This window comes from Mesoplodon bidens (genome assembly GCF_964165515.1).
Source record: "Mesoplodon bidens genome assembly, chromosome: 17".
Lineage (NCBI taxonomy): Eukaryota > Metazoa > Chordata > Mammalia > Artiodactyla > Ziphiidae > Mesoplodon > Mesoplodon bidens.
The window spans coordinates 11083781-12153540 of NC_138174.1; the positions used below are offsets into that span (position 1 = coordinate 11083781).

At 38.4% G+C, this 1069760-nt stretch overlaps 3 protein-coding genes and 1 pseudogene across 9 annotated transcripts; 1 reads left to right on the top strand and 3 right to left on the bottom strand.

The window, feature by feature from the left end:
- Positions 1 to 26759: 26759 nt before the first annotated feature.
- On the top strand, positions 26760 to 640381 carry NBEA (neurobeachin). Of its 4 annotated transcripts, none has more exons than XM_081214387.1 (58): positions 26760 to 27708; positions 94750 to 94981; positions 98473 to 98573; positions 98854 to 98949; positions 106408 to 106529; positions 108533 to 108659; positions 116245 to 116364; positions 117864 to 118010; positions 128143 to 128340; positions 128963 to 129096; positions 146525 to 146633; positions 155789 to 155941; positions 157865 to 158033; positions 164555 to 164634; positions 165329 to 165391; positions 165488 to 165585; positions 169479 to 169571; positions 189852 to 189960; positions 197134 to 197215; positions 197452 to 197575; positions 198424 to 198616; positions 201065 to 202081; positions 204002 to 204219; positions 206595 to 206748; positions 214735 to 214915; positions 218667 to 218797; positions 222003 to 222110; positions 226289 to 226457; positions 227910 to 228005; positions 239836 to 240274; positions 250629 to 250783; positions 253034 to 253160; positions 266963 to 267090; positions 295936 to 295997; positions 315150 to 315214; positions 331026 to 331134; positions 334766 to 334932; positions 397020 to 397144; positions 415273 to 415416; positions 436047 to 436183; positions 516886 to 517003; positions 517326 to 517428; positions 524181 to 524296; positions 536150 to 536262; positions 559753 to 559893; positions 568655 to 568774; positions 583116 to 583268; positions 599193 to 599360; positions 616933 to 616995; positions 617305 to 617394; positions 619792 to 619984; positions 621566 to 621637; positions 623522 to 623677; positions 624201 to 624371; positions 633125 to 633226; positions 635495 to 635691; positions 636478 to 636629; positions 638510 to 640381. In XM_081214387.1, exons 1-58 carry the CDS (start codon positions 27403 to 27405, stop codon positions 638598 to 638600), a joined length of 8907 nt encoding a protein of 2968 aa, XP_081070513.1. In that variant the 5' UTR covers positions 26760 to 27402; the 3' UTR covers positions 638601 to 640381. The 4 variants fall into 4 exon arrangements, with proteins under 4 accessions (XP_081070513.1, XP_081070514.1, XP_081070515.1 ...); XM_081214388.1 differs by having other exon boundaries at positions 619807 to 619984; XM_081214389.1 differs by lacking the exon at positions 616933 to 616995.
- MAB21L1 (mab-21 like 1) lies at positions 438199 to 441108 on the bottom strand. Its single transcript, XM_081214391.1, has one exon. It carries the CDS (start codon positions 439882 to 439884, stop codon positions 438805 to 438807), a length of 1080 nt encoding a protein of 359 aa, XP_081070517.1. The 5' UTR covers positions 439885 to 441108; the 3' UTR covers positions 438199 to 438804.
- A 15732-nt stretch (positions 640382 to 656113) lies between the features above and the next one.
- LOC308604870 (TOM1-like protein 1) lies at positions 656114 to 658311 on the bottom strand (annotated as a pseudogene). Its single transcript has 3 exons — positions 658253 to 658311; positions 657784 to 657956; positions 656114 to 657555 (listed from the first exon to the last, which is right to left on the bottom strand). The product of its transcript is annotated as a TOM1-like protein 1 (transcript).
- Positions 658312 to 727041: 68730 nt separating this feature from the next.
- On the bottom strand, positions 727042 to 1052667 carry DCLK1 (doublecortin like kinase 1). 3 transcript variants are annotated; one of them, XM_081214510.1, is made up of 17 exons: positions 1052356 to 1052667; positions 1047247 to 1047641; positions 1031114 to 1031460; positions 882086 to 882185; positions 821218 to 821334; positions 801798 to 801892; positions 786395 to 786479; positions 783365 to 783473; positions 776401 to 776458; positions 775772 to 775891; positions 772005 to 772151; positions 760368 to 760501; positions 758063 to 758140; positions 757606 to 757702; positions 755267 to 755347; positions 745117 to 745230; positions 727042 to 727300 (listed from the first exon to the last, which is right to left on the bottom strand). In XM_081214510.1, exons 2-17 carry the CDS (start codon positions 1047620 to 1047622, stop codon positions 727136 to 727138), a joined length of 2223 nt encoding a protein of 740 aa, XP_081070636.1. In that variant the 5' UTR covers positions 1047623 to 1047641; positions 1052356 to 1052667; the 3' UTR covers positions 727042 to 727135. The 3 variants fall into 3 exon arrangements, with proteins under 3 accessions (XP_081070636.1, XP_081070635.1, XP_081070634.1); XM_081214509.1 differs by having other exon boundaries at positions 786392 to 786479; positions 1052356 to 1052461; XM_081214508.1 differs by lacking the exons at positions 727042 to 727300; positions 745117 to 745230; positions 755267 to 755347; ... (6 more) ...; positions 783365 to 783473; positions 786395 to 786479 and adding an exon at positions 792566 to 797456 and having other exon boundaries at positions 1052356 to 1052650.
- Positions 1052668 to 1069760: the final 17093 nt, after the last annotated feature.

The following is a 1069760-nucleotide window of genomic DNA, read 5'->3' on the forward strand; positions in this document are numbered from 1 at the left end:
ACTCTAGATGGAAAAAGCAGTAGCCGTCCATTTTTGTCCTAAATGATCATTCCTTCTTTCAGTTATTCTTATGCTCTTTCTTTGATGCAATTTTGATAATATCAGGCCTCTTCTTATTTGAAGCAAATTATACTTTGCCCTATACTGTATGTTACCATCCACTCAACGCTGTGTTTCATCTGCGGTCATGGCTGTAACAACATGCATCCTTAGTTTTACAGTAAAATAAAATGTATCCATTGTTGAAAAGTTGGTGTACCTGGGAAGGTTTTCAACACACCACTGAGAAGCTCTGAAGTAGGAGGTAATTGCAAGTGTGGCAGCAAATACAATGAATAAGACATTAGTCCTTACTTTCAAGGAGTTTCCGATTCATATAGAGAAAATAAGACCTACATATAAAAGCTATAAAATAAAGCAAAATCCGTCAAGGTGACTAAGGAAAAAAAGCAAAGAACCATGGGATTTTGGAAAGGGCTTTGGGAGAAAGTGGCCCCTGAGCTGAATCTTGGGGGATAGGTTTGGACAGACAGTGAGAAGGAGAGAGAGGAAGGTGTGGGTGGAAGGTTGCTATAGGAGGGAACGTGGGTGCAGAAGAACGTGGACAGGTTCAAGAAATAGTGAGTAGTCAATATAAGAAAGTCTCAAAATTCTAAATGACCTGCGTGGATTTTTCATTCCTACTTTTATATAATTTCTCCATAGGGTTAACCATCACTGCTTTACTGATGAGCCAAAAATCTAGATGCATTGCTTTCTTCTCATCTACCTCCTTCAGATACATGAGGTGGAGGAGAAAACCACAAGTTCATAAGGGATAGAGACTCTTCGCAAAATACCTGGCAATCCTCTAGGGGGCAAATGGGTGCTAAAGCAAACAGGGTTCACCAGAGAATCTGGGTCAGGGTGAAGAAGAAAGTCCAGAGAAATTTAAGACACTTCACTTCTCTTTTGTGTTAGAAATCAGTTCCTCTTACCTTACTCTGTTTGGACCTATGAATCTTCTCTACCTCTCTCTACTGACTTCTGATCCTCTCCAAATTGGTTAATTTGACTCTGCTTTCCTCTGTGCCTGGCCTTTTCTATTTGATAATCTGTTTGATTTCAGATCCTGATATCCATTACTCATCTAAAATGCTGTTTCCAAATGTAACCTAGAAATCTAGAGTAGATTCATGATTGCTTCTCTCCTTTAGAAGTTTTCAGTCCTGGTTGGTACTAACCCTATAGAAGGCAATGGAAATGGGAAGGAAGAGTGGTGTTGGTTGTCACAGTAATTACAGGATGCCACCAGCATTTAGTGGGGAATAGGGGGGCAGGGAAGCTAAAGGTTTTATAATTCTTGGGATAGTCTGACAGAAGAATTTTCTCATCTAAAATGCTAATAGTCCTCCTCACTGAAAAATATTGCTTTTTTTTATGTCTTTTTTTTTGTAAGCTTATTAAACAGGCCCAGGCACTTCAGCAGAATGGACCAAAATTATTTCCCCTGACAGTCTAGCATCATGCCTAGTATATGTAAACGTGCGTGTGCGTGTGTGTGTGTGTGTGTGTGTGTGTATGATGAGGGGCTGAAGGGAGCTTGTGAATGTACTAATGGATTTATTGTCATGGTCCAGGAAGGCAGAAATGCAGGCCTAGATCCCCAGACTAATCACTGCCTGCTCAGCACGTTGCTTTCCCTCATAAAGTCCTCATGGGCATTTTGCAAACTGTCTTTATCCATCATCAACCTGCTTCCTCCCTGCCCCCCACCCCCATCAGGACACAGAAAGAGCCACAGTATAATGGGGACCAAAATACCGCTTCATTAATGGCAGAAATGCCTAACACATCAGGGAGTCTTTATAAAAAGTTTAGATTAGAGGCTAAGGTTTATGTGAGGTGGCCCATGCTGAACTTTCTACTCCTATTCAGACTACACTTCCACCCCCAAACACACAGATACAACTTTGCAAGTGGCTGAATTGGGGAAGAAAGTTAGAGAAGGAAAGATACTGGCTATGGAGCTAGGATAAGCCTTAGTTTAATTCATCAACTCAGTCTCACTTATCAGCCAGAGAAAAGGGTAGAAGGAATCAGAAATGGAAAAAGAAAGAAAGCTGACTATTCCTTCTCAAAGATGTGATCCTATTGAGTCTACATCCTAGAGAGATGCAAGAGACAGAAGGTACAAGAGGATGAACAAGGCTGGGCTTCCTAACTCTAAGTATAGAGGTTCCTAATGCTAGCGTATTCCTACTTGGTAGAAAACCATCATCTGAAGAATCCCTTTGTCCCTGACACTTCATTTCCTTACTTCCTTTGGGGATATGGAGAACCAAAAAGAGGCCTCGGAAGATGAGTGGAAGAACTCTTCTGCCCTACATCTTAAGCCTTTTTGTGCATTTTGATTCACGGTAACCATAAACAGTGTATTAGGATGTCTTGAACTGAAATTTGGCTTGGAGGTATGAGAGGCATTCTAGAAAGAAAAATAAATTCATATGAAAAATTATAAGGGATGGGCATAGTAAAGAAAAGAAAGGTTGACTAGCTATCTCGGGATAGAATTGTCAGTATTTGGTTAAGAATCAGACGTGGAAATTGGGGAGAGGAAGCAATCAAGTTGATTACCAGTCTTCAGAGTGGGATTGTTCATAAAATGCAGAATATTGGATGATGAACATGTTTGGGGAAAGAACATTTCTTTCTGGTACCACGTTAAATCTAGATGAAGTGAGATATGCACGTGAAGATGTCCAGGAGGCCACTGCCACGTGGGTCAGGCACTCAGGGAAGAAGTCTAGACCATTTATTTCCCTGTTTGACAGTAAACTCCTACTTACTCTCCAGGGCCCAACTCAAATGTTTTGCTTTCACTGACCCATTTGGGCAGAATTCCAAGTAACTGTTGTTGCCAGCACACTATATTCTACTTCTGACAAAGAGTTCATCACAGTTTGTTGCTCCTAATTATTTTCAGATCACATGAAGTCCTGGAACATGACGGATTCATCTTTACAGCCCCAGTACCTGGCACAACCTAAATAATGCTTTACTGAAACAGAATTAATCGATATTTTGTTAAACGGTTGGTAGACTGTTCTGGGAAATTTGGTAACAAGGCTGATACTTAAGGCAATTAGTAGGTTAGTAACTAGTCAATACTCTCCAGTCATTGGTCTTCTTCTTTGTTCCTTGAACAAGCCACACTGACGCCCAGTTTTGATCTCGGCACTATCTGTTCCCTCTGCCTGGAGTGTCATTATAACAGTTCTTCCTGTTGTCACTCCTTATTTTCATTTGGTCTCCTCAGAGAGACACTCCAAGCTAAAGGGATGCCATCTCATCCAGAACCCTCTATCTTCTCACCCTGTTTTGTTTTCTTCATCACACGTATCACTACCTGACATATTTATTTGCTTGTTATCTGTAGCCCTAAGACACATCAGTTAGGTCCATGAGAGCAGAGAACTCCTAGGGCTTATGCACTAGGCTAGACCCCTAATGCCTAGAACAAGTAGGCCTTCGATATTTATTGACTGAATAAATGAAGCAGGTCATTGCCAAGGCACAGGGAAGATGTTGCAATGAACATTTGCAAAAACTTTTGGATTTACTCGGATTTGAATTTGCACACTGAGAAATACAGGCTAATGTGGTGACTTACCATGTCTTCATTATTTTTTTTCCTTTCTACCTGCAGTTTTCTCACTTAAGCAAATCCTGAGGCAAAAACTCAAGAACGCTGCTGTCCTTTATTTCCACAGCTGAGTTGCTGTGATTACAACTTCAGTGATGATAGACTGGATTTTATCTAGGATCTCTTTGCTAAAGATTTTATCTTATTTAATGCTGCCCGTGAATATTAACAAAATATAGGCACGCCAATACTGCAGGTTCAAGAATCACCTATACAGTAACAGGAAAACAGAACATATGAAAGAACCATATGCACGACAATTGTTGCTGCCTCCAGAAAGATGTGACCAAGACTCTGTAACACCCTAACTGCACAGTTTGTAAACTGCCTACTTAAGTCTGGACTCAAACTGTGTTACCCACTTTTAAACTGTGTTAAATTTCTTAATACTTTAGAGTTGCTAGGGTGAGCCCATTTACTGTGACAAAAGGATTACCTTTAATTTGGTCTTTTACTTTAAGTAAGTAATATTTCTCCTTTAATGATTCTAACAAAAGAGGGCTATAGTTTACTACCTATGAATGAGAAAAAGCTGATCTGAGGCATATTGGATTCTCAGAGGAGACCATGAGCACATGTATACTGTAGCCCATAGCAAGTATTGGGAGGCTGTATGAACAAATCATTAGGATGATGGGGCCTTAGACACCAATCTCAGATTATGAATACATATTCATAAGTAGATCCAAGCATTTAAGAAAATTAAATTTGATAATTTGAAAATATTTGCTCCTAATTTACATATTAAATGTTTACCTCTTTAAAAAAATAATAATAATTTCAAAATCAGTATTCATCAAAGGCTTGGTAATCAGGGAGTAGTTATTAAAGGCTGATTTTTAAAAATACCAAAAGGATATATATTTTTTCAAATTGCATTCATTTATTTGTTTACCTTTTTTTTTCTTTTTCGGTACGCGGGCCTCTCACTGTTGTGGCCTCTCCCATTGCGGAGCACAGGCTCTGGACGCACAGGCTCAGCGGCCATGGCTCACGGGCCCAGCCACTCCACGGCATGTGGGATCTCCCCGGACTGGGGCACGAACCTGTGTCCCCTACATCGGCAGGCAGACTTTCAACTACTGTGCCACCAGGGAAGCCCTGTTTACCTATTTTGTTTGTTTGTTTGTTTGTTTTGCGGTACGTGGGCCTCTCACTGTTGTGGCCTCTCCCATTGCGGAGCACAGGCTCCGGATGCGCAGGTCCAGAGGCCATGGCTCACGGGCCCAGCTGCTCCGCGGCATGTGGGATCCTCCCAGACCGGGGCATGAACCTGCATCCCCTGCATCGGCAGGCGGACTCTCAACCACTGCGCCACCAGGGAAGCCCCTGTTTACCTATTTTTAAAGGTTCTTCTTCAACCTTTTTTCTTTTTCTTTTTGGCAGTAGAGTGCTAATGTTCTCTTCTGTCTTTTTTGTTTCTTTGTATGATATTCCATTCCCATCTTCTTCAGGAAGTTCAGGTCGATGCCAGCAGCCATTCTCTAAATTTGTCTCCATCTTTCACATTTCATTCTTCAAAGATCTCTTGAGATTTCTGGCATTGATGCTCCACTTAATTTTGCTTTAGAATCTTTAATTGGTGGTCCAGTCCCAAAAGACCCATCAAACTTCACATATCTTTACTGACAAACAGACACTGGATTTCTCATTGATTTCATTGATCTCTTGGGAGGTGTGCTCCCTGAAGGCAGCACTTTACTTTCACTGAAAAAGACACAGTTAGGTGATACTGGAAAGGCATTTCTGAATTATAAGGCAAGTCCTAAAATTGACATTGGATCAGTACTCTTTGTAGAAAAGATCCTCCTTTATTTACAAAGTGAAATTATGTTATTCCTTACAACGACATCAGAGACAGGTTTGCTGTTATTTACATTCAGTCTCCTGCCCTGAGTCAAATAATGCATTCCTTCAGGAAGGCATCTTGGAAACGAACTTATTCTGTACCCTGTGGACAGAGACTAGGATTTCTTTGGAGGTCCTACAAGTACTTCTTTGGAGGCCCTACAATTACTTCTCTGGAGGCCCTTTAGCTATATTTCCCTAAAAACTACCAGGGAATATAATAGGCAACTATAAATTAATCTTGCTTTTTTGGAAACCGCTCCATTCTCCTTTCTCCATACTTCTCTGTGCCTTACTTCTGAATCAAACTTCCTTCTCTCCCAAACTTTTCCACTGTGACTTCTGGAAACATCATAGGATATTCACTTCATTTCTTTGCTTTAATTAAAATTCAATTTTCTCTATGGAGACATTGCTTCCCTTGAAATGTATTCAAGTGGAACCTGGCCATTTTCCTAAAAACTAAGTTATCACAGGATTTAAAAGTGGGTTTGCTTTTAGCTCTACATTGCCTATTCTGAATCACTGCTCCTTACCCTAACATAAAAACTCCTTTTAAGGATCTTTCCATACAGCTATATCACCTTCTAACAACAACCACCACATTAATTTCCAGAATTTCCTCTCCACCCAAGTCCCATCAGTGTCTTATTTGGCTTCCCTTCCATACCCACACATTAACCCATCCAACATCTTAATTTCATAGGTCCTTGATTTCCTCAGCGTTGACAGCCTGTACTCCTTCATCAACTCAACCTCCCACCACCTATATACTAGACATTTTTATGGACGCAACTGTCCCATATCAAAAACTATAAGCTTCAGGATCTTTATTCCCTGATTCTTATTTTGATCCTCAAAAATATCTTATTCCTTACTTCTATTTCACTTGCCTGTGACCTCAGAATGATCTAGACCTTTTATCTATTTTCCAAATTTATCAACTGTTCCTGTCTTAATTTTCTTATTTGACTAAATCATGTGATACATGATAAAACACATGACACATCCACACTCAAGCTTGTATCTTTAACTTCCTTTATCATCTGACATGAATGCCCCAAAAAGCCTAATCCTGCATCAATACTATTGTGGACCTTCTTGTTCCTGTACCCAAGCTGCTGAATACTGCTGGAGAAAAGCCAGCAGCCAAGAAGCTGGTGCTACCACAAATGTGCAAACTTTCATCTCAGCAGTATCCTCAAGATGACAATAATCTTTTTATGTGATGCTATTCTGCTCCCTCTCCCACCCTCTATTCACACTTTTAACACTACTCGGGGTTCCCCCTCCATCAGACGTTCCTCTATTTTCAGCAGACCATCTATCTATCTCATCTTCTTCCACCTTAAAAGTCCTTACATAAATATGCACTCAAACATATGAAACAAAATTTTAGCATCTTTCTACCCACCCCTTCAAAACACTTATCTTCCTGGGCTGTTTTTTACTTCTCACCTATCTCAGTGGAATTTTATCCCACCTCCTGCCTGGGGCTGGTTCTTTTCCTGTGCTTTGGATACCATTTCTGCATGCCACATTTTTTGTTTGTTTCTCCTTTTCTGATACTTAAACTTACTCTTTTTTTCTGTATCCTATTTCTTTTTTATATAAACAGGTCCAAGTCTCTCCCATCTTTTTTTTTTTTTTTTTTTTTTTTTGCGGTACACGGGCCTCTCACTGTTGTGGCCTCTCCCGTTGCAGAGCACAGGCTCCGGACGCGCAGGCTCAGCGGCCATGGCTCACGGGCCCAGCCGCTCCGCGGCACGTGGGATCTTCCCGGACCGGGGCACGAACCCGTGTTCCCTGCATCGGCAGGCGGACTCTCAACCACTGCGCCACCAGGGAAGCCTCTCCCATCTTAAGAACAAATTATTCAAGGGCTTCCCTGGTGGCTCAGTGGTTGAGAGTCCGCCTGCCGATGCAGGGAACACGGGTTCGTGCCCCGGTCCGGGAAGATCCCACGTGCCGCGGAGCCTGTGCATCCAGAGCCTGTGCTCCACAACGGGAGAGGCCACAGCAGTGGGAGGCCCGTGTACCGCAAAAAAAAAAAAAAAAAAAGAACAAATTATTCAACCACATGTCCATCTAACTTTTACCCACCCCTCCATTCTTTCTTTCAAAGTCAAGCTATCTTTAAGATGCTTGCTCTTTCCACTGATGATAACCCATTCGCTCCTGAATCCACTTCTGGTTTTCACACCTTTCATTCTGTGGAAGAGATTCCTGCTCCTCTGCTCAGTTCCACAGGAACAATCCAATGCCTTTTTCTAGGTGACTTTTCTCCAGCCATTACAATGTTGACCACTTCCTCTTAAAACTGTTTTCTTTCTTGACTGGCAACACCAGTCTCTGCTGCATTGTCCTTCCTCTGAGTCTCCTTCCAGGCTGTCCTTACTCTCTCCATCCAGTGAATGTTGCTTTTCCCCAGGATTCCACCCTTAACCAGTTTCTCTCAGTACACAACCCCAAGGGATCTCAACTATTTTCTTGGCTTCAGCCACTTGATGGTATTGATACACTCTGACAACTTCCAGTCTAGTTAATTCTTTGAGCTCCAGATTTGATGTAGATAACTGCCTACCGGCAGCTCCACATGGATATTCCGCAGTCACTTCCAACTTAGCAATATGTGGAAATTATCTAACCTATAAATAAGAATCACATAACCTTTCCAGATTCTATTTCTGGATACGTTATGGCTATGAAAGACACCATTAGTCCAATCAAGTACCCTGTGAGTGACCTTAAATCCTTCCCCCCCCTTATTTCCTCACCACCTCACCCATCCTCATTTAATAAGTCATCAAGTCTTGTTAATTCTATCTCAGTCTATGTAAATTTGCATTTAAGTCTCCATATCACAAGCTCACACAGTCTTTCTACCTTTCCTAATCTCTCATTAGACCTGTTCATAGTCTCCTAACTGATCTGCCTACTTCCAGGCTTGCACCTCCCAATCCAGCTACCTGCTGTTGTCAAACTGATTTTTCTAAAATGCATATCTGAGAATGCTAATTCCCTGGGGGAAAAAGTCAGTGGTTCTCAATCAAAATCAGGAATAAATTCATACTCTTCAACAAGATATAGAGGCTCTTCATAGCCTCAGTTCTTCATCCTTCTCCAGCTTCATCTCTTAAGTACCTCCTCAGGCACCCTGTTCTCAAGTTGTTCTAGCAACTCGTAGGCCATCAAACATGCCTTATTCTCTCAAGACAATGCCTTCACCCAAGTCCTTTCATCACATGGAAAATACCTACTCTTTCTTTAAGACTCAGTTCAGTTATCTTTTTCTTTAAGAAGACTTCCTACCCTTCTCCACCTTGCTCTGACTAGGTCTATTCATTTATGTTCCCTTCAGACTATGCTTGTTTTCATCATATTACTTCTTATCATACATTGTTTTGTAATTATTTATATTCTGTCTCCCCCATTAGACTGTGAGCTCCTAGATGCAAGTTATTCACCTTTGAATCTCTAACCCCTAGCACAGCGTCCTGTATATTTTCGGTGCTCAATAAATATAAAAGAATCAATTTGGAACAATACTCTTCACCACTGCTTACAACCCAGTATTACTATGTAAGAAGTTTAGATAGAATCATGATAAGAAATTAAGAAATGCCAGAAATTGTTTGAAACATTACAATCTTTATCAATTTTACCTCAGAGAGGATAGCCCCTCATATTATAAATCTTGGGGTCATTCCCAGAAAAATACAAAAATAGATGACACAAAAAGGCCATTCATACATTTTGAGTTCCTCATTCCTTAATTTACATGACATTAAGACTGGGATGTTGTCTTTATTTTATCGAGCTCAGTAATATAAAAAATAGATATCCTTTTGAAAGATGTAATTTTTTATCAAGTGAGCTTATAAACTGGGAAGTAAATGATTTTGTGTCCTCAATTTCCTAGTCTTACCTTAAGTCCAGAATAAGACTTCCTCCAAAAAAATAATGGGAAACTTAGTATGAGTGTTCTCTGCTTTGTGATAGGCTTTCCAGTGACTTTTGTTACTTTTAATAGAATGTTTAATTAAACCAGTCATATTAGTTAAGAGATAGCTTTGACTGATGTGTTAAATGTCTAAATTAACAGCAAGTTCATAAAATGGAAGCTTGTTTCTTTTTCACTTAACAGTCCAAGCTGGTATTGTGGTTCTGTTTCATGGAGTCATCAGAGGATGAGGCTTCTTGTTGTTTCTCTCTGTCTAGGGTGTCGCCCTCATCTGCATGTCTTAACATGGCTTGTGACCAGACCCACTAACCACTGGAAAAGGGAGAGGGGGCGTGCTATTAAGGCATGTCTTAGAAGTTGAACGCCTCACTTCTGTTCACTTTTAATTAGCTAATAGTCTCTTGGAATAGTAATTGCAAGGAAGCTAAGAAGTGCAATCTTTATTACAGGAACCCAGGGACCCACCTAAAAATTGGGGTTCTATTAGTAAAAAGAGAGACTGGCCTAATACTAGAATACAAACTCTTTGAGAACTGAGATTATGCATTTTTGTGTTAGTAGATGCTTTGCAATTCTTCTGTTAACTTAATGACCTTTTATATACGTAAAGAGTTAACTTGGGTGCATACTCTCTCATCTTTCATTTTCATCAGGGCATGTATCTGAGAAGGGATAATGGGACTCTGTCAGTAGAAGGGAGCTCAGATTATCAAGTTCAATACTTCACAGCCTGTCTTGGTCCTGAACCCAAATGTTCTAGAACTAAAGATGAGAAATTCTCACTATTTTTAACCTTCTAGGACTGGAGAGCAGGGACCACAAGGAAAAAAAAAAAAAAAAAAGAAAGAAGAGGGTTCTTTAATTTCTTACAAGGTTTTTAACTTCTTACAAGGTTTATAATAGGAATGTAATGGATATTTTCAAAAAACAGAATAGAAGAATCTTACTGAAGAAACCATGACAGGCAGCTTCATAAGAATTTTGCTCCTAAATCCGTGCTTTTACTATATATACTTACAGATCAGGCTATTCTGAGGAACTGCTGTTCATTTCTCAAATAATTCAAATAGTTATGTTTTTCCATAGGTAATTTACATAAAATTATTTTTAGAAATCACGATGAACTTCAATCTGTCACCTGATTATCTATGGTTTAATTCCTCTGGAAGCAATTAAGTCTGTCTGGACTCTAGCGATGATGATCTCTAATTCTGTAGAGCTCTCACTTGTTCACACATTTAGAATTACTTTCTATGTCTTTTCATCTATGACATTTTCTAAGGTTAGATGGTTTGGATTCAAAAGCCCCCAGATACATAGTAATTGAATGTCTATTAAACAGGTGGGGTAAAGGAAGAGTATAAGTTGATGCAAGAAGCATAAACAGTGTTCTCAAACACTCCACCTAAGTTGCCTTGTTTCACTTCTACTTTCATATCTCATGATTCAAAATCCTGGGAACCTGTCCCCGGAACACCACTTCTCCTAATCGTAAATACCTAGACCCAATACATCAGACAATACCAGATGTTTGAAAAAATAAAACAACAAATAGCCTCATAAAAGCAGCAGCTTCAACATATTTGAAGATATATATATACATATATTTTTTTTATTCCAAGAGTATAAGACTATTAACTGCTTTTTTAAAATTACATAATCTTTTAATGTTACACTGGTCTGTGATCAGTATGTGTTTTTTTACATAAAGTTTGAGACATACTCAAAGAGATCACGTAGCTATAACTTTTTAGTCAGAAGGACAAAGTTCTAGATACTATGTGAGGAAAGGAAAAAGTATAGTTGGCATTTCTCTTCTTTGCCAGTTGTTATTTCTTAGTTATACTAATTTGCAGGCCACAAAATGAACAAAAGGATTCATGTAAACATGTCACTAGGCATTAAACGTTCAGTCGTTCATTCACTCATTTCACACATTTCACTAGTGCCTAGCAGAGCCACAGATGAAAGGGGAAGTAGCTTGCAGGCAAGTGAGGAGACAGACAATTACCACCCAGGTTCTGAGGGCTGCAGTGGAAGAGGGTGATAAGTAAACTAATGAACTCTTGTTATGTTCTAGTCATTGTGGGAGCGCATCTCATAAAATTCATAAAATTAACTCAGTTAATCCTTATAGAAACTCCCTGAAAAAAATATTATTAATCCCCAAAGAAACTAACATTCAGAGAGCTGAAGTGACTTTCCTAAAGTCACAAAACCAATATGCAACACAGCCATGAATGCAAACCGGGCCTGTCTCACATCACAGTTGTACTCTGTCCACTAAACGCAGTGGTCTCCTTGAGCTCTGCAAGGCGCCACGGGTGCCAGGACTTTAACCCTGCCTCGGGAGACAGAGGGACGGTCATGAAAAAAGGACAGCTGGAGTCAAGTCTTGTGGAATAAGCATGAGTCCTACAGGCAGACACAGTTGGGAAAGGCTTTCCAGACAATGGCAAGAACATGTGAAAGACACAGAGGCTTGTAAGAAATGTCAAGTTTAGGGAACTACAAGTACTTTAGCAGAAGAAAGCCATTGTAGACTCTAGAGGCAGGCTGCCTAGATTCAAATTCCAGCTGCTACACCTCTTAGATGTATTGATGTATACTGGGTGAGTCTTAAACTTCTCTTTCCTTACCTATAAAGTATGGATAATAATAGGACCTACCTTATAAAGCTCTTGGGGATTAAATGACATAATGTATGTAAAGTACTTTACATAATGGCTGGAACCCAGGGAGGGCTCCATGAATATTACACATTATTATTCTGAAATAGCTGGAATATAATGTACAAGGGAAACAGTGATAGGAGTCAAGTTTGGGTTGAAAGGTCAAGGCTCGATCATAAAATGTCTCCTATTTTATATCATTGGGAACATCACTGAAGGATTTAAAGTGTGTGTTTATGTGTGTATGCATTTTTTTTTTTTTTTTTTTTTTTCCCGTACGCGGGCCTCTCACTGTTGTGGCCTCTTCCGTTGCAGAGCATAGGCTCCGGATGCGCAGGCTCAGCGGCCATGGCCCACGGGCCCAGCCGCTTCGCGGCATGTGGTATCTTCCTGGACCGGGGCACGAACCCGTGTCCCCTGCATCGGCAGGCGGACTCTCAACCACTGCGCCACCAGGGAAGCCCTGTATGCATTTTTTATAAAATTAGTTTTAGTTCATTTAAAAATATCTTTGTGATGTCAGTGTGAAGAACAGATTAGAAGAGAGACTTGAATTAAGGAGACTGACTCTGATTGTTGCAATAATCCAGGGAAGGTACCATAAAGATCTGAACTTAAATTTGAGTCAGTGGTGATGGAGAGGAAGGACAGGCCTAAAAAAAATTACTTAGGAATTAGTATCGTAGGAGCTGCTTAACAGAGAGCAGAGGTAGGTTAGAGGGGTTTGTGGTGCCACTCACAGAGATAAGGAATATAGGAGAAACATGCTTTGAAAAAGCTGCTTATAAAGTAAAGTCATGTCTTCTTAAAACAGTAAAGAGAAATTAACCCATTCAGTCAGAAATTACCGGTACTATTCTGTTTGAAAGAGCAACCCAGAGAATCTTGTTGAAGTTTAAAGTTAAAAATAAAGAAATTTGTTGTCATTAAGAAAGTTAGTCATGGGAAGATAAAAAACACTTAACATTTTAGTGCATAAAACTCATAACTGGTTTATTCACACTCAACTTTTATATATTATTCCCCAACATACACAAACACAATACTTTTGGGTTAGGTATAAATTCACAGAAAGAGAGCACACACAAAGAGGTTAGATTATATTTATGATTTTATTAGTAAAGAAGGCAAAATTGGGGGGCCACATTAAGCAGAGGCAGATGCTGCACATCCCACAACAGAGTCCCTTGGCTCCCAAAGTCCCCAAGTGGGAACATAAATGCAGATGACACTGTCAGAACAAGACAGGGTCTCACTAGATCTATAAGGTTGTTTTCCTGCCGTGCCAACGTATTTACTCTGTGCTTACCTACCTAAGGAGAACTTACACCAACACTTTGCATACTTCTATTTACAGGAACATATAAAAGAATTTTTGTCCCCTGGTTTGTGACCCCTACTCAGGATCAACAAAGCAATTCTCTTGGAGAAAGCCCACTTTACCATAATTCTAAGTCATTTTCAGCATTGAATAAGCACTAACTACCTATAATCAAGTGGGCTGTAATACAGTTAGGGAATTTGATTGCAAGTATTTATTTCCAAAACAAATCCTTTAATTTTGACACATTAAGTCAAATGCTAGTTAACATGAACAGAGTCAGATTTTTGGTGGGTAGTAATATGTTTTGATATCTGGAACATTAACTGACTTCTCAATGTCCTGTGTGCTAACTTCTTCTTGAACTGCTAATTATCCTCTAGAAAAGAAATTTCCAATAATAAAATATAGTAAGAATAAGCAGGATATGAAATATTGATCTGATAATTATTAATCAAGATGTTAATGTATCTGAAATTTAATACTTCCTTCTCGATATGAACATTTATCTAGGTCATAATTTCAATGAAAAGGTATGTCTAAAGAAAACTGTTTCATTCTTCAAAGAACTACACAAAGCAGTTTCAGCACCAGGGATAGTAATCTTCCCTGATAATAGTGAATGCCATAAGACAGATGAGTAAACGCTAGATGTCTAACTTCAAATTAATTCAATAGTATCAAAATACAGAAAGAAAAACAATAAAGTCATGAATTAAAGTTCTTTAATCAAATTAAACTTCACTGCAAAAGTTAAAAAGAAAAAAAGCACAAAATTTTAAAGAAAAATTATCTTTGCAAACATAACCATAAGATTCTTATGTATTATAATTTTCCATAGAAATTTTAACCAGTATATTTTTCCTGCATGCTTTGAAGAATAAAATAATTAGTGGACTGTTGATGACCAACTGTAATATATTATTTGATATTAGGTGTATTTCCAAATCAGGGTGAAAAAAGGACACTAAAATCTCTAGGAAGTTAAACTATATTCAGTAATTTACAGAAATAACCAAAAATTGTTAATGTCCACTCCAAAAATGACTGCAAATCTATGTATTAGAATTTCCTTACATTTCAATTTTTAAAATATAATTGTTCTGAAAATGTTGGCCAATTTGGAAGAAAGACATTCATATGTGAATAGACATATTTGAACTAATATATAATCTTCATTAGAAACCAGGTAATCTGGGTTCTGCACAATTTTGGATATGGACGTTTATTTGTTTATATACAAGCAACAAATATAAAAATTTTGATGTCACCAATACCCAACCTCTTTTTAACGGGTGGGACCATCTCTATGTTACATATATGATTATTAGACCAATTTACATTTTAACAGGCATCTAAGTGGGATGCTGGACTTGGGATACTAGAACTCAAAAAACCCGATGACCAGGAATGCATGGTGGAATGGCCAGAATTCAGGAAACATCCAGGTGTATAAACAAATAGTTCGTTAACCCAACAGACTTAATAGCTCCCATTAACTGAGGACACAAAGTTTGGGGAAGAATAAATGCATAACACCTGCAGAAAAAACAACCTGAGGCTAAGACCTGACCCCTTCCATGTCATGCCTCCATCCTGGAGAGAACCAATGCTCAGTGAGCCTGGCCTGAGGTTCACTGATGATCACTACAGCAGTTAAAAAGTTAAAACAGGTTAAGAAGTCTGTTCTTACTTCTTTAATGGTTGAGCCAACTAAATGTTGAATTTGTATCACATTGTTGAAATTACTGAATTGTTAAAATCTCCACTTTTAATTACTTTCCTCCTTCTTTCCTTTATCCAAACATTTATTGACTGTTACCATGCATCAGTCAACAATCACGTTATATTGTTGAAGGTTTTATTTGTAAGAAAGTCATAGTCCCTGCCTTCAAGTAGCTGCCAATCTAGTGAGGGAAAAAACATATAAGGAATGACTACACCACCATAATTTTTTGTGTAAAAGTAATTACCATCTAAAAGTATCACCTTCTTATTTATTCTTTTTTTTTTTTTTTTTTTGGCGGTATGTGGGCCTCTCACTGCTGTGGCCTCTCCCGTTGCGGAGCACAGGCTCCGGACGCGCAGGCTCAGCGGCCATGGCTCACGGGCCTAGCCACTCCGCGGTATGTGGGATCCTCCCGGACCAGGGCATGAACCCGTGTCCCCTGCATCGGCAGGCGGACTCTCAACCACTGCGCCACCAGGGAAGCCCCAGTATCACCTTCTGAAATCATATTATTTACCTAAATTTTACTAATTTATTGTCTGTGTCCTTTATTAGGATGTGAGCTACATGAAGATGGGAACTTTGTCTTATTCATTGCTCTATTTCCTGTGCCTTGGAACCATCCACACCTTGCAGAACATACTCAATAGTTACATGTAGTAAGGAAGATGTTCATTTTCTTCTAGGCTTTAAAAAAATTATATTGTGTGTCTGTGAATGAAGACTACTTATTATATACATGAATTCAATGTATTTCTCTCAAAGTTTTGGCTAAGTTGAAGTTTTAAAAAAAGTTTTCTACCCTTATCAAATAGGACATATGTGTCAAATAGGACATCTATGTTATATTATTCAACAGACATACCATCTATTAAATATAGAATTCCTTTCATTTATTTAATAACAAATATGTACTGTTAGAAATAGATAATGTCTCTTTAAAGTTGTCCTGTTTCATAGTTTCATTATTTGAGACTCTTCAGTATGCTTTCTGATGAATCTCTAATGAATATTACAGTTGCTACTTGTTTATATAATAATTTTGGAGGAATACGCTGATTAATTTATTAGTCTATATGAAATTTCACTTCTGGTTAATGCTTACTGAATAGTAGATGGTCATAAAGCTTAAAGGATTGATGCTTCAATTATATTGACTATTTCATGTTTATAGTTCCTATGTTCTAAGTTCGACTACATCACTTCTCTCACTCTAATCTGTGTTATACATGATTATATTTCCTTTGGCATTTTCCTTATTTAAACGTCAAATAGATTACATTTTACAGTTCTAGAGTGCTGAGACCATGTCTCTCTAGTTCACTTTCAAAACAATTAACAGTATTGTTTACATGTGAAAAGTTAATATATGTTTTACAGTGATTCAGTATAAGACATTTTCAGTACAGGCATTAGTAGAGGTATTGAGACAATGAAAGACATTATGAATTCTATAAATATTCCAGGTTAGGACAATTCCAAATAACTAGTAGATAGGAAAAGAAAGTAGAGATACAAAAATATCAGTTGTCAACTCACATTTTAAAAACTGGAAGCTATGTGGGTAACCTTAGCAATTGCTAAGAAGTTTATGGCATATGAATGATGCCATTAGTGTTGTGGGTTACTGCCAGTCAATGTCAAAATTAAACACACATAACTAAGAAATAATTTGAAAAAGTTAATCACATGAAATCCCACTGTCTCTTCAAAAAAGATAATCAGGGAAAAAAATCTCTGTCTTGGTATCAACTTAAAATACTAAACTTTATTTACAAAGAAAGCAATAACAAAAAGTTTAGTGAAAATGAAAAGTAGAGAAACAGATATTGAAACAACAGGAAAAAATTTGGGTTTAAATCCTCAGATACATTTTGGTAGACTATTTACTTGTGTGGGTTAGTAAATTATAAAGGATTATCTTATTATTTGCTTATTCTTTTGGCTTTTTTATCTTTATAAAGACTCAGAGAAAAATTCCTAGTTCATAATATGCCTTCTCTCCCTATGCCTAGTGAAAAACAAAGAAAAGATATATTGATAATTAGGTTTTATGTACTTAACAGGGATAAAACATTTAAGTTTGAGAAAGGGAAATTGTTAAAACTCTTGTTAAAACTCTTATAAATACAGAGTATGTATAGCTATTTAACAAAACTAAAGAAGAAAACACTGTTCTGTTTGCTCTCTGAAGAAGGGACAGTCAGGTCAATGTATGAAGATAAAATAAGCAGGTATTAGTGTACTCCATTATATAATTTAAAAACTCACAAAATTCTACTGTCTTTTTGTGTCCATGCACAGTCACAATTTCTACCATCTATTGAGCACCTATTACAGGCACTGTTCTAAATGCTTTATGTGTTTAATCTCATTAAATACTCCAAGTAATTCATGTGAGGTAGCTATATTTTACAGGTATACAATGAGGTTCAAGGTCTGTTTGTCCACATTTGAACCCAATCCATCTGATTTCAAAACCCTTCTTTTAGCCACCATACCCTACTTCAAAGGATTATTTGGGATTAGGATGGGAATGTTAAGACAAAAAAAAATGAAATGTTTGATAGAAATGTCTTATTTTGGTAGAAATGTCTTATTTTATAATGTAACCACGTGAGCTTTCTGTTGTGTGTACTAAGGAAAACACCGTGGTATGAATTATGAGGGCAAATCATGTGGCCATCATCTTTCTATGCTTCACTGAATGCAAACAGCCCTGAAACATGCTCTGTTACGTCTTCTTGCCACTGCAAAAGAAATCAGGCTGAGCTTGTTTTAATAGAAACAAAGAAACCAGTGATAAAACTGTAGCCAACATAGGACATTCTATCTACTTCTCACAAACTTAGATTAGCCAAACAGAAATAAAGTTTTATATACACATTCATGTCTATGTAACAGATATCCAAACACACTGAATGTGATGAAGTATCTTGACCCTTAAGACATCCTTTAACCTTATGATTATCTGTGCTATTTAAGATTCATTTTCACATTAACAACAAAGAGGCTGTATATAACGAGTTTCCCAAAATGTATAAGATTAAACTCTCAGATAGAAGCTACAGTCCAGGTAGTCTGTTCCACTTTTCCTTTCCTTTTCTTTTCTGATCCTGACTCTTGTGTATAAGTGAAGACAGATATACTATAGCCACAGAAAACCAAAACATAAACCTCAGATTGCCTCCATGTACTACCTGTTAACTGAGCAATGAGGTGGTTCCATGTATATAACTAAATAAATCAAGACATTCCTCCACTGGTTCATCTATGGGCTATGGCTGCTGGCACCATTAGAGAAAGGCTCTAATCCAAAGCTTTCTGCACCAGGACTATGCTCAGACTGAATCTATGCACTGCTTCTTAGTTGGGCTAAAGTTGGTAAAGATGCTGTTGGTTTCTTTGCAGAGATTCTATTAAAGAGATAACTATTCTAAAGAACTCTCGGACACTTCCTCACAGCATTCTTTTCCTCCTTCTACTCAGAGTATGTGCTTTTTTATTATAACTATATAGACATACAATGACAATACTTTCAACAGGGACTAGGAGATTAATGGTTAATTAGACACATAACGAAATCTTTGCCAGAAAAGCATAATAAGGAATGATATATTAACGGGACTATGCAATTAAATTTTGGTTAATCTTAATGAACATAATTAAAAACTATTTATTTATTCCAAGTAATTTTTGTCTAGAATTAAAATGAATCCCAGGAAACAAAAAGGCTAATGGAGGTTTTTGAACCTTTATAGGCACAGAGATATAAAACCAGGTTGAGGGCTTCCCTGGTGGTGCAGTGGTTGAGAGTTCGCCTGCCGATGCAGGGGACACGGGTTCGTGCCCTGGTCCGGGAGGATCCCACATGCCACGGAGCGGCTGGTCCCGTGAGCCATGGCCGCTGAGCCTGGGTGTCTGGAGCCTGTGCTCCGCAACGGGAGAGGCCACAACAGTGAGAGGCCCGCGTACCACAAAAAAAAAAACAAAACAAAAAAAAACAGGTTGAGTCTAGAGATCATCTCTTGGTGGGCTTTCACCAAAACATGCAAAAACATGATGACTTTGTTCTTTTTTCCATGAACTTGCCCAGTCTCATTATCTCTCACCTGACAAATTTGGTAAAAATAAAATAATGGCCTTAGTCTAGGTCCCAATGTGGCCATGTAGGATAGTGAACAAACCTGAGGACTTGACCAGCCATAACTGGGATCGAATCCTAATTTTGTCACTTCCTAAAATATGAGTTGCACAACTGACAACCTCTCTTCATACTAGTTTCCTCATTTGAAAAATGGGGACAGTAATATCTTACTTCAAGAACTGAAGTCAGGGTTAGAAATAATACATGTATAAATGCATGGCAGATAGGAGATGAACAGGCTATGACAGCTTTTTTTTTTTTTTTTTTTCGCGGTACGCGGGCCTCTCACTGTTGCGGCTTCTCCCGTTGCGGAGCACAGGCTCCGGACGCGCAGGCTCAGCGGCCATGGCTCACGGGCCCAGCCGCTCCGCGGCATGTGGCATCTTCCCAGACCGGGGCACGAACCCGTGTCCCCTGCATCGGCAGGCGGGCTCTCAACCACTGCGCCACCAGGGAAGCCCCATATGACAGCTTTAATGGTTAAAAATAATCAACTGTAAACCTCATTCTTTAACATACTTGTCTTTCTCTAACATGTGTATACCAAACACAACAATGACAGTGTATTGGCTGTCATTGTGTAAAAGAAAGAGAAATTTACTGGTCATTGTTTGTTAGTATGAAAATAATTATACCTGTACATTTAAAAATTTTTCAGTGAAGGGGGTTTAGGTGACTACATATATTGTCATGTGAATTTCTTAACTCTTGGCAAATGAGGCAAAGAGGATGAAACTATTAATTTATTTAAGTGAAATTATGCCAACTTATATGCTACCTGGGGGAAAACAGAATCATTTTTTTTTAATGCTGGAAATGGGTAGAAAGTTTCAGATCACCTTTCTCTAGGTGGTATCATGAATTTATTCATGAAGGTGGCATTTCAGCTGGTAGGAATTTCAGTAGGGGAGATGAGGAGGACAGTGCTATGGATAGAAGGAAAAACATGAGTAAGCCAACAAAGTATAAAAGCACAATGTATTAACTGGGGACAAAGTAATTCCGGTTGGCTAAAGCATTGTTTCCCAACCTGGGGACCTCAGAATTATTGCAAGTGATCCATGAATACTTATATACTAGGAATTGTTTGTGGACAGAATAAATATCAAACACATTTATGTTGCATGCATGTATGTTAGTTTCCTAGGGTTGCTGTGACAAAGTATCATAAACTAAGTGGCTTAAAACAACAGAAGTACATTCCCTCACAGTTCCAGTGTTTAGAAGTATCAAGGTATCAGAAGAGCCATGCTTTTTCTGAAGGCTTTAAGGATGAATCATTCCTTCTTATAATGAGGTTATAATTCCAGTATAACCTCATCTGAACTTGAATACATTTACAGTGGCCTTATTTCCAAACAATGTCACATTCCCAGGTACTGGGGGTAGGACTGGAACATATCTTTTTGGGGGACACAATTCGACCTACAACTGTGTGTGTGTGTGTGTTTCAAATACATGTAGATGTTGTGGTTTTAAAAAGGTAAAAATATTCAAATAGCATTATTAAATTGTTAATACTTTTTCATTACTGTACTTTTCTCAATCAATGGATATTAAAAGAATAAATCTCTCAGGTAAGAGTCTAGGAGTCTGCAAATTTTTTAGTGATGAAAAGAGCTGTACACACACAAAGAGGTTGCAAACCACTGTTACAGGGTTCCTGTCAGGAATAGAATGAGGTAAAACAAGAAAGCAAGGTAAAGTAAAGTATGAAGGGCCTCTGGTACCAAGTTAAGGACTCTGGGTTTAATTTGTTAGGCAAAGAGAATTACTAGTGACCTTCTGAGTAGGTGGCATGTATGCATGTAGAAGCTAATGTGATAAGTAAATTTACAATTCTGAACCACATCAATCTGTCCATCAAGGTGGAGCTTTAGGAAAATTACTTGTGTACGTGATGGACTAAAGAAGAGTGGAGACAAGGAGACCAGCTATGAAGTGAGCAGGCTCTCACCTGAATGAAGGATGAAATACATGCTAGACAAATTGCCAAGGAAGAATGGACAGAGGTATGGCTAATCTGATGGTGAGTATGCATGTGCGTGGTGCATTTGTATGTAGATTTATGTGGATGTTTGAGGGTATATGTGTACATTGGGATGTTTGTATGATGTCTAGTTCTTTTGAAATTCAAGAGTACTTATTATTTATGTACTATTCATTTGTTTTTTTTTTTTTTTTTGTGGTACGCGGGCCTCTCACTGTTGTGGCCTCTCCCGTTGCAGAGCACAGGCTCCGGATGCACAGGCTCAGCGGCCATGGCTCACGGGCCCAGCCGCTCCGTGGCATGTGGGATCTTCCCGGACCGGGGCAAGAATCCGCGTCCCCTGCATCGGCAGGCGGACTCTCAACCACTGCGCCACCAGGGAAGCCCCATTTGATATTTTTAATGTATTGATTTGCTGATTAACTTTGCATGTGTAAACACAATATTTCTCTAAATGGAAAATTTGAAAACATACATTTCAACTAGTTTACTTTCTTGCACACAGTAGGCACTTAGATATTTGTTGGTTGGTAAGCATCAACCAAATTTGTTAACAAATATTTAATTTCTATTGTGTGTCTGTGTTTCCTGTTTAGGAGAAAAAGTAGTGGAGTGAAAAGGTAGTACTAATAGTACTTGGAAGAAACTGAAGTTTAAGTTTGCTGAAGAAATTGTAAATCGGCACTTAGCTAGTCTAAATGGTTTCAAGTCTGAGGCAGGACAAATTATTTCCATTGATCCTGAAAGAATCTGAAGACTAGATCACTGAGCAACTCTCAATGGTCTTTGAGAACTCATAAAGAAGTAGATGTGCCAGAGGATTAAGGTGCCAAAGGGAGAAAGAGGAGATAAATTCTTGAAAACCCATAGCAAGTAGCTTAATACTACCTCCAGGTGAGATTATAGAATGGCTCATTCATTAGAAAGGGAGCAGTAACTCCTGTTATCAAATCAAACACATTTTCTTATTTGTGAAATAGTTGTCCGAAAAATTGATAACAATTCACATCTATGTACTTTTACTTTAATTTTGCTCAGATACAGAGACAGAGTGTATCCAGACTTTAACTAGCCACCAAACAGGTGCTTAAATCAGTGGTTTTCAAACTTTTGGACAATGACTTGCAGTGAGAAATAGATTTTTCATATTATCTGGCAAGCGTACATGTACATATGTATGTGTGCCTGTGTATGTGCATGTGCGTGCACATAACTAAAAAAATGGATGTGCTGTGATGTTTTCCATTCTATATTTTTCTATTATATTTCATTAAAAAAACAAACTGCTGGTTGTAACCTACTAAATCTATTTCATGACTCACTAATGAGTTGGGACCCACAGTCTGAAAAATGTGAATTGATTTCAATCAGAATGTTTCTAGGAACTACAGAGCTGTTTTTATCCTATTCAGCAAAATATTTGGGGCTTCCCTGGTGGTGCAGTGGTTGAGAGTCCGCCTGCCGATGCAGGGGACACGGGTTCGTGCCCCGGTCTGGGAAAATCCCACATGCCACGGAGCAGCTGGGCCCGTGAGCCATGGCCGCTGAGCCTGCACGTCTGGAGTCTGTGTTCTGCAACGGGAGAGGCCATAGCAGTGAGAGGCCTGCATACCGCAAAAAAAAAAAAAAAAAATTTGGATGAAGATATAGAAGGATTGTTCTCAAATTTGCAGATAATAAGGTAATAATAAGAAGACAAAGTTTTTGCATGATATAATCAGGATTAAGAAACTCCTAGCAGATTAAATTTAAAGAGAAAATTAAATAGAAAATTTAAATAAAATAAAAATTAAATTAAATCTACAATAGATATGTACAATTCTGCACTTTATATCTCCAAATCTACTTGTAAAGCTACAGATTGGATATGTGCTGTTGCCTAGGAGCAGCGTGTCTAGAAACAAAACAAAACAACAACAAAACAGAACCTTGGTGTTTCAGTTCACAATAATTTTTTTTTTTTTTTTCTGGTACACGGGCCTCTCACTGCTGTGGCCTCTCCCGTTGTGGAGCACAGGCTCCAGACGCGCAGGCTCATGGGCCCAGCTGCTCTGTGGCATGTGGGATCCTCCCGGACCGGGCCACGAACCCGTGTCCCCTGCATCGGCAGGCGGACTCCCAACCACTGCGCCACCAGGGAAGCCCCACAATAGTTTAAAGGTGAGAGGGTAATGGAACCAAAATTGTTTGAGAACCTACTACATGCGAAACATGAATCACTGGTGTCATGTTGCTGGAAAACCCAGAACCAAACCAAAGCAAACTAATTTGACTTGGGGATACATTAACAGGAAATCTGTTTCTAAAGATGGAGGTTCAGGTAAGAGTTTCCCTCTATTTTATATTGTCTAAACCTACCTAGGATTTGGAGTACCCTGCTCAGATAAAGGTTAGAGGAAAGCAAGAAACTTGCTCTTTAAGGGACAGGTGAAGGGAATGGGAACATTTAGCCTGGACAACTGCTGTCTTCATTCCTTTTTTTTTTTTTGGTCGCAGGGCTTGCAGGATATTAGTTCCCTGACCAGGGATTGAACCCGGGCCCACGGCAGTGAATGCACCGAGTCCTAACCACTGGGCCAGGGAATTCCCATTCATTCATTCATTTTTAAAACACCTTTATTAAATGTAAGTTATAAGCCAGACATGTTAGGTGCTGAAACCACAAAAATACTTACAGCTTTGTCTTTTCCCACAGCCAATGAAGGAAAACATTAATTATCTACACTTGCTACTATGTTAAGTACCTTAAATGTATTAGGTCCTTTCATCCTTTAATCCTATGAATCTCTACTTTGGGATGGCTAAAATAAGGCTTTGAAGAGAATTCATTTGCCCCAGATCACACAGATAAGTGGGTGGTGGAACTGGAATCCAAACCCAGCTTCCACTGAGTCTGGAGCCTGTGTTCTCAACCATCACCCAATGTTGCCTCTTGAAACTCAGATTCAGGGGCTTCTTATCTTTGAAGGACTATCCTTTGGAAGTATGGGTATGCATCTATTAAAGCAAGAATCTATACAAAACTGACATACGCCACATAAGATATATTTTTTAATCTGGAGATTTAAAAATGAACGTTATAGGTAGCCTCTCATTATATAGCTATCTTTCATTTCAAAATATTGTTAATGCAAATGCTAAGTTACTGGTACATTTGTAAGAAAAGAAGGTTTGTAGACTAAAATGAAACAGACCTGCTTGAATTTTTAAAAGTTTATGCTTTGGGGGGGCAGTATTGAAAACATGTAACTGTGCAATTATAAAGCCTCGTAGGTGGTTATAATTGTTCCTACATGTGTTTACAGGTCATTCAACACAAACTGTTCCTGTATCCTAAGGGTACAAGGACATATTTACTACATACTGGCTGCTGAGTTGAAATTATTTCATTGAATTCTCACTTCCTTATGGGACAGATATTCTAATCCCTGTTAGTGAATCAGAAGACTGAGTTCAATAACTTGAGGAGATTGCACAGGTAGTAAGTTGTGAGTGTGATTCAAAAGACTGTGTACTTTGCACAGTACCAGCAACTTAGAGGAGCTGACAGGGAACTGGAGAACACTTTTTAAAGCCTAAAAGTAGCAAAAGGTAGAACCTGCTGCCATATATATGAACAGTGGGGTGAAAAGAAGCTAGTGTGATGACCTTTCAACCTGGATTTACATATGTAAGACAGATGTATCATTTTAAACTTGCAAATGAAAATAGTGCTCGCAAAAGTAGATGCTATTCACTTGGGACAGATAAAATGCTATAGGTGGATATATGTCACAGGATTTTTCAGTGACAGCATATCTAAGTCACACTATTAAGGCTTAGAGGTGTCATAAATTTCCCATACATTTTTAATCTTTCTAACATTTTATAATTCACTTGGTATTTAATTTAAATGGATACACCAATCACCACTGCTTTCAGAATTTTTTTTTTTTTTTTTTTTTTCGATACGTGAGCCTCTCACTGCTGTGGCCTCTCCCGTTGCGGAGCACAGGCTCCGGACGCACAGGCTCAGCGGCCATGGCTCACGGGCCCAGCCGCTCCGCGGCATGTGGGATCTTCCCGGACCGGGGCACGAACCCGTGTCCCCTGCATCGGCAGGCGGACTCTCAACCACTGCGCCACCAGGGAAGCCCCAGAAAATTTTCCTTAACTATTTTAATAATTCAATTACTTCAGCACAAGGTTAAACAAACACACACAACCAGGAACTAATCCTAAGCACTGGTCTTGAGGAATTTTGTTATACATGACCTGTGGTACTTTAGAATTTTAATGTGTTCCAGTATCCTGGGAGTTAACTTGACTAGCCAATCCAATTAAATATGAGTAATAACAAACCAGATTATGACAGATTTGTATATTGACTGTTTTCATTTGAGATGACAAAATGACTTGAATATACCTCAAGATACCTAACAGTTCTGGTGTCTTCCAACATATCTTTATTGAAAAGGGTATACCTCATGAAATATTAAAGAAAATTACATTCTTCATTTCGAGGAAAACAGCAGTCATGCCTATATAGTTTTAATTCAACACGAGCAGCAAGACTGCTGTATACATTTTAATTTTTTTAACTAAAAGCAATATTTTCATTCTATATATGTGAAGACACAGAAATCTACTTTTACCACAGATCTAGGCTGGCAGAGAATTACCCATATTTTAAGATAATTCCCAAATCCTCTGAACTGTACATGCCTAAGAAAAAGGGGGGCATTATTAACTGGCATCATACCTGAGAATGGTTACTGATTTTTAAAATGTGGCATTCGTGTATCCCACCAAACTACTACCCCACAGTGTGCCACAGCGCAGCCTTTTTAGTCTGGGAGGTGAGTTCGAGAACTGTTTGTTGTTCAGAGCTCCATCCAGAGTGGATCACTGTTTGACAAGTTCTATTTTAAGTCGTGCCTGTGTGTGCAGGTGTCAGCCTCTTTCACGGCTGCAGAAAAAGAGCCCTTATACTCCATCTGTATCCTTCCCCCGACAATGCAGGATCATTCCGCACAGTGCGTTCGCTTCTGCTTTGCCAGCCACTTTTTCACTGGGAAATTCCAGGGGGGCCCGGCGGGCTGGAGTGAGGGAAGGGCGAAGAGGGGCAGAAAGAGGCCGTTTGCCAATCCCCTACCTTACAAGGCACCTGGCACTGGCAGTAGCAGCTGCTGGATGCGACGACGAAGATGATGAACCTCCTCCTAGCAAGAGGATATTGAGGGAATTAAGGAGGTGGCAACGAAGGCGAGACACACACTCTGTGTCCTTCCCCGCAGGGAGAATCCACCTTCCAGGGAAAAACTGTGAGGAAGCCACCACCCGCCCCGCCTCTGCCAGCTCGTCCCAGTGTTTGGCAGCGGTCCCCATGCACCTGCTCACCTGTCTATCCGTTCAGGGTGGTTGGGGGAGGGACGAGGGGTGTCGGGCTGGGTGGGTGGAAGGAGAAGGAGGGCAGGGCAAAAGAGGGGGTGCACGAGGGTTCCGCCCCCCGGAGGCTCTGCGCAGGCGCAGTGGCCGGTACCGCAGGCAGGGGGCGGCAACATGGCGGAGTGAGCGGCGGCGTCGGGGCTTCACAACAACAGTGGCGCCCGTAGCGGTGGCGGCAGCGGCGTTAGGAGCATCGGCCACAGCCTGAGCTTCAGCACCGGCCAGCGCCGCGGCCAGCTGCTCGCGCCTCAGGGCTTTTCGGAGCGGCGGCAGCATCTCCGCGGGGGGCGGGCCGGGCCGGACGGACCGGGAGGGGGAGCGAGAGGAGGCAGCGGCGGCCCCAGCGGCACAGCTGTTGGGCGGGCACTGCCGCTCGCCGGGCAGCGGTTAGCGGCGCCGCCACCGCCGGGAATAAGCCTGAGAATAACCCTCCGCCTCCGCCGGGGAGGGCGCCGGAAAGGGCCGGGCTGAGGCGCACGCGGGGAGCGGGCCCGGCGCCGCGGCGCTGGTGGATGCTGGGGCTCCGAGGCGACGGCCGGGGGGCGGGGGCCGAGGCAGGTATAACGGTACCGGCGGAGGCAGTGCCGCGGCTCTTTCCTTCTCCTCAGGAGGGGGGCAAATGGCGAGCGAGAAGCCGGGCCCGGGCCCGGGGCTCGAGCCTCAACCCGTGGGGCTCATCGCCGTCGGGGCCGGAGGCGGAGGCGGAGGCGGCGGCGGCGGGGGCAGCGGTGGTGGCGGCGGCAGCGGGATGGGGGAGCTGAGAGGGGCGTCCGGCTCCGGCTCCGGCTCGGTGGTGCTTCCCGCGGGGATGATTAACCCTTCGGTGCCGATCCGCAACATCCGGATGAAATTCGCAGTGTTGATTGGACTCATACAGGTCGGAGAGGTCAGCAACAGGGACATCGTGGAGACGGTGCTCAACCTGGTAAGGGAAAAAGGCGTGCTCGCCATCTGCCTCCCAGCCCCCATGGCCTCCCTCTCCAGACGCTGGCTCCCACCCCTCCACCACCCCCCTGGTCACACACGCAGCGCGTCCCTGCGAGCCCAGATCGTCCGGCGGGTATTGCTTAGCGGGTGACCTGCCTGCGCGCTGCCCAAACCACGCCACCTCCCTGCTCTCCTCCGGTCCTCTCCTGCCACCTGAGCGCAGAGCCCAACTTAACACCGCTTATTATCACTTCTCATGACTATGAGTCGTCAATTGTTCCTTGCCGTGCAGGTTTTGGGTTGACTTGAGAGTTTAGTTAGGGGGAGCGGAAGGCCTCCTTTTCTCTGGGGTTCTTTCTCCGACACTCTTAATTGTCCGTGGTGTGGCTCTCTGAGGATGGAAGCCTTGCCCCTGGAGCCTAAATTCCCCGGCGCTGCTGAAATGCGAGAAGCTCATTAAGTCCAACTTGAGCAGCTGGGAGGTGATGTTTTCCATTGAGGAGGAAAAATGATGCAGTTTTGCATCTGCCTTTAAATATATTACGAGGCTATGTTGGAGAATGTTGTGGCTGTATCTCCCCCCCCCCATCTCTTTTTAGGTAGCCTTCCTTTCTTTGTAATATTGCCCTGAATATGCTGACCTCTTAAGTCATTTTTTGTGCACATGAGATGTTAAAATGTGAGGACACCAAATCATACAGGTTGATTTCTATGGTTGCCTTCAGAGAGCATGGCATGTGGATAAAGATTAGAGGAAGGGTGTTAAATTCAACCCTAGGTTTTGGTTTCCTTCGGGATAAGAAAGAGTTACTGCAGAACTGTGTATGACTTAATGTTTTGCGATATCTGTCTACGGAGAGGCTAAGAAGCGTTTGAGATGTCAGGGGAAGACATGGGGAAGAAATAAAGAGGGGAGAATCATAGATTTCGGATAATAGCACTAGTTCATTTAAGATTAATTCATGTTTTAATGCCTTGTAAGTGCAGTTTTTGCTGCAGCAAAGCTTTTTAAACAGTTTTCTCTGCAATACCTAGTCTTTGACAAACTGTAAGGTTGGGTTTTGGAAGGCAAGCTTAAATCAGGAGCAATCAGTTGGCTATTGTATTTGGTGTGGAGTCACAGGAATATAAAAATTTGCTTGCAGGGAGATTTTATCACACCTATGCAGTCAGAATTTTCAGCTAAGCAATTATTTTTATTTGATCTATTGGAAAACTGAAAGAAAGCTGCAGCTACAGCAGTGGTGCCCTGAGACAGGGACAGGGATTAGATAATGTCTTTGGTACCTCTTAAATTCACAGAGGAGTTAAAGCTGTTTTTTGTTTGTTTGTTTGTTTTGCTGGGGTGTCACGTCAAAGATAAGAGAATATTTGACTTTTCTTTGTTATATTTATTCCTGTTTAAATACCAAACACCTCTTTGTACTTCTGTGTACCTATCAAACAAATCACAAAAAGTCAGTGTAAGTTTGGGGGACTGTCACTGCGTTGGTATAACCAAATTCTTTTCGAGACACTAATAGAAATATTGTGTTCTTGGGTGTTTTAATTATAACCAGCTGCAAATAGGAGGTCAGTACTTGCCCTTTTTTTTTTTTTTTAACGAGATGAAATCTCAAAATATGTTAGTAGGTTATCAGGTACTGTATTTATGTAAATTTAAAAGGAAACATTTAAAGTTTTTTTTTTTTTTTACAGTTTTCCAGATTTCCAATACCATTTTTACCTTAGGTGGTGTGATATTAGGTTATTTTTAATAAGTATTTGTATGCTTACTTAATACATTTTAACGTGATAAGAGGCAATAGAGGCTCCTACAAGCTGGAAACTGATTTGAATGTGTAACCAGTTTGGACTCTGCAGCAGTAGCAATGTATGCTGGATCAGTTCTTAACAGATGGGGTTCTATAGATATACAGTAGGTTAAGAAAGGAAGTGAAATATTTCTTTTGAGGTAAAAAAGAAATTTAGTTCTCTTCAGTGCAGTGAAAATCTGGCATGAAGTCTCAATATGCAAACATTATTTTAAAGATTAACTTTACTGTTAAGCTTAATTAGAGTAATCAGAAATAAGGTAATACTGACATGGTATATCCCTACATCCATTTAAGACATTGTAGCTGCGTTACAAAGACATTTTTATTTTTGGCATAAAGAAAGTTAGGTTTAAAATTTCTTTGTAGTATTTAAAGAGTACAATTGATCTTTAAATGGAAACTTTTGGGGAAAAGAATGACAAAAGGAGCTATTTACTATTAAGTTGTTAATTATATTGATTGTGGAATACACATTAGTCATTTGCAATGTAGTTTTTCTTGAATGGTAGGTTTAGTGCTTTATCTTTCCAATATACTCATGATGAAAATGTCATGTGAAAATTTAAGTTGATTGGGAAAATATTTGGAGATCATAGGCATTTAAAAAATAATTATCAAAACTTAATTCTATTTATTTAATGAGTAAATCAGTAAAATCCATTTAAGGCACTCAGTGACTTGCTAAAGGTTGGAAGCCTCTAATATTAATCTCTAAAATGAGTTTTTTCAGTTTTCAGTCTTAATTTAAAACATTAAATTAAAAAGTAGGTGGAATAGTGAAATATTTATCACAGTGATTTCTATGACAGAAAAGAAAGGAAGGAGAACTAATGAAACTTCAAAACAAAACGGTTTCTACCTTAAACAAAACCCTGTCTCAGTCACCTTTGTCAGAATATTTTTTTTCCTTTTTTTCCTGTATGTTATTTTTCTTTATATGATGAGAATACTGATACTTGGTTGTTAGGTTTCTCACATGCCTTGCCCAAAGAATTAAAAGTTTTGCAGAGTAAAGTTGAAGTATGCATTAAAATATAGGACTCCTTTAACACAGCCATGGTTGTAATTTTGGGGCTTTTTTCTTTTGCCAAAGGTAGAGGTCCATTTCCACTATTAGGTGGATTGTGGGAGTTTGTTGAAGAATCACCATGGAATGAGAAATAAAATGAGTAATTTCCATTGTAGATGAACGTATTTGTACAATGATATTATAGTTGACTTGAAACATTCAAATACAAGGTGGACAAGATCAGGAAGATGAGTAAGTTAGTTTGTAAATAGGTTACAGTGAGGGTGTATTGTCAAGGATTTTGCATTGTAGCTTTACCGATGGAAAAAAACTGATCATCAACAAATTTTGGCTTTGGGAGGTATTATTTAATGTGGCAGTATAAGAGCATTTAACTGTAGAAAAGGAACTTTGTTTGTTGTTTCAGTTATAAAACAGGCATAGTACTTAATCCATTGCTTTGTTTGTAAACACACTTCACATATGTTTATATAAAGTTTTTCCTTCCTTGAAGTAAATTCTATGTATACATAATATGTTCTTTGTTTATAACATGAACATGTCTTCTTATCACAGATTTTAATATAAACTTATTTTTAGAAAAGCTAAAATAAAGGATTAATATTTACTTAAAGAATTGACAGTAGGACTTTTTTGAATAGCTCTCTTAGGTAGTATAAATCTATAGCATTTAATTTATAGTTATTTTTTCACAAATTGTGCAATATATTAGTGTATCTTTCGCTGTAGAAAATATTTCCTCTGATAATTTTATTTTTTTATGTTCTAAGTGGCATACTGTATATTGTATTAAAAGCATAACAAGATACTTTGAGGGGACTTTGTGGGCTAAGTGCCTCTCTTCTCTTGACGTATGGATCATGGTATTATTGTTCAAAGGAAATTTGAAAGTTATTCTTCTATACTTGAATGTGACAGTAACTTTTCTTCCTTAGAGTTTTTTTCACTTGCAGCTTGATATAAATATCTTTAAAATTATATTTTCAAGATATTTTTAATTTCACAAACAAAAGATGTGTTTTTGAACTAAATTTACTCTAAAAATATGTGGTTGCATTTTTGAATCATGAAGTCCTTAATATTAATAAAACCACATTTATTTATATTAAAAGAGAATTTTCTACATTTTAATTTAGGTCGACATGTAAGTCTTTTCATATTAATTTGAATTATATTTTATTCTTGTTATCAGGTATTGAAAATTAAATTGAGTGCATATGTAAATATTGGAAGTTTCAATATCTTAAGGAGTTCTGAGGTTTTCCTCAAAAGTATTAATTTAGTCATATAATGACATTAAGCAGCATATATTCTATAACAAGTCTGTTATCAAGTTATATTAATTTTAAATAAGTATTTTTTATATTGCTAGTCAGTTTTTGGCAAATACTATGTGGTTAATTAAATGTATCTCAAGGTTCCCTCATCTTTTGTTATACATTTTTCAGACACAGTGTCAAGAAATTCATTGGTTCCAGCGAAATCAGCTCCCATTCTGGATCACCGATGTAGCAGTATTATACAATTCAATCATCCACATTTTTGACTATTTACTTTAATATTATTTTACATCAGTTAGTTTCATAGATTTTTCATTTATTGCCTATACTTCTGATATTTTGTGCAATGTCAGCATATCTCCTTATACAAAGATATACCTATCATTCTCTAGTATTGTGTATAGTATTTAGTTATTTATACATGTTTCCACTCCTATGCTGTGAACTCTGTGAGAGCAAAAGCCTACATTATGTATATTTATTTTTTGTATTTCTGGCTCCTGGATAAGTTAAGTGCATTTTGAGTGTGCAGGACACCATTATTAGGCAGTAGAGGACAAGTTTCTGAAATTCTGTTCAACAGTAGGGTCCAGACCCAAGATCTTGAAATAAATTAGACTCATGTAAAGTTAATGTATTGCCTATTCTTATAATTAGAAATATTTGTTGAATATGTATGATGTTCTCTATGTAAGCATTACTATATATGTAAATATTTTGAACTGACATCTTGGAATAAGAATCTGGTAATTATTTTTCAATATATGTATGTCAAGTATATATACATGTAACTAAGATCACATTATTTTAAACAAAGAATAATATATATGGCATTGAATAGAAATTAAAAAAAATTGTAGCCAGTTGTCATGTTACTAGGAATAATGGGCATTTCTTGTTTCTGTCTGTCTTGCATACATTTCCCCTTTTTGGTAATAGTATCTCAATTTTCCTTTAATGAACCACTCATCCTCCAATCTTAGTTCAGCTGGTTCAGGTGGGTTCAGGTGGGCTGGTGTATAACCCAGACATGTCCAGAATCACCATGATTGGTTCAGGGATGAGCAGTTAACCTGAGGGGAGCCACAGGGTGAGTCACAGGACTTGGGAACTCTTCTTGTTGGGGATGTTGAGCTGGTAGACTCATCCTATAGCTGTAGGTACCTGTATTAGAATTTGACCGAGTGTGAAACCAAGAGAGATAAATATATTCTTGATTCTGCTTGAGCACTTGGAGTTCTCTGTGTCTGTGGTGATTATCTTCTAACCATTAAATTCTCTCTTTCAGAGTTTATTATTGTTATTAGCTTTAAGTCAGTTTAAATTGGGTTTTTGTCACTTGTAAATAGAAGGAATTCTTACTAGCATAGACATTAGTAACTGGAAGTGGGGTATTGTAGGAGCAGACCTTGAATGTTGAAATGGAGTGCAAGGCAGTGAGGACTGCTTTCCCCTAGCAGTTCCTTAAAAGGAATTATGGAACAGCTGTTTCGATTGTCACCTGGGTTGTCTTTGCCCGTGGAGCTACTAAAGCTGGAACTTTAGGGATCCTCTAGTGTGCTGTCCACTTCTTGCCTTATAAGAAAGGAGTTTGCTTTGGTCCAGCTGGAATGCTTGAGAGCACAGAGGGGAGAAAATATTGTCCTTCCAAGTAAGAGAGGCCTTTTCTGCCTGTAGCTGCCATACAAGAGAATCAGAAAATTAAGAACCTTGAGGATTGGAAAGCCCAATTTTTTGTGTGTGTGTTTTTTGTTTTTTTTTGTTTTGTTTTATTTTTTGTTTTTTACCCTATGCTAAAATTGGTAAAAGGAAAGACAGGAGTTTAAAGCCAGGTAAAGTTCTGTTTTACAAGCTTCTCTCAAGCACCTCATGCTTATACTCCCAACCTCCTGACCAAAGTAACAATCCAGTTACTAAAGAGTTTTAAAAGAGGATGCAACCAGGGAACAAGTGATAGAATAGCTGTGCCTCCTCATCCAGCTTATTATTTCACATTGCTTCAAGGGAAATCATTAAGCAGAGGGTTTTAAGGGATGAGTAATGTGAAGGCCTATTGCTATGAGACTGAATATTGTTATGAAATTTAAAAGGTAGATTGGTATCTTGACAAGATCTCTGACTTTGGTTACTAGTTCAACCAGTTGACTGAAATAAATTGACCAAAAGCTTACTGAGCTTTTAGGGAAACAATTTCCAGGGCAACCTCAAGCCTGGTAAACAAAGACCTGTGTTCTTTTTACTTCTAAGGCAATTCTAAGCCTCAGTAAGAGGAAGTGGGTTGCTAAAGCAGTACAGCTGCTAGAAGGAAAATCTGAGGCCATAGAGGATAACGGACAAGTGAGGTCTTCTGAGATAGTGGTAATAAGTGCATCCAGATTGGTTGACCAAGAGACTCCATTCCCGTAACAGGCAATTCTTGCTACTCTGACCAGTAGTATATGGACAGTGGTTTGAATTAGTGACCATGGTTTGTTTACTGTTGATTTGCAAACTGGTCCCCACGCACAGAAGGCAAGGAGAGACTGAAGAAAAGAGGCAGACCACTCCAGATTGGTAGCTGGCAGGTTTATTAAGCAGGGGAGCTTATGAGGCTTGTCTTGGGCAGCCGCAAGATGAGTGGTCTCTACACCTGCCTGCCAGAATCTTAAAAGTTAAACTACAGAGGCCTTAACTAAGTTCAGTCACATATACCATCCAGATGGTTTCAACAACACCTTGCTCTCAAGGCTATTCCTTGGAAGTGTTCCCACTGTGGGAACAGTAGGCAGAGTCTGTATTCTAAGGACAGGGGAGGGGGTGAGGAGCCTCTGATTGCCCAGATCCAGCTCATGGGTCAGCTGACAGTCATGTCCTCTTGATTATTTCCTCCATATTTATCTTCTCCACTCTTCTAAGTGGGCATTATTATTATTTATTTTTTCTTTTGCCATTGTATATTGATTAACGGGGGATAGTTAAATTTATTACATAGATATATATTGTCAGATTATGAGGTACCACGAAAAAATGCATGTTTAGAACTGACCAAGAATAATACTAATAGCACAAAGATTTCAGACTTGTAGCTGGATCCAGTAACTTGGCATTGTCTTTGTTTTCCTCCCTGCCTCCCAGACCCATGGTGAAGTGATGAGTGCATTTTCTGTTGTGGTTAAGATAGTAACATTGTTAAACATGGATATTTAAGAAGTTATATATATGGAAAGAAGTGAATGTATAAGGTGGCTGGGTATCCCAGGGCTAGAATGTTGTAGATTTCTTTTGGTTTTGGCTGCATAGCATCCATTCCTTCTGCTGTTAACAGTTCTGAATTTTTTGATTGAGGAGTCATCTCTTCTTGATTCTTGGTTTATATGGTTTGGGGTTTCCCTGGACTCCTTTCTGCTTTCCTGGACCAGGAATAGAAACTGTACTTGGCCCATCAGTAACAGATATTGGTTAAATATCTACCTGTACATCTGCAAAAGCTTGATAACTCCTTTCATTCTGCTGGAGAAAGAAAAAGATACTCATCACTGGAGTTGCTAAGATGTTAGCATGTTAAGTCTAGATTTGACTGTCACTCTGCTACCATGAAGGCAGAGTATGCTTGAGGATAGAGCTATCACAGAGGCACCAAGAACCAAGAGATTACTGATGACATCTTTGGAGCCTTTCAAGTCACTTATACTGCCAGGCTTTTCAGTGCATTAAGCTAATACATTTCTTGTTTTGCTTAAGCCAGTTTGAATCAGGTTTCTATTCGTTGCACTCCAGTGATTCCTAACTAATATTTAGAATTAAAATTATAAAAAAAGCTTTAGGTATTAAGTGCCATAGGACAAATCATAAGAAAAATAATTTGGCAAAGGACTTGATGCATTTCAAGAAAGAAGAAAGAGACATTGCTAATTATTATGAAAATTCATCTTCACTAAATAAGAACATAAGGTAATAGTGAGATACCCTGAAAAAGAAATGATTAAAAGGAAAATTACCAGTGTTTTATCAGCACGCTAAAATAATCTTAAATGACGTTGTTGGGCATGTAAAATGGTACAGCTGTTCTGAATGACATTTTCCCAATATGAGTCAAGAAGTTTAAAGAGGTTCTTGTCATTAATCCTTAGTTCTTTAGGCTAAGGAAAAATTACCTGTGGACAAGTATGAGGGTTAAATGTAGTTTAATGATATAAAAAATTAGCAATAACCTATATGTTCACATTAGGAAAAGTTTATGTAATTTTATATCTATGTTATGAAATATTATACAGCCATTCACACTTTATGTGCCTCAGTTTCCTTATGTGTAAAGGAGTTACCTCATAAGGTTGTACAGATTAAATGAATTAATATATGTAAAGTGCTTGGTACAAAGCTAACTTTATATAGTATTTACTATTGTTATTTTTATTCTTATCTTGAGCCTGATGACCATATGATCATAGAAAGAAAATAATGATCTAACTAAAACTGAGTTCTGTTTTAGTTTGGACTACCTGAGCTGGTGAACCTGTCAGAGAAGGAATCTCAGGTGTCCACCTTCTAATGAAACATAGGGGGTCTGTTTTGAATCCCGCATAGTCTTTAACAGTGCCTGGGGTAGTTTTTCCTAATGGGAAATTGGGGAATGAATAGGCATGAGGTGACACAGCTTCCTTTGCCTAGAATTCCTTCTGTCTCTTCCTTCCCTGACGTGGCTGAATTTCACATGTGGATGTATACTAGGCCATGAAGGGTGATCCTGGGTAAATAATACCTCCCTCTTGGAGTATTAGCTTAAATATTTAGAAAACTACTTGAGTTACAAACGTAAGAGGCAAGTTGGACTGAAAACTATTTTGTGATCAGTTGTTTTAGAAAATTATATTAGTGTATATTTTAATAGCTCTTAACTGTTTCCAGTGTACTTGCAAAATTGTGCTGTGTTAACTAATCCTCAGAATAACTCCCTTTTCAGATGCCATTCCTTCTCTACAGATGTGGAAACTAAGACTGCAGGAAATGTGAAGTATTAGACAAAGTTATCCAGGTATTAAGTACCAGAGCTAGGACTCAGGCCTTCAGGTTCAAAGGCTATAATCTTCTCCATTATTGAACAAAATGTAGCTGCTTAGAAATTATCCCAAAGGCTTGCATTATATGAAGAGACGATGCTGGAAAGGGAGGGTCCAGCCAGCATCAGTGAGCTGATTCTGTGGTAGAGAATGCTGCCCATAGAGGACTCAGAACTTGCTGATCACAGGAAATAAAAATGAATGCAGGACAGTTTGATGGATTTGTACACAAAATGATCTAACGGCCTATGTTGTGAAGTATTAATTTTTGAGTTTTGGGGAATGGTGATACAGTATTATAAATGGTAACTAGCTTTCATTTGTATACCTTTTCACTAGGCAAAGTGTGGATATTTTAGATATTACTCTGAACAAGAAAAAAATAGTATGCATTGATATATTTATTTTATATAGAAAAAGTAGATTTGTTATGTTTTAGTGTTAATCAGATGCACCACCACATATACCATGTTTGCTTGGATAGAACAAATGAGTTAACTAGAGTCTAGGTGATATAATTGCCAATAACTGTGATTCTCCTTTCAGTTCACTGAAGTAGAGCAAACATTGTTTAACAGAAAATGTTATGGAAGTGTTAACTGTCTAGATATATTTCTCTTTAGCAACTACTTCCATTTTCAGAAAGAAGTAACTTGCAGCTGATTTAAAGATGGTATATGAGTATTTCCAATGTTTTTAAAAAACTTTTCACACGTGGGGAAGGAATTGGCATTTATAGAATTGGGGTTGATAGCATACCTTATGTTTTTAAGATCCTCTACCAGCCCCTTTGAAATAAATGTGGGTCTACTTTAATATAATAAGTAAACCACGGCTGAAATTAAGGGGCTTGTCCAAGGTTGCAAAGCAGAAAGTAGACTAAAAGCTAGATGTTCTGTTCCTGGGTTTGTTGCTCTTTAATCTTTACATGCCAAGCACTGTGTTAAGCATACACTATGCATTATCTTATCTTATCATCTTGACCTGCAATATAAAATCTTCAATGAAATAAAAATAGTCATTGTCTTTCTAGGTTAAACTAAGTCTGGTATTTTAAAAGAGAAGTATTTTCAGCTCTAATTATATCAGCAATATTTTATTATAAAATGTCATAAAATTATTGTACTTGATTTGTATTTATTTTCTATAACTTGATTACCCTTTAAGAGTCCTCGAATTTAAATTAAGTATTTAAATTAGTTTTAAAGCTTATGAGATATGAGTCATCAGTGGAAGAATTTTCTTTTATTATGCTGTCTTTACTGTTACTTGCTGAATAATCATTGCATTTTTCAAGTTATCATGTCTTCCTTTTTCTGTCTAAAGAACTGTTCATGTTTCAAGAATCAGCTGTTGTCCCCCACTTAAGTGATGCCTTCTCTGATCTCCCCCTAATAGCTCTTCCTCCCATTTCTGTGCTCTCCCATAACACTTTGTACATAGTTCAGATTGCCTTGTCCTATTTTAATTATTTGTTTACTTGTCAGACTACCCGAGAGACTCTGAATCCCTTGAGATCAGAATGTTGTCTTATTCATCTTGGTATCCTGAGTACTTAACATAGAATCTAGAATTTTGTGCTGCTTAGTGAACTTGTTTTGAAAGAGGATTTTTTTTTCACATTTTGTATATTTTGCTTGTTTTTGTCACTTCTGGCTTAGTTACCAATCTTTTCTTCCCAGGTTATTCTGGTTCTTTTAATTTCTGTGTTTGCCTCTTGCTTTAACATTTCAGTTTTTATTTTTTAGAGGAAGGGGGTGGATAGAGATATTTTGATGTGTTTGTATATATGTATATAAGGAGTCATAGGGTCTTCAGATCTGGTGAATAGCCTGACTCTTATCACTTGCAAAGGTGAGGGAAGAACCAGTTGGGTTAAGATCCTTCAGGTTTTCACAGAATTCGAATTATCACCTAGATTCCCTCTTAGTCCAGTGTTTTGTTTTTTTTTTTTTCACTTTATCTTGGTGCCTGGAGTTCCACTTTGCCTCATATGACCCCATTTGGGGTCATAACTCTCATGGAGAAGCATACCTTTTTTTTTTTTCTTTCTTTCTTTTAACTCAGGCACACTCAGAACACTTAAAGTGATGATTAAATAAATTACTGAGTAATCCTAACCTAGTGTTCTATTGCCAGAGTCAAGATACTCATTGGGACTATAAAAAGGAATTACATGGTCCCTACCTTCAGTAACTTGAGGTTCAGTACAGGAAAAAGAAGAAAAATCAGACAAATTCCATTGTCAAAAAGTGATATTACAAAGATTTAAACAAAATGCTATGGAGACATTAATGGTTCCACTACCTTTGCTTGGAGGAGTCTGGGAAGGTATCATTGGTTAAGTGACTTTGGATTGGATCTTGAAGAACAAGTAACTATTTCCCAGCATATAAAGGGCAGGAGTGGAAAACTTTTCCACACAGAGGGACACGGGTCATGAGGGAGTCTTTCCATGGCTGTGTCCACTAACGTTAACTACAAACCACAATCAGGTTAGCTTTATTTCTTCTTGTAGAAATCCCACCCCCATCTTTTTTTTTTTTTTAATTCCATGAGTGTCCATTGGCTTCCTTTTTTTTAAGGTCCTTCAAGCACAGGGGAGGTGATAAAATGTATTCATTGAGTTATTTGAGGATTTCTGTTTGTGTAGGTATTTGTGGTTCATGAATAAGAGTAAAGGTGGAGGAAGAGATGAAAGGAAATGAACTAAGGGTGTTGAAAGTTATTTTTAATTTTTTCAGCCTTATAAAATCAGAATTCTTAACAGTGTAACATTTTATCAAAGTAGACTTAATGGTTTTCTAAAGTCTAGAAGGAAATTCAGGTGGGCCTGATGCAGTTCAGTATCAAGATCACCATTAAGAAGACTTTTTTCTCTTAACTGGTCTAGTATTAGTACTGTTTTGTTCAGCTTCTTCCTCTGTAAGGAAATCCTGTTCCCTCCCACCCGCTAAAGGACAGTGGTTTTTCCTTTCTGCAAATCAAATTATAGTTTTTCAATTAGCAGCATTACAAAATTTCAAAGAATGTTCCAGAAAAAAATGTTAGACGCTAGGTCAAATAATATTATATGTGATAGTGCAGCAACTATTTATAAAATAGTATATTTACTTTCATGATTTTTAAAAGTTGAGATTTAATGATTCATCTTTAAAGTGTGACTTTTCACGCTGTAGTTTCTTTGGAGTATCTGTTCCTATGAATAAAATATGCTAAGGCGTCAATTTTGTGTTTTTTCTTTCTTCTGGGTGTTAATCTGTTCACATGCTTGTTTCATTGCTATTATTGTTGAAGTCATCCCCCTGGCAGACAGCAGGCCCTAACTGGGTGGGATTGTAATTGCAGTCTTTTAGCCATTGACTATACTAAGTTTAGATTCAAATGGAAATGTAACCCATTTTTTTGGTCTCATTAGTACCACACAAGGACTGACTACACTAATTGGTCACAGTTCAGCCAGCTTGCCTGAGTGGTCTTGGAGTTGTTTTGAACCATTAACATTTTTTCATCCTGGGCTTTAGGATAAAAAGCATTAGTTTTTAGGATGACTGACTGACTTATTTTAGGGGTGGGTGGAGTAGCTGTGAAGAAGCATTTTTCTTTGTGAAAATACTCATTTAGGTACTTTTATCGAAAGTATGTTGAACAAATAGATTTTAGTCAGATTTGCTGATTTTTTTCATTAATTATGTTGGGCTATTTTTATTCTAGAAATAACGTTTAACCTGATTAGTGATCTACACTCTGAAAGGTAAACTAATGTATTTTAGTTACTGCATGACAAATTGTCATTCAGAATGATAGCTGCACCCAATTACATTGAAAAATTATGCTGCCAAACTATGAAATAAATTAAAGATGACCTGCTTAGAAAATATGGCATATAGACATTTACAACAGAGATTTCACTTCTAGTGAAAGAGTGCTTGGGGTTTTGGATCAATATGATAATGCATTCTGTATCTTAGAGCCCAAACTTGTTATCTTTGTATGTAAAAGGAATAAAGGTATATATTAATGGAGAGGTAGTTTATGAGAATAACATTTAATAATTAGATGTATCATATTTGTGGCACATGTTATTAGTTGTTAAAGAGGGACTCTATTAAAGTAATTTATTCTTGAAGAAAAACTAGAAAGTTTTGCTTTATATAATGATAGTCAGCTATGAATGTTTAATATGCACTGTTACTGAATTATGTAATTTTACAGTTGACTTAATTGTCACTTTCTAATTGTCTAATTGTCACTATATTTAATTTGCAGGTTTTCTAGTTCTTTTGTTCATGGTTACTTCTTCTTCCTCCTTCCCCTTGCCCCCTCCACTATTTAAATACTGATCTGTTGGGTCTGAATATATATACTTATTTTCATCCTAATGCCACATCTGACCACATAACCATTTTATTCCACAGATATTTTTAGAATCCTCACACCATGTGTGATGCTAAACACTGAGGATACAGTGATCAAGACACAATCCCTGCCCTGGAATTTATAGCACTGCAGGGAGTCAAAAATACAGGCAATGAAATGTGTGAATTCTAAGATAGAAATAAATTAAGGAACAGTGGGCAACATTGAGGGGAGAAATGTACCAAGGGAGTCAAGGGAGGGCTCCATAAAAGTGGTGATATTTGAATTGAGTTTTGGAAGATGGCTAGATCTGTCTAGAGCTGTGCAGTCACAGAATAGCTACTAGCCACATGTGGCTAGTGAGCACTTGAAATGTTCCATAAGCATAAAGTGTGCACTTGATTTTGAAGAGCTGGTATAGAAAACTATCATGTTAGTAATTTAAAAATATTTATTACATGCTGAAATAATATTTTAGATATGTTGGGTTAAATGAAATATAAATTAATTTTACCTATTTTCCTTTATATTTTTCTTTTAATGTGGCTGATAGAAAATTTTAAATTACATAACATGGCTTGCATTATATTTTTATTGGCCAGCACTGATTTTTTTTTTAATAACAAATTTAATCAGTAATACATATACATATGTTTCCATATCCCCTCCCTTTTGCGTCTCCCTCCCACCCTCCCTATCCCACCCCTCCAGGCGGTCACAAAGCACCGAGCTGATCTCCCTGTGCTATGCGGCTGCTTCCCACTAGCTATCTACCTTACGTTTGGTAGTGTATATATGTCCATGCCGCTCTTTCACTTTGTCACAGCTTACCCTTCCCCCTCCCCATATCCTCAAGTCCATTCTCTAGTAGGTCTGTGTCTTTATTCCTGTCTTACCCTTATGTTCTTCATGACATTTTTTTTCTTAAATTCCATATATATGTGTTAGCATACGGTATTTGTCTTTCTCTTTCTGACTTACTTCACTCTGTATGACAGACTCTAGGTCTATCCACCTCATTACAAATAGCTCAATTTCATTTCTTTTTATGGCTGAGTAATATTCCATTGTATATATGTGCCACATCTTCTTTATCCATTCATCCGATGATGGACACTTAGGTTGTTTCCATCTCCGGGCTATTGTAAATAGGGCTGCTATGAACATTTTGGTACATGTCTCTTTTTGAATTATGGTTTTCTCAGGGTATATGCCCAGTAGTGGGATTGCTGGGTCATATGGTAGTTCTATTTGTAGTTTTTTAAGGAACCTCCATACCGTTCTCCATAGCGGCTGTACCAATTCACATTCCCACCAGCAGTGCAAGAGTGTTCCCTTTTTTCCACACCCTCTCCAGCATTTATTGTTTCTAGATTTTTTGATGATGGCCATTCTGACTGGTGTGAGATGATATCTCATTGTAGTTTTGATTTGCATTTCTCTAATGAGTAAAGATGTTGAGCATCCTTTCATGTGTTTGTTGGCAGTCTGTATATCTTCTGTGGAGAAATGTCTATTTAGGTCTTCTGCCCATTTTTGGATTGGGTTGTTTGTTTTTTTGTTATTGAGCTGCATGAGCTGCTTATAAATTTTGGAGATTAATCCTTTGTCAGTTGCTTCATTTGCAAATATTTTCTCCCATTCTGAGGGTTGTCTTTTGGTCTTGTTTATGGTTTCCTTTGCTGTGCAAAAGCTTTTAAGTTTCATTAGGTCCCATGTGTTTATTTTTGTCTTTATTTCCATTTCTCTAGGAGGTGGGTCAAAAAGGATCTTGCTGTGATTTATGTCATAGAGTGTTCTGCCTATGTTTTCCTCTAAGAGTTTGATGGTTTCTGGCCTTACATTTAGGTCTTTAATCCATTTTGAGCTTATTTTTGTGTATGGTGTTAGGGAGTGACCTAATCTCATACTTTTACATGTCCCTATCCAGTTTTCCCAGCACCACTTATTGAAGAGACTGTCCTTTCTCCACTGTACATTCCTGCCTCCTTTATCAAAGATAAGGTGACCATATGTCCGTGGGTTTAACTCTGGGCTTTCTATCCTGTTCCATTGATCTATCTTTCTGTTTTTGTGCCAGTACCACACTGTCTTGATTACTGTAGCTTTGTAGTATAGTCTGAAGTCAGGGAGCCTGATTCCTCCAGCTCCGTTTTTCGTTCTCAAGATTGCTTTGGCTATTCGGGGTCTTTTGTGTTTCCATACAAATTGTGAAATTTTTTGTTCTAGTTCTGTGAAAAATGCCAGTGGTAGTTTGATAGGGATTGCATTGAATCTGTAGATTGCTTTGGGTAGTAGAGTCATTTTCATAATGTTGATTCTTCCAATCCAAGAACATGGTACATCTCTCCATCTATTTGTATCATCTTTAATTTCTTTCATCAGTGTCTTATAATTTTCTGCATACAGGTCTTTTGTCTCCTTAGGTAGGCTTATTCCTAGATATTTTATTCTTTTTGTTGCAGTGGTAAATGGGAGTGTTTCCTTGATTTCACTTTCAGATTTTTCATCATTAGTATATAGGAATGCCAGAGATTTCTGTGCATTAATTTTGTATCCTGCAACTTTACCAAATTCATTGATTAACTCTAGTAGTTTTCTGGTAGCATCTTTAGGATTCTCTATGTATAGTATCATGTCATCTGCAAACAGTGACAGCTTTACTTCTTCTTTTCCAATTTGGATTCCTTTTATTTCCTTTTCTTCTCTGATTGCTGTGGCTAAAACTTCCAAAGCTAGGTTGAATAAGAGTGGTGAGAGTGGGCAACCTTGTCTTGTTCCTGATCTTAGTGGAAATGGTTTCAGTTTTTCACCATTGAGGACGATGCTGGCTGTGGGTTTGTCATATATGGCCTTTATTATGTTGAGGAAAGTTCCCTCTATGCCTACTTTCTGCAGGGTTTTTACCATAAATGGGTGCTGAATTTTGTCGAAAGCTTTCTCTGCATCTATTGAGATGATCATATGGTTTTTCTCCTTCAGTTTGTTAATATGGTGTATCACGTTGATTGATTTGCGTATATTGAAGAATCCTTGCATTCCTGGAATAAACCCCACTTGATCATGGTGTATGATCCTTTTAATGTGCTGTTGGATTCTGTTTGCTAGTATTTTGTTGAGGATTTTTGCATCTATGTTCATCAGTGATATTGGCCTGTAGTTTACTTTCTTTGTGACATCCTTGTCTGGTTTTGGTATCAAGGTGATGGTGGCCTCGTAGAATGAGTTTGGGAGTGTTCCTCCCTCTGCTATATTTTGGAAGAGTTTGAGAAGGATAGGTGTTAGCTTTTCTCTAAATGCTTGATAGAATTCGCCTGTGAAGCCGTCTGGTCCTGGGCTTTTGTTTGTTGGAAGATTTTTTATCACAGTTTCAATTTCAGTGCTTGTGATTGGTCTGTTCATATTTTCTATTTCTTCCTGATTCAGTCTTGGCAGGTTGTGCATTTCTAAGAATTTGTCCATTTCTTCCAGGTTGTCCATTTTATTGGCATAGAGTTGCTTATAGTAATCTCTCATGATCTTTTGTATTTCTGCAGTGTCAGTTGTTACTTCTCCTTTTTCATTTCTAATTCTATTGATTTGAGTCTTCTCCCTTTTTTTCTTGATGAGTCTGGCTAATGGTTTATCAATTTTGTTTATCTTCTCAAAGAACCAGCTTTTAGTTTTATTGATCTTTGCTATCATTTCCTTCATTTCTTTTTCATTTATTTCTGATCTGATTTTTATGATTTCTTTCCTTCTGCTAACTTTGGGATGTTTTTGTTCTTCTTTCTCTAATTGCTTTAGGTGCAAGGTTAGGTTGTTTATTCGTGATGTTTCCTGTTTCTTAAGGTGGGATTGTATTGCTATAAACTTCCCTCTTAGAACTGCTTTTGCTGCATCCCATAGGTTTTGGGTCGTCGTGTCTCCATTGTCATTTGTTTCTAGGTATTTTTTAATTTCCTCTTTGATTTCTTCAGTGATCACTTCGTTATTAAGTAGTGTATTGTTTAGCCTCCATGTGTTTGTATTTTTTACAGCTCTTTTCCTGTAATTGATATCTAGTCTCATAGCATTGTGGTCGGAAAAGATACTTGATACAATTTCAATTTTCTTAAATTTACCAAGGCTTGATTTGTGACCCAAGATATGATCCTGGAGAATGTTCCATGAGCACTTGAGAAAAATGTGTATTCTGTTGTTTTTGGATGGAATGTCCTATAAATATCAATTAAGTCCATCTTGTTTAATGTATCATTTAAAGATTGTGTTTCCTTATTTATTTTCATTTTGGATGATCTGTCCATTGGTGAAAGTGGGGTGTTAAAGTCCCCTACTATGAGTGTGTTACTGTCGATTTCTCCTTTTATGGCTGTTAGTATTTGCCTTATGTATTGAGGTGCTCCTATGTTTGGTGCATAAATATTTACAATTGTTATATCTTCTTCTTGGATCGATCCCTTGATCATTAGGTAGTGTCCCTCTTTGTCTCTTCTAGTAGTCTTTATTTTAAAGTCTATTTTGTCTGATATGAGAATTGCTACTCCAGCTTTCTTTTGGTTTCCATTTGCATGGAATATCTTTTTCCATCCCCTTACTTTCAGTCTGTATGTGTCTCTAGGTCTGAAGTGGGTCTCTTGTAGACAGCATATATATGGGTCTTGTTTTTGTATCCATTCAGCCAATCTGTATCTTTTGGTGGGAGCATTTAGTCCATTTACATTTAAGGTAATTATTGATATGTATGTTCGTGTTCCCATTTCCTTAATTGTTTTGGGTTTGTTATTGTAGGTCTTTTCCTTCTGTTGTGTTTCTTGCCTAGAGAAGTTCCTTTAGCATTTGTTGTAAAGCTGGTTTGGTGGTGCTGAACTCTCTCAGCTTTTGCCTGTCTGTAAAGGTTTTAATTTCTCCATCAAATCTGAATGAGATCCTTGCTGGGTAGAGTAATCTTGGTTGCAGGTTTTTCTCCTTCATCACTTTAATTATGTCCTGCCACTCCCTTCTGGCTTGTAGAGTTTCTGCTGAGAGATCAGCTGTTATCCTGATGGGGATTCCCTTGTGTGTTATTTGTTGTTTTTGCCTTGCTGCTTTTAATATGATTCTTTGTGTTTAATTTTTGACAGTTTGATTAATATGTGTCTTGGCGTATTTCTCCTTGGATTTATTCTGTATGGGACTCTCTGTGCCTCCTGGACTTGATTAACTATTTCCTTTCCCATATTGGGGAAGTTTTCAACTATAATCTCTTCAAATATTTTCTCAGTCCCTTTCTTTTTCTCTTCTTCTTCTGGAACCCCTATAATTCGAATGTTGGTGCGTTTAATGTTGTCCCAGAGGTCTCTGAGACTCTCCTCTGTTCTTTTCAGTCTTTTTTCTTTATTTTGCTCTGCAGCAGTTATTTCCACTATTTTATCTTCCATGTCACTTATCCGTTCTTCTGCCTCAGTTATTCTGCTATTGATCCCATCTAGAGTATTTTTCATTTCATTTATTGTGTTTTTAATCGATGCTTGATTCATCTTTAGTTCTTCTAGGTCCTTGTTAACTGTTTCTTGCATTTTGTCTATTCTATTTCCAAGATTTTGGATCTGGGAAATAGAATCTTGGATCATCTTTACCATCATTATTCTGAATTCTTTTTCAGGTAGACTGCCTATTACCTCTTCATTTGTTAGATCTGGTAGGTTTTTATCTTGCTCCTTCATCTGCTGTGTGTTTTTCTGTCTTCTCATTTTGCTTATGTTACTGTGTTTGGGGTCTCCTTTTTGCAGGCTGCCAGTTCGTAGTTCCCGTTGTTTTTGGTGTCTGTCCCCAGTGGCTAAGGTTGGTTTAGTGGGTTGTGTAGGCTTCCGGGTGGAGGGGACTAGTGCCTGTGTTCTGGTGGATGAGGCTGGATCTTGTCTTTCTGGTGGGCAGGTCCACGTCTGGTGGTGTGTTTTGGGGTATCTGCGGACTTTTTATGATTTTAGGCCACCTCTCTGCTAATGGGTGGCGTTGTGTTCCTGTCTTGCTAGTTGTTTGGCTTAGGGTGTCCAGCACTGTAGCTTGCTGGTCGTTGAGTGAAGCTGGGTGCTGGTGTTGAGATGGAGATCTCTGGAAGATTTTTGCCGTTTGATATTATGTGGAGCTGGGAGGTCTCTTGTGGACCAGTGTCCTGAAGTTGGCTCTCCCACCTCAGAGGCACAGCACTGACTCCGGGATCCTCAATTTGGGATGATGTGTTGTCTATTCATGTATTCCACAGATGCAGGGTACATCAAGTTGATTGTGGAGCTTTAATCTGCTGCTTCTGAGGCTGCTGGGAGAGGTTTCCCTTTCTCTTCTTTGTTCTCACAGCTCCTGGGTCTCAGCTTTGGATTTGGCTCCGCCTCTGCGTGTAGGTCGCCGGAGGGCTTCTGTTCTTCGCTCAGACAGGGCAGGGTTAAAGGAGCAGCCTCTTTGGGGACTCTGGCTCACTCAGGCCGGGCGTGAGGGAGGGGCACGGAGTGCGGGGCGAGCCTGCAGCGGCAGAAGTCGGCGTGACGTTGCACCAGCCCGAGGCGCGCCGTGCGTTCTCCCAGGGAAGCCGCCCCTGGATCCCGGGACCCCGGCAGTGGCGGGCTGCACAGGCTCCCGGAAGGGCGTTGTGGGCAGTGACCTGCACTCGCACACAGGCTTCTTGGCGGCGGCAGCAGCAGCCCCAGCGTCCCACGCCCGTCACTGGGCTCCGCGCTTTTGGTCGCGACTCGCGCCCGTCTGTGGAGCCCCTTGAAGCAGTGCTCTTAATCCCCTCTCCTCGTGCACCAGGAAACCAAGAGGGAAGAAAAAGTCTCTTGCCTCTTCGGCAGCTCCAGAGTTCTCCCGGACTCCCTCCCGGCTAGCTGTGGCACATTAGCCCCCTTCAGGCTGAGTTCTCGCCGCCAGCCCCAGTCCTTTCCCTGCGCTCTGACCGAAGCCCGAGCCTCAGCTTCCAGCGCTGCGCGCCCCGGCGGGCGAGCAGACAAGCCTCTCGGGCCGGTGAGCGCCGCCCGGCACCGATCCTCTGTGTGGGGATCTCTCCACTTTGCCCTACCCAGGTATGTGGGGAGTTTCTTGCCTTTTGGGAGGTCTGGGGTCTTCTGCCAGCGTTCAGTAGGTGTTCTGTAGGAGTTGTTCCACGTGTAGCTGTATTTCTGGTGTATCCGTGGGGAGGAAGGTGATCTCCGCGTCTTACTCTTCCGCCATCTTACCCGGAAGTCGGCCAGCACTGATTTATAGGGGACGTCTCAAAAGTAGATGAACCATTGTAAGTATAGAAAGAAACTAATAGATATTCTAGCATGCTCTCTTTTCTTTTAATATATCTGCTTATACATGTGTATATATGCGTATATATACTGCATATTCATATACTGTATATACTTACACTTACAGACACATATATACATAACCTTTATATTGTTTGAGCCACTCATATTGTGGGTTTTCCTGTTAAGTGTAAGTAAACCTCATCCTAACTAGTGCATTGACTTAATGGCAACAATTTAAAAACCACATATCATTGGGGAAAAACGTGTTCTCCCTGCCCTGGTAAAAGTTGCTTAAATAATTCATGGAAATCAATATTGCAACAAATTAAAATGCATTTTATTGTCAGCAGATACTTTGGAAGGAAAATTGTAAGCATTGCTACAGAGTTAAAGAAATAGAATAAAATGTAGTTGTTTTGTAGGAGTTGGATGAAGTGCTGTTATTTCTAACATGTTTTGCTTATAAAATTTGCTAGATGGTTTCTTAATGGAATAAACAACTGCTTTTTGTGAGTTAACTGTTAAAATTTTTATATGAAAATACACTTTCTGGAAATGCATGTATGCCCTATTTGCCAAAACCAGAAATTGAGGGCCTGAGTGAGCCAGAGTCCCCGAAGCGGCTGCTCCTTTAACCCTGTCCTGTTGGAGCGAAGAACAGAGGCCCTCCAGCGACCTACACGCAGAGGCGGAGCCAAATCCAAAGCTGAGACCCAGGAGCTGTGAGAACAAAGAAGAGAAAGGGAAATCTCTCCCAGCAGCCTCAGAAGCAGCAGATTAAAGCTCCACAATCAACTTGATGTACCCTGCATCTGTGGAATACATGAATAGACAACACATCATCCCAAATTGAGGAGCCAGGAGTCAGTGCTGTGCCTCTGAGGTGGGAGAGCCAACTTCAAGACACTGGTCCACAAGAGACCTCCCAGCTCCACATAATATCAAACGGCGAAAATCTTCCAGAGATCTCCATCTCAACACCAGCACCCAGCTTCACTCAACGACCAGCAAGCTACAGTACTGGACACCCTATGCCAAACAACTAGCAAGACAGGAACACAACACCACCCATTAGCAGAGAGGCTGCCTAAAATCATAAAAAGTCCGCAGACACCCCAAAACACACCACCAGACGTGGACCTGCCCACCAGAAAGACAAGATCGAGCCTCATCCACCAGAACACAGGCACTAGTCCCCTCCACCCGGAAGCCTACACAACCCACTAAACCAACCTTAGCCACTGGGGACAGACACCAAAAACAACGGGAACTACGAACTGGCAGCCTGCAAAAAGGAGACCCCAAACACAGTAACATAAGCAAAATGAGAAGACAGAAAAACACAGCAGATGAAGGAGCAAGATAAAAACCTACCAGATCTAACAAATGAAGAGGTAATAGGCAGTCTACCTGAAAAAGAATTCAGAATAATGATGGTAAAGATGATCCAAGATTCTATTTCCCAGATCCAAAATCTTGGAAATAGAATAGACAAAATGCAAGAAACAGTTAACAAGGACCTAGAAGAACTAAAGATGAATCAAGCATCGATTAAAAACACAATAAATGAAATGAAAAATACTCTAGATGGGATCAATAGCAGAATAACTGAGGCAGAAGAACGGATAAGTGACATGGAAGATAAAATAGTGGAAATAACTGCTGCAGAGCAAAATAAAGAAAAAAGACTGAAAAGAACAGAGGAGAGTCTCAGAGACCTCTGGGACAACATTAAACGCACCAACATTCGAATTATAGGGGTTCCAGAAGAAGAAGAGAAAAAGAAAGGGACTGAGAAAATATTTGAAGAGATTATAGTTGAAAACTTCCCTAATATGGGAAAGGAAATAGTTAATCAAGTCCAGGAGGCACAGAGAGTCCCATACAGAATAAATCCAAGGAGAAATACGCCAAGACACATATTAATCAAACTGTCAAAAATTAAACACAAAGAAATCATATTAAAAGCAGCAAGGCAAAAACAACAAATAACGCACAAGGGAATCCCCATCAGGATAACAGCTGATCTCTCAGCAGAAACTCTACAAGCCAGAAGGGAGTGGCAGGACATAATTAAAGTGATGAAGGAGAAAAACCTGCAACCAAGATTACTCTACCCAGCAAGGATCTCATTCCGATTTGATGGAGAAATTAAAACCTTTACAGACAGGCAAAAGCTGAGAGAGTTCAGCACCACCAAACCAGCTTTACAACAAATGCTAAAGGAACTTCTCTAGGCAAGAAACACAACAGAAGGAAAAGACCTACAATAACGAACCCAAAACAATTAAGGAAATGGGAATAGGAACATACATATCGATAATTACCTTAAATGTAAATGGACTAAATGCTCCCACCAAAAGACACAGACTGGCTGAATGGATACAAAAACAAGACCCATATATATGCTGTCTACAAGAGACCCACTTCAGACCTAGAGACACATACAGACCGAAAGTAAGGGGATGGAAAAAGATATTCCATGCAAATGGAAATCAAAAGAAAGCTGGAGTAGCAATTCTCATATCAGACAAAATAGACTTTAAAATAAAGACTACTAGAAGAGACAAGGACACTACATAATGATCAAGGGATTGATCCAAGAAGAAGATATAACAATTGTAAATATTTATGCACCCAACATAGGAGCACCTCAATACATAAGGCAAATACTAACAGCCATAAAAGGAGAAATCGACAGTAACACACTCATAGTAGGGGACTTTAACACCCCACTTTCACCAATGGACAGATCATCCAAAATGAAAATAAATAAGGAAATACAAGCTTTAAATGATACATTAAACAAGATGGACTTAATTGATATTTATAGGACATTCCATCCAAAAACAACAGAATACACATTTTTCTCAAGTGCTCATGGAACATTCTCCAGGATCATATCTTGGGTCACAAATCAAGCCTTGGTAAATTTAAGAAAATTGAAGTTGTATCAAGTATCTTTTCTGACCACAATGCTATGAGACTAGATATCAATTACAGGAAAAGATCTGTAAAAAATACAAACACATGGAGGCTAAACAATACACTACCTAACGAAGTGATCACTGAAGAAATCAAAGAGGAAATCAAAAAATACCTAGAAACAAATGACAATGGAGACACGACGACCCAAAACCTATGGGATGCAGCAAAAGCAGTTCTAAGAGGGAAGTTTATAGCAATACAATCCCACCTTAAGAAACAGGAAACATCTCGAATAAACAACCTAACCTTGCACCTAAAGCAATTAGAGAAAGAAGAACAAAAACACCCCATAGTTAGCAGAGGGAAAGAAATCATAAAAATCAGATCAGAAATAAATGAAAAAGAAATGAAGGAAACGATAGCAAAGATCAATAAAACTAAAAGCTGGTTCTTTGAGAAGATAAACAAAATTGATAAACCATTAGCCAGACTCATCAAGAAAAAAAGGGAGAAGACTCAAATCAATAGAATTAGAAATGAAAAAGGAGAAGTAACAACTGACACTGCAGAAATACAAAAGATCATGAGAGATTACTACAAGCAACTCTATGCCAATAAAATGGACAACCTGGAAGAAATGGGAAAATTCTTAGAAATGCACAACCTGCCAAGACTGAATCAGGAAGAAATAGAAAATATGAACAGACCAATCACAAGCACTGAAATTGAAACTGTGATAAAAAATCTTCCAACAAACAAAAGCCCAGGACCAGACGGCTTCACAGGCGAATTCTATCAAGCATTTAGAGAAAAGCTAACACCTATCCTTCTCAAACTCTTCCAAAATATAGCAGAGGGAGGAACACTCCCAAACTCATTCTACGAGGCCACCATCACCTTGATACCAAAACCAGACAAGGATGTCACAAAGAAAGTAAACTACAGGCCAATATCACTGATGAACATAGATGCAAAAATCCTCAACAAAATACTAGCAAACAGAATCCAACAGCACATTAAAAGGATCATACACCATGATCAAGTGGGGTTTATTCCAGGAATGCAAGGATTCTTCAATATACGCAAATCAATCAACGTGATACACCATATTAACAAACTGAAGGAGAAAAACCATATGATCATCTCAATAGATGCAGAGAAAGCTTTCGACAAAATTCAGCACCCATTTATGGTAAAAACCCTGCAGAAAGTAGGCATAGAGGGAACTTTCCTCAACATAATAAAGGCCATATATGACAAACCCACAGCCAGCATCGTCCTCAATGGTGAAAAACTGAAACCATTTCCACTAAGATCAGGAACAAGACAAGGTTGCCCACTCTCACCACTCTTATTCAACCTAGCTTTGGAATTTTTAGCCACAGCAATCAGAGAAGAAAAGGAAATAAAAGGAATCCAAATTGGAAAAGAAGAAGTAAAGCTGTCACTGTTTGCAGATGACATGATACTATACATAGAGAATCCTAAAGATGCTACCAGAAAAGTACTAGAGCTAATCAATGAATTTGGTAAAGTAGCAGGATACAAAGTTAATGCACAGAAATCTCTGGCATTCCTATATACTAATGATGAAAAATCTGAAAGTGAAATCAAGGAAACACTCCCATTTACCACTGCAACAAAAAGAATAAAATATCTAGGAATAAACCTACCTAAGGAGACAAAAGACCTGTATGCAGAAAATTATAAGACACTGATGAAAGAAATTAAAGATGATACAAATAGATGGAGAGATATACCATGTTCTTGGATTGGAAGAATCAACATTGTGAAAATGACTCTACTACCCAAAGCAATCTACAGATTCAATGCAATCCCTATCAAACTACCACTGGCATTTTTCACAGAACTAGAACAAAAAATTTCACAATTTGTATGGAAACACAAAACACCCCGAATAGCAAAAGCAATCTTGAGAACAAAAAATGGAGCTGGAGGAATGAGGCTCCCTGACTTCAGACTATACTACAAAGCTACAGTAATCAAGACAGTATGGTACTGGCACAAAACAGAAATATAGATCAATGGAACAGGATAGAAAGCCCAGAGATAAACCCACGCACATATGGTCACCTTATCTTTGATAAAGGAGGCAGGAATGTACAGTGGAGAAAGGACAGTCTCTTCAATAAGTGGTGCTGGGAAAACTGGACAGGGACATGTAAAAGTATGAGATTAGATCACTCCCTAATACCGTACAGAAAAATAAGCTCAAAATGGTTTAAAGGCCTAAATGTAAGGCCAGAAACTATCAAACTCTTAGAGGAAAACATAGGCAGAACACTCTATGACATAAATCACAAGATCCTTTTTGACCCACCTCCTAGAGAAATGGAAATAAAGACAAAAACACATGGGACCTAATGAAACTTAAAAGCTTTTGCACAGCAAAGGAAACCATAAACAAGACCAAAAGACAACCCTCAGAATGGGAGAAAATATTTGCAAATGAAGCAACTGACAAAGGATTAATCTCCAAAATTTAAAAGCAGCTCATGCAGCTCAATAACAAAGAAACAAACAACGCAATCCAAAAATGGGCAGAAGACCTAAATAAACATTTCTCCACGGAAGATATACAGACTGCCAACAAACACATGAAAGATGCTCAACATCTTTACTCATTAGAGAAATGCAAATCAAAACTACAATGAGATATCATCTCACACCAGTCAGAATGGCCATCATCAAAAAATCTAGAAACAATAAATGCTGGAGAGGGTGTGGAAAAAAGGGAACAGTCTTGCACTGGTAGTGGGAATGTGAATTGGTACAGCCACTATGGAGAACGGTATGGAGGTTCCTTAAAAAACTACAAATAGAACTACCATATGACCCAGCAATCCCACTACTGGGCATATACCCTGAGAAAACCATAATTCAAAAAGAGTCCTGTACCTCAATGTTCATAGCAGCCCTATTTACAATAGCCCGGAGATGGAAACAACCTTAGTGTCCATCATTGGATGAATGGATAAAGAAGATGTGGCACATATATACAATGGAATATTACTCAGCCATAAAAAGAAACGAAATTGAGCTATTTGTAATGAGGTGGATGGACCTAGAGTCTGTCATACAGAGTGAAGTAAGTCAGAAAGAGAAAGAGAAATACTGTATGCTGACACATATATATGGAATTTAAGGAAAAAAATGTCATGAAGAACCTAGGGGTAAGACAGGAATAAAGACACAGACCTACTAGAGAATGGACTTGAGGATATGGGGAGGGGGAAGGGTAAGCTGTGACAAAGTGAAAGAGCGGCATGGACATATATACACTACCAAACGTAAGGTAGGTAGATAGTGGGAAGAAGCCGTATAGCACAGGGAGATCAGCTCGGTGCTTTGTGACCGCCTGGAGGGGTGGGATAGGGAGGGTGGGAGGGAGACGCAAAAGGGAGGGGATATGGGAACATATGTATATGTATAACTGATTAAATAAAAGAGGAAAAAAAAAGAAATTGAGAACCTTACCTTTATATAGAGAGCAGAATATATATACTTTGTGAAGATTTACTTGTTTTATCGGAATAAGAGTCCCCTGTTGTATTTAGATTGCTAATTTCAGTATTAATTATCAGGAGTGCCATATTTTAAATAAGAGTCTGAATTGAATACTAGAATACTAGAATTCTGCAATGCTAATGCTTATCTTGGTAAGATTTCAAAGATTATCTTGTTTTCAGATATGGAAGCCTAGGCAGCAGAGAAGTTACTGACTTAATACTTTCCATTATGCAAACTCCTTACTTTCTTACTTTGAAATATTTTATCTTTTTCCTTTCTTCTACTTCTTCCTTCTTGTCTCCCTTGTATTTGTATTCTCATATGCCTTCGTATATGTATTCAAAGGTATTACATGTTTACTGGTGTCACTTTAAGTCCAAGCAGTTTTTACTTTTTTCCTCAGCTAATTACAGTTTTATATCTGCTGCAGTGTTTGTAGAAAATTGAGACCTTCATTCTCCTTTAATAATAGCAATAATAATCATACTTGATGGAGATGAGAGGTAGGTTAATTTAAACATACTTTTATTTCTAGGTAATTGTTAGGAGCTGAAGTGCCCATACCTAGGGATAGTATGATCAAACCTGGGGAGAGACTGAGATTGGAAGGATGATTCTTTTCTTTAAGGATTTCAAATTCTAGAAACAGAGACCACTGTGTAAATTAGAAAAAAAAATACTAAATTATGTGATCAGGCTTCTGTGGAATGACTAATCTGAATTCAGATTCTGGCTCTGCCTTTTTCTTCCTCTTGTGACCATGAGTAAAAGTATGTATTAGAGTACAGTATCACAGAGGAGGAAGTAATGAACTATTTGCAGGAGTCAGGAAAGACTTCGAGGTGGAGGATTCTCTTGAAATTGGCTTCCAAGGGGAGCAGGGATTTGCTGAGTAGACAGGGTGGAGTAAGGGCATTCCAGCTCTGGAACTTTAAGTCAGCACATTATAAAGTAGTAACGTCTTTCTAGGAGTGCACTTTCCTTCTGGCAAATTCCTGCCTGTCCCTTTGGACTTAGCTTAAGCTTCTGTCTCTACTATTGATCCTTTTCTAACACAAAGAGAGTTTTGAGGCAGTTAAGCATTTCCATGTTTGTGCTCTATTAGCACCTTGTAAATACATGAGTTTCCCAACACCCTCAGGAGTCACATTCTTGAAATGTAACGTGGTTGGCAAAACTGCAGTTGGCAAAGTCAAGGTCTCTAGACAACAAAGTGTAGGTAGAGGAGAAATAAAAATAATGCATTAAACAAGTATATATTTGTATATAAGTGTATAAAGAAAAGTTCTATAATGCAGCCGTTTCCAAAACAAACCAGGATTGTCTGGTGCTTGTTTGCACCAAATATAATAAAAAAAATAATAGTGGGCTTCCCTGGTGGCGCAGTGGTTGAGAGTCCGCCTGCCGATGCAGGGGACACGGGTTCGTGCCCCGGTCCGGGAAGATCCCACATGCCGTGGAGCGGCTGGGCCCGTGAGCCATGGCCGCTGAGCCTGTGTGTCCGGAGCCTGTGCTCCGCAATGGGAGAGGCCTCAACAGTGAGAGGCCCGCGTACGGCAAAAAAAAAAAAAAATATATATATATATATAGTAATTGTAAGTTTTTGTTAGCTGTGCTGCTAGGTTGTTGACTGTTTCTGATATAATAACAGCTCTTGGTGGGGGAAGAAGAAACACAACTACATTAAATGTACACATCAGTTACGAGTTATATGTTGATTTCAGAAATGTTAAAATGAAAAATATTCCTTAGAATAAAGGAAATATAGTATTCTCAATTAATACAATAACTCCATGACAGAGGCATTTCTATCCCCATTTAACAGTTGAGAAAAGTGAGAGTTTGTGAATTTGTAGCTAAGGACTTTGGGCAACGTGGAGCAAGACATTTTGGCAAGAAAGAGACATGAGCAAAGCAAAATGTTCATTCCATGTAAGTTGATCTGATTAGATAGACTAGTGTTCTCATATTCTTTCAGTAGTTTTGGTCGTTCTATCCTGAAACAATAGGATTGGTCACAGAGGGCAGCCTGTTCAGTGGTGAAGTGTATTATTAGTGGGTGCTAATTCTTGCTCCATCTTGTACCTGATTCTTTTAGGACTTTTATAACAATGAACTAATGTCTTCAACTCTGTTTTTAGATTTATAAATTAATGTGTAAATGCTATTTCAGTCAAGTCAGTTTTTGTATCCTGGTTTTCTGTAAAGAGCTTGGCTGTTGTGGTACAACTAATTTGAATTCATATCCTGGCTCTGCCTTTTCTTTGGTTTGTGACCTTGAGTATCAAGTATCAATATTTCATCTCTCCAAGCCTCTGCTTCTCTCTCTCTTTCTTTGTATCTATGTGTCTATTTATCTATATCTTTTGTCTATATATCCCTCTATATATACTTCATATGTGTCTATTCATATGTATCTGAGAAAAAGATGTTATTTTCCCTTTATTCCTCTTAAGTGGGAACTGTATATATGAATTACATATATGACAGTTCATTACAGTAGTAAGTTTCTGCTGCTATACAGAATGTTCATTTAGCACATTGCTATTCAAAATGAGGCTGACAGATCAGGTTTGCATGTTTGTGAAGTGTTTGTTGGTCTAAGAGGAGATAAGGAGCTTGTGCCAGAATATAAATAATTTTGTCAATAAACACACTGTTTATTTCAAATAACTTTTTTTCCCCCATAGCAAGACTTTCTTGATGAAGGAAGCAGTGTGTTAATTCATGTTCTGATTCAGTTGCCTTCTCATTGGCTGGTACTCTGAGTAGCTTGAATGGAGGGTACTTTTGGGGTACCCTCAAAGCTTAGTTTTATTTGTGTTATTTTTCATTTGTGGTGTTAGAAAGGTTTGCTATTGTTAGTGAAAAGACTATTGATTTTGGGCTTGGAGTCTAAACATGTCTTTGTTACTAATTAGTTGAGCAAGTCGTTTACGTGTTACAGACCTTACTTTGCCTGACTGAAAATAAGGATTGGGTTAGATGACACGTGTGGTCCTTTCAGGCTTTAACATGCTATTACTTTATGATTTTAAATAGTATTTTTTCCTTTTTTTCCTAAGAACTAGAACATAGACCTGATACTAAAGTTGACGATAAGATACACTGGGATAGAAACATGCTTTAAGAAGCTTGTTTTTGGAATAGATGTTTTTATTAAACTTCAGTCAACCATATGCCAAGAAGTTGGTTCTAAAGATAGAATGATTAATGAAACTTTTTTGTTTATAAGTAGTTATCTTCTAGGGGAGATAGACAAATAAATACAATTGACCCTTGAACAATATGGGGGTTAGGGTTGCCCAGACCCCAAGCACTCAAAAATTGCATGTAACTTTACAGTCAGCCCTCCATATCCACAGTTCCACATCTGAGGATTCAACCAACTGCAGATCATGTAATACTATATAGTATTTATTGAAAAATTCCCATGTATTAGTGGACCTGCACAGTTGTTCAAGGGTCAACTTGAACAACTATATATAAGTAAATATATAAATGGAATAGGTGATGTGTTAGTGATATGGACCAAAAATGTTGAGTGAGGAGACTTTGAGAAACTAATTATCTAGAACAGGAGTAGGCAAACTTTTTCTATAAAGATCCAAGTATTTTAGGCTTTGTGGGCCATATGGTGTCTATCACAACTACTCAATTCTGCAGTTGTAGTAGGAAGGCAGCCATAACCAGTACTTAAAAGAAAATACATAATTTTCCAACACTAATTCTCTGGCACCAGTTAGGTGTCCTAGAATTCAGTGCAGTTCTGACACTAACTATAGAGTTAGCCCAAACCCTAGAAGTTAAGGGTTCAGTCCCACAAGACTGCCTCCATTTCAGATGCCAGCTGCAAGTGGGGCTACGTGAATTTCTGCCTGGGTGACAGCAACCCCTCAGGTTCAATAATTTGCTAGAACGACTCACAGAACTCAGGAAAGCACCATACTGACATTAGTTGTATTGTAAAGGATACAACTGAGGAACAGCCAGATGGAAGAGATTTAGGTCAAGGTATTGGAGTGGGCACACATAGCTTCCATGCCCTTTCTGTGCTCAGAAACACATCAATGCATTCACTAACCCAGAAGCTTCCTGAACCTCATTGTTCAAGAGGTGTTTTTTTTGTTGTTGTTTTTAATTTTTTTTTTTTTTTGCGGTACGCGGGCCTCTCACTGCTGCAACCTCTCCTGTTGCGGAGCACAGGCTCCGGACGCGCAGGCTCAGCGGCCATGGCTCACGGGCCCAGCCGCTCTGCGGCATGTGGGATCCTCCCGGACCAGGGCATGAACCCGTGTCCCCTGCATCGTCAGGTGGACTCCCAACCACTGCGCCACCAGGGAAGCCCTGTTTCTGTTTTATGCTTTGGTTTTTTGGCTGCCAGGCATGTGGGATCTTAGCTCCCAGATCAGGCAGGGATCAAACCCACACCCCCTGCATTGGAAGGCAAAGTCTTAACCACTGGACTGCCAGGGAAGTCCCGTTGATATTATACTTTTTTTTTTTTTTTCCGGTACACGGGCCTCTCACTGTTGTGGCCTCTCCCGTTGCGGAGCACAGGCTCCGGACGAGCAGGCTCAGCGGCCATGGCTCACGGGCCCAGCCGCTCCGCGGCATGTGGGATCTTCCCAGACCGGGGCACGAACCCGCGTCCCCTGCATCGGCAGGCGGACTCTCAACCACTGCGCCACCAGGGAACCCGATATTATACTGTTTTATAGAACTTTAAAATGATATGTTACAACCTTAATGATGTAATTTTAGGGAAAATTTTTATAGATCAATGGCACTACCGCTAGAGAGAATTTTTTTTAAGATGCTTGGTGAGTGAGCAGGGAAATTTTTCGACCCATGTGCCCTGATGACTAATATGTTTTAATATCAATTGAGAAAGTCTTCAGTTCTTCTCAGACATTAATTCCTTTTAGCTCCTGTGAGTAAGAAGGCTTGAATATTACCCACTGGGTAACAACCCATAGGTGTTATTCTCCTGAGTGATCATGATTTTTATTATATTCCTTGATTAGTGATATTTTGTGTAATCTCTTGCTGTTAGAATGCTGTTTTCCTTCTGTCGTTTTTATTTTGAGTTCCACTCTTTTGTTTTTTGGTGAAAGGAACTAGAGCCTTGGGTTTGAGTTTTATCCCTTTGGCTAAGGGAGCCTGTGTAACTTCCACAGTATGAGAGCTGTCCAATGGGACAGTAGAAATCTGGCACTTATTACTGTGTAATGCAGTTCAAGGCATGAACATTTGAAGACTTTTGGTTTCTGCCCTTTTTTCCTTTTTGCCAGAGTATAAACTGTTTCTTCTTCTTGCCTGAAGGTTTCACAGTGGAATGAATAATCATGCTGGTAACAATTTATCAACTTATCTTGTTAATTTTACATCTCAGTATATGTGAAGTTTCAAATTTTCATGAAGATGAACATTTGGATGGCCTCGAAATAAGGAAAATTGCGAGCAGGCCAGAACTGACTATTTTAATAGGGATGGAAAGGTTTGGGTTGGCTTTTATTCATGTGCTTAGGTGATGTGACTATAAGCTTAGGGTAGAGAGTGAAAAGAATTGCCCTAATGAATCCATGCAGTAATGATGATGAAAATGAAGGTAATGGAAAATTATCTAATACTTCAGGGCTAAAATAAAAGCAAAATTCAGAAGAATCAAAGGGAAGCTCATTTGTTTGTTGTCAGTAACCACAGATGAGTTAGTAGTATCATCTTTAAACATAAAAGGGCAGGGACTTCCCTGGTGGCGCAGTGGTTAAGAATCTGCCTGTCAATGCCTGGGACACGGGTTTGAGCCCTGGTCCGGGAAGATCCCACATGCCACGGAGCACCTAAGCCCGTGTGCCACAACTACTGAGCCTGTGCTCTAGAGCCTGTGAGGCACAACTGCTGAGCCCATGTGCTGCAACTACTGAAGCTTGTGCACCTAGAGCCCCTCCTCTACAACAAGAGAAGCCACCGCAATGAGAAGCCCACGCATCATAACGAAGAGTAGCCCCTGCTCACTGCAACTAGAGAAAGCCTGCGTGCAGCAACAAAGACCCAACGCAGCCAAAAATAAATAAATACATAAATAAATACATTTTAAAAACATAAAAGGACAATTACTTAAATGTATATGTGTGGGTCACAGCAATATTCTGTTAATCAGTAACACATGAATAGTTTATTTAGTTGCTCTTTCAACTGCATTATTTTTTAAATTGAATACTTATTAAATGTTGTTGGTACTGAGTTAGGCTTATATGGAGATAATAATAATAATGGTAATTTTTATCCAGTGGTCCATGCAGGAGGCTAAGCATCATAATCTTCACAATAACACTGTGAGACAAAGTCCTGTTATCCACAGTCCACATGTGAGGAAATAAGATTCCGAAGGTAAAGTTGGCTGCCTGATGCTCAAGCCTTTTAACAGTCTGTTTCTTCCTAATGGACACAAATTTCCTAAGTTTTATAAGTGAAATTTAAAAAAATTATATACTTTCTGAGAAGGGATATATAACATCTTGTTTGGGGAGTGGAGCCTCAGGGAAAGTGGTGTAAAGAAGAGACATGCAAGATGATGTGAAAATCTAAGGTGAGGCCTGAGCATGGAAGCGTTGACTATCAGGTCACAACTTGAAGAGTTATCTGAGTCATAAAGCTAATCTTTTTATTCATTGTGGCCTGTTGCAAACTATTCCACACTGCTTTCTTCTCTGGAACATAAAATTCAGGTTTTTGAGGCTTTGTGGTTGTGGTGTTTTCTTCTAGAGGACTTAGCTAGCACTCCGCTGCTTCTCTGCTCCACCTCTACGTGTTTGCACGCCTATGCTTATGGATTTAAGTGTAAACATAAGTGAGTATAGATTGTACAGAATTATCTTAAACAGAGTAGATGCTACGATTAATCTGCTGTAAAGACATCTAATCTACCTTGAAAATTGGAGTCATTTTCCTTTCCAGATGACAGTTCACAAGGTTCAGGATTTCTTGTTTCATATTTCCTGTGCCTGTTGTTTAATCACTGTGGAAGCAGAGAGGGAAGTATAGAGGGATACACAGTTAATTTAAAGTTGGGTGTCCTAGCATTTTGTATAAATGGAATCTGACAATATGAATGAACTCTTTTGAGAAAAGCCTCTTTCACTTAACATAGTGCTTTTGCGATTTGTTCATGTTGTGTCTTTCATCAGTTTATTGCCGAGTAGCAGACCGTCATATGCATATACCGTAGTTTATCCATTCTTCTGTTGATGGAACTCTGAGCTGTTTCCAGTTTTTGGCCATTATGAATAAAGCTTCCTTGAACATTCTTATACAAGTCATTTGGGATATATTTTTCATTTCTTTTAGGTAAATACCTAAGAATGTAATTGCTGGGTCAGAGAGATGGTGTGTGCTTGGTTTAACAAGGACCTGCTAGACATTTTTCCAAATGGTTGAAACACTTTGTATTTCCAACAATGTATGAGAAATCCCACCCTCACCAGCATTTTATGTGGTCAGTCCTTTTAGCCATTCTGTTGGATGTATAATATTTCATTATGGATTTAATTTTAACTTCTCTGATGGCTCATGATATCTAACACGTTTTCATGTCCTTATTGGCTATGTGTAAATCTTTTGCAAAGTACCTGTTCAAATCTTTTGCCAATTGTTAAATTTTTAAAAATTACTTAGGAGTTCTGTATATATCCTAGATAGTGTTCCTTTGTCAGATATATGTTTTTTGAAAACTTTTTCAGTCTTTTAATTTTCTATTTACCCAAAGTTGTCTTTTCATGAACAAATCCTTTTTAATTTGGATTAATTCACCAATTTTCTCTTTTCTGGTATTGTTTTCTGTGTCCTTAAGAAAACATTGTATTCACTGCAGATCATGAACATATTATTTTGTGTTTTCCTCTAGAAGCTTTATAGTTTTAGTTCTTATGTTTAATCTATGATCTATATAAAATTAATTCTTGTGTGTGTTATGAGACAGGGGTTCAAGTTTTGCTTTTCCCCCACATTGATATTCATTTGTTTCATCATCATTTTTGGAAAAGACTTTCTTTTCTCTGTTGGATTAGTGTGGCACCTTTGTAGAAAATTGAATGATGTGCAAGTGTGAGTCTGTCTTGTTCCATTCATCTATTTGTCTGTCTTTATGTCAGTACTATGATATCTTGATTACAGAAACTTGATAAATTTTGAAATTGGGTAGTTTGTAAGAATTTCTGTGTCTGTGTTTTTAAGAGATTTTGGTCTGTAATTTTATTTTCTTGTAATGTCTTTGTCAAGTTTTGCTATCAGGGTTATAAAATGGGGTGGAAGTATTCCTTCCTCCTCTGTTTTATAAATGAGTTTTGTAGAATTCACCAATAAAAACACCTGGGCCGGCATTTTTCTTTGTTGGAGGGTTTTTTGATAATAGATTTAACTTTTTAATAAATATAAGCTATTTGAATTTTTATTTATCTTCTGTCAGTTTGGAAAGTTTTGCAAGGGATTTATTTTATCTAAGTAATAAAATTTGTTGGTGTAATGTTCATAAACATTTCTGTTTTAATGTCTGTAGGATTTGTAGTGATAATCCATTCCAGATATTGATAATTTATATTCTTCCTTTTTTTCTCTCTCATTCAGTTGAGCTAGTGGTTTATCAATTTTATCAATCATTTCAGAGAAACAAATTTGGCTTTGTTAATTTTTTCTGTTGTTTGCTTTTTATTACAGTGATTTCTGTCCTTTGTTTCCTTTCTTCTACTTGCTTTGTTCTTCTGTTGTTAGCTTCATAAAATGAAACCTTAAGGTCAGTGAGAGCTTTTTCATTTCTAGCACTGTATAATTCTCTCCAAGCACTGCTTCAAGCTCATCTCACATAATTTGGTAGGGTTTTAATCATATTAGTTAGATGAGTTGTTTTGGGAGGCATTTCTAAAGATTGTATTGTTACTGATTTTTATTTTAATTCCATTGTAAGAAAACTGAGTCTGTGTGATTTCCATACTTTTTAATTCACTGAGACTAGCTGTATGCCCCCTCATATGGTCTGTTTTGGTGAAAGTACCATGGACTCTTGAAAAGAAGGGTATTCTGCGGTTGTTGGTCATACTGTTTTAAGCTATCAGTTAGGTCAAGTTAGTGATAATATTGTTCAAATACTTTATGGTTTTACTAATTTTTTTGTCTAGTTTTATCAGTTATTGAGAGGGGTGTTAAAATCTCAACTATAATTATGGTATTTTCTGCTTCTCCCTTTAATTCTTTCAGTTTTGCTTTATGTATTTTGAAATTTTTATCAGTTATATATACATGTAACATTGTTATGTGTTCCTGATGAATTGGCCCTTTTATTGTTATGAAATATTCTTTGTTTATGGTAATACTCCTTGTCTTGAAGTCTACTTTATCTAATACTTATATTGTTGCACAATCTTTGTTATTATTTGTGTGTGCATGGTAAATATTCTTCTATTTTACTGAAACAGCATATAGCTGAGTCCTTTTAAAAATTTAAAATTCATTTGATATTCTGCCTTTTAATCGGAACATTTAGTTCCAATACTATCTAATGTAATTATTGATATTGTTGGACTTAAGTTTTCCATTTACAACTGTTTTTTGGCTGTTTGTCCCCTCTGGTTTTTGTTTCTGTGTACCTCCTTTTCTGTCTTCTTTTGGATTAATTGAATATAATTTTGAATTTCATTATTTTGACATTTCTTTTAGGCATACCTCTTTGTATTATTTAAATGGTTGTTCTGAGGTTTGTAATGCGTATCTTTAGCTTTGGCAGTCTACTTAATGTAGTGCTCTGTTGTTTAAAAAATTGTAGTCTTGCAATCATAGAGATCCATTTATCCTCTTCCCCCATTTTTCTACTGTAGCTATCATATGTATTATATCTACATAATGTATCCCCACCATACAGTGCTATAATTTTGACTTGGAGCATTCATCTATATTTTAAATATATGGAAAATAAATGTATTCTTTGATATTTACCCACATGTATACCATTTCTGGTGTTCTTCATTCCTTCTAGAAATTCTCGTTTCCACCTTATATCATTTCTGTACAGCTTGAAGAACCTTTTAAAAGCATTGCTTTTAAATACTATCAACAAATCCTCTTTTTTTTTAATATGAAAATGTTTTTATTTGGTCTTCCTTCTTGAAGAGTATTTTTGCTGGGTATGGAAATCAGGGTTAACAGTTTTTCTTTCATCATTTTAAAGATGTTGTCCCGGTGTCTTATGGCCTGTGTTTTTCTCCAATGAGAACAACGTAGTCATTCAATCATTGTTTTTCTGTATGTTATGTGACTTTTATTCTCTTGCTGCTTTTAAGGTTCTCTTTATTTTGATTTTCATATGTTTGCTGAAACTTGTTTTTTTGTTGACCTTTTTGAATTTGTTAATTTATGTTTTTCACCAAAGTTTGGAAATTTTTAGTCATTGTTTCTATAAATATTTTTACTTTTCTGTTTATTTCCTCTTCTTTTATTGGGGCTGCACTAACAGTTATGTTAGATCTTTGAACTTTGTCTTATAGCTCCCTGTTCGTTTTTTCCCAATCTTTTTTTCCCTCTTTTTTCTTCAGATTAAGTATTTAAATTGATCTGTCTTTAATTTCACTGACTCTTCTTTTCCAATCTGCCGTTTAGTCCATCCTGTGAAAATTTCACTTTAAATACCAGAGCTTTCAGTTCTATATTTTGTATTTGGTTCTTTTTTATAGTTTGTAGTTCTCTGCTGAGATTTCCAATCTTTTCACTCGTTATGACATTTTAAAATAGCTTCCTTGAACATAGTTATAATAGTTGATTTAAAATCTTTTTCTGCTAATTTCAGCATCAAGGTCATCTCATTGTTGGTTTCTATTGATTGTGGTTTTTGTTTCTTTTTTAAGACTTTATTGATGTGGACCATTTTTTAAAGTCTTTTATTGAATTTGTTACAATATTGCTTCTGTTTTATGTTTTGGTTTTTTGGCCACGACGTATGTGAGATCTTAGCTCCCCGACCAGGCAGGGATCGACCTGGGCCCCCTGCATTGGAAGGCAAAGTCTTAACCACTGAACCGCTGGGGGGAAGTCCCGATTGTGTTTTATCTTGAGTATGGACCTCCTTTTCTTTGTTAATTGTATGTTAAGTAATTTTGGATTGTATCCTTCACACTGTGAATAATGCCATGTGGAGATTCTGTATTTTGTTATGCTTTTCTGAATTTTACTGAAAAAAAATTAAGATGTCAGTTTACTTGGCTGAACTCAAACTGCAGAACTCTATCTCTCATACAGTTGGCAGCAGTTGAAATCTCATAAACTTGAGTGGTTCATGATTCAGCCAGACATTTGCGCAGAGTGTATTTGGGGCTTCCTCTCTCTAGTGCTCTTCGCTTCTAGAATTGCTTGTCTCATGTTCAAACTGATGTGATTATTCCTAACATCTGGTTCATGAGGTAGATTGGGGCCTGTTCCTAAACTAAAAGTCATCAGAAACAGAGAATTTTACATAATGCCATTACTTTTTTACACCTGTCAACGCTCTTCCTTTATATGTCTGGCTTTGGTTGTTCTTCAGTGCCTTCAAATAGCTGGGTTTTTTTTTTAATATTTTGTCTAGCATTTATAGTTCTGATATTTGCTGTGTTAAGAATCATTCCACCATTATCAGACCCTACCTCTATCCTAAATTATAAAACAAACAAAACAGTTTACTATGCCATTTGTTCACTCAACAAATATCACAGAGTCCCTTATGTGTGCTTGACAAGTGTTGGAAATACAAATATTAAAAACATAGATCCCTCCTCTCAGGGACCTCACTTGTTTATAGAAGAAACAGAAATATAAACAAGCGTGATGAATATAGATTCTAGTTGGAAAGAAAGTAGCAAAGAAAGTGTGATTGATTCTCACTGGGCTAGGGAATATGGGCATGCTGGTGGGGGGATGTGGGAATTTAAGGAAGGAATGCATTCTGAAGGAATATTACATCTTGCTTGGAGTTTGAAGGATTAATAGGTGTTTTCAGGCAAATGGGGTGGGAGGATAGATGGACTGTGCTTTCAAGTATCATTTTTAATATAAAGACAAAAGAGATGATGTGAAGCATAGAGCCAATTCTGGTTGGAAATTTAAAAATCATCCTTAACTTCTCTTGCCCTCCTTCTTCTATTATGTCTGACTTTGTGATTTCCCCAACTTAAATAATTGGGTGACTGCCCCACTCATTTGCTGATTTATAAAATTCCAGTATGAATTGGCCGGTTTCCTCTGTGTTCTACAAATACTTCAGGTTAGCACTTTAATGGCCCAGAAACTGGGAGGAGTGAGAGCTAGAACATAAGAAGTGCTGGTGCTGGAATTTGTCAGGTTTTCAAACAGCTGAGACAGCAGATGTACAATAGATTGAAACCCATAGATCATAGTGGTAAGCTTCTGGTAAGAATTAACTTTTGTTTGTGAATTGATCAGTCAACAGTGTTAAGGTCTGTGATCAACTAGTTTATTTATTTTTATTTATTTATTTTTTTGCGGTACACGGGCCTCTCACTGTTGTGGCCTCTCCCGTTGCGGGGCACAGGCTCCGGACGCGCAGGCTCAGTGGCCATGGCTCACGGGCCCAGCCGCTCTACGGCATGTGGGATCTTCCCAGACCAGGGCATGAACCCGTGTCCCCTGCATAGCAGGCGGACTCTCAACCACTGCGCCACCAGGGAAGCCCAGCTAGTTTATTTTAATTCAGCTGTTTGTACCAGAGATCCCTCCTTGTTCTATTTGTACATAAATTTCAACAGATACTCATTAGAGGCTTGTTAGTACCTTGTAACTTTTGCTAACAGTTACTGGTTCATCTTAATGGCGAGATTAACTGTCTACATTAGTAGTTGCTGGGCTCCTCAGAAAATTGTCCCTGAGAGCCAAGGAAATCTTAACCTTCCATTTGGGAAAGGTTAGACTCAGTTTTGAAATCCAGGGTCCCTTAATGGGGAGGAAAGGAGCTAGAATGAAATAAATCATCACATGTTAACTTTTTGACTTGGTTAAGAGGTATTTGAGAGAGGAATAGCATCCTTCAGTGGTTACCCATTGTGCTTAAGGTAAAGCTAGAAATTCTTAGTATGACTTTAAGCCCCCCACACGATCCGATACCTGCATAACCACTCAGTCTCATCTCCTGCTACTCTTCCATTTATTATTCCTTCCTCTTTGCCCTTGCTCTGTGAATGCCAGCCACACTGGTTATCTTTTATCATCTTTTATTAGAGGTTCTTCCTATCCTAGGACTTTGATAAGTCCTATTACCTCTGCCTGAAATTCTTTTTCTCGTTTCTTTCATCTTCCCTTCGTTACTTTCTCCTCTCCCAATGATCTCAGCTAAATTTTTAAGTTTTTCAGTTATTTCATAGCCTCTCCAAATAAAGTTTTAGGCACTAATAATCTGCTTCAGTGCTAGAATTTAAGCTCTATGGCACCAAGAGTTTTATGTTCACTGCTGTATTTTGAGCACCTAATATAGGCCCTTGCATATAGCACATGCTCAGTAAACATATGAATGAATAGCAATGAATAAATCCAGATATGAATTGATTATTCGGAATTCCGTTTAGCTAATTTTCAGTGAGAAGTAAATTTTTGAAAATTAGTGTGAAGAATTTATTCCTGCCTGTTCTTAATCAGAGTGAGGAGGTAAATCTCTAGAACTAAATAACCAAGATATATTGCAAGTGCTTTTAGAGATTTATTGTCATATTACTTGAGTATGGTCCCTAGTTACAACATAGTGAGTAGTGCCTAACAAGCCTTGTGCTTATTATGTAGATGGTGCCTGGTACATACCCTGAACTGAAGTACAGTGAATAACATTATGTCTAACTTTCACTCAGTTTATTAAAAAGATGTTCGTAAATAAGAAGTATGGTAATTTTTTCTATACTCTTCATTAGTTAGATTTTTAATTTTTTAGCTGTTTTTATTTATTTATTTAATTAATTTATTTATTTAACTTATTTATTTTTGGCTGCATTGGGTCTTCGTTGCTGCGTGTGGGCTTTCTCTAGTAGTGGCGAGCAGGGGCTACTCTTCATTGCAGTACGTGTGCTTCTCATTGCGGTGGCTTCTCTTGTTGCCGAGCACAGGCTCTAGGCGAGCGGGCTGAGTAATTGTGGCGTGCGGGCTCTGTAGTTGTGGCTTACAGGCTCTAGAGTGCAGGCTCAGTAGTTGTGGTGCATGAACTTAATTGCTCCGTGGCATGTGGGATCTTCTTGGACCAGGGCTCAAACCCATGTCCCCTGCATTGGCAGGCAGATTCTTAACCACTGCACCACCAGGGAAGCCCTGTTAATTGTTTTTAGATGTTTGAACCCAAGTTTGATTATGGTTCTTTTAAAAAGATATGTAGAAACTAATATAAGGTCACATAGTTAAAGTTATGAAAAATAGGTTGAATGAAATTGGATGGCTTATGTGAAATAATTCAAAGGGTACCTAAATTAAATTTCAGTGATGTGAAAGGGGTTTATACCAATTATTTATTATCTACTTTAATGAAGGGATAAGAAAAGAAAAATACAGCTTTCAACAGGAGAAATTTATTTCAGATGAAAAGAAACACATTTTGAGGGTTAAGGGTGAAACAAGCATAGGACTATTCTAGGAAGTGAGGATGTTGACAGTCCATCTTTGAAGACCTTTTAAGTAGAAAATAGGAAAATATTAGTTTAAAATATTTATTTCATTTAATAAAGACAACTGGCTTGGGTAAGACCTCTCAGCTATTTCCAGTTGTGATTATGTAATTGCCTAGTTTTACTTAATGTACTTGCTAGTTTCAATGGGTCATATAGAATTAGTCACTTAATCTTTAAAAAAATTTTATATTTTATATGTAAATAATAACATATTAAAAGTGTCTTATGTATTTATTTATTTGTTTATTTTAAGGTCCCAGAGAGCAAATGTGTGCGTGTGTCTGTGTGCAGTGCATAAGTGTTACACTTTGTCTTTCCCTCTCTTTTTTTAATAGTGCCTTATATAATGGGCTTACTTTTTTAAAATGAGATATACTTTTTAAAAGTGAGAGTTGATCTTACTTGGAATTTGAGATAAAACATTTCATTTTACCGGAACTATTTAAATTCTTCCCCATGATTTATATTCTCTCTAGAAAGTCATAGCAGCAGAGAGGAACCAGTGCCTTTAAGATTTCTGTCCCAAAGGAGAGGCTTTTGCCAGAAGATATTAGTAATTAGGAATGGTTTGGGGTCAGAGACCAATGAAGTCTCAATATTTTTTAATTAAACATTTTTATAATTAAAAAAAATATGTTCCCTTAGTGAAAAATTCAGGGTATTAGGAAGTAATAGTCATCCATAATGCTGTCCTTGAGAGTCAATATTTATAATTTGCAGTAGTTCCTTCTAGGTTTTTTGTTCATTTGTCTATTTTTTGTTTCTGTCTTGGATAGGCATTAGACAGAATAAAAGGCAGCCTCTCCCATGTTGGTACACATTTGGGATGTTGCGACCATGGTGTAGTGTTCCGGGTTGAATTTTACCCACCTCCCCAACCCCACAAAAAAAAGAAAGTATGTGGGGAATCTTAACCTCCAGTAACGTAGCATATGACCTTATTTAGATATAGGGTCTTTACAGAGGTAATCGAGTTAAAATGCAGTCATTAGGGTGGACCCTAATCCTATATATATAACTGATGTCCCTATAAAAAGGGGAAATTTGGAAACAGACAGACACGCATAGAGGGAAGTTGATGTGAAGAGACACAGGGAAGGTAATGTGAAGATGGTCATCTCTATGCTAAGGAAAGAGGCCTGAAACATATCCTTCCTTCACAGACCGCAGAAGGATACAACTCTGCTGACTCCTTGATCTCATACTTCTAGCCTGCAAAACTATGAGACAATAAATTTGTTGTTTAAGCCACCTAGTTTGTGGTACTTGTACAATATGGTATCAGCTTGTGTTATAGCAATTTTATAATTACTTTATGTCTTGATTTTTAAAGTTTTCTTACATTTGTTTTATGCTTATGTTAGATATACTAAATTGTAAATTATAAATTTTCTGAGATCTAGTTTATATTTCCCTATCTTTTCCTTCTCTATAGTATATCAAATAGGATGTAAAAGATGTTTGTATGATACAAGTAGGCATGCTTTTAATGAAAATAATTCATGTTATGTAGAAACAATACTATGTACAGTATAGAATTGGAGAGAAAGTAATCAATTTTAGGTGTTTTTCTTTTAGCTGAATGGTTATTTTATATTCTTGGAGTCTAGTAGTTATACATACATGAAATATGTCATTAGAATTTTTATTTTAAAATTAGTATAGCAGTTTACAAGGAAATTGGGATAAAAAGAAAACAAGAAGACATTGTTCCATCCCTGAAGTACTACAACTGCTAATGTTGTTGTTTTTCTTTTAGATTTTCACCTAATACAGAGAGCATGCTTGTTTGTATAATTATAATTGTGTGTGTTTGTGTATATAAATTTAGATCTTTTTTTAGCTAACATATTACAAATATTTATTTCTTATTATACAGCCCTTGTCAAATTTAGAATGGATATGTAATATCCTATTTAACCGTGTATATAATGTAACTTTTCTATTTTGGGGTGTTTAGGTTGTTTCCAGTTGTTGACTATGACAGACATGCTGCAGAGAACATTTTAGTGCATAAATATGTTTCCATCATTAGGATTATTTTTTTATTTTTTATTTTTTTTTTCGGTACGAGGGCCTCTCACTGTTGTGGCCTCTCCCGTTGCGGAGCACAGGCTCCGGATGCTCAGGGTCAGCGGCCATGGCTCACGGGCCCAGCCGCTCCACGGCATGTGGGGTCCTCCCAGACGGGGGCACGAACCCGTGCCCCCTGCATCGGCAGGCAGACTCTCAACCAGTGCGCCACCAGGGAAGCCCCAGGATTATTTTTTTGAAGCTCGACTTTTAAAAGTGAGACTTCTTAGTTAAAATAACTGAATATTTTTTAAGACTTTAGATACATATTGAAATTTGCTTTACAAAAGGACTATACTGTTTTCAAAGGAATTATTATTTCTTACATATTCTAATTTGGAGCCAAATTTGCAGTATTTATTGATATTTATAGTAAGTTGTAATGGTTATTTATTTTTTTTTTTTTACGGTACGCGGGCCTCTCACTGTTGTGGCCTCTCCCGTTGTGGAGCACAGGCTCCGGACGCGCAGTCTCAGCGGCCATGGCTCACGGGCCCAGCCGCTCCGCGGCATGTGGGATCTTCCCAGACCGGGGCATGAACCCATGTCCCCTGCATCAGCAGGCGGACTCTCAACCACTGGGCCACCAGGGAAGCCCCTGTAATGGTTATTTTTTAGCTACAGTTTCCCATATTTTTGTTCTTAATTCTTTTATCTCTTGATTTTGGAGAAAATCCTTCATTTACTGTTATAGATGAGAAAAAGAGGTTCATTATAATTACTCCTGTAAGTCTTCACCACCGGTTACCACAGAGTTGAGTTGGCATATTGAGGGACCTTGTGCAATGGGGAATTCAGCTGAAGTGTGTGAGGTGATAATTTTGATTCTTGGCACATGCCTAGAAGTTCAGATCACCATATCTGAGATTTTGGTGCATTTAAGTTGGTTTCAGATTGGCGCTGCTACCCAGAGTGTCTGACATGGTGGGTAGTATGGGCAAATGATAATGCTTGTATTTGAGTAGTTGATAGTTTAAGGGTTACAAAAGAGAATTATTATACACTGAAACAGAAGTTCAGTCACTGAATGCACAGATGTGGAGATAGGGACTTTGGAGAGCTTGCTAGGTGTTTGGGACGTCAGCTGTAGGTTTTCTTTGCCCCTGACCTTCTGGCAAGGGGACTGTAGTTAACTCAGGAAACCAATGCTGAATCCCATTTCCTGAACTAGTTATAAACCCAGTGAGGATTAGGAGATAAATGTTTACCTCCCTCCGCCGCTCCAGAATATCTGAATTAGAGCACAAAGCACACTCCAGAATATCTGAATTAGAGCACAAAGCAGAAAGACATTCTTAATCTTACCTGCTAGTGGGACCTGAGTCCTTACTACTCTGCTAGGTTTGACCAGATTTAGCTCCGAGCCTGAGCTTTTGTTACCTGTACTGCTGAAGTTTGGAAAAGCAGGGATTCAACCATAGATAAGTTAAGTGTCTTGCCCAAGATCACATTATTAATTTGAGATGATGTTAGAACTGGCATCTGGATCTTATGTTCACTTCTAATATAGTGCTTTTGGCTGTATAACACTGTCTTGAATGTTAAAATGAAGTGCAGCCTCATAGTTACTTCACGAAGTGTGATTATTGCTGGAAGACCTAAAAAATAACTTGCTACTTAGGGAAACATTCTCGAGTAGTTAGATGAATCTTGACATTATATAAATATAAAATTACATAAGAATTAAAAATAGGTATGGTTTTCATTATTTATTTTACTATGGTTTTCATCCCAGGTAATTAACTTGCCACACTGTATTGAACTTTTAGCAATATTAGAGTTCAATAAATGTTTGTGGAATGAATGCTGATACCTGAAATGATAGTCAGAAGAGTTGGGCCTTTAAAAAAAATTATGTATTTATATAATCTTGATCATGATGGGATCTATACTAAAGTGAAAATTAACTTGGTTTTAGAAGAGATCTGTAGTAGACTTCTTCTGCTGTTGCTTTTTTGAGTTGTCATAGCAATAATTATTGAAACATAAAAGTGAGAACCAACTGTTGTCTTTATTTTATAAATAAGGAAATATACTCAAGAGGTTATGTGAATGGAATATAGGGGCATGTTGGAAAATCATGCTTTTGGACATGATTTGTGTATTTAACAGATTTGATTTTAGGAAAAGTCACTGTTAAGTGTGTGTGTGTGTGTGTGTTTGTGTATTTTCTGATGATAATGGTAAATATTCTCATTGCAGATCATTTTGAAAATATATGTGAAGAAGAAATTAAAAATTACCAGTAATCTCATTGCTCCATAGTAATCACTGTCAACACTTTGGTATTTATTAATGCCATTATTTATGTTCTGTATTCAAAGAGGCCTGGAAGCACGACCACTGGACTGCAAATCAGGAAACCTGGATGTTCTACCTGTCTATTCCTATAGCTGTTGATTCCCATTGTAGGAGTTTCATGATATCAACTTTTTTTTTAATCATGAAGGATTCCTTTTCTTACCTTCCCTCTGTCCCATTTCTAATAAATTATTTTTATTAAATAAATATTACTTCGCTTTCCAGTGAGGTAAATAGTGTAACAGCACTGCATTTATCTATACCCAGTGAAGAACAGAGAAAGATGATGTTTAGGTTAGGTCATACAGTTTTAATTCTGGGGAATATGGTATGTTAGATTTTTTGAAGTATCAAAAGTAGGTTGAGCATTGCCCATTTGACTCTATAAAGGCCTGTGGTCTCCATGAAGGGAGCAGCTGGAGTAGATAGTCTGTAATCGAATACTTTTCAGGTTTAAAATGCTGATACTGATTCCATTGCACATTGGTGTATGAACTCATTCTTATTATTATTCCCCAAATGGTAATTATTTTGCTTTCTAGACCAATAAGCTAATATACCAAAAACTCTTGTCTGTGCGTATAGTTATTTTAATATATTTGTGCTGTATAATGTAAATAATTTATGAGTTACAGACATGATATCCCTCAAACTTATCATTATTTTGCCTAATAATCTGTTTTATGAAAAACTAAAGTTATTCTTTGTAATATTTTTACCAACCTTCTCCCAACCAAATATTAATAAAACTGTTATCAAAAAATCTTTTTACCTTTTAAGGTTCTCACTTTTGAGGCTGAGTACTATAAAGCCGTTATTCAAAGTTGCATTCATTGCTCTAATTTCTGGCAGCATATCCACCTATTGTACTGTCAGATGCTTGTATGTTGTACTGACAGTGGCAGGTACTGACAGAAGGGTTTTCTAGGATCCTGCGAGTTTATATTTTCCTCCTTAGTGCCAATTCCAACTGACCTTATTATAATGAAACCAATGAGATACATCATGGTACCTTTTTTGTTTTTTTTGTTTTTTTGCGGTACGTGGGCCTCTCACCGCTGCGGCCTCTCCCGCCGCGGAGCACAGGCCCCGGACGCGCAGGCTCAGTGGCCATGGCCCACGGGCCCAGCCGCTCCGTGGCATGTGGGACCCTCCCGGACCGGGGCACGAACCCGCGTCCCCTGCATCGGCAGGCGGACTCCCAACCACTGCGCCACCAGGGAAGCCCCATGGTACCTTTTTCAGAGCGCCATTTGCCTTACTTTTACTCCTTTTTTTGTAGACACACTCCAGCTTCATGCTTATCAGATATTTTTCAATGTAGATTTGATGAAGTCATGTAACTTAAAAAAGCACATCTCTTACCTTACTGTAGAATTAGAGCCATATTGTAAATACTTACTCTAACAAAAAACAAAACTCTAATAAAATTTAGTCCTGTATTTATTCTTCAATAATTTCTTTATAAGACTAACATGTTAAAATGTTGTTTGATCATTGAGAGTTATTTCATCCATTTTTGAGTGTTTCCTCCATGGCTCAGAGATGACAAAGCTATATGTAAAGTGGGTATACAAACTAAGTTTGCTATTTTAGTAATTTTAATTAATATTTTGATAATAAAGTAATATTCTAATTAATAGGTTTATTACTTTCATTTTTGTTAAGTGTAACACTTTAAAATGTGAGTATAGATTTGTGAGTACATTCAATAATTGAAATGATTTGTATTCACTTTGACTGAAATGCTATTTTGCTGGTAGCACTACATACCTTGAGATTAATTCTAAGGCATGTTCTCACCTCTTCCAGTTCTGTGTGTCATTCTCCTATGGGCACTGCCCAAGATACAAACCTCTGTGAACAAGTTTCCTCTCCTGTAAACTTGGCGGAGTGCAGTGGTTCAGCATTTGGTCACCATTTATTGAGTGCTTACTTGCCAGGCACTATTATGAGTCAAAGCAATTAAACACATGGTTTTTACTCAGGTCACATTAATCTAGTTGTAGACAGATTATAAAACAATAATAATTACTGATTGATAAATGCTTTCATAAAGATAAGCACAAGGTATATGTGCTTAGGAAATGACACTAAATGGGGGATGTGGGTTAGAAAATGCTCTCCTTTAAGAAACAACTCCTGAGCTGAATCCTGTCAGCCTGATCAAGTGGATTAAAAAGGACCGTTTTTAAGCATGTGCAGAGACTTAGAGATGTGAGAAAACATGGCCTTTTCTTCCTTCGCCCTGTTTCTCCATCACTGGCTCCTTTTCCATAAAAAAGTTTCTTTGTATTCCCACCCTTTTCCTCCAGTATTCTTTTACTTCACCTGAAATCTAAGTGCTTTTTCATTCTTTCAAGTCCAGTGTACCTCCAGATGAGCAAAGAACTTGGCATTCTCTAGATATTTTGCTTCCAGATCACCTTCTTTTTCATCACCTTCTTTCAACAATTCCTTCTCACCTGGAAATCGGTGCTATACCTGCTTTATCACAGTTGCTCCTGTACTTATTGCCATTATCTGTTAACCTATAGGATATCCCTCAAGGACTTTTGTCTCCTGGCTCACCATTTTCCTTTGTAACCTATCTTTTTCCTAAGCATCATGGATAAATTCACCTCACAGGTAAATGTCTCCCGCGGAGCAGGCCTCCATTCCTGTTCCAACAACTTGTATTTTTGTGCTACTTTAACAGCCAGCATATATGGCCAGAAATCGGACTTTGGAATCACCAGAATGGTTGTTTTAAAAATCTTAATGTTATAATTACTTATTCTGATATCAACATACCTTTTCATGTTCCATTCCCAATAACCTGGATTTTGCCTTCATTGAGACATTTGGTGTCTTAAATTTCTTTTCTTCATTCTTCTTTCTACCACATTCAGAGCTGATTGAATACTGTTCCAGTTAGGCACATATGTGAGAATCTTTGGCTTATTTGAACTTGCCACTCTTATTTTTTTGATAATCCCATAAAACATATATATGTATGGTCTCTATACTAGCTATGAGTGTGCCTGGTAGTGCTGGGCAGGGGGAGGGGTGGGGTGGAATCACATATCTTGATTGGGTTATTAGAAATGCATGTTCTTCAATCTTATCTGCCATCTTAATGTCTCTCAATAATTTTTAAATGTTTTTTAATTTTGGTTGTGTGTGCCCTCAGACTTTTTCTAATGTATAAAAAGACTTGTGATCAGATGTGCTGCTATAAAATAAATTTGGATATTATGCATTTGGTAATTATATTCTGTTCCTCATCCAGTCCCCATTCTCAATAATAAAATAATACCCATGAACCCACCCTCCAACTTGTGATCTAGAATAATACCAGTATCATTGAAGTTCCCTGTGTGTTACTTCCCAATCCTATTTTTATCATCTTCCTTGGAGTGATTTTGTGAATATTATATTTATCATTCTGTGCCTCTTTACATGGTTTTAAAAAAATGTGTACCTCAGCCATTTGTTATTTAGTTATGATTTTTTAAAAATATACTTTATAAAAATGGAAGCCAAATATAGTGAATTTTTCTTATTTTTAAAAAATTCTCTATCATCGGCTTGAATTCATTCATTTGACCATTTTCCTTAAACCTCACAATGAAACTATGAGATAGATACTATTATTATCCACACTTTACAGATGTGGAAACTGAGCACGGATGTATGTTTAAGTAATTTGCCTAAGATTATACATCCAGTAAGTGTCAGTGTCTAGATTTTAACCCAGGCAATCTATCTCGATTTCCAAACTCTTAAACATTATACAGTGCTCACATTCACTAGTAATCAGGGCAATGCAAATTGAACTGTGATGCCCGCCATCCATGGATATGTCTGTACCTGTTTTCGTTTTGCCTCTCTCTCTATTTACATATATCTAAAATACCAACAGATTATCTACAGAGGACTGAGAATCAGATGGACAGGACAGCACATTTCTTGTCAGCAACATTGGGATTCCAGAAGACAGTACTCCAGAACTCACTGATAAAAGGGGTAGGGGAAATAACTTTGAATCTAGAAATGTTTTATCCAGACAAATTAACATTTTATAATAGGATAGAAATAAAGACAATTTCCAGCATACAGGGACTTAGAAACTACCCTGTCTGTTGATCATTGCTGAAAGACTTAATGATGTACTCTAGCATGAGACGCAGTGAACCAAGATAAAATAGTGGGATGTAATGATGCACGAAGAAAGCAATAAAACATGTTGTTAAGCCTAAATGTAATTGAAAAAATATTACATGGGGGTTGGAAGAAGAAGTGTAGAGGAGAACAAAATAGTAATCTATGGTTCTGGTCCTGTTTGAGGAAAGGTTAGATATACTTGCTAACACTAGATTTGGCTAGGAAAAAATTACTACTACTACTACTACTGCTACTACCACCTACAATTCACTAACCATTTAGTATGTATTAGATACTTTAATCATTTTACAGGTATTATAAGAGGATATATATGTATACACGCATACACACACATATATATATCTTGAATGTGAGCACGTACTTGTGAAGGTGTGTAAGCAAGCCCTTCATGCCTTTATTTCCTCTGTTTTATACAACCAGTGTGTTTTTTTTTTTACATCTTTATTGGAGTATAATTGCTTTACAATGGTGTGTTAAAGTTTCTGCTTTATAACAAAGTGAATCAGTTATACATATACATATGTTCCCATATCTCTTCCTTCTTGTGTCTCCCTCCCTCCCACCCTCCCTATCCCACCCCTCTAGGTGGTCACAAAACACCGAGCTGATCTCCCTGTGCTATGCGACTGCTTCCCACTAGCTATCTATTTTACGTTTGGCAGTGTATATATATGTCCATGCCACTCTCTCGCTTTGTCACAGCTTACCCTTCCCCCTCCCTGTATCCTCAAGTGCATTCTCTAGTAGGTCTGTGTCTTTATTCCTGTCTTACCCCTAGGTTCTTCATGGTATTTTTTTTCTTAGATTCCATATATATGTGTTAGCATACGGTATTTGTCTTTCTCTTTCTGACTTACTTCACTCTGTATGACAGACTCTAGGTCCATCCACCTCATTACAAATAGCTCAATTTCGTTTCTTTTTATGGCTGAGTAACATTCCATTGTATATATGTGCCACATCTTCTTTATCCATTCATCCGATGATGGACACTTAGGTTGTTTCCATCTCCGGGCTATTGTAAATAGGGCTGCAATGAACATTGTGGTATATGACTCTTTTTGAATTATGGTTTTCTCAGGGTATATGCCCAGTAGTGGGATTGCTGGGTCATATGGTAGTTCTATTTGTAGTTTTTTAAGGAACCTCCATACTGTTCTCCATAGTGGTTGTACCAATTCATATTCCCACCAGCAGTGCAAGAGTGTTCCCTTTTCTCCACACCCTCTCCAGCATTAACTGTTTGTAGATTTTTTGATGATGGCCATTCTGACCGGTGTGAGATGATATCTCATTGTAGTTTTGATTTGCATTTCTCTAATGATTAATGATGTTGAGCATTCTTTCATGTGTGTGTTGGCAGTCTGTATATCTTCTTTGGGGAAATGTCTATTTAGGTCTTCTGCCCATTTTTGGATTGGGTTGTTTGTTTTTTTGTTATTGAGCTGCATGAGCTGCTTGTAAATTTTGGAGATTAATCTTTTGTCAGTTGCTTCATTTGCAAATAAAGGAGGCAGGAATGTACAGTGGAGAAAGGACAGCCTCTTCAATAAGTGGTGCTGGGAAAAATGGACAGGTACATGTAAAAAGTATGAGATTAGACCACTCCCTAACACCATACACAAAAATAATCTCAAAATGGATTAAAGACCTAAATGTAAGGCCAGAAACTATCAAACTCTTAGAGGAAAACATAGGCAGAACACTCTATGACATAAATCACAGCAAGATCCTTTTTGACCCACCTCCTAGAGAAATGGAAATAAAAACAAAAATAAACAAATGGGACCTAATGAAACTTCAAAGCTTTTGCACAGCAAAGGAAACCATAAACAAGACCAAAAGACAACCCTCAGAATGGGAGAAAATACAACCAGTGTTATAACTGCGCATTCAATTCTCCATCAAACTGTCACTCTGAGGAGGATATCGCTCTGCTCATTGTTGGACACTAGGGCTGTAGAGTTTATTCTTTTTTTTTCTTTCTTTTTTTTAGCGGTACGCGGGCCTCCCACCGCTGCGGCCTCTCCCGTTGCGGAGCACAGGCTCCGGACGCGCAGGCTCAGCGGCCATGGCTCACGGGCCCAGCCGCTCCGCGGCATGTGGGATCCTCCCAGACCGGGGCACGAACCCACGTCCCCTGCATCGGCAGGCGGACTCCCAACCACTGCACCACCAGGGAAGCCCTGTAGAGTTTATTCTTTAGTCTGAAGAAATGACTGTAAGCTGTACAAATTGGTGCAGCTCTGATTCTTTTTTAGCACTCTATTTGCATTTAACACAGGTTAAGCAAAGCCCAATCCGGAGTCAGTGTCTATTCCTGTCAAGACCCATTGGCAGCTCCCAGGGCTATTAGCATCAGTCTGATTTGCCAGCTATGATCAACACCTTCCCACTAGGGAATGTGCTACATAACCACCTGCAGTCTCTGTCCCTCTTGTTGGCCAGTAGAACAGATCTTCCTGGCATTTTGTGCCTCAGAGGGGGCAAGAGGAACATGTCTAGATTCATTCCATCTCTGCATTGCTGCAGTGCCCCCATGTCTACTCATTTCATGGGCCCAGCTGAAAAATTTGAGTGAGTACACAGGGATATCTGTCGATTCCAATCACCTTATGAATCTGGAAGAGAGTTCTTCTGATGGGCATCAGCATGTGCTACTGTAATGCACCCCTCAGATTCCCATAATGATTTCTGTAGGGCCATGCCCCGTATGGGCATCCGTCGAATAGGCCAGGTTTCCATTGCCCTCCTCCCTAACCATAGGGCCAGGCCATTGGCTTCTACTGCCCATGAGTCAGTAAAAACACAAACATAGGGGCTTTTTACTACTGTTCATTTTTTCCACCACTGCTAGGAAAACAGTATGCAATTCAGCACACCAGGCTGATCTCTTCTTTGGTCACAGTGGTGGCTTTATGATCAGAGTGGTGGCTGTCCAAACAGTATGTTGTCTGTTCACCTTGGAACTGCCAAGCAGCTCTTCGTTTGTCAGTTAAGAGCTGTTTATAGGGCACTGCCTAACTGACAGTGGAATCCAGCAGCTCCTCATACAGTTCAGGGGTCAATCCTAAGGGAAAAGAAGCCCCCTGCTCCTGAGAATCTCCTCCTTGCATTCCCCAGGCAGCATGGTTTTGTATATACCATATCCATTTTATTATGTTACTCTCCCAGGCATGGCCTTCCCCATTAGAGTGTTTCTGTGACATCATCCTAGACATTACCGTTATTTCAGGTTTCCAGATCATTTTATGTTCTTCAGTCATAGGGGTAGCTTCAATTACTTATGTCCAATAGCAAGGTAGTAAATGCCCTTCAGTTGGAAATTCTCCAGTCTGAAGTCCCAGTAGTCATTGCTGGGAGGTACATTGCTTAGGTACAGTCATTGCTGCCCTAAGCCCCAGTTTGTTGCACATACTGATGTCACACACAGAACTTGCCCCTTCCAGCACTCTGGCTTCTATTCCACACTGCATGGGCTCAGGCAGTCTTATTAGTTCCCATTTAGCATGTCCAATTAATACTGCTTGAAGGCCGGATTTACATGCGTATTTTACAATTCTAGGTAGGGGAAGTGTTTCCCAGTCAGATACAATGTCCATCCCCATAATACAATCAGGTAAAAAGGAGGAGCCATTTCACATAAAGCTTGTTCAAACATAACCAATTCTCCTACAAACCTTTACCTTAATTCCATCAACTCATATTCATAACTGTAGCTTCTGATAGGACTTCATTCTTTGGTTTTGGTTTTACAACACTAGGTAGGGGAAAGTGTTCCCACCCAGACATAACTTGTATTTCCATAAACATTCAGGTGAAGTTGATACAACTTCTTTACATAATACCTGCTTAAACATTCCAACGTTCATATCCCGTCATGCCATGCATTACATTTTTACATACTCTGAATCTAATTGTAGCCCAAGTAAGGACTTCATCCATGCGTTTTGGTAACCACAATTCATGAGACTTGTATAAAAAGCTTATGGAAACTTTTCTATCACTTATCAGTTTACCCACTCTTGTGCAAAAGTCTTTGGTTTTCATTCAGGGATTGAGCCAAGGGACCCTGTCCTTTTGTCAGTCTTTATTTTGTTTAATCTGCATAACCACTGTCCCAAGGTATTGCACATCAGGGTTCTCATTGTAATCTCTGCCTTCCGACTTTAATTTTTTTTTCCAAACTGGAGTAAATGGGGTGGATTTGTTTAGGGCCCTTTAATGTTGGGGGACCAGCAGGGGTCTCTATCTCACCCAGCCTTTGGTAATGCTGTATTAAAACCTCATTTTTAACCTCATCAGTGTTTGTTTTATTTATCCTCTTTCTTTACAACCTCCAAAAGATTTCCATCCTACTGAGATGTCCTGTGATTCTTCCTTTTTTATTTCTTCTTTGTTTCACCCCTATCAATATTTGCTTTATTCACCTTATTTCTTAATAACCACTTAAAAATTTCCATTTATTGGGAAGAGTCCTTAGACTGTCCCCCGGGGCCTCTTCTCATTCTCTTATTAACCTAATGTTTTTATTAGCATCTGATCACTATTTTGATCACTAATACATCAATTTTTTTCTATCATCTTTGTGTTTTCTATTGTTGAAATAAATTTGTAGGCCCAAGATGGAGCAGCTTCTGCCCAGTGTGCCACATCAGCAAACCAAACTTCAGCATTCCTGTAAATGCTCCCCTTGACCACAAACGCAGTATATCCAGTCGGTTGAACTCCAAATACCAAGCCAACTCTGGGAATGAGGGGGCTTCAATAAACAAGGGTAGAGAAATAGGCTAATGGCTGAAGAGTGAAGTAGAGTCAATGTTGTTTTTTTTTTTTTTGAAGAAAAAACGCTTTTAGTGCATTTGCATGCTGATGGGAATAACCCAGTAGAAGGTATGCTATGGTGATGCAGGGACATAGATGGTTGGGAACAATTCACAGAAAAGTGAAATTCAAAGAGCTTATATACCCTTTTCAACAAAGGAAAGAGGGCTTGGACTCTGAGGGACGATACTTTGTGGGGAAGTGACTAGGAAATATGTGGGAGAACAAATGGAAGATAAGGGTTATTTTAGTAAAGTTTGGTGTGTGCAGACTCATCTTGGGGCCAGCTCTCCATCTTCAGTGACAAGGGTTGCTCTTCTCACCCTAGCACCGGAGTGGTGGGATATTTATACCACTTTGACAGTGGTAAATTTATACCCTGCTTTCAGGTAGATAATGGGAAAGCAGAGGACTCTTCCTATATCTGTTGATTCTTAATTGCCTTCAGTTTTAAATAACCCTTATGCCCATGTGGCATATTTTGGGGTGGCATATACTGATCCCCTTCAGTAGGAATAAATGATTGACTACCATACACTGAAACTACATGAATTATTGCTCTTTTTGCTGTGATTTAATTTTCAGACAGTAAAAACAACTGTTTGAATTCTGTGTAAACAAATATATTACATTAGTTGATGTAAATATGACAAAAAAATGCAAACTTTATTTCAAGTAAAAATTGTTTTGATATTGACTTCTGTATATAGTTTAAGCTGTAGCTCAAGGAAAACTGAAGTAATTACCTACCCATAGTTGGGAACTCCTACATGAACTAGATACTGCTCTTAATATTCCTTAGGATTTCTAAGAAATATTTATGGAAGCTGAGTTTAGGTATATATCTTCATTTTAAGGATTATACATTTTAGGCTACATGATGTTTTACTTAGGCTTAATCCTTCACAATTATGGTATTGTATTTATAAGGGAAATTACTAATTTTTATGCCTGTGTATGAAATGTGTATTTGTGTTTTCTTTGTGATAATTTACTGTCTCTAAAAGTTTTTGGTGATTTTGTTTTTTAAATAATATTGCAATTATATTTTTAAATAATATTAATCACTTGTCATTTAGATCTGTTGATCAGCACATGGTACCAATGAAGTTAAAGTCATGAGTGTTGTTCCCATGTAAACCAGTAAGTTTTCCTCATTTTTTTCTTGGTGCCAGTCTCATCCTGGAAAAATAATGAAATTAACATTAATTGGGTGCCTATTCTAAGCTGGTCACTGTTGGGTACTTAAGTGGAATAGCTTCTTTAATCATCTAATGTCCCTGTGAGATAGGTGGTGTTATACTGAGAAGTTACTTGCGAAACCATGAATTTAGTAAGTGGCAGAGTCAGGATTTGTTCCCAAGTTGGCCCAACTCCAAGGGTTTGTATCATGATCAATTGTGGGTCAGTAAAAACCACTTTTTACCTAGCACTTAAAAATAAAACAGCGATTATTTAGCCTTGTGTTAGTGAATTGTTCCTTTTCTTCTTGGTTAAGTGTCATCCTTAATCAGTATCTCCTTGGACTCTATCACTTCCTTTAATTAGCTTTTATTTTATGTTCTGATTAGGAATTTGATAAATTTCCGTGTTATGGGAAGAAGAGAAATTGTATAAGGAAGGGACTGCTTAGGATATTATGGAGTGGAACTAGAGGTACAAAGTTGAATGTCATTAGGTTTGCTCCTGATTCTGTACCTAAGGGATAGGTTATTTTCATGGAAGAATTGGCAGGAATTCTTTGATCAAACAGGCCAAAGGACTATAAAGTTGAAAACTCTAAAAATGTAAATATTATTTTAAACCTCATTTTAAATATGCAATCTCACAAAACTATATTAAATACTTGTTTAATAGATATATAATAGTTTCAAATATTACAGTGTGTCCTGTATAGGTGCTGCTCATGGATTGGTCATTAAGACAAATGTGGGTCCTATCTTCAGTGAGCTTATAGTCTAGTGTTTATATATAACTCCTGATACCAAAAGTTATTATAGTTCCCCCCCCCACTTATTTTTTCCTCTGATTATAAAAATAAATGATTCTCGTTTTAGAAAATTTATAGAATCAAAAAATATGTAAAGATAAAAAGAAAAGATTTTATAAGCCCCACAACTCATAGATACACTTTCAGAAACATTTTAATTTAGTTCCTTTTTTCTTTATGTAAATTTATTAGCACAGATGGAACATATGTCTCATGAGAAAAAAAGTTTACTTATTTGCTGTATCTCATTTTTAATTTTCAGAGTCTTTTCTCTTTTTGTCTGAGGATTGTGTATATTATTCTTTTTTCTTCTGTGAATCACATTATGGCTTTATTTACCAAATCTATAATTTTTCTGTTTTCTAACCCATGAAATTCTGCTTTAACATAATTTTTTTCCTCATAATTTACTCAGACTTGCTTTTTAAAAAATTTTCCCAACCTCTTGAGTTAAATGTTTGATTCATTTATTTTTTGTTTTTGTTGCTTCCTAATGAAAGCCTTTTAAAGGAGAAATTTCTTCTCATTAGGATATAAACAGTCCTTTGGGAAGTCACATTCCTGTCCTGGTGTGTACTGCCATAAACCTTTTTATCTCATGCAGCTTCTCTGAATTGTAGGAATCAAAGGTTAATGTTTTATTGTTCTAGTCACATATGTTTTTATTTCTCTCAAACAGAAGTTCTGAATCAGTGAATCATCTCTTTACCTCATCAGGCAGTCTTTGCAATTTATTCAGTGCCTTACCTGCAGTCTTTTGAAAATGATTTTACCCCCTTTGAATCTTTAGATTCTAAATTCTGTCCTTGCTGTATGATAGACACCACAGCTGTTGCATACATCAGTTATCTTCTCAATAGAGGTTGTAATACACTGTATCCTAGAACCAGAAGATTTTAGAGATTGTATAATTTTGGCCTAGGTGAAAACTGAGGCTCAGAGGAGAAATACCCTGAGGTACCTAGAATACTAAATGAATGTACTTCTGCCCATAGGTTTTAGCAGAGCTTTGATTTAAGAGCAGGGATCTAGGACTTCCCTGGTGGCGCAGTGGTTAAGAATCCGCCTGCCAATGCAGGGGACATGGGTTTGATCTCTGGTCCAGGAATATCCCACATGCCTCTGAGCAACTAAACCCGTGTGTCACAACTACTGAGCCAGCGCTCTAGAGCCTGAGAGCCACAGCTGCTGAAGCCCACGTGCCTAGAGCCCATGCTCCGTAACAAGAGAAACCACCGCAACGAGAAGCCCACGCACCGCAACGAAGAGTGGCCCCCGCTTGCCACAACTAGAGAAAGCCCACGCTCAGCAATGAAGACCCAGTGCAGCCAAAAAAAAAAAAAAAGTAGGGATCTAGCTCTTTTCCATTTTACCAGTTTGGGCCTGATCATTATTTCTGTGAGAAGGATTTCAAATACTAAATTCAGATAACTCAGGTAATTTAGATATTCAAATATTAAATAAATAAAAATTCATTCAGTAAAAAGGTGTAGAGAAACTGTTTATTATGATCTAAGTGCTGTTGTAGAAAGATGAATTTGGCGGTGGTATTTAGTGGTAACTTGAGGTAGGAAGATGCTGTGAGGAGGCAACAAAGCAATGTTGAAACTGCTTGGTGTGGGAGCTAGGAAAAATGAAGGAGGTCTGAGTCTGAGATATGAGTAAGGAAGAAATACTAGGGCTTGACATGAAAGCAGAAGAGTCACCGGTAATGTGAAGGCATCAAGTGTTTATGACTGAGCCAAGAGAGGAATTAATTTATTTTAGGGAGATAGTTTTTAGTTTTTAAATTCATGATGTGTTGCAGAATGGATGATAGTCTTTTTCCAAGAAGTTGAAGTTTTGAGGGGTGTGTTTCATGTTATATATATATGCAATCTGTTGTAGCTGAAAGTCAACTCTTAGGTTTAGTTAAAACTTTGTTTTTCTTGCATTGTTTTAATTTTCCGTACATTATATAGATTCTGTGCCGTTTCCATGGGAAGGAAATTGTAAATGTGCTTTCCAGTTTTGGTAGTTATGAATAGAGCTGCTATGAACATCTGTGCGCAGATTTTTGTGGACAAAATGTGTGTGGACATACGTTTTTTCTCCTTTGAGTATTATATACTAAGGAGCACAGTTGCTGGATTGTATGGCAAAAGTATGTTTAATTTTGTAAGAAACCACCAAACTGTCTTCCAAAGTGGCTGTACCATTTTCATTCCCACCAGCAAACAATGAGAGTTTCTGTTGCTCCATATCCTCAGCAGCACTTGATGTTATCAGTGTTCTAGATTTTGGCCATTCTAATAGATGTGTAGTGGTATCTCATTCTTGCTTTAATTTGCATTTCTCTAGTGACGTAGGATGTGGAGCATCTTCTTATATCCTTCTTTGCCATGTGTATATCTTCTTCAGTAAGGTGTCTGTTAAGATCTTTAGTATTTGTTTCCTTTTCATGTTCAGTGTTTACTCTAGAGTATACAATATGCATTAACTTACTCTCTACCTTCAAATAATATACTACTTCAAGTATAGGTTAAGAATCTTTTAGAAGTATACTTATATTTCTCCTTTCTTGTCCTCTGTGATCTTGCTGTCATTGATTTTACTTTCATAGTGTTATAAATCCCTTAATGCATTGTTCTTTTTGCTTTAGATAGTTATCTTTTAAAGAATTTTCAAAATGAGATAAAACAGTCTTTTGCATTTAACAACAGTCTTGATTTTGGCACTCTTCAATTTTTTTGTGTCATTTCAAATTTCCAGCTGGTATCATTTTCCTTCTGCTGGAAGAACTTACTTTAACATTCCTTATGGTAAAAGTCTGCGGGCAGCAAATTCTCTCAGCTTTCATTTGTCTACAGAAGTCTCTACTTTGTTTTTATTTATGAAATAGATTAGAGTTTTCATTGTTAGTCTAGGAGTTAGAATTTAAAAGCATATAGTGGTTTGGCAATTAACACATTTAGTTTTCCTTCAAATGTCAATTGGCTCCTAGTAGCCAGGTGGATTTGTCATATATGTTTGGTATAGTCATATAAAGCAATTATAAAGATGGTTATACTTGCTTTTGATAAAGTGCAAGTTGTTTAAAATATATTTTAAAGAAGGCACTTATTGTATGATAGTTATTCCCTTTGTTTCCTCCTCCCTTCCCTAGAGTTTTTATGGATGGTATTTACAGCAGCATTTGTTATACTCTTGGGTATAGTTATTCCTATACCACAGAAAGATTGTCAATGTAAGTTACTTGTAGAGAGGACTTGTGTGAAAGAAATAGGAAAAAACCCAGTAATTTTCTATTTTTCTTGCCTTGGTTTGTTGGCTGGGTTTAGGATCATTAACTTTTATTATGTTCATGTCCAAATTATAAAGTTTTCCTGTTATTTACTGAACACTTATCTAAAAGTCATTTATTACATATGCTAATGTTTAACATCAGATTTTGAAGGTTAGATGACTGGTGGCAGTACATATTTATGTCTTGTGGGTGATCTCTCTGGTAATGATATACTTCTTAATTCTTTATGATATTGACAAGACAAATTCTGATGCTGACACTAGCTTAGGGACCTTGGGCAGGTTACTTAACTTATGCTAACCTCAATTTCCTTGTTTGAGATACTCATCTCCCAGAGTTATGAGAATTAAATGAGGCTATATGCATAAATTATGCAACATATAATTAATGTTCACAAAATGGTGGTTCTTAATTATCATGTTTTCACTTTTTTGTTTCTTTGTAAAATTACACACAGTTACAGCTTTATATTGAAGATCTGTTCTTTAGAAATTAATAATTCAAGAGCTTTATAATTAGATTGTATCTGCTTCTATAAGTAATTTGATCGGCCAACAGTAGAAGACATCTGTGAACTAATAGAAAGCAAAACATAAGCTGGAAGACAGAATAGAGGAAGGAGATAAGATAAAAGCAGTTATCAAATTTTGAACACAAAATTAATTTTTTCTTTTGATGGGCCATTCTTTCTTGTTTCTTTGTGTGTCTCATAATTTTTTGTTGAAATTTGGACATTCTGAATATTGTAATGTGGAAACTCTGGAAATTCTGTTCTTTTCCCTACTCTTGAGTTTGTAGTTGCTATTGTGTGTTGTTATCGCTGTTTGCTTAGTAGCTTTTCTAAATTATATTCTGTATTCTGTAAAAGATCTGTATTCTCTGCCACTTTTGGCCATTGAAGGCTTTGTTCTGTTAGTTTGATGGGCAACAGATGTTTTGACAGAGTTACCTTAAATGCCTGGAGCCAAGGAAGGGAAAAAAAGGCAAAGAAAATGCTCTTCCCCATCTTTTGCTCTGTGCTGGAGACTTCTTCAGTGTTTGGTCAGGCTGTTTACATCTCTGCTTTAGCTTTTACTTCCTACTTGTGTAGAGCCTAAAGGTCAGCTACAAATGAAAGCTTAGGGACTTTGTAGACCTTTTCTGAGTGTGTGACCTGCCCTGGGCATACATGTGGCTTTCTGGATTACCCAGTATACATGAAAGCTTTTGAAAGACCTTATACCCACGTTTATCTCCTTTCCCCACGTCTTCCTTCCCAGGCTTCCAGGTCTGTCTGTTGCTTGCCCCAAGTGTTGGCTTGCCCCAGGTGCTGCAGCTAATACATGTGCCTTTAAATGCTTTCAGCAACAGTGTTCTAGCTCTAGGGACCTTCTGAGTTGAGTGAAGCAAAGAAAATTCTTTGTGTCTATCCTTGAAGGAGCTGCCAGTCAGGTTCAGACCTACAACTACAATTCTTTGAGAATAAGGTCCCTATTGCTTCCTTTGGAACTAGCAACCCTCACCACCAGTGCAGGCTGGCGTCCTCATGACTGTTGCTAATCTGAGGGATTGAAGGTGGGACGAGATCCACAAAACAGTAGCTTCTTCCTCACCAAGTCTTCCCTTGGTTGTTGTACATTTTTGACTTGATTCCAGAAATCTTCAGAAGTTTATTCTGCCAGTTTTTGCTAGATCTAATGAGGGAGGACATAGCTGCCCACTCTGGTGTTTTTTGGTGACATCACTCCCATTCTTTTTCAGAGGAAGATATTGTAATTGATTTCACTTGAAAATAGTTAGAAACTGGAAGTGGAAATACATTTAAGCCTGATTTTAACAACTAAAAATTGTGTGTAGTGTACTTAGTCCCTTACTTAGACAATAACATGTCTCCCGAATTTTACCTGTGAAACCTTACATATTTTTTAAGTGGTAATAGAAGAAAAAAAATAATGCAACCAAGGGGTATAAACAAGAATGAGGAAACATTTTCTTTGGCTTTGTGGTCATCTCTGGAACTTTAAAAAAGTTATATGGCATTCAGAGCAATTCATTGCTAAAAGAGAAAAGTAGAGTATGGTAGAAAGTCTTTGGCTTACAACCTGATGATGGACCATGAATTTGTGAAGCCCTCCTGCCAGCCTACTTACCTCCCTTCTGTCCTCTCATCCTGCCGTCTTCCCATTCCGTGTTAAATATTGAATAATTTGCACGGGTTTGCCAGTGTGCTAGTGATGTAGATATGGTTGATAGTTAGAAATGGTCCTTACCCTTACCTTACTGTAAAGTGGGGGCTGGAAAGAAATCTGTAAACATCTAGGGTATCCTGAAATGATTGCTGTGATGTGGATGGGCTGTAATGTGAGTTCAGAGAAAGGCAGTGTTAATAGTTACTAGGAAGACTTTCTGGATTAAGTGGTAATCTAAACTGATATTTGGATGTTTAATGGAAGTTAAAGTTAGGGGTTGGGAGAGAACCCTATTTCGTGCATAAGGAGTAACATTATAAAGAGTTTTAGATGAAGTGAGAGATGGCATTGTGGAAATGTTTTTTATGACAGTAGCTAGGGAATGGAAGGGAGAGGAAGCTGAATGTGGGGTGTTAAACTGGGGCTTTATAAGCAATGTTATCTCGTTTAGAGTTTATCCACAGATTTGCAAAGATTTGCAAAGAAATCCAACTGATTAATAATTATCCAGTTTGATTTAGTCTAATGTACACTGAATTATTTCATATGATCCTAACTAATAATCTAAGATTTCAAAATAAAGATATTTAAAACTCTGTACTTAAAAAATAAAAGATACTTAAATTGCTAGTAATTACAAACCTTAGTACTTTCAGAAGATAATACATTTCCAGGCCAGCATTTTATATTCTAAATTTTTATACAGTAATTTTTATGCTTCTATGTAAATAAAACTTAGTTCATTAAAAAGGCTCACCTATATTTATTTTATTCACTTATGACAGATTCTTGAGTAGGAAGGGCCATTGTGGACCGCTTTTCTTGAATGCCAATACCTTTTAGAATTTTAAGGAGAAGGCCTGGAGGAAAAGAAAACCCTTAACTGTGCAAATAGAGTGTCATATTGACACATTCAGATTTACAGGAAGTCTCAATTGATTTATAAATCTCATTTGTACTATGGTAACAGTGATTTTAGGTTTGTTTGGGTTTTTTTTGGTTTAGCTTTCTAGCCTGTCATGTCACTTTCTTTGCTTTTTGCTTTTTAAAATATTTTCCTGTGAGTTTCCTTTTTTAGTGTTTATTGCTAATTTTCCTGTAATTGAGCCTTCAAAGTCTTAGACATTCTTACTGAAATAATTTATTTAAACAACTTTAAATAAATTGGTTGTTTTTCTTTATTGTGATTTACTACCTCTTGATGTTTCATTTCTTACCCACGGAAATCATTTTGTCTTTCCTCATTATACCCATACACTGTTCTCAAAGCACTAATTTCTTCATAGAGCTACTATGACACGTCCCATCTCTATTTTTTAAGTTTACACTCTTGACTTCATAGCAAGTTGTTTCGGTACATTTTCTAGTCTAGAGTAGAATCCTGGCTCTGCCACTTACTCATGTGTGACTTTGGTTATGTTGCCTAACCTCATTTATCTTCAGTTTCCCTCTCTGAAGACAACTGTGCCTTTTCCTCATAGGGTTGTTAGGGAATTGTTTAAATAATAAAGACTGACTGTTTCTAGTTTTTCTTGTATGCTTTAGTTGATAAATATTGAACTGTTCATTACAAGTGAGGAATAAATATTTCCCTAATCTTGGAATAATAGTTCTGCAAGCAGTTAGCCTCCTTAATACTAATGTATTAAAAATTATAATAGGGGTTAGAAAGACCATCCAAAAACATAGGTCCACTCTGTTATAACATTTATAATAAATTTTTTTACAACTTCTGGCAGTGAAATCAGGGAGCCATAACTGTGCTCTTTTGTAATTAAATGATGTATAGAAAGGGGCATTGTTTTTTTAACTGTGAAAGATAGAGCCTTAGGCTTCACATAATAGCTTGATTGTTAGAATTACACATTATAATTGTTAATTCCTTTAAAAGCAGACTATTTTTTGTTACCACTGAGCCCATTTCTGTTATTTACACATTTGATAATGGTTCTTGGGTAGACCAGATTCTACTTAAGCATTTACAACTCATTAAGGAGATTAGTCTAAAAAATTCTTCAGTGTTCTCCCATTTTAGTGTATACTATTTCTTACAGAGATTTATGCTGAGTCTTATAGACTTAAACTTTGGTATCTACTTCTTTTAGTTCAGTCAGTAAGTTGTCATTGTTTTTCAAACCTGTTTATTTCTCTGTGGTTCACTTCTGGAGAACCTCTTCTAAGTTACTAATCATGGGTTTACAGGTTTCGTAGTAGTGACCCAAGTCAGTTGGATATATGAATATGAAAAAGTAATCAATTCTTGGTGAGACCATGGCACGGTGAAAATGATGCTTGAGTTGGTTTTGCTAGATCTACAAGTAATATCTAAGAGAGTACACGATCTACAATAATTTAGCTTTTCCTGGAAACATAAGGTTTACACTGGCTGTTTCATGGTACTTTATATGTATGTGATCAGATGACTACAATTTTTAGCTCAAAGTTGGGGTAAGAGAACTGGTAATAGCTAACGTTAACTCCTTAACTGAATGCTAACTATATGCCTGACTTTGTTACTAAGTGCTTATAACCCAATTACTTTATTTATTTAATCTTTACAACAACCCTATTAGGTAGGAACTTTTATTCCCATATTGTAGATGAAGTGACAGGCTTAGAGAAGTAGCGTCATTAAAGTGAGTGGTGCAGCTAAAATCAGAATCCAGGAAGTCTGAATTCAGAGCCAATCTCTTAACCATTCTCATAGCTATTTTTGTTAATAAACCAGAAATAGTAGGAGGAGTTGAAGTCGTTTCACACATAGAAGTAAAACCAACCTTTAACCAGAGAGAATATCTAGGTCAGTAAAAGGTTGGAAGTTAGCATAAGGGCTAGTTTCTTATAAAGTTGAATTTTGGAGCTGTTACAGAGAAAATATATATACAGAGTATAATATTGTACAATTTGAGAATATTTTGTTTTTAAATTCTTGAATTCTAGAAGACTTTTAAAATATTCGCTTCTTTGTCATTAGTTGCTGTGAGAATTAAGTTGCTTACTGTATGTAAAGCACTTAGAATAATACTAAATGGCATGTGAGGTTAGGTGGTGGTATTATTATTACCATTATTTTCAAGTTTATATTATACAGTGTGCTCATCCATCCATATTAATGAACACCTTTCATTGATGGAAAATTAATTTGACTTCTTGAATCTAATCTGTAGCCCCTGTCTGAACCTAATTTTATTTTCCTTCACTTCCTCTTTCTCAACTACTCACTATTTATGTCTTCTTTTATACTTTATGTAATTTATAAGCCAAATGTAACCTTTTTTGGAATAAAGTAGAACATATGTAAATACATATATAGATCTTTATTTCTAGAATTTAGCACTGTTAGTGCATGGACTTTTTCTTGTCCACAGATATATTTCTAGTTCTTAGAACAGCAAGTTCTAGTCTTTAATAAATAAAATATTTGTTGAATGAATGACTTCACATTTGTCACGCATTTTGTATATGGCTATTATTTTCTGCCTAAATTTTCCATTCTCTAGATCAAAAAGACATCCAGTTTGTTAATGTTCTTCCTTAAGAATGGTACTTATTACTGAATAAACTAATTCATGTGAGATTTGATCAATAGAGAATAGGAGTATCATTGTATCTTTTATTCCATGTGTATTTGTCTATTGCTGTAGTAAAGTAGCATTGGGGAGGAGGAGTACTACTTTTGACTCACTTGGCATAATGCCACAAGTCAAATTTGCTGCCATTAAATCAGCTTTCTTTCCCAGTTCACGTTTTTTTAAAAAAAATACTACTAGATATTAAGTATTTCTCTTGTAAACATTTTTAACATTAATTCTATTATTTCAACATTTACTGTAAGTTTGCTAATATATTTTCATGTTTCTTCATATTCTATACATGGAGATTAGACCCACCTATTCTTTTTCAGTTACATCTATTTTATTTGTCAGTCTAGTAATATAAAAGAAAATGAATTTTCATGTCTTAAAATTTATCCTTAGTGATCTCTGCATCTTCTAGTAATTTTCACTTTTCAAAGCCAAAACCTTTTTAAGGGAATTTGTCCAGAATCCCACCTCTTAGTCATTTGCTCTATTTTACTCTATTTTTCTAGATTTGAAATCACATTTTCAAATTGAAAAAAAAATTAGACTTCTCTTTGCTAGTTTTAATTCTTACAGCACCTTTCACTTATCTGTAGTGAAATTTTTATCAAAATTAGTTTCAGGCTAGAAGACTTGAAATTTTTTAGAGTAGCTAATACTTTCTTGCTAGCTAAATATTTGTTTTGCTATTATGTGTAACCTCTCACATTATCACTGGTGATTTTTTTTCTGTTTATTTTTAGCTGGTTGGTGGAGAGTTTGACTTGGAGATGAACTTTATTATCCAGGATGCTGAGAGTATAACATGCATGACAGAGCTTTTGGAACACTGTGATGTCACATGTCAAGCAGAAATATGGAGCATGTTTACAGCCATCCTACGAAAAAGTGTTCGGAATTTACAGACTAGTACAGAAGTTGGGCTAATTGAGCAAGTATTGCTGAAAATGAGTGCTGTAGATGACATGATAGCAGGTATGGGATTATCTGACAGGAAAGTATAATTTAAATGTTTATAAAGATTCATATACTTCTCTTTATATTCTATAGGTTATATAGTTTTGTTGAAGCTACCTTGTTTTAAAATAGATAAGTAGAAATGTATGGGAAATTTGCCTTTTATGTTAAGGGGAAACCTGAAGAATGAAAGATGACTTCTGTATTAGACAAAAATAATTACTATTTTGGTTTTCCAGGTTTTAGAAAATCTCAGTAATGTGGAATAAGTGCTATGAAATCTATCAGAAAAATAAACAGTACCTTTCTATGTAGAACTTAATTAAACCTTTAAATAATTAAAATATTACAATACATATTACATTTCTATAAAATTAGCACTTTATTAGAAGTTCTCTGAACTCCATGTTCTCCAATCTGACATATATGGTACTATGACAGGAGGTGCTAAAAGCCTTTGGACAAGCAGGCTGTAGTTTTTGGAAGTGTCGATTTTACTTTGATATTTTTTTGGAGGAACTTTTGTGTTAAAATAAATGCAGATATATTGTTAATTAGAACATACTATTTGCATGAAATTTCAAGATAAAAATAATAATTTGGTGTTTGTTATGTGTTATTTCAAATAATAATTTTCCTATCTGTAATTCTTCACTGTCAATCCTTTACCCACCTGCAAGTCCATTCTCCTCTGTGGTTAGATGCACTTCAGTAGAAATGTTTTGAAAGATGGTCCCAGAGCAACAGTTATTCCCAGAAAATGAGGAGTTTGAAATGTTGATTCTCTTAAGCCATGAATCTTCCGTATAACTTTCTTCTGACATGAAAAGGTTTCATAATTCTAAAAGTGCTAGTATAATTCCTCACAATATCTGATCATATCTGATCCTTAAAAATAGTTCAACACCAGAAAATCCTCTATAATATTTTGATCTATGCATAATTAATTTTAATATCAGTAGAACAAAACATTAAACAAGAAAAAATGGAATGAAGAATAAAGATCAGTGCTTTTTAAATTTAAGCAATATTTTGAAATTTTTGTTTTTCTTAGAGTATATTAAAATCATTTCTAATTGCTTTCAAGGTGGCATCTATCTCTGTTTAGAATGATTTAGTATTCTCTATATTGGTTACTAATGGTTAACTTCATGAAAAATGAGAATCAAAATTAAAACATCTTTTTGATGAAAATATGGTACCATCTGCAAATTTTAGCATTAACAGGAATTTATATGTATAAACTTATATGTACACATGTTGTATAGAACATCATGTGATCTTTGAATCCTCATATCTGGATTTAAGCCCTAAAAATTCTTTTTCTTTTCTTTCTTTCTTTTTTTTTTTGTAAATAAAGTGCACTTTATAGAATGCACTTTAGAAAATGAGCCACAATTACGAACATACTAGCTTACTGTACATAATTCATGAGCCCTGAGAAGTAAGCTGATAGTAAGCATGATAGTACCACAAAACTTTTCACATTTTCTGTTATACAAAGCTTCTTAATTTCTTTATCCTTTATTCTCATTAATGATGATGTGGATAACACAAATTTTTCACTTTTTGTTATTTAAGTGATGAATAAGTGTTAGAAAAATACCTCTACCTTACTTTTCCGTAGAGAAATTAAAATTTAGATGACATACTAATGAAGGACCAGTAACCACCAAAACACTACTAAGTTTTCACTCTGAGTGTTTTGTAGCATGCTAAGTTCAAAGAAGTTCTTTTCATTTAATAATATGGAGATATAGTATTAGAAGGTGGTTAAACATCTATAGTAAATTGATAAGAGAATTTCATAGTCTTAGTATTTTTTCTCCTTTAAAAATCTGGTACAGAAAAGACCTTTTTTATAGACCTTTTAAACTTTTATTATAAAATTAAAAACTGAGGTGCTTGGCTATCTTATCTGTATAATAAATAAGAAATCTTAATAATTATGTAATTAAATACAAATTTAATAGATCACTTTTTGTGACATACATAGGAGATGCGATAAAGGTTTGGAAATAGAATTCTTTTAAAATAGTATTTGTAGGCATACCTTTAAGAAATCTTCTATGAAGGTTTTGTCATTGCAGCTAATTGCTTAAAAATGCTTTATATTAACTTAGGATTTTAAAGTGCTTGGTTTTTATCTAGAATTTTTTCTTAGAAACAGATATTCTGACTAATGTAGTAACTATGAACATTTTTATTACTTGAATGATGAATGGTCTTTAATTAAAAGATATCTCTTTAAAATGGCATATCCACAGTCACAGGTTTATCGTAGAGATTGCTTACTTATAATGGTGTAAAGTAAGTCAATTCTTTATTGATGAAAATAACCATATTAAATTTCTTATTTGAAATACATACATAATAAATATTTTTAAAGTCTCAAAGTTCAGCTAACTAATCTATGATATTGGATAATGTATAGTACATGTCAATAATTATTTCAACTTATCCTAACCTAACCTATTTTATTAATTGATGATAAATTGTTTATAATGTATATGTGTATTATAATAACTTGCATAGTATCTTTAATTCTTAGGACATGCTTTAGAAATTGAGAAAATGAAGTATAAGTATTTAGATGTTTAATTTCTTGCAAAAAATGATTGATAGAGGTACTATTACAATGTCTAGAGATGAGAAAGTAATCAGAGACAAGAGATTAAATGTATAATTTTTTCTTATTATCTGATGAGCTGGTGTGTCTCTTATATGAACATAAACACATTATCATAATGGATATCACTAGTCAGATGTTCAAATGGTACTTCTATTTAGAGACTAGTAAGTAAGAGTGAGGGCTCTGGAGCCATACTGCCTAGGTTTGAATTTTGACTACCGCTTACTAGAGTGCATTCTTGGGCAGTGTGATTAAGTTATCTATGCTTCACTTTCCTAATTTTTAGAAGGGGATAATAATAATACTTACCTCATAGGCTTGTTATAAGGATTTGTGAAGTTAATGCATGTAAACCACTTGGAATAATGCCAGGCAAGGAGTGAGTGCCCCAAATTGTTGTTAATGGGCCAAGGACTATTTCAAGAATGTACTTTATTAAGAGTAGATAATTCTAAAAGAAAATGTGGTTAACCATCACTTTTTCATTTGAAAATAACAAATTTACAATGCTAAATCATTGTACCATTGCATTGTTTTGCCTACTTTTCCCAGCAGATTTGTGTGTGTGTGTGTGCATGTATGTGTGTGTATTCTGGGAATTTATAAAATTCATTTTATATAATTTTTCAAAGAGAACTTAATTGAAATGGTAATTCTGATGGGAAGAAAATCCTAAAATTCAAATATAATTTTTTGCTTATCTGATGAATTAAAAATTGTTAATTAAAACAGCTATTCGTGAGGACATTTAGCTATAATACATATCCATATATATGTAGAAATGACAAGGTAACTCTTGCTCTTTCAAAAAGTATATTTACCTTGACAGATGGCAGCTCATGACTAGAGTTCAGAATAACTTTATTTTCCTTTGAAGATCTTCTAGTTGATATGTTGGGGGTTCTTGCCAGCTACAGCATCACTGTCAAGGAGTTGAAGCTTTTATTCAGCATGCTTCGAGGAGAAAGTGGAATCTGGGTAAGCCGTGGTCAGAGGGAAAAGTATTCAATATCCTGGGTAAGCCGTGGTCAGAGGGAAAAGTATTCAATATCAGTGCATTAATACTTAATGTTCAACAGTTCGTCTCTAGAGAACTATAAACTTGAATTTGTAATGGAAATTGTTCCTCTTAAAGAGTTTATTAAACGATTTAAAATTAATTTTCTTTCAAGTTAGAAAACATTCTGGTGCTTAAGGTGATATATTAGGTATTTTTGTTAAATTTGTACAGTGACATTTCTTTTTCTTGTTTCCTTAGCCAAGACATGCAGTAAAATTATTATCAGTTCTTAATCAGATGCCACAAAGACATGGTCCTGATACTTTTTTCAATTTCCCCGGTTGTAGTGCTGCGGTAAGTTTTAAATACATATGTTTGGTTTTATTTCTTTTAAGTCAACTCTGTGAAGGTATAATTTACATACAGTAAAATTCCCCAATTTAAAAAGTACAGTTTGTTGAGTTTTGAATAGTCCTGTAACCACCATGACAGTCATGATTTAGAACAATTCTGTCACCCACCAAAATTCCCTTGTGTCTCTTTGAAGCCTGTTCCCTCTCCCTAGGCTGTCCCTTGCAACCTTTGATTTATTTTGTGTTTGTATAATTCTATCTTTTCTAGAGTTTCATATAAATAAAATCATATAGTGTGTAGTCTTTTCTGCCAGGCTTCTTTTACTTACCGTAATGCTTTTGAGATTATCCATGTTGTAGTTTATCAGTAATTCCATTCCTTTTTATTCTGAGTAGTATTACATTTTATGGATATACCACAGTTTATCCATTCACTAGTTGATGGACTTTTGGGTTTTCAGTTTTTGGTTATTGTAAATAAATCTGCTAGGTCTTGAATAAAGGTCTTCTGCAGGTATGTATTTTTATCTCTTGAGTAAATATGAAAGAGTGAGATTGCTAGTTTTTATGTTAAGTATGTATTTCATTTCATGATAAATATGCAAATTGCTTTTTCTGTAGTGAAAAATTTTGCATCCCCATCAGCAGTGTATGAAAATCCCAGTTGATCTGCATCCTGGACATTGTGTCTTTTTAATTTGCAGCATGTAAATGGCACCTCATTGTAGTTTTAATTTTGTATTGCCCTTATGACTGATGTTGAACATTTTTCATGTGTTTATTAGCCATTCTTAAATCTTTTGTGATGTTTGTGTTCAAATCTTCTGTTCACTTAAAAAAATGTGATTATTTGTCTTGTTATCTTAAGAGTTCATTATATATTCAGGGTGTAAGTTAATTTGGAAATGTGTTTGTCAAACATTTTCTCCCAGTCTGATGCTTGTCTTTTTATTTTCTTAACAATATTTCTTGAAGTACAAAAGATTTTAATTTTGATGGAGTTCAATTAAAATTTCCTTTCTTTTATGACACATGCTTTTGTAATCTAAGAAATCGGTATAAACCAAGGTCACAGGATTTTTTTCTCTTAGGCATTCTACTGAAAGTTGTGTTGTTTTACCTCTTATGTTTAGGTCTGTGATCCCTTTTGTTTAAATTTTTAAAACATGATGTGAGGGAAGGTTGGAGGTTAAGTTTTGTTTGTTTAACATATGACTATCAAATTGTTTCAAAGCCATTTGTTGAAGAGACAGTTCTTTTCACATTGGATTGTGTTGGCACCTTTCTTGAAAACTATCTGGCCGTGTTTGTGTGGATCTAGCTCTGAGTACTCCAATTTATGGGACACAATATATCTCTCCCTTTATTTCATTTTCTTTGATGTTTCAGTGTTTTACAGTTTTCAGCATGTCTGTCTTAAGCATCTTTTGTTAAATTCATTCACAAATATTCCATATTGCTTTATGCTAGTATATAAAAATGCAAATTTTTTGGTATACTGACCTTATATCCTGAGACTTTGCTAAACTCACTTACTTGTCCTAGCAGTTTTTTTTAGTAGATGCCTCTTTATTTCGTTTTGTACCTTATTGCACTGGCTAGGACCTTCAATTAGTAATCGTAACAGTCTTGACTTATTCTCAGTCTTGGGGAAAGCATTAAGTATTTCAACATTAAGTATACTATTAGCGTTAGGTTTTAAGATATATCCTTTATCAGACTGAGGAAATTCCTTTCTATTCCTATTTACTGGTTTTTTTTTTCATCATCAGTAAGTTAATATCAGTGTTGAATTTTATCAAATGCTTTTTCTGATTTTATTGAAATGATCATATAGTTTTTCTTCTTAATCTTTATTAATGTGATGAATTACAGTGACTGATATTTCAGTGTTAAGTCACCTTTGCATTCCTAGGATAAAAACTGCTTGATCGCAGTGTAATAACCTTTTCATACAACACTGGATTTGATTTGCTAACATATTGCTAAGAAACTTTGCAATTACTTCTATGAGTGATTTGATGATCTGTTTTTCTTTTCCTGTGATATCTTTCTCCAGTTTTGATGTTAGGGTAATTCCTCATAAAATGAGTTGGGAAGTATTTGTTTCTCACTATTGAAGAGTTTGTGTAGAACTGATAATACTTATTCTTGAATGTATGCTGGAATTCACTATTGAAGCCATGTGGGTCTGGAGTTCTGTTTGTGGGAAGGTTTTAAACTACGAACTTAAGTTCTGTAGTAGATATAGGGAAATTTTCTATTTGTTTTGAGTAAGCATTGGTAGTGTGTGTCTTTCAAGTAATTGTCCAGTTAATCTAAGTTGTTGAATATATTGACATAGTTGTTAATCATATTCCCTATTATCCTTTTAATGTCTATAGGATATGTATTGATGCCTCCTCTTTCATTCTTGTTCCAATCAGTCTGGCTGGAAGTTTATCCATTTTGTTGTTCTTTTCAACTAGCTTTCTCAGTAAGCTTGATTTCATCATTTTAATATACATGGTAGCATTGTAGAGCATATGTGTAATTTTTGGCTAGAAGAACCGGTTTTGATTTCTGAATCCTCTAGTTCATTACTGTAGAGGACTAGTCCTTAGTGTTTCCTAGCTTACTTTCATGTAAAATATTAGCATTTTATAATGGAATAGGGTTATTGTGAGCCTGTACTGAAATAATATACTATTTAAGCACTATATAAGTTGTAAAACATAATGTAAATATTTATTGCTCTTTGGTTATTACAGGTACTTAAATGTCCTTTCAATCTCCTATTTCATCAACCATTATCCTAATTTTATATTTTTTCCTGACTATTTTGTTACTAATCTTTTAAGTTACAGTTTCCACCAATTGTGAAACAAAAATAGGAAAGTTAAAATAAAAACAAAACACTTTCAAGATGGAAGCAAATCATTTTACATATCAGTTTGTTAGTGTAGAGCATATATAATATGTATGTATATTGTGGTACTTAGCAGAGAAAACACTGTTGCTGTCCCTAAGGGGATGAGGGTTCTTTTATATGTAATAGTTCTACTTATACACATATGTATTTCTAATACATTTTACAGAGCTGTTGTTGACCTGACATCTGATAGATTTCAGTCTAAGGTATGGGGAAGAAGAGCAAAGTGTTTTGACTGAAACATAAGCAAGTTGCTGTTTTATATATAGAATTAACAAAGTTTAATTAAAATGGAATTAATAACTCTGTTTTAATAAATTGCCTGAATTGCCTCAGTAAGATGGCAGTTAATGCTGTTTTTAGCCATTTCGTCACCAATTACCTATTGGTATGCAATGCATTTTACACACACATACACACACACACAGATAATTTTATTTATATGTTAGTAGTAGTGTATGGTTGAATTGTTTTTGCTCAGGGGATATTGGTGGACTTATACTATCTCTTCCGCCTTTCCTGGTTTTTCCTGCATCACTCATTTCCATAAAGGGTAGTTTGGATCAAGAGTATATTCTTTGTAGAGGAGGAAGCAGGGAAGGAACTAGAACTTTTATAACTATTATTTCATTTGAGTCATACAAACTATATAAGATAAATGATATTATTGTTGTTACATCAGTTGAGAAAACTAAGTAAGCCTCTACAGTATAGCATTGTTCAGAGTCTTAAAGTAGAGTCACAACCTGAACCAAAATTTGTCTGGCCTTAAATCCAGCGTTTCATTTAACAACGGATTGGCTAATTTTCAGACATGTTACTTCTGCTATTGAACTGCTGAGAAATTCAGATAGGAGCTGATTTTAAAACCCTTACCATTACAGTGTGTTTGATAATCTGCTTCTGGATGAGCATGAACCAGTGCCATCTTAGTAACAAGAGGGTACATACTGTTTGGACCACTGCTCATAGCAGTGCCTTTGGATGATTAAAATCATGATACAACTTACTTTCCCTCTAAAATAACCATATATGCTAGGCCTTCTGAATTGTATTCTATATTGTGGAGATGCCTTACTATGAGCCTGCTGCCGCCATATGAGCAGTTTGGTAATACTTACAGGGAGTTAGTTGAATTCTACAGTGATCAGTGTAAAGGTGAATGACAAATGTAAGATGGCATTTTACGTGCTCTGTGACCTTTATGGATATACTATATAGATTTGCTTTTCATGATTATGATCTATTTCTTGAATTTGCTTAATTTAAGAAATAGTACACTTTTCTATTCACTGAAATAGTTAACTGAAAACATCCTATCTGAAATCATTTTTTTTGCAAATTGCAACAGATAAGAATATAAATTTTGGAGTCAGCTAGTCTAGGAGACAGTGAGGGATATAGATTTCAGAGTCCGATGGACTCACTGGGCACAATGAGGGATACCCAATTGTGGATACCAAAGTATTGTAGAAGGAAATACAGAGGAAATGTGAAGGCAGCTTAAATCCAAAATCACGGAGATAGTCCAAAGGTCATGCCGTTATCGCCATGGGATTAGAAGGAAATATAAAGAGTCTAGAAAATGGGTGATCAGGCACAAACGGTTGGGGAGTAAATGGGCCTGGATTCCACGTAAGGCAGTACTCTACAAAGTTAGCTTTTGTGCCTTAAGGGAGAGTGTATGCATCAGTTAAAGAGTTGAAAAAGGCTAGGGATACAATGTGTACTGTAAGAAGGAGCTGGTTGGTAGGTAAGTAGGAGCAGGAAGTTGAGGCATACCCTCTAGAAATGGGAGAGTTCAGATCCCTAAAACATTTTTTCTAGCTGTTACATATTGAAGACTATACTTCAGTAAAAATATAATAAATTTAAAATACATATGTAATAAAAAATAGTTTTAAGACAATGTCCTTGAGTAGAGGTAACTGTCTTGTTGAAGAGATTGGCCATAATAAAGATCCTTATTTATCTATGGAATTTTTAGAAGTCCACAATGAAACTGAGAAAAATGCAGTCCTAGAGCCTCTTAGGTGTTTCATACCAGTTGTAGCAAGGCCAAAGACTATTATTATTTCATTATCACTAAAGCTTATTAGCTTTTCCTTTTGTGAGATTTTTTTCTTTTTTCTGTTGTATTTTGGTTCACTAGTGTTTGCAACTGAATGTGATTTAGAACTCTTTCAGTCCTACTGTGGTGGAAGTGTAGTTCTGGAAAACTTGAAGAACAGCTTGTCTCAAATTCTTTGCTGTATCTCTTAGTTTAATGCAGCGTATAAGTTCCAATGTGGGGCTCAGTAGACCAGATGATGAGACTGATGATATAGAAAGTGCTAGGGCCACTGGTTGGAAGTAAGAGATCTCTTGGGCATGTGGAGTAATGGGGGAAAAGAGAAGGAATGGGCTGCACTCTGCATGCTTATTAACGCCGCTATGATAGTGCTGTCATGGACTGCTGTGGCTGGTATGGAAGGGCACTTGGGTATGCTGGTTGTGGCCAGAGGTTGGAAACCATGAATCTGCCCGTTCCAATCGTGTTCCACAGGCATTATGAGCAAATTAATATATTTGTTAAGCTATTATTATAATTCTATAGAATCACTTTACTTTTCAATGTCCTCAATAAATATTTCTCCTGTTTACCTTGGTACTCTGAAGCAGCTATAGTAAGTGAAGTCTGGATTAGTGAAGCTTATGGAGGTATTAACCAGCAGTAAACTTGGCAAGAATTGCATTTTGCTAGCAAACAAAAAAAACAAAGTAAAATATTTCCCTTTTTAAAAAGTCGAAAAAAGGCTGTATTGACAATTAAAGTGCCTGGACTAATTGCTTAAATATTAAAATCTGAAAGGACATTGTATAGGAAAATTTTTATTCATTGTTAGGGTTTGAGTCTTCATTTGAAATGGTATGTGTGTTTATGTGTTTTTGTGTATGTGTTTTCGTTTTGTTTTTATGCAGCAGGCGCTTTGCCACTTTGAGATTTTTCATTGATCACATATTGATTATTTTCTATGTCTTAAGTCTCAATGCTGGGAGTATAAACTATATTTCTTACTCTTTGGGAACTCATTGGTAGACACAAAAGCAGCTTGTTAGAATAAGCTATTGTAGATTTAGGTACTAAGTGCTATGGGAAAACAATGAAAAGAGAAACTAGGCTGGGGTGAAGTCCAGGAAAGCTTCACAGGAGAAGGAGATATTAGCCTGGTATTGAGGGTAATTGGGCTCTTGTTGGAGGAAGTGTTTTGCACAGAAGTAGCATCATGTACAAAAAGGGGAGCTCTAACAGAACAGGGGAACAGCTGCTATGTTTAGATATACTTTGGAAAGTGGGGTAAGGTACAAGAAGAGAATAAGATTGAAAGGGTTTGTTGGAGCCACAATATGTGTGAACAGCCTTGTATAACCTGAAGAAATTTAAACTTCATTTTATATGCAGAGGATTTTTATATGGAAGCTATATGTTATATTTGAGTAAGGTCATTATCAGCAATATGAAGGATCTGTTTGGAGGAACAGATCAGTTATAAAATCATAAACGGGGGCTTCCCTTGTGGTGCGGTGGTTAAGAATCTGCCCGCCAATGCAGGGGACACGGGTTCAAGCCCTGGTCCGGGAAGATCCCACATGCCGCGGAACAACTAAGTCCGTTCGCCACAACTACTGAGCCTGCGCCCTAGAGCCCATGCTCGGCAACAAGAGAAGCCACCGCAATGAGAAAGAAGCCCGTGCACCACAACGAAGAGTAGCCCCCACTCGCCGCAACTAGAGAAAGCCTGCGCTCAGCAATGAAGACCCAACATCGCCAAAAATAAAATAAATAAATTTTTAAAAAATCATAAAGGGTACTTATCTTTTATGTGAAGGAATTTAGATACCTCATAGAAAGATAAGTAAATCCACTCGTGTTTTTTTGTCTTCAAGTCAAGTTATATATCACTTTCTCATTTTTTCCTTAGAATGTCTAGATTTTTTTTATTACTATTACCAACTGAATATTATTCCTTCCCTACTTGTGAGTGGATTTGAATTGTTTTTGGTCATAAATTTCAATGGTTCAGTTTCTGAATGATAAATCTTTTGCTTTTGTATTAATATTTCTTAATTCTTACATTTCTTCAGTATTTATTCCATTAACTTCTCTATTGCTTTTGGATTTGAAAATTCAGCTTTCTTTAATCAAGTGAAATATTACTGAAAACCTAACATAAACTATAGAAAACTGAAAATTCTGGAGCATATGTATAAGGGACTGTATATTGGTGAACTTGGAGGTGGACTTCTTGGAATACAGTCTGAACCCTACTACGTAACTTAGATATGAAACTTGATTCATTGAATATTTGAAAATAATGCTTCTAGAGTCAAAAAACAATATTAATAGATTATCTTAATATGATAATAGTTTCTATTTTTGTATTTGTCCATGATTCTTTGATATTTATACCTTCATTGTTTTTTAATCTGTGGAAGCCATACTTGACCTTAGTTACTATTACATTTTCTTTAACTGATACTTTTGTATCTTTTTCCATTACCTTGTAGGCAATTGCTTTGCCTCCTATTGCAAAGTGGCCTTATCAGAATGGCTTCACCCTAAACACTTGGTTTCGTATGGATCCATTAAATAACATTAATGTTGATAAGGATAAACCTTATCTTTATTGGTAAGTAATATATTTAATTTTAGTACTTTTGTCTTAAGCATTTCAATCTTGTAAATATGTAATAGTGTCAAGTGTCAAGGCAACATATTAAATAGAATAAGTAAATAAATATATATATGTTAAAACTACAAAGATACAGTTATGTCCGTTTATTTTATTCATTTTTTGCTGTTGATTCTAGGCAACCTGCCTCACTATTTTTTTCCTCAATTACATTTTAAGAGTCAGGGGTTACAGACCTCCTATCTCCAGTCTGCATAGATCAATTGTGTGTTCTTAGTGAAAAAAAAAACCCAAAACAACAACAACAAACTCCTACCAGATTTCATTCACTTTGCTTTTTGACTTAACATGGTTCTGTGAGCGTAATTAAGGTATGCTTTAAAAATATTGGTTTTGATAACCATGTGAGAAGTTATAATTAGATAAGATTAATTATTTGGTAGATAACTAACAGAATGGATTCATCAACCCAACAATGGGTTGACCTGTAAGGACTCGGAACTTGATAATTTTAGTTTACCAATAATGCCAAGTAATAAGAACATCAAAGTTCCGTTTGTTACCTTACTATATGTACTAGGCATTATAAGTGCTTACATGTATTGCCTCATTTCATACTTGCCATGCTCTGAAATAAGATTGCCTGAGTTTAAGTTCTGCCTCTACCATTTACTGTTTATCCTGTGCTTTGGTGTCTTCAACTGTAAAATGAGGATAATAATGGTACCTATCACATAGGATTTAATGGTAGCATAATATTTAAAGTGCTTTTTGTACAATGACTGTTCAGAAATGTGAGTGTAGAAAAATGTGAGCTATTAATAACTTGTAAACTCTATTACAAAAGGTTATATATGGATAGTAATGAGAGAGAGTTTTAACAAGCATCTGAACTTCCAAACATAAATGGGGATGAACTTCAGAAAGGTCATTTTGGGGGCTTCTCTGGTGGTGCAGTGGTTAAGAATCCACCTGCCAATGCAGGGGACATGGGTTTGATCTCTGGTCCAGGAAGATCCCATATGCCGCAGAGCAACTAAGCCTGTGTGCCACAACTACTGAGCCTGTGCTCTAGAGCCCACGAGCCATGACTACTGAAGCCCAGGTGCCTAGAGCCCGTGCTCCGCAACAAGAGAAGCCACTGCAATGAGAAGCCCGCGCACCACAACGAAGAGTAGCCCCTGCTCGCTGCAACTAGAGAAAGCCCACAGGCAGCAACGAAGACCCAGCACAGCCAAAAAAAAAAGTCATCTCTAAATGCTCACTGTGCCATACAAGATGTGATACCATTTACATAAGATCATATGTTGTGTACATTTCAAAAAAAAGAAGAAAGCTCATTTTGGGAGATCATATTTTTATTTCAATAATACTGTCATTTGTCAAAGCATTTACAGGTTTTGTTCTTTTTTTTTTTTTTAGTATATATTGTGATTGAATTCACAGCTGGAGGACTGCTCCTCTAGAAGAAAATAACTATATTTCATAGTCACATCTTTTTTCTTTTTTTGAGTGAAAATGTATTCCTTTGCTTGATTACCTACGTTATTTATCAAAATTGGCTGTGACTTTTTTTTTGGTAAAGTTGTAAGCTATTTTCAAAGATATAGTAGAATTAAAGAGCAAGTTGATTTTGAAAACATTAACTGTGTACATGATTTCTGTATTTGTTAATTCCAGGTGGTCATTGAAGGTATATGAAATCTACTTGGTAGGCTTTTGTTGGCTATTAATTTGTTTTTATGTATTTGTGATGTTTTAAATTGAAATATTAATAGGTTCTATAGTCTTCTGTTTTCCCAATTTAAATGCCTTCTTTTAGCTGTTCTAAACTTTTCATGTTTTAGTCTTTATTTGGTACATGTAATACCCCTTCTACTCTATAGGGATGTAAGTTTTATTTTTATAATTATGTTTTATATTATTTGTATAATACTAATCTTTAGATATATTGTTCTTTGTCACAGAGGATATTATACTATTCTCAGTTTTCTTTGCAGTTTTCGTACTAGCAAAGGAGTTGGTTACTCTGCTCATTTCGTTGGCAATTGCCTGATAGTCACATCACTGAAGTCCAAAGGAAAAGGTTTTCAGCACTGTGTGAAGTATGATTTTCAACCACGCAAGGTAGGTATAAGTAAATTATCTATTGAGAATGACACAATTCACCATTCCCACTCTTAAAACTCACCTATTATGACTTCTGTAATATTCTCTTTTATTGGTTTTCTCGTGACTCCTACTGCTTTCCTCTTATCCTTATCTGCATTTTCTTTCTACTTTTCTATCTAACTTTTTTTTTTTTTTTTTTTTTTTTTTTTTTTTTTGCGGTAGGCGGGCCTCTCACTGTTGTGGCCTCTCCCCTTGCAGAGCACAGGCTCCGGATGCGCAGGCTCAGCAGCCATGGCTCACGGGCCTAGCCGCTCTGCGGCATGTGGGATCCTCCCAGACCGGGTCACGAACCCGCGTCCCCTGCATCGGCAGGCGGACTCCCAACCACTGCGCCACCAGGGAAGCCCTTCTATCTAACTTTTGACATAAAAAGATCAGGCACCTGACCTCTCTCATTCTCTTGCTGTGATCTGTTGTATGGCATTCTTTCAGTGAACATTCAGTATGTATTTACTGAGTGCCAGACACTGTTGTAGGCACAGGAGATACGACAGTGAACAAAACAGACAGCATCCTTGCTTTTGTGGAGCTTATGTTTTTTCGGGAATTTTTATTCAGTTTTATGATAGCTTTCCTCTCTTATTCTTATTTCCAGAGCTTTATTCTTATATTCCCATCTCCCTATGAGATATGGCCAAGTGAATGTCTTTCTGGCCCTGCAGCCTTAGAATGTGTAACATTGAATTTGCCATCCCAGTCCCATATCATTCATGTTCTTAAGTCCTCTGATTTTTTTTTTTCTTTTCTTTTTCTTTTTTTGCGGTATGCGGGCCTCTCACTGTTGTGGCCTCTCCCGTGGCGGAGCACAGGCTCCAGATGCGCAGGCTCAGCGGCCATGGCTCACGGGTCCAGCCGCTCCACGGCACGTGGGATCTTCCCGGACCGGGGCACGAACCCGTGTCCCCTGCATCGTCAGGCGGACTCTCAACCACTGCGCCACCAGGGAAGCCCAAGTCCTCTGTTTTGATTAAGAGGCTACTGTCTTCATAGTAGTGGGGACTTGAGTCAGCTTCAGCCCCTCTTTGATCTTTATATCAGTCAGTTAAATTTCCAAGTCCTATACTTAGTATCGCTGAAATACAGCTTTCACCTTTATAAAATTCTTTACATGTTGCTTAAATTCCTCATATTGCTCTCTTTTTATCTTGGACCCTCTGTCTCCTCCTCTTCCTCCTCCTGATTTATATTCCTGATCATATTATTTCACTGTTCAAACCAATCATTTACTTCTTACTTACTACAGAATAAATTAAAAATTTTAGCCTAGTCTTTCATGATTTGGATTTTATTTTCAGCTCTTTACTTAAACCTTTTATTTTGGCAAAACTGAGCTGATATACATGCTTCACTTTTTTATCTTTTCCTTTTCAAATGTTCGGTCTCTGGCCTGAAATACATTTACTTGTCCCCTTACTCTCAGCTCTAGGTCTTAAATCCCACCCCATTGTTATGTTCCATTTCACATAAGATTTCCATGGAATCCGTCCCTGATTTGCCTTGCTTTGCTCCCCAGATACAGTCTCTCTTTCTGCATATTATTTCAGTATTTCTTATGGCTGTTATTTCTTTTAAACCTTTATTATTCATTTATATGTGCATTATTTAGTAATTATTGAGACTAAGCTAATGTGTTAGATTCAATTTTGTATTTCCTCATATGCCTAACACAGAATATTGAACTTGGTAGACTATCAATGATATATGTTAGATAAATAAGTAAAATATGACTTTAACAACCAAAAACCCTTTTGTTTCCTAAAGGAGTAAGTTACATTTATTTGGACAGCTAATTTATATTGAGCAGTTTATTTCCCCGTATTATGAAATAAATGAGGTATTACTATTGATACAGTGACAAAAAGGGCATGCCTTGTGATCAGTGCTTCTTTGTAGGTAAGTATCCCAAGAACCTTTTCCATGTGGCAGTAAGAAGAAAAGTAGTCATGGCAATAAAGACCAAGTAATTTAGGTTGTTGCTATGTTATACACATTTAAAATCTAAAGCTTACTAGCCTTTTTTGTTGTTGTTCCAGCATAATAATGCATATTGCAAAGCTAAGTTAATTTTTGGAATTGTAGAGAATAGAGCAATATCCATGACCATTAAGAGAGATTTTATGCTTTTTGAAAAAGTGTTTTGCACAGGTTTAATGGAAAACACAGTTAACTTCAAATGCCAACAACTGCCACATTCTTAGATCTTCATTCTGATCCTAAAATTTTGGTATATATTATATATAATTTATTTATAATATATTATTATATATAATTTGTGTATAATATGTAAATGTACTATATAATATACAGAAATTATGCAGTATCTTTTAAATTTTCTTTACATCTATGAAAACAATATTAAAGTATTTCAACAATCATTATTAATTCAAAGATTATTCCAAGGCAAACTTTTATATGAACTTTGTGACTTTAATTGTAGATCTGAGGAATTATGTTACTCTAATTATAATTCTACCTTCTTCTCTCCCTTTCCTCATTTACCTCCTCCTCCGTCTCTCCTCCCTCCTTTACCTCCTTCTCTTTTGCTCATCCTTTTCATCTCCCTTTTCTTTCCCCTTCTTCTCCTCTTCCTCCTCTCTCTTTTCTTATTCTTCTTCCTCCTTCTTCCTCTAACCTTATTTGGTTTAGGTAACAGAACCAGTGTTAGACTAGAGATTCAAACTTCAGAGTAACTGGTTAGTGTATGTGTGTGTATGCTGTCCTCCACTATGGATTTATAGATGATGAACTCCCTTTCTAAGTCTAATGTTAAACTTCCAGGTTTGGTAATACAGAGAGACTTTTCTTAAGGGAGATTCAGCTGATCCTAGCAGCCCTGAATCTTGTTTCCTGAGATTGAAGGTTTCACTAAATTCAGCTTCGTCAGTAATGCTGGCTTCAAGGAGAGGGATGTTGCTCTCCTGTTAATGTTTTGACCCATGAAATATACCTTTGCTTAATATCCGCTAGAATATGGATATTCAGAGACCAAGTTGAAACATACTTTTAAAAGTCTGTTTAAAGGTAAAGAATAACAAGAGGAAATGCAGAGAAATATGCAACTGTATCATTAGATATATAGATATAATTCACTCATTATCAGCTGGGATTTACTAGAAAGATCTTTCTTTTGTTTACCGGACTCCATCTTCTGCCACAGTAACCAAACATTTGAAAGTCCAGAGTCTAAAAAAACAAGGGACAGAAGTATAGTTCTCCATATATACACTAATATGTATAAGATGGATAACTAATAAGAACCTGCTGTATAAAAAAAATAAGAAGTATAGTTCTCCTTCCCACATGTTTAAGGCCTGGTCCCCCTTCCAGGTTCAAGGGTCTTTCTTGGATATAGAGCAGTGGTTTTGTTCACCTTCTTCAGGGCATACTCTACCCCTTATCCACAGGAACAACCATAACAGATTTGATGAGCCCATATAAGGTGGTGAGAAAGAAAAAGAATGATTCTTTTTCTTTCTTTTTTGTTTGTTTTCTTGTTTGCTTATGATCCCATGTGTATTGTGCCACATACTGAAGAAAATATTATTTTGGAGGGGGTTTTCAAATATATAGTTTTATTTTTACATGAGTCTAATAAAAATCTTTCTCTTATGTAAGGGATAGTTTAATAATTATTTCTATTAAAGAACATCAATTTAACAATAATTCATTAATATATACTTAGAAAATAGCTTAAAAGCAATGATTCTAAATAAATTTATACATTAGAATGGGAGTTATTTTTTTCTTGATACAAATCCCACTTTTTTTCATATAAATTTCGTTGCCTCTCCTCTAGAAATTCTGATTTATTAGATTTGGGATGCTACCCAGACAGAGTTTGCCAGATGTGCCAAATTATTTAGAATTTTAGTGGAAGCGTGTTAGAAATACAGATTCGTGGAATTATCATTTTCATGTCAGGAATATGAGTTTTTAACAAATGCTCTAGGTGATTTTTCTCATCGGACAAGTTTAAGAAACAGTGGTTTAAAGAGTATAAATAAGAAAACTTAGCATCAAGTTAAGGATCAAATAAAGTTGCCATTAACTAAAAAAAGCAATTCAACCCCTTTGTTCTCTCCCTCTCTCTCTCTCTCTCTCTCTCTCTCTCTCTCTCTCTCTCTCTCTCTCCCCCGCTCTGTCTTTACATTTTTCCCCTTTGAGAAATGCATTCCCAGTTGTAATAGGTCTCTCTCTATATATCTTGTTAGGAGCAGGATCAGGGAGTTATGTGGGTTTTGAAAGGCCTTCTGTAAAGATTTTTATAAACCTTGAAAATCATTAGTATTTGATTTTACTGTTTCATTATTCGAGATAACTCCATTTTTTATTTTTTTCCCTTTCTTTAGTTTTTCCAGGGTATACCCTAGCTAAGTTGTTATCCTTCCTAATAAGGGGTTTAGCTAGACTATCAAAAAGTGCTTTCCTAGTGGTACCACTTAACCAGATGTTTGACCTTGTGAAAGTGAATGTATACAATTAGCACATTACCTACTATGTAGTAAATTTACTCAATGCGTGTTAGCTACAATTGATATTTGTATAAATATCATATTACATTTTTCTGATGAATTCTTAATATGCATCCTTTTATCTTGTTCCTGTTGTTGTATTTCTTTTATAAACCTATTTTTGAGTTTCAAACTAAATGTAGACCTCAACATACATGTATAATATCAGTATGCATATATAGTCTCCAAGTTTACTCCTGTTTCCTTCAGTCAAAAAAATATCAAGTCAAAACTTGGGCTCTTTTGATTTAAAAAGTCACTTGTCTGTTATCTGTAGAGTATCTTGATTTACTAAGGAAAGAGAATAGAAAGGTTAATTTTCCTATAAATAAGTACTCTTCGTTCTGAGATCAATTCATTCATTAAATTGTGTATTCATTTATTCACCCATTTAACCTTTTATGTTAGTGTTATGACCAAAAGCAAACTCTGTTTATAACTCCAAACTTAATTATCTGGCTAATAACTGGATAACTATATTAGTTATCTTAAGTTGATGGTACCACTACGCATTTAAGTGAAAAATTGGAAACCATCTTAGACTCCCCTTTTCTATATTAGCAGTTCCAGTCAGTTCTGTTAGTTAGTTCCTGTCCCCGCTTTTTAAAATTACCAATGCCTTTGTCTTAGTGTAGGCTCCTATGGTTTTCTTACCTGGACTTCTGCTGTGGTTTTCATTTATCTTCATCCACACTTGCCTAACTGCCCCACTTCCTTACTTTTGCCAGTTATGTTCCTAAACTATGGAGATGATCATTTCACTTTCCTGCTCAAAATTCTTTAGTTATACCACATTATGCAAAAAGTAAAGGCTGATGACAAAAGGGGAACTATGGGTCTCTTTATGATCTGGTCTTTGTCTATTTTGCCTGCCACACCTGAACACTGAGAAAAGTTTTGTCAAACCACTGTGCTCCATGTACTATATTAAGTTTCTTCTGCCTGGAATGTCTCCCCCTTGTTTACTCAGCTGATCTATTCATCCTTCAGGTTTAGTCTTAAGCTTTATTTTACTCTTTTAGTGAACTCTTCTCGGTTAGCCTTCCTTCTCTGTCTTTCCTTTCTACCTACCCTCAGTCATTACATCTTTTGCTCACATATGTGTAATTTAGGTATTATCCATTGTTTTATAGTTGTTTTCATGTTTGTTTCTCTAATGAAACCTCCTTTAGGCTGTATATGTTACATTTCTTTATGTGCCTACAATCTGGGGGACACTTGCCATGAAGTAGGCCCACAGTAAGTTCTTTGAATGAACGACTTTGAGGAGTAAATATCAATTTTATCAGAAAAAATCTCATAATGAAGAAATAGTAGATAAAAAATAAATAGAAATATAGTCCGTGGTGTCTTATTTATGGGTATCAGGTATGTATTAGGAACAGTTTTTCATAATTTTCATATATTATCTTAAAATTGTCTTTGGGCAACAGAAAATACCTTTCTATTAATAGACATTTATTTATATCTATTGTATTTAGACACTTAAAATTTCTAAAAATTTTATCCCAAAATATAAAGATTGTATCTCCTGTTTTACCCAGATAGCATTCTGGTTGAAATTTTTTTAACTCAGTGAGTGTTAGAGAGGTAAATTTTAATTCTTACACATGTAAACTTCAATAAGATTTTTCTTAAATTTATTTTAAGCTCAGTTTCTTGATAATTTTATAATATTTAGAAACATGAGTCACTAAATGACCAACTTTGAAGATTTTCTTCTAATTTTAATCAGGTCCAACATATATGTTACTTTCAGGTCAGGTGAAAGCCTCAGTTTGCAATAAATTAAGGATGATCTAGAATAAAACAGCTTTAAAACAGACGTGTTTTAGGGGTTAAATGGTTTGACCTGACTTTTTTTTTTTTATGTAATTGAGGAAAAGTGTTATTTGTATTACTGTCTTCTGTGAGTTGTTCAGTGCACTATTTTTATTTTCTAAATCAAAATGAATAAAATTAAATTTTGTTCAAAGTATTTCAGATACCTTGAAATGATTAATATTTTAGTGGTTAAGAATTACTCTTATGACTTTATATTATGTAAAATATGTATGAAATAAATTGAATAGTGCTTTTAACTAATCTGAAGAACAAACTTTGTACTTTATATTTTTATGTTTTGGGGGAAAACTAGTCTAAATCTCTCTTAACTGATGAAAGCATAATTGTTTAAATATCTGTAAATCATTTGTATTTTTCTATAGTTTAGAAATAATATTTCTATATTATCTGCATTAGGCTATTAACTCCAAAGAGGCCAAGGATTAGATCCACAAATTGTTATAGAACTTAAATCATCTCATATGAAAATAGACTTTAAAATGCTTTTTGTTGACACTGGTAACTATAAAATGAGAGCTGAGTATAAACTCATTCCTTGATTCTTAATTAATAGTCACACATTATTAAGTTAAATATAATTATTCCTGGATTTAATAATTCTAAATTGTGGAATTGAAATTATCTAAATCTTATTATAAATGTTAAATTTTTTTCCTTGACAGATTTCTCCTGACCGTGCAATCCAAAGTAGAATCCTAGGTTATTCTTAGTTTACACTGTTCTTATTTCCCCATAGTAATCATCATGATTTTTAATTCTGTATTTGTTTACTTGTCTAATGTATGGCTCTTCCACTGCTCCATAAATTCCAGAAGAGCTTGAACCTATGGTCTGTCTGTAAAAACTGGGTATTTGCAGTGCCTGGCACAATGCAAATGTTATTAAATGAATGAGCATAAATATAATTGTATTTCCAAAATTTTTGGATCTTGGTATAGTGGAAGGAGTGTCAGTCCAGAGCTGAAAGGGTTCTCACTCCGTCTCCATCACACATTTATTCTTTATGAGTCATTTTTTTCACTGTAAAATGAGAAATGGGAAAGGGAACTTGAGAAAATGCTAGTGGATGATCATTAATATTCCTTCAAGCAATTTTTTGTAGTGTGGGATAAATGTTATGGTTGCTTTTAAACAGTAATAACTAAACATTACATATTGATATTCTAATTTTTTTTTCATTTAAGTGGTACATGATCAGCATTGTCCACATTTACAATCGATGGAGGAACAGTGAAATTCGGTGTTATGTTAATGGACAGCTGGTGTCCTATGGTGATATGGCTTGGCATGTTAACACAAATGATGTAAGTTTTTATATATCTGTATTTTAATGTATTTGAGTGTTTGATCTATCACTGTTTATAACATGAATTGAATAATAAAATAGTTTGGTAGAAACAATAGTTTTACTTTGAAATTTTTTTCTATTAAGTGAACTCTTGGTTTAATTTAGTATAATTAAATTGCTAAAAGATATGATTAATGATACAAAAAAAAAAGGAAAATTGCTTGGCCAAATTATTATTAGGTCAAAAATATAAATGCAGTATTCTATTCTTTTCAGAATCTCAAGCATTAAAAGTTGTGTCTTATACCTTATTTTGATGGGAAAGCAAGACCTTAAACAGAATGAATAAGTATAACATGTGACTATTAGTTGGGTCACAGTCAATAAATATTTATGAGAATGATTTTTTTCAGAATTAGAATATTCACATGAAATTCTGCTTCATATTTGCCCTCCAAAGGGGACAGTCTTTTCTATTGCAGAGTGATTTTGTTGACTGTCATAACTCTGTAGTCATATTTAAAAAAAGAAAGGGAGAAAAGACTGATTTTTCACTTATTTGCAATAATATTCCAAGAAATGGAGGCCTGGACAATAACACATATACACACATACATTATGCAGTCAGTTCTTAATTTCCTATACTTTTAATTAAAGGTTGGGTATTTTATGAGGAGTCTCTTTCTTTCTACCTCATTCACAATTTTTTGGTTATTTTATTGAGGCACCAAAGGGATTCCATACATATATAATGTCTTGCTTATCATTATTCCAGTGTAGAATAACCTGTGAGGTTGGGAGAACTGAACTGAACAGTGACTGCTTTCACTGGTCTGGATAGGTGGGGCCACATATTAGGTGAGATTTAAGAAGTAGAGGTGGGAAGGGTCTTGTTAAGTGCGGTTTCTTAGGTGCTGAACTCCCCAGATGGAGAGCACTGTACCATGTGCTTTAGTCAGGAGATTTTGGTGATTATTGTTTATCTGATGCTGCATAGTTCCTACTCATGTAAGAGAAGGAAGTGATTTTTCTTTGTGTCCTTAACTTAGTGTAGAGAAATGTATCCATAGTGGAGAAATAAGGTAGAATTTTAAAAATTCAGTCCAATGTGTTTATGGTTAAATTTGGAATAGTCATTATGTTGATTCAAATGACTATCTATGGACAATTACAAATAATTACAGTTTTAAAATTAATTTTACTTTTGTAAATAAATAGTTATAAGCCCTTTTGCTTTTAACTATAGAATTTGGAAAGTTGGTCAGGCGATTATAGAGTAGGTGGTTATTGTTTGTTTGCTTGCCCATAAATATGAAACATTTGACTGATTAACTTTCCCTAAAAAATCTTTAGTTGGTTTTTATTATTTAAATACTCCATAGAGTCTTAATTGTTGCTTTCTTCTGCTATTATTGTTATGCTTTATGGTATTCCTGACAATTGAGGCAGGTATCCTTAAATATTTTGTCATTACAAAATAAAACATTTGATTTTTTTATGACTTTTTAAAAATAGAGCTATGACAAGTGCTTTCTCGGATCTTCAGAAACTGCTGATGCAAATAGGGTATTCTGTGGTCAACTTGGTGCCGTGTATGTGTTCAGTGAAGCCCTCAACCCTGCGCAGATATTTGCAATTCATCAGTTAGGACCTGGATATAAGGTAGTAAAACCATCTTATTATAAATTCTATGGAAAGTTTTAGGTGTGAAATGTGATACAATATAATATATAGTGATAGACTTTCTTCAATGTGGTTTAAAAGTCATCTCTGTATTTTGGAACTGAGTTATTATTATATGTTTCATTTTGTTTCAAAGGTGCTTTTTCAGTTTTTAAGTATTTTCCCTTCATGAACTTCTTTTATTCTTTAGAATGTTTTCTAATGTTGAAGCTGTGGCTTTTCTTGACATAATTCTGAAATAATAAATTTTATAAAACCATATTGCTTAATGTGGTATTTGAAATCTCAAATTTTGAAATATATAAATTATATTATGAACATAACTTAAATAAATAAATAAAATTAAATAAATAAATAAATTCAAAACAACAACAACAACAAAAAACAGTTCAGGGAGGCCCCAGAAGCTTTAGGTTCATAAAAATTAAGTGATTTTTGTTTCTCTTGGTAGGGGAAAAATCTGCTTCCCTCTGTTACCTTTCATGAATTCATCCAACTGAAAAACACTCTTTTTTTTTTTTTTTTTTAAATCAATTGGTACCCTTTAACTGGTTTCTTTTACTTCTGAGGATGACAATTAGAATTCACAAATAATCTTTTAAAACCTACTATCCAGTTTACAAAATTTCTTGCTTAATTAATTCATTTTTAAAACATTCAGCCTGACTTCTGATTTTGTCCATAATGGAATAACTGGTACTAGATGTGCCCTACCACTGTAAATCACTATGAAAATGGGCAAAATACACAAAGCATCCGTTTTTAGACATTTGTCAGTACACATAGCACAGGCCCAAGATCCTTGAGAGGAGGAAAACATTTTGAGATGAGCTTGTTAATCACCTCAGCTCTCTGGCTGGGGCTAATATTTTTATTGAGGCATAAAGGAGGTAGAAGCCAGGCATAGCCGGTTTGGCCTGCTGCTCTGAGGTACTGAAACAGCTGGAACTTGTGGGGCAGGGTATCGAAAAGGAGCAATCTCTTGGGGTAGGGATAGAAGTCTTTGTCAGGGTTCCCGTGTTGAGATGCTGTGAGCCGTGGGAGGAAGAAGATGTTACCAAGAGCAGAAGAGAGATCCCAGAGGTCACACAGTTGTTTGAGACTTTGGAGTATCGACCCAGTTAGAGAAGGTTTATGCCCACGTCCTCGGGTGCTCAGTAATTATTAAACAAATGAATGAGGGACTTCCTTGGTGGTCCAGTGGTTAAGACTCTGCCCTTCCACTGCAGGGGGCATGGGTTTGATCCCTGGTCAGGGAACTAGGATCCCTCATGCCACATGGTGTGACCAAAACCAAAACCAAAACAAACGAATGACACTAGTAGTGTAGACAATTCAGGGGTTTCCTCTACTAGATTGTAATTATTCACACATTTTCCCCATCAAATCATTTCTAAAAAGTGTATCTTTTATCATTCTATGATATTGATTGCTTTTGCAATTTAATTTTTAAAACTTTCAACCTACCAACATATCCATTCTTCTGTGCAACTACATGCATGTTAAAAAAATATTTGGGGAGTTCCCTAGTGGCCTAGTGGTTAGGATTCCAGGCTTTCACTGCCGTGGCCCGGGTTCAGTCCCTGGTCAGGGAACTGAGATCCAGCAAGCTTCGTGGCGCAGCCAAAAAAAAAAACAAAAACAAAAAAATAACTTTTCTTATATTAGAAGAATGAGTTACATAAAATTACTTGATATTTGTAAATGATTGCTTAATTTGGTATAAGTAGTTTATTAACATTATGTTTAATATTTCTCTTAGATATTGGTTTGTATTAGTGATGTGTTTCTCTTGTTCAGTATTTGAAATATTGCAGTAATTATAGTGCTGGTACTTGGCACTTCTGCTAATGTGGTATATGTCATTGTTATAACTTTTTAAGATTTGATTGGTTGAGTCATTTTCAACTATGTTGAAGTCCTGACTTCACTTCTTGCATTGAAATACTCTATGTTAATCTATTTGCCCTTTGTTGGCATGCTTGTGACTGTAATCTTTTTTTTTTTCCTCTACATTCTTTGTTATCAGGATCTGGTAATAATGATTGTAGGGCATGTGATTGAATAAAATTCAATAATGTATTGAATAATTGTTATATTCAAGGAGCTATCCTAAAGCTTTGGGGATTAAAAATGATTAAGCTTATACTTGATGAGAATAATTGTATCTGTAAATGTTGATAATGAAAAGTTGACATGTATACCACAAAAGAAACATAATGCAGATACTATTAACGTTTTGGGGAAGGATGATTAATTCCAGCTGCAGAAGATTTAGGAGCTCTTCATAGAGAAGGAAATTTTTCAGGGTTCTTGAAAAAAATAAATAATTGAGAGGGTGAGCAGGACGTGATGATAGAATGTGAGACAGTGGGCATGATTGAAGGGATAGAAGCAAGGGAGTGCTGGATGTGTGCATGGATTGAGCCATAATCCAGCATGGCTTCATGGGAGAATACAGAGTAGATGGTGTAATGTATGGTAGAATGCGAGGGTGATCATCACAGGTTGAAACCAAGTTATTGAAGGTTTTGAATATCAAAACAATGAATTTGGATTTTCCAGTCATGTGGAATTATCAAAAAATTTGTAGCAAGAGAATGGTTTGATCCTATATATGTATTTTCCTTGAGTAGTTTGGAGATATTAAGAGTTTGAATGATTATTTTTTAATGAATTCAGGTGGATTATTTATTCGTTTTGAGGAGAAAATCATTGTACAATGTACAAGTGGCAACATTCTCTTAATTATACATCAGGAAATACGATTCCTTGAATATTGGAATGTCATTACTATGTTAATATCAGCATCATTTGTCACATAATGATTCTGGGGAAAGCAATAGCTTTTGTCAAATATATATTATTCTAACATAAATTCAGTGAAAAAATGGCTATATTCTTGACATTGGTGAAGTTTTCAGAGATTAGTATTAGAAAAATAACATGCCTCTGCTCATATAACAATTAGATAAACTTAGTTTTTTTGAGTTTAGCAGTGTTGTGGCACATTTTCTCATATTTGTGTTAAGTAATTCTAGTTTGGGTAATTAAAGTTCTGCTCAATGAGACTTTGCCTCATTAGCAACTATGTCAGTAATCTGAATTACACTGTCGTCAGTGCAATATGCCATTACCATAACATTTATGGTAAATGTTTTATGAGTAACATTTAAAAAAAAAGTTAACAAAGAAAATGTATAATATTAAGTAGAAAAGGAAGTAGTGATAATAGCAGCTACCATTTTGCTTTAAAAGTACCAGGTATTGTTCATAGTGCTTTATTTATATTATTTTATGTATTGGGTGTGTAGCAGATGAGAGGCAGATAACTTGTGGGTGGTTATCTGTAGGTGACAGAGTTGGGTTACAAACTCAAGTCTAATTCGTTTTGAAGTTACAGCTTTTAACTATATTGTACTGTACAGACAATACGGTATTTCTGTTTGTTTAAAATTTTTAAAGCTTTTTGTCCAGTTTTATTGAAATACAATTGATACATAACATTTCTTAGTTCAAGGTGTATAACATAATGATTTGATATATGTATATATTGCAAAATGATTTACCACAATAAGGCTAATTAACAAATTCATCACCTCACAAAGTTACAATTTTTGGTGTGTGTTAAGAACTTTTAAAATATGCTTTCCTAGGAACTTTCAAATATAGTATTGTTAACTATAATCAACATGCTGTGTACTATATACCCATCATTTATTCATCTTATAACTAGAAGTGTGTACTTTTTGACCACATTCACCCATTTTTCCCACCCCCTCCCCCCTTGTCTCTGGCAATCACCAGTCTGTTCTCTGTTATCTAGAGCTCGATTTTTAGATTCCACAGATAAGCGATGTTTGTCCTTCTCTGACTTATTTCACTTGGCATAATGCCCTCAAGGTCCATCCATGTTGTTTCAAATTTCAAGATGTCCTTTTTTTATAGCTGAATACTTAATACCATCTTTTCTTTATTCACTCATCCATCAGTGGATACTTAGTTTGCTTCCATGTCTTGGCTATTGTAAATAACTTTGCAGTGAACATGGAGGTGCATATATCTTTTTGAGTTAGTGTTCTCGTTTTCTTCAGATAAATATCCAGAAGTGGAATTGCTGTATCATATAGAAGTTTTGTTTTTAATTTTTTGAGGAACCTCCATACTTGTTTCCATAGTGGATGCAATAACTCACTCATCAACTCTTAATTGAGCTTTCAAAGAAAACAAAGATGGCTATGCAAGTCTTTACCCATGATGGGCTGTTTAACGGGTAGAATAAGTAAACTGTCAGAGGTTTAGCAATATATAACAATAGGTTAGAGCCAATTTGAAATTTGTAAGCTGCTCTTGAAGCTCCACTGGAAATTCTAGGTGGTATAGCGTGGTGAACTGTGAAAATTGTCTAATTGTAGGCATCAATTAAATATGGTTGCCTCCAGCATGAATTCTGGTTACAAGCAGAGACTTTGGTGTATCTAAATCTTTGAAAAGAATTTCAGATTTAAATTCTTCAAAATTTTAGATATAACAGTGTGTGTGGTCTAAAAACAATTTTCATCTACTTTTTTGTAAAGTCTGTTTTACTATGTATGTTATTTACCTGCATTCTTCTCCAAAGGGTTGGATGCTTATATCTCTCTGTTAAAAACAGTAAATACGACAGCTCTTCAGAATTAGGAAGTCGTGTTATTTGATGCCCTCTCACTTTGACATGTTAACAGACAATTTGAGGATTATATAACATATTTAATGTTTTTACATGCTTCCTTTTTAGAGAAATTCTGAAATACATTTATTTATACTTTTAATTTCTATTTCCTAGACATTTTGATACTAATACTAATAATTAGTTTTTGTTCTATAAGCCAGGGGTCCCCAACCCCTGGGCCACAGACCGGTAGCCGTCCGTGGCCTGTTAGGAACGCGGCCGCACAGCAGGAGGTGAGCGGCGGGCTAGTGAGTGAAGCTTTATCTGTATTTACAGCCGCTGCTCATCGCTCACATTACCGCCTGAGCTCCGCCTCCTGTCAGATCAGTGGGGGCATTAGATTCTCATAGGAGCAAGAACCCTACTGTGAACTGCGCGTGCAAGGGATCTAGGTTGCGTGCTCCTTATGGGAATCTAATGCCTGATGATCTGAGGTGGAGCTGAGGCAGTGATGCTAGTGCTGGGGAGCGGCTGCAAATACAGATCATCATTAGCAGAGAGGTTTGACTGCACAGAGACCATAATAAATCAATTGCTTGCAGACTCATATCAAAACCCTATCAGTGAGTGGCAAGTGAAAACAAGCTCAGGGCTCCCACTGATTCTGCATTATGGTGAGTTGTATAATTATTTCATTATATATTACAATGTAGTAATAATAGAAATAAAGTGCACAATAAATGTAATGCAGTTGAATCATCCTGAAACCATTCCCCGACCCCTGTTCCATGGAAAAATTGTCTTCCATGAAACTGGTCCCTAGTGCCAAAAAGGTTGGGGACCGCTGCCATAAGCATAGAATTTTATTTAGGAAAATAAATTCTTAAAATATAGATTTATTTTGAAAGCTCATAAAAAGAGAGTTAACATTACATTTTATGTTTTAAATTAATATGGAAGACTGTAATCTTAGCATATTTTAAGCAAGCAAGAAATCTAATTTGCCATGTTTTTGCTGGTGTCGCTTATATTTTAGGATACATTTTTAAATTTAAAATGCTTCATTATTAGTGAACACTGTAGCATGTTGTTTAGATTCACTATTTCATGCATTTCACTGTTGGGGCAAAAATTTGTGAGTAAACATTATTAATATGAATTCATGTTCAAAGAATGAATATCTGTTGCAGCTGAAAAGAATCAACCTATTAGCAATACCATTTTTAAAGGATTCTTATTACACCAGCATAAAATCATCTAATGGGGGGCCTCCCTGGTGGCGCAGTGGTTGAGAGTCCGCCTGCCGATGCAGGGGATACGGGTTCGTGCCCCGGTCTGGGAGGATCCCATATGCCGCGGAGCGGCTGGGCCCGTGAGCCATGGCCGCTGGGCCTGCGCATCCGGAGCCTGTGCTCCGCAACGGGAGAGGCCACAAGAGTGAGAGGCCCGCATACCGCAAAAAGAAAAAAAAAAAAAAAAAAATCATCTAATGGGGCTATTTATATTTGATTTACTAATTGAAAAATAATTTTTGTATAAATTTGTCAGAAATGCCCATATTTTATTTTTAAAAATTACCAATAAGCAAAGTCTGTAATTAGGAAGCAAAATCTCCTCTAGGAAGCGGTGCTAAAATAAACAAAACAAAACAAAAAAACCTAAAACTGTAGCATCAGAATAATCTGATCGTTGGATACATGCTTCATGAGTAAAATGTTTTATAAGATACTTGGGGATAGTGTTAGGATAGACCTACCTTATATTGACTTATGCTTCATAATGAACAATATTTCTGGTGAAGCCATTAGCTGTTTCCCACTGACCCTAGCTACAACAAAACAATTGGAAAAGCAACAGTTATGGATGATAATCAAGATATCTGAAGTATGCACACCCAGTTCAAACCTTTTTGTGTAATCTTAATTCTTCAACTCATGATCTCATCTTTAGTTTGCTATATAAATTTCTCTACAGAACTTCCTTTTTTCTTTTTACTTTTTTGACTTTTAAAAATTAAGATATAATTGATATGTAACATTATATTAGTCTCAGATGTACAACATGATGACTGGATATTTGAATATATTGCAACATGATCACCACAATAAGTCTAGTTAACATTCATCACCATACATAGTTACAAAATTTTTTTCTTGTAATGAGATCTTTTAAAATCTATTCTTTTAGCAACTTTCAAATATATCATACAGTATTGTTAACTATAATCACCATGCTCTGTATTACATTCTCATGATTTACTCATTTTATAACTGGAAGTTTGTACCTTTTGACCCCCTTCATCCATTTTGCCACCCCCCTCCTCCTTGTCTCTGGCAATCACCTATCTGTTCTCTGTATCTATGAGTTCATTGTTTTATTCTTATTATTTTTAGGTTCCACACACAAGTGGGATCATATGATATTTGTCTTTTTCTGTCTGACTTATTTCACTTTGCATAATGCCCTTAAGGTCCATGCATGTTGTTGTAAATGGCAAGATATCATTCTTTTTTTTAATGGCTGAATAACATTTCAATGTACATATATACCACTTTTTCTTTGTTCATTCATTTATCTGTGGACATCCTTGCCATTCTCTGCATTTCTGTACATCCTCACCAACATTTGTCATCTCTTGTTTTTCTGATGATACCCATTCTAACAGGAGTGGGGTGATACTTCACTGTGGTTTTGATTCGCATTTCTCTGATGGTTAGTGATGTTGAGCACCTTTTCATGTACTTTTGGGCCATCTGTGTCTTATGTCTTTTTCAGAAAAATGTTCACATCTTCTGCACATTTCTTAAATGAATTGTTTCTTTGTTGTTGAGTTGTAGGAGTTCTTTTTATATTTTATATATTAACCCCTTATTAGATACATGATTTGCAAATATTCTCTCCTAGTTGGTAGGTTTCCTTTTCATTTTGTTGATGGTTTCCTTTGTTGCTGTGCAGAGCTTTGTAGTTTGATATAGTCCCACTTGTTAATTTTTGCTTTTGTTGCCTTTGCTTTTGATGTCAAATTAAAAAAAAATCCTTAGTTTAAGGTAGCTCTGCTAAGCTAGAACATACGTTGCTCTTTTTCCAGTTGCTATTCCCATCATTTACACATTGCTTTTCTTAGTAAAATATCATCAACATAAGGAGGCATCACTTCTCTACTTGATTGTACTACAATTTGCTTTTGGGTTATCCACCTCCTGTAGTCTTTCATTATTTGGTCACCTTCCCCTGTGTCTCGATGTTCTGTATACTCTTCCCCCAAATTCCCTCAGCTAAATAATTTTATTTCTATAAATTAACTCATTTGTTTTACTCCTCTAAAATAATTAATTGTGCTTTTGATCATTGGCTCACAAAATAAGTCAAAATTCTAACGTATTTGTGAAATTTTACTTTTAAAAGATTCAGTTAGAAACAAATGTTGGGATTGACATATACACACTACCATATATAAAATAGAGAACTAATAAGGACCTACAGTAGTATAGCTCAGGGAACTCTTCTCATTACTCTGTAGTAAGTCCCATACATACGAATGAGTTCCATTCTGAGAGCTCTTTTGTAAGTCTGATTTGTTCATAAGTCCAACAAAGTTAGCCTAGTTACCCAGCTTACACAGTCGGTTATATAATACTGTACTGGAATAGGTTTATAATACTTTTCACACAAATAATCCATAAAAAAACAAACACAAAAAATAAAGAAAACATTTTTAATCTTACAGTACAATACCTTGAAAAGTATAGTAGTACAGTACAACAGCAGACATACAGGGGCTGGCATCGAGTGAACAGGCAAGAAGAGTTACTGACTGGAGGAGAGAGGTGGTAGAGCTGAAGGATCGTCAACAATAGGAGATGTTTGCTTCCAGACATCCTGGGCTTGAAATAAAGATACTGTACTACTGTACTCTATATGGTACTGTACAGTAAAGTACACAAAAGCACAACCACTTGTAGAGGATGCACCCACGTGACAATGTATGCCAGACATGTGAATTAACTTACGTGATTGGACATGTGAACACAGTTCACATCTTTGAAAGCTCACAACTTGAAGGTTCATATGTAGGGGACTTACTGCAATGACCTGTATGGGTAAAGAATCTACAAAAGAGCGGATGTAGGTATATGTATAACTGATTCACTTTTCTGTACAGCATAAACTAACACAACATTTAAAATCAAGTATACTCCAGTAAAAATTTTAAAAAATTAGCATCCAAAAAAACCCAAATTTTAAACATTTTGAGCATTTATAATTTTACTGAAATACATATTGAAATATTTATTTTACAGTACTAAAGCAACCAGTGATGAAGGCAGTCAGATGGATTTTATATTGCAGTATTATTACCTAATATAGTTAACTCATAATTTCATTAAAATATATATATATATATATATATATATATTTTTTTTTTTTGCGGTACGCTGGCCTCTCACTGTTGTGGCCTCTCCCGTTGCGGAGCACAGGCTCCGGACGCGCAGACTCAGCAGCCATGGCTCACGGGCCCAGCCACTCTGCGGCATGTGGGATCTTCCCAGACTGGGGCACGAACCCGTGTCCCCTGCATCGGCAGGCCGACTCTCAACCACTGTGCCACCAGGGAAGCCCTAAAATATTTTTAAAAAGAATTTTTTGTTTCAATTTTCTATTGTAATTGTCATCTATTCTTTAGGGGTTTAACATGGCCATCGTGATTTTTTTGTGGAGTAGAATTGATATTCACTATCTTGATAAATTTTTTATAGTAAAGACATATTTTTGTGAATAAACATTTTTTTTAGTCTCAAATGATAACCATTATAGCCATTTCTATATTAGTAATTCATGTGCCAGCCATTACTTACTTTTATAAATACATTTGAAACTGTTAACAAGCAAAATTAAATTTATGTTATGAATTATTAAAGTAAAATCCTATTTACATTTAATATCATCTGGCTTTAAAATATTCTAATAAAATTATTTTATAAATAATCAAAAACTTAATAAAGATCAGCTTGTGCTTTGTGACCACCTAGAGGGGTGGAATAGGGAGGAAGGGTGGGAGGGAGACGCAAGAGGGAGAAGATATGGGGATATATGTATACGTATAGCTGATTCACTTTGTTATATAGCAGAAACGAACACCACTGTAAAGCAATTATACTCCAATAAAGATGTTATAAAAAAATAAAATAAGATAAAAACATTCCACACACACACAAAAATACTTAATAAAATGAGAATATGAAGATCTGAGCATGTTTATTAGCATTAACTCATAGAACTGAAGTGAGAATAACAAAATAATATAATGCCACTGACTAGTGCATGACACATGGAAGGGTCACAACAAATTGTTTATTATGTTTCTCTTCTTTAAATGTTTAAAATGTTTCTCTTCTTTAAAACTTGAGAGTTTTATTATGTTGCATTTAAAGAGTGTTTAATTTAGTTTTGTTTTTTCAGAGCACCTTCAAGTTTAAATCTGAGAGTGATATTCATTTGGCAGAACATCATAAACAGGTTCTGTATGATGGGAAACTTGCAAGTAGTATCGCATTTACATATAACGCTAAGGCCACGGATGCTCAGCTGTGCCTGGAATCATCACCAAAGGAAAATGCATCAATTTTTGTGCATTCCCCACATGCTCTAATGCTCCAGGTGGGTGAATAGTAGCTTAGTCTTCATGTTCTCATCAGCACTGTGTCTTTATTTTACATATTAAACATTGCTCATCTAGAAATCTCCAGTTGCTCTTTGTTTTTCTTTTTTGGCTTTCTAGTTCTTTGAATGATGTTTTTGCCTTCTACTTTTTTTTGGTGATATATTTTACCTTGGACTTGTCTCCTTAGTAGAAAATCTTTTTTTTCTGTTATATGTTCTATATCCTTTGAAGTAAAATCAGTGAATTAACTAAATAGATAATTGCAGATATTAAAAAATACTTTGCTTTAAGAATGTATAACTCCCTAACATAAAAATTGCCTGAGTGTCTTTACATCCATGAGTCTCTTATTCTAAAATATATTTTGATTTAGAACTTCATATTTTCTTTGTAAAAATATCTCAACTTAAGATTTCAAATTTAAGTGATTAGCAAAGATATTGCAAACTTTTATTTTACATGTGTATCAAAATTATATAATTTTGATTTTTAAATTTTAAAAATAGATTTTAAAATATCTATTTTATTTAATTTTCTTACAAAGTTGTTTGGAACGAGCAAATAGTGATAACATTATGCTTCAGAAAATGTGATAAACATTTTTGTTTTTGAACATAGGATGTAAAAGCTATAGTTACACATTCAATTCATAGTGCAATTCATTCTATTGGAGGGATTCAAGTGCTTTTCCCACTTTTTGCACAACTGGACAACCGGCAGCTCAATGACAGTCAAGTGGAAACAACTGTCTGGTAAGTTTTCTTTGAATATATAAGTTATGCCATTTTTTCCTCACTTAGATTATGCATGGTGCACTTGGTGCTGTGTAAATGTATTATAATACTGGTTTTTATCCTTGAGGTGCTAATAAAAGTTTCTTTAGGATTAAGGCAGATATATATTTACACAATGTAAAAAAGCCTGACACTTAGATTTTTATAACCACAAAGGAGTGACTTCCTTGATAATAAATGAAGAATTCTTACTAGGTGTAGCATAGTGATTATAATATGAAGTTGAGGAAAAGTGTTAGTCCTGACCTTACCCTTTGCAAATACCCATTGTTTGGATTGTCCGTGAAATCCTGTCAGATTAAATAAAATTACTAGGGTAAAGTTTATTCTCAAGAATAGTATTTAATAACACATAATTTATATCTTAAATATTGGTATTATTCTATAATGCTAGTGTTATAAGACTAGCACAATATTAAGTGATATTAGCTATTTTTATATATAGATCATGTTTGAGAACCTAAATCTAACCAGTGGCATATCCATGTTTTATGTATTCAGAATCTTCTAATTAGATTGATTTCATGTGCAAATTTTTTAGCTTCTCTTTTTTTTAAATTAAAAAATACCTCATGTATCAAACTCTGATTTAATCTTGTATCTTAGAATCATGTATGTCATAAGTTAAATCTGAATTTTAATGGCTATCTGTGTACATTGCTATGTTTGGAGAATTTAAAGGGAAAGTTATATAGGTAAACATTAATTTGGTTTACTAAATAGTAATATAGGAATGCTTCATTAGTATGTACACATATACATGAGATTCTTTATCGATCATCCAATTTTGAATTCGTAGAAAAACTAGTGAATGAAACTAAGATGGGAAAAATTTAAAGTCCATTGAAGTGTAACCTATGATTTTCTCCTATTAATTATTTAAATTAACTATTTACAAAATTCTGTCTTAGTGTTGCTAATAATATTATCCCTGTGTTGGGTCCATCTTTATGTAAAGTATAAATCTAAATATAAATGTGACCTGTACCTTTACAATAGTCAGCTGCCATCCATGGGTCATGCTTCTTTTATATCAAGATAATGTAGAGGTTGGAGTTTTGAAGTGAAAAGGAATCTTGAGGCCACGTCCTGCTGAGATATTACTTTGCTATAAGGTCTTAAATACTTTTATTGGGAGGCAGATCAGCTTAGTGGAAAAGTGAAACATTTAAATTCCAGTCCTAATTTAAATTCAAAATGTTTTGCTCTTTGTCATCTAAGTGAACTAGTATACATTATGATCAGTAATTTTAAACCTAGTAGGTGCTGTGAAAAGAAGTTAGAGATGAAGTAGCAATTAGAGAACTCCATGTGTAATTTAAATATTTCATAGGAATTAAGTCCATAATTATTTTAACCTGAAGTATAATGTTTTGCTTTGTGTAGAAAAATTAGAAAGATTATGCAGTTTGAGATGCTTTAACTAAAATGATTATAATAATTTATATCATCATGAGTAGTTATTATAAAATCTTAGTGATAAAACCATGTTTAACTCGTTATCTGGTCCATTCATCCAAGGCACATGGTTATTTTTCATTGCCTGTCTTTAAAACTCATTTTAGTGTTTATATTATATTTTGATATTTAAATTGTATTTATTTCATCATGGAGATAAAAGGCAGTGGAAGGGATCAGCTTTCTGATTTTGATTTTGATTTGTTTGTTTTTAGTTCTTTTATATCATTCATGTTATTTTTTCCATGTAATAACTAACTTTTTCAGTGATATATGTGTTCTTAGTTTATGGCCAATAGAAAACATATAATAAGAAATGTACCACTTTCCTTTTCAGTAATAATACATACCCAATTTCAGCCCTACCCTGTGATTCACTTATGTGCTTCTTTGAATTCTTATCTAATACTTTTTCATTAATTGTTTCAAAGCCCTTGATGTCTGAGGTTGGCTCTTTAGTGGACAATTGTGTGTATCAGTCATTCAGTCTCTTGTTATATTTAGTTTTGAGGGCCACCATTTTGGTGGTGATACTGTCTCAGTTTTTAAAATGTTAAAGGCAGATTTTTAAACGGGACGTCCCCCTCTACTTGAAGAACACAAATTCTTAGCTTTAGGGCAATGGTTGATAGAATTTCTTATTTTCTGGCTTTATCTTAAATTCATATATATGAATGAGAACTTAAAATAGGATATGTTATCTTATTTTTAGTTAGTTTTAAACTCTTCTAGATGGATGAGAATATTTGAACTTTAAAAATCTTGGACAAAATTTTATGTACCTTTTCTGGAAAATCGTTTGTATAATAAATACATGCCCCAAATTGCAATATTATCTAATTCTTGATTACTTTTTGCAGAAATTTTAGAGCTAAAATCTAAAATAAGTTAATTCTTTGCCTTTGTGTTTCAAGCTAAAGCATCTTAGTTTCCATGCACTTTCCTCCACTCCGTAGTCCCTGTTTATGAAACTTTTTATTGTTTATATAAGCCTCACCTCTGTTGGCATACTTTATTGTTGTTCTAATCATTGATGAGTTTTACTGTATATAGGGGGCGTAATATTAAAATAATTTATTGAAGGAACAGTCTTATTTTCTGGAGCCTTTAAAAATAAGCTTTATTTGTGCAGGAGAAATTTTGTGGCTTTGTTTTATCATGAAAGCTACATGTTATAGTTGTTATATGTGTGGACTTTCAAGTCAGACTTGGCTTCAAATCCTTTGTTTACTATTTATTATTTACACAACTTTGAGTGTTATTAACTATTTTGTGTTTCAGTTTCTACCATTATAATAGAATAATATAGAATATTATATATATAGAATAATAATAGCTCACTGGATTTTTTAAATTAAATGCAATAAAATATGTAGATTGACATACATGCTGGTTTTGTTATTATGATGACAATGGGTTAGGTAATCTAGATTATCTCTAATACTACAGTTTTATATTTTAAAATATATATCATCAATCATAGAGACTGATTGTTATAATAGGGGCCGTGTTACTTTATATTTGAAATGTTCTACCAATAATGTTATTTATAATGGAGAATTACTTATTTAAGTTATGAAGTAGGACTTATATTTTGAATTTCAGTTGTAGTGATGAAAACTGATTGTGAACCATCTATCTATTTTCTAGATATAGTGGTTTAAAACTGAGGAATGTGTTAACTCAACTTTTGAAGTCAGTACCAAGTTAAAAAAAAAAGCTTTCAAGGGTTTAAGATGATTTTTCTTTAGCTGGATTTTGTAGCTACCCCATTAGTATTTAAATCTCCAGGAATAACACTTTTTATTACTTTTTCTTTTAACATGTAGTTTAGCCTTTGTGAAACAAACGAACAAAAAATGAACCACAAAAGGAATAAATGTTATTGAACTGAGTTAAATAGCTTGTGGCAACACATACAGTATTTTTAATGTAATTTTGTTTTGAATAAGTAAATAATGCCAATATGTAGTTGTTATAGTGATTTCAGACTATTCATAATGATTCTCAAGCACCATGATCATCTTGACTAATTCTGCCAAGTGATGAAAGCTGTTTGGAAGTTTTGTCATTCCTCAGGGATTAAAACTATTTTATATTGGACTGGTCGATCGATCCCATTCTGTCCAGCGATCATTGAGAGCAATAATTAAAAAAATTACCTTTCACTAGACATTTAGTAAATATTTATTTAATGTATAAATATGAACAAATGCTTAATAAATGATTTCAAGAAGTATAACTCCAATCTTGAAATAGTCATAGCTTTTGCATTTTGTGTTTAGGAATGACTCATTGAATTAGAAATTTCATTTTCCTTTGATTTGGATGATAATATACATTGACTGTAAATGTCCTGTCTTTCTCTGACTTGGCCCCAAAACCCCTTTTGTTTGAGTGTGTGTTTCTAAATTCTATAGATCATAGAAAACAAAACAAATCTTCCTCATTTGTTTGACTTAGGAAGAATGTGCTTTGAAAAAAATATGTTTTCTGGCACAAGGTATAAATAAGTTTTTATATATCAAAGGATTAAAAATACACTGAGAGTAGTTCTCAAGCCTTCTTTTGGTGTCAGACTGAGGCTCAACCTAGTGTCCTATTATGTACTCTCTGTTCTTAGGTGATGGGGCTATCTGAGTGTATGTAGTAGTAGCACAAGGCATTTACTGAGTACTTACTGTGTGCCAGTAGCTGTTTGTAATCCTATTACCTCATTTTATCCTGTTCTGCTGATGAGAGAGATAAAAACTGAGTACCTTGTTGAAGGTCACAGAGATTTAAGTGGTAGATTAGGACCAGAATTCTAATTCTGAGAGCCTGATTCCAGAGCTCTCACTCTGAACTACCATGATTAACTCTGAGAATCACCTTTGCAAGCTATGGAATGATTTTAATACTGTAATGCCAACTTTATCTGATAGTAGTATGAATTAAAATAAGATAGAATATATAAACTGTGCATCACAGCGAGTGTCTGGTACATAGTAGGCACTTAATGAGTTTTCTTTATTTCCTCAGTAAATATTAGATTGTCCATTGATATGATGCAATTTTGTATTATTAAAATGTGTTTTTAATGCTGTTTTAACTCTGATAAATTTGATAAATTAAAAGTCAACCACAAGTGATCATTTAAATTAATTCTTGTAATTGCATAAATATGTTCCTCAGGAAAGTATTCTTTTTGTTTCTAGTTATAATACAGGCTGTTTGATAGACTGCTTGATGGAATGTAAGCTATAAAAAATTTAGAAAATCCCATAAAGCATTTATGTCAATGATCCTATAATTAAGAATCCTCTTGTAATGTTAATATTATGACTCATTAATTAGTTTTGTGGGCTTAAATCCAGATTTCTTCCTAAAAGCTATCTTGCTAGCCCAAGTTATTCCAGTAACTATCTTGAATTTTATAGCCCTTTTAATAATTAAATTTTCATTATAAAGTCCTGATTAGCACCACTGTCATTTGTAAACCAATACAATTCCCTGGAAATTCCAGCATTTCAGTGTCTAACAGCCCAAATTTCCCCTTACACTTCAGAGTGACATAAAAATCCTTTGTCTGTGTTTTCTGATTTTTAGTTCAGGGAAAAGTGACTATTATACAGCTAGTGTCAAAAATTTCTACATATTTTCACTGAACTGACATAAAAAATGAAATGTGACTGCTTTTTGTAGGCTAAAGAAGTGAAATTAGTACTTGTTTGTAATGATTGTCTCCCTTGTGGAGGTTGTTGTTTGTATATGTAGAATATAATTATTATTAGTTTGGTTCCCAGAAGTATTTAAACATTTAAAAATACATATCTGTAGAATCATGCTCTCCTTATTTTCTTTATGTTTTTCGGGAAAATGTACATCTGTCACTTCTTTACATGCATATTTGCTATTTTGCCCTTTTTTTTAAGTTTACAAAATTAGTAATGAAAGTATTCTTTGACATGAAACAGACACAGAAAGTATATTTGACATATGTATACCACTACTTCTATTAAAGGAGGAAAACCAAATAATAATTTTTTAGTGAGATTTAACTAGAGTAAAATGCAATGTATATTGAATTCACTGTGCAAATAAATCCATAAATAAAAATTAAAATACAGTATTCTGCCTGAAACATAGGGAAATTATAGTATAGTGTTCAAATAGCTTTCTCTTCTTTGTCAGCCAAGTTCTTTTTACTCCATGGATCCTTTACAGAAGATATCTGATAATAAAGTTTATGGTACATCTGACAATTTAATGAGTTTGTTAGCTGTCAACAAAAAAGGACATTTTGTTTCTTGTAGACTTATGACTTCTGATTCATTGACTTTCCAAATAAGCTATTTTTTATAGTCCATTTTAAAGTGTTTTTCATAATAAGTGATTGCTTTTCTACAAAAATTCCTCCATAAAAAGTTTCCTTTAAATTTAGTGAAATCTGTTTTTAATGCTATATTAGTTTGTGCTGTTTCAATTTTCAACACATAATTTTGCTCTGTGCATTTTCCCTGCCATAAAGGAAGGCTTCTGCTTTATCTTTGACCAAAAACAAACAAACAAACAAGGCATTGTTTTGGCAAAAGGGTAACTACAAATTATTAGTTGCAGGAATTTGGGCAACCATGGACACATCTTTACTGAATTTGTTGCCTTAATTTTCCTCTAGTTGGCATATCAACATTCTCTGTCCTTAAATATTTTAATGATACTTTGTAACTGAAGGTGTTGTTATTTTATGCATAGAATAGCATTTATTTCTTTAACTCTTCTATGTCTTTACGTTGCTTTTGAAAATAATAAGGTAAATTGCTTCATTTATTTTGTTTTTATGATATTCATACAGTCTAAATCTGAAATAAGTATTATTTGCATTTATGAGGAACATTGCCATATGCCCGAATATTCACAGTTCATCCTCAGAAGCTCAGAATATTTCTGATGGGAATTGGGTATAAATCCCCCAAGTGTTTATGCTCTCTTCCCTTTCTCTTCCCTGAATGCAGTGAGTGGAATCTTCAATAAAAGAATTAATAAGGCATCGTCAGGAAATTCTAGTTAATTTAGTATGGTAATTTTTTGAAAGTTTTTTTTTTTTTGATGTGGACCATTTAAAAAGTCTTTATTGAATTTGGTACAATATTGCTTCTGTTTTATGTTTTGGTTTTTTGGCCACGAGGCATGTGGGATCTTAGCTCCCCAACCAGGGATCGAACCCACACCCCTGCATTGGAAGGGGAAGTCTTAACTACTGGACTGGCAGGGAAGTCCCTAGTATTATAATTTTATTGGCCTTTATTTATTTTATTTTGTTTCTGGGTTTATGGTCTTACTACCTAGATGGACAACACCCAGAGCATTTTCTGTCGCAGCCTTCTATTTAGGCTCATATACCCAAACTCAAACTCAACCTTCTCCAAATAAAAACTCATAACTTTCTCTTCTGCACATTTTCTATCACTTTTGACATTCTTTTTATTTTTAGATTTTTAAATTAATTTTTATTTTTGTTGAAGACTTTATTTTTTAGAGCAGTTTTAGGTTTGCAATAAAATGGAAAGGAATAAATAGATTTTTCATATACTCCCCCTCTTCACACATACATATCCTCCCCTATTATCAACATCACTCACCAGAATCATATATTTTTTAAACAAGGATGAACATAAATCAGTAGATCATAATCACTTAAAGTCCATAGTTAAGAGTTCACTTTTGGTATCATACTTTTTATAAGTTTGGACAAAAGTATAATGCCATATATCCATCATTATAATATCATAAAAAATATGTTCACATCCCTAAATATATTTTGTGTTCTACCCTTTCACACTGCCCCCAGGCAACCACTGATCTTTTTATTGTCTCCATAATTTTGCCTTTTCAAGAATGTCATAGCTGAAATCATACAGAATGCAGCTGTTTCAGATTGTCTCCTTTCACTCAGTAATACGCAATTAAAGTGCCTCCATGTCTTTTCATGGCTTGATAGCTCATTTCTTTTTAGCGCTGAATAATATATATTCTAATATCTAAATGTACCAGTTTATTTTTCCATTCACCTACTGAAGGACATCTTGGTTGCTTCCAAGTTTTGGCAATTAAGAATAAAGCTTCTGGGCCTCCCTGGTGGCGCAGTGGTTGAGAGTCCGCCTGCCGATGCAGGGGATACGGGTTCGTGCCCCGGTCCGGGAGGATCCCATATGCCGCGGAGCGGCTGGGCCCGTGAGCCGTGGCCGCTGGGCCTGCGCGTCCGGAGCCTGTGCTCCGCGACGGGAGAGGCCACAGCAGTGAGAGGCCCGCATACCGCAAAAAAAAAAAAAAAAAAAAAAAAAAAAAAAAAAAAAAGAATAAAGCTTCTATAAATATCTGTGTGCATGTTTTTGTGTGGATATAAGTTTTCAACTCCTTTGGGTAGATACAGAGTAGCATGATTGCTGGCTGGATTATATGGTAAAAGTATGTTGAGTTCTGTAAGAAACCCCCAAACTGTCTTCCAAAGTGGCTGTACCATTTTCATTCCCAGCAGCAGTGTTTGAACTAATAGATTATTAGTTTCTTGTCAGTTATTTCAGATTTTCTACATAGACAGTCATGCTGTTTGTAACCAAAGACAGTTTTATGTCTTCTTTCCCAATCTGTATGTATTTTATCACACTACCAAGGACTTTCAGTGTCATGTTGAAAAGGAGTGGTGAGAGGGGACATCCTTGCTTTGTATCTGATCTTAGTGAGAAAACTTTGAGTTTTTCATCATTAAGTATGACGTTAGCTGTAGGTTTTTTATAGATAGTCTTTATCAAGTTGAGAAAGTTCCCGTTTGTTCCTAGTTTCCCGAGAGTTTTTTATCATGAGTGGCTGTCGGATTGTGTCAAATGCTTTTTCTTCATCTGTAGATGTGAAAGTGATTTTTCTTTTTTAGCCTATTGCTATCTTGAGCCAGCCTTGCATACTTCGGATAAATCCCATTTGGTTGTGGAGTATAATTCTTTTTGTCTTGTTTGGATTCAATTTGCCCATGTTTTGTTGAGGATTTTCGCATGTCTGTTCATGGGAGTTATTGGTCTGTAGTCTTCTTTACTTATTATGTCTTTGTCTAGTTTTGGTATGAGTGATGCTGTCTTCATAGAATGAATTAGGAAAGTAGTTCCTCTGCTTCTGTCCTCTGAAAGAGATGTAGGGAATTGGTATAATTTCTTCCGTAAGTGTTTGGTAGAATTCACCAGTGAACCCATCTGGGCCTGGTGATTTCTGCTTATTAATTATTGATTCAATTTCTTTAATAGATGTAGGTATATTCAAAATGTCTATTTCTTCTTGTGTGACTTTTGGCAGGCGATGTCTTTCAAGGACTGTTTCTTTTCACCTAGATTTCCAAATCTGTGGGCATAGAATTGCTCACAGTGTCCTTTATTATTCTTTTAATTTCCATGGGATATGTAGTTATGTCTCTTCTTTCAATTCTAATATTAGTATTTCCATCTTCTCCTTTTTTTTCTTTGTTAGTCTGGCCTAGAGGCTTATCAATTTTATTAATCTTTTTAAAGAGCCAGCTTTTGTTTTCATTGACTTTTTCTATTGATTTCCTGTTTTCCGTTTCTTTGATTTATACTCTGGTTCTTATTATTTCTTTTTGCTGCTTACTTTAGATGGCATTTACTCTTCTTTTTCTAGTTTCCTAAGGTGAAAATTTAGATGAATGACTATTAGATTTTATTTTTATATATATATATATATATTTTTTTTTTTTCATTATAGAGGTCTGAGCATCCAATTCCAATATGTGGAGGCATGGCTTTCCCCCCATACCACCAAAGATTCTCTGTGACACCAGCTGGGTATCCTATCATTTAACTCAATTCTGACACTCAAATCTGACGTAGCATCAGATCCCACAGGTTAAGGGCTCAATCTCACAAGACTGGCCCTCTTCACTTTAGATGCCAGTTGTAAGTCCAGGTTATCACCTGTGCTTCTGAACAACTGACTGTAGATGGTAGGTTCCAGTAACCTCCTCCTTGGACTGCAGGTGATAGTTGCAAGTCCAGGTCGTTACTGGTACTTCCTTTTTTTTTTTTTTTTGCCGTACATGGGCCTCTCACTGTTGTGGCCTTTCCCGTTGTGGAGCCCAGGCTCCGGACACGCAGGCTCCGTGGCCATGGCTCACGGGCCCAGCCGCTCCACGGCATGTGGGATCCTCCCGGACCGGGGCACGAACCCGCGTCCCCTGCATCGGCAGGCGGACTCTCAACCACTGCGCCACCAGGGAAGCCCTGTTACTGGTACTTCTGACTGACTGGATATAAACCAGAGGTTCCCGCCACCCCCTTGGGTTCGATTACTTTGCTAGAGTAGCTCACAGAGCTTAGGGAAACATTTTACTTACTGCATTACTAGTTTATTATAAAAGGATGATGAAGGATACAGATGAACATCCAAATAGAAGAGATTCATAGGGCAAGGTATGGGGAGAGGGCTTGGAGCTTCCATTCCCTCTGCAGGTATGCCACCCTTCTAATACCTCCATATATTCACAGACTGGGAAGCTCTCCCAGCCCTGTGTTTTTTTTTTAATGGTGGCGTCATTACATTCACATGACTGATTAAATCAATGACCGTTGGTGATTGAACTCAATCTCCAGCCCTTCTCCCCTCTCTCCCTGGTGGTAGGTGGGCTGGACTGAAAGTTCCAACCCCCTAATTATATGGTTGGCTGTGTTGGCAACTAGCTGTCATCCTTAAGTGAGTTCCAAAAGTCACTTCATTAACATGACAGAAGACACTTTTTATTACTGCCATCCCTTAGGAAATTTCAAGGGAGCTAGCTCTGCAAGACCTCTGTGCCAAAAATGAGGACCAAGAACAAATGCTTATTTCTTATTGTAAATCACAATATCACAACATTCAGTGCTCTAAATTTCCCAGTAATCATTGATTTCATTTTATTCCACAGATTTTGATAAGTTGTATTTTCATTTTCATTTCATTCAAAATATTTTTAATATCTCTTGAGATTTCTTCTTTGATCCATGTGTTATTTAGAAGTGCACCGTTTAATGTTCACATTGTGGGATTTTCCGGTTGTCTTTCTGTTACTGATTTCTAGCTAATTCCATTGTGACCTCAGAGTAGATATTGTGTGATTTCCACTATTTTAAATTTGTTAGATGTGGTTTATGGCCCAGAATGTTGTCTAGCTTAGTGAATGGTCTATGCAAGCTTGAGAAGAACATTTATTCTAATGTGGTTGAGTGAAGTAGTGTATAGATGCCAATTATCTCCAGCTGTTTGTTGGTGTTGTTGAGTTCAACTATGTCCTAACAGATTTTCTAACCCCTGTAGCTGTCCATTTCTGAGAGAGGGATGTTGAAATCTCCAGCTATGATAGTGATTTCATCTATATCTCCTTATTGTTGTAGCAGTTTTTGCTTCACATAATTTTATGTTCTGTTGTTAAGTATATGTGCTTTAGGTATTGGTATCTTCTTGGAAAATTGACTCCTTTATCATTGTGTAATGCTGTTCTTAATCTCTGATACTTTCCTTGCTTTGAAGTCTTCTCTGTCCAAAATTAAAGTAGGTACTCCTACTTTTGTTTGTTTGATTTTTGTCAAAGGTGCAAAAGCTGTGTAAGGGAGGAAGGATAGTTGTATGCTAAAATGAACCTCAACCTCTACCTCATTAAAAATTAACTCAAATATCAGCTGTAGAGGTAAGATATAAAACTACAGAACTTTCAGAAGAAAACATAGGAGAAAATCTCTGCAACCTAGGCTATGCAAAGGCATTTTATACATGACCTTAAAAGTGTGATGCATACAAGGAAAAAATTGATAAATTTGACATTGGCTTCATCAACGTTAAATTTAACCTTTTACTCTGAAAAAGAAACAATGAAAAGACATTTTACAGATTGGAGGAAGATGATAGAAAATCACTTATTTGACAAAGGACTTATATCAAGACTACATTTAAAACTCTCAAACACTAGTAGTAAGAAAGCATGAATTTTTAAAATGTGCAAAAGACTTGAGCAGATACTTCACCAAAGAAGGCATAAGGATGTCAAAATTGCACATGAAAAGATGTTCAACATCATTAACCAATTTATTTAAAACACTATGAGATGTAACTACACAGTTAGTAGAAAGGCCAAAATTAAAAAAAAAAATACTCATGATGCCAAGTGCTGGTAAGGATGAGGAGCAACTGGAGCCTATTACTGGTGGGACTGGCAAATGGCACAGCCATTCTGTCAGTTTGGCAGTTTGTTATGAAGTTAAACATATACTTACCATATTAATTCAGCCTTTCTACTCCTGGATTTGTATTTGTGAGAAATGAATGAAAACTGTTCACACAGAAACCTTTATGGGAATGTTTACAGTAGTCCTATTTATAATTGCTATAAACTAGATACAGCTCACATATACCCATTAGGTAGTCTATTTATTCAAGGGAATACTATTCATCAATTAAAAGAACAGTATTGATTCTTGATGTATGCAACTACTTAGATGAATCTCAAGAGACAGTATGTTGCAGTCAAGAAGAACATATTAAGAAGATTACATACTATATGACTATCTATATGACATTCTTGAAAAGTCAAAACTATATCCATATAAGAGATAAGTAGTTACCCAAGGTTGTTTTGGCTGTTGAGAGAGTGTGACTGCGAGGGTATAAAGGGATAGGATAAATGAGTTTTTTGTGTGTGATGGAACTCATCTTATCTTGATTGTGGTGGGGTTATACAAATCTATATGTCTAACATTCTTAGAATTACATACACATACAAACACACACAAAGAAAAGAAGTAAAAAAGTTGGTTTTACTACATGATCATTTTTAAAATGAAATTAATTATGAAAAGGATAGAAAATTCCTGGATGTATATGAAGCCTAAGTATCAAATAATTATTTCATCTTTTTGTGTAGCTAGCTGTTTTAATATTTATTTCATTTATTTTTTTTTGGTAATTTCAGCACTTCTAAGGTGTATTTTTAATCCTGCTTTTATAGAATAGTCTGAGGCTTGGCTGAAAGTAGACCCAACACCAGGAGAAGGGACTATTTGGCCTCCCTGCTGTGCATGTTTTGATCTTGAAGGGCATTAGAGTATGCATATATAGTTAAGATCACCTATTTGTCATTATAACCTATCTCTGTTTTTCCTTTGAAGCTTTGAACTTCTTAGGTATTAGGGAGTTACATCCTTAAATTTCTAAATCATTCATGTATCCATGGATTATACACGATAGTGGTGCTGCCACTAGAAACATGTCCAGAAAGCTCTCATAAGGGCTTAGAGCATTGTGATTTAGAGCATTTAGAGCATTGTGATTGTTTGTTGGCTGGAATTAAATTAAAAATGGGTAGGCTTTAAGAGTTATCTCTTTTACAGTGGAGCGTTATAATAAATATCTATTGGTTATTGATAGAGAATTATGAATAGAGATGATCAAAAGGCTATTTGGTTGTCAAACTATGTAAATACTGGTAAATGCTATATGCTAACACATAATGATGTCATTAGAGGTTTGGAATTCCTCTACATGTACACATTTTAAAATTTCGTTTCCTTCATAAGACAACTTTTGACACATTACAGTTACAATTTTACAAATGTCTATTTTTTTTGCTATAATATATTTTGTCAGAAATAAAATAGGCTGATGAAACATAAAATTAAACTCTGTTGGCAGACAAAGGAAGGTAAAAAACTGCGATAGCCTAACTTTTAATAGAGCCTTTAAACAATGCTCTTAGATAGCTATGACAGTCATGAGGCTGTCTGCCTCCTTTTGAGGCTGAAAGAAAAGGGAGAAGTTGCTGAGGAGAGATTTCATGGCTAAGGGAGGCTTAGTGATTTCACGTGCTACCCAGTGTATTTCATCTATCCTCACATTTTACTGTACTGCATTTCACTGTTTTCCTTATTTGACTCTGCAGATAAATGTATTTTACTTATTTCGGCATGTATCTCCACTTGATGTTTGAATTGATGAATGTGACAGTTTGTGTGTCAGGGTTTATTGCCTAGGTAGGCAGTTAGGCAGTGGTCTTTTGAGATAGCATCTTCAGGAATACATGGTCTAAAAGTGACTGCTAAATGTACATGGAGTTAGAAGCTCTTGGTTTAGGACTTTCTAATTTTGAACTGCGAAGAAATTTAACTCTTCTAACTTATTGTGGGATTTTTTTGTGTCACTGGAAATTAATCGTGTTGAGTGTGAAATTTTCTTGGGTATGGACTTGAGTTGGTTTCTTTTACAGTTTTATTCCTGCTATGATCACTCTCATCTTGGAAGAGTTTTGTAGTGAAAGAAACAGCATAGAAACTATATTAGATATTTTATATATTTATTCATCTTTTGTAAGATTTCAGTGTTTCTCAATACTAAATTAGGCTACATAAGAGATGAAACCTTATGAAAAAGTCAAAAGAATTTCCCCTGTTACTGGTACCTTAAATCTTATTGGAACTTAATCTACTTCTGAATTTATTCTGACAATTATTTTGCCTGTAGTGTTTCTTAAGAGGTTAAAAACACCCTTATGTAAGTGGATGAGTTGCTGAATTTCAGGGGAAATCTTTCATTTTTACATTATTAATTCTATTCTTCTTAATATATTTAAACAGCCCATGTAGCTGAGGTGCTTTGTTTCTGTACAAAGCAAATTGAAAAGCCAGTTTCCTCTACCCTAAGAACCGCCTTTGAACTGAACTTGCGTTATATATTAAATCTTAATAATTTCAGTTATAAATTAAGTCTATCTTTATGATATATTGCATCTTTAATAAAATTCCTCAAAGATAATACAAGTTTTGGGATCATATTACATGAGTTATCTACATCAGTTATTTTCAAAAAATAAATAAAGAACAAGTTGAAGTGGATAAAGTTATATTAAAATCAAGTCAAAATCTATATTTACATAAATTTTAATGGCTCCTAAAGGTAGTACATATTTTTTCATTAGGAACAAAAATGAGTCATGTTTATATATAGTTGTTAAATATTATCTGGTATTTGTGGGCCAAGACTATTGTGGTAATTCTTTAATAATGTGGACCATAAAGCTCTGGAGAGATTATTAATATGCTAAGTTGTTAGAGGTATTGTATTATTTCCTTCATTTTTCTTAAGGTATAGCCCTTTACTAGTGTGATATTTGAAATAAATTTCTCCTAATTTAATTAAAGCTCATTAAAGAATCGGAAGATGGTAATTATTTTGAAGAAATAACCCTATAGTTTATTAGTGTCATTTTCCTTAAAAGGAGACAGAATTAAAAACCCTTAACCATTCCTGAAGTGGAATTGCTACTTACAGAACATACATTATAGTACTGTCTATTGAAAAGTTTAGCAATTTGACTTTATGAGGTAAAAACCAGTTTACTTTTTGTCTATCAAGTAAAATATTCCTGTGAAAATCTGTTTCTGGGTATTGCTATACTTTTCAAAAGAATGTTCTGTGTTGTGTATACTAGTTTTGGCTGACACAGATTCTTGCTTTTTGGTTTATCCTGTATATTTAGATCCTCTACAGATGAACTGATGTGTCTAGACAGAAAGTGGTATGTAGGAGATATAGGAATGGGCTGAAGTATCCTTTATATTTGCCTTTGTATCTAGGGGAGTTGGAAATAGGCAAGAATGGAGAGAAATTTTGTATGGCAGTACACAGAATTTTGCAAGTTAATTGTGAGCCCTGAAGCAATCCGATGCATTTTAGTTACTGGTAAGTTTGTTAAATTATGTTTGAAAATGTACCTCTTCGAAGATGGCCATCTATTTACTATTAAGTCCACCATGTCAAATATACCTATTTTAAAGATTTTTTGAAAAGATGTAGTATTGCTATTGCATTGGGTTTTAGGTATAAATTAAAAATACTTTTGTTAGTGAATGCATTTGACTTTTCAATTGTTGTCATAGTTAAAATTGAAGTGAAATTAACATATGGGTAGTCTTGTGTTAATATTTTGGAATAATAAAATTAATATTTCTGATTTTGTAATGGAATTCCACTGTGTTTAGAAGTCTGAGTTAATTCATTAGGTGTTTGAGAAAGAGTAGTCCTTTTGACATAAAAGAATAAGAAAATCCATGGCATCTTTGTAATTTTGTATGGTTCTATATAGGAGGGTGATTTATTGTAAGAAATACTTTTTTGCATTTTTTTCATGGACCATAGGAACCATAGTGAGGCATTTCTAGTCTTTCTTTTTGGCAGTGCTGATGTTTAGGAGTCTTAGTCATCTTTCCCCCTAAATCACTAACTCAGGTGTAGGTAAGAATTCCATGAACAGATTAGGAAATTGTTTAATCTCTATGCAGTAGTTTTCTTTATTCTTTTCAAACACTTAGGCAGATGTATTATGTATATCAGTGCTTAAGCAATTATTTGTGAAGTGGCTTTGACTATTGATACAATTCATGTAAATTGGATTAGATTGCTTTAATAGCTGCTCTTTACAGAAACATTAAAAAATATCTCAAGGGATTCTTTGGTAGTTGTGTTTTTCTTGTAAATATCCATCTTTGACTTTAGGACAAAGTAAAAGAATATCATTGATTTGCAACACTAGTTTACTGTTTTCTTTTTTGTGGCTTAAAGATACAGGGCCAGTTAATGTAATTGAATTTTAATTTCTTGTAAGAAAGTAGTTTATTTACATATATACTATATTTTTGTAGCTGATATCATGTAATCCATTAAACTATCAATTTTATAGCGATAATAATGATGTTAGTTTTGCTGTTGGTTCTTTTTATGAGAATATTTCTGATTTGAACAAGAATAGCCGCATTATCAGATAAATGTGTTGTCAATCCTATGGAAACCTGAAGAGCTAGAGTAACTTTAGAAAACAGAATAACTTTAGATTCCTTTTGAGCCTTAACAATTTTCAAGTTTTCCTCATTACCAAATTTTCTTAATTTCATGTAGAAATGAGTATTTGTGCATTTAAGATATATTTAGAAATTTATGTGAATGTAAATAGACAATTTGGGGTACATTATAAAGCAGTGTAAATGGATATTAATGCTTATAAAGTCTGGCTTAGAGTCATTTATTGTTATAAACTACAGTAAGCATATATAATGATGGGTATATATTTTCTTAGGAATGCTATCATGTATCGATGCTGCTGATTGAAAATTGTTCATGTAATTTTGTGAAATAATACATTATCAAAGCTTAATGTAATGCAATCATTTATTTTTCTTTTGTTTCTTCCTTCATTCCACAGACATATCAAGTGCTTTATGTTTGTCTGGCATATATCTTCGTGCTTTTATGTATTTGTGTATACATTGTATAATTGATTGCCACTTTTTATTTCAATATGACATAAATCATCTTATTTTTTTTGCTCTCATAAACTTTCCTGAGGGCATATATGGACATAAGTAACATGTTGCATATTTCTCTGGATATTTAAATACATATATATAAGTTGTTTTTAAAAACAGGTCTAAATGAAAAGTTTATTTTAGAAAATAGGTGTATTCTTCCAAAACAATATTGTGAACGTATTTTAAATTCTCTAAGATAGCATGTTCTTCAAAAGAATATTGTGATAAAGTCTTTATTATGGAGAAGCGCAATATTTGTGGGTGTGTTTCTTATGTTAGATTTACTTCAAGCAGGGAATATATATGTGTAACGATAAACTTTGATATTTTACCTCGGAATACAAAAAACTCCACAGTTATGTGTCTATATAATGTTTAATTTTAAGGAGATAAAACCAGTTTTTTCATTCTTGTGAGAAATATTCTTGCATAATAGTCAGCAAAGTAGAGATGAAATTTGAATATGATTGTTACCTTTCGGAATAATAAAGTACTGAAATGGAACACTGTGTTTATGATCAATATTTGATGATTACGTAATGGAATTATCTGTACTTTACATGCAGTGCTACTCTTTTGGCATTCCTGGTTGAACTACTTAAAAGTTCAGTAGCCATGCAAGAACAGATGCTGGGTGGAAAAGGCTTTTTAGTCATTGGCTACTTACTTGAAAAGGTAAGTGAAATGTATTGATGGTTTTATTGTGTAGCCTTCACAGATGGACCACTGACGATCACTAACTATATTTTTTTTCTATAGTTTCCCTTTCCATTGACTGCAGAGGCCATGTTTTTGGTTAATTCACAAACATTTTTATATTATGTACTTAGATGTATGTGTAGACATTAAACTAAATTGGGTGTTAGAAATCTATATAATTAAGAAATTTTGAATAAAAGTAGAAACTAAAGAAAAATTATTTTATCTACTTTTATTCAAATTAGAAGTATTTTCTCTTAATTATTTTTTCTAATTGTTTCTTTGCTATATTTATATTCAAACTAAGTTTCTTACAGATTTTATCAATTTTAGTTTCAATGGATTTACTTTTTTGCTTTTGCTTTATTTTTCAGTTATAAGGTAAAAAAAATTCTATATTTGATAGCAACAGAAACATTAGTTTTTGCTTTGTCCCTGCTTTTAATATATTTGAATGTTTAAAGTAGTATTTTTTTCTGATCAATACACAGTGTAAACAGTACAAATTGGATGGCTTTGATTTTCCTATCTGTGTCATTTATGCCCTGTTTTTTTAATGACCTTCTTTGCTTTAGTCACAACTGTGCTATTATGGTATTGGGTACTGAGTTTCTGGTTATGGTCTCACAAGAGTTCGGTTATATCATGTGATTTCCTTCAAAAAGTAAAGTGGTACTTCATAAATAAAGTATTATTTTTCTCCTTAAGAAATAGCTATCACCATCACTAGTGCTCCCAAATCTCTCCTTATCAGTTAAACATTAACATTCATATGACATTCAACTGCTCTGTAAATTGAACTATTGGAGAAATAATAGAGGTGAGACCTCTACTAAGAGGAATAAACTTATTTTTCTCTTGGGAAATAAAATTTAGAGGACTTCTGGAAATAATTTTTTAACCTCAGATTGATCTGCATTTTGAAATCCTTCTGTCTTTTATTTGAAAAAGTACTTTTCTTTCTTGAAGTATTGTTGATCGTGGAATGATAGATTAAGTAGATAGATCATAGGCAGCATTTTTTTTCAGTTACACTATAATTTTTTCAGTTACATTATTAAGATTTTCATTAAGGCTATTTGGTTTATATTTTTAATCATGGAAAACTATTTTCCTATATCTAGAGTATTACAAATTTTTTAGAAGATTTATGTTATAGTATATTTTACGTGAATTACATATTATGAAATAATTTGTGACACTGCTGTTAGCAATCTTTGTGACAAGATTGCTGTCAGGAACTACCTCTTGAATATACTTTTCATCGATTTACTGAGGGTTTATTAGCATAATTTTAAAGTGAGAATTCTTTTACACTTAAAACAGTTTAAGATTAGAAATATTGTGAAAAGTCTTCAAATCAAATAAAAAGAACATTAAAATAATAATAAGGTTTCCATCATTTTACATTCCCATCAGCAGTGTATGAAATTTCCAATCTTTTCACAGCCTTGGAAACCACTGTTATTATCTGTTTTTTTTTAAATTCTAGCCATCCCTAGTGGCTGTGAAATGTTTTATCATTTTTGTATTTGCATTTCTGTGATGTCTAATGATGTTGAGCATCTTTTCATATACTTATTGGCTACTTGTATACTTTTTTGAGAAATGTTTATTACAAAGACCATTTTAAAAAACTATGGTATTTCTTTTTATTACTGAGTTGTAGGAGATTTTTAGTCTATATGCTAAACCTTTATTAGATATAAGATTTGCAAAGATAGTCTTCCATTCTGTGGATCACTTTATGTCTTAATTTGCATTTCACTGTTGACAAATTAAGTTGAGCATTTTCATACATTTATCTTCCTTTTGGTTGTGCTCTTTTGCTAAATACCTGTTCAGAGTATTTACCCTTTTTCATTTGGGTTGTCTGTCATTTTCTTATTGATTCATGGGAATTCTGTATATATCCTTGATAGGAGTCCATATTGGATATGTATCACAAATATCTCTTCCTCTGTGACTTGCCTTTTCACACTCTTAATCATCAAATGCTTTTTCTGCATTATTTGAGATAATTATTATGTTTCTACATCTTTTTCTTAGTTTAGTGAGTTACAGTAGCTGATTTTCAAAATAAAATATTCTTTATTTTTGGAATCCTGTGTAGTCTTAGATCCATTCCCATTCTAGTCCTTATGCTTCTCTTAAAATGTCTTATATCGGGCTTCCCTGGTGGCGCAGTGGTTGAGAGTCTGCCTGCCGATGCAGGGGACACGGGTTCGTGCCCCGGTCCGGGAGGATCCCACATGCCGCGGAGCGGCTGGGCCCATGAGCCATGGCCACTGAGCCTGCGTGTCCGGAGCCTGTGCTCCGCAGCGGGAGAGGCCACAACAGTGAGAGGCCCGCGTACCGCAAAAAAAAAAAGACAACAAAAGGCTTATATCAATGTCACTAATAGCCTTCATATTCTTAAATCTTATGATTCTCAAGTCTTCATCTTATTTGACTTAGCAACATTTTAATTTAACATTCTTTCCTTCTTGAAATGCTTTCTTCAATTGTATTTTGTGACAGCATTCTTTCTTTGCTTTCTTCCTACCTCCTTGGCCTCCTTTAATTCTCTCCTAGTAGTTCCTCTTCTTCTTTCTAAAATTCTAAAGACTGTGGTGTCCTGGTGCTTAATCCTGGAAACCTTTTCACTTTTCTGTTTACACTTTAATTGAGCTTACTATTCCCTTAGTTTTCCTTATTCTGCAAATACTCATTATTCTCAAATGTGTATATCCAACTACAACCTCTCCTTTGAATTCAGTTCCACTTGGATGTTTAATAAGCTTCACAGATCTAAATTATCCAAACCGTTACTTTTTACTTTCCTTTCAAATGCTTCGTCCTTTACTCTTCTCTTAGTTACTAGCATTACCATTCAACAAGTAGTTCAGACCAAAAATGTTAATTCTTTTTGACTCTTCTTTTTCATGCACTAAATTCATACTGGCAGCAAATTATGTTGTCTTAGTATCAAAACATATCCAGAATCAATGTCTAGTTCCTACTTAGTACTCTATTCCTTTCTATGCCCATTGATACCATCTTTATTGAAACCATCATCATCTTTCACCACTAGTTACTCACAGTCCATTTTTTGCTTGCAGTCAGACTAGTCCTTTGAAAATGTACCAGATCTTACTAGTCCATCCTTCTCAAAGTACATTTATGTCTCTTAAATCTGACATCATCCCTTACCATTCTCATTCTTTCTTTCTCTGTTGCAGCCACATTGACCATTCTAAGGCCTCTTTGCAGACCTTTCCCTTAAAAACTAAAATAGTAAGCATGTGCTCTTCTCAGTTCTTGTGCATTTTCTTTTCACATTGCTTTGGTAATTCTTTTTGTAGATATCCATATGGGTTGATTCTACACTTCATTCAGGATTTTGCTTATGACACCTTATCAGAGAAGTCTTCCTTGATCACTCTAAGCAGAATAGTACTCCTTTGATAACCATCAGTGACTGTTTCCCTACTCTGCTCATTTTTTATAGCATCAGTCTGACATTTTTTTTTTTACTTATTTTCTGCCTCCTTCCACTAGAATGTAGGCCTCAGCTTCATGAAAGCAGAGACATTTTTTTCTTACCTTATTGCTGTATCTTCTACCTAAAAGTGTGCCTGCTTCAATAAATATTTGTTGAATTGAATTAAATAAATAAAAAGGGCTTACATAGTTATCTGACTACATAAAAGAATTCCTTTTTCATTTTTCTTAGATTAATGTTCACCCGTTTTATTTTTAAATAATCATCTGTCAGGTGAGTAGTATAGATAATAAGGTTCCATTTTTATTTTATCATCAACTAATAACAAGTTAATGGTTACTGTCACTTAGCTTTATCTCCTTGTCTTGGAAGATGTAAATTAGTTATCAAAGAAGGTAGTCTAATGAGAGGCCATCTTATTCATCATGTTTAGACTGTTTCACAAAAAAACTTTTCAGGTATTTTTGTTTTGTTTTATTTTGCCAAAATATAAACTTGAAGAAAACTTAGAGGTAATTTGATGCATTCAATAGTTTTTGTTGTGGTTAATAAAAAATTGATTCAAATAGCTTAAACATTAAGGAAATAGGCTTGCTAATGTAACTGGAAATCTAGTGATAGGTGGCTTATCAGTCATAGTCCTGGTAGGAAACAGATGCCATGCTCAAACTTGGTTACTGAGAGGAGTTTAATGAAAGGCTCTTCACAAGTTGTGAGCATTGTTAAGGGAAGTCAGCAAAGTTTGAAGAGATGAGAGGAATGAGTGTTTAGCATAACTCAAATAGAAAGTTACTGTAACTATAGGAGAAGTATACCTGATTAGAGTGTGGTCTTTGATAAAGGAATATAGAAAGGAATATAGTATACTCACCTGAAGGGGAGAAGCCAAGGAGATGAATGCCCCAAACTTCATTTTCTTTCTATCCTTTAATTTCCTGCTGGAGTCTCTAACTAGTCAAACCCAACTGGGGGCCAATAGACAAGAGAGCATCCCAAGCACAGAAATAGGATAGGGAAGCTTGGAAAGTGGATCACTACAGCCAGCCAAACATATCCAGTAAGTTGGACTTCAGGGTTTGGTTGTCTCAGTCTCAATTATGTCATCAGAGACCCGGGTTTTTTGTATATGCCTGTTCTGCTACCTATAGTCATGCTTTTATGCTATAGCTGTTATTCTTTTTTATTATTATTTTTTTTGCGGTACGCGGGCCTCTTGCTGCCGCGGCCTCTCCCGCTGCGGAGCACAGGCTCCGGACGCGCAGGCTCAGCAGCCACGGCTCACGGGCCCAGCCGCTCCGCGCCACGTGGGATCCTCCTGGACCGGGGCACGAATCCGCGTCCCCTGCATCGGCAGGCAGACTCCCAACCACTGCGCCACCAGGGAAGCCCCTATAGCTGTTATTCTTTGTGGTCATACAAAGTTGCCAGGCAGACTTGGTGCTATAAGCCTTAACATCCGGGTGGAGAGAGAGAGAGCTCCTTTCTCCCAGTTACTGAACAAGCTCCTTCCCTCCAATTTGACTGGTCAGCTTAGGTTTTGGTCTACTTTGAACCTAATATTATCATGAAAATTTTTATGCTCCATATCTGAACTAATCATTGTCTGCCCCTGCCAAACAACAACAACACACACACATAAGTGATTCACATTGGATTAGGCTATTTGGAGCTCAATCTTGGTGTCCTGGGAGGAGCAAAATGGATACTACTTTATGATATACCTCTAATTAATTGCCATAATTTCCCACAATTTGCTTAATATATAATGCATGTTTTATATATATATATATATATACATATATATATATATATACATATACATATATATGTATATATATATATAATGTTTTCTGTAATAAAAATGAACATTTATGGCAATCCATTCTGTTGTAGTCTGCTCTAAGTGTGGGAAAGACCTCTTTTTACTGAGTAGCAATTTCTCTCTGTAACATCCATTGCTCCTATTTGGTTTAATTACTTCAGGAGTAGATGTTATAATATAATTGTTTTTTCTAGCTTCTCAGATTATGCTTCCGAATATGTTTAGTCACCCCTCATATAGTACTTCTTGCAAATTATGTATTCAGTTACCATACAAAAGTAATGTCATATAGTTTAAATTCCAGAGCTTGCATTTTACAGATTTATAACTACAAATTTCCCAAGTATATCTCTTTTTAAAATAGCTTTGCTTGAGAAAATGAAAGCAAATCTCAAATTAAAAAAAATATTTTTGGGGCTTCCCTGGTGGCACAGTGGTTGAGAGTCCGCCTGCCGATGCTGGGGACACGGGTTCGTGCCCCGGTCTGGGAAGATCCCACATGCCACTGAGCGGCTGAGCCCGTGAGCCATGGCCGCTGAGCCTGCGCGTCCGGAGCCTGTGCTCCGCAACGGGAGAGGCCACAACAGTGAGAGGCCCGCGTACGGAAAAAAAAAAAAAAAAATTTCAAGCAATCAATCAAAATAAACACTTAAGACAAAATTGAATGTCCTTCTTCCATCCTCTTCTAATCTGTGTTATATCTTATTTGTTCTGTTCTTAATTTATTCTTGAATTTGACATGAATTCAGTTAAACATTTACTGAGGAATTATGGCAGATACCAGATGGATAAAAGATGAATAAGATAGTATCCTTTTTTATATAAGGAAAGAAAGATGTGTGAATAACAGTTACACAAAGCAGAAGGAATAAGTACTGCGTACTTATAGGTAAAGGTAACATGTTATTGAAGAGAACATTCATTTTATGCCTGGTAGAATTTTGAGTGGGCTAATAAAAAAATACAATTTTAGAAAAATGTTTCCTGAAGATCAATTTTATAATGAAAAACTGCTACACAACAGCATTAATTGCTATGAAAACTAAATTGATATTTTATTTTAGTAATATGGAAGGCCTCATGTGATGCTTCTAGCATATCTTTTAATAACATGGAGAAAGTTAAAACTGGTTTCCAGATTATGAATTAGTTCCTCAAATGATTATGTTCATAGTGGTCTATCTGATTTTATATCACTTTAGTGTTTTTATAAACACATGACAGTTTTTATAGGCCAATATCTGATCACTAAGACTATTTAGGAACAGGTTCTAACTGTTCTATTTCAGGGTTTTAGGCATAAAAGTAGACTGTATCAGATAATATTCTTGAACTCATTATTACTGAATAAAAATAAAATGTATAAGATAAGCTATGTGAAATTATAATCAGTGGAGATGGCTGAAGCTTTAACTAACATTGCTCTTAATTTTATTCCCCTAAACATGAATAAAATAAAATATTTTAGAATTTAAAAGCAGTGTTATTTTTTATTAAAGTTCTTTTAAAATGAGTGACCAATCTGCTTTTTTTTAACTCAAATATTTATTTGTCTTTGTCCTCCTCCCCCCTTGTAATAACAGTTATTTGTTAGGATCATCTCCTCCATCTTATGAAATTTTCATGTAAAGTTATGCTGTAAGGTTTGGTTTGAATTTTGTTGGACTATTGCTGATCTACTCACCGCCGGTGTTTTGTCGAACACATAGCCTACTAATACAAAATTATTGCGAGCCTTATTCAAACTAGTTTAAATGCCACCTTTTCAGTAAAACCTCTTTTAACCTCCCTTCTACAAATTTTCTATGCACTTCATGTTCTTTTCATACACTTGTTATATTTAACATGTTACATATTTTACCTTTTTATTTTATTTATTGTATGTCCTTGTCTTCTCTTAGAATGTAAGTCTATGTGGGCAGGGTTTTTGTTTTTTTTTCAGTTTTCAGTTTTCTTAACTACTCTTTCCACAGTGCCAAGGAGAGTACCTGGCAAACAATAAGTGCTCAACATACATATTTTCTGAATGGCTAACAAAAGCATTGAGCTGTACCTTTAAGGGAAATGCAATGGATGCAAGGGTTTTACAAGTTAAAGGAGCATGATAGAGAAAGCAGGTGAAGCAGTATGGCGTGCGTGAGAAATTGGCCCAAAGAAATACTTTGTTTGACTCAGCGAAAAGTTTTTTAATTTTTAATTTTATTTCGTTTAGGTACCTTAAGCAGTCCATACTACTCTTTATGTCTCCTATCCTAATTCATACATTATTGTTAAATTCCTGCATATTGTAGTCATTTGAGTTTGTTACTCCTTGTGTAGAAGTATGAAAAAATGCATGGCATGTTTAGGTCAAATTTATTGAGTTGCCTTTTTTAAGAGCATGATGAATGTAAGCAAATCATATGGGAAGTAAAATTGGTAAGAGAATTTAGTCCCTTTTAGACCTTAATTATCCTATACTGATATTTGGATTCAATCAGTGGATCACAGAGATAAAGATGTGATGTGACCTGTGCTTTAGGGTTGAGTGTAGGGGATTCTTTACTTTAGGGAGGATGGTGATACTATAAAAAGTATCATAGCCAACAAAAAGAAACGATTTGCATAGGAAGATATATTTTTTGATATTTGAGTTTGAATTACTAGTTTTTATGAAGAGCATTTTCTCTGTAATATTTTCACCTGAGATTATACTCTAGTGTAACATGTCCAATTAAAATATAATGCAAGCCTCATATTGCTATTTAAAATTTTCTGGTAAGAAGCAACAGGTGAAATTAATTTTAATAATATATTTTATTTAAACTAGTATATCCAAAATATTATCACTGCAACATAGATTCAACAACAACAACAAAAATAATAGTTATTTTGCATTGTTTTTTCATTCTAAATCTTCAAAATCCAGTGCATACATACTTAACAGCACCTATCACTTAGGTTTAGCCACATGTCAAAGGCTCAGTAGACACCTATGGCTAGTGGCTACTGTATTGGACAGTGCAGCTTGAAGGTTTGGTTTGAATTTTGGAAGGTTTGTTGTCTATCTAAATACCATGGGTGATAGGTTACATACTGTGATGACACTTAAAACTTCTAGATGAGAGTACTCAGCATAGAGATAGTGTTATATTAAGCAGTGGAAGCATAAAATATCATCTAGGGAGAGTGTATTTATGAAGAGAAGACCAAAGAAATAATCTTCAGCAGTTTCCATCTTTTAAGCAAAAGACACTGAAGAGTAATCTGAGGGTCATGAAAGCCAAAGGAGGACAGTATTTTCAGGGAAGTGAGATCCTCTTTTTCAAGTACTATGGATTTGAAAGGTTGGGAATGTTTTATGTTAAGCAGGATGCATTGCATTTGTCAATGTGCAACTCATTTTTATCTTTTGGAAGAAATGATTCATTGGAATGGTGGGGTCAATTTATTTTCACTTTCGTTTGGAGCTAGTGAAAGCACTTCTCTTTCCCAGTGTCTTTGTATGTGTGTGTGTGTGTGTGTGTATTATCATGATAGTAATTCTACTCCATTTTAATTTTCTAAGATCTTTTCTTGTTAGTCAATTTCTAAACAAATGGAATGAAACCATTCTTATCCATAACTTATTTTATTTCTTTAGCTTGAGTTGAGAGTGGCATTGTTCAACCTGAGCTGTTATTTATCTATAGTTGTCCTAGAGTGGGCCATGAATAACAAACTATCATTTAGATAATTATCTTAAAATCTTAGGTTTCTAAATATAATTAAATTTTGAATAGCAAAGAAAGTATAAAAAGTTATATCTGTATATTTTCAGCTTGAATTTCTGCTTTCTTTTTTTAGTCATCAAGAGTTCATATCACTAGAGCTGTCCTGGAGCAATTTTTATCCTTTGCAAAATACCTTGATGGTTTATCTCATGGAGCACCTTTGCTGAAGCAGCTTTGTGATCACATTTTATTCAACCCAGCCATCTGGATACATACACCTGCAAAGGTATACATTTTAATCTCATTCATTTTATTTTAGTGTAATGTTATAAATTATAAATATAAATTACAGTTATTGGATCTAAACTATCCAGTAGAAAGCGTTTGGATTTTTCAGTTTATTTTACAGTCAGTTTGAAGCAGTTAAATTAGGTAGTATTAGAAATCAAAACAGTAAATATGTAAATAGTAAAATAAATGAAACTGTAGTTAAAAATTTTTTTCTTATGGGGTGATGAGAAATTTCTGAATCTAAATAATAGTAATGGTTACTTAAAAAATGTTGAAGCTGTACTTCTTACCCTATACAAAGGTGAAACCCACTTAGATTTAAGACCTAAATTTGAGAGGTAAACTATAAAGCTAATAGGAGAAATCGCTGAAAGATATCTTTGCAGTTTGGGGATAGCCCAAAAGTTCTTAAGTAAGACCTTCAAAACCTCTCTTTTTAGGGGGAAAATTAGTGCATTTGATGATATCAAAATTAAAGATTTTGTTAAATGATCTTCAGAGACAATGTCAATAAATAGATGATAGATTAGGAGGTCTTTTTACAATGTCAAAAATTATCGAGACAAGAGGAAAACATTGAATATGAACCGAAAATTAGACATTAGTATTGCATAAATGTTAAATTTACTGAGTGGAGGAGTTGTATTACGCTCTATGTAGGAGAATGTCCTTATTCTTAGGAGATTTACTTTGAAGTATTTAGTGATGTAGTGTCTGAGTCAGCAACTTCCTTTCAAACGTTAGTCAAAATATATTTATACATCTATATCTATAATATAATAGAAATAAAACATGTGGAAAAATATGAACAGTTGGTAAATCTATTATGATAGTTACATAACTTTTTTGTTTGAAAATTTTCAAAATAAAAATTTGGAGAAAATAGCAATTAGTAACATTCAGAATGTGCAAGGAACTCTTGAAAATCAACACTAAAAAGATTAAAAAATTAGGCTTGATGTAATGGCTGCATTCTGAAGTCATTAGATGTGATTCCTACCTTTCCAAGAAAGAGAATCTGGTACACTGATTATTAAGACTAGGAAAAGAAAAAATAGCAGGTAACTAACTATATTATGATAATTGTCATCATTGTGACTGGAAAATTCCTTGTATTGTGAGCATAGAGTTTTTATCATGATATGTAAAAATATTTTTTAAAGAAATTTATACATAAAATTTTTTTAGATATAAACATAAAATTTTTATTATTTTGCATACCTAAATTTAGCCTCCTTATATTCTAGTAAAAGTCAATAATGAGAGACATTTTTCTGAATTTGAGCTGCATTTTATAATTTTCAAGTCTCCCACATAACTTTAAAGTTCTAATTTTTATTATGGCTTGTCATTTTAATTATTGTGCTAAAACGCAAACATGAAGTTTGTTCACTCTTTAAACATGGTGTTTAAACTTGTCGTCTGTATATTTACATGCTAGATTCTGATAATGTGGCAATAGGTAAGAAAATTTGAAATTACATGAACTTTTAGGATCTATGACAACAATATATATTTTTTTCCAAATATGATATAGCTGGCTGAGGTTAGGTTCTGTTCCTTTGAACTGCTGCAGTGTACTTTGATTAAAGGCTTTAGTCTAGTTGGCCTTTTAAATAATTTAATCTTCCTATTGGATAATTTCAATGGAATTATTGAATCATTTAAAATTATTTTATTATTAATAATTATTAGATTACCTTTAGTAAAATTTTATTAGAGTGTGTTGATTCCAGATTATTTTCTTTTTATAATATAAATAACACTTAATAAATAGTTATATTTCACCTCATAATAAATGGTTCTTTCTTGGCCTTTAATGATTTCCGTTTAAATTAGAATAGAAATGTATATTTATAATATAAACACTTGAGGCATTTTAAATTTATTTTAATGCTTTGTTAATATTCTGTACTAGGTTCAGCTTTCCCTATACACTTATTTGTCTGCTGAATTTATTGGAACTGCTACCATTTACACCACCATACGCAGAGTAGGAACAGTATTACAGCTAATGCATACACTAAAATATTACTACTGGGTCATTAATCCTGCCGACAGTAGTGGCATTGCACCCAAAGGTTTAGGTAAGTACAGTTCTTCTACGTTGTCTGTACTATGATTGTTCTGTATCCTAAGTACTATTATAGTGAACAGATGTGCATGGTTATGAAATTAACACTGAGCTATTGTCTTTCTTGTGTAGTAGACTGGTATATTGAGAATTTTTTGTGATAAAGAAGAAGCTTATAGCTTTCGTATTAAGTTTTTGGAATAAAGACAGGTGAAAATAAATAATATTGTACCTTTTAACCTATATGGTTGTTGTGATACAATCATAATATTAAAAACAGATGAATGATATTGCTCATGGCCAATGTGTTCTAATACAGTCGTTTAAACATTTTGAGATTGTTACCTTCCTTTGTATTTTTTCCCCAAACTTCATTCTTTGTTCTAAGTAAAGTAGAAACTAATTTAATTATTCAGTGCATTGTGTTGTTTTAAAAATATTGCTGATTTTCCTAATTATATAAAAAATACATGCTCATTATAGAAAATAAAATAATATAGAAGAAAAAAATTGTTCATAACCCAAACCCAGGAGTAATCACTGTTACAAGTTGGGTGTGTGATCTTCCACTATTTCTCATTGCATAAATATGTGAAATATATTAACTCTTTCAGATTTTCTTTTTTCGTGGATCTACATAGTAATTTAAGAGGATACACCACTTACGTGTTTCCAAAGTTTTGATCCTATAAATAATGCAGTGATCTATTTCTTTATATATACTTATTCCCCTCCATCTTTGATTTGTTTACAGTTACTGAGAAAGGGTATCCTGATAAATATTGTGAATTTTTTCAGAAGTATTGTACTAGCTTACAATATCACGAGTGGTATGTTAGTGTGCTTTTTTCTCGGCATACTCATAATAGCAACTACCATTTTATAAAAATCTTTTTGATAGGGTAAAATAACATTTTACTATTCTAATATTCATTTATTAGCTTACATTGTCTTTCATTTTACTGATGGGCTTTTAAAATTGTGTTATTCACACTCGGGTTTATATTCTGTCATTTATGTTTTTTTCCCATTGCTTTTAGACTTAAGAATGCCTAAAATTAACTGAATACTTAACATGAGTTAGAATCTGTGCTAAGCACCCTACATGTTAATTTTGTTTAATCATTTACGTGTAATGTATTTATATATATATATATATATATATATATGTATATATATATAGACATATTTACCCATACACATAGGGCTATATCTATATATAACTACATTGTTAATATCACTCCCATTTTGCATTTTAGAAAGCTGAAAGTTGGTACAAAGTAACAGAACTAAAATTTGAATCATGTCTGCCTGACTCAGAGCCCTAGTTTTTACGATTACACTCCAATAGAGTTTCCTCTACTCTAGACAAATCATACGTTCACACATATTTATTTCTGCTTCAAAAAATTAATTTCTAATTTACAGAAAAGTTGCAAGAATTGTACAAAGAATTCTTATATACCCCCACCATATTTCCCAATATTTTATATCTTACCATTTTTACTTTACCATTTTATTTCTGTGTAAATATAAACATGTATATAAACATATGCATTTTTTTCTGAATAAATTGAGAATAAATTATAGGTATGATGCCCTATTTCTCCTAAATACCTTAATATTTATTTCCTAAAAGGTAAGGGCACTCTCTTGAGTTAATGAAGAGCAACCATTAAAATCAGGTAATTAATATTAATACAATACTATCATCTCATACAAAGCTCCCATTCAAATTTAACCCATTATCCCAATAATATCCATTCTGGAAAAAAAGTCTTTCTTCTTTCCCTGAATCACAGTCGAGGATCATGCATGACATTTAGTTGCCTTGTCACTGTAATATTCTTCGATTAGAATAGTTATTTTAGTATTTCCTTGTCTTCCATGGCCTTGACATTTTTGAAGAATACAGACAATTTTTTAGAATGTCCTTTAATCTGCATTTATTTGATATTTGCTCATGATGATTTAGGTTTTTCATATTTATTTATTTATTTATTTTGCGGTACGTGGGCCTCTCACTGTTTTGGCCTCTCCCATTGCGGAGCACAGGCTCCGGACGTGCAGGCTCAGCGGCCATGGCTCACGGGCCCAGCCGCTCCGCGGCATGTGGGATCTTCCCGGACTGGGGCACGAACCCATGTCCCCTGCATTGGCAGGCGGACTCTCAACCACTGCGCCACCAGGGAAGCCCCTAGGTTTTTCATCTTTAGAAGGAATCACACAGAAGTCATAACAATTCTGTCTCAATGTTATCATTACAAGAGGCACATGATGTTGAGTTGTCTTATTATTTTACTAGTGATGTTAACTTTTGGTGTCTGCCAGGGTTCTTTACTGTAAAATTCCACTTTCTCCTCTGTGATCTTAAGTATTTGGTGGAGAAATACATTGAGACTATGTAAACATCCTGTTCTTCAACAAACTTTTGCCCACTGGTTTTAGTTCATTGACGACCCTTGTCAGAATTGATCTTTACTGTGATGGCTACCAAATGGTGACATTTTCTGAGATATTTATTAGTTTGAATTCTACGGAAACAAAGAAGTTGTTTTTCTCCTCCATTTACTAATTTATTTATTCATTTCTTAGTGTCAGTGTAAATTTCATGGATTCCTGTTTAATTTGGTGTTATATCAACAGTTGGCACACTTTCTCTGCGAAGGGCCAGGCAGTAAATATTTTAGGCTTAGGGAGCCATAGATCTCTACTACAGGTGGTCAGCTCTGCACTGTATTGCAAAAACAGCCACAGACAGTACGTAAGTGAATGGCTGTGGTTTGTTCCAGTGAAACTTAAAGAAAAAACAGTGGATGCATGCATTTAGTGTAGAGGCTATCCCCTGAGTTGTATCCTTATTTATTTTGATGTTCAAGTTGTACCGGATTTGGCCAGCAGGAGCCCCTTCACATGAGTCTTGGGTCTTTATGACAAACGTCCATAAGTTTTTTGTACTTCCTTGCTTTCTGGTGTAGGATATTTTTGGTTCATCTTTTATTTTCCTTATCTCAGAAGCCCTGGTTTGTTTTGTAGATATGGTTTTAAGAAACCAAGATCTGGGTGATAGGTGTGCTTATTGTGTTTATTGCTCTTTGGGTATCATTGCTTCTAGGCATTCTTGTTGGACAGATCTAAGAAATATAAGCTTAAATGCAAATACATATATATGTATATGCATACATCTAAACTGATCTATCTCTATTAATAACCATGAGTTCACACAAGTATCTTCAATCCCAATCCAAAACCACATGGGTCACTCTAGCCTCAAATTGATTATTTTTACAACTTTCTTCCTTCAGTATTGAGAAATCTGCCTCCCATTATCTTTAATATTTTTTAATATATTTACTTATTCTACTTTATGAAACCCACATTCTTACCCACGCACCATCATCTTCTCAGCTTTGACATTGCCAGTTGGCTCTGACCATCTTCGGTTCTGACTTAAAATGGTCCTTTTCACCTCCTTGGCCCCTATTGTTTCTTTACCACTGACCATACTACTGGCCTCTGTTGTCTCCTCACCCTGACCCTGAAGATCCTGCCAGACTTAGTTTCCTCCTTGGCCCTTTCCAGCCCCTTGTGTCTCCTTGGCCTCTGCTGCTTCTGCAGGTCCCTGTGCCCTTGGGTCCCACTGGCTCTGGCTATCTCAAGGAGAGGGGAGGGAAGAAAACAAATAAATATAATTTTTAAAAAAGTGACAAGAAAGTGGAAGAGTATTTCTTTTTCTTTTTCTTTTCATTGAATTGTACACTTTTTTAAAAAGTTAAAAAAATTTTTTATTGAGGTATACTTGATAATTAACATTAGTTTCGGGTGTATAATGTAATGATTTGATATTTGTATACATTGAGAAATGATCACCACAATAATTCAGTCTGTCACTATACAAAGTTAATTTTTTTTCTTGTGATAAGAACTTTTAAAATTTAGTCTCTTAGCAACTTTCAAATATGCAATACAGAATTATTATCTGTAGTAACCATTGTTGTACATTACATCTCCCTGACGTATCATTTCTTTTTCTTTATGGTTTAATTTATTCTTTTTAATCTATCTTTTTATTAATTTGTTCTCCTTAATCTTTTTACTTTAACTTTTCAATCTATCTGAAATGAATTTTGTTATTTAGTGGAATGTGAGGTTTTGAAACACATAGTTTTCTATATTACAATTTTTTCAATATTAATTTGAGCTAAATAATGCTTTCTTCTAAGAACATTCTAAAGATAATATGTACTACACTAGCTTTTCATAGAAGTATTATGCATGTGTGCACTTACCTTGAGAAGTGGAATCTTTTTCCTTTGACTGTGATTTCACACTTTTGTCTCTGAAATTTTTATATGATTCACTGTAAAAACATTTATTTATATTAAAAATCTCATAGTAGTACATGATCTTGGTAGCCTGTGAAATAATGTAAAGATTTGTGATTAAAAAGTTAATGCTTTCCCAAGGAGCCAGTATTACCAGTCTTATATATTTTTTCACCTCTTTTTGTCTGCTCAGACAAACACAAACTTACACATGCATATACATAGGTGATTCATATTATAGGTGTTTCAAAGACTTACTCTGAATATATCACAAACACAAAGTGGTATTATATATGTAAATATAATGAACCTCGTATGAGTATCACCAAGCTTAAGGAATAGAATATTACCATAAGCCTGTATATATCTATTCTTGGTCAGACATTTATCCCATTTCCACGCGTAGAGATAACCCCATCTTCAATTTTATGTTTATTATACCTTTTCTTGAGTCTTTATTATTTTTTTACTGTGCTTTACTCCTTTGTTATTTACATTGTATAATATCAATATATGACAGTAGTAAGTATACTGAGTGCTTACAATTAAAATGGACCAGTTACTATTCTAATTCCTTTACATATGTTGATCCATTTAATCCTCACAAAATATCCTACGACAAAGAGCTTTTGTCCTCATCCTAACAATAAGAAACACTTACGCACAAAGATAGTATAACACTTGTCCAATTTCATTAAGTGGTGGCCAAATTATAAATAAAAGTAAGGAAATTATTACTAAAATAATGGTGCTGTCTCTACGGAGATGGTGTGGGGGATGTGATCAGGAAGGGGAGTGTGGCTCAGAGCTGAGAGCTGGGTAGGGTGAGGCTTTATTGTATGCTGGAGCAGGCTGGTGCCACCACCAATTATTAGATATTTGATGAGCTGGTTGTCAAACCATTGGTGGCGTGAACTTGAAATCAGTCATGGAGGGAGTATTTATTTATACAACAGAAATCAGAAATCTGCATATAATATAAATCAGGACCTCACCCTCCACTCTGCACAGCTCCTTTACCTACACACCAAGGGTTGATAGGTTTCTCTGCCAAGCTGCTGTCAGTGTTCAGTTTCTTGACCTAAGAACTGGTTATACAGGTGTTCATTTTATAATAATTCATTAAGTTGTAAATGTATATCTTCTGTATGTGTACTGTATTTCACAATGAAAATATTAAAAAAACAAAAATAATAGCAAGTTTTGGTAAGGAGGGAAAGAGTACTTTGTACACTATTGGCAGGAGTAGGGCAACAAATGTAGAAATGGGAAAGAGATTTCTTTCCCAAGAGTAGATGAAATGGATTGTTTAAGGGCTAATTTGTTTTGATGTGTAATAATCTACACATAAATATTTGTAGAGTGAATAAACAGATGTTATAAATTATACATAAAAGGATTATAGATTAAAACTTATACAGAAGCTATATAAATCTGGGTTGCTTCAAGTAAGGCTTGATGTTTAAGGACTTCCATGGTTCTAGCTATGTTTCTTAAAGGTATAATTTCATTACTGCATATTCTATATTATATATATATCATGGCATATTCTCATTTTTATTGGTAATTAAATATTTGCACTTAGTTACTTTGAAATTTAGGTGTTCTATTGGAAATGATATGTACACTGTAACTGTTCATGCTTACTTTCATTTATTGACTCATAAGCATTTATTGAGTGTCATCATAATATGTATTTTGTGTATATAAGTGACATGGAAGAAAAAAGCTTCAAAACAAATAATTACATAGAGTGTCACTTTTCTATGGTTTGTTCTATAATGTGCGGATGAAAATGGAGAATGATTTTAAACATAGGTAAGAAGAAGGTGGAAGAAATATTGGGGAAACTTGGATTTGAGGGGGAAAAGGGAACCTATTAAGTTAATAAAAGTAGGGAAATGTATCCATGTAAAGACTTGATATTATTTATTTATCAATGAATAGTAATATAATTTTTAAAAAGTAATTCTTTCCCCCAAATCTGACATTTAGTAAAAAATTGGAAATTGCCAAAAATCTGAAAATATTATTTATATTCTCTATTATTGAAATTGTACAGAATTAATACTAAGAAATATAATTATAATGAATATAACTTAAAGTATTCCATAATATCACAACATAATTGCATTAAGCTTATTATTAAGTAATAATAATGAGGGGTTTTATTGTTTGTTTTTTATTTTTATTTTCTATTTTATTCTAGATGGTCCCCGGCCATCACAAAAAGAAATTGTATCACTACGGGCATTTATGTTACTTTTCCTGAAACAGCTTATATTAAAGGTAAAACAGTTTTATGTAATTCAAAATTGCAGTATATTCGATGAAAAGAATGTTTGGCAGAGTTTAAATCATTATTGTAAAATTAGTTTTACAACCTTTAATTCAGAATTGCTTTCAATATTCTGTAAATTTTAGTATTAACTTTTGTTGAACTTCACTTTGTGTTAATACTCTTTGAGGTCCTCTATCCTAAGGGGTGTAGCAGAAATGGACAAGGAACATATACATAAAAATTGAGCATGAAGATTTCATTTTAGAAAATGATCTGTGTTCCTGTTTGAGAAGACATATATTTTATCACATTAGGATTTTTAAAAGATTAAGATAAATAGAAAAGGTAAAATACACAGCAATTAATATTGTAAAGTTTTATGGTAATTTGCATTATTTTAAGAAAAGAATACATAATTAGAAAATAGTAATAATATATTTAGATGATCAAAATATAATAATTTTTTATAGTGAAGTCAGTCAAATGTTAGCAACTTTAGAAGAATAGGTACAATTTTCTAAATATTTACTTATTTAACTTGAAATAATATAGCCTATGAATTATGAAGTATCTAGATATTTTAATTAAAGCATCACTGCTTTTAAGTTGTCCATATTTTATTTTACAATGATCATGTTGATGGCTGTCTTTAATTAAAGTTTTAATTTTAGATTTAAATTAATTAATTTTTTAAAAAATTAGGATCGAGGGGTCAAGGAAGATGAACTTCAGAGTATATTAAATTACCTGCTTACAATGCATGAGGTAGGACATGGTCTGGGTCTTCTATTTTAATAATTTTATTCAATGCATTAGAAAACATTTATAACTAAATAAATATTGATGATCCTTATTATGCAGGATGAAAATATTCATGATGTGTTACAGTTACTAGTGGCTTTAATGTCAGAACACCCAGCCTCAATGATACCAGCGTTTGATCAAAGAAATGGAATAAGGTATGATTATACTATTAGTATTATTAGTAGGCTTTAATTGAGTACAGTTGTGCTTCCCAGAATAATCCCTATTCAGTTAACTTTTGAGTGTATATAGCAAAATCTTCCATATAAGAAGGGAATAGATGGAGAAAGCTGTTATTAATCTTCTAATACTCAAGGAAACTGATGAAGTGTATAGAAAATGGGTCTCGGGTCTCAAGAAGAGTAATTATATTGTTGTTGCTGTGGTAAAGACATTTTAAGTAGTGGGAAGAGCAAATATTTTGGCAAGAAGATGAGAGAGCATGGTATATTTCGACAAAAGAGAGTTCAAGAAAAGTCTATGAGTTTAGGCTCAAGAGCTAGATAGTGGCCAGGTTTGAAAGATCCATATAATGGTAAGAAGTTCAGATTTTATTTTATTGGTGATGAAAACTAAAGAATTTTGAATACAAAACTGATTTGCTCAGATTTCCATTTTGCTAGATTTACGATTAGCAATGTGGACAATGAGTTGGAGATAGATAAAACTGATGTAGCAAGATCAGTAGAGAGATTATTTTATTCATCAGTGTTAGAGATGACGAGCTAGGACAGTGGCAGTGTGATGGGAATGATGGAGATGAAATATTTTGGAACAAGAAGCCAAAACCAAAAGAATTTGAAAACTAACTTTACTTATGGTGATTGTAAAGGAATTATGTAGATAAGTAAAACATAGTTTCTTGGTTAGTATTCTTATTAACTTAAACCTAAAACCTAGCCCCTTAAGGAGTCTCCCATGTTATTTTTCTGGAGTCTGAGTTATTTGAATAAATAAGAAATCTAGGTTATGCCATGTGTACCTCAGTGAACTTCCACAGGTTATAAAAAGAGTTTGGAAATAATATATTAGTAAATGTCAAGGGACTTTATTAGTGCTTCTTTTACTTGGCCATTTATATCAGCAAATAACAACTTTCTAGTCTTGAAGGACTTTCTTTTCAAATCAGAGAAGCACTCACTTTATTTCTATGTGGATATCTAACTTGTGATACCACTCTTACCTTTGAGTGTACAACCCATTGGGTTGCTAATCTATTTAAATAAGAAGATTGTACATTTAATTATTAACAACTACAAATGTATTTTATTGTGAGGTTAAACTGTATGAAATTGCTGAAACTTAAGTGACTTTACCAAATAAAGGCAATTTTATATGGTTCAACCTAATAATATAATACAAACAATTACACTCATTCTCCTTAAATTATATTTAGATTGAACACTTAGTATCCTTGAACTTAGATCCTAGTACCGGCTTTTTTTTATTATATTAACTGATTAATTAAGAAATCAATTAAAAATATACTCATTACCCTTATGAATGATACCAACCTTCGATTGGTTAATATGGTGAAATGCAAAAATAGAATCCTCCTTTCCTTTGACACACTGGAAATAATGATCTTACAAGGGAGAGTGCTGTTTGGTAAGCTCTTTAGAGGATTGAAATAGTATCTTAACTGTATCACATGAAAAGATTGATTGAGCACAGTAAGTACAAAGGCCTTGTTGCTCATGGTTGACATCAGCCGAACATGTCACGTTGTTACCAGTGTGTTCAAAACAATCACAAACATGGAAAATGTGCTACTTTAATTTTTCCACTTAAAAAGAATGTAGAGGATGTAGGCTCTGGTTTAGAATATGGAAAAAATAGGCTTATTAGATATAAAATTTTAAATTCTGTATCCTAGAAAATAGGTATTAAAGGGTGACAGTTATGTATGGGGAAATTTTTGATTAATTATAATTCAAGCATGCTAAGAAATGAACACAAAGAATGAACTTAATTTAATTCTGGTAATACTTTAAGTGGACTTAAGGAAGACCTTGTGGTGATACTGAACTGAACATTAAAAAATGTAATATTTTTATATCTGAAAATCTTTAGAGAAAAGAATAGACAGTTTCTTTTTTCACATAGTTTAGATCATTTTCTGGCTGAATATAGTAAGCTGGAGCAAATGAATTAGGATTCACCTGTCTTATATTGTAAGTAAACAGTCATTAACTGATTCGTCAGTAAGTTTCCTATTCATACTTTATCTTGGTTTTTGTAAGAAACACTTGTCTGGTTGTGAAAAAAGTCCTGTGTAGCACAGATGTCTGATGGCCTTAGATGATTTCATATTTCAAATATTAAATCATAATTTCTGTTGATCTAAGGTGGACCTTATACCTTTTTACCCCTTTAACTCAGTTATTCCTAGAGAATAGGAATTCTGTGGGAGTTTCTGATTACATATCTGAGTATAGTCATATTTTTATGCTGTGAGGTTTTACTTTGGTTTTCAAGATTATTTTTGCTGTTGAATGTTCTTTGTTATGATTTCCTGAATATTTCTTTTTTTGACATGTATGATTTTTCTATTGTCATATTTGTCTTTTTTTCATTACTGCTGTTGGTCCTTAAAAGTTCTGAAAATGTATTTCAATGTAAATTGATATTCATTTAAGAACTTGAGGGTTTTGCAAAAAACTATCTTCTGAAGGAAATAATCACTGTAGAGTTTACTTCTTCTCATAATGTATTCTTCAGTAGTATAATTTTAAAAAAGTATTACCAACAATGTATTATTTTATTTTTTAAAGTCTAAGTTATTGTTAAACATAAAATAGATGTCATTAACTTTCAGTTATTTGTTCCTCTCTATTAATGTCACTGAAATGACAGGAAAATCATACTGCATCTTCTCTTACCTGTTTTTGTGTTCAGCCTATTATTACTTCACTTCAAAATATAAAATGGCATTTTAAGTTTTACAAAGTTTTTTGTTTTTTTTTTTTTTTTTTGCGGTATGCGGGCCTCTCACTGTTGTGGCCTCTCCCGTTGCGGAGCACAGGCTCCGGACACGCAGGCCCAGCAGCCATGGCCCACGGGCCCAGCCGCTCCGCGGCATGTGGAATCCTCCCAGACCGGGGCACGAACCCGTGTCCCCTGCATTGGCAGGTGGACTTCTCAACCACTGCGCCACCAGGGAAGCCCTTTACAAAGATATTTAATAGAATAAAGCACACCCTAATTTTATAGAGTCACCACTGCCACCCTCAGAGAACCTTCTTAAATTGTAGAATTAGTAGCAAAAGAATGTAGTTATTATTGCCCCCTTCTACCTTGTAGAAAAAATATTTGTTTTTATTTTTTGAAAAAAATGAGATAAAAATTTTGAAGTACATATAAGTATTATAATGAATATATCCCTGCTGTTATATAGGATTTGAAGTGACTGTGTAAGTTAGGTCATGTGTTAGTTTATTGTAGAAACACATTAGGGTAGGAACCAAGAATTGGAAATCTATGAAGAAACAGGTTTGCTTCTTCTGCGACTTCCTCTATAGCTGCTTTATTCCTTCTGTATATAGACTCACCTTTGTGAACGAAACAAGGCTGTCCTATAGTTTCTCTTTTAAATCATTTCCTAATTCAAGAGCCCAACAAAGACTAGATATTGTTTCTCAGAACTCATTCCAAATTCTCAGAAAAGAAAAATAATTCAGCAGGTAGGTATCCATGGTCAGTTTAGCCATAACCAAGAAAAAAGGTCATTAAGTACGAATGACAGGGGAAATTCAAATAGAAGAAGAAATGTGGCTTAACTAAACACGGATCTTAAAATTGAAAGTGTTGTTTAGTGTGCTGGGAGGAAATACTTATGAACAACCAATCATAATGTCCTTTTGAGGATGTATTTGAAGTCCAAATTTAAAGAAAATTAATGTGCTTATTTCCAACTTTTTCAAAGAATTTAAAAACCTGAGAGGTCTTTTATGTTTTATATATTTATAGTTTATTTGTAAAGTATACAGTGCTTATATTTTTAATATTCATAAGTACTCTAAATATCATTTATTTCTATATATTTTAGGGTAATCTACAAATTATTGGCCTCTAAAAGTGAAAGTATTTGGGTTCAAGCTCTGAAGGTTCTGGGATACTTTCTGAAGCATTTAGGTCACAAGTAAGTTGATGTTTTTCACAATGAATTGTAGAAATGTCTACTGAAACTGTATTTCTACTAGGTTTGTAACACATGAATTTGACTGGAATGATCTTACAATGGAAAATAATAACTTCTTGTGGTAAAAGTTGTAAAAATATTTTATGAAAGAATGATTTTTTAATAGTAGTTTATAGAACAAAATCACATTTAAGTAATATGGTTAATTCCTATTGGCCTACTGGAAAGAAAATACTGTTCTTTTAAGGATACAATAAAATATTTCATCAAATAAAATAAAACACATAGGGATATGATTTCAAAGAAAACTTTCTTGACACTGGGAAATTGAGGTCTCCCTGAGAGCTGCTCTTTTGCTCACATGCTAAGTCAGTATTTGTCTGTCTGTATTCTTTTCTAACGTTGAGGCTTATTGTGATTTGAAAATCCTGTAATATCTCTTTTTTCACCCGAAGTCCAGAATTGAGATGCTTTTAAAAATCACCTGCTGATATAATGAGTGTTTTCCATACTGTGTTGTCCTGTGCATGAATAGTCTTGTATAAATCCATTTCCTATACAAATGAGCCCAAGAAAGTAGTACTGCCGTTTAGTAATGATAGGTGGGGTTCCTCTCAGAACTTTAGAATTGCTAAATTTTTTTGGTATTTTGATTTACCAAGAGTTTATCGATAACACTGATGAAAACTGCACAACATTCAGATAAAACATCTCTAACATGCTAAATAGTCTAGAAGAGTAGATATTATTTTCATTTTGGTACCAAATCAGTGGTTAAGTAAGAGATAACAGAGATATCTATATCTATATCTATATCTATCTATCTGTCTATCTATATATATATATATGGAGTATCTATCTATCTATCTATCTATCTATCTATCTATCTATATATTTATATATATGGAGTAGTTCAACAAAACCAGCATTGTAGAAAAGAGTAATGTGCATCTGAGGAACTATAAGTGTACTAGGTGATAGAATACTGGGAGTGAGAGCGTATGCACCATTAACAAGAGATAATGATCACTCATTTAACTTTGGTTATGTAAAGGAAATTGACTGGGAATAATTAATAAAGGATTCTAACCCTATATGCAACTTCTTAAAAGTTGTCAAGAAAACACATTTTAAAATATAGAAATGTGGAAAAGATAAACAAAATTAACCAGTACATGAAGAACAGTCACTGGAAAATACTGCTATGGAGTACACAATAAGTTTGATTAAAAACTTTACCATAAGTTAAAAAAGTAAGAAATAAATGAATTGCTTCTGAGAAAGGGCAGCTACTAAACAGAATTTCAAGAAGTTGAAAGAACTGGTAGAATATCACTGAAATGTTGAATCGTGAGCTAAGAAAATTTTGAAAAAAATTGGTGGAAAAATCTATCACACAAAAATGGAATTGGAAGACACTCAAGGAAGAGAAACTCTGTGGATAGCATAGTAAGATACACAGAAGATAATAATGAAAACAAAGCAAATAATGTGTGTGGATGAATATATGAGAGTTCAGAAGGATTAAAGAGAAAATGATTGATACAGAAGGCGCAGAAATTCCAAAAATGGCATAAATGGAGTTTCCAAATAAGAAAAGCAGACAATGTAATGAAACAAATATTTAAAGCTATAATTCAGTGAGGTCCTAATATAGATTTTGCCATCAGTATTAAAAGGGCACACTGTGTACCAGGAAAAATTTTCCTGAAATGGTTAGTATGAAAGTATACTATTGGATTTAAATATAAGTAAAAAAAAGTTCTTTTTTCAGCAGTGCACAAATTAAAGGAAAAAAATTGTCTGGCCTTAGACTTCTGTATGACAACTTTCAATATAGAAAATGTAGATACTCAAGTGAAGAAAATGGAAGCCAAAATATCCTTTAAATGAAAATGGTGCTGCCAAACAATTTTTAACCGTATAAGGAACTGTTTTTCTGAATAATTCTTGAGAAAATTGCTGGGGGATTAAGTTCAGCCAATTAGGATTGACTGGACAGACTACAGCCAAGTACTACTGGTGAACACTGAATTAATTTAACAGTAAAACTAAGACTAAGACAAGTGTTTGAATTAGAGTAACAGACTGGAATTCCCTTTTTGTATGCCCTAATAAGGTAGAAATGCTACCGTTATAATGAATTGAGAAAGGACTAGGGAAAGGAGGCAAGTAGACAAAGTTCAGAGAGTCAAAGGATATCCATGTAAGCTGACAAATTAGAAATGCAGGCCTATTGAATAAAATTGGATGGCTTAAGAGAGAGGAAAATTTGAGTAAATATGCTGATTTTATCCTTGCTCAGAGTAGGGAAATACACTTCCTAAACACATAGAGGACTTCTTATTCCTTTAGAGTTACAAAGATAAGCAGTTAAAACTGTAATGCTGACAAAATATTGATGAAACTGTATGATTAAAACTGAGAACAATAGATGTAATGGAAGTTTTTAAAAAATCCATAAAATTCAGGAAGCATAACAAAATGTGACATATCTAACACCAAACATATCTGCTATAAAATAAATGTAAAAGTACTGAAAATAAAAGGATGAGTAAAACTATACTACATAAATACAAATAAAAAAAAGCAGTAATCATGATCTTAATATTGGACAAATTAGAATTCAAGCCAAAAAAGCAGTAAACAATATAAACAAAGATACTTTATAACATTAAAAGTTGAAACTTTCATGAAACAGAAATTACAGGAGAAATAATCACTAATAATTTAAAACATTAAAACAAATTTTAATTCACCCCAGTGCATAAAAGGCAAAAGACAGAGTAATCTAAATAATAAGGTAAATCTGATTAATATAGCTTGAAGTTGGTACCATATTGATAAAGAATATAACTTCAAGTGCTCATGGAACATGCATGAAAATTTGACAGGGTGTAGTAGGCATCAAAGAAAAATTCCAAAACATAGGGACAAAACAGGCAAGATTCTCTTGTTAACATGCAATAAAATTAGAAAGTAGGAACAAAATCAGAAACCAAAGTTTCTTCTACCTAGACATTTAAAATGTATTAAACAATTTTTGTGTCATAGAGAAATACACACTAAAATTGCAGAATTTTTAGAAAACAACTTCAGAAAACCTGTGGGAGACAGCTAAAGAAGTGCTTAGAGGATTATCATAGCTGTAGACCAATAGAAAAGAAATAAATAAAGAAAGAATTAAAATGTAAAAGTTAGATAAAGAATAACAGAATAAATGGAAATAATAAATAGGAAAGTAGGAATTAATGATTTAGAAGACAATCATTTAAAAATCTGATTTTTAAAAATCATGATAGAAATGGATACATCACCATTAAGCAACTCAAGAAAGGGCAAAAATATGAATGTACAAAATAAATGATAATTTTCATAATTAATATAGAAACAGGAAATTAAAAGGATTTTACATGATAACTTTCATAGCTTTCCCTAGAAATTGATAAGACAACCCAGTAGAAAAATAGGCAAGGATATAAATGAACAGCTTGTAGAGGGAAATTACACGTGGCACATAAACATATGAAAAGAGCTGATTTCTACTTGTAATAAGGGAAATATAATCTAAAACTAAAGTAAGACATCATTTTTCACACATTAGATGGATAGAAATATCAAAATTCAACATCCATCTCTGTTAGCAAGGTTGTGGAAACAGCAAGCATCTCACACATTGCTAACTGGAACATAAATTAGTGTAACCCCGTGTGTAGTGCAATTTATTAATTTTGATCAATGTCCATCAAAATTACGAATATATATACTTTTTAACCCAGTAGTTCATTGCTTGCACATATGTGAAATGATGGCTATTCAGAGTTATTCATTGTTGCTTTGTTTACAATAGTAAATGTTACAAGAAACCTTAAATTTCTATTAATAGAGGATTTGTTAATAAATAAGTTATAGTTCATTTATTAAATAGAGTACTATGCAGCTATAAACAAAATCAATGAGATAACTCTATATATACAGATATCACAACTATATTGTTAAAAGATTATAAAAATAGTATAGATGGGTATGTATTAGATGCTATTTTTGTATAAAGAAGAGAATATGAGAATATAATACTTATGTTTGCAGTGAGAAAGTCTAGTAGAATTCATAAGAAATAAGAAACCAAGAACAGTGGCTTCTAATGGGGCATTGGTAGAAACGAAGGTGGATATAGATCATGTAAATATTTTAATCATGTGAATGTTACATATCGAAACAGTTTTTCAACAAAAAATTATTTGAAAAACTACAAATATTAAATATAAAAAGCACCTTTAAAATCTTGGAAGAATTTTCAGTATTTATATTATTAATGGAGTTGGATTAAGTAAAATCAATGACCGATTAGTTAAAATGAGGAGTTATTTATTGGAGCAATGATGGAGCAAAAGGGCTAAGGCTAACACTGAAATTAAGTGTTAGTTTAACTACTTACCTACACAGTTCAAATGATTCCTATCAATGTGACTATGAAGTTAAATTTAGTAGTCAAAAAATAACACTTAAAAGAAAGCATGGGGCTCCCCTGGTGGCACAGTGGTTGGGAGTCTGCCTGCTGATGCAGGGGACACGGGTTCGTGCCCCGGTCTGGGAAGATCCCACATGTCGCGGAGTGGCTAGGCCCATGAGCCATGGCCGCTGAGCCTGCGCGTCCGGAGCCTGTGCTCCGCGATGGGAGAGGCCGCAACAGTGAGAGGCCCACATACTGCAAAAAAAAAAAAAAAAAAAAAAAAAAGAAAGCATGTACAGCTTGATGGTTAATACAGATAACTGGTTAATAAAATACAAGTAGTTCATCGGCTTAAGTTGGGCTGCCTAGGTTTGGATCCTAGCTTAGCCACATGTTTTCTGAGTGGTTTAGAAACATCTTTGAGTCTCAGTTTTTAACCCTATAAATGAGTGAAATCATACTGCTTCCCTCATTGAGTTTTAAGGATAAATGATGTAATAGATGTAAAGAGGCCACAGTATATTGCTATACGTTAATTTAAATAGTTAACAAAAATGTAAGAGGTACAATTTAATGTGCAGTTTTGATAAAGGTAGAATATTTCTTCATTATGATAAGGTATCATAAATAGCTGACACCAAATATAAAAATGAAACACTAGCAGTATTCAAATAGCAATCAGATGTTTCTACTATAACCTAATCATTACTAGTAATTATTATTCAAGATTTGAAACAAATAAAACACACAATCAGTAGCAGGAAATAGGTGTCTGTTTATAGGTAGTTTGATTATATACCTAAAAACCTAAGAGAAGGCCACCGCCATGACGTCGTGCCAGGATGGCTGCGAGGAGCCCACTGCTCGTGGCTCACTGGCCCCGGGAGGGGGTTTGGGGGGACATTCCCAGCAGCTGCTCAAACTGTTCGTTTTGGGGATCCTCCCTGTTTCTCCCTGCTTGGCACTGGCTGCCAACATACGCTTTTCCTTGGTGGAACGGAAACATTCATCTGGACGAGCTGACGAGCTCCAAGACTGACTAAAGGCAACATCTGGATGCAGTCGCCAGGAGTTGTGGTTGCTTTGACCACATCTAGCAGAGATGCAGAAAGCCTTACCAAAAGCCCAGTGCATTCACTGTGAAGCTGCCCAACACTTTTAGCACACCTGGGGTCAGTTAGGAGGGCAAAATGCCCATGAGAGCAGGATGAGCTCACCCCGTGCCTTTCAATGATCTCAAACATTTGCCATCTATCCCAGGACATGCAAAGTACCACCTACATGTGTATTGGATTTCTTGGATGTGGCGGGAGAAGGGGAGGAGAAGAACATGTTTCTACCATCTTTATATAGTAAATAAGTAATAAGGAAAGACTACAGTCCATCTACTAGGGTGAAGTACAACTCCACTTACTCTGTGACTAAGCAAGTTATATAATATCGGCCTCACTCTCCTCGTTGGTAAAACAAAAATAATAATAGTACCTGCCTCATGAAGCTTTTGAAGACTGATAAGATGACAAATGTAAAATGGCCACACCAAGTAACTTCTCAAAGAATGTAGGCTAAAAGAATTAAGTTATTTTATCATATTCTCTCTGTGTCTTCTCCAACTTCTATGCAGAAAAGTCTCCTCCATTAAAAAACTTCAAACTTGATCTATGGTTCACCCTCAAAACTAACCACATCTCCACTTCTTTATTTTATTTTATTTTTTTTGATGTGAACTATTTTTAAAGTTTTTATTGAATTTGTTACAACATTGCTTCTGTTTTATGTTTTGGGTTTTTTGGCTGCAAGGCATGTGGGATCTTATCTCCTTGACCAGGGGTTGAACCCGCACCCTGCTGCATTGGAAGGCAAAGTCTTAACCACTGGACCACTGGGGAAGTCCCACCATCTCCACTTCTTTAAATGTCTAGTTCCTTGAAAGAGGAGTCTGCATGTGTGGTCCTGCCCTAGCTCCCATTCATGCTCACCACCTGCTCCCTCCCACACAATAAGTGATGAAGATCATTCATCAGCAGCCCTTGCCACCTGACTTGGAGTGTTTCCCAGGCTCCCCCACTGACATGCTGGACACAGGACTGGAGTGGGTCACTAGAATGTGGACAAACACTATATTTGCCACTTGTGAGCAGAAACTTTGAATGTGCTCACTTCCTTTACTTTCATTCTTCTTCCATGCGAACAGCATGGAAAAGAAAGGCTGCTGTTTTAGCCTGAGTCCTGGAATGAGAGGATGCCTTGAGCCCAGGAAAGCCCTCCAGAATTGCAGCCAAATCACAGGCTTCATTTCATTTCAGAAGACAATAAATGTTTTATTCTGTTGGAAAACAAAAACAAAACCAAAAACCTAAGAGAATCATCTTTAAAACTGTTGAAACATGAGATATCACCCAAAGTCAGCATCTCATTTGTGTTTGGAGGAGTCATTTGATAGTGAATCTGAATTGGGTTCATGGATGAAGCTAATCTGAAGTCTGGGTGGGGTAGTCTCTTCTAACACTGAGTTTATAATTTTTGTAAGTACCTAGGATACAGGTTGGGAGATAATCCATAGACTTTAATTGTCAGCTGAACTGGAGATAGGCTTGACATCTATCACAAATATTGAGAAGTCTGTTCTAAATAATATATGCAGCTATTCCCACCTCCTGAAGATGGAACTTAAATCCCCTCTCCTTGAGTGAGGGATGGACGTACTGGCTAACTTCCAAAGAATAGCAAAACATGACTCTTTTTCACTATTGAATAAGGTTAACATCACCAGTCATATGTCATGTTGATATCATGTATTCCCTGATGTAATATGATGAGAAGGGCACTTCATCTCTGTGATACTCTTCTAAAACATAAATAACCTCAGTCTAATAGTGAGAAAGCATCATACACCCTGAAATTGAAAGACGGTCTACAAAATACTTAACCAATACTCTTCAAAACTGTTAAAAGGCATGAAAAACAAGGGATGGGAAACTGCTACAAACCAGAGAAGTCTAAATGTAAAGTGGTATTCTGGATTGGATCCTGAACAGAAAAAAAGGTCATGGTGAAATCTAAATAAAGTTTGTAGCTTAATTAATAATAATGTACTTATGTTGATTCTTAGTTTTGACATATGTACTATGATAAGGTAAGATGTTAACATATGGGGAAGCTGGGTGAATTATATATGGGAACTCTCTGTACTATCTTTTCAACTTTTCTGTAAATCTTAAAATTTTCCAAAATAAAAAGACATATAAACTTGAGAAACCCTACCTTTGATATATGCTTGAATAGAAAGCCAAACTGTTCCTTAATGGAGGTGGCTTAATTACAGTTATTCGCAGGACAGAATTCTAACAAATGGTTCAAACAGATGATCAAAATGCCCAATGCTATACCATACTAAAGCTATAATAATTTTAGCTTCTAAAAATTTTAAAGCACATACTATTTAATGTTTACTGTGGAAATAAAAATTTCTCAACCAAGTATGTTTGTTTAATGTCTTAACTTCAAACAATGTAACTTCTGGATGAATTCTCCAAGATAATCACACTCTAAAAGGCACTGTTGGGCTTCCCTTGTGGCGCAGTGCTTAAGAATCTGCCTGCCAGTGCAGTGGACACAGGTTTGAGCCCTGGTCTGGGAAGATCCCACATGCAGTGGAGCAACTAAGCCTGTGTGCCACAACTACTGAGCCTGCACTCTAGAATCCATGAGCCACAACTACTGAGCCCACGTGCCACAACTACTGAAGCCCGCACACCTAGAGCCCGTGCTCCTCAACAAGAGAAGCGACCACAGTGAGAAGCCTGCGCACAGCAATGAAGAGTAGCCCCCGCTCGCCACAACTAGAGAAAGGCTGCATGCACCAACGAATACGCAATGCAGCCAAAAATAAATAAATAAATAAATAACTAAATAAATAAATAAATTTAAAAGGCACTGTTGGTAGTTAAATGAATCAACATGCTATTAGTTGTTTGTTACAGGCCTGTTACATGTTGACAGTTGTTTAACCTAATAGCGTCTTTCTTTTTTGGACTAGCTGAAATTAGTCCAGTTTATCTGGCAGAGCCAGTTGTCTGTTAGTAAAAAGTAGTGGTGTGGATTCTGGGGATACAGCAGTTCAAAAAGAAAGCTTCCTCCTCATCTACTCTCTCAACTCCAAGCTATTTGGCTCTCTTCTGCCAAAATGGTGGCTCTTGTGTGTACAAATGAGTCTTGATGTTCTGTTGGGGTAACAGTAGAGAAAAATGGCAACTCGTGAGGGATTTTTTCTCTCCCATGGGAATGACAAACAGCTGAAGAACTATGTTAGCAGCCTAAGGTAAAGACTAAAAAGCAGCAAATTTTAAGAGATGTTTTGATCTCAGATATCTCTGCCTCCCATTCTCTCTCCTCTCCTCTGTCTTCCAAGGAATATTAACATTGGCTTCTATTTAAGTTACCACCAGAATGCCAAGAGGTACCTGAATTGATGGGATGAACTTTCCCTGTCCTTGAACTTGTGGGAGTGTAAGAATATTGGAGTGCTAGAATGCTGGCTTCAGGACTTACAGCATGCTAAGTTTTGTACTACAGATCAGTGCACTTAGAGGGATCTTTGCCTTACAACACCTGCAGGGATCTCATCATTTAAAATTCATAGTAGGGAGATCTAAGTGCAACAGTGTGAAAATGGAAGATAACAACTCAGTTGAAGGGGCATAGCAACCAGAGACAGGAGATAAGAGAGAATCATCAAATTATGTACTCAATGAAATAGAACTAGTGTGGAAGCTATCATGGAACCTTTGAATTTTACCTTTAAAAAGTGCATCTGAGATTCAAGTAGAGCACCAAAGGTGACATTCTGCCTCTTTATATCATTATTTTTCCCTATTCACCCAAATTAGTGAACTGGAAGATCTCAAAGCATGGACCAAAAACATAAAATGAGAAACTATATAAAGGCATAGGAGACTTAACATGTGACTAATAAGAATAATTGGAGAAGAAAAACAATGGGTAAAACAAGATATCCTGAAACACTTTGTACTACTAAGAACTTAGAAATGTTGGGTAAAATATAGCAAAATTCCTTTCAGATGTATAGCTGGGTACACAAAAGTAAGGGAAATTCTCATATGTCAAAAATGAAGATCAGACATAATAGAAGTTATAATTCTTAAGAAACAAGATCATATTGAGCTTTTAAACAAATAATCAGAAGTAACTTCTGGAAATGAAAAGGCACTAACTAAAATTAACAGCTCCATGGGCATGTTAAACAGTTTATACAGAAATTAAGAAAGAATTGGTGAACTAGAAGAAATGAAGAAACTACGTAAAAGCATCATCAAGAGACAAAGATGATAAATAGGAAAGAAGATTAAGGATATAGAGAAAGAATGAAAAATTTCATAGAATAAAATATCAATACCTAGGAATAAATTTAACCAAGGAGGTTGAAAGATCTTTATACTGAAAACTGTAAGACATTGGTGAAAAAAAATGAAGAAGACACAAACAAATGGAAAGATATACCATGCTCATGGATAGGAAGAATCAATATTGTTATGTCCATTCTATCCAAAGTGATCTACATATTTAATGCAATTGCTATCAAAATGCCAATGGTATTTTTCACAGAAATAGAACAAATAATTCTAAAATGTGTATGGAACCACAAAAGACCCTGAATAGCCAAAGCAATCTTGAGAAGGAACAAAGATGGAGACATCACACTTCCTGATTTTAGATTATAATCCAAATTTACAGTATTCAAAACAGTGTGATCTTAGCATAAAAACAGACTCATAAATCGATGGAATAAAATAGCCCAGAAGTACACCCACACATATATGGCCAACACTTTATGACAAAGGAGCCAAGATATACAGTGAGGAAGAATAATCTCTTCAATAAATGATGTTGGGAAAACTGGACAGCCACATGCAAAAGAAGGAAACTGGAACTCTAGCTTACATATTAGATAAAAATTAACTCAAAATGGATTAAAGACTTGAACATAGCACCTGGAAACAGGGGGTAAGCTCCTTGACATCATTCTTGGCAATGAGATTTTGGATTTGACAACAAAAGCAAAAATAAACAAGTGATTATATCAATCTAAAAAGTTTCTGCACAGCAAAGGAAAGTCAACATATGAAAAAGCAACCTACTGAATGGGAGAAAATATTTGCAAATCATTTCTCTGATAAGCTATTAATATATAAAATATATAAAGACTTCATACAATTTAGTAACAAACAAGCAATCCAATTAAAAAATGGGCAGAGGATCTGAATAGACATTTTCCAAGGAAGACATACAACAGGTACATGAAAACATGCTCAGCATAACTAATGCAAGTCTAAGCCACAATGAGATATCACCTCATACCTGTTAGATTGGCTGTTATCAAAAAGAAAAGAGATAACAGTGAGGATATAAAGAAAAGGGAATCCATGTGCACTGTTGGTATGAATATAAATTGGTGCACCCACTATGGAAAACACTATGGAGATCCCTCAAAAAATTAAAAATAGAACTACTATATAATCCAACATTGTCACTTCTGGGACTGTATCCAAAGGAATTGAAATCACTATCTCAAAGAGATTTCTGTACCCCCATGTTCATTACAGCATTATTTACAAATAGCCAGGACATGGAAACAACCTAATTGTTCATTGACAGACGAATGGATAAAGAAAATGTAGATACTTAGATTGTAGTTTTCTCTGTTTCTATATATAAAATGGAATAATATCCAGCCATAACAAAGAAGGCAGTCCTGTCATATGCCACAACTTAGATGGACCTTGAGGGCTCTATACTAAATAAAATAAATCAGACAAAGACAAATATGATATCATCTCACTTATGTGCGGAATCTGTAGAAACCAAACTCATAGAAACAGAGAACAGATGGGGGTTTCCCATAATCTGCAGGGTAGAGACTGGGAGAAATGAGTAGATGTGGTCAAATGGTACAAGCTTCCAGCTGTAAGATAAATGAGGTCTGGAGCTGAAGTGTACAGCATGGTGACTATAGTTAACAATACTGTATTGTGTAGTATTTAAGAGTTGCTAAGAGAATAGATCTTAAACATTTTCATCACAAGAAAGAAAATTTTGCAACTATGTAAGGTGATGGTGTTAACTAAACTTGTGGTAATTATTTTGCAGTATATACATGTATCAAAGCATTATATTGTACACCTTAAACTAATGCTGTGTTGTTATATGTCAATTACATCTCAATAAAACTGGGGAGGAGTGGAGCTGATAGGCAGTTGTAACAAATGTTCCTCTCTGTTGGAGGGTGTTGATAGTGTGGAGAGGCCATACATACATGGCATACATGGGGCCACCCAGGGGAATATGGGTAATCTTTGTACTTTCTGCTCAATTTTGCTGTGCACCTAAAACTACTCTAAAAAATAAAATCTGTTTAAAAGCATGTGTTGGGGGAGAAGCTGATAGGGAAATAAGAAACTAAAACAAAGTTTACTTGTTATTGGGGCAGGGGGCAGTGTGAATGAGGAGGAAAGGGTATGAGTTGGGTTTCAAACCTCTCTGTATCTGTTTATGTCATCATTATTTTTTACCCAGGTAAAAGTATTACGTATTTTAAAAACTGAATAATAAAACCTGGCAGGGCTTCCCTGGTGGCGCAGTGGTTGAGAGTCCACCTGCCAATGCAGGGGACACGGGTTCGTGCCCCAGTCTGGGAGGATCCCGCATGCCGCAGAGCGGCTGGGCCCATGAGCCATGGCCGCTGAGCCTGCGCGTCTGGAGCCTGTGCTCCACAACGGGAGAGGCCACAACAGTGAGAGGCCCGTGTACCGCAAAAAAAAAAAAAAAAAAGCTGGCAGACCAATATTTAAATAGACCAAACTAAACTTTAAGGGAAAAAATTTAATGAAGCTAAAGAGGGGCATCATGTAATGAAAAAAGTATAATTCAACCAGGAAGGTAAAACAATGTCATATTTATATATGCTCAACAGCATAGATGAGGTATCAAAAGCAAAACTGACTAGATTTGAAAGATAAATCAAAATAGTTTAGAGATTTTAACGTATTCTTTTTAAAAGAGCCATCACAAAGTATAATTTTTTTTTTTTTTTTTTTTTTTTTTTTTGTGGTATGTGTGCCTCTCACTGCTGTGGCCTCTCCCGTTGCGGAGCACAGGCTCCGGACGCGCAGGCTCAGCGGCCATGGCTCACGGGCCCAGCTGCTCCGTGGCAAGCGGGATCCTCCCGGACTGGGGCACGAACCCGTGTCCCCTGCATCGGCAGGCGGACTCTCAACCACTGCGCCACCAGGGAAGCCCCAAAGTATAAATTTGAACCAAAAAAATCCATTGGCTTGATTAGGATATACGTTCTCCTCAAGAACAGACAAAACTATTCAAATGAGGCCATAAAAATTGACTCCATAAATTTAAATAAATTATTATCATACAGATGACTTCTCACCCACAGTGTGATTAAACAAGAAACCAGTGATAAAAATCAAACTAAGAAAATGGGGATATACATATTTTAAATAACCATAATATGACATCATTGTGCAGATAATAAAATACTTAGAATCAAAAGATATTAATATGTTTGCATATTTATACTTTTGAGAGTTGGCCTAAGTGGTATTGGAGGCAACTTACAGCTCTAAGTATTACAATAAATGAAGAAACATGTTTTGTCTTTTTTCCCCTAGATTCTAAATGTTATGCTGAATGTAAGAGTACTTTAACATTAGGATATCTTTTAATATGGTCTACTTATTAACAAATTACAGAATAGCTATATAATCATAATGGGTACAAAAAACTTTTTGTAAAATTAATTATGCATTCATCATAAAAATTCTTAGGAAACCACGAATATAAAATGATTTATTTTACCTGATAACATGTATCTACCCAAAACTTAACACAGACCTATTTAGTGGTGAAATGTTAGAAATAATCCTTTGCATAACTAACAATTAATCAAAGCCTGTTTTCACCACTCCTGTTCAACATCATGTTGAATAATATAATGACATTTATAGGACACTGTACCTAAAGACAGCAGAATTGTTTTCAGGCTTCATTTGCAACATTCTCCAGAATATAATATAGGTTGGGCTGTAGTACATAAAACAAGTTTCAGTAAATCTAAAAGAATTGTGGTCAAACAAACTATGTTCTGACTACAACAAAATTAAATTAGAAATCAACAAAAAAGAGATTTGAGAAATTGCTAGATAGAGTAAATAGCACACTTCTAAATAACTCCTCGATTTAAAAGAAATCACAAAGAAAGATAGAAAATAATTTGATTTGAATAAAAGCAAAACCACAGCACATAACAATTTATTGAATCCTAATGCATTGCTGATGAGAATGTAAGATTCTCCAGCTGCGTTCCAAGAGGGTTTTCTAATTTCTTAAAAAATGTAGCACTTATTATACAACCAGATATTTCTATATTTAGGTGTCTGCCCAGGGAAGATGACATCATATGTTCACAGCTAGACTTGTTCATGAATGTTCTTGGTACCGTTATTCATAATAGGCAAAAACTTGAGACTATCCAAAATTCCACCAATTGGTGAATAAATAAATGAAATATCATAGGCCCATATGATGGAATACTATTGCACAATTGAAAGGAAATGAATTACTGATGCATACTATGACATGAATGAGTTCCTAAAAACATTATGCTAAATGAAAGAAGCCAGATGCAAAAGACTATGTATTGTATGATTCCATTTATATGAAATATCCAGAATGCAGGTTGGTGGTCACATGGGGCTAGTGATGGAAGTGGGGATTGCCTACAGATGGGCACAAGGGAACTTTTTAGGGTGATGAAAATGTTCTAAAACTGGATAGTAGTGATGATTGCATGACTCTATAAAGTCTTTAAGAAAGCACTGGCTTGTACACTTATAAAATTTGTGAATTTTATGGTGTGTATATTATACCTCAATAAAGCTAATAAAAACTTGAAAAGCAAAATTTAAAACTCTTAGCAAATGTAGGATAATAGTGTTATTGCCTTGGATTAAGGAAGGGTTTGTAAACTACTAAGTAAACATACATAAATCATCTAGGAAAAATTTGATAAATGTGATCATTAAAATATAACATGTTTTAAAACCATAAGAAGTGAAAAGACGAGCCACAAAGTGAAAGATGATATTTGCAGTTTATTTGTAATGCAGTGGGTTTGTATCCTGACCCTATGAAAAATCATGCAAACTAATGAGAAAAAGAAAAACCATTAGGAGAATGAAGAATATAAACAGTTCACTGAAGAGCAAACTTGATTTGGCTAATAAGCATATGGAAAGATACTCGACTTCGGTAGCAATCAAAAGTACAAAATTTTAAAGTTACCTTTAATACCCACTAGGGTGATAAGCTTTAAAATTTTTGACAGTATCAGGTGTTGGCAAGGATATGCTAAGAGACTTTCAGATCACTGGTGGAGTTGTATAATTGTTACAATCACATTGGGGAACAATTTGACAGTTTTCAAAAAGATGAAGCTACTCTATGACTAATTATTAATTGTCTCCATGACATGGAGACATTCATGTATGTGCACAAATGCTCAATGTAACATCATTGGTAATAATGAAAAGTTGGAAACAACGTAAAAGAATATCAGTAGGATAACAGAAATGAATTTAGGTATGTTCATACAATTGGATATATTCAACTTTGAAAATGAATTAACAAAAGTTAACTTTCATAAACCTAATATGAAGCAATAAAGCAAGTTGTAGAAGGATGTATAGTAGTGATATCATTTATCTAAACTTCAAAAATATGAAAATATAAAATAAATAGTTTAGGAATAGGTACATATCTAATAAAAGTATAAAGACATGCATGGCTATATAAAAGCAAATTCATGATATCATTTACCCCAAAACATAGTGAAAAGGATGGGCTCATGGACAGGTACCCAGAAGTGCTTATTTTAATACTTTATTTCTTAAGTTGTAGTAATGGTGGCTACATGAGTATTTATTATATGATTTCCTTTCTTTTTAAAAAATCAGATCTTAAAAAAATAAATGGGTAAGGAAAGGGATAGCAGAAAAAGAATTCGGAACTTCGTTGGCATTATAGAAATCAGATGTGATCTGAAAGCACAAAATAGAATCAGTTGAACTTGAAGTTAAAAGTTCAAAACAAAAAATTAGAAGACATTATACATTGATGAAAGGCACAGTTTAAGTAGATGATGTTATGGTCATAAGCCTCAAAGCATCAAATATTGCATTCAAATATGTAAGGAAAACCATTAGAGATGCTATAAGTAATTGATAAGATACAATAGTCGAGACAGTATTTCTCCTTCAGAATGAGGCCAATTGAATAACATATAACGATATAGAGAAATTGAGTATATATTCATAAAACTTGACTCAGTAGATATATGTTCAATCTTACATGCTTTGAAAATATACTTTATGGCTATAGGATATTTACTAAAATAAAAAATAATGTCCTTGACCATAAAGTAAACAATGTGGACACAGTAGAGATTTTACTGGCACCATTTTCTGACTGTAAGGTAATAAAATTAGAAATTAAAAAAAAATTGAGCAAAAAAAATTTCAACTATTTAGAAATTAAGAAACGTTCCCAAAAACCTGCTAGTGAAGAGAAGATAATAAAAGGAAAATAAGTTCTTTAAAATTATCTATGCATCATAGCAAAAACGTACTCAGAAGTAAATACTTCCAATATTGAAGAAAAAGATAATGATAGGAATGTATACTCATATTGCAGCATTGATTAAAGGACAGCAGAGTAAGCTAGGAAGTACAAATTAATAAAGGTGAAGACTGGCATCAAGAAAGAAAATAAAACAAAAACTGTTGAAGGGATCACTGGCTACAAGAGTAATTTTATTGAAGGAATCAATAAAATGGATAAAACTTTTTCATATGTCGTTAATATAAAATGGAAAAATTTGGGAATGAAGAAGGGCCTTCAGAATTATAGGCCAGATTATAGTAATTATAAGAAAATATGTTATGACAGCATACAAGATGTTCACTTCTAGTCCTTGGTAATAGCATCATTTTGCTACAACTATTTTTAAATACTTTTTTGGGGGGTTCTCTATACATATACATACTACTTCTTCCATCAGATAAAAGGTGGGAAGAGTAAGATCACTAATAAACAAGGTAAAAGTACAGGTGCACAGAACATAATTCTGTTTTGCTTCACTAGTAATCACTATCTGATATTTCAACAGAACCATGCTATGGTCCTTTAGTTCATAGTTGTGTTTTGATACAATTTCTCATAAACACCGACAGATGCATGTATTATTGAGTTCCTGTAGCTTATCCATTCTTAACCTCAAAGTAAAAGGCTGAAGAAATTTAGGTTAAAACCTCAAAAAATTTTACAATTCTCCTGGTAGATTAAAGGAGTTTGAAAAGTATAATACTGTCCATTATTTGAATAACTAATGATTCTTAACTATAGAATAATATATAGAATAGTAGCCTAAAATGATCTTACTTTCAGTTTATTAGAAAGGAAATTGAAAATGTAAATAATATTTTAATGTAGTTCCTGAAAATCATGAAAAAATTTAGTAGCTGCAGTAAGGAAGAGCTATACCACGTAGCTTAATTGAAAGACTCAATTAGATATAGATAGATTTGTATTGAACTGAACTTATAAACCTAATGCAGTTTTGATAAAAATTCCAAGTTTTCTTTAAAAAATTTCAAAAATTGTTGTAAAGCTAACTCAGGTGAACAAACAAGTAAAAAAAAGTCAGTGAAAGATTAAAAAATAAGTATAATGAGTGTGTATTGTGATAAGTCTAGTAGACCTTATACGAAGGAATGAACTAAAAAAAAGAGGTGAATAGAAACCCCAGGTACACATGCTAATGTATGTATGTTTAGATATGAGGAACATTATTAAAATGTGAATTATTAAATCATTAGCAGCAAAAAACTGTTTAATTTATGAATTGGAGTCTTACCCCAAACCATGTTTCCTCTCTCATCTTTTCTCTCCAAGCCCTAATTTTTGCATTTGACTGTTTTATTATTATTATAATACATAGGATTGGTGAAACTGCTGGTAATTTGTACCTTGATGTTGGAGTATGAATGTACATATTTTTGGAGGTCATAAGCTTCAAAGTCTCATAAAATAAAATTAAACTTAAAAGTTTTAACCTTATAATTTTCATTACAAGAATTTATCCTAAGGAAATGACTATGGATATGCCGAAGGATTTATGTAAAAGGACAAAGTTTTGTTTATGGTAGAAAAAAAATTGAAAATAACATAAATGGCCAACAGTAGTGAATGGATAAATTATGCTACATTCTAGTTATAAACTATATTTAATAACTGACATTTTAAGACATAATATTGTTGTTTTACAGGTGACAAGCTACAAATTATCTTATGTAGAATTATTTCCATTGTATTGATATCATCTATATCTATCTATCATATACTTACGCAACGTAATTAGTCTGAAAAAACATCAACTGATATTTATAATGATTATCTGGGTTATAGAATTATGGGTTTTCTTTTTTTTCTTTGTCCTGTTCCAACATATTCTCTGAATTTGTTACAAGAAGTATTTTTTGGTCATCCCCCCCAAAATACTTGTTTTGTGAAGAAGGAAATTGGGGTGTGTTTTTAATGGAATAGTTAGTAAGCTAATAAATGTGTTATTTGTATGAGATTAAAAGGTTACTCTTTTAAAAAAATAGATTGCACTCAATCCAAGTGGGCAGAAGTCCTATAAAATTTAAAAGGTAAGGCAGCTAGGCACTAAAGTCTGAAGTCTGTTTAGGTCTTAAAGTTAAACAGGTTCAAGTTGTTAGTTTCTCGAATATATACCCTAGTGAAGCCTTTCTGAACTGAATACATAGAGCTGGGTCTTTCATTAGAGGTCCTCTGGGAAACAAAATCATGTGATGTACAGGGCCAGCATGCCCATTTTATGCCTGAAATGATGGATGCTACTTTTGGCTATCTCTTGATTGCTGTGAGACGGCATTTATTGGTGAGCATTGTTTCAAAGAAAACTGCAAGAGAAAGCTGACTCATCTTTTTCCTGGTATATGCAGTATTCTTCAAGTCCCCCTAAGAGGTAGAATTAAGCTGCTCTGTAAACATTTACTTTGGAGGAGATAGTCAAGAGAGCATGAATTTCTTTAGTAGTTGAAATTATGGTGTCCCAGTTAAGAAATTACTCTAAATTCCAGATAGCCTAATTTAAATGACTTTTACCAGCTCCGTGTATCAAAGAGATATATCAAGAGATATACATTGGCATTTGTTTTTCTTGATTGGGAGCAAATGAAAGTGTCAGGCTTCCTTTCCTTAGGTGTGGCTTGAGATGGAAGAGACTAAAGGCTTCCCCTTCATAATCCCGGAATATCCGTCTCGTTATTTATTTATTTTTTTAATGACCATTTGACTTTTCCCAGTCTTAAGTGTTTTACAAACACAGCCATTAGACACTTGCCCTAGCTTCCTTTTGGATTTAGGTAATTGCTGTTTCCTTCTCTGGGCTGAGGAGGATTGGGTGAGGGGAAATAGCTGTGCTGCCTCTTTTGTTGTGCAGTGTGAAGCTTGAAGGCTGATGTTAGAAGAGAGGATTTCCAGGTGAGTGGTGCCCAGATAAATGGTTCATTATTTGATTTGTGCATTAATTAAGGTAGCAATAGCTCCTGTAACAAACAGTGAAGTTTTAGGAACTTACCAAACTAGTAGTTTCTTTCTTATTCACTTAAAATCCAAATGGGTATCCTCAGCAGTTGATTTTCTTCAAGCTGTGCTTTAGAGACCCACACTGCTTCTTTCATCTAGTACCTCTGTGTCTTCATCATAAGGCTCCTGTGTTGCTGCCTTGAGGAAGAGCATGGAAGAGTACATGAATATTTTTTCTGTAGCCCAGGCCTAAAAATGATCCACAACTTTTCTTCTTGGGCTCCATTGACTAGAACTCAGTGGCCACACATAGCTGTAAGAGAGGCTGGAATTATAGTATAGCTGTGGGCTCAGGAAGAAAGGAACAAAAGTTTGGTGATTACCTAGTCAGTTTGTGTTATAGTTGCCAAATCCACACAGGAGACAATAGAAAATCAAGGTAAGAAATGAAATACTGAGCGTTGGGGGCCAAGAAGTTCCAGATCTTGACTTCTAAGAAAGTGACATGAATGAAAGGTATGTAGTAATTCCCTGGGCTGGAGCTAAGTGTTCCAGGAGGACTTTAATAGAGCTTTCTATTCTAAGTATGGATTTGGTAGGGGAGCAGTTAAATGGGCCAACAGTTAAGTGAGCCACAGATACAAGCAGTAATGAGTTCCCTTTACTTCTGTCAAATTATTTTGCTTTCTATTCAGTTTTAACCATACTTATACATTTTTGTTACTAAAGTTTTACATAGATTATTTCATAGACTTTGGACAGAAAGGATTGAAAATTCTGTTGTCTCTGTGTTAAGGGAAACTAATAATTTAACCTAAGAAAATAACTCCTAAATAGCTATTAGAAATTTGAAAATTATAGCTGTTAACATTTATACAATGTTTTATAATTTGTATACTTAACATTTTAGTTTGTGCAGACATTTTGAGAGGTGTTTAAATAGTAGTCTTGGTATTTTAGAAGACAGCTATGCTATAAACTGTCATTTAGTAGATGGAAGTTAGTAAACATTACTTATGTAATTCTGTATCTGCTTATAGATTTTACTGCTTATCCTAACATCTTGTGCTTAGAAAATCCAGTGTGTTTCCTAGTATGATTTTTTTTTTTTGCCCCTGTTTCTCCAGGAGAAAAGTTGAAATTATGCATACCCACAGTCTTTTTACTCTTCTTGGAGAGAGGCTGATGTTGCATACAAACACTGTGACTGTCACCACGTACAACACACTTTATGAGGTAAAAACTTAAAATAAGTGATACTAATTTTAAATGTATGCAGTGGAAACCCTCTGTGATTGGAATAGCAGTTGGTCAGTTAATCTAAAAAGGCAGTAATCCTTAAAAAAAAAAGATGAACACATACTTACGTTTTAAAATTTTTGTTTAAAACATATCCGTGTACATTTATTTGCCAATCTTCTTATGTTGGGCCTAGGCATTTTCTTTGAGTATGGGTTGGCTGATTGCCTTTGCAGAGTTTTTCTCACATAAATCACCTCCGTTATGCATTATTTATTTGTTCTTTCCCTCCCCTTACCCTCCCCACTTTTCCCTCTCTCTGTCTCTGATATGTAGCAACTACTAACATTAACCTAGAGTTGAGACTGGGATAAAATGTAGGTAAGAATTATTTGTAAAAATGGTATCTGGAGAAACTTTAGATCCCATCATCTCAGTTCAGAAATCCTTTTCTTAATTATTTCTAACAGATGGCCATACAAATTGGGTTCATTATTTTCTGTGAAATGTGTGTACTACCTCATTTTAAATACCAGTAAAATATTAGGAATGTTCTCTTATATTAACCTTCATTTTACTTTCCTGCAGCTAATTTTCAGAGGTCCTACTTCTTTTCTCTAGTGCAAAGATTAGCGAACTCTAAGCACCTGTCTTTGTAGGGCCTTGAGCTAAGGATTGTTTTTATGTTTTTAAATGGTTGAAAGTAATCGAAAGAAAAATAATGTATGACATGTAAGCCTTATATGAAATTTAGATTTCAGTGTACATAAATAGTTCTGTAGGAACATAGCCATGCTCATTCCCTTACATATTGCCAATGGCTGCTTTTGCATTATAGTAGCTGAGTTGAGTACTTGCAACAGAGAACGTTTGTCATCTTCACATTGCTGCTCGGTACAATGCGGTAACTGGACACTGTTTCACGTACCACCTGTATTGCCCAACCTCATATATATTTTTAATAACAGTGTATATCCATCATGTCAAAACAAGAGAAAAGTGGATTTCACATCTCACACTTTAACATATAGTGGAGCGTGGGTTATTTTGTTATAGATGTAGATAGCAAAACATTGTGACTGTTATACAAGGAGACTCTAGTTGTGCTAAAAGCCATAGCAAATGTAGGTTTCAACATATGAATTTTGGGGGGCACAACAAACATTCAGTTTATAGTAGCAGGTTATATATGCTCTCTGTTGCAACTACTCAGCTCTGCAGTTGTGGCTCAGAAGTAGCCATAGAAAATATGAATCAGATGAGTGTGGCTGTCTAATAAAACTGTACTTACAAAACAGATGCTAGGCTGGATTTGGCCTACAGGGCATAATTTTTTTACCTCTGGTTTTATATTCTCATCAGTAAATTTAAGAGTTGCTGCCCTTTAAATAAATGAAGAAAGCTCTTTTGGCTACTTTGTCTTTTTCATCTAAGCTTAATATTCCTACTTTGTGTCAGTCATTCCTCAAATTACATGATTTGTAAACTTTACCCTACAGAGTGCTGCTTTTTTAAAATTATAGTAATATTTTAGTATTGCTCCAATATTTTGCCTACAGAACTGAATAAGCACTAATAGAAAGGCCTATCCTATGCAAAGCATCTTTATTCTGATATTATTATATTTCCCTAATAATAGTAACTGCCTTTTTTGAGTACTTACTATGATAACCCCCTTGGTAAGTACGTTACATACATTATCTCAAATCCTTACAATATTGCTATGAAGCTGGTATTTTTATTGTCTTTTTAAACAGACAAACTGAGGCTCACAGGTTAAATAATTTGCTCTATGTCATACCACTAATAAATGGTCATAAAATAGGCATTTCTCATAGTATATGTGCATAAGGCAAAAAATATCAGACTCTACCTTCAGTTGACAGTATTAAAGTCCTCCTCTGAATCAAAACTTTGCTGCAATATCAGATTAGGGTTCTGAATGCTAGTGTCAAATACTGATTAACTTGTATCTTTTTTTTTAACGTTTTTATTGGAGTATAATTGCTTTACAACAGTGTGTTAGTTTATGCTTTATAACAAAGTGAATCAGTTATACATATCAGTTATACATATACATATATCCCCATATCTCTTCCTTCTTGGTTTAACTTGTATCTTTACCTTGGTTTTCTTGCTCTGGTCAATGATGCCTGTATATGTTTTTTAATCATTCTCTTTCCTCCACAAATTTCTGACTCTTGCTTGTTTTGACCTATTAGTGTTAATAGGGTAGAAAGTCTTTGTAGTCAATGAAACCTTACATTAAAATAAAAGTTCCACATAACATTATATGTTGAATTTGAAAGATCATCATGTGCTTGTAACCTTAAAATAAAATGTCCCATGTATATATACATGCATATGTAATTCTACTTGTCTTCCTGAAAAGTGGCTCAACAGCAAGTGCAGCAGCATCTGTACTACCATCTATATTCATAGGCACTCTCTTAGTGTTCGGATTTTATCTCTGATTCCATAACTTAGGTGGAGAAAGTCAGGGAAAGTTTGGATCTTCTGATACTGGATGTTGGATATTGGATGCTGCAGAGATTTGGAAATAATGAAGAAACTAACTTTCAGGGCCTCCATCTGACCAATTTGGCAATAATACAGGCTTTCAAAGTAGAAAAATAATCATGGTTCATTGGAATGAAGGGCCCTGAGTTAAGTATGACACTCTAAAAAGAAAGGTTAAGTGTACAAAAGGTCAGAAAAGAAAGATGGTTACGGTATGATTGTTTAGCACTGTTGATTCCACAAAAAAGTAGAAAAGGACTTCAAAAGACGGTTTACTACTACTAACAAATCAAATTGTAATATCAGTGACAGGATGGTGGATGACTAATTCTAGATCAACAAAGTTTAAAGATTGCATCATTTTGGAGAGTGGCATCTGGTTGTAAAAAAATTAATACTCATTCCCAATGACCCCCCCCCAAAAAAAAGAGAACCCAAGTGATAGGTTCGACCTTAAATTCTCATCAAATAGTAAGTGAAATTTAACTAAAGAAAGAAAATTCAACTAACTTGAGTTTGATTTACTATGTGAACATTAACCAAGGCCTGTACCCCTAGCAAGAATTAGTTGGTTGATAATCTGCAGTTTGAAAGCTCATTTTATCTTCATTTTCTTTTTTGGTTTGAGGAAATTACCTTAACTCCAAACATTGTATCAGAACACATATTACTACAACTGTAGAAAGGTATAAAATCAAGTACAGAAATAATAAAGAACTCTGTCAAACCTACCGTATTGATAATGATATTTTAGAATGTGTAGTTTTCACAAAGTGTTTGGGAGTTCAGTTATTGTAAAGATTATGTCACTGTGATCTTTAAAATTCTAAATCTGATAAGATGCCTATGATAAAATAAACAGTAAATATTAAAGGACAAAGTAATTTAGAGTTTTTAGCAGGATATGTCAGACAACATTGCATAAGCTTTGAAGATCTAAAAATCTATTTAAATTATTCTAAAAACAAAAGAAAATTTAATTGAAAAAACATCCCTATCTCCTAGTTTCCTGAGGTGAATTTATTCTTATAGATCATATAATGAAATGAGTTGGCTTTAATGAATCCTCTTTGAAATTACTCAAGGCTATTCTTTATACAAATATTTTCTTGAGGATTATAATATTTGTAAAATTTGTATCTTACATTTTATTTGCTTTATTTTTACTTTGTTACTCCATCTCTGAATTATGGATTATTATGTTTTCTTAATGATTTGTAGCACTTCCTAATACACTTAAAATTTTTTGTTAGATTGTAGAATATGTCTCCTGAAGACAAAACTAGATTTTTCTATTTAATATACTTGTAGATCTGTCTGAACAACAATATATGTTTATTGAAACAATGCTTTTTTAAAATATTGTGATATTAATTTTACTTTGTAGGTTTGGATTTACTATTTCTCTTTACATACTATTCCTATAATTCAGTTCAACACTTACCGTAGACAGAGGCCGTCAGGTATGGGATCTTGTCATCTGAAGAGCTGTTTCCCATGGAAATAATGAACTGATTTTTTTAATGTGTATTTCACTTTATCTTTTTCAGTAAGGGTATAACATTACTGGACACAGTTTTTTTTACAAAGGGGTAGTAACTTTAAAACCTTTAAGTATCTCATAATAAAACTTTTTTTTCAAAATTATAGAATCTTATGTGTAGGTAGTATGTTAAATATCATCTTATTCAAACATTCTTTTCACAGATAAAGAAACCAAGAGTCAAAAAAGTAATAGAGCTTGTCCAAACTGTATAAATACAGAGGTTTTCTGACCCCCTGAATACCTACAGCAGCAGTTGGATGTAACAGTGGGGTTAATAGTTTGCCATTTTAAGAAATAAACCAGTACTATTCCTGTCTCGTAAGTCGAGCCTACTAATCCAAAATGATTTATGCTTGATAAGTCCGGGAAGTCAGTAGGTCAGAGAGGAAGCTCCAGTTGCTCCTGCTTAAGCCTGAAGTCTTTCTGTGACCCATGAATTACGAGATAATACCATTTATAAAATAATGCTTAAATGTAGAATGCTGGACTCAGATCTGTGTCCATAAATAGCATATTTATCAAGTTACCTCCATGATTTAATTCATTGTTTCCCAGCCTTGTCCAATATGATAGCCACATTTGGCTGTTGAGCTTGTGTGAATTGAGATGTGTTATAAGGGGTAAATACACATTGGATTTCATGTCCGTATCTGGCTCTGAACCCTCCATCCTATTTTGTTATGGTGCGGGGGCAGGGTTAATTTCCTATGCATGTCTCTAACCAAGTCCAATCAAACTTCATGGCCCATCTTGAATCCTATCCTTTCATTAAGTGTTTATATATACATTCATCTCTCCTTGCCTTCTTATTTATTTCCCTCCCCCTCTTTTAAAACTCACATAGGTTCTTTTTTTTTTTAACATCTTTATTGGAGTATAATTGCTTTACAATGGTGTGTTAGTTTCTGCTTTATAATGAAGTGAATCAGTTATACATATACATATGTTCCCATATCTCTTCCCTCTTGCGTCTCCCTCCCTCCCATCCTCCCTATCCCACCCCTCTAGGTGGTCACAAACCACCTAGCTGATCTCCCTGTGCTGTGCGGCTGCTTCCCACTAGCAATCTATTTTATGTTTGGTAGTGTATATATGTCCATGCCACTCTCTCATTTTGTCACAGCTTACCCTTCCCCCTCCCCATATCCTCAAGTCCATGCTCTAGTAGGTCTGTGTCTTTATTCAGATTTGGGCCTGTCTCCTCAATATTGATTAAATGTTTTTTTCTAGAAATATAGTTCTACCTAGCAACTATGTTTCCCATTTCAAATATGTAGCAGAATGTTGGCACCTAACTGGTTCTTATAAATACATGCTGAATTGAATTTCTAAATATATTTTTGTAATTAAACTCATATTTAAATAAACTATGACATATAGTTTTCAAAACACTTTTACATATTTAGCCCTATTTGATCCTCCTACCAGCTTTATTAGATAGGCAAGGCAGTTATTACCCTCATTCTTAGATGATCAAATAGGGGTTTAAAAGGACAACAATATAAAACTGAATGAAGGTTCTTTGAGATAAATTTTGTTTTCTGTACAGTGAGCTTTCTTCTTTTTGGGGTGAAAAAGTTTTGACAGTTCTGTATCATGGAAGAGTATGGCATAATCTTTTCCAAGCTTGTCTGTAGTTAGTTTGAATCTCTGTATTTGTAACCAGAATTCTTGGGATCTTGTTGACTGGGCTGTAGGTCTACACCAGGACTTTTTGGGCAGGTTGGTGTGAAAACTCCTTGTAGGCATATACCAACCACCAATTGTTCTTTGGTGTATGGTTTTCAAAGAAATTTTTATCCCTTTTTTGTCAGGTCCAACTGATGAATAGTGCATGTCTCTAGTGCTCTGTTCAGAAAATTCTGAGGCACTGTTTAAACAACCAAGTGTTTCAATAAAAGTATGGCAGCGAAGAAAGGGGTATTTGTGCCCTATATTTATCATTTTAATAATAGTAGGTTAGTTTTTATTTCAAGTCAATACCTTTTTGATATACATTCTTAATACACCTAAGTAAATGTCCTATCTTCTTTTATTTTTTTTTAAGTCTGAGCAGAAAGGTAAGAAAAATGCCACTGCTGGATGTCATGATCTTTTTCTAATCTGAAAGGATCATACCTGTCTCTTGATTAATTTACTCTCCATCCCCAACTTTCACAAGTAGCTATGTACAACTAAGCTCTCAACTAAGTTTTATAGTTTCCTCAAAGTTTTTATATCTTACTTCGGGTTAAACTATTTAAAAAGTTTCATTCAGAACTTAGCATTTTAACCTACACAGGAAATTAAATCATAATATAAAATGATATCTTTATTAAGTATAATCTCATTGGATTTTTTAATATATGGAAGAATAGAGGTAAACACAGGCTATATAGCCTGAAATACAGTGAAGAGTCATATATCCATATTTTACATATAATTAAGTTATTCATTCTTAAATGTAACAAATGTTTATTGACTGCTGGCAGTGTGTTAGGCACTTTGCTAATTGCTAGGAATGTAGCAGTGAAAAAGATGTATAAGAATCCTGTACTCATAGAGCCTGGGTGTTAGTGGAAAAATTAGTAAATGGTTTAGAGTCTGTCTTTCCTTTATTTGGTCAACTTTTGTCATTTTTTGTTATTTGAAAGAAGTTTAAAAAAAAACTCATTGGTAAGTGACAATGAGCCACATTTTTTATAAAGATTTTTCCCATATCACACTTCACTTGAAGTTAGGACCCAGGCTCAGACATTATTTTCTTACTGATTTTCTAAGTTTTTTTTTATTAATGATGAAATAACAGTCAAATGTTTACAGTTCACGACTTAAAAGTATTAAAGATGTACACTGAAAAGTGATTTCAAACGGAGTTAATTCTTGGAGTTCCTAATTAATCTTTCCTTCTATAGATACTGGTCCTGGTTTTGTCTTTATCTGTAAAAATTTGAAGACTATAGAATTAAAGAGTTTAGAAGTATGTGGAATTCACTAGAAGACCCTTAAAAGAGATGCTTCTTTTGATTTGAACAATTGACATTTTTTTGCAGAGTCTTTGTATATCTATAATTTGTAATTATAAATTTATTTTCTAAATGAAATTCAAATTCTTCATCTTTCAGATTTTGACAGAGCAAGTATGTACTCAAGTTGTACACAAACCACATCCAGAGCCAGATTCTACAGTGAAAATTCAGAATCCAAGTGAGCAAACCAGCAATTCTTTATTGTAATGCAGTAGTAACATGGTAACATGTGAAAATAAATCAAAATTTTTGCTAACCACCTCAGTCAGTATGGCGTTCACATAGTTTCATTTATGACACTTAAAACTCACCTACCATAGTGCTAAGCACTTAGTTGAAAATCAGTAAATATTTTTTGAGCAGAAGATATGATGTAGTTATAAATCTTTACTATAATTTTTTGTTCATTTGCAGTGATTCTTAAGGTGGTGGCAACTTTGTTAAAAAACTCTACACCGAGTGCAGAACTGATGGAAGTTCGTCGTTTGTTTTTATCTGATATGATAAAACTTTTCAGTAACAGCCGGGAGAATAGAAGGTGAGCAGCTTGAATACTATAACAAAACTTTATTTCCTAACTAATCTTATTTTCTCTCCTTTATTTTCAATCTTTCAAAGAAAAAATTTTCAAATCTTTCCTATTTTGCTAAATACTTTCAATCATTAGAAAAGGCATTTGTTTCTTTTATATAATCTGCATACTTTTATTTATTTTTATATGACTTTATTTAACTTTATGGTTATTATATTTTAACTTTATATATAAACATAAATATCCAAAAATCCTTATTTAAAATATACCATCCCTTTTCCTGATAACTGTCTACCACCAACAGTAGTTTAAATGTAATGATGTTGGATTTGCTGAGATCATCTGTGCTTTTCTCAGCTTTGTCTGATAACTGATTATTGTCATGCATTCTAAAGCTGGTTAGCTAGGACATGGGGTACAGTATGAAGCCATGGTTGCTGCATGAGTCTTAAATTTAACAACTACTGATTGAATGTCTGCCATGTATAAAGCACTGTGCTGCACAGGTTGTCTTGGTGTACAGTCTTAGTGCAATTCAGTGGGAAAGATAACAGTGAAGCAATGATTAATTTCTAATATGTTAAGTGCCTTGTGAGTGCTACATGTGATGAGGGAGTAGCGAAACAATAGCTAAATCTCACTGGGAGAGTTGGGAGAGCAATTTTAAATGATAATACAGATTTTTCCAAGTAGAAGAATGGGAAAAGTCATTCCAGGTTAAATATTAAATATGCAGAATGACTGTATACCTTGCTTTATCTAAGTCAGATCATATTTTCACTATTTATCTCAACTTCAAAATAGTGAATTCTAATATAATTTAGCAATTTTTAATGATTTTTTTCCCCCACTAGATGCTTATTGCAGTGTTCAGTGTGGCAGGATTGGATGTTTTCTCTTGGCTATATCAATCCTAAAAATTCTGAGGAACAGAAGATTACGGAGATGGTCTACAATATCTTCCGGATTCTTTTGTATCATGCAATCAAATATGAATGGGGAGGCTGGAGAGTTTGGGTGGATACACTCTCAATAGCCCATTCCAAGGTAACAAGGGATTTAACATTTTACATCATCAGGATTTCAGCTATGGATTAAATGCCTGTAGACACTCATCTGGTGCCATCTTGTGGGCATCTTGCATTATGGCTGATTCCTTTATGCCAATTTTCTTTCTTTTCCGTTCTTGTTTCTGTTTTTGTTTTTTCTCTCTCGGTTCATACACTTTTTTTTTTTTTTGCGGTACGCGGGCCTCTCACCCCTGCGGCCTCCCCCATTGCGGAGCACAGGCCCCGGACACGCAGGCTCAGCGGCCACGGCTCACAGGCCCAGCCGCTCCGCAGCATGTGGGATCCTCCCAGACCGGGGCACGAACCCTCGTCCCCCGCATCGGCAGGCGGACTCTCAACCACTGCGCCACCAGGGAAGCCCGGTTCATACACTTTTAAAGCTTGAAGTATTTTAGGGACCCTATAATTGAAACTTCAGGTTTATAAATTAGGAAGTTTACACTCTCGAGGCACCCCCCACATACTTTTTCTAGCAGATCTGAGAGCTGGCATCTGAGCCTTCTAACCCAGACATCCCTACTGGTTCTTACTCATGAAACGGAGTCTTATATATACTTTTTTTTTTTTTTTTGCGGTATGTGGGCCTCTCACTGTTGTGGCCTCTCCCGTTGCGGAGCACAGGCTCCGGACACGCAGGCTCAACGGCCATGGCTCGTGGGCCAAGCCGCTCCGCGGCATGTGGGATCCTCCCAGACCGGGGCACGAACCCGTGTCCCCTGCATCGGCAGGTGGACTCTCAACCACTGCGCCACCAGGGAAGCCCTATATATACTTTTTAATCCTTTTTAAAGTAATCAGAACTTGTTTTAATTTCCAAATGAATAATAAATACATTTAAAGTATTTAAGTTTAGTATTGTTTTTAATTGCATTATCTTTATTTTTAATGATAAGAATCTATATGTTTATATTTTAAATATGGTCTGGTTTTTGGTAAAAGGAAGTAGTCAATTAAAGTTTAGAGTATGTACACCTTAGATTCTGGAAATTCAGAGTTAATATATCTTATCTTGTGGTGTCATAGGAAAAGGATGGGTGTCAGAAGTTGTTGGCTTTTGATTCAGTCTATGCCACAATTCAGTTTCGTGGCATTAGGAAACTCATTTAATCCTTTTGTGTAGAAAAATGTTTTTAAAGATGCAGATAGTAAATATTTTAGACTTTGTGGGCTGTACAGCCTCTGATGCAACTACTCAACTCTGTCATGCAGTATGAAAATAGCCATAGACAATATGTAAAGAATGAACATGGCTGTGTTCTAATAAAATTTTATTTACCAAAACAGGTGATAAGCAGATTTGACTCATGGACCATAGTTTACCAACCCTGCTTTTGGGACTTGATTTCCTTTTCTGTAAAATAAGGGGGTTTTATATTAAGATAATCTTCCAAGAAAGGTCCCTCAACCTAAAATTCTGTCATAGTATCATTTAAATATCAATTAATATCATATGTGTCTATAGGAAGGATTTTGAACTTTTTTAAATTTTAAAGACCTTTTATTTCTGTTACAAATTTATATTTTATAATATATTGGCACCTTTTTTTGTGTGTGTGTGTGGTATGCGGGCCTCTCGCTGTTGTGGCCTCTCCCGTTGAGGGGCACAGGCTCCGGACGCGCAGGCTCCCCGGCCATGGTTCATGGACCTAGCCGCTCCGCGGCATGTGGGATCTTCCCGGTCTGGGGCACGAACCCGTGTCCCCTGCCTCAGCAGGCGGACTCTCAACCACTGCGCCACCAGGGAAGCCCTGGCAACTCACTTTTATCATTGCACTAATAAGTTTGAAAATAGTATTTTATAGGGAAGCTCATTGCAAATCTTTGTGCAATAAATATATATTGATTATTCCTAACTATATACTGATTATTCCTAAACAAGCCTATGTAAATTAACAAACTAAAGTAGCCTATATAAAGATAAAATTTTAAAGTTTTAACATTTTATAACTATATGTTTATAGGTATGTGTTGTCTTTTTTTTACCTCACTTGTTGCAATAGTCACACATATGAGTCATAGAAAACTGATGTAGTAATAGTACTTTGGGTATTGTATATTATTAGCCAGTTCTCTGTTTTAGCTCAAATAACCCGAATATGTAGGAGTTCAGCTGGCATATTAACTAGGGTAACATTGAAATACTTCACCTAAAAGAAAATATCATTTTATTTAAAAAACTTTAATAATGCTAGTTTACCTAACTGTGTGTTTTTGGACAAGTCATATAATAAGTCATATATGACTATTTTGATGATATTCCAATTACTTGATGAAACTAAGCATTTGTCTTAGGATTAATATGCACTATGTTTGAAATCTTAAAATTATTTACACCATTTTTGCTATTATTATCATAATTTTATTTGTCATTTTTTCTTCTTAATATATACAAAATGCCTTAATGTTTTCTTTATCCATTCCTAAGGTCACTTATGAAGCACATAAGGAATACCTAGCTAAAATGTATGAAGAATATCAGAGACAAGAGGAGGAAAATATTAAAAAGGGAAAGAAAGGGAATGTGAGCACCATCTCTGGCCTCTCATCGCAGACAACAGGAGCAAAAGGTGGAATGGAAATTCGAGAGATAGAAGACCTTTCACAAAGCCAGAGCCCAGAAAGTGAGACAGATTACCCTGTCAGCACAGACAATAGAGACTTGCTCATGTCAACAAAAGTGTCAGATGATATTCTTGGAAATTCAGATAGACCGGGAAGTGCTGTACATGTGGAAGTGCATGATCTTTTAGTTGATATAAAAGCAGAGAAAGTGGAAGCAACAGAAGTGAAGCTTGATGATATGGATTTATCACCAGAAACTTTAGTAGGTGGAGAGAATGGTGCTCTTGTGGAGGTTGAATCTTTGTTGGATAATGTATACAGTGCTGCTGTTGAGAAACTCCAGAACAATGTACATGGAAGTGTTGGTATCATTAAAAAAAATGAGGAAAAGGATAACGGTCCATTGATAACATTAGCAGATGAGAAGGATGAACTTCCCAACAGTAGCACATCATTTCTCTTTGATAAAATACCCAAACAGGAGGAGAAACTCCTTCCTGAACTTTCTAGCAATCACATTATTCCAAATATTCAGGACACGCAAGTACATCTTGGTGTTGGTGATGATCTTGGATTGCTTGCTCACATGACTGGTAGTGTAGACTTAACTTGTACATCAAGCATAATAGAAGAAAAAGAGTTCAAAATCCATACAACTTCAGATGGAATGAGCAGTATTTCTGAAAGAGACTTAGCATCATCATCTAAAGGGTTAGAGTATGCTGAAATGACTGCTACGACTCTGGAAACTGAATCTTCTGGTAGCAGAATTGTACCAAATATTGATGCAGGAAGTGTAATTTCAGACACTGAGAGATCCGATGATGGCAAAGAATCAGGAAAGGAAATCCGTAAAATCCAGACCACTGCTACGACGCAAGTAAGTCATCCTACATGTGTTCTAAAGATGCGTTGAATAGATACAGAGTTGTTAGCACCAAAGCAGAGTAATTTCTTACCAGTCACACCATGTTTATATTTAATTATGATAGCATAATAATTTATGGCATTGAGTTGTGTGGTTCTATATATAAAAGACATTTAAAATACCTGAATCATATATCCAGCTCTGCCACACTCTATCTGTGTAACTTTGCTCAACCTCTCTGGGCCTGAATTTTCTCACGCAGTGCAAGAGATTGTACCAGATTGAAATATGACCTTTAAGGTCTCTACCAGTTTGAACATTTTATGGCTCTGTGACTACATTTACACATTTGTATTCGAGATCTTCATTCTGAATACTTGATTAACTTTAACCTTTTGAGCTTTAGGCCCAACCCTGTTCTGTGGATTATAGAAAAGAGGACTTGGAGCCCAGATTGAACTGATAAATGAAATGAAGGGGAAGGGAAAAGGGAACTGTTTTTATCAAGTGCCTACTATGTTCCAGGCACTGTGCTATATGTTATCAGATTTAATCCTCACAACAACCCTGTGAGGTAGGTAATATGGCTGAGAAAATTTGGAATTATTAACAGTGAGAATTTTCTTTATAGCCACATGGATAGGGATTCATATGGGAAAATTAGAGATTCTCAGGCTTGGTGGTGAGGAAATGTTAGTGCTGCAGTTTGGGCCTCACCATACTAAAGCTAAAAACAGATGATGTTTTCTGATATGAATTTTAATTGTTGAGCACTGAGTTTATACTTACTTATTTTCTAGACTAGATAATACCTTATGGTTAAGAATTGAAGAAAACTTTTACCCTTTAAAACTTGTTTTTTGTTGTTATTGCCTAGGTTTTCCATTCACCTTTTTTTTTTTTTTTTTTTTTTGCGGTACGCGGGCCTCTCACTGTTGTGGCCTCTCCTGTTGTGGAGCACAGGCTCCGGACATGCAGGCCCAGTGGCCATGGCTCATGGGCCCAGCCGCTCCATGGCATGTGGGATCTTCCCAGACCGGGTCACGAACCCGTGTCCCTTGCATCGGCAGGCGGACTCTCAACCACTGCCACCAGGGAAGCCCTCCATTCACCTTTTAATGTCATCAAAGAATCATTTAACATGTGTCCATTAGAGTTAGGTTACAGAGAGTAAACCATACCTCACTAGTGTCTTTGTACTCAGAATCTTCGAAAATACATTCTGTGTGTGGAAAAGATTTTTTTTTTTCTCTACTAAATACTGCCATTTCCATTTTTGTGGCAGTTGTGCTACAGTGATAATTGGCGGGGGATGGAAATACTGAATTAAGTCCAGGTTTAAAATAAAGGAAAGCATGGTGCATTGTTTACTGAGCATAATAATCTCTAGGCTTGCCTGGTTTTCACTCAAAGTTCACAGGCATTTATCTGGTTTTCTAACATAGAAAAGGCATTTATTTTTCTAAATCGAAGTATTTTGAGTGAAATAGACTTTGAAGTTGACTTGAATCTGTACAAGTAATATTTCTTTTAATCTTGTGTTTCTAATTACAATTAGTTGATGACATATACCCAGTATTCTTCATTTTGAGTATAGGCTTACTTTTATAAGGAAGAAATGTGGTCTAATGTAAAGACTCATAAAGAGGGTTAGAGAGGATCTGGTTTTCAATGTGAACTTTGGTGTTAAACTTAAGTTTTAGGTTACCTTGCCTAGTTTCTGAAGCAGCAAAATAAAAAAAATAATAATAGCTTTTTCTTCTCAAAAAGGTTCCTGTGCAGGGAATCACCAGGTGAATAATAAATGTAAAATATACTAACCTACTAAAGTCATATGCAAAAGCTTTACTCACTTAACTGTACTGACTATTTTCATTTTGAAATCAGGTGTTTCTTTTTCACTCTACAAATGTTCCCCTTTTCTGTCTCCAGGCTGTTCAGGGTCGGTCTATCACGCAACAAGACAGAGATCTCAGAGTTGATTTAGGATTTCGAGGAATGCCAATGACTGAGGAACAGCGGCGCCAGTTCAGCCCAGGTCCACGCACTACAATGTTTCGTATTCCTGAGTTTAAATGGTCTCCAATGCACCAGCGACTTCTCACCGATTTGCTATTTGCATTAGAAACAGATGTACATGTTTGGAGGAGGTAGAAATACTTCTTTTCTATAAATAAGACTACTTTCAGTTGAAAAGTGAATATTTTAAATTGGTGGCATCGACTGATTAATAAGCAAATTATATCATTAAAAATCTCACAAATTAAATTTATTAAAAATAATCAAATATTGAACATTTTTATATAAACATAAATATTTTCATAATGATTATAAGTCCTGGGGTGGGTCAAATTAAAGGCTAACCAAGAATTTAGGCTTAAGACAGTTAATTAGCCAATTTTTGAAATCTGGCATTGCCAGGTTATTATAAAAAAGTTTTAACCAAGAAAAGGTTCAGTACTGGTTCAAATAAATTTCTACATTTTTATCTTTCCCTGTTAAAATTAATACCACGTACTACATTTATTCTTGGTGATACGATTTAACACATAGTGCTAAAATAAAATTTAAAATCAGCTTATGACATCTATTTTTAGAGCTTATACCATTTACATGGTAAGTGGATATCATTTCAAATATAATCATTTAAGGAAAACAGTGAAGAAAACAGTTCAGTTGTTTTATTTTTTCAGTTCAAATAAATTGAATAAGTTTAAAGAAAGAAACCAAAGTCTGCATAAATTTTAAAATTACCTGGCCTCAACTTCAATTTAATTTTCTAATGGCAAATATGCAACACATTAATCAGTTATGAGAGTGTCATGTGTTCATGCAGATAAATTAGGTAGTTGATGTCTGTCAGTAACAGTACCCCAGCGTCAGTGACTTGAACAATCAGTGGCACAATGGACTATGAGTGAGTTTCTTAACAGTGGACTTAAATGAGTTTCTCTGCTTCTCCTAGTTATCCTTCTAAGATTCAAGGTGGCTGCTTCAGCTCCCAGAATCAATTCAACACAGGAAACTTACCCCAACTAGAGGGCAGGACTCTTCTTCCTCTTTCACCCCCTTCTTCCTTCCTCCTCTTCCCTGTCTCTCTCTCTCCCTCCTCCTCTCTCTCCTCTTTCTTCTTCTCCTCTTCCTCTTATTCTCTTCTTCTTCTTCTCTTTTTTCTAAAAGAAGCCCCTCAAGAAATTTCCTTCTTCTGTCTCATGTGTCAGTAGGATCATATGCTATTCTCTGAGTCACCAGCAAAAGGGAATGGGATTGTAATGATTGGCCTCCGTGGAGCAATACTGATTACCAACCTAGTAGCTGTGGTGAAGCCAGTCTTTCCTGTACCAGATGTAGCTCAACAATAGAACAAAATCTAGATTGTGTTAGCAGGGAATAAGGAATAACTATCATGCAAGCAATCAGTGTCTGCCATAGAAAGTTTTTAGTTCTGATTTTATTTGGTCAGTTTGTCCTTAGTCTACTTATGTGATAGAAACAATGGTTTTTCCATTGCTAATGTTATATGCTAAGTTACCTAGGGATGGTAAATAAGGAGACTGGAATACCATGAAATAGGTTACTACTAACATGAGTATCAGTGTATGGAGAGATACAGTGTAATTTACTAATTGCAATGTTAGTATCCCCCAAATGAATGATACTCAACTTTCCATCCCTTAATACTGTGTGTGTCTTTCTGTGTTTTCTTTCATGGACTCTCATAAAATTTCCCAGGCAGAATTTTACATAATTTTAAAAAATATAAAAGATAGATAGTACTTTAATTTTTAGGACAAGAGAAAACATCCTGAGATCTAAGATATATTAGATGATATTTTGCAGTTCTTAAAAGGTGAGAATCATTGACTTAAATTTGATCATGGAGTAATCTCTTTTTTTTCTGTTAGAGAATAGTTCATATTCTTGACCGATCCCAAATTAAAGCAGTGTATTTCTCTGAGAATCTATTGTGAATGTTTTGTATGGCAGAGCTGCACTGCTCACCTTTGAGGTCTTTTTTCCTTTTTTTATTCAGTAAGTACTTGAATTTTACTGACTCACTTATACTCCCCTATCGTATCACTTCTGTGGCTAGCAGTATACATTTTCAGTACAGCTGGTCAAAGCTGGAGCTGCAGTCTGGTGATACAACAAATTGTCAGCTAACTATTCATTTGTTCTGCCTTTCAATACCAAACAACCAGCTTTGGCAAAAATAAATTTTTTTAGCCAAATTCATTAACCTAGTCATATGTCTTTGAATCAAGTTAATACACTGTATTTTAAAAGCAGAAACAAAATAATAAATTATTATACTTGGACACACACAAAAAATCCATGCCGAAATGAATGCTAAGTTTTTGGTAATATGACATCTCAATTGTAAATTATTTTCTTTTCTAATAACTCCATTTTAAATTTGTCTAGCTCTTATTTTTCACTTTAAAAATGACATTATAAATAAAATCTAAATTTATTCTTAAGCCAAAGAAATGTTCATTTCTGCTTTGTTTTTCTGCTATTTTAGCCATTCCACAAAGTCTGTAATGGATTTTGTCAATAGCAATGAAAATATTATTTTTGTACATAACACAATTCACCTCATTTCCCAAATGGTAGACAACATCATCATTGCTTGTGGAGGAATTTTACCTTTGCTCTCTGCTGCAACATCACCAACTGTAAGTACTTTGCCTCCATCTAGTGGTTATGTTTTATAATTACATTACTAGAGTGTGTCAGTGGTGTTCTATACTATAAACAAGGAAACTTGTTAACCATATAATTTAAAATTATATATATTTATATTCTCACCTCTTTTAATTGTCAGTCTTGGGTTCCAGCTGTGTGCATTTATGAACATATTTCTCTGGTAATTCTGATGAACATGCCTTAGGAAGAGCAATAACTATGAATGATTTAGCTTTATTTCCTATATTGTTTCTCTCTTCAAATCTACATTATAATAAACTGTTAAAATCTTTGTTCTGTAAATCTTGAAGTTCTAAATACAAGTACATGTTTATTGTATGATAATTAGAGTCGAATCTAAATTTAGAAAAAGTCATCTTTAGACATTCAGTCTCATATGACTTGCTTGAAATATTATCTTTAAACTTAATATTATTTTAAATGATATATAGGAGTATTATACTTCTGATCTCTGAGATTTAATCTTGAAGCCAGTAATTTGCTTCAAAAAGAGAATCAAATGATTGAATTCTTAGAGTGTTTCTTATTTAAAACATAGGTACCTCAGATAGAAAAAGTATAAATGACATTCTTTTCTGTACCTGAAAAATTTCATAAGCCTTAAAAACCTCAAAAAACCTTATGTTAGCCATATGGCATCTTTTAGAATTTTCATGTGATATGATTTACTGGTTCAACATTTATTTTTTAAAAATATAGACTTTCTCTAATAAAACATTGAAATGTATTAATATAAGTTTGAAATAATGTTACTTATGTCATTTAAAATATAGTAGATAAATAAAATAACTATATTTTAACTCTTTTAAAAAAATCTGATTCATATTTTTAGAAAAACAGACTCCATAGCTAATTGCTCAGAAGGGAAAGAATATAGAATTCTGCTTCTCATATTAACTGTGTTCTTGCTACCACATTGGAAACTCATCCATAAGCCCAAAATCTATCGTTTTCCAGAGGGAAACTTGCTGTTTTATTAAGATGTTTTTACTTGATGAGGCAGAGTTTCCAAATTGATTTCTGGCTTTATTTCATCATTAACAAGTTTTCTCTACATGACTCTTTCTCACTGTCCCTTTGCCACCACCCCTGGAGCAGCACTGAAACTTAAATATTGGCAGCAAAAAGAATGTATCCTCAGCACACCTCCCCCTCACAGGCACATATACTTCTATTTCATCCATGAATTTATTCGGGTCTCCAAAGGCAAGAAGGCTAGTTCGGCAGGGAGTGCAGCAGAACAGGTCCTAATTAGGGCCTTCATGATATTAGCAGCTGACCAAGGAAATTGAATCAGGAAGAAAAATAGTTGATGGTGTGTGAAGAGTGCAGGTATCCTGTGAGATTAACATACCATCCTTTCTCTTTAATCTCTGATTTCCTCTCATGATTTATACCAAATTCTGATAAATTGAGAGTTATATGAGATGTTAAAAATACATTCTAATATTGAGGCAGGAAGAGGCTTTGTTTTGTTTTTTCCCTCTTCTATGCATTAAAGACTGACTTAATTTTTCATCCTGGCATTTTTCTTCATCCTATAAATTTTTTTATGTCTTATAAATTAACATTTCTTGTCAGGAAATTTTAAAATGTTATACTGAAATTTACTTTAAATATAATATTGTTTTAAAAATTTCTGTAGAACAAAAATGACCTTTATAAAAAATTAGCAGTAGACATGAAAATTTGTATAGATTTGAAATATTTACATTACTAGTCTTCCAAATTTTAAAACTAGATCTCTATCAAAATAGAGAAAGTAATTAATGAAGTTTCAATAAATAGTATGATTTAAATAATATGTCACTACCCCAATTTGCTTATTTTTTATTTTATAATGAATATACAATAAAGATACTGACATTTTGAGGTTCTACTTACAAAATTATTACCTGTGCAGTTTTGATCTTTGCAGTTTGGAATTTGAAACTATGGTACTTATTTCTTAGACTGTTCTCAACAGACTTTGGAATTCATTCAATTGTAGAAACTTTTCTTCATTGCCTCTGTCTCTGTATTTCTGTTATTTTGGTCCATTAGCTAATTGTACCTATACCTGGTTGTACAACATAGCTAATTTTACGTTCTTTGAATAAATTGCTTCCTAATAGCGAGAACCTTTTCTCCCACTTCCTACTGGGAGAAAACGTGGTTGGTGTCAACTGTTGAGTAATGTCTTCTATTACTTGATTGTATAATATTCTTGCTAAAAATTGTAATGGAGTAGAGGGGAAGAGTTAGGAAGGAGGAGGTTGAATAAAGAAAGAAATGAGAACTGAAGATATGGAGCTTTTTAACTTAGATTTTAAAAAATATTTTTTATTGGAATATAGTTGATTAACAATGTTGTGTTACTTTCTTTAACTTAGATTTAAATTATAAAAAGCCAAAAGAGAATTTTGGATGGAATAAGTGAAAAAGGAAACACTGGCAATATACAGATTACCAAAGGGAAACATCGTCATGTAGATGCCTTTAGAATTTCAATCCTATATGAAGAGAGATAGAAACATTTGAAACTAATGTTTGAGTGATATGTAATTTTGTTTAGGTTTGTGGAGTTCTTCAGAATATTCATACATTATATACAGATACGTATTTAAGGAATAAATATGAGTAATGATGGTATGCAGTGGTTGACAAATTTATTCTGTGTATGGATCATATAGTAAATATTTTCAGTTTTGTGGACTATATGGTATCTAACTATTGAAATTTGCTGTTGTTTGCAAAAAGCAGCCATATATCGTAACACAGAGGAGTAGGTGTGGGTGTGTTTCAATAAATCTTTATTTATATTTGACTTGTAGGTCCTAGTTTGCTGACCACTGACTTACAGCACCATTTTCACATAAAATACAAATGTCATAGCGTAAAACTTCATTACTTACTCCTGATCATTAAAAATTCAATAGTTAGAGCTTAAGATAAATTCATTTTTCCTATTAAATAAGAGCTTGCATTTGACTTAATGAACATTTATTAAAGTTTAATTTTTAACACAGTTTCACTGGTGGTTGTGATCATTATGTTTTATTAGAAGATATGTAACTTTTCCCATGCAGCCATACTAAATATTTTTAGCATTTGACAAGTCTAATGTTGAAATTGTATTTAATTTTGAGTAGGTAAGTAGAATGCTAAGTATTCTTTATAATTTCTATTAAAAACTCAACCCAGGAAAACGTCTTTTCCATTTCTCAGTATAAGTGTGGATCTCAGATAATTTGCTCATTTTCATCGAAAGCAAACTTTTGTTTCCCAATGATCAGTGAGACTCAAACATGATTTTTCTTGAAGTTATGATTTAACTGAAGGCATATGGGTTTTAGCATAGGATAAGTGTGTATTTTAACCTGGGTTCTACCACTTACTAGAAATGATGTCAACCTTAATTTCTTCATTTTAGTGGTGTTAATTTTACTTATCCCACAGGGAGTTTGTGAAAATTAAGTTAGGTAATGTCACTAGATGGAGATGACTCTTACTGAATGTTTCCCTCCTTTACTTCCCTTTGGAACTTTTTATTCAGAATTGTATCATGATGGAATGATCTTCCCATTTATAGAGTAAGCCTGTCACACTCAGAATTCTGAAATTTAAAATAGGATATTTGAATCAAGTTAGTTACTATGGATGATCCATTTTGATGGCAAAAAACTAAAATGGTATAGTCTTGTCTGTTCTCTCCATGGCATTGGCATAGTGGTGGTTTATTTTCTGCCCTGGGACCTTATATGAATACAGTAATCCATACTAAGGATGACATTTGTGTATTGCTGTTGCAGTACCATCACATGAGAAAATTTGAGCTATTTTATCTTACTTGTACGGAAATATTTCAGTGGAAACTTTAAGGAAAAAGAGTATAGATATACAAATATTTGTGTTATAATGCCACCTCAAACTTAATATTCATTGAAGAAGCAGGACTTTATTGGAGTTTCAGTTTTACCTAGATTATTTAAAATCTTATGTATCATAGAAAATAAATTACATAGTTTCAAGTCTCTAAATTAGACCGATAGTTTTAACTTAAGTAGTCAGGGGAAAGAAATAGAACTCTTCGTATGTAGGTTGACCAGTCTTTGATTTGGGGAAGGAGCATTATTTTTGTTACTGTTGTTGAGGTTTTGAAGTTAATGTTTCTATGACTAGTCAGTTGCATCCTCTCATTTATTTTCTATACATTGTTCAAGTTGGTCATGAATGGAAGCAAGGAATTGTAGGAAAAAATGAAGATAAACAAAGAACATGGATCAACTACAAATTGCATAACCACTTAATGATTTTAAGTTGACCATTTTGGTCAACCATCCAGAACACTGAATGTTTAGAATTTCATTCAGTGTCACGTATGGTTTCATTTTCTCTGTTGATAGAAAAATAATAGAGACTGATATTTCTGGCTTTCCTAATAGTTTCATAATCCTGAGAAAGAAGAGGAACTTTTTATGTCAAAAAATGATGACAAGGACTTAATTTTAATTTATATTTTCTTACCATTATTAGAAAATGTAGCTAATAGATTTAGAAAAACTACTAATTTTCTTTGTGTTTTGTTTATATCATAACACTGATTATATTTTAGTATTCTCAGGGTGCTTTTATATGTTCTCCTATACTACTTGAAAATAGTTTATTTTGAAATTTATGCTCACGTATAATGTCAGAAATCAAAGAATAAGAATAGTTGTTGACTTTTATTATAAAGCTTAATTCTATCCAAAAAATTTTAATATACTGAATATAATTCTTAATAATACTCTGAAACTTAGTACAAAATCTATGCATTAGTTCATATGCGACCTCATTTAGTGTATCAGTAAGTTCTTTTCTAGCAAGGGAAAGTGGTTTTTAAGTTAGAATCACTCAAATATTTTATTATGTTATTAATTATTGGGGATTTTGTTCTATAGGAAGGGCTCCAAATATTTTAGGAAACAAAATAGCATGATTCCTTAATGAAAATTCTAGGAGGTTGGTACAATTTATTTTCCTAAGTCATTTCTGCTTAAACTGGTAGTGAGCTAGGGCTTTTACAGAGACTTTATGTTAGTTTAGTTATTAAAATGTTTCCTTGGTCATCTTCTAGGAAAAGATAACTTATTTTGAAAAATAGAGTATGCATCATTTCTAATATATGAACTATATTTACATATATATTATTTGGGCAGTTACTCTAATGAAAAAATTAGAAGTCTATTTGATATTTAATCTTAATTATATGTAATTTATAAAATGAATATCTCTTCTGAGAAGTTTTGCTTTTAATAAAATAATCAAATATAATTTTTAATATATTATTTTGTGTCTCAATTTTACATTGTATTTTCATTTAATTTTAATAATTTGCTTTTCTTGTACTTTTTTGATCTGTTGTCTGTTTTGTCTAATGCATGTCCAGGGTTCTAAGGTTAGTATTACTTCAGTAATTTTCAGGTTTTCAGTTTTAAATTTTATTTTTGCTTATTTATGAAATTTTTGACTTGGTTATATTTTGAGTTTCCATACCATCTAACATTAGGCATATCTTTGGTATATTTAAAAGATTCATTAGAAGGATTATTTTCTCAGTGCACTGATGAATTACTATTTTATTATTCACACTAATCTTTAGACTAAACTATCAGAATATAATGAAGACAATAATATTTCAGTCATATGTACAGTCAGATTTTAACTGGTTCCAAAGAAAGGAAATTGGTTGGAATATATGTTAAGATTTAATAATAATCATATGTGGGTGATCTTTATTTTTAAACCTATGCTATGATGTTTATATAACATTTCATCATATTTATAAATTACTATTATATAGAATTAGTAAGAACTCCCTTTTAGGTTATTGGTTAAGAATGCTTTTTTTTTTCTTTTGCGGTATGTGGGCCTTTCACTGTTGTGGCCTCTCCCGTTATGGAGCACAGGCTCCGGACGCGCAGGCTCAGCGGCCATGGCTCACGGGCCCGCTCTGCGGCATGTGGGATCTTCCCGGACCGGGTCACGAACCCGTGTCCCCTGCATCGGCAGGCGGACTCTCAACCACTGCGCCACCAGGGAAGCCCAAGAATGCTTTTTAGTTTAAAATTTTGTTTTGTTTAGTCAAAAATAACAGTTTGACAAATTTCATGGATGATTAATAATTCTGTTTATAATTTCTGTTTATAATTTACTCATTTAAAAATGAAAACACTTTGAAGCTTAAGCCTTGTACACCGCAAAATACTTCAAAATAAGATCATTAACTAATAAAATGAGTTAGAGTTCCCGTAATTTTAGTAATTCAAAATGATGAATTTCTTTGAGAATACATCTATAGATATCCTAAAATTCTAATACTTTGAAAAGTTTTCAGAATGCTTAATGGACCTAAGCAATGGCCAAATCTTCCATTCCATTATAAAACACTTATATTGATAACTGATATTTTAAAAGGAGGTTTTATATAAAATTAATTTTTAAACTTTTATTATAAACAATTGTGTTGTGGTCACCGATTTTTAATTCATGCTATGAAATGATGCTGTATATCAGTGAAGTGCTAGCAAATGAGGAATCTTTATTTAAAAATTCCAAGTAATGAATTAATCATTTCTTTAGGTCATGGATACTGAATTGGCATAATGTTGTAAATCAACAATTGAAAAAAAAATTTTTGTCTATTTCCAAGCTCCTCTTAGAGACAATGATTTTAACTCTATTTTGATGTTAAATAGAAGGGAGAAAGGTTGTTACATTTTATACTCCATTTATAATCGTTTAGTTATATAAAAGTGCTTGCAGTAGCCAACTCTCTTTTCTTACCCATGTTGTACACAAGAAGTGTTTAAGAGGTCGTTTTTTAATCAGTGTTTCCTGCTGACATTTCCATGTTAATGTGAGTAGGGATATGTCTAGGTAGAATGATGGGTATAAATAATGTCAAATGGAGCATTAAATAGGAGCAGGTACCTATGATATATGCATAACTTGTAGTTGAATTTTTCATTTGGTGCAGAAGTAAGGTTAATCCATATGGCTAGTGTGCCCATTTTCAGAAAATTTAAACAGTAGTACTTTTTGTTTATAAAGCATTCCTTACTTTCCCTGATTTTGAGGCACTGAGAAAATGAGGTCTAGTCATAATGAAGCAAAATACTTAAAATGTTATGTAATGCACAATAAAAATAAAATAAGAGATGTTGCTATTGCTTACAAAATAGAGTTATACATCTTACGAAACACAATGCTTTGTACCATTCCCTTTCAAAGCAGGAAATTATATTTTATCATAGACAATAGTGTAGTGAAAGTACAGCTTCACCAGTATAGAATGCTACTGATTCTTCTTATTGCTAGTGTCACAATTAATATCAGTAGAGGAATTAATGATCTTGAGTATTTTTACCCTAGATTTTTATTGTTCATACAAGATACCTAGTGGTTTCACTTTATTCCAAAATGGATAAGAAAGTGTCATAATTTGACAGTTGTCTCCCTTTGATGTCAAATGAAAGCGCCACATATCTTTCCTATTGCTCATCATACATTTATAGGAAAGAAAAATTAGCACATATATTTTTATAAATGAGAATGAGGATTTTAGGAAAGAAATATGAGTTTTATGTCTTTGTTAACTAACAAAATAGAACAAAACTAGTATAAATATATACATGTGATTACTTCTAAATATCTTTATGAAATGATCTTTAGTTTGGAATGTAGTGTTTATAAGTAATGATATTGAAATCTAACATTGATTTTAAAAATAGATTTTTCCTTTATTTAAAGATAATTCATAGGTAAGCTAATTAAATTTGATAACTAGCTCTTGTGATATATGGAATTAGTTTATGCTTTATAACTTGTTTTGTTTACAGAATAACTAAACTGCTGTTAACCTGCAGTATTGTATGTACATGTATTATATTTCCAAATTTTAAGCAAGATTTAAATCTTCTACTTTTTTAAAGACGGAATTGGAAAATATTGAAGTGACACAAGGCATGTCAGCTGAGACAGCAGTAACTTTCCTCAGTCGATTGATGGCTATGGTTGATGTACTTGTATTTGCCAGCTCTCTAAATTTTAGTGAGATTGAAGCTGAAAAAAACATGTCTTCTGGTGGTTTAATGCGACAGTGCCTAAGGCTAGGTAAGTCTGTTAAGAATAATGGTGCATGTTAAATAATTACAGATAACTTTTTGATAGTCTGTGATACGTAAAGTATTAATGATACAATTTGATGATTATGTAATGTAGAGATTATTTTGTAATTCTTCAGAATTACTAAATTAAAAAATTATAGTATCTTCACATTGGAGATTTCATGGAATTGATCTTTAATGGATTCTAATTTGAAATAAAGTCAAATATATTTTGAGTTGTTTCAGAATCAGTTGGACAATAACCTTTTTCACTGAAGTGATTTTAATGTAAATCTATTTATGAATCCTTATTTTTGGTAAACTAATACAGAGGGTAGTTGTCCTGGGCCCACAAATGTATCAGAAAACCAACGACTAGTTTTATATACATAATGCTAAAGGATAAAGTTGACCATGCCAATCTCACTGTTTCTCAGAATGCACAGTTAACATTAATAAACATTAGTGTACCTAATAACACTAATAAACATTAACACTAATAAACATTACTATACCTATGATTTTTTTTGCCGCAATCTTGTGTTACAAATAAAATTTAGAGATAATCTCATCCACCAGAGGGCAGACAGCAAGAGTGAGAATAAGTGCTACAATCCTGCAGCCTGTGCAACGAAAACCACATTCACAAAAAGATAGACAAAATGAAAAGGCAGAGGACTATGTACCAGATGAAGGAACAAGATAAAACCCCAGAAAAACAACTAAATGAAGTGGAGATAAGCAACCTTCCAGAAAAAGAATTCAGAATAATGATAATGAAGATGATCCAGGACCTCAGAAAAAGAATGGAGGCAAACATCGAGAAGATGCAAGAAATGTTTAACAAAGACCTAGAAGAATTAAAGAACAAACACCTAGAAGAATTAAGGAACAAGCAAACGGAGACAAACAATACAATAACTGAAATGAAAAATACACTAGAAGGAATCAATAGCAGAATAACTGAGGCAGAAGAACGGATAAATGACCTGGAAGACCGAATGGTGGAATTCATTGCCATGGAACAGAATAAAGAAAAAAGAATGAAAAGAAATGAAGACAGCCTAAGAGACCTCTGGGACAACATTAAACACACCAACATTCACATTATAGGGGCCCCAGAAGGAGAAGACAGCGAAAAAGGACCTGAGAAAATATTTGAAGAGATTATAGTTGAAAACTTCCCTAACATGGGAAAGGAAATAGCCACCCAAGTCCAGGAAGCGCAGAGAGTCCCAGGCAGGATAAACCCAAGGAGAAACATGCCAAGACAAATAGTAATCAAACTGACAAAAATTAAAGACAAAGAAAAATTATTAAAAGCAACAAGGGAAAAATGACAACATACAAGGGAACTCCCATAAGGTTAACTGCTGATTTCTCAGCAGAAACTCTACAAGCCAGAAGGGAGTGGCATGATATATTTAAAGTGATGAAAGGGAAGAAGCAACAACCAAGATTACTCTACATGGCAAGGATCTCATTCAGATTTGATGGAGAAATCAAAAGCTTTACAGACAAGCAAAAGCTAAGAGAATTCAGCACCACCAAACCAGCTCTACAACAAATGCTAAAGGAACTTCTCTAGGTGGGAAACACAAGAGAAGAAAAGGACCTACAAAAACAAACCCAAAACAAGAAAATGGTAATAGGAACATACATATCGATAATTACCTTAAATGTGAATGGATTAAATGCTCCAACCAAAAGACACAGGCTTGCTGAATGGATACAAAAACAAGACCCATATATATGCTGTCTATAAGACACCCACTTCAGACCTAGGGACACATTCAGACTGAAAGTGAGGGGAATGAAAAAGGTATTCCATGCAAATGGAAATCACAAGCTGGAGTAGCAAAACTCATATTAGATAAAATAGACTTTAAAATAAAGAATGTTACATTAGACAAGGAAGTCAGAAAGAGAAAAACGAATATATTAACGCATATATGTGGAATCTAGAAAAATTGTACAGATGAACCGGTTTACAAGGCAGAAACAGAGACACAGATGTAGAGAACAAAAGTATGGACACAAAGTGGGGAAAGCTGGGTGGGAGTGGTGATGGTGGGATGAATTGGGAGAATGGGGTTGACATATATACACTAATGTGTATCAAATAGATAACTAGTAAGAACCTGCTGTATAAAAAAAAATAAAATAAAATAAAATAAATAAAATAAAATAAAATAAAATAAAATTTAGTCCTGAAAACTCTTAGTAAATTTAGACCAGCTCCTTAGGCAGGAATCATTCTTACATCTCTCACCTTTTTTAAAGGGAAAAATTATTTATATTATTTAGTTTTTACAGGGGACCAGACAACTACTGTTTTCAGACCAAAATGGCTACTATTTTCACACTTGCCTTAAAGTGTGAACAGGGAGGACATGAGAAAGTACGGTATTTGATAGGGAGGACGTTCTTGATATGTATTCTTTTTATCCATAATTTTAAAAGTTATGTAAAAATCCATATATATATATAGTTGCAGGGGAGAAGTTGTTTCTAATCCAAGGACGGAATAAGAACTTGATTTAAGAATGGTGGAATAAATGTACTTTTTAATGTTGTTTTGTATTTTTGTATTTTCCTGAGAGGAGTCATTTCATCTCCATTATAAGGGAAAGAGTGACCACATGGAAATCTCTCTGTCAGCCAAGAGGTGTGGAATAATTACTGTGGGCCATCATGGACATTTCCATTGATGTTTAACAATAGCTTACAGATTGAACTTTGTTAGAAAGAGAAATTTTTTTTAAATGCCTGGATATCTTGAAAACTGCATTTATTTGGTTATTCTGAACTTTTATTTCTGAATATATTCCAAAGCTTTACTGCTGATTTCATTTTTATCCTGATAATTCTTAGCAGATTTGTTTTTTAATCATCCACAGGAAAGTTTTATAAGTGAATAATAATGAAGCAAACAATTATATGTATGTGCTGTTTACTGTTCTAAGCACTTTTCATATATTGATTCAGTTAATCCTCATAACAGTCCTCTAAGGAAGTTACTGTGTTTATACTCATTTTACCATGAGGAGACTGAGGCACAGATAGTTTAAGCAGCTGGCCCAAGATCACACAGCCCATAAGTGTCAGAGCCAGGATTCAAACTTAGGTGGCCTGATTCCAAAATCTGTACTGTTTATTACTATGCTTTACTGCTTCTTAAAATAAGTAAGTGAATAGACAGAATGTACTTATTGAATGCTTGTTGACAAAGGTGATGTTTGCACCATGAAAATAGGTAGATATTGGGACTTGTGAGGCTTGACTATATGGATATACCCTGTTATTGCCTGAAATGGGGAGCTGTGCTCTGTATAGTCACCAAGATAGTCAACTTAAGGGCAGAAGAATTATTATTTAAAAAATCATAAAATATGAATACATTTTTAAAAATTTTCTATTGATCCATAAATTTAAGAATTTTGAAGGTTGGAAGGGGATAGAATAAGGAAGGGTATATTGGGAGCTTCAAAGACCCTGTAGTATTCTGTTTCTTCAGCTGTTTGGAAGTTTATGGGTAATTTGTTTTTTATTTTTTAACTACATGAATGTTTTATGTATACTTTTTATTACTGTGTTTCCTAATTTAAAACAATATTTATTGATCTGGTTGATTTTAAGAATAATAATGGGATGGAGAAACTGGAAAGAAAGAAAGAAAAAATAGAACCAAGCAGTTTTTTAAAACACGTCCAAGTCAGCAATTTACATCAATAATATGCTTTCATTTTTTAAAATAGTTTGCTGTGTTGCTGTGAGAAACTGTTTAGAATGTCGGCAGAGACAGAGAGACAGGGGGAACAAACCTCCACATGCAAGCAGTAAACCTCAAGAAGCTCCCCAAGGTGTGACTGCCACAGCAGCTTCCAAGGTAATTAAACATTTTCTATGTTAAATACAATGTACCTTAAAATTTTTTTTTTTAAGTTCATGAGAACAAAGTGACATGGTATTGCTTGATAATCAGGCAGATGGAGGCTCTGGTCCTGGCTTCTCTTCTTCAGAATTGTATTATCAAGATGACTTAACCTCTCTGAGACTGGTAATTTTTGGTTACTCAATGAAGATACTAATAATTTCTACCTCCTAGGGTTCTTATAAGGATTATATCAGTTCATAGCACTGAAAAGCTCTTAATTATTACTATTTTTAATAGTTACATATATTTTCACAGAGTTCAGCATATGAATAATGTGCTTTTTAAATGGATATGCTTTTGGTAATAGAATTCCCATGATAGTCAACAAAAATATATTGAATGCCCATGAAGTGACTGAATGGTGTACAGTATTTTTTTTGGAATGCAGCAGTGATTCTCATTCTAAATTAGCTCTGTTTATTGTATGTTCAACTGACCATTTGCATCACTTCAGACTTTGAGTAACGTGACTTTTAGGTCCTGCATGCTTGACTGTTGCTTACTTCAGCTACAACTTGGAATCCCTTACCCTTGCTTTTACTATTTTATCTTTTTTATTTATTACTATTTTATTTTAGTCACACTGTAGACTTCATGCAGTTCATCAGAATTTGTTTTAATGTTTAGACTTCCACATAGCTTCCCCTTTCTTGAAATGTCCATCCTCATTTTTCACCCCAGTGACTCTGTTCCACTCTTGGCTTTAGCTTAAGTTCAACTCTCTGAGGAAAATGTTTTCTAATACCTTCACTGCCAACCCAGTCTAGGGGAAGTTCTTCTGTTTGATATTTTCATAAAACCTGGCATGTCTCTTGTCACTCACGGTACTTGTAATTAGATGTTTGATACTGAAACAATGAAGGCTCAATAAATGAAGGCATGAAGTAAAAGTTTAATTCATTTAAAAAGTTCTGTGGCTTCAAACTTCTGCAGTTTTCAGGCAGAACAGCCACACATTTAGTCTATCTGTAGTGTAGCATCTTTCTTTTTCACTACTGTTAGAGACACATTCCTAAAATAATTAGACCATATATTATTTTATTGCTGACAAGTCTCCACAAAGCTCTTCATTGCTTAGAAAATTAAATAGAAACACATCAGCAGTCATGCTTCATGTTATTTGTGTAGGCACAGGAGACTGTATGTTACTTGAGGGCATGTTTGTATCTTATACATCTTTGTAATTACCTTATGTATATCGCACAGCACAAACTCTAGAATCAAACAGTTCTGAGTTTGTATCCTGGGTCTACCACTTACTGGTTTTATGAACCAAGACACATTCCTTAGTCTCTTGTGCCTCAGTTTTTCATTTTAAAGACTGGAAGACAGTTTTCCAGTCTTTAAAATGAATATGTATATATGTATATATCTATCTATCTATCTATCTATCTATCTTAATGTATAAGGTGTTTGTATGAATTAAATAAAATGCAATAATGCGTTAAAGTACTTAGTAATTCCAGAAATGCAGTAAACATTCAATTAATACTAATTTCCTTACTCTCTCTAGGAGTTAGCCATTCAATATATATATCATGAAATGAATAAATAAGTTAGTATTTTTGAGAGCTTAGATCTTAAAAGTGTCTGTACTTAATTCAGAAGATAATAGGGAACATTTCAAGCCTGTCAAGCCAAGTAGTACACTGATGGTAGAATATGGACAAAAAAGCTCAATGAGAGGGAAATCCATAGTAATTTAGTTGAGCTAGTCAGTGTCTCTCTAGCAAGAACCTTGGCAATGAAAGATGGATTATAAATGTTGGATATAGAAATATTAGGGAAAAGTTGACTTGGTAAGAAAACACGTTTCAGAATAGAGAATCAATGGAGAGAGTTGGGTTTTTTTCCCCTATTTTTATTCATTTTTAATGTGGCACTTGAGTAAGTAAACCTTAGTTAATTTTGGTGTGTTACTAACCTGAGTGAACTTGTATTAGCCACATGGTTTCTTTGCACTTCATTTTTTATTCTTTCTAAAAAGGAGCAGTAATACAAGCTTTTCCTATAAAACTGTCTCGAATTAGATTATGGACATAGAAGTACTTTGTAAACTGTAAAATAGTATATAAATTAAAATATATACGAAGTTTTCATCTATGCTATGAATAGTATATTATTTCTTTCATCATTCTCTGATAAAGATTATTAGCCTATTTTTACATATTAAAGCTGAGGTTCTGAGAGGTTAAGTATCTCACCTAAGGTTATATGGCTGGTTAGTCTTGGAATTCTAATGGAAGCTGAATAATTATCAACCTTCAAATACCATACATTTTCACTATTCTGTGCTGCAAAGGAGTCAGTCGTCTTAAGAGTGAAATAGAATAATTGAGGTTTACAGAGAAACAGAAGGAGACTTATTTGTTATTAATTAGTTAGAGTAACAGGTTACTTTATATGCAGGAATTGTATTTGGTACTTTACATATATTATCTAATTTAATCCACACAATTCTTAACATATTTTGTAAGTGAAGAAGTACTAGATTGAGTTTCAGGGATCTTTGCTGTCTTGCAAGTTTGCTATGTGACATGTTACCTAAAATGTGTGGCTTTTTGTGTCTTCAGCTATAAAAAGGATTTTGGTGGTAATGACCTTTAATGTCTTTCAGCTTTAATATTAACGCCCGACTAAAGTGTTTTTTTTGCTCACCTTTCTAACATTTTGTAGATCATGAAATGCTTTCACATATGAAATCTCATGTAATAATGTAACGTAATAATTTCATACATTATAAAAGCATGACGGATAAATGAACATGATGACTTAAAGAGACTTACTAACTAGAGGTAGGGAATGTGAGGCTCAGAAAAATTTACTAACAAGCTTGAGGTCACACAGCAGAGATTTGATCCCAGAGTATAAGATTAATATTTTTATGCCATAATCTTCTAGCCTTTCTTTGTCTATAGCGGTAGCTATGCTGATAAAGAATAAGAACACTAGTAAGCGAAACCATGACAAGAGTAGAAGAGAACAGAAAAAGTGCCTTGTAATAGCATATTGTTGTCAATAAATGTTGTTCAATGAAGAGAGGAGGCAAAGAATGTGGCCAGTTTAATGACTAAATTAAAGACATTAGAAATTATACTGCTATATAAGTTTCTGTATTATACTATTTTTTCACAATTCTCTCTCTTTTTTTTTTAAGACTCCACTAGAGAATGTTCCAGGTAACCTCTCTCCGATTAAGGATCCCGATAGACTTCTTCAGGATGTTGATATCAATCGCCTTCGTGCAGTTGTCTTTCGGGATGTGGTAAGTTATGCCTACTTGATTTCCCAGGAAAAAACTTTCCACTGTCATTCATGTAAAATAATTTAAATTTTATAAGAAAGCTGCATATTAAAACTAAATGTTCTAGTGTCAGGGATTGTAGGTATATAACATGCTTCTGTTTGTAAAATGGACGAGCTTAGCTTTATCTGAAAGCTTATTGATATGTTATTTTTTTAACGATGTTAAATTTTTATTTAATTTTTGTGTGGATACTAAGAATAGGGATAACTTTGAAAATTATAGTTGACTTTATCTTGAATCACCTACTCCTGTCTTTTAGTATTCCTTGCTCCATCTCTAGGTACTGAATATTTTGCTAATATCAATGTTCCTTGTATTATGGATAAAAGGGATTAATTCATTAAGGTGTTATTGGCAGTTACATTTGGGGGGCAATTACTTTTGAGATAAGAATCTGCATTTTAAAATATAGATATCAATGGGAATATGAGTTAGAAAGTTTGCTTAATAAAGCTTATTGAAAAGATAGCTTAAGGAAACGGTTTCATGGAACCCTCCAATTATATGATCACTTATTCAAAGTAAGGATAGATAAGATTGGCCTTTCCACAAATTGTGTAGAAACATACACAGCATTTCACAGCAGACACAATATTGGCAGTACTCCTTAGTTGCTATTTATCAGCCATTTTGGATTCTATTTTTCTTATTTTAATTGATGATTTATGAAACATAGAAGGAAGTTTATGTTTTAAATTTACATTTAATAATAAATTGGATAAAGTACTTTGTACTTGAGAAAGTGGTTAAAATATATTTAAGTGGGGCTTCCCTGGTGGCGCAGTGGTTGAGAGTCCACCTGCTGATGCAGGGGACATAGGTTCGTGCCCCGGTCCGGGAGGATCCCACATGCCGCGGAGCAACTAGGCCCGTGAGCCACAACTACTGAACCTGCGCGTCTGGAGCTTGTGCTCCGCAACAAGAGAGGCCGTGATAATGAGAGGCCCGCGCACCGCGATGACGACTGGCCCCCACTTGCCGCAACTGGAGAAAGCCCTCGCACAGAAACGAAGAGCCAACACAGCCATAAATAAATAAATAAATAAATAAAATTATATATATATATATATATATATAGATATATATTTAAGTCATACAGCATAATACTGCATGGTAGGAATATATGATAGAAAAATTCTCACTCTTTAATATATATCAGTGCTTATAAATCACTAAGAAAATTACAACCATACCAACAGAAAAATAGGCAATGGATATAAAATATGAAAATAAGGTAACAAACGTATGATTTAAAAGTCAGTATAACCAGTAGTCAAAGAAATGCAAATTTAAAACAAGAGTGAGATAAATATTTTACCATTAAATAAACTAAAAAATTTAAATAATAGTACTTGTCATTACAAGGATGCATTGAAACATGCTCTATGACTTATCACTGGTAGGAATAGAAGTTGAATAAACTTTTTGGAAAGCTCTTTACCAACATGTGTTAAAACTCTTATAAATATTGATGCTATTACCCAGTGGTTCTCCTCAAGCTATTTAAGCCCATGTGCTCATCAGAGTTGCCTTCAGGAAAATTGACATTATAAATATCCAATACAGAGCTTAATAAATCATAGTATATTCATTTAACAAGAAACTGTGCAGCTATTAACATCATATTTTTGAGGGAAACTTAGTGACATGTAAAATGCTCATGATATATTTTAAGGGAAAGCAGCAGTATGCAAAATACTTATACTATGCAAATATTACATTTGTATGCCAAGTGTACATACATGCACATGTTCACCTTTTTTTAAAAAGTCTGGAAAAAAGTACCCAAGTGCTACCAGTGATTATCTCTAGGTAAACAGTTTTTATTTTGTACTTTTTTGTATTTTCATATTTTCTGTAGTAAATCTGTATTGCTTTTGTAGTTAATAAAAAATAAAGGAATTTTTAAAAATAGGAGATAAAACATATAATAGTATAAAAATCATGCTGTGAGAAACTCTATAACCTGGACTTGAATTTGGACTTGGGAAAAAAATTACTCACTGACAGTTTAACCATTTAGAAATGCGAATTATTCATCCTGAAAAAAAACATGTTGTGGAAAGAATTTTTTTTTTAATGACAGATGATTTAAACATGGAATATGTCTTCATCTCCAAGAGACCCATTCGAACCTAACATAGAAGGGGTTTATGTTAAGTGTGACATTGCATTTAGATTGTTAGTAAATTCTGAATCAGGTTATTGTGGTGGATTATCATAATTTTTCTAGTATCTATAGATGTTTTGTAACTATACTGGATAACACAACAGTGGTGCTTATTAGCTTTCTTCCTGAAGGAAGGGAATTAGTGTTCCCAGGTGTACCTTCCAAACATCATGGAGGTAACATAATTTGTGTTCATTGAGTTTATACTGTGTATCAGACACTTAGTATACATTACCTCAGCTTTCAGTAAAAGGTTAAGAGAAAGCTAAGACTCAAAAACATTAAGATTACACAGCTAGTGTGAGGTAGCGTCAGAATCCCAAGGTAGATCTTTGCAAAGCACTCTCTTTTTTACCACCATATTTTGTAAATTCTAAGGTACACTTTTATTTTCATTTTAAATAATCTGCAAAATTTGGAAGTGTTTTACAATTGCTATATTTTACAGTCAATTGTAGAAATTATAGTAATATTTCTACTTAACTTTTGAAATTTTTACGAATCAATAGTCATTTTTAGTTGCCTTAATTTCAAAACCACATGAGATAAAAAATTAGGTCTTTAAGGAAAAATTATATATATAAAAGCTGTCTGTTACCCACAGAGTATGAAATACTATATTTATAATATTTCAGAACAAATTTAATCTAGTTTGGTCATTTTCTGCATTACCTGCACTAATTCTGTTTCATAGTATTAAATCATCAATAAATATTTCTCATTGTCTTTTTTTCCTAACAAATGCACATAAATTTTGAATCTTGCTCACATTGTGCCTAAATGAAGTAGTAATGTAAAGTGCCTGTTTATGGAGTTACTAGACTTTAAAGCATGTTTGTTTTCGTTATTTCTCTGTTATCTATGGGCCAAGGTAATTACTTGCAATTTTGGCTTGAGTATCACTTTTAACCTAGCTTAGAAAAAAGGCTTAATAACCATCTATATATGATTACTTAGATATAGTCTAATCTGGAAATAGTATTAGAGGTCATTTAGATTTGCCCATTAACAATTTTTCCGTATACGATGATTATCTCGGCTTTTTGGATAGAGTTCTCAAGGTTATGTGGCTCTTTATATTTTTGCAAAGCATACTTATTTTAAAGTTATCTTCTCTACTAGACAGCAATCTGCTTTTTTAAAACTATTATCTCTTTATCCTAACTTGGTCAGTCCTTTTCAGACCTTTTACCACGTTGCTACTCTCCTCTGGAAAAATTTCATTTTGTCATTGAGCTTTTGAAATTGGGAGCCTCAAATATTGGCTCCCAATTCTACACTGGAAAAATGACCTCATTTTTCCAGAGGAGAATAGTGGTGCTGTTACTTCTTTTTATCTGTTTATGTGTCAAACATTGTGTTAACTTTTTCTTAAGCTGCCATATCACACTTTTAGCTCATATTGAACTTGTAAAAAATTCATGCTTTATGCTCCCCCACTTTTATACCTCCCCTATTTTACTCATATTGTTTCCTGCTCAGGTAGTGGTATGTTAAAATTGCATATGTATTCTAATTGTAATTTTATTCTGTTAATTTTTTTTCAGTTACTTGAAAGTATATTTGAAACTCTTGTCTTTTTTTATTCAGATGTTAAATTATTCTTTTCAAGCTTGTGCTATCTGCATATCTTATAAATATGCATTCTCCGTTGTTATGGAAGTAGTAGATACTAGTAGTGGAGAGGACAAAGAATAAAATTTTGTGGCATATTCAGCAAAATCTTAACATTCTCATTTTTTGAAATTACGTTCCAACCTGTAAATCAGATGATATATTTATGGAATTTTTAATCTGTACTTAGATGATACTTATTAAATAACAGTATATACTTAGCAAGTTTTAGTAAAAGTTAAATGTCATATTTTGCCTCCATAAAGAAGATGAAACAACAATAGTTTCTTGTACTCTAAGAACTTATACTTTAAAAGTTTGAGTGTCAACACTGCCTTTTCATTTTATGCAGGATGATAGCAAGCAGGCACAGTTCTTAGCTCTAGCTGTTGTTTACTTCATTTCGGTTCTGATGGTTTCCAAGTATCGTGACATTTTAGAACCCCAGCGAGAGACTGCAAGAACTGGAAGCCAACCAGGTAGAAACATCAGACAAGAAATAAATTCACCAACAAGCACAGGTACTTAATATTTGTCTACTTATTTGAATTTTCATCATCATTTATCTCCTCTTTATTTCATTTTACATCTAGATTTAAACTGGTTCTATTCATAATCACCTCAAGTATTTATAAGTAGGTGGTATATAAATGCCAATTTAATATTCTTTAATTACACAAAAATGTAGAATATTTCCTATATTCTCATTTTATCAGGGAGTTTTGGTTTTAATTTTTCTATTTATTAATACAAATCATTTGTACTCCTGTTTAATATGCAAATAACTCATATATTTTAAATGTATAATTTTAAACTTTATAAACATATGAAAGTAGGAGGTCCTTATATAGTAGTTCAATATCAACAATAAGCCAAAATGTAAATCTTTATACCCAAGTTCAAAGATAGCATCCCTTTCTTTCTTTCTTTCTTTTTCTTTCTTTCTTTCTTTCTTTCATTGTGTATAGTTATTTCAGTATCTAAATATTCTGTCAGAGATTTATAATAAACAAACATACATTCTAAACTTTATACCAAAGTTGCTTCAACTAAAATCAAAGAATTCTAGACATCAGTGAACCATTTTGGATCATGTTGTCTTTCTCATCTATAGAAGATGCTCATGTTGTAGGAGTTCGTGCATTATCAGCTTTATCTACTCTGCTTGGAAATGATAAACACATTTTCTGGCAACTAATATTTTAATATCATGGGGAGCCTTTTATCAATTGCATTTCTTGCTGGGTGTTTACATCAAGGTTGTTTCTCTGTTGTTTGCAGTGTGACCTTAGTAACCTGGTGGTTATTTCATGTACCACTGGATTAATTTGTAATAGAAATTATCTTTCCTAAATAAATGCATATGATGTACAAATTAAATGAATATTTTTTAAAGTGAGTAGAAATTAGTGGTCAAATCTCTGCATTTTGTTTTCCATATTCATATCATATCTCATTTACTTTTTATCGCTGTTGTGGAAATACAGATTATATTTAACTGTAATTCTTTGCTGTTGCATGCTGTATTTATTTCTAGTATGTAAACGTGATATTTCTTTGTAGTATACTTTTAACTTTATTCTTCAAATTAAATGTTATCCTACCATTGCAGTTTATGTCTTTTGACCATTTAAAACCCTGAGACTCTATATGTTAATCAACTCTTTCTTCATTTTTAATACATGCATAACAGTCATATATGTATAAAGCAAGCAATATTTTAATGAACCTTCCAGTTCTGATTTTCTTCTGTTTGTATGTCTCTGTGTATGTTGCTAAAATTACTCTACTTAACGAGTATATTATTTCCTTTCTCTTAATACATAACTTCTTTCCTTCCTCCAGAGACGTGGTCTTTATTACTAGTACTGTTTGCATGTTGTAGTGATATAGAACTGTCTTGGATCTTCAGTGGACCATGTTGCAGGTTGTTACATGCTGGCTCAAATTTGATTCCATAATTTTCTCCACAGTTGTGGTCATACCATCTATCCCTCATCCAAGTTTGAACCATGGATTCCTTGCCAAGTTAATTCCTGAGCAGAGCTTTGCCCACTCATTTTACAAAGGTAATATTAACCTCATCTCCTGACCTATTTGGATATTCTTAAATTTCATCAATTGTTATACAATAACCATCCATAATCTAATTGTTTATAAACAATCATACACCTCAGGTTTCAAGAAGATATAATACGTTGTATTTATACCTGGCTATTGAGAGCAAAATATAGTTTTTATATTTATATTCCATTATATTTCTTTAAGTATCATCTGCAAATTAAGGCTGCCTAATTATATGTACAATAATATGCACAGTGGTGGCATTCACTGGAGATTGCAGAAGAGTCATGTCTTATTAGTGGGACTAAATTAGCCCTAAAATGAAGGCTACTGTGTAATGACAACAAAAAAGTTGAAAAAAAACAAGCCTCGGGCTTCCCTGGTGGTGCAGTGGTTGAGAGTCCGCCTGCCGATGCAGGGGACACGGGTTCGTGCCCCGGTCCAGGAAGATCCCACATGCCGCGGAGCGGCTGGGCCTGTGAGCCATGGCTGCTGAGCCTGCGTGTCCGGAGCCTGTGCTCCGCAACGGGAGAGGCCACAACAGTGAGAGGCCCACGTACCGCAAAAAAAAAAAAAAAAAAAAAAAAAAACAAGCCTCGAAAGCATCAAACTGATAAGTTATTTAATTTTCTGTCAGAACAAAATTCCAACTCTTTTTAAAGGAATACAAAAAATATCTTCACCAAATAATGTAAAATTCAACATTAAGCATCTAATAAAAAATCATTAAATGTGCAAAGAAGCAAGAAAATGTGATGCATAAGCAGAAGAAAAAAATCAGTCGATAGAAACAGATTCAGAAAGGATAGAAAGGATAGATATAGCAGAATCGTCAGATAAGGGCATTCCAACATCTATTATACATATGTTCAAGATGTTTTTCAATTTAAAGGAAAAAGTGAACATAATGTGAAGAAAAATGGAAGATTTTCATAAAAAAACCAATTTGCAGTCTTAGAGATGAAAAATAAAATAGTCAAAATGATGTCTCTGGGTAAGATTAACATGAGATTAGTCTGTGCAGAACAAAGGTGAGCCAAACTATGCCCCCCACCCAGGATTTTCCCATGTACACAACCTGCATAATTCCTGGGACAGTGAATATGATAGATTTTACTCTTGTGACAGGGTTACGTTATATATGTTAGCACAGTTGCTTTTTTTTTTTTTTTGCTTAAAACAGAAATGTATTCTCTCATAGTTTTTGAGGCTAGAAGTCCAAAATCAAAGTGTCAGCAGGGCCATGCTCTCCCTGAGGGCTCTACGGGAGGATCCTTCCTTGTTTCTTCCTAGCTTATGGTGGGTGCTGGCAATCCTCAGCTGTCCTTGGCTTGTGTGAGCATCAACTCCAGTCTCTGTCTCCATCTTCACATGACCATCTTCTCTCTGTGCCTGTGTCCAGATTTCCTTCTTTTTGTAAGAATATGAGTCATATTGGACATGGGCCCCACTCTAATCCAGTTTGACCTTATTTTCACTTGATTATATCTGCAAAGACCCTATTTCCAAATAAGGTCATATTCACAGGTTTTGGGGGACATGAATTTGGGGGGAACATTATTCAATCCATTGTAACTACTCAACGGTTGGTTCATTGCTTTGTGTGTCTTTTAGTCTTGTCTTTTTTCTTTTTCTCCTTTGATACTTGATTCACATTTTTTTAGCACAGTTGCTTTTAAGAAAAGGTGATTTATACAGGTAGCTCTGACCTAAACACATGAACCCTGTAAAGGCAGAGAGTTTTCTCTGGCTGATTTGGAAGAGGAAATGAGAGAGCCTCAAAGTGTAAGAGGGATCCGAAATAAAGGAAGTTTTTCATTGCTGAGATGGAGGTGACCATGCAACAAAGACCTGAGGTCACCTTGTAGGAGCTGAGAGCACTTCCCAGCAAGGGACTGAATTCTGCCAATAACTGGAGTAATTTTAGAGAGGGCCTTGAGCTCCAGATGATACCACCGTTCCGTGTACTTCATACATTGGCTAATGATATGGAAGAACAACTTATAGAACAAATAAAGCAGCAAAGTATTTCTTATTACAACTTGATGAATGGACAGATATTTTTCATAAACGTGCAAACTTTGGACATAATGATGAAATAAAGGAAAAATTCTTTTCAGCTTTATTGCTTACAAAGGCATCTAACTCTGAGTTGTATAAACTAAGAAGGATTAGACTAAATTAGATTAGATTAGATTGGAGTGTCATCTGGAATTTGTTTTGTGTAGAAGTGTGTTCCAAAAGGTTAACTGCAGTGACTAGAATATACTCTGGAGTAGTTAACCTGATTAAGGAGCCTGCATCAGAATATCTATGCACTGCTTTCTTTATCAAGAAAAGTTTACTATGAAACAATTTTAGCTGAACTGCATAATGGTCTTAGTGGTATAATAAAATTTTGAATTACTTTAAGGCCGATGTGGTAAATTTTCTATTCTTTTAATTATATGATAATATGGTACGTGATAGTAAGTAACTGTTACTGCGTGCTGTCATGCAGTGGTTATTGAGAGGAAAAGTTCTGTTGATGATGTTGGAAATACAAAGTCAATTCTTAGTGTTTTTACAGGATAAGAAACCAGTTTCATCCCACTCTTTAAAAATTAGTAGAACTGGCCTCTTTGTCAGACATATAAACTGTGTTAAATGAACTTAGTACTTCCAAGCAGGAAAGGATTGCAACATGTATTTTTAGTGTCAGAAAAGATGAAAGAACAAAAATAAAAGTTAGAATGTTGTAAGTACAGTTTCTATGACATCTTGCATAATTTAATAAAAGTTATTTTAATAATATTATTTATTATATAATAGTTATTATCAATGAAATATCTGTCTTAAGAATGATCTTGATTTTGCTCATCTTGAAAAGTTATCTCCTATCATTTTATGTATTTGATAGAATGTCTTGTATTTTATTTTACATTAAAAGGACATTCGTATATACAAAATTTATGGATCTGGAATCTATTTCTTTCATTGAAATATAATTTATGTTTGATTATAACTGTATGGGATAAATTATTGGAAATGAGTATTGATGAACATTGCGGGTATATTTTGAAGATACAGCATTTCTAGTTTCATTTTGGGTAAAAGTATAAAATGAATACATGTTCTGAGCTCTCTGAGTTCTCATTCTATCAACATAACTCTGTGACACGGCTTTCTCCACTCTGCGTGTTATTAAAATAAAACAAAAATAGGCTAGCTGTATGTTATTCCCATGAGTAGTAGTATTGCCAGTTCTACTTGGATTAGATAAGTTAACAAGCAAAAGTTCATCACATTATAAACTTTAAATATTTATATTCCCAGTATTTGTTCAAAATGTTTATATAGGCATTTCTTTTGGGGAATCGCTCTTAAAACTTTTTGTTTATTTATGATGTATACTGAAAAAAGTTACAAGTACAGTAATATTTGTCTAGATTGATCACCTATACCCACACTTTCAGTCAACAACATGGATAGTTTTTGTATTTTTTTTCCCAATTTACCTTTGTTCTGATTATATTCATTGAAATTTAATTTTATGTCTATGGAGTCAAATAATACAAGCTTTTATGCTTTTATTTTCTGTTTTGAGAAGACTGATCTGTACTACTCTTGAACTCCTTCACACTTTACTGCCTTTTTTCACCTCATTATTGAGCCTTTTAAAAAACTCTGAATTAGCTCTTGGTTGGGGACCGCTGATTTAGTCTGTTACTGATGACAAGTTTTAAAATAACATTATTATATAAAATAATAAAGTAATGAAATGTAATTTATATTTAATATAATACATTCATATAATATTCCATAATATAACAAATATAATAATTTTTCTTTCTAAAAATTTCTAAGGGATTCCTATAGTTTTCAAAACAGTTAAAATGTCTTAACTTATAGTGGCAAGACTACTCTAGTTCTAACTTATCTGGATTACTACAGTCGTCTCCAAAGTGGTTTCCTCGCCTCTTGTCTTGCTGGTCTTTATTTGATTTTTTTATAGTTGCTGCAGTTTATTTTAAAATATAAATGAGATTATGTCTCTTTTTGACATAAAAATTTCTCATAACATTTAGAGTAAAATATCGCTACCTTCCTAACTTAATCTCATGTGGTTCTTGCATTTGCTCACTACAATGAAACTACCTTTTAGTTCTTTAATCATGCCAAGCACTTTCCTGCCTCGTGATCTTTGTATTTTGTTCCTAGTTTTTGGCTCTCTCTTCTCCCTATTTTTTGTATGACTGGAGAGTACTTATCCTTCAGGTGTCTGGTTAAAGGTCACCTCCTCACAGAGGCTTTCCCTGACTACTATAGCTAAGGAGCTTCCACCCCACAACCACCTTATTTTCTTATCATGGCATCCTCTTTATTTCCCTTCTTGCACTTATACAATTTATTTATTTGTTTGTCTATTAGAATGTGTGCTTGAAGAAGGTAATTCTTAATATCTAGCATGGCACTTGGAAGTACATACAGTAAATATTTGTTAAGTAAATGGATAAGTTATTGAGAAAGCTAAATAATTTTTAAAAAGCTGAATATTGATGGTAGCCATAAAATGTATTTCATTAATAAACATACTTAAAACAGAGAAAAGAAATTTTTATTCATAGCTTGTGCTAGAAGCTATAGAAGCTTTATGTTAATTTTCCACATTAGGTTTCAAAAGAAGAATGTTAATATTTAGGTGAACTTACAAATAAATATGTTGTATTAGTTTTCCTCTAACAATTTATTGTCAGGGAAAAGAATTATGTTCACAGAAAATAAAATAATTAAGATATTGTGCCACTTATACGAGAATAGACATATGGCATAAACAGTCTACAAATAGGTAGGAATTTGTATAAGTATTTCATATATAATAAATATAACTTCTAATCAAACGGAAGAGGAAGTATTATTTGGCAAATGGTATTACCAAATGGGGTAGCCAATTGAAAAAAATAAATTTATATCCTTATTTCATATAACATGCTAAATAAATTCCACATGTATTAAAATTTAAAGCGAAAAAGGAAACTGAACATAATTCAAGAAAATTAAAATTAATATTTATATAATATAAGAAAAGATGTTTTAAATCATAACATCAAAGACTGAAGTTGTAAAGATATGACTAAGTTTTATTTATCTGCATGTCTGAAAATGTTAACAAAATTACAAGAAAAAATGCAAACAGGAAAAAATTTACATTTATGTGATAAAAGTTAATCCTTAATAAATAAAGAACTCTTACAGATCAATTAAAAGAATATATCACAGTAATGGAAAAATGTAAAAAACAGCTGAACAAGTTAATAAGAGATAGGCAATGTAAGTACAAATAAGGGAAATTTATTTAAATCTACTCATAATCAAATACATTTATATTGAAACAAAACTGTACCATAATTTTCAAATTTGGCAAAATTTTGAAGGGTGAGAATATAAATATGTGCATTTTACATAGAATAAAAATATCCGTGATCCTTGTTCTACTAATTTTACTCTTAGAAATATATATTAAGGGAGCACTGAAAGATATGCCAATAATTTTTTTACCACTCAGTTTTTATTTATTGCATACTTAGAAATAAAGCTAACATTTATTAAATAAATTGCTACATTCATATAATCAAACACTATGATTTTCAGCTTGCACATTTGTTATTTTATCTTGCTTTTGGAGTCATTTTTAATGGACTCGTAATTCATTATATGGGTGCATTATAATTTATTTTACAAGTACTCTACACTGTCATTAGTATATATAGAATTCTTATTGAATACTGATGTCAAATATCCTATATATTTTATCTTATTTATAGCTGAAAATCATGCTCAGTTATCCCTAACAAATATTTTTTTAAAACTTCGACTCTTTAAAATAAATGTCTGTTTTCAGTATTAGTAAGGGTACCAACAAAAGCCTCCCTCCTCTCTTTTTTCTTTCATCTTCTAATTTGATCTTTTTTCCAACTTACCTTATGATTCATTCATTATGTATTTGCTGAATAAATGAATGGTTTCCTATTACATACTAGGTACTGGAGATACATAATAGTGATCACAAAGTCCCTATGTTTATGAAGCTAACATTCTAGTGAGGAAGATAGACTTTTAGAAACCACACACTTAAATATATAATTGCAAGCTATGTTGCATTCTAAGAAATAAAATTACAGATTATTATGAGAAAGTACAAAAGAAGAAAGCTAATTTAATTTGGGGGTTGGGAAAGGCCTTATAGAAGTGATATTTAAGCTTTGAACCAAACAATGAAGTCAGTTAGTTTGGGAAAAAGAATGGGGATAGTGGAAGCACATTTCTGAAAAGGTAGCCACATATTCAGAGAAATTCCTTGGCATATTTTGGGAACATATGTGGGTGGAACATAAGAATTGAGTGAAAGGGAAGCATTCCATGAATTTAGACAGGTAAGCAGGAACCAAATCATGTAGGGCTTGTAAACTATGCTAAGGATCTGGTTTTTAAACTAAGCAGAGGAGTGTTATATTAGTGTTCCATTGCTGCCATAACAAATTACCACAGACTTACTGGCCTAAAACAACACAAATATATTATTTTATAGTTCTGTAGATCAGAAGTCTTACATGGATTTCACCAGGCTAAAATCAAAACATCCTCAAGGCTGCATGCCTTTTTGGAGGCTCTTGAGGAGAATCCATTTTCCTTGCCTTTTCCAGCTTCCAGAGGCCACTCATATTCTTGGCTTATGGCTTTGTTTCTTATTCCTCCTTTTTTTTTTTTTTTTTTTTTTTTGCGGTACCCGGGCCTCTCGCTGCTGTGGCCTTTCCCATTGCGGAGCATAGGCTCCGGACGCGCAGGTCAGTGGCCATGGCTCACGGGCCCAGCCGCTCTGCGGCATGTGGGATCTTCCCGGACCGGGGCACGAACCTGTGTCCCCTGCATCGGCAGGCGGACTCTCAACCACTGCGCCACCAGGGAAGCCCTTATTCCTCCATTTTTAAAACCAAGAACTGTGCATCTTTCGGACTATTCTTCTGTGGTCATATCTTCCTCTGAGCACAGCTAGGAAAGGATTTCTGCTTTGAAGTTTGATTGAGCCGACCTGGATAATCCAGGTTAGTCTCTTCTCAGAGCCCTTCCATTTAATGTCCTTTTTGCCATGTAAGGTAATATTCACAGGTTATGGAGATTAGGACGTGGACGTCGTTGGGAGGGAGGGGGCATAATTCTGCCCGCTACAAGTATCATACAATTTTACAAGAGTATTCTGGTTTATAATTTTACAAGAGTATTCTGAGTACAGTGAGGGAATAGATTAGAGGGGCATTGAGGGTAACTGAATAAACCATTGGAGGCTATTGCTTTCTAGGTAAGAACTGCTATGGTTTAGGACTAAGGTGCGGTGGCAGTAGAGATTAAACAGGAAGATAAATTAGACATACTTTGGAAGTAAAATTGACAGGATATGGTAATAGATTGGATGTGGGGCATGAAGGTATGAGAAGTTTTCAAAGATAATACCTAGCTGTCTGGTCTGAAGTACCGAGATGATAAGTATCATTTGTCAAAGCAAGCAAGAACGGAGGTAGATTATTTGAAGAAAATGACCAAGACTTCCATTTTTAGATGTATTAATTTTGAGATGTCTGTGGAAATCTTCTAAGCCTTTGGGAAGCTAAATCAAGCACGCACATTACAGGTGATAGCCTGATACATTTCTTAATCCTCATAGCACACATAAGATCTACATTTTTCAAGTGTGGTCCTTGCAGCTTTCAAAGCGTAACTAACTTGTTCAAGATAACATGGAAAACTAGTAAGTTGTGGAGCCAGAATTGAAACCTTTATCAATTTGACTACATTCCCATTATCTTTCTTATGACATATTATTTTCAGAAAGGAAGGAGAAATACCCAAAGTACCTGAAGAGAGGCGGGAGTAAGAGGTTGTTCTTTTAGGGTGGGAGATACTGATCTGCAGATAAAGGGACCAGAGCTAGGGATGAGAGGTAGAAATTGAAGATAAGTAGAGAGAATAGCCGATAGAGTGGTTGGGCTCTGTATTTTCTTTTCTCTTTGGAGTTTTGGTTAATTTTTATGCAATTTAACTAATTTGCATTTAATATAAACAAGATATACAAGTTATATACAGATCTTTATGTTTATTTTAAATTACTCTAATGTGAATAGTTTGCTTAATATTACTATTTGAAGAGCAAATAAGTAATCTTGATGTAATTTTTAGTGCTATACTAACAAGAAGCTATATGTTCCTTTCATGTTATTCCTTATTAAGGTAGTTTGGAAAATAGCAATTTGAGTAACTTAATAGGTAAGAAATATTGAAACACTTCATAAGTTATCATAAAACAAGATTTTTGGTGGAAGGAATGTGTTAAATGAGGTCACCATGTAGAAATCATGTCATTTGCTGAACTTAACCCCATATTTTTCCAAACATGCATTAGATGAACTCATTAGGTTCAATGAAAAACAGTAAGAAAAAGAGGCATCTGGCACCCAACTGCCTGTTCTGACAAGGTTAAGATCACTCAGGCTAGTAATATTTCTCCTTTGTGTACTGACATGGCCTGTTGCTACAGAAACTGTCGAGAACTACGGAAAACTTGGAAGTCTCCTGTCAGTAATATAACCTGCACAGGTGCAATCATTTATACTTTCTATGCTGCTCATGCTTAGCTTCTATTGAAGTCACTTGGGTTAAATCCTCAAAGTACTTTAGTGTTACAAAGAAGCATTCTGGAAACATGTAATTCATCTAAGCTGCAGTTTATGCTATCATCTGAGAGTGTGTTCTGTAAATGCATAATGGGAAATTAAGGTAGGTTTTTTGAGTATTGACCTGTTTTCTATTTGTAATTACTGTTATAAAATTTTTCATTGGTGTTTATTTTTATTTCTAGGTGAATAAGATCATAAACTTTACAAAACTTATGTATTTGAATAGAATTCTTATTGAAATATCAAAATTACTGCTCTCTTGAAATAATTCTTTTATCATTCACAGTAAAAAAATTAAGATTTTTATTACTGTATAAATATTTTGATGAGTCATTTGAAAATATTTTAATATTCAAATTTAATAAACTTTTAATTGTGTTTTATAATCAAGAGGTCAACATTTATATTGAAGTTCCATGTATCTAGCTACTGAGTTATAGATTTTAGTTGTCTACTGAGTCAGTTGAATAGAAAAGCAAAAAATTTTATAGTTGGTAGAAAAAATCTTTTTATATGACACCTTGTGGACACAAACCAAAGATTTTAATTTCTTAGATATTTTGTTTGCTAGCAAAATGCTTATATTTCAGACAAATACAACTTGAAAAGTTTACATTTTTGTGTAGCTCTTAATGTAAAACACATCATAAATAAAGATTCTGAGACATCATGTTAGGGTAAAGCCAAACCTGTAGACAAGAGCTATAAATTAGCTAAATTTAGACTAAGTGCTAGACTTGACTATATGCCTTTTGAGAATTAAACTCTGTAAGAAAAGTTAGCCCATGCTAGTAACTATTCCACTGTGATATTTTGTTGATGTTAGAGTTCTTATTTTGTTTCTGTGTTTACATTCTCTGTCCTGTTGCCATAGAAATGTCACTACCGCTGTTTAATTCTCTCCTGATTTTTCTGCTGTAATTGTTTTCTCTCCAAGAATATGTAATCTGTAGGTTAAACATGCATTAAGTAAACTCAGTAGTATCTCTAAGAGTGGAAATAACTGGCTTAGCCATCTTCCCATCCTATATTCCTAGGTAATTTCATCAATTTCCAAAATTTGATTATCACCTCTGTTTGAATATTCCCTAAATATATGGCCATAGTTTCTTTGACTTACAGATATAAATGTCCCAGAGATTCTGCATACTCAATTAATTCATTATTTTCCTGAACAAACTTGCTTCTTTTTTGCTTTCTTCTTCAGTTAGTGACATATCACCATTCTTTTTTTTTCTTTAAGCTAGATATTTCAGAAGCATCTTGATTCTTTCTCTTCCATCTTATTCCTAATGCTATTATTCTAAATTGTCTTAATCTGCTCTCACAAGGTTTTATTTAAAAAATGCCAAATTGTTATCTTTACCTCTTACCTTTTTCCTTCTCTAGTGTTTTGCCAGTAATAATTTTCTGTCTTCTCAAAAAAACTTTATGCAGTTATTTTAAGTTTTAGCCTTGAGTTTTATTTTAAGTTTTAGCCTTGAGAACAACTAAGAAAAACCTATTTTTCATGTTGTTCATCTAGTATTTGAATATTATTATCATGTTCTACAGAGTAATCTTTTGTTCTTTCAATTCTAACATCCTTGCCCAAACAAGCAAAACTAAAACCTATTTAATAAATATGAGGAAAACTGCCACATTACATGGACTTGTGAGAGATGTATATCTTTAGTTTCCTGTTCTAATAACCTTTCAAATAAAAGAAACAAAGAAATAAACAACAACAACAAAAACACCTAAGGGCAGTTTTGGTACTTCCCTGGTGGTACAGTGGTTAAGAATCCATCTGCCAGTGCAGGGGAGATGGCTTCGATCCCTGGTCTGGGAGGATCCCACATGCCGTGGAGCAACTAAGCCTGAGAGCCACAACTACTGAGCCCATGTGCCACAACTACTGAAGCCTGCGCGCCTAGAGCCCGTGCTCCGCAACAAGAGAAGCCACCACAATGAGAAGCCCACGCACCACAACGAAGACCCAATGAGCCAAGAATGAATGAATGAATAAATAAATAAACAAACAAACCTAAGGGCAGTTTTATAGAACTTACAGATGTTAATTTCGAAGAGATCATAGACATAATTTAGTTTGCCCTTCTTGTATTACAAAGAATAACTATTAGTTATTAAAGTAATACAAATAGCTGCCATTTACTAAGTATCTACTTCATGCAGGAACTGCACGTAAATAAGTGTATATCTTATTTTCTTCTTCAACATGACTTTATTAAGTTACAAGCTATTATTATTCCCATTATCTTAGATTAGATAAAATTTTCAAGGTCATCATTTAGAATTTGATAACATTTTATTATATGAAAAACTTTATTATAGTGACCTTTGTATAATGAGATTTGATAGGAATTTAACATTCTAAAGATGGTTTTCTTTTTATCTATTTTAATTAGTAATATTATATACGTTTTTATACATATTTGTGATTCAATTTTCACAAATTGAAATTTATATTTATTCACAAAGAATCATCATGAGTATTCCAAAATAATTGTTCTTAAAGACACATGTAGGTTAAATTCGTAAGGCTCACTATTCTATTATCAAAGCACTTATCCTTTTGAACTAATCATTTGACATGCTTTTTGCAATTAACTCTTTAGAATTTTATGTATTATGTGTAATTTAAAATATATCTTTAACTAGTTTAAATATTTCAATCAGGCATTTCATTATTGGTTACTGAAATACCAAAAAATATATAAAAGTAACTTAATATTTTTAAGGAGATATTAGAGAAGTATAATAATTTATCTTGCATGGTTGGTAGCTAACAATAAAAGTATAAAATGTGAGCTTTATATAATAATTATTTACAATCTGCTATAAGCAATTGTGGTAGGAACTATTTCTCCATGCTTATATATTAATTTTGAAATGCCAGATGATTTATAAAAGAAACAGGGTTCTGTTGATGCTTGCCAAACAAAATGACAGGTGTATGTGGTTGATATATTTTAATCAAGTTGTGTTGTTACGCACATCTATTTAGCAGATTTTTTGTTCCTTACAGGTTTTCTTTTGTTTATCCTAATATGTGAGTATATTTTATTAATGATACTGGGTTTTTACTTGTGAAGCTTTTTGTTTAAATCAGTTTCTTTCATTACAGAAACACCTGCTGCATTTCCAGACACGGTAAAGGAAAAAGAAACACCAACCCCTGGTGAAGATATTCATGTAGAAAGTTCCATTCCTCATACTGATTCAGGAATCGGAGAGGAACAAGTGGCTAGCATCCTGAATGGTGCAGAATTAGAGACTAGCACAGGCCCTGATGCCATGAGTGAACTGTTATCTACTTTGTCATCCGAAGTGAAAAAGTCACAGGAAAGCCTAACTGAGAACCCCAGTGAAATGTTGAAGCCTGCGCCATCTATATCTAGCATTAGTCAAACCAAAGGCATCAATGTCAAGGAAATATTGAAAAGTCTTGTGGCTGCCCCAGTTGAAATTGCAGAATGTGGCCCTGAACCTATCCCATACCCAGATCCAGCACTGAAGAGAGAAGCGCAAGCTATTCTTCCTATGCAGTTTCATTCCTTTGACAGGTAGGTACTGAACTTATTATTTACAGTGCTCTATGCATAGAAGGAAAATTAGAGTCTGTTAATTTAAAAATATTAGGAGGGTCTTGAAAACATTATATTTTTTACTGTAGATTCTTACTACAAAGACTATCAAAGGGACAGGCCAACTGGATTGATCTCATAGGCATTTTAATAATATGTTTCAAAAAGGGGGTTCAATATGAAATGGTGGATAGCACATTGAATTGGAAATAGGGAAACACAGATTCTGATTATAATCTATCAAGTGACTACAGTAGATTGGAGAAGTTATTTTATATATATATATATATGTGTGTTTTATATATTATATACATTTATATACTTATATGTGAGGAAACTGGAAGGTAATTGTTTTTTGTTTTAGGGAGAAAAGATCAAGTTAGGAAATCAAATGTTTCTTAAATGTCAAAATAAATATATAATCAAAATGTAATATATATTCCATAATGTTTTCTCTAAAATAGCCAAACTGCTTTGTCCCAATTAGAGACAGTAATTTTTTAGAGTTTAGGGGTTGAGGTGTGGCAGTAAAGCCATTTTCAGTTAGGATGAATTATCTTTTTCATACATAAATATGATTTAAAATTTGCCTATAAGCATTTCAAACAGCATCCTACAGATATTTCTTGAAAATTTATTGTGAAAATATGAATGGCATTAGTCATCATGTCAAATATAAAGAGATAGAATCAGGTTTGTTTTCTGTGAACTTAAAGTAGTAAAAGGAGATAAAATGTTTGCAGATAGTTGTCTATAAGATAAAATGTGTTAAGTGTCAGAAGTTTTTTAAAAACTAAAAAAAGGAGGGGTATAAAAGGTAGGAAATTGTTTCTTTTTTTTTAATAGTTTGGAGGTTCATTCATATAGTTCCTTGGATGTTCCTTATGCCAATTCATATTTGGTTTGTGTTCCCAGAATATATGTATATGTGTGTTTATGAGTTTATATAAGCATAAGCATGTAAGTATTTGTATATATCTATAAATCTTTATCTATACATAAACGGTGTAATAATTTAACTTGGGGTCATAAGTTTTATGTTCCATTTAATTTTTAAGTTCTATACCTAAATTTTGTTAAAATATAAAACAGTAAATACAGAGAATCATTGTAATTTGCATAAGAGAATCCAGTGAAATAAACATTAAGTAAAATATTTCTGTTCTAATTTGGATTATCATTAGAACAGTTTTTTTCATTAAAACTTAATGAAGCAGTCATCTGAGTGCCAATATTCTTAGCTACTCAAAATTTATTACATTTTTGAGGATATTGCTTTACAAAAAATAGAACTTTCCACTTGTTCCTGGTAGCATTTGTGCAAAATGCAATGAGAGTGGAATCATTCTTCTAAATTGCATAAGTAGAAATGAAATCGAGGAGCACAAAGCATATTTCAGTTCTTTTTAGGAGAAGGGTCTCCAGTGTAGTTAATATATGCAGTAGCTCAAGTACTATCAAATGTAAATGATGAGGTGATATTGATGAAAGGAGGGGATTGAGGTCTCAGGGGGCGCTGATGACGGATTGAACAGAAGCGGCCTTGCACTGCACGTAACTCAAGTCTGTCGTCTTCAGTGCTCAAAGCCATAATGGGAGGTGGCAGTCTGAAATGAGTTGCCACGGCAAAGAGTATTATTTTTGAAATGCTTTCACACAAATCACTAGGCCCTGCATACAACTTAGTTTCATGCTTTAATGTCATCAGGAGGCACAAATTGGTGTGTCTAATTGTTTGCCACCTGCCAGGAAAATGAGCTGCCAGCCAGCCAGACGGGTTTGATTGTCTGTCAGCCATTCAATAGATTGAGAGTGACAACATCAAAAATTTAACTTCAAACTCTGGAGCTTTGAGCAGCTTTTCTGAGACATCATCCCCACAAGTGCTTCTGGACAACTGCATTTTTCAATTATATTACCAATATATTGCTACCATTTGCCTTATCTGTCTTAAGGTAGCTATAATTACATTATGAAGTATATAAACATATTTCTGAAGCAGTAAAGTCTGAAATTCAAGTTATGACATGTCTTTTAACATCAGATTGAATTCCTTGAAAATAGGATCCAAGAAGACAGGCTTTAGAGGCAAATCTTGAATACTTACAGTTTCAAACACAGAATTAGCATGGGTCTTACTCTACCAATAATGTATTTTTCATTTATATCTTTAGTTGAAAAATAGCTGTAAACTCAGTTGCTCATTTCTTTGTAACTAAATCATACATAATAATATTGTACAATCGCAGTAGAAATCACCTAGGATTTTCCTTTTGTTAGCCAATAGTTTATTTGTTCTATTGAAAACTTGCTAACAATGTATTCTTTATACTTATTCTAGATTGTAAGTTTGGGAATAACTTCCTAAAACAACTGATGTCAATTGAGTTATGTTAACTTATGCTTTACATGTGGAGTTTCTCCTCACTTAGGATGGCACATTGATGAATTTCAGTGTTTTGAAGTTTGTAATATCGTTTTCATTCGGTAAATTGCAACATCAAATTTTAGAGACATTTAGACTTCACTAAAATAAACCTTTTTCTTTTAGTATTAAATCTTTCATCAGGTTGTATTATGAAATATTATATAAGTTTTCTTATCTACATATATGAGAAATGCTGATTCTTTTTCTTTCATTTCCTCCAGTCATCATCTATGCAGATTTAAGTATATGTCTTTTATTACAATGAGTGGCCCTAACAAATAAATGTTTATGCATTGTAAAACACTGAAAATCCTAGACATCCGCTACTATCATTCTATAGATGGAACACACTGTATGTGTAGAGGAAATATGATTACGAAACTACAAGAGTTTTTCTGCTGTTTTGTTACTATGAAGCGAAGAGGAATATTTATCATGGTTTTATTCCTAAGAGAAGAGTTTAATAATCTCATAATAGAACTTATAAATCTATTTGCAAAGTTCCCCAACAGTACTGTCTCTTGTGGTAGGTAGATTTCTGTGTAGATCTATGGTTTATAAAATAGTCTAGCTGAACTGTATTTTTTTCAGGCATCAGTAACTCTGTAACTTTTAGATTGAGAGAATGCTTTTCTCTAAAACCACAAATTAAGCTTTACCATATCCTTTAAACTAAAATTTAACCCTGTATATCCAAATGCTTTTAATCTTTTGAGAATTTTGTATATATCTGTGATTTAGCTCAGTCTTAATTCTCCAGGGATTCCTGAGACGCCCCCTTAGTTTGGACAAAAGACAATAAAAAAAGGCAGAGGACAATATGTTTCTCCATACATTTTAACTGTCGTTATATTTCAGAAAATTATCTTAAGTCTGGGATATCACAAAAAGCTAGTAATTGTGTTGCTTCTCTGGCTAGCATACAATGATCTTATGATTTATATTTCATCCCTTTTGATTTTACATACCTGCTTGTGTTTCAGTTACTGGGTTTGATATGTTCGGGCAAATTAGTTTGCATTTTTTCCCTCAAACTTCTAATATCCTTGCTTCCAAGTGTTTCATTCTCTGAAAAAGAAAATCTCTGAAATAAAAAATATTTTGTAAATATTATGGGACTAAAAAGCAATATATATAGCCTTCATATTACTGAACCTAAAGTATAAGCTTAGTCTAGGTATTCTCTCTCTAGTTTTTTAATATTAATGTTTTAAATATTAGTGCTAAGAATGATAATTTAGGATAAATAAAAAAGAAATGTTTAGTAGAGATGATGGAATCCTCCTACATTGATTTCTTTAAGCTTAGAATTAAGTCAGAATATGAAAACTTACAATTACTGCTGAGTACTTCACTTTCTGTTCTTACAGTTTTCTAATTTTTTTTAAAAAATGTTTTGATTATATCACTTAAAGGATGAGCAAGTAAATGTAAGCTACATTGATTAAAACTCTGCCAGCCTTTACAATTGAAAGTTTCTATGGTACCTAGCCATTGAAATCCCAGCTTTTATTATGCTCCAAGTACCCTGGGTATAGTATTTTAAGACCAGAAGATGCAGTTGCCAGAAGATGCAGTTTTGACCCAGCATGGTTGTATCCTAATTTCCCCAATGTTTTTGCCTTTTTCTCTCCTGGCATTTCCACAGACAGTTCAGTGAACTGAAAAAAGCATCTCTCTTTAAAGGGTAGACGAATGAAATACTCAGTTATTTTTCATACATCCTATTTCTCTACTGGTATTCTAAATACTTTACAAAATAGCAGTGAATAAATCATGAAAACATCATAAATAAACTTGTGATTTCTAATGAGCTGCAGTAAATTGTAATGTCAAAAACAGAAGTAAAATTTTTTTCTTCATAGTTTCAATTTTTTCTTTCAAGATAAATATTTAACAACATTTTAAGCCTTGTTAGATAAAGAGTAATAATCTAGAAATTAGAAGAAATGGCTATCAGTAATGGGTCTCTGTAATTAGTTGTGTGACCCTCATCTATTCTCTTTGGTTCTCTGGGACTCAGTTTCTCAACATATAGAATAATGCATTATTTCCAAAAAGTCCCATAAAGTTCCAAATTCCTAGAATAAATGAGATGGCCTTACAGTTTGTCTCAAAAAGTGGCAGGTAGTTATGAACTTGGTTAAAAGACCTGAAATCCAGAAAAGATTTGACATGCCCAGTTTCAAAGCTATCACCTGTTTCCAGGTGTTCCCCCACCAAATGCATCTTCCACATTTATGTCAGAGATGTTTTTCTTAAATGCAATACTGATGAAGATTTTGAAACAATTTCTTATTATACAGTAAATGATGAACTTCTTAGTTTGGAATATAAAGTCCTCATCTTTCACCAGCCATAAGGATCTATTTGCAGTCCTTCAATCTTTTATGATTTTTCATACCTCTTTGCCTAATGAAGTTTCTAATACTGAACTTTCCTCTTCTTGGCTGATTCCCATTCGTCCTTTTCAGTTCAGCTTACTCTTCCCTGATAAAGCTCATCCTTTATGTTTCTGAAAGTTCTTGTGCATAACTCTAATCAGAGCTGTTATCAAAATACATTGCAGTTGATTTATTTGTCTCTTGTATTTCATTCAAGTATCTCTGACACAGGTTATGTCTTACTTGTCTTGGTATCCCCTAACTTGTCAGTGTATTCCCTTAACCTGTCAGTGCCCAGTAAGTGTTACAGAAAAGAGGGAGCAAGTGGAAAGAAGAAAGGAATTATTATAGGATCCATGAGTGAGATATAAAACTCACTTGTCTTAATAAGTCACTATTTAAAAGCCATTTCTTATCTTCAGTATCTCGCTTTACACTTAGGACAGTTCTTGAGGTGTACAGATCAAATAGTATCCTTTTTACAAAACTCACATAACTAGTTAATGGAGATCCCCAAGACTCTGTCTTTGGACCACTTCTTCCATCTATTTGCATTGACTTCTTTGGTGATTTCATCCATGTTCCTGGCATTAAATAACATATAGTCTGATTACTACCAATTTTATGTCTCAGCCCAAACCTGTCTCCTAAACTGAAGACTCAGCTATCTGATTGCTTATTCAACATTACTACTTGGATGATTAATAACAGTTATAAAACAAACAAACAAACAAGCAAAAAAACCTGTTCCAACCATAGCAGTCCCTGTCTTAGTTAATGGCAGTTCTGCCCTTCCAGTTGCTTAAGGCAAAACTCTTTACATCATCTTTGACTTTTCTCTCATACCCACATCCAGTCTTCTGCAAGTCGTGTTTGTTCTGCCTTCTTAATACAGTCAAAATTTGACCCATTGTTCACCAGTTTCACTTTGCAATTCTGATCCAAACTACTCTCATTTCTTACTTAGATTATTGTAGTATTCTCCTAACCAGTCTCCCCGCCATTTGCCTTTTCCCCCTCTTCTATCCTTAACATAGCAGCCAGTGTGATCCTGTTATAACCTAATGTTATATTGCTCCCCTATTCCTAAGCTTTTAATGGCTGCTGACCCCACTCTGAGGAAAAGACAGCATCTTTACAGTGGACTATAAGGACCTATGATCTGAGACCCTGTTACTTCTTTCATCTCATCTCTTATATCTCTGCATATCACTCAGTCTTCTCAAGTCACACTAGCCTTCTTCCTGTTCGCTATCCCATGACACTCTTCCCTAGATACCCTCCTGACTTGTTCATTCACCCTGTCAATGTTTCCTCAAATACCACCTTTTGAATAAGTCTTCTCTTAGCCACTGTTCCAATAATACTCCTTATTCCTGTCCATGCTTATTTCTCTCACAACACTTACCACTGGTGTACTATATTTAATCATTTATGTTATTGTATTTTCTGTATCTCCCTATTGAAATGTAAGTTCCATGAGGGCAGAGATTTTGTCTGTTCTATACATGGCTATGTCTCAGAACTCAGAATGGTCCCTCACATGTCAGAGTTAAATGAATGAGCAAATCTTAGATCACACCCCAAATCTATGACTTTGAGATAGGATGAATTCAATGATGGAAAATTTTACACTTACATGTATTTTGTATCACTCAATGTATTACAAAACATATAATTAATCACTCAGTGAAACATTTTGTTGCAGTGAATTAGAATAATTTTCTGGCTTGTGCTACTTTGATGATAACCTTTACAGCCTTGGCACATGTATAGATTATATGTAGTATAAAGGAATTTTCCACTTCTTTATAGTTTTCAGTCTTAAAGTTGTGGGACAGAAATGTTAAATTGTGTGGGAAAATATGGAAAGAATAGTCATAAGATAGAGTAATGCATTTTTAAAAATGTGTTTAGTGTAGAGTATTCTAGATATCTATCAGTATGACTGGCAGATCAAGTAGAAAAACGGATATGTTAATAGTCTAGATCGGTGGCTCAACTTTTGTGGCTATATTTTTGAAATCCAGATAAAAATTATATGCTCACCCTAGAAAAATGTATATACTCTAAAAATTTGTGTGTTTTTATGCACCCTAACTGGGTACCCACAATGGGTACATAGACTCCTAGGTAAGCCTTTTGATGTAGGGGGGGATAAGTAACCAAGTGGAAAATGTTGACTAAGATTTTGTAAGAGCTGAAAATTTTTACTTTCATATATAAGTAGTTGCAAATACATAATAACATTCCAGAAAATAACTAATATGTTATCAACACATACTGGCAAGTATAAACATTCAAATAATTTGTAAAATATGTTGCTTAGGAGAGAGGATGGTCTGAGGTGTTAGGGAATGGGTAGTGTTGGTGAAGAAATGATATTAAGGACCAAAATGGACAGTCCTCTGATTCTAGATAAACAATTTCAGCATAATAATCAAAGGGGAAATAGTAGTTCTAACAAATGCATAAAATTATGGATTGAGAAAGAATCGGAGAAATCAGTCAAATCCAGCTTCCCACCTCTCTCACCACCACTCTGTGACATGGTCGTCCTAGCCCTTTGAACACATCAGTGTTTGGAAACTGGTGCTCATAAAAATTACTAGAGAGTTTTTTCCCCTGTTGGTCCTAATCTGGTATTTGGAGATATGTGGAAATTTCATCTTGTTTCCTTGTCAAATACCTTCAGATTTTAAAAAATTGGTGTAATTTTTTCTCACGTCTTTACTACAATTTTCTAGACTCTCAGTCTTTCCTGACATGACTTGTGTTCTAGATCTACTGTCATCCTAACTGTTCTTTTATGGACATGATGCTTTTTGTCATTATTCTTGCAATATGGTGCCTAAAACTATACATAGGACTTTATGAGGTCTGACAGTCACAAAATATATCAGGATTATTGCTTCTTTGACTCTGGATACTGTTGCTGAGGTAGACCCAGATCGCATCAGCACTTTTGGGAGCCATAGCAATACTAATGATACCTAAAATGTTTGGACCACTTATAATATTCCAGGTAAAGTGCTAAGCATTTTATATGCAGTATAGCCTTTTATCTTTGTAACAATCTTATGAGGTACAAACTATTATGAGTCTCATTTTAAAGGTAAGGAGAATGGAGCTTAGATTTATTTGCTTACTACCTTAGACATATATACACTACCAAACGTAAAATAGATGGAGGTAGAATTCTAACTCAGGTCTGTTTGACATTAAAAACTGGGCTTCTAGACATTGTACTCTATTTATATCCCATGTTGTACTAACTACCAGACTGCTGAGTTTGCTGTCAGTGAAGTGTCTGGAGGCTTTCATGTCAATTGCTATTAAATCAGATGTTTTCAGAAGTTTATTAGTAGAAAGGCATTTAATGTTGTTTGCATTTATTTACAAGCCATCATTACAGGTTGTTGAGATGAACCTTTTTTTCCCTCATTCATATAACTAATTTTTCATAGTACATATCTCATACCCTCAGTACTTGACAAGATGCCTGTAGTAGCCTGTTACAGAGAGCTTTTGTACAAAGTTGGTAATGATCGGTTAATCAGGAATCTTTGGTAATATTTTTTCCTACCATCTACAAATTTGTCTCACAGCACTGTCAATCAGCCTGTGTTTCTGTATTTTATCCATAAGGATTTTAATGAGAGATTTAGGGAAAAAAATATTGTAGTTTTACTAATGACTTCTTTTCAAATCAAGAATTGATCATTTTCTTTTCTTTCTAGATAGGCAATGAAATAGTTTAGAAGTTTAGGGAAGAGTTTTGATGATAAATCCAAAATATTAGTTTGGTTTCTTTTCTGTTGATCTTTATGTAGATCATTGTAACTAAATACCTTATCTTGGAAGCAGAGAATTATTTCACTTTAGAAAATGGTAACAGTTATTAACATTTATAAGGCATCTCATAATTGACAAAGTTCTTTTAAATACAGTCTCATTTAATTTCTCCAGTCATATGTGAAGTGGCATTTGTCTTGCCATTTTTACTGAAAAACTGAAATTTAATATCACATAGCTTGAGAGTGATTTAGTTCTCAAGCCTTAATCTTCTAACTCCACATCCTGTATTCTCCATAATGTCACACCACCTCTCAGTGAAATAAATGAAGGTATTCGATGAGGAATGATCAATGAAGGGATTGAAAGCATAGTGTGTGCTTTTGGAAATTTAATAAGATAGTTGAAAGTTCAAGGTTGAGTCTGATGAATTTGACATTATCCATTAAGGAAAAAAAAAAGTATCCAGAAAGAGATAATGAAGAATTTTTTTGGTACAAGTAAAATTATTTAAGATTATAATTACTTTGGTCATAAAAAAGTTTTAAATACCCCTAAAATTGAAAATAATAATTCTTATAAATTTAGATTTTTTACATTGACAAGGTCATTTTTCTTTGAAAATCATTGGTATTAAGGAAGTTTAAGCCATAGACTTATTTGACAATGAGCCATTGATATAGTTTCCTTTAAGCAGAGCTTTTTAATGAGAAAATTATAAAATATAGATTTAAAAGACCTAGTTTAGATTGGATATTTTTTACTGTCAGTCATTAGTTTTCAAGCATTATATTTGAATTTAAAATATCTCATACATCTACTTTCTAGATAAATAAGTTCAATGAGTAATGCTTGAAAGTATTTATTAGATGGAGTTGGAATGCTGTAAACTTTGAGAAACATGAACATTCACTGAAAGGAAGTAAAGATATTTATTATGTTAAAGAAATAGTTTCTTTATCTTTAAATTGACTACTATTCACATCCATTTATTATTTAAGGTTAACACAGATGTTAAGTTCAGAAATGTTTTTTTTTTATGAAATTCATTTAAATATGCTAACGAAACATGAGGAAATTTTCAACTTCTAAGTTCACAAAGTCAAGGTTTAGAAGCTAAATAGATCTTTTACCAAATGTCTATTGTATCCTCTCAGTTCTCTTTCATTATAATAGCATTCCTACTATGAAAAACAACTCAATTTTTTTCAGGAAAATAAAGTTTAATTTTATTATGCCATTAGTTGTTATTCCATATTTCTGTCTTAATATTTAGCTTTACTATGAGGAAGCTTCAGAATTTGGCTTTCAAATGTTTTTATGACTATTTTCCACATTTAGAATATGTTAGAGATAGGATGAACATTATGTGTATGTATATTTTCACACAAAAAATTCCCTATATACATATGAAAAATATCTAACTTGAGCATGCATTTTTCCAGTTTTCCCAGATTCATGATTATAGACCACATGTCATCTTAAAAAAGATTTGCAAATTCTAGATTCTATATAAATGTTTGCCAAATGAATTATAATAGTTAACACACTTTACAATATATCCTTAATGTTTATATCCTTTTCACCAATTAAGTTGGGATCAGGAATTTAAAAAAAAAAAAGGAAAAAGAAAGAAAAGAAAATTTGATGTTGATTACGTGTATCTGCCATAGCAGGATTAGAATTCATCTTAGACCTTGTGTTATTTTTCATCATTTCTTGGCAGGAGTGTCGTGGTCCCTGTTAAGAAGCCCCCTCCAGGTAGTTTAGCTGTAACCACTGTAGGAGCCGCTGCTGCTGGAAGTGGGCTGCCAACAGGCAGTACCTCTAATATATTTGCTGCTACTGGAGCTACACCAAAAAGTATGATTAATACAACAGGTATTGTCTTTATCTATTTTTGTGATACCTCATCTTTTTCTTTCTGTTTTCTGTATCTTCATTTCTTCTGCTTATTTGATCTTAAAAATTAAAATACCCTGATCATTTAAGATTACCTTAACCTTTAAGAAGGTTATTCTTCATGTTATCTTTCAGAATTTATGGTTCTAGGGTGTACTTTTTAGTTTGAGAACACTGTGGGTTTTGTTTTGAGTCTTCTCAAAACATGATGCTATTTACTTTCAGAGTGAACTCAGTTTGCTGAAAGATATTTGGGGAGCAAAACCAAAACATAATTTGAACACTGACATTTGATACGTAAAAATTAGTAAATTGTACCAAGAATATCAAGGTATATTAAATATATTAGTGACAGAAAATAGATTTAGTGACATTTACTGGTTGAAACCTAATATGTATTTTTTACCAAGCTCCCCTGAGAACCTTGACGATATGCAAGAGCCTCAACTTGACAAAAAGTGCATGTGAATAAGAACCATTGTTTGACATTGAATTAATCTATATACTTAGATTACAATTATATTCAATTCATTGTCCAACATTTTCCTAATAATTCTAGAAACAGAAAATTCCAAATCACTACAAATTTTAAAAGTCTGCCTAAAATAAACTTTTTTTTTTTTGTAAATTTCCAGAAATGTTCCTGTTGATTATTAGCTAAATAAATCCTTACTCAAATCTTTGTGATTCCATTTTAGGTATTTATACAACGCAAGATGATCCCTGACTTTTCTTCCCTGACTATAGTAGCCTTCTCTTCTCCAAACTGTATAGCCTTGAACTTTTACATCTATTATCGTTACCTAGATTATTCCCATTTTTATTAATTTCATAGCTCTTCTTTGTGCTTTCTGTATTTATCTTGTTTATCATACCACCTGAGTCTGACATATCATGAACAGCACATTTATGGGGTTGTAGTAAGTAGAATGTACTCTATCAAGCATATTTATGTTAGCAAATAAAAATCATTAATGGAATTGTGTTAAAGAACAAAACATCTTTGATTTATGTATATATATATAAATATTTATATCTGACTTGTCTGAAGACTTTATATAGTTTTTTCTATCCAGTTTACAGTCTTACTCCTTATACTCATTCTGCTTTCTAGAAAAAGGAATAAAAATGTTTTCCTTTTACCAAAATGTATACTCAGAAAAGTGTTAAGATTTTTAAAATATACCAATGTAGTAGAAAGAAAAAAATCTACATTTGGTGTTTATTGACTAAATCCTTACTCTTTAAGAGATAAGGAAATGAAAAAGCAAGTCATCTCTTTTTTATCTTTATTTGAAACAGGGTATGATATTTTCCTTTAATTCCTATTCTATGAATTAATAATAGATATGGGAAATGATGGTAGCCAGAAGTCCAGTGATAGTATAAAGCATATACTACAATAAAAAAATGTAAGTAATGAACATTCTCCTTAGAAATACATATATACAGATACACAAACACACACACACAGACACACACACAAAGAAATTGAGGGCCAACATCTAAACTGGACCCAAGACTAGTTTAGATTTTGACATATACATGCTGTGTAAGTGTTGTGAAAATCCCAGTTTTATGGGAATTAGTGTTAGATAAGATAAAGATAATATTTAGGAACACTAGATGTCCCTCAACTCCACTGCTATTTAATATACTTACTTGGTGTTAATATAGGAGGATCTGTTCTAAAATGGCGTCTTCATATCGTTGAGGAGAACTCATTATTTTAAAATTGGGTACAAATCTTATACTCATTATAGCCCTTCTTAAGCAATCATTTTATCAAAATAAGCACTGATGCTGCAGTGCCACAAATTTATATTGAGACAGTTTATTGCAAATTATATCTTATATGATGAAAACTGAAAATATAACAACATAGCAATAAAAACATAAATTTTTCACATCTAAATTTGCATTGTTTTATCAGCCTCATTTTATCTAAAATTATTTTCATTTGTTGATGTCTTTTATTTATATCCCATTTGTAATATGTAGTTTTGTTTAGAGTAATATAAGTAAATAAACTGGATTTTAATGCAATAGCTATTTTTAATAATTATAAAGTTATTAGTGTACCGATAGCCAAATGATTTTTTAATGGCCAAATTCTATTTTGAAATACAGATGAATATTTTTTTCAAACTCAGATAGTAATGATGTAATGAAAATTATTTTGTTAAATAAATTTATACTTAAGGCTAAAAATTATTATTTTGGGAACAGGTGCCGTGGATTCGGGGTCCTCTTCTTCTTCCTCCTCTTCTAGTTTTGTGAATGGTGCTACCAGCAAAAACCTTCCAGCTGTACAAACTGTTGCTCCAATGCCAGAAGATTCAGCTGAAAATATGAGGTATACATAACTATTTGTTTTTTTTACTCCTTTTACTCCCTTCCTCTCACCTCAAAAATAGTGAAACAGTATACATTAAATACAAAGATATAGTTAAGAATTCTTAAAAATGTTTAATTATGTATTTTGTGATTATATCTCATAATTGCAATGTTTTGATATTTTTAGATAGTTATTCATTATATAAAAATCATTTATTATATTTCAGTCTAAACTGAGAGATCTTGAATGGTTTTCATGATCTGACTTTCCTGAATTTATAATCCATTGTCATATAGCACATTACTGTTTCCTGTAAGGTAGAAACATGCAGACGTGGCACCATGATAAAATTGGACATCTTTGGGGTGGTGAGTTTAAAATACAGACTTTCAAAATAAATCTGCAGAGTTACATATAACATATATAATTGGAAGTTGAATCACCAAACATTATCTTTTCTATCGCGATTAATAGATAAAAATGATTTGCAGTAGCATGTCAGAGAGAATTCCTAGAAGAGTTTGACCAAAACGCTTGGAGTTAAATTGCACATATCCATACACACAGTATGTGTGTGTATTCACATTTTTAACTGAAATGTAAAAGCTCAATGAAAGAACAATGTTATGTTACTATCACTCAAGGCAAGAAATAGAATGTTACAGGTACCACAAAGCCCCCACCTTTTGCTCCTTTTTTTTGCCACTATTCTTGCTCCTCTTCAAATTCATCACTCTGACTTAATACTAGATTAGTTTTGTCTTTTTTGAATTTTATATGAGTGGAGTTGCACAGTATTTATTCTTTTTGTCTCTGGCTACTTTTTCTCAACATTATGTTTATGAGATTTATCTGTATTGCCTGTAGCAATAGTTTTGTTCATGTTCATTCCTTAGTGGTTGTATACTATAATTTATTAATCTATTTTATTGATGATGGGCATTTGGAATTTTCCAGTTTGGGACTATTGCAAATAATGCTGCTTTTTTACATAACAGTGCTGCTTGTACATTACTTTTGGGTATACTACACATTTGTATGCATATCTGTTGGGTAAATAACTGAATGGAATTGCTGATTCATAGTGTTTGTGTATGTTCAATTTTACTAGATAATGCCAAATGTTTTCCAAAGTGGTTAATGCAAGTTTACTAACTCATTAGCAGTGTATGAGAGTGCCTAATTTTTTATATCTTTAACAATACTTAGTATTGTCACTTTTACATTTTAGGCATTTTGGTAGAAGTATAGTGGTATTTTATTGTATTTTCCTGATAGTTAACAAGGTCGAGCACCTTCTTATATATTTATCGGTCTTTTGGTTTTCCTCTTTTGTGATTTCCCTGTTGGAATCTCTTACTCATTTTAAAACGTTGAGTTGTTTGTCTTCTTAATTTGTAAAGGCTCTTCTCTTTATGCATTTGAAAATGAGCCCTTTGATGATTATATGTTGTATATATATCTTCTCCCATTCTGTGGCTTTTCTTATTATCTATGTGATATGTTTTGATCAACAGAAGTTGTAAATTTTAGTGAAACTCAATTTATCAAGTTTTTGTTTTTTAGTGCTTTTTGTGTTATAGATGAAATCTTTGCCTTCATTTTCCCCATCTCATCCTCTGGCTGCTTTATTTGTGCTTTTTATATTTAGATACATAGTTCATCTGGAATTGAGTTTTGTGAATTTGATGAGGTAGGAGTACTATGGATGTCAAGATGACCCAGTGCCATTTATTTGAGAAACTCTCCTATCTCCCATGCTCTGCCACTTTTGTCACAAATCAAGTGTTCTTGTATACTGGATTCTGCTTTGGCACTCGATTCTACCCAATTTGTCTGTTTGTCTATCCTTGTGACATACTGTCATAATTAGCTTTAGGTTTAATAAGGATCAGTATCTGGATAAGTAATGTCTTCCCATCCTGTCCTTTTTTTTTTTTCCAAGGAAGCCTAAGCTATTCTTGATGCTTTGCATTTCCATTTAAATTTTAGAATCAGTTTATCAGTATCCATATTGAAAACAACTTGCTGGGATTTTAGCAAGGAATGGAATTTATAGCTCTGTTGCAACTGGAGTTATATTTCTTCTATAGATCTCTTTCAATATTGTGACTTCCAAACTATGAACAGCTTCTATTCCTTCCATTTCTTTAGTTTTAAAAAATTTTTTTTCCAGTAATGATTTTTAGATTTTTATGTAGAAGTCTTATATGTTTCTTATATGATATATTCTTATAATTTAAATATTTTGTGTTTGTATCTTCGTTTCTCTAGTTTCCAAAATAAATTTATTGAGATCATTTGTTTATGTTGTTTAAACTCAATTTAAATATTCAATTTGAGTGTACATTTTAACGAGTTTTGAACAGTTTATATGCCCATACAACCACTACCACAATGAAGATGTGGAACATATTTATCACTCCATATAGTTCCCTCTGCCCCATTTATAATTTACCCCATCCTTCCCCAGGCAAACATTTATATGCTTTTTAATATCATAATTTAAATTTGTATTTTCTAGGATTTCACATAGATGGAATCATATAGAATACACTTTCTTGTGCCTACCTTCTTTCACTCAGATTTTGAGATTCATTCATGTCTTTTTGTTTATGAGTAGTCCATTCCTTTTTTTTTTTTTTGTGGTACGCGGGCCTCTCACTGTTGTGGCCTCTCCCGTTGCGGAGCACATGCTCCGGACGTGCAGGCCCGGCGGCCATGGCTTACGGGCCCAGCCGCTCCGCGGCATGTGGGATCCTCCCGGACCGGGGCATGAACTCGTGTCCCCTGTATCGGCAGGCGGACTCTCAACCACTGCGCCACCAGGGAAGCCCAGTCCATCCCTTTTTATTCTTGAGTATTATTCTGTTATATGGCTATCCCACTATTTATTTATCTCTTCACTTATTGATAGACATCTGGGTTTTTTCCACATTGGGGCTATTATAAATAAAATTCTATGGAAATTTGAATACAACTGTATTGTAGACATATGATCTTGGGTAAATAGGAGTAAAATAACTGGTTGAATAGGAAGTACGTACAGGCTTATCTTTATAAGAAACTACTGAGTTGTTTTGCAAAGCAGTTGTATCATTTTATATTCCTTTCAGCAATGTGTAAAAGTTCCATTTGTTCCATATTTTTGTCAACACTTGGCATTCTCAGTCTTTTTAAGACTTTATAATTTAAGACTTTTCTGGGTAATCATATCTCATTTGGATTTATTTTCCATTTTCCTAATGATTAAAGGTGATGAAGTTTATTTTTTTTCCGATATGTTAATGGGCCATTGAAATCTTTTGCTATTTTTTTTAAAAAGTAGGATTGTTTTCTTGCGAAATATCACCATTCTTTATGTATTCAGATTATATGTCCTGTGTCAGATATTCCATTCTGTGGCTTATATTTTCATTTTGTTAAAATTATTTACAACAGGAAGTTTCTAATTTTGACCAAGTCCATCATTTCAAAAAATCTTTTCTTTTATGGTTTGTGCCTTTGTATCTTAAGAAATCTTTACCTAGCCGAAAGTCATGAAGATATTCTCGTATATTTTCTTCTAAAAGTTTTGTAGTTTTAGCTTTTATAATTAGGTCTGTGATCCATTTTCACCCTAATTTTTGTGTGTGTGTGGTGAAGTAAAGTTTCAGTTTTGTTTTTATCCATATGTATATCAATGTTTCAGCACCACTGAATTACCTTGGCACATTGGTATAAAATCAATTGGCTGTCTATGTATGAACCTATTGCTGAACTCCATACTACTTCATGATCTATATGGCTGTCCTTATGCCAGTACCCCACTTTATTACTATAGCTTATAGAATATCCTGAAATCAGGTAGTATAAGTCCTCTAACTCTGTTCTTTTTACAGTTGCTTTGACTTTTCTAGATTGTTTGCATTTTCTTATATGTTTTAGAATGGGTTTGCCAATTTCTAAAAAAAAAATTCCTGTTGAAATGTTAATTAGGGTTGTGTTGAATATTTATTTAAATTTAGGGAGAATTGATATCTTAATAATATTGAGCCTTCTAATCTACAAACATTGTCTATAACTCCATTCATTGAGGATTTTAATTTCTCTGAGCAACTTATTATAGCTTTCATTGTAAAGGTCTTGTACTTAGTTTTGTCTTTTTTTATTAGTTTTTTATGTCTTTGATGATATTCTAAATTAAAATTTTTACTTTAAGTTTCCAATTTTGAGTTAGAAGCCAAACAAAAAAGGATAAATACTATATGTTTCCATTTATATAAAATGATAGAAAATGCAAGTAAATTTTCTTAACAGCAAATTGATGATTGTCTTGTTAATTATATCTCAATAGGACTGAAAACAAAAAAGAAATATTTTGTGTGTTGTTAGTATATAGAAAGACAACTGACTTTTGTACACTGATTTTACGTCTTGCAATTTTGCTTAATCTACTTAAATTTAGTTGTCTTTGTTAGATTGTTTAGACTCAACTCTATTATCTGTACTTTCCTTATTATTTTCTATGTGAAAGATAATGTCACTTGTAGCTTTAGTGTTATTTATTCTTGTAGCTTTGAGATTTCACCAGTGGAGCCATCTCTGCCTGAATTTTTTTTTTACTGGGGAGGTTTTACAAATTAAATTCTTTCATTGGATAAGTGACTATTCAGATTTTCTGTTTTCTTTTTGCATCAGTGTTGGTCATTTGTGACTTCTAGTAGTCATTTTATCTAAGTTATTGGATTATTGCCATAAAGTTTTTCATAATTTTATTATTATATTATTATTTTAAAACACTTGTAGGATCTCTAATGATGTTTTCTCTTTCATTCCTGATTTTGTAATTTATGCCTTTTCTCATTTAGCATTATTAGAGTACCTATTGACTTTTCAATATTATAATTTTCCTCCCAGAAATTAGACATTAAATTCATTAATTTTTTTTCTGTCTCTATTACATCAAATTCCACTCTTTTTATTTCCTTTTAGTTATTTCAGGTTTACTTACTTTTCTCTTTCTAGATTTTTAGGGTGGAGACTTAGATCAGGAGTCTATAAACTACAGCCCAGGGACCAAATCTGCCTGCCATCATAAACTTTATATATAAACTTTGTGTAAATAAACTTTTATTGGAATACAGTCACATCGTTTGTTTACATGTTGCCTGTGACTGCTTTCACATTACAATGGCAGAGTTAAGTAGTTGCAACAGAGATAGTATGCCCTAAAATCTTAAAATATTTAGTATCTTACCCTTTACAGAAAACATTTGCCAATCCCTTGCTTAGATCTTTGATTTTAGATTTCTTCTTTTCTATTACGAGCATTTAAAGCCATAACTTTTCCACTAAGCACTGTTTTAGCTGTATTTCAGAAATTTAATGTTGTTTTAATTTTCATACAATATTTTTTCTAAGTTTCTCTATGATTTCTTCTTTGACTTCTAAGTGTTTCCAAGGTGACTTTGGAGATTGACCTTTCTCAGTATAATGCCATGAGATCCATCCAAGTGTTGTGTGTATTAATGGGTCCTTTTGTATTTCTGAGTATTATTTCATGGTATGGATGTATGACAGTTTGTTTAACCATTCACCCACTAAAAGACATTCGGGTTTTTTCCATTTTTGGCTAGTACCAAAAAAGCTACAATAAACATTTGTTTTTATGTGAACATACATTTTCATTTCTCTGGGATAAGTGCCCAGAGTGAGATAACTGGGCTAGTATGGTAAGTACCTATTTAGTGTTATAAAAAACTCCCACCAGCAATGTATGAATAGTCCAGTTTCTCTTCATTTTTACCAGCATTCAGCGTTTTTTTTTTTTTTTTTTTAAGGCCATTCTGGTATGTATGTAGTGATATCTCATTGTGGTCTTAATTTGTATTTTCCTAATGGATGATTCTGAACATCTTTTTGTGTGCTTATTTTCCATTAGTATGTTCTCTTCAGCGAAATGTCTGTTTATATCTTCTGCCCATTTTATAATTGGATTGCTTTTTCACTTTTGAGCCTTAAGAATTCAGTATTCTAAGTACAAGTCCTTTTTCAAAAATGTTGTTTCCAAGTATTTGCTCGCAGACTGTAGCTCGTGTGTTTCGTCCTCTTAATGTAAGTCTTTGGCAGAGGAAACTTTGCATTTTTATTGTAGTCTAGCTTATGATGTCATGTCTAAGAACTCTTCACCTCACCTTAAATACTGAAGATTTTCTCCTATGTCTTCTATAAAGTTCTATGGTTTTAAGTAGTAGTTTTAGTTTTAAGTCGGGGTCCCATTTTGAGCTAATTTTTATGTAAGGTGTGAGGTTTATGTCCAGGTTTATATTTTTTCCTGTGAATGTCCATTTGTTGCAGCACCATTTGTTCGAAAGACCATTCTTCCTCATGAAGCATTTTTAAGATCTTTTAAGGCAGATCTAGGGCGGCCTTTATTCTTGGGCTAATTTTGCCACTTAAAAATGTGCTGGATTTCTCCTGAACACTCAGTGTATCTAAGGTTCCTCCTTTTTGGCCAGAGGGAACGCAGACAATCCTAGACCTGTGCGAGATGTAGAAGATGCCTGTTATGACTCCTCCATAATTGTACTTTCCTCAGAAGTTGTTCTACTCTAACCTTGGGAGCTTTCAGGCATCACATACCTAGACTGTTATTCAGCCAAAGATTACTGTGCTCTCCATACACCTTCCTCTTGGGTACTATGCCCTCCAAATTCTATTCACCTTTGCCTCCTTGAACTACAGTTTTAATCTTGTCAACTGAGAAAGGTTGCTGGATTCTGTATCTGCCCTAATATGGGAAATACCTCCATGTAGGAAATCTGGGTGATGGTGGGACTCACCTCATTTGTTTCTCTTTCCTCAGGATTTTATACCCCACATTTTGTATGAAAATAGTTGTTCTCCGCATTTTGTAAAATTTTCTAGTTGTTAGTATGGGAGGCAATTGTAGACCATCTTAACCCCTTCAAGGTGAAAAGTGGAATTTGATACTTATGTTTCCTAATTTATCTATAATTCTTTCTAACTAAGCATGTATGGACAGTCATTTGATCTGTGAATGTTGGCAGTTTTATCCCCCATTACACAAATACTTACACCTTTTTATTTCTTTTTCCTGACTTATAGTATCACCTAGTACCTCCAATACAGTTTTCTATAGAAGTGGTTAGAAAAGGCATTCTTTTCTTCATCTCAAAAGAAAAGCTTTGAACATTTCATCATTAATTATGATGTCTCCTGTCTGTTTAATAAAGATACTTTTTATCAAATTCAAGAATTCTCTTGTGTTTATAATTAACCAAGTTACCATCATTATGGGTATAGAATTTTATCTCTAAAGAGAGGGTAAGTCATGGAGATGACCATGTGGTTTTCCTCCTTTTTCTGCTAACATGGTCTATGATATTGACTTTTAATTTTAAAAATGCTAAACAAACCTTTAATTCCTGAAAGAAATCCAATTTCTTTGTGATGTAAAATCTGTTTTACCTTTTGAAGAGCTTATGTAAGATTGGTATGTTTTTATTTGTTTTTTCTTTGTTTTCTAAAATATTTGGTAGAGTTCACAAGCAAAGACATCTGATCCTAGATTTCCTTTTTGGGGAAAGTTTTTAAGTTAAAATGTTACAAGTATCCCCAGATTTTCAATTTTTGTCCTGTGTAAGTTTTGATAGATTCTGTTGGCATAATGCAGTTCATAATATTATCTTATTATTTTAACATTCATATAATCTATAAGGAAGTCTCTCCTTTTTATTCTTTTTTTAAAATAAATTTATTTTATTTATTTATTTTTGGCTGCATTGGGTCTTCATTGCTACACGTGGCCTTTCTCTAGTTGCAGCGAGCGGGGGCTACTCTTCGTTGCAGTGCACGTGCTTCTCATTGCGGTGATTTTTCTTGTTGAGGAGCATGGGCTCTAGGCACACGGGCTCCAGTAGTTGCGGCTTGCAGGCTCAGTAGTTGTGGCTCGCGGGCTCCAAAGCACAGGCTTAGTAGCTGTGGCGCACGGGATTAGTTTCTCCGCAGCATGTGGGATCTTCCCGGACCAGGGTTTGAGCCCGTGTCCCCTGCATTGGCAGGCAGATTCTTAACCACTGTGCCACCAGGGAAGCCCCCTCCTTTTTATTCTTGGTGCTTATTATGAGCTTGTTTCTGCTTTCCTTCCTTGCTTCCAAGTCTTGGCAGTGATTAATCAATTTTATTCATATTGCCATTAAGAAACATTCACTAGAGAGAAGTAACAAGAAACTGTTAGGTTGAAGTTTATACCTTATTATCTTTTCCTTAGTGCAGTGGATCTTAAACATCAGTATGCAACAGAGTTACATGGGAGGGCTGGTAAAACACATTGCTGAGCCAGTAGGTAGTTCTAGTTCAAGACTGAAGGCCTGAGAATCAGGAAAGTTGATGGTATAAGTTCCAGTCTGGAAGCTGGGAGGCTCAAGACCCCAGAAGAGCTGATGTTTCAGTTGAGTCTGAAGGCCAGCAAAGACCAACTATCAGGTAGAAGGGGTTTTCTCTTATCTAGTCTTTTGTTCTATTCATGTCTTCAGTTGAATGGATGAACACACACACATTAGGGAGGACAGTCTGCTTTATTCAGTCTACCCATTCAAATTTTAATCTCATCCAGAAACACCCTAACAGACACACCCAGAATAATATTTAGTCAAATGTCGGGGCACCCTGTGGTCCAGTCAAGTTGACACATAAAATTAACCATTACATGAAGTGATCTTGGTGTGCTGGCTCTAAGAATACACTTTGAGAAATGGTGTTTTAAGTGATCATCTTCTAGATTGCAACATTAATTCTTGATTTATATAAGTCCTCTTCCCAGACAATGTATGGATCTCAGTGTAGCTTAACTTCATTTACTCCAAATTTTGCAAACACATTTATACATATGTGTACACATGTGTGTGTGTGTGCACATAAAAAATTGTAAATGCAAGGGCTTCCCTGGTGGCGCAGCGGTTAAGCGTCTGCCTGCCAATGCAGGGGACATGGGTTCGTGCCTCGGTCCAGGAAGATCCCACATGCCATGGAGCGGCTGGGCCCGTGAGCCATGGCCGCTGAGCCTGCATGTCTGCAGCCTGTGCTCCACAATGGGAGAGGCCACAACAGTGAGAGGCCCATGTACTGCAAAAAAAAAAAAAAAAAAAAAAAAATTATAAATGCAACAAGAGAATATAATTACTATTTTATTGGTCAACATATTTAGATTTATCCAAATTTTTATCATTTAGTTTTCTCATCATTCCTTTTTGAATATCTGACTTCCATGTGCTATCATTTTCTTTCTTCTTAAAGAACACCCCCTTTAATATTTCATTTAGTGCAGGCCTGACACTCCTGAATTCCTTCACTTCTTATTTAACTAAAAATATTTGAAATTCACCTCTATTTTTGAGGGATATTTTGAACCAAAGTAGAGTCTAGGTTGGAAGCTATTTCCTTTTAATTATCTTTCATTTCTTTCTGTGCTTTCTTTCCCTTTTAGCCTTTTTTTTTTAAAGAAATGTAATTTCCTGTCTTACTGCTATCTCTCTGCTCCTTCCCAGCCTTTTCCATTCCTGCTACCTGTTTTTAAGATTTTTCTCTATCTTTGGTGTTTAGCAGTTTTACTGTGATATACTCAGGCTCTTTGATTTTTCTTTATATTTATCCAGCTTGGGATTTGTAGAGCTTCTGAAATTTGATGACTTTCATCAGTGGCTGGGAAATTCTTAGCCATTACCTCTTCTAATATTGCTTCAGAATCATTCTTTCCTTTCTCTGGGATTTGAATTACACATATATTAGATATTTTCTGTATTTCTCATCTCTCTCTCTCTCCATTATTCTAGTATTTCTTTTTAACCTTAGTCTACTTTACTAATTCTCTTTTTAACTGTTTCTAATCTTCTGCATTCTTAATTTTAATTTTTGTGTAAGTACTAGAATTTCCATTTGATTTTTTTATAGGTTAATATTCTCTTCCAGTTTCCTATAGTGTTTTTAATTTTCATGTATGTGTATATATATGATAATAGTGCAGCCATGGATTTTTATGTATTTTTTCTCTAATGGATTATTTATAGTTTTATTCCTACAAATTACTTAGAATCTGTAAACCCCTCTAAATGAGAGTTCCTTAATATAGGTAAAAACCAATATATGATTGTGTTTTTTAAACTAAACTCCTGTGTTTTAAGTCATATTGTTTTAATCCAGGCACTGGAGCTGTAGAAATTCATCTAAAGCATTATTATGTCCTTTGAATGTTTAGTTTTCCTATCATTGGTCATTTTGTTAGAGTGGTTGATAAATTTCCCAAGTCACAACTATAATTGTATTCATGGAAATCAGTAATTCTCTTCCTTAAAAAAATTTGTACTTACTATCAAGAAAAATAGCCAAAGTCAAAATAGCATCATAAGCATAGTTAGTGTGACTGAAGAGAATGAAAAAGAATAAAGTGGGGAGAGAGGAATGAGTAGCTTAAGAGAATGCATTTCAGCCTAGAGTTGACAAACTCTATATTTAGGTCCCAAGAATGTTCTAAAATATTAAGAAGTTATAAACAGATTATTAAGATTATAACCCTCACACTAGACTATGTAGGGCAAATTCCCCATCAAGTCTACATTTGTATTATTTCTCTGCACAAAATGTCTTGACTAAGTGAGTGTTTTTTGAATAAATGAAAACTTCCAAATGAAAAATTAGTACTTGGTGTTTTCCCTAAATTAAGTGAAATATATTAGTTGTTTTAGAAAATAATTTGCCAAAGGACCTTGTTTTATTTCTGGTAGCTATAGGTTCCTTCCACTTTTAAATTGAAAATTACATTCAAAAGAAAGAATAATTTATTTATTTTTATAAGCTATAAGGTCAAAGAGTTCTCCCTTATTAAGATTTAAAAAAATTTTTAACATGTTAACAGATACATTTTTCATGTGCCTTGGGATTGGGAAAAAATAGTTTTACACTGTATTTATCTGAGATGAGAATTGAAATAACAATATAGGCCCAATATATCTTTAAAAAAAATTTTTTTAGTAATTGGTGGTTATCTGCCAGGTGATAGAGGGAGGGTATAAAGCTAAAATTTATGTTTATGTCATTTCCTTTGAGAATTTAAATTGTGTAAGAATGAAGATAACATACTTTACACAATGTTCACTTTAAAACACATTATGATGAATCTATATGTCCATTTTCTTCACTATGAAAAAGTGATGATGCAACTTTTCCACTTAGAATATTTTGTTGTTGCTTGATAGAGAAGTCTGGCAGTATTATTTGATAATAATTTCCTGTATTTTAAACCTTTGATCTCTTGCTGGGTAAAATGTTACATTTTTTTGCCCTTTATTAGAATATTTAAATTATGGTTGCAGAATGATTTATAAGAGCATCATTTAATGTTCTGTTAACATTTTGTAAGAAAATAGCTGCAAAAAGTCTTATTATAGGGATTCACTCACTGAGGAATATGTTTTTGTCCATTACCCTTAAGTAAAGGTAATTAATACACATTTATATACACACATGTAATTAGTTGTGTAGATTAATCAGTTTCTATTTGATGTTTAATTTAATCACCAAGAACAGTACTTTTGCAATTCTGAAGCCTCTAAATTATTATACAGAAACCTGTAAAATATGCAAAAAAAAAATCTTAAACTAGGGAAAATGTTTCTGACTTCAATTAGATAATAGTATATTATGATCCAATAGTATAACTATGATGTGAACCTCTATAAATCTAGAATTTTTCTAAAGTAATTTTACTCAGTTAATCTTAAGTAAAAATAAATATTCATGCTTCACTCAGAATTCAGGTGCAAAAACAGTAGTAATTATATCTAGATTTTTCTCCTCTTCATAGGTTCTCTTTTACCATTCTTACCTTTCCTTGGTAGAGAGGATTACTTTAGCTGAGAAGCTTCATCAAACATGATCCTGGAGATTAGAAAGAATGAATGAAATAATGGATCTAAAAAAGTTCTGTCTATATTCTCTAAAATTCAGAGCTAACTCATTATTATGATGATTATTCTGTGACTTCAGGTAGTCCTTCCTTTCCTAGCTGTTTTATTACAACTTAATAATAGTAAGTAGTTTCATTAAAACAGTTTTTCTCAAAACGTGTTTCCTGGATAAGCAGTATCAGACCACCTGAGAACCTTTCAGAAGTGCAAACTGTGTCGGTACACCCAAACCTGCGGAACCTCTAAGGCTGGGGCCCTAGCAGTTTGGGTTTAAACAGGCCTTGCAGGTGATTCCAATCTACACCAAAGATTGAGAATCACTGCCTTAATGTAGGTGTTTGCTCCAGGAGTAACAGAGTAGGGGAGAATATTGAAAACTCTTTGTCTTCAGCAAGTCTGCAAAGTCCCACCCAGGTCCTTTTTTCTTGCTTAACGTTGTTCCTCCGGAATATTCTCTATAAGTGTTTGTGGAAATTACTAAACCTGAGTTTCCTCTTTGAGTTCTTCTTTTTCTAAAGCTGTTGACCCAAATAAGAGGAAGCAAACTTAAATTGAAGTGTTAATGATGAGGCTTTGTGTACACAAAGGATTCAGATCATGCTCTTTCCAAGTTAGGAAAGAGCATGCTAGATTATTCCCTAATCCCTCACTATTCACTTAAAAAAAGATGGAATAGTTCAGTTTTAAATATTAATAATATATTGCAAATTATTCTGTGATTAATTACTTTTTTGTCATTTATGTTTTCCTCATACGTAACAAAAATGTTGCTTAGCATTGTGGCAGAACTTTTATTACTGTGAAGTATTGTTTAATTCCTTACTGTACATGTCTTCTGTGTAGAAGAATGTGTGCTCATCTAAGATTATTATATTGATTTTGTTTTGGTTTAAATATATCAGAGTCACATTTTGTAAAATTAAATATAGGTGTGTTCTATTCAAAATAGCAGTTACAAGAGCTGTCATTGTTGACCTCTCACTATGTGCCAAGCACTTTTCTATGCACTTTACATGCCTTAACTCATTAACCTTCACCTGGTAGGTACTGTTACCATCTTCATTTTGCAGACATAGGAAGTCTAATGTCCCAAGGTCACCTAGGTACCATATGATGGAACCAGCATTCCAGTTCAAGCAGTCTTACTCTAAAGCATTTACTTGTAAGAGAGACAGTTGGATGTTACCAAATTATTTATTTGAGCAGAATTACTTTCTTTATCTGGGTTTTTACTTTTACATATCTTGCTCAAGGTACTTTCAAGAATGTCAGATAGTGCTTATATAAAGTTATATAACTTGAAATTTAATAGTCAGCAATATAAATAATGAATGACACAATGATTGGTAAATAAAAAGTAAGTGGGCTTATGAAATAGAAAATGCCTACTTTGGCAAAGCAATTCACCTGTATCATACTGAATTCAGTTATCGCCTTATTTGTCCTGCTTTTCAGGGAACTCTTGAGAACAAGAGCTCATTCTTTGTAACTTTCACAGTGACCCGTGTAGTAGGTATTCGAAACAGCTTTCTTTGGTGGAAAGAAGGATAGACAAGCCATACAGGAGCTTCTTTTCTTGAAGCTCCTGGAGTTATGGACAGAATCTGTGGCCCTTGTGGGTGACAGGATCCTGATTCCTTTTCACAGTGTAATCATTCTGATTTAGCAACAGTCTTTTGAGTAGCCTTATGACTGATGTGAAACTCTACAGTGTCCCTTCTACATGAAGCTGTTATTATTCAGTGGGTTAAAATTGGACTTTTATAATCTTAAAGGTTTTAATTTAGAAGTAAAGTTTATTTGACTTTTTATATTGAACCATATTTACTAGTCTTTATGTCTTGATTTCAACAGCATCACTGCAAAACTTGAAAGAGCTTTAGAAAAAGTTGCTCCTCTTCTTCGTGAAATTTTTGTAGACTTTGCCCCATTCCTATCTCGTACACTTCTTGGCAGTCATGGACAAGAGCTATTGATAGAAGGTATGATTTCTCTCTCTCTTCTAATTATTTTAGTTTCCTATAATGTATCTATTAATCATGGCATAACTTGTGCTACTAGAGGAATATTTATTGACAGAAGAATATAAAGACATTGCTTCCACAAATTCTAGTAAGATATTCATGTATGCTTTCTCCTTATTCATTAAAAAAAAAAAGTAGCATGTTGCACAGTCAATGCTAATAACAGAATGAAGAACTTTGAAAAAGTGTTGGAATGGGAGGCTCTGGCCCTTATAATCCCAATCTATTAGGGCTGCTGTATATCCTTCATTAGGGTGGCATGTTTACTAAGCAATGATCTCTAAAATCCCCTTCTAACTCTTAAAGTGATGCTTCAAGTGACTTTTCTTATTCACACATACCATGTGTAATATGAGAATCCTTAACTGAGAAAATGTAAAGAAATACTTAACTGGGAATTGATGAAGCTGTTATCTACTCATCAGCAGCTTAAATAGAGTGAGAAGGCAAAGAAGATAAATTAACTGTTGGGAAGATTTAATATAAGCATCTGTATTAGGAGCTTTGAAAAATATGGTTGTCTAAAGCCTTACTTCTTTAAACAGAAGTTTTGCTTTATAAATATTCATGAGCTTCAGAAAGGGGTAATCAGTATCTAGATGATCCTGTACGTGAATAATGGCTTTAGGTGCTATTCCTTGAATTTAGCAGGTATATATATTTATATATATGTGTTTATGTTTATATATTTGCAAACATACATACACTCACACACACACACACACACACATTTGCTTTTTACTTCCTATTTACTGTGGAAGTTTTCCTTACCTGTTCTCTCATTGTCTCAACTGCTTTTACACAATCTGTTTCTATTAGGGGAAACAAGAATAGTTAATAACCTGAATTTAAACCCTTGTTTCACTGCTTTCTTAGCTGTATGACCTTTGTGAGTTACTTAGCCATTTTGTAGCTTAGTTGCTTTCTATAAGATGTAGTCAATGATAACACCTCCCTCCCAGGGTTCTTGTAAGGATTAAATTATATAATGCATATAAAGTTCTTAGAATAGTGACACATGGAGGGCTATTCATTTTTTTCTTAATACAGTGTTCTTGCTCTAGGCCAAGTGCTATTAGATACTTGGAATATATTAGTAAATAACAAAGATTCCTGTCTTGGGCACCTTATATTCTATCAAAGAGAGAACATAAATAAATACTGAGCAAAATAAGTAATTAAATTATATAGCATATGAGGTGGTAAGTGTTATGTAAAAGGATAAGTACAACACAGGGGATTGGGATTATAGAAGTGTCAGGGTTAGGTTGCAGTTTTAAAGAGATGATTAATTTTAAATAAGCCAGTAGTAGTAAAAGTTACATCTCAGCAAAGACTTAAAGGAGGTGAGCCATACAGCTTACTAGAAGAGTGTCCTAGGTCAAGAGAATAGTGTAATGACCCTATAACATGTGTTACCTTTATAATAAGAAAAAAAATTCAATAAACATCATTAAAAAATTAAATCTCAAATGTTTCCTCATTCCCTAAAGTCTTTTAATTTTTTCAGTATTTATGTATATCTTTTCCAGAAATTAATTGACAAATTTACCGAAGAAATTCATAAATAGTGAACAAATACATGTAAAAATAAACATGGAATAAAGTTAGTAATATAGTAGTGTTAGTAATGGATCCTGTACTGTTATTAGAATTGGGATGCAAATTCAGCACTGTTTTCCAGCAGCCAAAGCAAAGAAGGAATTATTTGAAGTTATAAAACTTACATTATTGGTTCCTAAATGAGTTTGTGACAATTTTGAGTTCTAAGGAATTACTGTCAGATGACTTTTTAACTGCTCTATGTTGGTCAGTCAGAACCCCATATATGTAGCCCCCTTTCCAGAATTTTCCATGGCCAGACATCTGGACTGTTTCTTATTTCTTCCCAGCACTACAGAGAGAAGGTAGGAGAAATAGCCTGTAATTGAGAGCTATTTTTCTTGGGCTTCCCTAAGTTTACCTCAAATACTCTGAATTGAGTTGAAGCAACATTAAGAATAATCCTCTTGGAGTTTTATAAAGGTGACTGTGCTAAAAAGGAAACGTTAGACCAAGTTATATATTAAGAATTCACTTTGTGTTCCCTTGGTAGAATACAATTTTATTTTTTCACTTTTCTGAATCCAAAGAATTTAATTAAATATCCTATTTTTAAAACTATGTTGGTGTAATGTTCATACTCTTCTTTTGTGTTAAAATGATTTTTCTTAATAAAATGATGATAGCAAATGGTAGATTTTTAAGTTTTGAGTTTCATTTTGTAAATGCCATTACTTGGCACAATAGAAAGGTGACAACCTTAAGATATGGTCCTCCAAATTTCTGCTAGGCCATACAATCAAAAAATCTAGAATCCTCTGCTGTATTCCAGAACAACATTAGGTATCCTCACCATTTAGTCATAACCTTCCTTTTCAGACTCAGCTAGTCTCTGTCCTCTTACTGTAGAGAACATTCCTTTAACATTCAATAAATTACACATTGTCACATTGCTTTGTTTTTGTACAACCCTTCCTTCTGCATTGAATCTTTTTCCTTTTTCCTTTTTTCTTTCCCCCAAATTATTCTCATCCTTTGAGTTCTGCTTCAGGTTCCTTATGCCAAATTAATGCCTTCTCTTCTGTGCTCCTGTGCCATTTTATTTATACAATATTAATAAAATTATTTTTCACTTGTAAATAGGGAGTATTTTATTGGTTTTATTAACATTGCCTAACTTAGATTCTGGTACATAATATTGAGTATTTTTTTCCTTGTACTTGAATACAACATTATTTGTGTTACTGATAATGTTTGGTAGAGGTAAGTTTTGAAAAAAAGGGAAGGTGGATAAAACTTTTGTGTTCTGTGGTGAGAATTCCTAATATTGATCAATCATCCACACCCATGCCTTGGATCCTATACTCACCCAAGGTCCATTCTTGCTTTCTGCCCCAGACTATGGAAATATATATCCTGTCATGTTCTCATCCTTGAACATGTACTATTGGTCATTCTTTCTTTTTCCCTCTCCTCCATTTCCCTTCTTTCCATAATTTGATACACTATTCCTCTCCTCTGAGAAGAAAAACTGTCAAACTATTGTGAAGAACTCAGGAGAGTAACATGATAAAAATATCTTTAGTTATTGAATATTTCTCTTCAAAAATAGTGCTTCTGATGAATAAATCTCAATGCTTTTGATTTCATCATATGTATAGGTATGGTAGGAACAAAACTTGATTTAGGTAACTGAAGATATTTTAATGTCTTATGAAAAGAGAAGACAATTACTCCTAATTTCAAGTAATCATAAAATATGTTTGAATTGAATCTTTATTTGTTGTTTTATATTCAGTTTTTCTTAATTCACGTATCCATTTAACTCTTTTCTTATAGAATAATTAATTATTGGTAGTTTATACTGTCTGTGTCCTTTAAAACACATGCTAAAATAATGTCCTTTCCTTTTCTTAATTTGTCTATCACTTTTATTAGTCAACCTGTGTTAAATTTATTATTGTATGATTCTATAGTAATCAGTGTTCATACCTTTTAAGTTCACTCATTAACAGTAGCTATTTTTGCATAGCTTTTGGGGTGTGTGTGTGTGTGTGTGTGTGTGTGTCTTCCCCTTGGCAATAAGTAATATTTTTTAAGATGATAGTTTTGGGGAGCTTAGTGAACTTTCTCTAAGAGAGTTCTAGCTTTTCAATGTGCAAACTAATGTGTACAAATTAGAGTATATAATGCAAGTATCAAAATCTACCAGCTTAAGATGGCAAAACAGGGGCTTCCCTGGTGGCGCAGTGGTTGAGAGTCCGCCTGCCAATGCAGGGAACACGGGTTCGTGCCCCGGTCCGGGAGGATCCCATATGCCGCGGAGCGGCTGGGCCCGTGAGCCATGGCCGCTGAGCCTGCGCGTCCGGAGCCTGTGCTCCGCAACGGGAGAGGCCACAGCAGTGAGAGGCCCGCGTACCGCAAAAAGAAAAAAAAAAAAAAAAAGATGTCAAAACAACCTTTGGTCCAAAATTGTTATAGTTATACTAATGGGTTGGTTACCGAACTTTTAAATCTGTTTCACTGCTCTATTATTGCATGAGTACGCCATTGTTTTAATCCTTGTCAATTTATAGAGGTTGTATGTAATCATCACCCACCAGTGCCTCTCATCTTTTTGAATAAATGATCATTATCATTAATTTAAAACAAAACAAAATTGCTTTATTTATTTGGCTTAAGCAGCAATGGAGGATGCACTTCAGAGGAACCATTGGGCTTCTCTTAAAGAGTTGAGAGGAGCCTATTTTAGAGTTCAGATTTAAGGAAGAAGGTCCCGTTGTAGATCGAGTGCTGACATTAGATCTTGATAATTGTTATTCAGGAGGTCTTGGAAATACCATGGGCCTAGAATTGCCATAGTAATAAAGAAGCAGACCCAAGTTAATTAGAAGAGAAGATGTTTGTGTGTGTGTGTGTCTTAGCCTTAGTGCCCTTTACCTTGTTCCACCACCGCACAGAGTGGCCCTGAATATCACTGCTATGTTCCATGAGCATTACTTGTGTTTGGTTGAGAACTCACAAGAACATTAGAGATAACTTAATTATCATGAGGATACAGCAGATAGTCTCAAAGTCAGGAAATGAAATACAGATAGACATGAGGCAGCCTGGAAATGGGAAAGGAGAGTCAGTAACAAGGGATGCTCCTTAAGCAGTTTAACATACATGGAATTGGAGTCCAAGATGAAGGAGGTTGAGATGATATGTGTGTATGTGTATATATTTTTGAAGAAATGATAGCCAAATAATTTGAAAACTATTAATCCTAAGATCCAAGAAATTCAACTAACCTCAAGTGGGATGGACACAAAGAAAATAATTCCATGGAACATCATAATTAAACTGTTCAAAACCAGGTTTCAAGAGAAAATTTCAAAAAGTAGTCATCAACATTAAGCAAACGAACAACTCATTTAAAAATGTTTTGGGGCTTCCCTGGTGGCGCAGTGGTTGAGAGTCCGCCTGCCGATGCAGGGGACACGGGTTCGTGCCCCGGTCTGGGAAGATCCCACATGCTGCGGAGCGGCTGGGCCCGTGACCCATGGCCACTGAGCCTGCACGTCCGGAGCCTGTGCTCCGCAATGGGAGAGGCCACAACAATGAGAGGCCCGCGTACCGCAAAAAAAAAAAAAAAAAATGTTTTGAACAGATACTTCACAAAAGATCACATTAGGATGCCAAATAAGTTCATAAAAAGATAGTCGACATTATCAGAAGGTAAATGCAAATTAAAACCAGGATGACACAACACTACAAACATATGAGAATGACTAAAGTAAAAATTACTGATAATATTGCACGGGCCAAAAGGTTCGTTCGTTTTCTTCCGTAAGATGGCTCTAGTAGCACTTAGTTGTCTTTAATTCATTCGAAACAATTTTGTTAGATTGTATGTGGCAGCTGTCATATCAGTGTGCATTTAAAAAGAGACCTATCAAAATTGGTGAATGTTTGGGTAGCCATTTTAATATTGAAGATGGAAGAAAAAAAGCAGTATATTTGGTATATTATGCTTTATTATTTCAAGAAAGGTAAAAACACAACTGAAATGCACAAAAAGATTTGTGCAGTGTATAGAGAAGGTGCTGTGACTGATCGAACATGTCAGAAGTGGTTTGCAAAGTTTCCTGCTAGAGACTTCTCGCTGGATGGTGCTCCATGGTCGGGTAGACCAGTTGAAGTTGATAGCTATCAAATCGAAACAGTAATTGAGAACAATCAACGTTATACCACGCGGGAGATAGCCGACATACTCAAAATATCCAAATCAAGCGTTGAAAATCATTTGCACCAGCTTGGTTATGTGAATTGCTTTGATGTTTGGGTTCCACGTAAGTTAAGCGAAAAAAACCTTCTTGACCACATTTCCGCATGCGATTCTCTACTGAAACGTAATGATAACGTTCCATTTTTAAAATAATTTGTGAAGGGCGATGAAAAGTGGATACTGTACAATAATGTGGAACAGAAGAGATCATGCAGCAAGTGAAATGAACCACCACCAGCCACACCAAAGGCTGGTCCTCATCCAAAGAATGTGATGTTGTGTATATGGTGGGATTGGAAGGGAGTCCTCTATTACGAGCTCCTTCCGAAAACCCAAACGATTAATTCCAAGTCCTGCTCCCGATTCGACTAACTGAAAGTGGCACTCAATGAAAAGCGTCCAGGAGTAGTCAACAGAAAACGTATAATCTTCCAACAGGATAATGCAAGACCATGTGTTTCTCTGATGACCAGGCAAAAACTGTTACAGCTTGGCTGGGAAGTTCTGATTCATCCACCGCATTCACCAGACATTGCACCTTCGGAATTCTATTTATCTCGGTCTTTACAAAATTCTCTTAATGGAAAAAATTTCAATTCCCTGAAAGACTGTAAAAGGCACATGGAACAGTTCTTTGCTCAAAAAGATAAAAAGTTTTGGGAAGATGGAATTATGAAGTTGCCTGAAAAATGGCAGAAGGTAGTGGAACAAAAGGGTGAATATGTTATTCAATAAAGTTCTTGGTGAAAATGAAACATGTGTCTTTTTACTTAAAAAACTGAAGGCAGTTTTTGGCCCACCCAATACCAAGTGCTGGGGAGAATTTGGAGCAACTGGCACTCTCGTCCATGGCTTTGAGAATGCAAAATGGCAGTCACTGAGGAAAATGGTTTGGAAGTTTCTTATTAAGTTAAACAGTCACTTATCATATGACCTAGTAATCCCATTCTTTGAAATTTTCCCTAGAGAAAATGAAAACTTAACCTTCACATAGAAACCTATACATGAATGTTCATAGCAGCTTTATTTGTGATAGCCAGAAGCTGGAGAAATTCAAATGTTTTTCAGTGAGTAAAAGAATAAAGGGACTATGGTGCATTCAAACAGAAGAAAAAAGGAACAAACTACTGATAAACCTTACTGCTTGGATGAATCTCATCAAAATTATTGTGTGGAAGAAAAACTCATCCCAAGGGTTGTGTACATTATGTTTCCTTTTTATTTTTATTTTTTGAACATTCTCAAAACAGATCAGTGGTGGTCAGGGTTTATGTGTGGGAAAGGGTATCACTGTAAAAGAATATTTCAAAGGATTTCTTGGGATGATGGTGATACATGGATCAATACATGTATTAAATCTCATAGAAATTTACACGCAAAGTAAAAAAGTCAATTTCAACCTATAATAATTTAAAATTAAAATGTTGAAATCACTGTCAGGAAAAAAAAACATGAGTTACAAAAATAGAATTATCATCAACATTTAGTCAGAAATTATTGCAAATCAGAAAATAATGGAACATCTTTCAAGTGTTGATAGAAAAGACTTCCAACCTGAAATTCTTTGTCCAGTGAAAATGTTCCTCAAAAATGAAGGGAGAAATAAAGACTTTTTCACACAACAAAAGATGTTAAAATTCATTGCCAACACAGCAATGAGTAAATTTTTTCAAGCAGAGGGTTAATGATACCAGTTGGAAACTTAGATACACACAAAGGAGAATGTAAGAAATAGTTAATATAGGGGTATATATGAAATATTTTTTTCATTTTTAATTGATGCAGGAAAAGCATATATTAAAATTCAATACCCATTCATGATAAAATCTCTGAGAAAAATAGGTCCCAAAGGGAACAAACCTAACCTAAAATTGGTATTTATGAAAAACTGAAACTAATGTTATACTTAGTGAAACACCAAGTGAAATTGGGAATAAGGGAAGGATTTTGCCTTTCACCACTTTAACTCAACATTTTACTGTATGATCTTAAGTAGTACAGTAAGGCAAGGAGTAAAAATAATAGACATACAGATTGGAGAGGTAGAAGTAAAACTTTTAAATTGCAGTTGAAATTTTCACGTATGTAGAAAATCCTAAGGATCTCATGCATTGCTGGTTCAGAATATAAAAGGGTACAACTTTGAAAAACAGTTTGGCAACGTTTTATCAACAGTCACGTAAAATTTGATCCAGGAATTCCACTACAGTTATTATTCAAGTAAAACACACATATGTCCACATAAAGATACAAATTTTCATACAAAAATTCATAATAAATAGAAATAGAAGAACTATATTCATTAAAAACGGATAAACAAATGCTTATATGTCCATATGATAGATTACTGCTCAGAAATTTAAAAAAAAAGTAAAACTACTGAAACTCATAGCAAAATACATGAATTTCAGAAACATCATGCAAGAGAAGCCTGGCTTAAACGAGTTCATATCGTATGATTTCATTTTTACAAAACACTGGCGCAGAAGAAATCTTTTGTGTAGAATGTGATGGTTGTCTGGGGTTAGGGATGCAGAGAAGACTGAGTAGGAATAGGCACAAAGGAGCTTTTGCGGGGAGCAGATTGTACTGGTGGCTAAATAGATGTATAAATTTGTCTTTACTCAAAGAAGTGTACATTCAAAATTGTCAAATTGTATTTTATGTAAACTGTCTTTCTATAAAGTTGAATTAAAATAGAAAAATAACTTAGGTGGTAAAAATGAGGGCTGAAAATTTATTCTTACTATATGAAAGTGGAAAATATTAAGCAAAAGTCAAGAGGAGGAAGACTAAAACCAGACCACTTGATTTCATGAAACGTATCCTTTGGTTACCTTGGAGACATTTCATAAGAATAGTGGAAATAGATACTGGATTGCCAAAGGCGAACATTTTTGGGGAAAAAATGACTAAACATAGACCACTTGTTGGAAAAATTTGACAGTGAAACAAGAGAGTAAAATTGATAGATGTTCAAGTGAGTATTGACAATTTTATTCATGGAGGAGAAATCTATGCCTGTTAGGAGACAGAGGGGAAAAAAAAACCCCAAAACGTTGGAGATGTAAAAATAAAGATGCTTGATAGGTATAAGAGAAATAGTGCAGAAAGGACATCATGAATCAAGAAGGGCTCAGACCAAATATAGAAATTCACTTTGGAAGGGAACAGGGACACTTTTGAACTTAGAAGAATAATTTATAGAATAGGAATTGATGTGAGTTGAGGGAAATGTAAATGGAATTTTCTGCATCTGTTAAATTTACAATTTATCTTCAAGGATGTTCTCATTCAGTTTTAGTTGATTCTGTGTTCAAAAGCATAGCTCTTTTTGTATTGCCCTAATCACTGAGCATCTTTTCCAGATTACTTTTTGCTTACAAATTAGTAGAATTTAAGTTGTCCAAAAAATAACACAAATGCTTACTAAATGTAGATGTTAGCAAAGGTTTTTCCGTCATAGGTAACTTCTAACATGAAAACAATACCCTCTAAAAAGAGAAATCATACTCTTTCATCATAAATAAAACATTTCAAACTGTCCAGTTTAGTATTTCAATATGGAAATCTCCTTTTAGCCAATAAAGATGATTAAAGCAAAGAAGACATGATTCATCAAAGAGAATGGTTTTACTAAAGTCCTCAAACCAATATTAGTTTTTCATTCACTAAAATTATTATGACTCTTATCATATACTCTTGACTAGCTGAGCTGGAACTATATTCCAACAACCTAATATAAAATCAAGGAATGATGAAAAGTCAGAGAAACCTTACTTACCAAAAAAATTTCCTGAATATAGTATATCAAGTATATTGGTATATATAATATACTACATTAAGTGTTGTGTAGTATACTATAGAAATATAGTCAGAGGTAAAACACATCATCTCCTAGGCTCCCAAGAGAGAAATTAGAAGTAAAGCATACAGGAATGAATCTTCTTCACAGAGATAAGAGATATGAGTAACAGCATATAAATCAAGAATAGACCATGAAATGGAATATTATTGGCCAAAATGTGTAGCCCGAATTTAAACATGGGGAAACTTTTTTAAATTTGGGAGGAGAAAAGCAATCCGGATACCAAAATTAGGAAGTTCTGAGGTACAAGAAAGCTGTGAACTGTTGTAGATGAAAGGATACTAATAAGCTATGACAGCTAAATGTAGTGCATGATCTTTGTATCTTGGATTAAAAGAGAAGCTTTAAAAAAAAGTAGACCATGTGTGGCTATCTAAAAGTGGTATATCCGAACTACTTACTACAGGAATAACTGAATATGAAGAATTTGTCATCAGTAGCAGATAAATTTATCCCTAAGAAATGGATTATCTACCTTGATATGGTGTTTGGGAAATATTTTTGTTTCATGAAATAATAGATTGTAGTTACCTGTATCATATATTTCATAACATAATTTTAGAAGGGAACAGTTTTCTCTTTTGTTCTAATAAATTTAAAGTATTCATATAAATTTTCATGCAAACCAGAACATTTTCAGAAGAGAAAATGCCCATATTTAGAATTATACTCAGGCTGGTATCAGCTTGCATTATCTGGGCAAATCAGTACATATGGATGTTCTAGATCAATTAATAACATGAAGAAAAGGTCTATATATTCCATGGAATATATAATATTGAATAACAAGTCTGTTTTTGGAGGCTACACATGTAGTTTCTATTGAGGCAGAAAATAACTTATTTTTATATTGTGAAAATTGCCTGCATACTGATTTAGATATAATGTCTATACCTATGCTAAACTACATGGGACCTTCCAGAAACTAAGCTTGAAGTCACTATAGGCGTTTATTATTTCACCCTCTCAGATGCTTATGCACATTCAAGAAATAAACAATTGGGAAAGAAAAACTAAATTGGAAAATTTTAAAGAGAAAATAGACTGCTGAGTACTTACAGTGGTTATATTTTCCAGCCATTTTATATTCTTATGGACATTATATCGTTATAATATGTAATTAGTTTACGTGTTTATACTGAGTTCATTTAGTAGCTGATGGGCCTCTGTGTCCTTAAGTTGCTCTAAAGCAAATCCACCTTTTTTTAAGCTGAATTCTAATTGTTTTAGATTATGAAATATGTTATAACTATTCTTTTAATTTTATAATATTAAATTACATACTTTAAAAACTTGAGAATATTATTATTTTTTCCTTCTGTTTTAATAGATTCATGGAAAGCATGCACTCCACAGGGGCTCTAGGACCTGCCAGAGTACCTAGCATTAACTGGACCTGCCAGAGTACCTAGCATTAACTGTGTACGCAAAACACACTTGTGGATGGATAAGTGGATGGCAGAACAAATGAAATTGTTTTCTGTAGTCAAGTAGATTCCAGTAATTGGTCTGAATGATAAAAGAGAGGGGCTTAATTTATTTAATTTGAAACAAGCAAAAAGCAAAAATCCCTTGGTTACCTTATTCCAACGTTGTCTGAGGACTTCACGAGTGATGGTTATAGTAACTAATCTTTAATATTGACCATGAAATAATATATTTCAGTACAATACTCCCAAGTTTTGTTTATATCCCAGAAAGCTGATATTTATCCTTATATTGCTTTGTTCCCAACTATATTCCTAAAACAAAATTTTGTAAAATAACAGTACAGAATACACAGAAACACAATTTGGGTGCATGTTAGTCAGGTTTAAGCCTGGCAGGGAAACCAGGTATGTAAGGGAAGTGAAGATACCAGGGCCAGAAGAATGCATATCTGTTCATGACCACTGTTGAAGACTGTGGAAAGGCAGAGACCCTGACTTTGCCAAATACATATATTCTAGAGAAAAAGAAACTGGATCCTAGTCATCTACAGAAGAATTTTGAAAAGGGAGAGAGAAAATCAAAATATGATTAAGATACCATCTGTCAGTTGTATACAGCAAGGTTTAAATAGGAGAGTCTGGAGGCAGAAAGAGCAAATAAGATTTTATTGAATAAATCTAGTGTTTCAATAAAGGTCTAATGCGAACAAAAAAAAAGATTTTAAAAAGACAGTTGAAAGACAATTTCAACTCAGATAAAGTATATAAAAGTGAGGAGAAGCCACTGGCTTTTTTTTTCTCCCCTTAGTGCCTGTTTTATCATTGCGAATTTGACGTGTACATAGCAAAGCGGTGCAACATAATCGTCCATTTTATGTTCAAAAGTAATCCCTGTGAAACAACTACCATCCTTTATTGGGACCACTATAAAAAGGAAATACTTAAAGGCTACAATACTTAAAGCCCTATGAACTCACAGGGCAGATGCTGTAAATGATTTTAATCTGTGTACTACCACAACATACTGCCTGTTGGATTACTACTTCTTATTCTTGTTTTCAAGTACAGAATGAAATAGAAATCTGATGCCTGTATAACTTACCAAGAACCCACACTTTTCCGTATCATTTTTCTCACCATCATGCAACTACTCCGTTAGTCCCAATTTAGCCCAGTAAGACATAAAGGAAGTACTTAGAAAGAATCATGGATATTCAAGCCAGAAAGAAATACAGGTGTCCTTTAGTGTAGGAATCAGCATACTTTTTCCATATGGAGCCCAAAAGCAAATACTTTAGGCTTTGCAGTCATACAGTTTCTGTCATAACTTCTCAACTCCACCATTTTAGTGAGGAAGTAGCTGCAGACAATATGTAAAGGAATGAGCTTGGCTATGAAATTTGAATATTGAATATTCAACATTTGAATATTTTATGTTTCAAGTGTCATGAAATATTCTTCTTTCTTTTTTTTTCCCAACCATTTCAAAATGTAAAAACTATCCTTAGCTTTCAGGCCATGTAAATACAGGAGGCAGGCGAGCTTTAGTGATATTCAGACTGCAGCTTGTGATCCATTGATGATATGGCATAATCAGTAAAGCATGCCCTGACAATATTTTTAATGGCATGCCATGACATAGCATAGCAGAGATCAGAGTATCTGCACACAGTGAGAGGAAGTGATATTCCGTGAAACATTTGTTTCAATTATATATAGTAGATCTGGATGTAAAATGTATTGCTTTAGATTGTAGTTTAAAAAAAAAAAGTTTCAAAATCATTAATCTGTTGTTTACCAGCGAAGGTTTTTAGTGTCAAGAAAGGCAAATGTCTTAGCTTAAGTTTACACAGCTATTTAGTTTATATTCTGAAACCATGTCTTCAGATTTTCAGTTTAGATCTTCTTTGAGTTAATTAAAAACTTGATGGAGATTAAAGAATTCTGTAATGCTAATAAAATTGCCTAGTTCTGAGAGCTCAGGATAAGCCCTAATATTTGAGAACGAAGTGTGAGAACCAACCAATTTGTTACTAAAATTCAGATATTTAAAAATACCTGCATTGTACTTTAAACACCACCACAAGTATAGAGAATATACACAGGCAGACTTTTTCCTGATCCATGATCTCTGCTGTCCAGATATGTTGTTCCTTGTCTCTAGTTTCAAGGATTGAGGTCAGGCCCAGGGCATGTCACCCTTGACCATCAGTCTCCAGTCTGTCCTTCTCAGGTATCAAAACACAGTTTTCCACATTACAGATGCCCTTTAATTAGGTAGAGTTGCTACAATTTAGGTGGACCCCAGATCACAAGAGAAATAAGCCCTTCCTGCAGTAACTCTTTCCCCAGAAATCTTCGCATTTGCCAAGTGAGCATCTTTGGTTTCATGTAACTATTTCCTAGAACCCACCTTGTACCATCCTGATATTTTTCCTACAAATAGACTCTATTTCATTATGTCCCTCAGAAATTGTAGTACTAATATAAACTTATTATTTCTTGTCCCATTATTGCAAAGGGCAGTGGGATAATGATTCCATCTTTAATTTTTCTACTGTATAATAATGCAAACCAAGATTGTGTAATTTTTTATACATGGTGAGATTCTGATCAAGTAATAATATTTTTCTATTTTAGCTATTCTTAAGCCAGTTCATAAAATGGTTACCTTTGTGGACTTTCACCAGAGGTCTAAGCTTTTCCCCCTATGTCTCCTTTAACGTTTATTTTCCCAGGTAACTTCTTTGTCTCCACTACTTTCTTTTGTATCTACATTGCCCCTCCATGTAGAATCAGTGCTTTCAATTTATTTTTGCTTCATATCCAGTAACAGAATTTACTGGATTGCATATAAAATAAACTCTACTGTACATAATAGAATCCATGAAAGATACAATTTGGACTTGCGATTCCAGTTTTAACTGCTAAAGGATTATCTTCTCCTCCTTCTCCCTCTGGAAATACGACCTGTGACTCATGATATACATGTTACTATCTCAAAAATGTTGTTCTCTCTACTCAGTAGGATTTTTCTAGTTATACTAAACCCAACCAAAGATAATCTTTCTTATTAAGGATATTATTTTAACTTTGAAACTAGTTACTTTAAAAGATTATACAGATTATTTCAATAGCTGTACTTTGCAACATTTAAACTCGAAAATATTCTCATGTTAGCTGTGCTTTCTATTAATGTATTTGTTTTGATATATAGAGAAATCTTACAGTTTTATATTCTGTCAACAGAGGTAGTTTTTTATATCAAATTAAACAGATTCTGTTTTACAAGTTGAAATATCATTCGTGATTGCTGATCTTGGAGTGATCTCTAAGTCAGTTTTTCCCAAGAAATTAATAACTGTTCATTATTTTAGGTCACATGTTTCCTTTTGTTATTAATTTCACCATTTTCCTATAATCACAATAAGAATTACTTTAATTACATAATTTATCTTGTTTACGAAGTCAATATCTTGTAATAGTTCTGAGATAACACTTCTTTTCTTCACATTATACTGATCAGTTTATCTGTTGTGGCCTCCATTAGAATGCAGGATTCTCTAGCACATGGAACACATCTGTTTCATATCTGTGCCTTGTGTACAGTAAGTATACAGTGCTGCTTTTAGAACTGAATCATTAAATGTCTTTAATTCTTGGGAATGACTAACTTCTTACTTTTTGTCAGACATTTTTTATTACCATATATTTGATTCCACTTTGTAGATGTCCCAGTTCATACTGTTTCAAAAAATGACTGTTTGCTGGAAAAACTGTACAGCTACATGTAAAAGAATGAAATTAGAACACTCCCCGACACCATACACAAAAATAAACTCAAAATGGATTAAAGACCTAAATGTAAGGCCAGACGCTCTAAAACTCTTAGAGGAAAACATAGGCTGAACACTCTATGACATAAATCACAGCAAGATCCTTTTTGACCCTCCTCCTAGAGAAATGGAAATAAAAACAAAAATAAACAAATGGGACCTAATGAAACTTCAAAGCTTTTGCACAGCAAAGGAAACCATAAACAAGACCAAAAGACAACCCTCAGAATGGGAGAAAATATTTGCAAATGAAGCAACTGACAAAGGATTAATCTCCAAAATTTACAAGCAGCTCATGCAGCTCAATATCAAAAAAACAAACAACCCAGTCCAAAAATGGGCAGAAGACCTAAATAGACATTTCTCCAAAGAAGATATACAGGTTGCCAACAAACACATGAAAGGATGCTCAACATCACTAATCATTAGAGAAATGCAAATCAAAACTACAATGAGGTATCGCCTCATACCGGTCAGAATGGCCATCATCAAACAATCTAGAAACAATAAATGCTGGAGAGGGTATGGAGAAAAGGGAACCCTCTTGCACTGCTGGTGGGAATGTAAATTGATACAGCCACTATGGAGAACAGTATGGAGGTTCCTTAAAAAACTACAAATAGAACTACCATATGATCCAGCAATCCCTCTCCTGGGCATATACCCTGAGAAAACCATAATTCAAAAAGAGTCATGTACCACAATGTTCATTGCATCTCTATTTACAATAGCCAGGACATGGAAGCAACCTAAGTGTCCATCGACAGATGAATGCATAAAGAAGATGTGGCACATATATACAATGGAATACTACTCAGCCATAAAAAGAAACAAAATTAAGTTATTTGTAGTGAGGTGGATAGACCTTGAGTCTGTCATACAGAGTGAAGTAAGTCAGAAAGAGAAAAACAAGTACCGTATGCTAACACATATATATGGAATCTAAAAAAAAAAAAAAAGAAAATGTTTCTGAAGAACCTAGGGGCAGGACAGGAATAAAGACGCAGATGTAGAGAATGGACTTGAGGACACAGGGAGTGGAAAGGGTAAGCTGGGACGAAGTGAGAGAGTGGCGTGGACATATATACACTACCAAACGTGAAATAGATAGCTAGTGGGAAGCTGCTGCATACATAGCACAGGGAGATGAGCTTTGTGACCACCTCGAGGGGTGGGATAGGGAGGGTGGGAGGGAGACGCAAGAGGGAGGAGATATGGGGATATATGTATACGTATAGCTGATTCACTTTGTTATAAAGCAGAAACTAACACACCATTGTAAAGCAATTATACTCCAATAAAGATGTTAAAACAAAAAATAAGTGTTATTTGTAGTAGATCTGTTATTGCAAAAAGAATTAGAAGAAATAAAAGCACCATTTACTTTAATAAGTGGGTCTAATATTTTATGCTGAAGTGTTATTTTTTTTAATTGCAAAGCAAATCACATACTAACTTCTCTACAGTATCGTTATCAAATGGTATTCTGGTACGTACATAACCATATAATTTGACTCTGAATTGTGGATGGGTGTGAGTTGGATATAGAGTTTTCTGGTATAGGCAAAATAATCTTATTAATTTAGTGATCTATACTTTTTTGCTTATATAATCCTTGGCAAATAATCACAATAAACTACTGCTTAGATGGAGTATATACTTACAATAATTTCTGTGACTTTTGGAAGTATCTTAAATGTTGTTAAAATGAAGGAATTTCTGAGTTCGTTCAAGTTCCAAAAACGTTTTATTTCATTCTTAAGAGTGAATAAAACTGGACTGCTTATTCATCCCTATTTAAATTTTTTTTTTTTTTTTTTTTTTTGCGGTATGCAGGCCTCTCACTGCTGTGGCCTCTCCCGTTGCGGAGCACAGGCTCCCGACGCGCAGGCTCAGCAGCCATGGCTCACGGGCCCAGCCGCTCCGCGGCATGTGGGATCTTCCCTGACCGGGGCACGAAACCCCGTCCCCTGCATCGGCAGGCGGACCCTCAACCACTGCGCCACCAGGGAAGCCCAATATTTTGTTTTAAATGGAGGATTCAGTAAAGAAAATTCAGCTTGGGTCAAACTGGAGAATTTATTGCTTTGAGCACAGATAAGGAGTTCTCTGACAGTCTAGCTTGTTTTCTCTGAGTGCTTCAACAACTTAAGCCTTAATAAAGCTTAAACTTTATTTAAGTTTATAGGCTTAAATAACAATAAGCTGTTAGCAACTTTATTGGATAAAGTTAATGTACTCTTGAAAATAAGTGAGGTTCAGCTGACTGACCTCTACTTGAGCTTACTTTAACCTGTAGCCTTTTTTTCCCTTTTTTGCCTTAATCACAATATTTATCAAATAATTTCCTTTTACTAATTATTTTCTTAGTTTTTATCTTTGACTTTATGAATGTATTAAGTGATGCATAGTATTTCCGTTGTGCATTATATAAGTATTTAAAAGAAAAAGAGCCAGTGTTTTTCTGAATACAAAAATAACTTAAAGGTGTGTATTACTAAAAAGCAATTTTAAATTTAAATTTAGTTACGTTTGAGAACCTAAAATTATTAAATGTACTTATTTGAGAATGTAAATAAATGAAAGTCAGAATTTCAGTAGTTTGGAACTATAATTACACAGATCATTCATTTATACATACTATGTCTAAAAGGAGGATCCCATATCTTATGGAATATAAATTATTTTATTTTTAATAAGTAGGCATTAGTATAGCCATTTTATTCAACTCTATGTGATTTAATTGTATAACTATCTTGCTTTTTTTGATTATTAATATTTCTTGAAATGAAATACATGTTTAAGACATATATAGTATTCTTAATAATAATTCAGGATCAGAGTCCTTCTTGGGTAATGTCAAAATTTGAACCAGACATAGTTTAGTAGTTTTAGAATTTAATAGAGACTTTTGGAATTTGAAGCAGCACAGGGAGAATAGAAGAAAGTTGATGCAGAGGAGTGATATAGGAATAGCAATTCATTCTATAATTAAATTTAACCCAAAGAGAATTGAGGGATCCAGATGATTTATGATAGTGAAAATGTCTCTTATTTCCTTTATTTCATCCTTATTCATTGCTGTTGTGATTAAATCAGGAAGTTAAGGAAAGGGCAAGACACTCAGGTTAATCACTTTTGTAGTGGAAACTTGAGTCTAATACTGTGGATAAAAGTTTTTAATAAAAACCTCAACAATAGTTTTAAGTTATTTAGAGGCATAGTGCCTTATTATAATTTCTTCAGTATAATACTCTCCCTGGACACCTTCATATGTTTATTTATGTGCCTTATTTTTATAACTGGGCTTTCACTCCTTGAGATCAAAGACAGTGTCATATCTGTGACACAGCAGTGGCTTACTTATAGTCCCTAAAATAAATTATTTAAATGAAAATACCTCAAGAGACAGCCAGCCCAAAACGTAATCAGTCCCAAGTGATTGTGAAATTATAATCTATTGTTTAGTATGTGTAAATGTAAAATGGTATTTCCATGGAATGTGCAAAGAGAAGTGAAAGTCACATGGAGACCAAAAAAAGTGATATTGAATACCAAGAATTTGCCAGAACATTTTCCTTGATATGACATTTTTGATGGGCTAGCACAAACATGGTTTCTAAAGCATAATTTAAAAAAGAGTAAATTTACAACAGTTTCACATTTTACAGGTGTTGATAATAATGCCAGGAGAATATTCTCTTCAGCTCAGCTCATTCACAGTCAGAGCATGAGCAAATGTCTATGCAGGAACTATCACTGTAACTTCAGTTGTTTATTGTAATCTATCATTCTGTGGAGGAATAATCTATAAAAGAGTGTTAGGAACTTAAGTTCTACCACTATGCAAAAATTCTTAGCAGAAGCAAAACTATAAAAAAGAAAAAATCTCCACAGCCAATAAGATTCCTAGGCTATATCAACACAATGGCCAAAAACAAACAAGCAAACAAAAATTTAGAGTTTATTTCAATAAATGAATCAAAATGATGGTATTATGTAACTACAGTTACAGTTAATCTTGTTTCTGAGCAATCTGAACATTCTAGATTTACAATTTAAAAGCACTTAGCCAACCATTCTCATATGGAAGTAGATTTTTAGTTTGAACATATGGAATTTCCATGGGAAAAGGCACAATATCAAATTACTTTGAGGTTGCAGTTAATATATTAGTGTTAATATCTTTGTTAATCTTTCAAAATATTTCATGTAAGAGATTACCACTAATTTCTGAATCTTAAAAAGCAAAGTCACATTTATTTTAATAAATGCCTAAAATCCATATTCAAAACCTTAGAGCTTGGGACTTCCCTGGTGGCACAGTGGTTAAGAATCCGCCTGCCAATGCAGGGGACACGAGTTCGAGCCCTGGTCCGGGAAGATCCCACATGCCGTGGAGCAACTAAGCCCGTGCACCACAACTATTAAGCCTGTTCTTTAGAGCCCGCGAGCCACAACTACTGAGCCCACGTGCCTCAACTACTGAAGCCCGCGCGCCTAGAGCCCTTGCTCCACAGCAAGAGAAGCCACCGCAATGAGAAGCCCGCGCACTGCAACGAAGAGCCCGCTTGCCGCAACTAGAGAAAAGCCTGCGCACAGCAATGAAGACCCAATGCAGCCAAAAAATAAAATAAATAAATTTATATAAAAAATAATAACCAGCCCATATTTAAAAAAAAAAAAACCTTAGAGCTCGATGTGTTTCGTAATTCAGATATTTGGGGATTTAAGAAAAGTAATAGGTGCTTATATGTGTATTTCATAGCATCTTCATGGGGGTCTGAGGTAGCTCGTTACTTAAACACATTAATATATCTCCAGTAATACATAGGGATAGTCATGCTAAGTAGAATAAAGAATAAAGTTTGTAAATAGCATCATATTATTTAGGTGGAATTTTGCTGATGATTGACGTTATGACAATCTTACGAGAAAGCTTTTTTCAGAGCTTTTTGGATTTTGGAATTATAAAGTATCATAGGCATACATCTAAAATAATTTCCCCTGAAGTCTTAAAAATCTGTAGGATATATGTACGAGTATGTGTGCCCATGTATGTGTTCTCTCCCTCTCTCACATTCACACACACACACACACACACACACACACACACACACATACACACACCCCTATGGATGAGGAAATAGTTTTATTGGAAGACGGCCAAGCTCATTTGATTATGTGTTGTCTCTGGCTGCTTTTGCCCTACAATGGCAAGAGTGGAGTAGTTGTGACAGAAATTTATTATTGTCCCCTGGCCCCCATCCCCAAAGCCTATGTATTTTATCTGAGCCTTTACAAAAATGTATGCTGACCCCTAATGTATATGATACATCCAGAGATTTCAGTTTTATTCCTATTCTGAAGACAGTAAGACTGCCATAATTTTGTGATAACCTAGTTTTTAAGTGAACTAAAGTAAATCAATGAATGAATGAACTCTCACTGTTTCTGCAGTATTTTGAAGGTGTTTTTTTTAAATTTTTCAATTAAAAATTTTAATCTAAATACAAAAATAAGCTGTAATGGTTTAATTACATTTTAAAAAGCTTTTTTTTAGTAAATGAGCTTAATGTTATTTTAGTTTCTTGAAGATAACATTACAGTTGTTTTCATTTGTAGTGCAGTTTTAAATCAAATTCTCTGAAACATATAGGCAAATCTTAAAATGTCCAATCAAAATAGTATGTAATACTACTGTTACACAGAGTGAAATAAGTCAGAAAGAGAAAAACAAATACCGTATGCTAACACATACTAAAAAAAAAAAAAAAAAAAAAAAGGTCAGAAGAACCTAGGAGCAAGACGGGAATAAAGATGTAGACCTACTAGAGAATGGACTTGAGGACACGGGGATGGGGAAGGGTAAGCAGGGACAAAGTGAGAGAGTGGCATGGACATATATATACACTACCAAACGTAAAATAGAGAGCTAGTGGGAAGCAGCCGCATATCACAGGGAGATCAGCTCGGTGCTTTGTGACCACCTAGAGGGGTTAGGATAGGGAGGGTGGGAGGGAGGGAGATGCAAGAGGGAAGAGATACAGGGACTTGTGTATAACTGATTCACTCTGTTATAAAGCAGAAACTAACACACCATTGTAAAGCAATTATACTCCAATAAAGATGTTAAAAATAAAAACAATAGTAATACTACCTAGTCACATTAATATTAGTTGTAGCAGTAACAGTGAAAATTCAAACCATTATTATTTCAAAGGATGTTTATTTAATATTGGTTTTTTGGTTTGGTTTTGGTTTTTCAGTTTTAAGTTAGAAAGCCACAGTTTGCTAATTGTTACGTTTTTGACCTTAATAAGTTTAGATGACTTAAATGGTAACACTGAAAGTAATTTTTTTTTTTTGCGGTACGTGGGCCTCTCACTGCTGTGGCCTCTCCTGTCGTGGAGCACAGGCTCCAGACCCGCAGGCCCAGCAGCCATGGCTCACAGTCCCAGCTGCTCCGCGGCATGTGGGATCCTCCCGGACCGGGGCACGAACCCGTGTCCCCCTGCATCGGCAGGCAGACTCTCAACCACTGCACCACCAGGGAAGCCCTGAAAGTAATTTTTTACTGTCAGGAGAATATCACAGTGATGAAACAGAAAAATAAATTTCATGTTTCAGGTTAAAAAGTAAAAGAAAGGTAAAAAACATAGGAAATTGATATTATGTGGATAAAGATGTGTAAGCATTGCAGAAGTCACAAGAGATATACACTTTATAGTTATACACTGTATCTCAGAATGCCGCATAACACAATGTGAAAGCTATACAGAGCAGAGAATTTCAAAAAAACTGCCACCTGCACACCACTGAAACTAAAGCAAGTGAAGGGTAATGAGCATGCAAACTTTCTTTCAAGGTCTGTAGTTCTTATTCAACATTTATTATTAAAATGAAGCTATTTCAACTATTTCAGTGCCATTAATGTGTACTAATTTTGGAATTTAAAAAAGTTAAAATCCTTAGAAAGTTATTTAAAAACTAAATTGTCCTGGGCATACTTGATATTTAAAATTCAAATTATCAGAATAGTCATGTCTATTGATGGAAATTAAATTAGCATATTTTATTGTGAGGAGAAATAGAAAAACTAGATCTTAAAACTGTACTGGTGCTTGCTTCGGCAGCACATATACTAAAATTGGAACCATACAGAGAAGATTAGCATGGCCCCTGTGCAAGGATGATATGCAAATTCGTGAAGTGTTCCATATTTTTTTGTTATAAAGCAGAAACCAACACACCATTGTAAAGCAATTATACTCCAATAAAGATGTTAAAAAAAACAAAACTGTACTGGTAAGATTACTACCGGTAGTTTGCTAGTGGGACTCATACTAACTCCACAGTTTTTTCCAGTGCCATGTGATCTGTGTGATTTATTTATATCATGTTTGTCAGGGTTATAGCATCCATACCTAAAAAACAAATAACCTTAAATATCAAAATTATTATTTTTTGCCTATATTCTTAATTTTGTCTGGGATGAAACTCACTTTCTTTCTGCAAACCTGCTCCTTCATTTATGTTCCTTTCTCACTTAAAGGTTTTATCATTCACACTTTGCTCCTTTACCCTGTCCTTTAATGTCATATTCAGTTATCCAGAGTATTTTATTGTCTTCTCCAAAATGTCTTTCAAACTGTCTCTGCTTGCATTGCTGCCGCCTTCAGCTCAGGTTTTCATCATCTTGACTAGACAGTTCCTATTCCACTGACAGAAAGCGATCTTCTCAAAATAGATCGAATTCTGTCTGCCCCTGCTTAAAATCCTTCAGTGGCTTCCTGTTGCCAGTAGGAATAGGATGCCATAGATGGCTCTCTTTCCTCTCTTCCTCCATCTTCATTTCACCTCCTTCCATCCTCTGCACTCCACAGTGTAGCATCCCAATTCCATTTTACTAGCAATGTCATGCTTCTTTATACCTCTGATGTTTCTCTGTCACCTCGGATGACTTTCCTTTTTTCCTTTTTTTGCCTAGATAGGGTTAGCATCATCCAACTTAGATTGTCATACTCCCTATAAATTCTCCTCAGCAGAGCTGCTCACTACCCTTTCTGTGTGTCTAACAGTCTGTACTCTCTGTGCCCTTCCTAGGATTCTGTGTCAGGATTATTTGTTTATATAAACTCCCACTTTCCTCACTTCTTTTTAAACTTAGCACCTGGCATGGTATCTGGCACATAAGACACAAGTTCAATAAATGCTTTTTATTACTCAGCCATAAAAAGAAATGAAATTGAGTTATTTGTAGTGAGGTGGATGGACCTGGAGTCTGTCATACAGAGTGAAGTAAGTCAGAAAGAGAAAAACAAATACCGTATGCTAACACATATATATGGAATCTAAGAAAAAAAAATGTCATGAAGAGCCTAGGGGTAGGACGGGAATAAAGACACAGACCTACTAGAGAATGGACTTGAGGATATGGGGAGGGGGAAGGGTAAGCTGTGACGAAGTGAGAGAGTGGCATGGACATATATACACTACCAAACGTAGGGTGGATAGCTAGTGGGAAGTAGCCGCATGGCACAGGGAGATCAGCTAGATGGTTTGTGACCACCTCAAGGGGTGGGATAGGGAGGGTGGGAGGGAGGGAGACACAAGAGGGAAGAGATACGGGAACATATGTAAATGTATAACTGATTCACTTTGTTGTAAAGCAGAAACTAACACACCATTGTAAAGCAATTATACTCCAATATAGATGTTAAAAAAATAAATAAATAAAAGAAAATGCTTTTTGAATGAATTACGCTCTTGTTCTTAAAAAAATACTCTTATTTTTCCTTAAAATCTTTTTTCTTCATCAACATATTTATTTGTATAAATATATATCAACTATATACTTCCTCAGTTAGTGATGGTTTTTAATTCATTTAATTAAAGTTTATTGAGAATATACTCAGCACTGCCCTAGTCATAGATGGGTATGCTCTCCTCTTTTGGAAGAGGGCCCTTTGCTGAAAGAAAACTTGATGTTCCTTAGAAGATGCATCCCACCTGTAAGTATGATTCCTCGCTTGTAACTGTAACGCTTCATACGCTTCACCTCCCACCATAAGGGGCATCCTGCTAGAGATGGAGTTTTTCTACACTATTTTTAAGTGTCTTAATTTGATCTTCTAATTCTACAGATGCATGAAGCCAGACCCACACATTGAATCAAATGTTTCTGGCGGCTGTGTATTAAAACAGCATCACAATACCTTTCAGTATTTCTTTTATTAAAGAAAGATAGTTTTATCCCAAAGGTCAAACTTTTAACTTAACGTTCATTTTACAATTTAGTGGGATTTGCTGAGGTTTTATTGTTGTTGGTTGGTTTGTTTTATTGGCAAAGGACTGTAGTTCTGAAAGTAGAAACTGACTTTTTTACCCTTAGTAAGTGTAAACCCCAAAAAACTGCCAGTGATTTATTTGGATGGCGGTTTACTCATCTGTACCCAGTATGTGTTTGCTGCCTGGATCTGGACCACCTCAAATTTGTCTACCTAATTCAGCTTATCATAATACTTGTATCTTGGCCAGTCAGACAACGTTGAACAACGTTTCAGCGTAGTTCATGGTATATTCAAAAGCTTGTACTAGACAGTTTCCTCACCACTGGAGCACCTCCTATATATTCAAGCTTCTTCCTCTCACATGTTGACTATCTACACTCCATGGGTTCAGTTTATACTGGTAAGGTAGTATGGTCCACAGTATTGGACTAGTATTTCTAGTCAGAATATTTATTCTGGTGAATATATATTTCCTGGTGAAAGTGTTCTGTTAATTGGCCAACACTTCTAGCTAGATTTTTGCTGGAGGGGCACATTTGTATAGCTTCTGTAGGGGATACTTCTTAATTGAAAAGGTAAAAAAAGTCATCATGGGGGCTTCTCTGGTGGCGCAGTGGTTGAGAGTCCGCCTGCCGATGCGGGGGATATGGGTTCGTGCCCCGGTCCGGGAGGGTCCCACGTGCCGTGGGGCGGCTGGGCCCGTGGGCCATGGCTGCTGGACCTGCGCGTCCGGAGCCTGTGCTTCGCAACGGGAGAGGCCACAACAGTGAGAGGCCCACCTACCGCAAAAAAAAAAAGTCATCATGGAATAGGGATGCCATAACTGATCCTAGTGTCATTTGTCCCATTGTATAACTTACTCTATATTCTTCCTCTTAACTTTCAAAAACGTGTAATTTTCTTTCTTTCCATCTTTATCTATCTTTGAATATTACAGTAGCACTCCAGTCCCACTTTCACACACACCCTATATTCTAGTCAACCAGTTGCCCAAGCTACAAAGGTCTTTTCAGGGTTTTTTCGTCCCCTGCTCCCTCTGTACTTTCTGCTTAAGCTTTTGGTCCCCACGTCTGACCAACATATGCTACCTTCTCCAAGAAAACTGTCAAAATCACCCAAGTTGGAATTAACCATTATGACCTTTCTCATCGTCACATGCTGCCATCCTGTTAGTGTCAAGTTATTTAAGTAGTGCTGCAGCAAACACGAAATGGCCGTTCAAGTTAAATGACTTGAATTCAGGTCCCAGTTCCACCACTTACTGTATGAAACATCTTGGGCTAGTCACTGAATCCCTTCATTTTTTTCTCTCTCACATGAGGTGAAAATAACTAGTTCAAAGAGTTGTTAAGAGAATCCAATGAGACAGCATATATAAAAGTGATTTGTGGGCTTCCCTGGTGGCGCAGTGGTTGAGAGTCCGCCTGCCGATGCAGGGGACATGGGTTCGTGCCCCGGTCCGGGAAGATCCCACATGCCGTGGAGCGGCTGGGCCCATGAGCCATGGCCACTGAGCCTGCGCGTCTGGAGCCTGTGCTCCGCAACGGGAGAGGCCACAGTGGTGAGAGGCCCGCGTATGGCAAAAAAAAAAAAAAAAAAAAGTGATTTGTAAATGATAAAGCTCTATGTAGGTCTTCCCTGGTGGCACAGTGGTTAAGAATCTGCCTGCCAGTGCAGGGGATACAGGTCCGAGCCCTGGTCCGGGAAGATCCCACGTGCCGCAGAGTAACAAAGCCCATGTGCCACAACTGCTGAGCCTGCGCTCTAGAGCCCATGAGCCACAACTACCGAGCCCTCATGCCACAACTACAGAAGCCCGCAAGCCGCAACTACTAAAGCCCACATGCCTAGAGCCCGTGCTCCGCAACAAGAGAAGCCACCGCAATGAGAAGCCCGCACACTGCAATGAAGAGTAGCCCCTGCTCACCGCAACTAGAGAAAGCCCGCGCGCAGCAACGAAGACCAGCACAGCCAAAGCTCTATGTAAATGTTAGATAATCTTAGATTGGAATTAAAAGATGGAGCCCTTGGGAAGGTGTAGATAATGTCTTATTGATCTCCTGAGTGCTAACACTATCCTTTACCCTTATGAGGAGATATCAAATGAGTTGGTTTGATTATGAATTTCTTGCCAGATGCAAAAAGGAAAAACACTCAACCTGTTTGAGACATACAATTTTAAATATTTGCCTTATGCATGTATAGCCTGAGTATTTATAGCATCGCTAGATAAACTTGGCTTTCTTGAGCTTATGGTTAAAGTTATACCAAACGACGTTTATTACTTGCACCTTAAATTTTCAAATATAGGTGCTTTTTTATTTAGAGAATGTGCAAGGATAGTGTCATCAGACAATGCTTGTATTTTCAGTAGCTCTATTAAATGTCTCAATATCTCTAGATATCTTCAGTATCTCTTATATCTCTAATAAAAAATCTATTTGTTTTAGTAATACTTTTGTTAACACTTAGAAATAGTGCCAACCAAAATGATTATATAATTTTTGAAGGGTGTTAAGTCTTCCAAAATTGCCTCTGCTTGTGTTCTCATTGTCAAATTTAGGTTTTGCTTTTTTGTTTTGTTTCGTATTGTTATTTTGAGTAGTATCCATTATCATTCTGTTCATTCTAATTACATCACATTAGTAAAGGTGCAAGGGTCTATTGAGTTGAAATCACAATGGCCTTTTTCAAAGTACCTAGTGCTGTTTGCAAACTGCAGTTTTGCTATCCTGTCATTTTGTTCTCATTTCCTTTGAACAAAGCATTGATGGAGCATTTGTTTATGTTTTTCTTATAATGGAATGATAGTATGTGTTTGGAAAAAGCATGAATATTCTTGTTATACAGCAGTTTTTTAGAAGTTCATTTAAAATTAGTCTGTGAGAAATGAATGTAATTGCATGTTTTCCCTAATTTGTACAAGTTATGTATTTCAAAACTCTAGTACACAGAATATGTGGTGAAAAATTCTTTATATAATCATTCATCATATAGCCTTGTAGTCTAATCATTCTTTATACAGCCTTACAGTCTAAAATCTAAATTGATATGGAGTACAAATTTTATTTATGATCCTTTTGCTATACATAGTCCTTTGGCCTTTTACTTAGTTTTTCTTTGTCAGAATTACAAGTGGTTGAGTAGCCAACAGGTGATAAATGTCCCATTAATCTTTCTGACTCTCTAGCTCCTGAGCATGAGAATTGCTGATCAGTTGCAACAATTGTCTCTTAACTGAGCTTTTCACATCTGCCTCTTATTTCATTAGTTAACTGTCTGCCCAAAGATCTGATAAAATGGAATCCTAGTGCCTTTTTACAACTTGTTCTGTAGGTCTGTAGTTAAGGATAGAGTTGTTAGCAGAATGGGCACAAAAGGGTATTTATCCACTACCTACAATAAATATACATGCTAGTGTCTGGAAGACATTTGAGACTCTTTATTGAAATCACCTTAAGAAGAAAAAAATAACTGGTTTCGCTTTAGTTTGCCATTTAGCAACAACTAATGTAAGATCATGGCATTTCTTACTATACAGTGCTTTTACTGATTATATTTGTCTTCATATAAAAAGAAAAAAATTAGTCTATTAATTTAATTTAAAAAACAGTTAGTTAAAAACTTTAAAAAATATATTTTAAATTAGCAGACATCATGATGAATATACTCTCCTCCTACCAGAGATTGTTATTAATCCTTGGTTACATCTTTCTCTGTATGTTGGCACTTTAAAAATACTAACAATCATGATCTGCCTTCTTATTATGTTATACAGAAGTCATCTTTTTAATTGAAAAAAGTCTTGATGAATAATCAACATTTAAACTGTTTTTAAGAAGAATATTTTCTTACCTGTAGAATTGTAATAATAATAGTACGTCACAGAATATAAATGAGAATTAAATGAGTTCTTGTACATTAACACAATACCCAGCACATAATAAGTGATCAATGCGTAGTAGCCATTATTACATATGTATTAATACACTTAATTCTTTTTTCTTCTGATGTCTATTCAGAGACTTTGGAAGTAGAACAATGGAATATTTTACAAGTATTGCATAATATGTTAATTGTATGTGAAATTCATTTTTCAATATTTTAAAATTCATTTAACAGTTGACAAGCTGTGGGTAATTACCTGTTTGTAAATTATTTTAGTTTTGTTTTTTGGAAGAAAATTTAGGCAGGTCTTCAATGATTACTGTTCTGCGCTCCAGGAGACAATCACATAGCAAATGTCATTGGAATAAAAAGAGTTCTAACTAGCTTATCAGTTTTGATAGCTACCCCACCTTGTTTAAATATAAGAAATGCCTTGACCAAATAAATAACCCAAGCCTGAGGTCAATTTCTTCAGTATTTTTCACATCTTCTTGAATATCTGAATATTTTGAAATTACTGCTATAAAAATATGTTAATGAATGTTTCCATTCATTTCATTTTAGGAATTTTATTTTAAAGAAAGATTTTATAAGTTAAACCTATATAATGAATTAACTTAGAATGATGATTTCTACCATTGTAATTTCATTTTGTTTTAACCTTTCTTTCTTGTAGGCCTTGTTTGTATGAAGTCCAGCACATCTGTGGTTGAGCTTGTTATGCTGCTTTGTTCTCAGGTACGAAATCTCAATCACTTGATTACATTAAACTACATGAGGATTGTTTTATGTCACAAAAGAATGTATGTGAATATATATGTATATGTTTATATATTTTAAAAATTTCTATTATTTCATAGATGAAGGAAATAAATTACATAGAGATGTATATTTATGTAGATGATCTTACCATGCAAATATTGATTTAGTCTCCGTTTCCCTTCCCTCCCTTTAGCTGTCTTATTATTTCCCACCTACCTAGCCTTCTGTTGTTCCCTGTTTTTTAATCTCTGCAAATATATGTATATATAATTTGTTATAGATTTTTTGATATCCATCTTTACACCCCATCCTTTAAAAATGATACAGTATTATTTATAATTTTGATGTTCATTGTTAATTACATGGTTTCTTTTTCACTGTTGTAGATAATGAAAACTAGAGGTTTTTTTGTTGCAGTAGCCAAAGTATAAAATATAGCTTATTAGTGAGGGGCTTTTGATACGATACCTTGCTGCTTTCCCTTTTTTAATGTAATTTGTATATTTAAATGTAAATTCTAACAATCTACTTATACTATTTATCTTTAATAATCAGAATTAAAAATAGAATTATAATTGTTGGGTGTTTTTTTTAAGCAATTATGAGAAAATTATACGTAACATTTTTCTGATAACTAAAATAGGGACCTAATGGTCTTTCTTCTTGCCAGCTCTCCCAAGTCTCCTAGTGATCCCGATTTTCACATAAGTATTAAATATTTTGTAATATGAGAATAAAAAGACCTTATGTGTGTTTGTAATAAGTAGTTATTACATTATCTCTAATTTCCTCAGTAGCAAGGAAAATACATCTATACTGTTTCTAGTTACTGACCTGAGGTCTGGCTAAAACCACAACTAACTTCCAAATAAACAACAATATGGCTTCAATTGATCCTTTAAAGCATCAGCAAAAACAAAAGAACCAAAAACTTACCTAGTAATTTTCAGTCTCCAGGTTTACTTTCTTCAAGAATATATTCATAGGGACATCATTAGGTCCATTTTCCCCTTTTCATCCAGAAAGAATATTAATAAGGAAGAAGTTAAAGAAAACAGCATCCCTGGCAAGAGTACATCTGCAGGGCATTTGAAAATTGTTACCTAATGCCAGAGTCCTGAGTTCAAGAGACATTCTGTGAGATCTGTCTGGACCTTGTAGGTTCTTGACAATGCGCATTTAAAAAAACATGGTTTTATGGGGAAAATACAGTGTAAAATTTCTTCTTCCTTAGCTCTTGGTTTCACTGCAGTTCAGAGAAATAAAGAAGAATGTAGCATTAGGGTCTAGTGTCTTTGATGGCCTCATCATCTAATCATAGGTTTAACATTACTCATTTGCTGGCTCCAGGAATTCCTGCCATTAAGGGCCCTAGAGATGAAACTTTGCCTCAGATATTGATTGAAAGGAAGAGTGAGAAATTTAAGCTCTCTATGCAGTGCACTTTCAGTGTTTCAGCAAAGCAATATTATAAACATGTCTCTCAATTTGATCTTTACGTTGAATGTTTAAAATAATTCAGTGTGCTTTAAATATTTAAGTGGTTAATTGATTAAATATACCTCATTTAAGTGACTTAAAAATGTACTTGTTTACTGAAAAAAGCTCCAGTTGTTTTATTTTCTATTAAACTGAAACTGCTTTCCACAAAAATGTTTTTAAAAAATAAACAAATGAGTAATCCTCCTTCCATGCAATTCAGGTGGGAGGAGTTTACTATTCTAGTTTACAATTAGCTTATACAGCATCTTTTGAAGATCATTCATTGTTCAACAGATGTATAAAACCTTGGTCTTTGAGGACACACACAAAATGGACATGTCAAAGTTTCTTAAAATAATCTGCTATTTTCTCTACTACTCAACTTCATGATGATTTATACTGTAACCCATTAGCCAGGCCACACAGCAGCAGCAGGCTTCTGACAAAGAGTAATAATACAGTTGCTGACGCTGCGGATGTTGCTTGGTGCAGCGGCACTGCCAGTGCCGAGTTCTCTTCTACAGGCCTAACATATCCTTTTGACAGTGGAGTTGGATCCCTGTAGAATTAGCATAGTTCTGTAAGCTATCTTTGTGCCAAGGCACAGGAAATCCTGAGGAATCTTTAAAGCTGCAGAGTTTTGAGTTTTCTTTTGTTTTACAGTCAGCCCTTTGCAGGTATTGATAGCTCAATGTTATGATGATGAGCAGTTACTAGGACTCATAAAAGAGCTGAAAATCTGAATGAGTTACTATCTTGATGAACTGCATGTATATGTTTTTCCCACAGTGGGAAATACAGCTAAGATATTATCCACACTGTGATTTAATTATTGGTTAAAATAAGTTTTCAATGCAAATGAAATTTCCTGGTTTATTTATTTGCTTAGAATATGCTTTTTTCCCCCTAAATTTGGATAGAATATGAAAGGATAACATTTTATTTGGATAAAAAGGTAGCTAAAGGCTGAAAATGGAAAGGAAAATGCAACATTTCTCGCAGCATTAGTTTTTCTTTCATTAGATGCTTTTATTTTTATGCTTTTGATTTCGGAAATTTCATGTTAACTACTACATATTATTAAGGATATCAGCTTCTCTTTCCTTTTTATCTGAGCTCCTGAATAAACTTACTATTGCCAGTGGTTTGTGTGCAAAATATGGTCTAAATTTACATGAGATCATATTACAAGTGTCTGAAGGTACTTGTCAAGGATAATTCAGTTCATATGGACAGTCTTTTAAACTCTAAGGGACATGCCATCCAGTCTACCCCCCAGTGGAATTTTAGGTCTCTGTGGAAAACACATTTTAAGTTTTAAGATGCTATTAGCATTATCATTATATTACATTAATTGTTCCATAGATACACAAAACATTTTTTACCATATATGGATATTTGTCTTTTTCCTGTAGATCTTAGGACATAAAGAATTAACTATTCTTCTTTCCTTTCAATTTGTATTTAAAGTGCACTTAGTAATATCTTTTTAAAAAATTGGGAGTAAAATGAACTGGAGTAAAATAGTTAATATGTAGTGCTTTGAAAAATCAGTGCTTAATCAGTGAATAGTTTCCTCGAGTTCTTCAGTATCTCACAGGTCTGCTATTGTCCTCTATCAACTTTTTTTTTTTTTTTAAGTTTTACAATCAGATGTGGTTGAGGTGCTTTTCATTAGTCTATATGTGCACCTAATTTTTCCATTACATTATTCTGAGTGTATTGTGTTCTTTGATGAAGAGCAGATTTAGTTTTCAAGTAAACTTTTTAAGGTACTATAATAGTTTCTAATTATTTCCAGATTTTTTTTAGGAAGTCTCCATCAGAGGTACTCCAGGAAAAATTGAGTGATGTTATCCCATAGGATTTCTTTACGTTTTCATAAGTAAAGCTTAGCAGATGTCACTTGCATTTTTCTGTGCCTTATCTGTCAATAAAAAATGTCTTATAAATTGAGAAACTTTTATGTAAAAAAAATAATGTCTCTCAGTATTTAAGTACTTTCTGACTTAAAGCACTGATTAAGCAAATGTATGCTTAATGTATCATTTTTATTCTCAATAAAAACCCAAAAATGTATAAGTAACATAAAGTAGAAGTCAGCCTTGCAAGTCTCTTTAGGATCTGTGTATGAAGTTACTAACATGAATTATTTTGTGGTTTTGTTTGCCTTTATTCTTTTTTAAATACTTCATATACTTAAATAAAAAGGGTTCTAGTGACTTCACTGATGTGATCAAGACCATATAACCCAGGACCTCTAAACACAGCACTTACAAAAGTACCACAACTGAAGAACAATCTTCCTTTTTTAAAATGATTTAGCCTTTGAACTTCTAAATTTTTCATTTTTTCTCCAATTTGATACAGTTTAGTCAGATGTTGCAAAGATAAAGGCATACTTTTCTTTTAATTATATTAAACCTAAGATTGAGGTACAAAGACATAGATAAGATGAATATAGAGGCCTACTAAAGAATATTTATTCATAAGTACTCAATATTTAAAGAATTTTTGGTGCTTAAAATAGGAAGATTATAAATTTAAGAAAACTACAGATGAACTACACTTTTCAAGCATCTTTGGAAATATGAAATCCTAATTATCATGGTGAAATTATGTCACATTTAATTATTTAGTGACTACCTTTTTACTTTAGCATTGTAATCTTTACTAAAAATTTATTGATTTATTCTTCTATTTCTTAGAGTCTAGTGTTATCCATGAAACTTTCCTGTTTATGTAGCTGAATTTGAAATCAAGGAAGAATAAAAAGTTGTGGCATGATATTTTAAATTGAATATAATCAAGTGCTAACTATATGTGGTTCAGAAAATTGATCCTGTGAACTAAAAATAAGATTTTTATGGAAGGCTTTAATAAGATGGACTAAAGATGGACCCCTTGAAGTTAATAGACCTTCTACACGGCCTAAGCAGAGAAGGAGCTTCAGTCTAAGCAAAGATCTGGCGAGAAATGAACCTGTTACATACTCAGACCAGTGGCCAGCCTCATTTGGAGTGCATCAGAAATTAAGTAGCTAGACAGTATGTGTATCTGGGTTTATTTGTGGTATAGGGAATTACCCATTTCCAGGCAGTATACCTCGAGAATATTTTCTCATATAAAATATTATAGTATGTTGATAGCCTAGAATTGAGATTGATAAGAAATTTCTAACTTGCAAATAGTGTTCAGTAGTTCATGATACCCATACGAGATATAACACTTTCATCCTTGTATAACGATTAGTTCATATCCAACCTGAATTATAAACAGAGAAGGAAAATGATGGATGAACGAAAGTTCTGAGTTCACCTGTGTGAAAATAGTAAAATATAAGAGAAACGACAGTCCTTTTCTCATGTTTGAATTCTCATAATGGTACCAAAATTGGGACAAAAAGAAATTGGTAAGATAATTACCAATTTCTGCAGGTTAATCTTTAAGAGTGTTATAGTTTCTGTGGTACAGGAGAAGGAATGTAGTATATTCTGAGGAAAACAGATTTCTCTGAATACTGACAGACCACCTCCCTAGACTAAAGCCCCTTTCCACATTTGGCTGCAATGTCCAGCCCTTTCCTGTCTTCCCAGTTATTTTGATTTTTTGTTTTCCCTCTATTTTTATTTTTCTATGTTCACATAATATAAATTCTTCAGGCACATTACAACAACTTTGAAAAATAGTGAAAACAACGGTATATATTTCATTGTCCTACCACTTGTATATTCCCTCGCTTTTTGGTGGATTTTTTCTCTTTAATCCTACATATTTCAACATTCTTTATTTTATAGTAAGTTATATATAATATCTTATAATTGGTAATTTTCTTTGTCCTCTTTTTCTTCCCTTGCACATTTCCTCATGATAATTTTTTTCTGTGGTTTTGTTGTTGTTGTTTAAACAATTATAGACTCACAGGAAGTTGCAGAAATAGTACACAGAGTCCCATGTACCCTTTCCCCAGCCTTCTCCAATAGCACCATCTTATATAAATGTAATACAGTATCAAGAGTAAGAAATTGATATTGGTACAATACTTTTAACTAGAGTACAGACATTATTCAGCTTTCCCTATTCTTTGTGTGCATTCATTTGTGTGTATATAGATCAATGCTATTTCAATCCTTATATTGATATAACCACTACCACTATCAAAATACAATATACAGAATTATTACTATTACTTCATATCTTCCCAATTATTTCAAACTCTTTTCTTTCATGAAGCTTTTCTGGTGTATTATTATATGATTTTAATCACTCCATCCTTTCCTTCAGCATTTGAAGTGCATGTATCTAGATAGTAAATATAGGTACCTGTTTACATGTTTTAATTGGATGTTCTCATAGGTGATAAAGTATGATTTTCTTTATCCATTACATTGGAGTTTCTTTCAGAGTAAGCATCATGCCAAGTATTTCCTCCTTATCTGAAGCATTTCATTCAACCAATGGAGAAAATAAGTATTGTATAGTCTCATCAGTATATTTATTTAACGATAATTGAGATATTTTTGAATTGTATAATTTTTTAAAGTTATCCGAAAAGAAAGGCTACTTAAGGATGACAAGGCTTTAGAGTCATTCAGGGTCACATTATGAATGTTATTCATTTCAATTATGCTACAGACTTACACCATAACAAGATTTTATGTTTCTGTTGCCTGTGAAGTCTTCCGTTTCGCTCCTCCCTGTGTCCTCCACATCTTGCAGTGTCCAGCACTTAGTATAGATATTTATTAATTACTTACTGAGTTAATTCATGAATAAAAGAAGAACACAGTCCCCAAGATGATTTTATTTATTTATTTTTGTTGTGGCAAACCATATATAACATAAAATGTGCCATTTTAGTCACTTTTAAATGTACAATTCAGTGACATTAATTACACTCACAATGTTGTATAACCATCATCATTATTTATTTCCCAGAATTCCAAACCAAAACTCTGCCCCCCTAGGCAGTAATTCTCCCGATCTCCATTCCCAGACTCTGGTACCTCTAATCCACTTTTTCGTCTCTATGTTTTGTCTGTTCTCTATATAGCATATAAAGGGAGTCAAACAATATTTGTCCTTTTCTGTCTGGTTTGTTTTGCTTAACATAATGTTTTCAAGGCTCTTCCATGTTGTAACATGTATCGGAACTGAATACTTTTTTGTGGTTCACCAGTATTTCATTTTATGTACAGTAGCACATTTGGTTTATTCGTTAATCTTTTGATGGACACTGGGTTGTTTCGACCTTCTGAATATTGCGAATAATGCTGCTATTAACATTGGACAACAAATATCTATTTTCAATTCTTTTAGGCTTATACTATCAGGTATAATGTATATAATTGAGTAGAATTGCTGAGTCATTTGGTAATTCTGTGTTTAATTTTTTGAGGAACTGCCAGTTTTCCATAATGTCTGTATCATTTTACATTTCTATGAGGAATGAACAAGGGTTCCGATTTCTCCATATCCTTTCCAACATTTGTTATTTTCTCTCTCCCTCTATTTTTTTTTTGTTGGTTTTAAATTATAGCCATTCCTAGTGAGCATGCATTGTGGTTTTGATTTGCATTTTCTTAATGACTAATGATGTTGCGCATCTTTTCATATAACTATTCAAGTCCTGTCTCATTTTTCATTGTTTTTTTGTTGTTGTGCTTGAGTTGAAGGTGTTTTCTATTTATTCTGGATATTAAATCCTTATCAAAAATATGATTTGCAAAGATTTTCTTTGATTCTGTGGGTTATTTTCATTTGTTGATAGTGTCTTTTGATGCACAAAAGTTTTAAATTTTAGCAATGTCCAGTTTATCTATTTTTGTTATTGTTACCTATGCTTTTGGTATCATGTTTTTGAACCCGTGGCCAAATTCAAGCTCATGGAGATTTCCCCTATGTTTTCTTCTAATAGTTTTATGATTTTAGGCCCTAAATTTAGGCCTTTGATCCATTTTGAGTTAATTTTTATGTATGGTATGAGATAGGAAACCAACTTCATCCTTTTACAAATGGTTATCTGGTTTTCCCAACACCATTTGTTGAAGAGACTATTCTTTTCCCATCAAATGGTCTGGGCACTCTTGTTGAAAATCAGTTGAGCATAGATGCCTACGATGATTTTTAATATAAAAGTAGTCCCCGCAAATTAAAAGAAAAGCAATTTTAGAATAAGTATTGCAAGTTTAAATAAAATTTCCTGTTACCTCCTAACTTCACTACCCAGGAGTAATAACAATTAGTCATTTAATGTGTATCCTTTAGAATTATATTTCTACACGTAAGTGCAAAATTATTTTTCTTGTTATTAGTATAAGCAAAAATTGCTGTTATAACAACAATAGTTTACAAATTATGTTTTCCAGTTGATAGTGTAGAGCAGTGCTGTCCAACCAAAATATAATGTGAGCCACATACAACTTTAAATTTTCTAATAACCACATTTTAGAAGGTAAAAAAGAAATAGGTAAGATTAATTTTAATAGGCCGCTGAGCCTGCGTGTCCGGAGCCTGTGCTCCACAACGGGAGAGGCCATAACAGCGAGAGGCCCGTGTACCGCAAAAAAAAAAAAAAAAAAAAAAGAATAGTAGAGCTAAAATAAAATCCAATCCCTATTATTTTTTTTAACATGAGTCCATATAAAAGGCTTAACTGCAGATATAATCAGATACCACTCAGAGCTCAGGGTCAACGAGAGACTGACACACAGTATATGCTTGATTAAATATTTCTTGCATGAATAAATTAAATAATAAGTTATATTTTTTAAAAAAAGATTAATTTTAATAATGTATTTTATTTAACCTAAATATAATTTCAACATGTATATAATGAATATAAAAATATTTAGTGGAATATTTTACATTCCTTTTTTGGTTCTAAGCCTTTCAAATCAGGCATATATTTTATACTTAGAACACATATCAGGTCACACTAGCCACATGTCAAGTGCTTGTAATAGCTGCACATGACTAGTAGATGCTGTATTGGTCAGCACAGCTCTTTCTTCCATAGATGAACATCTGTGCTTTTCTTTTTTTAATGTTAATATGGTCTAAAAGTAGAACAGGGTATTCCAGAAGCCCTGAATATTATAGGTCTTCAAGCAAAGATCAGCTAATCGTGTGTCAAAGATTCTTGCACTGGGTTAAAAAGAACAATTCCTAAGTTTCTCTACAACACTAAAATTCTCATGCTGGCTTATATGCCTATAGCTGCATGATTATTCATGAATAAATGTAAAGTATTTTAATATAACTGCACATAGCTCTGCTTCATGATAATGTTGCACACAAGGTCTTAACATTCAAGATTTAAACTGGAAGTTCCTGCTGTTCTTAAATGGTAGCATAGATAAGTGGCATAGAGTAATTTATTATTTTGCCAAGGCGTGAATTGAGATCATGTGTGCTACGAGTTTGGTATATGAGAGTGTATAAGCCAAGCAAACAATAAAGCATCAACAGCTCAATGCAACATGGTTGCTCCCTATTTATTCTTGAAAATAAGGCAGTTTTCATAATGATTTCTTGCTTCTGTGTAAGCATGGGTGGTAGCCACAAAATATCGGTACTTAATAGGTCTCACAAAATACATCTTGAGAAATATTAAATGTCTATTTTATCTTTAGGTTATCTACGAACGTTTTTTGACAAGCTAAACTTGCATAGTAGTTTAGTAATACCCAGCACTTTTATGATAGTTGTATACAGTTTAGAGCTCTCGATGCTAATGGTATAATTTCCCTTATATTCATATCTTACTGTATCTTATTCTTAAGTTATAAAGTTTTGAGGATCACTCTCTGATACACCTATTCTTAGCTCTAGAAAAATGACATTCAAAGACCATCATCAAGAGTGATACCAACAGTACTATAAACTTAAGATATAATGGTTGTACATCAGTCATGACTCAAAGACATAGTAAGCTCTTAAGAAATGTATTCTGTTATATAAATGTAAATTATATTTTTCATGATAAATCATATCAGTTAGAGAAAGACAGCCATTGTTATTTCATTGATTATAGACAAGTACAGGATTTTGTTTTATTGGTTTCATTTTTGTTGTTGTTGTTTTGTTTTTTCTGGCTGCACTGCAAGGCTTGCGGGACCTTAGTTCCCTAACCAGGAATTGAACCCGGGCCCCGGAAGTGAAAGAGCGGAGTCCTAACCACTGGACTGCCTGGGAATTCCCGGTTTTAAGTTTTAAAAGTTCTTTTTCTTCAAAACTACATTCTAAAAACCCTATTTTAGCTTTTACTGTTTTCCTACCTATGTAGATCTTAAAATATGAAACATTTCCTCTATTTTCTTATTTAATAAAGTTATCATTTCCTTGATTTCTTCTGATCATTTCTAGTAGCAGGTAATAAGGAAGGAGTATCCTCTAGAACACAGTATACATGTGTTTGTATGTTGTATATATTCATAGTTATAGAAAATGCTCTGTTTAAAACATATATATTGTGAAACAATCTGAATTATTTTTAATCATAAGTACAAACATAAATATATGTGTATGTGTATATATGTTCATAAGAATATTTGTAATAAAAAAAGTTGTGTTAAATTTATTTATACAATTTAGCCACATACTGAGATCCTGGGAAACCTCACTGTATTTATCTTTATATGATACACCAACTCTTCTTTTAGTAATCAACTTGGTATATTTTCATGTTGTGTAATGATTTTTCTATGGCTGACCTTCATATCGATAATCTCTTTATACTGATCATTGATTATTCATTTCTTATATTCAGTTTTTCCTACAATGCTTTTAGTAAGATGTTCATAAAAATAAGCAATGGAAATGAAAAAAATCATACTTTGAATACTTGCATATTTTTTTCATTAGTTTTATTTTTTGCATACATTGAAAACACTCATTTCTGTTTTTCTCTCTGCATAGTATTTTTACTTCAGTCCTTGTACTTATTAATTTCTCTAACATTGCACAGAATTTATAAGCATGCCAGTTATAATGAGCATTTGTTATAAAATTTTTTGAGGAATATACTTCTTTTAGTGGCAATTAATGATAAGTAGACATGAAGGATATAGAAAGTAAAAAATAATTCTGGAGTTCCAGAAGACTTAATATCTCAATTTAACCTCCCATTTTTACCTTGAAATATTTTCCATATTTTCAAAGAATCTGAGATGGATTAAGTCTCTAAGGACATTAAGTTGGTTTACTTAATTATACACAAAACAAAAGGGAATGAGAAGTGTGCACTGAACTGACAGAGAGGAGGAAAAACCAGTGGGGGAAAAAAATTATGTGCTGGGTCTGATATTTCTACTGGGTTATCTAACTGCCATAAAGTGATTGTGAAGAGAACATAGGGATTTCATTGTCATCCTTCTGGAACCTATTTGTCTTCAAAGTGTTTAGTTTCAAAGGATCTTTAACTTGATATCCAATTCTTTGAAAAAGTCCTTCATCTTGAGGCAATGTTATACATCCATGTAGAAGAGTTAAAAAATTGTGACAAAACTGTCTAAAGACTTGGCAGCTGTCTGCAGGCATCCAAACCCAGTTTAGTATGTTTCCCCATGAAGATAAAAATTTGATGCCCACATTTAATTTACACCTTTTCTTATGGCTGTTCATTTTCTTCAGTAGCGGAGCCAGTGAGTGTGTGTGTGTGTGTGTGTGTGTGTGTGTTTTCTCAAATGGCAGAAGACTTTGGAATGATTTGTAGATAAGATTTTTAAAGATACTTTTTTCCTGTCATTGCCAAGAAATTGACTTTGTTGAAATGACGATAAGTTATATTATTATCCTTTTGTATACATTCTCATGTATCCATTTGCCTTGTTTTAAGTAATTTCTCTAATTCTACATGTCAGAATTGTTAGGGAGCTAGGACAGTGATTAAAGTTTCCTTTCCCTGTCCATCTATATCCCATTTCTTAACTCTCAATGTAGTTTATGCCTCAGCAACTACAGCAGACATTCAGTTCCTCCTGTGTGCTGTGTACTTTTCTTGTCACAAAGCTTTGCGTATCTCCCCTTTCAATATTATACCTAATTATTCTTTTGAAACTTCTAGAATCAGTTACATAGTAATATGCATTTAAGAAATAGTTTTTGAAACGTGCATCAGTGTAAAGGAATATAATAACTGCATAACCTAATTCGTTGCTCATATTTTTTACATGTTCATTTTAAGGTAACACTTTCAGTCTTACAAAAATATCATTTATGGTTATAAAATACCATGTCAGAGCTGGAAAGGACTATAGTAATGGCCTTAGTTTAGAGATGTAGACACTTCAGTAATTATGATGTAATTATGATGCAATAGTATACTATTTTACAAATGATTAGAAGGAATTTAAATAATTGAACAATTTGAAGAGAAAAGTACACATCACTTCATAATAACTAAATTGCTCCATGCTGGCAAGTTAGGCATGCTGAGGTTTGTGTGTGTGTGCAGTCTTGTTGAGAGGGCGAAGTGACCACAGTCAGTGGTTCTTAGCACTGACTTCACGTCACAATCACTTGGGAAACTTTATAATAATACTGATGTCTGGGCCCTACCTAGCCTTAGAGACTACTCCGATATGACTGGTGCTTTCTAACAACATTCCTGTTGATTTTTTTGTTCGGTCAGAATTGAGAACTCACAGATTTAAGTGATACCATAGATTTTGGAGAAATAAATTCAATTCAACAACAAAGATACATTGAGTACGTACAGTATGCCAGACACTTGCTACTTACTAGATGTGCATAGTTAGATAAAACAAGATCCTTTCTTTTATTAACAAGTTTATGATCTAGTGGGGAGAAATCACTACAAATTATAAATAATTATATTTCAGAAGGAATGTTCCATGAGAAATAAAAGTTACGTTAAGTGCTGAGAAAATAATGATGTAGGCTTGATCCCATTTTCCATTTCCAAAGTTTTAAAATTGTTTTCTCTTTACATACTTTAAGATTTATTGCTTTGCCAGCATAAATTCTTGTTATAATATTGCCCTTTTTCATAGGAGTAAGATCTAAAAATTCATCTACAGAATAGCATACCCGAAGGGGAATATGCCGTTTGTTATTCTTTGGTTACTTTTTCCTTCACATTTCATTTTTTTCTTTACACTTATGCATTCTTATTTACTACCCAATACTGTATGCCATATTTTGCCAAGAGTGTAAAGAGATTAGACTTTTCAACTAAAGATGCCCTCAAAATTGATTATTTGCGCTACTTGTACAACTGTCATTCAGAAATCATTAAACACGCTTTAAAACCCTCATTCAATCCTAAGATTTTCTTTTTTTTTTTTTTTTTTTGTGCTGTACGCGGGCCTCTCACTGTTGTGGCCTCTCCCGTTGCGAAGCACAGGCTCAGGACGCGCAGGCTCAGCGGCCATGGCTCACGGGCCCAGCCGCTCTGCGGCATGTGGGATCCTCCCAGACCGGGGCACGAACCCGCGTCCCCTGCATCGGCAGGCGGACTCTCAACCACTGCGCCACCAGGGAAGCCCCAATCCTAAGATTTTCTGAGAGGAAAAATATACTTTATCTTGTGAGGAACGTTTTGTTGTTTTCCCTTTTTCTCTTTCTCATTTAGCATTTTTTAAAGTAGCTGAAAGAAATACACTGTGTTTTCCTCATTGCCTTATGAGATATATTTAAAATTCACCATAACAATTAGAGATTAAAATAAATAAGTCTCATGCAAAATTCCAGAAAACAGCTGATGAAAATGTATGTTTAAAATTTCTAGCTTTACTGCTACTTTTATGTCTTAAGTCATTCCTTCTCTAACTCTTCTATTGAAGCAGCCCCCTGGGATGCAGTGGATGAAAGGGTGATACAGGCTGTAACCCATGCAATCCACCATAACAGGAACATTCTATGCTGTTATGTTTAAAAATTTGTATTTTACTATATTATTCTTATATTACTTATAATTTTAAATTAAATTACATGGCTTTTTTTTTTTTCCTCCCAGAATCCAGGGAGATGAATATGTATGTCCTGGGACTTAGTATGTCTCCTACCTGGGACTTTTATCTCCTACCACAGTTTGAAAAATAAAAATTTTAAACTCGCTTTCTTAAGGAAAGACAACCGGTAACATTTTTTGGACCTCACAAATTGTTAGTATTAGTTAATGTAGTTAACAGAAATTGAGTTGATAAATTGAAATTGTCCAAATTGATTGTTGTAGTTGATGAAGAATTTTGAAAATCTTCAAAAACTGAATTATACTCTTTTAATGTTAGGTGAAATCTACTTTGGTCCTTACTTAGGTCAAGGCCTGCAAAATTACGCTTGTACTCCCAGCCATATCATCTTAAAACATAACCAGTAGGCTTCTGTGGTAGAGAAGAAAGTATTCATGTTTGGCAAGCAAATAACTAGTAGAACCTAGAAAAAAGATACCAGGAAATATAATATTTTATACACATAATAATATAAATTTTATAAATAAGGATTTTTTCTGTGTTTTCCATCTAATGTCACTAAACTTCTAGAATTGAACTCTTTTTGCCTTAATGCTGTAGTATAGTCACTGTGTAATTTACATCATCTATTTCTTCTGGTTCTGTGGTTACCACAGACAAATAAAATATGGCTCTTCCTTCAAAGATACAATATCTAAAATCTAATTATATAACGTGCATATAAAACATAAAAAAATGAAGTTGCAGAGACATGGAAAATACTATTAAGTTACCAAGTTTTAAACTCTTATATTAGAAAATTGGCATTTCGGCTTTTGTTGTCTTAAAATCCTGTATCACATAAGTGTTTGATATCTACTTATGTCTGAGGAAATAACAGGACAGTTAGAGGTGACAGAAGAGCAAGATAGACAGAGCCTGTAAAATTTTTTGCTTGGGCTCAGAGGAGGACAGGAAATATCTTCCCTCCCTATGGATGGAGGATGGAAGAAAAGAGAGATAGATCCTTTCTTCTTTTCGTGATTAATAATGCTCTTTCATGTCTCCACAGAAAAAGAGCCCAGTTAGATTATGCTTCTGTGGGAGTAGAGAAACACTTATGTTCAATTAGTTATGAGCATTCTTAATAGGAACATTTTAAGAGGTTTTATTACCTGTCATATGGCCTCACATCTCTGATAATACCAAGAGGTGAATTGCATGTGAATTGCAGCTTACCCAATAAATCACCAATAATAGTATTTATTGAGTATTACTTATGTGTCTCATACTGTAGCTGGTGCTAAAAATTAAATATTAAGATTTAAAACCACATTTCATTTCACAAGACCAAGGCAAATAAGACCAGGGAGTTTACACTCTTCTGGAAAAGAATTACACTACAGTTTACAATTGGGTTACTTAAGTCAGGGTCCCTTCCTGAATACCGTGGACTATTTTATATGTGAACAAGAAAAGAAAAACTTCTTCTACCCCTAGTTTTACTCTTTTTCTGAAGAAAGAAGTATCCTTATTCCTTTACTCTTTTTCTGAAGAAAGAAGTATCCTTATTCCTTTCCAGGACACCCCATTCTTTAATGCCTTCTTCAAGATTTCCCTGTCACCATTTCTCTCTTGTAATCAGTGTTTCTCTGACTCTTTCATTCTCTATGGTCTACAACTGTATTTAAGTCTCTTCGCCCTTAAAACTATGAACCGATTTTTCTCTCAGCTTCCTATCCTATTTTTTCTTAGCTTTCACCACAGAGTTCTTTGAAAGCATATTCTCCGGTTACTACCTTCTCTTCCTCAATTCCCTTTCATTCGTCAGCCCAGCGCAATCAGGCTTTCACCCACTGCATTCTAATCGCCAGATCCAGGGAACTCTCTTGTGTGTTCATCATACCTGACTTTTCTGACATGTGAAATTGACAATGTAATAATAGACAAACGGTGTGATAGGTTTCTAATGCTTAAATTAAAAAAAGAAAAATCTGAAAAACTTGGGAGAATAAAGTGAGAAAGTCTCACCATCACAAAAAGTTTCAAGAAAATTCTCTTGGATGAGACTCCAATCCTCCTCTCCAATGTGAGCTCTTCTTTGGTAAGAAACTTTGAGAAAGAGCAATTCTGTAACTTGAGGAAGGAGTTGAACTCTTTCTGAAGAAAGAGTTCTGAAGAAAGAGTTGAACTCAAATACAAAGCCTTTCAATTGCATTATATTGTCATTAAAGAAATTTAGGAATTATGTTGCCTGCTTCACAAAAACAATTCTGGAAGAAAAAATATATACATTGCAATGCTAAATTTTCATTCAAAATACATCTTCCTTATTCAAAACCTCTCTATAATCTGATGAAATTATTTCCTTCTTGACAGTCTGTTAGGCTGCATACAAGTCTCTCCTGATTCTTCACAGAAACTGTGTTAGCTTTACAATAGTTCTGTAAACTGTTTCTTAGATCTGTATCCACCTTTTATCTGATTTCTTCCCTTAGAGTCATGTTTTGGGTTGTTCACGTTTGGTTCTTTCCCGCATTTTGAGCACTTGGTGGGTTTGCACTCCTTTGCTCCATTGAACTGAAGCTTGGTCATGTGACTGACCAGAAATGTGAGAAGAAGTGACATGTGTTACTTCTGGGCAGAAACTGTAAGAGCCAGTGATACTTAAACTTCTTTTCTTTTCCCTCCACCTTGGTTGCCTGTAGTGTTCCAGACACTGGTTACATTGTCAGTCTAGCTCCCAAAGTGAGGGTGGTGATGAAGCAGAGCAGAACACAGACAGTGGACTTGGAAATTGAACAAGAAATAAACCTTTGTTTTTTAAGCCCCTGAGATTTTGGGGCTGTCACAACATTATCTTGTTTCTCCTGTTTGATCTACTCCTCATTTTGGCAGAACACATCGTCAGTAGGTTCTTTTTCTCTCTTCTTGAAAAAGAGTGGATGAAAAATAAATGTTTATGTATGTCTGAAAATGTAACTCTTCTGTCCTCATATTTTATGGATAGTTTAGCTGGGTATAATGTTCTGAGTATTATGTTCCTTGTGCTGTTGAAGGTGTTGTTTTCTTTTCTCCTATCTTCCTGTTTTGCTCTAGAGAAGTCTAGTGTAAGTCTGATTCTTGATTCCTTGTATAAAGATATTTTTTTCCTGTAAGCCGTTTCTTTAACCCTTTAACCCTTTCTTTAACCCTGTTCTAAAATTTTATGATGATGTTCTTTGCTGGGGATGTTATGGCATGTACTTAATTCCTAGGAAATAATTTAAATTACTTTGATAACTTCCTCTCTTCCATGTTCCCTATTCACTCTTTCTACAATTCCTACTCAATGGATATTGGTCTTTCATCAGAAGATTCTCCACTTTCCTTATTTCTTTATCTCTCTTCTTATTGTTGCAACTCTTTTATCTTTGTGTTCTATTTTCTGGGAGATGTTTTCAACTTTGTTTTTTAAGCTGTCTCTTTTTATGTTCTCTTTTTAAATTTTCAGGTTTCTTTTTTTGTTGTTTTTGTCCCTAGTATCCCTTCTGTACTATTGTCTTGGTCTTTGTCTTTCATGTCAGGATGTCAACTCTATGTAATGATTTCAGAAGTATATTAGTAGCTCAGGCACCAGCTCATATGTCAGCTCTAGCACCTGCTCTAGCACCTGTAGAGCTAGAGCCAGTTCTAGCATAAATTCTAGAGCTACATACAGCTCTGGGACCTGCTCCAGCTCCAGAGCTGAAGCCAGTAGCAATACTAGAACTAGAGTAAGCTTTAGAACCAGCTATATAACTAGAGCCAGCTTCAGAGATAGAGGTAGTTCCATTATTAACTGTACCACCAGCTCTAGCAGCAGCTCCAGAGCTAGAGCAAATTCCAGAACGAGTCCTGGCAGCACCTCTGAGCTAGAGCCAGCACCTGCACTAACTCTTGGATAAAGGTAGATCCAGCTGTAGAGCTAGAGCCAACTCCAGCACTAGCTCTTGTACCAGCTGCTTCTTAGTGCCGGCTCTGGCTTCAGCTCTAGAGCTGGTATCAGCTCCAGATCTAGAGTCATCCTTATCTCCAATTCTCACACCAGGCCTGGCACCAGTGCCAGAATTAAAGTCAGTCCCAGAACTGGAGCCAATTCACAACCAGTTCTAGCACTACTGTCTGAGCTAGGGCCAGCAATACACCTAGTGCCAACTTCAGCAACATATCCAGCAGTAGCACCAGAGATAGAGTCTCTCCACAGCTAGAGCCAGCTCAGGCATCGCTCCTGGGCCAGTTCTGCAGCTTGGGCCAGCACCAGCTCTAGTGCCAGCCCCTGGTTCTGGTGCCGACTCTACCACCAGAGCTTTCCTTACCCTCCTCTGGAATGACATCTTTTTTGATTTTTGTACTTTTGTTTTTGTGTTTCATATATTTTGTGGTTTACCATATTTTAATTTTGCAGTTTACATACAGTAGAATTTTAACTTCCTAATCATTAAAAAAATGATATTAGTGATTAAAGTTTCTTGTATTTTTTTTTCTTGAGCCAATATATTATACATGGATTATTTTCTTTTGAATAATGCTATAATATTTTGCATCTGTTCTTTAATTTTTCTAGATCCTTTCTTGTCCCTTTCAACTGCTGCCTTTTCTAAAACTTAAGTTTTCTTAAACTTGTGAATGGTTCCCAAGAATCAGCCTAGGTCTTTCTATCCTCTTTTTGTTTATTCTTCTTTGGAGACTTTCGCCTAATGCTGTGCCTCAATTAATGCAAAATATATGAGGAGAGTAGTAAATCATTTTGTTAAAATGTGGGAAAAAGTGTTGCCAACAATTGTTTTTGACAAAAATGATTTGAAAGTTTTAATGAGTTCAGTAAAATGCAACAAAGATCTTGTCATTTGGATAAAAGTTATGGCAGCTAAAACACAATGGCTTTGCTAAAAACAGAGTCATTTAGGCTTTTATTAGATCATTACTGTCCCCAGACTATCATGTCCCTTTTTCCAAGTTGTTGATTCTCTCTCCTGGGGAAATATAGATTCATGATTTTTTCTTCTAATTCTTCACAAATTTACTTAGAACAGAGAATGTTTACATACTAAGTACCTACTTTTGGGGACCACATTTATTCCCAGCATGTGTGCAAAGCTTTAAAAGGGAAAGTGATCAGGAACAGAGTGAAGGGTTGACATGGAGACTGTGTTTCCTCAAGGTGAATTTGTAGCCAGCACTTAATTAGTGGAAAATCATGGAGGAAAAGTCTATAGATGAGTGGCATGACTGATCAATAAGGATTTTTAATAAAAATATATTAGGCAAGTATTATTTATAGTACCATTGAAAGGGATATAATTTTTAATCCAAAAAATTCAATTTGCCAGCTATATTAAAAAGACCAAAAAAATGAAATCACTAGAATAAATTAATAACCAAAAAGTTATCTAAAGCATATTCTAAATATGCCATAGGAAGAGTGTAAAATAAGCAATATTTTACAGTCACAGTGAGTTTTGTCCCTGTGATCTCACTTTCTATCTTAGTCGGCATCACTAGGAATTCAAAAGCACCTTTTTAACTAAGTAATACAGGACTGCTTTTAAAGTTTTGATTTCTTGCAAAATAACATTTGTTAAAAATCTTTTAGAAAGGTTTAGAAGTAATATCACGTGGAAGTTATTAGGATCAACATGATCCTTAAACCAGATGTTACTTTTGTTTACATGCTCATTTTTCTTACAGTTGGTTTGCTTTCTCCTTTTAGGAATGGCAAAATTCTATTCAGAAGAATGCAGGACTTGCATTTATTGAACTCATCAATGAAGGAAGGTAATTAATTTTACAACTTTTAGACAACTAATCAGTGTACATTTTATTCCACTGGGTGGCTGCTCTTGCCTACCATCTGTTCCAAAAATGTGTAAGAAAATATATTTTAGTTAAATGATTCATCACAGGTACTTATACTTTAAAGGAGCAAAGTTTAAAATGTTAAACATTTTTATTTGGCGGAGGGGAAGCAGGTATGAAATAAAGGGACAAACTTTATATGATTTTTGTGAGATCTGAGCTACGTCTTACCAAGTAGTAAAGTTGTTTTACATAGATCAAGTGAACCCAATCTGCAGTCCCATCTGCCACTCCATCTGTTTTCAGAGCCGTGTTCAGTGTTTACTCCCTCACTCAGCCCATCTCAGTTCATGTGAAATAGTTTTATTCGACCATGTCATGCTATCTAGTATCCAGCTAAAAATGTGAGAGAAGTTTAATATAGGAACTATAAAGGTCTGGTTAGGAATCTGTTTATACCATTGTTAAAATGATGCTGTGGTAAGATTTTTCACTATGATTTTTCCAATACTTTATTGGCAATGGATACACGAAGACAGATGTAACTGTCACCATTTTGACATGTTCAGCTTCTATCAGCTGAAGACCTGCGTTATTTACAACTTCTTCTATGATATAGTGCATTCTTTGGAAAATAATGACTGAAGATTTGGGGTAATCTATTTCTTATTTGAAACCAGATTTAATTAAATTGATAAGGTAATAATGTTACTGTATGTAAAATTTATCTTTATCAAGGGAGGTGTCATGAAAGAATATGTTATGAGCTATTCTTTGAAACTTAGTTTGTATATGCTATAAAAACCCATTTTGAAAAATATTAACTTAAATGCAATTTAGTATTTTTGTTCATCAGTGTATTATATTCTGAGAAATAGCCTTTGTTTTTATAACAATTCATCTTATTGTGTATTTCTAGCTTAGATATTTTATGATTGAATTATTTGTAGTCATAATACTACAACTCTAAATATTAAAATAAATTTTTCATTTGCTGCCAAGCAAAAGATGCAGGAAACTATTAGTTTTCTTTTATAGCATAAATAATAATTTTAAACATAATAATACACTCTACTTCTTATAAAATTTTATGGTGAAAAGAATTGATAACAGTTATTATCCATCTTCAGGCAATGAAAAAATAGAAAAAAAAAAAACTTTTACCCAGGCGGCTCACTGTCATATCAGTTGTAGAAATCTCTCACTTCACATACACCCTAGTTTGGCTAATTTGTTTCAACTGTGAAGTAAAAACAAAAATTATGCTGTTATCAGTAACTCTGAAGAGTTAACAAATTGAAGCTCCAGCATTTAAGGTTAAGGTTATAGGGGCTTCCCTGGTGGTGCAGTGGTTGAGAGTCCACCTGCTGATGCAGGGGACACGGGTTCGTACCCCGGTCCGGGAAGACCCCACATGCCGCGGAGCGGCTGGGCCCGTGAGCCATGGCCGCTGAGCCTGCGCATCCGGAGCCTGTGCTCCGCGACGGGAGAGGCCACAGCAGTGAAAGGCCCGCGTACTGCAAAAAAAAAAAAAAAGATTAAGATTATAGTTATTGTCTCAGAAAAGGAGGAGAGTTAAAATTTTGCTAATAGAGGTTTTTAGCTTTTGAAACTCTTTTGTTGTTCATTGGTAGTGTTTGGAGTTTATTTTGTTTGGTTTTAGGAAAGGAGTTGGAATTATAGAAAGTAGTTATAATATTTAAAATATTATAATCCATGAAAACCTCAAAATACTCATAATGTTCTTTGTGCCATTCTAGATTTGTGTTTCCATTTTTTATACTAATAGTTCCTCCAATAAAGATGATTTTGGAACAAATATTGAAACATTATGGCTAGCTCTAAATATACAAGAACATCTCATGTATACATTAATACAGCACATGTCTATTCAGCACCTACTATATACCAAACACTATTATAGGCTCTGGGAATAGAGAAGTGAATGAGACAAACATGGTACTAAATTTTGGAGGAAAGGCAAGCATTAGACTAGCACATACAATAACACAAGGGTGCTGTGATAGGGGTGTTACAGATACTAATGCAAGCATAAGGCAGAGCACCTTACCTAGTCTGGAGGGGTGCATTCTCCAGTTGGTGAGGCTATCAGGGTTTTCAAAAAGTGTATCCAAGCAAAACCAATACCATGAAACAAAAATAATCTTTCCAACAAATGGTGCTGGAACAACTGGACATCCACGTGCACAAGAATAAATCCAGACACAGACCTTACACTCTTCACAAGACTTAACTCAGTGTGGATCACAAACCTAAATGTAAACCGAAAAACTATGAAACTCATAGAAGATAACAAAGGAGAAAATCTAGATGACTTTTTAGTTATAATACCAAAGGCATGATCCTGAAAGAAAAAATTGATGAGCTGGACTTCATTAAAGTGAAAAACTTCTGCTCTACAAAAGACAATATCAAGAGAATGAGAAGACAGCCACAGACTGGGAGAAAATATTTGCAAAAGGCACATCTAATAAAGGACTGTTGTCTAAAATATACAAAGAACTCTTAAAACTTAGCGATAAGAAAACAAACAACCTGGTTAGAAAATGAGCCAAAGACCTTAACGAACTCCTAACCAAAAATAGTATACAGATGGAAAATAAGCATAGGAAAAGATGTTCCAAAGCATATGTCATCAGGAAAATGTAAATTAAAACGACAAAGAGATACCACTACATACGTATTAGAATGGCCAAAATCCAGAATGCAGACTACAGCAAATGCTGGTGAAGAGGTGGAGCTACAGGAGCTCTCACTCACTGCTGGTGGGAATGGAGGATGGTGCAGCCACTTTGGAGGACAGGTTGGCGTTTTTTATAAAGCGAAACATATTCTTACCATGGAATACAGTAGTCGTGCTCCTTGGTATCTCCCCAAAGGAGTTAGAAGCTTATGTCCACACAAAAACCTGTATACATGGATGTTTATAATCATTTTATTCATAATTTTCAAAACTTGCAAACAACCAGGATGCACTTTAGTAGGTGAATGGATAAATAAATACCCACTTATTTATATGATGCATCCAGACAATGGAATATTTACTAATTAGTGCTAAAAAGAAGTGAGCTATGAAGCCATGAAAAGACATGGAGGAACTTTAATTGTGTATTATGAGATGAAAGAATCCAATATGAAAAGGCTACTGTATGATTCTAACTATATGACATTATGGAAAAGGCAAAACTATGGACACCGGAAAAAGATCTGTGGTTGCCAGGGATTAGGGGGAGGGAGGGATGAATAAGCAGAGCAGAGAGGATTTTTATGGCAATGAATCTACTCTGTATGATACTGTAATAGTGGATACATGTCACTTTACATTTGTCCAAATCCTTAGAATATTCAACACGAAGAGTGAATCCTAGTGTAAACTATGGACTTTGGGTGATAATGCTATGTATTAATGTAGGTTCATCATTTGTATCAAATGTAACCACTCTGATGGTGGATGGTGATATGGGGAAGAGGATGGGTTGGGGGAGGGGGTATCTGGGTCATCTCTGTATCTTCTGTTCATGTTTGCTGTGAACGTAAAACTGCTCTTAAAAATCGCCTATAAAAAGAATGAAAGGAGGAGGTCCCCTCACCACAAAAAAGTATATCTAAACAGAATGCCATCTTAGTTGAGAACGGAGAGATGATTAGGACGTAGCAAGGTGGAAGAAAATGAAAAATAGAGGAATAAAATTCTGGGCTGAGGGAATAGTGTACCGCAAAAGCCTGGAGGCAAGAGATAGCAAGACATGTTTCCGGAGAGCTCTTTTCACTCAGCCAACAGCTATTTCAGTGCATGTTGTGTGCCAGCCACATAGAGGCAGGCAAGGGCCATCCCTTCATGGCAAGGGTCATGCCACGGAGGGGGTTGTAAGCTGTGCTAAGGGTACAGGGCTGTAGTTGAAGGGTTTGGCATAATCTGCAGAGTGGCAGATGGGTACCTGGGGCTGCAGACTGGAAGCGAGATACCGGTCTGACATTCCAGAATCCTTTTGAAGAGAATGGTGTCGTAGAGCAACCAATAGTGGCTGTAAGGATGGAAGAAGTGTACAAATTTGAGGTATCTTTTGGAAATTAAATCTGTAGAATTGCTGATAGATTGGATGGTAAGAGGAGAAAGAAGGTACTTTGATTTCTGGCTTTAATAGCTGGATGATTTATAGTGTAAGCATATTTTACTTAGAACAATACAGAAGGAAGGGCACGAATTTGGTGAGAGATATTTTTACTTTCGGTTACACTGAATTTGTAGCACCTATGAAAGTTCCAAGTGGAAATGTTAAATTGACATCTTAGAATTTGGAATTTGGGTGTCCAGCTCCAAAGAGAGAGCTAATATGGAGATTTAAATTCAAGAGTTCTCAGTTTGCATGCGGTAAATGGGGGATAAGGATACAGGTGTGGGGCTTCCCTGGTGGCGCAGTGGTTGGGAGTCCGCCTGCCAGTGCAGGGTACGCGGGTTCGTCTGGGAAGATCCCACATGCCGTGGAGCGGCTGGGCCTGTGAGCCATGGCCGCTGAGCCTGCGCGTCCGGAGCCTGTGCTCCGTAACGGGAGAGGCCACAGCAGTGAGAGGCCCGCGTACAGCAAAAAAAAAAAAAGGATACAGGTGTGATGCTCAGGGAGAGTGTGTGGAGTGAGTGGAAACAAGCGGCCAGGCTCTCGCTGCTGTTTCTGCTGGGAATCCTCTTTCCCCACATCTTCACATGATTGGCTCTTCCCATCATTGAGGAATCAGCTTAAATGTCACACTCTTAGAGAGGCTCCCCTGACCATCTTACTGTGTTATCAGACTTCCATTACATGACTCTGTTTTAACATTCAGTAACATTGTCTCAAAATCTTTTCTTGGTTTACATGTCTTCCCGCTAAAATGTACTTCCCTTCAGAACTCGTGTCTTATTCTCTGTCTTTATTTGCTGATATATCCCTGGTTTCTGGAATAATAATGTCTAGTACCTATTTTTCAATCACAAATATTTGTTGAAGGAATGAAGAAAAGAATGTTGAGTAGAATGTTTGAGAAGGAATGAATAGTCAACAAGAGGATTTTAAGTCAGGATTAAAGGCACCACTGGAGTCAGTGACAAGAGGGACATGTTGATTTCATTCAAATGTATACTGGTGAATGAATACCTGCCTGCTAAAGATGCTGGGTATAGACCCAGGCACTGCAGTACTAGAGCTTTCAGTCCGGTGGAAACAACAGTGTTAGGTTAAGTAATTACTGATGTAATAAATGTGCCAAAAGGCAGGTAGAGGATGGGAGCAGATAACTGAGGGAAGTAGGGAGAGTAGCTTGGATGTTTTCAGGTGAGAAGTGAGCGGGAGGTGAGTATAGACAGTAAGTACTTAAAACTATAAGAAAGTTGGCCAAGAAGGGGAAAGGGTGGTTGCTGGTGGTGGATAGGGTTTTAATTTGAGGGGGAGGAGGGGAGTAGAAGGAAGGATTTGAGGACTTTACAATGCTGATGGAAAGAAGCCAATACAGTGGGAAAGAAAGAAGAAAAGTTTCTACTCAGTTAAAAGAGTACAGTCTCTGAGAGGGGTGAGGCAGAGGGACAGGGGGTAGCCTTTTGTGGATGAGTATTGAGAAAGGACGCAGGCAATTCAATTGGTGGCGGGATTCAGAGAGTTTCTGTAATGATGCCTTCTATTTTCTCTATAAAGTGGCCGTTAGGGCCATTTTCTGAGAATGAAGGAAATTTGGGGAGGTGAGTGTTATACTTGAGGAGAGTAGAAAATATTGAAAATAGCCAGTGTAGAGAAACTGGGGAGCAAAATGACTGAGGAAACACAGGAGACTTGCCAGTGTTTGGGGGACCTGATGGAGGATGCTGTCTTTGCTATTGTAGTGTTTTCCCCAGTAGTCCACAGGACAAAGACAATGGGCATTGCTTTAAGACATTCATTTCTCTAACTTTAGTGAAAATAATGTCTTCTCTGAGCACCAACCCCTCCACATCCCTAATCCAGATTAGGTGCCTTCCCATGTTCTCAAACCACCTTCCATTTTCCCCTGGTTTATACTTACCATACCATAGTGATAGTGCCTGTTTATTTGTGGTGTATTTTTTATGGCTATTTCCACAGTGCCTATTATAATATGGAGCATGTGTGTATTATTTGTAACAAGTTCAAATACCAGTTCTCCTAATGATAAACTATTAGATTCTAGGCATGTAACATAATCTCCCTCTGACATTGTTTCACATCTTGCCTAGTTTCTCTGAAGGTTGGATGTGATATATGACATTTATTACAACTACAGTAATATAGACACTTAAAAAATGGAAGCTTATTTTGTTAGTTTTTGTTACTACATACAGTATATATTCAGAATTTTGCAGACTCCTATCTTTAGTTTGGTCCATTTCCTTTCAATTTAGACCTTTCTCTTTCATAAATTTGAACTGGGAGTTCCAGATTTTTTTAAAAAATCATATTTAGTTAGTTCAGATGTAGTTACAGTAAAGACACATTACTCAGTTTATCTGGCTTCTATTTGTTGATGCCGACTCTATACTAGGCACAAATTAGATTCTTTACATACACTTTTATCCCATTTGCATGGACATACAACATTTTTCTTAACTTTTTCTAATAGTGTAAAATGAAACATACAAAATATTTTCTCTTGGTTGTTAGAATATGTCTTTAATTTTCCTTGTGGGAATGAAGATAAAAATCTTTAGGTGGAAATTGTTATAAATGTTTATCCTACTTAACAGCTACATTCGTGAATATAATTCATCAATCATAGCTGGAGAAAGCAATTGTGCAGTTGTCTACAATTAACGACAAAAACAGTTGATGAATGTGCAGCTGAATTAAAGTACTCCCTAGGACAGGCTGAAATTATAAACTGGATCATTTAAAGGAATCTAACAAAGGATCTTTATAATTAAAACAAAGCAAGGTTAATGGGATGTAAAATTGCCTATAATATCTTGGCAATAATAATTGGATTTTAAATTATTAAAATATGAATTGAACTATAAAGCAAATAAGAAAGACTTTCAAATTATAGAACTTGAGTGATCTTTTGAAATAAATTAATCATTTGCCTAAAATAAACCTCTTTCACTCTTTTGGAAGCCTATAGGATATAATTAATGAATATTCATAACAAGCTGGAATGTATTCTTGTTTAGCACTGAATTTGACCTATGATTCACAAGATTCCAATTTTTTGTTTTGTTCTTTAAAATAAGGAAAAATGTATAACCTTGCATTTCTTACGTTTTGAGGAAGAGAAGCATATCGTATTCAAGTTTAATTATTTAGTGATTATATCGCCCAAATTTGAATATCCTCGTTAATTTAACAAATGCTATTCAATAATTAAACCAATAAGCTTTGGTTTGCTTGAGTTTGTTTCATGTCCTTGATTTGGCAAAAACTGTTTAAAAAAAAAAAACCAGCACCTTCTAACACTATAAGAAACTTTTTTCTTAGAGTTGAGAATCTGATTTAAATTTGAACCAAGAAACCCTGGAAACTCCTGGAAAACAGAAGTTCCCTCTATATTTTTTCATGTAATACCTAATTTATTCTTTTTTCGTACTACTATGTTATTCATTTTACACATGTAATAAGTTATTAAACATATTGAGGTTTGCAAACGAGGTAAAAAAAATCTGTGCATTTACAAAATTAATTGTATAGATCTTAAACAGTATTGCTAATTTATAGACTTAACTTTAGACATTGGTGGTAAATAATATATTTACCTGAAACTAAGATAAACAAATCCCATTTAATAATGGCTAGATTTCAAGTAAAAAATTTCAAAATTAGTAATCATATATTTTATTTGAATTGCATTTTTAACCATGTTTAAGATATATCTGCATATGTATCTATATATATTGAGATTTTTTTTCCTTCTGAGAACAACTTTAAATATACTTTCCTTCCAGGCACTATTATTTTAGCTTTGGTGAGAGTTAAGTAATATTTCATAAAACACTAATGGTTCTTTGTATTTAAAAAAAAAAAAAGGGAAAGGTGCCCTGTTTTTGGCATAGTCATTTCTGTGCCATACTTCTTCCTGTTTCTTATTTCTTAGAGATATAAAGTTTTGTTTTTGTTGTTGTCCTTAGCTTGCATATTGCAAGCAAATGCCAGCCTAGATTCAAATGATACGTCTTTATTAGAAAACTTTGATTTAGTTTCTGTGCCCATTCTAACACAACCAGGATCAGTTGATAACAGAGGAGACTAGAGTTGGCCTTTGCATTTGTGGCTAGTATGTTGTTTAAAGAACAGACACAGGGAGAAGTGAACTACCTGGTTACAGGAGAGTCAACGCTGCCATGAAGATATAGTGTGTGTGGTCAGTCCAAGGATAAACTAAAGGTGAAAGGTAAAAGAATAGAATGAGCAAGCCAGAGTACGGTCATGGTCTGGAGCCATTAGTTTTAGTCTAGGAACTCCTCCCAAGGTGCCCAGGGAATTGAAGCATTGATTATAGGTGGATTAGTTTCCATGTTTGTAAAATGAGAACACACAGACAATTTATCTCTCTCAGTTGCTGTGTACAGACCAACATGTGAAAAAACAGAATATTTATTTTATAACATGGCTGTTATGAAGAGTCACAGTCCAAGCTGGACAAGGATTAAGAAAAAGTTGTTATTTTCTAATTACCAAAAGTAATTTAATACCTGTACAGGTATTCCTGAAGTTCTTAACACCTATGTTAATAATTATACTACATACAGAAAAACAAAACAAAACTGAATACTTATAAAATATTCATTATATAGTTTTAGCAATGATACAAATACATTTTACATCTGGTCTTCATCTCAAAGTAATTTGTAATTGAGAAGTTAGGTTTTACATGCACAAAAAATTAAACAGTTCAAAGTGTCATAGACAGTATATAACTAAGTGCAAAAAATTGATATAAAAATTGCATTGACTTAAGAAGAAGGACCTATTTCAGTGGACAGTAATGATTGGGGAAGGCTTCTTTTAGGAGACAGAACCAAAACAAGTATAGGCACACTGCGTGGGATCAAAAGAAAAAAAAAAAAATCAACCTTAGCTTTTTTTGTGAAAATTAAGATTTAAAACAACAGAAAATACCTTTATGTTCTATATTATCTAATAAAGCAAATATGGGCACAGTTCTATGTTAAAAGTTATAATCTGTCTTTGAGCTCTCTATATTACTCTTTTTCTGAGCTCTATATTATTTAAATTAAAAAAATTATAAATGTTTCCAGATTTTTTAATAGTCTATTAAACAACTCTAGCACAGGAAGAAATTGAAATTTTCTGATACAGCCAGCCTCTTCCTTGCAGTGTCACTAGAAACTCTATGCCTAATTCTTTTAAGGTTTTGGGGCCAGAGGAAGTGACACTGAGGTATTACATCTGCTCCTACACTGTGTGGCCACCTTACTTCCAATCAGAGTCTGTTTTCTTGACTAAATAAATCAGGATCTAAAATTTAAGCTGTAATCTTACAGCTTGGGCATGCACTGTTTCTTCCAGTTTATAGGATATCTGAGACAGTGCACACCCATTTTCTAATCAGAAAACGAAAACTCAGACACAAGGAAAATTTATTTGTCCAAGTTTATAACACTAATAAAAGACAGAACTTAAATATAAACTGGTTCTGCCTCCTGTCCCCTCACTCATCTAGAGATGATGAAAGACTAATTTGTCCGACCTCTCATATTGCCTTTCCAATTGATATTTTTTTTTCTTTCAGTCAAATTACAGGAATTATTTATATTTAAAATTCAGGATCTCAGGGTTTCAGGTCAATGACAAGCAATTTAAATTATAACAAACTGCATACAATTAGAAACTTCCTAGAAAATCAGAACTTGCTGCAATGATATCTGTTCCATTTGGAAGAGAATACTTTGTTTTGTCTCCTGACTTCTTTCCTGTATCCATGACAACTCTGTTTTAGGACAGGAATGAATAGAATTGAACAAATTGTTTTCTTTTTCTATTTCCTTTGAAAAATAAACTTACAGTAGAAGATGAAGACCACTTCATTTACTTCCTATCTTGTACAGATACTCTGAGGAAGAAAATGTTCTGTAATTCCCAAGTTATCTGATATTTTTATTTACCTCTTTTTTATGTGCTAAATGTATCATAAAATTTTATAGTGTTAAACTGCCTTAATCATTAAAGTCCTGTTTCTTCTTTGCCCCTCCTTCCCACATAACCTGCTCATGTATTCATTCAGTCATATTTCCATTTAGTCATATGTTATTGGTGAGTCCATATTTCATGACATGTACATGCAGATCATGTTGGATACAGAGAAGAATAATGATTGTACCTCATTTAACAAACTTCACATTCTAAGAGAGAGAGACTTATTAAAAGGAAAAGAGAGGGAAAAAAATCCATAAGACAGTGTGATAAATATTATAATGCCCAGAACATTTGAGAAATTGGGAGAAGATCTCTTAGTTGTATTGAGAGGAGGGAATGACAAGAATTACAGGAAGAAGAAATGGCACATATAGAAATCCTGAAATAACATGAGTCATTAAAAGAACTAGGAAGGTTTTTCTAGAACATAGAAAAAGTATGCTAAAAAGGCAGTAGATACGGTTACAGAAGTAGACTGTTATCTATATATAATGTTTGGCTATTATCCTGTCTATTAAAAGTAGCCATTGAAGAAATTTAAGTGTAAATAACAGTCATGGCAAAGCAAAAAATGTATCAGAAGGATGGAAGATTTGAGGGAGGCAGAGAAATTAGGGGGCTATTGTAATTGAATGAGAGATGATTAAGGCTTGAATTAAAACAATGTTAAAGTAATGAACAAACAGATGAAAAATATATTATGGAGGTAAAATTGACAAGACTGGTGATTAATTTAATGTAGGATGATCTTAAAGTCACATTTCAGCAGATTGAAAAGTGAATAAAGCTGTATGGGTAACTCAGTGATCTGAGGTTTTCTTCTGCTACAGAACATTCACATCCTACTTAGGATATACTCTTTGAGGCAACATGCATCTTATAAATGGTTTAGGCATGGTTTAGCCTTCTCCAGGGCCACATCTCCCCCCTATAAATTGGTGTCTCAAGGAATAGGAATGCCTTGGGGACATATGCCTAAAACAGCAATGCTGTTAGGATTTTAAGTCTTTAGCCAGGAATTAAGTATAGAACCTCGCCTGAAACTTTCATGCTAAGCCAAGATCCTTAAGAGAGGCTGACATGGTTCTAGTGGGCTCTCCTTGGTATCAAAAGAAATAAAAGCAAATACTTATCCAAGTTAGGTCTGTTGGACTCCTGATTAAGACCAGAAATGAGTTAACAGTCAAAGAGTACTAAATATATGAGAATGAAAGCCACTATGTATGAGAATCAACAAGGAAAAAAACAAAAAATTTAGACCCCCAGGGACTACCAAGATTAGAATTGTGAAATACAGGAAATAAAATAGCACAAAATTTAATGAATAAGAAGAGACCATCAAAATGAAGAGGAAGATTTGAAAAATCAAAAATTATAGAATTTAAAAATACAATTTGGAAAAAACTCCATGTATTAATGATTCATCAGATTAGACAAAGATAAAGGGAACCAGTGACTTGGAACATACATTTTGAAATTTTTCCCAGAATGCAGAAAGAGAAAGAAATGAAAAATGAAGTGATGTTAGAGATATCGAGGTAAACTAAGAAAGTTTAGTTTACAAATCATCAGAATTGAAAAAGGAAAAAAATACAGAGTAGGGGAGGTGAAATATTTTAAAAGATGATTGTTATGAATTTTTAAGAACTGATTGAAAATAAGAATACAGTGACACAGAAGTCACAATGTACCTCAAGTAGGCTTAATAAAAAGAAACCCATACTAGATACATGGTACTGAAACTGGACAATGCCCAAAATAAAGAGACAAAAGCACCCAGAAAGAAAGAACTGATCATCTACCAAAAGGGAAAATTAGAATAACAGCAACAGGGACTTCCCTGGTGGCACAGTGATTAAGAATCCGCCTGCCAATGCAGGGGACATGGGTTCTAGCCCTGGTCCGGGAGGGTCTCACATACCGTGGAGCAGCTAAGCCCGTGTGCCACAACTACTGAACCTACGCTCTAGAGCCCGTGAGCCACAACTACTGAGCCCGTGTGCTGCAACTACTGAAGCTTGTACGCCTTGAGCCTGTGCTCTGCAGCAAGAGAAGCCACAGCAATGAGAAGCCAGCCCACTGCAGTGAAGAGTAGCCCCTGCTCGCCACAACTAGAGAAAGCCCGTGCACAGCAACAAAGACCCAATGCAGCCAAAAACAAATAAATAAATAAAATTTAAAAAAAAGAATAACAGGGCCTCCCTGGTGGCGCAGTGGTTGAGAGTCCGCCTGCCGATGCAGGGGATACGGGTTCGTGCCCCGGTCCGGGAGGATCCCATATGCCGCGGAGCGGCTGGGCCCGTGAGCCATGGCCGCTGAGCCTGCGCATCCGGAGCCTGTGCTCCGCAACGGGAGAGGCCACAACAGTGAGAGGCCCGCATACCGCAAAAAAAAAAAAAAAAAAAAAAAAAAGAATAACAGCAACAAAGAAAGCTAGAAGAAAGTAACATAACACTTTCAACGTTTGAAAAAAAATAATTCTCAATAACTGTATATGCAACAAAAATATTTTCAAAAATTATTGGTGGGGGCTTCCCTGGTGGTGCAGTGGTTGGGAGTCCGCCTGCCGATGCAGGGGACACAGGTTCGTGCCCCAGTCTGGGAGGGTCCCACATTCCGCAGAGCGGCTGGGCCCGTGAGCCATGGCCGCTGAGCCTGCGCGTCCGGAGCCTGTGCTCCGCAGCGGGAGAGACCACAACAGTGAGAGGCCCGCATACCGCAAAAAAAAAAAAAAAAAATTATTGGTGGGTGTGACGATAGAGTAATTTTGTGACATTTTAACTTACTCTGGTCCCAACCTTTGCTCCCCAGTTCAAAGGAAGCCATAAAAATGCAGCACACATTATAAGCACTGTACCAGAGGGAGCATAATAGACCTCATTAGCAAAGAATTTTAAATCAATTACTTGTTCTGATCTGTCTGGTGACTCCCTGGAAGAATGGCTTAAAAGATTTGTTTTATTTTGCCTAACCTGGAAGTGGCCTGGAGTGAAAAAGAAAAAGAAAAAAAAAAAAGCTGATTTCCTGAGGGCATTTGTTGAAGACATTTATAAGCTAATATCTTAGACCTCCCTGCCTCAGGTGATAGACACCTCAGCTGCCTGAGGTAATAGATTAACAGTTGAGGCAAATGCTAGGCACACCAAAAAGCTTGGGAGGAGCAGCTGGGGAGTGAAATGTACACAAGGGCTTTGAAAAGCTCTGACATATTCCTGGAAATGTAAAGGGTCCTGCACACGCTTAGCGTTGTGTTCATGCTCTGGAAAGACCTGAGAAGGCCCCAAACTCTCATCTTTTGCTGACGCTGGGATTCTATGGAAGCAGGAAGGAAATGCAAAGGTAGAGTTGAAACCTGCCTGGCTGAGTGTTCAAGGGCTGTCCAAACACACACACAGCTGCTTGAGAAATTCTGGGAGATATTTTTGGATTCAGGCATTTAAAGAAATCTCTGTCTAATCATCAGCTGACACTAACATAATGAAACAGAGACTTCAGTGACCACACATGACAAGGAATACACACTTAACAAAATTATTTTAGAAAAGTCAACTCAAGTTTCCTCAGAGGTCCAGATGTAGGAATGAGGAGGGAGACCCACGTCTTCACCTAGGATTACGTATTTCCTGAGCAATTACAGCAGGCAGATCAGGAATTGAGTGAAGGTGCTGGAAAGAGAATGGTTAAAGTGTGGACTGGGGGGGATCCATGCTTGGGGGGAAAGGAGATAAATCTGAGCAGTGGTTGATCAAAGAAGGATCAAAGAAGTAGAAGTTGGAAGTGAGCTTATTTTTGCCTGGGGCCAGAGAGGGACGAGTGAAGGGGAGAGAACGCACTTAGGATAGGAGATTGTGACCAGAGGGTAGATTGTTGGCATAAAGATTTACGATGTGAAGCTGATTATGGCCAGTGAGGTGATTTCCTCAAGTGAGGTAGAATTGAAGATTCTAAAGGAATCTTAGATTAAGGGATTTTTGGTCCCCCTTTAAGAGGTCAGAGAATTGTGAGGTACTGTGGTGAATGGTTTCCCACGTGGCTGATGAGGTCACCCAGAATGACAATGAGTCAGATAAGAAGATGCATGGAAATAAAACATCATATATGAGTTGCTATATGACTCATAAGGGTCAGAGGTAGGAGGACAGACTTTCGGACAATTGATGCAATTTCTCTGGTGTGTCTGAGGCATGAGTCTCCCCCACCCCACCCCCCTCCTCTGCCACCATGCCTCTTGGCTTTGCCCATCCACTTGTTCTGTTCCTGAGAATAGTACTTATTAACCAGCCAGACACTGAGCCTCTCCTTTCCAGCTGTCTTCTGTTAATCTATTTAAATGTAATCTGTACTAATTTGCACATATTAGATTTTTTCCTGGCTTTCTTCAGCCTTCATGTACTAGACAAAGCCATTGAATGAAATACTCTAATCTCTCACATCCCTTTTCTCTTTTGAAGACTGTCTATAAAGTATAGACCAATGATGTCATCAAAAGTTAATATTTGGAATTTAGTCTTCCTTTAACTTCTTTTATTTTTCCAGCTGCCTCAGTGATTAAATTTAAGACTATCCATATGATTGTTTGCCCTCTAACATTATTTACATAGGAGTTTCAGCCCTTTTTCCCCAAGTATTGTGGTTTCTAGCAGATTCCCCTAACCGTTGTGTCTTTGAATAATTTATGTTGTCGTTAACTTTCATGCTGAAGACTAGACCATATTCCCATTGGAATGTGCCTGTGTCCCTCTTATGTGATTGAAGAGAATACTGCTGCATGTTTCCAAGTGATCTCTCTACGTGTCCTGCTGCTATGCAGGATTTTAGTGGTGCTTCCGTCATACTGCCAGGAAGTTCCCGCTGGTCCTAGAGTGACAGTCATAATTTAACCGAAATCTCATCATGGAGTAACAAAATCTGTGTCAGAACAGACATGGATTTTGGAAAGATTTCTACTGAGAACTATCTTGAATTGGGTGCTACTTGGAACTCATTTCAAGGTAGTTCCATCTTAGAATTAAGAATTCAGCATTTAAGTGAATTTTAGGTGTCAGTCCTATTGTCTGTATTAATTAAAGAAAGAATCCAGTCTATAGATTTCCTAACCTATGGTCATCCAGTTTTGTGTGAAAATTTACTTCCATGGCAGTGAATTTTGTTGTTCTAGCCATTTTAAAAAGTGTCAAGGGCTTCCCTGGTGGCGCAGTGGTTGAGAGTCCGCCTGCCGATGCAGGGGACACGGGTTCGTGCCCCGGTTCGGGAAGATCCCACATGCTGTGGAGCGGCTGGGCCCGTGAGCCATGGCCGCTGAGCCTGGCGTCCGGAGCCTGTGCTCCACAAGGGGAGAGGCCACAACAGTGAGAGGCCCACATACAGCCAAAAAAAAAAAAAAAAAAAAGTGTCAAAAATCCTTGGTTTTTAGCGCATTAAATAACTTTATTGAATTAACGGAATCATTTGTTCACAAGGCACACTATATTTAAGAGGCATTGCTGTAATATAATGGCATATTTCTTAATTATATGATTTAGCTTTATCTAAAATTTATGCATAGTTAATACTTGCAATACTGAAGTTTGATTTTTGAAAAAAATTGGATTAAACAAAGGTATTAAGAATAATAATTCCAAAGGTATTTTTCTTTTCAGATTGCTATGCCATGCTATGAAGGACCATATAGTTCGTGTTGCAAATGAAGCTGAGTTTATTTTGAATAGACAGAGAGCTGAGGATGTACATAAACATGCAGAGTTCGAGGTAAGGTTTTGGGATTGAGTTAAATTCTGCTTTTCTGTTATAAGTCGGTTGTCACCAATGGTAACCTTACATAAGGTTTTTTTTTTAAGAGAAAAATTTCACTGAAGTCATTTCAGTAGTTTTTAAAAGCTTTAGTAAATGTCAAATACAGGGCACTTATTTCTTTTTACCTCATTTACAACACGAAGAGACCCATCCTGCCCTGTTCCTAACCAGTTGGTGGACTGAAGTTATTCTGACATATTCTTAAAGGCAAATACAGTTTTATAATGCAATTCCTTTAGTAATTTTTAGGCATAGTTTACACACCATTAGTTATGGGTGTAACAGTGATTATATGGAGAAACAGTTTTACCATTCAGTAATTTATTATTTAATAATGTATCTATCTTTATTTAGAGTGGCCAAAGATTATTTTAGTTCATATTTTATATTTATAATTATATTTTAATGACAAATGAAGCAATGCCATTATATATGATATAAATGTAGATCTGTATGTATCACTCTATATATGGAAATGTAATAGTTGAAAAATCCTCATAAGTACAATTAACTATCATTTGAGTAAAGAACGAATAGCAGTCATTTCTATTTTATATGCAAAAACTAAAGGATGTTCAAGCACTATATATTACATACTAATAGTTTTTTAAGTTAAGAACATTATTCTTATATTTCTAGCATGTCAATAATTATTTGACATTATTTGTATTGTCCTAATTCAATAAAATTGGTTTCAGAAATATTGAGGTGACCTGGTGTTTGGCTTAGGTTGGACTTCAGTGGCCTTGAAAATAATATATAACTCCACCAATTTATTCTCTTGATACGGCATGCGAACAAGTGTGGTGTGGCTGGAAGCCAGAGCCCACGGTTTCAGTTTTGATGAGGTTTTTATCTCAGTAAAGCAGCTCTCTTAGCCATGCAAGTTGATGTCCTAGGCCTAGTGATCTCTGACCTACCTAGGTAAAAAGCATGAGGCAGGGGGCTTCCCTGGTGGCGCAGTGGTTGAGAGTCCACCTGCCGATGCAGGGGACACGGATTTGTGCCCCGGTCCGGGAAGATCCCACATGCCGCGGAGCGGCTGGGCCCGTGAGCCATGGCCGCTGAGCCTGCGCGTCCGGAGCCTGTGCTCCGCAACGGGAGTGGCCACAGCAGTGAGAGGCCCGCGTACCGCAAAAAAAAAAAAAAAGCATGAGGCAGAAAAATAGCTGTTGTCACTTTAAAACCCATAACCTCTGCTTCATTTGTCAGATGAGACAGCACACACTTGTCATATGGGATTACACAACCTTATTTTGCAAAAAACAAACAAACATTTTAAACTCTGGTAAAAGTCCATTGACAATTAAGTGTTTGTCAAAATGAAGTTTTGTATCGCTTCAACTATAAATAGCATAGGATATTTATAACATTGGGTATCATGCTGTAACTTGGATGACAAGAAAAGATTGAGTTCTTTGAATATAGTGTGTTTAGGTATAAGATATGTCAGAACTCTAGACAAAATAAGAATATTCAATTAACTTTTGACTTCTGTTAGTAAATAAGGCTTAGATTATTAACGGAATTCCCTGCAGAATCAGTTTTGAGTTGATCATATATCTACTAAGAAAATCAGGATATTTTGTGGGAATATAAGCAGATCAATATTTGTCATGTGAAAGGCTTTAAAATAGATTTTCAAGCAGCTAGATATTAGTTACAAGCTCTAACATATATTTAACCAAGGTGATGTTAAGCTAAGGGCACTGTTTCTCAACCTTTTTTCTTTGTTGCTCCCCGCAAGGAAAATTTTTAAATAGTTGTCATCCTAATCAGCCCCCACCTTGATTTATTGTATTATCATCAATATGCTGCATATCTATTTGTGTGCCGTATATGCATCTGTGCTTTATACATTAAAAGAGTAAGGTTTTTTTCACACAACCCTAATACCAGTTTTTACTCCCTCGGGGATGAATGAGATCACTCCTGTTGATGATGCATGGCTAAGGGAGGTATAGAGGCTATGAAGGGGATATGAAGACTCAAGGTTTTTAGATTGTGTACACATAAAATAAACTACTAATGTAAACCTAATTTGGAGAGTACTGTCATTGTTACTTAACGAATGTGCATTGTTTTTTAACCCAGATGTTTCTATTTGTTCTTTTTAGGTTAAAGCTGTATTAGTAAATGCATTGATTGTGTGTATGTTTGTGCGTGTGTAGTTTACCAAACTTATATCACTTTTAAATTGTAAAAGATTTTGTAAAAGTCATAACATTTTATACTAGGACTTTTTGAGGAATTTCTATATCTCTTATATAGGCCTGTAATTAAGAGAAAAAATGTATTTAATTTGAGATGGGTACTTCACAGTTAATTTTTTTTGGTTAACCACTATGATTGTTAAGGAAGAAAAATGAAAATTTAATTTTACTCTCCAAAGAGCTAATGAAATATTAACCTCATTATGGAGGCAGATCATTGTACTAATTGGTGACTCCCTGTACAAAAAGATAAATTGGAAAATGAATTAATCCTTCTTAGGTTACTGTAGGGTTATTTCTCTGGAAGAGATGACTTGTGGTAGTAGTCTGTATAGATAGTTGAAAGGAATATGTTCAGATACCTTACATGAAAGATTTTTACTTTGTAATGATGAATGTGAACTCATTATATGTATATTTTTAGACGTACAAAACTTTTTTGTAGTTATATGACTTGTATTACATACATGATAACATTAAAATCTGCAGTCACTCTACCCTATACAAAAATTATTATACAAAACAAATCAAACTTATGGTTAAAGAGACGTTCATCTTCATATTCATGTTTGTATTGAGCCTTTTTGATACACAATGAGATTGATTACCTGTGTTGCTAATACCAATGAACTTGAATACAGATAGCTGACAGGACAACTGATTATTAGGGAACATAAGATTAAGGTAGTAGTTATCATGAGAAACTTTGAATACATTAGATTCTAGAGCTAGGAGACACTGTAGAGAAAACCTTGTTTTAGCCCTTCATTTTACAAATGTAAAACCGAATACAGTGAAAAAAACAGAATTCGCATGAAGTATGAAATTAAATCCAGGTCTAAATTCCTAAACTACTGCTTTCTCTTCTACACCACATTGCCATTTACAAAATGGAACACTATATATTAAGTGGCAAGTTTTTGATCTATATATAATTATCAGGAACATAACTCTTATTTTAAGTGAGATATGTACTATATAGGTTAAAATAATAAGTAGGTTTACATTTTTAATAAATCATTTTGTTTTTAAAATGCTTATTTTTGGAATATGTTAAAATCAGAATTTCAGAATTGGAAGGAACCTTAAAAGTCATTAATTACTTGATTATATTACTTAATAATATTCAAATTACTTTACATATACTTTAGGTATAAACACAAAGAAAACATATTTTTACCAGTTTGAAAGGTGATTATATATGTGTGTGTGTGTATATATATATATTTTAGAATAAACTTTCAAAAGACTACATTATCTGCGTTTTAAAAATTGAATTGATAATTATTACCCTTTAACTCGAGGTTAAATATCATTTCTTTCTTACAAACGGTAGAGGTTTATTATCATGAACTGTTTGTATTTCTTTGTAGTCGCAGTGTGCCCAATATGCTGCTGATAGAAGAGAGGAAGAAAAGATGTGTGACCATCTCATTAGTGCTGCGAAACATAGGGACCATGTGACTGCAAATCAGCTGAAACAGAAGATCCTTAACATTCTCACAAATAAGCATGGTGCTTGGGGAGCAGTTTCTCATAGGTGAGTTATAAAAAACTAGAAGTAAATAGTAACTCATAGGTTAATTATAGTAGTTATAAGTAAAAGAAAACTATAAACTTAAAAATTCCTTACAAAATATGATTTTAAAGTGTAAAAAATGACTTAATTTTTCTCCTGAAATCTTTAGTAATGACCCTTGAGAATGGTTTAAAAGAAAATCTAAACTTTTAAAAGTAATCTAATGGAAATTTTTTCTAACTCATAATAATATGTAACATAATACAAAATTTGTTTAGGCAAGTATTTTAGACTACCATCTCTCATATATAACATGGGTGTTAGTTATAAGAAGTGACTTGTTTTTAATCTTCAGAGTCAACTCTTCAAATTGTTAAATTTATATCATTCTTAATTTTTTTATGCTCAAGTAATAATAATATAAGCATTCACTATGGAGAAGTAATACATTCTTTTAAAATTTTTTCTTCTATATTTCTCTATGCAGTCTTTCTTAGGAAAGGTTCCATCTCAAATTAGGGTATTTATGATACTATAATAGAAACAAAACCAAAATTGGTTGTTTTTGCATTACAAGTGTTTTTCTTCCTAAAGTTTTGTGAGCATAAAATTGTTTTGTTTTGTTTTGTTGTCCTCTACACAATGCCTTCTAGAAAAATAGTAGTGAAGCAGGTCACTATATTTTGATTGCTAATGTTCTTCATTTATATGTCTTCATTTTATCTTATCTCATTGACTGTTTTTATTAAGTCTCTGTCTGGCAGAGTTTAGGGATTGGGTAAATGTGGACGAGACACTAAGAAAAATTCTGGTAGAAGTGATTCTGTTAGTTACAGAAGAACATCTAGAATATGGCCAGGATTTTATTTGACAGACTGTCCTGGTGTCTCAAGTATAAGATAGATTTAAGAAAACTTTATTATTTGAATTTAAAGTAAAATTATAACATAATGTCTTTAAAAATAGTTAACACTCTCCTTAAAAATCTAAAAATAGAACTACCCTATGACCCAGCAATCCCACTACTGGGCATATACCCAGAGAAAAGCATAATTCAAAAAGAGTCATGTACCACAATGTTCATTGCAGCACTACTGACAATAGCCAGGACATGGAAGCAACCTATGTGTCCAACGACAGATGAAGAAACGAAATTGAGTTATTTGTAGTGAGGTGGATGGACCTAGAGTCTGTCATACAGAGTGAAGTAAGTCAGAAAGAGAAAAACAAATACCGTGTGCTAACACATACATATGGAATCTTAAAAAAAAAAAAGGTTCTCAAGAACCTAGGGACAGGACAGGAATAAAGATGCAGACGTAGAGAATGGACTTCAGGACATGGAGAGAGGGAATGGTAAGCTGGGACAAAGTGAGAGAGTGACATGGACATATATACACTACCAAATGTAAAATAGATAGCTGTTGGGAAGCTACTGCATAGCACAGGGAGATCAGCTCCGTGCTTTGTGATCACCTAGAGGGGTGGGCTAGGGAGGGTGGGAGGGAGGGAGACTCAAGCGGGAGGAGATATGAGGATATATGTATATGTATAGCTGATTCACTTTGTGATACAGCAGAAACTAACACACCATTGTAAAGCAATTATACTCCAATAAAGATATTAAAAAAAATAGTGAACACTCAATATTTGTTTCTTATAATAATAGCAATACCACCACATCTAACATTTATTAAATATTTATTGTGTGCTAGGCACCATACTAAGAACATTACATGGGTTATTTTGTTTAACATTCAGAACATCTCTATTAAGGTTGATACTGAAATTTTTTTTCATATTACAATGAAGAAATTGAAGATTTCAGAGGTTAAGTGAAACTTAGATAGTATCACACAGCTTGTACAAATAGAAGCAGAGTGTGTCAATCAGGGTTCTCCAGAGAAACAGAAAAGAACCAATAGGATATATGTAAGACATAGATACAGATAAGATATAGCTATGGATATGAATATGGATATGGTTATAGATATATATAGATTTATTTTAAAGAATTGGCTCACATGCTTATGGAACCTGGCAAGTCTGAAATCTGTAGGGTGGGCTGGCAGGCTGGAAGCGTAGGCAGGATTTCTGTCTTGGGGCAGAAATCCTTCTCCAAGAAGCCTCAGTCTTTTCTCTGAAGACCTTCAACTGATTAGATGAGCCACACCCACATTATTGAGAATAATATCCTTTACTTAAAGTCAACTGATTATAGATGTTAATCACATCTACAAAATACCTTCACAGCAACATCTAGACTAATATTTGATGAAACAGCTGAGCACATAGCCTAGCCAAGTTGACGCAGAATTTAACCTTAAGACAGTAAAATAGCACAAGCATTTTGCCCTAGCTATAGACCTTGTCTCTCTTTTTGTGTCATCCGAATTGGATTTATCTACTCAGTTATATATAGTGAGGACTATAACATTATATTGCTAATAATTCAACTGGTATAATGCAGGATATTGCCTTAAATGTATAAAGCTGTACATGGTTTGGTTTTAATATTTCACCAGATAATTAAAATACAGCTAAAGGACAGAGACTTCCGTAGTGACAGTCATGTGGTAACGTGTCGAATGCATCCTCTGCTCAGCTTTCCCTTTATGGTAGCTCATTAGGTAGACGGGAAGACTGGCAACAGGACCCCTCAGAAGAACAGGTATCCTTTGTCCTTTTCTGCACATTAACTCCCAGTGCTGATTAACTGAAAAACACACAATCTGTCTATTATCATCCTTTACTAAGTGGGACACTGAACTCTAATCTTTCTTAGTATTTGATTAATTAATAAGGCTCAGTTGTTGGACTGCTTCTCCTTTTTGTCTTATTCACTCTCTAGGCAATTTTATCTAGTCTCATGGCTTAAAAAAATACCAATATGTCAGTAACTCCCAAATTCTCCAGATCTCTCTCCCTTATCTCCAGACATGTATATCTTCCTACTTGGTATCTTCCACTCGGATATCTAGTTATCATCTCACACTAACGATGATAGAACTGAGCTCCTGAGATTTTCTCCCAAACCAGTTCCTCTTGCAGTCATCTCCTTCTTAGACATGGGGAACCCCAGCCTTGCAGTTGCCCAGGCCATAATTGTTGCTCTTATCCTTAACTACTCTTCACACATCCCATATTGAGCCCTTCAGCAAATCTTATTGATTCTGCCATTAAAAAAATCCAGCATTTGACGGCTTTTCACCATTATCTTTGATATTGACTTGATCCACGACACCGTCATTTCTCACTTGACTTACTGCAGCATTACTTTCTCCTGCTTCTCCCCTTGTCCTCCTAAAGTCCATTCTCAGCATAGCGGTGTGGGTGACCCTTACTGAAATGTAGAACCCTTTGCTCCTCTGCTCAGGAACCTCCAGAATTATACTGTGCAAGAAGGTAACCACTAGTCAGATGTGGCTATACAAATTTAATTAATTAAAAAATTAACTTAATTAAAAATTTAGTGCCATAGCTGCACTAACCACATCCAAGTACTCAACAGCTGCATGTGTCTCGTGGGTCCCATATTAGACACCACAGAACATTTCTATCATTGCACAAAATTCTATTGGACAGTGCTGCTCCAGAGACTTCCCATGTCGCTGAAAGAAAAAACCTACAAGGACAAAGAAATGTAGAATGGTCAGAGAAGCCCATTCTGATGAGGAACCATTTGAACAAAGAGCTGTCTGAGCATTTCAAGCAGAGAGAACAGCATACAAAAGAAGGAAGTGCTTGGCCTGTTCATAAAATAGTCAGAGGCCAGTATGGCTGCAATGGAGCGAGCCATGGGGAGGGAAGGTACTGTCATCTGGCCTCCGTTAGCTCTTTGACCTGCTTCTCCTATTACTCTCCCCTTGTACTTTTTGTTCCAGTCACTGTAGCTTCCTGCTGTTCTTCAAGTTTGCAGGATATGCTTGCTCTGTTTGGAATGCTTTCTTACAAAAAACCCATGTGGCTAGCTCTCCCGCTTTGTTCCAGCTTTAATTCAAATGTACTTTCTCAAAAAAGTCTTCTGTAGCCACCCTGTCTAAAATTCTACTTCTTCCTCCAAATATTTAGTACTACATTCCTCTGCTTTATTTTTCCTTTTTCAAAATTTTATTACTAACATGCCGTATATTTTACTTATTTAGTAGTTGCATTGTTTTTGTTTACCACTAGAATGCAAGCTCTGTAATGGAAGGGATTTTTATCTCTTCTGTCCACAGTGTTATCCCTAGCACCTAGAATAATGCCTGATGCACAGCAGGTGCTAAATAAATGTTTGTTGAATAAATTAATAAATGAATGCTTGGTATATATCCTTTGATACAGTGATGCTACTCTAATGGAATGGAAAAACAACTTAGTCTATTGTCTATGACACTTTTATATTTTAACTGAAATAATTTGATTAAATGACAAAAAGTACTTACCCTTGCATGAAATGACAGCTCAAGCTCATCTAGAAAACAGGATGAACAGTTTCTACTTCATTGGGTTATTTTAATGGTAAAATGAAATGTTATGTGCAAAATGCTTAGCACAATGTATGGCACATAGTAGATGTCTCATATTTGTTAGTCACATTTTTTTTTTCTTTTTGTGGTACGCGGGCCTCTCACTGTTGTGGCCTCTCCCATTGCAGAGCACAGGCTCCGGACGCGCAGGCTCAGCGGCCATGGCTCACAGGCCTGGCCGCTCCGCGGCACGTGGGATCTTCCCGGTCCGGGGCACGAACCCGTGTCCCCTGCCTCAGCAGGCAGACTCTCAACCACTGCGCCACCAGGGAAGCCCTGTTAGTCACTTTTTATGTTAGGCAGCTGTTTACAAAGAGCCTTTTCTTAAAAGACTTAATTTTTTAAGAGTAGTTTTAGGATTAAAACAAAATTGAGTGAAAGGTACAGAGATTTCCCATATACTCCCTCCCCCACACATGCGGAGTTTCCCCCCATCAATGTCTCCCACCGGAATGGTTCGCTAGGGATGAATCATAATCACCCAAAAGTGTAATCACCCAAAGTTCATAGTCTATCTTAAGGTTCACTCTTGGTTTTGTATATTCTATGGGTTTAGACAAATGTGTGATGACATATATCCATCATTATAACATCATACAGGGTAGTTTCACTGCCCTAAAAATCCTCTTTGCTCTGCTCTTTCCTCTGACCCCATCCCTGGCAATCACTGATCTTTTTATTGTCTCCATAATTTTGCCTTTGCCAGAATGTCATATAGTTGGAATCATATAGTATGTATCCTCTTCAATTAGTTTCTTTCATGTAGTCATGTGCAAGTTTTTTCATGGCTTGATAGCTCATTTCTTTTAGTGCTGCATAATATGCTAGTGTCTGGATGTATCACCGTTTATTTATCCATTCACCTACTGAGGGGCTTCTTGGTTGCTTCCACATTTTGGCAGTAATGAACAAAGCTGCTGTAAACATCCATATGCAGGTTTCTTTGTGGACATAAGTTTTCAACTCCTTTGGGTAGATACCAAGGAGCGCAACTGCTGGCTTATATGGTAAGAGTATGTTTATTTTATGAGAAACCACCGAACTGTCTTCAAGGTGGCTGCAAGGTTTTGCATTCCCACCAGCAATGAATGAGAGTTCCTGTTGTTCCACATCCTCATCAGCATTTGCTGTTATTGGGGTTCCAGATTTTGGGCGTTCTCATAGGTGTGTTGGGGTATCTAGTTGTTTTAATTTACCTTTCCCATAATGTGGAATATATTTCCTATGCTTATATCATCTGTATATCTTCTTTGGTAAGGTGTCTGTTAAGGTCTTTGGTCCATTTTTTAACCCGGTTGGTTGTTTTCTTATTGTTGAGTTTTAAGTTTTCTTTAATAGTCCTTTATGTCAGCAGTCCCCAACCTTTGTGGCACCAGGGACCAGTGTCGTGAAAGACAATTTTTCCATGGAACCGGGGGAGGGGGGAGGATGGTTCAGGCGGTAATGCGAGCGACAGGGAGCTGCAGATGAAGCTTTCTCGATTGCCCACCGCTCACCTCCTGCTGTGTGGCCCCATTCCTAACAGGCCACGGACCAATACTGGTCCACAGCCTGGGGGTTGGGGACCCCTGCTTTATGTCATGCGTCTTTTGCACATATTTTCTCCCAAACTGTGACTTGTCTCTTCATTCTCTTTACAGTGTCTTTTGTAGAGCAGAAGCTTTTAATTTTAATGCAGTCCAGCTTATCTGTTATTTCTTTCATGGATTATATCTTCAGTGTTCTAGATTTTCTCCTATGTTATCTCTAGGAGTTGCATTTTACATTTAGCTCAGTGATTCATTTTGAGTTAAGTTTTGTGAAGGGTGTAACATCTGTGTCTCGATTTATTTTTTTGCACGTGGATGTCCAGTCGTTCCAAAACCATTTGTTTAAAAGACTGTCTTTGCTCCGTTGTATTGCCTTTGCTCCTTTGTCAAAGATCAGTTAACTATATTTATAGGAGTCTATTTCTGGGCTCTCTGTTCTGTTCCATTGACCTATTTGTCTGTTCTTTCACCCATACCGCATTGTCCTGGTTACTGTAGCTTTATAGTAGTTCTTGAAGTCAAGCAGCATTAGTCCTACAGCTTTGTTCTTCTCCTTACAAAGAGTCTTTTAAAGTAGTTTCCCATGCCACTTAGTCACCCTCTAACTTGAAATATACAGTTATAATTTATTTATTTTATTCATTTAATGAGCAGATAACTCTTCAGCTCCTATTTGTGCTAGCATAGTGGTGAGCAAAACTGACTTGTTCCCTGCCCTAACATAACTAAATTATAGGCTAGTAGAAGTGGCTGATGCTAAACAAATAATTATAGAAATAAAAGATGTTAATAACAAACTTTGGCAAATGCTAGGAAAGAAAATATAGGGTACTGTGAAAGAGAGAGTATAGCAGAGGATCTTTATTTTAGATTAGGGATTCAGGGAAGACTTTCGAAGAAGGTCGGTTTAAGCTAAGTGCTGAAGGGATGAGAAGGGGATCGTCAGCAAAGGGTAGGGTGTAGAACGTTAAGGAGAGAAATATTACAAAGACTCAGAGTGTAGAAATAATAAAATGAACAGAAAGGGGGCTACTATGCCTAGAGCTTAGTGAGCGATGGGGATAGTGGCTTGAGATGAGGCTGGAGAGGAACATATGAGCCAGGTGATTTAAAGCCTTGTAGATCATGTTAAGGATTTGTGACTTTATCCTAAGTGGCATGGAACACAGTGAAGGGTTTTGAGTGGAAGAGTAACATGATCTGATTTATGTTTAAAAAGATTAGTCTGGCTGCTTTATGAAGACATATGCTGGAAGAAATAGGAAAGTATGGTCACCCAGTTTATAGCTGAGTTCACATGTCACCCTTGCTATGGCATTTCCTGGGTTCTCTAACTTTCCTAAGCCTGCCTCCTCACATTTTGTTGTTATTATCTATATTGCAATTATCTATATCACTTAATATTTTATAGCAATGTGAATGTGCCTGTCTCTTCCAATAGACTTGTAGCTTCCTAAGTGGATGGATTGAATAGTACTTATATTTACAGCCTTGTTCTTAAATATATGTTAAATCTGAAGGAATTTCATCTCTGTCATGTTCTACTTCCTGTTTTACAAAAAAATGCTTAATTTTAAAATATAATTCTTTTTAATTTTATCTTTTGACTCAGTGATGCTGCTGGCTCTAACATATTTTAGCTTTTGAATTAATATAATGTTATTGATCTATATTTCTTCTCTGAGGAAAAACTAGAGTTGGATAGCTTTTTAAAAATGCATATTCAAGAATTAATTCTGTTACATAATACTTAGTATTTACAAACAGTTTTCCCTTATCTATTTTATGTTTTTGGATCATACTTCCTATGTCTTAAACTACATAATGCAAATTTTAAAATGGGCAAAGGACCTGAATAGACATTTTTCCAAAGAAGATATACAAATGGTTAACAGGTATATGAAAATGTGCTCAGCATCACTAATCATTAGGGAAATGCAAATCAAAGCCACAATGATGTATCACCTCACATCTGTCTGAATGGACATCATCAGAATGATAAGAGATAACAAATGCTGGAGAGGACAGGTAGAAAAGAGAAACCTTGTGCAATGCTAGTGGCAATGTAAATTGGTGCAGTCACTATGGAAAATGCTATGGAGGTTGCTAAAAAAATTAAAAATAGAACTATCGTATGATCCAGCAATTCCACTTCTGGGAATATATCTGGAGGAAACAAAAATACTATGTTGAAGAGATATTTGTACCACCATGTTCATAGCAGTACTATTTACAATTGTCAAGACGTGGAAACAACCTAAGTGTCCATCAATGGATGAATGGACAAAGAAGTTGTGGTATACACATATACAATGGACTATTATTCAGACATTAAAAAACAAGGAAATCCTGCCATTTGCAATAATGTGGATGGACCTAATATTATGCTGAGTGAAATAAGTCAGACAGCGAAACACAAATACTGTTTGATCTCATTTGTATGTGGACCCAGGAAAAAAAAGAAAAAAACAAATTCATAGAGAAAGAGATCAGACTTGTGGTTACCAGAAACAGGGTTTGAGGGCAGAGGGAATTGGATGGAGGCAGTCAAAAAGTACAAACTTCCAGTTATAAGATAAATAAGTACTAGGAATGTAATGTACAATATGATGACTATGTTAACACTGCTGCATGGTATATGGGACAGTTACAAGAGGAGATCCTAGGAGCTCTTGTCACAAGGAAAAGAAAAACATTTTTTTCCATTTTCTTTTCTTTGCTTTTTGTATCTAAGATGATGGATGTTAACTCATTGTGGTACCATTTCATAATATATGTAAGTCAAATAATTATGCCGTACACCTTGAACTTACACAGCGCTGTTTGTCAGTTATTGATATATCTCAATAAAACTGGGGGGGAAAACTTCATAAGCCATAACAACTTAAATTAAAATCAGGAGATTGTCAGGACTTCCCTGTTGGTCCAGTGGTTAAGATTCTGCGCTTCCATCGCAGGGGGCATGGGTTCGATCCCTGGTTGGGGACTAAGATCCCACACACCTTGCGACTCAGCCAAAAAGATTAAAAAAAAAAAAAAAACGAGGATGTACTAGGCCCTTGATTAAAGTAATACCCACACAACACACGCGCACATACACACGGTCGCAATTTTTAGTGTGCATTTTCATATAAGTATTACTATTGAGATTTTGTTTTCGTTAGGATGTTGGTAGAAACTCACATTTATTTAGTGCAGCTACGTATCGGCAGTAACTTTGCTGATACTTCGCATCTAATGCGTTATTTTCATTCTAACAACAGTGTAAGGTAAATATTATTTTTCCCATTTTGCAGCTAAGAAATGTGAGTCTCAAAGAGAAGTTGAATAGCTTTCCCAGTGTTACATAGCTAAATAGTAGGGACAGGATTTGAATCTAGATCTGTCTAACCCTAAAGCCCATGGTCATTCCAATGATGAAATTAATTACTAGTTATTTTATTCGTTATAAATATTATCAATTGGAATAATGAAATAAAGAGAACTAATACAACTGATACATATAAGTGAATTAAGTTTTACTAGATGTATTTTTTTTAATTATACAGTTTTAAAAATCCTTATGTATATGTACTAAATGTACTGTTCTCTAATAAAGATTATGAACTACTCAGAAGGGAAAAAAAGAAAAAATTTCCAACAATTTTCAAGTAGTTTAAAGTGTCAAGATTTAAATTAGGAATGTGCTCTATAGTCAATGAAAGTTGTTGTTACAAGTTGTGTTGCCAAGATATTAGTAGGTACTGGGTTAGACTAAACAGTCTACTAATTGTGAGCTCGTTAACACTGTGAGATCTTAGACATGGCCAAAATATATATTTCCAATCCCCAACAAATTTCATCTCTCCTATGTCAGCAGTACACCTATATGCTTTCTTCTTCCAAGCACTGAAAATGGTTAGAATATGGATTCTTCCAGGGTTGTATATTGCTGGGTAGTTTCATCAAGGCAAAGGAGCAAGAATATTAAGATGCAAAAGTAAGAAAATAGTTGAAGTGATAGAGTGGTAAGTGATAGACAATCTAGGATAATTAAGGAAGAGAAGTAACGAAAGAAGGGGATTGAAACACAGAAAATAATGGAGTCAAGAAAACAAGAGTTGATGAACTGAAAGGATGGGAAGCTCTAGGGTGTTTGAATTTAAGATTTATGAAATAACATCAATACAAGGTTAACAAATCTAGAATGTGGTCATGAAAATAGTCAAGTGGAGTCAAGTTGAAAATTATAGTAATGAGGAGACCAGTAAACTGAAAGGTTGTAATCTTGCATGTGACACTTATGTTGAATTACCCAAGATAATTCCAGTATTTGGGATGGAAAGGAAGATTGTGAGCATCTTCTAAGTCTTCAGTAAATAAAAGGAAAAGCCTGGGAGGCTGATAGAGTACTCCAAATGGGGAAAGGACCAAGGTGCTTAAAGGAGTCTCAAAGTTCATCTTCCCTTAAATAAAATATATATATATATATGTGTGTGTGTGTGTGTGTGTGTGTGTATATATATATATATATATATATATATATATATATATATAGAGAGAGAGAGAGAGAGAGAGAGAGATGATGGCAACACTTTAACAGCCTGTCAGATCATTTTCCCTGATAGAATTCTAATGCAGATCATAAATGTAAGTACAATGAATTGAAAAGACTAGATGATTTTAGATCAGTAGGGATTGTATGGGTCAGGACCAGAAATGCCTGTTATTTGGATGCGAAGGTGATCAAGCTGAAACCTATATGACCCAATTGATTACCAATATCATTCTGCTGCTGTTTTTCCTAAAATATATAGATTTTTAAAAAAATTAGTATGATTATTTTAGTAAGTCTCTTCAAAGTTAAGACACTGTAAAATGCTTAATATAGCAGTAGAATGACATAAAATACACAAATGATAATAATGAAGAAAATCAATAAGCAAATATAAAGTAACAAATCTCACAAAAATTTGACTACTTTCTCAGGCATGGAAGTCATTATTTTTAAAATAAAAATTAGTGTTTTGAATCTCCACAGTAACAAAACTTCTCCTTGGCTAATAAATGGCATAAAGTTTAAAATTTTTGACCATTTGCAGCAAGTGCCTAGAGTTAAAGTGAGATTATCACAGCCTCTCAGTCCTTTATTTGGCTGCTAATTAAAATATCCATATACCAAACTGTAGAAGATATTTTTCAAGCAGTAACGTCTGGTATCTTGGCAGATGGCAATTTTGTTGGAATCATTGGAGATAGTACATTATTAGGCCATTGAGAAAACTTTCTGGACTCCTTTGATGTGATTGTTTTTATAAGCTTGCTTTTTGGTTTAGACATTTTTACTTAAATATCATTACATTCCCTAAAATAATATGTTCAACTCATTGACTTTTTAAAATGCATAAAAAGGCATAAAAACATTTTTACAAACATTAGGAATTTGAATTCCAATAGTATTTTTCTCAACAAATATCCCCTTTTTATAACTGCATTTTTTTGTTGTTACAAATGAAATGAATAGTTTATAGTGATATTGCTCTATATTGTATGCACACTAAAATTTTATGCATTAGAATGTGAAGTATTTTTTATATTTGTGTTTATAAGTAGTTTAGTGTCTTTTGTCAATTATAAGGGTTGCCTGTTTAGTTGGAAAGTGCCATTGCCCTAGAGTGCTGTATTTTGAAGTCATCTGTCATGGATACAATGTAGAGAGAGAAGACTATTTATGTTTATGGCATTTTAAGTAACTGAGTTAAACCCTTTGGAATATAGAGAAATGGCTTATTTACTGTCATCACTGTTCACTTAATCTTGTGACCCTGACATGATAGCATTCCCATAAATCTCCCTGTGGGTAGTTCAATAAAACAGATGAACATCACAGTGTCATGATTGTCTCAGCTTTAGGAATTAACTGTGTAATGGAATAAATATGGCCCAGATAGTGATACTACAGAAGCATTTTACCACTCCCTTTCTCTAACAAGTAATGCTAGAAAATAATTATTTATTATAATTTATATTCTATTTTCAGATAGTATTTGCAGTATCTAATAGTCATGAGAGAAAAAGAAAATAGATCCAAATAATATGTATATTGTTACTTTTTTAAAAGCAGTTTAAATTTTTTAGCGTATTTAAGATTATTAATATAATAAAATTGGTTTTTACAATGATGTTTTAATATAGCTTGATTTTATATTGTGTTTTCATTGCATTACACCCCTGTGTTAATTTTTTTCTGTATGCACTTCTTAAATATTTGAAATTATATAACTCCTCAAACATAGTCTCAACGTCAGTAGTTTTTTTATCCCACCCTTTTTATAAGCAACTAGTGTCACATTCCAGGAAAAAGGAAACTGAGGACATTGAGGCATTCAAGAAAAAAATTAACATGCCACACTACAATAAATTAATGGAAGAAACTAAAAGAACCTAACACTTCTCACTGTACTATATATCAGAGACCATCTCCACAAACCAGAAGAAAATCCACCTTTTCTTCAACATTTTGAAAAAGTAAATGCTATTAACGCTCTCACTGCTTAGATAATAGATCTATAGAATAAAATGATCTTAAAGAAGTTACATTTGTCTCCCAACAACTTCCATATATAAAAAACTTTCTGTCAGTTTTGTTTGGTGTGGTAAAACCTTTAATCCTCTTTTCAAATAGGATTTTATACTTTGGCTACTATTAATCCAATTTGCATGGTAATGATAAATTCTAAACACCAAAAGTGTGCTATATAATGTAAAATCTATGGGGAAAAGTAATAATATTTATGTTTTTATACAAAGATTATTTTAGAAATATAACAAATCTCTGAAACAAACCCTCATAAGCATTTTAGTAGCAATCCAAGAAGGAAACAAAGAAAATGAAACTCTGAAGCTTGTCAGAAAAGACCAATTACTAATATGATACAAGTCCCCAGAAAAATAAGATGAATCATATATCTTTACTAATTGAATCTTAGACCACTAGCATCAGGTTGAAAACAATCTTCCATGAAGAGAAGGCGGATGTGTATCATTAAAGAAATGGTCAGCTCCTTTACTTTAGGTGTAGACAACTGAGCCCTAAGGAGACTCTTCTGTTTTAATAGCCTTTCAAGCTAATATAAGCCCTAAAATCTTGGTTCATATGTTTTGTTTTTGTTTTGTTTTTGTTTTTTTGTTTTTTGTTTTTAATTTGGCTGCGTTGGGTCTTCGTTGCTGCGCGCAGGCTTTCTCTAGTCACGGTGAGCAGGGGCTACCCCTCGTTGTGGTGCTTGGGCTTCTCATTGCGGTGGCTTCTCTCGTTGCGGAGCTTGGGCTCTAGGCACGTGGGCTTCAGTAGTTGTGGCTCCTGGGCTCTAGAGCGCAGCCTCAGTAGTTGTGGTGCATGGGCTTAGTTGCTCCGTGGCATGTGGGATCTTCCTGGACTCGGGATCGAACCCATGGCCCCTTCATTGACAGGCGGATTCTTAACCACTGCGCCACCAGGGGAGTCCCCAGTTCGTATGATTTTTCTAGAAGCTACAAATGGTAATGTCTCTTTGTAAACAGTCTTTAAGACAGAAACTTTCTTTCAGGTGAGGTTCTTTTCTGTTATCATTATTCAGTAAATAGTTACCAAATTGCAGTCAAACACTCTATATATGAAGATACTGTTCAGAGCCAGGGAATGAGGTGTTCCATAAAGAGGATTTTTATGCCTTTTGAGTCTTAACATAAATCTTAAAATTGCCTATGACTGGCTTTTGTATGAAGGAAGACATTTGAGGGCTATGCAATAAAATATGCCAAATATAAACCATCAAATAGGCATTTTTAAAGCTTATAAACTAGATTTATCCAACTGAAGAGCTGAGCATGTTTTAGTGCACTTTAAGATACATTATTAAGCAGTAAGTTAACAAACATACGAAAAAGACAAGCAGCAAAATACCTTGTTAACTTCTTTAGGAGCAGTCATTACGAATATGATAATTAAATAGATAACTACAATTTTCACCTTTCAGTAGATTTGATGGTGTCATGGTCAGAGTTATGTGAGCATTAGTTGCAAGTATTACTAGTTCAAGGGCACTTAACTGATGAGGACCTTGTAATTGTTCCCTTGAGGAAGAGATGATACTTAGTTAAAATAAAATTGATAAAATCAGTTGGTTTTTATGTAAATCTGTGTCACATATAGGTCTTTTTAATCCATATCAGAAGTGAGATTTTTCTTCTCTGGTTTAACCTAGTAACTTCTTATTTACCATCTCCCAGATCACTTTCATGAAACTTCAACTTTGGTCCAATCGGATTTGATCTGTAAAATAGTAGTCATCTCACAACCTTACACACTCTCCTGACCCAAACTCTGTGACTACTCTCTGCTCTTCTAATTTTGGTATATAATCCAGGACCTAGAGAAATAAATTACCTCAGATTTGTCACTTTGTATTTCTTGAATTTCTTCAATATCTATTCTGTCCAACTTGAAACCATGCCATTAAAATGGTTTTCACTTTGGAATTACAGTTTCATCCATCTTCCTGCAACCCAAGATCACTTGTTTTTATTCTGGATATGTATCATTGGGTTGGCCAAAACATACATTCAGTGTTTTCCGTAAGATGGCTCTAGTAGTGCTTAGGTGTCTTTAACTTCATTGAAAACAATTTTCTTAGATTGTATTGTGACAGCTGTCATATCAATGTACATTTTAAAAAGGAAACATCAAAATTGGTGAATTTTTATGTAGTCATTTTAATATTGAAGATGGAGGAAAACGACATTTTCAGCATATTATGTTTTATTATTTCAAGAAAGGTAAAAATGCAACTGAAACGCAAAAAAATCATTTGTTCAGTGTACAGAGAAGATGGTGTGACTGTTCAAACATGTCAGAAGTGGTTTGCAAGGTTTCGTACTGGAGATTTCTCACTGGACGACGCTCAGCGGTCGGGTGGACTAGTTGAAGTTGACAGTGATCAGATTGAGACATTAACTGAGAACAATCAATGTTATGCCATGTGGGAGATAGCTGACATACTCAAAATACCCAAATCAAACGTTGAAAATCATTTGCACCATCTTGGTTATGTGAATTGCTTTGATGTTTGGGTTCCACATAAGTTAAGCGAAAAAAAATTTTCTTGACCGTATTTCCACATGCGATTCTCTACTTAAATGGAGGGAAAATGTTCTGTTTTTAAAACAAATTGTGAAGGGCGATGAAAAGTGGATACTGTACAATAATGTGGAATGGAAGAGATCATGCGGCAAGCGAAATGAACCACCAACAACCACACCAAAGGCTGGTCTTCATCCAAAGAAAGTGATGTTGTGTATATGGGTGGATTGGAAGGGAGTCCTCTATTATGAGCTCCTTCTGGAAAACCAAATGATTTATTCCAACAAGTACTGCTCCTAATTAGACCAACTGAAAGCAGCACTCGACGAAGAGCATCCAGAAGTAGTCAACAGAAAACACTTAATCTTCCATGAAGATAACGCAAGACCACATGTTTCTGTGATAACCAGGCAAAAACTGTTACAGCTTGGCTGGGAAGTTCTGATTCATCTGCCGTATTCACCAGACATTGCACCTTCAGATTTACATTTATTTTGGTCTTTACAAAATTCTCTTAATGGAAAAAATTTAATTTCATTTCCCTGGAAGACTGTAAAAGGCACCTGGAAGAGTTCTTTGCTCAAAAAGATAAAACATTTTGGGAAGATGGAATTATGAAGTTGCCTGAAAAATAGCAGAAGGTAGTAGAACAAAAGGGTGAATATGTTATTCAATAAAGTTCTTGGTGAAAATGAAAAGTATGTCTTTCATTTTTACTTAAAAACTGAAGGAACTTCTTGGCCAATCCAATATAAATCCCTTTACACCGGTATTCTTTCTTTCATTTTTTGAAACAATCTGCACTCCAGATTTTTTTTTTTTTTCCTGCGGTATGCGGGCCTCTCACTGTTGTGGCCTGTCCCGTTGCGGAGCACAGGCTCCGGACATGCAGGCTCAGCGGCCTTGGCTCGTGGGACCAGCCGCTCTGAGGCATGTGAGATCTTCCCGGACTGGGGCACGAACCCGTGTCCCCTGCATTGGCAGGTGTACTCTCAACCACTGCGCCACCAGGGAAGCCCAAAATTTACATTATTATTAATGCACAGTACATTCCTCTTAAGTAGGTTGTGGAGATTAAAAACATAGTAAGTGCAAATGTTACTTATTATAATTCTTATGATTATTTCACTCCTTGCTCCATATTTCTCAAGAGGTAACTTCTTAACTATATAAAAATCCAAAAATATTTAAATTACACGTAAAACATAGTATATCAACTCATTTCAGTGTGTTTTGGGTTTCAGTTGCTGGCTCTAGAAAGTATTGTTAAGAAGAGCCTACTATTCCAGCCTTTGCCAAGAAACAAACACTTACACCATCCAAGGCACGTATTTGTTGTCCACTGAATGACCTTTGTTGAAACCTCACGTGGTCAGATCAGAATTTCCAACTGTTCACTTGACATCTTTAACTAGGTATCCTATGACATCTTAAAGTGAAGAAAACGGAACTTAGGTGTTAACACTTTCGGTTTAGTTCCTTCCCTGTCTCTGCTTCTTTAACACATTCTTACTTGCTTTATATCCCTGCCATATTGTGTGTGTGTGTGTGTGTGTATGTATATATATTTTTTTCTTTTTACTTTATTGCCAAAACCCTGTGTTCCTTGGGAGTTCAAGTTCTTGGTGTGTATCGGAGTCCCTGACATGTAAGAGGTGGTCTGTAAATAAGTATTGCTGAGTAAGTAAGGAAGTGAATGAATGAAAGAATGAATGAATGCAGGAGTTCAAAGTACCTATAACTGGTCCCAAAGAATTCTGAAATATTACCAAATGTACCCAAAAAGAAACTTTTACTGTTTTATTTTTCTAATTTATATATGTACAGTATAATAATTGATTATTGGAATATTCATCAGCATATTTTAAGCCGACAACATTTACAGAAGCTTAAAAGTATCTTTACTGTTCTGATTTCTAATAATTTACCTTATGGCTTTCTTTTATACATCTCACTGTCGTCTAGGCTAAAGCATTTATTAATTGGTGTTGCATTTTTACAAATATATAGAAATACATGGCTAGAATATTTAGTAGAAATAACCTTCCTGAATAAAACTGTGGCGGAGTACTGTTCACTAGTAAAATTTTTCCAAGAGAAACAACATCAACTACAACGCTGTAAAGTCAGAAATTCAGCCTTTGGTTTTAAAACTTTAAGGCAGCATTTTAAAAATTACTAAAGTTAAAATGTGTTTAGTTTTTTTTTTTTTCTGGGTAATTAGCTATTATTAATCACCTTGGCATTACTTTCCTGGCCTTTCAAAAAAGTACATATACAACTTCTGGGTACTTCTACTAGATTGTGTTTGTTTACCTAATTTAAATCTGATTTAAAACTCATGGTGTACATTCATTTCTTTTGATTTTTTTAATTAGCATCTAAAATATCTCTTTTGATTCAAAAGTTTTCAGTCATGCCATTTTCAACTTTAGGTCATTTCATATCTTATATTCATGTGCTCTTTTACTTTTCAGCAGGTTTTTATTCAATGAAATTTAAGATGGTTATGCTATTTTTGTGTAATTGTTTTAAAAAAGGAAATCTTAGGAAATCCTCTCCTATTCAAAGAATAAGATTATATCAAGCTTGATCCTCTGACTTTGACTTTTTGTTTTTCCTCCCTCCACCTTAAATGAATCATAGTTAAACATACACATTTTCATGTTTCATTCTTTACTTCCACTACATAAAAGACATGAGCAACAAAGTTTTTATGTAATATAAACAAGGGATACACACCTTACTATGTCTCTGTTTTGCAAATACCTAGAAAGGTGGCAAGTTAACTTATGTTCCAGAAACTACATGAAATTATAGCATTTAGGAGGTTGAAATTTATAATAAATGAGAGAACTTCGGCTTTGTAATAATAAATTATCTAGAATATACGAATTCATAAAAGTTAAGGAATTTTAGGAGAAACGTTAGACATATTTCTTAAATTTTTTTAGTTTACAGTTTAATATGAGTGATAATGTTTGTTGTTTCTAGTTATGTTACTTAATAAATTATTGATTCTTGAATATTTGAAAGGCAGTGCTTCTTTGTTAAATATTTTTACCTTAGAAGTCTTTTGAGGGGAAACTGTCTAACTGGGATAGGATTTGTCAGGGACTTATTGGATAGTATAACCATAAATCTTTGTTGTTGTTAACTTTTTAAAAAATTCCTTTTGTTTTTTAAGTTTTGTTTTTGGTCAAGAATAGGGAAAGAAAAATGACCCATTATTTCCATCATCTAAAGGTTTTACTGCAGCAGCTGAGCAGCTCACTTTTATTCAATGCTACATTAACTTTTCCATTAAGGGTACTGCTGTAAAGCACAGAGCCCTTAAACATTATGAAGTTGCTGTCTGACATTTGTTCATTGATATGGCTGCTGTATTTGAATGTTGCAGTCCTTCCAGAGTGAAAGCCTTCATCACTTTTTAAGAATGTTGCTTCTCTCATTTTAAATTTAGTTAAATTTCATTTCACTGCTGTGGTTTAAGAGTCTGTAAACATTCTTATAAGCCTGAATTTTTTCCTTGTTTAGAACTTCTGTCACTTTAATGACAGTATAATTATAGAGTTACTATTATTCATAAAATTCAGATTTGCAAGAGACAAGTGTTATTTTAGAAGAAAGGCAAATACTTTGCTGTCATGCATGTCCTTTAGTTCATTTTTCTTTTTTTTTTCCTTCTTTTCATTCATTCTATAAATTATCCCACTTGTCTAGCATTACACAGGACCTGAGGAATGGTCTCTAGGAGGCTGAAGTCTTAGGGGGGAGACTGATGACGGAAGGAATAGGCTGTCCACTCTTCTGGATGGTTAGACTGCTGAAGGAGAGGGAGATTTAGAGTAGTGGAGAGGTTAGGAAAAAGGGTTGTGAAGTTGTGGGCACGTGCTCCAATAAAGGGAGAGAAGTTGTGATAGGCCTTCTTAGGGTTAATGGTGTGGTTCCCCACTGAGCAGCGTGTCTCCTGTATTGAGGGACCCTGTCCAGCATTTCTTCCTAGCAAATGTTTAGGCCTTCTTGCTTCCTGGTGAGAGGATAAATTCTATGGTAATTTAAAAGGTTATGACAATCAGTTACCCTTTGTTTCATATTTAGTGCAAGAGTTAAGCAATAGGGAAAGAGCTGATAAGAACCAGGTTTATGCTGTGTGATGTTTTGTTTGTTGACAGGTTGGGGTCGAGTTGTTTTATTTTGGTTTTGGGTTTTTTTGGGGGGTGGGGAAGGGTTGAATTTTAAGAGAAGAGATGGACTTCCTACCAACTGTGGGAGTGAGCTACAGTGGTGGCAGGATTGTTGATGTCGATCAAAAGGAGTATCAGGCTAATGAGCCGCAAGGACCAGCAGCAGAGATGATGAAACGCTAGGTAGAGGAAGAAGCTAATTTAAATACTGATCTGTGATTACGGAGGAAGACATAGGGCAAAACCCAATCCCCTGCCAATGAAGGACTAAAAGGTCCATTTAGGTTGAACTGATAAGGCTGGCAGTGAGAAGGAACTATCCTGTGGGGATTAGGGTTTGACAGGATATAGGAACTATCCTGTGGGGATTAGGGTGGCAGTGAGAAGGAACTATCCTGTGGGGATTAGGGTTTGACAGGATATCCCTTTCTTGTACAGTAGTAATCTCTATTCTCTATAATTTTGATGGTTAATTTCCCCCAATACAGATACTTCCAAGCTTTTACATCTGAAGCGTGTAACTGTCATGAAGTAGCGAAGTGTCGTTTCTCATTCCATAACTTTGTTAAAATTTACTTCTTCCAGTGAATAAGCCTCTAGCTCAGATCCCAGCGGTTGTTACTTATCCCTCCCAGATATTTAGTCTTCCAGTTGTCCTGAACTGATTTTTTTCTTTTTTTTTTTTTCGCGGTACGCGGGCCTCTCACTGTTGTGACCTCTCCCGTTGCGGAGCACAGGCTCCGGGAGCACAGGCTCCGGAAGCGCAGGCTCAGCGGCCATGGCTCACGGGCCCAGCCGTTCCGCGGCATGTGGGATCTTCCCGAACCGGGGCACGAGCCCGTGTCCCCTGCATCGGCAGGCAGACTCTCAACAACTGCGCCACCAGGGAAGCCCGTGAACCGATTTTAAATTGGTTTTTTGGCCCAGTGCTTGGAAGCCATTTGACTTCTGTCTTCACAGCAACTTCACTTAAATTCTTATACTTTCCACCAGTACAGTTCTGCCTTTATGACCTCTGTTATACCTGTCTTTCATTTACCCAGTTAAAACAACAAGAAAAAAACCCCAAAAAACCCACAAACATACACACAAGTACACAATTTCACTCCCTGCCATAAACAAAAACACTCATTTGGATCTTTTCATTGAAATCTTTTATTCTTACTCTGGTTATTTCAAGCTCTTTACTAATCACTTTAAGATAGCAGCTTAGAGGAGATAGTGCCCTGTTATAGTATCTTTCCAAAGAACCATCATAGTTATTCTGATTACAGTGAAGCTTTAGGATTAGAAAAACAAAATTGAATTGATATGATATATTGATATCATGTCAATCATAATGATAATTTTGATAATGTTATATCACAATTGAATTGATATATCATTGAATCTTACTGTCTTGGGAAAAAAGGAATTTAGATGTACAGAATGAGGAATGTGCCTGTGTATATGTATGTGTGTGTATCTAGGAATAGGCCTATGCAAACTAAAGTAAATCTATTTTTATTTCATCCCACCTTGTATTTCAGAGGTCCCTGCTTCCAGAAGTCTCTTTGGCCCAGGTGACTGGCATGGCCTCTGAAAAACAAACCTTAATAAAACCTCTTTCTTTCCTTCATAGGCATAAGTCTTGTTATGCTAGTGGAAACTAAAAGAGGTTCATAACTAATAAGAATGAATGTCTGTGGTCAAATTCCAGGAAATACAGTTGGTCATTCTAAATATATATTTTGGAGATTTCCTGCTATGTTTAAACTATATCATGACATTGGCTGGCCATTTAACATCCTCTGCTTTGTATTTAGCTTTGTAATTTTCGCTTGTGTATTGGTAAAGAATGCAAGTGAGGTCAGGGTTTTGTGTCAAAGGTAGATTTTATTTTATAGGTAAATCAAATTGTTAGATTTGAATTTCAGTAAACAGTGAAATGGACCACAGATTACTACAGTGTGAAAGAAGAAGGCAAACAAAAGGCATTAGAGGAATTAGCACTTTAAAGTATGACACATATGAAAAGTGCATATATCATGATGAAAAAGATCAATGAATTTTCAAAAACTAAAAACGTCTGTACATCTAAAATGGATAACCAACAAGGACCTACTGTATAACATAGGGAACTCTGTTCAATATTATGTAACAACCTAAATGGAAAAAGAATTTGAAAAAAGAATAGATACACTTTCACTTTGCTGTACACCTGAAACTATCTCAACATTGAGATAGTTTACTATAATCAACTATACTCCAATATAAAATAAAAAGTTAAAAAAAAAAAGCAGTTGTCTGATAGCCAGGTCAGTTAGATATAAGAAGTTTCTTACTACAAACCAGTCATTTGGTTCTTTTGAAAACTAGAAGCTTGGTGGAATAAATACAGAATTGACATTCAAAAAAATAAATAATCTTTTAATAAAAAGGTCTATGCAGTTACCATTCTTGATAAAGAAACAGAACATTACCAACACCTTAGAAGCCCCACTTGTACTCTCCCCATCCCTCCAAGGTAACCACTGTCCTAAATTTAAGAGCATATATTACTTTTCACTTTTTATTTACATAACTAAAAGTTATGTAAATACTTTTTATTTACATAACTAAAAGCATATAATATGAACTCTCTTGTCTGATTTCTTTTACTCAATATAACATTAGTGAGATTCATCCATATTGTTGCATATAATTTTAGATTGTTTATTCTCATAGCTATATAGTAGTCCATTTGTGAATATACTCGAACTTAGTTATGAATTACACAGAATTTGACTATTATGAATAGTGTTGCTATGAACATTTTAGTACATTTGTTTCTGATTCCATTATTTTTTGATAAACAAATAAATATATTTCTGTTAGGCATATACCTGGAATTGCAATTGCTGTGTCATGGTATAGGCTTATGTTTAGCTATACTGGTTAACAGTTTGCCAAAACTTTCAGTTGTTCTGCATTCTCTCCAACACTTGGCGTTTTCTGTCTTTTTCATTTTGGCCATTCAGGTGGAAGTAAAATATACTGCATTATAGTCTTAATCTGCATTTTCCTGGATGCCTACCTTTTTGTTTGTTTTACTTTACTGTAATGAATAGGAGTTCTAGTACAATGTTGAATTGAAATGTGATAGCGGACATACTTGCCTTGTTCCTAATGGCAAGGAGAAAGCTTTAAATATTTTGCCATAATTGTGATATTTGCCATAGGGTTGTTTGTTTGTTTTTTGGTAGATATTCTTTATCAAGTAAAAGGAAGTTCCATTCCCTTCCCTTCCCTTCCCATACTAATTTGCCAAAAAGTTTTTATCCTCAATAGGTGTATAATTTTGTCCATGCTTCTTCTTCATTTATCATAATGGCCATGTGATTTTTCTCCTTTTTTCTACTAATGTAGTGATTCAGTTGATTGGTGTCATAATATGAAGCTGTTATATCAAAGGGTGATTATTAAACTGGATAATGTCTTTTCAAAATAAAAATTTCTCAAGAGTTTAAGTGCCTGACCTTTAGCAATGTGTTAGTACATAAATTGTTACTTTTGTTAGCTAACTAGTAGTTCAATTAGTATGTCATTTGGGAGAATATATACCTTCTTCCATCCAAATTAATACAGTGCTAAACAACTATTCTATGATATAAAACACAGCAGGCCACTGTGCTATGCACTGTGTAGAATCCAAAGATATATAAGAATCAGTCTCAGCTCCAAGGAGCTACAGTCTAGTTTGTGAAATCATACCAATTCTTAGGTAATTATAATATTAACATAAAGCAATATTTAATAACAATTAAGTGAAACATTAACTAGATTGTATACTTTATAAAGAAATAGATGAATGTTCAGACTTTCCAGCCCCAAGGAATAGCACAGGATTGAAACAGCCAGGCTTCTTTCATTACATTAAATGAACCAGAATAAAGTATGAGAATGTTAGTAGTTAAAGATAAGACTACAAAAGAGAGTTCAAATTCAATCAAGGAAGATCTCAAATGCCCAGTAAGGATTAGACCTGGTTGTGTAGGCAACTCAATTTTACAGATAAGAAAATAAGTCTTTCAAGGTCATGACCTGTCTGTGGCGATACAACATCAGAACTGGAGTTCTTAAGGAAAAAAATGTAATCTTCTTGATCCTTAATGAAATTTTCCACCCCTTCCAAACTAGTTTATCTGACTAATTATTACAATGGTGTTACTTTGTATTCATAAAAATAGTTTGTTTCTTGTCTTTTTTAATTGTATTCTTCTATGTCTAATTATATTTAATATTCCATTGTAAAACCAAATTGATGAGAAGTGGGGGAAAAAAAAATTATTCTTTAGCCATGACAGATATAATAGGCATTCATGTCATATGATACTGAATGTTAAAACGAGGTCACAGGGCACTAGAGAAAAAGGAAACAAGCAATATAGTACCTCTGGGTGATGAATGTGAGGGGAAACATCTTATATAGGGTACTAGCCAGGATATTTATCATTTAGTGCTGAAACTCTGGCGACATGGTAACTAGGTTTTTCTATAGCAGTCATGATACCAGAAACCCATAGAATCCCTTCATGATGACTTCTTTATCCCATTAGCTCAATGCTTTCTTAAACAAGAGGCAAAGGGACACAAGTTTCACTGGGAATGATGAAAATGCCGTTACCTATTCCCTTTTTTGTACTGTCCTTTTTATTTTAGTATTCAAAGCAAATCATGTAATTCTATTTTCTTTAACACGTATTTAAGCACCACAAGGGTTAGCCCTTATTTATAGTCAGAAGTACAGGAAACATAAAAGGAGAAAGTACTAAGTGGATTTTGGAGTTAATAATTTTGTTGTTATTTTTATATAGCATAATGTCTTTTGGGTAGTAAAATATATATTTCAGAAAATATTAATACATATAAAAATGGTCAATAGATAGCTGTAAATGAATGAATTAATGAAGAAAATAACTGAGTTGTTATTATCATTCCTTCATAAGCCTGGAAGTAAGGCATTATTCCTTTCTCATTCACTCTCTTTTTATCTCAACTTTGTAATAGGCTTACATTTTCAAAAAGTGTTGTAGTTATTTATAACATTATCCACTTTAATAATAAATCTTAATTTTGTAACATGAATGAATTTTGTAAAAATTCATAAGTTAAACTGAAAATGAAAATGCTTAACTTTGGCAACAAAGGAAACTTTAGTTCAGTTTAGCCCCTAGTTTAGACTTTTATGAGCTTTATTTCAAGTTTGAACTTGTACTAGAAACAAATGAGTAATCAGTTTGGTATGAACAATGCCGCTTTAGCACATGATTCTCTCGTGCCATCTGTCTTTATGTAATCTGGGGACCAGCAGTTACTGATGCGTAATGTAGCTGCTTTGCCCTCTGTCCTTAAACACATTAATACCGGCAGGATGTACACCTCATTATAAGTGACCATACATACCAGTACCTTACAAGTTTGGGAAGATTTGAATTCTAAGAGAATTCAGTAGAAGAGAAATTTAGACATAGCCTATAGAAGTGATAAGTAAAGCATTCATCAGAATTGCCCACCTAGGAAGACTGAATTAGGTGAATCAGGTGATGTTAAAACGAGGGAGGTTAGATGACTGGTAGAATTTTTAAGAGCAGTCACAGTTGAGAATCAAAGAAACTATATTGTCTAAAGTCAGAAATTAAAATAATGTCAGTCGGAAACAAGTTATGTCTAATCAGAATATAAACTATAAATAGCATTACTTAGGGGGGATGAGGAAATAGAACAGAGGTCATTCCTTAAAGCGGAAGTAAGAAGGTGAATCTATTTCAGAGAATTACAGGGCTCCACATGTTCAAGGGAACCATCAAAGTGTGTAGTACGAGAGAACGCCTTTAAGTGAACTTCTGGGCTGACTGGAAAAGACAGAGAAGAAGAGCAGTGAGAGACCATCGCCGGTGAGCAGGTCAGGGATGGCCAGGGTATGTGATTTGTCCTAGTGCAGTCAGTCTCCTAGCTCATGGACAATTGGCAGTAAGCAGGACATATTTTACATGGCTCTGTTACTGGGAAAGACATGGAAAGAAATAGTAAATATATAAAAGTTGGGAACATGGAAAATTACTAAAATTATTCATAAAATTTGACCTTAATGACAAAAATAATGTTGATAAAATTTCTATTAGTGTTTCAAAAGATAAATAGGGAAAATAATTTCAGGAAAAGGTACAAATTTGTGCATGTGCATGTTTAAACATAATCTTTTATGTTGGAGATAAATGGATATTTTCTTCTGTGTTAGGGACAGTGGTGAAACAGCGAGGCAGATAGGTACTGGACTGTGATATGATGGGCTGGCCATATGAGAGTCCCATCTGGAAGGGTAAATCTAGCACAGAGGCCCAAGTGGTTTCTAGGGGTAACTAAGATAAAGACTGAGAAGAAAGGAAATTCTAATACCCAGGCCCAGTCACAAACATACTGATTGGGAGAGCATGCAGTAGCTTACTGACTAACACAGCAAGCAAAGGCCAGAAAACAGAAAAACCATGAACGTGATGAGTATCGATTTTAAATGTTAATGTTATATTAGCACCTTATTATTGAGTCATTTGTCATGTTCTAAAGAGTATTTACATATCCCAAACTTCCATACCTAAATAGATTCTTCCTAACTTTAGTAAAAATTACTAAGTGGTACATTACATCTCTAAGGCATTAAGTAGTACCCTTGAGATATGTAAGAGTAATATGTCTCCAGAAGTGCTTGATATATAATCAAAGGAGTAATAATTTAGTCACTCAGCATGTTACAGCCTATTTTTGTCAATGCTCTCTTATTTATGCTTTTTAAAATCAAATCAGAGTATTCTAGCACCTACAATCTAGAATTGTAAAATATTTTTAAATTATTTATTCATTTTCAACCATGTCCATTTTGCAAATGGACTACCTTCCCTAGAGAGATAAGAATATAATATTGTACCATTTCCAAAGTTAATTATGAGGCTCACTTAAGGATTGCCAAACAGAATTCAGTATGAAGATTTTGTCCACTTTTTTTACCTTTCCCTTTCAAAAGTATATTCCTGACACTGTTGGCTCAGATACCCTAGGTTTGAAACCCTGCATTGATTGAATTACATTTTTTTCGTCTTCAAGCATTATTTTTGTTCTTCAGGTAAACCTTTTTGAGTCTTTGCTGTATTAAAATTTTTAGTAAGGTCTATGGGAGCTCAGTTTATTTATGTATGATTTACAGAGTACTTTTTGATTATCTATGGTATAAATTTTAAATATTTTTGTTTTAACTTCACAGTTCTTTTATAGTAACTGATTTTTTTTGTCTTGCTTTTGTTTTAACCATTTTACTTCTACCTGGTTAAAAAATACGAATCATATGTTTCTGTGTTTACAACTTTAAGAAATTAATATTTTCTTTGACTCATGTTAGTTGGAAATGTTTTATCTACGGTATGTGTCTACTACAGTAAAATCTCTTTTGATGTTATCAGTTTCATACCGAATAGGCAGGGACTGAATTCATTTATCTGACTTTGTATAAGACTCACCACAATGATATGCACATGTGGAAAGGGAATCTTAATAAATAACAGTTAACATGTATGATTTACATCATTTCCCGCTCCTTTCCATTTTCTCATTATGTTTTATATAGTTTTCTGTAGAGATCCACAGTAAATGCAGTGGTATTTCATGAACGCATAATAATTATATAAATGTGATAAGTTTTTAATATATTTTCTAAATATAAACTGGAACGTATATATTTCTGAGTATAAAATCTAAATATGTTTATAAAATATATGCTATAACTTGAACTTGAATGTTTTTATTTTGGAAAAATTTTAAAGGCAGGATTATTCCATAATAACATATATCCTTCTGCTCATTTCCTCTAGATACTTAATAGCATTTATAATAAAATGCTAATAGTGTGACAACAAATACTGACCCTTTGTTTGTAAAACATATTGATTTTTACTTTATCTACTTTGAATCTTCTAGAACACAATGGATGACTGAGCAAAATTCCCATTTTACTAGCAGAATTTTCATTCACAGTTGTGAATTAAGAAATATTTAAGTCTTCTGTGCCCCCATAATATTTCTACTACACAGTCTGAAATTCTTTCAAGATGTTTTTGTCACTCTGCTGTCACTTTCAGCTATTGATTAACAAGTAAAAGTATTTTTTACATAAAATAATAATTCACAGAGATAATTTTTATCTGTTTAATTGTAAATATTTAGAATAACTTAGGATAGAATAACTCTGGGATAAATTGAACTAGGACTAAATAACTGAGAAACCTAGGAGATAATACTGCACTAGTTAAAATTGAGAACAAAGTGAAAGTAACAATTATTTCCTAAAATATAAAAAAAAATTAACTCAATATCTTGATTAAACAATTTTTGGTAACAGTGATTAACCAACAAGGCAAGTAAACCTGAATTTCATTTGATCATTTTATTTTCTGAACCTTTGTTTAAAACTATATTGAGTTTTTTTATGATTGTTGATAAATGTGGCTGCCCTAAGCTTGTAGCAGAAGATCAATGTTTTAAAAATTGAAACAGTATAGGTTTGTATTGATTAATGTGGCTAAATCAAAATGAGAGGTTTTGTAACAGCTTTCTTAGACAGGCTACTCCCCAGTAATGGCAACCTATCAATTTTAGCTTTCCACTGATAAATCAGCTTGAAAATTGGATGTCAAAATTTTTTTCACTGAAGGAGTGATTTTTCCATGCCCTTTAACCTTTTCTGATATATTAGATTGGTTTATAAGACTAAGCTCTATATTACAGAAAGCAGTTGTCAAATTGACATTCGGATAGATTTTCAAGTGATTGTAACTCCTATTTTTATCCATGTATATAAAATAAGCATATGTATAATCATCTGTGATCTGACTCCCTAATTGTAAGGATTGTTTATCTTGAGAAAAATTCAGTCACACATTATGAAATTATAGATTGTTCTCCTTATGGCTCTCAGAAGTTCAAAGAAGGTCAACCTCAACTGCAAGATTAGGAGACATGCTTCCAGGGAGGTACTTTAGTTTTCACTGAGTAGGGACATTGATTGTTTTTTCCTCATGAATTGATTTTTTTCTTCTTTTTTTTAAAAAAAAGTTCCTTGAAAAATACTAATGGGTTAATTAATGGCAACTCTCCTATGTTGTTATGTGGTCAGTAGTAACTTGGTATGCTTTAGTAACAAAAAACAAAAACAAAACCTGACAATACTTTATTTCTAAGGAACCAGTATTGAGGACTTGAAATAACACTAGGAAAGATTTGATTAACAGCACAGAAACAGGCTTAATTTGGATTTAATGGGGTAGACTTCAGTGACAGCTGACACTGCCATACCTTCATGCCTATATAACCGACTTTAAGTTAGCCTGAGAAGGTATTGATTGTGAAGTTTCTGTTGTATAATTACTTTTTGCTAGGGGAAAAAAAAAAAAGCATGGCATATTGATCTTGATGGGAGCTTTTGAGTAACAGTTTCCCTTGGCTAACAGTGAGTGTCATCTTTCAGCAGTGATAAATGGTAACGTTCCAGCTCAGCATAATTGCTTTGTGGTGAAATGAACCTCCTATACCCTTCTCTTTTTCCCATCAAGGAGATATAGCAATCATCTTTATCTCAAAGCCATGATTTACTGAACTAATCATCCTCTTAATAGAGGAAATTCTCCCCCCACCCCCGAGTATGTCCAGGTTTTGCTAACTGGAACAGAAATGCATTATGAAACAATGGAATTTTTTTCATATTTTAGGATCTCAAAATATACACGTTTCTAACCAACTGTCAGTTATTTCTTACCTATTCTTTTACTCATCCCTCCATTCCTAGTCTACTAGGTAGCCTTTGATCTTCCTCTGAATGTAAATTAAAAAAGAAAGGATAGAAATGGTCAAATCTTATACACTTATTTTGACAATAGGAGGAATCATTAAATAAATAAATCTGTTAGTTTTCTGAAATTTACTACATTTGGCAAGTATAAAAATTTAATTAATTTAGTTAAAACATGTTTTGGAGAACCTTCTCCGGGTATATCGCTTATTTTTTTTTACAATTTTAAGTATTATTAATCTATTTTTTAGATTCTTTTTCTATGATTGTTATCTTCATTAAGACGCAAATAAGATGCTTTGAATGTGAAAAACGTATATTCTCTACCAATTCTGAAAAACTGAGATAATTTGTATTATTTTGTTAGCTTTTTGACAAAGATGTTTAATGTATTATCAATTTTTCATTAAGCCTATGTTATATTTTGCTGAAAATAGATCTGTATTTACTTGCCAGTACTTTAATATTGCCCCTGGGTAATGACTTTTAGTTAAGTAATGTTATTTAAAGAATATCTGGCAGTCATTTTAGATCATTTTAAGACCGCTGTGAAGGGTTTGGATAAAGGTCATTTTCAATGATTGTGCTTAGTTAAATAAATGTGAAAGGTTTCACAAAGGGAATCTTGCTTTTCAGTGTGCTGTCATAAATTTCCTCCTAGCACATCTGGGAATACCAAGTAAAATGTAGTTGTTTCTGCCTTGAAGGCAGTCTATTTTATATTTTCCTTCTCTTTGTTTATTTTCTCCTCATAATTCTGTTTATTCCCACAACTGAGCACAAAGGTTTCATTTTGTCGTAAATTAGATTTACCACTTTTGACAGTTTGCGGAAACCCCTATATATATTCCTCCAAATGTTTAAAATGAGTAGATTTTTTTGCCTAAGACTTATTAAAAAGTATTACTTTTTATTTTTTTAAACAGTCTCCCCTCTAGTGTAACCCTGGTTCACAGTTTGCTCCCACTCTGGGCACAGCTGGCCTCTTGCTGTTCACAGCTGAAAAGTGAAATCAATGCTTGGTCTAACAAAATGCAGATGAAAGCCATTCTGATCATATATAGTCATTTCCCGTAACTTTATCAGCCATCAGTTACTTCTGTGCTCTCTGGAAATCATTGTTTATTCAAGTAAATACAGCCCCAACTTCTGTGTTGAGATGTGCTGTCTTCCAGGAAAATAATACTTCCTTAAAGCCATAAGCATTGTGAATAGCTCATCATTCTAGTTTTCTAAAGTAACTATTGCTTTTGTTCCCCCGAAGGAAACAAATCTAATCAAATCATTTATCATTTAAATGCTAGAAATTTATACTCTAAGCAGAGATGCCCCTTTATTCTTAATGTTAACACAATTTAAAATTTGGAAACAAAAAATGCTGAAATACCTCAGTCCAAATTATCATTGATCTAGTATTTTCTTAAATATTTATTTGAACAGGATTGGAGAGAAAGCTGTATTGTAGCTGAATGCTTCAAAGGTCACAGAACTACAACGAGTTTGATGGAAAACAGCCTTTCTCCTTCCTATTTTAAATGGTTCCTTCTTTGATTACAAGCATTTATTATAATTATCAAGAGATTAGTCTGTTGTATAGAATCCTTATAATGGAACCATTTAGAAGGAATATAATGGCAGTTTATTGGATTCTGCAAAAGAAAAGAGCACAGATAAAGTGGTCCTTTTTGATAAATGGTTCAACTGCTAGCTAAGTATACTAATTTTATTATTCTATCTCAGTTCATTTGCCTTAGTACGTTTTGTGACTCAGGGTACAATTTTTTCTAATAAATAACCCGTCCTCTGGTCTTTTCTATGGTTTATATCTTTTGTAGGGTTTCTGTATGAATGTGTGTGTGTGTGAGTGTGTTCTGAAAGAGGGAAGTTTCAGAAATAAGTAGCATTCAATACTGTTGACATGTAGTCTTCATTTTAGAACTTATATTTGTACAATATCTTTCCTTAGATGGCTTTTTATTATTAATTTATATTTTATTTTTTAAATTATTGGTGTATAAGATGAGTCTATTAACTTATCACTTCTAGTTCATGTGTGCTTATTCTTCCAATTGCAGTAAAAACAGTCCCAATGAAATAAATACCTGAGGGGTTGTCAGATTTAAGACCTATTTAGTGCTAATATCTTTTCTATAAGAATCAATACAGTTAGCGCTCAGGGTAGATGTATTTTTGGATTTTTCCTAATTCCTCAGAGGCAAAGATACAGGCCTTAAAAACACTCTTTTGAGACTTTTGTCCATTTGAAGCCAGATACAAGAAAATCCAAGATACAATATTTTGAAAAATGCTAAAATTCAGTAAAGTGTATTTTCCTGTCCTTTTCCAGGCTATCAACTAATAGAACTGCAATGTTTGCTAAAATACTACAGTAAACAAACAATTAGGGAATCCATGCCTACAGAGAAAAGGAGCTAAGGTACTAAATGAAGTGCCAGGGTAGGTAGAAGGCTGAATTTTAGAAAAACTGGTTCTTGTGAAGTCAGAGACTAGGGTGAGGGATGGTAATGTTATTTTAGAGATTTTAAACTTCCAGAAAGCAAAGATCACCACATAGCAAGTACCTTGCACTGATAGGTATCTTAAGCATAATAAGTCTTCAAGAATATTTTTTAGAAAAAAAGTTTTTTTTATCAAAGTACCAAAGGAAGCACCACTTTTAATATATATATAAATTTATTTATTTATCTATTTATTTTTGGCTGTGTTGGGTCTTCGTTGCTGCACATGGGCTTTCTTTGCAGTGAGCAGGGACTACTCTTCGTTGCCGTGCACGGGCTTCTCATTGTGGTGGCTTCTCTTGTTGTGGAGCACGGGCTCTAGGCGCACGGGCTTTCAGTATTTGTGGCGTGCAGGCTCAGCAGCCATGGCTCACGGGCCCAGCCGCTCCGCGGCATGAGGGATCCTCCTGGACCGGGGCACGAACCCGTGTCCCCTGCATCGGCAGGTGGACTCTTAACCACCGCGCCACCAGGGAAGCCCTCCATATCATTTTTGATGTGACTTTCATTAATCTGACTCTAGTCATTGCTGGTGCTAGAATCTGTATGTAGGAAAGACAGCAGAACAACAGCAGTCTGTTTGGAAGGAGGCATCACAAGCACATATTGCTCTTGGACGTTATATACCGATCAGTAAAAATAAACTTATCTGCAAATACCATTATTCATATTTTATATCCAGTATTTTTATTAATTTTATTTTGAGGAACTCTAGTGGGCTAATAAGATTATGATTTCATCGTTTGTGAAATAAAGCACACAAAATATAAGGTTTGTGTTTACTTGCTAGGACTATAACATGGCAACTGAGTAATACTATTGAAAAGTAAAATAAAGATACTCTGCATTTGCTTAGTATTTGGAACAAATGGGAATAGGAGTTTCACTTCTAGGATTTATTACAGGTCTAATCCTTTTAAAGCCATTGAAAACCATAATTTTTTTCATATGCTTGTGGAAAACATATTGGCTGACAAAACTTAATTTAAACTAATATGTGGCTATTTGTTGTCTTTATCCAATTTAGTGTAAATATTTATACATTTCTTTGCAGAAATACTAATTTATTTGATTATGGAGTACTAACCAAATGCTACCAGGAGTGATACATAATACAAAGTAGCTGCGCCATACCACTTTTCTGATATCCAGAAAATTATGGTTTGCAAAACATATTCATTCAATCCTAAGGGGGTGGATAAGAACCATACGAACAATAAAAATAGTAAATTAAAGTTGCCATGAGACCTAGAGAGATGAGAAGGGAAATACTAAAGTCAGGTGTTTGGATAAATGGAACTTTCTTTTCCCTAGATAATTTCAAATTAAGAATGGTAACCTGGCCCAGAACCAAAGATGTTGAGGCACAGAAGTTAAAGACTCGGTAGAGTCAGCAGTATTCAAAAGGAAGGTCCAAATAGGGTGCAGTGTGACTGTTAATGACCTTCCAGGTCACTGTTGAACGTTCCATTGGGAATTATTTCTTGTTACAGTTGTATTGGTTGATTCTCCAGAGCCAGGACTTCTAGCTGAATCCAATTCATAATTATAATCCACATTCTTTCTGAGAAGCTACTTCTTTACAGCCTCACTGGACTAGCCCTACCACTACGACTAATTGGATTCAAATTGTGTTTAATCAGAACAGTTTGTCCAGTTAACCTAAAGTTGAAGGCTAGCAGTTGCAGTCAATAACTGAGCCCCGCACAGCACCTTAGAGCATTAACCTGGAGCAGTGGTGGATACTTCCTCTCAAAACACATGTTTAGCACATAAGAAAGATTTTGAACATTCTCCGGGTAGCCTACTAAACTTAAAATTGAAGAGTTTGGGGCTTCCCTGCAGACGCAGTGGTTAAGAATCTGCCTGCCAATGCATGGGGCACGGGTTTGAACCCTGGTCTGGGAAGACCCCACATGCCGCGGAGCAGCTGAGCCCGTGCGCCCTAACTACTGAGCCTGCACTCTAGAGCCCACGAGCCACGACTACTGAAGCCCGCGTGTCTAGAGCCCGTGCTCCGCAACAAGAGAAGCCACCACAATGAGAAGCCCGCACACTGCAACAAAGAGTAACCCCCTCTCACCGCAACTAGAGAAAGTCCGCACACAGCAATGAAGACCCAACACAGCCAAAACAAAAAAATAAGTAAAATAAATAAATTAAAAAAAATTTTTTTTAATTGAAGAGTTCCCACTAGAGTTTACTTTCATCCTAACTGAAGCGAACTGTAAATGCAATGCTACAGAAATTAGGATAATTATGTCAGAGTTTAAGTAATAAATGATAACAGGCTTCATTACCAAACTTAATATGCAAACTTGGTATGCTTTTTTCTTTGACATTTTTGTTTGGTAAAAAGTTGGAATCCAAGGCATCATCAAAACAATCATTTATTTCAGAAAATTTTCTGATTATTATAGTTAGATAATTGAAATGTAGAGGCCCTTTTGTTTATTCAGATTCAAACATTTATGGAAAATTCTAAAAATCTTTTTCCTTATTGGAAATTTTTGTATATAAATTCTACCAGCGTATACTGATTTGCAGCTTTGAAGTACCTAAAACACTGAGACAACTGGAAATACACTTTTAATTTCACTATTTCCAAGTTGAAGGAAACAGGTATGAAAATACCTTGTCTATCCTCAAATTCAGCTTCCCTTCCATTTAGATTTGTTTTTGATTACACAAAGCAAACCTAGACTCAAGTATGCACCTTTAGGAGAAGTCTCTCTAATTGGCTCATAGTCCTGCTGGATATTTGTTGAACAGTACACTTACCAGGGGTTTTATCTTCAACACCAGGAGCCCATTGTAGATATTCTATTGTAAGATACAGCCTTTCACAGTTACTAAGCCTTACCTTTCTATTTGAACTATTTTGTATCATCATACCTAGACAGATGTACTAACTGTAGGGAAATAGCATATCTTGCCCTTCTGAAAAGGAAAGATTGTTTATTTAACTTATTTATATGTCGTTGTATAGCCAAGGACCAAAGAGTTAATTCCAGAAAATGTCTTACCTAATTATTTTCTATCTTGCTCCTCATCAATGAGGGACTGATCTGTCTCCACCATACATTGGAACACTTAAGCGGCACTCTATACAGATCAGAAAACACTGCCTCTAGGAACAGAAACTTACGTATCTCTTTTTTTTTTTTTTTTTTTGGCTGCATTGGGTCTTCATTCCTGCATGCAGGCTTTCTCTAGTTGCGGGGAGCAGGGGCTACTCTTCGTTGCGGCGTGCAGGCTTCTCATTGCAGTGGCTTCTCTTTTTGCAGAGCACAGACTCTAGGTGCACGGGCTTCAGTAGTTGTGGCTCACGGCCTGTAGAGAGCAGGCTCAGTAGTTGTGGCGCATGGGCTTAGTTGCTCTGTGGCATGTGAGATCTTCCTGGACCAGGGCTCGAACCCATGTCCCCTGCATTGGCAGGCAAATTCTTACCCACTGCACCACCAGGGAAGTCCCAGAAACTTATGTATTTCTTTACCAATGAAGAAAAGAATTGTCACCTCGGGACACAAGGGAGGATGTAATTCTGTTGTCTCCTTTCTTCCTTCCCCTCCTTCCTTCCTCTTTCTTTCCTTATTTATGGTCTTACAGTAGAGCTTAAATTATGTATATAATAATTGATAAAAATTTATGCATCACAGTAAAGCTGTAACATTTTAAAACTTTAGTTTTTTCAAGTTGTCATTGTAAAGATTTTCCAAATTAAATGAAAATGGTCCGATTCTAATTTACCAGTAAATTCAAAGAATTGATACAAATTTATTCTTCTTGCTATACGAGCAAGAGCTCCTATTAACCAAACTCGTTGTAAAAATGGGCATTAGTGGCTCTAGATCCTGCTGTCCCCTCTGCATAACATGTGCATACATATAAACACAGAACACAGACTCAGTCTTGGGAGATTTCCAAACCTATGCTAGCTAGATTAACAAATTCTCTGCCAGATCATAATTGTGTTTTCTCTGCTCTGACCTTTATTATTGTTTTTCTACTTATATTAGGTTTACTTTCCTCTTCATTTACTAGTTTTTTGAGATGCAAGCTTAGGTTATTGGTTTTAGACTTTCTTCTTTTCTAATATAAGTATTTAAAGCTATAAATTTATTCCTATTCACTGCATTAGCTGCATCTCACATTTGTTATACTTTCATTATCATCAAGTTTGAAACATTTCCTACTTTTTATTTCTTTAAGAACCTATGTATTATTTATGTGTGTTGTTTAATTTGCACATATTCGGGGTGTTTATAGATACCTTGTTGTTATTTATTCCATTGTAGTCAAAGAATATACTCCTTATAATTTCAATTATTTTAAATGTAAAGGTTGCTTTATGACCTAGTATATATGGCATATCTTGGGGAACATACTATGTGCACTTGAAAGTGGTGTGCATTCTTTAGTCATTGAGCATACCCATCTATAAATTTAAATTAGGTCAAAGTGGTTGATAATATGGCTCATATGTTCTATGTCTTTACTGATTTCTTGTTTACTCGTTTTGTCTATTGAAGAGGGGTGTTAGAATCCCCTGGTATCATTGTGAGATTATCTATTTCTTCCTTTAATTCTATCAGTTTTGTTTCACGTAATTTGAGGCTCTGATATTAGCTAAATACCAGGAATATTATATCTTCTTGAAGAATTGACTCCTTTATCAAGATTAAATATCCCTCTTTATTTCAGGTAATACTCCCTGTTTTAAAATATACTTTGCCTGTTAATGACATAGCCACTCTAACTTTTTTTTTTAACATCTTTGTTGGCGTATAATTGCTTTACAGTGGTGCGTTAGTTTCTACTGTATAACAAAGTGAATCAGCTATATGTATAAATATATCCCCACATCCCCTCCCTCTTGAGGCTCCCTCCCACCCTCCCTATCCCACCCCTCTAGGTGATCACAAAGCACTGAGCTGATCTCCCCGTGCTATGCAGCAGCTTCCCACTAGCTATCTATTTTACATTTGGTAGTATATATATGTCCATGCCACTCTCTCACTTCGTCCCAGTTTACCCTTCCCCCTCCCCATGTCCTCAGGTCCATTCTCTATGTCTGCATCTTTATTCCTGTCAGGCCCCTAGGTTCATGAGAACCATTTTTTTTTTAGATTCCATATATCTACATATGCTTTAGCATACAGTATTTGTTTTTCTCTTTCTGACTTAACCTCCCTCTGTATGAGAGACTCTAGGTCCATCCACCTCACTACAAATAACTCAATTTTGTTTCTTTTTATGGCTGAGTAATATTCCATTGTATATATGTGCCACATCTTCTTTATCCAGTCATTTGTTGATCGACACTTAGGTTGCTTCCATGTCCTGGCTATTGTAAACAGTGCTGCAATGAACACTGTGGTGCATGTCTCTTTTTGAATTATGGTTTTCTCAGGGTATATGCCCAGTAGTGGGATTGCTGAGTCATATGGTAGTTCTATTTTTAGTTTTTTAAGGAACTTCCATACTGTTCTCCATAGTGGCTGTATCAATTTACATTCCCACCAACAGTGCAGGAGGGTTCCCTTTTCTCCACACCTGCTCCAGCATGTATTGTCTGTAGATTTTTTGATGAGCCACTGTAACTTCGTATGCTTATTGTATATATCCTTTTCCATCCATTTGCTTTCAACCTATCTGTGTCTTTGTATTTTCAGTGCATCTCTTGTACACAGCATCTAGTTGGGTATCGCTCTTTAATTAATTTTGATATCTCTTTTTCAATTGGAATATTTAGTCTATTAGCATTTAATAATTAGTAATTGTTATATGGTTAGATTTAGCTCTATAATTTTAATATTTGTTTTCTGTGTGTCTCCTCTGGTTTTTTTGTTTGTTTCTTTGTTCCCCTCCTTTTGCCTTTCTTTTGGATTATTTGACTATATTTTAGAATTTCATTTTAATTTATGTATTGGCTTTTTAGCTCTATTTTTCAAGTGGTTTATCTAGGGATTATTTTATACACCTTAGTTTTCAATCTACATAGATTTAATAGTGTACCACTTCATGTAAAATTTAAAAACCCTGTAACCATATGAATCCATTTACCTGCCACATACCCCGCCGAGAATCCTTTGTGCTCTATTTCTTGTATAATATATTATTACACCTGCCTACCTTAGGAATCCCACAAGAGCATATCATAATTTTTGCTTTGGCATCATATATATGTTTTAAAAATTAGGAGGGAAAATATTTATATTACCCATACATTTACCATTTCTAGTGCTCTTTGGTCGTTTCAGAAGATTCAAGTTTCCATCTGGTATTTTCCTTCAGACTGAGAATTTCCTTTATCATATCTGATAGTGCAGATCTATTGTCAGTGAACTCATACTTTTTCTTTTGCTGCAAAGGTGATTATTTTGTCTTCTTGAAGGATATTTTCACTAGATGTGGAATTCTGGGTTGATAGTATATTAGTTTTCTTTCAGAACTTTAAAGATGTTTTCTTACTATTTTCTGTGCTCCATTTTTTCCCCCTATATGTAATGTGTCTTTTTCTCTGGCTGCTTTCAAAATTTTGTCTTTATCTTTGGTTTTCAACGGTTTGACTATGATGTTCCCTAGGTGTGGTTTTCTTTACCTTTATCCTCTAGGGAATCACTCAAATTCTTAAATCTGTCAATTTATATCATTCCAAATGTGGGAAATTTGGTGCCACTTTTTATTTAAATAGTTTTCTGCTGCACTCTTCTGTTTTGGGGACTCCAGTTGCATGTACAATAGACCTTCTGATATTTTACTACAAATACCTAAGTCTCTGTTAGTGTTTTCAATCATTTTTCTCTTTCTCCTTCAGGCTGGATAATTTCTACTGATAAATCTTGAGTTTAACTGACTTTCCCTGTATTTCCCTTCAGCTATTAAACCTATCCAATGAATTATTATTTCTGACATTTTACTTTTGCATTTTAAAATTTTGATTTGCTTCTCTTTCAAAATTTTTTATTTGCTGAGATTTCCTATTTTTCATTCATTATGATTGTGTTTTCCTTTACTTCATTATAAGAGTTACTTTGAAGCCCATGTCTAATAATTTCAACACTGGAATCATTTTTTGGTTGACATCCACTGATTATCTGTTTTCTTGAAAATGGGTCATAGTTTCCAGCTTTTTGTAGCTTTCTATTGTATCCCAGAAATTGTAAATGTTATGTGGTAGAAACTGGATTCTGTTATATTCCTCTAAGGGGTATCGATATTATCCTTTTAGCAGGCAGTTAACTGGGTTAGACTCAGTTGTGTAAAGTCTGTCACATCTGCAGTGGGTTGTGGCTCAGATCTTAGTTCAGACTGCTTTTGTCTTACTCATGCATAGTTCACAATCCAGCAAGAGACTTGAAAAGGATTTAAACACAGAATTTGGCATTCCCCTTCTCAGGCACTCTGTTTTTCATGGTTCCCACCTCACTCTCCAGCATTCCTATCTACCTCAAGCTCCTTCCCTTTGTTCCTATATCCAGAAGCAGGCTTTCTCTCAGAGTTTCAGTCACCTGCATCATTGCCATGATTGTAGCTGCCTTGGAGACAAACCCTCAAAAATGAAGAACTCACCCTGTATTGATCACTTCCTTCAATTTTAACACCCCTGCAGAATCACACTGATTTTGTTTACTCTGTGCAGCTCTCAGGTGGTTGTTGTTTCTAGTTTGCTCAGATTTTATGGTTGTTATTTGTGGAAGATTCAGTTTATTAGGAGCTTATTGCCTCCAACTAGGAGTGATTTTTCATTCCTCTCTTTTCCTCACCACTCTTCCAATACCCCTTTCCTCTGCCTCTGTATTATGTCAGCTGTGCCTATTGTCTCTGTCTATAAAATATATCCAAAATCTGATGTCTTCTCTCCAGCTCCAGTGCTATCTACCACAACCGTTTCCATCTCAACTTCTCCAGCATCCTCCTACCTAACCTACCGTTCAGCTTCCACACTAACCCTGTACTGTTTTTTTCCTCACACAGCAGCCAAAGTGAGATAAAGGATAAATCAGATCTTATTACTACTCCTTTCTTAAACTCTTCCAAAGACTCCTTCAAAATCCTAAATGATCCTGCACCTGCCTAATTGCAGAGCACATTTGATCCTCTTATTTTCTAAGCTTAAGCCACACTAACATCCTTTCTGTACTCAGACATACCAAGCTCATATCCAGTGTAATGCCTTCTCAGCTAGCTCTCTCTACTGTCTAGAATGCCTTTACCTTTTGTCTTTGGGTGACAGGATTCTTCTCATCACTGAGATATCTGCTCATATGTTACCGTCTCATAGAGGCTTTCCCTAAATACAGTGTATGTAATACAGTCACTCTATATCCCGTAACTAAGCTTTATTTTCATCATAACTCTTATTATCCTTTTTAAAACTTCTTTATATATACTTATTGTCTGTTTCCTACATGAAACTGTAAATTCCATGAGGGCAGAGATCTTTTCAGTCTTGATCATTACTGTATCCCTAGCTCCTAGAAATAGTGCCTGTTCTAGTAGAGCCATTAAATAAGTATGTGTTTATTGAATACTGAACCTGCTGGTTGGGCTTGGTGTGTGAGTTCTTGACCATCCTCTCCTTATCTGTGGAATTTGGGGTTAAAATACATCTCATACAACTGTTATAAGGATTAAATGATATGTTTATAGAATATAATATGGTGCCTAATTCATATTTGTTACTCAGGAAACATTAGCTCAAAGAGTGTCACAAAAAAAGAAAACAGAGACATCTAGCATGCCCTGATTTTTTCAGAGCATGAGAAATGGTAAAATTTTTAAAACATCGTAACAAAACCTTGAGAAGGACAAAGAGGGAAAATAACTTTAGAGTTCAGAATATCAAAGATGATCAAAAACCTTCACACGGGCCTGGATGCTGTCTGTAGTCTGTCTCAACCATTCCTCCTCCTACTGCCCCAGTCCACAATAACCTTCCTTTTTCTGTATTTTACCATTTCTAGTCTGGAATTTGTAGACTGGGGATTTCCCTGGGAATGTTTGGCTGGGATTCAAACTATGGAATGCTTGGTATAATCACAAATCTCACTGAAACAAAATTCATTTATCCATTCATTTATTTATGGAGCACTCCAATGTTAGAAGAAAAGGAGAAAATCACTATAAAATCAATGTTATTAGAGTTAGAAACTTCAGGGGTATAGTTTTTCAGTGTGGCTGTAGCGCAGGGTCCATACCTCTTCTTCCCTCCTTCACCTGGTGCATCCTTCTTTATTCTTTAAAGGCTTATTTCTAGCATCATCTCTTCCTGACCTCTCCAGGCGAATTCATAAGTCTTTCTCGTTTGCCCTCAAAGCACTTTATTCAAACATCACTCACCACATTTTATTGTAATTGTTTATATCTTGTCCTCATTTTCTCAAGTAGAAAATACTCCTTACTAATCTTTATTGGCCTAACTCCTAACACAGGTACTAGCGGATAGTAGTCACTGAAAACAGGTCCTGTAATAGAGGTTATTTCTAAGGACTGGGGTACAGCAATGATCAAGACAGAAAAGGTCTCTGCCCTCATGAGCAAGTGGGAGGTTGCATGAGTGAGCTAACATACTGATCAGCCCCTGGCTTATAGTACCTAATGGTTTGGGTTTTTTGTTTTTTTTTTCTTTATCTTTTTCTTCTTTTTTTTTTTTTTTGGGCTGTGTTGGGTCTTCATTGCTACATGCAGGTTTTCTCTAGTTGTGACGAGCGGGGGCTGCTCTTCATTGTGGTGGCTTCTCTTGTTGTGGAGCACGGGCTCTAGGCATGCAGGCTCAGTAGTTGTGGCTCACAGGCTCTAGAGTGCAGGCTCAGTAGTTGTGGCTCACGGGCTTAGTTGCTCCGTGGCATGTGGGATCTTCCCGGACCAGGGATTGAACCCATGTCCCCTGTGTTGGCAGGCGGATTCTTAACCACTGTGCCACCAGGGAAGTCCTACCTAATAGTTTTAAATGAAAAAATTACCACATCACTGACAACATATTCCAAAGTATGATCCAAGGGCTGTCGATAAGTGTTACTTGAGTAAAGTATTACATGGTCAAATGAGTTTGAGATGTTGAGTTGGGATGCTGAATTAAAGAAAATTAAACAGTTTTGTTTAATGTAGATTTCCACTTGCATAGAAGACTCTTCACTAGAGCCCTGTTTAGGGGCTTTGTTAATTGAGTTTTTCTATATGGGACAGTATTCTAAAACATTTTTTAATAGTCTTTACCTCTGTCTTGAGGCAATTGTAAGAGAAAAGTTTTTTGGTATTTTGTAAAGGGTTATTGCCATCTTTAAATAGTTCATTAATCAATCATATCTGTCTATTGCTTTAGAAAGAATATGGTTTTAGGGAAGACAGAGGTCAGTTATTATCAGCTAAACTGTATGTCACTTTATCCTCATTATTTAGATTCAAAAAAACTTCCATTGAAGGTCAAATCAATATATATGGATTGGTGAATTTTGAGCTGTGTGCTGAGTTTTCTAGTCATGTCTTTATGTCATTGTTTTAAGCATATAAGCTGTCTTTATGTAAAAAAGGAAATATGAAATTGATTAAATACTGAGTAACAACTGTCCATCTGTGACAAAAGGATGTGTATATGTGCAGAACAAATCTTCTTTTATTGGTATGTCCTAATTAGTATCAGATTTACATGAACTATTTAAATTTTGAAAGTTGAGTCAAAATAAAAGTAAAAGTTTATGCAAGAAACTTGTCTAAATTGGGAAAATAGTTTAAAGCCTCTCAAAAAGTGAATAAGAAAAATTTTTTAATATTCATTTTAATAGTAAACTTAATTTAAATGTAACTAATGAATGAGGCATGAATATTGAGGTGAATATTTAAATATACTTAAATTATATAAGCATATGGTGTTATGCTACCCTTTGGAAAAACACTTTATACCTGAACACTAAAAATGAATTCAAAATTAAATGTTATTTTTAAATACCAGTTTTTAAATAATGACAGAATTATTCCTCTATTGTGGATACAGGTTTTTAAAACATTTATGTACATTAATGAGAATTAGGGGTAAATATATCATGAAAGGTTTGCTGTATTCATGCTCAAGTAGTGGATGTTTTCCTTTTTTGTCTGTTAGTGTAACAATATAAATCAGGGAAGGAAGTTTACTTTGAAAAATGGTTTTATATTTTTGACATATTTATCAGCAAAAAAAAATTAGAGGGTGTGTAGGATTTGGTCATTTTCTGAATGGACAAAATTGAGTGTCAACAGAGTTAAGAGCTTTTGTAAATAGAAAGTTAATTGTGAAACAAGTAAACATACTTTTTCAATTAATTTAAAATAAATGTGTTAGATAACTTGTTTTGGACGAAACATTTTTCTTTGGCATGCCTCACAAATAACAGAAAGAATCAAATACAAATGGACCAGCTTGCATTTGATCACTGAAATGATCGTGTAGCCTAAAGCACACTTCACAAAGGCTGACGAAATTGTCACCATGTTCCTAATTTGCTGTTGTATTTTCCTATTTGGGTTAAATATGATACTGGCAAATCATTCCTTCTACAAAGGCATGATAAGCTACTAAGAACGTGATACTTTTAGTTCCATTGTCAGTAGTTTGATAACTACTTCCACCCCACTTAGTGTGTATTAGTGTAAAAGCTGAAAAGGCCATATATGGTTTTGTTAAAATTCATTAGCGTGTTTAGTAATTAGTAGCGTTGCTCTGCCTTTCAAGACTTGTCTCTGTCATAATTTTGTTTTAAAAGTTAAATCTAATTTTATTACATGAAAATACCATGAGAGAGCAATTAAATTAACAAATATTATTGCATACCTGTTTGCAAACTGTTCTAAGTACTGTGGGGTTGCAAAGCTGCATAAGACAAATACCCTGATCATTAGTTTATAATCTAGTAAGAGAGTCAAAGTGTAAATGCATGATTAAATGAACAGTTGAGATCTACCAGAATATAAACAAATGTTTAGTTGCCAAATTTATAAGCAAGGAGGGAAGACTGGCATGTGATACAGAACAAACATAGAAACGTCTCAAAGAGTAATACACAATTAATTGCTAATTGGATAAACATGAACATTTTAATGAGAGGAATAGCACATAACTAGGAATGAACAGCGCAAGTTTGGGGGACAATCTGAGGGGAATAGAGGTTCTAAATAATGCAATAAGGGTGATGATATTGGAAAGAGGGGCACTCCATGGACCCTGCAGAGCAGGCTAAAAGATTTACTTCTGTGTATCTGTCACTGCAGTTAAATGTTGCATTAAAAAATGTTAGACCTTTCAAAAATATATCTGAATTTCTGGAAAACTTCTTGTTTTAGTTTGATAGAAATGCAAAACTGTATACACTTAAATTTTTATAGCAGCTGATATAATTACTGTTTATTGGTGGACTTGTAGCAAGCACTGAATGAAGAGCATTAATGAGAACTATTACTCCCGTGTAAATAAAAAAACTAATACTCAGGTTATCATTTACATAGTGTCAGGGCTGGGATTTGAACCTTTTTCTAACTATGCTGCCCCCTGCTGCTGCTGCTGACTTCTGTGTACCATGCATTGGGCTGAACGCTCTAAATACATTCCTTACAACAATTCTATAAAGTAGGCATTATTTATCCCCATTTTCTAAATGAAGTAACTGAGGTTTAGAGAATGCAACAGTGAAAATCATAAACTTTTTTTTTTTTTTTTTTTTTTTGCGGTACGTGGGCCTGTCACCGTTGTGGCCTCTTCCGTTGCGGAGCACAGGCTCCGGACGTGCAGGCTCAACGGCCATGGCTCACGGGCCCAACCGCCCCGCAGCATGTGGGATCTTCCCGGACCAGGGCACGAACCCACATCCCCTGCATCGGCAGGCGGACTCTCAACCACTGCGCCACCAGGGAAGCCCCATAAACTTAATTTTAAATAATACCAGGCAGGCATGTATCAGTAAATGTTATATAACTAATAAGATACATTTTATATGAAATATTTTACGCTATTGAAAAAACACTTACTTTGCAGTAATAGATATAATTTTAAAGATAATTGAAAATTGTACTATGTAGCATAAGGATATTCCTCAAAGTTAAGCAAATCCTTTCCTGTGATTTCTTATAGTGATCAATTTCTGAAGTCTTATGGGGAAGAATTTTTAATTATAATTTCTAAAAATAATTAAGCCTATTCACCACAGCAGTAATTATTAGGATGAAAGAATATCTACTTTCATCAAGTGGGATAGAATTACTCTATAGAATTAAGTGTTTCACAAGGAATTTTACAATTTTCCTAATTAAGATAAAAGTAATTATTGCTGCCCTAAGACTGCTTAAATTGAGACTAGCTCTACTGGAAAAGAAAATGTTTAAAAAGGAGGGTAGCTATTCACTAAAAAGCTTCGTATGTTGCTGCCCAAAAGTAAATAAATAAATAAAGCCTGAGCCAGAAGAGTAGTTGGTTAAAGATGCAAAGACAAAGAGTGAAAATGCAATTCAACATTTGCTAATCAGGTGGGTCATAGAGAGCTCATTGAATAAAGTTATTATTATTTTTTTCTTTTTGGAAACTATTTCTCTTCTCTACTTTCCAGCCCTGCCTCCTTATTTAATTGTTCATGATGTTGGAGCCACTACTTCTTTTCAAATGTTAATAAAGTGAAAGAGTTTAAGCAGTGAAAGTTATAAAAATGAAGATGTCCTGTAAACTGTTTATCATAAAATCTTTCCATTTGCTGGAACCAAACCTTTTCTGATCCTACCAGGCAACCTCGTCGTTGGTAAATGTAACTGTTACAAGAAAGGAGTTAGTGGAATTCTTGTTGGGAGGCTCTTCCTCTTCAGCTCTAGATTAAGGAAAGTTCAAGAATCAACTCTACTGCTCTGTCTGGATACTCAACTCCTAAATTTGTTCTTCCTCCTTTAGCGGAGATTCAGAATTTACAAACGTGGTAAATAAGTATTTTGTAAGAATTGAGCCCAATTTCCTGCACAACACACAATAGCTGCTCTGGTATCTTGCAGTAGCATATAGAACCTGACCAGATGCTTAGGGGATTATTTTTCTCATCTATCATTTTCACATGGAAAACTATCCCTTAAATACTATAAAGCCACTGTATTCCTTACAATACCAGAAAACCAGGCTCATAGGGAGTGGTGGTGCATCCAAAAAGCAAAAGGAGTCACCTAAATATTTTTTGTCCCCAGAAAACTGCTTTCTGTAAGAAAAGAGAAGAAAAGAAAGAGCAAATTGAAGAATCAAACAAAACATCCAGTACTCTATTAGGAGAGTTTTCATTCTGCAACAATAAATAAACAAGAAATATAAGCCCTCAGATATGATTATTTTAAGGACGCAATGATTCTTTTCTTGAATGATTTGCTCTGCCCTTTATCAAATAGGCGTTTGTCTGCCTTCAAACTTACAGTATAAATATATCTCTCTTTAAAATTACTGGACAACATCAACATGGCTTTTCAAAGGCCACCTTAAATAAACTAAGAATTTTCTTTTGTAGTATATTTTATTCTGAAAGGCTTTATTTTTCATGCACTGTGACTAAGATTATACTATCATACTTTAACCAAATGATATTACCTTTTCCTTTTTTTGATAAAAAAGGAAATTAGGAGCAAATGTGATGCAAAGAAGTACAATGGATTGCTGCTGCAGTAAACAATACAAGGCGAAAGGAAGGGAAAAGGTAGCATAAGCTACACATGGGACCATCCAGAGAGAACAGAAACATTAACAGAAAGTTAGATCACAACTTGGGTCAAAATAAGAAACCTGTAATGGAAACAAAATTTTAGACAAAAAAGTTTACTTTCCTACCCACTTTCTTTTTCATGCCTTTAAGATGTTTGATTTGGCTGCTAACAAAACTTTTCTCACTATTAAGTATGGCTTGTGCAATCTAACACACACTTTAATAATATTCACAATTTTTTCATCTAAAGCTTCATTATAGTTAATTGGAAACCTAGTTTAATTCACATATGTTCATCAATCACCATCTCCTCTCTGTGAATCCAAAATGTTTCATAGAGTTTCTCAAGAATCATCATTCACAGTAACTACTCCCCACTGATATGCACGGGAACAAATGATATAGACAGACAGCTGTAACGCGTCCCCAGTGGTGTGTTTGGAATCCTGTCTTTCCTTCCAGGTTCAGTAATACAGGGAGAGAGAACAAACTAGCCTGACTTGGAAAGACTGGACTGAAGCCTAGGATTTGGCTTTGTGAACTATGACTTTACAGTGTCAGGATGTGAGTGTACACTTTTCAAAGACAGGAAGAATGCATTTTTCAGGAGCTTCACAATCAATTTGTAATTAAATTATCAGATATAATACACGACCTCAGGTCAGAGAGGATGTAAGTGTGTCAGAGAAAGGAGACTGGAAGAAGTGCTTAGTAATACATAAGAGAGTCAGAACAGTATTAATGGCTTAAGACATATATCAAATGTATATGTGTAGATATATCCTTTAGATGAGAGTGCATGTACATACACACACACACACACACACTTACAGCATTGAGGTAATATATGTTACTAGGAATTGACTAAATAGCCCACGAGACATGTTAAAAAAGGCTGATGATTTTTCTTATGAAGGAGAACTAAGAGTGCCAATAAATACAGTTTGTTTTGCCAACATACTTTGTAATCATGTTTCATTAGCATACTCACACTTGTTTACTTGTACATTCACTTATGCAGTAAGTTGGTTCCCCGTTTTTATTAAAGAGAGTATCTCATCTGTTTCCTTCTTAACACTTACAAAAAATTATAAGTTTATTTAAATTATGAAATAGACCGAAAGCTTCACAAAGGCACGAATCATGTCAGTTTATTCATCTATGGAAGTCTAGTACTTAGCCTATCCCTGGCTCTTAGGTGTTCAATAAATATTTGTTGACTAAAGGAATGAACATATGCAATATACACAGAGCATTCTGTCTACTTCACAAGTATCATTTTTCATTCAGAATAATTAGTTCTGGTTATAAAGAAGCAGGAATCAGCTGTGCTGGTGCTTTAAGTGTAATATCCTCAAGACATTTTGTTTCCTTGGTTGCTCTCTTTACAGTTAGAGGCAGTGTGGCATGAGCTAGAAAGTCAGCCAGCCTGAGGACAGATACTTCTTCTGCCACCTACTGGTTGCTTAATCTTGGGCACATCACTTAGCCTTCCTGTGTCTCCATTTCTTAATTTGTGAAATGAGTTCACTTAAAGGGAATTTCTGAAGAGTAAATGACTTAATACATGTGCAATGCTTAGAAAAGTACCTGGAATACAATAATCTCTCAGTAAATACTGGTCCTTCTGTAAGTATTATTATTCTAGGAACTTACTCAATTCTGGGGTTATTTACTACAGTGCCATGGGACCTTCAAATCTCAGAAGTTCAATGCAAGAAAAGTTTATTTCTCACTGATACTACATGTTCCGCGTGGAACCACGGGGAAGCTCTGCCCCTCGAAGTCACTCAGGGATGCAAAATGATGGGGACTCCACATCCATGCTTATTTTCTTCATTCCTACAGCGGAGGGAAGGGAATGTGGCAAATTTTTATTGGCTCTTAAAACTTTACTCTGGAAGTGACTCACCTTTCACATTTTATCAGCTGAGGAAAGTCACATGGGCATGACTTATTTCAAAACAGATGGAGGAGTGTAATCTACAGTGTGTCCAGAGGGGGAGAGGATAACAATTTTGAACTATTAGTCTCTCAGTTAGCATTCGTGTTTTTGGTCGTTCTTGGTAGGATTAGAAGTCATGCACAGAAGTCTTGACCTCAGTGATCACCACCAGTTCTTTAGCCAAGCAGAGATTCGAGTTCTTACTGAATTTTGTGTGTATGTTTAGCAAGATATTCCTTTGTTCCTTTCACTCTTTTCTCTATTCCACTGGGTAGTTTTTGTTATCAAATATCAAGTAACCAATTAGCAGTTCAGTTATGCTTTACCAGGTAAATTCAGTTTTCCCTCCAGCTTATGAAGGTGATTGATTCCTGGAAGGGGAGGAGGGACCCCTTTTGAGAAAACTAAGTGCATTCTCGTAAGTCTAAAATACAACTATCAAACATTTCATGGAGGAAAATTATGACTTCCTGAGCCCTATGTATGCTAAATAACACCAAATTCTAATTAATGAACACCATTACATCAATAGTAACATTAATTATCATAATACAACCTAACTGGGAATCTTCCCTTCATTAGTTACTGGCTCTTTACCTCCTCTTTTCTAGCAGTTATGTGCTGTACTTGTAAAATCACACTCCTGAACAAAACATATATATGATACTCAGTGTTTCTGTAATTCAGTCATGAAAGGCAAAAACATAGCTGTAAGGACCAAAATAAATAAATAGTGGGAAATAGTACATATGATATCACATTCATCTTCCCAGGTGACATCATTAGAGGTATCACATATGAGATTATCACTGCTAAAAACTTGCAAATCCAAGCAGAATTTCAGTGCAGCATGACTACCTGCACAACCATGGAGATGATGGCACAGTGGCTTCTGTATGTGTCCACCTGAATGCTCTCCAAGTGCAGGAAATCTAAATTAGCCCTCCTTCCAGAAGAGAAGTGCTTGTCAACCTAACTTAGGGAATTAAAAGAACCTCTTAGAGTACTCAAAATATACTGACCAAAATAGGCATATCACAGAGTAAAAATTTTTTATTGTGCTTACAAATGATTAATAACCATCACATCTAGAGTTAAAACTTACTAGAGTAGTCTCTATTATTATCTTTTTTCCTGGAATGCCTCACATATTACAGAAGAATATGGCAAAGTGTATCTTATTATGTTGAAACGTTAAATAGGTGGATTGGTAGAGGAGCGATTTAGTTAAAGGGTCAATAGTATATATTAAATTTCAGTGGGAAAGCAGAGTGAAGAATGTGTGAGTGAGAATAAAAGGAAAGGAATATATCTTATTATACATATTATGCTGTTATATCCTCAGCACCAAGAGCATTGCCTAACACAAGATAGGTACTCAGTAAATATCTTTTTGAATGGAAACGTTAAAGGAAGGAGAGAAGGAAATGACTGAGAATCCATTTTAATGAATGATACTGTTTAATGTTATTGAGAGTTGAAAGCACAAATCTCAGTACCTATCGTTATTTTATCTATACTCAGTTCCACTATCTTTAAACTATAAATAGAAAAACAAGCGTGGTTTGAAAGAAACAAAGTTTTTTTTTTGTCTTTTTTTTTATTAGTTTCTGCTTTATAACAAAGTGAATCAGTCATACATATACATCTGTTCCCACATCCCTTCCCTCTTGCGTCTCTCTCCCTCCCACCCTCCCTATCCCACCCCTCCAGGCGGTCACAAAGCACCAAGCTGATCTCCCTGTGTTATGCGGCTGCTTCCCACTATCTGTCTACCTTACGTTTGGTAGTGTATATATGTCCATGCCTCTCTTTCGCTTTGTCACAGCTTACCCTTCCCCCTCCCCATATCCACAAGTCCATTCACAAGTAGGTCTGTGTCTTTATTCCCGTTTTACCCCTAGGTTCTTCATGACATTTTTTTTTTAAATTCCGTATATATGTGTTAGCATACGGTATTTGTCTTTCTCTTTCTGACTTACTTCACTCTGTATGACAGACTCTAGGTCTATCCACCTCATTACAAATAGCTCAGTTTCGTTTCTTTTTATGGCTGAGTAATATTCCATTGTATATATGTGCCACATCTTCTTTATCCATTCATCCAATGATGGACACTTAGGTTGTTTCCATCTCCGGGCTATTGTGAAGAGAGCTGCAATGAACATTTTGGTACATGTCTCTTTTTGAATTATGGTTTTCTCAGGATATATGCCTAGTAGTGGGATTGCTGGGTCATATGGTAGTTCTATTTGTAGTTTTTTAAGGAACCTCCATACTGTTCTCCATAGCGGCTGTACCAATTCACATTCCCACCAGCAGTGCAAGAGTGTTCCCTTTTCTCCACACCCTCTCCAGCATTTACTGTTTCTAGATTTCTTGATAATGGCCATTCTGACTGGTGTGAGATGATATCTCATTGTAGTTTTGATTTGCATTTCTCTAATGATTAATGATGTTGAGCATTCTTTCATGTGTTTGTTGGCAGTCTGTATATCTTCTTTGGAGAAATGCCTATTTAAGTCTTCTGCCCATTTTTTTTTTTTTCTTTTTTTTTTTTTTTTCTTTTTGCGGTATGCGGGCCTCTCACTGTCGTGGCCTCTCCCGTTGCGGAGCACAGGCTCCGGACGCGCAGGCCCAGCGGCCATGGCTCACGGGCCCAGCCGCTCCGCGGCATATGGGATCCTCCCAGACCGGGGCACGAACCCGTATCCCCTGCATCCGCAGGCGGACTCTCAACCACTGCGCCACCAGGGAGGCCCTCTTCTGCCCATTTTTGGATTGGGTTGTTTGTTTTTTTGCTATTGAGCTGCATGAGCTGCTTATAAATTTTGGAGATTAATCCTTTGTCAGTTGCTTCATTTGCAAATATTTTCTCCCATTCTGAGGGTTGTCTTTTGGTCTTGTTTATGGTTTCCTTTCCTGTGCAAAAGCTTTGAAGTTTCATTAGGTCCCATTTGTTTATCTTTGTTTTTATTTCCATTTCTCTAGGAGGTGGGTCCAAAAGGATCTTGCTGTGATTTATGTCATAGAGTGTTCTGCCTATGTTTTCCTCTAAGAGTTTGATAGTTTCTGGCCTTACATTTAGGTCTTTAATCCATTTTGAGCTTATTTTTGTGTATGGTGTTAGGGAATGATCTAATCTCATACTTTTACATGTCCCTGTCCAGTTTTCCGAGCACCACTTATTGAAGAGGCTGTCCTTTCTCCACTGTACATTCCTGCCTCCTTTATCAAAGATAAGGTGACCATATGTGCGTGGGTTTATCTCTGGGCTTGCTATCCTGTTCCATTGATCTATCTTTCTGTTTTTGTGCCAGTACCACACTGTCTTAATTACTGTAGCTTTGTAGTATAGTCTGAAGTCAGGGAGCCTGATTCCTCCAGCTCCGTTTTTCGTTCTCAAGATTGCTTTGGCTATTCGGGGTCTTTTGTGTTTCCAAACAAATTGTGAAATTTTTTGTTCTAGTTCTGTGAAAAATGCCAGTGGTAGTTTGATAGGGATTGCATTGAATCTGTAGATTGCTTTGGGTAGTAGAGTCATTTTCACAATGTTGATTCTTCCAATCCAAGAACATGGTACATCTCTCCATCTATTTGTATCATCTTTAATTTCTTTCATCAGTGTCTTATAATTTTCTGCATACAGGTCTTTTGTCTCCTTAGGTAGGCTTATTCCTAGATATTTTATTCTTTTTGTTGCAGTGGTAAATGGGAGTGTTTCCTTGATTTCACTTTCAGATTTTTCATCATTAGTATATAGGAATGCCAGAGATTTCTGTGCATTAATTTTGTATCCTGCAACTTTACCAAATTCATTGATTAGCTCTAGTAGTTTTCTGGTAGCATCTTTAGGATTCTCTATGTATAGTATCATGTCATCTGCAAACAGTGACAGCTTTACTTCTTCTTTTCCAATTTGGATTCCTTTTATTTCCTTTTCTTCTCTGATTGCTGTGGCTAAAACTTCCAAAACTAGGTTGAATAAGAGTGGTGAGAGTGGGCAACCTTGTCTTGTTCCTGATCTTAGTGGAAATGGTTTCAGTTTTTCACCATTGAGGACGATGCTGGCTGTGGGTTTGTCATATATGGCCTTTATTATGTTGAGGAAAGTTCCCTCTATGCCTACTTTCTGCAGGGTTTTTATCATAAATGGGTGTTGAATTTTGTCAAAAGCTTTCTCTGCATCTATTGAGATGGTCATATGGTTTTTCTCCTTCAATTTGTTAATATGGTGTATCACATTGATTGATTTGCGTATTTTGAAGAATCCTTGCATTCCTGGAATAAACCCCACTTGATCATGGTGTATGATCCTTTTAATGTGCTGTTGGATTCTGTTTGCTAGTATTTTGTTGAGGATTTTTGCATCTATGTTCATCAGTGATATTGGCCTGTAGTTTTCTTTCTTTGTGACATCCTTGCCTGGTTTTGGTATCAAGGTGATGGTGGCCTCGTAGAATGAGTTTGGGAGTGTTCCTTCCTCTGAAATTGTTTGGAATAGTTTGAGAAGGATGGGTGTTAGCTCTTCTCTAAATGTTTGATAGAATTCGCCTGTGAAGCCATCTGGTCCTGGGCTTTTGTTTGTTGGAAGATTTTTAATCACAGTTTCAATTTCAGTGCTTGTGATTGGTCTATTCATATTTTCTATTTCTTCCTGATTCAGTCTTGGCAGGTTGTGCATTTCTAGGAATTTGTCCATTTCTTCCAGGTTGTCCATTTTATTGGCATAGAGTTTCTCGTAGTAATCTCTCATGATCTTTTTTATTTCTGCAGTGTCAGTTGTTACTTCTTTTTCATTTCTAATTCTATTGATTTGAGTCTTCTCCCTTTTTTTCTTGATGAGTCTGGCTAATGGTTTATCAATTTTGTTTATCTTCTCACAGAACCAGCTTTTAGTTTTATTGATCTTTGCTATCATTTCCTTCATTTCTTTTTCATTTATTTCTGATCTGATTTTTATGATTTCTTTCCTTCTGCTAACTTTGGGGTTTTTTGTTCTTCTTTCTCTAATTGCTTTAGGTGCAGGGTCAGGTTGTTTACTCGAGATGTTTCCTGTTTCTTAAGGTGGGATTGTATTGCTATAAACTTCTCCCTTAGAACTGCTTTTGCTGCGTCCCATAGGTTTTGGATCGTCGTGTCTCCATTGTCATTTGTTTCTAGGTTTTTTTAAATTTCCTCTTTGATTTCTTCAGTGATCACTTCGTTATTGACTAGTGTATTGTTTAGCCTCCATGTGTTTGTATTTTTTACAGATCTTTTCCTGTAATTGATGTCTAGTCTCATAGCATTGTGGTCGGAAAAGATACTTGATACAATTTCAATTTTCTTAAATTTACCAAGGCTTGATTTGTGACCCAAGATATGATCTATCCTGGAGAATGTTCCATGAGCACTTGAGAAAAATGTGTATTCTCTTCTTTTTGGATGGAATGTCCTATAAATATCAATTAAGTCCATCTTGTTTAATGTATCATTTAAAGCTTGTGTTTCCTTATTTATTTTCATTTTGGATGATCTGTCCATTGGTGAAAGTGGGGTGTTAAAGTCCCCTACTATGAGTGTGTTACTGTCGATTTCCCCTTTTATGGCTGTTAGTATTTGCCTTATGTATTGAGGTGCTCCTATGTTGGCTGCATAAATATTTACAATTGTTATATCTTCTTCTTGGATCGATCCCTTGATCATTATGTAGTGTCCTTCTTTGTCTCTTCTAATAGTCTTTATTTTAAAGTCTATTTTGTCTGATATAAGAATTGCTACTCCAGCTTTCTTTTGATTTCCATTTGCATGGAATATCTTTTTCCATCCCCTTACTTTCAGTCTGTATGTGTCTCTAGCTCTGAAGTGGGTCTCTTGTAGACAGCATATATATGGGTCTTGTTTTTGTATCCATTCAGCCACTCTGTGCCTTTTGGTGGGAGCATTTAGTCCATTTACATTTAAGGTAATTATTGATATGTATGTTCCTATTCCCATTTCCTTAATTGTTTTGGGTTCGTTATTGTAGGTCTTTTCCTTCTGTTGTGTTTCTTGCCTAGAGAAGTTCCTTTAGCATTTGTTGTAAAGCTGGTTTGGTGGTGTTGAACTCTCTCAGCTTTTGCTTGTCTGTAAAGGTTTTAATTTCTCCATCAAATCTGAATGAGATCCTTGCTGGGTAGAGTAATCTTGGTTGCAGGTTTTTCTCCTTCATCACTTTAATTATGTCCTGCCACTCCCTTCTGGCTTGTAGAGTTTCTGCTGAGAGATCAGCTGTTAACCTGATGGGGATTCCCTTGTGTGTTATTTGTTGCTTTTCCCTTGCTGCTTTTAATATGATTTCTTTGTGTTTAATTTTTGACAGTTTGATTAATATGTGTCTTGGCATATTTCTCCTTGGATTTATTCTGTATGGGACTCTCTGTGCCTCCTGGACTTGATTAACTATTTCCTTTCCCATATTAGGGAAGTTTTCAACTATAATCTCTTCAAATATTTTCTCAGTCCCTTTCTTTTTCTCTTCTTCTTCTGGAACCCCTATAATTCGAATGTTGGTGTGTTTAATGTTGTCCCAGAGGTCTCTGAGACTGTCCTCTGTTCTTTTCATTCTTTTTTCTTTATTTTGCTCTGCATCAGTTATTTCCACTATTTTATCTTCCACGTCACTTATCTGTTCTTCTGCCTCAGTTATTCTGCTATTGATCCCATCTAGAGTATTTTTCATTTCAGTTATTGTGTTTTTAATCGATGCTTGATTCATCTTTAGTTCTTCTAGGTCCTTGTTAACTGTTTCTTGCATTTTGTCTATTCTATTTCCAAGATTATGGATCTTGGAAATAGAATCTTGGATCATCTTTACTATCATTATTCTGAATTCTTTTTCAGATAGACTGCCTATTACCTCTTCATTTGTTAGGTCTGGTGGGTTTTTATCTTGCTCCTTCACCTGCTGTGTTTTTTTCTGTCTTCTCATTTTGCTTATGTTACTGTGTTTGGGGTCTCCTTTTTGCAGGCTGCAGATTCATAGTTCCCGTTGTTTTTGGTGTCTGTCCCCAGTGGCTAAGGTTGTTTCAGTAGGTTGTGTAGGCTTCCTGGTGGGGGGGACTATTGCCTGTGTTCTGGTGGTTGAGGCTCGACCTTGTCTTTCTGGTGGACAGGTGCCCGTCTGGTGGTGTGTTTTGGGGTGCCTGTGGCCTTATTATGTTTTTAGGCAGCCTCTCTGCTAATGGGTGGGGTTGTGTTCCTGTCTTGCTAGTTGCTTGGCATAGGGTGACCAGCACTGTAGCTTGCTGGTCGTTGACTGAAGCTGGGTGCTGGTGTTGAGATGGAGATCTCTGGGAGATTTTTGCCGCTTGATATTATGTGGAGCTGGGAGGTCTCTTGTGGACCCGTGTCCTGAAGTTGGCTCTCCCACTTCAGAGGCACAGCACTGACTCCTGGCTGCAGCACCAAGAGCCTTTCATCTACCCGGCTCAGAATAAAAGGGAGAAAAAGTAGAAAGAAAGAATTAGTAGAAGAAAGAAAGAGAGAGAGAAAGAACGGAAGAAGGAAAGAAAGGAAGGAAGGAAGGAAGGAAGGAAGGAAGGAAGAAAGAAAGAAAGAAAGAAAGAAAGAAAGAAAGAAAGAAAGAAAGAAAGAAAGGAGGGAGGGAGGGAGGAAGGAAAGAAAAAGAAAGAGTGAAAGGAAGAAGGGAGGGAGGGACGAAGGAAAGAAAGAAAGAAAGACAGGAGGGAGGGAGGGAGGAAGGAAAGAAAGAGAGAAAGAAAGAAAGGGGCGGAGGGAGGGAGGGAGGAAGGGAAGGTAGAAAAAAAGAAAGAGAAGATAAAGTAAAATAGAATAAAGTATAAAATTTAGTAGGGTTATTAAAAATAAAAAAGTAATTATTGAGAAAAAAAAAAAACGGACGGATAGAACCCTGGGACCTATGGTGGAAGCAAAGCTATACAGAGAAAATCTCACACAGAAGCATACACATACACATTCACAAAAAGAGAACAGGGGGAAAAAAATAGAAAATCTTGCTCTCAAAGTCCACCTCCTCAATTTGGTATAATTCGTTGTAAAAAGAGGAAAAGGGGAAAAAATCTTAAGTCTTGTCCTCAAAGTCCACCTCCTCAATTTGGGATGATTCGCTGTCCATTCATGCACTCCACAGACGCAGGGCACATCAAGTGGACCGTGGAGCTTTAATCCGCTGCCTCCAAGGCTGCACAGAGAGATTTCCCTGTCTCTTCTCTGCTCTCACAGCTCCCGGGTCTCAGCCTTGGACCTGGCCCCGCCTGTGCGCGTATGTCGCCGGAGGGCGTCCGTTCTTCGCTCAGACAGGACGGGTTTAAAGGAGCCGCTAATTCGGGGGCTCTGGCTCACTCAGGCCTAGGGGAGGGAGGGGCATGCAGTGGAGGGCGGGCCTGCGGCGGCAGAGATCGGCATGACGTTGCACCAGCCCGAGGCGCTCCGTGCGCTTTCCCGGGGAAGCCATCCCTGGGTCCCGGGACCCCGGCAGGGGCGGGCTGCACAGGCTCCCCGGAAGGGGGGGTGGACAGTGACCTGTGCTCGCACACAGGCCTTGTGGCAGCGGCAGCAGCAGCCCCGGCGTCCCACGCCCGTCTCCGGGGTCCGCGCCTTCAACCGCGGCTTGCGCCCATCTCTGGAGCTTCTTTAAGCAGCGCTCTTAATGCCCTCTCCTCGTACACCAGGATACAAAAGGGAAGAAAAAGTCTTTTGCCTCTTCGGCAGCTCCAGACTTTTTCCCCGGACTCCCTCCGGGCTAGCCGCAGCGCACCAACCCCTTCAGGCTCTCTTCCTGCCGCCAGCCCCAGTCCTCTCCCTGCGCTCTGACCGGAACCCGATACCCGAGCCTCAGCTCCCAGCCCCCGCCCGCCCTGGCGGGTGAGCAGACAAGCCTCTCTGACTGGTGAGTGCTGGTCGGCACCGATCCTCTGTGCGGGAATCTCTCCGCTTTGCCCTCCGCACCCCTGTGGCTGTGCTCTCCTCCGCTACTCCAAAGCTTTCCCCCTCCGCCACCCACAGTCTCCGCCCGCGAAGGGGCTTCTAGTGTGTGGAAACCTTTCCTCCTTCACGGCTCCCTCCCACTGGTGCAGGTCCCATCCCTATCCTTTTGTCTCTGTTTATTCTTTTTTCTTTTGCCCTACCCAGGTATGTGGGGATTTTCTTGCCTTTTGGGGGGGTCTGAGGTCTTCTGTCAGCGTTCAGTAGGTGTTCTGTAGGAGTTGCTCCACGTGTAGATGAATTTCTGATGTATCTGTGGGGAGGAAGGTGATCTCCGCGTCTTACTCTTCCGCCATCTTCCTCCGGACCGAAACAAAGTTTTTTTTTAAGAGTTTATGTCTCTTCAAATATTGAAAACCCCAAATATTATCAAAGACTGGACTCTCAGTAATATTAGGTTAATTTCCACATAGAAAATGGGGGAAATACTAGAAGAACAAATCAGAGAACAAATATCTAAATTTTCCCAATCCTTGCTTCCCTCAAAAAAAAAAAAAAAAAAAAGAGAGAGAGGATAATGGATTTTAGATTTTAGAAACTACAGATGAAAATTTTTCATTGTTGTGGTCTATTCAGATCCTCTGCCCACTTTTTAATCAGGTTGTTTGGTGTTTTTGTTGTTGTTTTTGAGTTTTATGAGTTCTTTATACATTTTGGATATTATATTGTTTATCAGATATATTGTTTGCTAATATTTTTTTCTCATTTGGTAGGTTGTCTTTTCATTTTACTGTTTTTTTTCTCTGCAGAAGCTTTTTAGTTTGATATAGTCCCACTTGTTTATTTTATTTTTGTTGCCTTTGCTTTTGGTGTCAAATCCAAAAAAAAATCATTGCCAAGACAGATGTCAAGGAGCTACTGCCTGTGTTTCCTTCTAAGAGTTTTGTGGTTTCAGGTCTTATGTTTTAAAGTCTTTGACCCATTTTTAGTTGAGTTTTATGTATGGTGTAAGACTGATCTAGTTTTATCCTTTTTCATGTGACTGTTCAGTTTCCCCGACACCATTTTTTGAAGAGACTCTCCTTTCCCCATTGTATATTCTTGGCTCCTTTGCCGTAAATATCATAAATATGTGGGTTTATTTCTGGGCTCTCTATTCTGTTTCATTAAGTTGTGTGTCTGTTTTTATGTCAATATCATACTGTCTTGATTACTATAGCCTTGTAATATAGTTTGAAATCAGGGAGCGTGATGCCACAGCTTTGCTCTTCTCTCCCCAAATTGCTTTGTCTATTTGGGCCTTTTGTGGTTCCATACAAAGTTTAGGATTCTTCGTTCTATTCCTGTGAAAAATGCCATTGGAGTTTTGATGGAGATTGTATTGAATCTGTAGATTGCTTTGGGTAGCATGTACATTTTAACAATATCAATTCTTTCAATCCATGAGCAAGGACTATATTTCCACTTTTTTATATCTTCAATTTCTTTCTTCAGTGTCTTAGTTTTCATTATACAGGCCTTTTGCCTCTTTACTCCTAGGTATTCTTTTTGATACAGTTGTAAATGTATCAGATTTCTCTTTCTGATAGTTAATTAGCTATAGTGACTTTTGGCACATGTCTTTGTATAGCTTTTGTAGTGGTTGCTCTAATTATTACATCATATCTACATACCTCATCACAGTCTACCACTCCAAGTGAAGTATAGAAACTTTACCTCCCTTTACATTCCTTTACCCTCCCTCATTTATATTTGTCTTGACTATTACCTCTACCCACAATTAGAACCACATCAGACAGTGTTATAATTTTTGCTTCAACAGCAAAACATAATTAACAAAACTCAAGAGGAAAAGGAAATCCTATTATATTTACTTATACTTTGCTTATGTCCTTTCTTCCTTCCTGATGTTCCAATGTTCCTTCTTTTATTGCTTCCCTTATGTTTACATGATTGCTATTAGCCATTTTTTTAGACTAGCTCTGAGGCTGACAAATCTTTTTCATCATCTGAAAATATTTTCATTTCTCCTTTATTCCTAAAGGATATTTTAATTCATTATAGGATTCTAGGTTTTAGCACATAACAAAACTTTTACACTTCCTCTGGCCACCATAGCTTTGAATGTGAAATATGCTGTCATGGTTCATGGTATGACAAGTAATTTGAGATCGAAACCTGGATTTTTAAAAAAATTTCTGAGATATTTTTATCTCATTCAAATCTTCTATTTTAGTTGACTTTCTTTAGTTGACATTACTCCACCAGGACAAGTGGGGCACACTGCCTCTTCACTGCCAGGTGGAGACAGAAATCTAGGTTCCCTGCTTCCCTTCCGCTGACATCCAGGGAGTGGGGTAGCTCCTCATGATGGCTTGGCAGGGGTGGGAGTTCCAGCTCCCCACGTGGTATCCACTGATGGGGGTGGCCTCATTGCTGCTGGTTAGTAGGAAAAGTCCTGACTCTCTACTATGTCTCCTCCCGACCCACCCCAGTGGGAAGAGAGAAGGATGCCTCATTACTGACCACAGGGCATGGGACTCCAGGCTCTCCATGTGGTCTCAAGTGACTCCTTGAGGGTGAGGTACCTTGTCATCAGCCAGCAGGGATGAAAGTCCTGGATCCCTATATGACCTTCTCTGATGCCACCCCAGTTTGGATGTTAGGGCGCCGCATTACACCATCATGAGGCTTCAGATCTAGGCTCCCCACTCATCCTCTGCTAGTGTGTGTGGGGGGAATGAGAGGCATAGTTTTTCTGTGGTGTTTGGCTGGAGCAAGTAATTGTCTAAAAGTTTCCTGTCTTCCTAGGATGCCCTTTTCCTGGACTTTCGGCTAGAGAAACATGCTTTTGTTGGGGCTTTTATTTTTGTCTGTACCCGTTGGCCTATCTGGGTTGCTAGCTTCTTTGCCTCCAAATCTAGGGTATATGAGACAAAAAGATAACCCAGGGAACTCACCACTTTGTTGTTCCTTGGGCCCTGTGGTCCTTAGCCAGTCTGCCTTCTGCTCCCCACATTTCAGAGTTTTGTTACGTTTGTTTTATATGTAACATATAAATTTTTTTTAGTTGTTCTTAATGAGAGGAATAAAGGAAAGTATGTCTGTGGTCAGGAATTTGAGAAAACATTAGATCTCAGGTCTCTCCTAGTGAATTCACATTTTAATTTTAACATACTTTTGAGGAAAATCATTATAGCATTTTCTTCTTTAAACTACTAGGATTAATCGGTATTTGTAGGGATAGAAATTTTCCTATTTTAAATTAATGACAGAGGTACACTACTCATAATAATTAATCACCAGGTAATCGTTATTTTGACAGAAAACTAAAATTATAATGTTTAGAAAAACAAGTATATTAAATTATACTTTAAATGATTATAATTTTAATGTTCTTTTTATATATCCCTTATATTGATATATTCTTTTACAATTAAGTTATAGAAAACAAAATTAAATAGCCACAAAATCTAAAATTTTTTCAAAAGTAAATTATTGTTCTCAATGACTATACTTCTCTGTAGATTTTCAAAGTAAAAAAGATTGTTTTAATTAATTCATTGAATATTTATTAAAAACATAGTATGTGCCAGACGTTGTGCTGGAGAGAGAATGATGAGCAAAATATATAGTTTCCATCTTAATCAAACACAGTGTTCTCCTACAGTAAAATATCAAAATAAAAACTGAAATCAAATCTTCTATGAAAGCATTTTATATGTTTTTATGAATAGTGCTGCTCAAGAAAATTAGAATTTTATCTTTTGAGTATATTATTCCAGATACTATACGGAAAAAAACAGACTTCTCAAGCAGTAGCATTTATCACCAGTGTTTATTAAAATTAAATTGAAAGCAAAAATGATACCATGAAATGTTCCATTGATATACAACGAACACATTTCAGTAGTTTCTGAAATACCTTGTAGATTTTTAATATTGTTTAAAGCATAACATAGTTTAGACAGTGTTACCAACGATGGCCATGGCTGTTAATGGTTTATATTAACTGAAAGCAGTAAAATCATCCAAGGACTCTGTTAGTGTTAGAATAATAATTTACCAAGACAGTTACCACATACTGGCATTTTTTTTCAGCTCTAATTCAGTATTATTAATAATGGACAAAATTGCACTTTTCTCATGTTGCTGTGGGCAGTAGGGAATTATTTCAATGAATATTTCAGCACATTATTTTAATCATTCTTCCACCAAATCCAAGTGGGCAATATTTTATAGTTCTTAATTCAGTGTACTAAGAAACCATGGTCATTAAATTGCGAACTATTTGTAGTAAGGTCTATCCTGTGATTTACAAGCCTTGTTAAAAACAGTGTAAAAGAATGCAAACTGTGCCATTAATACTTGTAATTTGATGCTGCATTTGTTACTAAACTCCCAGTGATGAATGTTTTCAGTAGAAGGAAGAACATTGTAAAGAAAGCAGAGCTGAATGTTATAATGCCTAAAATATGAGAATGTTACTATTTTAAGTTTTGTTCAGTTGTAGAGGAAACATATGTATATAAACACAGTTGTAAAACATAAATATCTCAAAAGTTATCTTAATTTTCCAATGAGACCACAGAAATAAAGATTTAATTGTATTAGTTATTAATTTAAAAGAGTTAAATTTATCATACTTTATAATATGTAATGCCATTCATGTTCCTGATGAATTGAATAGAGAAAATATTTAATCCTTATAAAAAGAAAATGTTCAAAGCTTTTAAAATTTATTGGGTAAGTAGTCTATGAATTTATATAACTTGAAAAAATGTATTTCCAGTTATACATCATTATTAATAGTTATTATTATTTTTTATCTTCCCATTCTTAGCCAATTGCACGATTTCTGGCGTTTGGATTACTGGGAAGATGATCTTCGTCGAAGGAGACGGTTTGTCCGTAACGCATTTGGATCCACTCATGCTGAAGCATTGCTCAAAGCTGCAATAGAGTATGGTGAGTACCAGTGCCTCTTACACAAAAATACTCCTGGATGTGAGGTGACTCTTTGTGGTTGATAATTCTTTTTCTTTCACTAGCGTTTAAAATTCTCCATGTCATAAGCCAAAAATGTTATGTTCTACTTTATCCTTCAGCATCATTTAAGTTACGCTTAATCAACCCAATATTTCTCCCACTTGATGTATGTTAGACTCTTCAGCTTCTTTGTAATAGATTAGAAACCTCTACATAGTTGGTTATTACCCAGCATCCTTCTCATAGAGCCTAAAACAAGATTAAAATCATTTTCCTTTTCAGCGTCTTTCAAACTTTGATCTTTCAAACTTTTTCACCCAAAGTGGAAAAAAAAAATGTACTACTGTAAGTGTGTATTCAGATTTATATATTTTTTGTATAATTTGTGTGTGTATGTGTGTATATATACATATGTATACTGTGTGAATATAAATATATACATGAAATACGTAGACAAATATGTGTACTGTTATGTATATACATATACACATGCACATACTTGTGTATTTAACTGAAACAAATGTCTTATTGATAATCTCATTACATGGCATTCTCTATTTTAACCCTATTCTATTCTGTTATTTTCAGTTTAATAAATAAATCATGCCTCAGTATGCCCATTAGGTTCCCAGCCCTCCAATGGATTGCAAATAAAGTTTGAAAAAGACCATCCAACATTAAAGATATCATCCACTATCACACTACAGTAGAACTGCACCCTAAGTTGTCCTTTATAAAATGTACAATAAATAGTAAATATCAAAATATTTTTTGTAATTAAATAAAAACACTGCTACTTTAGATTGCTGTCCACCAAGAAGTATGCATAGGGCTATTCTCTCTGTTCACCTACTTTTTAAAAATTAATTTATTTAATTTATTTAGTTTTGGCTGCATTGGGTCTTTGTTGCTGCGTGCGGGCTTCCTCTAGTGGCGGTGAGCGGGGGCTAGTCTTCTCATTGCAGTGGGCTTCTCATTGCGGTGGCTTCTCTTGCTACAGAGCACAGGCTTTAGGTGTCCAGGCTTCAGGAGTTGTGGCTTGCGGGCTCCAGAGCACAGGCTCAGTAGTTGTGGCGCACGGGCTTAGTTGCTCCACGGCATGTGGGATCTTCCTGGACCAGGGCTTGAACCCATGTGCCCTGAATTGGCAGGCAGATTCTTTTTTTTTTTTTTTTTTAACATCTTTATTGGAGTATAATTGCTTTACAATGGTGTGTTAGTTTCCGCTTTATAACAAAGTGAATCAGTTATACATATACATATGTTCCCATATCTCTTCCCTCTTGCGTCTCCCTCCCTCCCACCCACCCTATCCCGCCCCTCTAGGTGGTCACAAACCACCTAGCTGATCTCCCTGTGCTATGCGGCTGCTTCCCACTAGCTATCTATTTTATGTTTGGTAGTGTATATGTCCATGCCACTCTCTCATTTTGTCACAGCTTACCCTTCCCCCTCCCCATATCCTCAAGTCCATTCTCTAGTAGGTCTATGTCTTTATTCCTGTCTTACCCCTAGGTTCTTCATGACATTTTTTTTTCTTAGATTCCATATATATGTGTTAGCATACGGTATTTGTTTTTATCTTTCTGACTTACTTCACTCTGTATGACAGACTCTAGGTCCATCCACCTCACTACAGATATCTCAATTTCCTTCCTTTTATGGCTGAGTAATATTCCATTGTATATATGTGCCACATCTTCTTTATCCATTCATCGGATGATGGACACTTAGGTTGTTTCCATCTCCTCGCTATTGTAAATAGAGCTGCAATGAACATTTTGGTACATGTCTCTTTTTGAATTATGGTTTTCTCAGGGTATATGCCCAGTAGTGGGATTGCTGGGTCATATGGTAGTTCTATTTGTAGTTTTTTAAGGAACCTCCATACTGTTCTCCATAGCGGCTGTACCAATTCACATTCCCACCAGCAGTGCAAGAGTGTTCCCTTTTCTCCACACCCTCTCCAGCATTTACTGTTTCTAGATTTTTTGATGATGGCCATTCTGACCGGTGTGAGATGATATCCCATTGTAGTTTTGATTTGCATTTCTCTAATGATTAATGATGTTGAGCATTCTTTCATGTGTTTGTTGGCAATCTGTATATCTTCTTTGGAGAAATGTCTATTTAGGTCTTCTGCCCATTTTTGGATTGAGTTGTTTATTTTTTTGTTATTGAGCTGCATGAGCTGCTTATAAATTTTGGAGATTAATCCTTTGTCAGTTGCTTCATTTGCAAATATTTTCTCCCATTCTGAGGGTTGTCTTTTGGTCTTGTTTATGGTTTCCTTTGCTGTGCAAAAGCGTTGAAGTTTCATTAGGTCCCATTTGTTTATCTTTGTTTTTATTTCCATTTCTCTAGGAGGTGGGTCCAAAAGGATCTTGCTGTGATTTATGTCATAGAGTGTTCTGCCTATGTTTTCCTCTAAGAGTTTGATAGTTTCTGGCCTTACATTTAGGTCTTTAATCCATTTTGAGCTTATTTTTGTGTATGGTGTTAGGGAGTGTTCTAATCTCATACTTTTACATGTACCTGTCCAGTTTTCCCAGCACCACTTATTGAAGAGGCTGTCCTTTCTCCACTGTACATTCCAGCAAGCAGATTCTTAACCACTGCACCACCAGGGAAGCCCTGTTCACCTATTTTTAAATGCTCTAAAAAGTTTAAGTTTGATTGATCATATAATTTTATAAACCATATGCACTCAGAAAATAACGTTATTGAACACTGTCATATATTTTTGTTATTGACTACTTTTGTTCTCACAATCACTTGGGTTTTTATTATTTTAATTTTTATTTATTTGAGAATAATACATGAGCCATATGTTTTAAAATTTACCATAATAGGGGGCTTCCCTGGTGGCGCAGTGGTTGAGAGTCCGCCTGCCGATGCAGGGGACACAGGTTCGTGCCCCGGTCCAGGAAGATCCCACATGCCACGGAGCGGCTAGGCCCGTGAGCCATGGCCGCTGAGCCTGCGCGTCCGGAGCCTGTGCTCCTCAACAGGAGAGGCCACAACAGTGAGAGGCCTGCGTACAGCAAAAAAAAAAAAAAAAAAAAATTTACTGTAATATATAACACAGATTGCCATTCATGTTCCTGATGGATTGAACAGGTAAAATATTTAATCCCAATAGAAAGAAAATGTGCACAACTTTTAAAATTTATTTTGTAACTAGTCTGTGAATTGGTATTACTTACTAAGGCTGGAAACACAAATAAATATGTGAGGATTTCATATGAAACATACCTAAGATAAAGTTAAAAAGTAACTTTATAAAAGTAAAAGTAACTTTATAAAAGTAAAAGTAACTACAGGAGAGAATATGCTTTAAAAAAATTATAGTTGACTTGTATTGTAGGGGATTTCTTTAATCAACTCAAAAAAAAATCACCTAAGGATTCTAGCACCTAAGGATTTAGCACCAACTTAAAATGAGTTATTATCTTTATGTTCTACAGAAGAGATTCTTAGAAACATCTACTTAAAGTGGCATGCTTTATAATATGAACTTAAAATTTTTAAACTTCATTTCATATTCCCAACCATTTAGAATTTTTCATCAATTCATCTTGAATTCATCTCATTTGAAATTAGAAATATCTAAAGACAACTTGTAACAGGGGTTAGGCTAGAGTGATATTATTAGTGACACTGTGTTACCAATACCTTAATTATATAGGATTCACATTATACTACATTCAGTGTTCTACAGGTTGCTTTTAGAAAGGGTCTGTTAGAAAAATATTTCTTTTGGTTCTCTATAAAAATGGATCCCTTATTTTGTATGTTCAATTTGTAAAATGTCTTTATTATTAAACCAGTGTCAAAGCTTATAAGAAACAAATTTAAATTTTTTTTATATTGACCTTTTTTTTAAGACTGTCATGTCATGTTTTAGTAACATAGTAACCACTGTTAATGAACCTAAATTAAAAAATAATATTCTGATTTTGAAACAGATGAAAGATGTAGGTGATAGTAAACATTCTCTGTGTGTAGTATGGACATATTTTAAAATATGTAGTGGTTTATGAATTTGAAATAGTGGATCATCAGCAGTATTCCAAACCTGTTATCCTTCCTGAGTTGGGTTCTTTGATAAAAGGAAAGTAGGGTATGTTTTTATTTTATACATATCTAGAACAAAGACCACACGTATGCCATAAAATATTCAGGACATCTACATGGTACCCGTGCCAGATTTACTTCGTGGTCATTCTCGGGGTTAAGGTCGGGTAGTGGAAGACAAAAGAGAACAGAAACAATTCTACCTCCAAAAACAACTCTAGAGCACACCTCTTTGACTTCACATTTGTGAACTTCTAGAAGTGGGTAGAGAGTAGGGAGTAAAATATGGAGGATGTGAAGAGGTGAGTGGAAAGTACTCCCTGGAGTGATCTGTACATAGAGGTAGAAGGAGGAATTACAAACTGCCAAGAGAAAAGCATAATATTGCATCTTCTTCCAAACTCTTAATGTGCCGTCTAACCTACGTTTAAAGTATTTCTTCAGAAGAATAGGAAGTAAATGTCAGTAATTATTACAAAGCACTTTATCCAATGAAAATAGATGTTGAAAGACTTAATGGAAAACATATTTTGTATATTTTAGAGAAAGGCTTTTATATGCACATATTGCCAGAACATTCATATAAAACTAACAGAACTCAGCCCATCATCTGGTCACTCTGCCTGCCATTAAACATTTAAATGTGGTTTAAGTACCTTAAAGTCTGGCAGTGTATAGACTAACATCCGAATGATTTAATGTTTTGGTTTGTGTAGGCATAGATAAAGGGTATATTTATAGCACAAACCTACTAATTTTGAGAGAGCTTCTAGAACAAATTGAAATTCAACTTATTCCTTCCTCTTTATTAAATAATTAAAGTATTTCAAATTCTATCTTGAAAGTTAAATGCACAGAAACTCTGCAGTAATCTATGGTCAAAATATTTTTTCTATTCATCTACATTGTGGCAACAAAATTGTTTTAGGAACAAAAGATTTTATGAATGGAACTTTCAGTATGGCTAGAAGTATTTGAATCAGTGATCAAAGTTTTCAGAATTTTAACCAAGTTGTACAAGCTGAGGGAATAACCTAAAATTACTTAAATAGGGAATATTTACATGACCATCAAAGCAATCCCTGAGATTTGATCACTGGTCATGTCTCTCTGTTCCTGTAGTACACTATGTTTCAAGAATGTGAGCCTATATTAATATATTGTAATAGAAGTGAAACTGAATTTGCAAACTTAATGTTTTAACAAAAATGTTTTGAATCACTTGACTTTTCCTTTAATTCAAACAGTTTAGCTTAAATTATAGTTAAACTTTCATGTGATGGGCAGAAACATTTAGCTGTAATTTAAATTTCATGACATTCTATTTAGGCAATTTATTTGGAGCCACAAAACAAATATATTAACAATCCTTTCTTTTAAATGAGCAAATAATCAGAATTGGATATATTTCCAAGGAGACAAAATGGACCATTATTGTATATCATATTTGCTTTGAAAAGCTTTCTCTTTCATTTCATTATTAAAACTTTTGGTTGACCTTTTTCAGTTGGAAAACATCCTTAACACTGATGGAGTTTTTCATGCTTCTTAGTAATACTAATGAGTTGAATAATTTATGAGGTTGTCATGTGCAAAAGATTTGGTGTGATTTGATATACTTTCAGCCTCTGGTGTTGGAATGTGATTAATAAAAACCTAGAGGCATGTAATTTTTTTTGCTGGTGTTTAATGCTCTAATTTCGTATGTATTGAATGTGTTTTTGGGGTGTTTCCTGATAGTAAAATCTCATACAAATGCAAATTTAATTGATTACCGGGAATTTAACAGACCATAGCAGTGGAAGAATATAAGGAAAATATTTTAATCTGTAAATTCATCTTCTGATCTGCTGGGCTTTCTTCTTCAGGGCAAATTAGCTAATAAGGAAATGATTGAAAAAGGAGGGTTTTGTATATTGTTTGTATGTTTAAATAAAACCTAAACTAGACATTTTGGTCCATTTCTGGTGCTGAAAGATTATGCTGTCAAAGAATAGTTAAAATCTTAATAAGTTTGGTTGTCTTTGTTGATTGTCAATTACCATGTAGGACTCTGTTTCCTTTCCATGAAATTATAGTGGAGCAATGTTTCATCAAAGCCTAAGATCTCAAGCTCCATGTCTGCGATCAAAGCCATCATCCTAAATAGGTCTGATCAGGCGTCGCAGAGGAGGGCAGGCCACTTTAGCCAGAGGAAAAAAAAACATGGAGCAAAGATGACAAAATTAATCATTCATTTCTTTGGCAATAAATAATAAGATATGCTGAGAACTGCAAATGAGAACATCCTTAGGTTCCTTAGAGATGTATCTGCTTAACACCCGATTTATCTAAGCTTGTGAAGCCATCAAGATATGACCTTGATGAATAAAAAGCAGCTCTGTAATGAATCTGGAATTAAATTAGTTTTGATGGTATATGCATGGCTACTGTAAGGTGCTACTTGCAGTCATCAAGAAATAAGAAAACACCGAGAATAAAATATACTATAAAATATACTAGTGCACCTATATACAGTTGTTGAGACAGGAGCTTCAAATTATCTGACTTCATTTTTTTCTGACTTCAGTTTTGTGAAGAGTTTACATTTATAATAGTTGGAAAAGATGATTTGATTTTTTTACCTAGTGGTCTATTGTTTGTACCATGTAGTCTCTAGCAAACGTCTTCTTACTGTTCATTGATACGTCTATTTTAGTTGGTGTATTATTAATTAAATCTTCATATCTGGAATGAAATAGATGATCTGATTATTGTTAAAATAATTTATTGAAAAGTTAATGATGTAAATTTTTTACAAGTGAGAGGAAGACATACATGGAGTCATCTTTCAACTCTTTTTTGATGCCAGTGTCATATTTTAATACAGTCTTATCTTCACCCTATGGTTTTATAGTCTCTTAAAATAATTTAAATGGATTATATAAATGCTGACTTATAAAATATGCTTATAAAACATATTTTAAAGTTTTTGTGTAACAGCATTTTCATATCAACAAAGGTTTTAACAACTCCCCTGTTTTTATGTGAAGCTTCAGATGGACGGCTTTAAACTGATTCAGAGGAATCAAGTGGCTTCATTAATTTAAAAGCATTTATTGAATATCTTGTACATGCCATGCATGCACTAAATGTTGAATACAGAGCCTGAGGCACAGTTTCCGCCTTCTCACAGCACATAGTTTAGTGCAGTGCGTCTCAACAGGGGTGGAAGTCAGCGTGTGCTACTGGCATCTAAAGGGTAGAGACCAAGAATTCTGCTAAAATACCTGACCATTCACTGGGCAGCTCCCCAGAATGACAACCAAAATCCAGCCCAAAACATCAGTAGTACCTAGGTTGAAAAATCCTGGTCTAGTGGAAAGAAATAAGCAGTTCTCGTAGAGGGAGATGGTACTTCATAAAGGAACACAGGGAAGGTGACTAACGCTGGACCTATCGGTTTGGAGTCAGCTTCACAGAAATAATTACTTATGAACTGACTTGAGAGAAGATTAGGAATTTACCAGGTGAGCAGGGAAGAGCAGAGTTAATAACAGAAGTTTCCAAGACATGGAGGCATAAAAGACCCTAACTTACTTCTTTGAATGACCTCAATATTTTGCACTTGGTAATAGGTCACCCTGTAAGTTATCAGAAAGTATTTTGATTTTAAGTATTTTATATTCTGAGATAAAAGAAAAAACACTTGAGGACAGGAATCATATCTTTCACCTATTCCATTTAAGGCATCCACGTTAATACAATTTTTTGTGCTTAGTTGCTATCTTTTATTTAATTGATAATTCATTCATTTCAAGGTACATACACAGTATTTTAACCACATTCATTCATCCTTTTCAATAACAGCATTGAAGTATGATAGTCTATGGAATAGGTCTGTAAGTACGGTATTTTCAAATTCTGAAATACGTTTTTTATGTCTGTACTTTATTTCCAGTTAGAGCATCAAAAGCCACTAAAGATAAGGAGCTGACAAAATTATATTAATAGATCTATTGCTGAGTGGCATGGAACTGCTCATCATCTTGCTTATATTTTTAGACTAATTTTTATAAAGTGTACATAAAATTACATTTATAAATAATTAAAATACAGTATGATAGATATTTTCATCAAGGTGTATTAAAAATGCTATGCAAACTCAATGGAGAGGGCTGGCTAACTGAAGAAATAAATTTTAGCTAAACTTGAAAGGATAAATGGATATCTACCCAAGACAGTAAGTGAGGTGGTGGTAACATGGAGGAAGGGACCACACAACATGATGTGTCCAGGGAATGAAAATGGGGCTGCTTGATGGAACACAAGATAGTGTGGGGAGATCATACAAAGATAAGCTGAAAAGGCTGCTTGGAACTATACTGTGAAGGGATCTGTCAATAGAGCTATTAAAGGATTTTTATTTGGGAAAATGACAGACTATAGAAATTAAGTGGCATGCTAACTAATAAATGGTAGATAGAGCAAAATCTCAGTCTAAATACCGTGGTTTTCCTATACAGTGTGTTGCTGTAGATAAATTTGGAATTTTCCCAAGTGCATGAGCATTATTGAACTTCCCCTCTCTAAAAGTTTACCTGCTAAATTTTGGCCCACTCATACAGCCTGTCATCCACAGAGATTTATCAGTACAGGTGAACTTAGAGTCGTTCACAGACTGTGCATTCAGTGTCATTTATAAAAACATAATTTAAAATGTCTTTAGTGTTTTTAAAAGTGCTTTCATAACCTATACCAGCACCATCTCTTAGCTATCCCATTTTTAATAATTAAAGAGAAATTCCTGTTAATTACATCTTCCTTCCATGTCTCTGAACCAGTTGCTTATCTATCCAAAACATATCCTACCCCCCATTTCTCAGAGTTTTAAAGTAAATTTTCCACACTGCATTTTGTGGCAGGCTTAGAAAAGAAACACCAAGCATCATTCCCCAGGTTAATGCCATCCACTGCCAGGGGAAGTCTCCCCACCCTTTCAGCCCTCATTCAAGCTGTCCAGTTCATCTTTTCTTTCACTCCAAGAGTATCCAAAACTTTCTTCCTTCCATTCTGCTACTCACTGGCCATCTACCCCTCTTGACTCACGATGAAAAGTTTCTTTCCTTTGTTCGTTTTCCCCTCCCTCCGCTTCTTTCCTTCCTTCCCTCCTTCCTTCCTTCCACCTTCCCTCCTGAAAAGATACAGTCATTGTGGAAAATCCAGAAAACGCAAAAAAAATTTGAAGAAGGGGGAAAAAGTCACTCATAGACAGCCATCAAGATAGCTGCCTTTACCATTTTAATGTATTTATTCCTGCTGGTCTTTTTCTAAGCATACTTTAACATAGGGACCAAACACTATGCTATGTACTCAAACAGTCACGAAGATGAATAATGCATTATCTCTGCTCTTTATATTTAGAGGGTTCCAAACTAGTCCAAGTTTTCTATATGTTTTAGCACTTTTTTCCACAAGTAAAGTGTGCCATGTGATTTTCAATGTAATGAAATCCTATTTAAAATATTTTAAAATCACCCTAACTTAATGGCTAATCAAAATCCTACCACATAATATTCTCCTACCACAGAGATTCTACATTTATCATCATGTATATTTTTAAAATATGGCATATCAAATTTCCTTTAAAAAGCATAGAATGCAGTTTTCTACATTCACTCCATTAAGATTATTAAGTTAGCATTTCATACTTACATAATGCTGTACTTAAATTCAATAATATTTTCTTGTACCTTTTAAAATTGCATTTTTACTGTTTAAAAATGCTATTTATGAATATCCCCCTTGTTAGTCTGCTCTAAGAAATATTGCTTATATATGAATATTTTGAATTAGGAATAAATGAAATTCCGTTTTTGCTGTCAGAACCAAATTGTAAAAATGCATTGCATGTCTTTGAAAATCAGTATACTCTATTAGCAGGCCTGTCAATATAAAAAGTGCATTCCCTTTCCACCTCTTGCTCTAATAACCTTTTCTGTGTTACTCTGAGGCAGTTCACATAATCAGAGTATATTGTCAGCTTACTGGAGTTGGGGAAGCATGAAATGAAAATCACGTTAATATTGATCCAATTCTTTTACTTGCAAGTGTCCTTGATGTCCTTTTCCACAGAGCAATAACTGTTGATGTTAGGTAGCCATTTTCTTTTATTTCTTATAGTCCAGTAAATCATTTATAAGCATAACTAATGTGAATAAGAACTTACCACTTAGAATAATAATCTGTGAACATTCCATCTTAATTAATGTCCGTATTGCTACTTCTGGGTATTTACTCTGCCATTGAAATAAGTTCTTCAAGCTTTTCAGAGAACAGCCTACCTGCAGATGTAATGTTTATGTCTAGTTTAAAACAATCAAAAGTCTGTACAAGTTACTCATGCTGTACTCTAATTTTATGTGATATAACCATGTATTAAAATGGACCATAAATAGTAATATCAATTATTGATTCAAGTAAGCATTACCATTTCTGAATCAAATTCATTATAACTTTGAAGCTGGTATCTTGGTAGTTTTATGGTGATATAGATAATATCTATTTTGAATTAACAAATATATTCTCTGTCAACAGAAATGAATTGAAGTGAGAACCATGGTTAAATCCAATGCATTCAGACTAAAATACCCACAACTAAGAAAGGAAGAATTTGATGTGTAAACTGTCCAGATTTTTTATCTGTATTAATTAAATTTAGTCAATAACTATTCAGATTTTTACTTAAAGTGTGTTTGAAACAACAAATAGAAATTGTTTATTTGAATAGAAACAGTCTATTTCATTTATAGAAATACTTGCTTTCATAAAAAGATTTTGTATTGATAAAGTGAGGCTCCTGATTCAACATCAAATATAAAAGAGAAAAAAGATACCTGAGTTTTCCAATCATTCTTTCCAATAGTGTTTTTATTCAGTATCACTAACAGTCCTTACCATTAGGATTTTTCTATTGCAAAGACTGTTTTTTCTTTAATCCTGTTCTATACAGAAGATGATTTTTTTTTTCAGTTCTTGGCCTTCAGCAGGTCTTTCCTTTTATGTCATCATCATTTACGTTACTTAAGAAAGGAAATACTATGTCTGTGCTATAACGTCAAAGGCAAAATTTAATTTTGAATTTAAATTATTTACAAAGAAAAATACTTACTTTTCAGTAAATGATTGTTACAGTGAAGTTTGTTCTATGTATGTACTACTGCTTTTATCTCACGTTAAGATTGACATAAAACATTTTTGAGTGTTAGGTTTCTCAATACAACAAAAACCATTCTTTCATCTTATTTAAAATGTTCAAAATTGTAAAATTCTCAGTAATAGATTGATTCATACATATTATTGCACACGGTCATATTACCATATCTAATGTAATTAGTTGGGAGTATTTATCTTAAAATCTTTTCCTTTTAGTGGAAATCAAATAATATCATTGGAGTTACTAAAAGCGCTGTTCTGTAAAGATATTTGTTGCTCTGATTTCAGCTTTAATGAGAAAAAGTAATGTCTATTTAAAATTTCCCAAAGTATTTATGTGTCATTAATACTCCTAAAAGAAGTATTTAGGTTTGGAAATGAATTGCAGCATTTTCTCTTACGTAAGGGGAGATTTTTGTCAAAACACATTTCCCAAGCTAAAAATGTTGTGAAATGGTGTATATTGAAAAGAATTTCTCCTCCAAAAAAGACTGCCATCTTAAACTGATTTCAAGATGTTTAGAAACATTAGAATTTCCTGATATTACATTTAGATAAAATTAAAATGAGACTAAATTTCCATTCTTCCCGTTTCCTTCCAATGATGGAAGAAAAGTATGTATTAAATGCCTCATCAATATAATTCTCTAAAACAAATTGCGATATCAACTTTGTTGAGAAAGCAGTTTTTTTTCCTTATCCAAGATATTAAGAACACTTATATTCTTAAGATGCCTATATACAAAATCAAAAATGCATGTCAAATATATTGATGCTTATGTAATTTTATTTAATAATATCTTTAAATGAATAATATGGTTATTGAGGGAAAATCAGTTTTTAATGTAAGCTATTTACACTCCATTCAGCTTTACAAACACTTCATGGTACCTGCCTACACGCTATCCTTGCTGTCTTCAGGAATTATCCTATCTAGGGGAGGTGTTGAAGGCTCATATTGCCTTGTAATGAATATAAACAGTGTTACAACAGCATGGTGGAGGGAAGAAGATTAATCCCAGTTGAAGGAAAGGAAACCATTATTTGTTGAATACTCATTATTGACTAGGTATTGTGCTAATAAGACCTTAGACGCATCCATTATCTTATTTGAGTTTTTAAATCCTCACATCAGCCTGCTTTTTTCCCCCTTTATATAAATCTTAGGCAGCATTATTGTAAGCAATAAAACATTGGTTGTATTCTTGTTCATTTTTAAATTATGTACTTAGTAAACTTTTAATACTCTTGTTTATCAACATTTTAACAAACATTTTGAGAGCTTATTATATAAATAATATTCACACATTTCACAGTATTTCAGCATCCATTGTCTCATTTCAACATTGCAATAATCCTGTGAGAGTTCAGTTAAAAAATACTTGGTTCTCTTTCAATGGGCTAGGAAACTGAGGTTAAGAGATTGGTCTGGATATATTTTTAAAATACGTTTTTAATGGATGTTTGCAGGGAAAATAAAGTAAGAATTGCAAATCACACAGTCCACCTTACTCATTTATGAGGAGACTGTAAAGGACATAAGAGAAAAGTAACTTTTCTTAAGTAGTGTACATATAAAATGATTAATATGCAAATTATGTTTGTATTTTCATGTGCTCACTCAACAAATATTTATTGATTGCCACTTTTTTTGACACTCGATACACTGGGAATTAAAATCTAATACGAGAATACCTAAATAAAAGACTTCAGAAAAATATCAAAAAATAATATATTTTGACTTATAAGATACAAAATTTATACAGTGAAGAGAATAATCAACTAAACTGAATTCTGAACGACAGAGCAGGTAAGAGAATTCCATGTAAAAAAAATTACACATGTCAGACCTAAAGGTTTGAAACAGTGTGGCATGTTTGGGAACAAAAGCATTCAGCTCTTGGGGAATATAAAGTGTGAAGAGGTCAAATCGGTAAATTAGTGAGATATTAAATAAGCAGGGGCCAGCTCATGAGTCTTACACCATGTACTTAAATTGTACAGATCAAATAACATGGAAAATGTGTTCTTACAGAGTAGATATACATAATATAGGTAGATAGTAGGTAGGTAGATACACATGTATGTTCATGTATCATTTTAATAAATGAAAATTAAAGCCATATTTCTATACTCAATGGAAAATAAATGATAACTATAATATAAAACTGGTAAGAAGCCCCTGCTACACTAAAATTGGCTTTTTATGGGTTTATATCTTTTCTCTTTGTGCATTAACCACACAGACATGATTTATTGTTTCCCTATTATTATAAATTACTTTTTTCCTTATTGGTATAGATGTTTTAGAGTTGTCTATAGAATAATTCCTTAAACAGAAATAAACTACTTTATAGTATTTTTCTTTACATCAACTGTTTATGTGTATCAATAGAAAAAGACATGATGGGCAAACGAAATTTCTTTGCCTTAATTGCCCAGACTTTCCAGTTAGACATATTCTCTGAATATTATCAAGATAAGTTAGTCTCCAATTTATCACTTCTATACTTTAACTTACCCTTGTTTAAAATAACAATATAATTTTTAAATGATAATTAATAATAATTATTATTATAATAGTAATAATGCTAGAGTATAATAACAGTACTAAAAACAGAAACATAGTTTTCTTGTTACTTCACTTTTAAAATATACTTTGTTTCACGTGGATCCTTATTATTAAGAGAAATATTACAAAAGAGGAGCTTCATTTAGGTTCATGTAATGCAGTATTCTATATTAGATGATATTTTCACATACAGAGCTTTAAGCATATTTACTTACTAAGAAATCTAATGTGTATAGGATGTTTACCTGTATTTGCTATTTGTAACATGATGTGGAAAATAAGTGTAATTTTTGGATTTGGCTTCATTAATCTATAATTTGGTGGAATTTTTTATTCTGAAACCTTTCAAATTTTATGGGATTTTAATGTTTCCTTAAAAAATAAGGGTATAGGTCTAGCCTATCCAGCTTAACACATAATTCACATTTTCAAAGCTAAGGCATTCTGGTGGTTTGTGGTACTCGCTTGTTAATTTCCTGATGAATGGCTAAAGAGGCCAAGAAGTGCACTCAGTCCAACATGTCTTCTGAAGATAGATGATCTCAAATAAATTCTCTTCCCAATCAGATTTTGATTTGCTGAGTGTTAAACCAATTCTTTCTAAGGACAGTGTTTATAAGCCTTGTAATGAGACAGCCCTTTGAGACCTTACCTCTTTTTGCCTGTAATTTTGATAAATGAAAGTCTAATTCATAAAGGATATTGTGATTGAAAAGCACCTTTGGATCTCATACCCTTTCATTTAGATAAATGTTTGGTGCAGTATCATAAAAATCAGGAAGTTTACTGAGCTGCAAACTGATAACACTTCAACAGGGATGATAAGTTTGGTGTGTTGGTAGGGATTAGTTTACTACATATCTTTTGAAGACATAATTGTTTTACTGCTTTAAAGCTAGAGGGGGTAAAATTGAATATACATTTCTCAAATATAATATACATTTGAGAGCTCACAGTCCTTTGACTAAATTTTCTTTATTGGAAAATTTTATTTTATATTTTTAATAACACAAGAGTAATGTAAAGCCTTTTTTAAAAAAGACAAAGCAGAATGCACACAGTTGTGATACAAGGAAAAACTTGCTTTATTAAGCTGACTCATGCATAAAGGGCTTTATTGACTATTTCATGTAAAGAACCAAGTTCCCTTTCATGTGAATTCATAGATTCTTCAATAAGCGCTCAAACTGAAGGCAATTCACCAAGAATCTCTGAGATATCCTGGAATCTTCAGGTTAAGATATATCCAGAGGTAACTTCTATGTCTCAGGTTATTCATTTATTCAGTATTTATGAGAACTTGCTGTATCCCAGGCAGCGTGCTAATAACTGGGATTACAAAGACAGAAGGATGTTTCTAGTCCTCAAGGAAGGAGCTTCCAGGCTGTATGGAGATAACAAGCACACAAACGATTATAATACATATAACTACTAGAGTAGCAGCATTTATGAAGTATAAGGGATGGGACTTCCCTGGCAGTTCAGTGGTTAAGACTCCGCACTTCCAACGCAGGGGGCACAGGTTCGATCCCTGGTTGGGGTCTAATATCCCACATGCCGTGCTGCATGGCCAGAAAAAACAGCATGTGGGAGAGTGCACACAAACCTGCCTTAAGAAATCAGAGTGGGGAACTCTGGGTGGGTCGACTTGGACTTCTGTTCAGCAAGTGTTCATGGCACACCTGCTGAGTACCAGGCACTGAGGCTGCAGAATGAGCTATAGCCCAGTGGAGAAGACATACACATAACAGATAGCACCCACTCAGTGTGGTTGAGTTCTGTGTTGACTGTGAAAGTATGGCTTGGTTAGGAAAGGAGGTGAGTTTTGAAGGTTAAGTGAGAATTAGCCAAACAAAGGAGGAAGGAAGGGACATACCATATTGAGGGAATACTTTTAGCACAGGTAAAGAGGTCTGAGAAAACATGACGTATTTTGGAAGCTGTAAATGGTCCAGTATTGCTCATGGGGGAGTAAGAAAAACTAAGACAAAATTGGTAAGGAGAGGGTAAAAGGCCTTAATCAGTCATGCTAAGGGGTTTAGATTTGTATCCTAGAGTAGAACCTTGCACTGAGTGTTGTTTATTGGGAGGAGTTAACACACACGATATTAAGCAGGAAAATATTCTCAACTTATTAGTGTCTAATAATAATACTCTGACAAAAGTATGGAGGGTGGTGTGAATAAGGGAGCTATTAAGGCCTTCTAAACCAGAATGATGATGGCTTGAGATGGGTCGAGTCCGTCACCTTACAGGATGAATCCTGTGTCTGTGGCTTAATTAAGTGGGTAGATCAAAACAGGAGGAGGTGAAGAAGCAAAAGATAATTCGTTCAGTTAGGGAAACGTGGAACTAGGAATATCCAGCTGATGATGTCTAGTAGAAATATGGCTATAAAGACCTCAGGAGAGATTTCTGGGTTATTAATCACTGGATTTGCCTCTTTGTTCTCAGATGATGCAAGCTCCGAGTTTCTCAAATTAAGTTACTACCCAAGAAGCAAACAACGTATAAAGATAGCTGTCCCCAGAAGGTTACTGTTGTGCTGGCTTTATATCACCAAGAATCCAAATGAAATTAAGATAAGGTTCTGGAGCATTCAGTAATCAATCCTCAAGCTTTTATTCCAGAAATAAGAATCATCTGTGGGCCAGTGAAAGAAGACTACACATATAAGCCATTTAATTCCCCTCACCTTCCATGTAGCATTGATCTGTATGTCTCTGAAGTATTTACTGAAAGATATATTTAACAATCTGTTACTTTATATTGTTAAGCTATATTTAAACCATGCTCTCTAGATGCTCTTGTCCAGTAAGAGCTAGGATGACAGATGGTACCTCTCAGCCAGTGACACTCTACAGTGCTGTCATGACATGCTGTGTTCCTCAACATGTGTTTTTTACTCCTCTCTGGGCTACCTTTGCGTCAATTTGTTAATGTTTTAGCAAACAGAATTGGTTCTGAGTCACTAACAAAAAGAAATGTGAAAGCTGCAAAGAAAGAAGCTAAGAGTCTGGTTTACAATGCAAGTTTTACCACAGCGAGATGCACGTCCAAAAAAATGGTTGAGCAAATATCCACAGGCAGTAAGGGACTCTTGGAAGTCCTGTACTGGGCCTAGGAGAATTGACCAGAAGTATTCATTGTTCACTGGAGAGGATTTTGGCCAAAGGCATGACAAGATTTGCAGAGTAATTGCATGTGTACACAATACCATAACATCCCCTAAAACTATGATACAAAAATGTGTAGCAGTGATTTATTAGGCTCCCATATTCAGGAATATATCCACTATACCAAATGAAATGTGACGGTGTTTTTCTAGTTATTGCTGCTCCTTGAAGCCTATATCCTAATACTAAAGCTAGAACACAGTAAATTACACCATTTTCTTCCACATTGAATTCCAACTTCAAGTGACATGAAATAAAGGTATTTCTTAGCTGTATACATATAATTTACTTGTAGCTCAGATAATTTCAGATTCAATGGCACCTGCCAAAGCAGATATTTGAATGCAAATATTGAAATATTTGTTAAGCAGTCAAATCCATGAGAGATTTAAATGTGTTGTAATTTCTAACCTGCGCGTTGATTAATAAGTTAATGCTAGGTCAACTCTTGCTATATTTCAATTTTTCTGAGTTATTTTTTGTGTGTTTGAATTTTGGCCTTTTGTACTATTTTTTATATCAAAATAAGGATATCACTTTAGAAAGCCATTATTTATTTCATCCATTGCTAAGGAAATAGCTGTTTTGATGTACATTATATGTCTACATCATTCCTTACTCTGCCTTTCTGTAGCTTCCCAGTAACAACCATTTCTCCCTTCAGATGTGAATGCTTTCTTGCTTTCTTCATACTTATCTACTTTAAAAAATTACCTGATCAGTTGATTATATAATTCACACTGAAGTATAATTGTGTAAAAGTGTTTAATTTTATGGATCAGAAAACCAAGTTTGTGGTGAAGTACAGATTTTTGGTAGAAAGTACAGTGATCTTAGAGTCGCAAGTCCTAGGTTCCCCAACAAGGCATGTAGCTTTCTCAGCCTGTTCCTCATCTGCAACATAAGAGTAGGTGATTACACCCCTTGCCTTTCTCATGGAGTTATTTAGACCAAACAAGATAAAGAAGGTAAAAATCTTCTATAATTGAAAGTAGTATGTAAATGCAGCATATATTTGTAAGAAAGTAATGGATTTATAAGAAAGTAAATCACAATGACCTAAATTATTATGTTTTGGTTGTGATTAGGCACTGAAGAAGATGTAGTCAAGTCTAAGAAAACATTCCGAAGTCAAGCAATAGTGAATCAGAATGCAGAGACAGAGCTTATGCTGGAAGGAGACGACGATGCAGTCAGTCTGCTCCAAGAGAAGGAAATCGACAATCTTGCAGGTAAATTTTAAAATATTTTTGTATTTGTTGTAAGTAATAAATGCACACAAAGTTATTGAATTTAAAAATCTATCTCCTGATGAATAAGCTAGTGCCAGTGGTTGGAGCAATGCTCAATCACGTGAACATTAATAATTTATCTCATTTCTAGTATTGAAAAGAGGAAACTACATATCAAACTAACGATAAATGACTAGCACCTACTTTCTGTGTAGTGAAGAGCAACTTTTAATAGAGGAGAAATAATGTATAGCATAAACTGTCCCCATCTAACTGCCTAAATAATTGGGGGGCTGGCGGGGGGAACAAGATGGTAGACTTCACATATGACTAACGTGCTAACAGCTGTGAAAAATAGCCACTTCGGGCAGGTGACCATTGAAATAGCCACTTCCTTCCTGCTGTCCCTCTTGGGGATGTCCCTCCCCATCCCTGATTTTTTTCTCTCTCCCCACACTGCTAATCCCCACTACTAGGAGACATACTTCACTTGTCCACCCTCAGTTTTCACTTGGTCCTGGTGCTCGTCTAAGGTCAATTCGGAGCAGCATCTACAATGGCCCAATGGGCTATATATACCTTAGTGTTGGCTAACCATTTTTGGTTTTTAAACCACTTTTGAGAATCTGATGAAAGCAGATTGTTTCATGAAGGTACACAGACAATGTTGTACACAGTATCAGAGGGTTCACTGACCCCTGGAAACCAGTCTGTGGAATCATATCCTAGATCTCAGGCTAAAAACTCCTGCTTTAGAGTCTCAAAAGTGGTTGAATCTTACCTCTATTCTATATTTTCACCCCATACAACATTAGAGCGGCAGATGACAATAGAGAAGTGGACTTACGTTCATTATTATGTTTACAAAATAGCACTCCTGTTTCCAGAACTGAGCTGAAAATTACCTGGCATGCTTTAGGAAAGTCTCCAACAATATTTCTGCCAGTTAGAAATCTCTCATTTTACCAAAGAGAAGATGTTATTGTTAATTGTAAGCTGGAGAGGAATGTTATTCTTCCTCGTCTAGAAAACGTTTAATAAGATTATTCTAACACCAGCTCCTGGATAGGCCTATGTTATTAGCAATTCTGTATCATGAAAACAATTTTTCCTGTTTAAAACTAATCTTAAGTCCATGAACAAATGTTTGCCTTGAATTCCTGAGGAAATGTTCAAGTTTTAGTATTGTTGTTTTTGTGGGGTTTTTTAGTAGTTCAGAGATTTTTATCTGAGGCCACTTGGCAATTTAAACAAATGAAGTCCATTATTTCTTTTTGCCACAGATCGTTTTCTCGTTTTCTGGTCTTATTCTTGATCCTAAAGAACTAGAGAAAATTCACAAATGCGATTTCTGACCTTTTGAGATAATGTGTTGCCTTTCCTCATTCACATATCCTCACAGATATGTTCAATAATTATATACAGTTTAGTTTAGCATCTCTGGTCTTTAGTTCCCACTAAAGATAATTAGTTGATACAAATTTGGCTAGTACCTTGAAGTTTATTATGGTAAGATATGCCCACTAATACCAGAAGCAAAATCTGGTAATGATTAATGACTCCTTTATATTTCTCTCTTTTAATGGTAGCTTGAGTAATTATTAATATTAATTTATGCTTATAAACAAAATTCTCAAAATAACATTAAGTTAAAATATGTAAAGAGCAATGAAAGCAGGCTTGAAATAAACTGTTTAAAAGTCGAATCTTAACCAACTGTCTCTATCAATACTCCTACAACTACTGTCTTTTAAACAGATTTTTCTTTGAGCAGATTTGTGCTTTTCCCTATCCACCAAGTCCTAACTCATACTCTTTCTGTGGAATCCTCGTATCTGAAAAACCTTATAAACTGTCCTAAAATATTGATCTTCTACTTAGTCTACAGTGTTCATTTTTAAATCAGCAGTGCACAAATGTGACCCTGAACTTTGAATGCAGTAGGAAAGAAGTAGGGGATGGATATTTTGTGAAGGGAGAAGTAACAGTCACAGAAATAGTCTGCATAATATATAGGTGTCTAACAGATTCATTCAGTAAATGCTGAAGCCTACTTACTAATCTGGACTGCCATGATAGTGACAATGTCACATAAAAATAATTTTGGAAGTTAATTATAAACCAGTATTTTTAGGTTTTAAAAAAATCAGCTGTAAGTTTTAAACCACATAAATACATAACTTTTTTGTTGATTTAACAAATTCTTATCCAAATAATTGTTATCTCTGTCTCAGAAGTCAAAATTTGCTAAATAATAATGTCTTTCTTGGGATCAGTTTCTGTTTATAAAAAGAAAAAAAAAGAGGAAGAAGTATAGCCAGCATGTCTTGCTAGGAACCGGGCAGTGTTTGAAGGGTTTCATGTGCAGTAACCTATTTAATAGTCACAACAATCCTGAGTGGTAGATACAATTATTATTACCTTAATTTTATAAATGAGGATATAGAGGTCAAGACAAATTTAAGTAGCTTGCATAAGGTTAACAAGTATATAAAATAATGTATTTCCTTAAAAATATGTAGTATATGGCACAAACTAAAATTCACCAAACACTGTCTTTAAATAAATATGTGTATATACTTAATGACTCTTAAAATGATGTAAAAAACAAGATCCTCAGTTTATAACTCAATTTTTACACTGGCTCCAGTATACTAAGAAGTTTATGAATAAGCATAATAATTCATTTTAGTTTTATATATGTGTTCCCCAAAATCATCTAGTAAGTTAAAAAAATCTGACAGGGTATTTTCAGCACAACTGTATTTAAACATTGACCCTTTCTCATGTTTTCTCCATTTTCTTTGGAATTTTCTAGTTTTAGTAAAGATACAATGTCCACAAAGTTCTACAGTTTTAAATGTCATACAATTTTCTGTTTCACTTTTAGTTCCCTTTCTTCCCAAGCTGTTCATCTCAAGAGGCAAGTTAAATATGTATGACTAGTAATTACTCAATTTATTATGTATTGTTGCAAATGGCTAATATGATTATAATATAGAACTATGCCAATCAATTATTACATTAATAGCACCTAACTTAATTTATTTTAATTGCTTTTTTAGTTTGTAGAGATTGACCAAAGTGAATTAGCACCTAAGATTTCATATGTAATTAAAAATTTCAACTTACTAATTATATTGTTACTTAAAACATTGAAATTAATTTGTGTAATTCAACTGATTTTAATCTAAAATCTCAATTATTTATTTTAATTTGAAATTTAGCTTGGCAGGTTATTTCTTCAAGTAATTACTGAGTAACTAAAATTTTTTTTTTTTTTTGTGGTACGCGGGCCTCTCACTGCTGTGGCCTCTCCCGTTGCGGAGCACAGGCTCCGGACGCGCAGGCTCAGCAGCCATGGCTCACGGGCCCAGCAGCTCCGCAGCATGTGGGATCTTCCCAGACCGGGGCACGAACCCGTGTCCCCTGCATCGGCAGGCGGACTCTCAACCACTACGCCACCAGGGAAGCCCGAGTAACTAAAATTTAAAATTAACTCAAATTTGTGTGAATTGACAAGTGAATGATTTAATTTGATAGAAAAGCTTGTCTCCCACTAATAGAATGTATTTCATTTCTTTTAGAGTAGTAGTTCTGTCACATATGCGGGTAACAATAGAAATATTTTACATAATAGAATTAGAATTCATACGGATTCCTTTATTGTTACTTCCAAATGTTAGTAATTTTGCTAATTTAGAGAATTCTGAGTTAATGTTAATGATGATGGTCCTTCATGCTTTCTGTAAGTTGTTAAAAATGTTTTGTTTATGTATATGTAAGCTGTTATTACCAACAATCCACCATTGTATTTAATGTCAAATAACTTAAACGAGGGCTTCCCTGGTGGCGCAGTGGTTGGGGGTCCGTCTGCCGATGCAGGGGACGCAGGTTCGTGCCCTGGTCCGGGAGGACCCCGCATGCCGCGGAGCGGCTGGGCCCAAGAGCCATGGCCGCTGGGCCTGCGCGTCTGGAGCCTGTGCTCCACGGCGGGAGAGGCCACGGTAGTGAGAGGCCCGCGTACCGCAAAAAAATAAATAAATAAATAAATAAATAAATAAATAAATAACTTAAACGATTTTCTACAGGTCCACACCACCTATGTCCAAGGATATTTTACCTGAAATATCCTTCACACATCTCTAATCTACACCCTCCCTTATCTCCTCCTGTCAAAAGCTCTACCCTTTTTTATACCTATTTAAATAAAATACTTTGTGAAATATTCACTAGCCAGTCTTATCACCCCATAACATTTTTTGACAACAACTTTATTGAGATACAATTCACATACCATACAATTGACCCATTTAAAGTGCACAATGATTTTAATGATTTTTGTATATTCACAGTTATGCAACCATTGCCACAATTTTAGCACATTTCATCACCTCAAAAAGAAATCTCATATTCTTTGGCTATTCCCCCCAACTTCCCCATCCTTCCTCCACAGCCCTAGAGGACCACTAATCTACTTTCTGTCTCCATAGATTTGCCTATTCTGCACATTTCACATCAGTGGAATCATGTAATATGCAGTCTTTTGTGACTGGCTTCTTTTAGTTAGCATGATGTTTTCAAGGTTCATCCATGTTGTAACATGTATATCTTTTTTATGGCGAATAATATTCCATTGTGTGAATGTACCACATTTTGTTTATCCATTCTTTGTCATTTATCCATTCAAATGTTTGATGGACATTTGGTTCGTTTCCACTTTTTGGCTGTTATAACTAACAATGCTACTATGAACTTTTATTTACAACATTTTATATGAACATAACTTTTTATTTCTCTTGAGTATGTGCCTAGGCATGGAATTGCTGGGTCAAATAATTACTCTATTTTTAACTTTTTGAGGAACTGCTAGGCTGTTTTCCAAAGTGGCTTCATTATTTTCATTCCCATCAGCAGTGTGGGAGGGTCCAATTTCTCCACATTCTTCCCAATGCTGGTTATTATCTATCTTTTTTATTATAACTGCCCCCCAAATTTTGATTATGTTAATCTTAAGACACTTATTACATAAAGCCTTGTTTTGTAGATGCTGTTCTATATGTTTTCTCCCTCCTTTTAGACTGTAAATTCCTTAAGGCTATCAACCATATCCCATGTGAACCATGAAGAAATCTAACATTACTTGCCCTTAAAATGTTCCCATTGAAAAAGTTCATTATAGGTAAACTGCAGAGCTGAGATAATTATCTAGTTAATTTATACCAAAACAAAGAGACAAAATAAAACTTTTGAGCTCTTGAAATTAAGTATTTGGGGGCTTGAATTATCAGATCATATGTTCATACTAATTAAATCATTCAAATAATGACTCAACTCATTACTTGTCTTTTCCAGTGTATGAACATCTAAAGTTAAGCTAATCTTGGTTCCATCCCAATTTCTACTAATTATGTCATTTTAACTAAATGTCTCTTAAGGTCCCCATTTTTAACATTATCAAAAAAATAATAACTCTCTATCACATGGAAAAGATGTCCTATAACCAATGGACTATAATGTTACTTTGAATATTTTAAAAAGAATAATTAGTATAGGGAACTAGCAATATGGGGAAGAAGTGTTAGAGTGTAAGGGTTGGATTTTTTGTGGGGGGGGTTCAAAATGGTAGACTTACAATCCTTTACACATACACACACGCACACACACACACACACACACACGCATACATACTCTAACCAAAGTCAAGAATCTGAAACTTAGAAGAAATGCATTATGTGAATTTAAGAATGAGAAAAATATAGAAATAAGGGAGGTTTACTAAGAGAAATAGAATGTAGTCAATGGGAGGTTCTCCTAAATGACAATCACTTTCCCCACGTGACTCACCTTTGAAGCTCATCACAGTTCCCATGCACTTTCACTGATGTTTAGAGGGCAGTAGCTGTTCAGACTGTTTTTCTTATTGTTAACAGTCAAATTCTTTGCATTTTGTACAATCTCTGTTCTACCAATTCAAACTAAAAGCAGGTATCAAATGATAGGGATGGAGGAGGAAACTGTTGCTTAGAATTTTTTTAAATTATGAAAGTTTCAGGCATACAACGTTATAATTCAACATCTGTATAAATACAAAGTGATCACCTTCACAATTCTAATTACCATCCATCACTGTAAAGTTGGACCCCGCGCTTATTTACTTAGAATTTTTTTAAGGTTGACCATTCCTACCTCCCTAAATCTCTATTTGACTGCATTTCACGTATTCATTTACTTACTCAGTAACAGTTTTTGAATACTTGGTGACTATGTAGAACTCCGGGGTTCGGAGACTGATAGGAAAAAGAAAGTCAGCAGGAGAATCAGCTCTGCTACCCCTACTCAGCAACTCAAATAACCAGGAATTATGGTATAGAGTATGCCTACCCTAAAAAGTGAAAGTAGACAATTAAGATGATCAGATAGATAATTTAGGCCTTTAAATGTTCTAACTTGAAATGTTCTTCTACCAGAGGCAAAGTTGTTTATTTATAGGGCATACAAGAAGGAAGAACTCAAGAGTCTAGAAAATTATAATAATAAAATGAAAGGAACAACAAAATTCTAAAAACTAAGAGTTTTTCAGGGAAATGTGTTATTTAAAGAAGAAAAAGGAATATAAGCCGAAAGCACAGAAAAAATTTACTATAATTGTTTAATGGAATAAGAATATAAATACTATAGATGAGAACAAGATCAGTTGTTTCCTAGATGGAGATAAACTCTGACTCAGATCATGTCTGCTTGAGTCAGGCCTAACTATTCTACACAGTCCAATTCTAATATGATTAATGAAGATTCTTTTCCTGACAAAACTAGTATTTTTTTGAATTCCTTAACAGTTATACTTAAGATGTTTTAATTACAAAGTCCAACTAGACTGGAATCAACCTAATATTTGTATTTAGGGGAAAATATCTTTTAAACATTCTGGATTCTCTGAAATGCATTTTGCTCAGGATTTCCCCCTTAATTTTTAAACCCAAATGTGTTTTAAGGGAAATTTAATCCATATGTCCCTGACTCACTCACACTTAACTCATCAAAATGTTGTTTAGTAAAAGCTATTTGATGTTGAAAAAGCCTTATGAGTCTTTATAAGTCTTTTTTCTCTCTTTGAATTAGGAAGTTGCTTTGCAGTCATAAATAGTATACCCAAAGGGTTCGTGTTCAGCTTCAAACAGAGAATTCGCAAAGCTCTTAGAGACAACATTAACACATGCCCATTTCTTACAAAAGCTAAAATACTTAAACTTCTAAGTTAATTTAATTTTTTAATTCAGCTGAAAAGTTGTGAAAATCAATAAAAGCTTCACCTTGAATATCTAGCCTTCTTAGCCTTTCTTCATTATTTTTACAATGTCTACAAGGCCATTTTAGTGTCTGCAAATATTTTACTGTATCCATCTTTCTGCATCTCCAAAACTGTACGTCCTCTCCAACCATGGATTCTATAGTCTATAAAAACACTTTTAAGGTACTTTTAACTGTAACAACATCCCACTAACCAAACTTTGTAAGTTTAAAATATAATAAAAGGACATAATTCAACTATGTTTGTTAGACGTCAACCATGATTCAGCTCATATATAATGTTCTTACATCTTTTTTTTATTTTAAGAATAAGCCATTCTTTGTTATGCTGCAAATCTTTCACAGACCACAGTGATGAGGTCTATTCTTTCTAATACAGTGTTCTAGTTGAAACCCATTTTTATTTTTTACTGTTTTCTCTGTATGGAGAGTTTCCCACAAAGTAATCCCTTTACAGATTTATAGTTATACTTACTACCAACCTGAAAAGTAGTGGCAGTGAACAACTCAACTCACTTATCAATAGACCATCTCTCTCCTATATGTAGGCAGCTAATATTTCAAATGTCGTGTTTTTTAAAAAGGATATGATGATGATATTATTCACCTGTTGAAAAGATATGGGTCACCACATTTGTCACACTTGGAGGAAAAAAAGTGTGAGATAACAAAACTGTTTTCCTAATGCCGAACTCTGGACGTTAGCAACTTGGAGGAGAGGAAGAGGTGAGGTTTCATCACTGCCTCACCTCTGAGTGCCCTGCCCTCCCTCTGATTTGGCACTAATTCACAAATAGGTAAAAAACTGATTTTGCCGCTACATTTAGAGCAGTGCCATACAAAAGGACAAAGTAGTCGTTCTGCATACTGAAGATATTTTATTTATTTAATTATTTTGTTTCGATGACTTAGTGCTATGGAGCCAGAGCAACAGCCTGCAAAGGTACCTCAACATAAACAGTCAGCACTAAGGACAAGTTTTACATGGAAATCCATTTATAAGAAGTTATTCCAGTAGAATATGCTCCATCAGATCAATCATCAGTCCAACAAATATAAATCTAGAGCAACTTTTTATCAGCAAAAATGAAGAGAAAGTCAGCCTCAGTTTGCTGGCTAAATATTGTTAAATATCTTCTTTCCAGATAAAATGTTTAGGCAGTTTTATTGATCAGAAGATGGCAGATAGTAATGTTTTATGTGTTTTTTCCTCAAAGTTCTGTTGAATTTTTCCTTCATTTTAAGTCACTAACAGATGAAACAGCTAAATACAGTTGTAGTGCTATTTCAGTTCAATTTGTATCTAAAACAGGAATGTTAAGAACCAAATACCACAGAAAACTTTCTTTAAAAATAAATCTTGCATCTAAGATTGGGTTGTGTGGATAAGTCTTCATTCACCAGCAAGTTTTTGGGGTGGGGGCGTGGAATGAGCTAGTTAAAGTAGTAAAGAGTAAGTGTGGATGGGCAAATGATGCTGGCAGATAACTTTACAACTCTATGAATTAGGTATTATACTTCATTCTAAGATGTGGAAACTTAGGGTCAGACATTGTGGTATTTATTTATGGTCATATAACAAATATCAATACATGAGCCAAGAAGTGAGCCCACTTTTCTTTCTCCGAAAGCCCTTGTGCATTCTACTACATCAGTGCTTTATTTGGGTTTTTTTTTTTTAAATCCTGAATTATAACCCATTGGTGTGTTAGTACATCAATTACTTGGACTATTGCCAGCATTATTTGTAAATGAAATAAAATGAAAAGATTCAAATAGAAAAATGTCAAAATTCATCACACACGATAAAGATAAGAGCTGGAAGGACCTGTTGGGTCCTTATTCTCTGTTGCCAGATCCCAACTTGACTCAGGTTGGATGTGGTTATCCAAACAAAACAAATATAAAATATTGAATATCTACTGTGTGCAAGACATTATGCTGGGTGCTTGGAGCAAAAAGACACATGATTAAAGTTCCTGCTTTCAAGGAGTTTACAGTGTAGAGGGAGGACAGATAATGAAAAGAAAAAAAAAATCCTACATCTACAAAGGAAGCCATGATAACACAAAACAGGGCCCTTGACCGCCATGTGGATTCTGGATGGGTGTTCCTTTTAGTTAATAAGTAAAAGATTTAGAAAGATTTGGAGTTGTTACAGACGACATGTAAACATAGTATGCTAAACTACCCCCTTCTCTGTGAAACTACAGTAGGTCTGAATTATTCAGGTAAAAGTATGAGGCAGAAATCTCTGAAGGTTACTGGGGTGGGGGGCATTTTGTGCCATGAGGTACCTGTATTTTATCCTAAAGGCTACAGTGAGACAATGAACGACTTTTAAGCATGAAAAGATCTAATTTATGTTTTTTTAAAAATTACTCAGGCCACTGTACAGATTATGGTTTTAGGATGTCCAGACTTGAGGTAGGAGGCTGTTGTCCAGATCAGAGGTGATGAGAACAAATTGGTGGTGGAGGAAAGAGGAGAGGAGGGCAGCTTGTAGCAACTCTTAGGAGGTAAGATGTGAAGGACCATGACAGTTGACCAGTTGTGAGGAGTAAGAATGAGGGGAACCTGTCCCGGGAGAAGAAATGATGCGGAAGCTGTTAAATGTGTTTGGGAATGTAAAGACGCAGGGTTTCAGGGGAGAGAAGAATGATGGTGACTGGTCAGATTGGTCTGTTGGGTATCCACATTTTTCAAATGTATAGAATGGTTTGAAATTTGAGAACCAAGTTGGGCATGGAGCTCATAATTTAAACCTCTGAGATCACCCAAGGAAAGTGAGAATATAAAAAGAGAAGAGTAGTAGCCCAAAGTCAGATCCCCTGTGGAACAACAAGGTTTAATTGGCCAACAAAGGACAGCTCCTCAGGGATACCAAGAAGGGAGTCAGGCGTAAAGAGAACAGGAGAGAAGACAGGCTTACCTTGGAGATATTGCAGGTTCAGTTCCAGACCACCACAAAGCAAGTATTGCAATGAATCGAGGCACATGAATTTTTTGTTTTCCCAGTGCATAGACAAGTTATGTTTAATGTTTATATCATATTGTAGTCTATTAAGCATGCAATAGCATTGTGTTTTAAAAAATGTACATACCTTAATGTAAAAATACTTCATTGTTAAAAAAATGCTAACTGTCATCTGAGCCTCCAGGAGATCATAATCTTTTTGCTTGTGGAGGGTCTTGCCTGGATGTTGATGGCTGCTGACTGATCAGGGTGGTGGGTGCTGAAGGTGGGGTGGCCGTGACAGTTTCTTGAAATAAGACCACAGTGAAGTTTGCCACAGGGATTGACGCTGCCTTTCATGAATGATTTCTCTGTAGCATGCAGTGCTGTTTGATAACATTTGCCCACAATAGAGCAGCTTTCAAAATTAGGCTCAGTCCTCTCAAACCCCACCACGGCTTTATCAACTAAGTTTATGTACTATTCTTAATCCTTTGTTGTCATTTCAGCAGTCTTCTCAGCATCTTCACCAGTAGATTCCATCTCAAGAAACCAGTTTCTTTGCTCATCTATGTGAGGCAACTCCTCAACTCTTCAAGTTTTATCATGAGATGGCAGCAATTCAGTCACCTCTTCCGGCTCCACTTCTAATTCTAGATCTCTTTCTATTTCCACCACATCTGCAGTTACTTCCTCCAATGAAGTCTTGAACCCCTCAAAGTCATCCATAAGGGTTGAGATCAACTTCAGCCAAACACCTGTTAATGTTGACATTTTTACCTCTTCCCATGAATCACGAATCTTCTTAATGGCATCTAGAATGGTGAATCCTTTCCAGAAGGTTTTCCATTTACTTTGCCCAAATCCATGAAAGGAATCACTATTTATGGCAGCTATAGCCTTTTGAAATGTATTTCTTAAATAATGAGACTTGAAAGTCAAAATGACTCCTTGATCCATGGGCTGCAGAATGGAAATTATGTTAGCAGGCATGAAAACAACATTAATCTCCTTGTACATCTCCATCAGAGCTCTTGGGTGACCAGGTGCGTTGTCAATGAGCAGTAATCATTTGAAAGGAACCTTTTTTTCTGAGCAGTAGGTCTTAACAGTGGGCTTAAAATATTCAGTAAACCATGTTGTCAACAGATGTGCTGTCATCCAGGCTTTGTTAGTGCATTTTATAGAGCACAGGCAGAGTAGATTCAGCATAATTCTTAAGGGCCCTAGGATTTTCAGAATGGTAAATGAGCTTTGGCTTCAACCTAAAGTCACCAACTGCATTAGCCTCTAACAAAAGAGTCAGCCTGTCCTTTAAAGCTTTGAAGCCAGGCACTGACTTCTCTCTGGCTCTGAAAGTCCTGGATGACATCTTCTTCCAATAGAAGACCATTTCATCTATGTTGAAAATCTGTTGTTTAGTGTAGCCTCCTTCATAAATTATCTTGGCTAGATCTTCTGGATAAGTTGCTGCAGCTTCTACATCAGCACTTGCTGCTTCACCTTTCACCTTTATATTATGGAGATGGCTTCTTTCCTTAAATCTCATGGACCAACCTCTACTAGCTTCCGACTTATCTTCTGCAGGTTCCTCACCTCTCTCAGTCTTCATAGAATTGAAGAGAGTCAGAGCCTTGCTCTGGATTAGGTTTTGGATTAAGGGAATGCTGTGGCTGGTTTGATCTTCTATCCAGACCACTAAAACTTTCTCCAGTCAGCAATAAGGCTGTTTCCCTTTCTTATCATTCATGCGTTCACTGGAGTAGCACTTTTAATTTCCTTCAAGAACTTTTCCTTTGCATTCACAACTTGGCGAACTCTTTGGCACAAGAGGCCTAGCTTTTGGCCTGTCTCTGCTTTCGACATGCCTTCCTCACTAAGCTTACTCATTTCTAGCTTTTGATTTTAAGTGAGACCTGTGACTCTTCCTTTCACTTGAATACTTACAGGCCAATGTAGGGTTATTAATTGGCCTAATTTCAATATTGTTGTGTCTCAGGGAATAGGGAGAGAGAGAGAGACAAGAGAATAGAATGGTCAGTGGAGTAGTCAGAACAAACACAACATTTACCAATTAAGTTTAGTCTTATATGGGTAGGGTACATGGTGCCCCAAAACAATTACAGTATTAATGTCAATGATCACTGATCACACATCACCATAGCAAATATAATAATAATGAAAAAGTTTGAAATATTATGAGAATTACCAAAATGTGACACAGAGACTTGGAGTGTGCAAGTGCTGTTGGAAAAATGGTGCCAATAGAGCTTCTGGATGCAGGGTTGCCACAAACCTTCAATTTGTAAAAACACAGTCTCTGCCAAGTACAATAAAATGAGTTATGTCTATAGCATGCTTTAGAAGCCAAGGAACTCTGGCTCAGTCATTTTCAAACTGGTATTCCTTGGAACACAGTTATTTTGAAATATGCTAATGAGAAAAAGAGTATAGTTAAAGGTATTTGGAAAATTCTGGGTTTAAAAATAAAATGTTACACATATTGTGGGGTTTTTTTTAAATTGATGGAAGGACTTTTCCAAACTTTTAGCATATTAATTAATATGTATGTTCCTAACACCTTGGCCTAAGTAGAGGATGAGGGTGAAGCCAAAAGGAGTGAATAGGAATGAGGAACGAAGAGGTGAAAACTGGAGTCCAGAAGCTTAACAGAGGAGAGGAGACCGAGACAAAAGAGCAGCTGAAGTGGAGGAGGGTAGGACCAAAGGCCAGGTGGAGAGAGTAACTGACTTGAACAGGAGGAAAGTTACATGTTCTGGAGAAAAAGAAATAACAATAAATGCAGAGGCAGAAAAATCTTTAGATAGAGGAAGACATTAAGATAAATAACCAAATTTCATTTTCTCCAAAATTTGAATACTTCATTTATTATGCGGTCAGGATGGATGAATGTTCATATGTGAATTTTTCTAGGAAGGGGCCGTATATTTAGTCATCTTCTCTAAGAGATGTGTGAGCCCGAAAAAGGACAGACAGCACTGCTCCACACTGTAATACCTGAGCTTTAAGCTTTGGTTCCTTGACCTAAACAAATCTGACATTTGAGGCCACGTGTGTTTTTTCAGTCCCACCTCGCACTGTTCCCCTTTACACCTCCTAATCGCCGGCCCAGCTTATCTCCTGCTGTCCATATCCTGCATCAGTTTGTTCAAACTCTTCTCCTGCTTCACAACACTCTTCCCCGCATGTGCACCAGTCTGACTCCTACCCATCCATCACAGCTCACTTCAGTTCACTGCCTCACCCTGACCCCCCACAAAGGCTGGAAAGCATCACAGTTCTGTGAATGCCTATAGAATTTTTTTTTCCGTCCTTCTCTCGGTGGGAGGCAGTATACGTAACAGCAAATACCCTGGAGTCAGATCACCAGGTTTGAATCCTGTCTCTACCATCTCCTAGTTGTGTGACCTTCCCTAAGTTACTTCAGCTCCCAGTCTCATTTTCTCTCTGTAAAATGGAGATCATAGCAGTACCTATCTCCTAGGTACAGTATGAGGAACAAATGAGAGTCATACCCGTCAAGTGCTCTAATAATGCTTAGCTAGACCCTTTCTCCCTTATGCTATGCTTATTCCTGTATATTGTTTATCTTTCCTATGTACTTTAAGCTCTTTGTGGGTAAAATCCGTGTCTTATACATTATTGCATTCTCTCTCAGTGCACAAAACAGTGTATAATTTTTGTTGACTACGTGAATGAGTGAATGAATGAATGCTGAGTTAAATGTCTCTCTCAGAATTTAATTTACAAAGAGGAAACAACTTACACACTGGGAAAAATATGGCAGTTATAAAATTATGTCATTTAAAAAAATAATAGTATGCGCGTGATATAGCTGGACTGACCAATTACATTATAACTCTTACTGGTTTTCAGCATATTTTAAATTGATCTCTTCTATAAAATGTAATGTTTTTCATATTTTTAAAGAACGATTTGAAATCAATTCCAGAAAAATATAAAAGATGTAATCTATTATTTTAATTGACCTTTTTACTATGACATAAAAATGCAACAATGGTGTATATCGTTTTCTATATTCTATATTCAATTCCACAAACACAGATGCTTGCTGTGTGACAGAGCCTGTGTTAGATGCAGAAGATAATGCCCCAGTCTTCAAGTAGCTTATGCCAAATGGGAGAAACAGCCTTCTAAACACATAATATTTGATAAAAGTGCTGCAATAAAGATGTGCCCAGGAAACCATGGGAATGTAAAGACAAGGCACTAGTCCAACCAAGAGGTGCAAAGACCTAGTCCTCCTGGTTCAGTAGATTTAAGTCATCTCCCCTGGTTTATTCACTCATCCAGTCTAGTAGGAACTTACTCTTCTTGATCATTAAATGATATCCTAGTGCTATAAAAGAGTCAATACTCTTCCAGAGAGTGAAAAATGGATTCCATATGTTGAACTGAATGTGATATAACTAGAAACACAAATCTCAGCTGGCTCACTTAGTGCATCAAAAGGCAGAGCAAATTATCACAATGAACATAAAAACTATCACCGTTTTTAGTATATTTTTGTGCTGGTAAATAAGTCAGTAATATTTTACTTACAGTATATATGCTTTATAAGCTTTTTCTTCTATAAAGTTTGTCTTTGTAGAAAATGCACTAGTTTCTGTTGGTTTCTTTTTAACATAAAGTATTATCTGTCCTACAAGGGAATCAAAAAACATAAATGGTATGTTAAAGTTAGAGCCTATCAGATTCTCTCTCAGGACTTTTAAAAATTATTTATTGTAAACATATTAAATGAGATTTTAGATAAATGTTCTACCATGGTGAACAGATATTTTGTTAAAATGCAGCCTTCAATTGCTCTTATATAGAGGGCTCCATTCTTTCTGTTTCTGTTTCAGACTCTGGTAAGCTGAGTTTTACCAGAGGTAGGTTTGCTCAGATCTGAAAAGATTCATGTGCATTCTCAAGCACCTGTCTCATTTTGCACAGTAATAATCTAAGGAAACCACTGCACTGTGGGGATGATTGATTATTGTTCATCTCAATCTAAGGATAGGTTGTGTTCAGAAAGTCACCAGAGAGCGCAAAGAGGCCACTTCTTGGGCACAGTGAGCTTGGTATAAAATTTGGATTTATACAGTGTTTATATAATCAGTAGTGTGGTGTGTGTATGCTAGGGAAGGAGATAATAATGCTGGAAGTTAAATTTATAACTCTTGGGTTATGTATTTTATCAGTTGTTCAAGTTATATTTTCCTGATTTAAGCAAAAATATTCTGTAACTCTTTTCATCGCAAGAAAAGTTTTTGAAAATTTCAGAGCATCATTATTCTGATAATATATTTGGACCACTAACAATAGTCTCTGTAAATAAAGGAAAGCGTCACTGGTAGAGATTTTGTTACTATACTTTCTTTTTTTCTGAGGCATTTCAAATGCTTGAAACCCAGGGAAGTAAGTACTGAGGAATTCAGATCTTCTGCAGCATTTTCCTCCTAACTTCCCTCTCCCTCAGGCTCATACACTGACATCTCCATTTTCTTAATGCCTAAAGTTTTCCTAGGATTCCAAAACAAAGTTCCAACTTTCTCATATTCTCGTATTCTTCAATTGCTTTGAAATTCAAACATTTTATTCTTTTAATTCTGTGGGGGAAACATTTTCTTTAAATTGATAGTGCCCTACTTAAAAATAAGTCCAAAGCAGTGATAAATATTTTAGATATGTTCAGTCACTCATGCTGTTAGTTATTTTCCTACAAATTTTATCACATTATAGAGTTGTAAGTTTTTACCTATTATATTTTCATCTTAAAATTTTTTTGGAATGATATCCTTTTTCAGTAAACATAAAGGATCTCAGATTAGTTTTATTTCTTCTAAATAATGCAGGATTTTAAGTTTAGTAATTTTACAAAGATTAGTCAACGCTTATTATCTCAAAATAATGGTCTTTTACATGTTCCAAAAGCAAATTGAACATGTGGTTTCAAAGTAAGTGAGTTTGGAGTAAATCCATACAGCTGATAAAATTGTATTAATATTAAACTAAGGTTAGAAAATATTCAAGTGACTCTAAAATACATCATAATTTCATGTACACTAAGTATAGTTTTTGCCAACTGAAAGTCATCAAATAATTGTAACGATGCCAGTTTTAATTAAACTTCAGCTCCTTGTCCCTGTGTATATATTCTTTGTCGTGCTTTATATTGAAACTTGTAAAGAATTTTAGCATCATTTGAGAATTTAATCACCATAATTGACTTTTAATAGCCAGAATGCTGTTGACCCCCCTTAAAAAATGATTAATTCCTGGATCTGAGGAAGAGAAAAGCAGTCCCTGACCTCAGGAAACAAATGGACCTGACCCTTACAAGGAGGCCTCGGTATCACTGGGAGCTGGCCTGGGGCTCACAGCTCCGCCATGGTGCTCTCCTGTTGGACATAAACAGCCTCACAGAATACCTGCATCAGACGAGGCCACGTGATGATGTGAGGCAAAAAACAACTTTGTAATTTTGTCTAAGCACAGACAAAAACAGGGTCACTCTGCACAACGCCTCAACATTAACATCCCCCCTCCGTCCTTATAGGAGTGACTGCTACTTCTTTGTCAATTACAGTTTTTAGCCTAGGTCTAGTCCTAGATAAGATTTATTAAGATCTCCAATCACAGAATTATTGCCACTCCCTGACAGAGCCCAACCCGGAGCAAAGCCCTGCTTCCTTGAACCCTCCCCCAAATCACTTAACAAAAGCCCAGATCCTACAATACAATAAGTCCTTTCTGACACCCTCTTACTTAGTCACCTCATGGTTCCTTCCCATGTCTCCCTCACTGCAAGTGAGCAATCAACCCAACTTTCTACACTGCAGTTATGTTCCTGGTGGTCTTTGGCAGGAAGGTATTGACACATCCGTAGCCCCAAAATTGTGAACACTGAACTAGTAGTTAAATAAAAATGTAAAAGAACTGTGTAAACTGTAAAGTTCTGTTTAAAAGTTGATGTATTAAGACTTATAGGCTTAGAATTATGTTTTCAGTAGAATCCTCCAAACCCACAAGTGGTTTTTAACATTCTAACTTTAAATTATATTTGATGAATAGTTCCCTTCCTAAATATAAAACATATGTATTTTCTACTCTAGGTTTACCCTCTCAACTGATTAAAGATCCCATGGCTCTAAAGAGAAGTTTATTCTTCTAAAGAATCTTTCCATTATGCTTGGGTGATCTTTGTTCTAGTTCAGATTTTAAATTAGCATTTAAATTAATGGCAAGTAATATCCCTATCCTTTCAAAAATAGTAATGGATCAATATTTCTTAAACATTATAGTGCCAGTTCTAAAAGGTAAATAAAATTATTTTTCCTTTAGTTACCACTTCAGATGGTGGAATTTTAAACTATTGTATGCAGCAATACAAGGGGAGGAGGTTTTGTCCCATCCATTTGTTTCACTGTTTTTTAATATCTGTCACCTTACCTCTGTGTGTGCTTGAGGACGTTGATATAATTTATCCTTCTATTGCCATAGTATTGATTAGAAGGAATATATCTATACTCAGTCCCCAACTCACTACACCAAACAGTTATGAGATTAAATTTGTACCTAGTTATCATCTAGAACAGAATCTCCCAGATCACCATCTCTCTGACCTCTAGACACGCTGCCCTTTCTAAACTATTTTTATTTGGAAAGGGATCCAAGGTTTTCAAATAACGAGATCTTCCATATGGAAGATCTGCTGGTTTGTGATTGTGCCTTATGTAAACATTTTAATATCGGATCCAGAGGCTCCCCCAAAGGGGATTAAAACATAATCCCTCTCTGTATTGCTGTAGTGGATTAACTCTGTTCTCTCTGCGGCTGGTTTGCTCCCTGAAGGCTACAACAAAAAGACCCAGCGCTCCTTAAACATGCTATGGAATTGGAAGTTGTAATTGGAGATTTCCAAAGGACAAGGGTAAAAATGACACACTATTAAGGCTGAATATTTCATGAGTGTCTTTCTTAAAGAAGGACCAGTTCGAGGCCCTTTTATAAACCCCCAGAAAATCTCAATTCAATAGAATGAGATTGGAGTAAAATCAAAAGGAAAACGCGGTCGCCTTTCAGAAACGCAAACAGGTAGCGAAAATGTGCTCCCTGTTAAAAGTTCATGGAATTGTGAACTTAAAATTAGTAATACTGTATATCTCGATAAATTAGTTTGTTTGGTTTTGACAATGTGTATCATGATTTTTTTAATTTTTTTCCAATTTGATTGGGTATGTTAAATTATATTTTAAGAGAACGAAGCAGTTCGCCATTTTTAATGTTTTTGACCACTCATCGTCTCCAAATGCCAGAAATCTCTGTTAAACCAGAAATCACTAGCTTTCTGTGTTTAGAATGACGACTTTTCTGAGGTTTTATCAAGGCCCAACGATGTGTAAGAAGACACTTTGTTTCCAATGTGAATCAGGTCACCTTCTTCCTCACCTCACTCCAATCAAGAGTACACCTCCTGGATTTCTCCTGAAGTGGCGTCCAGAGGAGCGTCCCGGTGGCTTAAGGGTTAAGGGAGCGGTTCGAACCGGCCCGAGCGTTGGGGGCTTCGGAGGGGGCGCGGAGGCAGGAGGCGCCGCCGAGCGCGCGCACAGACCCTCCAATAAACACAAAGGAGGGCCTGGGGAATAGAAACCCAAATCCACTTGTAATCGTACAAGAGATTCGGGCATAATTACTTGAGCAACCTAGATTAAGATTGATGAGCCTTTAAAGTGGCGCTTTAGATCGACCGCCTCGCCCTTTGGAAAGAAAAACCTTATGGAGCCGAGGTGGACCCCGACTCCGCTCGGCTCAGGCGGAAGCTACCCGCCCGAGACCCAGGCCGGGAGTCCGCGCGTCCGGGGGCCGGGCCCCCCGGTGCGGGCTCGTCGGGGATAGAAAGCCGTAAAGTCAAAGCAGGGGCTTGGCGTTAGCCTGACCCGGGCAGGCGGTCACGGTCGGCGGTGCGGGCTGACACTGACACAGTTTGCTCCATAGCCACCCGTTTAAGCGCGACAGCAGCCGACCGATTCCTCTCTGGTCCTCCCGCGGCAGAAACGCCCGGCTTTGTGCAGGACGGTCGTGGATTCGGTGTGTGCTGCTCCCTGGAAGCGCGAACTCCGCTGCCGTCCCCGCGCGGCCGGGCCGGGCCTGCTCGCTGCGGCCGGGGCGGTGGCGGTGCGAGCCGATCTCCCCGCGAGGAGCCACCGCCGGGCGCGGGGTGGGGGGGGCGGGGGGGCGGGCCTGGGCAACCGCAGGGGGCCTGCCTTTTCATTGCTTTCCTTCTGCTGTTACTGTGACTCATTTGTCTGCATTTGGGGGGGGGCGGGGGTGGAAGGGAATATGATGCACCCTTGCTACAGAAAAACAAATACATTTTTTTCTGATTTCTAAGTCTTTATTTTAAGTCGAGGGTAGAGAAGAATGTCCCCCCTTCGGGGAACCTTAAAGGAGCAGTTAAGTAATGCCAGTTTGAATTAATATTCTACTACGTGAAATTTGTAATTTTCGACTTTAACTCAGATGGAGGGAATTCGAAGTCAGCGCCTTAGTGGACACACTTTCTAAAACATTTCTTTTTCTGAAGCTTAGGCTCTCTCGTCCCACAAGTTGAGAAACAACACTTTTCAAATGCTTTTCTGAGAATCGTTTTGTTCAAGCTTCTTACAATTTCATCATTTTTGACCTATGCTCGGTGAGAAAAATCACTGCTACAGTTTTTCTTTTCTGCATAAAAATGTATTTCATGTCCGTGTTTGCGCGTATATCGGTGTGCGGTGCGCCTTAGGATGTCGATATTAATCTGCCTGCAAGATGCAAACCCGTCAGCGGAGTGGAATTTATATGTTAGACCCTATACCCCTTCACGTCCTCCCGCCCATCCTGGGGGGACGCTGCTGCCCAGGGGACGGGGTTTTCACGGTGGCTGGTCTTTGGGGACGGCGCTGACTGCCCAGCGCGTCTCTCGGAACGCCGTTGATGCTCGGTGGAGAATCGGGGCCTTAAGACAGTCCGTTCTGCACTTTTAAGCTGGTTAAGGTCAGCGCCTCACTAACCATGTAGGATTTCTAAGCAGAGGTTGCAGACTCGCTTACTGAAAGTCACTTATTCGATATTCTGATCTCTTGAGTTTTTATAGAATTATTTGTCTCTAGTCTCGTTATAAGATAATGTGTGAAAGCTAAGCAGACTTATCTCACGTGAAAGGAGCTTGCTGCATAAAATAGACACTATTTTTTCAGTGCATATCTAAAACTAAAAGCCTGTGGTACCCTTCCGGGAGGGAGCGGGAGAGGGGCGCAGGGGCGCAGCCTGACTCCCGTGCCCTCTCTTTCAGGCCCAGTGGTTCTCAGCACTCCCGCCCAGCTCATTGCTCCTGTGGTGGTGGCCAAGGGGACGCTTTCCATCACCACGACAGAAATCTACTTCGAGGTGGATGAGGATGATCCTGCCTTCAAGAAGATCGACACGAAAGTGAGTTCGAGTGATTCTGTGTACAGCACTGGTGGCTTTGTGGCAGGAAGTGGTTTTCAATTTTGCTTGGTTTTGAATGACAGTGGGGGAGGGGAGCACATTCTCATCCTTATAGAAAATAAAATGAATGAAGTAACACACGCTCTATTTTATGGGATTGAAGAATATATTAACAACTTTAAATCCTGTATACCAGAGCATGCACATTTTAACGGTCTCTCTATGAGTGCCTTTGTGTGCACTTGGGCAGATTTGGTAGTGAAGGCAATTGCTCCCAGGTCCCTGGGGTACAGCATCTCAGGCTCTCTGGGAAGACTGGGAAAGGTCTCATGACATTTCTTACTAAGATCACTTTTAATTTCCAAAAGTGTACATTGCAATATGAATAATAATTCATTAAAAGGTTGTACGAAAACTACGGAGCACATTTAGCTATAAATTCATCTCCGTTATTACATCCAGTTTTCATCTCCTGAAATAAGAATAGGTTTTATATGTGATTTTAAGGGGAAGAGAAATCAATTATCTGAGAAGCTTTCATTTAAAATGTGTATACATAGTACATACTGGAGCTCAGATGTTTAAAGTTTGTATTCTTCTGTGGGTGTGGTGCCAGACAATATATATTCAGATGATTTGAAATGCATAAATATTTGTTTATGATATCTTATTTTGTAAATTTTAAAACCTGAGTATTCAACAGCTCTATACCTCTACAGTTTCTTCTGAAATCAATTTTATTGTTGTTTTAACTTTTATATTATTGTGCAATTTGTAAACTTTTTTCCTGAGGCTAAGAATTCAAGAACATAAGTGTCATGCTAGATAATCAAGCATCATTTTACAAAGATCTTCCTTTGAAGTATTTTTCAGAGGCAATTGTTCTAAAATAGCGAAAGACAAATGCTCCCATAGATCCAGAACCTTATTATTTATATTTAATTTATATATAGAAGTAAAGCATTCTAAAACACTATTTGTAGAGTAGCAATTGAAAGTCGAAAATGTACCCCCACCTGAGTTAATTAACGACCCTAAGGCCCACAGGTGATTAGCCCCTCCCGCACTTGTTGACTCTTAAAATACTCTGAGGGATAATCACAGGACTTCTTTAACTTCTAGCTCCAGAAGAGTGGCATTTTGAAAATGAGTTTGAATGTAGTGCATATGATTTTAAATAATTTAAAATTTGTCTTTATGCTTTTATCATTGGCTTGCCCTATGAAGTAAAAAGTAACTTTGGATTTCTGATTCATTTATTCTGCCAGTGGAACCCTTACTGCATAAAATAAGGCTTGGCATAAGATAGGTCAGAAATTATCTTCATTTCATTAGCGTAGTTAGTTTTCATATACGAATTTTAAAAGTTTTATTAGGATTTTGTTAAGTTCATTTCCTCTGAGTTAGTCTGATTTTTAACTCAGCAACCTTGACTGTCATGGCATATTTCATCCTTATATTATCAAAAATTCTACAAAAATATTAACCCAGAAGAGCAAGCTTTCAAAGGTAGGTTTAAATTGCATCTGTTGTAGGATGGACTAGTCTTATAAGTAAGTCAGAAACTGACAGTAGATCACTGTATTCTGTAGCTATACAAAAAGAGCTTTTCTCCAATATTTTAAGGTTTTATTTTTAATTATTTCATTAGCTTATTTCTCAAAAGGTTTAAAATATTCAAGTGGGTTCAATTTTCAAAGTGAAGCATTACATCTTTTGACAGGAAAACAATTTAAAGTGAGACACAACAACTTTTATTTTACTTCATTTATTAGCTTCTAATTAAATAAAAACCAGCAACAGAAATTAAAATCTAAATCACAAAAGTAATTATCCAGTGTATTTCAAGTGCATTTTTCAAATATATAATTCAGATATTCAAGCGTTATTATATAAGCTGAATTCAAATTTCTTTGAATATATTTAAATAACATTTCAAGTATATTTATGGAATGTTAGAAATAGAACAAGCAATATATTTGAAACAAAATGTAAACTTTTTAAAGTTCAGACACTTTCAAAGACAGATAAAAGTACCAGGAGGAAATCTACCTTTAAATTATATCTTTGTTAGTGGAAAATGTCTGGAAGTATCCAAAATGGCAATTTAACTTCTGTTCACCAAATCACAAAACACCAACATCCACACTTTCAAAGACAATGTGAGATCACAATATTTGTTACAAATTAAAATATACATTACACTTTCCTTCAGATGGCATATCCAAATCGTGTTTACTCACAGCCAGATGCACCTAAATCGCCAGGATTGCTATAATCCTTTGATAGTTAAGCAGTGTTCACTGTGGTCTTGCATTACAGCCAGGCTGTTTTCCGGGTGTTACTGTGTACTTTTCAAGGGAGATACGAAATCCTTTGTAAAGAAGTCTTCTAATACTTGTGAGTTTGGGGTGTTCTCCATCCGCTTTCCCTACTTCTTTTTCTCCCCTTGGAGGGGTGGGTGAGATGATGCCTAAACGTTGTGTTAGTACTCCTTTTTAAGGAAGAGATTGTTTTCACTGTCCAGTGGAATATTAGATAGGAATCGAACAGGAAGTTTACACTTAATGAGAACTTTAAGAATAGTATAATCACATTTCGGCTCTCGATTAAATTGTCCTCTAAAGTTTTTCCAAACTTTTCGGGTTGGTCAGGATCTCTCTAGCCAGTCGCCACGTTTGTTTGGCAGCGTTCTCGAGAGCCGAGTGAGGTTTGCCTTGAAACAGATCTAAGTTCGGTAGGAAGTAGTGAGGACACCGCCGGCACTGCAGGCAGGAGATAAGTTGCAGCAAAATCCCGTTAAGCCGGTCACCCAGGCAAGACTCGTCCCAGTCCGACTCCCGGGGATGCTTTTCACACTCATAGGAAACCAGAGTCTTCATGTGGTAATTGTTCAGGGGCTGGCCTGGCAGTTCAAGGTGACGGTCCCGTAAGGTTTTGAGGATGGAGAGGCATTTCTTCCTGCAGCCCCCCATCTGCAGTCTGTTCTCTGCCTCCGCGAACTGCAGCACCCAGGCGTCGCTCTCGGCCGAGCTCTGCTTGCCGGCCAGGGAGTGGCACTCCTTGGATAGGAGATTGAACCCTTCCGCCTTGACCTCCGCCACCCGGTTGGGTCCCGGCCAGGGGATGTGGGGAAGTGGCCAGTGGGCAGCACTCCTGGGCCAGATCCCGGTGCATTTAAAAGCCGGGGTGATCTGCACCACGTACCTATCTCGGATTCTCAGTTTCACTTCGCTGGTGTCTGCCACCATCTTTACCACATCCCTGTAGCTACATTTGTCTACCGCTTGAGCCACCAGCGTCTGAAACCTGGACCGGATTTTGCGCGCCGAGAGGTAGCCGGAGGCGGTAATGAATTCCACCCAGAGGGACATGCTTCTCTTGCGCCCGTCGCTCAACTTCAACACCGCGCAGCCGGGCAGCGAGCCGTCGTCCACAAAGTTGAACACCCCCATTTGGTTAAGGTAAAGCACCACTTCAAATTCGGTGGGGGAGATGACCTCGAGGCCCTCGTAGCGATTGTCCATCTCGTTGAGAGAGCTGATGAACCGGGGCTCCTGCACTTCCACCTCCTTCAGGACGTCGGAAACTACTTTGCAGACTTCCCGGATAGTTTTGGCAATGGCAGCTTTCCTGGCTTGGCATTTTTCGTTGTAGTATTTATTCAGATGGTAGACCAGCTTGGCCTGGGCCGCGATCATGTTGGGGCAGAGATCCGGATTGTACACCGGAGTCTCGCAATAAGCTGTGGGATCCAATGCGGCTGCTAGAGCTGGAGCCAACTTCGGTGGAGAAACGGGCCGCCGCGCTCAGAAATGTATCAGAAACGTCTTTCCGAAGTGCTGCAGCGGTGGATTCCTAGCGCCGCTTTCCCCCTCCTTTTATCTTTGAGCCCAGCCGGTCTTAAAGTGAAAGGTTGTTCTCCCCCCTCTCTCTCTCTCTTCCTCTTTTAAAGAATCCTTGTGTGAGAGAAACGCATGGAGAGATCACCTTCTCAGTCATAAAAACAAAAGTTGCGCTGAGACCCAGCAAGGCTCTTCCAGTAGTCAAAATAATCAACCCTTTCCGTATTTATTTACGCTTTCCCGTAATCATGGTGTGTGCAGGACTGTTAGTCAGATGGAGGAAAAGTGTGCTGAGTGTGTGTCGGGGGTGAGTGTGCGTGTGTATATGTCAGAAGAAGCTGCGGTTGGTTTGTCTAAGAGCCCAGATGCACTCGTGTGGAAATTATAAAGGCAGGGCCAGGCAGGCTGGCGGCCAATCGCCACTGGGCTCGTCACCACAGCCTCTGTCAGCTCCAGCCCGGCTAATTAATCCCCCCTCGTGGATAGAGGCACACAAACTAAAGGTGGGAGGCTGCTGCTGGGCAGAAAACCACCCAAGCCACCTAGACAGTTTTGGAAATCAAGAGGAATCTCTCAGCTTTGGTATTAATTGAAGCATACTGACGTTTTGAAAAGACTTGGCAAAGTGGTTCTCTTCTGTGCTTGAAAACCCTGCTTGTCTTTTTACTGAGGAAATGCAAATACAGGTGTACTAATGGTCATCCATCAATTGGTGAACTAGATGGGGTTTTCTAAAACAAAAGTCACTAACTTGCATTTAGAGGAAGATAATTAATGCCTGTTAATCCTCGAGGTCTTTTTGAATGCAGGGTGGGAGTTTGCTCTTTCATGTATATGCAAGTTGGCTTTAGATGGACTAATACCTGTATAATTTTCTGGATGTTCTATGTTAGAATGATTTTTTTTAATGTTATGAGGTGTTTTACCTATGTTTTTTCTCATTTGCAGTTGTTGAAAGGAATCTGAAAATTATTGCTGTTAGATATTGTCTACCTCAGTTTAAGTTAGGATGTTTCAAAAACGTTTAGTACACCCCTCCCCCCATCTGCAGTCCTCTTTGTACTTTGCCCAACATTATAACCAGGACACTAAGTTTTGTACGCATTGGCAGAAATATTTGTGAAATAAACTATCTCTGTGATTCAGAGGTTATTTTAATGTGAGTTCCTAATGAGCTGTATTTTAATACGTGAAAATTCAGGAGAGATCATCTAACCTACTGGCAGATACCTATCCTGAAAATTTGTAGGTTTGGGGTTTCTGTCTTGTTTACAGATGCATAATTAAGGGTATATCTCCTCTCCTAAGGGTCCTTAGTTGTCACCTGACAGTAGACTTCTAATTTTATACTATGTCATGTGACTTGATTAAGGGAAATGGTTAAGATTTTTAAAGAAAATTAATTTGCAGTCATCGGGGTTTTAAATTTAAATATCATTTTTGAAAACTTTGAGAGAAATCAACATTTCTAAATTTGGGAACCTTGAAAAAGGAGGGGGAAATGGATTTATGTAGAACATTTTTTTTTTTCCTGGTGGTACCAACTGTGTCCTTAATGTACGGGAAATGGAAGAAATACTACTTAGGGGTTCTGTAGTTGTTTTTAAACCTAGGCAGATTTTTAATTCCCTACCTTTAATTTAGATGCCATCTCTTTCAAATTAAGAACATTTCCAGCAAAATCCTATAATTCCTGGAACAGGTTTGTAGGCACTTTCTTTCAAGATTTTGTTCAGGGCTCCCTCTTTTTACTCAAGCTTTTGATTTTCTTTTTCTTCTTTGCACAGGTACAGCATTATACTTTCTTGTTATCCAAGAGTGGGAGATTTCGATTTAGCTTAAAATAGTACATTAGATTCGGGGCTCACGGCATCCACCTACTCTGTTCCCCCAGAGCCTTCCATTCCCTTAGGAGCAGGGATTGGGCGCACCCGCCAGCCCCTCCCCACTTTGCCGGCGATGCGGGTGAACGCGTTGCTACCTTTTGGCAGTTGGAAGAGGAGGAAGAGGAGGCAAATCAGAGCCGGAGAACCTGCAGCCAAGAAGGCGAAGATGTGCCCTGGTCTCTGGGGAAAAGCCACCTCTGTCCCCACCCAGTGCAGGTCCTGCGTGCTTCCCGCTGGTCCCCTCTCTCCCGCTGCTCGACACTCCCGGCCCATCCTTCCTTCCTCTCTCTGCTCCATGTCCCATAGGCAGGCTTTGGTGTGTGTGCGTGCGTATGGGTTATTTTAAAACCCTACTTAGTGTCCCAGGTTTCTCCACGTCCGCTCCAGGCCAAGGTTCTCTGCCCTCGCTCCTCTCTGCCCGGCCGCCGCCCGGGCCCACGTGTGGTCGCGGCCGAGCCCGCGCTTTCTGGTCGCCGGCCGCGGGCCCCTGCGCCCCGCGCGCTCTTCCTTGGGTTCAGGTCAGAGTGGCTCGGTAGAGACCTGGCCCCTCGATTTCTTGGGCCACCTGCAGGTGCCCCCAATTGTCGAGGAGGGGAGGCAGCCTGGGACGCAGAGGCCCCAGGGCCGTTCGGGGGACCGTGGCGCGGCCGTCCGGGTGGGTCTAACTGGAAGGACGCGAGGGGCGCCGGGCAGCCGCGCTGGAGCCAGGCGCGCAGGTGGCGCATCTTCGAGGCTCACTGTGCGGCTTAATTGGGTTAAAGCAAAGCTAAACGCCAGAGCACTTCGTGCAAACTAATTGGTGTAACCAGGGCCTTTTCACTAACAATTTGCACTTTGAAGAAGAAAATGGATAGTGAGAAAAGGACTAAGAAACTCGTTAGTCCTAGAGTGTTCCCGGGAAGTGAAGTCATTCGGTTTCAAGGACTCTGGGACTGTGTTTTCTGAGCTGCTTCCTTCAGCACCCTTTATGCAGGGAGCTGACAGTGATTTACATAACATAGGATTCAGGCACCCGTCCTTATCACTGTGGGGGAACTGGGCGCCCTAGAATAATACTTCAGCGCAAGTAGCGCTTGTTGCTGCAACACAGTGATTTTCTATTACACTGAACACGTGAAACGAATTGCCTTCTGTAGCTGATCCTTTCAGCGATGTCAGGCACCTCTCATTGTTGAAGGGAAAATTAAACTATTCTGAGTGTGCTTTCTATCCCTTAATTTTTTGTTGTTGTTGAGATGACCTACGGAGAACATACAGTACATTTTTGTGTAGTTCTGCTGATTTTCTTCTAGGCTTTGGAGATAGACTTGTTTTGTGGGAGCAACTTATTTAACTATTTTATAGTAATTTTTAAAAAATATCATTTGACCTATTGAACTAGTTATTTTATATGATTGTGTAATACATGGAGATAGCTTAAAATCGCTTTATTTACTTCTGTGAAGAGTTCATAAAACAACTCTAATGACACCAGTCTTACTTATATTATTTTTTTTACTATAAATATAATCATAGTGGTTAGTCCTGGAATGAAAGCTTGCGTGTGTCCCATGCTTTAGGATATAAATGCTTAATTGTTTTCATTGGTATGCTGTTCAGACGTCTTTGACATGAGCTAATAATAGAATGATAATTGAAGAAAACTGACCTAATTGAAGGAAAAAAACCCAAGAATCTCAGGATTTAATGACAGTATGAGATGCTTACATTTGAATGGTATTTGGGCGTTTAAGGTCTAACCGACTTGACTTTTCCATTCCATTTACTTAGTTTATTAGGCAGCCTCGATTTATTTTTTTTAATATATCTTTACTGGAGTATAACTGCTTCACAATACTGCCCTAGCCTCTATCACACAACAAAGTGAATCAGTCATATGCATACATACATCCCCATATCATACATCCCCACATCCCCTCCCTCTTGAGGCTCCCTCCCGCCCTCCCCATCCCACCCCTCTAGGTGGTCACAAAGCACCGAGCTGATCTCCCTGTGCTATGTGGCTGCTTCCCACTAGCTATCTATTTTACATTTGGTAGTGTATATATGTCCATGCCACTCTCTCATGTTGTCCCAGCTTACCTTTCCCCCTCCCCGTGTCCTCAAGTCCATTCTCTATATCTGCGTCTTTATTCCTGTCCTGCCCCTAGGTTCTTCAGTACCATTTTTTTTTTAGATTCCATGTATATGCGTTAACATATGGTATTTGTTTTTCTCTTTCTGACTTCACTCTGTATGGCAGACTCTAGGTTCATCCACCTCACTACAAATAACTCAATTTTGTTTCTTTTTATGGCTGAGTAATATTCCATTGTATATATGTGCCACATCTTCTTTATCCATTCATCTGTCAGTGGACATTTAGGTTGCTTCCATGTCCTGACTATTGTAAATAGTGCTGCAATGAAAATTGTGGTACATGTCTCTTTTTGAATTATGGTTTCCTCAGGGTATATGCCCATTAGTGGGATTGGGCAGCCTTGATTTAAAATGTGCAATTATGAAAAAAATTGTAGAAAGTCACAAGCATACCATTATCATAAATTTTAGGACTATTAATGCATATAAAGTAATTAAGTATTGTGATCCTTAACACTTTCAAGCATTCAAAATAACAATGGCAAAATAATTTTTCCTGAAGTGCTAATTGCTAGGTAACTTATCCCTTCCTTCTGTAAACCTACATAATTTATATGGGACACACAAAGTAATGTGCACATAGGCACCTCATTAGGTTAAAGAAAAACTCTATTATGTTGAGAAATGTAGGAATGCAAGGTTTCTGTGTTTTAAAAAACCTAATTTAAATGTGAATTGCCTGTTCATAAATTTAAGCAATTGTGACCTTTCATCTGGAAAGGTCTGTTAGTTAAAGGACATGTATGCACACACATGTTAAATGCTCACATAGATATTGTTTTATGTTTTTTCATTATCTGCTGGCTGCTATTCTATTCACAGGTATTCATGAATTTAAAGTTTTATTTTTTTAATATGTGCTTATTACACTGGGGAGATAAAAAGAATATGAAGTTGAGTTTATTAAATTATTTATCCCTACTGCTGGAGTGGCTTTGAAGGCTCATTGTACACATCTGATTTCTGCCCCCGTCTTCTTTTTTGTAAATGCACCCGGGCTATTTCATCTGTTTCATTCTGCCAGACACAATATATTTCTTCTTTTACACTAGAGAAATTAAAGACAGATATTTGTGCAGGGTTTTCTTTATGTGTCACATTAAATAAAGTAAAATAGAGGGAGTTTTTCTGGTAATCTAACTTGATGGCATCTATACCTTTCTTCCTGTTGTGACTCCTGTATAAGACCGCTTAAAACAAAATAGCTTGAAAGCTTCAAAAGTTTCAACGAGTTCTTAAAAGAATTATTTCATATTTTAATATCAGGTTTCTGACAAAGTAGAGCAGAGAATTGAGGTCACCGTTTGCACAATTTAAACCCTATTTTCTTTAACCAGAGCACCCTGATAATTGTGGTTACGTTTTAAAAATTATTTTCTTAATTCTTCACTTGAATGTTCAAGACTGTTGCCTCAGTTTTCCTCACCCCCTAGTACATGATAATATAGTCACATTGGTAGTAGGGAGTACTTTTTTTTTTTTCCTACAGTGTTGCTTAGTAAATTTATTATTGGTATTAATAAATGTTGAAAAGAAAGTAACTTTGAGATTAAAAATGGAAGTTGGAAGGGTACTTTACAAGAATTATCACCACTGCTAGATTTGCAGATTTGAGGTGATTCTGGATAACTCTGGCCAAAACCTTTCTTTTGGTAGAAGAAAGAAATTTAAAGCCTGGGTTATTTAGATAATTGTCTCTCTTTCCTCACTTCCTTTGAATGTATACACAGCGGTGCAGGATATTTTAAGTTGCATCTGTAAACTAACAAATTTGAGGGGCAAGGTTGTCAACCAAAACATTTTCTCATTGTTCACAATCATTCGTGATCTCTAACCCTTTCCAAACATTTAAGGATATTGGGGTCAATCAATCATTTGTTGAGTATTATGGAGGAAGTATTGATTCCAGTATTCCAATTCCCCACTGACCCTTTAGAAAGTCACTGTTATCTTTATAATCTGTAAAATTTAAATTCATTTTACTAGATTTCAGCTTATGTTTTTAATTTGGATATTATAGACATATTGTGACAGGATAAATGGGCTCATGTGATTCTTTTCTGTATGAATATATGAAAACTAGGTATTCCTTAACCCATTATTAACATGGATTTATAGACTTTTGCATATATGACTACATCTTTAGTACTCTTAGTACAGTACAGTTTTATTGCACTTAGAGAAAACAATGGAATCAGATGTGATTAGTGTCTGTTAATCTGTACGTCCGTAGTGGGTCATCCAGGACTGCATAGCTCTCATTACTATCCCAGACTGTGTGTGATTAAGCCACTGAAAATATTCGACGTAACCTTGAGACTAAAGTACAGAATGTAGATAATCAGCTTCCAGTGACTACATGTCTAAAATAACATTTCCTATTCCTAATTTACAGTTTCAGAGCTTATTTTTTAATGAGCAAAGCAGTTCCTCTAAGCTAGGATTTATTTTTTTAATGATCAGTAACTGGAGTAAGTAATAATTTAAAAGGATAATTACACTAATAAAAACCTATTACCTTTATCACATATGCAATAAAATAAATACTTTATAGAAAAAGATGGAAATCTGTTTATGAATAGGAATTTCCTTTATAACTTTACATATAGTTACAGATTATAAACATTTTCTGAGAATAGATCACCTAAATAATATTTAATTTCCACTTACGTATGATTATTTTCACGATTCTAATAATATACATTTCAGTGTACCTATGTGTACTATTTCTTGAAAGCGCAATTTTCCCATATGATTTGTCACAAGTGTCAAGTCAAAAGTACTAATAAGTTAATACTTTTTAATCTAGATATGTTTGTTTATTTTATCTTAACATCTAGATCAAATTAAAAGCATGAAGAGCGTAAAGAGTTTGTAAGACATAGTGTCTCTGAAAAAACCTTGTGAACTCAGTGAAAAAAAAAGGTATAGCTTTATTATTTTATTTTTATGTGAAATCTATTTATTATTAAAGTCAGGTTCATTATGTATGTTTTGCATACAGTACTGATCTGGTCTATGATTTTTCAATGTGAATGTTCCAGTCTATGAATCTGACAAATGTGTACAGTCATGTAACATCTGGGACATAGAACATTTCCATGGACACAAAAAAAGTTTCCTCATGCCCCTATTTTATTTTTTAATTTGTAAATGTTATGATTCATTTATAAGTGGGTGTTTTAGTTTTATATCCAAAAAACTTTAGACTATAAGCACCTTTAGTTATTCCCTTAGAACTTACTATTTTATCATGCTTCTAATTTAAGACCAGTTTTAATCAGAGAGCACCAAAGTAGAGGCAAAATGTAAAATGCTACTTCAGATGTACAAGCAATAGGTTCACAGTTTTTATTTTACATGAAAGTTGTTTCATTTCAATATGTGACATTAAATGCTTGGTAAAGGATTCATTTTCAAAGGAACTGGTAATATTTGTTATGCTCGCATGAATATATGTATTAGATTTAGGAATAATAGTTTACAGTTTGCACATCAAAATACGTATTAAGAAACGGGGGTTCCTCATGTAAGTTAGCAATATTTGTAATGTTACTAGCTTTATGTCATTAGAGAAATAAATCTCCTCTCAGTATTTAAGTTACATTTTACTTTACATTTTCAGTAAATTAATCCTCCCTTTGAATGGTGGGGGGGGACAAGGCCAAGGAGTTTATTAGAGCTAATATTAATTAATATATACACATTCTTGGAACATATGCTTCGAATCCTAATTTTGTATAAATATACATTGTCATTTAAATTTAGATGGTTATAAATACTCCAAACGAAGAATTCTTAAATTGTAGTAGTGCAAACATATTCATTGATAATGAAGCCCTTTCAAGTATTTTGCCCTTTTACAACTTGGAATAGTACAACTAGTCTTCTCTTTTCTTCCTCCAAGATATAAAAATACAAAATTATTTAAATGCTTTCTGTTTTATATTTTTATTTGGCAATTATAATAGGAATTTTAATGTTATGCATGCTTTACAGGCCTATTAAGAGAAGTTATTGTTTTCTTAATAATCTTAAACCATTTTTAGGAAGTACACTCTTTTTATGGTTTGCAAAATAGCCTGTGCATGCAGGCTGTATGCACACACACACACAGTGTTTCAGATAGTAAAAGATTGAATTGGCCTCTATACATTTTTTGTTAACCTGTTAAAAGGAAACCTCCACTAAATATAGGATTCTTGTCGCCACCAGGATTTAATATCACATCTGCCAGATTCTTCTGTAATAACCCTTACAGTTTTCAATAATACCTTAAGAGATTGCAGCTAAATGGATTTTTAAAGTAGTAATAACTGGAAGTTCCAACAGTATTTATCCAGTCATATACACTATGGCAGTTTCGAATGTCATGAGCTTTTAATTGCAAAATTGGGAAGTTTAAACATTACTTGTCATTCTGTCCGTATAAGTAAACATATATTGCTCAGTCACTCACATACATCATACGCATGTGTATACATAAAAACGCCTTCACTTACTGAAAACTGTTTTCACTTCTTTTGCAACAGGCCAAGGTTAAATTTTTTGCAATGTGAACCTGTATTTGATAAGCAAATTGCATAACTCACCGGTTGGGGGGGAAGTGTAGGGTTTTTTTGGTTTGGGTTTTTTCTTGTTGTTGTTGTTGTTGTTGTTGTTTTTTCCCCTTTTACTAGCAAATTCAGTTCTTCATTTGTTTTGCTCTCCACGCTGCATTAGCACAGTTTTCCCCTGTGTGCATCTGCCAGTGTACAATTTAGCCACGGGCATCTGTAGACCTTGTGGTGATCAGTATTGCAGGCAAAAGCCATATGTGTTTAAATTAAAAAAAAAATCTCTTTATTTCATTTGCTGTTTTAACTGGATGGATAACTTTTGTGCCTCAAGACAGAAGAAGAAAAAATACAGAAATAATTAATTGCCTCTATTCTTGAGGCAGTTTCATTTCCCCCTCCAATATGGAATGCTTGTCAGCTTTCCTGATAAATGACTGCATGTATTTGCATAGATTTTACATTAACACAAAAATTAGTTTTATTTGTGGAAAACTAGTTTACATAATAATATAAAACCTAGTGTTATTGATTATGTTTCCAAGCATTGATGATTTTTTAAAGGGATTGTAGTCTTCTTATTTTTCAAAGATCTGATCAACCTATTTCTTAATTTAAACTTTCTTTTGCTTTATATAGTTTTGCACTATACGTAAAAATGTTAAAATTTGAAAAATTATTTTCTAGATATATTAACCACCGCTGTTTCAGATCCATGGTGGGTAGCACTCATTTGGTAAAAAGATTCTGATTTTAAACTTTTGCCAAGGAATATTTTTAAATACATATTATCAACTACATACACCTCCAACAGTTGGCAGATTGCATCTGTGCAAATGATTTTAATTTTCATATTCATGTTATCAAAAGGATGTGTACTATATTGAGTGTGTGTACTTGAGTTCACTCCTGAGACATTATGCATTGTTTACAACCAAATTTAAAATATATCTGAGAACTATCCTTATCTTCAATCTGTTTCCTTAAATGTACTTAATCAATTGATCACCCTAATGCAGCCTTGAAAAAAAAAAAACACTCTGCTGGAGCTATTTGGGTGCTGAAAACAATTCTCCTTCTCTAAGTGGCAGGCAGTAGATATTTATTCATACTGTAATCTGGCATCTTGTTGTCTAGAGGCAACCTGCTAATTATGTGCTATCATTGTGTTATCCATGTTATGGAAAATCCAAATATGTTCACTGTTGTTAGTTAGATCACAAAGCTTTTCATAAAATATACTTGATCCTCAAGAAACCTACTACACTTGATGGCAGCCTAAACCAGGAGTGTCTCTGCTACTCCTTGATTCTGGGACACCCTGGGTGCCAGCTGTCACAGCTCAGCTAATGATGACAAATGCCCCTCTCTATGCAGATTGCGGAGCTTGCAGGCTGCCGTGAAAGGCAACCAGATTACCTTTCTTCAGATAGTAACTTAACCTTTTAAACTCATGTCAGAATAAAATTATCAGCTGTGATAGTTTCAATATCTGTATCTTTAAAAACAAAAAATCAGAACAATATCAAATTACACTGACTTTTAAAAAAAAGTTTCCAATTTTTATATAATTTATATTGCTTTACCATTGAATGCTATAATCTTCTGAAATCAGAAGGTCTAGGAAAGATATATTTCACAACTGCACTAGAGTGTGTATTTGAATGCTGAATATAACTCAAGTAGCGTGAATTATTGAGAAAATTATCCAGATTGTTTGGGTGAGAAAATAGGCTGGTGAAATTTTGAGGGAAATTTTTTTTTTTTCCCTTCTCTTCAGCTGTATGGTAAAGCTTCTGTTCTCCTGCTATGTGTATAGGCCCAGCCTGTTCCAAATAAATGGTAAATTATTTCTTTAAAATTCTATGGATTATTCCAAAATGATTTAGGGGGTAGTTGTTTACTGATGATAGTTTTCTCTGTTTTCAAACTTGAGCTTTTGTTTTAAGTTGTTAATTAGTGCTGTAGAAATTTGTTATTATATTATGATCCATATACTACACAGATTATCATATACTACACAGATTATTCAAAACATTAATGAACGCCATTAGCCATAATGTAATACAGGGAGATAAGTTGCCTTAATTATTAAATGAGGTAATACTTTACAATTGCAACATTCTTTTTGATTTACAAAAGAGTTTTATATGCATTTATTCATTTGATACTTAAAATTCTGTGAGTTGAGAGATGGGTGATAAGGAATGGGGACCAATACTTAATGAGTATTTAATTTCCTTCAATCTTCACAAGAAGTATTAGTTCACATTTACAAATAAAGAGACTGACGTTTAGAAAGGTTAAATGTCTTACCAAGGGTCACAAAAGTAATTGCAAAACTAGGTCTGTCTGACTGTGACTCCTATTGGCACTATAGAATCTAGACTGTATATTGCAGAGCTGTATGTATATGTGTAAGTATGTATGCATGAGTGCACACATGCGTGTCCTGTCTATACCCAGAAATAATTTTAGCAACTGCTACTAGGATGTAAGTGTTATTCTGAAAAGAAACTACGGGCTTACATTTACATTAAGAGTATGATTGATGAGTTCTAAAGATTGCGTTCTTTATAGGAGGTTTTTAATTAAGTAAATATTGAGACACTGTTTATGTTATCAATTTTTATTTTATAATAATATATCGATCTATCTCATAGGGAGAAACTACTTAGGAAATATACATATACTATTTAATAAATATCAAATTGGACTAATTCACCTACAGAACCACTTCATTGCAAAACCTAAGTTTAATGGGATATACCTCTATAAAAATGATGAGAAATAATTCTTCCACAATTACTTGAAGTATCTGTATACTTTTTTTATACATACAGTTTTACTCTGTGACATTAATGAGTTATATAAGCCATAATGCTATACATCTTAGCTCAAGACACATCGAAAACTCCCTTTTATCATGAATTTAAATACAGTCATTTCCAAGAAAGCTATCTGAACACCAACTGTTTTTATGCCTCGCTAAACTTTTCTTTGGTACAGATACTACAGTATAAGGATTTTTATCAGTGATACATCTGATTATGTTATAAATGCTTTACCTTTGTGTATTTTAGTTATAGAATTATTTATAATTACTAATCAGTACTAATGCTTAATACGTTGTAAGTATTCCACTGTATATAAAAACTATAAAGAATTTATAGTGAACATTTTATTAAACTGTACCAAGCAGTTAGTACTAGGAATTACAAACTAATTCTACCTCATATGAAGACATTTTATGTCAGAGCAGGAGAAGACTTTAGAGGAGAATGTAATGCAAGCCTCCTCATTAACTGTCTGGATCTTCTCTTTGACATTCCTAAGGAATGCTCATCCAGCCTCTGTTTTTATCCCTGTTGATGAGAAATTCATTATCTACTCAGATGGATACTTGCGCGTACAGACAGTTCTAATTGTTAGAAAAGCTCTTCCTAATATTGAAACAAAAGTCTCTTTTTGCCACTTTCACCTTTTGGTGCCGTCTGTATAGATTTGCCCCTTTAACAGAAATAAGCCCATTAAATTCAGAATTTAAGATACCAAATTGAGGGAATTCCCTGGCGGTCCAGGACTCCGTGCTTCCAATGCGGGGGGCATGGGTTCAATCCCTGGTTGGGGAACTAAGATCCTACATGCTGAGCGGTGTGGCCAAAATAAATAAATAATTGAATAAATAAATCTTTCTATAAAAAAAAATAAAAGACCTTAAAGTGATCTTGCCAGTCTTTAAAAAAAATGATACCAAATTGAATACGCTCTGGCCTTTCAGACATCACACCTACAGCACCTCATCATTCAGGATCCATTCTTGTACATCACTTCCTTCAAGTGTGGTGCCTAGAATTCATAACTCCCAAAGTGGACTGGAGAGTACAGAATAGAGAAAGGCCTCTGTTAAGTGAAACAAGGCCGTTATTCCCTTTTTGGGGGAACCTCCGTAACCCTGTTGACAGTTGCTAAGCTGCGTGCAACAAATATCTCATCTGTTTAAACATATGTTACTGGGGTCCTAAGTACATGACTTCTTTTAATTTATCCAGCTCATTTCACCTTACTATTTTTAGCTATTTTTTCCATGGTTTGACTTACAATAAGTTATGTGTTATTGTTTTGAATATGAATTAACAAGCATAACAATTCTTTCTTAAAATTTGTCCTAGGCCACACATAGAACATCCATAGCCAAACAGAATTTAGTTACAATGAACTTACTGTTTTTGCTCAGCCTAAGTATACTAAGAGGTTGATCTACTTAATAAGATCTGTGGATAGATTAAATCAATAGATTACATAGTCCACAGCCTTTGGATAGTTGGTTTTTTTTTGTTTTGTTTTTTTTTTTGCCAAACACTTGAAATTCTAATAGTAGTTTTTCATGCCTTATCAAAATATATATCTAATAACCCCTATTTTATATTAAGTTCATACTTTACATATTTTGACATATTTATCAATTTTGCTTTGTCAACAAAATTTTTGTCTACAGATGGAATCTATAAGTTTCCTAAATGTGTTTTACTATGAGTTGTAAAAATATATATATCTATTAATTTTTTTGGTGAGTGTGTTATTTTAAAGCCTTAAATTTCTCTAAGTATAGGCACAGGTTTTTGTTTGCCAACTTTTTTTTTCCCAAATGAGGATATTTTATTAATACTCTACTTACTATTGCTGTGACATCTAGGCAATAAAACACAAAGACAGCCTGCCTCAGATTTAGCTTTCTTGCAGTTTGTGTCTTGAATGGAGAATAAGGAAGTCCGGTGCTTTTACAAAAGAAACGTTCTCAAGTGCAGAGCTGCCCCATCTGTTTCATCTGGTGGCTTATGCAATAAGAGGTGTTATCACATGAATCTAAATGCACAAGCAGTTGTTTTATGAACTCTTTCTGTGCTTTGAGGAGTTTATAAGTTGCCTGCTCTATTGTGTGTCGGTCCCAGCTGACCCAAGTGCATTCTGCTGAGCATATTTGGGGGATAATTAGAACTAATGAAGCCCAGAACACAGCTAATTCTCTAAATGATTTATTCTCATGCTCTTGTCTGATTCCAAAAAATTCTCTAAATCATAATCTATGCCACTTATTTTTTCCTAGCGTCGTATTGATACAGCTACTCTATTTTTGTTTTCTTGATGGACATTAAAAATAAATCGGGTATTTGAAATTCTGAGAAACATGTTTCAGAGTAGAAGTTTATATTATTTGTTAGTCCCCAGCATTGAGTGGAATGCCATTTCTTGGCCGTCTTTTGTTTTGTTTATATCTCAGTATATTTATGGTGCCTGTGAGTAGATAATAGGATTGAAAACATCAAGTGATAACAGCCTCTTAAAAAAATGCACCACTGGGAAATAAAACCCACAGGTAAAATAATGGAAAATCATTAATGGAAGATTCCTGTGTTTGAATTAGATTTCCCAAGGAAATCAGAAGATTTAAAAAAATCCTTATGAATAGCCTTCATGTTTCAAAACTGTTTCATTAATATGGCTTCACTGTACCAGCGTTGTTGAGAATGACATTTCTCTACATGCCCTCACCAGGTAGTTAGTGATTCAGTGGCCTGCAACACTTTAAATCCCATCAACTTGCTTGCCTTTCCTGTTATAACTGTTTCAGTGAGTAGCACTTTTCTCGTGCAGGTTAAGATCTGGTAGCTTACTGAGGGCATACTAGAATGAGGACAGACACAGTTGCCAACACAAGAAGGCTACAACTTTATCAAAGCCTTATACTCAGTATATACAATACTGAAGTCTCTTCAGGTAGGTAGTTTTTGTAGCCTATGTCCTATGCATTCTTCTGTTTTCTAGAAACGATAGAAGAATTTGTTGTTAAGAATTATTACTTTTGTCTATTGATCTCAGTATTTAATATTCACCATACTCTAGAGCCCAGGTAATAAATACCTTAAGGGCAAGTACCACTTGATTAGATGCACCAAGATACCAAAAATACCAGCTCTATTGCCTCAGTATTGACCTAGGAACCAGTTGGAGATTCCCTGAATCTCATTACAAGATATTTAGTGCTGCTTCTTATAAATACTAGTCTTAACTGTATGCCTTGACCATGGGCATTACTGTTCCTCATCTCTAACCCTCTGCCTGAAAGCCAGTTAAACATGCAAGCAACATGTTTGAGAACCTTGAAGGGAAAAGTTGCAGGTCATTGTTATTGCTTGGGATTCAAGAATACATTTTTTATTTTTAATTTTTCAAGTATTTAAAAGAGAGGGAATTCCCAGGCGGTCCAGTGGTTAGGACTCGGGGCTTGGGCCTGGGTTCGATCCCTGGTCGGGGAACTAAGATCCCACAAGCCATGTGGTGCAGCCAAAAAAAAAAAAAAGACAATGAGTTGATAAAATTAGTTAATATTGAGTTTTTATTATATATTAAGACTGTGCTAGGTTCTCGATCTGTGTTACTGCACCGTCATCCTCTCTACAGCGCTATGCAGTGGCCATTGCTACTATCATTTCATTGCTCGGAAACTGAGCCACCGAGAAGTCAAGTAACTCCTCCAGGTTTACAGCACTAGGAGTTTTCAGAGTTGAGATTTCTCAGCCAGCCCTCCTGAATTCAGACCCTAGACCCCACTTTCTTAGTCGTCCTTTTAAACTTATCCTAAGTTTGTTCTCTCATTGGTAAAATCGGGATAATAATATCTATGTCATAGATTTGGTGTACAGATTAACAAGCTTAGAATATTTCTAACCTTATTACCCAAGTCCAAATAGTAACTGCAGAGCTAGGGTTCAAACCCAGCTCTTTTTGTCTCTAGATCCCTGAGCTTATTAAGCACAATGCTTAGGTGAATATTTGTTGAATGAATAATTAAATGAGTATCATCTGTCCTGTACTTCCCAGTGGAAGAATTTGTTACGTTAACTGGTTCTTTTGATAGCATACAGCAGACACTCAATGGTGGCTGAATGAGTGGATGATTACGCATGCTGTATTCCCCTGTAAAATACACTGATCACTCCCAAATGTATAGCTTCAGCCAAGACCTCTCCCCTCAACTCCAAAGCCATGCATCCAGCTGCCTCCCCACATCTTCTCACACACGCAGGCTGCATATCAAACATAACATAGCCAGACTGAGCCCCTGTTCATCAACCCCATCCGCCCTTCCTGCTGTCATCTGTGCCCCAGTAAGTGGCAACTCCTTTTACCCAGTTGCTTAGGCCAACAACTTAACTGCCATCCTCGACTCCTCCCTTTGCTTTTGTCTCCACACCCAGCAGGATCAGCAAATCCTTCAGAATCAGACTACCTCTCCCCAGCTTCCTACCTCAGTCCTGCTCAAGTCACCATCATCTCTGTGCTGTTAGTTATCTGAAAGGTGTCCTGGCTTTCTTCCTTTTCCCATTCCTGCCGTCCCCTTACATTCTTCTCTCTAAAGATCCATGAAAAAGAAAAGGAAGTCAGATCATGGCATCCTTAAGTTCAGAATTCCCTAATGGCTTCCCATATCAGAGTAAAAGGTGAAATCCTTAAAATGACCTACCAGCCCTCCAGTCAGCACCTTTCCATCCTGTTTCTCCCACTTACCTTTCTGACATCATTGCTGACTAATGTCACCATTACAGTGTCTTCACCAAGCACACTGGCAGCCACTCACATTGGGGCCACAGCATGTGCTGGCTCGTCTGTGGAGCTCAGCTCCCAGGACTGGCATGACTTTCTCCCTCCCTAAAATGGCAACACACCCCAACGCGGACTCTCTGTTCCTCTTCTCTGCCTTCTCTTTTCCTACCACTTACCACTACCTAACATACGTTTTCACTTATTTGTCATGATTAATGTCTCTCTCCCCCAACTTAAATCTAAACTCTAATGAGGGCAAGGATTTCGTCTCTTCGTTGCTACCATAGCCATAATCTAAAACAGTGCCTGGCTTACAATAAGTGCTCAGTAAATACCTGTTTAAATTAAGGAAGGGAGGAAGGAAAGAAGGGATGGATCGAGGGGAAAAAAAAACAGGAAAGAGGGAAGGAATCATCAGAGATAATCATTTAATTCTGCTGAATAGTATGTTTATAATAATTCTATGGGGAAAAAAGCTATCACAACCTCTTAATTCACAAATCTTATTGGCCTCTTGACATCTTTTTGGAAATTTTCTTCTCTTGACAAAAGAAATAATATCAGCTATTGAACGCTTGTTCTGTGCTAGTCCCTATGCTAAAAACTGGATGTGTGCAGCACGTGGTTGAGTAGGATTTCTCCCGTGGCCCCAGAATTGGCATCTGGGGCCCAGAGTGGAGAGCAAAGAAGCATCCAGTGTCTCATCTTCTAAAGAGCTGAAAACAATTGAGACTAGACAATGGAGCTTGCATTCTAGTGGGGAGACACCAAGTTAACAAACATATAAGCAAGGAAACAAATCTGTAACATGTCAGGTGGTGATAAGTGCTCTGAGAGGTAGGTATTACTGTCTTATTTTTGGAGATAAGAAAAGTGAAGCTTAGAAAAGTTAGTTAAGGTCCTCTGGCTGGACCTTAGATAACATGAGCATGAAACCATTCCTTGTGACTTCAGCATCCATGCACGTGACTATTATGTCCTGCTCGCTACTTCCATTCATTATCCTGTTTTGGCTCTTATCCCACTAACTGACTTTTTCACCATTAACTTGACTCCCTTCTCTCCTTCTTCTCTAACTTCCTAAATATGAGTATACTGTTTGGCCTCTTCTCCTCTCAAGGTTATACTGCCAAATATGAGTACAGTTGACCCTCGGACAGGACAGGTTTGAAGTGTATGGGTCCAATTATACATGTATCTTTTTGGAAAATACATTTATGTACGGTAAATGTATTTTCTCTTCCTTATGATTTTCTTAATAACAGTTTCTTTTCTGTTTCTTACTTTATTGTGAGAATACAACATATAATATATATAACATACAAAATGTGTATTATTTGGCTGTTTACATTATTGGTAAGGCTTCTGGACAACAGTAGACTATTAGTTGTTAAGTTTTGGGGGAGTCCAAAGTTATACATGGATTTTTGACTGTGCCAGGTGTCAGCCTCCCTAACCTCCACGTTGTTCAAGGATCAGCTGTATACTGTTTAACCTCATCTCGCCTGATGGTTATACAGCTTGACACATCTGTGTACGTGTGTCACAAGTCTATACCTCCAATCCTGACCTCTCTATTAATTCATCATCATCATTTTCTGTGTCCTGGTGGACATTTTCCAAATTGATGCCCCTGTCCTCCCCATTTTATTATACCTTCTTCCTCTCAAGTTGAAGTCAAAAGCTTTTCTTGAGGATTACTAGCTCTCATTTCTTCCTTTGTTTCTGTCATTGTCTTGAGTCATTGTTATAATTTCAAAGACTTGACATCCTAGTCATATTGACTCCTCTCTTGCCCTTTGCTCCTTCTCTGCCACCTCTGTGCTCTATCAATCTCCAAGTCTTATGGATTCTACTTCTTACCTAGTATCTTTCACATGTATTCTTGTCATGCCCACCACCATCATCCTAGTTCAGGGTCTTTATCACTTTGTTATTGGACTGTGGGTCCCTGCTTCTGTCTTTCCCTTCTCTAGTCCATCATGAAGAATGCTGCTGGGTTGACTTTCTCACAGACCAATTTCTGTCATGTTACACCCCTTTTTAAAAACCTTAGATTGACTCCCAGTTCTCATGAGAGGAAGAGAGGGAGGAAGTGAGGGAGGGAAGGAAAATAGCCTCTCTGATAATCAAAGTACTTCACTATCTGGCCACAGCAGCATTCTGGTATTAATTTCTTGACAAGCATCCTTGCATTCTCTACTATAGATTTATTATTTTCTAAACACAGTTCTTCCATTTCTTTCTCTGCCTTTTACCTCTTACTCTTCATCTATCAGACTTGCATTCCTTCTTTAAAATCAAATGTATCCTTTCTATGATTATCCTAATTAAAAATGGTCTTTTCCTTCTCAGTAATCTTATATCAATTGACTTTTCTACCGTTGGTGTAGTGTAGATGAGTGCTGTAAAAACAATTTAAAAAAAAATAATTTGAATTTGTAAATGTCTTTTGGTCCCAAAAGGGATTCAGAATTCCTGGATGACAAGCAAAAATTTACCCTTCTCTTTACGCTTACCCCAAAATGCCTAGCATAAGACTATATGCATAGATGATCAATACATATTGTCAAGTGATAAAACTTAATCTTAAGGCATAAAAAGTATAGAAGGAAGAAGATTAGGGCAGCTTTAGTGATTACAAGAAAAACTGATGACAGAAAAAATGATCATAGTAGCCATTTCATCTATAGACTGATTACAAATAAACTGGACAAACTTTCATACATTATATTTCACCCATGATTATTATATGAATATAATAATATAACATATTTGGTGAATTGGACATACAGGCTGGCTTCTATTTTCTTTCCTGATAATTATTAAAAACCAACATTTGATTAAGTAGGTTGATATTGTGCACAGCCATCTCAAGCTGCCACTGTTATCTTTGCGTCAAAAGACTATACAAAGAAATAATTCCTGGTTTTCTTTCCTACCTTATATTGCCACACGTGGCAGTTCTGAACCTCCTTTTATCATCAAGTAGTCTTTCCTGAAGACACTCATTCTGCAACACAATTCAACTAAGTGTCTTCTTTCAGGAGAATTTAGAAAGCCTTGAAATGAATATCATCAATACTCATGAATTATGATATCTCTAGTATTAAATATATATGTAAGCAGTTTTTGAAAATTATAAAATTATGATCATCAGGCTGTTGAACGCAAGGGAGAAAAATGCAGTTGTAATGCTTTCTAAACATTAGGTCAGGAATGTGGAAAACATTCCTTTAAAATTTCTTGCAGAGGGCTCAAGCAAAGAGCTTAAGTCATTCAGCTATCAGGCATTTATTGAGTATCTCCCGAGCTCTGGTGATACCAAAGCTAGCTCTATGAAGGCTAGCTTTCAAGCTAGTAGGAAATTATAAACAACTGAGCACACAATTACAATTCAGAGGGCGAAGTACTAAGTGATCAGAAAAGAGGACATTATTAGGGATCATAAAGACGGGGCATGCAAACACAGTCCAAGAAAGCTTTCTGAAAGAGAAAAGTGAAGGGCGAAATTGGTCCTATCGGCAAACATTTATTGAGCATAATTTTTTTCTCTTTCAATCCTGTTCTCAAGCACTGTGCTAACTAATACAATGGATATCTAGCTCATACCTCCACTGTGAAAACCACTTGCATGAGAAGGGTAGAAAAATCATAAGAGAGTATTTGGGTACATTGAAGTTTCTGCCTTGAGTGACTGGAGTACAGAAGCCCTACCAACTGAAATACAGAAATATTGGAGCAAGAACAGGTTTTTCAGGGAGCTTATGAGTTCATTTTTAACCATGGAACTGCAGGTTATCCAGGTGGAAAAGTCAAAAAGGCAGATTTATGTACACATGCACACACACAGACACACACACAGACACACACACATATATAAGCTTTCTCTAAAGCTTAAGAGAAAGCTCTGGGATTCACCATAATATTTTCTGTAGTTAGAGCATAATATTTTTGTAGTTAGAAGCATGAGTGCTTGAAAGTGGCCAGGAGACAGTATAGAGTACAGGCACAAGGACATTATCCTAGGGATCACCAACAGAGGAAGATGACCCAGGAGATATAAATGAGAAGTAATGTTCAGAGAAGTAAGGAGGAAAACAAAGAGATAGGACTGTCCTAAAAGCCCAAAAACAAGAGAGTTTTAATAAAAAGATAGTGGACAACAGTTCAACTACCACAAAGAGGCCAAGTAAAATGAAAAGTTTCTTTTCTTTCCACATCAGTTTCAGCAGAATCACAGAGACAGAAGGCAGATTACACTGGGGTTGAAGAGTAAGCAGGAGTAAGTGAGGTGTCAAATACACTTTCAAGAAAACTGGGTATATTGATAAATGAAATGTAAGAGATAAGTTGGCAGTTATGGAGTGATGCAGGATAAATTTTAAGAGAGATTTGCACATATTTAGGGCTTTGAGAGAGGAGCAATAGAAGAGAGGTTAAAACTGAGAGAGAGAGAACTAATCCATGGAGGCCTATCTCCAAGACTAACAGAAGGAAATGGTATCCTTCTCTTGAGGTCACAGTTGAGAGATGGCTCAGTTTGCCCTGAAGGTAAACTCTGCACAGTTGTTAGCATTACATTTCATTTCCCGTATTCCATATGTAATAGTAACAATAGAGAATGAGGGTCTTGGTTTGAGACAGACTGGTAAGGTCTAGAATATTTGAGGAGGAGCCTGCTGCATTGTGGAAGGTAGCTGTGGGTAGAGATAAGTTTATAGATGGTGGTTTAAACAGTAGGTGGATATATAAATGAGGCCTCAATTTTCTCTTGGCAGTAGAAAGCACTGGGCCTTAGGTAAGGGTTAAGGAGGAACTTGTATGTTTAAATCATCACTAAAAGGAATGGAGCGAATACACTGACCAAAAACAAGTAAAAGATTGAGGAGGAAGAGTAAAGATCCACCATGAGAGAAACCATAAATTTGTAATGGTGTCAATTTACGTAAAGTCAAAATGATCCCTATCACTCAGCCATCTAGATGTGGAAGAGGAGAGAAACTAAATTGCAGAATATATCTGAGATAAGGATTTGGGGAGAGCTTATGGCTGAAGGATATGGATGTGAAAGAATTTAAGGTACTTATGTGATTAGACTTATGGACTACTCATTTTAGACTGGAGGGAAAAAATGTAGTTAGATTGATAAATTGGAAGAAAATGGGATGATGAAGAAACTGGAAGTCTTGTGGGGTTTAACATGTGGAAATACAGGACTCCCAGTTAGCTCAGGAAAAGGTTCTTCTTTCCATCTCCACCCAAAATCTTAGCATATGAAAATACAGCATTTCCACTAGAGAAAGAAGAAAAAACAAAACCCAAAGTTAGTAGAAGGAAAGAAATCATAAAGATCTGAGCAGAAATAAATGAAAAAGAAATGAAGGAAACAATAGCAAAGATCAGTAAAACTAAAAGCTGGTTCTTTGAGAAGATAAACAAAATTGATAAACCATGAGCCAGACTCATCAAGAAAAAGAGGGAGAGGACCCAAAACAATAAAATTAGAAATGAAAAAGGAGAACTTACAATGGGCACCGCAGGAACACAAAGCATCCTAAGAGACTACTGCAAGCAACTCTATGCCAATAAAATGGACAACCTGGAAGAAATGGACGAATTCTTAGAAAGGTAGAATCTTCCAAGAATGAACCAGGAAGAAATAGAAAATATGAACAGACCAATCACAAGTAATGAAATTGAAACTGTGATTAAAAATCTTCCAACAAACAAAAGTCCAGGACCAGATGGCTTCACAGGTGAATTCTATCAAACATTTAGAGAAGAGCTAACACCCATCCTTCTCAAGCTCTTCCAAAAAGTTGCAGATGAAGGAACACTCCCAAACTCATTCTACGAGGCCACCATCACCCTGATACCAAAAGCAGGCAAAGATACTACAAAAAAAGAAAATTACAGACCAATATCACTGATGAATAAAGATGCAAAAATCCTCAACAAAATACCAGCAAACAGAATCCAACAGCACATTAAAAGGATCATACACCATGATCAAGTGGGATTTATCCCAGGGATGCAAGGATTCTTCAATATATGCAAATCAATCAATGTGATACACCGCATTAACAAACTAGAGAATAAAAACCATATGATCATCTCAATAGATGCAGAAAGAGCCTTTGACAAAATTCAACACCCATTATGATAAAAACTCTCCAGAAAGTGGGCATAGAGGGAACATACCTCAACATAATAAAGGCCATATATGACAAACCCACAGCAAACATCATTCTCAATGGTGAAAAACTGAAAGCACTTCCTCTAAGATAAGGAACAAGACAAGGATGTCCACTCTCACTGCTATTATTCAGCATAGTTTTGGAAGTCCTAGCCACGGCAATCAGAGAAGAAAAAGAAATAACAGGAATACAAATTGGAAAAGAAGAAGTAAAACTGTCACTGTTTGCAGATGACATGATACTATACATAGAGAATCCTAAAGATGCCGCCAGAAAACTATAGAGCTAATCAACGAATTTGGTAAAGTTGCAGGATACAAAATTAATGCACAGAAATCTCTTGCATTCCTATACACTAACAATGAAAGTTCAGAAAGAGAAATTAAGGAAACAATCCCATTCACCATTGCAACAAAAAGAATAAAATACCAAGGAATAAACTTACCTAAGGAGGTAAAAGACCTGTACTCAGAAAACTATAAGACACTGATGAAAGAAATCAAAGATGACACAAACAGGTTGAGAGATATATCATGTTCTTGGGCTGGAAGAATCAATATTGTGAAAATGACTCTATTACCAATGCAATCTACAATTTCAGTGCAATCCCTATCAATTTACCAGTGGCATTTTTTGCAGAACTAGAACAAAAATTTTTTAAATTTGTACGGAGACACGAAAGACCCTGAATAGCCAAAGCAACCTTGAGGGGAAAAAACGGAGCTGGAGGAATCCGACTCCCTGACTTCAGACTATGCTACAAAGCTACAGTAATCTAGGCAATATGGTACTGGCACAAAAACAGAAATATGGATCAAAGGACAGGATAGAAAGCCCAGAGATCAGCCCACACACCTATAGTCAACTGATCTATGACAAAGGAGGCAAGGGTATACAATGGAGAAAAGGCAGTCTCTTCAATAAGTGGTGCTGGGAAAACTGGACAGCTACGTGTAAAAGAATGAAATTAGAACACTCCCTAACACCATACACAAAAATAAACTCAAAACAGATTAAAGACCTAAAGGTAAGACCAGACACTATAAAACTCTCAGAGGAAAACGCAGGAAGAACACTCTTTGACCTAAATCACAGCAAGATCTTTTTTGACCCACCTCCTAGAGTAATGGAAAGAAAAACAAAAATAAACAAATGGGACCTAATGAAATTTAAAAACTTTTGCACAGCAAAGGAAACTATAAACAAGACAAGAAGACAACCCTCAGAATGGGAGGAAATATTTGCAAACGCATCAACAGACAAAGGATTAATCTCCAAAATATATAAACAGCTCATGCAGCTCAATATCAAAAAAACAAACAACCTAATCAAAAAATGGGCAGAAAACCTAAACAGACATTTCTCCAAAGAAGACATACAGATGGCCAAGAAGCACATGAAAAGCTGCTCAACATCACTAATTATTAGAGAAATGCAAATCAAAACTACAATAAGGTATCACCTCATACCAGTTAGAATGGGCATTATCAGAAATTCTACAAACAACAAATGCTGGAAAGGGTGTGGAGAAAAGGGAACCCTCTTGCAGTGTTGGTGGGAATGTAAATTGATACAGCCACTATGGAGAACAGTATGGAGGTTCCTTAAAAGTCTAAAAATAGAATTACCATAGGACCCAACAATCCCACTACTGGGCATATACCCAGAGAAAACCATAGTTCAAAAAGACACATGCACCCCAGTGTTCATTGCAGCACTATTTGCAATAGCCAGGTCATGGAAACAACCTAAAGGCCCATCGACAGACGAATGGATAAAGAAGATGTGGTACATATATACAATGGAATATTACTCAACCGTAAAACAGAACGAAATTGGGTAATTTGTAGAGACATGGATGGACCTAGAGACTGTCATACAGAGTGAAGTAAGTCAGAAAGAGAAAAACAGATATCATATATTAATGCATATATGTAGAGTCTAGAAAAATGGTACAGATGAACCGGTTTGCAAGGCAGAAATAGAGACACAGATGTAGAGAACAATTGTGTGGACACCAATGGGGGAAAGCTGGGTGGTGAGGGGGTGAGGGGGAGGATGAATTGGGATATTGGGATTGACATGTATACACTAATATGTATAAAATAAATAACTAATAAGACTCTGCTGTATAAAAGAAATAAAATTCAAAAAAAAGAGAAAATACAGCATTTCCAGCTAAATGTATATTTCATTGTATAAATGTATAAACATTTCATTGTTTGTCTGAACAAACATCCTGTACTTCTTCAGGCAACCCTAGATCTGAGTGAGGAGTAGATGAAATAAGATTCCTAAGTAGATGAGTTAATAAGATAGTTTAAAGTAGGAGGCAGAGTAAATCAAACAGAATATGGCCATAGACAGGAACAGGCTGTTGGGATTCAAAGAAATCAAATAATTTTAAGATTAAACTTGGAACAGATTGAATATTGAATATAATGAATCTTGAATTCTCTAAAAGTGATGACAAGATTTTGGATGGAGAAGGAAAGAAGAACCTTTGGGAAAGAAAGCCCACAAGGAATAAACTGAGTGAATGGAGAGGAAAACAGGCTGAGTCACCATAACCTGCACAGATGGAAACAAATTCCAGGGGTTGCTGGAATATTGGAAGCCAAAGACCACCTCACAAAATCATTTCTAGTTTGATGCTTTGAATTTTTTTTTTTTTTTTTTTTTTTTTTTTTTGCGGTACGCGGGCCTCTCACTGTTGTGGCCTCTCCCGTTGCGGAGCACAGGCTCCAGATGCTCAGGCTCAGCGGCCATGGCTCACAGGCCCAGCCGCTCCACGGCATGTGGGATCTTCCCAGACCGGGGCACGAACCCGTGTCCCCTGCATCGGCAGGCGGACTCTCAACCACTGCGCCACCAGGGAAGCCCGCTTTGAATATTTTTAAGATACTTAATTTAAAAAAATTTGTCATCGACAGCTGATGGTATTTAAATGTATTCCTGTAGCCAGGGCAATCGTAAGCTTTTAAAAGACCTTGATATATATGCAAGTCTATTTAGGGGTCAACCCAAGTCTTAGTCCACAAGCATATCTGTTTCCAATACTACCAAAGTGTGTCTCAGGATATTTTTATAGGAGTCACTCATACCTGGTTCATTTTAGGTTTGTAAAACTGCCCAAAATACTTTTCCTTTAAGTCTTTGTTTGTCACGTAGCTTCCTTAGTTTCACATAGTTTCACAGTAGAGTGAGTAAAGCCCTTGACTAGGAATAAGAACCCTCGGGTTCTAGGGGTTGATCTTTTTCAAATGAACTATCTGACCTTTATTAATGGGTTTAGTTAATCTCTCTGTCCAGTTTCTTGCCCTGTACAGTGAGAGCATTGGAATAGATGATCTCTAAAGTTTCTTATACCCATCCACTTCTAAAATCATTCAGTTCTCTATATTTTGTTTAATTTTGAGGTCAGCACAAAACATCAGCAGATTTATCTTTGAAGGTATACTTTATCACATGCAACAGATATATATATTCCTGAAGAGTTAGCAGTAAATCATAGTTTTATGATTTAATTTTAGTCAAATCTATTTGAGTTTATTCTTCCAAGGACCCTTATAACAATTCTTTTATAAACAAATTGTTTTATACTTTTAATGATTTCTTTATGACATATCATTTTAAAATTAAACCTTTAGTTATGAAGTATTTTTAAAACATAACTCTATGTATTTTTCTTTATATCTTGAGGAAGAATATAATGAATACAATTAAGAGTAAAAACAAAATTGATGCTAAGTAAGAAAATGATAAGAAAGTAATTAATCACTTGAAATGAATTCATGACTTCAGGGTACTGAAAAAACTTGTAAGTTTGATTGAAGAACCAATCATTGTTGAGAAATTACAGAGAATGTGACGTGTCAGAAGAGCAGATACGAGCAAAATATTAGGAAATTTTGAACTTGGCACCTTGTTATTCAACATTGTTAACAAAGATGTGTTGAAGACTTAGGGAGAAAACTTAAAAGTGCCTCAAATCTTTTTGGTAAGCAAGTAGGATCTAAATTAAAAAAAAAATAAATTTGTATTCTGATAAGTTAAAATGTATATTGTAAGGCCTGAAGCAACCTCTAAAATATATATAGTTTTAAAAATCATTAAAGGAATTACCGTGTTGTACTAAAAACTATTCACTTAATACAAGTGAAGGCAGTAAAGGAGAAATAGATGAAGAAAAAAAAGACATGAGACATACAGAAGGCAGATGTAAATCCAGTTTTATCAATCATAGCATTAAATGTGAATGGGTTAAACCATCCAATCAGAAAGTAGACCATCAGACTGAGTTTTTCTTTTTTCTAAAGCAACAGGATCCAACTATGTGCTGTCTACATACAACTCTATGCTGTCAACTATATGCTTTGTCCCGGTTTAGACTCAAAGATACAGATAGGTTGAAAATAAAAAGATGCAAAAATGATATTCCATGCAAACAGCAATCATAAAAGAGTTGGAGTGGCTATGCTAATATCAGAATGAGGGGTAATGAGATTTCCCTTTAGAGAAATCTAAAGTCTTAGGTATATCTAGGAAACTTCAGATGATTTATAATCTTCTCTAGTATTATATAATTAAAAATATTTATGCTTTTCCATTAATTTTCTTTTTTTTGGTTTCTATTGATACTTTTTTTAATACATCTTTATTGGAGTGTAATTGCTTCACAATACCGTGTTAGTTTCTGTTGCACAACAAAGCGAATCAGCCATATGCAAACACATGTCCCCATATCCCCTCCCTTTTGAGCCTCCCTCCCATCCTCCCTATCCCACCCCTCTAGGTCATCGCAAAGCACCGAGCCGATCTCCCTGTGATCCATTAATTTTCTACCAAATATTTAAAGAGAAGTCTCTTTAAAATAAAATCCACTTGAAATGAATATTTATGTTTATGGCTTACTAAACCTTCTTTGTAAGATTGGCTCTTATTCTTACCTTGAATATGTTGTTTTATTTATTTGTACTCTTTTTCCTGCACACAATTGTTATTTTAGGAGCAAAATTATTTAACAATAGATTTGTAACATTGTAGATCTCAGCATATTTTGATTTGTACAAAAGCTCTATTCTTTAAGGGTCATATAAATAAAATTTCATGAAGGAAATGCATTGGAGGTGCTAAGCAGACTTTTTCCTGGGTGTTAAGAATTACTTGCTTATGTGAATATTTACTATTATGTATGAGTTAGATACGTGTAACACGCAGCCCTCCCTGGGTTGAAAACTTTTCATTGCTAATCTTATCTTTTATGTGTCCAAGAAGAATTACCAAAATATCTTCCGTGAGGTGTGGCAAATACTTGCTAATTACTATTCAGTTTTTTCTTCCCTCAGGCAAGTTGGCTCCTATCTGGTACCCAGAGCAATGGGCCCAAAGCAGGAGTCTCTGGTGTTGATGCCTGGTGAAATAAGCCACAGTCACACATCACTGCTCTACCACGTGAAGACATCATGGTTCATTTATTTTAGAGATGGCTGTAGCAATGTTAGATGATGAAATACTTTTCTTAAAGCACTAGGAGAGCAGGGATTACACTTAGCAGTTTTAAAAAATGTCCTTCCAGATAATTTGAAGAAAAGAAGTTGAAAAACAAAGTGCTCCCATCTCTTTAATAAATAATACTTTCTCCTTGACTATTTAACTTATCCAAATGCACACTGAAAATATTTTTGCTTCAAATCTGAATCTTCATAAGAATATTTATATTTAAAAATAGTAAAAATATATTTGTCGGGCTTCCCTGGTGGCGCAGTGGTTGAGAGTCCGCCTGCCGATGCAGGGGACACGGGTTCGTGCCCCGGACCAGGAAGATCCCACATGCCGCGGAGCGGCTGAGCCCGTGAGCCATGGCTGCTGAGCCTGCGCGTCTGGAGCCTGTGCTCTGCAACGGGAGAGGCCACAACAGTGAGAGGCCCGCGTACCACAAAAAAAAAAAAAATATATATATATATATATATATATTTGTCAACTAGCTGTACTAAATGTTTAATTCCTGTTATAGTTTAATTAAATGATATCTGTCTTCACTAATAGAAACACAGCATGCCAAACGCTCCATTAATTTTTTTCCTTAATATCTTATGGTCAGCCATGCCTGGTACAAGAGACATACAGACATATACTTTTCTGATATTATTAATGAGTTGTTTGTGACTTTTTGGTTGAGATTTGTGTGTTGTTCTGTTGTTTAAACAGATAGGCTTGGTGGAATTTATGTGACCACACCAGGCAGTTTAGGAGTAGGTATTACTCCTTGTTTGGATCTGTAGCCCAAGTTAATCATACTGACTTGTAGAAAAAAAAAAAAAGTCTTGCCACAAGCAAGCAGTTTTATTTTGGTTTTGTTTTTCCCAAACAAGAGAAAACTGACGTAATGCTCTTTACATTGCTCTTTACCGAAAAAGCATAACATCTGTTTACCTGGTTGAAATTCAAATTATTTTATTATGGTGTCAATTCTTGGGTTTTGGCAGCACTTCTAAAGTGTCTGTTCACAAAAAGACTACCGTAGTGAATGAATGCTAGTGTTGACACCACCTAACAAGCAGGGATTATGTGTTTACAGAAGAAGTAATATGATAGGTCAAGTCTAAGAGGCACTTCTCAAGAGCACTTCAGCACATAATGAGTGACTGACTAGAAAGCGCAGAGCTGCCACTCTTTGGTTTGAGGTCCGTGGTGATGCCTGCCTCTCTCCTCCAGAGCTCTCTTGATCATGTTCAGCTGCTCTGTTCTCATGTGGGGAATAATAGTAGAGTAAAGCTGCTTTTCTGTCTCATTTTTCTTGCTAATTTACACATTCAAGTCATTTTTTGTTTGCTACCCTTATTTGCTATTCTCTTTTGTCAAGGCACTGTTCTCTTTTTTGCCTCCGGCCTAAGAACTAATTTGAGCTTCTATAATTACTTCATGTTTTACACCTGTCTGCATATCCTGCGCCCCCTTGTCTCTGTACTTAAGCTGTATATTTCCTCGCAGAAAAGCGAGTTTTCACATACAAGGACTCCTAAGTTTCTCCACTCAGACCTCTTACAGAAGAAACACAATTAAACTGTTGAGATGTCCTCAGCAATGCGGCTGACCTCGGGGGTTCATGGGGGACAAGTGAACGCTGTCTGCTCAGACAGTTTGTGTTAAGACATTGTGAGCAGAGAGCCCGAGCTTTGTTCCCCTTGAATGAAGCAATGGTTGTAGTCATTTTAAAATCATTAAGACTGAATGCACAGTATCACTGGACAGTGTTTGCGCTACAGCTCCTCTTCTACTTTAATAGCAGCTTATTAAATTTGGGTCAAGCGTCCTCTAAAGAGTATCACAATGAAGAAACTGTTCTAAAAGTTACCTGTTTAAAAAAAGGCAATTGATTAGATTTTTAACTTAAGTGACAGCTGCAATTCATTGCCTAGTCTTTGTGATGTCCTGCAGCCAGAGCAGCCTTTTGTAATTTGGGCTTCATTTTGTAAGAGCTTTCCCGAATAATCCAGGGTTGCTTTCCACTCAGAGCCTGCTTCAATCCAATTAGGAGTTTAACAAGGGTCAAATTAAGGAGACTTTACACTTCACGTCTGCATCATTAGCCGTAAGGCTGTTATGTGAGGGCATGACTGTGTGTCAGGGTGGAGGGGGAAAGGCTGCAGATGGGAGAGACGCAGAGCTGTCACCCACCCTGGGCCGTGGCCCTTCACTGCTGGAGGCTCAGCAGGCGAGCAGCGACATTTCCAGTTGTCCTTTTGGGTTGTTGCCTTGTCAGATCTGCTGTGTATAGTTGTTTGGAGGTTACAGGTGCTAGCTGAGGCTGATGGAGAAGAGTGTTTCCTCACCTCCTCTTTTCTCTTCAGTAGCCTGTTGTGATTGGACCAATGGCCGGGAGACAGGAAGTTGAAGCCTCTTGAGCGTTCATTATTTTTGATGAGATGACAACTATCTAGGTTCGTGTTCTCACTCCTCGAAGCTGTTTCCTGCTTCTTCTTTCTTTTGAAAACATTGTTGTTCATTCTGTAAAATATTATCAAAGAGAGTGGAAACTCATTTTTTAGGGGACTAGTTTGTTAGAGGCCTTGCAAAGATCAGTTCCCTCCTATTCAAGAAAACAAAGAGCCCATGATAGTCTTCTCAGGATGGCAATACTTAGAATAACGTTTTGTTTGGGTTTGTCTATACCATCGAGTTACATTTATATTAGTGAAAGTGCTCGACCTATAATACGCCACTGTAAAGAAAACGACCTATTTCTAAAAAGAGAAGACAACAGAATTCTGCTCATCAGCGCCTCCATGCGTGGGATATTGCTAGAGAACTACTGCTGTGCCCTTCAGCAAAGCTTTGTGCTGCTGCACAAAAAGTAAAGACTTATCTAAAAATAACACTTTCATTGTTCCTTTCTTACCTCCTCAACCCACTAATAGGCACTTCAGTATCATGAGAGTTTTCATAGTTTAATCCCCTTTCAAAAGCTTTTCAGAATAAAAGCTCTAAATGGTCCTCAGTATTAATTTGATGTGACTTCTGTACAATATGGTTTAAAACTCTCAGAAGCACATTTTTACTGCTTACCCTTTTTCATTGGAGCAATGTGTGGAAAATACCAGCTAAATGTTTAGTGGAAGGTCTAATGTGAACCATTTTGCTGCTTTCTAATAATATAGTTTTCCAACTTAAAAAAAAATTTGTTAGGATGATGTAATTCTTAATCCTCAAGAATTTTATTTTGGGTTCTCCATTAATTTTTTACTTGTAAATGTCTTCTTAATGTTGATAGTTTTCAAAGCTGTATTTTCGTCTCTGACTTGCTAAGAATTAAAAGCCAGCCTGGTAAATAGCAATCAGGGTAGATTATATGCAGTCGGTTACATCTTTGTTTATGTTTGGACCACAGTGGGCTCAAACACAGAGCTTCCAGCACTAATAACCCACTTTACCCTTTGTGTGTGTTTTGTGGCTTTTGAATACACATCTCTCTTTCTTAAAAAGTGGTAGATGGTGAATGCAATTCTTGCTGTCCACAAATCATTTAATACTGGACCCATGTACTCCACGTCAAGTTCCATTTCCTCAACTTCTCGTTCATCACCAGAGCCTCCAATATGAGAAAGAAAACCTATTAATTCCTTTAAATTCCAAATTCCTTCACTGAGTTTTAATGTTGACATTTTCCAAAGGGCTGAGTGTATTCATGTGTGTATGCTCACGCATATGAATGTATACCTGTAATCATCTTCCCACAGTAAAAGAGTTATTTATGTATTTAATTAAAAATGTTTTGAATCCCCTGCTAGTGCAGAGGCTGTGCTGGTGAACAGTGGAGAGAGCTAAAACAATACCACCCTGCCCTTTGGAGCTTTAGTGTAGTGGGGAGACAGGAAGAAATCAAATAAGCACCCAAATATATGTAAATTTATGACCATTGAATGAACTCTTGTTGGGGAATTTGATCCGGTCAGCAAGTTCAAGGAAGATTTTCCTGAGAAAGTGACTTTGAGTTGATTTGTTGAAGACACCTTGCTATAAAAAAAATTTGTATTTATTCATTTTCATTCCAAAGACCTGAAAACATTTGCACATACACTTCTGATTCAACATTTACAACCATAATGAAACATTCTACTGATAATACATTAAGTGAGAGAACATGTAGAAAAAAGCATCTGAAAAGAGTTATAAATAATTATAATATCAAAAGGAAGTGTTAGGCTAGTTTTAGGCTATGTTCACAGACAGGAAAAAGCAAGTGAAGGGACTTCTCTAGAAGTGTGTCTTTCTTGGTTGCATTTTCTCTGGTATTTTGTTTGTTCTTTCCACGAGGTTTATTACACGGGTTTATCTGCTAACCATGTAGAAACAGAGTGGAAATCTGCAGTGTGGAAGCAGTGGTGCGCTGGAGCTGGCTGGCTCCTAGAGGGTTCTGAGAGTCGCATGTGCTCATTTATTCCCAGCTGCATAGCCGGTGACCGCACCTCGGGGGCTTGAAACCCACAGTGGCAACGGTATTTATACAACAGGAATGGGCAAGCCCTGCAGATGAGCCTGGCCACCCCGCTGACCTATCAGCGCACTCTTGGTTATATCTGATACCCTACGTGGGGTCTCGGCCTACAGATAGACTTGGGAAGAGTCCATAAATTCTCACAGCTTCCCTCCCTTCCTCTATAGGAGCTGGAAACGTAAATTAGAAAACATAAAGTCAAGTTGTGGGTTGCTTTTCTAGTTACTTTAAGTTTTATGAGCATATAAAACTTAGTTAACAAAATTCAGTTTTTTAGTGTATAAACATATAACTAATGATATCATTTAACTTTTGAGGTAACAGTCAATAACAACTTTTCCCCATGGATTCAATGACGATTCCCTTTTTAAAATAATTCTCTTTTGCATGTAAATATTTACTAGCTTCCAGTGTAATCGCAGACAATATAAATTTAAAAGTATATTGTTAGCCTACAGACTAATGACCTTTATCAGTCTTTATCTTTAACCTATTTTAAATCAAATTTCTGTTTTGCTTTCAAAACTAATGCATTTATTGCTTTTAATGCATACAATGTTAATACTTGCTGAATGTTAAAATGTAGGTAATTTAGAATAGTATAAAAAATAAAATTAAGATTACCTATAATCTAACAGCCCTGAGATAAAAATTGGCATTTATAATCCCTTAAGTTTTCAGTGTGTGTAACCAAATAGAGGAAGATTTTTTGTGTGTGTTTTTTGTTTTTCTTTTTTTTGCGGTATGCGGGCCTCTCACTGTTGTGGCCTCTTCCATTGCGGAGCACAGGCTCCAGACGCACAGGCTCAGCGGCCATAGCTCATGGTCCCAGCCGCTCCGCGGCATGTGGGATCCTCCCGGACTGGGGCACGAACCCGCATCCCCTGAATCGACAGGTGGACTCTCAACCACTCGCCACCAGGGAAGCCCAGGAAGATGTATTTTTACAGGTGATGGTATACAAATAATTTTGTGACTTGTTCATGCAACAATGTAATATGGGCACATTTCAGTAAGTATAAATCTTCATCATTCTTTTTAGCAGCTACATAATTAATATTCATTGTATAAATGTAGTAGAATAACCAATCCTCTATAAAAGAACGTTTAATGTTTCTGTATTTTAAGCCATGAATAACTTTGCAAATACCTCTTTGTACATTTGTTCACTTATTTCTTTAGGATAAGTTCCTAGAAGTAGATGTGCTGGTATTGAAAATTTGTCTTGTCTTTGCTTTTGAAGCTTTCGTATGTATTGCTTTCAAAACTTGGTTCCAGAAAGTTTATACAAATACATAGAGTAGCATATACAACTATACATGTTATTGCTCCCCTGTCAACATCAGATATTATCATTCTTACTAATTTTTGTTAACCTGATTGATTGTCAAAATGGTTTTAATAATATAACTTTAAAATCTTTAAAATTTCTCCTTAATTTATAGATTTAACCTTGAAATTGTCCAGTAAGATATTAATGCATTGTCTAATTATAGTTACTCCCTCAGAGAAAGGAACAAGAACCAATTTGGAATGTGCAAATTTGAAATTAAAAAAATGAGACTGCTTTCAGTTAAAGAGCAGGAAAGATGTATATTATAACTACACTATGTAGGAAGAAGGCAACGAATATGAATATTCAATTGGATATTGGGATATGTCACATTCTTTAAATGTAATACAATCCTGAGTGAGTATTCATTTTAGAGGAAATATTTTGGATGACAAAATCAGAATGTGGAACATCTCAGCTATAGAATGTTACCAGCTAATTGAAGTTAAAAACAACAAGACAACCAAAAGTACTGTGCAAGACAAGAAAAACATATCTGTAGCAAAATATGGCCAAAAGCCTGCCAATTTATAAACTCTGCCAAAGGTTTTGTGGCCCTCTTCCCTGTAAAATGGTATACATGCCAATTCTTAACGAAAACTGTTTTCTCATTCCTTTACCAGAGATTTTATAAAGTTTCAGATACACACGCACACACGCACACATACACATACACAGTTTTCTCCCAAAATACAACCATTAACTCTCTCATGATGCTGGAGCTGAATAGCACCTACATCCTGTATACTGAGCTTGCCCGACATGGAGGCTGCCGCAGTTCAGACCCCTCCCTAGGGTGTCACATCCATCGCACCTCACTCGTTGACTTGCAGTTTCTAGTTTTAAGTATGTAAAAATATAATATAAAAATTCTTTTATTGATATATGTTTTTTATTTCTAAATGGAATCTTGCTTATTTTTCAGTAGTAAGTACAAGTATTACTATTCAGAACATCATTTTTATCTCAGTAAATTACTGGCTTGTATTAATTGACTTTTAAAAGTAAATGTATATCAGTATATACATATTATTGTAAAGAAAGTAAATGGGCAAAAATCAGAATTCAAAATAACATTTCTAAAAGTTACTTTTGTAATGAGACTGTGTTCCGCTACCATACATACCAAAATATACATCTAAATAAAATATACATAGTCTTATTTGGAACCATGATAAATTCGTATTGAATCCAAACATTTAGGTGAAAACTGAATTTTTATAAGATTTAGTTTATAAAAGATAAATAGGATTTGACTTTAGAGTTAGAAATAGCAAACTGTTATTTCATGAGTAGATATTTGGCCTTTGGCCTTTGACCTTTGTTGCTTTAAGACTACCTCACTGTGCTCTGTGGTTACTCTGAAATTTTAGTTACACCAAAACAATTTATTCTGGAATTTGAGGATTGGGAGTGAAAAAAATGGAAGTAAGAATTCTGAACTGGAAGTATAATCACTTAATTTTCATTGCTTAAATACTCCATTTTTACCTATTAACTTTTCGTCTCCTCATCTTTTTCATATAGTGTACATAAAAACAAACTTCTTGTTTTCTTATGTCAGGAATACATCTAAGCCTAAACTGGAGTTGAAGCTATATTCTGAATTTGTGATTGCATCTTAGAAGGGATACCCAAAGTACAATGTTGAAGAAACAGGTTAAAGATATATGGCTGTAAAAAGAAACGAAATTGAGCTATTTGTAATGAGGTGGATGGACCTAGAGTCTGTCATACAGAGTGAAGTAAGTCAGAAAGAGAAAGACAAATACTGTATGCTGACACATATATATGGAATTTAAGAAAAAAAATGTCATGAAGAACATAGGGGTATGATAGGAATAAAGACACAGATCTACTAGAGAATGGACTTGAGGATATGGGGAGGGGGAAGGGTAAGCTGTGACAAAGCGAAAGAGCGGCATGGACATATATACACTACCAAATGTAAGGTAGATAGCTAGTGGGAAGCAGCCGCATAGCACAGGGAGATCAGCTCCGTGCTTTGTGACCGCCTGGAGGGGTGGGATAGGGAGGGCGGGAGGGAGACGCAAAAGGGAGGGGATATGGGAACATATGTATATGTATAACTGATTAAATTTGTTAAATTAAAAAAAAAAAAAAAGATATATGGCTGGGGCTTCCCTGGTGGCGCAGTGGTTGAGAGTCCGCCTGCTGATGCAGGGGACACGGGTTCATGCCCCGGTCCAGGAAGATCCCACATGCCACGGAGCGGCTGGGCCCGTGAGCTATGGCCGCTGAGCCTGCGCGTCCGGAGCCTGTGCTCTGCAACGGGAGAGGCCGCAACAGTGAGAGGCCCACGTACCGCAAAAGAAAAAAAAAAAAAATATGGCTGTCAACTTCCTTGTCTCTTGGAAAAATTTCCTTAATAAATATATTTTCTTCATCCAAAAGGTTAATGAAATAAAATAAATAATCTCAGAGATACTGGTGAGTTTTAGCATCTGGGAAATCTTTTACGATGGGAGAAATTTAAAAAAATTATTCATGTTTTAATTAATATTCAATTAATTAATTGATTTTAAATTAATTAGCTTTCAAGGTAGAAAACCTTCTACTTTAGTCTTTAAGTTCGCCTTACAGGTTTTATTTTATTTATAAATGTTTTAACATAACATTTACTTTCAGTTGATCTTTAATTCAAATTTAAATAACTGGTAAGTTGAAAAATCAAATTCCTATAATCATTTAACACCAGATTCGTATTAATTCTTCAGACTATTTTAGATATTTCCAATTTTATTAAACTTATGTCTGATTTATTATTATTTACAGCAGTTATTAAATGATTAGAAAGGTGTATAAGTCTGCCTTATTAGGTTTTGCAAGCATTTGAGAAATCATATATATTAATTTCACTATCATAATTTGAAATTCTTACACAGAATTGTGACATCAGGATGATATGGTTACACAGCTCAGTCTGTACAGTTAACCAAACTTGGATATAAAGCCACTTAACTTTTCAGATCTCTAGTTTCCTCATCCAGAAATTAGAACCATTGAGACCTACCTCATAGGATCTTTGGAAGATTTAAATATTGAGGACTAGCAATGCCTAGCGCCCAAAAATTATTAGTGTTCTGCTACTCCATCACTCATTCCCTGCAGCATAGTCAAAAGATAAATCCTTAGTAAATCACCTAAGTGTTTAGTGTTAGAATTTGCAATAAATTATTTCTTTCCAATTTTTCAGTACAAAGAAAGCCCCCAAGTAGCTTGTTGATGATCATACATCTAGTTAGAAGAACTAGAACAGGCCACTCTTTTGATTCCTAGCTCAAAGTTCTTAACTCCATTTCTTAAATTATAGAACTATTGCCATAGAGTTAGAAAGAACTTTGTAAGTCACCTGGTCTAATTTCACATCGCAGGACACCTTCTTACTAACCACCCAGACATTTTGGGTATGTATAGCAATAAGGATCTCCTGTTAATTTTTCTTCTTCTAGCTGCTGTACACTTTTCCCCCCTTAAAACTGTCTCCGGTGATTGTTCCTTTCTCGCTTAAATCCACCCAAAATAGGCTTTTGCTTTCTCCACTTTACTGAAAATGCTTTTGTCATGGTCACCAATGGCCTCCATTTTACCAAATCTGGAGACCAACCTCAGTTCTATTCAACATAATTTATCACATCCTCATCCTTGACTCACTTTCTTACTTCGACTTCCAGAGCACCCTACTCTGGTTCTCCTCCTTCCTCACTCATTTCTCCTTTACAGTGTCCTTTGTTGAATCTTCTTTTCTCCTCAACCACCTGCGCTTAGAAAGCTCCAATGCTTAGTTCTTGGACTTCTCTTTCTTTTTACAATTACCTCCTTGGTAATCTCATTCAGTCATATGGCCTTAAATATCATCAATATGCTGAAAAATCCACAAGGTATATTTGTGTCCTGGATCTCTGTGTGGAACTCCAGGCTCTTACATTCAACTGCCTAGTAAGCATTTCTACCTGAGTGTCTGGTAGATAAATCAAACTTACCTTATCCAATTTTGAGCTCCTGTTTTCCTTTCCTTTCTGCCCCTGATCCAAAAAAAAATTGTTCTACCCACAGTCTTTCTTATCTAACTTTCTTGTAACCTCAGCAATCCAACTGTTCAAGCCAAAGCCTTGGAGTTATCCTTGACTCTTCTCTCGCTCTCATATCTCACATATATAGTCTCTTAGCAAATCGTTGTCTCTACCTGAAACTATTTTACCACTTCTCACTGCCTGCACAGCTACCACATGGGCCAGGCTCTTCTGGGCATTTTTTAATTTTAAGTGTACTTCTTATAGTATAATGCTCAGAAATGGCCTGATTGAACATGTTACAGTCATGTCCCTTTTCATCATAATAATTTTTCCCAGGTTTGCAAGGACAATTTTAGTAGTTATATTAAAGTGTTGACTGTAATATAACCAAAACTCCCTGATGTTTGACCAAAACTCCCTGGTGTTTGTTAATATTAATTGCTGATAGATTGGTGCCCCATCTAAAGTAATTATAGTGACTATAATTTGTTGAGCACCTACTTACACAACTTTATCACCACAACCTCTTAAAGATAGATATTATGATCCAGACTGGTAGATGAGGAAACAGAGGTTTCAGAAAAGTTACGCAATTTTCTCAAAATCACTGACCTAAAAATTAGTAGAACTAGAACAGGCAATAGTATTGAAGTCTGTGTGACTTCAGCGCTCATCCTTGGACTGCTACATATGAAGGCCTGGAGATGTGAGAGAACATGATACATTCAGGGATTTGAAAGTATATTGGGAGAGTATGAGGGATAAGATGCTGGCAAGAATCAGACTAGAAAGGGTAGTGTCAAATTTTGAGGGAGATTATAGACCATACTGAGAAACTTACACTTTACTGTCAAGTGTTAGGAGGAGGAAGCTGTTAAAATACTTTAACCAGATTTCTTTTCTCAATAATAATTACTCTGACTTATATCTTATGAGAATGAATTAAAGACAACAGTGCCGAAAGAGTTTTCGATGGCCTAACCTGGAATAGTGGCAGTGAAAAGGAGTTACCTAAAGGGTAGTGTTTGCAAATAACTACTCTAGTAGGGTGACTAAAAAGCGATCATGTTTGAAATTGCACCAACTGTGGAGACCTTTGCAGCAAGTGATCTTAATGCCCAACAGAGACATTTTGATGCCTCTAGTTTGTTATTGGTTTGTTTTAAACAAAGAATTTTATGACTATTAACTATGGAGTAAAAATCTGAAGGTGAGATTTTTGTCGGTCTGTGCCTTAGAGGCAACTCAGAGTTATTTTCCCAAATCTATCTTAGCCCTCTCCTGGTTCCCCATAGCAGAAATGGGCAGTCTTCCATTCAGGCAGGCATTAAACACCCTAGATTTCCAAAAGAGCTTGCCACACTCACCCCAGTCTTGAACTGTCAGTTGAAAGCATATGGTCCTGCTTTCAGTTTCTAACACAACTATAGGTACATGACAGGAAGCAAAATCTTCACATACTGCCCAATATCAATTAAAATTTTGACTGAGTGAAGCAGTATTTATAGAAGATTGCCTGAATGTTAAGGAAACTATTCATTCCTAAATATTCTGTTCTCCTGGTTGAAACCTGATTAGCAGAAACTGTGAACCTGGCCTGTCATGTTGACCTGGTCAGATTCTTGGGTTGCATGGAATAGACTTTATTCAACTTACCTCAAGAAATAGGGACTTTATTGTAAAGATATATGTATTTATGGTCTGGAATATTAAAAGTCAGGAAGTAAGTCAGCTCTAGGGACTGGTCTGTCTATCCTTCTTTCATAAACCACTTGGTCTGCTAATCTCTGGACATTCTTTTCTTCTCCCTCAACACATAAGCTTCCTGTACTTGGTCATAGCTTTGGTCCACTTGAATTTTAGGCTTGCCCGTGTCCCATCTTGTTTCCCCTGGCCTCTCACTGCATCATGAGACATTTCAGCTTCAGTTCCTACTACCAGTTATACAGTTCATTCTGCATTTCCTATTTCCAGTTCTCTACAGGAATCTGATTCGCTGAGCTCATATTTATGAGCCAGGCCAAACCACAGAGTATTGGCAAACCTGTGGATTAGCTGCCATTGATTCTGCCGGGGGGAGGCACCTCCTGGTCCTTGTAAGTCGGCCTCTTGCACGGAAACTCTGGATGAGCCCATTTCTCTCAGAAGACAAGAGTAGGATCTCTCGTACTAGCTCTCTTGTAGGATTCATTTTTCTAAGTTGTGCTTTGGGAGATACTAGAAACCTTGAAATTCAGTGTGAGGATATTGTTGAAACATTATTTATTACACTATACAGTGCCCTTTTTGTGAAAACCCTTGGAGTAAATTTATTTCTAGCTTTAGGATTAGAAATAATTGTGCAGTTATTCCTAAATTGGTATGATTTTGTGTTATTAACTTTATGGTGAATTTACTACTTCTTTTGTTTTACATTGGTGGTTGGAAGTTCACGAATTTGTGGCCTAAACAATGGAAGTTTAAATTACTCTGGTGTGCTTTTTCATTTTTATTATTAATCTTATATCTAGATTCATGTTCTACTTTTGACCTTGTCTTTCACGTATTTCCAATTCAAATAATACTTTATATATTCCTGTAAGTCACTTTATATCTTTTCAGAACCAAAATTTATATACATAAATTATATAAATTTTAACACACTCAGGGACATGTTAAAATTCCTAGGTAGTTTTGAGTTAAATGTGACCTAATTTTAAAGAAATGGACAAATAATTTGAAAATATCAATATCTTATATTCTTCTATATTTATATAATTTTAAAATCATCCAGCCACTTTTTCAAAACATAAAAATCCCTTTGGAATGGAAATATCTTTCAAATAAAGTTAGGGATAGAAAAGATTTTATTACACATTCATCTTTTTTTTGGCATTCATTATTATTTGTAACATATTCTTGTTATGGAGAAGGTAGATGTGTAATAAAATTAATATGCGTTTTAAACTGTTTTCTTTCACATAAACCCTGTTTCAAAACAGCAGCCTCTACGCCTCCAGCAATAACATACTCTTAATATTATTTCTTTTTTCTCCCAGATTTTACTTCTCGGCTACTCCTTTTTCAAAAAAAGAAAACTGACATCAAATTTATATAAAAGAAGCCCTTGAGGTGGAAAGTTAGGGAAGGCTGCCGGAGTTTAGAGCAGACAAATGTCGCTTACATTTTGCTGCTCCGTCGTTTGATATACTCATTTGCTGATGTGAAATGACGAGGGCTTACAAAACAGGGTTTTGTTTTTTAGCTGCCTGTAGACCTAGTGGGGCCTAACAGAACCCAGTCAGCAGGTCATTAACTCTGGAGAAAACAGCTTGCATTAATATGCTCTAATCCGGTATAATTAGTCAAATTACTGCACGCCGACCAGCTTGTCATGTGTTGTCAGACTTGGCACGCACACTGGATTGCCTGGGTCCCTCTGGAATGCCACCCTCAATCAGGGAAAACTGCTCATTTGTAGTGGTCTTGAACTCTTGATAGAAAAGCTAACTAAAACAGCAGTCGTGGAGGAACTTTTACTAATTCTTTAGGCTAAAATATATTTTTCATCAAAAATAACTTAGTACTAGAGATTGAAATGGAATCTTCATTTCTGCTGTTTTCCATAGCATGTCTATATAATATTCCAAGTGAAATTAACATTTGTATGAGAAAAAGATTGAAAATAAACAATTACCCATTGATCAGCTATCTTTCTGGTATATGGGAGTGTGAGTTCATATGTGTTTGTGTATGTGTGGGTCTTTTTCTAGTAGGACAAGAGGTTATTAAACTCTAAAAGGGCCATATTAGCATAAATTTACAAGAGCCCTTGTTCTGGCTGCAGGATAAAAACCTGTGTTACCTTTGCATTAACACTGAATTGCTTGTTGTGCTTTTGGCAATGACAGATAAGTCAGTGTAATTCCCCATTGCAACGGAAATGATGCTCCAGATTCCAAACGCATCCTGAAGATGTCACTGACAATAATCTTCAAAGAACGGCCAGTGAAAGTGGGCTGTATGTTTGTAGGATGATATACTGCAAATGACAGGAAGAATTATGTGAGTGAAGACGAATCTGTAACATATTATTAAGCAATTTCACGAGAATAACAGGGATAAAAGGATAATGGATGAGGGTGTCATTATTACCTTCATGTAGAGGGAAAGCAAAAGCAAAGGTAGAGAGACAAGATTAATTGAGGAAGGGTGAAGCATTCATTGCTCATCAGCTCTTTTGTACTCTTTGCTCCTGAAATTCCAGACTGAGGGAAAAAAAGGTGCTCGGAGCTGCATTTTAATGCAACTGGCAAGGAGTGGAAAACTGACAAGGCACTTTTTAGTCACCTCCCTTCTTATCAAAAACCACATAATCACTATTACCTTTTGAATGTTCTGAAGCCACAACAAAATCCTGCAGAATATTTATTCTTGTATTTTGTACAGCTTTCATTATTAGTTATACCTTTAAAAAGCAAACATTTTTAAAATTTCAAAATGCTTTTTTCCATGCATTGCCCCCAAAATTGCTCTTTTAAATTTAGAGATTCACATTCAGTGATGAAACATTTCGAAATCCATTGATTATTATTTTAATCATGCTGAGATCATTAGGTTGAGGGAACAATACATTTTATAATCAGTTTTAACTGTTAACTTCCATTTTGTAAGCACATTTCCCATTCATGTAATACCTGTCTTTCTTAAATAATAGTAAATATATTTCCTTCTATCAAATGAAGGTGTGAGTAACTGAAACTTTAAAATACTAAAGTCTTTGTTTGTGTTTTCCTCTATTAACTTATTTCTTATAACTTCTCATTTGGCCAGTTATTCCAAAGTACACATTACATCATGCACAGTAAGACGCAATTATAATACAGCAACCACCATCCTGTTTGCAAAATAGTAACAGAGGTGTTTTGCTAGAATCTAAGAAACCTTTAGGGACATGAAATTCCCTTCTGATTGTAATTTACTCCTGCTATGGAGTTAATCTTAAATGTTGCAGGAACATTAAAAATATATTTCTATGTACGTAAAGCTACATAGGAAGTAGGAGAGTCGGATGATCAAATTACAAGCTTAAATATATACTCAGTGGAGATACTCACAGTTGAAGATTAATTTGGGAACCTGAACCTAAAACCTAAGCTTCATCCTTGTCTACATAGTGGGTTCATATATTCAGGAAAGGTAACAAATGATTAGGATTCAGGTGTCAGTGAGAACTGAGAATCATTCAAGGTTAATATCCAGCTAACAACCAACAGTTTAATGTGTACATAAGTATGCAGACAAGTATAACAGTAATGTTATCAAAATGCTAGATGTATATACCATCCAGTAATACTATCTTTTTACTGTGTAATGGTTTGTAAACTGTCTTCTTATACACCTTATCATATTTGATCCTTAAAATAGTCATTTTTTGATGAGCAGAACTGGAGTTCCTATTTCAGTTCTATAAATGGGAAAACTGAGGAGTAGAAAATTAAATTAGTTTATCCAAGTAATTCCATAGTGAATGATGTTTCTAGGGATAAAACCAACATCTTCAGACACATGGTCCAAGGTTCTTCCTATTCACTATTTGAATTTTAAATGTATTATTCATGCCACACTCTGATTTTTGATATTTTACTACTTTTCATGTGTGTCTTTCTGATTATCTTAAATGTTTGTTCACTGAAGGAGCATCTGCTGCCTTATGTTTTCCATGGAGCAAGGGAAAAGAAACTAACATTCGTCAAGCACATAATATATACCAGACACTGTACTAGGCACTTTGCATACATTATCTAATTTAATATTCACATCAGCTAAGTGAGTTAGACATCATTATCACCACTTTGCAAAAGAGGAAAGTAAAATTCAAAGATGTCAAGTCATTTGCCCGAGCTCACACTGAGGAATGTCAGGGATTCAAATCCAAGTTTTCCTGGCTCCAATGCTCATGTTCGTTCAAACACTGTATAACCTGTTCCTTTTGTCTATACTGTACCTGTACCTTATATATTCAGTCAAAATTCTACTGTCTTTTTACATCTATTCTATATTTTAGATCTCTGAAGGTCTAAATTCAATGGCTTTTCCATCTTAGTATTCTCCAATTTCTACATAGCATTTTACACTGAGCTTCCAGAATCCTCAAAGCACTTCTTTACTCACTGGCCTTGAAGTCTTTTTCACTGGCCCCTATTCTTTGTGCCATGCCCTCATTATAGATTCTCCCATCCCCAAAGGTGTGTCCTTCCAGCCCCCTTGATTCTTTAGCATAGAGATCTAATCCCTTTCCATGCTTTAAACTCTCTTTGTATAAAAAAATGGCAAATATCTCCTAGTCTTTCCTCTCTGTTGTTCCATATTCTTAACTGCCTGCTCTGCCCAAGAGCCCTCTCAGGATGCTTTGCTTACCCCAAACCAAACTCATCATTTTCCTTTTCTTCCTACATTTTTTCTTAACTTCCTGATCTTAAAAGAAACCATTCTTCTTCTAATCACCAAGGCCTTGTTGCCAATTTGAATTAGTCTGACTTTTTTTTGACCTGACATTAAAAGCCTCTCCTGCCTTTTTAGGCTGTTGAATTCCATCCCCCATCCCTTTTCCACCTTTTACAGACCAGACATCCTTCAAAGCCCATATCAAATATCATCTTTAATAGGAAGTTTTCCTCAAACCCGTCAAATGTATCTGTTTCTCTCTTCGTTGAATCTCCAGACATTTAATTTGTACCCAAGTTTTCCTGGCTCCAAAACTGATGAAACCTAACAAGAAGCTAAATTAATATTTGTTGAATTGAATTAAGTCAAATTCTCTAACAGTCTCAATCAAGTACATTTATTTATTTAGTTAGTGAGTTAGTTAGTTAGTTAGTTAGTTTTGGCCATGCTGCATGGCTTGCAGGATCTTAGTTTCCCAACCAGGGATCGAATCCAACCCACAGCAGTGAAAGCGCAGAGTCCTAACCACTGGACGGCCAGGGAATTCCCCAAGTACTTTTAATTTATACCATTCTTCCTTATACGTGGCTGAGCTTTGACTTTCCCATGTCAAAATTTAATATTAACCTTTTGATTATTTATTTAACATTTCAGTGTATTTTTTTTTCTTGCTGATTTGTACATCCCAATTTATTATCAAAGAGTTACCATTTGTGGACATGCACTTACTGTGTGCGTTTCATGGACCAGGCCCTTTGTTCAGTCCTGGGGATAAAGAACCTGCCTTTATGAAGTTGCCTGCGTGGTTGGGAAGATAGTGCTCTTTTCATATGATGTTTGAATCAAATTTATTAAATACACCAACATTCTCTTACAGTTATATTTATGGTAATAGGGAGATAAGGAAAGAGAGAAACAAAGAGCACTTTATTATATTTATGTATTCCTCATAACAACCCTAAAATACCGGTATTTTTTATCCCCATTTTACAAATGTGGAAACAGACGCTGAGAGTCCAAATTACTTTCTCCAAAGCACAAAAGCAGTGAAGTGACAGGACCAGAAGTGGAACTGAAGTTTATTTAATGCCCAAGTCCATGCTTTTCCACTGTGCCACGAGGCTGTACATGTCCTTGTCTTATAAGGTGAGAGAGATGTTACACGACAGGCATTCTTAACTCTGATTCCTGTGTTTATCCAGTTGCCTCAATTTAGGGAAGGCAGGAAGCATTAGTCATAATTATGCCAGGTGATGGGTAGAATGGTATTACTTATTAAACTTACAGAAAGCACACCCCTGCAGTTTTAGGAGAGGAATGAAAACAACATACTATTTTCGCGCACAAATGCCCAGTCAGGGTGAGTGCACATGGTTTCCCTGCTCATTAGCACTAGTCACATGATTGCAATTATTGATATAATTTGGGTCAGGGGGAATGCCTGCTGTATCCTACATTTTGGGGAGGAATGTTGTGGGCTAGCTCATAGAGCCTGACCCTTTCCACTGCACATGTTGCCCCTCGCATGACTGTAAGAGAGCAATTCTTCAGCAGCCGTCGGCCCAAATCAAGCATAGAAGATGACAAACGAAACAGAATTAGCTCCTCTCTCACCTTTACATTTAGCAGGTTTCGATACTCGATTGTGGAGATGAGAAGTAAACATCAACAGATTGACCAGGACAACTTAGCCTTTCAAACTGCCTGTTAACCTGTTATACCTAGATTTCTTTTTCTTTCTTTCTTTTAAAATTCAAACTTCCCTTAATCTATTAAGGTTTCTTTTTGTCTTCTCTTCTTATAAACTGTTTTTCAATCCAATCTTTTCTGGGGGGAAATATAGACATTTTCTCAGTTTCACATTACACAAATTTCAAAATTTTAGCCTACTTCCTAGTGCACAAAATGACACTCCTTAGTATCAGATAAGCTAGGATTTTAGTCAACTGTGTGCACCTGTGAGTTTATTCTAATGTCATATTTCAATTTATAGTTTTTTAAAGGTAGGATCATTCACGTGTCTTTAATCGGCTTTATATAGTGCTTATCACATTGACATCCCCAAATATTTATATAGTAATGCTTTTGATAAGGATATTATCTCATTTAACTTTTTATTTCCTAGGTATTCTTGAATGAAATATTAGGTTCATTTATTTATTTATTTATTTATTTATTTATTTATTTATTTTTGGCTGTGTTGGGTCCTCATGGCTGCACGTGGGCCCCCTCCAGCCGTGGTGTGCAGGGTTGGGTGGGGGGCTACTCTTCATTGCGGTGCCCGGGCCTCTCACCGCCACGGCCTCTCCCGCTACAGGGCACCGGCTCCAGACACACGGGCCCCAGCAGTTGCGGCTCGCGGGCTCCAGAGCGCAGGCCCAGTAGCCGTGGCGCACGGGCTCAGCCGCCCCACGGCACGTGGGATCCCCCCAGACCAGGGATGGAACCCGTGTCCCCCGCATTGGCAGGCGGACTCCCAGCCACTGCTCCACCAGGGAAGACCAGGTTCATTCATTTTTAAAAATAACTTCAGCAAAAGGCTGAAAATAGCATTCAGTATAACGTAGACAAGAGTCAGTATGCTTTAGGGGGCCTAACATAATCTAATGATTTGTTTAGATGGAAGGCAAGCCTAAGGTGCCTCGTAGTGATACAGTTGCCATGCAGAACAGTGCTTCAGTGATAAAATCACTGTGGACAACACTCCAGTGGTGAAAATGCATCAGGCACCATGTCTATCCTGTGCCGGACAGATTGGAATAGTTCTTCCTCCTGGCTCTGGTGGCACTGAAGACAGGGACATGTAATAGAATAAGGGCCTGAGAGAGGTCGGGAGGGAAGATGTGCCAGTGGTGACAGTAATGAGGAGTAGGTAAGAGTATCCGGGCTTATAAGAGCACAGATGCCAGTAAACCTGGGGCATCCTGACAACAAGACTCTCAGGGACACCAGCCAAATGACCAGCTGCCTCTTTTTTCCTGACAGCTCCAGGTTATCCAGGAATTGGTTCCACCTTTTCCAGTACTATTATACGTTGCTTTTGCCCTGATTTTCTTTCCTTCCTGACCCCACATGGGAGAAGAACACGGTCTTCTCGCTTCTTACGACTTTCCTTTAAACCAGAATAAAGCCCATTGGAGGTTTCTAAGTGTTTTTATTGCTTCAGTTGGAGACATTGCTCCTGAAACTCATGATTTATTTAAGACACACCATAAACCCAACTTTTTCTTTCTGGATAATTTTTACTGATGAGACTTCTGTTGAGGAGAAATCCTTTTGTTTATTTCCTCACAACTCTGCTTTGTCCATAGAGAAGAAACTACTGCTGCTTGCTCTTCTCATGGGAAAGGAATTTCTACTCTGATTTTCCAGAATCTGCAGTGTATTCGTTGGCGCATAAAAATTCACTATTGGTAGGGTCAGTATACTGTTAAATTGTCACTGTTCCCATGAGGTAAACACATCTGGACAGAACTGATCCCTCAAGGTAGACTAGGCAGCCTGTTTTCTTCTATCTTGTTCAGTAGAATCATCGAGTTGAGTTAGGTCCCTTGTGAAGCCCAGCCATTTCCCCCCCGCCCCCCACCCTGGAGTTATCCAGGTATTTATACCCCAGCTGGGTGGTGGAAGCCTTGCTTTGGCTTCAGATCCACTTAAATTCTTCAGTCCAACTCTTGCCAGAATAGCCTTGCAGTAAGAGAGGATAGTATCGGCCATTAATTATTTTAAAGTTCTTAATTTTGCATCTGATCATTATTATTTGTTGTGTATTTTTTAGTCAAGAATCCTATAGAATATGATAGGATTTAAGCAGCCAAGTGCCTCCCGCAAGTTCTAATCTTGATTCCACTATTATCACAAGTAAGAAGTTTCAGGAATCACTTGGCTGCAAGAAATAGAACTCAAACTAGCTTAATCTAAAAGATCATTTATTTTAAGTAGTTGGGGTGGTTCATACAATCCAAATGGCAAGTACAACTGGAACTGAGCATTGGAAAACCTAAATTTCTAGAATTGGAGAGTCTAGAATTCTCCCTTTCTTGGCCATATGGTCTCTGCTTCTGCTTCACTGTTGTTTCTCTCCACAGATTAGATTTCCCTGAATCTCCCTGCTCAAAACCCAGGAGTAGCCATTCTGGGTCCCTACAATTTATCGCTGCTCCAATACCAACTAAAATTCCAGTTTCAAATTTCAAGGAGAGGGAATCTGATTGGCTAGCACCTGCAACAGGTGTTCACCCTGGTCTTACTCAGCTGTGATCGGGGAAAAGTGGGTGCAAACCTACACATAATGTGCAGGGTACACCCCTGAGAATATGGAGAAGTTTCTCAGAGAAGCGGGGGACGTTTGGGACATAACACTCCAGAAAGTCTCCCCTTTTTAACCATTTTGTTGCTTCCTTCCCTCAGTAATCCTATACAGGAGGAAAGAAGGAACACCCAGCTAAATTCTGAGGATAGCAGGAGGATTCTCAGATGGGAGCCAGTGGACAGGAGGTCAGACAGAGGGAACAGGACACTCCATACAGATCGAAGGAGCAGAGTGCAGAAGCATGGGGAGTGGGGCGCGAAATACACAGGCGGAGTGTGGGGGACAGTGGCCTGGGGGGAGCCTGGAGATGGAAGCTGACATCCAGCAGCAGTGGAGCTCTCAGGTGCTGGGGGCTGGGAGCCAGGAGAGTCTGGAGGCTAGGGCATCGTTAAGGCTGGATAAGAGCCCATTAGAGACCCAGTTGAGAGACTTGCGGTAGGCCAAGTGAGGACTTTAGCGCTGGCAATGGAGAGAAAAGGGCAGATTTGAGAAATATTTTGGAGCTAGAATCAACAAGATTTAGTCATCAGTTGGAGATAGGAACTGAAGTAACAAAAATGTTTATAGATAAGTCCCAGATTTTCAGCTTTACTTCATGAATAATGGTGCCATTCATTAAGATGATAATAGGAACTTTACCACTGTGATAGTTACCACATTTTCTGAATAATTATGTTACACAAAAGCACTGTGCTGGAGGTCTTCCTAGTCATTGTTTATTTAATCATCATAATGTCTCTATGAATTTTATCTTGTTTTCACTATCTTATAGACGAGAAGCACACACCTTCAAGAATTTAGGTACTTTGCATGTAATCACATAACTCATAAAGTGCAAAGTTAATTATCACACTCATTTCTGTCTGACCTCAGAATGACTGAGCACTTAAGTCTACTTTCCTTAAGAAAGAAGAGCAAGTTTTAAGGAAAACATAAGTTTCATTTTGGACATATTGCATTGAGTTTCCTGTGAGACATTCAGCTGAAGAGGTCTAGGGGACAGGGGGCAATGCGTCTGTGACTCGTGGGAGGGGAGGTCTGGGCTGGACCCTCAGATTTGAGAGACAGTAGCTTGAAGTGGGAACTCTGTGGTGGAAGAGATCTCTCCAGGACCCCCAATTAGTTACTATCTAAGCAATGTCTCTCCTGGGAGCTGCTTAACATTGTAAAATAGAAATTATTTTAAAATACATACAGTTTTTCAGAGTATTCATTTCTAATTTTAAGCGTCTTTCTATATCCATTGTTACAGCCCTACTCTTTAGATTTGTATACTCTTTTTTTCCTCTATTTTAAAGATACTTACCAAGTGATTTTTTTTACTTGTCTTTTCAAAGGGCCATTTTTTAGACTTTCAAAATTTTTACTTTTTAACTTTCCAAAGACTTTATTTTTATTTTAACTATGTTTCCTTCTTTCTGCTTTTTTCCTTTGATATGTTCTTTTTTAAGATTAAAATGAATGCTTGATTCATGCATTTTCTTTTTCTTTTTTGATAGATGAAAACACTTAAAACTAAGAACTTAATAAAGCAACTATACCCCAATAAAAAAAAAAAAAAAAACTAAGAACTTAAAATTGCCAGTCTGTTTTCATCACATTCCATGGTAATGTTTTAATATTCATTGTTTCATTTTTTCCTGAACGCTCTGTTGCTGTGCTCATTCCTAAAGAAGTGATAATAACCCAAATGAACCTTGGTAGGGTGTCTCTGGTGAAACACTCTTTCCTTGGGGCATTGCAGAGAGGAGACTGCAGAGCCTCACTTGCTCCCTCCCAGTCTACACCACAGTTGCAGCCAACTCAGAATCCATAAGGAAGAACTGTGCTAGAGGTTAAAAAAGAAAGAAAGAGCCTTCTCTTTTTGACTGTGCTCCAAAGGAACAAGTCAAATCCTTTGGCTATGGTCCAAACAACTAGTCAGCAATGAGCAATGTAATGAGAGTGAGGAAAAGGGTACAGGGAGTGCCCCCAGATCCCTTCCCTTATCCCATCTCCTGTGACTCTCTTTCTTCTACTCCCCCAAGTGCCTAGCAGTGTTTCCTATAAACTCCATTTATGGGACCATCCTCAACATATTAAATTCATAGATTATTTATTCCAGTTAGAGTCAATTCTGTATCAACTTCTATGTCATTGAACAATATTGTCATTTTAAAATTCCTTTCTTGGGCTTCCCTGGTGGCGCACTGGTTGAGAGTCCGCCTGCCAAAGCAGGGGACACGGGTTCGTGTCCCAGTCTGGGAAGATCCCACATGTCGCAGAGCGGCTGGGCCCGTGAGCCATGGCCGCTGAACCTGCTCATCCGGAGCCTGTGCTCCACAACAGGAGAGGCCACAACAGTGAGAGGCCCGCGTACCGCAAAAAAAAAAAAAAAAAAAAATTCCTTTCTTTTTTAAAAAAATATTTTGTTTATATATATATATATATATATATATATATATATATATATGTGGCTGTGCCGGGTCTTAGTGGCAGTACGTGGGATCTTCGTTGCGGTGTGCGGGATCTTTTAGTTGCGGCATGTGGGCTCTTAGTTGCATCAGGTGGGATCCAGTTCCCCGACCAGGGATCGAACCTGGGCCCCCTGCATTGGGAGCGTGGAGTCTTAGCCACTGGACCACCAAGGAAATCCCTAAATTCCTTTATTTCAACATTGAGTTTGTCATTCTTAGCCAGCAAACCCAATAAAGCTAACTATTTTCCAAGGAAAACACAAATGCCATAATACATCACTTGGATTTTATTTTTATATTATTAAAAATAACATTAATTAGTGCATGTAAATGTGAATTTTATAATTAAACTTATTGATTTCGATATCACAGAAAAGTATAAAACAACTCTCTTCCCAGTAAAGGTTTGTTTACACAGTGTTGAAGGGTTGAAACTGCAGGCACTTATCTGGATGTTCCTAATCAGCAGGCAAGGTACTATTATGAGAACAGACTGCCTGGATGAATGATTAGGAGGCTTTTATCTAGACAGCATTATAAAGGTAGGGCACAGTGTATTCTGATCCTTGATGTGGACCCTTTTTTTTTTTTACATAGAGAACTAAAATTGATGTCATTTATTTAGAATTATGCTGAATCACCAAATGTATTTATTTATTTATGTTTTTACGTATTTATTTATTTAGTTATTTATTGGCTGTGTTGGGTCTTCGGTGCTGCACGCGGGCTTTCTCTAGCTGTAGCAAGTGGGGGCTACTCTTCGTTGCGGTACACAGGCTTCTCATTGTGGTGGCTTCTCTTGTTGCGGAGCACGGGCTCTAGGCATGAGGGCTTCAGTAGTTGCAGCATGCGGGCTCAGTAGTTGTGGCTCTGGGGCTCTAGAGCACAGGCTCAGTAGTTGTGGCGCACGGGCTTGGTTGCTCTGCGGCATGTGGGATCTTCCCTTCCCAGGGCTCAAACCCATGTCCCCTGCTTTGGCAGGCGGATTCTTAACCACTGCGCCACGAGGAAAGTCCCTGAATCACAAAATGTATTAATTACTCTTTACTTTTTGGTATCCTACTGTGTTTCAGAAAACATTTAAGGCAAATTAATGCTTATCAGAAATGAGTTACTATCCAAGCCTACTAAATGTTATTGCCTAATATAGTTGCTTTGCTTTAGTGCCTTATATATCAAATCATTGAATGTTTACCAAGATATGTATTAAATGATTATAGAAATCATTGCAAATATTACTGTATTAATGAAATAAATTTGAGAAAACTGGCCCATATTTATGGGAAAGTGTACACTATATGGAAACTCTGAGGCTCTAGTCTCAGCTCCACCAGCGTTCAGGTTTTTTTTTACCTTGATGGAAATACACTAACATCATTAACGTCTTTTCCATCTCGCTGGTAAAATGGGAATAAAAATTCTGCCCCTACCCATCACACACCGATTTTGTGATGATCAAATAAAGTTGAACATGTGAAAATGTTTGGTAAACCTATAGAGAGATAGATATGAAAGCATGTATTCAGTACTTTTCATGTTGTTTTGTTAATATTTTAAATTATCTTATTATGAAATACATCAACAGAAAAAATCAGAGTAATATAACCATTGCCATGTAGCCAGTGCCTAACCTTAACATACTGTAAAATTCTGCCATACTTGCTTCTGATGATTTTTATGAAAGAAAACGTTACAGATACAAGTTGTACTCTACCATGGTTCCGTTTTCTTCCCTCTTTCCCTAGGAATTCCACGTTATTTTTATGGATGCATTATAGTAATTCGATCATGTTCAATTTAGACTTCCTGCCGAACTTTTAGTCTTTCATATATCCAACAATTTTACTCCAAGAATAAGTACATCCATTATGATGGCTTTTAATCTAAGGGCAGGCCATAGATTTCCAGAAATAGTGTATCTAGTTATCATCAAGAGAACCTATAATCAGACTCTATTTGCTTTGTTTTGTTCTCTTTCCAGATGTTAGTTGATGCCAAACAGAAATAAAGAAGATGTTTTTAAGTGCATTTACAGAGTAGCAAAGATAATTCATTGAAAATATTTATTTTTCATCTTTTCTTTGAGATAGGTAAACTAAGGACAGAAGCAATTTCATAACTTGATTAAAGTTGCAATTGTAATCAAATCTGGATGACCAATATGAATATTTACTGTAATGGGAATAAGGTTAATATTTTAAAACAAGGTTGACAGGAGAAAAATTGTCTTAGTTTGCAAAAAAGAAATTTGTTTCTTTAAGTGAAAATTGAGGTCAGTAGGCCATAGCTCTCCTTACTCTCCTACATGACTGAAAGGAATTAAATAATGCAGCAGGAAAGCAGTACTGAGCAAACTAATGACAAAATTATACATGAAAGCTTGAGTAAAATCATTATATGTTAGAAACTTGTATTTTGTGTAAGAAAATATGAAATTTTAAATGCATGTCCACTTCACCTCAATTATCAGGACAGAGAAGCTATCAGTAAGTCCTATTCTCTTGTATTCATTGAGGTTGTTATGGTCCTTTTCGGGAGAGTAAGGGTGATAACCATAGTTTGGACATATTCCCATCTTGGGTACTGCATTCTGTTTACTTACTGTGGTTTCAGTGTGATTGGGTTATTATGAAAAACTTGTCCTTTATACAGTAGAAGCAATATCCAGCCCCATATGCTCTCCAGAGGGAGTATTATTTTTAGGGGGTAAAACCCAATTTTGAATGGTTTGTGCTTTGGATTCTCTTAAGTAAAATATGGTAGTAACTTTGTTAATCATGTGTTTTAGGCATTGTGCTAGATACCCTATGCCCACTATCTAATCCACAACAATCCTGTGAAGCAGACATCATTTTCACCATTTTATAGATGAGGAAACTGGCTCAGAGAGGTTGCTTAAGTTAACTGAGTTGGCCAGACTAGTGAATGGCCGTTCATAGATGCCAACTCCATATTTTCAGTAGTGACATTTTCAGTAATATATTTCAAATATATTAATATTTAGTGTAATTTTACTACCATTAAATTGAATCTTGTGACTCATGACTTTAAAAATAAGTGGCAGTGGGAGCCTACTTTTAGAAATCAGAATGAATAACACTTTCAACCTGTTCTGTGCATTTTTATACGCACAAACACACACAGAGCCTTGTATTTGACTTTTTTGTTTTGGTGCCAATGCTTGCAGTTACCCTATGGAAAATGTGACTGAAAAGCACTACTGAGTGTAGGTATATTTTGTATATGATCATTTATTTATATGTGGTCATGTCATGAACAAAGTGTTGACCTACACATATTACATGTAACTTTAGTTACATGTAAACTGAGCACACTTATATGATGATCTACCTGATGCTGAAACGATGATCTGATTCACAGAAATTAATCAGATTGTGATTTTTATCACAATGCTTCACTTTTGAGTCCCTTGTGTCAAGTTGTATAATATAAACACAATCCAAGTCGTAATGTCTTCACTGGATTGTGTTTGTTCATAATGACACTTTTTCCCGACATCACAAATGCAGTAAATATGCCATGTGAAAATACTAGTTTTATCCTATTACTCTCTTCATACATACTGGTTTTCAAAACACAAGAAATAAAATCAGTACTACTGTTACCTGGTGATCTTTACAAGAAAATTCTTTGAAGATAACCAGTTATCATAGCAATAAAGTGAACTGATTAACAATGTTAAATTTCCAATATGATATAGCATATGTATGGAAAGAGACAGAGGTGGTCTTACTTCCCTTTTCTGTGTCCATATTATCAAAGTAACCTTTATATCTGTTTCTAAGAATGACTTTTACATTTTGTTGCATGAATATGAAGTAACATGGATTGTGTGTGTCAGTAGATTCCTTTTAATTACTGTGTAAAAATGATATGTAATTGAAACAAAAAGCATTGTTTCCAACCCTAATTTTTTTTCCTCGAGTCCATCCTGTCAAGCTGAAAGCGTGAAAGTTATTTTCTGGTGGTGTGATTAGATTGGGGCTGAACTCTCCAGCTGGCAGGCCTGTCTGTGACTGGCGGCGGCCTGTCCCCAGTGCTTGTCATTTCCTGACATGCCTGACAGGATGGGGACAGCCGCCCCAGACAGGTTCATTAGATGGTGTTTTCTACAGCTGGGCTAAAAATAAATAAATAAATAAATAAATAAATAAATAAATAAATAGTCTGTGCTTTGTCAAGTCCCAAGCTTTAGGGGCCTTTTCTTGTTGGTTTAAACCAGGGCCTTGTTTTGACAAATTTTGATCTGTGCAGTTTTTAGATTTTCTGACACATTTTTGTTTCCTTCCCTCTTGGCCTGCAGTTTGTGCACTCTGCCTTGTTGCCACTTCAAAATCCTAACAGAGTCTTCCCAAGAGAAAAAGAACCCCAGGTATTGAGCTCTTAAAAGCAAAAACAGCACAGTACTCTATAAAAGAGCAATAGTTCGTTTATTTCCACAGTGATCTGCACAATGGTTGGAAAAACAACCTTAGGACTTGCGATAAGCCAATTACAAGAAAGGTTAAGAGTTTTCCCAGTGCCAGAGACATGCCATCTACATGAGAACATAGTATCATTAGTAGCAGCTCACACTCTCAAATACATTGCTCTTCAGAACTGCCAGAAATTTAAGCTGTCTTCAGTCTTGGGCTTTTAGGTAGCTGACAGAGTTTTCCACCCATGTTGTTAGGCTTTGATGTCAGGAAAAGAAATTATAGAAGATTATAGAATACCTGCTAATTAGAACCAGAAATAAATTCCAAAATCAAATTTAGAAATCCTTTTTTTGTTTGTTTTAATGTCAACGATAGGGCCCCTTTTAAAGTTAACCGGATTTACCAAAAATTGGTGTGCATTGGAAACATACATACATACAGGTCATAATTTATCGTTTCAACCCCAAATTTAAACTTTTAAAACTGTGTTGTTGGAAAGGAAAAAAAAAAACCTTTAGCCAAGAAATTATTCTTTCTGGGTTTACCTGCAATGAAAAAGTAGATAGTGACATCTTTACTTTATAGACTCGTTGGCCACAGGCAGTCTCTTTACTCTCATAGTGTCTGATAGCTGCTTTCCATTGGGAGAAACAATTGATTTTCATTTTTAGTAAGCAGAACACACCCAAATAGGAAACATTTGGCTGTATATCGTGACATAATCGTAATGCTACCATTAGCTATCGTTGCATTCACATGCAAGACACAAAATGTAATACTGTTTGTGTCTCTTGTACTTTGTCATTGGTGTAATAAACCGTGTTGCTGAAAAAAAGCAAGCTCCTCATTCACAGAAATCTTAGCCCTTACCTTTCCTTTGTATTGTTAGTTTCTGCTGCTTTAGTTCCCCGTCTCTATGACAACTGTTTAAATCGGGATGGGCAACTGTCATCTGGAATATTACTGAGAGAAAAGTGTTAGTGAGCACACAGTTCCCATAGATAGAGCATTTCAATATAATCCAATTTTAATTGAGCTCCTGAGACTTTGATGTGCTGCAGAAGGTTGGGAGAGAGCTATTCCAGGGAGAAATTAAAGCAGCCCAGCAAGGCTTCACCACTCCAGACTGTCACCATTTTAAGTAAGCATTAGCATCAGACTTAACCTGCCCCTATGGAACATCTCACTTCTTTTGCAGCTTTTCGCTGATTTATTTTGCCATATGTAAAAGCAAAGCACTTTCATCTTTTTATGTATGTTTTTACACCCACTTGATTAGGCTTGAAAAGCTTGTACTGGACCTGAGATTCATCTTCTGCTGTCTATTGGACTTTGCTTTGGTGGTTCAGAAAAGAAAGAGAAAGTAGAGTAGGGATTAGTTTGAAATTGTCAGCCATCGTATATTAAACTTTCTTTTTAATATTACTTTGTAAAACCCTATCTTGGAGCTAAAAAGTTGAAGGAAATGTAATTTTTGTTTAGCTTTGATTTACTGTTGAATTTCATTTTAATGCTTAGATGCTTAGGTATTTATTAGAGGTTAGAACTTTTATTTGAAAATGCATTAAAATATCTTTTTCCTCATCACATGAAAAATACCTTTCAGGCAAAGCTAGTTTAAAGCAGCTGAACACAGGCACATCAGTCCTTAAGCAAGAAAGCATTAATCCTTTCTTTTTTTTTTTTTTAATGGGGAGGAAAATAGGTATTTTTCCATGTATATCCAAAGATCTTTTAAATACTTTGAAATATAACGTTGAACATACATTAGGTATTTTACTACTAATAAAAATGACATAATTAATATTATATTATTTTAATGTTAATTTAAATGAATTAAAATTAATATTATGCTTAATATTAAATATATGCTTAATATTAATACTAAATATAATGCTTGTGATGTCAAAGAGCTTTGTTATAGGTATGGTAAACTTAAGGAAGTTATTATCTCTTTAAAACATACCTGACATTTCTGATCTATATTGGCACATTTATAAAAAGAAATTTTAAATGTATATTGAGAAATTAAATTAAAAATGGCAATAATTAGAAATTAGTTTGAGCATATGCATCATCATTGATGCACCTAGATTTACTTGTAGTTTTACTGTAATCTACAAGCTAATGAAGCTTCAGCGTCAGGGCCCCTTACTCCACAGGGCCTTGTGAGAGCTAAGAGTTTCCAAGGATTGTGTCGTGATCTCGCTTTACGCAGTGGCCTTAAGAGACCTCAGGAGAAAAACAACCTACATTTCTAAGCCTCCAGTATTTGTTGTAATTATTTTCTTTCTCATTCTAAATATTCACTTACATAGCTAGTTTTTATTTGTAACTCTGTATTCTCTTTTTAAAGCCACCTCGAGTAATGTAAGCTTAGTTCATACTTAAATTATTTTTTAAATTTTTTATTTAATAATTTTTTTTGATTTAGCGCCTTCCCCCTCCCTCCCGTTGATGGGCATTTCCTTCCATTCCTTTTTTTTTATATATATATAAACAATTCTTCAGTGAAGAATCTGGTACATACTTCATCTTGCTTTCTTGGGCGTATATCCACAGGATAAATTCCTAGAAATGAAATTGCTGTGTCAAGGGGAATATGTATTTGAAGTTTTCGATAGGTAATGACAAAATTTTCTCCATATAAGTTATATTAACCTGCACTTCCACCAGCAGTATAGTGATTGCCTGTTTTCCTTACAAGCTCAATATTATTAAACTTTTAGATTTTTGCCAATCTTGTGGCTAAAAATAGTATCCCCATATAGTTTCAGTTCTACTCTGGGTGAGGTTAATCATGTTTTTAATCAAGAAAGAGCCCTTTTGGGCTTCCCTGGTGGCACAGTGGTTGAGAGTCCACCTGCCGCTGCAGGGGACACGGGTTCGTGCCCCGGTCTGGGAAGATCCCACATGCCGCGGAGCGGCTGGGCCCGTGAGCCATGGCCGCTGAGCCTGCGCGTCCGGAGCCTGTGCTCCGTCCGCAGCGGGAGAGGCCACAGCAGTGAGAGGCCCGTGTACCACAAAAAAAAAAAAGAAAGAAAGAAAGAGCCATTTGTACAGTTTGTGACTTATCTGTTTTACTTTTTTTAAAAAATAAATTTACTTATTTATTTGTTTATTTTTGGCTGCATTGGGTCTTTGTTGCTGTGCGTGGGCTTTCTCTAGTTGCGGCAAGCAGGGACTACTCTTCATTGCGGTGCACCACCAGGGAAGTCCAGTTTGACTTTTTTTTAAGCAAAATTTTAATGTCTATAGGAGGAAATTGTTGATAAATAGTACAGTTAATCTCAGGTATCTATTTTTGTGTATTAGACATCATATAGACATATATTATGGAAATTATATACATATAGGTATACCTCCTTTTCTCCCTACTTCCCATCTAGATTATTCCTCTATGGAATGGCCCCTGCCCAAGTCATAGGGGCATTAGTTATAAGGATAAGAATCACTTTAATTTACCTACCTACCCAACAAGAATCTTTCTGCTCTGGCATAAAAAAAAAAATTGTTAACTGTATGACATAACGTATAATTAGCTAAATATAGTTACACTTCATAGTACATCTCCCATGTAGAATTTTATAACACAAGGGCTACCTTCTTTATAAATTAGTTTGTTATGTGGATGTCTCTAGTATACATTTTTATTTATTTACTAAAACATGAACATTGGAGAAACAAGCAGTGGAGCTCCATGGAGCTGCCCTCACTGCTGTGTGCCAGACACTATGGTGAGCACCAGGGGAAAAACACTCAGCATTAAGATGGGGTTAAGACTGAGACCTATAAATAACCTCCATATCTGGAGAAAATAATATTATTAGGTTTATTTTTTTTTTTATTTTTTTTATTTTTTAAAGGACTCTAAGTTTTGTTGGGTTTTTTTTTTTTTTTTGCGGTACGCAGGCCTCTCACTGCTGTGGCCTCTCCCGCCGCGGGGCACAGGCTCCGGACGCGCAGGCCCAGCGGCCACGGCCCACGGGCCCAGCCACTCCACGGCATGCGGGATCCTCCCGGACCGGGGCACGAACCCGCGCCCCCCGCATCGGCAGGCGGACTCCCAACCACTGCGCCACCAGGGAAGCCCTAGGTTTATTTTTTAAATAAATTTATTTATTTATTTTTGGCTGCGTTGGGTCTTCATTGCTGCGCATGGGCTTTCTCTAGTGGCGGCGAGCGGGGGCTACTCTTCATCGTGGTGCGCAGGCTTCTCATTGCAGTGGCTTCTCTTGTTGTGGAGCACGGGCTCTAGGCATGCAGGCTTCAGTAGTTGTGGTGCGTGGGCTCAATAGTTGTGGCTCCCGGGCTCTAGAGCGCAGGCTCAGTAGTTGTGGCACATGGGCTTTGTTGCTCCGCGGGATGTGGGATCTTCCCAGACCAGGGCTCGAACCCGTATCCCTTGCATTGGCAGGTGGATTCTTAACCACTGCGCCACCAGGGAAGTCCCATTAGGTTTATTTATGTTATTAGTGGAGAGCAAAACTTTAATAACAAATTAGATATGTAAGTTATTAATATTTTATTTACTTGTTATCATCTCTTTAACGTAGCCAAGTGTCGATAGGTTAACTGTTTTTGTGGACAACACATTTTCTTTGCGCAAGTTCATGCTTCTGCAAAGCGTGACCATCACTCACAAGTGGAGCGATGGTCATATCTGACGTGTGGACTGAACCTCTTATCTTTTTCACAACACTCGTCATCTGCCAGTAACCCTAATCCCAGAATGTGGCGGAGAGTACCACTCACGTAGTCACTGGAACCAGAGATCTTACAACAGTTTTAATTCCTTTCATTTCTTTACCTCAACATAAAACAAAACGAAAACATTCAAGTCCTATTCATTCTGTCTCATAAATATCTTTATACTCTTTCCCTTTCTCTTCCTACCTACGGCAGCTGTCTTAGTTTAGACTTCCTTCATTTCCTACTGGCACAATGCAGATTTCCAGTCTAGCATCCTTCCAAGTCCTCCCCCTCACTGCTTCCAAAGTGGCCTTTCTAAAATGCAGATTTAATCTTATAACTGGGCTCCTTTCCATGGTCTCAGTGGCATCACAGTAATCAGTAGAGCTACCATTCATTGAGAGCTAAGTTTGAAATCAGTGTTTCAGTTAATCCTTTCTTCAGGGAATGCTCTGGACAGCCTCTTGCCTATAGAAAGGGGACCTCTGGTACTTATAGTGGAGACACTTGTTAAATACAGTAACCAATTTAATTTTTGTCAACATCCCAGTAAAATAGAATTATTATATCAATCAATTATAAAGACATTAATAGACAGTACAAGCTTCGTAAAAGGAGGGACCATCCTTGTCTTATTCACTAATGTTTTCCCATCACCTAGCACAATATCTGGAACCTAGTAGGTGCTAAATTTTTGTTTGGTGAACAAATGATATGCGCTGCTAACAGCCTTTGCCTGGGGAGAGGTATTTGACCATGATACTCTGATAAAGCAGATAAATGGCAAGTTCTCAGCAAAGCAGTATTTTGCTGCAAATCGCCAGGTTTACGACCAAGGAATATAAAGTAAACGGAAGAAAGAAAAGTAGTTTTAGGACATTACAGTGGTGTAGAAGAGTCCTTTGGGGATGCCTAACCCTGGAAATACTATTTTCATTGCCAACAAAAGTTGGGAGATCTCTAAATCTCCTTTTGCCTCCAATTACAGATATTTGTGGAAGATGTTCGTGTAAAAGCAAGGGGTGTTGACCGAGCTGTTTACATTTAAACTGAGTTGCATTTTTTGAAGAGCTGTTAATTATCCTCTAATATAGAAATTTGAGAGTGGAAATAAAAATAACACAGAGAATTCAGTAGCTGAATTGTCTCTAGCTGAAGCAGTGAGATTTTTTTTTTTAAAGATTAAACTTCAAACACAGCAGACAGAACACTCAAAGTCATCTAGGAAGTAGAATATAAGAACAAATTCTTGCAAATAACCAGACAGTTGAACCAGTGTGAACTGCAGAAGCAGAGTGTGGATCAGAGAACAATGCACACTGGAAAAGGATCTGGGCTGAGACCACAGCAGGGGGTGCTCTTGTCACTCCTGACTGCGGGTTTCACTTAAGGTCCTGGTGGGGAGGTTGTGAGTTCATTTGTTCAACACACTTATGTAGCACTACCTTTGTGCCAACCTCTCCACTCGACACTTTATATGTTTTTTTCATTTAATACCACAGTGGATGTGATCATTCTCATTTCATGTAAGTGGAAACTGTGTCCCAGTTATGTTAGGGAATGGTCCCAAGTTACACAGCTCGGAAGTGGTTGAGTCAGACTTCAGTCCGTATATCATCCTCTAATGTCCAATATGTAAAAAATAATCCTAGTCCACCAAACTAAGTGCCAATAAAGTGCATGCTTATTGGTACATACCGGTAGTATGAAGAAATGTGTCAAGGGTAACCCTCATCCTGTGGTGAGCAGATGCACATTAAAATAAGACCCAATCTAAAGGACTTTCCAAATGCAAATTCCCTGCATGAAGATTGGGTTTCATTCTATGGCTGCTCTTTGGGAGATAGTAATTCAAGAAGAGCTCTCGCTTTGAGAGAAAGAAAAACAGATTCTTATGAACCCCAAGGATGCCCCTGTGAGTGCCCAGGAATACTCAGGTTTTCAAGTAAAAACACACTTTGAAAACTTTGAACTGGTATTGTAGGAAAGTAGTCTTCAATTACTAATTTTCACTGAAAACGAAAAGTCTTTAAAACTTGAAAAACTATTCACATTCATACTGTCTTCCTGGTTCCTGATGAGCCTGGCACCCACCTGGCAGATACTTGATAAATGGTAAATATTTTTTGAGGAAATGTTTTTTGAGCAGTAAGCTTTTATTACATGGTAGGGCTTTATCAGGCAGACAAGGAGGGGAAGCTATTCAAGAGTACATACAGGGGCCTCCCTGGTGGCGCAGTGGTTGAGAGTCCGCCTGCCGATGCAGGGGATACGGGTTCGTGCCCCGGTCTGGGAGGATCCCATATGCCGTGGAGCGGCTGGGCCCGTGAGTCATGGCCGCTGGGCCTGCGCATCCGGAGCCTGTGCTCCGCAACGGGAGAGGCCACAACAGTGAGAGGCCCGCGTACCGCAAAAAAAAAAGAAAAAAAAAAAAAAAAAAAGAGTACATACAAAGTATGGAAATGTTTAATGCATGCATATATTTTGAAAATTTATTTATTTTATTTTTGGCTGTGTTGGGTCTTCGTTGCGGTGCACGGGCTTCTCATTGCAGTGGCTTCTCTTGTTGCAGAGCACGGGCTCTAGGTGCACAGGCTTCAGTAGTTGTGGCTCGTGGGTTCTAGAGCATAGGCTCAGTAGTTGTGGCGCACGGGCTTAGTTGCTCCGCGGCATGTGAGATCTTCCCGGATCAGGGCTCGAACCCGTGTCGCCTGCATTGGCAGGCGAATTCTCAGCCACTCCGCCACCAGGGAAACCCCAATGTCTGCATATTTTTAGAAATTTTAATAGACTTTATTTTTTAGTTTAGTTTTAGTTTAGGGTCACAGGAACATGGGCAGATAGCACAGAAAGCTCCTATTTTGTGGGGTGTGTGGGTGTTTGTGTATTAGTCAGGCTTTTTCTTTCTTCAAATAACAGAGGCATGAAAGTTGCATCAGGTAATAAGAGTTTGCATCAGAAAACTTTCAGCGGCAAGTAATAGATACCCTAACTCTAATGGCTTTATACGTATATATGTATGTATGTGTGTATATGTGTATTTATCATAAAATAGTAAGTCCTGAATTATATTAGTCTCTTGGGTTGATTGATCCAGCTGCTTCTGGATGTTTTCAGGAACCCAGGTTCATTCCCCATCTCCACTCTGTCATCTTTGGTTTGTCCTCATTCTCACACCAATAGCAATGTGGCTTCAACACTCCTCCAAATCACCCAAAGCACAGGAATGTCTAGAGGAAAGAGGGAGCATCTCTTTCATCGGTGCCCTCTTAAGAATGGGGACACTTTTCAAAGCCTGATCACCTCTGGGACTGTCCATGAGGTTGGTGTGCCCTGGCTCAGAAGTGCATGGAAGAGGTCACTAACTGAACACCATCAGGTTAGTCAGGAAGGTGGAGGGGAGGGGAAGCCAGAATAGATCCTGAGTGGGCGAGCAGTAGTGTCTACGACAGAGTTTATGGTAGGAAAGCATAGTAAAGTACGAATGGGAAAGTCTCATCAGGCCTTCTTCAAAACTGGGATTCTATCTGAGTTCCAATGATTGAGTCTTTTAAATGTCCCTTCAACCTCAGCCACCCATTAACATTATAGTGCTGGTTACTCTCTGTCTTTGTTTATATTTTTGCTACTACAGACCAACTGACATTAAATATACCTTAAATGTATTCATTCAACACAATGTTTATTGAGTTTCTGCGATGTGCCAGGCACTGTGCCAAGCCATACAGTAGTGAGCAGAAACAAATGGCCACAGAGTGAGGGAGATTACATTAATAAATTACATAATAAATGTGCAAAATTGTGTTTGTGGTAAGTGCTGTGAAGAGACCTTCTCTCATGTGGTGCTATGAGCGTGTGTGTTAGGGCGATCTTACCTAGCAGGAGAGGTCAGTTGCGAAAATAAGAACTCAGGAGAGCTCAAGGATGAGTAGAAGTGAAGTAGGCAGATAGGGGAGGGGAACTGTTTCCAGAGAGGGAAGAATATGTGCATTGGCCCTGTGACAGAAAACAACATGGTATGGACAGAGGACTGGAAGAAGACCAGTGGGACTGGAGCCAAGAGAGCAAAGTGGTCCCAGATGTGTTTGGAGCAGGAGATGGTTGCATCTACCATTAGGCTCATCTCTTTATGTCTTGGCTTCTGCTTCCTCAGAATTCCTGCTGCCTTATGATTTCTGGTGACTGCCTTCTCCATCTTCTGGCTTCTTCCCACCCTCCTGCTTAAAATTTTCCCTGAATATCTCACATTGAAATCATTAAGAAAGATTATCTGATGGGGTCAGCCTGCCAGCATTCATAACAGCATGGCTGTGATGGACAGGATTCTCATGGCCACTAGTTGTGGCTACTCTATTGATACTTAGATAACTACTTTATATGAGCTGTCCATCCCGGTTCTGTCCACCAAGGCCAGAGTGGTGGGTTCAAGTAATCAACATGGTAAAAAGGAATTTACCAGGAGGGGACACTTTCCATGTCCTGTCCAGTACATAATAAATTGGGAATCAACTCTGGACTGTCTTAATAGGATGGCTTTTAATTAATATAAACCTTGAAAATTGATAACTTTTCTGTACATGAGTATTACTAAATGTAGATCAATAAAAGCATTCATAATTAATCAGTACTATTAAATGACTGCTCTGTGCTGGGCTTTGTGCTACGTATGAAAACCGCAGAGATGCATTGAAAATTCTGGCTATCAGTGGGTTCACAGGTTCACAAGTAAACCAACCGTGGTAATAATGGTTTGGTGAGCGTCAGAGTTGGGTAGAGGGTTCTCAGAGGGAGCAGCAGGCTCTTCTTGCTTAGTCATTAATAGGAGTTAATCGGAAGAACAGTACAGGGAGGGACCTGCCAGGCAGAAGAAACACCATGTGCAAGGGCACAGAAGCGTGACAGAGTAGAACATGGCACATTTGGGAGCTGAAAGTGCTCAGGTGGTTAGAACATAAGAGCTGGGTGTAATGCACCTTGTGGTTTAAGATGGGATTTTATGCCACTACGAATACTAGTAGTGACCACTTCTTAAATACTTATATACCATACATATATATGCTTTTTTGAACTGTATTAGGATTTTCGTTGATGTGCTGGGATCCAAAATTTTTTTAAGTGTTTGAAGCTGTAATGGGTATGAATTAAAAAGTGCACTAGTATTTGTATTGCATGCCATTTTTTTTTTCAGGAAGATATAAATAAATGTTAACTAGAGAAAAAAGTTTCACCCTTAAATATTAAAAAATTCTCTCTTCATTATGCATTTCTCACTACTTTAAAATTTTTTGTTCTACATTTTCTAAAATAAAAATTGGAAAGTAAAAACAAATTTAATATTCTAAAAGATTTCTCTCCATACCATAACTAGATCTCTAGTGAACAGCAATTCTCCACTATGTCTGCTCTGTTAAGACTGATTTCACTATTGCAACAATAATTACTGCAACTCCCCCCTCTAATCTTGTATCATTTCTTACTATATCTAAAACTTTAGTAAGAAATATTTCCAAAAACAGAAAACAATTTGTGCTGGCAATTTATAATATCTACACAATCATACCCTATTACCAAATTGATTCAAAGAAAAACCTCTAACCCAGAAACCCAAATAACCTGATAGGATTATTTGGAGATATATAACAATTTGTCATTTTTTGTTTTAAATATATTTGTCATATTAAATATATATGTCATATTTGTTTTAAATATATATTAAAATTTGTCACTATGCAGAATAATACGAGGGAAAGTGTGGAAGTGAAAGTGAGTGTTAGAAACTAGAAAATAGTTTCCTTCCAATAGTGTAGCGTTCTGCCTCCCCCATCCCTTCCCTTTGTAAAATTACAGCAGAGGGACAAATACAAGATTTCAGAGTTTGCCAAATTTGAGAAAATGAGGAAACACAGCCAAATACATAATATTTACACATGGGAACATTCACGAGCAGGACAAAAATGAAGCAATCCTTGCCAATATCATTTTTTAATTTTGAGAGTTTTACTGTAATTTTGAGAGTTACATGCCTTTGAAGATGAAGTAGGCACAGAGGACTCCAGCTGCAAATCAAAGTTTGTAAGTTAAATTTTAAAATATTTTATTCCACAAAATTGATTGAGTTCCTTTCATGTGCTGATTCTATAAGGAATACAAAATGGAATCAACCTAGTCTCTACCCTCATGAACTCTACAGTTGGGAGGAAGTAGGTAATAAAATCGATCATTTTTAAAGTACTTCCCACAGTGTGAGAGATACTATTGGAGTGGTACAAATAATACTTTTTTTTTTTGAAAAAGTTCATGGTTTTCTACTAATGACTATAAAATAGCATTTGCATAGATTATTGAAACAGTATTGCCCTTCTCCAGTCAAAACAGCCTCTACACTGTAGCCACAGCAGTGATTTCTAAAGTGTGACTTTAATCATCTCACGTCTTTGTTTAACACAGGGGCTCATCATTGCTCTCAGACCAAAAGTCCGAACTCTTTAACTTGAATTACATGATCTAGCCCCACATCCTGGCTCGCTATCCACTTTTAATGTTATTTTTCACCTCTCTCCTCTTTATAATCTATGTTCCAGACTTCCTGGACCCATTCCCCAAAGCGCCATATTTACATAAATGTTCCTTCTGCTTGAGACCTTCTTCCTTCCCTGCTTTCCCCTACCTTCCCCACTGTTGGTGAGTCTCCAAGAGACTGAACTCTTTGAAGTCAGGGACTCTGCCTCTCATTCGCCAGCGGCTCATGGTGGTAATTCAATAAATACTTGTTAAGTGAGCATCACTAAAAAATTAATTGATAAATCATGAGGACAAGCTTGGTAGCAAGAGCTGGCCTGGGGCTTCCCTGGTGGCGCAGTGGTTGAGAGTCTGCCTGCCGATGCAGGGGACACGGGTCCGTGCCCTGGTCTGGGAAGATCCCACGTGCTGCGGAGCAGCTGGGCCCGTGAGCCATGGCCGCTGAGCCTGCGCGTCCGGAGCCTGTGCTCCGCAACAGGAGAGGCCACAACAGTGAGAGGCCTGCATACCAAAAAAAAAAAAAAAAAAAAGAGCTGGCCTGATTCTAGGCTGTTTCTTAGATAGGAAGAAACCTTCCTAAAGTTATCACTACTAACAATGGGAGTGGTAGCTGATGTTTCAGATAGTTGGGCTTTCTAGTTAGAGGTTAGTAATGTGATTTTGGAAAACTTCTAGAATGCAAACTGCCACCAAGGAAGCAAGAGCTGTGGCTGTTGGTTTTAAAGGTCCTATGCTGTGGCCCAGGTTTTCTACTCCCTTGCTGGCAGTGTCATTAATGAAAGTTAAAACTGGAGACGCGCTGAGTGTGTGTTCGTGTGTGTGTCTGTACAAATACACCCAAGAAAGTAGACATTAATTAGAGTAGGAGGCTAACGTTTGTTAAGCACTTCCTGTGCGCCAGGCACTGTACTAAGCATTTTTTTAAAGAATTATTTCATTCAATTCTCACAACTACCCTGTGAGGTTAGGTACTGTCATTTCCCCCATCTTATGATATGGAAACTTAAGAATTAAAAATGAACTAACTTGCCTGAGGTCTCACAGCTAGTAAGAGAGGCAGACCCTAGGGAGGCTTTAAATCTAGGAGAGGCAGGTACATAAATTCATAAATTAGAGCAAAATGCAAGGTTGTTAAATAAAAAGCTCTCTGTAGGTGGGCTGCCTAAATTTTTCCCAATTATACGATATTTTGACCCTGCAATTTTAACCCATATAGTTATAGTGGCTGTGTTTATGAATATTTAACCTCAGAAGTATAGCAATATAGTATATATTGTTCAGTTTTCATTGAAAATGTATTTCCTGAAAACCATCATTTTGCCAGCTTAATTTCTTTTCTTTTTTCTTTTTAGATTTATTTATTTATTTTTGGCTGCTTTGGGTCTTGTTGCTGCGCATGGGCATTCTCTAGTTGTGGCGAGCGGAGGCTACTCTTCGTTGTGGTGCGCGGGCTCCTCATTACAGTGGCTTCTCTTGTTGCAGACCGTGGGCTCTAGGCGCGCAGGCTTCAGTAGTTGTGGCTCGTGGGCTCCCTACTTGTGGTGCCCAGGCTTAGTTGCTCCGCGGCATGTGGAATCTTCCCGGACCAGGGCTCAAACCCGTGTCCCCTGCATTGGCAGGCGGATTCTTAACCACTGTGCCACAAGGGAAGTCCCTAGCTTAATTTCTTGATCATTTTCATTTACTTCACAGTTAAGCCATTTTCAGTTTTTTCCATTTCAATTCTATATTACATGAATTATTTATTTTCATCAGGATTGATTATTTTCCATCTAAGTTTTAGTGAAAAGCTTTGATTCAATGATCATTTTTTGGTCCATTTTAGATTTTACTGATTATAGTGCCTACCCCTGACAGTTTTATTTTGATGACTGTATTCATTATTGATTGGATAAGAGGCTAAAGTAAGACTCTTCCATCAGTTATTTGAGGTTTTCTTTATTGTACAGGTGGGTCCATTGTAATTGTCCCCTTTTTTTCACCCACCCTGTAAAGTATTTTATACCATATTACACATGTTTAAGTTAACATTTAAATTTTTTTGTAAGTTTAACACATTTTTAAAGATGTGGTATCCAACACATTCCTACACATTGATATTTTAAAATAAAATTCTTATTCACTTTTCAGATATGCCCAATAGAATCAAATATATCCAAAAGAATAATGATTTGGTTACCATCATCATGCGTTTTAAAGTGTACAAATAATCTCTTTTTTCAAATGGACATTTTATATAATTCCTCTTTCTCACTCAACAAATATTTCCATTTGATTCCCTCCCCAAAATGTATCTATTCTAAAAATATTTTATGCTTGAAAGTCTTATATTGATCATTATATTCTACTAATATGCAGAAAGCATATACTAGTGAATTAAAATTTTAATATTTTTCATTCCTAAAGCCATAAAATTCGACGTGCTTAACATTTTTATTCTGGAACAAATTATTATTACAAATATTATCAGCTTACAATCATACAACATAAATATATTGTGAGCTTTGAAAAATAATTATTAAACATGAAAAGTAAAATGCTACTGGAAATTCATCTCTTAATGAGATGAATGGTTAGTATATCCACATATGAATATCATTTATTGCTAGAACAATACAGGAATCAATATTAAAGCTACTCCTAATTTTCTTTTTTTTAAATCGACATACAGTTGATGTACAATGTTATGGTAGTTTCAGGTATACAACAAAGTGATTCAGTTTCATATATATATATATATATATATATATATATATATATATATATATATATATATATATATATATATATTCTTTTGCAGATTCTTTTCCCTTATAGGTTATTATAAGATATTGAGTATTATTCCCTATGCTATACAGTAGGTCCTTGTTGGTTATCTATTTTATATATAGTAGTGTGTAAATGTTAATCCCAAACTCCTAATTTATCCCTTCCCCCTTTGGTAACCATAAATTTGTTTTCCATGTCTGAGTCTATTTCTGTTTTGAAAATAAATTCATTTGTATATATTTTTTTTAGATTCCACATATAAGCCATATCATCTGATACTTGTTTTTCTCTGTCCGGCTTACTTCACTTAGTATGATAATCTCTAGGTCCATCTGTGTTGCTGTAAATGGCATTATTTCATTCTTTTTTATGGCTGAGTAATATTCCGTTGTGTATATATACCACATCCTCTTTCTCCATTCATCTGTTGATGGACATTTAGGTTGCTTTCATGTCTTGGCTATTATAAATAGTGCTGCAGTGAATGTTGGGATGCATGTATCTTTTCAAGTTATAGTTCTCTCTGGATATATGCCCAGGAGTGGGATTGCTAGATCATATGGTAACTCTATTTTCAGTTTTTTAAGGAACCACCATACTGCTTTCCATAGTGGCTGCACCAATTTATATTCCCGCCAACAGTGTAGGAGGGTTCATTTTTCTCCACACCCTCTCCAGCATTTATTATTTGTAAGCTTTTTGATGATGGCCATTATGACCAGTGTGTGGTGATACCTCTTTGTAGTTTCCAACTTTATTTTTTGTAGATATGTTGAAAAATCGTGTTCACAGTTGTAAATTGTAAATAAATAGAAGGATGTTGAAGTTTTATTACAGCTTATTCATACAGCTTTTTGTACCACTTCTAAGTTGTATGCTAGAAATCACCTAGAGATCTATCGTGAAAAATTATTTTTAATTATCTCCCAACTGACATCCCGATTAGATCCAACTTCAACTCTTTGAAAGTAAAGAATTAGGAAACCATTTAACTTGCAAAAAGATTTTTTTAAATCCAGTCATTAAGGGCATACAGTTTTCCAGCACTTCCATCAGAATTTTGAATTGTCCGTTATTTGAGGCTCCTAGCCCCTCAACAGATTTTATACCCCAGATACTACACCATAGAGAGCCCCCCACCCTTTTTTTTTAATTGGAGAAAGGCAGTGGGAAAAGAGTGATGGGAAGGAGAACCTGTATTTCCCTCACGGGTTCATTTTCAGGCAGATAGATTTTAAGAAGTTAAGGATCTGGAAACTTGCTCTTAAGTTATGCGTACCTAACTTACTTCTTGGAGAGTTATTCATTGCCCAGTTAGAAGAGGCTAGTCCATTGTGTTGCTATTTCCTTTTTTCCATACACTTCTAAATAATTATTTCTTATATCTTATGCTCTCCGTGCCTTTGGTGAGGAAATAGTATCACCGAGACAGGTGGTGAGAACTGGAAGCAAGGAGTTCCAAATGTCTCACTGTTTTTGCTGCTTCCCACTTCCTCACCCCGTGTACCATGACAGCAACTGCCAGTCAGAGATGATCTTCCACATGGTCATTTTAGAACCCAAACTTCTTCCAGTTTGTGGTTCTGCTTTCCTTCTGGGCATCAGACTCCTCTTCATTCATCTGGCAAAAGGGAAAAGACCAGGGATGATCATGTATGAATGCAAACCTCCAATTACTCTTGAACTATTGCATGCTGAATATATTTGTCCCATCCAGAATCATTGATAATTTGTACAGAATTATAAAAGTAATGGGGGTTACAGCTTTCCGTTGCACTAACAGCCCTTTAATTAAACTGTTCAAGCTGCAAATGTCTGTTGGATATGATGGCCTCATGAACACTGAACAGGGCATGTCTCTCCACCCCTTCACATCATTTTCATCAATTCTTAACAGAAAATATAACTTGAAGCAAAATTTAGTTTTTTCATATCCAAATACTTGTTCTAATATATGCATCAGATGATTTGAGATCAGCAAAGCTCTCACTAAACAAGTACTTTTTAGGTCACACAATATTAGCTGCCTTTAAAAGAAAAAAAGATGAAACTGATTTGACAGCCATACCCATGTTTCTGACAAATGTGCATGTCTGATACACATGAGTGCACAACAACCCTATTTTTCTTCAACACAATCATCAAATAATATGTGTTAAGCACACATTTGGGCGAAGTGCTTTACAAGGGGTCTCTATTACATTTGTTTTATATTATGTCCTGTGTGCTTCAGTTCATAAGTGAGTGGGACAGACCTCAGGGTATAAAGCCAGCATGATCTCTGTCTCCCTTCACTTCTTTTGGATATTAAGCCCTTAGCTCAAAACAGTTCAGTGGTTGCTTAAGAAAATCACAAAAGTTGCAAAAAATTTGTGATCAAGATGCTTTAATTTTCTTATTTATGACCTATATGATGTAATAAAAGTTATCTTTATTCAATTTTCATAAAATGAAACTGAATAGGCTAGTTAGCATTTGTTGATTGATTTCATAGTATATTAAATAATTTGGAGAGGCCAGCAAGCTCAAACCAGATAATATGGGAAGGTCGACTTAAGAAAACAAAACAAAACCACAAACCTCAAGTATAAATGAAAGTACTTATATGGTTTAGAAAAATATCTTGGACTATAATGAAAAAGTAACTTAAAGAGTTATTATAGAAGGTCCTGAAACTTACAGAACACTATGTAACTAGTAGAGGTATAAATAAAATACAGGCAATTTTATAGTATCAGGTCATATTTCAGATCTAGGCTTGATGCCCAGATTTTTATATAAACATGCCATAAACTCAGTATTTAATCAACTATAAATGATATTCCTTTGCACTTCTGAAGCATATACAAACTGATTAAACTCCTCATCACTTGCCCGAAGCAGTGTCCTAACCGATCACTCTGCCTCCAGTCTAACAGCTTTCTACTCTAGCCTCCACGAGCCGCCAAGTGTGTGTAGGTGAGCTCTCTCTTGGTTACCCTCTCGTTGCATACGAGGAGAGGAGAGGAAAGGGGACTTGGGGTATAGTCCCAGGTGGTCATGGCAATCACAAAATTTATTTGAATGCTAGTGGTTCATCTCAACCATTCATCATTTTTTTTACTTTTTATTTTCCATCCTATCTATATTAATTTCACTACAAAAAAAGTCTAATTACTTATCAGAAATAAAATTGTTGCTCAGGAGAGGTGTCAGATGATATTCTGTGACACACCTCAGTATACATTTTTCTTAAATGTGAGGCGTAAGTCTATGAACTAAAACACCTTAGCCCAACCCTCTAGAGTGAAGGAATCCTTTTTATGGGGACAGAGTCTTCCAAGATGGGGTATAACCCAGTCTAGAGTTCCTTGTGGGTGCAGATTAAACTACTAGAAAAGAGAAACCAGTTATTCTATTTAGATCCCTTCGTTTAGATCTTGATTAAATCTAAAGACAGAAGTGACCTCTGATGGGCTCCACCAGTAGGATAATAAACACAAGAAGTCTGAGGCGAAACTGGAAAGCTTTTTCCAGTTCAGCAAAGGAGTCAGAGATGCACGTACTTTGTAAGATCTCTTTGTAACCTTCCCCATATGTATTATCTCTGTCCTTTTCTCTTGCTGATTTATTCAACAAACAAATGTATATGGAGCACATCTGTGCCAGGCACTGCTTTAAGCTCTGTGTATTGAGCAGTAAATAAGATAGATGGGGGCCTTGTTCTCATGGAACTTTCACGTCACAGGGAGGGGACTGACAAAAACAAGCAAAAAAATAAATAAGTGCCAGGCGCAGAATTCAAACAAAGTGATGTCATAGAAGAGATATTGGATGTTAGTACATGATAACTCTAAGCTGGATGCCAGCCAAAAATTTTTTAATAAAAAATTTTAGGAGAGTTTCATTCCATAATCAATCTTGAAGGAAACAAGAAGAGAAAGTAGGAGGTGGCTTGCTATAAAAAAAACAAAAGGACTCTAGGCTCTGTTGGGGTTCCTGGCAGGGAATTATGAACATCTCAGAGCATTGTCTTTTATCAGCCTCTTTAAAGGATTTCAAAAGCTTAACTATAACATGGGTGACTGTAAAGTAAAATTTTCTTTCCCTTGGCCCCTCTGGTAAGGACTGTGCCACTCGTTCAGACGCTGCTGCCCTTGTTCAAAATAGCATGGACCTTTGGGTCTATCTTTTGGAATTTGCCTCCTGAGCTGTTTATTAGCTGCTAGCAAAATAATTTAATTTTATTCTGTCTCCTTTTACTCTTTGCCTCCAGGCTTTACTGAGTTCCTCTGATTATCTCAGTTTCCTTTTTTCTTGCTCCTGAGGGTCCCTGAGGACTGTTGTGGTCCCAACCTGGAGCTGTGAAAGCGGTGGTAGGAGAACTGATTGAGTTCCTGTATCAGTTTGGATCCAGTCAAGAGAAAGATGCCACATAGCAGTTTAAACAGGGAAAGTGTTGTAATTTATAAAAACAGAAATAATTATAAATTATAACAGGATATTGGAGAAACAGGGAATGGTTAGTAAGAAATAAAAAGAACTCTAAAAAATATAGGAAACAGCATACATGAGGAGCAGCCACTGTCTCTTGAGCTGACATTGAACCCAAGAAGAGGCTTCCTGGCCTTGTTAGGGAGGACATGGCTATAGTTCCCTTCGTGGTACAGAAGTCACTCTGGTGCCCTGCTGAGGGAGCTCGCTGGAGCTCTGCCTTTTGGAACTTTCCCAAAAACCACCCTCTAGGGAGTTGGTGAATCTGTTTATGGGAGGGTTCTCACCAGAGCACTCTGTTACAAAACTGTCTGGGGCAGGGGGCTACTGGAGAAAACTGCTAGTCACTGGGTGCTGTCAGCCATCACACACTGCAGGAGCCGGGCACTGGAGAAGCCCACGCTCTGCAGGGGCCTGCTAGGTGAGCACGCAGAACCAGGAAGAAAACCCCCTTTCTTCTGCATCATCTCTTCAGAGTCCTTTCCTGATAGACCTCGACATGGTGTAGGCTAGCAAAGGAAGAATAAAGGGCACAGATTCACTTTCACAAGATAAACAATTAAGGGTGAATTTGGAGCTGGGAAGCAATAATTTGATAACTGGCGCAGTTGGTAAGACAGTTTTGCATGGGGCACTTAAGGAGTCAAACCAACTTCTATGTGTTTGAGAGCCACCTGCCTGCTAGAAGTAAAATAAACTGATAACATGCTTAATGGAAGGGAATACTTGGTCAGATGTTCACTACATCATTGCTCCCAAAGAGAAAGATAACAATATTAGTGTGTGTTTATATATATACCCACACACTAGTATCTCTCTCTCTATATATATTATATACAGCCTAATATGCATATTGTATATAAATATTATACATATTTTATATATAATATAATATATAAAATATTATATATAATATACATTATATATATATATTATATACATTATATATATATATAATCTCCATCCATCCTCCTGGCATGCCAGGTTTACTATAAGGGTGCCAACACAGCTTTCATGGGAAAATCTCTCCTTTTTTCTGAGATTATACTCATTTTACTCTTTGGGTTTTCAAGTGGCCTTTATATATATATATATATATATATATTATATATATAAATATATATAAAATATATATATATATATTAGTGAAATAATGGTCATAGTGAAAGATAGTTTTTGTTGTTGTGGCTGTTCTGTCTTAAAATTATTCCTTCCTGACAAAATAAGAGTTATCAACCCTGTAGTAGTACTCTTTCCATTTAAAGAAAATTATGCTAGTCTATGAAATTCAAATCTGGAAACTGTTGCACCCGGGTAAGAATGTATTAATATAAATTGTGGCAAGTCACTGTAATCCTTTTGTGAAATGTATAAAGAGAAGTTTTACATGTAGAAACTGAAAAACAGTTGTCACTTTATGCTCAACAGAAAGGACATATAAACAGAACTTAAACAATAGCTAGGCCATGCACTTTACGTTCATTGTCTCCACTTAAATTAACCAGTAATGAGTATTATTATCACTGTTTTTCAGGTGACAAAAATCAGATAGAGTTAAATAATTTTTCCAAGTTCCTATAGCTAGTAAGTAGCAGAGCCAAGTTTTAAAAAGGACTGTGACTGGCTCCAAAATGTTTCATGATTTAAACAGATGTCTGACTGCCTCCAAAAACCTTCCAGTGTGTAGAGAAAGACAAAAACTGAATTAAGGAGCTAGAAAATGGAATTTTCAAAAAATAAAAAGATGAATAGATAATATAATATAATTATAATATAATTATATAATATACACACAGAGATATATAATTCCTAGAGAAAGGAAATGTGAAAAAGGACTTCATAACTTGTTCTCAAACCTTAAGGAATATCATGTATGTAAAACTCAGTAACTAGTTTCTGCTTTCACTAAAGCAAATATAAGTGTAGTAGATTATACAGGGTACACCAGTGCAAGTAGAGAATGTGTTTATGTATTGTTAAAATCCATTGGTGTATCAGGAAGGAAAGTGTTGCAGGTTTGATTGCAGTGGGTTAATCAAATATGGATTTATCTGTATCATGGAAGAAGAAGTCCAGATATGGATAGTTGCTGAGACTGTTTCAGTAACTTAATATTAACTCCAACCTTGCTGGGATTCCCTTGGCCTTCCCCTAATGGCTACACAATTGCTGCTATAGTTTCTGCCATTATATCTCCATTCAAGCAAGGAAGAGAAAGGAATGTGCCAGCTACATATGACTCATTTTATCAGCTTTTCTGAAACATCCCCAAATGACTGGTTTTGTTCGCATTAGCCAGTTCTGGGTCAAATGTCCTTGCCCTTAGATGCAAGGGAATTTGGAAAAAGCAAAGAATAACTTTATCATGATTGGCTTAGACCATGGATCAGACAAACTCTGACCTCAGAAACAAATTCAGGCCATTGTTATAAATAAAGTCATGCCCATTTATTTGCACATTGGCTGTGACTGCTTTCACACCGCAGTGGCAAAGCTGAACAGTTGTGAGAAGGACAGATGGTCTGCAAGGCCTAAAATTTTTTACTATTTGTCCTTTTACCAAAAATGTTCATTGACCCCTGGCTTAGATCAGGCATGGCCCTTTGCCTGGGGTTGACCACATGGACACTTTGGGGCTAAGTGGACTTTCGTTAAGCAAGGAAGAGGGAGGAAAAGTGACATTAGAAAAGAACCAAAAGTGTATGTCAGGCCACGTGGTCCAACCAATCATATACAAGACCACAAAAGCATAACACGTTTTCTATTTTAAGTCACAGGGTCACCTTGAACATATAACTTTTCTGTTCCTTCATTTCTTCATGAGCCAACTGAAAATTTAGAAAGGTAGAAATTTTGCAAATATACAGAATCAAATGATTGGCAATATTGTGATATATCATGAATTCAGGAAGATAATCCCTAATTTACTGAGTTTTATACAGCACTAAGATATTGTCACACTGAGTCTTAGACACGTATTTAACTGACTGACACTTCCCTTTAAACTATTTATTTTAGGTTCTTGCATACACTGAGGGGCTTCATGGAAAATGGATGTTCAGCGAGATACGAGCTGTATTTTCAAGACGTTATCTTCTACAAAACACTGCTTTGGAAGTATTTATGGCAAACCGAAGTAAGTCCCCTTAATATTTTGAAAGAAAATGTGCTCGTATTTGGATGTTATTCATTTACATGGTGTGATACTGACTTGATATTTTTTTGTTTTATTTCTTCCTTTGATATGCCCTCGCTAAAATAAAAATACAGAAGGAATTAATTTGCTTGAAAACATTAATCCTAGATTTCTCATGGATAAAGTTACACAGAAATCTGATTTTCCATGAAGATTCATTACCTTTACCAATAAATCATGAAGGGCACTTGAAAATGATTTCTGAAATTGACGATTAGCTCTCCTGTGGTTTTCTAAATCATGTTTTTTCTTCTTACCACAGCCTCAGTTATGTTTAATTTCCCTGATCAAGCAACAGTAAAAAAAGTCGTCTATAGCTTGCCTCGGGTTGGAGTAGGGACCAGCTATGGTTTGCCGCAAGCCAGGTAATTTTATCATAGTACACATTATCTACGATTTGTTAACATATTTCAATCTCAGTATGACGGAAATCTAAATAAGTTTATATCATTATAACTATTTTGAAAATCAAGGAATTGTCTTCCTCTGCAGGTCATTTGTAGGGAAAGAGGTTATGAAAACAGCTATTTTAAGAATGACAGAATAGGGCATAATTTTATTTAACACATATATAAATGAGGAAGTAAAAAAGTTGATTGCATATCATAGCTGGCACATAATTAAGACATTTTTGCTGAAGATCTTACAAAAGACACACCAAAAGCCTCATGATGTTTGTGATTAATTGTTGTGTAATAGCATATAAATTGTTTTTATAAATGCTATGTATAAATGCTTCTTCATTAAAGTAGTAAAACACTCAGCGTTTATTGAGATTAATAGTCATTAATTATGATGTGATTTTAATCATTTCTTAAATCTCTCATCTTGGTATTTTAAAAGCATTATTTTGAAATTTTATTTTATTGAAAACTACTATTCTAAGTAGAAAACATAGTCAGTAATTATGTTTATCACTAATATCAGTTAGTTGGTTTTTGGCTCCAAGTAACTGAATACCTAACTAAAAGTGGCTTAAGCAATAAGGGTTTTGCTTCAGGGGGTTTGCTTTATGAAAGATGTGGAGTTAAGAAGGAGTTGCTAGTATTGGCTCAGAAGTTCGGTGATGTCAGGACTCTCAGTTGGCCTCATATTCACAAAATAACCACCACTGCTCCAGACACCACATCTTCACACAACTGCATTCAAGCAGGAAAAAGACACAAAGGATTTCTCCTTGAACTTCTGTGTTTTAGGACGGAGTATACTTAGAAGCCTTTAGCAGTTTTTATCTCAGGTCCCTTTGGCCAGAATGGGGTCACCTTCCTGCCCCTAAAACAATCACTGAATGCTGAACACAAAGCCAAACCATCCCCTAGAATTCAAGGAAAAATATATCTCAACTCCCTGCCACTTCCTACCTGAAAAAAATACATTTTCTGTGTCGGCTTTGGACAGACAAGCAACAGTGTCTTCCCCATAGATCCTTAAGTCCCTGGGAATTGTTGCAGAGTGCTGCATGCATGGAAAGGAAAACGAATCTCTGTCTCTCTTCTCTTAAACAGGCTACAGACATGTAAAAGCCAGGGACTGTGTCTTATTTATCTTTTAATCTACAATACTTAGCACACTGCCTAATTGCAAAGGTGCTTTTTAAGTGCTACTCAACTGGAGTTACCCTGCATTACAAAGTATCTATTCTCGTATTAAGTTTACAGTGTAAGACCAATTCACTGGCATGTATGCACATGCCTAGGATATTTGCTAGTTGAATAACAATATTAAATTAAGACATAAGTAGATAATGAAGTACTTATATAAAATACAGGTCAAAAGAAAAATGCATTCAATCTGTCAAAAAAAGAAAATGAAGTTAGTTTTGCAAGACTTGTTATTGAATCTAAGCTGACTCATAGTAATCACTACTTCCTTTCCCAAGTACTTACAAATGTTTAATCATCAGTTCAAGGATTTTTCCAGGAATTGACATTAGGAACTCACAAATAGACCTAACTTTTTCCTTTTAAAAAATAATCATCTGGGCTTCCCTGGTGGCGCGGTGGTTGAGAGTCCGCCTGCCGATGCAGGGGACACAGGTTCGTGCCCCGGTCCAGGAAGATCCCACATGCCGCGGAGCGGCTAGGCCGGTGAGCCATGGCCGCTGAGCCTGCGCGTCTGGAGCCTGTGCTCCGCAATGGGAGAGGCCACAACAGTGAGACGCCCACGTACCGCAAAAAAAAAAAAAAAAAAAAAAATCATCTGCCTCCTGGCATATTTCTCAATGATCATGATTCTTCAAAGATTATCAATAGAATTTTCTGATTTCCTTTAGTACTCTTAGACTTGTCCAGACCTGAATTCATTAAAAACAACCAGAAGCTCTTGTACTATATTCCTTACCTTCTATGAGCATTATTTTCCTTTTAACCACATTTGGTCTCTCTTTGATTTTTGGAAGATCATTCTTCTTGATAGAAAAACTGGAAGCAAAATAGATGTTTAGGAAGTTTAGAAATTCTATCTTAAAGCACTCTTTTGTTGTCCCCTTGGCTTTCCCCCCAAAGGCTCAACTCATTATTAATTTCCTAATAAAATACTTGTAAATTCAGCTTTGTATACTTCCTGTGATATATAGACTTAGAAGGAGCAGATGGGGGTAAGAGGAACACTGAACCTAGGCTTAGACCTGATACTACGGGCAGTGATAGAGCCTGAGACTTAGTAGGAACTCAATACATATATGTTGAAAGAATGAATAACATGAGGCAAGGGGAATGACGCTTTCATCTGCTATAAAATGGGGACAGTATCTTTGCAAAGAGATGTTTTACGAATGTCTTGAGATCATAAAATGAAGACACTTTGTGAACAGAGAACACACATATACACTATACGCATACATGCATGCCTACACAGATACAGATAGGTAGGTAGGTGAGGAAGTAGGTAGGTAGGTGGGTAGGTAAATAGACATAGACACATACTTGTATAAATATATGTGTGTGTGATATGTAAGATCCTGTTACACTTAGAGAATTGTCAAAGGAAAGGGATGATGTCTGGCTCCTACAAGCAGAAGCCTTCCAGCTGAGAGTATCTTGGTAAAATCACCAAGGGATCCATTCTTTGCTTTGTTTTTTTGACATTGGGTTTTGTCAGTTTAAAGCAGAATTTATCAAACTCTAGGGAACTTCCTCTAAGCTAAGCCCATAGGAGACTGCTTTAGAAACAAACAAAAATGATCAAACTCAAAAGCAGGTAAACTGCCAGAAAATTGACTTCACATATCATTTAGGCCGCTTTTTGGGCAAGCCCACCGAAGAGATCACATTCCAAAAACTTAGAACAGAAGGAATATTTCCACTAAGCTAGCATAGCCTAATGAATGCCTTTTTAATTTGTATCCATGGGTCTCATTTGCTGAGCACTCTCCATGTGCCAGGGACTATACTTTGTGTTTTAGTTTATAAGCATTATTTCCTTTAATTCTTGTTTGTTTGTTTGTTTGGGGCTTATAAACAACAGATATTTATTTCTGGCAATTCTGGAGGCTAGGAAGTCCAAGATCAAGGCACCAGTAGATTTGGTGTCTGGTGAGATCCCAACTCCAGGTTCATAGATGGTTATCTTCTCGATGTGTCCTCACGTGGCAGAGGGGCTCTCAGCCCTTAATTCTTAAAACAACCATGTTCTTAATGTGGATTCTTAATGGTATTCTTATCCCACTTTACAGATAGGAAATTTTTGGTTTAGGTAAGTTACTTATCTTGCCCAAGATCATAGCCCACTCTCTTTTTTTTTTTTTTTTTTTTTTTTTTTTTTTTTTGTTACGTGGGCCTCTCACTGTTGTGGCCTCTCCCCTTGCGGAGCACAGGCTCCGGACGCACAGGCTCAGCGGCCATGGCTCACGGGCCTAGCCGCTCCGCGGCATGTGGGATCTTCCCAGACCGGGGCACGAACCCGTGTCCCCTGCATCGGCAGGCGGACTCTCAACCACTGCGCCACCAGGGAAGCCCCCACTCTCTTAATTTCTATTTTGTGTCTTCTATCAAAGTGATCCACATTGGTCAAAAGAACAATACCTTTACCTCTGCGTAACAAAAGAAAAATACTGACAAAAAACTTGCCCATTTTCTAGACTCCATACTGATTGCCATTATTTGGTTAATGTATCTGCTATTCAGACAGTCATTACAATCAATAAATTTTGGATTTAGTTAGATTCTTTACTTACTAAGAATATACCTGGTTGCATACATAGAGTTAATGATTTTAAATGGTCACCATTTGTTATGGTACTTAATATTTTTTTCCACAGGGCAATTTTATCTTCCTCTTATCCCCCAATTCTAAAAGCATTTTACTGTAGCCCAAATATATACCAGCTATCCTCATTCTAATATATAAATTTTTATAGGATATCTTGAATAGCCCTATTGATTTACTGTTTCCCATTTTGCTTCTCCTTATGATTGAATTCTTTAAATTTTTTTTGAATTTCATCCCTCTTTAGCCATTTTTTAATTTTAGGATAGATGTCCAATAATTCAAGTCATTTGGTATACACTTATTGAGACCCTACTATAGGTCAAGCATTGCTAAATACTAAGGACATAACAGTATGTAAAACAGTTCCTGCTCTCAGTGAGTTTATAGTAGAAAAGAGAGAGCAGTAAACAGGAAAAGCTGATCCTTTCCCTGAACTTGCTAATAGTCATCTGATTTTCTAAATTCATTTCGTTTGCCCATATTTTTCTTCACCACTGCATGCTCTAAGAAAGACATGATAACTTTCTCCCATGATTCCTTTTATTTCCCCTTATCGGGATTTGTTTGGTCTTGGTTTTTGAGTGTTTTTGGTGCTCAGAATTATTTCCAGATCAGCAATTTTCTTCTTAAATTGTCTAGGTTTAAAATGTCAACAAATAAATGTACAGCTTTATTATATACATTGCTTTTAGCAGACTAAGCATGCTGCAGGTAAGAATTTTAGTCAGATTAGCAAGAATATGATTATGATAGTAATCCAACAAAAGCTGGACTAAGCACATAATTATAATAGTAGCAAATACAAATTGGGTAAACATAGTTTATTAATTCTTTGATAATTCAGAAAATATTTTAGCATGTTGCCATGACGAAGTCAGAATCAAGGCAAAAGTTTATAACATAAATAGTTGTATGAATGAGAGTGTATCTGGAAAATTTTGAAAAGTGGTGCCAGTATGTATCAAAATCTGGAAGCCCTTTAAGTAGCCCTGTGAAAATCATATTACCAATTAAATGAAAAGTACACTGAATTATAGAATTGAAGTATGAAATATATATACCCTTTACTATTGCAGTGAAGTGAATCATTAGACTTACATAGTTCTTTTGGAGTCAGTAGGATCTATTATCTCAAATATATGTAACTAGGAAAGTTCTTCAAAAATGTTAATATGTGACCAGGCTGCTACAACATATTACGTTAATATTTTAAACATTGAGTTACACATAATTATTTTTAAAATTCTTAATTCAGATTTGAATTTGAGATAACAAGTTTCTTCCCATTCTTCTTTCCTCCCTCCTTTACCTCAACTAACATATATCTTAGCTCCTGCCATGCCTATTAAGATCCCATGTGAACAGAAACATATGATAATAATACATGGGTGGCAAAAATAGTCTTAGGTCCGCAGTTCCCAAAATAAGCACCACGGAGCCCTGAGATGTCACAGTGCACTCTCAGGGCTACGGCAGGGCATTTTATATTTTTTAGGGAAACACAACAACATCTATTCGACGCTGCACAAACTCTTAGCTTGAGTTAGTTCTAAGTTTCAACATTTGATAGGACTGCACTCTTGCATTCTTTTTGATGCCATCTTAGCTTTGTGAAACTAGTTTATGGGGGTTGCTCTGGTAATTAAAAAAAAGTGCTGCATGAAAATTCATGTGGAACAGGCATTGAAGGTGGTGGTGTCAGATATGATTCCAAGGTTTAAGTTGCGCAGTGACCAACAGGTGTGCAATACATTCCTTTAGTTAAGTAATTGTGGTTAGTTAAGAATGAAATAAAATATTATTTTTCTTTCAATTTTTGAGTATTATATTCTCAAACAGCTACTAAGTTAAGGCTCAAGTATTCAGTTATTTAGACCTAACTACGTAATAAACAGAACCGTTAGGTGTCTCTCTTGGGCTAGGGGCACCATGAAAAAATTCCTGAGACCCTAAAGGTGGCATAAATACAAAAAGTTTGGGAACTTTTTTTTTTTTTTTTTTTTTTTTTCTGGCGGTACGCGGGCATCTCACTGCTGTGGCCTCTCCCGTTGTGGAGCACAGGCTCCGGACGCGCAGGCTCAGTGGCCATGGCTCACGGGCCCAGCCGCTCCGTGGCACGTGGGAGCTTTCCGGACTGGGGCACAAACCCGTGTCCCCTGCATCGGCAGGCGGACTCTCAACCACTGCGCCACCAGGGAAGCCCTGGGAACTTCTATTTTACATGGTGAATGTTTTAGAAACTCAGTTAGCCTTGTCATACTTCTACAAATACAGCCAGCTTTCATTATTTTTTATAGGAACACCTTGTACCTTCAAAGGTTCATAATTTACACAAATTATCCTGATTTACTCCCTTACGATATTCCTATGTCCCTTATGAATTCGTACATTTTCAGAGTTCCCAGTTGTTTGTTTCTGACCTCATAGGGGGATGAGTGTCATGTGGTTAGAGGCTGTGCACGTGTGTACACACTGCTCAGAGGCAGGCGTGGAAAGTTCAGTGGCAGCATTAGTATATTAGGGTTAAGTCAAATGCCTTTAAGCTGTTGACTGTCTACCTAGCTTTGTAGTATGGAGTAGGTTTGCTGTAGTGTTCAAAAGCTACTTTGACTTATTTTGAGCATAGTTTCACCTTTTTTTGTTATTGACTTATAAAATACCCACTTGGAGCCATATTATACAAGTAGGTGCTTTCATATTGGTTTATCCTTAAGTAAATAAATATATCTTCTCTATAACAGACTTTTTCAAATATTGCTAATATCTACAGCTAAAATATATTTTGTAATTTATCTCAGAAAGATAAACCATAAATTGAATAATATCAAATCAATACATTAGTTATTATTGGACTTTTTAAAGTCATGAGTTAAAAGAGACTGTTTGTTATGGTTTGCTTAATTGCTAGGAGGATATCACTAGCCACTCCTCGACAGCTTTATAAATCTTCCAACATGACTCAGCGTTGGCAAAGAAGGGAAATTTCAAACTTCGAATATTTGATGTTTCTTAATACTATAGCAGGTAAGACATCTTGTTCTTTAATCTCATAATATGTTTATGTTCAACAAAAATCTTTGGTAATGTGGCTTGATGGAATGCATTGTTCTCCTTAGAATTCAAATACAGCATTAGAATAAATATTGAAGCACTCACATTAAATTGCTATCAGAAACTATACAAGCTAGTACCAAGGTTTAGGTGCATTTATTGTTGAAGAGGCTTTTTCTTGCTCTCCTTCTGCCACTTCCTTTGCTGACAGCTTTGTCTGACGGTTTATTAGAGTCAACAAACCATTGCCAGAGAGTGTCTGGAAATAATAATGGGAAAATGTAATTTCACTACTTTGTCATTCTCAGCAGTAGCAGCTTAGACAGGAGAATAACAACAGGATTCTGCCTAGTACAGATGTCACCTGGATTATGGCATGATTGGGTTACAGCATTTTTTTTCTTAAAATCTTGAAATGAAAATATAAAATCAGATTACATTTCTAAATGATGAGTAACTGCCATCAACCTCGGCAGTACCATGCTTGTAAATTAAGAGAAGGTAGTGGCTTTGTTTTTCTGCTAAATCAGTGGTTGTCAGTGGCTGAACCTGTCTATGAGATTTAAGTACCTCTTTCTTTTTTACTAAATTAAGCTCCAAAGCCCTTATTCATGTTGAATTGCAAAGAGTTTACTTCTGTAAATCAGGCTCTACAAAAACTTTTTACAATCAGATGAATTTAAAACTACATAAATGCATATGCTTACCTATGATCATTGTTCTTTTATGAATGAATGCTCAGAACTATGAATTGAGAGCCCTGTTCTCTGAATCATTGCTTAAAAGGATAACTGTCATATTCCTCTTTTTAATCTATCATATATGTGTGAATATGGATACTATGGCATATATTAAATATGGATGATATAGATGTGTATTACATAGACAAGAGAACTTGATTTGTCAACAAAAAGGGGTAAAAAAGTTGTTTGAAATGGTTTTGCATTTTAATCATTTAATACATACTGTAATGTTAATTCCTTTGCTAATAGGATGCTAGAGCTACAACCAAAGAACTGTTTTATTACATATATTAATTTTATTATATATTTTATACACACATCTCCATTATATACATATGTCTTCATGACATATTTCATATATATTCACATATCAGTGTATACAATGTATATATCTTAAAGAAACCTATTTACTTCCTCAAAGATAAAGGAAATGTGTTATACTATTTAATTAACACATTTACATATAGAGATAGAATGAACTTAAACATCTGAAATATAAAGAACCTTTTCATTAGCATATTTAGGTGAACAGCATGATGTAGCGTAAGCTTCATTACCAAAGTGAAGGGGATAGAATCTCAGATCTGCTAACTCTGTGTCCTAGAGCATAGGTGGAATTTCAAGTTTTAACTCTATCTTGGACTTTAAATCTCTCAGTAGCCATGTTTGATATCTGTTTCCATCTGTCTTTTAAAAAAAATATTTAATTAATTAATTTGTTTGTTTGTTTGTTTGTTTATTTATTTTATTTTGGCTGTGTTGGGTCTTCGTTGCTGCGCGGGCTTTCTCTGGTTGCGGCAAACGGGGGCTACTATTCGTTGCAGTGTGCGGGCTTCTCATTGCAGTGCCTTCTCTTTGTTGTGGAGCACGGGCTGTACGCACGCAGGCTTCAGTTACTGTGGCACGCGGGCTCAGTAGTTGTGGCGCATAGGCTTAGTTGCTCTGCAGCATGTGGGATCGTCCTGGACCAGGGCTCAAACCCATGTCCCCTGCATTGGCAGGCGGATTCTTAACCACTGCGCCACCAGGGAAGTCTCTCCATCTGTTTTAATAACTGATATGTTTGGTCTTATATCATCTTGTATTATACAATTGCTTTCAATATTTTCTTGCCTTTCACATTGTTTTGTTTTTCTTTGGCCATATAAATAAATTTTGCCTAGTTTTTTAGTGATTTAGAACATAGGCTTTTTGCTATTAATTCTCCTAAAGAATTAATATTGATATGTTTAAATTTTTAAAAAATCCTCTAAAATACATTTCTCTTCCTTTTGAACTCAAAAATGAATCAACACTTTAAACCACTCCTACGCAAAATAAGAACTTTAACTCAATTTACTTCTCATTCATTGCTTATCTTTGTCAATACAATTTGATACCAGAATCCCTATTATTATGAAACACTTATTTTTTGGAGTCCATATACTTTTGCATATTAGGAAGGATTTCAACTCTATTAAAATTTTCTTCTCTTTAATACAGTATATTGTTTTCAGCTACATGGATCTTTACCTGATTTTTCAGGATAATGTTCTCTTTTCATTCTTCTGTAATATTCTTCCACATTCCCTCTGTTAGGTTTTTCTATTATCTATCTTGAAAAATCTATCAAGACTCATTGTCTACCATATGTCATAGAAAAGCACATGATTTTTTTTTCCTTGACTGTGCTACCCCTTTGGAGCTTTTGGAATTAACACTGGAAGACAGGGTGATGTACCTCATTTGTAGTTCAGTTTCCAGTGGAGCTGGTATTCTTACTAAAAGGTTCTGCTACTCTAAGATGGGATTCTCTCTGTCTCTCCTCTGGATGGAGTGTTACCTAGTTCACTGTGTTAAAGGATTCTTCTAGTCTCCATCCCTTCTCACTGCCTTTTACTCATGTCAGCCACATTTCCCACAATGTGGTATACTTCCACCTATAACCACCACCCACTTCATGCCTGCTGCTTTCTGGGAGTTTGTTTCTCTGTCTATCTCTAGAAAGATTGCAGTCTGATAGAGATAACATCATGATGCCTTCTAAAAGCTGCCCCTGAGCAGTATAGACATGGCTTTTTTTCTGTTTGAGACAGTTTTTGGGTTTCTGAGCCAGAACATGTAGATTGTAAGGGGAATTTGACTGTCTTCCTATCTTCTTTTGAGTACTTGGGGTCTGTTTTATTTCGTGACATAAAAAATTTATAGACCACTGGTTTTTTTCTTTTAAGAATTTACTGGGTATTTTCTTTACAATGATTATAACTAAACATTAAAGTCTGTCTGTTGTAGACAATGCGATAAAAAGAAGTATAAGGTAGGAACTAGGAACTCAGAGCGCTTATAACTAGATGGGTGAATGAAATATACATAAGAGAGCATTTTAAGACAGCTGATGGTGAGTGCTGAATAAGTGCTATAAATAGTGAATGCTGCAAGAGCTAAGCAGAGTACAGAAATTTTATGAATGTGTTTGGGGAGAAGAAAAAGAGCAGAGCTTTACAAATTTCTCCCAGTTGAATGTGTGTTATGTGTTCAGTGGACGTGAGTATCATATCTTGGCTGCAGCAGAGAATAATAGGAGATACGATTGGAGCTATAGATAAGAGCCAGACCGTAAAGAGCCTGAATCCAGGAGTCTGTATAGTTCTGTAGTAGAAGGCAATGCAGTATGGAATTTCAGGACAATTAAACTGCTCGTTATATATGGCATGAATCAGAAATAAAATACCTTAAAGTTAGGGAGAGCTGTTAGGAGAGCCTTACAGGACTCTAGATATGAAATCAATTTGTTCATCATTTTAATAAATAGTTACTGAACACTTTACTATGTGCCACACACTCTATTTTGCACTGACACTTCAGAAGAAAGCAAAGTATGGTTTTTGCCTTTGAAGGGGTCATAGTACAGTCAGGAAGACGGACATGTACACCAGCAATTCCAGCAAAAAGTTGTAATTATTATAATGAGAAAATATACAAAGCTATTTGAAGTCTTAAGTCCAGAAGGCATTACATTTACAGGAAAAGCTTCTCATAGTCTTTTCATAGGCTTCTCACAGGCAACATATAAGTTGAAAATTGAAATATGAGTAAAAATTCACTAGAAAGTAAGCAGAAGACACTCCAAGGGAAAAAAAAAATGTGGAGTCAAAAATTGGATTAGAGGGGTTTCCCTGGTGGCGCAGTGGTTGAGAGTCCGCCTGCCGATGCAGGGGACACGGGTTCGTGCCCCGATCCGGGAAGATCCCACATGCCACGGAGCTGCTGGGCCCGTGAGCCATGGCCTCTGAGCCTGCGCGTCCGGAGCCTGTGCTCCGCAACGGGAGAGGCCACAACTGTGAGAGGCCCACGTACTGCAAAAAAAAAAAAAAAATTGGATTAGAGTAGTGACAACAGGTATGGCAAAGAAAAAAAGTAAATAAATGATCTAATGCACGATGTCATTATATAAAAAGTAGAAGTCACTGTAATATGCTCTAGTTTAGTGGTTGACAAAGTGTGGTCCCCTGACTGGCAGTATTAGTATTGCCTGCGGACTTGGAGATGCAAATTCTCAGACCCCTCAAACCTGCTGAATCAGAAACTCTGAGTGGGGCCCAGCTCTGCGTTTTAGCGAGCCTTCTAGGTGGTTCTCATGCACAGTTTGAGTATCACTGCTCTAGCCATTTAAGATCTAATTATCAGAACAAGATTTGCATATGAAAACATCTAGAACATACAAGAAAGCATGTGATTAAGTGTCATTAACTGTAGTGAAAGCTTAGAGAAGTGAAAGGTTAGTATGAGATAGTCTAATCAAGGGAGGCCTCATAGAAAAGATGGGCTTTAAATGAACTCTAAGAATTTTGTCATATGTAGATGATTATTCAGACAAAATGAACCTTCATACAGAAGTAGAATGACAAATTGGAAAAAGTTATGAATATCAATACCCTGAGGTACTCTCCCTGAATATATATATCCCTGCTAATTCTTCCTTTGCCATCATCCTGAAGTTCTAAGTAGGGGTGCCAGTTTATACTGAGCACCAGCATTAAAGATATGAGTGATGGTATTATAGAGAAGCTTCACCAAAGCCATGATTGAGTACTTATTTAGGAAGCAGTTAGAATTGTCTATTTTCCTGATTTGTGGAGAATATTATATATCCATTCATATCCATTCATCTCCTCTTAATGGAACACTTTTCAGAGTTCTCGAAAGAAAGGACTCTGAAGGTTCCTAGAATAAAGGGAACTATAAAGATGGTAAATTGTACCAATACCACTTTTACTAACCTGGGTTCCACTAAATGATCATGTTGTTTCATAGCACAGTTTTAGGGATACAGTTATTGTTCAATAAATACTTATAAGTCAGTTGATTGAAACTTTAGATTTATCATTTCTTGAGAGAATGTTAGTGTTCTTATTGACAAATTATATTTAATTTCCTGGGTAATCCAAAGGCAAGAAATGGGTGGCTTATATCTTATCATAGTCTTCTTTAAACATTTCTTTAATTATTATTATTATTATTTTATTTATTTTTTATTTTTTTGTGGTACGCGGGCCTCTCACTGTTGTGGCCTCTCCCGTTGCGGAGCACAGGCTCCGGATACGCAGGCTCAGCGGCCATGGCTCAAGGGCCCAGCCGCTCCACGGCATGTGGGATCTTCCCAGACTGGGGCATGAACCCGTGTCCCCTGCCTCGGCAGGCGGACTCTCAACCACTGCACCACCAGGGAAGCCCTCTTTAATTATTCTTAATATCAAGATTCAGGAAAAAAGTTTTATTATTTGTTTAGTTTTATCATTTCTTTTTGATACAGTTCTTTAATATTAATATCAACATTCAGGAAAAAATGGCAAATAATGGTTAATGTTTACTGAGCAGTTTACAGTGTTGCAAATATGGTTCTAAGTGTTTTATGTGTATTTACTCATTTAATCCTAACAGTAACCCCAGAGTTCTTATCCCCATTTCACCAATGAGGAAATGAGGTGCAGAGAAGTAAATAACTCGCCCAAGTCACAGAGCTAATAAGTGAAGAAGTCAGGATTCTAATGTAGGTGGTTTGGTTGTAGAGCTTCACTCACTTACTATACCATACTGCCTCAGGGTATCATGGCACCATTCAATTTCACCTCCAATCATTGGCCTTAATCTGTAACTACTTTTAAGACTGAAACAATTAACGATTTTTAGACATTTTTAATTTATATTTCATCAGAAGAACTTTTGAAGTTTATTTACCATCATGACTTTTGTCCACAGGCATATTCTAGTACTAGATCTGGGCCTGGAGTTATCATCTCTAATGTAGACCCTAGTACTGTGTTCAGCTAGGTCTCAGATCCAGAGAAGGAGTCTGAGACAGAGATTTGCTTGCAGGAAGTTTATTGGAGAGTGTCCTTGGGATCAACATCTGTGAGGGGAGTGAAGAAAGTAGAAGCAGGCAGAAGGAGAAATTGAACCCCAGAGTAATTGCAGCAACGGCCTCAGCAGATCCCACAGGGAACCAGGAGCTAGGCTAACCCTTCAGAGGTGTCTTGCCCTGAGGCAAGGCGGCCAGGCCTTCATTACCTCCACTTTGCAGTCATTGGATGCAGACTCCTGGAAAGGAGACACGACCTTGCGTGAAAGAGCTTTCTTCTGATCATGGCAACTCCTGGATAATCCTGGAGAAGGCCACCAGTCACGACACGGGTGACACAACCACCATCCCCCCATCCAGGATAGAGTGGTTCTCAGAATCACCTGGAGGGCTTGCCAAAACCAACAGGTTCTGATTCAGTAGGTTTAGGGTGGGCCTCAAGAATTTGTATTTCTAACAAGTACCTATGTGATGCTGATGCCACTGGTCCAAGGTTTGCACTTGGAGAACCACCTCCTCACACATATATTCTTAAAAGATCTACCTTACAGTAATTGTCTTAACCTCCTGTAGCATTCACATCTTCTATAGCGCTGTCTATGCCACCCATGTTGGCACTTAGGATAATGCAGCCTTGGATTTTATGTCTGTATCTCTTCTTTCCAGTAGGATTATGAGGTCAAAGTTTTGCTCGACAAATACTCATCAAACGGAACTGACTTAATATTTATGCTCTGTGTTTGCATGATTTTATGATCTATTATGTGAATTCACTAGAATTGCTGGGTGAGGGATTCTTTAAATTTCCTGGATTAAAGAGAAGAGTTATAGAATAGAATCTGATTGAGAAGATGAAGCAACCCTTTCTGGCTTCTGGCTTCTGGTTTTTAAAAATATAGGTCAATGTGACTTAATAAATTCACATTTTCAATAAAAATATTCTAGTAACTCTCTTACCCTCTCAGATTTACCTTTTTTCTCCAAAATATTCTTTTAACATGAAGTGTGAAATATATTTTATGACCCATTTCTTGTTCTCCATTTCTTGAGGTCTCTCCTACTTGGCCAATTTGTCTTTTCTCCTTTTTAAATGCTTTTAAAAATAAGACTCTCTATAAAGCATACAGCAGCAGTCTCCTAGTATTAATACAATACAGTATGTAGATTTTTAGACCCTCCTGTGACATACATAATTGCATATAAATAAACACATTTTCCTATATGTATGTAAGTTTTGTAAAGATACTTTACATAGTAAAAGAAGCTTGTCAAATATTCAGAAAATGTACAGTTTTGAAATGACACCTAAAGGCCCATAAATGTTTTCATGGCCTTTCTTTTGTTATATTTATATATTTAATAAATACTCAATATAGAAAATTGGAAATATAGAAAAGTGTAATTTAAAAATTTAATTACTTGAAGACTAGCCATAAATATAATTAACATTTTGGTTATTTTTCTGTTTTTTTCTTTTTCTGTGTGTGGTAATCTTTGGGAATCTGCTACACATACAGGTTCATTCTTCTTTTTCCATCTCATTAAATAGAATTTGAAATCATGATCTTAAAAACTGCATGAAAGTCTAGCTTAGTACTGTGGTATAATTTAACTATTTTGAAACAGTTGGGTTTTGTTTTCTTAATTTTTGAAGAACATTAAGTTTTGGAAGATTTTTAGTGATGCATAGAGTTTAACTAAAAATGTGGGTTCAGCCTCTAATTCCCAGAGTTGACCTAATTTCTGTTTATTGTGTTCCAAAAGATACAGCCTATGCCTTATTAGATAATACTATGAACATGAGTTAAAATCTGGCATTCTTACATTAAAAAAAAAAAAAAAGCACATGGACTGCTAACATAGCTTCGTGTAAATGATCCCGTTAGGTTTGGGAGGTTTTTAAAAGGTTTTTGAGTTGTTTTTCATATGATCGGTTAATGAATTCAGCACAGCTTCCTCAACTCCAACCTTTTTCTCCTGTTTAGCATTTTCTACTTTTTTACTCTGTGATGTACAAGCCCTCCCTGGTTAATTATGTATATATTTAGCTACTGCATGTGTTGGGCTTATTATTGTCATCTAATTAAATGTAACTTGAACTGCTTGCTTCTAGAAAAATCATTAAAAATTCTTTCCTAATGACCTAGAGATGACAAAATGTCTGTAAAGTGCGAAGAAGCAGACAAGCACAGGAACATCGCTCTTAAAGAGTGCTAATCCAGATGCTGCAATCATCTAATTAAACAATATTTTGCTGTCATTAACATTTTCACCAAGGAATTGCAGTTATAATTTCTTTGTCAGCTGTCTCTAGATCACTTTACCTTCAAAACTAAAGTGCCATATAAAAACATTAAATTGGATGGTTTAATTAAAAGTTGTTTTTTTAAATGAAGAAACATATCTAGTGTTTCTGAAATCTCATTTACTGTGCTTCACTTTTATTGTTTGAGTAGATTAGTGTCATAGGCTTGTGATAATTAATATTCATCTTCCAAGGTAAGTCCTTAGAAGCATAGTTAGTAAAAAAAATGCTGCACTTATTACTGCTGGAAAAGGAAATAACAGCACAAGGTTATTTACTAAATTTCAATTATCCTAAAAAAATTAATAAATAAGTACCTAGATGTGCCAGAACTTAACAGATATTATTTGGGAAATATTTTGCTTTTTTGGTTAATTCGGTACACAGCAGGGTTTTTTTTTTTTTTTCATTTCACAAAGGTATTCAGTAAAATAATTAAAGTAATAATGCTAATTCATGGCTAAAACTTATAAATGCAAAATCCCAGAGTACCAACTTCATCCATGTGAGTTTTAAATACATTGTGAATTTTTAATTCAAATCAAAAATAATATATTAACTGTCCGTGTTGCAAAGCTTTTATGTGGAAAGTTTTATATAAAAAGGTTTTAATGTAACTGTCAGAACATCTGTTTATATATATTGATTGTATTTGTTAGATTTAAAATGTGCTATAAAGCTTTAGTAATTTAAAACTTACTAAATTTTTCTAAGCATTTATTTTTAAAGAATCTTCCAAAGATTATTAAAAGTGAATTAACAAAAAATGCAGGATAGATTAATTACCATGAGCTGTGACTGTAGACAGCAATCAATTTGTGTGTGTGTGTGTGTGTGTGTGTTAAAGATACCTTCCTTTCTTTGTATTTTTTCCAAAAACAGCATTATATCTCTTCTTTAATTAGAAAATCATTTCTAGTGAAAGGCTAGTGTCTTCAAGTATAGTCTCTATTTTTAAGCTGTTTCTACTTATATGATACATTTAAGTACCGAGTTAATGTAAATTGGCTTTTTATTTATTTTAGTTTGGCAGTTTTTCCTTAAGTTAAGAAACTTCATCAGAAAATTTAAAAATAGTTATTATGTCTAATTTTCAGCTGTTGATTTACATAAGTAATGGAAAATATGTTACATAAATAACATCAAATTATTCTCTTAAAATACACATATATTGGAAGACCTCTTTTTCATTAAAAGCTATAGATTTTTAAGTAGAATGGTAACCCAGAAAATGGCAGAGTGCTAAATATGCCACAGTCCTACTTACAATCCCAGAAATAGCTCTGCCCAGCCAGTCTAGACTCTCTGTATATATACATGCATAGAAAAAACACTGAGAGTAATCAGGTGTCCTAGGTTAACATAAACATGAACTCTCAGTAATAAATGTAAAATTTTAGAATTTTACACTGTGCATTTTACAGTGGTACTGCTTTAGCAGTCTATTTTCATATACGAAAGACTGTAGTTAAAAGGTTCCAAATTCTTGTTTATTCTTATCACTACTTTTCATCACAGTAGACTTATAAACATAAAGCAGGTGCATTCATCAGCCACAGATATTTCCGTCTGGTGGTTTAACATGCACATTCACAAGACCGCTTTCTCTCATGCGTACTTCTGTGTCTTTGCATAGTCCTCTTCCTCCAACAAGACTATCCTGCAATTTTCCTTTTTTATTTGGCTTATGGTTTGTTCATCTTTTAAGATTTGGCTCTCATTTTATCGCATTTTTATCACATATGTATTTGTTCTTTCAACAAATATCTATCGGACAAACAAAAGATGCCAATATACAGAGGCTTTTTTTTTTTTAACTCAAACCCTACATTCTGGAGTTTATGGACTAGTGGAGAGGCAGACAAGTATTAGCTATAACACATCTGCAACAGTGCTGTGGCAGAGAACAAAGAGGAAGCGCTAACCTTACTCTCACCTTGCTCCAGGAAATGCAGAGTGGAAGCAACACTCTGCTTTCTATCAATTGCCTACATTTATAATATACACCCACATTAGTTTACATATTTAAAACAATAAGAATTGTGTTGTAAAATGCAGAGATTCATATAAGAAACAGATAAAATAGTCACCGAATAAAATGTTTACTGAGTGAATTAATTAATTTGATTTCATGCTTATAATAGTAGCAGATTTAGTTCTTCCTCAGATTATGGGGGGTTTTTTGTTTTTTCTTTTTTATTTCACAGTCACAGTTACCAGTTGCTACAAGAGGTAGGTATCATTTAATTTCAGTTCTTGATGACGAATAAGATAATGTATGCATACCTGTGCTACTGTTATGCTAACACAGTGTGCAACAAGGAGCCCAAGATGAAATCATACACTAATACCAGGGAAATTGCTATTTTGTATGGATTTGAATGGAAATTTAGAAAGTCCTGTGATCAGTTCATAATGCATTTTTACAAAAAACAGTCTTGTCCAACGGAAGTTTTCTTTGGACCCTGTTTCTTTAATACTGCTCCTCTTAATTTCACCTGATCATATGTTATTCAGTGTCAGTTTATCAGGGTAAGCCAGCCCTGTGCTCTCCCTAAGCTTTGCCACGGTCCCACGGGCTTCAGTGTCCTACCTAAAATGCTTAAGTCATCCTGTCAAAAACTAACGAAAACCAACAAACAAAATTCAGCCTAACATTCAGCAGCTCTCCACTAAAGTGAAACAACATAATGTGAAAAGAAAATTCATGAACTTAAGGGAGTGAAAAAAATGTGCATAACATCTGCCTCAGTGCTTTTTCATACTGGCTTCAGGGTACTTCTGTTAACTTGCAAATTCTCTACATTGATTCTTAATAGAAGCACAATGTAGTATGCTGTATACTGGCAATAGAATTCTGGATATGTACTCGTTATAGTAGAACACCGTCACATAATCTGCAAGTGTGCAGACCAGCAGGTGACCTCCTCCATGATCACTTTCAGGAACCCCAGCTTATGAGGCTCTGCTTCGAGGGTGGCGATAGCATCTTCATCATAGTCAGCAGAAGAGAGATGGAGCATGGAGCACCCATGCAACAAGTTGCAGAGAACCAAGCCCGAAAGTAGCAGATACCATCTCTGCTCACATTCTGTAGGTTAGAACTAAGTCTCACAGCCGTAGCTACTAATAAGGGAGCCTGAGAAATGTAGTCTAGCCCAGGAAGGAGAGAAATTGATTATGACGAACAGCTAGCAATCACTACCACAAGTTACATTATAAAAAAGTAATTCTAGTTACTCACTTCTTAATTATTATTGAGTGAGTTCACTTGAAACACATTGTTATAAGTGCTTTTGATTGAATAAAGGCATAGTTCAGTAAACAAAAGAGTTACTTTTCTTCTGCAATGCAATAGTTGCCTCATCTATTAGAAGGACAGGAACACTTTCATAAGCAATTAGTGTATACAGATTTTCATTTATCTTTTTCTTTACTAGGACGGACATATAATGATCTGAACCAATACCCCGTGTTTCCATGGGTATTAACAAACTATGAATCAGAAGAATTGGATTTGACTCTTCCAGGAAACTTCAGGGATCTATCAAAGGTAACTTTTAAATATATAGAAGTCAATTTTCTTCGTAAGGCTATATTCTAAAAGCATTTCTACCAGAGTATATATGTTCAATTAATGTTTGTAAGAAAGTAAACCTGGATGTCTTCTCTTTTTGTAGTTAGCATCTAAATTTCATCAACGCTTAGCATAGGAATTAAGCTACAAGAAGATACATCAGTACCAGTATGGCAAAATGAAATGGATATTTGAGAAAGAGCATATGTAAGGAGAGGTTGTTCTGATATCCTAGGTTTTAAAGGTCAAGGCGAGAAACTTGAAATTAGTACAAAATTTGGCCAGTAATTTCTGTGGTATATTTCTTAGGTGATAAGACATCTTATCTTGACCATAATACATACACACATACTGTAGGGGAGCTTGATACTGAAAAGAAAGTAGGGCACAATGATTTATCAAGGGTCTGTTAAGATAAAAGAGCGAAGATTTGGCCCAAAAATGGCAAGAAAAAAATACACAATGGATGATAAGGATAGAAGTAAATTTTTGGTTGGTTCGCTTCATTTGTTGAGAAGAAACTTAAGTGGGATACTAAACTCTTTGAAATTCAGTGAAGAGCTAGATACTAAGGCCCAAAAGCTTTTCTCTAGCCTCAGCTAATATCAGAGCCAAGCCCTAAAGTTTATATCAATACTTCACTTCAGCCATATTAAGCCTCAGGCCATTCACTCTGAATTTCCTTCCCTTTTCTATTCTCCCTAGTTGTCTGGTTTAGCATGCCACAGCAGCACGAAAGGCATATAGGCACACGCGTATACATTTGCTTTTGGCTGGGGGAGAGTTGAGGAGCTCCTGAACAAGGGCGGCAGAAGTTCTGCAAGGCAGGGAAGCATGAAATGCAAGCAATTTAAAATGAATTCCACAAATAGTTTTTAACTCAGCACACCTCCTCTTGCCTTTTTTCTTGCCTCTGAAAACTAGACCCACCTAAGTTGAAGTTCTCTATGCCACTGCTTACTAGCCGTGTGACCAGAAGCTGCTCTCTTTTAGCCTCAATCTCCCCATCTGTAATATGAGAATAATACTGTCCTACCTCATACAGCTGTGAAGGTCAAATGACATGTGCATTTAAAGAATGTAACATAGTACTTGGAACATAGAAGCACTTCATGAATATGAGCTATTATTACACGTGGAATATTTCTTAGCCTGTTTTTGAAGCCTGTATACTAATTTTTGCATGTTCTTCTCTGTCATTCACTCTCTATTTCTTATATTTTATGTGACTGCCTTATCAAACTTGCTAGCTCATTGCTAATTTTAGCTATGCTGTTATAGATACTCAAGGGACCTAAGGAATCAATTAGCCAACATCTTACTGAGAGTCACACAGCTGGTTAAAAAAAAAAAAATGCTAGCAATTGAATTTCAATATGGTTGCAAATATAGTAATTGTTCCAGTGAACAATTATTTGAAATGAACAAAAATCTTTAACCATTTACTATGTGCAAGTAAGTATTCAGGCTTAGGTAGATATAAGCACTGTAATTCATAAGGCTTGCCCTCTGGAAGCAAAATTAAATAAGATAAAAATTATTCTTATTTTATATAATAATATAATTATTAAAATTAAAAATTAAATAAGATAAAATCATTTTCTGCAAAAATTAAATAAGAATATACTATATTTATAGAGAACTACATGAAAGGCAATAAATAGCAGTTAGGAACAAGAACTCTGGAACTAGACTGCCTGGGTTTAGATCCTAATTCTGCCACTTACTCGCTTTGGGGCCTTAGACAACTATTTCACTTCTCTTTACCTTAGTTTCCTCACCTGTATAATGGGGACAATAATAGTAGGGTTGTTGTGAGGATTTGATGAGTTAATAAGTATAAAAAACTTAGAAGAGTACCTAGCATATCAACATTAGCTATGAATATAAATATAATGCAGTAAATCATCTATATGTGCTATATACTTTGAACTGTGTTTCAAATTTTAAATAATGATCATAAATATATGCTGCTATATCTGTAATGGAATTAGAATGGTATGAATTTTTTACATCAATTGCTAAGGTTGAGGTGTAATCTTTGGGTGTAGAAAAAACCAAACTAACTTATCAATATGAAGGTGAAAACTGTTAAACTAGTTCTTTAACAAAATCTACACGTGTTTTATTTAACATTAATTCAATAGGCACTATGTATTAGGCACTACTATATATATATATATACACACAATAACATGTATAGTGTAGATTCTCAGGTAGCATGATACGTAGTCTTAAAACCTCATAAGCTAACTGCCACTGTAGCTATTTTAGATTATTTGTAGAACAGGGAAAAAGGTCCTTTTTCTTTGAAATCAACCGGGACATCATGGTGAAAGGAAGCTTACAGACCAAAGTTCCCTTCTTCCTCCATTTGTGTGTTCATTCTTTCAGTCGTTCATTCAGTCAACAAATATTTATCACACACTTGCTGTTGTATGTCAAGCACTGTACTAGGTGGAAGAGTGTACAGGAGTTAATAAAACAAACATATCTGAGCCATCTTGGAAAAAGTCCAGTCCAGAGCTGAGACAAAAACTCAGATAGTTACCAGAAATCTGGGAGGCCTACATTATGACAGTAGGTGTAGAGGGGACTGTAGCAGATTGGAAAATGCAAGCTCAAGTACACTAAGACATTTGGACTCCAATGTTCTTGAAACACTAACCCAACCAAAGAAAATATGGCCTTCATTATGATTAATATAGATTATATAAGGCATATGGTAAAATATTTGCTAGTAATTATAGATTTTTAGTTTATTCATGTAGAAAAAATGAGATAAATTAAATGAGGAAGTCACTGTTTCTAAAGTAACTAGAATATGTAAACATTCTTCAGGTTTTTAAAGTTGATCTATTTAATCTGTATGCCTTTTGGCAGAACTTTTCCCTTTCTGACCCACATGTGCTCTCCTGATTTTATTTAGTGTTAGATAAATAGAAGACGTAAACAGACAGCCTAAATAAGTTAGGCAACGTGAATACTAACTGTGCTTTTGAAAACATAGAGTCCTTCATGTTGTGAACATTTGAACCCATGGTTCTCTAAAGATAGATAGCTTTTCTTCCAATTCTACTATGTTCCATGCTTTAGCAATTTGTTCTTTATTTTCTGTCAGAATAACATTATAGGAAAATGGTAGCAAATTAAAGCCTCTTGATGTGTTAATAAATTACTCTTGCATTGTTCCCATGCTTCATTGAATTTCTTAATAGGAACTTCTTACAAATGGGCTAGAAACCCAAGACTGTACTGATAAAAATCATTAATAAACAAGTTTTTAATGTATGAAAATATATCATATTATATGCCTAATGGGAAAAATGACATTTGAAATATAATAACTGGAGGGAAAAACTGCTAATAATGCAATATTATTATAGAGAAGAGATGACCATTGAGAAGCACATGAAATTCTTGTAGTTACAACCAGTACTACAAATGAAATTTTTAATGGAGAGTTTGGTAATCTTCAGAAACTCAAGGAAGATTTGGAATATTTTAATGATGTTATTAACCAGAAACATTCTAAAAGATCTCCAATAACAAAATAAGTTTTTCCTAAACAGAGATTAGGACCCAAGTAATAATTCCTATCAGTGAGTAATTCTAGATTTTGTCTTAGTAAATTACATTTGGAGCCCCAAATAATTTTTATATTCTTTACTGCATAAAAGTTAAGAAGTTAAGAAATGTACAATCCTAAACAAATTGAAAATTTCTTCTCTTTCTTTATAGCTCTGCATTAAATTGGCTTTATGAATTCTAGTTATATCAGGACTTTTGAATGAATATTTCAGACAACCCAGCTTGAGCAATTGGCTGGAACAATAAATCAATATCATTGGTTCTCACAACTAAAAAATTCAGAGGAAGGTTTAGTTTTCAGTCAGATTTATTTCCGGTGATGCAGATAATGCCACCAAGCAGAGTTCTTTCCATTGTTCTTCTCTGCCTTCCCATCTGTGGACTTCATACTCACCCTCTGCTGGATGGCCTCCAGTAGCTCCAAGCAATCCCCCTTTAGGAGCAAAATGCCTGCAACAGTTCCAGACCTCACATCATACTATCCAAAGAAAGAGAGAGCATCTCACCAAGTAGCTCACATAGAAGACAAAAGAAACTTTCCTTTCCCAGAAATCCCAAAAAATGTCTCCTCATGCACTAGGCTAAGAGTTGACCGGAGGAAATTTGGATTCCTGTTTCCGAAAGAAACGGGGGTTACTTGGTGAGCAAAAAACAACTCACTATTATGAAGTGTCAAATATACTGTATCTGAAAGTTTCTTCTTTATAGTTTCTATAATCTAAATAATAGCAAATAAATTTCAGGTTTGTATACACATAGCTACCATGTAAAAGGAGCTTTGCAAGGTGCTAAGAGGACTTTAGAGTCCTGACTATCAAGGAATGTTCATTGGTTATAAAGGGAAAAAAATAATAGGCAGTAGGTTGTTTGTTACAGATATATAATTATAATATATGACATTCAATGGAGTCAGAGATAAATTTACCATAATAAATTAAGCTAATCAGGCTTAAACTTCAAAGCCCCTCAAGTTTCAGGGGCTTCTTTTTATCCCTTGCCCCTTATTTTATGGTCATAGTTTTATGCTCATTTTCTTAAAGAACCCCTCTCCTACGAATTGCTTGTCTCATAAAACCCAGATCCACCCTCAGTGCAAAGGAAGGAGCTGTCTCTTCAGGAACCCTGGATGCTTCACTGAAGCAAATGAGAGGGGTACATAAGGGTTTTAAACATCTAGCTACTCCTGGATCTATTTCTTCCCATATCTGATCTAGGTCCGTAATTCAACTGTTACATGCATTTCTTATGTACTTCCCCAAAACGTTCTGACAATACTGACAAAGCAATGGCTTTCTATTTCATTTTAAGCAGCATCTAATACTTAACAAAAGCATGTTGGAAAAATTAGTAGCAATATTTTTATAGTATTACGCTGATAAGAACCAAAAATGAGAAACGAAGTAAATAAAGATAATGTCTCTGCCCCAGACATACTTTCACTAGGACTTTGATGCCATGGACAGGATTGTGATATGAGCTGGAGATGGCTTTCTTGCTCTTCACAAAGTCCCTGCTACAGTCAGGGCTACAGCAAGCATTCAGCTCTCAGTTACAGAGGAAGGTGAATCCTGGAGGTTTCTGTTCTCTGTATTGGATGCTGGGAAAGGTTAATCCTAGAATTATCAAACCTTTTCAGTTTTCCTCTATGTGTATCAGTATTAAAATTGAGAGGAAAAAAAGGAGAGGTAGTAAACAGAGCATGAAAAGAATGTCAGCTGTGTTCAAATGTAGCTCTCTCACCTGCTGTACAGACTTAGGCATGTTTCCTAAGCTCTCTGAACTTCTGTTTCCTCTTCTTTAAATGGAACACAATAGTATTTACAAAATAGGGTTGTTGTGCCTAATGGAGGTAAGGCACCTAGTATAATGTCCAACACACAGTGGCATTCAGTGACTGGGGGCTACAAAACAAAGTTCCGTAATTGTCAGTTGACAGTTCACCATCTTTGGTGTGATTGAAAAAAATCTAGTGAAAAAGATCAATTGAACTTTCTTTTAATAAAATTAAAAGCAACAACTTTTAATAAAATATAAAATATTTTTCATGCAATAAATAATTGCTTTTTCATCTCTTTAAATTACCAAGTTACCAAAATCTTAAACATCAAATTATTGAAGTTAAATTAAACATTTATTGAAACTGGAGATGAAATATTTATTTAGATGAAATATTTATTTAGATGAAATTTATTTAGATGAAATTTATTTAGATGAAATATTTTATTATATTTATAACATTCTTACTCCTTCCTTCACCCATTTAACTGAACAGTTGAAGAGCACAGGAGCAATGAAATTTCCTTATCAGTAAAATTTATTAGACCCCTCATTTGATTAGACATCACAAGTTCAAGTTTTATTCATTACATGTACAGGTTAGAGGTCATATGTATTGTTTGACATGCTGGACAGCTAATGAAACAATCTGTCATTGACTTATCTTTTCAGTACTCAACCACCAGTGGGTGTAGAGATTTTTCCCCCAATTTATGTAGGTTTTCCTCATGGAGATATGATTTTGTGGTAAAATCTATCTTAAAACATGATATATGCTACTGCTTCAGTTATTTACATACGCTCATATGAACTTTACTCTGAAATTACAGTGGTTACGTGACTTTGACATGAAGCACAGCCCCTTGCTCATTAAAGTGTAAATGGAATTTTCCTATTTCCCAGTCATGCCCTCTGATAAGTGAAATAGTTTCATCACAAAGCCAAGTCTTACTAATATTGACATGAGCGTAGGACATCACACACACACACCCATTCACTGAGTGGAAAAAACATGTTTTGTTAACACAGGAGTTGTTTGACTGACAGATGATGATAAGCATAACCATTTTCCCAAATTATTATGCCACTTAAAAAAAGGAAGTGATAATGCCTTGAGGCTTGGAAATGTGATAATGCAAATGGATGCACTGAAGTGTGAATACTCTCAACCGTCCACCCTTGATACAGCCAAACACCTGCATACCACGTAGAAAAGGGTTTACCTCAACTCGGCAATGTGATGCAAGTTTCTACAGTCATTTTACCTTTCTTTCTCATCATAAATTAACAATATCTAAAATGAAATTAGTTTTATTTGCTTTAATATATAATTTACCTAATGCTTTAGTTTTAACAACAAAACGTGAAGAACGGGCAAAACTACTAAGTGAATTGGTAGCTGACTCTGATGATATAAAACTTATTAGAAGACAAAAATGTGGATGTATAAATTTAATCATATACCATCTACCAAAAAACCTACTGCCAAATATGAAATTTTTTCTAACTATATGTTTAAGGTCGCCTTAATGTAGAACCCAACTTGAAAATCGTTTTTGTTAGGCTGGCTTCTATTGCAATGCTGAAGGATAAGTGCTATTTTAAGGCAAGGTATAACTTGGCAAAATCTGGATACTGTTTTAAACTCATGGAATAATCCAAGCTGAGGGCATAATTTGCAAGGGGGGATATGCAAAAGGGCACCAATTTCAAAATTGGATTTATTTAAATTAATAATTTTATTCATTCACTTATTCTTTCATTACACAAGCATTTATTGCACAGCTACTCTGTGCCAGTCACTGGAGACAAAAAGACAGTAAGAACTGGCCCATACCCTGAAGAGTTTACAGTCATTTTTAGTTTACTATAGAAAGGAAAAGGGAGCCTGCCCTGTGCGCTTTTGTTTTACCCACCACATGTCACATCTAAAATATAGCATCATTGTGGCAAAATTAGACCAAAGTCAGTTTCCTTTAACCTTGCTTCCCAGCTGAAGCGGAATATTCAGCAGTGATGATCTTGAAACTAATTTATAGGCTTATCATTATCCTACTACTTAACACTTAGAAAGCTTTTAGAACTGACAAATGAAGATTTAAGATACTTTATTTTATTTATACCTCCACTGTTTTTTTGTAAATATGCTTTATTTTATTTACATTGTTTTTATGTAAAAATGGTTACTTTTCACTAAGATATTTAAAGCTAATTTTCTTAGGAATTTTTCTGGGATAATGATAACAATAATAGCCAACATTTGACATGTATTATTACATGCAAGGCATCGTGTTAAGCATTGTACATAGATTTTCTCATTTTATCCCCACAACCCTATGATGAATTGCACTAGTTACATAGGTTCTATTTCTTTTCATTTCTTACCTATTATTTCTCTACAATCGTTAGGTAGAATATACTTTTTTTTTTAAAAAGCCTAGTGATTAAGTTATCTCCTAGATGCCCTCCACCTTTCCTAAATGCCCTACACTAAGGACAGTCATGTCAGATATGAGCAGAGGCAACAGAAATGCCTGGAGTGAGCCACTCTACCTCTCCAGAGATTTTGGTTCTATGTGGAACTGACATACCTACTAACGTGCTCATAAATTTTGCTAATCAAAATGCAGCCTTGGCTCAAAGTTTATCTTTCTTCATAGTATAATTAATTGTGTTTATTCATCCTATGAAAAAGTATTAAAAGAAATACACTCAGGGCCTCCCTGGTGGCGCAGTGGTTGAGAGTCTGCCTGCCAATGCAGGGGATACGGGTTCGTGCCCCGGTCTGGGAGGATCCCATATGCCGCGGAGCGGCTGGGCCCGTGAGCCATGGCCGCTGGGCCTGCGCGTCCGGAGCCTGTGCTCCGCAGCAGGAGAGGCCACAGCAGTGAGAGGCCCGCGTACCGCAAAAAAAAAAAAGAAAAAGAAAAGAAATACACTCAATTATAGCCAACAAAATATAATTCCTACAGTTCCTTTTATTAATGCTTCATTACTTCAGGCTCCATTTCTTAAGAATGTATGTGGAAACTGTGTTGTGATTAGCTGAAGTTCACCTGATGATGAAAGGCCATGTTAAGCAAATTAATAGTGTGCATAAAATTGCAAAGGGGAGATTTAATCTATTTAAGAGAACAAAATTTTCACACATTTTACAAACATAAATTTCCAAATTAAAAGGATTCTTATCAATAAGAACAACCTAAAACATAAGCACCATATGTTTTAAAATTTGAATTTGAAAGATTTGTCTTTGTTTTTATATTCAATTTTTATCTTATTTTGACTTTTTATTATAAAATTTTTCAAAAGAAAAGTACCAACAATAATTAATACCCACTTACCCAGTGCCTATATGTTACAATTATTAACATTTTAGCTTTTTTGTTGTTGTTTTACTGAAGTGCTTTAAGGTGAATTAAAGATATCATACTTTATCCTTAAATCCTTTAGTATGAAAAATACATTTTCCTACATTACCAGAATACCATCATCACACCTAATAAAACTTACGGTAATTCCCTAATATTGTGTAACACTGTGCCCATAATCAGGTTTTCCCAGTTGCCTACCATATGTCTTTAAAAAATTGGTTTGTTCAAGCCAGGATTCAGTCAAGGACCACACAGTACATTTTTTTTGAAATAAGCAATTTATTTTTTCTTGTCCTTTTTAAAATTGAAGTATAGTTGATATACAATATTGTATTAGTTGCAGATGTACAAATCGTGATTCAAAATTTTTATAGCTTAATTCCATTTAAAGTTATAAAATACTGCTATATTCTCTGTGCTGTACAACATATCCTTGTAGTTTATTTACTTTATACCTCTTCATCTCCTACTCCTATTTTGTTCCTCCCCCCTTCCCTCTCCTTACTGGTAACCACTAATTTGTTCTTTATGTCTATAAGTCTGCTTCTGTTGTGTTTTATTCGTTTGTTTTATTTTTTAGATTCCACATATAAGTGATATTATACAGTATTTGTCTTTTTCTGTCTGACTTATTTCACTAAGCATAATACCATCCAGGTTCATCCATGTTGTTGCAAATGATGAAATTTTCATTCTTTTTATGGCTGAGTAGTATTTTATTGCGTGTGTGTGTGTGTGTGTGTATGTGATATATATGTATATATGTGTATGTATATATGTGTGTATATACATATATGTGATATATATGTATATGTGTGTGTGTATATATATGCGATATATATGTATATATGTGTGTGAGTGTATATATATATATATATATATATATATATATATATATATATATATATATATATCTCACATCCTGTTTATCCATTCATCTCTTGATGGACCACTTAGGTTGCTTTTATATCTTGGCTATTATAAATAGTGCTCCTATGAACATTGGGGTACATGTATCTTTTTGAATTAGTGTTTTTGTTTTCTTCAAATTCTACCCAGAAGTAGAATTGCTAGATCATATGTTAGTTCTATTTTTAGTTTTTTGAGAAACCTCCATACTGCTCTCCACAGTGGCTGTATCAATTTACATTCCCGCCAACAGTGCACGAGGGTTCCCTTTTCTCCACATCCTCACCAACAATTATTATGTGTGTGGTCTTTTTGGTGATAGCCATTCTGGTAGCTGTGAGGTAATATCTCACTGTGGTTTTTACTTTTTTAAAATTAATTAATTATTTATTTATATATTTTTGGCTACTTTGGGTCTTTGTTGCTGCCTGCAGGCTTTCTCTAGCTGCGGTAAGCAGGGGCTTAGTTGCAGTGTGCGGGCTTCTCATTGTGGTGGCTTCTCTTGTTGTGGAACACGGGCTCTAGGTGTGCGGGCTTCAGTAGTTGTGGCACGTGGGCTTCAGTAGTTGTGGCACGTGGGCTTCAGTAGTTGTGGCTCGTGGGCTTCAGTAGTTGCAGCTTGCAGGCTCTGGAGCGCAGACTCAGTAGTTGTGGTGCACGGGCTTATGTGCTCCGTGGCGTGTGGGATCATCCTAGACCAGGGCTCGAACCCATGTCCCCTACATTGGCAGGCGTATTCTTAACCACTGCGCCACTGGGGAAGTCCCTCATTTTGGTTTTGATTCATATTTCTCTGATAATTAACGACATTGAGTGTCTTTTCATGTGCCTGTTGGCCATGTGTATGTGTTTTTTGGAAAAAATCTCTATTCAGGTCTTTTGCCTGTTTTAATTGGGTTATTTGTTTTAATATTGAATTGTATGAGCTTTTTGTATACATTGGGTATTAACCCCTCGGTCATATCAGTTGCAAATATTTTCTCCCATTCCGTAGGTTATCTTTTCAATTTGTCAATGGTTTCCTTTGCTGTATAAGTCCCATGACCACATAGTATGTTTGATTCTTATGTCTCTTAAATGTCTTTTAGGTTAGAATAGTTTCTAACCACAACCCTTTTTTTTCACGATAGTGACTTATTAAAGAAACCATGCCAGCTCTCCTGTAGAATATCTCATCTTCTGCATTTGTCTTTTTTACCTCATGTTGTCATTTAACTTATTTAAATGCTTGATATGTGGCAATTCAAATATCAATGAAGATTGATAACAGGAATTTATATTTGGAAATATATGATATTTATTGTTTGCTAGCTAAAATATAAAGTTACCATACTTATTAAACTTTATGAAAGTTAAAATGTTCACATTTGAAGGATATTCCTGGGTCATATAATTTAAAAAGCCATCTAAAATTCTATACACGGGATAAACCAAATAGTAAAAAAAGGTGATGGAAAACTAAAGATTTCCACTATTCTCACTCCCCAGAGACAACTATTATTATAGTTTCACGTATATTCTGCAAAAATTTTTCTCTGAATATTTAAGCAAAAGTATATTACATATACACTATATAAGATTTTTAGAGAAACATTGATAATGCTAAATGATGCTGGTTTTGCAACTGGCTTTTTTCAATCCTAGTACTAGTCATGATAATTTAATATTACTCTAATGCATTCTCCACAGAACTGTTGGAGGTACCTTTGTAAAGCCTAACTCAAATCTTGTTTCTTTCCCGCTTAAAACCATTTAGTGACTTTCCACTGCACTTACCATAAAATACATTTCATCACCCTGGTCTACAAAGCCGTATGATATGCCTCTACCACTTTCTCACCTCATCTCATAAACTCTTCCTGTTGTCTATTATGCTTTAGTCACACTGCTTTTCTTTCTGTTTCTTGAACATACTATCATGCCCCCCTTTGAGCCTTTGCACTAGCTCTTCCTCCGTTTTGAATTCTCTCACCCCAAAATTTCTTATGACTGGCTTCTTCTGGTCATTCATGTCCCTGCTCAGAGGTTCTTGAGAGATGCCTTCCCTTTCCACACAGTCGCTGCTATCCTATTACTCTGTTTTAATTGTCAACAGAGCATTTATCGCTGATAGTTTCTCATTTACCAAATCGCTTATTTATATTTTGTCTGTCTCTGTCTCTACAGACAGACAGAAACACACACACACCCATACACACACATTATCTTAAATGCACAGATACACACCTACATTTAAACGCAAACTTCATGAGAACAGTGACCTTGTTTATCTTATTTTAGGGGATAATTATAGGCATAATTTCTGACACATAGTAGGCACTCAATATTTATTGAATTAATGTATCTTGGAATTTTTTTCTAATCAGCCTTTTTGATTAGCTGCATAATATACAGCAGTGTGGGTGTGTCATCATGTAACTAATCCTTTATTGGAAATTTAGACTACTTCCAGTTTTAGTTTGCTTGGTTTTTTGCCATTTCAAGCAATTCTGTGAAAAATATCCTGCATCTTATTCTTTCCATATTATAAATTCCCCAGAGTGGAATTACTAGATCCAGACAAAGCATGTGCATATTTTTAAAAATATTACCAGTTTTCCCCACAAGAAATTTATACCAATTATATTCCTACCAACTGTATTATGAGATATCATGTTTGTTACACCCTGGCCAACGAGTATTACGAAACAATAATTTTTGACAACCTGATGAATAAAAATAATCTTTGCTTGACATTTTAAGAATTTCCAGTGTACTTCTGATCTTTGGTTCCAAGTAATAGAAAATCAACTTAAACTGACTTTAAAATATAAAGTTGTTTTGGCTTATATCACTGAGAAATACAGAGATGGGTCAGTTCAGGTAAACTGGATCCAAGGGCTCCCCAGTGTTGTGGGATGCAACATATCGGTTACTTTTCTGCATTGGCATCATTCTCAGTCCGGCTTCTCTATGTTATAGCAGTGATGCCTTTGTAACCCCACCAGAAACAGAAAATCCTTCTTTCCCAGGTAGTTTCAGCAAAGTTTCATCGGAATAACTTGAATCATGTGCTCATTTCTGTACCAATCTTACTGGCCATATAGATAGAATATGCCGATTGACATGTCTGGATCACATGACTACCCAAAAGGTCTGGTAATAGAGTCAGCCCATCTGAACCAGGTAGACCAAGAATAGGGAAGGAGTGGTTCACAGAGGAAGAAGGAATAATGGATGCTGAACAGAAAAAGAAGAGATACCATTACATTGTATGAGCCGGTGATATTTTTCCTACATACTACATACATTTCATTCATTTTTCTGCGAATTGCCTGTTCATCTCATTTGCTTATTTAATTGGATCATTCCTTGGTTTTTACTGATTTTTAAGAGTTCTTTTTTTTAAAGGAAACTAGCTTTTTATCATGTGCTATAAATATTTTCACTATATGTTGTCTTTTGATTATGCCTAAAAATTTTGTCTAAAATTTCTATATGGAAATCTAAAGTATTGTACAATCAGATCAATTTGTCTTCATTCATTCAGGATATATGACGCATCTAAAAAGAGCCAGGGTACTGTATTAGGAACTGAGGGTGCAGGGATGAATAAAACATAGGGCATTCCCTTGAAGAGCTTATCTTCTGGGTAAAAGAAGTTATAAACTTGCCTAACTGTTACCAGATGGTAACATGTAGGGCTTCACAGATGAAATTTGAGCTGCTTCCGGAAGAATGATTTGGAACTCCCCGGTCAGATAAGAGAGGCAGGGAATTCACTTGAGCACAGAAGGGTCTATAGGTATGATTTCTATTTTGTCGTAACAGAGAATTTTAAGAATATTATGTAGCTCATGACTGACAAAACAAGAAAGGCAAGAATTCTTGAAGCTTCTTCTAAGGATTTCCAAGCCCTCAGTTATTATAATGAAAGATAACAAGATAACCTAGATATGTTAGAAGCTCGGATGTGTTGAGTGTTGAGCTAATAATTAAAGCAATACTCAGAAGCCAAACAAATCCATCAGCTGTACCCAGCTTCAAGCTGTCTAGCACAAAGCTTCAGCTGGTTCTGTAAAATGTACAGCAATCAGCCACCAATGTGACCTTGATTTGACTTTTCTTCATTGTCTTCATCTATAATGTAAGGGAGTTGGATTACTAGGCCTGTAAGGTTTGTTCCATTTCTGAGGATCCGTGATGGATGAGGAATCTCATAGGCAGCTATAGAAGAAATAAAAATGACATCAGGATCAGAATTTCATATTTAACAATGAAAAAGCAATGCAGTGTTGTGGAAAGAGTAGAGACCCAGGCACCCGTTTCCTTGTCATGAAATCAGGTTCATAATGAATGCTGTGTCCACCTCAGAGACTTTTGAAAATCAATCCAGAAAATGGATGTGAAGACATTATCTTATACATAGTATTATTAGCAGTTGTAGCAACAATAGTGACCTCTTGAACATTTTTTAATGTATAAATAGAATCCTAATGCCATGAATATCATAAGCATTTTCAAGTTTTTTTGATATACTAGAATTCAGTTTTATTAATATTGATTTATTTGGACCTCTGATTTTCCCTTGAAAACCCTTTTTATTCTTATAATTTCTAATCTATTTTAATGGCATTGACCATACCTCAGGTGAATCCACATTTATGTTTTATTTATTTACTGAAATCAACTCTATGCTCAGATTTTATATTCTCTAGAGTCCTTTTAGTGTCTCATATAGTACCATTTACCCAATATGTATTTTTTATTTAAATAATTTTTGTTGTTCATTTTTACCTATTTTATTTAATATACATATATATATATATATCTGTTCCATATGAAAGAACTGATAAAACTTGTAAGGTTTCATGAAATAGAAAAACATTGATGGATAAAGGCTAAGAGAACAGAAAGGGAAAGAAAATAGGAAAATGAAACCAAAGAAAAAGTTGGCACTCAAAAATATATACTATAATGATTCTAACCAGAATTTTTCAAAGTACCGTTTAATGGACACTAGTTCAATAGCATGTTAACAAGGAAACAAAAGGAAGAGTGAGGTTCTAATAAAAATAGATAGATAGATAGATAGATAGATAGATAGATAGATAGGTAGATAGATAATTATATCTATTTGGATCCCATAAGAAAATATGTCATCTGTGATGAAACTCTCTTTTCCCAAAAAGATATTTTGAAGTATTTTTTCCTTTGAATGATTTATTTCCTCTTGATTGAAGCAAAATAATAGAAAAATAATAAGTACAAACCAAACTATTTACATTTGTTTTATAAAATTTATGTCTAAATGCATCAGATGAAAATTCAAAATTAGACATGTATTTTAGGAAGTTACTCATGGAGGCTTCTATAGGCTTTAACGCAGGACAGCTGTTTCCTACAAAGTATTATTCTGTAAAACACTCCAATAAAATGACTTTGATGAAACTTGAGTAAAATAAAAAGTGTAAATATTTATTTTATCCCTTTTCCAGTAGTTGAGGAGAAGCCTGGAAAAGATTAGAGGAAGGGCCATGAGGCCCTTTGTGGGGTTTTGTTTTTGTGGGGTGTTGCGGAACAAACAGTATCAGGTAAGGTCAATCCTGAGGGATTGTGCAGACATTTTATGCATGTGAAAGATCTATGAGCATATTCAAGACAGAATAAAGTACTCAGCATTTTAAATGCTTTGAAAAAATATATACTTATAATACTGAATTAGAAAAACACATTTTCACATCTAGAAAAGTATAAAATATATAGGCCATTTTAAATGAAAAACTTACTGTATCAATTCAGTAACAGAACTCACATTCATTTCATTGTAGTAATTATCCTTTTATCAAAAAAGTAATTATATTTGTTTGAAATATTATTGATATTTTATGTGACATTTAATGAAATTACATTGCCTTTTTATATCCAAGTAAAACACATTTGAGAGATAGCCAGTGATATTTAACACAGAATAAAGTTTAAGCCTTGCAATATTTAAAAAATATGTTTAAACCAGAGTTTTAAAAAATTAAATAATTAAATTATTTAGTCTGTTAAGTTATAATTAAGTTTAAGGAAAAAGAACATAATTTATAAATAATTTTAATATTCAGGATAAGGATCCTTGCAAATAAGAGTTTATTACGGAAATTCTAAGAGACTTTTAACTGCTGACATCATTGTATTGTTTGAATTAGTCCCCTGAGACCAAAAGAAAAAGCTTACAAGCAATTTATAGATGAATTTTTCTCTCTTGTGTAACATTATTTGTCTCCCATTGAAACACATTTTTCTTTTTTAATTAATAGATCTTTATTGGAATATAATTGCTTCAGAATACTGTGTTAGTTTCTGTTGTACAACAAAGTGAATCAGCCATCTGTATACACATGTCCCCATATCCCCTTCCTCTTGAGCCTCCCTCCCATCCTCCCTATCCCACCCCTCTACGTCATTGCAAAGCACCGATCTGATCTCCCTGTGCTATGCTGCTGCTTCCCACTAGTTATCTATTTTACATTCAGTGTGTATATAAGTCGATGCCACTCTCACTTCGCCCCAGCTTCCCCCTCCCACCCCGTGTCCTCAAGTCCATTCTCTGTGTCTACATCTTTATTCCTGGCCTGCCACTAGGTTCATCACTACCTTTTTTTTTTTTTTTTTAGATTCCATATATATGCATTAGCATACGGTAATTGTTTTTCTGACTTACTTCACTCTGTATGACAGACTCTAGGTCCATCCACCTCACTACAAATAACTCAATTTCGTTTCTTTTTATGGCTGAATAATATTCCATTGTATATATGAGCCACATCTTCTTTATCCGTTCATCTGTCGATGGACATTTAGGTTGGTTCCATGTCCTGGCTATTGTAAATAGTGCTGCAGTGAACTGGGCATTGTGGTACATGTCTCTTTTTGAATTATGGTTTTCTCAGGGTATATGCTCAGTATTGGGATAGCTGGATCATATGTTAGTTCTATTTTTAGTTTTTTAAGGAACCTCCATACTGTTTTCCATACTGGTTGTTTCAATTTACATTCCCACCAACAGTGCAGGAGGGCTCCCTTTTCACCACACCCTTTCCAGCATTTATTGTTTCTAGATTTTTTGATAATGTCCATTCTTACCAGTGTGAGGTGATACCGCATTGAAGTTTTGGTTTGAATTTCTCTAGTAATTAGTGATGTTGAGCATCTTTTCATGTGCCTCTTAGCCATCTGTATGTCTTCCTTGATGAAATGTCTATTTAGGTCTTCTGCCCACTTTTTAACTGGATTGTTTGTTTTTTTTTGATATTGAGCTGCATGAGCTGCTTATATATTTTGGAGATTAATCCTTTGTCTGTTGTTTCACTTGCAAATATTTTCTCCTGTTCTGAGGGTTGTCTTTTTGTCTTGTTTATGGTTTCCTTTGCTGTGGAAAAGCTTTTGAGTTTAATTGAGTCCCATTTGTTTATTTTTGTTTTTATTTCCGTTACTCTAGGAGGTGGGTCAAAAAAGATCTTGCTGTGGTTTATGTCAAAGAATGTTTTTCCTATGTTTTCCTCTAAGAGTTTTATAGTGTCTTGTCTTATATTTAAGTCTTTAATCCATTTTGAGTTTATTTTTGTGTATGGTGTTAGGGAGTGTTCTAATTTCATTCTTTTACATGTAGCTGTCCAGTTTTCCCAGCACCACTTATTAAAGAGGCTGTCTTTTCTCCATTGTATGTTTTTGCCTCCTTTGTCGTAAATTAGGTGCCCATATGTGCATGGGTTTATCTCTGGGCTTTCTATCCTGTACCATTGATCTATAGTTCTGTTTTTGTACCAGTATCATACTGTCTTGATTACTGTTGCTCTGTGGTATAGCTTGAAGTTGGGGAGCCTGATTCCTCCAACTCCGTTTTTCTTTCTCAAGATTGCTTTGGCTATTCGGGGTCTTTTGTGTTTCCATATGAATTGTAAAAATTTTTGTTCTAATTCTATGAAGAATGCCATTGGTGATTTGATAGGGATTGCATTGTATCTGTAGATTGCTTTGGGTAATATAGTCCTTTTCACAATATTGATTCTTCCAATCCAAGAACATGGCATATTTCTCCATCTGTTTTTGTCATTTTTGATTTCTTTCATCAGTGTTTTATAGTTTTCTGAGTACAAGTCTTTTGCCTCCTTAGGCAGGTTTATTCCTAGGTGTTTCATTCTTTTTGTTGCAGTGGTAAATGGGAGTGTTTCCTTAATTTCTTTTTCTGATTTTTCGTTGTTGGTGTATAGGAATGCCAGAGATTTGTGTGCATTAATTTTGTATCCTGCAACCTTACCAAATTCATTGATTGGCTCTAGTAGTTTTCTGGTGGTATCATTAGGATTTTCTGTGTGTAGTATCATGTCATCTGCAAACAGTGACAGCTTTATTTCTTCTTTTCCAATTTGTATTCCTTTTATTTCTTTTTCTTCTCTGATTGCCATGGCTAGGACTTCCAAAACTATATTGAATAAGAGTGATGAGAGTGGCATCCTTGTTCCTGATCTTAGTGAAAATGCTTTCAGTTTTTCACCATTGAATATGATGCTTGCTGTGGGTTTGTCATATATGGCCTTTATTATGCTGAGGTAGGTTCCCTCTATGCCCATTTTCTGGAGATTTTTTTATCATAAATGGGTGTTGAATTTTGTCAAAAGCTTCTTCTGCATCTATTGAGATGATCATATGGTTTTTACTCCTTCATTTGTTAATGTGGCGTATCACATTGATTGATTTGCATAGATTGAAGAACTCTTGCATCCCTGGGATACATCCCACTTGATCATGGTGTATGATCCTTTTAATGTGCTGTTGGATTCTGTTTGCTAGTATTTTGTTCAGGATATTTGTATCGGTGTTCATCAGTGATATTGGTCTATAATTTTCTTTTTTTGTGATAATCTTTTTGTGGTTTTGGTATCAGTGATGGTGGCTTTGTAGAATGAATTTGGGAGTGTTTCTCCCTCTACAATTTTTTGGAAGAGTTTGAGAAGGATCAGTGTTAGCTCTTCTCTAAATGTTTGGTAGAATTCGCCTATGGAGCCATCTGGTTCTGGACTTTTGTTTCTTGGAAGATTTTTATTACTGTTTCAATTTCATTACTTGTGATAGGTCTGTTTATATTTTCTAATTCTTCCTGGTTCCGTCTTGGAAAATTGTACCTTTTAAAGAATTTGTCCATTTCTTCATGGTTGTCCATTTTATTGGCATATAGTTGTCTGTAGTAGTCTCCTATAATCCTTTGTATTTCTGCAGTGTCAGTTGTGATTTCTCCTTTTTCATTTCTAATTTTATTGATTTGCATCCTCCCCCCTTTTTCTTGATGAGTCTGGCTAAGGGTTTATCAATTTTGTTTGTCTTCTCAAAGAACCAGATTTTAGTTTTATTGATCTTTGCTATTGTTTTCTTTGTTTCTATTTCATTTATTTCTGCTCTGATCTTTATGATTTCTTTCCTTCTACAGACTGTGGGTTTTCTTTGTTCTTCTTTCTCTGGTTAAGTGTAGGGTTAGATTGTTTATTTGAGATTTTTTTTGTTTCTTGAGGTGAGATTGAATTCCTATAAACTTCCCTCTTAGAACTGCTTTTGCTGCATCCCATAGGTTTTGGGTCATTGTGTTTTCATTGTCATTTTCTATGTATTTTTTTTATTTCTTCTTTGATTTCTTCAGTGGTCTCTTGGTTATTAATAGTGCACTTTTAGCCTCCATGTATTTGTGTTTTTTACAGTTTTTTTCCTGTACTTGATTTCCAGTCTCATAGCACTGTGGTCAGAAGAGATGCTTGATACCATTTCAGTTTTCTTAAATTTTCCGAGGCTTGATTTGTGACCCAAGATGTGATCTATCCTGAAGCGTGTTCTGTGTGCACTTGAGAAGAAAGTGTTTTCTGCCACTTTTGGGTGCAATGTTCTATAAATATCAATTAAATCTATCTGGTCCATTGTGTCATTTAAAGCTTGTGTTGCCTTATTTATTTTCTGTTTGGATGATCTGTCCATTGGTGTAAGTGGGGTGTTAAAGTCCCCTACTATTATTGTGTTATTGTGTTGATTTCTCCTTTCATAGTTGCTAGCATTTGCCTTATGTATTGAGGTGCTCCTATGTTGGGTGCATAAACATTTATAATTGTTATATCTTCTTCTTAGATTGATCCTTTGATCATTATGTAGTGTCCCTCCTTATCTCTTATAACAGTCTTTATTTTAAAGTCTATTTTTTCTGATATGAGTACTACTACTCCAGCTTTCTTTTGATTTCCATTTGCGTGAAATATCTTTTTCCATCCCTTCACTTTCAGTCCTTATGTGTCCCTAGGACTGAAGTGGGTCTCTTGTAGACAGCATATATATGGGTCTTGTTTTTGTATCCATTCAGACAGTCTGTGTCTTTTGGTTGGGGCATTTAATCCATTTACATTCAAGGTTATTATTGATATGTATGTTCCTATTACCATTTTCTTGTTTGTTTTTGTGAGTTTTTTCTTGTGTTTCCTGCCTAGAGAAGTTTCTTTAGCATTTGTTGTAAAGCTGGTTTGGTGGTGGTGATTTCTCTTAGCTTTTGCTTGTCTGAAAAGCTTTTGATTTCTCTGTTGAATCTGAATGAGATCCTTGCTGGGTAGAGTAATCTTGGTTGTAGGTTTTTCTGTTTTATCACCTCAAGTATATACTGCCACTCCCTTCTGGCCTACAGAGTTTCTGCTGAAAAATCAGCTGATAACCTTATGGGGATTCCTTTGTATATTATTTTTTGGTTTTTCCTTGCTGCTTTTAATATTTTTTCTCTGAATTCAATTTTTGTTAGTTTGATTAGTTAGATTAATATGTGTCTTGGTGTGTTTTTCCTAGGGTTTATCCTGTATGGGACTTTCTCTGCTTCCTGGACTTGGGTGACTGTTTCCTTTCCCATGTTAAGGAAGTTTTCAACTATAATCTCTTCATCTGTTTTCTCAGACCCTTTCTTCTTCTTCTTCTGAGACCCCTGTAGTTCGAATGTTGGTGCATTTAGTGTTGTCCCAGAGGTCTCTGAGATTGTCTTTAATTCTTTTCATTCTTTTTTCTTTATTCTGCTTCTCAGCAGTTATTTCCACCATTTTGTCTTCCAACTCGCTTATTTGTTCTTCTGCCTCAGTTGTTCTGTTATTGATTCCTTTTAGTATATTTTTCATTTCAGTTATTGTGTTGTTCATCTCTGTTTGTTCTTAGTTCTTCTAGATCTTTGTTAAACATTTCTTGTATTTTCTCAATACGTGCCTCCATTCTGTTTCTGAGATTCTGGATCATCTTTACTATCATTACTCTGAATTCTTTTTCAGGAAGATTGCCTATTTCCTCTTCATTTATTTTGTCTTGTAGCTTTTTGCCTTGCTCCTTCATCTGTGCTATGTGTTTTTGCTGTCTCTCTCTCCCTTTTATTTTTTACTTTTTTTTTTTATGAGTTGGATTGTGTTCCTGTCTTACTGGTTGTTTGGCCTGAGGCTTCCAACACTGGAGTTTGTAGGCTGTTGGGTAGAGCTGGGTCTTGGTGCTGAAATGAGGATCTCTGTGAGACCTCACTCTGATGAATATTCCCTGGAGTCTGAGGTTCTCTGTTAGTCCAGTGGTTTGGACTCAGAGCTCCCACCGCAGGAGCTTTGGCCTGACCCCCGGCTCGTGAACCAAGATCCTGCAAGCTGCATGGGGTGACAAAAAAAAAAAAAGAGAACAATAACAAAGTAAAAAATAAAATTAGACTAGGAAACTAACAAATATGTTAGAAAGAATATAAAAATTAAAATATAGATGAATCAACAAATGGAAAGTACATCAGTACCAGAATGGTAAAAAAGAGGAGGACAGAAAAGGAAAAAAAAGAAAAGAGAAAAAAAAAGGGGGGGAAAGACCTTGGCTGTGGAGGGCAGGGCCTAAGCAAGGGTGATGTTTGGGTGGTGGGCAGGGCCTATGTTTAGGACCCACAGGGCTGGAAAAGGTCCTGGGGGCTGTGTTGGGTGGGGCTTAGGCTCAAGGAACAGAAGGGTCCCAGTCGTGCCCCCTACCCCTGGTCTCAGAGGGCCGGGGCACCTCACCTGGGAGCCCAGCAGGCTTCCTGGTCTCGAGTGGGTGGGGCTGATGCCCTCCTCTCCTCTCCTGCTCCTCCCAGAGGGCCCCTCCTGCCTGCTTCTTCTGATCTCTCTCACCTCCGTCCTATGCCCCCAGGACCCACGCAGCCTCAAGGGGGCTTTGGTGGGGGGGGGTACCAGCCTGGGAACTCAGCAGGCTCCCCGGCCCAAGTGGGCCAGGCAGTCACCCTCTGCTCCTCTGCCGCTCCTCCCGGAGGGTCCCTCCCACTTGCCTCTCCTGATCTCCCCAGCCTCAGGGGTGCCAATCCTGTCTGGCCTCCACTTCTCCTCCCCCTCTCAGTCCCCCCACATCCTACTGGTTCACTGGGGGGTTCCTCCTGTCTCCTTGGCCATCAGGGTCCCCCACCAGTGGCCAGCGGGCACCCTAGCTGTGAGGAGACGCTAACTTGGTGTCTTCCCACACCGCCATCAAAACACTAATTTTCTACTACTTCCTTGTTAAAATTAAGCCTTGGGGGGAACTTCATAGTTAACTAGTAATATTAAGTTTTGAAATAGAGGAATTATATATTTATTTTACTTAGTATTCATCTTTTGTTTTCTAAGAAACATTTATTTTTTATAGTATGCAATCTAAAACAAAATAATGTAGCTATTAGGTATTATATTAATGGATTCCATATTCCATTAAACCAAAATCAGGCAAAAACTTAAGCTAAGCCAGTTTGCTATTTGAAATTGTGAGGACTATATGCTGGAAAATCTTAATGATTAGGTGTGCTAGGAAGTTTGAGACAATGATCAAACTAACACATGCTTTGTTGAAAAAAATACATATAGTATCTTGAGCATTTTACCATGTGCTCCACTGTAGGGATTAACATTATAATTGGTAGTGTGGTGGTATAGATAAGACAAGTGTTAGTGGCCTTAACAAAATGCTTTCCAGGGAATCTGAATTGTCTGGATTATTTCCATCAGCCTTAGATTTGCAGTTGAACTTAATAGAAAGGATACTTGCCCCATCTGTATAATAACAGAATGGGACTAACATTCCAACAGGGTTTCCATATAAGTGACTATTGTGCTTCACACTCTGGGTGACAGCCTATTAAGACAAGGTTTCTCTAATATGGTTGTCACATGGTCAACTGCTACACTTTCTCCTCACTGGATTTCCTATGATCAAGCTAAATGTTCATTATGGTTGTGGTTAAGTAGGCAAAATAACATCAAAATACTGGCTTTGCCTTAACAATTTAAACTGAATCATCTCTGGTAATCTAGTTTATGGAAACTTTTAATAAAACCTAGAAACCAGGGCTTCCCTGGTGACGCAGTGGTTGAGAGTCCGCCTGCCGATGCAGCGGATACGGGTTCGTGCCCCGGTCCAGGAAGATCCCACATGCCGCGGAGCGGCTAGGCTCGTGAGCCATGGCTGCTGAGCCTGCGCGTCCAGAGCCTGTGCTCCGCAACAGGAGAGGCCACAACAGTGAGAGGCCCGCGTACCACAAAAGAAAATAAAAACCAAAAACCTAGAAACCTTGCATACATAAATCATCTTCTTGAGTGAATTTTAGCAAGTGTGGTGATTATCAAAATCAAATATCAATATCAAAATCAAATTTGGTAAAAATAGATACAAAATAATTTATTTATATCCTATGGTTAAAATGAATTCATAGTAAATACTTTCAGGTAAAGAGTTATAGTATTGAATATCTAGTATGACTGTATTAAACACAATGCTTCTTTTTCTCTTTTTATAGCCGATTGGTGCTTTGAACCCAAAGAGAGCTGTGTTTTACGCAGAGCGTTACGAGACGTGGGAAGATGATCAAAGTCCTCCCTACCATTATAACACACATTATTCAACGGCAACATCCACCTTATCCTGGCTTGTTCGAATTGTGAGTGCCTTCATTAAGTTACAGTTTGCTTTTAATATCTCGAAGTACTTAACGTAAGGAAATTAAATAAAAATCAAATATATGTATTTGTTTTAAACAAAGATTAGAGACCAGTGAAGTAGAGATTCCAAACTCTAGCAAAACCTGAATCCTTTCTGTTAATGAGTTGCCTTATTTGCAAAAGTGGGTTAGAAAGATAGATTATTGTGAGTTTCTTAAATGTAAACCATTTATAAAAGGTACCAAACTCCTGAGTGCATCCTTAACACCCACTGTTTCCTTTCTCACTGATTGTTACAGGCTGGCACTCTCCCCAGCCTTCCCAATCTTGCTTCTGGGGTAGCATATTTTAAAAACAGTTTTCTAAATGTTATGAAGACTACTTTCTCTTTCTCCTAAGATATAAATATATTCAAGTCTCTGCAATTTTTAAAATACATACCTACATATATACGTACATACTTCCTTCCAGCCCCTACCCACCCTGCAGTGACTTTCCACGTCTACCCCTGTGTAGTCAAATGTACTAGAAAAACAACCTCCACTGTCTTGTTCTGCACTGTGCTTGTCTCCACTTTATCACCTGCCATTCAATCTTTAGCCTGCTTGATTTAGGTTCCACACCCATCACTTTACTGAATTGTCCCTGTGGAGGTCAGGGGTTATGTGGCAGAGCTTCATGGTATAGCTGAAGCATTTGGCACCATTGCTCACTTCCTCCTACCTGAAATTCCTTCCTCTCATGGCTCCTCTGACAATATGTTCTCCTGGTTTCCCTCCTGTCATCCTAACTGTCCTGCCCAGTCTCATGCTCAGCTTTCTTTTTCTCCATATTTCTATTCCCCAGGATATTTCTACGTTCTTTAGCTGGACTACATCATTCATTTATAAGCTAATGACTTCCAGCTTCTGTCTTCATTGCAGACATTTCTCCTGGGCTCCTGACCTATATTTCTAATATATAAATATATTTACTTATTTCTATATACTACTAGATTTTTCTACCTGAACACCTCACAATACAATAAACACCATTTCCAAAAATGAACTCCTCATAAACCTGCAGGGGTGCCTACTGATTTCTTATCTAAACAATCGGCATGATCTTGCACCCAGTTACCCAATCTAGATATTTTCTCTATTTTATCAGCCCTTACATCCAATCTGACATCACATCTGATAAGTTCTACCAACTGCAGTCTATCTCCTTTTCTCTATTGAGTCTGGCACTTCTTAGTTCAGGTTCCCATTATTTCTCATCTAGGTCATTGCAAAAGCTCTTAGCAAATCTCTCTGCCTTTAGTCTTGTGTTCTCCAATCTAGTCTAGCTAAGACCAATTACTGGAGTCAGGTGGTCTGACTTTTTTTAAAAACTATAAGCGACTGGGGAGTATTACAGAATGCTAAGTCAAACCTCTAAGTCAGTGCAATCAATAAAGTTTTCTTCTCTTACCAAAACATACTTCAGACCATTCTGTTGCATGAGGCTGATTTGCCTCAGAAACACATTGATAAAGCAGCACATGAAAATGTGCATACACAGGAATGCATCTCCTATTTTCAAAGGTATTTTTTCCCACTGCCTGAATGACAATTTGGTTTGGAGATCTTTCTCAAGCATTCTCTCCATAATGGGGAGAAATTGAACTTATTATAAATATATAGTATGCATATGTTTTAAGTAACTTGTAAATCACTGATAGAGGATATACTACAAATAATTACTGTTATCAAAAAAAAAGTTTGTCAGAATTAGGATTCAGTTTAACTGAACACATATTTTATATTTTTCATAATCCTAAACCAGCATAAGAAATAAAGAAGTTTAGATTAACTATTCTGTAAGAAAACAAACTCAAATCTTATTTTAAAAATACACTATGTGGGCCTCCCTGGTGGCGCAGTGGTTGAGAGTCCGCCTGCCGATGCAGGGGATACGGGTTCGTGCCCCGGTCTGGGAGGATCCCATATGCCGCGGAGCGGCTGGGCCCGTGAGCCATGGCCGGTGGGCCTGCGCATCCGGAGCCTGTGCTCCGCAACGGGAGAGGCCACAACAGTGAGAGGCCCGCACACCGCAAAAAGAAAAAAAAAAAAAAAAATACACTATGTAATTATAAACTAAAGGAAAAGACATAAAACTTCCTTTTTTAGACCAAAATTGTTAGTCTAATTTGTTGAAAAATTCACCTTAACTATGTGAACTTGTATCCTTTTATAAAAATGTTTCTGAGCTAGCAGTTTCTTAAGAAATACGTTTTAACTCTAACACTTTTTGAGTATAAGATCTATTTCTTTATTTTCTGTTAATTTGGGGGAGATATTAGATTTATACAAGTGCCTGTTTACCACTATAAACCAATCAGAACACCTTTAGTTTATGGGTTGTAATAATTTATTAATACTCTCCAGGTGTAAGAAAATACTTCACACTCATGCAAGAAGTAAAGGCTTTTCTGAATTACAGAACATGTATATAGAGAGAACTTTGTAGCTTCTATCCTGCAGTTTCAGCCACAAGTCAAAACTAAATACAGAAACACAAAAATTTACCAGTCAATATCTCAAACAGTTGATGTCCTTTACAGTGGATGTAAAATATGTTCATATTCTATGTGGGCTCACAAATAAGCAAACAAGGAAATGAAAAGCAAGAAACAACCATTACTATAGTGAACCTCCACCATGGGAGGAGTAAGACACTTTTCTTGGGCATTTTGGGGATTAAAAAAAGCATTATCAAGTGGGTTGTTTTGAGAATTATATGAGTATATTATACATACATATATAAAATAGTATTTTGAAATATATAAAATGGTATTCAATGGCTGTTATATAATCAAATTAGTCTGAAGTCAGACTTATAAGAATTTAAGTGTGAGTTCATAAAAATACTTATTATCACCAGCCTGATTTAACACTCTTCTATCCCTGATAAACTAAACATTTTATCAAATAATAAATCATAATTCATCCCTAAATTGATTTCTTATTCCAGTGAAATGGAATACAAATTTGAATCTCTGCAAGGGTACGGCAGACATGCTATCCCTATTTATGCTACACATGCCCTTTTAGTATTGTCTATAGCTGTGCTGCATGGTAGAAATGTAATGCAAGCCACTTATGTAAGTAATTTAAAATTTCTAGTAGCCATATTTAAGAGTAAAAAGAAACAGGTGAGATTAATTTAATAAATACACTTGTTAGCCCAGTATATCCAAAATGTTATAATTTCAACATGTAACCAATGTAAAAATTATTAATGAGATATTTTACATTGTTTTGGTATTCTTTGAAATCCAGAATGTATTTTATATTTATAGCACATTCAGCTTGAACTAGCCATATTTTAAGTACTCAGTAGTCACATGTGGCCTGTGGCTACTGCATTGGCAGAAGAAATATATAAGATTGCTTTTATGGGGACTCATTTAACCAACACATCTTAAGTTGTGCTGTTATAAATAGAAGTATCACGGTCTAATAGTTTACTAAGTGTTTAACCTAATGGCCCAGGGAATTGTGATTTCCTCACTCCCATCCCAAGGAGTTTATAAAGTAGAAAATGCATTAAAATTTGTGTCACTAAGAATTTGTTCATAAAAACAAAATACAGATTAAAATAAGTATCTGCCCTTTACCTTTCAAGCCTTTTAGACCCAGTCATTAAACTCATTATTAGTTTCAGTCAATATGTTTAGTATGACAATGATAATAATTGCTTTAAAATGCTAATTAACTACATACCTCATTACTTTATTTTTTATTTTATATATATATATATTTATATTTTATTTATTTATTTATTTATTTATTTTTGGCTGGATTGGGTTTTTGTTGCTGCATGCGGGCTTTGTCTAGTTGCAGAGAGCAGGGGCTACTCTGTTGCGGTGCATGGGCTTCTCATGGTGGTGGCTTCTCTTGTTGCGCAGCACGGGCTCTAGGCGCACAGGCTTCAGCAGTTGCAGTGCGTGGGCTCAGTAGTTGTGGCTCACGGGCCCTAGAGCACAGGCTCAGTAGTTATGGCACACAGGCTTAGTTGCTCTGTGGCATGTGGGATCTTCCCTGCCCAGGGCTCGAACCCATGTCCCCTGCATTGGCAGGCGAATTCTTAACCACTGCACCACCAGGGAAGTCCCTACCTCATTACTTTAAAAATATCATTTTAGACACACAACCAGTGAAGTCACTTGTCTAAACTACAAGATTCTGAAAAAGCTGTTTCTTTGCTAGCTGCTGTTGGACAAATGATGAATAAACTATTATAGAAGTTTGGAGTTTGTTCAGATATTAACTAGTATAATAGGACACATTTTACTTGGAATGTTTTTACTTTAAATCTTACCCTGAATATATAGCATATACACAGAAGTAATTCTGAATTACGTCGGAATTCACCTTCTAAATTCAGTATATTCAACCTACCTATTCAAAAGTCACTTGTCAAACATTTAATTATAACTCTTAGGAAGTTGAATAGGTTGTACAACAAAAGTTAATTTATAAATCAGTTGTTTAGAATTTGGGATTTACTTATGGGTTGCTTTGAAAGCCTACCCAAGAGCCTGTTTAAACCATAATATATATTTAACAGTATATATTTGTAGTGAAAGAATAGTAGAAACACTTACGCAAGTACCAAAAGATAATGCTACTGAATAAAATATTGTCATCGTGTTTCTCTTGATACTTATAGACAGTGCATATATACTTAGAGGAAGATGAGGGATTCTTAACGAAGAGACTGGTGTATGGTAGGCGCATAAGTTTCTGAAGATTCTAAAAGATATTTCTGGTTTCTTTTGAAAGCAATGGGAGAAATAAACTTGTGAAGTTAGCCAAAGTACAGTAGAAATAATGGTTCTTCCATTTCCTAGAATGTGATTACATCTACTTGAAGGACCATAGTGAGAACTGCGTTAGTTAACTGAGATACCACAGTTCCAAGCACAGAAAGGTGCTCAGTAACTTCAGTTTGCTTCCCTTTGGTCTTTATTATGCTTTATGTAACTTCAAAGTATACATCTTTTCTTTGATAGAGTTATGTCACAAGCACTGACTATTACCCAGGGATGGAGTTTGTTTCAAATGAAATGAAGAGAAGGAAAAGAAGAAAACTAAAAGGGGAGGGGGATGTAAGAAAAGATCCTCATGGGATGACTGAGCAAAAGTCATATAAGACAGAAGAATAAAGGAGTTGTCTAAAGAGAAGAGGGACAGAGGCACAGGGTTCTGTTGCCCAGGAAGGGTGAATTGTCTGCGATCATTGGAAGGCAGGACAGGTTGTTAGTGTCCTTGCAGGGACTAAAGTTTATGACAGAATTCAGGAGGACAGGTACTTCCCATGCAGGACAGGTTAGTTTGATGTTCTAGCCCTGAGAAAGGGTTGGAAGGTTGGGGTAGATGTAATCAGGAGAAGGAAGTCTGCCATCAGCCACTTATATTGCATTACTGGACCAAACCTGAAGTTGTTTTTTTTTTTTTTTAAACCTGACGTTTTTAAAGCCCAAGTATTTTAATTTTTGAAATTTCTGTTTAACATTTATTTATTTGTTCATCTTATCTCCCAAGCCAAAAGCTTTTCTAGTAGAATGATAAAATATCTAATATGGTGATGTACATGTAGAGCATGGTTTGATCAACATGTGTCAGGTGAATAAATACAGAAGTTTCTTAAACTTAATACAGCTCTTGATCCTCTGTGTTAGTCAGGCATGAGTCAAATGAAAAAGAAAGTCCTTGTACTGTGCCTTGAAGGTAATAGAGAAACACATGGTAAAAGGTAATCTCCACAGTGATCAGAGCTTGAAGATCAATACCCACTTATAAACAAATAGGTTATCCATTTCTGTTGGTACTCTACCACTGTAGCAACTGGAGGCCTTCAGGAATAATGAGAATAAATGTCAGTAGAGAAGTATGTGACCCTCAAACAGTTGTTAATCAGATCTTTATAAAGGCTACGTAGGACAGTGAAATGTGGAATTCTTCAATATTCTCCACTTTTAGGTGCCACCAGACTCATAAACTTCACGACCAGAGATAATAATTCTTCAATTTCAGATTTATTTTCACTGTGCCCATCTGCGCTATTCTTGGCATGCCTTCGTTAAGGGTTGAAAACTAAGGAAGGATTTTATCATTTAGGCTGGGGTAGAGATCAGCTTTTCGTGGTCGATGATAAGAAGTAAGACTTTGCATGTATAAACGGATCTTCACTCACATGTATTTAGTAGGTTAAAAATCATGAAGACAAGTCTGGTCCCTCTAAATTATTCTCTGCCTACTACCTACAAAGAAAAAATAAATGCCTTACATCAGCGTCCTAGCATAATGAAGAAGTGGATTCTGAAGATGCAACTTTATGGTCCAACTAGTGGTTAAGAACTGACAAGAAAAACTACATCTTACTCTTATCCAGCCATACCCCCCCTTCTCCCAACCATACCTTGTATGTTTAGATGAGTTTGAAAAACATTGATTAAACACTATCTATGAACCAAGCACTTGCTTGGTTCTAATAGAGGGATGAATTAGGCCTAAGGAACTAAGAGTCTGGTCAGTGTCTAGGGAACTGGCAGTCAGGGTGGAGCCCAGCAGTGAGTACTTGACACAGTGCATGAAGCTGGTAGTCATCTTCATCACTCTGTGTCAGCTAAGATACTTCAAGCTTTCTCACTATTATTTAATCTTAATTACCCACAAGGTATTGTCATTCCCACCTAACATAGGTGAAAGAACTGAGATACAGTTACTTCACACCACTACTTACTTGGGTGGGGTTAAGTAAGGTGCCTAAGAGAAGTAAATGGTTCCACCAAGACTCAAACTTAGATCTGTCATATTTCATTCGATTTACTGTTGCTACTTCTAGAATTTTTATATCCCTACTTTAATTTAGTGATAAGATATACGGCATTGACTACCTTCAGTTTAATAGGGAGTTAAATTTTTTTTCCTAACTTAATTTTGGTGACATCTATTTGTCTCTCAAGTCACTTAAAATCTTAAACAGCAATATGGACTTACTGGGTGCATATTTGATTTTCAGGTAAATCAGTAATACCCTACTTACCTATATAGTGTTATATCATTCTTCATCTTATCTCTTTCACCATAGTTTTCTGTCATTCAGTACTAAACATGAGACTTGGTGATACATTATAAACTTATAAAATTGACGTCATCTAGCCACACTAAATTTCAGGAACGTACTGAGGAATATGAATATTTATAGCTGTTGCCTGACAACTGGACCTTATGACTAGTGGCAAAAAGAGGAGTTTAAAGAAACAAAGTCATGTTTTATGGATATAAAAGAATGAACAGAAGTTATATATTAAAGAAAATAAACAATATTTAGGAAATATTTCTTAGCATTATTGAACCTAGGAGTGACATATCATTTATCCTAGACTTAAGAGAAAAGGATTGAACCATAAGAAAGTAAATATATACTCATCTTTGTTATATTTGAAATTTCCTAAGAAATCCTTAGTAAGAATGAATGTTATTTAATCCTTTTAAATTTGGAAGCAAGTTTAATGACATCAGAAATAATGCTTCTCTCCTATCATAAAAACTATAGAAAAAGCATTAAAATTAAATACATTAGGACCTTGTGATAAAGTTATTCCTAGGTTTCCTGCTATGGGAACATGTTCTTGATGACAGACACCAAGTTTTGATAAGGTAATAGTTACAGAATACTATTGAATAGAAGGACTAGAGTTTATCTAGTCTGATTTGTATTAACTTCATTTCATTCTTTCCTTCAACAAATTATACATTGAGCAACTTGGGTGTAACAGGAGTTCTTCTAAGTGTTGGAGATAATCAGTGAATATGGTAGATATGGAACCTATTCATGTAGTGGGGAAGATAGAGAAGTTAAAAATCAGTTACAAAACAATGTGACAAATGCTTCAGGGATGTGTTTTGAGAAAATATCTGTTGCTATTTAAACACATTGGAGAACTTGGCAAATCAAGGAAAGTCTTTCAGGAGAAAATGATGTCTTGGCTGAGACTTAAAGGATAAGAAGAACTTAGCCAAGTCAGGATGGTGAGGTAGAGGGATAAGTTTATACTAGGCAGAGGAAACAGCACATACAAGGGACGAGAAGTGAGACCAGTGTGGCAAGACCTTAGAATGTGAAGTTGGGGATGGCGAGAGATAAGAGTTAAGCAGGTTCCAGATCACTCAGACTCTCTTAAGACAAATCAAGTAGTTTAGACTTTTCCCAGAGAACTCTGAAGAGCTATGGAAGGATTTTAATCAAGGATTTGCATTTTAAAAAGATCATCAGACCATAATATGGTAACTTTAGGAGACTTTCACAGGTAGCCTAAGATGGATATTCCCTACCTAATTTCACACTACGGTGAACAGTGTTGGAGAGAGTTTCTTATGAGTGTTACTATGTGTGGCCTTAGTTATGAGAAAGAAGATCTGAGTTATATATTGACAGTAATGCGAAATCATTCATCATAAAATCCCAGGGCACTAGAACTCTATCCTTTTATAAATCAGAAGACTGAAGACCAAGAAGCAAAATGACCTGCCGAGGTTGAAGAGTGACAGGTGACTCAGTGGTCCAGACTGGCTCAGACCAGCACCTCCTGACTCCTGGGTGTGGGTGTCCTTCCAGGAACCTGCACCATTTCCACCTCAGAAGAGTTTCAAAAAATGAAATATTTTACAAAGGGAGAGGACAGTTGTGTTCAGAAGGGTCAAATTCTTCACTTTTTTTTTCCTTTAGGAACCTTTCACAACCTTCTTCCTCAATGCAAATGACGGAAAATTTGACCATCCTAATCGAACCTTCTCGTCCGTTGCAAGGTCTTGGAGAACGAGTCAGAGAGATACTTCTGATGTAAAGGTAGGCCCTTTTATTTGTTAATATTAATTTCAAAATATGTTGAAGTTTTGATTTATTTTTTTAAGTGGGTGTATAAGATATTTTATTCCACAGCTTTATTTCATCATATTTTAAAATTATGTGGCATATCTAACCTAAGAGGAAACTAAAGTAAATAATTTTGAGCACCACAGAAAATGATTAGGATTCTTTTATATTATTCAGTTAAGGTGTTTTTGTTATTTCAAAAAATTCCTATCTAATTTAGATTGAACAATCAGGAGCTAGAAAGAAATTGCCTTTCCTGCTGTTAACTCAATATTTGGCCCATTCTATAAAACACAGCAGGAATTGGATTTGACCTTAATGTGTCATATTGTTATAGCTTGCCCAGCTTTGGGTTTACATAGCCTGGGGCAATTAATAAAGCATTAATGACAAGACCCATTTAAAATGTAGGCTTTCTGTACAACCTTAGCTTTTACTTGGCTGTGCCTGGGGATACTACGCAACAATACACATTAGATTAAACCAGCACACACACAATATCCAGGAACAGCCAGAGAGCAGAGTCATTTTACAGTTGGTACTACTCAACTATTGTTAAATATAAAGATTTATTTTTCATTTATATGGGCTTTTGTTTTTTTAAAAATGGTTGTATTCAAAACATTAAAATATATTTGCTCTCTCATTTTTCTCATTTTTTCCTGATGATAAGATTATATGATCAGGTTATTACATAAGTATATGTGTTTCTTATTTTAATCCTCTTTTCTTCAAACTTTTTCCAATCACTGCCACTCATGCTATTGAATATACAAATATTATAGTATCATTCCATTTAGTGTCTTAATCCAACAAAAGACAGTGAATTAAAGTCAAAATTGTCATTTACATATTTATGCTTATCTATTGCAAATATTTTTAAAAGACAATTACAGTGTTACTGAACTGTAAGAAATTGGATGAATACAACTTTTATTTAGTTTTTTTCAAAGCAGAAAACAAAGGGAATGAATCCAAGTAATGTGTAGCATACCTGTGTGTCTTATTCATTGCCATCAAAGTTTGCATATAATTTATACATACAACGTATTCACATTTGGAAGTAAGATAATGTAACATGCATTCTTGCTATATTAAACTCTTAAGGCCCATATATTTCTCCGAACAGACTTATAATTTCACTGAGAAATTCCGCTCTAAAAGATCCATAAACCACCATTTAAACTGATTTACAACCAATGAAATCAAGAAGGGAGTCCATTTCTTACTTAATAACACTTTGAACATAAAATGGGGAGTCTATAGGCTTCTAGAATTAGCACAGTGTCTTTAAAAGGCATTCAGTAAATATTTTGTATGTAAATTAAATATTCTTATCTATATTTTAAGATTTCCCATCATATGTAAGATTATTTATATCTCAATTCAGTATCCATATTATATCAAACTCTTTCAAGTGAAAATGCCTGTTCACTCTTGACATCATCACAAAACAGAAACTCGGTTTTTCTACTTAATTCAAAGGTTCATCCTCACAAGTCCACACACATGAGCCAGTCATCCTAATTTATGTAGCATTTTAGGCTCTACCTTCTATCCTGAGAGCTTTATTGATGCTTCCGATCACCAGATATCTCCCCCTAGTTACATGTCAGTCTCTGAGGACCAGTGCCCGTAAAGCCGAATTCAGGCTTTTCCCAGAATTCTCCCAGCAGTTTTCCTGTTCTGAAACTTTTCAGAAACATTTATATTTTGTTACCCTTTGTGTTCCTTTGGCTCCTGGGGGCACATCATCAAGGACAAGGACCAATGTGGCTATCACTAATTCAGGACATTTTAAGTTTTTTATCCCAGGTAGCTGTACTTAATACAAACAGATACCGTCCTCCAACCCCCCAACTTAATTAGTTCATAAGATGCTCACTTCCTCAGTCTGACATTGCATGGATTGCTCTCATTTTCAGTTCTCTCCCACCACCACCCTGAACCTTTTATATTCTATGATAATATACTTTGAGTACTTTTCCACGTAGACCCCTTCTTTCTGAAGCCTGCACATTGCCTACATATACAATAATTTATACACACAATCTTCTATTGATGGATAGTTTGTCTTTCTCTCTGATCGTTATTGTTAAACACAGGCTGCCATAAATCCTTGCACAGATATCTTGATGAACTTTGTGTGTATATGTGAAGGTAATTCCTGTTAATGGGACTGGTGGCTCAAAAGCTATATACATCTTTAATTTTGAAAGATACTGCCAAACCTTCATTCCCAAAGATGATCATTCACTCCCTTCACAGCATCATGTGAGGATGCCACCTTCCCCATGCCCCCTGCCCCGACCATCACTCTTATAATAAACAGTGTAACTTGTGCTAATCTGAGTGAAAAACAGAGTCAGCTTTGTTTTGGCTTGCACTTCATTAGTTATGAGTGAAGTTGAGCATTTTTCATATAATTATTGACCTGTAAACTTGTTCATATCTTTTGCCCATTTTTCAGTTGGGTCATATGTCTTTTTCCTATTGATTTGAAAAAGATCTGAAATTGACTGCAGAAAGTTGCATTGCAAGTATGGTTTCTCAGTCTTTCACCTTTGCTATATCTCAATTATATTTTTGTGGTTGTGTGTGTGTGTGTCCAAATGTATCACTCTTTCCCTTTGTAACATCAGAATGTGGGGGTCCTCATTGAGGGAATGTTGGAGATAAGTTTTTTGGTAATAATGATGGTTGTACGCTTGAGATTTTCTAAATTCATGTTTAAATGTATTGATTAACATGTACGGTATTTTTCCCTCTACAATAATACCTGATTTAGCAGGGAAGAATGTGTTACCAAGAGTAATATAGTTTTAAAGCCTAAACTCTTGACTTCTTATCACTGAGCTGTTAAAACATTTTATATATAATTTTAAAGAAATGTTTTTATATTTCTGAAGAAAAGTACATCTGCAACATCTCCTAACTTAGGTAAGGTCTCATATAAGGGAGAACCAGGACAGAGTAGATGGTTTCATTCTGTCTGTCTTTGTTACCGTCGGTCTCTTCCTGTGGTAATGAGTACAAGCTGGGCAGAGAAGACTTGGTGATCTCTCAGGAGAGAGGCCTCCCGAGCTAAGTCAGACCAGTTCGTTTTTACTTTATTTTATTTTCTTAATTTCTCTCCTTCAGCATAGTCTTGGTAACAATGACATTCAACTTACTGAAGTTCTTATACTAATTTTCCTTAATGCCTTCAAAAGTTGTTCTGTTACTTTTGAATAGCTATGTAGATGTCAGAAAAGGGAACTGTGACAAAATGTCATTAAGGTGACATAGTGTAAATTAATACAGTTAATGGAGGTGCTCACCACTGACTCATTGACCCATTATGAGCTCTTGTGGAATCAACGAATGCCAGGGCATCAATCTTTTGAAAAAAGGAAGAAAAGAGATGGCAGCTTTAAAACCTTGCAGTGAATTATATTAGAAAAGTGAAAACGTCTGGGTTGGATTTGATTTCACTAGGCAGCCATAAAATGGTACGTTCTCTCAGCAAACTATATTAAACTGAAATGTCAAATTTGATGCAGTTGGTATACAATTATGATAGTGTTAATAGTGGTCTTCTATCATTCTAAGACATACTTTCAAGTCCAATTTCTCAGCAACTTGAACTTGTCATAAGCTTGTAAATTAGAAATTGTGTTAGAGGATATTTTCTTATTATTGACGGGACGCATATAATACTATTAACTGTACCATGGGGTTTTAGTATAGCTGTTAAAATAAACTAGAAATCACATTTACAGACACAAAATGCCTGTTTTAATATTCATCTCGCCATTTCTTTAATAGTATTTGGTGCCTTCTGCACTATTTTTCATTTAGGAAATTTTAAACTACTTGGACTCTTTCCTTAAAGAGAAGCTGGTTAACAGAAATCTATCAATGGGAAGAGAGTAAACAGAAGAGCTGTTATTTTAAGTGGGCAAGCTAGTGCCTGAGCTACCTCTATAGAAGCACACTTACAAGTTATAATAGAAGAGTTCATTCTTCTTGAATAATTCTCAATAGTTTTCAAGCATGCTTTTTTCTTGGTCATTTGATGCAGTCCTCAAAACAGTCCCATGAGATAGAGATCATTATCCCCGTTCCGTAAAGGAAGTTCACAGATATTAAGTGGCTTGCCTAAATTCACACAGCAGGTCAAGAGGGAGCCAGAACTAGCACTGAGGGCTATTCAGTTATTTCCAGTGCTTTATTCATTGGATGGTTTGCTGCTTTAATTCTTCTGCATGATCTCACAATTATATCCAGCCATGTTGACTAGTTTGGAGTAACTGACAGACCAAGTCATACTCTAATAATTTATTGCTATGTACAAACCACCCTCCAAAATTAGTGGCTTAAAAAAACACAGCCATTTATTTTCTCAGAGTTCTGAAATCAGAATGGGGTTCATCAGGTACTTGTCTCTGATCCATGTCAGGTCCAAGCGGGTGGCCTCTCTGGGTCTGAAAGATTCAAGATGGCTCCATTCACATGTCTGGTCCCTTAGCAAGAACGGCTGGAACATCTGGGGACTGGCTGGTCCTCTCTCTCTTTGTGTAGTCTGTCTGGGAAGATCATCACAATTTTTTTCAGGTGTCTGCCTACCAAAAGGATAAAAAAATGGGAACTGCGAAGCTACTTAGTGCCTAAGCTTGGAAGTCACATAGTGTTACCTGCCTCCACAGCATTCTTTTGGTCAAGGCAAGTCACAGTGCCAGCCCAAGTTAAGGGGGAGGAGAAATGGACTCCACTTCCCCATGAGATGAGCAGCAAAATCACATTTCAAATGGACATGGAGCTCAGGGGGATTGTTCTGGCTATCTTTGAAAACAATCTACTGAAGTCCTCTCCCCAGTCACAATTCACATTCCTCGTACAAGCAAAATATATTCAACTTGTTCCCCACAGTCTCATCCCACTATTGTATCAGGCTCAAAATCTAGTAGCTCATGATCTATATCAAGTCCACATACAGATGAGGTACAGAAATTCCTAATTTGGAGACCTGGAAGCTAAAAAGATAAGTTATCTGTCCCACGTATATTCAGCTCCCAGTGGTAAGATAGGAGCAGGTAAACATCAACAGACATTCTGTTCAAAAATGGGGAAGTGTGGAAGGTACATAGTAGTCATTGAGTAGCTTTCTCCACATGCTTCCTGATCATAGAAAGTTGGGGCCAAGGCGTCCTTTGCCCAAGTTGGTGCAGCAACTTAAACAATTTGTGGATTTTCTATGTATCAAAGTATAGTTCACTGTCAGAAAAAACTCTTTCTCACAAGTTCTTTCAAGACAGGATCCTCCCTACTTCAGGCTGTGATTAGGATGCCCTTTATAATGCTCATAAGATTCTTGGAAGCCCTTTGTGTGGCCGAGTGAGTCTGCAAACCTCTATCTTAAATTTTTCTGAGCACTTATAAAAGGTTTTACAGGCACCGTTTTCCCTATGGCCATATTTTACTTACAGCACCTTAGAATTGATCTTTGTCTGAACCTTTTTTAATTTTGAGAATCTGACAAGATTGTCCTAGGCCCCTATGTCTCTCTAAATACTGCTTTAAATCTGAGCAGTTTCTTCCTTAGCTCATAATACCTTATCCATATACCATTGAAAGAAACCAGTGGTCACTTGCAGCATTCTGCCTGGAAATATCTTTAACCAGAAGCACAGGTTCATTCGGTACTTTTTCTGTCTTTGAAAAGATTGCAGGAACTAGTCTTGTTAGTTTATCCCACACGACGTATCACGCATTGATTTCCTCCTGCTTCTAACAGCAACGTCCTTCCTGATCTTCCACCAGCAGTGTCCTCACCATCCTTCCAGCCTCTGCCTACTGCCCTGTCCCAAGGCCAATGCCACGTGTTTTAAGTTTTTATTACTTCAGGACTCCACTCCCAGGCATTAATTTCTGTTTCAGTTATCTATCACTGTGTAACAAATCACCCAAACCTCATCTTAAAACAGCATCAATTATTATTTGTTGACAATCATGCAATGGGAGTTAAGGCTCAGAGGGGACCACTCACCTCTGTGCTACAGTGACAGCTGGAGAGGCTTGGCTGGGTCAGAGAAACAAGATGGCTTCACTCCCATGTTTTGCGCCTCATCTGATGGAGCTGATGGAGCGGTCGGGGACTGTCCAGGCCTGTCTGTCTGTCCACACGATCTTTCCAGTAAGGCAGCCACACAGTTTCATGTGATGGTGACTTCTAAGGGAACAACCATGGAGGCTGCCAAGCCTCTTAAGACTTAGGCATCTCTGCAAGCCCTGAAATGTCGTTTTGTCACATTCTGTGTGTTGAAATAAGCCAGCCCATATTCAGAGAGAAGGGAAATAGACTCCACCTCTTTATGGGAGGAACAGTAAAGTGGAAATGCCAGACAGCATGCAGGATGAGAGGGATTATTATGGGGATCGTTGAGAAAACTATGTAAGTTACTAATTTTAAAAAAATTGTAAGTTTCAGTTTGATTTATACAACCAGTTCATTCTGACTGTGCATTTGGAAAAACCAAAATCTGAAGTGCGAAAAACTTATAAAAATATATCTGATTAGCCTAGGTAGCATGTAAGCTAATCCATATATTTGATAAAAAACACTTGAATTGTCTGAAGTGTCTACATAGGTGTTCATTCAAACACAAATATCCAAAGTGACAGAGCTTTTTTTTTTTTTTAACTGATTATGGGATATACTTTGATACTGAGTAAACTCTGTTGATAGAGTAAATAATAGCTTCAAAAAGTATTTTGCATAAAGCTATGAAATGCATTGTTTCACACACATTACCCCCATTTAATCCTCACATCCACACTGTGATTTAGTTGCTGTCATCATCACAATTTTGCATATCAAGAAACTGTTTTTTTCTTAAAGTTTAAGAAACTTGCCCAAGCTGGTGAGAAGTCTGTATTTCAACTCAGAACCATATGATTCCAATGCACTTCCCTGGTAGAAGGGACGGTCCCAAAACTGCCAGCCTGACAGCCTCCCCCATCACTACGACTAACTGGTAGCCCTGTGGTAACTCTGCTTTAACTAATACTGTTTGAAAACCTTTTACCACTATTTCATGCCTGAAGTTCAGGATATGATAAATATATAGTAATGACCTGTTCATTTTTCATTCCACAAATATGTATTGAGTACCTTTTTTATATGTCAGGCACCATTGTTACCACTGAGTGGTGAGCAAGTGAGATCCCTTATTGATGGGATTTCTGTTACAGTGGGACACGGGAGCATAAATAAATTTAAAAAGAAAAGAAGAATTCCTGTGCAGAAAATTAAAACAGAATGAAGTCATACAGAGTGGGTTGCTGTTTTAAAAGGAAAAATAGAGAATGTAAGAGCAGGGACCCTGAATCTAAAGTGTTTGGGTTTGATTTCTGACTTTACCACCTATGTGCAGTGTAGTTATTAGCAACTTACTTACCCTTAGTGTTCATGTCCATAAGTGGGAAGAATGAGGATACATACCTTAGGAAGCTTTTGTGAAGATTAAGAAAAAGATGTAAAGTACTTAGAACAGTGTCATGACACAGTAAGACACAAATAAGTAATTCCTGCTGTTTTAAGATTGAATGGCCAGATGTGACATTTCAGCTGTTTCCTTGTCTTGGAGCCCAGATACAATAATTGTCATCTTCTTGTACATAACCTTTGAATCTCAGAGGTGAAACTCTCTTAACTCATTAAATTTTTTAGAATAAGCAAATCCTTTAAATAATATAAATGTGAATATTCATTATATATGGATGCCCTGTATTTACATACTAACTTTAAATTTAAAATGCCATTTGAAACAAGATTTTAAAGCAATAAAATTGAGGCATAAAAACTTGCACCCTCTCTGCTGTTTCAGCAACTTCTCCCTAGACTTTCTGTGATTTTACTCTCTTCCTTCCCCTTCAAGGAAAAACGAAACAAAAAAACCAAAACTTAAACTTCCCCAGCTCAAGACTTCAGGGTTCAGACTGCTTTAGTCACTTACAGCTCTGGTCTTTTGAAGCATCGAGGGACTTTGCAAATATGCTGTACTTCAGGAATTTCTTCATATTGCTTTAAAATGTGTCTTTTTTTAAAATCTGCATCCTAAAAAACCAAAAAATATTGTTAGAGTGAGTCTGGGAGAGTTTCTTCTTCCCGTCAAACGTCAGGCCTCCAGCGGCTTACACCAACATCTTAGCTAACACCCTAATTTATGACCACATTCTGGTCGGCCAGATGAGGACCAGAGTGGAGAAAATGTCTCACTTAGGATCATCCTGAAGGCCCTGGTAATCCTACTTTTTCATGATTGGCTGCGATTCAAGCCTTCAAAGTCCCCACCCCACTCCCGCTGTTCTAAATAACCCTCAGAGGAGAGGTTCCTCAGCCTTGCTTTGTTCTCCTTGGTGGTAGCTGGCTTTCAGCCCCTTCTTTCTGGAGAGCTTAAGTTAAAATGAAAAAGACTTGCTTCCTTCACTTCTTCAGTTTGGGTACAATTTTACTGGCAACGTTAAAACCAACTTTTTCTAAATTTAAATTGAACTCTTTTACACCTTTGAACCTTCTAACAAAACTAGAATAAGCAAGATAACATTTTTTAAGCTGCAAAAGTTTCCTCTCGAAAGGTACAAATTTTATTTCTGGGTGCATCCTTTTTCTTTTATTTAATAAAGTACTTTATTGGCTCTTTTCCTATCTCGAAGCATTCTTGCAACCATCTCCATAGTCCCCAGAAGATTTCTAGTGATGTTAAAATGATTTTATCTCATATCTTCAATAGTTTAATATTTAATGAGTACCTGCTGCATACAAAGTATAGCACCAAGAGCTGTGGGGGATTTAGCAAAATATAAACCTACAAAATTAGCCTCAAAGTCTGCTTTGCCCAAACTGTTATTAATATAAAATCCTAGGCTTCTTATGCCTTTGCGAGTCTAATTTAATGACATTCAGTGAATGTCACATTCAGTGGCAAGTAGGTTAATAATAACCACGTATTTTATTGCCCCTCTACCACGGGACAGAATGGGAAACAATATATATGAAAAACATTAGAGCACCAGGACACTTGAAGATAAACTGAAACTCTTTGGGCTGTCTAAATAAAAAATAAATCCATGTTGCTATATCCATGTGGATGTATATCCCTCTCGGTCCTCAAGGAAGCTTACATAGGCTAGTTCTAGAGGTAGAAGATGGACACAAATAACTGACGAAAGACAGTTGGGAAATCCCTGACTTATGTGAGCTTATTACACATAAATCACCCTCTCCATGGAGCAACTGCATGAGCTTACATTCCTCTCCCCATTTTGGACCATTTGGGATGCTATGGATACTCATTGTCATATATAAAATGGGTAATGTGCAAATAGCAATGTTCTTTATCTTCTCTACATCTTATACTAATTTCCCACGTTTTCCCAAGCAATGAGAGCAAGATCAAAAGAAAATTTTGCAGTTATTGTCTTGGTCAGTTCAGGCTGCTGTGTTTTACCATAAACTAGGTAGCTTATAAACAACAGAAATGGGTTCCTCACAGTTCTGGAGGCTGGAAGTCCAAGATCAAGGTGCCCACATAGATTCTGTGTCTTGTGAGAGCCTGCCTCCTGGCTCACGGAAGGACATGTTCTTGTATGTCCTCACGTGGCAAAGAGAGGAAGCAAGCTCTCTCGGGACTCTCACCAGGACACTAATCCCGTTCACTAGGGCTCCACCCTCATGACCTCATCTAATCCTAATTACCTTCCAAACACCCTACCTCCTAATATCATCACATTAGAGGATAGGGTTTCAACATTTGAATTTTGGAGGAATAGAATATTCAGTCTGTAACAGTTACACATTTCTGATTGAGTACAAAAAAATGAGAATAGCAATGATACTTTACTTCTACCTTCTAATCAGTGACCACACACCTTTACCAAATTGGCCCCTCAGTGCAACATGGTATATACTCTGTCATGCTTACCCAGCCCAGAAGTCAAACTCATGATAGTCATTGCTGATAGATGTTGCTGAAGCACCCTTTAGCCCCTGGTTTATCCACCACCTAAGCTGTATCATTATCTGCAAATAAGAATGTTTGTTTACCTATTAGCTTTTCTTTTAGCCCCTTCTTAATTGCCCCCTCACATTCAAGTCACTGAAAATTTACATTAACATATTAATATCACTGTAGTTCTCCTTTCCCACAGTTCCTTGTGCCCTTGATGTCTTGTACGTAGTTTATTATTAATATATATTTGCCTCTCCGTATGAGCAATCTAATTCCCTCTCCTTTTTGCATCCCCGGGTCCACATCTTTGTTTACTCATCCTCACGTGTGTTGCAGATGGCCCTCCCTGGTACAGTCCCACAATATGTCCCCTTACTCAACACAGCCGCAGTTTCCCTTCCCTCTTCCCTCCCGTTCTCCTTGTTGCTGCTGGTTCCCCCTTTCCCCCTCCCCACCCACACATATACCTAGTCTCTCCCCTCTCCAGTTCATTCTTTACTTTGACACCCAATGTCTTGCTTTAAAATAAATGTAATCATGTCAATAGCTCTTTTTTTTTTAATTATTGCCAATAAGACAAAATCCAAAGAGCTTAGATTGGCATAAAACTTCCTTCGTCATCTGACTCCATACACCTCCCACCATCTCATTCCACCCCATCTTGATCTGTCCCCCAATATATCCTACACTCCACCCATACTCGGTTCGTACCACTCCTTGATAATACTCTCTGCCAGTCCCCCTGCCCCTTTCCCCACCTTTATCTTAGCCATGGTTGAACTCAATGTCTGATCTCCAGTGAAATCTTTTCTGACTTGCCCAGAGTTCCCTGCTCTGTCCTCTCTGCTCCCTTGTGCTTTGTTTATACTTTCACAGCTATTATTGTTGTGCATTATAACCATCTGTTTATACATTTGCCCCCATAGACCAGACTATGAATTACTCAAAGGTAAGGCCATGATTGTTCATTATTTGTTTTCTTAGTACCCATCACAATGCCTGGTACTCAAACTTTAGTACATGAATAAATAAATATCAGGGAATTATATAATGGGTTTTAGAGAGATTTCTATTTAAATGGTTTAAATAGAAGAAAAATTATGATTCTTAAAAAGTTAAGCTCTGCTTATCCAGAAAATTCATTTACACAAATCTGTTCAAACTTTCATAATGCTGGAGAAAATAAACATGGTTATATTTTTCTATGGTTCACATTTGTTATCATAAGAACGGTTAATGATCAAATTCTCACAGAGGATTGCTAAGATAAACACTTATGCTATAGCAGATAAATGTTGGTTTTAGCAGGAGAACCCATAAAGAGAACACTTTTTTTTTTTTTTTTTTTTTTTTGCGGTATGTGGGCCTCTCACTGTTGTGGCCTCTCCCGTTGCGGAGCACAGGCTCCGGACACGCAGGCTCAATGGCCATGGCTCACGGGCCCAGCCGCTCCGCGGCATGTGGTATCTTCCCAGACTGGGGCATGAACCCGTGTCCCCTGCATCGGCAGGCGGACTCTCATCCACTGAGCCACCAGGGAAGCCCAAGAACACTTTTTTTAAAATTAATTTTTATTGGAGTATAGTTGCTTTACAATGTTGTGTTTGTTTCTACTGTACAGCAAAATGAATCAGCTATACATATACATACATCCCCTCTTTTTTGGACTTCCTTCCCATTTAGGTCACCACAGTGCATTAAGTAGAGTTCCCCATTTGTTCTCTATTTTATACATAATATCAATAGTGTATATATGTCAATCCCAGTCTCCCAATTCCTCCCACCCCCCGCCCTTTCCCCCTAGGTATCCATACGTTGGTTCTCTACGTCTTTGTCTCTTTTTCTGCTTTGCAAATAAGATCATCTATACCGTTTTTCTAGATTCCACATATATGTGTTAATATACGATATTTGTTTTTCTCTTTCTGACTTACTTCATTCTGTATGACACTCTCTAGGTCCATCCACGTCTCTACCAATTACTCAGTTTCACTCCTTTTTATGGCTGAGTAATATTCCATTGTACATGTGCCACATCATCTTTATCCATTCATCTGTTGATGGACATTTAGGTTGCTTTCATGTCCTGGCTATTGTAAATAGTGCTGCAGTGAACATTGGGGTGCATGTGTCTTTTTGTTTTACAGTTTTCTCTGGGTATATGCCCAGTAGTGGGATTGCTGGGTCATATGGTATTTTTAGTTTTTTAAGCACCCTCCATACTGTTCTCCATAGTGGCTGTATCAATTTACATTCCCACCAACAGTTCAAGAGGGTTCCCTTTTCTCCACCCTCTCCAGCATTCATTGTTTGTAGATTTTTTGATGATAGCCATTCTGACCTGTGTGAAGTGATACCTCATTGTAGTTTTGATTTGCATTTCTCTAATGATTAGTGATGTTGAGCAGCTTTTCATGTGTTTGTTGGCCATCTGTATGTCTTCTTCGGAAAAATGTCTGTTTAGGCCTTCTGCCCATTTTTGGATTGGGTTGTTTGTTTTTTTGATATTGAGCTGCATGAGGTGTTTGTATTATTTTGGAGATTAATCCTTTGTCAGTTGCTTCATATGCAAATATTTTCTCCCATTCTAAGGGTTGTCTTTTCATCTTGTTTATGGTTCCCTTTGCTGTGCAAAGGCTTTTAAGTTTAATTAGGTCCCATTTGTTTTTTGGGTTTTTTTCATTACTCTAGGAGGTGGGTCAAAAAAGATCTTGCTGCAATTTATGTCAAAGAGTGTTCTACCTATGCTTTCCTCTTAAGAGTTTTATAGTGTCTGGCCTTACATTTAGGTCTTTAATCCATTTTGAGTTTATTTTTGTATATGGTGTTAAGGAGTGTTCTAATTTCATTCTTTTACATGTAGCTGTCCAGTTTTCCCAGCACCACTTATTGAAGAGGCTGTCTTTTCTCCATTATATATTCTTGCCTCCTTTTCATAGATTAGTTGACCATAGGTGCATGGGTTTATCTCTGGGCTTTCCCTCCTGTTCCATTGATCTATATTTCTGTTTTTGTGCCAGTACCATACTGCCTTGATTACTGTAGCTTTGTAGTATATTCTGAAGTCAGGGAGCCTGATTCCTCCAGCTCTGTTTTTCTTTCTCCAGATTGCTTTGGTTATTCATGGTCTTTTGTGTTTCCATACAAATTGTAAAATTTTTTGTTCTAGTTTTGTGAAAAATGCCATTGGTAATTTGATAAAGGGAACATTTTTGTGTATGCTTTTCTTGGGTTGAAGAATCCAGTTTATTTGAAGACCTCAGTGTCTGGTGTGTTTTTTTTTTTTGGTGGGGGTGTTTGTTTATTTTTTAGCTTTTCTATTTATCACTGTGTATTCCAAAGTGAGATTCAAATTTCGGGTACTATGCCATCCATGTCAGACATGTTACACAAATAAATGTTCTTATGCTTTTCACAGATAAAGTTAATTTAACCCTCATCTTGATATTTGAAAAGATCAGTATTTTTTCATAATATTGATGGTAAACATAAAACTACTGTGTTTTTTGTTTTCATTTCCTCAAGTTGTTTTTTTTTAAAAAAGGAGAACAAATTAAAACTTTTAAGGTCATAAAATCAGTTCACTTCTGTATCATATTTCTTCTAAAGTTACATAAACCACATATTAGACATGCATCAAACGCAAGTTTGCCTTGAACCCAGTTGTTAATGCCATACTTACATACAAGTAACACAAGTTATCTTTGCATTCAAGTTAAGAACTTAGTATTCAAGTGGCATGCATTGAATATTTAAACTTATTATGTTGCATATCATCTCTTATTGTATTTAGTGGTAGGTATAAAAACAATTTATTTTGCCAAACTATAAAATAAAACAATGAGTCTCTTCATAAAAATCATGTATTGTAATTGCCAGTGGAGTCAAAAAGAAAAGTAGAAGACATTACATGATTTTTAACCAATACTGGCAACACCTTTTTTTGAATTTGGATATTTTATTAATAGAATTTGGAAAAGTTTGTTGAACAGCAGAGACTTGTAGGTATAACCTTATATATTTGTTCACTGATACTATTGGGAATATTGTTGATTCTGTAACCCATTTCTCTTAACTAATTTGTGGCAAGATAAGATTGAAAATCTTATAAACATAAATTATCAAGCATATTGTTCAAGAAAAATGTTTGCCTTCTTTTCCTAGACTCCTATCTAAAGAAAACTTTAAAAAGAATGGAACTAAGTAATAAAATATTGAATTTAAGTAAAGAAATTAATTCTGTTTACAGTTGTTATAAATTAATACTTTCATTCAACTGATTTTTAAAGTGGTTTAATATGCTACATTTTTATTCCTGGCAGGAACTAATTCCAGAGTTCTATTACCTACCGGAGATGTTTGTCAACAGTAATGGATATAATCTTGGAGTCAGAGAAGATGAAGTGGTGGTAAATGATGTTGATCTTCCCCCTTGGGCAAAAAAACCTGAAGACTTTGTACGGATCAACAGGATGGTAAGAGCGATTTTGTTTTTGCTTGAGCAGTCACAAGGAAGTAAAAAATATTCTGTAGTTTAGTTTTCAGCTACTAAAAAATTGTCTTTTAACATCTATAAATGCAAGGCTAAATTTTTGAGAAAAAAAAAAGAAAGCATTTTACTGTTGTCTTTTGACAGCAGTTCTTTATTGTAGAGTGGATTTTCCTTTCATGAGGACTAATAAAGGAATGGTAATTCAGTTATATTTGCTCCCTTAGGAGAAGACAATCAGATGAGCATCTGTTGACTAATGTATTCTAAAATGGTCGAAATTGATGCCCATTCCTTATTTTTGTCTATTGGCTAAATCTGCACTGTTTTTTCACTCATAAAGTACTCAAAACAATATACATTTAGAACATATTTGTATGTAGGAAATTATAAGCTGTAAAACATACCTTAAAATGTAATATACTTGACTAAGAGAACACCCATCTTGTAAACATTCTTAGATAGAAAATGTCATTACTTTTTGAATCTGTATGACAGATGTCTGGGTGTTCAAATAGAAAATGTGTAAATAGAATGTTTGCATGTGGTTATTTTATAGATCTTAATATATTTTATCCATATTTAAGGAGATTTTAATCTCAATGGGGTTACGGTATATGGAAATGAACCACTTTACCAAACAATGTCTCTAGTGTACTATTGTTCTTGGCCAATTGAGGAATTATATCAATACAGCCTATGACCCCAAATATGTTTTTAACCCTGTTTCACTCCCAGTTTTTCCAGCTGTCCCATAAATATGTTTTATTTCATTTTGACAGCTTATTTATTTGAATTAGAATCCAAATAAGGTCCACATATTGCAGTGGACCTCACATATCTCTCAGTCTCTTCTCTAGTAAGAGCTGTATAATTCACATATATCACACAGATACAATTCCCATACCATACAAGTCAACCATTTAAAGTAAAGAAAAAAAAAATCAGTGGGTTTTAGTCTATTCACAGAGTTGTGCAACCATCACCACGGTCAATTATGAACATTTTCATTACCCCATTAAGAAACCCAATCCCCTTTAGCATCTCCCCCCACCATTTTCCCCATTCCCCCAACCAGCCCTAGGCAACCACTAATCTACTTTCTGTCTCTAAAGATTTGCCTATCCTGTTTATTTCGCATAAACAGGATCATACAATATGTGGTTCCTTCTTCTACCCCTGATTTTATGTCTCTTTTTGTCACTGTCAGTCACATGCTCCCTTCAATTTTAGAGCTATTTTTCTGTCTCCAAGAAATAGTTTACTTTTAATACACTTTATTTTAGAAAGCTGGTACTGAGACAGTAGACCTATGTTTAAAGTTACTGTATAGATAATCTGTAATCTAGCCTCCCCCTGAGGTAATGTCATGTAGTACATAAATTTTATATAGGATTTCTCTCACTTCTCAATCTGGAAATTGGCACTTTCAGGTATATGGCATAATCTCACACCATCTCCTTGAACAATAGATTATCTCTTCAATTTATCTTTTTAATGTGAAGGATTTATATTTTAGTGATGCATACTTCTAAAGTCTATACTTATTTTTAGAACTGGTTGTTTATTATTACCACAATACCCTTACATACTTGAATACTGGCTATGATATCAGTGTAAGGATACCAGATCCACAAACTCAACTCTGGAACCCACTACATACTGAGTTGTGTCTGAGATGTGTCTCTCAGTCACATCATTTCACTGTATATTTCTAGAGCCAAGAACTGTGCCTGCAAGAGTAGTTAGTCACCAGATATTTGCTGTTATGAATGATTGAATGAATCACATGGGGTAATAATCTTAATGATTTTAGCATGTTGTCTAGTTAGGTCCAAACTAGTGAAACGAAATGAATCCTTCACTCAGGCAGGCAAAGTAGCAAAAATTGTTGGACCAAATTTTCTCTTGCTCTGATTAAACACAGGTTTTTATGTGGCTGCTAACAATTAATAAATGCCAGGTGGTTATATTGGAAAGAATACTTGGGGTTTAAAAGTTTCCTGGCTCTTGAATCTGAGCTTTGCCATTTACTAGCTTCATTGCCCTGAGTAAACTATGGAGCATCTCTGGTTCTCATATTTCTCATCTGTGAAGTGGGACTACCTTATGAGTGTTTTTTAAAAAATCATTATTTGTGATAAAATTCACTTGTACAATTTTAATGATTTTTAGCAAATTTACAGAGTTGTGTGACCATCACCAAAATCTAATTTTAGAGCATTTCTTTTGCCCCAGAATTATCCTGTGCCCACCTCCAGCTCCAGACAATCATTAGTCTGCCTTCTCTCTCCATAGGTTTGCCTCTTCAGGACATTTTTCTTAAATAGACCCATACAATATGTGTTCTTTTGTGTTTGACGTCTTTCACTTAGCATAGTTTTTGAGATTCATCCATGTTGTAGTGTATATCGGTTTTTGTTCCTCTTTTTGCGTAACGATAGTCCACTGTATGGATATACCACATTTTGTTTATCCATTCATCAGTTGATGAACTTTTGAGTTGTTTCCACTTTTTGGCTGTTATGAATAATTCTACTATGAATGTTCACATAGAAGTCTCTATATGGGCATGTGTTTTCCTTGCTTTGGGGTATATACCTAGTGGTAGAATTTCTGAGTCACATAGTAAATTTATATCTAGCTTTTTAAGAAATTTACTCTTTTGCAAAGTGACTGTGTATCTTACATTCCCAATAGCAATGTATGACTGTTCCAGTTCCTCCACATCTTCACCAACACTTGTTACTGTCTGTTTTTTTTATTATAGCCATTATTGTAGATGTGAAGTAATATCTCATTACAATTTTAATTTGCATCTCCCTGGTGACTGATGATGTTGAGAATCTCTTCATGTGTTTATTGGTTGCTAAAACATTTTTAGATATATTTTAATAAACATCAGGTAATGATTCATTATAGATACAACTTCTGTGTTCCTCATTAGTGAAAAAGTTGAAACGCCCCAGAATTAGTAATTTTATTAATGATATGCCTAATTGAAAAAGAAAAAGCAGTTGTGTTTCTAAACACAAATCCCCAGGGCAGCATCATGCACAGAATGTTTTTAATGTAGGGAAAGATGATTATTATGCATGAGAAATTATCAGATAGTTATTACTGATATAAACTGAACAAGCAGGACCGTACAGTCTTGACTAAACCTGCAGAAAAATCACAGTGCTTCATTCATCTAGTATGTTGGGTACTAATGCAGTCCAGCTAAATAAACTTACCAAATAAATGAAGTTTCTAGATTTTTATAGCTAAGTGAGAACTTTTTTGAACCCTGTTGTGGTTGTTGTTCTAAAATGTATTACTATTTGGTTTTCTACCCTCTTATACAAAGGATGAAACTCCTCTTTATTATCATAAGTACCCATTATTCTGTGAAGTGATATAATTCCATATCTATTCTTTTTCTATTTTCTTCTTTAGATTGTTAGCTATCATCACACTTTCCTTTAATGGCCATAGTGATTCAAATTTTTCTTATAATCTCTAGTCTACAAAATCAGGCAATCAAACTTATCAAGGCCTTACGATAAACAAGAGTCAGTCGAGTGCTAACAGAGGCCCTAGGGGAAGTGTCAACTTTATAGCTTTGGAGGAGAGTGACTGTCTTCTACCTCAGGTTTCACTGGTAATTGTTAGATCAATTCCAGATCTGGGAGTTGGTACTCAAACGTGAAGTGACAAAACCCTCCCTTAGTAAGTGGAATGTTACTCTAGGCAGCACCCAGTTTATACCTCTTTTTATGTATAAAGAGCTACATGATGGGGCTAGGACAGTCTCCTTTCTTCCAGGGTGTAGTTGCTTACAATTTTTTTCTCTGCTTTCCTCATTCCAAGACTTACAGCTGACAACTGCTGCACAGGAGGTTGGATACCCTAATCTTAGTCACCATACCCCGTATCTCAGTGGTGGTCCTGAGTCATCCCAATATGACGGCTGACCAAGATAAAATAATGGCAGTAGTGCTTGTAACCTATGCCATCTATTGATTGTTTATTATTTGTCAAATACTGTGCTAGATAGAGCTTCAGGTGCAATATTCATTTAATCCTCAAAAAGTCTTCTGAAATGAGAATTATACTGAAACTCAGTGAGGTAAGTTACTTTGTCAAAGATCACCTACTTATCAGAGTGGCAGTGTTCCTACCCACGGACTCCAGGCTCGAGTGAGTAGTGACTTGAGGAGCTGTGGAGAGGGAGAGGGAAAGAAGGAGGGAAGGAAACATGTCTTCTAACTAGAAGCCAGTACCTTGGGGCCAGCAGAAGAAGAGACAGAGATAAGAGGGAATTGACCCCAAACCAGCAGCATGTTCCAGCCTCAACAGCTCAGCAGACCTGACTTTCTGTGATCCTATTTCTAACTCTTTATCCCCAAAGTTCTCACCCCATAAGACTTCCTTTCCCAGCCAGTAAAAGCTCGGTTTACAGCTGAGGAAGTCCCAAGTCCCACCACCCAGCGGGTGTTGGAAGAAGGCTATCTTCCAGCTCTACAAAATGGAGGAAATGGCATTATTTTACATTAGTTTACATGTTAAACTTTATAGTCACACACAGGATTTGAGACCCGGAGCAGACCTTTATTTGAATAAGACTGAGACACAGAAAGGCAAAGTGACTGACCCCAGGTCTGGACCCAAGTGCCTTTTCTTACTTATTGTGCCTGGCATCACAGGTTGGCACTCTGAATGTTATGTCCCCTATATCCATTTACAGACTTTAAAAGTTCACCTATATTTTAAACAAAATATGGCTTTATAGATCGACTTGAGAATCAATCCAGATTAGACTAATACTGTTTCTACTGCAATATATGTTCCAAACACCAAATTATAAAGCACTTTGAAATACAACCTGTGTGTTATTTGCAAACTATCTGTATCTAAGCATGGATGACCTCCAAACGCCTAATTTGACTCAGACTTATGATTCAGATTTAATCAGTGACACTCTGGCCTATCTTATTATTCATGCGATCACCACATAAGAGTTTTTAGAAATCCCTTTTCCTTAGAAATACCTGATTCTCACAAAATGGTCTCATATCATTTGGGTTTTAAGAGACTTAGCAGATTATTCATTGAAAGATACAGGCTGAGAAAGGATAATAACACTGTAAAAACAATTTAAACTCTAAAATAGATTTTTCCCTCTTAAGAGAGAATAAAATACACAAAGGCAAATTTTGAGTAATAAATTATTTTTTATATATTTATAGTTGCTCAGTGTACTTCTATTGCACATAAATATAATAAATAATTTACTCCTGGTCCTAACATTACCAGTTTAAGAACTGACTTCTGTTTACACACCTCTTATCTCTTACATTTTGTCTTTCTAAGAGCTGAAGCACTGCTGAGCAAACTTTAAGTCAGAATACAGTGCTTCTTCAAAATAAATCTCACTATTTAGTATCACTGTAAACACATGTTTGTCGACCTTCGTGTTCAGTGTACTAGGAACTATAAGGATTGCATGATATGGTGAAGTAACTGTTCCTCAAAGGTTTGCTTTCATCTGTTCAAAAGAACAAGTTTTTATAACTAAAGTATGAGAGATAAATACTTGTGCATTTCTGAAAATGTCATAAAACATTTTCAGAAATGAATGGTACATTTTTATTGTAAGTAATAAGTTCCAACTTGGCTTCATGAAGAAATGAAAGAAGCAAGGCCCTTTTTTTCTCTATTCAAAACCAAATTCTTGGTATCTTATAGGCGTTATGAATTTGGTAAGACTTGTGAACTGAACCTTTACTCCACGGAGTGAAAGGTTTTACACAAAATTCTGCTGATTTGGGAAAATCAAACTGCCCCAGTCTTGGTTCCCTGGGACACCAGGAGGCAATGACAGGTTAAATTGATCCTATGTAGCAAGTGCCTAGCCAGCACGTAATAGGTGGCTTGAGAAGTGGTTAGTCTTTGTCTTCTTTCCCTGGGTTTTCCTTGAAGGGACTCTACGGAATAGAAAGGGAAAGCTACCATGTGTATCAAAAGATTCTATGTCTATAGCTGCCATTCTTGGTGCATCAGAATTGAGCTAAAGGGCAGACCCAAGCTGTTGCCTCTGGGAAGAGTGTTAAAGCATCAGAGCTATCAAAAGTCACGTTACAGAATGTAGCCGTGTGTGTCTACAGCTGCTCTCCTTTCTCAGTGTCTCCTGTACTTTCCTTTAACCTGAAGTTTTCCTTCACAGCACCCTATGTATGGTTTCCTTTGCTCCAACCTCTGGTCCATTTTCCCATCATACTGATGGGAAATGATCATACTGATGTTATGAAGAAATAAGGTCAGCCATCTGTGTTAAAACTGGAAAATGTAACCAATTATCTACCTATCTTCTTTTTTTGCTGAAGAAATATTTACTTGATGAATATTTCTATAATTACCTGGGTGATAATATAAAATATAAAAGTCTTTAACTTTTCATAAGTTTTCCATAAATTCCATGAATACAACATCCACCTTTTATTATTATTTTGTAGCTTTGAAAGTTTCTAACTTTATACTGGCTGGGTAGCTAGCTCATACAGGATTTAGTGCTTATGAAATGGAATGGGTTTAGAGAAAATGCGCTCTAGTATATTTATAATTTGGACTGGGATTATCTTCAGTTATTTGATGGAGTTCTTTGTAATGAGACTAAAGTATAAAATGAAGATGTCATAGAGCCCAAAGAAATGACATTCACAGTGGTAAAAAAGCCTTCGGCTCTTGTGTGGATTAGTATTCTGTATCCGTACAAAGGAGCATTCCCTCCTTCTTCTCTCAAGCTGTCATTAAGAAATTCAAGGCAAAGAAGACAAAAATAATGTTATAAAAAGGGATGATATCATTGATTATAAATGATCAGCTTCATTATCCCATGCCAGCAATTAAAAAGGCATTTGATGCATTTGTAGATGCCTTTACGTGCTGACAACCTCATTAACTTTTCTTATTTTTTAAAATGAAACAATACTTTGAATTTTTAATGATGTACTTCTTTTAATCCGTTGTTTTTTTATTTATAGACAACAATATATATAATTGGTTAAAGTTGTTTGTATTTTGTAAAAATGGTGACAAGGTTTGTGTTTCACTGAAGAACTGTGAAATTCAAAATTTGGTTTCATTAGCAAACCTGGAAAGGTGATAGAGACACTTTTAGTAGACATTTCAATAAACTCTCAATGCATTGAGTTCATACATCAAGAACTGGTTTAATTTATCCACACGAAGCTAGGCTGATTGCGACCGACTCAGTCATGAAACATTAATAAAGCACTGTGTTCAGTTCTATCGTGATTATAATCTGACCTCCTCACGAAGGGTAGAAATAGAAAGTACGTCTGATAGCATTACCTTAATGCCGGGTTCATCAATCATAATCTGCCCTTTTAAAAAATTTGTTTTAGAAAAAGGCCTGTCTTGGATGTGCACTACTAATCTCTCCAGCCCTCCGCCCGGCATGTTCCTGGTGCCGTGGGACCAGGCGCAGACCGTTCTGTCTGCAGGGCGGGATGCAGCGCGCTGAGGCAGAGAGCACAGTGGGGTGTGGTTTTGCTTTGACTGTATTACATCCTTTATTAGATTCTCACTTTTTAAGGAAAAAGTCTCTTTTGTGGTAGGTAAAAACGTGCATTTAGGGTATATTGTACTGAAAAAATACCTTGCTCAGAAATGAAGTTTAAGCAAATAACATAAGAATTGTTGGAAGTCTTTGGCAGCATCTTAAAATATTGAGATGGAAAAAGTATATATATTGCAATAGATATCTTGTATGTGGGTGCCTGCCCTGCCACCTGTTAGCTGGGACACTCTGGACGGATAAGGCATCCTTATCTCTTGGAGCTTCACAGTCTTCCTTATCTCTGAAACTGGGGATTTGCTCATTACATAAACCTTTATTGAGAGCCAGTTCTGAGTAAGGTACTATGGAAAACACAAAGAAGAGTTGTCCATGAATCCTACTCTAAATAAGGCTAGAGTAAAGCAGAGAAATCCCTTCATTTACCCCCATCATTGAGGGCCTGTTACTGTCTTCATACCGCTCTAGGCTCTGGAGACACAAGCGTGAGCCACGCAGCCAGTGGCCTTCAGGAGCTCGCACTTTAGTTAGGAACCCGCATGAATAAACATACAGCCTCAGTCAACACTCAGTCAACAGATCATTGCTGAGCGTTGCAGGCGCTATTTTATGTGTTTCGAGTATACCGGTGAACCAACAGACAAAGATCTCGGCCCTCATGGAGCTTACTTTTGATCAAAGAGAGACAGACAATAAACAGAAATTAATAATTAAAATATCTAGAATGTTAGCAGGTGATCAATACTGTGGGAAAAAGAAGTGCAAAGCAAGGGGATCAGAAATACAGGGGTGGATGGTCAGGATCCCCTCACTGTGATAGTGAGACTTGAACTAAGGCCTGAAAGACGTGAGAGAGTGACCCAGAGACTCTTCCTCTCCTGGGAAAAGAGCAGTGAAGGCAGAAGGAACATCGGAGCCAAGACCCTGTGGCAGGGGTGGGCTTGGCAAGGAAGCCAGTGGGCTGGGGTAGGAGAAACACGGAGCACACAGTAGGAGGAGAGGACTGAGTGGTAACAGATGCAAATCACATATGGCCTTGAAGGCCATTGCAACACTTTGCATTTTTACTCTGAGTGAAATCAAGAGTTGTTGCAGTGCTTTAAGCAGACGAGTTCTACGATTTTGCTGTGCTGTGAAAGGATCACCCGGGCTGCGGTGATGGGAATGAACTGCTGAGGCACAGGGTAGCATCAGGCACGTCTGTTAGGAGGTATTGTGAGAGATGATGGTGGCTTGGACCAGCGTGGTAGCAGTGAAGGTAGTAAGAAATTAATCAATTCTGGATGTATTTTAAAGTTAGAGACAACAGTTTCCCTCTGCAACTTCCTAGTAGTGACCTTTTTCCCTTAGATTTCTCTAGTCCTACAGAGCCAGGTAAAGGAAGGGTGGGGGCCAAGTGTGCTGAGTGGTGATGGCTAGAGCAGCAGAGATGGATTACTTTCTAGAAGAAGTCATTCTTCTGGAAAAAGAATGGGGTGGGGAATAACTCTAATATCATCGTATTAGAGTTCTAGCAGATATTCGAGCAGCACGAAAAGCCCAAGTCAACATGTTTATCTTCCACCAAACTGTGATCTTTTTGAGGATGTGGCATACTTACTCATCTGTATATCCTCCAGGGCTAGCATCTGACATGTGGTAGGCGGTCAGTAATTTGGGGCTGGAGAGAGTTGAGGCTGTATTCACCTTGCTTATTTGCATTTCAGTGGGATGTGTTCCTGGAGATCAGAGGGTTTGTCTTGTTTCTCACAGTGTCCCTGGGGCCTAGAGTAATTCCTGGCACATAAGAGGGGCTTCATATTGAATGAATGAATGATGAACGAATGAACAAACGCGTGACTGATCCCTCTGTTTGAAATCATCTTCCCTCAGATGTCCTTACAGTTCACTTCCTCATTGTAGTCCTTAATTGTCACAAACTCAAGGAAGCCTTCTCTGACTTCCTCCTCTAAATTAGCAATCCCCTCTCCATCCATTCACACCTCTTAGCTTTCTTTCCTGTCTTTCTGCTTTCCTTAGCATTTACCACCTTCAGACAGACTCTCTTACTAATTACTAATTAGTAGTTTCTCCCCACTACAACGTACACTTTCCGACAGGGATTTTGGTTTCACGTAGTCACTGCTGTGATCCTCGGGTCTAGAATAGTGTTTGGCACATAGCAGATGGTCAGTCAATATTTGTTGAATGAATGAATGAATGAATGAATGAATCTCCCACCCCCACCCTCACTTCCTGACATTTCTTTTCTTCCTTCTTGTGACCAACACATCTTTCCCATTGCTTAAATAATCAGCCAATAAATATTTATTAAATATTTATCATTTAATACTGAGTTAGGAACTATAGGGAATGTAAAAGAAGCATTAGGTATAGTCCCTAAGTTCCAAATGCTTGGATTCTAATTGAGAATATAGTATGGCATGTTTGAAACAATTAAGTGTTAATTGGTAATAACCCCATTCCCTTTGTCTAGCACTTTACAATTTATATGCAAATTGATTTTCACAAGTAAATCTGTATACATTATTTACTACATTAAACAGGAGGGTACTGATGGTAAGTGTCATAGAAATTCATAGAAGACTTTGTAGACTCTGAGCTGGAGAACTCAGGAAACAGACATTGGACTTGAGTGAGGATGGCTGGGACATGAAGAGGAAGCAGGAGGATGAAATGCTTTCATGTTAAGGTGAAAGGAGCAACAAAGGTTCAGAGGTCATACCAGCTACTAATGGTCCGGGGGCTGTAAACTGTGCTGCTGGAGCCAAGAATTTGTATCTAGAAGCCCAAAGAAATCACGGGGGAGGGTCGGATCAGGGTTTGAAAGTCCTTGGGGGTCAGGTAAAGTTTACACTGAATGTGTTAGGCTAGAAGGAACCTAGGAAGATTTGAAATTGAGGATGACAGTAAGAGCATGATGGTTTCAGAAGTCTGTTCCACCAGTAGGGTGCAAGCCCCCGAGTAGAGGAGGAGGTCAAAGTCTATTGCAGTAGCCCACGTGGAGAGCAATGGGAGCTAAGACTAGGATGGTGCTAGTGGGAATGGAAAATAATCCACTATATTATACACCCAGGAAGCAATCAAGTAAGAGAATAATTTAAGCCCCCCAAAATAAACATTTAAAACAACTATGTTACCTTTATTTAAAATAATTAAATTTTTTACTGGGTAATAGCTATAATTTCAATTTAATCATGAAGAGAAGCCAGTACAGACACTACAGAAGAAGTAGCAATGTGATTTTCTAATTGTCCACTGGAATATATGCAACTCTATTTGGAGAATTTTTTCAATATCAGAAGCAGATTTTTGAGGCCACAAGAGAAAGGGCTTGGAAATGTTCTTGGTCTGGTCTAGAAGGAGAGAGAGAAATGCAGTATTCTTAAATAGAAGAATTCTGGAGAAAACAAAATTCTCTCCTCACAGTTCATTCCACTAGCCTAGTTTCCTTTTTCATAAGTTTCTGAGCTGCTTTGTCCTAAACCCCTTAGAGAAAGACTTCTCTACATTCTAATACCCATGGGACAATATTGAAATTAGATACTAGGTAACTATTATTCATCTAAGAGATATCCTCTCTGGTTTAAATCTCACTGTTTATTTCCTTCCTCCCAGATCCCCAGGGTAGAATTATGGATTGGGAATTGGTTTATCTAGGCTTAAAGCAATTGCTTCTGCTTTTAGGTATGCAAGGAGAGGGTAAAGCAAGCTATTAAGACCATTATAACCCTAATAGCTTAGTAATCAAGTATTTCTTTCTATTTTTCAGTTGTGAGTGTTTGCAGTAAAATCTTGTTTCAAAGTCCAAAATAGGATTGTGCATGAAAACATAGTTCTAGAAAGAACAAATAAGCAGATAGCATGCATTTACTAATACATTAATAATGTTTAGAATACAGTTAAGTCTCAGTGTCAGGTTTCAGCTTTAGATAGGTCTTTATGCTTTAATTATGTGAAATCTAAAATTCAATTCTTAGATATGCATTTGATTTAGAACCAGATTTAGCTTTTAAATGTTATAACTGGATTTTCTTTGTTTTCTGCAGTGACTAGCAAGACAGTCTCTGTAAGACTATCTGTTTAATCTACTACTTTATTGTTCCTTTGTCATTTAATTTTATAACCCCCCCAAAAAAAACCTGAGGTGAAATTATTTTTTGATTGTTTGTTTGTTTGTTGATTCACTCTGCTACCTAACATATAGAATAGAATAGGATAACTGTAGACATAGAAATTTTTTAAATTTAATTAAAGATTATTATAGATAGTCATGAACTAATAAGTTTTAAAACTGAGATGAAGTGGATAAATATCTAGAAAAATATAAAACATCAAAATTGACACCGGAAGACTTATAAGCCTTAAAGAAATTTAAGTAGTAAGTCTTCCCAGCCCTCCAAATATCCAAGGCCATATTATTTTACAGGTGAATTCTACCAAATTTTCAAGAGATAAGGAATTCATTTCTTTTGCAAGTTATCCAGAAAACATAATAACCATCCAGCTCATTTTAGGCGGCTACTGTGATCTTGATTCCAGAGTAGAGGGAAGTAAAGGAAAAAAGAAATAAAGCCATTTCAAGTATGGATATAAATACAAAAACTGTAAATAAAATGCTATCTAACAACCCAACCATTTGTTAAATACATGGTGTGTGTGTGTGTGTGTGTGTGTGTGTGTGTGTCTTGACCCTTTTAAGATCAGGAAAAAGACAGTGATGTTCCATGTCACCACTGTTGTTTAATATAGTTCTCAAGGTTGAGAACAATTATATAAGAAAAATAAAGAAGTTAACTAGTAAGAGTTGACAGGAACACAATCAACTTATAAAAATCAATAGCATTTTTCTACATCATTAATAATGGGGTTTAAAATATAATTTTTTAAATATTATAGTTGCATCAAAGCTTATGAACTACCTGGGAATTAACTTAAGCAAGAATACCCATGTCCTTTATGGTGAAAATATTAATTTTTAAATCTAATATGGTACATAGAAAATGATCTGTATAAATAAAGAGACATTCTGAGACCTTAGATGGGAAAACCTAATATCAATTTCCCCAAATTAATCTATAAATTTATTGGAATCCCAATCAAAATTATTTTGATGTATCTATACACTTATTATAAAAGTTATAGGGAAGAATAAAGGTCCACAAATAGCTGAGTTGACTCTCAAACGAATAAATCTGCCAGATACTAAGATATATAAGAAATAAAGATAACAATACAAATAAAAGGTGCAAAGATCTGGAGACACACACACATATCTAGATAGATGATAGATAAGGAGGTAGGTAGGTAGGTAGATAGATAGCAGAGAAAGAAAGCAGAAAGAAGGGAGGAAGGGAAAGGGGAGGAGGGAAGGAAGGAATGAATGAATGAATGAAAGAAGGGAGGAAGGATTGTATTGCTTTTTCTAGGTAGATTATTATATTATCTGTAAACAATACCAGTTTTATATCTTTGTTTCAAGCATATATTCACACACTTAAGATGACAGCACACATCACTCAGGAAAGGTGTGTTTGTTTAATAGACGGTATTAGATAAACTGACTTACTATATTAACAAAAATTATACTGGATCTCTATCTAATACCACATATGAGTGAAAGTGGATTCTAGATAAGGACCAGTATATGAAAAGTAAAACCATAAATATAAAGCTGACACATCAAAATACAGAAAGTTATCTTTGTTATTTTAAACCAAAATCCCAAAAACGTAACAAAACTTTTTTTGATTATCTCAAAATTAAGAATTTCTCTTCAACCAAGAGTGACATGGATAAATTTAACAGACATGTGACATTTGGGAGAATGCATTTGCAATGTTTAAAACCAACAAACAACTATCTAAAATATATAAAGAACTTCTGCAAAGTAACAACGTAAAAGACAGGAACCTCCAGAAAAGAATGGACAAAGAACATGAACAGGAAGTACACTGAAGAGGAAACCCACATGGCCAACAAGCATATTAAAAGGCTGTCAAATTCCTCAGTAATCAGAGGAAAACATATTAGAACAACAATGGGATATTGTTTTGTATCTGTTACACAGGCTAATATTAAAGGCTGGGATAATACCAGTTGTCAATGGAGATGTGGCCATGTAGAAACTTTCAGGCACTGCTGGAGGGAGGGGGACAGGGGCAGCCAGTCTGCACTGATGACTCAGACTCAGTTTACGTGCATCTAGTGCAGGGACATATCAGTCCTACTCCAGATTATATGCCCCAAAGAAATTCTCACAAAGAGCCAAACAGGGATGCAAAAGTGGACATTCATCTCAGCATGGTGTCATGGCGAGTTAGAGGCAGTCTAGCGCTCATTACTGCGGGAGTTCTGAGCAGCCACTGGAAGCAGTAGACTACGTACCTATACACAGGTAGATCCTAAAAAGCAAGGCTAAGTGAAGAAAGTAAGAAACAAAATGAAATCTGTAACCCTAGTCCATTTTTATACATCAAAAATACATACACACAGAAATACATTACATGAGTAGTGTTTTATAAAAACACGTGTAAACAAAAGGAGAAACATTAAACAAATTATAGGCATTGCCCATGGCAGAGGAAAATGAAAGTTGGTGGTTGGAGATAATAAATAAATGTTTTAAAACTCAAATTAGTGAAAGATGATCATTCCTTCCAACCCTCATCATTGCATTAGGCATTTAGTTCAGTAACTGTTTTATTCGAATGGAATAAATTTCATTGACCCTTTCTTTCCAAATATGTCTAGTGGTATCTATAAGATTGATTTGAAATGGTTGCTGCTGAGCTGATTATGTGATTATGTTGGTAAGATCTTCCTTTAAATAATATTTCTGATTTCACTACTATTTTGAATTCCAGTGAACAGACTTGGGCAATAGCGACTCTGTAATGAACTGCCATTTATTCATTTTTTTCATCCTTTCGTTTATTGTACCATGCACTGAAAGCATTACTAAATAATTACCAACTTCTCATTTATACAAATTGACCAAACCAATATGATAGATTTAATCAGTATAGAATTTTAACCAACATCTCTTTTGTATTTTAGTCCCTTTTCCTGTGTTCTAGTCCAAACTATTATGTCAAGACCAGTGAGATACAGAGTATAGGAATTCTGTTTAGTTTTAGTATGAAAACTATCCTTTTATAAAATCTAACTATTTATATTTCTGGATGAGAAACATCCACAATAACTGGTGTAAATAAAATACCAAAAATTTTGAAAGGAATAGATAAAAAGGGAGTTCGAGGGGAGTAAGTTACTAGTTAAATGTCATCACAGGAAAAGTTTAAAATTATCATTCAGATATTTTGTAGATTAAAAAAATGAAATATTGATATAATTATCAGAGGGTTAATTTGAGACCATTTATTGATTAAGTGAATCCAAGCTGGTTTCAGCACCTTAGAAATCAAGGTCATGCAGCCAAAGAATGACTTCATTCACATATTTAGTTACAGCTGTAATTTCAAAAATTGTTTTCTACAGCTTTGCATAGTTGAAATTTAAGAAGCTAGCTCTACAGCTTTTTCCTCATGCTGCTGAAATCAGTGTGTCCTTAAAATCAATAAGAAATTGATGATGAATGAGTGCAGGAGGTGAGAGGCACAGTGAGCTACACTGTCACTGTCACTGCTCATACCACAGGTGTGACCAGAACTCCTTGCCTACCTGCCAGGGCCCCTCTAGGAGGTTTATGATGGCTTCTTAGGAACTGAAAAGGTCTCTTTTCTTCTGACTCTTTATGGAGGTTTCGTATGGTCACTGACTCTCAGTAATTTCCATTCATTTCCCACTGGCTAGCAAACACCTAAAATTATCCATTGGTTCCTAAACAGTGTAATAGCGGAGTTCATTCATAACAGAAGGAAGGCATTCCCTTTTAGTAGTGTTAGAGGTAAATTTGAAGACTTCAGGCAGGAAAATAAGTACGTATCAAAGTTTCTAATAAAATTGTTTAGCTTCAAACTAATATTTAAAAATTAAAAATGAAATTGTTGTAAATGGCATTAAAACAGGCATTTCAAATTACTTTTAAACATGAATGTGTCTTTTTAAGAAATCTATTTAACATTAAAATTCACATCACGTATACAGTTAAGCCAAGAGAACATTAAGTATTTTAGAAAGAAAATTTTCTTTTAGGTCTATGTTTTATTAGAGGTTGTATTTTGTCACTCCTCAGAATAGGTCTTAATATGTACAGATAAAATACAGGAATGCAAAGAATGTGTTCTACTTATTTATATAGAATATTTCAAAGTAAGAAAAAGGGAAATTTGCATGGTGTCTTATTTCTGTCTTGACTGATTTCAGGCCCTGGAAAGTGAATTTGTTTCTTGCCAACTCCATCAGTGGATTGACCTTATATTTGGCTACAAGCAGCGAGGACCAGAAGCAGTCCGGGCTCTAAATGTTTTTCACTACTTAACCTATGAAGGCTCTGTGAACCTGGACAGTATCACTGACCCTGTACTGAGGGAGGTAGGTAATAAGTTGAATATTGTTATGAAAATTTCTGTCATCCCTTCAGCACAAACGTGGCTTTGCATCTCTTTCTGTATAAATTTCCTTTCAATGAAATTTTTAGAAAACATACATTTCAGGTTCTTGACAAATGTGGAAAAGTGAGTGTTATATGTCAAAAACAAGTAATGAGACCACCATGTAGTTCCTTTTTTTTTTTTTTTGTGGTACACGGGCCTCTCACTGTTGTGGCCTCTCCCGTTGTGGAGCACAGGCTCCGGACGCGCAGGCTCAGCGGCCACGGCTCACAGGCCCAGCCGCTCCACAGCATGTGGGATCCCCCCGGACCGGGGCATGAACCCGCGTCCCCTGCATCGGCAGGCGGACCCTCAACCACTGCGCCACCAGGGAAGCCGTAGTTCCTTTTTGAAATGCAGATATGTACAATGCACTTCAATATTCCTATTTTGTTTGTTTTACTTCAGCATCTTCATTAAAATGCTTAATGCCTTATGTGTATTATTAATTAATGAAACCTAGTTGAGTATTTAAATATGAATAGTTCACATTAAAATAATCTACCAGTATCTATTTTTTAATAAAAGCAGAATTACAGCCTTCTAGACAGAATACTTAAAAAATGCATCAATAAAAAATAGATAAGGTTACAGTATTTTATTCCTGTATGTTCTCAAAAATGCATCCGTAAAATAGATGAGGTTATAGTATTTTATCCCTGTGTGTTCTCAAAAATGCATCAATAAAATAGATGAGGTTATAGTATCTTATTCCTGTGTGTTCTCACCCTGAAATTTTATAGCTAACATTTGGGAATTATATACTATAGTATGTGTATAATTATTTTTTATGAAAATATTCATAAAATATATTATTTAAATCATTTCCACGTTGCACAAAATTATTTCAGATAGGTGAAAAAAGTGAAGATGCAACAGCTGCTAGATGAGTCTTGCTTCAAGGAAGCTGTATCCCATTCTTCCATTCTACCAGATATCTGCCATCTGCTTTATACAAAACAAGTAATCACTTCTCCATTTCCAGTCAGTGGAATGCTTTTTTATTTTTTTAGTTTTAATTTTAGAGGTGGAAAACTCATAGATTTGGGAAATAAAGCTCTAAAAGAAAAATTTGCATCCATAAAGTTATTTCCTATAGACGTCTATAAAAACAAAATGACTCCATTTGTATGGCTTCAAGCAGAGAAGAGGAAAGGGAAGAGAAGAGCCTCATGATCATTGATCATTGGACCCTTAGGGCTAAATATTTGGAGAACACATTGCAAGCATATTATTAGGTGCATTGTTATACCATGTTGTGTGCACAAGGAAATGGGATTATTGCCTGAAGCTGGAAGAAAGAGACAGGGACAGAGGATGAATGAATGAGAGAGGAGCCAGATATTATAAAATTAGTTGGTGAAATAAGGGATTTTCTCTACAAAATCATGTGATTAGTTTGTACACAACTTGGGATTCTAATTCTGAGCTTAATTATTCTCTTAACAATACACCTTTGTTTAACACATGGCCCAGTTTTATAAACGTCTTACCAACTATATTCTCCTTTCAAAACCAATACCTTTAGAATCAGATAAAAAAGAAAATAATTGGAATAGCTTATCCTTTTATTCCAAGACCAACTCCAAATGGTTTTTGGACTTTTAAATATCATAGACACTTTTGCTCCTGAATATTTTAGCATACATTTTTGTCCATTATAACATGCTGTCCTTATAAAGAAAGTTACAAGTTAATCCTCTTGGGCAAAATAAAAATATTTTAAGCATATTGTACATAATGAAAGTGCAAGGCAGCATTAAAGTTGACTGAAAATAGCAGATCTTTCATATCTAAATGACAGTAAATAAAGAGATAAGTGAGAGAATAGAAAGAAAATGGAATTAGGATTGAGACTTTCTTTACTCGGATATAGTGTTTATTACTCGAATCTTATAAAAATACCTGCTTCTACAAAATAGCACACCATTGCTTTGGACAGTGATAAAAACTATGTATAATTGCCAAACTCTAGAAATTCCTAATGAAACATTACATGAAAATGCATAATTAAAAAATTTTCTGTTGGAGAGGAGCGGTTCAACCACAGTGTTTGTCATTATGTAGGCAATGTGAACAATAATACATTACAGCTCCTGATTACCTCACAGTGATGCAGACTGGGAGTGCCTTGCTCCAGGACTCTCCTTCCAGAATTGCCTTCCAGTATTGCTGAATACTGAGGTTCCATTAGAGAAACTCCCAGAGTCATTCTGTGGCATGTATGTCCTCCCTCCCCAAGCCCCTCACCCATCTCTCTCACCCAGAAACGCTTCTGTCAGTTCTCAGAATACTAGGTGAGGGAGCGCATACCTGGAACGCTGTTACCTTCCTTCCGCCAGGCAGCATGGGCTCAAGCACGTACCAGCAGAGGCATTCACACTGACCCAGTGGCCCTATGTCAATTCAAGATTCCTTAGGAAGATACTTAAGTGGTCCTTAAGACCACTAGGTAACCACTTAGTACATTGTAGACATAACAGATTAAATGACTTTCCAAGGAATATGAGTTAACTGTCCCTCTCCCCACTCCCCACCCTTACCTCCTCTACCCCAAGACTAACATATTTCCATACAAAAAAGTTCTGCATTAACATGTAAGAACCTGCAACGGGTGAGAACCCACTTAAATCCTGTGAGCTTTCTAATGTGGCCAAGTCATTTAATGTCCCTCTTCCTCCATTGCTTTCTCTGCAAAGGAGGAATAGTACAGAACATACGTTTGCCAGCATAGAAGCATCTAGCATCTGTTGTCACAAGAAAGAGCCCTGTGGATAAGGGGAATGAAGTATAACGTAGTCATTATTTGCTGGTCATTTATTCCCCTTTGCATTTACACTCCCCTGTGAGGAGATGCTGTGCAAGGCACAACCGCCTTCCATCAGAACATCAGCGTTGAGCTCCCAGAGGTCTGCTTTGCGGCGCTGTGACTTGAGAGAGTTGCTGTCCACCTAAATGGTCGGACAGAGGCTCTTGGAAAAAATAGTGTTCAAAATGTTAAGCGTTTTATTGAGCTCAGTGCATTCCTTTTATTTGATAATGTTTATCTTAGTATTTTTTAAATGTGAAGAACACTGTAACTCACAAAGATACAAAGGAAGGCTACAGTTATACTAAACTCCAGCTAGCCTAAGGAAGATGATTTTTTAATGCCTTAATCAAACACTGATTTAAAGGAGAAACATTTAATATACAAAAATCTACATATGTCCCTTTTGTAAAAAAACAAACAAACAAACACGCACACACACACACACACACACACACAAATATATATATATATATCCCATAATCTGCGTAGAACTTTGAGCTTTGAAGTTAGTGCTGAAATTTGAGAAATGGCTTGAGGTTATTGATTCATTCTTCCTTGACAGGTGAAATCATGAAGCAGCACTAACCACAGCAATTATGGCATTAAAATGTCAAGAAATTAGAGGTCAGAATAACAGATAATTTTCTTCGCTATGTCAGATTTAAAATTGACATTCTTTGACAGTTTAGGATCTCTGGCTGAGAAAAATATGACAGCTTAACTTATTTTATACTTGTACAGCAGTAATTGATAATAAACTTTATCATGACAGCCTCTGGGCAGAAACATGACAGAACCGTTCTGGTACAAAGCTCTTCGTAATATGTAAACACTAGATCTGTTGGATATTAGATATTATTTAAATTGTCTTAAGTCTTAGCTTTTATCATAATCTTCTAGACACTTTTTTCATAGATGAGCTCATCTGACTATTTGAGCAGTATTTTTTAAGCATGATACTGAATATCTTTCTTATCCATTCTTACATATTAATAAAAATTATGTGATTTGCTTTATATTTCTACTTACCAAATGATGGCCAAGAACTTCATCCAATGACCTGCTTGGGGAATAAGCTATTCTGGTTTGTTAAGTGTCTGGTCCCATGGTTTTCTACCTCCTTGCTACTCAAATATGGTCCATAGACCAACAGTATCAGCATCACCTGGGAACTTGTTAGAACTTCAGACTCTACTCTCAGGCCTCCCTGACCTAGTAAATCAGCACATGCATTTAAGGAAATCCTTGGGTGACTTGTTTGAGACATTACAGTGTAAGAAGCACTGCTCTACTAAAGGTGTGTTAGAATCATCTGGAAAGCTTTTTTCTTTCTTTTTTTTTTTTTTTCTACAAAAGTAGAGAGAATGATACAATGAATCCTCTGGGTGTTCTTATCACCCAGTTTCAAAATTTTTAACTCTTATTTCACCTATATCCTCATCGCCGCCCCCTTTACTATTTTCAAATACACATGCCATATCCATCTAGCCCCATCCACTCTCCTTCCCCCCCTCCTCCATCTAGAGTGTATCTCAGAATATCCAGGGAGAGGGTTCAAACAGGTTTATTTTGAAAAAAATTCTCTAGGAATTTTAAAACAACAGAACACTTACTTAGCTTTAGAGATGATATTCTTCTTCTAAAATAATTTTTTTAATGTAGGGGACTTTTAATGTGCATTTCCATTTTACTAATTTAAACTGTAAGGTTGTCTTTCTATTTCGTTTATGCTTTTGAATTTGTTAAAACTTTCAACTCAGTAAAACTTCCAGTAATTATAGGGAAAATTTTAAGGTAGCTTTAAGAAATCTTTATCAGTCATTTTTTTGGATCATATGTTCTAATCACTTTCCAGAAAACATAAATTTTATCAATTTCTGAGAGTTCCAAAGGCACTAGGAGATTATGCCATAGTTAATAGTTGGTTAGTAGAGATTACAAATTAAATGCCACAACAATTATTTACTGTACTCTTATGATGAGTGAAAAATATTTTATTCTAAAATTGTTTTTAAAAATTACCACTCTTACCGTCATGGATATAATTACTTAGCCTGTCTGCCTCAGAGTATGATTCTGTGGTACCTAGCAATCAATAAAAGATGGTGGAAAGATGGAAATCAGATAATAGGTTATATCACAGCTCCAACATTATTATTTGAATGACATAAATAAGTTACCTTAATGTACCTTTGTTTAACCACCTAAAATATGATAACAGAAATGATATCTACCTCATAGGACTGTATTTGAGGATCATATGAGAAAAGATATGTAAAAATACTTTGTAAAGTATAAAGCACTACCATGGACATTGATTATTACTACCCCAAAACATAATTAAATGAAGTATCTTGAAAGAACTTTTGTTTTAATAATTTATTTCTCTATATCGTCATATCTATAGTCGACACTGCCAAGCTGAAAAATGATTTAAATGACTTCTCTTTGACAGTGAAAGGTATACACATAAGCCTACCATAAAAGGGTGTTTTGCTGGCAAATTATTAGAACATATGGGCAATGCAACATTTATTTATTTATACATATATACTCATTTATCTATTTATGCTGGGAATATCAAAATATTAAATACATTTTAATGTTAACAGTAGTCATAAAAATGTGGTATTTTTAGTCTGATTTTCTGTTACTAATATTTCTTAACCTTAGGCTATATTTTCTTCGTTTATCTCTTTCTTTGATCTGACAGGGATAACAAAGTAGTCCTTTGGATCTGCTATGGTGAAAATATGCCCATAGGAAGTAGAATAGATCACTTCAGTTTTCACTTTATTTTCTTGCTGAAACATTCCTTGCTACTACAGAGAACTGACATGATAGGGCTGTCAAGAACCAACAAGACAGATGTGTCTTTAACCAAAACATCTGCAATGCTGGCTTTCCTAGAAGATGAACTCATAAAATTCCCAAGGAAAAAAATTAACCCACTTTTCATCTTGATGGTGTAAATGAAGGTATTTATAGTGACAACACTGATGGCCTCTACAATCACTGCTTATTCTTTCTGTGAATTTGTTATCCCTCTTTCCTTCCCCCATTTCTGACTTCTTTCTTTGATCTGACAACGGATAACAACACCCCCTCCTGCATCGCTTGAGTGGGTTGTGGCACAATATTGTCTATTTACTGGTGCCATGATGCCTAATTGTCTTCAGATGAGGGAAGTTCGGGGTTCTTCTCCTAGGCAATTATTCTGAGACGTGATGGCAACAAATGATCAACAAAAGGGCTGATAAAGATTTCTTAAACCATATTAATTTTCCCCCCTATAATTACTAGAAATTTTGCTGATTCTTAAACCATCGTAATTTTCCCCCCTATAATTACTAGAAATTTTGCTGAGCTAAAAATGTTAACAAATTCCAAAGCCAAATTAAAATAGAAAGAAAAACCCTACATTTTAAATTATCAGAATGAAAATACACATTAGGTATTATTTACATTTAAAGAATCATTTTGGAAACAACAAGAATATTATGATCCCTAAAACTAGTAAGAGTATAAGTTCAAATATATCTATTAATGTGCTTCTCATCCACAGCAATATGGCATGCACTGAGATGATTCAATGAATAAAGTTTCTATATAGAAATTAGTATCAAGGAAATTAATGACACATTTAATTTTGATAAGTGAATGAATCTTTAATTTAGGTTTATCTTTTCTCCTAATTACTGCAATCCTTAGCTAGTCCATGGTCATCAATCATCCATAGAGAAGCATAAATAATTCAGTTAGTCAAAGAGGGATGTGTGTCATTTATGTGAGATATGCTTTTTCCCCTTGTTTTGTTATTTTTATTGTGTGGTACTGAGAATGCTAATTATTGATTTTCAGAAATTAACAGCAAATGCTTTTACAAGCATCTAAAGTCATATTTTACACAAGGAAGAAGGGTGAAAATTGCAGCCTGCTGTTTGTAATAGAAATAGCTAGAAGGGCTTTCCTTATCTTCTATTAACATAGATTTCAGTTATATTACACAGTTGTTACCTTAGCATAAATTAACAATTATTCAAAACATATTGCATGCTTCAGTTTGTTGAAGTGGATATTATTCAAGCTAAGTACATAAACATTTCAGTTAGATGTTTAGGACTCATTTTTAAGTGTTTTAAACATATTGATAATGAGCCTATTTAAAGCCATTTGATCTCAATATAGTATATCTAAATTACTGTTTCCCATTTATGTCAAAATCAAAGAAGAGCATTTTGTTCTGCCAAATACATGCAATACTATTTTTAATTTGAATTTAGTTTAATAAAAGTGTATGATTTCATTTTGTAATGTTTATACCAGCACCTGGTGAACCTTTGTCTTGATATCTTCCCGCATACCAACTAAATCTATTTCAGCTTTATTATTTTCTTTCCATAATCAGACACTCCAAGTGAACTTATTTCATGTAGTGAAGAAAGGTCACCACCTGTACTACTGCTTCTCTCCCTCCCTCTCCCTCCACCACCACCCTCTCCTCAACCTCCTTCCCTCCTCCATTTCCTGAATCAGCCAGCATAGAGTTTGCTTTATATAAATTTATTCATCGAGGGAGAATTTGGCAGGGATATTGTACTGTTTCCTCTCACATATCATTAAGCATTTCTGGGCTGAGTCTTCTACTATGTACTATTGAATGATCAACCCAAAAGTGGGCAAAGAACCAAAAACCTGGAAACATCCTTAAGATATCATCTGCTAAAACCCTTGCTTCCAGGTAGATCAGTCTCTAAATCATCCAGAACAGAGTGTTTTAGTTTCGTTTTTCTTTTTTTGAGGATTAACAAGTATAGACTTTAAAAAAGACTCCATGGCCTCCCCCAAGAAGCTTATGACAGTGTTTATCCCCCAGATATTCTAAATTCTCTACGAAAATGTCTCTTGCTTGGATGTAATCACCTTTTGGTCAGTCCTACCTGGAAATGAAGGAAAAACTAACCAGCATTTTTCTTATATATTATACCTAATACCAATCCTAGTTGTATCAGTCAGGATCTCAGCATATTACCCTTTCAAAGGGATAATGAAGACCCCAAAAAAGATATCCAAATGGTCAAGAAGAACAGGGAAAGATTCTCAACATCACTAATCATTAGGGAAATGCAAATCAAAACCCCAGTGAGGGCTTCCCTGGTGGCGCAGTGGTTGAGAGTCCACCTGCCGATGCAGGGGACATGGGTTCATGCCCCGGTCTGGAAAGATCCCACATGTCGCGGAGCGGCTGGGCCCGTGGGCCATGGCCGCTGGGCCTGCGCATCCGGAGCCTGTGCTCCGCAGTGGGAGGGGCCACAACAGTGAGAGGCCCGCGAACCGCAAAAAAAAAAAAAAAAAAAACCCAGTGAGGTACCACCTCACACCCATTAGGTTGGATACTGTCAAACAAACAAACAAACAGACAATAGCAAGTGTTGGCAAGGATGTGGAGAAATTGGAACCCTTGTACACTACTGTAAGAATGTAAAATGGTGCAGCCTCTCTGGAAAACCAGTATGGAGGTTCCTCAAAAAATTAAAAAGAGACCTACCAAACGATCTAGCAATTTCACTCCTGGTTGTATATGCAGAAGAATTGAAAGCAAGATTTCAAAGAAATATTTGTACACCCATGTTCACAGCAGTATTATTCACAATAGCCAAAGGGTAGAAGCAACCCAAGGTCCATCAGCAGATGAATGGATAAAAAAATATGGCATAAATAGATAGTGGAATATTATTTCACCTTAAAAAGGAAGGAAATTCTGTCACATGCTGTAACAGGGATGAACCTTGAGGATGTTATGCTAAGTGAAATAAGCCTGTCACAACAAGATAAATTACTGTATGATTCCAGGTACCTAGAATAGTCAAAATCATAGAGACAGAAAGTAGAAGGGTGATTTCTGGGGGCTGGGGGAATGTGAAATGAGCAGTTGTCTAATGGGTACAGAGTTTCAGTTTTTCAAGATAAAGGGAGTTCTAGAGATTGGTTGCACAATAATATGAATGTATTTAACACTACTGAACTGTACACTTAAAAATGGTTAAGATGGTAAATTTTATGTTGTAAAATTTTATGTGATAAATGTTACCAAAATTTTAACAAATTTTAAAGGGATAATGAAGAGTTTAATAATAGTCCTATTTACAAAAATATGGGGCAGGATAAAGTGGATGACCAAGGGAAGGTGAAGCCTCCAGGGGTTAACATCTGGGTACCGCACTGAGGCCTGAGGGTATAAGGGCAGGGGGCTATTGCCAGAGCCTGGCAGGAGAAGTAGCCCTAGGTGGGTGGTCACCCATCAGGATCTGTGGCTTTGGGTAGAGAAATGCAACCCAGCCACTGCCAAACTATGACTTGGCAATGAGGGAACATACAATAAATACTTTGCCTTCCTATCTTTTGTCCTGACTTCTCAGTGGCTAAACCCAGTGGGAAGCCAGAGAGCAAGGGAGTACCAGTGATGCAGTCCCTGGAGACCATCTACCAGGAGCAAGGATGCTGATCCAGCTCACTTCTCTGTTCCCCTGAGTTCGTCACCACTCTAGGAGGAGCAGACTTATTTAAGGCATCCAAGGAAGGAAAACCACTACCTGCTACATTAAAATACATGTACTTTTTCTACCTGACTTGACTTATTTTTAAGTAGAAAAATTGAGTGAGCTTGTCACCACTGGCACTGACCTAATATATTTTTTTAAATGTTCTGGACAGAGCTTTTTCTATCTAGAGGATATGGTGCTTGTTTTTTCACATTCATTTGTTAAGTCAATTATGTAATATCCTTATAATTCATCATTCCAAGAAGGAGGAAATAGGAATCAGCAGGAGGATGTCTCCTCTCTCTCTTTTTTTTTTTTTTTTTTTTTTTTAGTTTTATACCAAAAGAATAAAACCAAGCACTGAGGCAGATAAATGAGCAAACTAGAAACCCCCTTCCTCAAATATCATCTAACATAGTCTGATAGTTAAAGCAAATGTGGTTCTTTTTCACTTGAGTCACCAAATATTTGTTTAAATATTCTCATAATTTTGCTAGTATAGGCTTAGCCTTAATGCAGTCGATTGTTAAAACAAAGGAAACATCTTGGTTCTTTTATTTTGTAGTTTCTATGAAAAACTAGAAGCAGTTGAATATAAAATAGCATTTTAATTTTTTATATAGTTAAATGTTTATAAGGCAAGAAATAATAAAGTTCAGGTAGCATTTGCTTGATTTATTTTGCTCCTGCTTTTCCAGCATTAAAAAGTAATGCTTTATATGATCTTGTTTTATTACAATAATAAACCAGAAGCAAAAGCTTATCACTTAAAATACATTCTGCCATTAAGCAATCTTTCTTTTTATTATTTCAGACTTCTCAAGATTCCATATATTTTTCTATTTGATATAAAATTGGTAGAATTGAGGGTAGAACAGAAGTGATAAAAATCACATATATATATATATTTTGTGTGTGTGTGTGTGTGTGTGTGTGTGTGTGTTACGCGGGCCTCTCACTGTTGTGGCCTCTCCCGTTGTGGAGCACAGGCTCCGGACGCGCAGGCCCAGCGGCCATGGCTCACGGGCCCAGCCGCTCCGCGGCACGTGGGATCCTCCCGGACCGGGGCACGAACCCGTGTCCCCTGCATCGGCAGGCGGACTCTCAACCACTGCGCCACCAGGGAAGCCCAAAAATCACATATATTTTTAACTGTATGTTAAAGTTGTATTTTCTGGTCAAACAAAAAAAAAAGAATATCCACTCTCAAGCATTAAAGTAAAATGATTCTAAGTAAGAGCTGTACACTGAGATACACACAGTACTAAAGAAATTTTTTGAAAATCTTTCTGTGTGTTCCCAAGCTTTTACTATTTTTTTCTTCAATTTTCTGAAACTTGTCGATAATTGACTGGTAATTTGGACATAGTCTGATATTTTGCATTGTGGATAGCATAGCCTATAGTACTTTATAAAATGCCTATTTTTTGGAAAACTGTTTAAAAGATTGTACAGACCAAGGGAATTGGATGAAATAGGTCATTTGACAGCCTACCTTATTAGCTTCCTTACACTGTCTCTCTCATGGCACTTAGACCTGATGGCATTTCATCTGAAAAGCAATACTAAATTACATTTGCAAAAAAAGACTAGAAGTTGTAAAGATTCTATGGGAGAAAAATGTATCTGGGCTAAATTCACCTGCATTGAGGAAAAGAGGACCTTAATCAAGTTTTTAGCTGGTGCATACCAGGGAAGATGTAAATAGATAACTAGTCTAACACAAAGGGAAGGAGAAAGCACACTTGTTCACCTAATTTCTGTCTTTTAGAATATTTTGAATTTATCATTACTTTGAACATCGTTCTAAACTATGACTTAGCTGTCACCACATTTACTTTTACCTTGGCTGTGAAGTCTTTTGTATTAATAGGCATACATATAACACACATACACCACAGCATGTTCACTTCCTTTTCTGAGAATTTAATCCCAAACTTGTATCTTTGTTCATAGAGGAGGTAGAACTTTCTTGGGAGGGAAGGTAAGACGGGGGGAAGAAAAAAGCAATTAAGCAAGAGGTGCAGCAGGTCAAAGGAATAAGGCGTATGTCATAGCCATTGCGAACACATATGGCCCGTTAGTGCAAATTTAAAAAGCCACCCTCTTTAGAAGGATAATTACAAAAGGTGCTCCTTCCTCTGGCAATTAGGGTTGATTCTATCACTCATTTGTCCCCCAACTGGGCACCTTTGTACGTGGCATCAATGACACAGCCATACACAGTGCCCCTGACGTGTGGGGAAGATGAAAAACTAGAGAGAGCTCCTTGAGAATAAGTGAGAAAAAGGAGAATTGAATGAAAGCGTGGGTAATTTTGTAACTTGGCAGGTGGATCCTGGAGGATTTTTCAAAGCGAACCTAACAAGGCTAAGGAAGGGGACACTCAGAAGGTAGGGAAGGGACAAGAGGGAAACTGTCCCTAATGGGAACTTTCCCTAGTAGGAGCTTTATATTACATATAAGCAGGTGAAACTGAGTTGTGTGTCGTATATGTGTATGAAATCTGAAAATCACGTGTACTGTTCAAATGTGCTTGTATTGTTCTCCTAAGCATAATTCAGTTCACATTTTCTTCACTTCTCTGCCTTCCCCTGCAGAATTCTGTGTTTTGGAACTTCCTCCAAGGTGTTAAAAAAAAGTCTTTTTTTCCCTCGAATTTTATAACCTACCCATTTCTTTTCCTTTTTTTTTAATTGAAGTATAGTTGATTTATAATGTATTAGTTTCAGGTGTATAGCAAAGTGATCCAGTTATATATACATGTATATATTTTTTCAGATTCTTTTCCATTATAGGTTATTATAAGATACTGAATATAGTTCCCTGTGCTATACAGTAGGGCCTGTTGTTTGTCTCTTTTATATGTAGTCGTGTGTATCTGTTCATCCCAAACTCCTAATTTATCCCTCCCTCCCTTCACCTACCTATTTCTTGACAGATTTTAGCTGGGAAGAAAAATAAATGCTAAATACATGATGACGGCTTTAATTAAATATTCACAGTATAATTTTTATAAGAATAAGCAAGAATCGATACAACAATTAAAATTTAAATCTCTTGACTAACTTTCTCTCTGAAAACTTCCTGGTGAAGAAGTAAAGTGGTATTCTTTATATAATTATCAGACACAAATAAGTTTGACATGTAAGAGTTTCAGCATATCAGTGCCCTAAAAGTCCACATAGTCTAAATCATTGCTCTGTTTACAACCTGACCTTTGCATTCTGCTTCACAAATGCTTACAAATACTCAAAATCAGCACAACCACTTTGGAGAACAATTTAGCAGTAAAACTAAACATTCCTACCCTATGACTCAGCAACCCCATACCTAGGTATACACCCAGCAGAAATAACTACTCACCTCCCTCGAAAGACATGTACAAGTATTTTCTAAGCAATTTTATCCATAATAACCTGGAACTGTTAACAACCCAAATGTCCGTCAACAGGAGAATTGATGTATTGTGGAAGATTAATACAACGGAATACTAAATAGCAAAAAAAAAACTATTGACACACAACAACAAGGAAGTATGTCACAGACTTTGTGTTAATCCCCAAAAAAAAGGGTTAGCACAAAAATATATATTTTACGATTCCATTCATCAGAAGTTCAAGAACAGAAAAAATAGTCAGTGATGATAAATATCAAAATAGTGTTTAGCTTGGCAGATGGTGAGGCGTGGGAATAATTGGCTGGGAGGGGAAAGAGGGAATCTATACACTCCCAGGTAGCTGCTACCCAGATCAAGATATGGAGCCTGCCCATTTCATTCCAAAGCCCTCTGTCCTGATCTGGGTGGTGGTTATAAGGGGGAGGAAATACACACACACACACACACACTCACATTCATCAACCTGTACACCTAAGAGTAGTGTACTTTATGAACTTGTCTTCCTTGAACCTCAAAAAAATATAAATAGATAGATAGCAAGTTCAGCAATCGCAAAGGCCCAATGTTATTATTTACGTATAAACAGATCCGTATTTTCATGTTATCCCACCAGAGTTGTCCACCAATGAATACATAGTCTTTCCTTTTGTAAATCAGCAAAGGTTTTGTCAGTCACATGTTTTAAAATCTAGTGTTTAAAGCCTATTACTTATGTTAGATTTGTATGAAATATGTAAGACTTATAATATTGGTGACTATTATACGTAAAAAGTTACTGTAACTTGTTGATTCTAAGATGTACATCATTGTTGTATCTCAAAATCCAAATCACAGTGTGTCTTACCTTCAACGGTGCATCATTGTTTAATTGGTATCATTTTGTACTTCTTCATCATATATAAAATAATGATGCTTCAATAATGGGTAACATCTTAGATTCAATGAAGCGAGTTAGGTTTACAGACTTATTTCCCAAGGTTTACAACTCATGAGCTCCCACATACAATGTCAGTTCATCCTTTCTTCCCTGGAAAGTGCAATAGATGCATAAAGCAATAGATTTCTTGTAACTCAAACTAAAGTTTTGGTATTAGATTTTAAAAGGATTCACAAATGCTGATGTCTATAGAGGTCAGACAGGGAATAAACTAGTGAAGCTGGCCAGATGGCAGTGCATGCGTGGGTCACATGAGTGGTGGGTGTTAAAAAAGAGTCTGTGCCCCTGACGAGTGTTGCCATGAAGGAATGCTAATGAGGTAATGTCAGATCTGATTTTTTCTGAGAGAAGCCAGAAAATCCAAATTACTGTATGAAATTTCCCGACCTATAAATGTTGGCTCAAATAGAAACCATGTCTGTGAGCTGCATCTAGCCCATGGGATGCCATTGTGTGACGTCTGGCTGAATGTAAGCCCCTATGGCATCCTGGCTAGAATGTAACCTCTACGAGAGCGGGAATCTCTATCTGTTTTGTTTGATGAGTATCAGAGATCTGTAGAAGGGTACCAGGTACTAGTAGGTACTCAATAAATATATGTTTTATGAATAACATTAAGTCTCTCTGACCCATGCAAACCATATAGAGAGAAATAGAAATACGTAGAATTTTCTAAGATACCATTTCTGATAATATAGAAAGAATCCACCTTATAATTAACTGTAAGTAGTTGTTTGGGTTTTTTTACTTGATATATTTGGAAAAATTCCACTATATGACAAAACATTCCATATAGCAAAAACTCATTTTATGGTGCTCTCCTGCTAATTTCTACTTAACCATCAAACCTTAGCTCATGTTCTTGTTCCGGAAGCCCCTTTCCTGACAGCCCCGCTCTGCCTCCCCCATTCTCCACCTGAGCTTCTGTCCATGACTCCTCCGGGCTCCCTGGTCCTCTGGGCTGGCCTCCCCCATGGTCCTACCTACCATGTGCCCTGATGTCCTCATCTCATGTCCTTATGGGCTGAAAACTTCTGGAGGGCAGTCTGCTGTCTGATTTTATATCCCTTGGTGTGAAGTCAATATTCAACAAATGTTTGTTAACTGAATTGTTTTTGTGGTATTGAATTGTAAGAGTAAAGAACTCTGAAGTTTTCTCTGCTACTGTGCTTTTCTCTTTTCAGGCTACCTTTCAGTTTTGCCCAAATGCCCTACCATTTCCCCACTTCTGTATTCAAACATTTTTTGACTCTGTAGGACGAAATCACAGCCCTGACCTGCAGAGATTCACAGTCTGAGCAAACAGACACACGTAAGGAATTATGCGTTGAATTCCATGATAAAGGGGAAAATATGCTGTGAGAATACGGAGGACATTGATTATGATTTAGGAAGGATTTCTGGGAAGGATTTAGAATGCTGCCCAAGGTTAGCATGAAGGGAGGCATTTTCTCCTCCATCATAACAACTACTCAGTTGCTGTGCGTCATACGTTGCAGAATGGGTTGTGTACATCTCCAGGCACGCGCCCATACAAAGTACCTCCTTTTTTTTTTTAATTTCTAAAAGGATTTAATATGTTTAAAGGAATGAAATAGGCAATCAAAAATATGAGCTGGTAACAGAGAGATGAAGCCATAAAAATTTATCAGTTTTTTTGTCCTTTTCTGCTCTACAGTAGTTTTATTTGTATCTCTGTTCAAAGCCCAACCTCACCATGGAAAACAATATTTTTCTCCTTGTCAGCATCACTTTTTTAAAAAATCAAAGTCTTCAAACATATACAAAAGTAGAGAGAATAATATAACAATAATAATATAACAAATATCCATTTGCCCAATAACAATAGTCAGCAGTAGCACCTCCCTTCTGGATGAAAAAGAAGACATTGATGACTTCCTAAAAGTGGGGGAGCACAGAAAGCATATGACAGGGGGACTAGTCAGGAAAGTCAGTAGGTGCTCACTTCCCATTCAAACATTTTAATAGACTTAGGGGAGACAGCATGCTTTTCCAGGATCCGAAAGACCTGTGCAATTTAAAATCAGAGGGCAAGGAATTATTAGAAAGCAGGACTGCACAATAGCTAAAAGATAAATACTGGAATAAGAACCTTTAGGTAGATCACAGGAAGAAGGATTCAGTTGAGGCTTAAAATAAATAAATGTTGAATGTTGGGAATCGATTGTCTTAATGCAAGGGTGAGATTGAGCACAACTTGAAATTTACCCTGATGCCATTTGAGAGCCATTTAAGATATGTATGTGTGTGTGTATTGTGCCTCAATCCAAAAAGATCAGAGGCAGGGACCTACTGAAGAGAACCGTACAGAAGATTTCTGGAAATTAAATCTGTTTCAGAACATTTTTTAATGTAATTTTGATATTTCCCTTCCAGAAAAAAAAGTCAAGCAAAACATGTTTGTTGCTTCATTCTTTCTGTGAACATTTAAAGGCTACCTACTAAATGCAAGGCACTGATCTAGAGATTTAAATGTGTTTGATTTCACTTCTGTCTCCCTACCCCCAACCTGGTCCTCTCTCTGGAGGAGGAAAAACACAAGCAATGGTATCTATTGCTAGAGAGATTTAGTTCATGATACATTAAGCTAGGTATTGGACATTTTCTAACTAGGGCAGCTTTAACAATACAATGAGTACTTTTTTTGATTTTCAAATAATTCTCAAGAGTTTATTGTTCAGAATGTGAACCTAACCAGAAATGGTGTCTCCCCCCTTTCTAATCATAAATCTTGCATTGGGGAGATAAAGTATGATGGTATCTGTGTGAGTACAATTTAGTGAAATAGTCACACTTTGCATATGAGTGGACACATGCAGATAAATGTATACATTAAAACTGGACAGCATGTAAAGAGATTAATAACTCGTCCTGTGCCTCTGTAAGTAAAAGAACCAAAACTCCATTTATGCAATTGCTAAAATATGGCAGATAATGATGCATTCATGTTTAATATTGCTAATAAATTTGAAAGTTCACATTTTTATTGATAAACGTTTTCTTGAAATGCAGTCTAGGAGGACAGATTATTAAATTTAAAGACTTTATAAATGAGAATTGTAGATAGTGACGGGATTAGTAGCAGTGCTGTGTCGAGAGCCACCTACCACCTTACCTGACTCCCACGCACTCAGCAATGACTTTCGAATTTTACTTTTATGTGCAACCACAGTGCACACAATTTTAGGGGAAAAATTAGCATGGTAACAGAGTAATAATCATAGTCAATATTGTGCTTCTCCTTGTTGACTTAAATTACATACTTACAATATTTCAGAAAAATATTTCTGTTAGTCTAGCTTAATATATTGAAATTTTTCCCTGTAGAATTTATGTATAGAAGAAATACTTATATCTGTTATAAGAGTATCTCTAACATACACACAAAAAAGGCATATTTTACACTCCAGACAGTCTGAGATCTAGAATTATTTTTATCTATTGGAAATCACAAAATCTCATTAATATTTCCATCTGCATAGGTTTTAATGACATATTGCGTAGGTCAGGATGCCCCAAGAATTATTTCCTCTTTGGGTTAGTTCTTTCTAAATTTTCAGGAAATTTTTGAGAGAAATGAATTCATACCTTATAAATAATATTCCAGGATTCATCTTAGAATAGCATAGCACACTAAAATGTATTTTTTGTAGTGAAAGTCTTACCATATTTGATTATTATACGAAAGTCTTAATGTTCTTTCTACTGATCGCCCTCTGAATTGATTAGAACACATGATTATTTGATTTTATTTTGTATCCTTAGTGGACTTTATGTCTCATTCTTTTTTTTCCCATTAAGATTCCAGAAGCTTATTTCATTAGAGATCCCCATACGTTCCTTCTTACAAAGGACTTTATTAAGGTATATGTGTTGTATTTAGTGTTCAGAGTGTTCTTTGGTCTCTAGCTGCATGCATGCCCTCACAGGATAACATTTCCACATTTAACCCCTGCTTCTAAATAAGAATAGTGACTTGGTTAACGGAAGCATGTTTGGAAGGAGAAGCAAAGCTTGTCTACAAAATACTAACACTTGGATGATTTTGCACCCGGTGAATATTCTGGACTTTTTCCATGGCTGACTTGGGATACACTTGCATTGTCAAAAGAGTGTGTTGACCTCTCTCGTTGATGCATATTGATTATGACAATTACTCTCCTTCCCCTGCAGGCCATGGAGGCACAGATACAGAACTTTGGACAAACGCCATCTCAGTTGCTTATTGAGCCACATCCGCCTCGGAGCTCTGCCATGCACCTGGTAAGACACAGCAGCTTGCAGAACATTTTGGACCTGAGTATAGATCAAATCAAATAGTGATTTTTAGCAGCATTTTAAAAGGCTCCTCACTTTACTGGCTAACTCTTCAGCCTCAGTATATACTAATTACCCGAGGGAGAAACAGAGAAAAGAGTAGAGTTCTTACCTTTAAGTTTGGCTTCAACTAGCCCAATTTTGGATTCACAGAAATAGCCATCCTCTCTGACTATATACGCGTCTACATAAACTCCTTCGTACACATACAGGCTTACAGACGCACACCAGCACCAAAATTAGATTACATTTACAAATTAGAATGTAAATATAATATAAACACAATATGATGCCCAATTTAATCTTTTTGGGCAAGGTTGGGTAGGGGAAATAGTTCATCTTAAGAAAAGGAAAGAAATTTAATTTACAGCCACTTCAGGGAGGCTGTAGAGAAGAGGGGTTAAGAATAAGGGCCTCAGAGCCAGACTTGTGTCAAACACCGTCTCTTGCCAAGAACTAATGAATGAATTGGACAAGGTATTTAAGCTCTCTGTTTACATTTCAGCATCTGTAACTGGGGGTAAAAATAGTACCAACCCTGAAAATGTAATGACTCAATACTGAATATTGCACTTAGACCAGCCCCTGGCATACAAGTGCTCAGTAAATGGTAGCTAGTGTCAGCAGCCACAGCAGCTACTTACATTAAAAGGTTTATTCTCATTTTTCAAAGGAAAAGGTAATATTCTTTTCATTTTAATCTGAGTTTTAAAAATCAGTTTTCATAACAAAACAGTCCTTTTTTCAGTTTTTAGCAAATGGTGAACATTTCCCTCTTTATCTAATTTGAAGAAGGTAAAATTTTTTCCAAGAAACTACTTTAGAATTCACTTTTTAACTGTGATTTTCCACTAAGTTTTTACTGGAAAAAAAAAGTTTGAAGGTAAAAACGTGTTTGCAAAATGAATTACAGTTCATCAGTGTTTCTAGACAGTTATCAAGGCACCAGACACCCTAGTATTGGAATAAAATGCTCCTGAACATTGCCCATAATATACGTGTAAACAAATGTATCAGTTGTTATTTCATGACGGAAGTATTGTTCACACCTTTCATTTATTCTATCAGTTACTTACCAAGTTAGTACTGAGCCCCTTCTGTGTGCCAGGCACGGCCTTAAGCTCTGGCGACACAGAGGTAATACATCCTCTATGCCTTCAAGGAATTGAAAGTCGAACACCTACTGAAACACATAAATGAATGTGTGTGTTTGAAAACATTTCTTTTCCTCTGCAATAACTCATTTCAGCCCCCTTGATTAGTCACTAATGAACTCTGCTGCTTGAAGTGGGTCCTCGCGTGCGGCCAAGCAAAGAGGCTTTCACCATGTGCGCAGACACAGTGTAGACGTGGAGCCTCCAGACCTGAGATGAAGCGTTTTTAATAAACTGTCCAAGAGAATATCTCTCACACTTTATTTTATGAAATGCTTTGGCAGAAGAGTTGTATTCCCCTGTTAGTTTTCTCTGTTTAATAATGATAATAAAAATATTTATCCTGGAGAAATGCCCAGTCAGAACTCATTACTTTCCTAGGGGAAATGGTTAGAGACTAAATTGGCATGGAACTGTTTATAAAGAAAATAAGCTTTTTAAGTTTGTGTAGCAGAGGATTCATATATATGTGTATATATCACAGTGAACAATTACAAAACATGCATGAAAGCTAAATAATGGTTATTCCCAGCATCCCTATTTTGGGTCTTTTATGTAATAATGTTTATAGTATTTTATAGTACTAAATAGTAGTTCTTATAGTGTCTACTTTCTATCAAGTCATATGCTAGATGATTGAGAAACAAAGATTCAAAAAGAAAAGAGAGTGTTATCCCTCAGGAAGCTCACCATCCAGCAGGGGAAGGAGACCATAGTCATCAGAGCCGCAGCAGAAATGCACACACAGCGCTGACAAGGGAGGCTGTGATATTTTAATTATTTAGACTGTAGCCATGACCCCAGATCAACCAGGTAAAAAAGGAAAAAATCCGTTCACTGCATATTTCATGTAAACAGTGTCAGTAACTGACTTGACTGATTTTTCCACCAAACCGATGTTGTAACTGCACTGAACAATTACGCTCCATCACGTGGACGTATCTCCAACTCCTCATATCGTCCGGCGGTACCTAAATTGCGGCTGGTCTTTAATTAATCGGGTGTCCTCTCGGCGACTTCGCGGAGTCCCTGCTCGCTTCTCTGTGCCACCCTCTCAGACCAGAGTGCCGACTGCTCGGCTCTTGGTTTGTGCTCTTGCTAGCCTGTTTTAATTTCATTCTCCCCCGAGCTTTCACTAACTGTGTCATTCCTTTTGTTTTCTTTGCTCTCTTCCCTTTCTATTCAACAGTGTTTCCTTCCACAGAGTCCACTCATGTTTAAAGATCAGATGCAGCAGGATGTGATCATGGTGCTGAAGTTTCCATCAAATTCTCCAGTAACGCATGTGGCAGCCAACACGCTCCCCCACCTGACCATCCCTGCGGTGGTGACCGTGACCTGCAGCAGACTGTTTGCAGTGAACCGATGGCACAACACAGTGGGTATGTGTACCTAAGGGAGCCCCTTACTAACGGGTTCTTAGAAGCTGCGCTTCAGGTAGGGTAGGGTAGGCGTGCTGCGGGCTAGCAAGGGCGCCAGATGAGCTGCAGAAAGCGGCAGAGGACATAATTGCCGAACCTAACTGATTAACTCTTGCCTGTCTTATTCACTGCTGCTGTCTTTTAGTGCTGCACAGAATGCTTGGCTAATGGTTAAGTATCCAATAAGTATGTGACAAATTGAAGCAGTCCTGCAGATAATTCAGGTCCTCCCACCCTGCCCCCCCAGGAGAAAAAAAACAAACAAAACACTTTGATCCCATATTAAACAAAAGTGATTTTGAATCTAGATTTTCTAGATGATGGTTTCAAATCCTCTTTCTTCCACTTCATTAATTCATTTAAGAAATATCTGAATGACCACTTTGTGTCAGTGGTCCTGGGCACTGGGAGTACAACAGTGGACAAGACGGACAGCACGGCTCTCTCTCTGGAGCTTAGAGTCTTTGAGAAAAGACAAAATCTAAATCGTTCAGTGATTCCACGTATGTTTTCTCCAAACTCATTCCTGAAGTTTCCAGCCAGTATATCTTGAAGTGATATAATTCTGTCATAAAAATTAGACATATTGATACTTATCTAGCCAGGACAGGAATGGATGTGGCTAATTGATTTAGCTGGCCGGGTTCATCACTTAAGATCTCCCTGGAAGCCCAAGGATTCCCATGTCTCTAAGACTGAATGATGAGACACGCCGAATTCACCTGAATCTTTCTATTCTACTGACTTCTGCATCACTCTGAAAAACCAAACGACTTTTAGCTTCATCTCCTAAGAGTTTCTAAATACCCCTATTTTATAGTTATTGGTGATATTTTCAATATGAGGTAGAACGACTTCCATTCAATCAGAAATAAGCAGCAGACATCTTTTAAAAATAGGACTTTATTCACAGGAGTCTTAGCCTCTAGAAATGTTTTGCATTGAAAGAAAGCTATAAAGAATTGATCTTTCTTTAGAATTGTTTAAAAGTTTTATATGTTATATAACCACATGTAAAAAATTATGACTAATGAATTCAGTCAAGCTCCAAATATTAATCCTCTGAAAGTAGCTTTTAGGTTAAGATTTTAGGTGTGGCTCAATTTTGTACCTTCAGTTGACTTGTCATCTGTTGAAAGAAGGCCCACTTAGATGGGATCCCCATCTTCCTCTCTGCTTTGAGCCAGGTGGACCTGTACCCATACCCATCCCTACTTGTAGGCATGGCCTTTTCTTAGATTTCAGCTCTCTGATGGGTTCAAGAAATTTTGTAATCTTCTACTTTATCCAGCTTTTTCTTCTTGCTAGGATAACACTCTTCCCAGCTTTCTCCATCTTAAGTGGAGACTAGCAGTCCCCGTTGTGATGATTTTTTTAAGACTGTCTACAAAAACATGTAGTGTGACTGAATCATTCTTGCAGTAATTTACCAAATAATTTTTAAGCAAATATATTTATTGTATAATCATTATAAAACACTGCTTATTAGGAAATTCCTTTCTGAGAATTTTATGGCCGTTTTCTCTTTTAATTAATCTTTAGGCCTCAGAGGAGCTCCAGGTTACTCCTTGGATCAAGCCCATCATCTTCCCATTGAAATGGATCCACTCATTGGTATGTTAGCAGCAAAAACACGTTTTCATGGATGCAGCCTCTCCATAGATATCTATGTGGTTATTTATCACCAATGACAGTTGAATAATAGTTTTTTCTGCCACAAATTAATGTGCAGATAACATCAAATTAGCATCAAGGAGCTGTGTGCAAATCATAACATGCCATCTAAGAATGTGTTGGTATTAAAATAATTATTTGTGGCATTTTCTTGGTATTTTAGGAGGTCACTTAGGTTGGTTCTAAACAACGCAAATGATTCCAAACTGTTCTTTCTTTCAGCCTCAACTCTTCCTTAACAACTTTATATTATTGAAATATATAAGGACTCAAAGCTATTACGAAAGAAAACTAATACTAAAGAATTTCTTATCTCCATTCACTAGAGCTAAACATTTTTTTAATTAAAGATTTCATATGAATTGCAAACTCGGGAGCTATAACTATTTGCAGCAGATATTCCAAGTGTTCTAAAATAATCACATACACATTTATTAGCTGTGTGATCCAGAGCAAGTGCCTTAATCTCTCTGGGCCTCAGTTTCATGTCTGCAAGATGGTTCCTAATCATGTTTGTTCTGCCTGTCCTCATGGGATCTTATGAGAACTAAATTAGAAAAAAATTGAACATGATATGAAAAATTATAAAGCCATACACAAGGTATGGTATTTTTTTCTTAGATTAATCCACCCTACATCTTTGAACCCAGAAATAGGATGAGGGACAGCCATTTGGGTTAGTTCCTTATACTCAAAAATAGTACTTAACATTTCTTTAGGAGAATATACGCTTAGGACAAGAAATATTTTTAGAGTTGAGGTCTAGCTGTTCCTCTGCTGAAAAGACATCGACAGTGTCACGTACAGCTGGAGTGTAACTGTGGAAAAATTAATAGCTGTATTCTAATTAATCAAGGACCAATTACATAGTTTTCAAGTGACTTGGGATGTTTGCTTTTCTTTTCCTTTGCTGTTTTTAAAATTATTTTTTATTTTTTACCTTCTCTAGTAATTACTATTATAGTGTTAGTAGATATCCACAAATGGTAGCACTTAGATTTAATTGGTGTTAGAAAGTGATGTTGATCTTCTACATCTGCATTTTCTGTTTAAGAATTCAGCCCAGGGATTTAGCCTGAAAGGACGGCGTGGAGTAAGGGACAGGCTGGCATACAGACAGGCACCAGGGAAATCAGATGGTGTGTCTGAGTTCCTGACTTTATTCAGATTCAATCCCAGTGCTACCCACTGATTCTCTGCCTGTCTCTTTCCTCCCCAGTCCCTCTCCCATCTTTCTTATTCCTCTCCTCCCCTGCCAGACCACTCTGGAAAGGTTTCTGTTTGTTGACAATCCAGGTCTTTAAAGCCGCTGACCTAAAGTTCCCTGAGGGGCTACGTACATAACAACACCCCTCCCACAAACCCCTACTTTCTTCTTTTCACATGAATTGTAAATGCCATCAGAAAATGACAGATGGAGGCAAATATTAAGACATTTTTTTCCTTATGTAACATACTTCATACAATATTTATTCCTCGTTATTATTGAACTTGTTGGACACTAATGAACTTGTGCAGGGTGAACATCTATTGAATTTAGTGCATTTAAATATTTTTATTATGTTGTAAATTCACATCTTGAAGTCCTCATATCGCTGGAGAACTTAAATTTCCAACAAGTTTTTAATATATAATATGGTTCATAAATAATCACTGCTACTATAGAGTTTATATTTCTCATGGGGAAATGTTACAATCTCAATAATCTTACAGCCTTAAGAACCCATTTCTAGGTAAATGAAGCATAAAAGTATTCCTTCTATAAGTGGTTGGTGAAACTCTTGTGGAATCTTTCTTTAAAGTTCTTTTTCTATTTACGTTTAGCCAATAACTCTGGTGTGAACAAACGGCAGATCACAGACCTTGTTGACCAGAGCATACAAATCAACGCCCATTGTTTTGTGGTCACAGCAGACAATCGCTATATTCTTATCTGTGGATTCTGGGATAAGAGCTTCAGAGTTTATTCTACAGAAACAGGTAAACTGAGCTATGAAGCACCTTATCCTCTTCAAAATGCCAATTGTTACACCTAAAGCTTCATATGAAATCATACTTAATGACGTAGGCATTTTCATTTTGAGTGCCGAGATTCAAATTAAATGCTCACATTGTAAGCAAATGACTACTTATAATTTTATCCATTCTGAACTTCAGTGTGAGCTGAGCCCTGAGTTCATAGGACAACTGGCACTACAGTCCCCTTCTCACAAATCAGGTCCAATAAAAGACCTTAAACCTCCCCTTATTCTGGCCCAACCCTGAAAAAAAATCATGATTGTGTTATTTTATGTTCTTTTCTTAAGAAGTCCCAAGTGACATTCTTGTATCACTTTTTCAGAAGCAACTCAAGAAACCAAATCTGTAGCTAGATTTTGTTACAAAATTACCTTGTAAGTTTGCGGGTCTATAGATTCACTTTTCACAAATCTAGTAAAGTTAAGCTTATTACCATTTAAAGAAAAATAGCAAATGAATTTGACCTACCATTTCTGTGTTTCAGGGAAGCTAACTCAGATTGTATTTGGCCATTGGGATGTAGTGACGTGCTTGGCCAGGTCTGAGTCATACATAGGTGGGGACTGCTACATCGTGTCTGGGTCTCGAGATGCTACCCTGCTTCTCTGGTACTGGAGTGGGCGACACCATATCATAGGAGACAACCCGAACAGCAGTAAGTATTTGTCTAGAGTTGTCCTACCAGACTAAGAACTCATTTAAACATGTTTTACTCTTTTAATTTGCCTAATAGTTTTTGCTGGTGTTGTAAGGGTTTTAAAATACGAAAGCTTAAGCAGCAAACATCTACGTTGGAATGTGGCTATATTCAAAGTGTACATAAGAGCGACCACTATAACCTTCAACCTGAGGAAACTCCCAGATCCCCTCACATTGACCCTGTGCTCAGCAGCCCTTCCCCAGTCTCCAAATGTCCCCATCCTGCCGAAATTTCCTTCAGTGTCATCGGGTCCATTCAACTTCGTATGATTTCTCTCAGCTAAGTGTAGTCTCTCCCTTCTCTGAATTTCCGTATGTTTTATTTGTTCCTCAAGAGGACACTTACTGCTTTCTACCATGGGGTGTAGTAAATATCTGTTTATTTATTTGACAATGACTGAATACCCCCTTCAGATTAGGCCCTGGTGAGGCAAAGCTGAATAAGATGATTTCTTTGCTTGGTATGATTCCTGAGTGTTTTTTATTCAAAAGTGCTCCCAAAAATATCCTGTAGGAAAAAAATGGGACTCCAGAGTAAAACAATTCTAGAAAACACCGCATATACTCTTACTTTCTATGTGAGCTCTGAAAGCCTTACACAAATAAAGCTGTTGATAACCCACAGTTTCTCAAACATGTTTTCCATGGAACGTTTCATTCATGGAAGAGCAGTTATTATTCCTTGGAGCTGCTATTCTGAGGAAACACTGAAGTGGACCATGAGTCCCTCTCTCTGCATCTTAAGTCTCTGGTTCCTGGCATAGTTGCACAAATAATAGGTTTTCAATAAATATTGTTGAATGACTGAAGAACTGGATAAGACATTTCCTAGAAATAATTACTGTCTTTAATTACCAGGTTTTCAATGTTTCACATACACATGTTTCCTGTAAGATAGAGAATATTTTCTGTAAAGGGTTGATAATGGCAAGTACCTAAACCCGGATTATTCTAATTATGATTTGTACATTGGGCACAGCTTTAACAGTTCTCTAAAATAAACTGAAACATGAGTTTGGGAATATTTGTGATGAAACAGAGATAGGAATTTTCCAGGAATGCTGTGCACCTGCCACTGAAATACTATAAAAGTAGAGAAGAAAAGACATGTACAGGATGCGGTGTTGTAACTACATGGCTGGCCCCCTTCCAGCCTGTGAGAGAGCTAGGCATGGAAAGCTTCATATATATATATGTGTGTATATACATACATACGCACACACACACACACATATATATATGTATATGTATATACATATACATATATATATAAAGGTTGTAGGAGAATGAACTAGATGACCAGGTGACTTATTCTTGTTGCCCATAGCTAGAGGTGAAGAACAGTAAATGAAGAAACTAAAAGTGTATTATGAAGTAGTGTCACTTAGTGTAGATACTGAATAAGAGAAAGTGCATCTGCTCTAAGTTGTGAACTAAGATGTGATATTGGTTTGAGGAAAACGCATATTCAGTGTTGCTTGATTTCCAACCAGCTCAACTAATTAGCTACCAATTGTACATTATACCGAATATCATACTCTAAATACTAGTAAGTTTACCTCCTTATTTACTCTCCTTTTTAAAACCATATTCTTAAAAAAGGAAACTTCATTTTTAGCAGGATATTTGTGTGTGTGTGTGTAAAAAATGTTTGATTTACTTTATTATTATTATATTTTATTATTTTTAAGCATGGTACATTATCACATGTATTTTATCTAATTGTATTTTTACGTATTTCCCAGTTTCCTTTTTTCCTTTTAGATGAGTGTAGTGTTCATAAGAAGAAAAGTTGAACTGAGCAGCAGGGCTGTGTGGTATCTTCCATCCATTACTGACACAAATTAGAAGTTTTTAGACAGAAAAACATTTTAAAGAAGCAGAATAGGGTTTTAAATCCAATTAATTAACATCTTCAAAGTGAAGCTCAAAAATGATGAAAATGATATTTCCAAAAAAGAGAATTCATTTCTTAAAAACTACCATTTGGGGCTTCCCTGGTGGCGCAGTGGTTGAGACTCCGCCTGCCGATGCAGGGGACGTGGGTTCGTGCCCTGGTCCGGGAAGATCCCACATGCCGCGGAGCGGCTGGGCCCGTGAGCCGTGGCCGCTGAGCCTGCGCGTCCGGAGCCTGTGCTCCGCAACGGGAGAGGCCACAACAGTGAGAGGCCCACGTACAGCCAAAAAAAAAAAAAAACTACCATTTGGTAGCAGAGAAGATAATATAATGTCCTGCTATGAGGTATACGTATAGCTGACTCACTTTGTTGTACAGCAGAAACCACTGTAAAGCAATTATACTCCAATAAAGATGTAAAGCAATTATACTCCAATAAAGATGTCTTAAAAAAAGGAATTTTAGGGCTTCCCTGGTGGCACAGTGGTTGAGAGTCCACCTGCCGATGCAGGGGACACGGGTTCATGCCCCGGTCTGGGAAGATCCCACATGCCGCAGAGCGGCTGGGCCCGTGAGCCATGGCCGCTGACCCTGCACGTCTGGAGCCTGTGCTCCGCAACAGGAGAGGCCACAACAGTGAGAGGCCCGTGTACCGCAAAAAAAAAAAAAAAAAAAGGAATTTTAAAGAAAAATGTTAAATTATAGTAATTATCTGTTAACTACTTTATTTTCTAATGACCTTTTAAACCAAATGATGATTAACAGTTGATTGTGTCTTCCATCACTTAGCAAGAAAAGTTAAATGTAATAATATTTAGAGTGTTTAAAGTTCCTTTCAACAGGAACTATGTAAATAGAAATGTTTATGTTAATCCTTAAGAACAAAACTGTGAATACTGGATTTGTTAAAATGTAGAATTTTAAGTTTTAAATAAAGACAAGATTATCCCTAAGACATTATTGCATAATATTATCCATACAGTATTGCCTCCATTTAGGGGGATTTATTTTTTGATTAAAAACTGTTGTCATCATTATGAAACTTAAGGACTTCCATAAAACCCACCCCGCCAGGACTTTCCCAGGCATTTAATGTGGGCATATGTAATGTGGTTCTTCCATCTGATCCATTATCCTTAACATAAAGGGAGAAGTATGCTCTTTTAGATTAAACAGGATGAGTAGCTCAAGTATTAGTCAAGCAGCAAGCATGTATTAAATGCCTGCTGTGTGCTGGTACTACCTTAGCAGCTGGGAGTGCTGGGTAGTCCAATTCTGACTTTCTGGGGTTTACAAAAGCCTATATTATGACCATGAAACTGCCTGTCCTGCTTGGAAGTAGTGAATATACTGAGTATTACATGAGTCTTGAATTGCTATCAGATAATATTTAGTGTCATAAGTACTTGTATCTACAAAATGCTTAACATTACATCTTGGGCACACATTGATGATTATGTAAAAACTGGTTTCAGCTTTTTGCCATACGGATAGTAAAAATCATAATAGTAAAACACAGTAAAAAATCATAATTAGTCACATTTAGTATTTGATTAACTTGACTGATTTGTGACTCAGTCTGTGAAAACAGCCAACCTAGCAGCTCATGTAGGCATGCCTAGAGAGACCATCTATTTTGGTCAGTTCACCTTTTGCAAAGGCAGTCGGAGCACACGCTGAATTGACTGCCACGTCAGGGATTGGCCGTGGGTGTTGACACAGATGTATCCTTGCTGTCAGAAAACTCACAAAATGAAGGGAAAGGGTTTTGGGTTTGTTTGTTTTTTTTCCTGTTTTATTTTATTCTAGCTACCAATTCACAGGTCAGAGAATCAGGCTATATGTTCTTTCTGTCTCATAATGCATTGCTACACAAGACCAAAAAGCTAGTTATGTCTAAATTCATATTAAAGTGTGTGACACAACGCCCTTAGGTTTCGAGGGCTGTATGTATTAACCTCGACTTGAAGGGGGAAGTCCTAGCGTGAAACGTAATATCCCAGTAGCTGTTAGAATTCAGGACTTGGTCTTGGTGTGGACACTGAATTTGCTTTGTGTGTCAGAGGCTGAATCATATTTATCCAGCACGACACCATAACGTAATAGCATTCATTTACTCACCCTATGTGCACATCACTAAAACTTCCTCAGGATAAACTTAGGTGCTTTAATATATGTATGTTTCTTTTGCATTGTCATCCTTATTTTTTAATGGCTAGCTCTGTTAGTGCCACAGAGAAAAAATAAGTAATGTTTGTGAATTTTTTTAGGTAGGTTTGGAAGAGTTAACGGTTTCATTGTGTGTCAAATATATTGTTGTGACTAACTTGGACATCTCATAAATATATCTTTTTCTAACTATTTTTATAGTTTTAATGAATTTGCCACAAAGACAATGAAAATGTGTAAGCAGATTATTATAGAGTTTTAGACCATAAAAGAAACAAGCAGAGGCTACCTGGCAGAGGTTCCAGTTGAATTATAGTAGTTTTATTAATATATTTAATGCTAATATTCATTGTTACTCTTTCAAACTTGTGACTTTGAACATAGACAGTTTTCTTGTAGATGTAAAATAGGCCCCTGACTAGATAACAGACTTGCAGAGATGTGAGGGACAGATGCTTTCATCTGAAACAGACTTTTACACAAATTCTGAAACTAATTTGGAAGTGATAAAAATTAATTTGCGCACTTTAATTGGAAGCAGGCTATCGCATGAAAGGAAGGAGAACAGAGCAGGCAATTTGTGTAAAAGCTGATTGAATTGTTTGTCAGGTAGGTATTGCGGACTTGGCTGCCTATCCTCCTGAGCCCTTCTTTGCAATATATTACAGCCCATCTCTGACTGGTGTTCTTTAAAAGGATCAATGCTATTCCTGTTGAGTCCCTAGAGCCCCAAATTTCATTGATCTTGGGACTTGACATTTCTCATTACGTGCTGTAGCTTCCAACGAGATAGTCACAAGAGGGGCAAGGCAACATTGTCTCTTCAGCAGACACTTATAATACATTGGGAGCTCGGCTCCAAATCCAGTCGGCTTGTAAAGTGTTCATGTTTATACCAGATATAACGTGCCTGATAGAGAGTTTGTTGACATTTTTAAAATCATAGCCACAGGAAACTTTGAAAGAGAATTTACTGTTCATCTTTTCAAATCCAATCTACAAATATGCATTGAGTAATATGTATGACATTGTTATCATGCTTTTTCTGTTTCACTTTTGAAAAACAAGTCTTCAGCTCACGTTTGAGAATTATACAAACTATGAAACAAGAAGCCCATTGAAAAGGAGACTCCAGCTGTGCACACATCCCTTCCCTCGGCTCCCATTGTGTTAGCTTCAACTCTGGACACTGACCCTCCCGCCAGCCCCAACCTGTCACTAAACATCTGCCAAATCACATCCCTCGCTTTGTCTGCATCCAGCCTTCTTTTAAAACAACCATCCTGGTGCCCAGCTCCACAGCCACCACTAACCAGTGGTGTTATAGGGAATGAAGAAAGCGTGGACAAAGAATAGCCTGAAGATATTTTATATATATAATATGATATATATATATATAATATGATATATATATATATATAATATGATATATATATTATATATATATATGATGAGTTTGTCTCACTTCTCAGAGCAAGGAATCCTAACTAGGGTTTAGTAAATGTTAAACCTCTTCTCATTAACTTTGAGAGGAACCATAGTTACATGTGTAATAATTCTTACCTCGTAGAGCTTTCTGAGAGCCAAAAGATAATGTCTATAATGTAGCATCCCTAATACAGGCCCATTCTGCAGGAGACCTCTCAGCCCTCCCATTCCCTCAGCCCAACGTTAGGAGACATAAGGGTTCCTGACTAAGAAGGGGGCTGCTTGCCACTCAGTTTCTGCTTTTCCTTCCCCTTTATGGAACTGAGGCTGCAAGGGTCTTTGTCCTGGGTCAGAAGCAATATAAAAAACAAGAGTGACTAATAATATGTTCTCGTGATCAGGGAGCCTCGGATCTATACCAGCGGGCTCTCTGGGCATCATGCAGAAAGCTCTCTCTACCTCCTTGGGAAAGGCGGGTGGATTATACTATTGATTGGGGAAGGAGATGGTAGGACAGTAAGGTACTGTGGCCTAGATCCAGGTTCAGGACCTCAAGGGAAGAGATCTGCCCCGAAACAGCAGGGCTCAGGGGAAAGTGTGGTCAGTGTCCTTTCTGAAGAAGAAAAAGAACAACTTAGAGTCAGTGAATAAATAGGCTTATATCGATCTTCTATTTTTCATCAAGTACTCTGTGATTGTGTAATGAAATGAAACCACATCATGGGACGTTTTCCAACCCATGGAATGTTTTTATGTGGATTACCTTGTGACCTGTGGAAAATGCAGGCCCAGGTGTTTCTGGTGCTTGGGCCAGAAACCTCTGCAGCAGCCCTCAGGTCGCTGAAGACACAGTACCTCAATAGGAAATCCTCACAAACTAAGTTTATCTGAGCTACCCCAGCAAATGTCTAACATAATTTTTTCAGAATAAATCTAGAAATCAGAGTAGTGATGAAACTGCTGCACCCTTTGAAATCTTTTGTTCCGGGATTTCAAGTCAAAAGTCCATCATTTTTATATAGTATAAACGTGAATGAAAATACCTTCTGCAGTGATTCTTCAGTGACTCAGCAAAGGTCGCAGATAAAACCTGAATGTCGTACATCATCAAGAGGTTCATTTTCCGACTCCCCCAGAACTGCACTGAGGTTCGCAGAAACACTCTGCTGTTTTTGTTTAGCTGCAATTCAGAAGGACCAAAGCTTCCCCTGCGTATTAGTGGTCCCATAAATGAGGTTGAAAATAATAAGAGCCGTGAGCAATCTTTACTTTGATCATCTCTCTGAAAGCCACAGACTGTCACACTGACAATGCTCTCCTTGTCAGCTCTCTGTGGGTAGCAGCATCTAACACCTTTGCACTTTTTTTTTATCATCCGTCTTGAGGATATTGAAATATCTTTTGATAAAAATGAGGTGGAATCTGTTTACTATAAGACTTTTATATTTGGAGTTTCCAAATGCTTGCCTATAAGGAATCTCAAATTTGGACGTGTTTGTTCATCATTCGTCGTAATTCCATCACCCAGAAAGCTCTTCTCCTGAGAAAGTGACGAGGGAAAGAGGGCAGTGGTGCTGTGGTCCTTAGAGGAGAGGTCTCACCTGCACCTCCCTCTGCGCAGGGCCCTTTAACCCGTAGCCACATCCATCAGCTGTGATGTGAGAGTGACAGAATATTCCTAGAATTTTGAGTGATTGTTGGGGTGTGTGACATCTGTCCCTGACAATGAAATGAACTATAGGAAATACGCTTTCCCCCTGCTGCAGCTTCTCCAACTCAAAACCCCTGAATAACACTTTAATTACTTTTCTGTAGTTGAAAGAGGGAAACAGTGCTTTCAGGGGCCCTACAAAATCCCCTAATAGTTAAGTTTCACAGTTTATTCAAATGATATGGGGGAATTGTAATGAAAAATAGAACATTTTAAGCTCTCTAAATCAGAGGTAAGCCTTTGAAAAACTTTATTTTCTAATATAAAATATATTACATACATAAGGAAGATTTTTAATATTTTTAAACATTTTTTTAATTCCCTGCAATAGAACTAGATTGCTTTTTACTTTTTCTGTAGCATATAAGGGCAAGGTTTAGAAAACTCTCTATAAATTGTATTAAACATATAATTGCAGGATTTTTAATTCATCAGTCTCTCCAAGGTAAAATAATCACTTAGAAAAATTAAGGATGATATTACACATAAAATCTTATCAATAATTAATCTTCATTTTGTCAGGAAGCTCAGGGCATCTGCGAAGCGTAAGTTTATAAATTATATAACTGTGTTTCGGACAAATCTAGGACTGCTGACAAATCTAAGAGGATATTCTGCCAATACCCAAACACATTATAGCAAGATACATAAATTTAGAATAAAATGACAAACTAACGTGGGCTTTCAGCTCTCCCTCCCATACTCCATCTAAGAAAGAAATGCCTCAAAAGCAAAATGGAGGCTCACATGATGGATCTGAGGAAACTCACAGAAAACTGCGAGCAGTTCCTGGAGAGACAGAAGACCGGTGGGTCTGAAGGAGGAGATATTGGCAGAGGGGAAGAGTGTTGGGTGCCTTGCTGGGTAGGGCGTTTTAGTTATGCTCTGTCTTCCCAGAATTTTCCACAGTCTATTGATGCCTTCCCTCCTGCCACTGTGGGGCAGGGAATCGGAGCACCAGTCGAGCTGCTCAGGGCTGTGGCATCACATCAGAGTCAAGGGAGGGGCTGCCCAGGAGGTGGGCACAAGTGCCATCCCTTTGACATTCACTTCCCCCACTGCCCCCTCTACAGTGGGGGCCGGGGGATTGCAACCCGGGGGGTAGCTCTCAGAAAGAGCAGCGTCGCCCAGACCAAAGCATAGGATGTTTTTCTGAGAGACAAGATGAGGGAGCGGTGGTTCAACCCCGTCCAGAACATGAGCGCACAGAGGAAAACAGGCCAGCATGCAGGGTCTCAGGCACCGTAAGGGAAAGATCACAGACTCAACAACCAGGTGAAGCAGAATGAACAGAAGAGAAAAACACGGAACTCATTAAAAAGGCACAATATTCTCTAAGATATAAGAAAGGGGGTCAGAGAGGTTAAGTAACTGGCTCATGGTCACACAGCTAATAAATGCCCTTACTAAACAATGATTGCTATTTTTAACGTTCAATTTAATGGCATAGCTCTTCATTCCCGCCATCGGTCTGTAGTGACTCTCCGCTGCTGTTCCCTTGCAGGTGACTATCCTGCACCAAGAGCTGTCCTCACGGGCCATGACCATGAAGTTGTCTGTGTTTCTGTCTGTGCCGAACTTGGACTTGTTATCAGTGGTGCTAAAGGTCAGAAGACATTTCTTTCATTTTCGGTCTTTAAACACTATACGATTTTCACAAGTTAACCATGATTTATGATTTATTTCCTTTAGGAGGCTCTCCATAGACAAATGTAATCCCTAGGTTTTTTGTAGCTGTTTAGTTTTATTATTAATACTTGCTAGTACTAATATAAAATACATATAAAATATTATGTAGTATTTTGTGTTCACCAGCATTCTAGCCAGAACACTGGTAAATTAAACTGCAGCACACCCATATGATGCAGTCATTACAGATAACATTTAAAAGACAAGGGGAGGGGACTTCCCTGGTGGCGCCGTGGTTAAGAATCCACCTGCCAATGCAGGGGACACAGGTTCGATCCCTGGTCCAGGAAGATCCCACATGCCACGGAGCAACTAAGCCCGTGTGTCACAACTACTGAGCCTGCACTCTAGAGCCCACAAACCACAACAGCTGAGCCCGTGTGCCACAACTACTGAAGCCCGTGCGCCTAGAGCCCATGCTCCACAACAAGAGAAGCCACCGCAATGAGAAGCCCACACATGGCAACAGAGTAGCCCCTGCTTGCCACAACTAGAGAAAGCCCGCATGCAGCAATGAAGACCCAACGCAGCCAAAAACAAAAATATAGTAAAAAAATTAAAAATGAAAGACAAGGGGAAGATATCCATGATGGTGGGGTCCATGGGGGCCTCAGGCTGCTCATCAGACACAGCCTTGGATCCAACCCCCTCCACAAGTCATTTTCTTCTCAAGGCTGGGGACTGTGTAGTGGTAGATGGGAAAGGAAATATGATGACTTAGTTCTTTTGACTTTTTGTGGAAAAAGTACCGTTTCGGGAAAAGTCAGGAAACTTGAATTCTTATTCTGGCTGAGATACCAATTCTCCATGGGAGGCTCCGGGGCAATAAGGAGCCTAATGCTTAGGAGAAACTGAAAGAAAACCAAAGGGGCCGAGTGCGGTGAGGACACCGCGGACGTAAGGAGACAAAGGCTGAAGAGGTGAGGGGCCCCCGCGGCACAAGTATTTGCAATTTGTATTTTATTTTGAGTATAGTGGGAAGCCATTGAAGTCTTTTAGCAAGGTGATGAGGTGATCAGATTTGGTTTTTAAGAGCTTATTCTGGCTGCTTTATAGATAATGGGTATAATGTCTGAAGGTAGGGACACTGTGTTTTTGTGTTTAAGAATAAATAGCCCAGAGAGGGACACATAGGATATTTTCAATAAATGTCTTTTAATGTCTGTTTTAGAAATAACATGTAATAGCATTCTGTTCTGTAAAGCAAAAAAAAAGAAAAAAAGGAGAGGGAAGGAAAACGAGACACAATATGCATAGGGAAAAACATTAATTTTCTATAGATGATGGTTGATACTAGAAGTGATTGCTATTTTTTTTTCTCTAACTCTTTGTATTTTCTGGAATGCACATCTATTACTTTAGTAATCAGGAAAACATTTAGGTATAGCCTTATAATGTCACTTGTTTTGTAAAATATGTATCTACTGAAATCAATTGTTTGAAAAATAAGAATGTAATCCATGCATGGTTTTATGCAGTTTTTCTGGGGGATGTGGGGGACAGGTAATACCAAACTACATTAACCAATTATTTGTATGAACTTGACTACTGAATGTTTTATCTTAAAATTTCTACCCGAGAAAAAATAAGTCACTCCCCATACTACTTTTACATTCTCGCCTCACTCTTCATTTATTTAAAAAAGAAAAAGTGTTCCTACAGTCTGAATTACTGGATTCCTTTTCTTAATTTTGCCTTTTACATTTTATGTATAGACTATAGAAAGGTAAAACTTATTATTTGATAGTATTGTATCTATGTGGTACAATTAAAATTTTGATGCCACTAAAGAAAATTAGTGATTGTTTTGATAATTCTCCTGAACTTTCTAAAGAAAAATTTCTAAACACAAATTAAGAGAAAACTTCGACATACAGTCTTTTATTCTCATGTAACGTATGAACTGTATCCTTTTTTAATGAATATCATCTCATGAAGGAAAAGAGCAACTACTGACCTAGATAAAAAGTTTGGAAGACACGTGTGTGTTATGTAACAGTTCTCTGTACTTGTTCTGTTGAAATCCAACATCAGTGCTTGGCTCTTGCCACCATAGTTCTTTTCTTTTCTACCTTCTTTCAACAAATCTGAGTGTATTATTCAGGTACGGTTTGCAGGTGTGTGGGAGCTAATACGTGACTGGTCGTCACCAATGACTCTGGCCTTGCTGTTCCCCGCTCTGCAGAGGGCCCTTGCCTTGTCCACACAATCACTGGAGATTTGCTAAGAGCCCTCGAAGGACCAGAAAACTGCTTGTTCCCACGCTTGATTTCTGTCTCCAGTGAAGGCCACTGTATCATCTACTATGAACGAGGGCGATTCAGCAATTTCAGCATCAATGGGAAACTTTTGGCTCAAATGGAGATCAACGATTCAACACGGGTAAATCTGCATGTTCCGTGCTAACTGGGGACCTAGCCAAGAGGTTAAAGATTCACTATTTTACATTAAATGACTCATAATAGAATTTCTCTGGTATCCAGGTAAATGTGTGTTGGTTTGTAAAAGCATATAAATTCATGTTGATTGATGCTTTGAACAAACCCAAAGTTCATTTAATCCCAAGTAGCTAACTCAGTGAATTAGACTTTGGAGGTGATGGCTGTAGTTTGATTAGAGGTTAGACCCTTAAGGAGATTTTTCCTAATCTCCTCTTACAAACATTTGTTCCTGCGTTGCACTCCCCTGACATTAAAAATGAGTTTATTGTCAAAGAATCTTATCTTCTGAACCCTAGACCAAAATTACATACCAAATTGCCCATCACTCGCAAATGAATTATAATTGCTGGTTTATCATTATTAAAAACAGCTTTTAAATATGCTTCTGCCATTTGTTCTAAAAGTCTTGACATAGCTAGTATTCAGAACTTAACAAAACATCATGTTACTTAATTCTCAAGTTCTTTCTGGGTTAGACTGATAATATTCTCTTTGGGACTTCTGTTATTTTGTAACCTAAATTGGTTTTAATAAGATCCTTTGTTTATGTAAGAACTTTGATGAATTCCACATTGGAAAGGCTATAGATTGGAGTTTAGAAAATTTGGACAAGTGGCTAAAAGTAGAAAATAATGACAAGGGACCTGTATTAAGTGCCTTTCAGTAGTACCCACTGATCTTTTGGGAAACACTGAGAGAAATGGTTGCTTTTCTGCCTTGTCCAAAGGCCATTCTCCTGAGTAGCGATGGCCAGAACCTGGTGACCGGAGGGGACAATGGTGTGGTGGAGGTTTGGCAGGCCTGTGACTTCAAGCAGCTGTACATTTACCCCGGATGTGATGCTGGCATTAGAGCAATGGACTTATCCCATGACCAGAGGTGAGCCATGTTGGGGAGAAATGTAATCACTCAAGAACTGTCATTGAAAGTCCTTAACATTTTACCAAGGGTGAACCCTGCTGTGAAGGAGATTCCAGCATCCAGATGGAAGAAAGACTAGTGCAGAAAAGGGTAAATTGAGGAGAGGAGTAAGTACTGTAAGAAAGGCTTCTGGTAAGAAGGAAACAGAGGAAGAGAATAAGGGGGAGAAGAGAAAGAAATGGGTCTGAAGAAAAACAGGCGCATCTAGACACTGCCCAAAATGTAGAATTATCCCCACCAACTTCTCTGTTCTCACATCCTTACCTGGTCTCAGACAGGCCTGCCTGGCTTACGTTATGTGAAAGAAACACATATTTTTTAGCAGAGTCTCGGCTTGAGGCATACATCTAGCTGAATGCAGCCAAATGCAAAGTACAGACTACAGCTGGCCTCTGTTTTAAAAATACAAGGCACTCATTACTTGAAACAATCTCCAGCACTGCTCCCCCCATTTTCTTATTCACATATCTGCCATTTATGTTATTCTGTGGTATTTTATGTATTTCCCTAAGACACTATAATCTTTTCTTGGAAAGAATTGACAGGAATGTTAAAGTAATATGATTTTCTACTGTTCCTCAATTTGCAACAAGATTTTGTTATTTCCTAAAGTTTGCCTTTGGGTTTATTATAAAGTGAAAAGAATAATTGGAATATAAAGTCTAAATTTCTAAATTTAAAAAATAAATTAAAACTCTATAATCTTAATACAGTAATTTCTCATTTTTTGCTATATATTTAACAGAAATAAGAAAAGCTTATTAACTGAATTATTTCAACTATGTGTATATTCTTTATAAGAGTATTGGTTTTAAAACAGTATGAATGTTAAGGCTTCTATGATAAATTTAACAAAGCATCTTCACACTATAGTAAAATGGTACTGAAGTCATCAAGAAAAGCAATGGAATTTAAGTTAGTTTGGGGAAGGGGTATTTGATCTGCAGCCCAACCTGTTTTAAAGAAAATTTAAGCAGATTATTATTAGAGTGTTCCAAACGTGTTCCAAAATGCCGTGGTCCGTTTTCATAAACGGGAATGGTTTACCATGTAATTATTTTATATACATGGGTGTTTCTAAAGTATTTGAAATGATTCGTGTTCTTAAGTAGTTTAAATATTCTCCTGGATAGTTTTATTCATTCATGTATTCATGTTGCAAACATTTGCTGCCACCATCGTAGATTAAGCACTGTGCACAGTCATGAGGATACAAAACAAGATCACTGACCGCAAAGAGCTCAAATAATCATAATAAATGTATATGAGGGAAGCAGGAGCAGAGAAACAGAAGAAGGAAGTGATTAGGTCTTCTCAAGGGGTGCAGAGGGCAGGAAAGGTTTTGTAAGATCTTTATCCTTCACTCAGTATGGGGGAGAGGGTAGATGAGAGAGAGAGCATAGGCAAGGCTGTAGTCATCTTAGTGGTCTCCCAGGAGGAGCAAGGGAAGATACTAACCAAGTTTCTGTTTCTTTTTCAACCTCATCCTTAATTTCAATTATTATTGTTGTTTTATGATGTCCTTGATATGTTGGAGCAGTAGCATATGCACGTAAGTTACAAATTGACAGATAAACATGCAGTGAGGATGCCTACTCAGAAAGTGTTTATCTGATGAGTTGTCTGATCAGAAGTTAATCAACACTTGGTCTGGCAGTCGAGGTGTTTTCGGAATTGATTCAGCTTCTCCGAAGAGAACCAAGAATAAATTTTAATCCTATCTGAGGGCACCCAAAAGTAAAACCTGGTGAACTTCGAGATCGTGCTATTGTTTAGTGTAAAGTAGAACCACATCAGTGATTTTGTGTCTCTCTTAACTACCGCCTCTGCTTTTCCAGGACTCTGATCACTGGCATGGCTTCTGGTAGCATTGTAGCTTTTAATATAGATTTTAATCGGTGGCATTATGAGCATCAGAACAGATACTGAAGACAAATGGAGAACCAAAAGCCAAGTTAAAGCTGAGAGCACAAGTGCTGCATGGAAAGGCAATATCTCTGGTGGAAAAAAACTCGTCTACATCGACCTCCGTTTGTACATTCCATCACACCCAGCAATAGCTGTACATTGTAGTCAGCAGCCATTTTACTTTGTGTGTTTTTTCACTACTGAACACCAGCTGCTACCAAGCAAGCTTATATCATGTAAATTATATGAATTAAGAGATGTTTTGGTAATTATTTCATATCCTGTCGTTTATTGAGAAAAGGTAGTAGGACGTGTCACAAGAGACTTTTGACAGTTCTGAGGAACCTTGTGTCCAGTTGTTACAAAGTTTAAGCTTTGAACCTTACCTGCATCCCATTTCCAGCCTCTTTTCAAGCTGAGAAAAAAAAAAACAAACACGTTTGATACTTTGTACATCAGATGCATCTTATTTAAAGGGATACTTTTGTAAAAGTAAAACCTTGTATAAAGAACAAAACATTTCTTAATTTTATTGTGGAGTTACAACTTGCATGTTCTTTAATCCTGAAGTCTTGATGGAACAGGTGCATTGACACTAGGAAATAGTAAGATCTGTCCAAGGACACAGCTTGTATGAAAGGATTGAATTTGGGCTCAATCAGTAATTTTTGACATTTTCACCAAAATACATAGTTTTGCACTTTTAAATCTAAATTCATCCCTTCTAAGTGAAATTTGCTCATAAAGCATTTGAATACTAAGCCGTTATTTGCCATTTTGGTACTTGATACAAAGAAAATTCAGCCCTAACCTTCATAATTTGAAGACACAGCAGAAAGGGGGCTTAGGGATGAGGTCTTGGTTTTATTGTATAAATAGGAGTCCCGATCATTAGTTCCATAGTAATGACTTCCCAACTCCTGGACAACTCTTCCAGAATCATCTTGCTGGCTTAGCGTGTGTACATTAGGGGAGGAGAATCTGATGCTAACTTTTTTGCTGTTTTTTTTTTTTTCCTCTCTCTCTCTCTCTCTCTTTGGTTCTTGAATAGCTTAGTTTCTTTAATAATAAGTCAGACTTTATTATAACAATAACTGACGTTATTCTTTTAGGTTCTTGTGAAATTTTCACCTAAAGCCACATTCTTAGCCTAAGGCACTTCATCTTTTATGATATAAAATGATGGCTATCAAATGATTTTCCATACATTGTACTGATCAAGTTATACACCCAGGGGTATATACACTTTATTCATGTTTCTTCTTTGTATATTTGGTGACTGTATCGTCATAGATATGTACATATTGTGTCGGTAGGGCTATGAGGCATGTTACAGGAATGTAATTTTCTCAGAATTTACACTCACTTGCAGTCATTTATTTAAAAAGATAAAACAAGATAATGGGTTCTTTGTATTGGCACTTTGCACCAGAAACATATCATTATTTATTGATGTGATTACTTATTTGTTATCCACCTTGTACTAGTAAGTTTTAGCACTGAATTCCTTCTTCATTGTTGTTTGTATTTATGAGATTCTGAAATTCTGGGGAATTGGCGTAATGATTAATTTATTCATCACCAGGCTGTAAGCAATATCTTGAGTTTGTAGCTTAGAATTGGGAGGATAATGAACATCTGGAAGACAAGTTCATTTCATCTTGAGATCATGGTGAAATATTTTGGATATATAAATTCCTTAAGCTATTGTAACCATGTTTTATTGCAAAGATGTAAAATATGCCAGATGTGTGTGAGTTGGAAATCAAAAAAAGAAAAATAAAATATGCAAAGAATTCACCGATTTTTTCACATTTCATTGGACACTTCACTTATGTGCATTCATTATGTTGTCATACAAGTTTAAGAAATCAACGTCACCTCATATAAAGGCCTAGAGCATCTAAGAACATGAAATAGAGTCCTAATGAGGTTCTGTAATTTGCTGAAACATGAGCTTCTCTGCTTGACCATCTGGCAGGGATTTGGGGCACCAGTGACCAGAGGGAAACAGCTCTTGTTATTTCTTCTGCATAGTCCACTTTTGGGGTTATTTTTGTTTCATTTAAAAGAAACTAAATGCAGGTGAAGGGTGTAACAGCCCATTACATGAAAGTTAGCAAATCGTGCTATTTTCATTTGAACCGTGCCTTCTAGAATTTACCGTTGACCAGGCACGACGCAGGAGGGAGTGGAGGTGCCGCTGACCAGAGCAGGCAGGTAACAGGAGCCGGACTGAGGGGGCTCCGGACAGGCCCAGGGAGCAACAGAACCACAGGTAAGCGTCCATCTGCATTCTCGGGACAAAAAGGTCACAGCCTCCATCCTGGCCCCACCAGACGTCTGTCGGTCATCCCCAGCCCGGCTGGCTCCCTCAACCCAGCCCTTCTCACAGCCCATCCATCACTCCTCAGGCTGGTCATTACCTCAAGGCCTCTTTAAACCGACTGCCCCACTTCCAGAACCATTGCCTGGACTGTCACCAAGACCTCTTGACCAGAATCTGGGCCTCACATCAGAACCCTCCCACCGTACTCCATGAGACTGCTGCCTGAGGGTCTGACTACACCACCAGCCCAGTCATCCCACTGCCCAGCACCCTGCCATGGCTTCCTTGTGTTCCTCAACTCTGGTGGGTGAAAAATCACCTGGGGAGCTTACTTCTATGAGCAGAATCTAGGGCCCCATCCACCCAGGTGATTCTGATGTGGGTCACCCCTGGGCACATTGTTGACACATTAGTGTAAGGGATGAAGCCCAGACTCAGGAGAGCACAGAAATCCTCCAGGAGGGAAACAGTCTCACCTACCCCTCCCTTTGACACCCTGCACCTCAGGCAAACCCACCTACTACCAGTGGCTGAGATCTACCCTGCGCCTTGGTTCTTAGTGTGTTCCCAGAGAACTCCTCTTTATCTGCACCACCTGGTGGCACTCCTTGCTGCAAATTGACCTAAACCAATTTGCTCATTCACAGGCTTTTTGGCAGGTAAAGGTAGTCCCCAACCCCCACATCTTCACTATGTTATAATGAAAACAGTTTTCAGGATCAATTTCTGCCACATTGTAGAAATACATCTTCAGCAAACACGTTTTAGCAAGCAAGCAAGCAAGCATGAGACCATTCACAGAAGTCTTCTGTGAGCTTGGGAAGTCCAGCGCCTTTTTTGGTGATCTGACAATCATTGTACATGGAAGATACACTGGAAGCAGGTGCACTGGTCATCTGGAAGCAGGATCCCATTAGTCTTGTAATGCCATTAGCAACCAGACTCCTCCGACCCAATCATTTAGGAATCAAGCCTTGGGTACCACCCCAAGAGTACAGGCTAAAGACCTCAGTCAATTCTTATACCCTGGCTATGGAGCAGTAGGAAAAGTCTCTAAAATACTGTAGCCAGTGTAGATTGAATTCACATGTATGAAATACCATTACTTTCATCAGTGATGCTAATTAAGAAGTCAGTAATTTCCCCACTGAAAAGTCAGTCTTAACATTCACTCTCCTAACTAATAAAGCTTCTGGTCTCCTTTGGGATAAGGAGGCTGGAGCTCTGGCCCTTGACTTTACAATGAGACTCTACTATTTAAATGATCTGGAGTGTAAATTTCTGATCAGGGAAACTGGCCCCTAGCGTGCAGAGAACATTAATACATACTATCACATTGCCTATACTGGGTATTTTAAAGTAAATTACAACATCATCACACTTCTACTTATTGTCACAGTCACAGCTCAAGTGTCCCCTCCTCGATGAGGCCTTCCCTGACCCCTGGGTTAGCTTCCTCACACCTGGCATGTCCCTGTCACTGCAGAGCAGTGTATTGTCATAGCTTACTAGCCTCTCCTCCCCTGTGACTGTGAACTTCTTGGCAATGGAACTCTTTTATCTTGGATCCTTAGGGCAGTGTTGGATTCAGAGTAGATTGTCAGTAAATGTAGCTTTGCCAGATGTATAGATAAATAGATGAAGCCCGGACCCCTGGGCAAATTTGACAGGAATATTCAGGGGCCCTCCCTCTTCCCACTGCCCTGACACCCAAAGCTGCGGGTAGCCTCTCCCGCCCTGCACTGTGGCCCTTCCAGAGAGCTCCATTCTCCAGTTACTGTCACAGCCAGTTCTAGGTTTTTTTGCCGTAAGTTTCTTTGCTGTAAGCATCTTTTCCCCAAACATTTTTGCCACATAACTAATTGGCCATAAGGCAATTTTGCTGTAAAAGACAAAATAACTAAAAGTATAAGAGGGACATTAAAAAGGACATCATGAAACATGGACAATGAGTAACAAAAGAGGACTTTATTGCAAAATACAAATAGTTGAATACATTTAAAATGTGCATAGATTCATGGCAATACTGCTCAAATAACTGATTTTACTTTGGAGGTTTTACCTAAACACTTGTCTCCCAAGTCTTACATTCATAGTATTTTACACTTTTTTTTTTTTTTTTTTTGCTTTTTGATTTATCTCCTCCTTCAGCATTGCACTTTTTCCATAAAGTGTCTTTTTTTATATATAAATTTATTTTATTTATTTATTTTTGGCTGCATTGGATCTTCGTTGCTGCACGCAGACCTTCTCTAGTTGCCACGAGTGGGGGCCACTCTTAGCCGCGGTGTGCGGGCCTCTCACTGCAGTGGGCCCCACCCCCACCCCCGCTCCGCTGTGGTGCACGGACTCTAGGCGCACAGGCTTCAGTAATTGTGGTGAGTGGGCTCAGCAGCTGTGGCTCACGGGCTTTAGAACGCAGGATCAGTAGATGTGGTGCACGGGCTTAGTTGCTCCATGGCATGTGGGATCTTCCCGGACCAGGTCTCGAACCCGTGTCCCTGCATCAGCAGGCGGATTCTCAACCACTGTGCCACCAGGGAAGTCCCCATAAAGTGTCTTCCTTCATTAAAAGATGTATCAGCCATCAGTTTCTAAATACTAGGATGCTATTTGTCACTGAGCTTTGTCCTGGGTAGTGAAAGCCTTCTACACTGCTGTGTGCGCTGCCGTATTGTCACGTGTCGCATGTCCACTGATAGAAGTTCCAGAGTTCTATGGGAGACGTGGGTCCAACTCTGCACCTTCCAGGCACTGAGAGATGGGCACCAACTACACAGGGAGGGGGGCTTTGTGGAGGAGGCGGCATGGAGCCAAGACAGAAAAAAAAAAAGAGTGCTCATCAAGACAGGGCAGCCAAGATGGAAGACCTAAAAACCACAGGAGAAAGGGGCAGGTGGAGGTTATTATATGTGTCAAACCAAAGGGTCAGTTAGTTTATCTTTTACGACAAAATTGCCTTACGGCTAATTAATTATGCAGCAAAAATGTTTGCGGCAGAGAGGTTTACGGCCAAATTACGGGACCCAGTCACAGCCGTGGGCCTTTCCCGTCAAGGTTCAGGGACTCACCGATGATAGCAACGCCCAAGGCTACAAAAGAAGGAATATTTAAGTGTTTAAATTTCTGCTCCCTACCCACCTTCATCCCGTCGGGAGAAGCGGAGCCGACATGATTTGAGGTAAGAGCTTCTCCTCATATTCTGGGCGTTTCAGGCCGCTGAAGGCCAGGGTCCCGTTACTGGGCGCCTCTGGAAGTGACTTTTTAGTCCTCTCGTCAGTTAAAATGGGGATAATAGTATCTGCATTGTGTTGTTTACAGCATAAGTCAAGCTTCAGTAGCTCTCGCGCGGCGGGTGGCCGTCACCTTCCACCGTCTAGGGCGTGTTTCGTTTCCGTCTGTTTGGCGTCCCTTTCCCTGTTTATCTGCTGTGGATCTTCTGGGGGTAACTTTTCCTCCTCTACCTGTCATGTGACCTTTTTTTTTTTTTTTTTTTTTACTGGGACTCGACCCCTGGGGACCTCCTGGACCCATCCCGGTCCCACCATGTCACCTCCTTTCTGATGACCCCAGTGATTGGTCAAGGGTAGATCTACCAGTGACCTCCCGTGAAATTTTTATATTATGAAGGGAGGGAGAGAGAAGTCTTCTAGGGAGAGAGAAGTCTTCTCGTTCTTCTGGTGTCACTAATCTGTCACTGAGAAACTGGGGACTGCCAGCAACCAGTTCTCCATTGTGTAGAGAAAGCCCCTTTGCAATGGTAGAGAATAAACCCGGGAGAGATGCCAGAACAGGGGTACTTGTCTGCCACCCACGAGTCCCTGGGCACCCAAATTGCCCTCATTCTTAGAGGTGTCCCACTTCTGGACCCCTGCTTTAGTCAATGGCCAATGAATACTCTCCCCACCCCAAGTTGATCAAAGCTGTATTTTTTGGTGCCGTTCCCTGCCTCTAGCTCCCTATCTCTGCTTAGAAAAATGTGACAAATTCAAATTTGGTAGTAAAGCTAAGAATATTCCTTGCCTGTGTATGACCCCACAGTCTCATGTTTCGATAAAGATCCAAGGGAAACCCCTGCTTCCATCCATCAGCAAGACATGGAAAAGAATGCTCTTGGCAGCTTTGTACCCAGTAATCAAACATAGATGTTGATTTAAAAATACCAGCACAAGAGAGTGCGTGTTCCATGTTATATAAAGTACAAAGACTGGTGAAACTGATATGTGCTGTCAGAAATCAGAATTGTGGTTACTCGATGGGAGGTCATGACTGGTGAGGGCCACGCCGGGGCTCCTGGGCGCTGGAGGTCTGTTCTGCCATGTTGGGCTCCTTCTCAGGAGTTGCGTGTGTTATCCAGGTCCGTTCACCTTGTGAACATTCACTGAGCGGTCCAGTGAAGATTTGTGTCCTTTTCTGTGTGTATGTTATACTTAAGTTAAAAAATGTTCTTTTAAAACTTAAAAATATGCCCGGCCTCACACTGGCTCCTACAACCACTCTGAATTTGTCCGCCCTGAGCCAGTCCTGTCCTCAGAGCCGGTGACCACCATCTCCACCTGCCCCTTTCTCCTGTGGTTTTTAGGTCTTCCATCTTGGCTGCCCTGTCTTGATGAGCACTCTTTTTTTTTTTTCTTGGCTCCATGCCGCCTCCTCCATGAAGCCCCCTTCTCTGTGCAGTTGGTGCCCATCTCTCAGTGCACACACCTCTCCTTTTGCACCATCTCCCTGTATTCTCACAGCTCACTGACACACATCTCCCTTCCACTACATGACAACAAAACTGCCAGGATTTTTCCTTTTGGTGTTGCAGGCATTTAGCACAAAACTGCATTGTCACTGTCATTTATGTGTCTGTCTTTTCCACTGGACTGTGAACCGACATGCTAAGCCCTTGAAAATGTTGATTGAATGAATGAATAAACCAACGAGTAGGGAAAAAAACCAGTAAGCATGAGACTGGAAGACTTGGGTCTGAGCCCTAGCTCCCCTGCTTGGTGACCGTGGGCAGGTTATGGAAACTTTGTAAGGTTTGGCTCTTCAGGTGTACAGTAGAGAAAGCCCTGTGCAGGCTGCATTTTTTCCACATCACAAAGCGCTACCTCTCTGTGAGGTATTCCCCCGAACAGAGAAGTCCTCAGGTGCCAGGCTGAGTGTTTTGATGACGTGGCCAAAACTCACAGGAACGGCTGCGCCTGTTTTTGGATGGAAGCTATGCTCCCTGTGGGAGAGGCAGAACCAGCAGCCTCCCGCCACCACCTGCAGACAGAAACCTGGATCTCAGTTCTGGTTAGCACCTAGGAAGACAGAAAGATTTGGTTCGTTTGAGTTCTGTCCTTCTGTGGTGCCCCTTCCCTACCACACAGAAACAAAACGGGAAGCCACTCAACACCGCTGGGAGAGCCTGCTTCTCAGAGTGTTCTTTCTTTTGGATGATGAGCTGTTTTCCCTGTTGGTGATTAGAGCCAAAACCCTGGTAGGGAAACCTGTGGTTAGAAGCTCGGAGGCCTCTGTACAGACTTTCCTCCCCTCTGTGTGGCAAGAGGTTCCCATGGGGATTATTCTGAAGGCAGAATGGCCCTGGGCTTCACGGTCTGAGCCAGCGCCCCTCAGGCTGGTGACCTCAGGAAGAGTCAAGCTCTCCATGCCCAGAGCAGGGGGTAGGGCTGGGGGTGCCAGGCCACGGGCCCAGGGGAGGATCCCTTAAGGGTGTTGTTGAGGGGCTGCAGAGGTCATCTGGTCCTCTCAACTCCTCCGTCCTACTAGGTTGCTGATGGCCAGAGAGGCCATGACCTCTGCCTTGGTTGGCCACACAGGCAGTAAGTAAGGAAGTGAGAACAGGACTTGCCGATGGGGCCGGGATTTGGGGCACTTGTACCCCCGCTGCCCGGGCTCTGCAAGCCCTTTCCCTGCCTCTCAGGACTGGATGGAGGGAGTGTGAGCAGGGGGCTCTCCCAGGAGCAGCAGGGGGTTTTGAGGGAACCTGTGTTCTCTGTGGGTGGGGCTGAGCCGGCAGCTTCCCCAGCCTCTGGTAGAGACATATGTTTGGATCTAGTGCTGTTTAACCACCTGGTCCTCCTCCCCTGCCCTCCACCCAGCACCCAGGGGTGGAGAGTCTGGGATGAGGGAGGCCCTGGGCACGCACTGCCAGTATCATCAGCTGCAGGCAACCAGGGTCTGTCCCCGCCATAGGGCAGGGGAGGGGTGGGCCCCGTGCCCTCCCACGTAATGAGTCCGGCACTTCGAAAGCCTGATCTGAAGGCCCAGGATGAAGATGTCATTGGTCTAAAGTGAAATCAAAGGCCAGAGATCGAGCTTGTCCTAAAGCTAACATTGCTCAATTATTCTTATTCTGAGATGATGTCTTTTATGTGGGCTACACATTTCCTTTCAAATGAAATTATGGAAACTGTAGATAATCGTTTTTCATGTCTTTCTTGATCAAGTAAAGTTACCGCCTGAAATGTTTTTGAAATGTTGTTTTCTGAAATCCTAGCAGAGGCCGGGTAGAGGGGGTATAAGTACCCCAAATCCTGGCCCCATGGGCAAATCCTGCCCCCACCTCCTTCCCAGGGTCACCAGAAGGAGAGGGAACCCCCAAGAGTCTTGGAGAAGGGCCTCCCCTCCATCAGCCAGGTTTCTTACTTACAAGCAGAGAAAACCAGTTCTGGGCAATTGAAACAGAAGAGTGATTTGTGGGAGAGGTACCGGAAAGCCGTCTCCATTTCAGGCTGGATGGTAGACCAGGCTCCCTGAAGCCCTTCCCAAATAGAACAACTACGATGTTGGATCAAATACTAAAACCCTGTTTTAAATGCATTGCTGAGCTGGCACAAAAGGAAAGACCCCCACCCCCCACCCCAGAGGCTAAGCACCGAGGGAAAGTGGAAGCCCAGGTCACCTGCAAAGGGCTGTTTCGGGAAGAAAGGAGATGGGGCAGCACTGCCCCTGGCCTAGGGGTGGCCCAGAGACCCCCGAGCACTCAGCAAGTGCAGGTTCTCACCGAGAACATCGTGGGTGTTGAGGGTTTTGTTTGTGTGCTGGTTTGTCATTCTTGCTTTGTGTTTTATGTGAGGTAATGGGAGACCTTTGACATCCTCACGGAGATGGAGTAGTTGAAATGACTGGCCGAGGGTGAGAATGATAACATTCACAGAACACATGTCCATACGCAGGGATTTAAAAATAGAGAACAGTAGGAAGTAGGGAGAAAAGCAACTGTGCTAACCAACATGATGATCACAGCTGCTGTGATTGAGCTTCGGATTCCTCTGGAGTTTCAGGCAGCGCCAGCCACAAACAAAAGAGGGAAGCCGAGCACCTCCAGTGACTGACGGCTGCCGGCCCCGTTGAGTGCCCACGGGGTGCCCACTGGGTGCCCATGTTGTTTTGACTGAAACGCACTGTTTCTTATCCTCAGAACAGCCACATAAGGTGGACATCATCATTCCTGTTGTTCACAGAAGGGGCCTGAGAGGCCAGCGATCTTGTCGAAGGCCACACACAAAGCTTTCCTCACAATAAACTTGGACTTAATTCCTCTTTATATGTGAGACACCGAGGAATCAAAGGGGCAGTGGTTTTATAGCACACGCAAATGCAGTTTTTAATTTGACTTTTTCTATAGTAGCCAAGTTCTGTGCAAGGCCCTGGGTTCAGAGCAGGGGTGACCGTGCGGTGGGGAGACTCAGGGGCCACTCACCCCTGCAGTCCCAAATATGACAGTTGTGAGGAATGCGGGAGAATGGCAATCCAGGTCTCCTAATTCCATGGTGCTGTAGCATGGGATCCTGAAAAAGCTGTGTTGATGCTCATATTTTATTTTTAAGTAAGCTATATCCAAACGATTGCACCTGTAGTTAAATAACTATATTCCAAACTATTCCCCAGTCTCTCTTCTTGCTAAGAGCGGTATAGGGCCCAGCTGAGGCTCCTCAGTGCTTTCAGCTGCTTTCTTCACGTAGGAGGATCAAGAAAGAAGGTCCAGGCTGAAATCAATTGTCCCGGGCAGGAGAGGTCAGGCCCGAAGGAACTGGTTTCAGTTCAGAAGGAAAACAGGCGTGGAGGAGAGAGGGGAGGGGGGAGAAGGGACCCCCTCCGGGAGAAGGGCTGGGCACTGGGTCCGGGAACCTCCCCCTCTTTGCGCCCCTTCCTCTTCTTCCCCGCCCCCTTTCCCCCGTCTCTTTCCCTTCCCCCCACCACCCTCTCTCTCCTGATCCCCTCACCACATCCTTCTCCTGTTTGCTTAACTGTGTCTTTCCACCCCACCCTGATTTGAGATGATTCTCTAGCCTATTGAAGTAGATTGGAGCCCAAAACTGCTTTGAGGAGACATGAAAAAACTAAAAGGACAGGAATTAAAGGGAGATCTTCTGGGAAGGGTTTGAAACCAAGGAGGGAGGTGATCAGAGCACTTTCTAAACCTAAACACCTGCACTTTTGTTCAACTTGAGACCTAAAGACAGTATGTCTCTATTTTACGTAAGTGCATATCAAGGTATAAATGAATATGACTTCAGATTGAATTCTGAAAAGTCAGTATTATACCCACAGAAAGACCGCAACCCTGTTCTTCAGTAGCACATGGGAAGCCAGAATCCCGAAGCCAGCCGGTCTTGTGATCACCACTTCAGTACAGTTGCGGGCACAGTGCAAGGAGCAGCGGGGGACCCCTGTCCAGGGCTGGCACTTGGGTAGGCTGCCTGCAAGAGGTGGTGACAGGAAGCCAAGACCTGAAAGATGGGGGTTTTAGCTGAGAAGAGGATGTGAGGAAGGAGAGGCAGTGACCTCCCACTCTTGGGGAATTGCTACCCCTTGGGTGTCATGGTCTCACCCAGGGCGTGTGCAGGCAAAGCCAGGGGCTCCCCAGGAAGCACGTGGCTCTTAGCAGGTGCACAGACAGTCAGAAGAGGTGGCTCAGTTGGGCAGTTCTGAAAGCGGGTATCACACAGTGCCCAACTCAGCCCTCATAACTTCAGGAGCATCCCAGGGCACATCGGATTCAGGCAGCAGAGTCTCTGCTGTGTCCCCCAAATCTGAACATATGGGTTTCCTTTAGGGACTCAGAAATGAATATTGGAGCCTGCAGGTACCTGTGTTGGGTGGTGAGTTGTTGGTTTCCTCTTAAGTTTCACTAATAGGTTGTAATGAAGGTGGAAACAAGCCTTGTCTTTCCGGTTATGAAAGTGCATTTTCCTCCTCGTCACTAGCATGGACTTCATGGGCCTCCCAACAGGAACCTCCTACCTGGTCCTGTGGGGGGATGGCAAGCACAGAGCTTCCCGAGGGAGCTTGCCCCGTGGTTGGACAGATCTGAAATGTTTCGCTCTTCTTCTTACAAAAAAAAAAATCTACTTCGTTGAAACCTACAACCATACCCCTGGCTCTGACCCTGGAAGCAAAACAAACTAGTACTGGATAAAATGAACAATTCCACTGGTACCAGGAGCCCCAGTTTTCCTTGGAGAGTATCTGTTTCTTACGGGAGGGACCTCAACATCAAAACCGTCACAATTCATTAATTAATAGGAGAATACCATCTTCCTACTTAATTTGACAAAGGGGCCTCCAGCCAGTTCATCTAAATGTGAGACCAGATCATCTATTTATGAACTGAAAATGAGGGACATAGAAAAAAAAATCCCTATTTCACAGAACGTCAAATATCTATCTACAAAGTCAGAGGTTCATGAGTGTTTACATTGATTTTTGTAAGTAGAATGCAGATTTTATAAGAGCATTAGTGTTTGATCCATAGACAGGCCAAGGAGAAATGCAAAGTTGTTGCATTATCCTCCTCAGATTTTCTACATAAGATAAAAGGCAGTGTAGAACTTCTCCATGTCTGGGAATGAGATCCAGTTGTTCCTTATATACTATGATGAGAAATCCAGACCTGAAGTTCTAAGGAGAAAACTGGCACAGGTTTAGAGTGGGAGCTATTGAAGTAAATGAAAAGGCATGTGACATATTGGCATATGGATATTGGGGTAACCCTTTGAGAAAATTGAGTAAAAGATTGTACTTTGAGCTTATAAGGAAAGGCACATAATTGAAGGAGTAAACAGAAGTAAAAATTTGGGCAAAAATCAGAGCAAACCATTTCGACTCTTTTTTGGCAATATGGAGGTTTTAACTATTCAAAAACCATCCCGCTACAAAACATCTAAAAATGTTGGAGTCGACAAAAACCTAAGGGAGGTCATTACAGGCCCAAAACAAAACTGAGTCAGGAATCCAGAGAGCTATATTTTATGAAAAATGCTACTACTCTAAGGTCATTTGCCAATCCCCAGTTTCCAAAAAAAATAAAAAGAAAAAGAAAGCGAGCCAGTAAACAGTTTAAATACAAAATTTCTTTTCTTGGGACTTTGTTCAGTTTTAGGCGGTTGATCAGATGGGGAAAGTGACCAGGTCCCAGACTGGACAGTTGTCCTGGATCAGTCAGCCTTCAGGATTGTCAGCAGGGAGTCTCTCCTTCCACAACATCCATTACTAAAACTGTACCACAGCACAGCCCACTATACCCCTAATGCCATCTTGTTTATTAGCTGAAGAAACTCAAATTCTAGGTTTCCCTTTGCCATCTGTTGTACATTGTAACTTATGCTTAGGCAAAAAAAAAAAAAAAAAAAAAAAAAAATTAGATGTAGTAAACTCAGGAGAAGCTTCTTGGGTGTTGTATTTGATGTTACCTCCAACCTGCTCAGACTTGTTTTTGTTTCTGGTTGTTACCAAACCAAGAACTGGGGGACTGAGACTCATGTACACAGAGGGAAGTCCTTGTAGGACCAGGGAAAGGAAAGTGCTCGAAGACTAAGTATCAGTAGCCTTCACTTCGATTTTCCACAGCTGTTTAGAAAGCAGGATTAAGAACGAGCAGGGGGGCTTCCCTGGTGGCGCAGTGGTTGAGAGTCCGCCTGCCGGTGCAGGGGACGCTGGTTCGTGCCCCGGCCCAGGAGGATCCCACATGCCGCGGAGCAGCTGGGCCCGTGAGCCGTGGCTGCTGAGCCTGCGCGTCCGGAGTCTGTGCTCCGCAACGGGAGAGGCCACAGCAGTGAGAGGCCCGCGTACCGCAAAAAAAAAGAAAGAAAGAAAGAAAGAAAGAACGAGCAGTGATCATTCTGGACTTCGTCGGGGGCAGCGCATATAAGAACGGACATGGCTTATAAAAGCACCCCTGAATGCCTGCAGTTGAAGGAATGTGAAATGACATCACACAGGGAGGGTTTTGGCTCAAATAAGGGATCTGTTTTCCGATGGACCCCAATCAGGAACTGCTCTCATGCCTAAGAGCTAGTAAGGTAGAGCAGACTATCAACAAGCCAGAACAGAGAATCGTCCAGCTGACTGAGAAGGAAACAATGACCAGCCAATTTTAAATGTTCAGCAGAAAATACAGCAAGGAGGAAATCTCCTTAGAAATCATGTTTATAAGATCGCATTCTGAAAATGAACCCTAACAATTACACAACTATGGACTGAATTCTCCTGCATGAAAAAACATCCTGACGTACAAACCTGCCATTGCAATATGGGCTGGACTGGGACAAAAGCAGGGGGACTTACACGAGGGTGAAGGTGGCAGAACTTATGTCTCATCAGAGTAACACCCTAAGTCACATCTGGTGACGGGTTTTGACCCATTTTTTAAGTCAAGCAAGAAATAGAGGCTAATTTTATAATTCCACTGCTTTATTAGTAGTATTTTTTATGTTATGTGATTATGGTTTTCATTTCCAAGTGTGGGTCCAGCCATCTAATCTTTCATTTCTTACCTAAAGTCTTAAGTTCAAGAAATTCTCCACGTTTTGTCATAGAGGCCTCTGTACAGAGAGGAATTTATGGCACCATTAAGGACAAGCATCCGGTTCCCTAGATGGGGTAAAACTAGGGAAGTATCCCCCAGCCAGGAGTCTCCAACAGAACTGTATTAATCGGCTCAGGCTGCCATAACAGAATACCCCAGACTGAGGGGCTTAAACAACAGAAATTAATTTTTTCACAGTTCTGGAAGCTAGGAGTCTCCAACAGAACTGTATTAATCGGCTCAGGCTGCCATAACAGAATACCCCAGACTGAGGGGCTTAAACAACAGAAATTAATTTTTTCACAGTTCTGGAAGCTAGAAGTCTAACATCAGGGTTAGGGTTGTTTTCTTTCTTCCTGTCTTGTAGACAACCGCCCTCTTGCTGTGTCCTCACATGGCCTTTTCTCTCTGCGTGCTGGGGGGAGGGAGTGGGGGATGGATTTCTGGCATCTCTTCTTATTCCTATAAGGACACCAGTCCTACTGGATTAGGGCCCACCCTTATGACCTCATGTATCCTTAAATGCCTCCTTAAAGTCCCCGTATCCAAATACAGTCACATTGGGGTTAGGGCTTCAACATATGAATTGGGGGAAGATACAGTTCAGTCCAAAACAAGACTATTGCTGTATGGAAGGTCATTTGTGACATTCGAGCATATGACAAAACCCCAGACTTGTATATACCTCCCAGTTGAGAGGAAAAAGCATTGCCTTCACCTTCACAAGACATGGCTTTGAATCGTCTGCAACTTATCTGCTGTAGTGGTCTTGGGCAAGTTCCTTAACAGGGTTTTTGTGAGGGTCACATAAGATATTATGTGAAAATGTATAGTCCTAAGCCCTACAAATGGAAGAAAACTAATACATTATAGTTCAATAGGACTTTTTGATCATTCTGTATGCTCACAGTCAAAATAATGTGACTGGGTAGGGTCAAATAAGGAACTTAGATGGCTACAGTATGGGTCATTTTAGGAAAAAGCAACTTGAGTCGATTTCCAGAGTTTTTCAGGGTTAATTTTCTCATGTTGGTTCCCTTGTACCAAAATATGAACAGCTCTACTGCCAAAAATTATGTCCTTTGCCCTATTTTCCAAAGCTGTCCTCCTTCTCCTTCCAAAAGTGAAAAAGGATTAGGATTAACAGTTAGACAAACTAGTATGTATGTGTCTTTCATGGAGAAAAAGCAGAATTCACTTACTCGGTTAGTCATTTTTCTAACAATCAAACACTCTGTCCTGAAGCCCTTTAAACTGGATATTGTGTTGAATGATGTCACTAATGTTAATTGACAGTTTGCTGGAAACTGTCTCTTAAAAACTCTCAATTTCTGTTCAAGACCTGTTTATTTTGTTACAGAATTAGAAATCAAGGAGAAACTTCCAGAAAGAAAAAGTGTGTATGTGTGTGTGCGTGCCTGTGTTTTGGCTTTTATACTAGGAAGGTCATTTGCAAGAGAGAGACAAAAAAAAAGAAGAAGAAACAAGTAGAAATGAAATTAGACCTGTGTTTATACAGTTCTCCACATTGGCCCAGGACTTATTTTTGAAAGTTTGTAAACTAGCCTTCCAGTTTAAATTGAATAAGTAGGTGCAGCTGAGTAAATGGGGAGATGCCGGTTTGCGACCATGTGTTTTCACTTTAAAATTACATTGAAGAGGAACAGAGGGGGTTAGAAACAAAAATAAGAAAGGGAGATATAAGACAGGCTGTGTTTAAAGGGAAAATGTGAGAAAACGAAGAGTCAAAACAGAAGTACTCTTTGCTTGGCCCAAGGGGCCCGAGGCTGCTCCACCCTGATAGCAGAGAAAGAACAGCTTTCTCAGAGCCCTCCCTCCAGACCTGGCAACGGATGCAGGAACCTGCCAGGCAGGGAACGCCACACACTGAAAGGTGGGGTGCTGGCACGGGACTGTAAGAGGTCAGGAGACATTCTGGATGGTCTGGATTAAAGACACGGCCATCCAGGAGGGAGTCTCCCCCTAGTGTCCCCGGGGCAGAACCAACCCCCAGTATCTGAGGATGTAACCATATTTGGAGATACGTCTTTAAAAGTGATTGAGTTAAAACGAGGCTGTTAGGGTGGGTCCTAACCTGATCGGATGGCGTCCTTATAAGAATAGAGCCAGGGGTGTGTGCTCACAGCCGAAAGACCATGTGAGGACACGGAGGGAAGAGAGCCATCTGCAAGCTGAGAGGTGTCAGGAGAAACCAGCCCTGCTGGCACCTTGATCTTGGACTTCCAGCCTCCAGAACTGTGAGAAATAAGTTTCTGTTGTTTAAGTCCCGCAGTCTGTGATACTTTGTTAGGACATCCCCAGCAAACTAACTGGGTGCTGAAGAAAACCACAGCCACAGCACCCATTAAAGGGGGGTTGTTTTCTTGCCAGTACCAACATGGAAAGAATCATGTGGCTTCTCACTTTAACACCAGGGGAATTGCTTAGTTTCTGCCTCCTTAACTGCCCAGGGCACATTGTAAAAGCCATCTGGACACTGTAATCACTTCTGGGAGATTCTAAAAGACTTCCTTCAACTTATCCCAGTAATCTGCAACATCCCTGTTAAGGATTAAATTATGCCCCCCCCAATATGTTGGAGTCCTAACCCCTGTACCTCAGCAAGTGACTTTATTTGGAAATAGGGTCTTTTTTTGTTTTTGTTTTAATGGTAATTTATTTGTCATTGTAATTTATGACAAACCAAAGTACAATTTATTCTGAATGTTTTCCAGAAGTCTTTCTTCCAAAAAGAAAAAAAAAGAGCATTTAGTATTATAAAGAATTGTATTTAAAGGCAACCAATGTGGAATCCATTGACCTCTTGAGGGTACCTGAAATATAATTAAACTACAATCATCAAGGCTTTTACAATTCATAATTCTAAACAAGAGTATTATTTATAAAGAAGTGCAAATTGACTTCTACTTTCAACTTTAGTTAAATGAAGACACTCAGTATTCTTCCTGAATAATAGTTTTTCACATTTCATGCTTTCATCTATTAACAATCATTTTGTAATGAAACAGTCTTCATCTACTCTTATCCCAGCTCTTGTGATGATTTCTAAATGTAGGAAGGCCTGTGAAACATAAGGTGCTACACTTAACCTGGTTGGCCTCAGTACCATGAATTTTTCTTCTGCTAAAGTTTTAAGTGAATATATGTTACAAGCAAGTTCTTTTGAGATAAAGCTTGAGCTGCTGTCAGGAACCATAAACGTTACTCTGGAACAGTTACTCTTCTGTTTGAACTTCATTACTACAGAGGAAAAATGTTCCACCATGGTTTTGATGTTTTGGAATGTCTTAACTTCTGGGTCTCAAAGCTGGACGGGGTCTACATTTTAGAGAATTGGCACCCATAATGCCACAAGTGAGCTGGTCATCTACTTCCACCTCAATAGTCACTGTGACTTTGAGCTCCTTTGTAGTGATATACATCAGTGTCTTCATAAATAGCTTCTGTGGTGACAGCAGGAGCTAATGGATCAAACTCCATTACCTCATAGTAATTGGATGGCTGGGAATCATTCTTTGTCATCGCTGGTTGATTGCTGGGCAAGGATGGTGGTCTCTGCTTTGTTGGTGTCGCTGGAATGGTCTGTAGACTAACCAGCTGTAGTAATGCTGAATTTGAATATTCCAGAAAACTCTCATATGTATGACCTGAGGCAAGGTTTTGGCTGGTCCTTTGGGCAAACAGGGATGTTTCTGTATTTTCCGAGGCTAGCAAATCCACCTGTGGATGAAGGCTGGGTTTTGGAGAGCTGAAATTTAAGTCTGAAAGCTGAGCATTCAGGGTGTTGTATTCTCCCAGAGTGGCCCTATGCGTCGGAGGGCTGGGACTTAGGTCAAGGAGATCAGAGGATGGGGCTGAAAGTTCACTGCTAGTATTGGCATCTCCCCCTGGTTCTTATTTTGCTCCAAGATCCTTTGTTGGTTTCGAGTAAACCTCTCATATCCAAGGGTGGTGTTACTAAAGTCCTCATTCACTTGAATTAGCTCAACAGTGACATCTTCATTCTCCACCACCACGAGCAGGTCCATGATCGTCTCTTGCATCTCCCGACCCGTCTTATAAAGTTTCTGCAGAAGCTCTTTGTCTTCACGGTTTTCAGACCCAGCAATATTCTCCATCAGTATGGCAGACATCACTCTCACATTCATTTACACCATATCCAATTCACTGTGCAGTTTTCCAGTCTGTTCTGGAACCAATGTAATACTGGAGTCCTTGGGAACTACAGAAGAAAGAGCTGGTGCAGTAGGAACAGACGGTGGTGGGTTCGGTGAGATCTGAGCAGTCTCTCGTCTGGCTGTTTCAGCATCTGATGGAGGAGACTGAACATCTTCCTTACACTTCTTGCACTTCACTTACATCCATACCTCCTGGGAAACCCTGCAACCACGTCGTAATGAAATTCAAAATTCTCTTCTGAATGTCTGTTGGCAAGGTATATCTGGGATTCAGCAGCTTAACTAGACTGTCTTTAACAAATTCCTTCTTCACAATCAGAGACTGGAAACTTGGACCACAGTTCTGTATGCACATGTCAATAAGTGACAAGGTAAGTTGGGTTTCTTTATGATTGTAGTTTTTGGAAATCCTTTTCTTCAAAGCTTTTACTGCATCTTTTGGCCCATCGTGAGCAATGTTAATTATGTCACAGATGTGCATAAACTGGCCCCAGCGTTCAGTCTGAACTCCAGCAAATGTAGCCTTTTCTATGTGCTGGCCCACGGAGGTTGCCAACGGGTCCCGGTGACTCTTCCCGAGCGCCGTGGTAGCGCAGGGAGCCAGCCTGGGCCTCCGCCACCGTTCCCAACCGGAAATAGGGTCTTTACAGAGGTAATCAAGTTAAGATGAGGTCATTGGGGTGGGTCCTAGTCCAACATGACTGGTGTTCTTATAAAAAGGGGAAGTTCGGACATAGACACACACAGGTAGAACACCATGTGAAGATGCAGGCAGAGATCTGGGTGATGTTTCTATAAGCCAAGGAAGGACAACAATTACAGGCCAACCACCGGAAGCTGGGAGAGAGGCATGCACAGGTTCTCCCTCACATCTCTCAGAAGGAACCAGCCCTGCTGTTGTTGCTTTGATCTCAGACTCCTGGCCTCCAGAACTATGAGACAATACATTTTCATTGTTTACGCCATGCAGTGCGGGGTACTTTGTTATGGCAGCCGCAGGAAACAAATACAGTCCCAGTTCAAAGTGTTTCTCTTCTCGGCTCCTGGAAACGTGTGTGGGGATTGAAAAATTGTCATATTTGGTCTACGGGGGTCTGGCTGCCCAAGACAGAGCCTAAGATGGCAGCCGCAGTGTTTTGGGTTTTTAGCTTTTGGGTGGTATAAATGACGAATTAAAATTGTACATATCTAAGGTACACAACCTGATGTTTTGATACACGTATACACTGTGAAATGATCACCACAATCAAGTTAATGGACACCACCTCACATAGTCATCTTTTGTATGTGTGTGGAGAGAACACTTAAGATCTACCCTCGTAGCAAATTTCAACTGTACAATATAGTATTGTCAACTGTAGTCGCCGTGCTGTACATAGCTCTCCAGAATTCGTTCATCTCGCCAGACTGAATTTTTGTACCCTTTGATAAACACCTCCCCTTTCCCCCACCCCCTGGCAACCCTCATTCTGTTCTGAGCCACAGAGGCTTATAACCTCATCTTGGAAGTGATATAAAGTCACTTCTTTGTATCTATGGATAACAGTGTGTGAGGGGATTACTCAGGGTGTGAATCCCAGGCAGGGGGATCATAGGGGCTGTCTTGGGAGCTGCCTACCTCTGACCTTTGTGGGCCTTCCACTGACTGACTCTGGGCAAGGCTGTGACGTTTGTGGGTCTCCCTAGTTGGCTTTTATCTGCATAATGACAAATAATGATTGCAAGGTGTTGGACTATTCAAGTGGTTACATATGTTGTCCCGTTTAATTGGTGCATCAATTTCCCAAGGCAGGGATTCTGTTTCCATCTTCATGAATGGGGAACCGCCGGCTAATATTCAGGAGGTCTTGAACTCAGGGCGGCCTCGTCCTCTGAGCTGCCATGTTTTTAATGAATGAACAGAGAGGGTTGGACTCCGGAGCCCCTTCCAGCTCTAGTCTCCGGGAAGCCTGGGGCTCTGAGGAAAGGCTCTCACCCTGATGCTGGGGGGCCTGGGTTCTGGAGCCCCTGCTCTTCCTGCAGCTGGGAGCAGCTCCACCTCCCTGGGCCTGGGGTGCCTCAGGCACACACTGCTATCCTTTGGGGAGATTCTGTTTCTGAACAGAGGTGGGCTGTCGTGTCTGTTTCTTTGGCTAGGCCGCAGGGATCACCCCTGACCCGACCGCGGGGGCCCCCGGTGCTGCTGGGCCAGCTGGCTGTGACACATGCGAAGCCAGGTCACGAGCTGTCATTCATTTCACCTTTCTTTCCAAACATTTATTTCTGCTATTTTGAGGAGAAGGTTCTAGACCAAACAAGGCCATAGCTTGTGGCCATTTGTTGCAGGTCTGGGACACCTCCTGACCACAGCGGGCTGGTCAGCAGAGGTCTCCTTCCTCCAGAGGCCCTGGGCGCCCGCACCGAGGGTCTCATTTCCTCTGTCCCTCGGTGGTTACATTTTGGGATTCTCTTGATTTCTTTTCAAGATCCACCCCGTCCACTCCTTGGTGACCAGAGCGGGCAGGGGCTGGAGCTGGCCTGCAGGGCACGTCTGCTCCCATGACCAGGCCTCCAGCCTCCCCTTACTCCCACCGGCAACCATGGAGCCACGTCAGCGTCCCTTCCGAGCAGAGTTTGGATGGTTTTCTGTTTTGACACAACTGCTGTCTGCCCTCCCTCCTCTCCCTCTTCTGTCTTTCTCCCTCCTGGCCCTGCTTATTATTATCAGGAGAAAACAGGTCCACATTTAAACTTCAAAGGCAAGTGGGAAACCCATGTTTCGAGACACTGCCGAGGCCTAGGCTTCAAGAGAGCTGTCACCCCCCTTCCCACAGCCATGGGGAGCCCGTGCTCAAGGTCAAGGTGAAGCCCAGTCTGTGACCCACCTGAGGAATTCTGGAATGTCATGGGGCCGACAGGACTCTCACGAGCACCCCTGGCTTGGCGGGAGGCCCGAGGAAGGGGTTTTGGAGGCCATGGGGCTGAGTTCCTTGTAGGAGGGTACTGCACCCATGATAAGGGGACAGGGCCAGACAGGCAGGTTGAAAAGCTTCAGGGCCTGGGGCTTTTCGCTCCACAGGTGTGTTCAAATGTTGGCAAAACAACTGATCATCAGCCAGTGTTAAGTGTTATGGTGCAGCCAGGCCAACCAGTGGGGCCTCCCTGAGCTAATCACCAGCAGGCACTGAATCACTGTCCTCCTGTCTTTTATCCAGTGAATTAGGGAGCCCCTAGGACTGGTCCTGTTCTGCCTTACCCCACAGTAAGTGGAAGGCAAACTTCCTATTCCCCAAATGAGTCCTAATGTATTGTTTTTACTCCTGCCCTTTGAGTACATTCACTCAGTCTATTGCTTTCCCTTGTTTAATAGGGTGTGAGCTGTGGAGGGAAATTGTTGTGGTCTTTATCCTGTGATGCTAAATGGTCCTTCCAGCCTCCACCTCACGTATGAAGGCCACCTGGCGGGAAGGCAGTGCAGCAAAACCAAAAAGAGCTTGAGTCTGGTCGCAGACAGGCCCACTCCACCACCAGCTGTAGCACTTTGAGCAAGGCCCACAAAAATATTTGAAACTTTTTGCTTACCTCTAAAATTGGGACAGTAATCTCTGTTTTGCAGACTTATGGTGAGGGAGACCATGCACGTAAAATGCCTAGCATGTAGTAAATGTTCAATTGAACAATTTTCTCTTTCTTGCTTCCCCTTGAACCCGTCCACCCAGGTGGGGCGAGGAAGGCTCATAGCCCAGAGATCACATGAGAGATGACAAGTGTAGAGAGATGACAAGTGTAGACAGATATCCGTGCAACTCCTGTTCTCGTGATCCTGCTGTGATCGAATTCCACAGTCCCAGCCCACACCCTGGGAGGCTCGGGACACCCGAGAGGGAGCTTCTCTGAAAAATAAAGTTGCCACTTGCCTGCTACCCCAGGTTACACTGGATCACCACATAATGAAATGATTTTCCTTCCCCCTTTTATTTCCTCTCTTTCTTTCTTTCTGAGACAAATGGAAAAATAATTTGATCCCCTTGAATCTTTTCACCCTGGGTATTTCCCCCTTCACACCCGAGTGCCGCCCCTGGATAAACGGGAACACATGTGCTGAAAGGCCAGCCTTCACCCTCCTGACTCAGGGCCCTCCTTCTCTTGGGACGCGGGTTTCCTTTCAAACCTCAGAATAAATTCATCACAGCAGGAAGAACATTGTTTTTCTTCAAAACTTGAAGGAAAAAAAAAAAGCAAATCCCATATCACAATTATTCCATTTCAGAGGGAAAATGTTGCCCTTTAATCTCAAAATTTCTTCTCTCCTGAAGGCTGTGGTCGAGGTGACTCGCAGACTCAGTACAGCTGCTTTTTTTGCAGAGTCTGCACTGATTCACTGCTTTGGGGATCCAAAGGGTGACACATACATATTTTGAATATTACCCTGGGTGTAGATCTGCATCGTGGCTTGACTTAAAACGCTTCTGCTTCTTGAAATGTTCACACGTGGACGCTTTCAGTGGAGTTTTTACTTAAATAATCCTCAGTACAGTTCTTCCATTTGAAAGTTGAACTTTCTGAAAAATATGCTGTGAACCTTAGTATGTTTTTTTGTTTGTTTGTCCTTTTGTTTGTTTGTTTGTTTGTTTTTTACTGTGGCTCCTCTGACATCCTAGCCCATCAGAGAAAAACCCTTTTTTCTTTAATGAAAACACACAATGACAAATGCCCAGTGCCGTGGACATTAAGCTCTTCGGTTTGACCATCTTCTGTAGCACACATCAGAGAAGCAGGATGTCTTCTTGAACTGAAACGTTGGCTCAAGAATTCCTGTAAACTTCCTTACACTTCATTTTAAGAAAAACTCCCTGACCCTGAGCATACTTCTCCTTTGCTGCCAGGCGTCTTTCTGTTTATGTAGACTTTGTTTACATGTGCCCCCTGTTAATAAAAATCTGTATTTAACAGATGCACTCAGGCACCTTGGAAACTAATTTTCTTTCAAACTCAAGCACTTTCTGGGAAGGAATAAAAGGAGCGGAGAGTTGGGTTGGCAGCTCTCCATCGCGTGACCATTTATCGTCAAGGAATGTAGCAGAAGACGGCTCCCGCTATTTCCTTTTGATTTTGGTGTGTAAATCTGCTCTCACCTAAAGCTTGACCATATGATGGTGCAGACACACATTAAACTGATTATTTCTGTCTGAGCTGTGCGTAGAATGTGCACTCTAAATTGCACATAAAAATGTTCCCCCAAATAGTACCACCTGCCTGCAGAAGTATCATTTTCTTTCACAAAGACAGACCCAAATGTGTTTCTGGCATTCTGCTGCCTCTGGCTGATGAGGTTGTCGCCCTGTCCGTGCTGGGCGCAAGCCTGGCCTGGGGCTTCCTTCCCGATGAAGGCAGGGACTCCAGGGGTCTCCTCAGAAGTGTCTTGGACTCTTGCTCAGAAGACTGTCTCAGGTATTTAGGGAGCAGCTCCTCGCTATCAAAGGGGTAAGAGAGGAAAGTGAGTGGGGGTGGGGTGGGAGGGGCTGGAATAAAGAGAGCAGAGAACAAAGGAGCAGAAGGGGGTGAAAGTACAACGCCAACCGTCACAACCCAAGACAAAGCTCGCCCAGAACAGGAGAGAGAAACAAACCCAGGGAAGAGGAAGGAGAAAGGAACGTAAAACTAAAAAACGAGAATTGTTTCCGTTTTCAAAAGGCACAATGAAAACTAGGCCCAGAAAGGCAAGATCAGATTATTGTGATTTCTCCTGATTAACGAGAGAAGTTGAATATCCTATTATCTTTCAAACATCTGCCATGCCCTCCCGAATTCAAAGAAGGGAAGGGCGTTTGGAAGGAGAAAGAAAGGTGTTTTGCCCATATAGGGGCACACTGAGAGCTTTTGTTCTCCAAAGAGCTCTTCCCTGACTTACTCTACTAACTTCTTTGCCCGGAGAAAAGGGAGTTTTCATCCTTTTGAGGTGAAACCTCATCCCGTCTTTGGGGGCCACGCTTTCAAATGCTCCATTTCCTAATTATCCGGGGCTGTGCAGAGGGTACCACACAAAGACCTGAAAATCCTCAGAATTTTCATGGTCATTTTATGCTCTGGTTACAGACCTTTTGAATCTAAACATGGAAGATAGTAGAATGTCTTAGCAGTAAGGGTAGACGTTTTCAGGACCATAACTTGTCCATCAGTGTCTTTGGCAGCTTGGAAGGCTGAAGGCTGGGCTGCCTCCTCACAGGCTTTGGGGTTGTCTCCATCCCTAACAGCCTAGGGCCCTTCATCCTTATCCTGTCTGTGCTTTGTGCTCCTATGTTCGTGTTAGCCAAGTTCCTCAAAAATAATCTCTGTCCCTGTCTCCACATCCTCACCTCATGTTGCCACATGGGCCTCTGTAAATGAACTTCCCTGCGCTACACCCTGCTATTCACCCTGCCCTGGCAGTTTATCCATGACCACTGACCACCGAAGGCAGTGGGTTCTTTTCAGTCCATCTCTTGTCCTCTCTGTGGTGCCTGGTGATGTTGACTCTTCCTTCTAGAATCTCCTTGCATGCTGAGCTTCACCACACACCCTTTCCTACTCCCTTCTGCCTGTTGTGACTGCTGATTCTCCCCCTCCCATGCAGACTCCTGACCCTTAGTCCATCCTCAGGGTGTGGTATCTCCCTCAAGATGAGCCATCCAGACTGGGCCCCAGCCACATGTTAGCCCTCTGCATTCTGCTGCGACACCCCCAGCTCCTGCGGGGAAGTATTCTTGCCAAGGTCTCTGCAGTAGGCTGAGTGTTAGCCCCCAAAGATATCCACATCCTAATCCCTGGAACCCGTGGATGTCACCTCACATGGCAAAAGGGACTTTGCAGATGTGATTAAGTTATGGATCTTGGGATGGGGAGCTTATCCTGGATTATCTAGGTGGACCCTAGATGTCATCGCATGTGTCCTTGTAAGAGCAAGGCAGAGGAAAATTTGACACAGAAGAAGAAAAAGCAATGTGAAGGTGGAAGCCGAGATGGGAGTGATCAATTTCACCACCAGCCAAGGAACATCAGCAGCCTCTAGAAACTGGAGGAAGCAGTTCCTCACCCCCAGCCCCAGAGATTTTCCCCTTAGAGCCTCCAGAGGACGCAGCCCGCTGATACCCTGACTTGACCCCAGTGAGACTCATTTCAGACCTCTGGCCTCCAGAACTTTAAGAAAATAAATGTGTATTGTTTTAAGGCACCAAGTTCGTGGCAATTTGTTACAGCAGCTCCAGGAAACTAAAACAGTCTCCAAGAGCCCCTCACTGACAGATCCGTTGGACATCTTTCAGTCTCCATGTCTCCTGGCAGAAGTATTTGGTAACACAGGTCTTTCGCTCTGGAACCTCCTCTTCCTTTGACTCCCATTTACCCAGCTTTCAACAGCCAATCAAGAGCCAGGTTCTGGGGATTCCACCCACCAAACAGATTCAGCCTCAGTTCAGGCTCTCACCATCTCTTGCCTGCATCCCTCTGTGTCCTACCTGGACCATTTCTAGTCTTATATTAACATCCAGTTGCCCCAACAACTCGCTGCAGCTGACTTGTCAGTTTCATATGGTTCAACCCAATAGATATGGTTGAAACGATACCGGTGGGGAAAAAAATTATTGGACGTAAATATTTTAAAATACTGCTAAATGCATGTAAGCTTGTTTCAACCTTTTCTCCAGGGTCTCTGAAACTCCAGGGACCTGGCTGTGTGGGAGACACCCCCTTGCTCCTTCTCTTTCTCCCTGCCCAGTCCTTCCCGTTACAGGCTCTGATTCCCTTTGGCTCCTTAGCTCGCTAGTCAAATTGTTTTCCTCGAAGTTGCCGCAGCCCAGACTCAGTTTACCTCAGTTCTTCTTTGACAGAAATTTTCTCAAGTCTCTCCTGGAGGCCAGCGTGAGACTCCTCCATCCTCAATAGAAGGACTTTCAGCTCCTAAAAACTGGATCTTCAGACCCTTCAGTTCGATCTCATTAGCATGGTGAAGAAACTCCCCATCTTAGCCCTCCCTGTGGTAATGCATTTAAAGCCCACATTTCTTTTTTTTTGGTCTTTTTGTCTTTTATTTTTTCACTTTTAAATTTTATATTAATTTTTATTGGAGTATAGCTTCTTTACAATGTTATGTTAGTTTCTGCTGTACAACGAAGTGAATCAGTTATATGTATACATATATCCACTCTTTTTAGATCTCCTTCCCATTTAGGTCACCACAGATCATTGAATAGAGTTCCCTGTGCTAAACAGTAGGTTCTCACTAGTTATCTATTTATTGACATATATACACATTTCATTTTAACTCTTTCCCCTAGAGCAAACCCCTCAATTCTCTGAGGTTGAATTGGGGGCTGAGCATTGCTATTGTTCTAGATGCAAAACATGGCCTTTTAATTTTCCTTTCCAATATTAGATTTTTTAAAAATCTACAAAAAAACTAAGGAGACTATAACATCCCTGGGCAAAATTTCTCTTTGCAAGTTCACGGCAAATCTTTGTAACTCTTCCCATTTATAGCACTTTCTCTCCCTAGTGTCCCCCCGTCTCCCAGTGCCCAGTCCTCCCACAACTCCCCACAGCCTTCAGGATGTCCTCACTGCTATTGGTCCCATCCCCTTCCCCACACGTTGTGTTCCAGAAACACTCAGCCACATGTAGTTGCCAGAAATAGTAAACTCCAGGCCTTGATTTTCATGCTTCCCTGGTTCTCAAACACATTCTTTCTCTCATTGAACCAAGGACACCACAGACACATATGCTTAAATTTTTTTTTTGATAATTTTTGACTCTTCATTTTGTAATAATTTCACACATAAAAAGTTGGGAAAATGGCACAAAGAAGTCCCCAAATGTTAACATCTTCCATAAACTCTGCAATTATCAAAATCAGAAAAATAACACTGATTCCATGTTATTATCTAATCGACATACCTACTTCAGATTTCAGTGATTATTCCACTGATGTCATTTTTGGGTTAGTTTCCAATCTACTATTGTACGTTGCATTTAGTTATTATGTCAATTTACTGTCAATTCCATGTTATTATCTAATCTGCAGACCTACTTCAGATTTCAATAATTGTCCCACTGATGGCATTTCTGGGTTACAGTTTCCAATCTACTATTATACGTTGCATTTAGTTGCTATGTCAGTTTACTGTGGACCACTTTTTTCTGGCTTCCTTTATCATTCATGGCCTTCACACTTTTGAAGTGCACTGGCAAGTTGTTTTATGTAGTCATTCTCAATTTAGGTATGTCTGATGTTACTTCATCTTAAGTTAGTTATGCATTTTTGGCAAGACTGCCACAGAATTACTCCAGTACCAAAACCAACCAAAGGTATCACAAGTTGAAAAAAAAAAAAAAAACCAACACAGACTAATATTACTTATGAATAAAGGTGCAAAAATCCTAACAAGGTATTAGTAAACCAAATCCAGAAACATATATAATTATACACCGTGACTAAGTGGGATTTTTTCTAAGAATGCAAGGTTGGCTCAACATATAAAAATCAGTTTATGTAATAAACCATAGAATAAAGAACAGAAAACACATAATCATTTCGACAGACACACACAAAACATTTGACAAAATCCAACACTCTTTCATCATAAAAATACTCAGTATACAAAAACCAGCTGCATTTCTATACACCAGTGGTGGACAATCTGAAAATGAAGTTAAGAAAACAATTTCACGGGCCTCCCTGGTGGCGCAGTGGTTGAGAGTCCGCCTGCCGATGCAGGGGATACGGGTTCGTGCCCCGGTCTGGGAGGATCCCATATGCCGCGGAGCGGCTGGGCCCGTGAGCCGTGGCCGCTGGGCCTGCGCATCCGGAGCCTGTGCTCCGCAACGGGAGAGGCCACAAGAGTGAGAGGCCCGCATACCGCAAAAAGAAAAAAAAAAAAAAAAAAAAAAAAAAAGAAAACAATTTCACTTACAATAGCATACTTAGGTATACATTTAATGAGATGGTACAATACATATACACTGAAAACTGCAAAACATTGTTGAAAAAATTAAAGAATACTTAAATAAGTGGAAGGACATGTTTATGGATTAGAAGGCTTGACATTATTAAGATGGTAATATTCTCTAAATTGATGTACAGTTTCAATGCAATATCTACTGAATCCTCATGGTTTATTTATTTATTTTTTTAAGACTTTATTTTTCAGAGAACCTTTAGATTCACAGCAAAATCGAGGTGAAGGTACAGAAATTTTCTATATATTCTCTGACCTTCCCACCCCCCATCTATAGCCTCTTACATTGTCAACATTCCTCACCAGAGCAGTGCCTTTGTTATAACTGATGACCCTACATGGACGCATCATAATCACTTAGTCTGCAGTTTACATTATAATGTAGGCTTGGTGTTGTACATTCTGTGGATTTGGACAAATGTATAACGACATGTATCCACCATTATACTATCATACAAAGTATTTCCACTGCCCTAAAAATCCTCTGTGCTCTATCCATGTCTTCCCACCCCTACTCCTCCAACCCCTGGCAATCACTGATCTTTTTACTGTCTGCATAGTTTTGCCTTTTCCATAATGTCATATAGTATGAAGACTTTTCAGATTGGCTTCTTTCCCTTAGTAATACACATTTAAGGTCCCTCTGAGTCTTTTTATGGCTTGACAGCTCATTTCTTTTTAACACTGAATAATATTGCATTGTCTGAATATATGACAGCTTATTTATTCATTCATCTGCTGAAGGATACTTTGGTTCTTCCAGGTTTTGGCCATTCTTAATAACATTGCTATAAACATACTTATGCAGGTTTTTGTGTAGATACAGGTTTTCATCTCCTGTGTGTACATATCAAGGAATACAATTGCTGGATCATATGGTAAGAGTATGTATAGTTTTGTAAGAAACTGACTGTCCTCCAAAGTGGCTGTACCATTTTGCATTCACACCAGCAATGAATGAGAGTTCCTGTTGCTCCACCTCCTTGCCAGCATTTGGTGTTGTCAGCATTTGGTGGTGTTCTGGATTATGGTCATTCTAACAGATGCATAGTAGTATCTTACTGTTTAAATTTGCATTTTCCTGATGACAATAGGAAGTGAAGCATCTTTTCCTATGCTTTTTTGCCATCTGTATACCTTCTTTGGTGAGGTGTATGTTTAGGTCTGTGGCTCATTTTTCAGTCGGGTTATTTGCTCTTTTATTGTTGAGTTTTAAGAGTTCTTCAGATATTTTGGATAAAAGTCGTTTATTAGATGTGTCTTTTGCAAATATTTTCTCCCAGTCTGTGCTTGTCTTCTCATTCTCTTGACATTTGTTTTTAGCAAATCAGAAGTGTTTAATTTTTTTTTTAATGTTGTGGGTAGGAGTTTATTTATTAATTAATTAATTTATTTATTTTTGCTGTGTTGGGTCTTCGTTTCTGTGCGAGGGCTTTCTCTAGTTGTGGCAAGCGGGGGCCACCCTTCACCGTGGTGCGCAGGCCTCTCACTATCACGGCCTCTCTTGTTGCAGAGCACAGGCTCCAGACGCGCAGGCTCAGTAGTTGTGGCTCATGGGCTTAGTTGCTCCACAGCATGTGGGATCCTCCTAGACCAGGGCTCGAACCCGTGTCGCCTGCATTAGCAGGCAGATTCTCAACCACTGCGCCACCAGGGAAGCCCAGAAGTGTTTAATTTTAATGAAGTCTAGCTTATTGGTTATTTATTTCATGGATCATGCCTTTGGTATTGTATCTAGAAAGTCATTAAAATATTCAAGGTTGGGCTTCCCTGGTGGCGCAGTGGTTGAGAGTCCACCTGCCGATGCAGGGGACATGCATTCAAGCCCCGGTCTGGGAAGATCCCACATGCCGCAGAGCGGCTGGGCCCGTGAGCCATGGCCGCTGGGCCTGCGCGTCCGGAGCCTGTGCTCCGCAACGGGAGAGGCCACAACAGTGAGAGACCTGCGTACCGCAACAAAAAAAAAAAAAAAAAAAAAAATTCAAGGTTATGTAGGTTTTTTCCAATATTATCTCCTAGGGCCTGCTAGCTACTTTGCTGAAAGTGACAAGCTAATCCTAGAATTCATATGAAAATTCAAGCTACCCAGAACAGTCAAAACAACCTTGAAAAATAAGAAAAACATTTTAGGATTCATGCTTCCCAACTTTAAAACTCACTACAAAGATAAAGTAGTCAAGACTGAGTAATCAAGATCAATGGAATATAATAGTCCAGATATAAACCCATACGCTTATAGTCAATTAATTTTCAACAAAGGTGCTGAGACAGTTCAAATGGGGAAAAGAATGAAGTTGGACCCCTACCTTGTACAGTAAAGAAAATCATGGACCTAAATGTAAAAGCAACTGAAACTACAAAACATTTAAAAGAAAATACAGAAGTAAATCTTCATGACCTTGAATTAGGCAATGGTTTCTTAGATAGGACATCAAAAGCACAAGTGACAATAATAAATAAATAACTTACTTAGCAATACTCAAAATTTTTGTGCTGCAAATGATACAATCAAGAGAATAAAAATACAGCCCACAGAATGGGAGACAGTATTTATAAATTGTATATCTGACAAGGAACTTGTATTCAGAAAATAAAAATAACCCTTACAACTCAAAAATAAAAAGACAAGTAAGCCAATTAAATAATTGACAGAGTATTTTTTAAATAAATTTATTTATTCATTTATTTATTCATTTATTTATTTATTTGGGGGCTTCTTTGCTGTGTGCGGGCTTTCTCTAGTTGTGGCGAGCGGGGGCTACTCTTTGTTGTGGTATGCAGGCTTCTCATTGCAGTGGCTTCTCTTGTTGTGTAGCACGGGCTCTAGGCGTGTGGGTTTCAGTAGTTGTGGCATATGGTCTCAGTAGTTGTGGCTTGAGGACTTAGTTGCTCCATGGCATGTGGGATCTTCCCAGAACAGGGCTCAAACCCGTGTCCCCTGCATTGGCAAGTGGATTCTTAACCACCACGCCACTAGCGAAGTCCCGAGAGAGGATTTTAATAGACCTTTCTCTAAAGAAAATATACAAATGGCTAATAAACTCATAAAAAGGTGCTTAACCTCATTGGTCAATGTCACTTCACACCCATTAGGATGGCTAAAATAAAATATAAAAGACAGTAACAAGTGTTAACAAGGGTATGGAGAAATCACAACCCTCATTCATTGCTGATGGAATGTGAAATGGTGCAGCTGCTTTAGAAAAATATTAAACATAAAGTTATAAATACCATATGATCCAGCGATTCCACTCCTAGGGGGGTGTGTGTATGTGTTTGTTATCTATATCTATATCCATAATCTCTTCAATATTAATTAGAACATATGTCTACATAAAAATAAGTATGTGAATATGTAGAGATGCATTATTCGTAATAGCCAATAATTCACTTGCATGTGTGAATTATACCTCAATAAGGCTGTTAAAAAATTTTAAATTAAAAGTAATGCCATGGAAGAGATGTACCTTTTGAGAGCATCATATCCTCAGGAGATACATAGTGGTAATATGTCCCATTATTGGTAGTACTAACTTCGATCACTTGGATAAAATTATGTCTGCTGGGTTTCTTAACTGTAAAGTTATTATTTTGTCATTTGTAATTAAAGTGCCTTGTGGGGAGATACACGGAGAATACGTCAATATCCTGTATCTCATCAAATTTCATCCATAAATTTTAGCCTTCATTGCTGATTCCTGCCTGGAACAGTTGTTACTTTGGGGTGCCGCTGAATGATGATTTCCTATTTCCAGCATTCCATCTACCTGTAGTAGTTGGAATTCTACAATAAGGAAGAGCTGTCCTTTTCCCCTATTTATTTTTTTATCCAATTATTTCTTTATGTCAGTATGAACTCCTGGATTCTTATTTAATTCTATGGATTATAATGTGCATATACACACACATGCTTTTTTTTTTTACTCACCGGCTCATCAGATATTTAAGGAGCACCTACCACATACATGCCAGACACTTTCTAGACTCTTGGACCTCAGTGTTGAACAAGACATCTTGGCCGGGAGAGTTTCCACTCTGCTTTGAGAAGCACCCTCACTCCCCGAGTCTGTAAGGGCATCATCCGTGGTGCTTCTCCCTTGTCTGCATCCGTTGAGCACCCTTGAGCTTGTCCACACAGGCAGTTATCTCATTTCCAGGTCTCTCTGCCCCTGGCAGGGAGGACCATGAAAGCACCAGCCCGTGCTGAGCACAGTACCAGCCATGGAAGACATTCAGCTCTGGTTTGTGGCTGGATGAACAAGTGAGGGAAGGAATGGAGGAATGAGCGAACACTACAGTGAATGCTCAGATGCAAGTCATAGGATAAAAATATTGCTTAAGAAGCTCAAAGTGCCATCTTGTTTGCCCTCACGTGGTGGCCAGCCATCTGGTGTGTTAGTTTTCTGTACAGATGGGATACAGAAGGAGAAAGAGGGAGGAATCAAATATACTCCTGAGGTTTCTGGTTATGAGCCATTGGTAGAAGGTGTTGCATATACTGAGCCAGGGGACCTGCCTGGAGAAGATCTGTGGGTTAAAGCTGTGCTGGTTTGAGGAACCGCCCTCCATCTGGGCTGCTCAGGTGGCGAGTCTAGGAAGCAGCTGCGTGTCTGGGCTGGAGCTCCCAGGAGAGGGCAGGCTGGATGACACTTTGGGAGTCATGGGCCTGCTGGGAAAGGATTAAGCCCCGGGAGAATGAGCATGAGCAGAAAGAGGAGGGAAGAGGATGGAGCTGACCCTTGACAACGCTGAGGGTCAGTCACTCGTGGAGGAACCTGAGAAGGAGTCTCAAGGGAGCAGTCAACAGAACCAAGAACTGGAGCGACACCAGTAACGTGGAGATGGAAATGGGCCAGGATTTAGACATCGCTGGGAATGGTGGCAGCAGGAGGTGTGTTTCTGAGACTTGAGTTGTAGTTGGAAGACGTGAAAGTGGACGCTCCAAGTGTCACTTATTCTCTTCGGGAATGTGAATGCCAACAAGACAGAGACCTGGTGGCACTTCTTGGAAGTTTAGGGTCCATTGATCATTTCTTCTAAAGCCATAGAGGGTCTTGAATATGCTTGTACATCAGAAAAGACAGGGCCAGCAGAAAGGAAGTGATTTGGTGGGACAGGAAATCATTAGCAGGAGACTAAAGGTGTGGAGGAGAGAGCATTGGAATCCAGATGGAAGGTGGGATCTCACACAGGGAGGGCCCTGTCTTCCTCCAAGACCAGAGGGAAGAGGCGAGGATGGCCGAGGTGTGGGTGAGCTTGAGAGAGCCTGGCAGGAGGCTGAGGTGTCTCCTTTGAGGGCCTCCACATTTTCTCTGAAGCAGCAGGCGAGGTCGCCTGGCAGGTGGAGGTGTGGCGGGCAGCAAGGATTGGATAGGTTCTTGCAGGAGTGAGTGTCTCAGGAGGAAGAGGTCTGCTGAGGGGCTTTGAGAGAGCAGCCGACCATGGGGGCTCTGACTCTGCCGTGAGACCTGGCGGGCTTTCCTCCCGCAGCCCCCAGCAGGCCCGGGAGAGGGGAGGAGGCAGGTGGGGGGGTGGAAGGAAGAGGGGTGTGGAGGCTGAGGCGAGACCGTGGCTGCAGTGATGAGCTGTGGTCTAGCGAGGGACCCGGGCCGCAGGCTGAGGGAACAGGCCCGCGGGAGGAAGGGAGGGAGAGAATGGAAAATCAGGGCTTGCGGCCAGCGAGGGGGAGGAGGGAGTGTGGGGTGTCTTTGAGGAGCAGCTTGGTGATGACAAGACCGGGGTGTGGCGGGGGGGCGTGAGTGGCGGACCCAGCAGGGGTGTAGGAAGCAAAGCAGGGCATTCCAGGACGCCAGAGGAGGAGGCGCCCCCTCGGAGACCTTAGCCAAAGCCAAGCCAAAATCATGTCCAGTGTGTCAGAGGACAGGTCCTGCCCAGGGCGTGGGAGCCAGTGAGCCGCAAGGAAGTGAGTGGGCGGTGGGGCTGACACAGGAGGAGGGAGCAGAAAGGGGACAGGGTGAAGGCGCGGGGATGGGGACAGACTGGTGCTGGCAGAGGGGTGGGGGCCACGCTTCCAGAGAGAAGCAGTACCCGGCACAGCCCACTGTGGTTTCCAGCCTTGCTTCCGGATTGGACCGTGAGCTCGGCACGCACCTCTGTTAGAGGGAGAGGACTCTGCTGGAGCCCGAACTCCGTACAAAGCTTTAGCCTTACAGTTTTTAACTAGCGTAAAGCAAAGTCCTCGTGCACAATTTATTCCCATGATACGACTGATAAGGGTGTTGTGCTGAAGCAAAATCATTGTTTCTGTCACAAATATAGTCCAGTCTGCTGCAGTGCCGTTTCTTTTCACTCTGGCTCTTGCCCTTTGTCTTCATGAGGATTCCAATTCTTCTGCCACTAGTTGCTGTTTGATCTAGGGGAACCCTTTGTGCAGTTCCAAAGGCACCTGATTTCCACTTGATGGAGGTGAAATTTACATATCCCAGCTCCCAGCTGAGCCTCCCAGGTATAGATTTTCTCCTGCGGAAGAGCCCAGCCTTGCCCAAGGTCAGCCCACAGCCAGTGACTGGTCAGTTTGGGAGAATAAAGCCCCAGCCACCTCTCCTACATGTGGGGCAATTCTGAAGGATCATCCCAGCTCCAGAGCTCCCTGGAGGGTTGGCTGAAGTCTTTGTTGTGACTGCCTCGCAGCTGAACTTTTTTCTCTGTTCTCTGCCCAGTTCTGCTGGCTTCAGTCCCCCACAGTGTCGATCCTGAGAACAACCCCACCCACCCCCGCAAACTTCCTTCTCCATCTCAGTTTACTTCTTAGTACAGTAGCCAGATTTAGCAGATAAAACTGTAGGATGCCCAGGTAAATTTGAATTTCAGGTAAACAGTGCATAATTTTTTAGTATGTCTCCAATATTGCATGGGGCATACTTATGCTGAAAAACGATTCATTGTTTTTATGAAATTTTCAAATTTACCCAGGCATCCTATACTTTATCTGGCAACCCTGCTTCTTTGGAAGCCCAACCTGGATTACAAAATGAAGTTCATGGCCGTCATAGGTTGTGGAAGAGGAGCCCAGTGGTTTCCATGCTATGAAGGAGCACAGAGGTTATTGGAGGCACAAGAGCCAGGGGCATTTCAAAGTCAATGGGACGCCCCATCTGGAGAATGTGTGGGGATCAGGTATTGCTGATGAGGCTGAATGATTCTCAGAGATGCAGGTGAAACTGAACAGTTCTCCAGGAAGAACCCCTGCACTGCCTACCTGGAGGTAACCACCTTAGGTGAGGCCGCCTGCAGCGCAGACAGGACCAGACAGAGCTACGTGAGGCCAGGGGCACAGCCCCATGACAGTCACCAGGAGAGACCCTGCCTCCCTCCTGCTCTGGTTGCGGAGGGGAGCCAGCTCTTACCGGAGAGGAGGGGTTTCAGATCCAGATCATATCCCCTCCTCCACTTAAAGCAGTGATAGCCCCAGTTCAAAAATGAAGACATTTTAAATGATAAAGGCTGAATCTTAAATGCCAATGTTAAACTATTTCAGTAACCGAGAATGATGGAAACTTATGCAATCTGGTCAAAATGGTGTGAGGAAGGGACCTGGCCCTTAGTGAGAAAGGAGGATCCAACATGGACCTTATCAAGGGGAAGTTACTAGGAAGAATAAGACCATTTCATGCTTATATCCAATGAGTTATTCCTCTAATAAATCAGATAATTATTATTATCACACCATAGGGCTTTTAAGCCTGAGCAACAAAGCCTCCTAATATTCTGAGCAAAGATGTCTGTTATTAACTCTTACCAGAGAATGAGGAGGAAGGGTTGTAGTTGGGAAGAGACCCCCAGCCCTACTCCTTATCCAGCCCACCCCATTCTCCTGGCTCTTGGCCTCTTCCCATTGCACTCACTCTGGTGAGGCTGTTTGTTCCCAGAAATACATTCAGGTCTTCCTAAAGAGCTGCACTCATTCCCACTACTTCTAAGAGCTCTTCTTCCTTCTCCTGTGACCCCACAACTCTGCAAGTCATGGTGGTGTGGTGCAGCCAGTTGGGCTGTCTTGGGGGACATTGATGACTTGGTTGGTTCATGCCCTTGTTTACTGGTCTGGATCCTCACTGACCTCTTGACGGCACCTGAAGCAGCAGTCTGAGGATTTTTCCTTCAGAGTCCCTCCTCTTCTGGAGTATAAAGGATCTCCTACCTCTGAATATTCCCTATTTCTGTTGGTAACCCCACTTCTTTCTGCCTTGGGGAAGGTACTCAGTTCCCAGAAGTTCCATTCTCAGTGTCTCAACATCCTTGTCAACACTTGTTATTGTCTGTCTTTTTTCTTTTAGCCACCCTAGTGTATATGAAATAGTATCTCGTGGTTTTGATTTGCATTTCCTAATGACTAATGATGTTGGTCATCTTTTTACGTGTTCCTTGTTACTTGCATATCTTCTTTAGAGAAATGTCTATTTAGAGTTATTTGTCCACTTTTTCACTAGGTCACATGTCTTTATTTTTGAGTTGTAAGAATTATATAAATATTCTGGATACAAATTTCTTATCAGATATATGATTTGTAAATATGTGGCCTTTTGTGACTGACTTCTTTCACTTAGCTTTTGAATGATTTTGAGATTCATCCATGTTGTTTTGTGAATAGTTGTTCCTTTTTATTGCTCAGTAATACTGCATATACAGAGGTACCTGGTCCATATATCTGTTCTCTACCTGATGGACAATTGAGTTGTTTCTAATTCTTAGCTACTGTGAGAAAAGCTGCTACAAATATTAGCATAGAAGTCCTTCTATGGCTATATGTTCTTATTTCTCTTGGGTCAATACTTACTTTTTGAATTTTGAACCTCTGGCTGGCTATGAGCCTAACTAAAAATCAGGAATTCTAGTATAAAGAGAGAAAAGAATAGACGCATGGGACAACTAGCAGAGTCTGCAGTAATAACCCAAACACAAAACCCTGTCTTTTGTTGTACGAGTCAGGGTTCAACCAGGCAAGCAGAAACAATAGGGGACACACACACACACACACCCCTTTAGAGATTTATCATGAGGAATTGGCTGGCTAAGCTCATACAGCAGCCTTTAGGAAGGGAAATCAGAAGCAGGCTGGACCTACAGGCACAGGTGGAAGCTGTTGTCCAGGGGAGTTTTGAGTTTTCTTTTAGGGCCTTCCAACTGATTAGGTTAGTTAGGCTAACCCAGGACAATCCTGAAAACCACAGGATTCGTATCTACATCTTGGATATCCCATAGGACTGAGCATCGTGCCTGCCGCTTAGAAGGCACTCATAGGCACAGCTGAAATCCTAAGGACCCGAGTTGGACACACAGGGAATATGAACTCTACAGTTTGTCCAATCACTGCCTTTGGCTGGACCTGGCTGAGACCCAAGAGAAGGGCAAGTCTGTCAGGCCCTGTGACTCCCACAGAGATCCTGGCTCCTGCACATGGAGATTGGCTTCTCAGCATGTTAGTACCTTTCCAATTTTCTGAAACAGTTGTTATTTTCCAAGACATATTACATATCTGCACAGCAGCACTGCTGCTTGTTCACACAGTTTCCTCTGAAAGTCTCTGGCAAACACCATCCGGCTTCAGGGAGGGGACGGATCATGGGTCTTGTGTTGCTCCACGGCCTCCTCCTCCAGGGGCTTTAACCTCTCCATAGGGACCCCAAGGAGAATGCCCTCCATGTATGTGGGTCCCATTCAGCCAAAACAGCATGTTGGTGCTGTTAGTCTGTGTGTGGCATCATCCCATTGATAAATCTAGGCCAGCAGAAATGGTGCTTAGCTGCCTGTCTCGTGGATTCATCAAAGTTTCATGATGATCCTTTCCATCAGAGCAGTTCCAGCAGGAAGTGGAGCTGTCGCTGTATATTCATCCCGGTCTCAACCCCTACGAGATTGTAAACCCCCTGGCAGGAGAAGTAATGTCTGATTCCTGTCTGTGTATGTCCTGGGTACCTGATTCTAAAGGGCGTTAGGCAAATGTTTGCTGATGATTAATGAATGAAGGAGGGAAGGCATGAAGGAGATCAGGAGGGGCTGGTCTCCGTTTCCTCTTATGCAAGGTCAGTAACTGAGCGGAATTAGAAGCTATAAAGGGCTGTCCCAGCGCAAGGCAGGGCTGGTAGGGCACACTCAGCCCCTGTCCTTTTCTTTCGTTGAGCTCATTAGAGTTTGTACTCACATGTAACACACACCTTTCTTTCTGCCTGCCTCTCCTTCTAGACTGTAAGCTCCGTAAGAACAGGGACTGGGCCTGTTTCCCTCACCTGGCACTCAACAGGTACTCTATGAATATGAGTTAAATGGATAAATGTATTTGTCTTGTCATCTGGTGAGCATATTTGATTCAAAATATCAGAGCTTTCTAGGAAGACAAATATCTCTGCTATAATCTCTTTCAGTTTAAATTCTAGTTCTGATTTCCCCCAGACTTTAAATAGTCAGTGTTTATTGAGTACCTGCTATGCACCAGGTATTTTCCTACACTCTTACATGTATACTTTTTAAAATGCTCCCAGCTTCTCTATGTAGGCTGATGCTCATTTTATAGCAGAGGAAAGAAAAGCATAGTGAGTTTAAGTACTTGCCCATTGATAAGTGGTGGCACCACCAGGTAATGGGAGTTATCTGTCCTGTCCTTTGTGTCTAGACAGATAAGGCAGTAAATCCACTGATCTCAAGAATTTGGAAGGCGGGATGGAGCCCAGAGCTGAACTGACTCGCCTTAAAATTCATCATCTTGATACTTTACTCCGTGTATAAAATGCCCAACAACATTCTTAAACTCCCCTTATTCAAAAATGTTTCTACATGTACTTGACAATGCCTGGCAGTCCTACTCTTAGGTATTTACCCTAAATAAATGAAAACATGATTTCACAAAGACCTGTAAACAAATATTCATAGCAGCTTGATTCTCAATAGCTAAGAACTGGAAACAGCGTAAATATTCATCTACTGGGGAATGGATATACAAACTGCAGTGCATCCACATAAGGGAATACTACTCAGCAGTAAAAAGGAATGAACAGCTGGTACCTGCAGGAACATGGATGAATCTGAAAGGCATTGTGCTAGATGGAATAAAACAGGCACAAAAGACTATATACAGTATATGAGTCCACTTACACGACATTCTAGAAAAGGTAAAACTATAAGGACAAAAAACAGATCAGTGATTGGGGTGGTGGTGCTGGAGGTGTAGAGGGGGAAGAGTTCACTGCAAGGGGACACAGGAAACTTTTTGGGGGAGAAGGAGTAGAAACTTGATTGTGGTGATTACACAACTGTATATATTTGTCATCCAACTGTACACTAAAGAGGATGAATTTTATTGTATGTAAATTATACCTCCATAAACCTGATTTCTTTTAAAAGCAACATTTTCCTTCTATTGCAGTGCAATAAAACTTTTTTCCTATTCATTTTTAAAAAATTCAAACGATAGCATCATTCTTAAAATACACGTAATTAAAAAATAACAATAGGAAAACCCAACTTGAAATGTGGGTACTAAACACATCCCACTGGGCGAGCTAAGCAAAGCTGCTTCTTCTACACCAGCTAGAATAGCTCCTCTGCCCAAGGGGCAGGGGTGGCTTGGGAAAGCATCTAATCCAGGGGTGTGTTTCTGCGGCTTGATGTTAATCAGATTCTGAATGACTGCACTGACCTTTGTTCTCCTTCTGGTGGAGCTGCCAATGCTCAGGGAAAACGTGTTTATGTTTAGCCAGTGCTGCAGGGTGCACGGTAGACGGTGTTCACCCCAGGATTCAGATGCTCCTGAGAAAACCAGAGGGAAGGATATAGGATTGACGCAAGAACGGCGGGTCAGTGTCAGGAGCTGAGCAACCGGACAGAAAGCGTGATGTCCCCGCTGAGCCCCGGCCTCCCCTCTCAGGGACTGGTGTCATGGCCCCGGGCCTTAGAGGCAGCAACACAAATAAACAGAAGAGCTGTTTCATTAAAATCTCTGTAAGACGTGGTGAGCTCTGGGCGCAGTCTTCTGTGACCCCTGGAACAGACGAGGCCACGTGTTAAAGACAAGATTGCCCCTGAGGCCAGTTTCTGGAGCAGGGCAGCTGAGGGTCAATCAGGGCAGCCACCAGCTGCAGGGTGATGTCAGGCCTCAGCAGCATCAGCAGCTTTGCAGGTTCGGAGACTCGATCTGGGCTGGGAGAGCCGGGGCAGCAGGAAGCTGGTGCGAACTGAGGTGGGAAGTCTGCTGGGGCCCCGGGGCCTGATGATTAGTGAGGTGGGGTTGGGGGGAGGACCGGCAGGCTGGGGTTCCTGCAAAGAGGGTAGGTCCTGAGTTAAAGAACATTTTCTCTCTCACTATTATAATTACTCCCTGCATCCCTCCCCGAGTCCTCCAGCTGGCAGGTGGCTGGGGATAGCACCGCCCATGGACACGACTTTTAAGTAGCTGGATTCTGTGCTAACATGGTTGTGCAATCACATTCCTTCTCTTCAAAAATTCCCACCTGCATTATCTATAAATCTCCTTAAAGGTTCTGCCTCTGCGTGCATTTCCCAGGAGCTCCGGTGCATAGCAACTGAATTAGCATCCAGGCCTGCTTAATTAATAAAACGAGCCTGTGTACATCTGCAATCCTTCCACGCAGTTATGGCATTGCTCCCATTCCTACATGGAATTCAGCCTGTTAGCATGAAAAAACCACGGTGCATCAGACGATTATTTTGTCCTTAAAAACATTTTAAAAAATTCATCTTGCTTTGTCTGAGACCTTTTGGTCATTTTTGTTGTTGTTGCTGTTCTGAATTGTGCTTGCTCTGGTTGGTAGCTGAGAAGTCCCTGGCTTGGCACAAAACAAGACCTAATATTTGTTGAACTAATTGTGACCTCAGGTCTGTTGTGTGATCTCTCTCCCTGAGCCTTAATTTTGCCATCTTTAAATGAAGATAATAATACCACTTCTGCAGGATCGAGGTGAGGATTAGATATACTACATGTAAAACATGCAAATATTATAGCTATAAAGGAGATTTAGCATTTTATACCTCACAAATGCTGGGAAGGAATAAAGACCTGTCTTTTAATCCCAGATATGCCACTAAATTGTTGACTGTCAAGAAAATCCTTTAACCTCTCTCTCTTTTCGTAGAGATACTAAATCTGGTGCCCACAGGATTTTTGCAAACATTAAATAAGATGATATAGACAAAGGCATGTTAAAAAGTAGGAATGGTTATTCCATTTCTGTAGCTTTGGAATCATTGTGCTTCCTTCAGAGTTAATCAAACTTTCACTGCCCTGAGAACTAACCCCTCCTTGGCTATAGAATCAATGCGTATTTCTATAAGAGCTCACCTGTACAGTCCATAGATGAGTATATCCTATCTATGCACGTTTCAAGTATGGCTCATCTATGTACATTTCAAGTATAGCTCATATGTACACTCATCTCAACTCAGCCTGAGTTCAGTGGGAGCATTCCCAAGCCCAGTTGGGGGTCTCATGTCACTTCTGAGAAAAAGAAACATGCCCGTGTCCATAAATAAACATTGTTGTCCTTTCTTTCTTTTTCTTTCTTTTTTCTTTTTCTTTCCCTAGGAATTGCTGCACAAGTTCCCTCTTCTGCACCTCCATCTATTGGGAACTGTGCATATTTATTTATTTATTTTGCTCGTCCATGCTCATTGGAGGCGGTCTTCCCCTCTCCCTATCTTTTGGAGCTGTCGCTCTTTGTAGATCATTCTTATTAAGCATTAACTTGGTGAATGGATGAGCGTCACTTGGGAACAGCTCTGGAATATTGCAAAACATAAAGCAGTCAGTGCAAACATCTGCAAAATTTGGCAATTACTGTTGGTTTCAATGAGCTCAGGGCCAAGTTCTTGACAGGCCTTGAGGTCCTCAGAGAATGCTGCCTGGGGAAGATTTATTTGGGGAAAGGGCGAGAAATGTCACTTTGCCCTTCAGGTACGAGGTAGACTCGGTCAGCATTTGCAAGCATGAGTCATCGTCTGATCTTAACCCTCATGGTATTATCTAAACTGCCCTCACCCTCATTCCAAGTCCTTGTTGTGGCTTTGAAAGAAGCTTAAAACCCAGGGCCAGGGGCTTCCCTGGTGGCGCAGTGGTTAAGAATCCGCCTGCCAATGCAGGGGACACAGGTTCGAGCTCTGGTCCGGGAAGATCCCACATGCCGCGGAGCAACTAAGCCCTTGTGCCACAGCTACTGAGCCTGCGCTCTAGAGCCTGCAAACCACAACTACTGAAGCCTGTGTGCCTAGAGCCCACGCACTGCAATGAAGAGTAGCCCCCGCTCGCTGCAACTAGAGAAAGTCTGCATGCAGCAATGCAGACACAGTGCAGCCAAAAATAAATAAATAAAATAAATAAATTTATCAAAAAAAAAAAAAAAACCCCAGGGCCATCCCTTGAGGGTTGGGGGAGCTGCTTGGGGGAGCAGGGGCTGGGCCCTAGGTCTCTGGGTTCCACTGACTGCACTGTCCTGTCCTCCTACCACCTCTGGGACCAGCGGCCTGCTGAGGCTTACATCCCACTCTCCATCCCTCTGGAGAGCTCTAGGGTCCAGCTTTCGCACCTCCTCTGAGACCCCCAAGCCTTCTCATGGAGGCCCTGGCTGGTAACAAGAGTCTGTCTCCCCAGCTGGCAGCTCTGGTGGGCGGGGGGCGTGCCTACTGTCCCCACCGACACACAGTGAGATTTCAGCAGGTGGGATGGTGTGGTCCCTTCCTGAGTCTCCAGCAGCGTGCTCGGATTACTTACTTATTTTCAGAGAGTGGCTTTTGCTCTTGATGTTTTGCACACTCATTAGGCAGGAAGGGAGATCAGGCCCCTTTCTTAGCAACTGATTCTTACTAATTCCAGGAATCGAGACCCAAAGTGATGCTATTTGGGGTCCATGAAGGGATGCTTGTATTTATTTATTTATTTTATTCAATTAATTAATTTATTTATTTTTTCTGCGGTACGCGGGCCTCTCACTGCTGTGGCCTCCCCCGCTGCGCCTCCCCCGCTGCGGAGCACAGGCTCCGGACACGCAGGCCCAGCGGCCATGGCTCACGGGCCCAGCCGCTCCGCGGCGTGTGGGATCCTCCCGGACCGGGGCACGAACCCGCGTCCCCCGCATCGGCAGGCGGACTCTCAACCACTGCGCCACCAGGGAAGCCTGGGATGCTTGTATCTAGATCTTCTTTCCCTGGTCTTATGAAGGCCAAGTTTCATGGTTCTAAAATCGTTTTCCTCTCACATTTGGACCTTGAGATGTTGAATCCCTGTTTGAGATCTTTGATAAAACATTATCACAAGTTTCAGAGTACTCACTTAAAAGCCGAGCACAGTTCTCTGTAGCTTATAAAATCCAGTGTGCATAGAATGGCTAGGATTTGGCCATCGTGGCAGAACCACGTTAGGACTTTCGTGGGTCCCAGGCACTTTTGCTTTCCTGGACTCCTACCTCTATAAAAATAAGTAAATACATAATATTATTTATGCCTTTGTTGGTATAAGACAACTATAATCCAAGCTGGGTTCATTATTATTACCTTTTTTTTTTCTTTTTCTGATTTTAAAAGAAAAGTAAGAATAGTTTCAGGGCCCTGGAATGTACCACGGGTCCCAGGTACTCTTCCTGCTGTGCTCAGTGCAGAAGTCAGCCCTGTACCAAGCCTAACAGAGGCTCCCTATGGGTCTTGGTGGCTTTGCAACCTTGCCTGGAACCCAGTAGATTCTCACTCCCTGCACCGTGGCACAGAGCTGGGTTTGCTTGTTTCTCTATTCCTCTCTCCCTCCTCCCCACAGACAGATCAGAACTATCCCAAGGCAAGAGATCACGTCTTACTTATCTTTGAATCCCACTCTCACGCCTACCTTCTTTAGATATTCAACAGCATTTTGTGGAATTAAATTGAAGTTCTAAGGTAAAATTTCACGGCTGCATGGTGAAGATGGGGGGTTAGTCAGTCAGCCAGTTAATAACACTGACAAGAGGCCACGTGTGCACCGTGCTCTGAGATGTTCCAAGAGAAAAGGGATGGTGCCCGTTCCCCGAACTGTTCACAACAGAATAGAAGGGGACACATAAGGAACAAAATGGTCACGTGGTCAAGCCTTGTGGCACCCTGGTTAGGAGCACGGACTCAGAGCCCTTCGGCCTGACCGTGACCCCTAGCCTTCCTGCCTATCAGCTCCGAGGCCCTGGAGAAGTTCTTGAAACTTCGTAAGGTTTTCTCACTTTTGATTAGGAGTAATAATAATAACTGTAGCCTCATTCAAAGAGGTAATGCATGTGAAGATATTAGGGCATCACATGGCCTGGGACATAAAGAGCGTTAGATACGTGAGTTCTTCTTACTAGTGGTGGTCTTGACCCATATTCGTGTTGAATTATCACCTGTCTCTGACTGGCGGCATCCACAGCCCCAGACCTTTCTGCCAATCAGCTCAAACAGTGCATGTTCAAAACCGAGCTCCTCCTCTTCCATTGACACTCATGTTCTGTGTCCTTGTCTCCTGTACTGGAAGCTCCTTGAGGGCAGGCCCGTCTATGCCTTTCATCTTTGGTGTCCCGGAGCCTAGTAAACCCCCTTCACGGGAGGTGTGAAATGGTTACCCAGTGATGTTCCCAGGTGGCGGCAGCCTAGGAGGTATGTGGAGATCGACCCAGAGCTGTGTGGCAGAGTTGGGGCTCATGGGGGATCAGCTGAGCACAGATTTCTGTGCTTTTTCCAACAAGCTACATCATATCCTCCTCTTTGCTGCCTCACAGAGGGGCTGAGATTCCCCATTAGAGAGAGAGGCATGGGGTTGGGGAGCAGAAGTCAATCTGGGAGCAAACTTTCTGCAGAGCACATGGTGGAGCCACACTGGGGCAGCAGGTGACAACAGAAGACGAAAGACTGTGTTTAAAGCGGACTTGGGACTTCGTTTAGGGATGCAAACTTCAAGGTGGCTGAATAACATCTGTGAGATAGTAACTGATTTTAAAAATCTCTCTCCTGGTAATCCTACTCCTTCCCTTGTCCCCCACATTCCGCATGGCCTGGCGTGGGGGTGGGTGGATGACACAACTGCAGAAGTGTAGATGGCACCTCGCCTTGCTACCCAGAGAGGAAGCCATACAGCATTGTTCTGGGTTCCCATGGTAACTTAAGGGAAACTTTCACCATATCAGGAGCCCTGGATGTCCTGCAAATGAAGGAGAAAGATGTCCTCAAATTTCTCACAGCAGGAATGCACTAAAGTGGCACCCACCTTGACTTCTTAGTATGTATGTATGTATGTATGTATGTATTTATTTTTGGCTGCATTGGGTCTTTGTTGCTGCTCACGGGCTTTCTCTAGTTGTGGCAAGCGAGGGCTACTCTTCGTTGTGGTGCGCAGGCTTCCCATTGCGGTGGCTTCTCTTGTTGCAGAGCACAGGCTCTAGGCGCACGGGTTTCAGTAGTTGTGGCACGCGGGCTCAGTAGTTGTGGTGCATGGGCTCAGCTGCTCCGAGGCATGTGGGATCTTCCCGGGACACCAGGGATTGAACCCGTGTCCCTGCGTTGGCAGGCGGATCCTTAACCACTGTGCCACCAGGGAAGTCCCCCACCTTGACTTCTAAATGGAACGGTACATCTACAGGAGAAGTGATGGCTTCTACATCATAAATCTGAAGAGAACCTGGGAGTAGCTTCTGCTGGCAGCTTGTGCCACTGTTGCCATTGCAAACCTGGCTGATGTCAGTGTCACATCTTCCAGGAAGACCGACTAGCGAGTGAGCTGTGCTGGTATCTGATCTGATCTGGGCAGCTTTCCGGGAGCCAAGACTTCTGCTGGTTCCTGATCCCAGGCTGCCCACCAGCCTCTCCCAGAGGCTCTTACGTTAACCAGCCCCATTGCCCCACAAAACACAGCCTCACCTTTGTGCCATGTGGACATTGCCATCCGTGCAACAACAAGGGAGCGCCTCGGCACGTCTGATGTGGTGGATACTGGCTGGGGAAGTTAAGCACATGCGTGGCACCATCCCATGTCAACACCCATGGAGGTGATGCCTGATCTCTACTTCTGCAGAGCTCCTAAAGAGACCAGGCAGGCAGGGCAGGTCACTGCTGGAAGGGCTGTGACCTTGGAGGAATGTCAGGGTGAATGGAGTGCTCCAGCTCCCCACCTTACTGCTACTCGATCCGAGGTCGCAGGTGGATGCACAGGCGAGGTGCCCTCTGTGCCTGCTCAGTGGTTCGCTAGCGAGGCCTAGAGCGGTCAGTGGTTCGCTAGCGAGGCCTAGAGCGCTCAGCCGGCCGCTGAAGATGGGTCTGCAGCTCCCGCTGCTCAGGCCACTGAATGGGGAGGAACCACCACGGTTCCTCTGTTCTTCCCCAGACTCTTAAACAAAAAATGGAAATAAGGTTGATGAAAATAAACACTTTCTTTTAAAAAAAACTGTAGAAGGTGGAAGGAAGAGCTTCCTCCTTCACGGTTTCCCAAAGCCCAAACCCATTAAGGATATCTTCTGTGCCTCCAAAGCTAACCTGAAGGTACAAGGAATTCCTTTAAGGAAAAAACCTCAAGGGTGGAAAATGTATTCCCCCACTAGTGTCTTTAAAAAATGCTCCACAGGACTTGGAGTGGAGTCCCAGGGTGGCTGCCCTGACCATTTTCCTGGACAGAGTCAGTCCTGGAAGCTGAGACCCTGGAGAGGGTTTGCAGGCCAGGCTGGGTCCCACGGGAGCAGCACAGGGAACTCACTGCTATGTCTCTGCTTGGCAAAGGCAGCCTTGAACCTGAGCTGCTATGTGGACAGGCTCAGTAGACACCACAGATGGGACCTTCATTGACAGATGCCTCAAGGACCGGATCCCCTCCAACCTCCCTCAGCACTAGTCAAATTCATGGAGCTTCAGTACCACCCTGGGGAAAATGGGGAGAGGAAACCCAGAATAAATGGAAAATATGTTTCTGACCATCAGGTCAAAATTAAAATAGAAATAAAGTTATAGAAAAAATTTAAAAATTTATGTTTCTTAGACCAGCATGTTCACAGATGAGACTCAGTCTGGTGACAGTAGCTGGGACCCATGTCAAAGATGCCAGCCCAACAGAGACAGTCCCCCAGGACGGTGAATGGCCTGGACCCAGAGAGGACGAATAGGAGAGTCGAGCAAGGGCAGGAGGAAAAACATCTCTGCTGGTGACAGAGTCATTTTGATCACACTGGCTGAGGCTCCTTTGTGAGGAGGGATGAGGACGTGGAAAAACGATAGTAAATGTACTATCTTTGCTTCTCTTTCCAAAGTGTGGGTCAGTTGTTTCAAGCAAATCTTCTTGGCAGCTTAATATAGATCTGAGTTAAACAAAGAAGTCTTCCAAGGATGCTTGTCTCTCACAGCGAGGACCAGGTGGATTCTGCTTGACTGTTGGTGTCAAGATCTTGGTGACCACCATGGGCACCACCAGGGGAGAAGCCTCCCTGTGTGGTCAGGAATGCCTCCCCAGCCTGGTTCATTGTGACTCGTTTTGTTGCCTGGCATGTAGTGGGTGCTTGGTCAGTGTTGAATGACTGAATGAAGGTCTGACCTTCTCTGGAACCTGCCTGCTCCTGGTCGCTCCAGGGGAGTAGAATTGCCCCTCTGCAGCCAGGCCCTCAGGCACCAGAGCTGCTAGTGATGTTTCTGGCCCAGAGCTACCTAGATACCTAGGGACTGTCCAGGTGACTCATCCTCCAGGACTGAGTCAGACAGTGCCTTATTTTGAAAGCCTTTCACCCCCAGCTCTTGCCCAAGCACCCTGTTTTATAGGCCCATTGACTTTCTTCCCTTACTAGTCTGTGATCACTAAACCATGACAAATATATCCCCAGCACAATGCCTGGCAAATGTTTGCAGAATTAAATGATAATGTGCTAAGATCATGCCAGATGAGCCCAGCCAATGAAGGCCAGGCAGTGCTTCCCAGACCTAGCTCAGCATCATCAAGTGGCAGTAGATTCATCATCTCTGATCTGTGCTACTTTTCACAAGGTGCTTTACACTGCTAATAACCTCCATTTCTGAAGTCTTTGAATTTCTGGTAGGAAACATCTATGTCAAGCGAGCCAACCTGGCTGGTGTTCCCATATGCTCAGGCCAGAGCAGCAGGCTCTACCATGCACTATGGTGCCCTAAGTGGAAAGGAAAAGAGAGGGGAGGGGAGGAGTTTCTGATTATCTTCAAGGGATGCCTGAAGCTAAGAGAAAAACCATGGGGCTCAGCAAACAAACTGCAGCAGAGCAGATGCTACAGGCCTAGTTAGCTGCCTCTTCAACTCACTGGGGGCCTGTGACAGGGATCTTTCTGGTCCCTGGGCCAGTCCCTGGGGAATGAGATGATGCTCAGGTGCCCCCTGGTGGTGGTCCTACAAACTGCAAGGCTCCAAAAGCAGGATGGTCTCCTGCAGAGAATGGCGTGTCTACCCAGAGGAGCGGCATCACCTGTTAGAGAAAGAAAAGAATCAATCGGGACAGTGGAGCCAGAGTGCCTTAATTAAGTGCCTGACATAGTGGGATGTCTTCTCAGTAAGTCTATGCCCAGTTAGTCTATGTGGATTGATTTTGTGATTACATCTTGAAGTCCGGCCACTAGGAGCCTTGATAAAATCTTTACATCTCCATTAATCGGGGAATCCAGGTAAGCAGCACAGAACGCTTGCCAGATGCGTCCAGGAGGTGAAGGCCTCCGCTGAGGAGCTCAGTGTTCCCAGGGTCAACATTAATTGTCAGGTTCAGTAGCCAAAAAGGACTGAACAGTGAGATTAGGGCTGGGGAGTCGGATGGGGCTAGCGTGGACATGCCTAGAGAACTTGCGGAGAAACCATCAAAGCCAGGGGCTGGGGGAGAGCCGTGGCCTCCATTCCTGAGCTCTCAGCAACAGGAAGAACCCCCAAATGCAGGAGTGCAGAGATGGGGTCCAGACCAGGCCACTGCCAGTTGGCTCTAAAAGAGCATCAGGACTTTCCCAAAGAAGCAGGAATTATTTCACAAATTAGGACCTATCCTAATGGGGAAACCCAAGGCTCTTTTCATTTGCATACACAGATGAATCATCCTGTTAAGTAATAAATCTTTTTACAGTTAATGCACCAGGAAGTTAAGTGTTAATGTGATGCATTTAACCAAAGGGATATTAGAAAGCAAGGCATTGCATAGTTCATAGGTAGACAAGACATGTGGGCAGACTTTTCTTACCATGAAACAAATGGATTGAAAATAATAATGATTTCATACCTCGAGCCCTGTTCAAGAATCTGGAGGACCAAACTCTTAACCTAGAGTCCAAATGATCATGTAGTTTGAACTGTTTCATCATAAAATTACAGCTTGTACGTCCACAGTTTTTTTGCTTATGCCTCTAAAAGTTACCAAAGTAGTTGTTTACATAGTGTAGCTAAGAGTTTGCTACACAAGAGTGGAAAAGCACACCCTTGTTAACCAAATCAAAATTTTTAAAACATGAGCTAAATGTGGTCTGTGTATTATAATAGTCACACACCCATTTAATGGATGATTCCAATGAGGCTTTTAGGCTCTTGCTAGATGGTTCATGAAATGGGGAGAGAGCACAGGGAACCTGGCTTTCCTCCATCCGTTCCCATGGAGGATGCACGTTTCACCATGTGTGTGCCTTACACAGTGCCCTTGAAGTCAGGGCTGCAGCAAACGTACTTTCTTCTGGCTTCTTGGAAAAGACAGGCCTCGAGAAGTGATTTCTGAGAAAAGCAATACCCCTCAATGAAAAACTGGTCATAAAACATAAAAGAGAACCTCCCCTCCTCTCACCAACAGTAATGCGTCTTCTACTGTATCCTGCCTTCTGAAGGCTTCAAACGGTGAAAGAACCGAATCTGAAACATTTGCCGCATTAAGGCACAATTGAGCTTAGCCAGGATCTTTATGGGTCTTATAAATATTTATATTTAATAACATCTGGAGTGAGCCTTAGTTTGGAAGCTCATGTTTGCTGAACGAGTCTCTTTTTGTTGTTGCTGTTTTTTTAATGAGAAATGAGGTTCGGGAGGACACCTTTACTTTGGTATTTTACAGTTTTCATATTTGTTTCTCTTAGCATAGCTCATGAGAGCCAAGCTAGGGTCTGTTTGATTTATTCACTTCATTACTAATCAAGAGGCAGAAAGTGAAGCCGGGTGGGAGAAAAGGGGCGAATGGAAGGTGGGCGCTCTCTTAGGGCTGGCTCACACAGCTGAGGGTTGCACAATTATCTGCAAACATCAGGGCCCTACATCCACTTTTGCCCAAATTATATGACTGGCTGTCCCAAAGGTCCGGAATTTCCTCTTAAATACTTGCACAATATTCTTACTTCGTTTTAGCTGAGGAGGCTTAGTCATGGGAGTCGAAAAATTTTGTTGATCTCTTCAGGTTCTCCAAAAGCTTTTCAAGAAGTGATTTATCATTTTTGGACAGGTCAGCATCAGCCACGTTTGCATAGAGCAAGTAGAGCTTTCGAATTCAAAGGACAAAAATGTGTGGATGCAGATGAAGTCCGCCCTCAATTTTTTGCACCCAGAGAAGGCGATTCAAAACTCACTGGTATTTGGACTGGAAATGGGTTTGTGCTTTTCATCAAATCCAATGCTTGAAAATTTTGTGGATGTTCACTTCCAGCAAAGCAAGGAATCTTGCTTTGAAGACTGACTTAGAAGGAGCTAGAAAGAGATTTCCTTTCCTATCTCTGCTCTTGTTTATACCTCAGTAAAACCTGGTTGAGGGGTGGGGAGACGCGGGCAGGGCTTTCTTGCCGGCCCTGAAGTGTTTTAGGAGAAGCCATACTGCCCTTTCAAACGTCCCAGGAGCAAAAATGGCAGTGTGATTTATGTTGCAGGGGGCTCCCCAGCAGGGATGGATGCTGCAGAAAAAAACAAGTGAAAACTACAAAGGATCAACATGTCAGTAAAATAAGGAATTAAAATGTTAGTGTTTCTTGCAGAACAGGGGAGCTGTCAACTTGGAAAATAATTAAATGCTAAGTGCTGTCCATGAATTCGAAAGATTTGCCTCAGGTAAACCAAAGTGCAGATAATTGATACATACACACATACAGCAGGTATGCAAGGAAGGATATTTTGATAGAGAAGTGAAGTGACTTACTCAAGGTCACTAAGGAATTCCGTTCTCCAGATTGTGTTCCAAAAAGCGTCTCTGTGACTACGGTCCTCTGATCATCAGTACGGACACTGTGTTGCCTTGAATTAGTTCCACAGGCATTTTTTCTTGTTTTCTGCTCAGATATGAGTACAAGTGCAAAACTTGAACAATTCCATTCTGGGTGCTGGCCTTTTCTAATGTTCAGCTCCCTCTGGGTGTCACATCATCTCCTTTGAAAGAAGAGATAAGCCTCTACTCTGTTATTAGAAGCAAATGTTTGAGCAAGTGATTTGTTTCCCACCTTCAGCTTGTCATCCAAAATGTGATGGAAAGTGAGAGTGAAACAAGATAAATGTCCCACTCCTTGACCTGGAAGTTGGTTTTTGTCCAAAGGTAGAAGATGCCTTCGGCACGAGATAGCAGGTAGAATTACACCTCATTTTCCTAATGATACAGGCACTATAATAACCTTGGAAAAGTAATCCTCAATATGATACCCATAGGAATATTTCTAATAAGTAACTTGAAATCATATAATATTCCTGCTGTGGTGCAGCGCAAGGGAACCGTGAGGAGATTAGATTTATTTTCTCGTGTTTTTCTAAATGAGGCCGAGAGGCAGGAAGAGGGGCATTGCCTACTTAATACTAATACTCTGACGTTGTGTGACTATGTTCTTAGGCCCACATCCAAATGGTCCTCGAGCTGAGAGAAACCAAAGCTGAAAGCTGAGAACCATCAATCTCTGACGCTGAGCTTTTTCAGATGCTTTCTGAAAACTGAATATGCACATGCTGACCGGTGCATCCCGTGATTTCTAAAGTCTGGGGACTCCGGAGCCCAGGGGGAACCCACAACATCTAACCTTTGAAACAGAGACTCAAGTTTCGGAGATAAGACAGATGATTTTGCATAGAACAGTTAGAAGAAAGCAAATGCTACTTTAATTTTGGGGTTTCACAAAATTCATTATGCAACAGAGAAAAAAGGATATTAAAGACTTCAGCCAAGAATTTTCAATATAACAAAAAATATTAGTAAAATATTAACACACAGCATCTGGTTGAGGAAAGAGTGACATTAATATTTTTCACTAAATGGAATAGGAACCCTTTTAAGTCTTGACTGTTCTGTTGGACACACTCTTTTAGGAGAGCCACCATCTATTGGGTACTTACTAGGTAGCAGGCACCAAATTAGGTACTTACAAGCATTATCTTGGCTAATCCACATGAAGTAAGAATTATTATTCCCATTTTCTGAATAGGAAAGTTGAGGTACAGAGAGGCCCCAAATCATACAGTTGATGTGTGGAGTAGCCAAGATCCAAACCCAGGCTTGTGATCTTATCAAAATGCCCCAATTTAATAATTCAAGTCACCTCCCGCACCGAAAACAGAATCAGCGCCTAACCCAGGTCCAGAGGAAAGCTCAAGTTCTCTGGGGAAACCTCAGGTGACCAGCCACCTGGGAGCCCTGTTCTGATCTAGGCTAATGAAGAGCTGGCCTCAGTAAGTTTACCAAGTATTTCCAGGGTATTGTCAGAATTTGATAAGAAGAAATGACAAAGCATGCAATCATTATGAATATCGCCCAGAACATGAACCCAAAAGGCCAAGGAAAAGATGTTCACACCAGATTGAACTCAGGCTGAAAAAGCAACAGAAGAGAGGTCTGTAATTAGGAGCAGCTAGTTCATTCAGGGAAAGCAGAGGGGAGTGTTTCTGACAAGCCCGGGTGCCAAGACCAATATTATATTAAAAAATTATTGAAGCTGATGCAAGGCTTTTTGCGGATCCAAATTCACCGTGACCAGGAGAAGAATGGAGGTGGGGCAAGCAGTTGATGATAGCAACGCATTTTCAGTAGCCTGGGGAAGGAGGAGACAGAAGCGAGTGAAATTCAATATCCCAGAAGTTAAAGCCCGGTGCTTGTCAAAAACAAAAGAAAACACGCCTAATGGAGTAGAATAACAAAGAGAGCGCTCTGCATTCAGAGGGTATTGGGTCCTTCAAAGGTCTTTGCAAATAGTACTGGGAATCCATGGCTGTACACCTGTGAGGCATTGTTTGTGCTGGTGCTCTCTGGAGTGGACCTAGTCCTGACAATGGTAAGAAAGCACCAACACAATGATTGCATCCCTGGCCTCAAAGGGATTAGGCTCCAAAGCCACCTGGGAAGAGAACAACGCACCGTGATGGGGGTCCCACAGCCTGCGTGCTCTTTTTTGCCAGTAGGTGGGGATTTTCCGTGTGGTGGTCTCCCAGCTTCCCTGTCTCTACACTCACTGGTTGCAGAGCAGCTACAGGTAAGGTGCATATGGTTATAACAGACAGTCAGATATTTTTTTTTACAGAGGATCGGTTTTCAGAGAATGAGAATATACTAAAGCAGTGATCCATGAACTTTTTGGCTTACATACCTTCTAAAATAATTTGGAAAAACTTTGTAACCCCACCCATATTGTGCAGTTGACCTCTGAGTTTTTCATCATAAGTTTTTCATCATAAGTAATTGCTAAGTAATTGCAAAGAATGTAACTTCTGGCATATTGTACAATTTGACAATTCAAAATATAACTCTTATTAACTCTCTTAAATGTGTCCAGTTGAATGATTTAATACCCACCAACATCCATTTTTAAATACAAGTACAAATGCTTCTCTTTAACATTGTATTGCCATTCTACTTCTCATTAAGAACCATCCAGTTTAATTGTATTTTTGTGTTTGTATTTTATGATAACTCTTTCACATATTTCTGTGATAAATACATATGTGTGTGTATGTATATTTTAAATTTTATAAGTTTAAACTTTTTCTTCTGAATTGAGGTATTATTATAATTATTAATAAACAATTGACCACAATATAAAGATTTTACAAATTTTGAAATATAATTATAAGCATACAGTTTAAAAATTTTACTGGACATACGTATTAATGGGATGGAAGGGGATTTATATGTCTTGAATTGTTTCTCTGTTTGGTGCCCTGGAGGTTTTTACACCTGGGAAAATACAGCATAGTAAGTTTTGGTGGTGGTTGTTTGTTTTTTATTTTATTTATTTTTTTTTTTGTAAAATAGAAGAAGGAATGTTGTGGCAGTGGAGATGGCAAAGGGCAAAAGCAAAGACTTGTTCTCAGGCCAGTCAGTTTTTAGGAGAGAACTCATGGAAGTTGAGGAGTTAGAAATTGATTTCCTTGGAATGATCCACATGCAGGTACCAGAAGGAAAGACTGGGTGTGGAGGGTCAGATTGGGACCTATACTGCAGTTTGAAGATGACTGTCTTAAACGGCGCTGTGTGGACTGTCATTTCCTCTCTCTGGGGGGAGTCAGGGAGGCCGTCCCAAAGCTTGGGATCCCAGGTGGAGTGGAGACGTTGGGCAAGCTCCAGCTTTGCGGCTTGTTAGCTCTGTGACTCTGGTAAGGAAGAAACCTCTCTGACCCTCAGCTCCCTCTTCTTTACAATTGGTGCACGGAAGCTGCGTGTCCCACAGGGCTACTGAAAGGATCACGTGGCTAACACAGGCATGAGTAGATGTTGAAAGTGGCTGCTCAGGGCTTATTGGTTTCCTTTCCTATGAGAGAAATAGTGATTCTTTGGATTTAGCTGTGCGGACATGTATTATATTCTCTATAGTTCTGAGGGACAAAGCACTTCCAAACAGTCCTCGGCCATCATGGACTCAGAGTCAGTACTACCAAGAAAGAGAAGCTTCACTTTGTGTGTCTTCGTCCCTCTGTCTTACTATCTTGGACGTGTCGGGGAGCCAGCCCAGACCTCACCCCCTTCTCTCTGGGGTTTGCCTTCCTCTCCTCCCCGTTCCTTCTTTTTTCTTGGAGAGAACCTACCCTGGGCCGCAGAGTGCCCATGTTGGGTATATACAGCACAGTATTGTCAAACTTGCAGTACCGTCTTCATGGCAACCCAAATATGTGGATCAGAGGTTCAGCTGGAAAGGCGCTTGGAGCCCTGCAGCCCTGTCTCCAGTTGAAGGGTTGGAGGAGCTCCTTGGTGGCTTAGAGGAAGCTTAGGTTTGGCAGTCTGGTGAGTATAACTTAAGACCATGTCTGTGGAATCAGACAGTTACAGGTTCAAATCCCAGTTCCCTCACTTACTACCTGGGTAACCTCAGTAGACCATTTAACCCTTCTCAGGCCAAGTGAACTTGTCCATAAACTGTGGTTGATAGTGACACTTACTAATAGGGTTGTTTGGAGAATTTAATGAGATGATGCACATAAAACACAAGCACAGTGCCTGCATAAGTAAGTGTTCAGTAGGTACTAGAGGTTCTAGCTGGGAAAATTAGACAGGAAAATGAACTAAAAGGCACCCACAATGGAAAGGAATAAGTAAAACTATATTTGCAGATGTCATGATCACCTTAGAACATTCCCATGATTTATATTGGTTAACTTTACCTTTGAATTAATAATCCTTTCAGATAAATTCTAGAGTGGGATTGGCACAATGCTTAAACCGTAAGGACTCTATCCTTCCTTTTTTTTTTTCTTTTTCATGTAACTAGTAAGCAAATCAAGTGGGCAAACCACTTTGTCCTCAGTCTTTACTGACTGAGATGGAGGTGGGCCCCACAGAGTTTACGAGGTGACACCAAGTGAGTCTTCTCTGCTCCCCGGCACCCAGCCAGGCAGCAGGAAACAGGAGGGAAGTCTGGACCAGTTACTGACATCTTGCCTAGGATTGGTCCTAGGGCTGTTAATGGGGAATGGACGTTTAGTGAGGTGAGGGTCCCTACTGAGGGGTGTCCCCTGGGCTTCCTGAGTTTGAGGATTTGGGACCTCAAGGCATCAGGTACTGAGAAACTGTCCCACAGTCGAGGCCCTGTCAGGTGCATCATGTACCCCATGGGGACGTCTTCCCCACCACTCCCCATTGCCCTGCCTGAGGGGAAAGTGCTAGGATGTGAGGCCTCTGAGAGCAAGGACTTCTTTTGTTCATCACTGTATTACCAGTGCCTGGAACAGCACTGTCCAAGAGAAATATAATTGGAGTCACGCATGTAATTTAAAATATTCTAGTGGCTACATTTAAAAAGTGAAGAGAAACAAGTGGCATTAACTTTAATTTATATGAGCAAATATATCCAAACTATTGTCATTAACCAATATTTCCAAAATATTATTTCAACATGTGATCAATATGAAAATTATTAATAAGATATTTTTCTTTTTACTTTTTGTACTCAGTCTTTGAAATCCATGACATTTTGTACTCATAGCTCATCTCAGTTCACACCAGCCACATGTCAAGTACTCAGTGGCCTAATGTGGCTGCATTGTAGCCCTCACAGACCTAGAACAATTGCTGGCACGTGGCAAGCACCCTCACAGAGTTCATGAATACAGTTAAATCAGAGACTCTGGGCTTCCTAGGGCTGTGGTAACAAATCACCAGAAATTTGGTGGCTTAAAGCAATAGGAATATATCCTCTCCCAGTTCTGGAGGCTGGAAGTTCAAGATCAAGGTGTCCACAGGATTGGTCCCTTTTGGAGGCTCACAGGGATAATTCCTCCCATGCCTTTCTCCCAGCTTTCCCCCGGCTCCTTGGGATTTCTTGGCTTGTAGACACATCCCTCCAATCTCTGCTTCTGTCTTCCTGTGTCTCTCTGGGTCTTTTTCTGCTTCTTATAAGGACACTCTCATTGGATTTGGGGTCTACTCTACTCTGGGATGATCTCATTTTGATCCTTACCATATTTATATCTGCAGAGACCCTTCTCCAAATAAGTTCACATTCTGAGTTTCCAAGTGGACATAAGTTTTAGAGGGATATTATTCAATCCACTATAGGAAACTAGGCATTTATATTTTTAACAGCTCCCAGCTGATTGCTCTATGCAGTGTGAGCTAAGGAAACCCACACACGTCACTTCATTAAATTCTCAACAGCCTTGCAGGGTGAAATTATTATTTCACTTTTACTGAAGAGAAATCTAAAGTTGGGAATTTAAGTAATTTGCCCAAGTTCTCAAAGCTGGTAAATAGCAGAGCCCAGACTCAATCCCAGGTCTATATGACTCCAAAGTCCATAGTCTTATAACCTGTATTCAATCCAATCTCATGTGTTCAACGTCTGTGGATTCTTATTAGCTGCCCTACATGAAAGTCCCTTGTGAAAATATTTCCTGTTTCATATTTCTAGTCTTTGAGTCAGTGGCTTGACGTCATTGTGCATTTTTCACATTTGGTCAGAATAATGTATTCTGTATAAGAACCATCTTTACAATTGTACAAAGATGTTACGATTGTGCAAAGATGTTACCATTGTTGAAAAAGGCTGAGAAAAGAATTAGTTTTCATTTTAAAGTTGAGGAGACTATGAAGGAAGGAGAGACTAAATTCAGTAATGCATGTGGCATCCCACTGTTTGAAAACCATCATCAGATCTGGGAACAAAATCCAGAGTGTGTGTGTCCAGAGGTGGAAACAGCTCCTGAGAAGGAGCTTATGAAAAAATGTTTGGTAAATGCATGTAGCACTCTGAGGAAGGAACTCAGGATTACTCCACCCAAGGAAACATTTGTTAACACAGGGAGTGATCCTTCCCTCCAAAGTGTGTGTTCACTGTTTAACAGCAGAGACTCAGAGGACAACTAGGAAAGTGATCCAGATACTTCTGGTTGTGGGAGGGTGACCTGGCAAAAAGCAGTCAGTGGGGAGATGGGAATACTCTGTTGCGTTTTTCACATATATGTGAGAGTAAACACAGCTCTCTTCATCTTTTCCTGGTATTTCTTCCAGGTTTTTATTTACCAAAATAAGTGGAACCATCCAAGCTTCCTGTAATGGCACCAGGATTCCCCACCGCAGTGGGAAGGATTAGAAGGACAGGGCCAAGGTCAGGTCAGGGTTGTCTCTTGGTGAACTGGAAGCCCACCGCCAGCCCTCTGCCAAGTGGCTTTAGCTGAGTGCAATGGCACCTCAGTGTCCATTGTCTCTGGCCCCTCATGAGCCTGACCAGTGGGGCCCAGGTGTCATTGACCTGGAAGAACAGTTACCAGCTGTGCAGAAGTCCCTTTGCTCAAATCAGCAGCTGCCCTTAGCAGACTAGGGAGATCTGTCTCACTGAGACATTTCCAGGTCTGGGCTTGGCGTCTAGAGGCTTGACATTTGGCTTCAAATTTGGTGGAAGGGGCCTTAAGAAGATGTTGATGTGGCCTCTGCCACATCAGTACAGAAGGCATTGGGCTCACCTATTGTGTGTATGCTGTGGTAAAGAAACAAAAGCAAAAGCAAAAAAAAAACCCGAACCAAATCCAAACAAAACCCAGTTTCTTGAGCTACTGCCTGGATAAACCAAAACTACAGGACTGTGGCTACACTGGAAACTGTTCATTTTGTGGTCTAAAATGTGGATTTTTATTTGCTTTCTAAAAGAACATGTGCTCTGAGCCACAGAAGCTCTACATGCTTGTGTCATAGACTGCATGTGTGTTTCCTCCAAAATTTCTATGTTGAAAGCTTAACCCCAGTGTGGCTGAATTTGGAGATGGGATAGCTTCTAAAGAAGTAAGTGGATGGAATGAGGTCATAGGGTGGGGCCCTGATCCAATAGGATTAGTGTCCTTATAACAAGAGACACCAGACAGCTTGTGTGCTCTCTCACTCTCTCTTTCTCTCATTCTCTCTCTCCATGCACATAAAATGAGGAAAGGTCATGGTCACGTGAGCACACAGTGAGGAGGTGGCCATTTGCAATCCAAGGGGAAAGCCCTCACCAGACATAGACCCTGCTGGCAACTTAATCTTGGACTTTCCAGAAAGTCCAAGAAAGTAAATTTCTGAAAAATAAATATATTTATATATTTTTATCTTAAGAAGATAAATTTCTGTTGTTAAGCTACTCAGTCCATGGAATTGTTATAACAGCCCAAGCAGAGGAATCCCCTCTGAGAAACATGGCAGGTAGGAGGGTGGGGCACAAGCAGCCTCAGGCTCTCGCTTGGTCCTCCATCCCTGACCTGCCTCAGCCTCAGACTCAGTTTCCTCATGAGTGAAACAGCATTTGCAAGGTTGCTGATATAACCCCCCCCCAAACAAGTGAGAGTACTCGCAGGTGGAGACCTTTTGGATGAAGTTTTCTTCCTGAGGGGTTGCCCTTGGCAACCTGATGGCTGTAACTCTCTGCTCAGTGGGGAGGGAGACGTGGATTTTGATTTTCCAGGAGAGTTCTGCGAACCTGAGCAGATGGCCTCTCTTCTCCAGGTGGCATTATTTTACTTCTCTATAGACTCACGTGTAAGTTAAGGGTATAAAATGTTCTCTCAGGTCATTTTTAGATCTAAAACCAGTTTTTCCCCAACAGCGTTTCTTTCTTTTTTTTTTTTTTTTGTGGTACGCGGGCCTCTCACTGCTGTGGCCTCTCCCATTGCGGAGCACAGGCTCCGGATGCGCAGACTCGGTGGCCATGGCTCACGGGCCCCGCCGCTCCACGGCATGTGGGATCTTCCTGGACCGGGGCACGAACCCACGTCCCCTGCATCGGCAGGCGGACTCTCAACCACTGCGCCACCAGGGAAGCCCCCGACAGCGTTTCTTATTACTCATCTTTATGAGAGACATCATTTTTTAAGGTGAAAAAACCCAAAACCAAACCCAAAACCAACCATAGGGGAATAGAGCTTTCCTGAAATATGGAGGAAATACAGTGCATACTGGTGTGTAGGTATGACTTTACCTAACAGGGTGAACACGTATGCTGGATATGGGGGTACAAAGACAGTGAGAGGGTCCCTACTTTCACGGGTGGTCTTCCTTTTTATTTTAAGCTTAAAAAGCAAAAAGAACGAAATATTGTGATGGTTTGTTCTCCTACCATTCCCTACCTCATTTATAGAGCATGGTTCATGTTTTAAACATCTGAGAAATAATAGCAACAAATGCCAAGGGTGTTTTAACAGAGCTGAGCCGGGCTCACATTCTAAGCATAGGTATGGGGCACTTGTATTAAGTTAACGTGCGTTAATATGTAAATTCATCTGATGCATGTGGTGAGGGTTCAAGATAGCAAACAGCTCTTAAACAGCTACTAAACTCAGCAAAAGCTAATTGCCCTTTGGAACTGGACAGGAGTGGTGGTTGCAGAACACTGTGAATGTACTAAATGCCACCAAACTGTACGCTTGAAAGTGGTTAATTTTGTATTATGTGAATGCCACTTCAGTTAAAAAAAAACCCCAAAACAGCTGATTGCCACTTGGGCCAGATGCTGGGCTAAGATGCACTTCAATACCCGAGATTCAAGGCCCGAGGATAACCGTGAATCAGTGCAGTAGGGCCTCATGTCCAGTGAGAACACACAGTAGACATGAAGGTCATAGGCCTGAGCAGACGGTTAGACTGAGAGCCCCTATTCTTTCCCAGTCGGACCCTGACCTGTGCCGCTCACCAACAGGTCTGACGCAGTGAAGCGGATTCCATAACTTTCTTTTCTGTGGCTGCCTCTCTCAGAGTTACTCTTTTTTTTCACTTTTACCATATAATAGCGTATTTCACTCTTGCTTCATCACCCCTCCACCTAACTTCTAATGTTTTCTACGTCTGAAATGCCTGGCAATATGCAGCGTAACACTGCTCCTATCATGTTGTGGTTGTCATTGGCCCTTTGAAGGCCTCCTGAAAATGTCTGTAAGTGCAATGCTTTATTTTCACACATAGGGACACACCTCCTTCCTCCTCTTGGATTCCTCCCAGCTGGGGGATTCAACCCTCGTAATTTAATCACCCAGCTTTCTTGGCCTGGTTTCCATGGCCTTGGTTACATCATAATTTCCTTTCACCACATAGTATGTATTTTCTGGCCAACTGTCTTGTTTCTCCTCTTCTGTACAATTGTGGGTCGACAATGGAACCGACGTGCATTTAAGCTCTTGTTTCTTTTCTTTGAGGGAATATTCAGGCTGTCTTCTCAGCTCCCCAAACTGCTAATTTCTTTCTGGTTCAACAACACTTACTTGTCAGTGCTCACAGAATGAGCCCTTCTCCTCTGTCTTCATTCTCACCATATTATTCACACTCTGATGTTTTGCATGTCGGTTTGCCTCCACCTTCAGGAGTAATGGGGCTGTTGTTGGATTTTTTTCATGTTTGTTTCTTTAATCTTTGTTCTTGTCGGCCCCTGCCCCCCAAGGGTGCCCCGTGACACTCAGTGGGTCCAAATGCATTGAGGTTGTGGCTACCCTTCAGGACACAAGCCATTGGACTTAGGGATCATATCCTGACATTGTCACTTGCTGGCCTTTGGATTCTGGGCTCACTTCTTAGTAATTATTTAGCACAGTTTCAAAAATTCAATAAAGTTATGCCTGGGGCAAGGCATACAGAACATACATCTGGGGGATAGTAGGTGTTCCATAAAGGTTTGTTGGATTTAGAGTAAAATTATTTTCATCTCATGAAATATTTTCTATAATCTGAATCTCTGACTATAAAGATGCACTTAAACAAGAGTGCAAGAAAATATTCATCATTGTGGGAACATAAATTGATACAACTTTTCTGGAGGGTGATTTGACCACATGTGTCAAACATATTAAAAATAGATAAACTCTCTGTCCCAGCAATTCCAGTTTGAGGAATTTATACTAAGGAAATAGTTGATCTATACAAAGATTTTACTATGAGGGTATTCACTGAAACCATGTTTGTAGTCATAAAATATTGAAAATATCTAAATGTTCATCAGTAGGGGGTGATTAAAAAGATCATGGTATATCCATAAAAGGAATAGTATACAGCTGTTTTTAAAAGGTATTGTAGAAGAATACTGAATAATGAGCATGATATGCATGACATTTTAATTGAGATAAAGCAACTATACTCCAATTTAAAAAAATAATAATCTGTTTAAAAAAAGGTTAAAACACGCTTGGATATGTAATAGATAAAAATCAGTCTTATCGATTTAAAAAATATGAAGTCCCGATCTCCCCACTTGTCAAGTATGCTCTACCCATAGCCACTACCACAGTGAATAGCAACTCCATCCTTCCAGTTGCTCAGGACAAAACTTTGGAGTCATTTTTTATCATCACAGCCACATCCAGCTTATCATGAAATCCTTTGACCCCTTACCTTCAAGGTCTACCCAGAATCTCAGCCTCACTGGAGTCATTACTGTCATCCTAGTGCAAGCCACTCTTGTCTCTCAAATGAATTAGTGCAACATCTTTCTGCTCATCTTCTTGCTGTTAGGCCTCACAGGTTATTTCAACACAGCAGCAGAGGGACCCAGTTAAGGCATTAAAACTCATCACAGAGAGCCTCTGCTCACAGCTTCCTGTCTCACTCAGAGTCAGAGACATGGGAAATGGCCTACAAAGTCCTCCCCACCCTCCCCATTGGCTCTCAGATTGCATCTTGTGCTCCTTTCCCCCTTACTCTCCCCACCCCGACCATACTTCCCATTTCTTGATCACACCAGGCAAACTCTTACTTCAGGGCTTTCCTACTGGCTGTTCACATATACCTGCATACCTCCTCCCCGACCTGCTTCCAGTTTTTGCTCAGACCTTCTCTGCGAAGTCTCCCTTAACTGCCTTATTTCAGAGTCCATCACGACTCCCTACCGCCAGCACTCTTGATCACCTTTCCTAGTTTTATATTCTTCCCCATAGTCTTAGGACTTTCTAACTAGCATCTTTCATTGATTTGTGATGCGTATTTTTCCTACAGTTAAACATCTCTGATACTGAGATGAGACTGACAATCACGTATGTCTTCCAATGACTTGGCAGCTGTTTTCTTTCATAGCAGTGCATGGAATGATGGTGCATCTTACATCGATGGTGTGATGCATTGTTTGCAAAAATGATTGCGATTAGTCCCTTCCTTGTGCCCACGCTTCTTTTCAATGTGACTTTGTAGCTCCTCTATTTTCCTATCCTCTAAAAGTTGCCCAGTACTGTGGATTGATCAATACATTGTGGCAGGAATGAGAGGCCAGTTCTGAGCCTTGTCCTCAAGAGGTCTGTGTCTATCCAATCTCTCCTTTGGAAATCTGGCTCTGGCCGTACAAACAACCCCAAGCTGGCCTGCTGGATGCCGAGAAACAACTGGCCTGGTTGCCTCCCCTGCCCCAACTGACAGTAGAAAACTCCAAGAAGCAGAGCTGTCTAGTGATAGGCAGCTAATAATGAATACATGAGTCATCTCAAAAGAGACCAGAAGAACCACCAGTTGAACCCAGACAAAATTACTGACCTACGGAACAGTGACCTAAAGAATGGCTTTCCTTTTGATATGTTTTATTATGCAAGAAGAGATAATTGATATTGATGGTGTCTGAGATTCAATGAAAAACAATGAATACTTTTCATATTATGTTTATATTTATGTGTATATTTCCCTCTAAGTAAAATACAAGCGTTACGAGAGAGGGATTTTTGCCTCTTTTGTTTTATGTGATGTGAGCATCTTCCCCACCTCAATGGCTCAATCAATATTAGTTGAATGTCTTGTATGTACGTAAGTGCGGGATAATCCTGTTTTTGTGAAAGACTCAAAGGACATATGCTGAGGTCTTCATCGTGGTGGAATTTTTTTCTACCTTCTTTGCTTTACCCATGATATCCAACTTGCAACAATAAACATGCATTCCTTGCATTTAAAAAATCATTTTTGATGTACTTAATCTTTGCAGCAATACTAGCTTTGTACTAGCTTTGCAGCTAATAATTCAACTAGCCCAAACCCTAAGGGGGTGATACTTCTTCACTGGCTTGGCATGGTCTTATTTTTATGTTTGTGGCAACTGGGATTTCTAGTGTTAAGGATATGGCTGTTTTAATTGCTAAGAGAAAAATATCAGCTCTAAACACCTTCCTAGTTTAGGGCTTGGGTCTATTGCAATTGTTATCCAAAAGGTTTTCCTAATCTACTGTTTCAGTTACACATATGGTAACATTTAGTTAACACCTCACTGCAGTTATTATTTGCAGCTATTAGCACATCAAAATGGTGTCTGTTAGTTGGAGAATCAAGACACTGCCTGTGTTGTGTTTTCTTTACTCAGGGTTAACATTTGTTTGCTGAAGCTCTTTTCTACAAAACTATTAAAAGCCAGATTTATGCTAACTAAATAAAAAAACCCTTAAGTTGAAGAGGGTGGTGGGGCTAACACACCCACTATCTATTCATTACTGATAAATGCTCATCATTGGTGAACTTTATCCAGTGTATAGATACAATAATTATTTCTTTAAGTATTTTAATTTAGGGACTAGAGCACTTTATAACATTTGAAAGCTTTCTCTTCTTCACTGACAACCCAGTTGCTTACCAAGGCAATCTTCCTTTCTCTATCCGTTCACCCTTTTGCCCTAAAATATTTGTTAGCATCTCTTCTCTTTAGGCACAATGCTAAGTGCTACAGAGAAAAACATGGTGAGAGGTCAGTTCTCCCAAGAAGCTCCAGTGTGGTGAGACAGACCTGTAAACACATAATTGCCCTCTAGCGCGATGAGTTTTAATGGTAAATAGTACTAAATAGTACAGTGGTGCACAAAGCAGAGGTGACTCCGTTTACTCACTGGGGTGGAGGTGGGCGAGGTTAGTCTAGTCTTCACCAAGACAGAGATGTGCTCGTGAGGTCTTACAGGATGAGTAGAACTTGACTGAATGGAGGAGACGCTGTCGAGGAAAGGGAGGGGCACCGGCAGCAGGTGTGGCAGGAGAGAGAGAAGAGTCATAAAAAGTCTTAATTTGAAAAAATATCGGCTTTACTAAGATACAGTTGTTTTAGCTGAGTGCAGTGGTGTTTTGGTGTCCATTGTCTCTGGCGCTTCCTAGGGCTGACCAACGGGACCCAGGTGTCATGCATCTGGAGGAACAGTTAGCAGCCATGCAAAAGCCCCCTTGTTCAAATCAGCGGCCGACTTAGCAGGACTAGGGAGATCTATCTCCCTTCACGTATCATGGAATTCACCCTTGTGAAGTGCTCAAGTCGGGAGTTTTAGTATATTCACAGAGTTGTGCCACAGTCACCTCTTTTATAACTTTAGAACATAGTCATCATTTCCAGAAGAAACCCCGTATCCATTAGCACTCACTCCCTACCACCAACCTACTTTCTGGCTCTGTGATTTGCCTATTTTGGACATTTCATATAAATGGGATCATACAATATGTGGCCTTTGGTAACTAACTTCTTTCACTCAGTGTAATGTTTCCAAGGTTCGTCCGTGCTGCAGCATGAATCAGTACTTCACGTCCTATTATGGCAGAATACTCTCTGATTGTATGGATAAACTGCATTGTATTTATTCATTCAGAAGTTGATCACGTTTGGACAGTTTCCACTTTTTGTCTATTATGAATAATGAACATTTGTGTACAGGTTTTTGTGTGCACATGTTTTCACTTCTCCTGGGTATATACCTAGTAGAATTGCTGGGTCCTATAGTAACTCTTTGTTTAACGATTTGAGGAACTGCCAAACCATTTTTCAAAGTGGGTGCACCATTTTAAAATCCCACCGGCAATGTAGGAGGGTTCTAACTTCTCTCCATCCTTGTCAACCCTTGTCTGCCTTTTTCATTTTAGCCATCCTAGTGTGTGTGGAAATATCATCTCACTGAGGTTTCCATTTGCCGTTACTCTAAGTAATGATGTTGAGTCTTCATGGACTTTCATATTCATTCTGTTCTCTCAATATATCTGTCTTTTTAATACATAAGTAATTAGCTTTTTAATACACAAATGCTTCTCTGGATTTTAAGAGAGATAACACAAGTCACTCATTCCCTTCCATCCAGTCTTATCTCTAGCTTTCCAGTCTCAACCAAAGCTCTCTGAAGAGTTAACAATATTGGTCTGGCCTGCCCCCATGTTGCACAGCTCCAGGTGGCACCATTCACTTCAAATACAACGGGGTTGGCTCCTTAGAGTGAGGCAGTGGTACCTGCTCTGCTCCTCTCTCCCCGTTCCCTTGGTAATCTAGCGTCCAGGATCCATCACTGTTTGGAAACTGTACTTCCCCTACAAAGCAGAGCTTCCCCACTGCTCACTGGTATGCTGAGAATAAGCCAGAGGTGGGCCCGGCTAATAATCCCTTACACTTCAGGGCAGTCAGTTGCATGCTGGGGAGCTAGAGCTTCTGGGCTGGTTGCATCTGACCCAGGGCAGCCTTGCCTGGTTCCCTTGGTATCATGCAGATATCCTTTTCCATTCTTCCATGACAAAGGCTTGAGAAGTGCTGCTAAGGTAGCTAATAACCTCCATATTGCTAAATTCTACCGACTCTTTTTTTTTTTTTTTAAGTCTTCTATGCACTCTCTACCCTTGGCTTTCACAATACAGCCTTCTCCTGGGTTCTGCCTGCTTCTCCAGCTGCTTCTCCAGCTGCATCTCCAGCCTGCTTCTCTGTCTCTTGTGCATTTTCTCCTCTATCCAATCACTATTGGTTGAAGTTCTTCAGGGCTCAGCCCAAGACCACTCCTCTTAGCTCACACTCGTCTCAGGCATTCTCATCCATCAGTGAGTTCCTATTTATAGAGACGACTAAAGACATATGTCTCCTGGGTTCCAGACTAGTACACCCTAATGCACGCTCTAGGTCTTTTGGATGTGTCAAAGTCACCTCAAAAAGAACACGTCTAAAATTAAGTTCAGCATCTTCCGCTACTCCTTCAGCTGGCTCTCTTCCAGACTTCCCTAACTCAGGGACTGGGAGGGACCGTTATCCCTCTGTAAGCGAGAAAGCTAAAATCATCCCTGACAACTCTGGCTCAGACCCCTCATGTTCAAGTCCTGTTAAGAATAGCTCCTGGGGCTTCCCTGGTGGCGCAGTGGTTGAGAGTCCGCCTGCCGATGCAGGGGACACGGGTTCGTGCCCCGGTCTGGGAAGATCCCACATGCCGCGGAGCGGCTGGGCCCGTGAGCCATGGCCGTTGAGCCTGCGCGTCCGGAGCCTGTGCTCCGCAATGGGAGAGGCCACAACAGTGAGAGGCCCACATACCGCAAAAAAAAAAAAAGAATAGCTCCTGAATATCCATAATCCCCATCTCCACTATCACTACCAGAGTGTATCTACTGTCAGCTTTTATCTGTACTGCTTTCTACCTCTGTCTTCTCAGCCGCACCCCCTTAAAGCTCCTACTACTGCCAGAGTAACCATTTGAAATGAAAATCTGATCCCATCACCGCCCCCCCAACTCTTACTTAAAACCCATCAATTCCTCTGAGGGATAAAGATGAACCACTGTTCTCCCTGTAAGACCTGCCTGTCTATCTCTCAGGTGTCTCACACCTTTCTTCCTCCACACTGGCCAGATTTCAGTCCCTTGGGGTAGCATGCTTCCTTCCACCACGGAGGCTTTGCACAAACTGTTCCCCACAATGCTCTTTACCCTCTTCTTTGCTAGTTAACTCTTACTCAGGCTTCTAATCTCAGCTCAGGAAGCCTTCCCTGACCTCTCTATTTCCATCAAATTCCTCTATCCGATACTCTTATTGTACCCTGCATCTCCCTTTTATAATACTCATCACAGTTGAAATGCTCTTTGTGCAATTATTTGATTAATGTTTACCCACCACTAGACCACAAACTTCAGGAACCAGGGGATAGATTTATTGATTTTCTATTGTATACTCAGTACCCAAGAGAATGCCTGGTACATTGTAGATGCTTAAGAACTGTTTGTGGAATGAATGAATGAGTGCCATAATAAGAAGTTGGCAGTTTATCCTGTGGGCTTCATTGAAAGAATGCAAACAGAAAAGTAAGATGATTTGCATTTTAAAAAGAAAGCTGAGTCAGCAGTTTTGAGACAGGACAGACGGGTTGAAAGGACCAGTTTGAAACCTGTCAAAATAGTCCAACTGAAAAATAATGAGAACGTAAACCAAGGAAGTACCAGTGGTATTGAAGAGCAGGGGATGGGCATGACGATGGTAGAAATCGATAGAATTTAGTGACTCAGTGATGTAGCGGCCTGGTTGGAGGGGAGTGACCAACTAACTCAGGGTGGACAGGGCATGGAACTAATTTGCAGCAAGAGAGAGTGGGCTCAGTTTTGGACCTGGTGAAATTCGAGGTCCGTATGAGTCATGCTTGGGGAGATATCTACTAGACAGTCTGATATTTTCAGCCCTTTTCATGGGATGTTAATAGTTTTTCTCAGACAGTGAACGAAGTTCAAGTTCATCCTTTTAAAAACAGAACACTTCTTGGTGGCTTATCACCCTTTAATTACTCCTTCTCTTAACAAAATCTTCTTGAAAGAGCAAGGGACACATGCTCTGTCTACGTGTGCTTACCTCTTGTTCACCTTTCTACTCTCTGCTCTCTTGGCATCTCTGAAACTGCTTTCAGGAAGGCTCCCAGAAGCCAAGTCTGTACCCTGAGAGACCTGAATATGCAAATGGATGCCAGACTATATATAAAAAGAGAACTTTGACCCACAACCTGCAGCAATAAGCCTAGGAAACCAGTCCTTTCATATACAATGGGCAACCCAGGAAGCCAGCCTGTTATAAGTCAGGACGCTTGTAGGAAGCTCTAGATGGCTATCGCTGGTGACAGTTCAGGAAGCTAAACAGTAACTTCTATAACAATCAGCCCCAAATGGCCAGGACTTGATTAATAACTGGAAATTTCCCTATTTTCATCCCCGCTTCCGATTTAGGACCAACCAGAGAAAACCAAATATGCACCCCTAACCAGTCCCATAGTATGCCCCATTTCTAGTTGGTCCACCTGCAGCCGCCCCAGGCCAGTGGCCAGCAGTCAGGGCGCAGCTGAAGCTTCCCGTTCCTGCCCTAAAGCGTTCCCACTCCTCCACCCGCCTTTGGGTCTCTGCCCAGCACAAGTGATGGCGGCTGACTCCCTTGCTACAGCAAGTCCAGAATAAATAGCCTTGCTTTTCTTTTGTTTTTTTTTTAAATCTTTATTGGAGTATAATTGCTTAACAATGGTGTGTTAGTTTCTGCTTTATAACAAAGTGAATCAGTTATACATATACATATGTTCCCATATTCCCTCCCTCTTGCGTGTCCTTCCCACCCTCCCTATCCCACCCCTCCAGGCGGTCGCAAAGCACCGAGCTGATCTCCCTGTGCTATGCGGCTGCTTCCCACTAGCTATCTACCTTACGTTTGGCAGTGTATATATGTCCATGCCTCTCTTTCGCTTTGTCACAGCTTACCCTTCCCCCTCCCCATATCCTCAAGTCCATTCTCTAGTAGGTCTGTGTCTTTATTCCTGTCTTACCCCTAGGTTCTTCATGACATTTTTTTCTTCTTAAATTCCATATATATGTGTTAGCATACGGTATTTGTCTTTCTCTTTCTGACTTACTTCACTCTGTATGACAGACTCTAGGTCTATCCACCTCATTACAAATAGCTCAATTTCGTTTCTTTTTATGGCTGAGTAATATTCCATTGTATATATGTGCCACATCTTCTTTATCCATTCATCCGATGATGGACACTTAGGTTGTTTCCATCTCCGGGCTATTGTAAATAGGGCTGCAATGAATATTTTGGTACATGACTCTTTTTGAATTATGATTTTCTCAGGGTATATGCCCAGTAGTGGGATTGCTGGGTCATATGGTAGTTCTATTTTTAGTTTTTTAAGGAAACTCCATACTGTTCTCCATAGTGGCTGTACCAATTCACATTCCCACCAGCAGTGCAAGAGTGTTCCCTTTTTTCCACACCCTCTCCAGCATTTATTGTTTCTAGATTTTTTGATGATGGCCATTCTGACTGGTGTGAGATATCTCATTGTAGTTTTGATTTGCATTTCTCTAATGATTAAAGATGTTGAGCATTCTTTCATGTGTTTGTTGGCAGTCTGTATATCTTCTGTGGAGAAATGTCTATTCAGTTCTTCTGCCCATTTTTGGATTTGGTTGGTTGTTTTTTTTTGTTATTGAGCTGCATGAGCTGCTTATAAATTTTGGAGATTAATCCTTTGTCAGTTGCTTCATTTGCAAATATTTTCTCCCATACTGAGGGTTGTCTTTTCATCTTGTTTATGGTTTCCTTTGCTGTGCAAAAGCTTTTAAGTTTCATTAGGTCCCATGTGTTTATTTTTGTCTTTATTTCCATTTCTCTAGGTGGTGGGTCAAAAAGGATCTTGCTGTGATTTATGTCATAGAGTGTTCTGCCTATGTTTTCCTCTAAGAGTTTGATAGCTTCTGGCCTTACATTTAGGTCTTTAATCCATTTTGAGCTTATTTTTGTGTATGGTGTTAGCAAGTGATCTAATCTCATAATTTTACACGTCCCTGTCCAGTTTTCCCAGCACCACTTATTGAAGAGGCTGTCCTTTCTCCACTGTACATTCCTGCCTCCTTTATCAAAGATAAGGTGACCATATGTGTGTGGGTTTATCTCTGGGCTTTCTATCCTGTTCCATTGATCTGTCTTTCTGTTTTTGTGCCAGTACCATACTGTCTTGATTACTGTAGATTTGTAGTATAGTCTGAAGTCAGGGAGCCTGATTCCTCCAGCTCCATTTTTCGTTCTCAAGATTGCTTTGGCTATTCGGGGTCTTTTGTGTTTCCATACAAATTGTGAAATTTTTTGTTCTAGTTCTGTGAAAAATGCCAGTGGTAGTTTGATAGGGATTGCATTGAGATTGTAGATTGCTTTGGGTAGTAGAGTCATTTTCACAATGTTGATTCTTCTAATCCAGGAGCATGGTATATCTCTCCATCTATTTGTATCATCTTTAATGTCTTTCATCAGTGTCCTATAATTTTCTGCATACAGGTCTTTTGTCTCCTTAGGTAGGTTTTTTCCTAGATATTTTATTCTTTTTGTTGCAGTGGTAAATGGGAATGTTTTCTTGATTTCAGATTTTTCATCATTAGTATATAGGAATGCCAGAGATTTCGGTGCATTAATTTTGTATCCTGCTACTTTACCAGATTCATTGGTTAGCTCTAGTAGTTTTCTGGTAGCATCTTTAGGATTCTCTATGTATAGTATCATGTCATCTGCAAACAGTGACAGATTTACTTCTTTTCTGATTTGGATTCCTTTTATTTCCTTTTCTTCTCTGATTGCTGTGGCTAAAACTTCCAAAACTATGTTGAATAAGAGTGGTGAGAGTGGGCAACCTTGTCTTGTTCCTGATCTTAGTGGAAATGCTTTCAGTTTTTCACCATTGAGGACGATGTTGGCTGTGGGTTTGTCATATATGGCCTTTATGATGTTGAGGAAAGTTCCCTCTATGCCTACTTTCTGCAGGGTTTTTATCATAAATGGGTGTTGAATTTTGTCAAAAGCTTTCCCTGCATCTATTGAGATGATCATATGGTTTTTCTCCTTCAATTTGTTAATATGGTGTATCACGTTGATTGATTTGCATATATTGAAGAATCCTTGCATTCCTGGAATAAACCCCACTTGATCATGGTGTATGATCCTTTTAATGTGCTGTTGGATTCTGTTTGCCAGTATTTTGTTGAGGATTTTTGCATCTATGTTCATCAGTGATATTGGCCTGTAGTTTTCTTTCTTTGTGACATCTTTGTCTGGTTTTGGTATCAAGGTGATGGTGGCCTCGTAGAATGAGTTTGGGAGTGTTCCTCTCTCTGCTATATTTTGGAAGAGTTTGAGAAGGATAGATGTTAGCTCTTCTCTAAATGTTTGATAGAATTTGCCTGTGAAGCCATCTGGTCCTGGGCTTTTGTTTGTTGGAAGATTTTTTTATCACAGTTTCAATTTCAGTGCTTGTGATTGGTCTGTTCATATTTTCTATTTCTTCCTGATTCAGTCTTGGCAGGTTATGCATTTCTAAGAATTTGTCCATTTCTTCCAGGTTGTCCATTTTATTGGCATAGAGTTGCTTGTAGTAATCTCTCATGATCTTTTGTATTTCTGCAGTGTCAGTTGTTACTTCTCCTTTTTCATTTCTAGTTCTATTGATTTGAGTCTTCTCCCTTTTTTTCTTGATGAGTCTGGCTAACGGTTTATCAATTTTGTTTATCTTCTCAAAGAACCAGCTTTTAGTTTTATTGATCTTTGCTATCGTTTCCTTCATTTCTTTTTCATTTATTTCTGATCTGATTTTTATGATTTCCATCCTTCTGCTAACTTTGGGGTGTTTTTGTTCTTCTTTCTCTAATTGCTTTAGGTGCAAGGTTAGGTTGTTTATTCGAGATGTTTCCCGTTTCTTAAGGTGGGATTGTATTGCTATAAACTTCCCCCTTAGAACTGCTTTTGCTGCATCCCATAGGTTTTGGGTCGTCGTGTCTCCATTGTCATTTGTTTCTAGGTATTTTTTTATTTCCTCTTTGATTTCTTCAGTGATCACTTCCTTATTAAGTAGTGTATTGTTTACCCTCCATGTGTTTGTATTTTTTACAGATCTTTTTCTGTAATTGATATCTAGTCTCATAGCGTTGTGGTCGGAAAAGATACTTGATACAATTTCAATTTTCTTAAATTTACCAAGGCTTGATTTGTGACCCAAGATATGATCTATCCTGGAGAATGTTCCATGAGCACTTGAGAAAAATGTGTATTCTCTTCTTTTTGGATGGAATGTCCTATAAATATCAATTAAGTCCATCTTGTTTAATGTATCATTTAAAGCTTGTGTTTCCTTATTTATTTTCATTTTGGATGATCTGTCCATTGGTGAAAGTGGGGTGTTAAAGTCCCCAACTATGAATGTGTTACTGTCGATTTCCCCTTTTATGGCTGTTAGTATTTGCCTTATGTATCGAGGTGCTCCTATGTTTGGTGCATAAATATTTACAATTGTTATATCTTCTTGGATCGATCCCTTGATCATTATGTAGTGTCCTTCTTTGTCTCTTCTAGTAGTCTTTATTTTAAAGTCTATTTTGTCTGATATGAGAATTGCCACTCCAGCTTTCTTTTGGTTTCCATTTGCATGGAATATCTTTTTCCATCCCCTTACTTTCAGTCTGTATGTGTCTCTAGGTCTGAAGTGAGTCTCTTGTAGACAGCATATATATGGGTCTTGTTTCTGTATCCATTCAGCCAATCTGTGTCTTTTGGTGGGAGCATTTAGTCCATTTACATTTAAGGTAATTATTGATATGTATGTTCCTATTCCCATTTTCTTAATTGTTTTGGGTTATTGTAGGTCTTTTCCTTCTGTTGTGTTTCTTGCCTAGAGAAGTTCCTTTAGCATTTGTTGTAAAGCTGGTTTGGTGGTGCTGAACTCTCTCAGCTTTTGCTTGTCTGTAAAGGTTTTAATTTCTCCATCAAATCTGAATGAGATCCTTGCTGGGTAGAGTAATCTTGGTTGCAGGGTTTTCTCCTTCATCACTTTAAATATGTCCTGCCAGTCCCTTCTGGCTTGCAGAGTTTCTGCTGAAAGATCAGCTGTTAACCTTATGGGGATTCCCTTGTGTGCTATTTGTTGTTTTTCCCTTGCTGCTTTTAATGTTTTCTTTGTATTTAATTTTTGACAGTTTGATTAATATGTGTCTTGGTGTATTTCTCCTTGGATTTATCCTGTATGGGACTCTCTGCCTCCTGGACTTGATTAACTATTTCCTTTCCCATATTAGGGAAGTTTTCAACTATAATCTCTTCAAATATTTTCTCAGTCCCTTTCTTTTTCTCTTCTTCTTCTGGAACCCCTATAATTCGAATGTTGGTGCATTTAATGTTGTCCCAGAGGTCTCTGAGACTGTCCTCAGTACTTTTCATTCTTTTTTCTTTCTTCTGCTCTGCAGTAGTTATTTCCACTATTTTATCTTCCACCTCACTTATCCGTTCTTCTGCCTCAGTTATTCTGCTATTGACCCCATCTAGAGTATTTTTAGTTTAATTTATTGTGTTGTTCATTGTTGCTTGTTTCATCTTTAGTTCTTCTAGGTCCTTGTTAACTGTTTCTTGCATTTTGTGTATTCTATTTCCAAGATTTTGGATCATCTTTACTATCATTATTCTGAATTCTTATTCAGGTAGACTGCCTATTTCCTCTTCATTTGTTAGGTCTTGCTCCTTCACCTGCTGTGTGTTTTTCTGCCTTCTCATTTTGCTTCTCTTACTGTGTTTGGGGTCTCCTTTTTGCAGGCTGCAGGTTCGTAGTTCCCGTTGTTTTTGGTGTCTGTCCCCAGTGGCTAAGGTTGGTTCAGTGGGTTGTGTAGGCTTCCTGGTGGAGGGGACTAGTGCCTGTGTTCTGGTGGATGAGGCTGGATCTTGTCTTTCTGGTGGGCAGGCCCACATCTGGTGGTGTGTTTTGGGGTGTCTGTGGCCTTTTTATGATTTTAGGCAGCCTCTCTGCTAATGGGTGGCATTGTGTTCCTGTCTTGCTAGTTGTTTGGCATAGGGTGTCCAGCACTGTTGCTTGCTGGTCGTTGAGTGAAGCTGGGTGCTGGTGTTGAGATGGAGATCTCTGGGAGATTTTCGCCGTTTGATATTACGTGGAGCTGGGAGGTCTCTTGTGGACCAGTTTCCTGAATTTGGCTCTCCCACCTTATAGGCACAGCCCGGACTCCTGGCTGCAGCACCAAGAACCTTTCATCCACACGGCTTCTCAATTTGGGATGATTCGTTGTCTATGCAGGTATTCCACCAGTGCAGGGTACATCAAGTTGATTGTGGAGCTTTAATCCGCTGCTCCTGAGGCTGCTGGGAGAGATTTCCCTTTCTCTTCTTTGTTCTCACAGCTCCCGGGTCTCAGTTTTGGATTTGGCCCCGCCTCTGTGTGTAGGTCGCTGGAGGGCGTCTTTTCTTCGCTCCGACAGGACAGGGTTAAAGGAGCAGCCGCTTCAGGGGCTCTGGCTTACTCAGGCTGGGGGGAAGGGAGGGGCACGGAGTGCGGGGCGATCCTGCGTGGCAGAGGCCGGTGTGACGTTGCACCAGCCCGAGGCGTGCCGTGTGGTCTCCCGGGGAAGCCGTTCCTGGATCCCGGGACCCCGGCAGTGGCGGGCTGCACAGGCTCCCAGAAGGGAGGTGTGGAGAGTGACCTGTGCTCGCACACAGGCTTCTTGGTGGCGGCAGCAGCAGCCTTAGCGTCTCATGCCCGTCTCTGGGGTCCGCGCTATTAACCGCGGCTGGCGCCCGTCTCTGGAGCTCCTTTAAGCAGCGCTCTTAATCCCCTCTCCTCGCGCACCAGGAAACACAGAGGGAAGAAAAAGTCTCTTGCCTCTTCGGCAGGTCCAGACTTTTTCCCGGACTCCCTCCCGGCTAGCTGTGGCGCACTAACCCCCTGCAGGCTGTGTTCACGCCGCCAGCCCCAGTCCTCTCCCTGTGCTCCGACAGAAGCCGGAGCCTGAGCTCCGAGCCCCGCCCGCCCCGCGGGCGAGCAGACAAAGGCCTCTCGGGCTGGTGAGTGCTGGTCGGCACCGATCCTCTGTGCGGGAATCTCTCCTCTTTGTCCTCCGCACCCCTGTTGCTGTGCTCTCCTCCGCGACTCGGAAGCTTTCCCCCTCCGCCACCCACAGTCTCCGCCCGCGAAGGGGCTTCCTAGTGTGTGCTTTTCTTATTTGCTTGGTCTTTATTTCCATAACCCTTCCCTTTTTATCCTAGGAACTCATTCAGGCGGGGCTTCCTAGTGTCTGCTTTTCTTATTTGCTTGATCTTTATTTCCATAACCCTTCCCTTTTTATCCTAGGAACTCATTCACCTGCATTTAACACACCTCATCACTCCCTCCTGGAAATCACCTCTTTCCTTGGCTCCAAGCCCCTCTTCTGATGCCCAGTCCCTCATGTCTATGATGTCTTTGCTTCCTTCAGGGTCTCCTGCGCTAGAGAGGCCCAGGGTGCCTTCCTTACCCCTCCTCTCTACTTAGGTTCGTATCTCTCCTTGGTGGTGGTATTCACCCTTAAGAGTTTCAAATATCGATTTTTGCTCCATTCCCACAACCCCCGTGTGCAGCGCAGCCTTGTTCCTGTGGGTTCTCCCCTCCCAGGCACTCCACAGTCCACTAAACTCTGTATGTTCAAAACCAAGCTGGTCCACCGCCCCAGCACGCTCACCCTGTCCTCTTCCCTCCTCTGCTGGTCACACGGCGCTCACCAAGTCACCCATGAGAAGCAGGTTCTGCTGATTGACTTGGCCTCCTAAACATGTCCTTAGAGCCTTTCCTCCTCTCCATTCCTATCACCACTGCCCACTTCAGGACTTCACTATCTCGTCCTAAAATATTACCAGTCCCCTAATGGGTTTTCCAGTTGCCAGGCTTGTCCCCTTTCAAACAAGCCCCTACTCGTGACAGTCATCTTTTACAAGCATACATCTCAGCATGCCACACCCTACCTAAAACCCTTCAATGCCTCTTCACTGTTTCATAAGGCACATAGGTCCCCATGATGTCCTCACCAGCCACATTTCCTGCCACACAAGGTTTGGAACTTGATGTCCTAAGCAGACATGTTGCGCCGTTGAGATCCCTGAGCCTGTGCAGTGATGTATGTCCCCAGGTGGTGGCAAAGCTCTGATGATGCTCTCACTTGCCTCCTCGTAGGTGACCTACGGTCTTAGCTTGGAGTCCTTAGAGAACGTTTATAGCAAGTGGTTTGACGCCTGTGAAGGGACCTCTGCTCAGGGAGCTGCTGGCCGGAGGGCCACATTGGACTGAATTAGCTGTGGTTCATGAACTTGAGAATTCTCTTTTTTGGAAACCCTGGCTTATACTTGGCTTTTAGGTATGGCTGAAACCAAATAGAGGAAAATAGATGCTTTCCCAGGAAAGGGGGAGTTTCAAACTCTCACCCTCAGAAGTTTTCATCCACTGCACAAAATGAGTCCCCGCTTATACTTACAAATGTGGCCCTTTCCCTCCTGTCACCCCATCACCAGATAAGGGTCCCTCCCGTGACCCTCACTTTCCAGAGACATGGCCAGTGTCCCAGCAGGCATCCTACTGTCAGCCAAACCAACAGGAAGAAAGGAAGTCAATATCGGAGGGCAACCGGCTGAGTGTTAGAGCTGGGCCCGGGTGGAAGAAAGATAATGGTCTGGTGATTTCACACGTAAACATTTTTAAGACGCCAGTAGCCAGCAGGCAGCCTTTCACATCAGATATCTGTGAAGAGCAGCAGGGTTGGGGGAAAGTGGGGAGACAGGACACTCCTGCCTGGAACTGAAAGTATAGGAGCTCGGATTGGAGACAAGGGCACCTCATGTTCCAAGCGCCAGGTTGTGCCTCCCTGATTTACGGCAAGACTTTTGAGGCTGACCACTCAAATCTAAAGTCATGGCAGCTGTCTCCCACCCTGGTGGCAAATGGTGACATGGATGACAGTGTAGGAGAGTAAACAGAGCCCTAGGAGGCCGGCTGGGGCCAGGAGCTGGTCCCATGTTACAGAAGACTACTAAGCCTGACACTGGGGGGGGGATCATCTTTCTGGGGGATGATAAGATGGCAGACACTTGGGACGGTTAAGCTGCCTGCAGCGGGAAGCTTGGTGCACTGTGTGATGTGGACTCACATTTTTTAATCACCACGCCCCCCAACATATACATACATACATACACACACACAGCACATACACACCACACATACATGCACACACACATATACACATACACAAATACACATACACACACAGTACATATTCACACCATACACATAGGCACATACACACATACACACCACATAGCACATACATACATGCATACACACATACGCACACATCACGTACCACTCACACATACACACTTTTTGGATAACTAGGTAGTGATACCGCTAGGAACTCCAGTACTGGCACCCACGTCCGCCAGATGCTGCGGAGCGGGGGAAGGAGCCTGCTAACTGCAGCAGCACAGAAGCAGCGGTGGTTCTGGGTCTGAGCTTTTAGAGCTAAATGTTGATGCAACAGACATAGAATGGAGAAGCTCTGTCTCTGCGTCACATGTTCCCCGGCTAGCGAGGCTTTCAGGATGAGTTACAGTATCGGGGATATTTCTCAGGACGTGTTCATGACCCGCAGGGCAGGAAACAGCAAACAGCCTACCCAGCCACTGTACTTGGACTTCCTCCAAATGGTGTCTGTTCCTCGAATAGGGGCACATGGTCTCTCTTGTGAAAGCTATCTTTCTTGGAAATGAGGCCCAAATCTCCAGACTTCAAGAGGCATGATGGAGGCCGGGGCCAGAGTTTGCCCAGAGGCCAGTCTGGACTTAGGGCCACATTAAGGAGAAGCGAAACCTTGGGCATTTATGGTGGAGCGGCCACGTGGTTTTCAGGCAGCAGACGTGCCTCTTGGGAGGGGACTGAGCATGGCCGCGGTGGGGTGTATGGGGCTGTTTCTGTTAAAACGCTGATGAGTGGAGCTGGGCATGGGGAGGAGGCCTGACTTGGCCCCAGGAGCCCCTGGCCGCTCTCTCACCTAGAAAGTTCCTCCTCTTTAGCACAAACCCTGCTGACAAGCTGGGGACAGAGCTGAACTGGGTAATCTTGATCATGACAGATAGAAGTGACCCTTTAGGTCCAAGGGCATCCTCTGCTACTGTAAATCCTGGGCTCTGGTTAACAGGGGCTCACGGAAGCTCTGGTCAGCTGACACTAAAGAGATCCAAGGCTCAGCAGTGGTCAGACCTCCTCCCGGCACCTGGTCACCCAGGCTGGTGGGTCTCCACGCTCTGTTATTCCAGATACCCGATCGCCCAGGTGATAGTCGCCTCCCTCCTTTCTGCACCAGGGCTGCTCTTGGTGTGTTTTCATCAGACCTTTTTGGTACAAACATGTTCAGAGAGGAAGGCCCTGTTGTGAGAGGCCCTGAGAGGCAGCGGAATCGAGGCACACGTACGCGCCGGCAACATTTTTACAGAAAAGCACACCAAGGTGCGGGCAATTCAGGAGAACCCACAAAACCACTGGGCAGAAGTCCCGTGAGAGAATCAGCAGGTGCAAGTGTTGGAATGAGGCCTCCCTCCCATCCCGAGCAGAAAGTGTTCAGCTTTCCAATTTAAGAAGCCAGTGTGAACCTTCCTCTACAGAGAAATTAGAAACAATAGAAGCTATTGATGAAGCCCAAACAGTTTGCTCAGCACAAGAGCAGAGAACTTAGCTATGTTGAAAAATGAAACATCCACAACAGTGAGAACAGAGGGGACCATGTCGAGAGAGGGAATTAAACGTGTCTAGGTTGGTTTGGGCTTTGATTTACCTGTTGAAAGTGAAAGGATATTTCACATTCTGAACAATGTTCCCATCATGACAAGTTCACCGCTTCATCGGAAGAATCCAGCAAATTAATAGGTAATTCTGATGGAATAATGAAACCTCTCTCGGGTGGCACGTTAATTACCACCCTGCTGGAGGGAAAGGTGATAATGTGGATTTGTCCCAGAAGGAGGAGAGAGAGAGCTATTTTCAGGGTCAGTGGATTTCTCTTTTCCTTTTTTTATCAGCAGTGAAGCAACATAGGCGAGAAGGAAGTGATTGTTTCCCCCTGTGAGCTGAGAAGCTTTGTGAGTTGGAGACCCTGCTCCTTGTAGGAAAGGATATACACATGACTAGCCCTTCCGTTTGCACAGGGAGGCTGCCCTCTGCAATTGCTGTAAGGGGTCCATCAGGATCCGTGTTATTTCGGGAAGTGTCTCTAATGTCCCCCCAGGAGTCATGCACCCATCTCCTCTTCCTCCTTAACCAGCGCCGGTGACCCAGAACCTGGGGCTGTTTCATTTTTAAGTTTACCCACCACATTCTGAGCACACACAGCGAGGAGATGGGCTGATCTCCATGCCTGTTCTCCTGCATGATAGCTGAGGGTCTGAGGGTCCCAGCTCCCTGGGCTGTACCCTGGCCTCCTTAGGACCACCCTAAACCTCCCTCTTACTCATTCTGAGCTCCACCATGTTCTCTAAGTATGTTCCCATGGCTTACAATATGTTCCTCCTTCTCTTGGCTGATTCCTACTTATCCTTCAGACGCTCTCTCAGGGGCACCTGCTCCAGGAAGCCTCCTCTGAATCCCCTCGCCCCTCAGTCTCAGTTAGGTGAACCTCCAAAGTGCCTGCAAAGTACCCCGTGCTCTCCTCTCACGGCCCCGCTCATGCTGGTGGATGTCTATTTACTTGCTTCCCGCACGGGACCTCAGTCGTCGGGGAGGCAGTGGTTAGCTCTTCTATCTCGTGCTGCCAGGATGGATCCCAGGATCCAGCAGTGGGACTGGCACCTGACAGGAGCTTGCTGGAGATGGGAGTAGACGATGTGCCCTGACGGCAGATGGCGGAGGGGGCCCCCCAGGTTGAAATTCCTGTTCCCAGGAATTCCCAGGTTCAAGGGAATAGGTCCTCCAAGAGGATCTCGGAAGTCAAGGAGAGAATGGACAGTGACGTGTGAGAATTAGAACATTTTTGGGAAACACCCCACCCCCTGCCTCCTAAAGAAATGCATTGATGGTTCTATCAGTGGGGTCTTATTATTCATCCTGTCACAGGGGGTGGGGGGCTCTCCCCTGGATGAAGAGTGTGGAAGAGACCATGTTAAACCTACACTGAGGTATGTTCTATGATTCCCACAGAGCACGTCCTCGGACTGGGCCTGAGGAGCGAGCAGTCTGTGAGACATTAATACTCTTCCTTCCCTTTAAACTCCAAAATAACATACTAGGTCTCAAGACTGGGGCAGCTTTGGTGTCAGCAGCCTTCATTTCTTCCTTCCCTCCCTCTCTCCGTCTCCTATTTCCTTCCCATCCTTGCCTCCTTCCAGGGGCTTTCTAAGGGTGACACATGGATATATGAATTGTTGTAACAGAGCAGGCCACAGATGTATTTGCATGTGACTGCTGGTTGGCCTGCTCACAGCACAGTCTACACATGCTGAGGGGGCCAGTCTCGGGCTGGTAGGGATGCCTCTCCCCCGACAAACTGTTGTTCCGCCATCTGTGAGTGATAAATCAGGTGCCCCAACCCATGGACATCCAGAGGAGAAGAGTTCTCACTAGATCTGAGATTCTTAAGAACAGGAATGGTGTCTCGTTCATCTTAGCGTCCATGTGGTGCGTCACTCGCAGTAGGTCCTGGAGAATGCTTGTTGAATAGATGTGCTGGTTACGACAGTTGTAAATCGCATGCTAATTACAAAGGGCAGAGAAGACTCTGGGAGCCTTCTACCCCAGAGGCCAGGAGCGGAGCCAGGAGCAGCACAGGGTGTGTGCCCCACTGAACAGGCAGATGGTAAACACATCCTCAAGTGAGAGAATCCAAGTTGCCATAACCACAAAGCCTGATTGGATGTGATGTCCAGGTTATCTGAACCCTGGACCAGGAGTCTGAGATAAATAGCAAACCTTGCAGCTAGAAACACATTTTCTCATCTTTAAGGTCTTCTAATCCATAGCAAAAAAGAAAAAAAAATGGACAATGGAGTTTCTCTTTTCTTTTCTAAGCCCAAATGGGGTGCCCTCTATGGTGCTGGCACTTACTCAAGAAACATTTGAATGAATGATTTGGATGTGCAGGCAAGCTGGCAAGGACATCTGTCACAGAGCTGGCGGCCAGCACGGATTTGGCTGGTCCAGCTGGCTGGGCGGGGCTCCCCCCTTCCCTTGGTGCCCCTTCTGGAGCTGGGGACGCTGGCTGCCTTCTGAGATAGAGCAAAACCTTTCTTCTGTGTAAGGAGGTAGTGTACAGAATTTCCTAGGACGCTTCTTCTCCTGTTTTACTTTACCCATTTACCACGATTTGCAGAACTGCCTTATCTGAACGTTAAGTCCCACCTTTCAAAGTCCTGGAAGGCCTTTCTCCCAGTTTCCTGATATAGTTTTATCATCCTCAATCCCAGAGTTGCCGGTGTTTGATGTTTCTGTGTCAGGGCACGTTTTTTTCTGATGGCAGGTTTTTGGCAAAGTTGCCAGCCTCATAAAACAAGGTAATGGTCCTTAGGAAGCAATCAGTTTAGCTATTGTTTCACAGCAGTTGCCCCGAAATCCTAGAAAGGACCCAGCAATTTCACTGCAGAGGAGCAAAAGGCAAAACAACAGCAACAGCGGTAGCAGCAGCAGCATGTAGATGGCCAGGAAGGTGACTGCTAATTTTACAAGTGCTCGGAGATATTCTGGCACCTTCATAGGACACCAGGGGACCTGCAGTCACTTTTGCTGGCTGACTTTTCAATCTCCTAGCATTGAACAACTCACGTAAGAAAGAACTTTATTCCCTTGTACAGCTTGGTGATTTTCTCTAAGGTCAGTATTGCACATGGGATGCCTAATGGGACATCGCTATAAAAATGGCAGCTAATTACAGGTTAGCAGATAAAACAACCCTCTTCTCTGGAGATCTTGGTAGGTGGAAGGATAAAATAGGCCTGAATGGTATTTGATTTCTTTGTGTTTATCCAAGTCACTGGCCCAGACAGGAAGGTAATATATGAAAAGGGACATTTTTAGAATAGCTGTTTTTGAATTATGCTCATGAAATATACACTCTGCTAGGAAGGACATGTGGGAAAGCTACACTCTGACCGCATGACTAATTTTTAAAGCCTTGCATAGAGAGAATTCCCCTCAAGAACACAGCTGGGTTATTCCTTCATGGACTGAATGTGTCAATTATGAATTGAACTAAAATGAAATTTTACTCTGTTATGGCAAAGTGAACTGAGGAGTGGACACTGGAGCTCGGGTATTACGTAGCAGTTCATACACCAAGTACTATTATTTTATTAACTTTTAAGAACATGTTTTACATAAAAACAGGCAACATCAAAAAAGCTCAGTTGATAAATGAACATAATGTATCACAGATGATTTCATCCACATTAACCTACATTTATTAGCTTAAACTGAGAGATTAGGGAAAAAATCGGATCTCATTCCAGCTTTAATCATGGATACAAATCGTTTGAAAGTTATCATTAAGATTCTGAAAATCAAAGATTAACCTGTGCCATCTGATCCATGCAGCAATTGATAAATTTAGTATTTTCGAAGGAAACACTTTTTTTTTCTTGCACCAAATTGAAACCTTTCAGAAACTTGTTTAAATGCATCAGGTTCCTAGCCCACCTTTTCAGTATGCATGAGCAAAATACTATTTAATTTCACACTCAGCTAATTCTTTAATAACTTTCAGCCAGATTGAAAAAGACCATTATTAATTTCCTAATAAAATTAAAAAAAATAGTTATCGAGGATGTGACTCTAACCTTGGACCAGTTTCAATCTCTTTTTATTTTTTCTGAGAATATATCAAAGATTAATGTCAATGGTCAGTGAGAAATTGTCCCTAGAGAACTATTCAAGGTCTTTTTCTTACCACATTTGATTGGACTGGAATGAACTGACATTATAGCATCTTTATCATCACTTTTAAAATCCAACTTTCTCTTAATACCGACAGTGAAGGCTTTTAGAACTATTATTTACTTTAAGTTAATAAAGTATATCACAGACAAAAATATACAATTTTACATTGAAGCAACATTAAGGGTCTCACATCAGTTAACCAAAAAAGAATGTTGAGGACATTTACAGGTAGGGTTTAATTGTAGAGATTGCTCTTCCTTTATGAAAAAGTATGAAACTAGAGCTCTCACTCGTCTCCAAGGGCAAGAGATTGCAAACCTCATGATCAAAACACCTGCCGGTTAGAGGCTCACTCACTGAAAAATGAGCACATAGCTTCAGCGTTGAAGCCCAAGAATGACAACAACAACAAAAAAAACCAAAGGAAAAATAAAAACCACCCCACGCAAAGGCATTCTCAGCTTCTACATTGAATTTCCTGTTTCCCACCAGTTTACGACCCTTAATGTTACTGGATGGATGGTTGCATATTTGAGATGATTAAAAAATAAAAGACTGCCTTAAAAGCACCACCTCCTCAAGTATGTAACTACATACAAATGAAAGATTCCTTCTGACAGACAGTCCTAGGGGCCCCATTTGTTACTGTTTCATGTATAAGCACCATTGAGCCAATTTTTAAAGCACATCTGCAGTGATCAAATGTGTCCTCAAGTTTCGCTGATTTTTTTGTCTTTAAACCAAGAAAGTGTGAAGTGTGTTAATTTACGTGCTTATATCCGAATTGACAAAAATGTTCATTTGGAAGTGCTTTTAATCACTATTTTCCTCAACAGACCAGAATGGCTTCATGAAACTTGATTAAATAAAGAAATCCGTATCTCCCAAAGAAGCATATATCTGACCCTCTATCACTGCATGCAAAATAAGGGTCTGAGAGCATTTTTCCCAAACTCTTAATGGAAATGGCAGACAACACGCAGGAAAGGCTAACCCTTGAACTGACCAACTTCAAATTTAAAAAAATCTTTGATTGGATTCCCCCCGCCCCACCCCCAAATCATATAGCAGTTTAAAAAATTAACGATTTACAAATTATAGAAAAGATACGTTATCTACAATATATGCCAGGTGACTCATTAATTTTTTTTAAACCCACATCCAAATGAATGATTACATTAAACTACCATCTTGGATCTTGGTGCTTTCTAAAATTCTGAATTCACAATGAGGGGACATACCTGATTTTTTGGTGTTTTTTTTCTCCGGAGAATTGGGCAGAGAAAAGAAGGCAGCGAACCTTCACTCTTTGGAACAGGTCCTCTATAGCAAACTTCAGCCTGGGGCACCTTTTTATGGTCAAATTAAAAACCTTTGAAATTAGAAGTTTATCATGGAAATGCTGACAGATCCTGACCCAGAGACAGGCTAGCAGGCAACACAATAATATTAAGAAAGCTCTCCCTCAAGCACAATTGCCTTTCAGCACAGGGGATAGAGTCGTCTAATGGGCACTGCTGGCCAGCAAACAACCATGATTTAATGTACATAAGCCTTGGTCATACGATAGCTCCATGACCCTCTAAGCTAAGCCAATTTTTCTTTTTTTTTTTTCAACTGAAATATACCTCAAAGGGTAAAGGATTGCAATTTTAGCCTTCATTCATGGATATATTGCTTTTTTTCAACAATATCTGATGGGCCTGTTAACCACCACCCGTGCGGGTCCTGAGCAGGTTCTAGGAAGGGCTCACTGAACACAAAACACCAAGCGTTTTCAGTAGTTTATTTGCAATTTTTTCTCTGCTTATTTTAGTATGCACCACGTGTAAGTTAGATAAGGGCTACAGTAAAAACATTTTCAATGACTGAAATCTTACTTTTCCTTCTAATGATCTGGAGCAAATCACGTATTCATTGATTATGACGAATAAAATGATTTCTGCTACAATGTTGAGAAAAAAACGTGTTCATCAACATGAACAGTTCTCATCTACAGAGATGGTTTACACGATGCAAGTAATGAAAGTTTTTTCCTTAACAAGTCTACTACCAAACTGAAAATGAATCTTAAAATTCCCTTGAAAATACCATATGGTTGTCATGTATCAATAAAGGAAAGACAGTCCCCATCACCAGGCCACCACCATAAGAGCTATATTAAATACTTAGGAAAAAAAATATGGAGACACTTGTGGCAATGATTAAATTGTTAATTATAGAGATAGATACACTGCCATAATGGTACATGTTTATTCTATAATAAAGTGAAATAAAAAATAAGATCATTTGGTTATAGAAATTCCTTAAAGAACACCACCACTTAATTATCTCAAACTTGAACTATCCCAAGAATGTTGTGAAAAAAAATAGAAAGTACTGGCTAAAAGCAAAAGCAGTCTGGGTACACCCACGTAATCAGCATGCCTTGTGCTTGTCTGTTAACCCTCTGAGTACATCTCTGACATTCAGGATCTCAATAGCTTAGTGCTGAAAAGATTGCATTCCATCTGATTACTCAATATTTCTACTTGACAGGTCACATTCCGCTGTTTATTCAGCATAGATCACTCAAATTCTACAGCGATGCACTGGGATCCCCATGCTGAATGGCCCTGCATTCTTCCGAGCTACCCCTCTGCAGCGTTCTGGGAAACACGCCACAGCTTCACACGTTCCACAGTCCTTCAAGACTTGGATGGAAAAAGGCCTGAGCCATGCACTGTAAGGTAGGTACACTAGATATTGGAGCAATACATGTAATGCCCACGGGAAAAGCAGTAATTCAGAGAAAAGGAAAATCACAATCTACTGTAGGTAGGTCTCTGCCCATAGGATTTTTTCATATTCCCACATTTAGAGTTGAGGCCAAGCTATTTACCTACTCCTTAGTCTTACTTAGAATAGTTCTTTGCTTTAGAGTTCTAGAGAAAGCAGTAGTTTCTGACCAGCTCGGGGAACTCTACTAATATGGAATCTACCTACACGCCGCACCCTTCCTCGTGTTCTGCCCTCCTCCTCCTCCCCAGAAAACCCAGCTGATTTGTGCTACTTTGTGATGTTGTGTATTAAGCTTTCAGGACCCTCTAAAAGGGAGTGGGGGGTCGGGGGGAATCTCAATAAATGATCTAATATATACATGGCAAGACAACACAGACCGAAGAGATAAACCTAAATGTGAAAGAGCAAAAAACTGGGGGAACAATTTTGCAAAAGTCATGACATGCTGTGATTTTAAAATCTAGAGTAATATAGACCATACCTTCATCAGTTGAAGAGTAAAAAGCAGCCATCGAAGATCCATCTGTATTTGAAAGTAAGAACTGACTGTGGAAGTGCTGCACACAAATTTCAAGACTTTCAGGTACTGAAGTATATTTCAAAGCCGAGACAGTGAGTGCTGTTCAGCCATCTAGATGCAAATTTCATGAGCCATCACACTCACTGGTTGTCTCCCGGGCCACAGAGTCAAGCAAACCTTAGGAGGACATTCGAGTCGGGCCCCTGCCTCCCAACACCATGGCTAGCCTCCCCGCTAAGCATCGCAGTGACTACAGGCTGCCTCAGGCCCCCATTCTGAACGTGACACACTGCAGTAGAAGCTCACCGGGGGAGACCAGGGCTAGGGAGAAAGATTTGGTAACAGGAGTAAAATACAGGTGTCGGACAGGACTTGGCCCAAAGAGAGAAAACAGCATCTCCCTCTGGACGGCTAAAGACAGTGCTATAAAAAGGTCATCTTAGGGAGTGGAAGTGTTATCCTCAGGAATACCCTCTAGGTCTCCCATTCCTGTTCTCCCTGAGAGACTATTATGTAGGTAACCCAGAGAGGCACATGGAATTATCTTCCCAATGGTTTAGTTCTTTAAAAACCATTTTGAGACTATTCTAGATTGTTTGCCCACTCTGCTTTCTCCTCGGCCATCTTGCAGAACACCTGCCTCTGGGCCCCTATGCCCCGGTGCTCCTTCTTTTTATGGATTCCATACTCTATGTGGATTGCACACTGAAGACTGAAATGCATGAAAAAGCAGGTGAGAAAAAGAACAGGATCTTGTTGCCTCTTTCTGTTTGACATTCCAGCCCTATAGAGCACCTGGCAATTTATTGCTCTTTTCCACCAGTTGTGTGTTTTGTTTGTGTTTTCCTGTAGAGGTCTCATACTGAGCAGGCAGACCCTCACTCACCAAACACAGGACAAGGTATGGTGCGTTCCTGAGGGTCTGCGCTGGCAGTAGCAGCAGCTGAAGTGGAAGCAGCATTTCTGGGGCGTCATCAGCACATCTTCATATGGAGGCAGTTTGGGGGTGAGGGCGCCATCTATACTCTGGGTCAGGCTGTTGGTCACAGGCCCAGGCCCCTCCACTCGGGATGCAGGACTCAGGGCAGCTGACAGACCTCCAAAGCAAAAAAAGCCCCTTTCTTAATAGGATTGTGAAGGGGAAAGAGGGGGTGCTGATGCTTAAGTTATAAACCTGCCATGTTCTAAACCCACAAAAAAAGGACACGCGAGATATCATTCTAGACGCTCTTCTTGTCTGGACATCTCAGCATCTAATAACAACCCCTTGATCTGCAGCAAAGCCAAGAAACATGTGTGTATAAATCCAAAGGCCTGAAAATTCCCCCAAGCGTTCCCCATAAAATCCTATGCACTCAGAGGGTTAACAAGTGCTATGTTACACACTGCAGATCCTAGATTGACTGATGAAAACATTCATTGCTTCTATGTTTAAAAAAGTTGCAAAATAGCCTTAACCCTTTGAGGACCCGATTAGCAGCAAGTTGCCATCTCCACCAACTGACAAGTCACAGTCTCATTCAGCAAAGGGAAATTGCTACAAGGATACCAGAAAACACACTGTTCTGCTCGGCCATTCAAGCATTGAGTGCTAGGTAGATCAGATGAAACTGTTTTACATAAATTTGGAAAAACAAATCTCAGAGTCTCAAAGGGTTAAGCTAGGACTTCGAGTAAAAGGGTCTTGTTAAAAGGGTGAGTTTGGGGAGCGAACAGTCTCGGAGGAGCTCGGGGAGTAGTCTTCCGATTCCGAGTTGAGTTCGGGCGGAGCTGGCTGGGCCTTGTACCGGCTCCTCACATCCGGGTGGCGTCTTCGTCGGAAAACCTGCCTCTCCTTATCAAGAGCGGTGGTCTAGCAGGGGCATAAAATGAGAAAGAGGACAATTAGGCTGAAGGAAATGGCAAAAGGAACGATTTCTGGAACTTTCTGAGGTCAGAAAAATATGCTGGCTAAGATAACCTGTCCACGATGGCTCACTTTTGGTGACCACAGTCACCACTGCTGGGGTGCCCTCTGCTCCCCCAGAAGCGGCTCCTAAGGGCACCTGGTCATGACATCGCAGGCACAGGCAGGATGGATGATGTCGTGGGTTCAACAGCTCCCTGGCCCTCCCCAGACCTCCACTAGCGCCACATCTAATACCCTCGGTCGCTCCCAGCCTAGCCAGAGACCCCCTGGTAAGTGGGAGCCTCGGGCCTGTGTGTCTGACACGTGAGGACACCAGGCATGTCTCGTTCATCAACATTCAGCTCCAGGCAGCTGTCTAATAAAGATGAGAGGTGATGAAGCTGTCACACATGGAAACAGAGCCACAAGCTCGTCCTGTTATTTTAGCACCTCCTCATTCTAAATGATCTTATTATCTGTTGATGAGGGAGTATGGTGCAATCTCTGGCAAGGATGGGTTTAATTTCAATGAACCCAATGCCTGAAATTGAAAACTGCTTTGAATGCAATTAAACCTGATGGAAACCTTCCCATGGATTTTCCTTTACAAAGTTCATTTTCATTGTAGTGTGCGGTAATTTACAAAACTGAGGTTCGATGTTGTAGGTATTCCAACTCTTGGGCCCTGTGCCTCCTTTTCCTGAGGAAACCTCATATGATCTCCAGGATGTGCTCTCCAGCCATAGCTCTGGAAGTTATTATGACATCAGGATTGGAAAGGGCATGACTTCATTACAGATTTAATGGGTGTGAGGAGGAATGGATCATTACAGAGAAACCTTACACAGAGGGCAGAAGAGCAGGTACAAAGCCTGAAGAAAAATACAGAACACATATAAAAGTTGAAGGCATCCCTGTTTGAAAGTCCCTCTTTAAAAGGATGTAGCCTGGAGGTTATTCTGCTTTTAAGAGATTACTTTTCCTCTACAGGGATATATACCGCCATTTTTCCTCTTGGAAATTTACTGTTAGCTTCTTCAAAGAACAGAGATAAATTTATAGCCAGCCGGGTTCTGAGAACAAAGTGAAAACTAAGCCCCTCATACAATTGCAGTGTAGCATTAGAGCAATCTCAGATCTAAAATAGGGCAATCAAAGTTCCAGAATGAAGTAATAAAGAAAGAGAGGCAGTGTGTAGAAACCAGTACAGTAAATGGCTTCGTGAGGCTGAACTGTTCTGCTTTAAAAACTATCCACACACTGAATAAGTGTTACAAATCAATGAGGAAGATAAACTTTAATAATTCACCTCTCGTTTCACTAGATTGTTAATGATTCAATAACTGGTGTGTTGAAATGTCTACCTTTGATTCTTCGAAGTGTCGAATTTTTAAGGACCCTCAACTCACATACATAGTTCTTGGTCTTACACCCACCGATTTTATGATATTTTTCAGCATCATAAATCCAAATTCCTAACTTTATTTAAAACATTGTAAAGTTACAACACATGGTATTTTGCTTTCAAAGCAAACTGAAAATGCTCTGTTTGTGTAGAGTTTGATGTAAAAAACAGGCGTCTATTTAGTCTGACACATAAAAACCACTCTGTAGTTAATCCAAGAGTAATATAAACGCTTCTCTTGGTCATAAAAATATTTTTATTTCTACCTTCTTGAGAAAGAAAACAGTCACTGGCATGGGACTAATACTGACTAGTGGACTGAAGTTCTCTAGCGTCGGGGAGAAAATTGCACAGCGGGTTTGTAGTCAGAAATTTTGAGTCCTGTTCCGTCCACTGCTGACCGTGGGAACCGTTCACTCAGTTCTCAGTTAAATAAGGAGCAGGGATAACGCCCTCCCACCCTCCAGAGTTGCTATATGTAAAAATGGATGTGCAAATGTTTTCAAAAGGGTGAAGACTCCCAGAAATGGAAGGTGGTGTTTTGTTTTTCTTTACAATGTAAGATATTGTTTTGAAATGAAGGAACTGCAGGTCAGAGGAAAACAATGCAAAACAAAGCTCTCATTAGAACTTCTCTCAGAGTACTTTCCCTCCCTGCCTCCTCTCACTGGCGCCTTCTCCATATTTACCTCATCTCCCCATAACTGACTCAATTATTCCAAGTCACGCTCTTGGCTGTCAGCACTGAAATAAGCCATTTCTCCACCAATGCTGTAACGCGGTTTATGCAGACACCGGTGGCACTCGTGGGCTTGGATGGTCCCATCCCCCTTACTTTCAGGTTCCTTTCTCCAGATGCTCATAAGGCCAGTCATAGTCTCTTCCTTACTTGTCCCTCTGCCTGGACAGCCCTTGCTCTGTCCCATTTGAGCAGCCAGTTCCGGCCACTCCTGCCAGTCTCTCTACTGAGCAGCTTTTAGATGCTGGCCTTCGTTGACGGGCCTTCATGCTCAAGTGCTCCTGAGCTTTCAGTTGTGCTGATTCACCAGTAACTTCACAGCAGCTATGTTTGGAAACATAGCATGTCATAATCACAGGTCATGGAAAAGGATGTATAGACTCTTAGAATTGAAAGAGCATTTATAAAGCATTCTTCGCCCAGGGCTTTGCCTTTACAGGCAGGGAAACTGAGGCCCAGGTATATGGAGAGACTTGCCCGTATCGCATCACTGACTAGGAAAAGAACTCAGTTCTCCTCCCACATGAGGCCCAGGCAATTTCTTCCCATTTAAAGTCTATTGAAACAGAACTCAAAGGAGCCACCGCACTCCAGTGGTTCCCTCCTCCGGTCCCAGCCAGGGTGAGCCAGGGAGGAGATAGATAGAGAGCACGAGCAGCATCAGAGGCCAAAAGCCCAGGGCTTTCCTGTGCTGATGGCCCGAGAGCTCTCTCAGGGACAGCAAGCCAGCGTCCACCACGTGTACAATCCCATTCTGGGCCTGTAAACACCTAGGGAGACCTGGGTCTGCTGATTGATAGGCAGTTCCTGACTCACCCAGGTCCTCGAAACATTCTCAAATGCTACACGAGCAATGCTTAGTGCTCCCAACAGACCTGCTCCCAAAGATGACTGAGAGGGCATCACTGTCCCCAGGCCTCTCCTCCCAGGGCTCCTGCTTACTCTGCTTCTGGCTCTATGGACTGTGGTTCTTTTTAAGAACTTCTCTGTGTTCCCGTGAAGCCCAGTACAGCTATCACTGCACATCCTGCCTGCAACGCAAATGACTCTGATGCACTGTCTTCCCTGCCACATTGTAGACTCTGTGGCGGGCAAGATCAAGTCTGGGCATCCTGTCTGTGTTCCCCGCAGCTCATAGCACACAGGAGATACTCTCCAAGTGCTGAGGCTTTAGAAATATGAGAAAGCACAACTGAGGTCACATTATTTCCCTCTAGAGCACCCAACCCCCAGCCCATCCTGCACACAGCTGACGGGTCAATTACCCCCAGGTCCGATTTGTTTACAGTTCCTCATGAAGTTGAACTCCTTGTCCTAACAGTCACAATGTGCTTACAATAAAAATTTCCACGGTCTAGTTCCTGTTATTACTCAGAGTGATCCTGTGATATCAGCAGACCTCATGTCCCCGTTAGTGGACACAGCATCCACTTAACTTACGGTTAACCACGCCTCGGTTTCCCTTTGGAAATCCCCCGCTCACGTAATCTGTGGCTGCAGTGAAGGGGACCCTACCTCCATCTCTGAGGGTGGGGTGCAGATGGGTTTGTGACCCAGAAGCAAGCCTGTGCTGACTGTGTTCGCCAATACCCGTGATTGGTTCAGGATGGGCACCCGACCCAGTTCACGGGACATGAGGAGACTTTCACCAAGACTTCACGTTCACAGTGAATCCCAACTGAGAGGACAGCAAGCCTGGAGCTGCTTCCCACATCCTGGTACCACGTGAAGTTCCAGACTAAAGCCATCACGGGGAGGCAGAGTGGAGGGACGGAAAGAAACCAAGCCCTACCGAGTGATGAATCCACACATCACTGAAGCCAGACCCAACCTTTGGACCTTTCAGATTATATAAAATCATACTTCTTCTTTTTGCTGAAAGCCAGTTTGGTTTGGGTTTTCCTCCCTTGCAATCCAAACAGTCCTAACTGATATCTCTCTGAAGGTACTTTAATCATGCTCACCTCTGCATCCTGGCTTACCGTGTTCACCAACCTGACATCACCTCTCCCACTTCCTGCCCACTCACATTTCTCTATTTTCCAAGACTTGATCAAATTTTACCTTCTGCATCACACTTTTTCTTTCTAAATTCCTCAGGCAAGTATTGTCTTGACCAAACTTTTGACACTTACTGCACACAGGCCTATTACCTTTCCTTTGCATATTTCCCAAATCCCATGCAAGCTGCTCGAGGGTAGGATCTGAAACTTCTTTGCATTTCCCAGAATGCCTAGCCAACTGTGACACACATCTAAGGGACATATTAAATATTTCTTAGTTAATACAGAATTAGAATATTTCAGGTGATTATGTACTTTCCGAATAGCAATGACAAAAGAAAACAGAACCCCGAACAACTCTATAATACAAAAGAGTAAGAAGTTAAAGGTATTATGAGTCCAATATTTAAGAGTGAAATTTGTTTTAGATATGATCAAATGCTTACATTAGATAACATTAATATAACCTATAACATTAGATAACCTCATATATTTATCTACTCAACAACTACATATTGTGGTCCAATTCCTTATCACAGTAAGCACCATTATATATGATATCTTTAGAATTTTAAGTGTAGCTGTAAAATTAATTGCCTCTAAAATCTGTACAGTTAAAATTTTACAGTTGAATTCTGTGGCCCGACATGTAGTTCAAGACAGATGAATTCAGCAAAGAAATAGAACAATAGGCCAACACATATTTTTTTAAAGTATTGCTATAAAAATATATATTATCCAACTGATAATTTTCTCCCCAGAAAACATTCAAAACATAACTTTCCCTCTGAAGTGCTGTATCATAGATTTAAATTCAGGGCCCTTTCAACCATGTCTGAAAGACTGCTTTCCTCTTTCTCAATCACAAAAACTTCCCAGATATCAAGGAAATTGGGTCTCTCCTCCCTAATGCCTAGCTTTATAAGGTAAGGTGGTCCTAAGTCTTGTTCCATTAAAACTTAAAGACTTCCTAACGGATTTATTATTTTATTGGTATTTTGCTCACGGTTTGCAGCTTCATGGAACAGACATGAATGGACTTGCAGTAGAATTCCCAAGTGTTTCCACAGTAAGTTATCACTTCATTAAAAGCTCGTAAGAGAATCTGAAGCCTGCATTATCACATTTTGGTGCTAAGTATCACAGGTTAGAGGTGAGCAAGAAATCTCTTGAGATTCTGGAGTTGACCAGTAGTACCCAAATAGGAAGCTCTAATCTAGTTATTTAAAATATGTACCCAGTAACAACGGCTATGTCGTGTGCGGGGCTATAGCCAGCTAACAGTGGACTGGGGGATCCTGACAGACCAAATAACTGACCAAATAAAATGATATGGAGAAACTAATATAAACCTGCTCTACATGAAAGAAACACTGCATATCCCTACCTCAGATTGCAAGCTCTTGGTGATCAGAGTGTCCTTAGGAGAGGCTAGATGAAGTGTGAAAACCGAGGAATGGTAAGGTCATGCCAGTTACCTCAGCAAATCTGGGGGCGACACACACAGCAGTTGGCGCTCTTAGAGAAATTCACATCCATCACATTTTGGTGCCTGCCCTAACACCAAGCATGCACGAATCAGAGACAGTGCTTGCCTAATACCCAGAAAATGTATTCCAACAATAGATACATCTTTGGCCTTTTCTGTTACAATAAAACAACACTATCCTCCACACAGTACTCAGATATTTTAAATCTTCTTTCTGACATTAAATTTGGAAATCAGCATAAATACCTAGGAGGTACCCATCTGGCCTATCTTTGCAATGTTATAGGAAAAATACAGCATGGAGGCAGAAGGTTAGGAATGAAGTGAGGATATGAATTGGAGCATTACTTTGTTTTTGCAAGTCTGAGTCACCCACATCTGTGTAATGCTTGCCCTGTCTGGTAGCTTTAGCTTAATCCCCTTGGTAGCAGCAGCAGGGGGAAGTCAGGAGAACCAGCTTTTTGTCCTAGCTCAGCTGATTATGTGACCTTGGACACGTTTTCTAACCACATCAAGCCATTTCCCAGTCCACAGCCTGAGCTGAGGTACCGTGCCTCACTCCTAGGGAAACATCCACCTATGAAATACCTGGATATGCTTAATATCACCATCAATCTACTAAAATGGGTTATGTTTTTCTCTTAGTAAACAACAGGCCTTCCCGTCTAAGGATCAGAAATATTTCTATTCTGCACTATGTGCAAGACCCACAAGAGAAGCACCTCATTTAAGTTCGGAGGCGACGTTTCCTGTCGTGGCAGTAATTACTGGATTTAAGTAACTGCATTTTTCAGAGGCAAATGGTGACTGTTTTTCCTTTTTCACTTTTCTTAATTTATTGCCAGCCATCCCAAACAGTCTTCATTTCATTAATAAAAGAACATTATCGTATATGTTGCCTTTGAGCCCATCCATTATTCATACTACCTAGGAGACTGAGCCAGGGATGCAGCTGTTGGGGCATTAATCTCAGGAACGCTTTCTCCTTTGCTCGCCCTTACTCTGTAGGGACTGAGTTACGATTTGCTTGCCACTTTGGAAATGTTTTGCTTGGTAGTAAAATTAAACTGACACCTAGATTGATATATCCACCCTTCTCATTTTTTTTTTTTTTTTGGCTTGCTGTCATGCTTATTATGGTTCTGTTTCGTTTTGCTTTAATATCCTTTTGGGGTCTCGCCAGGCAGGAACTGCACAGTATCTGGGTCTAAAGACACGGTATTTCCCTAAAGTGAAGGTGACCACTTAAATGGCAAAAGCAAGCTTCATGAAACCAGCGGCCTTCAAAGCTCCTTTCTAGGTACCCGTCTCTTAAATGTGATTCCGCATTTCCTGGGGCAGGGCGGTCCCACGCTTCCCCACCACATCATAAATATAGGCTCCTCCCCCTGATCTGGTTCTTAATAGAATCTCACATTGGTCCAACTCTGCAGAGGGCTGCTGATGGCCTCCCGTCAGGGGGTTAAAATGATAGCCACTTGCTGAGGTCAGGTTTCTAGAGGGCAAAATTCATGTGTTTCCTCTGCCCTACGGCCCCTGATTTTCTCACAGCAGAAGCTAAGCTGAGCTGCCATGTTGTTTTTCCTTCATCAAGCTAGTAAACTAAAGGACAGCTGTAGGCATAGTTTATCTTAAGAAAATCTACGAAAACTTAGAACTTACTAAGCAGGTAGATTAAGGGGTAACTCCTTTTATTACAAAAACAATTTTTTTAGCTTTGCCAAAGAATTACTCTTGGGTTGCTATAGTGGGATGCTACTGTAGAGCATCTCATATGTGATTTGATTGTCCAGACTCTTAAAAAACCACATTTATCTTCACAATCAAGGTTTCTCTATATTAATGGTCCCTTCATGGGAAAATTCAATCATTCATTAATTTAACAAATACTTATTGAAGTGCCTTCTATACGCCGTGCATTCCACTAGCTGGTGGTGATACAGTTTTTAACAAGCCCGCCAGGTAGTGCTTTTTTTCTTTTTCTTTTTCTTTTTTTTTTTTAATTTGGCCACGACACACAGCTTGCGGGATCTTAGTTCCCTGACCAGGGATCGAACCAGGGCCACAGCAGTGAAAGCGCCAAGTTGTAACCACCGGACCACCAGGGAACTCCCTGCCTTTTAATTTAGAAACATTTTTCTCCTACAACAGGAACTGAGAAACTTTCTGGGAAGGCCAAGAGTTAATACTTTAGACTTTGTAGGCTATATGATTCTCTGACACAACTACTCAATTCTGCCCTTGTAGAGTAGAAGCAACCATAGGTAATTTATAAATGAATGGGTGTGGCTGTGTGCCAATAAAACTTTATTTAAAAACCAGGCAGTGAGCTAGATTTGGCCCATTGGCTGGCTGTAATTTGCCAATCCCTGCCCTAGAGGATAACTTTTTAAACTTATACTTCATCAGGATTTGGGGCTATAGACTAAGTAAAATTTAATGCCCCCAATTCATGAATAATCTAACATATAAGTATTCAACAGTTTATCCCAATCAGAACATCAAAAAAGGTCACGGTTCTACTTTAATAACAAATGCTTGGATCTGGAGAGAGATCAGTTTTCCCAGGGAAATCTGTCTCTCGTGTGGTGTGGAGTGATTTTCTCCTCGAACAGTCTTTTCTGGGCTCCTCATTTGGGCTGGGTCCATGAAGGCGCTTTTGCACAGGCCACTCATGTCATCTTCACCACAGATTTGGAAGGTTGATAATTAATACTCGTCTCATTTTTATAGATGGGGAAGCTAAGAATCAGAGGAGGAACACGTACCTTGCCCAAGGTCACAACACAGTAAGTAGGACAGGCTGGATCCAAAACCAGGGCTTCCTGACACCAAAGCCACAAACTCTCCATGCACCTCTCCATGCACAGAGCTGCCAATCTTTAATCAAGTTAGTTTCATTTCAATTTTCAAGACTTTTTAGTTTCTACAAGTGTCATGTGTTTGACATGTATTTGAGAATTGTTTGACTTCAGCGTATGGATATTTACACTCTTTCTTAATAGAATAGCAGTGTGTCAATACTTATGATTAAGTTCTTTATGATTATTCTTTCCTACACGTTTATACCTGATAAAACCTACATCCTATCTGGGAACATCACTGAGGAACATACGGAGGCAAAGTATGGCAAGAAAGAATACATAGAATAGAGTGTAGGCATCTTTTTAAATCATAAAGAGGGAAAGAGGGAAAGAGGTTCTGAAGCAAGATGAAAATAAATATGATACCACAAAATTGTCCATCAATACCGAATCTCCAGGAATCTATACAGTTTACACCCAATCAGTAAGTCTTGGAATGCCACGGAAATTTCTCATTTCTAATAGCAAGTACGTTAAGTTTTAAAAAGACAAATATATATATTGTTGGGACCTGCTCTTAAGGGGGCTCTGAAGGTAAAACGAAACAAAATAAAATCTCAAACAGCGAGCAACCTGTTGTTTGACTTGGTAACATAACACAGATGTCTCCCTAGCCCCGTGTCTCTCTCTGTGACCATTTGTGGAACTATAATACAAAGTACTGTGGCCCAGCTTTTGAGCCTCCTGGCCAATAACTCACTTTTTAGCATCACGGTACAGCTGCCCTACCAAGCCTTATACCTCCCCTGTACTTTTCTCTGCAATCACAGTTTGGATGGTTCTGAAGTTTAAATCTATGCCTCTTCTATGTGTTACGTGCTGGGGTACGGAGGGTGGTTAATCCCTTACTAGAACAGAGGCCCCTGCCTTTCCTTCCTGCAGCACTTTTTACACTCATGGAGGATGGGGGGACTTCTCTCGACGGCAGAGCAAGGCCAAGGCCACCGTCCCTAAAGTAACCTGTGCCCTGCAACTTGCTGTGTGCGCCTTTGGAACCCTCTTCACACCACGCGGGGGGTTCCTCTCTGGCTTTTGTGGGAACGGGTCTTCCAAACCTGCGCCGAGCAAGATGCATTTAACTGACCCCACTCCTTTGCACACCCGAGCACAACAGCATTTAATAGCCTTGCCAGGGCTGCGTACGGCTGCTGCCGTTCTGCCTCGTTACTCACTGTTTCAGGACAGTGCTTGAATCTAGTATGCACACGAGTCACGTCAGGCCTGACCTCAACCCCTCTCCTGTCCTAGCTCACCTCTGCGTTTTCTCTTATTTGGCGTTCTTAGCGTATGTCTTGTTTTGGTATTTGTTTCATTTAATCAGGTTCTGGCTGTTGCCTTGTTCTGCGTGCAGAAGATGCAGGCATTCTTCTCCACGTGTTGCTGGCACAGCACCTGCTACAGGGACAACTTCACTTGAGAGTGGCAGGAATGTGTATGAGAGGGTGGAATGGCCCAGGCAGCTCATTCCTGGGAGAGGCTCACCTCCAGACTCTGGGGCACAGGAGCAAGGTCTCCCGGAAAAAGAAGCCATGCAGGATGCTGCTCCCCTGGCTACCGCTTGGAAGCATCCCTCTGTTCGAGGCAGGAGAATGAATGCGAGGAGGAGGCATGGCCCCCACCATTTCTCCAATCCCCAAAAAGCCTACTAAGAGGGACATGCCAATTCTGGGCACCCCGAAGAGCCGTTTCCCCAGCCTCTGCCCTGATGTGAGCTGCTTTACAAAACACAAGCTCATCTCCCAGGCATTCCGCTCAGAGCAGTGAAAACAGCCAGGAGCACTTGTAAACACAACAATTGGGAGTGGGGATGTTTCACCTGCAATGATTGTTTATGTTAGAAAGTTGGCTGCCACCAGGGTTAGACAAATGCTCCCACTTCCACGGAGATAAAAGGCGAGCATCTGCAATCAGGGAGGAGAGTGTTCGTTCTGGGCTAAATGGCATAATAAAACTTCCTAATTAAGCATATACGCCGATGAGTTTTTAGCATCGTTTCTCCAATTTAGCTTTACATACTGGGTGTGCTGTTTAGTACAGCATCAACTATAAACGTTGTTGTTACTGCCCCCAGCTGGAAAGCAGAGCAGTTTATGTGGGAAAGAAAAAAGAGATTATCTTCCATCTGCTCCTGCCCATTATTCAGGGATGTGTCATTTTGTCTGCTGATGGGAACCATCGCTGGGATTTTAGTCAAATGACCTTTTTATACTTGGCTACGTTTATTAATTACTGTGTTTATTTGGTGTTTTGCACCCACCCCTAAGCCCACAAATTGAGTAATATAATTTTCTAGCGTTTTTTTTGAAATTTATATGTGTAATTTGTGTTATACAAATATGCACAACTGTAATTAGACATATTTGATGCCTATTTTTAATTGTATATCAACTGTACTCATAAATGTTTGGTTAATATGCCTGAGGTTAGGAGACATACAATTAAAAAAGGATGGAGCATGATTCGATTTATAGAAAGAACAAAACCAGGCAAAGCTAATTAATGCGGACAGACTCCAGGTCAGCGTTTACCCTTAGGGCTACGTGACCCTCCTGGAAGGGCCCTGGGGGCTGGGGGTCCTCTGGGGGTGCTAGAAATGTTCTGTGCCTGATCTGGGTGCTGCTTACAGTGGTGTGCTCACTTTGTGAAAATTCGTTGAGATGTGCACTCCTCAAAATGTATATTATCTTTCAGGAAAAAGTAAAAGATGGATGGATCATCTTCCATGTAAAAAGAGTCTGCACAAAGGCAAATCATGATTGATTCACCCCCCCCAAAAAAAGGTTAAAAATAAAAAAGTTCTTTCTGTACCTATAAAGCTATTTATTTAGGTAACAAAAAGGTGGGTGTGCAACTCCTGTATGCAGATCTGTCTAGAAGATACAAAGAGCCTTCTATGTAAAACTGACTTTGATATTTATTGAAGTTTGGGTATTTTCTTGCTTTCAGCAGGCTTAGAAATTATCATGATCTTAGATATTTGGATAGTTTGTCAAAGGGTGGCCTTTTCTGCATCTCTAATGCCTTTGATTCTAATGTCTAATTATACTAAAAAAGAGTAATAATTGGGGGTTAAATTGTATATTATATATGTTATTCTTTCTTTTCTTTCCTTTTTTTTTAACAACTTGGTCTATTCCATGAACAGCATAAGGCACCATCATTTGGGGGAAATGCCAAACCCAGTGGAATTTTTTCTTAGCAAACGCTAAGATGTGGAGCTTTACCTGGAGATCATTTCAGAAACATTAAGATGGAGGAGAGAAGTTGCCTAGGACTTCTCAGAGTTCATTCCTCATATCATCAAAACTCATCCTGCCTGTGGATAACTTAAAGAGACACAAACAATGCCCCTTGAAGGAAATGCCAGTGCAGTTGACTGGAATAGAAAACGATTGGATAGAATTCTTAACCCAGTTAAAAAAAAATCGATACCTCCCATAGTCCCTTTTGCTTGAGCAGATAAGCCAGCTAAGTAATCTGACCGTTACAAAATATCGAAAAATAAATTCATGCAATAGCTAGTACATAAAGGGATTTCCAAGGGGAGAGAGGTAACAATAAAACAAAAACAAAATGGAACAAAAAGGTGGAGAATTTGAAAACACAAGCTTACCAACACACACAATGCATTCTATAGCTCACTGTGCTCGGAGGAGCTTCTATGACTAAGGTGTAAATGCATTGTTTCATCCATCTACTAAGGTTAAGGTCAGGCTTGATGATTTTAAAATGACAGTATATACTTCTATAGAACATATACTAAGGTACTATTGTTCTTCCATTTGTTAAGGGACAAAACACTAGAAATCATTGTTTTAATTAGCAACATCAGGCAAATGCTTTGACATTAACACTAAATATACTGTCCTTTTAACTGTAAGGAAAATTGATACTGAGCATGTGCAATGGAAAGAAAGCTGGCAAATGTCAGTGTGAATAATGGGGTGAAAAAAAAAGAATGAGGGGGTGTGGCATCTCAATCAAGATTAAAATGAAACTGATAAAGCAGCATATGGACTGGATAACAAATCAAAAGCATGTTTATCCACTGAAGGAACTGGTTAATGGAGACTGCCAGCACGTTGCCATGGAAACACTGACTTGAGCTGCACCATCTCATACCTTATCCAATACATTCCTGGTTGTTGGTAGTAGTCCAAAGACCCTGATCTCTTGATGGTAAACCCGTGGTCCAGCTGAGCAGAGAGAAATGGGGGCAACTCAGTGGATCGACATTGTGCTAAAGTATTAAGACTCCAGACCAAGCTGTTCTTCATTGACTATATATGTATATAGAGTTACGATGCCTCTTCTGCAGGGTGACTAGCTAATATCCTAAATCTGCACATTGAAAATAAAAAGGCGAGAAAAGACACTAATCCCCCATGAATATCTCGGAGGCCAATTTGTTAGAAAAGATCTAATTTGTCAGACAAGGTTTTGAATGCACATTTAATAATATCCTCTCAATTTCAAAAGATATAAACACGTCTTCATATTCTAGAGCAATGGAAAATGCTTTACAATAAAGTGCTGAAATCAGCTTTAGCCACCTAAGAGAAAGCAGATTGGACGCCCCTCCCCCCTAAATCTTACCCCATGAAGCTTAAGTTTGAGGCCTTCATAAATATGAAATAAAAGATGAAAAGAATCAAGTTTTGAATCCCCATAAATCACAGCAATTTGGATTTCTTTAAGAGTTAATCTTCAAAAGCAGAGCTGCTCTTAAAGGTGAATCAATTACATTTCTGAACTAAAAAGATATGGTATAAAACAGTAATTTTCTCCAAGAAAATATAGAAAATAAAATGAAAAATAATTTTCGCTGTATATTAAAAATGCATATGTACAGTTAAGTCCTTATGATTAACAAAAGGTACAATAAATAGAAGACAGGATAAGTTCTCAAAGTTGTTCCTCCTGGAATAAGTTGTTAGCCTTTGGCTACCTAGGAATAAAAGATTCAATCCCCAGATTTGAGAAACAGTAATCATGCCGTATGCCCACTCCCCCATTCTGCCCATAAGAGGATGCAAGCTGACCACCTTTCTTTCTGGAGAGGCTCATGAGTGCTTTCAAGTGTGGTACTGGCATGATGCTGATGACAGTTTCTACTACAAAATTCACAAAGGCATTTCAAAAACATGCCGGGGCACTTGTTCAAACTAAAAACTGCTCAGAAGATTTGGTATTCTGATTATAAACTAGGCTATCCCAGTGTTCACGGAACAGCAATGTGAGATTTTAATCTTTTTAAAAATGTACAGTTCGTTTTATTTAGAAAAAAAAAATTGAAGTACACTTGCTGTTAGGAAGGTGAAGGCCTGCATTTCTGTTTCAGCCCAGGGATGGCTACTCAGTAACTGGCTCTTTATTGCCATCTGCAGGCAAAGTGCCCCATAACTCCGCATGTGGGAATGCCCCAGTGCAAAGGTCTCTCGCTTTAGAAGGAAGCTTCCCACTATCACAATTATTTGCACATTGATTAGTATGGATTTGTTCAATTAGACTGAAATGCTCTATTTGCATGACCAAAATGCAAAAGAAGAACTCGAAAGCATTAGGAAAATTGTTGGTTAAAATAATAAACAGCATTAAATGAGGAAAAATAAATTGGAAGTGACATCTGAGTCATCGGTTCTTCATCAAGCTGAGCAAATCTAATAATGCCTCCCTCCCATCCCTCGGCTCTCAAGAAGTCCGCCGTTAAAATGTCATCTCTAATTCCATTTTATGTCTATAAATTGCATTTTAATAACCTTTTGTTTCCCTTTCTCTGTTCTGTTCTGGGTTTCTTTGGTTTGGTTTGGTTTGGTTTTAATCCCCCGACCACTGGGAAAGGCAGTGGAGGAACAATGGACGCAGATTGTTGTAGTTATAAGGACAGCAATGGGTTTCCACCTAATCATGTCACCTGACCTAAATGTCAGATACCTTTTCTCCTTCGAGAAGGGCTCTATGATGCCCGTGAGCCTCCAGCTGGTAATTACTCTCCCAGCCAACTCGAGGACCTTAATATAAAGTTATCATTTGTCCTCTCTTTGGTCTTAATAATGTAGGGGGTGGGAGGAAGAGAAGAAAAAAAATGACAACACGAACAGAAAACATTAAGGTTCAGAACCATGAATGCATGTTAAACTACACTCATGTCATAAATTACACCTGTGATTAGAGTCCGTTTGTTATGACAGTATGCTCTTTTCTCCTTTGTCATTCCGAGAAAGAAAAAGTGTCATGAATTCCTTTATGAGCAGATAGTGAGGCTTCTTTCTAACTAAGGAAAGAGAACTACCGGTTAAAGACCAATGATTTAATTGCTGATTTTCTGAAAAAACAAGCTGATACTCTGTTCTAAACAGTATATATATTTTAATTTTAAAGGGTGTATATAATTTACAAAAAAGCACTCCTATAATAGAGGCAGTTTAAAATAAAATACATCATTTGATAGCCTCTGGGGAAAGCATTCATGCCCATGGGAAAAAATTCTGTCTGCATGAAATCTATGCTGAAATCAGGTTTTTTTCCTGTGTCTATCAAATAGAAGTCATAATAGTATTATATTAATTACAGAAATTTCTATCATGTGGGTAAATCAATAATTATATTCCATTATTAAATTGTCAAATGATCTTTATAGAACGCACCATTTATGAAAGCTATTCCTTCAACCTCTCACTTACATTCTGTCTCACAGCAGAATATTGTTCGTTTGCAATTATACTTTAGCTTGAGTTGGGGATATTATTTAATGCCAGGGCTCCTTTATCTTGTGATGGTCCCCTGAGTCTAATTCTGTGCACTTCAAGAATGGGAACGTGGCTATGGAGTATACATTGACTTATCCGGTGCTATTTTGAAAGTTAATAACAAAGGCAGCCAACCTGGCTCGTTTCTAATTCCCAGCCCTGCCCTGCACCTAGTGACCTACCCCAGGTTCTTATGGAGGGTGTGGACATTTATGAGGGAAAAGCATTCTGGAGAAGATGAATAAATGCATATATTATGGCCGGCCAGCTTCTCCTGAAATACCCCCTGAAATGTACAGCCATATTCTCTTTCATGTTTGAAATATTAATAATAGTGGTCAACATGTGAATTGTGCAACATTAGAATTGACAAGGCACTTTTTCAGATATTTCTCCAAAAAGTCAATTATTTTGAGCCTGAGTTAAGTTGATGATTTTTTTCACAACTTTGTAGTGGATAAAGAGATTAAGTAAGCTTGCAACTAATGCACAACTCAGCATCACACAGCCCATTTTACAACTTATATTAACCAGTTGGTACAGTCTCCATGGAAACATATCAGTGATGAACTGAGAAACTGATACTAAATTGCATTCAAAATGGTCCAGTCATAGAAAAAAAAAAATATCAGTTGGACCTTTAATCTTCAAATACTAACTGAAGTTCTTTTTGGAGATCTACTTAGCTGATGTTTTAATAAACTCACATGGATTAGGTTTCAAAATTTATCCAGGTTTGATTAAAGTAGCATTTCCCCTCCCATCTGTGTTGTCTGTCCATTGGAGAATTGCCCTGAAGTTCCTGCTCTCAGTCATTACAAGACTCCCACACTACCGTGAACAAAGCATTCTCGAGCAACCAAGGCAAACTAACCAAAGACTAGTTAAACTAAAAGACCAGGAAAAACGAAACAAAACCCAAAATGACAGAGGTGGAAAAAGCACCCTCTCTAGCAGTTGTAAGCCCTCAGCAGGAGCAGAAAAGCAGTTCTTTTCATGGACAAGTGTGCTGGCAGTCCATTCCAAAAGAAAATTGTGGAAACAAACATTTTGGAATATACTTGTGTCTTACATGAATGATGAAGACAGAGGATAGGATGTCTGGTTTCCCTGAGAAGCACCATGAGATTGTTACTTTCAAAAATTACTGATTGAACATTAGCTGATAACAAAGAATGCTGACGATCGATGAAGACAGGAAGGACACTGTGCTTCTACACTGAGTTTCCTTAGAAAGAACTAAAGAGAGAGAGGGCCAGAAGAACAACTTGCAATGTTAAATCCCCAGGAGCGCCAAGAAGCATGGGGAAAGAGTATGCATTCTATTTAGCGCTGTCAGTGTACTCCTGAACCAGTAACTCATACTCGTGTAACTCCCTGCTGAAAGGGTTCAATCAAAAAACAGGAAGTGCAACTAGTCCAGGAAAGTATACGCATGCATTCGTGCCACCTGCAAATTCTGGAAACTCCTATTAAATATTTAGTAACCCAGATCTGGGATTGGTTGTATCAAATAGGTCACCTAGTTATCTTTTGCTTTACCTGGAGTTCTAGCACCACCAAAAAAGAAAAAGAGAAGGAAAAGAAAAACACCCATAGAAGTAGTTAAATATTCAGTATTGCTGACGAGCATGATGGATGTCTAGTAGCATAAATACTTTTAAAAATTTGAGATCATAGTGTCTAAGTTCTTTGTTTTAAAAAAGAAAAACAGCTCAAGTGATTTCACATTGAATATGCTGTTAAAATGTATGTACTCTGAAAAAAAGAGGAAATTATTTAAAACTCAAGTAATCTGGGACTTGAATATATTTACTCTAGAATAGGACACTGGGAAGTATGGGGTTTCATTATTTCTCTGCCCAATTTAATCTTTGCCTAGAGCTGCTATCAAATTGCATGTAGTGTATGTCTGCATGTATGGAACAGAAAAAAAAAAAAATCCTCCTGCAGCCACATCAACAAAATGGTAAACGTTAAAAGACTGTCCACTTTGAAAACAGAAATTTCTAAGGAGCAAGAAATCCTGATTTCTTTGGGTGTTCACAGCAATTCAGTTTCACTGAAAATCTCACTGGGTAAGCGTCCTGCCACGTTTCTGGCTTTCGTTTACGTCTCGTACAAAGATCTATAGTGTTCCGGTCTCTCTCTGCCGTGTCCTCCCTTTCAGCCCCCACCCCCGCCAGGTCCTGGCAAAAGGACACTAGGAACTCTTTTTCTCAGAGCCCAGAAGTTTGCACTGGCACAGAGTCCAATGTGGGGGAGGTTTTCTGCTTTAACAAATAAATCATGAAATTAATATATACTGCAAGGCACCCTGGAGGTGTTGGATAATGATGTGACTCCCAGGGAAATGATCAGCAAAAACACATCATATATATAAGCCCCAGACCTCCCCCAGTGCTTTAAATGGTCGAGCTGTCTAAAGAAATGACCCATTCTGCTGCCTCTGGGTGGAATCTCCTGAGTAATGCCCATCTCTTAGGGGGAGTGCTTTGAAAAAGTTATAGGTAGATATTTCAGATGCTTACTGCTATGACAGAAACTCCAGCTGCTGTGCTGTTCGGTTTCGGGCCTGTGTTGAAATGCTTCTTTATCTTTCCTGCTACTGACAGCTGATGTTCATTTTCTGGGAGGCCGTCATCCTGGAAAAAAAAAATAAAAAATTTAAAAAAAGGAGAAGAAGAAAAAAAATGAGATAAATAGAAAATGAGGCCAAGATATTCCAGTAACAGGCAGTAATCTTAAAATTCATAACATCTCAGGAAGAAACCAACCAAAGTCCTCTCATTAAACACTGTCGTAGCAAGTACTGCTTCAAGGGCTCCTTCATTTCCACATTTGCTCTAAAATTAATTTGCTGTGTCTTCTTACCCTCTGACTTTGTCCCTAAATAAAAAGTTTTATTTGTTTTTGGTTTCTAATAAAATTGATTTCAGCCATCGCTCTGAAGACATATGTCAAAGAGCAAGTTAATCTGGACAACCAAAAAAAATCAATCTAAACATTTTTTTTTCCTAACCCAAGAGTTTTATCCTCTTAGCCCATCATACCGACCCAAAGCCAAGGGAAACTGACGGACCTGGGCTCAGGCAGGAGCCCGTAAATAAACTCAAGCCGGTGCCACAGCTACTCGATCATCCATTCTATAATCCCAGACAACCTTCCAGGTGGAAAGTTCTTCCTTAAGTTTTAAATCCTCCTTGCTGCCTTCATATCATGTTATTATGACATACTCTGCATTGGAGCTCATTTTAACTAAGGCTTCTGCTCTCTGCCTGAGCCATCTATGATGGAGACTGGACAGATTTCTCTCCTTTGCTAAATACTGTTAGAATAACAAGAATCAGAGTCCTAAGTATGTAACACCACTTACTAGTGTGTGATGAAGAGACTGCGTGATCCTTGAAGCTAGAGAGTGTGTTTTGTTCACTACAGAATCCCCGGGTCTTAGCATGTACTTTAGCACATAGTAGATGCTTAATAAATATTTGTGGAATAAGTGAATGAATGAATAATTAAGTGTTTGTTACTATCTATTTAAACCAAAATTCCTGGCAAGAATTCAATGCCATTCATCATTTTCTTTCTCTCCTTCCTCTCCATGATTTTGCATGGAATTTCTTGGCTCCACCCAAGAAAATAAATTTGCTGCTTTCCAAGCACAGCATGCTTGCTCTTTTACATAACCTGGTCTCTCCATATGGGATTTACTCTTTCTTTCAGCATTTGGCTGGACCAGGCGCTACAGTAACTGATGGGGAAATAATAGTGGCCAAAAATACTCATGGGCTTTGCTCTTATGGACCCTGTGGTCCCTCTTTTTCTTCAAAACTTGGGTCCAAATCACCTGTTCCAAAACATTTTCCGCCTATTAAGCACAATCCATTAAAATTGTCCTTCCATAAACTCCAAATGCTTTTTTCATTATATTTATTTGCACTATTTACATTCTTTCTGGTGTTAGGTGATTGTGTGTGTGTGTGTGTATATATATATATATAAAACTTATACACGTTTCTATATATATATGTGTGTATATAAATGAACTCTTGCCCTTTTGTACCACATCTTCCACATTTTCTGTAATCTTTAATATAAGCACTTGGCTCAGTGCCCTGCACACAGTGGATGCTCAATTTATGATATTCTTGGGCTGATTTATTAATGGCTAGAAGAAGGAACAATTATTATGCTTATTTAGTCACATGTGAAACCAAATCTAGAAAGAGGAGGCTTTCCAATGATGCAGAGTGTATTCAAAATTTAAAAAAAAATTCTATATTGTGGAAACAGAAAATGAAGGTCAATGAGGGTACCAGTGGAATGATACTTGGAATGGAAACAGGGTCAACTGAAGTACCTACTACATGCAGGGCTGCCTTGGGGATGGCAGGGTGGGGAGAAGAAATGATCGCTGTCTGCCTGACCCTCGCAGGCTAACTGGGAGACAAAGTTTGCACACCCCATGTCAAACAGTAAAACAGACCAATAAGATAAGAAAGACCTGTTATAGCAGGCAGTGTGTCACATGGCTCAGCTAGAAACACAGGAGTTCAGAGGAGAGAGGACGTGTTTTCAGTTAGCGCAAACTTCACGAGGAATACGGGAATCCAGCAGGTCCTTGATGGTGGGAGTGCACTGACAGGTAGAGAGCGGGGAGGTGATGTTGGTGCACAGATGTGCCTGAGTGGGAAGCCACAAGGCATGTTTGCCAAACAGTGAGTCAACCATTCCACCTCTAGTTAAGAGTTTCCATGGGAGAGTGATGGCGAGAAAGCTAGAAGAGCAGGAGAGAACTGGCCACAGATGAGTCCCCAGAACATCTGGAGCTGGAAGCCTTGGTCTCAATTAGGAATAAAGCAGTGCTCTTTAATAAGAGGGGTGTAGGGCTTCCCTGGTGGCGCGGTGGTTAAGAACCCGCCTGCCAGTGCAGGGGACACAGGTTCATTCCCTGGTCCAGGAAGATCCCACATGCCGTGGAACAACTAAGCCATGCGCCACAACTACTGAGCCCACGAGCCACAACTACTGAAGCCCACGCACCTAGAGCCCGTGCTCCGCAACAAGAGAAGCCACTGCCACGAGAAGCCTGCGCACCGCAACGAAGACCCAACACAGCCAAAAATAAATAAATAAATATTTAAAACATTAAAAAAAATAAGAGGGGTGTAAGTGCAGGAAGTGTGAAGGACCACCCTCCCTTTATTCACTTCCCGACTCTACAAGTGAAAGAGAAGTTGCAGGACAACCACAGAGAATTAGGATCATACAGTCTAGAGTTTTAAACACAAGGGTGAATTCAATGGCGTATGTAAAACACTTTTTTTTTTTTTTTAATGCTGTATGAAACAATAGCCCTTGGAATCTAAATTAGACTTTGGGGAGGAGTTAAACATTTGACAAGGGATGAACTGATGTGCCTTTACTGAAAGTCTTACAAGTGTCATATCTCGGGCATAATTTGGGGTCCTGCCTGAAGGAAAGGGGGCAGCCGGATACAGTGGTGCCCCATTGGGCCTCACTCCCCAAATTATACAGGTACTTCTAGTCACCTCTTAATAGAGCTCCAGGCTACGTAAGGCAAAGCAATTTGTATGAGCTTTAGATTATAAAACAGTAAGGAGAGAAAAGGGTAAGGAGAGAAGCAGAGTTAAAAGACAGGCACGGAGAGGAAGGTGACATGAGATAACCATTATGTGGCTAACAAGTTACATATACGATCTCCTTAGTCCTCAGATTACCTTCTGCAACATGCACTGTTAGTCCCATTTTGAAGATGAGCAAACTGAGGCTCTGCAAGGTTAAAAAATTTGCTTAAGGTCACAGGGCTAGAAACTGGCTGAGTCAGGCCTGAAACAGGTTGGAACTCTGTGGTCTTCCCACCACACTGCATTGCATTGTCAAGGGCATCAGGGGCATTGGTTACTAAAAGAGGTCCAGAATTGAGAAATGGAAGGACGCAATGAGTCATCTTTTCCACGATGAAAGTCACACGATGGTAAAGAGAATTGAATTAGGGGCTGAAAAAAACAGAGGATATTTGGACAGGGCTTTAATGGAGCCTGGGAAGCATTTGGACAGAGGTCAGTAAAAGGGGTGCCAAGCACTTCAGGGGGCCCACAGGAATGTAGTTAGAAATTAGAAACTTCTCTGCCCAGGAGATGCTGGGCATCCACTCATCTGGGATACGGGAATGTGGCCCATGAGGGCCGGGGCTCTGGAATCCTCTGCGGAGCAGGCAGTGCCAGAAGGCCTGGCTGACACAGGGTGACAGGAAGGTGCCCTGGGTCACAGTGTGGGCCTGTGACTGAATGAGGGCAAATATGGAGGAAACAAACAGTAGGGACCCCATCGGAGCAGCCTCTACTTAACGTCCTGAGGGAGAATCGGCCCTTACTGCAGTCCCATCTCACATCCCCACCACTGCCATCTTTGCCAGAAATCTCCCTTTACCTGGCTCGCTTTTTTTTCCTGCCAGGTTTCCAGCTAAATGCTGGCTCTCTCACCAACCTCACAATGGACTTTGTTACCATTTCCCAGCTCTTTCCTGGTCCTAATCTCCTGTCACCTCGACTCCTAGCAACTCTTTCAGATGCTGGGGCCTGGGGGTTCAGGCCTCCAGCTTTAAATTCTAGTGAAGGTTTTAGCTTCCCATGGGTTATTAGTTCATGTTGAAGCAATGAAAGTAGTGAAACAATCCTTACAAGTTGCCAGGGATGCTTTTGATTTCATAAATCTTAAAACATTTCAGGATTTTTTTTCCCAATGAATTAAGGTGCCTCCGCCAGAGAAGGTAAAACACATATACACGAGTGCGCACACACACAGACACATAGACACACACACACACACACAGACACACACACACACACACCCCATCAACTAAAAAATCTGCAGTCTCTAACGATTTTGAAGGCTTTGAGCATAATTGGATTAAAAGACAAGCAACTGGCTTAGCAGGGCCCTAATCTGTACCTGAGGCATCCAGATTGATGATGGAGATTTAGCTAACTTACTATCTTGCATCAATAAAATAAATAGGGCCATTAAAAACGTACATTTTTATATATACATCTTCATCGCCACTATTGTGAATAGATTATGTGCCAAAAATGTGCTACGAATTTTCCAAACGTGACAAACCTGGCAGTATGCTACAAGTAGCTCTAGTATTATTACCATACATTCTGGTGTGTAGTCTCCGGGAGTAGTTTCTGAAGTTTGACGCGGGCTGGTTGTGGTTTGTTAGCGGTTTTTGATTTAGAAATCCCCATCCACTCCTTGGCAGAGCGTTGCAACTGACAAGAACAAAACTAGTTTGCAAAATGGAAAATGAACCCTCCCAGCTGTCTGGAGGAGACCTAGCCTCCCGGTCCCCGCTCCTCTGGCGGATGTCGGGGAGGAGCCGTCAGGAGGGCTGGGGGGCTCGGTTGTGAAGTCATTCAGCGGAGTGAATTCCTCTCTTTCATCCAGGAAACCATTCCAGGGGTCACGCTTTAGAAAACCCTCCTCCCTTCATGGAGTTTTGTTTTTCAATCATGGATCTGGTTTTCAGTCTACTCATTGCTAGACTCTAGTAGTAATAATAGCTGTACATTTATGGGAAGCATGGCAGTCTTGAGCAGTTCACTACCAGAATATCCCGACTTCGTTTTAAACAATCCCAGGTACATTAGCATACTCTCCAGCAGCGGGTCCATTTCACAGGCCAGAGTGTGCCCCCTCGACTCTTGTGAACCTTCCCCAGCTGGGCAACATCCCAGGATTTCTGAATCTCTTAGCTTGGCCCTGTGTATCCTTGATGTCTACAATTCACTCTGCTCTCAGGGAGAAAATGTGAAGTAAATTAAGATCCACCTTAGAGAAAGGAGAGGGTACGATGCCCAAATGGAAAGTGGAATCCCATGTCATCATTTACAACTTTATTTATAAGTTGTACATACAGATAAGTGGTTTTATTTATTATTACAGTATCATTGGGGGTTCTCTTAATTTCTAACAAGTTAGAGGAATGCTTATATATTTTTGTATGGGTAGCACTGATTTTTACGAGCATAGAATAAAAAACTTATTATCTAGGCTCTTGTTTTTTCTCCTTCCTCGGGTTCTTTTTTTCTTGTTGAATATCTTGGCTTAGCAGTATCTTTTCAAAAGAGTAGGTACGTGAGAAAAAGGAGGTAAAATAAAATTTAAAGACCAGGAAGATGATAGCCAAGTCTTGCACTAGCTAAGTAACTACACTTGACTTATTTAAACCAGTCCTTTCCAGTAGGACAGAGGTTCTCTATATTGGTCTCACATTATAGTCACCTGGGAGCTTTTAAAATTCCCCATGCCTAGATGCCAGTGCAGATCAGGATCAGAATCTCTAGAGGCAAAACCCAGGCATTGGACCTCATGCCAGAGACCCCACTGAGCTTCGTGCTAGAGACTTCTTTGAGCCTCAGTTTCCTCATCAGGAAAAAAATTGAAGGTAAAACACAGATGGTATGAGAGTAACAATGGGATAAGGTAGGTCAAAACTTTGAAAATAAAAATCCAATAACAGTAATCTATTTGAAATAGACTGCTGATAATTTAATCCTAATTACACATCAAGAAAAACCACTTTGGAACTGTCATTTAAGCTTATGAACTTAATCACTAACCTGCATTTTCTACCAACAAAATATCATCTGGGGAGAAAGTGACTCAACCTTCTCCCTAATCCCTGGAATGATCCAGATGTATTATTACTGCCTATTCCACTCTCATATGATATGTGCCCAAATCATATGGTTCTCCACTATATGAGTAATAAGCTAGGGCAATTCCTGCTGGTACTTTGCAGCTACCTTAGGAGATGGCTGTGACACTGGAGAACGCAACAAGCTGATAATCACATTATCAGATACGTGGAGTTCGGAGCACAAAAACAGGATCATTTTTTTGGATGAGGGGTTTCCACCTTAATCAAGTTTCTCACACGCCAGCGTTGATCACAGTTTCCATTTCATCAGCTCGTAGCCACAGATGATGGAGTTTCGGCCTTCCTCAGACTCAGATTCACCAAATATTCACCAAGTACCTACAGCGTATGAGCACTTAATACTGTCTGCTCAGGACTTTCAGATATAAAATCCTCTCTCCATCCTCATAACCTGAGAAGCTGATTCTATTATCTCCCATTTCACAGACAGAAAAACAGGTTCAAAGGCATGAAATGACTGTCCCAAGGTTACCCAAGGTAAGCTGGCGCTCTTTCCGGGGGTCTACATCCCTCTCCCAGACACCTGGCTGCACGCGGATGCTGCCTTTGTCCTCTGGCTGGTTAGAACCATCCACTGAGAGGCCTCACTCATGGCTCTTCCGATAACAGAGCAGAGGTCCAGGACACCAAAGAGCACTCAGACTGTATAAAAAATAAATGGGGGCCTAGAGGAAGCACCTGGAGTAAGGTTAAAGCAAGTGACTTTTGCTGACTAGATTTTTCTATTCTGTTGCCCTTGTACTCTGCTCTCTGTTTCATGAGACTGCCTTTCCAATTCCAAGTGCGCCAGGTGAAAAGGGCATCGTTCATGCGATAGAGGAAATTAGGACAAATGGGAACGTGGGAAGAGCTTTCTGATGACTTCCTTAGGGCTCATACACTTATTATGACTTTTCCCCCCTTAGGTAGCACCCTCTGCAGTGATCAGATACAAGTTGATTGCCAAATGCAACGTCTTGTTAAATGGGCTTCCTTTTACATTCCTAATTTATTTATTTTGATTGCTGGGTTGTTCATTTATTGCACTCGGAGACCTCAACAAACACTAAATGCTGGTTGTGAATGCTTATATACATATTTTTTTCATTTGTTATTTTGAGATAAAGAAAATAATCAAATTTCTAACTTAGTTATTTACTGTGTAATTTCAAAAGTTAAGCAATCACTTTATATGTTAAGTTTTTTGCTAAAATTGCTATCTTTTTTCCCCTTAGAATCTAAGGTCTGTTAGAATTATATTAAAGGGTATTTAAAATTTTTAGATCTCCTAGACAATGCCTTAAATGTTATCCTTGCTTTTAGAAAATGTTTTTAGGGAATCTGAGAGGGAAAACTAAAATGACAGCAGAAGTCCAAGGTCCAGAGGGAGCTGTGGAACCTGTCAGCAAAGTGGGACCATGTGCACAATGCAGGTGGAGAAGGAAGAAAGTTAACCGCTGAGCCATGTATACGCTGCCCTAGGAAAACGAACAACCTAATTTTTCAAAGGCAACAGCCAGAAGTCGTCTTAATTTTGTTTCTCTACCCAACTGAGTTGGAATATATTGATATAGGGGCATTTGGTCTGGAATCAGGGTAAGGTATTATTTTGTTTCCAATAACACCCCAGGCCCCTCACATGTATAGACAAATGTGCTCACATTCACAAAGTTATCTTATAGCAAATATCCATATCCTGCCTGAGCCGGCTCTGCGGGACATCTCTTCCCAGCCTCCTCCAGGAAGAAGCTCTGGCATCTCCTCCTCTGGGAAGCCTTCCAGGGCACCCTCCCCACACAGGCCAGCTGGGGTGGCTCTTCTCTCACTGCCATGTGACTGTCTGTTGTATCAGACAGAGCTCCTGGACAGCAGGCCCGACAGGGGGTGTCCTCTGATGAAAATGTATTTCAAACTCTAAAATGGCTATTTGTAATCTCTCTCCTCCCCTGCTCTTTGTGAGTCTTCAAAGGCCGTGTTTCAAATTCAGATTTTCCACTGTATTCTGTGTGGTCACACTCTCGGTGTTTCCAGCACTAACATGCAATTTGACAGTTTGTGGACCATGGACTTTCAATCAGCATGCAGATCAGTCCAAACCAGCTGCTGCCACTAGGAGAGCCTGCAGCTGGCCTGTGCCTCTTCCACCCTGCACGTCTTAAGGGAGAGGCACCACGACCCAGGTAAGTTACTTTGGAAAGACTGCAACCTTGTATGAACAATCATTATAATGATGCTGGTGTACATACAGTGCACGCTTCTGCAGTAGTCACAGTGCTTTCATGTATAACAGAGAGAGGGTGATGCAGTGTGGTGCACAGAACTTTAAAGGAAATGGGCTTGAAGTGAGGATACCTGCCTGCAAATTCTGGCTCAACCATGAGCACAGCTACTTTGGAAGAGTCGTCCATCACAGCCTCGGTCTTTCCATTTGTAAAATGGGTACAATAATACCCACCCTGCCTCTCTTGTAGGCTTAGTATTAGGCTTACATGGGATGCTTCCTAACCTTTCCAACTCCATAGAAAAGGACAACTTTTGTTCAGCACCGTAGGGTAAATGCAAAGGTTGTAAGGCTGGAGGTGACAGCTCCTGGACTCTGGCAGCCCTGCCTGACTATCCCAAGGGCTGAGGGGATTAATATCTTCACACACCTGTACACCAGTTGGGAAGCTCTGCTGTGTACAAATATTTAGCAAACCTTATCTGTATACCTATACACGCTCGCATTCCTGTATATTCTCCTGTCACATATATATATATATATATATATATACACACATACACATACACATACATAAAACCTCCCAGTGGGGTGGGAGGAACCAGGTTCAGGCGTGTAAAGTGCTGGAACCTAGGCCCATGGGCATCAAGTGGCAGGACATGAACAAGACTCCAAGCTCTTGTCACTCAGATGCAGTCTGTCTCAACACTGTGCTTTTAATCACACTTCATCCTCAGTCATTAGTTATCTTGGGAAAATACACTTGACTAATCACCGAAGTGATAATTCAGAGAAGTGGAACATTTTGTTGCCTTCATCTTACAGCCAGATCCCTCGAAGCAGCTGGCAAAATTCATATCAATGAGCTAACGATTTTATACCTGTCCCATGTCTGTACCTATATCCAAATCTATGTCTGTCTCCTATTCTGGTAGCAAGAACCATTAGACCCAGGTATGGAACTTCCACTCATGTCAGCAGGGGTTCCAACAGCCCCTGGGTTATCAGTTAATGTATGTGAGCTACTTAAATGGTCCTGGGCAGACACTATAAGCTAAGCACTCTAAGTATTTGTTATTATTGTTATTCAAAACAAATCTTTTCAATCAGTTATAGAGAGAGAGAGTCAAAAAATAATGACTCTGCTCTGGAGAATCCTTTCATAGCTAAAGAAATTCCGTCAGACCTTGTACTCAGATAGCAGCAGCAGCATCTGGGAGCTTTCAGAAATTCAGAGCCTCACATCTACTACATTACAATTTGCATTTTAATATGCCTCCCCCCACCCCAACCCCAGTGACTTGTGAGCACAGGCAAGTCTGAGAAGTGCTGCACTGGAGAAACTCCAACGCTGAGGCGGGGACCCCTGGGTCACTGGTATATTTGGTAGAAATGATGCAAAAGCAGCACTGGCTCAGAAAATCTGCTCTGTATTATTGATGGATGCAGCCCTAATCTGGACCATAGGATGCAGTTCCCCGGTAGAAGGCAGTCCCATCTGAATCAAATGAAATGCTCTGTGCAAGGGACCGTGAGAACACATGTCAGCACAGATACATCAGAGGCCCTTGTGGAACAAGGCTGAGATCCTGTAACTGTTCTGGCATGTTTGAGAGGGAGGAACAGACACAAACACAACACTTTAAAAAGGAGGCAACATCATTAGGAAAGCTGCAATTTGAGAAAGGAATGTTTGGAGTAAATACAGGGAAGGGAGGAAGTTACTTACATTAACCCAGGGATGTTCGAGGACCTGCACGGCTGAAAATCGCTGATCTACATCCACCAACAGCATCATGGTAATGAGCTCCTGTGAAAGGAAACATTCAGTGCCATTTGTGTCTAACATTGAAGGTAAAAATCCGGGCGTTTTCAAGAGCAGAGGTTCTCTTTTCGTTTGGAAAACATCTGTAAAAGCTTTAAACCTTGAATGTATCAACTCAGCTTACCTATAGCTACCTAACACCTTTTAAAGGAAAGGTGAATTTTTGGAATTATAAATATATAGCTTGTAGTTGAGAGAAAAAAATATAAATTAATATTAAAATCAATTTCATAAAAATATTTTTAGTAGAAAGGAAATAAAGTATTTTGTACTTTAAAGACAGATTCCAAATTATTTAATATAGAAATCACATTTTAAAAACACTTTAAAATTTCACTTTGGCAGCTGAAAGGAAAAATGGATTTAAAAAAAAAAAGGATTTTTTTCCTTCTAACTGCAAGAGGGCATATTTTGGTTTGAAAGAAAGGAATGAGGAAAAACATACGGAATTGCCAACAGCTAGTTGGTAAAATAGAAACTATTCTTTAGTAGCCAAAGAATACAGAGGAAATCTGTTAAAAATGCTTCAAAAATTTCCAGATCAATCAATAAAAGTAAAATAGAGCCATTATGAAGCAAATGATTAAATGGTTCTGAAATTAATGAATCTCCCCCATGAGCTCAAATTTATTTGCACCAGAAAAGCACGGCTTTGGCTTTAATGATGAGTCTGTCAGACATCTGTCTACTCTGGATTAGAAGGTCCCGTGTAACAAAATGGTTAGGTGCGTGTTACCTGGTCCCTCATATGCATAGGCTCTGAGTACCGCTCCGTGACAGGGATGATTTATTTCCAATGATGTAGAGATTCTACCTTCACTTTCTAACTTGGGCCAGGACTCAATTAAAGCAACTACTCTGTGTGATGCTCTCTGCAGGCGCCATGGGAGTGCAGGAGATAGTCCTATCTGTCAGTGACTTCGAGCCCTTGAGTTATGAAGGACAGGTTCCTGAACTGTCTGCTCACCGGTGAAAACACCTCCAGCCCCACCTCTGTGGCTATATCATCCCACCTCCTGTTACTTTTGTGGCTTTTCTTTGACACTTCTCTCAACTCCCCACATTTTCCTATGGGTAGAGGTAGATTCCTGGACAGTTGAAGAAAATGAGAGATTTGGGCCCAGTATGCATCATTTTCCATGGAAAGTGCCAGGCCTAAGGAGTCAGATTTTAAATTAAACTCATACTCAGGACACAGCAAAAGGAAAGGCATGTTATTGAATAATCAAAAGATAATTAGTTCTCAACATCAGTTTTCCAAAAATTTAAGTCAATGCTTGGAGACATAATCTTAAGGGATCAACTTAAAAGTTTTCATTTTTTATTTCAGGGTCTACTAATGTCTCTGTGTGAGATTTTTACAGTTTTCTTAGAGATTGATCTTTTAGTTTAATGGGACAAAAACCATACGCTTTGTTCCCCTCTGCCTCTAAATCCTGGCTGTCTTTCAAGGTTCAAGTTACATCATAGCTTCCCCATGATGTCTTTCTTGAGCATCTTAACCCATGTTGTGCTTTCTCCACTTTAATTGATTAACTATTTAATTCACTCATTCATTTATTCATTCATTCATTCATGCAATATACATTGAGCATCCGTTAGTTGCTGGTCACTATTTAGGCACTGATGATACAGCAATGAATACAATAGACAAAAATCCTTGTCTTGACAGAAATTACACCCTAGTGAGGAGAGTTAGAAAATAAACTACATAAATACAATATATCCACCTATCTGTATCTATCTAGATAAGTAGACAGCTACAGAGAGGTAGTCAGATGGTATACCAGATGGACATAGAGTGTAAGTGTTACAGAGAAAAATAAAGCAAAGGACGATAAGGTCAGCCAGATAGGGGTTAAGAGCTGCAACTGGAAACAGGGTCTGGAAAAGCTTCACTGAGAAGATGACATTAAGTCAAGACCCGAGAAAAGGTGAAGCAATAAGCTATACAGAAGTCTGAGGTGGGCTCAAGTCAGGTGTGGGCAGGGCATAACTAGAGGCTACAGCAATACAGCTGGAGTGAGCACAGGAAGGGATGAGCCAGGGGAGCAGAAGCAGTTGATGAGTTGGGATGGCTACGGACAGACGACTTTTTGACTGTGAGCTCTTGGGAAAGTGAGTAATTATGACTAAAATGCATACAGAAATCATATTTACGATATCATTTGTTTCTTTGATTCAGAATCAATAATTCCATTGAGACACAGGCTATAAGGAAGAGGAAGGCACTGGAAACCTACCTTTGCAGAATCAGAAACGTTATCCCAGTATGGAGAAGGGAAGTCCACTTGCCCCGTCAAAATCTGATCAAATAGCACCTCCTGGTCATCACCGCTTCTGTTTAGATGAAGGACAACAACGAGGAATAAACAGCAGGAAGATGCCAACTCAGGGTGTATCTTTTCATTCTTATGCATTGAAGCCCTTCCTTCCCCGCAAATGTGTAAAACGTGTGTTTTTAAGCAATCCAAAATGTCAGTATGGAACTGTTTTGGCAAATTAAGAAAGAATGAGTTTTTAAATTATATGAGGAAGATTTATGGAAGGCATGTAAATTAGCGTGCACAACATGGAAAAAATAACAAGTTCTTATGTTCTTTTCCAGCTGTAGGCTCCTTTGTGTGGGGAGGCCGAATGGATCATTCAGAGAAGGGAGAAATGCTTTGTTGGTGCTGAATAAAAGATCGCTGCCCATACCCACGGAATGGAGGGAAACCACACAGCAGGATGTAAGTGATTACACCAGCTGCCCAGATGTCCACCTTGAGGCCATATCTGAAAAAGTAAGTGATGTCAGAGTTAGCAAAGTCAGGCCAGGACACATTATGGGGCATGGTAAAATAAATGATTCTTCTATCATAAACCAAAACCCAAACCAAACAAAATTTTAAAAACCCACAACAAACACTAAACTACAACCCACTGGCTTAACAGAATTCAAGAAAAGAATAATAAAAAAAAAAAGACTGGGCTTCCCTGGTGGCGCAGTGGTTGAGAGTCCGCCTGCCGATGCAGGGGATGCGGGTTCAAGCCCTGGTCTGGGAGGATCCCACATGCCGCGGGGCGGCTGGCCCCATGAGCCACAATTGCTGAGCCTGCGCGTCTGGAGCCTGTGCTCCGCAACAAGAGAGGCCGTGATAGTGGTAGGCCCGCGCACCTCGATGAGGAGTGGCCCCCGCTTGCCGCAACTAGAGAGAGCCCTCTCGCAGAAACGAGGAGCCAGCACAGCCAGAAATAAATAAATAAATATTAAAAAAAAAAAAAAAAAAAGACTGGGCTCCCCTGGTGGCGCAGTGGTTGAGAGTCCGCCTGCCAATGCAGGGGACGCGGGTTCGTGCCCTGGTCTGGGAAGATCCCACATGCCGCGGAGCGGCTGGGCCCGTGAGCCATGGCCGCTGAGTCTGCGCGTCTGGAGCCTGTGCTCCGCAACGGGAGAGTCCACAGCAGTGAGAGGCCCGCGTACCGCAAAAAAAAAAAAAAAAAAAAGACTATCTAAGGTACATGACTAAAAATAAAAATGCCTACCTGCATATCTAAATATCAGTTAAGTGAAGGGTTTCAGCAAAAATGTTTATTATAGTCATATCAATTTTCAGATAGAGATGGACCCCTGAGACTATTTCACTCCTGAATTTTAGAAATAATAATTACACACAAGACATTTTCCAATTTATAAAGCACTGACATACATTATCTGATTTTGTTTTCCCAACAACCCTGTAATTTGTACAGGATAAATATTACTGCCTATTTTAAAGAAGAGAAACCCGAGGTTCAGAGGGTAAATAATTTTGCTCAAGATCTCACAGTTAGTGGCGCAGCTGAGTTCCAGCCAAGGTTTTCAAGAGCCGAACCAAATCCTCCTTCAACCCCACACCACTCCTTCGCAGCAGGCCGTCAGGGCACCCACCAGAGATAATGGCACTGCCTCGAGGGAGGTCAGCCATGGCCGTAGATTGTGGGCTCGCAGTTGACTCAAATTTGATGAATAAAAAAGTGCTCATTACCTCACATCTCACTCTGGGGATTTCTCCTCTCATCTGTTCTGTATTTCTGCCTTTCTGGTCTACGGTACAAGCAGAAAAACTATCTCCACCTGTCACAGTGGAAGATACTACCTAGATTGTTAGGTTTGGGTTGGTGCCACTAATGGGAAGAAATAGTCAGGCTGTCTCTCCTTGCTGGCCCACCCTTCTGTTTAAGGACAGTGCTTCAGAACCCTGCTGATGATCCTTGGCAAGAAATGGGGCTCTTCACTGAAAGAGCCTTTTACTCGCCTAGACCTGAGTTCAAATGCTGACTCAGCTACTGTCTAGCCATGAGCTTATAAGTCAATCATCAGAGACTGAGTTTATTCAGATGCAAAATGGGAATCATATCATCTATTGGAAGAGTAAGAATTAAGTAAAGGAGCCTGGCATATAGTAGTAGGTCCTTAGTAAGCATTAGGCCACCCCACAATCTCCCCCCATTCTACAGATTTTCATTCATCTGTGTCGGCTGCACTCAGAAACCAGTCAATTCCCAGTGGCCCTCAGATGCCTGAGGGTATCTGCACTCCACAGATAAGCCATGGACTGCCAAGAGGGCCAAAATGGGGCCGGAAGTGGAGAATAAGGACAGCTGCGAGAAGTAACCACAGTAGACTGTACTCACTGCACACAGCGATGTCTGCTGCTTTCTTCTCCAATAGCTAGTTAATTACCCTCACTGTATGTTTCTCTGTTAGTCCAAACATTTTTTACTAAGGGGTTAATAATGGCCATTCTACCTTTAACAAAGGCCAAAAGGAAATCTTAAACAAGATTGTAGTAACTGGCAACTTGATGGGGAAAACAGAGAAAATGGCTCCCACTTTCAAGTCAAAAAAAAAAAAAAGTGAAAAATATCTGATAACTAGTTCTATCTAAATGGGTCAGAAAACTCCTATTTCTTCTATCCTTGAAGCCAACTAGCTATTTCACAAGCACAATACTGTAGTAAATACACAAGAAGTGTTTACCCGGTCTCTGCAATGATTTCAGGGGCCACATATGTCGGGGTGCCACACACGGTGTACAGGGGGCCGTCTACAATGGTGGCCAGTCCAAAGTCGCCCAGCTTCAGCGATTTGCTGCCGTCTTGGTGTTCGTACACCTAAAGTAAAAGTAAAAAGTGAAATTGCCTTAAAACCAAGAGCTCCAAAGTTCTTTCCTCAAGAAATGAAGGACACTGTGGTTTAAATTTAATATATGTTGATCTAAAACAAACAGACTGCCAGATGTTTCTCTAGCAGAGACAGGTTTATTCGAGATCGGCACAGCATTGCAATTCGGGGTCTGCACCCACGGCAAGCCATGTCCAAGTCCCCACACGGCAAGGGAGGGAGATGCATTTACAAAGAGGAAAAGGAAGTTGGGAGGGTTGCAGAAAACAAGGAGTCCATGGCTTTTCATGGGTGGAGTCCTTGCCAGGAAAAAAGAGGAGTCTTTCTTCTTCCTGTTGGGCTCTGCTATGATCACAGGGAGTGTGAACGCCGCTTCTGGTCTCCTGACTCTATTTAATTGAGGTTTTGGTATTTTAATTTTTTACCTGTATTTATTATAAAATAAAAAATCAGGCAATTCTGCAAGGATATACATACAAGAACATGTTTATATTACTGCAGAATTGAAAACTTGGTGAAGAACCCGCAAATGGAAATTGGTTAAATAAATTACGGTATGTTCACACAATGGGAGGCTACGTGACCGTTACAATGGTGATGTGGGTTTACATTTATTGAAATGAATCAAGTTTGGGAAGTGCGGACAGACTTCAGACTGTTTTTTTGCATAAAATGTCAAAGAAAAAAATATGTACAAAGGAAAATGTCTGGAAGAACATCATATTGGTGTGTCTGCCTCTGGGTAGGAAGATTATAGGAGGTTTTTCTTCCTTTTGCTTATCTGTGTTCGATGCTTGCTACAAGTCAAACTGATTTGCAGAATACAATGAAATACAGCAACTTTCTAGTGTAAAATCTCCAATTTATGAAAATAATTACCTCTGCATTTTAATATATCAGAAGCTTTAAAAATGCAATTCTTTAGTAAACTGAACAAAAAATCCACACGTCTATTAAAATATACCTTATTTTCAGCACCCCACTTTTCCAACAAGATCTATTTACATTTTTTTGTTAATAATCGAAAGGGATATTAACATTTCATTTCACCTGTGGCAATTTGGGAAGATTTATCAGGTGCAGAGTCAGCATTCTGTCCAGGTTTCCTTATTAAGGCAGTAAAAATCTCTAGTCTTTCACCCAACAAATCAAGAAAAAGGATGCATGTGACCATAGGCAAGTATTTAAACTGCTTTAATTCTAGCCCACGATCAAACCAAATGGATCTGTTCTAAAAAGTATTCCAAACAACGTCTATTATTTCAAAGAAAAGATCAAAGGGCATTCAGAATTCTAATTCAGAGCCCTCCACTGGAATCAAGAGATACAGAAAAGAGAGCCACAGTAGTAAAAGGCAGTCGCCAGGAGATGCCTCAAGGAAATGGCGAAATTCTCCACGTACATCAAAATAATTCACCCAGCCCGTCGAGGCCTGCATTTTCTCCTGTTATCGCTCTATGATCATTTCTACTTGCTACAGCAGTTTGAACCTCATGCACAGCAAGGCACATCTCCACACATTAGGAGCACCGCTACCGTTCACACACCATGTCTGCCTTCCTTTGGAAAAAGTAGATTTCACTTTTCAGTTCACTGCAGCATCAAGTGCAGATGTTTGGCCAGCTAGCTGCAGTATCAGCAATGATCATTTGGATCTAACTGTTTTGGCAGAAAAAAGGCAGTCAGATCCTCCTCTCTGGAGAGCCTGTGTCATTTCTGGGCAGAAAATATTTGTTTACATTTTCTCCACATTCAGAACATGGAGTCCTCTCCCTGAGGGCTCAACCATGATCAAGTCTGGGCTGCCCTCGGGCAGGTATCCAGAGGCTTTCAGGACCACCTGCACTTGGGTTGTTAGGGCAAGGACAGCTGTATGTCCCCCACAGATGTGGCTTTGCCCAGTTGTGCTCTGCGATGGACACTGTCCTCCCTAGTTTAATGAAGCAGCCATCCAGCCCTGGTCAGCATAAACAAGTTTGAGTCGTGGACTTTGAGGCCTCAGAGCTACAAAACACAATATCCTCCCCAGTCTAAATGCTCTCAGGCAAAAGAAATCCCCAAATTGTAGTCTTAGCATGTCAGCCATTCAGGTCATTCAAAAGACAAGCAAATGTTTTTCATGAAAAGAAATCTGAGCTGGAAATACCTAGTAGATCATCTAGTTTATTTCCCAGACAGAGCAGAATTGTTTACTTCCCTAATTCCATTTTGTTACCAATAACCTTTCTAAAATGCAGAATAACCTCTTGCTTTGATGTTCTGTTAGGTCCAAATGTTCATGGTGTGTGTTTTGTGAGGTGGTGCAGATTTCAAATTACACAGCTCCATTTATACAGAGATTCTGTGGCTTTTTTTCTAAACATACTATCCATAATCACCCAACTCTATTCCGAAGTTGGACAAAAGCAGATATTGGCAGATGCAGTCATAAGTCACATTTTAGTTCAGAATATTACCACGTAATTCTCCCCCATGCACCAAAGGCTTTCTTTTTAAGCATCTACATCTTAATAGGAATTCCATCTTACATACAGCCATATGCCAGTTATATTTAATATAGCTGAGCAATAAAGTTCAAAGTTTCAATAACTAAGAAAAAAAGCACTAAAAACTTACCTAAAGTAAAAGAAAATGAAGATTATTTAACAGTAATAATTCTCTTAAAATAAACCAGCATCACTTAAATGAAATATGTAGAATCTATCATTTTAATGTTCTTTTCATCTCTCTTTAATCACTTCTACATATCCCCCCCTTTTTTTTTTTGCTTTGAAAACCATATAGTAGAATTTTCATGAACATATAAAGAGGTTAAAGTGATGCTTATGAGAGACAGTAAGAGCTAAGACACAAAGGTCTAATCCACATAATTGAAAACATTTCTAGACCCAAGTACATTTGAAATGCTTCAGCAAAATGTTTTTGCAGGTGAATAAATGCCCAGGCCTCTCATTTGGAATTCTGTTTAACTTACTTACCGTCAGGCAGGGCAGGAAACAAGGTTGCTTTGGGTTTTTCTCTGTCAACACTTGGGGAGAAGGATACAGAAGAATATATTGTAGTGTTTCCTCTCCTCCCCTGGGATAGCGCCTTTCCTAAGTGCTGCCATGGGCCCACCTCACAATTGGACTCCCCAGGGCGCCTGCTGCCCCCTGAAGAGTGCTCACTTTTATTTCTTACCAAGCCATTTACAAAGGGGCAGGACGGAGGCCACTTAAAAATGTAATTAAAACTTTGTTAAAAATCACAGGTTGCTGAATACATGTGTTTCAAACGTGCGCGTCCACGCACACACACATCCTCACAAAACCATCACCAGAAAGTATTTTCCCAAATGGCAGCTATAAATTCACTTTGAACTAAGTTTTTAATTAAACGTTAGGAGTCGGAAAAGCTTCTAACACATTCGCATCCAAAACACAGAGTCCTTGGCTTCTCCCACTCTCTGAATCCACTTCCTTAGCTTGTCTCCTCATCCTGACCTTCTTTCAGAAAGAACCTTAACAGGCTGCAAGTATAAGCTTGGACAGGCTGACCCAGCAAGTGGGGTTCTGGTGTAAGAAGAAGTTTTTTTGCTGTGATCGTATTTTAAAGCCTCTGTAACATATGCGCCACACGTGAGGTGGGGTACGTTAATTGCCAGTCAAAGAGTATTCACAACATGAGATATAATTTTATGTTCATCCCACGCCCTTTAAATACTGTAGATGCCCCCCCCCACGTTTTAAACAACGAGGGGCTATTAAAGAGACGGGGATTAGTGCAAATTACCCAGTATGTAGTGCTTTCACTGTTTTAACTAAGCAATAAAACTGTGTAATTGTACAACACTAATTGAATGCAGCTACACATAATTGTGGGCTGCCATATGTATCCTATTACCATAAAGACTGTCAGTATTTTGTAAGCTACTCTTGTGATCACTGCAGATGGCTACAGTCAGAAAAGTTGTTCTCTAGGGTTTATTATATGGCTATAAAGACATCCCATGATTTGACAGACTAAATGTGTTAAATGGCAACAATTATGAAAAAGGTTCCAATTAAAAGCTGAAGGCATGTCCTACCAAGAATAGATCTAGTGAAAGGTCAGGTACGTAGGTTTTTGGCATACTGGTATTTCACACAGGAATTTTCTTTTTTAAAGAAGAGTTTTATTTTTGTTTCTTTTTCGTTTATTTGGGGTTTCGCAGTGGCTGTAACTTGCTGAACAGTAGATGTTTGGGCATATGCCTGATTTCCCTTGGATCAGAAACTGAGACCATCTGAAAAAGTTATTTGAAAAAATAAAAGATTTAATATAGTCATAAAATGCAGCCGGTGGCCATAAAATAATGTGAAAATTCACAGATAACGTGAACCCAGTCAAATGGTTTCTGAGATTCCCATAATAGAGAACTAAGAGCTGACTAATATAACAGATGTGTTGGAACAAACACAATTCTCAATGATAGTATGAATTCAAGGAAAACTCTGTTGAAATGCTGGCTAATGAATTGTTAGTAACCATTGAAATAGTTTTCACAGAGGAGCTCAGGAGGTGCTAAAAATTATTTCACCAAATAGAATTTAACAAAACTGGCATGAAATTGACAAAGCCATGAAAAAAAGTGAATTTACTTTTCAACAAATATGGTATCTTTTAAAAAAAGACATTGATTTTCTTCTAGCCAAGGTATTTGGCCTTTATGATATCTCCTAAAAACAGTGGATTAAATTTAACCTTTAATTTTTAAGAAGTGAAGTGTAACAACATTTATGCAGGGAATTATTTTGCAAAATGCACTTTATAGTCTCCATACTTTGAATTAAACCTCCTGGAAAAATAATTAACTCTTAAAAGAACCAAATTAAAAAAAAAAAGAACCAAATTCATTGTATACCCACATGTAAAAGCTTTATGAAACAAAAAATTAAATGAAATAATAAAAATAATAGAAGTTGTACAGAAGTCAGAAGAGGGGCAACAACATTAGAAGAAAAAATAAAATAGCTTTTCAAAGTGTTACCCTAGAGATATGTGGGAAGATGGAGAAGTGAATAGAAACTCCAGGAAACCTGATTCTCATCCCTCCTTTAAAACAGTCTTGAAACTATCTAGAAAGGAGTTCTATGCAGCTGCAGTGAGATGCACAAAACACGCACATTCTGGATTCTGTAGTAATTGTACATCCCAGGATTTTGTTAAAATTGTGGGAACTCAATATCACTGCAGTTCTTAAAAACTGTTACATTTTTGTCACACAAGTAATATCCAATATGTCATTGTAGGAAAATTAGAAAAGACAGATAATTATAGAAAGAAAGGAATTAAACTCACCCATAATCCTGACACCTAAAAATAACCATTATTAACCTTTGGGGTATAAACTTCCAAGAGCTTTCTTTCTCTCTCTTTCCTGTTTTTCTTTTTTCACTGGACAGTATATCCTGAATGTTTGCCCAAGTGAATAAGCATATATTTACATCATGTTTTTCAGTGGCTGCTGGATACTCCATTGTATGGATGCACTGTAATAATAATAATCCCCCAAACTACTACCACTGCTGTTGACTGAGCCCCTGCCAGGCCTCCTGTTTAGGACTTCATGCTCAATATCCCATTTGATCTTCACAACAATACCATTAAGTAATATTACTGCTATTTTGCAGATTAAAAAATTGAGGATCAGAGATGTTACGTAACTTGACAAATGTTACAAAGCTAATGAGTGGCAGAGCCGGAACTTAAGCTCGGGCATGTCCAAGTCCATGATTCTAACCAGGATGTCCGCCTGCCTGCATATCATGTCATTATTTAAAAAATCAGTGCCCTGACGTAACTGTTTCTATATATATATATACTTTTTCTTTCCATATCAAAAAACACTGAGATGACCATCCCTATGTATGTATACATATCTGATATTTTTTCTTTAGGTTACATTTTTAGAAGTAGAATTACTTGGTCACAGGGTGCACATTATTTAAGGCTTCAGTTACATATTACCAAACTTCCTTTCAGAAAGGTTCCATCAAGTTAATCTTGCACTGATTCATATGAGATGATTGGTATCCTCATAAATTTGCCAACCCAGTATATCATTATTATTCATCTTTGCTAGTCCAGTAAGGCCATGTCATTTTTAAATGAAGTGAATGAACACACCATTGTAAAGCAATTATACTCCAATAAAGACGTTAAAAAAAAAATGAAGTGAATGATACTACTCAAGTCCTAAATGACAGAAGAAATGGCTAGTGGAGCAGACAGATGCTGATCAATCCTGGGGACACACTACACTTTTACTTCCTGTCTTCTTCCCCTGATGGAATCACAGATCCTTGGAGAAGGGCCCTCAGTGAATGTTTAGTACAGTAACTGGCACATTATTCTATTAAATCATGTTTGGGGAAAATGTTCTTTTTCTTCTATTTTCCCTCAACTTTTAACCAAATTCAGAGAGAAGGAATTTTTTTCTAAACACCTATGAAAAACGATCATTCCGTTTCTGTTTGGACAGTTTCAATGACTACAAGTGACCTGTAATAAAAGCCACTGACTTTTCAAACAGGTGTAATTGTTAGAAAGTTTTTCCTTATGTCAACCTCAGATCTGTCATTAATGTCTTCTCTTTAGTTTGAGTTTAGTGCTCACACACACAGCACAAAAACGTTCTCCCGTCTTACATCTGGCGGCCTTTGATGAGAGCCACTCTGTTCCACTTTCACCATCCCTTCTCTGGCCTGAACCCAGGCCCCTGACGTGATGTGTTCGGGTCCCTCCCACCTGGTGTCATGTGGTATAAGCAGGGCAGGGACTCTCTTGATGGCGACACTCTTTCAGTGAAAGGAGTCTAAGGGCACGTTGGTATTTGTGGCAGTCATGTTACACTAAGACTCACAGTGAACTTACGGTCAGTGAATAGCCTTTAAACTGGGCCAAATTTTCCCATCACTGTTTTTCTGCAATGGTCCTTAAAACAACTATACCAAAACCAACTTAGTCTATAGAGATTTATGTTTATCTCTTGTTAAATTTCATCTTACTGATTTGGGGCCTTTATGGAGCCAAAGATAGTTTTGGATCTCAAGTCTGTCACTTGATATATAGAATACATCTTCATCTGAGCTCAGGCAATGCTGATTAGGGCGGGGCTAGTGACAGACTCCTGTGAGACCCACAGCTCCCTCCTCAGGGTGATCCCCGATCCATTCATCAACACTCTAGTGGCTCAAGTTCATCATGCAGTGGACTGACTACAAATCCACTCAACTGTGTTTCTGTTTACAACCTCTAGTGCTCCATCTGTGGCACTGGCCTTATCTACCAGTGTAGTTAGTGATCCTATCACAAAATGGGTTTATTTGGGGATTAAGTGTCCTGGGATTAAGGCAGAAGGAAATCCATTATCTGGTGAGCTCAGTGTTGGCTTGAAGTGGAAACTAAGAAGAGCTGGAGCATAACCTATGGTCATCACTTGGGGGAAAACAAGATAATTTATTACTAGATTCAACCCATTTCATGAAAATGAGGGTCATTAGCTGCACATGCCATTTTGATGGGCAGCGAGGAACAGGCACGAACATCTCGACAGACAGTTGCTGAAAGAAAATTTCTGACCAAGAGAAGCAGTAACCCTGAGAAACTGCTTTCTCCCAGACAGTATTAAAGAATTTAGAAGCAAAAAGTTTTTTGAACAGAAATTTTTATATCTCAAGAAAATTACTGTGTTATTTCTGGAATCTAATAAAAACTAGTGATGTAAGTTATTTTTTGCCATAAAGACTTTAATTTTCCTAAGAAGGAGGCATCTGCATATACATTTTAAAAAGACCCTCCCAGCTCCCTGCAAAAAACCAGGCTGCTGCTGCTGCTTTCTGCTGCCAAGGGTGCAAGCTTGCCATCTAGTGGTGACTCATGTAAACTGAAAGCAGTTGATCTCAGACAATTTATGGGCTGTTGTTTTTTTTTAAAGCAAAAGGTTCCTTTTTGTCATAAACTATCATGGCACTCGCACCCCCCACACACACACAAAATGGTTCCATGCATAAGTGCAGCTGGGGAAGCACTGTAATCTCTCCCCCTACTCAGAGAGTTTTAGTCTGTGGCCAACATAAGTCCTCAACGTAATAGATGAATTGAGAAATGACAAGGGCTTGCCACGGTGGGTCTGTCCTCTATTACGTGAAGTATCACCATTCACTCACTCTCTTATCTAATCCACCCTCTCATTAACCTGTCACTCATCCATACGATCACTAAGCACCAGGCCTGACGATTAAAGCAGAAAGAATCACGTAAAATCACTGGCATGATTAACTTATTTAAGAAAAAAACCCTTAGTAACAATGCAATAATAAAATTATAAGAGCTATTCCTATTGGGTCAGTTCCCAGTTTTTGCCTAAAATGTAGCTGGAAACATCACTGTAAGTCAAATTTTCTCATTAAAATGCTTTGACTTGATCAAATACTTAGACTTGAATAAATCATCCATATGATTAATATAGATCCTTAAGGCCAAGCTATGATATTTGTATATTGTTCTCTAAGAATTAAAAATAAAAAATTCTAGAAGTTCTGCATATGCAATGATGCTATATAAAATGAAATCTATAGCTGAAATGCCTACATTTATAAATAATTCTTTGCTACTTATAACAAACAATAAACACTTAATTAGCAAAAATTTATCAGCAGCCTAACAATTTAGGGGTTTTTTGAGGTCTCTTAATAGAACAGTAATGCAAAGTGTGCAGTGAGGCCTTTTTTATTTCTTTCAGTTTCCCGGTAGTTAGAAAATGGATTGAAACTCTCTGCATTAAATTTATTATAGCATTTTCCCAAAAATAGTCTCTAGCTCTACATTCTGCCACGAGATGGCAAATCCATGCCTGGGAAGATAGTAACATTTTAAAAGAAATGTCAAAAAAGATGAAAAATGATTGTTACAATGTAACATTGTACTGTTAAACAGTTTTATTTTTAGGGATAATTTAATTTTTATTACAAATAAAAGGGGAATAAAAAAGGGAACTAATAGTCCCAAGGTATCTCTTTATCTTCATACAGTCCCCTTAAAGGAGGCTCAAAGAAGTTAAGTATCTTGTTCAAGGTCAGAAGACTAGACAGTAGAAGAGTGAAGCCCTTGGTTTTGAACTTTTGTCCATCTGACTATAAATCCTGAGTATGTGATTTCGTGCTTCCCATGACAATTCTCTATTATTTCCACATAAAGGTCAACAGAATATGACGTTAATAGAAGCCTCAAGTGCAATTAGTGATGTCATTCTAATTTTGTTAAAATTCTATTCTTCTACCTATTTTATCCTACAGTAGATTTATCCCTGCAAACCTCACCAATCCTTACCACTCTCCTACAGAAAGAAATTACTATACTGGAGAAGCAGAATTACTTTGGTTTTTCATATATATATTTTAAACCTGCATTATGAATGACTGCAATGGTGTGTGTGTTTGTGTTTGTCTATATATATATGTGTACACACATATATATATGTGCATATATACATTTTTCATATTCTTAGATTAGAAAAGAAAGGAAAAAGGGAGAGAACTTTTTTTCTCTTTGGGTAATTTAAAGTAAAATATGTTCAAATGAGCACAGTACCTAAAAAGTACCCTGCAAATTGTCATTTTAGTAAAAGCCCACTGCTATGTAACCATTTATGGCATTTATAGAAACAGTGCTCTGGTGAAAAGCAGGTTGAACAATGGGTACACAAAACTGAACTGCAAAAGCGGGAAGGAAAATGAAACTTTAATTTTCAATCACTGAATTTTCGGAGCTTAGAGAAATTTTTAAACAAAGGCTCAGTTGTGAGTCCGTTCCCATGAGACAGTCCTACATAAGTCGGGACACAGGAAGAAAGAATGCAGACAAGGCAGAAGCGAATGTTTAGGCGACTGTGGAGATGTGGAATTTGAGGGGCAATTAAGTCAGAGCTCCATCATTGGACCTCAACCGCCTCCATCAGCCAGTAGCTACAAGATTACCAACTTAATTGCAATTAACTAATTGCTTGTGTATTTATTTCTTGAATGCCTACTCTTCCTACCTGAATGCCCCTCCCTGAAGGCATATGCCTCTCTGTTCCCTGACACAGTCCATGGCACAGAGGAAGCACATAGAAAACCTCTCTCCCTAATTCACGGCTTTATGTAGTCTAGTGGTTAAAAGTTTGGGCCTTGGAGTAGGACATAGGTTGTGACCTTGGCCCTTCCACTTAAGAGCTGTGATTACCTCGAGGGGGTCTTTCAACTTCTAGGCACCCCGTTTCCTCACCTGTGAAATGGGACAGTGATAGACCTTGCCCCGTATGGCTGTTGTGAGGATGGAATGAAATACCGAGATTGAAGCCCTTAGCATGGGGTGAGTACAGGTGGCCTCCACAGCAGCAGGTCTTAACAGCCTTTATGGGTGGTGGGAGTTGGGCTGTTCATCTGCCGTTGAACTTGAGTGTTCATTCAGCTGGGGAGCTGGCTTTGGTGGGGCTACAGGGAAGCTCAGAAATTTACATTTTTAACAGGCATCTGGGAGTCATTCTGATGCAGGGGGTCTTTGGACCACCGTTGGAGAAACACTGCTTCAGAAAGAGAATCCTCATTTCCCAGATTTCTGAAGAGATGGACAAACTAACAGTCATATAATACATGACTCTTGGGGTTGGATAATGAAAGTAGAAGAAGAACTAGCATCTCGGGTGGGGGTGAGAAACTGAATATATTTCATTAACATTCCACCCTGAATAGCCAACAAAATTTATGATACTCCCACATTCACTAGTTACAGCTCCCCGATGCCCAGCCTCTGTCTCCTGAATTCTCTCAATACTGTCCCCTTAACAATGGGATTAGGAGAACATCCTCCTTTGCTTGCATGGAGAACTCTCAGTGTTTCCCCAGAGACACGAAGTTCATGAAAAGCAAACCAAATGGGCCTAAAGGGAGGATGGAATGTCTCTGATCTTTAAATCTGTCGTCATCATGGTTATTTTTATGCTGAGGGGCTGGTGTCTTGAAAACTCACAATGATTTATTCTCTCAGCTCTGAGATCATATCATTAGGACGTAAAATGGGAGACTAAGACAAAGTCTACAAAGGCTTCCATTTTTTTTCCCCCCAGGTAGAAGCTTTCTAACACAAAAGTGCTGTTGATAAATAATGTCACTGTAAATACTCCTCGTGACTGGCCTGGCCCATGGTCTTAACCATCGCCCTAGACTTCTTGAGCTCTATTCCTGTCCCCCTGCCTCGGGTTTTTATTTGCTAATAAATTAAGTGCTCCTAACGGTACGCCAACCCTGACAGATCAACTTAAAAGACTAGTTTCCAGCTAGTTACTGAAGGCCAGCTGGAAAACAGCCTTTACGGTCATTTTTTTTTTTTTTTTTTTTAAGAAAATGGAAAAGCAAAAAAAAGAGAGAAACGTTCATATTCACTCATGAATGCTTGGAACTCAAGACGTCCTGCAGTTGGAATCCCTCTTACCAGCAGATTCTCTGGCTTGATGTCACGGTGGACGATGTTGACGCTGTGCAGGTATTTGATGGCGCTGGCCAGGTTGTAAAGCATCCCACTGGCGTCTCGCTCAGTGTATTTGTTAGTGGAAGTGATGGCGTCGAAGAGGTCGCCTCCCTGAGACAGAACAGCAGGAGGAGAAGCACGTTAACAGATGGTCCATGGGGCTGCCTGGAGAGGCGCCTGACACGCTATAAAGGGAGTGAAGGATGCGTTCAGGGTCTCTGGGTTCCGAGGGCTTTTCCTGTCACCTCTCTCTCCAAGGCCCGGAGACCTTAGAGTGATTTCTCTCCCCACTGTGAGAGCCAGTGACATTTCCTCCAGAGCTCAAAGGAAAGAGAGAGGATTCTCTGCCTTTAAACTCCCAGCCAGGGAGGGGAAGCGGAGCCAGGTTTCCAGGGCAGAGGCCTTGTGACACCTGGGAATCCTGGTGGCATGTGCTACCTGCCTCATGCCAACTGCCAGCAGAAGGTCAAACTCATAATCCCAAATCTCCCAAAATGAGAAACAGGTAACACTGCAAACTGCACCGTTAACAAAATGCTCTGCTGCCTTGTGAAATTAACACACCACACACACACACAGACACACACACACACACACAGTTCTCTTCAGTTCTCTAGATTTAGGTCTCTTGGCGTGGGCGTAGTGTTTTCTTTTTCAATAATGTGCTTCTTTGTAAGAACAGAGAAAAGGACCAGAAACTGTCACTCCAAAGATGAAAGAGAAAAGAGAGGGAGGAGGGTGGAGAAATTTCAAAGAAAGTTTTCTAGTACCATTATCCATCTGAACTTTTGTTTCCACTGTTCCTGGCTAATTTATCGTTATTTGGTGAAACAAAGATTTTAGGCTCCAATTTTAGATCCATTTATTTGAAACGCTTTCAGCCAAGTTGGGTCTGATTTACAGACAATGTGTGCATCCTTCTTGCACATGAGGTCCCAGAGAGCCGAGCCCAGTGGCTGACTGTGTTCATCTGTTACCTAATGGGCTAAGAGATTTAATTTTTCTTTTAAAATAGCAAACGCAAAATAGAGCACATGTAGGCTGACGATGTTCAAACCCTGACCTGGCCTTCTGTGACTGTATAATCTCTGTTCAGGGGCGGGGAGTGTCTCCCACTGACCCTCCAGCCGCAGCCGTTCCCAAGCTAAGCACATACATTTTTTCCCAAATGAACACTTTCCCTCTCAACATTGTCTCTTGCAAAGGCAAGGCTGCTCTGTGTGGGTTTGCAGGTGTTTCCACGCCACCTCGGGAGGTGGGGTTTTCACCGTGGTTTGCGTGAACAGCACGCCGGACCCTGTGTGGGGCCGTATGGGGTGACCCTGCCAAGCCTCCACCATCGTCCTGGTTATCTAGGCTCCAGGCAGCCTGTAATCTCATTTCTTCTTCACCCTCAGCAGATCAGTCAACAGATCTCACCAGTCCTCCCTTTAAGGCCTGCCTCTGACACAGCCTGGGCCGTCCCCCGGCTCTTTACCCAAAGCACTGTGTGCACGGACCGTCGCCTTCCCACTCGACGTCTCCTGCTCTCGTCGTGAACTCAGCGCTCCCTTCCCACGGCTCTCCCCGCTCTGCTCCCAACCCTCGTTCCAACCGCTCAACCTCGTTTCCTGCCTCCACCTAGACCAGCTACGTCTACGCTCCAGGTAGGGTATGTCTCCCCTGGTCAGCCGCACGGGCCACACCCCCTCCTCACTCCACACCGGCCTCAGCAGAGCCGCTTCCTGGAGTGTCCCCTCCACTCCCGTTGTCTTCCTCCCTCGTGATGACCCCTTAGCAACGGGCCCCAGGGCCACCCCGTCCACAGGCCTCCCTTCCTCCGAGCACACAAGCAGTGTGCATGTGTTTACGTCTGCAGCCAGAAGTCTAAAGTCCCGTTCTTGGTAATTATGGAATTTCACTCCTAAGAACGGTCACTTCACTGTTTTCTGGAACACAGGCCTCATTTATCCTACAGCTTCAGGCTCCCCTGGGCATCCTGCTGGCCTCTCAGGGTTTGACAAGCACAGGCCAAGCAAAATTCCTCAGGGGGGATGTCCTGGGAGACTTTCAGGTCAAGCCTGGGGTTGGCCTTCACTTCTCGGGATGCTTTCAGACCTGGCCTCATGGTGGTTCTCGGTCAGACTAAATGTAAGGGTACAATATTATAGTGGCTCAACTGAGGAGTCCCAGTGCTGGACTATGCAGACACAATCCGGCCTTGTTAGGCTATCCTGGTCACCCAGAGAGAATTCACAAAGGCTGTTAATGGACAATGTTGGTAATTACCAAACTATATGTGGTCATTAAGTGCCAACATGAAATCTTCTGAATAAATGAAATTGACCTTTCTTCGTTGGAATAAACGGTTAGCATTTTTATCTCCCTTATTCTCAAACGTGACAGTAACCTGTGTTACTACAAACAAAAAAGCCCTCGCCCTCAGAGAAACAAATCTTAACTTGAAGTAGAAAAAGAACAGGCTTCATCTATAAACATAAATAACCACTACGTTAAAAAAGGCCAACAGACGTAAAGCAAGAAAAGTCTGAATAATGAAAGTTTACAGGCCCTAGAACGAACATTCTTCTATATAGTAACAGATTCGTTGATTAAATGCTTGCCTGGTCTTAAATCTTTACAGAAGGAAACCCCACATTCCAGGGTGCTGATTCCCACCACCAGCTCAGGTGAGCAATTCTAAACAGGCTCCTGGAGCCCCCGCTGCTGGAGAAAGTGACGTGACTAACTTATATCACTTTACAACTAATGTAGAAACTACTTACGCCTTCAGTTAGAGTAACATAATAGAAAAGGCTTGAGAAAACTACGACTTCATGAACAGGAAACATTCAATTCTTAAAAACTTCTAATTAAGAAAATTTCAAGCATGGAAGTAGAGGGAACAAGGGGGTTACCTTTCACCTAGACTCAACCATCGTCAACATTTGGCCATTCCCATATTCTATGATTGAGCAGAATACAAACTTAATTTTATGCGACAGGATGAGATTGTAACCTTCAGCAAAAGGTGGTAGACGATTCACATAATTATTAAGATCGGGCTCTTTTTCTATTCTGGTGGTGTCTCAAAGTTTAAAGCTTGTTCTTATAATAATGATACTTCTGGATGTAGTTCCTGGAAAAGTGAACAGCTTCTACTACAACAATAACAACAACTGTATTGGCATCTGATACTTTCTGTGTCACAGAAGCTGGTGAAAGACATCCCTCTTACCCTCACAATAACACCCCTAGCCATTTTTATTCCTAGCGATTATTATTCTCATTTTACACAGGAGAGAACCGAGGTACAGACAGGTATGCCTAAGATCAGGGAGCTATTTATGTCAAGGCTGGGACTTGAACTTCTGAGTATAATTCTAGGGCTAATACTCTTAACCATTATGCCAATGCACAGAAATAAGAGACTGGATGTGGGTGGGAGGAAATAAAGGAGAGAGCTCTATTACATAGAAGAGTGGGGTGGGGCTTCCCTGATGGCGCAGTGGTTGAAAATACGCCTGCTGATGCAGGGGACGCGGGTTTGTGCCCCGGTCCAGGAAGATCCCACATGCCGCGAAGAGGCTGGGCCCGTGAGCCATGGCCGCTGAGCCTGTGCGTCCGGAGCCTGCGCTCCACAACGGGAGAGGCCGCAACAGTGAGAGGCCCGCGTACCGCAAAAAAAAAAAAAAAAAAAAAAAAGAGTGGGGTGCCTTGTACAGGTTTATCTCTTTCTCCAAAATACACACCTTTACTAATTCCATGACAAGATACAGCTCCGTTGGTACATCCATCTCTTCAATCAGAAGAACGATATTGGGATGCTTCACTCTTCTTAAAATAGACACCTCGTTCTGGATCATGTGCTCCTGTTCAAGGCAAAAGTTACCTTAATCAATATACACATCAAAATATATGAGGAGCTAACTCGAATGAACAAAACTATACTATTTGAAGATCAAGGGAGATGTATTTTGGGTAAAATACAAGGAGTCTATCTTAAATTCTGATATTCACATAGCCTAGAATTGCCAAGAGATGTTGAAGGTCCTTAGAAGATGCTTGTAATTTCAGAACCTACCCTGGTAAGTATAACTGCATATAGAAGGATGAAATGAAACTCAGATCACAAAAGTAACAGAAGAAGTAAGCAAACAGGCAAACACAGAGAAGGAACAGAAATAACATCCAATCATTCCCACTAACTTTTATTCCAGGAATATTTATAGAATAAAGTTATATCCTAATACGTCTATAACATTCTGTTCCACCAAAAGACAGCTCCTGGCGTAAACTTATGTTTATTCGGGAGCTCATCTTTGTGTTTCGTCCTGCCTCCAAAACACTGTATTTTCATAAGAATAAACCTTATACATACTTTGCCTCGACACTTGCTTTTCTTGATAATTTTCAGAGCATACTCCCTGGCAGTCGACCTGCAAAGAGAAAGTTTAAAAAATAAATAAATGAAAACAACTTAATTTCAGATCTTTTGAATCATCCGGTTAAGGATTCATTTCTTACCGCATTGATCTTGCACTGTGGTGTAACCATTTTGTAAAACATTCCCTTTTCCTTTTTTAAAAGAAATAAGTGAACTTTAAGGGGCTGACCAAGTGTGAGGACAACGGACATGCCAGCATAGAAACGTTCACAAGCTGCTAACACTGTCATACTTGTAGTAAAACTGCTGCTATTGCCAGTCCCAGGCCTAAGTCCCCCTGCAAGGTGGCTGCGCTCTGACCCTCCCTCTGAAGTGGTGTGGGCAGGATGTGAGTTTCTGCCCGTCCTCTTCCAGTCTCTCTCTTGAAGTTCTCTCTCCACGAAGTGAAGTGTAGCTGTCACAGTTTTCTGAATGGCTCTCACGGCCACACTGACAACTCTCAAGAAGCAGTTCACACTCTTCAGACTTGGGTTGTCTGCACCCCTGGGTGTTCTGCTGGAGAACCAGCGGATGAGGTGCTCGAGGAATACAGAAAGGGATACAGCCATTAACTGAGCATCCCGTGACCTCTTGGGCCTTTCATCGCTGTCTCCTTTGATAGAAGTGAAATGGAGGTGACAATGAAAATGAACTCGCTTTGCCAGAGCCTCATGGCCGCACTAAGATCAGAACTTGGAGCTCCCGGGGTCTCTGCTTCGCATGCAGCCCAGCCAACACTGCCCCTCCGCCGTGGTGGGTGTGTGAAGGAGGGCTTAGTCACACTGCAGCTTTAAACAGCTTCCTCATTTGTGTTACCACTTCCAAGACACTGTAGTGCCAACCACGACAGGTCTCCCGTCAAAGGACACAACGCATACTTAATAATCATCAGAAACCACTACTTCACAAGCGCTGCCATTTCATATCTGCTGGGGAAACCAAGAGAGTCTAGCTTTTCACCTACAGATAAAGGCCAATTTTAGGGGTCCAAATGAATACAATGGGAGTGAAGGTGATCAAGAACAAATTTTTAAAATAGGGTTTTAAAATGTTCAGTATGGAGAATTTCCCAGTTGTACATTATGGCAAGAGCAAGAGAGTGATGAGTCTCCAAACACATCGTGAGGCCAGATATTTACAGTGTGGTTCAAGGGCATCTTAGAAACCATTCATGTCATTTACTTCTAAAAAATACTTCTTCCACTATACCTCCAGGACCTTCAGGGTACTAGCCTGCGGAAAACCATAAACATTGACCAAGTTGTTATAACTGTACCTGATGAATGAAACTAGATTGAAACAATCATTTTGAAGCTGATTTTCTCCACTAGAGAGCGCTGTGGTTTGGATGTGAGGAGGTGAAACCCCTCTGCCTCAGGGCGGCTCCCCTGCCCGGGTGCAGGGTACCCCGAGCAACCCGAATTGCCTCAGCCTCGTGAAGAAATGGACTGAGAGCCCCAAGTATGCCTCTGTTGATTCTTCAGGCCCCCGTGTGGGCAGAGAACATGATGGAGGAAGGCTGAGTCAGCCCTGGCTAAATGCAGGGCTTGGGGTGCTAGATAACCCCACATAAACACTAGACCTTCAGCAAGGCTGTGTGTGTACTATGGGATGGGGGTGGAGAAAAAGCACTTCAGTTAGAGGGCCAACAAAATACTTCCCGTTAGAAATTTTAAATGTATGCGCAAACAGATAAACGAGAACATGAAATTACTCATCTACGAGGGGAATCCTCGTATCACAGAAGGAGCACAGGGTCCCTTTCAGTAACTCTTCTTAAGAGGCTTCTGAAGAGTATGTTTGCAAATTTGAAAACATTTAATCAAGAGGAAAACTAAAAGCTGAAGTGTTTCTGGATTCTGCTTTTCGTGAATCACTAAAAATTATGACAAAGCAAATCTAAGACTGGAATACGTGAGCAATTTCCTATCTAGTTTAAGATGTTTCATTTGATGGCAGGGCATCTGGACTCTTGGTCTGACAGCTTTGATAAAAGCCAGCAGTCCCAGGCAGGAACAGAGAGCTAGAATGGAGCCGACACTTGGATTCAGTGCCTCCACAAAGGGGATGGATGTGGGATGGTGCTGGTCAGAAGATCAAGGAATTTCTTGGCTTTGTCCTCCCCGTGGCTACCAATTGATCCTCTGTTTCCCTAGAATGAGTAACACTTCAGCCTTGCTACACTCAAAGCAGAGAGCTGGTGTGGGACCCAGGAAGGCTGAAAATCCTCCTCTACAGCCGGATAGACAAGGAGCAGAATTCCCAGGGAACGAGAGGGTGTAGTGGCTTCCAGGACACCAAACAATCAGGTTAGATGCTAAGCCTACAGCTGAGGGGAAAATGCAAGCAAACCTGGGCTGCAGTGGCCCTAGAGCTTACTAGGAAAAAGGACCTTGTGGGTTGACTACCCAGAACCTCACAAAATAGGATTAAACACTCAATTAGATTTACCCGTATTTTATATCAGACAGCAAGCCCTGTGGAGGACCACCAAAATGAATACTGAAAGGTTTCTTTCTGGATTCCTTGAGGACAGAACTATAAAGTCACAATAAAATCCTTAATTACTAGAAGTGCATGTTTATAGGAAAGTAGCTGAATCTGGAAAATGAGACTAAAAACAGGTGCTAGGACTAAATGTACACCATAAGAATAAAAACTTCACTGCTTGCTTTAAGTTGGTAAATGAAAACATTTGGCAAGAAATAAAACCTCAAATAAAATATCTGCCTTGCTCCGTACCCTAAACTCTGAGGACCACTGCCCCCAGGTCATCATTCAGCAAGCAGTAATGAGCATGGTTCTTTGGTGGCTACAGAGGTGATAGAGACCTGGTCTTTGACCTCAAGGAGTCTACAGTTCCGTGTGTCAAGAAGGAGAGAAGACACCTGGATTGCTGTGGAACATCCAGGCCATTTGCTTGTATGCTCCTGAAATTATATTCTTGACCTTTTATGAAATTACAGAAACCTCAAATGCCACAGCCAAAGCGGCAACAGCAGAACAAGCTTTGCTTTCCTCCTTGTCTACAGGAACTCAATTTGTAAAGTCACTTTCCTATTAAGTTTGACCCAAGGCTAGAGCTCGAACTACTAGGGAGAAATGTCTGAATTTTACAAAGTTGAACTAAATCTACTTTTTCAGGTTTGTACTAAAAATGGTTTGGAGAAAGCTGTCTTGTTTAACTGAATGATTCTCAGCCCTGGGGCAGTCTTCTTCTCACCCTTTCCCTCAGCCCTGGAGAGCTGCAGAATGTTTATGAAAAGGGTGCTCTGGACCAACGCGCTTTTGTTGTTTGCTCTGTTTTGAAGATTTTTACAAAGATCGTGTGGAAGAGGAAATGTGGCTTCCCAGGCGTTCCTCTGACATAGCATTTACTGAATTTCAAGGCAATCCTTTGCTTATGCGTCAGGTTCTCAAGCAAAGGGGCCCTGTCTTGACTCTCTTTGTAGCCCTGGAAATGGCCCAGCATAGGCCTGAACTAGCAGGGGCTCCAAACATGTTGGTGGAGTTGTGAAAACTCCAGAGGCTGGTGGCAGTTAGGACAGTGACAGAAAGACCCCCTCCCCCAGGAAAGAGGGGTTGGTAAACAGCACCCTTTGTTTACCAAGTAATCATAATAAAGCTAAATCTCAGCCTCCTCTGTAAAGCAGAAAACTGAGGCATCCCAGAGTGTCTTGTCAAACATCTTCAGAGTAGAGTTTTATTTTGAATTTGAACTTGGGCCCTATGGCTAGAGGTGCCAGAGCATCTTTAGGAAGGAAAGAGGAAAGAACACTGTCAGGTAGCTGAGAGATACTTAAAGTTCTTCATGTTGATTCATCCTCCAAATCCCACTTCAGAAGGAAATGCTTTCCAACTATAGGTACCCGGCTCTTGAAAATTCTGAAGATTTTCTAGGTGGATGCAACCCATGTTGCTGACACTAAAGTCTTAGGTCATTCGGGTGGGTTTGGGCCTGCCTACCTTCATTGCCAGCGCCTTCGTTGTGTAGTTCTTTGGGTTTACAGGTGGAGGAGAGAAAGAGGGAATCACGAGCAGCTAGAATTTTAAGCCAGTTCTGATGCCTACGGTGCCAAAACGTGCAAGCAGTGCAGGTGGGGAGGAGGACCAGGAGCCACCTGGGACACTGTCCCTGCTCACGACCGCATCACTGGTACCCGAGGCTTGAGCGGTAATTAGTCCACACAGAGCCAGGAAGCCAGGGATGAAGGGCATCTCATCGTGAGCCCTCTACCCGTGCTCGGACCTCTCCCTAGTGCTTTTGAGTTTTCTTTGGGGCTTCGAAAGGCTCCGCCAAACAACTTCAAAAGTCCACCAACGTCCTTTAGCATGTCCTCAGGGCTCCTGAGGCCACTCGAGACTGCCATGGGGAGATAGGCAGAAATCGAAACAGCCCTGGCAGCCCCTAGGACGGGATGTGCTGACACGGGACCAGGGGAGGGCCGGCCTCTGCAGCAATGTTACTGCGTCCATTACTGCAGGAAAACCTTCCCTGTGACACCATGTTATTAACGGAGGAGAGGCGTACTTGCTCTTTTTAATACATATTCGTCCTTTAAAATAGGACAGAATGCACTCCCGCAAGCAGCGTGCGCCATTCAAAACATTCTTAGTCCCCTTTTATTTTCCTGGACCTCTGGAAAATATTAAAAGATTGTTTCGTGATACCTCTGGGGAGAGAGGGCAGATGCCATATGTCCCTGTTCTGCGGGAGCCGAATACTAACTTTTGGGGAGCGATCTGGTGTTTAGACTCTGACGATTCGTATGAGACCCACGAGGTGAACTCATGCAAAACGAACACAATCCAAACCAGAAAGAAAGAAATTAATTCAGGATGGAGAAATGATAAATTTCTATCATGGGAAGACCGGGACTGTGGGACTGAGATGCTATCGTGTTCCGAGGACGAGCACATGGCCACCACTCCAGACGCAACAGATGACGCACCCTGGCAAGGAACCAGGCGCCGCGGGGGAAGGGCACGGGGATCTGCCAGACACGGGGTTTTCTGCTGGCTGCAGAGGAAATTAAGTGTAAAAGGGCCGGGTCTGCTATCAGTAAAAGGTATCAATGAAATATAAAATTATATAAATGCACACACACTTCCACCCATTACTTTGGGGATGGCTTTCCCGACTTAACTTCTGTCTTCTTTGTACAGGGACAAATGTGTTGTGTGTGACTTTGGCTCAGCGAAGCCACGTTCTTACGGAAGACCCCTGGTCCGAGGCAGGAGGCACTGGTGCAGAGTGGTCCGAAGGCGTGGGTTTTGGAGCTGAACTTGCACCCATGCCTTGCTAAGTACTTCCTAGCTGAGTACTTAACTTACTTGGGCATCTAGCTTCTCCGGGCATTATTTATATGAGATGGAAACACTTAGGGATTATATATAAGAATCCCATAACTATGGGATTATTATGATAATTAAATGAAGTATCGTAAGTTAAGGGCCTTGTATATAGTTTATGCTCAGTAAACAGTGGCTGCTCCTGTTTGAGGAGGTGTGAGGCCCAGGAAAGTCATGGGAAAATTTCTATATTTCTCAGTCATGCAACAGATGGTCAAGCTTCCCGGTGGGAGTGGGGGACTGAGGGGGAGAGGGGAAAAGCGGGGTAGCAGGATCCGCAAAGGGGTTTTTCAAGCTGCCTGTCACTCATGCCCGTCCCCGACCCAGAGCGGCTGCTCTAGGGGCCGCTGTCACCGTCCTCAGGAATGGCTTGGCCCACCTGCTATGTTGAGTGGGGCAAAGTCTGAGACCCACTGCCCCCAGGGGAGCCTAAGGAGGGCTCCACTACCTTAGTCGGGCAAAGGGTGAAGGGACGCAAATCAGTGGTCACTGGCCAAACTCAGGACCCTCACGGTGTCTGAGGCCCTGGGCAGACGTCCAGCTCTAAGGTGGCATGGATCTTCATTTCTAAGTCAAAGGACCTGGAGAAAAATAAGTTCTGGGCCTTGCAGACAGAGCCTCTAGTCTGAGACGTCCTCTCTGAGCGGAGGTGGAGATAAAAGCATTCTTTCCACACAGTGTTGAGAACTCGGCAGCGCACAGGGCCCCCTCCCAGGGAGTAGGCGAAAGGGGAGCAGAGAAAAGCAGTGGGGAAGGTGCTCAGCCCAGACCAGCCCCCAGGAAGCCAGCGGACACGCTCCCTGAAGGAACCAGGTGGGTGTCCCCGGCTACCCAGTACTCTGCTCAGCAGCCCTGAGGGGAAGTTGCTGGCTGACCGGGTCCCCCTTAAGAAACGAACTCCAAATCTCACGCTGGGCTTAGGGTTTGAGGCGGTCTTGATCTGGGCTATGACTATTACTTGTCACTTCTCCAACCAGTAGCCCCAGCTACTGTCCTTGATTAGGTATCAAGGTCCCAGGGATAAACCTTTCACTCTAAGTCCTTCCCTTTGGCCCACAAGAGTGCCTAGCTCATTCATTTTAAAACATTTTAATGTACTAAATGCTGTTTTCGTCAGGATCAGAACAGATACATTTTGAAGTCTTTTGAAGTTACTGTATTTAATTTTATGAAAGTTATATGTTAGAGATATACACCCCATATAAGAATGTTCTGACCTTTACAAAATGTCTCCAAAAAGTGCCGAAAAAACTATTCAATAGTTCTGTTTGTTTGTTTGTTTGTTTAACAAAATAAGAGGACTTACCTGAAAGCTCTGGCAAAGTTTTGCTGAGTACATTAAAAAGAAAAATCAAAGTCCTTAATTTATAGATTGTCCCCAGGAATCACTACATTTTTCAAATCTGTTGTTAGATGGGCTTTCCTTTCTTTTAAGTATTTTTTACATCTGGAGTTGAGACATTAACCTATTCCATATGTGCCACAGACCGCAAATAAAGACGCTGTCTCGGAAAACATAACGCCAAGTGCTTCCTTTAAAGCTCAATGCAAATGATATCCTTCTCACCTTTCTACACATTCCTTGACAACAGCAAAATTTCCATCTCCTATTGTCCTTCCGACTTTATATCGTTCTGTTATTGTGGCTGGAATCTGGAAGCCTTCCTCCAGCACTTCTGAAAGAATCATTAGTATGTTTTTATTGGTAGAAAAGGGAACACAGATGTTGCACAAAAGAGACGTTTAGAAGTATCATCTAATAGACTGGAACTGATTCAGCGTCAATATGTCATTTTCTGTATAGGGAGGCCAGTCCCCGACTCCCACCTCCTCGCCGACATTGCATCATCATCCGTTATTACTAAGACAAATGATAAACTAAAAGGAAACGTAAAATGTATGGGGTCCACTGCCACCTAGGTAAGAGCAACTTATGCTTTCGGCCGCAGTGGGGATTCTGAGGAGGAAGGTTCACTTTTCATTTCGTGCCAATTTGATCAATAGCGTTTACTGCATACCCATGGTGTCCAGAAAAATGACCTTCCTAGGTAGGGAGGAAAATGCAGTTCGTAAGGGACTATGGGCCGCCTGACATTGTACAAGTATGAAAAATGCCTGCTGTTTGGACACTTAGCTTTACGACATCCTGAAATAGAGATCTCCATAAAATTCCTTATGAACTAAAGCAATGATTGCCACCCCTCCCCAGTATCAATGAGCAGATTTTAGACAAATTTCTCACCAGCAACCTGAGCAGCAGATGTTGAGTTAAAACTGCAATATCTATTATGTCTGTGAACAGAACAGTTTTGTAGTTTCAATTATGTTAGTGCCACTAACATAACGCATTTTCCCCCTTAAAATGCATTTTGAAATATTTTACAAATGCCTGATAATGCTTTAAATATCTAAGGCCATAAAACTAAATAAGCCACACTTAGGTCACATAAATACAATGGATAACCCTTAACATCTTAGGGGTATAAAAAGGCTTTTATAGCTGGGCTCTAAAATTTACATGCTTTAAAGTTATAAATCCTGGCTTTCCCTCAGGCAACCTGAATACAAAATGTGATGGAAGCCTAGTGTGCTTTCTAAATGTGCTCCTTTTCTGACCTTTAATCATAAACTGAGACTAAACATTTCTTCTCAAAATAAAATTAAAACCGTAGGTGGCAAATGGGCTTTCTTGGTGATTTCCGTGTTCTCCTTGAGTTTAGTCTGCAGGGTTGGGGAACGGGAAATGGAAACTCACAATCAGCAGATAGCTGCTTTAGGACCCTTACTTATTCTGGTTTTGTGATCATTTCCAGTCTGCACCACTCTGGATTCTAGAGTGGAGGAAATTTCTGGAAAGCGTGTTCAAATGTAGGACATTTGCTGCTGCTGCTTTTGTCCTCGGCATTTGTGCAACCTCTGCACCTCTTTGCAGGTGACATTTTACGTTTAACCCACTAGAAGCTATCTCAGTGGTCTCCGGAATAGAGCGAGACCTGGGGACTTACCTCCACTCCCCCCACCCCACCATCCATCTCACCCCAAAGAAGCCACAATTTTGCCTCCGTTTGAAGGATTCAGCCTGGGGATTTTTGTCTCGCCCATGGTTATTACAGAAAATGGTTGGAGAAGTTTCAAATCCACTGCAAAGCACCCGAATTTACAAAATATCTCTCGGATGACGCGGTCTTAAGGCTCTTTACTACACGGATAGTAAAAGTAACCATCCTTAGCTGTCAGAGGCAACCCTGGCTTCCGACGGGAAACGCAGGGAGGTACTTCCACCCGTCCTTCCGCTGGGCACCCATCTGGAGCACATGGCTTGGGACTTTTTTCCTGACTATTGAAAAAAAAATGTATCTTTTAAGGCTTCTGGCTAAGAAGACTTAGCCAAAAAGGCTCCGTCAAGGACCATTTCATTTCATTAGGTAAATAAAACGCATTGGAACAAAAGAGGCTTCTGGATGGCTGAATTCCATACTTCTGGAAATACCAAAAACAGTCTGATATTACATGGTAGTCAGGAAATAATCCTTGGGTAAGTCAGGTATCTCACGTAACATAATAAAAGCGTTTCCCCCAAATGGTACTTTATCGGAAAATTAAATCATATTATTTAAAACAAATAAGGGGTGCCGATTCTGTAACAGTGGCTTGATCATATCAGTTTTATACTTTAGTTTCTAAATACTTTCTCATAATTGATTTGAGCCTGATAATAACCCCCAGGGAGGAAATAGGCATATATTACAATCTCCATTTCATAGAAGAAAAACTGAGCTGTGGAGAGCAGAAGAGGCTTATCTAAAACAACCCAGGAGTTAGCAAAAAAGTCTATTCTGGAATCCACGTCATCTCACCACTTTCTGAAGTGAATTCACTTAAGGTCCAAAGAATATTTTTGCAATTGCCATCAATTCATTCTTTCTGTAAAGCCAGATTTTCACATGTTGACTTCACTTAAGTTAGAGTGTGTGCTTCTCTCCTAACACAATCTCTTTCAATATCATCTAGTAGAGAGACAGAGGGACTGCAGGGCTATCACAGTCAAGCAAAAGAGTAAAGATGTAGGGGCTTCCCTGGTGGCGCAGTGGTTGAGAGTCCGCCTGCCGATGCAGGGGACGCGGGTTCGTGCCCCGGTCCGGGAGGATCCCACATGCCGCGGAGCAGCTGGGCCCGTGAGCCACGGCTGCTGAGCCTGCGCGTCCGGAGCCTGTGCTCCGCAACGGGAGAGGCCACGAGTAGAGATGTCTTTCTTGTTCCAAAAGTGAACAGAATTTGGAACCACAAAGGCAACAATTACCCCCTTTTATTTGCAAAGTGGGCAACAGCTGGCCTTGTTAGGTTGCTCATACCTTCAGAGGATGGGAAACGTCTCCACATTAGGCTAGCTCCCTCTTCCTGGCCCCCGAGAGTAGATACCATCCCTGGTGGGAGCCACGTTCAATCCTACCCCCTTGCTGTGAGCCTCTGAAGCTGCTTCGGGCTCATCCTGCTGGAGAAGTGACAGTTTCCTGGTGGGTGTAAATTAAGCCGGCGCATCCCCTGCCCAAGTACAAGCTGAGCCTTCTCCTCGGACACCAAGTCCAAAACTCACCACCTTCTCCAGGTCCGTCGTTCTCATCCATCGAGCTGCAGACTTTGGTGGATGCAAGCGAAGTGGAGGAGCCGCCATGCTGAGAGCTCTGGGGGGGGAACAGAAACAGAGGATAAACATCCTCGGTCCCACTACCCGAGTCTCCAGGTGCTGTGCCCAGCCCAGAATCTCGGGAGGTAACCGTACCCACCACCAGGGAGAAATTGGTCTTAACACTAGGAAAGGGAGGTTCTTAGACTATTCAGTTAGGACTACCTCTCCCCCGACCCTATTACCCAATAAGAGATGGCATTAACTAAGTCAGGCTCATCATTGTCCATTTGGATGTTCCATGACTTTTTATTTCTTTTTCTCAAAATTCGCATTCTTTTGCTCACTGTTTAGGTTTGGCAGATTTGAGGTACCTCACCTCACTCTTCCACACTCTCATCTGCAAACAGGCTTCAGATAAGGGGTCATTCTGATCTCTCTCTCTCTTTTTTTTTTTTCTATTAGTACCATAGAAAAAATTTTTCTTCAGTTTGTTTTTTATGGAATATCCTTTAAAAAATATTCAGCTTTGCCACCTCCTTGGAGAAAGGTTAAAGAGTGGGTTTCTTAATTCCACTTTGACATAAAGGCATAAGCACTAAGCAAGTTATTGACACATTAAATGTTACATAGCAAGAAACATTTACTTATTATTACTTGTACTCCTGAGGCAAAGATAGAACTGAAAGCCTAAGCCTGTGATTCCTTTGTAAATTTTGGGTGTATCTGGACCCAAGACCCATGAGAGCAAACAGGGTAACGACTATATTACAAAGCTCAGAGGATGAAACAATACCAAATATTTAATACTGTCATCAGCCACGAGGCAGTTCTTTAACAATGAATCTTTCCATTCCTCTATCTATCCCTTGAGAAACCAATTTGCACATTTCAATGCTATTTCTAAATAGTGAACACAGCTTGTCCTAAAAGATCCTCCTTCTGTTTCCCTGGGTTTATCCACTTGGCTGGCCTGATGGGAGCCTGGAGGCGGTGAGGGGCGGCACTGGCGCATGGTGCCGGCTGTCTGTGGAGCAGAGAGAAGGGAGAGAGCGTCTGTAGTTGAATTAATAATGAAGAGGTGGTGAGAAGCAAAGGTGACCTACTTCTGCTCTGCTTACCTGTCTCCCTTCAACCTCCTCCCCATTCCATCCAGCCTTAACTGCGCACAAAGTAAGTAGGAAGAGAAGGTTTACGTACTGTCATTACGCCCAACAATATCAGGAAATTCAGAGATTTTAGTTTTCACCCAAAGGATGAAAATAATCGGGCAAACGCTACTTCAGTCACTGCAACGCCACTTGAGTCAACTGCCATAGCACATTCTCCTGGGTGCGCTAAGATGGCCACGTTCCATGGGATGAGTTCATTCATCAAAGCTGACAGGTGACACGATGGGAATACAAGTTAAATTCATGACATTGATGCATCTGCTTCCTCATAGGACTTTCTAGAAGTTTTGTGGTTACTCTAGTACACCACATGCCTGAAGGTCACCTAGTCTGTGTGATGTGCCTTTTATTTTCCAGTACTGTAATAATCCCCCAATCCATCAGCCTGGTGACTTGAGCTGTTTCCATCCTCTCTCATTCAAACTCCCTTTGTGACCAGAAGCACGCATTTGTCCTGTGGCAGGCCAGAAAGGATTCAGATTGTGACCCTGAAACAGAGTTTTTCTTGCTGGGACACTAACTGTGTTGTCATAACCAACTCTGTCGAAGGCACTATAAATGTATGAGCCTATAAGTGTGCTCTTCTGACTTTTACGGATGTTTGTTTGTGAAAACCTGATATTTATAATATTGGGATACATGGCTGAGACAAGGCATATTTATGATGTCGAGGTCTGGAGAAAAGAAACATTAATGCTACCGCATTTGAGGGGAAGGTGTGTGTTTTCCAGAACAGGGAGATCTTTTATCCCTTGTGTCGTTGCTCGTGCTGTAGACAAACGGTGTTCCAAGCAGAAAAGCAGTAAGGAAATGTCTAAAATGTAGACTTTGTCTTCTGGGCCTTCTGATCCTTGAATTTCTTCCAGCAGCATCACAAATGGTGTTTAATCATGCAGACACACTGCGGTTTGGGATGGCAGGAGCTGTCCTGTCATATGGCGTTTTAGATTTTAGAATACAAAGACACATCTTTCAGAATCAAGCATTCAAGTTAATAGACTAGTAGCGTATTTCCTAGCAAAGATGTCCACGACTTATGGACTCAATTCCAAAATCTTGTTTTAATAAGAACGTCAGATCCTCAATACAGAATTCTGACCCCAATAATACGAAAACATCTTTTAAACTGTAATGTTTAATAAACTCGCTGGATATTATTCACTAAACTGCCTTATCAACTAATGAATTGCATTTTCAATAGTGCCACCAAATATCTGATGCCCTGAAAGCTGGCCATAGTGCCAGCTGTGTTTTTCTCCACCTTATGAACAAAAAAACCCCTCAAGCTTTTAAGGCTCTGGTTAAAAAAAAAAAAAAAAAAAAAGTAGGGTTAACACAAGTCTGCTTATGTTTAAAATTGCTTATTTTCAACTTTAGGTTTGAAAACATACTCCAAGTCATTTCAAATTTCATACTGTCTGAAGGTAACAGACAATTGTAAGAGAAAAACATTTAATTACAAACACGGTACCCTGAAAATGGAAAGTTCTCATTTTATTTACTATGCTCAAATGACATAGAATAAATGTATTAAATTTCTAACGGTGTTATCTCTTCTTTTCCCCAAAGAAGTAAGATAGTTAACATTATGCACTTTTCCAAGACAATGACCATTCATGGATTCAACGAATTTCAGGGACTGAAATGGACCTTAAATATTACCTGTTCTACCCTACTTCCACTGAGAGACCAAATGCCCACTACAAAAATCCCAGGCATGTGGTCAAATGGCCTCTGTCCAAACACCTCCAATACTGAACACATTACTTCCTAAGGCAGCCCCCTAATTGTCAATGAGGGAAAGAAAGTTCTTCCTTAAGTTTCGTTCAAATGATGCCCCTCTACGCTTCCTATTTGTGGTTCTTAGCTCTCACCTCTGGAGCCACCCAGTACAGTGCATTTCCCAATAGGACAATGTTTCCGATATTTGGAAAGAGATACTTGGCCCCTTCTGTGTCTTTTCTTTCTCAATTTCAATAATCCCAGTTTTCTGGGTTGTCAGTCAGCAGACAGGGCCCCGTGACCCCTTGACCCTCCAGTTGTTGATTTCTCTGGTTAATGCTGGTGCTCAAAACAAATGCAATATTCTAGGTGTACCCTGACCAGCACAGAGAGAGAAGGGTAGAGCTTTCTTCCTTGTGAATAGAATATTAATGCACTTGAAGATCATACTGGCTTAACAGTAACAACATAACTTTTAAGCCTACACTGAGCTCACAGTGTGTTAGATATCCTTGTTCTGTATTTGAGAGGTTGGTGTTTTGGATCAAGTCTAAGACTTCTCATTTACTCATGTTAATGTCATATTTATTACATTCATATCCTTCCAGCCCGTTATATTTGGATTCTGATTTCGTCACTTAACAGTTTTGCTGTCTCTCCCAGTTGAAGTCATTCAGTAACCACCACAGCCCTTTGAGTACCCTGGTAACTACTCCTAAATATACTACCTTAGACGGCGTGGGAACATTTTGATTATTGCCCATAAGTCTGATTGAAGGATTTTTAAAATACTAAAGGGAAAATGTGTAGGTTCTTGTTCTTTAGAATTAACCCAATGAGATGAATCAGCCTTTATCTATGACCTACAGAAGCTAAAAGACCCACTTATATTTTTGCATGCTTATAAATGAAATCAATTTACTTATTTGGTTTTTCTGAGAAGGTAAACCATTTTATAGGATACATGATGATAAGATTTTGTGTTTGCTTCAGTCAGTATGCGAATTCCAAGGCATATGGGTGTACAGTGCAAAACATAGTTATTTTAGAATTTAATGCAATTAGCTGCTCTAAGAGATATTCTGACATTTGAAATGTCATCGCTTCCAGGCAGATTTAATGGGAACCAGGTGGACAGGTTGCTGGCACCTGGATGCTTTTATGGCACACCTTCATAAAAGCACTGGCCTAAGTAAGAACACATCCTAAGTGTAGCTCTTTAGCTTTGGATCATGTAACAGATGGAGAACATATCACACTTTTTTGAAGTAAGTGAGAAAGCTGACATAACAGTTCTAACCACATTTTACCAAGATGTATCTGACGACTATGTAGTAAAAAACAGTTCATTTCAAACATAAAATGGTACGAGTTCCTCCTGCCATTTGTATTAATGGCACTCAGCTGGGGTCCACACCAAATAATGACTACAAAAATATCCAATTGATCCAACTGATGTAATCAAGGTAGAAAAATCTCAACAGATAACTTTAGCTTTGTCTGGACAATTACATTGTTTCCACTTCACATTCTGTCTTGGCATGCAGTTATTACTTTAACATTTTTTTTTTTTTTGGAAAATGGCAGTAAAAGAATTTAGAAATCAACTGGATCAATTTTATAAAGGAAACACAACCAACAAATATTTAACAAACTCAAATAATTGTCTTGGTGATCCTGACTTGAGGACTACAGAATGTCTAAAGATGATCTCATATAACAAAATTAAACCATAACCTTTGTGTAGAGAGCTTGAAATCCAAGGGACTCTGTGTATATAGAAAAAAACATATATTCATTTACTTTCCAAGTGGGTAGAGAACAATAAGTTGATGACATCAATCTACAATAACTAACAAGGCTCCATTACTTGAAACAAGGCACAAAAGTAATTCCTTTTTCCAAACTCCCTTGTCTGCTTTCTCCATAGTACGCATAACTTAAAGTTTACGGCATAGCAAACACATGCATAACTCAGAATGAATACTGAAACGCGTAAGAAGTTATAAACATTTGGTCAAAGTTTTCAAAGGACTGTAGAACTGTCATTCATAAAATAGGTTTACTTAGAGGAAGAGAAAATGAAAATGGGAATACTGGCATTAAATCTATGTTAGTGAAACCACGGAGCCAAGATATCAAAAATAAACACGTTTAGTTATGACTCTGTTGTACGGGGCAGTCTGCTTTGTTGCTACCGTCTAGTCACTATGCTCACTTAAAGCCAGGATCTGTACATTTAGAATCTCAACTATTTGTCTTGGTGGGCACCAGGTGTCCTCTTAGGACTTTCTCGCTGTGAAATCATAGTTTGGAAGGGGAATCTCCTCTCAATAAAATAATGCCCTCCATGATTTACTCCTCAGTTTGCATTCCCAGCACTACTCTTTCAGGCACCTGCTCCATTTCACTTTGAAGTCTATTATATTCAGAAAGTAGAAGCACAATCTGGAATTTTATAAATTTGTAAACATTCCTTCCAGCTGTACCATTATTGCTTTGAGTACTGACTATATGTAGGTTATCATGGAAATAATAAAGAGAACCAATTAAAGCAAACTATAATTTTAAGGTTAAAATGAACCTAGTAAAAATGTTAGATTTAAAACCAGAATTTTAGACTTCTATAATAATGTTAATGTAAAAAATTTTTTTCTAACTAGGCCAGTAAACTTTCTATTCTCCCTTATATACCATATTAAGAATGAAACAGATTATGGATTTTTGTTCTATATTAAAGTTGGGTAATCAAGTTTGTTATTATAGTTATTTTATGATATATTTATTTAGCGCTTTTAAAATACCTTTCATACACACACATGCACCTATATACACATGCACATTTTTTCCCCCTGCAAATTAGATGACCTTGGGAAAAATGCCTTCATGCCCAGGAGGAAGTTACTACGGTTAAAATTTCTTTTTTTCAACCAGTTGCCAATTTGTTTGACATATTCACCATTAATGCAACCCTGAGAGGAAAGTGTATTAATGATTTTAATATAACCAACTAAAACAGAATTCTTCCACAAATAGTCTTATTTCATTGTTATTGTCAGTGTTTTATACTTTGGATGTCATGCGATGTCATTCTGCAGTATCTCAGGTATCATCTGCTGATGCTAATTACATCATAAAACACCATAAATATGATTCTGAATGTAACCCTTACCCCACACAGTCATTTCAATTTCAATGTCTACTTATCAAGTTTTCTGAAAGAAACTCACTGAACAACGTAGGTGGTTTTTCCTGTTTATTATAGTTATTTTTAAGGTGGTTAAGTGTCACAACATTAACTCTGAGGGGAATAACATGGTCCAGTGTGAAATGCAAGGTACAACATTTTACAGTGAAGCCACAGTACAAAGTGATGGAACTTTCAAAATTGGGTAGGTCAATGAAACATTTCATCATTTCGCTCTGTAAAACTCTGCTGATGGCCTCAACTAATGGACTTTTAAAACATGTTGCTGTTTAAAACATTTTAACAGCAAATGCTTTTTTTAAGAGAATACACATCCGAGCAACTCAAACTGTAAGCAGGAAATATGTCAACCTCTCTACAAAAATTTTATCCAAATTTACAACATTCATAGTGTATTTCAAAGTAAAATGTCCTTAGAACAAATAAACTCAATTCCTTGCTTGTTGATGAATATAAACTCAAAGAAACACATCACAAGAAAATTAACTTTCATAGTTCTTTGCCTATGACCTTTCAGATACCTACTACCCTGGCTTCAAAACCATTTTGTGGCCATATATAATACAAACACCCATGTATTGCATGCATCATTTATACTATCTTGGAATTTATCCATCATCTTTACTAAAATGAACCACATTTTAAAGACACTATATATCATGCACCCTGAAAAATTACAGCTAGGGCCTCAGATTTCCTATCTTTTCCACATGCATTACAGGCACAAAGTTACAAATATTTTTCAGCTGACAGTATAACAAACTGCATCAGGCAATTGGTATTTCGAATTCAATATATCTCTAATTTTCACACTATAATTCTGTGGGATATCGTTGTCACTGACATGCACATTTAGAGATGCTAGCCAGGCTAATGCAAATACGCATAAATAGGAAATATATGTATATATAGCATTGGGTTGCCCAAAAAGTTCATTCCCAATATATTCATCCAATTAACATTTTCAGGAGTGTGTATATTTGCTATACACACATACAGGAAGTATAGTAGGGTTACTACTGAAAATATGTCGATACTTTAGAATTATTGTGTTTTGAAAGAACATACAAAACTGCCTTACAGGTTATCTGGCTTTGCAATTCAACTTACTTCAAATCAAACACAGTTTGGATTCTCTTCGATTTATGTTTCAATATAATTACTCACCTACTCACAACCCTATAAATCAATACTTCCTTTTTTTAGTGAATACTGACTGACAATCACCACATGTCATACACATTAGAGAAACACCAGTGATAGTATATAATCATTTTAATAATAGAATATCAGGACATAACAATATAAGCATTAATGTATGCTTATATTTAATAGTTAACACAATATTGGATTTATCTGAATTTGAAATTTTTGTTTAACTGGATTCCAAATTGTTTCAAATAAATCAGTACATCTGCCAATTATTTGGAACCATTTTGCCATACTAGTTTAGCAAGCTACTTTTGAAGTTAAATATGCCTCAATTAATATGTCATCGGTGATGATTTATGACATGAAAGGTTTTACATACAATTCCACAAAAGCCAGTAACTTATAAGGCTGTGTCACAAATACCATACTCTACTATTTATGGTCTATAAACATACACAAATACTTACATAAGCACACCCATGTACACACTGAGCCCTGCAAATTTACGTAAACACCTACACACCTGGGTAGATATATGGCCACATTTGAAAAATTTAGTGGTCCAATAGCTAAAATATATGGAATTATTTTTAAGGATATTATTCTATATATTCATTCATTTGTATTAAGAAATGTGGCTTTTAGATTTCATTATTTTAAATGAAAAAAAAAAAAATCATGTACAGATCTGCAGTGGATGCAACCAAAATACCCCTGCTGGTTAACACAGGGAACACATGTGGCACATGAATTCTGGTTCAAATGTTTTTAGAAGATAGTATTTGATATTTTCAATATTTACATGAGCCAATATAAGAACACAGGGATATGTATAGATGGGTGTGGACCTGCCACGTCTCACAAGTCTATGACAGTATGAAAACATTGGGAACTCCTGCCCCACCCCACATAATTAAGCAAGACAAAGAAGAAACAAACCATGTGGCTTTCAGAACCAGTCTTTTGAGTTCACACTGAAGTTTACACTTGATTTATAATTAGGTTTTGCATTTCTAAAATGCGGAAAGCAGGGATACATTTATTGTATCGTTCTCTATGATGTCTAAAGGTGAAAATGTAAGTGCCAAAGATCAAATTTTTCCTAGAGTGCAATGTCTTCACAGAACATTTAAGGTCTACCATAAGGACAAAAATGCATTGCTTTTGCTGGAGGTCTCTTCTGCCCAGTAGAACAATTTAAAAATTCAGTGTCTAATTTTTTTTAAAAAGAATTCTATAAGTAAGTAAATCTTAAGTGCCTATAAATCATCAATTTGGCTCCACCAATAAACTGAAAACTTCTGGTTTGTTGCTAAGGATTTTTTTTTTTAATTTCTGCTTTAGTATAATGGAATTATGCTCTGCACAGGAAGAGATCTCAAAGTCTATAAATGGTGTGCTGTTTCAATCTCTGAGGGATTTTAGTTTCAAAAGTAAATGATATATATTGCCCCTGAACAGTCGTTTAATAAAAGTCACATGTTCAAAAGATTAAATGCTGTGGAATAGCATTTCCCTCGGAACTGCTTGAATGGAAAGTTGGCCATGATATCTATCGGCAATTAGTACAAGTCCAGTTTCTTTTTGCCATGTCTAAACAAAGTCCTGGGCTTCATATCAATTGGCAATATCTGCCACTTATCCAGAACAAATAGCGTTTATTGGACCTTTCTAAGCAGTAGTTGTCCATAAGATTGACAGTTCAGGGAAGTTAAAATTATTGGAATTTATTTTTTGTTCTGGACCATCTGACCCCACCAGATTTAGGTTAACTGTTCCACTGCTTTCTTTGCATTTTTGACAGTTCAGTCAAATACATACTAATCTTTTATGGACTCAACTGTATTAAGTAATGCATCTTACAAAGACATAACTAGAACAGACACCAGCATAGGCAACCTCACAGATGTTTACTGTTTCAGCTAAAACAAAGCAGCCTTTTGATCTCAGCAGGAGTCTCTGTTCATTTCTATTGGAAACAGTTTTAAAATCTGAAGTCTGGAACAGGTATTATGAACTGTTCTTTCAAGATGGAATGGTTCAGTTTGCAGTTCTCAAATAACCTGCCAGAGAAGTGTCTTTCTCTGCAACAGACAGGATAATGAGGCACTAATTTTTATAAGGCTAAGTTTTCAAATGCTGTTAGGTTGCCTGTACTGTTTTTTTTCTTCTTCTCCTTCTTATGGTTGGAATATTTTATTCACTTGGAAAGTGAGATAGTAACATATGTAACTATAAACCAGATGGTAAAATTTGATAGTTGAGCAATTTATCAAGGAGATAAATGGATAACATTTAAAACAGTATATGACAACTGAAATTCTCTCCATTTTGAACCAAACATTTTGTTTTTAAATTCAATCTTCAAGTAAAATTTGAAAAAAAAAACCCAAGTAAAAGCCTCCAAGTGGCATCATACATTTTTAATTTATCACCTACTGAGATATGTCAAGCCTGTAAAATATCAAAACCATGCTACACAAGTCTTAAATTGTTAGTGTTTGAACTAGTAAAACTAAATGATCACTAGGGTATGGCTTAAATACAACAGACCATACACATTAAATTAGTTCTTAACATTCAGATTAAAAATAATTGTTTTATGTTTAAGCAAAGCTGACTATAATTTTTAAACAGAGGACTAGGAAAGCAGAATTAGTAGGTTAATGTTTAACAATAGGTTATAATCATAGATTTACTTAGTTTAACACAAAGGAGTTTTGCATATGAAAATTTCCAAAATACCAGTAAGATCCAGGATTTATCAGAGTAGAGATGTGGATATTTGGGACCTGATTTATGCAGCACCATTTAAAAGGATTTTGCTTTTCAAATTGGTTTTTTGGAATAAGTCCAGACACAATTTTTTAGGTCTGTATGTTTTTAAAAAAAGCTTCCTAGCTTCAGCATTTACATATTTGAAAAATTATATATATGGTTGTAGGGAAGAATTATATAATTTATAGCAATGCCATTGAACAAATTCTTCATGTTTAAGCTATACTTATGCTGTTTTCAATGAAAGATAAGTTTAAAGAGTAAAATTTACTTTTTACAACAAAAATAAGGAAAGTTCCTATGCTTAACAAGAGAGTCTTCAAGAGATATGTCTTTGACATGGGTGTTTTTCCTCACCTATACTAACCCACAAAATGACAAGTAGCTCTGAATAGTGTCTAGGAAGAAGAACCCTACTTGAATATTTTGATTATTTTGCAATAAAAGTACTTTAAAACCAGCAATGTAAAGTTTAAGAAGAATATAACTTTAAGAAAAAATGTCTGCTAGTGGCATTTCAATCTGCTTAGCCAGAAAATCTGTACAGAACTGTACAGAAAATTTGTATCTACATGTTTACTTATGATCAAAATGAAAACCCCATCTACAGAAATTATGACTGTCTTGCTACACCATTAGCATGTTCTGAAACTAAGATCAGGCCCATAAATGAAATTCACCTAGAGCCAGGCCTGGCACAAAAAACCTCACCAATTGAGCCAGTTTGTGTTCAAGCTCCCTCGGTCAAATCAACGTAGGAGATATAAAAAAAATATCTCTTTCAAGGATTAATATAAAATGCCTGGGTATCTCCTTCTATATGATTTAGGCTTCATAATTTCAAGGTATGCAAAACTCTTTTGTGTATTTTGCTGTTAGACTTTTGCTTAGGAAACGTGAAACCTTCACCCAACCACAAACCATATACACTGCTCCATTGTCTCTTTTACACTGAGTCTCCTACTGAATCCAAATCATCCGAAGAGAGGGGGCGATACAGGTCCTGTAAGATGAAGGGCGGTATAGATTTGTTTACTTGGCTTGCTTAGGCGCCCTGTGGCTCTCTTAGGAGTGGAACAACACTGAATGGGCATCCTTGGTTTCTGACGTCATTGAACCCATTAGAGTCGTCAAATTTGGATAAGAGGAAAGATCATGAAACCATCTAAATAGATGAAAAGGGTGCTTATTCTGCCTTATTGGCTTGATCCGCTCATGAGCTTTTGCCTTCCTTTGTGTCCAGTTGGGTTCTACAGCCCTTGAGGTCTGTCAACACCAACTCTGCTACTGTGTATCTAGGCAATTCTTCCTTGAACGTTTCCTTCCCATTCTGGGTAGAAGAGGAACGTGCGTACCTCAGGCAATAATTTATTAGGAGCCCCAGCTGGCATTCAGGAAATTCTGGTCCCAGAGCAGCAACTCAAGGGTTGCATTTGCACCCCGCATACACCCAATAAACATTGCCTTTTCCAAATGGTATGTTTGGAAGACAGAAAGAATGCGAACTTGACCTCCCTGCTCCCTTCCCAGTGTTTATCCCGGTTCCCCAACCGCTCACCCATCACCTTCCCTCTTCTTCCCTTCGCCCTTTTCTGCTATGAGATCCCTCTGTCGGTCACCAGGCAACGAGCTCAGATCTGCAGAGTGTCTGGAATCCTGGCTTCTTTTCTATTTTGAACCACCCACTCTTCACATCATTTGACTGATCAGATAATCTACAAAAGTCAGCCATGTGGGAGTATCATGGGGAGCTTCATTCCACCTACACAATACAACACTTTTCTTCCTGATGTATTAAGAAATGGGACCCCAGAAAGTTCATGGATGGAAAAGATCCTCCCGGATCTGCATCTGTGACCAAACGCTTCTAGACAGCAATTTAAATAACAGTGTTTTGGAAAAATAGGGCAGTTGCTTGGTACACTGCCATCAGCGCTTTCAAGAAGAAAAATATCTGGCATGCAGACTCCTATTGTATAGGACTATTCTAAAATACCAAAAGAGGTAACAAAAATATAATATTAAGGGAAGGAAAAAAGCTGATTAAACCATAATTAACATAAATAAAAATATAGATTTTCTTGTTTGTGAAGAAGCGGTCAAATGTCTCAATATTCCTTTAAAAAAAAAAGCAGCTTATATTCTTGTGTTTCAAAATGAGGTAGGAAGTGTGAGTGTGTGTTGCAGGGAGAGGCAGCCCACTCATTTTCCTGGCCCTGTTGCTAGGCAACACAGAAAGAAAAAGAGAAGTAGCTACTGTTTCCCAATTTGCAATAAAAAGAGTTAATTTATTCTTTGAAGTGTCTTCTTTTAGCACTTGCCATCTTTCACTTATTTCAGTATTTCCTGCATAGGAGTATAGCCATTTGAGAAGAATATTAACCAAATGTGAAACAGGATCAGTTTTTAGGGATATTCTAGGCTCAGTTTAACTGGGAGGGATTATTTGATGCAGTCGCCTCCACACCAAGATGAAAGCTCCTCTCACTAAAGCAGCTGGGAATGTTTCTACTCATTGACATGGTACATGGCTGGAGGATGTTCATTTACGGCCTCAATTCAAAAGCCTGGAAATGGAACCACCTCTAACCTCTCCGCTGCTCTGCTCACAACATGTGTTTAATAAATGTTTTCAGATGATGATAAACCTTTTGTCTCCTTAAAACAAACGAGATTGTTTCTCCCTGTCAAGTACGGAGCGTGCACTGGTAGTTTAAATGACAAAATGAAGAACCTACGAGAGAACCAACCCTTATGATCATTTCCCAAGCGCTGGCAGTGTTAATTACATAAGCCATTGGCCACACAGCTGCTAGGAGCCGGATGGAAATGTTCTGCCTCAGTTGGACAAAGTCATAGTGACGTAGGGAGTGCAGAGGGCAGCAGAAGCAAATTCTACCCTCATTTTGCCAACAAAGGGACAGCTGAGGGGCTTCCCTGGTGGCGCAGCGGTTGAGAGTCCGCCTGCCGATGCAGGGGAAACGGGTTCGTGCCCTGGTCTGGGAAGATCCCACATGCCGCGGAGCGGCTGGGCCCGTGAGCCATGGCCGCTGAGCCTGCGTGTCCGGAGCCTGTGCTCCACAAAGGGAGGGGCCACAACGGTGAGAGGCCCGCGTACCGCAAAAAAAAATAATAATAATAAAGGGACAGCTGAGCCAAGTGCTTTACATCCCCAAGATGGAAGTCTCCACCATAAGCCAGCAGGAGGGAAGCTCAGACCTGTAGCAGGGAGTCTCACTCATTCTAATCTAATCTCAACAACGAAGCATGAGCTAAATCCTGAATCTAATTTAATTAGCCCAAAGGATGAAGACAGATTTCTATGCCAGGTGTCGTCTCCAAAGTATACACCTCAAAAGAGAGACTATTCTATGTGAGAGGGCCCTATCTGTCCTATCTCTTTTTCTTTGTTATTTTTTTAAGTCTTTATTGAATTTGTTACAATATGGCCTCTTTTATGTTTTGGTTTTTTGGCCACGAGGCATGTGGGACCTTCATTCCCCAACCAGGGATCGAACCCATACCCCCTGCACTGGAAAGCAAAGTCTTAACCACTGCACCACCAGGGAAGTCCCCAGTCTGCCCTATTTCTAATGGCTGCCTCTATAGATGGGGGCCTCACTGGGTAACATTTATAAGAAAAGCATCACTCACTCCACTAGCCCTTCCTCTACTCAACCATAGACAAGTAGGAGATTAAATGAACTTGGTCCATTCTTCTAGTAGTTCACTAATGATTCCTGTACTTTAAAATGCCAGATTAGACTGCGGCCATGAAGAAACCATAGTGAAAACACTCCGCTGGAACTGGAGTCGCATTATTGGGTTTTCTATCTGGAAAGAGCCTTTTATTTTGTTTTGTTTCGACTGAAGCCGGGAGAGGATAACATACTTTTCAAAGATAACACAGCCATTTAGTGGAGGAGCTGGTGCCCAGCTCCAGGCCTCATCCAATGATCAAAACCAGCTGGACCTGATGCCAGGGGGTTCAGTGGAGTGAGCAGGACAGTACGACCTGCTAAGTGGGGGCCAGGCTGCAAAGGGGACTGGGGGCTGACTCAGTCACCTCCCCCCGCAGAGGGTGTGTGGACACAACCTCAGCAGGAGGCTTGCAAAGAGGAGCTTCCCTCTTGGAGGCAGTTTAAATGTATGGAACATAAAGTCTCTCTCTCTTTTTTTTTGCAGTACGTGGGCCTCTCACTGTTGTGGCCTCTCCCGTTGCAGAGCACAGGCTCCGGACACGCAGGCTCAGCGGCCATGGCTCACGGGCCCAGCCGCTCCGCGGCATGTGGGATCTTCCCGGACCGGGGCACGAACCCGTGTCCCCTGCATCGGCAGGCGGACACTCAACCACTGCGCCACCAGGGAAGCCCTAAAGTCTCACTTTAAAGCACATAGTACAAGAAATGAAATTCATGAATCCAATCTTTGAGTTCAAAGGCTGCCAAAGAGCCCTAGCTGCTTAAAATGTCCAGGGAGCAGCATCCTGAAACCTCCCTCCGCACCTTGCCTGTGAAATCAGGGCAATGAAAGGCCTCCTGTTGCCTCCACTGTGCCATGCCCCTCCTCCCCGTCCCACTCCTTTGATTCTTGCCTTGGTCTTACTGGAAAAGACAAACCGCAGAGGCTGTGAGGCGTTCCGAACAGTAGTTCTTCCATCCTGAAAGAAAAGCTAATCCCACCCCCTTCCTTAGCACAAAGAAACGAACACTGTTTCCAGTAACTTTTTTGACTTTGGTCTCCAAGCTCAATCAACTTCTCCGTTATTACACAAGAAGCTCAAAGATAAATGCAGGTCATGATGAAAGAGAAGGTGCTCGGTGTGGGTTTCATTCACAAAAACACAGGCCAAATGCAACCATCTCTGCAGCACAAACCCTCAGGGGCTCTGGACCACCATCCTTTGCCCTAAAGCAACTCCCACCAGGGCCCGCCCACCTCCAATCCAGGCACTTTTCCTTTTCCTTCTTAAGGAAGTCTGGTGACCAGTGATGATGTCTCTAATGAAACTCATTTCAGCTAAGGAAGCTTACAAGTCCAGTGCCATTAACGTCTTTGTGCACTCGAGACAAAAAGAGTGAGGTATTTCAAAGTGAAGCAGCAACTGTCTATTCTTCCTGGAATTAAGATCAGGACAAGTTTACAGGGAAATTTAAAGCCCCGAGTCCTAGCTAAGAGAAACCACAGCCATAATAAGTGACCCAAGGTCGGTCACCTCCTGCCCTCGCCTGGTTCTTCCTTAGAGACAAGCAGCGCCCTCATGAGAGGGCTATTTGCTGGCACCTGTGCCATCGGCACCGAGATGTGGACAGGTCTTAAACAAGGAGCTTGCTCATTTCCTTACCCTCTGCTTCCGCAGGCTTCCAGGGCTGGTGGGTGATGGGCTTGGAGACTTGCCCGAGCGCGGAGTAGACAGCTGACTCCCAGGGGTTCCATTAACTAGAAACACAGAGAATCACAGAGGGAAAAAGCAGCTTATTAAAGAATTCTCACGACAAACCATCTTCTCAGAGCAACAAACAATTAAAGAGGGACGTTTGCTAAAATTCCAGATACCCTTTTATCTATAGTCCTGAAAAACAGCTTCTGGGAGAAACCTTCTTTAGAAATTCACTGCTTTGTTACTCCAGTGTTGAATATAGCAGTAAAAAGAATAATAACATACTCTGCACAACTTTCCTGATGAGTTTATGAATGATGCTCTTAGCTGTGCCCACGGAGGTTTTAGGCGTGCGGTTCTGAGACATTTTCAATGGACTTTATGCTTCCTTCTTTAGTTTAGCTTCCCAGTACAAGCCAGTGAAAGTAAATATGAGCACAGCTCACAAGTGATAGTCCCAGTGTCTTGTGAAAACAGATCACTGTCTTTTTAGAGTTAAGAACTCACTTCTAGAAGTTCCCACATCCACTTGCGCCCCGTGCATCCCCCAGCCTAACTCAGAAGGACCTGCCTCCAGCAAGACAAAGTAACTGGCACAGACACTCAGGAACTCACCGTGAGTCTGTACTGCTGTCGAGAATAAAAGCTGCTTTTTAACAGGTTTACATCACGAGAACCAACCTGACTCTCAAGACTTTTAAACATTATCCCTAAAAGGAATCAAAGCCCCAGAACTCACGTAAGCCAATCTTTGCTCTGAGTAACAACACCTCTAAAAACTGATAAAACACTTAAAGACATGACTCTCTAAAGCTGTATCAGATCGCCACTATTTTGCCTGTAAAAATGTCAACATTTTTACATGTTTTACATCCACAGCAACGGAAGTAGCATTAGCAATGAGACACAAATGTCCTCCAGGGCGCAAAATAAACATCTTTCCGTGAGGGAGAGGGATCATGCATTTAACTTACCTTCTATGAGTTCTAACATGGACACAGTCTCAGTGCCTAACCTGACAAGAGCAAGAGGCGAAATCCCTTCTTAGCACTAAGCCCAGCACCGCAGGGGAGGAGGGAAGCGGTTGGATTAGTTAACGATGGCTAAGGCTGCTCCCAGAGCAGGCTGAATGAGAAGCAGGATTCCTCAGCAGATGCCTTTTCTGCGTAAGGCTGACGTCTTCCGAGCAGCAGTGGGAGGTGCGGGTTCTGTCTTAGGCTACATCAAAGGTGTCAATTCAGCCTCATGCCAACGCGGAACCACTGCAGCCCTCATCCCACCCCTAACTCCCGGAAGCCGAGTCCTTTCAGGGCTTTACACTGAATCATAACGAAGTGCCTCTGGGGGCAACAAGCCCAGTGATTCATCTAAAAAATCAAAATGACAAGAACTCTTCTAAAGCCTGGAGACTACCAGGTAACAGGGGTAATAAGTCGACCCTCACAAAATTCAGTGGTGAGGTACACGTTTGGTGATTTTTCACACACAGTGTTTGCACCAAACCTTAGGGGCCGTGGAACTGGGAAGCTCCTTGTTTTGTCATCTTCTCCAAAGACCTTTACCAAATGTCACAGAACTCATGCTGCACTAATTTGTGTGTTGCCTTTGACATGTATTTGGTGACTCCATCTAAAACACGCACATGCACACACACGCACACACCTATTTTTTGTTTTTTGGTTTTTGGGGGCAGATTGAAGTAGGAAGCACTGAGAATGCTTTAATTTGCTTGCATTCTATGGCCCTGTCTTTGTTGAATGAGCCTGATGCCTGGGCCTCCTGGCACTGCACTGCCCCGCCAGTGCCTCTGATAGGAAGGGCTCTGAAACAGGCAAGGACTAAAGAACTGTGGGCAGAGGCAGAATCCACAACTAACAAGGCATGGGATCCCCTAGGAGTTGACTGGAAAACAGGCTTTGTGAACATACTATTTTCTTTGCCCACTTTCTACATCACTTTACATCTTTACATCCCTCCTACAGGCTACGCAGATCGGGAAGAAATGAGCAAATGGGAAAGCAAACACAGTACTCACAGTTTTACTTTTGGGACTCTAATCTTACCAAGCCAATGGAACATAAAGAAAAAGAGAAAGTGCACTCCCAGGAAAACAGCCGTAGCAATACTCTGCTTAAAAAAAACAAAACCAAGCAACAACAAAAAGCTTGCATTTACTAAGTATTCATTATGCGTGCATCTCAGTTTACTGAAGACTTATTTTCTATGGACTAGTTAACGCACTTAAACCTTTTATATTGATATACTGGGTTGGCCAAAAAGTTCATTTGAGTTTTCCGTAACATCTTACAGGAAAACCCGAATGAACTTTTCGGCCAAGCCAATATATACACATATATGCATATATACACACACATACACACACACGTATTATCTCACTTAACTATCAGGAGAACTCTGTGAGGCAAGCAGTATTATTTTATAGATGAGGAGGCATCAAGATGATAAGCAACTTGACCAGAGAATACAGGGCGGAGGCCGAAATCTCTGCACTCTTTACCACCACTTTCTCTGCTGCACCCACCTCCTAACCTGCAGGGAAATCACACAACTCAACTAGTAATCACAACAGAGTATTCTGAGAGGGGAAGTACTGCATGTTGCTGTTGGAATCCTAACAACCTATGGGGTCAAGACTGGCCTACACCCTACAGAGAGGGTAAGAGGTAGTGAAGCCAGATCCTCAGGATTAGTAGGAGTTTGCCAGGGGAAGGAGGGTAGGGCACAGTGAGGGAAAGTGTTCCAAGGCAAGAGGACCACGTGTTTCATGGCTGGGCACGGAGGAGGGAGCAAGTATGGTGCTCTGAAGGGACCTAAACAAGTCAGCATAGCAGCCAAGTGGAGTTGGAGGGAAGGACCTTATGAATGAGGATGGAGGAAGCGGCAGGGGTCACATAACGCGGGGTTTTGAAACTCAAGTTAAGGAGTTTGGGTTTTATCCAAAGCACAGTGAGAAGCCATTGGATGATTTTAAGCTGGAACCCAGGGGATCAGATCTGCATTTTAAAAAGCTCTGAAGAGCTTTTACCCTGTCAAGAATGGTTGAGAGGGGAACAGTAATGGCAGCAGGGACACCCCTTAGCCGAATGTCCAGGTAGGAGAGACAGGGGCACATTTCAAAGGTCCTGTGGTCAGAGAGATGGTGTGGCTCCATCTAGGGTAGTGCAGTGGAGGTGGAGGGAAATGGAAACATTCCAGAGAGATTTAAGAGGTAAAAACTATCAGATGTGGTTAATTGATTGACTGAAGAGGATTAAGGCTAGAGGTGCATTGCATGTACCTTAAGAAAGAAAGAGAGAAATAGAGAGAAAGAGAGAGAGAGAGGGAGGGAGGGGGAGAGAGAGAGAGAGAGAGAAAGAAAGAAAGAAAGAAAGAAAGAAAAAGAGAGAGAGAGAGAGGGAGGGAGGGAGAGAGGGAGAGAGAGGGGAGTTGTGTTTTAATCCTGTAATTCCAGAAGTCCCTGAGTGCCAGTATAAAAGGGCTTTGTCACTTATTTAATAGAACTCATTAAAATTCAACTAACAAACGGTGTTATTTTACAGAGGCCTGTATTAAATAATTCTTTATTTTGAATGGGAAAAATTCAACTTCATATGGTTGTTTTTAAATGGCCAAGCAGGTCTAGCAATTAGTTATCTCAATCGAAGTCACTAACATCTGAATTACTAAAGTACCCATCAGATCCACTGCCTTATATCCAGTTCTGGTTTCCTTTGCTCAGATCTGTCTGGGCACATTTTAAACCCTGTATCCTTTGCTCTGCTTGTTACCTCCCGAATGAGAAGCGCTAAACTTTAGGCTGGCTTATTCTCATATCCCGTGATGATCAATCGTATAACCAGCCACCAAAGAGCTGTGGAAGAAATCTGTGGGGCCGACTTCTACCATCTTTAGTCCGTGTCCCTCTCAGGGGCACCTAAGCCTATCAGGGACACTATAGCTTGAACCTGTCACAGCACATCACTCCCCATGAAAGATCCGACCTCACCTCATCCTTCATCATTTCAGATGGATGATCCTACTCTATTCATTGGAGCCATGAATTCAGGATTCTGTAATCAACCAGTCAGCACACACAGCGTGAACTTACCAGGTGCCTGACTCTGTGTAGTGTTCCCCGTCTCCCGAAACTTACAATTGAATATGAAAGTTACTAAAAAAAAACCTCTAGAATTGGGAAATACTTGGCTTCCTTGTTAGAATTCATTGCTTCTTTTAAATGACTCTAAGCTCATGTGTATGTTAGCAAACCCTTTGTGAATTTAAAGGGTTTCTTCCCTTTACAGTTTCGTTGGTAACAGGCTCTCAGACAGCAAGTGAAAACTAAATGTTTAAATGCCTCAAACTGGTCCCAAAGTTAGAACAATCTCTACGCAAGACTATCTCATTACAAGGTGACTAACCTTTTGGACTTCAAAACCGATCTTGCTGTTTCCCTGTCTGCTTTTTGCACTTAAGATGGCTCATTTATTTATGCCACTGCACTTGCAGGCAGGGGAGGAGGGATCGTGTTTGCATGTCTATGGGTCTATGTAGCCGTCTGTGTGCTCAGGGGGCGGTGATTCAGGCATACTGCCCAGATCTGGCTGCTTGCCCTAGACTTTCCCTCTCTCCCTGATCGTGGAGGAGGCTGTAGATACTCTAAAATATGTTTTCCCAGCCCTTGTCCATTGCCTGCCACATTACTGAGAAGAAAACAAAAAAGAAAAAAAGCAGATGGAGTCAACTGAGGCAAAGAGAAAATAGACAAGCGTCTAATGGGTGGGGGAACTCTTGAGAATAAATGCTTTTTTCCTAATTTTATCTTCATAGGTGCTCACCCATAGGTGAGGTGGAGCCCTAATTTTCTCCATTTGTCTGCATTCTCTTAAACTGAGACAATGGGTCCAATTCAAAGGGACTATCTTATCTGTTGAGAACAATGGTAAGCGGGGAGGTCAATAGAAAGCAGTGGGGATGGAGAACAGTACATGGCTCTATGAATTAATTATTTAATAAATACTTACAAAAAGGCCCTTGAACCTCAGGAAGTCTAAGCAACTTGAAAAGATCCTACTGTTCCTCAATTCACTCATCTGGTCAACATTTACTTAGTAGTGACCATGAACTTGAAGGCGCTGTAGGATGTGTAAAGAACACATGCCCTCAGAAACCTTAAGACTTGGCAGGGTCATACAGCCTGTCACCTGTAGCCCAGGGGCCAAATCAACTGTCACAGGTCTGGGGAGGTGGGAAAGACCCTCACAGAGGTCGGCGGGGCCAACCTGGTGGTGTGCGCTTTTGACCAGAAGTAACAGGGGAAGGCTTCTAGAAAGTGATAGGAATAAAGGTACGAGGTGGAAAAGTCCAAGGAGTATCTGGTGGAAATTTAAGCTGATTTATAGGCTGGAGCACAAGTCCAGAGAAGACATGGGAGATACAGCTGGAAAGGAAGACTGGGGCCAAATCAAGACAGTTCTTCATCCGAGAATAGAGTTCAGACTTTATTTAGCAGACGGTAAGTAACGGCAACAAGTCCGACATCAGTGCGCAGGGCAGATGTAAAGGGCAGAGGACAAAGGCAGGGAGGAGGCCAGCTAGCAAGTGGTTTCTGCAGCTGTGAGAAAGCGGAGTCCTAGGAGAGCAGAGGAAGAGCCACGAAGGCTGGTGACCAACGAAATGTGGAAGAGGAGGAGGAGGAGTCAAAGACGATTTCAGGGTAAAAGGAAAGAGATCTCTAATCCAACAAGAACAGAGAATCATCTGGAGCTCTCTGCTTTAAAACTACGAAAATGTGTTAGCTGGGATCCCAGGATACGCCGTGGTTATTAGGAGGGAATTAGGCACGTAAGCAGCCAAGGATCAGGGTGGACGAGGGTCCTGGGACTGATGGGCTCGGGGTACTCTGCCCACAACCTGCCAGGTACTGACTGCAGGGCAGCCTCCCCTTGGAGTTTAGCCTGGGAGCCAGCCCCGGGGCAGTCCCATAATGACCCCCTGGGAAAACACGCCCCCTGAAATGGACCTTGCACAGGTCACCAGTGGTGTCCTCGCTGCCAAATCCTATGACCTAGCCCCAGTTCTCATGACCTCCCTTCAGTTTTCATGCTACTTGTCCTCTTAACATTTCTGGCCTCTTCCTCCATCTCAAAACTGTCTGCCCCTTGGACTTCCGTTACTGCATTCTCATTGGCCCCTTGTCTCTGCTGATGTGCTTTTATTTTTTTTTTGCAAGATAAACAAATGAGTTTTTTTTTTTTTTACATCTTTATTGGAGTAAAATTGCTTTACGATGTTGTCTTATTTTCTGACGTATAACAAAGTAAATCAGCTATATGTATACATATATCCCCGTATCCCCTCCCTCTTGCGTCTCCCTACCTCCCACCCTCCCTATCCCAACCCTCTAGGTCATCACAAAGCACTGAGCTGATCTCCCTGTGCTATGCAGCTGCTTTCCACTAGCTATCTATTTTACCTTTGGTAGTGTATATATGTCCATGCCACTCTCTCACTTTGTCACAGCTTACCCTTCCCCCTCCCCATGTCCTCAAGTACATTCTCTACATCTTTATTCCTGTCCTGCCCTTAGGTTCTTCAGAACCTTTATTTTTATTTTTTAGATTCCATATATATGTGTTAGCATGCGGTATTTGTTTTTCTCTTTCTGACTGACTTCACTCTGTATGACAGACTCTACATCCATCCACCTCACTACAAATGACTCAGTTTCATTCCTTTATATGGCTGAGTAATATTCCACTGTATGTATGTGCCACATCTTCTTTATCCATTCATCTGTCGATGGACGCTTAGGTTGCTTCCATGTCCTGGCTATTGTAAATAGTGCTGCAATGAACACTGTGGTACATGACTCTTTTTGAATTATGGTTTTCTCAGGATATATGCCCAGTAGTGGGATTGCTGGGTCATATGGTAGTTCTATTTGTAGTTTTTTAAGGACCCTCCATACTGTTTTCCATAGTGGCTGTAACAATTTACATTCCCACCAACAGGGCAAGAGGCTTCCCTTTTCTCCACACCCTCTCCAGCATTTACTGTTTCTAGATTTTTTGATGATGGCCATTCTGACCGATGTGAGGTGACACCTCATTGTAGTTTTGATTTGCATTTCTCTAATGATTAGTGATGTTGAGCATCCTTTCATGTGTTTGTTGGCAATCTGTATATCTTCTTTGGAGAAATGTCTATTTAGGTCTTCTGCCCATTTTTGGATTGGGTTGTTTGTTTTTTTAATCTTGAGCTGCCTGAACTGCTTGTATATTTTGGAGATTAACCTTAGTCAGTTGCTTCGTTGGCAAATATTTTCTCCCATTCTGAGACTTGTCTTTTCGTTGTGTTTATGGTTTCCTTTGCTGTGCAAAAGCTTTTAAGTTTCACTAGGTCCCATTTGTTTATTTTTGTTTTTATTTCCATTTCTCTAGGAGGTGGGTCAAAAAGGATCTTGCTTTATCTTGATTTATGTCACAGAGTGTTCAGCCTATGTTTTCCTCTAAGAGTTTTATACTGTCTGGCCTTACATTTAGGTCTTGAAGCCATTGTGAGTTTATTTTTGTATACAGTGTTAGGGAATGTTCTAATTTCATTCTTTTACATGTAGCTGTACAGTTTTCCCAGCACCACTTATTGAAGAGGCTGTCTTTTCTCCATTGTATATTTTTGCCTCCTTTATCAAAGATAAGGTGACCATATGTGTGTGGGTTTATCTCTGGGCTTTCTATCCTGTTCCATTGATCTATATTTCTGTTTTTGTGCCAGTACCATAGTGTTATCATTACTGTAGCTTTGAGGTATAGTCTGAAGTCCGGGAGCCTGATTCCTCCAGCTCCGTTTTTCTTTCTCAAGATTGCTTTGGCTATTCTGGGTCTTTTGTGTTTCCTTACAAATTGTGAAATTTTTTGTTCTATTTCTGCAAAAAATGCCATTGGTAGTTTGACAGGGATTGCAACTGAATCTGTAGATTACTTTGGGTAGTTGACTCATTTTCACAATGTTGATTCTTCCAACCCAAGGATATGGTATATCTTTCCATCTATTTGTGTTGTCTTTAATTTCTTTCATCAGTGTCTTATAGTTTTATGCATACAGATCTGTTGTCCCCTTAGGTAGGTTTATTCCTAGGTATTTTATTCTTTTTGTTGTGTTGGTAAATGGGAGTGTTTCCTTAATTTCTCTTTCAGATTTTTCATCATTAGTGTATAGGAATGCAAGAGATTTCTGTGCATTAATTTTGTATTCTGCTACTTGAGCAAATTCATTGATTAGCTCCAGTAGTTTTCTGGTAGCATCTTAGGATTCTCTATGTATGGTATCATGTCAACTGCAAACAGTGACAGCTTTACTGCTTCTTTTCCGATTTGGATTCCTTTTATTTATTTATTTTATTCCTTTGTTCCTTTGTTCTTTTCTGATTGCTGTGGGTAAAACTTCCAAAACTACGTTGAATATTAGTGGTGAGAGTGGACAACCTTGTCTTGTTCCTGATCTTAGAGGAAATGGTTTCAGTTTTTCACCATTGAGAATGATGTTGGTTGTGGGTTTGTCATATATGGCCTTCATTATGTTGAGGTAAGTTCCCTCTATTCCTACTTTCTGGAGGGTTTTTATCATAAATGGGTGTTGAATTTTGTCAAAAGCTTTTTCTGCATCTATTGAGATGATCATACGATTTTTCTCCTTCAGTTTGTTAAGATGGTTTACCACATTGATTGATTTGCATATATTGAAGAATCCTTGCATTCCTGGGAAAAACCCCACTTGGTCATGGTGTATAATCCTTTTAATGTGCTGTTGGATTCTGTTTGCTAGTATTTTGCTGAGGATTTTTGCATCTATGTTCATCAGTGATACTGGCCTGCAGTTTTTTTTTTCTTTGTGACATCTTTGTCTGGTTTTGGTATCAGGGTGATGGCCGCCTCCTAGAATGAGTTTGGGAGTGTTCCTCCCTCTGTTATATTTTGGAAGAGTTTGAGAAGGATAGGTGTTAGCTCTTCTCTAAATGCTTGATAGAATTCACCTGTGAAGCCATCTGGTCCTGGGCTTTTGTTTGTTGGAAGATTTTTTTTATCACAGTTTCAATTTCAGTGCTTGTGATTTGGTCTGTTCATATTTTCTATTTCTTCCTGAGTCAGTCTTGGCAGGTTGTGCATTTCTAAGAATTTGTCCATTTCTTCCAGGTTGTCCATTTTACTGGCATATAGTTACTTGTAGTAATCGCTCATGATCCTTTGTATTTCTGCAGTGTTACTTCTACTTTTTCATTTCTAATTCTGTTGATCTGAATCTTCTCCCTTTTTTTCTTGATGAGCCTGGCTAATGGTTTATCAATTTTGTTTATCTTCTCAAAGAACCAGCTTTTAGTTTTATTGGCCTTTGCTACTGTTCCCTTCATTTCTTTTTCATTTATTTCTAATCTGATCTTTATGATTTCTTTCCTTCTGCTAACTCTGGTTTTTTTCTGTTCTTCTTTCTCTAATTGCTTTAGGTATAAGGTTAGGTTGTTTCTTTGAAATTTTTCTTGTTTCTTGAGGTAGGACTGTATTGCTATAAACTTCCCTCTTAGAACTGCTTTTGCTGCATCCTATAGATTTTGGGTCATCATGTTTTCATTGTCATTTGTTTCTAATGACAAATGTCCTCTTTGATTTCTTCAGTGATCTCTTGGTTATTTAGTAGCGTATTGTTTAGCCTCCATGTGTTTGTGTTTTTTATGTTTTCCCTGTAACTGATTTCTAATCTCATAGCGTTGTGGTCAAAAAGATGCCTGATACGATTTCAATTTTCTTAAATTTACCAAGGCTTGATTTGTGCCCCAAGATATGATCTATCCTGGAGAATGTTCCATGAGCACTTGAGAAGAATGTGTATTCTGTTGGTTTTGGATGGAATGTCCTATAAATATCAATTAAGTCCATCTTGTTTAATGTATCATTTAAAGCTTGTGTTTCCTTATTTATTTTCATTTTCAATGATCTGTCCATTGGTGAAAGTGGGGTGTTAAAGTCCCCTACTATGAGTGTGTTACTGTTGATTTCCCCTTTTATGGCTGTTAGTATTTGCCTTATGTATCGAGGTGCTCCTATGTTGGGTGCATAAATATTTACAATTGTAGTATCTTCTTCTTGGATTGATCCCTTGATCATTATGTAGTGTCCTTCTTTGTCTCTTATAATAGTCTTTATTTTAAAGTCTATTTTGTCTGATATGAGAATTGCTACTCCAGCTTTCTTCTGATTTCCATTTGCATGGAAAGCTTGTTCCATCCCCTCACTTTCAGTCTGTATGTGTCCCTAGGTCTGAAGTGGGTCTCTTGTAGACAGCATATATATGGGTCTTGTTTTTGTAACCATTCAGTAAGCCTGTGTCTTTTGGTTGGAGCATTTAATCCATTCACATTTAAGGTTATTATCGATATGTATGCTCCTATTACCATTTTCTTAATTGTTTTGGGTTTGTTTTTGTAGGTCCTTTTCTTCTCTTGTGTTTCCTGCCCAGAGAAATTCCTTTAGCATTTGTTGTAAAGCTGGCTTGGTGTTGCTGAATTTTCTTAACTTTTGCTTGTCTGTAAAGGTTTTAATTTCTCCATCGAATCTGAATGAGATCCTTGCTGGGTAGAGTGATCTTGGTTGGAGGTTTTTCCCCTTCATCACTTTAAATATGTCCTGCCACTCCCTTCTGGCTTGCAGAGTTTCTACTGAAAGATCAGCTGTTAACCTTACGGGGATTCCCTTGTATGTGATTTGTTACTTTTCCCTTGCTGCTTTTAATATTTTTTCTTTGCATTTAATTTTTGGTTGTATTTGTATTTACTTTAGCTTGATTAATATGTGTCTTGGCCTGTTTCTCCTTGGATTTATCCTGTATGGGACTCTCTGTGTTTCCTGGACTTGATTGACTATTTCCTTTCCCATGTTAGGGAAGATTTCAACTATAATCTCTTCAAATATTTTCTCAGACCCTTTCTTTTCCTCTTCTTCTTCTGGGACCCCTATAATTCGAATGTTGGTGCATTTACTGTTGTCCCCAAGGTCTCTGAGACTGTCCTCAATTCTTTTGATTCTTTTTTCTTTATTCAGCTCTGTAGTAGTTATTTCCACTATTTTATCTTCCAGGTCACTTTTCCATTCTTCTGCCTCAGTTATTCTGTAATTGGTTCCTTCTAGAGAACTTTTAATTTCATTTATTGTGTTATTCATCATTGTTTGTTTGCTCTTATTTCTTTTAGGTCCTTGTTAAACGTTTCTTGTACTTTCTCCATTCTATTTCCACGATTTTGGATAATCTTTACTACCATTACTCTGAATTCTTTGTCAGGTAGACTGCCTATTTCCTCTTCATTTGTTTGGTCTGCTGGGTTTTTACCTTGCTTCTTCATCTACTGCATATTTCTCTGTCTTATAATTTTGTTTAAGTTACTGTGTTTGGGGTCTCCTTTTTACAGGATGCAGGTGCGTAGTTCCCATTGTTTTTGGTGTCTGCCCCCAGTGGGTGAGGTTGGTTCAGTGGCTTGTGTAGGCTTCCTGGTGGAGGGGACTGGTGCCTGTGTTCCGGTGGGTGGGGCTGGATCTTGTCTTTCTAGTGGGCAGGGCTGTGTCTGGTGGTGTATTTTGGGGTGTCTGTAAACATAGTATGATTTTAGGCAGTCTCTCTGCTAATGGGTGGGGTTGTATTCCTGTCTTGCTAGTTGACTGGCATGGGGCATCCAGCACTGGACCTTGCTGGCCATTGGGTGGAGCTGGGTCTTAGCACTGAGATGGAGATCTCTGGGAGAGCTCTCACCAACTGATATTATGTGGGGCTGGGAGGTCTCTGGTGGTCCTATGTCCTGAACTCAGCTCTCTCACCTCAGAGGGTCAGGCCTGACACCAGACCAGAGCATCAAGACCCTGTCAGCCACATGGCTCAGAAGAAAAGGGAGAAAAAAAGAAAGAAAATAATAATAATAATAAATTTTAAAAAATAAAATAATAATAATAAAAAAGAAGATAGCAACCAAACCAATAAACAAAGCCACCAAGGATAACAAGTGCTAAAAACTATACTAAGATAAACATAAAAATCAGAAACAAATCAGTCATGGACAGCAAACCCCAAGTCTACAGTTGCTCCCAAAGTCCACCTCCTCAGTTTTAGGATGATTCGTTGTCTATTCAGGTATTCCAGAGATGCAGGGTACATCAAGCTCATTGTGGAGATTTAATCCGCTGCTCCTGAGGCTGCTGGGAGAGATTTCCCTTTCTCTTCTTTGTTTGCACAGCTCCCGGGGCTCAGCTTTGGATTTGGCCCCGCCTCTGCGTGTAGGTGGCCTGAGGGCGTCTGTTCTTCACTCAGGCAGGACGGGGTTAAAGCAGCGGCTGATTAGGGGGCTCTGGCTCACTCATGCCGGGGGAGGGAGGGGTACAGTAGTTATCATTGGAATGCTGGGTGAGCCTGTGGTGGCAGAGGTCAGTGTGTGTTCAGCCAGAGGTGTGCCGTGTGTTCTCCCAGGGAACTTGTCCTTGGATTATGGGACCCTGGCAGTGGCGTGTTGCACAGGCTCCCCGGAGGGTGTGGAGAGTGACCTGTGCTTGCACACGGTTTTCTTGATGGCTGCAGCAGCAGCGTTAGCAGTTCATGCCCATCTCTGGGTTCCAAGCTGATAGCTTCGACTCACGCCCGTCTCTGGAGCTCATTTAGGCGGTGCTCTGCCTTCTGCAGGCAGACAGGGGAAGAATCCCCTCTCCTCGCGCACCCCGCAACAATGGTGTCTTGCCTCTTAGGCAGGTCCAGACTTTTTCCCGGACTCCCTCCTGGCTAGCTGTGCAGCACTAGCCCCCTTAAGGCTGTGTTCACACAGCCAACCCCAGTCCTCTCCCTGGGACCTGACCTCTGATGCTGGAGCCTCAGCTCCCAGTCCCAACCTGCCCTGGTGGGTGAGTGGCCAAGCCTCTCGGGCTGGTGAGTGCTGGTCGGCACCGATCCTCTGTGCGGGAATCTCTCCGCTTTGCCCTCCGCACCCCTGTTGCTGCGCTCTCCTCAGTGGTTCCAAAGCTTCCCTCTGCCCACCCGCAGTCTCCGCCCGCGAAGGGGCTTCCTAGTGTGTGGAAACCTTTCCTCCTTCACGGCTCCCTCCCAGAGGTGCAGGTCCCGTCCCTATTCTTTTGTCTCTGTTTTTTTTCTTTTTTCTTTTTGCCCTCCCCAGGTACGTGGGGAGTTTCTTGCCTTTTGGGAGGTCTGAGGTCTTCTGCCAGCGTTCAGTGGGTGTTGTGTAGGAGTTGCTCCACGTGTAGATGAATTTCTGCTGTACTTGTGGGGAGGAAGGTGATCTCCGCGTCCCACTCCTCCGCCATCTTGAAGGTCCTCCTGATGTGCTCTTATCACTGCAGATGTGCCCTGTGGTTCCATTTTCATCCTTACCCTTGCCAGTCTCTCCTTGGGTTGAGGGGGGGTATTTTACATTTCTACTGTTTACCTCACTACTGTTTGCCAGGGTCTCTCAAAGACACACTGTCAGCTCACACCTGACTTACACACCGTTCCTTACCACTCGCCCACTGATGCTTCCCAAGCCTCTCACATGGGACAGGTCCAAAATGGGACCCATTCCCTACCTCTCCTCCTCGACTGGCAAACCTGCCCCTCATGTCTGATGCCTCGCTCTTCCTCTGGCCTCCTATCCAGTGAGATTCCTGGTTTCATTTCCCTTTTGAAGTCTCCCCCGTTTTAAGCATTGTTGTTTAAATTCTGTCCTAACAATTCTCTCCAGGATGACATCCTGGAGCCTTCCTGGCTCTTGGCTCTTCACATGTAGCCATCCTCTCTACCACTGTACCACTGTTTCCAAAATTCAGATAAAAATCAAATCATGGCCTTATTAAAAATCCCTTTTCACCCCCTAATACCCACAACAAAATTATGCCTTCATGGCCCTGTGCAATCTCAGCGCAACCAACTAGGCTACCACCATCTTCTCCCTTTCCTGTAATTCTACCATTCGTTTTTATTGGATTAGCCACTGCTCCTTAAACATGCCATATACTTCCATGCCTTTGTGTCTTAACTCTCATTATTTTCTCAGGTGGTGATGTCCTCCTGGCCCTTCTCCTGGCAAGATCCTTCATGTCCCAATTTATAAGTCTTTTTTCTCTGACCCTATTAATGAGATTTAGCCCCTTCTTTCTCTGGGCTGTCATAACCCTTACTACACTATCATAGTGTTAAGTGTGTTTGTTTCCCAACTTGAAGACAAGAACTGCGGTTTAATCATCTTTGTATCCTTACAAACTAATACAAGCCTGGCACACAGTAGATGCTCAGGAAATATTTATTTAATTAACATGGAGCATTGGCAGTGAGGACTTTACAACAGGAGTTGACATAGAGTGCCGCCCTCACAAAGACAGTGGGTCAAGATAACGGTTCAAAGTTTGAAGGAGTATCTTTGGAAATACTCATCTGCTGAGAGTGAGTGCTAGGGGCAGTTGATGGGTACAGGGAAAGAGACTGGAAGGAGGATTCAGCAATATATGCAGCAAAAATTCTAAAAACACAGGGAATGAATCATCAGCCCTCTTGACTTTCTTGGTGCATTTTGTTTTCAACAATTCTCTTGGAATGCCAAAGCAGAAAAGATCCTCTATAGAAAAGACATGGCAGAAATCTCTACACTAAAGGAAAAAGACTGAGCTAAAAAATTAATAGCTAGCAATCTGCCTTTGAAGGTGTTTGATATAAATTTTAACAAGGGACAAATTGGATCAGTAAGCTGATTAAAATTCTCTTTGCTTTCCCAGCTTTGATTCTTATCTGCATATGGTGCATCAAATATTTTTATAGAACTGTAAAAAAGTAAAATTTGACTAGCATAACTAAAAAGACCTCAGGATTTCAAGAGTCACATACAAGTAAGTTGTAAGCCTGGGGAATATGGAAGGATGCTTCTGTCCTGGTAGAAGGCCATTAACTAAGGCATCCAGATCTCCCTCTTTCAAATGTTCACTCTCGCAGCTCTCACCTCACTAGTCCATGGTGGGTTCTCAATGCATTTCACTGAACGAATGAATGGTTGTTGCCATGAGTGTTTCTATCTTAGACTATAAGCTTCTGGAGGGCAAGAAAGTGCATCAGCTCATGCTTGGGCTGATGAACCTAAGGTACCACGGGGCACTCAGTTATGTTTGTCATATGGCTCGTATAGATAGAGACTCTAAACAGAAGGAGTCACTCTACAAAAAAAAAAAAAAAAAAAAAAAAAACAAACTGACCGTCCATCTAAATGGGAACAAAACTAAAACAAACAAACCAACCCATGTTTTTCTAAGGAATCCAAGAAGAGGTCAAAATTTTGAAATCTCTAAGTTCTTAAGGAGGACTACAGTAATGAAAATTCAAGATAGGTAAATGCGGTTTTCTTACACTTTTAATATTAAGAAAACAATATAAAGTAAAACGGAACCTTATCCATTCTTACTGAAATTGAATGAGTGCACAGAATACTCTTATTTGGGGAGATACTCTGTTATAACTTCCCTATGCAGATAAAGGAATTTGTTGAAAAGAAATTCACTTTTAAATTACACATTTTATGAGATGTCTGTGTTCCAAAGACAGACACATGAATAAAGATTCAACCCATATGAAACTCTCTTTATGATGCTCTTATGTATTCTTGTTCCTTTAAGAAGCTAAAACCCGTTTTTCCCATTTCTTAGTGATACCTCATTCAATGTCTCCGCACACAATTGTCTGGGGGCTCCTTATTCTTCTTTTGTTATTAAGACTTCTGGTTTCTTTCCTTCTAGCTCCAATTTGCCTTCTTTGGACCCTTTCTGTTACAGAGACTAATAATAATTCAACAGCTATGCGAATTATGTTATCTATAAATTATATAGGGGCTTGAACTGTGTGCTTCTTGAGTGGAAGGGCTGTTTCTTTCATCTCTGCATTATTAGCGCCTAGCAAGTGCCTGACACTAGCAGGCCTGAACTGGATATTTCTGAATGTCTAAATGAATACCTTACATTAATAAAACACCTCTAACTTCTTCTAGTCCCAAGAAGAGAAATGAGTAAGGAGCAAAGACAAGATTTACCAAGCATTCCCATTCTTATTCTAAGGCTGACTTACAAAGGAAAGTTTCTGTCTACCACTGACACACATCCTGAAGTCAAGGTGAATCACTTCACACCCCAGAATGCTGGTGTCTGGGACTAACGCTTAGGCTTCTGTTGCAAAGGGTTATGGTGTTGTAAATTTCAACCTTAAACTAGGTACTGCATCAGTTATTTCCTTAAGATCAAAATTTTAATAAGCAGACGTAAAGAAGCAGGTATCAAGAATGGCCAGCCTGCTGTATCCAGAGCACTGGAAGCCCCACGTGCCAGCTCTGAGTTGCCACTATTAACTCTGTGATTCTGGGCCAAGCAGTTCCCCCAGCTCTATGCCTGCTTCCTCATTTAAAAAATAGGGTATATGATTATATAACAAAGAATGATGTCTTGTCTTGTTTGTTGTTGGGAGGATCAAAATAGATCAAAGAGATAAAAGTTCTATGTAAACTCTGACGTTTCATTTAAATGTAAGCCAACAATATGACCACAAACAACATGGGGACCTACAAAGCTTAACTCTATACGATGCTCCAACCTCCATATCATGCAGGAAGATGAATATTGGAAGTAGAAATTTTAAAACTGAAGGAGAAATCATTTCAAACCTTAGGGTCTTGTGTAAGGGGGAAAAACAAAGATTACTTAATGTTAAGTCAGGTTCATGGTGGAATGGGGCTTGGGACAACATCAATGTTTAAGGAATATTAAAGGAAAATTGTTCACATTCCAGTCCTACGATTTATGGAAAACAATGAATAGGCTATTTTCAGAAAATTCGGATACATTCAATATAGAGATAATTCACTGTTCCTTTCCACGGTTTCAAGAGACAAACCTGAGTAGAGACAGGAATCTTAGGCTAGTTCAGTGGAGGGGGCCAAGGCAGGTGATCCCCTGACACCCAGCACCTGCACTTGCCCCGAAAAGATATGTAAACACCACTGGACTTCCTAAACCCTGAGTTTAGGTCCCGGGGAAAGGGAGTGATCTTGGGGTCCCTGGCATAATCCACTCATTTGCAACCGGGTATTGCTGCTCTATAAACCCTCTCTAAATTAGAATCATCCAGAGGAAGGTGGGAAGATTTGATAGCAAGTCAGAATCAAGAGACAGTCATCACATATTATACGCTCTTATATAACCAGGAAACGATTGTATGATATCTTCTAAATCAAAATGCAAGAAGTTGAAAACTTGATATGCGTAAAAGGCTTATATTAAAGAAAACATGATCAGTGCTTTTTAATTAATCTTGGCCTAAAAGTTAAAGATACCTTGACTGAAGTGCTAATTTTTCAAGAACATACTGATTTTAGAATGGATCTGGATTCTGCTTTCTGTATGGAAATGATAACTCCCTGGCATGGCATACCTATCACACATTACAAGTGACTGCTGGTCAAACCAACCAGGTTCTAACTATAATGGAAAAGAGATTCAGGGAAACAACAGAAAATAGAAATGACTGTTTGAATCAATCTATCAATTTTGAACTAATGTATCCTATGCATTTTAAACTTCTAAAGGGAATGGTTCCAAACGTTGGCGGTGACAAATACAAATACATTTAATACATTTGCCTATCTCCTCTTTTGAGTTTCCAAAGTTACTTTTGGTAAATGATATATTCATCTTTATTTATAAGATTATAATTAAATACATTTATAAGATTTATATAATCTTAAGAGATGCTGAATACTAACTATGTGACCAATTAATTCCAAAGTGAAACCATTTCCTATATTCATTATTATCTTTTTAAGATCAGATTTGATTCTTTTTTTCTTAACTGAAATTTTAGCTTCCTTTTTGAAATAAAATAGGCTCTTCATTATTTACAAGGTTATTTATTTCTGAGCTGCAAAAATTCTCTATTACCATCTTTTCCACCTGTAGGCCTCCACTCAATCTTGGCTGCCATGATTAGACAGCCAGAAAGGGACAGTGGCAGCTCATCGGTGCCAACACAGAGTGAGGAGAAGGTCTTTGCAGACCTGTCTAGGGAACAGCAGGGATTAGCAACGCCCCCAGGGGAAGGCAACTCTTAGAGAACTAACATGGGCCCGGTGGTCTAGCTCTCCAGCCAACTAAGAGTCCCTTCCTCCAAGACTGACTTTGGAGGTTTCAATTTTAGTTTTTACGAGGAAAAATAGTTTATAGCACCGGCAATTTTAAATAGGGAGGTTATAACTCACACTGGGCAGTAGTGCCAGAGGTAGGCCCTGTAGCCCCAGCCTAGAGATCTTTTTACACCCCTCTGGGACCACACTGCTGAGTACAAGAAGGCTTCAATATAGACCCTATAGGTCTTGGTCCCTATTTATAAGAGCTTCCCTGCCTTCATAAAATCAGGTGACAATCACTTCGATGTATGTATCATTTAATAATTCACATTCAACAGTTTATAGCATTTAATAAATAATTCCCTTCCATCGTGAAAGAGACCTTATACCTAAGACCCAAACAAAACCAACTGATTCATGTCAGTTTTGTTTTAAGATTTTTTTTTTTTTGACGTGGACCATTTTTAAAGTCTTTATTGAATTTGTTACACTATTGCTTCTGTTTTATGTTTCAGTTTTTTGGCTGCGAGGCATGTGGGATCTTAGCTCCCCGACCAGGGGTCGAACCCGCACCCCTTACACTGGAAGGCGAAGTCTTAACCACTGGACCACCAGGGAAGTCCCAATTGATGTCAGATTTAAGACCAAAGAAGGAAAAGGTAGGTCTGAGGTGGTCATCCTATAAGTATACATCCTGCTCCAACACCAGCACTAGAGCCCAAGGACAGACAGGTCACAGGCCCAGAGTCACTGCAGCTACCCCAGCACCAGTCTCTCCTCACGGCTTTTAGCCCCAGAGCCATGCTGGGGCCAGAGTAAAAAATGTGTTAAACAAAGGCTCAGCAAATACAAACTGTAAACTCCTCACCAGCCAGTCCCAAGATGAACAAATGCTTTAACAGAGATTTCTGGAGCTGGGGGCCTTTAGCCTGAAAACTAATTTTTGCAGCAGAAATGATGCAAGTCAGGAGCATACTTCTATCTGTGGGCAAGTCTGGGTTTTTTGAATCTTTACTAAGTTTTCCCGAACCTGATGCTTTTTCTTACAGCCAACATGCTAGACTCTGGCAAATCTGTTCCACCACTTTAACATGTTCTAAAATTATAAACCGGAATCTACACTCTCTTGGAATCTCACGCTCTGGGCTTCACCCACCCTCTGCTCATCGTGCGTCAGAAACAAGGCAGTCGCTGCAGGCTCCTCTGCAGCTTTACCTGAGCTGGTTGATGCCGGGGATTTGCTGCGCCGGGAAGGTCCTGGGCTCTTGGTGGTGCTCCTGCGGGATGATGACGCTATTTTGGTGTAAGAAGTGGACTTCACCACTCGGCATTCTGGGGAAAGAAGAAAGGCCACACATCATTACAGGGTCACGCACATACCATTCTAAATGTACAATAAACCTGGAAGGAGAAATACACAGCCATCCTCGGTCACACGTGCTTCCTGCTGGTCCAGTATGTGCCTATGACGACAGAACCAAAAAAAAAAAAAAAAAAAAAAAACAACCAGAAAGGGCACAGTGGGCATCTTAGACAGCACAGTAAATACGGTTGTCCCTCTGTATCCATGGGGATTTGGTTCCGGGACCACACGCCCCCAGCCACCACCACCATTGGCTGCTTGGGTCCTGCCCAGGTGGACCTGCAGGAGATGCCAATTTCTTTAAAAAAAAAAAAAAAAAAAGAACAAAAACAAACTACACGTATCAGCACAAATTAAAAGGTGGAAGTAAGCAAGAAGCATAACATAATGGTATCAGAAGACACGATCAGAACCACCATGTGAATAGTGCCTGAGAGGGTGTCTACAGAGGTTTTAATTCCCAAAACAGAGCTTTGGACCATGTGAGGAGGACATCCACTTGGCTCAAGGCTCTGTCCACACAATGGACAACACATCCTGGAGTTTGTCCCAGCCTTTGGACATTGGTCTGGCCTTTCAGAAGTACATTAGCAACCAAATCGGACTGCTGTAATGCTGCCTGCCCACTGGCGTGCTTCCAGTTACATTTTTTTTTTTTTTTTTTTTTTTTTTTTGCAGTACGCGGGCCTCTCACTGTTGTGGCCTCTCCCGTTGCGGAGCACAGGCTCCGGACGCACAGGCTCAGCGGCCATGGCTCATGGGCCCAGCCGCTCCGCGGCATGTGGGATCTTCCCAGACAGGGGCATGAACCCACATCCCTTGCATCAGCAGGCGGACTCTCAACCACTGCACCACCAGGGAAGCCCCCCAGTTACACTTTTACCACGTGTCTGCTCCATGCCAGGTGCTGAGCTCTGCAGGCACGACAGGGAACACACACGGTTTGGGAACTAGAAACACAGTCCACCTGGTAGTCCAGCATGGAACCTTTTAACCAGTGAGGGTTCTTTTCTGCTAATTTTTATTTTGCGGACCTCATGTTTGAAACATGTTGGCTTATGAAACAAATTGCATAAAGTAACAACACATTTCTCAGTTTAAACGAAAACCAGGACTATAACGAGGGCAAGATGACCAAGACTTTTGGTCCTAGGTCCTGAATGTTTAGAGGTCACATAACTTTAAGATAATAATTTAAAAAGCTCGGTATCTAGTTAGCAGGGATGAATGGGTAAAAGAGAAAGCTACCAGATGGTGCACACTGGTAATAACACCCATCTGTGAGCTGCAACGTGAGTTAAAAAGTTGACTTTAGGGCTTGTCACAGGCTGTTTGCCACAGGAGCCAGAGCTGCTAGTGATGGGCCCCACCTACCAGCCAGGGCTTGGGGTCAGCAGAATAGAACCAATCTCACCACCCCAAGCTGACATTTTTCCAGCTCCCAGAAAGAAAGTCGGTATTTTCGCCAGGTGGCTAAGTCTTACCAGAGCGAATGTAGGCGTTTTATTTGATTTTCAGAGTATTGAAAAAAACCCCGTGGACTCATGCCATGCTTCTACAGCTTCCACAGCTTCTCTTGAGCTTAGTTCTCACCATACTATTAATCTATCAAAAGTCTTCATTTACTCCTCTGCCTCCCCACCCCCTACTCCCTTGGGTACCACCCAGGCCTGGCATATGTAAAAGGACGGAATAGCTGCTCAGTAAGTATGGGCCCACACTGTTATTGATCTTGTTACTACTACTATTCATTAGAGTAATCCAACCTCCCACTTTACAGATAAGGAAACTGAGTCTCCGAGAGGCTAAGTGACTTGCATCAGAATCGAAGTCTCTTGGTTTAGTGGCTTCTTCACCACCCCAGGATCTGATGTGGTGGCCTAAGCAGGCTGCTTCATTGTGAATCAAGGCTGGAAAATTGTTACTGTGCCCATGGTCGGAGACAGACAAGTGGGTGATGTCGGACAATGGGAAGGACGGCAAACAACCAGTTCTCGTATCAACATTAAATTAAAATTTAAATACTAAAGCTGCAATTCAATCAACATGCTTATTGCATCCCCCCAAAAAAGAAACAACGAACTCCCTTTCAGAAGTGGGAGCATAGTGAAGCGAGATAGCTTGGGGGATCATGGAGTCTGAAAGATAACTACAGGTATTACAAATCTCATACCACTTGCCTTCAGTATAAGAGCGAAGCTTCATGAGTCATACAGGGGATTAGGATAATTCTGAAAGGCTAGGGCTGAATACAGGAAAACAGAAACAAAACAATGATAGTAACTGCTTTTTTTCCCAAGGTCAAAATAAAACCAATCGAAGAAAATTGCACTGCCAAGCCATAAATTTTAAAAAAGCAACAACAACAACAACAAAAAGACTTCAACCATCTTTCCCATTAAAGTTTAGATTTTAAGTATTTTAATTAATTTAAATGGGAATGGTATTTTATGGTGGTAAAAGATGCCATGAAGGACAAATGTTTCATTCCTTTGGAGAGAATGCCCAAATCTTTGTCAGCTTAAAACCACAATTTAGAAACACTGTGCGTAACATGACGTACATGGCCAGTAAAGTAGAAAACCTTATTTGTTCTCACGAAGGACATTTCAGAGAGTCTGGCAAGGAAGCAGACAGCACCCCGCACCCTCCCCTCTCTTCTGGGGTCATTTGCCTTTGAGGGCAATCCCTTCATTCTGGTATTTTTGGCACTCTCACATTAAGCAGGCTGCGCTTCCTTTGGCTGTGGGGATACTGGACAACACGGACACTTCTTAAGGAGGATGAGATTGAAGGAAGCTTCAGGTGGGTAATTTATCTTGCTACTGAAGATCGCAGCCTACGCAAGTACAGAAAATCAGATGAAGCACATTAACTGGGTCTCTGATGACTGAACCCCCCCATAGCAAGCAAGTAAGCAAGCAAGCTCTGATTAAATCTCTGCTTCAGAAAGTCCCTGTAAGCATAGTTCTATGAGGGGGAAGGTACCATTCTCCATATGGTCTGTACTAATGTTAGCTTTACAGACGTTCTCAGAATTTGGTAAGACAGAAGTTACAACATCTCCCACCTTCACCCTGGACCCCAACTCAAGAAACAGGCCTTCTGTGATGGCCAGATTTAGAGACAACCCAGATGCAGACGTAGAGGCAGGAAACTGAAGAAGGAATATATTCTTTGGCCATGTTCCCAGTGGCATGAGAACCTCCACGTACGCAGATTCTCCCGACTCAGAAACAGGTGGTAGGTGGGCTGATGTATAACGAAAGGTGCTAAAGAATAGAAATGATTATAGAACTCTACCGGCGGCACCAGCAGTTCACCTGAGCTCACACAGCAGAGATGTTCATGCATTCAAAGGAGCTCACTAGTATCTTTTGGAGAATCTTGAAAGACAAAGGTGATGTCCCCTAAATGCCTAGGCAGCTTTAGTGACATTTTGCATGCTGGCTAGAGGATATCCTTTAAACAAGGAATTTTTTACTCCTGTAATATCTTTTTTATATAAATTTATTTTATTCATTTATTTTTGGCTGCGTTGGGTCTTCATTGCTGCATGCGGGCTTTCTCTACTTGTGACGAGTGGGGGCTACTCTTCATTATGGGCTTTGCACTGTGGTGGCTTCTCTTGTTGCGGAGCACGGGCTCTAGGTGCGCGGGCTTCAGTAGTTGTGGCATGCGGGCTGTAGAGCGCAGGCTCAGTAGTTGTGGTGCATGGGCTTAGTTGCTCTGCAGCATGTGGGATCTTCCTGGACCAGGGATCGAACCCGTGTCCCCTGCATTGGCAGGCGGATTCTCAACCACTGCGCCGCCAGGGAAGCCCTGTAATCTCTTTTCAAAACCAGCAGAATAAAATCACTGTCAGGCAGAGACCTCTCAGTGATCACAACTCTAAATTCAGTTGTTCTGAGCTATTCAGAAGATGGGCAAGTTCATCTAGAAGCATCCATTATCAGCAGTAGATGCTTTGTGCTTTCTTCCCCATCCTGATTACAAAGACAAGCTTCCTCTTTAACTTGGCAAAGGTAAGAAGCTTCCAAATGGAACAATATTCCTCTCTGTGGCTATGTGCAGAAGACAGTCAGGGAGAGCATTTAGTTCTAGAGACTTTTTATAAATATGGCGCAAGCTTGGTCACCAAAAGAGAGAATCTGCAATTCTGGCTCTCTAACCGTCCAGCGAGTAGCTCTCACACGTTCGTACGCTCTGGGTTGGAAGGAACCCTCCAAGAATATCAGGGTTGTCAATGGTTACCCAATCAACTCTCTCCTCAATTCATGAATATCCTCTCCTACTGTCTCGGTAAGGGGCTGGCCAGCTTCTTCTCGATCACCTCCAGTGCCTGGGGGATTCACCACCTTCTGCCTCAAGGTTTCTGAAGCTCTGACCACCCTGCTTAGCCTCCAGTTTGTCAGCATGGGTGAGCTGAGAGACCAATCCTGGTATGGCCTAGGCCAAAGTTTACTTCCTATAGAAACATGATGATTCTTGAACTTCAGGGCAGTATTACAGGAAAATTCAAATGCTGGAAGGGTTGATCTGCATCTCCCCGGTACAATGCTCTGATAAGGGCTGAGGTCCATCTTCTTGTTTCTGCACCACCTAGATTCGGAGCCAATCCTGACACTACAGTGAAACTCCCTTCCCTACTGGCAATGGGGTTTGGAACCAGTGTTACTTTCCTAAGCTCCAATATTTTTATTTTTAAAAATAAAGCCTGTAGCAGATTGAGCTGGAAGCAAGGACATCAGCTGGAGTGGCTTAGCTGGAGAATAAAGTCCCAGAAACTGAGATTTTTAAAGTACCTTCTAAAAATATAGCCACGCGTGTCTAAACCCAGCACCTAGACTGGCCCACCACTTTCAGAACCCCCAGCACAGGACTCCAGATGGCACACACGTGTTCCCACGTGGCACGGCTGCTGGCTGTGAAACTAACACGAATCAGCTCTGGAGGCACTTGCTGGCTGAGCGCTGACCCTTTCTATAACCCCTGCAGAAGCTTTTCTGGTGCTGGGATGTTCCGTCCTGACATCTCAAGAGTCACCACTCAGATCTACTGTTTTAATAGCACGAGTGATTCTCTTCCCCAAATACTTTCTTTTCTCCTGATAGGCAAATAAAAGCTAATTTTCCCTAAGTAAGAGCTGAATGTTACATGGGAGCTGGTGTGCTCTAGGAGATTGCCTGGTAACCCAGGTTCCTGCTGTCTTAGGTCTGTCACCCCTCACTGTCTTCCTCTACATGGTCCCAGCCCGCTCATCGTGCAGTCTCCAAGTTTTAGCCCTCGGGGAAAAGAGGGAGGCTTCCAAACATTAGACAGGAAAAGCTGCTTTGTGCCTGTTCCACCGGATCTTCATTTCTTGACACTGATCGCATTCTTTCCTTTTCCCACAACAACTGCACCATTCGGTGCCAGTCGCTAGTTGAATCCCTGGTCTCTACCCACTGGATGCCAGTAGCACCTCCCTAGTTGTAAAGACCAAAAAACGGCTCCACACGTTGACAAATGTCCCCTGGGGGGAAGAGCCCTTGGTTAAGAACCACTTTTGCATCTCTCCATTAGCGATCTTTCCAATGGTCTTCAATAAATTCTTCAATTCTTCCTTGAGGGCGTTAATGAAGCCATCACCAACCACCTGCCTGGGGCCCTAAACAATGCATTCTGCACATTATTTCTGTAGATTTGGCCAACATGAATTGATACTTTCGGGCACCTGTGCACCCACTGCAGTGCAGATGATGTGATCGGCAGTGTTGAAAGCCTTCCAATTGTCTGTTAAAATCGGATCCGCATCCATTGTTTTTGCCATCTCTCAGAACATGGTGACAGGGGGTCTTGAAACGCTGGTGGTTTCCTAGTTGAGAGTTTGGAAAATGGAGGAGGTCATGGGGGCACAGTGTAGAGAAAGAGGACTTGCATGTTGTGCTGAGCAAATCCGAGGGTTGCAGAAGGGCCAGGAGCATTGCCCCTAATCCACTGCACTCTCAGTCCAGTCCTCTCCCTTCCAGGTACCACTTAACCTCTGCCATGACACGTTTGGAACCAATCCCAAAATAGTGCTATCCAAGCCATTTTAGTTGAGTGCAAATACCCAGGCAGGAGATTTCGGTTCTTACCTATTGAGACTGGAAATTTGCAACCCTATTCATTAAGCCAGATAGCACTGCCTCAAAACAATGGAGTTAATCCCTCTTCCGGCTTCCCCAGGCCAGCCATCAGGGCACACCTGAAGCCTTCCCCTTTTCCAAGATAAAGTGTTCCCACTCCTCTGCCTGTCTTTGGGTCTCTGCCAAAATGCACATGAGGGCGGCTGACTCCTTTGCTTTAACCAGCTCACAGTAAATAGCCTTCCCTGGTTCTCACTGGTTGCTCTTTATTTCCACAACATGCACGGCTCTCCCTCTTAAGCTGGCCATAAAATGAAGTAACTAACTTGACTTGAGCATCAGGTTGTATGAAACAGGCTTACCTTTCTCCATTAGAGTTACGACAACATCCACGGGAGAAAAGAGCACATGAACATCTCTCATCTCACACTTGACCTATGCTCACTGATGCATGACAGTGCACATCATCGGATGTCTTTTTTCTAAAGTGCATGTATTGATTCCCTGTTGCTGCCACAACAAATTACCAAAAATCTGTTGGCTTACAATGACCAAAATATATTCGCACATAGTTCTAGAGGCCAGAAATCTGAAATCAAGGTGTTGCAGGGCCACAGTCCCTTTGAAGGCTCTGGAGAATCTCTTTCTTGCCTCTTCCACCTTCTGGTGGTTCCAGGCATTCCTTGGCTTGTGGCCCCATCATGGAGATCTCTGTCTCCATCTTCACATGGACTTCCCCTAGGTGTGTCTGTGTTACCTTCTTTTGCCTCCTTCTTAGGTGGATATTTGCGATGGCATTTCAGGCTCAACTGGATGATCTAAGGTAATCTCATCTCAAGATCCTTCAATTAATTATATCTGCAGGGGCTTCCCTGGTGGCGCAGTGGTTGAGAATCTGCCTGCTAATGCAGGGGACACGGGTTCGAGCCCTGGTCTGGGAGGATCCCACATGCCGCGGAGCGGCTAGGCCCGTGAGCCACAACTACTGAGCCTGCGCGTCTGGAGGCTGTGCTCTGCAACAAGAGAGGCCGTGACAGTGAGAGGCCCGCGCACCGTGATGAAGAGTGGCCCCCGCTTGCCACAACTAGAGAAAGCCCTCGCACAGAAACGAAGACCCAACACAGCCAAAATAAATAAATTAATTAATTATATCTGCAAAGAAGCTTTTTCCAAGTAGGGTAACATTTACAAGTTGACATCTCGTGGCCTTTCAACCTATCACAGTGTGTGTGACGCAACTTTAGGACAAGCCTTTCTTGAAAACTCTTGTCAGGATTCTGCTGTTACTCCCCCGCTTAAAACCCTCTATGACTCCTTGCTGTTCTTTGTGAACAGCCTTAGTGCAGCCTTTAAGGCCCCTGCCCACCTCAGCTCCTCTCTCTTCCTTCCTCTGGACACATGATTTTAGTTTCTGACAAACACTAAGTATCTTCCTGCCTCTTGGGCTTTAGGACATTAATTTCCCTGCACAAGGAACAATTCTGCCCTTGTGCTGGCTCACTTCAGCTCATGCTTCCCGGCTCAGCTTAAATTCATCCATTTTGCAAATATTTACCAAGTCCGTGCTGTTTAAGTGCCGATGCAGCAGTAAATCAGAAGACCGGGTCCCTGCTCTGATGGAGTTTATACAGTAGAAGTTGAAATGGGCCTTAGAAACAAAAAGAAGAACAAGAGCTGATTTTCTAAGTGCTTTGCCAAGCGGTGAAAGGAGGTTGTGACAGTGCCTGGGTGAGTGGTTTCTCGATGGTGGTGGTCAGAGAAGGTCTCTGGGTGTAGAGAACATCAAAGGTGAGCTCTGAACATGGGAAGGAACCAGCCACGGGTAGATTACAGGAAAGAGGGAGGCAGGGGCCAGATCAACTCAGGGTTGGGGAGACCAAATGAGCGGTTTGGATTTTACTCTAAGCAAGATGGGAAGTTATAGAAGGGCTTTAAGCAAAGGCATTGTTGTGCTCTGATCTGTGAGTCTAAAAGATCACTCTGGGGCGGATCTAGGAGAGGAAGGGTGGTGGCTTGGGCCAGGATGCAGGTAATAGAAATGGATGGACGAGAATGACTTGAGATATGATGTGGAGGTCCAGTCCACAAAACTTGAGGGTGGACTTGGAGGGGGGGAGGGCTGGGCAGGACAGTCCCAGCTAACACGATCTTTGTCAGGTACACTTCTGAGACCTACTGACTGGTCTACACAACGTAGTGGCTTCAGGTGCCAAAGGCAGGAGAGACCAAGAGTTTACCAAGGCCCATGGTCTTCCTTCAGGGTAAAGGACAGACTTTCCCACTGTTTAAAAATGCAGAATCTTTGTTCTTCTTTTGACCAACAGAATTAGAATCACTGGAGGTAGAACCTGAAGTGTTAAGAAAAATCCCCAGGTGACCCCGATGGTGTGAGTCCACAGACCAGAAACTTTTTGCCATTCTCTGGTATATAGATAAAATTACTGAAGAAAATCCAGAGGCTCAGCATTTGAAGTAATCGTGCAATGTGGCATTTGGAACAAAGGATTAAGCTAACAGCCTGAGGAGACAGATTAGCAAGATAAATCAGTCTTGAAAAAACAACAAATATCCATCCTATTGAGATTTGGTCCCAACTCAAATTTTCAAAAACAACCAACTGTCATCCTGAGACTTAGCCTAAAGCAGACTTTGGAAGAAGAACAAGAGTTCACAGTTATTAACAACTCATGACCACCTGGTTTTCATTAGCTACAAGATGGAAATGATCTGAAAGATAGATAAGAGATAGGTAAATTACCCAAGAACCAAAAGGAAAAAAATGGGTACAAATTTCTCCTAGAGAAAGGAAAAAGAAACAAAAGAAACCAAAAAAAAAAATAAAAAATCATAGAAGTATGAACTGAAAAAAATCTGAGAGCTTTCTCCCTGAGTAAGGCTACTTTTATGCCTGACTTTATCCTGCTCCTGCAGAAACAAAGATAAGTGTACATCCTTGGTCCAGTGGGTCCAGCCCAGGCCCAAGTGGTTCAGGAGTCGGGAGGTCTGGAAGGGTCTCACTGGGAAAGGGAAATGTGTGGAGTTACAGGGCAGCCCACGTGATGAATACTGAGAATGCCAGGTGTGTCATTCACAATGGGTAAGGCTCTGTTCTGAATTATCCTGTGCCCCCTTAATGAAATTAGGACTAGTCATAGCTTAGATGGGGTCCACCCTTCTCCCATCAAAACAGAGCCACAGGCTCTGTGCTGTCCAATAGTTTGGGGCATTTTGCTTAGAGAAGTTCTCTAGCATCTTGTGCTAACGTGGTCCATGGGCGAGCAGCCTCAACATCGCCTGAGAGCTTGCAGACTCTCCGGTTCCACCCCAGACCTACTGAATCAGAATGTGCACTTTACCAATGTTCCTAGTAATTTGTATTCATATTAAAGCTTGAAAAGAACTGCTCTAGAACTATGGATGGACACCCTTACATCAGTGGCTCTGATCTAGGGGAGCATGTGAAAAACAACAGGTCCCTCAGTCCAGTCCCCAGAGATTCTGACCTCAAAGGCCAGGCATCTGCATCTTGGACAAGCACCTCAGCTGATTATGATTCTGACATTATGACGATTTCTTACATTATGATTTCTAATTTAAGAAACAGGGCCATAGATGGTAATAAGTAGGAATTAGTAACTCTAGGAAGGCATTAAATAACAGACATAGGGCTTCTCTGGTGGCGCAGTGGTTGAGAGTCCGCCTGCTGATGCAGGGGACGCGGGTTCACGTCCCGGTCTGGGAGGATCCCACATGCCGCGGAGCGGCTGGGCCCGTGACCCATGGCCGCTGAGCCTGCGCGTCCGGAGCCTGTGCTCCGCAATGGGAGAGGCCACAAAAGTGAGAGGCCCGTGTACCGCAAAACAAACAAACAAACAAAAAGAAACAACAAAAAAAAAGAGAATAATGATGCAAATCTACTTCTAAGCAAAGTCTAACTGGGAAAGAATTTAATTTAGAGGTTTTGCCTTCAAGGGATAGGGACAATCACAGGGGTTGACAAAACTCAGCTGCTTCAGGGAAGAAACTGGTAACACAAACGTGTGCATTTGGCAGAGCAGAAAAAAATCAGGATATAAAGGAAAGCTGCTAGATAATAAAGGTTGACTAGGTTCTTTTTTTTTTTTTTTTTTGCGGTATGCGGGCCTCTCACTGTCGCGGCCTCTCCCGTTGCGGAGCACAGGCTCCGGACGCGCAGGCCCAGCGGCCATGGCTCACGGGCCCAGCCGCTCCGCGGCATGTGGGATTTTCCCAGACCGGGGCACGAACCCGTGTCCCCTGCATCGGCAGGCGGACTCTCAACCACTGCGCCACCAGGGAAACCCTGACTAGGTTCTTAAGAAAGGTTTCATTTCCTTCCAAGGAAATACTTAAAAGTACAGCAGCCATTCGTTTTCCCACAAGCAGTTAGATATTGTTCTAAATATCAGCAGGTTTTAGAATGAATGACTTCTTGGGATATTACGGAAGTACCTACCCTGAAGAAACAAAATATTAGTAAAAGTCCCCCATTGGTACCACACAAGCAATGCTTCTAAGAATGTTTTAAGAGTGCCACCAGGGAGATCCACTGGAGAAATTAAATTAAGTGCTGCATATAGATTAGTTTTCTGGGAATCAGTTCTGCCTGTGGATTTCTAGGGTACTCTTTGAAGATAGCAGCGTGAGAGAACCCAGGACACAGGGATGAAATACATTCTTTCCTTCTTTTCACAATCAGTACAGAAAACAGACAATGCCCACAATAGGACAGCTTTTACAGTCTGTCAATAGCTTTCCTGACCATTATACGGCTTCAGGGAAAACAGAAAGTCAAGTTATTTCATTTAGAGATTAAACAGGATAAAAAAAAAATTTAAATTGATACAGCCACTATGGAGAACAGTAGGGAGTTTCCTTAAAAAACTAAAAATAGAACTACCATATGATCCAGCAATCCCACTACTGGGCATATACCCTGAGAAAACCATAATTCAAAAAGAGTCATGTACCAAAATGTTCACTGCAGCTCTATTTACAATAGCCAGGACATGGAAGCAACCTAAGTGTCCATCAACAGATGAATGTATAAAGAAGATGTGGCACATATATACAGTGGAATATTACTCAGCCATAAAAAGAAACGAAATTGAGTTATTTGTAGTGAGGTGGATGGACCTAGAGTCTGTCATACAGAGTGAAGTAAGTCAGAAAGAGAAAAACAAATACCGTATGCTAACACATATATATGGAATCTAAGGGGGAAAAAAAGGTCATGAAGAACCTAGGGGCAAGATGGGAATAAAGACACAGACCTACTAGAGAATGGACTTGAGGACACGGGGAGGGGGAAGGGTAAGCAGGGACAAAGTGAGAGAGTGGCATGGACATATATACACTACCAAATGTAAAATAGCTAGCTAGTGGGAAGCAGCCGCATAGCACAGGGAGATCAGCTCAGTGTTTTGTGACCACCTAGAGGGGTGGGATAGGGAGGGTGGGAGACGCAAGAGGGATGGGATATGGGAACATATGTATATGTATAACTGATTCACTCTGTTATAAAGCAGAAACTAACACACCATTGTAAAGCAATTAAAGATGTTTAAAAAAATTTTTTTAAGCCCAGAGACAAAACTGCACAGGTTTAATAGAAATAAGAGATACATTTCTAGGTGCTACACTTTCTAGGATCATTAATATAATCTAAGCTTCTCCAGAGCCACTCCCTCTTCAGTCCTGCAATCCTTGCTGAGAAGGCAACTGTGTTTTCAGCCGGATGGCAATGCAAATTGAAAGAAGAAATGTTCTGAGTTGCTTCTATTTTTGACAAACTGAAGAGTTCACCTCAGTAGATATATCCTGCTCTTCCACAGCTGGCAATCACTTAGGTGACACACTTGTCAAATATAGCTAATAAGGCTGCATGTTAAAAGCTTGGGGGAAATGACAGGTTGTCTAAGTTCCACAAGTGACCTGTTTGAGTGGGCAAGGAAGTGATGGGGACACCTGAAAACGGCGGAACCAGTGTGAAATGGGCATTCCTGGTGAATTTCCTAGCTGTTGCTGGCACTGCCTTTTTAAGCAGTTCAGATGGGTCTTTCAGTTCAGGATGAAAGTTAAAAAAACAGTGCACAATCAGACAAGGTATTTGCCATCATTTCTGTGACCCATTGGATTTCTGGCTGCGTGATCTGGGTTGCTCACAGACCACAAAGGATGCTGTATTCGTTTCTCAACCCTTCCCTTTCACCTTGTTTCACATGAGTCATTTTTCCATGAGGGAGAAAGTCTATGAGAAAGAATGATAAGGAAATGGAATCTGGGAAGAGCAGATATTCATATCAGTTTTAAACAAAAATTCCCTGTTCCTAACTCTGTGAAAACCTGAGGAAGACCATTATCTAGGGCCTGATCTCAATGAGCACAACTTAACCCCTTATGTCTGGAAGCCAGGTTATTTGTTAAGGGCAGAGTTATAGCAATATGAATAGGATAGGAACGGATTTTCAAAGGGAAGTATGTCCACACATATATAGGGAACGTAAAGTTATGAATGACAGAGTTTTCCTGGACTAGACATATGTCTGAACAATTTCTTCTTTCTAAATTCTTTCACATTCATGCAACATGAGGGAGATATTTTAAGAGTGAGTTAATTCTTGTGGGTAAGTCTCTGTATCCTATTCTGAAAACTTAAGATTTCCTTTCCTCACTTTTGCCAAAAACTGTCATATTTATTATCCTGTTTCTCATGTTTCCTTGTTACTTGACTTTCCTTTTAATGAGAAGTATCCTTCACATTAACTGCCTAGTAAAATCCTTGGTTGTATAGTTTAATTTTCAAGTACCCTCTTCATGAGCCATTTATCTATTTTCCCTTCTATTCCAAATGACAGACATTAAATTACATCTCTGGGTAGATGTGATTAATCTTCTATTCCAAAGTGAAGAAAAGAAGAAAAAGGTTAGAAACATTTAAAGCCTCTTTTCTTTTTTACTAGGAGAAGGCAGACTATGGGTTGAAAACTTGATTTATTCCCCTTAAACCTATTTGAAGATCACCTTTAAAACAAGGGGTCAGATGTGGCTTGAAATGAATTCCCTGTGCAGTACTTATGTTAAGTCCCTGGGCTACAGTATTTCAAGGCTAATAAATATTGTAGTCACATGAAGGCAGCCATCTAATATGACAGTATATAGCATTTTGGAGGGTTTGCGGTCTTTCAAGTAAAAGGGCCTGGTTAGAAGGGAGGCATTAGAGTTGACTTGCTGGAAAGCTGCCCGAAATCAGATGATAATTCTATCTGCATTTGGCCCTTAGCCAACAAACGAATAAGTCATTATTGCAATCTAGTAGATAGTTATCTCTGGCCAAGGAGGTCACTGAATCACTTCAGCAGATATGGCTACACTTAGCATTTTCAAATATTTACCCAATAAATTGCAATGTCGAGCTAAGGTAAACTTGTATTTTGACGGCAAATTTGGCTCTCTATTTCCAAAATAAAGAGCAAAGTGTCAAGCCATATTTAAAGACATTTGATTTCACATGGAGAGGATTTTGCTTTCCTTCCCAAAAGTATTAGCAGAAATGTATTTAAATAATTTTTAAAAGTCTGAGTTAGAAAACAGATGAGTAATCTTGTTCTCCCCATTCTTCCTGGCACATCAGGTACCTGAGTATTTTTATTTATTTATTTATTTATTCATTCATTTATTTATTCATTCATTTACTGGCTGCGTTGGGTCTTCGTTGCTGCGCACGGGCTTTCTCTAGTTGTGGTGAGCAGGGGCTCCTCTTCGTTGCAGTGCGTGGGCTTCTCGTTGTGGTAGCTTCTCTTGTTGCGGAGCACAGGCTCTAGGTGCACAGGCTTCAGTAGTTGTGACGCATGGGCTTAGTCGCTCCGCGGCGTGTGGCATCTTCCCGGACCAGGGCTTGAACCCGTGTCCCCTGCATTGGCAGGCGGATCCTTAACCACTGTGCCATCAAGGAAGTCCCAATATTTATTTTTATTTTTTTTAATGTTTTAAAATTTTATTTATTAATATTTGGCTGTGTTGGGTCTTCGTTTCTGTGCAAGGGCTTTCTCTAGTTGCGGCGAGCGGGGGCCACTCTTCATCGCGGTGTGCGGGCCTCTCACTGTCGCGGCCTCTCTTGTTGCAGAGCACAAGCTCCAGACGCGCAGGCTCAGTAGTTGTGGCTCACGGGCCTAGTTGCTCCACAGCATGTGGGATCCTCCCAGACCAGGGCTCGAACCCGTGTCCCCTGCATTGGCAGGCAGACTCTCAACCACTGCGCCACCAGGGAAGCCCCCAATTTTTATTTTTAAAGAAACTTAAAACATCATTTAGCCTAAAAGAGACGATATCTAACACAATGGTCTCTCAACAACCACAGGATTCTAGACAGGTCTACCGGGCCCCACTTAATGGAGAAAATATGATTATACATAAAAGTTTCAACATTTAAAGGATAATTTCATAATTTTTCTCTGAAAATAATCTACCAAAAATATTTTGTAATAGATTTATTATTTGTATAAAGATGACCTGTAACCATTATAAAAATTCCAACAGTGCAAAAAAGTTAAAAGAAAGCAATAAATCATCCCAAACTAGGAGTCAGAAGCTATGCCATGCTCTGCCATGCTAGAATTTTCTGTGTCTTTCCTTGGCAACCACTTTTTTTTTTTTTTTTTTTTATACAGCAGGTAGTGTACATATGTCAATCCCAATCTCCCAATTCATCCCACCACCACCACTTTCCCCCCCTGGTGTCCATACGTTTGTTCTCTACATCTGTGTCTCAATTTCTGCCCTGTACCAGTTCATCGGTACCATTTTTCTAGGCTCCATATATATGCGTTAATATACGATATTTTTTTTCTCTTTCTGACTGACTTCACTCTGTATGACAGTCTCTAGATCCATCCACGTCTCCACAAATGACCCAATTTTGTTCCTTTTTATGGCTGAGTAATATTCCATTGTACATATGTACCACGTCTTCTTTATCCATTCATCTGTCAATGGGCATTTAGGTTGCTTCCGTGACCTGGCTATTGTAAATAGTGCTGCAATGAACATTGGGGCGCATGTGTCTTTTTGAATTATGGTTTTCTCTGGGTATATGTCCAATAGTGGGATTGCTGGGTCATATGGTAATTCTATTTTTAGTTTTTTAAGGAACCTCCCTACTGTTCTCCATAGTGGCTGTATCAATTTACATTCCCACCAACAGTGCAAAAGGGTTCCCTTTTCTCCACACCCTCTCCAGCATCTGCTGTTTGTAGATTTTCTGATGATGCCCATTCTAACTGCTGTGAGGTGATACCTCATTGTAGTTTTGATCTGCATTTCTCTAATAATTAGTGATGTTAAGCAACTTTTCATGTGCTTCTTGGCCACCTGTATGTCTTCTTTGGAGAAATGTCTTTAATTTTTTCTTTATATTTTTCTGCATTTCCTATTTTCTGTACTATACAGTGTTGCTTTTTAAGTGTGAAGATGTTCTGAAGCTTTACAAAATGTGAATTTTGATAAGTGAATCCAAACAGTAAAGAAGGGCATGAAATAAAACTGTCTCTCTCCCTCTTCTTCTCTCAGTTCAGCACTCAGAGGTAATCACTGATAACAATTTCTTGGGAGTCTGTCATAAAAATCAGTGCATATACAAGTGTGCACATATATACGCATTTGTGTACATATATGTACGTATGTGTTCTTTTGTACTACAATAGAAAATAATACATAATACTGATACTCTGATGTTTTTCCCCCACTTAACAATACATATTGGACAAGTTACCATATTGGCCCATTTAGGTTGGCCTAATTCTTATTAGTGACAGCACAATATCCCAATAAATGAATATATCATAATTTTTTTAGCGAGACCTCTGTTGATAGCATTTACCTTTTTCTCTAGAATTTTGTGGTTACAAATAAACTGCAGTAAACTTTATACATATACTTTTGTACACTTGTGCACAAAGTTTTCTAGAGACACAGTGTTAGATCAATGATCAAAGACAGATGTGCCTTTAAATTTTTTACAGATTGGTGCCATTTGGCACTCTCCACTCTCTTATCAACTCTCTTTTTTATGAGAGTGTGTTTCTTCATATTTTCACAACACTTTCTTTACCTGTTAAGTAAAAATGGGATTTCACTGTTGTGTTCATTTACAGTTCGTTACTACTTAGTAAATTGAAAGCTTACTTCCCATATATTTGTTAAGTCATTTGGATTTTCTCTCTTGTGAACTGCCTGTCCATATCCTTCATCCATTTTTCTGTTGTTTGTCCTTTTCTTTACTGCTTGATAAATACTCTTTGTGTGTTGCAAAATTTAGTCCCTTATAGGGTATGTTTTACAAACGTAGTGTTTTTTAATTTGTCTCCTGACTTTAAATTTTCATAGTGTTTTGCCATACAGAATTAATTGTTTTGCATTATAATTGGAGAACCTTTTCTTTTATAGGTTCTGGGAATTAATTATTGTAAAGAACCCATCCAATATGATATTTAAACAAAGGTCACAAAGTGTTTTCAAGGAACGTTTTCATTAGGTGGGTGGCATTATAGGTTCTGGAAATGACCACAAATGTACATAAACATAGATAGACTATACAGTGGAGTTCTGTCTCAAGGAAATAGCACAAAATGTTGAAGTTTATAATATTTTTTAAAAATCATTAAAATGTTTATAAAAAACCAATCTGGAAAAACTTCCAACCTTTTGAGTTACCATTTCCTTGTAAGAGCTATAACAATCACAGTTGCTTTATCCCCAATTATAACATTACTTTTGTACAAAAAGGACTATATTATAAACCTAGGTTTATAAATACAGGATTCTTCTCTTTCTGTTTGAATAAAAATGAACTGTGGGACTGTTCAGGGGTAGGGGGTTTACTTCTGGGGTGAAGAAAATGTTCTAATCTTGATCATGGTCATGGTTAGAATTGTTTACACAATTCTGCAAACACACTAAAAGCCACTGAATCATACACTCTAAGTGGGTAAATTGTATGGTATGTAAATCCTGTCTCAGTGATGCTTCTAAGAAATATTAAATGTGGTGAGTTTTGAGTGGAGCTGTGTGCAAAATATATTACTGTGTTTTGTCCCCTTACTGCCCACAGCATCTTCTGTACCAGCTAGGACACAACTTCATTTGGAAACTGGTTTTCGGTGGGCTCACCTTTGGAGATCCTTTCCCTCATTGTTTATTCTCATCTGCCCTCTTTGCCTTTTCAAATTCTCATGACTGGGGTAGGAGCCAGAGCAGATGGAGGGGGATTTTCTGACCTTCTCTCCATGTTTTTGTTCTTCCTCTGACCACTGGGATTATCATTCTTCCTCAGTGTAGATGCTCTAGAACTTGACATGCCACAGTGTGGGTTAGCAGGAGATGAGTAACCCTGGATGATTCAAGGAAATTCAGCTTGGTTGGTACCATCTGGGGAACATCATAAGGGACTTTCATTCTCTAATGTTATTCAGTGGTAGACTTTTTCTGCTTTTTGCATTTTTACTCCTTAAGACCTTTCATTAAAACACAATACAGAGAATAAAACTATAAGCATTATTACATTATTTCCAGTAGCTTTGGATGACTGTTACCTTCATCATTAAATTCTGAACCTCCAGAGTATGAGTCAAAATCAAGGTAAACGGCCTTTCTCTCTTGCACAAATCTGCAATGAGTCAGTGATGAGCAAAAATCTCTAAAACTAATTTAATTCCGTGGAATCATCCTCAACACACATAATTGGGAAACGCTGTCAAGTTTTTTGATCCCATTTACTAACATATTTGTGAGGTTTCTAGTGCCTTCGACTTAGGAAAATGTTAATCAGATAGATGTCGGTATCTAACAGAAAGTGACCAATTAAACAAATTTTATCAAGTATTCTGGAAACCCCACAAAGGGTCCCAGATACATTTTGTGTCCTTAAGGAGTACATCATCCATGATCGTGGCTTTAGTCTACCTTGTCATATAAAGGTGTTCTATGGTAAAGGAACAGTCAACTATTTTACTAACACAGGGAGCTGCTGCTTCAACCACATCTTAGTTCCCTGTTCCACACACAGGACACTGTCTGGTAGCCCCTTCTGCCAAACACCTCAGGAGCTCTGCCTGTTCATCTGGAGATTTTAGCATAGGGTAAATAGCCTTGGATGATTCAAGGAAATTTTTCGTGGCTGAAAAAATAAATGGAAAGCCCCTGATATCGTAGAAGAAGAAAGAGGCATAACTAAAATATGCTAAAACAGGAAAGTGCACGGACTCAGCTACGTACATAAAAACACAATCCATTTTCAGCAGCGGAAAAGTGGAATTTTGTTTTCAGATGGGAAGTTGTTGTCTGGACACGTAGCAGGAGCCCAGTAGTACTTGCTTAATGAATACTGAATGAATAAATGAGACTCCAAACAAGGACATCAACCCTATTCTGGTAGTTTCTTTCAAGGGGTCTGAACTGGGGGGCATCAGGATTCCAGCAGGCAAAGAAAAAGGTGAAAGGGGAAGGCAGCTTGTCCAGAAGAATATGAAATATTCCTGCTGTTCACTCACAACTCCCGCTCCAAACTTATTCATTAATTAATCCACGTGGCAAATATTTCTTGAGCATCTACTATGTGCCAGACACTGTAGCTATTCAAAGATTAAAACTCCATCTCTATCCTTAAAGAAGAAAGACCAACACATTAACAACTCTGACAAAGTCATTAATAGTTACGATTCACAGAGCACTTCTTGAATGCCAGGCAGGATGCTAATTCCTTTACATGTGCTATCTTATTCAAGGCTACATGCTAGGTCCAAGTGCGACCGTTTATACAGATGAAATCAAGGCTTATCAAGACAAGGGACTTACCAAGGGTCATACAGCCACACAGTGGCAGAGCCAGGACTTGAACTTGGTGCAGTCTGAGGCCAAAGCCCCAGTGTAACTGTCAACCTACCCTGGAAAGGGCTCTCACAGCAGAAAGGGGAGGCCTGGCAGCAAGGGGAGAAGAAAGCCATTGTGCACAGAGCACCTACCTCTGCTCTACGTTCTCATCTTTGAGCTGGGCCTATGAGTAGGAGTAAGAGTTTCCTCCAGAAAAAGAGGAAGCAACAAGAGGGAAGACACAAAGGCACAAAAGTGCACAGGTCACTGACCGCACCAGAACGTAAGTGTTTAGGGGAGATGGGAGAGCTTGAGAAGAATGCTGTGTAAACGCTGTGTGCCACGTTACTCATACGCTCAGATTCCTCCTCTGTGATTCTTCTTGCCTCCTAAGCCTGCCATGGATATGCAAGCAAGAGGAGTACGGGGCAGAGAAGATGGCCAAGAACTCAGACTTCAGCAGCGTTTCATCTCCAAACACTCCCAGACAACCACCCTCATCTTCAAACATTTCAACACTGCAGTGATGATGAACAAAAAGAGTGATTCCAAAAGTCAATATTATTCAAGATTAAAGATATGCATATTTTTTTCATAGGAAGGAAAACTTCAGATGAAAATCCTTTGGAAGGGTTTTTAAATATGCTTTGATCATTCAGAATTATCCTTTATAAATAATAACAGTAGAAGACCAATTATGATTAGACGGTTCATGGTTCTTTGGGACGGCATTTAGTTTTAGATGAGCCCCATTTAAGTCACCGTAGAGGGGTATTTTTTCTAAGCTGTATCTATTTTAAAGCACAGTGGGTCCTTAACGTACATCCTACCCTTATTCCCACTTTCCTTGAGTAAATTGTCTTCCTTAAATGGTATCAGAGATGGTTAGTCACATCTTCACGTTCATAGCTTTAGGTTAGCTAACTCTATGAATTATTTTATGTCAAGGTTGTGGAGAACACAAATAAAGCATCTATTTTATGAGAACATGTAACCATCTTACAGTAATCTTTATAGCTCAGTATCTATATAGTACAGCAAAGAATCAGGGATGAATGAACCCATGTGCAAGATGAATAGGACAACATTGCTCCAGCTGTGGTAAGCAGTCTCCATAATGCATATTCTAGGAGAACTTTTTTCCTATCAAAGGCTATTAAACCAGAGAGGGGAAAATGAGAACTAGACACATTTTTAAAGTAGTGCATCAACTAACTTTTATCATTAGTTAGGTGGGGAATTTTATTGGTGGTGATGGTAGGCAGTGGGCTAAGTCTTGCCTTCCCATGTAACTGAAACATAAAAATTCCAAATCACCCACTTAAAAATAAAACAAAACTGAGAACAACAATCAACTTTATCTCAGGAAATACTATAAAAACATACGCTTCTGACAAAGGAGAGTGTGACTGATAAAACTGCATTTGATGTTCAAGAACCTAGAGAATTTGTTTACTATATTCTAAACACTTTAATTTTTCTCTTATTCTTTGTGTTTGTATTAATTAAATTTCATTCCAAATTGAGAGATCATCTCCAAAAGCAATAGGCGAGAGTATTAATTTGGTAGAGGCCTTCAAATATATATACATAAACATTAAATTACTGGATCGAAAATATATGCTCTGTAACAAGACAAGTCACCAAGGCAGGCCAGATGTGGCTGGTTAACTCTCTTCTTTTAGCTTGTTTTTCTTTGTTTCCCTTCCATTATTGCTTCTAAAGGTCAATTCTGAACATACACTTAAAGCCTATGAAAGCTTAAGTAAATTACAATTACAGGTACAAGATTATTTCCTGGAACTACAAAATGCCTATAAATGTCTTATCCTATAAGAGTTGGCTACAGTAAGATATCTCTTCAACTGTCAGCTGAATAGTGGTCCCTGACTAGTTTTCCGGGAAAAGTTTTGCAAAAGACATGAGTCATATTTCTCAGTACCCCAAGTTCTTGAGAAGTCTTGTGAGTATACATGTACATAGAAATGTCTGGAAAACTTGCTCTTATTAATGAGTGAGAGGAAGCATTAGCAGGAAGCATTTCCTATACTACGAAGATTTCATTTGTAAATAATGAGAATCAAAAATTGGCTGTAGTCTTATTATTGTAGTATATTTGCAAGAAGAGTGAAGGAGAAAAAACTCGTACAGCCTGGATGGTTTAAAAGAAACTGTGGGGGGCTTCCCTGGTGGCGCAGTGGTTGAGAGTCCGCCTGCCGATGCAGGGGACACGGGTTCGGGCCCCGGTCTGGGAAGATCCCACATGCCGCGGAGCAGCTGGGCCCATGAGCCATGGCCGCTGAGTCTGCACGTCCGGAGCCTGTGCTCTGCAACGGGAAAGGCCACAACAGTGAGAGGCCCGCGTACCGCAAAAAAAAAAAAAAAAAAAAAGAAACTGTGAATTATAATTTTAAAATGTGTCCAAGTGTGAAAGGGTGAAATAAGCACAAGGCAGTCCTTGGTTGGTATGACCCTTGGTGCCATTTTGTTTGTGTGCTGCAGCCTAGTTACAGTTACAGTTCTTGTGCTTTAAAACATGTTTTACTTCCTAAATTACAGGCATAAAATGATGCCCTGCTTATGGGGACACACACACATACAACGACTGACACTGAGGTGTACCTTAGGTCCCAGTTCATGGCCTCCTTTTTCCTAAACAAGAACAATGATTTCAACCATATTCTCAAAACGATGATCAAAAGAAGAGATACTAGTGCCATCTCCCAATCATTTCCTTATTCCTAACGTTCCCAAGCCCCCGGATAATAATACAAGAGAGGGAGCAGCTTAAGTATGCTAGTGTTTCCTGTAATTTTGTGTGAATGAGAAAAAGAGGCATGTAGGGGTGTGTGTGTGTGTGTGTGTGTGTGTGTGTGTGTATGAAAGAGAAAAGACAATTAAAGTGTACATAGCACTACACGAGAGAGAATGTCAACCAACACTGATTACAGACACTGGCAAACTAAGCAAGTGGGGAAAAAACCCCAAAAAACAACCTTATAAAAATGTGGTTTGGCTGTGTAGAAGGAATATTAATTACAGTAATCTCTCTGAACTGCTTACCACATGCCTAATTACCAGGCAGTGCAGTGATGAATATGTAAATCGTGAACTAGATGTCTGATTAACTTGTGCTCATTTTAACTGCAAGCTTGAACTTTGTTAATGTGCAGTCAATTTTCATAACTTCTTCATAATTTATCACTCCTCTAGGATGGTCACTGGCCCATAACTTAAAATCGTGGAAGCTTTTAAGAAATGACAAAGTGAGGAAGGAATCAAATGAATAGTTAAATAATAATTTTGAAAAAATGGCATATATAAATAAGAACCAGAAGGAGGCTACTGGTAAAAGACACACTTACTGTTCTATATCACAGGCTATTTCTACGTGAAATTTATTTTAGATGTATTGATAGTTTGGGGAAAATGGACCCATTGGAATAAAGATCTAGCAAATTTTATAATCAAATTCCTAAAAAACATTTGTCAGGTATTATTTTAAATATAAATTTAAAAACCATTAAAAATACCCTCAGCTTTCTCTAAAATCACACCTATTCTATAATAAATAGTAATAAACACATTTACTAAGTATTTTTCTTCATTAATCAGAATGCAACATTGTGGAAAAATATGTCACAAGAATTAAAATGAAGTAATATTAATATAAGACAGAAAGAATCACTGAATACTATCAATGGAAATATCTAGAAAACTGGGGTAACATAATATGGTTAAAGAAATGCGGTTACAGGGGACAGCATAAGCCAATTCCTTTAGCTTTAAGAGACCTGAGGCTCAACTAAAAAAACATTTTACAGAAATTATTCACCAAGTTTTCTATATGGGCATTGTACAGATTTACCCTAATTTATAGCAGGTTTTCTTAACCTTGGCACTATGGATATTTTGGGCCAGGCAAGTCTTTATCATGGAGGTTGCCCTGTGCATTGTAGGATGTTTAACAACATCCCTGGCCTCTCTCCACTAGATGCCAGTAGCACTACCTCCCACCCCTGGAAGTGACAAGCAAAAATGTCTCCACATATTGCAAAACTGACCCCCTGATGGGAACTACTGCTTTATAAATGTGGAAAGATGTGCAGAAATTAAAAGTTCTGTTAATGCAGTCATAGTTTAAATGCACCAGCCGAGTTCCCTATTTTAAATGAGAATTCCCTTTTTCTTTGATAAGAATTATCAAGCCACATCAAAAAATTAACTCAGCACAATGTGTTTTATTTTATTTTCTTAAGGCAGGTGTTGAGAGAGTGAGAAAGAAACAAGAAATAAGGACATGTTCTCTCTTGCTTGTAAAATTAAGAACAGAGGGCATAAAATTAATTCAGTAGACCCAGCAGACTATAAAAATATACTTCAGTTCTGTATTATGGTTGAAATAGGGAGATGAAAACTGAAAGATAAACCAGAGGAGACATAAGTAGGAAAAGACAGAATATATAAGATGGCGGAGGTGGGGTGGCAGTGGGGGTGGAAGCGGGGTAGAACGTTTAGAAGAAAGAGAGACAGGCCAGTTGGTAGTTAAAAGTGGAGCTTCTCCTGGCCCTCCCTCCTCTCGGCTTTCTCTCAAGTCTCTCTCCTCTTAGACCCTGAGCCCAGCATCCCTCAACCCGGGCTGCCAACATCCTCCTCCCAAGGCTGGACCCGCTGCCCTGTGCCTGTGAAGGAGGATGTTGGGATAGAGACTAGAGAGCAGGAGAGAATCACTACCAGGAGGGGAGCCATGACCCCCAGAAGGCTGGGAACTGGTGAAATGCCAGGATCAACAACCAGCTGTATCACACGGAACAATTTTTTGTGAGGAAGCATTTGTGGGTGGAAAACAGTAAAGAAGCTAACTGTTCAAGAGAAAGGTAATGAGAGCCTATGTTAGGTTAGGGCGCCGGCAGACGAAATTGAACATAATGGCACCAATTACATCGTGTATAATATTCTGAAGGGTAATACCTGTTATTTGTTCCTTATAACAATCAACAACAAATTTAAAGTTGCTTTATGCACAGGAAATATTTAATAAATACTAGTTCAGTTTAATTCGATTCAATTCATGTTAAGTTAACCTACGATATCTATTTCAGTCATAAGGAAACTAAAGCCCAGTGAAGATAAATGACTTGCCTATGATGAAATGGTCAGTTATGGAACCAAGGGTGAAACTGGTCCCCTTAATTCCAAAATCCAAAATCCACTACACTAACTGCAACAAATCTGTGGCCTGTGCGTTCATCCTCTCCATTTCTTCACCACTGCAGGCACTGCTCATCGATTCCCTACCAAGAGCTTGGACATGGTCTCAGGATCCTTCTGAAGAAAGGGCTCCAGAGAGCTACCCTGAATCAATGTTCCTGTATCTGCAATGCACCAAGGTACCCATCCAACAGAAAGGAAGAAGATAGGGTAGAGATGCTTTGCTGGCAGAACCATTACCACTCGGTAGCTGTGGGAGTAGACCCAGGGATGCGGGGGGAAGGATACATGTACATTAAGAATGACTAAGCAGCTAAGTCTGGGTGACTAGGGGGACGATGACACTGCAACAGAAGTAATGGAGCTGGGCGCAGCAGCAGAGCTGAAAGTAATATTGTGAATGAGATTTCAGACGTGTGAAATTCATAGCGAGGGAGGAGGGCCATCACAATCACACTTGAAGGAGGCTGTTCAGAGGGAAAAAGTAGGGCCTCCTAACGGGTCTGGTGGTCTCAGCCTCACAAACAATGGAAACTGTGGATCCCAAAGCTACATGTCCAAAAGATACTGGCCTAACAGTTTTAGGAGGGATGAAATAAGGACATTCCAAAGTCTTGATTCAGAGGACAATGCTGTGAATCATTTTGGAAGGCGAGAAGATTCTCCTATAATTCAAATAATCACCAAATAATAAAAATCTGAATTCCTATGTGCCAGGTTCATTTAAATGGGAGGAGGGGAAAAGAAAATGACTCTTCAGCAACTTGTAATTCTCCATGAGAATGATAAACAAGCTCTGTAAAACTTCACAAACTAAATTAAGTATTAAACCCTACATGCTTAACCAAAACAAGATGTTTTTATTTAGAGGGAGTCTGGATGAACTGCTTCTATAACTTGTCTTTCAGCATAAGATTAAAAATGCAAGGGTTTCTATCAGCTCTATGATGTGCCTTAAATTTTATTATGTCAGGCACACTTGGCAAATTAAACAGAGCACCATGGAAAATGTCTGGTTATAACTAAGAGGCAGGAATACTGCTTATGGAAACCTCAATAGGTAACTTGTTGAACCATTTCCTAACCTCAAAACAGATGTGTTTTCTATTATTTAGCATTTAATGTTTCATATTGGTTTTCCTTTTTTTTTAATCTTCAGCTAGTTTCTTCCCATTTCATTGCCATCCACTTTATGAATATCTTGCTTAAGTTATAAAATCAAGCTATAATGATCCTATTTGGCACCATACGGCTAATGTCATCCAAACAGTCTTTAATATTTTCTAAGTAAGAGGATATTGTAGTTAATGCTCTCAGAACTAATTTCAATCTAAAAAATGTTGAAGGCTATCCACACACACACAAATGTTTTAGAATGGAGACTGTCCACCCCCTCCAAAGCCAAGCTTTCATTAATAGCCTAATAAAATAATACCAACAATCCGAATATGCTCTTGAAACAGACTACTAAAACCACAGACAACATCATTTCTATTCAAAAGCATAAAATCACTCGTGTTCCATTTGCCAAAAACAAAAACAACAAAACATCCCTCAGGTTCATCAATGGACCTACCAATATCAATTTTTCTCTGTACTTTAGTGAATTTTATACAAATAATATATATATATATACACACACACACACATATATATATATACATATATATATGTGTGTGTGTATATGTGTGTGTGTATATATATATATATAAGAATATTTTGATCTTAAGAATTCATCATACGGTTAGTTTCATTTCCAGTAAAGCAAAGATCAAACAGGGTCTCATATACTTATTGCTAGGTATAAATCCACAAAAGGGATCTCAATCATACATTTTTTGGAAAAGTTTAAAGTTATGTGTATATGTGCTGAGTGTACAAAAAGCATCACAAAGCTATGGATATTCTAAACCAAACACTATTAAAACAGCCTTTCAAGCAGCTCAAAACATCATGCAACATTTCCAGTCATATGGAAGTTTCAATAAGCAGTACCTTTAGCAGGGAAATCTTCTAAAAGCTCTGTTCAGCAAGGATCTCTACTGAGCACTGCACGTGCCCCTCTGACAAGAAAAAAGGGCAATGGGGAGGTGCTGGCTGGACGAGGGATTATGGTTGCAGCTCTTTTTCTACTTCTTCTTCCTTCATTTCTGTGCTTCCAAAAGAAGGGCTGGACCAAGAATGGGAGACACTGGGAAGCTCAGGAAGGCTGATCTGGGTTAGCAGGGACTTTGAAGACCCGGCAGAATTGGGGGAAGCTCCCTTTGTGGCTTTCCAGATTGGTCTGGACACCTCAGCTCAGGCACTGACAACCCCCTCTGGGTGGCACGTCAGCCAATGCCCTCAGCAAAACTGCAAAGGGGCAAAGTTTGGGTTTTTGCCCTCCTCTTTTACTTTCTGAAATCTTGTCATCTTTTCTCAAGTATCCTCCTCCCATCTCTGCAAGTCATTGCCACTTCCTTCCTAACTCTTGTCACCATCTGAAATTATCTTGTTCACTGAATTTTTTGTTTGCTTGTCATTTCCTTCCTCAACTGACTCTAAGTTTCATGAGGGCAGGGACCTGGTCTGTGTTGCTCACCTCACAACCTAGCACCTGGACTAATGCCTGGCACACAGCAGTAACCAGTAAGAGGTTGATGAAAGATAAATGAACCCCTTGCCTGCTCCCTGCCTCTTCTCCCCAACTCACAGGTACCATGACCTTGTGTTGTCCTCTGGTTGGTCAGAGTCTTCCCATCAGCCCTACCCTCCATCCTAGCCTGGGGTGGACACTGTTTGCCATGCCAATATCTGTACTGTCTGGGTGGGACCAATATCACCCCCAGCTCCAGAGGCAGGACTTGATTGGACGAAGCCAGTCACAGTTTTCTCCTGGCACAGTGTAGAGGCAGACGTGTTATAATTTGGGGCAATCAGAGAGAAGCTCAGGAACTTTGTTCAATGGTTGGGGCAAGAGAAGGTTCCCACCTCCCCTTCCTCCACAGGAGCCAGGAAATATGGAGCCCTGGGAGCCCCCAGTGGCCATCTCACTCCCATGAGGTCAAGGCTGGCGCACACACAGCATGACAAAGTCAAGAGCATTTCAAAGAAATCAAGCCATATCCCTGAGACCCCGTTAATCTCTGGCTCAAATCCACCTGAGGGCCACCTCTGGATTTTCCACTTTGCTAAACTCATTCAGACTCTTGCTTTGAAGTCTGCCAGAGGTGGGACTCCTAACCGCCAACTAGCCCCGTCAGAAGTCCCATTTCCCATGATAAATCCCAGCAAAGTATCATTTGATTAACTGGAAAAAAGCACAATGTAAATTAGGTTAAACTCTCCCAAAGAGTATTTTTACTTAAAAATGGAAACAAACTGATACAAACGATTCATTGTCTTTTCCTCCCGTTTCATCGTTAGTTTCCAGGACCACACTATCCATCCCAATTACCTGATAATCCAGAGAGGGAAACAGAACCGGCAACCACACAGCAGTCATCCCTCCTTCGTCATCTTTCTAATGGGATTTGTAAGAAATGACATCACTAATAAATTTAGGAAGTAGGTGTTTTCTAATTTGCACTTTATCAGTCGGTCAAAAATCCCACTTTTTGAAATCAAGGAACAAGAGAACTATAGCAACATCTCATGCTGTTAGTTCAATGAGTACAAAACTGAATGAAAACAATGCGTAAGAGATATATTTAAAGGTTGGTGACGTTTCTGAGAAGAGAATGATTACCTCCGACTTGAAGGTTTTCCAAGACTTCACAGAGGTTGCATTTGAGCTGGATTCTGAAAGGATGGAAATGAGCAGCAGGTAGAGAGATGAAGGGAAAGAACGCAACCGTGAATTGCACCTGATGAACTGGGGGTGGCCCACAGCTGGGTATGAACGCAGGGAGGAAACGACTATGAAGTCTAGAAAAGTGAGTTGGGAGCAGGCTGTGTAGGACTCGGAAGACCTCTCCCAGTTCAACTGTCTCTGGGAACTCAGCAAAGACTTTTTAGCAACACAGTGACATAACCAGGGTCGGGTGGTAGGAAAGACCAACTTGGCATTTGGTGGTAGCCTGAAGAATGGTCAAGGAAGAGGTCACAGAGACCTAAACCAGGATGGGTGGGGAGGTTCTGTGGACACTAGCGAGGCGTTTGACTCCCCTCTACTCCCACCCCCCAACCAGGCCAGGGCTCAGAGGAGACTGGGACTCGGGTTCAGTGTAGGTTAAACAGTCTTCTGTGAGCCTCGGACCCTAACCATCACCTCTACTGGCCTTTCTATGGAAAAACGTTTTTTCCCCCAAAGGAGCAGCCTAAAATCAAAATTGTAGGGGCTATCGGAATTAATAATTGGCATTATTATATAAATTATCTCTAAGTTTAAAAATGACGTTTCTAAGAACATAATATTCTTTTCCCTATATTCTAGGACTGCTTTGAAATTTTAGTCTAGACACATTCACACCCTTAAAAATATGCTGTTGAGCTTAGGATCTTAAAATAGGACTGTGCTGACATTATAATACAACTCAGGGAGGAATAATGGTTGGGGTAAGCTTTGTTTCTCCTTTCCTGATGAGGTTTGAATTCATAGGAGACGGATAACACAGAACAGATAAATTATGGAAGGAAATAAAATGTTTTATAGGTATTAGTATAAAAGATCTAAGACATTTTGAATAAGGCATAGAAATTAGGAAATTTTAGCCAATACTATCTATCATTTCTCAATAGAAGATGAGAAAATTCTTATCATCCAAACAGGCCATTTTGTTATTCAAATCAAGTAGGAGAAAATGCTGGGTTGAGGACAAAGAAAAAGAAGGTGGATTATACTAATTCTAAACTAGGTTAGACAATAGAGGCTCCTCAATTCATCCCTTCTGGTGGTGCAATTTGTGGGGTCATGATGTACATAATCAACTCCTATTGTTGATTTAGCACACAAAAAAACCCACTTCTTTTCCTTACAATTTTGTGCTAAGAGATAGTATTCAGACGCACAGATTTTCTTGCACAAGAAACCATAAAGCTTTTGCAATAAAAATACATATCTCTACAAAGTATTAAGAAATAGAAAACCTGTTCCCAGAAGTTTGTGTGACTCTAAGCAGAGGCAGGCTCCTAAGCCGTCAGGAGCGATTGTCTTAAGGAAGTTCCTATTGTGTCGGCACGGGACAGCCGACGTCCTTATCATACAGAAGCAGCTATTCAGGCTGCAGAAAAAGAAATAAGGCTGCAGGATGGACAACATAACTGTTGGCGTCTCCTCAGCCTGGCCCTCTCCAGCTCTCATTCCAAGACTGGCCTCCTGGACAGGGTTCCGGACCAAATATTCATGAACATGAGCGGGCCTATTTAAATACCTACAACTTCAAGTCAGAAAGAAAAAAGCAAATAGCGTATAATATCACTTATATGTGGAATCTGGAAAAATGAAACAGATGAACTTATTTGCAAAGCAGAAATAGAGACACAGACGTAGAGAATAAACGTATGGATACCAAGGTGGGAAGAAGGGGTGGGATGAGTTGGGAGATTGGGGTTGACATGCATACATGACTACGTATAAAACAGAGAATGAGAACCCACTGGTATAACACAGGGAACTCTACTCAACGCTCTGTGGGGACCTAAATGGGAAGTAAATCCGAAAAAGAGGGGATATATGTATATGTATAGCAGATTCATTTTGCTGTACAGTAGAAACTAACACAACATTGTAAAGCAACTATACTCCAATAAAAAATTATTTAAAAAAATACCTACAACTTCTTCCTCTCAACCTTATCTCTCCCCAGAGAGGGTGTCAGAAATCAATATTTGAGATAAAACTGAAGACGGTATATATGTGTGAAAATCAACCTCCCCACCTGTACCACCCCCCTACACACACACAAGTTAAAAGCATGGGTCCTGGAGCCAGGCAGGCCTGCTGGGAATCCTGGCTCCCCACTCTGTGGCCCAAAGCAGCAACATATATGCCGTTCCACGTTCCTCATTTGTGAAGCAGGATAACACCTACGTTGCAGCATTTGGGTGGGATTTACGAGATAATGTATGTAACGAGGCAATGCCTGGCACACTCTAAACCCTCATGAAACTCTGGCTATTAACTGCTATTGTTATTTTTTTCACAAAGAAAAAAGATACTCAAGGCTTCCTAGAAAGGCACCTGGCAGGGACCTTAAAATCAAGGGTGAAGGAGCACAAGGAAGCATTTTGGGTAAGAACTAGTCTATTCCTTAATTCTGGGAAAAGTGAAATGACACAAACCGCCCTAGACTTTATTACTCCTAAAAAGAAAACAAAATCTCCTCTGGGAATAAGGCCATGTCACTCCTGCCAGAAACAAGCTTGCTCTACTGCTCCACCGGGAGAAGCTTCCAGCGACCAGCCCAGCACTCCCTCTGCCCTCACTAATAAACGGGAATGCACTGAGACCTGACACAATGATAACAGGTTATTCAGCAGAGACTGAGGAGACACTTTTACATCTTTAAAATCTATCTGGGGGACCTCCCTGGTGGGCCAGTGGTTAAGACTCTGCGCTTCCACTGCAGGGGGCGTGGGTTCGATCCCTGGTCAGGGGAACTAAGGTCCAGCATGCTATGTAACTCGGCCAAAAACTTAAAAATAAAAGTAAAAATTAAATAAATCTGGGATCTGCCTCTTTATAGGAGATGCATGAAAGAGAAGACAAAAGAATTTGATAAAAAACAGAGATAACACTCAGCCTGAGGATATACAACTTTTTTGTCCTGACAGTGACTGTTTCAAAGGGAATTATCAATTTTGTGCCGAATAGAAATGAGAGAGTATCCCCAAAATAATTTTTTCTCCTTCTTTTTCCTTCCATGCTGGAAATAGGAGAGGTTGACAAGCCTTCCTTAATACACAGATTTCCTTAAAACAGACCATTTCTTGAAGGAACAAATTCCTTTCCAATCTCGCAGGTCACTCTTGGACAGATTATAAAGAAAACTAAGGCTGTGCTGGCCTGCTGGGGGCCACCATGGTAGCACCCTCCTGGCACAGAAGGAGCACGGAAGACCCTAAAGTGGCAAAGAGTAGACCTCTAGGGAATAGGCCAGAAACTGTTGGATTGGGGGGGGCGGGGTGTTGATTAGGGGAGGAGGCAAAAAAGAAGAGTATAGTTCACACAAAAATGCTATCTCTGTTCCTTGTGCAATTAATCATTTTTAGAAATTAACACAAGAAGACACTGATTCATAATCTAGTAATAGAGGGATGTGAGAAGAGATGAAATTTTTCAAATCAAACTTCTCGAAACATCCCCAGTGGTTTCAAACCTTAGACCACAGATCTATAGAGATTGCTCAATTTTGCCAGCAATAGCCACCTTTTCCAAGGTAAACTCCTGTACCTGGGAGAAAGGGAAGGTGTGTCACTCAACAGCCCTGACTTCCCAGGGCTAACGCAGAAATGTCTGTTTTTGTGATTAGCAGTAATCTTTTTTTTTTTTTTGCGGTACGCGGGCCTCTCACTGTTGTGGCCTCTCCCGTTGCGGAGCACAGGCTCCGGACGCACAGGCTCAGTGGCCATGGCTCACGGGCCCAGCCGCTCCGCGGCATGTGGGATCTTCCCGGACTGGGGCACGAACCCGTATCCCCTGCATCAGCAGGCGGACTCTCAACCACTGCGCCACCAGGGAAGCCCAGCAGTAATCTTTTGATGTTTGACTACGCGTTTGCTTTTTTTTTCTCCAGCAGAAAACTCCTATACATCCTGGTTCCTCCCTTACCTCTTTACAGCAGTCCCTCAGAGCTCTCTGAGAGGCTGTCTCCTGGGCTATCTATAGTCCTCAGTAAGGTCCCCGAATAAAAGATAACATGCAACTTTTAGGTTGTGTGTTTTTCTTCAGTCGACAACTGTATATTCTTTCACCAGAGCCTATGTAAAATATATTTTTCCCTTAGGATACAGTATTCATGTGCTAAATTATTTCCTCTTGACTTCACATCTTCATGAATACTTTCCTGAAACTGTCCAACCACAAATGCTGTAGCACTTTATCACTTGGCACCATCTATTATATGCCTTTGTTTGGTAAAGAATTTTAAAATATTTGTTTCGTTTTTTTTTCTTCCTACCCCTCTTCTCAAATAAATTATTTTTAATGGAGATACACGGAAAAAGGTTAGATGCACAGCCTCTTGCCTATCACTGTTTAAATTTGCCCACTCAGTCACTTTTTACTTCTTATCTTAAAACTATAGCAGCCCAGACTCCCTTCACAATATGAAGCAGAAACAGGATAAAGATAATTCTTGTTATAAATTGTTGCTAAGTGGTTTTACCTAGCTAACCCTGTGTGTGAGAATTTTGGAAATGTTGAAAAAGTTAAGGCTCATGCTTCTAGAAAAATAAAGTCACAGAAAGATAGCACAATATAAGAATATGTTGGCAAGAACTTTGTAGCATTGAACTCAACTTGCAGTTGACAGGTGACCAGAGGCTACACAGTTGATCATGGCATTGACCAGAAAAGAGCATTAATTTTCCTTCAGTTCTAGGCTGGATCATTTTTATTCCAAGTTGGTGTTGTCAGTATAGGAAAGAGGAAGGAATACTGAGAGACCAGAAAGACACATTAGCAAAATGACTGTTAATGAAAGTATTCGCCTATTATTTTCTGAGGTTGCCAAATTCTGAGCTGATTATGAGTTATCTCACCAAAAAAAAAACAAGAATTCTTTGAGGGCAAGAATCACAGCTTATTCATCGTTACATGCCCAGCGTCTAGCTTTGTGACTGGCAAACAGTAAAATCTCTTAATTCAATCAAATAAACAGGAAGGAGATTACTTGAAAGATGAGCAGAAGATAACGGGACACAGCCAATGATTTTAGGAATTGTTTTATGAGGCACTAAGTAGCAAATAAATATTGAAAAGAAACATTTATTGTTGCATTATGCTTTGGAATCTCTACTGATTGTACCCCAAATTTCCCATGAGGAAGTTAGGTGCTCTATACAGTGACTGAGAAAACATAAAAATAAGTTAAGCCTAAGTATAAACAGTATCATACTAAGCACTTAAAACAATTAATTTGTTAATCCTTGGAACGTATCACTTTTTTGCAGATTGAAGAAATAGGAGGATTTTTTTTCAAAGTCACAGAAATCCAATAGTTCTAGGTCAACAATAAAACCATGCTGAAGGGAATAACTTGTAAGTACTCTTCCACTGAGCCTCCTTTAACCCCAGCATCCTTAATGTCATCGATCACACAGGCTGCAGATCCCCAATCAATATTTACTATTTTTGACTCCTGGGCTTAGCCATTCAAAGCTAAATTCTGAAAGTTTGATTTGAAAAAAAGGCTAAAGAGCTATTCAAAGGAAAGTAAGCTATGTGTTCATGCAAACGTTATTGTCTTACTTATGTTTTAATTTCTCACTAACCTAGGGAGCCTACAACCAAATAAACAGTGAGCGCAGCTTTTATTTAAAGCTAATTCAAACCCTCAGGCATATGTGTGGCATACACATTGCAAGGAAGAATAAGAATAAGTGTTTTAAAACACTTAAGTAACCAAGCGAGCAAATCAAGGGAATTTGATTTTAATGACAGGAGTCCCTGGGGAGTTGCAGGTCAAAGGGCTTTTTACTCTAAATCTAACCTTCAGGCTCTGGGAGGTGAGGTGCCCATCACCTGCCAAAAAGACTTCAGGTCCCAGTTTGTAAATTAACTGACATCTATAGAGAAGCCCGCACTAAATTTCCAGAACACCAGGGAGCAAAGCCCTAAGAATCCCATGAGCAAAGAAAAATAAAACATCCATAACAAACACACACCATGAACAACCTTTGCATCTGAACACAGAAATTGATCAGCTTGTTTCCAGCACAGAAAGCGCCAAGGAGCACTTCAAAGGGCCCTCCTGAAATCCAGAGCCCTGACACACAACAGATAGAAAGCGTGGATTATACCACTTGGAAATTCCAGGCACAACCTCTGCTTCTCCAGGCAGCTCTCTACCCCTCTCAGACTCTCCCTTCTCCCCAATGGCCCAGTTTATCTCCCTTAGTCCTGGTTTCCTTCCTCCTCCGTGTAAGATGCTCAGACTCACCTTTAACAAAGGCACAGAGCAGATGCTCCTTAAATTTTATCTTTCATCCTCTCATCCTACCCTTCTCCTTGTTCTTTTATCTTTTTCATCTCTTCTTCAGCAATGCCTCCCTCTTTCTATCCCTCTATGTCCCTCTAGACATCCTTTCCTTAACTGGTCAAAATTTAAAACTAAAATTAAATTATATGTACAGTTGACCCTTAAACAACGCGAGGATTAGGGGCACTGACCCCGCTCAGTAGAAAATCCACATACAACTTTCGACTCTCCCAAAACTTAACTACTAATAGTCTACTGTTGACTGGAAGCCTTATTGAGAACATACACAGTCGATTAACACATATTTTGCATGTTATACATATAGCTACATATATTTTATGCATTCAAGACATACCGTTTTATTTTTTGATGTTTCTAGGCTATGCAGTTTGTGAGTTTTTTTCAAATTGTTGAAAATCTCCAAAAAACTTTTCCTATATTTATTGAAAAAAAGCCACATAAGTGGATCTGGGCAATTGAACCCATGCTGTTGAAGGGTCAACTGTCATATATATAAATGATGGTGAACATCTGTCCGTCCCTACCTTTAAAACAAGATCAGTGGATCGCATATAACTAAACAGCGATGCTGGATCGAGGCAAGGTTTTTGTTGGGTTTCTTTGTTTGTCTTGGTTGTGGCCCTTGGTTCCCTGTTCATGTGCCCACACCCCACGTGGAAGCTTTCAAACGATCCCGTCCCACCTCTTAACAAAACGCAAAACACACCAGCAGGAATTTAGGGGGTGGAGGGCAATGCTGCAAAGACAAAGAAAAGCCAAAAAGGAAGCCAGCTGAGACAGGTGTGATTGTTTTCTCGTTGTGTTTCAAATTAAACACAAACTGAAAACAAAAAGAAAATGGAAGCTTATAACAACCCGGAGACATACATAGTCTGAATCCCAACTGCATGACCCTCCACCTACATGTTTCAAGCACCATGGTAACGTGGCATTTTTAAAGTCATTAGTTATCCTGAGAGTATTTTCAGCAGAGATTAGCACAGCATTTCCTGTGGGCAGCCACCAGCTGGGAGGCATCCTCTAGCTGGCTGGAGACTGCACAGTTGGCCTGACACGCATTTCAAAATTCGATGGATTTCCAGAGGGTGAGGCAGCCCAGAGACCCTGCCCGCTCACACCCCTTAAAGCCAGACAGATGAGAAAACAAATACAGACCACATCCAAAACCCTGCCACTGACCTTTATTCTCTTCTCTAAACATTCTTACAAACACTATGCTTATTCTTAATAGGCATACAAAGATGTGATCATTTCGAGCGACAAAAAGGCAAAAAGAATGAATCTATTCTATAGCCTCACATAACTCACATAGAACTATACATGTTTTTATATTTCTTCCTCAAATGCATCAAATAATAGACTTGGAATAATCAAGATAACAACTCACTCTATAACTTGTATCGAGGTTTATAATGAAAAGAACATATGACCGTTATAGGTGGCTGCAGTGACAGCTAACACCTGGCAATCCACTGTCAAGGAGACGGCATAGCTTCAAACCTGAGATGTGGAGGAGTGAACTGTGTGAGGAGAGATCCTTCAAGCTTATGCAACAGAAGAGAGCATTCCAAACATTAAACTGATAGATGAAACACAAAAGGTCAATTTGATTTCCAATGTTGTAGTTATACCTCCTTGCAGTGGTGGTTTCCCGCGGACTGGATTCTTGCCATATTTTAGGGAGACAGGGATAATAAAACTAGACCCGATTTTTAAGAGCTTGATTCCAACTGTATCACTTACTAGCTACATTCAATCATTCAATGTATTCAACAAACATTAGTTGAGCAACTACTATGTTCTGGGCACTGCAGACAGAGCAGTGAACAAGACAGGCAGCAACCCTGAGCAAATTGCCTAGACTTTCTGCATCTATTAACTGGCACAGTGAAATGGACACTAATGGTGACTGACCTTACCTACCTCACAGGCAGTTGTAAGGCTCAAATAAGTACATTCATGAAAGCATTCTGAAAGTGGAAAAGGTCGATGATAATACAAGTTCTCCTATTTAATTAGTTGACATATAATTTGTCAAAAGGACCAAAAGAAACTTTCCTCCCCGAGTTTCAAAACAAGTAAACAAATTTTGTCACTAATTTAAGTTTAAAAAATGTTTTCTTTGTGTTTTCAATCTGCAGCTAGCAGACTCATTTCTTTGGGGATAATAAATATCCCTTCCTTTGTCTCGGGAGGACTTCTCTAGGCTTGTAGCATCTAAGCAGTGCCTGGGACTAGCTCTACAGTACCTTCAACAAGGCAAACAACTGAAATCCTTGGACCCCGTGATTTCAGAGTTTGTTTGTTTTTTTTTAACAGAGGATCCTTTCTTCAAATCTTACGTAGAGCCCAAATGTACAGACGGATGCCAGAGAGGCTGCTCTGGCTGTGGGAAGGGCTTGTCCTCTTGGCTGCGGGCTCTCAGGCTCTTCCTGGAACCCGAGGGATCCCTGCATCAGTTTGAAAATCACTCTCCAGTCCTAGCACTCACCTGGACTCCTCTTCTTCCAGAAGACACTACAGCATAATGGTTAAGAGGGTGAGCTCTCCTGTTAGGCAGGCTGGACCTGCACCTTGGTTCCACCTATAAATAGTTTGCCTTCTCTAACCTCGCAATCCTGCTCTGCAAAACGTGGAGGCTGACTCTCCCAGGGTGTTTGTGAGAATCACAGAAATTCATCCATGTAAAGCGCTTAGCACAAAGCCCCGAAGATAAGATGAACTCATTATTCATTAACAATTGTTTTCCTCTTCTGATCCGTGTGGCACAGCCAGATTAATTTTTATAAATGACTGCATTCCATGTGTCATCTCCCTGTTTTAAACTTTACAAGGCTTCCTCCTCAGCTATTATACACCAAATAAATAACCCCCTTATCCTAGTATGTATGTGTGTGCGTATGCACAGATATGTATCAATCAACAGCTATAAGTATATCCACATCTGCAGATCTCCTATCAAACTCTCCAACCTCACCAGCCTCATTTTCATTCCACAGACTTGCCTTTCACATGTCCATGCCTTGACAGCTTTGAAACATAACCACGCACAGAGCACTGTGGAAGGGTCTAGCCAATGAAGTACCTGATTTGGACTTCCTAAGTAAATACCTGATTTGGATGTCCTAAGTAAATCAGAGAAGCGGAATACATAAAAGGAGAAAATCACAAGAGGGTCGGGTGCTGTGTTCCAAGTGCTAAGTGAATAGCAAGAACACAAACCTGAAGTAAACAGGCTGGGACAGTTGGTGAGAGTATTTCTGAGGAGGCCGAAACTAGATTGGAAAGAACATGAGCAACGGTGAGGGAAACACATGGGCTTGTGGAGGAACCCAATGAACTTTATGCGGGAGGCTGAGGAGAGAAGGCTGAGACCACGGAGGGCAAGGATGACCATGGCTGCACACACGGTGGTTCATTGAAAGCATCCTAAAAGGGGGAGGATGTGGTCCAAATGGAATTTGAGGACCACTGATCCGCAGGCTAGATGTAGAAGGAACTGGGGTGGGAGAGATAGGAGGAAGGACACCTGCTCTGAGGACATCTCTCCCCGGTGTCTCGCATCTCTCCCTGGTGTCTCTGCATCTCTCCCCGATGTCTCTGTCCCCACACAAAGCTCAGTGTATTTCCTTCCACGTGCCGCCCCCACGCAGCCGGCAGCAGTGACCAGCACACACCCGAGAAGGGACCCAAGCAACGGGACTGCCCGTCGTCCCTCACCCCTTCTCTCCCTCGCCCCCCACATTCCATAAGTCACCATGACCTCTCACCTCTGCTTTTACACATTTCTTAATTCTGTTCACTGCTGTCCATCCCCACTGCCAGCTACCAAAGCCAGGTCACCGTCTCTGCAATGACCGCTTACCTGCCACTTAACTTATCCTACATCCACACTCTTGGGTCTGTCTCTCCATCCATTCCCATCTCTACTTCCAGAGAGATTTTATTTTATTTTATTTTATTTTATTTATTTATTTTTTTGCGGTACGCGGGCCTCTCACCGCTGCGGCCTCTCCCGTTGCGGAGCACAGGCTCCGGACGCGCAGGCTCAGCGGCCATGGCTCACGGGCCCAGCCGCTCCGCGGCATGTGGGATCTTCCCGGACCGGGGCACGAACCCGCGTCCCCTGCATCGGCAGGCAGACTCTCAACCACTGTGCCACCCGGGAAGCCCCCCGAGAGATTTAAAAAATGTAGGTTGGCGACTTCCCTGCTGGTCCAGTGGGTCAGACTCTGTGCTCCCAAGGCAGGGGGCCTGGGTTCGATCCCTGGTCAGGGAACTAGATCCCGCACACCACACGGTGCAGTCCAAAAAACAAAAGTAAATTGGATCATGCCACACCCTGGTTCCCATTGTTCCCAAAATGTCGCAAAGCCTTAAAATGGTTTCAGAAGATTCACCACAGCCTGACTCCAAGCTCATTTGCTGCCACTCTTCCTCTCCGTCCCTCCACTCCAGTCTTTCTGGATTTCCTTCAGTTCCTCAGCTGTGACACTGAACCACGCTTTCTCTCTCTATGAAATCACCCTGCTGTCAGCCCACCCCTGGCAGCCGCCAACGACACACGGCACCCACACACTCACTTATCCAAGCCCACCTCGGTGGCCTGGCTGACACCTCCTAACCCTTTGGGTTTCAGCTTAAACCCCACACCCTCAGAGAAGCTCCTTCCTAAACCTAAACACGTGGTCCACAAGGCACGGTCTCACAGCCCCCATACTTCTTCTTCACAATACACGTCCTTCCTTCAATTATTCATTCACTCTGTACCTCACACTAGACTTTAAGTTCCATGAGGCAAGGACCATGTCTGTTTCCTGTAATATGGTGGGAACACCTAGAACAGTGCCTGGCCAAAGTGAAATATGTGTTGAATGAATGAAGAGAAGAAGCAGCTCACTTAAGGGGTGCCTGCAGTGACTCAGAGAATGAAAGAAGGATTTGGAGACACTTGGGAAGATACACGGATGGGGCTGATGGCTGTGGGAAGGGGCTAGGGAAGCAGAGGGAAGACTGGAGGACAAAGCAGGAATGAAGATGCCACCTCAGGAGCTGGGAGAAAATGGTATCAATGACAGAGCCAGATATCTGGTTTTTGGAATTTAACATGTTGGGTCAGAGGTAAAAATGAAGAGAGGAATATTGTGCCTGCCGTTCCGAGTGTCCCACATGACCTTGTTCATGAAGACGAACTCTATCCAACAGAAAGTGTATCAAGGCTAGAAGCCCTGCCCTGCCGCTGAAACACACAGCTGAGGGCTTGTTTCTGTTTTTGTAAACTATGACATGAGCTGAATCAAGCACCACTTTCAAACTCTGTTTCTCTTAAGCTCATTCTGAAAACGTGACTGAACCACTGGACTGCGTTTTTAAAAGTAAATAATAGGCACTATAATTTCACAATCATGCACAGTTGGTGTCTAATAAATATTTCTCGGGGTGATGGCATCTTGTTTTAGGTATGTTCTGCCTATCACCTCCCCCAGCCCCATCACCCATGATTCCCCTGGGGAGAGGGACCATATCCTCCAAACCCTCTGTGCAGCACCCAGCTTGGAGTTGAACACATACCAGATGAACAATAAATATTCATTGACTGGCTGTTAGATACAGAATGGAGCATTAACAGAAAGGCAGATCCGGGTTCTGAATCAGTGTCTTCAGCTGTACCACGTTACTCAGAGCCTCTGTGTCTATACAAGGTGATTGTGAGGACTGGAGGAAACAGCACACACAAAAGCACTTTGCAAGCTGTACAGAACACAGAACTGGATGCTTTCCATCATTATGAAGACAGTTTGGAATTTCGGCACTGGAAGGGGGATGGAAGGAAACTGACATATACCAGGCATCAGCCCAGGTCAAGGAGTGAGCCAAACCCCTGGCACGTGTTATCTTTTTTCGTCCTCACGAAAACCCTATGAAGAAACAGGCTCTGGGCTGTGAGACACTCCCCCAAAGTCACCCAGCTTCAAGTGGCCCCATTGGTGCCAAAATGGATGTCTGACCTCAAAGCCCAGTGTCATCCCCTTGGGGCGCCGCATAGCTCCGGTCAGGGCACCATTTGCTCTAGACCTAGAGAAGCAGAGGCCCACAGAGCTGCTTCCTGGGACCAACGCACAGACACAGAGCTTGAAAACCACACCTCTTGAAATGGAAAGCCTGGTCCTCTTTCCTCTGTTCCAGACAATGACTGGGCTTCCACGCTGGCACCTTAAAGAACTGGAATAACTGCTGTGAATCAGGAACTGAAGGAATGGTCGATGAGCCAGTAACTTAACCAGTGAAAGAATGAAAAAGAGCCTAAGAAAGGAAGGCAGCTTGAAAGATCTCCCCAGATTCTGCCTTCAGATAAGGAAGACATGAGAACAGATGAGGACAGCCGAAAAGGACCTTAGAAACCAGGGTCTTGGGACTCTCGGGAGAGGCACTAGATGCCCTGCCTGAGGTCACACTCTCCTCTGGCTCAGAAGAGAACCCAGACTCCTCCCGCAACTCTGGAGCTGCCTCCCAGACGGCCCCAAGCTTCACTATCTCACCACCTTTCCCCTGAGCTGTGCGAAGGGTATCTTGAGTCACCGGGAAGACGGCCAGGACTTGGTGGGCTGCCCTGGGCCTAAGAAACACTGTGAAAGAGGACACGATCGATCCTGTGGGTGTTGGGAGGCTTATGGGGGAGCAGTGGGGGGCAGAGAGGCTACAAGACAAATGATAAAGCTGGTGGTACTAAACATAAAGGACACGGGCTGGCTCAGCCTCCCTGATCCACCAGTGAGTCAGTCTGTGAGCAGGAAGCACAGCCTCGAATGGTGTTTTGGAAAAGGCCAGGGAGCTGTACTTTCAGAAGGTCTCTGTGTTCTGTTTTATCGTCAGAGCAGAAAGAGCAACCACCGCCAATGACCATTAAATAGAGGCCAGACTTTTACATTAATTAAAAGCCACGCTATATATATATATATATATATATGCCAATTTTTAAATCACTGAGAGCTGTACTGGCCCCAACAAGAGGTGACCTCAAGGCAAAGATTAAAGTCTCGGTGGGTAGGGGGTGACAGCAGGCAGTTCTGCTCTGTCCTAACTCTGTGATCTCGGGGGGGCTGTCTTGCCTCTCTGACCCTCACTTCCTTATTCCTATTCTTCTTGAGAAAATTAGAGATACTGTAAATAAATGAATACACACTGGCTACACAACATTCAGTCAATACAGGACAACAGCAATTTGATGATTAGTCGTAGAGGAAGCAATGATATTTCCGTGCTGTATATTTTTATATGTTGCAATTGCTGGGTTACAAGGCATCAGTGTATTAGACAGAAGTCTCCCATACCCGTCCCAGAAGGGCATTCTTCCGTTCTAGGAAGGATACCCTTGAGGGAGAAAAGAGACCCAGGAGTCTACTACTGCTCCAGGTCCATGAAGGTTCCAGTGTGTCTGGGGTTCGCCTCCTTCTAGAGTAAGCAGCCAGGCAGTTAGAGCTGGAGTACGCTGTTAGCAGTACGCCCCTGCCCTCTCCATCTGTGATGATGGAGTTCTGCTAAGAAACAGAACTCCAGACGCACCAGATGCAAATTTACATAGGACTAATAATAACAAGGAAGCATCCACTGAGTCATACTTTGACTTGACACTACTCTTTATACAGTCTATTTAAGTCTCACAGTAAACCTATGAGATACAGACTATCGTTAGCCACAGCTTAGAGAGGGGAAACAGAGGCACGGAGCTAGTAAGTCTCAGAGCTAGGAGGGGTCAGAGCTGGGACTGAAACCAGGCAACCCCAAGCCCATGTGCTTAGCTGCTGCACTATTCTACTAGCTCCTGACCAGGGAGAAAAGCCTGTAGTATGAAGATACGCACGCAAGCCTACCTGTTTGTCACAGACACTGGGTGACAGAGGGGCAATAAGCTCTCGAGACTCTGTGTCCATCTGATCCTGGTGGCACTCAGGTCACCTGGATGCTAGAACAGCCTCTGAGCGGCTTTCCATTCCTTTGAGGTCAAGCAGACTCAAGCAGGGAACCCCACCACAGCCAACCGGGCCCTCATGCTGCCACTGCTTGGGCTACCTGCCACAGGACGTGCACACGGTCACCACCCCACAGCCGTTCCATCTGGAATACGGACTCCCAGATCTCACCTCCTGTCTCCCTCAGGGAGCTGCACCACTTTGTCTTACAGAGGAGAGCATCACCAGGTGGCCACGACACAGGGGTCCTCGTGTGGGGAGATACTGTCCCAGACACCTATTCAATAGGGTAGCACAGCCTCACTGCATGCACCTCAGTTCAGCACATTTCTCCTTATAACCCCCCAGGAATGGAAATGCCCACCACTTGTCTGTCCAGCCATTTGCTCTACTAACAGTGCCTGGGCTGTGTGGCTGCTGGTGGCCTCCTAAAGGGGACCCACAGCGATGAGAACAATCCAATCCAATGTGATCAGATCACACCCTTGGAGCAGAGAGTGCCACAGTAACACGAGAAACAGCCATGCACTCTACCTCAGGGTTGGAGTGGGGTGGTCCCAGGAGATTGCTCAGAGGTGGCGACAGCGCCCTGGCTCTCAAAGGATGGCCAAGAGTCCCCCAGGTGGAGGCGGAAAGGGGAGCCAAGTGAGCTGCACGGGTGAGGGTACGGGATCCCCTGCAGAACGAGGGTCAGGTGTGTCTGGGAAGTTGGGGGCAGAGGGGAGCCTCGGGAAGGGGAAGCGAGGCGCAGAATAGTAGTGTCGGGCACTGGGGAGTGGAGAGAGTGTATAAAATACTAACCGCTGTCTTCAACAATATCACAATAAACTCAGGAACTCCTGACACTAATATCCATGAGACAATGAGAGAAAGATAGAAAGCAGAACACATGTAGATGTGATTCTAGACCCCATTCTAGCAAAAAGAGAGGGCGCTGTGGGCCAGGATAGTCTAAGAGGGGTCTTAAGGAGGCGGGACTGCAGCCGTGTTCAAAATTATAGGCCTGTACCCAAGTCACCCACTGTTACTTAAGTGTCACAAGCAACCTGCCACCGACCACCATCTCTTCCCAAAGCCTGCTTCGCTGCCTTTACAACGTGTCCGTGACTGTTTCCTTTTAAAGCCCCCTGACGTCCCCTCTAGTGCAAGCCTTCTGTATCTCCATATAAACTGCAGAGTCTGAGTCTGTAATTTCTGATGTGAACTAAGTAGGACCAAAATCATCTTTTTTTCTTTTTCTTCTTTTTAAAGAATGGCTGTCCCAGGGTACCCAGCACATCACTACAAAAGCTCTCTGTCAGGAAAACACCACCCAAACCAACAGTTCTTAACCTGGATCCATGGATGAGTTTTGAGGATATATAACTTCTTGAAACTGAAGGCTCGTGTGTGTGGGGGGGTGCGCATGTGCACGCACACACACACGCACATGCATGCAGGTGTATACATACCTGTGCATGAAAATGTTTATTTTTCTGGGGTAGCGTCCATACCTCTCATTAAGTTCTCATGAAGGAGCATATTCCCCAGAAGATTAAAAATCAATGATTCACACCAGGGCTCAGCAAACTGGAGCCTGCAAGCCACACCTGGCCACAGCCTGATCTGACAAATAAAGTTTTATTAGAACACAGCCCCACTTGTGTATTTCCGTATTGTCTGTGGCTGCTTCCACGCAACAACAGTAGACCTGAGGGGTTGCAACAAAGACCACATGCCTTGTTAAACCTAAGATATTTACCATCTGCCTCTTAATAGAAAAAGGTGCCGATCCCCCATTTAGACAATATTTTTAGAATCATCCACTACACTTGGGCAGTTGCTTGAGAATAATTTACCATCCAAATCCAAAGGTGAGCAAACAGAATCAAAGTTCCCCTGCCCTGATTAGCAAGTTCATAGACTAGTTGATGTGCTCTAGCCGGGCCCTCCTGTCCCCCTTAGAGGCCTACTAGGCAGAGTAGTGGCCAAGAGCAAGACGAGTGAGAATTCTTCCAAGGGGACCCTGCCACAGACGGCCTGGGCCAAGCTTCCTTTGCAAACTGCTAGAGAAGAGACAGTTAAGCAACAGAATAATCATCACTCTAAATAATTCAAAGACAGAGTCCTGCTGCTGGCTACAAACCAAAAATGAGAAATTGTATAATTACCCGCAGTGCATTTAAAGGACTATATAAAATACGCTAATGCTCTCACCATGTTAAGGCCGAACTGCAGAAACGATGCCATCTATTAACTGGCCTATGAGGTCAGTCCAAATAAAGAGAAACATCCTAAGGGTATTTTCTAATATAATCCTATCAGTGAGTCTGGCAGAAAACTTTTCTTGGGCCTCAGATTAAGAAAAAGTCTTCCTCCGTTCTAACGTGTCTTAAGTTGCACGTTTCCGTTTTCAATGCATTTTTATCTTCCTTTTATTACCTTTAAGTCAAGACTCTTTCTTGTGTATTTCTGGTTGTTGTTCTGGTTTAGCTCTCATCACGCTGACCTATTTGCTGGCAGATCGCATTATGTAGACGGACTTTAACACGTGCACTGAGCACAAAGCAAGCAGATGCCACATAAACGTGACCACGCGTGAACCTCAAGTTATGCAGCCTTATTCGGTTAGTGTCCTCCATGCTTGAAGCCCCAAGAACTATATGCCTTACCTAAACGTGCAGTTTGCCTGGGAAGCCAGATGTGTGGAGTTAGGAGAGACAGCTACACAAAGTCAGAGGCTCTTTCTTGCCCAGAGGGGGAGAAATATTTGCAAATCCAATGTTTTTTTTTTCTTTTTTTAATAGATCTTTATTGGAGTATAATGGCTTCACAATACCGTGTCAGTTTCTGTTGCACAGCAAAGCGAATCAGCCATGTGCATACACATCCCCACACCCCCTCCCTCTTGAGCCTCCCTCCCACCTTCCCTATCCCACCCTCTAGGTCATCGCAGAGCACCGAGCCGACCTCCCTGTGCTGTGAGGCTGCTTTCATGTCAGGGACCCTCAGGAGCCTTAGTCTCCTCAGCAGGACACCATAACACGCTGGAACTTCTGAGCCTTCCTCTTTGGGTTGCCATGTGGCCCTCATACCATTTTCCAATCTGAGTTGATTAAGCACTGCTGCCTACCATGGATGGCCTCTTTCTGTGAGTTGCCGGTGGCAAAATTTTTCATCGTAAATTAGTATCTCCTATACTCATTCACATATTGTTCAGATAAATGTCTGTGAAACAGCTCAAGATGAAGATCTAAAACCTGTTCCACTTTAATCAAGAGGTGAGGGTTTCCACGTACCTGAATAAAAATAATAGTATCAAATCGTAATATTTGTCTATTACGTTACAACTCTGCAACATGATGTTCACCCACATCATCTCATTTAATCCTCATGGCAATGTTTCGTGATTGGTACCACTTCTGTCTCCATCTGACCAGTGGACAGTGACTCAGAGAGGGTGAGTACTTTGTGCAAGGTCACATAGGTGATGAGGGCAGGAGCTGGTGGGAACCAGGACCCTCCTTCTCCAGGGCTGGTGCTCTTCTGAGGGTGACTCTGAGGCTGATGCTGATGCACTGCCAGACTGACTGCAAGCTCACATAACGGAACAAGCCCCAGACTGGACGTCAGCAACCCGGCTTCAAGCCTCATCTCTAACACTAGCCTGCTGATTGACTTCGGGCAGTTAACTTAATTCCCCTGGGCTTTGGCTTCCTCACATACAAAATCAAAGAACTGAGCAAGACATTCCCTAAGTTCTTCCAACTCCAACAATTAGGAATTTTACTGAGCGAATGTAGTCTCGTTCCCAAATGATGTATCTGATGGGAATGTACGTGGTGTGAAATACGAAGTACACTCAACAAGCAGACGGAAGGGATTTTGCACATTACGTGTTGTTAAATGATTCATGCCACAGGTCCCTCTCAGTTCACTAAGAGCTGACTGTCCACACAATTGTTGAAACATTTCTACGACCCCTGTGCAGAAACCAAATTTCAAGATGGGAGCGTGAAATGACAGGAGCCAGCCTGCCTCTCCTGAGCTGGGGGCTAGTCAATTTGCCTTTCTCTGCTTGCAAAGAACCAAAGTCTTTGATAAACTCTTTTTTTTCTTCTTCTGCTTGTTTTCTCCTCATTATAAGTGGTTGGTATTGTTACTGTTACAGAATTAACATGGATCTTTTCCCAGGATCTGGACAGAGCTCACGTTGTATAATAATAAAAAAAAAAATGTATCTGGTCTTCTTCCTGGGCTCCTGGGAGGGCGTCTCTAAACCCCAAGAATTTCCCAAGTGATAGGAGTGTCCCTGTCACTCTTGTCCCTTCGAACCACACTTGAGTTTATGCTAATGAGATGACTCAAGATGGGGGCTGGTCACACCAAGAAAACCAGCCATGTGATTTGAGGGTGGGGACTTTGAGTCATGTGATATCTTCCCGATCTCCTGGGAGTGGGGAAGCTACACACTGAGTTCAATCATGTGGCCAGTGATGCAACCAACCAGGTCTGTGTAATGAAACCCCAGTAAAAACTCTGTATTATCAAGCTCAGTGGAGCTTCCTGGTTGGTGAACACACAAAAGTGCCGGGAAGGTTACATGTCCTGATTCCACAGGGAGAGGGTGTGGGAGCTCTACCTGTGGGACCCTCCCAGACCTCACCCTACGTGCCTCTTCATTTGTCTGTTCTTGATTTATGTCCTTTGTAATAAAACTGTAATCATAAGTATAGCACTTCCCTGAGCTCTGTGTGTTCCACCAAACTACTGAACCTGTGGGCAATTTAAGAACCCTTCAACTGGTAGTCAGTTAGTCGGAAGTGTGGGTGGCCTGGGGACTCCTGAATTGGCAGCTGGCATCTGAAATTAGGGTGACCTTTCTGGGGACTGTGCCCTTGACCTGTGAATTCTGTGCTAACTCCAGGTAGTAAGGTCAGAAGTGCAGTGCAGTCCTGCAGCCCCCCAGCCACTACAGAGCTCTGCAGGGCATCCATCATGCGCACACCCACCCCAGGCCCTTTGCACTAACTGCCCCCTTAGTGTGGAGCATCCTTCCTCTCAGATCTTCATGCCTGGCTCTATCACCTCCTCCAAGTCTGCTCAAATGTCACCTTCCTACGGAAGTATTCTCAAACTGCAGTGGACCCTTGAACAACACGGATTTGAACTGCACGGGTTCACTTATACATGGATTTTTTTCAATAAACACAGTACCTATATTTTCACTTTACAGATCTTTAAATTAACTAAGTGTGGGGAAAAGTTTCTGTTTGATTAGAGATCACAATACGCGGAATCAAAAGAACTAGAGTTTGAGTCCTGATTCTAACCAAACTGTTTTGGTGTCCTGCCCTTGGGTGAGTCAAATTTCAACTGCTTTGATTTTGAGGCAGAGAAAGCAGTACACATATTTTCAACCATGCAGGGGTTGGCGCCCTTGAGCCCCGTGTTGTTCAAGGTCAACTGTACATTATTTACAGATGCGCCCCCATCCACATCCTCCCACACACCCCACACACTTCCTTTCCTTCCCTTCTCTACTTCATTCTTCTTCACAGCACTTATCTTCTGATATTCTATGCAATTCGCTTATGATTTTGCTTATTATCAATAAATACCTTCCTCTCCCAGAATATAAACTCCATGTGGGTAAAAGGTTTTCCCTCTTTAGTTCACTGCTATATATCTACTGCTCAGGATGGGGCCTGGCACATAGTAGATATTCCCTCAATATTAGTAGAACCTATACCTATATGCATACACACATATATTATAAAGATCAAGATCCTTGACATAGTAAATTGAATTCATATTAATTGTCTCTAAACCCTCCTACATTTAGTTTATTCATCTATCCTACATTTTATATTTGGAAAACCCATTGTATATAGAAAAATTTTACATCTTGCTTGAGGAAGAAGAAACAACAGGACTCATTTTTCCATAGGTTTTTAAAGCTAATCATAATGTAAACTAATCTTCTGACTTCTAACGGGATGCTCAGAATAATTCTGTTGAAAGGCAATCAAGCATGAATGAACAACAAAAAAGTTATAAAAACAAAGATTCAGCTAAGGTTGAGGGGCAAACCTACAAAAGAAGACATTTTGTATTTTCCAGAGATAATCACCTCAAAAGCTTTACAACCTGAGTTCTCAGTAGTTGGGCAGGGAGTTCTGTGGTCCTACCAGAGAAATGACTCAGCTGTCACACTGGTGGGAAGCTCCACAAGTGAACAAGAGACAATCACTGAACCAGCTGGCCCTGGTGTAAATTAATAACTAAACTAAAGGTAGAGACTGATGTTGTCTTAGATCAAAAGGATGCTAGTTTTCCCCCAACCGTCTGACAATGAATGGTTTTCCTTCACGTACTCTCCCCTACCCTGCACTTAGAGGTGTGGATTCTTTTGGCTCCATTGCTGGCATTTCTCAGCAAGGTTGCTGAGGTTTTTTTGGCTTTGTTCTGATGATCTGACAAGATTCTTATGAATTTAGCGAAACTCTTCTTCAGATCTGTTTGAGGTCTCCGAGAAAAGAGGGATTCCTGATTTCGCAATGACTTTGTCTATTGAAACATGAAGATAGGTCACTCACACAATCATTTTTTTGACTAAGAGCTTTATCCATTTGCTTATTTTCCAGATCCATCGAGACAGAATATCTAGCTTTAGGCAGCAAAGAATCATATAATATCAGGATCTTATTATATTTCAGTTATTCCAAACACTGACAATAGTGGAAATCTGTAAAGACAACGTATACCCACACACAAATCAAATTATTAGCCTATCTTGAAACTTGATTTTAGCATTACCTTCAGATCAAGTATTTTTCCACAGCAATTTTCACTTCATCTGCTTTCTGGTGAGTAGATATTTAACTTCCCAGAACTTTCTGTGGTGAAAGCCCAAGAATGCTTGACCCACAGAAGGCTCTTAATACACTCTTGGTGTGGGAATTGAATTGGCAGATTTCAAACAGGAACAAAAGCCTGAGTGCATACGCCCTGTGGACCCATGTTAAGAGGAAAGTCCTAACTACACCCTCCTGTACTCAGGGGTATGTGTGGGTCCAGGGCAGGGGACAAAAGAACCTGCTGTCCTTCTCTGCGGGACTGTTACCCGGCTGCAGGGAGAGAGAGACCCTGCCAAAGCTGGACACTGGATCTGAGGCTGGCCTGCCATTGCCACCCCTGAGGAAACATGTGAAGGTTACTGTAGCTTTTCATTTCTTTTTCTTTTTTGTCTGAGAGTTTGCAGGCAGCTATGCTACTGGTGGTCTATAGCTAGAAAAGCCCCTAGCAGCATGACTTAGTTGGGAAGAGCAGGGGCCTGGAAACCAGGAAGACCTTATTTCAACTCTGTCCTCTGCCATTTATCCGCAGGCAGAATTTGGATGTTGAAGGCCCTTAAATGGCCAGAATTAATGACTAACATTAATAAGATGTTGGCTGGCATGAGTACAATTAAAGTACTGGATGGAGGTTCAAGTATGCAATTAGCGAAGGAGCACGTGGCTTGACATCACATCAGAAGCCCCAGAGAATTCAGCAGAGAGCCACAAGACAGCCATGAGCCTGCACTGTCGGGCAACTACTTAAAGAAACCATCATCATTCTTAGGCTGCATCTGAACAAGTCTGATGCCTCTATTAAGTAAGTTTATATTCTCGACACGATTTGAAGCCCCCAAGGACTACTGCTTTCAGTTCTGGGTTTATTTCAAGGAGGATATTGCTGACCATGAAGTATCCAGAGAAATGTAACTAGGATGGCAGCATGGTCTTAAGAGAGCTTTGCCTAAGAAACCTGGAAAAAACATCTTTCGGGAAGTATCGGGTCTCAGTCCTCAAGTATCTGAAGGGTTGACAGGTGGAGCAGATTCCTACACCAGATTCAAGCAACATTTCCTGGGCACTTACTATATTCAGGACACTGTGATAGGTGCTGTGTTATAGAAATTAATGACACACAGGACCAGTCTGCAGGCATTTGCAATTAAGTAAGATGAAATGCAAAGAGTCTGGGATCCCCGGTTTTCATACCAATTCTGTTCCCCACTAAGTATGTGACTTTGAGCAGTTTCTTATCTTCCTTAACTCGGCATTTTTTATTCATAAAGCAACACCACAGAGTTTTTCTGACAATTAAATGAGATAAATATCGATAAAAAGAATGAGAAATCAGTAACCGACTGGAACTGAGTAGATGGGGGAAGGCTTTACAAAAAGAGGCAACTTTTAAAGTGAACCTCAAAGGACAAGAGGGAGTTAATTCTGGGTGATAAGGGAGAAAAGGAAGATTAGCATTGCAGGTGGATGGGCCAGTATGAGCAAAGGCAGAGATACTGAGAATAAACAATTCTTTGGGGAGACCAGAAAGTAATACTGTGGCTGGAGTACAGAGGAAGAGTAAAGTGATGGTAACAGCTGGAAAGATACAACCCAGCTGACTTATGAAGGCCCTAGAACGACATGCCAAGGGGACCTGGGCCTGCGCGTCCGGAGCCTGTGCTCCACAGCGGGAGAGGCCACAACAGTGAGAGGCCCACGTACCACGAAAAAAAAAAAAAAAAAGTTAAAACTTGGGTTTTAACTCTTGACAGAAGAGTAAAGGAGATTTGGTGAACTTAGCCTTTCACACTAACTAGCTGTGTGGCCTCGGACAAAATTATTTATCACCAGAGCCATAATTTCCTTAATTGTAAAATTGGGAAAATTATACATACTTCAAAGGCTTTGCTTATTGCATACCATCTGGTTGCCATTTGTCACTGTCACTGTTTACCATAACCACCACTGCTGAAACCATTCAGGTAGATGAACTTGGCTAGGAATAGAGAATAATTAAGCAGGAAAAAAAAAGTTGAGGAGTGAATCTTAGGGAACAATTATTAAGGGATATACGGCAGAAGAACAGACTTGAAAGAAGCTCAGGAATAGTCACGGAGGTGGGCAGAAGACCAGGACAGACCATGAAGGACAAGGGGGGAATCATCGAAAATATCAAATCCTTCAAAAAAATAGGGGAGGGAAAAAATAAAGGAGAACATGGGATTTAGTGACGTGAAGGTTACCCTTGTTTAGTGAACTATTACGTAAGTGGAGTGGAGGCAGTTACGAATGTAACAGGATTCCGAATGGAATTTTCATCCAGACTCCAAAGGGATGTGTATCAGATACCCAAGTGAACTGTGAGATGGATCAGCTTCTGGAAATGTCAAAGTAGATGTAAGCAAACAACTACAGGCCTTGGTCTTCTTACCCACTTTCAAAGGTATAAAAGGCTTAAGTTAGTGGAGAGAAAGGGAATTTGTGAGACGGATTTCTTTAGAGAGAGCTGTGCTGTGAACACCCTCATTCCAAAAGAGGGGAAATGCTCCCTTCACCTCAGCTGGGGCTTCACTGGGAGGACTGAAGAGCTCGGTCAGCATCATCTGTGGATGGAGGGAAACAGTAGACTGGTGTTTGAGTGTCTGGCTTTCCCCCGAGAACCTCCGACAGAAGAGTAAAGGAGATTTGGTTGCAATGAATGGCTGGCTTATCATTGGAGCAAAAGATATATGAGTGCTGCAATGGATCTGAGGGAGTGGGCTGGCATGAAGATAATTTAAATTCTTCCCTAGAGGATCATCTGAGGCCAACAGGGAGAGCTTTGAAATCCGGGACTGAGGGAGAAATATCCCAAGCTGGAAGAGACTGAACGGACCACATCAAAGAAGAGTTGAATGTTCCCAGTGAGAGTCCCTGAAGAACCCATGAAAACACCCATAAGAGAAGGTGGCTTTGTAGAGCATCTGCTGGCCCAGAGAGTCCAAGCCATCACGGCACAGCACAGTCATGTAGGAGTCTCCACCCCTTTCTCATCACTCTGCTCCTGTGCCCCCTTCCCTACTCCGACCCTGGAAGGAGCAATAACAACACAGGGGAGGACAGTAAAGAGAAAGAAGGTTAGCAACTCCAACTGTTTTCCTTCAGAGAAAGAACTCACTACATTGGGCCCCAGATAGGTAAGGACAAGGAACTCCAATTTGGAGTGACTACTGTGTGGGACTAGATATTTCCACTTGTGCATTGAGATGGTGACTTGTAGCTAGGAGGGTCCATAACACCTGTTACTATCTTAGGAGGAAGCAGAAAAGTCTTCAGAGACTTGCCCAAGTGTCATTCAGTGGCAAGAGAAGAACTTTCACCACCATATACATGTAAAAGATAGTAAATTAAAAAATGAAAACATGATTCTTGAGTTTTCACTGTACCATTTACCCAAAGGTGTAAAAAGTGAGTCAGGATGAGTCGATGGAGGCTTCAAGGACAGTGATACCTTTTAAGCTGTTTGGCAGAGACAGAAAGAGTACTGTGATTGGATGAGATGATGGACAGCTCTCTTAGGATCGGGGAAATGTAGGCATGGCCATGAGTTGAGGAGAAAGAGACTGTAAAGCCAGGGTAAAACAACAAACCTTCAAGAACAACAGGAAGGAAATGTTGATAAGGCGAAGTCATCAGTAAGAGAAAAGACAAAGTCAAGGACACTATCATCGCCATTAGAAAGGAAGACTCTTCTTCCTTTGAAAGATGGGAGAAGGAGCGGAGAAGATGAGTGAAGATTTAGGGACATTTTGGTCTGGAAGGAAAGGAAAATAAAATAGTTTACTGTGAATGACTTTGAACATCCTGATGGTCTAGGAGGAAAGCTCATCTTCTAAGAATGAAGGCAGTGGGTGGTTTTTATCGCTCTGGAGGGCAAAATTAGGACCACTGTTGCACAAGCTAGAGTGAGATTTATTTGGGCTCAATATAAGAAAGGACTTATTAAAAATCAGCACTCCTGGACAGTGGAACTGGCCTTCTTATAAAGGTGTAAGTTGCCAGAACAGAGGGTTCTAGTTGGAGCTGGATGAACCAGTGTAAGAAGGGAGGGTGAACTTACAGGTCTCCAAGACTCTTCATGTACAGGATTCATTCTCAGTGTTATATTTTGTAGGTTTTTCCATGTGAACAAGTCAGGGATCATTGTTACTGAATACAATAAAGAGAAGCCCATGAGGACTGGAAGAGAAAGTGTAAAGAAAAGACTGCATATGTTATACAATGTCTTGCTTTCCTAAGGAGAAAATTATCTATTTGTAGCAAAGGAACTATCTTGTACTTGAGTTAGATTCTGTCTCCAAGGTATAATATGTCTCTATATGTCTCCAAAGTATCTATATGTCTCCACAGCTTGGCAGTGGGTTAAATTAGAAAACATCACTATGTTCCAAGAGACTTTATATTTATGCATGAGCTAAAATGTAGCCATGGTGGAGGAAGTCTCCAGAACCCCTTTAGTTTTCCCACAGCTAAGAGGCAAATGGGAACTTGCTGACAAGAGTAAAGCACGTTAGCCAATGGGCTCTCTGTTTGGAACTCACAAAAAACACACTCGATTTTCTATTCGAAAACGAAATGTCACAGAAACTTGGCAATTATTCCACAAGACAGTTATAATTTTTGTTAAATAAGAACTTTACATCCCTAATGTCAACATCTACTGAAACAATAAAGTATTCCAGCATCAGGTGTCAGCATCTCAAAGAAATCTGCCCACAGATTCAACTTAAAGTAGCCACATTGTGCAATTAAAATTCAAATCTATAAAGAACTGTCAGTCTGCTGTGACCCATCAGATATCTCACCGCAATATTTCTCCAAAGAGATAAAATACACAAGAACAACAAGCAACAATTAATATTGAGTCAAAGTTCAGCACCTATGATCCTTTGACATCTTTAGACATAAGCAATATTAAAAGTCATAAGAGGGACCTATTTCACGGAAGTGTTACTGTCTACAATTATTGGTGCCTAGAGCACTGCCTGCCACATGGTAAGTTAGTTTAGGTTACTGAATAAGTGAATGGATGCATGCAAGACTGAATGAATTTTGTTAGCAGTACCTCAAAAGCCACTTTGTGAGGAGGTCTCGTCAATCCAGACACTGAGCATCTTCCCGGTGTTCCCAACGACCTTGTGGTTCAGCATCACCAGCCCCAGGACAGAGCAGCCGGGCCATTAAAACCCCTTTGACCCAAATCAATGTGGACCTAAGGCCTGGGCCTCCTAAACATTGTCAGTTTCAGAAGTCTGACTGGTTCTAAATGTGGTTTGGTTTAATCTTCCAGAGATTCCCTCCAGAAAAGAGTGGGTATCTTCAAAGGTCTCTTAAGTTCCCCTTACCTCCATCACAGGAATAAAAGTTGAGAGTGGGAAAAAGCAACAGAAAACCACTTTTCTTGCTCTAAAGAGCACCAAAAGCAAATCTTGGTGACATCTGCCTCCAATTAAGCCCAGTCAATGCATCTACGTGGCTGAGTCCAGCTGCAGTCCACCAGGAGGTATATTTCAGCTGAGGTGTCATTCACTAACATTATTCACTAAGTAATAAGGACCACAGTTCTGAACGTGCTTTGACATTTATTATCTCATTTGAGGTCCATTACAACCCAGGGGGGAAAAAAAAGGTGTTTTACAGAATAGGAAGCAGGCTTGGAGATGTAGAGACCACACAGCAAGTAGGACATGGAGCTTGGACTAGACCTTTGTCTTCTAATCCAGGGGTCCCCAACCGCCGGGCCGTGGACCGGTAGCAGTCCGCGGCCTGTTAGGAAACGGGTCGCCCAGCAGGAGGTGAGCGGCGGGCAAGCAATGGAAGCTCCATCTGCCGCTCCCCACTGCTCCCCACTGCTCCCCACCGCTCCCCACTGCTCACATTACCACCTGAACCATCCCCCCCACCCCCTGTCCGTGGAAAAATTTTCTTCCACGAAACCAGTCCCTGGGGCCAGAAAGGTTGGGGACCACTGTTCTAACCTTGTCCCAATACTGTTTCTACTACACTAGGTTCTAACCCTATTTTCCCATCACCCAGAGTTGGGGAAAGCAATCAGTGGTGCAGGGCGCTTCTGCTTCATCTCATTCAGGACATGAGTCCTTGGAAAGTGGGCAAGATGGAATATTTCTAGAAACATTTATCAAGTGGATTCTGGGTACCTGACACCATGGGGGTCCATAAGAGAGGAAACATCCCTTCTAGAATCACATACCCAGAAAGAACACTATACTCCAGGTGGGTCTTCCTATTGCAGGAAAAAGCTGGACTGGCATTCCCCAGAGACAGGACCTGGTGTCCGTGTGGACACACACACTCAGTCTCCCCAAAGTCTTAGTGCAGTTTGAAACTTTCATAACTTCAAAAGTATAAATGCTACAAACTTAACAAAAGCATCATGTGGAAGCTTAGTTATTTACCTTTCTTCTGTACTTTTATGCTAGACTTACTATATTTCTATACTAATTTTTGTGAATTTTGAGTAACACTTTTAATTTTTGTTTCAGTCAACATTTGCCATCTTCAGTCAGAGGGGCTCTATGGTTTAATAATACATGATACGCCTACAATAATACAGCAAATGAGCCACATCTCACAAGAAGGCTGCAGCCCACTAAAAGCAATCCTCACATGTGCTACTGTTAAAATACATTGCTCCTAACCAAGCTTGTAGCACTGGCTTTTTTTAAATAAAAAAAAAAATCCCAAGAGCTCTACTTCCTGTCTATGCCAATTCAACTTTATCTTCCTAGATACAATCCATCCTGTTAAAATTCTGTGGATCCTCATCTGTCTCCTACCATATTAATTCCCCTCCCAGATGATTTCACCCACACGCCATCAACTTTCTCAAATGGGCATCTCTAACGATGCTAAACTATACAGAATCCAAGGAAGAACCCTGGGGTGTGACTCTCAGCCGACAAACAGCCCCTCCCTTCAGGGACCTTATGGGGCCAATTCTAACAGAGATCTCTCCCAGCATATTCCACCTATAAATCAGCATTGACACTTCTGGAGGAGGCAGTTCAATCAGTTACAAACACAACCACCTCTATCCTTCAGACCATACATTTTCATCTTAGTCGAAGGGATTTCAAGAGGGGCTCTGTCAAGTGCATTGCTGAAATTCTCAGCCCATCCCTCTGGTCCCCCTGGTGAGTGATCCTACCTATGAAACGTAAGGGGAGAGGCAGTCTTATCACAGCTCTGTTGTTTATGTATTCTAATTACGATAAAGCTATAACTGGGCAAATCGAAAGACAGGACAAAACAAACAAGGGAAAATGAGTTTACTTGTAACTCAAGTTCAAAGAAAATCTGGACAACTCCAAACAATATTTGTCCCCCCCCAAAAAAGATATGTCAGACACCTAACCCTGGTACCTGTGAATGTGACCTTACTCGAAACAGAATCTCTGCAGATGTAATCGTGTCAAGGTGAAGTCGTACTGGATTAGGGTGAACCCTAATCCAATAACTGGTGTCCCGATAAGAAGAGGGACATTTGGACACACAGAGAAGCCCAAGTGAGGATGGAGGCAAAGGCGGGAGTGATGCTACAACAAGCCAGGGATACCAAGGATTAATGGCAACCATCCGCAACTAGGAAGAGGCACAGAAGGATTCTTCCCTAGAACCTTCCGGAAGGAGCACAGCCCTCCCAATACTTTGATCTTGGACTTTTGGCCTCCAGAACTGTTAGAGAATCAATTTTTGTTGTTTTAAGCCACTGTGGTTCTTTGTTACAGCAGCCCTAGAAAGCAAATACAACACCTAAGCAAAAATATGTTAAGTTTGAAGTCATGCTTATTAACACTGGAGTCAAGGACACTCGGGAATTGGTAAACAGAGAGGATGAACAGAAAGGACAAATACCATATGATATCACTTATATGTGGAATCTAAAATATGACACAAATGAACTGATCTACGAAACGGAAACAGACTCACAGACATAGAGAACAGACTTGTGGTTGCCAAGGGGAAGGAGGGGGTGGGGGAGGGATGGAGTGGGAGTCTGGGATCAGCAGATGCAAGCTAGTATATAGAGAACGGATAAATACCAAGGTCCTACTGCAGAGCACAGGGAACTATATTTAATATCCTGTGATAAACCATCATGAAAAAGAATATGAAAAAGAATGTATATACACACACACACACACACACATATATAACTGAATTTGCTGTACAGCAGAAATTAATACAACACTGTAAATCAACTAGACTTCAATTAAAAAAATTAAATTAAAAATTTAAATAAAGGACGGGTGAGGTTTAGACGCCTGAGCAGGTGTCAGGCCTGGCAGGGGTGAAGTAAGTTTGTGAAGAAACTGGTCAGGTGAGTTTGAGGGTGTTGGCTTGGAGGCTGGGGGGTGAACAGAAGGTGACAGCCTGTGACAGGCAGCTCACCAAGGAGTTACTTATCCCTCCCAGGTAAGAGGTAGGCACTTCTCAACAAAATCCGCTCACTTTTTAATGGCAGCAAATCATAAATTCATCAGTTTATCATCAATATACAAGCAAAACCATGTGAAGCTTCCTGTCTCCAATTTGGCATTTCCCTTGACTATGTTTCATCATTTCTAAATTAGACCACAAGCCACGCAGGGGAAGGATCTGTTGGCCTGTCTTGTCTCTATATATAGTGCTGCATCCACCATGGTAGAAGGTGCTAAGAATCCAGTGATTGATGACGATATTGCTAAAATGGTTACATTTGGAGCTGGAAGAAGGAAGGCATTTTTTTTTTCCATGTGAAAACAGGGGAGGGAGGAGGCTCCCTTGCAGTTTCTAATATTGATCTGGCTCTACTGTAGCCCCATGAAATAAACGTCTGTAATGGCAGAACGCCTCACTGCAAAGACCTTAAGAGCCATCTCCAGAAGCTTTCCCAGCAGTAATTAGGGGGATGTATTATTGCTAATCCTGAACACACTGGGAGCTGGGTTAATTTTGAGAGATAAAATAAAAGTGCTGCCTTGTGGCAAAGGACCACTTCTTGGCGCCATTAAATCAAGCACAGCCCTACGCCAGTATTAATGCAGTAGATTCCTGGGCCCCCCGCTGACGCTCCTTTTAGGAAGCGACTATGGAAGAGGCCAAATGAAGCCTCAACGTGCAAATACCATTTAGCAAGTACAAATAAGCTGGGCTAAATCATGCTCAGAGCATGCAAGGAAAGATTCAAATGTTAATACATTAGCACCAGAACATGCTGTACAAGCAACAGGGAAATTGCAGTTGTCAACGTGTGAATTTAGTCTCAGGGCAGGTTCATCCAAGGAAGTAAAAATCTCCATTTAGACTTCTTTCTACCCCCTCCCCCAATCCACGTGTTTCTCTGAGGATGGGGGAGGACACTGTTACTCAGAAATGTAGTTCACACCAAGAAATGCTTAGGGTATATTCATCCAGGGAAAGGATGTGAAGTTCTCACTTTCTCACTAAAACAGTTTGGGGCTTCCCTGGTGGCGCAGTGGTTGAGAGTCCGCCTGCTGATGCAGGGGACATGGGTTCGTGTCCCGGTCCGGGAAGATCCCACATGCCGCGGAGCAGCTGGGCCCGTGAGCCATGGCCACTGAGCCTGCGCATCCGGAGCCTGTGCTCCGTAACGGGAGAGGCCACAGCAGTGAGAGGCCCGCATACCGCAAAAAAAAAAATAAAATAAAATAAAAATTAAAAAAATAAAATAAAATAAAATAAAATAAATAAATAAAAAAATAAAAATAAAATAGTTTGAAGTGGTCCTTCAAATGGCCAAGCCATATGTGCCGGTCAATATCCCTTGACGCGTGTGTGTGCGTGCACACGTGTGCATGTGTGTATATATATGCATTCCTACTAATAAGAAAGGTTTCTAAAGGGAGAGTACAAGGGATTTTTCTGTTGTACTTTTCAGAAAGCCTGCCTGCCCACCATCGCAGATGAACACGAATAGGCTGCGGCGTTGTGAGTTGAGAGAACGTTGTCAAGAGGGAAAGCCCAGCCCCAAGGCCACACCAAGCAAGGCGGGGTCGGGGGGAGAAGCCCCAAGTCTACCTGGGGGCTGGGTAGAGATGGAGGGCTAGGGAACCCCAGGCCAGCTCTGCTGATCTGCAACTGAGCTGTATTGCTGTTCGAGTCTGACAGGCTGTTTTCCGTATCAAAGCAACAAATGAAATTCTCACTTCAGAACGCATCTGGCCTCTCAGACCATTCTATCAGAAACAGCTATTTCCTTTAAATCGAAAGTCAAGGCTGCCGGCTCTTCTGCCTGACTCCTAACATTCGGTTGTTTTGCACAATGGCAAAGCTGTCTCATCCTGAAGAAGGCCCTCCCAGAGGACAGTATATGTGTGATAGGTGTACATAAATCTGTGCCCCCAAGGATAGTCTATCAGAGATAAAGATGGAAGGCATTTAGAGAAAACTTATTTAGAGGGAAAGAGACACCACACCACTCTTCCAGTTAAGCCCTTCCAACCAAAATGGCTTAAATCTCTTCAAGGGATATATCGATATAAACTTTTATTGGGCATTTAAAGTTTTCATGATAAAGGGACAATCTCTCTTAGTCTCATCCCTCCCTATATACCCTAAGTCATATTAAAATGACGAAATAATTGTAGTGTGTTTAAATACATGTAACTCTACGTGATACGTAGATACGCCATGTGAATGTACATCAGCTGTATTGGAGCTCCAGTATTTCCCAGCCACTCACTCAAAAACTCACTGATTTACATGCATTCATCTAAGCAAGAAATTCACTATCACGTCAAGAAGTATTTCCAACTAGCAACAGTTTGAATTGTCAATAAATATATACTATGTCCCTAATTAAACCAGAAGTAGTATGATCAAGGAAAGGTCTCTGTTCAGGACAATAATCTTCCCTGTGATGCTGTTAAGATTCTGAGATGATTTATGGTATCAAAAAACATCATCCTTGAAATTACAACCTTTCACATTCATTTGCTAAGAGGCACCTTTCCCTCTTTATCAACTGTTCCTCCTCGAACAAATGTAAAAAAAAAAACCACATTCCATTTTCAATGGAAGGAAGCTTCCCTCCTCTCTTTTGATCCTTCATAGATTCTAATGACATACAAATTCTGAAGCATTTAAAGGAAAAGGACACACAACCATCTTTCTCGGTTAGGACCTGAAGGATAACGGAGGCCATGCGAAAGCTGAGTCTAGACATATACTCAATAATTTTATGTTACACATCTTTCAACTATGCATTTTGACAAAAATATATAATTAAAAATGTAGGAATATGCACCGTGATTTTTCTATAGAACATCAATGTAGTTATGAAATGGTTATAAATTAGCCACTGGTAATTTACCCTTTAAATGATTTAACCTTTCCAATGATCATTTCATCTGTTTTCTATATTAAAAAAAAAATCAAAGAAATTCAAGATATGGAAAAGCCATGTTGGTTGAGGATCTGAAACTGATTTGGTAGCTTTTGAGTTGACATAATCTTGGCCTGGTGCAGCTCATTTTGGAAAGCTGCCTCAAATTTCCCCTGGTTTTGAACTTTTTTTTTTTTTCCTTACCACTTTCATCTAGCAAGAAATCATCCTGGTAACGGAACTTCTCCGGTCCACATGCAATAAAAATGTCATCGTCACCAAAGAAGTCCTGAAGGCACATCACCTACAAGAGAAAAGCATGACACTCAGCAAGGGGTCAGCAGAACAGCAATTACAACAATGCATCCCTGCAAGTGGACATCTGCATAAAGCCACTTCCCATCTAATGGAATCAACAGGGCAGCGTCTCCAGAGGAATTTCAAAAGAAGGTTTCAAGCATCTGTTACTAGTAAGAAACTTGTTCCGTTTCAGTGGTGCAGGAAGACGGGATAAGGAAAACAGAACCGGTAACTGTCACATTTATTACTTGATATATCAATAGGATATGAGGTAAGAACCCTTTATTTTCATAACAGAGAGGATGCAGCAACATGTGGAAAAGGAGCGCTCCTTCACTCTTCTGAATGTAACAGTCCTTGATAGCAATAAAAGTCAGCATCTGATTTTAGCAACAAATACATTTTCTAGTAACTGATGCCACAGTTGCCATACACACGATGATCCTTGGGGTAACAAATGGAGAAGAATAGTTATATCCTAACAAGAATAGAACAATCTACTTGAGACCCATTCTACCTCTGGCTAAAACAAAAATGGTACCCTTCATACAAGGAATAATAGAAAAAGTCAGTTATTTCTGAGATTTAGATACGGAGGAACTGTATGCCCTGCACTCAAGCTAAGCTAAACTTTAACACTCCTGTGGGCTCCCCAGCTTGTAGTCACACAAAGGGAAAGTTTTTAAACAACTTTTTGATATTTATTCAATTTCTTCTCCAATACGAACTTTGAGAGCTAAATGCCGCTTTCCAAAGTAAACGTGGTCCAGATGAATAATTTCAAGCTTATTGCTCTCTGTCTGTGGATACGTGGACGTGCAGTGTAATACTTTTTTTGCTCACAGTATGTATAATGCCAGCAGAAGGCACCGGAAACACTGCTGATTTCTATCTATTTTCAATTTTCTTTGCTTGGAGCAGATTGTAAAGCGGTCAGTTGAAGGCACCATTCAGAGCTGCATGAAATAGACTTTATTTATCTATTGCACTTTCCCTTGGATATTTAAGGACCAGAGACAAGCTTCCCCGTGTCTGGTATGTGAGATATTTTTGGTCTGTGTTTCCTACGAGCCCCTCCCTTATCTGTTGGTAGCTTCATCCACAGAGAACCTGTGGGGTTCTGTTCCTTGTCAGTTCCTGTAGCATGACCCTGACAAGTCAAAGATGCTGTAGGACTTCCAGAAATAAGATGGGAGAACACTTTAGAGTCCCAAATGCAATGCTGTGGAGGCTTTAGATAGTTTTTCTCAAATAATCTCTCATTTCCAAATAATCGCTTGGCTGAGGTTTTAGGAATGATATTCCTCTAACAGTTTGATAGTAAGCATTAAGTATGAGTGAAGGACAGTCATGGTTGTCAGTGCTTATTCTGTCTGCAAAAGCTTTGAAAACACAGGTGTCTTAAGGGGGACTTTGAAATCATCGAGGAAGACGGACCCAAGGTCTTAAGACTCGTGTTAGAAGCTCTGTCTACTTGGGTTAAAAACAGGCTCGTTGAATTCAGAACCCACTCTCCGTTTTACTCCTCTCATGACCTTGTTCATTTTTACCTTTATGACACAGCACTCCTCACCCCAGCTTTCTTTATCAGCATGGGTATCATCCCAACCAACCCTACATAGGCCGTTGTCATTTTACGTGCAGAAGTCCACATTGTGCCGACTGTATGTCCATTAGCATACAGCACACACGCATACAAAAATGAGTAAGAATGGGAAACCGTGTCTTTTTCGGGCACAATGTGAATTAACCCTAAAAAAGCAGTATTTCCTAAAGTGAGAATGATTAATAGCATTTATGCCCAAAATGGTCCTATGGTCAAAGAGATTTGGGAAATATTTAACCAGTATAAACAGGTTTCTTTATTTCTGGTCTTCTCAAAACCCTTAGTGTGCTAACGTACACTGCAACTCCAAGGAGGAGATGATAGAAGAACATAGTGTTTCCCAGACTTATTTGATTCTGGAACCCTTCTCACCCGCACTGGTATGAACTCCTGTTTGACAGGGTCCCTTTGGTACCATGCTGACAGCCATAAGTGACAAGAACACACAGAGGAAATAAGAGTCACTTACCTACTCCTGAGCAGCCATGTTTCTCTAGCTGATAAATATTTATTGGCTAATTTTTAAATCATACAAACGTTTATGCTGGGCCTACTCTGTGCCAGGCTTTGCGCCAAATTTTATCATGACAAAGCTCTGATGGATGAAAAGTACTGTTTTCCAAAAGAAACTGTCCTTTCTTTCCTCACAGTCCCATCATTTGCATTTTAGAGCATCAGATGGCCAACGAGAAGACATTCATCTACTGGTGCCTATTTTATGCCACTGCTAAGCAGACAAATAACTATCAAAACTACAGCGTGTTATAAGCAGGTTGCCAGCCAACTCCCGTCCATCATAATCCCATGACCAGCCTCCCAGACTCAGACTCAGAGAACAGAACAGACAATGATGCAGCCTGGACGGTTTAGGTATAATTCTGTTGGCAAGTGGGAACTGAAAAAGGATGAACTTTTGATGTTGTTTCCAGCTCCAGGATTCCAAGAACGTAAAAGGAACGCAGTGATGATTAAGGAAAACGAACTGTCATCGCTCAGCACAAAAAAAAAGGGAAAAGTCCTTTCAATGCCAAGCAACATGGATTCACTTACGTCTCAATTTTCAGTGACTAAAATCAAGAATTTGTTCAACTGTCAGAAACTGTGATGTTTTCTATGCTTTCTGCTCTGGCACCATTTAGCCATTTCCCTGCTCACAACCTCCCACCAGACAAGGTGGGTACGGTCAGTAGATCAAATTCAAATTTACAAAACTGCTCCCTGTTAGAAGCCTCGGTAAAACAGTTGATAGCAGAGGCTTAGACACAAGGTTGCAATAAATATGGATTCAGGATCATCTATGCCCTTCAATTCTCCGTGCTCCCACTCTTTCTCACTGATATTGAGGTTAGCTGTAAATGTATTCCATCTAACAATAAAGAATAACAGAGGAAGATTTATATCCCTTGTCTCTAGGCCAATATACTTTGAGAACTTTCCTTTAGGCATTACCATACATTCTGACATCAAAAGATTAGAAAAGATAGAGAAATGTAAAACCAATGTTGTGCAAAATGATCTGACTTTATATATTTACACATTGCTATTCCTTTTTAAGTTTGAGGTTCTCAAAAGTCAGCCTGGTAACCAGCTTGGAGAAATAAGTTCCATTTATGGATTTAAAAAAAAACATGCTCCTTGCTACAACAAGATAGTGAGAGTTGACCTATTCTTTCATGAACTCTCTGGTTGGTAGGTATCAGCTGTTGGAATCATCCATCAGGATTAGATCCAGGGAAGATGCAAAGGCAGAGATAAGAAGTTTGAGAAAAGAAAGTCCAACCTGTTCCTGTTTAACCATCATTCTCTTGCCCCCAGAAGAGTCCGTACTGTCAGCATACACCCACCTTCACTGCCTCCATGGCCACAGATGCTGCCTCTGTACCGTCTCCCAAGCCCAGGCCTTTCCTGCCCCTCCTCTTCACCCCCATCACCACATCAGTCCAGAGCTTAGCCTCTCACCTGTGGACCTTAGCATTTCCCTCTCATGGTTTTTCTCACTCCCATCTGCTTTCTCTCCCACCGGTCCTATTTAATTCTCTTAATCTCCTTCTCCTCAGAAAACTTTCACCATCTCCCTCCATGGCTCAGAAAAGCATCAATGGCTTATCACCAAATTAAAGTTCATCTTTGAGCTTGGCATTCCAGACTCTTCAAAATGAGGTTCCAACCTATCTTTCAAGTCTATGGTAGGTTTACCCATGACATGGTGCCTGATACTTCATAAGCACTGGATGAGTGGATGGGTGGGTGGGTGGATGGATGGATGGGTGGATGGATGGATGGGTGGGTGGGTGGATGGTTGGATGGAGAGATAAATCTAAGTACTATGCTCCAACCTGGAACAACCAACTATGTTCCAGTTTATCTGCTTTACTTATTCTCCTTGGAAAAGGGCTTTTTCTTTCCTATGCGTGTGTGGCTTTGGTATGATTTTTTTCCCCATTAGGCATCCCCTCCTACTAACTCTCTGCCTATTCAAATCCCTCCTATGAGTCAAAGCTCAGTTGAAGATCCAAGCCTTACCTTCTCTATCCACTCCAATCCAGAGTGACTCGCCCCTGCTCTGAACACCTAATCTTCACTCAGTAACTGTTCACTGGGCACCTATTATTGGCCAGCCACCGTGCTAGGCCTTGAGAACATGACGGCCCTCATCCTTCCCCTATTCATTCCCAGCACATGTGTGCATAGACCGACACTCCTAACACACTGTGGTGAATTAGTAATTCAGCAGAGAGTAACCTGCAATACCTTCCAGTGGTTTGTCATGGGTCTGGAGGCAGGCGGCTGGGGTGCAGCTCGGGCTCTGCCATTACCACTGACTTGAGCAAGTCAGGAAACCCTGCTTCTAAAGATCCTAAACTTTGGGCAGAGGCAGTGCCTCCCTGAGTGCGATTCTGTGCCACAATGCAGAACATCTGCTCTGGCACCACTTCCCAGGAGCACAGCCCTGTCGTCAAAGCCCGGGTTCTGCATTAACCCAGCCCTGCCCCGCAGATGCTATTCTCTATGCCTCCTTATCATATTGGTGGTTGTAAGAATTCGACTGTGAATCTGAAGAGAATAAATCCTCAATACATGTTAGCTATTTTTATTAGCTCAAATATAGTTTTCCTTCAAAATAAGTATAAATCAAATATATACCTAATATAAACAAATAAAACATTTTTTTAAAAACTTAGTATGCAACTCCTGGGCACAACGAACAGCCTTCTTCTCTAAGTAGATTTGGGTCAAATGTAGCATATGGGTGCCCCTTCTCACTTTGAGAATAGGGGTTCTACTGGTATAATTATCTTGGTGCAAAGCACACTTTGAATTAGTATCGGAATTGGTGCAAAGCTGGTAGAAGTTGCTAACAAGAAGTTGGGGGGCTTCCCTGGTGGCACACTGGTTGAGAGTCCGCCTGCCGATGCAGGGGACACGGGTTCGTGCCCCGGTCCGGGAAGATCCCACATGCCGCGGAGCAGCTGGGCCCGTGAGCCATGGCCGCTGGGCTTGCGCGTCCGGAGCCTGTGCTCCGCGGCGGGAGAGGCCACAGCAGTGAGAGGTCCGCGCACCGCAAAAAAAAAAAAAAAAAAAAAAAAAAAAGAAGTTGGGTTCATGCCTCTGATTTCCATCCAGTTTCCACTGAAATGATGCTGTGACACTCATCTGCAAATATGTTTGCCTGCTTCCACACTTATATATATAGTTCTATGAACCATTATCTTAATCAGGGCCTATCGGCGTCTGTCACCAACTTTTAGTTTTGTGGAAACCGGAGATTTGTGTTCCTCTGTGAAAAGCGTCCTTTGTTGAAATGTCCCTACACTAGGAAAGAAATTATAGATGTACTGTATACAATTCATAAAAGACGTAGTCAGTTTTATGGCACACAAGGCTTAATATTCCATCAATTAATTTTCAGTTCTTATCTAACACTTTGGTTACTATGTGAAAATCTAATCCCAAATATAAACATTCCATGTATAGCATCCGACTTTATCCCTGGTGGTGGTTAGCATGATACCATAACCACCGTATCTGAAAAAGCATGGATGATTATAATTGCCAGATGTGCTGGAAAAAGCCTTTGAATGAGGATCAGGATACAGAGGTTCTGAGCACAGATTTGCCATAGTCATTGATACACTTGGACCAGTTACTTAAATTCTCTTGCTTATCAGTTTCTGTAATGGTTCTGTTTTACCACAGTAATTATGTGACGAAGATATAAAGAAAAGATGAAAATTCTCTTTGGGGTGTGATACAGCAACAAGAATATTTCTATATATATTACTATGCTTAATCTTCAATATACATTATTACATTTAAGCCCCTCTACTATGAAGGAGACAGACTATTAAACAATAGTTAGATGCTACTATTTTCCCTACCTTAAGATTTAAAAAAACTTAGCCAGATTAAACAGAAGATCAATAGGAATTTGAAACCAGGTCAGTTAGAATTCAAATGCAGGCTCTTAACTACCAAGTTTCAGGAAAACAAGTCTATTCAAATTCACAGAAACATGTACCCTTCCATTTTGTATTATAAATTTCAGTTGATAAAACCATTTAGTTATCCCATATATTGTACATTAATAGCTTATAATAAAAAGTGTCTAATAAAAATTATTAAAGCAAGTTTGAATTATTTCTTTGACTCAAGGAAAACATTATTCAGTTTTCTGACATTCTTTATGTGAAATCTGAATGCATATCTTTCCCATTAACTTGTCTTTATGCACTCTCGTCCCAGGGGACCAAGCTGCTTACATGGAGGGCGGGGGGGAAATCACAGCAGACAAATATGGACTTCCTCTGCTCTGAGCTTCCGGTATGAGTTGCTCTGCAAGGGCAGAGATTCAAACAAAGGCAATAAAAGCATCTGCTATTTACACATTTCCAAAGCAGGACTGTGGAATCCATTCCCCCTCACTGGAATGAGATCTCCATGGTGACGCTGACATCAAGGAACAGGGCGAGCGTCTCAGCAGCGCCTGTATGATGAGATTTTCTTTACAAGAGTGACCTCTACCAACGAAATTAGGGATATCTCTGCAGGCATGGCCTCATAGGTTTGAAGCCACACCAGCCACTGGGTCTTTATCAGGTGTCTCCTGGTATGTTAGAGACGCTAAAATATTTCACTGTCACCTATTTAATGTATTTTAAGTGAAATTACAAACCACCACAAAAAATAAAAGCCAAGAAATTCAGTCCATTTATTGGAATCATTGAGTATCCCTATCCTTTCTGTTTCAATTTTCTTTTTTAAAAAAAGGATATAATACTAATTATAATAATTTCTTCTTGATACCAGTTAAAGAGGGTAGCTTTAAAGGTTCTGTTGTCTACATTTTGATGAGATAATCTTTACCAAAAAGGAATACTTAGACCTTTGAAAAAATGTCCAGTCACCTGTGTATCTAAGGCACCAGAATCAACAAACTCCTTTCTACACAACTCGTAATATGACCATTATAATTAGCTCTCAGTTAAAACCTGGCACACATAGGCCCCCTCCTCCTGTCAAAACTTAGTTTTGAGAAGATTTCTCTTCCAATTTCATTCCATACTTGGCTTCATTTCTTAACTCTTAGCATTGAACGTTGTTATGACACATGATATTATAAGTCAACCAGTGTGAATTTTCCTCTTCTATAATCATGTAATTCCATACATTTCTGGTTCTAAAATATGTCTACAATTAGTTTATAGCCAAATGTTAGGAATACGTTATGTTATTGTCACAAAAATACATTCTCCACTGTTCCTTTATCACTTTTTCATTTCTTTGATGACAAACCTATGCAAATGGTAGTTTATCTTACAATTGCTCTTCTAGCTAGAAATTCTAGTGGGAAGCTGCTGCATAGCACAGGGAGATCAGCTCGATGCTTTGTGACGACCTAGAGGGGTGGGATAGGGAGGATGGGAGAGAGACGCAGGAGGGAGGGGATATGGGGATATATGTATACGTAGAGCTGATTCACTTTGTTATAAAGCAGAAACTAACACAACATTGTAAAGAAAGTATGCTCCAGTAAAGACGAAAAAGAAGAAATTTCTAATAAAGAAAAATATTTTCAAGAAACTCTGGTTCTTCCCCAGAAAAAGATATAACCAGTAAGAAAAGCAATACATTATTCTAATAATAGTAAAATAATAGTAACAGAGAGAAGAAAAGAAAGATCCTCAAACTGCTTTTTACAAGTTTGAAGCTCTAGGATCTTTTTTTGCAAAAGTGGATAATATTGTTGAAATTCAGAACTGGCTAGGAGCTAACAATGGAATAACATGCTGATGCTTAAAAGAAATGGAAAAAAGAAACGTTCTCTTTTGAAATGCAAGCAATTTAATTTGCTGGGTCAACCAGAAAAAAAAAATCCAAACAATTATGGAATAGAAGTACATCTATTCCTTGAGTGTGTTCTCAGCCGCTGGCTCACACGGACATCAGCTAGGGAAGACCGCCGTGGAGCATCCTCTCTGATGGAGCAATGCGCTCTTCATACGGGGTCACCATCCTTCATGGGACAGCAACCTATTCTAAATGATTTATCTTTCATTACTTATCATATTTTTAAAATGCTAACATCTCTTTTTCTTCTTCTTCTTTTTTTTTTTTTGGAGTAAAGTGACCCTCTAGTACCAAATACTGACAGGGGGCATTGGCTCTGCCACCTAATAGGTATGTGACCTTGGGCAGCTATTAAACGTCCTCAGCCTCAGTTTCTGCATCTGTAAAATGGGACTTATTGTGCAGAGTTCCTTGAGAATTCAACGAATGAAGGTAGTTAAAGCCCTCAGTAACTACTGGCCCACAGGGAAGCCACAGGGGGATGGGCAGCTGCTACTATTAGTGCTGGCACTGGTCAGGCATGGTAGATCTCTGAGCCAGGCATCATGCTGGGGAATCTGGGGCTACCATTTGAGAATGGAATACTAAATACTACCATTTGAGAATGGAATACTAAAACCTTTGAACATCTGGAAAAGAGGAGTGTAGAGAACAGAGCTGACCTCAGAGGCCTCCAATTCTGCCCTCTTGACAAGTTAATGTAACCCCAATCCCACTGCTGTGTTTGCTTTCTCCTGAGACTTCCCTCCTGTTGGCTACGACATCCTTAAAATAGCTTACTTTAAGGGCTTCCCTGGTGGCACGGTGGTTAAGAATCCGCCTGCCAATGCAGGGGACACGGGCTGGAGCCCTAGTCTGGGAAGATCCCACATGCCGTGGAGCAACTAAGCCTGTGTGCCACAACTACTGAGCCTGCGAGCCACAACTACTGAGCTTGTGCTCTAGAGCCCTCGAGCCACAACTACTGAGGCTGCATGCCACAACTACCGAAGCCTGCGTGCCTAGAGCCCATGCTCTGCAACAAGAGAAGCCACCGCAATGAGAAGCTCGCGCACCACAATGAAGAGTAGCCCCTGCTCGCCACAACTAGAGAAAGCCCACGCACAGCAGTGAAGACCCGACGCAGCAATCCATCAATCAATCAATTAATCAATAAAATCTATTAAAAAGAAATAGCTTACTCTACCTGCCACTCTTCATTTAAGGAGTTAAACCATAGTGCAAGAACATGGCAACTGTCACACAGTCCTCTCTTTAAAGAGGGCACAAATAATCTCTGATCTGAGCTCAGAAGCAAATACACACCACTTACCTCAAAGATGGATGCTACGGTCTGAATGTGTCCCCCCAAATCTATATGCTGAAATCCTAGCCTCCAATGTGATGGTATTGGAAAGTAGGGCCTCTGGGAGGTGATTAGGTCATGGGATTAGGGTCCTTATAAAAGAAGCCTGAGGGGGTTCCTTTGCCCCTTCTGCCAGGTGAGTTTACAGCAAAAAGACAGCCATCTAGGAAGCAGGCTCTTACCAGACACTCAATCTTGGATTTCTCAGCCTCTAGGACTGTGAGAAATAAATTTCTGTTGTCTACGACCCACCCAGACTACAGTACTTCTTTTGTTTGTATTTTATTTATTTATTTATATATTTATTTTATTTATTTGGCTGTGTTGGGTCTTCGTTGCTGCGTGTGGGCTTTCTCTAGTTGTGGTGAGCGGGGCCTACTCTTGGTTGCGGTGGCTTCTCTGGTTGTGGAGCACGGGCTCTAGGCACGCGGGCTTGAATAGTTGTGGCTCGAGGACTCTAGAGCGCACGGGCTTAGTTGCTCCGCGGCATGTGGGATCTTCCTGGACCAGGGCTCGAACCCGTGTCCCCTGCATTGGCAGGTGGACTCTTAACCACTGTACCACCAGGGTTCTACAGTATTGTGTTACAGCAGCCCTAACGGACTAAGGCAATGGATGTTCAAGCTGAGGGCTGCCACGCCCAAGAACTGGGTTATTTGACAAGCCTAATTCAAGTCATTCTTTTCAGGGCTAGAAAAAGAGTTAAACTTACATGCTGTTGTGGAGAGGATCTTCTAAAAGATCCATGTAAATAGGTAGTGGAGATTGTGGCTCAGTTTCTAACTAGGCAGAAACATTATACTATGATCACTGGAAAAAAAGACATAAAACTATTACAAGACACATGAAGCCAACGAATACAGAGCTTTTCCGAGCAGATAAGGAAAAGCAATCCCCAAGGGGAAAATGTGGCACCCAGAGTTAATACTGGGCTGTCTGCTTAACATTTGAACAGAGGTACGGGGCATAACGGTAGCTTCAAACAAGTCGGAGAAATACTTCAAGCTCTCACTGCCAATGCCGAGAGGTGATCCGGCCGCCCTCGGTGAAAGTCACAACACAGCCTGGGCCTGGCAGAGAACACAGATGAGGGAGGCGGACCAGGCACACATCAGTGGTGACTGTAGCAAAAAGGATAATAAATGCCACATCTAACGCCAGCAGCGCCAAGCGCTGTGTCACCCTGCAGTACTTTATGACTTCATATTTAAATAAGAATTGTTGTCAAATTTAATATCCCCCAACTTAAAAATATATATATATATCTGCAACACCACATAAACAAATCCATACAAAAGGTTCTTCTGGGCTGCATTCAGTCCATGCAACTTTTGATCTAGAAACATCCATATAAAGCTCCTTGAAAATAATTACACCTTCCAGAAAGATTTATGCAAGTGTATTCTTTCATGCGTGTTTATTCCATTTGCTTGTGTTTGTGGCAGAGCAGGGTCACCGTTTGTCAATGTCAAGAGGAAGGACAAAAAAGTGATGCTCTGAGATGCTTCCACTAAATGTTCGTCAGCCTGGGAAACACCCTGAACAGGATAGGTGTGGGGTCAATTAAACTTAGGACACTGAAAAGCTGGCTTAAGGTGCTCTGTGACGGGGTTCCTGGAGTGCAGGTGAATTAGGAAGCGTGGATCACAAAGGGTGGGCTTCAAATGCAGCCCACAAAACCTGTGCAAGGCAGCACTCTCAGATATGGTTTCCCTGATCAGGAGTTAAAGATGTACTTAAAGCATTTAGCTCTCTTGCAATTTTATTGACTCTTATCTCTACATGCACATGACCAGTGAATCAGTGCATGACTTATTTCCCCCTTGATGTTTCAGGAGCCCAAGACCAGTGCAAAGGCCTATGATGCGCCAGGCCCCAAAGAGAGACTTAACTAACATTACGTTGATTCCTCACAAATGCCCTTTGGTAAAACCCAATTTTTAAAAAAGGTTTACAAGAAAATCACAATCCAAAGAACTGGTATCTATTTGAGGGATAAAAATATAAAGACAAACACTCTGCTTTTCATGTTCTTGTGCACTGGCTTGTCCCTTGAGGTTACAGGCAAAAAATGATATTCCCAAACCCATGGAAGCATGCTTCTTCCAGGAAAATTTGTAAATTGCTTGACATTAAAGTATGGAGTTGGTTGTTTTCAATCTTTCTATTTCTATTTCTAATCTACTTGTCTGACTTTACAGCTTGACATTAAAAGGGATTTTTTTTTAATAAAGCAGAAGCTAACACACCACTGTAAAGCAATTATACTCCAATAAAGATGTTTTAAAAAAAGGGATTTTTTAATACAATTCAAATTAGTCTTCTCAAGTAAATGATGTTTTTCAAATGATGACATTCCCATAAATCTGAGATCTCCAAAATGATTGTTACCACCATCACCACTGCCCCCATGACCATCAACACCATGGCCACCATCACCACTGGTATCACCATCATCACCATCAACACCTCCGCAATGGGAGTGCTCCTAAAACATTGGATTTTTTAAATGAGCTGAGGATACAGCCTTTTGTCTCCTGTGTGTTATATGTAACATACTGGTCAGTGTTCTGGATGGTGGATGCTTAACCACTTCTAGTTGAGCATAATGATTCCAGTAGTATTCAGTCCAAATGCAACCAAAAATTACATTCTAAAATTATTATATGAAAAAATTACTTTTATTGTACCCCAACTCAAACGTTTGCAGCTAAGACAAACATTTATATAGCATCAAAAATATTATTGGAGAAAAAAATACTTATTCTTCCAAAAATGTATTTGAGAATAGGTTTTTTAAATTGCTAATGAAAACATTCTCTAGAATTGTTTGGAGTTGTTTGAATGATAATACTGTTTTGCATAATTGTATTGAGATCTAAGCAAAACTGACAAAAGGCTAAAAGACATGGCAATAGTAAGATAAAAAATTTTATGAAGTCCAAAATGAAGGCTTGGTTTCAAAACATTGTTTTTGTTTTTGTTTTTTTTGCGGTACGTGGGCCTCTCACCACTGTGGCCCCTCCCGTTGCGGAGCACAGGCTCCGGACACGCAGGCTCAGCGGCCATGGCTCACGGGCCCAGCCACTCTGCGGCATGTGGGATCATCCTGGACCGGGGCACGAACCCGTGTCCCCTGCATCGGCAGGCGGACTCTCAACCACTGCACCACCAGGGAAGCCCCCAAAACATCGTTTTTATAAATAAATGCTGATATGGGTATACAATGATGAACATATACTTGCAGATGTTCCTTATTCAATGGCCTTTTAAAAAATTATATATGGTGACCAAAACACTCTAGGCCAATATTTCTTCTTTGTCTTCATCCTATAGTATGTATATTAGAGTTTCTATAATCCTTTTTATCTACATACAGAGTTCGGTAAATAACATGGGGCTGGTTGCCACTTCCCCACAATGCGTGAGCTGTAGGTGTAAAGCATCACGACTTCAAATGCTTACAGAGGCCTGGAGGGTAACACAAACAGTGAAGTGGGCCAAGCATCATAAAACCCAGCGCAAATGGGGTGGAAAATGGCAGTTAACACAGGCAGACAACAGGAAGTTGGTGGGGCTCTAATAAACCGAAACCCTCCCCTCACCTAAAAGGGTCACCTCCTCAACACCTGTCCCGCAGGAAGGTTAGCCCAGTGTTGCTAGATTCACTGATTTCCTAAGAGAAAGTGAAATCAGGTTTTTATTTGAAAGTCCGCTATTCTTAGAAGTTGGCGATTCATTTTTTTTTAATAAAAAAAACATTGTGCATTCCAAATAAAACACACCGGTATCCTGAATTCAACCCATGGGCAGGCAGTTTCCAATCTCTGGGGGAGAATTCCATACTAAGTGGTCATTAGCCATGGTTCATGTGCATAAGGCCAGTCCCCGTGGCTGTACCTAAGGTCCAAAGGAGGCCCCCAGGCCTCCTGATACACTCCAACTCTAGCAATCTCCAAAGGCAGGGTAGCCTGCAGTCAAGACCCACCGCTTCTGGAAATGGGAGTCCGTGAACAATCAATACAGTTGATGCTGTATGTGTCTGTGTGTGTGGGCGTGAGCGTCCTCCTGTGCTTACTCTGGTGCGCTGGGAAAAGGGTGGATTCCTCAACTGAGATTATTTTTTGAGTCCTTCTTCTCTTGCCCATCCCTGACCATGACTCTCTTTTCTCCCTTCCTGGGAGAAAAGAGGGGAGAAACCGATGACATGGAGAATCTATAACAGGAAATTTCAGACCAAATATTACCAGCTCAGTAGAGATGGAACAAAATTAAACCCCTTTGATAAAGGCCAGAAGCACACTCTGCCTCTCTTTCCCGCCCCTTAAGTCATCCCCTGGTTATAAGGGCTAATCATGGTTTGAAAAGCTGCCAGTTTCACCTTCCAAGGGAAAGGTCTCTCTTGAAAAATAAAAATCAATCATACACAGTATTTTTTTCTGGTCACATCTGCTCTGCCCAAATGTGAAAATCACCAGGGCCATTAAAAACTATTACAAATGTTAGCTCTAGTTGGAAGGAAACAGAGTAAATAAAACTCAGCCATCTGGGGAAATAGATTTGGGGCCTAAGACATCAAAGTGAGAGGATAAAAATCAAAGCTTTTCATAAATCATTTCTAATGGTTGATTTTTATTTATTAGGTATTTCACTAGTGAGAAGTTGACATGATTCTTCTTTCTTTCAGAAACTAGTCTTATGGTATTGATGGCCTTCTGTCGTGATTAGCTCTGAAGGTCCCTAATGGCACATAAAGGGTCAGTGCATTTATCTAGGGAACATCTAGCAAGCACCGGGAGATACTCTCAATGTTTGGATGAGGACACGTTTATGTTTCCACATGTTTATGGTCTAATTTTCATTTCATGAAACACCAATACAGGACAGCATATAACTGTAGCTTTGGATGGCTGTCGTAGCTTTGAAAAGCAGCTCTGGAGTCTGAGCACATCTGATTTAAAACTCAATTCCATTCATTACTAGCTGGGTGACTTGGGCCGATTACTCAACATTTAGAAATCTCCTTTTCTTCATAGAGAGAATGAAAATACTATTGCATCCACCTCCCAAGACGGTAGAAAGAATTTGATAAGATAATGTATGGACATGTGTCAGGCACAGAACAAGTGTTTAGCAAAAGGCAAATAATTGTATGCAGCCCTGGTAAAGCATAAACTTCCAAGATTACTCTCAGAAAAGATCATGCCAACGATCATGGCATAGAAGGCAAAATAAATCAGCAGTTTCCAGTTTGTCTTTCCCTTGTACTGTTTTCATACTGAAAATTATTCCATCTAATGGCGGTCAGGCTTCAGGCAACTGTAAGGCATTAGAACTGCAATCAACGCTAACCAAAGTACATGAAAATAACATTTACTTTCTGTCTGTATATTATCCAGTTTTCTTTCACATGTGAAGAATACAGTGCAGTAACTATATAAGCTATCTCCTTACAGCCCCTGAAAATCACATTCTTTTGAAATACCTGACAAGTAGACGAGTGAACATTCTCCCCATGCTGAAACATTTGTCCATGCCAGTCATAACTTCCTTGATGTTAAAAGAAATGAAATGGAAGCATGAACTGCCACAGTGAGCAGCCATTTAAAGCTTTAAAACCATAGAAAAGGCATAACCATTCACCGTAAATCTCAACATTGAGGTTCTCTCCTTGTCTGTCATTTAGACAACCTCAAGTTTCAATATTCAGTCTCTGCCTCTAACATTCAGTCTCATCAGATATAAATACGGTTAGAACTACCAGACACAACAGCTATGCTTATAAAACGTATTTAAATAAAACCACTATGATAATTCAATTTCTAAAGTAATTGAGCCACAAACTTCTTTCTGCATTATTTGTAGTGTTATACTGCCTTTCAGTGTTCAAACACGTGAACGGTTAACCACACCTTTTAAACTCAAGAAGTGTCTTTGTATAGACATTTACAGGGAACAAAATAGTTATTTTTTGCAGTCTCTCAGTGAAGGCTGTGACTATGGCTTCAACTTTGCCCCACAAAATTCATACACTGAAATACTAATTCCCAGAGTATGACCTTGCTTGGAAACAGGGTGACTGCAGATGCAATTAGTTAAGATGAGGTCATGTTAGAGTAGAATGGGCCCCTAATGCAGTACGATGGTTGGCCTTATAAGAAGGGGAAGTGTGGACACAGACACGCACAGGAAGAACAGCATGTGAAGATGATGGCGAAGGTCAGGGTGATCTGCTGTAAGATAAGGAAGGCCAAAAATTGCCGGCAAACCACCAGAAGCGTAGGAGAGAGACATGGGACAGATTCTCCTTCACAGACCCCAGAAAGAACCAACCCTGCTGACACCTTCAACTGAGACTTCTGGCCTCCAGAACTGTGAAGCAACACACTTCTGCTGTTTACACTCCCCAGTCATGATACTTTGTTACTGCAGCTCTGGCAAACCAGTACAGGTGTATATCTTTCATGCATACAAAAATAGAGAATAACATACAAATATTCCACAGAACACAGTAATCTCACTTTAAAAGTAGAAGGAGGAAGGCTTGAAATATACCAGATTACTGCTAAACTTAAACCTGGAGGGTTTTTTTTTTCATAGCATCAGCTGTTAGTGGCTTCATTTTTCCATTAACTTTGAGTTCTAGAGGGATTTTTAATAAATTTATTTATTTATTTTTGGCTGCGTTGGGCCTTCGTTGTTGCGTGCGGGATTTCTCTAGTTGCGGTGAGCGGGGGCTACTCTTCGTCATGGTGTGCGGGCTTCTCATTGCGGTGGCTTCTCTTGCTGTGGAGCACAGGCTCTAGGTGCGAGGGCTTCGGTATTTGTGGCACGTGGGCTCACTAGTTGTGGCGCACGGGCTATAGGGCATGTGGGCTTCAGTAGTTGTGGCTTGTGGGCTCTAGAGCACAGGCTCAGTAGTTGTGGCACACGGGCTTAGTTGCTCCACAGCATGTGGGATCTCCTTGGAACAGGGCTCAAACCCCTGTCCCTCGCATTGTCAGGTGGATTCTTAACCACTGCGCCACCAGGGAAGTCCCTCTAGAGGGTTTTAGACAGAAACTCTGAAGTCTAGGACGTTCTATTTCAACATTATAGATGTTGTGCTAATCTGATAAAGGGCAACACGTGATTTTTACTCATTTCTCATTTATGCCAGTCATCACCTATGCCACAATGACCAATTCTTGATTGTATGACAGTTGTTTGTACAGATCCTGGATTAGCCAGGCTCTCTTATTTTCTCCTTGTCCTTGCAGCTTTGTCTGTTATTACTCAGTTGTATTACATTATATATGCAGGATAGAGTATTAAGAACAGGAAACCCTTTCTGGGACACCTCCTTGACTTCTTAGATAGAAACCGGGAGAGATGAGTCAAGACAAGGCCTCGGGAACAAGTGGGTTCTGGACAGAACCCCGGCCATGATGAATCAGTAAAACTGGATTCTTCTAATGTTGACTGGAAATCGCTCTCAATGGGATCCTAACATCTCTGAGTGCCAACTGTGTCTTCTCTAAAATGAGCAGTTATACTAAATGAGCCGAGGCAGTGCCTCTTGTGGCTCTTTTGCTCCATGATTTACAAAGGAACACGTGCAACAGACAAACTAAGGAGGCAAATGTTTCCTGCAAGCCTCCTAGGCCTGAGGTCGTAAAATAAGAGGCACCTTTATCACCATAGCGAGGGGCTTCCATAGTCAGAAGAGTGGGGAACAGATATAATTAATTCTACAAATTATTAGATGCTCTTATTGGATGTTTGGTAGGATAGGACACCATGTTTTTGCCATGTTTTGTCAATGTGAAGACTGAGATGGTTAAGAATTGATTTTATGCTGACAGGATAGAGGTTATTACTAAATTTTTGGTATGTGCTAATCAATGATAACATTAAAACTGTTTCTAGAACCATGAAATAGTTCAGTTATTACTGCAGTATTATAACAAGTTGGGAAAAACCATTTATTTTAAGACAGAAAAAGACTTCTAGGGGCTTCCCTGGTGGCGCAGTGGTTGAGAGTCCGCCTGCCGATGCAGGGGACACGGGTTCGTGCCCCGGTCCGGGAAGATCCCACATGCCGCGGAGCGGCTGGATCCGTGAGCCATGGCCGCTGGGCCTGCGTGTCCAGAGCCTGTGCTCCGCAACGGGAGAGGCCACAACAGTGAGAGGCCCGCGTACCGCAAAAAAAAAAAAAAAAAAAAGACTTCTAGAACCAGGACATAGTAGTTAAATGTTTCCTGTTGTATTATAAAGTTAAACTTGGGGAAAACCATCTTTTTTGAGATTAAAAATACTTCTTAAAATGTAGTAAAATCCTCTTGTATTAAATGATAACAAGATAATTGGGAATAATCAGGAATTATTATGGCTCCTTTTCTATGCAGAACTTCTGGAAACGAATTAAATTTAGAAGATAAGAAGGTGTATAAAATTGCAGAATTAAAGCCATTCAAAAGTAATGTGGCATGAAGTGCCAGGTTTTGAGAATTTATAATATAGGGTTGTGAGAGGAAACAAAAAAAAAAAAAAAAAAAGAAAAGAAAACTTTCACCGACAATGAATCTATAAGAATTCCAGGAGCAAACATTTTGTAGGGACTTCCCTGGTGGTGCAGTGGTTAAAAATCCGCCCGCCAATGCAGGGGACACAGGTTTAAGCCCTGGTCCAGGAAGATCCCACATGCTGCGGAGCAACTAAGCCCATGTGCCACAACTACTGAGTCTGCGCTCTAGAGCCCATGAGCCACAACTACTGAGCCCGCACACCTAGATCCCGCGCTCCGCAACAAGAGAAGCCACAGCAATAAGAAGCCCGTGTGCCGCAACGAAGAGTAGCCCCCACTCGCTGCAACTAGAGAAAGCCCGCGAGAAGCAACAAAGACCCAGTGCAGCCAAAAATAAATAAATAAATAAAATAAAAAGATGAGTAACCTCTATTAAGAAAAAAACAACACATTTTGTAAGAGGAAATGAATGTGTAAACTGTACGAATGCATGACTTAAGAATTCATAGACAGTGCCAGGGTTTTAAAGCCCTCCATCATCCTCTCCTATTTGGCAGGCTCACTTTGCTCCCTAAATCTCTGCCTTCTTGAAGCCATTAAATGTAACCAGCCAAATTACTCTAAGGCAGGTGGCCAGAAATACTTACTTTCATCCTTCACATTCAAATCTTCATGAGTAACTTGATAGAACATACTTTTAAATTTGCTTGCATCTGAGTTTTTCTACACATATGAAAACCTCAGCATCAAAATAAACATTCCTGGGGACTTCCCTGGTGGTCCAGTGGTTAAGACTCTGCCTTTCCAATGCAGGAGGCATGGGTTCAATCCCTGGTTGGGGAACTAAGATCCCACATGCTGCATGGCGTGGCCAAAAAATAAATTAATTAAAAATGAGTTTAAAAAACCAGCTGGATATTAAAAACACTGAAAAAAATAATAAACATTCCTGGAAGCTCTGACTTCCGCGAGGTTCATAAACTGAGACTCATGGGTCAAATCTGGCCCTGCTGCCTGGTTTTGCACAGCCTGTGAGCTAAGAATGGCTTTTCTATTTGAAAATGATTCTAGAAAAATCAGGAGCATAACATTCTGTGTCAGGTGAAACTGATATGAAATTCAAATTTCAGTGTCCATGAATGAAGTTTCATTGGAACACAGCCATGCTCACACGTTTCGGGCACCGTCTATGGTGTCATTAGCGCTACAGTGGCAGAGGCAGTACGGTCCACAATGCCTAAAGTACTTTCTCTCTCTGACCCTTTTCAGAAAAAGCTTGCCCATCTCTGATTTACGTCCTAACTTAAGTTGCTTTGACATGAAATCAGTACGTTCCTTTACATCACGCAGTAGAAGACGCAGTTCCTAGGTCACCAGTGCAGTGGGTTAACCCTTCAAAACCTACTAGAGTCTCCTGAACACAGGACAGGGACTTCACAAATGTGTTGTTAATGATGCTAATAATTTTTCAAAATAAATACACACAACTGTCTCTCCACAAGCATTATAGGAATATTCCTGTGCATGCCAATAGCTCACTACTCTGTTCAGACCAATGGTCCAGACTAGGTAAGCAATGACCAACTGTATCCATATGACCAGTCCATCCAAAGGCCCAGCGCCACCCATTCTATGCTCTGACTCCAACTCAACTGAATTCACACCAGCGTCAGGAGCTTCTGTACTGGGTACCCAGAGCCCTCATTCCATGTGATACTGATACGCTCTTTTTTAGCCAAATTTCACTCATTTGGTTGTAAGTGATGTTTCCACATTTAAAAATATTTTTAAAGGGATCTCACTTTGCCTTCCAATGCAGGGGGTGAATGTTCGAGCCCTGGTCAGGGAGCTAAGATCCCACATGCCTCGCGGCCACAAAACCCAAACATTAAAAAAAAAAAACCAGAAGCACTATTGTAACTAATTCAATAAAGACTTGAAAAATGGTCCACATCAAAAAAAATCTTAAAAAATAAAATAAAGGGATCTCAGTTTACCCACTGCTGTGCAAAGCACAGAAAGAGAGAAATTCTGCTCAGTAAAACCTAGAAACGTCCTACCATGAAGGAAAGTTCATTTGAAAGCAACTAAGGGCTAGTTAAGAAACCAACTGCTCTCTCTCTTTTTCCAAGACTGACTAGAAGCCACTGAGAATCAACCCACACTTAGTCCTCAAAGTAAGGGGACAGTTTAAAAATGAGTATCAGAACTTTCTGAAAATACAATTCATTACAAAACTGAAATTGGTTCATACTCACTAGGGTGGCTATTATTTAAAGAAACGACAACAGAAAATAACAAGCGTCGGTAAAGATGTAGGGAGGTTGGACGCCTTCTGCATCACTGGTGGAATATAAAATAGTGCAGTCATTGTGGGAAACAGTTTGGTGGTTCCTCAAAAAATTAAACATAGAATTACCATATGATCCAGCAATTCCACTTCTGGGTATACACTCAAAAGAAGTGAAAGTGAGGGTTTGAAAAGGTATTTGCACACCCATGTTCACAGCAGCATTCACAGTAGCCAAAGGGTAGACTCGACCCAAGTGTCAGTCAAAGAATGGATGAACGAACGTGGTCAAGACATACAATGGAATAGTATTCAGCCTTAAGGAAGGAAATTCTGACGTGTGCTACAGCATGGATGAACCATGAAGACATTATGCTAAGTGAAAGAAGCCAGTTACGAAAGAACAAATATTGCATGATTCCACTTTTATGAGGTACTTAGAAGAGTCAAATTTTTAGACATGGAAAATAGAATGGTGTTGCCAGGGGATCGGGGAGGGGGAAAAAGAGAGCTATTGTTTAATGGGTACAGAGTTTCAGCTGGAAAAGACAAAAAAGTTCTGAAGTTGGATGCACAAGAATGTGAAAGTATTTAATGCCACTGAACGGTAAACTTAAAAATGGTTAAGATAGGGGCTTCCCTGGTGGCGCAGTGGTTGAGAGTCCGCCTGCCGATGCAGGGGACACGGGTTCGTGCCCCGGTCTGGGAAGATCCCACATGCCGCAGAGCGGCTGGGCCCGTGAGCCATGGCTGCTGAGCCTGCGCATCCGGAGCCTGTGCTCTGCAAGGGGAGAGGCCACAACAGTGAGAGGCCCGCCTACCGCAAAAAAAAAAAAAAAAAAAAAAAAAAAAAAAAAATGGTTAAGATAGTAAATTTTATGTTATTTATATTTTACAATTAAAAAAAAAACTAAAATTGGCCTCCAGGAAAGCACTGGTACACCCACCTGTCAGATGAAATAGTGGTTGAGTCCAGCGGCAATATATACATAAGGAAAAAGTTTCATTGATTCATTTATGCATTGAGAAAAAAAAATTGGAAAATTACGTTTGTTCAGATGGCGTATGTCCTAGAGTGACCTACTTGCCCCGGTTTGCCCTGGAAAGCAGCAGGTTACAGGTCTAAGCACTGAAAGTCCCCTACCCCAGGAAACCCTCAAGACCCAGGCAAACCTAGATGGTCCGTCACCAGCAAGTGAATTTTAAAATAAGCATAATTAATAAAATGCTTATAACAACTGTTGGGCTTTCCTCCCCTGAAGGTCTTGAGAAAAGGAAGGAAAGGAAGCATCGCCAGGTGGGCATCAGTGGGATTTCCTTTAATTGCCGCAACCTCTAAGGCAGGTGTCAGCATCTGCTCGTTAGAGAAAGAGACACTGGGAGTGTCTGCTGAGTCACACACTGATAAAGGGCAGAGCTGGGACCCAGGGGAGAGTGGGGACGAGGCTGGGAAGAGATGAAGAAGGGGGAGAGGTGGGGAGAGAGAGGAAAGACTGAGCAGGAGTGGAGGGGGGGAGGGGAGGGGGGAGAGAGACCCCGGGGTGGGAGGGGCAAGTGCAGAGAGAAAACACGGAGTGTGATCTCTGTGACTACTTCCCACACCAGTCCCGGGATGCCTACACCCCACCACAGCCAGGTTCTGAGGGACTTCTCTGTGGCTTTATCTGCTCCCTGTGGCTTGAGCTGGTGTGTGCAGGTTCCTGCTCAGGACACCCCGAGATACTGGACAAGTTGGTGGGTCCCAGGCGTGCCGTGGTGACCTTCAGCAGAGGTGCAGCCCTGCTCACCTCGGATGTTCATGCAGGCGTCAGGGTCACCTCAAAGCCCCTTGGACTCCAGGTCTGTGAGTACATCACAAGCACCGATCCTGCTCTTGGGACAGGAAGTAGTCCTGGATGACCGGAGGGCAGAGGCCCAAAGAATCTCCCACGTTTCCTGGAACTGGGAGGGGGGCTGGTTAGAGATGTTTGACCTTTGCACCTGATACAGCAAGTCCTTTGTAGGCTTCTGCCAGCCCCTGGATGTCCCTTCCTCACCTCCAGGGCCTGTCCGCCCAGCACCCCTCCCACTGATGGCCTGGCCATGTGATGTCCCCAGGGCTCCCCTTGGGCATGGCTCAGTCACGAAAGGAGGGAGGAAAGGTGACTGGGGGCATCCATCCTCAACCTGATGCTCCTGCCCCCCAGGCCCCTCAGGTGTTAGCACTTTGGGGAGAGGAAGGTTACTAAGCTAAGTACATATTTCACTGTGAAAGTTTCCCAGGCCACAAGGTGACGTGGGGAGCTCTGGCTGTCCTCCAGTCCACTCCAGACCAGCTCCCCGGGGCCACGAAACTGGACTGCTTCTTCCTGCCACAGATTCTCTAAAATGCATATCACGTTTTCTGGACCCCTGGACAATGTCCACTTCCTGTGCCCTGTGCTACTAAGTCACCTGTTGGGTGGGGCCCGGGAATGGGCGGGTCGACCAGGTGTGTGTGTGCTGGGGGCGTGTCTTAGGCATAAGGGACACCAACCACTGCTCTGAGGTCGGGTCCTTTTTTTTACACGCAGGTCACAGAAGAGACTCCAGAAGGGAAAGCCACCGGCCCTGGGGTGGGCTCGGGGTCTTCTTCTCAGCATGATGTATAAAGTGGAGGCCGGCCGGAAACTGCTAGAATACTGGACGTAGGTTTTGGACCCACTTGGAGACAACTCCTTCGTGCCTCCACACGCTCCCTCTCTCTGCACTCACTACTCACTATTTTCGCTCTCTCTCTCTCACACACCCCCCATATATAAGTGTTTTGTGTTTTTTTGCCTGTTTGTTTGTTTTTGGCTGCACTGCATGGCTTGCGGGATCTTAGTTCCCTGGACTAGGGATCGAACCCGTGCGCCCTACAGTGGAAGCACAGAGTCCTAACCACTGGACCGCCAGGGAATTCCCTAATTGTTCTGTTTCATTTTTAGCCAGGCTGTATTCCAGTCCTGTCATCAGAGACACATACAACATAAAATTCAGTGTACACAATCTTGAATCTGTAATCTATACTTTTACTTCAAAATCATTAACATATATGAATAATAGTCTGAGTAGTTTTCTCAATTATGATCTCTAATAAACAGAACTAGAAGTCTATGTACCCACAGAGCCTGTGTCTTGGAAACCACACACCCTCTGGTCCAGGCCTGGGGCTAAGTGGCAACTTGGTTTACACCTCTCCATGTTCTCATGAGAAACAGTTGTCTTACATGAAAAAATAAGTATGAAAAATACAGAAAACAGATGCTTACACGGATTTGAATAATATAACTGGAACAAATACTAAACCACATGAAATGTGGATGATAACAGAACATGTAAGGTCTGGGCAATAAAACTCCAAGGTAAAAACTCAATAATGTAAAATCTTGACCTCAAAAGCAACCAGAACAAGAGTCAAAGCTAAGCAGTGAGTCCAAAAAAAAGAAAAGAAAAGAAAAGAAAAGTGTTGTTAAGGTTTTGTGTGTTTTTCAAAAAATACAGTTGTGGGGAATGAAACATTTTCATTTAAATCTCAAAATTAAGAGCATCCTTTCTTTTCAGCCATCAGGCAAGACATTTGATGAACACCTCTCACAGTTCCCATAGTGGTGCCTCTGCTGGTCTGGAAGGGGTCAGTTTCAAGGGCAAGAAGTGGAGACACAGCTCGATGGAGCAGAAGCCCAGGAGTCCGGGGGGGGGACCTGGGGCCCCGAGCCTGCCGCAAGAGTTCCTTCATCCACCACCTCCTCCAGCAGAATCTCCCTTTGCTTCCCTTTCCTGAACCAGATGAGGATGCTCCTGATGGCAACGACTAGTTTCTACAGTGCTCAGGGATATTTTACTTCTCCTGTTTCTATAAGGATTATAGTTTTGGAGCCAATAGTCAGGACACATAATCTGAGTGTCTGAAGTCATGAGTCCATTGGTGTGTGTAGTGGGTTGAATGGTGGCCCCCAAAGAGGTATGTCCAAAACCTAACCCCAGGTACTGTGAATGTGACACTGTTTTTAAAAAGTTAAGGGTCTTAAGATCATCCTGGATTAACTGGGATTATCCACCCTAAATCCAGTGACAGGTGTCCTTACAGGAGACAGAAGAGGAAAAGAGAGGAGAAGTCCACATGAAGACAGAGGTAGAGATTGGAGTGATGAGGGCACAAGCCAAGGAATGCCTGGAGGCATCAGAAGCTGGAAGGGGCAAGAAAACTCTCTTCTAGAGCCTTTGGAGAACATGGCTCTACCAACACCTTGATTTCTGACTTCTGGCCTCCAGAAACTGTAGAAGAATAAATTCATGCTGTTTTAAGCCAAGTTTGTGGCACTTTATTGCAGCAGCCCTAGGTAACCAATACATCATGCTCACCAGACACTGCACGTCTCCTCACCTGCTCCCTCTTTGCTGCAAAAGTGCTTGTCTCCACCGAACACACACTCACTCCATTGTGAAATGAGCAAAACTGATAGTGACTTAGCTGTTTAATTCTCTCACCATCTAAAGCCCCCTTCCTCCTTTCCTGCAGGAGACCAATCCCCCCCCCCTTTTTTTTTTAAAGATGCTTATTAGTGTTCCTAGGTTTTACTAACCTTCTAGGCATTAAAAAAATTTCACCCATGGCCCCAGCCAGAAACTAGTTGTTGAGGACAATATCAGATTAAAATAACCCACTCTCCCACATTTGACACCATTCACTTTGCTCTGATGAACCAGGCCTCTAATAGTATCTGCATTTTATTTTTAAAGGTAAGATTTTCCTAGACAATCCTACTTCTAATATTCTGCCAAAAAAAAAAGTTAATTTCATAGATATTTTGGCCAGGGGAGAATTAGCAGAGTAGGAAAGCAGGAAGAGTAGCCTCATTTCAGTGCCCTAAATGTCACTGTCAGGGCTCAGTCTACACACAGGGCAGCGAAAGAAGAGAACTGAGACTGGGCAGCACGGACACCTCCGAGGCCACGGAAATGATACCACAAGGAAAGGGCCCTCCGAGGAACAGGGAAACAAGCCACCTCCTTATGAAGGTTACATCCTTGATAAAGAAGAGCAAACACCCCAGGAACACACCCAGTTCAGTTCAAAAGAAAACTGGGTCAAATCCAGCTGTGCAGCATCACGAAGCTCAAAGGACTGAAGTTAGGAGATTTCTGCTCCTCCACAGTGCGATGGGCTGTATCCACAGTCCACTGTGTTTAAAAAAAAATTTTTTTATTGATGTATAGTAGATTTACAGTGTTGTGTTAATTTCTGCTGTACAGCAAAGTGACTCCGTTATACATACACATATATTCTTTTTCATGTGGTTCATTCCATATTCATTTCTATTACGGTTTATCACGGGATATTGAATATCCCTGTGCTATACAGGAGGGCCTTGTTGTTTAATCATCCCGTGTATAATTGTTTGCATCTGCTGATCTCAGACTCCAGTCCTTCCCTCCCCCACCCCCCTTCCCCTTGGTAACCACAAGTCTGTTCTCTACATCTGTGAGTCTGTTTCTGTTTCACAGATAAGTTTACCTGTGTCATATTTTAGATTCTATACATAAGTGAAACCATACAGTATTTGCCTTTCTCTTTCTGATGTACTTTGCTTAGTATGATAATCTCTAGGTCCCATTATCTCTTGAATATTTCTTGGCGGTGAGGTGGGCAGAGAAAGATAGATTGACAGCCACGTAACTGGAGCAAAGGCTCAGAGCTGACGTAGCTCGAGGCAGGAGACGGTGCTTGGACAGAGTCCGTGACAAAGGCCCCCTCCCGGGGCCCGGCGCTACGCTCTGGAGCCGATGAGATGACTCTGGGATGAAATCCCATCCCTGTATTTTGTTTTCATTTGGCAGCAAGACAGGGATGAAGGTACACCGACTCCTACCTTCTATCAACTAATAATCATCCCCCCGTGGACTTGCTTTCTACGTCTAGACTAAACCCTTCCAGGCCTTCACTGACGGCACTCGCAGAAGCGTCTCCTTTTGTGACCACAGAATTAAAGTTCTCGTCCATAAACTGCTGACGGCAGACCTGGACGCCCATCCCTTTCCCACATCTCAGTTACTTCTTCAGCCTTTGCCCTCCATTCAGTTCAACAGCCATGCACCCTAGCCCGATCCTGCCCACATCCTGGGACACATTCTTCCCTGCTTTCTTTCGCTTAGGATCTTTATGTGCTTCCCAAACGACTTGTAGTGAATTCTTGCCACCTGTAGATTCCCCATCATGCAAATCTATTAACCATGAGATACCGACTGCCTACTAAGTGCTCAGCCCACATGTGTGCAGTGAGACAGGGAGGGAGGGAGACCAACTCCTTACCCTCAGAGCTACACACGTCGTGCTCAATACATATTCCCTAATGAATTTACAAATCAATCATTAGGATGGGGCCAGGTTAGGAAGGATCTCGAAAGCCCAGGAGAGGCATTCTGCCTCCATACGGTGCAGACTGTGAACTCACTGCAGGTGGCCAAACACAAAGAAGTGATCAGTGTGGGTGGCATTTTAGAAAGGCTGGGGCTGGGGGACACCTCAGACACAGATTGGGAAGGAAGTGCTGTCGGCCCTCCCCATCGGCACGTCCCGCATCCAAGGTTTCAACCAACCGTGGATATGGACCCCACGGATACAGAGGGCAGACTGTGATGATAAATAATGCAGTTACGACGGACACGAGAAGGCAGATCCAAAAGATGGCCGGAGCGTAAAAACTACCGAACTTGGTGCTTGAGTAGGTGTGAGGGACAAAGGAAAGAGAGCTGATAACCTCCACCTTCCGGTGCAGCCCTGCCCTGTCCCTCTTCTCTCTTCTGTCCACTGAGCATCACCAGTCATGAAACTAACAGTCCCCACGCTGAACAAATGCATCATGGTTCCCACCTTCCAAAGCCTGCTCTTCCTCCCGTCTTTCCATGACATCACTACTAACCCAGCTGCCCAAGTCAGCTCCCAGAACATTCTGGGGGCTGCAGCAGAGGGGCTTCCGTGAAGAAGACAGAGAAAGAAAGTTGGGGAAGGGATGAGGACCACCGGATGAGGGTGGGAGCGAGGGAGAAGAAGTGCCGGAGGAGAGCTGGTCAAGTAAGACAAAAACGCAACCAACCCTCTGGGACCCCATGAAAATCCTTTCAGTGGAGCGGCACCCGCTGAGGCTAGCAAGCTGAGCAGTAAATGGGAGCAAAGAAACTGTTCACCAGAGGAACCCAGGTCCTCTCACTTACAAGGAAGACCTCCCCACATGCGCGTGGCCCACCTAATCCCTCAGGACTCATGGGCTTCTCTTTCTGGAAAGCTCTCCCCAACGCCTCTGGCCACTCCCTGATGGGCTGGATGTGCCCACATCCCCCCATGGGCTCACCGGGCTTTCCTCTCCCAGGGCACGTACCTCAGGATACTGTGATGATCTGTTTCCTTCTCGGTCTTGGGACTCTGGATGGGCATCTTTGTATCCCCGAAACCCAGCCCAGTGTCTGACAAAGGGAAGATGCCCCATGAACAAATAAATGAATGAAGAAAAGGAGAAAGTGGGATGCAGACTCTCCTTCCAAAGCTTGGATGAGAAGCAGAGGAGAGAGAGGAGGAGGCGGGGTCAGGGGAGCATGTCTACGTCAGGAGGAACCCATTCAAGGGCTGCAGTGAAGGGGAAGCCGTCATGAGGGGAAGATACAAGAGAAGAACAGGGCTTCCCTGGTGGCGCAGTGGTTGAGAATCTGCCTGCCAATGCAGGGGACACAGGTTCAAGCCCTGGTCTGGGAGGATCCCACACGCCGCAGAGCAACTAGGCCCGTGAGCCACAACTACTGAGCCTGTGCGTCTGGAGCTTGTGCTCCGCAACAAGAGAGGCCGTGATAGTGAGAGGCCCGTGCACCACGATGAAGAGTGGCCCCCGCTTGCCACAACTAGAGAAACTAGAGAAAGCCCTCGCACAGAAACGAAGACCCAACACAGCAAAAATAAATAAATTAATTAATAAACTCCTACCCCCAACATCCTCTAAAAAAAAAAAGAGAAAAACAATTGCCGGCTGGGGGTCCAGGAGGAGAGGGGTCCAAGAGGGCCTAAGTGTAGGAATAAGCTTGTGGAGGGAGAGAGAAAACTCACCTTCTGAGACTGGAAGGAAAGGAGGAGATGTAGGCAAGGTTTTGGGGGGTTGGAGAATGGGGAACAGTCTGGAAGTTGAATGAGTTTATGCCCTGGTACATCATTTTTCTAAACAGCAGGAAAGGCCACATATCAAATAGCAAAGTATTTGGAGACAGAGATTTACAGAGGTAACTAAGTGAAAAAGAGGTCATTATAGTGGGCCCTACTCCACACTGAGTGATGTCCTCCTAAGAAGAAGAGATCTGGACAGACGCATAGAGACAGACCATGTGAAAACACAGGGAGAAGACGGCCATCCACCAGCCAAGAGGCGAGGCCTCAGAAAGAACCAACCCTGCCGACACCTTGATCTGGGATTCTCCCCTCCTGACTTATGAGACAAAAAATCTCTGCTGTTTAAGCCTCCAAGTCTCTGGTACTTTGTTACAGCTGCCCAAGCTCATTCATACACCAGGCAAGGTGCTAAGAACTTTAGCCCAATTATCTCATTTAAATCAACAGCCCTTTGAGGCAGATGCCATGGCTGTCCTCAGTCTACAGGGACCAAGTGATGTCTCCAAGGACACAGCATCAGCGTATGAGCACATCAGGCTGACCTCAGAGGCACAAATCCTACGTACTCCACGTTCAAAGACTGGGTAAGGGCTTATCTCAATCCAACTGTGATTGAAAACCACAGCTTTGAAAGGCATCGGTCCCCACCATTAACTGTTTCTCCGGCACCACCGAGCTGCCAGGGACAAGAGCAGAGAAGGCAGGTGGGGCTCTTGGCGTGGACCAGGCAGAGGACGAAGGTGTAAGGGCTCCGAGTGTGCAGGTAGGAACACATGAGCCACGGTGGAGAGTCAGAGGGGACGGAGAGGAGAGAGGGGCTCTGACCTGCATGGGGCTGGAGACCCCACGGCACTGTGCCGGCCCACTCGTCACGGCACCAGCCTGCCACACCAGAAACACAGAGGTGCGGGCAGATGACATCAAGAGGCTTCTCACCCTTTCTGGACTAATCCAGGCAGTAAACAAAGGAGTACCAGGATGCCTCCTTATCCACGTGTTGCCAGGGACACCTCCTGAGCTGGATGTCACTCCCACCGTGACCCCGATTTCTACCAGAATTTTGACACTGTCCCTTTGTATAAAATGGTTCTGAAACTGAAACAAAAAAACAAAGCAAAACAAGGGAGGTCTGTAACCCCGAAGCAAGAGGATGAGTTAGCTTTTCAAAATCTTGAAATCCCATACAGGATAAATCCAAGGAGAAACACGCCAAGACACATATTAATCAAACTGTCAAAAATTAAACACAAAGAAATCATATTAAAAGCAGCAAGGCAAAAGCAACAAATAACACACAAGGGAATCCCCATCAGGATAACAGCTGATGTCTCAGCAGAAACTCTACAAGCCAGAAGGGAGTGGCAGGACATAATTAAAGTGATGAAGGAGAAAAACCTGCAACCAAGATTACTCTACCCAGCAAGGATCTCATTCAGATTTGATGGAGAAATTAAAACCTTTACAGACAAGCAAAAGCTGAGAGAGTTCAGCACCACCAAACCAGCTTTACAACAAATGCTAAAGGAACTTCTCTAGGCAAGAAACACAACAGAAGGAAAAGACCTACAATAACGAACCCAAAACAATTAAGAAAATGGGAATAGGAACATACATATCAATAATTACCTTAAATGTAAATGGACTAAATGCTCCCACCAAAAGATACAGATTGGCTGAATGGATACAAAAACAAGACCCATATATATGCTGTCTACAAGAGACCCACTTCAGACCTAGAGACACATACAGACTGAAAGTAAGGGGATGGAAAAAGATATTCCATGCAAATGGAAACCAAAAGAAAGCTGGAGTAGCAATTCTCATATCAGACAAAATAGACTTTAAAATAAAGACTACTAGAAGAGACAAAGAAGGACACTACATAATGATCAAGGGATCGATCCAAGAAGAAGATATAACAATTGTAAATATTTATGCACCAAACATAGGAGCACCTCAATACATAAGGCAAATACTAACAGCCATAAAAGGAGAAATCGACAGTAACACACTCATAGTAGGGGACTTTAACACCCCACTTTCACCAATGGACAGATCATCCAAAAGGAAAATAAATAAGGAAACACAAGCTTTAAATGATACATTAAACAAGATGGACTTAATTGATATTTATAGGACATTCCATCCAAAAACAACAGAATACACATTTTTCTCAAGTGCTCACGGAACATTCTCCAGGATAGATCATATCTTGGGCCACAAATCAAGCCTTGGTAAATTTAAGAAAATTGAAATTGTATCAAGTATCTTTTCCGACCACAGTGCTATGAGACTAGATATCAATTACAGGAAAAGAGCTGTAAAAAATACAAACACATGGAGGCTAAACAATACACTACTTAATAAGGAAGTGATCACTGAAGAAATCAAAGAGGAAATTAAAAAATACCTAGAGGGCCTCCCTGGTGGCGCAGTGGTTGAGAGTCCGCCTGCCGATGCAGGGGATACGGGTTCGTGCCCCGGTCTGGGAGGATCCCATATGCCGCGGAGCGGCTGGGCCCGTGAGCCATGGCCGCTGGGCCTGCGCGTCCGGAGCCTGTGCTCCGCAACGGGAGAGGCCACAGCAGTGAGAGGCCCGCATACCACAAAAAGAAAAAAAAAAAAAAAAAAAAAAAAAAAATACCTAGAAACAAATGACAATGGAGACACGACGACCCAAAACCTATGGGATGCAGCAAAAGCAGTTCTAAGAGGGAAGTTTATAGCAATACAATCCCACCTTAAGAAACAGGAAACATCTCGAATAAACAACCTAACCTTGCACCTAAAGCAATTAGAGAAAGAAGAACAAAAACATCCCAAAGTTAGCAGAAGGAAAGAAATCATAAAAATCAGATCAGAAATAAATGAAAAAGAAATGAAGGAAACGATAGCAAAGATCAATAAAACTAAAAGCTGGTTCTTTGAGAAGATAAACAAAATTGATAAACCATTAGCCAGACTCATCCAGAAAAAAAGGGAGAAGACTCAAATCAATAGAATTAGAAATGAAAAAGGAGAAGTAACTACTGACACTGCAGAAATACAAAAGATCATGAGAGATTACTATAAGCAACTCTATGCCAATAAAATGGACAACCTGGAAGAAATGGACAAATTCTTAGAAATGCACAACCTGCCAAGACTGAATCAGGAAGAAATAGAAAATATGAACAGACCAATCACAAGCACTGAAATTGAAACTGTGATAAAAAATCTTCCAACAAACAAAAGCTCAGGACCAGATGGCTTCACAGGCGAATTCTATCAAGCATTTAGAGAAGAGCTAACACCTATCCTTCTGAAACTCTTCCAAAATATAGCAGAGGGAGGATCACTCCCAAACTCATTCTACGAGGCCACCATCACCTTGATACCAAAACCAGACAAGGATGTCACAAAGAAAGAAAACTACAGGCCAATATCACTGATGAACATAGATGCAAAAATCCTCAACAAAATACTAGCAAACAGAATCCAACAGCACATTAAAAGGATCATACACCATGATCAAGTGGGGTTTATTCCAGGAATGCAAGGATTCTTCAATATACGCAAATCAATCAACATGATACACCATATTAACAAATTGAAGGAGAAAAACCATATGATCATCTCAATAGATGCAGAGAAAGCTTTCGACAAAATTCAACACCCATTTATGATAAAAACCCTGCAGAAAGTAGGCACAGAGGGAACTTTCCTCAACATAATAAAGGCCATATATGACAAACCCACAGCCAGCATCGTCCTCAATGGTGAAAAACTGAAACCATTTCCACTAAGATCAGGAACAAGACAAGGTTGCCCACTCTCACCACTCTTATTCAACCTAGTTTTGGAAGTTTTAGCCACAGCAATCAGAGAAGAAAAGGAAATAAAAGGAATCCAAATTGGAAAAGAAGAAGTAAAGCTGTCACTGTTTGCAGATGACATGATACTATACATAGAGAATCCTAAAGATGCTACCAGAAAACTACTAGAGTTAATCAATGAATTTGGTAAAGTAGCAGGATACAAAATTAATGCACAGAAATCTCTGGCATTCCTATATACTAATGATGAAAAATCTGAAAGTGAAATCAAGGAAACACTCCCATTTACCACTGCAACAAAAAGAATAAAATATCTAGGAATAAACCTACCTAAGGAGACAAAAGACCTGTATGCAGAAAATTATAAGACACTGATGAAAGAAATTAAAGATGATACAAATAGATGGAGAGATGTACCATGTTCTTGGATTGGAAGAATCAACATTGTGAAAATGACTCTACTACCCAAAGCAATCTACAGATTAAATGCAATCCCTATCAAACTACCACTGGCATTTTTCACAGAACTAGAACAAAAAATTTCACAATTTGTATGGAAACACAAAAGACCCCGAATAGCCAAAGCAATCTTGAGAACGAAAAATGGAGCTGGAGGAATCAGGCTCCCTGACTTCAGACTATACTACAAAGGTACAGTAATCAAGACAGTATGGTACTGGCACAAAAACAGAAAGATAGATCAATGGAACAGGATAGAAAGCCCAGAGTTAAAGCCACGGACATATGGTCACCTTATCTTTGATAAAGGAGGCAGGAATGTACAGTGGAGAAAGGACAGTCTCTTCAATAAGTGGTGCTGGGAAAACTGGATAGGGACATGTAAAAGTATGAGATTAGATCACTCCCTAACACCATACACAAAAATAAGCTCAAAATGGATTAAAGACCTAAATGTAAGGCCAGACACTATCAAACTCTTAGAGGAAAACATAGGCAGAACACTCTATGACATAAATCACAGCAAGATCCTTTTGGACCCACCTCCTAGAGAAATGGAAATAAAGACAAAAATAAACACATGGGACCTAATGAAACTTAAAAGCTTTTGCACAGCAAAGGAAACCATAAACAAGACCAAAAGACAACCCTCAGAATGGGAGAAAATATTTGCAAATGAAGCAACTGACAAAGGATTAATCTCCAAAATTTATAAGCAGCTCATGCAGCTCAATAACAAAAAAACAAACAACCCAATCCAAAAATGGGCAGAAGACCTAAATAGACATTTCTCCACAGAAGATATACAGACTGCCAACAAACACATGAAAGGATGCTCAACATCTTTACTCATTAGAGAAATGCAAATCAAAACTACAATGAGATATCATCTCACACCAGTCAGAATGGCCATCATCAAAAAATCTAGAAACAATAAATGCTGGAGAGGGTGTGGAAAAAAGGGAACACTCTTGCACTGCTGGTGGGAATGTGAATTGGTACAGCCGCTATGGAGAACGGTATGGAGGTTCCTTAAAAAACTACAAATAGAACTACCATATGACCCAGCAATCCCACTACTGGGCATATACCCTGAGAAAACCATAATTCAAAAAGAGACATGGGGCCTCCCTGGTGGCGCAGTGGTTGAGAGTCCACCTGCCGATGCAGGGGATACGGGTTCGTGCCCCGGTCTGGGAGGATCCCATATGCCGCGGAGCGGCTGGGCCCGTGAGCCATGGCCGCTGGGCCTGCGCATCCGGAGCCTGTGCTCCGCAACGGGAGAGGCCACAAGAGTGAGAGGCCCGCATACCGCAAAAAGAAAAAAAAAAAAAAAAAAAAAAAAAAAAGAGACATGTACCAAAATGTTCATAGCAGCCCTATTTACAATAGCCCGGAGATGGAAACAACCTAAGTGTCCATCATCGGATGAATGGATAAAGAAGATGTGGCACATATATACAATGGAATATTACTCAGCCATAAAAAGAAATGAAATTGAGCTATTTGTAATGAGGTGGATAGACCTAGAGTCTGTCATACAGAGTGAAGTAAGTCAGAAAGAGAAAGACAAATACTGTATGCTAACACATATATATGGAATTTAAGAAAAAAAATGTCATGAAGAACACAGGGGTAAGACAGGAATAAAGACACAGACGTACTAGAGAATGGACTTGAGGATATGGGGAGGGGGAAGGGTAAGCTGTGACAAAGTGAAAGAGTGGCATGGACATATATACACTACCAAACGTAAGGTAGATAGCTAGTGGGAAGCAGCCGCATAGCACAGGGAGATCAGCTCGGTGCTTTGTGACCGCCTGGAGGGGTGGGATAGGGAGGGTGGGAGGGAGACGCAAAAGGGAGGGGATGTGGAAACATATGTATATGTATAACTGATTAAATTTGTTATAAAGCAAAATAAATAAATAAATAAATAAATAAAATAAAAAAATAAAAATAAGAGATTTTACCAGCTTCAAAAAAAAAAAAAAAATCTTGAGTTCCAGCATCATACAGAACTGCTTATGTTTTTTTCTCTTGATTTCTTCAAGGCTCTGTCCTAACTCACCTGAAATCACCTTGAGGATTCCTACAAGAACTTGGTGCAAACTTGGTATTGAATGTCGTTTGGGCCAATCTTTCTCAGCCCTTCTTGTGTCAACCCACTAGGGTAGGGAGCCCCGCCCCCGCTCAAAGTCAGGGGCCATTTCCTTAGCATGATTTGGAAACTTCACAGAGGACCACCAGCCTCCAATCCAAAGCCAACACCTCCCCACAGTGTGTGAGGGGACACACCTGAGTTTCCCATCAGAGGAGCATATTGTTCTAAGTTGTCCCAATATTAAATTTTGCTGATTAAGGTATAGAAATGTGTGCATTTAATACTGATCACCAGGTGTGTTTTGATGATCTATGTCTCTTCCACTCCCCCAGGACACCTTGAATAACAAGACTGAGGACACACCTATGAGGTCAGAACACAGCCAGAGATGGGTGTTGCCATGACACGGGGAAGGAGGTTGAGGAGGAAAAATTACTGAGTTTAGAAAATCCCAGCTCACCAATACCAGCCCACTCTTCAGCAGCTAAAGTAATAATAAACCCATGCATACAATTCATGCCCAAGGACTAACCACACCCAGATGTCATCCCAGCAGTGCAGAAAATGATGGAGAGGCATTCTTTCCTCCATGAGGAAAGCCAAGGTGGCAAGAAAGTTCAGAAACAATTTTGGGAACAGGTCTAACCTACTCTACACTGCGGACCAATTACACTGGTAGCAGTTCTGTGAATGTTCAAATGCCAGCCCCATTGACAGACTAGGGTAGGTAATATGAAGCAAAATGGCACTGGCCCTTAATGAAATCTTAGTATCTTGTTGCTAATGATTCATTATAAATCGGTATCAATTTCAAATGCATCACTGTATTGACGTGATATACATAATACATGAATAAAACACTTGCCCATTCAAGAAGAATTGACCTTCTGCTTTGTGTAATTCAGTGTTCCCTTTATTCAATAAGTCTACGTGCACTACTTTTATAATCAGTTTTCCATTATTTAACCTTACTCCTTGAAACAAGAGTCATAATTATAATTAAGTGGGAAAACAGAGAAATGGTACACAGAATAATTTGCCATTTTAACAACGCAATAGAATGCGAAAACTCAAAATAGCCAAGATGTAATAACATAGTTGCCCACTTGGTGGCACTAGAACTCCAGGAAAGTCCCACACTCAGCCTGAGCCATTACATCAGACTTCTATACCTGTTTTTTTTTTTTCCTCTCAATGCCCCCATTTCACGCAAAAATATTCCAAAATAAGAATGGCATGAATTAGAAGAATAATGGGATTGTTTTCTAAAAGGGTGATAAACTCAGGTTAACTCCCAAACACTACATACCTATGACACAAACTCCTAGTAAGAGGAATAACCAGCATTTACTGAAGGCAAGGCATGGTGCTAAATGTTTTACACATATTGTCTCATCTAAGCCTTATACACTACCTTACTTGGATGGCAGTTATACCCGGTTGTTTGTCTGTTAAAGCACATTTTTTTTTTTTTGGTTGTGCCGGGTCTTAGTTGTGGCAGGTGGCTTGCCTGCTCTTTAGCTGCGGCATGTGTGCTCCTTCGTTGCAGCTCTCCGTCTCCTTAGTTGTGGCATGCGCAGTCTTAGTTGAGGCATGTGGGATCTAGTTCCCTGACCAGGGATCGAACCCGGGCCCCCTGCACTGGGAGCGTGGAGTCTCAACCACTGCACCACCAGGGAAGTCCCTACCTGTTTGTTTTTAAAGTGAGGGATCTGGGTCCTCCAGAGTTTAGTAACATCCCAAGCTGTCGCCAGTGACTTAGGCTCCAAAGAGAGTGGAGGGGGTGCCACATAGCTGCCTGGAGGACTAATGTCCAGCTGGGAGATGGGCCTCACCCATGAAAAGGCAGCAGCCCAGAGGCTGTAAGCTAAGTGCCAACTGGCTGTCCAACGACTATTAAAGATCACATAATACAGCCTGTGAACCAGGAGACCTGAGGCTCATCTGAGGCTTCCTGGAAGACAGGGGACACCAGCCGGTCCTCACAGGGCGTTCAGAGCTAAGACAACCAGAAAGAGAACCTACACACAGGTGAGGGGCGGAAAGCTTGTGAAGAGCCACTGCCCTTGCTTTGCAGATGTATCACAGCCAACCCACAAGCGACACTGTTCTCAGAGCTCTCCTTCCCGCTAGATCCCTAAAGGCCCCCCGATTTCTCACTGCTTTCCACTCCCCCTGCCAAGGCTCTGACTCACAGCATTTGGGGCTAAAAGGGAACCGACTGGATTTTTTTTTTCTTCTTCTTTTCAAAAGATGCTGAGTTGGCTTCTCGGTCAAATGATGATGATTCACCGGGAACAAATCCCGGTGGTGAAAGGCCAATCATGGTCATTTACCTCATTCAAATCTTAACAGCTGGAGAGCAGAGTGTTTCTGCAGTGTGTTAGCCTGCCGGAGGGCTGAAAACGACCTTTGTCTCTATACAGACAACCGTATGCAGGCGGCTGGTCCCCCTTCTCCGAGACGTGGAGGATTCTCTGAGCAATTCTGGCATCAAGTCAGCTGGATCGGAGCACACTGGTCCTTCTGTCATGCTAGCTAAACCCCGTCAAAACTGAAGTTTGCAATTGGAAATACAATGAAATTTCATATACTTGAACAGTTGGACTAACTGGAGAAACCCCTTCATGCATTTTTTTGAAACCCTGGTAAAATACACTAACATAAAATTCACCATCTTAATTAATGTTTTTCAAGCAAACAGCTGGGCAGTGTTAAGTACATATTATTATGCATCCATCTCCAAAACTCTTTGTCTTGCAAAACTGAAACCCTGGACCCATTAAATAATAACTCCCTGTTCTCCCCTCCCCCTGGAAACCATCCTTCTACTCTCTGGCTCCAGGAATTTTAATATTCTATCAGTAGATACTTCATACAAGTGGGGAAAAAAAGTATTTGTCTTTTTGTGACTGGCTTGTTTCACTTAGCATAATGTCTTCAAGGTTCATCCATATTGCAGCATATGTCAGAATTTCCTTCCTTTACAAGGCTGAAGAGTATTCCATTGTATGTATACGCCCCATTTTGTTTATCTATTCTTCTGCTGATTGATACTTGGGTTGCTTCCACCTTTTGGCTACTGTGAGTAAGCTGCCATGAACATGCGTGTACAAATATTTCTTTGAAAGCCTGCTTTTGGGCATACCTTCAGAAGTGGAACTGCTGACTCACAAGGTAAATCTATTTTTAATTTTTTGAATAATTACCGTACTGTTTTCCATAACAGCTGCACCATTTTACATCCCCACCAACAGTGCACAAGGGTTCCAATTTCTCCACATTCTTGCCAACCCTTGTTATTTTCTGTTGTTGGGTTTTGTGTGTGTATGCATGTTTTTTTTTTTTTATAGTAGCTATCCTAGTGGATGTGAGGTGAACCTTTTAAAACTCTTTCCAAGGTTGAAACTGTATGAAAAAGCCCTAACTGTATAACACTGCAGTAGTACTTAGGGTTAAAGGAATGTCTCACAAATTTAAGATTTAAATCGCTTCCTGCCTCTGGATTCCACCACACCACCTGGGAGGATGCTGGGTCAGAATGGAAGAGCATCGGTATGGGGTCCCAGCCCCTCCTCTGGTCAGCTCCTTTCTCAAGGGAAAGAAGGAACCAGGAATCTGACTGCCTACGTGAGGGCAAGCAATTTAAATGAATTCCAACTTAGTGAAGTCAGAATTCAAAATTCCACTAATTGTTAAACCCACAATGAGAGCCCAAATGTGAAGATCAACAAAACAAAAATGACTATAAATAACTCAACACAAGTGAATGCTTTTCTGTCAGTCTTCAGATTTGGAATACGATTTTTCAAAAACCTAAAAGCATTTTGCTTAAATCACATTCTTGGAGGGAGATACAAATGATTCCAGAGTGTCCGGTTTCCCAAATCTATTCATTAGGGTGAATGGCTTTTTCATCTGCTTTATCTACCAAGCTTCCTGTAGGGTCCAGAACTCTTAAAAAGTCAAGAGATACACAGGAACATCTCCAAGACTTTCTTTTCCAAGGTTGGTTGAGAGTTAATCTCTGGAAAGCACTTCTGCCAAGGAGCCAACCATGGTCAAACTCATGCTGGGCCTGGTTACCGCCTCTTAGTCCTTCCACTACCCCTTGACCTTTCATGAACAAGCCCATGAGTGGAGCCAAGTTCAATAGAGATTCCTCAGCCCTGAATCCTTCCATCAGGAAATTAAGGGTTTGCATACAAGAGGAACTGGCCAATACAGGAAACCAGTGAATTGCAATCTGGAAATCTGGTTTTGCCTTGACCTCCTTGACTGTGGGCAAATGGCTCAACCTCTTTGAGCCTCCACATTCTCAACTGTAAAATGGGGTGGATACCACCTACCCATAGTGGTGCAGATCTTGGCACCACTTCTGGCATACTGTTGGTTGTTAATACATGCTCAAAAATCGTCAGTTTTTACAACCAGAGACTAGCAGAATAATCCCCCCAAAGTTCCCTTTTGGTCGCTGACCCCAAGGGTGGGTGTCTGTCTTTTAGCTGAGGGTTCAGTCAGTGTCCACAAAATAAATGCTAGTATTACAGATTCTCTGGATACCCCCTCGAGGTCTCTGATAGAGGGTTGTGCCCTCGTGAGACCCGGATGAAGCCATCCTTTGCCTCGCATCCCTCACTCCGACTAGGATGAGGCGGCTCTGGGTGCTCTCCACCTGGGCGGCTGTTTCTGCCACAGTGTTGGGGAGACCAAGTCATGGCTTCACAGGTCCCCCAATCCTGCAGGGGTGAGAGAGAGCATTTCCCTCCTCTTCCTGGCGCACTGAGGCTGGGGACAGCAAACCCTTGACCCTGGAGTTACAGGAACCCTGACACTCAAACCACCTGCACCGTCTGCCTCTGCTTGCTAAATTCGATTTCTCCCTTTCCCCTCTATGTGGGATGATCCTGCCACCATAAACCTTTCAAGGGAAAGAGAGAAATTCTCCATGTGCCCCTTCCTCTTCCCACCTGTATTCACTTTCCTCTATGATTTTCTAGAATCTCCCCGATCCAAGTATGACCTTTCTGGTCTCCCCCAGGCCTCTCTCCCAGTTAACGCCCTGCCCACCTATCTTACCTCCCAGCCCCTCCCTCCCGTGGCTCTTGACAGCCCCCACTCCCGCCCCAACACACACACACACATACACACACACACACACACGCACGCACACACACACTCAAGAAGCCTCCTGTGTGTCGGTGCCCTGGTCCCAGCGGCACCATAACCGTGTCCCTGCAGTGCTTCCCATCACCATGGAAACGAGTGTTTGCAGGCACTACAGACAGACACAGCCATTACTATGGCTAGTGCCTGTCAATCCACACGTGAGTGTGTGCGCTTAAAATAGAAGTTTTGCAAATAAAAACAGCAATTAGGGAAATCGGGCACCTTTCCGACTACAGATTCATTTAGCCCTGCTGCCAGCTGACTTCCCTGTCACCCCATCTTTCGCTACCGTAGTTCCTAATCAAGGTGTGGAAAGCCAATAAGCCAGTTCTCCCTGGAAACAATGGCTCCCGCGAGGGGGATAAGCCATCCTTGGGGACTTTTAGGTTAGGAGGATCCAAACTAGCAGGTGTGGCACTGGCAGTCCTTTTAGAAAATCTGACACTGACCCCTGTTCTCTGCTTCAAAAAAAAAATTAGGACACATAAAATACAAAGTGGGAGAAGAAGGAGTATTTAGAAACCAATACGTGAAATGTAATTCAAAAGGAGCTAAAACATAAATACCAGGAAAGTAAAGGAAGTTGGGAAAAACAGCAGGCTGCAGAGTCTGCTTCGTTTGCAATTAGCAGAGTGGGTAAGTGGCTAAAAGGTAATTGACAGCTCTCCAGGCACTGGTTACTGCAAGGAAAAGGCAGCTGGCCCCTGGGAGAGAGGGGCTTGGGGGCCTGTAGGCCGAGGATAGGCTGATGATGGACCGCCGTGCCCATGTTGCCTTCTCCAGGGCCTCTAATCTTCCCCTTCCAGAACCTTCCTCCCCTCTAGCCAGGTGGTAATGCCACTTAGCAGAACATTAAGGGCTCATTCTAAAATGTATACCTGCCCCAAATAAAAATGTATTCTCATGGAAGAAATAGACATTTTACTGGGAAGAAATTCACATCCTCAGTACAGCAGTATCCCTATTCCTGGTTATCCCCAGATTTAAGAAGAAGTAAAGAAATCCAAATAACCATAATCAGAGAAGATACCAAGAGTTCATAAGGTCTAGCTGCACTTACAAAATGGATAAAGTACATTATCCCCAGATTTAAGAAGAAGTAAAGAAATCCAAATAACCATAATCAGAGAAGATATCAAGAGTTCATAAGGTCTAGCTGCACTTACAAAATGGATAAAGTACATTATCCCCATTTTATAAGAGGAAAGCGAGGGCCAAGAAGTTGGGGATTTAGTCCTGAACTCAGCCTAGCAAGTGACCCCTTAAATCCTAGTGTGGTTTATTCCCATCACACCTTCTTATAGCTATATGCTGGGTGTTCACTGTTGAATTTTGGCCTTCACACACACTTTTAATCAGATCTGAGTAGCCAGCTAAAGTCAAAAGCACATACTGAGGAGAGATGCAGGATTGATCACCACTTTCACAAAAACTGCAATTTTCATCATTCGGTGGAGACTGCTTCTTGGGATGGTTTCTTGTGTGACTCACGGGCAGCTTTCTGCACCTACCACCCTCCTGGAAGTAAATGACTTGGGAGGGGTGGGTGGAGAAATGCAGACACTGCTGGGACCCTCCTGATCTTAAGAGGGAGAGCAAGATCCTCCTGTAAGCAGCAGGCTACACTGGTAAGTAACCTACCCCTTGGTTTTCCAGTATGTAAACAAGGCAGTGACGGCTTGTTTGATGTGTCCAAGCACAGGACACGTGGAGGGGGGCACCTACAGAAGACAGGGAAACACGGCAGGAAGGCAGGGTCTGTTGCCTCAAGGAAGTCTGGATGACCATTTTTAAAAAGGCACTGATGTTTGCACAGAGAAGGTTTAATGTTTTTGTGAAAGCTCCACTTTCCTAATGATATTTTGCATAGAAAAATCTCAAAATGATTTGCCTTCCCTGTGCTCTCACTAACTGAGCAGAGGAAGGGGTGGAAAATGAGGCAAGTCAGAGCTGGAGGCTGGCTCGGGATCAAATACTGACGGTGGCTTCTCCATAAGGCGGGACGTGCCCACAGACGGCCAACCAATGGCCTCTCACGCGACCACAGGAGACACACATCTCCAGGTGCCTGCGCCCCTAGGCAGCTGGGCCAAGACGCCCAGAAGGACTCGGTCGGGTCATCCAGAGACTACGGCCAACCCAGCTGTGCAGCCACCAAAGCGCCATGACCATCCCTTCCTCCGCAAATGCGTTCCTGCAGGATCTGTTAGGTCCAGCCACCTCCTTCAGCAAACACGTTTCATCCCTTGCCCCCCCTTCTCTAGGGAGGGGGAGACTTAGGAGACAGTCTTAGCAAAGAGAAATGCTTTCCTTTTTTATTCATAGCAGTGAGATGCCAGGCACTGGGCTTAATCTTTTTAATGCACGTTGTCTCATTTCATATTAAAAATGACCCTGAGGAGGATCACTGCCCCTCCTTAGAGATGAGGTGGAAAGAGGCTGACAGGAGACGTCTCACCGGCCCTGAGGTGATGAGGCCATAAGCGGGGGAGCCAAGTTGGAATCCAAGTCTATAAAGCTTGCTTATTCTCCCTCAGATTTTAGGTAACCCAATACTATATGCTTCCCAGGCCAAAAGCTGACTGTGTGGAGAGTTACTTTTCTAATTTATTTCCCATGTCTGAATATTCCTAGAGCTTTTATGGTATGGTCTCCTCAATGTTTCCCACTTCTCCTCCACTAGGGCCAAGAGCATCCTCCATCCTCAGGGGTCCCCAGGCTGGCCCGGCTGACTGCAGGCTGTGCTAATGATGCGAGGTCCAGCCTCTGCTGGACCGACTTCCAGGCCACACTTCTGGGCATTCCTTGCCTCTTCTCATCACTTCTCTTTCTCCTGGCGCCTCCCAGCTCAGCCAGCCCCTGTATTTCTCCCTCTATCTATCAGTGACTGGGGCACCCCTGTCCTCAGGGCTCAGGCAGACCAGCCTGCCCTACATGCTGGCTGAGTGGCAGCAGAGGACCAGTCCCTGAGTGTGAGAGCCACAGGCTGACATCAGCGCCAGCAGTGGGGACAAGGCACCCAGGCAGCAGGTGAGGCGTGTCACTCGTGCATGAGGCTGGGGAGCCCGTTTGGTGCCAGTGCTGTGTAGCCAGCTGCTCTTACAGTTCCTACGACCAGTGCCAGCCCTCCCACTGCATCCCGGGAAAGCCACCTGGAAGATTCCTGAGCACTCCTTCACCACGCCGCCCACCCAGACGCCAAGTCAGAGTTTCGGGGGGAGAAAGTATTAACTCAGTTTTTGATTCACATCTCACAGCTTACTGTTTATTTTACCATCTATGAAAATCCCAAAGAATGGCCTAACAGAGCTTCTCCACCACACGCAGATGGCCTTCTCTTTACTCATTTTATCTCAATCTGTGGATTTCTCAACAGCTGACCCAAAGTTACAGAAACCGGTTACTCGTCACTGTCTTCTGACGTACTAGGATGTCTTGATATGGAGGTGACAAAGGAACATTACCCATGTTGCAGTGAGCTTCTGACTGTATCCCGAACCATTAGCTTTCACACCCACAGTTCATTCATTATTCATCTGCAGTGAGGAAATGGCTGCAGCCCAGAACATCTCAGAAGACCTGCATCAGCGCAGCCACCCAGAACCACACATCACCAGGGCACGGCCGGGAGGGATGCCAACTCCAGGATTAAGAGCCATCGGAAATTCCATACTAGCCCTCTCTTGTCTGGGAGCACATCTTCCACAATGAAAATCTGAATTTTCAAAGTATGGTAAGTTAGGAATTTTACAAATTATCCCATGATTTAGAGGATAATAGGGTACAGCATCCATGCCATCTTCACTCCCTCCAATGCCCACTAAGTGCTATTCTTCTCTGAGGTGATGTCCCCCATCCCTCCCAGTAACAACTCCCTTATGAATTTAATTTTTGTAAAAGATACACACTTGGGGGCTTCCCTGGTGGCGCAGTGGTTGGGAGTCCGCCTGCCGATGCAGGGGACGTGGGTTTGTGACCTGGTCCGGGAGGATCCCACGTGCCGCGGAGCGGCTGGGCCCGTGAGCCATGGCCGCTGGGCCTGCCCGTCCGGAGCCTGTGCTCCGCAACGGGAGAGGCCACAACAGTGAGAGGCCCGCGTACGGCAAAAAAAAAAAAAAAAAAAAAGACACATACTTGGGAATTTCAAAACGTGACCTTTATAAGGACTTTTTCCCATTTTTCACCTTTGAAAGAAATAATCTTTAATCTTAAAAAAACAGCTGATATATGATAAACTGAGAGTTAATAAAGGCCAGATATAATCATTGCAATAGGAAAGGGGAGTGCCTAAGTCATAAATTACAGTTTTTTTTTAAAGAAAGCACAACTCTGGGGTAGCTCATCTTAATTATGTCCTTTTATATATGTCTAATAAAAATATGAAAATTCTATCTGAAGGCAGCACTGTTGTAAAAAGAGACTGTAATAAGCGTAGAAAATACATTTATGGTCCTAGGTCCTAACAATGTCTCCCTTTTACAACCATGTGTTAATTGTCTCCAAGGATATAAAAATAGATTTAATATCAGAATACAATCTGTACTAATACTAAACACCAAAATACAAGTTTTTTAAGAACTAGTATTTGTGTGTAACGTATTTTCTGATACTAAAACGTTATGGCATGTATTCATTACCCATATTTTGAAACATCAGAGCCCCACAGGCCCTACTCTTTATATTTTGAAACAATCTTTTCCACATCCTGCCCTGGAGAGTACTAAAGGCTGCACAGCTTTTAAAGGCAGGCTAAGATTTTCCAGAGCTCAGCAGTTTTGTCAGTAAATCAAGGCTAGGGACCATTTCTGGGTAGTAAAGGGGTTTAGACTTCAGCAACATACTTTAAAAGTACTGAAAGAAAAATATTTGGCAACAGGTAGGAAAGGAAATGGGCCTCTTGTCCTACTGAGAGAGAAAGCACCTTTCACACCTGGCCAAGGTGGGAACGCTGCCAGCATCCTCATGAAGCCTCCATATTTCCTAGAACTCTGGAAAACATCACCTGCCACAGACAGGACACTCTTCAGTGCCCTTGAACATCAATCGAAATTGGCTCCTTGGCCCCTGCTCGCCGCTCTGCCTGGAGGGCCTCTCGCTGTCCATCTTTCCACCTGCCTCAAGGCCCCCAGGTTCCGTCTCCACCCCAAGCCCTTCCTGGCCATTCCCCACCACGTGTTTCTGCCCTTGTTGGAACTGGTCTTATACTCCGAGGCAGCGGCTCTCACTGTAATAGACACCTTCCCTCCTCCCACCTAGTTCCTAGACACAGAATCTATAGCCTCAGGTAAACATGTTTTACTTTAAGCCGGGCTTGGAAATCTCTGGATTCCTCCCAGCTCCTGGGTGGAGCTGTCTGCACTCACTGACCACCCCTGATTAAGTCAGGGCAGATGGTTTCCAAGCTCATTTTGAATTCCAAGTAAGACTTCACATGTTACTGGTTTTTGCTGATTTTTAAACAAATAACCAATGCTGGGAAACTTTTCTAGGGAGATATTTCTGAATATGGCAACCAAGTTATTTAGAATCTGATGGCTTCTCTTTTACATCATGTCTACCAAGGAGGCCTGGAGAGTAAAAGGCTGACTATGGAGAATGACATTTTCAAATTCCTGTGAAGGGCACTGACTGCCTCTGTTCTCCTCATGAACTAGGTTCCTGAGGGGGTGAGAGGATTGCCTTCTCCTTGGCAAATCCAGGTCTGGTTCAAGAACCTTCCGTGAGCTTGAAATTGCCTGCCCCCTTCTAACTTCATGTAACAGGCTATTTCATCTATTTGGAATGAAATCTAGGAAGATCTTAAACATAACACGGATAAAACTTTTATAAATGCCCGCAAAGTGCCACACAGATCACCCAAAAAAAACAAAATGACATCTCTAATCATGAAAATTATGTTTTAGGATTTCACTAGCTTGAGTTTATTTTGGTTAAATTGCCACTCGGAGAATCCTCAAGGCCACCAATAACAAATGGCTAAATTCTTTCTAATTCACAGCGAAATCACAGATAATCATTTGGTTCCCACACTCATACTTTTCTAGTCCACACTTCTTCCTCCTAAAAACCTCAGTGGTTAACAGGTGACAGCCAACATGCAATTCTGCTTTTCTGAAAGTCAAAGCAGTCTGAATCCACTTAGGAGACAAAGAATTCCCTTTGATGCGGGGAAAATGTGCACAGCCGTGCTTCCGCAAGCCAAAGACACATTGATGATGAGTTCCTGGCAGCCCATCCAGGCTCAAGTTTCTAAAACGCAGAATTTCAGGGCAACAGGTCAGCAACACCAGGAAGAAGGCACATTTCTTACTCTCTTGCTTTCTTTAAGAGAAAATGCTCTTAAAGCATTTTCAAGGAGGAATGAAAGGTGAAATCAGAAGCATTTACAGACAACTTCTGTGCATTTGTCACTTTCCACTGGAAGTTTAAGCCTAACATCACACTGTCATCTCAAAGCTTAAGAGCCAAGGTCATGATCCTTTCCCCAAACTAAGTTTCCTTGCTGGCAATCCTTCTCTTGCCAGTGACACCATGACTGTCCCAGTCTCAAGACCTCAGCATCTTCTTTCTCAACTAGTATGATCATAGGTCCAGTTGGCCAGGGACGGTCCCAGTTTTTGCCTGTTTTGTCAGCATCCTGACCAGTTCAGCGTTTTTCCTGGGAAGAGCTCCTGGTTGGACAATAAATTACATGATCACTATTTTCATCCCCCCACCCAAACCTTGTTGCTTTTTCCTTTGTGATACTTGGTCATTCACTCCTTCATCTCAATTCCCCCATCTTTATCAACTGCCCTGATAGGATACCACACACCCCCGTCTGTGATCTCCAATGTCTAATCAATTATACATATGAATCTGCCGCTCTAAAACCCTCAATGTCTTTGCACTGTGCAATGGATAAAGTGCAAATTTAGGCATTCAAGATCTTCCACATTCTGGCCCTTATGCTGTTTCAAACCTTGTTTCCAATTACTTCCTTACATGGCACGTGAGTCTCACAGAACTGCTCACTCAGCTTTGCACCCGTCCTGGGCACCTGGTTTTGTGATCCCTTCTCTCAGGCAGCTCCTGCTCTCTCTTATATAAGACCTATTCTCTTTTCAAGACCCAGCTCAAGTCCCACTCCCTCCTTAAAGCTTCCTCTGCTGTCCCCTGCCTTCAGTCACCTCTCCTACAGGATATCCCTGCTGCAGGCATCCTCTGAACCACTCACTTAGCACCTCGCATGGTCCACCTGACAGTCTTCTTTGTCATTTCATGTCTCTACTCAGTCTCTCCAAGGTGACCTTCTGTTCACCAAGAGCAGGGACCTTATCTTACAATTCTCTCTCTCCTCAACAGCCACCGAAGTCTGCTCACAGCAGGCAGGAGGCAACATGAAATATAGGAAAAGCACGGGACCTAGCACGGTTTGTCTCAGATTTGTTGCTTACTCACTGTGAAACCTCAGGAAAGGAGTGGAGCCTGCCATCCTCAGTTTCCAAATCTGTACAATGGGGATGATGGTGATGACGGGGATGATGATAATGACACCCACCTTGTCTTCATGACCAGGTTGTTGTGAGGAGCAGGTAAATGAACCTGTTATAAATTACAAAGTCCTACACACAAGAAGAATTAACCCACACTTTTGATAATGGTAATAATAATGGTATCTAGCCACAATCTAATCAGAACTACAACACATCACATGATGCTTCAGAGACACAGCAAGAGGACCTGAGCTGACTGCATCCTGGGCAGGTATCACAGGACTCAAATTCAGTTGCCTTCTCTGAATACTCACGAAACAGGAGCCAGGCAATGTGAGAGACTTCAGGTCACCATATTTTTCATACCCCCTTTTCAATGCTGACGTGTTTTAACAGCTGACTGTGGCGTATGAAAGGTAGGAAGCAGGTGGCGGGGGACCAGCTAATGTGTCTAGTTCTTACAGCATTTCAGTCTACTTTCAAGTCCTTTTCTCTCATCTGCAAAACATCCTTTTGAGATATTGGAACCGGTACTATGAGCCCTTTGAAAAGAAGAAAGAGGAGGAGGGTAGCATGTCACCTCCAAAAGAAAAAAACAAACAAAACCAAAACAAAACCTAAGCCATTCAGTGGGGATAGATTGAGGGTATGGTGATTTTGGAATGAACCACATTTCACAATTTCACCTCCATGCTTGATTAAGGTATTTCAGCTCCATAGCTGTTCTAGAACTTTCCATGTAGCAGAAATCTGTGCATAGATAAGATAGATGTTTGCGGCAGGAATCAAGCAAATTAGATAAAATACAAGCATGAAAGCAGGGAAGTCGTTCTTCTGAAGCTGCTTTTCTCTCTGTCAGCTTCCCACACTGCAGGATCATCAATCACATTATAGCCCACAGGAAAAATCTTGAAAGAACAGTGCTCAACTGACCTCAAGCCACATACTCTTAACTAATAAAACACCCTTGCGTCATCTCACAAGGATAAAGATTCTCAGCTAATATAAGGTACCAATATTGCAAGACAGCTTGCCCCTGGTAATTATACTAAAAATAAAAGAAGGCAGCCAACTGGTGGAGTTGTCTGTTTCTTTAGAAAGAAGTATTTCACGTTTCTTCGAGCTTCATTATCAATGATTGGCTTAGATGAATAAGAGCCTTCCAGCAGCTTCTGCCCAAGTCCAGGCCTGACAAATGTGACATCATTTTGGCAGGGCTCAAGCTCTGAATCAGTCTTCAAATGCCTGGCACTGTACCTGAACTTCTGAACCTGACCTGAAGCTAAAATATTCAAGCAGTTGCATCATTAAGCAACCACGTGTGACGGAACTGCTATCTCATTCACTGCCCCCAAACACAGCGCAGTTAGAGAGGTGGGATAGGGAGGGTGGGAGGGAGCCGCAAGAGGGAGGAGACACGGGGATATATGTATGTGTACGGCTGATTCACTTTGGTATAAAGCAGAAGCTAACACACCACTGTAAAGCAATTATACTCCAATAGAGATGTTAAAAAAAAGGCAATTAACATAAATCAGCAAAGAAAGACAAAGAGGATGGCAGTAAGAAATGGCTCATCTTTAAGATCCGTTCAAAAGCATACAGGTTATACCTGTAGCACATTCAATTTGAAAAGGTAGATAAGCCACAAATTCAGAAAGCTACGAAGAGCAGTTTGTGATTTTCTATCAAAGAGCATATGATGTGAGCAATTTTTTCCCCAAGTGTTTTTAGAGGTAGCTTGGAAGAGATAGGATTTCTTCCTTAAACCTCTGCCCCAGAAGAATAAGACCAAGAAAACAGAGCTTCTACATTTAATTATAACTATACGGATTGCCTTTTTCACATCAAATTGCCAATACTCCCTTCATTTTTTCCAATATCATACTGAAAAGATAAAATCTAGGTGCCTTGTTTAAAAGGAATCAAAGCGGGAAACAACTCAGTGTTCAACTGAACGAAGTTCATTTTGTTACTAAATCTAATGCTATACATTTTGAATGTCCTGGTTAATATGTGATGATTATTTTAATGAGACAGACACACACCAAAATATAATAAAACAATGAAAAGAATTCAGGGAATGAAGAGGGGGAAACCAATTCTGGTAACTTTATTAGCAAAACCAGAATGAATAAGAACTTTTTTTTTTTTTTAAAGAAAGCTCGTATTTTAATGTTTACTGTAGACAGGCATCCACTTTTATTTATTTATGGCTGTGTTGGGTCTTCATTTCTGTGCGAGGGCTTTCTCTAGTTGTGGCAAGTGGGGGCCACTCTTCATCGCGGTGGCGGGCCTCTCACTATCACGGCCTCTCTTGTTGCGGAGCACAGGCTCCAGGTGCGCAGGCTCAGCAACTGTGGCGCACGGGCTCAGCCGCTCCGCGGCACGTGGGATCTTCCCAGACCAGGGCTCGAACCCGTGTCCCCTGCACTGGCAGGCAGATTCTCAACCACTGCACCACCAGGGAAGCCCAAGAACATTTTAACTTGTATATAAGTGTTCCTTTATCTTCCTTTATTTTTACTGAGACCAATTCAAACATTGAGGAACAGTCTGAAAGGCTCTTCAAGTTCATCAACGATTAACAGGAAATTATCATTCAGAATGAAAATTTTTCCTCTTCCTAAATCATTAGACAGAATATACCGGCTTTTCTGACTAAATCCTAGGTGGGCAAATAATAGAAGATTGCTTATTTTTAGTGGCAGGCTATGATGGACAACCTGGAAGAATACCAATTAACCTAGGTATATGAGATCATACATATTTTCCATAAATCTTTGTTTCCTCACTAGTATTGTAAATGCAAACCTAGCAGAAATATTTCAAACACGAGCAACCAGATTAAAAGTTTGCCCAAAATATCTTTAAATTAGACTTTTCTGAATTTAAGGCTAATAGTATTTTTGATCTACTCTGATTTTAAGAAAAGTTGTCAATGCTCTAAGTAGAAGAAACAGATGAAGACTTCCTTTCCTTGGCATTCACTTCATTGTGCCAGTATTGCAAACAGCACCTTGGGCAATGCCATCTAGTTCCAACTGCTATGGTTAATTTTTTTTTTTTTTTTTTTTTTTTTCTTTTTGCGGTATGTGGGCCTCTCACTGCTGTGGCCTCTCCCGTTGCGGAGCACAGGCTCCGGACGCGCAGGCCCAGCGGCCATGGCTCACGGGCCCAGCCGCTCCGCGGCATATGGGATCCTCCCAGACCGGGGCACGAACCCGTATCCCCTGCATCGGCAGGCGGACTCTCAACCACTGCGCCACCAGGGAGGCCCGTATGGTTAATTTTTTGAGTCAACTTGGCTGGGCCATGGCATCCAGATATGTGGTCAAATACTCTTCTGGATGTTTCTGTGAGGATGTTTTTGGATGAATTAACATTTAAATCAGTAACTTAGAATAAAACAGATTGCCCTGCATAATGCAAGTGGGCTTCATCCAATCAGAGGAAGGCATGAATAGAACAGAAGACTGACTTTCCCTGAGCAAGAGAGAATCCTGCCAGCATATGGCTTTTAGACTTGAACTGCAGCATTGGCTCTTCCCTGGGCTTCCAACCTGCTGGCCCATCCTGAAGATGTTAGACTTACCAGCCTCCATAATCCTGTGAGCCAATTCCTTAAAATAAATCTCTTTCTCTTTACACATACACATCCTACTGGTTCTGTTCCTCTGGGGAACCCTGAATAATACACTGATTATCTGTAGGGTTATTATCCATGCTGCATCATCCTCTGTACCCATCTTGCTTTCATCTATATGGATAGAAGAACTTTATTTCTGCACATTTAATATTGAGAGTAAGCATTTAATCTCTTGGCCACAATAGGCATTTACTATGAGCTTTTTTTTTTTTTTAAACACTGATTCCTGTGCTATATATTTTGCATGCATTTAAGTCCTTTAAAGCACTGTAACCACTTTTCTCTGCATTTGCACAAGGAAAATGGTCTCCCCCTTGCTAGGAAAGGAGTTTAATGAAGCTTTGAGTAAAAGGTGGGATGGAAAATGCCAGTCAGTTTCTAGAGTGGCTTCTCTCTCCTGGGGCTTTTAAATTTAAAATCTGTGAATTTAAATAAATTCTGAGATCAGACTCATCCATATACAAATGCAAAGCCAAGGACAGTCCATTTTCAATGATCTCATGATCCTCTCTATGAGCACATATTATCTGGATCAAGTTCCTTTCCACGATGAGGAAATATGAGACATTGTTGATTAAGACAGGCCCCAGTCCAACCAAAACCTAGACAGATATGATCACCTCCAATCTCTTCTCTCATCTCCCATTTCAAAGGCAAGGGGTGGGTGGAGGGTGGAAAATCACAGGAGAACAGAAGGTTGAAAATTTACTTTGGGGCCAAAGGACATTTTCACTGTCCTGGCTCTCTCCAGTGTGAATAGAACACACGTGGCTCTAATTTCAAGGGCTGATTTCATTCTGACAAAGGAAAACAGTTCAACAGCCAATCACATGTTTACATCTATCAGTAGTTTTTAATACCAATGGTCACAAGGTGGTGTTGGCCTGATTAGGTTCTTTGAATAGATTGAAAACGAGTGGTTTGGAGTCAAAACATCCCTTCTCATCCAGAAAGTTCCATAAGGTTATATAAATCAGGAGGCGAAACAAACAAACCATAAAACAAAATTTGCTTCTCATGGACTAATTACTACAAATCACTTTGTTCCATTATACAGAAACACCTCAACTAATCAAATGCACAGGTTTGAGGTGTTTTGGTTAGTTTGGTCTAAAGTTTACCATTTTTGCATTGAGAGCTTTATTACTGAAAATGTATCTGAAATACAACCAGTCTATTTTCCTGCTAAGTATGGTCAACAGTTTCTCTTGTTCCAATCACGGTTTCAGACCTTTGTTCTGGTAGCATCACTCAATAAATTCTTCTTTTGACATCCTGTTCTCTCACCCTTACCTTCCTCGGTAATTTTAGTTACTGACCCCCTTTTTGATATTTTTTAAATCCATTCAAGTGCCTTAAAGTTATAAAAATAAAATAAAATAAAATTTGAATAAAATTAAAAATTGTATGAAATTGTAGGAGTCTTAGAAAAAAAGTTGGCAAAAATGTCCTTAAGATGAAGAAAAATACGACACAACATACTCCTACCATCATAAAATACTAAAAACTTTGATAAATATTCATTAAAGTGAAAGTGCTTTGAACAGAATGATTGATAACATCCTTAACAAAGGGGTCCTTTAGTAAGTGGCTGGCCCTCCTCCCCACTCATCACCTGACATGACTGTGGTCCAGCATCACCCCCACATGGATGGCTCTCCTACCTTCTCAGGTCCTAGTTCTCCAGCCCCCTCAACTCTACCACTCTTCCTTTCACTCCACTTCCACCACTCCGAATCATCACACTTATGAGATACCGAAACTCTGAGATCCTCTCTGACCACAGGCTTCCATATTTCCTCCTCCTTCAGCACTGCCCACTGGTCCTTCATCCTTATCATGGCTTCATCACAGCTTCCATCTGCCCCATGATTGGCCATTTTAATCATATGTTCCATAGCAACCAGAGAATCCCTCATCTACTTAATTTTTTCATAACCTCTAGCTCTAAGTAAATGGCATCATCTTGAAATTTTGGTTGGGAACATTTTTCCTGGAAGAAGCCAAAATTGGATCTGCTCTCCCGTTGCACATCTGGGAACCAAACTGCATCTCAGCTGGGCCCCCGTAGGCTTTGTCCCTGGGTGACAACAAATCACTGTTCAGCAGCTATTACCTACCTATGACACCACTGCAAATATTCAGCCGAATCTTTTGCCTTCCCTCCCTCTAGAATTTCCTAGAGTTGCTGTTTATTTCCTGGAATTGTTCTCCTTCCTTCTGATTTTGGAAAACAGCACATCCTTCACCTTCCCAAGGTGAAATCCTCAATCTGCATCCTAGCTGTCCCTTTGTCTACCCATCAGGAGTCCTCTTGCTCTTTTCTTTCTCCCTTGGACAGTGAGCTCACTTACATCTCCCTTATCTCAAAAAAAAAGAACTCTCCCTTCAACCTGCCTTGCCCCTCACGCTCCCTTCCATTTCCCCACCAAACCTGCAGAGCACCCAGTCCATTCCACTCATCCACATCCCACCTCTCAACCTCTGAAAATATGCTTCCTCTGCACCACTTTTTCTGCACCTTTGTTAGCTGGGAACCTCATATCCAAGGAGCTAGTTGCACTGGGGCTGAAACCAGTTCCCTACCATGTGACAAAGGAAAGCGTCTCCCTGACCCATTTCTTCCCACACCTTCCTGGTACCTGCAGGGGATGTACCTGCTCCTTGACTTGCTTCTCACCAGCATTCTGTGATAATCAGAGATTTTACTGATAATCTGGGGGGTCAAGGAAGGGGCACCTCAACACTCCTCATCCTCCTTTCTCTTCCTTGATCTTCCACAACCACAAACAATTCTTCCTTCTTTCTTTATCCTTTAGGCTATCGTTTTCCCCAACAGAAACCAACCATACACACGGCAGACAGTCAATAAATATCTGCTGAACTAAAGTGGTAACAAGTGTATTTTTAGGATGTGGATTAAGGATCCTGTGGGGCTTACATCAAACTATGAACATTAAAAATGATGATACTACCAATGGCATTCTTCACAGATTAGAACAAAAAATTTTACAATTTGTATGGAAACACAAAAGACCCTGAATAGCAAAAGCAATTTTGAGAAAGAAAAATGGAGCTGGAGAAATCAGGCTCCCCAACTTCAAACTATACTACAAAGCTACAGTAATCAAGACAGTATGGTACTGGCACAAAAACAGAAATATAGATCAATGGAACAGGATAGAAAGCCCAGAGATAAACCCACGCACCTATGGTCAACTAATCTATGACAAAGGAGGAAAGAACATACAATGGAGAAAAGACAGCCTCTTCAATAAGTGGTGCTGGGAAAACTGGACAACTTCATGTAAAAGAAAGAAATTGAACACTCCCTAACACCATATACAAAAATAAACTTCAAATGGATTAAAGACCTAAATGTAAGACCGGACACTATAAAACTCTTAGAGGAAAACACAGGAAAAACACTCTTTGACATAAACTACAGCAAGATCTTTTTTGACCCACTTCCTAGAGTAATGAAAATGAAAACAAAAATAAACAAATGGGACCTAATGAAACTTAAAAGCTTTTGCACAGCAAAGGAAACCATAAACAAAACGAAAAGACAACGCTCAGAACATGAGAAAATATTTGCAAATGAAACAACAGACAAAGGATTAATCTCCAAAATATACAAACAACTCATATAGCTCAATATCAAAAAAACAAACAACCCAACTAAAAACTGGGTGGAAGACCTAAATAGACATTTCACCAAAGAAGACATACAGATGGCCAAGAGGCACATGAAAAGATGCTCAACATCACTAATTATTAGAAAAATGCAAATCAAAGCTACAATGAGGTATCATCTCACACCAGTTAGAACAGCCATTATTAAAAAATCTAGAAACAATAAATGCTGGAGAGGGTGTGGCAAAAAGGGAACCTTCCTGCACTGTTGGTGGGAATTTAAATTGGTGCAGCCACTATGGAGAAAGAATAGTATGGAGGTTCCTTAAAAAACTAAAAAATAGAACTACCATATATCCCAGCAATCCCACTACTGGGCATATACCCCGAGAAAACCGTAATTCAAAAATACACATGCACCCCAATGTTCACTGCAGCACTATTTACAATAGCCAGCACATGGAAGCAACCTAAATGTCCATCGACAGATGAGTGGATAAAGAAGATGTGGCACACATGATACAATGGAATATTACTCAGCCATAAAACGAAACGAAATTGAGTTATTTGTAGTGAGGTGGATGGACCTAGAGTCTGTCATACAGAGTAAAGTCAGAAAGAGACAAACAAATACCATATGCTAACACATATATATGCAATCTAAGAAAAAAAAGGTTCTGATGAACCTAGTCGCAGGGCAGGAATAAAGATGCAGACATAGAGAATGGACTTGAGAACACAGGGTGGGAGGGGGAAGCTGGGGTGAGTGAGAGTAGCATGGACTTATATACACAACCGAATGTAAAACAGATAGCTAGTGGGAAGCAGCCACATAGCACAGGGAGATCAGCTCGGTGCTGTGTGACCACCTAGAGGGGTGGGATAGGGAGGACGGGAGAGACGCAAGAGGGAGGGGATATGGGGATATATGTATACATATGGCTGATTCACTTTATTGTACAACAGAATCTAGCACAGCATTGTGAAGCATCTATATTAATAGATGTATTAAAAATGATGATAGAATATTATCATAGAGGGTTTAAGAAATTCACTGTGCTTCAACACAACTCAGTGATTACACTGTGAGGGGCTTCTCACCTGTACCAGTCATACAGAACAGAACCTGAACAAATGAATGAATGAATGATACGTTATCAAACTAGCTTTATAAGAAAATCTCTCATAAGGTTTTTTCTTACATCATTAATATTTTTATTAAAGGTGCAGTACCCAAACTGAGAGATTACTATTAAATTTTTACATAAGATAATGGTATAGTGGTTATGCTTTAAAAGAAAAAGTGTCCTTATCTTTTAGAGGTACACTACAAAATATTTCCAGATGAAATGAAAATGTGTCCTGCAGAAAGAGGTGCAGTCAATGAAGCTGCAATCACTCAAGGTTTTACTGAACACTCACTACTTTCTAGGCAGCAAATCCAAAAGTAGATGGGAATGAGATAAGTAGTCATTTTAATGGTGATACAAGATTTTGATTTCCAGGTATGATTTTTAAATCCCCACAACAGATCTCAGCTACCAACACTAGCCTTGTTGGTAGAAACCACATTCACTGAGCACGACTGAGGGCCTAGTGCCCACAGTTGTCACCATGGAGTCACCACGGCTTGACCAGAGAGGTGCACCCAGGCCTCCCAGGTCTCCCACATGTCACCAATGATGGTTCTTGAAGTAAAAGTCATTGGTGGTATCGGTGGCGTCAGCCTTTTGCCCTTCTCTTCTTTTGCATCTCTCCTTTCAAGGACATTTTGAAATAGAAAAACACCACCCTTTCATCTCAGGCCCAGCATGAAACTGCCTTCTTCCACCTGACCAAGTGAGGCCTCCCTCATGCTGTCAGGGAGATGGAGGCTTTATTCTGATGCCTTGGACTTCCACTCTTTCTGGCTTTATTTTTCTTGTCATAAACAGAAAGTCAAAATGAGGCTGGAATGTAAAAAATAGTAGTATGAAAATAAACTACATTCCTTTCTCCTTGTTACGGATACCTGGTGTGTTATTACGCGCAGGTACCAAACTCTTCTGTGAGGCAATTGGTAAAAGAAGACCCCTCCTCTCGGGAGGTGGCCTAGAATGATAATGCTTGGGGAGCCGGGGCCTCCAGTCAGCTAGTCCTGGACTGTTGTTTACAGAACAACAGTCTTTTACAGACTTCTGTACAAAAATAACAAACAATAACTGCTGAAATCTCCCAAAATGTCTTAAACTACAGGGAGCAAAACTTTTGCATCTGGGACAGTGATGCTCGGAAAAGAGTCACCTGAAGTGGCTGGAAAAGGAAGGAAACTAGGTACCTGTTAGTCTCATGTGGAACAAGGTCTGTTCCCACTTCACTCCTAACCTTGACTACCACCCCTGCATTCGAACCATCTGGCCAGCCTCAGTTCTTCCATTTAATCCACAAGGTGAACCTTAAACCACACACACTCCAAACGGCCTAATTAAGGATCCCAGTCCCCACCTCAGGAGGATGCCCTCCTCCTAGAGCCCTCCTTGGGCACTCTCTACAATCACTTTTCTTTTTGCCAGGGAGTCCTAAAGTTTCATAACTTAAGGGCAGAAATAACTCAGCTTTCTTTGGATCCCAAGCTCCTAGCACAGACTCTGGCACATTCCAGTTTATGGTGGTCCAAGGGATGGAGATGAAGAAATCCAGGCTTCTGGTCTGGCTTGATCTGACTGAACCAGACATTGGCAGCTACCAGCATTGCAGGTTCCATAACCTGATGGCTGTTTGACTTGTAAGACCTCTCACTTGCAAAGCTGCATTGAGACAAAGATGCCCTAGTTTGATATCTAAAAAGAACTCATCTTTAAATATCATTATACTCCATTTATACGCCATTATATACCATTACTGAAATTACTGAAAGTAATCTAACATCAAAGTCTTTAAAAGGTCATCTGAAATATGTTATTGAGGAATTTAGACATCAAAAATAAAATGAAGCCATCTAGAATAATTACATCATGTTAATCAAATTATGTTTTTCATAGAAAACAAACGAAAGCAAAACAAAAAATCCTGAATATCTTTTCCTACATATAAATGTAGGGAATCATACATTATTTGATTTGATATTACCAGCAGTCAGTACAAAGCTGACATTCAGTACATGTTAGTTAACTGAATGAGTGAATATGAATTTTATTCACATAACCCATATTTTCAATACGTTAAGTATGTATTCTACACATTGCTATAAAAGTATAGATATACATGAGTGATGCTTCAGTAGGAGAACAAAACACAATGTTAAAAGAAACATCTGATAGCAAAGAATGAACTCTTCCAGCATCAGCAAAGCAACAGAATTTAATGGAAAGAACTAGCTGTAATAGGAATCAGATCAGGTCCCAGTACCTTGTCGGTTTATGTGATCCTGTGCTGGTCATTTCACTTCCCTGGGCCTCACTCTCCTCATGTGGTCCCCTCCATCTCTGACATTCTAGGTTATATGGCTCCTGTAGCAAACATCCTTTGCTTGCTAGAAGACATCTCATTGACTTTGGGTTTTAAATGGAAAAGATGTGGGGCATGAAAAATTCTGTGTACTCTACAAATGCCCAAGTTATGAGACAGAGAAGAACGGTTTTAAGAAAAACAAAAAATAGAAGACTCATCACCCTGGAAGATCTCTAAACAAAGCTTTCCTTTTAGTTTGTTTTGATTTGGTGCGGTAATTTTTTTTTTTTTCTTGGAAGATGAAAGGTCAGAACCCATGGTCTGGATCTTATTGAAACCCTCTTAATTAACTGGGAAAGAAAGCACATCATTGTATAAACCAAGCTACTTGGAAGCTTTGCTTGGTTTCTTTTCAGTGTCAGCTAGATGAAGCTTGGGTGCACTCTTGCCTTTTTGTTGTTGTACAAATAACCAGTTTAGCTTTGATTATCTACCTTATCTCCTTTTAGAAAGAAGTATGATGAGGTTGGAGGGGAAAAAAATCTCTTTAAAGACAATAGCTGTACTCACAAGGCAAAGTGTAATGTGTGAAAAAAAAAAATATCCAATTTTCATTCTGGCAATGGCCAGCTCAAAGCTTAGTTTAGGCAAGAACCAAAATATATAAACATAGGCTTTTTGATCTTTTCAAGATGTGTCATTTCTTTAGCAAGTGAGGTGACAAATATGTATATTCCAAAACAAGTACAACGTTAAGTCAATTAAATGTACTGACAAATTTTAAATGTTCTAAATACTTTTGAGTTCAATTTGGTACCATCCAATTTAAGTCAAAGGACTTCTTTAGTAAAACCTAGAAAAAAATATTTCCTAGAATAATATGTGCTAGAAACTTAAGTGAGTTTGAAACGCATTCTAAAATAATCGGTAGAGCTAAGCTTGTTCTTCAAAGTACCAACATACTCTTTCAAAGAGATTGCAAATTATTTTTTTCAAGATCTGAGAAGTTATTGAAGTGCTAATGCCACATTAAATTTTTGTTTCTTCCAATGCAGGATTTTAAGCAATAAACAGATACGGAAAATTTCTGTGTAGTTCTCTATTGGGGCACACAAGGAAACTTATCTTTCCCTAGAGGATCAAGAATTACAAAATAAATATTGAGGTCAGTAGGAAAATGCCTTATTTTGGCTCATTTGCAAATGTGTGTGTGTGTGTGTGCAGGCATGTGTATGTTTGTGCGCATGTGTGTGTGTGCATGCATATGTGTTCTTTCAGGATTACTGCTCCTCTCAACAATCCAACATCCTTGCAGCAACTAACTGCATGATTTAATCCTCCACTGTTCTAAATCCTATGGAAAATGAACTGAATAAATTATACATTCTAAACGATCCACAGTTCTTAAGAAATCAAAAAGGGAACAATTCCAAGTCTAAGGAAAGCCCTAGCTGCATCCTGAGGGGCAAAGGAAGCTGCACCAGGACGGACCGCCGCTCTGACCCTCTCCTCCCTCACCCTCTCCTGGCCACGTGACCACGTGGCCAGAGCAGGTGGGTGTGGTCCAGGGAACCAGTGCAGGCTAGCACTGTGTCCTCAGCTATCTGCCCAGATTGTCTAAACAATCTGATCTCATCTGATACTGGAAAGCCACTTGTATAAACTATCAAATGAGCATTCTGATACCAAACTGATTCCAGTCAATCCCATGTGACTTTGGTGACTATGAGCTCAATTTTCCAAGCTCTGAAAGGTCCTGGAGCTAAACCCTGGAGACCAGGGAGGAGAAACTGACCTTGAAGACTTTCGCTCTGTCACACACAGCCGTGAAGAAAGGATCCCAGGACTGGGAAAGGGATGATGAGAACTGCGTTCTCTGTGTGTATATGTATTTGCCATTGCTCCAATTATTAAGGGTTTGGAGAAACATATTCTCATACATTTCTGGAGAAATGTAAATTTTTAAAATCTCTATAGAGAGCAATTTTATGATACATAACAAGAACCACAAAAGCTTATCCGATTTAACTTCTAATAGTTTGTCAGAAGGAAATATTTGAGGATATACAAAACATTTGCGAGACTAGAATTCATGGCAAGATTGCTGATAAGAATGAAAAAGTGGAAATATAGAGGTAATAATAAGGTACTGACAAACAAATCAGATGTATATAAAAAATATAAAGCCTGTAAAAATTACATTAAGCATATTGATTGATGGCATGAAGAACTGCACAGTACACAGATAAGTGAAAGAGTTACAAAACCAGATGAACACTATTCCATTTTTTAAAATAAAGATATATGGGTGCATTGAAAAGTTTGAAAGAATATAAGAGATTCTATGTAAGTAGTTATGATTTTTAAGATTTTATTATCTGCAGTTTCCAATGTTTCTAATTTTTTTCTAGTAGAGTACAATTGCTTTTGCAATTAAAAATTAAAGTTCTCTCATTAAAAAGCAATGAGTAATCAAATTTTATGTCTTTGTGTTAACTTTATCATAAAGTGTTTTGTTTGTGTGAAAAAACAGTAGTTCTCAATTATTCCTCAATAAAGTTTTTAAAAATGATATTAATGGTTCTGAAAAGAAGCAAAAAAAACCCCCAAGGTTTAACTATGAAAAACATGTAACTGACAATAACAACAAAATAATATGTTTCCTGGATGCTTTGCCTTAATAACGAGCCCTTCCTCGATTACTGCAAGAGAGTCAGCATCACATGATCTTTTTTTTTTTTTTTTTTAATTTATTTTTTGGCCGTGCCCTGTGGCATGTGGGATCTTAGTTCCTGGACCAGAGATGGAACCCACGCCCTCTGCAGTGGAAGCGTGGCGTCTTAACCACTGGACAGCCAGGGAAGTCCCAGCATCAGCTAATCTTTTAAAAAGTAAAATCACTATCTGAACTGTTTCTAATAATTCAGCACACAGTCACAAAACTATTCCATTATCTTTGGGCTTCCACAGACTACCTAACAATATAGCCCCTAGCATGTTATACAAAAACTTTTAAAAATTACAAAGATGAAAAAGTTACACGCACTGGTTCTAAAATATTAGCTCTATGAAAGCAGGGGCTTTATTATTCACTGGCGAATCTCCATATCCTAAAACAGGATTTGGAACATAGTAGGGGCTCAATAAATATTTGTTGAACAAAAGAAGGGATAAAGGGTAATGTGGTAAAAAGAGGAGATGAAGGTAAGATATACCAAGAAAACCAAAAATTTTCCTGTTCTCTTAAAGAGAACATAAAATACAGTCAGAGAGGAACAAAATTGTTCATAAACTTTAAATAGTAATAATGCTACCGTTTATTGTCTACTGTATGCAAGATGCTGTGTTTATTTTATCTAATATAATGGTCACAAAAACTCCTTTAAGTATTAATATCTTTATAGACAATGAAAACTGTGGCACTGAAATACTGAAAACCAGCATAAAACTAGTACAAAGAAACTGTTAAACCCAACCCAACTTAAGTGAAATACCACCATATATGATCCTTCCAATAGAACAACAGAATATACATTTCAAAAGCTACATTTATTTAGAAACTCTAAATAAGATAATTTTCCTATGTGTCACAAAACACAGAGAAGAAGTCTGAATGCTTGCTAACTTTAATAGATGATCATTTAAAAGCACTTGCTAAGAGTAAGTATGGGAAAGGGTAACAATATTATGATAAAGGAAATCTGTTCTGAATGTAAAGAATAACACATACAAATTCATGTGCAAAAAGAAAAGAATTCCCAAAGGCAGGAATCACATCTTATCCCTCCCATTTCAAGAGGCCAGGAGAAAATGACATAGTGATGATCACATACAAGAAACTCAATACATAACCATGCGTCACAAGAAGCATATGTCAAACTATTATTAACTTCTTTTTAAAGGTCAAAGATCAAAGCCTCTTTTAAAAATGATGTCAAAGTGCTAACAAACATGTAGGTACCGAGAACAGAGTAGTGGTTACCGGAGGGGCAGGTGCAGGGGTAAGATGGGTAAGGGGGGTCAACTGTATGGTGATGGATGGAAATTAAAGTTTGGGTGGTGAGCACACTGCAGTACATACAAAAGTCAAAATGTAATGCTTACACATGAAACTTATATAATGTCATAAACCAATGTTCCCTCAATTTAAAAAAGGATGGCCAGGGGCTGTTATAAAGATATCCACTAACACTTTGTAAGTACCTTTGGAAAACGTTATAAAACGATGCAGGAAAATACGCGATTCAAGAACAAAAGGTATAACCGCTACAGGCTGCGTTATAGCAAAGAGCGGAAGTAACCCAGGGCACAGCAGCATTCCTGTGTTGCTGGAGGAGGGGAAGGAAGTGTGGATTATCCAGAAACGTTTAGAGAAATCATGGGTTAAAGAAAAAGGAAGAAAGCCCAAACGTAAGCACATTCTCCCAGAAGCTGTGACAAGGGGTGGGGAGCCCAGTAAAGGCAGGGGTGGGGGTGATGAGGGGGGCCAGACTGACGGACACTCGGTTTAGAGAAATCCTACGGGAGCACCGGTTTAAACTGAGAAATGAAACAAGGAAGGATCACAAAAGCCACATCTATGCATGCATATAGCTGATACACTTTGTTGTGCAGCAGAAACTAACACAACAGTGTAAAGCAATCATACTCCAATAAAGAGGTTTAAAAAAAAAGCCACATCTACATGTGAGACTATATCAAATAAAGCAAGAAACACTATACCACGACATTAGCATATCTGCACCGACATTTACATTTATGTTTTAAACAATTCATGGCCCTCTAGTGAAACCGTTTTTGCCTGCTGTGCAAAAACCACTTTGCAGCTTCCCATGAAGAAAAAGGCACTGGAGGTCAGGGCTTCCCAGGAGAGGGCAAAGGAAAGGTCAGAGCCCTGAAAGCAGATGCCTTAGAAGAGAAAAAAATTACTTCACTTTGTTGTCTCAGAAATTGACTTTCAACCTCTTGGGCAAAGAACCTTCTATCTGAAATGACCTGGATCCAGGAGGAATTACGGAAGAAAAGAGTAGAAATTTTAAAGCCAGGGGGCCCCAGTCAAATAATTTACAGTCTCTGAGCTTACGTTTCTCCCCACCTGTGACATGGAATAATGGTAATACTTTGAGAATCAGATAAGATTGTGTATATTTGAAAGAATATATTTCAGTACCTTTTGAATTTAAATATTTGTGAATATGGAAATGTCTGAATTGCTGTTCCCTGTGCTTAGATTCATAACAATTCTTTTCAACTTCCACAGTGGCATTTATTTGATTTGACGAAAAGTTAACACAAAGAAATCAAGTTTTTTACCGCTTAGGGAAAGTAAGGATGCCTGAGAATTGAGAAGACAGTGATGCCTGGTATCCTGCAAGGGTCATGTGTCATCCCTGTGGCATGTCACTGCCCAGTAAAATCACGATTGACTGCCCACCTTTCCAGTTGGGCCTCAAAGAAATTTCACATTACTATATATCACAAACCTTTGGGAACAGGTCCAAACACTAAAATCATGAATATCAAATCCATAAATGCCAAGAGTGCCTTCTTATCAATAAAGCTTAATGGAGACTTTGTATTATTTTACAGGCAGAAGCTTCAGCCAGCAAATGTAATTGCAATGTTCTAGAGTATGATTCCTGGGCTATGTGGCTGTATTAACACACATTTGAAGGTAGAATCATCTGGTCTTCAATGTGCAAAATCTCTATCCAAGCCATCTATGTTCCCAGCACAATCCCAGCCATATTGCTTCTGTGAATCCTCATAACATAATAGGGTCGTGAGTAGAGATTACCACATTGATACTGGGAGGGTCTAAATAGTCTTAAGAGCAGCAGTGAAGGCCGATGAGCTACCCAAAGGGAACTGGAATATATTCCATACTGGAAGAGTACTGAATATATTCTACTCTCTAAAATAAAGTTTCCTTTAGAATATTTTCCAAATCCACACTATTCATGGGTAAAGAAACCCTTGAAAAGAGAAAGAGCAACAACAAAAAACCCAATGAAACTTAAAACTATAAGCAATTACTACCTTCAAATAACTAATGAAACAGATTTGTTCTGAATATCATGTGCATACAAACACTTTTCGCATAAGAGAAAATCTAATACAATACTTAACTGTGTCATATTCAGTGTATTTTTGTCTGTCTTTGACTTCCAAGAAATCAGGAATAATTATTCTGAGTGTCATTTATAAACCCTGAATCTTCTACACTGTAAAGGCAATCCTTCATGAGTAATTAATAAAATCATTATTTTGTAAAAATACATGTACATATTCAGGTTCCTTCTGACAACTAAAATATTTCCAATTATACTTAATTGCAATTTTGATCAATTCCAATCACCTAATAACAGGATACTATTTATTTTTAATTAACATCTTTATTGGAGTATAATTGCTTTACAATGCTGTGTTAGTTTCTGTATAACAAACTGAATCAGCTATACATATACATATGTCCCCATATCTCCTCCCTCTTGCGTCTCCCTCCCACCCTCCCTACCCCACCCCTCTAGGTGGACACAAAGCACCGAGCTGATCTCCCTGTGCTATGCAGCTGCTTCCCACTAGCTATCTATTTTACCTTTGGTAGTGTATATATGTCCATGCTACTCTCTCACTTCGTTCCAGCTTCCCCTTCACCCTCACCGTGTCCTCAAATTCATTCTCTACGTCTGCGTCTTTATTCCTGTCCTGCCCCTAGGTTCTTCAGAACCATTTTTGTTTTGTTTTGTTTTTTAGATTCCATATATATACGTTAGCATACGGTATTGGGTTTTCTCTTTCTGACTTACTTCACTCTGTATAACAGTCTCTAGGTCCATCCACCTCACTACAAATAACTCAGTTCCGTTCCTTTTTATGGCTGAGTAATATTCCATTGTATATATGTACCACATCTTCTTTATCCATTCATCTGTCAATGGACACTTAGGTTGCTTCCATGTCCTGGCTATTGTAAATAGAGTTGCAACACTGTGGTACATGACTCCTTTTGAATTATGGTTTTCTCAGGGTATATGCCCAGTAGTGGGATTGCTGGGTCATATGGTAGTTCTACTTGTAGTTTTTTAAGGAACCTCCATACTGTTTTCCATAGTGGCTGTATCAATTTACATTCCCACCAACAGTGCAAGAGGGTTCCCTTTTCTCCACACCCTCTCCAGCATTTACTGTTTGTAGACTTTTTGATTATGGCCATTCTGACTGGTGTGAGGTGATACCTCATTGTAGTTTTGATTTGCATTTCTTTAATGATTAGTGATGTTGGGCATCCTTTCATGTGTTTGTTGGCAATCTGTATATCTTCTTTGGAGAAATGTCTATTTAGGTCTTCTGCCCATTCTTGAATTGGGTTGTTTGTTTTTTGATATTGAGCTGCATGAGCTGCTTGTATATTTTGGAGATTAACCCTTTGTCAGTTGCTTCATTTGCAAATATTTTCTCCCATTCTGAGGGTTGTCTTTTGGTCTTGTTTATGGTTTCCTTTGCTGTGCAAAAGCTCTTAAGTTCCATTAGGTCCCATTTGTTTATTTTTGGTTTTATTTCCCTTTCTGTAGAAGCTGGGTCAAAAATGATCTTGCTGTGATTTATGTCATAGAGTATTCTGCCTATGTTTTCCTCTAAGAGTTTTATACTGTCTGGCCTTACATTAAGGTCTTCAATCCATTTTGAGTTTATTTTTGTGTATGGTGTTAGGGAGTGTTCTAATTTCATTCTTTTACATGTAGTTGTCCAGTTTTCCCAGCACCACTTATTGAAGAGGCTGTCTTTTCTCCATTGTACATTCTGCTTCCTCTATCAAAGATAAGTTGAACATATGTGCATGGGTTTTTCTCTGGGCTTTCTATCCTGTTCCATTGATCTATATTTTGGTTTTTATGCCAGTACCATACTGTCTTGATTACTGTACCTTTGTAGTATAGTCTGAAGTCAGGGAGCCTGATTCCTCCGGCTCCCTTTTTCTTTCTCAAGATAGCTTTGGCTATTCGGGGTCTTTTGTGTTTCCATACAAATTGTGAATTTTTTTGTTCTAGTTCTGTGAAAAATGCCATTGGTAGTTTGATAGGGATTGCATTCAATCTGTAGATTGCTTTGGGTAGTAGAGTCATTTTCACAATGTTGATTCTTCCAATCTAAGAACATGGTATATCTCTCCATCTGTTTGTATCATCTTTAGGTTCTTTCATCAGTGTCTTACAGTTTTTTACATACAGGTCTTTTGACTCCTTAGGTAGGTTTATTCCTAAGTATTTTATTCTTTTTGTTGCAATGGTAAATGGGAGTGTTTCCTTAATTTCTTTTTCAGATTTTTCATCATTAGTGTATAGGAATGCAAGAGATTTCTGTGCATTAATTTTATATCCTGCTACTTTACCAAATTCATTGATTAGCTCTAGTAGTTTTCTGGTAGCATCTTTAGGATTCTCTATGTATAATATCATGTCATCTGCAAACAGTGACAGTTTTACTTCTTCTTTTCTGATTTGGATTCTTTTATTTCTTTTTCTTCTCTGATTGGTGTGGCTAAAACTTCCAAAACTATGGTGAATAATAATGGTGAGAGTGGGCAACCTTGTCAGATTCCTGATCTTAGTGGCAATGGTTTCAGTTTTTCACCACTGAGAATGATGTTGGCTGTGGATCTGTCATATATGGCCTGAATTATGTTGAGGTAAGTTCCCTCTATGTCTACTTTCTGCAGGGTTTTTATCATAAACTGCTGTTGAATTTTTTTGAAAGCTTTTTCTGCATCTATTGGGATGATCATATCGTTTTTCTCCTTCAATTTGTTAATAAGGTCTATCACATTGATTGATTTGCGTATATTGAAGAATCCTTGCATTCCTAGGACAAATCCCACTTGATCATAGTGTATGATCGTTTTAATGTGCTGTTGGATTCTGTTTGCTAGTATTTTGTTGAGGATTTTTGCATCTATGTTCATCAGTGATATGGTTTTCTTTCTGTAGTTTTCTTTCTCTGTGACATCTTTGTCTGGTTTGGTATCAGGGTGATGGTGGCCTCGTAGAATGAGTTTGGGAGTGTTCCTCCCTCTGCTATATTTTGGAAGAGTTTGAGAAGGATGGGTGTTAGTTCTTCTCTAAATGTTTGATTGAATTCACCTGTGAAGCCATCTGACCTTGGGCTTTTGTCTGTTGGAAGATTTTTAATCACAGTTTCAATTTTAGTGCTTGTGATTGGTCTGTTTATATTTTTTATTTCTTCCTGGTTCAGTCTCAGAAGGTTGTGCTTTTCTAAAAATTTGTCCATTTCTTCCAGGTTGTCCATTTTATTGGCATATGGTTGCCTGTAGTACTCTCTCACGATCCTTCGTACTTCTTCAGTGTCAGTTGCCACATCTTTTTCATTTCTAATTCTATTGATTTGAGTCTTCTCCATTTTTTTCTTGATGAGTCTGGCTAATGGTTTATCAATTTTGTTTATCTTCTCAAAGATCTAGCTTTTAGTTTTATTGATGTTTGCTATCGTTTCCTTCATTTATTTCTGATCTGATCTTTACGATTTCTTTCCTTCTGCTAACTTTGGGGGGTTTTGTTCTTCTTTCTCTAACTGCTTTAGGTGTAAGGTTAGGTTGTTTATTTGAGTTGTTTCTTGTTTCCTGAGGTAGGATGGTATTGTTATAAACTTCCCTCTTAGAACTGCTTTTGCTGCATCCCATAGGTTTTGGGTTGTTGTGTTTTCATTGTCATTTGTTTCTAGGTATTTTCTGATTTCCTCTTTGATTTCTTCAGTGATCTCTTGGTTATTTAGTAGTGTACTGTTTAGCCCACATGTGTTTGTATTTTTTTAATATTTTTTTCCTGTAACTGATATCTAGCTTCATAGCATTCTGGTCAGAAAAGATACTTGATATGATTTCAACTTTCTTAAATTTACCAAGGCTTGATTTGTGGCCCAAGATATGATCTATCCTGGAGAATGTTCCATGAGCACTTGAGAAGAAAATATATTCTGTTGTTTTTGGTTGGAATGTCCTATAAGTATCAATTAAGTCCATCTTGTTTAATGTATCATTTAAAGCTTGTGTTTCCTTATTTATTTTCATTTTGATCTGTCCATTGGTGAAAGTGGGGTGTTAAAGTCCCCTCCTATGATTGTGTTACTGTCGAATTCCCTTTTATAGCTGTTAGCATTTGCTTTATGTATTGAGATGCTCCTATGTAGGGTGCATAAATATCTACAATTGTTATATCTTCGTTTTGGATTGATACCTTGATTATTAAGTAGTGTCCTTGTCTCTTGTAATAGTCTTTATTTTTATTTATTTTTATTTTATTTTTTTCTGCAGCGCGCGGGCCTCTCACTGTTGTGGCCTCTCCCGCTGCGGAGCACAGGCTCCGGACGCGCAGGCTCAGCGGCCATGGCTCACAGGCCCAGCCACTCCGCGGCATGTGGGATCCTCCTGGACCGGGGCACGAACCCACGTCCCCTGCATCGGCAGACAGACTCTCAACCACTGCGCCACCAGGGAAGCCCAATAGTCTTTATTTTAAACTCTCTTTTGTCTGATATGAGAATTGCTACTCCAGCTTTCTTTCAATTTCCATTTGCATGGAATATCTTTTTCCATCCCCTCACTTTCAGCCTGTATGTGTCCACAGGTCTGAAGTGGGTCTCTTGTAGACAGCATATATACGGGTCTTGTTTTTGTATCCATTCAGCCAGTCTTGTCTTTTGGTTGGAGCATTTAATCCATTTACATTTAAGGTAATTATTGATATGTATATTCCTATTACCATTTTCTTAATTGTTTTGGGTTTGTTATTGTAGGTCTTTTCCTTCTCTTGTGTTTCCTGCCTAGAGAAGTTCCTTTAGCATTTGTTGTAAAGCTGGTTTGGTGGTGCTGAATTCTCTTAGCTTCTGCTTGTCTGTAAAGGTTTTAATTTCTCCATCGAATCTGAATGAGATTCTTGCTGGGTAGAGTAATCTTGGTTGTAGGTTTTTGCTTTTCATCACTTTAAATATGTCCTGACAGTCCCTTCTGGCTTACAGATTTTCTGCTGAAAGATAAGCTGTTAAGCTTATGGGGGTGCCCTTGTATGTTATTTGTTGTTTTTCTCTTGCTGCTTTTAATATTTTTTCTTTGTATTTAGTTTTTGATAGTTTGATTAATATGTGTCTTGGCGTGTTTCTCCTTGGACTTATCTTGTATGGGACTCTCTGTGCTTCCTGGACTTGACTATTTCCTTTCCCATATTAGGGAAGTTTTCAGCTATAATCTCTTCAAATATTTTCTCAGTCCCTTTTTCTTTCTCTTCCTCTTCGGGGACCCCTATAATTCGAATGTTGGTGCGTTTAATGTTGTCCCAGAGGTCCCTGAGACTGTCCTCAATTCTTTTCATTCTTTTTTTCTTTATTCTGCTGTGCGGTAGTTATTTCCACTATTTTATCTTCCAGGTCACTTATCCGTTCTTCTGCCTCAGTCATTCTGCTATTGATTCCATCTAGAGAATTTTAAATTTCATTTATTGTGTTGTTCATCATTGTTTGTTTGCTCTTTAGTTCTTCTACATCCTTGATAAACGTTTCTTGTATTTTCTCCATTCTATTTCCAAAATTTTGGATCATCTTTACTATCATCACTCTGAATTCTTTTTCCAGTAGACTGACTATTTCTTCTTCATTTGTTTGGTCTGATGGGTTTTTACCTTGCTCATCATCTGCTGTGTATTTCTCTGTCTTCTTATTTTGCTTAACTTACTGTGTTTGGGGTCTGCTTTTCACAGGCTGCAGGCTCATAGTTCCCGTCGTTTTTGCTGTCTGCCCCCAGTGGGCAAGGTTCATTCAGTGGGTTGTGTAGGCTTCTTGGTGGAGCAGACTGGTGCCTGTGTTCTGGTAGATGAGGCTGGATCTTGTCTTTCTGGTGGGTAGGACCATGTCCGGTGGTGTGTTTTGGGGTGTCTGTGAACTTAGATTTTAGGCAGCCTATCTGCTAATAGGTGGGGTTGTGTTCCTGTCTTGCTAGTTGTTTGGCATTGGGTGTCCAGCACTGTAGCTTGCTGTCATTGAGTAGAGCTGGGTCTTAGTGTTGAGACGGAGATCTCTGGGAGACCTCTCGCTGATTGATATTACGTGGGGCTGGGAGGTCTCTGATGGACCAATGTCCTGAACTCAGCTCTCCAACCTCAGAGGCACAGGCCTGACACCCAGCCAGAGCACCAAGACCCTGTCAGCCACACAGCCAGGTACATGGGCAGTTTCTTGCCTTTTGGGAAGTCTGAGGTCTTCTGCCAGCGTTCAGTAGGTGTTCTGTAGGAGTTGCTCCACATGTAAATGTATTTTTGACGTATTTGTAGGGAGGAAGACGATCTCCATGTTTTACTCCTCCACCACCTTGAAGGCCCCCCTCCGCAGGATACTATTTTTAACATCAATCATCTCCACAATATTTATAGAGAGCTGAAGATCATATAAACAAAAATACATGTTTGCAAGAACGAACAACTTTAATATTTGCTATTTGCAAGACCTCCCCATTCAAATAAAGCTTATTTTGCACTCTTCTTCAGAATAATATTTCAGAAAACAACTATTTTGCTGCATTTATAATTTTAAATTACAGCTATAATAGTAAATAAGCTGTTTACCTTAATTTTGTCACACCTGAAATGCTTGTAACCTAGGACTGTAAGCTAACAATCTGTGAATGGCAAATGAATTTAATATAAATGAAGGCCCAATCCTGATAAACTGTTTTCAGAAAATTTATCTGTAGGAGAAATGTTATTAAAGCACTTGCAATCCTCTTGGAGTTGCTCAAAGAAAAATAAAAGCAGCAGGTAAGTCAGGTAATAAACTGATCATAATTCTCAATCTTTTTACTATCCTGCAATAAAAAATTAGTCTTCCAGAAAGAACAAATATTATTGAGAAAAAAGAATCAAATTATTCAATATAATAGCGTGTTTAGATTATTGATAATTTAAAAAGAAAATGGATGTTTATTTTTTTATTTTTTAAAATAAAGTTATTTATTTTATTTATTTATTTTTGGCTGAATTGGGTCTTCATTGCTGCGAGCAGGCTTTCTCTAGTTGCAGCGAGGGGGCTTACTCTTCCTTGCAGTGCACGGGCTTCTCACTGCAGTGGCTTCTCTTGTTGCAGAGCATGGGCTCTAGGCGCATGGGCTTCAGGAGTTGTGGCTCACGGGCTCTAGAGTGCAGGCTTGGTAGTTGTGGCGCATGGGCTTAGTTGCTCCATGGCATGTGGGATCTTCCTGGACCAGAGGTTGAACGTGTGTCCCCTGCACTGGCAGGCAGATTCTTAACCACTGCGCCACCAGGAAAGCCCAAAAATGGATGTTTAAATTTAAACTGCAGACTCATCAGGATGCTTCTTTCAAGTAAAACTCACAGGTTTTCAACCTTGTCCTTTTTCAATAACTCACAGAAGAATATCACATGGTTTTGTGAGCAGCTTCTCATCCTTCAGATCCTAGCTCAAACATCACTTCTTCCCACAACATTCTAATGTCCAGCTATTCTCCCTCCCTCCCTCCCTCCCTCCCTCCCTCTCTCTCTCTCTCTCTCTCCTCTCTCTCACACACACACACACACACTTCTTTATTTGATTGTATCTGATCCATGGGCCAGTGATGTCTGTTTCATTCAGCAATATACTCCCAGCCATTGGCATATAACAGAGACTCAATACATTAATGAAGATTAAAAACCACAATGCATACCTTTAGGATAGAGCTAAATCAGTACTTAAGGGAAATAAAATCATAGCTGTAAAAAGTGTATACTTAAAAAGAATAAAGATTTCAAATCAATAACCTAACACTCCACTTAAAGAAAATGGGGAAAAAAGAGCAAATTAAACCCAAAGCAAGCAGAAGGGATGCAACAGTAAATCAGAGTGGACATAAATAAAATAGAGAATTTAAACAAAGGGAGAAAAACAGTAAAACCAAGTTGATTCTTTGAAAAGATCAATACAACTGACAAACTTCTAGCTCAACATATCAAGAAAAAAAAAAGAGAAGTCTCAAATTTCTAAAATTCAGAAATGAAAGAGAGGTCATCACTTCCAACTTTGGAGAAATAAAAGCACTATAACAGAATACTGAGAACAGTTATATGCCAATAAATTAGATAAGCTAAATAAAGTGCACAAATTCCTTGAAAACATGAACTACCAAAGAAATAGAAAATCAGATTAGACCTATAATAAGTAAAGATCATGGGTTAGTAATCAAAAATTTTCCACAAGGAAATCTTAGGACCAGATGGTGTGACTAGTGAATTCTACCTAACATTTAAAGTATTAACATCAATACTTCACAAGCTCATTCAAAAAAACAGAAAAGGAGTGGGCACTTCCCAACTCATTCTATGAAGTCGGTATTACCCTGATATCAAAGCAAGACACAGACATCACAAGAAAAGAAAACTACAGGCTACTATCCCTTGTGAATACAGAGATAATAATACTCAAGAAAATACTAGCAAACTAAATCCGGCAACATATAAAAAAGATTATACACCATGACCCACGGGGATTATGCCAAGGAATGCAAGACTGACTTAATGCCCAAATATCAATAAATACCATATTATACCATAAATAATAATACCATATTAGTAGGATAAAGGAAAAAAAAACTACCTAGCCATCTCAAAATACATGTGGAAAAAAGCATTTGACAAAATCCAACACTCTTTCATGATAAATACAGTAAAAAGGACTAGAGGTTTTTTTTCCACAACCTGATAAAAAAGCATCTACCAAAAACCCAGTGAGAACATCATACTTATCAGTGAAAGGCTGAAAGCCTTCTCACTAAGATCAGGAACATGACAACGGTATCTATCTGACCGTGCCATTTCTATTTACTGTTGGACTAGAGGTTCTAACCAGCCAATTAGGCAACAAAAACATACGATGGGCATCCAGATTGGAAAGGAAGAAATAAAACAATCTCTATTTGTAGATGACACAATTTTATATATTCTGTATAAAATTGTAAATCGGAAACCAGCTGTCTTTCTCTAGACTAGCAATAAACAATCCAAAAATGAATTTAGGGAAACAATTCCATTTACAGTAACATGAAAAAGAATAAAATACTTAGGTATAAATTTAACCACAGAAGTGCAAGACTCGTACAATGAAAACTACTACAAAACATTATTGAACAAAATTGAAGGAGACCTAAATAAGTGGAAAGACATCTTGTGTTCATGGATTTGAAGACTTAATATTGTTAGGATGGCTATACTCCCTCAAACCGATCTACAGACTCAATGCAATATCCATAAAGTTAACTTTCATTTTGCAGAAACTTCAAACTAATTCTAAAATTCTTACGGCAATGCAAGGAACCTAGAATAAGCCGAAACAATCTTGAAAAATGAGAATAAAAGTAAAGACTCAAACTTCTCAATTTCAAAACTTACTACAAAGCTGCATCAATCAAGACAGTATAATACAGGCAGAGGAGAGACATGCTGAACGATGGAATAGAATTGAGAGTAAAGAAATAAACACATACATTTATGGTCAGTTGATTTTCAAAAGGTTGCTGAGACAATTCAATGGAGGAAAGAACAATCTTTTCAACAAATGGTTCTGGGACAACTGGACACCCACATGCAAAGAATGAAGGTATATTCCCAACAGAACTAAAACCTACGGCCATGCAAAACCATATACATGAATGTTCACGGTAGCACAATTCCTAATAGCCGAAAGGTGGAACCAACCCAAATGTCCATCAAGTGATTAATGGATAAACAAAATGATATAAATTGATTCAAAGGAGGCTTATTTAGCCTTAAAAAGGAATTAAGTACAGATACACAACATGAACAAACTGTGAAAATATTATACGAAGTGTAAGAACCCAGAAGGCCACTTATGGCATGGTTTCATCTATATGAAATGCTCAGAAGAGGCAAAAGTTTGGCATGTTTGGTCAAGGTTAAGGCTAGAGCAGGCCATGCCTAGGATGGTAAAGAGAATGGTATGGGAAAGACAGGTGGGAACAAGCTTTAAACACCATGATTAAGGATTTTCTATGTTACTCTGAAGAATTTAAAAGTTTTTAAAATGTTTTTAAAAAGTCGAAACTAATGTGACCTAATCTCTGTTTCCAAAATATCATTCTGGCAGCAACATGGAGGAGAACAGAGAAAATTGTAAAAATTTAGAAGTCTAGGGGCTCCCCTGACGGCGCAGTGGTTAAGGATCTACCTGCCAATGCAGGGGACACGGGTTCGAGCCGTGATCCGGGAAGATCCCACATGCTGCAGAGCAGCTAAGCTTGTGAGCCACAACTACTGAGCCCACAAGCCACAACTACTGAGCCTGCGTGCCACAACTACTGAAGCCCGCGTGCCTAGAGCCCATGTTCCACAGCAAAAGAAGCCACCGCAATGAGAAGCCCGCGCACCGCAACGAAGAGTAGCTCCCGCTCGCCACATCTAGAGAAAGTCCACGTGCAGCAACAAAGACCCAATGCAGACAAAAATAAATAAATAATACATAATTTTTTTTAAAAAAATGTCTAAGTTGGAGAATATTTGGGCCTGAATCTGCTAGGGTGGCAGCAGAGGAGAGAGTGAAGGAAATGAATTGGAATATGAAGCTTTCCTTTTGTCAACTCCCACCAATTCTATTTGATTGGTAAGTTTGCCTCTCTCTCTCTCTCTCTCTCTATATATATATATATACACATATACTTTTTTTTTTTTTTTTTTGCGGTACGCAGGCCTCTCACTGCTGTGGCCTCTCCCGCCACGGAGCACAGGCTCCGGACGCACAGGCCCAGCGGCCACAGCCCACGGGCCCAGCCGCTCCACAGCATGTGGGATCTTCCCGGACCGGGGCATGAACCTGTGTCCCCTGCATCGGCAGGCCGACTCTCAACCACTGCGCCACCAGGGAAGCCCTCTAAACAACTTTTGAGCACAAACATTCCATGCTCTATACAAAATACTCAGCACCACACTTTCCTCAAGGCCACCATGAATGCTCAAACCTCATCTCTGGAGTCTTAGGACTTCACAACCCAGGATAATTTCCTCAAGATCCTAAATAGTGGTGAGTCATCATCATCTGAATCTGGATTTGACTTTGGAAATTAGCCACAATCGAATTAGCAAATAATATGTGTGACTGAACTGGATAATTCCATTTAGGCTAAAAGAATAAAAACATAGAAGAGTAATTTTCTTGGGAGGCTCAGGGACTGGCTCCAATATCAACCACCAAAAAAGGAGGAGCTTCAGAAAGAGTTTGTTTCCCTACAATGTGGCTGCAAGAAGCTTGAACTCTGCAGTGCTGACAGTTACAAAGGGATCAGGGCTCACTTAAATATATATGTAGTTTCCACCTGTTAGCGTGGCAGATGCAGTAGTTTTAAGACCAGTTCCCTGCACCTGAAAATAATATAACTGTGATGGGAGGCAAGACTAACTTTGTTTTTGATTTGATGTCTTTTTTTCCACTTCTGTTAAGGTATAATTGATATATAATATTGTACAAGTTTAAGGTGTACAACATAATGATTTAATTTATGTGTATACTGCAAAATAATTAGCACACTAAATTCAGTTAACAGATATCACCTCTCTTCACAAGAAGCAAGACTAACTTTGAGAAAAACTTAATATATGATTGTTTGCTTATTTAATAAGACGAATCCATCTTTGCATAAGAGTTTGAAAATTAGAGACCCACAAACCCAGATTGTTATAAAGATGTTTTTATTTGGCAAATGCTATGCCTTTGTTGTTGTTAAAATTAGGCCAACATTTCTGAATTGGGTAATAACAATTAAATGAAAATATTCATCTTTTCTGAAAAGTTAGAGTATCTGTAAGTATTTGTACTACATTTCTGCATGACAACAGTAATCTGGAGCTAAACAGCAGCTGCCCTTGTACACAGGGCCCTGGGCCCTTCACCTCCCTAACACTCTACTTGCATGCCTTTCTCATTTCCTTATCTGTCTGGCTCTGATGCCTTTTGATTTGATGATCTTTACTCTAAATGTTCTAAGAGACTCTGAAGAAGATAAATGTCAATAAAGACCTAAATCTTTTAGCTTTCCTAGCTTTTCTATCTGGCCATCTATTGTTACTTCACGAGTCGCCATTAGTTTATTTTTTAAAAATTACATTTTATGAAGATAATAAAATAATACAATTGCCAAGAAAAAATATATATGTAGGTGTATATGTACACATATATATGAATTGCATGTATACAAAATATTTATTTTATATATATATATATATATCACCAAATCTGTTTTTCCTTAAGAGATCAGTCCTATGATTGGATTGCTACTAGGCCCTAAATTATTTCTTGGTAATAAATCTGATAATATAAAGAGGCTCTTTACTCTTATTAGACAGTTAAGAGTGTCAATTTGGTAAGTTGTACAGATGATTTTTGTCACCAAGGCCTCATTTATAGCAACACGAATAGATGATCATTTAATGGGGAGGTGCTGGTTACTGCATGCTGTGAAACTGCAGAGCATGAACTGCTGGTTCCCTGGCAATCTTTTGTTGTTGTCCAAATATGTGCCTGTCACCTCGATGGGGGTGATGAACGGCTTTGCATACAGCTTCTGCGTAGCCTGGATGTGCTTCCCTGCTGACAGAACCAACCCACGGCTCCCTGCTGGGCCCACCTGTTAGACTTGAAGGGTCAGAAGCTGAGGATCAGGAGGCTGGATGTACAGCTCAGCAGGAGAGGCACACGCAGAAGAGAACAAAAGACAGGGGACAAGCCTGTGGGGGCAGACCCCTTCTACAACACTAATTAAACTTTCTCCTGCTGCTCTGGGTGGCTCAGAAGCCCACAGTGGGTCGTCAACCGGAAACAAGGTGCTATGTTTCTAAAACTCAGCTTTTCTTTTAAGCCCAAGCATTCACTGCTACTTTCATAATCAGAAAAAGAATCTGAAGACTCATAGCATGACATTCAGTTGTAACTCCCATAACTGCTCATACAAACCCTTCCATCAGCTGGGCAGTTCTGAAGGATAAAGGCCAAATGGACTCCAACTTGGCCTTGTCATGCTCCCAGGGAGGGACAGTCCCCTCTTCCAGTGATCCCTTGAAGCACACCAGGCAAGGGAACTGGGGCGAGGGGCTCCTTGCAATTCAGCTCCACTGGGCGGGACACCCTCTCCCCAGACACTCTTTCAGTGCCTTTTGCATTTTGTCCCTTTTCCACTTTCCTACTTTCTTTCATTGCAAATGCAAGGTGTAAACTTGGGTGACTAAAAGTTCCTTGGGTGGCAGAGAATTCTTTTTAAGTCGCTAAAAGTAATTCCTTGTAATAAAAACAAATGAACCAACAAAAATGAATTGTCACCCTTTTCCTGAGGCTGGGTGGGGCCCAGGAATAGGAGGGTGGATGGCTGAGATCTGGGTATTCCCCAGAAACAGGACTGATGAACAGAACACACGCTGTGCCAAACACATTCTGACTGAAGCAGGCAAACAGCAACTGAAGATTTTTCTCTTGGCCTACACTCTTGCTTCTGAAATATGAACCACTTAAAAACATTTATACGCAGTTTGTATTCAACCCAGAAGAAGCTTTTTATAAGCTTGAAATAATGTCCCATTAAAGTTTCACATTGGGCTTCCCTGGTGGCGCAGTGGTTGAGGGTCCGCCTGCCAATGCAGGGGACACGGGTTCGTGCCCCGGTCTGGGAGGATCCCACGTGCCGCGGAGTGGCTGGGCCCATGAGCCATGGCCGCTGGGCCTGTGCGTCCGGAGCCTGTGCTCCGCAACGGGAGAGGCCACAGCAGTGAGAGGCCCACGTACCGCAAGAAAAAAAAAAAAAAAAAGTTTCACATTAAGTCAGATATGATGACCTCATTTTAATTTGGTTATTGAACTTATGATTTTGGCCATCTGGGGAGAAGCACTGGAAGAGGAGTCAGAAGACCTTCCTAGCTATCTGATTTTAAGTCACTTGTGGCCCCTAAGTCCTTTATAAAACATAACCTGTAAAGCAGTGATAATACCTGCTTTGCATTCTTCACAAGGTAATAAGAATGTTAAAATCACATAATGTATGGTAGGCAACCTGGTGTAGTGTAAAGAACTTAAGCTTTGGAATCAAACAGTTCAGACCACTTATACTTACTACTGGTGTAACCTGAGCAAGTAACTTAACTTTTCAGGGACTGGGAGAGGGCATAAATAATACCTACCATATGGGACTGCTGTGAAGATTTAGAAAAACAAAGTATATAAAGTGTAGGCCAGAGCTTGTTAGAGTTGGCACTCAATTACTGTAAGTTCTATTTTAAAATATAAGCATCGGGGGCTTCCCTGGTGGTGCAGTGGTTGGGGGTCCGCCTGCCGATGCAGGGGACATGGGTTCGCATCCCGGCCCGGGGGGATCCCGCATGCTGCGGAGCGGCTGGGCCCGTGAGCCATGGCCGCTGAGCCTGCGCGTCTGCAGCCTGTGCTCCGCGACGGGAGAGGCCACAACAGTGAGAGAGGTCTGCGTACCGGAAAAAAAATAAATAAATAAAATAAAATAAAATAAAATAAAATATAAGCATCTATCAAATACAAAGTATTTTGAACATTTCCTGAAAATAATATAAGCTTAATAAAATGGACAACTGGCTATCTTTTAAATCACTGTGAGATATGAGAGAAAAAGCAGAGAGCCAGGAGGTGAAGGTACTGGTCCAGACACGGCCACTAGTGAACGAGACATTTTAAAACTAACTCAAAATTTCATGATGAAGTCATGAATACAAACACTTAAAACTAATCAAAACTACCACTGGCATTTTTCACAGAACTAGAACAAAAAATTTCAAAATTTGTTTGGAAAAACAAAAGACCCCGAATAGCCAAAGCAATCTTGAGAACGAAAAACGGAGCTGGAGGAATCAGGCTCCCTGACTTCAGACTATACTACAAAGCTACAGTAATCAAGACAGTGTGGTACTGGCATAAAAACAGAAAGATAGATCAGTGGATCAGGATAGAAAGCCCAGAGATAAACCCACGCACATATGGCCAACTTATCTTTGATAAAGGAGGCAGGAATGTACAGTGGAGAAAGGACAGCCTCTTCAATAAGTGGTGCTGGGAAAACTGGACAGGGACATGTAAAAGTTTGAGATTAGATCATTCCCTAACACCATACACAAAAATAAGCTCAAAATGGATTAAAGACTTAAATGTAAGGCCAGAAACTATCAAACTCTTAGAGGAAAACATAGGTAGAACACTCTATGACATAAATCACAGCAAGATCCTTTTGGACCCACCTCCTAGAGAAATGGAAATAAAAACAAAGATAAACAAATGGGACCTAATGAAACTTCAAAGCTTTTGCACAGCAAAGGAAACCATAAACAAGACCAAAAGACAACCCTCAGAATGGGAGAAAATATTTGCAAATGAAGCAACTGACAAAGGATTAATCTCCAAAATTTATAAACAGCTCATGCAGCTCAATAGCAAAAAAACAAACAACCCAATCCAAAAATGGGCAGAAGACTTAAATAGGCATTTCTCCAAAGAAGATATACAGACTGCCAACAAACACATGAAAGAATGCTCAACATCATTAATCATTAGAGAAATGCAAATCAAAACTACAATGAGGTATCATCTCACACCAGTCAGAATGGCCATCATCAAGAAATCTAGAAACAATAAATGCTGGAGAGGGTGTGGAAAAAAGGGAACACTCTTGCACTGCTGGTGGGAATGTGAATTGGTACAGCCACTATGGAGAACAGTATGGAGGTTCCTTAAAAAACTAAAAATAGAACTACCATATGACCCAGCAATCCCACTACTAGGCATATACCCTGAGAAAACCATAATTCCAAAAGAGACATGTACCAAAATGTTCATTGCAGCTCTATTCACAATAGCCCGGAGCTGGAAACAACCTAAGTGTCCATCATCGGATGAATGGATAAAGAAGATGTGGCACATATATACAATGGAATATTACTCAGCCATAAAAAGAAACGAAACTGAGCTATTTGTAATGAGGTGGATAGACCTAGAGTCTGTCATACAGAGTGAAGTAAGTCAGAAAGAGAAAGACAAATACCGTATGCTAACACATATATACGGAATTTAAAAAAAAAAAAAGTCATGAAGGACCTAGGGGCAAAACGGGAATAAAGACACAGACCTACTTGAGAATGGACTTGAGGATATGGGGAGGGGGAAGGGTAAGCTGTGACAAAGCGAAAGAGCGGCATGGACATATATACACTACCAAACGTAAGGTAGATAGATAGTGGGAAGCAGCCACAGAGCACAGGGAGATCAGCTCGGTGCTTTGTGACCGCCTGGAGGGGTGGGATGGGGAGGGTGGGAGGGAGGGAGATGCATGAGGGAAGGGATGTGGGAACAGATGTATATGTATGACTGATTCACTTTGTAAAAAAAAAAAAAAAAAAAACTAATCAAACTCCAGTCTACAAAGAAGCGTCATGTATATTAATGCAATTGTAAGAATGAAAACAAACAAATGAAGAATAATAGAAAATTCTCGGTTGTTTTTACCCAAAGTTGCACCGACAGTAAATCAATCAGAATTTTTAGGTTACTGTCTATTAAAGTTTGCACTGCGAGTTTGATGTAAATATGAATAACGCCTTTTGTTGCTTTGAGGTATACCTGATATACAAAAAATTGCACACAGTTAACATATACATCTTGATCAGTTTGAATATATGCGTACACCTGTGATACCATCGCCACAACCAAGATACTAAACATACCTGCACATCCAAATACCTATGAATAACTCTCATACAATGTACTTTTCTTGTACCTTAGTTTTTATCTCTCAAGTAACAGAAGTCAGTTTTCCCCGAGGTGATCTCCTAGAAGTGACAGTAAGTACCCCTTTAAGGTTAAATACTAACTGCGGATGTTTGGGTCTTGGATTTACACACTGTTTTAAATTGTACAACTGGCCCAATGATCAATTCTATTCCCTAAATTTTGAAGGATCTAAGTCATGACATCAATTACACATATAAATGAGTAGGCAAACAAAATGAATTTTACGCAAATTTTATCCAGCCAAGCCCTGTCCAGGAGAAAAAGAAAAGCTCTCATTTGCCAATTTCCAAGGTGTAAATATTCCCATTATAGCTGATTTCAAGCTACCAACAGTTTAATGATCAGCTTGCAAAATTTCTGCATATTTACCATGAGTCAGGGAGAGGGAATCCCAGCATAGCACTGCCACTTACCATTTGAACTGAAAGGTGTTGGTAAGATACATGGGCAGGAGAAGGGACACAGGGAAGGAGCTAGTTGTAAAAGCAAAAAAAAAGACACATGAGGAACATCCCACCTGCAGCATAGTTTGAGCTGGGCCTCAAATCACTGGGGCTTCATCTTTTGCTGAAGCCCCCTCTCTTTTTTGACCATGAAAATATCAGCCAAATGTCAAGGGGCAGTGAAAAACCCTGCCACCTTCAGCCACGTCTGCCCACCACTTCTCTGCCTCTTTTTCCATCACTGTAGCTCTTCCCTGTGTGAATCGAGCTCCTTCCCTGTCTTCTGCTCTTTCCCCATCCATCTGTCCATATTCACTCCTTTCTCTCTCCGTCCACCTTTGGCTCTCTCTTCTCTCCCCTTCTACCTCTCTCCGTCTCTTGGTCTCTGTCTCTGTTTCTCTGTCCCTGTCTCTCTCAGCGTCTGTCCTTTCTTTCCTGTCTTTCTACCCACATACCCCCATATCTCTGCCCCTCACTTCTTTTCTAATAACATCTCCTTGACAATGTTTTTAGAGTCGTATTTTGAGTAATCTTCTTGGGTCTCTCCTGACCTCCCAAGAATGAGAATTTAACTTAGAACAGAAACCTTAGTCTTATTACCCACACCGTAACCATACATGAAACTCTTGATAACCAGCTTCTTCTTAATTATCCTGCTCTTTTTCTCCCAGTGTTTTCCATTGATATGGCTATTAAGTAGTATTGGGATCCAAATAATTTCAAGATTGAATCTAATTGTTTATCAAATATTCAATCTGTGCTTTTATAATTTGGTTGCTAAAGGAAATTAGGTACCTATGCCGCTATTTTTTTTTTTTGGATGACCACAACAAAAGCAACAATGATTGCAATTACCAAACACAAAACACTGACTATTTTTATGCATCCTTTTAATTCCTAGAAAAGCAGTGGTTGATTATACTCAACATGGATTTCAGGGAAATCTGAGTTAGGTACCACATAAAAGTGGTATAGAAAAAAATATGGATCACCTCTCTCCTTGGCCACATGCTGACACTTATGAAGATAATAACATTATCCAAATAGATACTATTTCCCTGGGTATGATATATTGTTTCTTAGAATTCCTGAATGGCAAATCTAATAATTTCTTGACTTTCTCCATAACATTACCCCACCCTCTGCTACCAATTATAATAATGACTCCTGATATTTTATGTGCTTTTGAACCAAAAAGGTTGTGTGTGTTTATATATATGTGTATAAAATCATATTTCATTTACATGTTAAGCTACCAGATTTCATAGATGTTAAACATTACATACTACAGAATGATAATTTTAGTGAACTGTAAGTTTATTTTGAATGTAATTTTTGGTAAGGTTTCTTAGGGAGGTAAAAAAGAGTATTACCCACACTCTTAAAGAACATCCAATGTTGATGAGAAACTATGACTTACACTCATGAGACAACTAGAGAACTGAAATATACACTGAAAGCACAGAATTGTGTATCACAGATACACTAAGAGTTATAAGATAGAGTGACCTATAGCCTGAGGTAGCAGAGAAAGGAAGGTTTCATGGAGAAAAAAAGTCTTGAAGGGAGTTGACCTTTATTTTTACTTAAAGTAAGTCCAATAATTAACTGAGTCTGAGAGCATGATGGAGAAGGAAGAGACCATCATATCCTCTCTTGCAGCTTTCTCACCTTACAAAGGAGGAAGCCCTGTGCCAGAAAAGCTCAGTGCTTGCCCGAGGTTACCTTGCTTGCTGAGCTGGGGGCCCTTAGTGACAGGTGTGGAGAGGCAGAGGAGGGCTTCTGTGTGCGGAAGGGCAAGACCCCAAGGAGGCAGGCAGCATGCCATGGCTTCACCCCTGCTCCCTGAGGCTGGTTCCAGGGCCACGGGATGGCTGAGTCTCCCAAACTGCATGCTAAGTGCTCAAAGGAATGAGGCAGAGAATCGCAAGATCCAAATCCAGTGACAAGAGCTCTAGAGCCGAGCTCTGGTCAGGAAATACTGAGGGCCTATGGGACAGAACTTTCTTGTAAGTCATGATCCAAAGAAGCACTGGCATTTCTTGGCACACACATTTTTTTCTTTTAATCAAATAGATACTCTCGGAGGCTTTTCTCATATGCGTTCCTAAGCAACTGATGCACAGTTGATTGTTTAGAAGTCATATACTTGGTGGCACTATTCAAGTAGTTCCTGGCATGTTTTCTATAAATGTCATGATAGTGAACATAGCTGACATTTACTTAATGTTTACTATGTGCTATGACCAACACTGTACAAAGTTACCTTGCTTAATACTAAAAACAACTCTATGCATTGGTTGCTATTTTTTTCTTTTCGCTCTGCAGTTAAGGAAACTGAGGTGGAGGAAGTTAAGGGGAAGATGCCCAAGTTCACATAGCCAGGATGTGGCACGTTTGAGGCTTGAATGAAGTGTCCCTGGCTCCAGAGCCAAAAATCTCGGTCATCTGTTTTACGAAGTAACCCCCCAGGGGCAGAATTTATGTCTAACATCTTATGATTTGCAGCACCATAGTCTATGAAGGAAGAAGGTAGTTTACATGACTGAGCAGTCATTAGTCAAGATGCCCAGAACAGAGAACTTTTTCAGATGTTCTAGAAAATGCAGCTTTCAACTTTAAAAGTGACTTCATTAAAAAAGATATAAATTTCTCACTTCGGGTAAGGAATGACTAGGGAATTGATTTAGGAACACAGAGAATCTCAAAAACATATACGGCTTTAAAAGAAAACCCCAGAAATAACTCCTGGCCAACCGTGTATTTCTGAAGTGTGAAAATGAAACCATTGCCAGATCTTCTGAAGAAAATCTGTGAAAATCAAAGGACATAATCTGGTAGGATTTCTTCTGGCATTATAGCTATACTGAGCTGCAGACAATTCTGGTGGAAATGTTTCACTCTTCCAAAAGGCAGCAGCTGGGCTCTGGTATAAAAAGCAAACTGGTGAATAAAATTCACACTCTTCAAAATGTGTGAACATTGGTGATTTTTTTTTTTTAGCACTGCTTTCTTCTAAAGCTAAACCAGGGAGGGAAACACTGTCTTTTAAAAATTCCTTTTTAATTTAAAGTTCTGTCAATTTTCTTGGTGAAATGTTTTGTTTACAGTGTTGTATAGTCAAGCTTAGCATGTATGTGTATACACACATATGTACACACACAAATACACTGCCCTTCTAGCTTCAAAACAAGCTACAAAGCCAAAAAATGATCTTTTGACTGAGTTAAACAAAGAACTAATTTTATCACAAAATCCTGAAGGTATGACTAAGAGCCATAAATATACTGCTGCATGGACGGAATCATGTACTCAATGTCTTCTGAACCAGTGTCTAATAATGCATACATTACTTGCTCTAAATTTAAAATTGAAATGGTCCCACTAAGTAGCAGACATTTATATAACACAAATAACTTCTAAGTTTATCGTATCAATTAGATATCTAGAATGGATTTCCATCTGTTGGAATCTATGGGATTTTCTATGTGGGATTTTCCCAATATTCTTGTTTATTATTGTTATCTTGAATATTCCCCAATATTCACAGCTTTTCTAGTTTTAAAGGAGAGTCTTAGATGTAAACTAAATGTGTATACCCATTATTGATTGGTTTGATTTTTGCTATGAATATCGAAACACCTATCTTTTTCAAAAAATAAACTTCATTTTTAGAACAGTTTTAGATTTACAGAAAATAATGCAAAGACAGGACACAGCGTTCCTATACACTCCACTGCCAGCTTGCCCTGGTATTAATATCTTACATTAGTATTAGTATTATGCCTTGAATCATATTACAATGAATGAGCCAATATTTTTAACTCAAGTTCATACTTTATTCAGATTTCTTTAACTTTTTTTTTAAAGTTTAACTAACTGTTTCTCTTCCAAGACCTCATCCATGATACCACATTAGATTTAATCTTTGTGTCTCCTTAGGATTCTCTTGGCTATGGTAGCTCCTTAGACTTTCCTTGTTTTTGATGACCTTGACAGTTTTGATGAATACTGGCCAGATATTTGTAGGATGTCCCTCAATTGGGATTTGTCTGATGTTTCAGTAGACTGGGACTCTGGGTTTTGGGGAGGAAGACCACAGAGGTAAAGTGCCATTCTCATCACATCATATCAAGAGTGCATACTATCAATGTGACTTATCACTGTTGATGTTGACCTTGATCATCTGGATGAGCTGGCATTTGTCAGGTTTCTCAACCATAAAATTAAGCTTTTATTCTCCTTCCCATGCTGTCCCCTGTGGAAGGAAGTCACAGATGCAGCTCACTCTGAAGGACTGGGGACTTATGCTCCATCTCTTTGGGGGCAGAATACCTACATAAATTTTTCAGAATTCTTTTTCATGGAAGATTTGTCTCTTCTCCCCCATTATTTATCTATTCAGTGAATTATGTGTATCACTGTGGACTCATTCATTTTGTACCCTGGATTATAATCCAACACCACTTTGTTTAATGCGTTGCTCAAATTGATCTAACTAGGCCATTGGGAGTTCTTTCAGTTGGCTCCTGTGTTCCTCTGACATACCTCCATCATTGTGGGTTTGTTTTGTTTTGTTTTTTGAGCACTTCCTTACTGTCTGGCACTACAAGGTGCTCCAGGCTCATCATATATACTTCCTGCCCTAGTCTTAGAATCAGCCAGTTCTCCAAGGATCCTTGTTTCCTTTTATCAGAGGATGGTATTTAAAGACAAGATCTGAGCACTAGATGTATCATTGCTTCTGGGTTGTTGTTGCTTCTAGCCTTCTCCGCTGATAGAGTAAGGAAATATGTATGTGTATGCTAACCCATGTATATATACATATCTGTAAATAGATCTATATGTAACCATCTGCATCTATACTAAACTCACCATGAGTTATACTGATGTCTCCAACTCTAATCTATAACCATCTGGGTCATTTTAGCCTTCTCCCCTTGTTTATCTGTAAAATTCTAGTCCAACAGTGAGGAACCCGGCTCCCATCATTTGCCATCCATTCGCCTAAGTGTTCAGGTCTGCTATATATGTATCAGATTTGTTAACCCATACCACCATGGGACACAACTTTATCAACCACAGGACAGTGCTTATTGTAGTTTCCTTTGCCTTCAATCTTACAGACTCCACTAATTTCCAAAGTCACTTAGGGCAGCACTGTTTCCCCCCATCTCCTTTAGTGAGGTGGTTTTATGTGTAACATAGTTAGACCGTTTTGTCACATCCATTGTACTTTAAAAAGAAAAGGAAATTAAATGTATTAAGCTGTGTTATCTTATTCTAAATTCCAGAATACTTAAAATAGAATTATATTTTATTCTAGGTGCCCAAGTATTTTGAACACTATGTTAATCCATATGGCCACTGAGTTTTTTCATGGTGCTTATCCTGCTCTCCCCCTGCACACACCCATACTTAAATCCATTCACTATAAGGAACTTTTATATAAATCCACCTGTGGAAACATTTCATAGTTTAGCTTCTAGTAGGATAAAGTGCAGCTTTAAGTATTATGCATTAGAAAGAATATAAGAATATAAAGGTACTCTCTCAGGGATGACTCCACTATAAGAATTTTAATTACTGTCTCTCCTCTTGTTTCCTCACTCCTTAAAATAGAAGCAAGGGAAATATCGCCTTGGCTTCTCTGCTTCTTCCATTACTGGGACAATTCAAATTGAGCACTGGACAGACGGGCTGTGAACAAAGTGTAAAGCCAGAGCTTTGTTTCAGTGGCTCAGGTCTTCAGTTCTCAAAGGGATGGTGACATACAAAAGAAGCATGGGCCACACATGGTGGGACATTTGGCATCCTGTCCCAGTTGTATACACTTATTGAAGACAGATTGTGTGACAGTGTCACAAGCTATTTCCAAGCATATCCAAAATTTCTCAAGCACAGATGTTAAATTATGTCTGTCTATCCAGGTATGCCCTGTTTTTCAAAAGTTCACTGTATGCCACTTTGCTTTTATGAAAGATCAACATCAGTACCTGTTTTCACTAACAGAAAGAAAGCCAAAGAGGAGTTTCGCTTTTATGAAGAAAGGCTAAAAGCAAAAGTAGCCTTTGGCATTTGTTTTGCAGCGAACCCTTACAGACGCAGCGCACTCCCTGAGTAGTGATAGTGGCACTGCCAAGCTCCTTCCCTGGGACCTACACTCAGCATCTCAGCATCAAGCTGCCATAGCTTTGAACTGTATCTGTGAGCATCTGTGTTTTATCTTGATTTATTTTGTGCACCCATTAGCAGACGTGTCCTAAGGCAATTTCTTCTTCACTTTACTCCATTTTGGCTTACAAAAGGTTTCACAGGAACCCTCTACTTCCAGATAGCAGGGGAAACTTGTATATGTCTCAGAAAATAAAGAATGGATAAAATAATTTTCATGTTTCCTCTTTTTTTTTTTTTTTTTTTTTTTTTTTTTTTTTTTTTTTTTTTTGCGGTACGCGGGCCTCTCACTGTTGTGGCCTCTCCCGCTGTGGAGCACAGGCTCCGGACGCGCAGGCTCAACAGCCATGGCTCACGGGCCCGGCCGCTCCACGGCATGTGGGATCTTCCCAGACCGGGGCACGAACCCGTGTCCCCTGCATCGGCAGGCGGACTCCCAACCACTGCGCCACCAGGGAAGCCCCATGTTTCCTCTTTTTATTGCAACCTGATTTAAAGAAAGGGTACCTGCTTATTAACTTGGCTTAGAAACCAGTGGCCAGATCTGTAACCACTACTCAGCCTTAGAAAATCAAAATCACCTAGCCTCAATGACCTCTCTCTACCTCCCAACCAAGTACTATCCATTGTTCTTCTGTGCATGAACTTACCTTTGACAAGAAATGCCAGTTAGGGTGACTCTAAAGCACTGAGGAGAGAGAATGTTCAAATAACAATGTTGTGATCAGGGTTTATCAAAGGGCGTAAACAGCCACAAATCCATAAAACACAACTAAATGTTAAGGACTACACTGCCAAGCCAGAGGCTCCCCTCATGAAAGAGGCCTCAAGTAGGCATCTAAAGAAGCCTCTAATATAAGTTGTGCTTCATGTGTTCTGCACCTTGAAGAAGCCATAATGAAACTAAGAGACATTCACTTGAAATAAAGTCAAAGCATGAAGTCAAAAAAGATGTTGTGTTTATACTATTCCATTTTCATTAGCTTTTTCTGTAAATGAGGTAAATCAGTTCTGGTGAGAAAACATTCAAAAACATTTAATATACATCTAATATTCAATTACTAAGATTAGTTATTATTCACTTTCGTCTGTAAAAGCATATTTTGGTAATTCAGATTAAATTGCGGTCAATGTAAAATCAGATGGAGTAACATCCCACACGTAATATTTAGGTAAGTTTGTTTTACTCCACAGCATGTGGTATCTTCCTGGACCAGGGCTTGAACCCGTGTCCCCTGCATTGGCAAGCGGATTCTTAACCACTGCGCCACCAGGGAAGTCCTGATATTCTACTTCTTAAGCTGAGTAGGGGTATTAATGATTTTTCCAAAATTGTATTTTGGAAAATTTCAAATACACAGTAAAGTTGAAAGAATTTTTACAGTGAACAGCCATCTACTCAACACTGAGATTCTGCCATTGACATTTCACCATACTGGTCTCATGAATATCTATCTACCTATCCATTGTTCTATCTACCCAAGATCCATCTTCGTTTCTGATGCATTTCAAAGTAGACTGCAGATACCAGTATAAGTACTTTAGTGCACACATACAAATTTTTAGAAAAAAATTTTTAAAGAAATAAAAAAATCACGCAAATTAATGAATAAAATACAAGTTAACAAGATTTCCATAAAGTACAAATCTTCTCAGTCAAAATTTGACTTTGCATATTTCAGTTTTAAAACTTTTCTCATCAAATAAATGCTCCTCAGAGTCGAGTTCAGTGCTCAATAAAGGAGGCTAGTAAATGCATATTAAAGTAAATGGAAAGTTCTACTTTCTTAGCACAGTTTAGGTTAATTTATGGCCCAATTCTAAAAGAGATGACTAGCTTCCATTTTGCAGTGTGGTCTTTTTAAATAAACCCTAAGTTTATAATTAAATAATAAGATTCCTCAAGCATTATGACAAAAACCTAAAGGTTGGTTTGATAAAAGCAGTTATCAGAACCGATTGGCATGAACATTTACTTTCTTTTCCAACAATTTTCCCTCCTTGCCTGGTAAGCTTGCAGAAGCAAATGCATACTTTTTTGTGGCCTAACATTTAGCTAGAAACATGTGACTAACTTGAATGTCACAATGCTAATTGCTAAGTAATTTTAATGGCACTTTATGGTTCTTTAATCGTTCAACAGCATCTAAATTAATGCAAATTATAACATACGCAGCCAGAGTGCCTGAACAGTGATAATTTTATGACTGTGGTTTAACAGACAATGCTAAATCTAGCACATTTCTTAAAATACTTCCATGACTTTGTGGCAATGCCCAGATCCATAAATCACATCCTCAAAGAAGCCACAAAGTAAATCAGTAGTCTGAAACTTCATTAACCCTTTGCTTCGAAATCTGATGGCCGTGCCAGCATAGAGCACATGAGGAACAGGTGATGGCAAAGAAAATTAAGTGGGACATTCCTACAAAGTGGCTGCATCAACTTTTCTTAACAGAGAAATTCAAGGCTCAGATCCCGTGGGGGAATGTGTGATAACCCCATTCCTTCCAAATTAATGATTTTTCATGTCCTATTTTTAGTAACTCCTGACTTAAAATATATGAAATAACTAGCTTCAGGGAGAAGGACTGGGACTAATGAGACCAGACCATCAGAATGAAGTTGAAACTGGAAACTCCAAACCCATAAATATGAGACCAAAAGGCCAGCAATAGTGGTAAAGTGAGTAAAGCACAAAGTTCACATGCATGGAAATCAGCTGTCAGAACGAAAAGACAGCTGCATCTACCCGCGAAGGGGACTGCCAGAACCACAGACATTTCTGCACAGACAGCTAAACCCCACGCTCCACTGCTAAACTCATGGTTTTCTCTGGCTAACTATTCTGTGGTAGCCGAGATGGAGCCAACTGATATATTCAGCACTGGATATGGGCTAAAACCGGGAATGATTAACCAGGGAGGAAGCCTTTACTGATAAAGTTCTTGAGACCCTTTTACATTTTAGTCCAAGAAAGAAACAACTAAAAAATTATAAAGTATTCTTTTCATATTGCTTGGGGAGCCAACAACTATTACACATCTTAATATGTACTTGAAGACAATATTATTTTACTTTACATGGAGTAATTTTTTTTTAATTTTTATTGGTGTAGAGTTGATTTACAATGTTTTGTTAGTTTCAGGTGTACAGCAAAGTGAATCAGTTATACATATACATATATTCACTCTTTTTTAGATTCTTTCCCCATATAGGCCATTACAGAGTATGGAGTTCCCTGTGCTATACAGTAGGTCTTTATTAGTTATCTATTTTCTATATAGTAATGTGGAGTAATTCTGCTTATATTTCCCTTTGCATATTTATGGAATATAGATCACATTTCGACTATCTGATCTTAGAATATTCCCCTGCTGATAAACACTGTATGTTCTCAGTCTTGCGTCTCCCTCACAGGAGTGGGGTTCTGAGCCCATAACAGCCATTTGGCAGAATGTCTTACTCAACTCAATAATAATTTCCAGGGCATTTGTAGACTTAAAACAAATGAGGCTGTACATTCAATTCAGTGATGTACAAACACAAGACACTATAAGTAGCACTAAGTTGGGAAATAAGAGACTTTCGTTTCAGCTTTACTAGGAATGAGCTGTATGCTCTTGGGAAAATCAACTCTCTTTCCTTGTCTGTGATGGTCAAAAGCCCTCACAGAGTTCGAGTTTACGACTGTATCATTCTTGAACATTTGTAAGCCAGGGGTCACAGTACCAGGGGGCAATCACTTCAAAGTTCTCAGGACTCAGTTCTCTGCCTCCTTCTGCTGGGGAAATAGCCCTGGCTTCACAAATCTATTCAGTAGGATCATCAGGCTGGAAGTAGAGGGGGGGTGGGAGCAGTTTCGTGTATTGTTTCCTACCCCAAGTTATTTACGCTATCTCCTCTTACCCCGTTCTGTTTCTTCCCTCTCCCTTTCAACTCTATCTCATAACTTCCATGCACTTTCCATCTTATCCTCCTGCACACTACTTTCCAAAGACAAGAGCAAGCCCGAGAAAATGTAACAAAACACTGCAGAAAAAGGGAGCCATTGTTGTCTGGACTGGCTGATTACAAGATGCTGGCTTGAAGAGGCTGCATATTATTTTCAATTGTTTTGTACTGCACCTGACCGTTTCAGGCAAGTACGGCTGCTTAAGAAACATGAGCATATTATGATTATTTTCTAAGAATTTGCCAATCCATCTCCAAACCCTAATGACCTGACCGAGTAGATGCTTATCTGAAAGCATCTAGCAAACTTTCAGGAGACATCTCACATTCCCACTGTGAGAATCTAGATGTTGCTAGACCCCTTCCATTAAAGTATTACTTTCTAAAATAAACTTTCCAATTCTTTGTCCATTCTACTTTTTCATGCTCCAAGTCCTTTAACACAGCTCCCTGGCTGTCCCATGTGGTCTAACAGAACTCTGTGCCAGTTACTATTTTAGAAATTAAAAGAAAATTCATGTTTTCCTATCTTAATCATCTATTAACCTTTTATATTATTTTTGTGTATAACAGTTTTCATTTCATGAAAACTTTATCTAAAGTTAAAGATAGCAAAAAAATCTGCTAAATTATTCAGTTCTACAATTTATTTAATTTTCCTTAAAATCTTATTTGTGGTTTTTAAAAAGTATTTTTCAAAACTTGTGTAAGTCTTGACCCTTAAGAAACCGGTTATGGAAAGACAGCGAAAGTGGCAATAATCATAAATTTGTCATGATGAAAATAAAAAACAACCACTCTAACATACTTGATTTAAAAATCATTTCATAAAAATAGGACTTACTGTCATTGGAGAGCTGGTAAATGTTTAACAACTGGCTTTCAGGGTGGGGATTGTGTGGAAGTCTTGATTTGTAGCAACTGCTAATTTCTGTGGTGTAAATACTCCCACCATGATATCCATGACCAATGTCAAGCTACCAACTGTTTAACAACTGGCTCAGAAAATTCTTGAAATTTTAACAATCAGCTCTAACAAGCTGGTTCAAGCCAGCTCCAGCACATAATTGGTACTTACTATGTTTAAAATATTGTTAAGCTTTGGTTGTATAATTGAATATAAATTTACTACATCTCTGGTGTCATCATTAGACTCATTAATAGTTGATTCTTTAATAATCTCTTTAAAATAATTAAATCTATGGAGTAGAGAAAAATAAGATTTCTTAGTCAACCTCAAATATCTTGATTTACTACAAAGCTATCTGAGAGCAGACGTGAGTTAAATAAGCACATCCAGGAACAGAAGAGTGTCCCAAGTCTGATGTTCACTGGTGGATAGCACATTTTTGGTGGACTTAGATACCAACAATGACGTAGCAGAAATTAAACTCAACAGTGAAAATCAAGAAAAATTGATTTTAATTTTAACACTGCTTCTAACCCACTGAGTACTGACTGACCAACCTCAGAAGATGACAAAATAATAACCTGGTTCACAACCTTTAAAAATCCCAGTGCCAATTCCTTTATCTGCCAAGAAATCTACCCATTGAGGCAGTATTGACATGTGAGGATTAGACCCAGTTATTTCATTTGTTTTTTAAATGTGCTTTCCCTTTCCATCCAAGGATTAAGTTAATCCCTTCCTCCATTATGCATGAGGTTTGCGTTTTCCTTCAAATTATGGGATTTGCACTGGTGCACACCATCTTGACCATTGTCCCTTGTGATTAAACCGATTCAGCTCATTTCCACATTTACTGAGTGTCTTCTGCCTGTCAGGAACTATGTGAATCCCTGAAGATTCAAAGGTGACTGGGGACAGATACCCCCCTCTCTCTGGAAGTCTAGTGGATCAGGTAAGAGCCCAGCCCGTTAGAAAGAGGAGTGCCAGTAGGATCATGTAAAAAACAAAATGTTAGAACTCCAGACTCGGCACAGTGACACTCCACAGGCGTCCACAACCACGATACTTCAGTCAACTCGGGATGATGCTCTAGCAGCAGAAACACATTTCACTCCACCAAAAAGCTCAATGTGCTTAATGAGACAGTCAAGCTATTTCCTTCCATATTCTTTACTATAAAATAAATAAATAGCTATTTAAGGAATTGAGAAAATGGTGAAAAGATAATAGCATTTCCTTATCTACTAATCCCTCCAGCTCATGTTTGCATAATCTTTGAGCAAAGACTTCGTTTTTGACCTATCTGGTCATCAGCGTCTCTGGAGAATCCTCAGTTCTTCAACACACCAGAAAGAAAAGCACCAATGAATCCTCAATTGCCAAACTCACCAATCATCCCAAATGAATAACTAGCCTCAGATCACCTTACTGCTCAACCATATTCACACCTTCAAGTAGCAAAGGATTATTTCCCTTCAAGGACAAGTTAATGTTTTTTCTTTCACGACATTTGTCTCACTTGATTCCTGCCAGTTTAGATCATAAAAGCCTTTGACAGTCTATTCATCTCCATCCCTAGCCCCATGTGCACTCTCATTTGTTAGGAATCATGACAATTTCCTGAATTCACTGTTCTTTTAATTCTGTTCATTCACTCACTAAATCTCATCCAGCACATGACACTGGTTTTTCCTCTGAAATTGCTCAGATCCAAGCAGAAGAAAAGCAGCTTGCTTTAGAGAACGTGAAAAATCAAGTTTCGTTGCGAATGAACAACACTAAGGTACTGTTCACCTTCATGTTTCTTGAGACTAAAAGCACAATGTCCCCTTTTTTCTCAAAAGCAGCTTTCTGAATTTCAATACTTTCCTTATTATAGTGATAGCCATCTAAAGAGCTATGCTTACTGATTAATAAAAAAAAAAAAGAACCTTAGAAGGGAATTAATCTGTTCCAAAAGAGACTCCATCCTACATAAGAGGGAAAAGACCTTTAATGAAAGTTCCATTATCTCCACAGAATTAAAGGTTGCCATTCTCAGGAAGCCTGAGCCTCCCGGTGATTTAAAATACAATTCTACCTGGTATTCCATTCCTATCACTTTAGAGATAGTCAGTGTAACTGCTACTGAATTTTTAAAATATCCCCCCACCATCCATAGACTTTTTGAATGTCCGTGCTTGTTCTGAGAACAGAGCTGTCCTTCTCTTAGAAAGGTGTTACTATTAGCAACAGCAAAACATCATCATCATCCTATAGGGATTCAAGGATGAATTTGTTTTAGAAGGAGCAAAATAGCGGCGATAACATTGGGGAAAGAAAGGCAATATTTCTGGGTCACCCAGAAGGGTACAGATAGTAAAAAAAAAAAAAAAAAAAAAAGAGCCAAACAACTTGAGTATCAATAATATAGAGAAGACCAACCTCAGATTGATTATTCATTCATTCTATAAAAATCCAATGAACTTCAACTAAGACTCTAGGTCAGCTACTGGGAATAGGAATCTAAATAAGACATGGTTTTTATTCTTAATGGGTACACAGTTTCCTAGAAAGACAGACATGTAAGCCAATACTGAAATAAAAGGAGAGAAGTGTAAGAGATATTTTCAAAATGTTGTAGGATTCAAAAAACAAAAGAATTGAAGCCCTACCCTAAAGGATGGAAAGGAAACCGTACCTTTAGGCTCAGCATATGCTGCTCCAGATCATTATGTGATGTACATAAAATTATATGTACATAATTATTATAATTATAAATATTATAATTATTATATGTACATAAAAGTCACAGAACCTATACTGTAGAAGGGACTTCCCTGAACCCCTAGTCAAACCATCCCACACTCCCACATCCCATCTGTACTCGAATCTGCTGCTTACCTTCTGCTAAGTAATCACCCAGCCTAAGTTCTGTGAGCGAGCTTATTCAGGGATATGGTGCTTACTATCTTTGAGGCAGTCAATGCCTTTGTAAAATTCCATTTGTTCGCCCTTATATTTAGCCAAAATCACTTTTCCCTCAGTTTCTACCAATTGGCACTGGTTATTTCCTCCAAATTCTGATGGAGAGTACATTCCAATTACCCAAGATGCAGAGCTAAGTAAAGCAGTATCAAAAGGAGTGCAATAGGGGCTTCCCTGGTGGTGCAGTGGTTGAGAGTCCGCCTGCCGATGCAGAGGACGCGGGTTCATGCCCCAGTCTGGGAAGATCCCACATGCCGTGGAGCGGCTGGGCCCATGAGCCATGGCTGCTGAGCCTGCGCGTCCGGAGCCTGTGCTCCGCAACGGGAGAGGCCACAACAGTGAGAGGCCTGCGTACCGCAAAAAAAAAAAAAAAGTAGTGCTATATTTCAGGCTACTTGGTCTCTTCACTTACCGTGAAATACCGTGCGTGTATATTAAGTGTCTACTACACTAAAGCAAGTGTGTGAGGTACTAAAAAGCTATTAGAATAAGAGAAAGCCTCTGTCCTCAACAAACTAACAGTGTAATGAAGAATAAACACCTATAATAAGAGGCAGAACAGGATCACCATCACAGAGAAGGACAAGTGAAGTAGAATTAAGGTTTGGCAGATGTGGCGATCACATCCCTCTTAGCAAACCTGGAAAGAGCTATGGAGAAAGTGAAATACAAAACTAACTCACAAAATCAACCAATAGTTATTTACCATCTACTATGTGCCAGGTACTGTTTGGGGGACTGAGGCTGTAGCAGAATATCAAACATTCAAAGCCTTTACTTCCAAGGAGCTTAGATTCTAGAAGGGGAAGAGAGACCACAAACAAGTAAATATATGTCATAGAGTGATAATGATAAAGAGAGTGGCATTGCTGGGCGGGGCCAGACTTCTATTTTAGATCAGAGAAAGACCTCACTAATAAGGGAGCACAGACCCCAAGGAAGCAAATGGGGAGACTATGCAGATATCTAGAGGAAAAGATGGATCTTAAAGATGAGATTAGGTTTTACCTGGGAGAGCTTAGAAGGAAAAGCAGCTGTGAGGCATAAAGCAAGGAAATTACATGATACAGAGGAAACTGGCATGTGCTGCAGTTTGGCCTAATACAGGATACATGTAAGAGTCACGAAAGATAAGTATAGAAAAACAGAATTAGGGTGCAATTCTCCATGACGTTTCTACTTGCCTGGTGACAGCATGTGTCCTAAACTATCCTTGCAAAGATGAGTGTATAGCAAAATAGCCTTGGACAATAAAGGTGATGTCTCCAATGAGGTAGAGGGCAGACTTGCTTCAGGATCCAGATAATAAATGGAATCTCTCTCTCTGAGACAAGGATTTGGTAACAGCCCTCTTATAAGATTGGCGGTAAGTACAGTAAAATCTCAGAATCCCACAGCATAGCTGGGTCCTTATCATAGCGAGAGCTGGACACTGAGCTGAGAAACTTTCATCCAACTTGAGAGGGGCAACAGGAAGTCAGTGGTCTGTTTTAAGCAGAGCAATGTCTGGTAAGATAAAATTATCGGGGTGGCTTAGGATCAACTAGAGGAGAAAATGGTGATGGAGACCGTGAAAGCTCACACTTTCTGGGCAGGCACTTTGATACATGATCTCATTTAATTCTCACAGGAGACTGTATTTTTATTTATTCATTCATTCAACATGTAATTATGGAGCACCAACTATCTTCCAAGAATTCTTTAGGCACTGAGATACAACCACGAACAAAATCACAGGCAAGGTTCCTGTGTCCATGGAACTCACATTCTAGGCGGGGGGTGGGAGGGGGGAAATACAGACAACCAACCAAACAGTTGATAGAATGTCAGGTGGTCATAAATGTTTTAAAGAAAAATAAAGCAAGGTAAAAGGACAGAGTGATATGGATGCCATTTTAGACAGGGTAGTCAGGGAAAACCTCTCTGAGGAGGTGAATGTAAGCGAGACCTGAAAAAACAATGAGGTGACTGCTATTACTATGTCTATTTAAGAGCTGAGGACACTGAAGCTAGAGAGACTCTATCTTACTGAGATCTTCGTCCTCGCTAACGAGTGGCGGGGTAGAGATACGGACACAGGAATCCAATTGCAGCCCCAGCATTCCTACTGCCACACTATACTACCTGGTGTGGTGACCAGGTGAGAGGCTACCCATGTCTGTGAGAGGTAATAAGGGCCAGAACCACGGGGAATGCAGGTGGAGTTAAGAGGTGGGGCAGAAACCAAAGATAATGAGAGACAGGTTTCACAAAACTGGCCACTGGGTTCACTGGAAAGACAGAGAAAGAGGTTAGAAAGAAACTGAAGCCTTGGATGGCCAGGAGAACAACTGCTACCAGAAACAGGGGATCAAGGAAGAGGGCCAGGCTGGAGGGAGGACAGGTAAAGGGAGAAATAAGGATTCGGCTTCTGTACAGCAAGCTTGATGCATTAGCAGAAGTGGCTTTGAAATTTCATGTCAGGTTTGAGGTATCATGGACTTGGCTCCTCTGCCCTCTGATGCTACTTTTATCTTCTTCAAACTCTAACTGTACCCCAGCCACTGGACCCTATTAGAAAACCAGCAGAAGAGAATTAACCATCCCATGCTGGTTGATCCTAATCAGCCAGCATCCTTTCTCTTAATGACCTAAGGAGTGAACTCAGCGTCTATTTTTTTCTTAATAGATTTCACATGTTTCTTTCTTTTTTGAACTAAATAATAAGGGGAAAAGCCCATCATTTTCCCAGTGCTTCTTTCCCAGTGGCTTTCTAAAGAATACCAACGCATTGGTATTCAATTTATCTTGTCTACTTATATTAGGTATAATAAATTCAGACACCATACTGTCATAAATCCATGTCACATTTTATCCCTTGGTGTGAACTCTAGGACCACCTAACTTCATTCTAATTTCTTTAGAGCTTGCCAGATCACAATGGGGTTTTAAGGTCAGGTAAGAGGTCTTTTATTTCTATTTTAAAACAGTTCTAGTTTCTTGCAGAATTTTTTAAATAGGGAATATTAAAAACAAAGTATGAACTTTAAAAAATTAACTGTAGAATAGGTAATAAAGTTATATCATTCAAACACCAGAATGTACTCAAAAGTATGTAATAAAAGTGTATGTATATATGCTTACATACATATATATGTACATATGCATAACTGTGTGCATATGTTCTCCTTTTCTACATAAATGGAAGCATATTATCCTGGAGGCATATTATCCTTTGATACCTGAGGATCAAAACATGCTACTTTAGAACGACTTCCATGGACTCGCTCTTTCTAGGTAGAAACATGTACTCACATGTGCACAAACACATACACAAAAACACACACACTCAAATACATGTGAAATTTGGTCGATATTTAAATTTTTAATACTGTTTAAAGTAGTTCTCTCGTTATATTTTATCATCATCATCACGATCCCTCTGTAAACCACAATCAGTGGTGTGTTTGCCAAACAAATCTGTCTTTTCTTGCAGCAACATAAATCAGAACCATGGACAGCAACATGACTTTTCCCGCCCCTTTTCCTTCACTTCAAAAGGATTTAATCTTCCAAACAAATAACTTCACTCCCATCTCTGCTTTCCTAAAAAACAAAACCCAGCAGGCATGGGCACAGGTAAAATTTTAAAAGCTCCAAAGGGCTGAATCCTGACAAATCCTGAAATATCAGCAATTGCTTACTCAAATGTGTGTATACCACACATTTATGTACGTACACTATAACACTGGGAATGGGCAATATATAAGGCAGCCATCAATGATTAAATCAGGTTGGCAAGTAAGGAACAGAAATTCCACTGTAAAGTCTGTGAGACAGGGAAAATGTGCTGCAATATTTTCTGCTTTAAAGAGATCTAAATCTTTGTTCAAGCCTTGTTTTATGTGATGCACCCAGGAAAAAATTATTTGTACTTTTAGCCCATGCAGAGTTCAGATGAGGACAAGGTTCAGGATACTGAATTCATGTGATGGGTTAGAGTCATGCTCTTCGGCCAGCATGGGCTTTTAGTTGGCCGAATAAAGCTGGTATGGGTGAGGAGGACGAGGGGAGGGATTTCAAAGCTCTGTATTCAGGGTGAGTTTACCTTTCTTCCTATGACCACTTGGCTTTGAGAGGATTTAGAAAGCCAGCCAGTCATGAATACCTCTCTGTTAAATGTACAGCCCTGTGATAAAACGCATAATATGGTTTCTGTCCTTCAGATGATTATAGATTTTGGGGGAAGGGGTAAGACAAGCTATATATAATAGTAATTTGTGCTTAGACATACCCTAAACAATAACAGTAAATATGAAGAGAATAAGACAGTTCATAAGTGCTCTAGAAAGTATTCAGAAGAGAGAGGAAATCTGTGGGCTGGTGGTACCGAGAAACTTAATGGAGCAGGTGGGATTTGAACTAGGTTTAAAAGAAAGATGGAATTTAGACAAGCACACATGGGGTGGCAGCATCTCTGTGGAGGAGAAGAGAGTCCAGTTCCCTTCACTGGACAGAGCCAAACTCCTTGTAATACTGGTTACAAGTGTCTGAGCCAGGACAAGGTTCTGGGAGCCTGATGGACCGAGAAAGGGAACTTTTCCCAAAGTAACCAAGGGCAGGGCTGTGTGAGGAGCAAGAATGAATTTCAGCAGGAGATGAAACCAGAGACAAGGGCCAAAGGCAGTATCAAAACTGAAGGCTGGGGCTTCCCTGGTGGCGCAGTGGTTGAGAGTCCGCCTGCTGATGCAGGGGACACGGGTTCGTGCCCCGGTCCGGGAAGATCCCACATGCGGCGGAGCGGCTGGGCCTGTGAGCCATGGCCACTGAGCCTGCGCGTCCAGAGCCTGTGCTCCGCAACGGGAGAGGCCACAACAGTGAAAGGCCCACGTACCACAAAAAAAAAAAAAAAAAAAACTGAAGGCTGATGGGGCTTCCGTGGTGGCGCAGTGGTTGAGAGTCCGCCTGCCGATGCAGGGGGCATGGGTTTGTGACCCGGTCCAGGAAGATCCCACATGCCGCGGAGCGGCTGGGCCCGTGAGCCATGGCTGCTGAGCCTGCGTGTCTGGAGCCTGTGCTCCGCAACAGGAGAGGCCATAGCAGGGAGAGGCCCGCATACCGCAAAAAAAACAAAACATAAAACAAAAAAAAATGAAGGCTGAGAGGGAGATACAACCAGAAGGCAAATTAAGAAATGTGAAGCTATAAGAAATGTGAAGCTAACATCCAAGATTAGTCTGGGGTGAAGCACTAATGAGGAAGGGCAAAGCAATTCTAGACATAAGCGGAGAACAAGGTGAGAATGTCAGAGGTCCGCGGGTATAAGATCATGGCAGCCAGGAGTGGCTTCTTAAGAGCATAAAATTAGACAGAGATTTTAGTATTTGAGTGACTATCTGGAGAAAAAGAAGAAGCAAGAATCATTTCAAGGACTTGAGGCTTAGAAGAACGAGAGCCCCACCGACAGGGAAGGCCACTGAGAGAACCTGATTGATGACTGAGGCTTTGATTTTGTTTATGTTGAACTTGACCTTCAGGCCAACATTTAATTCAGTCAATCAAAGGTACAGGGCTATAACTCTCTGGGGAGATCAGGAATAAGGTCCAGTCTCCCTTATTATTCTCAGAAATAGGTTATTCATGATTGGGAAATCTAGATTTCTCAATTAGCACCCAGGGCCAAAGCGGGTAATAAGGTAATATTCGATTCCACTACTTTTCTAAAAAAATTCCCACCCCTAAATCTCTGCCTTCATAGGACAACCACCCTGTGGATTTAGAATGGTTGGCCTGACCTCTCCAAATGAGACGGCAAATCACGTTTTGCAAACCCATCATCAAACTCCATCAGTATGGCCATTCAGCTTTGTTTGCTGATGAGAAACCAAATAAAATTAGCGGCTATGCCCATAGACCATACCATTGTATGCTTGAGCTCATCTGCACAGAAATATTCTTTAGGTCAGACGAAGATGAAAGCTAGGAACCCTCTCTCCTTCCAATTCCCAATAGCATTGCACCCCTTTCTCATTCACTCTGCCTTCACACAATAATACAAACACACCCTTTATTCCTGCACAGAGAAATCTTAATGTTAGAAACTTGGCATTTAAATAATACCTTTCTCCCAAGAAGTCAACAGCAGTTTATAAGCCAGCATTCTGTGAAATCATCTCAGTGGGCCTGGAAATAAAATCAAGGTCTTTGTTCCTCCAGGCAACTGTTTTCTCCACTAGACCCCAGTGGCCAGCTGCCAGCTTCAGGGGAAAGAAATCGAAACACAAAAAACAGCCACTCATCTAGAATACAGAGAGCTTGAATAACAGCAAATGGGGAGGAAGAACCATAGGTGGGTTCTGACAGGTTAACCAGTGAAATCCTTAACTACACTCACCATAGGTCGCAGTTAATAGTCGGACTGCAAGTTAGAATAAGGGGGAAACTATCCTACTTCCATTGTTCTAGACCAGCTGCTCCCTTCTGAATTTTAGAACACCACACAACCTGAAGAAGTACTCCACATGAGCCCATAACGTTTTCCATAATAAAGATGCCTTAAAAACTGGGAGTAGGGGATTAAAAGGTACAAACTACTATGTATAAAACAAGCTACAAGGATAGATTATGCAGCACAGGGAATAGACCCAATATTTATTGTAACTATAAATGGAGTATAACCTTTAGAAATTGTGAATCACGATGTTGTACACCTGAAATCTGTATAGTATTATAAATCAACTACTCCTTAATAAAATTTTTTTTCAATATTCTCTCTAAAGGTAGAATACCAATATTCAATTCACATGAGGAATCTGTACATAACATGTGTTTCAGGTGAATTCTATTTTTAATATAATAAAATGCCTGTTAATCAACAATTCATTCAACCATTTCCTATTTACTCTGTATCAGATCACTCTGCCTACAACTGACTGTACCGAATTCCCACTTTCAGTGGTACAATGACCAGAAAGTATGCTTTTTCCTGTCCTATCATCTTCATAATCAGAACAGTTCATCACTGTGCCCTCCTTGAGTATGAAAATAAAGACTTCTAGATGTTCATCACAGACACTCCACGTTTTACTTGGCGGGTATACATGTAATCATTAATTGTGAATTACATACTACTACGGGTGTGTGTGTGTGTGTGTGTGTGTGTTGACTGGCACAGATTTCTAAAAATCCTGTTATTTCATACTGAAGTTTACACTCAGCAAGTGCATGGAGCAACAAAATCACCAAAAAATAGTTAATAGTGAGAGAATTTAAAAGATGTCTGGTTTAAAACTAGACGGCAACACATTCCTTTCCCCCAAAGTTAGTAACATCAACTGGTAAACATAGGACTTTAATCAAAGAACTATGCATCTGTAGCCACAGCTCAGGCAGTCAAGAATGCAGGAAGGAAGGTGCACAGAGTGCTTATGCTGTGCCCCCAAAACACCAGGATGCAGTGGCTTCAGGAAACGGCAGAAATGGTCCATAGGCTAGATAAGGAAGCCATCATTATGCCAGTGGCGATGAATGCAGCATCTGCTTAGGAATGACGTGTATAAGACTGCACAAGGCCACATAAGGGAGGAAGCATGTTGGATTGATTATAACACAATCAACATTTCAGATAAGAAATCTTTCAGAAGACCAAGAGAAAGCCTGTGAGGGTGGTAATCGTGGTGGTGGTGACAGAGGGGATGTGAGGCAACAAGGCGGACAGAACTCTTACACTGAGGTCACCAGCGCAGCAACAGCAAATGCAGAGCAGCGGAGAACCAACTAATCCCACCCTGACTTTCTTAAACTGAGAACCAAAATTTCCTCTCATCTATGGCCAGTTGCAAGATACAATCTTGAAATAAGCCCTTGCACATTAAAAAACAAGTACCCTGGGCTTCCCTGGTGGCGCAGTGGTTGAGAGTCCGCCTGCCGATGCAGGGGACACGGGTTCGTGCCCCGGTCCGGGAGGATCCCACATGCCGCGGAGCGGCTGGGCCCGTGAGCCACGGCCGCTGAGCCTGCACGTCCGGAGCCTGTGCTCCACAACGGGAGAGGCCACAGCAGTGAGAGGCCCGCGTACCGCAAAAAAAAAAAAAAAAAACAAGTACCCTGTTATACATGTCTTTTGTTATAATAAGTCAAGAGACATCTAAAGACAAATGCTTACTCCCTTCTGTGACATTAGGAGAGTAGATAGGTGGTTGTTCATACCACATACATCTTCACTTCTGGTAACTAACAGAGCACTAAAACTATAACCAAAACATTCATTTCTCCACAAATCTCCACTTTGGTTTTTTTTTTTATTATTATTTTAACTACTGTCTCTCCTTCCACATAGAGTGACTCAAAAATATTTCTAGCAGGGTACACCAGTCCACAGGACGCTTAATAAGAACAATATTATATCTAGAAAAACTGGCAGAAATGGTTTCTTGCTAAAATGCCACAACCCAGACAGAAGTGAAGTGACGAAGTGTGAATGTATGCTGGCTCAGTTCACTGCTTGACGGAGATCCTAATACATCAATATTCCAAACAACCAAACATTTAAAAGAGTTACTTGCATCTACCCAAAACTAAGCAACAGCCAGACATTTTTCTGGCGCTGAATCCTACCGTAGTAAATTTCGATATCCTCCACAAATGTGTCACATTTCATAAAATACCATTTAAGTCAGCACCTTGGAAGCCCCAGAGTCCTATTTTTCAGACGTTTCATCTAGGAAGCAGCTGAGAACTGTGTAAATTTGGAACGCTTCTGTCAGGTACAGTTCTGTTGGCGTTCTGGTTGTGACTCACACTTCAGCTGAGCTCCCTATCATTATAAAATGTCATCCTTGTCTGGGAACACCCCGGTTCTTTCACCCCTCATTATTTATATAGTGACTCTGATGTTTAAGAAACACTGTACTTAATTCTGAGAAGCCCAAGGACTACAGAATTGTTTTTGGATTTCACTCATCAATGATTTGTTTAGAAAGACTGAGACAACCCTAAATCACATCCCCTTCCCCGAGCCTGCCAAAGGCTCACCAGATGTTGCCTGGAATCCACTGGAATGTGCATAACCATAATGGGGTCAGGGACTTTCTGTCTTGGTTATGGTTCTCTTGCCAGTGCTGAGAACAAGGCCCAGGTAATCGCTGCTAAATGAATAAATAAATGAATCACCGCTACCTCCCTGACGAGCGGCCAGGGTTCACAACCAACCAAGTGGAGAGAAATACAGGGAGGCGTGAGGGAGCCCTGTCTGTGCTAGAGCGACGGGGGCATGGGTGCTGAGTCCACACATTTTGAGTTTCAGCTTTACTTAATACGCAAGTTAAAACTATTGGTTGATTCTTAAAATGGAAATAATAAGACGGGACAGCAGAGCTTCTGGAAGAATTAGAGATAATTATATAAAGTGCCTGTCTGACATACAAATATCCCCAAAGAACAGTTATGAGGATGCGGACGTTGATAGTGATGAATGGTGAGTGCAAACTCTGGTGACACAGATTAAAAAAATAGTAACAACAGAGGGCTTCCCTGGTGGCGCAGTGCTTAAAAATCCGCCTGCCAAGGCAGGGGACACGGGTTCGAGCCCTGGTCCAGGAAGACCCCACATGCCGCGGAGCAACTAAGCCCGTGTGCCACAACTACTGAGCCTGTGCTCTACAGCCCACAAGCCACAACTACTGAAGCCTGTGTGCCTAGAGCCTGTGCTCAGCAACAAGAGAAGCCACCGCAATGAGAAGCCTGCGCACCGCAACTTAAGAGTAGCCCCCGCTCGCCGCAACTAGAGAAGGCCCACGCACAGCAACAAAGACCCAACGCAGCCAAAAATAAATTAGTTAATAAATTAATTAATTTTAAAAAAAGAACAGAGGAGAGAACTGACAACAGGTAGGAGTCAACAGGTAAACTTCTTTGAGACTAGTCTTGATCTATCTTAAATAAAAGTTGAGGATATAAACTGTCATTCAGATTTGATATTCCAATTTCATATGTTCAGGTCACACTGACATCTAATATCAAAAGGTCAGTGACCTTGACCCAGCTGTCATTTGCAAACTTAATGAGGATATTTCCTCCAATGACCACAAATAATGCAAGGCCTTCAATGCACTTGTTGGCTGATGTTTGCATCTGATGTCCTTCAGTTGCCTGTCTGGAACAATGCTACCCGAGGCCTCATGAGAACAGGGCCCACGTCTGTTTAATCTGACTTGCCTGGAGCTAATACATTACCACGTGCACATGGAAACAAAACGATTTTGATATTGATCGTGATTTCCATCATCTCAGCTATGATAAAAATTATTAACTTTTAACAGAAAGGTCCTCCAAGTGTCATTAGGATACTGTGAAGTGCCTTTGGATTTGACTCTTAGATATGCTGGAAGGTTCTAGATGTCACCTTCTCAAGCTAGAGACCCAATGCCCCCAGATGTCCCAGGGACATTCCAAAGGATAGAAGAGGAAGGAGAAACCAGAGGGGATTCAGTATCTGCTGTCCTTCAAATGGTTTCTCTGCCTCATTACAAAGTTAGGTCATTAGATCATGGCTTCAGTTAGACTCTGACCATTTTCAAAATATATGAAGAAAAAATATGCACAGTTACTTTGCTTCCCAGAAACTTCAATGCCCTCAGATTCTTATTTATGGAGAAACTGTGGCATCAGTGACTTGGGAAAGGGGCAAGGAGGTCTAAGAAGAGTACAGGCATGCCCGGCATTTCAGAAGTTATTACGCCAGCCACAGCACCCACCACCTGCTAGACGGAGATTAGGGCAACGGTGTCAATGTAAGGGAATTTGTTGCTTTTCCCCTTAAGAGGAAAGGTCATGGGTACCCCTTCTGAGAAAAGAGGAACAGAACCTCGTAGAACCGTTCTCTCATTGAACTGTGGAAAGAGCCAAATGGAACTGTTCTCTTATTAAACGATAATATATAGTGGATTCTTCAGCATATCTACTTAGGAATTCAACCTTTTAAAAAGGCTTTCAAATCACAGACTTGCTTATTAACATGTACCCAGTTCCCAGCACTCAGCTTGGCACATAAAATACAGGCAGTAAATAGTTACTGCATGAATAAGTGAAATGATGAGTTGATGTTGAGACAAGCAATTCCCACAAAGAGTTTCATAAATCCATTAAACAAATGATTACATTTTTTTTTTTGCGGTACGCAGGCCTCTCACTGCTGTGGCCTCTCCCATTGCGGAGCACAGGCTCCGGACGCACAAGCCCAGTGGCCATGGCTCACGGGCCCAGCCGCTCTGCGGCATGTGGGATCTTCCCGGACCGGGGCACGAACCCGTTTCCCCTGCATCTGCAGGCGGACTCTCAACCACTGCGCCACCAGGGAAGCCCAAATGATTACATTTTTAAAGCATGACTTGCAGGGTAGGTTTGGGTACATTGACAGCTATAATCAAGTAAATAATCAAGTAAAATGAAAAGTCATAAATGTATTCCGACAGCTCTCACAAAAAAAAGTAAGAGGACACTGGGAAGAGTCCCGTCAAATTTGATGAATACCATTCATACATCACGTTCCTGCCACATGAACAAGACTCAGACTAGAGGCAGTCACTGGGTTTAACAAATAAGATAGAAAGACGCATCCACTAATCTGAAAACTCACAAAGTATCATGGAGTATATTGCAGCAGAGCAAGTGGCTAGGAGGAAATATGTATAGGAAATTGTTAATTATGTGCTCTTCTTCAACCCTGATGCCACTTAGCTGTAGATAAGACGAAGCTCCATTGGACTTAAGTTTATAAGAATGTAGAAGACTAAGAAGGAAAGGAGTAACTTCATCTTTACTCTTTAACAGGGAATATCAGGGTCTATTATATCAGAAAAAAATGACAGAAATGAAATGTGACAATTCCATATAACATCTTCATATTTATCGCATAATAATGGTATCAGTCTCCTTTCATCAGACTTTTATTCTCAAGTAGAAACAGGATTGCAGTGCCATTACTCTGAGTTCATTCTCTTCTCCCACACATGATTACATAAGGAAAGGCATTAGTGCGCTAATGATACATGAGATTCCTAAATAACGCTGGAAACATTCTCCAAACACTTCCTCTTCTCTAAAAAGTCATTCTCTGGAATTCTTGACTTTAGACAGAGTGTAAATATGTATTGATAATAGCTGGACAAAATATACAGATCATGACAGGCTAATGAATGGTTTCTCAGCTACCTGTGTCATGTAATGCCTAGGGCTTCCTGAGAAATTAGCCAGGTGTAAACCCCAGCTTCCCCACTCACTATGTGATCTTAACTAAGTTACTTAACCTCTGTGTGCCTGTTTACTCACTTATATAATGGGAATAATAACAGCACTTATCTTAGGTTACAATTACAATCTGACAATTACAGATATTAGATGTTGAACACGTACTGAGCACAGAATAAGCTCTCAATAAATGTTAGCTAGTATTCCCACAATCTGAAATTTGGCTTGTTCTTCCTATATAAGAATGAAAAACAGGAAGGGAAGAATGGTTTGGAAAGACAACTTTTCAGTGACTGATGTGGAAACTCAAGGCCCCTCAGCTTCTAAGAACCTATCTGTAAGATTTAAGACAATTAGGCAGAGCAAAGACTCAGCTAAATAATTTGATACATCCTTTAAAAATTCTGCAAAATCTAAACTGCCAACAATTAAATAACCACTGAAATTACATTGTAAAATGGAAAAATACATATACCATTATATTATGGAAAAGGAAGAGAGGATGCCAGATTGAATATATAGAAGAATATCCATGTGCATTCTTAATCATTTGTATATGAATGTATCAAAATGCTAACAGCAGTAGTAAAGATCTGAGATGTGCAATTATGGATGATTTTTTAATTTTCCTCTTTGCAGCAAATGCTGCATTTGCACAGGGAAAAAAACCACAATATAAAAGGTAAGTCCCAGATATCAGAATAACAACAGATTCATCACCTCTAATTTGAACAGCATTTTACAATTTGCCAAGGGTTATAATATACATGGCGTCATCTGCACCTCAAATAACTTCATGAAACGTGTTGAACACAAGACATTCCTGTCAGACCAAGCACCTGAAGTTTGGAAAGGTCAAGTTCTTTTCCACAAAATGTGGGGGGCGGGTAATGGGAGGCACCTGAGGTCAACCCAGGGCTTTCCCACCCGGGGCACAGTTCTTCCCAGGAGGGCCTTCCAGACCAGACAGGATGTGGAATTGGAGGATCCAAGGCAGTAGCTGTCTTGTTAATCACTGGGAATAACACTGTTTTCCTGGGCCGTAAAATGAGTCTAAATGACACTACTTTCCCAAACAGATCTTGTCCAAATAAGAAACAAGATACCATGCTAGCCTTTGAAGTAACAGCTAGTACATTCCTCCGGGAAGTTTTCATTTTGCTTAGAGGTGCTGTAATGAACTGAGCATGGCCCAAATAAATCAGGCAGCTACATCCTCTTCCATCATAAACTCAGGGATCTAGAAAGAATCTGTGCCAATAATAGAGAAATCTGTTATTATTTTCTGTCTTCCTTCCTTCCTTCCTTTCCTTCTCCTTCTTCTTTCATTCTTTTTCAAAATTTTCCTTCCTTCCATCCTCTCTTTCTTTTGTTCCTCCCTTCCTTCTTTTTTTCCTCCCCTTCTCTCTCCCTCCTCTCTTCCTTTTTTCTTTTTTTTTCTTTGGCATCATATTTCAGAAATTAACGCACTCAACAGCTTTGAGGAAAGTGGTTCTTGGTACCACACCACATCCTTCAGGATAGTCACGGGGCAACTAAAATGCCAAGACCCTGTCCTTCCACGAGGCTTCCTATCTGTTTCTCTAATGCCATCCCTTTGCCCTCGGAGATGACAGGACATGGAGTGTTCCCTGCCACTGCCTCCAAAACCACTATATTAATGGAAAGCACTCCTTCCCACCAAAGAAAACAAATCAGTTGTGTTCTTTAGCCAGATGTTTGGCCAGGGTGCTGGACATCTGCTTTAGGTAGAAAACAAAAAGTTTTCCAGTCTAGACATTAAGGAGCCAAAAAGAACTGCATATATATACATATATATATACATATGTATATATATATGTATATATATGTATTCATATTTTTAAAGTATAGGAAGAAAAAAATTAAGTACTCAGAACACAATTAGGAAATATGACCAAACTGATTAACAGTTTTAAAGTTCACACTACCAACTCTGAATTCCAGCATTTTATATTGTGAGTCTTGAAAATTTACGGTTACAAAAAAACAAAGCCAAATGTGCTAAGCCTGTAAAGCATGCTGTTCCTATTATCTTGGCAGTAGATGACCTGGCTAGTCTCATGCTGGGCAACAAAGATTAATTTCTCTGTGTTTAGTTAAAATGCTTTTGACACTGTACATCGTTTTGGCTGGCTACACTGTCTTCGTCTCAGGTTATAAATAAGAGGCCATGCAAATCAATCCTAAACTCTTTAAACAAAACCACAATAAAAAGAGCTGCTTGATATTCAGTGACTATAAGCCTCTCTAAATAAATCTTAAAGTCAGCTTTGAATGACTTCTATGTAAAACCCATATAATACAGTTTTTACAGGCCAAAAATTAAATCCTCAGATTTTTAAAATTTTACTTTTATTATTTATTTTACTCTTATTATTTCTCTTTTTATTTGTCTGCATCTTGGTAGAGCACAGTCTCTCATACAAATTTTCATAATTCTTTTACAAAGAAATCTCCAATATTTAATAATTAGTTTACTTGATCAACAAAGAAAGCTTTGAAAGAAACTTCTTGTGACAGGTCCTAAGACACAGTAATTCAAATTAAATAACATAACAACCTTCTAAAATGCTTTTAAAAGACGCAGGGAAAAAATCCATAATTTATTTCACTAGTTTCAAAATAGGGCATTTCAAATCTTCTTTCCAAGAGCATGAGTGATGAATGCTATAAAGTACCTGGTTTTTCCAAACACACTAAACTAATCTGGATGAACTGAAAACTCCAGGATATTGTAAAGATAAGCCAAGACAAAAGGAAAACTTAATAATAAAATGCATGTTACAATGTCCAAATATAGTAATCATATAAAAGCTATGCCTTCAGTCAAATATAAGTTATAGAGTCTTATATTTAAGAGTATAATATCACGTTGGGGTAGTCTAAAGCATCTTTCAGTGTACACAGTGTTCACATTACATCACAGTAATTAAATCTTCATAGTAAAACCACATGAGATACTTAGTTTTTAATTTCCATTTGCCAGAAGAGGAAACTGAGGATACGGTAGGAATTGAGCTGAGGAGAAAGAAACCACGCACAAGGTTTTGTTGGAAAAGTGGAGTCCAGAAAATAATGCTTGGGAAATATTACTTTGGACTAAATTTTAAATGGAGGAAAAAGCTTCAAGAGATCTTGATTCTTTTAAGAGGATCTGATTCCTCTTCCTGAATCCAAATATTAGATTAAGTTCAAATTAAGCTAACTAGCTTTGCCAACGTGCAACAGAAATAAAGATAAGAAATGAAGAAATCAAGAATACTACTGGACTTCCCTGGTGGCACAGTTAAAAAGCCTTAGAATACTCAGGAACAAAAATATATAAAAGACATAATATCTGTACAGTGCTCACTCAAAATACTGCAGTGATAAACTAAAGAAAAACTAAATCATGCATCATATATAATTATGAATTAAAAGATTTATATTGTTAATATGTCAGTTCTTGGGACTTCCCTGGTGGGGCAGTGGTTAAGAATCTGCCTGCCAATGCAGGGGACACAGGTGGGAGCCCTGGTCTGGGAAGATCCCACATGCCGCGGAACAACTAAGCCCGTACGCCACAACTACTGAGCCTGTGCTCTAGAGCCCACGAGCCACAACTACTGAAGCCCACGCTCCACGTGAGAAGCTACTGCAATGAGAAGCCCGCACACCGCAATGAAGAGTAGCCCCGACTCGCTGCAACTAGAGAAAGCCCATGCGCAGCAATGAAGACCCAATGCAGCCAAAAATAAATAAATTAAAAATAAATAAATTGTAAAAAAAAAAAAAAAAAAGAATACTACTAGTTATCACTCTTCCTTCAATGAGAACATGACTTAATTTGTTAAAATATATCATGGTTTTTACCCCAGGGCTCTAAGAATTAGGCCACATGAAAGCAACAAAGCTTGCTCTAAAGTAACATTCGGTCACTGACAGGAAATGACTGCTGCATAACATCCACCAGGTTGGCATCACTTCCCCTTGCCAGTTCCACCAGCCCCACTGCCCTCCTGTTCCCTTCCCCTGAAATGCCCTTCCCCCTCCTCTCCACCCATCAACCTCGACTCCCCCTCCCAGAGATGGGTCCAGCCTCGGTCCCTAAATCAGCCTCCTTTACCCACCATGATCTTTCATTCACTCGGGCTGTCACAACCTCAATGCTTATTTTTATGTTGCTGTGGGATTACCCCCTAGCTGTCTCTTGGACATCCCCATCACTCTCAGAGCAGAGTTATGTGTGTTCCATAGTGACCTGCCATGCACACGATCTAAAAATTTTAAATGTCAGAATTTGGTCTTATTCCTTTAAAAAACTGCTGAGCATTCTATCCAGCAGCAGCAATGAATTACAATGATCACGAGCTGCAACAGAACACTGTAGTCGGCTAGTCAACAGAGGGTTCTTGACGACCAACTATGTCTGGTGCAAAGAATGAGTTTAGATGTACTTTTGATTCAAGACGCTTGTGTTATTAAAAAAAATAAAATCCTCAGGTATCCAAAGAAGCTCAGAACCTTACAATTCAGAGTTGTTGCATAGTGCCTGAAAAGGTGAAAAAAAAAAAACAAAAACACCTTTCGTCCAACAACTTTGGGTCAGTCCCAGCTTTGATCCAAAGGTAATAATATAACCATAGAAACCAGTTTGTTTCTTCTTTTTATTTTTTAATTAAAAAAATTTTTTTTAAATTAATTTTTACTTTTGGCTGCGTTGGGTCTTTGTTGCTGCGTGCAGGCTTTCTCTAGTTGCTGCGAGCTGGGGCTACTCTTCGTTGCCATGCACAGGCTCTCACTGCAGTGGCTTCTCTTGTTGCGGAGCACAGGCTCTAGGCGCGCGGGCTTCGGTAGTTGTGGCTCGCGGGCTCTAGAGTGCAGGCTCGGTGACTGTGGCGCACGGGCTTAGTTGCTCCACGGCATGTGGGATCTTCCAAGACCAGGGCTCAAACCCGTGTCCCCTGAATTGGCAGGCGGATTCTTAACGACTGTGCCACCAGGGAAGCCCTCGTTTCTTCTTAAAATGGACATGACCCTAGTTCCAAAACTGATCTCATGGGATTGTTCTGAGAATTACAGGCAACAAAGCCCAAGAAAGAGTGTTTGAAAAGATCTGAGTACTACATGAATATAAACTAGTAGTAACAGCACTAGTATTCGCTGTTCCACATCCTTAAAGGATGACCAAGTGGACTCAAAAGGGATTTGAGTCACTTCAGTTATGGGTCAGGGAATTTGTACAAGGTCAGGTTAGATTTTTATCAAACAAGGCCTAAGCTCATTTTTTTCCCATTAGGTTATTCTTACTTGGAGGGTTTCTTAGATGATTGGCTGACCTCATGCCCCTTCATCTTTGTTTTTTACCAGCTATTATGTATCACTTCTCTCCACTTTTATAAAGAGACCTGAGGGATGCGGTGTTCTGGCAGAAAGATAAAAAGACACCTGGCTTGGCACCAAGTAAGCTAGTTCACTTGAGCCAGTCCATATGGGAAAAAATTTTTAATAATTGCATATATATATGATAGGGTCACATTTCTGTTCTTCTATTTTGTAGCATCTTTAACACTTCAAAAAATTTTACCAAAAATAATAATGTTAACAGATCTTCTCACATTGCCATTGGATAGCTTCATTCTCCTTGGAACCCAAACTTCCCATGAAATTAAACAGTTAAAACTGCAAAGGTGCACTAAGATTTCTTGTTTCTTAGTACATAAATCTAATGGAAGAGATCAAATATATTTAAAAGAAAATCTCACTTTAAACAAATGAAATGAATATTTGTATGGCACTTTATAAGACACAGTGTGATTTTATAAATACATCATTTAATCCTCTCTGTGTTAAGAATTACTACTATCGGGCTTCCCTGGTGGCACAGTGGTTGAGAGTTCGCCTGCCGATGCAGGGGACACGGGTTCGTGCACTGGTCCGGGAAGATCCCACATGCCGCGGAGCGGCTGGGCCCGTGAGCCATGGCCGCTGAGCCTGTGCATCCGGAGCCTGTGCTCCGCAACGGGAGAGACCACAACAGTAAGAGGCCTGCGTACCGCAAAAAAAAAAAAAAGAAGATAGTAGTAATTGACTACTATCTTCATTTGAGATATAAGGAAACAAATTCAGCAGTGTTAAGATGTATAGATAGTGAGTGATGAAATGGAGTAGAAACCCAAGTAAGGCCAATTCCCAATCCCATATTCTTTCTACTACACTATGTTACTTCGTGTCAAAATATAAATTAATAGCTACAATAACAGCTAAACTTTACTGGGAGTTTGCACAGGTCTTAGCGCTGGCCTCAAAGTTTAAACTGTATTATTTCATTTAAGACTCACAACAACTTATGAAGTGAGAATTGCTACCACCCCTATTTTCTAGATGAGGAAACCAAGGCTCAGGAAAACTAAAAAATTGTCCCAGCTCACACGGCTAAGAAGGAGCAGAACTGAGACTGGGATCTCATCTGAATGACGTAAAGTGCATGGTCTTAACCACTAGACTATACTGCTTTGGGGTTGCAGGGGAAATATTTATGTTAATTAATCCATATACAACACAACTTAATTTTGTTACAGAAACTGACAACCTGCAAATCAAAACTCAAAAAATACTAATGATTATGGGCTATCAAGATAGGCACAACAAAGAAACTAAAATCTAAATCTATCCGTATAGACCAAATGCTCAATGTTTAGTAGATTCAAATATCTGATTAAAGCTATCCTTATTATCCTACTTCCTTCACCAGCTTCCTCCCCATTTCCTCCCGAAAGAGTTGTCTATGTTTGTTCCAATTTCTCCCCTCTCATATTTTCCTAAAGCCCTCACCTACATCAGGCTTTGGCGCCACTTTTCCACCATGCTGCTCCTGTCAAGATTGTCTATGGCCTCTAGGTTATTCCCTTCCATCAGTTCTCAGGGCACGTCTTACCTCAGCCATTAGCAGAGGCCCCCTCTGTTCTCCTGGCTCTGCCTTCTCCTGGCTTCCAGGGTGCCCCACGCTGCTGACTTTCCCCCACGTAGCCAGTCATTCTTTCTCAGTCCTCTACACACTAACTTTTCTTTTCCTTGATCTGTTCTTTTTGGAGCACCCCAAAATTGAGGTCGGTCCAGGGAACTCTTCTCTTCTCTACTGACACGCATTTCCTTGCTGAGTTTATCCCGTTTCATGGCTTTAAATACTATCTATCTATGCAAATGTCCTAATTTATATCTTCAGCCCAGATTTCTCAACTGAATTCCAGACTTGAATCAACTGCCTTGTCAGCATTTCCACCTGTATGACTAACAGAGACCTTACGCTTAGCACGCCTAAAACTAACTCCTATATTCTTCACACATCTACCCCCAACATCCAGAAAAGTCACTAACACATATTAGGTGCTCAATAAAATGGTTGAGTTGAATAAACAGATACAGCCCAGTCAGATGAACATGAGTCTCCAAAGCAGAATCACAGTGATATCTGCTCCAAGTACCAGCTTTAACTTCTTTAAAAGGATTTGGTCTGAGTCAGGTATAAAACCACAAATGATTTTGCTACCCTCACAGTCATGAACATTCAAGGTTGCTATAGAACTGGAAGTCATATAATATCAGATAATCACAAAGAGTAATTATATTCGGTTGTATCATAATATATACACACACAATAGGATCTCATTATAATTCACGCTCGTCATTACATGGATTCCGGGATATCCTGGCTTGAACAACATGCTCTAAGATATTACTAGTACATCAAAGATAGCCTATGAGAAGCAAGGTTTAATTTTCAATTATGGCTCCGTGAAGAAATTCCACTGTGAGAGAATATCGTTCACACAGACACACCTACTTATCCATTCACACCATGACATATTTTGCCCTATCGAGGTGACTTATTTTAAAGGTTAATAAACATTAGCTCAACTTGAAATACTTCAATTGTTCCCGCTACAGGATTAACGTATTTGGAGAAATACAAACATACTCAAATTCACTGTTATAGGTGCACATTAAAATTCATTCAGAAATTAATGTACATACCATCTCCACTTAAATTACAATAAAACAATTTCAAATTAAGCAACAAATAACTTGATGAGAAAAGGAAAGGGAAAACACAGACCTGCTGCTACTTATAGCTACTACTTTTAAAAACAGCTTTATTGAGGTATAATTTACACGACAAAGTTCACCCATTTTAAGTGTACAATGATTTTTAGTAAATATATACAGAGTGTGCAACCATCAGCCCAATCCAGTTTTAGAACACATTCATCACCCAGAAAGATTTCTCATGCCAGTTATTCTCCAGCCCCACCTCTAGCCCCAGGCAACCACTAATCTATATCTATCTTTATAGATTTGCTTTGTCTAGAAAACAGATTCTATTTCTAAGTGCCTCTTAGGGCTTAGATACCTAACTAAATATTTCACATACGTTATCTCACTTAGTCCTACAACAACCATATGAAGTCTTATTACTTGCCCACTTTATAGACAATGCACATGAGGCTCAGAGAGAGTAAACAACCTGCCCAAGGAGGAACACCAGCCTACTTAGTTACGTAGGCTTCCAAAAATAAACTGTCTGTATCTGATGATCTCCAAAGGATAATTAATACACGATGATGAACCTGTAGAACGCCACCATCCAAAACCAAGCAAGGAGGAGGAATGGTACTCCACCATTCCATCAACACCCTCCATAACCCAAAGCAGCCCTCCAGGCTCGACGGCTGCAGAGGATGACTGACGAGCCCACACCTGAGCTACGGAAGTGGAGCTTACACATGTCCTTAGCACCTATTTTGAAAACAAGGACCTTCTACCTCTTACCTCAAAGACTCATGTATCACTGACGTCCTCATGCAATATGCCCCCAAAACAAGCACATGGAACACAACAAACAGATCTGTACCCAAATTACTATGCTTATCACAGCTTATAAAGTCACATTCAAAGATATGCACAAACCAAATTAAGAATGTATTTCTAGGGCTTCCCCGGTGGCGCAGTGGTTGAGAGTCCGCCTGCCGATGCAGGGGACATGGGTTCGTGCCCCGGTCCGGGAAGATCCCACATGCCACGGAGCGGCTGGGCCCGTGAGCCATGGCCGCTGAGCCGGTGTGTCTGGAGCCTGTGCTCCACAACGGGAGAGGCCACAACAGTGAAAGGCCCGCCTACCACCACCAAAAAAAAAGAATGTATTTCTATATGAACTGCAATATCTGTTACCTGTCAATACATAAAAGATTGGTTACAACTTGGGGGTTATTTTTTAATTGGACTGACCATTTGGTTGTGGTACAAGTTCATGAAAATCTCTACTTTCTCTAACTGGAATCCAACATCAGTGTCCTGCTCACACACTGATTTGCAAAGATGAATAGCTGGCTTCCTTTCTTGAGTGTCCCCTGCTACATTTAAGAAAAAAAGATAGGACAGCTTATGTGGTATCTTGTAACTATAGCAATAGATTCTCTTTTGTTGAATAGGTCACTGACATCAGGTGATTGATGAAACAGATGCTTTGAAATGCTACACAATTGTCAGTTCCCATCAGCGCCTATACCTCAGCCTAACTGTCAGGATAATACAAGTCAGAAAAATCCATCAGAATCCTTCAGGCTTAAAATCAAGATGGAGGCATCACTTGAACAAGTACTAAGATCCCCACCGCCTGTCACTGCCAGGAATGAAGTCACCGGGTAGCAGACTCAGCTCCTGCTTTGTGTAGCTGAGGCTGCTCCTTAGCAACCAATGTCGACAATTGGGTTGCCAAGGAAACCAGAAAGCCCAATTTATAAAACTATGAAGCAAAGCAACTGTAAAGGCAACGTTAGACACAGAAGGTGACTCTATTCTTATCATTGCTACTGAATTCCTGACAGCGAAGTGGTGCAAATATTTTATTTTAAATGTTCAAGGAAAAAATCTAATTTTTAAAGTATACCGCATTACCCCGTCCTTTGCGTCTTTCTGCAAAAGGGTGGCAAGTGCATTTTTTCAGGTTCAAATAAGGAATGGCATCAAAAACTTACATCTTTTAAAAAAAATAGATGGTTCTTGAAGGTGAAGAATATTTTTAAAATCACCTGCAAAGTGTAAATTCCTTCCAATTCACAAGGAGAATTCTATTGACTTTATCCTGTATAAAACAAGTAGATGTATTTGCCAGGTTCATTTCCATTAGCTCTTATATACTATTACTATGGCTTCCTGAATATCACATTTTTCTCATGTAGGGGGTAACTGATAGGAGCCCAAATTGAATGGAAAATACGAATGAGGATAGAATCAATAAAACAGAGGGATTACTTATAAGCTACATCTGATTGACTTTATTGGGAAATCAAGCATATGTCATATGCCACCAACTGCCTTATAATTTAGAGCTCCCAAACACTTTTATAGAGGAGAGTGAATGAACCATTTCTACAAAAAATTTCTCTGTATCGTCTGCCTTTTAAGATAGATCATTTCCTTACTGCAGAGCCTTGGGTGAGTTATTTAACCTGTGAAATTCAAGTCCTTTTAAGATAGATCATTTCCTTACTGCAGAGCCTTGGGTGTTATTTAACCTGTGAACTTCAAGTCCTTTTACATAAAATGTGGATGAAATTAATAGCAATTAAATGAGACTGCATGAATAGTAGTCGAAGCACAACTCAGGCACTAAGTAAATGCGAGGGCTGTCTTACCGACCCCTCCCTTCAACATGTCTTGTATTTCTTATCCTCATCACACTTTTATTTTAACCCGTAAGACTACTTTCTTTTTCTTAAGAGTAAATAGAATAAATAAAAATTGTTGTATAGGAAAACAAAACCTTTAACAAAGAGAAAATTATGGTTCAAAATTTACACAAAGAAGTGCTGAATGAGGTAAGTATACCAATTCAGAAAGTTAAGAATGTAAAAGACGTCGTATTTTTCTTGTCTTCCTGAAATAGGCAGAACTTACACTAGCAATCATGGGCACGTGCACAACTGTCACAAACCTTAACTGCAAATACCATCTTTACCTCCCTAGTCTGCACTACTGGATGAAACCAGTTCCTGAAAACTGCTGACTGCCCAATTCTCAAACACAGTCTGCACGTTAACGCAAACCGTCATCTGCTGAATCCTGAAAAAGCTCTGATTGCATCTGAGTTCTCCTTCCATCTCTCCACTCGGGCACCATTTTGATTATGTCATCCTGACATAACGCCTCTTCTATGTATTCCGGCGGAAGAACGACTTTTCAAGCCTGGTTCTCCCTGGCCGGATATAAAGACTCCTGTTCTTGTAATCCCAGTAGTGAAATGATAATAATTCAGTGATTTGCTGGCTCCTTGGGATCTGCATAGTGCCCTTCCAAATGCCAAGGAAGGAGAGAGACACGAGAATAGCATACTTTTAAATTTGGAAGGGACTTAGAGACATCTCGTACAATTGTCTCTCCCAGTGGGGAAATCCCTTCACTCCGACCCCATTGGCTGCTATTCTCCTGACCCAGCTTCTGCAGGAACACGTATGGGAAATTCCTGACTCCAGCAGCAGCTCCAGCGTTACAAGTTCAGATCGCACCTGCCGCCTCTATGTCTACCCATCGGCCCTAGTTTTGCACCGTGAGGCAACACTCTTAAGTCACCTCCCCCTTCTACATGACACCCTCTCGGATGTCTGAAGATGGTTATCCTGTCCAAGGAAGAATAATGGACTGACATCCAGTTTATAGTTCCTTCTTTCACGTCTTGCTAAGAAATCTCAAAACAAATCACTTAACCCTCTAAACTTATCTTCCTTGGCTATAAGATAGATAAAATAATCCTCCTATGGAGGGCAGGAGGCAAGGGGGGTGGAGAGAGAGGAAGGAGGAAAGGTAGCCCGAGGAGTAGAGAAAGTGGTGCTGCTTCCTGAACACTTAGTAGCAGCACTTCTCCAAGTGCTAACTGCTTCTCAGCTAGCCAATGAGGGACGCACCCTGCTCTAATTTACGAATAGATACTCTCCAAAATTAGTTTAGTGAGAGCCTGGTATGCAAAAGAAAATTTTTTTTAATCATCAAAAGCTACTGATTTGTGATGTTCCACACAAAAGTAACACAGGCATACCTTATCCAATACATGGGGAGCCAAATGTGTTTGGGAATTCTGAATTTTTCAGATCTTAGAAAAATAGTCTAGTATATATATCACGCATTACTTGTCCCTGCAGAGGTATCTGAAGCAGTTTCCGTGATCAGCACATTAATAATTCTGTAGTGACATGCATATCTATTCACATTAGGTGAGATAACTGTGATTATAAAGTAGGTGTGCATCAGTAGGGTCAGGTTTTGCTAACTAATGAGTAATGAAAAAGTTTGTTTCTATAGCTTTTGGGGATTGGGAATAGCAGAAAAAGGACTGTGGGGCTGTACTGAAGGTGACTGAGAGTTAATGAAGAAGGAATAAAGAAGAGTAGGACCAGGACTAAAGAGCCCATGGGAGAGAACCAGTGCTAGGGTGAAGAGGCCTAAGAGAGGAAAACAAAAAGATCAAAGCAACAGCACAAAAACCAAGAGAAAATGACATCATGGAAGATCCAAGTACAAGGAAAATCAAGATGAAAAAATATCTGTTAATGTAAAAAACAGAAATACAGGAATTGGATAGGAACTAAATAAGAAGCTTTGGTCTATCTGGATTCTCTTATGTAGCTCTGGGACACTATAAACACTCAGGAAATAGTCTTCAAGGTCAGTAGCATTTCGAATCTGATATGTCAGTTTCCTTTAATCGCCTAGAATTCAACCAGCTTTTCCAGATGGTACTCCATATAGTACTTTAGTTTATATCGATCTAGGTCTAGAAATACTCTATAAAGAAATAAAAAGTTTATTGATTCTTGTATTATTTGAATATTTAGCTTGACTTTTGATTTTTACTTAACCTCAGACATTGGTCTATAATATCATGTCCAGTGAGATTTCCACAGATACTTTTGCCCACACACTGATTTTACTTTCATTCTCTTTTTCTAAGATAAGGAGTCCCTTTCTATTACTGGGAAGAAAGGATGCAGGCTTTAAATCAGTGGCCCTCAACCAGGGATGATTTGATAATGTCTGGAGAAATTGTGGATTGCCATAACTGGGGCACTGAGTGGGGTAGTGGTGGTTCTACTGGTATCTAGCAGGTAGAGGTTATGAATGCTGTCAATCATCCTACAATGCACAGGAATCCTCCCTTCAACAAAGACTTATCTGGCCCCAAATGTCAATAGTGCAACGTTGAGAAACAGTGCTTTAAATAATTACAGACTTTTGATAGAAGTTTTACCTCACTCATCACAAAATAACCATTTCAATGCATATGGAAATTTACTGCAACATTAATTAAAAGGTTAAAATGAAAGCAACTTTTAAGAGAAAGAATGTTAGAATTAAATAATTATTAATATAATGAAGCTAAGAACTCAATTTGATGTAAGTATATTTTCCCCCAAATTATTCCGAACACCTCATTAGTATCGTCTAATATCATAAAGCTTTACAGGGCTTCCCTGGTGGCGCAGTGGTTGAGAGTCCGCCTGCCGATGCAGGGGACACGGGTTCGTGCCCCGGTCCGGGAAGATCCCACATGCGGTGGAGCGGCTGGGCCCGTGAGCCATGGCCACTGGGCCTGCGCGTCCGGAGCCTGTGCTACACAACGGGAGAGGCCACAGCAGTGAGAGGCCCGCATACCACAAAAAAAAAATAAATAAAAATAAGAAAAATAAAGCTTTACAAAAATAATGTGAATTTTGAAGACACAATCGCATTACTTGGTGCATTATTAAATAACATGTTGGTCAGATTATAAAAAGATCTAATGAAGCAGAAAAAAAATTCAAAGTCACATATGAAAAAAAAATTTAGTATGCTTAAATATAACTTAAGACGACCATCCACAGTTCAAAAGAATAGAGGGCGGTTAATGGTGGCTTTCAAATGCAGACTGTCGTAGTTCCAATTTAAAAGTCATGCAGAAAATGGGGTCTTAAAAAGCAGGTACTTGGGGCTTCCCTGGTGGCGCAGTGGTTAAGAATCTGCCTGCCAATGCAGGGGACACGGGTTTGAGCCCTGGTCCAGGAATATCCCATATGCTGCGGAGCAACTAAGTCCATGAGCCACAACTACTGAGCCTGCGCTCTAGAGCCCGTGAGCCACAACTACTGAAGCCCGTGTGCCACAACTACTGAAGCCCGTGCACCTAGAGCCTGTGCTCCTCACCAAGAGAAGCCACTGCAATGAGAAGCCTGCACACCACAATGAAGAGTGGCCCCGCTCGCCACAACTACAGAAAGCCCGCGTGCAGCAACAAACACCCAACACAGCCAAAATTAAAAAACAAATAAAATAAATTAAAAAAAAAAGCAGGTACTCACTTCACAGCAGTGGCATTCTTGGAAAGTTTCATTGTTTTTTTTTTTTTTCTAGTTCATTCAATTTTATTGCTTGACAGTTTTCCCACTGTACGAATACACATAATTTATTTAATTTTTGACTCTTTTTTTAACATCTTTATTGGAGTATAATTGCTTTACAATGGTGTGTTACTTTCTGTTTTGTAACCAAGTGAATCAGTTATACATATGTTCCCACATCTCTTCCCTCTTGCATCTCTCTCCCTCCCAACCTCCCTATCCCACACCTCCAGGCGGTCACAAAGCACCGAGCTGATCTCCCTGTGCTATGCGGCTGCTTCCCACTAGCTAGCTATTTTACATTTGGTAGTGTATACATGTCCATGCCACTCTCTCACTTCGTCCCAGCTTACCCTTCCCCCTCCCCATAGCCTCAAGTCCATTCTCTAGTACGTCTGTGTCTTTATTCCCGTCTTACCCCTAGGTTCTTCATGACTTTTTTTTCTTAGGTTCCATATACATGTGTTACCATATGGTGTTTGTTTTTCTGTTTCTGACTTATTTCACTCTGTATGACAGACTCTAGGTCCATCCACCTCACTACAAATAACTGAATTTCGTTTCTTTTTATGGCTGAGTAATATTCCATTGTATACATGTGCCACATCTTCTTTATCCATTCATCCGATGATGGACACTTAGGTTGTTTCCATCTCCGGGCTATTGTAAAGAGTGCTGCTATGAACATTTTGGTACATGACTCTTTTTGAATTATGGTTTTCTCAGGGTATATGCCCAGTAGTGGGATTGCTGGATCATATGGTAATTCTATTTTATTTTTTTAAGGAACCTCCATACTGTTCTCCATAGCGGCTGTACCAATTCACATTCCCACCAGCAGTGCTTGAATTGTATCCTGTGTGCCTGGGTAAAAAGCACTGGAAAGCAACCACCATCTCTAACTCCTGAGTCCACCCCAACCTCGCAGGCACACAAAGCCTCACCATTAACAGAGGGCTGCATCGAGCCACTGCTGGAATATGCTCTCTCACTTCTTCCAGGAAAAATCACAGCATGTATTCAACTTAAGTAGAAAGGTTGTGGAAAGGCTGACTTGCGTAGGCAGTCTTCAGTGCAAACGTTGTTTCCCTGTAACGTTCCATTTGCTCTAGTCGACTGGAGTAAGGAACAGCAGTGCTTTCGGATAAACATGAGTTGGAGAACTGGCAGCGTCCCACCAGCAGCAGCACTAGCTGAGCACTAACTAAGGAGGATGGGGAGTGTGCAACCCGTCCTCCTGAGATCTCCAGCACTGCTATGGTAGCAGTCACTTGGGCATGTCATTTGTCACTCAGACGCTAGAAAAAAAATGTGTACAAAGGAGCCATTTTCCCAGACGCACTGCATCAAGAAGGCCTGATGGACTCTCCAAGCGCCTCCTCTCCTGAAACGCCAGTGGAAGAGTTACAGTCCTTGGTTAGACCACCCTGTGAGAGCATGGTTTCCAAACCTCACTGAAATGGAAGTTGGAAGAAAGCACTAAAGTCGCTTAAACATTTTCATGTAAAAAAAGAGCCAAGGGGCTTCCCTGGTGGCGCAGTGGTTGAGAGTCCACCTGCCGATGCAGGGGACACAGGTTCAGGCCCTGGTCCAGGAAGATCCCACGTGCCGCGGAGCGGCTGGGCCCGTGAGCCATGGCCGCTGAGCCTGCGCGTCCGGAGCCTGTGCTGCACAACGGGAGAGGCCACAACAGTGAGAGGCCCGTGTACCGCAAAAAAAAAAAAAAAAAAAAGAGCCAAACCCATGCACTGGATTAGACAACCACCTGAGCCAGATGAACCCAGTTACCCATCTAGCATTTTCTCTGCTGCATCCCTCACTTTGCTTCCTTGCTCCCCTGTAGATAGGGAATATAAGCAAATGGCCACCATCAGAAAAAGGCAAGAGTTGCCTCAGAAACTCAGTGTCTGATGAGTCAGTTATGGTAACAAGGAATCGGCTCTGACCACAAAATTTTCTTTAAAAACCCTTTGAGCACAAGAATCTCTAAAATCTCAGTTGAATTCCCCAACCACCCATTCAGTGTTAAACAATGGACTTACACATTCCAAACTGATATTTTAAAGGTCCTTGTGGAAGGTCAGTTCGAAGAGTAAAGAATCTATTCTTCATTAGGCCGTAAGAAGAAAGCATCTTATTTAAGGAGGAAAAGGCTAGGTTATCTTAACAGATCAAGATGGTGGCCTCAAGCCCTAAATGGTCTCTGTCAGAGCCTTTCAGCCCTAAATCAGTGATGTCACAGGTCTTCCTAGTTCTCTAAAATATACTGGAAATTTCTAGTTTGTTTTTAACTGACCCCGGGGTTCGAGTCTCTGTAACTTCTCTTCCACTTTATGATTAATTACTCTCTGGGGTCCCTCGTCAGCTCAACTCCAGTCCCTCGTCTGGCAGATCAACCTGTGGTGGTGGCATTCACCATCCAGATGATGATAATGAAAATGTAAATGGTAATAAAATATCCACTGCCTATGCTGTCAATTAATGCCCATGCAATCATCAAAACATGGATGCTATAACCATCATGAATGTGGCTCACCAAGATTAGACATGGAATAGATTCTAAGAAACATATAATTTTATTGTTCACATCCCAACCAATCTGAAAGATCACCATATAACAAATAAATGATATACAGAACTCCTCCAGAAACAACATTTTCCCTTGAGTTTCCTTGTTCATTTTTTTTTAATTCAACAAATATTTATTAAGAACCCACTGTGTGCCATCTCCTGTGGTGCTTCTTATCCCTTCCCTTGATCCTCTAAGGTGGGGTTAGGAAACTTGTTTTTATAAGATACTCTGGTCATTCTATTAAAGCACAAGATTAGTGAATATATATATTTTATATATATAATATATATATATATAAGTGAGTATATATATGTAATATACATATATACATGTCTCCAAGTCAACAGGTTCATTTCCTCTTGGGTATTTCTAAATTTCTTTGTTCTTATTTTTGTAACATAATTAGAATGTGCCAGAAAAGCATAGAGATGGGTCCAACTGAGACTTCCCTTTCTCAAACAACTGTTTTTATCAAAAGGAAGAAAACAAAATTTATTTGTCTCTTGTCATTAAAAATAGACCAGGGCAGATGGATACCTAGGGTTACACTATCATGAAGGAAAACTCAATTCCTGAGGCATAAAAACATATGCAGAAATGTCAGTAAGCATCCATGAATGTTTTTTCTCTGGCAGAATGAAAACAGTGAGGAAAAAGACAGGATTGCAAGGGTCACCAGACAGTCGCTAGATTCGCCTTCTTCCATTGCCTTTCTCCCCAGACAGTTAATGATTCTTGGTTTAGAAACTGGACCACAAGGGACAGCAGCTGGATACCTGATTTTTCTAATGACTGATATGCATCAGTGGGCACAGGGGTCAAATCCTGCAGAAATCTTTCAAAAATTCTTATGCATAGTCTGCTGAAAGTTATGGCTAAGAAGGAGAGACACGAAACAACCTTGAAGTTTTTGAAGTCTTCTACAAGAATCACTAAGCTGACAGCATAGAAGTGGAAGGAACTTATAAAGGCGGCGCATAAAAGCCCAGATCTGGAAATAGTTATTCTATTAGTTATTCTGTTCTATTCTAGGTTAGTTACTCTATTTCCAGATCTGTCCTGCAGAACTGTATTTTATAAGAAGTTAATTACACTTGTGAAAGCTACCATCGTTCTGCTATCATCTATGTTCCCGTTAGATCCCTATTAGAAAGCCTACCTACAAGCGTCAGTACGTTACATTGAGAACAGTGAAAACCCAACAAGGTGTAAAACCTGATGGGAGAGTAACAACAAGCCAGTGCGGTACGGTCTTCACTACTACTGGTACACGGCATCTCTGCTTTCAAAATCTACTCCTGGGATACACTCACATAAACAGCTTTCCCATCAAAAATTAAACTATCATTCCATTTTCAAAAATATCACCTGACTATATAAATCAAGATGAGCCTTTGTGGGGCTTCCCTGGTGGTCCAGTGGCTAAGGCTCTGTGCTCCCAAGGCAGGGATTGACCGGGTTCAATCCCTGGTCAGGGAACTAGATCCCACATGCCGCAACTAAGACCCGACACAGCCAAATAACTAAATAAATATTTACAAAGAAACAAAAAAGCCCACAGACTTAGAGAATGAACTTATGGTTACCAGTGGGGGGAGGGGGGAGGGAAGGGATATTTAGGGGGTTTGGGATTGACATGTACACACTGCTATATTTAAAAAGGATTACCAACAAGGACCAACCACATAGCACAGGGACCTCTGCTCCATGTTATGTGGCAGCCTGGATGGGAGGGGAGTCTGGGGGAGAATGGATGCATATATATGAGTCGCTTTGCTGTGCACCTGAAACTCTCACAACATTGGTAATCGGCTGTACTCCAATATAAAATAAAAAGTTAAAAAAAAAAGATGTCTTTGAAAACAAAACAAACCTACAGATAGGTATCATCTGTGGAGGAAAACTAAAGTTTGTCTTGTATTACCTTATTGCCAAAGCTAAATTCTTGATAACTGATGTTTTCTTTAAGCATCCACTTTGAGATAAACTTAGATACTAAAAATATGCCTGACGACTCCCCAAGTAATATTTTTATCAATATTTTAAAATAATGCTTTGATCTCAAAATTATATAAATAAATTATACTGATACCCACCCCCAGGAGGAGCTTGAAACAGAAGCCTACACTCTCTAAAAGCTGTCTTTGGATACTTTAACCTTTTATCTTTATACTTAAAATAGACTTATACTGTGAACAAATCAAATGATACAAAGGAAATGAACCCTTTACAGAGTCCAATCCTGCCGTCTTTCTCAGATGTAACATCTCATCAGTTTGTTGTGGTGTTTTCTAAAACTTTTTCCTTAATATACATAATCCATAGGTTGTTTTTGTTTCATTTTGTTTTTTACTATGAAGGAAACCCTACTGCACATATTTTGCAAATTGCTTTAGTAAAGGAAAAAATTACTAAGGGTAAACGAAGGCCAGGAGCCAGCTCTGTACTAGTGCCCCAAAGAGACAAGAGTCCATCTATAATTATCTTTAAAGCTTCAACCATAAAGTTCCCATGACTGCTTACATTTGCTATAATTCACCCTAACACTGTTTATCAGAAATCAACCCCCTAAATTACTACACATTATCCTTTAAAACTGAGGAAACAACCACCAATATCCTGATGTTATCAAGTGAAATTACAGTCGGGATAAACCAAGAAAGCTACAACCTGCCATTAAGCACAGTAAGCCTGCCAGCTGCTAGAGAATATCTGAAAAGGGCAAAGCCAAAGAGAGACAGACACGATGGTCACCTCAAGGGCACCACGGCACCAACTCCCGAAGCTGTCCTTCCCTTCATTCTTTCTTTGGACTCCTATTAACCTGGTGTCTGTGCAGCTTTGAGTAGACAGATAGGAACCCAAAATAGAATATTTCATTTTCATATTGTGTATTTTCAATTAGCTTTCCAGTAATAAAATACATTACTTGTGTGAAGAAATACTTCAAGAACAAATCTCTACCCAAACCAAATCCTGTGGCACTCGGCACAAGGTTGGATGCTTTTATTTATTTATTTATAATTTATTTATTTTTGGCTGCGTTGGGTCTTTGTTGCTGCCCGTGGGCTTCCTCTAGTTGCGGCGAGCAGGGGCTACTCTTCGTTGTGGTGCATGGGCTTCTCATTGCAGTGGCTTCTCTTGTTGCAGAGCACGGGCTCTAGGCGTGCGGGCTTCAGTAGTTGTGGCTCTCAGACTCAGTAGTCGTGGCGCACGGGCCTAGTTGCTCCGCAGCATGTGGGATCTCCCCAGACCAGGAATCCAACCCGTGTCCCCTGCATTGGCAGGTGGATTCTTAATCACTGTGCCACCAGGGAAGTCCCAGGTGGGATGCTTTTAATAAACTATTCTACTGTTGCTCTATATATTCAACGCTCACCCTTCATCAGCTACAAGTAGATCCTCTTCCCCATTCAACTCAGCAGCCAGTGTCACTGTTTATCCATCTGACATCACTGTTTGCCAGTTATCAGCATTACTTAATTAGTTCCTTGAACAGACCAAGTCAATGTCAGGAAATGCTTCTCTGCCTTAAAACACTCCCTGCACTAGCCCTCTGGAGTGCACTTCTGTACAACCTAGAATCTCCTGGGCTCCAGAACACCTCACCTGAACTCAGGTGTCTGGACAAAGTACACGGGGAGAGAGGATCAGTCCCCAGAGACGTCTGCATAGGATGACGTGAATGCCTCCCACTTCAGCTTCTGAAACACCCACAGTGACAGAGAGTGTTTGCACGTCTTTGCAAGTGGGATGCAAAGTTTGCAACAAAAGACGGCATTGATCTTCGGCATGGGTGTTGCTACTAGGAAATAAACCTTTGTAAAGGGACCTGTGATCTCTTCACCCACGGTGCAATTAACAGAGTTAGGAGGTGTTACATATTAGGTTGCTAATCAATTCTAAGCATCTCATAGAGGCAAGCATTGGTGGGCACAGAAACATGATAAGACCCATCCTCGGATTATAAGAAAACTTGTAGCTTAATGGCACATACAGACATGTAAAGATGGGGCTGGAAGACAAAGCCATGTGGACGTGGGCACACGGTGGGTGTCCAAGGATACTGATGCCTTTTTCCCATTAAGGAGCCCCCTGGACATTTGCCCCTGTCTCCTCCTTACTCCCTTCTAACAGGGAAGGGCTGGGTTGGGGGAGGCGAGGGTAAATTGGACCCTTAATACTAGGGACACCCGTCCTGCTGTGGACACACCTCCTCCCACGGCTCTGTCAGGGCTGATGACCAAGTTCCCCCAGGAAACAAGGAGAGGAAAACGAAGGTGGTCAGAGACCAGGGAGCAAGAGGCACAAAACCTGTGTTTTCCGTTTTTAGCACAAAACTTAGGGTAGCCTTTGGGCAGTACCGGAGTGCCCATGTATAAAGGATGCTTTGGCTCGGTCCAAACAACAAGTTTAAAAACATGATGTGGGAAAATGGTAAAGTTCCAGTGGTTTTCCTGTTTCTTCCTAACTGAAGACTCGAATTCACCTTTGCAGACTGATCCTTTCTACTTAGAGAGTTGGCTCTGGGGGCTGAGGCCTGAGCCCAGGAGGGAACAAGCAGACAAGAAGATGAGCACCCCACTGTGGGGAGGTGAGCTGGCCACTGCCACAGTGCCAGAGAGGAACTTGACCCTGGCCTTCAAGAGCAGTGCAGGCTGAAGGCTTCCTGCAGCTTTTTTTTTAATGTAAAAAGCTTCTGGAAAGTTTTGTTAAATATCACCTTTGGCCTTAGCTCTGCTGTGGGGAAAGAAAGGCCAGCCCTCTTCCACGTTGAGGGAGAAGTGGTGCAAGGCAGGGAGCCACAGCCTGGGAAACAGGTGGTAACATGGTGAAGCATGCCCTGCAGAGGGGCCAGGCAGCCTTGGCTGCAGCAGCCCAGCTGAGGGGGGACAGTCAGCCAGGTGGGGCTACCAGACAGGCAGGGCCTCCCAGAGGCACCTGGGGATTCTGAGGGAGCAGAATCTTAACGTCACTGCTAGGAAAGTATCTGCACCTCTTGACAAAGTGAAATACTTTATTCGACTGTTTAGAAGCCCCATGACAACCACATTTCCATTTATGTCTTAGCTCATAATAGCTCGAGACGGCTCACTATTCTTAGCCTCGCTGTCTTCTAGTGCAACCATTTTCTCAGCCTGTTACACTCCTCTCCCACTGCTACTCTCTATTTCAAGGTTCTTATGGATTGTAATGTTTATGAATACTTTTAAAAATAGATGAAATATCAAAAACCAGTAAAAAATTGATGAAATATCAATAACCAGGGGCTTCCCTGGTGGCGCAGTGGTTAAGAATCCGCCTGCCAATGCAGGGGACACAGGATCGAGCCCTGGTCGGGGAAGATCCCACATGCCGCGGAGCAACTAAGCCCGTGTGCCACAACTACTGAGCCTGCACTCTAGAGCCCGCGTGCCTAGAGCCCGCGCTCTGCAACAAGAGAAGCCACCACAGTGAGAAGCCTGTGCACCACAATAAAGAGTAGCCCCCGCTCGCTGCAACTAGAGAAAGCCGGCGCACAGCAACGAAGACACAACGCAGCCAAAAATAAATAAATAAAATAAAGTTTTTTTAAAAAAATCAATAACCAGTAAAAGAAATACATTTTTACTCTATATTTTTAAAGAACACTCTCAATCTGCTTACCATGATTGGTGCTGTTTATGTAAGCAAGTTTGAGGGAGAAAAGTCTGAAATCATCTTAAAATGGCTTTTTACCAGAATCATTCCTCTGCTTTCAGGAGCAGGTTTTAATTTTCCTGTTTAGTATCTTCAATAGGCCTGATTTCTGGCCCACTTCAAATCGCTCCTCTTTTGTGTAATCTCCTACATTTATGAATAATGTGTAATCTCTTCCCTGCTTGACAAGAACAACTCACATCATAAACAGCTAGGTGACCCAGCAGGACAGGCCCAATGCCTGGGGACCCAGGGGGCCTGCGAGCCCTAGTAGAAACACAGGCCTTTCCCCAGTGTGCTCTGTGCAATTCATGGAAGTCTAACTACTTTTGGAAAGAATCTTGTTCCAAGTCAGTCGGTGTATGTCTCTTCCCAGTAAATCTCAATGCGTCCCCGCCCTCGTGACCTTCTCCACAGGACTGTTTTCCAACAGGAAGCCCGGACTGCCCATTTGTGAAAGGTTCCTATTTGCTCCAAGTTTCCCATCTCCCTCCTCCTCTTTCTACCTCAACTCTCTGGCAAAGACATCTTTTTTCTTTTTCTTTTCCTTTTCCTAAATTTTATTTTATTTTATTTTTTTGTTCTCTGTACAAAGAAACCTACAACAGGTAGTTCTGGTCACTGAATTTCCCCAACTCCCTTCTTTGTCTCAGAGGCACTGACTCTTGCCTCACACCAATAACGTTCAGCCCAGTTTGATTTCTTCTCTTCACATTTCAAATAGGAAACAAGACAAAATCTTGTTTCCTCTGGTATGAGAGTGACTCCAGCAATGCCTCCCGGGAAAGGCTGACGACACTTTGTTCCCCACTTGGCGGCATGAGAGAACCAAAGCTTTTTACTCTGCTGGTGACGAATCACTACCGAGGTCCACTGGGGAGGATTAGCAAATGTTAGAAATCCAGATTGTGTGCGTGTTTGACTACCAGAGTCCCCAAGTGTGCCACATACTTGGTAGGAATAAGCACTGGGTTGACAATCTATTACTATTTTTAAAATTTATTGCACTTTATCTTTGTAAAGTGTGAGATGCCCTACAACACACTATAAAGCAGGCTTTATTTCAGAATGGGGTGACATAACAGTTGTAGGTTTGTGGTAAGGAAAATTATTCAACGTTTCTTGGTCTGGTGAAGGATAAAGACAAAAAGGAAAATACTTATCTTGGGGTCTGGATATTCAGGGCTTTCTGGATGAAAATTCTCACAGCATTGAGATGCTGAACCTATGGCCGGATGGGGCTGCTCATTCTCCATTAACAGGGAAGATGTCTAAATGCTCCAGAGAAGGTGTCTTAGAAAGGAGCTCCCAGGAAGACCAGACGGAGGGCATTTCATGCAGAGGGGATGGGACTACAACGACACTGGAGGTTAAAAAAAGCAATCTGGGGGCTTCCCTGGTGGTGCAGCAGTTGAGAGTCTGCCTGCCGATGCAGGGGACACGGGTTCGTGCCCCAGACTGGGAAGATCCCATATGCCGCAGAGCAGCTGGGCCCATAATCCATGGCCGCTGAGCCTGTGCGTCCGGAGCCTATGCTCCACAATGGGAGAGGCCACAGCAGTGAGAGGCCCGCGCACCACAAAAAACAAAACAAACAAACAAACAAAAAAACAGCTAGCTGTCTGGAGAACTGGGACTGAGGGTGTGCCTGGGGAAATGGCAAGAAATGAGGGTGGACAGGGAGCAGGGGCGCATACCTTGAAGGCTGTGCCATGCTGGGACAAAATCAGCTCTGTCTTAGCGAGCACCCTCTGGAGGCAGCATGGAGGCCCGGGTGGCGGGGACACAGGCAGGAGGCCGAGACCAGCTAGGGAAATTCTGCGGCAGTCCAGGCCAAGAGTGAGAGCACAGAGAACGGGAACTGGATTCCCAAAGCATCCCTGGGGCACACTGGGTGACTCACTGAGGGACCCACTGGATATGGGGACAGTGCAGGGAAAGGAAGGATGTCCAGATGATGCTCAGGTTTCTAGTGAGGCCAGTGGAAACTCAGAAACAGAAGAGGAGGGCAGTAATGATCTTGTGATCATACCTGCCTCGCGCCCCAGCCTCCTCACCACCCCATGCCAATGGCCGGTCCCCTCTTCTGCTCTCACAGGGCTCAGCACTTAGCACATGGCATTGCAACCCTTTCTTGAAATGCCTGTCTCCTGCCCTGTACTGCGAGTGTCTCGGAGCAGTTGCAGGACCTGACCCATCTCTGTATCTTCAATGGCTGGCACATGATGTCTTGTTATGTGACAACGCCTGACCTTCAACTTTTAATCTACATTTGGCCACAAACGGAAAATGACAACCCAAACTTCAGAGAAGCATCCTCTGTTTGCTTCTCTATATGTTTACAAAGTTAGTCCACACAATTTCTTTTAGTTATAACACCCCGGAGGTATAAATATATATGAGTCAAGGCAGATAAAGAAAATAGTGTGACGTGATTAGTAGCATCTGACACTGTTGACTCCACACAACTCCAAATCTGCTTCATTTTTCCCACTGGAAGACAACAGTGTATAAGTGTTCTGGCCTATTAATTATTTTCAAGCTGTGATATTTTGAACATATTATACAATCCCTCTACATCTCAGTTTCCTCATCTGTAAAAGAGAAAAAATAGAACTTACCTCAAAGGGTCGGCGTGAAGAATAAATTTTAAAATGCATATAAAGTGGTTAATATATAACAATTGCTGAGTACGCGTCTGCAGTCATTACGCATATTGATTGTTTAACATTTAACGTCACCACTTCCCAGCTTACTGCCCAAACACATCCCTCATTCATCTGAGATGCCTTTTCTTTGTTTTTCATTTTCTTCACTTTTCCCTCTCCTTCCCACGTCCAATCAGACACTAAATTCTATACATTCTACCGTCTAAATATCCCATGCACACTGGTCGAGAGTTCAGACGACACAAAACAGTCTGAACTAAATAAAAGAGACTCTGAAAATAAGACAAGTCAAGGAAAAAAGTGGCTTCAGAGAGGAAGGCACTGTTCCCGTCATTGATAATCGGGCCTCAATAAGAGACAGGGGCAATAACGGTACTTCAAACTAGTAACATAATGGGTCATTGAGATGTTCTTGAAATTCTCTTTTATATCAGACCTTAAATATGTAATTGGTTTATGGGGGGGAGAGAGATTACAAAATAATTGGATCTCACTCAAGAAACAGACAAAGCACATGGAAAGCATATTTTAGTTAAGAAAAAGCAAAAAGATACACTGCTTGAAATATGTTAATATAATTTGAAATCTAATCAGCCTATAAGTGGTATTTTTGTACTACAACAAAGAAAGTATCTCCAAATGGAGCACAGAGAAGGCAGGAGTAAAGAATATACGTCTGGGGAGCCCCCCCGGGGCATGAGAGGACAGTAATTGTTATTCCATCCTGCCATGAACGTTAAACGTTTTTCCTCTTAGTTGTCTAGGTTTGGAATTAATTCAGAAATACCATATGTGCAAAGAGTGCAAAGACCACAAGTGGTTCACTGCACTGAAATGCTGCATCACCTTCTCCGCTCCAACTTACTTATAAAACCCAAGTGAGCCCCAGTGCTGTTCAGCTGGAGAGGACGAAGATCACAGTAACGATTAAAGAAGGGTATACTTAGTAAACCCACGTTATACAAATGACTTCAAAGATAGAAAGAAGTCTTTCCTATAAATGCATATAGAAGGATGGGGTGGGCATTTAAAAATTGATGCAATTAAAAAGCAGATCAGTGGGACTTCCCTGGTGGTGCAGTGGTTAAGAATCCACCTGCCAATGCAGGTGATATGGGTTCGAGCCCTGCTCTGGGAAGATCCCACATGCCGCGGAGCAACTAAGCCTGTGCACCACAACTACTGAAGCCCGCACGCCTAGAGCCTGGGCTCCGCAACAAGAGAAGCTACCGCGATGAGAAGCCCGCGCACCGCAATGAAGAGCAGACCCCGCTCACCCCAACTAGAGAAAGCTGGCACACAGCAACAAAGACCCAATGCAGCCAAAAATAAATAAATTAATTAACAACAAAAAAGGGAGATCAGTGATTGCCGGTCTCGGGGCAAGAGTGGGGAACTTTCTGTGGTGCAAGTGTCCTAACACTGGATTGTGGCGATGGCTGCACAGCTCTATAAATGTATGAAATCACTGACTAGTACACTTAAAACAGGGAAAATTTGTGTATGTAAATTATGCCTTAATAAAGCTACAAAGCTTTTTTTAAGTTGACACGTTTTAAAATTCAACAATATTCCCTTTCTATAAGATGGCTGCATTTCTGGGCAATGGGTTCCATTAAGAATGTTATTTTTCCACTGTTAGGGATGGAAATCTTTATGACAATTTTTTAAAAAGATTCTTAGGTGCTTTTTTTTTTTTTTTTTTTTTTTTTTTTCTTTTTGCGGTATGCGGGCCTCTCACTGTTGTGGCCTCTCCCGTTGCGGAGCACAGGCTCCGGACGCGCAGGCCCAGCGGCCATGGCTCACGGGCCCAGCCGCTCCGCGGCATATGGGATCCTCCCAGACCGGGGCACGAACCCGTATCCCCTGCATCGGCAGGCGGACTCTCAACCACTGCGCCACCAGGGAGGCCCCTTAGGTGCTTTTTAAAATTACTCAAAGTAAATTAATTTCATAACTAACAATCAAAATAGCAAGAAAAAGTTAGAAGAAATCAAAGCAAGACATTTCAGTAGTAACCTTCTCAACAGTTACTATTCTTCTGGCAACCCACTCAAACTATAATATTGACAGATCCCCAGAATTTGATAAATTCGGAAGAAAAGTATTTTTAAACTCCAGTGGGTAAAGTAGATAAAACACAGCAATGAATCATGAACATTCTTACAAAAAAAAAAAAAGATGCATGTAAATTTTATATACTCAAAACGTCAAAACACCATATAAAGCCAAGTATGGCACTGTGGTTAAGAATGTCAGTCTGCCTCGATCATATACTAATCAATTGGGTCAACCAGTTATTTCCCTTGTTTCTGCATCTGTGAAATGGAGATAACAATAATATCTACCACATAACACTGCTGATGTGGTAAAAAAAACTCTTTAGTTAGTGCCTGGCATGTGGTAAACATTCAAGAAATGCTAGCTGCTGCTGCTGTTTCTTACTGATGTTACTATTCCTGAGTTGGGTTCCATATACAGATGATTTTATTCTCTTTTCTACGAAGCCTCACACCCAGGGACAGCTCCAGGTCTTTACCTTCCTGAAAACTCAATTACTCAGCAATGCTCATGCCAACCCTTTCCAGCTATTGCAATAGAAAATATCTTCCAGGGCTTCCCTGGTGGCGCAGTGGTTGAGAGTCCGCCGCCGATGCAGGGGACACGGGTCCGTGCCCCAGTCCGGGAGGATCCCACATGCCACGGAGCGGCTGGGCCCGTGAGCCATGGCCGCTGAGCCTGCGCGTCCGGAGCCTGTGCTCCGCAAAGGGAGAGGCCACAGCAGTGAGAGGCCCGCGTACCGCAAAAAAAAAAAAAAAAAAGAAAATATCTTCTAACTTTTGATTCATTACACAGTGTGTTATCATTCATACACTGGCACAGAGCTGGCCAAACTGGTCTGACACACTTTCTTCAGACTGTGTTAAACCAAATTATTAGGCAAATAGGAAAAAGAAAAAGTCAAATGAGCAGAATCCATTTACAGTGGAGTCACTTATAGTAAGGTCCTTCCAGAGGAACAAAGCATCCAAAATAGAGACATGCAATAATTTAAACACACAGGGTAAGGCTTCATTTCTCCCTTTGAAAAAAGTAATTTTAAAACCTTGAAAATAAAACATTTATTACTGTTGCTGACCCTCAAAACCGTATCAACATTTCCTCTAGTCCTTCCCCTCATTCTCTTGTGCCCAAAAATGTACGTATGGGGGGTAAAAATTGCCAAAATCAGTTCTCATATATTTTGATATTCTTGTAAAACCTCGAAAATAACTTCCCTCTCACTTCAACTGATGCAAGGAAAGGAATGGTGATTTTACAGGATCTGATTGCCAACATACCTCCCTGGGAAAGTGCAGGCTAGTGAAACTGAGGGCTAGTTCATTTACTATTTATTTTCAAGCCTTCTACAATATGCCACGAGCTTTGAGGACAGGGACTAATTTAAATGTAAAGTTATTTACTAGCATGCTGGTACCCAGAAGTAGGCTTTCAATGCTATTCATGTTCTGAATGTGCCAGAAGTGTTTATTAATTAAACTATAAAGTAGAACGTATTTTTTAGCTATTTCAAATGTAAAGGTATTGTTAAGAGTGTCCTGACGGTCACATTTCCAAACAGTGTAAGGATATCCTCAAGCAAGGTTACCTATACTAATCACCTCCTATGTTTTGAACATACAAATATGAGAATGCAGATTTCCCTAGCAGTGAATCTACAGGGTCCTAAAGGGACTCCTCTGCTTAGCTTAGGATTCCATTGTGAGGAATTCTTCCAAGTCCTCCCCCTACCCAATGGAGGAATACTGAGATATTCCCAACTCCTGGCACAAGCCCATGCTCCACAGATGTCTACTGATCTAACAAATCTATGAGAACATGCATATTCTCAATAGTAGAGGGCATGTGAATTAAACAGCTAAAGCAGGACCATCTCAATAGAACCCATGTGAAATGCTTGATCCAATTTGGCAAAATCAAAGGTGAATCTGTGGATAGCCTGCTCAGCTGACAGACACTGGCACAGGTCTTTGTTTCTATGACAACGATCAACAATGGGCACCACACAATTAAATAATGGAATTAGGTTCAATTTCGTCCACCTGAAAGTATACCAGAGGCATCAATACACGATATTCTTAGGTCCTTTCTTTTCCTATACAGTTTAATAACTGTTGCCAAATGCAAAAAAAAAAGTTTAATAAATAGACATACTTTTTAAATACACAGTGGCTAAGTCTACCAATTTGCCATGAAATTTAAACAAAGGAGAAAACGAATTTTTGCTATAAAAGAAAATGATGTTCCCAACCAAAAAATGGCCAACATGCCCTTTATTCCTTTCCCAGCACACCAATCCCAGAAAAGGCCTGAGAGATACATAATTTTATTTTTTCCCAGGGCTATATCATCAACCAGTGACAAAAATGAACATTCTATTGCTTCTCCGTATGCTACTTATTTCGAGAGCTTATTACTTTCTTTCCCAATTTGGAGCTATGATCCCAGAGATTAAAAAAGCCCCTGATGATGAGCTCCCGGGCACTGTGTGGCTGTTTGCAAAGTCACATCTGCCTTATGTGGTGTGCAGTCACGGGCAGCCGACAGATGAATTAAGCAGGCTACATCTCCCCAGTCTCTTAGCCTCCCAGGCTGCACTGTAAGAGAACCACTCCAATTCTGATTACTAGGTGATCACTGCACACCAGTTTACCCCTCCACTGTAGTTCTCAACAGCTGAGTCTGTGATACATAAGACTCTTGGCCACTAAATTCCTAGATATACTAACTAGAAATTATTTTCAAAAGTTGCCCCTCCATTTCCTGCACACACTAAAAATTTCCCCGTGTTTTTCTGGACATCTTCCATGTTGAGAATTTTCTCATGCATAGGGGCTCTACCTGACAACAGTTGGAGATCTAAAACCAACTCTTGCTTAGTGGCTTTCAATCCTCCCCATGGAAGATATCCAGAAGGACCATGAGGAAAATATTAAATTTGTATGGCCTATCAATGGGAGCATGCAGATGACTTCCAACAGCATGCATATGGACTCTGCAGCAACCATGTACATTAAGCCCTTCATCAGGATCAGCATTTCCATGGTTATCGTTCAGCCTTCCCTGCATCTCTTAACTTTCATTTATTCTCCAAACAGGAAGTCATCCATCGTTACAGGAAGTCATCCATCGTCCACACACAGGCGGCCCACTGAGGCCAGATCGCAGGGGGCACACTCTTCATACTATTGGACTGGCTGCTATCCAGACCTTTGTTGATGGCAATCATAGCTTGCCGTCTGATATTAATACTGACATTGAGAAGATGCAAATAAAACTGCTAGGTCAGCTAAAATTAATGTTTAAGTCCATCTACTGAGCAACAGCATGGGTTTATCGTCTGTAGGTCTTTGGATTCCGATGCTCCATTCACACTGTCCAGTATGATCTGTGCTTGATCTGTGCTTCCCCAACTCTAATATGAATGTGGATCGTGTCAGGATCTTGCTAAAATGCAGGTTCTGATTCAGTAGTAGGTCTAGGGTGAGGCCTGAGCGTCTGCATTTCCACAAGCTCTCTAGTGGCATTACTGCTGCTGTCTTCCGACTCCTCTTGGTAACAAGGTTTTAAAGAACATGGGTGGAAATATATACCTGAGCATACAGGACTTTCTACAACTTATTTTGTTGTATAACTAGTTACCAGTTCCCATAGTATTACTATGAAAAAGCATCAGGGGTAAAATGTCTCTCCCTTTTTTTTTTTTTTTTTTTTCAAGATAATGCTTACCTTGAATTGTTTTCTTCCTAGGAGATTTTTTTTAAAGAAAATATTGATTTTATCTTACTACCTGCCAAGATAAGTTTAGTTTATGGTTTTCCAAGTAGAGAAAAAGAAAGAGTAGAAAGATCTCTCAAAGAGACCCTCCTAGTCCTACATTTATGTGATTCTACTTATCAGAATCTAAGCCACAAGTTAAAATCAAGAAACATCATTTAATAAATATTAAGCATCTAATAAGGGTAGCCAAGAATACAGAAGTCCATATAGTACTGTCTTCTTTCTCCAGGACGTTCTGGTCTTACACAAGTTCACAAACAGTTATAACACAAGCAGACGTGATTAGGCACAGAAAGAGAATTGCCTGGTGTTTCTCCCTCAGGGAGAGACTTGTAAAGTATCATGGTGATTGAGCTCCAACTGACCTAAAAAGCCTAAATTATCTGGTATTTAGGAAACAATACTAGACTTATTTAATCAGACAGGTTTTGAAATGCGATAATAATTTTTTTCCATGAAGATTCCCAGCAGAGCGAATGAATTCTGAGACACTTTTAACCTCCAATAACCGACTACATTGAATAACATCTCAAGAGTCACTACTCCACATGATGTCTGCCTCTCAATCTGCCTTTAGAACTCTATAACTCAGCCATAAGTCAGAACTCAGCCAGCAGATGGTCCACTGATGAGTTACTAGAGAAGAAAGCATGCTGGACAACTTGCCTTCCAAGGATCTTACACTGGTAGAGAAGGAATGACAATAATTTCAAGACATTTCCCACATGAATGTACACAATAGCATGTGAGATTACAAGCAAGAGACCAAATTGGATTCAGAGTAGGATCTGATTTTTTTTTAAAGAAAAAAGCAAAAAGTAGGCCAAAATATTAACAAGAGCCATCTTGTCAATGAGACTGTAGGTCATTTTATCTTAATATTTTCTCATTTGCTCCGAAATTCTTTACAACAATTATACATTAATCTTACCATGGAAAAAGCCAATTAGAACATAAATCTCCCGTCTGTCCTTCTGTTTCTATGGCATGTTGTTTACAACATAGTTCAGGTTTAAAATTGGATTTTTAAATTTCCATTTAATTTCTGAAACTGCCTTCTTTCATTTAATTTAGTTTCAAGGATTTAAACTAATCAGAAAAATTTGCTGCAACATACTGTACTCAGCATCACAAACGCCCTTGAACACTGCAGGTTTGTGTCTGCAACAGTTGGGCCAGATGCTCTTCACACCAATCTCTTATTGGCCTATCACCAATTTTTAAATCCATAAAATGTATTAATTAGCTCTCCTCTTTATGCACTGGATGGCAGAGGCAATGTCAGGAAGATTTTGAGCAATTCTCCTGACTCAGATGGTGAAAATTCTCTAGCAGAATATCTATTGTTTCCCCCTGGGATAAAAGTTCTTTCAGTTGAGGAACTGCTCTAAAATTAGCAGATGAGTTTTTGTTTAATTATCCTAGAGCCTTTAATGAAGCAGGTGTCTGAGCTAGAAAACAAGCGCCATAATGAGCCACTTACAATCTGCGGTTTCAGGGCAGAGAGCACCACTAGCATCGAGGGCTACACACAAGCGCAGCCCAGGGTGACCAATCAGCTCCTAAATGGCCTTGACCTGTGCTTTGCAGAACACTGGAAGCAATGTGTTAATACCAAAGGTGTAGGTCATGCAAACCGGTCAAAGGTCCAGTCATTTAGTCATTCAATCATTTCTTGAACAAGCATTTACCAGGTCAGGCCCTAGAGATTCAGAAGCCAATAGGACACCTTCCCTAGCCTCATCCTATGAATTCTGACGGGGGAGGCAGGCACATCATCTGTCAATAGGCCAGCATAATCAAGAATTGTGGGGTCATCTACAAAGGACTGAACAGAGCCCCAGGAGAGGGGAATGTCAGTTCTACACGGGGAAGTCAGGAAAGGTTTCACAGAGAGGCCACCTTTGAATTAATCTTGAGAAAGAATCAGCTTCTTGCTTTGCAGAGCTGTGGTGATGATTCAACGAGATGGAGAGACATGTGGCAACTAGCCCATGGCACCGGCCACAGAGCAGGTGTTCAACCAATCATAGTAATAATAAGGTTAATATTACTATATTAGTGTAGTGGTTTGTGAAAAAGTTACCCGTAAGAAATGACTGGTATAATTAAAGAAGAAAGTGAAGAAAATAGTATCTAGGCTACATTCACAACTGATTGACAATACATGGAATGACAAAAATATAATCATAAGTCGTTTAGCTACAATACAGACAATGGAAACAATGCAAAATGACCAATTCTACATTGACAGCATTCTACAACTACGTGTCCTGTACTTTTAGGAAAGCCTGGAACTTGAAGACAGCAGGGAGAAGGATTAATAGTTATTGAGGACCTACCGTATATCAAGCCAGGGCCCTTATGTACGTATCTTCTCAATTAATCATCCCACCAACACTATGAGGTATGCTTTTTTATTGCCATTTTAAAGAGAAAACTGAGATTCAGAGAGTCTGACTTGCCAAAGGCCACACAGCGAATGTGAGATAGTCAGGATTTGATCTTATAATCATCTCATTTCAATTTCCACACTCTTTTCATTATACCATGGAGCATGTTCATGTGAAAAGACACATTTACAAAGGTAGATATGATTAGTAATTATTAAAGGGTAATTTTAAACAGTGAGTTCCCTCAACACATTTAAAATATGATTGTTTTTCAAAAACAAAAAACAGGGCCTCCCTGGTGGCGCAGTGGTTGAGAGTCCGCCTGCTGATGCAGGGGATACGGGTTCGTGCCCCGGTCTGGGAGGATCCCATATGCCGTGGAGCGGCTGGGCCCGTGAGCCATGGCCGCTGGGCCTGCGCATCCGGAGCCTGTGCTCCGCAACGGGAGAGGCCACAACAGTGAGAGGCCAGCGTACCGCAAAAAGAAAAAAAAAAAAAAAAAAAAAGAAAAAAACAAAAAACAATTTACCCTTAGCTTTTCAGGTATAAGAACTACCATTAGTTAAGTGCCTACCACAGTGCTAAAGTTGTCACACAGATTGTTTCATTTAATCCTCAGGACAACGTATAAAGCAAGCATTATTATCAGTCCCATTACACATATGAGAAAACGAAGGAGTATCAGAGAATTAAACTTCCCAGTGGGAGGGCAGATTTCACTGTGACCGGGAGGGGGAGGACAGACTTGACCCCAAGTCTATCAGTTTAAAACCATGTGTCTGAAACTCATGTATAAAAACTAGTGTTTCTCGGGCTTCCCTGGTGGTGCAGTGGTTGAGAGTCCGCCTGCCGATGCAGGGGACACGGGTTCATGCCCCGGTCCGGGAAGATCCCACATACCGCGGAGCGGCTGGGCCCGTGAGCCGTGGCCGCTGAGCCTGCGCGTCCAGAGCCTGTGCTCCGCAACGGGAGAGGCCACAACAGTGAGAGGCCCGCGTACCGCAAAAAAAAAAAAAAAAAAAAAAAAAACAACTAGTGTTTCTCTTCTGTACTATATCACTGCATATATCAATACCTATGCTTACATTACAACAGATGTAAGCAAATTTCCTCATTACAAGTAAATTCAATATATAGGATTTTTAAACTTCATCACTTAAGTGGGGAACTAAGGTTTCCAGGCCTGAATGAGAAACTGGATCAAGCTAGATTTTTCAGACTGAAATCTGAGCTCAGGCCCAGCTGACGTGGAAGTGCAAGTTTGTTCCTCATTCCGAGGTGCTCCCTCAGGGCAGAGGAAGCTCACAGGCCAAATCAGGCTCCCAGCCTTTGTAAAAGCAGAAGTCATCACTAGGAGATGATCCCAAAGCCCCCGACTGGGCAAAGTGCCCCAGCACCCTCAGCCCAGCAGAGGGAGGGTTTCAGCACATCTTCAGTTCAACAGGGGGCCACTGGGGAACTCAGAACTCATTTGACAGCAAATCAGAATTCAATTTCCAGAAAACTGACTTTTGCTGAGACCAATCAAAGCCTTAAAATATACGCCACTGCAGGCACCCATAATTAATTACATTGTCAGAGGGGCTAAGACTGGAAGACAAGGACTTAACTTTTCCCGATTTGGGGGAATTAAAAGCTACATAAGGACAGGTGTCGCTGATAAATCCTGAGTATCAACCGAAGCTATATAATGTAAAATAGCACACTCCATTCTGGGCACTTTAATTCCCGAAGTGAAGTATCATAATGATTCTTAAGCTCCTTTTTCTCTGAAAACAGCTAAGATTTTCCAGCAATTCTGAGCTTTGGCAAATCGTGAGAATGGCTGAACATGTGCTCTGAGCGTCTGCAGGAAATTTTAATTTGACCTTTTAAAGTGAAAGCTAAATTATTTGTAACAACTGTTTTTTACATCAGTTGCAAACAAAACTAAAAGGTGTTACACGCACTTTCACAACATAGATATATACCAAATCATAATAGTAAAAATCTGTATACCAAGAATAAAGGTTTTAAATATGCTTAAAGAACTTAGAGCTATCACAGAAGTTTTAATTTAAACACACACACACACACACACACACACACAAATCAGTTACCAACAGCTACAGAAAAATTCTTTTCCAGTCCAACCAAACCCTTTCACATCCTACATTCCTTCTTTTTCACTCAGAAGCCTTTGATTTTCATTTTCTTACTCATTAACTGCTACAGCCAAGGTCAGATGTGGTAGTAATATGTACCACTTCTTTAACTTGCATGGAGAACTATTCTACGCTCTCTAAACTCAAGCGTGAACCAAATTATTTTTACTTCAGATTAGAATTAGGTATTAAAAACCAAAAGGAAAAAAACCAAAGGCCATTTTGTGACCTCTGATTGATAAATTCCTATGGATGGTATCACCATTTCCTGCATTCCAATAAACTCATAAACTAACTACCTAAAATAAATGGCTGCAATTATTATGACTCATTTATAAGCATCTTTTGAGCTTTATATTTGTAACAGGTGAGGGCACCAATGATCAAAAGATACTGAGAAGACATATTAACTGACTAATACATTGACAGCAACTGGGATTTCCTTTACAAAGCAGCTGCTTTAGTCAGAATGTTTGTGTCCCTTAAAACTTCATATGTTGAAACCTAACCCCCAAGGTGACCATATTAGGAGGGAGGGTGCTTTGGGAGGTGATTAGGTCTTGTGGGTGAAGCTCTCATGAATGGGATTAGTGCCCTTATAAAAGAGACCCCACAAACCTCCCTAGCCCCTTCTGCCATGTGAGAACACTGCAAAAACAGAAAGTAGGCTCTCATCAGACCAAATATGCTGGCACCTTGATACTGGACTTCCAGCCTGCAGGACTGGAAGAAATAAATTTATTTTGTATGTAAGCCACCCAGTCTGTGGTATTTTGTTATTACAGCCCTAATGGACTAAGAGAGCAGCTATGATGCCTGTTCTCAGTTTACCATCTAAATCAGTTTATGAGTACCTTTACTTTAGCTGAGTTAGTCCAGTATTTTTCCATATTACAAAGACAATAAGTTGTTTGTTCATGCTAGCTTGCAGCAGTGGTGGATTTTACAAAGTGCATGACCTATGTGAAACGTCTATAAGATAAAAATACAATATCCCTGAGTGAGTTTTTCCTCTGATACTAAAGTATATTGCTATTTTATATAGATCTTCAACGTCAAAGAGTAGATAAGATGGGATGTGAATACATTTTCTATTTAAAGAGCAATCTGGTTTGTCATGACTTATACTTCAGTTGGGAAATGGGGGATCGTTGGGAAGTGCCTTATCTATGATCTGCACAGTATAAATTGCCTGCTTAGGCACTAAGTGTTCTAAGACTTGCTGTTGTTTATGTTTCTAAGCAAGGATCCAGTAATCACAGATGCTGAAGACTAAGCAGTTCAAGACAGCCTGATTAGCTGTTCCAAAAAAGGTATCAGGAGATACGCAAGTGTATCTTTTCAGCAAATCTTGTACCTTTTGGGCTTATTTTAATCATTTAAAAATGAGTCACACTCCAAATGACCTCTGGGAGTAGCTTCCTAGTAGGGTGAGTGAATAACCCACAGAAAAATTCCAACACCCAGAGCCTGGACTGGGATAAGAGGAAAAGACTCTCACACCCTGCAGAGCCACCCCTGAACATGGAGAAAGGGGATATGATTTTAACCTTCAACTAGAAAATGCCCTCTGTCCGTCTTTGGGGGCCCTTAATCAGTGCCCAGATAAATAATGCATCACTGAAAATAAGACGCAAGAGCCTTGACCTCCTAAGCATGCCAGCAAAAGTGCCTGATCACCTGGTGAGCAGAGGCCCCCGACAGGTGTGAGCGGGGGCAGCAAGGCTGCGGGAACCTTTAACCGAAGCTTCAATGCCACTGGATAAAGAATGGAGTTGAAATAATTAGAAAAGGTTCACTCACAAACAGACTGCTCATGAACCACAACGGCCATCCAGGCCTGCAAAGTGTCTCCTATATGGTGCAGCACTTCCAATATGTTGATTTCCTCATCTCAGTCGAAACACCTCAAAAAAGCGCTGTATAATGACCTCATAGGTTAGGGCTTAAAGCAAAGCCAAGAGGCTGATGAGCAAGGAGGACAAGTGATAAAGGCATGTGGTCCACGTCCTCCAGCCCCCACCTCTGGGTACCACATGTAACAGCTGGCACGGGCTTGCACTGTTCCACTGTCAGAAATCCCAGAGTCACCAGTTTCCTTCCCATGGATACATGTGCAGGCTGCCCAAAGGCAATCTGAAAAGCCATTCCTGCTTGTATAGCTTCCTCTCTACCCATTCATCCAAAGCACTCAAACTATTAATTATTTAAACAATTCTATTTCTTCAATACAAAAAATTACCTTTAAAAGCTTTATTGGACTTTGGATTTTAATACAAGGGCTCAGTTATACTATTAAAAAAAAAAGAGGCAGGCACGGGATCTTAAGGGTGATGTCCTGTGGACAGCACGTGGACCCTGATGCCACAATGGGCTGGGTAAGATGGTGGCAGCACAGGGTGCCACCCTCCTATGGCAGAGCGTCACGTAACAGGAGGGCTTGGAGGGAAGTGATTTTTTCTCAGAGGCTTAGCAAGCCTTGGTCACAGCCCAAGCTGTCAAAGAATCCCTCTCACAAATGGCTTATGGGGGCAGATTTCTCTTTTGAACAGAAATGATTCTAAAGACTCCCGGGGTCCATGAGGAAGGAATCAAGCAGAAAGTCTCTATATTCTTTCTACTTTACCATCCAGTTCCTCTGCAGCTTTTCACCACTCCTGCTATGAAGAGAATATGCCACAATCGAGGCAATGCCACGAAGGCAACCTGAATCAGCTCCACGAGAAAACAGCTGAATACAATAGTTAGCGGGATGACTGCAGGGGAAAAACTCATGGCAGAAAACCTTCAGATAATATTCCTTGTACAAATTACTGACTCGAAAATTCTTTTTCCATACATTTGCATCTCTTTGGTGTTTTACTATAATCTGCTGTATACAGTGGTCATGACCACAAGCTCTAGAGAGAGACTGGTTCCAATTCCAACTCTGCCGTTTATATCTGTGTGGCCTTGGACATGTTTTTTTGTTAACAAGTTCTGTGTCTTAATACCCTCATCTGTTAAGTGGGGATAATAACTGAGCTGTTAGGATTAAACAAGCTACTACATGCAAAACATTCAGAATAATGCTCAATAAAGCTACGGTCGTTATTACTATAGCTCCAAATTGCTTTCACTTATTTATCAGAATTGCTCCCACAGGCACCCTGTGAAATAGTGGTGATCATTTCATCCATGTTTTTCTTATGAGTAGAGTGAGACTCAGTTAAGTGATTTGCTAAAAATGTAAAAAACCTGTGGCTGAGCCAAGATTTGAATCCTGGCCGTTTGACATTAAACCTCGGATTCTTTTCCATTACTTTGCATTATTTACATGTAAACCACAACAAACATGAAACCAAGAAGGACCCTGCAGGGCCTTTTGGGGACAGACCCCTGTGTCCCCTGACTCTTGTTTTTAGAACAGCTTTAGCCTCCTAGGCCTTCTGCAAGTTCCAAAGGGAATTTAATCAGAGAAATGAGAAAACACAAAGGAAGAAAATCAAGCAAGACAAAATAACAACAAAATAACAATAATTTAGCCATAAAACAACGTCACGGACCTTTAGTCCCTCCTCAAGGGCTACAGGTAATGACCTGAGCCATATCCTTGAGTTGTTTTGCAGATACTAAAACCCCCGTCAGGTTGAAGAAGTTAACTGCATGCTGACCACCAGCACACAGACCCCAGACCAGTGGGAACCAGAAGGTTGTTGATGTTAGTTCCCAAAATACAGCCCTGTTACCTCACCACCAACCAGTCAGAGGCAGGTACATGAGCTGATCATGCACCCTGAGACCTGCTCCCTCACCTTGCCTTTAAAAACACTTCCCTAAAAGCCATGGGGGAGTTCAGGTCTTTCGAGCACGAGCTGCCCGTTCTCCTTGCTTGGCCCTGCAATAAGTGCTACACCTTCCTTCATCACAACCTAATGTCAGTAGATTGGCTTTGCTTCACATCAGGTGACTGGACCTAAATTTGGTTCATAAACAAAAACAGCCATTATAAAATACAGACACTAGATAAATTCCTAAAAAGACGAAAACCATTGACAACATCATAATATCTATTCTAGGAATTCATTCTTGGAATAAACAAATGATCAGTTGATGGCAATTTAGCTTACATAATTAAAGCCAATTTTTTTATTCAGTGTGTAGCAATTTGGAACCCCAAAATTCTGAAGCAAGGTGGGAGGAGGAACATTTATCAATGCATATTCTTTGTTGTAAATTTTACTTTTTATGAAAACACGTGAAATCCCATCTTGAGAAAAATCACAAAAATGTAGAACTACAAGATGGCTGAGTAGTTCATTACAAAGGGAACCACTGAAGGGCTTAAGTGTTTAAATGTGAACCTTGCCATCTTATTGCTGCTGTAATTCACAAGGCAGCCATGGACTTTTTCATCACTGATATATTGGTGACATTCAGGCTACACACTCTTAGATCTAGAAGACTGGAAATTTCCTAAGAATCCTTATCCACATGACACTTAGGGGAAGTTTTATGAGACAAGCAGAAGGTAGGTGAATATAAATGAACTGGCAGACCTTCCTTTTTCTCCTAATGAATTTTATAATTTAGAGCATTTGAATGGATTCCCAGGGGAGGAATTCATCCCTATTGTTTCCATTACTAACACTCTCTAGTATTTGCATCTATTTCTAATTCATAAAGTTTGCATGTGTTAGCCTTCAAGCACCTGGATGAGTCTTCTATATAATAAGATCAATCTTTTAATTTATGAATCTAGTTTTGATTTTTAATATGTACACTATATACAAATCATTCAAATTATCCTTCAAAATAATTTCTAAAAAGTGGACAGATCCATGTTAAAAACAAAATTTCAAACAAAGATAGTGTACTAAAAACTATAATCTGAAACAAAAAGACACTAGTGAACTCTGAATGACCAGCAAATTTCTCTGTCCATATATCAGTGTTCTTTTATTCAGCTCACCATCAGGGTTCTGTCAAATCTTTGCAAAAGTCCACACAAGACTTCCTTTAAGTTCATCTGAGCAATGCACATTAAAAGGTCCACTCACCCAAATTGACTGATGTGCATTCCACAGCAAAGGAAAACCTTTTCATTGTAATTCTGAAATTATGTTTTCGACACAAGATGTATAATATTCTAGAAATATGCCTCTTAAAAGCCACCCAGATGGAAATATTTCATTCCTTAGATATGTACATAAAAATCTATAAAATGTAAATGAATCTCACTAGTGAACATTACTGAGACATAAAACTATGAAATATTATTTAGGTCAAAGAAAGGACTCAGATTTTTCTCTACTGGTCAGAGTCTACCTCTACACCTCGGTCCTGCTGGTGATGAGACATTACTATAAGGTGATGAGACTACTAAGGTGATAAGACATTACTATATAAACAAATTTAAAATAGATGTCTGAAAAAGGCACCATTATGTTAAGCAATTAATGACTGGAAAAGCAGAAATCTCTGAGTAATCATTTAAGCTTCATAGGTCTATATTTGTACTTGATTTCAGTGGTTAATCCTGTGCTAACTCTATCCTTGAACTGGTTTAAGGGCAACAGCTATGTATGCATTGACTAAACGACCCAAGTCCCTCAACATCAGTAAAATGTATGTTTCAGGTCCCCACCATATGCTGCATAAATCCCCCAACTCCCTGGTTCTTGCCCGTAAAGTTAAGGTCACAGCAGGTAAGCTCCCTTACCTGCTTCCCATCCAGGGTGTAGAGGCGTTTCACCACTCCCGAGTCCAGCTTGATGGCATCGGTGATGTCAGTGAGAACCTGTTCAAAGGAGTGAGCCGTCTTCTTGTTCAGCAGAATCCTGACAGCTTTCCGCGGCTTCACTCCACTTCTGATGATGGTGACCAGCTTGGGTCGAATGAAATCCTTATTCTCCCGCACCTCCGAAGGGCTCCCTTTGGCGGTGGCCAGCGAGGACACCGCCCGTGAGGCAGAGGTGGTCTTGACGTTCACGGACCAGTTGGGGTTCACGTTCTTGGTGTACTCCAGCTTCTTGAAGGGCTCTATTGAGCCACACACATAACTCTCTCCTAAGGAGGAAAGAAGCATATTTAAATTTACACTCGGGTAAATTCAATTCCTTTCTCTTACTCTCTGAATTTTCCTTTTCTACTTAGAAGCAAGCACTACTTGTGACTTTTTAAACAATGGGGGTATGATTAATAATTAATGAAAAAGAATTCTGCCTTCTTTTTTTAAAAATTTCTATTGGAGTACAGTTGATTTCCAGATTTTTGACTTCTAATCTGGCTCTGTCAGCAACAGATTGGTATTCTGGGGGAAAAAAAAATCATCATTCTTCCCTTTCTTCATCTTCGGTTTGGTGATAGGAATCCCGATATTGAATAGCCCTCAGAGAGATATGAAATTGAATTCAAAATAGAAACTATTTGGGAGGATTTAGTTATATTTATATTTGCAGAAAACTTCAAAATCGGAGGCACCTACATTTGCCACCTGAGATAATTTAAAAACTGAAAATGGATCAGAAAACAGCTTCTAAAAATAGCTGTGTAATTTTTTTTTTGATGGGAGTGTTTGTTTAACATTTTGTAAAGTCAAGTAAAATTCCAAAAATAAGCAGAATAACTCCTTTCCTTTTCTTCCTTCTTCACAGGGCCAAGCACAGTGATCCACACACATGTCACACTTGTTTATAGACAAAAAGTTTTGAGAGTCGTCAACTTACAAACTTCATAAACTGACTTTAAAATAAATATAACTATATAAGATGAAAAAGAGCTGAGGATCTAATGTACAGCATGGTGACTACAGTTGATAACACTGTATATTTGATATATATTTCAACATAGTATAATTGAAATTCGCTAGGAGAATAGAACTTGAATGTTCTCACTAAAGAAAAAAAGGAAAAAAAATAAAAATATTTGAGTTGACGAATGTGTCAGCTAGATAAGAGGAATCCTTCATATATATATATATATATATATATATATGTAAAATCATCATGAGGTACACTTTATCTTACAATTTTATTTGTCAATTATAATCCAATAAAGCTGAAAAAAAGAAAATATACAAAATTATATTTTTTATTAAAAATGATTCCTTAACAGAGAATCATTTAATGAAGATACTCAAACTATTTTTTTTTTGCAGGGTCTTCTACTGCCTTGTTCTCTGATATATGCCCAGCACACAGGACAGACCAGTGCCTGGCACCTCGGGGTACCCAATGTTTGTCGAATGAATAAAAGAATTATGGATATTCAGACTATTAAATAGATATGTATCACATAAAAAAGAAGGTAACACATGTACCATTAGTCATTATAAAATGATTAATCCTGCATACACATTTCATAAACTTGGGTCAAAGCATTTTGAAATTAAAGATCTCATAATGGCTTTTTTCTGTGTTAGTAAGTCTTTATAACTGGGAATAGGTAAAAATGCTAAAAAGCCTTCATAATTGCAGGTAAAGTATCCTAGGACTAATCCTACACAGCCCATTTACTTTTCTCTAAATCCTTGTCCTATTTTTAAATTAATAGTGCAAATATCCAAGGCCATGGAATAGGTATTCACATAAAAATAACTGAACCAGGGTTTCAAAAATAGAAAAGCACAATTATACATGTTATCAAACATTTACTTTGCCATATGTTTTTAAAACATATTCCAATGTGTGTTTATGCATTATGTCTCACTAGAAGTGGTACAAATAGTAAGACTAGGGGACGTTTACCAGTTTAGGAAACCCCCTTTTTAGTCATTTAGCAGTTACTACTGGTCCCAACTATGCTTTTCTCAAGATCTATGTGGATATCAACACATCCATGGGGGCTGCAACAAGAGCGGTGTTTCTGAAGGCTTGGTGGAGAGACAGTGTGAATGTCATGGTGGGAAGGGAACTGGAACTCTGGGCTCAAGACCTGGCCTCTCAGCATGTGACTTGGGCACGTCCCTTACTCTTCTCAGTGGTAGTTTATTCACCTGTCAGATGAAGGCTATGCCAGTGGCCACTTTCATCTCACCAGTTTTTTGTGACCATCAAATTAGATAGAAAAGGTCAAAGTGATCTCAAATGCAAAACTGCTACACAAGTGAAAATCACCAGAGGATGCATTGCACTAATTGTGCAGTAAACAGGTATTAACGCTGTAAAGTGTTCACTGTTTCTATGGTTACCAGTAGACCACAGATCCACTCAACTTGGGATCCATCACAATGTGAGGATGCCCCAAGCTTCCCCCAACAAGACACATAGGCCTTAGCTGACAAAACCAGACTTTGTCAGAATTCTGTGCTCATTGGAGATATGCCATTGTCTCATTATTTGGAAGATTATATACTAAGATAATAACTTAAATCAAAACAAAAACATGGAGTGGTTTACACTTCAAAAAGGAAAATTTTTAACTTTAGGAATAAAAAATAATTTTAAAAGGGAGGAATTTTCAAGTATTCACATAACAGTATGGAATGGGTTTGTTGAAAGAGAAGATAAACACTTTTTTTTTTTTTTTTTTACATCTTCTTAGACAAAGCACACTGAAAATTTCTGAAAGCATGAGAACTTTGAGAAGATAATGCGGGCTTGGTTCAAGCAACAGCAGTGAGAGGAAACTTGTGTTTTATCAGTGCTATCACTTTGAAACTTCTCTGCCTCGTTTATCGAATTCAAAGACTGGAATAAAATCTTGGGGAAGGGTGTGAGACTCCCATCAAAGATGATATTGTGTTAACAGGAAAGTGACACTAAAGTGAGAGAAAGGAGTGGCCACCAAATCCAAGATCACACACCATCCAGTGCTGTCATTTAGAATCTATTACACTATTCAGGAATTCAGGAAAAGCCAAGATGGGTTTCCATATGTTAATAAGCTTCTATTAAGTTGTAAAAATATATTTGCATTAAATCTACTTGACCCTCATTTTGACTACTTTTATTTTAATCATAATTCCGAACTTCTTCCCATCACAAGAGACGCAGCCTCTGTCATAACGCAGTTAAAGTTGATTGTGTTTTCTGATCTTGTAAAAATTAGCTTTTTGGTTAATGTGTTAATATCATTGATAATTGTAAATTAACAAATGTAATTGTTCTGAATGGGAAAAGTACATAGCCTCGATTTGGTCAAATGGCTCTGGATAGCCAGGGTTTAATCTCTTCCTTAACTGGGCAGAGAGTTAAGAGATTGGTTATATTCTTGACTAGGGAATCATCAATAGGTTTTGTTCAAGACCTGACATGAGGTATGTGTGTTAAAGGCCATTCAAAAATAGCAAGATATTGGGGTGTATGCATCTTTTTGAATTATGGTTTTCCCCGAATATATGCCCAGGAGGGGGATGCATACACCCCAATGTGCATTGCAGCACTATTTAGAATAGCCAAGACAGGGAAGCAACCTAAATGTCCAACAACAGAGGAATGGATAAAGAAGATGTGGTATATTTATGTAATGGAATATTACTCAGCCATAAAAAAGAATGATAAAGTCATTTGTAGCAACATGGATGGGCCTAGAGATTATCATAGCAAGTAAGCCAGACAAAGACAAATATGCTATCACTTACATGTGGAATCTAAAAAAAAATGGTACAAATGAACTTATATACAAAACAGAAATAAACCCACAGACACACAAAAAAAGCCTGCTGTTACCAAAGGGGAAAGGGGTTGGGAGGGATAAATTAGGACCTTGAGATTAACATATAAACACTGCTATACATAAAACAGATAACCAACAAGGACCTATACTGTATAGCACAGAGAACTATACTCAATATTCTGTAATAGGCTATAAGGGAAAAGAATCTGAAAAAGAATAGATATATATGTATGTATAACTGAATCACTTTGCTGTACACCTGAAACTAACACAAAATTACAAATCAACTATACTTCAATTAAAAAAATAAATTAATTTAATTTAATTAAATAGCAAGGTAAAGTAAAACTTCTCATTACCATAACATGCTTCCTCTACACACTAAGCCATCCCAGAGTTTCTCGGTATAATTTCTACTACTACAGTGAAATAAAAGTTAATCTATCTAAATCAAAGTGTATTTGAGCAAAATAGCCCAAAATGTGCTTTGAAACTTTTGGATTATTTACTATAGGTGAAATTAGACAAGGATGGCAAGATGGCAAAGATCATAGATGGTTTAAAGGAAATGGCATAAAAATCTACTTGGAGGTGGAGCTGGAAATTACTAAACATAATGACTTGCTCATTGGTTATCATACTGTCAGTTTTGTTCTAGTTTATTAGAGCCAAAAATTTTTACGTTAAGACTGACCCTTAATGTGAAATGTAATACTCTAGGTACCTAGGACGCCCCAACAAATAGCAGGAACTGCAGAAGCAGCATCTGTCTGAATTGCTGTGGCATTTACAAAAGCCAAAAAACTAATACTTGCGTGAAGCAAAGAGAGAAAGAAAACAACAGTTAAAACGAAACAAAAACAAAAAACAAAAAAAGAAGGTAAGAAAATGAAGCATGAAATTATGTCTGGATCCAATCAATACCTCCCAAAATATCAGAATATACTAACTTTTCCCTGCAAGGCTTAAGTATTTGGGGGACTTTTGAAAATAGAATAATTTCGGTGTAAGCATATTAGATTATTTTAGAGCTACCGAAGAGTCCTTGTTTTTTTTCCAAAAAATCACAAATGCATTTTTAAATTATTAGATTTTCTGTTATTCTTTAAAGTATGGGAATAAATTTTCTCTAACAAAGTTTATTAGTAAAAAAAAATCTGCAAAGTTAATGTCACTTGGCCACGGGCTCCCATTAAGAAATTAGAGAATTTGCACGTAAAAGAAATTCTCTTAGTCACTCTGGACAACTTCCAGTAATATGGTACCAGCTCCCTGGGTGACCAGGCCTGTGGAGTCAGCTAGGAAGGCATTCCTCCACGAGATCTCATATTAGGAGATACTAGAAGTCTGCCCTGTTTTTCCTCATTGCTAGAGGTTTTTCATTGGCTAAGGGTGGAGACATGTATATTCCAGCTGTGACATCACTTGACCTCGGTCTGAAAATGACCTAATCTCCATTCTTCACATTATTAAAGCTGCTTGCCCACCACCTATAGGATTCCTTTAAGTTCCAAATGTGGCATATTCAAAAGTGTCTTAAGTGAGGGCTTTGTGTAATATATCTCATTTTTCCAGAGTAAAGACTTTCTTATTGAAAACTCTGGAAATTAAAATTCACTATTGTGAGTTACAGTAAAAGCTGGGAAAGATTCAAATATATATTTAAATCTCTGAAACTGAACTGAGTTAAATTACATGAAAGATATTATTTATGGAATAAAATGTCATAAACTGCCTTCTGGATATTATATTTTATGAGCCTATCTCAGTATACACAGCAACATTTCATAATCTACCTGGAAGGTGCTGGTTTAAGAAGACGATCTTGATAGTGCTATCAAAGGCAAGAAAAAGGATTCCCAAAGGCAATTATGGATCATTTTTCCATAGAAGTCTTTCATTATATAATAGTACATAAAAATAAGCTTACTGAAAATAAAATGTGAATGTGTATTTTAGGTCTATGGAAAATGTCAACTTCTCAAATTTAAAGCAACAGAAAAATAACATAAAAAATTGAAGGATTCAATTTTTTTTAACTCAAAACTGATATAACTGAAAACTAGAGAAACTAAAATAAGAAGGGGAAAACAGACTGACGACCTATAATACAACAGTGGGTTAATATAATGTACAAAGCCTATTATAATTTACAAAAATACAAGGGACTAAAATATGTGACAAAGGATAAAAACAAAATAAAATAGAAATAGAAAGTGCCACTAGGGATACTATAAATTGCTATCAACCCTTTTGGAAAGCAACATGGCAAACTGTATTTGGAGCCAGGAAAATATTTATTCTCATTGCTAAAAATGTTTCCTAAGTAAATAACAGAGCAATAAATAACATTGCAACAAGTACAAACATAATTAGCCATGAAATCTAAAAATTTTAAGCAACCTCTTAAATTCTCAGTAACGGGTATAACACCTGAAAAGAATCCTAATCCTAATCCTTTGACCTTGTCTTCAAAGAATTTAGAAAGAAAGATGTGTTTATGAAAAGATTCCACCACAAGATAAGTGATAATTGGTAAATAAGTGGTCCCAGCAATCCTAATTCAGAAGAGAAAAAAAAAGTCATTTCCCACTTCCCACTGCGTGATCAATGAAGAAAAAATGGAATTCATCCTGGCCCTGGAAGTGAGGGTCAGATTTTCATTAGCAGAAAAGAGGACAGCATTTCAGATAAAAATAAAACACTAATATGCTCTACTGAACAGTACAGTAAAGGGATAGTCTGATTGATAGTAATATGTCTTTCTCAAAAAATAAAAACGGTTCCAGGGACAAACAAGTTAAGAGTAAGACTGCAGTAGGCAACAAGGTCAAAGTGCTTATGCAAGACCAGACCCAGGTTTTAGAAAGACCACACTGGCTGTAGTGTGAAGGCAGGGCTGAAGGCAGGACACGGGGAGACAGAAGTCAGGAAGCTACTTAGAAAGCTATTCTAACAGACCAGGAGAGGAGCTGAAGAACAGAAGTTCACACCTCCACATTAGGAACAGAGAGAAACGGCTGCTCTGAGGAGTACTTAACAGAATCAACTGACTGGATTGAAGAACTGGCAATTGATTGGATGCAGGGCTCATGGCAATAGAGTCAATGACAACACTGAAATGATGGCACTGAAACCTGTTTTGGCCAACTTCCCATATACCACAACAGAACAAATGAGAAGGGAAACATGTTTGGATTAGATGGTAAGGAGGAAAATGAATTTGGTTGTGCACATAATGAATTTCAAGTTCCTAGGAGCCAACCAGTTGGGAGATTTTCCAGCAAGCAGTTAGAAAATATGGGTCTGGGGTATGGGAAGGAGAGGCATGGGCTAGCTGCAGCTACGCGAACTGAAGAAAATGCTCAGAGAGACCCCACCCAGCTGGACAGGATGAAATCCAGGGCAACAGCAGTACGGAGGGTGCCCAGAGATGGAGGTGCCACTGAAGGGAACTGAGAGAAACCAGGTGCCTGGAGCCATGGAAACCGAGGGGTGGTGAGTACATGGCTGGGAAAGACCCAGACATCACCATCCGAGGCGCCAGGAACAGCAGCAAAGATAAGGTTTCCTAAGAAATCAGAGGCCTGGCCATTAGGAGGCCACATGTGGCCTCGTAACAGCCACTTCAGTTGGATAATGATGTCAGACTGCTTTCGTTCATTCATTTATCCATTCATTCTCTCTTTCCTCTTTCTTCCAGTGATATTTATTGAGTCCTTGCTCCCACCATGATAGACAGTGAGGACATCAATGGCTCCCGACTTCCAGAGACACTGATATAAAATAAGCAAGTATATTACAGTGTAATGATGCTAATCAAGGGGCTGATGTATGATTGGAAGTTGAGGAAGTAGAGACAGCAAATGCAGATATTTCTCATGGTAGAAGAGCCCTGGGTTGAGAGGTAAGGAAGACAAAGGCGAGAACTGTTTAGATTGTGGGAGACTTGTTCAGTAGGTTGAAGGGACGAGACTGGAGATGCTATTGGCAGAAGAGGTTAACTTAATGTTTGCATCAGTAGATCTTGTTGTAACCCATGCCATGCTACCTGTAATCCTCACCGCGATACTGTGAGCTAAGAACTAACAGACCTCTCCCCCCAGAGCACACTGACCCACGAGGAGCTAGGGAGCTTGCTCAGCGCCACCCAGCCAGGCGAGGTGGAAGCAGCATTCAGTTGCGGCGGGTCGGCCTGCGGAGCCAGGACTGCAGCATGATGCCATGGTGCACCCTCAGGAGAACACCCATCTTACCCTCCTCCCAGAAACAAGGAGGCCCCGAGGTGGGGGGTAACGGGAGACAAGCCAGAACAGAAGGAAGGGGCGGGACCACCGAGAGAAACACGATAAAGACTGGGGGCTGCGTCCTCTATGCTCGCGGGAGAGCCGCGGTGAAGCACAAGTGCCGTATGTGATGCTTGGTCGGTGGCCTGGTCCCTGTGCAGGAAAACTGGTTTGAAGCCCACTGTACAGGACAGGTGTCCTAAAGGACCTCATCTAAGAGAGGCTGTAATAGGAATGGAAAGCAGGGGCAAATACAGGTTCTATAAAAAGAAAAGAGAAAACAAGCTGAAAAAGGAAAACGAAGGTATAGTTTCAGCTTAGGAGACTACTACAACAGTACAGGGAAGAGATGAGAACAGTCAAGGGGCAGGGATATGAGGGGTCATGATTTAATTTTTTTAAACATTTTGCATCTTTCAAAATTTTCTATAATGCTCACTGTATAAAAATGTGCCACTCTTTCAGCTAAAAAAAAAAAATGGATAAAGATGATGTGGTACATATAAACAATGGAATATATATACTCAGCCATAAAAAAGAGTGAAATAATGCCAGCTGCAGCAACATGGATGGACCTAGAGATTATCATATTAAGTGAAGTCAGACAGAGAGAGACAAATATCATATAATATCTCTTATATGTGGAATCTAAAAAAATGACACAAGGGGCTTCCCTGGTGGCGCAGTGGTTGAGAGTCCGCCTGCCGATGCAGGGGACACGGGTTCGTGCCCCTATCCCGGAAGATCCCACATGCCGCGGAGCGGCTGGGCCCGCGAGCCATGGCCGCGGAGCCTGTGTGTCCGGAGCCTGTGCTCCGCAACGGGAGAGGCCACAGCAGTGAGAGGCCCGCGTACAGCAAAAAAAAAAAAAAAAAAAATGACACAAAGGAACTTATCTGCAAAACAGAAATCGACCCACAGACATAGAAAATAAACTTATGGTTACCAAAAGGGACAGCGGGAGTTGGGGGGGGTGAGATAAACCAGGAGTTTGGAATTAACATATACACACTAGTATATATTAAATAGATATAAATAACAAGGACCTGCTGTATAGCACGGGGAACTATATTCAATTTCTCACAGTAACCTATAATGGAAAAAAATCTGAAAAAGAATAGATATGTATGTGTGTATAACTGAATCACTTTGCTGTGCCTGAAAGTAATACAACACTGTAAATTAATATACTTCCATTAATAAATGGTTAATAAAAAAGTAATACTTTTAAAACAGTACTGAGGACTTGAAAAGTATAATAATGGTGGTGAAAAGGAGCAAACAAACTGAAGAAATGTCTTAAGCAGAATCAACAGTAAGTTGTGACAGCTTGGATTTGCGGGATGAAGAGAAGGAGAAGCCAAAGGTGATGTTGAATTCGATGGTGACACCGTTTAACAAGACGCAGAAGATGAGAAGAGGATTACATTCGGGATAGCCTAAGAGAATGGGTTCACATCTACACACGCTGAGATGAAATGACTCAGGATTAGAGTACAGGGTGAATATATCCAGGTGGCTGGAGCGCTGAAGAAAGGGCTGATCTGGGACTAACTGGCCTTAAAAGAGTGGTTAAAATAATGGAGTTGATGACGTCACAGTAGATGATCCAAAGACAGGAAAGTGAAGGGACCTGTGTATACAGGTGAGGCAAGTAACGAGGAAAACAGAAAATCACCCTTTGAACACCTTCCTAATCACTGGTACAGGCAAAATCCAGCAAGAAATGCCAAAATTCATGGGTGAAAGTTACTTACATAGGCACAAAGTTCCTCCTTAAAATATGTATTAATTACAGAGGGGGAAAGAGTAACTTTAGGGTGAAGATAACTGGCAGACACCTCCTTGGTTAAATGGGTCACAGTTAACCTCATCAGCAATCAGACGTGGCAACAGCATACACTCCTGAAACGATGCCCTGAGAAGGATGCAACCTCGCTTCTGTGGAATCCTTGCCACCAATGCATAACTTCGACCTAATCAACGGGTTAAACCAAGCTGGGGGACAGGCTACAAAATAACTGAGCAGCACTCTTCCGACAGTCAAGTCATTAAAGACAAAGGGAGATTCAAGAACTCTCACAGCTTGGAGGAGATGAAGGAGACAGGACAGCTAAATGCAATGTGTGATTCTGGAACAGAAAAAAAGGCCACTGGTGGAGAAACTGGTGAAAGCAAAATAAAGCCCACAGTTTAGTTGCTGGTATTGTTCTCAAGTTAGTTTTTACTTTTGATAATTAATACCATGGCTGTGTAAGTCATTCCCTCATGAGAATCTGGGTCAAGAGTATATGGGAACTTTCTTTGTGACACTTCTATTAAGTACAAATTAACTTCAAAATAAAAACCTTTAAAAATGAGGCAGGGGCTTCCCTGGTGGCGCAGTGGTTGAGAGTCCACGTGCCAATTCAGGGGACACGGGTTCGTGCCCTGGTCCGGGAAGATCCCACATGCCGCGGAGCGGCTAGGCCCGTGAGCCATGGCCGTTGAGCCTGCGGTCTGGAGCCTGTGCTCCGCAACGGGAGAGGCCACAACAGTGAGAGGCCCGCGTACTGCAAAAAAAAAAAAAAAAAAAAAAAGAGGCAGGTAGCCTGGAAAAAATAGAACTGAATCTTTTCCTCAAATATTATACTAATATGACTTTCATTAGAATATTTTTTAATGAAAACATAAAAACACTAGAAGAAAATAAGAGCAACAATTTTATAATCTCAGAGTACAGAGGACCCAAGAGGCATGAAAATCAAGCCATAAATGAAAAGACTGATTCATTTGATTATATACTTTTGTTAAATCTGGCAAAAAATACCCCACAATAAACAAAATCACTAAGGACAATCTGGAAAAAAATACTTGAAATTAGCATCACAAAGGGCTAATATATTTAAAAGAAAAAAAAATCCTAGAAGTCAACCAAAAAAAGACCCCAACCTGGTAGAAAAATGGCCAAAAGCTATGAAGAGACAATACATATGGGAACATGAAAATTAAAACTATAAGAGGATAAATGTTTTTCTTTCCTTAACAGATCAGCAAATGATAAAACATTTGGTAAAACATTGTCTTGTAGTAAAACAGCCACTCTCATATATTACTAATGGGGAGTACAAACTGGTACCACTTCTATGGAGGGAAATTTTGCAATGGCTCTTAAAAATTCAATGCTTGTACCTCTCTATCCAGCAATATTACTTCTAGGAATTGATCCTAGGCATATTCTCCTACATGAGTGGAAAACGTAACATTCAAGGATATTCCCTGCAAAACTGTTTCTAATAACAAAGGATTGGACACAATCTAAAGGCCCATCAATAAAAGACTGGTTAAATAAAAAATGGTACATTTGTAAAAAGGGTTACTCTGAAGTCAGGAAAAAGATCACAGTGGTTCTAGACTTGTGTTATGCTATATCGTTACGTGTGCAAAGCAAGGTGCCAAACTGTGAGCACAGTATGTTAACTTACAGGCAAATGATATGTATCTTCTTAACAAGCACTGGTATCTCTGAGGAGATGGAGACTCAAAAAACTACTAGTAGACTGTTGGCCACAGGGGAATGTTAGAGAGGCATGTTTTATAGCTTTTCAAACCTTAATTAAAAAAAAAAACTCAATGCAGCAGAGAGAGGCACAGAGTAAACTAGCGAATTAGAGAAAAAAACTAGATGACACCATGTCAAGGGAAAGGAAAATTGCCAAGAGAGCTGGGGGCCCTGGAAATCATGGTTGGAGAGAGATTCCCTGACTGTAGGGTGAAGTCTGGGTTTATTCCTGAGAGGTTAATTCTGATGGGGACTTGGGAAAAGCCCTTACGCTGGGGCTTGGGAGTCAGGCAGTGTCCATGGTGGGGCGGGGGTGCGCCGGGGGGGCGGGGTCACAGCATGTGTGGGAGCCGAGGAAGAGAGGGCCTTGTTTCTAATACATGCAGAGCTCATGTACCAATTAACTTACATATATCCGGAAGATAGCATCCTTGCATCGTTTTTATCCTAATGCTTAAAGGGAACGCTCTGGCCCTTTCAGACCTACATTCACACAAGATGTTAAAAGATGTTACTAAGACAGTAAAAGGATCAGTGGACGCCAGGGGTTAGGGGCGGGGTGGGATGAAGAAGCAGAACACAGGGTTTTCAGGGCAGGGAAACTGTTCTGTGTGACACCACAGGCTTGGATACATGTCATCAGAACTCCGTCCACACCCACAGAAGGTACGACACCAAGGATGAGCCCCCGTGTAAACTACCGACTTGCGGTGATAAACGACGTGTCGGTGCCGGCTCACTGACTGTAACAAGCGTACCCCTCTGGTGACAGTGGGAGACGGTGTTCACATGTGGGAGCAGGGGGATATGGGAAACCTCTGCTCAATTTTTCTGCCAACCTAAAACTGCACTAAAAAGAAAAGCCTGTTTAAAAGTGTGGGGAAGGGGAATGCCGAGTCCTCCACACACATCACTAACACCTGAGCAACCCACAGAGAAAAACCAATCAATCAGTTGCTGCTTGGTATGTACATTACATCTTTCTCCTAATGGTTCAAAGGTTTTAAGTGTTACTCCTTCATTTATCCTCACAACATCTGCATAGCTACGGTGGAATACAAACGGTGTAAAACTGGGTAAAAAGAGGCAATATTGGGAAAATGAGGCCACGTCTCAAGGTGAATCACCTGCAGAAATAGGCCTGTAATTCAACTTTCCTTGTTGAGCATCACGGCTTTTTTAAACATATAAAGGCCATTTTAAAAGCAAACAATTAGGAGTGTCATCCATGGTCTACTCTGAAGTGCATGCATGTACATGTGTGTGTATGTAAACATACATGCACAGATAGACACACAATGAAGCATATACCCACACTCATACACACACACACACACACACCCCACTCATACAGTTATACTCCAGGCCAAGAGCTAGCTTTATCAACATTTTTAAGCCAAATTTAGGCATAATAATAATACAACAGTGAAAGTGACCAGCAGACCGTTATAAATAAAGAAACTCACATACATCATTGTCAGAATTTCTAGTCTGAGATAAGTGAGAATGAACAAACTCACAAAAAGCCATTATAAGTCAGATATACTTGTCACAGCACTCACTAAAAGGATTTAACTTAAAATGCAAACATCATCATATTGGAAGGGGAAAAGAGAAGCTAATAACATGCACTGACGTTTACATAAAATTAGTATGTAAAGTGGGAGCTACGAACCTAATGATGAATATGAAGCAACGGTTTGCATTTTATCAGACTAAGCAAAAAACATAATTGACAAAGAGGCAAATCTAAATGAATTTCCAGCTATTTCAACACTAAGTGCAGCTGCATGCGAATTGTCAGTGTTATAAATGAAAAAAAAAATCTGTTTAAACTGAAAAAAATTTTTAAATGCAGCCAATAAGTGAACCTACCTACTTTACTGAAGTTACCATTTATTTAATCAGAAAAAGGTATTTTTTTTCAAAAAGGAATTTTTTAACATCAGAATATTCAATCTGCAGTTAACTTCTTATTGATCAAGGAGAAAGGTGTTTGGAGGCAAGTGAAAATAGTACAGTGTTTCTGGGAGCAGTATCTGTCATTCCTGGAATTAAGTCAAGGTTAAAAACATTTGTTTTCAAGAAGAAGCTAATACAATAAGATTTCATTTAAAAGCCACTAAGAATATATATATCTATCTCTTAATCACTTTGCTGTACACCAGAAATTAACACAGTATTGTAAATCAACTATACTTCAATTTTAAAAAGCCACTAAGAATACCCCACTCAGTATCTTATTAGTGGCAGTTATGAGCTCAAGTGCTGGTACCAGCCCTCCTGGGTTCAAATCCTAACTCTACTATTTCTTGCTGTGCGACTCTGGCAGATCACTTAACCACACTGGGCCTCACTTTTCTCATCTTACTATGAGATCATTGTGTACCTACCTCCTAGGATCACTGTGAGAATGAAAAACGTTCATACATGCAAGACGCATGCTCAGTATCTGTGAGCTATCACTATCATCATCACTCCGGACAGTAGTCTCTCTCTCAGGGCAGGTGTTCTTTGGTGCTAAAAAAACTGACAAAGAAGATGGTGGCGAGCATGCCATGATTTTGCTGGTCCCTGGATATAAAGTACTGTCATTTTCCCACCTCTCACACCTTCTCCTTGGCGGATGGGAATCATGGGAATATCTCTGCCACTTCTGACTGAAGATCGATCCTGGGTGAGAAACTGATTGAAGTAACCCTCCCCGCTCACAGATGTTGCACAAGTGACTCTAGACCAGAGAATGCCAAGCCCAGGATGTCTTAGAAGGTGCTTTGAGATCCTGGCATATTTTCCCTACAACACCATCAGCCCTCAAAGGGATGGCTTGGTGACTGCTCATACACCTGACTCTGTACTTGATCTTTACCCAGATCCTTTGGAATATCTCACCAAATTATTTATCCTGCATTTTCCAAGGTCATGAAAAGACAAGGCACAAAAATCAAAGCTGATACACAAAGATTTTATGTTCATTCTTCCCCTTTAATTTACTGGAAGTTCCAGCATCTGAGAAGGAAAAAGGCCAAGTCTACAGGCATCTTGGCAGGGTGATGAGTCATCGAAAAGAGATGTGAATTCCCACAAAATAAACATAACCAAACCCCTCCACACCCTCTCAAGTGCAGTCACACTGTGAGTGGACAGGCATCCCTGCCAAGGGATCAAGGGAAGAGAAATGGGAGAAAGACAGAGAAGCCCTCAGCCTTGAATCACATACAAACTCTGATTCCAAAGGAAGACCAGAGTGCTTGCCTGTGTGCAGTCAGGGCATGGCATTCATCCAGGGATCCAGACAGACTACAGGGCCTGGGCAAATACATCTGGAGTAAAGATGAACTCGGGGTGAAATCAAGCTCTCCCCACATTCCCAACTTCCTTTCCCGTGTTGCTTTGCACTAATATTTCATGAGGACCTTGAGACCTCAACTTAGAAAAATCTACTCTCCAAAGAGGATCGGCTACCCTCATTTACATCTCAGCATGAATTTAATCCCGGTTATTTTTCTCCCAAGTTACTTTACTTCAATTATGATTTCTAAGGTGATTAGAGACCTCATGCCCTGTTCAAACAGGGTCAGTCCTGAGACACATATATTCCAGAGGAGGCAACCTACTCTGCTTGCACAAGACACCAGGCCTCATCCGTGGACCCAAATAGTCCTATTTCCACATGAAATGTCTAAAATAGGTAATCACTGTTAACCTACGTTAAACTTAACAAAAATAAACTGAGCAGATTAACTCCTCAAATACCACAGAAAGACAACAATCCTTTTAAACTTAAAATCAGTCAAACCTTAAAACAATTTTAAAATTTAAATGTATCATATTGGAAAGAATAGCCAGCAAATCTAATTTTTGGTCCAGCAACAGCACTATCTTACCATGTAGGCACAGACATACGTCACCTGAATTTTGGGGCCTCAGTCTCCAGTGATAAAAATTAATAGGTTTGATACCTATCTAAGATTCCTTAAAACTCAAAAATTTCATGATCTATTAGTTATTTTCAGTTCAAGTACTTTCAGACATGTGGTAGCAAAAGTTCAATTTGCAGCTAGAAATAAGAACTATGTGATTAAAGATATAAAAGTGGACTTTTAAAATTAACGTAGCATGGGTGTGAGAAAAAAGAGAGAGGATGCTGTAGAATTAAGACACTTTTTCCCTCAGCCCATTATTATAAGCTACCTGATCGAATACCATTAGGTTTGTTGGGTTTTTTTCTGTTTACACTACTGTACAGACAAGTGAACTCTCCACCATGTGGAATAGTAAGGATCACAGCCACAAGGCTGAATGCTGCCTTCTTAGAGATCAAGCAGAAGATGGTGAGAATAATATGGACCTGTGGGAACCGAGGCCATATGCCCTAGGGTCACTTGGGAGGTATCTCCCAGCTCTCACCTTCCAGCAGCTGGTCCAGGCTGGAAATCTTCTTGAGCCCATCAATGGTGTAGATTGTTCTCACCCCCTGGGGCAAATTCACGTTATCCGACAGAGTTCGGGTCAAATCAGCCAGCAGGGCCTCAAAAGATCGGAACCGGTCTGGGGAGATGGCATACACAATCCCTTTGAAGTATCGATCTCCGTTTCGATAGAAACGAACTTTCTTGGCCTTCTTCTCGGAGCTGAGGGTCTGCAGCGTGCGGGTTCGGTAGAAGCTGCAGTGGGCGCTGTGCGTAGGGCTGGGCAGCCCATTCACCCGCGACCCTCGGCTGTATCTCTGCGCCTTATCCCTTTCATCGAAGTGCTCCAGCTCCATGTCTCTGCCGAAGGACATGACGGAGTTAAAGTTGAACCTGGGAGGCACAGAAACACAAACAGCCACACAATGATGTTATTTTAGCACCCTGATTTGAAAGGCTCAGCTTGAGAGCAGCTGATGGAGATACTGCTAAAATCAATGATATGTTTAATATGAATTGTCAAGCTGGGAGAGAAAAGACAAAGAAATAGAAGAGGCAGGCAGACCCAGTGGAAACAGCTCATTAATCAACCCCAGCTTTGTCAGAATACGGCTGTACGCATTGACCACCTAGCACGTCAGGCTTTGAACGGCTATTATTTCCAACAGTCACAACAAACCTTCCAAAGTATTATTAACCCGATTTACAGATGAAGAAATTGAGGCACAGAAAAATTTCTCCAAGTAATTCAGTTGAGAAATGCCTGAATCAAGAACTCTGCCCCAGGTGTGCCTGACTTCAAGGGTAGGTAGGGAATGAGCTTTCATTTCACTACAGGGCTAAAGATACAAGATATAGTGGTGGTGGTGGACCAGGAATCAAAAGAGGGCAGGTAGCATTTAAGAGTCAGATTGTGAACATTTTACCTAGTGTTTGTCCTCTCCATGGCTAGACCAAGAGCAAAAAATCTGTAGATTCTACCAACTTAAAAGAGCTTTTCCAGCATATTCACATATTGAATTGAAATTTACTTAAAAAGTGGACTCACCATAACTCATTTACTTATATTTAATGCTCAGATAAGGTGGATTAAAAAAAAAAAAGAAGAAAAAGGAAGGTGGGGGAGGGAGGAGAAAGGGAAGGAGGCAGGGGCAGAAAAGAAGAAGGAAGAAGAGAACCAGCACAGCAACAAGAACAAGAAGGAGTGGAAGTTACTTCTCTGGGGCACTTGGCCTTTCCTCCCACTAAGGCTCTCTCTGTCTTTGTGGTTGAGAAAATCGAGATTTGAAGATGCTGACCGAGACTTGACCCCGTATGAGCTGCGTAACCTTGAGAAATCTACTTGTTCAACATCTTTAAGCCTCGATTGCCTGAATCACAGGTGGAAAAGATAAAGGTACCTACCTCATAATTAACATCAGCTATTAAATAAGTTAAAACACATACAGCACTTAGGGTAATGTCTACCCTGTGATAATATTAATATTTTTATTAATAAAATCTGCCTTTCTGTTCCTGACTTTGTCACAAAAAGAACTAGTAGGAACAGAATCTCTCCCTCCGGTAAGGGAGGCTCCAGGTGAGCTTCCCCCACCCCCACCCCCCCGCCACGGAGTTCCATCTCATGACCTTCTAAAAGGTACACCTGTGCCCCTACGGGCCCCATCTGAATTTCCATGGAGGCTTGTCATCAGCAGCTGCCTGTGGGATCAATTCATCCTTGCTCAGGGGTTAGCTGATTAGGGCTCATGCTGTTGCCCCTCACGGGGGGTCCGTGTTTTAAACAGGGCAATCTAGGAAGTGGGAAAACCTCAACATTCAAAGGAAAGAAGTTTTAACGACAAAGTTTCAGGCAATATTGAAATAAGAGTTTAAGGGAAATGGAAAATTGGGGGCAAGAACCTTACACGTGCTCCCCAAATCCCACCACACAGACGATGTCACCTTTCCGAAGGTCAGTCCAAACCAGCCCAAAGTACTGCCAAGCCTCCCTGACCTTTCCTTCCCCCTCAGTAAACTGACCTCTGATCCATTCAGAATGGCTACAAATTCATGCTCAAAAGCTTCATGCACTGCTAGAGACTGTGCACTCCTGAAATGAGTGGAGTGGAAAAAGCTCACATTTATCGAATGTCTATGACGTGCCTGACACTGTTACGTGGCGATCAACTGCTGTGTCATATGCTAAAAGCTCCCTCTAAACCTCCTGCCAGTCCAATGAGGGAGGGGATATTCTTGTGACTGAGGATGAGTGCAGGATGTATCCAGGGTCCCAAAGACAGAACTGAGGGCCTTGGGACTTGAACCCAGATTCACTCCAACTGCCTCTGAGCTGGCACTCCCTCCTTTCCAACCTGTGCACTCTGTCCTAGAGGCCTAAACCCCCTGGGATTGGCCCATCATCACATGTAAAGTAAGGTGTTTAAAGCCCTCACTCCTCACTAGCTCTGTGACCTTGGGCAGGCCACTTAACTGCCAAAGACATTGTGTGCACAGAGATCAGGCAGTGGTTGCCAGGCCATCAGCGTTTTCACCTGTTCATGATTCTAGCGCTGACCCTGCTGGGGGGAGGGGGCAGTGGACTGGGATTCAATCCGGAGCAATTATTAGTTCTGTGGGGTTTTTTCCTCCAAATATGAAAACTGCCTCATGCCACTCAATAACTTCACTTTTAACAGTCTAAATTTGCATTTTCCAGAAAAAATATACCATATATAGGTAGGTATGAACTGGTTGCATTGATTTTGAAGTTAGATAACTTCAAAACAATTATTAGTTGATATCCAATCCTTCAGACAGCTATTAATTAACAGAGCCAATATTTTGCCCATGATATCATAACTGCTCCTACCCTTTTTAATTATTTGTTTTTAAAAGGAGTTATTTGGTCTTCCAAAAGGGATGTGTGTGTTGGGGGGATGATGCTGCCAGTACTCAAAAACCCATGCCACCTCACTAGACTCTTCAAACTTCGTAAAGTGTAAAGGTCAGATTGGCTGTTGAAGGTTTTGTTTTATTTTTTAAATGCAGTGATCATTCTTCCAACCCTAGGCATTTCCTCCCAAATCCAAATAAACCAAAAGAAATCACGCCGGACATGCAGAAAGGATGGCACAATTGTGTCACCAGAGTGCAAATCTAATTCCAAGGGGCTCTTGTTGATTTGCAATCTGCAAAGGTCAAATAATTTAGCAATTGTTGGAATTCCCTTGAGGGAACGGGCTTCTAGAACCAAGAATTCCACACCAAATGGAAAAAAAAAAAGGTCAATTTAAAATAGAGAAAAGTTAATTTTATTTGTATGTTTCTCCCAACTGGATCATGTGTTCAACCACAGCAGGGCCCACATCTTTTACTTCCCTTCACTGAGTCTGTCCCAGAGTAGGCAACGATGTTGGTGACAAAGAAAAACCACACTCCAAGTGAAATCATTCTCAAGGCTACAGCTACCACTAAATGAATGTCGAAAACCACGCTAGACATCCTCGTGTTCCAGATATGTGCGGCTTCAAAATAGGTATTCTTTCCCTTGCTTGGCTGGCTCAGCAATTCCATTGGCTTAGTCATACATTCGAATCAAGAGCTCCTGAAGAAGATTCACTGGGCTTCCACAGGTCCCCACTTTCTGCAAGGAAGCTGGCTAAAGGATACAGCCACCCGTTCACAGACCATAGATGGCTAAGGGCCTGGGCACACATGTGTCCTGGGACCGAGAAGGTAACCGCACCACCTAAGCCACAGAGGTCCCAGAGGCTTGCGTGGGGAAGACCCGGCCTGGATCTTATCAGAGATTTTCCTATAAACACTACCAGGCCAAGAAATCAGCTTCTTCGACTGCTCTCTATGGGATTTCTCACCATTTTGAAGAAACTGTGTGTTCATCCTTCTCTAGATGAGCACACGAGTTCCTGTTTTGGCGATTACACACACCCCAAGAAATAATTTGGCATAAACGCTACCACATCTAAATAGATGCTAGACCTGGAGGTCCCAAGGCACATTTTGCTAGTGGGATTAGGATGTAGGTGGACGAAGGCACGCACGAAGAGGCAAACACACCTTCAGTGTGCATGCACCGCCCTGGACACACATATCACAGGATGTGTGCATACCTTTTACACGGTTCCTACATATAACCTCTCTTAAAATCCTTCTGACCCGCATTCATGTGACATTTCATACTTAAAAGGTTGTCCTACTTTCCCGGCGAAAAGAGGTATATTTAGGAACATTCATAAAACGTATTCATGGAACACCCTGCCGTGTGGCCGCTGAACGCGTGTGCACCAGAATCTGGACACACATTCATAGAGGCGGGGAGAGCAAGCCGGCCTGAATAAAACCTTTCAACCACTCCATCTCCTGCAAGCATCTCCTGGCCCAATGCAGCAGCGATTCCGAGCAGACCCGGTTTTCAGCAGCGGCCTCTTTTGTGGGGGGCCGTGCGGGGCTGGGCGTGCGTTTCCCGCTAGGAGGGAAATGCCATTTCCTCTCCGCAGGCTGTTAGCACTGCAGGTACTAATTTGTACACGGGGCAGCCACGCTGTCCCCGAGGGAACTCGAGGCCCCGCAAACGTGCTTGCAGCACCCACACTGCAGTCACCCCCCGCGCACGGATCGCCCCGTCCTCAAGCACACACCACCCTCCCGGGCCCACGGGGAAGCACGCGCACAATAAGAGGCCCGGCCCGACCACTCCTTCTGGGCGCACACTTGGTCCTCGCTCCGCGGCTAGTTCTGACAATGACAAACACCTGGCCCAGCTCCTCCGCCCTAGCTCTCCATCTCCGCTAACAAGGCGGCCGAAAGAATGGGGGCCCCGCTCGCCCGACTCCCCGTTTTCAGTCCGGTGGCACCAGACAAAAGAGGCAGGTGCCAGCAGCCCCAGGGCCGCCTGCACACACCGCCCCCGGCCGCGGCCGGGCAGCTCCTTTCGAGGAACGGCGGGAAGGGCGGCGGCGGCCGAGGGGGCGCCCGCCTGCCCTCCGCGCCCGCGCTCCCCCGGACCCCGCGGTTGCGGGAGGAGTCGGCGCTGCCGGGCCCCCGGAGGGGCCCCCCGGCCGGCCCGCCCCTCGGCTCCCTTCCCCGGCGAAGGCAAACCACGCACCGGTCCGCTGAGAGACGCCGCCGGGGGTCTTTGTGGCCGCGCTCGGGGCCGCCTCCTGGTGCTGTCTTCGCGGGGCTGGGTGCGGCCTGGCCGCGGGGCTGCGGGGCGGCGGCGGGGCCGGGGCTGGGCGGCGGCCGCTGCTGGACCGCGGGCGTCTGGGCTGCAGCCGCTAGCGGAGGGACGCGCCTCGGCCGCTCCTCATCGAAATGCGGCGCTTCGCACAGCCTCACTCCTGCCTCTCTCCGGAGGAGGGCGGCGGCGGCGGCGGGCGCGCTCCCTGCTTTAGCGGCGCACTCGCTCCCCCGCCCACCACGCTCCCTCCTCCTCCTCCGCGTGCGCGCCCGGTGCCCCCGCCCCTCCGGGCAGAGCGAGCCCACCACGGCTGCGCCCGGGGCCTCCTCCTCCCCTCGCCCTCTCCCGCCGCCGCGACCTCAGTGCATCTGGCTGGAGCAAACCCCCTAACCTCCCCAGGCCCCGGGAATGATTGTCTGAAGATTGGGACCGGTCGGTGGTGGACCTGGGGACAGGCGGAGAGAACGTGGACCGGGTCTGAACCAGGAAACGTGCAAGGCGGAGTCGTGAGGTGTGGCCGTGAGACCCCCTCCCTCAGGGGAGGCAAGGGAAACAGTTCCTCCCCCCCACACACACTGTACACACACTTCGATGTGACCTCATGGTTTGACACCTTTCCCAGAATCATGAAAGCCAACGTGATGGCCCTGTCATCACTTCTCACCCAGGACACATCCATGCAGCACCTCCTGGGAGGACCATCCCCAGACCCTTCCAACCTACCCGCACTAGTGTCACCCTCAGGCCCCCTAACTGGGAAGGGCCAGATCTGCGCATAGATCCCACCCATCATCTCCACTTGACCTCCAGACTTGAGTCACCCTTGAAACAGTGATCTCTGCTTGGAGCTGAATATGTGTCACAACAGGCCCTTGATAACTTAAAGGCCAAGTTTCGCTACTGGACCCCTCGTGCCTGCCAAGGCTGGCGGTCAGCTCTGGAAAGCCCCATGAGATCACATAAGCCTCGCCACACACACACACCCCAGGGGGCAGGAGTGTTCTCAAAGCTCAGGCTGCTCACAGCTTCCTCCAGTTTTTGCAGGGAAGTCCAAGAATCAGGTCGCAGACTTCTGGCAAACCTTAGCCTGGTTCATTGGGCAGCCTGAATTTTGGTCCAGTTAACCTCCTGACTGTCCCTTGAGACATGTATTTGTCCCAAATACTGTATTTACACAAATAAACGTGCATCCCTCTCTTCCTGAGCTTACAGTTTTCAATAGAAAATCAAAATTTTTTCTCTTGTCAGCTGAGCCATTATGTATTTGACTAGTTATTATTAATAAGAGCTATTCTGAAGTACTTTCAAAGTATTATGTAAATACTAACTACCCTTTGTTATAAAAGGCAGCTCAAAAGAGATGCATGTTACATATTCAACAAGTGCTGCAATATTTATTTTTGAACTACTGAATAGCCCAGGGATGAGAGTACAGTGAACTCACCAAATTAACTAAATGCAAAGTACTGAGCCTGTTCCTTCAAATTCTAATCAGAATGAGGGCCAAGGGGTAAGTGCAGAGAAAGAAGCCAAGTGTATTTTGAGAAGGGAATCAAAGCTTCTGTTTATCTTTCCTGTGACAGATGCCAACTGATTTCTGCCAAAATGCTAAACCAAGAAATATATTCCATCTCCTTGCCCCTATGGATATTCTGTCAGGGTCATTTCTTAAGCACTTTAAGTAGCTCAACTGTATCTTACCTCTTTCCTAGGTCTTCTCTCTGGGATATGCAGATACTGTCCAAAGAAACACCTTTGAGTTTGATTCTCTCAGTTGCAATGTGCTCTCACTAGAAATAGTTGGGCATCATTAACCCTTTCAGGACACCAAAGGGCAACTGATAACTAGGTGGGCACACTGAATAGTACCCACCAGCCAATATATCATGGTCATATCATTTAGCCAGGACAGAAGGATGGTCACAAATGGCACCCAGTGACCTAACAGAAGTAACTACAGAAGGGCCTAAATTATTCCAGGGTAGTCTTCGGCAAATCTAACTGCTATTCAATAATAATTCCTAATTGAAGTGAAATTTAATCAGGAAACTCCTAGTTCAAATAATTTTCAAAAACCGACATTTCTTCCAATACATCACAAGGATACTGACCAGAGAAGTGACTGACCCTTTTCTCCATGAAAATCTGAAGGCAACAGAGGTCTCACTCTAACTCCCCAAAGCTAACTCTTTTTAAGCTGTGTACCCCAATTGCTGCTCGAAGCAGCCGCAGCTCTGCATCCTGCAAGATGACAGTGGCTTGGACACCATTCTGTCGGTGGATCCTGTTAACTGAGCGCTTGCTTTTTGCTGTGCTGGGGGCTTTTGTACATTTTCTCATTTCATCCTTATAAGAACCATTCAGGGTAGGCATTACTATCCTCACCTAACAGATGAAGGAATTTAGGCAGAGGGAGGTTACCTCATTTGCCCATAGTCATGTAGCTAATAAATCTCGAGCCCAACTCCATTTTTTTTAATTCCTAGGTTTTAAAATTCAAGTCACTTTTCCAATTGCTATGCCCATATGCTTATAAAGCAATACCAAATGCTAATGTGAAGTGTAATCACTTTTGAAAAAATGCAGCCTTTTAACCAATGGATTTATTATTTCATAACAGAGTGAGAACAACTCTTGCTGTTGTGCACGCTGCTTCGGGTAGTGATGGGTACCATCAGGTGTGTCTGCTCTGAGCTAAACTTTTTCATGAGAACATTTGCACTTCATGCTCATTCACAAAGTTGATGGACAATCTTATCTAAAGGTTTTTTTTTCCTGAAATTAAGTTTTCAGATAAAGCCAGGGAAGATAAAGAAAATTAAAGAGTAATAATTTTTAGGGACTTCTCTGGTGGTCCAGTGGTTAAGACTCTGCACTTCCAACCAGGGGGTGCATGTTTGATCCCTGGTCGGGAAACTAAGATCCCACATGCCGTGCAGACAAAAATTTAAAAAAAATTTTTTTAATTCTTAAAGAAAAAAGAATAATAATTTTTAGTTGACCACATACCTCTTTTCAGGTACCTTTATTGGCTTCTTCATAGAAAATATACTCAATTATGCAGATTCAAAGAGAATTACAGAATAAGGGATGTTAGCAGTAAGAGATGCACTTCCTGTTTTTCCCTCTAGGAGGGGGAATTTACTGTGTCCCGTTCATCATCTCTTCAGTCCTCCTCTGGGACCAAGGGCATGCAGTGCTCCTGGGCTGGAGTACCAAGCATATTTAGTGCCCACCACAACTGTGAGAAACAGTTTTATAGAATATGATCGTCATTTTAATTTTCCTTTGTATTTCTTCCCGTATGGTAAAAGCTTCTTATGGCATTTCCCACAGCATTTCCTAATTGCCTCTAATTACAGAACACTTCGGCCTCCTTCCAGATGAAAGAAACTCCCTGATGAGGGCCCATGCAGCAGCCTGTCCAGTTTTCACCCCGTGTGTGAATCCCCGCCACCACAAGTGGCCTTTCAGCCTCCACTTTGCTGCTTCTGAAGGTGGCACATGTGACACAGTGAAGAGAAATGAGATTATCCTCTGAGAGTTAGGCTAGATCAGGGGATTCTAGAAATAGTGAACGATATCTCTAAATTTTTAACTGGCCATTTCTCTCTGGCTTGGCGCTCCAGACATGATGAGCGTCCAAACTACAAAGGCTATGGACCTACACAAAGGAGCAAGGGACTCTACCACCCCGAGAGACCCCCCCTAAGCTGACAGAGAGCTTCCCAAAGCTCATTTCTCCTTTTCCTAAGTGTGATTTCCTTTAGTAGAGAGGGACTCAGCACAGCCCAGTCCCCTGCCAGGCAGCGCTGCAAATTAAACCCAGAGCGCCACTTCCCTCAAACTTGCCTGGTGGTTCTGGCTCTTCTGTTTGGATCTACAGGGGACAAATCGAATGGCCCTGCCATCTCCTTGACAGCCCTATTGTATTCTACCAAATTCTACTCCGCACTTCCTAGGAACCCCCAGCCCTTCAGCTGCTTCTCACATGACACGGCTTGGAAATGTCAGTGGTGCGCAGCTGTCAAAACCGCCCTCAATATCTGCCTCTCGGAACTGGACCCGGATGGCAACGGTGGTCTCACTGGGGAAGCTCCACGACTTCAATTGTCCTCAACACACTGCTTCTGTTAAAGGAACCGAACATCACATCAGCATCCCTGGCAGGCATGCGGCACTATTGACTCATCCAGTCAATTAAAATCTCCATGCCTTTCACATGTTTGGCTCTTAAGGCCCCTTATTCTGTATTTGTTCAATTAGATGTGGGGGGCCTAAGTTCAGTGCTCCGTAGTTTCCTTCTTAAATTGTGTGTTGTTATTTGACCCACCTTTCTAACCTGCTGAGTGGGATCCTTTCAGACACGTTATGTCACCTCTGCACGAGAGCCATCCCTCCAGCCTCCTGTCAGTCTGATTAACACCACACCCTCATCCTCATCTTGATTGTGGAGAAAAGCTTTCAACAGAACGTGGTCACAGCAGGCCACGTTAGCTACAGCAAATAAAAAACATGTTCTCTAACGGCAAATAAATATCTAGAGATCCAGTGATCGCTGAAATTCACCTTTTTACATCTAGAATTATATCCTTGACTTTGTTGCTATTTCGAGGTCATAGGTATATTTATACTGATAGATCACTTTCAAGTTTTCATTCCTTCATCCATTCATCCAATAAATAATTTTCGAGTGTCTCCAGTGTGCCAGGCGCTGTGCTAGGCGGGAACAATACAACCATGAGGTAGAATTGCAAATATCCTCTGCCCATGGCATTGACAGTCTGTAGGGAGTAGGATGGTAAATGAAATTTACACAAATAATTACTTAATCCCAGTATCACTAAGTACCGTGAAGGAAAAGAAGAAAGAGCTTCAGAGAGAGCTTGCCTTCTGTAAGGAAATAACATTTAAGAAGAGACCTGAAGCTACCCCACAGCAGGGTGGAAGAGTATGATTCCAAGCAGAAGAAATAGCCTTATGAAGACTGAGTGGGAAGCAGCTTGTTCAAGGAGCAAGAGATGGGCCGAGGACAGGGGAGGAAATTATTCTCTAAGAATTTAGATACACAAGCTAGGCCTCATGTAGGTTTGCAGCCCAAAGTCATACTTCCTGGGGGCCCCAAAAGCCTTCAAGTTCTCGATTCTCTTAAAAATGGTCCCCAGGAACTTAGGAGAAGTAAACTAAATCCTCATTGAAGAAACCCATCTTTAACTTAGGCCTCAAAAAATCACCACTGATAAACTTCCAAAGAATATAGGCTAATGGTTAAAAAAAAAAAATCAAAATATATCAGTAAAGAAGGCATCATGAGTATGAACTGGAAAAAGAAGAAGAAAATAGAATCAGAATCAAAATGATTTCTAACAGTGGAGTTATCTAACATGGGCTATAAAAAATATATATGTATGGAAGAAAGGATACAGGTTGCAAACAAAGAGTAGGGTATTATTTTAAAAGAACCAAGAATATTTCAAAGAAAAGTAACAAGAATAAGTTATGAAAATTATAAGTAAAATAACTGAAATTAAAATCTGAGTAGGGACTTCCCTGGTGGACCAGCGGGTAAGACTCTGTGCTCCCACTGCAGGTGGTCCAGGTTCGATCCCCGGTCAGGGAACTAGATCCCACATGCAAGCTACAACTAAGAGTCCACATGCCGCAACTAAAGAGCCCGCATGCCACAACGACGATCCCATGTGCCACAACTAAGACCGAGCACAGCCTAAATAAATAAATATTTTTAAAAACCCAGAGCAATGGCTTGTTCAGCAAATTTGTACAACTACAGAAATATTTAACAAACTGGAAATTAGATCCAAAGAATTAACCCACAATGCAACAGAGAGAAATGAAGAGATGAAAGATACTAAGTAATAGTTGAGTTATAAATAATAATTTAGTAAAAAGTTTTAAAAAATACATCTAAATAGAGTCTCAGAAAGAGAATGGGAAAGGGAATATTCGAAGAAGATATGGCTTAGCTTTCTAAAGAACTGATTAGAGGTATTAAGCCCAGATTTATGAAGCCAAAGGTGTCAAAAACATAAATAAATGAAATCCACACATAAACTACTACAGTGAAACTTCAGAGCACCAAAACTGAAGAATAAGACTTTAAAAGAAAAAAAGACCAATTACAGTTGATGTTCAAGAATTCGTATTTTCAAATTCACCTACTTGCTAAAATTTGTTTCTAACCCAAAATCAATATTTGCAGCACTTTCATGGTCATTTGTGGACATGCACAGAGTGGCAAAATATTTGAGTTTCTGCACACATGTTCCCAGCTGAAGTCAAGTAGAGTGACCCTCTGTCTAATTTCAGCTCTCATAGTGTAAACATGTGTCCTTTTCACAGTCTATTTATTGATAGTACCACATTTTCCTCATTTCTGTGCTTTTTGTGAGTGATTTTCCTGTTGAAAATGTCCCCAGAGCATAGTGCTTAAGTGCTGTCTAGTGTCCCTAAGTGCAAGAAGGCTATGACGTGCCTTTGGATAAGAACCATGTGTTAAGTAGGCTTCATTCAGTCACGGATTACAGTGCTGTTAGCTTGAATTCAATGTTAATGCTTCAACAGTATGTATTAAATAAGGTATATTTTAACAGAAACACATATAAAATAAGGTTATATATTGATCACCGATGGAAATGTTTTAGCTAAAAACTTCTAGTGATGAAGAGGTCTTACATAGTGATAGAAGATTTAATTGACCAAGAACATACATTCGTTCCGAGTTGGTATAAACAAAATAACATGATCTCAATAATATAAGGCAAGAATTGACAGAATTATAATAAGAAAATGGAAAAAAAATTCACTAATTGCCAAGTATTGATATCATACAGTCAATAGTCTCTCCTACAATGCATTTAAGAAAGAAATGAGTAATTAAAGGGAAATTAATTTAAAAACCCATACTTTTTAAATTTTTCAAATATACTTTCAATAATACATTGTCCAAAGAAGAAATTATAATGGATTTTAGAAAATACGTTAGAAAACCAATGAGCTAAACATCTAATACCAGAAGTTAAAAAGAAAACAACAAAATAAAACCAACATAAGTTTTTTAAAAGGTAAATACAAGAACTTCTCGGGAACTTCCCTGGTGGCGCAGTGGTTAAGAATCTGCCTGCCAATGCAGGGGACACAGGTTCAGCCTTGGTCCGGGAAGATCCCACATGACGCAGAGCAACTAAACATGTGCGCCACAACTACTGAGCCTGCGCTCTAGAGCCTGCGGGCCACAACTACTGAGCCCGTGTACCACGACTACTGAAGCCCACGCACCTAGAGCCCATGCTCTGCAACAAGAGAAGCCACCGCAATGAGAAGCCCGTGCACCGCAACGAAGAATAGCCCCCACCAGCTGCAACTAGAGAAAGTCCACGTGCAGCAACAAAGACCCAACACAGCTAAAAATAAATAAAATAAAAAATAAATAATTTTTTTTAAAAAAAGAACTTCTGGGGCTTCCCTGGTGGCGCAGTGGTTGAGAGTCCGCCTGCTGATGCAGGGGACACGGGTTCGTGCCCCGGTCTGGGAAGATCCCACATGCCGCAGAGCGGCTAGGCCCGTGAGCCATGGCCGCTGAGCCTGTGCGTCCGGAGCCTGTGCTCCGCAAGGGGAGAGGCCACAACAGTGAGAGGCCCGCCTACCGCAAAAAAAAAAAATAAAATAAAATAAAATAAAAAAAGAACTTCTGGTAGGAAAAATTCTAAGATGGCTCTCAAGATTTCTGCCTCTTTGTGTGCACATGCAATATAATCCCCACTTGTTGAGTGTGAGTTGGCTTGACCTAATCAGATTAGCCCCTTTAAAAGAGTATGTAGGGGTCGTAGACAGAAGTCAAAGAGATCCAGAGCTTCAGCAGGGCTCTCCTACTGGGCTGGAACAAAGCAAATAGCCATGTTGTGAACTGCCTATGGATCTACATGGCAAAGAACTGTGTTTGGCTTTTAAAGGCTGAGAGTGGCTCCCAGTCACCAGCTAGCAAGAAAATATGGACTTCATGTAACCACAGGAAATGTTCTGCCAAAACAAGTGAGCTTGTAACTGACTGTCAACAAAATAGCTACAATAAGAGATGGTAAATAGAAGATTTCTAGTGGCCTGGGTGTCCAATTCAGATGTTCAATAAATGATGGATGAAGACACCTGGAATGATGCAATCATCTTGAATTTAGATTTAAAGTTATTGGGGAAGTGATCCCAGGAAGCAGGAGTGAAGGACTGGCAAAAGAATATGTTCTATTTCCACCCCACCTCCCAATTATGGAACGTATAATACAAAAGTAAATGTCATGTTTCCCCTTTATGTTTTTTCATATTCAATATAATTGTACAAATACAATTAGGAAGGCATAATTCACCAACAGAGTGAAATGTGTTGGCTCCAAATCAGTCTACTTATACATTAAAGTCTATATTTATGGGGCTCCCCTGGTGGCACAGTGGTTGAGAGTCTGCCTGCCAATGCAGGGGACACAGGTTCGAGCCCTGGTCTGGGAAGATCCCACATGCCGCGGAGCGGCTGGGCCCGTGAGCCATGGCCGCTGAGCCTGCGCATCCGGAGCCTGTGCTCCGCAACGGGAGAGGCCACAGCAGTGAGAAGCCCGTGTACCACAAACAAAAAAAAAAAAAAAAAAAATCTGATGCTAGCCTAATTTTCTTACTTTTATACACGTAATGTGGTCTATTTGCTTGGAGGCCCTGAGGATTTTTCTTTGATTTACTAGGGTATGTATCACAGCTAATCCTTTCAGGTCAAGTTCCAGGTACTTGGTCAGCCCTTTCAATAAGCAGACAAGTTTTATTTGCAGAAAGATTTCTTATATTATAGCTTTAAATATTAGTTCTGTTTCATTATTTTCTTTTTCTTTTTTAGAGACTCTATTATTTATGTATTGGATCTTCTTTGCCTGTTGTTCACTCCTATCTCTTTTCCTCTAACAGTTTTTAATTCTTTCTGTCTCATTTTCATATTCTTTGTTGTTTTCCTGCCTAATGTCCATTATTACATTACTGTTTAACTTTGCTCTTTCTTGGCCTCTAATAATTTATTCTCAAATTCTTTGAGTTTAATCACATTTTATTGCATTTTTTCCTATTGTTTGTTTGTTTTGTCCAGTTTTAGTTTTAGAATTTTTTATTGCAAATATTTTTAATATCTCAGAATGCTTATTAAAGAATATTTAGTTCAGTTTGGAGTGTTGTGTTACAGTTTTCTTCTGCTTGGTTGTCAGTTTTTGAGGAAGAATACTCATTAGCTGAAATGTTTTATCTTGAATTTTTAATTTTCTTTTTACAGAAGTTTTGTATGGAGTTGATTTGATGTTTTCCTATTCCTAGGCACTTTTTGGATAAGGTTTCTAGTTCTTCTCTGTCTGTAGAGTGAAGTGCAGTTTCTTTAATGTTGGTAGAGGTAAGCTGTTGATGTGTCTTGTTTCTCATACATTTATTATCTCATTCTTGGCCTGGCTGAGTACCTCACACTCACCCCTAACTTCCTACATGTGGCTGGTGGGACATGTGTTCTCTCTGGCAGGCTAATAAGAGTCCTTCAGAGGAGACCTTGACATAATGTGGCCTGATTTTATTACTAGAGTCCTAATCATTGAGCGGAGATCAGGTCGCTATGTTATGCCTCAGTCTCCAACTGGGTTCCAAGAATAGACTATATGATCCATCATGAAGCTGACTTTTTGAAACAGGCCTTTGGTTCTGTTAAATAATATTCAAACTGAGACGTGAATAAAAGTCCAAAGATTGACTAAGTATTGATCAGCAGCAGCATTCAAATTTCAGATAACAAATTCTGATCTTGAATGAGAATTAAACCTGTCCAGTGTCAATTACACGTATAACGTGTTCAAATCCCAGACTTATTGGTAGTAAAAAATTTAAGCAACTTCTAGGAATCTTGTTTTTTCTGATTTGTAAAATGACAATGATAATATTTCTCACACAGCTGTTGTATGCATTACATGAGAATATGCATGGAAAATATTTAACAGAAAAATAAAGATGGTAAAAATTTTACTGAAATAGATACCTGACAAATTGATCACAGTTAATTTTCCCTGACATTGAACAGGACATTGCCATGTGGAAATGGCAGATGGAATAGCTACTGATCTCAGTCTGAGATACTTCCTCAATTTTTAGAGTCTGGTGGATGTTCAGAAAGGGACTCAAATTTAAACTCATTTAAATGCTTTATTTACAGTTGAGGAAGTTGAGGATTACTGGTCCAGGGCATTCAGACTGTTAGTAGTAACTAGTGTGGCTGTCTCCCCAATATGGCTGTAATCGGCCACTACAGCCGTATTTCTGTCATTGTCTACTTGGTCAGGAAAACAATAAGAACAGAGAGAACGACACTACAGCCCAGGTGGCACGGAAAGAAATAAGTCTTGCCTGGAGCAGTGGTTTGCTGAGCTATAACACTCGACCCAGGCCCAGGGGCAGGAATTGAACACATGACTTTAATAACTGTTGGTTTCTAGATGCACAAGTAGACTGTGAAGGGAATCTCCAGTCGACTCATAGCCTGCTTTTAGAGCTGGGTTGTGTGCCTCCCATGTGGACGACGAACCCAATTGCTAATCACTGGCCACCTATCCATGACAGCAGAGGTTGGAGAGAGGAGGGCTGGGAGCCGGGCTGTCAGGCCCAAGGGCAGAGGTCATGACAGGGTCTCCCTGGAGCAGGAGGGAGCTTTCAGTGTCAGCAGCGGTGCAGCCTGGTCGAGACACTCCTCCCCACCCCCGCCCAGCACTGAGCTCTGCCAGCCGGGCTGCCCCGGGGAGCAACACCCTGGCTGGTGGGAGGCACTGTAATGACCACGTGCTGCGCTTTCCCCCAGGCTCCCCACATAGAAATGGCCTCTGTGCCCTCCCTCCATCCCCACCAGGGCCTCTTCCAGGCCCCTTCTCACTCAGAACTGGGCTCATCAGACTCCACAACAGCTGCTCATCCCCCTTGAGATGCAAAAGGTCAGTGTGAGCACAGAAGGGGATGCATATTCCATGCAGGAATTCACACCCGAGCATAATTTTCACCACGTGATTAAATTAGGTGAATACAAAATGCCCAAAGCCTCATAAATAAATAGCTCTGGGAGTTTACGCTGTCAAAATAAGCTATGACTTTCCCAACTCCACATAACATTGCACCTACCTATGTTTCCAAAAAGCGGGGAGGGACTCAGAAGAAATACAGGGCACCCTCCCTGTCTCTGCACCGCTTAAAATGTTATTAAAGACTCCAAATATAAAGAGACAAAGGCCAATCTGATACTAGCATTTCCTACGTCGTGGGGTGCTGGGTTTTACAGACCTGCCCTTACTTTTTCAGTGATGACCCCCCCGGTTTACAGCCTCCTTCCCCTGCTTCATCGCACACACAGGAGCAGCAGAGATCACCAAAGTTATTGATTGGTGCCCCGAGCAGGCAAGGAATCACAAAGCAGCCTGAGAAAGAAGCAGTGGCAGCGGCTTATCTAGTAGGATTTGTGGGGAGGGGTCTATTGGCACAGATCTCATTTGCCCCCACTGGCCTCAGATGGGAACAGCAATAGCATCCTGACCACCAATAATAATAATACAGCTAACACATAATGCATGGTTCCTGTGTGCCAGGCCCAGCCTCTCATTTAATTTTACCACAACCTTGAGAGGTAGCTTCTATGAACTCCTCATTTACACAGATGAGGGAACCAAAGCATAGAGTGGGTAGGGTAAATCTGTTCATAGTCACCCATTGGTAAATGATGGAGGTTGGACTTCATGTGCAACCTGGCTTCAGGCTCTTTGGAATCACTGTTTTCTGTCAGAAGATACAGGCAAAGGAACTCTCTTCAGTAGGATGGCAGAAAAAAATAAACATTCTGAGCAGTTGGTGTAGAGACGCCACCACCCAGGCTTTTGGTTACCTTGATAAGAACATACCAGGGGCAAAAGCTTGTAGAAGTGGGTTTAAGAGAGAATTAAAGAGAGGAATTTGAGAGAAAAAAACCTTTCTGAAGAGTTTTGCCCCAAAGGGGAGCATTTCCTCACAGGTGGTAGAAGCTGAGAGTAAAGTAAGCAAAAACAAAATGCCCAGATATATGCATTAGCAGGAAGTCTTTAACTGGTAGATAAGTGAGAAGGTTATATTTGATACAACTCTAATCTTTAATGTTGATAATATATGAGGCAGGCATCCAGGCTTCCCCACAAAAATATGCATCAGTGCCACTACCCTAGGCAAATTACCAAATTGGACAGAGAAATGGTCTAGTATTATCTGTTATGTTCCTAGATTTACTTATTTTCACATATTTACCTTTTTTGATAACTTTTAAGTTCTCTCTTAGCAAATTTAAATTATGCAATATGGTGATTATATATACCTATATCTGTATCTATCTATCTATCTATCTATATATATATATATATCACAGATAAAGCCAAGGTATGGAAACATACCTAGGTTGTTCAGATCATAGTTGTTAGATATAGAGATAGATATCTCACATTTTCTTTACCCATTCATCGTTGACAGACACTTAGACACTTAGGCTGTTTCCACACCTTGGCCATTGTAAATAATGCTGAAAGGAACATGGGAATACAGATATATCTTTCAGATAATGATTTCCTTTGGATATATACCTAGAAGTCGTATTGCTGGATCATATGGTAGTTCTATTTTTATGTTTTTGAGGAACCCCTGTACTGTTTTCCATAGTGGCTGCACCAGTTTCCATTCCCACCAGCAGTGCACATGGATTCCCTTTTCTCCACATCCTTGCCAACATTTGTTAGCTCCTGTCTTTTGATGGTAGGTCTCCTAGCAGGTGTAAGTATATATCTCATTGTGGTTTGGTTTGCATCTCCCTGATGATTAGTGATGTGGAGCACCTATTCATGGACCCTTTGGCCATTTGTATATATTCTTTGGGAAAAGGTCTATCCAGATACTTTGCCCATCTTTTAATTGGGGTATTAGTTTATTTGCTATTGAGTTATATGAGTTCCTTGTATATTTTGGACATTACTCCTGATCAGACTTGGTTTGCAAATATTTTCTCCCATTCTATAGGTTGCCTCTTCATTTTGTTGATCGTTTCCTTTGCTGTGCAGAGCTTTTTAGTTTGATGTAGTCCTGCATGTTTATTTTTGCTTTTGTTGCCTTTGCTTTTGGGTCAAATCCAAACACTCGTTGCAAAGACCACTGTTGAGGCACTTACCCCCTAAGTATTCTTCTAGCACTTTTACAGTTTCAGGTTTTAGGTTCAAGTCACTAATGCATTTTGGGTAGATTTTGGTGCATAGTTTAAGATAGGGGTCTGTCATGTTCCTAGATTTAAAATCGACCAAGACCAGCCCCATTTTCTGCCCAGAGTGCTGTGAAAACCAACATAGAACCAAATATTTGGATATAAGTAAAAATGTTAAAACTTCCATTTCAGAAGCTGAGGATTCTCAGGACCAAGAAAAAATGTGCAGTTATAGCTGAAAATCCAATCAGAGGTAATCCTTGGTTTCAACTAAGTCATTTAAAAACATCTGTCACCTAGAAAGCAAATCTTTGTGATACCATAAGTACTAAGAATAGCAAGAATAAATATATTGGGTTGGCCAAAAAGTTCGTTTGGGGTTTTTCGTAACATTTTATGGGAAAACCCGAACAAACTTTTGGGCCAACCCTATAAATAATACACAAAACCTTACAGATGGATAGTGTTTTACTATATCTCCAATTATGTATGTCCAGGCAATCCATAACTTTAATACTGCCTATCAATCAGCTTTTGATGAGTCATTACTATCCTGTCCTTCCCCCTTGGAGCTGAATTACATTGATTTTCTGGCCTTGAGTTTGCTTTCTATGTTTGATGAAATATTACTTTTAAGACCCACAGTTTCAAAATATTGACACTTCTATTTATTCTCAGCCATAAATTACCCTATTTTAATTTTGAAAATTACAGTTGCTTCCAAAGGCTATTTGTTGTTGTGAAGGTGTTAATTATTTTCTGGGCCTAAATTGTGGTAGCTGGCCTAATTATTGAAGTACCAACACTGAACTCGGTTTATTATTGCTTTGAGTTAGGTCCACTGAGGGACTGACCTAAAATGCCTTTTATTTTTAAAGCTGAAAAATTTAATAGCGTTGGTTGGATTGTTGCAATAGCTTCCTAACCAGTCTCTCTGGTTTCATGTTCACCCTCCAGCCCACAGTCTGTTCTCAAGGTAGCAGCCAAGTGAACCTGTTAGTGCAAAAATCATGTCATGTCACTCCTCTGTTAAAACCTTCCAAGGGCTTCACTTCACTCAGAAAAAAATCCTTACCTGGACTTCTTAGGCCCTATGTAATCTAACCTCTGCTCCATACCACAACTTGAGTGAATCTCACAAATATCATGTTGGGCAAAAGGAAACACAACAAAGAAATACATATGGCATTATTCCAAAACACTTTTTAAAAACAGGCAAAATAATGTGTTAAAAGTAATAATAGTCGTTATCTTGGAGGAGGAGGGAATGGTAGCAAGTAGAGAAAGGAACAAGATTTCTGGGATATGGACAGTGCTCTCTGTCTCTTGATCTGGGTGTTGGTTCACAGTTTTTTCACTTTATGATAATTCACTGAGCTGTATACCTCCTATTTGTGCACCTCCCAGTAGGTTCATTATACTTCAGTAAAAACACTTGCCAGAGAGAGAGCAGGAGGTCAGGAAGTAAACATGGAAAGCACGAAACGGTTCTTTTAAGACACTTTACTCTAACAGAGAACAGAGAAATGGAGCAGAAACTGAAAGTGAGGTCAGGTCAAAAGAAGGTTTTTATTTGGTTTGTTTTTTTTTTAAAAATGAGAGACATTAAAGCATGTTTACTTTGCTATGGGACCTTTCCTGTGTAAAGGACTATCCAGGGTTCAAGAGGGAGAGGGGCAACTGCTAGAGGAACTTCCTGGAGTCGTCGAGAGGGGATGAGACTCCAGACTGGAGTAAAGGGTGGGCCTGGAAAGTAGCAGGGTACAAAGGATCCTGCTCATGATGGCTGAATTCTATAAGAAGAGCTTGGGTTCAGGGTTGGGGAGTGGCTGGGTCCAAATAGGAGATGTCAAAGAGCTATAATGGTGGGAAAGTAACACGAGAAGCTTAGACTTCTGGTAGCGACTGTATAAAAGGCGTGGAAAGGCGTGATGGGATTATTAGTCTCTGTGGCCTTTTAGGGGAAGATGGGCAATCACGTCTAATTATAACCTCTTTTGAGGGTTGGTTTCAATTTATAGAGGAGGGGCATTTTGTGGTAAGAGGAAGAAAACACAGTGCCCCTCTTATGGCCCGTATGGCCCCTCTGGAGGAGGAGAAAGTCTTGAACTTACAATAAATTCCTAGATATAGAATTGTGGAATTAAAGCTATGTACATTTGACATTTTGATGGATACTGCCAAAGAAGTAATGCAAATTCAAACTCCTTTCCACATATATGAGTTTTCCCCCACCCCCTTGCCAGCACTGTGTTAACGTTTATAATCTTTGCCAAATCCAGTAGGTGAAAAATAGCTCATTGTTTTATCAATGATTATTGAAAACATCTTTCCATATATTCACTTCCCTTATATTTCTTCTTTATGAAATGCTGTTCATGACCTTTGCCCATTTTTCTCTCTATTTGTCTTTTTCTTACTGATTTAAAGAGTTCTTTGCATATTAAGGAAACAAGCCATTTGCCAGTCACAATTGAAAATACAGTGTGTGTGTGTGTGTGTGTGTGTGTGTGTGTGTGTGTTTAATCACATGTGTCTGGACCTCACTGTCACTCTTTAAAAGAAGCCATCACTTCAAGTTTATAGAAATATTTATCTGTTTTCTTTAATGAGTTTTTGGTTTTGTTTTTTAATTCCTAAATCTTTAATATATCAGTAATTAATTTTGTTGACTGAAGTAGGAATGCAGCTTAACTGCTGTTTTTCCTCCCAAATAGCTAGCAGTGGTCCCATCATTGTTTCTGGGATAATCTGCGTTCCCTTAACATACTTGAAATGCCAACTTTATCCTCCCCAGTTTCCAAAGCACTCACCACTTAGCTCTAGAGGAGGCTCATCTGGATCCAGTCACAGGCTATCAATCCAAGGACTTCCCTTCCTCCTTCTCGGCACATGGAATACTTGGCACTGACTCCACGGCTCTGAACTCTGAATCTGGGGTTACATTAATCTGAGTCTCTTACTGTGTTTCTGTGCCTTTCAGACATTAATTTCTGCTTATTGTTATTGACTGGAAATAAACAAGATTAGCAAATAATTGAGTCTCCTTCCTACATTTGTTATTAAAATAGAAATTTATTACCTTAGGAAGACTTTGTTAACTCTCTGGAAATGGCTGATCTTTGAAAATATTGGCTGATGATAACTTCTTCCTTAAAGTGCTCACACATTCTTTTTCTCATGGTCACCCTCTGCGCATGTATTCTATTCAAGTACAATCTCCCTCAGCAACATGATTGAAGCTACTCAGCTAATTGGCCATTAGAAAAAATCCTATCAAAATTATTAAAATAAAATGTATGCCTTACGTATTCATTTTCTGGAAGGTTCATATGAATGGGATTCTCAATTGCTGACAAAGCTGGATAACTGAGGCCTTGCTGTAGTTACTGGTGTATGTATTCTCTCTATAACCTTGTATGACCACACTTCACTTTTCCACAAACGAGAAAGCACTTTCATCATTACACCAATAACAGCACCCGCTCCAATCTGGTGCTTGGATGCCAGTGACTTCTGAACCACACAGGACCAAGACCTCGATCCACAGATCCCCGTTACAGTGCCCTCCTCGCCCTCCTTTGCAGCCAAGATTCTCTGGTTCTCTGGTTCTTTGTCGTAGTGACTCTTGCACGTTCATTCCCTTGACTCCCCAGCCCCTACTTCCCTGCTGAAAGTGCTCAGTGAAACTCTAGTTAAATCTCTGCTACTCAAGTCAGCCTCCAGGCAGGTTCAGAAAAAACACACAAACACATGCTGACTGCACTCACTTCAGATTCACAACTGTGCCCTTCAAGCGAGCTCTCGTGTGCACAGCAGCCCCACACTGCAGGGTTTATTCCCGCTCCTGCTCTCCTAGCAAATCATTTCAAACGCCCTCCTCTTCTCCAACCTTCCGTAACTCCCACCATCACCTGTCACCACTCCTGCCCCTGAGCCCCACGTGCTGCCTCTCCCCCGTTACCCACCACGGGCTGCACCCCTCTCATCTGAACGACCCTCTGGCTACTCAGGAACATTTGCTCCAGCAGTTACCCGTTCTCTCTTTGCAGTGTAAACCTTT

Bases quoted from the DNA above. Each gene is read 5' to 3' on its own strand.
- DCLK1 (XM_081214509.1), bottom strand. From the start codon at position 1,047,622: ATGTCCTTCGGCAGAGACATGGAGCTGGAGCACTTCGATGAAAGGGAT. The intron at 882,186-1,031,113 runs GTAAGGGAGCTT...TTTCTCTTGTAG, and splicing joins ACACCCTGGATGGGAAGCAG to GTGATGTGCCTTCAGGACTT. The intron at 745,231-755,266 runs GTAAGTAACTTC...TTTTTTTTCCAG, and splicing joins TCGAACATCCCTGGGTTAAT to GATGACGGCCTCCCAGAAAA.
- NBEA (XM_081214387.1), top strand. From the start codon at position 27,403: ATGGCGAGCGAGAAGCCGGGCCCGGGCCCGGGGCTCGAGCCTCAACCC. The intron at 253,161-266,962 runs GTATACATAACT...TGATTTCAACAG, and splicing joins GATTCAGCTGAAAATATGAG to CATCACTGCAAAACTTGAAA. The intron at 568,775-583,115 runs GTAGGCCCTTTT...TATTCCTGGCAG, and splicing joins GAGATACTTCTGATGTAAAG to GAACTAATTCCAGAGTTCTA.
- MAB21L1 (XM_081214391.1), bottom strand. From the start codon at position 439,884: ATGATCGCGGCCCAGGCCAAGCTGGTCTACCATCTGAATAAATACTAC.